Below are 1,153,433 nucleotides of genomic sequence, written 5' to 3'. Positions count from 1 at the left end.
AAATCAAGAGCCTCAGGAGGATATTAAAAGTTTTGTGTCAAAACTGAAAAGTGTTGCTCAATATTGTAAATTTGGGCAATTTTTGAAAGAATGTCTCAGAGACAGGTTTGTATGTGGTGTACGATCAGTCCAAATAAGACGTAAACTCCTGGCAGAAGACAACATTTCCTTTGAAAGAGCTTATGAGATAGCCTTGTCAATAGAACTTACAGAAGGTCAAGTTAGAAGGATGGAACAGGAAAATGTAGCGGCAATAGAAGGGAAGTTAGATAAAGTAATGTTCAGAAAGAGGGAAGCTACAGTGAAGAAAGATGATGGCCATCAAACTGGTAGAAGTAATGTCCAACCCAAGTCATGCTTTAGATGTGGTAGAAAACATGACTCATCAAAATGTCCAGCCAAAGCATGGCAATGTTTCAGTTGTAAGAAAGTGGGACATACAAGTGCAGTATGTCGTTCGAAAGTTAGTTTGTTAGAAGAAGATGATATACAGGATGAAATTGAGGAGGAAAATTCATTATTTCTAGGTTTCTTGTCTTCATTGGAACCTGAAAATTCAGCTCCAGAGAAAATAGTATTAGAAGTAGAAGGTAATTCAATTTTATTTGACATTGATACAGGTGCATGTCGTACAGTAATTCATATTAAGGACTTTAAAAAGTTTTTATCAGCTTTAAATATTTATTCTGTTAAGTATTGTTTAAAGGTATTAACTGGCGAGGGAGTAAAAATTGTGGGAGAAACTGATGTATTAGTAAAACATAAAAACAATACTATAAAATTACCTATTGTCATTTTAGAAAGTAAACATAATTTTACTCCACTGTTGGGTAGGAATTGGTTAAATGTATTGCATCCTAATTGGAGACAAATAGTTAACTGTTCACATAATGAATTTGTTAGTCAGCTGGAATTGGAAAACCTAGAAACTTCAAGTTTAATTTCACAATTAAAAAGGGAATTTAAATCAGATTTTGATGAGAATAATAATTCATTCATTAAGGGTTTTGAAATTGATCTAAAATTAAAAGAAAATGCGCAACCCATTTTTCATAGGGCCTATGATATGCCATTTGCCCTAAAAGATAAAGTTGAATTAGTGGAGCATTAAACTAGTGGAGTTAGGAATTTTAGAAAAAGTCAGTTACAGTAACTGGGCTAGTCCCATAGTAGTAGTTCCAAAAAAATTGTCTGAGGAACTAAGAATTTGTGTAGATTTTAAAAAAACATTAAACAAAGTCTTAGATGGTGATCATTGCGCATTACCATTACCAGAAAATATCTTCGCAGGTCTAGGCAGATATAAATACTTTACGGTTTTAGATTTAAAAGGTGCTTATCAATAGCTAAAGGTCAGTAAAAATACACAAAAATGTTAGTAATAAACACCCATATAGGTTTGTTTGCCTTCACTAGACTAACTTATGGTATCAGACCTGCACCAGGTATTTTTCAGTCGGTGATGGATAGTATTTTGGCAGGGGTACAAAATACTAAATGTTACTTAGATGATATTCTAGTATATGGTGAGTCACTTATAGATTGTTATGAGAATGTCAGAAAAGTGTTGAAACGTTTACATGACTATGATGTAAAAATTAATGTAAATAAGTGTAAATTTTTCGAAACTAATGTAGAATTTTTAGGTCATATTATAGATGCCAAAGGAATACATCCTACTGAAGAAAAAATACTAGCAATTAACTCAGCTCCAACACCAAAGAATACAACTGAATTAAAGTCTTATTTAGGTTTGATAAACTATTATGGAAAGTTTATCCCGATGTTGTCTTCCAAATTAAAACCATTATACAAACTGTGTCAAAATAATATTAATTTCAGTAGTAGCTAGTCACCTGAATGTGATAAAGTATTTCAAGAAAGTAAAAAGTGGTTAACATCTAATAGTGTTATTACTCATTATGATCCATCTCTTCCAATTTATGTCACATGTGATGCAAGTAGTTATGGTGTCGGTTGTGTCTTAAGTCATAAAATTGGTCATGTAGAGAAACCTGTCATGTTTGCATCAAGTACACTGTCTAGTACAGAAAAAAAGTATTGTAATTTGGAAAGGGAAGCCCTTGCTATTATGTTTGCTTTAAATAAATTTCATAAATATCTTTATGGTCGTAAATTTATACTGATTACAGATCATCAGCCATTATAGTTTATCTTTGGAAAAAATAAAGGAATTCCAATTTCAGCGGCTGCAAGAATTACAAGATGGGCTATCACTCTGTCAGGTTATCAGTACGATATTCAGTACAAAAAGGGGGCAGCAATTAACAATGCTGATGGGTTATCACGTTTACCCTGTAGTGGTAATACAAAAATTACAGACTATTTGTATTCTTTTAGTTTGGTAGATCAAATACCTTTAAACGCGTGTCATATTGCAAATGAAACAAACAAAGATTTGTTGTTATTAAAAGTAAAAGATTTCATTTTATCAGGTTGACCTAGGAAAGTGAGTGATGAATCTTTGAAACCATACTTTAAACGTAGAAATGAATTGTCAATTGAACAAAATTGTATCCTAGTGGGAAATAGAGTAGTTATTCCAAATCAATTACAAGATAAGGTGTTAGACTTATTTCACGAACAACATAATGGTATTGTTCGTACTAAAATGTTGGTACGTTCATATTGTTGGTGGCCAAATGTGCATGAACATATTGAAAAATTCATATCATGTTGTAATGTATGTCAACAATGTCAAAATTTCACAAATTCAAGCAAGGAATTATGTCCGTGGCCGTCTGCACCACACAACTTTTACAGAGTATATATAGATTTCTTTGTTAAATTTAAGTACACATTTTTAATTTTAATCGATCAGAAATCAAAATGGTTAGATGTAAAATTAATGTCAAATAGTACAGAGGCATCAGAAACTATATCAAAATTAAGAGATATGTTTACTATAATTGGTCTTCCTGTCGAATTAGTCTCAGACAATGGACCTCCTTTCAATTCCAGTGAATTTGTGGCATTTTGTCTAGCAAATGGAATTAAACCATTGAAGACACCTCCATATCACCCTCAAAGTAATGGTGCTGCGGAGCGTAGTGTTCAAATAGTAAAGAAAAATTTGGAAAAAGCCCTGTTGACTATTAAGAGAGAGAAGATTAATAAACGATTGGTTATTCAGAAAATTCAAAACTTTTTATTCTCTTATAGAACAACTCCTACAACAGCTACAGGGATTTCTCCAAGTGAAAGTATTTTTAAAGTGCGTCCTAGAACTAGATTTAATATGTTGAAACCTTCTTGTCATAATAGTAAGCATGCATCTATGCCAATTAAAAATGGGCATACATGGTACAAAGTAAATGAAAGTGTCTATATTAAAAACAAACAAACAAAATTATGGCAGAAAGGAAAGATTATGAAAATTTTAAGTTACTGTACTTATTTAGTATGTAGTAATGGTGTAATAAAATTTACACACGCAAATGATATGAGAAAAGACAGAGGTGAAGATAGAATCCCAGATTCTAACGAAGCTCAAGCAGAACCTCCTATAGTGAGTGATGATGTGCCAGTGTTACGTGACAGTGTTACAATTGAAATCCCAGTGAATCCAAATTTGAAAAACGAGCCTATTCAATTAGAACCGAAGGAGCCCATTCCAAGTTCATCACAAGAAGAAACAAACACATCTATACCGAGTGATGAAACATCCAATGATTGCAATATTAGAACGCGCTCTGGAAGACTAGTAAAAGCTCCCATTAAACTTGATCTCTAACGAGGGAGGAGATGTTATATATGAGTCCGGCAGCGGAATAAGAGACACTGTGGAAAAGACTAGGGGTCGATAGTGAGGTTAGGTGATGGAACGCCGTGGGTCTACGGATCCATCCATAATGTATGTTTGTAACCACTGTATCTTTTAATAAATAGTTTTGTACAATATTCGGTGCCTCATTAAATACATAACACCTAGTTTTAACATTTTAAATTTGTGTATTCAAAATATTTACTTAGCACATGTTTAAGATGTTAAGACATACTAATTGTGTTTTATAAGTAAATATGATGTCTAGAGGAGAAAAAACGGTGTAGTTAGCACGTGAAGTTGAACCTAAAGCGGAAGGTAACTGTAGTTTGAGTTAATTTTTACGTAAAATGGGTTAAATGGGAATGATAGGTTATGTATTTATTTGTGAGGTAAATCTGGATTTGTTGTTCCCACAACGCTTTTAATAAACGACAAAACTACAAGTTTCAAATAAAAACAAATCGTGTTTAACAACCTTAAAGATAATTTATTATTAAAACGTGGTTTATTATAACCTCAAAAATAAATAAATCGTTCATACATAGATGTGGTTGTAAAATTTTTCATTTGGCTATATTTTTAGGTTCAAACACTAACCCAAAGAGACCAGAGCTTAAAGACTTATTTCCAAATAATTCTGATACACGCGATTTTTCTGGAGATGAATCAGAGTATTTTCCCAGCAGCAGTTCAGACTTCGATACACCAGGTGTTAATGTAAAATTGGCAGGGATGGAAGAACGACCAACAGAAACCGATAAACCCCGACGAAAGAAAAGGCAACCAACCAGTAGGCCAAGAAATATCCGGAAGCAAAGAAGACTTGAAGGTCAGGAATATGTTTCAGTTAAAGGAGTAGTTAAACCGGCTGTCCAAATGAAACCTTCCTGCAGAGAATCGTGTAGGCTTAAATGTTTTATGATACCCGAAGATGAAAGACTTTTTCAATCTTATTATAAACTAGAATACTGCGTACGTCAGCGAGATTTTATAAATGCAAACATGGAAAAGGCAGTTAAAAAATCAAAGACGACGCAAGAAGAGTCCAGAAGGCAATACTCAATGAACTACTTCCTACCTATTAGTGGAGAAAAAAAGAAGGTATGTAAATCGATGTTTTTAAACACTCTGGGAATCAACAAAGGTGTTGTGGACATAGCTATGAAGAAGAGATTGAAGCAAAATATAGCTGCCAATGATGGTCGAGGAAAGGGAAAAAGCGTTACTTTAGATCCTGTTTTAACTGATGGAATCAAAGCACATATTCAAAGTTTTCCATGTGTACCATCACATTATTGTAGGGCTAACACTGAAAGAAAATATTTGGATCCTTCATTAAACCTCGTGACCATGTATCGTATGTACAGTAAATGGTGTGAAGAAACACAAAAGCTAACGGCAAAACTATCTGCTTATCGAAACATCTTCAAAGACAATTTTAATCTGGGTTTTCACAGACCGCGAAAAGATCAATGTCGCATATGTGTAGCTTTTAATAGTACAGTCGATGCACACGAAGAGATGATGAGCGAATACAAGAAGCATATGGATACTAAGACCGATGCTCAAAACGCCAAACTAATTGACAAAGAAGTTGCAGCTGCAAGTGGTAATAAAATCCTAAGTTGCAATTTTGACTTACAGCAGGTTTTGCTTTCTCCCAGCGATCCAACAAATAATGCTTTATTCTACAAACGAAGACTTGCCACCTACAATTTTACCATTTTTAACGTAGCAACAAAACAGGGTGATTGTTTCCTGTGGCATGAGGGTCAAGGTGGAAGAGGTAGTTGTGAGATTGCCAGCCTTCTTTTTTCGTACTTTAAGTCACTTCCAGATACCATTGAAGAAGTAAGATGTTTTAGCGATCGTTGCGGTGGTCAAAATCTTAACAAATAGATCGTAGCGATGTGTATTTACGCTGTTCAAGTGATAAACAGTATTAAAAGTATTCACCTTAAATTTCTGACACCTGTTCATAGTGAAATGGAGTGCGATTCAATGGACTCTGCTATTGGAACAGAGTTTAAACGCGTTGGCAAAGCACTGTGGCCAGGGGACTGGAGAACAATAGCACGAAGTGCAAGGAAGAAAGGAGACAAGCCTTACATTGTCCACGACATTGAATCGGAAAGCTTTATAAATTGGAAGTCATTTGCCCATACACAGCTTACTATGAGAAAAACAGACACAGACAATAGACAGGTTCTTTTTCAAAAAATCTGCTGGTTTCAATTTAAGAAAGACAACTCTTATAAATATGAATATAAGGAATACTTTAAAGAAGATGTGTTTAGAGAAGTGGATTGCAGGAGAAAAGCCTTGCGTATGGTTCCGAGAAATGTTGCTTTACCACGTTGTTATCCACAAGGCCATCTAATTACTGATGCTAAATATAAAGACCTAATGGCTTTGTTTTCTATGAAACCTGCTGCCCTAAGTAGTAAATATTTCAATTTTTATTCAAATTTACCTCACGGAAGAAAAGAACTAGACGAGGATGAAGATTAAAATATTTCATTAAATCATTTAATATTTAAGGTCTTTTTCTTTTTATTTGTAGAATATCCTTATTTTTGTAGAAGAAGAAGAATCCTTATTTTTCCTATTATTTTCTAATTTTGATTACCAATTAAATATAGTTACCTATTTTATACTCTTACATTATTTTAGTTTAAGATAAGTTTGTTAATGTAATAAGTGGATAACTCTGTTTTTTCTATATTAAAAAATAAAAATCAACATTTTTGTGTATATTTCTTTAAATCAGTGAATTGACTAGACACGAAATGATTTTTTTTTTAAACTGATGTATAATAAGTGTCATGGTTCAAGATATTTCGCTGAAGAGAATAATGAATAAATTGTTTTTGGCCATTATCTCGAAATATTGAAATTCAAGTTATCTAGGTGTTACATTCAGGTGACGATATGTTCTCTTGTGAAAACAAGGCGGAAATTATGGCCAACCTTAACCAATTTCAAACAAAAATGAGCAGGATCTATATCTGCATGGACTCATAGCCTCGAATCCGGTGCAAAACATAGAAACCGTAAGGCATCCGTAGCATCAAGTAAGCATAAAAGTTATTCTTCTAAATACTATGTTTGTAGTAATGGGCAGAGAAAAGAAGTATGCAAGAAAGCTTTCCTAAGCTTGCTTGGAATTACAATAAAAAGACTTTATCGTTTATGTAAACTAAAGTCTCAGAACAAACTTCACCGTGATTTAAGAGGAACAGCAATATCGTCTAGGCATAATGCTATTAATGGCAACTACTTGCATCGAATTCATGAATTTGTTGATTCGTTACCTAAAAAAGAAGTCCATTACTCAAACAATATTAAAAATAATACCTGTCTGCTTTATTAAACATTAAAATTATTCATGAAATGTTTCTGGAGAAGAATCCTGATATCACCGATAAAATCATAAAATATAACTACTTCTATTCCTATTTTAAAGAAACTTTTGATCTTTCGTTTGGCCGACCTCAGGTGGATGTGTGTTCACTGTGTGAAAATTTTAAAACAAAGCTAGCAGATCTATTTTTAAATGAAAATGCTAAAAGAGTTGCTGTAGCTGAGCTTCTAGTGCATAAAAGAAGAGAAAAGATATTCTACCCAAAAATAGATGAAATAAGCAGAATGTGCAGAGAAAGAGAGGATGTAATGGCAATAAAAATCGACTACATGCAGAATCTTTTCCTTCCCCATATTCCTGTGCAAGTGGTATTTTACTACAGGCAGCTATGGATTTATGAATTTTGTATTCATGATATGAAGAACAACAAAGCCTTTTTCTATTCATACCAAGAAGGAGAATCATTGAAAGGTCCAAATGAAGCATGTACATTTTTACTCAATTTCATTGAAGAACACGTACCCTTAACGGTAACTGAGTTGTATCTTGACGGATACTCAGACGGATGCCCCGGCCAAAATGAAAACAATACCGTAGTGCGATTTTTGTTAACGCTAACATCAAGTGGTCGGTTTCAAAATATCACACATTACTTTCCAATGAGGGGACATTCTTTTAATGAATGTGATCGAGATTTTCGAATTGTGAAAAGAAAACTACGGAGACATGATAGAATATACTCTCATGATGAGTAGATCTCTCCCATTGAGACTTCTTCAAAAAGTAAAAAAATTAGTGTTCACTAATGAAAGTCGGTTATGAAAGTAATCGACTTCAAAAAATGGTGGCCAAAACACTATAAGAAGCAAGTTTTGTCAATATCAAGCCATGGCAAGAACATTGCCACTGATAAAAAAGTTTCCTTTCAAGTCAGCAATTTCTATGAGTTTCGATATTCTAAGGAAACTCCTGGCAAAGTAACTGCACTTGCATTTATTGATGGAATAATCCAGGAGTGTTTTGGATTAGCCAAAATACAAGAAAGCAGAGTTAAACTTCCTGACTGCGTTTCATATCCTGCATATTCCGGCAAATTGCCTTTTAATCATAAAAAAATTGACTCCTTAAAGAAACTGTTGGTGTATTTTCCAGTAGAAAAACAGGAATATTGGTCCTAGATTGTCACATAGCCTACAACAGAGCAAGCTGAACCAGCAGAAGAGGATTTCTAATTAGTGTATAGTTTATTAGTTGACTTTTCAAAATTTTTTTTTAATATTATTTGAATTAAACTGGAATAAAATAATGATTGCTCCATTTTTTCTTGGACTCGCACACATTTGTTTCGAAAAGGTAAAATATGCAAAATATTTAAACAAATATTCTATTGGTATAGTGTACTTTAAGCAATTGACAACCATGGCATTGTGCAAACAACACATCCACTATCAACTCATATATTTGAAAGATTTTTGTAACTACATCATTTTTGAAGAAAATCAATTTTTTTGTCTTCCTGTAAACTTTGCATTTATGTACATGTTACCTTTTCAAAATAAGTGATTCAATTTAAAATAAATAAAAAAAAAGATTTTATACAATGAGCCAGCATTATAAAACTATGTCATCACATATAAATAAAATATTATAAGTATTGTAATAGATGGAAAATGTAAAAATAGAAAACAAAATATATAAGTACTCAACCGTACTTTTCGTAAATACGAGAGTGAGCTCGAACTGACCGACTACAGAAAATCCACCTTCTTTTATACAGGAAAATCCTTTGTCTTAAGGGATTATGACGTATGAAAGTGGACTTCCCGTAAAATCGACCAATTGGAAATTTTAAATTGCTCAAAAGTTGGAATAACCCTTATTCCAACCAATAAACAATTTTTCCCGTGTTTGGAGATGTTTCCCGTACGCTGATTGGTCAGTTAATGCGAGCGTACGAGAACAATATATATATATATATATATATATATATATATATATATATATATATTTCTTTGTAGTACCAATTGACTTCTGGACTAAAAGTATTCCCATTTGGCATCCGTGAATATTCACGGGCCACAATATACAGCGAATTCTGTTGCGGTACCAATTGGCATCAATCGCTGTTGCGGTTTCTTTGGCATCGATTGGCTTTGGACCTTTAGCATCCATTGGTTTATGACTCAAGTCGACAATAATACCTAAAGGTTTCGGTGGAATTCTACCTGAGTCAATTCATCTGTTCAGTCATTGTAATATTTTGTTGTCGAAACGGATGTTTAAAAATTTAACTTGTTAGAGTATATTACTCTTTATCTTTAAATTGTAGGCAGGTAGTTATTGCTTTTTTCGAGATTGAATATTTTTCTTTTAAAATTATGACAGCTTCAAATTTGATTTAATTTGCTAAATACTTTTATTTTACATTTTTTAAGCTCAGTAATTTAAAAATGTTTTATCGTCTTTTAACAACTTCTAGTCTGATTATTCCCTGAGTAAAAGAGCTCTGTTGTAATGAATTATTTGGTATTACTAAAGAAATTCTGGTATAGTAGGATTAAATGTTAAAATTAAATGTTACAATGATTGTAACTTCATGTCTTGGGCTGTTACGTCGCATTATGGGCTATATGGGCTGTATTTTCTCGTTCTTGTTCGTATTTCTCTTCGATTTGCATTTTCGATGACACTTTCCAATATTTTAGCAAATTCAAAGTCCATGAAAAATACTTAGAAAGCAAACAAAAGTACTTATAAGAGTATACGACCATTTGATAACACTCACTGTGAAAATTTTTGCAAGTGAAGATGTTTAAGACAACAGGCACATTATTGCCGAACGCAAAGTGCACATAACTTTCTCCTTTATTTTTTGGTATCTGACTTCTTACAACTGTGTGTATTTTTCTTTCCTCTGCCCATACTTCTCGTACGTCACTGAATCTGGTTTGATGTGGTATTATATAATAATAGATGCACAATCAAAACGAACCAGATTCTTTTACATTAAAAAGAGATAAAATATTATGTCCATATACTATGAAAAGCAATAATTAAAAAAGAGTCGTATTTTAACACATATTTGTTTTTCTTTAACCGTTTGTTAATAAATAATATATCAAAATTTATTCGACATAATGTATGTTTTATTTTAAGGCTGTAACATAAAAATAAGAATTACCTGTTATGAAGGCACTACATAGGTAATTATTATCTGTACCTAACAAAAACCGATTTTATCAAAATCAACCTAGTTTGAAATATATGGAGTCTCGATTATATCTCATGGTTGTGTTTGCCCTACGTAGAAAAAAATAAAATAAAATTACTGAAATCTCTTGGGAATTGAAGTACTCAAGAATTGAAAAGATGTTGAAATTACTGTAACTTTGAAGAAGTTGAAAATCAAATGTTTAAAGGTACACTTCTTTTAAACAAAATTCAGAATCAGTATTTTATCTCTTAACTTCATTAGAAGTGAATAATAAAGAAGTTATATACATACAAAAGGTTTTTGTAAGAAACACAGTTGCAAACATATAATTTACAAAATTTCTTGGTCTCTCTTTTTAAAATGGCGATACATAGCTTTCAACGTAAACAAAGTTTTAGGAGTAATTTAGGACCTTTAACAAAAGTTAAGAATGTACTATAAAGTATGAATAATTAATAACATGCTACATGTTTTGACATTGCATTATTTTATGTTTCATGAATTTGGCCAAATCTTATCATACGTTAATTCAATCCATAGTAATATTAAATTTACAAGAGAAATAAAACAAAACCAGTCAATAAATTTTCTAGACTTAAAAATTATAAGAATTGAAAACAAACACGAGTTCTCTGTATTTCATAAACCTATACATACTGACACAACCATACACAGTACTTCATCCCATCCTGCACAACATAAATTAGCAGCCTACTATAGTATGTTCCACAGATTGACAGAAATCCCAATGTCAAATAATAACTTCGAAGTAGAATTGAATATCATTAAACTTATAGCAATAAATATTGGATACAACGAACACATAATAAACAAAATGTTACAGCAAAAACTACTCAAGAAAGCCCTTAAATCAATCTTCCCACCACAAGAGAAAAAGCCCAATACAATATATTGCTCGATCACGTCATATACAGGTAATATATTAACTAAAATAGCCAGACAGATCAAAAGAAAAGAATAACACCAGCATTTAAATATATTAAGAACAACAAGAGCCAAACGAAAAACATGCACTTACACACTGGGGTTTATAAGCTCACCTGTGGAGACTGTCCAAAAGCTTACATCGGTCAAACAGGTAGAGCCTTCAACAAACGTATAACAGAACATAAAAGGGCTTTCAATAATAGGAAAACAGAATCCACATATGCACTTCACCTTCTAGATCATAATCATTCTTTTAACGACCAATTTCAAATTCTTCACGTCCAAAATAAAAGCCTTAAGCTATCTTTATTAGAATCTATGAAAATTAAAAGACACCAATTCTGAATGACGAACTTGAGACTAACAACTCCCCCCCTCCTCAACCTGTTCAGTGAAACTATATAACCTGAACGCACAGTAGGTTAACCATCACTTAAGAAAGGCAAGTTGCCGAAACCGCTGTAGTAACAATTACTAAATAAATTTTGTGGAAGTACAGAAAACAAAAGTTTTCAGTTGTTTTATTCTAGAAATTTTACATTTCATCATAAATTGTTAAGTTTCACACTAGTTTTTCAAAATGAGAGATGACAGAATGATATACAAATAAGCAAGAAATCGTTCTTGTTGTTACTAATGAAAATGGTACCAGTATTCGACAGGTGGCAAGGAATTTTATCGTCAGTTCTTCCGTCATCCATCATGCTTGGAATCGATATGTAGAAACCGGTCGATATAAAAGACGCATTGGACAGGGTCGTAAAAGGAAATCAAACCCAAGAACTTCCTTCAGCAGCACGGGATTCAAACCATGGATTGGCCACCCCTGAGTCTCGATCTAAATCTAATTGAACATAGCTTAACTTTTTGGATCAATAGCAACAACTACTTCGATGGCTAATGCCTCTCCCGGTGTTGAATTAAACTATTGATCCAAATGGTTGCAGAACAACACAACTCACCAAGTGTGAAACACTAGACAGCTGTTTCGGTCCACCCAGACTATCATTAGTGACGTTTGGGTTCACCATTGGAAAGTTGTCCGTTCTGCTTTGGGGACTGTGTCCTCTGACTATAAAATATAAGCGAAAAATTGCAATACACTCTTAACTGCTCAACATATCAAGGTGTTATAGCAGGTGTTCCGCGTGCAATGCTGCCATGTTCACATGTACAGCGTGGAAAACAAGAGTCATTTGCTGTCGGTTAAGGTTACCGAAAACCCAAGCAAAGCTTAACTTTTTGGATCAATAGCAACAACTACTCCACTGACTCCAATAGTGAACATGGCAGCATTGCACGCGGAACACCTGCTATAACACCTTGATGTGTTGAGCAGTTAAGAGTGTATTGCATTTATTCGCTTATACTAATTGAACATCTTTGGGATATGTTAGATAGATGTGTCCCGAGGCGCCCACATCCACCTCAAATCCTTCAACAACTAAAAGAAACTCTAATCGAAGAATGGGAAAATATAGGTACCTCAACAAGATATCGACAGGCTTATACGCAGCATGCCACGTAGATTTCAAGCACTAATTCGCGCTGGTGAAAAATACACACGATATTAAGAATCAATTTTTCTTCATATCCTTACGTTAGAGATGTGGAACAACTGCTTATTCCATTTCATTTGTTGTAGTGTTTTCAAGTTGTTATGATTATCTTCAAAATGGTATGTAGAAATGGTTTTAATTTATTAAATTTATTTGAACAAAACATGATTCCTTTATTCAGGTAATAAGATTTCTATATTATTAAAATTATTAAGACGCAAACATGTGTGAGGCAAAATTAATAACAAACTATGAACGAATAAATAAACGAAACACAAATATAGAGATATCAGCAGGAGTGATGAGAAAAGCAAAGAATAGTAGAAGGCAGGAGAGTAATAATATCCCAGTTAAAGACAAAAAATGAAGAAATTGAAATTTCATAAGACACTTTAATAAAATATAGGTAGAAGAGCGAGCACTAAATCCTACATATCTGATCTACCCGAAAATGTATTACTTTGCTATAGTATAAAATACTAGTTATGTTTGGATCAACAGAAACAACTACTCCGTGGGCTAATACCCCTACCGGCATTGAATTATACTATTGATCCAATGGTCGCAGAAAAACACAACCCATCAAGTGTGAAACTCCAAACAGCTGTTTCGGTCCTCCAGACCTTATCTGTGACGCTTGGCTTCTCCATTGGAAAGTTGTCCGTTCTGCTTAAGGGGACAAGGTCCTCTGAATCTCAAATGTAAATGAGAATGCAATCCACTCTTAACTGATCAACATTTAATATGTCATCACAGGTGTTCCGTGTGCAATGCTGCTAGGTCACCTATGTGATCAGTTAAGAGTGGATTGCATTCTCATTTACATTTGAGATTCAGAGGACCTTGTCCCCTTAAGCAGAACGGACAACTTTCCAATGGAGAAGCCAAGCGTCACTGATGAGGTCTGGCGGACCGAAACTGCTGTTTGGCGTTTCACACTTGATGGGTTGTGTTGATCTGCGACCATTGGATCAATAGTATAATTCAATGCCAGTAGGTGTATTACCCCTCGGAGTAGTGGTTTTTGTTGATCCAAACATAATTGGTTGGGTTTCGGTGTCCTAAACCGATCAGCAAAGGGCTCTTGTTGTTCCAAGTTGTACATGGGTGACCTGGCAGCATTGCACACGGAACACCGGTGATGACATATTAAATGTTGATCAGTTAAGAGTGGATTGCATTCTCATTTACATTTGAGATTCAGAGGACCTTGTCCCCTTAAGCAGAACGGACAACTTTCCAATGGAGAAGCCAAGCGTCACTGATAAGGTCTGGCGGACCGAAACAGCTGTTTGGCGTTTCACACTTGATGGGTTGTGTTGTTCTGCGACCATTGGATCAATAGTATAATTCAATGCCGGTAGGGGTATTAGCCCACGGAGTAGTTGTTTCTGTTGATCCAATCATAATTGGTTGGGTTTCGGTGACCTAAACCGATCAGCAAATGGCTCTTGTTGTTCCAAGCTGTACATGGGTGACCTGGCAGCATTGCACACGGAACACCTGTGATGACATATTAAATGTTGATCAGTTAAGAGTGGATTGCATTCTCATTTACATATAAAATACTAGCTTTTATCCTCGATTCGATTGTGATGGCGTCTTCTGCCGAGAAGTATCCCTTGAAAATACAACTTTTTTTAATAAAATGTATCATCTGTGCTTATTTGTGTCCCTGTCAAAATTGCAAAAATAATCAATATGATCGGTTAAAAAGTTAAACAGGGAATGCGAAAAAAAAAACAAGCCGACAAACACCTTACACTCACATTTATAATATTAGTTAATATTTTCACAGAAAAAAAGACAAAGCATAACCAGAGATAGATAAAAACTAAGCATCTTAACGAAAGAATCTTATTAACACAGCACCAAACCACATTTTCAAAATTCACAACATTTTTAATGCATTTACAACCCCTAACATTAAATGCTTTTTAATACACAACGTTTTAGCAATGTGCTTCAAAAAATTATACACATGGCGCTGAGAAATAAGGTTATAAAACCTTTCAAAAAGAATAAAAGACTGCAGATAACAAGAAAGTAAGATAAAACCAATAATATATTGTAAATCCAAAAACTAAACAAAAAATATCCATTCTAAGAATTAAACTCAAACGCGAATCGACCAGATGTTACTCGAACCTTTATAAACCTGGAATCTAAGACAATCTAAGTGACTAACTGGCTTCCAAAATCGTATCACATCCTGTAGATGCCAATTGAACCGCTAAGCTGTAACGACATGAATATCGCTTCAACTCAATATACACAAATCGATGGTGGCGCTGCTTATTTTTTGCCTCGAACTACGATTTATTTACGAATCAAAAAACGGTCCAATTGGATTCCGGGTTCATATCGCGTAAAGAGCCTTATAATATCATCCACTATGCGTTTCTGATATTATTTTGAAGAGGTCAATTGGCATCCGAATACCGGATGCCAATTGACCAGCGGAAGCCAATTGAACCTACAACTTTACATGTGGGAAGTCAATTGTTACCGTAAATAAATATATATATATATATATATATATATACATATATATATATATATATATATATATATATACATCTAGCGGTTAATGTAAGCTCCGTTCTAAAACGGTATTATACTAACTCCAGTAGAATATACACGGTGTATATTATTATCTAAGTAGCGCTTTATGTAGACTCCGACCAACATGTAGCATTAAGTGGACTCCACAATAGGATAAACCATTTTTGGGATCCGTATTTACCATGTTGCGTACATTTCTAAACTCCTGAGATGTTGCCAATAGTTGTATTAGTAGTAGATTTTCAAATTTTACAGCAGGTACATTTTAACACTTGAAATTTATTTAAATATCCATCAATTTAGTCATGAAGGAATTTCAGGATTATTTGGCTAATGTAGTTAAATATAAATTGTTAACCGACACATAACTTTATTTTACTGTTTAGTTTTAATAAACAAGGCGGTAATTTATATTACTTATTTTATATATTTTTAAACATAAGAAAGTGTCTATTATAAACTTGGAAATGTTAAGTTTCCATTTTTATTAATTAGTATTTTTTATTAAAAGGCATTGTCACTAAAACATTTAGTTCATAAATGTACGTAGATCGGATAGAGTAATCGTGTAACAGTTTATGAAATTAGAGGCCCCTTCGGTAGGATTATAATGTTTGTTACCCTATTAATTAAAGAAAACTCAAACAACAGGGAGATCTTTATAATTTTTGGATTACTGCAGTTTATGACATGCAATATTTGTTTCATAGCGTAGTTGAATTTAAACTACAATAATTTATAAATCAATCTTTAGTAACATACTTTTTTACTGTCTAATTTCAATAGATATGTCGATTTTTAATTAAAATATTTAATGCATTAAAGTCGCGTAGAGATTTTTACTAAACATTTAATTTTAAAACTATTATAATAAGTCCAAGATAAGTATAACGTCTAGGGAATTAAATATCCCACTATGGATTTGTTTTATAGACTATCGTAAAGCGTTCCACAGAGTCAAATGGATACACTTATGACTGTACTAAAAGAATTAGGTGTACAACAACACCTAATTTTGCTTATAACTGAACTGTACGAACACACTACTAGACCATTTAAACTAACATTAAAAGAAGATTAAAAATCAAAACGAAATATAAGTATCTGGGAAAAATTTCTCAAACGATATTAATATTAAAAGAGACTTTAAAGAGCATCTGACAAAGTATGCTAAACCTTAAGGCGACTAAACCACACAAAATGGTTATTTGAGAAAAATTATAGCTCGTTCCAGAAAGAATTGTAATATAACATTAATGTAGATTAAGAAGAAACGCTGAAGAAAAAAACAGTAGCGGTTAGCCTAAATAAAATTGATACCGAAGTGATAAAGGAAGACAATATAATCAATGAAGGCGAAGAAAACACAGAGCCAGACCAAATAAGTAGAGAAGAAGTAATAGAAGGATTATCAAATATAAAAATAGGCAAGGCAGGTGGAGATGATGAAATTGAACCGGAAATGGTAAAATACATGGGAGAAGAAGGAATAAACTGGCTATGGAAAATATATAAAGAGGCGTGGGAAAAACAAACAATCCCTAAAGACTGGCAGAACAATATCATCGTGCCAATATACAAAAAAGAAGAACATGTAAACTGCGACAACTATAGGGCAATATGCCTGTCATCGGTGTGCTTTAAAATATATACGAAAATAATAGAGAAGAGACTAAGACAAGAAGTAGAAATGGTATTGGGAGACGAACAAATGGCATTTAGACCGGGAAGACAGACAAATGACAACATATATATCATTAGAAACCTAATAGAAAGAAGCATAGATACGGGGAAAAAACTAGTATTAGCATTCATAGACCTAAGAGCAGCATTTGACACGATAGAAAGACATATTATAGAGAAATGCTTGAGGAAAATTAACGTACCTAATGCATTGATAAAAATTATAGAAAGTACTTACAAAGAGGTAAAAGGAAGGGTACAAATAACAGGGAAAGATCGGAAGCATTTAATTGGAAGAGAGGTATTAAACAAGGAGATAGTCTCAGCCCTTTGCTATTCATAATAGTAATGAACGAATTGATAAGAAACACTAGAGTCAGAACTAATCAACTACAGACAATAATAGGTTACCGCAGATTACAACCGGTAACAATAGAGTCCTTAATGTATGCAGACGACATAGTACTAATAGCAGATTCCGAGAATAAAATGCAGAAACTAATGGATATATGGGTAGAACAAATAGAAGAACTTAAAATGGAGATAAACGAGGAAAAAAGTAAGATAATGATAATCAGCGGCAAAGGAGATAAGGAAGATAATCAAATAAAGATAAAATGTAAAAACTCAGAATTGGAAATAGTAACAACTTACGAATACCTGGGAAGTATAATAACTAATGATGGAAAAATAGACTGGGAAATAACAAATAGAGCAAAGAAATCAAACAAGTTATATTATGCGTTAGCCCCAATAATGGGAAAAAGAGAACTTGCACGAGAAACAAGAATAAAAATATATAACACAATAGTGATACCGACTGTGCTCTATGCAAGTGAAAACTGGACAATTCTGGAAAAACATAAGAGCAGGATAAACGCAATGGAGATGAGACATCTAAGAAGGATAGTTGGAAAGACAAAATGGGATAGATTAAGCAACGAGACTATTAGGAGAATGGCAAACCAGAAACCGATAATGAACAAAATAGCAAAGAGACAAATGAACTGGTATGGGCATATGATGAGGATGCAATCCAATAGAATAACAAGAAAAATTTATGAAGCAAAAAACATCGGAAAAAGAAAAAGAGGCAGACCAAGAAAAAAATGGATACAGCAAGTAGTAGAGGCGGGAAAACTTAAACAAAAATCACTCGAGGAACTGAAAATAATGGCAGGAAACAGAAAAGAATGGAAGAGGTGGGTAAATGGAAATTAAAATAGCTAGCCCAAATCCGACACCCTATTAGGGTAAAAGGAAGGGGAGAAAGAAAGAAAGAAAGAAAGAATTTTTACATAATTATATTAACAAGAAATTAATAAAACTTTTGTTCGTTATTAGTAATTTCGTTATTTTAGAATATATTATGAAAAATGTTGTTGATATTACAATATCAGATGATAGGAATACAAAAATAAAAAACAACTTACCTTTTCAAAACAACAATCAATCACTTCATTTTATCACGAAAAATTTAAAAATTGCAATGTAATTGAACCCATTTTGTGAGCTATAGTTACATTGATACTTATGTGGCAATTAGCTGTAAAGTCATTAGTCTTTCTCACCGTATCGTATTTTCCTAATATTTTTTGTAGGCAAGCGGTTTAGTTTGTGTAATATAATATCCCCAATTCGTCTCATAATATTTAGTTTTCAAAACAGGTGTTACGCTAATTCGGTCACATTTTTTAAATAACTTTGCAGTACATTTGAAAATAAGTCGACAGTTTACCTTGAAGTCTTTACTTGTATATTAGTCCTTGTTAAATTAATTAGTTTATTATTTAAGCCTAGTTCTGCCATGGTATTTCATAGTTTTATTCTTATGATTATATCAGTGCTTGTTTAAAATCTATAAATTACTAGTTTAATGTTTTTTTTTTTGTATTCCCAACATTTCTCATTAACTGCCTAATAGTGAATAATTGATCAACGATTTATTAGTGTTCCTAATTCCACACTAATAGTCTCCTATTTGATAGTTCACCTATTCACTCAATCGTTCCAGGTGTATCAGAAAAAATACTGTATATCCTAATAATTAATAGATATATAGCTTATATATAGCTTATATCGCTATAGTTTGTGCAGTACATTTTATTACCCCTTTTGTGTATGGTATGCTTTTCAGCAAGTTGGTACTTGCTCTTACTTCTAAATTGACAGATCAGCGGTTTAACTGCCTGTACTGAACTTTCTTCTTCATTTTGCAAATATATATAAAAATTAATAGAACTCTGACATACCGTTGATTAAAATATTGGATACCCTATACTATTCAATCAACGGAAATACTAAGATCACACGGGGAGAATATTATGGGTTATTTCTGGTTTCGTCACAATTTACACTGAAATTACTAACAAGAGAGTGCTCTTACTTTCAAATTGATATATAGAACCAACAGATGCTAGTCATATACCATCAGTACTAATAAAATGGAAACTATCAAATTAATGTCAATTTCATTTAATCAAACGTACTAACCTTAAAAATGGTCATTTAAGGAAACCCGCCTCAAAAATATTGACAATAAATTAAAAATAGTTTAAGCGTTATAAAAGTAACAGAGCAGCAAAGCTCACAGCATGAGAATAGTGCCTTGTACTTTTACATAGCAATTTGTTCTCACAATTTTATAGTTTTTCGAAAAATGAACTCCGATTAAAAGATTAAAACGTCAAATAAAATGTAAAAACGTAAATGTAAATTTTTAAATACAAAATCTTCAATTTAGAAATTGAACATTCTTAATAAATGTATAATCTAATATTTAAGCCTGTTTATGTTTTACAGACTTGGAAAACACTGAACAGACAAATATTTATTCTTCTATATACTAGGTTCTAAAAAAAGTGTACTCAAAACGAATAAATATTATCTACCAAGTGTTTTATTCCAGTTTCATATGAAAGCACTAGATCTTAGATATTATAAATTTCGTCATAGGTGCTAATTTGAAATGAAAACCAAATGATAGAGCATATAGTGAAATATAAATATCTTAGCCCTCTATTGCCCCTACTTTTTTTGTAAACTTAATATAAACTTAATACTTAAATATAAAAATAAACTAATGTAAACTTATATGTGCTCAAATATCCATCCATTTACAACTAGTATTTTTTTTAGATTTTTTAAATTTTGTTTGGGGAGAGTTTTGGGAGTATTGCCCCCAGGCAACTGTGGGCAGCAAAAACTAACGAATGAAGTTATATACTTATTTATTATGCCATTCAAAAAAACAAATATTTGTAGTTGTAAAAGATAAAGCAACTTTACATTTATCGCACATTACTTTAGAAGTATTACAGCATCCTGGTTTTTTGCATCTTCCCTTTTTTTGAAAATACGGGCCAGTCAAAGGTTTGGTCAAGCCTAACTTCCTTCGGTGGTACAATAGCAGTAGGTCCTCTCTTCCGTTTTTTTACAATTTCGTTCTCAATTTCACTGAGCCTGGGACGTCCTTTGTTTTTGATCTGGTCAGTTCTTGCTAACAGTACGCTACATAAGTGGGACTTAACCTGTAACAAAGGCAACTGATTTTTCTTTCAAAGTAATCGCAATCACGACGATATAACAACCAGCTGTTAACAACAGCTAAATCCAGAAGGTGAAAAAATATTTTTAGATACCACTTTTTATATTTTATGTCTGTTCGGTAAAGAGCAATTAGTGAATCCATAAGATCGACACCTCTCATAAATTTATTATAAAATTGCACTGAATTTGGACAGCATACAATAATTCTTGATTTTTGTTTCTTATCCACCTCTTGACTAACGAAGTAGGCTCAGAACCAACAAATGTACTAAGCAAATGAACCGGTTTATTATCGTACCACTTTAACGCTGGTAGTCTTATGCCATCTACTGTAGCGTGCTTTTCTTCTACAGTACCTCTACCCTGTTTCTTCATATTCTTGTCATCAGAAAAATGGCAATTAGGCAGTCTGTTTGGACGAACAGTTCCCAAACATTGCAGTCCACGTTTTTCCATTTCAATCTGCAACTGAATGCTATTAAACCAGTTGTCAAAATATACTTTATAGTATTTGTTTGGTTGGTTCGACTATCTCACACAATCTTATTACTACATTACCGCTGGTGTCTACATTAGGTAAATAAAGAGAATGTTCAACAGTTCCTGTATATAATTCCCAGTTATAAACAATACCATTGCTATCACGCAAAACAAATGCCTTGTATCCCCATTTTTTGGGTTTATTCTTCATATATTGTTTTAAAGAATGTGCCCCTTTGAATGGTATCATTTGTTCATCAATACACAATTTTTCACTCATTGGAATACTCTGGAAATTTTGAAATGGACCGTTGATGAATGGTCTAATTTTGTATAACTTATCATTATTGTTGAGCATATTTTCGTTATTATTAAAATGAATTTTAGTTTCTATTTCTTCCCAGCGATTTCTAGATATAGTGTCAACTATTTGAGCTGGTCTAAATTTGCTTCGTACAAATCGTCTTCATTTTCCATTTTATTTGATCCTGGATCGATTGATATCTGAGTACCTATGGAAAATTCATTATCACTCTCTTATTATCACTGTCAAAGTCAGAGTCTTTGGATTCCTCGGATATTTACTGCTTTTCCCGTAGAACGTTTTTGTATCCATCCTAAAAAAATAATTTAAAATAATATGGTCCAGTGTGGATTCAAAGGAACATACCTGTTTTTTATCACAGTACTGAAACAACACAATAAAATAAACAAATTTCAACGGTAATCAATATATAAATGCTGATATAATGCCTCGGTATATATTTTTATATAAATTGTACACAATTTATAACAATAAATCACTATCGAAAATACAAACTAATAAGGCAGCCATGTCCATTTGACATACTGTTAAACATTTCCAAGTTTCGTCATAGGTTCATAGAGTGCATTAAAATGTATAACCAAATGTTGCCTGAAATTAACAGAGGGCATCTTAGAGTCGGAAATTGTTTTAAAAAAGTTTTCTGCATCAAAAACTCCTTTGTTGCCTTGAGTACACACGGGGCTATAGAGGGTTAAAATAGCTGTATCGCGCGAGGATAAGGTTATTGATGAGGAAAAAAAGACCTATCACTGAAGAAGTGAGATAGTAATTGGCAAACGCAAAGAGCACTTTAATTACATTAAATGAAATATGCATTACAATCTATCATGATACACATATCTTGATACACATGAAACAAGACAATTAATAAACACGTTAAGAGAATCTTAAGAAGTAATAACCAAAATTTAACTTTTAATACACAGAAGAAATACTGATATACAGAAGATACACAAATTAAAAAACGTTATCCACTTATTGTACGCAAGAGAGATATGAAAAGGAAAAATCAAAACGATCGAGAATATATACTAAAACAACACAATCAAAGTAAAAGAAGAAGAAGAACTAACCGACCCTATTGAAGCTGACAATGGGATGAGACAGGAATATTCCCTGAGTCCCCTATTATTCAACCTGATTATGGATGAAATAATAAAAAAGTAAGAACTAAAAAAGGATACCAAATGGAGGAAAAACAAATATTATATAATATAATAATAATCTGCTGTGCAGACGACGCAATACTACTCTTTCAAAGTGAAGATGATTTACAACGTACGCTGCTCCAATTTCATATAACCGCCAGAAAATTTAACATGTTAAGTTCCCCAAAAGAGACAAAATGCATGGTTACAACCGCAAATTTACTAAGATGTTAATTGGAGCTAAAAGGTCAGATAATAGAACAAGGGTTGGAGCTTAAATATCTAGGCATCACATTATCTAGCTAGGGAAAGCTCGAAACTGAAGTGAAAGATCCAGTGAATAGAGCAAACAGAGCCTCAGGCTGCCTAAAAGAAACATTATGAAGAAATAAAAATATCGGAAAAGAAACGAAAGGCAGAATTTACAAAACAGTCATCAGACCAATAATGACATACGCGGCAGAAACAAGACCTGATACAGAGAGGACAAAAAGGATGTGAAACAGCAGAGATGAAAACACTTAGAAAAATTGATGGTAAGACACTATGGGACAGAGCTAGAAGTACAGATATACAACGTAGATGCAAGGTGAAGAACATCAAGAACTGGTTAAGAAATAGAAGAGTAGAACGGAACGATCATATAAGCCGAATGACAACAAATAAAACAATAAAGACGGCAAGAGACGGTTAACCCATAGGAAGACGATCAGTAGGAACACCACGAAAACGATGGAAAGGCAACTTACTGGAAGCACAATGAAAAACAGACAGAGTTATGTCTATATAAAAAGAAAAAGAAGAAGAAGAAGAAGATACACAGGATAAACATTAAAATAGCTGCAAGAAAGATAAAATAAATCAGTCATATTAATGTAAAACAGCAGAGGACAGAGTGTTTAGAGAAAATAATGAATGTCATATTAATGTAGAATAGCAGAGGACAGAGTATTTGTCATAGCTTTAGACAAGTGCCCAATTGAAAAAAGAACACAGGTCGTTCAAAAAAGACGGAACTCTAGAAAGAAACCAGAATAGATTTAAAAAAATAAAAGCATAAACATGTGTTTTCCTACTTTTTTAATATTGAAGATACGTAAATACAACATTGAATTAAAATGTAAACTTTGATATCTGTAATAAACCCATCACCTGAACAGTGGCGCCGATGTATGTAGTTGAAATTATTTACACTTATTTTAATTGTATATTTTTTTATTATCTATATATGAGTTGCGACCGATATTACAAACTTATTTATTTTCCACAAAGAGGCTCTTTAGAACCTAAAATTATTACTATACAAATCTGATTCGACATATCGTCAAAAAGTAATACACGGCATGTAAAATTTAAATTTTTAATAAAAAGATTACGCATTACTTATGGGGTTTAAAGAACGAGCCTTTAGGAAGATTGGAGTACTAATAAGACCACCGCAATCGGTCATACCCCGGGTAATGATTAATTAATTAATCGGCTAATTCTTCAGTCACCCCTTTAATATGATTTTGTCAAATTGGTCCTTTTTAGGACTAACTATTCTAATAACATATGTCTATAACTGTTAAGGGTATATCTAAAAATCAAGAAACTTTACTTTACTTAAATCTATCAGACATATGAGTTAACACGAATCTGACTAATTTCTAGTACAGGAAACACATATAGGCACTAACCTAGGGTATTTGGTATAAAGCTGATTGCTGAAAACCACATTATAGATATAGACATACTATTTCTGTCGGAAAGTAAGAAAGGACAAAACCAGTCAGCTGAGAGAACCTTTTAACGATGTGGAGCTTGGATCCACCATCTACATATTTAATGAAAAATAACACAACTACCGACCTTGAGGATCTGAGCACAAAGCTTATTACGAAATCTGGACCAAAACACTACAATGACTTATCCAGATAATGAACAACTGTATTCAAATTAGGAGATACCCAAAGTATAGAGACAAGCCAAAGTTGTTACCTTGCTTAAGCCTGGCAAACACTCCAACGACCACAAAAACTATCGGCTAATATCTTTATTTTGTCAGCTATTCAAAATACTTTTGCACAATATCGTTAATATGATATCACCGATATTAGAAGAAAAACTTAAATTAAAAGACAAAAGTGGCTGTAGACAGGGAAGATCACGTACATCACAAATACTAAATCAAAGACGGGTACGAAAAATATCGGGTATCAGGGGTGGTATTTTTCAATCTAAATGCCGCTTACGACACCTTAAATTACAGAATATTTCTCCAAAAACTATATGATATCCCCTTAGATAACAAACTCGCTTATATTGTCTGCGTATGCCTACACAATAGAATATTTTTTGTATCACTCAATGATAAGAATAGCAGATGAAGAACGGTCTCGCTTGGGGTAGTATAAAGGCACCTAAACTGTATAACATTTACACAAACGAAAATTATGAATGTTCTTGGGAAAAATACTTTTTTAAAAACTGAACTTCACAATTAAAACTTTTATTTCGACTTACAAAGATTTTAGTAACAACAATAATAATTTAAATCAGACTATATTTTAAATCAGACTTTTAATTAATCAGACTAAAAATATTGATTTTTACATGGTGTTTTTATAATTTATTAATTGCTGATCTTGCTGTTCAATACGTCGCAATTTAGTCCAGAATGTTCAAGCGGTAGCCTCGTGTTGGAATCCACGTGGTGGAACTTACTGGATGGTAGCGGTCATTGTACTGTAACTACTCCATCCCCTGAAGAAGTTTTGTGAGGGACGAACAGAACTGTTGAGTTGGCCTCTTCTGGAGTTTCGTCGCTAGATTTGGGTTTTTTGTTGTTTGTTTTATACCTGTAACATATATAGAGGCAGATTATTGTAATAAAGATATATAAAGGAGTCATCCAAAAATGGTTATGGCTATGGTTCCATAATTTCGGGTTAATTGTCTCTAGATGTTCCTCTTCCTTAGAGAGTTCATGCAGTTTGTCTAAGGGGATGTGATCTATCCTTAATGGTTTGAATTTAATCGCTGTTTGAATATCTATGGTCCTTATTTTGGGAAGCATTAGCGGTTGCTCTGGGATGGTTGTCCTTGAATTTATGTAACTCTGGATTGGGGTTTTGAATTCGCATCTGGGCGGAAGATTGATGAGATAAGTTCCTTTTAGGCCCAAAATTTTTGTTGTAGAACATCGAGTTGTAATTTTGGTTGATTCGGGGAATATTCCTATATAGTGGGCGTCTGATAATCTTTGAATGATGACATCTCGAGTTTGGACAGGGGTGTATTGGCAAGAAGCTTCTTGGGTGCTCAACTGCAGGATTTGTTTGATACAGTCATCAGTTTTCGTTGCTTCTAGTATTGTTTCCTCTTGGCAAAGATATCTTGTGTCGATTCGGGCACATGGTTCTTCCAAATATTGAAAGGATTTTTCGTTTATGAGAAGATATGGTTCCGGAGGAATGATTGTAGTAGAATTTGCGGTAGGTATAGGAAATAAGTGATAATAAGTAAAGGAATCAGGGTGTAGGACAGGAAAATGAAGGATAAATATAATAGTACGGTTTGAATAATAGGCATCTACTTTGATGATGTCGTAGTACTTTAGGATGTCCTCTTCTTCGATGTACACAAGTTGGTCTGCCTTGTGGTGTTCTAGCATTTTATTGATGATCCATTTTATTTCATCTTTCTTGATCACACTGTTATGGAGAGTGTTTACACGAGAAAAGGTAATGGCTTCTTCTAAGTCATTAAGTAATTGAAGTATAATTTGAAGGGTCAAATTTAATTGGTCCAGAACATTCCTTGCTTGCAAATAATGATTGAAGTCAAAAATGAATGTATTGAGATTCGTGCTGATATTATTTACTTCTTCTGCTATTATTTCTTGGTTGTGTGTTAGTAATGTGATAGTTTCGTTGAACTCTTTTATAATCTTCTTGTTCAAGCTAATGTGACGATTAAGATGATTTATAAGATTTTCCTGATTCGTCTGTAAGGTTTCTATAGCATTGTTGTATTTTTCTGCGTCATCTTGATCTAGATTTCCAGAAATTGCTTTGATAATGCTTCCTATTCCATTAATTAACCCTCTTTCTGTTCTGCTATAGGGGTAAATTGTTGAGAATTTTTCTTCAGCTGATTTTAATTGATATCTAAGAGCTTGGTCGAAATTTTGTAAACTGCTAAAATACGGATGGCTAAGTCCATTTTGAATTGCTGTGGTCACTGCAACGTACTGGGTTTCAATTCTGTCTAATTCTTCCTTTATTGGTAGTAGTTTGAAAAGGTGTATAAAATCGTGTGTACTAGTATGAATCTTTGCTTGTCCCAGGTTGAGGGGAATTATTCCTGGGTTGTCTTTCAGGTCCTTGATCTTCACTTCCTCTCCCGTCGTCAGGGTGATCCTGTGGGGAAGGTTCAGAATTAGTTTTTAATTTAGGTTGGTGTTTTATGTTTTTCTTGTGAACTGTAGTTTTTGATGTTTTTACAGTCACTTCGTTATTTCTTTTTATATGTTTTGCGGAATATCGCGGAAGTAATTTATTTCTGGTAACTGTTTTCCGTGTGTAGATTTTTGTACTTGGTTTATACGTAATAGGGTCTTGTCTCGATTTATTTCTATTTTCAATGACTTTATTTTTATTCTCTTGTATTTGCTGGTTTACTTCCTTGTATAATTCCTTTGTTATCTCTCTATGATTTTGGATATAATTGTTCAGTATTACTTTCTGTATGTCAACGTCAAAGGGATCTTTTGCGTCGATATGTCCGTTTAATATGTCGATGGGTCTTAACTTCGTTGCTGAATGTATGGAATTATTGTACCCAATTATAGCGTATAGCATTTGTTCTTTAATCGAGAGCTTTGCTTTGGTGTTCCTTAGGATTCGAAGATGTTCGATTAACGTAGAATGAAATCTCTCAATCATCCCGTTGGATTGCGGATTCTCTGGTGTTGTATAGTGGATTGAGATTTTATGAGAGTCTACAAATTCTTGTATTACTCCATTTTTAAATTCCGTACCATTATCGGCTACTATCATTGTTGGGAGTCCATGATGTGTTATAAAAATCAATAGGGCGTTGAGTACATTGATTGCATTTCCTCCATTTATTGGGTAGGCTTGCCCATACTTCGAAAATGCGTCTATTATGGTTAGAAACTTCTGTCCATCAGCCTGGAATAAATCAATGTGAACTATTTCCAGTGGTTTAGTGGGAGTTGGTGTAACCATAAATTTTGGTTTGGGAGGAAGTCTGTCGTATTTATTTTCTTGACATATATCGCAAAAGTTTATGATATCTTCTATGTCCTTCTTCATATTAGGCCAGTAATATCGTTTCCTTATTTGACTTTCTGTTTCAGCTATTCCTCTATGGTTCGTTTTTCCTTCATGATAGTTTTTTATAATCTCTTTTTGTTGTTCTTCTAGGTTAACATCTTCCAATAAAAGATTGCACTTTACTAAGTCATATGCGTTGTGTTTAAAAGTTTTTCTGATAATTTCGCAAATTTCTGCAAAAATTTCTTCTTCTGCTTCAAAAAAAATTGCATACTTCTTTTTCGGGTTGAGGTGTTCCTTAAAAATTTTTATGGTATCAGCTTTTAACTGATTTTTCGACAGCTGGATATGATAACGTCTTTTATTCGGAAAGGTTTGTATAATTGCTGGAGGTCGTGGATTGTAGTTGACGATTTTGACTATAATTTGGTTATTGTAGAAGTTAAGTGGTTTTTCTGAAATAGGTATACCAAGAATTGGATTTTCTACTGCTGTATGTATTGTTTCATTTCCGTCTTCGTCCATGTTTTGATCTTCGTTTTCAACAATGTCTTCTGGGATGTTTTCTGGAATTAATTCTGTTGCTTTTTCTTCTACAATCTCGTCGATTATTCGATCTGCATCTGGATTATTAGTCGTTGACCATCCATCGTCTTCCATGTCTACTAAATCATCAAAGACTTCCTTAATTTTTGAATCGATGTCCTTAGTTTCCTTTGTGTGTATTTCGATTCGAGAGAGTGCGTCCGCATTTGTATTAGCTTTGCCTTTTTTGTAAATTACTTCGTAGTCAAATTCTTCTAATTTTAATCTCCAACGTACTAGTTTGGAGTTGGGTTCCTTTAGGGAGAATAGATATTGCAAAGGACGGTGGTCTGAAAGTATTTTAAATTTTCTTCCAAATAGGTAAGGTCGAAAATACTTAGTTGCCCACACCATTGCTAACATTTCCTTTTCTATTGTGGAGTACTTGGTTTCGGTCTCATTTAGTGTCCTGGAAGCAAAGGCAATTGGTTTATCACTGCCAACTGGTCCTTGAGAAAGTACTGCACCGATAGCGAAGTTACTGGCATCTGTTGTGAGGTTAAACGGTTTGGAAAAATCTGGATATTGCAATAATGGCTCATTCATTAATAATTTCCTGCAAGTTTCAAAGCATTCTACGAATTCAGGTGTATGTTCGATTTTTGCATCTTTTTTCAGGCATCTTGTTAGAGGTTTCGTGATTTTTGCGAAGTCTCGAATAAACTTTCTGTAATATCCCAGTAGTCCAAGAAATCCTCTTATTTCTTTTGCTGTTTTCGGTATTGGGTATTTTTCTATTGCTTCAATTTTCGCTGGATTCGGTTTTATGCCTTCTTGTGTGACTACGTGTCCTAGAAAATTAACTTGTTTTTTTAAGAATTCGCATTTGTCGACTTGGATTTTTAGTCGGGCTTCTCTTAGTCGTTGAAATACTTTTGTGAGATTTACTATGTGTTCCTGTAGTGATGTTGAATATACTATTACGTCGTCCATATAGACGAGGCATATTTCTCCTTGAAGTCCCTTCAATACGTTGTCCATCATACGTTGGAACGTGGACGGAGCGTTCTTAAGTCCAAAAGGCATTCTTAAATATTCATAGTGTCCATTTTCCACATTAAATGCTGTTTTGGGAATGTCTTCTTCAGCCATCTCGATTTGGTGAAATCCGCTTGCTAAGTCGAGGGTCGTAAAATATTGACATCTTCCCAATTTGTCCAAAATATCGCTAATGTGAGGGATTCTGTATCGGTCGTCAATTGTTTTCTCGTTGACCTTTCTATAATCTACTACTATCCTCCACTTTATTTTACCGGATGAATCGGGTTTCTTTGCCACGACCCAAATAGGCGAGGACCATGGCGATTGACTTGGTCGAATGATCCCTTGCTCTAACATTGAAGAGATTTGTTTCTTTACTTCTTCCTTGTGTACATACGGATACCGGTATGATTTCGTATATACAGGCTCTTCATCCTTGGTTCTGATGTGGTGTTTAACTTCGTTAGTAAAGCTGAGAGGAGTGTCTGGTTGGTGAAATATATCGGAGAATTTTCGACATAGGTGGCGAACTTGTTCCTCTTCTTCTTCGTTAAGATGTTCGGTTTTAATTAAGTCGTCGATATCTTGTCTGTAGTCTGGTCCAGAGGTTGTTTCCATGGAATATATATGGAAATCATGAATGTCTATTTTATTGCTTTCGAGTGGTTCCATAAGAGAAAGATGAATGGGTTCTGACGTGAAGTTGGCAATTTCGGTCCAGGCGAGGTGGTTCTCGGCGTTAGTAAGGGCTTCTCGTACTACGACGCCTTGTACTTTTTGGGTAGGAATAATGATGGTTCCTTTTTCTTCTTTGACAGGAATTTTCACTTGGCTAATAGAATTTGCTTCCAAATGAATGGAATAAAATTGTGTTTTATTTGTTTCGTAATATTTAATGGGGATTGTAGAATCTTTTGTAACTAGGAGCGATTTAGGGAAGTTTAATTGGGCTTCGAAGAGTTTTAGATTGTCGAGGCTAATAAGACCATCGAAAGTTTTGTGAAACTTAAAGAGGTAGAATTTCATTTTGCTGTCAGAATTAAATTCTGAAAATGAAGGAATTTCGGCACAATATTTTTGGGAATAGTTTTGAAAAATTGATGTGACGACAAAGGGTTCGTGTTTTATGTAACTTGGAAAATATGAAGAAGCTATTTCTGGATTAAGAAATGACTTTGTAGATCCTGTATCGATTAAAAGTCGTAAAGAAGGCTTAGAAATTTCGATGTAGGGTAGCTCCTTCTTGTCGGGAAATGAATGAAGTTCAATTACGTTCCGATTGCTTCTGGTGGGTCCTCTCGAAAATTTACGTTTTCTTCGTATTCGGTTGGTTGATTTTCGTATGTATCTTGTAGAAAATTGTCGTATTCAGGTTCGTAGTAATCGTTGTAGTTGGCATTCTCTTCTTGCTCATCTCCGTGGCATTGTATATTGTAAAGTTCTTCTACGGTGAATTTTGGCTGTGCTCGGTAATTTGGTGTAAAATTTTGACGGCCTCTGGTTGTGGTTTCTGATATTCCACTCATAGGTGTTGGTCTAGACTGTTTTGGCTGTCCGGGTTTGGGTGCCCATACATTTGACTGGTTCTGGGTCTTGAATGCTGGAGGGTTTGAATTTTGTCTAAATTGATCGAAGTTTTGTTGCCGATGTGGTTGCTGAAACTGATTCTGCGGATAGAATTGTCTCATTGGTTGCTGCCATCGTGGAGGTGCAAAATTTGTCTGTTGGTACAATGGTTTCTGGATCTGTACAGGCATCTGCTGTCTCTGAGGTCGACGTTCTTGATAATTTTCGCTTCTTCCTGATGTTGAAGGTTGACTTATTTGATTTTTTTGAAGATATCGAACATTATTTTCTTCCTGTACGTACTGTATTGCCGTGGCTAAACTTACTGGTCTCATTGCTCTGATAACAGAGCCCATTGGTTCTCGTAGGCCTGCTAAGAATGTTGTAAGAGCTTGTTGACGGAAAAATTCTTGTTTGCTCCTTTTAATATCGGCATTTATCGTATGTAATTCTAGGTAATTATTAATACAGCTTAAAAGTCCCATGATTTTTTCATAAAAATGCATAATAGATTCTGTTGAGCCTTGTCTTAAATTTACTAGATCCCTTGTAAGCGAATTTTCGTCTCTCTGGTCTCCAAAATTTTGAATTAATGCGTTTTTTATTTCGTCCCAACTTTCGCATCCATATACAGATATAACTTCCTTGGCTCTACCTGTTAATTTACTGATAATACCATGAAGCAAAAATTTGTTTTGTATATTAGCTGCATTAAGTCTGTCATAATAATGGTTTAGAAGTATTGTAGAAACTTTAATAAATTCATGTAATTCATTTGGATTTCCGTCAAAATTTGGAAGAATGCATAAATTTTTAACGTCAAATTGTGGAACTGCCATATTTTAAAAATTTTCAATGTAATATATAGTCAATAGTCAAATTGGTATAGTAATTTTCAATAATCAGTATATAAATATATAAATCTTAATCTACTTTTTTTCTATCTATTAATCTCTATGTTTATTAATATATAGTATTTATTAAGCTATTCAATTTTGTCTAAATCTGACTCTAAAGTCAATCTAAGGACTTAGAGGAGATATTTTTAAATTAAGTACTTTAATCTTTGTGTTAATCTATTCAAATCTTTGTTTTATTTATCTTCTAATTTAGCTCTGATTCAATCTAAGGACTCAGAGGAGTCTGATTTATTAAAAATTCTTTCAAAATCTAATCTTCTTAATTCTAAGTAATAATAAAATCGCTTACAGGATAAAGACGATGCCGATGTGCATTCCTTTGCTCCTGAAGACTTCTTCTAAATTCTAATTCTCTAATTCCCTCGGGTGAACTCTGCAGACGGTTTCCCTGGGGCTGGTTCTTGGAACAGTGGACAAACACTTAAAAGTGACGAGGATCTGTAAAGACTCTTCCACATCCTACTGACTGCGCCAATTATGAATGTTCTTGGGAAAAATACTTTTTTAAAAACTGAACTTCACAATTAAAACTTTTATTTCGACTTACAAAGATTTTAGTAACAACAATAATAATTTAAATCAGACTATATTTTAAATCAGACTTTTAATTAATCAGACTAAAAATATTGATTTTTACATGGTGTTTTTATAATTTATTAATTGCTGATCTTGCTGTTCAATACGTCGCAATTTAGTCCAGAATGTTCAAGCGGTAGCCTCGTGTTGGAATCCACGTGGTGGAACTTACTGGATGGTAGCGGTCATTGTACTGTAACTCGAACGATCCATACCGGTAGATACTAGAACTTCTATTATATAGACGATACACCTATTATTACATAATAAAAATAAACTATGAATCAATTTTCAACCAAAATCCCTGAAAAACTCGTGTGTGCTCCTTTAATCTCCCTAACGTAGACGCTTTCACAAAACTGAACATCCAATAATGTCATGAAATTGTTGAACGTAGACTTCCTATAAATTCCTTGGAAATAATTTGTATCGCACGGGGTCAGTCACAGATCATTGTTTAAAACTAAAAGGTAAATTGAGGACCAGAAATAATATTTTTCGCATGCTTGTCAGCTAAAAATGAGGTGCACGTCCTTCCGCCCTTAAAACATAGACGCTTGCACTATATGCATCTGCTGCCGAATATACCTTGTTAGACAAATTCTTTCTTTTTGTGCACACTACTACCCATTTTAACACAAAAATATCTATTGTAGCTCTTAACCATATTTATTTTGAGATAACCTTTTATCGAGATATCATATATAGTACACAAATAAGACCAGAACTAAAATAATAAAAAAGCTTTATACAAGATATCGCAGAAGATTGGATGAAATAAAAGTAGTTTTTATTAATCGGATGCTTACATAAAACGTACAAAGACATACTCACGTAAACAAAATATATTACGAAATTTCTGTCATTAAAAAAAAAACATCGAGTTCGGCATTTAACTAATAAAATTATATTAAATAAAAAAAAACAACATTTTTAAAAATGCAGAAAAAATAAAATTTCCTATGCAAGCGAACATTCCATTAAATAATAAGCCCAAATTCTTTTGTATCTATATACCTGTTTTTAAAGAACCAGTTACCTCTTAGTACGTATTTATACCAGGTAATGAGATATCCTCTGTTACTCAGTGTAATGCGTATTAGATTACACTGTCTACGAACAGTAGATAAAAATAAGGAGCCCATATGAACCGCTCGGGATATATGTTGAAAATATACGGTATAATCGCACAGTTGCCAAACTCTCAGAGCTTACTTAAACCGATAAACCTATGGTTCAATTATACATTGAACAAGATCTCAACGACCCCTATAATATATACACGTGAACTAAACGATATACATTTATGATACAGGGGTATTTACGGGCTCCAAAAAATGTTTATAAATTATTAAACTGTACATGTTGATGAATCGACAGAACCAATATTATGGAATGGTCAAGTGAGCTCCGTATATCGGTATCCACTTGACCACGGAGCTCGATTGAACCTGAAGTTTAACATGGGCGGAGTCCACTTTATGCCGTAGATATATATATATATATATATATTATATATATATATATATATATATATATATATATATATATATATGTATATATATATATATATATATATATATATAGACTCCGCCCATGTTAAAATTCAGGTTCAAGTGAGCTCCATGGTCAATTGGCCACCGATATACGGAGCTCACTTGACTATTCCATAATATTGGCTCTGTCGATTCGTCAACATGTATAGTTTCATAATTTGTAAAAATTTTGTGGAGGCCCTAAGTACCCCTGTATCATGAATGTATATCGCTTAGTTCACGTGTATATATTATAGGGGTCGTTCAGATCTTTTTCCGTGTATATTGGAACCATAAGTATATAGGTTTAAGTAAGCTCTGATAGTTTGGCAACTATGGGATTAAGCCGTTTATTTCCAGCGGATATTCTAAACGGTTCATATGGACTCCTTACTTTTGTTATCATTCATACGCATTACAGTATGTAACAGATATGTGTACTACCAAATACCTGTTTTTGGTAGGTACGTGCTTTTCTAAAAATAGATTTATAGATACAAAAGGATTTCATTACCAAGTTGGATGTGTTTTTTCATATGCGAAAATTATCTAATATATTTTGTTAACGTGAGTATGTCTTTATACGTTTTATTTAAGAATCCGGTTAATAAGAACTTCTTTTATTTCATCCATTGTTTCATGATATCTTATATACAGCTTTTTATTATTTTATTTCTTCTATTTTATTATTTTATTTTTTTATCTGTGTACTACATATAATTCTGGATAGAAGGTTATCTCAAAATAAATATTTATGTGCTAAAATAGATATTTTTTGTTAAAATGGGTAGTAGTGCACAAAAAAGGGAAGACTGATTAATTTATCTAACACGAATTATACAACTTCACCAATATTACATATTTCTGAATATTTTATCTCCTATTTAGGGGTAATATGTAATCAATATAAGTGGAGTTAGTGTCAAATTTGCAATGATCTGTATAAGTAATAGCTTACTGACTGTACTTTACATGTTCAGTTCACATAAATAAACCTTGTCCCTTCAGAAAAGAGCGATTCGAATGGTAAAGTTTACTAAGAAAGTGTAATAAGTCCTGTACCACCCCACATGCACACAAGTTAACCGGTGTTTGCAGGCCAGAGTCCTCCTGGCAGATTTAAGAAAGATAACTACCATAAGGAAGTTCCTTTCGAGGGATCAGATGGCGAGGAGCAGCTTATTTTTGTTTGTATATCTTGCAGATTTGTTGATATAGCCATTTTTTCCTTGATTTTAGTCATAAAATGGGCTGATATTCGTGGAGTGGATGTTACGAATCTGGACTTTGTTTCTTTTGCTCTCTAGCTACTTATCTTCGGATATTAGGTGGATTGATAGCTACGATATTGTAGAGCTTATGTATGGATGTGAGTCTTAATATTTGCTGAATTTGGCTGACTAATTTATAACTAAATCTACGTGTTAAGTATGTGTTGGTGTCACTTATACTATCAAGGTATATTAGGCAGCAGAAGCATAGAGTTCAAGCGTCTACGTTTTAAGGGTGGAAGGATGTGCTTCACATTTTTAGCTGACAAGTTTGCAGAGAATATTATTTTCTGGTTCTAGTTTGGCATTTGATTTTAAAAAAAGTACTGTGAATGACAAAGTGTGATAGAAACTATCTTCAAGCTATTCATAGCGAGTCCAGAGTTTAAGGATTTCATGACACTATTGGTTCAGGTATATATTCAGATTTGTGAAAGTGTCTCTGTTAGGGACATTGAAGGAGCACACCTGACTTTTTTCGGGGTTTGGCTTAAAATTGAGTTATAATCTATTTTTGTTGTATTTAAGGTATGATTTAGATTTTTCTCCACTTCACCAACAAAAGTTTTTGGCTGTGCAACAATAGATAATGTATCGTCTACATAATAAAAGTCCTAGTATTTACTGGTATGAGTTGTGTAAATGTTATACAGAGTAGGTGCCATTACAGGACCCCAAAGAGATAGTTATTCTACGTTCTCCATCTGCTATTCTTACCATTGAGTGATACGAAAATTTTTCTGTTGTGTAGGCATACGCGGATAATACAAGTGAGTTTATTACCTCAGGGGATATTACATAGATTTTGGAGAAATACCCTATAATTTAAGGTGTCGTAAGTGGCATTAAGATTAACAAATACCACTCCTCATACCTGATATTTTTCGTACTTCTCTTTGCTGTGTTGGGCAAGATTTAGTATTTGTGACGTATATGATTTAACCTGTCATATATAGCCACTTTTTTTTAATTTGAGTTTTTCTTCTATTATTGATTTATATTAAGGATCATGTGCAGAAGTATTTTGTATAGCTGACAAAATAAATAGATATATTGGCCGATAGCTTTTGTGGTCGTTGGAGTGTTTGCCAGGTTTAAGCAAGGCAACAACTTTGTCTTTGCGTTGCTTGTCTAAAGACTTTGGATATTAGCCATTGTTGTATTTTTGGTTCAAATTTTAGAGTTAGTTTTGTGCTCAGATTCTCAGCCAGGAGCCGTAATATTGTTCATTATATACGTGGATAGCGGATCCAAGCTCAACATCGTTGAAAGGTTCTCTCAGCTGACTGGTTTTGTTTTCTTTCATTATAAGTTTTTCTTTGCTTCTTTGCCTGCATTTAATATGTAATTTTCAGCGATCAGCTTAATACCAAATACCATAGGATTGGAAATCTATGTGCTTCCTGCATTTTGTTAAGCGCATATGTAAAGTGGAGTGTCTTTATCTCTAGATATACTCTTAATATTTATACACATAATTAGAATAGTTATAGACGAAAAATATCCTGGCTTAAAAACCTAAGGGAATGGTTTGAAAGCAGTAGTGCAGAACTTTTTAGAGCGGCAGTCAACAGAGTCCGTATAGCCATGGTGATTTCCAACCTTCGATAGAAGATGGAACTTAAAGAAGAAGGTGGAAAAAAGCATAAACTATCTACGTAATAAATCCCATTAACCTGTTAGTAATGGATAACCAGATATATTTAAAAAGATTAAGTGCCTTTCTTTTTATTTTGGATTTTGAATTTTGCATAACTAGAGCAAGCGACTAATTTTTGTGTATTAGTTTTGCATCAGTAGACCAAGCGCCTCTTGCGAGCGTTTTAATGATTGTAAATCGAATATTTGGCAACATATGTACATAAACGTTGTTAACAATGGTGACGTTGGCAACTTGTTGAGGCAGTAGTGAGGCAGTTATTGCTTAAATTTTTCTATAATAGTCACATTACAGAAGAGCTAACACAGAAAGAGAATACCTAACAAAAGACATAACACTAGGTAAAATGTATGAATTGTATATTAAAGAAGCAGACAATGACCTTGTTAAATTTTCGTTTTACAAAAAAATGTTTTTAACACGATTTAATCTCCAAAGAAAAAAGTTGAAAAAAGTTACTTGTAGTAGATGTGATTGTTTCGAATTAGAAATTAAAAGTTGCGCAGATAACAAACAATTAAGCAAGTTAAAGAAAGAAAAAATGTGCACTTAGAAGATAAGCAACTATCAACCAGAAGTGGAAACCTTTTGTTTTGATTTAAAGAAAAACTCTTCCCCTTCCGAGAATTCTAATAAATATTGTATATTATAAGCGTCAATTATGTATTTACAATCTTGGTATCCATAGCGCCAAGGATAACAAAGGTCATTGTTATATTTGGATAGAAGGTGAAGCTGGTCGGGGAGCCCAGGACGTAGGCATTTGTCTTAAGAAACATATTGAAGAAAATGTTACTTCTGCGAGACATGTAATTTTTTGGTCAGACTCTTGTGGTGGCCAAAACCGCAAAATCAAAATATTTTTGATTCTGAAAACGATTTTGGAAACTCATCCTACCATTGAAAAAATTACATTACGCTATTTTCTTCCTAGTCATAGCTTTTACCCAATGGTAGTGATTTTGGAGATTTTGAAAATGCCCTAAAATTTCAACAACGTTTATATATCGTTGATGATTAAATAAACGTGATAAAAAAAATCCCCTAAAAAGAAACCACTAGTAGTTCACAGAATGAAAAAAAAGAATTCGTTGGAACAAAGAAGTTAGAAACTATGATTACAAACCGTAAGTCAGACATAGAAAACAGTAAGGCTGGTTTAAAACAAGAGAAATTTAAATAAGAAAGGATATACCACTCATTATTTTTATGAAAACTTAACACTAGTGAAGTTGAAGTAAATCTTTACAAGGATTTTTAAAAAGGACGGCCTGTTGCAATGCAATCCGTAAGTAACCACTTAATTCCTCTTTGGCCCACAGGCAAGCCACTTTTTGTGCCCAAGCTTAACAATCTTTAACGCACCTAATACCAAATGATGCAAAACCTTTGTATTGCTCTCTTTTCAGAAACAATACAATAGAAGACGACATTAAAAGATTTTATATTTTTGATTAATTTCTTAAGTAATATAAAATATTCAAAAACAACGACTATTTTTGTCATACCCAAAAAGAAATAATAGCTTGTGGCCTACCAATAATTCACTAAAAGTGATATTTTAGTTACTCATCACTAGACCAAACGACCTCCATGTCGCTTGGTCTACTGATGTATAACACAATTACACAATGTGGCGAAAATCGTAAGTCGACCAAAAGACTTTTTTTTTTGTTTTTCTTTAATATTGGACAAGTTACTATTTCGCACTTATAAGAAACATAAAAAACTTTATTCGAAAACAAGAAATTACGACAATTGTAACATATAGTAAATTTTAATAGAGTGAAAACTTTAAAGTCAAATATCTCAAAATCATATTTTGGCACTTGGTCAAGTGATGAATTACTCCGTCCATATAAAATTACGAGACAATATTCATATGCTGTAGACAAATCGTCATAATTGCGTTATATTGATATGTATACGACAATCAGCTGTAAAAGTCATTGCCTTTTTTTTGCAGTATCATATTTTAGCATAGTCTTCTGATTTATTTTGTAGTATGTTAACTAAACCGGTTTAGTTTGCGTGAAATGAATCCACAATTTGTCTAATAATATTATGTTTTTAAAACAGTTGTGTTTTTATGCTCATCCGTTCACTTTTTGTAAAGCAGTCTGTGTAAATATTAGGGATTTACTTATATAATTCTTTTGTATATATAATTTGTTTATTGATTTTACTTTTTAGATAAAGTTTCATAATTATAGTCCTCTTGCTTTTATTATCTATGGTAATACATATACATACCCAATTCGAAAGGGAGAAAACCAGCGGTTTCTAGATTAAACATAGACATTCTTCTCTCTATCTCCCTCTATGTTATATAAAGATCATCGTCATCGCATAGTCAAAACACAGCAAGATTCTATTGCCTTTTCTTCTTTTTGTCTCCTCATTTCTATTGTAAACTCAGCCACGTAAATGACGTTTTAAAAATTTGTCAATATTTCTGAGGTGCCTTTCCTGGGATAATTTTTTTAAGCCTAGTTCGTTTGATTACAAGTAATTGATTTGATAGCTTCCAACAGAGAAGTATTGATTGTAGGTAGAATAGCAAGTGTTGATAAATATGATGGGTCGGTAGGTAGTCTCATTATTCCTAAATCTGATCATATGTTACCTCCACCCTTCATTTGTAGACATCGTCTCGTGGCATTCTCCCAATTTAACTTGGTAATGCAGTTATTGAGAGAGCCTTTGGATATAGCTAGCTGAACGTTGGAGTTGAGATTGAGTTTCTTGTATGACATTGCTATCTTTATATATGTGTTTGACATTGGCATTAGTTCCGTTCGTATTGGTTAGTACTCGGACCTTTGTAAGTCGGAAAATACCTCTGATGGCTTTTCTAGCAATCCTGATTCCTGATCTAATTAATACATTCTTGTCACATATCCACACATTAGCACTGGTTTAATCACTGTTTTATATATCCTGCTTTTAGAGATTCGTATTAGACTTCTGGATTTAAAAGTGTTATAAGGGTTATATATACATCAATTAGCTACCTGAATATTCCCTTTTATTTCTTATTCTACGATATCTAAAACGCTGCAATCTTTCAAAATGATATGGCTTTATCGTATGGCGTTACGTTATGCCCCACTCTACATCCTCTCTTTTGTATGTTAAAGAACATTTATTTGATTTTTTTATTAGTGACTATTAGACCGTTTTTTGCTGCCAATAGCATTATTTTATAGCATTCTAATATTTAATTTATGGATTAAATCCAGATAGCAAATAGATATTCTTCACTTTCTCGAAGAAATATTATTCTAACACACAAAATTAATAAATTGCCAAAACCTTCCTTGCATATTCTGTTCACTTATGAGGGGCAGCAATATCAGTACCAAAATAAGGCGTATAGTCCTGGACTGGCTAGTTGTTGGATAATAGGAAGCATGAGTCTAGCAATTTTATTGCTTTCGGGACTGCACCAGGTATCGGGGAGCAGAAATATCATTACCAAGTTAATGCATATAGGAATTATTGCTTGAACTTTATTATTATTAACATCATTTAATCTTCGCTTATCCACTGCTGGACATAGATCTCCCTCATAATTTTCCATCTATTTCGATCTTGTGCCTCTTGCATCCAATTCCTATGACAACGTTTTAGATCGTCAGTCCAACGTGTTGGTGGACGACCTCTGCTTCGGTAGTCATCATCTCTTGGTCTCCATTCCAGTATCCGCTTGTCCATCTATTATCTGTCATTCGAGCCACGTGACCTGCCCAGTTCCATTTCAGTGTTGCTACTTTCTCTACTGCATCAGCCACTCCGGTTCTTTGTCGTAGCTGGCGATTTGGGATCTTGTCTCGTAGTGAAATGCCCAACATAGCACGCTCCATCGCCCTTTGACACACACGGATCTTTTGAACTGTTCTCCTTGTCATGGTCAACGTTTCCGCACCGTAAGTTAACACTGGCAAAACACACTGATTAAACGTTTTTCTTTTAAGGCATATTGGTATATCAGACGATTTAAAAATATGGTTCAGCTTGCCGAAGGCTGCCCAAGTCAGTCTTATATGACGGAGAATCTCAACGGTTTGGTTATCTTTTCCTATGCGAATCTCATGACCTAGGTATTTATAGGCCATTACCTGGTCTATGGATCTTGTTCCTACGCATATATCTTCGCTGACTACAAGATTTGTCATCATCTGGGTTTTAGATATATTTATTTTCAATCCCCCTTCTAGCGAGGAAAGGTAGAGCTGATTTAAAAGCTCTTTGGCCTCATCTATCCTATCAGCTATTAGTACAATATCATCTGCAAACCTTAGATGGCTAAGCTTTTCTCCGTTTATATTTATGCCCTTGTCGGTCAGTTTTGCCCTTTTACATATATATTCCAAAAGCGTAGTGAACAGTTTCGGTGATATGGTGTCCCTCTGGCGTACTCCACGTTGTATCGGGAATTTCTGGGTTTGACGATCACCCACTCTAACACTGGCTATTGCGTTTTGGTATATGTATTTAATTAAACACATTATTAAATAACACTATATTTCCTAGTAAAATCATCATGACTTTACAATAAGACAAATTTTCGATTGTCGGTTATGGAAATATCATGTACATACCACCGGGTTCCCTATGTGGATATCCAGCAAAATCCTTATACTCATGATACGGGAAACAAAAAACCAAAGATGAAAATATGCACCAAGAAACACTGAGTTATAAAACAGTCGAATAAAATATAAATTCTCGATTCAAATAGTCAAAAAATTAATGAACATCTTACTAAAATAGAAATGAGGCCTATTTAAGATGTAATCTATTAACGGGCCAACGTACAAAGCACTCCTAGCATGTGCTAATGATATAGATCTCATAAGAAACTCTCCCGTCCGCAAAAATCTTCAATAAAGTGAAGAGAGCACGAAAAATGTTTTACTTAAAATCAACGAAATGAAAACCAAATACAAGCGAATCAACAGAAGAGACCAATTTAATAAATCTTGATAAAATATTAAAGTTAACAACTACAATTTCATTAATATGGAACACTTTAAATATTTTAGATAAATAATCACGGTTAATAATAATGCCACTAAAGAAATACAGATCATAATTTAAACTTTTTACCTATTTTAATACATAGATGCGAATCATGGACAATGACTAAAACAGATAAAGAAGAACTACGAATATTTGAAAGGAAAATAATAGGAAAATTGTTTTAACCTCATTATCATATTGCCACAAATCCGTATAGAAGAAGAACACATACTGAATAAAGAAAGCTCTTATAACGATATTGTTTAGGAAAATAAATTGCTTAAGGTAGATCTGACACATGCATAGACGCCAAGATGTCAAACTTGTAAAACTGGTATGGAAGGAAGTTAGCACAGAAGAATGCCACTTGGGCGTCTCAGTATGCAATGAAGAGAAAACATCCAATTATATCTCAAAAAATTAACATCGTGAAGGTTCTTCTTTGAACCCCATAACAAATGGCTAATCTTTTACTTTTCATTAAAAATTTAAATTTTAATAAGCCACGTAAATAACGTTTTAAAAATGTATGTCAATATTTCTGAAGTGCCTTTCCTGGGATAACTTTTTTTATTCTGGTTTGTTTGATTACATGTAATTGATTTGATAGTCCCCAACAGATGAGTATTGACTATAGGTAGGATAGCAGGTAGTTGAACAGGCATGTGTTGATAAATATGATGGGTCGGTAGATAGTCTCATGATTCCTAAATCTGACCTCATGTTACCTTCCCCCTTCATTTGTGGAAGTCCTAAGGACATTTTTTCTCTTGGAGCATCCTCCCAATTTAACTTGGCAATGCAGTTATTATAAAGCCTTTGGATATAGCCAGCGCAACTTTAGCATTGAGATTTAGCTTCTTGTACGACGTTGCTGTCTTTATATACGTGTTTGACCTTGGCATTATTTCCGTTCGTTAATGGTTAGTACGCGGACCTTTGTAAGTCGGAAAATACTTCTGATGGCTTTTCTAGCAATCCTGATCTAATTAATACCTGAGTTTCACGTACATTGTTTTGTCAGCGTTCTCGTCACATATCCACACATTAGCACTGGTTTAATCACTGTTTTATATATCCTGATTTAAGAGAGTCGTATTAGACTTCTGAATTTAAAAGTATTATAAGAGTTATGTATACATCAGTTAGCTACCTGAATAGTCCCTTTTATTTCTTATGTTACAAAGTTATCTACGATATCTAAAACGTTTTAATCCTTTAAAATTATATGGGTTTATTGTTACGTTATGCTCTTCTCTACGTCATCTCTTTTGTATGTTAAAGAACATTTATATGCTTTATTACTGACTATTAGACCGTTTTTTTTTTCGCTAATATCATTATTTTATAGCATCCCATTATTTAATTTATGGATCAAATCCGGATAGCAAATTGATATTCTTCACTTATGACATTCTGCAATTATTGTTGGATAGCCCAAAATTGACGAAGTAAGTCTAAAACGTTAATTACAAAAAACTTATCGGTAAAATTATATTAAGGATTATGTGCAGAAGTATTTTATATAGCTGACAAAATAAATATATTGACCGATAGCTTTTGTGGTCGTTGGAGTTTTTGCAAGTTTAAGCAAGGTAACAACTTTGTCTTTGCTTTGCTTGTCTGCAGACTTTGGATATCAGTAATTGTTGTGTTTTTGGTACAAATTTTATAAGCTTTGTGCTCAGATCTTCAGTCAGTAACCGTAATATTGTTCATTATATAGGTAGATAGTGGATCCAAGCTCAACATAGTTGAAAGGTTCCCTCAGCTGACTGGTTTTGTCCTCTCTCATTTAAGTTTTTCTTTACTTATTTGCCAGCAGAGATAGCACTTTTACATTTATTATGTGTTTTTCAGGAATCATATTAATACCAAATACCCTAGGTTTGGCCCTCTGTATGTTTCCTGCACTAGAAATACGTCACATTTGTGCTAAGCACCCTTAATATTTATAAACATAATTAGAATAGTTGGTCCTAAAAAGGGCCGATTTGACAAAAATCATATTGAACGGGTGATTAGCCGATTAATTTTTTGTTCATTACCCAGGGTACGTCAGATTGCGGTGGTCTTATTAGTACTTAAATTTTCGTAAAGGCTTCTCTTTTGAACTCCATAATAAATGGCTAATCTTTAACTTTTCATTAAAAATTTAAATTTTACATACTGTTACTTTTCGACGATATTTCGAATCAGATATGTATAGTAATCACCGTACTTAATATAGAGTCTCTTTGTGAAAAGTAAGTGAGTTTATCATATCGGTGACAACTCATATATGGATAATAAGGACATAAACGGGTAAAATAAGTGTACAAAATTTCAAATAAATATATCGACGGTATTGCTCAGAAGATGGGTTTATCCCAGAAATCAAAGGTTACAGGTATATTAAAGGTTCTGTTTACGTATTTTTATTACTAAAAAAGTATATTTAAAATAAAAGCCTTAAGGTATTTTTAGATTATATGGAAATTAGAATTTAGGGAAATCAGCAAATTAAAAAATAAAGCCATAATTCTAAATCACCAACTTGAGACAAACAGTTGTCCCCTCTTCAACTTATTCAGTTACAGGCTATAACATGTAAACCCATACCTGTTTTATTGTCAGATAAAATAAATTTCCATCAAGTGACAGTCGAATCCATCACTTACTTAAAGAGTAGGAAAAGACATGCTTATGCTTTAGAGTACGGGTACTTTATTACAAAGTACCCTTTGCTTTTGGCAATTAGTTTCTCACTTTCTCAGCGATGGATCTCTCTTTCCTCATCAATAATGTTTTCGCTCGATACTGTCTGAATATCTTATTCTACGATATTTAGATTTCACTATATGTTCTACATTTCTTGGCAATACTTCTAATGGGTTTTCTGGTAATACTGATCTAATTAATACCTGAGTTTTACTTACATTGTTTTGTCAGCGTTCTCGTCATGTATCCAGTCAATAGCATTGGTTTAATCACTATTTTATATATCCTTATTTTAGGGATTCGTATTAGACTTCTGGATTTAAAAGTGTTATGAGGGTTATATATACATCAGTTAGTTACCTGAATATTCCATTTTATTTCTTATGTGACAACGTTATCTACGATACCCAAAATGCTGCAATCTTTTAAAATTATATGGGTTTAGTGTTACGTTATGCCCTACTCTACATCCTTTCTTTTGTATGTTAAAGAACATTTATTTGGTTTTCTGATTACTGACTATTAGACTGTTTTTTTGCTGCTTGTAGCATTATTCTATAGCATTCTAATATTTAATTTATGGATTAAATCGGGTAGAAAATAGATTTTCTTCACTTTCTCAGAGAAATAATATTCTAACATACAAAATCCTATTAAATTTCCAAAACCTTCCTTGAATATTAAATTCACTTATGAGGGGCCGAAGCAATATCAGTACTATAATAAGGCGTATAGTCCTGGACCGGCTAATAGTTGGATAATAGGAAGCATGAGTGTAGCAGTTTTAATGTTTTCCTGACTGCTACCTGGGATCGGGGAGCAGAGATATCAGTACCAAGTTAATGCATATAGGAATTGTAGCTTGAACTTTATTATTATTAAATAGCACTATATTTTCTAGTAAAATCGTCATCACTTTACAGTAAGACAAATTTTCGAACGTTGGTTATGAAAACGTTAAGGACATACCACCGAACTCCCTATGTCAAAAAAACAGAGATTAAAATAGGCGCCAAGAAACTGTATTATAAAACAGTCGAATAAATACAGATTCTCGATTTAAATATTCAAAAAAATTAATGAACAGCTTACTAAAATAGAAATAACGCATATTTAAGATGCAATCCATTAATGGACCAAGGTACAAAGCACTCCTAGCATATGCTAATGACATTGATCTCATAAGAAACTCTCTCCCATCCGCAAACGACATATTTAACAAAGTGAGGAGAGTACCAAAACTGTTTCACTTAAAATCAACAAAATGAAAACCAAATACAAGCGAATCAAGAGAAGAGAGCAATTCAATACATCTAGATAAAATAATAAAGTCAACAACTACAATTTTGAAAGTATGGAATACTTTAAATATCTTAGATCAATAATCACGGTTAATAATAATGTCACTAAAGAAATACAGAGCATAATTCTTCTAAAATTTTTTAACCTCATTATTATATCACTACAAATCCGTATAGAATAAGAACATATACTGAATAAAGAAAGCTCTTATAACGATATTATTCAGGAAAATAAATCGCTTAAGGTAGATCGGACACATGCATAGCCGCCAAGATGTCAAACTTGTAAAACTGGTATGGAAGAAACTTAGCACAGAAGAATGCCACTTGGGTGTCTCAGTATACAATAGAGAGAAAACATCCAATCATATCTTAGAAAATTAACATTTCATTGAAGATTCGTGGAAAATCTATCAACTTGGAAGAAAGTTGTAGTTAGCGAAGACTCACCCAGTGTTGTAGCGCTACGTAATAATGACAATAAAGAAAAAAGGGAAACAGTGGTAAATAGCAACAAAAATGGACTAATGGAGCACAGCTGCTTCAAAATCATGATAAGAAATACAATAGATGATTGACGGATTCGAGAAACTTGAGACTTGAGAAAGGCACTCTGCGTGCGACAGCTGTAGTGATAAGATACAATTAATTTGGTGTAAGTTTTGAAAACAAAGTTTTTAGTATTTTGTTGTTAAATAAAATGGAATTAACATACGACATTATATACGCTATAATAACTAGACAACTTGTATGATACGAACATATAAGGAGAAAGTTTCATGAAACAATAAACTACCCAATATTCTTTATGAGTGAAATCGATATGAATAAAGAAAATGAGGAAAACTATGGCAAAAGGTAAAAAAAAGTAGTGATTAAAATATGAGAGAGGTCCCTTGTGGACAACATGTGCTTAATTAGGAACGAATTGAGCTACATAATCAGAAGACGACAAAGGAAAATCTATATAATATATCGTCGGTATACTGCGAACACCAGGTAAATGACAAATTTTAAAATATTGAGTTAAGTATACCAAAATTCTCAGCTTTTTCCGCTCTACATACAGGTAAAACCCAATAAATGATACGACTTACCATTCAGCAGATAATTTGTGTAATAAACAAATAAGTTACACCTAATCAACTTTTCATTTTCAAATAAAACAATATATCGCTACTTACTTCCATAAAATTAAAGTTTTGTTGCATGTAAAACAAAGTAAGCCCACATTATATTATTATGCCGGACAACAATAATATTTCTACTACTGCATACCATATTCAGTAAAAAGGTGATAAGTGTCTTTAATACATTTTACGTGTATGATTTATTAAAATTTCTCTTTCATATCGACTAGTAAAAACCTTTAAGTACACTTACTTCATTTTACCTGAAAACGGGTTGAGTTAAAATTTAGAAATGGTTATTAAGCTAAACCCATAAATGACCTTATAACACAAACACAGATAGAATAACTGAAGACAGCAATTCAATTCTTGATGATTCTGATAACAATATAGTCTCAATAATGGAATCCATTTTTGATAGTGACTTTTCAGATGTAGACCCCACATATCAGCCAAGTGAAGAGGGATCGCTCTTTCTAGGAAGTCTATATGATTTACACACAGCTGTCTTTGATAGCCTAAATGATGAGAAAAAAAACACTAAAATAGGTGCACCCACGAACAATTTAGTGTCAACTGAAATAGCTAGTTGGATATTAAATCTACTTCTTGACAAAGTATGAAAAGACCTACGTCCACTAAAACGTTGGAGAAAAGCTAACCCCAAAGATTGGGTAATAAATGTCGCAAAAAGGAGACGTGCTGAGGGTTTGCCTTATAAGATAAAAAAGAGAACATCGACCAGCAAAATTGACAAAACCAGTTAAATGTTTAGAGTGCTTTTACATATATGCCAGTTATTTCAGCGAAGATTAAAGACAAAGACTATGTCGTGATTATTGAAAGTTAGAACATATTGGCCAGAAACATTTTCTTATTGCACGTATTAAAACGGAGCCACCAAAGAGAGACTTTGCAGTTCGTTGAAGTTTAAAAAACCACGTGCATTTTCCAAAAATTGTTACTTTTCTTTGAATGATCAAGACATACAGGTATGTGAGAAATTTTTTTGTAAGACACTTTGTATATCAGCGTCGTTAATACAAGATGTAAGAAAAACTGATATTCTAGACTGTTATGCAGATACGAATAAAAGAGACAAGCATACACCGCCAAATAAAACAAGCAGTAAAACCCGAAAAATCATGAAGGCTCATATTGAGTCTTTTCCAACCATGGGCCCACATTATATTCGCCAAAGTTCAAAGCATAGATATTTGGACAAAAATTTAAGTATAAGAAAAATGTACTTTTTATAAATGACTGAATATTTTCTAACGACTATAATTTAAGCTTTTTTGTTGCTAGAAAGGATCAATGTTTAGTTTGTAATAAATATAATAGGGGTAATCCAACTGACAAATCGGATTTAGAAGACAGTTATAGAGAAGATCAGAAAAGAAAAGAAGTACGTAATCTTAATCTTATTTTTTCAGCCTTAGCTTCTTCTCTCTTTTTTTTTCTCTCAATTTTAATTTTTTCCTGTTCTTCTTTTACTTGTTGTTTCTTTTTATTGTATTCTTGCCATGAATCAGAGGTCACAACAGATGGTATCTTTTCTTTTCTTTTCCTTTTATTTAAAGATTCCTTGCTCGTTTCCGGCCAGAATAAGGCCCTTTTAAAAGGTGATGGAACATACTGACCTGCTTCTATGTTAATGTTTATGTTAACTGGTGTTGATGTTACTATTGGAATTTTTTCAGGAGTAGAATCTTTTACAGGTGTCGAGTGAATAACTGATACATCTATTATATTTTCTAATTTATCAGGTATATTTTCTTTTTCTTCTACGTTTTCCAGTCTTTCCATAATTGTCACGTTTTGTACTGTCTGATCATCAACAAATGTCCGTTCTTGATATTTTTGAGATGATGTCACATAATCGCAAACTTTCTCCCAAATTTTAAATAGTGATTTGTCTTCATTGTTCTGAATACCTCTCACAAAATCTGAAACTTTTTGTTCGCCAATAAGTTTGCTTAATGTTAACTTAAAGGATATCCAATCTACGTTGCCTAAGTTTTCTTCCAGAGCTAAATTTTGAATTGGTTCTTGAAGCAGATTATTCTCTTCAGTAGGTGGTGTAATTTTAGTATAATCCACTGCATTTGGGTTCCATGGCACCAAACCGCATTTACGAAAACCATTTTTTGCAATGTCTGGTGTAATCTTTGAATTTATAATTTTTTCTAGCAGTGGTGCAAAATTATGTTTTTTTAATTCAGACATATTGTTTTCTAATCTCCATTCCAAAACATTTTCTTTCCAGGTACCCTTTAGAGATTTAAATATAGCTACATCCAGTGGCTGTAACAAGTGGGTTGAATTTGGAAATAATGCGATTAATATTATACCCTTATCAATACAAAAATTACTTAGAGGCAAAGTCAGGTGGGATGAGTGTCCATCCACAAATAAAATAATGGGCAAAGGTATTTTGGCAACTTCTGTCAGCCAAGGAAAAAACACATTGGTGATATATTCAAAAAATCCTTCAGCAGTCATCCATCCGCTCTCTGAGCGACCTATTCCCCACTGTTTTGGTACCCTCTCCGCCAGAACTGCTGGAATTCTTACATATCGGAATATGACCATTGGTGGACCAACACTACCTGCAGCATTACATGCTACCAAAACAGTAAGACACTCTTTCTCATCATTTCCAACAGCTTGGTAGACAGATCGGTCACCTCTTTTTGCTAGAATTTTTTGTCCTTTTGGATTTAAAAAAAAGGCTGATTCGTCAGCATTAAAGACCCTGGTAGGGTCTTTGAGGATATCACAATAATTTGATTCTGAGAGATAATCGTAAACTTCAGTGAACCAGTTTTTAATTTGTTGTTCAGTTACATTTTTTCTGCTGCTGGTAAGATTTTGGCAAACTCTTTGAGAAATTTCTGGATGCCTTTTTAAAAATCCGTAATACCATTTCTTTCCAATTTTGTAGTTTTTTAAGTTCAGAGGTTTACTTAATTCTATCGCCAATTTTCTAGCACTTACGATTAAAATGCTTCTTGTAATTGGGAATTTTCGACTTGCCATTGATATTATCCACTGCACTAGCCTATTTTCTTCCTCTGCAGTAAATATTGGATTTGGACCCATTCTTCTTTCTACTGGATTTTTGCCTTTCAATTTGTAGAGTAAGGTAACTCGTGGAACTTTATGGAGTCTGGCAGAGGTTGCCGTAGGCATTCCATTTCGGCAATCTACCAAAGCTGCTTCCATATCTTCATGACTGTATTGTAATATTTTTTTTGGCATCCTTTTAAATCTATAACAAAAAAAAGCTGTCACGTATTGGAACCCACATTTTCTGATTGTAACCAATACCTGACACTGGGTGTCATGTACTGGTGTCAAAAAATTTTTACATGAATTCTAGTTACCTAAAGATGACACCCCTTGTATCTGGTTTATTTCAAGGTTATTTACTAAAATTTATTAATAAATAAGAAAATAACTTCCAACCCCCACTAGCATTAGTTCTTAATATGTCTAAACTTAAATAAAAAGTACCAAAAAATATTAATAATGTTTTCTTACCTTTTAGTCACTCTACTAACAAAAAAACTTTAAGACGATAGGACCATGCATCTACTTGTGAAAACAATTAATAGCCATCTTGGATTCAGAAATAGCAAACTACTTTTAATGCTCACTGATAGATGGCACTAACAGCAAACAATTAAATTTATGCCAGAGAAGATTTCTGTAATTTTAACCCTTATTTGATTGAATTTATTTCATAAGTGTCACCTATAGGTGCCCTGTCCACTACTGGTGCCATTACCTTAAATAATAACTATAACTACACACAGCTGTTAATAAAATTTTCAAGGAAAACCAGTTAAATGTCATGAATATCGACTAATACCTTAAAACATTGCTATTACCTAGTAAAAGCCTCATATATCGATCACAAAACTGAAAAATATTATACTTGGTTTATTATATTTGTGTTAAATATGTTATTTGAAGAGTAATTGATTTATTTAGATTTACAGGTAACTCAACAGGTGTCTCAACTTTTTCAAACTAATGATAGAATATCATTTCAGATATATGCATCTTTCACTAGAATACCTAATATCAAAAACAAGCTGACTGCTTAATTCACAATAAAAAACTAAACTTTAAAAACGTTTTTTCTCGATTTCGGTATTCCGACATTTACCTGGTTTTCGCAGTATACCGACGATATAATAATCTATATAAATGTATACCATTTTTAACAATGCATATTTATAGCTCATTTCCAGAGCCAACGTGCTAATTGTATGTAAAATGAAACTTTTTAAGGTTTTTAATGTTTGTATGAAAGATGAAACCGTATGACACATAACCGTGAAATTTATATACCAACCTATAAATCTCTTTTAAAAGAATACTGACACCTACACATTATCACAATACTACATATCATAATACTAAGAAATTTGTTATTTTAATCTAAGAATAGGCTTTATAATTTACGAGAGATTTAATTTAATGTATTTAAAATTTTACAGGATCCGGTATAGATATATTAGATATTCTTTTAGATTTTTTAGATATATTATTTCTTCAACACTGAAGTTAGTCCAATCTCTGATATTTCTCTGCCAGATTTTGTCTTTCTTCCCAAGACTTTTCTTCCCTCTACTCTTCCTTGCATGATGACGCGTAGAAGAGAATATTTATCGTTTCGAACTGTAGCCCAGATACAATGTCCAGATAGACAATTCGTCTTAACGCTTCTTCGTTTGAGACTTTTACAGTCCAAGGAATTTTAAGAATACACCTATATAGCCACATTTCGAATGCCTTTAATTTTTTTACAGATTTGGCTGTCAGGGTCCAAGCTTCTACCCCATATAGCAGTTGCGACCATACATAACATTCGACGATCTCAATCTAATAACCACACTCAATTTCTTATTTGTAAACATTGACTTTTATCTGTTTAGTTTAGTCCTATCTTTTTGCTTTGGCTGTTAATGATTTCTATAAGAATTTGTAAATCCTCTATATTTTCTGTCATAATTGGGGTTTAGTCTGCAAATTTTATGTTATTAATGATGCTCACTCCATTCCTTACTTCTTTCCCATAGTGTCTCCTAAAATACCTATTAGTTGACAACACACATCTCTGGCTGACTCCTTTTTGAATTTCTGCTTGATTTGTTTCTCTATCTTTCACCCGCATGACCGCTGTTTGAGTTTAGTAGATTTTTTAGTAAATTAATATCTTGGTATCTAGGTGTACGTATTTTAATGCATGTATGGGCTTACCAGGTTGAACTATGTCAAATACTTTTGAAAATCTATATTAGATATGAATATGTTTTCATTATAATCTCTGCATTTTTGTAATAGTACCTCCATTGCGCTTTTTTTTTTCGGGGTTTGGCTTAAAATTAATTCGTAGTTCATTTTATTATATTTAAGGCAATCATTTAGATTTTTTTTCACTTCAGCAACAAAAGTTTTGGTTGTGCAATGTATCGTCTACATGAAAGTCCTAGTATCTACTGTTATCGGTTAATCATTTGTGTAAATGTAATTCAGTGTAGGTGCCATTACGCTACCCCAAGCGAGACCATTCATCTGCGTTCTTCATCTTACCATTTAATGATACGAAAAATCTTCTATTCTGTAGATATACGCGGATAAAACAAGTAATGTTTTTATCCAAGGCGATGTCATGCAGCTTTGGAGAAATGTTCGCTTATTTAATAGGTCGTAAGTGGCATTTAGATTGACAAATACCACCCCTGATACCCGATATCTTTCGTACTCGTTGTTGCTTTTTGCAAAAACGGGTACGTTATTACGTACGTTAATAAGTATTACGAATAAAAATAAATAAGCAAGAAGAATATAAGTGATCTATATTTAAACTAAGTGACAGAAAAAAGAATATTATATATACATTTACTTCTAAATTAAAAATTAAATTTTGATATGCCTGACAACGAAAGATACAAAAACACAATTATATAAAGTTGAAAATAATAATAGTTTGTACAAGCGACAAAGCATTTAAAACAATAAGACCGAACATATTATATGTAATTGTAATAGATATGTTGCCGAGAATCAAGATACCCTAAGGAACCCAAATATTTCTTCTTTTAGTATCTGCCATAAGTGTCTCCATGTGTGTATGTGTATCTAAAATATAGTATATAGGATATTGAATTCCCTACATTTAAAAATCGAAATATTGAAATTAGACGGTAAAAAATTGGAATTTTAAGAATGATTTATAAATTGTTATAATTTAAATTTTACTACTCCATGAAACAAATATTTTATACGTCATAAACTTTAGCAATCGAAACACCGGAACGTTCATTTATATAATAAATATTTGAGTGCCAACGCATTTTAAAAAAAAAAAAAACTAATAAATAAAAATGAACTCTTGCCTTTTCCAAGTTTATAATAGGCACTACTTAAGTTTAAAAATAATTAAAGCAAGTAATATAAATTACCACTCTAAAATATTTAACTGCATTAACCAAGTATTTGTGAAATTTCTCGATGACTAAATTGATTGATATTTAAATAAATTTGAAGTTCCAAAATGTACCTGCTGTAAAATTTGAAAGTCTACGACTAATCAAATTATTGGCAACATCGCAAGAGTTTAGTTGTGTACGCGAAGGTATACATACGGATCCCAAAAGTGTTTTAACCTATTACAGAGTTCACTTAATCCTACGTGTTGCTCGGAGTCTACATAAAGCGCTACGCAGATAATAATATACACCGTGTATATTCTACTGGAGTTAGTATAATACCGTTTTAGAACGGAGCTTACATTAACCGCTAGATGTATATATATATATATATATATATATATATATATATATATATATATATATATATATACATATATATATATATATATATATATATATATATATATATATATATATATATATATATATATATATATAGATCTAGCGGTTAATGTGGGCTCCGTACTAAAACGGTGTTATACGAACTCTAGGAGAATATACACCGAGTATATTATTATCTAAGTAGCGCTTTATGTAGACTCCGACCAACGCATAGGATCAAGTAGGCTCCGTAATACGTTAAAACATTTTTGGGATCCGTATACACCTTGTCTGGTACAAAACTAAGCTCCTGCAATGTTGCCAATAATTTTATTAGTCGTAGATTTTGAAATTTTACAGCAGGTATATTGTGGGACTTGAAATTTATATTAATATTCATCAATTTAGGCATCGAGGAATTTCATAGATACTTGGCTAACGTAGTTAAAATTTTTATAATATAAATTGTTAACCGACATATAAATTTATATTACTTTTATGTTTAATGGGCAAGGTAGTAAATTATATTACTTGCTTTAATTATTTTTAAACTTAAGTAAGCGTCTATTATAAACTTGGAAAGTTTCCATTTTTATGCATTAGTATTTTCTTTTAATGCATCGGAATGAAACATTTATCATATAAATGTACGTATATCGAGTGGAGTTTTCGTGTAACAGTTTAAGAAAGTAGTAGTACTCTAATATTTGTTACCACATAAAATTATAGAAAACTCATATCAGGCATCAGGGGTGGTATTTGTAAATCTAAATACCGCTTACGACACCTTAAATTAAAGGAAATTTCTCTAAAAACTATATGACTTTAGATAATAAACTCACTCATTTTAATATATTAAAACTGCTGTATATAGAGATTCACGGATAGCGGGTAGGAACTCCTTTTTGGACAGTCCTATCAGGGAAAGTGAATCAATCCCTGCCTTCCGCAGATTCCAGGTGTTTCCTGGCCCGGGAAACTAGTACCTGTTAAGGGTCCCTTCTCCAGGGTTATGGACGGGCGCCTCTTAAATAAGGTAGGGGTGCGAAGAATGGGTCTGGCTTGGCCAAATTTGATGTCGAAAAAGGCTGTAGAATAGGCACATGGAATGTGCGGAGTTTATATGAACCCGGAAAAACACAGAATGCCATAAATGAGATGAGAAGACTGCAAATATCAATTCTGGGTATTAGTGAAATGCGATGGCCCCGATCTGGCCAATGCCATGTGGATGATCATGAAGTGTATTATGCAGGAGAAGACAGTAATTATCATCGTAATGGTGTAGGATTCATAGTCACAAAGGATGTTAGCAAATGTGACAGGGCGGTATGCCAGGTATCTGAACGGGTCATAATGATTCAGTTGAACGCGAACCCCAGAAATATAAATTTAATACAAGTGTATGCAACGACAGCGGAAAGTGAACTGGAAGAACTTGAAAAGTTCTACGCGGATGTAAAGACCGTCACTGACCAACTCAAGACTAGAGATCTTACTATCCTGATGGGTGACCTTAATACTAAGATAGGAAAAGGCAGACAAAGTAACATTATTGGATATTATGGACTGGGCGATAGAAATGAAAGAGGAGATTATTTCTCAGATTTTGCAAAGAACATCATCATCCTCATCAATCAGCCCTGAGTTGTCCATTGTTGAACATAGGCCTCCTCTAGACTTTTCCATCTGCTTCTGTTCTGCACCTCTGCTATCCAATTAGTCACGATTCTTTTGAGGTCGTCGGTCCATCGCGTTGGGGGTCGTCCTCGGCTTCGCTTGTCAGTCCGTGGTCTTCACTCAAGCAATTTTTTTGTCCAACTGTCGTCTTTCATTCTTGCAACATGTCCTGCCCATCTCCATTTTTTTTTTGTAATATGTTCGATAATGTCTTCCACTCCGGTTCGTCTACGAACTTCCTCGTTTCTTATTCTATTTCTTAAGCTTATTCCAAGCATTGGTCTCTCCATCTTTCATTGTGTCCTTCTCAATTTTTCGGCTGATGTTTTTGTGAGAGTTAAGGTTTCTGCTCCGTATGTGAGGACTGGTAGAACACACTTTTTAAAAGCTTTTTTTTTTAAATGGATCGGTATATTTGTTTTAAATACATCTCTCATTTTTCCGAATGCAGCCCAACCCAAAATTATTCTTCTAAGTAGCTCACATGTTTGGTTATCTCGCGTTAACCTTATTTCGTGACCCAAATACACATATTTTTCCACAAGTTCTATGGGCGACTTTTCGATTTCTATTAGCTCATTGGGGACGAGATTGGTCATCATTTTTGTTTTTCCATAGTTTATTTTAAAATCGACTTTCTGGGTTACTTGCTGTAGTTATTGTAGCGTAACTTTGGCTTCTCCTAAGTTGTCTGTTATGAGAACAATATCATCGGCATATTTGAGATGATTGAATATCTTTCCATCGATGCTAATACCCTTTGATTCCCACTCTAGCCGTTTAAATGCGTACTATACAACTGCTATAAATAGTTTTGGCGACAAGGTATCTCCCTGCCGTACACCTCTGCCAATTTTTATCTTCTCAGTTATGCAGTGGAGGTTAACGGTTGTTGTCGCATTTTCGTATATATTTCGAATAATATTTGCATACCTGTGATCTATTCTGCATTCTGATAGTGCTTTTAAGATAGCAACTGTTTCGAGTGTGTCAAATCCTTTGTGGAAGTCAACAAAGATAAGAGCAAGGGGTCTGTTATATTCGATAGACTTTTCAACTAGAGTTTTAAGGCATTTCAAATGGTCGTTTGTTCCGTGTCCCGCTCGAAATCCTGCCTGTTCTTCTGATTAATAGAAATCGAGTTTTGCTTCTAATCTGTTTGTCAGTGTTCGAGTAAAGAGCTTGTATAGTTGGTTAAGCAAACTAATTGGCCTATAGTTTTTGAGATCTGATTTATCCCCTTTTTTGTGGAGGAGGATTGTAACCAAATTCTTCCATGTACTTGGAATGTTTTCACTATGCAGACATAGATTAAAAAGTGTTTGGATTCGATCAAAAGTGGACCTCCTAGTTTAATTGTCTCAATGACTACACCATCTTCCCCCGGAGCTCTATTATTTTTCATATTTTTGAGGGCATGTTGAATTTCCTCTCGTGATATATCTGGTATATCCTCCGATCCTACATTATGTACATTTTGTATTGGTTGTTCGATGAGCTCTGAAATAACTTGACTTTTATATAATGTTTCATAGAAACTTTCTACTATATGTAATATGCTTGGTCTATCTGAGATAATATTTCAATTTTTGTCTTTAAGTTGGAAGATTTCTTTTTTGCCATTTTCCATTTTTCTCCTCAATGCTTTCATGCTTTTGTTGTCTTCTATAATTTTTATAATTTTCTTGTTGTATTTTCTAATATTCCGTCTGATAGCTTTAGAGATTTTTTTTAATGATGCTGTTTATATCTTGTGAGTCAACATTTCCTTGACTTCTGGGCATTTTACAGTCTTCCATTTTTTGTTTCGTTTCTTTACTAATTTTTTGTTCTTTTCCATGTTTAGGGCCAGATTTTTCCTGAGCTTGTGTTAATGTATCTACTATTTCTTCGTTTAGGTTATTTACGTCTTCTCTTGTTGTATTGAGAAATCTCTAAATTGATTTAAGACTGTAACATCTTTGACAATATGTTTTTTGTTAGTGATGATGAAGTCGATCTCATTTTTTGTCTTACCATCGGGGCTCTTCCAAGTCCATCTTCTATGGATTTCCTTATAGAAGAAGCTATTCATTAAATATAGATTGTTTTCTAATAGGAAATTTAAGAGTATTTTGCCCCTTTCGTTTCTATCTGGTGTGCCAAAATTTCCGAGGGCATTTTCAGCTGGATCAGTGCTTATTCCTATTTTGGCATTAAAGTCGCCACATATTACCGTAAAATGTTCTTGGTCTTCTGAAACAGCTGTGTACAAGTCATCATAGAACTGTTCTATTTCTTCGTCAGCGTGACTCGATGTTGGTGCATAGACTTGAATGATCTTTATGGAGTAACGGGTGTTTAGTTGTAATTTTGCAAGTATAACTCTTGTGGAAACTGCTTTTACTGATATATTCTCAGCTAGTTTTTTATTAATAAAGAGCCCAATACCTCAATTCCCATCGTTTTCTCCGACATGATAGAAAATGTGACCGGATTTTAAAGGGGGTAGGCTTTCTCCTTTCCTTCTGACCTCAGCGACTCCAACAATGTCCCAATTGATTTTATTAAGTTCAGATTCTATTTCTATGAATTTTTCTTCTGATAGCAGGGTTCTTGCATTGAAAGTTGCAATCTGTTAGATGGTTTTCTAAAATATGTCAGAATTTTGTCCCCCCCCCCCCAGAATCCGTGGGACTGACTGATAGTCTATCAGTGTGAGATTCTGAATTTTTCTTTCTACTCACCTGGGGTAAATCCGTTTTTGTATTTGTATCTGACATAATAAAAGGGTAATAGCAATTAAAACGTCACGCTTGCTTTGCGTGTTGACGAGTTTTTAGTTCAGCCGCCCATTATAGGTACAGACGCTATTGACAACCGCCCAATATGGGTCAGACGCTATCGGTTTGATTTTATACCATCCCTAAAATCCAGGGATGCCACTTCCGCCGTCCACGTCGTACCGAAGATCTTCTTCTCCGCCGTGCCTACCGTTGTGGTCTTCACCTGTATCCCTAGGTAGGAGTCAGTGTTATATCCCATAGAGCTGGGTCCCGATCTGGACTTGGCCATGTATTCACTCCGGCCTACTGAAATGATAGATGCCAATCCCAGCGACATGGACGCGCCAGATTGGAGTTACCCACGTGAGTGACAGAGAAGGTGGCTCTGTGCTCCGCAAAGAACATAACCTATGTATAAAGAACACCTTTTTCAAACTACCTAAACGGAGATAATTTACATGGAAATCTCCAGCAAACACTCCCCGTAATATCGTCAGAAATCAAATTGACTACATAACTATCAGTGAGCGTTACAGAAATGTAGTAAAGTCTGTAAAAACTCTTCCTGGTGCCGATGTTCTATCTGATCACAATCTGTTGTTAGCAGAAATAAAATTAAAACTTAAACGGATAAAGCAACAACGATCCTATAACAAACTGTATATGGATTTTATTAGAAACAATAGCCAGATGATTGCAAACAATTTAGAGAGCAATTTTGATAATTATGATTATGAACAACAAGAATCCATCGAGGATCATTGGAACCAAATCAAAACAATTATAAGCAACTCAACTCCAAACTTAAAAGAGAGCAGTCAAAAAAAGCAACAGTGGATGAACGATGAAATTTTGAATTTGATCGAAAAAAGACGCAATTTTAAGAACCAAAACGTAGAAATGTATAAAGTAATTAATAAAGAGATAAGGACTAAAACAAAATCTGCAAAACAAACATACTTCGAAAACAAATGTTCAGAAATTGAAGAATTACAGGAAAAACATGATTAATTTAATATGTATAAAAAAATAAAACAACTGACAGGTCAGAACAAAAAACAGGCAAATAACAACGTTGATAGAGACGGAAAACTGACTATCACTAATTCGCATAAAATAGACAGATGGAAAGAGTATATTGAGGAACTGTTTAGTGATGAAAGGCCCGAGCTTAAAATTAACGAAGTAGTTACAGGACCTGATATAACTATGGACGAAATTGAACAAGCAATACGATTAGCAAAGACCCGAAAAGGTTCAGATGAAATACCGAGTGAAATAATAAAGTGCTTCCAAAGTTCAGGTAAAATATGTCTCCTTCATCTGTTTAATAAAATTTATAAAACTGGCTATATAAAAAACGGATTTACCAACGGATTGGCGGCTGTCGATTTTTGTGACGATACCTAAAAAAGCAAATGCAAAAAGATGTAGTGACTACCGAACCATCAGTTTGATGAGTCTCAAATCTCAAAAATCCCTCTTATACCACTTAAAAGAACATAGTGAAGAATGACGGTACGCTGATCTATATCAGGTGTTGAATCAATAATTAGAGAGTAAAATTTCGCTTTCTGTAATTTGTTCACTCTTATGAGTTGCAGATATTTCAATACAATAGAAATAAATTCATCACATATTGTAGGGATAAATAATTTATTATACCAATCTTGAAGTTAGATTGAACTCAATAAATATTCCAAAGCACCTATTTAATTACCATTATTTTCACACAAAATCATTTTTACCACGAAACGTTAAAGTGTAAGAAATAAATTTGATTGCCGCTATCATAGGTAAAAGTACTACTTCCCTTCAATATATTTTTTTCAAATATTATTTTTAAACGCGTGCATAGTAAGTAGGAATGGGAACAATATATCCTCCATACATTAAATATATCAATATCGCTCAACAGTATTAGTACAGCATATTAGCACGTATGTAATATGATCCAGAATATATTACATACTAAAAAATACTATGTCTAAGTAGCCATTGTCAAGATCAATAGCGCCGATATAGGTAGTTAAAATTTTGAACACTTATTTTAACTGTTTATTATCCATATAAACGACTTGTGACTGAAATTACAAACTTATTTACTCTGCATAAAGAGATTCTTTATTACCTACAGTTATTAGTACACAAATCTGATTCGAAATATCGTCGAATAGTAATAGTCTGTATATAAAAATTAAATTTTTCATAAAAAGTAAATGATAAGCCATTAGTTAAGGCGTCAAAAGAAGGAGGCTTCACGAAGATTAAAGTACTAATGAGACCATTGCAATCGGACGTACCCTGGAGAATGATTAACTAATTAATTGGCTAATTATTCAATCACCCGTGCAATATGATTTTGTCAAATCGAACCTTTTAGGACTACCTATTCTAATTATGTTTATAAAAGTTGAGGGCATATCTAGAGATAAAGAAACTTTACTTTACTAAAACTCAAAGGTAGGACATGTGTCTAACACAAATGTGACGTATTTCTAGTGCAGATAAAACCATGTGATAAATAGAAAAGTGTTATCTTTGCCGGCAAAGAAGCAAACAAAAACTCAAAGTGAGAGAGGAAAAAACCAGTCAGCTGAGAGAACTTTTCAACGATGTTGAGCTTGGATCCACCATCTACATCTCTCTCTCTCCAATAGCGCTACAGCCCAAATCGGGCCTTGGTCTCCTCCAAACTATGCCTCCAACCTTGTCGGTCTCGTGCCGATCTTCTCCAGGTTCTAACTTCTAACAAATTTTGCGCGTCCGCTGCCACTTCATCCTCCCATCTTCTCCGTGGCCATCCTTTTGGTCTTGCGCCCTGCATTTTACTATCAAGGGCTCTTTTCGGCAATCTTTCTGTCTCCATTCTTACTACATGACCAGCCCAGGGAAGTCTCTGAAGTTTAACGAATTCTGAGATCGGTGTCTCTTTAAACAGTTGGTAGAGTTCATGGTTATACCTGTATCTTCATATTCCGTTTTCGTTAATAGGTCCAAATATCTTTCTTAGGACTTTTCTTTCGAAGACTTCCAGTTTTATTTTTGTCTCTTCTGTCATCACCCATGTCTCGCATCCATAACATACTATTGGTCTGATAATAGTTTTGTAGACCCTGATTTTCGATCTCCAGTGTGTGTTGTTGGAGCGAAACACATGATCGAGTGAAAAATAAGCTTTGTTTCCCTTTACTATTCTTCTTTGGATTTCTGGCTCTTCTGTTCCATCCGTGTTTAATGTAACTTCTAAATATATGAAACTTTCTACCGTTTCAATATCGTCCTCTAATTCAACTGCGCGTCTGTTTCCCCTAGCTCTTGCCTGTGTTAACTTTTTTGTCATTTGAATATTTATTTCTAGTCCGGTCTCTTTTGCCTTTGATTTTAATTGTGAATATATTTCTGCCGCCTCTTCTGTTCTGCAACACATGATGCTGATATCATCGGCATAGGGCAATGTGTATTGATTTATTTGTTAGGAGATTACCTCTTCCAATAATCAGCTGTCTTATCACATATTCCAAGGTCAGGTTGAATAGTGTCGGTGCAAGCCCGTCTCCTTGCTTTAATCTTTGGACTATCGTAAAATTTTTAGTGAGCTAATTTTGGACTCTGACAGTTGCTATTGGCGAATCCATTGTTGTTTTTACCAGTCGGATGTATTTTTGGGGGATATTAAAGCTCTGCAATATTTGATATAACTTGTTCCTATTAATTAAGTAGTAGGCTTGTTTGAAATCTATGAATATGTTGTGGACGTCAATGTCGTATTCCCACGATTTGTTTAAGATTTGTTTTACTGTGAATAGTTGGTCAGTTGTAGATCTTCCTTCTCGGAAACCGGTCGTTTGTTTAGTATGTAAGTAAAAATTTTGTACGCCGTGCACAAGAGGATTATGCCGCGATAATTTTCGCAATTTAGTTTATCCCCTTTTTTATAAATTGGGCATATATTCCCGGTTTTCCAATCATTAGGGATCTTTTCATCATTCCAAATCTTGTTCATGAGCACATGCATTTGTCCTACTAGGTGATCGCCACCTAATTTATATAGCTCAGGTGGGACGTTGTCAATACCTGGAGGCTTATTGATCTTTCGTGCTCGTATTGCCTGTTTTACCTCTTCCATCGTTGGGGGTTCTATATTTTCGGTGTCTCCCTCATTGTGATGAATGTCAATATGATCTTCATTTTCTTGTGTCCCTAAAAGTGTTTGGAAATAGGTTTTTCAGACTGATTTTATTTCTTTTGGACCACTGGTTATTTGCCCTTCTTGATTTCTGCATAGATTTAAATACGCTCTTAAATTGCGTATATATCTGTACGCCTGTCTTATATTGTTGCTCTGAACATTTTCTTTCATTTTTTGTATATTCCGTTTTCGTATTTTCTTTTCTTTGTTCGGCATATTTTATCTGCCCTCCGTTTTGAATCTTGGTAACTTGCCCTTCTTTCTCTGGTTCTTCTTTCCATATATTTCTTGTGTTCTTTATTTCTTTTCTGTATGGCCTTATTACACTAGTCATTGAACCATTCCCTTTTTTTATTTTTCTTATTCTTGCCTATGATTTTTCTTGCAGAGTCAATAACTTTTGTTTTGATTTCTTCCCAATGTTCTTCGGTACCTAGTGCTGTCAGTGTCTGTGTTATTTCTCTTTCATAGTTCTGTGTGACATCTTGTTGTTTAAATTTTTGTATATCTAGCTGTTCTGTTCTTTGTTCCTGTCTTTCTTTCCTGTTTCTCTGAATTCTGCATTTGTATTTTATCTGTACTAGAAGATGGTCAGATCCGCAGCATGCTCCTCTTCGGCTTTTCACATCTTGTATGCTTGTTGCGGCCCGTTTGTCTATCAAGACATGATCAATTTGGTTAGCGGTTGTTCCTCCAGGCATAATCCATGTCGCTATGTGTAAATAGGTGACGATAAAAGAAAAGCTTTCTATGATCAGTTAGGTGGTAGACTTAGAAATATTCCAACTAAGAAATGACTCATAATAGAAGGTAACTTCAACGCTAATATAGGTTAATTAGACAGAGGAAATGAACATATAGATGGAGAATACGGCATTGGAACTAGAAATACCGCAGCAGATAATATACTGGAATTAGCAGTAGCACTAGGTATGGCCACTGTTAGTAAATGCTTTTAGAAGAGAGAAAGCCAACTTACCAACCAATAGAAATATTAGAAAATCAGTTTAAATTCACGCAAGGCAAATCAACAACGGATGCAATTTTTATCATAAGGCAAGTAATGGAAAACTAATGTTAGAACAGGTGAGGGTAAGACTGATAAATTTCATTTAAGAATAGTATTGCATCAGGGGTCAGTGCTAATCCCTTATCTCTTCTAATTAGTGTTGGAAAAATTAACGAAAACATGTCAAGGAGATATCCCATGGTGCCTGATGTATGCTAACGATGTGGTGTTAGTAAGAGATAAGGAGAGAGAATTCAATTAATGATTGAGACAATGAAGATGGGCGCTTGAGCAAAAAGGTACTAAGAAAGACAAAAACAGAGTATCTAAAGTGTGCATTTAAAAATTAACTTCAACTTCACTTTAAATCAGGTTGTAATGTTGACTGGGGAAATTATTGAAAAAAAATCGTTTTAGGTAGGAATCTAGATTTGATGTTACAAAGCAATGGGGAAATAGATGGAGATATAGTAGACTCAAATAAGGATGGATAAAATGGAAAGAAGCAAGTGATGTCTTGTGTGATAGAAAGGTTCTTACGAAACTGAAAGGTAAATTCCATAAAACGGATATAAAACCGTAATTGGACAGTTAAAAAAATAAGAACAATGAATGCATTTGAACGAAATGACAATGCTTAGATGGATGGGTGGCTTAAAAAGAAAATATTAAATTAAAAATTAAAATATTAGCAGAAGTCTAGGCGCAGCACCTCATCTATGCAAAAATGGGGAAGCATAGGTTACGATAATTAGGGCATGTTGATCGTCGACACGAGAGTCATGTAATACATAGGATTCTGGTTTTCCAGGTCCCAGAAAGTAGTAAGAGAGAAAGACCGAAAAAGAGATGACGGGAAACGAATAGGAGAAATATGTGTATGAAAGAAATTCATCTTGATATGGCGAAAGATAGAAAGATATCTCTGTATATAAGGATAAGGCGTAAAGGGATAAAGGCAAAGAGAATGATGATGAAGAATCAGTAAATATAGTGATACTTGCATATATACATAATATTTTAAAATAAATGAATCGCTTATTTTTATTAATTATTCGCTACTCAATTTATTCAAAATATTATATAACAAATTGTTCATATTTGTTAAATCAGTAATGATAAAACTGTTTGAGAAACAGCTAGTTAAGAACCACCTTAAGTTAATGAAACCAATAATAAAAGAAAAGAGCTGATTCCAAACCGATAATTTTTATTCAGAGATAAAAAATATCCTATGATTAATTGAATATACAGAATTATCGATATGGGTAACTAAGTGAGAAACTTGTTGAGAAACACGTTTTAGAAAAAAAAATTGTGCTAGTCTTTTTTGACATAGCTTAGGCCTTGGCTAAAGTATAGCATGGGAGTTTAACCTGCAAATGGTATACCTACAAGGTCATAGTTGGAAATGACACTGTCACACTCACAGTATTTGACAACAGCAAAGTAGCAGCAAAAAAATTATAACTGTTATTAAATAAAATTCATATGTACTTAAAATTGGAAACCTAAACTAAATGAGTCCAAATTAATGAACGTCAAGTTTATACATCTGAAAATCTAAAACATTAATTTTCCAAAAAACGATGTCTAAATACCTTATGCATCTTTCACAAAATACATGGGAACTGTACTTGAGACTTCTATAGTATATGTTAAAAAAAGGGAGGAACTCAGAAAATTTATCAGAAAATGTATCCGCAACTCCTATAGACATTAACTTGGTACTGATATCTCCGCTACCCGATTTTAGCAAGCAGTCACCAAACCATTAAAACTGCTACATTCATACTTCCTATTATCCAACGATTAGCCAGTCCAGGAATATATGCATTATTATAGTACTGATATTAGTGCTGCCCCTCATAAGTAAGTAGAATATGCAAGGAAGTTTTTGACAAGTTAATAGGGCGCTATCCTGATTTATTCCATAGATTAAATATTAGAATACTATAGAATAATGCTATTACCAGCAAAAAAACGGTATAATAGTAACGAGAAAACCAAATAAATGTTCATTAACAGACAAAAGAGACGATGTAAAATAGGGCATATAACGTAACAATAGACCCACATAATTTTAAAAAATTTGAGCGTTTTAGATATCGCAGATAACGTTGTCACAAAAGAGACAAAAGGGAAAATTCAGGTAGCAAACTGATATATGTATAACCTCATAACACTTTTAAATCCAGAAGTGTAATACATACTACTAAAATCAGGATATATACATATATAAGACAATGTAAGTAAAACTCAGGTATTAATTACATCAGGATTGCTAGAAAGATTGCCCTCAAACAGAAGTGTTTTACGACCGGGAACTAATGCTAAGGTCAAATAGGTATATAAAAATTGCACCGTCGTACAAGAAACTAAATCTCAACGATAAAGTTATTGTTTTGCACTTTGTATTGATTTGTGGTCTGATTCATAATAGAATTATATATTTCTCTAAGAATTCTTCTTTCTGCGATGCTCAATCGGCTCTTATTTTATTTTTTCATTGTTCGTGTTTAACTTACATACGTAGAATATTATTTTTCTTACTGCGGGATGTATTTTTAGATTTAATTTTTTGCTTAAAACAATTTAAAGCAATTTCCAGCTTGTATTCTGTTGTTATTCTCTTTTGTAGTGTTTTTGTTAAAAGTGCTCTTAAATCTCAAATATTTAGACCGATGAAACATTTCAAAGTTATACTGGTCTATTGAAATATTATGTCCTATTCTGTTTCTAATGATAGTCTTCTTATGATAGCCATATATTTTTTTATTATCGTTGATTTGGAGGACCCTTTTTTGCGATTTTTTCTATTGAATGTATTAATGTTTTTTTCTCACTAATAATTATACTCACTACTATGTTAAACTCATCGTCAAAAGTCCCTATAATATGAGGACCTTAAACTGTGAGATTTTCTGTGTTTGCTTTCCGGGCAATGCTCTCAAGCATTGCAAACTAGCTTAATGTTTTTCTTATTCCCAACATTTCTAATTAAGTATATAATAGTGAATATTTGATCAACGGTTCATTGAATTTTTCTAATTTCACATTAATCTTTCCTAATTTCACATTTGTGGTTGCTGGATGTCAAAGAAGACACCATTTCCATAGCGGGTGCTATGATTCCAATGGTGTAAAATACAACCTACATATTTGTTGCCAAAATTACTTTGCTGTTGTCTCGAGTACCGTTTACTGGTATATGAATTTTGTTACGAATTTATGTTGTGTGCTGAACTCTATTAAATCTTTTACCGCGAATTGAAAAGCATGTTTTAACCTTTATTTGTAACATTTATCGTTATTTGTCTTATATGTATACAATCGTCCTAATATTTCCGTTATTCATTGATATTTATGTGGCAATTAACTGTAAAGTGATTAGTCTTTTCTGTCGTATCATATTTTCTTGATTTTATTTTTGTAGACAAGCGGTTTAGTTTGTGTAATATAATATCCCCAATTCGTTTCATAATATTTAGTTTTTAAAACAGCTGTTCGCTAATTCGTTCACCTTTTTTAAAGCACTTTGGGTTATGACTATTGGATTTTACTTTTTAAATAGAGTTTGGAATGGAATCTTCCTGTTTGAAATCAATGTACATTTGAAAATAAGTCGACAGTTTTCCTTGAAGTCTGACTTTACTTGTAGATTATTCCTTGTTAAATTAATTAGTTTATTAGGTAAGCCTAGTTCTTCCATGGTATTTCATAGTTTTATTCTTATGCTTACATCAGTGTTTGTTTAAAATTTATAAATAACTAGTTTAATGTTTTTTTTTGTATTCCCAACATTTCTCATTAACTGCCTAATAGTGAATAATTGATCAACGATTTATTAAGTATTTCTAATTCCACACTAATATCCACCTATTTTATAGTTCACCTATTTACTTAATCGTTCTAGGTGTATTAGAAAAAATACTGTATATCCTAATAATTAATAGATATATAGCTATAGTTTATGCAGTACATTTTATTACATATTCCTTTTGTGTATGGGTATGCTTTTCAGCAAGTTGGTACTTGCTCTTACTTCTTAATTGACGGATCAACCGTTTAACTGCCTGTACTGAACTTTCTTCTTCATTTTGCAAATATATATAAAATTTAATAAAAACCACTCTGACATACCGCTGATTGAAATGTTGGATACCCTGGCCTATACTATTCAATCAATAAAAATGCTAAGATCACACGGGGAGAATATTATGGGTTATTTCTGGTTTCGTCATAATTTACACTGAAATTACTAACAAGAGAGTGCTCTCACTTCCACATGTTGAAATTGATATATAGTACCAACAGATGCTAGTCATATTATACCATCAGTACTAATAAAATAGAAACTATCAAATTAATGTCAATTTCATTTAATCAAACGTACTAACCTTAGACATGGTCATTTAAGGAAACACACCTCAAAAATGTTGACAATAAATTAAAAATATCTTAAGCGTTATAAAAGTACCAGAGCAGCAAAGCTCACAGCATGAGAATATTGCCTCGTACTTTTATATAGCAATTTGTTTTCACAATTTTATAGTTTTTCGAAAAATGAACTCCGATTCGAAGATTAAACCGTCAAACAAAATGTAAAAACCTATTCATATTTTGATATATAAAATCTTAAATTTAGATATTGAACATTCTTAATAAATGTATAATCTAATATTTAAGCCTGTTTAAGTTTTGCAGACTTGGAAAACACTGAACAGACAAATATTTATTCTTTAATGTACTAGGTTCTAAAAAAAGTGTACTCAAAACGAATAAACATTATCTAGCAAGTGTTTTATTCCAGTTTCATATGAAAGCACCAGATATTAGATATTATAAATTTCATGGGTACAATAGAGCATATAGTGAAATATAAATATCTTAGAAAAACTGTATGGAGCGAGGATAAGGTTATTGATGAGAAAAAAAAGACCTATCGCTGAGGAAGTGAGAAAGTAATTGGCAAACGCAAAGAGCACTTTAATTATAATAAATGAAATATGCATTACAATCTATTATGATACACATATATTCGTACCGCAGAAACAAGACAATAAACACGTTAAGAGAATCTTAATATGTAATAACCAAAATTTAACTTTTAATACACAGAAGAAATAATGATATACAGAAGATACATAAATTAAAAAACTTTATACACTTATTGTACGCAAGAGAGATACCTCTAGAAAAACTCAAAACAATCGAAAATATATACCAAAACAACACAATCAAAGTAAAAGTAGACGAAGAACTAACCGACCCTATTGAAACTGACAATGGAATAAGACAGGGATATTCCCTGAGTCCTTTATTGTTCAACCTAATTATGGATGAAATAATAAAAAAGTAAGAACTTAAAAAGGATACCAAATGGAAGAAAAACAAATTAAAATAATCTGCAATACTACTCCTTCAAAGTGAAGATGATTTACAACGTATCCTGCACCAATTTCATATAAAATTTAACATGTGAATTTCCCCAAAAGAGACAAAATGCATGGTTACAACAGCAAATTTACTAAGATGTTAATTGGAGCTGGAAGGACAGATAATAGAACAAGTGATGGAATTTAAATATCTAGGCATCACATTATCTAGCTACGGAAAGCTTAAAACTGAAGTGGAAGATCCAGTGAATAGAGCAAACAGAGCCCCAGGCTACCTAAATGAAACAATACGAAGAAATAAAAATATCGGGAAAGAAACGAAAGGCAGAATTTACAAAACACTCATCAGACCAATAATGATATACGCGGCAGAAACAAGACCTGACACAGAGAGGACAAAAAGGGTGTTAGAAACAGCAGAGATGAAAACACTTAGAACAATTGATGGTAAGACACTATGGGAGAGTGCTAGAGAGCTAGAAGTACAGATATACGACGTAGAAGCAAGGAAAAGAACATCAAGAACTGGTTAAGAAACAGAAGAGTAGAATGGAATAATCATATAAGCCGAATGACAACAAATAGAGTAGTAAAGACGGCAAGAGACGGTTAACCCATAGGAAAATGATCAGTAGGAAAACCACGAAAACGATGGAACGGCAACTTACTGGAGGCACATTGAAAAACAGACAGAGTCATGTCTATATAAAAAGAAGAAGAAGAAGAAGATACACAGGATAATCATTAAAATAGCTGCAAGAAAGATAAAATAAATCAATCATATTAATGTAGAATAGCAGAGGACAGAGTGTTTAGAGAAAATAATGAATCAGTCATATTAATATAGAATAGCAGAGGACAGAGGATTTGTCATAGCTTTGGACAAGTGCCCAATTGAAAAAATAACACAGGTCGTTAAAAAAAGACGGAACTCTAGAAAGAAAATAGAATAGATTTAAAAAAAAATAAAAGCATAAACATGTCTTTTCGTACTTTTTTAATATTGAAAATACGTAAATAGAACATTGAATTAAAATGTTACCTTTGATATCTATGATAAACCTATGACCTAAACAGTGGCGCCGATTTAATACCTAAAATTATTACTATACAAATCTGATTCGAAATATCGTCAAAAAGTAATACACGGCATGTAAAATTTAAATTTTTAATAAAAAGTAAAAGATTGGGCATTACTTTTGTGGTTCAAAGAACGAGCCTTTACGAAGACTGAAGTACTAATAAGGCCACCGCAATCGGGCATACTCCGGGTAATGATTAATTAATTAATCGGCTAATTCTTCAGTCACTTCTTTAATATGATTTAATCAAATTGGTCCTTTTTAGGACCAAATATTCTAATAACATATGTCTATAACTGTTAAGGGTATTTCTAAAGATCAATAAACTTTACTTTACTTAAACTTATCAGACATATGAGCTAAACACGAATCTGACTTATTTCTAGTACAGGAAACACATATAGGGCCTAACCTAGGGTATTTGGTATACAGCTGATCGTTAAAACTACAATATAGATATAGACATGCTATTTCTGTCGAAAAAGAAGCAAAGAATAACTCTAAGAAGAGAGTTATTCTTATATTGTAGAGTAAGAAAGGACAAAACCAGTCAGCTGAGAGAACCTTTTAACAATGTTGAGCTTGAATCCACCATCTACATATTTAATGAAAAATAATACAACTACCGACATTGAGGATCTGAGCACAAAGCTTATTACGAAATCTGGACCAAAAACACTACAATGGCTGATCCGGATGATGAACAACTGTATTCAAATTATGGAGATACCCAAAGTCTACAGACAAGCCAAAGTTGTTAACTTGCTTAAACCTGGCAAAAACTCCAACGACTACAAAAACTATCGGCCAATATCTTTATTTTGTCAGCTATTCAAAATACTTTTGCAGAAGATCGTGCACGATGATATCATCGATATTAGAAGAAAAACTTAAATTAAAAGGCAAAAGTGGCTGTAGATAGGGAAGATTATGTACATCACAAATACTAAATCAAAGACTAGTACGAAAAATATCGGGTATCAGGGGTGGTATTTTTCACTCTAAATGCCGCTTACGACACCTTAAATTACAGAATATTTCTAAAAAAACTATATGATATCCCTTTTCATAACAAACTCACTTATATTGTCTCCGTATACCTACACAAGAGAAAATTTTTTGTATCACATAATGGTAAGAATAGCAGTTGAAGAACAGTCTCGCTTGGGGTAGCATACAGGCACCAACACTGTATAACATATTTATTTTGAGATAACCTTCTATCGAGATATCATATTTAGTACACAAATAAGAGCAGAACTAAAATAATAAAAAGCTTTATACAAGATATTGCAGAAGATTGGATAAAATAAAAGTAGTTTTTATTAATCGGATGCTTACATAAAACGTACAAAGACATACTCACGTAAACAAAATATATTACAAAATTTCTATAATTAAAAAAAACATCGAGTTCAGCATTGAACTAATAAAATTATATTAAATAAAAAAACAACATCATTTTTAAAAATGCAGAAAAAATAAAATTTTCTATGCAAGCGAACATTCCATTAAATAATAAGCCCAAATCCTTTTGTATCTATATACCTGTTTTTTAAAGAACCAGTTACCTTTTAGTACGTAGTTGTACCAGGTAATACGATATCCTCTGTTACACAGTGTACTGCGTATGACATTACACTGTCTGCAAACAGTAGATAAAAATAAGGAGCCCATATAAACCGTTCACGGTATATGTTGAAAATATACGGTATAATCGCACAGTTGCCAAACTCTCAGAGCTTACTTAAACCGATAAACGTATGGTTGAAATATACAATGAAGAAGATCTGAACGACCCCTACAATATATACACGTGAACTAAACGATATGCATTAATAATACAGGGGTATTTACGGGCTCCAAAAAATTTTTACAAATTATTAAACTCTACATGTTGATGAATTGACAGAACCAATATTATGGAATGGTCAAGTGAGCTCCGTATATCGGTATCCACTTGACCACGGAGCTCAATTGAACCTGCATTTTAACATGGGCGGAGTCCACTTTATGCCGTAGATATATATATATATATATATATATATATATATATATATATATATATTGTATTGATATATATATATATATATATATATATATATATATATATATATATATATATATATATATATATATATATATATATATATATATATATATATATATATATATATAGGGTTTTTATCGCGGTTCTCAAAGAATTAGTTTGTAAGCACTTTTTAAATTATCTTTATTATATCTATTATGAAACACACATATATATCTAATATAAACAATGTAAATTTAAAACAAACTATCTTTAAATTGAAATTCTTATGACACTAATTAAATTATATAGACAATGTAAATTTAAAACAACAAACTATCTTTAACTTGAAATTCTTATGACACTAAATAAATTATATTAAAACAAAATTTGGTACCTTTTCTGTCACTGAATGCCTAAATGAAAGTGTTTTCCACAATAAAGATTTTAATCACCACTCAATGTATTCGTTGTCAGCCTCGGTTATCTTTCTTTTGTAAACTTGCCTTGCCACACACCACAATGTTTTAATTATCAGCTTCCACCATTTTGGAATATTTTTCTTAATAGTATTTATAAATCAGTAAAATATTGTTCTTTCTTCTTTTCTATTTATTCTTCTTTCTAATAATCTTTTTTTTCTTCCAATCTCAAATCACCATATATTATCAAATCCAATCCAATATACATTAACTCCAATAAATATATCTCCAATCACAATATACAATATATATTAACATAATTTTTAATCTTTAATAATATTCTCTTTATTCTGTTTCTTAATCTTCATTGAACTTACTATATTGAACATCTGGACCTTCTGACTGACTATCTTGAAAATCTGACTGACTGACTGACTTTCTGACCTTACTATCTTAAAATTACTGAACAACTGACCTCACTATATTGAAAATATGACCGACTGACCATTTTGAATCCAAATCACATCATATTTATATCATTTTTTCTATTCACGAATGTTCTTGAAAAAATATTTGTTCCAATGTTTTCTATTTCATAGACATAACCATGTTCGCGAAGATTCTACCGTGAACAAAGTTAAATTCTGTCTATTGACATCCCGTTTTAACGTTTCTAGATAGTTCCTTCCCATTCTATATAGAAGATTACTATTCTAACTAAAATTCTATCGAGAATTTTATGGAAATTTAGGCTTTTCAGATCAGAATACAAATTTATATATAAATTACATCTTAAATTAATAAATAACACTATTTTTAATCCATAATTCTATATAAAAGTTCCTACTATTTATTTATTTCCGTGTATACTTGGTTGCCTACAAAGATGGCTCACTCAAATATATTTACAATATTATAATTATTAAAATAACTGAATACGTTGCAACGTAAACACTTTTTAAACTTATTATTATGTTAATTTCTTAAGAATGCCCTCATCTAAACACTTTTTATAACTAATATTATCTAGTATATAACTTATAAATTATTTTTTTAAACACTATCTTTGTTTCTCCTATATTTAATATCATCTCAATAACCCAAAATTAATTTTAAAAGAAATAATTCACTTATTTTTTTAAATATTAATTTTCTTATCCACATACCTTAGTAAATATAATAAATTAAATAATTCAATTTTTTATTTAAAATTGTTCTATTAAATACACCCCTGTTCCCTGTCTATGTCAAACTGTCATGTCAAATGGAGCAATGGAGGCTATATCAGAGAATAAAAATATAACCTAATCGTCTATATTGTGGTCTGTTTATTTATAAACAAAATCTAGGTAAACATTTCCGTTCAAAAGGCTTTCATCAATGTTACGTCCCTCCACACATATTCTTAGTATTTATTAATAATTTTTATTATTTTATTTTTATATTTAATTCTTTAATTAACGTGTGTGTATGTCCTATAATTATGAATTAATACGGACCTGTACAGTCCGCCCCCCTAAAAGTCTTAAGGGAGCAAAGCTACGAGACGACACGCACCTCAGTTTTAGTCTTGTATAAGTCAGCGCGATAAACACCCCAGTATTATTTTTGTGCAAACCTGACGACGCGGCTGAGAAGATTCTGTCCCCGAGTCAACCCCAGTGCACTGTGGGAGAAGAAGAAGTCTTAGATCAACATAATAGGTACCGTAATTTAATTGCATACACACACAGTATTTATATTAATTGATAAATTTACATATAACTTATTTTCATATTAAAATTATACCAGCACGTAAATAAACATTTATGAGCGAGTGTTTCTCTTATAGAATTTACAGTCATTCAATCAATATGAATGGTAAGTTTTACACTTTTCATATTATTTTTAGAACGACATTTATAGAATCAATTTAGTATCTAACCCCAAATTATGATTTTTAGGGCACAAACAATTTCCATATGGACAAGATCAACAAGTATGATGTCAAATTGATTCACAACAATGAAATCTACCATCTATCTATCCCAACAAATCAATTCTATCTAACGAAATGGATCTATAGGTGAACTATTAGTGATGTTATTATTTAGTGCTATCAGTGTTAAAAGTATAGAAGACATTATTCAATCTCTTCATATTATTTGAAAATGTCATTAATATGAAATATCCCTCTAAGTTTATTATCTGCATCTATCAACACATAACTATTTAGTCCATTCTGATTTTCGATTTTGTATGGACCTTTAAACCTTGGTTGTAATTTCTTACAACGGTTTTCTCTAAAATTCCCCTTTCTAAGCGAACAAATTAACACTTTGTCTCCTTTTTGAAATGTGATTGATTTTTTATTTTTCGATTTTGTCTTCTGATATATTTTTCAGCTTTCCTCCTAATTCGGTTATTCACTTTCTGCATTACTTGTTCTAACATATCCTGATTATATTCACCAATCCATTTTCTGTTTCCTATATGGCCAAACATTAAATATTCTGGTACTTCCTCTGTATTTAAATTATGTGTATTATTTAAAAAATATTCTACTTGTGGTATATGTTGCTGCCATGTCTCATGTTGAGTCTGGCATACTATCCTTAAATATTTTATAACTTCTTTAATATATCTTCCTGCAGGATTTGCCTGAGGATGTCTGATACTTGTAAAATGAATGGTGATTCCCTTTTTCTCACAAAATGCCCGAAATTTTTGGTTGTTAAAATATGTAGCGTTATCTATTATGCAATTTCTAAATGGTCCTATTTCTTCGAAAAATTGATTAATATATAATTTCAATGTTTTAACATTTGTTCTTGAGCAGGGATATAGTTTAATAAATTTTGTATATAAATCAACTATCACTAGTATATGCTTTTTTCCTGTTGGACTTTGAACTAAATTTGAGATGAAATCCATGGAAACTGTATTTAGTTTTTCATATACAACATTAGATCTATATGTGTTCTGGTTTTTGAAATTCTTTTCTTTGTTTATTTGACATATTTGGCATTGAGTAGTAATTTCTTTTGCTATACTTATATCATTCTTTGCAAAATAATTGTCCCTGCATAGCATCCATAGCTTTTTTGAACCAATATGCATGTAATTGTTATGTAAATTTTTCAATATTTTCCTTGCCAAAGTTCTAGTTATTATATATACTTCTATGCCATTTATTATTTTATAATACACCCCATCTTTCCTAAGGACATTTTGTTTTTTATTCAAATTGATCTGATGTCTTATGATTGCTTCTTTAGAATATAATCCAGTGCTTTCCAATAACTGATTTAATCCAATTTTTATTGTTCGCTGCCCTTTTTGTGATGTATTTTCTAACCTTGACAAAGCATCTGCCACTATGTTGAATTTTCCAGAAATGTATCTGATTTCAAAGCAGTATTCACTCAGTATTAGACTCCACCGATGTACTCTACTGTTTCCATATTTGTTATTTAATATAGATGTTAAAGCTTGGTGATCTGTTTCTATAGTAAATTCATTACCCAACAAATAAAATCTTAATGTTGTGACACAGTGTATGAAACTTGCTAGTTCTAATTCTGAAACTGAGTAACCCTTTTCATGTGGCTTTGTAATTCTTGAAATGAATTGTATCGGGTATTCGACCCCATTATGTATTAATAATGTAATATGTAATATAAAATATGTAATAATACCCCTGATAATCTCTCTAGTGATGCATCTGTTCTTAATATGAATGGCTTTGTGTAGTCAGTATGGTATATTTTTAAATTTGACAGAAAAATGTTTTTGATTTCTTGGAATGCTAGTTCTCTTCTCTGATCCCATCTCCATTTTACATCTTTCCTCAGCAGTTCAAGTAATGGAATTTCTTTTATACTTAGATCTGGTATCATCCTTTTATAATAATTAATTATTCCAATAAATCCTCTTAAAGTTCTTAGATTGTGTGGTGTTTTATATTCCTGAATGACTTGTGTCCGTTCTGGATCCATTTCGATTCCCTTAGTGTTGTTTATAACCTAGATATATTACTTCTTTTTGAAAAAATGTACATTTTTCTTGATTTATTTTTAGTCCAACTTTGTCTAATCTGTTGAATATAATTTTTAGGTGTTTCTCATGATCTTCAGCCGTTTTAAAAAAAATTAATATATCATCAATGTAGTGAATTACAAAATGTTCATATTGATCCAGAATATCATGAAGACATCTACATAGAGCACTGCAAGATGATTGAAGTCCAAATGGTACTACTTTAAATTGATATACTACTCCATCTATCTGAAATCCCGTATACTATCTACTTTTTCTTTCTAGAGGTATTAACCAGAAACTATGCTGTAAATCGATTTTAGTGAAAAATGACATTCCTGTAATTCTTCTTAGTATTCCATTGAACAAATTCCCTTCGTTGGCTCAGTGAAGATGTTCGTTCTGTTGTAATGGAAACACCAAATAATAGTAGCAGAGTTTATTGTTGAGACGTACACTATGGGTGTAGACCCGGGATTACTTTGAGTAGAGACTGATGAAGTTGATCGTTGAAGACTATATGTTCGTTGAGTGAATATTGATTGAATGCTTCTCTAGTCAAGAGATATTAGTTTTATATAAATTCTATTTGGGTCAATATTTTTCGCGTACCTAGCGTGATATGTGTATTTAATTTATGTAAATTGTTTAACTTTGTCAGTACTTTTGACTGATGTCCAAATTATTATTTATAATTGACCAAATGTGTATGTAACCTAATTAACTACGTGTGTGTATTTAATAACAAATAGATTCATTCTGTCTACTGGGTGATAAAATTATACTGTCCAATTTCGGATATGAATTCTGAAGATTTAATATTGGACATACTGCGGAATCGGGCAATCTGGCCCAAGTGTCAATACTCAAAGTTTACATATAAGTATTACATAACATAGTAAAATTCAAACATGATAAATTATAAATAGTTTAAGAATAATCAATAATCTTCCAACCGTACCCTAGCTATCAATGTCCGACTCTATCTCTAGATTAAAATTAGGGCAATTGGATGAAAATGTGGAAAGTGGGATGTCAACTTGGGAAGTCGACCGTACATTGTTGTGCCGATTACTAACTAATACAGGTACTTCCTGTTCGTTAGTCTGAGTTTGTGGATTCCCTGAACGACATAGTCGTGCAACAGGACGGTACTTCCATAACGTGAGTATCCCAATTATTACCATTATAGTAATGATCCCGGTGGCCACAAAATAATGCCAATTAGATTCGTGAATCGATCGCCACTGCGTATGCGTCATTTCTTGTTCCAGACTCTCCTCCTCAAGTAACACATGACGTAGCTCTCCTCCTGGTATGTCAAGGTAGGTGTTTAGAGGCGTGTTAAACTTGCGGGGTGTCCTCGCCACCAGTTGGGCCACGGGAGTGATTGGCGACTTCAGGTAACTCGTCACTGCTCTGTCCACCCCACTGCTAGTGGGGAGTAATGTAATATTTTTCGTTTGGGCGATACATTTGGGTGAAAGCTTCAGGACTGTGACTCGTTCCAGTACTCTTTCGCTCCGATTTCCATCGCAAATAATGGATATGTGTATCGTGACTGGCGTGATAACTAGCCAGAGGTTGGGAGTACCCATCTTACTCCATTGAGCTGTCTGTATTGTCCTGGCTACCACTGGACATGTGCTATTCTTAGATCGCTCATAAATTTCTTCTAGTATGCAGTTTGGTTGGGTATCCATGTTTCTTATAGCCGTTGGTGAGCACGCTATCTGCGCCTTTGTCAACAGTAAGCACCTTTCTCTATCTTCCGTGGTCAATTCGAAGTAGTGCAGTGTGTTATAATCTACGACCAGTAGATTCCTTGGGGCGACAAATGTGCGCAACACCGACCCCTCAACGTTAAGTGGTATGGCCGTGACTTTGAGCATGCTGTACTTATTTTTCCCTGTCACTATGAAGTAGCCGATGACTGTTATATATCTGTCGTCATGACTGACTTCTGTTTCTATAATGGGTTGTCGTCGTATTTCGACCCCTTGAGGCAGTATCTGCCCTGCTTTCCCTATTAATTTGGTTATTTCACCCGGTTTCACTATATCAATGAAGTGTCCGTGGTTATAGTGAAGGTTTAATATTCCCTCGTAAAATTGAGTATATTCGTTTATGAAGTCCATAACTTGTAATGCTATCGTTTGTATTCGTAACGTGCTATATTCGGTTTCTAGTTTTTGTGCTTTGTCTTCTACTTCGTTAAGTCCTTTAGATATTTCTTGTAGACCTGTGATTAGTGCTTTGTTAAACTTGTTCATTTGCTCGTTTATCCTGTTCTCTGTGTGATTGATTGATGTTATTGTTTCTAACATTATCTTCGCCTGGTGCTGTGATTCCTTTATTAGCTCCTTTTGGTTATTATCTAATGCTTCAATGTTACTGTAGGCTTCGTCATTGACTCCAAATACTGAGGTTAATATTGTTCCTAATATTCCTCTTCTTTCCCTTCCTTTTATTTCTACTGTCAGCCCCTCGCTTACTGACTCCGCCTTTCTTTGTCCTTCCTCCAATTTCTCTATTATATCCTTACAATTCACGAATTTTATCTCATGACACAGTTCTCGTACGCCTTGTATCATATTTCCTATTAGTTGGTGCTCTGTTCGAATTCTTCCTTTTTCGAGTAACACCTTTATTCGAAATGTTCCCCAGTCTATGACGACCTCTCCAAGGTCTTCTGTGAAAAATCCTGGTACCGGATTATATATTTTATACGGTTCTACCTCTATGGGTTTTAACATCGTTAAAAACATTATAGCTACTAGTATTTTCTTCCATCTTAGTGCTGCTGCCTTTTTCGGCTTTTCCTGTTTCTCTTCTTCCAGTCGTATTAGCTTATGTATGGGTCTTTTAGTCAGTTTCCCGTTTGCCTTTCTCACTGTTACTACTCTGGTTAATCCCTCCGCTCCAGGGTGTGTTTCTGTTACCCTCGCTAATGGCCATCTGCCTGGAGGTGTATCCTCTTCTTTAATTATAACTATTTCTTCTTCTTTTATGTTAGGGTGCGCCTTATGCCATCTATTTCTCTGTTGTAATTGGTGCAGGTATTCCTGTTTCCAAATTTTCCAGAAGTCTCTTTTTATTTTCTCCACTAATCTCCACCTCGTCGGCATCTTCAAATAAGTCGTAAGCTCTTCTTCCCGATTTGGTGATATAATTTCTCTCCCTATAAGGAAGTGAGCTGGTGTCAGGGCTATTTTCCCTTCAGGGTCTTCTGATGACCCACATAATGGTCTCGAGTTCATACATGCTTCTATTTGTGCCAGCACCGTACTCAATTCTTCATATGTTAGAACTGTTTCCCCGATGATTCTTTTCAAGTGATATTTCATTATTCGCACTGCGCTCTCCCATAATCCTCCGAAATGTGGTGCATATGCAGGTATGACATGCCACTGGGTACCTAGTGCCAGTAATCCTTGTTTTATCTCGTCATCTATTTTTTGATTTTCTTTTTTCAACAAATTTGCTGTTTATACGAATGTGGTTCCGTTATCGCTGTATACGTTGTTGCACTGTCCTCTGCGTGCCGTAAATCTCTTGAACGCTGCGATGAAAGCATCCGTAGACATATCGCTTACTACCTCATGGTGTACTGCCTTCGTTGACAGACACACAAATACTGAGATGTAGCCCTTATAGCTCCTCTGTCCTCTGCCTCTCGTGGTACTTATTTTTATTGGCCCGGCATAATCTATCCCTGTGTTAGTAAAGGGATGACTCGGGTTCACTCTGTCTTTCGGTAGATCTCCCATTAATTGTTGTGCTGCTTGGCTTTTATACCTCCTGCACCTTAAACATTTCGCTAGATGATCTTTCACGGTTCTTCTGCCGTTGATTATCCAGTATTTCCTTTTTATGTACTGTAGTGTTTGTTGTAATCCGCTATGTAGATTTCTTGCGTGACTATCTGTTATAAGTAACTTTGTTAATGCACTATCCTTTGGCAAAATTATCGGATGTTTTTCTCCGTACTTTAGATTCGTGTGTCTCAGTCTTCCGGTGACTCTTAGAATTCCTTGTCTATCCAGGAATGGTACCAATGACGCTAATTTATTTTTCTTGTCTAATTGCTGTTTCTTCTCCAGCTTATTTATTTCTGGTTTGAAGTAGGCGTGCTGTGTGTGCTTTATCACCTTTAATAGCGTTTCCTCTAATTCTTGGACTGTAAGCTGACTTTGTCCATTGTCCTTCTTTTTTCTGCATTTGTCTGCAAATCTCCTACAATATGAAAGTAATCTTCTCATTCTTTCTAAATTTGAGAATCTCTCGCATATGTCCTCCTTTATCGTTGGCGTGTGCACCGTTATTTTCGTTTTGACTTCCTCCTCATTTGTCTCTGGTATTTCTTCTGATTCCTGAGTTAAAGTTTTGTTACTAGTCAGCCAAGTTGGTCCCTTCCACCATAGCTCTGCTTCTAATAATTCTGATGCGGTACTTCCACGTGAGAGGATGTCCGCTGGATTTTCCTTTGTATCTACCTTATGCCAATTTTTCGGTCCTATAACGCGTCTTATTTCCTCTACTCTGTTGGCGACGAACATTTTCCACCTTTTTGATGATCCCCTTATCCAAGCCAGGGTTATCGTTGAGTCCGACCATGCATATACCTCAATGTTTTCCCTGTTCAATGCTTGTAGGGTTTTCTTCATTAAATTTGCTAGTAGTACCGCGGCACACAGCTCGAGCCTCGGTAACGTCGTTTTCCCTTTCAATGGTGCGACTTTCGATTTTGCTATCATTAGATTCGTTTTAATTTCTGGGCCTAATACCCTTGAGTAGATTACCGCTCCATATCCTTTCATAGACGCATCTGCAAATCCATGCAGTTCTACTCTGTTTATCTTGCTTAAGTTGTTCCACCTGGGCAATGTTATTTTCTCTAGATTTACTAATTGCGCCTGGTATGTATTCCACCTGCTTTGTTGGTTGCTAGTTAATTCTTTATCCCAACTGGTCTTTTGCTCCCATAATTCCTGTATGAACATTTTCGCCTGAATTACTACAGGTGCTATCCATCCCAGTGGGTCGTATAGTTTTGCTACTTCTGACAGTACGTGCTTTTCGTTATTTTCTTTGCCGTCGTTATCCCTATTTTGAATGTGATTATATCCTCTTTAGGTGACCAGTGTATTCCTAACGTTTTCCGTACTTCTTCTTGTTTGAATGCCTTCGGGTCTACGTTCCTCATATCCTCCGGTACGTTCTCCATTATTTTTTCTTCGTTGCTCAACCATTTTATAAGAGTGAAACCTCCTTCTCTGAACAGTTGTATTAATTCCTTTTGGGCTGTTTCTTGTTACTATGTGCAAAAAAAAGTTTTTTATAAGGATTGAAATGTATGGTAGCTTCGAACTTGACACGTAAAGGCTTACCCAAGGTTAATCGAAAAACACAATGCAACTACATTTAAAAGGAGGTAATTCTTTGAAATGTCGGCAATAACTAGTTTTGTTACTCTATTTTTCATTTGTTTGATTAAGTTGACTTTGGTAGAATTATTATGGTATGAGTTGTAGTTAAGGTATCTACCAGAATGGGTCGGTTTTTGATACCAATCTATTTTGATGTTGTTGGTTTCCCTGATCATCCTTATGTCGAGAAAGGGGACGGACCAATTACCATCTTCCCTCTCTATAGTGAACTGGATGTAGGGGTCATAACCATTAAAGGTGTCTAATAGTTCATCTACCTTGTCATTGGGTATAGCCAAAATGATATCATCAACATATTTTTTAATAAATGGAATATTAAAGGATAGTAAAGGAATGACTGAGTCTAATACATAGTCCATAACGTAAGTTGCAATGATAGGAGAAATCTTAGCTCCCATAGGGGTACCGAAAGTTTGTTGATAGAATTTATCATTAAATGAGAAGTAAGTGTTGTTAAAGAGAAATTCGACGATGCTGATGAATCTGTCGTAAGACATGGAACAACAACCTCTAATACGGTCCCAGTTGATCTCTATTGATGTCAAACATATTCCTAGATGAACATTGCTGAATAAGGATACAACGTCAAGGCTAACGAGGACATAATTTGATGGAAGTATGTAGCCATTATATTTATTTACCATCTCAAAAGAATCTTTAATGTAATATTGACTTTCATAATTATATGCATTAGTAAGTATGTCTGTAACAAAAGCTGAGATATTTTCAGTGGGTGTTCCAATGGAAGCTACTATGGGACGAACCGATAGTGTTGGTTTGTGGATTTTTGGCAAAGCATAAAACTTTGCAATGTTCCCATTATATGTTGTTAGTTTTTTCTTTGTGTTACGGTCAATCTCATTGGAAGAGGCTAAGGATGCGATTAATGTATTGCATTTCCTTTGCAGAGAAGAAGTGGGATTGGATGTAAGTGAAACATAAGATCTATCATTATCTATAAGAGAAGAACACAGTTGTAAGTAGTGAGTTCTTTCTAAGATGACTGTAACATTACCTTTGTCTGCTTTTGTCACTAAGAGCTCAGGATTGTATTTAAGAAATTTTTTTGTTTTAGTATATAAGTTATGAAAAAAAGTATTAGATGATTTAGAAGTATTCAAAATGTGATTAGTGATAATGTTGGTGGTTCTTGATCGGATTAAGTTTTGTTCTAATTCAGATGGCAATGAAGAAATTATGTATTCTAAGTCTGCTAAAAGTGTTTTTACTTGAAAATCTTTTCCTAACTTTGGTTCGATGCTAAATTTATTTCCTAATGCCAAGAAACCTAGAATATCATCAGGAATAGTTGTGGTAGATAAATTTTTAATCCATTTTGGATCAGTTTTAAGAACAGATTTACAACAGGACTGATATAGTGAGTTAATTTTTTTGATATTGTCTGATTTAATTGAATAAAATATTTTATTATATTTAATAGATTGAATATGTGAAAATTGCATCCAATCATATTCCGAGGTTGATCTAATGATTTCGGTTTTTTGTTCAGTGAGTGATTTTTCTAACTGTTTGAGAACTCTATAATTGGTTGCAATCTCAACATTTAAAAGTTTGCTATCTAACCTGATAATTTGTTGACATCCCTGCAATTACCAGAAACCATTTCTGTGAATATAGTTTTGGACAGAGGAGGTGGCATGAACAATGTGTTTTGGTGTTATACCTTTAGAACGACATGACAATAAAAAAAGTCTCCGATTCCTTTCTTTTGCTAGTCTTACATTAGTTTTCTGGTAATCCTTGAGCAACCTTAACGCCTCAGCACCATAATTAACCCGTATGTTGTTATAGAACCCCATGTTCCTCTAAAAAGAAAAGAAATTTAATCTTTGCAGATTAGTTAAATAGTAAACTCTTAAATATTGGGGAAATCTGCAAGAAATACTCTAATGTGTATCAATTGTTTCGCCGAACGTTTTCGCCAAAGAGAATTAATTTGGCTTCTTCAGGGCTGAAAGAGAATAAATTATAATTAGCTACCATATATTATCTATTAAAACATTATTGATCTTACCGTAACTTAGAATTGTAGAGTTAGAATATTAAAAAACTTTGCTAGTAACATAGTGGTGTTTTTTGTTAATATGTGCAAAAAAAAGTTTTTTATAAGGATTGAAATGTATGGTAGCTTCGAACTTGACACGTAAAGGCTTACCCAAGGTTAATCGAAAAACCCAATGCAACTACATTTAAAAGGAGGTAATTCTTTGAAATGTCGGCAATAACTAAATTTTTGATTTTTAGATAGTTAAAAGTGAGGTTCTGTTTAAGCCAGAACGCAAGCGCTGACAACTTCATTATTAGCTGGTATGAATCTTTATGTCGTTAAGGTTCATTGGTAAAAAACGAATGAATTTAAATCCCAGTAAAGGGAAATATTATTTTGATTTTCTTTATTTAATTATATTATATTGTTCATGTGAACAAATTTCCCTTCGTTGGCTCAGTGAAGATGTTCGTTCTGTTTTAATGGAAACACCAAATAATAGTAGCAGAGTTTATTGTTGAGACGTACACTATGGGTGTAGACCCGGGATTACTTTGAGTAGAGACTGATGAAGTTGATCGTTGAAGACTATATGTTCGTTGAGTGAATATTGATTGAATGCTTCTCTAGTCAAGAGATATTAGTTTTATATAAATTCTATTTGGGTCAATATTTTTCGCGTACCTTGCGTGATATGTGTATTTAATTTATGTAAATTGTTTAACTTTGTCAGTACTTTTGACTGATGTCCAAATTATTGTTTATAATTGACCAAATGTGTATGTAACCTAATTAACTACGTGTGTGTATTTAATAACAAATAGATTCATTCGGTCTACTGGGTGATGAAATTATACTGTCCAATTTCGGATATGAATTATGAAGATTTGATATTGGACATACTGCGGAATCGGGCAATCTGGCCCAAGTGTCAATACTCAAAGTTTACATATAAGTATTACATAACATAGTAAAATTCAAACATGATAAATTATAAATAGTTTAAGAATAATCAATAATCTTCCAACCGTACCCTAGCTATCAATGTCCGACTCTATCTCTAGATTAAAATTAGGGCAATTGGATGAAAATGTGGAAAGTGGGATGTCAACTTGGGAAGTCGACCGTACATTGTTGTGCCGATTACTAACTAATACAGGTACTTCCTGTTCGTTAGTCTGAGTTTGTGGATTCCCTGAACGACATAGTCGTGCAACAGGACGGTACTTCCATAACGTGAGTACCCCAATTATTACCATTATAGTAATGATCCCGGTGGCCACAAAATAATGCCAATTAGATTCGTGAATCGATCGCCACTGCGTATGCGTCATTTCTTGTTCCAGACTCTCCTCCTCAAGTAACACATGACGTAGCTCTCCTCCTGGTATGTCAAGGTAGGTGTTTAGAGGCGTGTTAAACTTGCGGGGTGTCCTCGCCACCAGTTGGGCCACGGGAGTGATTGGCGACTTCAGGTAACTCATCACTGCTCTGTCCACCCCACTGCTAGTGGGGAGTAATGTAATATTTTTCGTTTGGGCGATACATTTGGGTGAAAGCTTCAGGAATGTGACTCGTTCCAGTACTCTTTCGCTCCGATTTCCATCGCAAATAATGGATATGTGTATCGTGACTGGCGTGATAACTAGCCAGAGGTTGGGAGTACCCATCTTACTCCATTGAGCTGTCTGTATTGTCCTGGCTACCACTGGACATGTGCTATTCTTAGATCGCTCATAAATTTCTTCTAGTATGCAGTTTGGTTGGGTATCCATGTTTCTTATAGCCGTTGGTGAGCACGCTATCTGCGCCTTTGTCAACAGTAAGCACCTTTCTCTATCTTCCGTGGTCAATTCGAAGTAGTGCAGTGTGTTATAATCTACGACCAGTAGATTCCTTGGGGCGACAAATGTGCGCAACACCGACCCCTCAACGTTAAGTGGCATGGCCGTGACTTTGAGCATGCTGTACTTATTTTTCCCTGTCACTATGAAGTAGCCGATGACTGTTATATATCTGTCGTCATGACTGACTTCTGTTTCTATAATGGGTTGTCGTCGTATTTCGACCCCTTGAGGCAGTATCTGCCCTGCTTTCCCTATTAATTTGGTTATTTCACCCGGTTTCACTATATCAATGAAGTGTCCGTGGTTATAATGAAGGTTTAATATTCCCTCGTAAAATTGAGTATATTCGTTTATGAAGTCCATAACTTGTAATGCTATCGTTTGTATTCGTAACGTGCTATATTCGGTTTCTAGTTTTTGTGCTTTGTCTTCTACTTCGTTAAGTCCTTTAGATATTTCTTGTAGACCTGTGATTAGTGCTTTGTTAAACTTGTTCATTTGCTCGTTTATCCTGTTCTCTGTGTGATTGATTGATGTTATTGTTTCTAACATTATCTTCGCCTGGTGCTGTGATCCCTTTATTAGCTCCTTTTGGTTATTATCTAATGCTTCAATGTTACTGTAGGCTTCGTCATTGACTCCAAATACTGAGGTTAATATTGTTCCTAATATTCCTCTTCTTTCCCTTCCTTTTATTTCTACTGTCAGCCCCTCGCTTACTGACTCCGCCTTTCTTTGTCCTTCCCCCAATTTCTCTATTATATCCTTACAATTCACGATTTTTATCTCATGACACAGTTCTCGTACGCCTTGTATCATATTTCCTATTAGTTGGTGCTCTGTTCGAATTCTTCCTTTTTCGAGTAACACCTTTATTCGAAATGTTCCCCGGTCTATGACGACCTCTCCAAGGTCTTCTGTGAAAAATCCTGGTACCGGATTATATATTTTATACGGTTCTGCCTTTATGGGTTTTAACATCGTTAAAAACATTATAGCTACTAGTATTTTCTTCCATCTTAGTGCTGCTGCCTTTTTCGGCTTTTCCTGTTTCTCTTCTTCCAGTCGTATTAGCTTATGTATGGGTCTTTTAGTCAGTTTCCCGTTTGCCTTTCTCACTGTTACTACTCTGGTTAATCCCTCCGCTCCAGGGTGTGTTTCTGTTACCCTCGCTAATGGCCATCTGCCTGGAGGTGTATCCTCTTCTTTAATTATAACTATTTCTTCTTCTTTTATGTTAGGGTGCGCCTTATGCCATCTATTTCTCTGTTGTAATTGGTGCAGGTATTCCTGTTTCCAAATTTTCCAGAAGTCTCTTTTTATTTTCTCCACTAATCTCCACCTCGTCGGCATCTTCAAATAAGTCGTAAGCTCTTCTTCCCGATTTGGTGATATAATTTCTCTCCCTATAAGGAAGTGAGCTGATGTCAGGGCTATTTTCCCTTCAGGGTCTTCTGATGACCCACATAATGGTCTCGAGTTCATACATGCTTCTATTTGTGCCAGCACCGTACTCAATTCTTCATATGTTAGAACTGTTTCCCCGATGATTCTTTTCAAGTGATATTTCATTATTCGCACTGCGCTCTCCCATAATCCTCCGAAATGTGGTGCATATGCAGGTATGACATGCCACTGGGTACCTAGTGCCCGTAATCCTTGTTTTATCTCGTCATTTATTTTTTGATTTTCTTTTTTCAACAAATTTGCTGTTCCTACGAATGTGGTTCCGTTATCGCTGTATACGTTGTTGCACTGTCCTCTGCGTGCCGTAAATCTCTTGAACGCTGCGATGAAAGCATCCGTAGACATATCGCTTACTACCTCAAGGTGTACTGCCTTCGTTGACAGACACACAAATACTGAGATGTAGCCCTTATAGCTCCTCTGTCCTCTGCCTCTCGTGGTACTTATTTTTATTGGCCCGGCATAATCTATCCCTGTGTTAGTAAAGGGATGACTCGGGTTCACTCTGTCTTTCGGTAGATCTCCCATTAATTGTTGTGCTGCTTGGCTTTTATACCTCCTGCACCTTAAACATTTTGCTAGATGATCTTTCACGGTTCTTCTGCCGTTGATTATCCAGTATTTCCTTTTTATGTACTGTAGTGTTTGTTGTAATCCGCTATGTAGATTTCTTGCGTGACTATCTGTTATAAGTAGCTTTGTTAATGCACTATCCTTTGGCAAAATTATCGGATGTTTTTCTCCGTACTTTAGATTCGTGTGTCTCAGTCTTCCGGTGACTCTTAGAATTCCTTGTCTATCCAGGAATGGTACCAATGACGCTAATTTATTTTTCTTGTCTAATTGCTGTTTCTTCTCCAGCTTATTTATTTCTGGTTTGAAGTAGGCGTGCTGTGTGTGCTTTATCACCTTTAATAGAGTTTCCTCTAATTCTTGGACTGTAAGCTGACTTTGTCCATTGTCCTTCTTTTTTCTGCATTTGTCTGCAAATCTCCTACAATATGAAAGTACTCTTCTCATTCTTTCTAAATTTGAGAATCTCTCGCATATGTCCTCCTTTATCGTTGTCGTGTGCACCGTTATTTTCGTTTTGACTTCCTCCTCATTTGTCTCTGGTATTTCTTCTGATTCCTGAGTTAAAGTTTTGTTACTAGTCAGCCAAGTTGGTCCCTTCCACCATAGCTCTGCTTCTAATAATTCTGATGCGGTACTTCCACGTGAGAGGATGTCCGCTGGATTTTCCTTTGTATCTACCTTATGCCAATTTTTTGGTCCTATAACGCGTCTTATTTCCTCTACTCTGTTGGCGACGAACATTTTCCACCTTTTTGATGATCCCCTTATCCAAGCCAGGGTTATCGTTGAGTCCGACCATGCATATACCTCAATGTTTTCCCTGTTCAATGCTTGTAGGGTTTTCTTCATTAAATTTGCTAGTAGTACCGCGGCACACAGCTCGAGCCTCGGTAACGTCGTTTTCCCTTTCAATGGTGCGACTTTCGATTTTGCTATCATTAGATTCGTTTTAATTTCTGGGCCTAATACCCTTGAGTAGATTACCGCTCCATATCCTTTCATAGACGCATCTGCAAATCCATGCAGTTCTACTCTGTTTATCTTGCTTAAGTTGTTCCACCTGGGCAATGTTATTTTCTCCAGATTTACTAATTGCGCCTGGTATGTATTCCACCTGCTTTGTTGGTTGCTAGTTAATTCTTTATCCCAACTGGTCTTTTGCTCCCATAATTCCTGTATGAACATTTTCGCCTGAATTACTACAGGTGCTATCCATCCCAGTGGGTCGTATAGTTTTGCTACTTCTGACAGTACGTGTCTTTTCGTTATTTTCTTTGCCGTCGTTATCCCTATTTTGAATGTGATTATATCCTCTTTAGGTGACCAGTGTATTCCTAACGTTTTCCGTACTTCTTCTTGTTTGAATGCCTTCGAGTCTACGTTCCTCATATCCTCCGGTACGTTCTCCATTATTTTTTCTTCGTTGCTCAACCATTTTCTAAGAGTGAAACCTCCTTTTCTGAACAGTTGTATTAATTCCTTTTGGGCTGTTTCTGCTTCCTGCACTGTCTCAGCTCCTCCTAGTATATCGTCTACATACATGTTTTCTTTTACAATTTTCGATGCCAACGGGAACCTCGCTCCTTCGTCTTCTTGTAATTGTTGTATTGTTCTTAACGCTAAAAAGGGTGCTGCGGCCGTGCCGTATGTCACCGTCGTTAAGTTATACTCTTGTATGTGGTCCTTTGTGTCCTTTCTCCACAAAATTTTTTGATATTTTTGGTCTTCTTCTGCCATTCTGATTTGTCTAAACATTTTTTCCAGATCCGCTGAGTATGCTACCTTATTGGATCTCCATCGTAATAGTATATTTGTCAAGTCTTGTTGTAATTTCGGCCCTGTGTGCATAATATCATTCAGGCTTACTGCCGATGAGCTTTTGCTTGATGCGTCAAACACGGCTCTTATTTTCGTTGTAGTACTGTCCTCTTTTCTCACTGGATGATGAGGTAAGTAGTACCCATCTCCCTGGTTTTCTGCTATTACCATATGACCTTGGTTTTCATAATCTTCCATGAATTGTCTGTAATTCGCTTCTGTTTGTCTTTTGCAAACTTCCTTTCTAGTTGCATCAATCTGGCGAATGCTTGCTGTTTAGATTCTCCTAACTTTGCGACGTCTTCCCTAAACGGAATTTTTACTTCGTATCTTCCTTCTTCATTCCTTTTTACAGTCTGTCGATACAGTTCTTCACATTCTTGTTCTTCCACTGAGAAACTTGTATCCTGATTTACTTCTTCTAATTCCCAGAAGTTCTTTATTTGTACGTCCATTTCTTGTCTTGATATCATACAGCATACTTCTGCTTTTATATTCTCCCTTTCTCGTGCTATTCCCGAAACTATCCATCCTAGTTTGGTGTTTTGACTCAGGAGTCCATTACTTATTCTGTGCATCCCTTTTGTCAATATGTAACTGTATTCTTTTACTCCTAGTAGTAAGTCTATCTTCCCTACCTTGTAATATCTTGGATCTGCCAGTATTGCATTTTTCTCGTTATAGTCCGGTAGAATTATATCCTTTTCCGGTAAATTCCTTGTTATCTTCGGTAGTACTAGTGCTTCTATTTCCATCTCGAAGTCACTTTCGTAATGAGTTTCGATTAAAAGTTTCATACTCCAGTTGGCTGTTTTTTCTTCTGACGAGCCTATCCCGGATATGGTCGCCTGTATGGGCTTCCTTGTTGTTCCTAGCTTCGTCGCAGCTTGTTCCGTTATAAATGCGCATTGTGACCCTTGGTCGATTAGTGCTCTCATTATGTGTGAATCTCCTTTCGCATCTCTTATGCGTACCACAGCTGTCGCTAGTAATGCTTCACCTCCCTTATGGCTTGCACAGTTTACTGAATTCTGCCCTCTTTGCTGGTCGTTGCTATTCCTAGGCCCATTGGTATCTTGTGTATTTTCTCGCCTTCCGTTATTTTGTTCTCTGGCGTTGTATGGATTATTATTTCCTCCTCTGTACCTATCAGCTTGGTACCCGTTTCTTCTATTGTTTGAATCTCTTCCATTTCTTTCTTGTGTTTGTTCTCGTTTCGTTTCATTGGAGTTTCGTTTGTTGCTTGTGTTTCCTTTTTCATAATGCAACATATGGTGGTGGTCTCCGCCACAGTGTCTGCACCTATATTGTGAGTAACATTGTTTTTCTTTTTTATGTGCTAGGCAGTTTGTACACAATCCTTTTTCTTTTATCATCCTGTTCCGGTCTCTTACATTGAGTTCCTGAAATTCTCTGCAGTTCGGTACTCCGTGATCTCCGTTGCATATCACGCAATGTGTTCTTGGTTTCCTAAGAGATCCTCCTTGCTTCTCTTGTCTTTTTTCTGACTCCAGCAGTTCCAGTGTCTGAAATCTTCGCTGTAAGAATGTTTGTGTCGATTTGTACGTCGGTATCTCTCTACTGTCTCCAATGTGGTTTTCGTACAGCCTCCTAGTTTCATTGTCCCATTTCGTTATGATAATTCGGGCTATAAATGGGCTCCACGCTTCCGTGTCTGTTCCTAACCCTCCTATGGCTTCCAGACTTTCGTGGAAGGTGTCATGTAGTGATTTCAATGCTCTAGCAGAAGATTCCTTTACTTCCTGCGCTAGTAGCATCCTGTCTATTAATTTAAACAATATCATCCTTGGGTTCTCATACCTATCTTTTAGCATGTTCCAGGCCACTTCGTAGTTGGCCTCGGATATGTTCAAGTGTTGTATCATTCTGTTGGCTTCCCCTCTTACTTGAGTTTTTAGGTACTGAATTTTTTCTGCGTTTGATAACTGGTCGTTTTCATGTATTACTTTAGTAAACAGATCGTGGAAAGTTCTCCACGTTTCATATCTGCCTTCATACACAGGGATTTTTACCTGCGGCAATGTCACACCGTCCCTCCTCTGTGTGCTTTCTGGCCGTTGCATTCCTGGCCTTATTTTCTTTAAAACTTCCCTGACTTTCCTCTTTAGATGATTTATTCTCTCTACTTCTCCAATATCTGTAGCGTCCAGTTCCTCATTTACTGCTGCTTCAATCATTAGTGTATTCACCTTTTCCATGTATTCTCTTAACTCTGACTGCAATTCTTCATCCTCCTGCAAGTCTTGTTCATTTTCTGGCCGTAATAATTCCTCGATTCTTTGTTTTCTTATCTGTATCTCCTTTACTTTCGGTGCTTTTCCTCTTTTCAGCACCCTTCCATATTCTTCCAACAGGGTTTTCCCCTCAATGTATGTCTTAAATACCTGATCATAGTATTTTGTTTCAAAATATTTTTCTTTCGTTATACCCCCTTCTAGCAGCTTTTCGTGGTTATTTAAAAATTTTGCCCAATATTCTTCTAATTTTTCCTGTCTATCCCGGATGTATTGTTGATTTTTCCGAGATTGGGAATCCTTTTTTGTATTTGAAACGAGTTTCACTATTTCCCGCTTGCTTAACGTATAGACTCTCCATGATTATTTTAAAAAATTTTACATTCAGCGGTAAATATATTAGACAGTACTAAATGTACGTTATGTATTAAATAAGTATACCTGTATTATAACACTTTCTTTTCTATCGGAATGTGCAATTTAGCGAAATATGAGTTTGACCTTGCCTGCTGTGCTATTCTTTGCATTGAGGTAGGTCAAGATGTAATCCACACACTCTTATAATGATATATATACATATATATATATATATATATATATATATATATATATATATATATATATATATATATATTGTTATCAAAATAAATGAAATTATTTGCTACGTAATTATTTTAATTTTTCGAAATAAAATATTTAATTGTAATTAAAGGCAAGCTATATGTATGAACGTTTCTTTTTTCAAATTGTCATACAAAATTACTGTTTAGTTAATTATAGTTGTGAATGACGTTTATTTTTGTTTTATCAATTCTCTGTATTATTTAAATGGTATGCATTCTAAAGTACATTATTATACGATTGATAGAGTGGAGATTGTTGTTCTAAATTGTTAAATTGTAATAAAAAAAAACTTGTTAAATTGTAAGATTGTAAAAGTTGGAAGATTTTGTAATTATTCAAAAACTTACGGTTTTTTATTCTTAGACGTTGAGGATCCCTCGCTTCTGGTGGGTTCTGCAATCGGTCCTGTCCTTTGGCTGCTCTGCGGCTCTAGTATGGCTCTCGGCTTTGGTACTGCTCTCGGCTCTAATATGGCTCTCGGCTTTGGTACTGCTCTCGGCTCTAGTATGGCTCTCGGCTTTGGTACTGCTCTCGGCTCTAGTATGGCTCTCGGCTTTGGTACTGCTCTCGGCTCTAGTATGGCTCTCGGCTTTGGTACTGCTCTCGGCTCTGGTACCGCTCTCGGCTCTAGTATGGCTCTCGGCTTTGGTACCGCTCTCGGCTCTAGTATGGCTCTCGGCTTTGGTACTGCTCTCGGCTCTGGTACTGCTCTCGGCTCTAGTATGGCTCTTGGCTTTGGTACTGCTCTCGTTCTCCCGGGTCTAGTGGTCTCTCTCTGCTACTGAGGGTGTTGCTGGCGTGGACTGTATAGGCTCTCTCAAACTTCCTTGAAGTATTCTATTTCTCGATAGGACCATGAACAAATTCCCTTCGTTGGCTCAATGAAGATGTTCGTTCTGTTGTAATGGAAACACCAAATAATAGTAGCAGAGTTTATTGTTGAGACGTACACTATGGGTGTAGACCCGGGATTACTTTGAGTAGAGACTGATGAAGTTGATCGTTGAAGACTATATGTTCGTTGAGTGAATATTGATTGAATGCTTCTCTAGTCAAGAGATATTAGTTTTATATAAATTCTATTTGGGTCAATATTTTTCGCGTACCTAGCGTGATATGTGTATTTAATTTATGTAAATTGTTTAACTTTGTCAGTACTTTTGACTGATGTCCAAATTATTGTTTATAATTGACCAAATGTGTATGTAACCTAATTAACTACGTGTGTGTATTTAATAACAAATAGATTCATTCGGTCTACTGGGTGATAAAATTATAATGCAAGGGAATGTTATATATTTTTTGTTAATGAAAATTAATTATAAAGGTATGTTAGTTGTTAATGGATATATCAGTCAAGTTAGTAATCTGTGATCTAGTATTGTTCTTGGTATCTGATTTAAGTAACAGGTGGTATATATCGCTTAGATTCTTGATGTCACTCTTAACATTAATGGAGAAATCGTTAAGGAAAATATAAGACATTTCAATGAACTCTCTTTTAGATTTATTGTTCTCACGGTGGAGAATTGTGGTGTTAGTATAGTCCATGAGATGACCAGTGGAATGGACATGTTTGGCTAATGCACAACGGTCAGGGTGAAGTCGAGAATCACTTTTGTGTAGTGTAATACGTGATTTCAATAATTGAGATGTTTGACCGATGTAGGAATTGTTGCAAGAGAGACATGGAATGTTGTAGACAATATTACTAAGCCTATCTATGGGAGTCTTGTCTTTTATCTTAGAATAAAGATTATTAATTGTTAGGGCTGATCTACAAGCTACATTAAGTTTAATGTTGTTATTATTATTGCCAAAGCTATTTTCAACACTTTTCAGAATCCTTGTTAACCCCGGAGTGATATCTCTGAAATATGGTATGAAAAATATTTGTTTATAGGAGTATCAGAGACTGGGTTCCCACTTAAGACATCAGGATCAGCATTGTTAGTCGCGAAGGAAGGTGAAATATCTTCGTCATGGATAGTATTAAACAAAATCTTATTAACTAATGGTGTTGGATAAGCGTTTGAAATAAAAAGTTTCTGTAGGATTTGTAGGTTTTTTGTATGAAATGAAGGATCTGATAGTTTTGTTACTCTATTTTTCATTTGTTTGATTAAGTTGACTTTGGTAGAATTATTATGGTATGAGTTGTAGTTAAGGTATCTACCAGAATGGGTCGGTTTTTGATACCAATCTATTTTGATGTTGTTGGTTTCCCTGATCATCCTTATGTCGAGAAAGGGGACGGACCAATTACCATCTTCCCTCTCTATAGTGAACTGGATGTAGGGGTCATAACCATTAAAGGTGTCTAATAGTTCATCTACCTTGTCATTGGGTATAGCCAAAATGATATCATCAACATATTTTTTAATAAATGGAATATTAAAGGATAGTAAAGGAATGACTGAGTCTAATACATAATCCATAACGTAAGTTGCAATGATAGGAGAAATCTTAGCTCCCATAGGGGTACCGAAAGTTTGTTGATAGAATTTATCATTAAATGAGAAGTAAGTGTTGTTAAAGAGAAATTCGACGATGCTGATGAATCTGTCGTAAGACATGGAACAACAACCTCTAATACGGTCCCAGTTGATCTCTATTGATGTCAAACATATTCCTAGATGAACATTGCTGAATAAGGATACAACGTCAAGGCTAACGAGGACATAATTTGATGGAAGTATGTAGCCATTATATTTATTTACCATCTCAAAAGAATCTTTAATGTAATATTGACTTTCATAATTATATGCATTAGTAAGTATGTCTGTAACAAAAGCTGAGATATTTTCAGTGGGTGTTCCAATGGAAGCTACTATGGGACGAACCGATAGTGTTGGTTTGTGGATTTTTGGCAAAGCATAAAACTTTGCAATGTTCCCATTATATGTTGTTAGTTTTTCCTTTGTGTTACGGTCAATCTCATTGGAAGAGGCTAAGGATGCGATTAATGTATTGCATTTCCTTTGCAGAGAAGAAGTGGGATTGGATGTAAGTGAAACATAAGATCTATCATTATCTATAAGAGAAGAACACAGTTGTAAGTAGTGAGTTCTTTCTAAGATGACTGTAACATTACCTTTGTCTGCTTTTGTCACTAAGAGCTCAGGATTGTATTTAAGAAATTTTTTTGTTTTAGTATATAAGCTATGAAAAAAAGTATTAGATGATTTAGAAGTATTCAAAATGTGATTAGTGATAATGTTGGTGGTTCTTGATCGGATTAAGTTTTGTTTTAATTCAGATGGCAATGAAGAAATTATGCATTCTAAGTCTGCTAAAAGTGTTTTTACTTGAAAATCTTTTCCTAACTTTGGTTCGATGCTAAATTTATTTCCTAATGCCAAGAAACCTAGAATATCATCAGGAATAGTTGTGGTAGATAAATTTTTAATCCATTTTGGATCAGTTTTAAGAACAGATTTACAACAGGACTGATATAGTGAGTTAATTTTTTTGATATTGTCTGATTTAATTGAATAAAATATTTTATTATATCTAATAGATTGAATATGTGAAAATTGCATCCAATCATATTCCGAGGTTGATCTAATGATTTCGGTTTTTTGTTCAGTGAGTGATTTTTCTAACTGTTTGAGAACTCTATGATTGGTTGCAATCTCAACATTTAAAAGTTTGCTATCTAACCTGATAATTTGTTAGTAGATAGATAGGGTTCCTTCTGGAGCGGAAGTGACGTCACACGTCGATCGTCAAGCGTACGTATCCTCATGGGTCAAGGCCACGCCCCCCTCGTGACGTAGGAACGTGCCTAGGGTCTCGAGGCCACGCCCCTCGACCAATGGTGACGTAGGAACGTACCTCGTGTCTCTAGACCACGCCTCTCGGCCAATGGTGGCGTAGGAACGTCCCCCCATGTCTTGCTGACCAATGGTGGACGTCCTCGTGACGTCGGAACGTGTCGTCGACCAATGGCAGCATAGCAGCGTCAGTGGTGGGAATAGCAACACCCCCTGCGACCAATGACAGCTCAGAATTTGAATAAACATCATAGAAATGGCGGTATAGCGATGAGGGACCAATGGTGACATAGTAACGCCCTCCTCGTGACGTCAAAACGTGTCGTCGACCAATGACAGCATAGCAGCGTCAGTGGTGGGAATAGCAGGCCAATGGTGGCATAGTAACGCCCTCCTCGTGACGTCGGAACGTGTCGTCGACCAATGACAGCATAGCAGCGTCAGTGGTGGGAATAGCAGGCCAATGGTGGCATAGGAACGTCCCCCAATGTCTTGCTGACCAATGGAGGACGTCCTCGTGACGTCGGAACGTGTCGTCAACCAATGACAGCATAGCAGCGTCAGTGGTGGGAATAGCAGGCCAATGGTGGCATAGGAACGTCCCCCAATGTCTTGCTGACCAATGGTGGACGTCCTCGTGACGTCGGAACGTGTCGTTGACCAATGGCAGCATAGCAGCGTCAGTGGTGGGAATAGCAACACCCCCAGCGACCAATGACAGCTTAGAATTTGAATAAACAACATAGAAATGGCGGTATAGCGATGAGGGACCAATGGTGACATAGTAACACCCTCCTCGTGACGTTAGAACGTTTTCCTCGACCAATGATGCCACAGAAACGTGTCCTCGACCAATGGTGGACATCCTCGTGACGTTGGAGGCCAATGGTGTGCATCAACGGCCAATGAGAAAGACGTGCATCGACTAATGGTGGAGTCGTACCACAATATTAACGAAAAGACGCCCCCAGTCCCCCCCATTCCCCGAAAAGACGCCCCCAGTCCCCCCATTCCTCCCGAAAAGACGCCCCCCCCAATAATAACGAAGCTACACGTCCAACGTAACCAATGAGAACGATGTTCAATCGCTGGTCGGTGACTGCGTTCTATGAATTGACAAAGAGAAGAAGACGAATGACAGACAAAGAGAGCAATTTTTCCTCGTATTTTTTTGTAATTTAAACCTACAACCATTAGCGTAAAACTTCTAAATTTTTTCAATTTATATTTTACGAGTTACCTCGTATATATTTTATCGATTACCATAATAACAAAAATTCGTTTATTTTTCAATTTATACTTTACATGATCAGTTGAAATCTTTATAAAATAGATCTTGCTACTGAGAATAATGACATCATCGGATACGCCGGCTATTAAAAATGTCTCACGCGATCACGATATATAGCCGGAAACACGTGCACATTCCAATTCCATTATTTAATGTGAGATAAAATATATTCGCATGGAGGCAGGAAGCAGGTGCACAATCCGGTCTAGTTAATAATTAAGCCCGGCATGTGATGCATAAATGAATAGTCTTACAAAATATTGCGCAACATAGTTTTAGCGTGGGAGAGGTAAGAAGATATAATTAAACGTGTTCATGTTCACAGCGTTATTTCGTAAAACGTAGTCATTACAACATGAACAGTGTGGAAGTAAGAGCCAAAAGTGAAATGATGCTGCTTAATACTTTGTATAATTTTGAGCATTTAAAAGTATTAGTTGGATTAAGTTCAGCTCGATCATTTGGGCCGGGTGTTAAATTAAGCAGCGAGAATAATGAGATATCGTTCGGTATATGTGATTGGATCCAATTCATCGATGAACTTAATCGTAAATATAATCAGTTTTTCCTGATGCCTCTGCAATGCTATTGTGAAGATGAGCCTCCAGAATGTTGTGAATTGTTAGCAATTGAAACTCAAGCGACAGATCAACTTAAATGGCTCAATGTTAAGAAACTTGGTGTTACTTTGCAGATATTTGAAAAAGATGTTAAAAATCTTATTGAAGGAAATGAAAAGTTAATTTTACCACGCATTCGTTTTCTCGAAGGACTGAGATTTTTAGATTACTATTGTAATGCGTTAAAAATTGCTACTTCCTTCAAAAACGATTTACAACCAATAGACATTTTATATTCATTTTGTGAGGCTTCTTGTGATACTAGTATTGTAAGTTTAGCATTAAGGGAATATTTGTATTATTATAAGGAAGATACAATTAGTGAATTAAATAACAGTAGTTTTGAATAAAGAATTAAAACATTTATTTCTATTTATTATACCAGGGTAGTGGGGGTGATTAAGAATATTATTTATATTGGCTTTTGGAGCGAAAGACATTTATTTCATCGATGACTTCCATACGGTGTAGATTAGAAGAGTTGTACGAAAAAATACAAAAGTTAAAAGCCGATATACAGTGGTACGAAGATAGAACTGCAATTGAAAAACGATTTGCAGAGTTTAATTTGTCAGAAAGAAAGTTACCAAAAACAACACAATACCCGTTAAAAAGAATTCAACCGACAAGATGCCTCCACTAACAACCTCATTCATCATCCTTACAGCTATTGTTAACAATGTCCTTTATACAAACGTTCCAAACAACGTTAAGAACCAGGCGACATGTTTTAATGATGAAAAAACTGATTGTAATCGACCGAACTGGACTCTAATGGATCATGAAGTGGTGAATTATGGACAGCTTCCAGTATTTTTCAAAGCGATACCAAAATCAGGAGGAGCATTCTATAAGATCAAGCTAATATCCCCAAATAACACCGAAAGTGATTCAAAATGGTACAAAGCTAATAATGATGACATCGATCAATATGGTTTATCGATTATACTCTTAAGTATTATATTCGTAATAAATGCCTTTATAGCGATTAATATCATTAAAAAATTTCTTGTAAATCGTAAATGCGAATCATCTTGCATTAAAATAAATATGTAAAACTGTTAAAATAAAACTAAAATAAAACTTTTAATCTTTTATTTAAAAAAATCCAATTTATATAGGTAATATTTTGTTACACAGCCATTGACGGAGGTGATCCACATTTATCGAGGAGCAGGAAAATAGTCCAGTAGCGTGGCAGTTGTATTCATGTGGAGCAAAGCCTCCAGTGGAGTATGGAGAATCATCAAACTTGCAAACATCAATAATTATGGGACAGACGTCAAGCATATAACATTTGTATCTTAAAAATTCTGCTTGTTGTTCTCCGCGAACGTAGATGTAGTCAGCTGCATACAATAACTTAGATTCCAGTATTTTATTTATTTTTGAATATTTAACATCTCCATTAGAATACCGAAGACCATGCACGTTTTTCTCCAAGTACACAGCAGTCTTCTTATCTTGATTACTTAATGTAGCAAACGGTTGTGGAGGTTTAAATATATAATGGCAATGTTTAAAGCCAATTTCAATGCTGAGTTCTTTGGGAACAAACCACCCATCTACGGTGAATCCTTGAATGTCAACTAATGCGATCCTCATGATGGCTGATAGTATACTGAATTGGATATGATTGAATAAGTCAAGTTAAATGATATTTTTGATAACTTCAGTTAGAGGAAAGTATTCGAGTAGACTGTCGTGGACAATTAAACAGTACGCTCGAGTGCCTGCAGGAAAACCTTCATCTGCTTCGATTTCCAACTTAATATCAACGGTTCCCGATCTAAATGACGTATCATCCTGTTTGGAGCAGTCGAAAGTAAACAAAGCATATTTTTTAAAAGCATTATAATCCAAGATTGGATGTTTTGTTGACGAATGAGTATAACTGGGAAAGAATTGGGTATAGTTGTAGTGAGCTATAGCATAATCATTTTTCGCAAAATCCAATTGCATTCTCTCGTTAGGCCAATATTCACCATTAATAACCACTCGTACGCTGGACACCTTAATGTTATCGAATAACGTTGGATTGGCGTGAATGTCATCTCGTTTAGAAGTTTGAAAAGCTACAATGACATAGCGTGGACGTTCAACAGCTGAAGTTGTCTTTACACTCCATATCTCACGTCGGGATCCAGCCGTAAGTGAAGGTAGTTCATTAAGTTCCCATTTACGGAAAGGTATGGTTATCGGCGTATTATTCTTAATCGGAGTCATTAGGTCAATTTTCACATCGTCATTCGGAAAGACATGTTTGACCTTCAGTTCCATGCTGGTAACAGTTAAAGACACTGTTGTTGTTGTTGTGGCATTAGGTTCTTCCACTAAAATACTGTCTCTATCATTACGTGCTCGAACAAATCGAAACACTTGACGACTATAGGTTAATTTATTGTAATCGTTGAAAATGTTGAAAATATGTTTTATCGGAATCAGTAAACTAAAGCTGTCTCCCGATAAATGTGGATTATTGGGATAGTTCCATCCTGCAGTACTGAGATACTTGGAATCGTCAGGAGTGTAACACAACAAACTGCGAATAGTGCTAACTACACCAGGATCTCGAACTATTTCCATGTCGTGTGAACTTTGGATGTATGTACATGTATCAAACAAGAAGGCTCCAGCATTCGGTGCCAGCGAAACAGTTCCAGTACCCACTTTCTTTATACTTCCTTTAATTTCCAAAAGTGTTTCGTGTATGGCAAAAAATGCATCTGATTGATTGATGATAAACTCGACAACGTCGCTATTATTAAATGACTTGATGTAAGGTGTATATGTACGAAATTCTTCTTTTCGAATAATATCGTCGAACTGAGGTTTCTGGTACAGATCTAAAATAGGTGGTTGAGGTTCCTGAACCTGTCGTCGAATGTATTGACGTTTTGACATCTTTTAGCTGTAATCCAATGGAAACAAGAAAGGCTTTATTGGCAGCAGACACGTCACGTCGCTTGTAAGATTTGCGTGAGACTAATGGATATTGATGCGTAGAGCTTTGTTTTATAATTAAACCCATCTATATCGTTTCCTTAAAATCCAAATGAAGTGTACTTTTCTCTCCTCTAAAGTTGACTGGTCTTAAATCTTGATCGAGTACGCTAACGGTAATGTTGGCAATTTCACGTATGCTATTGCTTACTGGTATGTATATAGGATTATGAGGACGTTCGTCAATAGAGAAACCAGGATCAACACTTATCGGAAAATGTAGAACGGTGTGCGCAGGTCTATCCTCGTAAAAGGCTCCTTCGGTAATGTTGCATTCAAAAAGTAGGCTCGATACTTTTATAATGTTTACAGGTTGGTCCGAAGAATGCATTTTTCCTGGCTCCAATATTCTGTTTGATGAGAAACCCAATATTTTGCCGAGACTGTCATCTTTCTCGAAAGTAACAGCATGATCTTGACTAAAGATTTCACACTTGAGCGTATTGTTGTTGGGTCTTAAGATGAACTCATTATCTCGAATCGAATTATATTTATCGATTAATGCGTTATAAATATACGTTTCGATATCGGTAATTTCATAAGATCCAGACGGAATATCGATGCTACACAACTTTTTTCGATCATTTTTCTCGTAGTAGTAAAACTTTTCGCCATCGATGTTTGGAATCGAATTAAATGTATGAAATCCCAACACTGCTACATAATACTGTCGGTTAGGGTCAAGCACAAGAGGTACTTGAGGAGTAAACGAAAACTCGTTGGAAGTACTTGTCAAGGTCAACAATCGAGACATGACTGATACATTTGAATAGGTGTATGAAATTAAATAGCAAAATATGTTAAAAATTCCTTTATTTATTCTTATACTGTTACAAATTTTTCTCATAATATGACACATTACAAAATACACATCTACTTTCCATATACATGCCGCAAACATCACTCCATTCATGTCTATCATAGTCTTTCTTGCAGGGTAAATAATCTTCTAGTGCGCGACGAATATATTGAGGTAGTTCATACCAAACAACGCTCGTTATATTTTTCATAAAAATGCAAATGGCACTTCTCAATATATCGTTAGATGGTTCCATTGTAGAGAAACTTTAAACAAAGATGTCCACAGTTAATTTGGTTATAACTTTGATATTGGTCGTTATTGTAGAAAATTCTTCCACCGTTCAAGTAGGATACTAGTTCTCGCGGTGGTTTCAAGCAACCATATGAATCAAAGTACTCTATATCGTTGTTTATCTTTCTGTAAGCTACCCAATGTGTACCGGGGTTTGTGGAAATGTCGAGATTAATAATAGCACATTCATGTTTACGAGGGCTACGTGGTAAATTATCTCGCATGAACACGCCGCGGAAATTTGAAATTTTAAGTAGTTTAACAAATCTATTTAAATCCACATTGGTTAAAGGCCTATTAGGTAGCTTCAGCGGAAGTTTTTTGCCTTTTTTAAATATAATCCAAAGCCACCTTTAGCGTTTTTTCGCAGGTATAATCCTTTGCCTAGATGTTCCATTGCATTGTTGTGACGTTTATCTTCTTCTAGTTTCTTTTGAGCATTCTTTGAATCGATAACAGTTTTCGCTATCGCGCTTACGCCCCCAGCGAGGCTTCCGAGAGCTGATAGGCCTGCAAAGATTGGGATTAAAGGTAAAATCCCACCAGATTTTGGTTCAAATGGAATAATTCTTGGAACACGTACATTTTTCTTCCCACCTACATTCTTAACGGCTGTTCTAGCTGCTGCAAGTGCAAGTAGAGCGGATTTACGCAGATTTGGTGACGGAGGAGCACGTTTCAATGTTTTGATAATTGGCTGTAACACATGTCGCTTAAATGAACCAACACCTTTACCACGTTTCATACCCATACCCAGTTTTCGTTTAGCTTTCATTGCTGTAGTAGTTAACCAGGCAGCGGTTTTTTCACCCAAAGATGCGTCTTTTGCTTTAACTCGTTCCCACGCTTTATTTTCCAACACCCAATCTGCTTTATGTCGATCTTTCAATGAATTACTTTGGGAATATGCGAGATCGTGATCTCTCGCAGCTCGATCTAACGGATTTATCCCCGGATCTCCACGAGCTAGACGTTTCTGTAATTTAGTTCCAGGTCCCAGATATTGGTAACCAGGAGCATGCAATTCAAACGGTAGACTATTGATCAGAGAATTCAACACTCCTTCACCTTGAACGATCAACATTGAAATGAATCGCTTTTTGAAAAATGTCTTTATATAACCATGTGTACAAAATACATCTCAATCACAAGATGAAGGTCATTCAACAAGACAAGACACTAGCAGTGGAAAACTTGGATTTTGTCGACAACGTGACAAGAACCAGCAAACATGGTGCATTGCTACCACATTCATTTCGTGCTATCATATGTGGTCCAAGCGGATGTGGAAAAACTAATGTTATGTTGGCATTACTTTTTGACCTGAATGGCGCTAAATTCAAAAATGTTTACGTTTATTCAAAGTCGTTGTTTCAGCCCAAGTATCAATTTTTGAAGGAAGTGTTGGAGTCTGTGAAAGAAGTAGGTTATTTTCCATTTAAAGATAATGATGATGTTATAAGCCCAAGTAAAGCTAAACCAAACTCAATATTCATATTTGATGACGTATCAACGGATCCACAACAAACAATACGTGAATATTACTGTATGGGTAGACATAAAGACATTGATTGTGCATACCTATGTCAATCATACAGTCGAGCAGGCAAACAACTTTTTCGTGATAATGCGAATCTTATTGTATTGTTTAAGCAAGATGAGCTCAATTTGAAACACGTCTTTGATGACCACGTATCACCTGATATGACATTTGAGCAATTTAAACAATTTTGTTCCGAATGTTGGAAGGACAAATACGGTACATTTGTCATTGTTAAGGATTTCGATATTTCTAACGGACGATATCGTAAAGGTTTCGACAAGTTTATAAAACTGTAGGTATGATCGAAAAACACGCATTGTATAACAATATGTCAGACAAAGAGGTAGCTGCGCGCACGCGTAAAGTTGCCGAACTAGCTCGTGTCATTCGCAAAAAGTATTTGGCATTAAAGTTAGGTAAAACAGAACAAGATGAGTCGCTAAATAAACTCTTTAAGCCCATAGCTAAACCTCTAACAAATATTGCGCAATCGTCAAAAACGTTGCATCATGCTATTAATAACAAGCTTAGACACGTTAAAAAAGAAGAGGTGAAAACGGAGGAAGAGATAAAAAAAGAAGCCAGAGATGATGATGTATTTTCCGATGCAGTATCAATCGATCAAGTTAACGAACATGACATATTTGATCCTAATAATGTTTCGAAAGAGGCTATTGATGAATATATCGAGCAATATCCTCCAATGAGCCATAAGTATATAAAAGAATTTTGGATGAAAGAAAATAAAATTGATAAAAACTACGGACCTATTTACAATGATGAAATTCGCTGGATGTTGGGTAAACGACGAATAAACTTTAACAAAAACAAAGGTAGTATACAAGTTATCAGTGATGGTAGTGGGGAAGGAGGATGGGTGCCGGGAACGCCAGGTCTATACCAACTAATTTTCTATGATAACCCTGAAGATTATAATGATACAGATTTAAAGCACTATAAAAGTTTATTAAATAGTACAGAAGTTCATCTGGATTCCAAAGGTCGTCTTAAAGGTGCAACTGGGAAAAAAATATCAACATATTATCAAACCGCTATTTAAACCTACCGATGAAACAACAAAGAAATCGCCACCGAAAACTCGATCTACTGCATTAAAGAGACAACCTTTCGAAGGTCTTGTTCGTTTAGCAAAAACGACTCGTTTATCATCGATGACAACGTCTCCTCGAACATCGTTATCTTCACCATCTAGCTCCAAAGGGTCAGGGCTCGTCGATAATTCTCATTTGATCTACAACGATAATCCTATTGAATATGTATATTGGGATGATCCAAACGAACTATGCGACAGACTCAAATTGCTGGTTGCTTCCCAAGAAGCAGGAAACACATCCCACAATAACGAAATTGTTGCCATTATCAACGAATTACGTGAAGCAGATATTATATATTAATGTTTGGATTATTGGAACATCATTTCCAACATGAGTGTTGACAAGTTTGGTCGTCATCATTACCGTTCTAATGAACAAGTTGTTAAAAAGCTACGTGAAGGCTTAAAGCAATCCATTTTGGATTTACAAAACCAGATACATGAAGTACATAAAGACATTACACGAGATCCTCCTGTAGCAGGTAATCATCTTGCCAATAAGAAATATGTAGATGACAGCATTGTTCGTGCGAAAACTTTTCTAAGAAAAGAGATTAATTTGATACAAAAAAATAGAATTCAAAAAGATACTCAACTCGAACAAAAAATCTCAAACTCCATTAGTAAAATAGAAGTTAATTTAAGTAAAAACGTTAACGAGTTGTCTGATGAGAATAAAATGACTGCTTCGAAAATATCTGATTTATCAAAACAAATGCATGAATTTAAAAATGATCTTGATATATTTAAACAAGAAATGACGAAGAATATTACAGATGCCGCCAACCAAAATGCACAAATTATGATGAAAACGTTGGAAATAGAAAAAAAGATTAAAACGGCGGATCTTAAATCACATGATTTAGATGAGCGTCTTAATGTAATGGAAGATTACCTCTTACATTATAAAGCTAACGGAACAACGAATTAGCGTTAGTTCAAAGAATCGAATCGTTGGAAGCTAGACATGGCATTTACCGAGGAGAAGAGACAACTAGTTAACGAGCTACACAAGCCTGCACGAAAAAATTATCCTCGTCGACGAACAATCATTAAAGGACTAGACGATTTGTGGCAAATGGACCTTGCTGAGATGAGGCCTTATGCCAGTCAAAATAAATCTTAGAAGCTCATTCTTGTTGTAATTGATTGTTTTTCAAAGTTTGTGTGGACTCGACCATTAAAGACGAAAACAGGTGAGGAAATTACTCGAACATTTTCGGATATTCTCGCTCATACTCGACGATGTCCGAAAAATTTACAAACAGACCAAGGCACAGAATTTTTCAATTCCAAGTTTCAAAATCTCATGAAAAAGCATAGTATTAATCACTATAATACCTTTAGTGTTAAAAAAGCAGCCATATGTGAACGAGTTATTCGAACATTGAAGGAAAAACTTTACAAGTATTTCAGTCTTAATGGAACTTACAAATGGATTGATATCTTGCCTCAAATTATAAAAGAGTACAACAACACGAAACACAGCAAAATTCGACTTAGACCTATTGATGTTAATAAATCTAACGAAAATGAAATTTTACGAAAATATTATACTCACTTGAAAATTGCCGGTCCAAGAAAATTGAAAGTTGGTGACGTGGTTCGCATTAGTAAAAATAAACACATTTTCGATAAGGGATATAAACCGAATTGGACAACAGAACTGTTTAAAATTACTGAAATTAAAATAACGAATCCCACAACATACTTTATTGAAGATATGACTGGAGCGCCTATCAAAGGAGCATTCTACGAAGAAGAATTACAGAAAACAAAAAATAAAGACATATATTTAGTAGAGAAAGTACTGCGCAGACGTGGAAATAAGATGTATGTTCAATGGTTGGGATTCGATAGTAGCCATAATAGTTGGATTAACGTTAAAGATATCATTTTAGGATCTACTTTTACATACACCGCGTAGATATACACTAAATGAGTGGGGGGTGACAAAAAGTATAAATTTCATAAATGCTGCAAGCTCATGCCCAGTTGTTCCTGCCAGTTCATCAATATGAGTTCTCAAGATAGTGGTTATAGTTCATCAGACGATATGGTGGTAGCTGCTGATTCACCATCAGATGATATCGATTATGATGCTGAATTAGATGGAGTTTTGGCGAAATTCGAAGAAGCAGCCAAAAATGAACCATATTATTTACTAGAAGCATCCTTTCCGCTTGTCAACTGTATAATCAAAGTTGGCCTTTCTCCAGCTCGTCATTTCTCATCAGCCATTATTTTGTGTCAGCACAACAAGAATGCAAGAATTAGTTTAAACACGTTCGAGTGGGATGATATAATCGGAATTTTTAAGCAGAAGATTTGCGATTTCTTTAACAGCACCTCTCAAGATGATTACAATCCTATCGAGTTTCAGTGTGGAGACTATTGTAAAATTAAACAAATAGTGTATGATTCAACCAAGTTCCTTGTTATTGAAAAGCATGGTCTGGAATACTATCTAGATGAAAGTGATGTCAACCAAATCCTAGAAGTAAACAGCAGTCTGGTGTGTCATCGTGTATCGTTATTGGATAATTTACACTTTCATGCTTATTATAGAAATGTTATCGATTTGATACAATCAAACTTTTGCAGCAGAAGCAGTTTATATGGACCACTTGAAGCTTTAACTGCGTTTTGCGAAATTTCCACAGACTCTTTGTTAAGTAATGCTTTAAGAGAATATTTATATTATTATAAAATTAAAGTTGTAAATGATTTTATGTAATAATCAAAATAAATGCTATTTATGCAAACATGTCTTTTTTTATTTTCACGTTGAATGTCTCACAACGCTGTAAAGATAAGCTGAGACTTAAAATTACAGGAAAACAATGTATATTTTTTAGAGTTTTTATTTTTCTACTTATAATAATTACAAATGTTGATTTTCACTAAATTACAATTATCATTCTACATATTCATTTAACAAATAGCCAGTCCATTTTCGTGTGGAGATTGATAAAGCTATAAAAAAATTGGTTATGTTTTCATTTATTAATTTTTGTTTTTACTCAATCATTGTGGTTTCATAATGACCCCAAGGTAAAGTGTCATGAGAATTTTGTTGCAAGTAACGTTTATCGTCATACGGACTTAATGCAATTTTTTCTTGTGTTATTGTAAAAAGATCATGGGCGTAGGAACGAAACGTTGATTGGGAAACACTTTTAGTTGTAAATTCGTTTAAACACTTAACATAATCATCGAAAGTAATGTCATTTTTTACCGTTGAATATTTTACACCCTTAGATTTTTTTGTGACGCCTAAATTATTTGCAAGTCTTTCAATATTTGCATCATCCATATTATTCTTGTATTTATCCCACAATGCATTTCGATCCTCATCCGTCGTACTAATCTTAAACGAATACATTTTAGATCTAAGTCCGACAAAATGAGTCATAATGCGACCGTTTGCCTCATCTTTCATCATTCCGAGAACTTTTTTGTTAACTTGAGGTATTCCATAAATATTATTCTCAGAATAGTCTGATGTATCGAATTTGGATAAATTTGCTTTAATAACATCTCTGTAAACGTCATCACATTTTAATTCATAGATAAAACTATCAGTGTCCCCATACATTAGCTTACAATTTTCAACTCCCATATATGGCAGCATAAAGTTATAATGAAAATCGTACATACACACTTTGGATATATCTAAAATTGACATGCCGATGTACAATGGTTTGTTGAAAATGAGCTCTGTTTTGTTAAGTTCGATTGCCATTAAATTTTCATTAAACACAGTTCTATTATGAAATCTTGGACTAGCAATCAAATTTTTCGCTCCATATCTTCCATCCCATTTTGATACAAGTTTTACAATGCGATGTTTCCTAATGTTTTCCATCGTTTTACCAAATATGGCGTTGTTGGCTAACTTGTACAAGTCTTTTTCAAATGCTGTAGTTGCTGCAGTTCGCAATTTTGTATTAAGATCGATATATGGCTTAAGCCAAGCGCTCTGTTTGAATTTCAACACTTTATGGATTTTTGTTAGTTTGAGTCCTGCATTCAGAGCTTGTTTTAGATTGCGATAATGCAAAGTGTACTCTTTTTTGTGGTACAAGGTGGTCATAAGTTTTGGAAGCTTACTTCTTGGTGGCACACGATGTTCGCAACAAAACGGTAAATCTCGATGTAAGTCATGCAAGTGTTCTGGGTATTCCAAATCCACTTGTAGTATGTATCCTGTATCTCCATCGTCAGGAATAGACAAGACATCAATATTGGTATCGACCCACTCGAAACCCCCATATGGTAAGAATTGAGACATTGCCCAACCATACAAATTGTTGACATCTAAATATAGCACATATTTACTAGGCTTTGATGGATCATAATTATGCATGTATTTGTTATTTGCCTCAGAATACCGATTACTTACTTGACTTATACCACCTCGGATAGCTTTCTCAATAAACATGATTTTATCGATATCATTCAGCAGTTCAAGTTTACATCCAGTATATTTAAGCATTGCATCCCAAGAAAATCCAGGCATGGTATAGTACCATGCAGGATCAAGACTGTATGTACTCTCGACATTTTTGTCGAAAATTTTCAAAAATGCAAGTCAGTAACATAATATCAGTTTTCATGTACAACATACTATATTCCAAAATATTTTTAATACCGAATGACTGCCAAACATTCTGAGCATGATGATACATATTTTTGGAGATGTGTTCACCCGATAATGAGCTGTAAAATTTATCAATTGATGGTAGTTGCGTTTCATTCAATTTATTGAAAGACTCAATATATTCGTACGGGAATATGCCTTTTCGTTTCAATAATTCCATTTGTTCGGGAGTTGGTATTTGGAAATTCGCTAGCTAAATATCTTAAATCCTCAGGTTGCAATGTGGCAGCCAACTTGTCCAATGATGAATTTAAAAATCTCAGTGAATCAACGAACCTCAACTTAATACTGACCTCAGAATCGTATATTGTAAATGAAATATACTTTTCCTTATTTATTGGTAGTAAGCTGATACTACCATTTTTCGCAAGATCTCTAATTATCATATGCGAATCGTAACCGCTAAGATTATGAAAAAAAATTGGGACAACGAAAAGTTTTTTGAAATTTAAGTTACACACTTGGTGTGCGAATCCTCGAAAATCTCCGGTAAAATGGTCATGATCACGAACAATTACATCCTTATCTGAAAACGTTTTTTCGCAAATGTGACAATTAGATGCATTAAAACTGGGTGTGACATTCATAGGTACAATATCTTTAATTTTTCCTTGCACAAATGCCACCAACAACGTCATTTCCTTGGCAAACCACTCCATGCAATCTTCACCTGCGTAACTTCGGTAAAACGATAGAGATTCATCGTAAGAGCATTTTACGTAATAACCTGCACTAAAGGCTTTATGCTGCTGATACTTAATTGTTTTGCATTTTAATGGACTATTTTTAACTTTGTTCAACATTGACTCAAAATCGGCATAGACTACAAAAGGAGTTGTTTGTTTATAAATATGATTTTTAAATTCAACATTCTGATATGATGGAAAAGAAACTTTACATTCATTAATTTTCTCACAGTATTTTGCATGATCATTTAATCTGTCAAAACTACTAAAATAATTCAAACACCTATCACATAAAAATTTTTTATTACGTTTCTTACTTAACTGCCTGGACATAAGTCGAGACATATCTTTAATCATACAATAATGATACTTAATTTCTACAGATTCATCGTGAGCCATAGGTGCTTCGTAGTCATTCAATTTTGGAAAATATTTATCTTGTACAATCAATAAATTTACATGTTTAGTTAATTTGGTTTTGCATAGCCTTACCGGCGTTGTTACGTAAAATGTTCTTTCTTTAGCAACATTCATTTCTAACCCGTACACGTTTACAGAAATATTATTTAACTTTTCAAATTTTGAAATACCCTTTATAGTCATAGGTGTCTCTAGCCCATCGATATTTAAGACAGTCGCATAATGTGGATATGAAGATGTACGATCTGAACTGCATTTAGCTGGATAAATCGCTGAAACTATGCTCCAAAAAAAGCATGCTTCATCATCGTTTTTTATATTAATACATGCGTGCTTCTTTTGGATTTGTTCTGGTAGTCTAATGAACGACGTAGCTCCATTTCCCACTTCATATTTATTTATATTGACTTCTAAAGAAACTATTTTTTTCAAAGCCCACCCTGATCCCGTTTCTTCAAATTCCGATAGCTTAGACATTAATTTATCGACTATGTTTGTGTGAAACCATAAAACCAAGTCCGTTCCTGCGTCTATGGCTTCGTTTTTGGTATTAAAATATTTAAATTGGTTAATATCACCTCCTTGATTTGATTTTCTAATAAATTCTCCACATAATGTCATATTACATTTTATCATATTTAATTTTTTTAAAATGTTTTTAATTCGAATTCTAAATAACTTAAAACAATCCCCGAAAAATTGCATTAAATCTTTGTGTCCTAGATTAATAATTATACCTGTTCTGATTCTACTCTTGAATGCGGAATTTACATCTTCCCATTTAACCCGACGATGTTTAGTAATTCCACCACCCACGCGAAGACCGAAATTTTGAATTTCCGATTTAATTGTCTTTAAATGCCCCGCGTTTGTCTGTAGTTGCCGTAATTTAGCTAATTCCAAGTCCCCACACCGAATCGCTTTAGTAAACAAAGTCAAATGCCTTTTAATGTGATTTAACCAAATATTCGCTTCTCGCGGTGTATAATTTCGAAACAAAACATCACGCGCTTGAATTAAATGTTGTACAATGTCACTACTAAGATCACCAATGTTACTCATGATTAAGTAAAAAGCAATAAATCAATAAATGAAAAACTCACCAATATTTTTTTTTATCCTCTAATTTTCTATTATTTCAAACGAGGCGGCTGGCTGCACCTTTCCAGTGGCAACGTTTCCTCGGAACACCAAGCTGTACTTTCCCTCGCTGAAATGTTCCAAATGCGGCCTGTAGAGTTCAACCACCCTTTGCGGCAAGAACGTCACCTCCTTTTCTAATTCAATAAGGATGGATTTCCCAAATTTCGTATCGACTTCTCTTGCCGCAATTATCTTCTGGGGTACTCCTACGGGTAGGCTGTTCAGCTTTCTAATTGTCTTGATTTTCTTCTCTGTAAGCAGAGAGGATGCATTAATCTTTTTTAGGTCCATCTGCAACAATATGTATTTTCTTAATTTAACAGTAACATATCTTTGACTAGCAGTTTCTTAATTTAACAGTGAAATATCTTTGACTAGCAATATTATTTTACAAAAATTCTATCTATTATAATATGTATATTTTTTAATTTAACAATGAAATAGTTTTAACTAACAAAACTTTCATAGAAACAAAAAATTACAAATACCGCACTATTTACAAACATTTTTTTTTTTTAGAACGGAGAATATAACCAAGTAATTTGAATAAAATGTTTAAATCAGAAAAATTATTAAGAATTGGAAATTAGTAAAGATAATGATGAATTCTAAATGATATAAAAAAGGTTAAGTATTATAAAACTTACTTTTGTATATATAATTGCCGGCACTTCACAAACACAGAACTTCTCCGAACGGTACTTTGTATAATTGCTGACGCTGCACAAAACACACAACTTGTCTGAAGGATGATCAGAATTGAACTGACGATATGTAGTGCATCTGCTCTTTATCTAACTGCCTCTCCCACGCTAAAACTATGTTGCGCAATATTTCGTAAGACTATTCGTTTATGCATCACATGCCGGACTTAATTATTAACTAGACCGGATTGTGCACCTGCTTCCTGCCTCCATGCGAATATATTTTATCTCACATTAAATAATGGAATTGGAATGTGCACGTGTTTCCGGCTATATATCGTGATCGCGTGAGACATTTTTAATAGCCGGCGTATCCGATGATGTCATTATTCTCAGTAGCAAGATCTATTTTATAAAGATTTCAACTGATCATGTAAAGTATAAATTGAAAAATAAACGAATTTTTGTTATTATGGTAATCGATAAAATATATACGAGGTAACTCGTAAAATATAAATTGAAAAAATTTAGAAGTTTTACGCTAATGGTTGTAGGTTTTAATTACAAAAAAATACGAGGAAAAATTGCTCTCTTTGTCTGTCATTCGTCTTCTTCTCTTTGTCAATTCATAGAACGCAGTCACCGACCAGCGATTGAACATCGTTCTCATTGGTTACGTTGGACGTGTAGCTTCGTTATTATTGGGGGGGGGCGTCTTTTCGGGAGGAATGGGGGGACTGGGGGCGTCTTTTCGGGGAATGGGGGGGACTGGGGGCGTCTTTTCGTTAATATTGTGGTACGACTCCACCATTAGTCGATGCACGTCTTTCTCATTGGCCGTTGATGCACACCATTGGCCTCCAACGTCACGAGGATGTCCACCATTGGTCGAGGACACGTTTCTGTGGCATCATTGGTCGAGGAAAACGTTCTAACGTCACGAGGAGGGTGTTACTATGTCACCATTGGTCCCTCATCGCTATACCGCCATTTCTATGTTGTTTATTCAAATTCTAAGCTGTCATTGGTCGCTGGGGGTGTTGCTATTCACACCACTGACGCTGCTATGCTGCCATTGGTCAACGACACGTTCCGACGTCACGAGGACGTCCACCATTGGTCAGCAAGACATTGGGGGACGTTCCTATGCCACCATTGGCCTGCTATTCCCACCACTGACGCTGCTATGCTGTCATTGGTTGACGACACGTTCCGACGTCACGAGGACGTCCTCCATTGGTCAGCAAGACATTGGGGGACGTTCCTATGCCACCATTGGCCTGCTATTCCCACCACTGACGCTGCTATGCTGTCATTGGTCGACGACACGTTCCGACGTCACGAGGAGGGCGTTACTATGCCACCATTGGCCTGCTATTCCCACCACTGACGCTGCTATGCTGTCATTGGTCGACGACACGTTTCGACGTCACGAGGAGGGCGTTACTATGCCACCATTGGCCTGATATTCCCACTACTGACGCTGCTATGCTGTCATTGGTCGACGACACGTTCCGACGTCACGAGGAGGGCGTTACTATGTCACCATTGGTCCCTCATCGCTATACAGCCATTTCTATGATGTTTATTTAAATTCTGAGCTGTCATTGGTCGCTGGGGGTGTTGCTATTCCCACCACTGACGCTGCTATGCTGCCATTGGTCGACGACACGTTCCTACGTCACGAGGACGTCCACCATTGGTCAGCAAGACATGGGGGGACGTTCCTACGCCACCATTGGCCGAGGGGCGTGGTCTAGAGACACGAGGTACGTTCCTACGTCACCATTGGTCGAGGGGCGTGGTCTCGAGACCCTAGGCACATTTCTACGTCACGAGGGGGGCGTGGCCTTGACCCATGAGGATACGTACGCTTGACGATCGACGTGTGACGTCACTTCCGCTCCAGAAGGAACCCTATCTATCTACTTTTGTTGACATCCCTGCAATTGCCAGAAACCATTTCTGTGAATATAGTTTTGGACAGAGGAGGTGGCATGAACAATGTGTTTTGGTGTTATACCTTTAGAACGACATGACAATAAAAAAAGTCTCCGATTCCTTTCTTTTGCTAGTCTTACATTAGTTTTCTGGTAATCCTTGAGCAACCTCAACGCCTCAGCACCATAATTAACCCGTATGTTGTTATAGAACCCCATGTTCCTCTAAAAAGAAAAGAAATTTAATCTTTGCAGATTAGTTAAATAGTAAACTCTTAAATATTGGGGAAATCTGCAAGAAATACTCTAATGTGTATCAATTGTTTCGCCGAACGTTTTCGCCAAAGAGAATTAATTTGGCTTCTTCAGGGCTGAAAGAGAATAAATTATAATTAGCTACCATATATTATCTATTAAAACATTATTGATCTTACCGTAACTTAGAATTGTAGAGTTAGAATATTAAAAAACTTTGCTAGTAACATAGTGGTGTTTTTTGTTACTATGTGCAAAAAAAAGTTTTTTATAAGGATTGAAATGTATGGTAGCTTCGAACTTGACACGTAAAGGCTTACCCAAGGTTAATCGAAAAACCCAATGCAACTACATTTAAAAGGAGGTAATTCTTTGAAATGTCGGCAATAACTAAATTTTTAATTTTTAGATAGTTAAAAGTGAGGTTCTGTTTAAGCCAGAACGCAAGCGCTGACAACTTCATTATTAGCTGGTATGAATCTTTATGTCGTTAAGGTTCATTGGTAAAAAACGAATGAATTTAAATCCCAGTAAAGGGAAATATTATTTTGATTTTCTTTATTTAATTATATTATATTGTTCATGTATTATTGAATCTTATTGAGACGTATCTAAGAAAAGCAAGGGAATGTTATATATTTTTTGTTAATGAAAATTAATTATAAAGGTATGTTAGTTGTTAATGGATATATCAGTCAAGTTAGTAATTTGTGATCTAGTATTGTTCTTGGTATCTGATTTAAGTAACAGGTGGTATATATCGCTTAGATTCTTGATGTCACTCTTAACATTAATGGAGAAATCGTTAAGGAAAATATAAGACATTTCAATGAACTCTCTTTTAGATTTATTGTTCTCACGGTGGAGAATTGTGGTGTTAATATAGTCCATGAGATGACCAGTGGAATGGACATGTTTGGCTAATGCACAACGGTCAGGGTGAACGAGAATCACTTTTGTGTAGTGTAATACGTGATTTCAATAATTGAGATGTTTGACCGATGTAGGAATTGTTGCAAGAGAGACATGGAATGTTGTAGACAATATTACTAAGCCTATCTATGGGAGTCTTGTCTTTTATCTTAGAATAAAGATTATTAATTGTTAGGGCTGATCTACAAGCTACATTAAGTTTAATGTTGTTATTATTATTGCCAAAGCTATTTTCAACACTTTTCAGAATCCTTGTTAACCCCGGAGTGATATCTCTGAAATATGGTATGAAAAATATTTGTTTATAGGAGTATCAGAGACTGGGTTCCCACTTAAGACATCAGGATCAGCATTGTTAGTCGCGAAGGAAGGTGAAATATCTTCGTCATGGATAGTATTAAACAAAATCTTATTAACTAATGGTGTTGGATAAGCGTTTGAAATAAAAAGTTTCTGTAGGATTTGTAGGTTTTTTGTATGAAATGAAGGATCTGATAGTTTTGTTACTCTATTTTTCATTTGTTTGATTAAGTTGACTTTGGTAGAATTATTATGGTATGAGTTGTAGTTAAGGTATCTACCAGAATGGGTCGGTTTTTGATACCAATCTATTTTGATGTTGTTGGTTTCCCTGATCATCCTTATGTCGAGAAAGGGGACGGACCAATTACCATCTTCCCTCTCTATAGTGAACTGGATGTAGGGGTCATAACCATTAAAGGTGTCTAATAGTTCATCTACCTTGTCATTGGGTATAGCCAAAATGATATCATCAACATATTTTTTAATAAATGGAATATTAAAGGATAGTAAAGGAATGACTGAGTCTAATACATAATCCATAACGTAAGTTGCAATGATAGGAGAAATCTTAGCTCCCATAGGGGTACCGAAAGTTTGTTGATAGAATTTATCATTAAATGAGAAGTAAGTGTTGTTAAAGAGAAATTCGACGATGCTGATGAATCTGTCGTAAGACATGGAACAACAACCTCTAATACGGTCCCAGTTGATCTCTATTGATGTCAAACATATTCCTAGATGAACATTGCTGAATAAGGATACAACGTCAAGGCTAACGAGGACATAATTTGATGGAAGTATGTAGCCATTATATTTATTTACCATCTCAAAAGAATCTTTAATGTAATATTGACTTTCATAATTATATGCATTAGTAAGTATGTCTGTAACAAAAGCTGAGATATTTTCAGTGGGTGTTCCAATGGAAGCTACTATGGGACGAACCGATAGTGTTGGTTTGTGGATTTTTGGCAAAGCATAAAACTTTGCAATGTTCCCATTATATGTTGTTAGTTTTTTCTTTGTGTTACGGTCAATCTCATTGGAAGAGGCTAAGGATGCGACCTTTTTTTGCACATAGTAACAAAAAACACCACTATGTTACTAGCAAAGTTTTTTAATATTCTAACTCTACAATTCTAAGTTACGGTAAGATCAATAATGTTTTAATAGATAATATATGGTAGCTAATTATAATTTATTCTCTTTCAGCCCTGAAGAAACCAAATTAATTCTCTTTGGCAAAAACGTTCGGCGAAACAATTGATACACATTAGAGTATTTCTTGCAGATTTCCCCAATATTTAAGAGTTTACTATTTAACTAATCTGCAAAGATTAAATTTCTTTTCTTTTTAGAGAAACATGGGGTTCTATAACAACATACGGGTTAATTATGGTGCTGAGGCGTTGAGGTTGCTCAAGGATTACCAGAAAACTAATGTAAGACTAGCAAAAGAAAGGAATCGGAGACTTTTTTTATTGTCATGTCGTTCTAAAGGTATAACACCAAAACACATTGTTCATGCCACCTCCTCTGTCCAAAACTATATTCACAGAAATGGTTTCTGGCAATTGCAGGGATGTCAACAAATTATCAGGTTAGATAGCAAACTTTTAAATGTTGAGATTGCAACCAATCATAGAGTTCTCAAACAGTTAGAAAAATCACTCACTGAACAAAAAACCGAAATCATTAGATCAACCTCGGAATATGATTGGATGCAATTTTCACATATTCAATCTATTAGATATAATAAAATATTTTATTCAATTAAATCAGACAATATCAAAAAAATTAACTCACTATATCAGTCCTGTTGTAAATCTGTTCTTAAAACTGATCCAAAATGGATTAAAAATTTATCTACCACAACTATTCCTGATGATATTCTAGGTTTCTTGGCATTAGGAAATAAATTTAGCATCGAACCAAAGTTAGGAAAAGATTTTCAAGTAAAAACACTTTTAGCAGACTTAGAATACATAATTTCTTCATTGCCATCTGAATTAGAACAAAACTTAATCCGATCAAGAACCACCAACATTATCACTAATCACATTTTGAATACTTCTAAATCATCTAATACTTTTTTTCATAACTTATATACTAAAACAAAAAAATTTCTTAAATACAATCCTGAGCTCTTAGTGACAAAAGCAGACAAAGGTAATGTTACAGTCATCTTAGAAAGAACTCACTACTTACAACTGTGTTCTTCTCTTATCTGATAGATCTTATGTTTCACTTACATCCAATCCCACTTCTTCTCTGCAAAGGAAATGCAATACATTAATCGCATCCTTAGCCTCTTCCAATGAGATTGACCGTAACACAAAGAAAAAACTAACAACATATAATGGGAACATTACAAAGTTTTATGCTTTGCCAAAAATCCACAAACCAACACTATCGGTTCGTCCCATAGTAGCTTCCATTGGAACACCCACTGAAAATATCTCAGCTTTTGTTACAGACATACTTACTAATGCATATAATTATAAAAGTCAATATTACATTAAAGATTCTTTTGAGATGGTAAATAAATATAATGGCTACATACTTCCATCAAATTATGTCCTCGTTAGCCTTGACGTTGTATCCTTATTCAGCAATGTTCATCTAGGAATATGTTTGACATCAATAGAGATCAACTGGGACCGTATTAGAGGTTGTTGTTCCATGTCTTACGACAGATTCATCAGCATCGTCGAATTTCTCTTTAACAACACTTACTTCTCATTTAATGATAAATTCTATCAACAAACTTTCGGTACCCCTATGGGAGCTAAGATTTCTCCTATCATTGCAACTTACGTTATGGATTATGTATTAGACTCAGTCATTCCTTTACTATCCTTTAATATTCCATTTATTAAAAAATATGTTGATGATATCATTTTGGCAATACCCAATGACAAGGTAGATGAACTATTAGACACCTTTAATGGTTATGACCCCTACATCCAGTTCACTATAGAGAGGGAAGATGGTAATTGGTCCGTCCCGTTTCTCGACATAAGGATGATCAGGGAAACCAACAACATCAAAATAGATTGGTATCAAAAACCGACCCATTCTGGTAGATACCTTAACTACAACTCATACCATAATAATTCTACCAAAGTCAACTTAATCAAACAGATGAAAAATAGAGTAACAAAACTATCAGATCCTTTATTTCATACAAAAAACCTACAAATCCTACAGAAACTTTTTATTTCAAACGCTTATCCAACACCATTAGTTAATAAGATTTTGTTTAATACTATCCATGACGAAGATATTTCACCTTCCTTTGCGACTAACAATGCTGATCCTGATGTCTTAAGTGGGAACCCAGTCTCTGATACTCCTATAAACGAATATTTTTCACACCATATTTCAGAGATATCACTCCGGGGTTAACAAGGATTCTGAAAAGTGTTGAAAATAGCTTTGGCAATAATAATAACAACGTTAAACTTAATGTAGCTTGTAGATCAGCCCTAACAATTAATAATCTTTATTCTAAGATAAAAGATAAGACTCCCATAGATAGGCTTAGTAATATTGTCTACAACATTCCATGTCTCTCTTGCAACAATTCCTAATCGGTCAAACATCTCAATTATTGAAATCACGTATTACACTACACAAAAGTGATTCTCGACTTCACCCTGACCGTTGTGCATTAGCCAAACATGTCCATTCCACTGGTCATCTCATGGACTATACTAACACCACAATTCTCCACCGTGAGAAAAATAAATCTAAAAGAGAGTTCATTGAAATGTCTTATATTTTCCTTAACGATTTCTCCATTAATGTTAAAAGTGACATCAAGAATCTAAGCGATATATACCACCTGTTACTTAAATCAGATACCAAGAACAATACTAGATCACAGATTACTAACTTGACTGATATATCCATTAACAACTAACATACCTTTATAATTAATTTTCATTAACAAAAAATATATAACATTCCCTTGCTTTTCTTAGATACGTCTCAATAAGATTCAATAATACATGAACAATATAATATAATTAAATAAAGAAAATCAAAATAATATTTCCCTTTACTGGGATTTAAATTCATTCGTTTTTCACCAATGAACCTTAACGACATAAAGATTCATACCAGCTAATAATGAAGTTGTCAGCGCTTGCGTTCTGGCTTAAACAGAACCTCACTTTTAACTATCTAAAAATCAAAAATTTAGTTATTGCCGACATTTCAAAGAATTACCTCCTTTTAAATGTAGTTGCATTGGGTTTTTCGATTAACCTTGGGTAAGCCTTTACGTGTCAAGTTCGAAGCTACCATACATTTCAATCCTTATAAAAAACTTTTTTTTGCACATAGTAACAAAAAACACCACTATGTTACTAGCAAAGTTTTTTAATATTCTAACTCTACAATTCTAAGTTACGGTAAGATCAATAATGTTTTAATAGATAATATATGGTAGCTAATTATAATTTATTCTCTTTCAGCCCCGAAGAAGCCAAATTAATTCTCTTTGGCGAAAACGTTCGGCGAAACAATTGATACACATTAGAGTATTTCTTGCAGATTTCCCCAATATTTAAGAGTTTACTATTTAACTAATCTGCAAAGATTAAATTTCTTTTCTATATATATATATATATATATATATATATATATATATATATATATATAGTGTCTTTCTGACATAAATTAATCAATGTCAAAATGAATTTTTACAAAATTAAATTAAATTGGAATATTGTACTTACATAACTGTATAATTTTTAAAATAAGTTAAGTTTTAATGTTTTGCAAATTTGAAAATTTAATGGATTAACCTCATGTTGTAAGTTTTTTTTTACTAGTTTTATACAATGCTATTTAGTTCTAATTTCGTTGTATTTACTGATACCATATTTTAGCATATCCTGAAGAAGCAAATAAATTTTGCGAAAGCTTGATTAAAGAACAAAGAGTTTTACTTTCCTGCCCTATTAATGACTGCAACCTCAATATAAAACTTTATTTTATATATATATATATATATATATATATATATATATATATATATATATATATATATATTGTTATGAAATTAAAGCTCCTAAACAGTTTTTTTTATATGAATAGTATGAACATAAAACAAAATGACAATATTGAATATACCACATATATATTTAACTCAAACAATTGTATTATTGTTGTTAATTTAATAGTTGAAACTAGATTCAACAATAAGAAAGAAACTAAAAGCAAAAATAAGCAGAATTCACAGACATGTAACAAACCAATAACGACTATATTGTATCACCAGATTTAATTAATGTTTCAAAATAATTTTATTATTATTATAATTAAAACCAGTGGGTTTATTATAAACAAATTTAGCATAATAGAAATAAGATTCTTTTAATACGTGAGTTATTATAGCCACTGAGTTATAGTTGGTTGATAAACACTTTTCAATTATAAAAAAAAAATATATATATAAAAAAAAATTAAACCAAAAACAGTTGTTGATCATGAAATTGATTATGATTTAAACTTAAGTTATTGTTCGTTATATATATTATATTATTTATGTAAGAGAGACTTACAGAATAAGCCAATATAGCCACAACATAAAGATACAAAAAGCAAATATCAAACCACTTCGGATCGAGTGGAAATAAAAACCATAAATTTGTATTTATTAATTAATTTCATTTTTTATTATAATCCAAATTCTAATATATACAAGTCAATAGAATCTTCAACAGTCCTAAAACAGATAAAATATTTAAGTCATTTATTCACAAAGTAAGAAGTTTCAATTTGTTAGTAAACATACAGTTAACATGGATAGAGCTCGGAAGATAAAACGTGTTAGGAGGTGAAATAGGATATAGCTCATAAATAAGAGTTCAGAATGATATAATCTTTAATGGACAGGTAATCTGAAGACAATTCTCAGTGATTCAATATCAAAAGTGCTTTCAGATAGCTTTAAAATTAAATAAAAGCAAAATAAAAGCAATTAATTCATGTTAAAATTGGTGTATGTCAAATTTGTTAGTAAAAATTTTAATATTTAAATTATCATTTGTTGTAGAAATTATATGTCAAAAGAAAGCTTAAATTCTCTAGTATTTGTTTCAATTCACTTCAAAAGTCAATATAGTTCTCAAGATTTAACAATTTATTAAAATTTAAAATATTTTTATTTTAATCATAAATGTCAAAAATATACAAAAATCCTGTCAGATCTTTAAAAACACTGTCAAAATGCTTGGAGATCTGGTAAGCAATGAAAAATAAAAGATAGAAAATCAATAGTTACGAGAGAGTCCAGAAAATTTTTGATTTTTTCAGCAGTCACAATTTTTCAAAAGTATTTTAAAACCTTAAAAAAGTCCTGAATTATAACAAAGTATATTCAAATTACTTTGCCGATAAGAAACCATCGTTTCTGATTAAATTTTAGCAAAGCCTGCAGATTAACAGTATATTTTCCGATAAGGGAATTGTTAGCAGTCATCATAAAGAGGTCAACAGCTACCAGAAAGGTGAGTTTTTCCACTCATTTGAATTCTCGCTGAATAAAGAGACCGTTTGGTGTTTATTTTTGACTGAAGATCATTTAAAATTCATTTTGGGTACTTATAAATATTTCTCAACCATTGGAGAGATAATTCTGATAGTTTTGCGGCCCTAATCCATTAGAAGACGTCACTGAAAGATGCAATCTTTGTTATTGAAGATTTCCATAAAATTTTAGAGAAGGGATTATCTGAAAGGCGAAAGTGAACTTTAATAAAGTTAAACGCAAGTTTTGAAATTTCTTTAGAAATAACCTTACCTTTTTTAAACAGCCTATATCATTCTAAATCATCTTTGTGTTAAAAAAAAAATTAATTTGAAGTCAAGTTCACAAAAATTTTATTATCGCTTTTGTAATATTAACCAAATATAATTCGCCGTTTCTTTTGCTTACTAAAATCATTAAACAAAACAGTAAATCGATATTAAACTAAAAAATTGAAGGATTATAAACCTTTGTTTTCGCTCTAAAAAGATAGTAAGTGAGGTTATAAATACTTTGACAAACAAACACGTATTAGATCAAGTATTTCTTGTTGCAACTTCACAAAACACTAATTTCATATACTTACTTCAATATTGTATTACGTCATAAATCTAAATCCATTCATATTAGTATTAAACGGTTAAGTATTGGCTTATTTATTGGAAGAATCTTAAATAAATTTTTTATATATTATACAAGATATCGTTGTGTAATATTTAATTGATCACTTGTGAATAATTGCACAGTACATTAAAAATAAAACTTCTTGTGTGGTGATTTTTGCTTTATATAATTTTGTATTTCTTTATCAAGCACTACAGGTCACAGAACTCGCTTGAGTTAAGAGTCTGCATGTTCTAAGAAAAATAAGTAAAAATTCAAATTCAAAATACAGCACGTTTCTTTCTACACTTTAGATAAACAAACGAAATTTTCTTTTATCAATAATAGAAAAGATTCACTTTGCATAAAAAAAAGCAGTATCCTGTGAGATTTAGAGAATACAAGGTGAGTAGAATAAATGTTTGTCAATTTTTTTATATTTTCAGGCGTTCAATAAATTTTATTAATAGCATTTCTAAATTTATCAATATTACAAATTAATCAACTTAAAAAAAAAAAAAATTTATTTTTATCTTCATAAAGCTAGCCGGTAAATAAGAGCAACTTGTAGTTTTCTTGCATCACATTCACATATCATAACAATATATATATATATATATATATATATATATATATATATATATATATATATATATATATATATAGGGTTTTTATCTCGGTTCTCAAAGAATTAGTTTGTAAGCACTTTTTGAAATTATCTGTATTATATCTATTATGAAACACACATATATATCTAATATAAACAATGTAAATTTAAAACAAACTATTTTTAAATTGAAATTCTTATGACACTAATTAAATTATATAGACAATGTAAATTTAAAATAAACTATCTTTAACTTGAAATTCTTATGACACTAAATAAATTATATTATAAAAATTTGGTACCTTTTCTGTCACTGAATGCCTAAATGAAAGTGTTTTCCACAATAAAGATTTTAATCACCACTCAATGTCTTCGTTGTCAGCCTCGGTTATCTTTCTTTTGTAAACTTGCCTTGCCAAATACACCACAATGTTTTAATTATCAGCTTCCACCATTTTGCAATATTTTTCTTCTTAATAGTATTTATAAATCATTAAAATATTGTTCTTTCTTCTTTTCTATTTATTCTTCTTTCTAATAATCTTTTTTTTCTTCCAATCTCAAATCACCATATATTAACTCCAATCCAATATACATTAACTCCAATAAATATATCTCCAATCACAATATACAATATATATTAACATAATTTTTAATCTTTAATAATATTCTCTTTATTCTGTTTCTTAATCTTCATTGAACTTACTATATTGAACATCTGGACCTTCTGACTGACTATCTTAATATATAAATTACATCTTAAATTAATAAATAACACTATTTTTAATCCATAATTCTATATAAAAGTTCCTACTATTTATTTATTTGCGTGTATACTTGGTTGCCTACAAAGATGGCTCACTCAAATATATTTTTACAATATTATAATTATTAAAATAACCAAACACATTGCAACGTAAACACTTTTTAAACTTATTATTATGGTAATTTCTTAAGAATGCCCTCATATAAACACTTTTTATAACTAATATTATCTAGTATATAACTAATAAATTATTTTTTTTAAACACTATCTTTGTTTCTCCTATATTTATTATCATCTCAATATATATATATATATATATATATATATATATATATATATATATATATATATATATTAAATTAAATGGCCAAATATATGGTCTAGGAGGACAAATTCGATAAACTTCCCGTGCTCGAATCGGTATAAATAAAGTGTTATGATCATTTCGCCCTATCCCAGCCTCATCAGACACTTGGGCTGATACAAATGGATAGGCCAAAATGATCATAACACTTTATTGATACCGATTCGAGCACGGGAAGTTTATCGAATTTGTCCTCCTAGGCCATATATTTTTCCATTTAATTTAATAAAGTGATAGCGGCTTTCGCTAAAAGATTTTATCTTTTACACATTTCGCATAGCCCAAAGGATACAGAAAACGATATTATCATATCGTTTTCGTTCACGGCCGCCAAAGCAGGTGGCGCCTTTGTAAGCTATCTACTGTTGTAGTGAAGTTTTGGGAGATATACGTTGGTCTTTCCGAGTTTGAATTTCTATCAGCCCAAGTGGCTGATGAAGCTGGGATAGGCCGAAGTGATCATAACACTTTATTGATACTGATTTGAGCACGGGAAGTTTATCGAATTTGTCCTCCTAGGCCATATATTTGGCCATTTAATTTAATAAAGCAGTATATAGCTAAGGGGGCGGGTGCAATCAAGAATACAGCGAAATAGCGTGGTACAGGCAAAAAATCCTTGATTGTGTAGTCTAAAGGGGGTTTGTGGATCAGCGTTGGGAAGTTGATGGGGGGCTATGAAATCATAATGTTTGGCTTTAATGGGGGGACTGTGGATCATGATTGTTATATAGGGGAGTATTAGTAGTTCTTGGAGTATCTAAAAGGTCATGTGGGTGTTATTCTGGGGGTTGGCAGTAGGTTTGTACCAAATTTCTGAATATTATGTGGATTTTGGAGTATAATGTGATGCAGTTGGACGTCATGAATGAAAATTATGTTGGGTTTTGAATCATGAATGATATATCCGACCGTTCTGGGTATATGTATGTATGTGTGTGTATGTATGTTTGTGTATGCATGTATGTATGTATGTATGTGTGTGTGTATGTAAAAATAGAAAAGAAATATAATTCTAATTATTTTTATTGTTTTAAAATGTATGTATGTTTATCAGTATACTAGTTTTCTTAGAATCATACAATTTAGGCACGAAAAGAAGTGTTTTATTGATGAAAAGTAGGCTGTTGTATATACTAGTAATAATAATAATATTAATTGTGATTAAATATTTACTATACAAGTACATATTTGCTTTAAAATGTCCAGACCAATAATTTTTGAATAAATTATTAGTAAGAATATTAACCTGGTATTAAACAAACAAAGTCGTTATGAATTGACTTGTTTATTAGGAAAACAAGTCAATAAACATAATACAAAACAAAGGACAAGAGGGGAAAAAGAAACACACAGTGGCGTTCAAACAATTTAATTAATTCATCAAGCTGCAATAAAAGAAATACATTAGTATCAATTTGGAATCATAAATAAATAAACTTACTAATCTTTAAAGCCCATATTATCACTACCGGCTCTTCTTCTATAATAAAGAGCCGGTAGTTTAAAATCCTACCAACATATTGGGCAGATATTGGAGCCGCCTCTTCTTGTCCAAACAGGACTCCTATGGGGCGGCTCCTTAAATGACTGGGTAAAGTTCGTCTTAGGAAAGATTTTATTGCTGCTAAAATGAGTAAAATAAAAAATTATTGAAAAACCTCTGAAGTTGTTGTTTATTGTGTAGTGACATAGTTACCTTCCATTTCTGAAACAAAAAAAAATGTGTTAAGAGAAGTAGTATAAATATATACAAAGTCCCAACGTGTTTTATCATCATTCAACAAATTGTAACGAGTGGTTTTGAATACTTCAATTTACAGTAAGTGCAATTAGTTTATACATATATTTTATGTATTAGTATATTTATTAATGGATAAACATTTTTACTTTATTTAGTATGTTATTTTTTTTTTGTTTCGTATTTGTAATATATGTAAGTGTCGTTATTAATGTTGACATTTTCAAAATTCCTTTTCAATAATGTTTCGCATTTGTATTTACTGAAAAATTTATATCAGTGTTGTTTGATTTTTTACTTTATGTTACATCTCTGATTCTTTAAGATTTCCAACGTTACATAAATTTTTATTTTCTATTGTTTTGTGTCATTTTTGAAATCTGTTTTTTACAGATAAGTTTTTAGTATAATTCTTATACAAGTAGTGCAAACATTTTAGATCTTTTTCTACAATTCTTTTATTAATAATATTAATACTATTTAGTGTTAGTTAAATTGTAGACTAGTAACTTATTTTTAATTATAGAATATGGATATTTTAGCAATCAATGCCAGCTGCTCAGTAAGCAGAAAAGCAACTATTAGACTACAAGATCTTCCACAAGGAGAAACGTTTAAAATCGTAAATTGCAAAATAGCGCAAACTCGATTTGGTAAACGGTGTTGATAGAACTACAAGAAAACGTAATATTTCTCCCGAAATATACAACAGAACACATACAACCTCATTTATTAGAATTAAGTAGCGGTAACTACGGAATTTCCTTTAAGGGACTGAAACCGGCAACTTCTACCACCTTTAAACCCTCACCTAATTTTGAATTTAAAAAATTGTAAGGTAAGCAAATTTTATTTTTTTTTTGTTGTTGTTTTCTATAATCATTTTAATAATTATTGCTAATATGTCGAAAAATGGATTAAAATTATAACAAACAATATAACAGTTTGTAACAAACTCATTAAAAAATTAGTTATATCTGTCAGTATACGAAAAAAAGTATTAAACAATATTGCACAAATGAAGAGAATACGAACTATATTAAAAACAATGTTACAAAGCAAAAATAAAGAAAATGATACTAAATCGACTTTAGGAGTAAAGTGGGAAAATTTAGCATCAATTTTTCAAGGTCGCATACATACAGAAATAATTATTAATTTAATTCATAAAGATGTAAAAAAATTCTTCGAAGATGCTTTTCTTATTTTTAAGCAAAAACTGATACAATTTGTAATAAATTTAAATTCTACTAAAGTCAACTCAACATTTTGTGCCGAATTTATTTAAAAAAAAACAGGACGAAGAAGTGACATCACTTAAATATTTTCATACACGCACTGAAGTAATCGATAGGAGTACTGACTTGAACGAGTGGTTTACCAATTATATTGAGGAACCTCTTTTAAACAAACTAGAAAATTTTCAAGAAAAAGATAGTGGTTACAGTCTTAGTAATATAATATTTCTTGAAATTAATGTAAACAAATATGAAATAGGTAAAGGACCGTCTTCGTTTATTCCTCTTCCTACAGAAATTTTAAATAGAAAAGCCTGTATTAATGTAAAAAACAACGATAATGCCTGTTTTTATTGGAGCATCGTAAGTGCATTATATCAACCAGTGGATAACTTTAACTTAAATCGTACCTCGTCTTATCCATTTTATACTACAGTATTAAATACGAATTCTTTGGAGTTGCCTATGCCTATATGGCAAATATCAAAATTTGAAAAAATGAATGATATTTCGGTAAACGTATTTGGATTGGAAATGAATAGAAACGGATCTTTTGTAACTGTAGTTCTAAAAGTAACACAAAACAAGGAACCTAGACATGTTAATCTTCTGTTAGTTCAAGACATTTACCTTCCAAAAGATGAAAATATAACTTCAACTGACGGTAGTGAAGAAGAAGAAGAAGAAGATAATGATAATGTTGATAAAGAAGATGACAATAACGAAAAATACAAGATTAACTACCATTATTGTTGGATTAAAGATTTATCACGTTTAGTTAATAAAGAAATATCAAAGAAAAAGGTAAAAAAATATATATGTGACAGATGTTTAAATTATTTTTATTCTCAAGAAAAGTTAAATGAACATGTAACAATGTGTGAAAAAGGCAATGATTGTAGAGTCATGTTTAGTAAAAACAAAAAAAATTTTGTTAACAAAGAAATAGTTCCGTTTATCTTATATGCAGATTTTTAATCAATATTAAAACCTCTAAGAGAATTAGAAACGTTAGAAAATAGACAACGTTACCAACAACACGTACCATTTTCTGCAGGTTACTATTTGAAATGTTTCCATGATAATTCTTTTACATATTACAATTCTTTTCGTGGACTTGACTGTATGACTTGGTTTGCTAATGAGCTAGATAAAATTGCAACGGTTATTTCATCCAAGCTAAAATTTGTTGAACCATTAAATGTAAAAAAATCTTACAGGTGATTTTAGAGGTTATGCTCACCAAAACTGTAACCTTAATTACAAAAACTCGTTTGTAATCCCAATTTTAATTCATAATTTAATGGGATACGACTCGCACCTATTAATTAGAGATTTAGCAAAATTATATCCTATAAAAGTGATTCCGTTAAACAAAGAAAAATATATTAGTTTTACCGTTTTCCATCAGAAAACCAAGATAAAATTTCGATTCTTAGATTCCTTTCGATTTATGGGATTTTCCTTAGAGAAAATGGTATCATTTTTAAATAAAGAACAACTGGAAAATTTAAAAGCGGAATTTAAGAACGTTTCTTCAGATAACTTTGAATTGTTAACACGAAAAGGAATTTTTTGTTACGATTATATAGACAATATAGAACGACTTAATGAAACCCAGTTACCTAGCAAATTACATTTTTATAACAAATTAAATGATGAGGAAATTAGCGAGGAAGATTATGCTCACGCTCAAAAAGTTTGGAAAAATTTTAATATAGCGGACTTGGGATCTTATAGTGATCTTTATTTAAAAACTGATATAATACTATTGGCAGATTGTTTTGAAAATTTTCGAAAAATGTGTAATCGAACGTATCATTTAGATCCTGCACATTATTTTACACTACCTGGTTACACTTGGGATTGTATGTTAAAATATACAAAATGTCAATTGGAAACTCTACAAGATGTAGATATGTTGTTGTTTTTTGAAAGCTCTATTCGTGGAGGAGTTAGTCAATGTAGTAATAGGTTTTCTGAAGCTAACAATAAATATATGAATGAATATGATCCTTCTCAAGAATCAAAATATATATTATATTTTGATGTAAACAACTTATACGGTTGGGCACAAAGTCAGTATTTACCTTACGGAAATTTTCATTGGATTGAAGAAACTGAAAAACTTGACGTAACATCTGTACCAAGTGATTCTTCAACTGGATATATACTAGAAGTTGATTTAAGCTATCCCGTTAAACTACACGATTTGCATAAAGATTTACCATTTTGCCCTGAAAAATTAGCACCACAAAATACTAAATTAAAAAAATTGTTGACGACGTTACACAATAAAGAAAAATATATAATTCACTATGAAAACTTAAAGCAGGCTTTAAAACATGGTCTAGTGCTTACAAAAATACATAGAGTTTTATCATTTAGCCAATCAAATTGGCTGGCACCCTACATACAGCTGAACGCTAATCTTCGAGCTGAAGCAAAAAACGACTTTGAATGTGAAAATTTTAAACTAATGGTCAATGCTAATTACGGAAAAACGATAGAGGGAAAACGAGGAAGAAGGGACCTGCGTTTGGTCCGAAAGTATGAAGGAAGGCATGGAGCGAAGAATTTAATTGCTAGTCCATTATTTCATAGTAGAGTTTTATTTGATGATAATTTAATGGCAATTGAACTAAGAAAATCTAGTATTGTTTTTGACAAACCAATCTATATAGGAATGGCAGTTTTGGAATTATCTAAAACATGTCTTTATGATTTTCATTATGATTTTATGTTAAAACAAAATTCAATTCAACAATGCAAATTGTTATATACTGATACTGACAGTTTATTATATGAAATAACTTGCTACGATGCTTATGAACAAATTATTAAAGCTAATCTTTCAAAATTTGATACAAGCGGTTACAAACCAGATAATGTTTATAATATCCCCCTAGTTAATAAAAAAAATCTTGGATTAATGAAAGATGAAACATTAAGAAAAATAGTTTCAGCTTTTGTGGGATTGCGATCAAAACAATATACATACAAGTTATTTAAAGAAATTCCTAATGAAAATAGCAAAGAAATTTCATTTAAAAAAGCAAAAGGTATTAAAAAAAAACGTTGTAGCCAAAAAAATAACATTTGAAGACTATTTATATTGCTTAGAAAATAGTGTAAGCAAGTGCGCAACACATCATTATATTCGATCTATACTTCACACTGTTTTTAGTATTGAAGAAACAAAAGTTGCATTGAATCCTTTTGATAATAAAAGATACTTGCTTGAAAATTCTTTTGACACTCTTCCCTGGGGTCACTATAGTATAATGCAGTAACAATTTTCTTTCAGATAATGATGATGATGAGTTTACAAAAACAATGTGTTAGAACAATATGCAAAAATATCAACAGCCTTCGCGATTTTATGTACACGTCCGGTCTACCTCAGGTATTAAATAAAAAAAATTTGTAAAAAATATCCATCATATAAATTTCAAAAATTACTTGATGAGGATGCCTTACCCGAAGTAAATATGTATATGAAAGAATTTGAAAGTTATCAATGTAAGACTTGTTTATGTTATATTATAAAATTTGAATATGTATATATTAAAAAATACAATTTAAATTTATGTCAAGATGCGCGAGAGACTTTGAAAGAAATTTAAGATTTTCAGATATTAAATGTGAATACAAGTTTGTTAAGTGGGATGACCTATACAGCGAGTCTTCCTTAAAAAATCTTTTTTTCTACTCAACTTATTTTTGTCAAAATGATTTCCATGATGTTTTATTTTTTCCTACTACACTCATTTATTGCAATTGTACATTATGATTTATATTTAGAAAATCTTTTGAACGTAAAACAACAACAACAAAAAAAAATTACCATGCTTGTCCTTTTTACATTAATAATGTTACTAACCATTTATACAGAATAAAAGAAAACTTTGATTAATATGATTACTAACCATTTCACTAGAATTAAAAACTTATTAAACAATATTCTTTTGAATTATTATGTAAATCAAAAAGAATATATTAAGTAGATAAATGTAACAAGTAGTTTTATTGGTTTTAAAAAATTAAAATCAAAAAAGGTATTTGTGATCCATATTTGTAAACAATAATAAAGTATTATAACGATTTATTGTTTTTTTTAAGTTATTAAATACTCAATATTTCCCCTTCTCTCTCACTTTACCAAATAAAAGGACAGGAAAGCAAATATTGCATTAGTTTGTCGCTGAATTAGAAGTAGAAACGTAAACAATAGCATATCAAAATGTGTAACTCCAGATTTCCAAATACCGATATATTTATTGGAGAACGACGCTTTTATCTAAACCCGACTAAATCAAAGTATGTCGCAGTGTGCTTATCCCACCAGTTGAATTTTGCTCCATGTATCATGATATCTGGAATAAAGGGTCACAGTAATACTGTGGTGTTAACTGAAGAAACCTGGAATCACTTGCTATCTTACAAGTCAACCATTGATGACTTTTTATCGTCCATTTACATCCCAGATTCTATCGATGCTGGTCCATTTTTTTTGGAATTTCAACAGTTGCGATATGCTTCAGCAGTGAAAATTACAACTGGTCAGTCCCAAGTACTCCTTGGAGCCAATTCCGTTTCCACACTTTGGAGAATTCTACCACTAATTAATCATTTGTTAGAAACAACAAAAAGGCAAGAATTAGCTAATAATATAAAACTGGTACAAATGGGAGCAGTTTCGGCCAGTGATCCTATTCAAGAATCATTAGAAATTATAAAATCTATTAAATACGTAAATCCTTTATTGTATAGTTGGCTGATGTAACTCATTTACATTCATCCAGAACTTGTTCAGGAACCAGGATTGCAGTTATGACGACATAAAAAATTTGTAAGAATCAATGAAGAAGCAAACGTAGTTCATAACATGTTTACGTGGCAATTTGCATATAAATCAGCGCGTAAACCTTATTGGGAAATTTTAGCTGTAGACAGAAATCGATTCAAAAAACGAATTGAAGATGTAGAAAAAATTCTTAATCCCATATTATTATTACGTAAACATGTACAATAGTAAAACTGTTTTATTTATATAAAGTTTTATTAAAATAAAAAATTATTTTTAAATTTGAAGTTTTATTTAAAAAAAAAGAAAAATTACATTTCATTAGGTATTATATTATTATGTTCTTTTTATCGATCCAGGAATTGTTTGAGTTGGACATTCCTAACCATTTTACAAAGACTTTTGAACCTTTACGACGTAAAATACGTTCAATTAAGTAGACATCAGGATGTCTGGTTTTCTGAAGCTCTTCGGTATAGAAACTTCCATTAATTTCTTCGCCAGCAGCATCTTTGAGTAAATAAGTGGTAGGATTCGTATGTTGAACGTCTCGAATAGTAAATATTTCGTTTGTCCACAAGGGCTGGTATCCTTTGGCAAATGCGTGGCGGTATCTACTTATTCGAACAAAGTCACCCTTACGAAATTTTGGCTTTCGGGGATCAACAGTCTTCATGTGATTATAAGCAGTAATATATTTTGCATTTTTTTCGGTTACTTGATGGGGTATTGCACCTGTGGTAGAATGGCGAGTAGAATTGTATTTTTTAACCAGTTGGGGAAGTACGTCTACCCACTTGTACGATCCTTGTAGACTAAATTGTTTCCATAACATCGATTTAAGCGTCCTAATAGCACGTTCTGTAATACTTGCTTTTAAATTTGAAAAAGAGCTGTAATGATTGATATGATAGTGTTCAGTTAACCGTTTAAAATGTAAATTGTAAAATTCCGTTTCATTGTCAGTTTGTAGATTTTTTGGAATTGTGTCCAATTGTTGCAAAATTTTCTTCATGCCGCTACTGATTTCTAAACCTGTTTTCTTTTTAATCGGTATCGCCCACTTGTACTTGCTAAAAGCATTAACAACAACTAGAATATAGTTGTATCCTTTATTGATTTTAGCATAGGAAGTCATAATCGCCAAATCAGCCTGTAAAAGATCATGGAGACCTTTAACAATAACCCGTCATCGCTTATAATTTATCCTAGCAGGCTTATGCAATTCGGCAACTATTTCAGCTTTAGACATTTGTTATTAGTGGACACTGTAACAACAGTTCAATGCAAATGGTGGATGGATTGCTTATCTTGAACGCTAATATATCCCCTTTTTCAATTGACATTCCAGTCAACTGACTAAATTTATAAGCTTTATTATTTAGCAATACATCTCCGTCATCTGAATAAATAGTAAGACTTTCAATTTGGCCATTTAAAGAAAATGTAAAAGATGAAAGTCCGTTATCTAGTATATAATGCTCCTTATTTAAATTTGTTTTTTTTTCTCCTCTTATACGAATCAAATGTTTAACGTGATAATCAAAAGTCTCGCAAATATAAAATGCTGAATTAAAGCGAGGAGTATCTTATGAAGATACAACATCATTTTCAGAAAAAGTGCAATTGCTTGAATTAAGGTAGTGTTGATTAAACTTGTTGCGCGGCATAATAAAACTGTAAATCAAACAATTAGTTTGAGATATTTATACGCTTATTCAATTTTCTGTAATGGACAAAGAAGTACAAGTTCCAAAAATATTTTATCTGAGTGAAAGCCAGAATTGGGTGGTAAAAATTGATTAGGAAGCAAAAATTGGAGACTATCGCCTTTATTTACATCATACTTTTTGCGTATATCAAGTTCTTGAATTATATTTTGATTTTTATTTTTATAAATAAGCTTGTACGATTCTGGAAACAAGCTAATATTTGTGATAGTGCCACTTACCCTAAACGGGTAAGTAATAGTGTTATTATCTAACACAAAATGAGCTTTATCAACGAGGGAATTTTTAATACCTCGAATGATAATGATACAGGTACTATAAAAATCACTTGGTGTGCAAATGTAAAAAAGAGAAGAAGAAGAAACAGACGGAGAAGCCGAAACAGTTTCGTTGTCAGAAGTACAACTTGTAGACGTAAGGTAATGTTGGTTGAACTTGTAGACGTAAGGTAATGTTGGTTGAACTTGTTAAGAGGCATTGTGTTAATAAAAAATATTGATCGAAAACCGCATATTTATGTAATAATTCCACCTTCACGTAGTTCTTCTAGAATAGAAACCATCTCGTTATTATGACCAGTATTTCCGGCATTTTGAGAAGCTATTAGTAATCTTAACCTATCAACAAGTTCATTATAATCATCAAAATATTTATAGTCAATGGGATTTGTATCATAAGACATTAGTGTCATTTTTCCTCCTTTTTTGGTCGCCATTTTTCGAGTAAGTACACCAGTTATAAGAGAAAATGGAATGGAACCAGATCTAGGACGTGTATAAACATGTAATTGTGGTTTAACAATAAAAAGCCATTTGTCTTTTATATCACTGGAAAATTTGCGAACTGGTAGGTCCTCCTTATTTTCTCTTCTATATGCATTGGTTCGCTTTATAATATCTATATAATTAGTAAGATCTTGGTTTGTATACGAAACGGGATTCTTCAAAAATAGCAACTCATAAAGTCCGACAGTACCTCGATAATTAACTTTTTTATCTTTAAATTAGTTCCATGAAACTCAACGTCTGAATCTCCAATATAAAATGTATCCTCAATAGGATTATGAAAAATTCCTAATATATGATCGTACTTGTTGGAAGTATCCCGCACAAGTCCCTCGATAAACTCTCGAGGAAGTGGAGATGTAAATTGTTCGAAATATTCACGAAGAACATTTGGGTTGTTGATTGTTTGATAAAATTGAGATAGAGTATCGTCTATAAATTGATCCTCTCGAGTTCTATCTGGTAACTCTCCACTTTCATTTCTTGTTTCGTATGTTGTTTCGTTTTCGATAAACTGAGTGGGTTCTAGTTGAGTGCTATTATATTCTGGAGGTGATACAAATGACAATTGTCCGAAAGTCGAAGGACTTTTTTTAATAGGACTTATTTTATCAGATAAGTTAAGATATTGTTTTTTAGATATATCTTCTGGTTTAATAAATGGATTTTTTATTGATTTGTCGCCCAATGCTGTTACTAATTCCTGGATAGGTTTAGTAAGGGGTGCGTAGGATTTTTCCAATTCCACTTGCGATTTGTCGTCACCACTTTTTAAAAGCCTAAATTTACGCTTAATGGCTCGACGTGATTTTACGAGTTGTTTTCCCAGTTGATCGTTCATGATGTAATAAACTTAATACTGTTAGGGCTTTATATAGCAATCAAACCCTTTTCTATATCTACCGCAAGAAACATCACAATCTTTATCGATTACAAGAAATCCAAATTTTTTATCCCAACATGAAGATGTCATATCTTTAAACTGTTGCCAAGTCATATGGATATTGGCGTGTTCTAAATATATGTGTTTTAAATTGGTAGTATCTTGTGAAAAAATTATTAAAAGATTGGCGTTATCGCGAATTAGCTGTTTTGGAATTACCGAGTATGTCTGACAAAGATAAAAACAATCTGTATGTTTATGCCGACCAAAACTAAAATAACTACGTATAATGTTACGTCATGTCGCTTACTACGTAAGCGACGTCGTCAAATATAATAACTGAGTTGTTTTTAATATTTTCCGGATGTGGTATATCTTCAGCGTTGCTGTACTCTTGATATCAAATTTCTAGAAATAGTTCAAGTACTGATCGTAGATACTGATATTTTGCTTGTTGTAATGATTTGGAATAGAGGTAGACATTTTCAAATTTTAATCCGTTAGGATGCTCCAGCAATGCTAATAGCACGTTAGTTTTTCCCGACCCACTCGGACCTACAATAAGTGCTCTTTTCGAATCTCCTCCAAAGATGGGACCATGTTTTCCTACAGTAGGTATAGTTGCTAAATCATAGTTAGGTACGGGCAGGGATACTTTTTGTCGTTCGATCTTCATGACTTACAATGAAGGTATAAAAGGTGTGCGGGTATATATAAAGAATCACATACTCATGAAAACTGTCAGAGCTTCACGAAAACGCACAGGAAAAGGTCTGATAAATAGCTTGATTAACAAGCTACCTTTTGAACTTCATATTCCAGGCGGCTATTCTTATTGCGGACGTTAGTATTACTTTTTATCTATTTAGATTAAAACGATTTCTAACTTTATTGTTATTTTAGCTGGAACCAAATTAAAAGAACGACTCGCACGAAGAGATCCTGGAATTAATCCTTTGGACGAAGCGTGCAAGGAACACGATATAGCCTACTCCTTAAACAAAGACATTGGTGATCGTCACAGAGCTGATCAAATTTTGAAACATAAAGCGTGGGAAAGGGTAAAGTCCAGGGACGCTAAGTTAGGGGAAAAGGTCGCTGCTTATTTCGTAACTAACGTAATGAAAGGCAAACGCAAACTTGGAATGGGTCTCAAAAAAGACCTAATAAACGAGTTATTCGTGCACCAAAAAAAGGTGGATTTCTTCCACTACTCTTGCCAATATTGGGAGCACTCGCTGGTTTGGGTGGGGAAGTTGCGGGCATCGTAAAAAATGCAAATGATATCAAGGCAAGCCGTGAACAACTTGAAGAACAACGTAGGCACAATATGGCAATGGAACAAAATGAAAAGACGGGCTCCGGGTATTACTTAAAGCCATATAAGGGCTACGGAATGAAGAAAGTAGTAACAAAGAAACGATCAAAGGGAGGTAAGGGTTTTTACCTAAAACCTTTTTTAAAAAACTCCCGGTAAGGTTACCTGACAAAATTATGACCAATGTTGATCTTCTCAAATATGTAAAAAAGCTTGAAATTCCTAATTTTTGTGGAATATATATGCGTGATTCATTGCCGGAAAAAATAAATGAATATGAATCAGCTATTATTAACCTTAACAAACAATCTGGAAAAGGTACACATTGGACCGCTTATACGAAAAATAAAGATTTAATTACGTACTTTGACAGCTATGGTAACTTAGCTCCTCCTATAGAGCTTGTTAAATATTTTCAAAGTAACGGTAGGGTAAACATCAAATATAATTATGAATCAGTACAACCCTTTAACTCTTACCACTGCGGACAGTATTGTCTGAAATTCTTATATAATCAGTACTATTAAAAAGTTTCATTTTATCATCAACCTTTATTGTGAAATGTCGTGTACATTTACGCTAAGCGGTGCATCTTCAATTTTAAGTGCACAATTTAATCCACCCATATATTTAGAGGAAAATTCGGAATATGAAGTAGGATTATCAAATTTTGAAACATTTAATACTATTCCTAATGTAGACAAAACTAATAACATGCTCGTTTGGGGTGCCGAGAATAAATTTAAATATATAATTCCCACAGGAGCTTACAAAATGAACGATCTTATAAAAATAATTAAAAATAAGTTTATTGAAGGTAATGAAACAATAATTCATCTTACTGGAGATCCCATAACTTCACTAATTTCCTTGAAAAGTAACGATTGGATTGATTTTAGTGTAGATAATTCAATAGGATCTTTACTGGGATTTCCAAACATAAAACTTGAACCTAACAAAGAACATACATCTTCAGTTCCAGTTAATATCTTGAAAGTAAACACAATTCTCTTGGATTGCAATATAGCCACTGGTTCCTTTTTAAATTCCGATCCTGTTCATATTATTCACGAGTTCTTTCTGACCGTTCCAAGTGGGTATAAAATAGTTGAACAACCTGTTACTATATTGTATTTTCCCGTTAGTGTTAAAACTATTAACAACATAACTGTCCGAGTTTTGGATCAAACAGGTGAATTGATCAATTTTCGAGGTGAAACAATTACCGTACGTCTACATTTGCGGAAAATTCAATAGCAAATATGGTATTGCATTTTTACAAAACTGCTGCTTTTCCGAAACATTTACAAAACTATAAAAGACGACAACGCAACAAAAAACATTACAGTTCTTCGACAGCGCGGCCCAAACTGCTAATTGTACGCAATCGTAACTTTTTAAAAGCGCTTGGTTTTCACGTTCTTATTTAATAATGGATTTATTAAGTTTTACCGATGAGCCCTTTAGTGATACATCAATCGAAAACTGCCAATTTCATAGTTATCAACCGTACAATTCTGCATCACCCAACTACAATGATGAGGTCCGAATAATAATAACAGATTTTGACGCCCTTACTGCGCCCAGTAATAGCTATATTTACATTGAAGGTCAACTACTGACCGACAAAAATCAAGTCCCAACAAAATTCAAATTTATTAATAACGCTATTGCCTACTTGTTTCGAGAAATCCGATATGAATTAAACGGTGTAAATGTAGATTCCGTACGAAATCTGGGCTTAGTTTCTACTATTAAAAATTATTTGTCATTAAACGATAATACATCTAAGCTTTTAATTAACGTAGGGTGGTGTCCAAATGAAAAAGACCTCATTCTAACCGATGACAAAGGAAATTTTAATTTATTTATTCCGCTCAGACTTTGGTTGGAAATATTTGAAGATTTTACAAAAATTATTATGGAAATGAGACAAGAATTGGTACTGATTCGAGATAAAGATGACATAGACGCAGTATTATCAACAGATGAGACAGAACATCCAAAGATAAAGCTGTTAAAGCTATCATGGCATGTTCCTCACGTTACTCCTTCTATTTCTCAACAGATTATATTAAATAAAATCCTCAATAGTAATAATGAGCTACCCATTAAATTTAGAAGCTGGGAGCTAATCGAATACCCTGCTTTACCAAATTCCACGAGACATACGTGGCCTGTCAAAACATCTACTAAATTAGAAAGCCCGAGGCATGTTATTATTGCATTACAAGACGGAAGAAAAGGAAATTTGTTAAAGGACCTGAGTCAATTTGATCATTGTAACCTGAGAAATATTCTTGTTTTTCTAAATTCTAACAGATATCCGTACAATGATCTGGAGCTAGATTTTGACAGTAACCGCTTTGCTACTTTATATGAAATGTTTGCAAATTTTCAAGAATCTTATTATCATCTAACAAGTAATCAACCATTATTAACTCCACAAGAATTTAAGGAAAAAGCACCCATAGTACATATCGATTGCTCTCGTCAGCCTGAAGTTCTTCAAAGTGGATCTGTTACTCTGAGAATTGATTTTGAAACTACTAAGCCAATAGGTACTAATATCTCAGCGTACTGTCTCATTTTACATGAGAAAGAATTTTATTACAACCCGCTAACAAAGATTGTAAGACAAGTATAATCATTTTTCTCAATTATCGAAAGTCACTAACAGACTTTTAGAGACAAGACAAGTATAAACTTTTTTTTATTTTTCGAAAGTCACCAACAGACATACAGACTTTACAAACAAACATACATACATTTTTCCTTTTTCTTTTCTGATTGAAATTTTTTTAATGAATTCATACACAAATAATAATAAGTTATTCCCAAATTTACGACATCGTCTCTGTTATTTTAATTTTGTTAAATTAGTCTCTTTTAAAGAACGATTGCGTAAGCAGCATCTCCAAAAATTGAAAATTCTTAAACAAGACCTACAAATATATCTCAATTACAAAACAACTATACGTCAGTTACGACAACTTCAAATATGCGAGTAGTCGTTGACGTTCAGGGCTTTACAATAGGTAAGAAAAAGTTTTTTCCTAAGGAATTGGCCATATACGATGGAAAACAAGCAGCCCATTATATTTTTCGACCTCCTTTTGCAAAAAAACTATTAGACTTGAAGGATTTCCGAAAAGCCAATTGGTTATCGAGCAACTACCATTTTTTACAATGGGAAAACGGTTTCACACCAATGTTTCAGTTTTCCAATATTTTACATTTTCACACAAAAAACGCTTCAGTCGTAATGGTTAAAGGAAAAGAAAAAGCTAAATACATTAGGACCTACTTGAAAGATAAAGTATATGAATTGGAAGAAACTCCTAGTCTCCAAATGTCTTTGCCGAAATGTATGGGACATACCAACAATTTATGTATGTGTGCTTTAACTAATGTATATTATTTGTTCGATACGTTTGTTATGCAATAAATTGTTGAAAAAAAAAATTACATGTTTTATTTATTTCCCCACCCTTTCTGTATCATATAAAGGCAAATATTTTTTATAAATTTTATTAGTATTGTTACGATAAATATACTGGCCTAAATTTTATGACTAATTATTCTGTTTTATTGTAGAAATTTCGGTGGAAGTCTAGAACCAAAATTATGGTGAATGAGCCCGGCTAAGCTTCTCGATCTTTCGATGCAAGACACTGCGATCTTTCGATGCTGTTCTCGAATATCAGGATTGCTTATAAAATAACCGAACTTTGATTGAAGAGGGCAGTTAATAAAGAAGACCCGCGGCCGCGATATTTATTGTTACGCTCGCCTAAATAAATTATGTGTATTATTCGCTTAAATAAATTGATATAAATTATTGTGCCTTTTAATGAATTAAGATAAGAACAAGACATTATAAATTAAATAGACATAAATAAATATCATTTCATTGGTGTCAGAAGTGGGATACGTAAAATAAATTGTGAAAATGGCTACGATTTATGAGCTCACAGTGACGAATTTAAGAAGACATCTCGAAGACAGAGAATAAGCTTCTACCGGAAAAAAGGCTGAGTTAGTCCAACGACTAAAGAACGCTTTGCTAGAAGAAGGTCTAGATCCAGAGACTTATATATTTGAAGATGCTGTCATCTCGTCGATTTCGACATTGGAGAACAAAGTTTCTGACGATATTTCGAAAGTTTCTTCTGATGTAGCCAAAGTTTCTGGTGATGTAGCCAAAGTTTCCGGCGACATCGCATCATTGGAGAACAAAGTATCCGGCGACATCGCTTCTGTAGAAAGCAAAGTTTCTAACGAGATTTCTTCTCTGGAAAGCAAAGTTTCTGCTAACATCTCTAAAGTCACTTCAGAGATATCTGCTCTTGACGATAGAGTGTCTTCGTTAAAACACCAAGTTGCTGCCGATATGTTGGCCTTCGAAGAAAAGATATGGAAAGAGATGGAAAGGAAGATGGAGGAAACAGGGACAGCAGAGAGAGGTAACAATCCGATTACAGTGGAGATAAAAGAAGACGAGACGAAATGTAAGTTGGAGACCCAACTTAAAGTCCCAACTTTCGACGGAAAATCATCATGGAACAACTACATGAAACAGTTCGAATCAGCCGCAAGAGCGAATGGATGGTCTGAAAAAGAAAAGGCTGTAAACCTGACTATCGCTCTTCGAGGAGATGCCTTAGATGTGCTTCAGACCATAGCCGTAGAGGAGACCGATGATTTCGAACAACTGAAGTAGAGGTTAAATATGCGATATGGCCACGAACATTTGGAGCATGTATATCAGTCGCAGCTTAAAAATCGTAGACAGAAGAAAGATGAGGCTCTTCAAGAATATGAGGTAGATATTGCCAGATTAGTACGATATGCTTATCCAACAGCTCCCGAAGACATGATGGAAAAATTGGGCGTTCAAACGTTTATTGATGGTTTTCGTGATCATGAAATGCAGAGAACACTACGATTAGCTCGTCACAAGACGCTGGTTGATGTCTTATCCGCCGCCCTCGAATACGAGTCAGCTACGCAGGCCTCTGGCGGGTACAGTAAAGTTAGGACTGTAAAAGAGGAAGGAGATGAAGATAAACTTGACCAGCTCGTTAATATGATGAAAAGCATGACATATAAGAAAACGAAGACCATAAAATCAAGAAACTCACCATCAGGAAAACCAGAACGAGTCGGCTTTAGGGGAGCAGCTTCGACCCGGAACTTTTCCAAAGACCCTCTTATACTAATAGCTTCTTTGAAATGTCGTGAAGATAGTGTATATGTAGATGGAGACATAAATGGTAAAAAGCATACGTTGTTGGTGGATACCGGGGCAACCAGAACCATTATACGCCCGACAGTTATAAACAGCCGAAAGAAACTGTTACCAACGAGGTTGCGACTTCGGACCGCTACAGGTGAAAATGCCAACATTCATGGAGAAATCCAGGTACAATTGGGAATTGGAGCAGAAAAGTTTGTCCATACTGTTATAGTTGCTGACATCGAAGAGGATGTTATATTAGGAATGGACGTAATAAATATGCATGGCTTCAAATTGGATTTTAAGAATAAGGTAATCAAAGTTGGCAACGAGGAAGTATTTCTCCATCCACATAATGACAACACTGTGCAAGCAGCCATTAAAGAAGATACAGTCGTGCCTGCGAGAAGTGAAACGATCATTGGAACCATTGGAGCCTTGGAACCACGACGATGAGGTTGGCCGTGGAATCATAATTGGAAAGGAATTGGTGACTTTGGCTAAGGAAATTCCTGTGAGGCTTATCAATGTCAATGACTACCCAGTGACCATAAAGAAAGAGACAAAAGTAGGAACTTGTGTACCTGTGACATCCATAATGCGTCAGGCGACAACATCTGATAATTCCAACGACAAATTCGACCAAATGGTTGCAGTTGCAGGACAGTCTCTAAATCAGATGGAGAAAAGGAAATTAAGGGAATTTCTTTGGCAGTATCGTGATATTTTCGTACCGAAAGGAGGAAAGACGGGAAGAACTACCGTTGTTAAGCATAAAATTGATACTGGTAATGCTAAGCCAATTCGTCAAACAGCTCGACGATTACCACAGGCGAAAAGAGAGGAAGCTGAAACGATTGTTCGGGCAATGAAGAAAGACGGGGTGATAGAACCTTCTACGAGCCCATGGGTCTCTCCGGTGGTCCTGGTTAAGAAGAAAGACGGAACGACGAGGTTCTGTGTGGATTACCGTTTGCTGAACAACGTTACCAAGAAAGATAGTTATCCTCTGCCTCGGATCGATGACACATTGGACACATTGGCTGGAAGTAAATTGTTTTCTACTTTGGATTTAAAATCTGGATACTGGCAGGTAGAAATGGACCCAGTAGATAAAGAAAAGACAGCCTTCACCACAGGATCTGGATTGTGGCAATTCAACGTTATGCCATTTGGACTCTGTAATGCTCCTGCGACATTTGAGAGGCTTATGGAAAATGTGTTGAGAGGGTTATCTTGGAAAACATGCCTGGTTTATTTAGATGACATAATCGTCTTGGGGGAGAGATTCGAAGATCATTTGAGGAATTTAGAAAACGTTTTTAATCGACTTAAAGCTGCCCAATTGATGCTAAACCCCAAGAAATGCCAGCTATTTCAAGGTAAAGTCAATTATCTGGGTCATATAGTCAGTAAAGAAGGAGTGGCCGTGGATAAGGGAAAAATCGATTCCATTAAGGAATGGCCAAAACCAACTGACAAACACCAAGTGAGAAGTTTTCTTGGACTATGTACATACTACCGAAGGTTTATCAAGAAGTTTGCAGATATCGCCAAGCCATTAACGCGACTTACAGAGGAAGCAAGAGAATACCGCTGGGATATAGACTGCCAAAATGCCTTTGAAACGTTGAAAAAGCATTTAATAACAGCACCAATTTTAGGGTATCCACTGCCAGAAGGAGAGTTCATCTTAGATACGGATGCAAGTAATGTGGGAATTGGAGGAGTGCTGTCTCAGATTCAAGGAGGACAGGAACGAGTTCTCGGATATTTTAGTAAAGTTCTTTCAAAACCTGAACGGAATTATTGCGTCACGAGAAGAGAACTTCTGGCAGTAGTGAAATCAGTAGAGCACTTCTATCAATACCTCTATGGCAGAAAGTTTCTAATCCGAACCGACCATGCCGCCCTTAAGTGGTTGATGCAGTTTAAGAATCCAGAGGGTCAGATAGCCAGGTGGATCGAACGACTCCAAGAATACGATTTTAAGATTGAGCACCGGGCCGGAGTTAGCCATAGAAACGCTGATTCTCTTTCCAGAAGGCCATGCCCAGCAGAGTGTTCCCACTGCAACAAAACAGAATCCAAGGAAGCAGCAGTGCTAAGAACGACGATTGTCAACGACGACTGGACGCCTACTAAGATAAGGGAAGAACAAGAGAGAGATACAGTTATACAGAAAATCCGAAAATGGAAAGAGGAAAACCGTCGACCACCTTGGCAGGAAATATCAAACCTATGCTCAGTAGTTAAGACGTATTGGGCCCAGTGGGACTCATTTATCATCGAAGATGGCTTGCTCAAACGAGTCCTGGAAAATGATGACGGTTCAGAGAAGAGAAAACAGTTGGTGATCCCAAAGAGCAGAATAGCCGAAGTACTTCGTCAGTTACACGACAGTCCATCGGGAGGGCATTTTGGTGTAAGGAAAACCCTTCAGCGAATTCGGGAACGGTTTTATTGGATGAACAGTTCCGACGATGTAAAAGACTGGTGTAAGAAATGTACTATTTGTGCCACGAGTAACGGGCCTTACCGAAAAAGGAGAGCTCCTATGAGACAATATAATGTTGGAAGCCCGTTTGAAAGAATAGCTTTGGACATCGCTGGGCCATTTCCAGAAAGTGAATATGGAGGCAAGTACATGCTGGTAGTAATGGATTACTTTACTAAGTGGGTCGAGATTTACGCACTTCCCGACCAGAAGGCCGCCACCGTTGCAGATAAGTTGATCCAAGAATATATCAGCCGATTTGGAGTGCCTTTGGAGATCCATAGTGACCAAGGCAGGAACTTCGAAAGTGATCTATTCCAAGGAATATGTGATAGACTAGGCATGAAGAAAACAAGAACTACCGCGTATCATCCGCAATCGGATGGTATGGTAGAACGAATGAATAGGACAGTTGGCAAGTATTTGACAAAGATGGTGTCCGATCATCAGCGAGACTGGGACCAATACCTTCCGTTCTTCACAATGGCCTACAGATCTGCTGTTAACGAATCAACAGGCCAGACACCAGCCAAAGTCCTATTCGGACGCGAAATGCGACTACCTTGTGATCTCGAGTTTGGATGTAAACCTGGAGAAGATGTAGCAGGTGAAGATTATGTGATCGAATTACGAAGAAGAATGGACGATGTACATGAGTTGGTCCGTTCCTACCTTCAGATCGCTAGCGACAGAATGAAGAAACGGTACGATACACAAGCCGAAAAGGGTTGCTTTAAGAAGAACGACAAAGTATGGCTGTATAATCCCAAGAAGCGAAAAGGTTGTTCTCCCAAATTGCAGCAGTTTTGGGAAGGTCCATACCTCATTATGGAGAAGATCAACGATGTCATCTACCGAATAAGCAAGATTCCGAGGGGAAAGCCGATGATAGTACACCATAACCGGCTGGCGTCTTTCGAAGGTGACCACGACGTAGATGAAGAAGTGGAGGTAAACCAAGTCCAAGACGTGTCTGACCTCACGTTTGAGGAATTCATGGGTGCCTATGGAGGTACCGGTAAAGCAAGACATGGTGTTACCACTGAAGAAAAGCAAGATCTACTCGCGCTCCCCGATGACTACTCGCTGGCCCTTACCATCCCGGCCAGTATCAAAGACGCACCAGGGTTGGCATCCGTCTTTCGAAGGAAGTTTGGTCGAGTTGCAGAACTCCAATGCCAAGTGCCAGCTCCCGGTAAAACCTTGAAACTCCAAGATGCATCACGTTACCTTTTCTACCTGGTAACAAAAGACACTGCCCGTGACCAACCTACCTACCGAGATGTATGGGAAGCCTTACTTCAATTGAGAGAGCACGTACTAGAGTCCGACGTGCAAAAGTTAGCCATGCCAAAGTTGGAGTGCCGCCAATTAGATTGGAGGGTTATCCGAAATATGGTGGAGGAGATCTTCAAAGACACCGAAGTCCAGGTGTTAGTCTGTTGCAATCCGCTAAGTACCTTGTGCGGAGAGAAAACCGTCCCTTGTCATTTTTATACAACTGGAAGTTGTAAAAGAGGGTCCAGTTGCCGATACCAGCATACAGTTCCGGTTCCAGTCCCGACAAGGTTCCAGGAGGAACCATCTTTTAAGAGGGGGGCAATGTTACGATAAATATACTGGCCTAAATTTTATGACTAATTATTCTGTTTTATTGTAGAAATTTCGGTGGAAGTCTAGAACCAAAATTATGGTGAATGAGCCCGGCTAAGCTTCTCGATCTTTCGATGCAAGACACTGCGATCTTTCGATGCTGTTCTCGAATATCAGGATTGCTTATAAAATAACCGAACTTTGATTGAAGAGGGCAGTTAATAAAGAAGACCCGCGGCCGCGATATTTATTGTTACGCTCGCCTAAATAAATTATGTGTATTATTCGTTTAAATAAATTGATATAAATTATTGTGCCTTTTAATGAATTAAGATAAGAACAAGACATTATAAATTAAATAGACATAAATAAATATCATTTCAGTATTCACGATGTGTGATAAAGAAAGAGGTTACGATATAGCTGGCTTTTATCACAATGATTTTAACACAACTAGTTTAACTAATTTCTATTATAGATTATCGACGTTTAAAAACTGGAAAGGACTGATATCGGCCATTGAGTTGGCTGCATATAGCTTTTATTTTTTACAACCACAAGATATTGTAAAATGTTTTCATTGTAATGTAGAAATTTATAGATGGATGTCAAATGATGACATTTATAAGGAACATATAAAATTCAGTCCTAATTGTACGTTTGCATCGAATATACACAATCTTTTCCATAAAAACAACAGAACGGAAACTAGTGACAACAAAATAAATCAAAAACGTGGTGAAAAAAACAATAAAAATAACAAAACGGAAACTAGTGACAGCAAAACAATCGAGAAACGTGAAAAAAATAAAATGGACTATAAGTGCATTTTTCTAAATGTATTAATCATTTTGATCCATTCAAGCATAATTTTTACACTCAACTCTCTATATAAATAGAAGAAAATAGATAATTTTTTAGTGATATGGAAAATGTTGGATGTACAATATATACTTTTAACTGCAGTCATAAACAATACGCTATTTCTTTCGCACCCGTTTAATACTCAAGAAGTCTGGATCTGTTTTGACCATGGAAATCATTATGAAACCTGCTCTAACTGGACAAAAATGACTGTATACGTTCCAAATATTTCACTAACTCTGAACGCAACAATACCACAAGATAGCATAAACTTTAAACTTGGATTTTTAAAGCAACATGGAAAAATAGTTGAGACTTTGTAAACTAAAATCATAAATTGCGAATCTGGGACAAATCAGCAGTGTACTAGTTTGATCTTGTATTATATCGCAGTTTGCCTAACAATAATGATTGCAGAAATTATATTTAATTTATGGAGGAGAATGCGGGAAAAGTCACAACAATTGGAAATAAAACAAGGTCGATGTGCGAAAAAAATTAGAAAAAGTTAAATCTCAAGTAGAGCTGTAGCAGTATTCATTTTGGCAATATTTGTTTATTTATTTTATATAAAATGTATATTTTATTAAAATTAAATAGAACATTATGTTTTTTATTTATTTCGGACTAAAAATACTATTTTTTCTTTTATTTCTTTGTTTTAGAAATAAGACAGTAATTTGCAACGAAACATGAGAACATAAAACAGTAATAAAATACCTACAAATTTCTAAATGTAAATTTTGTTTATCAGTGTAAATTATAGTAATTACATAATATATAAAAAATGATTTTACTTACCAGATTAGTTGTTCTTTTCTATTGTGGTTTAAAGACAAAATAAAATGATTTTTTTTATTTCTGCACCCATTTATATACAGTTAAGGATGTTAATATGAATGTGATTTGCATAGGAATGACTTAGAATTATTATACAATATAATTAAATATTTAAAAATTTATCTACATAATGTTTTTGTATATTATGCAGATTATAATGTCATCTTTTTCAACATTTGTTTATGGACTTGTTTCCCCAATAAACAAGTCAATTCATAATGACTTTCTTTGTTAATACTCTTAAAGGTTAATATACTTAATAATAATTTATTCAAAAAATTATTGATCTAATCAAATAATGCAAATATTTATTTTTGCAATATTTAATGAATAATTAATGGACTTGTTTCTCTCCGGTTTTAAGTAAAAATTCTTAATAACATTTTTGTTAAAGCAGATACGTATTTGTATATTTAGTAAATATTTAATCACAACTAAATTATATTATTGGGTTTGTTTATTACCAGGTAAATTCTTAACAATAATTTATACAAAATTATTAGTTTGGACATTTTAAAGCAAATATGTACTTGTATAGTAAATATTTAATCACAACTAAATATTATTATTAGTAGTAGTATATACAACAGCCTACTTTTGATCAATAAAACACTTCTTTTCGTGCCTAAATTGTATGATTCTAAGAAAACTAGTATACTGATAAACATACATACATTTTAAAACAATAAAAATAATTAGAATTATATTTCTTTTCTATTTTTACATACACACACACACACACACATATATACATACATGCATACTCATACATACATGCATACACATACATACATACACACACATACATACATACATCCAGAACGGTCGGATATATCATTCGTGATTCAAAACTCAACATAATTTTCATTCATGACGTCCAACTGCATCACATTATACTCCAAAATCCACATAATATTCAGAAATTTGGTCCAAACCTACTGCCAACCCCCAGAATAACAGCCACAGGACCTTTTAGATACCCAAGAACTACTAATACTCCCCTATATAACAATCATGATCCACAGTCCCCCCATTAAAGCCAAACATTATGATTTCATAGCCCCCCATCAACTTCCCAATGCTGATCCACAAACCCCCTTCAGACTACACAATCAAGGATTTTTTGCCTGTACCACGCTATTTCGCTGTATTCTTGATTGCACCCGCCCCCTTAGCTATCTACTTAAAGCAATAGCGGCTTTCGCTAAAAGATTTTATCTTTTACACATCTCGCATAGCACAAAGGATACAGAAAACGATTATATCATATCGTTTTCGTTCACGGCCGTCAAAGCAGGTGGCGCCTTTGTAAGCTAACTACTGTTGTAGTGAAGTTTTGGGAGACATTCGTTGGACTTTCCGAGTATGAATTTGTATCAGCCCAAGTGTCTGATGAGGCTGGGATAGGCCGAATTGATCAAAACACTTTATTGATACCGATACGAGCACTGGTAGTTTATCGAATTTGTCCTCTTAGGCCATATATTTGGCCATTTAATTTAATATATATATATAATATATATATATATATATATATATATATATATATATATATATATATATATATATATATATATATATATATATATATATTGTTATGATGTATTGTTTGTTTGAATGATGAGCAATGAGTATTTTTTAATAATATAGGGTTTTTATCACGGTTCCCAAAGAATTAGTTTGTAAGTACTTTTTTAAATTATCTTTAATATATCTATTATGAAACACACATATATGTCTAACCTAGCCAATGTAAATTTAAAATAAACTATCTTTAAATTGAATTTTTTATAAAACTAATTAAATTCTATAGACAATGTAAAATTTAAACAAACTATCTTCAAAATTGAAATTGTTATGACACTAACTAAATTATATTAACAAAATTTTGTACCTTTCTTTCACTGAATGCCTAAATGAACTGTTTTCCACTATATAGATTCTAATCACCACTGAATGTCTTCGTACTTCGGTTATCCTTGTTTTTTTGAAATTACTTTTTCCAATTATCAGCTTCTACCAATTTAAGATATATTTTTCTTCACCAGCATTTATAAACCACCAAGCAAACCAGCAAACAGCATTTATATTTATTCTTCTTTTCAATATACCAATATCCAATTATTATAAGTTGATTCATACTAATCTCCAATCATAATATAATTTTAATTCCTTCCAATATCCATCCAATATTCTTCTAATATACTTTTATAATCTTCAATAATTATTTGTGTATAATTATAAATGTGCATTAAAATATATGCATAATTTTTAATCTTCATTTAACTCACTATATTAAACAATTGGACTATTTGTAACTGATTGACTGACTCCAACTAACTTTCATATTTCTTACTAAACTTTCTGACTGACTTAAACTTTCTGACTGCTTGACTTAAACTTTCTGACCGCTTTGAATCCAAATCACCGGGTATTTATATCTTTTTGGATGTTCCAGAACCATCTGGTAAGAAATCATGTTCGATTTGTTCTATTTCTTCTATATGGATGTTCTCGAAAAAAGTATATGTTCGTTCCACAGACATAACCATTATTTCGAGAATGTTCGACCATAAACAATGGTCAAATTCTGCATTCTGGAGAATTCGTTAATTTTCTATTGATAATTTTGTTGACATTTAGGCTTTTCAGATCAGAATAAACACTTAAATCAGTAAATATATATAAATTAAACATTTTAAACTAACATTATTATTATAACCCCACTTATATTCCTAATTATTTAAAATGTCACTTGGAGAGTAAGTATATCTGTCTGTCACTCACATATGTATAGTTGGTTGCCTAGTCACATGGCTCACTTAAATATATCTACCACATTATAATTACTAAAATACAACTTTTTACAATTATTATATACTAATTTCTTAAAAATGCCCTCACATAAATAATTTTTATTAAATTCTCTAGTATATAACTTCTTAATTAACTTTTTAAACACTATTTTTCTTTCTACTATATTCTATTCATTTCAATACCCCAAAATAATATTTAAAATAAATAATTTACTTATTATTTTTTTAAATATTAATTTTCTCATACCTTAGTAAATATAAATTTAATAATTCAATTTTTTTTTAATTGTTCTATTAAATGCATCCCTGTTCGCTGTCTTTGTCAAACTGTCATGTCAAATGGAAGTTTGTGTGTTGTATTATTATGTTTACATTTTACAATGGATGTTAGGATACAAATCTAGGAATTATTTCCATTCAAAAGGCTTTCATCCATATAAATTGGTAAGTTTTACACTTTATTATATTAGAAAGACATTTATAAAATCAATTTTGTATCTAACCCCAAATTATGATTTTTAGGGTACAAAATAATTTCCATATGTACAAGACAACAAGTATGATGTCAAATTGATTCACAATAATGAAATCTACCATCTATTTAACAATTATAACCTAGATATATCACTTCTTTTTGAAAAAATGTACATTTTTCTTGATTTATTTTTAATCCAACTTTGTCTAATCTATTTTTTATAATTTTTAGGTGTTTCTCATGATCTTCAGCCGTTTTAGAAAAAATTAAGATATCATCAATGTAGTGAATTACAAAATGTTCATATTGATCCAAAATATTATGAAGACATCTACATAGAGCACTGCAAGATGATTGAAGTCCAAATGGTACTACTTTAAATTGATATACTACTCCATCTATCCAAAATCCTGTATACTGTCTACTTTTTCTTTCTAGAGGTATTAACCAAAAGCTATGCTGTAAATCAATTTTAGTGAAAAATGACATTCCGGTAATTCTTCCTAGTATTCTATCTATACTCATTGGTGCTTCAAATTGCTTTTCAGTGATCTTGTTAATATTTCTTGCATCCAAACATAACCTGATTTTACCTGATCTTTTACGCACTACTACTATAGGGTTTATAAAACGTGTATCTGCCTTCTCAATGATTCCATCTTCTAACATATTATTAATCGTTCTGTTTACTTCTTCTCTGTATTTATATGGTATTGGGTATGATTTTGTTTTAAAATCTTTTTCTTCTTTAACTTTTATACTATGGATATAATTTTGTGCAATTCTATTTTCTTTATTGACAAGTCCCTTGTGTTGCTGCAATATGGAAACGACTATTGATTTATATTCTTCATTGCAATTAACTTTTATCACATCTTCTTCTTTACAAATAAAATTATTCTTCATGATGTACTCATTATTCCTTGCTTCCAATTTTACGCACTCCACCTCGTAGGCATCCATCTGCTTAAAATTTCCATTCCTTAAATATTCACTACAATAATTATTCTTTACATTCTTTTGGGACATTTCCCTATCATCAAAATACATTTCTTCTTCATAAACATCATTATTTTCTTTTAATAATATCCTATCAACTCTTATTCCTTCTTCCACCTCATCTTTCTGCATAAATTTAATTATTTGCCCTTCCAAAGTTACCATTTTTTCTTCAAAATCTATCTTTACTTTCTTCTTTTCCAATTCATCATTTCCCATTAATATATCAACACATAAATCCTTGACAATAAATCCTTGCATATTAATTTCTTTATTAAGAATATTAATTTTAAAATTGGCTAGTTTATCAATTTCACCCAACTTCTTATTATTTGCACCAACAATTTTAATTTTTGGAATCTTTATTATATCTGATAGTTTTAATGTATTAAAAATAAAATTCTCCGAGACTAAAGTACTTTCTGAACCAGTATCTATCATAATTTTAATCATTTTATTGTTGGCCAAAGCATTTATATAAATTAAATTAATAGATTCAATAATTTTATCTTCATCTAGAGAAATAAATTTAGAAGGTTTTTCATAATAGCAATGGCCTAACTTGTAATTCAGAAAGTTTACTGAACAAAATTTTGATTATTAGAATTGTCAGATTGTATCTGACCACTTGGATCTGATGTCCTATGTCTTTCCCTACTATGACTTCTACTCACATTTTTCTGCCTTGTACTACTTCGTTCCCTGTCTTCGCAGCTTCTATTCCTTCGAACACAATTTACCTGTCTGTTATAGTTAGGTCGCTCTGTATTTCTTCTATTGTTAAAATCTTGTCTATTATTATTAGTACTGTTATTAAAATGTTGTCTATTATAATTAGTATTATTATTAAAATTTTGTCTATTATCATTATTGTTATTATTATTAAAATTTTGTAAACTATCACCATACCTAGTATTATTGTTATATGATTGTCTATATTGTTGATTATCATTTTTATTATATTGAAAGTTATTATTGTTTTTTCTGTTGTTGTTATTATTACTTGTCATATTACCTCTTTGTATTCTTTGAATAAAATTAATAAAACTATCTATTGTTTGAATATTTTGTACAGTTACTGTTTGTACAACATCAGCATCAAAATGTCTAGATACATTTAAGACTGTTTCATCCTCTCTAAGTGGTGGTTCTAAATATTTTGCAACTGTTATCAGTTTCAATGCATAATCTACCATATTTGATTTTAAATTGTGATTATACTTTCCAAAATATAGAATTTCTCTAAACTTTGCTTGCTCTAATTCACCCCAATAATAATTTAAAAATTTATTTTCAAATGTTTAAAAATTATCTAAATCATTTTCAATACTAGCAAACCAAGTTGCTGCATTGTCATTTAATGTCATTCTAATATAATCTTTAATATCATTAATATTATTCACAAATCTTAATTTATGTTTTAAACTATTTATGTATACTCTAGGATGCAAATTTTTTATATTACCAGAGAATTTAATCCCAGTCTCATTTGTTAAATTTAAGTAAGGTCTCCCTATGTCTCTCATTTGTGAAATATCATCTATTCTCTGTTCCACATTTCTTATTTGATTACTATTTATTTGGATATTTTGTTGTATATCCTCTAATTTTTCTTCTGCGTTTCTCCTGTCTTCGTTAATTTTTACTTCTAAGTTACATTTCTGCAACTCTATTTTCTGTTCTATATCTATCTTATTATCTTGAATAATCCTCTTTACTTCTGTCCTCTCATTGTCTATCCTTTTCTTATAGTCATTCCGTATACTTTTTATTTTATTTGCTACTTTTTTCTCTGCAGCTTCAAGTTTTTTATCCATTTGTTTTTCCATTTGTTTTACAATTTTATTATTATTATCTTCTATTTTCTTTTCTAATTTTCTATGATTCTCTTCCAATTTCTGGTCCATTTTTTTCATGTCTTCTTTGACTTCTTTTGAATTCTGTTCCATTTTTTGTTCTATTTTTCTCATGTCTTCTTTGATTTCTTTTGAATTCTCTTCCATTGTCTTGTTCATCTGCATCATTAATGACATCAAAGCTGCCATATTGACATTTTCCTCTCTTTCTGCAGTATCTTGTGGAACTTGAACTAAACTCTCCTCTTGTATAGGTTGTGTTTCTACTTCCACATCTTCTTCATTCTTTTTGCTTCTTGTACCTTTCTTTCCTTGAGACATTTTGAGACTTTACTTGTTCAAATATAATTAAAAATAAAATCTATAATTTTTTCTGACTACTGATAATTAATTTAATTATATGAGAGCACTTATCTTCCCAAACTAATTCTTTTAAATAGAGAGCCCCGCGGTGGGCGCCAAATTGTTATGATGTATTGTATGTTTGAATGATGAGCAATGAGTATTTTTTAATAATATAGGGTTTTTATCGCGGTTCTCAAAGAATTAGTTTGTAAGTACTTTTTTAAATTATCTTTATTATATCTATTATGAAACACACATATATGTCTAACCTAGCCAATGTAAATTTAAAATGAACTATCTTTAAATTGAAATTCTTATAAAACTAATTAAATTCTATAGACAATGTAAAATTTAAACAAACTATCTTCAAAATTGAAATTGTTATGACACTAACTAAATTATATTAACAAAATTTTGTACCTTTCTTTCACTGAATGCCTAAATGAACTGTTTTCCACTATATATATTCTAATCACCACTGAATGTCTTCGTACTTCGGTTATCCTTGTTTTTTTGAAATTACTTTTTCCAATTATCAGCTTCTACCAATTTAAGATATATTTTTCTTCACCAGCATTTATAAACCACCAAGCAAACCAGCAAACAGCATTTATATTTATTCTTCTTTTCAATATACCAATATCCAATTATTATAAGTTGATTCATACTAATCTCCAATCATAATATAATTTTAATTCCTTCCAATATCCATCCAATATTCTTCTAATATACTTTTATAATCTTCAATAATTATTTGTGTATAATTATAAATGTGCATTAAAATATATGCATAATTTTTAATCTTCATTTAACTCACTATATTAAACAATTGGACTATTTGTAACTGATTGACTGACTCCAACTAACTTTCATATTTCTTACTAAACTTTCTGACTGACTTAAACTTTCTGACTGCTTGACTTAAACTTTCTGACCGCTTTGAATCCAAATCACCGGGTATTTATATCTTTTTGGATGTTCCAGAACCATCTGGTAAGAAATCATGTTCGATTTGTTCTATTTCTTCTATATGGATGTTCTCGAAAAAAGTATATGTTCGTTCCACAGACATAACCATTATTTCGAGAATGTTCGACCATAAACAATGGTCAAATTCTGCATTCTGGAGAATTCGTTAATTTTCTATTGATAATTTTGTTGACATTTAGGCTTTTAAACACTTAAATCAGTAAATATATATAAATTAAACATTTTAAACTAACATTATTATTATAACCCCACTTATATTCCTAATTATTTAAAATGTCACTTGGAGAGTAAGTATATCTGTCTGTCACTCACATATGTATAGTTGGTTGCCTAGTCACATGGCTCACTTAAATATATCTACCACATTATAATTACTAAAATACAACTTTTTACAATTATTATATACTAATTTCTTAAAAATGCCCTCACATAAATAATTTTTATTAAATTCTCTAGTATATAACTTCTTAATTAACTTTTTAAACACTATTTTTCTTTCTACTATATTCTATTCATTTCAATATATATATATATATATATATATATATATATATATATATATATATATATATATATATATATATATATATATATATATATATATATATATGTTCGGAAAGATTTCCGCGGTTAGTACAATTAAACTTAGAGCTAAGATTAATATTATTATAAAAATTAATATTAAACTCACCAGTCTTCCGGGTTGAACCGCGTCGATATCCATTTTGCAGAGCTTTCGACATCCTCTCTGATGTCTTCTTCAGGGCTTCCGAGGTCTCAGTCTCCCGAGCCCCCAGACACTACTACACTCACTAGTCACTTCTAGTTCACTCACTAGTTCACTACTGTAGTGAGTATATCTACGGCATAAAGTGGACTCCGCCCATGTTAAAATTCAGGTTCAATTGAGCTCCGTGGTCAAGTGGATACCGATATACGGAGCTCACTTGACAATTCCATAATATTGGTTCTGTCGATTCATCAACATGTAGAGTTTAATAATTTATAAAAATTTTTTGGAGCCCGTAAATACCCCTGTATCATAAATGTATATAGTTTAGTTCACGTGTATATATTATAGGGGTCGTACAGATCTTCAATGTATATTTGAACCATACGTTTGAACCATCGGTTTAAGTAAGCTCTAAGAGTTTGGCAACTTTGCGATTATACCGTATATTTTCAGCATATACCCTGAACGGTTCATATGGGCTCCTTATTTTTATCTACTGTTCGTAGACAGTGTAATCTAATACGCATTACACTGAGTAACAGAGGATATCTTATTACCTGGTATAACTACGTACTAAAAGGTAACTGGTTCTTTAAAAACAGGTATATAGATACAAAAGGATTTGGGCTTATTATTTAATGGAATATTCGCTTGCATAGGAAATTTTATTTTTTCTGCATTTTTAAAAATGTTGTTCTTTTATTTAATATAATTTTATTAGTTCAATGCCGAACTCGATATTTTTTTTAATTACAGAAATTTCGTAATATATTTTGTTTACGTGAGTATGTCTTTGTACGTCTTATGTAAGCATCCGATTAATAAAAACTAATTTTATTTCATCCAATCTTCTGCGATATCTTTTATAAAGCTTTTTTATTATTTTAGTTCTGGTCTTATTTGTGTACTACATATGATATCTCGATGAACGGTTATCTCAAAATAAATATGGTTAAGAGCTACAATAGATATTTTTGTGTTAAAATTGGTAGTAGTGTGCACAAAAACAAAGAATGGTTAATTTGTCTAACAAGGTATATTCGGCGGCAGATGCATATAGTGCAAGCGTCTATGTTTTAAGGGTGGAAGGATGTGCACCTCATTTTTAGCTGACAAGCTTGCGAACAATATTATTTCTGGTCCTCAATTTACCTTTTAGTTTTAAACAATAATCTGTGACTGACCCCGTGCGATACAAACTATTTTCAAGGAATTTATAGGGAGTCTACGTTCAACAATCATGACATTATTGGATGTTCAGTTTTGTGAAAGCGTCTATGTTAGGGAAATTGAAGGAGCACACACGAGCTTTTCAGGGGTTTTGGCTGAAAATTGATTCATAGTTTATTTTTATTGTGCAATAATAGGTGTATCGTCTATATAATAGAAGTCCTAGTATCTACCGGTATGAATCGTTCGTTTGTGTAAATGTTATACAGTGTAGGTGCCTTTATGCTACTCCAAGCGAGACCGTTCTTCATCTGCTATTCTTACCATTGAGTGATATAAAAAATATTCTCTTGTGTAGGCATAAGCAGACAATATAAGTGAGTTTGTTATCCAAGGGGATATCATATAGTTTTTGAAAAAATATTCTGTAAGTTAAGGTGTCGTAAGCGGCATTTAGATTGAAAAATACCACCATTGATACCCGATATTTTTCGTACCCATCTTTGATTTAGTATTTGTGATGTACATTACTTTGAATAGATGACAAACTAAAAATTTCGGCTGATAGTTTTTGTGGTCGTTGGAGTTTTTGCCAGGTTTAAGCAAGGTAACAACTTTGGCTTGTCTCTAGACTTTGGGTATCTCCTAATTTGAATACAGTTGTTCATCATCTGGATAAGCCATTGTAGTGTTTTTGGTCCAGATTTCGTAATAAGCTTTGTGCTCAGATCCTCAATGTCGGTATTTGTATTATTTTTCATTAAATATGTAGATGGTGGATCCAAGCTCAAAATCATTAAAAGGTTCTCTTAGCTGACTGGTTTTGTTCTTTCTTACTTTGAGTTATTCTTTGCTTTTTTTCCGATAGAAATAGTATGTCTATATCTATAATGTGGTTTTCAGCGATCAGCTATATACCAAATACCCTAGGTTAGGCCCTATATGTGTTTCCTGTACTAGAAATTAGTCAGATTCGTGTTTAGCTCATATGTCTGATAAGTTTAAATAAAGTAAAGTTTCTTGATTTTTAGATATACCCTTAACAGTTATAGACATATGTTATTAGAATAGTTGGTCCTAAAAAGGACCAATTTGACAAAATCATATTAAAGGAGTGACTGAAGAATTAGCCGATTAATTAATTAATCATTACCCGGGGTATGCCCGATTGCGGTGGTCTTATTAGTACTTCAATCTTCCTAAAGGCTCGTTTTTTAAACCCCATAAGTAATGCGTAATCTTTTACTTTTTATTAAAAATTTAAATTTTACATGCCGTGTATTACTTTTTGAAGATATGTCAAATCAGATTTGTATAGTAATAATTTTAGGTTCTAAAGAACCTCTTTGTGGAAAATAAATAAGTTTGTAATATCTGTCACAACTCATATATAGATAATAAAAAAATAAACAGGTAAAATAAGTGTAAACAATCTTAACTACATACATCGGCGCCACTGTTCAGGTGATGGGTTTATCACAGATATCAAAGGTTACATTTTAATTCAATGTTCTATTTACGTATCTTCAATATTAAAAAAGTAGAAAAAGACATGTTTATGCTTTTATTTTTTTAAATCAATGCTATTTTCTTTCTAGAGTTCCGTCTTTTTTAAACGACCTGTGGTCTTTTTTCAATTGGGTACTTGTCCAAAGCTATGACAAATACTCTGTCCTCTGCTATTCTACATTAATATGACTGATTTATTTTATCTTTCTTGCAACTATTTTAATGGTTATCCTGTGTATCTTCTTCTTCTTCTACTTTTTCTTTTCATATAGACATAACTGTCTGTTTTTCAATGTGCCTCCAGTAAGTTGCCTTTCCATCGTTTTCGTGGTGGTCCTACTGATCGTCTTCCTATGGGTTAACCGTCTCTTGCCGTCTTTATTGTTTTATTTGTTGTTATTCGGCTTATATGATCGTTTCATTCTACTCTTCTATTTCTTAACCAGTTTTTGATGTTCTTCACCTTGCATCTACGTCGTATATCTGTACTTCTAGCTCTGTCCCATAGTGTCTTACCATCAATTTTTCTAAGTGTTTTCATCTCTGCTGTTTCATATCCTTTTTGTCCTCTCTGTGTCAGATCTTGTTTCTGCCGCGTATGTCATTATTGGTCTGATGACTGTTTTGTAAATTCTGCCTTTCGTTTCTTTTTCGATATTTTTATTTCTTCATAATGTTTCATTTATGCAGCCTGTGGCTCTGTTTGCTCTATTCACTGGGTCTTCCACTTTAGTTTCGAGCTTTCCGTAGCTAGATAATGTGATGCCTAGATATTTAAGCTCTAACACTTGTTCTATTATATGACCTTCCAGCTCCAATTAACATCTTAGTAAATTTGCTGTTGTAACCATGCATTTTGTCTCTTTTGGGCAAATTAACATGTTAAATTTTCTGGCGGTTATATGAAATTGGTGCAGCATACGTTGTAAATCATTTTCACTTTAAAAGAGTAGTATTGCGTCGTCTGCACAGCAGATTATTTTAATTTGTTTTTCTTCCATTTGGTATCCTTTTTTAGTTCTTATTTTTTATTATTTCATCCATAATCAGGTTGAATAATAAAGGACTCAGGTAATATTCCTGTCTTATTCCATTGTCACCTTCAATAGGGTCGGTTAGTTCTTCTTCTACTTTTACTTTTATTGTGTTGTTTTGGTATATATTTTCGATCGTTTTGATTTTTCCTAGAGGTATCTCTCTTGCGTACAATAAGGGGATAACGTTTTTTTAATTTGTGTATCTTCTGTATATCATTATTTCTTTTGTGTATTAAAAATTAAATTTTGGTTATTATTTCTTAAGATTCTCTTAACGTGTTTATTAATTGTCTTGTTTTATGTGGATCAAGATATGTGTGTCATGATAGATTGTAATGCATATTTCATTTAATGTAATTAAAGTGCTCTTTGCGTTTGCCTATTACTTTCTCACTTCCTTAGCGATAGGTCTTTTTTTCCTCATCAATAACCTTATCCTCGCTCGATACAGCTATTTTACCCTCTATAGCCCCGTGTGTACTCAAGGTAACAAAGGAGTTTTTGATGCAGAAAACTTTTTTAAAACAATTTCCGACTCTAGTATGCCCTCTGTTAATTTCAGGCAATATTTGGTTATACATTTTAATACACTCTATGAACCTATGACGAAACCTATATGGAAATGTTTAACAGTATGTCAAATGGACATGACTGCCTTATTAGTTTGTATTTTCGATCGTGATTTATTGTTATAAATTGTGTACAATTTATATAAAAATACATACAGAGGCATTATATCAGCATTTAGATATTGATTACCGTTGACATTTGTTTATTTTATTGTATTGTTTCAGTACTGTGATAAAAAACAGGTATGTTGCTTTGAATCCACACTTTACCATATTATTTTAAATTATTTCTTTAAGATGGATACAAAAACGTTCTACGGGAAAAGCAGTAAATATCCGAGGAATCCAAAAACTCTGACTTTGATAGTGATAATAAGAAAGTAATAATAAATTTTCCAGGTACCCAGATATTAATCGATCCAGAATCAAATAAAATGGAAAATGAAGACGATTTGTACGAAGCAAATTTAGACCAGGATACCAATTTAGATTTAGACTAAGATGAAGATGAGGGCGATACCGATAAAACTGAAAAACACACTGAACAAAATGTGCTCAAAAGGTCAAAAATGATCGTAAAAAACATTCAGTGGAAGAGTGGTTCTCGAACAGTATTTCCAATTCCAGAATGGAAAGGTAATTTACCAACATGCAAATTATTAGAACCGGAATCCCCTCTATATTATTTTAAAAAGATGATATCTACCAATATGCTGGAAAACATAGTAGAACAAAGTAATTTGTATGCACTGCAAAAGAATATAAATAAACCATTGAATATGACACTAGCAGAATTAAACCAATTTATTGGATCTGTTCTACTGATGTCAATATATGGCTTGCCAAGGACAAGATCATTTTGGCAGAAGGAAACACGTATTGCTCAAATAGTCGATACTATATCTAGGAATCGCTGGGAAGAAATAAAAACTAAAATGCATTTCAATAATAACGAAAATATGGTCAACAATAATGATAAGTTATACAAAATTAGACCATTCATCAACGGTCTATTTTAAAATTTTCAAAGTATTCCAATGAGTGAAAAATTGTGTATTGATGAACAAATGATACCATTGAAAGAGGCACATTCTTTAAAACAATATATGAAGAACAAACCCAAAAAATGGGGATACAAGGCATTTGTTTTGTGTGATAGCAATGGTATTGTTTATAACTGGGAATTATATACAGGAACTGTTAAAGATCCCCTTCATTTACCTAATGTAGACACCAGCGGTAATGTAGTAATAAGATTGTGTGAGATAATCAAACCAAACAAATACTATAAAGTATATTTTGACAACTGGTTCAATGGCATTCAGTTGCAGATTGAAATGGAAAAACGTGGACTGCAATGTTTGGGAACTGTTCTTCCAAACAGATTGCCTTATTGCCATTTTTCTGATGACATGAATATAAAGAAACAGGGCAGAGGTACTGTAGAAGAAAAGCACGCTACAGTAGATGGCATAAGACAAACAGCGTTAAAGTGGTACGATAATAAACCGGTTCATTTGCTTAGTACATTTGTTGGTTCTAAGCCTACTTCGTTAGTCAAGAGGTGAGATAAGAAACAAAAATCAAGAATTATTGTATGCTGTCCAAATTCAGTACAATTTTATAATAAATTTATTGGAGATGTCGATCTTATGGATTCACTAATTGCTCTTTACCGAACAGACATAAGATCTAAAAAGTGGTATCTAAAAATATTTTTTCACCTTCTGGATTTAGCTGTTGTTAACAGCTAGTTGTTGCATCGTCGTGATTGCGATTACTTTGAAATTAAAAAGAAAAACCAGTTACCTTTGTTACAGTTTAAGTCCCACTTATGTAGCGTACTGTTAGCAAGCAATGATCAGATCAAAAACAAAGGACGTCCCAGGCTCAGTGAAATTGAGAACGAAATTGTAAAAAAACAGAGGAGAGGATCTACTGCTATTGTACTACCAAAGGAAGTTAGGCTTGACCAAACCTTCCACTAGGGATGGGAAAAACCTACCGGTTTTAACCGAAAACCGGTTTTTTTACATCGCAATAACCGGTTTTATCGGTTGTTTTTTTGTCCCGGTTATAACCGGTTTTTATTTTTGAAGTAAAAACCGGTTATTAGGTTTTTACGGTGATTAGGATTCCAAACAAAACTATAATTCAAATTTTATTTTATTTTAAAAATACAGAAGCAAACTGAAAGTGCAAACTTACATCAGCCAGAAACAATTTTTTTATAATATTTCGTTGAAAAGGTATTTGTAATCATAATATTTACATAAGAAGTGATCTGGTACATCATCTATTTTTCACACTTGACTCTTGACATTGAAAGTGGGTGAATGTAATGTTCTGACTATGAATATCGAATTAGGTACCGATTACGAGTACGAATCTCCAAGGATTTCCCTACGTTTTCAAAACAATACACCCATACAGGAAGTATTAAATGAGTTAAAATGTACCTATTATACAAATATACAAACGTGTTAAAAGTAATACATAATAATTTTTTTTTGATGGTAGTAAAAATTAAAGATGAATTGCATTATCCAATTTATTTTTAAGTAAAATATTTATGTTGATATTATTTTTTTTTAAATCCCGTTTGAAAGAATCTGGGAAATTTTTTATAAGTTGAAATGGTTGGGGTAACAGGCAACAGGGAAAGAATCTCTCTCCTGTTGCTGACTAGAATGTAGCTTCGACTATTTTTTAAATAATTTTAAACTGTTTGTCCTTGTTAAGTGTAGTGTTATGTACAATTTTGTGTATAATTTTATGTTTACGACATTCTGCGATTGTTGGATAGCCCAAATTTGATGAAATGCCCTTGAAGATGCTCTAGGAGGCGAAAGTACTTGGTTAAGATTTAATTAATAAAACTGCGATATCTGTCTCGCATTTCATCAAAGTTGATTTATTTAAGCATTCAACCTTTTATCAATTTACATCCAATTTACATCAGGCTTGGAAGTAAGGACGTACCTTACCGAAATCGGAAAACTTTCTCCTTCCTGCTCCATCCAGAATGAAGAAGCCAAAGTGAGTTTAAAATCAAACCCTCTTTGGTCTTCACACGATCTGGACTTGGTGAACAGTAATTCCAGTTCAAGTTCTCAGGACACACGGATTCAAAGTTCTTTTTCAAATGAACTGACTCTATATCTGCAGCAGCCTTTGCTGCCGAGATTAAGTGATCCGTTTTCATTCTGGTAGCAGAACAGAACCTGTATGCCAGGCTTGGCTTTTATAGCTAAAAATACATGTCGTTGGTCGGAAAATCGGTGGCATCAGAGAGACTGGTGTCATCATTGAATGATATTGTGTCAGATGAGAGAAGCCGCTTAACCGATCAACATATATATGAACGAGTTTTTCTCAATAGGCTTCATGAAAAATACTGGCCAACACAATGCTAAATCCATTTTACATAAAATAACCTATTTCTAACCTTCTAACCTATACTTTTTTACTTAAAATATTACTTCATTCTACATATATTATACTTTTATTGTATATTATTGCAATATGTATATATTAATCTTACGCTATTGATGATATTGATGTTCTTTCGATGGTACCTTCTAATTTTGATCATATTAATATCGAGTTGAATGAAGTATCGCAACCTAGAGTGCATTGTAAATGTAACTTTGTAACCTATTGGATTAAAAAACCGAAAACAGGTTTTTGGAAAAACCGGTTTTTTTGGCCGGTTATAACCGCCAGGTTAAACCGTAATAAAAAAAAACCGGTATAACCGAAAACCGGTGTTTTGTCAAAAACCGCCATCCCTACCTTCCACTGGCCAGTAATTTCTGAAAAAAAGGAAAGATGCAAAAAACCAGGATGCTGTAATACTTCTAAAGTAATGTGCGATCAATGTAAAGTTGCTTTATGTTTTACAACTAACTACAAATATTTGTTTTTTTGAATGACATAATAAATAAGTATATAACTTAATTCGTTAGTTTTTGCTAAACACTCCCAAAACTCTCCCCAAACGAAATTTAAAAAATCTAAAAAAATTACTAGTTGTTGTAAATGGATATTTGAGCACATATACAAATTAAAACATTTTATAAACAAACAAGTTTACAAAAAAGTCGGGCAATAGAGGGCTAAGATATTTATATTTCACTATATGCTCTATCATTTGGTTTTCATTTATAATTTGCACCTATGACGAAATTTATAATATCTAAGATCTGGTGCTTTCATATGAAACTGGAATAAAACACTTGTTAGATAATATTTATTCGTTTTGAGTACACTTTTCTTAGAACCTAGTATATAAAAAAATAAATATTTGTCTGTCAACAAATTTCTTTATAAAAGTACGAGGCACTATTCTCATGCTGTGAGCTTTGCTGCTCTGTTACTTTTATAACGCTTAAGCTATTTTTAATTTATTGTCAATATTTTTGAGGTGTGTTATCTTAAATGATCATTTTTAAGGTTAGTACGTTTGATTAAATGAAATTGACATTAATTTGATAGTTTCCATTTTATTAGTGCTGATGGTATATGACTAGCATCTGTTGGTACTATATATCAATTTCAACATGTGGAAGTGAGAGCACTCTCTTGTTAGTAATTTCAGCGTAAATTTTGACGAAACCAGAAATAACCCATATTATTCTCCCCGTGTGATCTTAGTATTTCCGTTGATTAAATAGTATAGGGTATCCAATATCAATATCTAATGTTGATTTTTAAATGCACACTTTAGATACTCTGTTTTTGTTTACCTTATTTTTAGACCTTTTTGCTCAAGCGCCCATCTCCATTGTCTCAATCATTAATTCAATTATCTCTCCTTATCTCTTACTAACACCACATCGTTAGCATACATAAGGCACCAAGGAATATCTCCTTAACATGTTTTCGTTAATTTTTCCAACACTAATTAGAAGAGATAAGGGATTAGCACTGACCCCTGATGCAATACTATTCTCAAATGAAATTTATCAGTCTTACCCTCACTTGTTCTAACATTAGTTTTCCATTACTTGCCTTATGATAAAAATTGCATCCGTTGTTGATATGCCTTGCATGAATTTAAACTGATTTCCTAATATTTCTGTTTCTTCCTCTATCCTACTATCAATTATTCTCTCCCACAGTTTCATGGTGTGACAGAGTAGTTTTAGGGCTCTATAGTTTGTACAGAGTTTAACATCTACTTTGTTTTTGTATACATGTACTAAAATGCTACTTCTCCATTCATCCGGTATTCGCCTTACTTTCAAAATTCTATTAAATAGTCCTGTTAGCCAACTTGTTCCTGATTTTCCTAATGCTGATCATATATATCCAGGGATGCCATCAGGACCTATGCCTTTTCTTTTTTCATCTTATGTAGCTCTTGAATTACTTCCGCGGTCGTCATTTTCGGACCATTGCTATTACTGTCTCTGTTGCCTCTATAGATGCTTTCTCAAACTCTTAGTTTAATTGGTCGTTAAAGAACTCCTTGTAGCTATTTTTTAGATCCTTTCCTTGCATAAATAGTTTAATGTATTTATCTCGTATACATTTAATCTGATTAAAATCTTTGGTTTTCTTTGCTCCACTTTTAACAATTTTGTATATGTTTTTTTCTTAGTACTCAGTTCATTGTACAGCTTTTCATGCGCTGCTTTTTCATTTTAGTTACACCCTCTTTAATAATTTTTGACACATTTCTCCAAATTTCATTATGACCTTTTTCCGTATTCCAACACATTCTTTTTTTATTTTTGTTCTAAATTGAACTACTTTGTCGCTTGTTAACGTCAATTAATTGTTTTTGTGACTCTCCTCGATATTTTGGTTTTATTTCATATTTTACTTGTATATCTAGTACCAGCACTTTATGCTGTTGGCTTACAGTTTCACTAATTATTACTTTAGAGTCTTTACATAAGGGATTGGCTTACGATCCATATTTGGAATTGATTTTGTCTGCTTTTAAATTGGATAAGTTGGCTTTCTCTTTTCTAAAAGCATGTACTAACAGTGGACTAGGTATGGCCACTGTTAGTACATGCTACTGCTAATTCCAGCATATTATCTGCCATATTATTTGCTGCTAATAGCATTCTAATATTTCATCTATAGATTAAATCCGTATAACAAATAGATATTTTTCACTTTCTCGGAGTAATAATATTCTAACATACAAAATCCTATTAAATTGCCAAAACCTTCCTTGCATATTTTATTCACTTATAAGGGACAGCAGCAATATTAGTACCATAATAAGGGTATAGTCCTGGACTGGCTAATCGTTGGATAATAGGAAGCATGAGTGTAGCAGTTTTAATGCTTTCGGGACTGCTACCTGGTATGGGGGAGCAGAGATATCAGTACCAAGTTATTGCATATATGAATTGTTGCTTGAACTTTATTATTATTAAACAGCACTATATTCTATAACACAAGAAACACTGTTATAAAACAGTCGAATAATATACAGATTCTCAATTTAAATATTCAAAAAATTAAAGAACAGCTTACTAAAATAGAAATCGCCTATTTAAAATGCAATCCATTAATGGCCCAAAGTACCAAGCACTTCTAGCATATGGTAATGATATTGATCTCATAAGAAACTCTCTCCCGTCTGCGACATCTTCAACAAAGTGAAGAGAACACGAAAAATGTTTGACTTAAAATCAACAAAATGAAAAACAAATACAAGCGAATCAACAGAAGAGAGCAATTCAATCTAGATTGTGAATAAAACAAGTGATGTTTTTATCTAAGGGGACGTCATAGAATTTTTGGAGAAATTTTCTCTAATTTAATATGTCGTAAGCGGCATTTCGATTGACAAATACTACCCCTAATACCTGATATCTTTCGTACCCGTTGTTGATTTTTGCAACAACGGGTACGTTATTACATACTTTATAAGTATTACAAATAAAAATAAATAAGCAAGAAGAATGTAAGTGTACTATATTTAAACCAAGTGACAGAAAAAAGAATATTATACATACATGTACTTCTAAATTAAAAATTATATGCCTGACAACGCAAGATACAAAAAACAATGATTTAACATTGAAAACAATGATAGCTTGCACAAGCGACAAAGTATTTAAAACGATAAGGCCGAACATATTATATGTAATTGTAATAGATATGTTGGCTAAAATTATACCATAAGACACCGAAATATTATATCTATGTGTTTATGTGTATCTAAAGTATAGTAGTATATTGAATTCCCTACATTAAAAAATCGAAATATTTAAATTAGACAGTAAAAAATTATAATTTTAAGATTGATTTATAAATTATTATAATTTAAATTTTACTGCTTGATGAAACAAATATTGTAAGTTATACACTATAGCAATCGAAACATCGGAAAGTACATTTATAATATAATAAATATTTCAGTGCCAATGTATTAAAAAAAATTCTAGTACATAAAAATGGACACTTGCCTATTCAAAGTTTATAATAGACACTAATTTCAGTTTATCTATAATTAAAGCAAGTAATATAAATTATAATTATTAAAATATTTAACTACATTAACCAAGTACGTATTTGTGAAATTTCTCGATGACTAAATTAATTGATATTTAAATAAATTTGAAGTTCCAAAACGTACCTGCTGTAAAATTTAAAAATCTACGACTAATCAAATTATTGGCAACATCGGAGGAGTTTAGTTGGGTACGCAAAGAAATGTATACGGATCCCAAAAGTGTTTTAACCTATTACAGAGTCCACTTAATCCGACGTGTTGGTCGGAGTCCTCATAAAGCGCTACCCAGATAATAATATACACGGTGTATATTCGCCTGGAGTTAGTATAATACCGTTTTAGTACGGAGCTCTCATTAACCGCTAGATCTATATATATACATATATATATATATATATATATATATATATATATATATATATATATAGAAAAGAAATTTAATCTTTGCAGATAAGTTAAATAGTAAACTCTTAAATATTGGGGAAATCTGCAAGAAAGACTCTAATGAGTATCAATTGTTTCGCCGAACATTTTCGCCAAAGAAAATTAATTTGGCTTCTTCAGGGCAGTAACTTAGAATTGTAGAGTTAGAATATTATCCCTTCAGTAGTCGCTAAAAATTTTTGAAAATTAGTAGTCGCGCGCGGTCTAAACGACCGTTTGGTCTTTTACTTCTTAGTTTGTGTTAATAAAAGTATTTGGAACCAGTTTAAGTAAAACACGATTTTATTAAGGTTTAATAAGTAGAGTAACATATTACAAAATAATATAAAAAGTAAAGTAATGTTAAAAACACTGGACAGAACATTAAAAAAACTATTTTCTACTCCGATAAAAAAAAGGAAACTTTAAGTTAATCCGAATAAGTTCAGTTTGGCACTCTTCGCATACTGCACGTGTATGTTCTCTGCATAAAAACTTTTTACATTTACAACAGGAAACAGTCGTTTTCCGGTTCTTTTTACGGTCGCAAAAGTACAGTAAATGGGCATCTACCATGTACTCCTTCATTCGTTGAAGTGCCGCCTGTTTTAGGAATATTACATATGGCCTTAATACGTAACTTTAGATCTCTATTTAAATTGTCTACTGTTGCTCGGACCCGTAGATGTTCATCCATAAGAGAAAATGCTAAATGCTTCAAAAATTTTCTTCTAAGCATTTTATTATCAGCAAGGTTGTTACTTGCATAAATCACTAGCGAATTAATGCCTGTGATATTTAGTATGGTGTTAAAAATTACCATGGGCCAACGTCTTGTTTTTCGCGAAATATCATAAGAGGAGCATAGCTGATCAACGACGTCAACCCCGCCTTTTGTTTTGTTATAAAACGTCAGAATTTCTGGTTTATAATGTTCAAATGTTTCTCTATCTATAGCGTCGTCATCATGTAGACTTGAAACAAGCAATACAACTTTCTTCTTTTAGGGGATATACGACACTAAGGTACATGTATCGCTAAAGGAGAACATACTTGATTTTAGAGGACGAGATCCTCTAAAGGGGCAGTTCCCTTTTGTTCTTTCTAATGGTCCCCACAACAGTCAATATAAATTCTTTTTTTAAAACATCTATTAGAGGAATGCTAATGAACCAATTATCTAGAGTAATGTCGCGCCCAGAATTCTTTATTGGCGCACACATTCTTTTTACAACTTCTTTCGGGGAATTGTCTACAGTAAATAGGCCATCTGGTTGACGACCCACATAAACCTCCATATTTATGGTATAATACATTTCATCATCACATAAACTAAAAATTTTGAGCCCATACTTTGAGGGTTTGCTTGGAATATATTGTACTCAAGGGCAATTCTCTAAAATCCAGGAAGCATTTCATCGCATGTTAAATTTTGCGAAGAGTTATATCCCGATTTACACTTTTCTACGAATTTGTCAAAAAATACTCGGATGGCGGCCATCTTATCCAGTATCCTACGTTTTTCATGATCGACCTTATCATCAAATCTAATGCATCTTAGAAGAAACCGAAAACGGGATAAGGACATAATTAGTCTAAATATTTCGATACCTTCACCATTAGTTTGCCAGATATCTTCTGTATTCAGGTGATGGGCTTTATATGTCCCTGGCAAATATAAAAGGCCTATAAGAGCGCGAATTTCAGATGGGTTTGTAAGCTTTGCATCCCTCTCCCTAGAGAAATTGCTTGCTATACTTTCAATATATTTATTAGTGGATTCTACAATTATGTAAATGATGTCCTCATCAATGAAATAACTCCATATTTCATAAATGTCTTTCAACTTTTTCGTAAATCTATTAGGCCCAGGTGATTGTTTTACTAAATTAGGCTACACACTGTACCATCTTTTCCCCTAAAAACACTTTCTTTTTGTACATTATTCAGTAAAACTTCTCCTATTTCCTCTAAATCCTGTTCTTGTTCGCTTTCCGAATCTTCCGACCTCTCATCAGTAACTTCCGGATTTACTTCATTCTCGTCATCGTCGTCGTCATACTCTATATCAAGCGCTTCTTCTTCCATGAGGACTGGAAGTCTCCTTTGTTCCTTCTCATAGTCCATTCTATAAATAAAGCCAAACAAGTTAAATATAAAAGTTTGCATTAGCTTAAAATTTAAAAAAATTAATATTTGATTCTCAAGAATAGAACAAAGAAAATTATGAAACATCGTAATAGTAATTTGCTGCAAAGTAATTTAATATTTGATGACTAATTACATAGTAAAAGAAAGAGAGGTATATTCAAAAGGTTATTAAACAATAAGACAAAAGTATAATAGTATATTATTTAAAACAACTAGCGTTTATACATACCTTAAGGTGATAAGAAACACAATAAAACGATTTATAAAAACTTTTTAGCTGACTAGACGCGCGCGGAAATTATTACCTTTGCGCTGTAACTCCTAATCAACAAACCTCCCGCTACTCTGATTTAGTACTGAGGCTCCTTGTATCGAATGAGTAAGCTACTGAAGGCCGTGGTTGCCAAATGTAATTTTTTTCCGAAATATTAGCAATTTTTAATACGTGCGGTCTTTTTGACCATGTAGCGACTAGTTAAGGGTTAAAAAACTTTGCTAGTAACAGCATAGTGTTTTTTGTTACTATGTGCAAAAAACAGTTTTTTTAACGTTGGAAATGTATGGTAGCTTTGAACTTAAAACGTAAAGGTTTACCCAAGGTTAATCGAAAAACCCAATGTAACTACATTTAAAAGGAGGTAATTCTTTGAGGTAATAAGGAAGGACAGATATAAAGACAGCGAGGAAGAAGATAACATTTTCAGAAAGAGCAAGAAGTTTTCGAGAACACCAACAAAAACTCCAGAGAAAAAAATGAGGCAACAAAAATTGATCAATTACTAATAATGGTGAGCCACCTCACCGATGATATTAAGGAAATAAAAAGAAATCAACAAGAATGCAAGGAAACGATAGAAAAGCTCATAATGGAAAACAGAGAGCTGAGAAAAGAAAATTCAGAACTAAAACAAGAAAATATAGAGATCAAGGAGCAACTCAGAGAAATAACAAAAAACATGGAAGTTATGGAAAAACACCGACGAATAAATAACATAGTTATGTACGGCCTAAAGATAGACACATATGAGCAAGCAAGGTTAAAAGGAACAATCAATAATTTCATCAAACAACATATAGGAGTAGAGGTTAAAATAAGGAATGCTCACAAGTTAGGCGAAAAAACATGCCTAATTGAATTGGAAAACCAGGAAGAAAAAAGAAAAATAATGGAAAAAAAGCACAAGTTAAAAGAAATTAAAGAGTACAAAATATATATCAACGAAGATGCAACCACAAAAGAACGAGAAATACAGAAAACAATTAGAAACATTGCTCAAGAAGAAAGAAATAAAGGAAATGAAGTCAAGATTGGAGTAAAAAAAAATATGGGTGAATAACAGCGAATGGAAGTGGAATGACAAAGAAGGCGCAATATGTAAAAAAACATCAAAAAACTAGCAACTAAATGTACTACTGGAATAAAGTTGACGAAACAAGCACAGAACAAGGTTAGCGATAATACGAAAAAAGGAAAAAAGAGGAAAAAAATGATAACGGGACCAAAACACAAGAAAACATTACGAAAAGAACACTTACTTTTGGGAACATGGAATGTAAGAGGCACATATGGAGAAGGCAAACTTAAACACTTAGCGAGAGAAATCGAAAAGTTCCATTTTGACATAGTAGCTTTACAGGAGACGAAACAACTGGGAAATGATATATTAGAAATAGAAGATACAATGTTTTTTAACAGCGGTGGAAAGAATCGAACGTTAGGCACAGGTTTTATGATAAGAAAAGAGCTAAAAGAAGCACTAGTAGAGTTTAAACCAGTATCAGACCGCATATGTAGTATCAGGTTCAAGGGAAAATACCAAAAAATCACCCTCATAAATATTCACGCGCCTTCAGAAGAAAAAGATAATGATGTCAAAGAATGTTTCTACAATGAATTAAACAGAACAATCGAAAATATACCCAGATATGATATGAAAATTATTCTAGGCGACGCAAATGCCAAAATAGGGAAGGAAGAAGTATTTAGACCGACAATAGGAAAATATAGTAAACACAATGAAACTAATGAGAACGGACAATTCCTGATAGATTTCGCGAGAGAAAAAAATATGATCATAATGAGCACATATTTTGAACGAAAAGAAATACACAAGGAAACTTGGATATCGCCAGATAGAAAGACTAAAAACCAAATAGACCACGTGCTCATCGAAAAAGAAGAACAGCAATGTATAAAGAAGATAAGAACATACAGAGGACCAGACGCCGACTCAGATCATTACATGGTGGGCATCAAAATTAAGCAACTGATACCAGAAAACAAAAACAAAATAAAAAAAAAGAAATGTATACATAACCCAATTCGATTAGCAACAAAGAAAGAGCAAGAAATATACGAGGAAACAATGGAAAGAGAACTAAAAAAGATACAAATAGAAGAGCAAACTGAGAACAAATGGGAAAACATAAAGCAAATAATGAACAAAGCAGCAAAAGAATGTAACAAACAAGAGAATAAAAAGAGGAAAGACTGGTTCGACATAGAGTGCCAAAAAGAAATAGAAATAAGAAAATCATTAAGGATTGAAATGATCACGAAAGAAACAACAGAGACAAAGAATAGATATAGGGAGCAAAGACAAAAAGTAAAGAGAGTGCTGAGAGAAAAGAAGAGAAAACACATAGAAAATAAGCTAAAAGAAATAGAAGAGAATTACAGAAATAAAAAAATAAAAAACCTATATCAAGGTGCTAGAAATGAAAAAAAAGGTTTCCAACAAAAACCCATATTCGTCAAAAACAAAGCAGGAGATAATATAAGCGGGGAAACAGAAATTGCCGATAGATGGAAAGAGTATTTTGATGAATTACTAAATGGCAATAATAAGTCAAACCAAAGAGAATGCGTGGAAACAGAAGCAAGAATCGAACACTTAGAAGGCATAGAAGATAATTCACCCAGCAAAGAACAAATCGAGGAAATCATAAAAAATCTGAAAAACAACAAATCCCCTGGAAGCGATAACGTAACAGCAGAGATGATGAAATATGGTGGAAAACTGCTAAATAATTGGATATACAAGATCATAAAGGAGATATGGATAAAAGAACGAATACCCGAAGATTGGAAGGAAGCCATTATTTACCCATTACACAAAAAAGGAGACAAAACAGAATGCAGTAATTACAGAGGAGTAGCGTTACTAAATACCGTATATAAAATCCTATCAAAATCCATAAAAGATAAGCTAGAAAAAGAAGTTGAAAATATAATAGGCGAATACCAGTGCGGATTTAGACGAGGGAGAAGCACAACGGACCAAGTATTCATAATCAGAGAATTACAAGCAGAAAGCTATGAACACAACTTACCAACGATAGCGCTATTCATCGACTTCCAGCAAGCATACGATAGAATAAAAAGGAAGGAATTAAAAGAGACCCTTGAGGAACTGGGAGTTAGCAGAAAGTTGCGTAACATGATACATCTTACTTTAGAGAATACAGAAAACAGAGTCAAAGTAAACAATCATGTATCGGACAAATTTATAGTAAACGAAGGATTAAGGCAGGGCGATCCTTTGTCATCATTACTCTTCAATTTATGCCTAGAAAAAATAATGCGAGAAGCGAAAATCAATAGAGAAGGACTCCTATATCATAAAAGACACCAAGTTTTGGCATTTGCGGATGATATAGTGTTGCTGGCAAGAGGAAAAAAAGAGCTACAGGAGATAGTACAGAGAATAGTAAAAGCAGCAAAGAAAATGGGACTTTACATAAATGAAACTAAAACAAAATGTATGCAGTGGACAGATGATCAGTTCAGGGATGGACAAAAGTTTAAAGTAGAAGTAGAAGAAAGATTATCATACGAATTCGAAATGGTAGAAAGATTTACATACCTAGGTACAATAATATCACGCAAACCTAACATTAAAGAAGAAATACAAGCTAGAATAATGGCAGGCAATAGAAGTGTACATGCTCTTAGTGGAATGTTGAAAAGCAAGTTTTTATCAAGAAAGGCAAAAATACAGTTATACAAAACAACTATACAACCAATAGTAACGTACTGCAGTGAGACATGGACAATGACAAAAAATGAACAAAATTTACTGGAGATATGGGAAAGGAAAATCCTGAGGAAGATATATGGAGGAATAATAAGGGACGGTTTATGGATAAGAAGATCAAATGATGAGTTAAAGAAATTATATAATCAACCTAACATAATAGGAGTCATAAAGGCACAGAGACTAAGATGGCGAGGTCACCTAGAAAGGATGCCGAACACGAGGACTTCAAAAAGGGTAATGAACTACACTATAACTTTAAAAAAGAGAAAAGGAAGGCCAAAAAATAGATGGAATCAGGAGGTAGAAAAAGATATGGAAGAAATTGGACTACAAGGCCAGAAAAGAAAAATGAATAACAAGAAGGAATGGAGAAAAATCACATATCGAGCCAGAGAAGATCTCAGTACATAAAGAAAAGCGAAAATGAAGAAAGAACAAACTTTTTAAGCCATGGGCCTCTAAGGCCTTTAGTGCTATTGTATATATATAATTCTTTGAATTGTCGGCAATAACTAAATTTTTGATTGTTAGAAAGTTTAAATTTGAGGTTCTGTTTTAGCCAGAATGCATGTGCTGACAAATTAATTAGTTCTTTCGAATCTTTATATAGTTAAGGTTCATTGGTAAACCAAATGAAATTAAATCCCAGTATAGGGAAATATTATTTTAGATTTTCTTTTTTAATTATATTATATTGTTCATGTATTATTCTAATATCTTATTAAGATGTATCTAGGAAAAGCAAGGGAATGTTATCTTTTTTAGTTAATGAAAATTAATTATTAAAGTAGGTTAGTTGTTAATGGATATATAAGTCAAGTTAGTTATCTGTGATGTTGTATTGTTCTTGGTATCTGATTTAAGTAAGAAGTGGTATATATCGCTTAGATTCTTAATAACACTCTTAACATTAATGGAGAAATCGTTAAGGAAAATATAAGACATTTTAATGAACTCTCTTTTGGATTTATTGTTCTCACGGTGGAGAATTGTGGTGTTGGTATAGTCCATGAGATGACCAGTGGAATGGACATGTTTAGCTAATGCACACCGGTCAGGGTGAAGTCGAGAATCACTTTTGTGTAGTGTAATACGTGATTTCTATAATTGAGATGTTTTGCCGATGTAGGAATTGCTGCAAGAGAGGCATGGAATGTTGTAGACAATGTTACTAAGCCTATCTATAGGAGTTTTATCTTTTATCTTAGAATAAAGATAATTAATTGTTAGGGCTGATCCACAAGCCACATTAAGTTTAATGTTGTTATTATTATTACCAAAACTATTTTCAACACTTTTCAGAATCCTTGTTAACCCCGGAGTGATATCTCTGAATTATGGTAATGAAAAATATTTGTTGATAGGAGTATCCGAGACTGGGTTCCCACTTAAGACATCAGCATCAGCATTGTTAGTCGCGAAGGAAGGTAAAGTATCTTCGTTGGATATAAGTAATGGATAGTATTAACACAGAATACTAATCACAACAAGAAGCGAAAGCTTTGTCGGAACCTTTGATGTTGGGAGGACAGAAATTCAGAGTGACAGTGGCAATTAAACTATTCATTGGTACACGAAGAAAAGTAGTGAGGAAGTCGTTCAAAACTGTAGTCAAATGATAGTTACACTGAGAAATGAAGTAATCATTTTTAAGTAATCTGTTTTGTATGAATTTTATTTTTTCTGTAAAATTTAATATAACTTATATATCAATTCTGTACTGATAATTAAAAAGTTGTTAAGTCAAAAATATAGATTTGTTTTTTTTTAACAAACAAATTAGCGTATTAAAAGTATTTTAGTATGTTAAAAAACCGATAAAAATCGATTGAATTTGAGAGTTAATTTCAAAATAGAGATGAAAAGCAGTTGATTTCTATTACTTTTTATCGTTTTTTTAAGGTTAATAAAACACTTCATCACTCAAAATCTATATTTTGACTCACGACTTTTTTACTTATCAATACAGAATTATACTTTTGAAATTTCTATTAACTTTGTTTTAAGTTGGTGATTTTTTTTGTTTCCTGTTGAGGAATTTCTTTGAATGTGAATATCTATTAACTTCCAACACCACGATATTTTCGCTGCGCGTAAAAACTCTGCAGCTGCGGCTAGAATGACTGTATACCTCTTAGATTTCTTTCTATGCATCTGAGGTCTCTGAAACTTCTGGTTGTATTGTAGTAAATTCAACTCGCCAGGACATATCAAATTTATGATAGGAAAGGGTAAAAAGTTGTAATAAAACAGAATAATAAAAATTTATTGTAATTAATATACACGTATACCTCTTCGATTTTTCTTTCTGTGCGTCTGAGGTCTCTGAAACTTCTGGTTGTACAGTACTACATTCAATTCGAATGGATATATCACATTTGTGGTAGGGAGGGGTAAAAAATTGTAATAAAACACAAACACAATAATAATAATAGAAATTTATTGTAATTAATACTAATAATAATAATAATGTTAAGCTTAGATTATAATATAGATTTACAAAAAATAAGCATACTGAACACTAAATAAACATGAAAAATCACTGAAATAGAGCTACCATAAAAGTAGCACCCCTTGTGCGTGATACTTAAAAAATATATGTACAAAAAAGCAAATATTTAACAAATGTATTGATATAAACAGTTACATATGCGCGCTTACAAAAATACATTCATTTACAAGTAAGTATTCCACCCCATTCTAAAACCATCATAGGCATGGATAAACATAACCCGGATGGGAATAGAATAGAAATATATGCTTTATTGTCATTGAAAATTTTACAATTTTATGGATGAAGCTTACAAAGACTCAGAGAAAAAAGACAATAACAAATTGCATAATCAACCGTAGGAACTAATAAGTTTATTAACTTTCCTAAAAAGGTAGAATTTCTAACACTTAGTTTAAGGAGATGTCAAAAGAACATTTTCATCATCCATGTCTTAATTTTCCAATATCGTACATTGTAAAACTATTTATCAGATCCTACATTATATTGAATCCTCTGTATTATTTCGTTGCCTTAGCAGCAATAATAATAATTCATAAATGAGGTATTCCTAAAAATTGATTTAAAAATTTGAATCTTAAAACAATAATAAGTGTATAATAAAAAACAAAAAAATCTTGATAAAAGCCCTCTTAACTTAATCACTATATTATTTGCTTGAGTATATTATATATTGCTATTTTGGCAATTTTGGGTTGTTAGTTTTCTGTTCTGTAATCACAATCTGCGAAAGAGCCTTCACTGGAGAGTATTGTTGATACAAGTTTTTTTTACATTTAAATCCATTAAACGTTTATCTAAATCATCTTTACAATTCATTTTGTTAGAATGCATAAAATTTTGACAAAATAGTTTTTTAAATACCCTCTGAAATTGTATGTGAGTTGGATTGATGGAATTTCCACCTTGTTGTCTTATACTACCAAAATAATTTTCCACACAGTCTTGGTTAAGTCTTCTTGTTTTTAAGTATTTAAAATCATGAGACTTTAAGTTATCCCAAAGCTTTATAACACCATTCATTGTTACAATCCAACACTTTTTTGATCGTGAACGACATGTTATATATTTTCCTGTTTTATCTAATATTTTCAGTTTATGTACCAAATCTACATAGAACTTGCAACAGTGTTACTTAAAATTTGAGATGCTAGTTTTACTCTCGCATTTTTTCAAAAAATGTAGGATATATATATATAAATATATATATATATATATATATATATATATATATATATATATATATATATATATATATATATATATATATATATATATATATATATATATATATATATATGGGAGTGTGTTAGTTTTGGTGCACACTTATAGAACAGCTTTTTATCTTCATGATAAAAAGTTTCTATAAATGACCAAGATTTTTTTTGTCATCAAAATAAAAAACATTATTAATTAAGTTATTTCTAGTGGCTTTAATTAAATGACATGGATCAAATATATAAACAATTTTTTGTCCATTGACATAAAATTCTGAGTTAGTTCGAGAAATCCCCAGTAATTTACTCAATTTTAGAAAATAAGACAATTCACATATAAACCTGATTGAAATAGTTTAGGAATACATTCTTTTATAATAGGAAGAAGGTGATTTGCTTCAAAGGTAGTGTTTACAAAGAAATATGCTAGTTGTTGTTTCCAATTTGAATATAAGCCTCGAACCATTATCACAAGTACATTTTGTGCAATTATTGATTCCTTTTTCCCATTTCCTATATCATATAGACCAACAATCTCATCACGACCTGTATCAAAAAATAAATTACTTTTAATAGACATTTCATCAATACAAACACTACAGTGCTTGTCCTGATCTAACATTGTGTTCACTTTAAACTTTAGGGCATCAAATATTTGGTCATTATTCAAACCAGGTTTACAGACCAAATTTTCAGTAATTTTTTGAAGACTTCGTTTTGAGTGCAAATACAATATTCTTTCCATAAAAGCATAGGCTCTTGGGCCCAAAAAATATAGTGTTAATGCAAATTGTTTATATTCATCAGAATACCTTCTACTTTTTGGACGTTTAGTTTTTAAAATTGCTTGAGCTTTCACTATTTGTACTAGGGATTTGTTTAAAAGTTTGTCAAACATTTGAAAAAAATTAATTAAAGATTTATTGTCTTCCTTCTATTTGGAAGACAAATATGCTTTTTTTGCATTTGCACGCAAATTTTTTATTTTTAACCTCATTTTCCTTGTTCTGGGTATATCACCAGACAACTTGGAGGGGGTTTGTGTTGCAGCTGATGTGAAACATTGTGGAGTATGGGGCCTATGTGGAGTAGACACTTCTTGCCTATTAACATCAACATCTGAAATATAAAAATATATTTAATAACCAAATAACATATAAATGTTCAAAGTAGATATGTTAATGCTTATTAGTGATTAGTTGAATGCATAATACAGTTGTAGGAGCAATAAATAAAATAACCTGTTACCAGAAACTCTTCCATCAAAGTATCAGGTATAGTACTATGTTTGTCATCATTAATGGCAACTTGCTGTACATTATATATTTCAGTTGTACCTAAAATCATGACATAAGTATTACTCAGTATGTAACCATAAGATATATGTATATCATATGTATATCACCATAAAATATATGTAATAAGGCTGATAAAAGATCATTCAATTTCACAATCCAGATCTTGTTTATATTATGAAAAACAACAAACAACTTTGGATATAGTTGTAAGTAGATACTGATTTTTATATGACTTTTATAATAAAGCACTATAATTGTGAATAAATAAAAGTATCTACCTTCCAGCCTTATGACTTTCTTTAATGGTTCGTCTGTGTGTTCTGAATATTGGCTGTGTGAGAAAATCGTTGGATATGCTTGTTCAAATAAGGTCTTCCTTGTGTTTCCTTTGAACATGTACACCGGTTCAAAATGTTTCTCGCACATTTTATAATTAGTATGTAATTCAGCATGCTTGGAAAGCAGATCATATCTATTGGCTTCTTTCTTCTATAGGTTTCTTTCCCGATATTTTTATTTCTTCTTATTGTTTCATTTAGGCAGCCTGGGGCTCTGTTTGCTGTATTCACTGGATCTTTCACTTCAGTTTCGAGCTTTCCGTAGCTAGATAATGTGATGCCTAGATATTTAAACTCCATCACTTGTTCTATTATCTGACCTTCCAGCTCCAATTAACATCTTAGTAAATTTGCTATTGTAACCATGCATTTTGTCTCTTTTGGGGAAATTAACATGTTAAATTTTATATGAAATTGGTGCAGGATACGTTGTAAATCATCTTTACTTTGAAAGAGTAGTATTGCAGATTATTTTAATTTGTTTTTCTTCCATTTGGTATCCTTTTTTAGTTCTTACTTTTTTGTTATTTCATCCATAATCAGGTAGAACAATAAAGGACTCAGGGAATATCCCTGTCTTATCCCATTGTCAGTTTCAATAGGGTCGGTTAGTTCTTCGTCTACTTTTACTTTTATTGTGTTGTTTTGGTATATATTTTCGATCGTTTTGAGTTTTTCTAGAAGTATCTCTCTTGCGTACAATAAGTGGATAAAGATTTTTAATTTATATATCTTCTGTATATCATTATTTCTTCTGTGTATTAAAAGTTAAATTTTGGTTATTATTAAGATTCTCTTAACGTGTTTATTAATTGTCTTGTTTCTGCGGTACGAATATATGTGTATCATAATAGATTGTAATGCATATTTCATTTAATGTAATTAAAGTCCTCTTTGCGTTTGCCAATTACTTTCTCACTTCCTCAGCGATAGCTCTTTTTTTTCTCATCAATAACCTTATCCTCGCTCGATACAGCTATTATAAGATATTTATATTTCACTATATGCTCTATCATTTGGTTTTTATCTCAAATTTGTACCTATGAAATTTATAATATCTAATATCTGGTGCTTTCATATGAAACTGGAATAAAACACTTGGTAGATAATATTTATTCGTTTTGAGTACACTTTTTTTAGAACCTAGTACATTAAAGAATAAATATTTGTCTGTTCAGTGTTTTCCAAGTCTGTAAAACATAAACAGGCTTAAATATTAGATTATAAATTTATTAAGAATGTTCAATATCTAAATTGAAGATTTTATATCTCAAGATATGAATAAGTTTTTACATTTTGTTTGACGTTTTAATCTTCGAATCGGAGTTTATTTTTCGAAAAACTATAAAATTGTGAGAACAAATTGCTATATAAAAGTACGAGGCAATAGTCTCATGCTGTGAGCTTTGCTGCTCTGGTACTCTGGTACTCTGGTTTTGATAACGCTTAAGATATTTTTAATTTATTGTCAATATTTTTGAGGTGTGTTTCCTTAAATGACCATGTCTAAGGTTAGTACGTTTGATTAAATGAAATTGACATTAATTTGATAGTTTCTATTTTATTAGTACTGATGGTATAATATGGCATCTGTTGGTACTATATATCAATTTCAACATGTGGAAGTGAGAGCACTCTCTTGTTAGTAATTTCAGTGTCAATTATGACGAAACCAGAAATAACCGATAATATTTTCCCCGTGTGATCTTAGTATTTTCGTTGATTGCATAGTATAGGCCAGGGTATCCAACATTTCAATCAGCGGTATGTCAGAGTGGTTTTTATTAATTTTTATATATATTTGCAAAATGAAGAAGAAAGTTCAGTACAGGCAGTTAAACGGCTGATCCGTCAATTTAGAAGTAAGAGCAAGTACCAACTTGCCGAAAAGCATACCCATACACAAAAGGAATATGTAATAAAATGTATTTTATTAAATGTATGAAATGTATCTATTAATTATTAGAATGTACAGTAGTTTTTCTAATACACCTAGAACGATTGAGTAAATAGGTGAACTATAAAATAGGTGAATATTAGTGTGGAATTAGAAAAACTTAATAAATCGTTGATCAATTATTCACTATTAGACAGTTAATGAAAAATGTTGGGAATACAAAAAAAAAAACATTAAACTAGTTATTTATAAATTTTAAACAAACACTGATATAATCATAAGAATAAAACTATGAAATACCATGGAAGAACTAGGCTTACCTAATAAACTAATTAACAAGGAATAATCTATTTCAAATTTAAAATCCAATAATCATAACCCAAAGTGCTTTAAAAAAGGTGAACGAATTAGCGAACACCTGTTTTGAAAACTAAATATTATGAAACGAATTGGGGATATTATATTACACAAACTAAACCGCTTGTCTACAAAAAAAACCAAGAAAATATGATACGACAGAAAAGACTAATGACTTTACAGCTAATTGCCACATAAATATCAATGTATAACGCAAATATTAGGACGATTGTATACATATAAGACAAATAACGATAAATGTTACAAATAAAGGTTAAAACATGCTTTTCAATTCGCGGTAAAAGATTTAATAGAGTTCAGCACACAACATAAATTCGTAACAAAATTCACATACCAGTAAACGGTACTCGAGACAGCAGCAAAGTAATTTTGGCAACAAATATGTAGGTTGTACTTTACACCATTGGAATCATAGCACCCGCTATGGAAAATTGTGTCTTCTTTGACATCCAGCAACCACAAATGTGAAATTAGGAAAGATTAATGTGCAATTAGAAAAATTCAATGAACCGTTGATCAAATATTCACTATTATATACTTAATAAAAAATGTTGGGAATAAGAAAAACATTAAGCTAGTTATTTATAGATTTTAAACAAACATATGATATAATTATAAGATTGTAACTAAAATGCTATGGAAGAACTAGGCATACTTAAGGAAATTAACTGCCAACTTACTTTCAAATGTCCAGTGTCCTCAAACATGAAGATGCCGTGTCTCCAATCGTGTTTACCATCGTTTTGAAGAGCATCGCCCGGAAAGCAAATACAGAAAATTTCACAGTTTAATAATTAAGGTCCTCATATTATAGGGACTTTTGACGATGACTTTAACATAGTAGCGAGTATAATTATTAGTGAGAAAAAAACATTTATACATTCAATAGAAAAAATCGCAAAAAAGGGTCCTCCAAATCAACGATAATAAAAAAATATATGGCTATCATAAGAAGACTATCATAAGAAACAGAATAGGACATAATATTTCAATAGACCAGTATAACTTTGAAATGTTTCATCGGTCTAAATATTTGGGATTTAAGAGCACTTTTAACTAAAACACTACAAAAGAGAATAACAACAGAATACAAGCTGGCAATTGCTACGTTTTAAGCAAAAAATTAAATCCAAAAATACATCCCGCAGTAAGAAAAATAATAATCTACGTATGTAAGTAAAACACGAACAATGAAAAAATAAAATAAGAGCCGATTGAGCATCGCAGAAAGAAGAATTCTTAGAGAAATATATAATTCTATTATGAATCAGATCACAAATCAATACAAAATGCAAAACAATAACTTTATCGTTGAGATTTAGTTTCTTGTACGACGGTGCAATTTTTATATACCTGTTTGACCTTAGCATTAGTTCCCGGTCGTAAAACACTTCTGACTGAGGGCAATCTTTCTAGCAATCCTGATGTAATTAATACCTGAGTTTTACTTACATTGTTTTAGATATCCTGATTTTAGTAGTATGTATTACACTTCTGGATTTAAAAGTGTTTGAAGTGTAAATTGAAGATTTTATATCTCAAGATATGAATAAGTTTTTACATTTTGTTTGACGTTTTAATCTTCGAATCGGAGTTTATTTTTCGAAAAACTATAAAATTGTGAGAACAAATTGCTATATAAAAGTACGAGGCAATATTCTCATGCTGTGAGCTTTGCTGCTCTGGTACTCTGGTACTCTGGTTTTGATAACGCTTAAGATATTTTTAATTTATTGTCAATATTTTTGAGGTGTGTTTCCTTAAATGACCATGTCTAAGGTTAGTACGTTTGATTAAATGAAATTGACATTAATTTGATAGTTTCTATTTTATTAGTACTGATGGTATAATATGGCATCTGTTGGTACTATATATCAATTTCAACATGTGGAAGTGAGAGCACTCTCTTGTTAGTAATTTCAGTGTCAATTATGACGAAACCAGAAATAACCGATAATATTCTCCCCGTGTGATCTTAGTATTTTCGTTGATTGAATAGTATAGGCCAGGGTATCCAACATTTCAATCAGCGGTATGTCAGAGTGGTTTTTATTAATTTTTATATATATTTGCAAAATGAAGAAGAAAGTTCAGTACAGGCAGTTAAACGGCTGATCCGTCAATTTAGAAGTAAGAGCAAGTACCAACTTGCCGAAAAGCATACCCATACACAAAAGGAATATGTAATAAAATGTATTTTATTAAATGTATGAAATGTATCTATTAATTATTAGAATGTACAGTAGTTTTTCTAATACACCTAGAACGATTGAGTAAATAGGTGAACTATAAAATAGGTGAATATTAGTGTGGAATTAGAAAAACTTAATAAATCGTTGATCAATTATTCACTATTAGACAGTTAATGAAAAATGTTGGGAATACAAAAAAAAACATTAAACTAGTTATTTATAAATTTTAAACAAACACTGATATAATCATAAGAATAAAACTATGAAATACCATGGAAGAACTAGGCTTACCTAATAAACTAATTAACAAGGAATAATCTACAAGTAAAGTCAGACTTCAAGGAAAACTGTCGACTTATTTTCAAATTTAAAATCCAATAATCATAACCCAAAGTGCTTTAAAAAAGGTGAACGAATTAGCGAACAGCTGTTTTGAAAACTAAATATTATGAAACGAATTGGGGATATTATATTACACAAACTAAACCGCTTGTCTACAAAAAAAACCAAGAAAATATGATACGACAGAAAAGACTAATGACTTTACAGCTAATTGCCACATAAATATCAATGTATAACGCAAATATTAGGACGATTGTATACATATAAGACAAATAACGATAAATGTTACAAATAAAGGTTAAAACATGCTTTTCAATTCGCGGTAAAAGATTTAATAGAGTTCAGCACACAACATAAATTCGTAACAAAATTCACATACCAGTAAACGGTACTCGAGACAGCAGCAAAGTAATTTTGGCAACAAATATGTAGGTTGTACTTTACACCATTGGAATCATAGCACCCGCTATGGAAAATCGTGTCTTCTTTGACATCCAGCAACCACAAATGTGAAATTAGGAAAGATTAATGTGCAATTAGAAAAATTCAATGAACCGTTGATCAAATATTCACTATTATATACTTAATAAAAAATGTTGGGAATAAGAAAAACATTAAGCTAGTTATTTATAGATTTTAAACAAACATATGATATAATTATAAGATTGTAACTAAAATGCTATGGAAGAACTAGGCATACTTAAGGAAATTAACTGCCAACTTACTTTCAAATGTCCAGTGTCCTCAAACATGAAGATGCCGTGTCTCCAATCGTGTTTACCATCGTTTTGAAGAGCATCGCCCGGAAAGCAAATACAGAAAATTTCACAGTTTAATAATTAAGGTCCTCATATTATAGGGACTTTTGACGATGACTTTAACATAGTAGCGAGTATAATTATTAGTGAGAAAAAAACATTTATACATTCAATAGAAAAAATCGCAAAAAAGGGTCCTCCAAATCAACGATAATAAAAAAATATATGGCTATCATAAGAAGACTATCATAAGAAACAGAATAGGACATAATATTTCAATAGACCAGTATAACTTTGAAATGTTTCATCGGTCTAAATATTTGGGATTTAAGAGCACTTTTAACAAAAACACTACAAAAGAGAATAACAACAGAATACAAGCTGGCAATTGCTACGTTTTAAGCAAAAAATTAAATCCAAAAATACATCCCGCAGTAAGAAAAATAATAATCTACGTATGTAAGTAAAACACGAACAATGAAAAAATAAAATAAGAGCCGATTGAGCATCGCAGAAAGAAGAATTCTTAGAGAAATATATAATTCTATTATGAATCAGATCACAAATCAATACAAAATGCAAAACAATAACTTTATCGTTGAGATTTAGTTTCTTGTACGACGGTGCAATTTTTATATACCTGTTTGACCTTAGCATTAGTTCCCGGTCGTAAAACACTTCTGACTGAGGGCAATCTTTCTAGCAATCCTGATGTAATTAATACCTGAGTTTTACTTACATTGTTTTAGATATCCTGATTTTAGTAGTATGTATTACACTTCTGGATTTAAAAGTGTTATGAGGTTATACATATATCAGTTTGCTACCTGAATTTTCCCTTTTGTCTCTTATGTGACAACGTTATCTGCGATATCTAGAACGCTCAAATTTTTCAAAATTATATGGGTCTATTGTTACGTTATATGCCCTATTTCACATCGTCTCTTTTGTCTGTTAATGAACATTTATTTGGTTTTCTCGTTACTATTAAACCGTTTTTTTTGCTGGTAATAGCATTATTTTATAGTATTGTTGTGAATTTATTAAAAGGTTCAATACTTATAACACTTACGGATTTAATTTATTTCTTTATTTATATTAACTTATCTGACAATAATTTATTATATCCGTACGTACAAATTCGCGAGCGCGGGTCTTGAGTATTAACTGTCTCTCCATATAAAAATGTTGTATTTATATACGAAATCCTGATATACTGGAATAGTTGAGAACATCAAGTTGGAGAATTCACCATAATTTGAATCTAGACTTCCACCGAAATTTCTACAATAAAACAGAATAATTAGTCATAAAAGTTAGGCCAGTATATTTATCGTAACATTGCCCCCCTCTTAAAAGATGGTTCCTCCTGGAACCTTGTCGGGACTGGAACCGGAACTGTATGCTGGTATCGGCAACTGGACCCTCTTTTACAACTTCCATTTGTATAAAAATGACAAGGGACGGTTTTCTCTCCGCACCAGTAACTATGCGGATTGCAACAGACTAACACCTGGACTTCGGTGTCTTTAAAGATCTCCTCCACCATATTTCGGATAACCCTTCAATCTAATTGGCGGCACTCCAACTTTGGCATGGCTAACTTTTGCACGTCGGACTCTAGTACGTGCTCTCTCAATTGAAGTAAGGCTTCCCATACATCTCGGTAGGTAGGTTGGTCACGGGCAGTGTCTTTTGTTACCAGGTAGAAAAGGTAACGTGATGCATCTTGGAGTTTCAAGGTTTTACCGGGAGCTGGCACCTGGCATTGAAGTTCTGCAACTCGACCAAACTTCCTTCGAAAGACGGATGCCAACCCTGGTGCGTCTTTGATACTGGCCGGGATGGTAAGGGCCAGCGAGTAGTCATCGGGGAGCGCGAGTAGATCTTGCTTTTCTTCAGTGGTAACACCATGTCTTGCTTTACCGGTACCTCCATAGGCACCCATGAATTCCTCAAACGTGAGGTCAAACACATCTTGGACTTGGTTTACTTCCACTTCTTCATCTACGTCGTGGTCACCTTCGAAAGATGCCAACCGGTTATGGTGTACTATCATCGGCTTTCCCCTCGGAATCTTGCTTATTCGGTAGATGACATCGTTGATCTTCTCCATGATGAGGTATGGACCTTCCCAAAACTGCTGCAGTTTGGGAGAACAACCTATTCGCTTCTTGGGATTATACAGCCATACTTTGTCGTTCTTCTTAAAGCAACCCTTTTCGGCTTGTGTATCGTACCGTTTCTTCATTCGGTCGCTAGCGATCTGAAGGTGGGAACGGACCAACTCATGTACATCGTCCATTCTTCTTCGTAATTCGATCACATAATCTTCACCTGCTACATCTTCTCCAGGTCGACACCCAAATTCTAGATCACAAGGTAGTCGCATTTCGCGTCCGAATAGGACTTTGGCTGGTGTCTGGCCTGTTGATTCGTTAACAGCAGATCTGTAGGCCATTGTGAAGAACGGAAGGTATTGGTCCCAGTCTCGCTGATGATCGGACACCATCTTTGTCAAATACTTGCCAACTGTCCTATTCATTCGTTCTACCATACCATCCGATTGCGGATGATACGCGGTAGTTCTTGTTTTCTTCATGCCTAGTCTATCACATATTCCTTGGAATAGATCACTTTCGAAGTTCCTGCCTTGATCACTATGGATCTCCAAAGGCACTCCAAATCGGCTGATATATTCTTGGATCAACTTATCTGCAACGGTGGCGGCCTTCTGGTCTGGAAGTGCGTAAATCTCGACCCACTTAGTGAAGTAATCCATTACTACCAACATGTACTTGCCCCCATTTTCACTTTCTGGAAATGGCCCTGCAATGTCCAAAGCTATTCTTTCAAACGGGCTTCCAACATTATATTGTCTCATAGGAGCTCTCCTTTTCCGGTGAGGCCCGTTACTCGTAGCACAAATAGTACATTTCTTACACCAGTCTTTTACGTCGTCGGAACTGTTCATCCAATAAAACCGTTCCCGAATTCGCTGAAGGGTTTTCCTTACACCAAAATGCCCTCCCGATGGACTGTCGTGTAACTGACGAAGTACTTCGGCTATTCTGCTCTTTGGGATCACCAACTGTCTTCTCTTCTCTGAACCGTCATCATTTTCCAGGACTCGTTTAAGCAAGCCATCTTCGATGATAAATGAGTCCCACTGGGCCCAATACGTCTTAACTACTGAGCATAGGTTTGATATTTCCTGCCAAGGTGGTCGACGGTTTTCCTCTTTCCATTTTCGGATTTTCTGTATAACTGGATCTCTCTCTTGTTCTTCCCTTATCTTAGTAGGCGTCCAGTCGTCGTTGACAATCGTCGTTCTTAGCACTGCTGCTTCCTTGGATTCCGTTTTGTTGCAGTGGGGACACTCTGCTGGGCATGGCCTTCTGGAAAGAGAATCAGCGTTTCTGTGGCTAACTCCGGCTCGGTGCTCAATCTTAAAATCGTATTCTTGGAGTCGTTCGATCCACCTGGCTATCTGACCCTCTGGATTCTTAAACTGCATCAACCACTTAAGGGCGGCATGGTCGGTTCGGATTAGAAACTTTCTGCCATAGAGGTATTGATAGAAGTGCTCTACTGATTTAACTACTGCTAGAAGTTCTCTCCTCGTGACGCAATAATTCCGCTCAGGTTTTGAAAGAACTTTACTAAAATATCCGAGGACTCGTTCCTGTCCTCCTTGAATCTGAGACAGCACTCCTCCAATTCCCACATTACTTGCATCTGTATCTAAGATGAACTCTCCTTCTGGCAGTGGATACCCTAAAATTGGTGCTGTTATTAAATGCTTTTTCAAGGTCTCAAAGGCATTTTGGCAGTCTGTATCCCAGCGGTAATCTCTTGCTTCCTCCGTAAGTCGCGTTAATGGCTTAGCGATATCTGCAAACTTCTTAATAAACCTCCGGTAGTAAGTACATAGTCCAAGAAAACTTCTCACTTGATGTTTGTCAGTTGGTTTTGGCCATTCCTTAATGGAATCGATTTTTCCTTTATCCACGGCCACTCCTTCTTTACTGACTATATGACCCAGATAATTGACTTTACCTTGAAATAGCTGGCACTTCTTGGGGTTTAGCATCAATTGGGCAGCTTTAAGTCGATTAAAAACGTTTTCTAAATTCCTCAAATGATCTTCGAATGTCTCCCCCAAGACGATTATGTCATCTAAATAAACCAGGCATGTTTTCCAAGATAACCCTCTCAACACATTTTCCATAAGCCTCTCAAATGTCGCAGGAGCATTACAAAGTCCAAATGGCATAACGTTGAATTGCCACAATCCAGATCCTGTGGTGAAGGCTGTCTTTTCTTTATCGACTCGCTCCATTTCTACCTGCCAGTATCCAGACTTCAAATCTAAAGTAGAAAACAATTTACTTCCAGCCAATGTGTCCAATGTGTCATCGATCCGAGGCAGAGGATAACTATCTTTCTTGGTAACGTTGTTCAGCAAACGGTAATCCACACAGAACCTCGTCGTTCCGTCTTTCTTCTTAACCAGGACCACCGGAGAGACCCATGGACTCGTAGAAGGTTCTATCACCCCGTCTTTCTTCATTTCCTGAACAATCGTTTCAGCTTCCTCTCTCTTCGCCTGTGGTAATCGTCGAGCTGTTTGACGAATTGGCTTAGCATTACCAGTATCAATTTTATGCTTAACAACGGTAGTTCTTCCCGTCTTTCCTCCTTTCGGTACGAAAATATCACGATACTGCCGCAGAAATTCCCTTAATTTTCTTTTCTCCATCTGATTTAGAGACTGTCCTGCAACTGCAACCATTTGGTCGAATTTGTCGTTGGAATTATCAGATGTTGTCGCCTGACGGATTATGGATGTCACAGGTACACAAGTTCCTACTTTTGTCTCTTTCTTTATGGTCACTGGGTAGTCGTTGACATTGATAAGTCTCACAGGAATTTCTTTAGCCGAAGTCACCAATTCCTTTCCAATTATGATTCCACGACCAACCTCATCGTCGTGGTTCCAAGGCTCCATCATAACAGGTCTCCCTTCGTCTACAATTCCCTGTAGTCGCGCTACTATGATCGTTTCGCTTCTCGCAGGCACGACTGTATCTTCTGTAATGGCTGCTTGCACAGTGTTGTCATTATGTGGATGGAGAAATACCTCATCGTTGCCAACTTTGATTACCTTATTCTTAAAATCCAATTGGAATCCATGCATATTCATTACGTCCATTCCTAATATAACATCCTCTTCGATGTCAGCAACTATAACAGTATGGACAAACTTTTCTGCCCCAATTCCCAATTGTACCTGGATTTCTCCATGAATGTTGGCATTTTCACCTGTAGCGGTCCGAAGTCGTAACCTCGTTGGTAACAGTTTCTTTCGGCTGTTTATAACTGTCGGGCGTATAATGGTTCTGGTCGCTCCGGTATCCACCAACAACGTATGCTTTTTACCATTTATGTCTCCATCTACATATACACTATCTTCACGACATTTCAAAGAAGCTATTAGTATGAGAGGGTCTTTGGAAAAGTTCCGGGTCGAAGCTGCTCCCCTAAAGCCGACTCGTTCTGGTTTTTTCGATGGTGAGTTTCTTGATTTTATGGTCTTCGTTTTCTTGCATGTCATGCTTTTCATCATATTAACGAGCTGGTCAAGTTTATCTTCATCTCCTTCCTCTTTTACAGTCCTAACTTTACTGTACCCGCCAGAGGCCTGCGTAGCTGACTCGTATTCGAGGGCGGCGGATAGGACATCAACCAGCGTCTTGTGACGAGCTAATCGCAGTGTTCTCTGCATTTCATGATCACGAAGACCATCAATAAACGTTTGAACGGCCAATTTTTCCATCATGTCTTCGGGAGCTGTTGGATAAGCATATCGTACCAATCTGGCAATATCTACCTCATATTCTTGAAGAGCCTCATCTTTCTTCTGTCTACGATTTTTAAGCTGTGACTGATATACATGCTCCAAATGTTCGTGGCCATATCGCATATTTAACCTCTTCTTCAGTTGTTCGAAATCATCGGTCTCCTCTACGGCTATGGTCTGAAGCACATCTAAGGCATCTCCTCGAAGAGCGATAGTCAGGTTTACAGCCTTTTCTTTTTCAGACCATCCATTTGCTCTTGCGGCTGATTCGAACTGTTTCATGTAGTTGTTCCATGATGATTTTCCGTCGAAAGTTGGGACTTTAACATGAATAGAACCTCCACTTCCTTCAAATTTCGGCCGTGTCTCCAACTTAAATTTCGTCTCGTCTTCTTTTATCTCCACTGTAATCGGATTGTTACCTCTCTCTGCTGTCCCTGTTTCTTCCATCTTCCTTTCCATCTCTTTAATCTTTTCTTCGAAGGCTAACATATCGGCAGCAACTTGGTTTTTTAACGAAGATATTCTATCGTCCAGGGCAGACATCTCAGAAGTGACTTTGCTTTCTAAAGAAGCGATGTCGCCGGAAACTTTCGAAATATCGCCAGAGACTTTGTTCTCTAATTTCGAAATCGACGAGATGACAGCATCATGTTTGTCTTCAAATATATAAGTCTCTGGATCTAGTCCTTCTTCTAGCAAAGCGTTCTTTAGTCGTTGGACTAACTCAGCCTTTTTTCCGGTAGAAGCTAATTCTCTGTCTTCTAGATGTCTTCTTAAAGTAGTCACTGTCAGCTCATAAATCGTCGTCATTTTCACAATTTATTTTATATTCACTTGTATTATTATTATAAGTCTAATTTATGTTCGATCTCACTCTGACACCATTTGTTGTGAATTTATTAAAAGGTTCAATACTTATAACACTTACGGATTTAATTTATTTCTTTATTTATATTAACTTATCTGACAATAATTTATTATATCCGTACGTACAAATTCGCGAGCGCGGGTCTTGAGTATTAACTGTCTCTCCATATAAAAATGTTGTATTTATATACGAAATCCTGATATACTGGAATAGTCGAGAACATCAAGTTGGAGAATTCACCATAATTTGAATCTAGACTTCCACCGAAATTTCTACAATAAAACAGAATAATTAGTCATAAAAGTTAGGCCAGTATATTTATCGTAACAGTATTCTAATATTTAATCTATGGAATAAATCAGGATAGCGGATAGATATTCTTTACTTTCTCGAAGAAATTATATTGTAACACACAAAAACCCTATTAAATTGCCAAAAACTTCCTTGCGTATTTTACTTACTTATGAGGGGCAGCAGCAATATTAGTACCATAATAATGCATGTATTCCTGGACTGACTAATCGTTGGATAATAGGAAGCATGAATGTAGCAGTTTTGATGCTTTGGTGACTGATTGCTAAAATCGGGGAACGGAGATATCAGTACCAATTTAATGACTATAGGAGTTGCGGATACATTTTCTGATAACTTTTCTGAGTTCCTCCCTTTTTTTAACATATACTATAGAAGTCTCAAGTACAGTTCCCATGTATTTTGTGGAACATGCATAAGGTATTTAGACATCGTTTTTTGTAAAATTAATGTTTTAGATTTTCAGATGTATAAACTTGACGTTCAATAATTTGGACTCATTTAGTTTAGGTTTCCAATTTTAAGTACATATGAATTTTATTTAATAACAGTTATAATATTTTTGCTGCTACTTTGCTGTTGTCAAATACTGTGAGTATGACAGTGTCATTTCCAACTATGACCATGTAGGTATACTATTTGCCTAAGCTATGTCAAAAAAGACTAGCACAATTTTTTTTTTCTAAAACGTGTTTCTCAACAAGTTTCTCACTTAGTTACCTATATCGATAATTCTGTATATTCAATTAATCATAGGATATTTTTTATCTCCGAATAAAAATTATCGGTTTGAAATCAGCTCTTTTCTTTTATTATTGGTTTCATTAACTTAAGGTGGTTCTTAATTAGGTGTTTCTCAAACAGTTTTAACATTACCGATTTAACAAATATGAACAATTTGTTATATAATATTTTGAATAACTCGAGCAGCGAATAATTAATAAAAATAAGCGATTCATTTATTTTGAAAAATTATGTATATATGCAAGTATCACCATATTTACTGATTCTTCATCACCATTCTCTTTGCCTTTATCCCTTTACGCCTTATCCTTATATACAGGAATATCTTTGTATCTTTCGCCATCTCAAGATGAATTTCTTTCATACACATATTTCTCCTATTCGTTTCCCGTCATCTCTTTTTCGGTCTTTCTCTCCTTCTACATTCTAAGACCTGAAAAACCAGAATCCTATGTATTGCATGACTCTCGTGTCGACGATCAACATGTCCTAATTATCGTAACCTATGCTTCCCCATTTTTGCATAGATGAGGAGCTGCGCCTAGACTTCTCCTAATATTTTAATTTTTAATTTAATATTTTCCTTTTAAGCTACCCATCCATCTAAGCATTGTCATTTCGTTCAAATGCATTCATTGTTCTTATTTTTTTAACGTCCAATTACGGTTTTATATCCGTATTATGGAATTTACCTTTCAGTTTCGTAAGAACCTTTCTATCACACAAGACATCACTTGCTTCTTTCCATTTTATCCATCCTTATTTGAGTCTACTATATCTCCATCTATTTCCCCATTGCTTTGTAACATCAAATCTAGATTCCTACCTAAAACGATTTTTTTTTTCAATAATTTCACCAGTCAACATTACAACCTGATTTAAAGTAAAGTTGAAGTTAATTTTTAAATGCACACTTTAGATACTCTGTTTTTGTCTTCCTTAGTACCTTTTTGCTCAAGCGCCCATCTTCATTGTCTCAATCATTAATTGAATTCGCTCTCCTTATCTCTTACTAACACCACATCGTTAGCATTTATCAGGCACCATGGGATATCTCCTTGACATGTTTTCGTTAATTTTTCCAACACTAATTAGAAGAGATAAGGGAAATTCAACTATTGTCCGCTAGGTGGCGCAGCCATTTTCAATCCAATTTTAAATTAAAATATTAAATAACCTAAAAATTTTAAACAAAGGAATCTACATTGCCGACTGTTATAGTTCAGCTATCCGCTAGTTGGCGCCGCCAATTATCCAACATTCGCCATTTTTAGTCCAATGTAAGCTAGTTGGCGCTATTTTTTAAATTAAAATATTAAATAAATTAAAAATTTTAATCCAATTTTTCTTGTTAGTTCTGTGCGGAATGCTCTTCTTCTTTTTGTCAACCTTCAATTCTTCTCTCAGCTACTGTCAACTCTTCTTCCGTAGTCATGGACAATAAAGGTTGTAGGTATGTAGTGCCTAAACGGCTTAACGTAGAGAGATATGCGAGGTGTCATGTGGCCAGTCGGCATCAGTAATTTTGGTCATTTTTACTTCAATGAGATATATTTAACTTCATCTTTTTCCTTATTAGCTTATTTCAACGAAATATTCTAAGTTTCCATTTCTCTTATTATTGGGCTAGCGTTATAATAGGATTTAACAAATAGAAACAAATAAGAAAAAATTAAACATGTCGACATGCCAAAGGGGCTTTAAACACGTATCTTTGCTGTGGCGGTATACCAAAGGGGCTTTAGACGCGTATCTTTGCTGCTATTGGACCAATCGTGACGTGCGAGGCGTCACATGACCGGATTTAACAAATAGAATTTGATGACAAAGAAAAAACTAAACATGGCGACATGCCAAAGGGGCTTTAGACACGTATCTTTGCTACGGAGACATGCCAAAGGAGCTTTAGACACGCTTTCGGCTTAACGTAGAGGGATGAGCAAGATGTCATGTGATACGGCTTATAATTAAATTGTATAGAAAAAATTAAACATAACATCATGTCATAAAGGCATTAGATATTTATTTTTACGCTTATTCGTCTGATCGTAACATATGAGGGGTCGTTGGAAAGGAGAGAAGGAGAGAGGTACAATTATGTAGAAAAATTAAACGTGGCGATGAATCATAAAGGCCTTAGGTATGTAGTGCCTAAACGGCTTAACATGGAGGGATGAGCAAGATATCATGTGATAGACGAATATAATTGAATGGTATAGAAAAATGAAACATAATATCATGCCATAAAGGCATTAGATATGTATATTTAGGTCTATTTGTCCGATCGTAACATATGAGGGGTCGTTGGAAAGGAGAGAACGCGAGAGGTACAATTCTGTAGAAAAATTATACGTGAAGATGAAATATAAAAGCCTTAGGTATATAGTCCTAAACGGCTTAACGTGCAGGGATATGCGAGGTATCATATGATAGACGTATAAAATTAAATGGCATAGAAAGATTAAACATATCATTATGCCATAAAGGCATTAGATTTTTGACAAAATAGACATATTTTAACTGGATATTAATAACAAAGAATTAAACTCTCAAAGTATTCTGGAAACAATGCCTCTTTGCTTCTTGAATTTTATCAGTATACTTCTTTTTGTCTTCTTTATATTTTAATTTTACATCAGGGTCTGTCGAATTTTTTGTCAACCAGAAAAGGTTTTTTAAATTAACTCCCATTAAAATTAAGTCCAAATAATACTAACAACTGGATTTCGTTAGAAATCCAGTTGTTAGTATTATTTTGACTTAATTTTCTTACAACCATAGGACAACATATATCAATATGATACAATATAGTATTTACAAAAACAGTATAAGCATAGTCAATATTATCGAAATTTTCATAAACAACCTTAAAATCCTCATGATTCAACCTTGTTTGCAATGTTGATATACTTGGTTCAGACAAATTTCTAAATGTTATAGCATTCGTTATGTCATTTGTGTGGTGATTTGCTATTGAATTTATATTTGGTATTATAAGTTCCAATCCACTATGATCTCCAAGATGAAAATCTCTAACTGTTTCCTCATATGGTAGGGAATAATTTGTAAGAAAATAGTCAATTTTAGATTTTGTTGTTCTGCGGTTTTTAATTTTTGAAAATTATAGTAGGTTCTAAGTTTTGGCATGTTAAATTAAAACTTTCAATAATGTCATTCAGTAAAGACTTTTCCCCGATCATTCAGTAAAATGATCATAACAATAGTTTAACGCTAAAAATAATTTGTTCATGAAAATCTCTACATCACCACTGGGTGCTCTATATATGTTTATCAAACAGTACGTACTTGCATTTAAATTGAAGGTTATACAACAACACTCGAAATTAACTTCTTCTGCTAAACTATTTATATACTTTGGTACTTTAAATGACATTGACTCTCTGACAAACATTAGGACACCACCGTGGATTTTTCTAGGTCTATTATATGAAGCAGCTTGACAGTAATTTTCAAAATTAATACTATTTACACTTAACTCATTACACCATGTCTCAGTAACACAAACAATATCCGGACAGTTACAATTTAAAATTAGCTCAAATGCACATGTTTTGTTTGTTATTGACTGTGAATTTACACAAATGATTTTAAAATGTTTCAACTCTTAGGTTTGCGTCTTCGGCTGATGCATGTCTGAGTTGGTTCTCAGGTGAAAAAACCGTTGGACATAGGCACCATGCGGCCATTTATTAGAATCCATAGCATCTTTAAAGTGGTAATCATATATACTTACCTTAAATGAGGCATAAAGATTAGGATGTTTGGAAGACAAAGATGTACATGTAACCTCCGGGAAAAACCTTTTCAATGATTCTGTCATATCATCAGCAGTCATACGTGGGTCCACCCTGTATACGTGCAGGTCCGCTATTTTGGGTATACCCTTTAGATCTTTACCATTGACTTTAATTGCATCATTCTTCCCTATAAGTAATTGTCGTTTTGGTTTACTTCTTACTTCTTTCCATTTTTTTTCTTCATTCTTAGTTTGGTTTATAGCATCTTCATTTAGATTTATAATCTCATCACATTTTCGTTTGGTTTCCATCTCCAAAATTTTTGTCGAAATCATACCTATTCTTTGAAATATTTGAAACACTAGGAGAGCTTGCAACACGCTCATTTTGAACTAAATTAGGTAGTTTATTGTTTTGGACCGGTTGCTTACTGGGCTGTCTGCTAAATTCGTCAGCTTTTTGCATAGATTGGAGGTCCTCTGTTTTTGTATTGTAATTTTTATTACCTTGTTTTAATAGGGCTATGTGTTCATTTAAAATATTTATCTTATCTCTTAATTTAAGTATTAAGATATCTTTCTGCTTTAATATATAAGTAAATAAATGCCAGTCAATTACCTTTTTATCTGTGGTCTCCATCGCATCAAAAAATGCTTGGTCAGATTCAGTGCTTGGCTGCGTGGATACACAACATGTAATTACATCGTCATTTAGAAAAGTAACAAAGTTGGAACTTTTCGCACATCTTACATGAAAGTAGTTGTCACAATTACTGCACTTTATACCATTCACTAGATTTCTCTACATTTTAATATTGGGAGCTCCATCATTTACGTCTGTACCGCTTGCTGCCATGTTGCCATAAAGGCATTAGATATGTATATTTAGGCCTATTTCTCCGATCGTTACATATGAGGGGTAGTTGGAAAGGAGAGAAGGCGAGAGGTACAATTCTGTAGCAAAATTATACGTGAAGATGAACTATAAAAGCCTTAGGTATATAGTCCTAAACGGCTTAACGTGCAGGGATATGCGAGATACCCTATGATAGACGTATAAAATTAAATGGTATAGAAAGATTAAACATATCATTATGCCATAAAGGCATTCGATTTTTGACAAAATAGACATATTTTAACTGGATATTAATAACAAAGAATTAAACTCTCAAAGTTGTCGCAATAGACTAGAATGTAGAGTGAAATTAAATATCATGCCATAAGGACATTAGATATGTATCTTCACGCCTATTGGCCCAATCGTCACGTATGAGGGGTAATTGGAACGGAAAGTAGGCGATAGGTATTTTTAGAAAAAATTAAACAAAACATGTCATAAAAAACATTAGATATATTAAAAGTAATAGAATAAAAAAATAATACATTTTTTTATTTGTACATATACACATTATCTATTTTATATCCTTTAAGAAATTATTGGTGTAGGAATGGCAACTGTCTCCGAATATAACCTTCAGGACCGTCCAAAAGGTAATTTCCAGTAATATGCTGTTCAATCAATTCCGTTTCATCGCCGGCTAGGGTTTCGTATAAAGACCATGGATATCTCTGAATGATCGATACATATTCCAGTGCCGCAAAGTACCAACATGCTGAAGTAAGCAGTTGTTTGGTATGTACTAATACAGGATTGATGATTCCCATTTTGAAAATTTTTTAGAACAAGTCTGTAAATAAAGTAAAATCAAAATCACATCATATTTATACTCTATATTTGCAGTCACATATTTATTAATTCATATTATCTACAAAACAGCAATGTTCCCAAGATTGAATATAATCACAAGAGAACTAAAATTTAACAATCCATGCTAAGAGACTCATAATAAAACATAAACAAATTTTTTACATCAAAAGTCTTTTAGTTTAGAGTAATTTGACTGAAAAAAATTACATAATAATATGCAAGTTACGAATATAATAAAAAACGAGATATTAGAAAAGAACTAATATGTATGAATAAAACTAAAACAAAATGTGTCTCTGGTGAGGGACTCTAACCTGATGCAATGAGATTTGGGGTAAAACAGAAACAAAAAATGTGTCTAAAACAGAAGGTCTGTAAGAGAAAAATGATCGTAAAATTTCAAAGCAAAAATATAGTTTAGAATAATTCGACAGAGAAAATTACATATATACGTATAAACAAGTTACAAATATAAGTGAAAATAGACTGAGATAATCTAAAAGAACTAGTATGTATTAATTAATTAATTAATTAACCTAAAAAATGTGTCTCTGTTGCGAGACTCTAACCTAATGCAACGGATAAAACAGAAACAAAAAATATCTAAAAAGGTCTGTACGAAAAAAACAATCACAAAATTTCAAAGCAATAGTCTTTTAATGTAGAGTAATTAGACAGAGAAAATTTATACAAGTTACGAATATACATAAGCAACAATAGAACAAAATAATAGAAAAGAACTAATATGTATGAATAAAACAACAACAAATCTACTAAAACTAAAAAATGTGTCTCTGGTGCGGGGCTCGAACCTGATGCAACGAGATTCGGAATAATACAGAAACAGAAGAATGTGTCTAAAAAGAAGGTCTATAAAAAAAGAAAATGACATATATACGTATATACAAGTTACGAATGTAATCAAAAAATACAACGAGATATTAGAAAAGAACTAATATGTATAAATAAATCTAAACAAAACGTGTCTCTGGTGCGGGATTCTAATCTGCAAGAAGAAATAACGCAAAATTTCACAGCAAAAGTCTTTTAGTTTGGAGTAATTCGACAGAGAAAATGTATACAAATTACAAATATAATCGAAGAAAGAGCGAGATATTATAAAAGAACTACTATATATGAATAAAACTAAAAAAATGTGTCTCTTGTGCGAGACTCTAACCTGATGCAACGCTATGATACTCTGGAATGAAAAAATCGAGACATACAGACGAAAATACATCATGAGCCAACTTAGAACCTTAATTTGTAACGTAAGTTTAAACATAAAAATAAAAAATAATTTATAAAGGAATCATTTACCTATATGTTAACTGTAATAAATGTAACAGACTAGGAACTGGTTTTCTTGCTTTGAAACTAGAATACTAATATTTAAGTAATTCCCGAATTTCAAAATGTATATCAATGTCTAGTAGTAATAGTTTCTTAACATTCTACTAATAGATCGTTAAATATTAGTTTTCTATGAAATGGTATGGCCATGTAGAAAGGATGAATGATCAACGATGGCCAAAGAGAATATTACAGTGGATCCCCACCAACCGCAGGAAAAAGGGAAGACCAAGAAGTTCGTGGGGACAAGAAGTAAAAGGTGCAATGGAAGATAGGGGTCTACAAGTAGATGACTGGAACGATCGCAAGCGTTGGAAGCTAGGTTGCGAGAAACGGCGGCAGCTGTAATAAACTCGTTATATATATATATATATATATATATATATATATATATATATATATATATATATATATATATATATATATATATATATATATATATATATATATATATATATATATGTTATTCTAATTAAAATCCATCTGCGAAGTATATAGGAAGATATATTAAATATAAAATGTTAAAGACATCCGTATACACGTAAATACTGCCGCTATATGCATTATGATATTTAATGCAAACGTTTCATTTTCCTGACTCTTTCGATGGATAAAATCCTACAAGAAAATCATTCTAATCCTATTCCAGGCCATTGATGATTTAATGGTACATATAAAAGAATTAAAGAAAAAATACAAAATTACAACTAATGTCAAAAGAATAAACTAGTACTGAAAAAAAAAAATAATATTAAACATCCGATAGAAATTATCACTACGAGTACATATTTCCTTTCGAAAAAATATTTCTAAACGTTGTAGGTCTCTTAGTCATTTCCGAAAAAGGTAATGTTTTATCCTAACTGTTCAAGACGATCTTACAAAACTTTTTTGTTCATTATTTATTCTGAACCATGAATCTGAGACTATAAACCTAGGGTTCACGGAAAAATTCATTTGTACATTTAGTATTCCAGGATCAGACTTTATCTCCACTCTTTTGAAAAATGTAGCAAAACTCTTAATCTATATATATAAAAGAAAATCGTGTTAGTTACACCACTTATAACTCAAGAACGGCAGAACAGATTTGGCTGAAAATTGGAAGGGAGGTAGCTTAGAGCCAGGAGATGGACATAGGATACTTTTTATCCCGTTCGACAGCGTTCCCGTGTGACTTGACATGAAACGTCAGTCACTATAAAACGTGGTATAACAAAAAAGAATCAGACTTGGAATAACAAAACGCAAATGACAGCTATGTAATTGACGTAAAATGACAGCTATGTAATGACGTATGGATGACAATTTGATATTTGTAAAAAATCAATATTAAAACTATTTCTATTAAATAAATAATTAACAAGTGGATTGAAGTGAAGTGAAGTTTAATTAATAATGCCGCGACCAAGACGATCGAATCTTTCCCGACAAAGCCGTAATTGAAGTGAAGTAAAGTTTAATTAATAATGCCGCGACCAAGACGATCGAATCTTTCCCGACAAAGCCGTAATGCAAGAAGAATACAAAATACTGCAAATGAAAGGACTGAAGAAGAACAAGAAATTGCACGTGAACAGCGCCGCGATAGTATGGCTCAACTTCGTGCTTCTCAATCACGAGAACAAAGTGAAGCAGCCCGTGAAACTGCTCGGTTGGCAATGCAGAATCGTCGAGCGAACAACAGAAGGCAACAAATAGATAATTTGCGACGCAGAACAAGATATTTAGCTGATTTGAATCGAGCAGCGTTTCGATACGATTGCAGCAATGATTACAGCTTGCATCCTAGCGTTTGCATTGGGCAAATGGACATTGTTTGCGAGTATTGTGGTGCATTAAAGTTTTCCGGAGAAACGCCTGGATTATGCTGCCTTAATGGTAAAGTGAAATTGCCAGTGTTGACTCCGCCACATGAGCCATTGTATTCATTGCTTTGTGGCGAAATACAAGAATCACGCCACTTTCTTGCAAATACTCGAAAATACAATAGTTGTTTCCAAATGACGTCATTTGGGGCAGACATTATCGAAGAAGGAGGATTTAATCCGACATTTAAGGTATTTATTTTTGTACTTACACAGAATGTAGTTAAAGAATAACTTACTTTATCTATTGATATGTATTATATTTGCTAATACTGAACTCTACTCTCCCACAGAAAAAGTGTTTATAACCCAGTTAATACTGTCTGGTTTTTATTTTGTAGATACAAGGACAGATTCACCATCGAATTGGATCATTACTACCTTTCGAAGATACACAGAATAAATTTTTACAAATATATTTCATGGGCAACATGGAAGAACAACTTGATCGACGCCTAGGGATCAATGCAGGAATGAAGCGAGCAATTATTCAAGACTTGCAGTGTCTGCTTCATGAACATCATGCGTTGGTCAGGTTGTTTAAGAGTGCTTTAGAGCGCATGCCAAATGATGACTATAAAGTTGTCATCAAAGCAGATAAACGACCATCTGGAACACACGAACGCACATTTAATGCTCCAACAGTAGACGAAGTTGCCATCCTGATTGTTGGTGAACAATTGGAAGAACGCGATATTGTGCTTACACGTCGCGATACTGGGCAACTGCAACAAATATCTGAAACTCATCGATCATATGACGCATTGCAATACCCACTGATGTTTTGGTAAGGAGAAGATGGATATTATTTTAATATTAAAATGATAAATCCATTGAATGGTAAAGTATCAGTATCTTAATAATGGTTAATGTCTGTATTATTTGTCTTTGAAATGGTTAATTATCAAATTTTTAATTTCAGGTGAAGAAACTACAAAGAAAGTTAGCTCAATGAATTATTATGCATATCGTTTGATGATTCGTCAAAATGCTGACAACTATTTGCTGCGGTTTCGTCGATTGTTTCAGCAGTATTGCGTTGACATGTATGTAAAAATAGAAACGGAACGTTTAACATTTATTAGGTTGAACTAAGCCAAACTGCGTTCTGAGGAGTACATCCACTTACGTGATGCAGTTAGTACTGAAGGAAATGCAGCTAATATTGGTCGATTAACTATTCTGCCAGCGACGTACATTGGTAGCCCACATCATATGCATGAATATGCACAAGATGCAATGACATATGTTCGTCATTACGGCCGGCCAGATCTCTTTATTACTTTTACCTGTAATCCAAAATGGATAGAAATTACTCAATTGCTGCTTCCCGGACAAACATCAAATGATAGACACGACATCACAGCACGTATATTCAGGCAAAAAATTCGGTCCGTGATGAACTTTATTGATAAACAACGCGTATTTGGAGATACTCGATGCTGGATGTATTCAATCGAATGGCAAAAGCGAGGCCTGCCGCACGCACACATTCTTATTTGGTTAGTGGAAAGAATTCAGCCTGACCAAATAGATGATATCATATGTGCCGAGATTCCTGATCATGAAGTCGATCCAGACCTACATGATGTTGTTACTACTAATATGATTCATGGACCGTGTGGTGCCATCAATCCCCAATCACCTTGCATGGTCGATGGAAAGTGCTCTAAACGATATCCACGGAAATTAACGGCGGAGACTGTCACTGGCAACGATGGGTACCCGCTGTATCGGCGTCGATCACCAGATGACAACGGTCGAACTGTCACAACGAAAGTGAAAAGAATGGATTTCGTTGTCGACAACAGTTGGATTGTTCCATATTCGCCACTTATTTCTAAAACGTTCAAGACACATTGCAACGTTGAATACTGCAATTCAGTTAAGTCCATAAAATATATTTGCAAATATGTCACGAAAGGCAGTGATATGGCGGTTTTTGGATTGCAATCCTCAAATACCAACGATGAAATTTCACGCTATCAAGTTGGTCGTTATGTGAACTGTAATGAAGCGATTTGGCGTATATTCGCATTTCCAATTCACGAACGTCATCCTACTGTTATACATTTGGCGGTGCATCTGGAGAATGGTCAACGAGTATATTTCACGGCTTCGAATGCTACGCAACGTGCTAAAACACCTCCAGCAACTACATTGACCAGTTTTTTTGCAATCTGCCAAAGCGATCAGTTTGCACGAACTTTGCTTTACTCGAAGATGCCACGTTATTATACTTGGAATGCTTTATCCAAGAATTTTCAAAGACGGAAGCAAGGTTATGCGGTTTCTGGGTATCCAGATGTGCGTTCTACTGATGCTCTTGGTCGTATGTATACAGCTCATCCAAAGAATGATGAATGTTTCTATTTGCGGTTGTTGCTGGTAAATGTGCGTGGGCCAACTTCATTTGAGACACTACGAACTGTTAATGGTGTAATATTCCTAACATATCGTGCTGCATGTGAAGAATTGAACTTATTAGAAAACGATACCAGTAGAGAAAATATGGGAATTTCAAATAAAAGATGGCGGCCAGTTGGATGGCTGGTATGTGGCGTTGAGGCCGTAGAAGTAGCCTCTGGGGATGTGGGGGGTGATGTACAAGAAATATAAGTATGAAAGAAGTACACCCTATCGTGACAGGGTTGAAAAAAAGGGTGAGAAGTAGAAAATACGCAATATTGTTGTAATAATATTGTTGCAATGAATAATTTGCTGACAGAGTTGGTTAGGTGGCGTTGGGGCCTGTGTAGATGTACAAGAAAGCCCCCCCTGACGTCAGAGGGGGTGTGTGTTCGAAATGGTAAAGAAGAAGCGGTGAAAGGATGAGTAAAGGAAATTGTATGGTGTTATGTAGATATTTAGTAACAAAATCTGATAAATGGGGAAATTAGGCAATGCAGATACGTCGTATATATTGGTCATTAGCAAGCTAAAAAGCAACGATTTAATTTTTTAGTATTAAATAAAATTTCATTTTATTCATATAAAGAAACGAATTTTTGCAATTTAAACCATCAACTAGATACGCCCACTTTCTGATAACGCGTAAAAGTATATACAGTTTTAGAATTAAGAGAAAATGATAATTTCATTTTATTCGAACGAATGTTTTGTAATTTAAAACCATCAACTGAATACACCCACATTCCGATAATGCGTTAATGTATATACAGTTTTAGAATTTGGAGAAAATTATTATGATCCTTGCTTACACGAAATTTCAATTAATATGTATATACTATTTAACACATAAGTATTTTATTATTAGGAACAGGTCAGGACTAACGAAAATTTCAAACAAATATAAAATTATTATATATTTATTCGTTATGTTAAACGTGTGTCATTTCATCAATGTCTTCCATACGGTGTAGATTAGAACAGTTTTACGAAAAAATACAAAAGTTAAAAGCCGATATACAGTGGTACGAAGATAGAACTGCAATTGAAAAACGATTTGCAGACCTACATTTGTCAGAAATGAAATTAACAAAAACAACACAATACCCGTTAAACAGAATTCAACCGACAAGATGCCTCAATTAACAACCTCATTCATCATCCTCACAGCTATTGTTAACAATGTCCTTTATACAAACGTTCCAAACAATGTTAAGAACCTGGCGATATGTTTTAACGATGTAAAAACTGATTGCAATCGAACTGAATGGGCTCTAATGGATCATAATGTGGTAAATTATGGACAGCTTCCAGTATTTTTTAAAAAGATACCAAAGTCAGGAGGAACATTCTACAAGATCATCCTAATATCTCCAAATAACACCGAAAGTGATTCAGAATGGTACAAAACTAATAATGATGTCGTCGGGAAATATGGTTCATCGATTATACTTTTAACTATCGTGTTAGTAATAAATGTATTTCTAACGATTAACATTATTATAAAATTTTTTGTAAATCACAAATGTAAGTCATGTTGCATTAAAGTAAATATGTAAAAAAGGAAGACAGTCTTTTTTAACAAAACTAAAATAATACGTTTAATCTTTTATTTAAAAAAGTCTAATTTACATAGGTAATATCTTTTCACAAAACCATTGGCGGAGGTGATCCACATTTCTCTCAGTGCAGGAAAATAATCCAGTGGCGTGGCAATTGTTAGCATTATGAATAAAATTCCCCGTAGCGTAAGGTGTATCATTAAATTTGCAGACATCAATAATTGTAGGAAAAACTCCAATCATTTGACATTTCTGCCTTAAAAAATCTATTTTTTGTTCTCCTCGAACGTAAATGTAATCGGCAGCATACAATAACTTGGATTCTAGTATTTGATTTATCTTGGAATATTCAACATCCCCATTATAATACCGAAGACCATGAACGTTTTTCTCCAAGTATGCAGCAGTCTTCTTATCTTGATTACTCAATGTAGCAAACGGTTGTGGAGACGTAAATATATAATGACATATTTTATATCCAATTTCAATGGTAAGCTCTTTAGGTACAAACCACCCATCTACGGTGAATCCCTGAATGTCTACGAACGCTACTCTCATGATGACGGCTTGTCTGCTACTAACACTTCATTCAACTTATCCAATCTTTTTAAATGATATTTTTGATAACTTTAGTTAGAGGAAAGTATTCGAGTAGGCTGTCGTGAATAATTAAATAATACGCTCGAGTGCCTGCTGGAAAACCTTCATCTGCTTCGATTTCCAACTTAACATCAACAGTTCCTGATCTGAATGAAGTATCATCCTGTTTGGAACAGTCGAACGTAAATAAGGCATATTTTTTAAAAGCCTGATAATCCAAGATGGGATGTTTTGTTGACGAATGAGCATAACTGGGAAAGAATTCGGTATAGTTGTAGTGAGCTATAGCATAGTCATTTTTATCAAAATCTAATTGCATTCTCTCGTTAGGCCAATATTCCCCATTAATAACCACTCGTATGCTTGACATTCTAATGTGATCGAATAACGTTGGATTGGCGTGAATGTCATCTCGTTTAGAAGTTTGAAAAGCTACAATGACATAGCGTGGACGTTCAACAGCTGAAGTTGTCTTTACACTCCATATCTCACGTCGAGATCCTGCCGTAAGTGAAGGTAGTTCATTGAGCTCCCATTTACGGAAAGGTATAGTTATCGGCTAATAGATGCTATTTTGGGCTTAATCTCGTTTTTAAATCTACAGTTATATCAAGAAATACAAAAGTAAAACTCTACAAAACAATAATACGCCCAGTCCTAACATATGGTTCAGAAACCTGGACTTTAACAAAAAGCAATGAAAACATGTTAGGATGTTTCGAAAGAAAAATACTAAGGCGCATCTATGGAGCGGTAAATGAAAATGGTGTCTGGAGAAGACGATACAACTTCGAACTCTATAGGATATACCAGGAACCAGATATCGTAAAACACATAAAGATAGGACGTCTGAGGTGGGTAGGCCATGTTATGCGGATGGAGCAAACCGACCCAGCTAGAAAAACGCTCCTTGATAGACCTATTGGTCAAAGAAGAAGAGGAAGACCCAGAACAAGATTCCTAGATAACATCGATGAAGACATGAGAAATATGGAAATACGTGCTTGGCGGAGGAAGGCGATGGATAGGGACGACTGGAGAAAAATTCTTGGGGAGGCTAGGACCCACACAGGGTTGTAAAGCCAAAATGATGATGATGATAGTTATCGGTGTATTATTCTTAATCGGAGTCATTAATTCAATTTTCACATTATCATTCGGAAAGACATGTTTGACCTTGAGTTCCATGCTTGTAACAATTAAAGATACTGCCGTTGTCGTTGTGGCGTTAGGTTCTTCCACTAAAATACTGTCTCTATCATTACGTGCTCGAACAAATCGAAACACTTGACGGCCATAGGTTAATTTATTGTAATCATTGAAAATGTTAAAAATATGTTTTATCGGAATCAGTAAACTAAAGCTGTCTCCTGATAAATGTGGATTATTTGGATAGTTCCATCCTGCGGTACTGAGTAACTTAGAATCTTCAGGAGTATAACACAACAAACTGCGAATAGTGCTAACTACACCTGGATCTCGAACTATTTCTATATCATGTGAACTTTGGATATATGTACATGTATCAAACAAGAAGGCTCCAGCATTCGGTGCAAGAGAAACAGTTCCATTACCCGCTTTCTTTATACTTCCTTTAATTTCCAAAAGTGTTTCGTGTATAGCAAAAAATGCATCTGATTGATTTATGATAAATTCAACAACGTCGCTATTGTTAAATGACTTGATGTAAGGTGTGTATGTACGAAATTCTTCTTTTCTAATAGTATCGTTGAACAGAGGTTTTTGGTAAATGTCGAAAATAGGTGGCTGAGGTTCCTGAACCTGTCGTCGAATATATTGACGTTTTGGCATCCTTCAACTTTAATCCAATGGAAACAAGAAAAGCTTTATTTGCAGCAGACACGTCACGCCGCTTGTAGGATTTCCGTGAGACTAATGGATATTGATGTGTAGAGTTTTGTTTTATAATTAAACCCATCTATATCGTTTCCTTAAAATCCAAATGCAGCGTACTTTTCTCTCCTCTAAAGTTGACAGGTCTTAATTCTTGATCGACTACACTAACGGTAATTTTGGTAATTTCACGTATGCTGTTGCTTACTGGTATGTATATAGGATTATGAGGACGTTCGTCTATAGAAAAACCAGGATCAACACTTATCGGAAAATGTAGACTGGTGTGCGCAGGTTTGTCCTCGTAGAAGGCTCCTTCGGTAATGTTGCATTCAAAGAGTAGACTCGATACTTTTATAATGTTGACAGGTTGATCTGAAGAATGCATTTCTTCTGGTGCCAAAACTCTATTTGAAGAGAAACCCAATAATTTTCCAAGACTATCATCTTTATCGAAAGTAATGGTGTGATCCTGACAGAAAATTTCACATTTAAGCGTATTGTTGTTCGGTCTTAAAGTAAACTCCCGAACCGAATTGTATTTATGCATTAATTCATTTCGAATGTACGCTTCGATATCAGTAATTTCATAGCATCCGGATGGAATTTCAATGCTACGCAGCTTTGTATGATCATTTTGCTCATAGAAATAAAACTTTTCACCATCAATGTTTGGAATTGAATTAAATGTATGAAATCCTAACACTGCTACATAATACTGTCGAAACGGATTAAGCACAAGAGGCACTTAAGGAGTAAACGAAAACTTGTTTGTAGTACTCGTTAGGGTCAACAATCGAGACATGACTGATATGCGGTAAAAGATGTAGTAAGTTAAATAACAAAATATGTTAAAAATTTCTTTATTCTTCTTATACTGTTACATGTTTTTTTTTGTTTCATTTTTCTTATAATATGACACTTTACAAAATACACAATTACTTTTCATATACATTCCACAAACATCACTCCATTCATGTTTATCATAATCTTTCTTGCAAGGTAAATACTCTTCTAGTGCATGACGAATATCTTGAGGTAGTTCATACCAAACACCGCTCGTTATATTTTCCATAAAAACGCGAATGGCACGTCTTAAGATTTCGTTAGATGGTTGCATTGTAGAGAAACTTTAAGCACAAATGTCCACAGTTTATTTGTTTATAACTTTGATATTGATCTTTATTGTAAATAATGCTTCCACCGTTCAAATATGATACTAGTTCTCGCGGTGGCTTCAAGCAACCATATGAATCAAAGTACTCTATGTTGTTGTTTATCTTCTTGTAAGCTACCCAATGTGTACCGGGGTTCGTTGAAATGTCGAGATTAATTATAGCACATTCATGATTACGAGGGTTACGCGGTAAATTATCTCTCATAAACACACCACGAAAATTTGTAATTTTAAGTATTTTAGCAAATTTAATCAAGTCCACATTAGTTAAAGGTCTATTAGGTAGCTTCAGCGGGAGTTTTTTGACTTCTTTAAATATAATCCAAAGCCACCTTTAGCGTTTTTTCGAAGGTATAATCCTTTGCCTAGATTGTTGCCGAGAGGGGGCATTTGGGCCTGTAGGACCCATCGCCGGCTCTTCGGGCTTCTTCCTATCCCCGGAATTGGATCGGGTATTCACCATCTTTAGTTTGTCGCTGGTAGAAAGGTTAAATACTACCGCTGTTATAAATAACAGTTCCAGTGACAAATATCTGTTATAGGTAACGGTTCCAAGGAACAGTTACAAAGTAACAGAGCAAAAATGGAAAACAGATAGGTAAAAATGATCTAAGTATTCCTTGACTTACGGAAGGAATAACTTAGTAAACAATTAAATTAAATGGTATAAAAATATAATGCAAAGAAAAAAATGTTTCTAAGTGTTTCTTGACTTACGGAAGAAACAACTTAGGACAGAAATATAGATAAATGAAATATGTAAATGTGAGAGTAAAATATGGAAATATTTCTAAGTGTTTCTTGACTTACGGAAGAAACGACTTAGAGTGGAAAAATAAAATACTCAAAATATAAAACGAGAAATGCAAAAATGAAACAGATTATAGAAATATGTCTAAGTGTTTCTTGACTTACGGAAGAAACAACTTAGAACAGAAAATAAACAAGAGAATCAAATATAGTAAAATAAATGCACAAATATTTATAAGTGTTTCTTGACTTACGGAAGAAACGACTTATAATAGAAAATAAGAAAAATCAAATATAGAAAAGATGTGAAAATATTGCTAAGTGTTTCTTGACTTACGGAAGAAACAACTTAGCATAAAATAGAAAATGAAAGAAACAAATGTATTAAGTATTTTTTTTAACTTAAGAAAGAAAGAAAATATCTTAGATAAAATATCGGAAATAATAATGCAACAATGATTATGAACATATTTCTAAGAGTTCTTTGACTTACCGGAAAGAACTACTTAGACAAGGTACAAATCAAAATATAAAATAGAAAAAGCAAGATAAATATTTCTAAGTGTTCTTAACTTACGGAAGAACAACTTAGACACAAAATACAAGAAAAATAAACAATCAGTACATGAACAAATATAGATCAATGTAATATCCTAACCTGAAAAGGTCTGAATATACAATAATGCTAAAATAAAAAGGTATACAGAAAATCAGAAATAAAACAATAACTTAGTTGGAACAATAATAGCACCGACTAGGTCTACAGTAGAAGAGGCAAGCTCGACTGACTGATGAGAGAAAATCTACCTGCTTTTATGTAAAACAAATCCTTTGTTTTACGTAGCGAAAGTGGAATTTCCCTGCATCGAATCAATTAGAAATTTGGATTTGGCCAACCTTGGAATTCCCAAGTATTTTAACCGATATCCAAATTCCTTGATGCGTCGAGGACATCCCCCCTCCTCTGAAAGACCTAACGGTGCTAAGAAAATTTATTAAAACAATAGAAAAATACAATTTAAGAATCAAAAAAAAAATACAATAATAAAATTTTTACCCTAAAAGAATATAATGTAAAAGGCTTAAGATAAAAAAAAAACTAAGATATTGTACTTAAGATATTTGAACTTAATTGTATATGGTCCAGTAGGCCCAGGTGGTCCAGGTGTGCCGGGTGGCTCGTCTGCTTCCGTCAGGGCTACTTTATTCACCCTGAGGAGGTCCTACGACGTCGTGAAGATATAAGGCTACTCAATTCACCTTGATATCTCCACGTGTCGTAATGGGACCTTATCCTTGTTCATCTTTGGCGGTCGGCTGCGCTGTGGTTCCTTCATCCCGTCCGTCCGGAGGGGTCAGGGTCCTATGGTCAGCATCGTCCACCATCGTGAACTCTTGGAGGAGATTCTCTTCAATCTCGCTCCTGGGTACGTCTTCGGAGGTTTGCTGCTCGCGTCTTCGAAGTCGTTTCTTTCTCTTGTGTGTCCGGTGACTTCTCCGGATTTCCTCTCGGAGTGGTATGTCGACCGGACCGTCGAGGATGGGGTCGGTGTCCTCCTCCTCGTCGCCGTGCTCCATTGTCTCTATCAATAGAAGGCATTCGGCGTCTGGCATGTCATCTGCTGTCAGGCTAGGTTCTTCCTCCTCGTCGACGTCCTCCATCGTCTCTAGTAATTGAACGCCGTAGGCTTCTTCTTCTTCTTCGGGTGTGCCTGTACTGATGTCCGCTGTTTCGGTTTCTTCAGTGGTCGGCTGACGTGGACGGTTGTCTAATATTTCATTGTCCTCTTGGGTTGACTGCTCTGCTTGTTGGGATGGGGTTTGATGGAATTCCAGCTGTTGTGGTTTGGCTTGCCTTTCTGCTGGGGTCGCCCAGTAGATGGTGGTTCGGCAGGCAGTACCAGCGTGTAGACATTTTCGGGGTATGTCTACATTGGCCTCTTCCTGCTCCAACCAAGGCATCCCTAACACAACGTCGTGGTTCAAATCCTCCATTACCATGCAGTTTACAGTCGTGTCCAGAGTGTCAATGTTCATATTGACTGCAGCAGTCCCTAGGGTGCGGGATGTGCTGCCCGTGCATGCCAGCTGAACCAGTCCTGGTCCTCGTTGCAGGTCCCGTCTCTGGATCAACCTCTGGTGAACGAAGTTCCCGGAGGCACCGGTGTCGACCAAAATCTTCACTTGCTGCCCGTTGATCCTTCCATGGAGTTGGGGGAGGCCTGCTGTCGAGGGTTGTACCTGAATAGGATTCAGTTGGGGCACCATCTTCACAACAGGGTTCAGTTGGCGCCCCGATTGGCGTTTCCCTGGTTCTGTGGGGTTGGAGGTGGTGGTTGGTTCATTGATGGCATCCTGTACTGTCCGCTGGGGTTTCTCCATTCGTCTATCGCCTCAGGGTGTCGTGGAGCGTTATCCTGACGTGGGGGACGGTACGGCTGTTGTTGCAGCTGCTGCTGCTGCTGGGGTTTGCCGGTCCGGCGGATGTCAGATTCCATGCCCTGGGCGATTGTCAGAAGGTCTTCCTCGGTCCTGGGGATGTTCGCTCTCAGGCAGATCGCTATGTCGGGTCTCAGTAAGTTCGCTATCGTTATACACCTCTGGTCCTCGGGGGTATGTGGCATGAGACGTCTGAATAAGGCAGATTTCTGGTTAATGAACTCCTCCGTGGATTCGTCTCTACGTTGATGTTCTCCATGAAGCTTCGACGTCAGGGTTGAAATTGCGGCAGGGTCATTGTATCTCCTTAGTAGACGGTCTCGAAATGTGGTATATGGCAGGTCCGTGTATGAGAATTTCTGAGCCCATTTCTTCGCATCGCCGTGGAGGGAATTGTCTATGAGGTAGTCGATCCATTGGTCCTCGTCTACCTTATGTTTGATTAAGAAATTCTCAGCTTTTGTCGAAAAGCTGAGCGGATTCTCGGTGTCCCGGCCTGAGAATTGAGGGGGCTTCGTGTAATTTATCCTGGACTTCGGTGTCCCAGGCTGAGGCATCTGGGGTGCAGTGCCTTGAGTTGTGGATAGGGCCGCCATCGCTTGCATCAAGGCAGATATAAAGTCAGCTGTAGCAGGCTGGCTCGAAGACGGTCCTGGGGTCGTGAGTTCGGGTTTTGTTTGTTGGGCGCCATGTTGCCGAGAGGGGGCATTTGGGCCTGTAGGACCCATCGCCGGCTCTTCGGGCTTCTTCCTATCCCCGGAATTGGATCGGGTATTCACCATCTTTGGTTTGTCGCTGGTAGAAAGGTTAAATACTACCGCTGTTATAAATAACAGTTCCAGTGACAAATATCTGTTATAGGTAACGGTTCCAAGGAACAGTTACAAAGTAACAGAGCAAAAATGGAAAACAGATAGGTAAAAATGATCTAAGTATTCCTTGACTTACGGAAGGAATAACTTAGTAAACAATTAAATTAAATGGTATAAAAATATAATGCAAAGAAAAAAATGTTTCTAAGTGTTTCTTGACTTACGGAAGAAACAACTTAGGACAGAAATATAGATAAATGAAATATGTAAATGTGAGAGTAAAATATGGAAATATTTCTAAGTGTTTCTTGACTTACGGAAGAAACGACTTAGAGTGGAAAAATAAAATACTCAAAATATAAAACGAGAAATGCAAAAATGAAACAGATTATAGAAATATGTCTAAGTGTTTCTTGACTTATGGAAGAAACAACTTAGAACAGAAAATAAACAAGAGAATCAAATATAGTAAAATAAATGCACAAATATTTATAAGTGTTTCTTGACTTACGGAAGAAACGACTTATAATAGAAAATAAGAAAAATCAAATATAGAAAAGATGTGAAAATATTGCTAAGTGTTTCTTGACTTACGGAAGAAACAACTTAGCATAAAATAGAAAATGAAAGAAACAAATGTATTAAGTATTTTTTTTAACTTAAGAAAGAAAGAAAATATCTTAGATAAAATATCGGAAATAATAATGCAACAATGATTATGAAAATATTTCTAAGAGTTCTTTGACTTACCGGAAAGAACTACTTAGACAAGGTACAAATCAAAATATAAAATAGAAAAAGCAAGATAAATATTTCTAAGTGTTCTTAACTTACGGAAGAACAACTTAGACACAAAATACAAGAAAAATAAACAATCAGTACATGAACAAATATAGATCAATGTAATATCCTAACCTGAAAAGGTCTGAATATACAATAATGCTAAAATAAAAAGGTATACAGAAAATCAGAAATAAAACAATAACTTAGTTGGAACAATAATAGCACCGACTAGGTCTACAGTAGAAGAGGCAAGCTCGACTGACTGATGAGAGAAAATCTACCTGCTTTTATGTGAAACAAATCCTTTGTTTTACGTAGCGAAAGTGGAATTTCCCTGCATCGAATCAATTAGAAATTTGGATTTGGCCAACCTTGGAATTCCCAAGTATTTTAACCGATATCCAAATTCCTTGATGCGTCGAGGACAAGATGTTCCATAGCTTTATTGTGACGTTTATCCTCTTCTAGTTTCTTTTGAGCATTCTTTGAATCAATTACAGTCTTGGCGATTGCGCTTGCGCCCCCCGCCAAACTACCAAGAGCTGATAAGCCTGCAAAGATGGGGATTAAAGGTAAAATACCACCTGATTTTGGTTCCAATGGAATGATTCTTGGAACCCGTATATTCTTTTTCCCACCTACGTTCTTAACAGCTGCTCTAGCTGCTGCAAGTGCAAGCAGTTTTCGTTTAGCTTTCATCGCTGTAGTAGTCAACCAGGCAATAGCTTTTTCACCCAAAGATGCGTCTTTTGCTTTAACTCGTTCCCACGCTTTGTTTTCCAACACCCAATCTGATTTATGTCGATCTTTCAATGAATTACTTTGGGAATATGCGATATCGTGATCTCTCGCAGCTCGATCTAATGGATTTATCCCAGGATCTCCACGAGCTAGACGGTTCTGTAATTTTGTTCCAGGCCCTAGATATTGGTAGCCAGGAGCGTGCAATTCAAATGGTAGACTATTGATCAGAGAATTCAAAACTCCTTCACCTTGAATGACCAACATTGAAATGGATTGTTTCTTACAAAAATTTCTTTATATAACCAAGTGTATAAAATACATCTCAATCACAAGATGAATGTAGTTCAGCAAGATAAGACACTAGTAGTGGAAAACTTGGATTTTGTCGATAACATGACAAGAACCAGTAAACATGGCGCATTGCTACCACATTCTTTTCGTGCTATCATATGTGGTCCAAGTGGATGTGGAAAAACTAATGTTATGTTGGCATTATTGTTTGATCTGAATGGCGCTAAATTCAAAAATGTTTACGTTTATTCAAAGTCGTTGTTTCAACCTAAGTATCAATTTTTGAAAGAAGTGTTGGACTCTATAAAAGAAGTGGGCTATTTTCCATTTAAAGATAATGATGATGTAATAAGTCCCAGTGAAGCTAAACCAAATTCTATTTTCATTTTTGATGATGTATCAACGGATCCACAACAAACAATACGTGAATATTACTGTATGGGCAGACATAAAGATATTTATTGTGCATACCTATGTCAATTCTACAGTCGAGCAGGTAAACAACTCCTACGTGATAATGCAAACCTTATTGTATTGTTTAAACAGGATGAGCTCAATTTAAAACACGTCTTTGATGATCACGTCTCACCTGACATGACATTTGACCAATTTAAACAATTTTGTTCTGAATGTTGGAAAGACAAATATGGTACGTTCGTCATTGTTAAGGAGTTCGATATTTCTAACGGACGATATCGTAAAGGCTTTGACAAATTTATAAAATTGTAGGTATGATCGAAACACACGCATTGTATAACAATATGTCAGACAAAGAGATAGCTGCACGCAAGCGTAAAGTTGTTGAACTAGCTCGGGTTATTCGCAAAAAGTATTTGGCACTAAAGTTAGGTAGAACAGAACAAGATGAGTCGCTAAATAAACTCTTTAAACCCATTGCTAAACCTTTAAAAGATATTGCGCAATCCTCAAAAACGTTGCATCATGCTATTAATAACAAACTTAATCATATCAAAAAGGAAGAGGTGAAAACGAAAGAAGAGATGAAAAAAGAAGCCGGCGATGACGATGTATTTTCGGATGCAGTATCAACTGATCGAGCTAACGAACATGAAATTTTTGATCCTAATAATGTTTCGAAAGAGGTTATTGATGAATATATCGAGCAATATCCTCCAATGAGTCATAAATATATAAAAGAGTTTTGGATGAAAGACGATAAAATTGATAAAAACTATGGACCTATATACAATGACGAAATTGGTTGGATGTTAGGTAAACGGCGAATAAACTTTAACAAAAACAAAGGTAGTGTACAAGTCATCAGTGACGGTAGTGAGGGAGGAGGATGGGTACCGGGAACGCCAGGTTTATACCAACCAATTTTTTATAATAGTCCAGAATATTATGATGATAATGATTTAAAACACTATAAAAGTTTATTAAATAGTACAGGAGCTCATGTGGATGCTATAGGTCGTCTTAAAGGTGCAACTGGAGAAAAATATCATCATATTATTAGGCCACTATTTAAACCTATCGATGCAACAACGAAGAAATCACCACCAAAAACTCGATCTACTGCATTAAAGAGACCACCTTTCGAAGGTCTCGCCCGTTTAGCAAAAGCGACTCGTTCATCGTCAACGTCTCCTCTAACATCGTTATCTTCACCATCTAGCTCCAAAGGATCTGGGCTCGTCGGTGATTCTCAATTGATCTACAATGATAATCCTATTGAATATGTGTATTGGGATGATCCAAACGAACTATGTGACAGATTAAAATTGCTGATTGCTTCCCAAGAAGCAGGAAACACATCCCACAATAACGAAATTGTTGCCATTATCACCGAATTACGTGAAGCAGATATTATATATTAATGTTAGGTTGGATTATTGGATATCATTTTCAATATGAGTGTTGACAAGTTTGGTCGTCATCATTATCGTTCTAACGAACAAGTTGTTAAAAAGCTACGTGATGGTTTAAAGCAATCCAATTTGGATTTACAAAACCAGATACATGCAGTCAATAAGGATATTAAACAAGATCCTCCTGTAGCAGGTATACATCTTTCCAATAAGAAATACGTAGATGATCAAATTATTAATGTCAAAACTTTTTTAAGAAAAAAGTTTAATTTGATACACAATGAATATAATGCAAAAGATGCTCAACTTGAACAAAAAATCTCGAACTCAATTAACAAAATTGAAAGCAGTTTTAATAAATCGATTAATGGGTTAGCTGATGACAATAAATTGGTTGGTTTGAAAATATCTGATTTATCAAAAGACATACATAATTTTAAAAATGATCTAAATATATTTAAACATGAAATGGAGAAGAGTCTTACGGATGCAGCCTACCAAACTACACAAAATATGATGAAAGCTCTGGAAATAGAAAAAAAGATTAAAACAATGGATCTTAATTCACAAGATTTGAAAATTCGTATTAAGGTAATAGAAGAATTCATTGAAAACAATGACTTAAAGTGTTAGAAGATTAAAAGTCTTGGAAGAGTGATGTCCGATGTAAAAAAGATGAAACGTAAAAAAACATAATACATTACTAAGCGAGTTACAGTTAGATATGCAAACAATAAATGATAATAGGATTCATAATATTGAGCAATGGCAGAAAAGTATTCAAGATGAATCGGATATGAGATCTTTATTAGATAATAAAGTATCAGATCTGTCAAAGACTTTGTTCGAGCTGGATGAACGTTTATCTGCAGCAGTAAAATAAATACAAGACTCACTTGCTATATTAAACACATATTTAAACCCTTTAGTTCAAAGAGGTAAAGCGTTAGAAGGTAGGCATGGTCAATTCCAAAGAGAAGATAGAACTGGTTAACGAGCTCCATAAGCAAGCACGAAAAAAATATCCGAGACGACGTACAATCATTAAAGGCTTAGACGATTTATGGCAGATGGACTTGGCTGAAATGCGATCTCATTCTCATAACAATAGAAATTTTAAATTAATTTTAGTTGTTATCGATTGTTTCTCGAAATACCTTTGGACTCGTCCATTAAAGACAAAAACGGGTGAAGAGCTAACTCAAGCATTTTCGGATATACTCAAACACAGTAAACTAATACCGAAAAATCTGCAGTCGGATCAGGGAACTGAATTTTACAACAACAAGTTTCAAAATTTAATGAAAAAACATAAATCACTACTCTGTTTTCACTACCATGAAAGCAGCTATAGCTGAACGCGTCATTAGAACGTTGAAATCCAAACTATACAAGTATTTCAGCTTACACGGTACATACAAGTGGATTGACATATTACCCAAAGTTACGTCTGAATACAACAATACAAAGCATTCAAAAACGGGATATAAACCATCACAAGTGAACAAATCCAATGAAAAGAAGATTTTAAATAACAAGTTTAGGTATTTAAAAATTGCAGGTCCACGAAAATTTAAAGTTGGTGACATTGTACACATCAGCAAAACCAAAATGTTATTCGACAAGGGGTACGTTCCAAGTTGGACAACAGAATTATTCAAAGTTACTAAAATTAATATTACCAACCCTGCAACATACAAGCTCGAAGACATGCAAGGCACACCGATAAAAGGAGCCTTTTACAATGAAGAATTACAGAAAACAGCCAATCCTGATATTTATTTAGTTGAAAAAGTTTTACGTCGCAAAGATAAAAAAATGTACGTCAAATGGCTTGGCCTTGATGCAAAATATAATAGTTGGATTGATAATGACGCCGTCATCTAAAAGGTGGGGGAACAGAAGTATGAAAAATTTAGGATAAACACGTAGAAACACGTTTTTCTTTTCTCAGTTTGTTGCAGTCAGTTAGCTAGTAAAAATGTATTCCCAAGATACTGGATACTCAAGCGGCAGCGAGTATGATGTCACCCTTTCACCATCATCCGAAACATCAATCGTATTTGAAGGCTATGACCGTGAGCTGGATGTACTCCTAGAGAAGTACGAAGAAGCGGCCAAGAACGAGACCCATTACCTGCTGTACACACAGTTTTTAAATAAATCATACCAAATTGGATGTGGTCTAAGTCCAGCCAGAACATACACTCCTGCGATAATTATGTGGAAATCACCATGGCAGAAAATATCTTTCAGTACATATGAATGGGAACAATTAATTACCCAACTCAATGAGAATATGAGAATGTTTTTTCTATGAGAACGTAACCTTTCCTGATGATCCTGCTGAAATTCAGTGCGGTGACTATTGCAGAATTCGACAAATAATCTACGACAACATCAAATTCCTCGAAATAACCAAACATGACATTAACTTTTGTCTCTCAGAAATGCAAGTGAACACCCTTTTAGAAGCAAACAACGAACTTTTAACACCATATGTGACAATGTTAGAGACTATTGAATTTCCAAATTTTTATTATAATACGCTTAATATTGTTCGAGATAGTTTTAGTAATCAAAATTATACGTGTTTTGACGCCATTCAAAAGTTGTATAGATTTGCACGTGAAGGATATACTTTACAACATGTGGCGTTAGGACAACTTATATTTTTCTGTAAACATAGGATCGCTAATGATCTTGAAAGAATTTAATAAAGCTTGTAAAATATGTATCTGTTGTTTTATTTATTTAAAATTAAAAATAAGATTAGTCAAGTTGGTGGGGTTGAGTGTCAACTTTTACTTGTATTAGACTGATGCTTTTTATTTGAATCAGTATCATTCGAGATGCAAACCAATAAAGTTGTTCTGCTCATCGTAACTGGCATCGTAAGTTTTTGCTTAGGTGAAAATTTTAACGAGACAAATGCGGTTTCATGGTTAGAACAATATGGTTATATCACCACAAGTGAAACTGCACACACTGATATTGCTGAAATACTACAAAAGTTTCAAGAAAAATATAATTTACCTGTGGATGGAAAATTAAATAGAGAAACTATGGAGTTAATGCAGAAACCAAGATGTACACAAGGAGACAATGCGTACGCTGTAAAATCAGCATGGAAAAAATTTGATATAAAATGGTATTTTCCTCAATTTACTCCTACAGCTTTGGAAGTCGCTAAAAGAGTATTTAAAATATGGGAAGAAGGATCAAAATTTAAGTTTACTTATCTGCAAGTCCCAAATCCAAATCCGGATATAACTATAACAGTCGTTCCAAAGCAGCACTATTTTCGATATAATTGTCAGGGTAACAGCGCATGTCCTTATACATTTACAAGTGGTGTATTAGCACATTCTTATTTTCCACCAGTAACTGAATGCATAGAAATTCATATGAATAGCAATCTAACATGGGATTTCAGTTTGAATTCTACAGCAGAGGGTCGAACAAATTTCTTTGCTGTCCTTCTTCATGAAGTTGGTCACGCTTTAGGTTTATCACATAGTAGCGATAGGAAAGCTGTAATGTATCCGTTTTATCAAGCTTTACCTACCAACATATCTGAAGATGATAAAATGGGCTTAGAAGAGTTATATGGACCCAAAACTAAATCTGCATCTATTCCAACTCAACCTGTTGTTACTAGGGTCAGTTCACCAAGTTTAAAGACAACCACAACAGAAAGATCTAGGAGTAAGGCAACCACAATAGCTAGAAGTAATAAATCGATGCAAAATGCCATAACGAATGTATGTGAATTAGAATACCCAGATTTAATATTTTTAGCATACGCTCCATCATTTCCAACATACCGAATGTATATAGTAAGTAAGGATCTGATATGGAAATATGACTTAAATAATGAAAAGATACCCGCCAATGCTGAACAATTTATAAGATATTTGCCAAGGGGAATTACAAACGTAACACATGTTTTTCAAAGTACCAATGGAGATTTAATTGGTGTAAGTAGGAATCGTATATACGCAGCAGCATTTCCTAGCTTAAGAATTCATACAGATAACATGGTACCTGAAGTAAATAACGCAAGAAGTATTACCGGTTTATTTCAAACAAATTCAGGAAAAAAAATTGTTTGTTTTGATGGCTCATTTATTGAATTTAATGATAAAGGCGTTATCTCAAGAGGACGTATTAGTGATATTTTTCCAGGAATACCAAATGATATTACATCAGCATTTAATTATATTGATGGACATATATATTTCTTAAAGCAGAACATTTATTACAAGTTTAATGAATTTACAAGAAGTGTCATTGAAAAAGGTACTTTTAATTGGAATATGTTAGGGTTCCCTTGTCCAGATAATGGATTAATAAAACAACTGAAATCCTTATTAGCTAAAGTAAATTTATATTATAAATAATTAATGTCTAAATGGGAGTTTGTATTGGGAAAAGGTAAATAAAAATAAAGAATATTTTACAAAAAAGTCTTTTATTCGTTATTCGTTCGTTATTCGTTAATCGTAATTGTAAAATCGTATTCGTTTTGATAGAGTTAACATTTTTGTGGTTATGATCAATACAACTAAAAAAAAAGTAAATAATTATTTTACAAGAAAGTTTTTTATTATTTACATTTTACAGATATACAAATATACAGATCGTCTTCAGCAAAAAGTTAAATTTTATTAACATCTTAAATGTTGGAGAATCTTACTCTTTTATTATGATTTCCGTGTAAATCCTCCTCACAATCATAGCTATCCTTTAGTTCAAAGAGTACTTCACAAAAACCATTTTGACACCAGGATGATTTTTTTCTAAATATCAAATGCAAGTCTGACGCTAAGCAACTAACATGAAAATTATCAGATACAGCTTTTAGACATTTTTGTTTTTCAGAGAAAATTAATTTAAATACTCTGTAACATGTGCGACAGAGTAGCAAATTATATTTTGATATTTTATAATACCTAAACCATAAGCAATAGTAATCATTAAGTGCAAAAGATTCAAAATCCTCACAATCTATAATTGCCTGGCGAAGTGCAGGTGAAATATTTAATTCTAGATCATGATTCTCAAAGTCACAAACTTGAAAAGGTTCATAAGGAACGGGGTTAGTTTTAATTTGCGTCCATTTAATTTTACTAAATTTTTGAACTATTTTTTCCGTTAACACCCATGGTAAAGGCGATCTGCTAATAAATTTTGAAATTTCATGTGTGTTTTTGATAATAGTGCTTATGCATAAATTTTGTAGACTTTCCATCTCCAAATCTAAAAAATGAATTCACCTATGTGTTATACTATAGTGACCCCATGGTAAAGTATCAAAAGTGTTCGTGTATCAAAAGTAAGTACCGTTTATCATCAAAAGGGTTTAAGGCTATTTTAGTTTGCTCAATACTGTAAACTTCATGTAATTTGGATTGTATACAACGCTGTGTTGCATAAAAAAGTGATTTTGATTCGACAGTTTCACGAAAATGTTTCAAACAATTCAAATAATCATCAAAGTTAATTTTGGTCTTTACAACATTCATATTAACCCCTTTTGACTTTTTAACATCTTTCTCTCCAGCCACTTTATATGTATATTGCTTTGAACGAAGACCTATGAAGTGAGTCATGATTTTTGAGTTAGTCTCATCTTTCATTAGACAAGGCACTTTTTTGTTTACTAAAGGAATATTCCAAGGATTCTTTGGAGGATAATCGCTTGTATCAAATCTATGAATATCAGTCTTAATCATTTCCTCGTATATATCATTACATTCAGTTTCATAAATCAGTCTATCAGTATCAATATAAAGCAATTTATTTTGATTTAATGGGAATTTTTGTAACATATAGTCATAATGAAATTCATATATGCAGATTTTAGACAGTTCTAAGATTGCCATTCCAACATACAGTGGTTTATTGAAAATAATTTCAGTTTTCTTTAATTCTACTGCCATTAATGATTCATCGAAAATAACGCGACTATGAAACTTTGGGCTAGCAATCAAATTTCGAGCACCTATTCGCCCCTCCCATTTATTGACTAATTTCACCAACCTATGCTTCCTCTGGTTTTCCATAGTTTTTCCGAATACAGCGTTATTCATGAGCTTGTATAAGTTTTTCTCAAAGCTTGTTTTAGCTTGAGCCCTCAATTGTGTATTAAGAGCAATGTAACCTTTTAACCAAGCCATCTGCTTAAATCTCAATACCTTATGAATTCTAGTAAGAACTAATCCATGTGATATAGCCTGTTTTAGGTTCCTGTAGTGAATAACGTAGTTAGTTTTATTGTACAGAGTAGATAAGAATTTGGATTGTTTGGAACCAGGAAGTTTCCAATGTTCTACACAAAACGGTAAATCTTTATGGTGGTCATGTAAGTTTTCTGGGTAAGAGAGATCAACTTCAAGAATGTATCCCTCTTTTGCATCGTCAGGTATTGACATAACATCGATATTTGTATCATCCCAATGGAAACCTCCATAAGGGAGTGGTTCACTCATCGCCCAACCATATAAATTGTTAACATCAAGATACATGAGATATTTAGAAGGTTTAGTTGGATCGTAATTCATCATGTATTTGTTGTTAGCCTCCCCCATACGGTTACAACACTGTGAGATACCTCCACGTATACCTCGTTCATAGAATAAAAGCATATCAACATTTTGTATAGTTTCCAAGTGACATCCTGTATACTTAAGCATTGCATCCCATGTGAAACCCGGTATGGTATAATAGTGTCCTGGATCTAACCCATATGTCTTGTAGCATGTGTCTCTAAAAGTTTCAAAAACTACAGCCAAAAGAAGTATATCTGTCTTCATGTATAAATTTCTGTAATCCCAAAGAGTTTTCATGTTAAATTTCTCCCAAACTAATTTAGCGTGAGCATAATTTAAATCTGATATATGCTCATCGTTCAGTTTATTGTAAAATTTTTCTTTATTTGGCAACTTTGTTTCATCCAACCGTTCAATTTTATCTAAATAATCATAAAAGAATACTCCTTTTTTAGTTAACGACTTGAACGTTTCATCATCTAAACTTGGAAATTGTTTTCTTAAAATTCCGAAATTTTCTGGCTTCAAAGTTGAAACTAGGCTATCTAATGAACTCCCCATAAATCTAAAAGTATCAATGAAACGGAAACTAATATTTGTCTTTTTATGGTAAACTGTGAAACTAATATATTTTTCTTTGTTGATAGGTAAAATGGAAATGTGGTACATTTTCGCTAAATCCTTTATTATGAAATGTGAGTCGTAACCACTCATATTGTGGAAGGCTATTGGAACCACAAATGATTTCTTATAATTTAAATTGCACCCACTATGTGCAAAACCTCTAAAATTGCCAGTCAAATGACAATGGTCTTTTACAATATGATCCTTTTCCAAAAATTTTCTATTGCAAATGTGACATCTCTCAGTAGCTAGCATCTTTTAAACTTACTTCAACGTTCATGGGTTTAATATCTATTAATTTTGAATAAATAAATTGAGCCAAGTTATCAATTTCATGTGAAAACCATGACATACAATCCATACCCACACGGCTTTTATAAAATGATAAATTATCGTCATAATTACACTTAAAATATAATCCAGCACTGTACGCTGTGTGTCTTTGATATGGATACGTTGACGTAGTTGATGGTATTGGCTGGGATACGCGCAGAGGAACGAGCAGTGATTCAAAATCTGCATATACTAGGAACGGCAATTTTTCTTTGTAAACAAAATTTTTAAATTTAACATATGGTTCCTTGGTGAAACTTATTTTGCAGTCATCTATCTTTTCACAGTAGATGGTATGAGCATCCAACTTTTCTTTTGTATAAAAATAATTAAGACATCTATCACATATAAATTTTTTTCCATGGTGTTTAGAAAGTTGTGATTTGACAAGTTTATCTAAATCTTTTATCCAAATATAGTGAAAATGTATTATATCTTCATCACGTCCACCACTCCATGGTCCGACGTTGTCCACTTCATTATTAAAATAATATTTATTTTGAACTATCAACAAATTGACATGTTTTTCTCGTTTGTGTTTAGTTAATCTTACAGGAAGCACTGAAAAGTTAAAATGCTCGTCTTTAACATTTAGCTCGAAAACGTTAACAGAAATATTTTCATTATTTTTTTCAAAGAGGGGAATTTGATTTACGTTAACTGAAGATAATGCTGATACAATAGCCCAAGCAAAACAAGCCTGCTCGTTATTCTTAACATTAATACAAGCTCGTTTTTTAGCAACTTTCGGATGCAATTGAATATACGATGAGGCTCCTTTAGCCATTTCAAATTTATTAATGTTTATTTCTAAAGATATAATTTTATTCAGTGCCCAACCACTTTGAGATTCCGCAAATTCAGATAAATCGTTCAAAACAACATCTTTAACAAAAACTTCAAACCAATAATTTAAATCGGTAATCACATCAATAATGTCATTTTTAGTTTGAAAATATTTTCTTTCTAAAATTTCCACATCTTCAGCTTTTTTGATAAATTCCTCACAAAATGTAGTATTTACTTTTAGTATGCCCATTGTTTTTAAGTTGAATTCAATTTTTTTTAAAATAGTTTAAAAGCATCAGCAAAAAACTGTAAAATATCTTTATGCTCTTTATTAATAATTATTCCTGTTTGTACTATTTTTATTAGTATAAATTTAAATTTTGAAGTATAATTAGAAATCTTTTAAGGATCCCTACATTAGTTTGAAGTTTTCGTAGCGTCCCTATACTTAAATCACCATCCTTAATAGCTAAATTGCATAAACATATATGTTTTTTAACTTGCTTTATATAATTGTTTCTTTCTCTATCTGAACAACGCTTTTTTAAAAAAAGTAGTTTTTCAGCTTCATCAAATTTTTTAATTATTTCACTACTAAGTATAGTAATTTCCTCAGAATTCATTTGTTAAAATTTGGAATATAAAAAATCTACTTACAGCTATCTTTTCTTTTTTTCTTAAATTTCAATTATTTCAAATGACGCTGCTGGATTTGGTTTGCCCGTGCTCACCAGGCCTCTGAAGATGACAGCGTACTTTTAAGTCTTAAACTGTTCTATATAGGGGATGTAGTCCTCGGTAACCCGCTTCGGTAGGAACACCACAGTTTCCTCTAGTTCTAATAGCACCGTTTGTCCAAATGTTGTGGTGACAATTTTAGAATTTACTATTTTAAATGGTTTGTCAACTTGCAATTGCTGCAGCTTTCTAATCGGCTTTGCCTCCTTCTGGATAACAGAAACTTTGTTAAGTTTGTTTAAATCCATCTGAAATAATTTTAAATATAAGTTTATTTGCTACAGTGTAGATTCTATCATTAAAAAAGATGAAAAAAGACAATAACATGATAAAAAATCGAGGTCGAGGCTACAAAATCATAGCTATATATAATAGGATACATTACATACGAGTTTTATAGCTCGTAATACAAGGTAGACGTGGACTAGGACACAAACGACACTCATAACTTAAGAATGTACACAAAAAAAACCAACAAATACCACGCTACTGTGTCTCTTGCAGGTCTGAGGTAAAATTGCAACAGTAAAACATAAAAGATGATAAAAAGCTAAAACTAACTTAAAATTCTAACAGTAAAACATAAAAGAATATAAAACATTAAAATGGCAAACAAGCAGAAACTACAAACTCATAGTTATATACGTACAAGTTTCTACAGCTTATAATAAAAGATTAACGTGGACCAGGATGCAAACAAAACTCATAACCTAAGAATATACACAAGAAGGCTTAAAATAATAAAAAAAACATTTACCAGCAAATACTATGCTATTGTGTAGATTTCAAGTCTTTAAAGTAAAATCGTAACAGTAAAACATAAAAATATGACAAAACATTAATATGATGATGAAAAAGAAGAAACTACAAAATCATAGTTATACAATAGAATGCATTACGTACGAGTTTCTACAGCTTGTAATAGCAGGTAGACGTGGACCAGGACTCAAACGAAACTCATTACTTAAGAATATGTAATAAACGTGGAACAGGACTCAAACGAAACTCTTAACTTAAGAATATACACAAGAAGGTTTGAAAAAAAGCATTTTCCAGCAAATGCTATGCTATTGTGTAGATTTCAGGTCTTTAAGGTAAAATTATTAAATTAAACATAAAAGAAGAAGATGAAAGACGTGGAAGGCTCAAGCATTACCTACGAGTTTCTACAGCTTGTAAAAGCAGGTAGACGTGGACCAGGACTCAAACGAAACTCGTAACTTAAGAATATACACAAGAAGGTTGGAAAAAAAGCATTTACCAGCAAATGCTTTGCTATTGTGTAGATCTCAGGTCTTTAAGGAAAAAATTATAAGATTAAACATAAAAGAAGAAGACAAAAGACGTGGACCAGGACTCAAGCATAACCTACGAGTTTCTACAGCTTGTAATAGCAGGTAGACGTGGACTAGGACTCAAACGAAACTCATAACTTAAGAACATACACAAGAAGGTTTGAAAAATGGCATTTACCAGCAAATGCTATGTTATTGGGTAGATTTCAGGTCTTTAAGGTAAAATTATAATATTAAACATAAAAGAAGAAGAAGACAAAAGACATCTAAACACAAGTAGCAAATATTTAAATAAAAAAATATATACTTACTATTTTAGTTGTATTGATCACACTCACAATGACGGAAACTCTATGAAATGGCAATCAGCGATTTCTGCTAAATAGCAGCTAATTCGGAAATCCCTTGTGAATTTTACGCCCCTTTTAACTAGTAATTTGCAAATACACACACCTACGAGTTTCTACAGCTTGTAAAAGCAGGTAGACGTGGACCAGGACTCAAACGAAACTCATAACTTAAGAATATGTAATAAACGTGGACCAGGACTCAAACGAAACTCGTAACTTAATAATATACACAAGAAGGTATGAAAAAAAGCATTTACCAGCAAATGCTATGCTATCGTGTAGATTTCAGGTCTTTAAGGTAAAATTATTAAATTAAACATAAAAGAAGAAGATGAAAGACGTGGACCAGGCTCAAGCATTACCTACGAGTTTCTACAGCTTGTAAAAGCAGGTAGACGTAGACCAGGACTCAAACGAAACTCATAACTTAAGAATATGTAATAAACGTGGACCAGGACTCAAACGAAACTCGTAACTTAAGAATATACACAAGAAGGTATGAAAAAAAGCAGTTACCAGCAAATGTTATGCTATTGTGTAGATTTCAGGTCTTTAAGGTAAAATTATTAAATTAAACATAAAAGAAGAAGATGAAAGATGTGGACCAGGCTCAAGCATTACCTACGAGTTTCTACAGCTTGTAAAAGCAGGTAGACGTGGACCAGGACTCAAACGAAACTCATAACTTAATAATATGTAATAAACGTGGACCAGGACTCAAACGAAACTCGTAACTTAAGAATATACACAAGAAGGTTGGAAAAAAAGCATTTACCAGCAAATGCTATGCTATTGTGTAGATCTCAGGTCTTTAAGGAAAAAATTATAAGACTAAACATAAAAGAAGAAGACAAAAGACGTGGACTAGGACTCAAGCATTACCTACGAGTTTCTACAGCTTGTAAAAGCAGGTAGACGTGGACCAGGACTCAAACGAAACTCATAACTTAAGAACATACACAAGAAGGTTTGAAAAAAAGCATTTACCAGCAAATGCTATGTTATTGGGTAGATTTCAGGTCTTTAAGGTAAAATTATAATATTAAACATAAAAGAAGAAGAAGACAAAAGACTTCTAAACACAAGTAGCAAATATTTAAATAAAAAAATATATACTTACTTTTTTAGTTGTATTGATCACACTCACAATGACGGAAACTCTATGAAATGGCAATCCGCGATTTCTGCTAAATAGCAGCTAATTCGGAAATCCCTTGTGAATTTTACGCCCCTTTTAACTAGTAATTTGCAAATACACACCATTGGACTGTGGGTGTATCTGGTTGATGGTTTAAATTTCAAAACATTCGTTTCTTTATATGAATTCTAAACTGTATATACATTAACGCATTATCGGAATGTGGGTGTATTCAGTTGATGGTTTTAAATTACAAAACATTCGTTCGAATAAAATGAAATTATCATTTTCTCTTAATTCTAAAACTGTATATACTTTTACGCGTTATCAGAAAGGGGGCGTATCTAGTTGATGGTTTAAATTGCAAAAATTCGTTTCTTTATATGAATAAAATGAAATTTTATTTAATATTAAAAAATTAAATCGTTGCTTTTTAGCTTGCTAATGACCAATATATACGACGTATCTGCATTGCCTAATTTCCCCATTTATCATATTTTGTTACTAAATATCTACATAACACCATACAATTTCCTTTACTCATCTTTTCACCGCTTCTTCTTTACCATTTCGAACACACACCCCCTCTGACGTCAGGGGAGGCTTTCTTGTACATCTACACAGGCCCCAAAGTCACCTAACCAACTCTGTCAGCAAATTATTCATTGCAACAATATTATTATAACAATATTGTGTATTTTCTACTTCTCACCCTTTTTTTCAACCCTATCACGATAGGGTGTACTTCTTTCATACTTATATTTCTTGTACATCACCTCCCACATCCCCAGAGGCTACTTCTACGGCCTCAACGCCACATACCAGCCATCCAACTGGCCGCCATCTTTTATTTGAAATTCCCATGTTTTCTCTACTGATACCCATTGGGATACGACAATCGCTGAAGCCATTATCTCTGCATCTCCAAGTCAGATACGCACATTATTCGCTATCATAATTTCGACATGTTTTCCATCAAACCCATGTAACCTGTTGCACAAATACAAGGATAGTATGTCAGAAGATATTTTACATCAAAGTCGTGTCAGTTCCAGAAATCACGATATTGAGATGAATGAGGAGATACATAATCGTGCTTTACTCTTGATCGAAGATATGTGTTACCTCATGTGCGGTAATTTATTAATCAGGTTAGGAATGCCAGCGCCAAATCGTGAAATGAATGACGCATTTAATCGAGAATTGGAACGGGAACGTGAATATGATCACCAGGAATTAGATTTAGTAGTTCAAAGGAATGTACCCCTGTTGAATTACCAACAAAAGGAAGTTTATAATACTTTAATGAAGGCAATCGCTGATGAAAATGGTGCTTTATATTTCCTAGATGCCCCTGGTGGAACTGGCAAGACATTCCTTATGTCATTAGTTTTAGCAACTGTTCGGGCGAGATCAAACATAGCGGTTGCAGTTGCTTCTTCTGGAATAGCAGCCACATTGTTAGAAGGATGCCGTACGGCTCATTCAGCATTCAAATTACCGTTAAATCTTCAAACTATTGAAGAACCAACGTGTAATATTGCAAAACACTCAGCAATAGCCAAAGTTTTAGCGGCATCGAAAATCATCATCTGGGACGAATGCACAATGGCGCATAAACGTGCATTAGAAGCACTTAACCGAACATTAAAAGATTTACGCAATGACTCGAGATGTTTTGGAGGAGCAATGATTTTACTGTCTGGCGATTTCCGCCAAATACTGCCAGTAATTGCAAGATCTACGGCTGCCGATGAAATAAACGCTTGCCTCAAATCGTCAAATCTATGGCGCTATGTGAAGAAACTGCAGCTGACAACAAACATGAGAGTTACATTGCTTAATGATACATCTGCTGAAGATTTCTCGGAGCAATTGCTGACTATCGGTAATGGTCAAGTACCTGTCGATGAATCGAGCGGATTAATATCATTTCCAAATAATTTCTGTAATTTTGTCTCATCAAAAGACGAACTTATCAACAATGTATTTCCAAATATTATTTCTAACTACAAAAATAATGAATGGTTGAGTGAGCGAGCAATTTTAGCGGCTAAGAATAAAGATGTAGATGACCTGAACTACATAATTCATAATAAGATCATTGGAACAATGCATTCATTCAAATCTATTGACTGCGTCACAAATGAAGATGAAGCCACCAACTATCCAATTGAATTTTTAAACTCTTTGGACGTGCCTGGCTTACCACCGCACAATTTACGCCTGAAGGTTGGCTCCGTAGTAATCATGCTTCGAAACATAAACCAACCAAAACTGTGCAACGGTACGCGTTTGGTGGTTAGTAAATTGATGAACAATGTAATTTACGCTACGATAATGATAGGAAAATTCAAAGGTGAGGAAGTTCTCATACCGAGGATCCCGATGATCCCAACCGATATGCCGTTTGAATTTAAAAGACTTCAATTTCCGATACGTCTTGCATTTGCCATGACCATCAACAAATCACAAGGCCAATCCTTAAAAGTTTGTGGTTTAAATCTAGAATATTCATGTTTTTCCCATGGTCAATTATACGTGGCATGTTCACGGGTCGGAAGACCATCTGCGTTGTTTGTTTTTGCGCCTGATAATAAAACAAAAAATGTCGTGTATCACAAGGTACTTAAGTGAAGAGCAACCTATGTACTAAAATACAGAAATAATAATGAATGATTAATGTAGTTATTTAATTTTTTTTTGTATTTTTCCAAAAAAAAAAAAAATACAATCTGCTTATTTATTGCCATTAAGGCGGAACAAAGTTCGCCGGGTCAGCTAGTATTCTAATATAATCGATTCACTAAATCGAATTAGATTTCAATCACCATTGATATTAAAGTCGATTAAATAACACATCACAGATGTTATTCTAATCAACATCTATCTGCGACGTATGTAGGAAGATATATTAAATAAATATATTGGTAAAGGCATCTGTATACATGCAAATATCTCTGTTACTAGGACGATTTTAACACTCTTAAACTTTTTTTTTTCATCTCTTTTTATGGCTTTTCTCTGCCTCGATATGTATATTATGAAATTTAATGCAAAAGATCCATCTTCTAAACTTTTTGGATGTACAAAATCTTATAAAAAATCATTTGGGACAATTTTTAACACTTTTTAACGTTTTTCATTGCCTTTCATGGCTTTTCTCTCAAAGATCAATTTTCCGTTTTAACTTTAATGCTAAATGGATTCGAAAATTAATATTCTAATATTATCGATTCAATCTTATTCTCTAAATCAAATTATATTTCAATTAACATTAATTTTGTTAATAATACATCCCAAATGTTACTTTAATCAACATCCATCTACGACGTTTGTAGAAAGATATACTAAATAGGTTTATTGTTAAAGTCATCTATATGCACGCAAATATCTCTGATACTAGGATGGTTTTTAAAACTCTGAAACGTTTTTCATCGCTTTTCATGGATTTTTTTTCTGTCGCTGTATGCATATGGTATTTAATGCAAAAGATCCATCTTCCAGACTCTTTCGATGGACAAAATCCTACAAGAAAATCATTCTAATCCTATTTTAGATCATTGAGACTATATAATCATACAAATAAGAGAATTAAAGAATACAAGAAATAAATAATACTAATTAGTTGAGGAGATATGTTGTGAAATGCAATTTTTAGATTCCCCATGTCTCTAATAACATCTTTATCAACGTCTGTTTTTCCTTGCAATTCTTAGAAGGCACAGATTAAAGCAAAGTTCTGAATTTGGTTTCGAAAATTAGTTTACGGATTTTAAAAAATACTAAATTGCAACTTATGTCAAAAGTATAAAAAAGTACGAAAAAAAAATGATAAACATCCGATGGAAATTATCACTACACGTTAATTCCCTTTCGAAAAAATATTTCTAAACATTGTAGGTCCCTTAGTCATTTTTGAAAAAGGTTATCTTTTATCTTAACTCTTCAAGACGATCTTACAAAATTTTCTTGTGCATTCCCTTTTCTGAACCACGAATCTGAGATAAAAATTCATTTGTACATTTAGTATTCCAGAATCTATCGTATCAGATCAAGAATCAGATGTTATGTCCAATCTTTTTAAAAATGTTTAAGATAAAGAAACTAAACTGTAGCGTTTATCACCCACAGTCTAATGATGTACTGGAATGATCTCATGCTACCTTAGTAGACTATCTAAAGCACTATATCAAAGACAGTCAGACAGTTGGGATGATTGGATTAATTGCACAACGTTTTCTTTTGATACGACAATACATTCATCAACCAAATTATCTCCATTTGAACTTCTCTTTGGTAACAAACCTAACCTTCCAAGCTCTATGACCCAAAATCCTAAATTTCTCTACACCTATGACGATTATATAAATGCAGTTAATTCGAATTCACAAAAGTCACATTAATTAGCAGGGGAAAATTTAATCAACCTTAAAGATATATAAAACAAAGAATACTACGGTAGAAAAGTTAAAGAAACAGAATACTATGTTGGTGATAATGTTTATCTCCTTAATTAACAAAAAACAGATAGGAAAATCTAGGAAAATTAAGTTTGCATCCCAAAGGACCGTATAAAGTAATAGATAAAATAGGAAAAAAAAAGCCGCAAAATAGTTCATTTTAATCTCTTAAAATCAGCATTTGTGTCAGCTTAGTTGCTTCCATCCTCATTTTGGACACGTCTTTTTTATACGTGAATACACCTATTACGAAACCTTTAGGTATATATTATGAATATTTACAACCTGTTTATTTCTATGAAAAATCATGGGATACAATAAGTTATTTAGACCTAATTATATTTGAAGAAAAAATTATCATTTCTCGAAAACACTTACAGAAAAATGGTTCAAAAAATCCTTCACGTACACATCCATCTATTTATAAAACTAACTTAAAACTTATAATTTAAATAATACTAGATAGCTTGAAAGAAATAAGTCTTCGCTCATTGGATATAATAGATTCCAAAAGAGGACTACTGAATATTATAAGCTCCGCTTTCAAAACGTTATTCGGAACACTGGATAATAATGATGCTAAATTTTATGACAAAGCAATCGTAAAGGTAAATAATGAAGAAAAACAAATGATTGATCTTTTTTTAAATAATAAATTCAAGTTGTTCAGTCAATAATCACTAATTTTAATAAAACAGTTACAGTCTTAAATAATAACAGGGAAATATTTGACGAAAACTTTTCCAAATTGCAAAAATATGTGGAGCAATTCAAAATTAATCATTTTAAACTAGAATAAACAAACCATCGACGAACAATTTTCCGTTTTAATTTTAATACTAAATGAACTTGAAAATTAATATTCTAATATCATCGATTTAATTTTCGAGGAATTGGGAGAAGAACCTGAGGAAATGGTTCTTCACAACAACTAATATATTTAAACTTTGATCAAATAAAAGGCATATATCGAGCACAGTTTAATTTAATCTTGCCCAAGTACTTTCGATCCCTAGATCATCTTCAGTTCTATGTTTCAATTATATTTTTATGACATTTTGTTCTTGTTAGATAGGCCGCAATTGACGAAATGCCTATGAAGATGATCTAGTGATCTAGGGATCGAAAGTACTTGGGCAAGATTAAATTAAACTGTGCTCGAAATATGCCTTTTATTTGATCAAAGTTCATTTATTCGAGCATTCAACCTTATATTTAATATATTTAAAGCATCAATTAATAAAATAATTATATCCAGAATGATTGTCAATATTTGAAACGAATAGACACCAAAAGAAAGAGAAGAAAATCGGCGTAGAGAGAGGTGTGAAGATATGATCGCATTTAACAAATAGAATTGAACGATATAGACAAATTAAATATTATAAAAGCCTTACATGCAAATATTAGGATTTAGCTAACAGATTACAATGATAGAGAAATCAAACGGGCCTTGTAATATTCCTATCGCTAAAATTAATATACGGAAAAATTGGAAACTTTCTTAATAGCTAAATAATACATTTGAAGGCAGTTAACAAAATACGTCACGCTAATTTATATATTATCAGGAAAGTTTCCAATTTTTCCGTATATTAATTCCGTATATTGTCGTATCAAAAGAAAACATTCTGATGTATAAACCCTCGGCTTATAGTCTCAGATTCGTGGTTCAGAAAAGGGAATGCACAAGAAAATTTTGTAAGATCGTCTTAAAGAGTTAGGATAAAAGATAACCTTTTTCAAAAATGACTAAGGGACCTACACTGTTTAGAAATATTTTTTCGAAAGGGAATGAACGTGTAGTGATAATTTCCATCGGATGTTTATCATTTTTTTTTCGTACTGGTTTATACTTTTGACATAAGTTGCAATTTAGTATTTTTTAAAATCCGCAAACTAATTTTCGAAACCAAATTCAGAACTTTGCTTTAATCTGTGCCTTCTAAGAATTGCAAGGCAAAACAGACGTTGATAAAGATGTTATTAGAGACATAGAGAATCTAAAAATTGCATTTCACAACATATCTCCTCAACTAATTAGTATTCTTTATTTCTTGTATTCTTTTCTTTTATTTGTATGATTATACACTCGCGATCATAAAATCCGGGTCACCTTGAAAATCGCCGTTATTTAATTTTTTAACGAGCTTTATCGTACATAATAATAACACAAATACAAACTAATGCATGTTTCTGAGAATTGTTGTCAGCTTAGCGGTTTCCTTTGTAACAAAGAATTCCAGTAGTGCCGATTTCGCGGAAAAGTGCACACTTCTTAAAATGAACGGTACCTGTAACTGCCGCTTGTTTTAAATGTCTCATTTGTGCTTCGACTTTCTGTTCAAATGCAACAAACAAACGTTTATTATTGCCGCCATTAGTGTTTATTACTGCCATTATTAGTGTTTATTATTGTTTATTTTTTGCCAAAAATGCCTTGACTGTTGTTGAAACGGCACGCATTGTTGCGTTATGGAAGACTGTCACACTCAACGGCAAGTCGCAAGAACTGTTGGCGTAAGCCTTTCTACGGTTCAACGAGTGCTTCAACGCTTTCAGGAGGCAAGTTTGTTAACCAGGCGACCTGGCTCTGGACGAAGAAGAACGACCAAGGCACTAGATGACCGTTTCCTTGTGTTTCAGGCTTTACGAAACCGGACCTCAACTGCGGTTATGCATCAAAATCGTCTAGCGGAAGTACGAAATCGCAATTTTAGTGTTGCAACAGTCAGAAGAAGACTTCATTCTTCTTGACTATCTTCTCGGGTAATGGCTAGAGGACCGCCACTTCGCCGGGTGCCTCGAGTTGCACGACTAGCTTTTGCTCGACAATACGCGCATTGGGGAATTAACGATTGTAGCATAATGTTATTCTCATATTAATCCCGTTTCTGCCTAACTGGATCCGATGGACGTGTAAGAGTTTGGAGGAGAACCGGTGAACGATTTTTACAAGCTTGCATTGCTCCAAGAATGCCATTTGGTGGAGGCTCGGTCATGGCTTGGGGAGGTATATCTTCCGACTTCCACACAGAATTACTCTTAATCGAAAATGGGTCCCTAACTGCACGAAGGTACATTACGGACATTCTGGAAGAACATGTTATGCCCACCATGGCAGGGCTTGGAGAAGATGCCGTTTTATGCAGGACAACGCGCGACCACACGTTGCCAGGATCAGTATGCAATACTTGGACGAGGTTAGAATTACGAGGTTACCCTGGCCAGCTAGGTCTCCGGACCTGAATCCCATCAAACATCTCTGGGACGATTTGAAAAAACGTATTCAAACCCATACACCTCCTTCTAACAACGCACAGGAGCTTAAGGATCTGTTAGTGAGAGAGTGGAATAACATACCTCAACATGTAATCCGGAGAAAAATTGAGAATATGCCCCGTCGTCTGCAAGAGGTTATTAGAGCAAGGGGAGACAATACACGATATTAGTCATTGAAATTCCACTCATGTTTTACCACGTTCTGTATTTTTCATTTTTTCTTTCGTATGTCTGTTTCAACAATTTGGTTTGTTTTCTGCTTTTTCAATAAAAACAATAAAAAAACCGTTTTGTTTCTTTCAAAACAAACATTGATGACAAATAAAAAATACATTAGCTTAAAAAAAAGGTTATTACTGCACCAGATGCAAAAATATTCAAGAAACTTAAAATTTTCAAGGTGATCCGGATTTTATGATCGCGAGTGTATATTCTCAATGATCTGAAATAGGATTAGAATGATTTTCTTGTAGGATTTTGTCCATCGAAAGAGTCTGGAAGATGGATCTTTTGCATTAAATATCATATGCATACAGCGACAGAAAAAAAAAGCCATGAAAGGCGATGAAAAACGTTTCAGAGTTTTAAAAATCATCCTAGTATCAGAGATATTTGCGTGCATATAGATGACTTTAACAATAAACCTATTTAGTATATCTTTCTATAAACGTCGTAGATGGATGTTGATTAGAGTAACATCTGGGATGTATTATTAACAAAATTAATGTTGATTGAAATATAATTTGATTTAGAGAATAAGATTGAATCGATATTAGAATATTAATTTTCGAATCCATTTAGCATTAAACTTCAAACGGAAAATTGATCTTCGAAAGAAAAACCATGAAAGGCAATGAAAAACGTTAAAAAGTGTTAAAAATTGTCCCAAATGATTTTTTGTAAGATTTTGTATATCGAAAAAGTTTAGAAGATGGATCTTTTGCATTAAATTTCATAATATACATATCGAGAGAAAATCCTTAAAAAGAGATGAAAAAAAAGTTTAAGAGTGTTAAAATCGTCCTGGTAACAGAGATATTTGCATGTATCCAGATGCCTTTACCAATATATTTATTTAATATATCTTCCTACATACGTCGCAGATAGATGTTGATTAGAATAACATCTGTGACGTGTTATTTAATCGACTTTAATATCAATGGTGATTGAAATCTAATTCGATTTATTAAATCGAATTAGATTTAAAAGAGTTTTGCTACATTTTTAAAAAGGTTGAAGATAAAGTCTGATCCTGGAATACTAAATGTACATATTGTTCTGAAGCTATTTTCTTGTGGCATTTTAAATTAATTACTATTTAAATGGGAATAAGCCACAATTAAAGGTTAAAATACGTTTATTGACGTTTCAATTTCCACTTCGGAAATTTCCGGTGATTGAAATTTAATTTGATATAGACAATAAGATTCAATCGATGATATTAAAAAATTTATTTTCGAATTCATTTAGCATTAAAGTTAAAACGGAAAATCGTTCGTCGATGGTTTGTTTAAGTTGTAAAAAGTTTTCGTCGACTATTAGCTTGTTATTATTTAAGTCTGTCACTGTTTTATTAAAATATGAATTAATCAAATTGTAATATTATTCCTAAAATATTAGAATTCATTTATACAAATTATTATAATTCATACTCGTGTAACATAGTTTCGCATTTTGTTTATATAAATATGTTTAGTAATTCGAATTGAGGACATTCATAAGGGAACAAACTTGACACGAATAAGTAAAGTGCTGACACAGGCAAGGCCAGGGCTATTAAAAGCAACAACAATCATTATCTAGAGATCAGAACTAATTTAACGTCAAGATGGCAAGTTAGTGCATCACGCATTGTCAACGTCAACTAAGTACTATTATATTTAAGATACTTAACATTGTAAGAGTGTACAGTAGTGTTTAAATAAATGGTTACATAAGTCAACAACACGTTATATACTACCTACAACGTTATTTACCATATGGCGATCCTAAAGTGGTAGAAACCAGTAGTCTTCATCCAGAGAAGCTCAAGATGAGAGGAAAATCACACTGGAAGTTTAAATGGATTTACAATGGATTTAAATTTACATACTAGATGTTATATGGAACCCATTGTAGCAATTTCGAAATGGGAAAATGCAACAACAGATAAGAAAATTCCGGCCAAATTCCGGATCAGACCCGCCGGGAGCCCCGCGACAGCATTCCGGCTCAGGACAATGAAAATAAATGGAAAAATGGATAAATCGAGAATGGACAAAGGTGAATGGATAAGGACCATATGTGAAATGTATTGTGTGAGTAAATTTATTTTTTTTATCATTCAGCAGTTCATTGCTGATACACATCGTTCATATGATACTCTCCAATATCCGCTAATATTCTGGAAGGGGCAAGACGGATATTGCATAAACATAAAACAACGAGATCCCGTATCAGGTACTTCATTTATCATTAACCATTTAACAAAACAATTAAATTATTGAACGGAATTAATTTAAATTAATAATCATAAAAATATTATTACAGGAGCTGAAACAAACAAGAGCGTTAGCTCGAAAGATTATTATGCGTACCGATTAATGATTCGGCGCGGCCTGGACAACGTCATTCTACGATGTCGTGAGCTTTGTCAACAATTTATTGTCGATATGTACGCGAAGATAGAGGGCTAACGACTACGATACTTACGATATAATCAACTCAAGCTGCGTGCGGAAGAGTACATTCACTTACGAGACGCTATTAACGACAACGCCGACGTAGCCGAAATTGGTAACTCTGTCATTTTACCATCATCGTATATAGGCAGTCCACGTCATATGCAAGAATATATACAGGATGCTATGGCTTACGTGCGCGAATATGGACGACCGTGTTTATTGGCGTGGCGTATCTTCGGTTTTCCAATTCATGAAAGGGATCCAGTAGTTGTTCATTTAGCCGTCCATCTTGAAAACGGTCAGCGTGTATTTTTCACGAACGAGACAGTGATTGATAGTGCTACAAATCCACCTAAAACTAAACTCACATCATTTTTTGAATTGTGTAATAGTATGGATGATTTTGGTGAGTTTGCAAGCACATTACTCTATTCACAAGTACCACAATATTTCACATGAGCTCAAACAAAAAAATGGATGTCCCGCAAGCAAGGCTCACCAGTTGATGCATGTCTCAATTTATTTAAATAGAACGCTTTAAGGCGATTATTTACAGTTAATCCAAGACACACTGAGTGCTTTTATCTTCGACTGTTGTTGGTTAATGTTACTGGCCCATTATCATTTCAAGATATACATAAAGTGAATGGGCAACAGTATCCAACATATAAAGACGCATGCCTTGCACTCGGCTTGCTGGAAGACGACAACCAGTGGGAGTGTATGCTTGCTGAAGCTGCATTGAACTGTACAGCAATACAAATTCGTCTACTATTCGCTATAGTGTTGACTACATGTTTCCCAGCTCGAGCACAGATATTGTGGGATAATCACAAAGATTCAATGACTGATGATATATTGCATCAACATCGTACACGTTGCAACTATCTAACGATAACATTCAGCGACGCTATGTACAATAAAGCATTGATTGCTATTGAGGATCTTTGGATTGTCATTACCAACTTATCACTCACTCATTTCGGTATGAATTCGCCAAATCGAACTGCATCTGATTTAATTAACACTGAAATGAATCGTGAACTGCAGTAAAACACTGTAGAAATGGCAGCGATTGTTACTCGCAATATCCCACTAATGAATGACGAACAAAGAACCATTTATGACCGCATTTTTCTCGCACTTTCAGCAGAACAAGGTGGGTTCTTCTTTTTGGATGCACTGGGTGGAACTGGCAAAACATTCCTTATTTCACTAATTGTTGCTGAAATACGATCAAATAATGCCATCGCATTGGCCGTTGCATCATCGGGCATTGCGGCAACTTTATTGGATGGAGGCAGAACAGCTCATTCAGTATTTAAGCTGCCACTAAATATTCAAAATAACCCTGATGCAGTGTGTAACATTAAAAAACAATCGTCCATGGCTACCGTGCTAAAACAGTGTAAAATTATCTGAGATGAATGTACTATGACACACAAACATTCAATTGAGGCGTTAAACAGGACATTGAAAGATATTAAAAACAACGACAAACTATTTGGCGACACTCTGTTGGTGCTTTCAGGTGATTTCAGACAAACACTTCCCGTCATTTCACGTTCAACATACGCTGATGAGATCAACGCTTGCTTAAAATCATCTCCATTGTGGCGTAATGTTGAAAAAGTACAGCTGAAAGTAAATATGCGCGTTCAAATGCTTCAAGATCCATCCGCTGAAACATTCTCAAAACAACTCTTAGATGTCGGTGATGGAAAAGTTGCTACAGATGAAACTGGATACGTAAAATTACCGACCGATTTCTGCACAATCGCTGATTCGCAAGATACTCTCATTGAACAAATATTTCCTGATGTACACACACAGTACATAAATCATGAGTGGCTTGCATAAAGAGCTATTTTAGAGCAAAAATGCAGACGTCAACAATCTAAATTTGAAGATACAACAGTTGTTGCCAGGGAACTTGGTATCATACAAATCTATTGATACAGTTTGCGATGCGAGCGAAGCTGTCAATTTTCCCACAGAATTTTTGAACTCACTGGATTTGCCAGGCTTGCCACCGCATAATTTACAATTGAAAGCTGGATCTTCAATTATCTAGCTTCGTAATTTAAACTCGCCACGGCTGTGCAACGGTACGTGATTAGTCATTCAAAAATTGATGAAAAACGTTATCGAAGCCAGCATTTTAAATGGCAAGTTTAAAGGTAAAAATATATTAATACCACGGATTCCTATCATACCTACAGATGTGCCAATTCAATTCAAACGAATTCAGTTTCCAAAACAAACGATGTCTATTTGTGGCTTAGATTTGAGTACACCATGTTTTTCACACGAGCAATTGTACGTAGCATGCTCTCGAGTGGGTAAATCATCCAGTTTGTTTGTGCTCGCTAAAGATGGGTTAACAAAAAATATTGTTCACGCTATAGCATTAAGAGATTGATTTTGTTTATTAGGGTTACTATCGTAATTAATATGTGATATGTAATTTTAAGTAATAAACTATAATAACTTGAAAATAATATTGTTAAGCAAAAAAGTTAAGTGCAAATGTATGCCACATATGTGGCATATGTGGTGCCCTCTATCAGCTACATTAAAGTATTCATCAGATTATAATTAATGATGATCAATAGTACCCAGTTATGAATTTTTATACATAAATGTTTACAAACATGAAAGTTATAGTGAAAATTAAAATTTTTAATTTCCACTTAACACCCTGTATATTTATTAATATCAACATTTTATTAAAGCAACTTGACTTAAATACCAATATTTTAAAGTGTAGAATCTATGGTTTCTTTTTGTACAATTACTTAAGGACTACCCTGTATATAAACATATATTGGCATAACTGCCAAGTTATTTATATTTTGTACACAGAATTTAAATTGTCTGAAACCTTCTGAAAACATGACTAAAAAAGAGACCGGTTAAGATTAGGACACAATCTGTACAAACTGCACCAAAGCCACAAACTCAGTTTTCTGCTGTGTTACTGAGAATGCAGTTGCATAAGAAAACCAACAGTGGTCCCCAATAGAAAAGAAAACTGCTATTGAGATTTTTTATAAAGGACCTAGCACGTATAAATTTCTTAATTACACATTCAGGTGGCGAAAGGAGTTGTTGATGCAAAGAAAAATATAAATTTTTTGACATGCTTGAAATATTGTTCCATTGTTCTTCCCATATTTTATATATTCTATTTTTAAAGTCATTTATTGCATCATTCGATAAAATCTGAGTTAGGATCTCACCCTTTGTTATTCCATCTTTAGCCAATCAGTCTACTTTATCATAACCTATTATACCGGCATGTCCTTATCCCCATATGAACACCACTTCCACTTTAGACAGATTATTTTTTATACTTCATAAAGTTCTAGATTGGTATGAATTACATCCCTAAACCGGTAAAGGAGATATGCCGGCTGATGCATAAAAGACAATCCATGCAACAGATGCAGCACATAAGACAATGGCTACAAGAATGCTCCACAGAGCCTGTGGATAAGATGTACATAGAAGCTGACATACAGACAGATATATGTCTCGACCTTGAGACGAAAAAAGACAGACTCGTGCCAAAAGCTGCTACAGCGAAGATTGGTACGCAAACGGATGCCTGGCATGGTCCTTCAAGGCCCATCGGGCTGGTGAGCCTCGAAGGAGTCAGTACTTATGCCGACTTCCAGAGGAACGTCCAGCGCGATTGGCCGGAGAGCCTTTACAGGCAGACATAGATCACAATAGGGAACCCCGTCGAGTCCCAGTGTAATGTTAAGGTCGTTATACTGGAAAATACGGACCTAACTATGACCCACAGCGTCCAGCGGCTATACAGGGATAAATTCCCTGAATTAGCTGGCCTTGAAGAGAATTTTGAAGTGCTGGAACAGACAACAACAATACGAAAGGGCGCAGACAGACGCACCAAATCTCAGAAGATTTTAAAAATTAGAACGGCTGGCACGCAAGAAGACATGTGGCATATCCTAGAACGTGTCAGAGAGAAGGCCTTCCCAAATGCCTCTGTGGCCTTACACCACGTGAGCTTTATGTCAGTTGGAGATTTGAGGAAGATGGCAGAGGTTATCTTTAAAGCGACTAACAACATGATACAAGTACATACTACTGCCACAAGAAAGGGCAGGCCGACATATGGCTTCATCGTGTCGAAAAAGGACACAAGCTACACCCAACTCCTAGAGGGGGTACAGGATGCCGTGGGCAAGACAAATGCTATTCAGGTAATCCGTAGCCTCCGGAGTACTAGGGATGGTAAGTTACTTATCACCCTAGATAAGGACCCAGATGCCGTCAAGGCAATAAAGACTGCCATTGCGTCCAAAGATAGCGGCCTCAAGGCAAGACAACTGGGACAAGATAGGTCCACGGTCATACATGTCAGAGGTATGACCGCGAATACAAACACAGAGACATTGCAAAATGCACTGTCTGTAGTGATAGGCAAGTGGGAAAAGGACTTCCTGATTAAAAGTCTAAGAAAGATGCGAGGAGACACGCTGGCAGCCACGGTCGTTCTGTCTACCGAGGCAGCCAAAAGAGTGTTGGAGATAGGACACATTAAAGTAGGCCTTGCTAGATGCGAGGTCGAAAAAAGATACGTAGTTAAGAGATGTCAACAGTGCTGGTCGTACACACATGACATCTCAAAGTGCCACGGTCCTGACCGTATTGGTCTCTGTCTTAAGTGCGGAAAGACGGATTGTAAGGAGAAGGACACATTTACAAATGAGGAGTGGTCTGTTCTCTGCAAAGAGAGGCACCACATTGGAACCGCGCGGTGCCGAGAATTTAGTGGCGCTCTCCAAAGGGCGCGACTCGCCGACAAAACGCGCGCAAAAGAACTAACAGAAAGTGTGCCCGCTAAACCGCCATCGACACTCTTTTCCCAACCGATAATTGAAGACGACATCGCACGGGCGAAAAATAACATGCCCTCGACATCTGCGCCAAATCCTGATGACGATACTATAGATGACGACATTTTTCGTAAGGCTAAGTTCCCCTCATTAATGGAGGAATTCTAGAGTATGTGTGCCGAGGTAGTGGAAATGGCTAGCAACATAGCGGAAAACAAAAACAACAATCCCGTCCCCGACACTGAAGGACCGCAGATGTTGTCTGGACTATCTCCGGACAACACTCTGCGAAAAATACTCAGTTGATCCTCGATAACTCTCATCCTAGTGACCTAGAAGAGCTAGTTGTAACGACTTGAAATGGCTTCGATCCAGACAAAAGGGAAAGGGAAGGGCAAAGGTGGCACACGACCTGATTTACTCAAAAGCCCTGCAAATTGAGGCAGATATTATCATAGTCCCAGAACCGAATAAAAATATCTCAAAAAAATTGGTTGGATCTCCGATAACAGAGCAGACGTTGGTGTATTTTTGGTAAACAACAAAGTGTGCATAAACAAAATTACCAAAAAAGAGGGATTTCTAAAGATAAAAATAAACGAACTTGCAATCATAGCCTGCTATATCTCACCTAATATAAACATGACACAATATGCTGACCGGGTTGAAAAAATCATTGAGGCGTCACAGGGAGAAACAACATACATAATTGCTGGTGATATAAACGCCAAATCTATTCTTTGGGGGTCCCCAAAAAATGACAAAAGAGGAGAAATTTGGAACAAATGGATCTCCTCCGCAAACCTAACTGTGCTAAACAATGGTAAACCCACATTCGAAAGAGGTGAGTCGCGAAGTCACATAGACATTACACTAGCAACCAACAACTGCGCCAAGAAGATCTCGGGGTGGGATGTGCTTAATGATAACATCTTCACGTTTCACAAGTACATCTCATACGAAGTCGGCATTAAGGTCACAACCAGGCACGGCAGGGAATTACTTGAGTTCGATAAGAACAAATTCAGAAATCAGATACGGAACTTACAAGAAGAAACTACCAACTTTAATAACTTTAGAGACAACATAATAAAAGCACACAAAGCGAGCAGCAAAAGCAAACATGTCACATACATAATACTATACTGGTGGAATGAAAATATACACCATAAGCGGACAGAATGTCTTAGAATCAGGCGTACGGCACAGAGAAATAGGACCCAGCAAGTTAAAGAAGAGTATAAGAACGCCAAAAAGGAACTCAATAAATTGATCAAATGGGCTAAACGTACATGCTGGCAGAACTTGTGCGAGGCATTGGAGAACGATATATGGGTCGATCGCCACTAAGACGCTGAGGTCAGAGACCCCATATTAACCTATGCGATGACAAAAGAAGGGAAATAGCGAATACCCTGTTTCCTAACAAGCCTATAAACGACTTCCTGATTAGAGACGATGAGAACTGTCCCAAAGAATTAACGGCGGCTGAACTCACCAGAGCCGCCAATTCCATCAAAATAGGTAAATCCCCTGGACGGGACCGTGTGACACCAGAGGCGATAAAAATACTAGTGAATGAATGCCCAGAAGCTACTAGAATAGCACTCAATGAGCTGCTAACAAGACAAGAATTTCCAGACCAGCTGAAACTAGCTAAACTTACACTAATACATAAACCCGGTAAAAACCCGGACGAAGCCAATTCGTACAGGCCTATATGTTTATTAGATTGTCTGGGAAAACTATACGAAAATATTGTGAATAATCGCCTAGAATATGAATTAAGTGAAAGAGAGACTATCTCCAACAGACAATACGGATTTAGAAAAGCTAAATCAGCTATAGACGCGGTAAAAAGTTTAACCGATACTGTAAAAAACACAAAGAAAAGATGGGCTATACTGGTTATGTTTGATGTAAAGAATGCCTTCAACTCTGTCAACTGGGCAGATATCATAACAAAACTGGAATCAGCGCGAGTGTCAGGATATCTCATCAATATCATTAAAAGGTATCTTACTAATAGATACGTTACAGTGGCAAAAAATACAGAACAAAAGTTAACAGCCGGCGTACCGCAAGGTTCTGTATTAGGTCCGACACTCTGGAATATATTATATAACGGTGTACTAGAAATAGACTATGGTCGAGATACTCTAGCTATTGCATACGCAGATGACCTGGCGATACTAGTCATGACTGACATGAACTGGAAAATCGAAGATAAAGTTAACACGTGCTGCAGAAAAGTCAACAGCTGGATGGCTAGAAACGATCTCGAACTAGCAGGAAGTGGTCATACTAAAAGGACCACGACGAAGACCCGAGATGACTTTTCAAATTGGTAGTACTATTATAATGCCTACAAATTGTGCAAAATACCTAGGCATATACATCGACACAGGGCTTAGGTTCACAAAACACCTGACAAATGTAGTCCAGAGGGCGGAAGAAAGAACGGCAGCCCTACAAAGAATCATGCCGAATATAGGAGACCCCAACAGCCAAAAACGAAGAATGTACCTGCAAGTGGTACAGTCGACTCTACTATATGGAACCCCCATTTGGGCAGACGTACTAAATTACAAAAAGTACAGAGACATGATAACCAGAGCCCAGCGAAAGCCTCTATTAAAAGTTACAAGTGCGTACAGGACTACTTCAACGATGGCCCTGCAGGTAATAGCGGGGACGCTCCCTATTCACCTCCTAGCTAAAGAACGGCAGACGTTCTTAACTCGTCTATAACTCTAGAGACGGCCACCTACCTCAGGTCAGAGAAGCCATTAGAGAACAATTACTAACATAATGGCAAGCAGAATGGGAGGTACAGATAGACAAGGCACAATGGACCAAAAAACTAATACCCAATGTGATAGAGTGGTACAAATGTAAGTTCAAACGGTTAAATTTTTATTTTATGCAGTTTCTGACCGGACATGGATCTTTCAGGTCTTACACGTATCGTATACGAAAAACAAGCGATGATAATTGTGTCATATGTAACGTAGAAGACGATGCGGAGCATTGTATCTTTAGGTGCAAGGTGTTTGCGTCGGAACAACATAAAATGCGAACAAAGCTAGGAGAGATATCCTCTGACAACTTGATACGTGTCGCTATGGAAAGCAGAGAGAACTTTGAATTTCTTATAGACCAAGTAACAAAAATTATGAAGAGAAAGTCCATGATAGAAAAAGAAACTGAGACAGGATGAGAGTGATCTGGGGATTTAAAACTGGTTATCATTGTATATTATGTATGAATATGTAGATATGTGTATATGTGTATTTGTGTGTACGTAGGTGTGTATTTGTATGTATTAGTACGTATGTATGTATGTGCATATGTGTGTAATACACTTGTTGATTACATGCATATTTATACTTACGTATTGTTACCTAGTATTACCTAATACCTAGTATTCTTATACCTTATTGTTACCTTGTATACCTATACATTCCATATACTCTCCCCTGGTTCCTTACTGCTCTTAGGTAATACCATCGGCAAGGTCATTTACATATAGGCCTATTTTACATACATTTTCTTCTGGTTCCTTACCGCTCCTAGCTAAGAACTAGCAACAAATCTTCATTATTAATTCAGGCAGCGCAAGGCATCTCTAAGTTTCGTTCGCTAACTGAACACGTACGGGGGTGTCTTGACGAAGAATGGGTGGTTATGCAATCATGTTTTATTTGACTAAATAAATTTATGTAGTCCTGAGATTTCGCTCTAACATCGGAGGGTTTATATAGAGTTTTTGGTTACCAAGAATTATATTGATTCCACAAACTTCAATTTTTGGATTAAAAATATGATTAAATTGAATGACTTCGTATATAATTTTATGTGAAATGAAAATTGCTACTCCCCATAACCTTTATCCCTATTAACCGCCATGACGTTAAAGTTATTAAACTTAATGTTATCAGTAGGCTTATACCATGTTTCAGAAATTATTGCAATATCAAACTTTTCGTCCATTAACATTTGGTAAAAAGAATTTTTGTTAGCTTTAAGAGATCTAGCGTTCCACTGAATAATTTTAAGATTTTGTTTAAAGGACATCTTTGAGTTTTTTTGTTTTGTTAGGTTTTAAATATATTATCAACAATGTTTTTAATTTTATTTTAAAACTCTATATCTTCAAAATTTAAACTACTATTTGATAATGGATTCTGTGAAAATTGGTGAAAAAAACTTGTTAACATGGTAATTAATTGATGTTTAAGTGTTGAAAAATCATTCTGCGGCTCTTTTCCAAACTGAAAGACCGGTCCTGCACAAAAGCTAGTATTATATTCTCGTCTAATGGGTGGGAAATTGGGAGAAGAATCACTAGTTTTTCTTTTTTTTTGCAAGGGTTTAGAAGATGGTTGATCATGCGTTGACCTAAAGTTCGATTTAGAAGAGGTATTATGGACTGGATGTTTTGCTGAAGAAGTTTTTAAAGCGGGAAATTCTAGCTGAATCAATTAATGGAGCAAATTTATTTTTTTGTATGAGGCTAGAATAGGTCGGATTGTTAATAGCTTTTTCAGCTTCTTTGAAAGATATATTTAAATTAGACATAGCTTCTTTGATTCTAGTTTGCTTTTTAAATTCTGGACACTCTTTATAAGTAGAATTATGACTATTATTTTTGCAATAAACACAAAAAATATTGCATGCTTCGCATATAGATTCATTTTCTGACCCACAATTTCTACACCTTTTCTTTTCCCTACACTTGTAACGATTAAAAAGTTACATTTTTGTTCTTATTAATTTCAAAGTACTTTCCATTATTTTCTGCTCGTACTATTTAATTCTCGTTGATAATAACTTCTTTTTCCTTTGTTTTTATTCCTATATTTCATTTCAACATTTTCCTACTACAAATAATTTCTTAAGTTCCCTCGTACTTGTACCTGTGCTTGCTTTGCCATACAAGAAACACATGATACTATAACAAACAAGGTATGCTCACTTGCCGTTCTAATTTTAATCGACTTTGCGCATGACGTCATAGCGAGACAAAGCCAGGGGACTTGTGTAGATCTTATTTTAACGATGTATCATATGGCAACGTTGTTCCATTACTGTAATGAACAACTTCGAAACTTAAACTGTTAACGGTAAGTATACCTCGATTCTTGCTCTAAGAAGTCATAACTATAGATAAAGTCACGTTGAGATGGCAGTGTACGGATATAGGATAACAGAGTTGCCAATTCTACTGCCATTGTAAGTTTTGCTACTTTTGTAAAATAAGCAGGGCCAAACTCACGGTAAACTAAGATAGTTTAGGTAAGCTAAAGTTGTTAATAGAAAATTCGTGAATGAAATAAATGGTAATAATTCCTAAAATGCTTTTATACATAATACCGCAGTTAATAGGGAAAAAAATATGAAAAATATTCTACAGGTTTTTTAATGTTCTAAACGGTAGATAAGGGATAACTGATGATAATTCCTTGAAGAATTACAGCCAATTTTGCTTTGTTTATTTTTTAAAGAAAGATGAAGTTTGGAAAAAATCATTTTTTTGCCTATTTTGTTCCTCGTGCATTTTAGGGAAAAATGTTTCAAATAAATGTTGCAGATCTTAAACAGTTTTTTAATTTTTTAGTTTGTAAATTAAAATACATAAACAAATGACTGGGATAATTGCAAAAAACCCCTAATTGAGGCCCCTAGAACACAAGGGTGTAAGTGCAGTTGCTTATCACTTAGCAACTGATATCTAACAACAGGCACGTACTTTTGGCTTCAAACTTTCTACATTAACAACAATAACACCATCAAAAATTACATGTCATTGAAAACATGCTGAAAACTGAAAAAGTGCTACCTAGGTTTTTAAATTTATATCGAACTTTGAACAAAGATTTTTCAAAACTTTGTTTTTGGCACTTACACCCCTTGTGTTCTAGGGGCCTCAATTGTGCACTAATTTATTAAATGTTCATAACTTTATTTTTTGCATAATTACGTCTAATATAACTACTTGAAATTATGTCGATTAATGAGTTATTTAAGTGTGCTACATTTCAACCAGATCAACTAAATATTTTATTACCTTTACTGAGAAAAGAATACCCCCGAAAAACAATTTTCAATCATCTTCATTTTCATAATCTAGTTCATCTTCAGAGTCATCGTTTAATGAAATTCTAATAGGTTCAATGTTATCTTGAATGTTGTCTACTGTCCAAAAATTATTCTCCAATTTTATAACATGGTTGACGTAATTTTTCCAATGTCCATTGTTCTGTACTTTATCATAACCTTCATAAATCAATGTTTTAACGTCGTTTTGTTTAAAACTTGAATTCTTAGAGGACACGTACCGTTTCACTTCACTCCACACCATTTCTATTGGGTTCAGTTCACAGTGATAAGGCGGAAGTCTTAAGATATGTACATCTACGCGGCATTGTTCGTCACTGTGATTCCTGTATTTTTCACCAATACAATCAATTTTGTATTTGTCATAAATATTTTTAAATACATTAGCAGTTTCCAGAAGTTCATTTTTTAAGTAATCTTCTTCAAAGTAAATGTCCTTTTCATAGAGCCACTCCTTAATTTGACGTTTCACCCAATATTGTTTGGGAAAATTTAATTTCCTAGAGTGATAAGATGCATTGTCCAAGATAATGACATTCTTTTTATTTTTTGGGAGATTCGGTATTAACATCTCTTCAAACCATTTTTCAAATAGATCTCCGTCCATCTCTTCATGGTAATCTTCAGCACCTTTTTTGGCAAGAAAAGTGATGTCAGCACCTTCAACAAATCCGTCTTTGTTTCCTGCATGGACTAAAACAAATCTTGGTCCTTTTCCGGTCGGAGTTTTTAAACCTGTGGTAAGTCCATTTACGAAAGCCTGTCGGCTATTTTTTATTGTTGTATCTTGCCATACTTGCCCATTGGTTATTCCAGTATTAACCCATGATTCGTCCATATAAATGATATTGGCTCCTTCGTTCCTCAGTTTCTTTATTTCCCGGAGATAGTGACGCATCCAAGCGACTATTTCTTGTTTTTCTATTAATATTGAATTTCTACCTTGTTTGCCGTATATAAAACCCATGTCGTGCAATAGTCTTCTCAACGTACTCTTGGAAAAATTCGGAAGATGCTCCATTTGCTTAATTTTTTCTAGTACTACGTCAAGGGTTGGAGGAATATTGTCCATAAAAAAACCGTGCACTACTTGTCTTATTCTAGACCGAGTTGCTTCATCATATCTATTCTCACGACTATTCAAATAACCGGTTCTTTTTTTTCTTATAGGAGTTACGAGTGGACCATTTTTACTTTCACTTCTATATCGGAATATCGTTCGCTCAGAGACTCCAGTCATAGCAGAAACTTCCTGCACTATTGTTGATACACTTTTATCATTATTACTGTTTGATAAATAGTTAAAAACATTTAACACTATTTTTTTGCATTCACTATTTACAAATTACCGTTTTTGAATTTTATTACACTCGCGGCCATTTTGACACTGACACGACACAAACGTCTGATATCAACTGAAAATTCTTTTAATGACTCTCAAGTATTTACCTGAATTTATAATTGCTGGCATTAGACAATAATTTTGAATTTATAAATAGGTATATTTTTTTAATTCTAAATTATTTTTTAATGTCTGTAACTGTAAATGCAGGTAGAGAAAGTGTGTCATTAAAAGGACATTAAGATCAAAAACGGATTATACAAATAATTATTTCATTTCCACGAATTTTAAACAATTTTGAACAGAAGATATAATTCCGAAAAGACCAGATTTCCGAAATATAACTTTCTATTTTTAAAATACCAACAGAAAAATTATATAATTAAAAAAATGTAGTATTTTTCCGTTTCACATTCATAAATATTTCCGAAATTATAATTCTTTTATAGGAGCCGGCCCATAACGTACGATTGTAGGTACGATTAAAAACTGACAACAATGTAGTTATTTCTGGCATATAGAAAGTACAGGCCTATCTCTGGAAAGCTGCCATCTGAATGTGAATTTATCTATAGTTACTTTCTGTGAAAACGTGGTTTGAAAATTATTAAGTAATTTGTAAAATTAATTAAAGAAATATATGAATCTTCAAATTGATTGTGTGTATTACAAACAAAATAGATATTGCTACAAAACATAAATTAAATATAAAAGGCCGGTAAAATGTAAAGAATTTGAAACATAAGGAAAAGCAGGTCATATTTCAGACTTTATGAATATCATTTAGACATTTATTTTACAATCTTCGTGATTTTTCTTTTGCAGATATTGTAATTATCTTTAATATTTTTAATTAGAATTAATATTTTAAAATACATTTTACATATAAAAAAAGTAATTTTACATTTTCGCTAACATTTACATATTTTGCAGCTTCTATTAGGTTTTTTAAATAATTTTTAATTATCTTTAATTTGTTGCCATTATAACTACGAAAAATATGTTCCAGTTAACTACATTTAGTTACAAATTCCAGTATTGGTTTGAGTAAACCACCCTCAGAAACGTGGTTTACCCAAGTAAACTATTTATCGCTAGCGTCCGGAATATATCCAAGTATTTCTTTTTTTGTAACTGCAATGAAACCGGCTAAATTTTCCAATCCATCCCATTCCAGTTCTCTTATATTCGAATTAATAAAATCTCGATGACTGTCAATTAAATTTTCAGGGTTAATTTTTGTATCGCCACTAGGAAGGTTTAGCAAGGAAAAGATCTCTTTAGTGACAATTTCATAATTAATTATACTATCAGTATTAGTAGTAATACTCCACTATAGTTTTACTTCTAAACAATAGTCAGCTTCTGTAAAATGTTTTGATCATATTCTAGCGGTTTCTACCTTAAATTTGTCTCGCTGAAAACACTTGAAGACACATACGTTACGCATTTGTTTGTCTCTAGGAAACACAAAAAAAAACGACACTTCGAAAAAGATTTACTTTTTTTATTTTAATTGTTTAAACAACCCACCACTGCACAATACATTATGGCAACCAAATAATTAAATTAGTCTTCTTTATAAAGTAGCTACAGGTAGTCGAGGGGAAGTTGCGTACGATAACTAAATTAGGTGATATTAACACAGTAAACTGAATGTTTTCACCACAAAATTTATATAACAATATAATATACAAAGTCTTTACTACATCAATGAATAAATAAAAATCTCATTCACTACGTTTTGAAGCACGCAGGATAGCAACAGATAGAGCATTTAACTTGGCATCATTAAAGTTGTCTCGGGCTTACGTCACAGGTGTGTGAGAGAGATGCAAGAACATTCGCGTTGACTTATCTTGTTATGTTATAGTATCATGCACGAAACAGAAACCCCACTACTAAATAATTTACTTGTACGAATCCGATTCGATTTACTGCCTTTTTAAAATAAACCACCAACCAACAAGGTACTCAATAAAAATAAAACTTCATGGTCAGAAACTTCCAACAGTCTGGCCACATGGTTTAGATTTAAGAAAAAGCACCTGGTTTAGATGTAAGAAAAAGCACATGGTTTAGACTTGAGAAAATACACGTGTTTTGGTTTAAGAAAATAGAGGCATGGTTTTGATGCAGACAATTTATGGATACAGTTGAGTAGAGAGCAACAGTAGGATCTCCTATGGAAGTTAAGCTAAGTTTCTTTCTTTCTTTGAATTTGTGTATAGATGCTTAATTCTCTGTTATCAAAACCTCAATTTTTTAATTATTGTTAAATTCCAATTTTATTATTTTTTTCTAATTTATCAATTAATAAAGAGATGTGTTGAATACCTATTTTATTAATAATTCCCGATTTCTCCAAAATTAATTAGTTTATGCCGAACAACACCCCTGAGAGGTTTTAATGTGCAATGGATGAGCTAGTCGATACACAATTGCCGCCCAACGTACGTAAACTATTTAATTTGTTGATTTTGGGTTTTATTGGTGAATTTTTCTCACATTTTCTTTATTCAATTTGTTTCCGTAAAATTTATTCCAATTTTTTGCATTTTTTTTCTCGCAATAAGTAATTTAAAGAAAAAAGGAGAACCCGTTTGAGTTATCAGCTTATCAGTTTTTGTGTCAAAACAAGGTATTTGTTTGACCATTTATTTAAATGTTTACTTCAGATATTTGAAAAGCGAAGTTTTTTTTCCCTAATTGTAATAAATAAAACTTATTTCGATATCTACATAAGATAAGAAACTTTTAATACTATACTCACAACGATCTATGATGATAATTTTATAGTAACGGTTAGTTTTCATAATAAAAGGCGTGTCCGAAAAGTTTGCATATTAGTTCAACACTATTATTCTATTTAAAATGTTTTTTTTAAACCAGCGTGAAGTATTATGCTTTATGCGTCAATTAAGGCAATGTTTTATGTGATTTCCTCTCTTTTTAAATGTTGCTGCAAATTTAATTAGCATATATTTCTAGTTCCAATTTAAGGATTTATTTTATATTTTGCTATAATCATTATATCTTCTTATGTATTATATATTAAATTGCAATATTTTCGATCTATTACAATTTTTGGGTGATATAACATGCTTGCAGTACATGCCTAGTAATTAAACTATACTTTTTTTGAACACCTTTTGCTATTATCTTGTAGGCCTATATGCATCTGCGCCTAGTCCGTCTTTTTACGAGTATTATTGCCCTTTGTACTTAATAATTATCAATATGTCTCTTCCGTTTAATCCAAATCATTTAAAGTCGGATGAACTGGCTTATGAAATTCAGGCAAGAGATGTTGATGTGCCAAATACAGTTGAAGAAAAAAGGAAGGTTCTTCGTGGACTTTTAACACAGGAAGTTTTTAATCGTAGCTTTTCACCTGCCTCGAATGACTTGTCATTCGAAGAAGATTTCGAAGGTGCAACAATAACTTTTACGGAATCGAATACACTTATAAACAATTTCACTGGCACAAAGAACTCATCATCATATAAACAGTTAACGGATATATTGACACATTTGTCTGGTAGGATTTCCAAATTGAATGCTACTAAGGAGGAGGAATTGAAAATTAAGCGAGAAATTAGGAACAACCTCGTCAACTTAGAAGGAGTTTTGGCTGAGAAAATCCAAGTGGACTTGCTAGAGGACGCTAACGATGAAATGCTTCCCCAAACCGCTTCTACGCCTATTGCATCAAGATCCTTTAGCACTGTTGTTAAATCCGTCCCGATTTACAAATGGGGAATTAAAAAGTTTTTCGGTCAAGAACAAATTATTCCGTTTTTAGAGCAAATTGAAGCATTAAAAGCCTCAAGAGGGTGTACGGACCAGGAGATATTTCTATCTGCTGGAGACCTTTTTGAAGGCTCTGCGTTTGTTTGGTGGCACAATAATTTTATTAAGAGATCTTTTCACGATTGGTCAGAACTTGTTACAGCTCTCAAAAACACCTATTTGCCTGAAGATTATGAACGTAATTTATTTGATCAAATACGTTCTACCAAGCAAAGTTTTAGGGAACCCGTTACTACTTTCATTTCAAATTTTGAAGCGCTTTTCCACAGGCTTCCGAAAAAAGTAGAAGAATGTAAAATGGTTTCGGAAATAAGAAGAGGCGTTCTTCCAGACTACATTAAAGCCTTAGTCTTGCAAGAAGTGAGCACAATTGCAGATTTATAACAAAATTTTGAAGAAAAATAGAGTCAGCTTTATCTATGTCTACTATAAGGACGCAACATCCTACGTTTCATAAAAGATTTAAGGAGACAAATTCTTTACAAGTGATTTGCTGGAATTGTGGTATTAAAGGACATTCATTCCCGGAGTGTAGATCTGAACGTACCATATTTTGCCATGGTTGCGGTAGAAAAAATGTCTATAAGAAGAATTGTAGTCGCTGTTCAAAAAACGAGCAATCTGGTGTCAACATCAACCCACCAGCCCCGTCTACGTCGAGAACAGAAATGCCGACAACAAAAGAAAAGCACATTCCAGGGAAATCTCTACAACAAAAGGTCACTATATAGGACAATAGACCTACGACAAAGTAATTTGCATAACAGTGATTCCCATCCTTCTAATATAGTATTGCATAACAATGATGATAAAATTTTCTCTTTTTCTAAATTTAATTCAAACAGTAATATAGACAAAACTGTATCTAATTTATTACCTACTTATTCTTCAAAAGTTCTGATGATGAGTCTATCATTTCTTTGAGTAATAATTTGGCTTCAGATAGTAATTTAACTTTAGTTCCTATTTTGCCTTCTGAGAAACTAACTACTATTCCATTGTTGGACAAGCACGGTTCTGATAATCGTCCATATATATCTATTTCAGTAGATGGAGAGCGTATTTCTGCACTTTTGGATTCAGGACGCAACGTTTCTATCCTGGGTTCATCATCGTTGTATTTATTGAAGAAGTGTAAACTAACTTTAAATTATGATGTTTCTATTTGCTTAACAACAGCTGATGGTAGTCTTCAAGATACTATCGGTTATGTTGATTTACGCGTATCTTTGCAGAATATCACACATATATTGAAATTCTTAGTAGTACCTTCTATTTCTCAAAAAATGATTTTAGGTATGGACTTTGTAAGAATTTTTAAACTTAACTTAGATTTTTCCAATTTTACCTTTAATTCTGCCAATTCAATGGAGTTTTCAACACGTGTTGTCAACACTATTAGTGACAAACACAGCCTAACACCTTCTCAATCAGTTCAACTCGATTCCGTGATGAAATTATTTAAAGAAATAGGTCCGATGGATTCTATTGGTAGAACTCATTTTTACACTCATCACATTGGTACAGCAGGCCATAAGCCAATTAAACAGAGGCAGTATCCTTTGTCTCTTGCCATGTAAAAGATTTTAAATGAAGGAGTTGATGAGATGCTACGTTTGAAGGTGATCCAACCCTTAACTACTCCCACTCCGTGGCTTAGCCCACTGTGGCTTGTTAAAAAAAAAGACGGTACATACCGCACATGTTTTGATGGCCGTAAATTAAACTCTGTTACAATACCAGATAGTTCCCCTATGCCACTTGTTGACACTGTAATTTCTAAGGTTCGAGATGCGAAATATATTTCATCTATTGATCTCCGTCATACATTTTATCCAGATACCTCTAGATGAAGAATCTAGATTAAAGACTGCCTTTTCAATTCTTAACAGAGGAGTTTTTTGTTTTAATGTCTTACCGTTCGGGTTAAATAATAGTGCACAAGCTATGAGTCACTTGATGGACTATGTTATCGGATCAAAACTTGATCCGTATGCATTTTATTACATTGATGACATTATAGTTGTTACCCCAGATTTTGACACCCATATAAGAGTACTCAAAGACCTGTTCAGACAATTAAAATCCGCTAATCTTACTGTTAATTTTGATAAATGTGAATTCTGTAGAGCCTCATTGAAGTTTCTTGGTTTTATAGTTGATAAAGAAGGTTTACGAACCGACCCGGATAAGGTACAGTTAATTCTTGACTATCCTGTGCCGCAAAATACGACACAGATACGTCATTTAAGGTTAATAGGATATTATCGTCGTTTCCTCCGTAATTTCAGTACTGTTAGTAGCCCCATCTCCGATTTGTTGAAACGAAAGAAAAAAGGACAATCTATTACTTGGATTAAAGAGGCAGACGAAGCATTTGTCAAAATAAAAGAACTTTTGACTAGTGCTCCTGTACTAGCCTGTAAAGACTTTTCTAAAAAATTCTACTTAGCTTGCGATGCTTCTGATCATGGAGTAGTGTAACAATAACAATGGGGAGTGATGTAACAAAACACAAATAAACTAAAGCTGGCTAGCAGAAGGTGCCGGAGAGTGACTACTTGACACTCAAAAGAGGATTCGGCCAATTTGCAGGCCCTACAGAGACCGTAAAGTGGGAATATGAATGACAAGATACTAAAAAAAAAATAGAAGTAATATAAATGAAAGTGGTAAATTATAGAAGTTGCTCTAAGATATGATTGGGCGCCAGGAAAGTATTAACATATACCTTCCAAGGTATCTTGTAAAGCTATTTGCTGCAAAAAAAAGGAAACAGGTATTAATTAAAATATTTAGTTTTCACCACAAATTTTAATACCTATCCAAATATATACAGTATAACTTTTTTTTATAGCTACCCACCACCAATTATGTACAGTCAACCTAGTTACTTATATACAAAAAAAATAAACACCCCGGTTATACACAACTGATCCTAGATGATCTGAATTTATAAATAATAAAATATAAGAAAATTTTAATGATTTGTCCTAAAAAGGTAATTTACTGACCTACTATAGAGGTAACCCTGTACTTCGGCTTTCAATTAAATATTCGGCTAAAGTAATGAGGACACTATACTGACACTATCCTGAAGGGATAGATGTCCAAAGGTTTAAATATATAATTATACAATAATAATTAATAACTCTCTGATTAAATGTGTACACATATAACCGCACAACAGAGTTGAAAGGGAGGACTTAAAAACCTCTACCTGTTATTGACAATTAGTCCTTAAATGTTATTCAGTAAATTATTTAAAAAAAAATGACGGTTCTTATTATTAAATGAAATAGTAGAAGTTAAATATACAAAAAAATATTACACAAAAAATGATTAAAAGTGGTGAATAAGACTTAATACAAATAAATAGTGTTCCACACTCTAAATGGGAGAGATCGTTCTGACTGGTTCCCTGAAGTTGTCCGGGAATAGTTTCAGAGAGGTCTGGACCTCTAAAGGAACAACTATAGGTGACGGACAATTGTGTAAATCCAAACTTATATTTCTTTCTTTTTTAAAACCAAAATCCAAAAAAAAAACAAAATACCAAATTTTTCCCCTGACTTCTGCTTGACTCTTAAAGGTAGGCTAAAAAAACATTTGTTTTAAAGTTCTTTCTTACTCTTGATACAGAGTTTAAGGTTTATAAACCTTTAAAGGTTTTATAAAGGTTACTTATGAAGTATGAAAGCAAAAAACTTAATGGTTTTGTAAATGATGTGACCTTCGCATGGTTTGACAATATTTTAAGTAAAATGGATTAATTATATCGACAATTTTAACGAGAAGCATGACATGGATAATAATATATTTTATGATATAAAGAACGGTACAAGACAGAATATTTTTATCGATACTCTTAATAGATAATAGATTGTTTTAACGATATATAATTATCTTTTTAAGGCCGGGAAGTAAAAATAAATTACATATGATTTTATATCAATAACACTTTCGATTTAGATGTTGAATATTTCTTAATGAAATGATGGAAAACAGTTCAGATAAATATATCGAATCAACTGAAAAATGACAATACTATAGGATCTTAAAATGGCTGATGGTTTTTATATTTTCGTTTTATTGATAATTGGATACACTTACCGGCTCAGAGTGGCTATAAACCAACCAGGACACTTAAAAAACCCCAAACTAAAACTTTCTGCTACTTCTTCATAAAAAACTTTAAAATTCCAAAAAAAACCTTTTAAGCCACCTCTGTCCCCTACCTTTGAACGCAAGTGTCTTTCACGAACGTCGAAGCAGAAGTGCGCAATGGGCAGTCTGGGCACGGGTTTTAAGCTAGCTAAACTATAGTTGCAAACATGGACGCTGGGCGTCGCTGTTCAATACCAACTTAGAATTTAAAAATTTAGAAAATTATTAAGAGGATATGGATTTAAAATTTTTATTTAAAGTGAATAAAGAATTATTGAAGTGACGGACTCGTTACACTCCCCTCTTACTCGGAGAAAAAAAAATTTAAATGAAATTTTTTTTTTATATCTAACAACAATTATAGAATAGGTATGAACCGTGCGTCATGGCAATAGCTCGAACAGGCGCTTAACTGTTGGTTCGCCAAAGTTTCCATCATTGCAGCAGAAGCAAAGGAAACAAACCAATCTAAAATTCAAAATTTTAGCCATGGCACTAGTTTGCCAAATGTAGCTAAAATACACTAACTTAAAAACTAACTTCCGAACAATCCACATCGATTCGCAAGATTATAATTAACCACAGATGATGAATGATGTAGAAAGAAGGAGACATCTAAACATATCCAAATATTACTAAGTGACTTCCAAGTCACATAATATCTACAGTACATAAACTACATTAAGGCTTTTATGTAGCCTAAAATAGTCGTAAAAACAAATACTCATATATCTCAAAATAATGTGAAATCGGACACTGATTTATAGTAGAATATCCAAGGATAATCAATCAGGCAGAGGTGTGGACCGATTCACAATTTATAAGTAAAAAAAATACCAAACATATATAAACCAATTTAAGTATTGAATTGGGCACTAAATCCAAAATTGATCAACCAGTGGATAACAGATTTATAGAATAGCATATCCAAAGATATAATCAACCAGGCAAATGAGTCACCAATCTCTTACTCTAATAAAATAATCCAAAAAGTAACAATAAGAAAACTGCCAAATATATATAGAACAATTTAAGTGTTGAATTGGGCACTAAATCCAAAATTAATCAACCAGTGGACAACAGATTTATAGAATAGCATGTCCAAAGGTATAATCAACCAGGTAAATGAGTAACCAATTCACACTCTAATCAAATAATCTAAATAAATTAGGTCAACATATACCCACATCCGGTAATATGTGCCTAAATCACAATATTCATAGACTAAATCATTGAATCTAAATCAACATCAAACAAATTAACTCAAGCTGATATTCACTAACTATAGCAGGTAGCTACAACAGATTTATAAGAGTATCAGACATAAGTGAGTTACATGGCATTTAGTAAACCAATAATAACTACTCAATATCCAAAAGTAATAGTTAAAGAAGTAAGTAATCAAGTAAATAGTAAATAAGTAAGTAATCAACAAACAAAATATCAAGAACGAACAGGCCAATTTCTGTAGAAACTGCAAATTACTGATTCGTGCTGACATTACTAAGAAAGAACAAGATATGTTCTAATTCTAAATCCAAAATCAATAAGTGAATGCCTAAGGAAAGAAGTGAATGTAACTGTAAACGGTCATTTGTTGACTAAAATATAAATTACTAATTTCAGAAAGCAATCTAACTATGCTAGCCATAGAGGTAGCAATGTCAAGAATATCTTAACATAAGTGAGACTAAGAAATCAGCTAAAGGAAATCTTTTGTAATTTTAATTGAACATAGTCTGGAAAGACTCAAGATTAAACGAAAATGTTCAAACTAGAATTTAAATTGAAGATCGTTAGCTAATTAAGAATGAAACATCGTACTGACCAGCCATCTGTATATTTTTCCCATGAAAATGAGGAGTTACGAAATCCATTGAACAATAGTGGCCAACTTGTTTGAACAACAACTTCGAACCCACATATTCAATCAAATATACACAGGCAAAATAGTCCATATAACTTAAGAGTATACAAAAAAAAACCTACAAATTAACTATATAAATAATTCCTAGTAACTGATTTTAGAATCATTCCATATAGTACATCAAAATATTAATTAAAATAAAGCATGACTATGACCAATATAGTAACTAAATCTATACACAAAAAAAAATCACAACATTCTTTCCAACATGGCAAACCAAATAAACAAAAGATGATAATCAAATTAACAACCAAAATATATAATAGTAGTATTTAATATAGTTCCATACCAGTATAAAGTAAACAAAGATAAGTGTACCTAAGAATAAGAATGAAAAGGCTTAATAATTTAAACTTATATAATCCAAATGATAAACAAAGAATAAGCTGTAAATATCCAATATCTGGTGATTAATAATAAAGTTCCAAGAAAATCATCAAAACCGAGCCAAAACTATAATAGTCTAATGGTAGATTAACTTTAATAGATAAACTTAAGTTAATCTTCATCTGAGGAAGAGAATGCTATGTCATCTACGGTATTGTCTGGAAATAAATCCTTTATATGAAATTGACCAATTCGTCTATTTGTCGAATTGTCTTTTAATTCATATACTAAAGGAGATATTACTCGAACGACAGTACAGGGAATATATTTCTGGCAGAACTTAGCAGAAATGGCATCACCCTTACTTGACTTTACAAAATTTCGCTTTAAAACTCGATCGCCAATAAAGAATCGCATGTTTCGTTTCCTTAAATTATACTGACTCTGATTTCTAACGTTGTTGCAGTTTCGCAACTGTTAATAAATATTTATTAAATATTAAGACTTTATGGTAGTTTTGATTCTCCCCGTATATCAAGATTTCATGTATAAGGGTGCATCTGGGTTAAAAACTACATGCTACGAGACAGGCAATCTGCAAAATGAAACAGATGTGTATTTGAGATAAGCGATGCATCTACACAATCAGAGTCGAATTTTATCTCTCAAACCACACACATGTGTGTGCGTTTGGGTTAAGGGTACCTTACCACTTAGCATCGGTCCTTTGACCGAGGAAGTCGTTTTGATGCAGAAAAGTTACATTAGGAATTGTGTGGTTCCTGTTATTCGTCGGTGAAGACATATTTTTTGCGGTGGCCGGAGTGCCAGCTTCTCATTGGGTAAGGAACAATACCATAATTTGTTGCTGCATGGGCTAAGTACGTTTATTTGGTGCCCAATTATTACATATTGTGTCGCGATTTTGAACTTTTGAACTTTATTCAGAACATTAAACGTTGTCAATTGGACATTTTGCTTTTATTTTGTGTAGTATTTACTCTATTCTTATTTTTTGTAATATGTCATTCCCGATTATAATTTGAATTGAGTTTAAATATTTGTATTTGAATATATAATTTGAGTTGAGTTTGATATAATTCATATATGATATTTTTGATTGCATTTTGTGTAACTGTATTAACAAGGTTTATTCATTTTATTACGAATTAAGTATATTATAATATGTGCGTATATTTTTCACTCTTTCACGTTTAATATCAATTTTTTTATATGACATATATATTCATATTTTTATTTCTTTTTTGTATAATATTATTTCTATCTATGGTTTGTTTATGGTTCTCTTTTTGTGTGTCGTTACGTATTGATTAATATTTAAGTTTGTACTACATATATTCTTCTTCTTTTAAGTAATATATTCTTTCTTATTTATAGTTGTATATTGGGTTATGTGTATTTATGTTTAATTTCACCTTCTTGTTTAAAATAGAGTTTTATACAGTCCACTGGTTTTCATTTCTTTTCTTTTATTTTAATATACATACCCAATCTAAAAAGGGGGAAACCAGCGAGTTCTAGATTGAACATAATATCTTCTCTCCCCCTTCAGGATGACCAAAATTGTTATATTGAGGTCATCGTATGTGCAGAACGCAACAAACGTAAGAAGCTTTCAACTTCTTCCCAATGTCAGCGAAGATTGGAGGTAAATTTTGAAGATCATCCATACGATATAGAGCATAAAAGAGATATTTGGATTAAATACGTGAAAAAAACTTTTGAAGATATACGAAGTAACACTGGTATTACAACAAACACCAATTGTGAATCTGGACCACAATTTACAGTCGAAGAAGTAAAATATGCCATCAAAAGCACCAAAGATGGTAAAGCAGTAGGCCCTGATAATTTTCACTCAGAATTCTTAAAACTTATGGACTATGATGGCATAAAATGGTTGACAAATATATTTAACAGTATATATGATACGGGCGTGGTTCCCCAAGAGTGGTTAGTGTCAACTTTTATAAATCTTCCAAAAAACCCAATGCGAGAAAGTGCGAAGACTATAGAATTATAAGCCTTATGAGCCATTTACTTAAAACATTTCTAAAGGTCATCCACAAAAGAATATATACAAAATGTGAGGAACAACTAATAAGAACACAATTCGAATTTCGTGATGCTCTGGGAACACGGGAGGCCCTTTTTGCTGTACAGGTGCTATTTCAGAGATGCAGGGATGTGAATTGTGACATAAACGTATGGTTTATAGATTACCAGAAGGCATTTGACAGAGTAAAACATGACAAATTAATGACTCTAATGCAAGAAATTGGAATTGACAACAAAGATCTTAGAATTATCAGAAACATTTACTACAATCAAACTGCCAAAATCAAAATAGAAGACCAGTTAACTGATACAATTGCAATAGAACGTGGAGTACGACAGGGCTGTATTTTGTCTCCATTGTTGTTCAATATTTATTCTGAATGGGTATTTAAGGAAGCTTTAGACGGTTGTGCGAAAGGAATACTAATAAACGGTGAATGGTTGAATAACATTAGATATGCAGATGACACTATAGTTTTTGCCGATAATCTGAATGACTTACAGATATTAACAAATCGCATAACAGAAGTCAGCAACAGATACGGACTAGCTCTTAACATAAAGAAAACCAAATTTATGACAATTAGTAAAAAACCAATACTAAACGCTCAACTTACAATCAACCAACAGAATATCGAAAGAGTCGAGCAATATACATATCTAGGCACCAATTTAAATAGCCAATGGGACCACTCAACAGAAATTAAACAGCGAATAATAAAAGCAAAAGCAGTATTCGTTAGAATGAGAACTATTTTCAACAGTCGAGACATATCATTAAAAACAAAATGCCGTCTATTGAACTGCTACATATTCACAGTTCTGCTCTACGGAATGGAAGCATGGACACTGACTGTTGCATCTATGAATCGGCTCGAAGCTTTCGAAATGTGGTGTTATAGGCGCATCTTACGTATATCCTGGGTTGACAGACTTACTAATGTGGAGGTCCTGCGTAGAATGGGGAAAGAATGTGAAATTCTCATGACCGTCAAAACTAAAAAGTTGGAATATCTAGGACATGTAATGAGAAATCAAAAACGTTACGGCCTTCTCCAGCTGATTCTCCAAGGGAAAGTAAATAGTAAGAGAGGACCGGGAAGAAGACGCATTTCCTGGCTTCAAAATTTACGAAAGTGGTATAACACGACTACCACTGAACTGTTCCGCGCCGCAATAAACAAAGTAAAGATAGCCGTGATGATCGCCAACATCCGGAACGGATAGGCACTTTAAGAAGAAGATCCATACGATGAAGTTTCTCCGAAACTTGAGGAAGAGTTGCTGAATTCTCAAAAATTAATCCAAAATAATCACCTGAATAGTACTAAGTACAGATAGATTAAATTGAGAAACAGAAAAAGAAAAATTAGAACAATTTAGTGTGCTATTAAAAGCATTTAAGAAATCCATATTTAAAATTATAGGATTCTGAACTGAGGGAATAATATAGAATGTAATTTGCTTACATAAATCTGCTACTGTGATTTCAGTTTCAAATTTGCCTGTAATAGACTGAACTGTACCATCTGCAGTAGATACTTGCAGAGAAGAAATGGGCATAATAGAAATCTCAGCATTTTCCAATAAAGCTAATGAATCACAGAAATGTTTGAGCCACTATCTAAAAGAGCTAAATAAGATTGTCCTAAAATCCTAATAGGAAGATAAGGTCTATTATCATTATGTTTCTTCACTAATAAGGAATTCAAATCAAAACAATCATTATCTGACTGGTCAAAAATTTTAAATGGTACCAAACTAAACTTATTATCTCTACCAACACAATCAGAGGATGCAATAGGCAAACAAAAAGAATCAGAAATAAAATAATCCTCCTGACTTGTGGCAGACTCTGGTATACATACTGGAACTACTACACTACTACTATCACGTTTAACACTAAAATTTGGGGAAGATAATCTATGCGAATCAAATGTTTTAGATTGGGAAGTTACAAAGGCAAAGGAACTAAAGTTATCCAAAAAAATATATATATGATTAAGTGTTTAAAAAGAATTAAGTAAAGTTAGGTAAAATATTTAAAGGTAAATCCCTAAAGTAACATACAATGATTTCAACAAATGTATGGTCAACTAGCAGTTAAATACAAAAATACACCAAGATTGGCTAATATATAAATAAAGAATAGCAATATCTAAATTATAAAATTGTTATCACACAAAAATAGCAAATAACTAGTTAACTGTACACAATGATATCAAAATAGGTGAGGGTTTAAATATGAATGTAACTACAGCAATACAAGTATACCTTAAAATAGTTAATCCAATAAAGAAAGAAAAATTAATACATAAGTTAAAAAGAGCAACAAGAAAGAATCAAAAATAGTAAAAAATGTTATGCAATGAAAGGAAAATAACTATATAAGTTACGGTCTTAACTGAGAATAGGCACCACGTTGGGACCGCCAATGTAACAATAACAATGGGGAGTGATGTAACAAAACACAAATAAACTAAAGCTGGCTAGCAGAAGGTACCGGAGAGTGACTACTTGACACTCAAAAGAGGATTCGGCCAATTTGCAGGCCCTACAGAGACCGTAAAGTGGGAATATGAATGGCAAGATACTAAAAAAAAATAGAAGTAATATAAATGAAAGTGGTAAATTATAGAAGTTGCTCTAAGATATGATTGGGCGCCAGGAAAGTATTAACATATACCTTCCAAGGTATCTTGTAAAGCTATTTGCTGCAAAAAAAAGGAAACAGGTATTAATTAAAATATTTAGTTTTCACCACAAATTTTAATACCTATCCAAATATATACAGTATAACTTTTTTTATAGCTACCCACCACCAATTATGTACAGTCAACCTGGTTACTTATATACAAAAAAAAAATAAACACCCCGGTTATACACAACTGATCCTAGATGATCTGAATTTATAAATAATAAAATATAAGAAAATTTTAATGATTTGTCCTAAAAAGGTAATTTACTGGCCTACTAGAGAGGTAACCCTGTACTTCGGCTTTCAATTAAATATTCGGCTAAAGTAATGAGGACACTATCCTGAAGGGATAGATGTCCAAAGGTTTAAATATATAATAATACAATAACAATTAATAACTCTCTGATTAAATGTGTACACATATAACCGTACAACAGAGTTGAAAGGGAGGACTTAAAAACCTCTACCTGTAATTGACAATTAGTCCTTAAATGTTATTCAGTAAATTATTTAAAAAAAAATGACGGTTCTTATTATTAAATGAAATAGTAGAAGTTAAATATACAAAAAAAAATATTACACAAAAAATTATTAAAAGTGGTGAATAAGACTTAATACAAATAAATAGTGTTCCACACTCTAAATGGGGGAGATCGTTCCGACTGGTTCCCTGAAGTTGTCCGGGAATAGTTTCAGAGAGGTCTGGACCTCTAAAGAAACAGCTATGGGTGACGGACAATTGTGTAAATCCAAACTTATATTTCTTTCTTTTTTAAAACCAAAATCCAAAAAAAAAAACAAAATACCAAATTTTTCCCCTGACTTCTGCTTGACTCCCAAAGGTAGGCTAAAAAAACATTTGTTTTAGAGTTCTTTCTTACTCTTGATACAGAGTAGGGAAAAACACAAGGTTTATAAACCTTAAAAGGTTTTATAAAGGTTACTTATGAAGTATGAAAGCAAAAAGCATGGTTTTGTAAATGATATGACCTTCGCATGGTTTGACAATATTTTAAGTAAAATGGATTAATTATATCGACAATTTTAACGAGAAGCATGACATGGATAATAATATATTTTATGATATAAAGAACGGTACAAGACAGAATATTTTTATCGATACTCTTAATAGATAATAGATTGTTTTAACGATATATAATTATCTTTTTAAGGCCCGGAAGTAAAATTAAAATACATATGATTTTATATCAATAACACTTTCGATTTAGATGTTGAATATTTCTTAATGAAATGATGGAAAACAGTTCAGATAAATATATCGAATCAACTGAAAAATGACAATACTATAGGATCTCAAAATGGCTGATGGTTTTTATATTTTCGTTTTATTGATAATTGGATACACTTACCGGCTCAGAGTGGCTATAAACCAACCAGGGCACTTAAAAAAAAACCCCAAACTAAAACTTTCTGCTACTTCTTCATAAAAAACTTTAAAATTCCAAAAAAAAACCTTTTAAGCCACCTCTGTCCCCTACCTTTGAACTCAAGTGTCTTTCACGAACGTCGAAGCAGAAGTGCGCAATGGGCAGTCTGGGCACGGGTTTTAAGCTAGCTAAACTATAGTTGCAAACATGGACGCTGGGCGTCGCTGTTCAATACCAACTTAGAATTTAAAAATTTAGAAAATTATTAAGAGGATATGGATTTAAAAATTTTATTTAAAGTGAATAAAGAATTATTGAAGTGACGGACTCGTTACAGTAGGTAGTGTTCTTTTTCAAAAAGATGATGGTTTTGAACATCCAGTCGCTTACTTCAGCAAAATGCTAAATAAATGTCAGCGTAAGTACAGCACCACCGAGAAAGAGATGCTTTCAATTATACTATCCATTGAAAAATTTCGAGGATACATTGAAGGTACTGAGTTCTGTGTTATAACAGATCATGCTTCCTTACAATGGTTAGCTACGATGAAAAATCCATCACCTTGGTTGGCTAGATGGATAATGAAATTATCCTGTCATAATTTTTCGATTATACACCGCAGTGGTTCATTAAATGTAGTGGCAGATTCACTATCCAGAATTCCCAACAACATACCGGAAGTTTGTATATTAAACTTGTCTAATTTAAAGCCGGATGTTGTTTATAAGTCATTAATTAAAAAGTGTTCAGAAAATCCAGAATTGTATCCTTCTTTTCGAGTACAGGACAATGTTCTTTATAAGCACGTTTTCCCGAAAACTAAATTTTGTGAATCTTCCACCGAATGGAAGGTTTTTGTTCCTGCACCGAATAGACAAGAAGTCCTTAAGACGTACCATGATGAACCTACAGCTGGTCACTTCAGGGTGTCAAAAACACTAGGAAGAATATCTGAGATTTACTATTGGCCAAAAATGAGATCTTCGGTGGTGAAATATGTCTCTAAGTGCAAAATTTGTGCATCCTGCAAGTCATCAAATCTACCTCCAGCTGGTAAAATGGGCAAGTATAGAGATATTAATTATCCATTTCAGTTCCTTTCCGCTGATTTATTAGGTCCCTACCCTAGGTAAAAAAACGGGAACCGTTACCTTTTAGTCGTCACAGATTGGTTTACAAAATTTGTGTTTGTTCATACCATGTCAAGTGCAACATCTAAGGGAATTGTTAGGTTCATGGAAAACCAAATTTTTTTGTTATTTGGAGTGCCTCAGATATTTGCATGTGACAATGGCCCACAATTTATTTTTAAGGAATTTAAAGATCTTATGTCTAGGTATGAAGTAAAAAATTTGGTATACCGCAAGGTATTTTCCAGAGATTAATCCAACAGAAAAGGTTAATAAAACCATAACTACAGCCATTCGTTCTTATATACATGAAAATCACAAAGATTGGGATAAGGAAATTTATAAAATTGCACAGGCAATTCGACTTGCAAAACACGAAGTCACGAAATTTTCTCCGTCGATCTTAACCTTTGCTAGGAACATTTCTACAAACGGTTCTTTCTTCGGAAAAATAGAAGACAGAGCAGATAATGACATTAACATTAACTGTCATTTGTTTTCTCCTAAACCTCCTGAGGAGCTATTACCTTTGTTTTATGAAGTGCAAAAGAGGTTGCGTCACTCACATGCAATTAACTCTAAGCGTTACAACTTGCGTAAACGCACACTACATTTAATGTAGGGGATAAGGTCTGGAAGAGAACTTTTGTACTTTCCAAGGCTGTCGACAACTTTTCAGCTAAACTAGCACCTAAATTTATACCCTGTGTCGTCAGTAAGGTAATTTCACCCTTAGTTTATTCCTTGAGAGATCTGGATGGCAACATCCTAGGAGATTTCCATATTCGAGACATCAAATTAGCTGTTACTGATCTTTCTGAAGATGAGTCCTCAAAATAATCATTGTTTCGTTACTTTACTTCGTCTATGATCTTGAGTACACTACATTATAGTGGATTATCTTTTGTTAGAAGAAAAAAAAATTAAAATCAATTTTTTACACCTGTTTATCTATCTGTTATCCTTGCCTTGGTTGCCTAGTGTTCGTAGGGGATTACACGTGGTGACATTTTGGTGACGTAAGGGATGTTCGTTTTTGTGGTTGATTATTCTGTATTTTATTCTCTAGGATGATATTGATTTATAACACATTCTGGATATTGTATTATTTTTTTTTTATTCAGTAGTTTATTAACGAGTAGTTATTCTATAACTACCTCGGTTGAGTTGATTTTCCTATAGTATAGGTTAAGTTAACTTATTTTGGTGTCAAAACACTTTTCCTCTTCTGAAACTAAAGTAATTTTATGCATTACTCTTCATGAGACTCTAGTGTAAATTTATGGCGTTTTGGGGTAATTTTTTGCTAGCTTTTAATAAAACTATGCACCCTTTGGTCGTATTTTTCCGTATGGTTCAGGCATTATGCAGTTTTCTAATTTGTGCGTAATCATCGTTTCCATTTTTAACAGAAAAACTATGGCAATTTATCTTGTATTTATGTTTATATTTATTCTATCTATTTCAACCACATACACTAGTTTTTGTATATTTTTATCAAAAATATGCTGGCGTCCAAAACAATTTTCTTGGTATAATAGAGCATCGTATTCTTTATTTTCACTCGTTTTAGATCTTAATAACAGAGTGTTTTCGTAGTATATTTGGGAAGACATAATATCGAGAAGTTAAATTTTGTTTTTTTTTTCTTCTTCAATCTATATAGGATCTTAGATTATGGTATTATTTCATGTTTAAACGATTATATTTATTCATTTATTTTGTTTTCAATGATTATTAGTAGCGTAACGTATTGAGACTCATACCTTTATAAATATTTACCTTTACTTAACTAATCTGTACTGGAATAATTTTACTTTTTTATTATTTTAGTTTAACTAATTCAATTTTATATATTAGACCAGTATAGTTAGCAAATTTTATTATTACTGATTACGACATTTTTCCTAGGATACGGTTAGTTACCTACCCCAACTTATTGTTAAATCCGAGGAGATTCAACAAAACATACGCCTTTAGTAATTAATGCTTTCCCGAAATCTAATAGGTTTGTAAAAGAACAGGCGTTCCAACACAAACAAGAGCTTATTTGACTGTGTATGATAGTATGATGTTATTTTTGTTTTAAGAATTATTAGTTCATTTTTCACTAAATTTTAGAGTGATAGTTTCAGAATAATTTTTTTTAGTGCAGTGACACTATAAATCACTATTTGATTTTTGTTGATAATCATATTAGTTTATATTAAGACTGGTTGAGTAAAATCGAATAAAAAAAAATAAACTAAAAGTTCATTAGTATCTTTGAGATGTTGGTTATTAATTGTTTCTTGTTATTTTTGTTAGGTTTAGCGAATTAACCGTAATTTGCAAATATTGTTTTAATTTCAGCCGTAAAATCTCGCTCTTCAATTTAAAAGGAAAAGACAGAAAGTTTTTTCTCTTTATTTCAGAATTTAACTGTTACAGCAAGTCATGATTAATATAACTAAACACAGCAGTTTTTGATTACATTATCACTATTCTTTATAAAATGTTCAGCAGAATTAAAAAATATATATATTGTTACTTGTGTGCTCACATTTCGGAACTGTAAAACTTTTATAGAAATATGTTGTAGTTTCGATTTCAAATTTTTTTTTGCATCTTTAATTCAAATTAAAAGTTGTATTCTATTATTTCACGATATAGATAGGTCGTTTCTAGATTTTCATTGTACTAAGTGTATTGTATGATCCTTCAAATATTTTTTTTTCTTGATCGTTTCTTATGAAGTAGAGTTTTGTTTTCCATATGATTCCATTATGTTTATCTTACAGGATTCACATTCATTATTTCCCACTTGTTTTTATTTTCTGTGTCACATTTAAGCCTTCTCCTTTAGGTATTGGTACTATTGTTTCATTTTGCCTTATGTTCTTGTTTTCCCTTAGTTTTGCTTTCTGATTAGTATTTCTCAAAAAATTTTCAGTCAGTCTTAAATTTTTTTTCCCGGTGGAGGGAGTGTGTAACGATTAAAACGTTACATTTTTATTCTTATTAATTTTAAAGTACTTTCCATTATTTTCTGCTCGCACTATTTAGTTCTAGTTAATAATAACTTCTTTTTCCTTTGTTTTTATTCCTATATTTCATTTCAACATTTTCCTACCACAAATAAATTCACCAATTAATTTCTTAAGTTCCCTCGTACTTGTACCTGCGCTTGCTTTGCCATACAAGAAACAGAAACCCCACTACTAAATAATTTACTTGTACGAATCCGATTCGATTTACTGCCTTTTTAAAATAAACCACCAACCAACAAGGTACTCAATAAAAATAAATCTTCATGGTCAGAAACTTCCAACAGTCTGGCCACATGGTTTAGATTTAAGAAAAAGCACTGGTTTAGATGTAAGAAAATGCACATGATTTAGATTTAAGAAAAAGCACCTGGTTTAGATGTAAGAAAATGCACATGGTTTAGATTTAAGAAAAAGCACCTGGTTTAGATGTAAGAAAATGCACATGGTCTAGATTTAAGAAAAAGCACATGGCTTAGACTTGAGAAAATACACGTGGTTTTGGTTTAAGAAAAATAGAGGCATGGTTTTGATGCAGACAATGTATGAATAGAGTTGAGAAGAGAGCAACAGCAGGATCTCCCATGGAAGTTAAGCTTAGTTTCTTTCTTTCTTTGAATTTGTGTATAGATGCTTAATTCTCTGTTATCAAAACCTCAATTTTTTAATTATTGTTAAATTCCAATTTTTTATTTTTTTCTAATTTATCAATTAATAAAGAGATGTGTTGAATACCTATTTTATTAATAATTCCCGATTTCTCCAAAATTAATTAGTTTATGCCGAACAACACCCCTGAGAGGTTTTAATGAGCTAGTCGTTACACAATGTGAGCCGGAATGGCCGTATCGGAGACAACGAAAACATTGCATAACTGGATTAATATAAGTTTCTACAGGGCATCTAACTACTTTATTAATATAAATATATTGAGGAACAAGTTTTCCTTCAAACGTAACAATGATCATTTGACGAGGAACACGTTCCATATTGCTATCATTTTGGTTAACTCTAGTCATGCGTTTTACTTTTTTAATAGGTACACTAGAATTATTTATTTATAGGAGGGCCCCCTCGCTGTAGGAAGTATCGACTGACCTAACTAACCCGCGTTTTTCTATAAGATGGCCCGGAATATAATGCAAGTAAATTATTATTTTCAAAGAATGGATCTTTAACTAATTTATTGGCAATACTGCCCGAATTTAGTTCGATTTTTATACGATTGCAACCAACCGTACTAATTTCAATAATACTTTATCATACTCTTTTAAATTTATTAACTTTTCACCCAATTTCATTGGATGTAATCTCCCAATATTTAATTCTAAATGTTCAACAAAAACATGAAACGGTCCCAAATCGTTAGGTTCAAATCTATTTGTTAATTGATTTAATAAACGTTGTTTATCATAATACGAGTTTTTGTCGGATTTCACGTTTTTGTCGAGTGTATCGGTACCAGATAATTTATTTAATTGATTATTATTTTTATTGTTTATACATAAACTCATATTAATATCTTCATGTACAATGATATCCTCAACAAGAACATTGACTCGATTATCTTTATTAAAATTACCATTCGGCGGCCCCTTGCCGCTGCTGGATGGAATGTTTTTCCCGGATTTTGGTCCGGGGCTTCTTCTTCTTCAAGTGCCATCTTCGTTCCGAAGGTTGGCGATCATCAGGGCTATACGTATTTTCGAAACTGCTGACCGAAACAATTCGTTGCTGCTACAGCTATACCATTCCCGTAAATTCTTTAGCCAGGAGTTTCGTCTTCTTCCTATGGACCTTCTTCCTGCTATTTTCCCTTGCATAATTATTCGAAGCAGTTCATATCTTTCGCCTCTTGTAATGTGTCCCAAGTATTGCAGTTTTCGTTTTTTGATCGTAAATATGACTTCCTTTTCTTTATTCATTCTTCTCAAGACCTCGACATAGGTCCGGGGCAGAAATATTCAAAAAATTAAAATTTACTTACAGTAGTTTTCCTTTTAAACACAAACTTAATATACTTATATTCGTATACTTAATATACGTTACTTCGTATAGCGTATGGTATCACGTCTTTATTAGTCAACAGTCGAAGTACGTATTGTACTTAGAAATTATGATTCTTGGTTTGTTTTATCAACTTTTTGTACGGAAATTTATAAGCTGGTAGTAATTTATTTTTGTATCATTTTGTATAACTCATGGTTTCAATAAATACATCTGTAAGAGGAAGTGAAATTTTTATTTTCCATGCCAGATATGCCAGATTTGTTAAAAGGTCTGACTCAGTGTTTCTCATCTTTATACAGTATTTTTGTGTTCATAGTTGTCTATGTAATTCTAAGGATTTCATTACACTTTGCTAGCATAACATATATATATATATATATATATATATATATATATATATATATATATATATACGGCATAAAGTGGACTCCGCCCATGTTAAAATTCAGGTTCAAGTGAGCTCCGTGGTCAAGTGGCCACCGATATACGGAGCTCACTTGACCATTCCATAATATTGGCTCTGTCGATTCGTCAACATGTATAGTTTCACAATTTTTAAAAATTTTGTGGAGCCCCTAAGTACCCCTGTATCATGAATGTATATCGCTTAGTTCACGTGTATATATTATAGGGGTCGTTCAGATCTTGTTCCGTGTATATTGGAACCATACGTATATCGGTTTAAGTAAGCTCTGATAGTTTGGCAACTATGGGATTAAGCCGTTTATTTCCAGCGTATATTCTAAACGGTTCATATAGACTCCTTACTTTTGTTATCATTCATACGCATTACAGTATGTAACAGATATGTGTACTACCAAATACCTGTTTTTGGTAGGTACGTGCTTTTCTAAAAATAGATTTATAGATACAAAAGGATTTCATTACCAAGTTGGATGTGTTTTTTCATATGCGAAAATTTCCTAATGTATTTTGTTAACGTGAGTATGTCTTTATACGTTTTATTTAAGAATCCGGTTAATAAGAACTTCTTTTATTTCATCCATTGTTTCATGATATCTTATATACAGCTTTTTTATTAGTTTATTTCTTCTATTTTATTATTTTATATTTTTCAGGATTCTATTTCTTATTATTCTATTTTTTAATTCTGGATAGAAGGTTATCTCAAAATAAATATTTAAGTGCTAAAATACGAGTAGATATTTTTTTGTTAAAATGGGTAGTAGTGCACAAAAAAGGGAAGAATGATTAATTTTTCTAACATGAATTATACCACTTCACCAATATTACATATTTCTGAATGTTTTATCTCGTATTTAGGGGTAATATGTATTTAATATAAGTGGAGTTAGTGTCAAATTTGCAATGATCTTTATAAGTAATAGCTTACTGACTGTACTTTACGTGTTCAGTTCACATAAATAAACCTTGTCCCTTCAAAAAGAGCGATTTGAACGGTAAAGTTAACTAAGAAAGTGTGATAAGTCTTGTACCACCCCACATGCACACAAGTTAACCGGTGTTTGCAGGCAAGAGTCCTCCTGGCAGATTTAAGGAAGATAACTACCATAAGGAAGTTTCGTTCGAGGGATCAGATGGCGAGGAGCAGCTTATTTTTGTTTGTATATCTTGCAGATGTGTTGATATAGCCAGTTTTTCCTTGATTCTAGTCATAAAATGGGCTGGTATTCGTGAAGTGGATGTCACGAATCTGGACTTTGTTTTTTTTTGCTCTCTAGCTACTTATCTTCGGATATTAGGTGGATTGATAGCTACAATATTGTAGAGCTTATGTATGGATGTGAGTCTTAATATTCCCTGAATTTGGCTGACTAATTTATAACTAAATATTTTATAAGTTATTTAAATAACTATTTATAAGCGGCATTTAGATTAACAAATACCCCTCCTCATACCTGATATTTTTCGTACTTCTCTTCGCTGTGTTGGGCAAGATTTAGTATTTGTGACATATAGGATCTAATCTGTCATATATAGCCACTTTTGTCTTTTAATTTGAGTTTTTCTTCTATTCTATCTATTCAAAATAAATAGATATATTGGCCGATAGCTTTTGTGGTCGTTGGAGTTTTTGCCAGGTTTAAGCAAGGCAACAACTTTGTCTTTGCTTTGCTTGTCTAAAGACTTTGGATATTAGCCATTGTTGTATTTTTAGTTCAAATTTTATAGTTAGTTTTGTGCTCAGATCCTCAGCCAGGAGCCGTATATTGTTCATTATATACGTGGATAGCGGATCCAAGCTCAACATCGTTGAAAGGTTCTCTCAGCTGACTGGTTTTGTTTTCTCTCATTATAAGTTTTTCTTTGCTTCTTTGCCTGCATTTAATATGTAATTTTCAGCGATTAGCTTAATACCAAATACCATAGGATTGGCCATCTATGTGCTTCCTGCATTTTGTTAAGCGCATATGTAAAGTGGAGTGTCTTTATCTCTAGATATACTCTTAATATTTTTACACATAATTAGAATAGTTGGTCCTAAAAAGGACCGATTTGACAAAAAACATATTGAACGGGTGATTTAAGAATTAACGATTACTTAATTATTCATTACCCAGGGTACGCCCGATTGCGGTGGTCTTATTAGTACTTCAATTTTCGTGAACGCTTCTACTATAAACTTCATAAAAAATGACTAATCTTTCACTCTTCTGTTACTGTTATTTTAAGACGATATTTCGAGTCAGATTTATATAGTAATAACTATAGTCAATATATAGTCTCTATAAGTAAATGAGTTTGTGGTATCGGTTACAACTCATATATATTGATAATGAGGAAATAAACAGGTTAAAATAGGTGTAGAAAATTTTACCTACATATATCGGCACCATTGTTCAGGAGATGGGTTTATCCCAGAGATCAAAGGTTACATACTTTTACAGGCGTATTCTAGGTTCTATTTATATATTTTTATTACTAAAAAAGTGTATTTATAATAAAGGCCTAAAGCTATCTGTAGATTCCATGAATATTAGAATCTATGGAAATTAGCAAATTAAAAAATACAGACACAATTCTGAATGACCAACTTGAGACAAACAGTTATCCCCTCCTCAACTTATTCAGTTACAAAATATGACGTGTAAACGCATACCTGTTTAATTGTTAGATAAAATGAATTTCCATCAAGTAACGGTCGAATCTATCACTTACTAAAAGAGTACGAAAAGACCTGCTTATGCTTTAGAGTATGGGTACTTTAGTACAAAGTACCCTCTGCTTTTGCCAATTGCTTTGTCACTTTCTCAGCGATGGGTCTCCCTTTTGCTCATCAATAATGTTCCCGCTCGATATAGTTATTCTAAGATATTCAGATTTCACTATATGCTCTACATTTGGTTTTATCTCCTATTAATTTACAACTACGACGAAATTCTTATAATATATCTGATGCATTGATAATAAAGTGGAGTAGAATTCTTGGTAGATAATATTTATTTGTTTTGAGTATACTTATTTTACGACCTAGTACATAAAAAAATTAATACTTGTGTGCTCAGTGCTTTCTAAGTCTGTAAAACATAAATATGCTTCCATATTAGATTATACATTTATTAAGAATGTCCACTCTCTGAATTGAAGTTTTTATCTTAAAATATGACTGTGTCCCACAATCTTTCACAAAAGTTATTCTTTTCTGAAATTTTCTGAATAAGGTTCAGTAGGTTTTTATATTTTGTTTTACGTTTTAATCTTTAAATCGGAGTTCATTTTTTGAAAAATTATAAACATGTGACAACAAATTGCTATATGAACGGCGTTATGCATCACTAGACCCAGCCCCATTTCCTTAAATTGTGGATTATGGCGCTTTCTGGTGGAAAAGAGGAACAACAGGATAACATCAGATGTAGACCAAACAAAAGAAATTAGGACACGCATTGAAATAGCACGTGCATTATTTTTTAAACTTAAAAAGTTTCTTTGTTTTCGGGATATAAAGTTAGAGCCTGAGAATGCTTCGATGTTAGGCGTTCTCTACTTTTCTTTATGGCTTGGAAGCGTGAACACTAAAACAAGTCCATCTGAATAAGTTGGCCGCCTTTGAATTTTGGTGTTACAGAAGAATCCTACGAATATCATGGATTCAAAGAATGTCAAACGTGGAAGTAACTAGAATGATAGGAAATGGGGCGGAAATATTATTAACTATCAAAAGACGAAAACTTGAGTAATTAGGACATGTGATGAGAGGGCAAAAATACGCATTATTACAACTTATTATGCAAGGCAAAATCCGAGGAAAGCGAAATGTGGGAAGACGAAGAATATTCTGGCTTAAAAACTTAAGGGAATGGTTTGAATGCAGTAGTGCAGAACTTTATAGAGCGGCAGTCAACAGAGTCCGTATAGCCATGATGATTTCCAACCTTCGATAGAAGATAGAACTTAAAGAAGAAGATAGAAAAAAGCATAAACTATCTACGTAATAAATCCCATTAACCTGTTAGTAACGGATAACCAGATATATTTAAAAAGATTAAGTACCTTTCTTTTTATTTTGGATTTTGAATTTTGCATAACTAGAGCAAGCGACTAATTTTTGTGTATTAGTTTTGGACCAAGCGCCTCTTGCGAGCGTTTTAATGATTGTAAATTGAATATTTGGCAACATATGTACATAAACGTGGTTAACAATGGTGACGTTGGCAACTTGTTGAGGCGTTTAGGTTAAGAAGTAGTTTCAGTTATTGCTTAAATTTTTCTATAATAGTCACATTACAGAAGAGCTAACACAGAAAGAGAATACTTAACAAAAGACATAACATTAAGTAAAATGTATGAATTGTATATTAAAGAAGCAGACAATGACCTTGTTAAATTTTCGTTTTACAAAAAAATGTTTTTAACACGATTTAATCTTCAAAGAAAAAAGTTGAAAAAAGATACTTGTAGTAGATGCCAATCACACTTTCGAATTAAAAATTAAAAATTGCGCAGATAACGAACAATTAAGCGTTAAAAAAAGAAAAAATGTGCACTTAGAAGAAAGAAAGCTAGACATGAAGATAAGCAACGATCAACCAGAAGTGGAAACCTTTTGTTTTGATTTAAAGAAAAACTCTTCCCCTTTCGAGAATTCTAATAAATATTGTATATTATAAGCGTCAATTATGTATTTACAACCTTGGTATCCATAGCGCCAAGGATAAAAAAGGTCATTGTTATATTTGGATAGAAGGTGAAGCTGGTCGGGGAGCCCAGGACGTAGGCATTTGTCTTAAGAAACACATTGAAGAAAATGTTACTTCTGCAAAACATGTAATTTTGTGGTCAGACTCTTGTGGCGGCCAAAACCGCAGCATTAAAATAGTTTTGATTCTGAAAATGATTTTGGAAACTCATCCTACCATTGAAAAAATTACATTACGCTATTACTTTCCTAGTCATAGCTTTTACCCAATGGTAGTGATTTTGGAGATTTTGAAAATGCCCTAAAATTTCAACAACGTTTATATACCGTTGATGATTACCTAAACGTGATGAAAAAATTCCGTAAAAAGAACCCACTAGTAGTTCACAGAATGAAAAAGAAGAATTCGTCAAGCTAAGAAGAAATACAAGCGAATCAACAGAAGAGACCAATTTAATAGATCTTGATAAAATATTAAAGTTAACAACTACAATTTTGTAAATATGGTACACTTTAAATATCTTAGATAAATAATCACGGTTAATAATAATGCCACTAAAGAAATACGGATCATAATTTAAACTTTTTACCTATTTTAATACATAGATGCTAATCATGGACAATGACTAAAACGGATAAGGAAGAACTACGAATATTTGAAAGGAAAATAATAGGAAAATTGTTTTAACCTCATTATCATATCGCTACAAATCCGTATAGAAGAAGAACACATACTGAATAAAGAAAGCTCTTATAACGATATTGTTTAGGAAAATAAATTGCTTAAGGTAGATGCAAAACATCCAATCATATCTCAAAAAATTAACATCGTGAATGTTCTTCTCTGAACCCCATAACAAATGGCTAATCTTTTACTTTTCATTAAAAATTTAAATTTTAATAAGTCACGTAAATAACGTTTTAAAAGTGCCTTTCCTGAGATAACTTTTTTTAAGCCTGGTTTGTTTGATTACATGTAATTGATTTGATAGTCCCCAACAGATGAGTATTGACTATAGGTAGGATAGCAGGTAGTTGAACAGGCATGTGTTGATAAATATGATGGGTCGGTAGATAGTCTCATTATTCCTAAATCTGACCTCATGTTACCTTCCCCCTTCATTTGTGGAAGTCCTAAAGGCATTTTTTCTCTTCGGGCATCCTCCCAATTTAACTTGGCAATGTAGTTATTATAGAGCCTTTGTCTTTATATATGTGTTTAGCCTTGGCATTAGTTCCGTTTGGTATTGGTTAGTACGCGGACCTTTGTAAGTCGGAAAATACTTCTGATGGCTTTTCTAGCAATACTGATCTAATTAATACCTGAGTTTTACGTACATTGTTTTGTTAGCGTTCTGGCCACATATCCACACATTAGCACTGGTTTAATCACTGTTTTATATATCCTGATTTAAGAAAGTCGTATTAGACCTCTGAATTTAAAAGTATTATAAGAGTTATATATACATCAGTTAGCTACCTGAATAGTCCCTTTTATTTCTTATGTTACAACGTTATCTCATCATCATCATCATATAACGGGGGTCCTACGGCGATTGCCGCTTCCCGCATTTCAGCCTCCATCTTTTCCTATCTCTCCAATCTCCCTCTTCTAAGCCTCTAGATTGCATTGTTTTTGTAATTTCTCTTCTCCAGGAATTTGGTGGTCTTCCCCTTTTCCTTCTTTCTGGCGGAACATACATTAAGGCTTTCTTTGGCCACCGCTCCTCCTCCATTCTCATCACGTGACCATACCATTGTAATTGCCTTCCTTGTATTCTATCTGAAAGAGTATCTCTAATTCCTGCACGGTTTCGTATTTCCTCATTCCTGATTCTTACAACGTTATCTACGATATCTAAAATGTTGCAATCCTTTAAAATTATATGGGTCTATTGTTACGTTATGCCCTACTCTACGTCATCTCTTTTGTATGTTAAAGAACATTTATATGCTTTATTACTGACTATTAGACCGTTTTTTTATGCTAATATCATTATTTTATAGCATTCTAATAATTTATGGATTAAATCCGGATAGCAAATTGATATTCTTCACTTTCTCGGAAAAATAATATTCTAACACACAAAATCCTATTAAATTGCCAAAACCTTCCTTGCATATTCTATTCACTCATGAGGGGCAGCAGCAATATCAGTACCATAATAAGGCGTATAGTACTGGACTGGCTAATCGTTGGATAATAGGAAGCATGAGTTTTAATGTTTTCGGGACTGCCATCTGTTAGCGGAGAGCAGAGATATCAGTACCAAGTTAATGCATATAGTAATTGTTGCTTGAACTTTATTATTATTAAACAATATTTTCTAGTAAAATCATCATGACTTTACAGTAAGACAAATTTTCGAACGTTGCTTATGGAAACATCATGTACATACCACCAGGTTCCCTATGTCGATATCCAGCAAAATCGTTGTAATAAGAAGACGGCAAACAAAAATCCAGAGATAAAAATATGCACCAAGAAAGTCTGTTTTATTCAACAGTCGAATAAACTACAGATTCTTGATTCAAATAGTCAAAAAATCAATAAACAGCTTAGTAAAATAGAAATAACGCCTATTTAAAGATGTAATCCATTAACGGGCCAAGGTACAAAGCACTCCTGGCATATGCTAATGATATGGATCTCATAAGAAACTCTCTCCGGTCCGCAAACATCTTTAACAAAGTGCACGAAAAATGTTTCACTTAAAATCAACGAAATGAAAACCGAATACAAGCGAATCAACAGAAGAGACCAATTTAATAAATTTAGAAAAAACATTTAAGTCAACAACTACAATTTCGAAAGTATGGAACACTTTAAATTTGCTGTGGCAAAAATCATCATACTTGGGTTATATTGACATATTTATGTGGCAATCAGCTGTAAAAGTCATTGCCTTTTTCCTGTCGGATCATATTTTAGCATATCATATTTTGAGTGAAATTGATCCTAAATGCGTCTAATAATATTAAGTTTGTAAAACAGTCTGTGTAAATATAAGGGATTTATATAATCTTTTCGTTTCGTAATCTTTTCGTTTTATAATTATAGTTCTCTTGCTTTTATTTTCTATGGTAATACATATACATACCCAATTCAAAAGGGAGAAAACCAGCAACTTCTAAATTAAACATAAACATTATTCTCTCTTTCTCCCTATATGTTATATAAAGATCATCGTCATCGTATAGTCAGAACGGAAAAAGATTCTATTGCCTTTTCTTCTTTTTGTCTTCTCTTTCCTATTGAAAATACAGCCAGGTAAATGACGTTTTTAAAATTTATGTCAATATTTCTGAAGTGCCTTTCCTTCGATAATTTTTTTAAGCCTAGTTCGTTTGATTACATGTAATTGATTTGATATTCCACAACAGATAAGTATTGATTGTAGGTAGGATAGCATAGTCTCATTATTCCTAAATCTGACCATATGTTACCTCCTCCTTCATTTGTGGAAGTCTTAAAGGCATTTTTTCTCTTGGAGCATCCTCCCAATTTAACTTGGCAATGCAGTTATTATAGAGTCTTTGGATAAAGCCAGCGCAACTTTAGCACTGAGATTTAGTTTCTTGTACGACGTTGCTATCTTTATATATGTGTTTGACCTTGGAATTAGCTCTGTTCGGTATTGGTTAGTACTCGGACCTCTGTAAGTCGGAAAATACCTCTAATGGCTTTTCTAGCAATCCTGGTCTAATTAATACGTTCTCGTCACGTATCCACACATTAGCACTGATTTGATCACTATTTTATATATCCTGATTTTAGAGATTCGAATTAGACTTCTGGATTTAAAAGAGGATTATATATACATAAACATCAGTTAGCTACCTAAATATTCCCTTTTATTTTTTATGTAACAACATTACCTACGGCATCTAAGACGCTGCAATCTTTCAAAATTATATGGCTTTATTGTTCCGTTATGACCTACTCTCTATCCTCTCTTTTGTATGTTAAAGAACATTTATTTAATTTTCTCATTAGTGACTATTAGACCATCAGTCAGACTATCAGTCAGACTATCAGTCAGTCCCACGGACTCATTTTAGGAAACTATCTAACAGATATATATCTCTAAAAATTGCAACTTTCAATGCAAGAACCCTGCTATCAGAAGAAAAATTCATAGAAATGGAATCTGAACTTAATAAAATCAATTGGGACATTGTTGGAGTCGCTGAGGTCAGGTTCAACATGCCCTCAAAAATATGAAAAATAATAGAGCTCCATGGGAAGATGGTGTAGTCATTGAGACAATTAAACTAGGAGGTCCACTTTTGATGTCCCGAATCCAAACACTTTTTAATCTGTGTCTGCATAGTGAAAACATTCCAAGTAAATGGAAAAATTCGGTTACAATCCTCCTCCACAAAAAAGGGGATAAATCAGATCTCGAAAACTATAGGCCAATTAGTTTGCTTAACTACCTATACAAGCTCTTTACTCAAATACTGACATACAGATTAGAAGCAAAACTCGATTTCTATCAATCAGAAGAACATGCAGGATTTCGAGCGGGACACGGAACAAACGACCATTTGCAATGCATTAAAACTCTAGTTGAAAAGTCTATCGAATATAACAGACCCCTTGCTCTTATCTTTGTCGACTTCCACAAAGCATTTGACACAGTCGAAACAGTTGCTATCTTAAAAGCACTATCAGAATGCAGAATAGATCACAGGTATGCAAATATTATTCGAAATATATACGAAAATGCGACAACAACCGTTAACCTCCATTGCACTGAGAAGATAAAAATTGGCAGAGGGGTGCGGCAGGGAGATACCTTGTCGCCAAAACTATTTATAACAGTTATGAAGTACGCATTTAAAAGGCTAGAGTTTGAATCAAAGGGTATTAGAATCGATGGAAAGATATTCAATCATCTCAGATATGCCGATGATATTGTTCTCATAACAGACAACTTAGGAGAAGCCAGAGTTATGCTACAACAACTACAGCAAGTAACCCAGAAAGTCGGTTTAAAAATAAACTATGGAAAAACAAAAATGATGACCAATCTCGTCCCCAATGAGCTAATAGAAATCGAAAAGTCGCCCATAGAACTTGTGGAAAAATATGTGGATTTGAGTCACGAAATAAGGTTAATGCGAGATAACCAAACATGCGAGCTACTCAGAAGAATAAGTCTGGGTTGGGTTGCATTCGGAAAAATGAGAGACGTATTTAAAACAAAAATACCGATCCATTTAAAAAGAAAAGCTTTTAACCAGTGCGTTCTACCAGTCCTCACATACGGAGCAGAAACCTTAACTCTCACAAAAACATCAGCCGAAAAATCGAGAAGGACACAACGAAAGATGGAGAGATCAATGCTTGGAATAAACTTAAGCAATAGAATAAGAAACGGGGCAGTTCATAGACGAACCGGAGTGGAAGACATTATCGAACATATTACAAAAAAAAATGGAGATGGGCAGGACATGTTGCAAGAATGAAAGACAACAATTGGACAAAAAAATTGCTTGAGTGGAGACCACGGGCTGACAAGCGAAGCCGAGGAAGACCCCCAAAGCGATGGACCGACGACCTCAAAAGAATCGTGACCAATTGGATAGCAGAGGCGCAGAACAGAAGCAGATGGAAAAGTCTAGAGGAGGCCTATGTTCAACAATGGACAACTCAGGGCTGATTGATGATGATGATGATGACTATTAGACCGCTTTTTTTTTGCTGCTACTAGCATTATTTTAGAGCATTCTATTATTTAATTTATGGATTAAATCCGGATAGCAAATAGATATTCTTCACTTTCTCGAAGAAATAATATTCTAACACACAAAATCCTATTAAATTGTCAAAACCTTCCTTGCATATTTTATTCACTTATGAGGAGCAGTAGCAATATCAGTGCCATAATAAGGCTTATAGTTCTGGACTGGCTAATTGTTGGATAATGAGAAGCATGAGTGTAGCAGTTTTAATGTTTTCGGGACTGCTACCTGGTATCGGGGAGCAGAATTATCATTACCGAGTTAATGCATATAGGAATTGTTGCTTGAACTTTATTATTATTAAACAACACTATATTTCCTAGTAAAATAATCATAAATTTACAGTAAGAAAAATTTTTGAACGTTGGTTATGAAAACATCATGTACATACCACCGGGTTCACTATGTCCATATCCAGCAAAATCCTTGTAATAATGATACTGGAAACCAAAGATGAAAATATGTTCCAAGAAACTCTGTGTTATAAAACAGTCGAATAAACTACAGATTCTCGATTCCAATAATCAAAAAATTAATGAACAGCTTACTAAAATAGAAATAACGCCTATTTAAGATGTAATCCATTAACGGCCCAAGGGACAAAGCACTCCTAGCATATGCTAATGATATAGAACTCATAACTCTAATGAGAAACTCTTCCGTCCACAAACTTCAATAAAGTGAAGAGAGCACAAAAAATGTTTGACTTAAAATCAACGAAATGAAAACCAAATACAAGCGAATCAACAGAAAACCAATCAACCAATTCAATAAATTTAGAAAAAACATTAAAGTCAACAACTACAATTTCGAAAGTATGGAACACTTTAAATATCTTAGATCACTAATCACGGTTACCTAATAATAATGCCACTAAAGAAATACAGAGCATAATTCAAACTTCAGACCTATTTTAATACATGGATGTAAGTCATGGAGAATGACTAAAACAAATAAGGAAGCACTCCGAATATTTGAAAGGAAAATAATCAGAAATTTTTATTTAACTCCATTATCATAACTACTATTTAAATGGGAATAAGCAACAATTAGAGGTTAAAGTTAGTTTATTGACGTTTCAATTTCCACTTCGGAAATCATTCTCACTAATGTTTGTATTTTGAGAACGATTTCCGAAGTGGAAATTGAAACGTCAATAAACTAACTTTAAGCTTTAATTGTGGCTTATTCCCATTTAAATAGTAATTACTTTAAAATGCCACAAAAAAATAGCTTAAGAACTCATTATCATATCGCTACAAATCCGTATAGAATAAGAAAACATACTGAATAAAGAAAGCTCGCATAAAGATATTGTTCAGGAAAATAAATCCCTTAAGGTATATCGGACACGTGCATAGACGCCAAGATGTCAAACTTGTAGAACTGGTGTGGAAGGAAGTTAGCACAGAAAAATGCCACTTGGGCATGTCAGTATACAATGGAGAGAAAACATCCAATCATATCTTAAAAAATGAACATTTCATTTGATTGCAGATTCGTGGAAAATCGATCAACTTGGAGATAAGTTGTAATCAGCGAAGACCTACCCAGTGTTGTAGCGCTACGTATTGATAATGATAAAGAAAAAGGAGAAACAGTGACAAAAAGCAACAAAAATGGACTATGGAGCAAAGCTGCTTCACAATCTTTGATTGGAGAGGATTTAAATGAAAGTATAAGAAATACAATGGATGATTGATGGATTCGAGAAACTTGAGACTTGAGAAAGGCACTCTCCCAAACAGCTGTAGTGATAAGATAGAAATAATTTTGTAGAAGTTTTGCTGTTTTATTGTTAAACAAAATGGAATTAACATACGTCATTATATACGCTAAAATAACTAGACAACTTAATGATACACTAATCTACCCAATATTTGTTATGAGTAAAAACGATATGAATAAACAAAATAAAGAAAACCATGGCAAAAGGCAAAAAGAGTAATGATTTAAAAATGAGAGAGGTATCCTGTGGATAACATGTGCTTAATTAGGAACGAATGGAGATGAAGATCAGAAGACGACAAAGAACGTTTTAAATTGATAAATGTATACAATTTTTAACAATGTATATTTATAGGTCATTATTAGGGCCAACGTTCTAATTTTATGTAAAATAACACTTTTCAAGTTGGATCGGTTACAGCAAGGTGGAATCAAATACACCCAAAGTTAAAAACGATCGATGTTTATATGAAAGATGAAACCTTATGGCACATGACCGTGCAATCTTGACACCTACACATTATCACATAATTGTGAACGGTATATTGTACCGAATTACTAAGAAGTTTGTTATTTTATTCTAAGAATAAGTTTAATAATTTACGGGAGATTTAATGTATTTAAAATTTTACAGGATCCGGTAAGAATAGGAGTTCCAAAAATTTGCCTATATATTATTATAATATACACGATGTATATTCGCCTGGAGTTAGTATAATACATATATATATATATATATATATATATATATATATATATATATATATATATATATTGTTATGATGTGTTTTTATTTGAATGATGAGCAATGAGTATTTTTAATAATATAATATATAGGGTTTTTATCGCGGTTCTCAAAGAATTAGTTTTTAAGTACTTTTTTAAATTATCTTTATTATAACTATTATGAAACACACATATATATATATATATATATATATATATCTAACCTAGCCAATGTAAATTTAAAATAAACTATCTTTAAATTGATATTCTTATAAAACTAATTAAATTCTATAGACAATCTAAAATTTAAACAAAACTATCTTCAAAATTAAAATTGTTATGACACTAACTAAATTATATTAACAAAATTTTGTACCTTTCTTTCACTGAATGCCTAAATGAACTGTTTTCTTCTATATAGATTCTAATCACCACTGAATGTCTTCGTACTTCAATTATCCTTGTTTTTTGTGAAATTACTTTTTCCAATTATCAGCTTCTACCAATTTAAGATATAGTTTTCTTCACCAGCATTTATACACCACCAACCAAACCAGCAAACACCATTTATATTTATTCTTCTTTTTAATATATCAATATCCAATTATTATAAGTTGATTTATACTAATCTCCAATCATAATATAATTTTATTTCTTCCAATATACCTTTTTGTATCTTCAATAATTATTTGTGTATAATTATAAATGTGCATTAAATATATGCATAAATTTTAATCTTCATTTAACTCACTATATTAAACAATTTGACTATTTGTAACTGATTCACTGACTGTCTTGAAAATTCTGAACAATTTACTTCACTCTACTAACTTTCATCATAAACTGGCCTGACTTCTGACTAAAACTTCCCAAAAACTGCCATCTTGAATCCAAATCATGGGTATTTATATCTTTTGGATATTCCAGAACCATCTCGTAAGAGATCATGTTCCAATTTGTTCTATCACATACTTGTATGAATTTTCTGGAACAAACCATTTCGCAAACATGGCCATCTCCGGAGATCCAGAGAATTCCATTCTTTTCTATTAATAATTTTGTTTACATTTAGGCTTTTCAGATCAGAATAAACATTCAAATTAGTAATTAACACTCTAATTTAATAAAATACACATTTCAAACAATATAACCCCACTTATATTCGTAAAATTCTTAAAATGACACTTAGGAATGGAGGGTATAGTGTGTTGCCTAGTCACATGGCTCACTTAAAAATATCTACAAAATCATAACTACTAAAATACAACTTTTTACAATTATTATATGCTAATTTCTTAAAATGCCCTCACATAAATATATTTTTATAAAATTCTCTAGTATATAACTTATTTAAAATAATCAAATACTTTTTTATATCTAATATTATGTAGTATATAACTTATAAATTATTTTCTATAAACCCCAATCGTATCAATACCCCAAAATAATATTTAAAATAAATAATTTACTTATTATTTTTTTAAATATTAATTTTCTCATACCTTATTAAATTTAATAAATCAATTTTTTTTTTATTTAAAATGTGTTAAATACATCCCTGTTCGCTGTCTATGTCAAAACAGAGAACAACGGAGCACAGTTCGGCTATTCTATGGTCAAACTGTCATGTCAAATGGGGCAGTGGATGCGATATCAGAGAATAAAATATAACCTTAATTAAAAATATAATCGATATGGTGTTCTGTTTGTTTATAGACAAAATCTAGGAATTATTTCCATTCAAATTAACTTTCATCAATATAAATTGGTAAGTTTTTTCACTTTATTATATCAGAAAGACATTTTTATAGCAATTATAGTATCAATTTTGTGTCTAACCCCAAATTATGATTTTTAGGGTACAAATTAATTTCCATATATACAAAATTCAACAAGTATGATGTCAAATTGATTCAAAATAATGAAATCTACCATCTACCATTTAACAAATCAAGTCTATTGAATAAAATGGATATATCAGTAAGTTATTAGTGTTATTATATTTGTGTTAAAGGTATAGAAAATATTATTCAATCTCTTCATGATATTGAAAAATGTCGTTGATATGAAATATGCCTCTTAGTCTGTTCTCTGCATCTATTAACACATAACTATTTAGTCCATTCTGATTTTCAATTGTATATGGACCTTCAAACATTGGTTGTAATTTCTTACAACGGTTTTCTTTAACATTACTTTTTCTAAGTGAACGAATTAACACTTGGTCTCCTTTTTGAAATGTGATTGGTTTTTTTATATTTCGATTTTGTCTTCTGATATATTTTTCAGCTTTCCTCCTAATTCGGTTATTCACTTTCTGCATTACTTGTTCTAACATATCCTGATTATATTCACTAATCCACTTTCTGTTTCCTATATGGCCAAACATTAAATATTCTGGTACTTCCTCTGTATTCAAATTATGTGTATTATTCAAAAAATATTCTACTTGTGGTATATGTTGCTGCCAAGTTTCATGTTGGTTTTGGCACAGTATCCTTAAATATTTTATAACTTCTTTAATATATCTTTCTGCAGGATTTTCCTGAGGATGTCTGATACTTGTAAAATGAATGTTGACTCCCTTTTTCTCACAAAATGTCCGAAATTTTTGGTTGTTAAAATATGTAGCATTATCTATTATGCAATTTCTAAATGGTCCTATTTCTTCGAAAAATTGATTAATATATAATTTTAATGTTTCAACATTTGTTCTAAAGCAGGGATATAGTTTAATAAATTTTGTATATAAATCAACTATCACTAGTATATGCTTTTTTCCTGTTGGACTGAGAACTAAATTTGAAATAAAATCCATGGAAACTGTATTTAGTTTTTCATATACAACATTAGATTTATATGTGTTCTGGTTTTTGAAATTCTTTTCTTTGTTTAGTTGACATATTGGGCATTGAGTAGTAATTTCTTTTGCTATACTTATGTCATTCTTTGCAAAATAATTGTCCCTAAATAGCATCCATAGCTTTCTTGAACCAATATGCATATAATTGTTATGTAAATTTTTCAATATTTTCTTTGCTAAAGTTCTAGTTATTACATATACTTCTATGCCATTTATTATTTTATAATATACTCCATCTTTCCTAAGGACTTTTTGTTTTTCACTCAAATTGATCTGATCTCTTATAATTTCTTCTTTAGAATATAATCCAGTACTTTCTACTAATTGATTTAATCCAATTTTTATTGTTCGCTGCCCTTTTTGTGATGTATTTTCTAACCTTGATAAAGCATCTGCCACTATATTGGATTTTCCAGAAATGTATTTGATTTCAAATGAGTATTCACTCAATATTAGACTCCACCTATGTATTCTACTGTTTCCATATTTGTTATTTATTATAGACGTTAAAGCTTGGTGATCTGTTTCTATTGTAAATTCATTACCCAACAAATAAAATCTTAATTTTGTGACACAGTGTATTATACTTGCTAGTTCTAATTCTGAAACTGAGTAACCCTTTTCATGTGGCTTTGTAATTCTTGAAATTAATTGTATTGGGTATTCGACCCCATCATGTAATTGCAATAATACCCCTGATAATCTCTCTATTGATGCATCTGTTCTTAATATGAATGGCTGTGTGTAGTCAGGATAGTATATTTTCAAATTTGACAGAAAAATGTTTTTAATTTCTTGGAATGCTAGTTCTCTTCTCTGATCCCATCTCCATTTTACACCTTTTCTCAGTAGTTCAAGTAATGGAATTTCTTTTATACTTAGATCTGGTATCATCCTTTTATAATAATTAATTATTCCAATAAATCCTCTTAAAGTTCTTAAATTGTGTGGTGTTTTATATTCCTGAATGACTTGTGTCCGTTCTGGATCCATTTCGATTCCCTTAGTGTTAAGTTTATAACCTAGATATATGACTTCTTTTTGAAAAAATGTACATTTTTCTTGATTTATTTTTAGTCCAACTTTGTCTAATCTATTTATTATAATTTTTAGGTGTTTCTCATGATCTTCAGCCGTTTTAGAAAAAATTAATATATCATCAATGTAGTGAATTACAAAATGTTCATATTGATCCAAAATATCATGAAGACATCTACATAGAGCACTGCAAGATGATTGAAGTCCAAATGGTACTACTTTGAATTGATATACTACTCCATCTATCTGAAATCCTGTATACTGTCTACTTTTTCTTTCTAGAGGTATTAACCAGAAACTATGCTGTAAATCGATTTTAGTGAAAAATGACATTCCTGTAATTCTTCCTAATATTCCATCTATACTCATTGGTGCTTCAAATTGCTTTTCAGTAATCTTGTTAATATTCCTTGCATCCAAACATAACCTGATTTCACCTGATCTTTTTCGTACTACTACTATGGGGTTAATAAAACGTGTGTCTGCCTTCTCAATGATCCCATCTTCTAACATATTATTAATTGTTTTGTTTACTTCTTCTCTGTATTTATATGGTATTGGGTATGATTTTGTTTTAAAATCTTTTTCTTCTTTAACTTTTATACTATGGATATAATTTTGTGCAATTCTATTTTCTTTATTGACAAGTCCCTTGTGTTGCTGCAATATGGAAATGACTATTGATTTATATTCTTCAGGGCAATTTAAAACTTTCATCATATCTTCTTCTTTACAAATCACATTATTCTTCAATATGTACTCATTATTCCTTGCTTCCAATTTTACGCAATCCGCCTCGTAGGCATCCATCTGCTTAAAATTTCCATTCCTTAAATATTCACTACCATTATTCTTTACATTCTTTTGGGACATTTCCCTATCATCAAAATACATTTCTTCTTCATAAACATCATTATTTTCTTTTAATAATATCCTATCAACTCTTATTCCTTCTTCCACCTCATCTTTCTGCATAAATTTAATTATTTGCCCTTCCAAAGTTACCATTTTTTTTTCAAAATCTATCTTTACTTTCTTCTTTTCCAATTCATCATTTCCCATTAATATATCAACACATAAATCCTTGACAATAAATCCTTGCATATTAATTTCTTTATTAAGAATATTAATTTTAAAATTGGCTAGTTTATCAATTTCACCCAACTTCTTATTATTTGCACCAATAATTTTAATTTTTGGAATCTTTATTATATCTGATAGTTTTAATGTATTAAAAATAAAATTCTCCGAGACTAATGTACTTTCTGAACCAGTATCTATCATAATTTTAATCATTTTATTTTTGGCCAAAGCATTTATATAAATTAAATTAATAGATTCAATAATTTTCTCTTCATCTAAAGAAATAAATTCAGAAGGTTTTTCATAATAGCAATGGCCTAACTTGTAATTCAGAAAGTTTACTGCACAAAATTTTGATTATTAGAATTGTCAGATTGTATCTGACCACTTGGATCTGATGTCCTATGTCTTTCCCTACTATGACTTCTACTCACATTTTCTTGCCTTGTACTATTTCGTTCCCTGTCTTCGCAGCTTCTATTCCTTCGAACACAATTTACCTGTCTGTTATAGTTAGGTCGCTCTGTATTTCTTCTATTGTTAAAATCTTGTCTATTATTATTAGTACTGTTATTAAAATGTTGTCTAATATAATTAGTATTATTATTAAAATTTTGTCTATTATAACTAGTATTATTATTAAAGTTCTGTCTATTTGGATTACTGTTAGTATTATTAAAATTTTGTAAACTATCACCATACCTAGTATTATTGTTATATGATTGTCTATATTGTTGATTATCATTTTTATTATATTGAAAGTTATTGTTGTTTTTTCTGTTGTTATTATTACTTGTCATATTGCCTCTTTGTATTCTTTGAATAAAATTAATAAAACTATCTATTGTTTGAATATTTTGTACAGTTACGGTTTGCACAACATCAGCATCAAAATGTCTAGATACATTTAAGACTGTTTCATCCTCTCTAAGTGGTGGTTCTAAATATTTTGCAACTGTTATCAGTTTCAATGCATAATCTACCATATTTGATTTTAAATTGTGATTATACTTTCCAAAATATAGAATTTCTCTAAACTTGGCTTGCTCTAATTCACCCCAATAATAATTTAAAAATTTATTTTCAAATGTTTGAAAGTTATCTAAATCATTTTCAATACTAGCAAACCAAGTTGCTGCATTGTCATTTAATGTCATTCTAATATAATCTTTAATATCATTAATATTATTCACCAATCTTAATTTATGTTTTAAACTATTTATGTATACTCTAGGATGCAAATTTTTTATATTACCAGAGAATTTAATCCCAGTCTCATTTGTTAAATTTAAGTAAGGTCTCCCTATGTCTCTCATTTGTGAAATATCATCTATTCTCTGTTCCACATTTCTTATTTGATTACAATTTATTTGGATATTTTGTTGTATATCGTCTAATTTTTCTTCTGTGTTTCTCCTGTCTTCGTTAATTTTTACTTCTAAGTTACATTTCTGTAACTCTATTTTCTGTTCTATATCTATCTTATTATCTTGAATAATCCTCTTTACTTCTGTCCTCTCATTGTCTATCCTTTTCTTGTAGTCATTCCGTATACTTTTTATTTCATTTGCTACTTTTTTTTCTGCAGCTTCAAGTTTTTTATCCATTTGTTTTTCTATTTGCTTTACACTTTTATTATTATTATCTTCTATTTTCTTTTCTAATTTTCTATAATTCTCTTCCATTTTTTTCGTGTTCTCTTCCATTTTTTTCGTATTCTCTTCCATTTTCTTCGTATTCTCTTCCATTTTCTGTTCCATTTTTTTCATGTCTTCTTTGACTTCTTTTGAATTCTCTTCTATTGTCTTGTTCATCTGCATCATTAACGACATCAAAGCTGCCATATTGACATTTTCCTCTCTTTCTGGATTCATTTCTGCAGTATCTTGTGGAACTTGAACTAAACTCTCCTCTTGTATAGGTTGTGTTTCTACTAACACATCTTCTTCATTCTTTTTGCTTCTTGTACCTTTCTTTCCTTGAGACATTTTGAGACTTTACTTGTTCAAATATAATTAAATTTAAAATCTATACTTTTTCTTTCTACTGATAATTAATTTAATTATATGAGAGCACTTATCTTCCCAAACTAATTCTTTTAAATAGAGAGCCACCGCGTTGGGTGCCAAATTGTTATGATGTGTTTTTTATTTGAATGATGAGCAATGAGTATTTTTAATAATATAATATATAGGGTTTTTATCGCGGTTCTCAAAGAATTAGTTTGTAAGTACTTTTTTAAATTATCTTTATTATAACTATTATGAAACACACATATATATATCTAACCTAGCCAATGTAAATTTAAAATAAACTATCTTTAAATTGATATTCTTATAAAACTAATTAAATTCTATAGACAATCTAAAATTTAAACAAAACTATCTTCAAAATTAAAATTGTTATGACACTAACTAAATTATATTAACAAAATTTTGTACCTTTCTTTCACTGAATGCCTAAATGAACTGTTTTCTTCTATATAGATTCTAATCACCACTGAATGTCTTCGTACTTCAATTATCCTTGTTTTTTGTGAAATTACTTTTTCCAATTATCAGCTTCTACCAATTTAAGATATAGTTTTCTTCACCAGCATTTATACACCACCAACCAAACCAGCAAACACCATTTATATTTATTCTTCTTTTTAATATATCAATATCCAATTATTATAAGTTGATTTATACTAATCTCCAATCATAATATAATTTTATTTCTTCCAATATACCTTTTTGTATCTTCAATAATTATTTGTGTATAATTATAAATGTGCATTAAATATATGCATAAATTTTAATCTTCATTTAACTCACTATATTAAACAATTTGACTATTTGTAACTGATTCACTGACTGTCTTGAAAATTCTGAACAATTTACTTCACTCTACTAACTTTCATCATAAACTGGCCTGACTTCTGACTAAAACTTCCCAAAAACTGCCATCTTGAATCCAAATCATGGGTATTTATATCTTTTGGATATTCCAGAACCATCTCGTAAGAGATCATGTTCCAATTTGTTCTATCACATACTTGTATGAATTTTCTGGAACAAACCATTTCGCAAACATGGCCATCTCCGGAGATCCAGAGAATTCCATTCTTTTCTATTAATAATTTTGTTTACATTTAGGCTTTTCAGATCAGAATAAACATTCAAATTAGTAATTAACACTCTAATTTAATAAAATACACATTTCAAACAATATAACCCCACTTATATTCGTAAAATTCTTAAAATGACACTTAGGAATGGAGGGTATAGTGTGTTGCCTAGTCACATGGCTCACTTAAAAATATCTACAAAATCATAACTACTAAAATACAACTTTTTACAATTATTATATGCTAATTTCTTAAAATGCCCTCACATAAATATATTTTTATAAAATTCTCTAGTATATAACTTATTTAAAATAATCAAATACTTTTTTATATCTAATATTATGTAGTATATAACTTATAAATTATTTTCTATAAACCCCAATCGTATCAATATATATATATATATATATATATATATATATATATATATATATATATATATATATATCGCACCCTTATTCAAAAAGAGAAATAACTCAAAATTTGCATTTATTGAGTTTTCATCATAAAGTGAAATAACTATGCAAGGAGAATGTCTAGTTCAACCTTTGGCGCATTATGATGAAAAATGAAGGAGATAGATGACAGTGTTTCTCTTTTTGACTAACAGACGGGAACAAGTTGATACCGATAAAGTGATCAAATTCAGTAATGAGTCGGTGTTATGAGAGCTAAGAGCTGTACAGTGAGTTAAAAAGGTGGAGTAACTCAAAATCATTTGGTGTTATACTATCAGGTAATTATTTAATATACGTTTATTTCTTCCAAAAGTGCATTAATTTAGAGTTGTTTCACTTTATTAGAAACGTTGACATCGTTTTTTCCTGTAACATTGTGACTTATTACAGTTTAGTATAAATTACATCAGAGGAGTATAAAAAACATTTTAAGTTAATGCATTTTTTGATTAAAATATTTAACCAAATCATGACTGATTAAGTATTGCTTCAGTATTATATTATTAAGATATCCGAAAATTAGTCATTTTTTGTGTTACTTCTGTTTAATAATTATTGTCCAATTATTTTATAATTTAAACTTGAAAACTAATTATTGTTAGTAAGTAGTTATTTAATATTTTTTATGATATAAAACATAATTTTAAGCGGTATATGTATTTTTAGACTTTAAGATGTCTTCGAGGGTACGAAAAATACTCGGCTTAGTTATTGAAAATACAGTGCTGAATTCTAAAAATATTTCATCGGATTATAATTCAACTGAGAAATCTAATCATGAGGAGAGTATTTAAAATTTTTACATGATATTTGACTGAGCATTGCCTCTAATTCCTCTTTTGATTTTAGTTATTAAGATCCAGAAGAATGTTAACATGGAGGTTAAAATGGTAACGGAACCAGTGGATAGTTTCGATAACTCAGTTGAAGTAGCTGCAATAGTAAGTACTTAAAGCTGGTAAACTGAATCAAAAATTTACTGTATAATTAGTATTTTAATCCCATAACCATAAATTATAATAATTATGCTGTTTAATTACAGAAATCTCAGTTTGCAAACATACAACCTTTGATACCTTAGATGACACTGACGGTAGTTTATCTGACAATGAAGATATTGTTACTGGATGCTTAACTACGAAGGAAGAACATCGTTTAATTTAGTCTTCATCAAATATTTCATCATCGTCAGCTTCATCTTTGGATTCATCCGATAGTTCATCTTCGGGCTCGTCCAATTGTTCGCCATCACCAGCAAAAGTAAACTTATATTCCTAAACTAACTCATATTACTAAAAACGTGACTGTTGATGAACTGGACAGCGATGGCGTTGTAAGGTATTATTTTTGGCTGTTGATAGTTATTACAGATAATTTATACTATTAAATTATATTGATCCTTTAGGTACTAAATCGTCGTCCCAGGGAGTTAAAAAAGGTTTGAAATTATTACACTTCCCCTTTATGTACTGATGAAAGTGATGCTGACTTAAGTGATACAGATCCAACATTCATTAACATTAAACTTAAAAGAAAGAGAAACTACTTTTTTGAAAATTTGAGATCTTCTTCCACCAGTTCGGCAAATTCTTATCGTTCTTCTGGTAATTATATTCCAAAACAGGGACGCAAACGAACTAAAAACCCTTCCTAATCGAAACAGAATAAACTTAAGCGCAGGCGTAATACAGGAAAATCATATGTATCTATGTCGCAAACAAAGAAGACTATTCCAGCCAGATGTCTTAAAGAACCATGCAAAGAAAAATGTAGACTTAAATGCACTACAAAGATTAATATAGAGTGCAGGTATGAACTTTTTAAGAAGTTTTGGGATTTAGGTGATTTAAGTAAACAAAGAGCATACATAAGTGCCAGTATGATTGACATTCAGCCTAAATACAAATATAGCAATGCTCAGAGATCCAGACACAACAATAAAGCATTTCATTTTATTACTTTTTACAAGGCTACATTGGAAATCTACGATAGGATGATATTTACGGTACAGAATAAAATGAACAACAACGATTTTTCTCAAACTGATTTTAGAGGCAGACATGACAGTCATAGAACAATTAGTCCAGAATTATGAGTTGCAATCATTGAGCACATTCAATATATCCCTAAAATTGAATCACACTACCTCCGAACTTCTACAACAAAGGAATATATTGATGGCAGCAAAAATATCAAAGATTTGTTCAATGGTTTTAAGCTAAAACAAGAAAATGACAATAGAGACGCAGGTTTTTATAGTAAATATTACAAAATATTTACAACGGAATTTAATCTCTCCTTTTTTTAACCAAAAAAGGATGAATGTAATCTATGCACCTCGTATAATAATTCTAATGCTGAACAAAAGAAGGATTTGGAAGAAAAATAACAAACGCATATAAAAGAGAAAAACTATTAAAAACTATTAACATCTCTACATCTTCATGCTGTGCAAACATTGGCAATAAAAAGCATAACACATAAATATTTAATAAGGGGCCACACGCAGAATGAGGCTGATAGTGTCCATAGTCTAATTGAAAAGGAAATTAAAAAAAAAATTTAAAATTTGGTCCGATATACACACCAGGCCAATATATTGCTTTAATTAAGAATGCCAAAAAGTCTCCACCTTCGATAATTGTTCATAAACTAAATTTTGAATCATTTCACGATTTAAAATTATTGCAAGAAGAATGGGGATATAATTATTCAACTAATACAGAGGGACATAATGTTAATTGGAACGAAATTAAAATTTTGAAAATCGCTAAAGAAAATCCTTTTTCTATTTATTATAAAACATCATACAAAGATGAAAATTACCGGGAAGTAAATGTTAGAAATAAACGGAAGAAAATGAAACGAATTACAGAAATTGAACTTCAAGCAGCCTATTGTGATAAACAAAAAATAAGTGAAGATAAGAAAAAAGACTTAAAAGAACTAATTTCAAAAGGATTAATTCCTTCTTTTTATGCTGGGTTTTATAATTCTATATTTTTAGTTTTTTTAAATATATTGATTATGACTATTATGAGTATAATCAAACTTAGGTATAAATTGTTTAATAAAAATGTGTTATTTAATTTTGTATATTCTAATGTACAATTTTTTCTTTAATAATTAAAGATAAAACAAAAAAACACGACTTTTTATTTAAGAGAATCCTATTTTATTTGTGAACAAAGATTATTATTTCAGTGGTTTATTTTTCTAGTATAAGTCAATAACGCAATAAGTCTAAATAGTTCACCTACGTGATACGTGACTTTAATATAAAACTGCAATATTTAAAATTGTTTCGACTTTGTCTAAATTATGATATTATATTTTTCATCAAAGAGTGAAATAAATACGAACTTTTTTTATAAAATTAATTTAAACGTATTACAATTTAAAAATATAATAATGTGGAATCACAATATAATAATGCATTAATTACACTACCCACTCATAATTTTGGAATTGCTATAAACCATTTTTATATTTTTTTATAGCAAATTAAGTTGTCTATAAAATAATTATTAAACTTTAAATGCGTTTTCCCACCAAATTGAAATTTTGAGTTATTTCTTTTTCTGAATAAAGGTGCGATATATATATATATATATATATATATATATATATATATATATATATATATATATATATATATATATATATATATAGATCTAGCGGTTAATGGGGGCTCCGTACTAAAACGGTATTATACTAACTCCAGGCGAATATACATCGTGTATATTATTATCTGGGTAGCGCTTTATGTGGACTCCGACCAACACGTCGGATTAAGTGGACTCCGTAATAGGTTAAAACACTTTTGGGATCCGTATACATTTCTTTGCGTACACAACTAAACTCCTCCGATGTTGCCAATAATTTGATTAGTCGTAGATTTTTAAATTTTACAGCAGGTACGTTTTGGAACTTCAAATTTATTTAAATATCAATCAATTTAGTCATCGAGAAATTTCACAAATAGGTACTTGGTTAATGTAGTTAAATATTTTATGGTGGTTATTTATATTACTTGCTTTAATTATTTTCAAACTTAAAAAAGTATTTATTATAAACTTGGAAATGGCTAGTTTTCGTATTGTTTATTATTACTTTTTGTTAAAATGTATATGCACTTAAACATTTAGTCTCTAAATGTACTAACATTGAGTAGAGTAGTCGTGTAACAGTTTAAGAAAGTAGAAGCCCTTTGGTAGGATTATAATAAACTACATAAAATTAAAAGAAACTCTGTAAACAGGAGATCTTTGTAATTTTTCAATTCCTGCAATTTATGACGTGCAATATTTGTTTCATAAAGTAGTTAAATTTAAACTATAATAATTTATGGGAAGCGTTTAAAGAAGTAATCGCTAACCTTAATTAGAATACGGCACAATAAGAAGATGAAACTTACTGTATTTTTACTTATTATATTCACAAAAAGAATATCCAAAGTAAAATTTAACACGTTTTAATGAAGTTGTAGTGAAATTTGCCTTCTTATTACGATACCGGATCCTGTAAAATTTTAAATACATTAAATCTCCCGTAAATTATTAAACTTATTCTCAGAATAAAATAACAAACTTCTTAGTAATTAGGTACAATATACCGTTCACAATTATGTGATAATGTGTAGGTGTCAAGATTACACGGTCATGTGCTATAAGGTTTCATCTTTCATATAAACATCGATAGTTTTTAACTTTGGGTGTATTTGATTCCACCGTGCTGTAACCGATCCAACTTGAAAAGTGTTATTTTACATAAAATTAGCACGTTGGCCCTAATAATGACCTATAAATATACATTGTTAAAAATTGTATACATTTATCAATTTAAAACGTTTTTTGTCGTCTTCTGATCTTCATCTCCATTCGTTCCTAATTAAGCACATGTTATCCACAGGATACCTCTCTCATTTTTAAATCATTACTCTTTCTGCCTTTTGCCATGGTTTTCTTTATTTTGTTTATTCATATCGTTTTTACTCACAACAAATATTGAATAGATTATTGTATCATTAAACTTTCTCCTTATATGTCCATATCATATAAGTTGTCTAGTTATTTTAGCGTATATAATGTCGTATGTTAATTCCATTTTGTTTAACAATAAAACAGCAAAACTTCTACAAAATTATTTCTATCTTATCACTACAGCGGTTTCGGAGAGTGCCTTTCTCAAGTCGCAAGTTTCTTGAATCCATCAATCATCCATTGTATTTCTTATACTTTCATTTAAATCCTCTCCAATCAAAGATTTTGAAGCAGCTTTGCTCCATAGTCCATTTTTGTTGCTTTTTGTCACTGTTTTTCCTTTCTCTTTATCATTATCAATACGTAGCGCTACAACACTGGGTAGGTCTTCGCTGATTACAACTTATCTCCAAGTTGATCGATTTTCCACGAATCTGCAATCAAATGAAATGTTCATTTTTTAAGATATGATTGGATGTTTTCTCTCCATTGTATACTGACATGCCCAAGTGGCATTCTTCTGTGCTAACTTCCTTCCACACTAGTTCTACAAGTTTGACATCTTGGCGTCTATGCACGTGTCCGATATACCTTAAGGGATTTATTTTCCTGAACAATATCGTTATGCGAGCTTTCTTTATTCAGTATGTTTTCTTATTCTATACGGATTTGTAGCGATATGATAATGAGTTCTGAAGCTATTTTCTTGTGGCATTTTAAAGTAATTACTATTTAAATGGGAATAAGCCACAATTAAAGCTTAAAGTTAGTTTATTGACGTTTCAATTTCCACTTCGGGAATCGTTCTCAAAATACAAACATTAGTGAGAATGATTTCCGAAGTGGAAATTGAAACGTCAATAAACTAACTTTAACCTCTAATTGTTGCTTATTTTCTTTTAAATAGTAGTTATGATAATGGGGTTAAATAAAAATTTCTGATTATTTTCCTTTCAAATATTCGGAGTGCTTCCTTATTTGTTTTAGTCATTCTCCATGACTCACATCCATGTATTAAAATAGGTCTGAAGTTTGAATTATGCTCTGTATTTCTTTAGTGGCATTATTATTAACCGTGATTAGTGATCTAAGATATTTAAAATGTTCCATACTTTCGAAATTGTATTTGTTGCCTTTAATGTTTTTTCTAAATTTATTGAATTGATTGATTGGTTTTCTGTTGATTCGCTTGTATTTGGTTTTCATTTCGTTGATTTTAAGTCAAACATTTTTTGTGCTCTCTTCACTTTATTGAAGTTTGAGGACGGAAGAGTTTCTCATTAGAGTTATGAGTTCTATATCATTAGCATATGCTAGGAGTGTTTGTTCCTTGGGCCGTTAATGGATTACATCTTAAATAGGCGTTATTTCTATTTTAGTAAGCTGTTCATTAATTTTTTGATTATTGGAATCGAGAATTTATATTTTATTCGACTGTTTTATAACACAGAGTTTCTTGGAGCATATTTTCATCTTTGGTTTCCAGTATCATTATTACAAGGATTTTGCTGGATATGGACATAGTGAACCCGGTGGTATGTACATGATGTTTTCATAACCAACGTTCAAAAATTTTTCTTACTGTAAATTTATGATTATATACAAGAGCTTGTATAGGTAGTTAAGCAAACTAATTGGCCTATAGTTTTCGAGATCTGATTTATCCCCTTTTTTGTGGAGGAGGATTGTAACCAAATTCTTCCATGTACTTGGAATGTTTTCACTATGCAGACATAGATTAAAAAGTGTTTGGATTCGGGACATCAAAAGTGGACCTCCTAGTTTAATTGTCTCAATGACTACACCATCTTCCCCCGGAGCTCTATTATTTTTCATATTTTTGAGGGCATGTTGAAATTCCTCTCGTGATATATCTGGTATATCCTCCGATTCTACATTATGTACCTTTTGTATTGGTTGTTCGATGAGCTCTGGAATAACTTGACTTTTATATAATGTTTCATAGAAACTTTCCACTATATGTAATATGCTTGGGCTATCTGAGATAATATTTCCATTTTTGTCTTTAAGTTGGAAGATTTCTTTTTTGTCATTTTTTATTTTTCTCCTCAATGCTTTCATGCTTTTGTTGTCTTCTATAGTTTTTATAATTTTCTCGATGTTGTATTTTCTAATATCCCGTCTGATGGCTTTAGTTTCTTTATTTATGTTGTTAATATCTTGTGAGTCAACATTTCCTTGACTTCTCAGCATTCTACAATCTTTCATTTTTTGTTTCGTTTCTTTATAATTTTTTTGTTCTTTTCCATGTTTAGGGCCAAATTTTTCCTGAACTTGTGTTAATGTATCTACTATTTCTTCGTTTAGGTTATTTATGTCTTCCCTTGTTGTATTTCTGAGTAAGTTACTGGTGATATATTTTTCAAACTCAAGTTCATTCGTTGGGCGCATCCAAGGTTTGAATTTTTTACTTTTTATCATCTTCAGTCTTTCTTGCTTAATATTGATTTCTACAGTTGCTCGGACCATTCTATGATCGCTTGCAAAAGAAAATTGATTTGAGACTGTAACATATTTGACTATATGTTTTTTGTCAGTGATGATGAAGTCGATCTCATTTTTTGTCTTACCATAGGGGCTCTTCCAAGTCCATCTTCTATGGATCTTCTTATAGAAGAAGATATTCATTAAATATAAATTGTTTTCTAATAGGAAATTTAAAAGTATATCGCCCCTTTCGTTTCTACCTGGTGTGCCAAAATTTCCGAGGGCATTTTCAGCTGGGTCAGTGCTTATTCCTATTTTGTCATTAAAGTCGCCACATATTACCGTAAAATGTTCTTGGTCTTCTGAAACAGCTGTGTACAAGTCATCATAGAACTGTTCATTTCTTCGTCAGCGTGACTCGATGTTGGTGCATAGACTTGAATGATCTTTATTGAGTAACGGGTGTTTAGTTGTAATTTTGCAAGTATAACTCTTGTGGAAACTGCTTTTACTGATATGATATTCTCAGCTAGTTTTTTATTAATAAAGAGCCCAACGCCTCCATTCCCATCGTTTTCTCCTACATGATAGAAAATGTGACCGGATTTTAAAGTGGTTAGGCTTTCTTCTTTCCTTCTGACCTCAGCGACTCCAACAATGTCCCAATTGATTTTATCAAGTTCAGATTCCATTTCTATAAATTTTTCTTCTGATAGCAGGGTTCTTGCATTGAAAGTTGCAATTTTTAGAGATATATATCTGTTAGATGGTTTTCTAAAATATGTCAGAATTTTGCCCCCGCAGAATCCGTGGGACTGACTGATAGTCTGACTGATAGTCTGACTGATAGTCTGACTGATAGTCTGACTGATAGTCTAATAGTCACCAATGAGAAAATCAAATAAATGTTCTTTAACATACAAAAGAGAGGATCGAGAGTAGGGCATAACGGAACAATAAAGCCATATAATTTTGAAAGATTGCAGCGTCTTAGATGCCGTAGGTAATGCTGTTACATAAAAAATAAAAGGGAATATTTAGGTAGCTAACTGATGTTTATGTATATATAACCCTCTTTTAAATCCAGAAGTCTAATTCGAATCTCTAAAATCAGGATATATAAAATAGTGATCAAACCAGTGCTAATGGGTGGATACGTGACGAGAACGTATTAATTAGACCAGGATTGCTAGAAAAGCCATCACAGGTATTTTCCGACTTACAGAGGTCCGAGTACTAACCAATACCGAACAGAGCTAATTCCAAGGTCAAACACATATATAAAGATAGCAACGTCGTACAAGAAACTAAATCTCAGTGCTAAAGTTGCGCTGGCTTTATCCAAAGACTTTATAATAACTGCATTGCCAAGTTAAATTGGAAGGATGCCCCAAGAGAAAAAATGCCTTTAAGACTTCCACAAATGAAGGAGGAGGTAACATATGGTCAGATATAGGAATAATGAGACTATCTACCGACCCATTATATTTATCAACACCTGCTACCCTACCTACAATCAATACTTATCTGTTGTGGAATATCAAATCAATTACATGTATTCAAACGAACTAGGCTTAAAAAAAATTATCCATGGAAAGGCACAGAAATATTGACATAAATTTTAAAAACGTCATTTACCTGGCTGTATTTTCAATAGGAAAGAGAAGACAAAAAGGAGAAAAGGCAATAGAATCTTGTTCCGTTCTGACTATACGATGACGATGATCTTTATATAACATATAGGGAGAAAGAGAAAATAATGTTTATGTTTAATTTAGAACTCGCTGGTTTTCTACCTTTTGAATTGGGTATGTATATGTATATAGAAAATAAAAGCAAGAGAACTATAATTATAAAACGAAAAGATTACGAAATGAAAAGATTATATAAATCCCTTATATTTACACAGACTGTTTTACAAAAGGTGAACGAATGAGCATTTCCGCATCCACTTCTACAACGTGACGGCGAAGTGGGATTCGCAACGGCTATTTAAGGCGTGTGAACCGCGGAATTAGACAGTCTTGTAGCTAGCGCTCTAGGCTCCCTGACTCGCCGGTGTAGTGAACCTGCGAGCCAACCCGGACAGAGAGATTTCCGTATTGAGGATCGTACTCTGTCCTTAGCCAAGCGGAACCCAACGGTATTGTGTATTGAACGTTACCGTGGGTCCGCTATTTCATTTCTTTATTAGTAATAGTTAGTTTCTTTTCTTTTATAGACGTTCGCCGGGGAACTCGTTAATCGCGGTACCCAGACGGGGACGTAGAATTCATTTTATTTTAATTTATTGTATAAGTATACAACGTAAAATTCCTTTTTTATTTTTATTTATTGTATATATACTAAATTAATAGATTTATCTTTATTTCAAACCTGTGTTTTACTGAGTCTGTCGCCCCGAAAGAGCTACCCATCACAAACTGGCGCCCGAGCAAAATTAATAACACGCCGACAGATAAAGACACAGACTCAGTAATAGGTACGTCGTGGATAAACCGACTTTGCAAAGAGGAATTGCAGAGCGAGGCCGAAAAATGCGGCTTAGATTACAAAGGAACCATCGGCGAATTGGGAAGACGACTCAGAACCTATTTTAAAAATCGCGAGGAAGCAACAGGAACAATCCGAAAAGAAAAAACTTCCAAGGGAGCAGCATCCGACACACTGACTCAGGAAATTTCGGTCATCCGAAGACAATTACAGGAGTGAACAATAACGAAACAAATGGGGCAATCAGAATTGCTAAATCAAGTACGAAAGTGGAATACACACTTCGACAAGAAACATTCGGATGCAATAGAGTTCTTAGAAAGGATAGACGAATTAAGCTTGGCCTACGAGATCGATAAATAAGATCTACTAAGAGCATTACCAGAATTATTAGGAGACCACGCTTTGTTATGGTACAGAAACAATAACAAAAATTGGAAGTCATGGACAGATTTCAGCGAATATTTTAAAAAAGCTTTCTATCCCAGGGGATATTTGCTACAGCTAGAAGAGCAAATCCGAAACAGAAAACAGAGACAAAACGAACCACTAGATAGATATATCACGGAGATTCAAACAAAAATCAGACGAGAAGGATCTTTTTCCAGAAACCAAGAACTCGAAAGGATATACAAAAATTTGTTACCAGAATATAAGCTTTATGCTTGCCGCCGGGATTTCGGAAACTTAGCCGAGTTACAGGATTTAGCCCAAGAATACGAAGATCTAGAAGACGAAAAGACCCGAGCAAATCAGATTTGCCGTGGAAACTGGAGACGCGCGGACCAAGCAGAGTACGATGCGAAAACGGCATGCTTTAGATGCAAGATGCCAGGTCACAGCCGTAAAAACTGCAAAAACTCATGGAAAAAGTTTTGTTCTCGTTGCGGCAGAGAAAGGGTTTACAGCAGCGACTGCTGTTTCAGGCGTCAGGGAAACGAATTACAGACTGGAGAAACAAGGAGTCGTCCCAGTCTGTAAGGCAAGATTCGACTCCATTCGTTTTCGCCGTTACACAGCCAGCAAGCAATGACATTCAACTGTTCGCATCACTGAAAATAGGGCAAAGAACATACAGAGCGCTTATCGACACACGAACCACTAACAATTACATCGGGCATAGAATAACTCAGATATACAAGGACTCTCTAGATAGCTACAGCGGGAGAACAAGACTAGCAAATGGAGCGTCAATGGAGCTTAACCAGAAGTTGACAATTGAATGCGAGATCGATAAGTTACAAACCCGACAAACATTCATAGTAATGCCAGGGTTGACGGAAGATGCCTTACTAGGAGTGGAATTTCTCAAGAACCATTCTATCAAACTTAAATTCGATAAACATACGACCAAACAATACATACAACATCAAGAAGAGACATGTAACACTTTAAAAGACTCCACTCAAAATACGGAGTTAGTAAGGTTCCTAATAAAAGAACTAAGGGAGTTTGAGAACATAACAGGACCCACCAACTTAATAAAACACGAAATAAAATTGAAAAAAAAGTGCGACCCAGTCAAGCAGCCTTATAGGCGGCACAATCCCGCAATGCTACAGATCATCAACCAAGAAGTGGACAAGATGTTAAAAGAAGGAACCATCAAACCCTCCACAAGTGGTTGGAGTTCACCGATTGTACTAGTTAGGAAAAAGGATAACTCGTACAGATTTTGCATTGACTTTAAAAAAGTCAACGAACTATCAGATAAGGACGCATATCCGTTAACCAGAATATCGGAAATTCTGGATAGACTTAAGGAAGCAAATTTTATATCGACCCTCGATTTGAAACAGGGATATTTTCAAATACCCCTAGAAGAAACAAGTGACAGCATTCAGCGTACCCGAAAAAGGCCATTTTCAGTTCAAAACCACCCCATTCGGACTGCATTCCGCAGGAGCCACTTTTCAACGCCTACTGGATAAGGTAATACCTCCCGATATGGAATTCTCGTTTGCCTACTTGGATTATATCGTAGTAATATCTAAAACGCTCCAAGTGCATTTAAATCACCTACATGAAGTCTTCCGCAGACTAAAGGAAGCCAGATTACAGCTGAACTTCGAGAAATGCACGTTTTGCCAGTAAGAACTCAGATACTTAGGACATGTGGTTGGAGCAGAAGGAATAAAAACTGACCCGGAGAAAACCAACGCTATAACCGGACTTACAGCACCGAGAAATGTGCATCAACTCCGCCGGTTTTTAGGAATAACATCATGGTACCGCCGATTCATATAGAACTATTCGACAATATCAGGACCGCTAAACATGCTTCTGAAAAAGAAGATAAGATGGAAATGGACCAATAAATATTAAGACGCGTTTGAAGAACTAAAATCAAAACTTACATCGGCCCCAGAATTAGCATGCCCCGATTTTTCGAAAACATTTTACCTGCAAACAGGTGCGTCGAACTGTGGACTTGGGGTTGCACTAACACAGAAATACGACGGCCAGGATAAAGTAATTGCATATGCTAGTCGAACCCTCACAACAGCCGAGACAAAATATTCCACAACGGAAAAAGAATGTCTATCCATCGTGTACGGGATAAAGCAAATGAGGCCATATATTGAAGGATACAATTTTAAGGTCATATCAGACCATCAGTCTCTCAAATGACTGAAGAAGCTTAAAAACCTGTCAGGTCGGTTAACCAGGTGGAGTTTAGAACTGCAACAGTACGATTTCGAGGTAATATATAGAAAGGGAGTCCTCAACAAGGTAGCAGATGCTTTGTCACGACAACCACAAGAAAACCAGAGCGAAGAACCAGAGTCGGAATTATTAGCATCAGAACTGGAATCATGCAGTTGGTACGATAATTTATATAGGAATGTACTCCAGAACCCAGACGGTTTCCCGGATTTACAAATATCAAACGGGAAATTATATAAACACGTTTGGAGCAGCCGTAATTTAGCCGACCCAGAGTTTAATAACCCATGGAAATTATGCGTACCAAGATATAAAAGAAACCATATTTTGGAGGAAAATCATGACTCGACCACAGCAGGCCACTTAGAAAAGCCATCGCCTAGAAACCATTCCACTTTCAGACATAAACTACAAAAAAGAACTCAACATACTTAAACAAATAGCAGTCAACAATGGATATGATCACAACATCATCAACAAACTCATCCGCAAAAAAAGCCTTAAGACCCTGCAGGAGAATGCGTTCCCCAGAGACCTCACCACCAAGCCCAATTACGTTTCACTCCCATACTATCATGAAAGTCTTTCTGGAGATATTCGAAATCTCATCCAACGGTCGGTTGAAAACATCCATGTTTCATTTAAAGTACCCAACAATTTGGGTCAACACATATCTAATTCCAAAGATCCCATCAATTATATGGATCGGAGTGGAGTGTATAGACTAAAATGTTCAGATTGCAATGCCTCCTACATAGGTAGAACATGCAGATCACTATCCTCACGTTCTCTAGAACACATAAAAAGAGAAAATACTTCCACTTTCTCTCAACATCTCAAAGAACACAACCACACCCTTAATATCCCAGAAGACGTTTCACTTATTCACAATATCCCCCAAAAAAATTTCCTTAAATTAGACTTATACGAAGATCTTGAAATTCTCAAAGAAAAACAAAAAAGCCCAAATTGCGTCAATCGTCATGTATCCTTCAATCGAGACTTCCTCCCTCTACATCGCCAACTATTTTCATAACCTTCATCCCCAACTCACTTTTACAAAAAATCTACATTTATCACTATTCGTTCGCCCAATACTCATCTTCTTTAGTCCACTCCAAAAACTTTTCTGTCAACACATCACACTCTCAATCAGTCCTTGTCTCTCTCTATTAAACCCAAACTTCTAGTCCGACCCACTATACCTATGGTTGTCTATGCTTCTTGTCGGCACTTCCAAACCTTAGACTATTCTTCATCTCTTTCAAACAAACCTCTCAGTCCTCATTTCACTCCTCCACACAACCCCCCTTAGGGTTTGGTTGAGGATTTCTGGGGATCTCAGCCTTCTGCATTCTTTCCGTATCTCAGATTTTTTCAAAAACACTATAATTTTCTTCTTTTTTCACTTAATTTCAACAGAGCCACCTAAAAACCATTTCATTTTCATAATTAAGGTTTATATACACCTGCAAATCACCCAACTTATAACTTATCTCTTTACATTTCTCATGTACTTAGTGTTGCTTTATGACAGATAGGTACTTTCTCAAGTTATAAGTTGAGTACTATACATACAACATACTACAAAACCATGATCCAACCATTAAATTCTGTTTATTTTATATAATAGTTCAACGAACACCTTAAGACCTTCATATCCATTAAGAATTAAAAAACAAATCCCACAACTTAATTACCAGTAAAGCTGACACCATAACCTTTGTTTTACTTAATTTTAACAGAGCCAACCCACAACCATTCCATTCTCACATTTCAGATAATTATACACCTGCAACTCATTCAACTTGTAACTTATCCTTTTATATTTCCCATGTACCTAGTGTTGCTTATGACAGATAGGGCCTTTCTTAAGTTATAAGGTTAGTACTATTCTATTAACATATTACAAAACCATGTCCCAACCATCAAATTTTATTAATTTCACATAATAGCTAATAAAATAAAACTTCCACACCACTTAGTCTGTTAACACCCTATCAGACATTTAATTTCATGTACTTATAACTTAATAAGTTTTACATTTACCAGGTACCAAATGTTGTTTTTTGACATACAGGGCCTTCTATAATTGAGTTATAAGTTAAATTTCACATGACCATTACACTACAAAAGTTTTATTCCATTCACACAAATACACTTTCATATTTTAAATACATTCATTCTTGTGTGTGTGTGTGTGTGTGTGTGTTTGGTGAGTTGGCTTGGAAACTAGTCCTTCAGCCACAGAATTGTAATGTAAGATATTAGTTTTTAAATAATGTAACCAACTTTAAATAAAAAGTTACATATTAGTTCGTATACTTCTCTACTATCTAAGGAGAGTAAATGGGTGATGTTTATGGGAGTCTGAATTTTAAGTTCTGATAGTTTTGAATACAGCTGATCTGTTTCATACCTATGTTTATCGCACTTAAAAAGAATATGGTTGATGTCACATTGTGATATATTATCGCATGAGCATACCCCAGAAGGGATAATATTTAACTTAGCCAAGTGAGCTGGGAATGCACCGTGATTAGTTTTCAGTCGAGTAATTGTGGCTGTCAACTTCTTTGGCATTGCATATTTGAAAATATAGTCAACATCTTGTGGTAGGGTAGGGTGGATAGTATAATATTGATTATTTGAATTCGTTGCTATGTTTTTCCATTTTTCTTTCCAATTTATAAAAATTTTGTTATAATAATGTTGTTGTAGGTCCTCCAATGTAAATATGGGAATATAGAGTCCAACATGGGTCGCATCTTTAGCAAGCTGGTCAACCAGTTCATTTCCCTCGATACCTATATGACTTTTAACCCAAGTAACTGTAATATCTTTACTATATATTTTATTTTTAATAGCACAAAGAATATTATTTCTTTTATGTTGAGTCATATCTGAGTTTAATCCTTTAATGACCGATAATGAATCTGATAATATTACTGCTTTATTTAAATTGTGTGAATCTAGCGAATCTAATGCTTTTTCGATAGCTACCGCTTCAGCAGTATATATTGAACAATGTGATGGAAGTTTAATTTTCAAAGATTCGCTTTTATGTGGAATGTAAACTGCGCAACCTGTGGCACCATCCTCTTTTTTGGAACCATCGGTATACATTATTACGTGATCATTATAGTTACTCAATATGGATCTAAGTAAGACAAAGTTTATTTGTGGGAATTCTGTGTACTTTGGTATAATGACTTTTGGTTTATTTAATGTTACCTGAAAATTAGCTTTATATATTGGTAATCTTTTTTCTTTGCCATAGATATTAGGATACTCATTAGTTTCTAAGAAAGCATTAGCAAGTGGAGGAGAATTTTTTATGCGCCAGTATTTATTTGAGAGGTTTTCAATAGATAACTCATACAGTTGACTAAGTAGATTATTATTATTTAATCTTAGCTTCAGGATATGTTTAATTGCCATAATTTCTCGACGATTTTGATGAGATATTTCATTACTTTCAGCAAGTAGTACAGGGCAAGGAGTAAACTTCATGGTGCCCAAGCATATTCTTAGACATTTAAACTGAATGCGGTCTACAGTTAATAAGTGTGTGTTACTGGCGGCACCATACAGAATGCAACCATAGTCTACAATAGATCGCACGTAGGCTCTGTAAAACATCAATGCAACTTTGGGGTCAGCACCCCATCTTCGATTAGTAACACATTTAAGAATATTAATACCTTTTTCACACCTACTTTTTATATATTCCACATGTTTTGACCATAAGAGTTTGGGATCAAGAAGAATGCCAAGATATTTGTATTCTTTGACAATAGGTATATCATATCCAGACAACTTTATTTTGTCAGGCGTACGAATCCTATGTCTAGTGAATATCATTGTGGCTGATTTGTCAGGGGAAATGGTCAGTCCATGATTTTTTACCCAGTTATTAACGTTTTGCATGATGAATTCCAGAGCCTCCAGGCAGTCAGTATACGAGTTACGCTCTGTATAGATGCATATGTCATCAGCGTATTGGATGCAATTGATTGTGTTGTCAAAAATGTCATGAATACTTGCTGAAAATATGTTGAACAATAACGGACCTAAAACTGATCCTTGTGGAAGACCTGTATGAGCAATTCTAGGACCGTGTAGTTGGTTTAAATGATCTTTAATATATATAACACGATTATTATAAAGATGAACAATATTAGTCGCTATATTTTGAAGTAATCCTATATCATATAGTTTTTTGTGTAAAATGGTTAAATTAACAGAATCATATGCCCCTTTTAGGTCTAAAAACAAACAAGCAAGATAATTGTTTCTGGAAAACGTTATTTGAATGTCGGTAACTAAATGTGATATTGCATCCAGTGTACCAACACTAGCCCTAAATCCATATTGTGTACTTGGAAGGATACTATAATGTTCTATAAGCCATTCTAATCGAGTCTTAATAAGTCTTTCAAATGTCTTGCATATGCAAGACATTAATGATATCGGTCTGTAAGAAGAGGAGAGTGTTTTATCTTTATTAGGTTTAAGAATTAAACAAATAACTATTTCTTTCATATGATCCACATATCTTCCATTGAAAAGCCAATCGTTGAAAATTGTTAGTAAACTTTGTTTAGCTATAAGAGGTAATTCATATATTATGTTATAAGTAATTTGATCGCGCCCCGGAACCGAGGACTTTGAAGACTTGAGTGCAGCCTCAAATTCTATCATATCAAAAATTTCCTGGAAAATATTGTATTTACAAGTTTTACTGTTATCCTGAATAGGAAGGTCAACATATGGGGGAGCAAATTTGTCGAGCAACTCTTCTATTAGTTCATTTGGCAGGGGATATCGTCTTGTACGGTAATTTTTATTCACTAGTTTATTAACAAAATTCCAAATTTTACTGATGGGAGTATTTTTGTTTAAAGTATTTACAAAGTTAATCCACGAACTTTTTTGTTTGTTTGTAAAGAGGAGTTTACTTTTGGCTTGAATTTGTTTGTATTTAATATAGTTTTCAAAATTTGATGCTTCAATGTATCTTTTGTAAGCAACTTTTCGTGAAATGATCATATTTTTGCATTCATAATCCCACCAGACTGGAATTCGAGATTTTGGCTGAAAGGAATTTTTGATATTTATAGAAAATGAGGCAGCATCGTCAATTGTCTTTAACAGGAAGTCAAAACGTTCCGCTGAAGTGATATTATCGGTTATATTTTCGGATAATGTTTTTTTTTATATGACCTTTAAAGATATTCCAGTTTGCTGAAGACTCTTTCCATTTAGATGAAGGAATTATTGTACATGGGTGATAGTCCAAGTCGATAGTGATTACTATAGGTAAGTTAGTTGAACCCAGAGTATCGGGAACAGGATCCCATGTGGTGTATCCAATTAGATTTGGTGTAACAAGGGATAGATCCACCATTGATGGAAGTTCATTAGGTCTTGTTACTTTGGTCGGTCTACAGTCGTTTAGCAGAACTAAATTACTGTTATCTAGCGCGTCTACTATACACTTGCCCTGAGCGGAATCCTTCAAGGAACCCCACCTACTGTGGTGTCCATTGAAGTCCCCACCAATGACAACCCTACCACTAAATTGAGTTAAAAGCTTTTCTCAATCTCTATTATTGACTATTACTTTGGGTGGTTTATAAATACAAACGATTACCAATTTAATTTGTTCTATAAAAACTGCACACGTTTCAATACCTTTATTAAAGTTTTTCTTTACATTAATTTCAGTAAAACAAAGGTTATTTGCTATGAGGATGGCTACACCACCGTAACCATCAGGTCTATCGCTTCTGATAACGTTGTAACCTGATAAACCATAATTTTTATTTTTAGAAAGCCATGTTTCATTAAGCAGAATGACATCAACAACATTGTGCTCGAGATAATTAAGTAAACTAGGTTTATGTTTATTTATAGATTGACAGTTCCACTGCAGTATGTTAAATGTCCTGTTGTTCCCCATCGCTTTCAATATCTGTTAGGTTGTTCAACATTTTTTCAATTTCTTCTTTTGTATTTTTTTGTAAGTTAGGTATAAATATTTTAGGGTTAATTTTCTTGATGATATTTTCTATCAAGGCTGGAATTTCATTGATTATTTTACATTCTATTTTTTCTTTATACGCCATAAACTCGTCCCTGTAGGGATTAGGGATTATAGGTTGGGATGAGGTGTTTGTAGCATTGGGAAATCTTGGGAAAGTTGGTGTCTTTTTGATCGCAGTGGGAGAGATAGCTTTACGCTTGTTTCTTGTTTTTTTAATGGTAGGTACATAGGATTGATTTTGATTTGTACCTTCAGGGATGTTAGGGGTTAAGGCGGGGAAATTTTGTATAGTATTGAGGATATCGAATCTATTATTTGTAGTTACCTTGGCGTATGAAGGATTGTTAGCTATGGTTTCTGCCTCTTTAAAGGTAGTGTTTTCTAAAGCCATTATTGATTTTATTTTGTATTGGTGTTTAAATGCAGGACACTGTTTAGAGAGTGAGTTGTGTTCAGTGGAGTTGCAATGTAAACAAAATAGAGAGTTAGTGCATGTTTCATTATTATCATGAGTTTGACTACATTTTTTACAACGATTTGATGTTGATTTGCATTGCCGAGCAGTATGACCGAAACGAAAGCAATTAAAACACTGAACAACCGGATATATATATTGTTCAACATTAAACCTAACCAAGTCTAAATTAACAGTCTTAGGAATGCTATTTCCTTCAAATGTCAAAATGACCATCTGGCGAGGTACAAGAATTGTTTCATTATCCGAATCAATTATTTTCCGTTTTAACCTTTTTACTTCGACAACATTTTTATCTGAAACAATATTTTCTAAAATATACTTTTCATCCAAAAACGTATCGACTTCCCTAATAATTCCCTTCTTTTGAGTAAAAAATGATGGAATATACTCTACAAGTTTATTATCCTTAATAAGCTCATGTTCAATTAGAAAATTTGCGCAAGTATAAGTTCTAAAAATTACTTTTACCTCATTTCTGCCAACAGTTTTAATGTCTAGTACATCGTGTTTAAAATATTGGTTTTTAAATAGATAATGACCGACACGTACTGGTGATAAACGGAACAAGTTTTTGTCTGTAGATTCTACAAAGACATTATAATACCCTGAATCATTTATTTTATATCTGTTATTTAAATTAATATACCTTTTGTCTTCCGTATCCATTAATGATATATTAATATGGGGTGGCTCAACACCACCACCCGATTCACTCATAATAATAAATAATTAGATCCTACCTTTTTTGAAGATCGGTTGGTTTATTTTCAAATTAAATACCTATTAATTTGATAATAGCACTAGTTAAGGACCCGGCACAGATTTATCGAACGATGTTCACCTGTTAACTGTCCAACGAATACTGCATTCATTCTTATTCCACCAATATCAACAAAATTTCAATAACTCAACCTTCTACATGTGTCTGGTTTCTATTTTCCAGGTACCAAATGTTGAAGAAACATAAAAGGCCTTATATTAAAATCTCTATTTCACTACACTACCACACACATGTATAGTTGGTTGCCTAACTATAACCACACAATCTTTTCTCCACATTTCATCTCATATACATAATTCTAAAATAACAACATTGATGGTTGATACTGTTATATTAATTTAAAAATTTTTTACTCTAACAATTTTAAATAACGTTGGCTTTTGTCTTAAGTAGACACATACAGTTACATTGACTACTCTGTTACGACTTCCGTCCTAACTTGTCAACATTGTCATTTCAATCAGTTGCTTCCATAAAGTCCTCGTAGACACACCGTCTCAGGACTTGCAACTTCAACGTGGAGTCATATGTCGCCATGTTACCTAATGCAACGGTAACTTTAACATCATAAGTGTTTATAAGATATAATGTCGAACAAATGTAACTAATTATTTGTTAACGGGTTTTTACCCATATATTTAGTGGCTACATTCATGTACTCCTATAGAGCGTTCCAAGTTAAGAAAATAACATTGCGGAGATAGGGCCATGTATTTCTTATGGACGATAGAAGCGCAGCGATGCCACGATGAACACAAGCACGATTCAGGGTTGTATAATTATTTGTATTTTCGTTTTCACAGACATGAATTAAATTAATGTTTTTTAACGTAATTGACCAAAAGTGCCCATTCGAAACACGAGATGAAAAGTAGGGAAAATGATTTTAATTAAATAAATAGTATTTACAAAAGATAATTTTATTTTATCTTATTTTAATTATAGTAACGACAGTTTATTTGTTTTTCGGTAAGAATATCATATACCATGAACCATAGAAATCAGTAGAAAATATTGCTTAGTTAAATCATACACTTTGCCGGCTATTAAAGATTTAAAAGCAAATAAACGGACCGCTTTGAATGCATATATCTAATTACTAATATTGCAACTTAAAATAATGCGGTGTACATATGTCAGCGATTTTATGTCGTTCTCTGAGACTACATAATGATAATAAGGCTTTGTGGTTCTTCAGTTGTTATTCTGACTTTACAGTTAAATGTTAATTGAAAATGGAAATTCGAAAAATATATCGACAATCTAGTAAACAGCATGCCTGAGAGTTTTGGCAACACTGATCTCCATAAGCCTAATGTTATTTTCTTAACGTGGAACGCTGTATAGTAAGTATTAACCACACTTTTCTTTAACCTTGGTCAAAATTTTAACTTCATGTTCTTTTTAATTAAGTAGTTACATATTTTCTAGGACACCGATGATGGAATGATGTATTCCGAAAACGTTTTGTCTAACACAGCCCGTTTGGGTTTTTAAATATATACCTTTTACAAAGGATTTTAATTAATTTTTTAATATATGGTATACAGCCAAATACAGGAACGTAGATTCCTTGTGGATTTTACAATTTATTAAAATATTATTGAATGTTTCATACGTGCAGATATCCGTACCCCACATATGCGCTCATAACGTTCATATCATGACGACTTACGACAGTCGAATTATATCATCAGCAGCCGTAAGACGTGTTTGTTCCTCGTAACAAAAGCTAACCATAATTTTGTAAGTGTTACCAATAAAGAAACATTACTAATTCACTATAAAGTATTAATACGACGAAGACGTGTAGATCTCAAGACGACATAAAAACCAAGACCTACATATATATATATATATATATATATATATATATATATATATATATATATATATATATACATATATATATAGTGACGATTGGGGTTTATAGAAAATAATTTATAAGTTATATACTACATAATATTAGATATAAAAAAGTATTTGATTATTTTAAATAAGTTATATACTAGAGAATTTTATAAAAATTATTTATGTGAGGGCAATTTTAAGAAATTAGCATATAATAATTGTAAAAAGTTGTATTTTAGTAGTTATGATTTTGTAGATATATTTAAGTGAGCCATGTGACTAGGCAACACACTATACCCTCCATTCCAAGTGTCATTTTAAGAATTTTACGAATATAAGTGGGGTTATAGTTGTTTAAAATGTGTAGTTTATTAAATTAGAATGTTAAGTTACTAATTTAATTATATATTCTGATCTGAAAAGCCTAAATGTAAACAAAATTATTAATAGAAAAGAATGGAATTCTCTGGATCACCGGAGATGGCCATGTTTGCGAAATGGTTTGTTCCAGAAAATTCAGACAAGTATTTAATAGAACTAAATAGAACATGATTTCTTACCAGATGGTTCTGGAATATCCGAAAAGATATAAATACCCGTGATTTGGATTCAAGATGGCAGTTTTTAGTCAGAAGTCAGGCCAGTTTATTATGAAAGTTAGTAGACACATTTAGTTAGTGAAGTAAATTGTTCAGAATTTTCAAGAAGTCAGTCAGAAAAGTTTAGTAAGAAATATAAAAGTTAGTTGGAGTCAGTGAATCAGTTACAAATAGTCAAATTGTTTAATATAGTAAGTTAAATGAAGATTAAAAATTATGCATATATTTAATGCACATTTATAATTATACACAAATAATTATTGAAGATTATAAAAGTATATTAGAAGAATATTGGATGGACATTGGAAGGAATTAAAATTATATTATGATTGGAGATTAGTATAAATCAACTTATAATAATTGGATATTGGTATATTGAAAAGAAGAATAAATATAAATGGTGTTTGCTGGTTTGCTTGGTGGTGTATAAATGCTGGTGAAGAAAACTATATCTTAAATTGGTAGAAGCTGATAATTGGAAAAAGTAATTTCACAAAAACAAGGATAACCGAAGTACGAAGACATTCAGTGATGATTAGAATCTATATAGTGGAAAACAGTTCATTTAGGCATTCAGTGAAAGAAAGGTACAAAATTTTGTTAATATAATTTAGTTAGTGTCATAACAATTTCAATTTTGAAGATAGTTTGTTTAAATTTTACATTGTCTATAGAATTTAATTAGTTTTATAAGAATATCAATTTAAAGATAGTTTATTTTAAATTTACATTGGCTAGGTTAGATATATATGTGTGTTTCATAATAGTTATAATAAAGATAATTTAAAAAAGTACTTACAAGCTAATTCTTTGAGAACCGCGATAAAAACCCTATATATTATATTATTAAAAATACTCATTGCTCATCATTCAAACAAACAATACATCATAACAATTTGGCACCCAACGCGGTGGCTCTCTATTTAAAAGAATTAGTTGGGCAAGATAAGTGCTCTCACATAATTAAATTAATTTTCATTAGAAAGCAAAAATTATAGATTTTATTTTTAATTATATTTGAACAAGTAAAGTCTCAAAATGTCTCAAGGAAAGAAAGGTACAAGAAGCAAAAAGAATAAAGAAGATGTGGAAGTAGAAACACAACCTATACAAGAGGAGAGTTTAGTTCAAGTTCCACAAGATACTGCAGAAATGAATCCAGAAAGAGAGGAAAATGTCAATATGGCAGCTTTGATGTCATTAATGATGCAGATGAACAAGACAATGGAAGAGAATATAAAAAAAATGGAAGAGAATACAAAAAAAATGGAAGAGAATTCAAAAGAAATCAAAGAAGACATAAAAAAATTGGAAGAGAATTCAAAAGAAGTCAAAGAAGACATAAAAAAATTGGAAGAGAATTCAAAACAAGTCAAAGAAGACATAAAAAAAATTGGAAGAGAATTCAAAAGAATTCAAAGAAGACATGAAAAAAATGGAACAGAAATTAGAAGAGAATTATAGAAAATTAGAAAAGAAAATAGAAGATAATAATAATAAAATTGTAAAACAAATAGAAAAACAAATGGATAAAAAACTTGAAGCTGCAGAGAAAAAAGTAGCAAATGAAATAAAAAATATACGGAATGACTACAAGAAAAGGATAGAAAATGAGAGGACAGAAGTAAAGAGGATTATTCAAGATAATAAGATAGATATAGAACAGAAAATAGAGTTACAGAAATGTAACTTAGAAGTAAAAATTAACGAAGACAGGAGAAACACAGAAGAAAAATTAGATGATATACAACAAAATATCCAAATAAATAATAATCAAATAAGAAATGTGGAACAGAGAATAGATAATATTTCACAAATGAGAGACATAGGGAGACCTTACTTAAATTTAACAAATGAGACTGGGATTAAATTCTCTGGTAATATAAAAAATTTGCATCCTAGAGTATACATAAATAGTTTAAAACATAAATTAAGATTTGTGAATAATATTATTGATATTAAAGATTATATTAGAATGACATTAAATGACAATGCAGCAACTTGGTTTGCTAGTATTGAGAATGATTTAGATAATTTTCAAACATTTGAAAATAAATTTTTAAATTATTATTGGGGTGAACTAGAGCAAGCCAAGTTTAGAGAAATTCTATATTTTGGAAAGTATAATCACAATTTAAAATCAAATATGGTAGATTATGCATTAAAACTGATAACAGTTGCAAAATATTTAGAACCACCACTTAGAGAGGATGAAACAGTCTTAAATGTATCTAGACATTTTGATGTTGATGTTGTGCAAACAGTAACTGTACAAAATATTCAAACAATAGATAGTTTTATTAATTTTATTCAAAGAATACAAAGAGGCAATATGACAAGTAATAATCACAACAGAAAAAACAATAATAACTTTCAATATAATAAAAATAATAATCAACAATATAGACAATCATATAACAATAACACTAGGTATGGTGATAATTTACAAAATTTTAATAATAATAACAGTAATCAAAATAGACAGAATTTTAATAACAATACTAGTTATAATAGACAACATTTTAATAACAGTACTAATAATAATAGACAAGATTTTAACAATAGATAAAATACAAAGCGACCTAACTATAACAGACAGGTAAATTGTGTACAAAGGAATAGGAGCTGCGAAGACAGGGAACGAAATAGTACAAGGCAAGAAAATGTGAGTAGAAGTCATAGTAGGGAAAGACATAGGACATCAGATCCAAGTGGTCAGATACAATCTGACAATTCTAATAATCAAAATTTTGTGCAGTAAACTTTCTGAATTACAAGTTAGGCCATTGCTATTATGAAAAACCTTCAGAATTTATTTCTTTAGATGAAGAGAAAATTATTGAATCTATTAATTTAATTTATATAAATGCTTTGGCCAAAAATAAAATGATTAAAATTATGATAGATACTGGTTCAGAAAGTACTTTAGTCTCGGAGAATTTTATTTTTAATACATTAAAACTATCAGATATAATAAAGATTCCAAAAATTAAAATTGTTGGTGCAAATAATAAGAAGTTGGGTGAAATTGATAAACTAGCCAATTTTAAAATTAATATTCTTAATAAAGAAATTAATATGCAAGGATTTATTGTCAAGAATTTATGTGTTGATATATTAATGGGAAATGATGAATTGGAAAAGAAGAAAGTAAAGATAGATTTTGAAGAAAAAATGGTAACTTTGGAAGGGCAAATAATTAAATTTATGCAGAAAGATGAGGTAGAAGAAGGAATAAGAGTTGATAGGATATTATTAAAAGAAAATAATGATGTTTATGAAGAAGAAATGTATTTTGATGATAGGGAAATGTCCCAAAAGAATGTAAAGAATAATTATTGTAGTGAATATTTAAGGAATGGAAATTTTAAGCAGATGGATGCCTACGAGGCGGAGTGCGTAAAATTGGAAGCAAGGAATAATGAGTACATAATGAAGAATAATTTTATTTGTAAAGAAGAAGATATGATAAAAGTTTTAAATTGCCCTGAAGAATATAAATCAATAGTCATTTCCATATTGCAGCAACACAAGGGACTTGTCAATAAAGAAAATAGAATTGCACAAAATTATATCCATAGTATAAAAGTTAAAGAAGAAAAAGATTTTAAAACAAAATCATACCCAATACCATATAAATACAGAGAAGAAGTAAACAAAACAATTAATAATATGTTAGAAGATGGAATCATTGAGAAGGCAGACACACGTTTTATTAACCCCATAGTAGTAGTACAAAAAAGATCAGGTGAAATCAGGTTACGTTTGGATGCAAGGAATATTAACAAGATCACTGAAAAGCAATTTGAAGCACCAATGAGTATAGATGGAATACTAGGAAGAATTACAGGAATGTCATTTTTCACTAAAATCGATTTACAGCATAGTTTTTGGTTAATACCTTTAGAAAGAAAAAGTAGACAGTATACAGGATTTCAGATAGATGGAGTAGTATATCAATTCAAAGTAGTACCATTTGGACTTCAATCATCTTGCAGTGCTCTATGTAGATGTCTTCATGATATTTTGGATCAATATGAACATTTTGTAATTCACTACATTGATGATATCTTAATTTTTTCTAAAACGGCTGAAGATCATGAGAAACACCTAAAAATTATAATAAATAGATTAGACAAAGTTGGACTAAAAATAAATCAAGAAAATGTACATTTTTTCAAAAAGAAGTAATATATTATAAACTTAACACTAATTATAAAAACACTAACAGCTTACTGATAGATCCATTTCATAGGTAGATGGTAGATTTCATTTGTTGTGAATAAATTTGACATCATACTTGTTGAATTTTGTACATATGGAAATTGTTTGGTACCCTAAAAATCATAATTTGGGGTTAGATACAGAATTGATTGTGTAAATGTCTTTATAAAAAGTGTAAAACTTACCAATTCATATGGATGAAAGCCTGTTGAATGGAAATAATTCCTAGATTTTGTCTATAAATAAACAGAACACAATATAGATTATATTTTTAATTAAGGTTATATTTTATTCTCTGATATAATATCCATTGCTTCATTTGACATGACAGTTTGACCATAGAATAGCCGAACTGTGCTCCGTTGTTCTCTGCTTTGACATAGACAGCGAACAGGGATGTATTTAACACATTTTAAATAAAAAAAAAATTTTGATTTATTAAATTTAATAAGGTATGAGAAAATTAATATTTAAAAAAATAATAAGTAAATTATTTATTTTAAATATTATTTTGGGGTATTGTGACGATTGGGGTTTATAGAAAATAATTTATAAGTTATATACTACATAATATTAGATATAAAAAAGTATTTGATTATTTTAAATAAGTTATATACTAGAGAATTTTATAAAAATTATTTATGTGAGGGCAATTTTAAGAAATTAGCATATAATAATTGTAAAAAGTTGTATTTTAGTAGTTATGATTTTGTAGATATATTTAAGTGAGCCATGTGACTAGGCAACACACTATACCCTCCATTCCAAGTGTCATTTTAAGAATTTTACGAATATAAGTGGGGTTATAGTTGTTTAAAATGTGTAGTTTATTAAATTAGAATGTTAAGTTACTAATTTAATTATATATTCTGATCTGAAAAGCCTAAATGTAAACAAAATTATTAATAGAAAAGAATGGAATTCTCTGGATCACCGGAGATGGCCATGTTTGCGAAATGGTTTGTTCCAGAAAATTCAAACAAGTATTTAATAGAACTAAATAGAACATGATTTCTTACCAGATGGTTCTGGAACATCCGAAAAGATATAAATACCCGTGATTTGGATTCAAGATGGCAGTTTTTAGTCAGAAGTCAGGCCAGTTTATTATGAAAGTTAGTAGACACATTTAGTTAGTGAAGTAAATTGTTCAGAATTTTCAAGAAGTCAGTCAGAAAAGTTTAGTAAGAAATATGAAAGTTAGTTGGAGTCAGTGAATCAGTTACAAATAGTCAAATTGTTTAATATAGTAAGTTAAATGAAGATTAAAAATTATGCATATATTTAATGCACATTTATAATTATACACAAATAATTATTGAAGATTATAAAAGTATATTAGAAGAATATTGGATGGACATTGGAAGGAATTAAAATTATATTATGATTGGAGATTAGTATAAATCAACTTATAATAATTGGATATTGGTATATTAAAAAGAAGAATAAATATAAATGGTGTTTGCTGGTTTGCTTGGTGGTGTATAAATGCTGGTGAAGAAAACTATATCTTAAATTGGTAGAAGCTGATAATTGGAAAAAGTAATTTCACAAAAACAAGGATAACCGAAGTACGAAGACATTCAGTGATGATTAGAATCTATATAGTGGAAAACAGTTCATTTAGGCATTCAGTGAAAGAAAGGTACAAAATTTTGTTAATTTAATTTAGTTAGTGTCATAACAATTTCAATTTTGAAGATAGTTTGTTTAAATTTTACATTGTCTATAGAATTTAATTAGTTTTATAAGAATATCAATTTAAAGATAGTTTATTTTAAATTTACATTGGCTAGGTAAGATGTATATGTGTGTTTCATAATAGTTATAATAAAGATAATTTAAAAAAGTACTTACAAGCTAATTCTTTGAGAACCGCGATAAAAACCCTATATATTATATTATTAAAAATACTCATTGCTCATCATTCAAACAAACAATACATCATACCAATATATATATATATATATATATATATATATATATATATATATATATATATATATATATATATATATATATATATATATATAGTGTTTGCAGTGCATGAAGTTACGTTTCATAAAAAGACTTATAAAACTAAAAACATCTTAAGAAGGGCCAGTTTTGCACTTATTAGGGAAGCTATCCATGACACCAGGCGGGATATCGACAAAGTCAATTCAGAATTACTAGAGCTACACCTAGTTCTAAGTAATAGTTTACATCCAATACTATGGAATACACTGGAAACACTATCCAACTTCCGAGCAGAGACAAACGCCGATTTAACAAAAATAAAACAACTGAAAAAGTTTAATAGTCTAACAGCCGAACAAAGACCGAGAAAAAAGGAAACACCACCGACGGAAACACACAAATTGGTTTACAATTTTTCGAATCTCGAATTAAATGAGGCCACAACGAGTGTTCTGTCAAAAGGATTTAATTTCGCCGTAGCACCCTCACGAATCCCTGTTGAAAACATTATCAGCGAAGTAGAAAGTTCCATTACCAATATACCTCCGGAAACAGCTGAGATCATACGCCAAGACGTATCGCAGATATTACGGACAGCCAAACCACCGAAACGAAATTTAACACGTGAGGAAAAAGAGGCGTTGCGAGATTTGCAGAAAAACAAAGAAATAATCGTCCTTCTAGCGGACAAAGGTAACGCCACGGTAGTAATGAATATAGATGACTACGACAGAAAATTAACAGATCTTCTAAACGACACAGCATACGAAAAAATTGCCACAGATCCAACAACGTATCTAGAAAAAACAACGAAGGCCAAGATCAAAGTTTCAAACATAAAAATGGAGGATCAGCCCAAGCTTATTCTACGCGAAAAATCATCTAGGTGTCCTAAGCTCTACGGTTTACCAAAAGTTCATAAAGTTGGGATGCCACTACGACCAATAGTTAGTTCAATCGAAACACCCACACAGCCGCTCGCAAAGTTCTTAGCCAATCAGTTACAACCGTACGCAGAGGAAGCGGATTCTTACGTCAAGAACGCAGGCCACTTCATCGAGCGTATAAAGGACGTGACTCTTGACCCGGGACATTTGCTAGTGAGTTTTGACGTGGTGTCACTTTTTACTAACGTCCCAGTAGAAGAATCGTTAGAGATTATAGGAAAAAAAATACCCAATACCACCGGATACAGTAAACCTAACGAGACACTGCCTGAACAACACATATTTCATATACAAAGACCAAAGGTACAAACAAGTCGAGGGAGCACCCATGGGTTCACCACTGTCACTGGTGATAGCAAATCTGTTTATGCAAGAAATAGAAATACGAGCAATAACAACGGCAGAGTATAAACCGAAACTATGGTTGAGATACGTGGACGACACCTTCATTATCTGGACACATGGGGAAGAAAAACTAAATACATTCCTAAATTACATTAATACCATCCACCCCAAAATTCAGTTTACTATGGAACTAGAGAAAGACCAACAGCTACCGTTTTTGGATGTTTTAATAATAAAGAAAACAGATGGAACTTTAGGATACACGGTATACAGAAAACCAACACACACCGACAGATATCTACACGCTGACTCACACCACCATGCTGCACAACTGCAGTCAGTCATCAAAACCCTGACTATAAGATCAGAAAGATTAACAGATGAAGAACACAGGAACAAAGAAATGAAAACGGTCAAAACAGCATTAAGAAAAAATGGCTTCACCACGTACACAATTGAAAAGACACAAAAATCACAAGGAGGAAAAAGCAAAGAATCAACAGAAGAAAAAGAAAAACCTATTGCTAAGACGATTTTACCGTACGTGAAGGGCACTACGGAAAAAATCAGTAGAGTCCTAAGAAAACATAAAATAGAGACAATATTCAACACGGATAAGAAAATTTCTAATATGCTTAACTCCGCAAAAACCAAAATCCCACTAGAAAACCAAGGAGTGTACAAGATTCCCTGTGGGGACTGCGACAAATCCTACATCGGACAGACTAATCGAAGAATTCAAGTAAGACGAGAAGAACATCGAAACGCTATTGCAAAGCAAGAAAAGACATCTTCCCTTGCACAACATGCCCTAACAACAGGACACACAATCGATCTAGAACAGACAACAATGCTAGCGAACATCGAACACAAAACCAAGCGAATAATCAGGGAAGCCATAGAAATAGAAAAATATCCAAATAACCTAAACACTCGAGATGATGCCCAAAGACTTCCAACAACATAGAAACCAGCTCTGCAAAGAACCGTCCAAAAAAATTCAACTTCAGTTAACGCACAGAAAATATATATATATATATATATATATATATATATATATATAGATACATCTTTAGCACAAAGGCAGGCCAGAAATAGTAAACTGAATGCACAAATCCAGGCCAGTGGCGCAATCCCAGACCATATAAGTGGCCTGGAATTGTTTCGGTTTATAACTTGCTTGTTAGTAATATTCAGGCCACCAAATTTGGTCAGATTAAATCTGCCGCGCCACAGAATCTGACGAATCCACAGCAAGTTTAATCTAAACTGTCTGAGTATAGTTATTTAAAATTTTACTGTGGTCTGTATATGTATCAATAGCCATTTTGTAATGTTCAAAATGACCGCTTGGGGCGCTGATTTCAACGAATTTGTATAGGTATTTCAATTGACAAATCCGGGCCAGTAAAATTGGCAACACCGCCATTACGTCAGTGTGAGTGCGGTGCAAATTCGAGCCATGTCGCAGAGAGCGAAGAATATAATATTGAGGTTATCCCTTATGAAGCAAAATAATGGTAAGTATAAAATTAGATATATTTCATCTGAGGTACTATAATTAGCCAAAAAATGATTACAGTTTTATTTGTGTTAATTAATTAAAATCTTACAAAATAATTAAATAATTTCCCAAGAATATTGTTTTATAAAAAAGATATTAATGCTTAGAAGAAAGGTAGTAATATTACACATTATATTTAAAATCGAAAACAAGTTCTAAATTTAAAAGAAAAGTTCAAGTTATCTCTTTATCCCAATATTACTTTTTATTCAAATATAAATTATAATAATGGAAAATGTTGCATGTAGGTAATTAATAGTTGCTTAAAAATAAGTTTGGTAATTGAAATTTAAATTAAGCAGATACCTTATAATCGCTATAAGAATTATTCTATTTACTGTTTCACTAAGATATTAAAAATTAGCTTTGAAATTCCTTAAGAAAATATAATTACTTAAATACTAACTGATTCAGTTACATTTATTTTTTTAATAAAAGTTTATAAATAACAGTTTCGATAAATCTTCCAATAGGGCGCCTTTAAAAAAATTTATTCAGATTATTATTTAGATTCACAAAATGTAATATAAACAGGATGTTTTATTTAAAAATATATATGTTTGTGTAACCCCCTATAGATAATTGATTTTAAAGAGGTCTACGGTAAAAAAAACTATTTAAAGTGCCTTAAATGGCTTTTTTTATTTTTTGCACTATGTCAAATAAAAAATTAAGAGGGGGTCCATTATAGTTGAACACCCTGTACATATTAATCTTGCAAACTATTTCTTTATTTATATAATTATTTATTATAAAGAGTTCAATACCGAACCGAAAATATATTTTTTTAATTTTTATCTGTTTAATCTAGGCCATTTTTGGGCGAAAAAAGAAAACATGATGATGATGGTATCTTTGGAAAGGATTTAGATAACACAATATGTAGCCCTTCAATATGTTCAGAGGTATACTTAATTTATCATTAAATTTTTTACAGTCTGCTTTAAATATTTTCCTTCTAGGACACCAAGTTGGATACAGAATGTTCTAAAACAAATTATTCAGCGTCATCTGCGATTATACAAATTCAACCAAATATATTTACATTAAAAATATGGTAATTTGGAATTATTTTAAAATTATTTAGCAGATTTGCCTTGAGATTGTATGTTTTAGAACAAAGAATCAGACAAAAATGAACATTTGCGTCAAGATCCTAATGAGACTGTTCCATTTCAATCTAATATAATTTCCAATCCATTAGTTTCAAACAAAAAGGTGAGGCATCTTTCTTTTCAAAATGAAGGAAACATTTTAACCTAAGCATATATTTTGGTATTCAATAATCGTGATTTTTTGTTTATTATAGGGAAGTATTACGAAAATAGATGCAGGAAATAATACTATCTATGACAAAGTAGGTTTCAAACTAAATTTGTTTAATTTGTAATTTTAAAAACGACAGTGTCAACATAACTTTTTTTTAGGAAAATGAAGAGGCTGATGGTATCGAAAAAGTTACGGATGCAAGTTATTATGACAAATTCACATTTTGTTTCTATTGCGAAAAAGACGTGGACCATTTTTCTAGACATATTTTCACCTGGCATTTTAATGAAACTGATGTCCAAAAAATTATGGGGGCTTCGCTTCAGTCAAAAAAAAAGACGAGAGCTAATTACATGTTTACGTAAAAAAGGAGACTTCTTAAGAAATACAATAACTAATGTTTTAAGACCCGTAAAACGATTGGTACAAAGTGACACGTCTCTAAGAGACAGCTTCCTGCCCTGCAGCTATTGCTTCGGTTTTTATAAACGAAAATCTCTCTTTAAACACACAAGGAAATGTCCAGAAAATAGGGAAATAAATACTAAACAAAATAAACAAACATCACAAAGTGATGGCCAAAGTGCACTACTGGTGAGTACGTTGTTTAAGCATGACAAGTTATTAGTTAAAGAACTATTTCCTCGAATGTGTGCTGACAAAACGAACTTATTCGCATAGCGTGACTTTTTAATTTGTCAATACGCATATTCTTATATAAAAGGCAGACAAACTAAGGGAAATTTAGACTTAGTTCATTATATTCAAATAGAAAATACCAACGATCAGGGAAAAGATTTAAAAATACTAAAAAAATTAATTGAATCACAATGGTTTGACCAAATTTCTGCTCAGGCAGGATTAAATCTGAGTGAGAACAAGTGGAATAAAAATGATTTAATACCATTAACGAACGATATAAAAAATATAAATAAATTTTTGAAAGAATGGGCTAATCGGGCTTTTGTTGATTTACAAAATGACAATACAAATATAAGATCATATAATTTACTTAAAGAAATGGTATATGCGCAAATTATACTATTGAACAGGCGGCGACCTGCAGAGGTAGCTCAAATGAATGTTACCATGTAAGTACCTTGCAATTAATCTTAAGGATAATTCTGAAACCACCGAGTTTGAAAATTGCCTAACAGAGTCTGAGAGAATTCTGTTGAATTCTTATTATCGCACTGTTATACGGGGAAAGCGAGGTAGGGGTGTACCAATATTGTTGTCCCCAGACATGAAAAAACATTTCTGTTTAAATTCAAATATGGTTGTATAAATTAATCAATACATTTGTCCTCCCTGTATTCCTACGATCCCTATAAGTACCGCCATCGGGCTCGTGGAATGCGTCCCTTTGAAGAGAAGAGCACCAGTCGTTGAAAAGAAAAGACGCAACCCGGCACGGGAACCCATGCACGCATATTAAATTGATTTCGTTCGTTGTTTTGTAGTGCAAACCCTGGTAATTAGACCCAGCGGTAAGTTTTTACCTAGTTTTACCTAAACCTATAAATTGTTTTTGATTGTTTATTGCAACCATTTAAATTTTAATAATTATTTGCACCAATGAGGAAAAGTCCATTTTCTCGCCAGAGTTACCGAAGGAATAGTTCTGTTAATTAAGTACTATTAATTTGTAATAGTACATTTGTTTGTTAATACCCCACATTGGCCTATCTAGCCGGATTTGAACTCATTTATTGAAAAAATATTTTTTGTTATATTTAAATTTGAATGGTTGGTTTCGTCTCGTCGTATTTTTTATCGTTTTGAGGGTTCTTATCTTAAGTTTGCGTCTCTTGTCGTGGCTCGAGAATAATTTATGACCTTTTTGTAAAGTCGACCATATGGGACTTTTTAGAAGGGAATTATCGTCGTTTTAATAAAGTATCGAATTACAAATTGGTAATTTCGGGGTTTTAGACCACATTTTGTACATTTTCGTTTGTATAATATTATTGGAACTTGATAGGAATTTAAAATGGAAAAACTTGAAGAAAAGAATAGGAAGCTCAAATTTTTAAGAAAAACTGCGTTAAATGATATTCAGTTAATTTTCGATTTAGGTTTTAAGGCCCTTTCAGACGTTTCTATTCGCCCTTTATTTAAAATTAGACTAGAAGAATTAGATTCGATTCGCGAAGAGTTCTTAAAACATCACACTAATATTATTAGTAATATTCTTTCTGTACCAGACGCGGATACGAGGGTTGAAGAAAATGTTCGGGAATTATTTTTGGAACAATTTTATAAAATAAAACTATTTAGTGCGGAATTATCTGAGCCACAATTTGAAACTCCAGAACCGTTTAGATCAGTAGTAGTTCCACAATCTAATATTCGCTTGCCTAAAATAGAGCTGCCTAAATTTAAGGGTGATTTTAAGGAGTTTAGTTCGTTTTTAGACTTATATAATTCGGTTGTACATAATAACGCAGGCCTAGCAGACGTAGAAAAGTTTAAGTATTTGAAAGGATGTTTAGAAGGGACTCCACTTAGTTTGATTCGTAATTTGTCAATAAATAGCGATAATTATCAAATTGCTTACGATCTAATTGTTAAACGGTACACAAATGTTCGTCGTTGTGCGACCGCGCATTGGGATGCGATCTTGGGCGTACAGAAAATATCGGTAGTTAATTCGAAAAATCTGGCTAAATTAGTAGATACGTTTTTAGAAAATTTAGCCGCATTGAAAACATTAGGTCTTCCGACAGAACATTGGGATTTTATTATGTTTAATTTACTTTTGTCGGATTAGTGGATTCAGTAAAGTTATTTGAGTTAGAAAATAAATCGAATAAAATCCCGTCATTTCAAAAATTGGTAGAGTTTATTGAAACTCAGTACATTGCTTACGATAATTTGAATAGTAGCTTAAGTGAATCTAAGAAATCGTCGAGGGCTCCAACTTATACGGAGTCAAAGTGTAATTATAAACATTCCAATGAGTCAAGGCATAATAGTAGTTCATTCTTTGTTACAAATTCGTCGTCAATATGTTGTGCTTTATGTAAACAAAGTCATTTTCTTAACCATTGCTCGTTGTTTTTGAAAAAATCTCCAAAAGAAAGATACCAATTTTGTAAAGAATCTTCCTCGTGTTTTAGGTGTCTTAATCAGGCTAATCATTCTGTCAAGTCGTGTCCAAAGGCCTTTAAATGTAGTAAATGTAATAGTCACCTTCATAATAGTTTGTTGCACTTTGATAGAAATCTTTCCAATAATCAGTCGTCCACAGAAAATACTAATAATTCAGGGGAATCGGGAGTCGAACAAAATTCGCCTGAAATATCACATTGTGCTGCTAGTTTTGTAGGGAAGAAAAACGAGACAAAAAAGGAAATTTTGCTCGGAACCGTTTTAGTTCACGCGATTGATAGTAAGGGGTGTAAACAGCCCTTGAGATGTCTGCTAGATTCAGGTTCAATGAGTTCGTTCATTAGTCGTAAAGCTGCCAGTAGATTAGGTTGGCCTAAAACTCCTTGTTCATTTGAAGTTAACGGACTCAATTCGATGCAAACGAAACTGAATCAAGGTCAAATAAGTTTTTCTATCCAACCTCGTCATCAGGAGTCACCGGTGTTTCACTTGGAGGCTATTATTACAGATCGGGTTTGCTCGGATTTGCCGAGCACCAAAATTGACATATCGACGTGGAATTATATTAAAAATTTGAAGTTAGCCGATCCCGAATTTAACTGTAGTCAATCTATAGATTTGTTAATTGGTTGTAGCATATTTTCGAAGGTGTTGTTAGAAGGTAAAATTGAAGGTAAAGCGGGACAACCAGATGCCCTAAATACCGTTTTTGGTTATATTTTGTTAGGACCTACTAGCACACCTAACCTTTCGTCGACTTCGCTTGTTTGTCTTTCAAATATTGAAGACCCACTAAATTCTTCGTTAACGAAATTTTGGGAACTGGAAAACGTACCGGAAAAGCCAGTTTCAGAACCAGAAGACGTTCTGTGTGAGAACATTTATCTGGAAACGCATAATCGGGACGTCTCGGGTAAATATGTTGTATCTTTGCCTTTTCGTGAATCGCCGCCTTGTTTGCAAGATAGCTATGATATTGCTTTAAATAGATTGCTATCATTAGAACGACGCTTATCTCGTCAACCAAGTTTGAAAAAAGAATATGCTTTTCATATGCAGGAGTATCTTGATTTAGGTCATATGCAGTTAGTCTCTAATGCCGAAAAGAAAAGGGGAAAGTATTATATTCCACATCATTGCGTTGTGAAACCAGATAGTGTTTCAAGTAAAATTCAAGTTGTATATAATGCGTCTCAGAAAAGTCCCAGTCGCGGTAAATCTTTAAACGACTATTTACTGGTCGGTCCTAAGCTGCAACAGAACATAGTCTCGCTGTTGTTGAATTTTAGACTTAATCGTTTTGCGCTGTGTGCGGACATTCGTCAGATGTATCGTAATATTTTAGTCGCTCCTGAACACACGGATTATCAACGCGTGTTATGGAGATTTTCTAGCGCTGAGGAAATTCAGGAATATCGTTTATTAACTGTTACTTTTGGAATAGTATCTTCGCCGTATCTCGCTTTAAGAACTCTCCAACAATTAGCATTAGACGAAGGCTCTCGTTTTCCTAACGCCGTCTCGCTTATTCGTCACGCTTCGTATATTGATGATTTTGTTTTTGGTGCTTCGACTCTCGAAGAAGCACAAACTTTAGTTGACGAATTAGTCGCTTTGTTAAAGTTAGGAGGCTTTGAATTACGGAAATGGTGTTCGAATGAATCCAAATTGTTGTCGCAATTTCCTGAATCCCATATTAATCCTCACTCCATTAATTTTGATCCAGAAGCAAATGGTCCTTCATTAAAAATCCTTGGTTTGAAGTGGATTGCACAGTCCGACGTCTTTCAATTTTCAGTCAAATTGCAAGACGTCCCTTGTACTAAAAGATCGTTTTTGTCCGAATTAGCTCGAATTTATGATCCTTGTGGTTACTTAACACCTATTACCTTTTTTATTAAACATTTAATCCAACAACTTTGGGCAACCGGTCTTAAATGGGATGATCGTCCTCCTTCGGAAATAATTCGGGTATGGGAACAATATAAGAGCGAACTATCTCTTATTTCACAGTTCAAAATTCCTCGTTTTTTGAATATTTCCTCATGTCCCATCTTAGAGCTTCATGGATTTGCCGATGCTAGTGAAAAGGGATATGCTTGTGTCGTTTATATTCGTAGTATTGATACTCGTAACCTAGTTCAAGTTAATTTGCTGTGTGCCAAATCGAAAGTAGCTCCTATAAAACAGATTACTATACCTCGATTAGAATTGTTAGCTGCTGTTCATTTGGTAAAACTTATGTCGTTTGTGTTAGAGTCGTGGAAGCATATAATATTTCAAAATGTGTATGCTTGGTTAGATTCTCAAATCGTATTGCACTGGATTAAAAGCTCCCACTCGAGATTCAAAACTTTCGTCGCAAATCGCATTTCGTATATCCAGTCCCATAGTCAAAATTATTCTTGGCATTATATCGAATCTCGAAATAATGCAGCCGATGCGCCTTCGCGAGGCATGCTACCGGCCGCTTTTCTATCAAAATTAGACTGGTTAACAGGTCCTTCGTTTTTGTATAATATTCCATTAATTTTTCCAGAGGTTCCTCCCTCATTGCAGGAAAAATCCTCTTTGGAAGAGATAAAGAAAGCTTTAGTGTTTGTTTCCACTCGTGAGGAACATTTTTTGTCTTGTTTGCTGAAAAATAAATCGTCTTTTACCTCGATCCAAAGAATTTTGGCTTTTATGTTGCGATTCGCGCACAACTCTCGTTATAAAAGGTCGAAACGGTCAGGACCCTTGACTTTCGTAGAATTAGAAGACTCGTTGATTATTCTTGTCAGATTTACACAAGAAAAGTATTTTGAAGAACATCTTCAATCAAATTCTTTTCCAAAACCATTTCGTAAGTTGGGAGTATTTTTAGATGATAGTACTCAGTGTTTAAGAGTAGGTGGTCGTCTATCTCAGTCTTCGTTATCGTATGAAGCAAAACACCCGTTTTTGTTACCAAAAAAATCTCGCCTTACTACTCTTCTAGTTCGTCATTATCATGAGAAGTATTTACATGCTGGATTTAAGAGTACTCAGTTTTTGGTTAGTCAAAGGTTTTGGATAATGTCTTCTAAACAAGCCGTTAATTCGGTATTGTCCAAATGTATTAGATGTTGGAAACAATCTCCTAAAAACTTACAACTCCCTATGGGTAATTTGCCTAAATTTCGTCTCGGTGCCATTAAACCCTTTTCGATTTGTGGGTTAGATTATGGTGGACCGTTTTCAATAACCATGTCTCGTTACAGGGGAGTTAGAACTCAAAAGGCCTATTTGTGTCTATTTGTATGTTGTGCTACAAAGGCTTTACATCTTGAATTAGCTAGTGATTTGACCGCGGAAGCCTTTTTGGCCGCTTTACAACGTTTTATCGCTCGGAGAGGTCGAGTATCGCAAGTGTTTTGTGATAATGGCACTAATTTTCATAGTGCTTATCGACAACTTAGTAGTTTCATGGAGAGCGCTCTCGATAAAGAAAATATTAAGTTTTCATTCGCTCCTCCTGCTGCTCCACATTTTGGTGGTATTTATGAACGGGGAATTCGTTCTGTAAAGGAACATATTGTTCGTATAGTCGGGGCTCAAATTTTGACCTACGAAGAATTTTATACCGTTTTAACTTTAATTGAATCGGTCTTAAACTCACGCCCTCTTACCCCATTAACTAACGATGTTGAAGATCTCAATGCGTTGACCCCAGGACATTTCCTGACTCTTGAACCCTTGACCTCTTTGTCTGTGCCTGATTTTTCGGAGGTATCCTTCAATCGTTTGTCCAGATGGCAGTTGTTACAACGCATCCATAGAGATTTTTGGGCTCGATGGCGAAAGGAATATTTGCACACCTTGCAACAAAAGTCCAAATGGTTAGATCCTGGCTTTGTACCTAAAATCGGTGCCTTAGTTGTTTTAAAGGAGGATAATTTGGCTCCGTGTAAATGGCCTCTCGCGCGTCTTGTGGAATTGCATGAGGGTAAAGACGGTGTAGCTCGAGTGGCTACCGTGCGTACGATCACCGGAACCTTAAAACGGCCTCTTGTTCGAATCTGTCCCTTGCCGATAGATGAAGATTAGATGGTCAGCCTTTTTACTGATTTTGTTTTGGTCGGCTTTTGTCAATATAACCGCGACGAAACCACCATTTTAATTTTAATTTTTTTATTGTAGTTTAAGTTTTGAATATTTGTGTAAGATTTGTATAGGAATTTTTTGTATTAATTATCGTTTTAGTTGTTTAAGTAATGATAGTATTTGGAATTCGTTTTGTTTTTTAAAGACCTAATGGCCTTTAAAGGGGGGAGAATGTTTAAATTCAAATATGGTTGTATAAATTAATCAATACATTTGTCCTCCCTGTATTCCTACGATTCCTATAAGTACCGCCATCGGGCTCGTGGAATGCGTCCCTTTGAAGAGAAGAGCACCAGTCGTTGAAAAGAAAAGACGCAACCCGGCACGGGAACCCATGCACGCATATTAAATTGATTTCGTTCGTTGTTTTGTAGTGCAAACCCTGGTAATTAGACCCAGCGGTAAGTTTTTACCTAGTTTTACCTAAACCTATAAATTGTTTTTGATTGTTTATTGCAACCATTTAAATTTTAATAATTATTTGCACCAATGAGGAAAAGTCCATTTTCTCGCCAGAGTTACCGAAGGAATAGTTCTGTTAATTAAGTACTATTAATTTGTAATAGTACATTTGTTTGTTAATACCCCACAATTTCGACTACTTTATTTCCTTACGAGACCAATTTGCAAACCAGAATAAATATATTTTTCATTTGGCTGGGCAAGGATTTTTAGATGGCACCAAAATTTTATACAAATATGCTAAAAAATGTGGCACAGATAACCCGAAATCAATTCGTGCAACTAAATTAAGAAAACACCTAGCAACTATTACCCAACTACTACATTTTGATGAGAAAGAACTGGAACAGCTGTCTCAGTTTATGACGCATACATTAAAAACACACTTTAAAGTATATAGACTGTCTGATAATTTGTACCAAATAGCAAAAGTTTCAAAATTTTTATTATTGATGTCCGAAGGAGGTATAGAGTAATATAAGGGTAAGAATCTGGACGAGATTGAAATTGACTTGACCAATCCAATTATCGAAGAAGATAAAATTAAAGATAAAATAATTAGCTACAGAAACCATGACAGTAATGATATTACTAGCACGACAATACAGGCACCCAGTACAAGTAGTAAAATGAATTGTAGAAAAATCTCAATTGTCAGACATAAACGAAGCATTGAACAAAAAAGACGCATTGAACAAAGAAGCACAACATCTTAAAAATAATATAATAAAAAAGACCCCCTAAAAAATATGAAGTTTTTCAAGAGCAGTAATCCGAATAATTTCGAAAAATAAAATGGACGACCATTAATGCCGTTTTTTTCAACATATTATATATTTTATGTGGACAGTATGTATTATACAATATGACTTAAATATCTTTAAATATTCTAAAAGTTAAAGTTTATTTGAGAATTATAATTTTAATTTAGTTATGTTACTGATTTTTGAAATAAATACATAATTTTGGTTGTGATTCCTACTGACCTTTTAAATGTACCTACTGTAAATAATATTTTGGTATTAAAATAGGAAATGGTATTAAAAAGCAATTTTTGGAAATTTAGGAAATTGTAGTTAAAAAAACCTCAAATATTGAAATCAGAAATTGATGCGGCAATAAAAAAGCTAAAATTAAAAAAAAAGCAGAAGGGGAAGATGGAATAAGAGCTAAAACATTCAAAGAAATGGGCGCATTAGGGACGGAAGTATTGCTTAGAATTTTACAGTGAGATCTGGAATACCGGAAAGTGGCCAAATGACTGGAGTAAACTCACGTTTATTCCCATATATTAAAAAGGTTCTCCGACAGACTGCAGTAATTACCGTACGTAGCCTTGATGTCTCACGCAAGCAAAGTACTTCTAACCTTCATCAATGAAAGACTTAAATCAATTCTTTTACCACATATTCCCCAAGAACAATACGGATTCGTCCAAGGTATAGAAACAAGAGAACACACTCTTAATATTCCTTAAATTATCGGAAAACCTCGATAGTTTAACATAGAAACATATTTGTGTTTTGTTGACTACTCCAAGGCCTTCGATAACGTAAAATGAGATAAAATGTGGCATGTACTTAGAGAAATGCATGTACGTAGACAAACTTAATATATTTATTACACAAACTTTATCTAAATAACACCGCTAATGTAAGAGTCAATAATATGGTTTCGATACCATATCATTATGGTTACCAAAACTATAAATTCTCTTATGAACATTTACACTTATCATATTCTTATTTATAATAACACAGTAATCAATACACAGGTTTTTTGTTATACGAAGTCGATAAAATAAGTTTGGCAACACAGCAGTGGCCTGGGATTATACTATTGGGTACAAAATTTTGTATACCCTGGTCTGACTTTGTAAGGAAAGTCAATTGGACTGGGATGGTCTCTATTTTTAGGTCGATATACAAAACTTTTATAGATGAAAAAATTAAGTGTATATTGTGATTTCTATGTGCAGCATACCTCATTTGAATATTTATACACCGCAATTTTTTGTCTATCTATATTAGAAAGTGGTGGCCTGGGATAATACGTAGGACCGATTGGCCTGGATTTGTACTAAAGATGTATATATATATATATATATATATATATATATATATATATATATATATATATATATATATATATATATATATATATATCTAGCGGTTAATGAGAGCTCCGTACTAAAACGGTATTATACTAACTCCAGGCGAATATACACCGTGTATATTATTATCTGGGTAGCGCTTTATGTGGACTCCGACCAACACGTCGGATTAAGTGGACTCTGTAATAGGTTAAAACACTTTTGGGATCCGTATACATTTCTTTGCGTACCCAACTAAACTCCTCCGATGTTGCCAATAATTTGATTAGTCGTAGATTTTTAAATTTTACAGCAGGTACGTTTTGGAACTTCAAATTTATTTAAATATCAATCAATTTAGTCATCGAGAAATTTCACAAATACGTACTTGGTTAATGTAGTTAAATATTTTAATAATTATAATTTATATTACTTGCTCTAATTATAGATAAACTGAAATTAGTGTCTATTATAAACTTTGAATAGGCAAGTGTCCATTTTTATGTACTAGAATTTTTTTTAATACATTGGCACTAAAATATTTATTATATTATAAATGTACTTTCCGATGTTTCGATTGCTATAGTGTATGACTTACAATATTTGTTTCATCAAACAGTAAAATTTAAATTATAATAATTTAAAATCAATCTTAAAATTATAATTTTTTACTGTCTAATTTAAATATTTCGATTTTTTAATGTAGGGAATTCAATATACTACTATACTTTAGATACACATAAACACATAGATATAATATTTCGGTGTCTTGTGGTATAATTTTAGCCAACATATCTATTACAATTACATATAATATGTTCGGCCTTATCGTTTTAAATACTTTGTCGCTTGTGCAAGCTGTCATTGTTTTCAATGTTAAATCATTGTTTTTTGTATCTTGCGTTGTCAGGCATATAATTTTTAATTTAGAAGTACATGTATGTATAATATTCTTTTTTCTGTCACTTGGTTTAAATATAGTACACTTACATTCTTCTTGCTTATTTATTTTTATTCGTAATACTTATAAAGTATGTAATAACGTACCCGTTGTTGCAAAAATCAACAACGGGTACGAAAGATATCAGGTATTAGGGGTAGTATTTGTCAATCGAAATGCCGCTTACGACATATTAAATTAAAAAAAATTTCTCCAAAAATTCTATGACGTCCCCTTAGATAAAAACATCACTTGTTTTATTCACAATCTAGATTGAATTGCTCTCTTCTGTTGATTCGCTTGTATTTGTTTTTCATTTTGTTGATTTTAAGTAAAACATTTTTCGTGTTTTCTTCACTTTGCTGAAGATGTCGCAGACGGGAGAGAGTTTCTTATGAGATCAATATCATTACCATATGCTAGAAGTGCTTGGTACTTTGGGCCATTAATGGATTGCATTTTAAATAGGGCGATTTCTATTTTAGTAAGCTGTTCTTTAATTTTTTGAATATTTGAATTGAGAATCTGTATATTATTCGACTGTTTTAAAACAGTGTTTCTTGTGTTATAGAATATAGTGCGGTTTATATAGTGCTGTTTAATAATAATAAAGTTCAAGCAACAATTCATATATGCAATAACTTGGTACTGATATCTTTGCTCCCCCATACCAGGTAGCAGTCCCGAAAACATTAAAACTGCTACACTCATGCTTCCTATTATCCAACGATTAGCCAGTCCAGGACTATACCCTTATTATGGTACTAATATTGCTGCTGTCCCTTATAAGTGAATAAAGTATGCAAGGAAGGTTTTGGCAATTTAATAGGATTTTGTATGTTAGAATATTATTACTCCGAGAAAGTGAAAAATATCTATTTGTTATACGGATTTAATCTATAGATGAAATATTAGAATGCTATTAGCAGCAAATAATATGGCAGATAATATGCTGGAATTAGCAGTAGCATGTACTAACAGTGGCCATACCTAGTCCACTGTTAGTACATGCTTTTAGAAAAGAGAAAGCCAACTTATCCAATTTAAAAGCAGACAAAATCAATTCCAAATATGGATCGTAAGCCAATCCCTTATGTAAAGACTCTAAAGTAATAATTAGTGAAACTGTAAGCCAACAGCATAAAGTGCTGGTACTAGATATACAAGTAAAATATGAAATAAAACCAAAATATCGAGGAGAGTCGCAAAAACAATTAATTGACGTTAACAAGCGACAAAGTAGTTCAATTTAGAACAGAAATAAAAAAAGAATGTGTTGGAATATGGAAAAAGGTCATAATGAAATTTGGAGAAATGTGTCAAAAATTATTAAAGAGGGTGTAACTAAAATACTTGAAAAAATCTCAGAAAATTGACTTAAAAATTGGTAAATATAGATAGTCAGACGATGTTTAAGACAATATAAAAGACAAGAGAAGATTATATAAGGAGGGACAAGAAAAAATATCAGAATAAGATTATCAAAAGTATCAAATAGATAAAGAGGAAGCAAATGTGCGGTAGCACAATCTAAGGTAGCAGCGCATGAAAAGCTGTACAATGAACTGAGTACTAAGAAAAAAACATATACAAAATTGTTAAAAGTGGAGCAAAGAAAACCAAAGATTTTAATCAGATTAAATGTATACGAGATAAATACATTAAACTATTTATGCAAGGAAAGGATCTAAAAAATAGCTACAAGGAGTTCTTTAACGACCAATTAAACTAAGAGTTTGAGAAAGCATCTATAGAGGCAACAGAGACAGTAATAGCAATGGTGCCGAAAATGACGACCGCGGAAGTAATTCAAGCGCTACATAAGATGAAAAAAGAAAAGGCATAGGTCCTGATGGCATCCCTGGATATATATGATCAGCATTAGGAAAATCAGGAACAAGTTGGCTAACAGGACTATTTAATAGAATTTTGAAAGTAAGGCGAATACCGGATGAATGGGGAAGTAGCATTTTAGTACCTGTATACAAAAACAAAGTAGATGTTAAACTCTGTACAAACTATAGAGCCCTAAAACTACTCTGTCACACCATGAAACTGTGGGAGAGAATAATTGATAGTAGGATAGAGGAAGAAACAGAAATATTAGGAAATCAGTTTAAATTCATGCAAGGCATATCAACAACGGATGCAATTTTTATCATAAGGCAAGTAATGGAAAACTAATGTTAGAACAAGTGAGGGTAAGACTGATAAATTTCATTTGAGAATAGTATTGCATCAGGGGTCAGTGCTAATCCCTTATCTCTTCTAATTAGTGTTGGAAAAATTAACAAAAACATGTTAAGGAGATATCCCTTGGTGCCTTATGTATGCTAACGATGTGGTGTTAGTAAGAGATAAGGAGAGATAATTGAATTAATGATTGAGACAATGGAGATGGGCGCTTGAGCAAAAAGGTCTAAAAATAAGGTAAACAAAAACAGAATATCTAAAGTGTGCATTTAAAAATCAACATTAGATATTGATATTGGATACCCTATACTATTTAATCAACGGAAATACTAAGATCACACGGGGAGAATAATATGGGTTATTTCTGGTTTCGTCAAAATTTACGCTGAAATTACTAACAAGAGAGTGCTCTCACTTCCACATGTTGAAATTGATATATAGTACCAACAGATGCTAGTCATATACCATCAGCACTAATAAAATGGAAACTATCAAATTAATGTCAATTTCATTTAATCAAACGTACTAACCTTCAAAATGATCATTTAAGATAACACACCTCAAAAATATTGACAATAAATTAAAAATAGCTTAAGCGTTATAAAAGTAACAGAGCAGCAAAGCTCACAGCATGAGAATAGTGCCTCGTACTTTTATAAAGAAATTTGTTGACAGACAAATATTTATTTTTTTATATACTAGGTTCTAAGAAAAGTGTACTCAAAACGAATAAATATTATCTAACAAGTGTTTTATTCCAGTTTCATATGAAAGCACCAGATCTTAGATATTATAAATTTCGTCATAGGTGCAAATTATAAATGAAAACCAAATGATAGAGCATAAAGTGAAATATAAATATCTTAGCCCTCTATTGCCCGACTTTTTTGTAAACTTGTTTGTTTATAAAATGTTTTAATTTGTATATGTGCCCAAATATCCATTTACAACAACTAGTAATTTTTTTAGATTTTTGAAATTTCGTTTGGGGAGAGTTTTGGGAGTGTTTAGCAAAAACTAACGAATTAAGTTATATACTCATTTATTATGTCATTCAAAAAAAAACAAATATTTGTAGTTAGTTGTAAAACATAAAGCAACTTTACATTTATCGCACATTACTTTGGAAGTATTACAGCATCCTGGTTTTTTACATCTTTCCTTTTTTCAGAAATTACTGGCCAGTGGAAGGTTTGGTCAAGCCTAACTTCCTTTGGTAGTACAATAGCAGTAGATCCTCTCCTCTGTTTTTTTACAATTTCGTTCTCAATTTCACTGAGCCTGGGACGTCCTTTGTTTTTGATCTGATCATTGCTTGCTAACAGTACGCTACATAAGTGGGACTTATGTAGCGTACTGGTTTTTCTTTTTAATTTCAAAGTAATCGCAATCACGACGATGCAACAACTAGCTGTTAACAACAGCTAAATCCAGAAGGTGAAAAAATGTTTTTAGATACCACTTTTTAGATCTTATGTCTGTTCGGTAAAGAGCAATTAGTGAATCCATAAGATCGACACCTCCAATAAATTTATTATAAAATTGTACTGAATTTGGACAGCATACAATAATTCTTGATTTTTGTTTCTTATCCCACCTCTTGACTAACGAAGTAGGCTTAGAACCAACAAATGTACTAAGCAAATGAACCGGTTTATTATCGAACCACTTTAACGCTGTTTGTCTTATGCCATCTACTGTAGCGTGCTTTTCTTCTACAGTACCTCTGCCCTGTTTCTTCATATTCTTGTCATCAGAAAAATGGCAATAAGGCAATCTGTTTGGAAAAACAGTTCCCAAACATTGCAGTCCACGTTTTTCCATTTCAATCTGCAACTGAATGCCATTGAACCAGTTGTCAAAATATACTTTATAGTATTTGTTTGGTTTGATTATCTCACACAATCTTATTACTACATTACCGCTGGTGTCTACATTAGGTAAATGAAGGGGATCTTTAACAGTTCCTGTATATAATTCCCAGTTATAAACAATACCATTGCTATCACACAAAACAAATGCCTTGTATCCCCATTTTTTGGGTTTGTTCTTCATATATTGTTTTAAAGAATGTGCCTCGTTGAATAGTATCATTTGTTCATCAATACACAATTTTTCACTCATTGGAATACTTTGAAAATTTTAAAATAGACCGTTGATGAATGGTCTAATTTTGTATAACTTATCATTATTGTTGACCATATTTTCGTTATTATTGAAATGCGTTTTATTTTTTATTTCTTCCCAGCGATTCCTAGATATAGTATCGACTATTTGAGCAATACGTGTTTCCTTCTGCCAAAATGATCTTGTCCTTGGCAAGCCATATATTGACATCAGTAGAACAGATCCAATAAATTGGTTTAATTCTGCTAGTGTCATATTCAATGGTTTATTTATATTCTTTTGCAGTGCATACAAATTACTTTGTTCTACTATGTTTTCCAGCATATTGGTAGATATCATCTTTTTAAAATAATGTAGAGGGGATTCCGGTTCTAATAATTTGCATGTTGGTAAATTACCTTTCCATTCTGGAATTGGAAATACTGTTCCAGAACCACTCTTCCACTGAATGTTTTTTACGATCATTTTTGACCTTTTGAGCACATTTTGTTCAGTGTGTTTTTCAGTTTTATCGGTATCGCCCTCATCTTCATCTTAGTCTAAATCTAAATTGGTATCCTGGTCTAAATTTGCTTCGTACAAATCGTCTTCATTTTCCATTTTATTTGATTCTGGATCGATTAATATCTGGGTACCTGGAAAATTTATTATTACTTTCTTATTATCACTATCAAAGTCAGAGTCTTTGGATTCCTCGGATATTTACTGCTTTTCCCGTAGAACGTTTTTGTATCCATCTTAAAGAAATAATTTAAAATAATATGGTAAAGTGTGGATTCAAAGCAACATACCTGTTTTTTATCACAGTACTGAAACAACACAATAAAATAAACAAATGTCAACGGTAATCAATATCTAAATGCTGATATAATGCCTCTGTATGTATTTTTATATAAATTGTACACAATTTATAACAATAAATCACGATCGAAAATACAAACTAATAAGGCAGTCATGTCCATTTGACATACTGTTAAACATTTCCATATAGGTTTCGTCATAGGTTCATAGAGTGTATTAAAATGTATAACCAAATATTGCCTGAAATTAACAGAGGGCATACTAGAGTCGGAAATTGTTTTAAAAAAGTTTTCTGCATCAAAAACTCCTTTGTTACCTTGAGTACACACGGGGCTATAGAGGGTTAAAATAGCTGTATCGAGCGAGGATAAGGTTATTGATGAGGAAAAAAAGACCTATCGCTAAGGAAGTGAGAAAGTAATAGGCAAACGCAAAGAGCACTTTAATTACATTAAATGAAATATGCATTACAATCTATCATGACACACATATCTTGATACACATAAAACAAGACAATTAATAAACACGTTAAGAGAATCTTAAGAAATAATAACCAAAATTTAATTTTTAATACACAAAAGAAATAATGATATACAGAAGATACACAAATTAAAAAAACGTTATCCCCTTATTGTACGCAAGAGAGATACCTCTAGGAAAGATCAAAACGATCGAAAATATATACCAAAACAACACAATAAAAGTAAAAGTAGAAGAAGAACTAACCGACCCTATTGAAGGTGACAATGGAATAAGACAGGAATATTACCTGAGTCCTCTATTATTTAACCTGATTATGGATGAAATAATAAAAAATAAGAACTAAAAAAGGATACCAAATGGAAGAAAAACAAATTAAAATAATCTGCTGTGCAGACGACGCAATACTACTCTTTTAAAGTGAAAATGATTTACAACGTATGCTGTACCAATTTCATATAACCGCCAGAAAATTTAATATGTTAATTTGCCCAAAAGAGACAAAATGCATGGTTACAACAGCAAATTTACTAAGATGTTAATTGGAGCTGGAAGGTCATATAATAGAACAAGTGTTAGAGCTTAAATATCTAGGCATCACATTATCTAGCTACGGAAAGCTCGAAACTAAAGTGGAAGACCCAGTGAATAGAGCAAACAGAGCCACAGGCTGCATAAATGAAACATTATGAAGAAATAAAAATATCGAAACAGAAACGAAAGGCAGAATTTACAAAACAGTCATCAGACCAATAATGACATACGCGGCAGAAACAAGATCTGACACAGAGAGGACAAAAAGGATATGAAACAGCAGAGATGAAAACACTTAGAAAAATTGATGGTAAGACACTATCGGACAGAGCTAGAAGTACAGATATACGACGTAGATGCAAGGTGAAGAACATCAAAAACTGGTTAAGAAATAGAAGAGTAGAATGAAACGATCATATAAGCCGAATGACAACAAATAAAACAATAAAGACGACAAGAGACGGTTAACCCATAGGAAGACGATCAGTAGGACGACCACGAAAACGATGGAAAGGCAACTTACTGGAGGCACATTGAAAAACAGACAGTTATGTCTATATGAAAAGAAAAAGTAGAAGAAGAAGAAGATACACAGGATAACCATTAAAATAGTTGCAAGAAAGATAAAATAAATCAGTCATATTAATGTAGAATAGCAGAGGACAGAGTATTTGTCATAGCTTTGGACAAGTACCCAATTGAAAAAAGAACACAGGTCGTTCAAAAAAGACGGAACTCTAGAAAGAAAATAGCATAGATTTAAAAAAATAAAAGCATAAACATGTCTTTTTCTACTTTTTTAATATTGAAGATACGTAAATAGTACATTGAATTAAAATGTAACCTTTGATATCTGTGATAAACCCATCACCTGAACAGTGGCGCCGATGTATGTAGTTAAGATTGTTTACACTTATTTTACCTGTTTATTTTTTTATTATCTATATATGAGTTGTGACAGATATCACAAACTTATTTATTTTGCACAAAGAGGTTCTTTAGAACCTAAAATTATTACCATACAAATCTGATTCGACATATCTTCAAAAAGTAATACACGGCATGTAAAATTTAAATTTTTAATAAAAAGTAAAAGATTACGCATTACTTATGGGGTTTAAAAAACGAGCCTTTAGGAAGATTAAAGTACTAATAAGACCACCGCAATCGGGCATACCCCGGGTAATGATTAATTAATTAATCGGCTAATTCTTCAGTCACCCCTTTAATATGATTTTGTCAAATTGGTCCTTTTTAGGACCAACTATTCTAATAACATATGTCTATAACTGTTAAGGGTATATCTAAAAATCAAGAAACTTTACTTTATTTAAACTTATCAGACATATGAGCTAAACACGAATCTGACTAATTTCTAGTACAGGAAACACATATAGGGCCTAACCTAGGGTATTTGGTATATAGCTGATCGCTGAAAACCACATTATAGATATAGACATACTATTTCTATCGGAAAAAAAGCAAAGAATAACTCAAAGTAAGAAAGAACAAAACCAGTCAGCTAAGAGAACCTTTTAATGATTTTAAGCTTGGATCCACCATCTACATATTTAATGAAAAATAATACAAATACCGACATTGAGGATCTGAGCACAAAGCTTATTACGAAATCTGGACCAAAAACACTACAATGGCTTATCCAGATGATGAACAACTGTATTCAAATTAGGAGATACCCAAAGTCTAGAGACAAGCCAAAGTTGTTACCTTGCTTAAACCTGGCAAAAACTCCAACGACCACAAAAACTATCAGCCGAAATTTTTAGTTTGTCAGCTATTCAAAGTAATGTACATCACAAATACTAAATCAAAGATGGGTACGAAAAATATCGGGTATCAGTGGTGGTATTTTTCAATCTAAATGCCGCTTCCGACACCTTAACTTACAGAATATTTTTTCAAAAACTATATGATATCCCCTTGGATAACAAACTCACTTATATTGTCTGCTTATGCTTACACAAGAGAATATTTTTTATATCACTCAATGGTAAGAATAGCAGATAAAGAACGGTCTCGCTTGGGGTAGCATAAAGACACCTACACTGTATAACATTTACACAAACGAACGATCCATACCGGTAGATACTAGGACTTCTATTATATAGACGATACACCTATTATTGCACAATAAAAATAAACTATGAATCAATTTTCAGCGAAAACCCCTGAAAAGCTCGTGTGTGCTCCTTCAATTTCCCTAACATAGACGCTTTCACAAAACTGAACATCCAATAATGTCATGATTGTTGAACGTAGACTCCCTATAAATTCCTTGAAAATAGTTTGTATCGCACGGGGTCAGTCACATATTATTGTTTAAAACTAAAAGGTAAATTGAGGACCAGAAATAATATTGTTCGCAAGCTTGTCAGCTAAAAATGAGGTGCACATCCTTCCACCCTTAAAACATAGACGCTTGCACTATATGCATCTGCCGCCAAATATACCTTGTTAGACAAATTAACCATTCTTTGTTTTTGTGCACACTACTACCAATTTTAACACAAAAATATCTATTGTAGCTCTTAACCATATTTATTTTGAGATAACCGTTCATCGAGATATCATATGTAGTACACAAATAAGACCAGAACTAAAATAATAAAAAAGCTTTATAAAAGATATCGCAGAAGATTGGATGAAATAAAATTAGTTTTTATTAATCGGATGCTTACATAAGACGTACAAAGACATACTCACGTAAACAAAATATATTACGAAATTTCTGTAATTAAAAAAAACATCGAGTTCGGCATTGAACTAATAAAATTATATTAAATAAAAGAACAATATTTTTAAAAATGCATAAAAAATAAAATTTCGTATGCAAGCGAATATTCCATTAAATAATAAGCCCAAATCCTTTTGTATCTATATACCTGTTTTTAAAGAACCAGTTACCTTTTAGTACGTAGTTATACCAGGTAATAAGATATCCTCTGTTACTCAGTGTAATGCGTATTAGATTACACTGTCTACGAACAGTAGATAAAAATAAGGAGCCCATATGAACCGTTCAGGGTATATGCTGAAAATATACGGTATAATCGCACAGTTGCCAAACTCTCAGAGCTTACTTAAACCGATAAACGTATGGTTCAAATATACATTGAAGAAGATCTGTACGACCCCTATAATATATACACGTGAACTAAACGATATACATTTATGATACAGGGGTATTTATGGGCTCCAAAAAATTTTTATAAATTATTAAACTCTACATGTTGATGAATCGACAGAACCAATATTATGGAATGGTCAAGTGAGCTCCGTATATCGGTATCCACTTGACCACGGAGCTCAATTGAACCTGAATTTTAACATGGGCGGAGTCCACTTTATGCCGTAGATATATATATATATATATATATATATATATATATATATATATATATATATATATATATATATATATATATATATATATATATATATATGTATATATATATATATATACATATATATATATATATACATATATATATATATATACATATATATATATATTTATATATGTATATATATATATATATATATATATATATATATATATATATATATATATATATATATATATATATATCTACGGCATAAAGTGGACTTCGCCCATGTTAAAATGCAGGTTCAATTGAGCTTCGTGGTCAAGTGGATACCGATATACGGAGCTCACTTGACCATTCCATAATATTGGTTCTGTCGATTCATCAACATGTAGAGTTTAATAATTTGTAAAAATTTTTTGGAGCCCGTAAATACCCCTGTATCATAAATGTATATCGTTTAGTTCACGTGTATATATTATAGGGGTCGTTCAGATCTTCTTCATTGTATATTTCAACCATACGTTTATCGGTTTAAGTAAGCTCTGAGAGTTTGGCAACTGTGCGATTATACCGTATATTTTCAACATATACCGTGAACGGTTTATATGGGCTCCTTATTTTTATCTACCGTTTGCAGACAGTGTAATGTCATACGCATTACACTGTGTAACAGAGGATATCGTATTACCTGGTATAACTACGTACTAAAAGGTAACTGGTTCTTTAAAAAACAGGTATATAGATACAAAAGGATTTGGGCTTATTATTTAATGGAATGTTCGCTTGCATAGAAAATTTTATTTTTTCTGCATTTTTAAAAATAATGTTGTTTTTTATTTAATATAATTTTATTAGTTCAATGCTAAACTCGATTTTTTTTTAATTACATAAATTTCGTAATATATTTTGTTTACGTGACTAGGTCTTTGTACGTTTTATGTAAGCATCCGATTAATAAAAACTACTTTTATTTTATCCAATCTTCTGCAATATCTTGTATAAAGCTTTTTTATTATTTTAGTTCTGCTCTTATTTGTGTAATAAATATGATATCTCGATAGAAGGTTAATCATCTCAAAAAAAAATGTTATACAGTGCCTTTATGCTACCCCAAGCGGGACTGTTCTTCAACTGCTATTCTTACCAATATGTGATACAAAAATTTTTCTCTTGTGTAGGTATACGGGGACAATATAAGTGAGTTTGTTATGTAAGGGGATATCATATAGTTTTTGGAGAAATATTCTGTAATTTAAGGTGTCGTAAGCGGCATTTAGAGTGAAAAATACCACCCCTGATACCCGATATTTTTCGTACTGGTCTTTGATTTAGTATTTGTGATGTACATAATCTTCCCTATCTATAGCCACTTTTGCCTTTAAATTTAAGTTTTTCTTCTAATATCGGTGATATCATATTAACGATCTTGTGCAACAGTATTTTGAATAGCTGACAAAATAAAGATATTGGCCGATAGTTTTTGTAGTCGTTGGAGTTTTTGCCAGGTTTAAGCAAGTTAACAACTTTGGCTTGTCTCTAGACTTTGGGTATCTCCATAATTTGAATACAGTTGTTCATCATCCGGATCAGCCATTGTAGTGTTTTTGGTCCAGATTTCGTAATAAGCTTTGTGCTCAGATCCTCAATGTCGGTAGTTGTATTATTTTTCATTAAATATGTAGATGGTGGATTCAAGCTCAACATTGTTAAAAGGTTTTCTCAGCTGAGTGGTTTTGTCCTTTCTTACTCTACAATATAAGAATAACTCTCTTCTTAGAGTTATTCTTTGCTTCTTTTTCGACAGAAATAGCATGTCTATATCTATAATGTGGTTTTAACGATCAGCTGTATACCAAATACCCTAGGTTAGGCCCTATATGTGTTTCCTGCACTAGAAATAAGTCAGATTCGTGTTTAGCTCATATGTCTGATAAGTTTAAGTAAAGTAAAGTTTCTTGATCTTTAGAAATACCCTTAACAGTTATAGACATATGTTATTAGAATAGTTGGTCCTAAAAAGGACCAATTTGATTAAATCATATTAAAGAGGTAACTGAAGAATTAGCCGATTAATTAATTATTCATTACCCGGGGTATGCCCGATTGCGGTGGCCTTATTAGTACTTCAATCTTCGTAAAGGCTCGTTCTTTGAACCACAGAAGTAATGCCTAATCTTTTACTTTTTATTAAAAATTTAAATTTTATATGCCGTGTATTACTTTTTGACGATATTTCGAATCAGATTTGTATAGTAATAATTTAAGGGCCTCTTTGTGGAAAATAAATAAGTTTGTGATATCGGTCGCAACTCATCTATAGATAATAAAAAAATAAACAGTTAAAATAAGTGTAAACAATTTCAACTACATACATCGGCGCCACTGTTTAGGTCATAGGTTTATCATAGATATCAAAGGTAACATTTTAATTTATAATGTTCTATTTACGTATTTTCAATATTAAAAAAGTAGGAAAAGACATGTTTATGCTTTTATTTTTTTTAAATCTATTCTATTTTCTTTCTGGAGTTCCGTCTTTTTTTAACGACCTGTGTTATTTTTTCAATTGGGCACTTGTCCAAAGCTATGACAAATCCTCTGTCCTCTGCTATTCTATATTAATATGACTGATTAATTATTTTTTCTAAACACTCTGTCTTCTGCTATTCTACAATAATATAATTGATTTATTTTATCTTTCTTGCAGCTATTTTAATGATTATTCTGTGTATCTTCTTCTTCTTCTTTTTATATAGACATGGCTCTGTCTGTTTTTCAATGTGCCTCCAGTAAGTTGCCGTTCCATCGTTTTCGTGGTCTTCCTACTGATCATTTTCCTATGGGTTAACCGTCTTTTGCCGTCTTTACTACTCTATTTGTTGTCATTCGGCTTATATGATTATTCCATTCTACTCTTCTATTTCTTAACCAGTTCTTGGTGTTCTTTACCTTGCATCTACGTCGTATTTCTGTACTTCTAGCTCTCTAGCACTCTCCCATAGTGTCTTACCATCAATTTTTCTAAGTGTTTTCGTCTCTGCTGTTTCTAACACCCTTTTTGTCCTCTCTGTGTCAGGTCTTGTTTCTGCCGCGTATGTCATTATTGGTCTGATGACTGTTTTGTAAATTCTGCCTTTCGTTTCTTTCCCGATATTTTTATTTCTTCGTATTGTTTCATTTAGGCAGCCTGGGGCTCTGTTTGCTCTATTCACTGGATCTTCCACTTCAGTTTCGAGCTTTCCGTAGCTAGATAATGTGATGCCTAGATATTTAAATTCCATCACTTGTTCTATTATCTGACCTTTCAGCTCCAATTAACATCTTAGTAAATTTGATGTTGTAACCATGCATTTTGTCTCTTTTGGGGAAATTAACATGTTAAATTTTATATGAAATTGGTGCAGGATACGTTGTAAATCATCTTCACTTTGAAGGAGTAGTATTGCAGATTATTTTAATTTGTTTTTCTTCCATTTGGTATCCTTTTTAAGTTCTTACTTTTTTATTATTTCATCCATAATCAGGTTAAACAATAAAGGACTCAGGGAATATCCCTGCCTTATCCCACTGTCAGTTTCAATAGGGTCGCTTAGTTCTTCGTCTACTTTTACTTTTATTGTGTTGTTTTGGTATATATTTTCGATCGTTTTGAGTTTTTCTAGAGGTATCTCTCTTGCGTACAATAAGTGGATAAAGTTTTTTAATTTATATATCTTCTGTATATCATTATTTCTTCTGTGCATTAAAAGTTAAATTTTGGTTATTATTAAGATTCTCTTAACGTGTTTATGGTCTTGTTTCTGCGTTACGAATATATGTGTATCATAAAAGATTGTAATGCATATTTCATTTAATATAATGAAAGTGCTCTTTGCGTTTGCCAATTACTTTCTCACTTCCTCAGCGATAGGTCTATTTTTTTTCTCATCAATAACCTTATCCTCGCTCGATACAGCTATTCTAAGATAATTATATTTCACTATATGCTCTATCATTTGGTTTTTATCTCAAATTTGTACCTATGAAATTTATAATATCTAATATCTGGTGCTTTCATATGAAACTGTAATAAAACACTTGGTAGATAATGTTTAGTCGTTTTGTGTACACTTTTTTTAGAACCTAGTACATTAAAGAATAAATATTTGTCTGTTCAGTGTTTTCCAAGTCTGTAAAACTTAAACAGGCTTAAATATTAGATTATACATTAATTTATTAAGAATGTTCAATAACTAAATTGAAGATTTTATATCTCAAAATATGAATAGGTTTTTACATTTTGTTTGACGTTTTAATCTTCGAATCGGAGTTCATTTTTCGAAAAACTATAAAATTGTGAGAACAAATTGCTATATAAAAGAACGAGGCAATATTCTCATGCTGTGAGCTTTGCTGCTCTGGTACTTTTATAACGCTTAAGATATTTTTAATTTATTGTCAACATTTTTGAGGTGTTTCCTTAAATGACCATGTCTAAGGTTAGTACGTTTGATTAAATGAAATTGACATTAATTTGATAGTTTCTATTTTATTAGTACTGATGGTATAATATGACTAGCATCTGTTGGTACTATATATCAATTTCAACATGTGGAAGCGAGAGTACTCTCTTGTTAGTAATTTCAGTGTAAATTATGACGAAACCAGAAATAACCCATAATATTCTTCCCGTGTGATCTTAGTATTTTCGTTGATTGAATAGTATCGGCCAGGGTATCCAACATTTCAATCAGCGGTATGTCAGAGTGGTTTTTATTAATTTTTATATATATTTGCAAAATGAAGAAGAAAGTTCAGTACAGGCAGTACTGATCCGTCAATTTAGAAGTAAGAGCAAGTACCAACTTGCTGAATAGCATACCCATACACAAAAGGAATATGTAATAAAATGTACTGCATAAACTATAGCGATATAAGCTATATATCTATTAATTATTAGGATATACAGTATTTTTTCTAATACACCTAGAACGATTGAGTAAATAGGTGAACTATAAAATAGGTGGATATTAGTGTGGAATTAGAAAAACTTAATAAATCGTTGATCAATTATTCACTATTAGGCAGTTAATGAGAAATGTTGGGAACACAAAAAAAAACATTAAACTAGTTATTTATAAATTTTAAACAAACACTGATATAATCATAAGAATAAAAGTATGAAATATCATGGAAGAACTAGGCTTACCTAATAAACTAATTAATTTAACAAGGAATAATCTACAAGTAAAGTCAGACTTCAAGGAAAACTGTCGACTTATTTTCAAATGTACATTGATTTCAAACAGGAAGATTCCATTCCAAACTCTATTTAAAAAGTAAAATCCAATAGTCATAACCCAAAGTGCTTTAGAAAAGGTGAACGAATTAGCGAACAGCTGTTTTGAAAAGTAAATATTATGAAACTAATTGGGGATTGTAATTATATTACACAAACTAAACCGCTTGTCTACAAAAATAAAATCAAGAAAATATGATACGGCAGAAAAGACTAATGACTTTACAGCTAATTGCCACATAAATATCAATGTATAACGCAAATATTAGGACGATTGTATACATATAAGACAAATAACGATAAATGTTACAAATAAAGGTTAAAACATGCTTTTCAATTCGCGGTAAAAGATTTAATAGAGTTCAGCACACAACATAAATTCGTAACAAAATTCATATACCAGTAAACGGTACTCGAGACAGCAGCAAAGTAATTTTGGCAACAAATATGTAGGTTGTACTTTACACCATTGGAATCATAGCACCCGCTATGGAAAATGGTGTCTTATTTGACATCCAGCAACCACAAATGTGCAATTAGGAAAGATTAATGTGAAATTAGAAAAATTCAATGAACCGTTGATCAAATATTCACTATTATATACTTAATTAAAAATGTTGGGAATAAGAAAAACATTAAGCTAGTTTGCAATGCTTGAGAGCATTGCCCGGAAAGCAAATACAGAAAATCTCACAGTTTAATAATTAAGGTCCTCATATTATAGGGACTTTTGACGATGAGTTTAACATAGTAGTGAGTATAATTATTAGTGAGAAAAAAACATTAATACATTCAATAGAAAAAATCGCAAAAAAGGGTCCTCCAAATCAACGATAATAAAAAAATATATGGCTATCATAAGAAGACTATCATAAGAAACAGAATAGGACATAATATTTCAATAGACCAGTATAACTTTGAAATGTTTCATCGGTCTAAATATTTGGGATTTAAGAGCACTTTTAACAAAAACACTACAAAAGAGAATAACAACAGAATACAAGCTGGCAATTGCTACGTTTTAAGCAAAAAATTAAACCCAAATTTCCTTCCAGCAGTAAGAAAAATAATATTCTACGTATGTAAGTAAAACACGAACAATGAAAAATAAAATAAGAGCCGATTGAGCATCGCAGAAAGAAGAATTCTTAGAGAAATATATAATTCTATTATGAATCAGATCACAAATCAATACGAAGTGCAAAACAATAACTTTATCGTTGAGATTTAGTTTCTTGTACGACGGTGCAATTTTTATATACCTGTTTGACCTTAGCATTAGTTCCCGGTCGTAAAACACTTCTGACTGAGGGCAACCTTTCTAGCAATCCTGATGTAATTAATACCTGAGTTTTACTTACATTGTCTTATATATGTATATATCCTGATTTTAGTAGTATGTATTACACTTCTGGATTTAAAAGTGTTAAGGTTATACAGGGTTATACATATATCAGTTTGCTACCTGAATTTTCCCTTTTGTCTCTTATGTGACAACGTTATCTGCGATATCTAAAACGCTCAAATTTTTTAAAATTATATGGGTCTATTGTTACGTTATATGCCCTATTTTACATCGTTTTTTTTGTCTGTTAATGAACATTTATTTGGTTTTCTCGTTACTATTATATCGTTTTTTTGCTGGTAATAGCATTATTCTATAGTATTCTAATATTTAATCTATGGAATAAATCAGGATAGTGGATAGATATTCTTTACTTTCTTGGAGAAATTATATTGTAACACACAAAAACCCTATTAAATTGCCAAAAACTTTCTTGCATATTCTACTTACTTATAAGGGGCAGCAATATCAGTACCATAATAATGCATATATTCCTGGACTGGCTAATCGTTGGATAATAGGAAGTATAAATGTAGCAGTTTTAATGGTTTGGTGACTGCTTGCTAAAATCGGGGAGCAGAGATATCAGTACCAAGTTAATGTCTATAGGAGTTGCGGATACATTTTCTGATAACTTTTCTGAGTTCCTCCCTTTTTTTAACATATACTATAGAAGTCTCAAGTACAGTTCCCATGTATTTTGTGAAAGATGCATAAGGTATTTAGACATCGTTTTTTGTAAAATTAATATTTTAGATTTTCAGATATATAAACTTGACGTTCATTAATTTGGACTCATTTAGTTTAGGTTTCCAATTTTAAGTACATATGAATTTTATTTAATAACTGTTATAATTTTTTTGCTGCTACCATGTAGGTATACTATTGGCAGGTTAAACTCCCATGCTATACTTTAGCAAAGGCCTAAGCTATGTCAAAAAAGACTAGCACAATTATTTTTTCTAAAACGTGTTTCTCAACAAGTTTCTCACTTAGTTACCTATATCGATAATTCTGTATATTCAATTAATCATAGGATATTTTTTATCTCTGAATAAAAATTATCGGTTTGAAATCAGCTCTTTTCTTTTATTATTGGTTTCATTAACTTAAGGTGGTTCTTAACTAGCTGTTTCTCACACAGTTTTAACATTACTGATTTAACAAATATGAACAATTTGTTATATAATATATTGAATAAATCGAGTAGCGAATAATTAATAAAAATAAGCGATTCATTTATTTTGAAAAATTATGTATATATGCAAGTATCACCATATTTACTGATTCTTCATCATCATTCTCTTTGCCTTTATCCCTTTACGCCTTATCCTTATATACAGAGATATCTTTCTATCTTTCGCCATATCAAGATGAATTTCTTTCATACACATATTTCTCCTATTCGTTTCCCGTCATATCTTTTTCGGTCTTTCTCTCCTACTACTTTCTGGGACCTGGAAAACCAGAATCCTATGTATTGCATGACTCTCGTGTCGACGATCAACATGCCCTAATTATCGTAACCTATGCTTCTTCATTTTTGCATAGATGCGGTGCTGCGCCTAGACTTCTGCTAATATTTTAATTTTTAATTTAATATTTTCTTTTTAAGCTACCCATACATCTAAGCATTGTCATTTCGTTCAAATGCATTCATTGTTCTTATTTTTTTAACTGTCCAATTACGGTTTTATATCCGTTTTATGGAATTTACCTTTCAGTTTCGTAAGAACCTTTCTATCACACAAGACATCACTTGCTTCTTTCCATTTTATCCATCCTTATTTGAGTCTACTATATCTCCATCTATTTCCCCATTGCTTTGTAACATCAAATCTAAATTCCTACTTAAAACGATTTTTTTTTCAATAATTTCACCAGTCAACATTACAACCTGATTTAAAGTGAAGTTGAAGTTAATTTTTAAATGCACACTTTAGATACTCTGTTTTTGTCTTCCTTAGTACCTTTTTGCTCAAGTGCCCATCTTCATTGTCTCAATCAATAATTGAATTCTCTCTCCTTATCTCTTACTAACACCACATCGTTAGCATACATCAGGCACCATAGAATATCTCCTTGACATGTTTTCGTTAATTTTTCCAACACTAATTAGAAGAGATAAGGGATTAGTACTGACCCCTGATGCAATACTATTCTTAAATGAAATTTATCAGTCTTACCCTCACCTGTTCTAACATTAGTTTTTCATTACTTGCCTTATGATAAAAATTGCATCCGTTGTTGATTTGCCTTGCGTGAATTTAAACTGATTTTCTAATATTTCTATTGGTTGGTAAGTTGGCTTTCTCTCTTCTAAAAGCATTTACTAACAGTGGCCATACCTAGTGCTACTGCTAATTCCAGTATATTATCTGCTGCGTTATTTCTAGTTCCAATGCCGTATCCTCCATCTATATGTTCATTTCCTCTGTCTAATTAGCCTATATTAGCGTTGAAGTTACCTTCTATTATGAGTCATTTCTTAGTTGGAATATTTCTAAGTCTACCACCTAACTGATCATAGAAAGCTTTTCTTTTATCGTCACCTATTTACACATAGCGACATGGATTATGCCTGGAGGAACAACCGCTAACCAAATTGATCATGTCTTGATAGACAAACGGGCCGCAACAAGCATACAAGATGTGAAAAGCCGAAGAGGAGCATGCTGTAGATCTGACCATCTCCTAGTACAGATAAAATACAAATGCAGAATTCAGAGAAACAGGAAAGAAAGACAGGAACAAAGAACAGAACAGCTAGATATACAAAAACTTAAACAACAAGATGTCACACAGAACTATGAAAGAGAAATAACACAAACACTGACAGCACTAGGTACCGAAGAACATTGGGAAGAAATCAAAACAAAAGTTATTGACGCAGCAAGAAAAATCATAGGCAAGAATAAGAAAAATAAAAAAAAAGGAATGGTTTAATGACTAGTGTAATAAGGCCATACAGAAAAGAAATGAAGAACACAAGACATATATGGAAAGAAGAACCAGAGAAAGAAGGGCAAGTTACCAAGATTCAAGACGGAGGGCAGATAAAATATGCCGAACAAAGAAAAAAAAATACGAAAACGGAATATACAAAAAATGGAAGAAAATGTTCAGAGCAACAATATAAGACAGGCGTACAGATATCTACGCAATTTAAGAGAAGGATATAAACCCCGAACAAATCTATGCAGAAATCAAGAAGGATAAATAACCAGTGGTCCAAAAGAAATAAAATCAGTCTGGAAAACCTATTTCCAAACTCTTTTAGGGACACAAGAAAATGAAGATCATATTGACATGCATCACAATGAGGGAGACACCGAAAATATAGAATCCCCAACGATGGAAGAGGTAAAACAGGCAATACGAGCACGAAATATCAATAAGGCTCCAGGTATTGACAACGTCCCACCTGAGCTATATAAATTAGGTGGCGATCACCTAGTAGGACAAATGCATGTGCTCATGAACAAGATTTGGAATGATGAAAAGATCCCTAATGATTGGAAAACCGGGATTATATGCCCAATTTATAAAAAAGGGGATAAACTAAAATGCGAAAATTATCGCGGCATAACCCTCTTGTGCATGGCGTACAAAATTTTTACTTACATACTAAACAAACGACCGGTTTCTGAGAAGGAAGATCTACAACTGACCAACTATTCACAGTGAAACAAATCTTAAACAAATCGTGGGAATACGACATTGACGTCCACAACATATTTATAGATTTCAAACAAGCCTACAAGTTATATCAAATATTGCAGAGCTTTAATATCCCCCAAAAATACATCCGACTGGTAAAAACAACAATGGATTCGCCAATAGCAACTGTCAGAGTCAAAAATTAGCTCTCTGAAAATTTTACGATAGCCCAAGGATTAAAGCAAGGAGACGGGCTTGCACCAACACTATTCAACCTCACCTTGGAATATGTGATAAGACAGCTGATTATTGGAAGAGGTAATCTCCTAACAAATAAATTAATACAGATTGTCCTATGCCGATGATATCAGCATCATGTCTTGCAGAACAGAAAAGGCGGCAGAAATATATTCATAATTAAAATCAAAGGCAAAAGAGACCGGACTAGAAATAAATATTCAAAAGACAAAAATGTTAACACAGGCAAGAGCTAGGGGAAACAGACGCACAGTTGAATTCGAGGACGATATTGAAACGGTAGAAAGTTTCATATATTTAGGAGTTACATTAAACACGGATGGAACAGAAGAGCCAGAAATCCAAAGAAGAATAGTAAAGGGAAACAAAGCTTATTTTTCACTCGATCTTGTGTTTCGCTCCAACAACACACACTGGAGATCGAAAATCAGGGTCTACAAAACTATTATCAGACCAATAGTATGTTATGGATGCGAGACATGGGTGATGACAGAAGAGACAAAAAGAAAACTGGAAGTCTTCGAAAGAAAAGTCCTAAGAAAGATATTTGGACCTATTAACGAAAACGGAATATGAAGATCCAGGTATAACCATGAACTCTACCAACTGTTCAAAGAGACACCGATCTCAGAATTCGTTAAACTTCAGAGACTTCCCTGGGCTGGTCATGTAGTAAGAATGGAGACAGAAAGATTGCCGAAAAGAGCCCTTGATAGTAAAATGCAGGGCGCAGACCAAAAGGAAGGCCACGGAGAAGATGGGAGGATGAAGTGGCAGCGGACGTGCAAAATTTGCTAGACGTGAGAACCTGGAGAAGATCGGCGCGAGACCGACGAAGGCATAGTTTGGAGGAGACCAAGGCCCGATTTGGGCTGTAGCGCTATTGGAGAGAGAGAGATGTAGATGGTGGATCCAAGCTCAACATCGTTGAAAAGTTCTCTCAGCTGACTGGTTTTTTCCTCTCTCACTTTGAGTTTTTCTTTGCTTCTTTGCCGGCAAAGATAAGACTTTTCTATTTATCACATGGTTTTATCTGCACTAGAAATACGTCACATTTGTGTTAGACACATGTCTTACCTATGAGTTTTAGTGAAGTAAAATATCTTTATCTCTAGATATGCCCTCAATTTTTATAAACATAATTAGAATAGGTTGTCCTAAAAGGTTCGATTTGACAAAATCATATTGAACGGGTGATTGAATAATTGGCCGATTAATTAGTTAATCATTACCCAGGGTACGTCTTATTGCGATGGTCTCATTAGTACTTTAATCTTCGTGAAGCCTCCTTCTTTTGGCCCCTTAAGTAATGGCTTATCATTTACTTTTCATTAAAAATTTAATTTTTATATACAGACTATTACTATTCGACGATAGTTCGAATCAGATTTGTGTACTAATAACTAGGTATTAAAGAGTCTTTTTATTCAGAGTAAATAAGTTTGTAATTTCAGTCACAAGTCGTTTATATGGATAATAAACAGTTAAAATAAGTGTTCAAAATTTTAACTACCTATATCGGCGCTATTGATCTTGACAATGGCTACTTAGACATAGTAGTTTTTAGTATGTAATATATTCTGGATCATATTACATACGTGCAAATATGCTGTACTAATACTGTTGAGCGATATTGATTTATTTAATGTATGGAGGATATATTGTTCCCATTCCTATTTACTATGCACGTGTTTAAAAATAATATTTGAAAAAAATATATTGAAGGGAAGTACTTTTACCTATGGTAGCGACAATCAAATTTATTTCTTACACTTTAACGTTTCGTGGTAAAAATGATTTTGTGTGAAAATAATGGTAATTAAATAGGTGCTTTGGAATATTTATTGAATTCAATCTAACTGCAAGATTGGTATAATAAATTATTTATCCCTACAATATGTGATGAATTTATTTCTATTGTATTGAAATATCTGCAACTCATAAGAGTGAACAAATTACAGAAAGAGAAATTTTACTCTCTAATTATTGGTTCAACACCTGATATAGATCAGCGTACCGTCATTCTTCACTATGTTCTTTTAAGTGGTATAAAAGAGGGATTTTTGAGATTTGAGACTCATCAAACTGATGGTTCGGTAGTCACTACATCTTTTTGCATTTGCTTTTTTAGGTATCGTCACAAAAATCGACAGCCGCCAATCCGTTGGTATATAGCTAGTTTTATAAATTTTATTAAACAGATTAAGGAGAGATATTTTACCTGAACTTTGGAAGCACTTTATTATTTCACTCGGTATTTCATCTGGTCCCGTCGCTTTTCGGGTCTTTGCTAATCGTATTGCTTGTTCAATTTCGTCCATAGTTATGTCAGATCCTGTAACTACTTCGTTAATTTTAAGCTCGGGCCTTTCATCACTAAACAGTTACTCAATATATTCTTTCCATCTGTCTATTTTATGCGAATTAGTGATAGTCAGTTTTCCGTCTCTATCAACGTTGTTATTTGCCTGTTTTTTGTTTTGACCTGTCAGTTGTTTTATTTTTTTATACATATTAAATTAATCATGTTTTCCCTGTAATTATTCAATTTCTGAACATTTGTTTTCGAAGTATGTTTGTTTTGCAGATTTTATTTTAGTTCTTATCTCTTTATTAATTACTTTATACATTTCTACGTTTTGGTTCTTAAAATTGCGTCTTTTTTCGATCAAATTCAAAATCTCATCGTTCATCCACCGTTGCTTTTTTTGACTGCTCTCTTTTAAGTTTGGAGTTGAGTTGCTTATAATCGTTTTGATTTGGTTCCAATGATCCTCGATGGATTCTTGTTGTTCATAATTATCAAAATTGCTCTCCAAATTGTTTGCAATCATCTGGCTATTGTTTCTAATAAAATCCATATACAGTTTGTTATAGGATCGTTGTTGCTTTATCCGTTTAAGTTTTAATTTTATTTCTGCTAACAACAGATTGTGATCAGATGGAACATCGGCACCAGGAAGAGTTTTTACAGACTTTACTGCATTTCTGTAACGCTCACTGATAGTTATGTAGTCAATTTGATTTATAACGATATTACGGGGAGTGTTTGCTGGAGATTTCCATGTAAATAATCTCCGTTTAGGTAGTTTGAAAAAGGTGTTCTTTATACATAGGTTATGTTCTTTGCGGAGCACAGAGCCACCTTCTCTGTCGCTCACGTGGGTAACTTCAATCTGGCGCGTCCATGTCGCGGGGATTGGCATCTATCATTTCAGTAGGCCGGAGTGAATACATGGCCAAGTCCAGATCGGGACCCAGTTCTGTGGGGTATAACACTGGTCCCTACCTAGGGATACAGGTGAGGACCACAACGGTAGGCACGGCGGAGAAGAAGATCTTCGGTACGACGTGGACGGCGGAAGTGGCATCCCTGGATTTTAGGGATGGTATAAAATCAAACCGATAGCGTCTGACCCATATTGGGCGGTTGTCAATAGTGTCTGTACCCATAATGGGCGGCTGAACTAAAAACTCGTCAACACGCAAAGCAAGCGTGACGTTTTAATTGCTATTACCCCTTTATTATGTCAGATACAAATACAAAAACGGATTTACCCCAGGTGAGTAGAAAGAAAAATTCCGAATCTCACACTGATAGACTATCAGTCAGTCCCACGGATTCTGGGGGGGGGACAAAATTCTGACATATTTTAGAAAACCATCTAACAGATATATATTTCTAAAAATTGCAACTTTCTATGCAAGAACCCTGCTATCAGAAGAAAAATTCATAGAAATGGAATCTGAACTTAATAAAATCAATTGGGACATTGTTGGAGTCGCTGAGGTCAGAAGGAAAAGAGAAAGCCTAACCACTTTAAAATCCGGTCACATTTTCTATCATGTCGGAGAAAACGATGGGAATGGAGGTATTGGGCTCTTTATTAATAAAAAACTAGCTGAGAATATCATATCAGTAAAAGCAGTTTCCACAAGAGTTATACTTGCAAAATTACAACTAAACACCCGTTACTCCATAAAGATCATTCAAGTCTATGCACCAACATCGAGTCACGCTGACGAAGAAATAGAACAGTTCTATGATGACTTGTACACAGCTGTTTCAGAAGACCAAGAACATTTTACGGTAATAATTGGCGACTTTAATGCCAAAATAGGAATAAGCACCGATCCAGCTGAAAATGCCCTCGGAAATTTTGGCACACCAGATAGAAACGAAAGGGGCAAAATACTCTTAAATTTCCTATTAGAAAAAAATCTATATTTAATGAATAGCTTCTTCTATAAAGAAATCCATAGAAGATGGACTTGGAAGAGCCCCTATAGTAAGACAAAAAATGAGATCGACTTCATCATCACTGACAAAAAACATATAGTCAAAGATGTTACAGTCTTAAATCAATTTAGAGATTTCTCAATACAACAAGAGAAGATGTAAATAACCTAAACGAAGAAATAGTAGATACATTAACACAAGCTCAGGAAAAATCTGGCCCTAAACATGGAAAAGAACAAAAAATTAGTAAAGAAACGAAACAAAAAATGGAAGACCGTAGAATGCTCAGAAGTCAAGGAAATGTTGACTCACAAGATATAAACAGCATCAATAAAGAAATCTCTAAAGCCATCAGACGGAATATTAGAAAATACAACAACAAGAAAATTATAAAAACTATAGAAGACAACAAAAGCATGAAAGCATTGAGTAGAAAAATGGAAAATGGCAAAAAAGAAATCTTCCAACTTAAAGACAAAAATTGAAATATTATCTCAGATAGACCAAGCATATTACATATAGTAGAAAGTTTCTATGAAACATTATATAAAAGTCAAGTTATTCCAGAGCTCATCGAACAACCAATACAAAAGGTACATAATGTAGGATCGGAGGATATACCAGATATATCACGAGAGGAAATTCAACATGCCCTCAAAAATATGAAAAATAATAGAGCTCCGGGGGAAGATGGTGTAGTCATTGAGACAATTAAACTAGGAGGTCCACTTTTGATGTCCCGAATCCAAACACTTTTTAATCTATGTCTGCATAGTGAAAACATTCCAAGTACATGGAAGAATTTGGTTACAATCCTCCTCCACAAAAAAGGGGATAAATCAGATCTCAAAAACTATAGGCCAATTAGTTTGCTTAACCACCTATACAAGCTCTCTACTCGAACACTGACAAACAGATTAGAAGCAAAACCCGATTTCTATCAATCAGAAGAACAGGCAGGATTTCGAGCGGGACACGGAACAAACGACCATTTGCAATGCCTTAAAACTCTAGTTGAAAAGTCTATCGAATATAACAGACCCCTTGCTCTTATCTTTGTCGACTTCCACAAAGGATTTGACACAGTCGAAACAGTTGCTATCTTAAAAGTACTATCAGAATGCAGAATAGATCACAGGTATGCAAATATTATTCGAAATATATACGAAAATGCGACAACAACCGTTAACCTCCACTGCATAACTAAGAAGATAAAAATTGGCAGAGGGGTACGGCAGGGAGATACCTTATCGCCAAAACTATTTATAGCAGTTGTGGAGTACGCATTTAAACGGCTAGAGTGGGAATCAAAGGGTATTAGCATTGATGGAAAGATATTCAATCATCTCAGATATGCCGATGATATTGTTCTCATAACAGACAACTTAGGAGAAGCCAGAGTTATGCTACAATAACTACAGCAAGTAACCCAGAAAGTCGATTTAAAAATAAACTATGGAAAAACAAAAATGATGACCAATCTCGTCCCCAATGAGCTAATAGAAATCGAAAAGTCGTCCATAGAACTTGTGGAAAAATATGTGTATTTGGGCACGAAATAAGGTTAACGCGAGATAACCAAACATGCGAGCTACTTAGAAGAATAAGTCTAAGTTGGGCTGCATTCGGAAAAATGAGAGACGTATTTAAAACAAATATACCGATCCATTTAAAAAGAAAATCTTTTAACCAGTGCGTTCTACCAGTCCTCACATACGGAGCAGAAACCTTAACTCTCACAAAAATATCAGCCGAAAAATTGAGAAGTACACAACGAAAGATGGAGAGATCAATGCTTGGAATAAGCTTAAGAAATAGAATAAGAAACGAGGAAGTTCGTAGACGAACCGGAGTGGAAGACATTATCGAACATATTACAAGGCAAAAATGGAGATGTGCAGGACATGTTGCAAGAATGAAAGACGACACTTGGACACAAAAATTGCTTGAGTGAAGACCACGGACTGACAAGCAAAGCCGATGAAGACCTCCAACGCGATGGACCGACGACCTCAAAAGAATCGTGACCAATTAGATAGCAGAGGTGCAGAACAGAAGCAGATGGAAAAGTCTAGAGGAGGCCTATGTTCAACAATGGACAACTCAGGGCTGATTGATGATGATGATGATGGTCTTTGCAAAATCTGAGAAATAATCTCCTCTTTCATTTCTATCGCCCAGTCCATAACATCCAATAATGTTACTTTGTCTGCCTTTTCCTATCTTAGCATTAAGGTCACCCATCAGAATAGTAAGATCTCTAGTCTTGAGTTGGTCAGTGACGGTCTTTACATCGGCATAGAACTTTTCAAGTTCTTCCAGTTCACTTTCCGCTGTCGGTGCATACACTTGTATTAAATTTATATTTCTGGGTTTCGCGTTCAACTGAATCATTATGACCTGTTCAGATACCTGGCATATCGCCCTGTCACATTTGCTAACATCCTTTGTGACTATGAAGCCTACCCCATAACGATGATAATAACTGTCTTCTCCTGCATAATACACTTCATGATCATCCACATGGCATTGGCCAGATCGGTGCCATCGCATTTCACTAATACCCAGAATTGATATTTGCAGTCTTCTTATCTCATTTATGGCATTCTGTGTTTTTCCGGGTTCATATAAACTCCGCACATTCCATGTGCCTATTCTACAGCTTTTTTCGATATCAAATTTGGCCAAGCCGGACCCATTCTTCGCACCCCTACCTTATTTAAGAGGCGCCCGTACTCGGGGCCATCGTTTAATTCCTCAGCTATATTGATAAACCTGGGAAAAATAGTGTAGTAGTCATTCCCTTGGATTTCTAAACCGCTGTGTACATGCTGTTTAAGTGGTTACCACCGCACCGGGTACTGTTATGTTTTGACCGTTCTGGCCTACATGACTTCCGCTTAATACAAATACTGAAAGACCAGCTACCGCTTTCCAGGTTTGATTTTATATAAACCCTAAAACCATTGGGCTGCCACCTCCGCCCTCCAGACCGTTGTATAGACCTTCTTCTGCGGAAGGCAGGGATTGATTCACTTTCCCTGATAGGACTGTGCAAAAAGTAGTTCCTACCCGCTATCCGCGAGTCTCTATATACAGCAGTTTTAATATATTAAAATGAGTGAGTTTATTATCTAAGGGGATGTCATATAGTTTTTAGAGAAATTCCCTTTAATTTAAGGTGTCGTAAGCGGTATTTAGATTTACAAATACCACCCCTGATGCCTGATATCTTTCGTACTCGTTGTTACTTTTTGCACTCACGATGACCTCTATTAACATAAGTGACCAATTTAAAAAGTGATTTATAAATTATTGTAATTTAAATTTTATTAATTTATGAAACAAATATTCCACGTCATAAACTGTAGCAATCAGAAAGTTACTAAGATCTCCCTGCTGTACCGAGTTTTCTATAATTTTATGTGGTAACAAATATTAGAGTACTACTACTTTCTTAAACTGTTACACGAAAACTCCACTCGATATACGTACATTTATATGATAAATGTTTCAGTCCGATGCATTAAAAGAAAATACTAATGCATAAAAATGGAAACTTTCCAAGTTTATAATAGACGCTTACTTAAGTTTAACAATAATTAAAGCAAGTAATATAAATTACTACCTTGCCTAATAAACATAAAAGTAATATAAATTTATATGTCGGTTAACAATTTATATTATAAAAATTTTAACTACGTTAGCCAAGTATCTATGAAATTCCTCGATGCCTCAACTGATGAATATTAATATAAATTTCAAGTCCCACAATATACCTGCTGTAAAATTTTAAAATCTACGACTAATAAAATTATTGGCAACATTGCAGGAGCTTAGTTTTGTACCAGACAAGGTGTATACGGATCCCAAAAATGTTTTAACGTATTATGGAGCCTACTTAATCCTATACGTTGGTCGGAGTCTACATAAAGCGCTACTTAGATAATAATATACTCGGTGTATATTCTCCTAGAGTTCATATAACACCGTTTTAGTACGGAGCCCACATTAACCGCTAGATCTATATATATATATATATATATATATATATATATATATATATATATATATATATATATATATATATATATATATATATATATATATATAATCTATATAAGTGTATATATATATATATATACATATAATATATATATATATATATATATATATATATATATATATATATATATATATATATAAGTGTATATATATATACATCTAGCGGTTAATGTAAGCTCCGTTCTAAAACGGTATTATACTAACTCCAGTAGAATATACACCGTGTATATTATTATCTGCGTAGCGCTTTATGTAGACTCCGAGCAACACGTAGGATTAAGTGAACTCTGTAATAGGTTAAAACACTTTTGGGATCCGTATGTATACCTTCGCGTACACAACTAAACTCTTGCGATGTTGCCAATAATTTGATTAGTCGTAGACTTTCAAATTTTACAGCAGGTACATTTTGGAACTTCAAATTTATTTAAATATCAATCAATTTAGTCATTGAGAAATTTCACAAATACTTGGTTAATGCAGTTAAATATTTTAGAGTGGTAATTTACATTACTTGCTTAAATTATTTATAAACTTAAGTAGTGTCTATTATAAACTTGGAAAAGGCAAGAGTTCATTTTTATTTATTAGTATTTTTTTTAAATGCGTTGGCACTGAAATTTTTATTATATAAATGAACGTTCCTATGTTTCGATTGTTACAGTTTATTACGTATAAAATATTTGTTTAATGGAGTAGTAAAATTTAAATTATAACAATTTATAAATCATTCTTAAAATTCCAATTTTTTACCGTCTAATTTCAATATTTCGATTTTTAAATGTAGGGAATTCAATATCCTATATACTATATTTTAGATACACATAAACACATGGATACACTTATGGCAGATACTAAAAGAAGAAATATTTGGGTTCCTTAGGGTATCTTGATTCTCGGCAACATATCTATTACAATTACATATAATATGTTCGGTCTTATTGTTTTAAATGCTTTGTCGCTTGTACAAGCTATTATTATTTTCAACTTTATATAATTGTGTTTTTGTATCATTCGTTGTCAGGCATATCAAAATTTAATTTTTAATTTAGAAGTAAATGTATATATAATATTATTTTTTCTGTCACTTAGTTTAAATATAGATCACTTATATTCTTCTTGCTTATTTATTTTTATTTGTAATACTTATTAACGTACGTAATAATGTACCCGTTTTTTGTAAAAAGCAACAACGAGTACGAAAGATATCGGGTATCAGGGGTGGTATTTGTCAATCTAAATGCCACTTACGACATTAAATAAGAGAACATTTCTCCAAAGCTGCATGACATCGCCTTGGATAAAAACATTATTTGTTTTATCCGCGTATATCTACAGAATAGAAGATTTTTCGTATCATTCAATGGTAAGATGAAGAACGCAGATGAATGGTCTCGCTTGGGGTAGCGTAATGGCACCTACACTGTATTACATTTACACAAATGATTAACCGATAACAGTAGATACTAGGACTTTCATGTAGACGATACATTGCACAACCAAAACTTTTGTTGCTGAAGTGAAAAAAAATCTAAATGATTGCCTTAAATATAATAAAATAAACTACGAATTAATTTTAAGCCAAACCGCGAAAAATCTTAGGAGCGCTCCTTCAATTTGTCTAAGACAGGCGCTTTCACAAAACTGAATATCTAATCTAATATAAATCTAATATAATCTATAATCTAATATAAATACCTTTTTTTTAAACGCATCTACCACGCAGAGGCATTAGCGTATTTAGATTAATGTTACAGTTGATACAAATAGTGTATATACATTAGTTCACAATTAATAATAATAATATGTATGTGTATTACAATGTATGTTTTAAATCTTATGAAGAAGTTGACAGTCTTTAAGATAAGAAATTATTCTTTTTGTATCTGTATTTTCTTCTAGGGCAGTTGGGTATGCTATATTTCGTTCACTGTTATATTAAGGACACTGTATTAAAAAATGTTTTAACGTTAGAACACGGTTGCACACTTCACAAACTGGTTTATTTTTGCGCTGTAGTAAATAGCCATGAGTAAGTCGTGTATGGCCGATACGGAGACGGGTAAATATCACATGCTCTCTTCTGTCTTTTATTTTTGGTTTCCAAAGATGTGGATGTTTGTTGACTTCATATAGCCTTGATGGAGTGTTGTTCCAAGTTTGTTGCCATTTTTGAATTATTTTTTGTAGTATAAGTTTATAGTTTAAATCGTTTTGTACCAATATGTTACTTTCTTCGGACATTAGGTTAGTTGGTGCGTTTTTAGCTAGTTTATCTACAACTTCGTTACCTTCAATTCTGACATGAGAAGGTACCCATAAAAAATGAACTTGGATTTTCTTATTTGAAATGTTTTTATGTTCTTTTTTACTAAGAAGTAGAAGGGGGTTGTCACAGTATAATTGAGTCAGTGAGGATAATGAATTTAAAGAATCTGTGATTATTATACATATTTCTTGGTTTTTGTTTTGTATTAACGATAGAGCTTTTAGAATTGCAAATAATTCAGCCGAAAAGATGGTTGTAATTGACGACAATTGGAAACTAACTGAGATGTCTTCCGAATAAATTGCTGCTCCAACTCTGTCTTCATTTTTTGATGCATCGGTGTATACGCTGTAGGTATTGCCATATCTGTTTAATAGTGTACGAAACTTTTGTTTAATGACGGTTGACGATATCTCTGATTTCTTAGGTTTGTTTGATGTCGATAGCCGGAACAGATATTGTCCATGGCGCAGGGTTGTGGATTGAGGAGGTATCATAAGTTTTTGAAAATTGAAAATTTAATTTGGATAAGTATGATCGTATACGAAAGTAAAAAGGATGATCAATTTGATGTGTTTGTTAAAATTTATTTGTAAATCGATCAGCAAAAACGTTATGCACAACTGGATTATTTCGGTTTGATGACACTGCTGCTGCTTATGTTAGGCTTAGTGGAAAATATGAATTTTACTATAACGAAATATAAACAATAACCCATAAAAATTTGATGATTTGAAGAAAGAAAATGTCAAATTAGGCTAGAGCAATAACTGAAACAAAAGAATCAAGTGGGAATAATGTCAGTCATCATATATATACTCTAAAAATAACTAACAAAAGATAGACATTAAATGAGAAGTAAAAATTAAAAGAATAATATGTCACTAAAAGACTTGATTTGTAACGATTATCAAAATTTAATAAAAGTCACAAATGTCATCCGATTAATAACAACATTAAATCGTCTGTCAATAAAAAATGTGAAGAACAATTGTACAACACATACCTAGTTTGGATTTAGAAGTGGATTGTGTATAAAAGAGGAATTGTGCGCAATGGAGGTACTATTACAAAAATGCAGAGATTATAATGAAAACGTATTTATATCTAATATAGATTTTCAAAAGTATTTGACATAGTTCAACCTGGTAAGCCCATACATGCATTAAAATACATACACCTAGATACCAAGATATTAATTTACTAAAAAATCTACTAAAATCAAACAGCGGTCATGCGGGTGAAAGATAGAGAGACAAATCAAGCAGAAATTCAAAAAGGAGTCAGCTAGAGATGTGTGTTGTCAACTAATATTTTAGGAGACACTATGGGAAAGAAGTAAGGAATGGAGTGAGCATCATTAATAACAAAAAATTTGCATACTAAACCCCAATTATGACAGAAAATATAGAGGATTTACAAATTCTTATAGAAATCATTAACAGATAAAGCAAAAAGATAGGACTAAACTAAACAGATAAAAGTCAATGTTTACAAATAAGAAATTGAGTGTGGTTATTAGATTAAGATCGTCGAATGTTATGTATGGTCGTAACTGCTATATGGGGTAGAAGCTTGGACCCTGACAGCCAAATCTGTAAAAAAATTAAAGGCATTCGAAATGTGGTTATATAGGCGTTTTCTTAAAATTCCTTGGACTGTAAAAGTCTCAAACGAAGAAGCGTTAAGACGAATTGTTTATCTGGACATCGTATCTGGGCTACAATTCGAAACGATAAATACTCTCTTCTACGCATGCAAGGAAGAGTAGAGGGAAGAAAAGTCTTGGGAAGAAAGACAAAATCTGGCAGAGAAATATCAGAAATTGGACTAATTTCAGTGTTGAAGAAATATTATATCTAAAAAATCTAAAAGAATATCTAATATATCTATACCGAATCCTGTAAAATTTTAAATACATTAAATTAAATCTCTCGTAAATTATAAAGCCTATTCTTAGATTAAAATAACAAATTTCTTAGTATTATGATATGTAGTATTGTGATAATGTGTAGGTGTCAGTATTCTTTTAAAAGAGATATATAGGTTGGTATATAAATTTCACGGTTATGTGTCATACGGTTTCATCTTTCATACAAACATTAAAAACCTTAAAAAGTTTCATTTTACATACAATTAGCACGTTGGCTCTGGAAATGAGCTATAAATAGCATTGTTAAAAATGGTATACATTTATATAGATTATTATATATTATATAGATTTTCCTTTGTCGTCTTCTGATTATGTATCTCAATTCGTTCCTAATTAAGCACATGTTGTCCACAAGGTACCTCTCTCATGTTTTATTCACTACTTTTTTCTACCTTTTGCCATAGTTTTCCTCATTTTCTTTATTTATATCGATTTCACTCATAACGAATATTGGGTAGTTTATTGTTTCATGAAACTTTCTCCTTATATGTCCGTATCATACAAGTTGTCTAGTTATTATAGCGTATATAATGTCGTATGTTAATTCCATTTTATTTAACAACAAAATACTAAAAACTTTGTTTTCAAAACTTACACCAAATTAATTGTATTTTATCACTACAGCTGTTTCGGCAGAGTGCCTTTCTCAAGTCCCAAGTTTCTCGAATCCGTCAATCATCTATTGTATTTCTTATCATGATTTTGAAGCAGCTGTGCTCCATTAGTCCATTTTTGTTGCTTTTTGTCACTGTTTCCCTTTTTTCTTTATTGTCATTATTACGTAGCGCTACAACACTGGGTGAGTCTTCGCTAACTACAACTTTTTTCCAAGTTGATAGATTTTCCACGAATCTTCAATGAAATGTTAATTTTCTAAGATATGATTGGATGTTTTCTCTCTATTGTATACTGAGACACCCAAGTGGCATTCTTCTGTGCTAAATTTCTTCCATACCAGTTTTACAAGTTTGACATCTTGGCGGCTATGCATGTGTCCCATCTACCTTAAGCGATTTATTTTCCTGAATAATATCGTTATAAGAGCTTTCTTTATTCAGTATATGTTCTTATTCTATACGGATTTGTAGTGATATAATAATGAGGTTAAAAAATTTTAGAAGAATTATGCTCTGTATTTCTTTAGTGACATTATTATTAACCGTGATTATTGATCTAAAATATTTAAACTATTCCATACTTTCAAAATTGTAGTTGTTGACTTTATTATTTTATCTAGATGTATTGAATTGCTCTCTTTTCTTGATTCGCTTGTATTTGGTTTTCATTTTGTTGATTTTAAGTAAAACAGTTTTGGTACTCTCTTCACTTTGTTAAAGATGTCGTTTGCGGATGGGAGAGAGTTTCTTATGAGATCAATGTCATTAGCATATGCTAGGAGTGCTTTGTGCCTTGGTCCATTAATGGATTGCATCTTAAATATGCGTTATTTCTATTTTAGTAAGCTGTTCAATAATTTTTTGAATATTTAAATCGAGAATCTGTATTTATTCGACTGTTTTATAATACAGTTTCATGGCGCCTATTTTAATCTCTGTTTTTTTTGACATAGGGAGTTCGGTGGTATGTCCTTAACGTTTCCATAACCAACGTTCGAAAATTTGTCTTACTGTAAAGTGATAACGATTTTACTAGAAAATGTAGTGCTATTTAATAATAATAAAGTTCAAGCTACAATTCCTATATGCATTAACTTGGTACTGATATCTCTGCTCCCCGATCCCAGGTAGCAGTCAGGAAAACAATAAAACTGCTACACTCATGCTTCCTATTATCCAACGATTAGCCGGTCCAGGACTATATGCCTTATTATAGTACTGATATTGCTTCTGCCCCTCATAAGTGAATTTAATATTCAAGGAAGGTTTTGGAAATTTAATAGGATTTTGTATGTTAGAATATTATTTCTCTAAGAAAGTGAAGAATATCTATTTGCTACCCGGTTTAATCCATAAATTAAATATTAGAATGCTATAGAATAATGCTACAAGCAGCAAAAAAACGGTCAATAGTCAGTAATCAGAAAACCATAGGGCATAACGTAACACTAAACCCATATAATTTTGAATGATTGCAGCATTTTGGGTATCGTAGATAACGTTGTCACATAAGAAATAAAATGGAATATTCAGGTAACTAACTGATGTATATATAACCCTCATAACACTTTTAAATCCAGAAGTCTAATACGAATCCCTAAAATCAGGATATATAAAATAGTGCTTAAACCAATGTTATTGACTGGATACATGACGAGAACGCTGACAAAACAATGTAAGTAAAACTCAGGTATTAATTAGATCAGTATTACCAGAAAAGCCATCAGAAGTATTGCCAAGAAATGTAGAGCATATAGTGAAATCTAAATATCGTAGAATAAGATATTCAGACAGTATCGAGCGAAAACATTATTGATGAGGAAAGAGAGATCCATCGCTGAGAAAGTGAGAAACTAATTGCCAAAAGCAAAGGGTACTTTGTAATAAAGTACCCGTACTCTAAAGCATAAGCATGTCTTTTCCTACTCTTTAAGTAAGTGATGGATTCGACTGTTACTTGATGGAAATTTATTTTATCTGACAATAAAACAGGTATGCGTTTACATGTTATAGCCTGTAACTGAATAAGTTGAAGAGGGGACAACTGTTTGTCTCAAGTTGGTGATTTAGAATTATGGCTGTATTTTTTAATTTGCTGATTTCCCTAAATTTTAATTTCCATAGAATCTAAAAATACCTTAAGGCTTTTATCTTAAATATACTTTTTTAGTAATGAAAATACGTAAACAGAACCTTTAATATACCTGTAACCTTTGATCTCTGGGATAAACCCATCTTCTGAGCAATAGCGTCGATATATTTATTTGAAATTTTGTACACTTATTTTACCCGTTTATGTCCTTATTATCCATATATGAGTTGTCACCGATATGATAAACTCACTTACTTTTCACAAAGAGACTCTTTATTAAGTACGGTGATTACTATACATATCTGATTCGAAATATCGTCGAAAAGTAACAGTATGTAAAATTTAAATTTTTAATGAAAAGTTAAAGATTAGCCATTTATTATGGAGTTCAAAAGAGAAGCCTTTACGAAAATTTAAGTACTAATAAGACCACCACCTGGGTAAAGTATTCGGAAAGCGAGGAATTGGGAGAAGGAGAATATCATGGTTGAAGAACCTGAGGAAATGGTTCTCCACAACAACAACGAATCTATTTAAAGCATCAGTCAATAAAATAATTATAGCCAGAATGATTGCCAATATTCGGAACGAATAGGCACTGAAAGAAGAAGAAGAATAAGACCACCGCAATCGGACGTACCCTGGGTAAAGAACAATTAATTAATCGGCTAATCACCCGTTCAATATGATTTTTGTCAAATCGGCCCTTTTTAGGACCAACTATTCTAATTATGTCTATAAATATTAAGGGTGCTTAGCACAAATGTGACGTATTTCTAGTGCAGGAAACATATAGAGGGCCAAACCTAGGGCATTTGGTATTAATATGATAAATTTTGAGATATTTGACTTTAAAGTTTTCACTCTATTAAAATTCACTATATGTTACAATTGTCGTAATTTTTTGTTTTCGAATACAGTTTTTTATGTTTCTTATAAGTGCGAAATAGTAACTTGTCCAATATTAAAGAAAAACAAAAAAAAAAGTCTTTTGGTCGACTTACGATTTTCGCCACATTGTGTAATTGTGTTATACATCAGTAGACCAAGCGACATGGAGGTCGTTTGGTCTAGTGATGAGTAACTAAAATATCACTTTTAGTGAATTTTTGGTAGGCCACAAGCTATTATTTCTTTTTGGGTATGACAAAAAGTCGTTGTTTTTGAATATTTTATATTACTTAAGAAATTAATCAAAAATATAAAATCTTTTAATGTCGTCTTCTATTGTATTGTTTCTGAAAAGAGAGCAATACAAAGGTTTTGCATCATTTGGTATTAGGTGCGTTAAAGATTGTCGTTAAGCTTAGGCACAAAAAGTGGCTTGAGTAGAGTGTTAGAGGGGGTTTAGCAATCAAGAATACAGCGAAATAGCGTGGTACAGGCAAAAAATCCTTGATCGTGTAGTCTGAAGGGGGTTTGTGGATCAGCGTTGGGAAGTTGATGGGGGGCTATGAAATCATAATGTTTGGCTTTAATGGGGGGACTGTGGATCATGATTGTTATATAGGGGAGTATTAGTAGTTCTTGGAGTATCTAAAAGGTCCTGTGGGTGTTATTCTGGGGGTTGGCAGTAGGTTTGGACCAAATTTCTGAATATTATGTGGGTTTTGAATCACGAATGATATACCCGACCGTTCTGGGTGTATGTATGTATGTATGTATGTGTGTGTATGTATGTATGTATGTATGTGTGTGTGTATGTATAAAAAAATAAAAACAGAAATATAATTCTAATTATTTTTATTGTTTTAAAATGTATGTATGTATATCAGTATACTAGTTTTCTTAGAATCATACACTTTAGGTACGAAAAGAATTGTTTTATTTGATTAAATATTTACGATACAATATGTATTGTAAAAACATATTTGCTTTAAAATGTCTAGACCAATAATTTTTGAATAAATTATTAGTAAGAATAATAACCTGGTATTAGACAAACAAACAAAGTCGTTATGAATTGACTTGTTTATTAGGAAAACAAGTCAATAAACATAATACAAAACAAAGGACAAGAGGGGAAAAAGAAACACACAGTGGCGTTCAACCAATTTAATTAATTCATCAAGCTGCAATAAAAGAAATACATTAGTATCAATTTGGAATCATAAATAAATAAACTTACTAATTTTTAAAGCCCATATTATAACTACCGGCTCTTCTTCTATAATAAAGAGCCGGTAGTTTAAAATTCTCCCAACATATTGGGCAGATATTGGAGCCGCCTCTTCTTGTCCAAACAGGACTCCTATGGGGCGGCTCCTTAAATGGCTTGGTAAATTTCGGCTTAGGAATGATTTTATTGCTGCTAAAATGAGTAAAATAAAAAATTATTGTACACCTCTGAAGTTGTTGTTTATTGTGTAGTGACATAGTTACCTTCCATTTCTGAAACAAAAAAAAAATGTGTTAAGAGAAGTAGTATAAATATATACAAAGTCCCAACGTGTTTTATCATCATTCAACAAATTGTAACGAGTGGTTTTGAATACTTCAATTTACAGTAAGTGCAATTAGTTTATACATATATTTTATGTATTAGTATATTTATTAATGGATAAACATTTTTACTTTATCTAGTATGTTATTTTTTTTTTGTTGTTTCGTATTTTTTTCAATAATGTTTCGCATTTGTATTTACTGAAAAATTTATATCAGTGTTGTTTGATTTTTTTACTTTATGTTACATCTCTGATTCTTTAAGATTTCCAACGTTACATAAATTTTTATTTTCTATTGTTTTGTGTCATTTTTGAAATCTGTTTTATTACAGATATAAGTCTTTAGTATAATTCTTATACAAGTAGTGCAAACATTTTAGATCTTTTTCTACAATTCTTTTATTAATAATATTAATACTATTTAGTGTTAGTTAAATTGTAGTCTAGTAAATTATTTTTAATTATAGAATATGGATCTTTTAGCAATCAATGCCAGCTGCTCAGTAAGCAGAAAAGCAACTATTAGACTACAAGATCTTCCACAAGGAGAAACGTTTAAAATCGTAAATTGCAAAATAGTGCAAACTCGATTTGGTCAAACGGTGTTGATAGAACTCCAAGAAAACGTAATATTTCTTCCGAAATATACAACAGAACACATACAACCTCATTTATTAGAATTAAGTAGCGGTAACTACGGAATTTCCTTTAAGGGACTGAAACCGGCAACTTCTACCAACTTTAAACCCTCACCTAATTTTGAATTTAAAAAATTGTAAGGTAAGCAAATTTTATTTTTTTTTGTTGTTGTTTTTTCGATAATCATTATAATAATTATTGCTAATATGTCGATGGAACAAATCGCTAGAACAAGTGATAACATGTTAAAAAGTGTAGATGAGGCTTTTAAAATTTTAAAAGATACGTGGCATAACGGAAAGGCTGAAAAATGGATTAAAATTATAACAAACAATATAACAGTTTGTAACAAACTCATTAAAAAATTAGTTATATCTGTCAGTATACGAAAAAAAGTATTAAACAATATTGCACAAATGAAGAGAATACGAACTATATTAAAAACAATGTTACAAAGCAAAAATAAAGAAAATGATACTAAATCGACTTTAGGAGTAAAGTGGGAAAATTTAGCATCAATTTTTCAAGGTCGCATACATACAGGAATAATTATTAATTTAATTCATAAAGATGTAAAAAAATTCTTCGAAGATGCTTTTCTTATTTTTAAGCAAAAAATGATACAATTTGTAATAAATTTAAATTCTACTAAAGTCAACTCAACATTTTGTGCCGAATTTATTTTAAAAAAACAGGACGAAGAAGTGACATCACTTAAATATTTTCATACACGCACTGAAGTAATCGATAGGAGTACTGACTTGAAGGATTGGTTTACCAATTATATTGAGGAACCTCTTTTAAACAAACTAGAAAATTTTCAAGAAAAAGATAGTGGTTACAGTCTTAGTAATATAATATCTCTTGAAATTAATGTAAACAAATATGAAATAGGTAAAGGACCGTCTTCGTTTATTCCTCTTCCTACAGAAATTTTAAATAGAAAAGCCTGTATTAATGTAAAAAACAACGATAATGCCTGTTTTTATTGGAGCATCGTAAGTGCATTATATCAACCAGTGAATAACTTTAACTTAAATCGTACCTCCTCTTATCCATTTTATACTACAGTATTAAATACGAATTCTTTGGAGTTGCCTATGCCTATATGGCAAATATCAAAATTTGAAAAAATGAATGATATTTCGGTAAACGTATTTGGATTGGAAATGAATAGAAACGGATCTTTTGTAACTGTAGTTCTAAGAGTAACACAAAACAAGAAACCTAGACATGTTAATCTTCTGTTAGTTCAAGACATTTACCTTCCAAAAGATGAAAATATAACTTCAACTGACGGTAGTGAAGAAGAAGAAGAAGAAGAAGAAGATAATGATAATGTTGATAAAGAAGATGACAATAACGAAAAATACAAGATTAACTACCATTATTGTTGGATTAAAAATTTATCACGTTTAGTTAATAAAGAAATATCAAAGAAAAAGGTGAAAAAATATATATGTGACAGATGTTTAAATTATTTTTATTCTCAAGAAAAGTTAAATGAACATGTAACAATGTATGAAAAAAGCAATGATTGTAGAGTCATGTTTAGTAAAAACAAAATTATAAAGTTTAAAAATTTTGTTAACAAAGAAATAGTTCCGTTTATCTTATATGCAGATTTTGAATCAATATTAAAACCTCTAAGAGAATTAGAAACGTTAGAAAATAGACAACGTTACCAACAACATGTACCATTTTCTGCAGGTTACTATTTGAAATGTTTCCATGATAATTCTTTTACATATTAGAATTCTTTTCGTGGACTTGACTGTATGACTTGGTTTGCTAATGAGCTAGATAAAATTGCAACGGTTATTTCATCCAAGCTAAAATTTGTTGAACCATTAAATGTAAAAGTAGATTTGAAAAATGTAACAACAAAAAGTTGTCATATTTGTGAAAAGGATTTTTCTTCAACGGATATAATTGTTAGAGATCATTCACATCTTACAGGTGATTTTAGAGGTTATGCTCACCAAAACTGTAACCTTAATTACAAAAACTCGTTTGTAATCCCAATTTTAATTCATAATTTAATGGGATACGACTCGCACCTATTAATTAGAGATTTAGCAAAATTATATCCTATAAAAGTGATTCCGTTAAACAAAGAAAAATATATTAGTTTTACCGTTTTCCATCAGAAAACCAAGATAAAATTTCGATTCTTAGATTCCTTTCGATTTATGGGATTTTCCTTAGAGAAAATGGTATCATTTTTAAATAAAGAACAACTGGAAAATTTAAAAGCGGAATTTAAGAACGTTTCTTCAGATAACTTTGAATTGTTAACACGAAAAGGAATTTTTTGTTACGATTATATAGACAATATAGAACGACTTAATGAAACCCAGTTACCTAGCAAATTACATTTTTATAACAAATTAAATGATGAGGAAATTAGCGAGGAAGATTATGCTCACGCTCAAAAAGTTTGGAAAAATTTTAATATAACGGACTTGGGATCTTATAGTGATCTCTATTTAAAAACTGATATAATACTATTGGCAGATTGTTTTGAAAATTTTCGAAAAATGTGTAATCGAACGTATAATTTAGATCCTGCACATTATTTTACACTACCTGGTTACACTTGGGATTGTATGTTAAAATATACAAAATGTCAATTGGAAACTCTACAAGATGTAGATATGTTGTTGTTTTTTGAAAGCTCTATTGGTGGAGGAGTTAGTCAATGTAGTAATAGGTTTTCTGAAGCTAACAATAAATATATGAATGAATATGATCCTTCTCAAGAATCAAAATATATATTATATTTTGATGTAAACAACTTATACGGTTGGGCACAAAGTCAGTATTTACCTTACGGAAATTTTCATTGGATTGAAGAACCTGAAAAACTTGACGTAACATCGGTACCAAGTGATTCTTCAACTGGATATATACTAGAAGTTGATTTAAGCTATCCCGTTAAACTACACGATTTGCATAAAGATTTACCATTTTGCCCTGAAAAATTAGCACCACAAAATACTAAATTAAAAAAATTGTTGACGACGTTACACAATAAAGAAAAATATATAATTCACTATGAAAACTTAAAGCAGGCTTTAAAACATGGTCTAGTGCTTACAAAAATACATAGAGTTTTATCATTTAGCCAATCAAATTGGCTGGCACCCTACATACAGCTGAACGCTAATCTTCGAGCTGAAGCAAAAAACGACTTTGAATGTGAAAATTTTAAACTAATGGTCAATGCTAATTACGGAAAAACGATAGAGGGAGTACGAGGAAGAAGGGACCTGCGTTTGGTCCGAAAGTATGAAGGGAGGCATGGAGCGAAGAATTTAATTGCTAGTCCATTATTTCATAGTAGAGTTTTATTTGATGATAATTTAATGGCAATTGAACTAAGAAAATCTAGTATTGTTTTTGACAAACCAATCTATATAGGAATGGCAATTTTGGAATTATCTAAAACATGTCTTTATGATTTTCATTATGATTTTATGTTAAAACAAAATTCAATACAACAATGCAAATTGTTATATACTGATACTGACAGTTTATTATATGAAATAACTTGCTACGATGCTTATGAACAAATTATTAAAGCTAATCTTTCAAAATTTGACACAAGCGGTTACAAACCAGATAATGTTTATAATATCCCCCTAGTTAATAAAAAAATTCTTGGAATAATGAAAGATGAAACATTAGGAAAAATAGTTTCAGCTTTTGTGGGATTGCGATCAAAACAATATACATACAAGTTATTTAAAGAAATTCCTAATGAAAATAGCAAAGAAATTTCATTTAAAAAAGCAAAAGGTATTAAAAAAAACGTTGTAGCCAAAAAAATAACATTTGAAGACTATTTGTATTGCTTAGAAAATAGTGTAAGCAAGTGCGCAACACATCGTTATATTCGATCTATACTTCACACTGTTTTTAGTATTGAAGAAAAAAAAGTTGCATTGAATCCTTTTGATAATAAAAGATACTTGCTTGAAAATTCTTTTGACACTCTTCCCTGGGGTCACTATAGTATAATGCAGTAACAATTTTCTTTCAGATAATGATGATGATGAGTTTACAAAAACAATGTGTTAGAACAATATGCAAAAATATCAACAGCCTTTGCGATTTTATGTACACGTCCGGTCTACCTCAGGTATTAAATAAAAAAATTTGTAAAAAATATCCATCATATAAATTTCAAAAATTACTTGATGAGGATGCCTTACCCGAAGTAAATATGTATATGAAAGAATTTGAAAGTTATCAATGTAAGACTTGTTTATGTTATATTATAAAATTTGAATATGTATATATTAAAAAATACAATTTAAATTTATGTCAAGAATGCACGAGAGACTTTGAAAGAAATTTAAGATTTTCAGATATTAAATGTGAATACAAGTTTGTTAAGTGGGATGACCTATACAGCGAGTCTTCCTTAAAAAATCTTTTTTTCTACTCAACTTATTTTTGTCAAAATGATTTTCATGATGTTTTATTTTTTCCTACTACACTCATTTATTGCAATTGTACATTATGATTTATATTTAGAAAATCTTTCGAACGTAAAACAACAACAACAAAAAAAATTACCATGCTTGTCCTTTTTACATTAATATTGTTACTAACCGTTTATACAGAATAAAAGAAATCTTTGATTAAATATGATTACTAACCATTTCACTAGAATTAAAAACTTATTAAACAATATTCGTTTGAATTATTATGTAAATCAAAAAGAATGTATTAAGTAGATAAATGTAACAAGTAGTTTTATTGGTTTTAAAAAATTAAAATCAAAAAAGGTATTTGTGATCCATATTTGTAAACAATAATAAAGTATTATAACGATTTATTGTTTTTTTTTAAGTTATTCAATACTCAATATTTCCCCTTCTCTCTCACTTTACCAAATAAAAGGACAGGAAAGCAAATATTGCATTAGTTTATCGCTGAATTAGAAGTAGAAACGTAAACAATAGCATATCAAAATGTGTAACTCCAGATTTCCAAATACCGATATATTTATTGGAGAACGACGCTTTTATCTAAACCCGACTAAATCAAAGTATGTCGCAGTGTGCTTATCCCACCAGTTGAATTTTGCTCCATGTATCATGATATCTGGAATAAAGGGTCACAGTAATACTGTGGTGTTAACTGAAGAAACCTGGAATCACTTGCTATCTTACAAGTCAACCATTGATGACTTTTTATCGTCCATTTACATCCCAGATTCTATCGATGCTGGTCCATTTTTTTTGGAATTTCAACAGTTGCGATATGCTTCAGCAGTGAAAATTACAACTGGTCAGTCCCAAGTACTCCTTGGAGCCAATTCCGTTTCCACACTTTGGAGAATTCTACCACTAATTAATCATTTGTTAGAAACAACAAAAAGGCAAGAATTAGCTAATAATATAAAACTGGTACAAATGGGAGCAGTTTCGGCCAGTGATCCTATTCAAGAATCATTAGAAATTATAAAATCTATTAAATACGTAAATCCTTTATTGTATAGTTGGCTGATGGAACTCATTTACATTCATCCAGAACTTGTTCAGGAACCAGGATTGCAGTTATGACGACATAAAAAATTTGTAAGAATCAATGAAGAAGCAAACGTAGTTCATAACATGTTTACGTGGCAATTTGCATATAAATCAGCGCGTAAACCTTATTGGGAAATTTTAGCTGTAGACAGAAATCGATTCAAAAAACGAATTGAAGATGTAGAAAAAATTCTTAATCCCATATTATTATTACGTAAACATGTACAATAGTAAAACTGTTTTATTTATATAAAGTTTTATTAAAATAAAAAATTATTTGTAAATTTGAAGTTTTATTTAAAAAAAAAAAAGAAAAATTACATTTCATTAGGTATTATATTATTATGTTCTTTTTATCGATCCAGGAATTGTTTGAGTTGGACATTCCTAACCATTTTACAAAGACTTTTGAACCTTTACGACGTAAAATACGTTCAATTAAGTAGACATCAGGATGTCTGGTTTTCTGAAGCTCTTCGGTATAGAAACTTCCATTAATTTCTTCGCCAGCAGCATCTTTGAGTAAATAAGTGGTAGGATTCGTATGTTGAACGTCTCGAATAGTAAATATTTCGTTTGTCCACAAGGGCTGGTATCCTTTGGCAAATGCGTGGCGGTATCTACTTATTCGAACAAAGTCACCCTTACGAAATTTTGGCTTTCGGGGATCAACAGTCTTCATGTGATTATAAGCAGTAATATATTTTGCATTTTTTTCGGTTACTTGATTGGGTATTGCACCTGTGGTAGAATGGCGAGTAGAATTGTATTTTTTAACCAGTTGGGGAAGTACGTCTATCCACTTGTACGATCCTTGTAGACTAAATTGTTTCCATAACATCGATTTAAGCGTCCTAATAGCACGTTCTGCAATACTTGCTTTTAAATTTGAAAAAGAGCTGTAATGATTGATATGATAGTGTTCAGTTAACCGTTTAAAATGTAAATTGTAAAATTCCGTTCCATTGTCAGTTTGTAAATTTTTTGGAATTGTGTCCAATTGTTGCAAAATTTTCTTCATGCCGCTACTGATTTCTAAACCTGTTTTCTTTTTAATCGGTATCGCCCACATGTACTTGCTAAAAGCATTAACAACAACTAGAATATAGTTGTATCCTTTATTGATTTTAGCATAGGAAGTCATAATCGCCAAATCAGCCTGTAAAAGATCATGGAGACCTTTAACAATAACCCGTCGTCGCTTATAATTTATCCTAGCAGGCTTATGCAATTCGGCAACTATTTCAGCTTTAGACATTTTTTATTAGTGGACACTGTAACAACAGTTCAATGCAAATGGTGGATGGATTGCTTATCTTGAACGCTAATATATCCCCTTTTTCAATTGAAATTCCAGTCAACTGACTAAATTTATAAGCTTTATTATTTAGCAATACATCTCCGTCAGCTGAATAAATAGTAAGACTTTCAATTTTGCCATTTAAAGGAAATGTAAAAGATGAAAGTCCGTTATCTAGTATATAATGCTCCTTATTCAAACTTGGTTTCTTTTCTCCTCTTATACGAATCAAATGTTTAACGTGATAATCAAAAGTCTCGCAAATATAAAATGCTGAATTAAAGCGAGGAGTATCTGATGAAGATACAATATCATTTTCAGAAAAAGTGCTATTGCTTGAATTAAGGTAGTGTTGATTAAACTTGTTGAGCGGCATAATAAAACTGTAAATCAAACAATTAGTTTGAGATATTTATACGCTTATTCAATTTTCTGTAATGGACAAAGAAGTACAAGTTCCAAAAATATTTTATCTGAGTGAAAGCCAGAATTGGGTGGCAAAAATTGATTAGGAAGCAAAAATTGGAGACTATCGCCTTCATTTACATCATACTTTTTGCGTATATCAAGTTCTTGAACTATATTTTTATTTTTATTTTTATAAATAAGTTTGTACGATTCTGGAAACAAGCTAATATTTGTGATAGTGCCACTTACCCTAAACGTGTAAGTAATAGTGTTATTATCTAACACAAAATGAGCTTTATCAACAAGGGAATTTTTAATACCTCGAATGGTAATGATACAGGTACTATAAAAATCACTTGGTGTGCAAATGTAAAAAAGAGAAGAAGAAGAAACAGACGGAGAAGCCGAAACAGTTTCGTTGTCAGAAGTACAACTTGTAGACGTAAGGTAATGTTGGTTGAACTTGTTAAGAGGCATTGTTTTAATAAAAAATATTGATCGAAAACCGCATATTTATGTAATAATTCCACCTTCACGTAGTTCTTCTAGAATAGAAACCATCTCGTTATTATGACCAGTATTTCCGGCATTTTGAGAAGCTATTAGTAATCTTAACCTATCAACAAGTTCATTATAATCATCAAAATATTTATAGTCAATGGGATTTGTATCATAAGACATTAGTGTCATTTTTCCTCCTTTTTTGGTCGCCATTTTTCGAGTAAGTACACCAGTTATAAGGGAAGATGGAATGGAACCAGATCTAGGACGTGTATAAACATGTAATTGTGGTTTAACGATAAAAAGCCATTTGTCTTTTATATCACTGGAAAATTTGCGAACTGGTAGGTCCTCCTTATTTTCTCTTCTATATGCATTGGTTCGCTTTATAATATCTATATAATTAGTAAGATCTTGTTTTGTATACGAAACGGGATTCTTCAAAAATAGCAACTCATAAAGTCCGACAGTACCTCGATAATTAACTTTTTTTATCTTTAAATTAGCTCCATGAAACTCAACGTCTGAATCTCCAATATAAAATTTATCCTCAATGGGATTATGAAAAATTCCTAATATATGATCGTACTTGTTGGAAGTATCCCGCACAAGTCCCTCGATAAACTCTCGAGGAAGTGGAGATGTAAATTGTTCGAAATATTCACGAAGAACATTTGGGTTGTTGATTGTTTGATAAAATTGAGATAGAGTATCGTCTATAAATTGATCCTCTCGAGTTCTATCTGGTAACTCTCCACTTTCATTTCTTGTTTCGTATGTTGTTTCGTTTCCGATAAACTGAGTGGGTTCTAGTTGAGTGCTATTATATTCTGGAGGTGATACAAATGACAATTGTCCGAAAGTCGAAGGACTTTTTTTAATAGGACTTATTTTATCAGATAAGTTAAGATATTGTTTTTTAGATATATCTTCTGGTTTAATAAATGGATTTTTTATTGATTTGTCGCCCAATGCTGTTACTAATTCCTGGATAGGTTTAGTAAGGGGTGCGTAGGATTTTTCCAATTCCACTTGCGATTTGTCGTCACCACTTTTTAAAAGTCTAAATTTACGCTTAATGGCTCGACGTGATTTTACGAGTTGTTTTCCCAGTTGATCGTTCATGATGTAATAAACTTTAAAATACTGTTAGGGCTTTATATAGCAATCAAACCCTTTTCTATATCTACCGCAAGAAACATCACAATCTTTATCGATTACAAGAAATCCAAATTTTTTATCCCAACATGAAGATGTCATATCTTTAAACTGTTGCCAAGTCATATGAATATTGGCGTGTTCTAAATATATGTGTTTTAAATTGGTAGTATCTTGTGGAAAAATTATTAAAAGATTGGCGTTATCGCGAATTAGCTGTTTTGGAATTACCGAGTATGTCTGACAAAGATAAAAACAATCTGTATGTTTATGCCGACCAAAACTAAAATAACTACGTATAATGTTTTGATCACAAGAAGCGACGTCGTCAAATATAATAACTGAGTTGTTTTTAATATTTTCCGGATGTGGTATATCTTCAGCGTTGCTGTACTCTTGATATCCAATTTCTAGCAATGGTTCAAGTACTGATCGTAGATACTGATATTTTGCTTGTTGTAATGATTTGGAATACAGGTAGACATTTTCAAATTTTAATCCGTTAGGATGCTCCAGTAATGCTAATAGCACGTTAGTTTTTCCCGACCCACTCGGACCTACAATAAGTGCTCTTTTCGAATCTCCTCCAAAGATGGGACCATGTTTTCCTACAGTAGGTATAGTTCCTAAATCATAGTTAGGTACGGGCAGGGATACTTTTTGTCGTTCGATCTTCATGACTTACAATGAAGGTATAAAAGGTGTGCGAGTATATATAAAGAATCACATACTCATGAAAACTGTCAGAGCTTCACGAAAACGCACAGGAAAAGGTCTGATAAATAGCTTGATTAACAAGCTACCTTTTGAACTTCATATTCCAGGCGGCTATTCTTATTGCGGACGTTAGTATTACTTTTTATCTATTTAGATTAAAACGATTTCTAACTTTGTTGTTATTTTAGCTGGAACCAAATTAAAAGAACGACTCGCACGAAGAGATCCTGGGATTAATCCTTTGGACGAAGCGTGCAAGGAACACGATATAGCCTACTCCTTAAACAAAGACATTGGTGATCGTCACAGAGCTGATCAAATTTTGGAACATAAAGCGTGGGAAAGGGTAAAGTCCAGGGACGCTAAGTTAGGGGAAAAGGTCGCTGCTTATTTCGTAACTAACGTAATGAAAGGCAAACGCAAACTTGGAATGGGTCTCAAAAAAAGACCTAAAAAACGAGTTATTCGTGCACCAAAAAAAGGTGGATTTCTTCCACTACTCTTACCAATATTGGGAGCACTCGCTGGTTTGGGTGGGGGAGTTGCGGGCATCGTAAAAAATGCAAATGATATCAAGGCAAGCCGTGAACAACTTGAAGAACAACGTAGGCACAATATGGCAATGGAACAAAATCAAAAGACAGGCTCCGGGTATTACTTAAAGCCATATAAGGGCTACGGAATGAAGAAAGTAGTAACAAAGAAACGATCAAAGGGAGGTAAGGGTTTTTACCTAAAACCTTTTTTAAAAAACTCCCGGTAAGGTTACCTGACAAAATTATGACCAATGTTGATCTTCTCAAATATGTAAAAAAGCTTGAAATTCCTAATTTTTGTGGAATATATATGCGTGATTCATTGCCGAAAAAAATAAATGAATATGAATCAGCTATTATTAACCTTGACAAACAATCTGGAAAAGGTACACATTGGACCGCTTATACGAAAAATAAAGATTTAATTACGTACTTTGACAGCTATGGTAACTTAGCTCCTCCTATAGAGCTTGTTAAATATTTTCAAAGTAACGGTAGGGTAAACATCAAATATAATTATGAATCAGTACAACCCTTTAACTCCTACCACTGCGGACAGTATTGTCTGAAATTCTTATATAATCAGTACTATTAAAAAGTTTCATTTTATCATCAACCTTTATTGTGAAATGTCGTGTACATTTACGTTAAGCGGTGCATCTTCAATTTTAAGTGCACAATTTAATCCACCCATATATTTAGAGGAAAATTCGGAATATGAAATAGGATTATCAAATTTTGAAACATTTAATACTATCCCTAATGTAGACAAAACTAATAACATGCTCGTTTGGGGTGCCGAGAATAAATTTAAATATAAAATTCCCACAGGAGCTTACGAAATGAACGACCTTATAAAAATAATTAAAAATAAGTTTATTGAAGGTAATGAAACAATAATTCATATTACTGGAGATCCCATAACTTCACTAATTTCCTTGAAAAGTAACGATTGGATTGATTTTAGTGTAGATAATTCAATAGGATCTTTACTGGGATTTCCAAAAATAAAACTTGAACCTAACAAAGAACATACATCTTCAGTTCCAGTTAATATCTTGAAAGTAAACACAATTCTCTTGGATTGCAATATAGCCACTGGTTCCTTTTTAAATTCCGATCCTGTTCATATTATTCACGAGTTCTTTCCGACCGTTCCGAGTGGCTATAAAATAGTTGAACAACCTGTTACTATATTGTATTTTCCCGTTAGTGTTAAAACTATTAACAACATAACTGTCCGAGTTTTGGATCAAACAGGTGAATTGATCAATTTTCGAGGTGAAACAATTACCGTACGTCTACATTTGCGGAAAATTCAATAGCAAATATGGTATTGCATTTTTACAAAACTGCTGCTTTTCCGAAACATTTACAAAACTATAAAAGACGACAACGCAACAAAAAACATTACAGTTCTTCGACAGCGCGGCCCAAACTGCTAACCGTACGCAATCGTAACTTTTTGAAAGCGCTTGGTTTTTACGTTCTTATTTAATAATGGATTTATTAAGTGTTACCGATGAGCCCTTTAGTGATACATCAATCGAAAACTGCCAATTTCATAGTTATCAACCGTACAATTCAGCATCTCCTAACTACAATGATGAGGTCAGAATAATAATAACAGATTTTGACGCCCTTACTGCGCCCAGTAATAGCTATATTTACATTGAAGGTCAATTACTGACCGACAAAAATCAAGTTCCAACAAAATTCAAATTTATTAATAACGCTATTGCCTACTTGTTTCGAGAAATTCGATATGAATTAAACGGGGTAAATGTAGATTCCGTACGAAATCTGGGCTTAGTTTCTACTATTAAAAATTATTTGTCATTAAACGATAATACATCTAAACTTTTAATTAACGCAGGGTGGTGTCCAAATGAAAAAGACCGCATTCTAACTGATGACAAAGGAAATTTTAATTTATTTATTCCGCTCAGACTTTGGTTGGGAATATTTGAAGATTTTACAAAAATTATTATGGGAATGAGACAAGAATTGGTACTGATTCGAGATAAAGATGACATAGACGCAGTATTATCAACAGATGAGACAGAACATCCAAAGATAAAGCTGTTAAAGCTATCATGGCATGTTCCTCACGTTACTCCTTCGATTTCTCAACAGATTATATTAAATAAAATCCTCAATAGTAATAATGAGCTACCCATTAAATTTAGAAGCTGGGAGCTAATCGAATACCCTGCTTTACCAAATTCCACGAGACATACGTGGCCTGTCAAAACATCTACTAAATTAGAAAGCCCGAGGCATGTTATTATTGCATTACAAGACGGAAGAAAAGGAAATTTGTTAAAGGACCTGAGTCAATTTGATCATTGTAACCTGAGAAATATTCGTGTTTTTCTAAATTCTAACAGATATCCGTACAATGATCTGGAGCTAGATTTTGACAGTAACCGCTTTGCTACTTTATATGAAATGTTTGCAAATTTTCAAGAATCTTATTATCATCTAACAAGTAATCAACCATTATTAACTCCACAAGAATTTAAGGAAAAAGCACCCATAGTACATATCGATTGCTCTCGTCAGCCTGAAGTTCTTCAAAGTGGATCTGTTACTCTGAGAATTGAATTTGAAACTACTAAGCCAATAGGTACTAATATCTCAGCGTACTGTCTCATTTTACATGAGAAAGAATTTTATTACAACCCGCTAACAAAGATTGTAAGACAAGTATAATCATTTTTCTCAATTATCGAAAGTCACTAACAGACTTTTAGAGACAAGTATAAACTTTTTTTTTTATTTTTCGAAAGTCACTAACAGACATACAGACTTTACAAACAAACATACATACATTTTTCCTTTTTCTTTTCTGATTGAAATTTTTTTAATGAATTCATACACAAATAATAATAAGTTATTCCCAAATTTACGACATCGTCTCTGTTATTTTAATTTTGTTAAATTAGTCTCTTTTAAAGAACGATTGCGTAAGCAGCATCTCCAAAAATTGAAAATTCTTAAACAAGACCTACAAATATATCTCAATTACAAAACAACTATACGTCAGTTACGACAACTTCAAATATGCGAGTAGTCGTTGACGTTCAGGGCTTTACAATAGGTAAGAAAAAGTTTTTTCCTAAGGAATTGGCCATATACGATGGAAAACAAGCAGCCCATTATATTTTTCGACCTCCTTTTGCAAAAAAACTATTAGACTTGGAGGATTTCCGAAAAGCCAATTGGTTATCGAGCAACTACCATTTTTTACAATGGGAAAACGGTTTCACACCAATGTTTCAGTTTTCCAATATTTTACATTTTCACACAAAAAACGCTTCAGTCGTAATGGTTAAAGGAAAAGAAAAAGCTGAATACATTAGGACCTACTTGAAAGATAAAGTATATGAATTGGAAGAAACTCCTAGTCTCCAAATGTCTTTGCCGAAATGTATGGGGCATACCAACAATTTATGTATGTGTGCTTTAACTAATGTATATTATTTGTTCGATACGTTTGTTATGCAATAAATTGTTGAAAAAAAAAAATAACATGTTTTATTTATTTCCCCACCCTTTCTGTATCATATAAAGGCAAATATTTTTTATAAATTTTATTAGTATTCACGATGTGTGATAAAGAAAGAGGTTACGATATAGCTGGCTTTTATCACAATGATTTTAACACAACTAGTTTAACTAATTTCTATTATAGATTATCGAGTTTAAAAACTGGAAAGGACTGATATCGGCCATTGAGTTGGCTGCATATGGCTTTTATTTTTTACAACTACAAGATATTGTAAAATGTTTTCATTGTAATGTAGAAATTTATAGATGGATGACAAATGATGACATTTATAAGGAACATATAAAATTCAGTCCTAATTGTACGTTTGCATCGAATATACACAATCTTTTCCATAAAAACAACAGAACGGAAACTAGTGACAACAAAATAAATCAAAAAAAACGTGGTGAAAAAAACAATAAAAATAACAAAACGGAAACTAGTGACAGCAAAACAATCGAGAAACGTGAAAAAAATAAAATGGACTATAAGTGCATTTTTCTAAATGTATTAATCATTTTGATCCACTCAAGCATAATTTTTACACTCAACTCTCTATATAAATAGAAGAAAATAGATAATTTTTTTTAGTGATATGGAAAATGTTGGATGTACAATATATACTTTTAACTGCAGTCATAAACAATACGCTATTTCTTTCTCACCCGTTTAATACTCAAGAAGTCTGGATCTGTTTTGACCACGGAAATCATTATGAAACCTGCTCTAACTGGACAAAAATGACTATATACGTTCCAAATATTTCACTAACTCTGAACGCAACAATACCATAAGATAGTATAAACTTTAAACTTAAATTTTTAAAGCAACATGGAAGAATAGTTGAGACTTTGTGGACCAAAATCATAAATTGCGAATCTGGGACAAATCAGCAGTGTACTAGTTTGATCTTGTATTATATCGCAGTTTGCCTAACAATAATGATTGCAGGAATTATATTTAATTTATGGAGGAGAATGCGGGAAAAGTCACAACAATTGGAAATAAAACAAGGTCGATGTGCGAAATAAATTAGAAAAAGTTGAATCCCAAGTAGAGCTGTAGCAGTATTCATTTTGGCAATATTTGTTTATTTATTTTATATAAAATGTATATTTTATTAAAATTAAATAGAACATTATGTTTTTTATTTATTTTCGGACTAAAAATACAATTTTTTCCTTTATTTCTTTGTTTTAGAAATAAGACAGTAATTTGCAACGAAACATGAGAACATAAAACAGTAATAAAATACCTACAAATTTCTAAATGCAAATTTTGTTTATCAGTGTAAATTATAGTAATTACATAATATATAAAAAATGATTTTACTTACCAAATTAGTTGTTCTTTTCTTTTGTGGTTTAAAGACAAAATAAAATGATTTTTTTTTATTTGTGTACCTATTTATATACAGTTAAGGATGTTAATATGAATGTGATTTGCATACGAATGACTTAGAATTATTATACAATATAATTAAATATTTAAAAATTTATCGACATAATGTTCTTATAATATTATGCAGATTAAAATGTCATCTTTTTCAACATTTGTTTATGGACTTGTTTCCCCAATAAACAAGTCAATTTATAATGACTTTCTTTGTTAATACTCTTAAAGGTTAATATTCTTAATAATAATTTATTCAAAAATTATTGATCTAATCAAATAATGCAAATATTTATTTTTGCAATATTTAATGAATAATAAATTAATGGACTTGTTTCTCTTCGGTTTCAAGTAAAAATTCTTAATAACATTTTTGTTAAAGCAGGTACGTATTTGGATATTTAGTAAATATTTAATCACAACTAAATTATATTATTGGTTTTGTTTAATACCAGGTAAATTCTTAACAATAATTTATACAAAATTATTGGTCTGGACATTTTAAAGCAAATATGTACTTGTATAGTAAATATTTAATCACAACTAAATATTATTATTAGTAGTATATACAACAGCCTACTTTTCATCAATAAAACAATTCTTTTCGTACCTAAAGTGTATGATTCTAAGAAAACTAGTATACTGATATACATACATACATTTTAAAACAATAAAAAAATAGAATTATATTTCTGTTTTTATTTTTTGCATACACACACACATACATACATACATACATACACACACACACATACATACATACATACATACACCCAGAACGGTCGGGTATATCATTCGTGATTCAAAACCCCCATAATATTCAGAAATTTGGTCCAAACCTACTGCCAACCCCCAGAATAACACCCACAGGACCTTTTAGATACTCCAAGAACTACTAATACTCCCCTATATAACAATCATGATCCACAGTCCCCCCATTAAAGCCAAACATTATGATTTCATAGCCCCCCATCAACTTCCCAACGCTGATCCACAAACCCCCTTCAGACTACACGATCAAGGATTTTTTGCCTGTACCACGCTATTTCGCTGTATTCTTGATTGCTAAACCCCCTCTAGCTCTCTACTGGCTTGCCTGTGGGCCAAAGAGGAATCAAGTGGTTACTTACGGATTGCATTGCAACAGGCCGTCCTTTTTAAAAATCCTTGTAAAGATTTACTTCAACTTCACTAGTGTTAAGTTTTCATAAAAATAATGAGTGGTATATCCTTTCTTATTTAAATTTCTCTTGTTTTAAACCAGCCTTACTGTTTTCTATGTCTGACTTACGGTTTGTAATCATAGTTTCTAACTTCTTTGTTCCAATTCTTCTTTTTTCATTCTGTGAACTACTAGTGGTTTCTTTTTACGGGATTTTTTCATCACGTTTATTTAATCATCAACGATATATAAACGTTGTTGAAATTTTAGGGCATTTTCAAAATCTCCAAAATCACTACCATTGGGTAAAAGCTATGACTACGAAGGAAATAGCGTAATGTAATTTTTTCAATGGTAGGATGAGTTTCCAAAATCGTTTTCAGAATCAAAACTATTTTGATGTTGCGGTTTTGGCCGCCACAAGAGTCTGACCAAAAAATTACATGTCTTGAAGAAGTAACATTTTCTTCAATATGTTTCTTAAGACAAATGCCTACGTCCTGGGCTGCCCGACCAGCTTCACCTTCTATCCAAATATAACAATGACCTTTGTTATCCTTGGCGCTATGGATACCAAGGTTGTAAATACATAATTGACGCTTATAATATACAATATTTATTAGAATTCTCGAAAGGGGAAGAGTTTTTCTTTAAATCAAAACAAAAGGTTTCCACTTCTGGTTGATAGTTGCTTATCTTCATGTCTAGCTTTCTTCTAGATTGTGCATTTTCAGCTTCTTCTAAGTGCACATTTTTTCTTTTTTTAACTTGCTTAATTGTTCGTTATCTGCGCAATTTTTAATTTCTAATTCGAAACAATCACATCTACTACAAGCAACTTTTTTCAACTTTTTTCTTTGAAGATTAAATCGTGTTAAAAACATTTTTTTGTAAAACGAAAATTTAACAAGGTCATTGTCTGCTTCTTTAATATACAATTCATACATTTTACTTAGTGTTATGTCTTTTGTTAGGTATTCTCTTTCTGTGTTAGCTCTTCTGTAATGTGACTATTATAGAAAAATTTAAGCAATAACTGCCACTACTTCTTTATCTAAACGCCTCAACAAGTTGCCAACGTCACCATTGTTAACAACGTTTATGTACATATGTTGCCAAATATTCGATTTAAAATCATTAAAACGCTCGCAAGAGGCGCTTGGTCTACTAATGCAAAACTAATACACAAAAATTAGTCGCTTGCTCTAGTTATGCAAAATTCAAAATCCAAAATAAAAAGAAAGGCACTTAATCTTTTTTTAAATATATCTGGTTATCCATTACTAACAGGTTAATGGGATTTATTACGTAGATAGTTTATGCTTTTTTCCACCTTCTTCTTTAAGTTCCATCTTCTATCGAAGGTTGGAAATCACCATGGCTATACGGACTCTGTTGACTGCCGCTCTAAAAAGTTTTGCACTACTGCTTTCAAACCATTCCCTTAGGTTTTTAAGCCAGAATATTTTTCGTCTATAACTATTCTAATTATGTGTATAAATATTAAGAGTATATCTAGAGATAAAGACACTCCACTTTACATATGCGCTTAACAAAATGCAGGAAGCACATATATGGCCAATCCTATGGTATTTGGTATTAAGCTGATCGCTGAAAATTACATATTAAATGCAGGCAAAGAAGCAAAGAAAAACTTATAATGAAAGAAAACTAAACCAGTCAGCTGAGAGAACCTTTCAACGATGTTGAGCTTGGATCCGCTATCCACGTATATAATGAACAATATTACGGCTCCTGGCTAAGGATCTGAGAACAAAACTAACTCTAAAATTTGAACCAAGAATACAACAATGGCTAATATCCAAAGTCTTTAGACAAGCAAAGCAAAGACAAAGTTGTTGCCTTGCTTAAACCTGGCAAACACTCCAACGACCACAAAAGCTATCGGCCAATATATTTATTTATTTTGTCAGCTATACAAAATACTTCTGCACATGATCCTTAATATAAATCGATAATAGAAGAAAAACTCAAATTAAAAAAAAAAGTGGCTATATATGACAGGTTAAATCATATACATCACAAATACTAAATCTTGCCCAACACAGCTAAGAGAAGTACGAAAAATATCAGGTATGAGGAGTGGTATTTGTTAATCTTAATGCCGCTTACGACACCTTAAATTATAGGGTATTTCTCCAAAATCTATGTAATATCCCCTGAGGTAATAAACTCACTTGTATTATCCGCGTAATCCTACACAACAGAAAATTTTTCGTATCACTCAATGGTAAGAATAGCAGATGGAGAACGTAGAATAACTGTCTCTTCGGGGTCCTGTAATAGCACCTACTCTGTATAACATTTACACAACTTATACCAGTAAATACTAGGACTTTTATTATGTAGACGATACATTATCTATTGTTGCACAGCCAAAAACTTTTGTTGGTGAAGTGGAGAAAAATCTAAATCATACCTTAAATACAACAAAAATAGATTATAACTCAATTTTAAGCCAAACCCTGAAAAAAGTCAGGTGTGCTCCTTCAATGTCCCTAACAGAGACACATTCACAAATCTGAACATATACCTGAACCAATAGTGTCATGAAATTCTTAAACTCTGGACTTGCTATAAATAGCTTGAAGATAGTTTCTATCACACTTTGTCATTCACAGTACTTTTTTTAAAATCAAATACCAAACTAGAACCAGAAAATAATATTCTCTGCAAACTTGTCAGCTAAAAATGTGAAGCACATCCTTCCACCCTTAAAACGTAGACGCTTGAACTCTATGCTTCTGCTGCCTAATATACCTTGATAGTATAAGTGACACCAACACATACTTAACACGTAGATTTAGTTATAAATTAGTCAGCCAAATTCAGCAAATATTAAGACTCACATCCATACATAAGCTCTACAATATCGTAGCTATCAATTCACCTAATATCCGAAGATAAGTAGCTAGAGAGCAAAAGAAACAAAGTCCAGATTCGTAACATCCACTCCACGAATATCAGCCCATTTTATGACTAAAATCAAGGAAAAATGGCTATATCAACAAATCTACAAGATATACAAACAAAAATAAGCTGCTCCTCGCCATCTGATCCCTCGAAAGGAACTTCCTTATGGTAGTTATCTTTCTTAAATCTGCCAGGAGGACTCTGGCCTGCAAACACCTTTTAACTTGTGTGCATGTGGGGTGGTACAAGACTTATTACACTTTCTTAGTAAACTTTACCATTCGAATCGCTCTTTTCTAATGTGAACTAAACATGTAAAGTACAGTCAGTAAGCTATTACTTATAAAGATCATTGCAAATTTGACACTAACTCCACTTATATTGATTACATATTACCCCTAAATAGGAGATAAAACATTCAGAAATATGTAATATTGGTGAAGTTGTATAATTCGTGTTAGATAAATTAATCAGTCTTCCCTTTTTTGTGCACTACTACCCATTTTAACAAAAAATATCTATTTTAGCAGTTAAATATTTATTTTGAGATAACCTTCTATCCAGAATTATATGTAGTACACAGATAAAAAAATAAAATAATAAAATAGAAGAAATAAAATAATAAAAAGCTGTATATAAGATATCATGAAACAATGGATGAAATAAAAGAAGTTCTTATTAACCGGATTCTCAAATAAAACGTATAAAGACATACTCACGTTAACAAAATACATTAGAAAATTTTCGCATATGAAAAAACACATCCAACTTGGTAATGAAATCCTTTTGTATCTATAAATCTATTTTTAGAAAAGCACGTACCTACCAAAAAAAGGTATTTGGTAGTACACATATCTGTTACATACTGTAATGCGTATGAATGATAACAAAAGTAAGGAGTCCATATTAACCGTTTAGAATATCCGCTGGAAATAAACGGCTTAATCCCATAGTTGCCAAACTATCAGAGCTTACCTAAACCGATATACTTATGGTTCCAATATACACGGAAAAAGATCTGAACGACCCCTATAATATATACACGTGAACTAAGCGATATACATTCATGATACAGGGGTACTTAGGGGTTCCACAAAATTTTTAAAAATTATGAAACTATACATGTTGACGAATCGACAGAGCCAATATTATGGAATGGTCAAGTGAGCTCCGTATATCGGTGGCCACTTGACCACGGAGCTCACTTGAACCTGAATTTTAACATGGGCGGAGTCCACTTTATGCCGTAGATATATATATATATATATATATATATATATATATATATATATATATATATATATTTATATATATATATATATATATATATATATATTATATATATATATATATATATATATATATATATATATATATATATATATATATATATATATATAAAGTGGACTCCGCCCATGTTAAAATTCAGGTTCAAGTGAGCTCCGTGGTCAAGTGGCCACCGATATACGGAGCTCACTTGACCATTCCATAATATTGGCTCTGTCGATTCGTCAACATGTATAGTTTCACAATTTTTAAAAATTTTGTGGAGCCCCTAAGTACCCCTGTATCATGAATGTATATCGCTTAGTTCACGTGTATATATTATAGGGGTCGTTCAGATCTTGTTCCGTGTATATTGGAACCATACGTATATCGGTTTAAGTAAGCTCTGATAGTTTAGCAACTATGGGATTAAGCCGTTTATTTCCAGCGTATATTCTAAACGGTTCATATAGACTCCTTACTTTTGTTATCATTCATACGCATTACAGTATGTAACAGATATGTGTACTACCAAATACCTGTTTTTGGTAGGTACGTGCTTTTCTAATAATAGATTTATAGATACAAAAGGATTTCATTACCAAGTTGGATGTGTTTTTTCATATGCGAAAATTTTCTAATGTATTTCGTTAACGTGAGTATGTCTTTATACGTTTTATTTAAGAATCCGGTTAATAAGAACTTCTTTTATTTCATCCATTGTTTCATGATATCTTATATACAGCTTTTTTATTATTTTATTTCTTCTATTTTATTATTTTATATTTTTCTGGATTCTATTTCTTATTATTCTATTTTTTAATTCTGGATAGAAGGTTATCTCAAAATAAATATTTAAGTGCTAAAATACGAGTAGATATTTTTTTGTTAAAATGGGTAGTAGTGCACAAAAAAGGGAAGAATGATTAATTTTTCTAACATGAATTATACCACTTCACCAATATTACATATTTCTGAATGTTTTATCTCGTATTTAGGGGTAATATGTATTTAATATAAGTGGAGTTAGTGTCAAATTTGCAATGATCTTTATAAGTAATAGCTTACTGACTGTACTTTACGTGTTCAGTTCACATAAATAAACCTTGTCCCTTCAAAAAGAGCGATTTGAACGGTAAAGTTAACTAAGAAAGTGTGATAAGTCTTGTACCACCCCACATGCACACAAGTTAACCGGTGTTTGCAGGCAAGAGTCCTCCTGGCAGATTTAAGGAAGATAACTACCATAAGAAAGTTCCGTTCGAGGGATCAGATGGCGAGGAGCAGCTTATTTTTGTTTGTATATCTTGCAGATGTGTTGATATAGCCAGTTTTTCCTTGATTCTAGTCATAAAATGGGCTGGTATTCGTGGAGTGGATGTCACGAATCTGGACTTTGTTTTTTTTGCTCTCTAGCTACTTATCTTCGGATATTAGGTGGATTGATAGCTACGATATTGTAGAGCTTATGTATGGATGTGAGTCTTAATATTCCCTGAATTTGGCTGACTAATTTATAACTAAATATTTTATAAGTTATTTAAATAACTATTTATAAGCGGCATTTAGATTAACAAATACCACTCCTCATACCTGATATTTTTTTGTTTTCTCTCATTATAAGTTTTTCTTTGCTTCTTTGCCTGCATTTAAAATGTAATTTTCAGCGATTAGCTTAATACCAAATACCATAGGATTGGCCATCTATGTGCTTCCGGCATTTTGTTAAGCGCATATGTAAAGTGGAGTGTCTTTATCTCTAGATATACTCTTAATATTTTTACACATAATTAGAATAGTTGGTCCTAAAAAGGACCGATTTGACAAAAAACATATTGAACGGGTGATTTAAGAATTAACGATTACTTAATTATTCATTACCCAGGGTACGCCCGATTGCGGTGGTCTTATTAGTACTTCAATTTTCCTGAACGCTACTACTTTAAACTTCATAAAAAATGACTAATCTTTCACTTTTCTGTTACTGTTATTTTAAGACGATATTTCGAGTCAGATTTGTATAGTAATAACTATACTCAATATATAGTCTCTATAAGTAAATGAGTTTGTGGTATCGGTTACAACTCATATATATTGATAATGAGGAAATAAACAGGTTAAAATAGGTGTATAAAATTTTACCTACATATATCCTCACCATTGTTCAGGAGATGGGTTTATCCCAGAGATCAAAGGTTACATACTTTTACAGGCGTATTCTAGGTTCTATTTATATATTTTTATTACTAAAAAAGTGTATTTATAATAAAGGCCTTAAGCTATCTGTAGATTCCATGAATATTAGAATCTATGGAAATTAGCAAATTAAAAAATACAGACATAATTCTGAATGACCAACTTGAGACAAACAGTTATCCCCTCCTCAACTTATTCAGTTACAAAATATGACGTGTAAACGCATACCTGTTTAATTGTTAGATAAAATGAATTTCCATCAAGTAACGGTCGAATCTATCACTAACTAAAAGAGTACGAAAAGACCTGCTTATGCTTTAGAGTATGGGTACTTTAGTACAAAGTACCCTTTGCTTTTGCCAATTGCTTTGTCACTTTCTCAGCGATGGGTCTCCCTTTTGCTCATCAATAATGTTCCCGCTCGATATAGTTATTCTAAGATATTCAGATTTCACTATATGCTCTACATTTGGTTTTATCTCCTATTAATTTACAACTACGACGAAATCTTTATAATATATCTGATGCATTGATATTAAAGTGGAGTAGAACACTTGGTAGATAATATTTATTTGTTTTGAGTATACTTATTTTACGACCTAGTACATAAAAAAATAAATACTTGTGTGCTCAGTGCTTTCTAAGTCTGTAAAACATAAACATGCTTCCATATTAGATTATACCTACATTTATTAAGAATGTCCACTCTCTGAATTGAAGTTTTTATCTTAAAATATGACTGTGTCCCACAATCTTTCACAAAAGTTATTCTTTTCTGACATTTTCTGAATAAGGTTAAATAGGTTTTTATATTTTGTTTTACGTTTAAATCTTTAAATCGAAGTTCATTTTTTGAAAAACTATAAACATGTGACAACAAATTGCTATATGAACGGCGTTATGCATTACTAGACCCAGCCCCAATTTCTTAAATTGTGGATTATGGCGCTTTCTGGTGGAAAAGAGGAACAACAGGATAACATCAGATGTAGACCAAACAAAAGAAATTAGGACACGCATTGAAATAGCACGTGCATTATTTTTTAAACTTAAAAAGTTTCTTTGTTTTCGGGATATAAAGTTAGAGCCTGAGAATGTTTCAATGTTACGTGTTCTTTACTTTTCTTTATGGCTTGGAAGCGTGAACACTAAAACAAGTCCATCTGAATAAGTTGGCCGCCTTTGAATTTTGGTGTAACAGAAGAATCCTACGAATATCATGGATTCAAAGAATGTCAAAGTGGAAGTAACTAGAATGATAGGAAATGGGGCGGAAATATTATTAACTATCAAAAGACGAAAACTTGAGTACTTAGGACATGTGATGAGAGGGCAAAAATACACATTATTACAACTTATTATGCAAGGTAAAATCCGAGGAAAGCGAATTGTGGGAAGACGAAGAATATTCTGGCTTAAAAACTTAAGGGAATGGTTTGAATGCAGTAGTGCAGAACTTTATAGAGCGGCAGTCGACAGAGTCCGTATAGCCATGATGATTTCCAACCTTCGATAGAAGATGGAACTTAAAGAAGAAGATAGAAAAAAGCATAAACTATCAACGTAATAAATTCCATTAACCTGTTAGTAACGGATAACCAGATATATTTAAAAAGATTAAATACCTTTCTTTTTAATTTGGATTTTGAATTTTGCATAACTAGAGCAAGCGACTAATTTTTGTGTATTAGTTTTGGACCAAGCGCCTCTTGCGAGCGTTTTAATGATTGTAAATCGAATATTTGGCAACATATGTACATAAACGTGGTTAACAATGGTGACGTTGGCAACTTGTTGAGGCGTTTAGGTTAAGAAGTAGTTTCAGTTATTGCTTAAATTTTTCTATAATAGTCACATTACAGAAGAGCTAACACAGAAAGAGAATACTTAACAAAAGACATAACATTAAGTAAAATGTATGAATTGTATATTGAAGAAGCAGACAATGACCTTGTTAAATTTTAGTTTTACAAAAAAATGTTTTTAACACGATTTAATCTTCAAAGAAAAAAGTTGAAAAAAGATACTTGTAGTAGATGTGTTTGTTTCGAATTAAAAATTAAAAATTGCGCAGATAACGAACAATTAAGCGTTAAAAAAAGAAAAAATGTGCTTTTGGAAGAAAGAAAGCTAGACATGAAGATAAGCAACGATCAACCAGAAGTGGATACCTTTTGTTTTGATTTAAAGGAAAACTCTTCACCTTTCGAGAATTCTAATAAATATTGTATATTATAAGCGTCAATTATGTATTTACAACCTTGGTATCCATAGAGCCAAGGATAAAAAAGGTCATTGTTATATTTGGATAGAAGGTGAAGCTGGTCGGGGAGCCCAGGACGTAGGCATTTGTCTTAAGAAACACATTGAAGAAAATGTTACTTCTGCAAAACATGTAATTTTGTGGTCAGACTCTTGTGGCGGCCAAAACCGCAGCATTAAAATAGTTTTGATTCTGAAATTGATTTTGGAAACTCATCCTACCATTGAAAAAATTACATTACGCTATTTCTTTCCTAGTCATAGCTTTTACCCAATGGTAGTGATTTTGGAGATTTTGAAAATGCCCCAAAATTTCAACAACGTTTATATACCGTTGATGATTACCTAAACGTGATGAAAAAATTCCGTAAAAAGAACCCACTAGTAGTTCACAGAATGAAAAAAGAAGAATTCGTCAAGCTAAGAAGAAATACAAGCGAATCAACAGAAGAGACCAATTTAATAGATCTTGATAAAATATTAAAGTTAACAACTACAATTTCGTAAATATGGAACACTTTAAATATCTTAGATAAATAATCACGGTTAATAATAATGCCACTAAAGAAATACAGATCATAATTTTAACTTTTTATCTATTTTAATACATAGATGCTAATCATGGACAATGACTAAAACGGATAAGGAAGAACTACGAATATTTGAAAGGAAAATAATAGGAAAATTGTTTTAACCTCATTATAATATCGCTACAAATCCGTATAGAAGAAGAACACATACTGAATAAAGAAAACTCTTATAACGATATTGTTCAGGAAAATAAATCCCTTAAGGTATATCGGACACATGCATAGACGCCAAGATGTCAAACTTGTAAAACTGGTATGGAAGGAAGTTAGCACAGAAGAATACCACTTGGGCGTCTCAGTATGCAATGAAGAGAAAACATCCAATCATATCTCAAAAAATTAACATCGTGAAGGTTCTTTTCTGAACCCCATAACAAATGGCTAATCTTTTACTTTTCATTAAAAATTTAAATTTTAATAAGTCACGCAAATAACGTTTTAAAAGTGCCTTTCCTGAGATAACTTTTTTTAAGCCTGGTTTGTTTGATTACATGTAATTGATTTGATAGTCCCCAACAGATGAGTATTGACTATAGGTAGGATAGCAGGTAGTTGAACAGGCATGTGTTGGTAAATATGATGGGTCGGTAGATAGTCTCATTATTCCTAAATCTGACCTCATGTTACCTTCCCCCTTCATTTGCGGAAGTCCTAAAGGCATTTTTTCTCTTGGGGCATCCTCCCAATTTAACTTGGCAATGTAGTTATTATTGAGATTTAGCTTCTTACACGACGTTGTTGTCTTTATATATGTGTTTGGCCTTGGCATTAGTTCCGTTCGGTATTGGTTAGTACGCGGACCTTTGTAAGTCGGAAAATACTTCTGATGGCTTTTCTAGCAATCCTGATCTAATTAATACCTGAGTTTTACGTACATTGTTTTGTTAGCGTTCTGGCCACATATCCACACATTAGCACTGGTTTAATCACTGTTTTATATATCCTGATTTAAGAAAGTCGTATTAGACCTCTGAATTTAAAAGTATTATAAGAGTTATATATACATCAGTTAGCTACCTGAATATTCCCTTTTATTTCTTATGTTACAACGTTATCTACGATATCTAAAATGTTGCAATCCTTTAAAATTATATGGGTCTATTGTTACGTTATGCCCTACTCTACGTCATCTCTTTTGTATGTTAAAGAACATTTATATGCTTTATTAGTGACTATTAGACCGTTTTTTTTATGCTAATATCATTATTTTATAGCATTCTAATAATTTATGGATTAAATCCGGATAGCAAATTGATATTCTTCACTTTCTCGGAAAAATAATATTCTAACACACAAAATCCTATTAAATTGCCAAAACCTTCCTTGCATATTCTATTCACTCATGAGGGGCAGCAGCAATATCAGTACCATAATAAGACGTATATTACTGGACTGGCTAATCGTTGGATAATGGGAAGCATGAGTTTTAATATTTTCGGGACTGCCATCTGTTAGCGGAGAGCAGAGATATCAGTACCAAGTTAATGCATATAGTAATTGTTACTTGAACTTTATTATTATTAAACAACACTATATTTTCTAGTAAAATCATCATGACTTTACAGTAAGACAAATTTTCGAACGTTGGTTATGAAAACATCATGTACATACCACCAGGTTCCCTATGTCGATATCCAGCAAAATCGTTGTAATAAGGAGACGGCAAACAAAAATCCAGAGATAAAAATATGCACCAAGAAAGTCTGTTTTATTCAACAGTCAAATAAACTACAGATTCTTGATTCAAATAGTCAAAAAATCAATAAACAGCTTAGTAAAATAGAAATAACGCCTATTTAAGATGTAATCCATTAACGGGCCAAGGTACAAAGCACTCCTGGCAGATGCTAATGATATGGATCTCATAAGAAACTCTCTCCGGTCCGCAAACATTTTTAACAAAGTGCACGAAAAATGTTTCACTTAAAATCAACGAAATGAAAACCGAATACAAGCGAATCAACAGAAGAGACCAATTTAATAAATTTAGAAAAAACATTTAAGTCAACATCTACAATTTCGAAAGTATGGAACACTTTAAATTTGCTGTGGCAAAAATCATCATACTTGGGTTACATTGATATTTATGTGGCAATCAGCTGTAAAAGTCATTGCCTTTTTCCTGTCGTATCATATTTTAGCATATCATGTTTTGAGTGAAATTGATCCTAAATGCGTCTAATAATATTAAGTTTGTAAAACAGCTGTCCTTTTATGCTCATTCATTCACCTTTTGTAAAACAGTCTGTGTAAATATAAGGGATTTATATAATCTTTTCATTTCGTAATCTTTTCGTTTTATAATTATAGTTCTCTTGCTTTTATTTCCTATGGTAATACATATACATACCCAATTCAAAAAGGAGAAAACCAGCTAGTTCTAAATTAAACATAAACATTATTCTCTCTTTCTCCCTATATGTTATATAAAGATCATCGTCATCGTATAGTCAGAACGGAACAAGATTCTATTGCCTTTTCTTCTTTTTGTCTTCTCTTTCCTATTGAAAATACAGCCAGGTGAATGACGTTTTTAAAATTTATGTCAATATTTCTGAAGTGCCTTTCCTTGGATAATTTTTTTTAAGCCTAGTTCGTTTGATTACATGTAATTGATTTGATATTCCACAACAGATAAGTATTGATTGTAGGTAGGATAGCAGGTGTTGATAAATATAATGGGTCGGTAGATAGTCTCATTATTCCTAAATCTGACCATATGTTACCTCCTCTTTCATTTGTGGAAGTCTTAAAGGCATTTTTTCTCTTGGGGCATCCTCCCAATTTAACTTGGCAATGCAGTTATTATAGAGTCTTTGAATAAAGCCAGCGCAACTTTAGCACTGAGATTTAGTTTCTTGTACGACGTTGCTATCTTTATATATATGTTTGACCTTGGAATTAGCTCTGTTCGGTATTGGTTAGTACTCGGACCTCTGTAAGTCGGAAAATACCTCTGATGACTTTTCTAGCAATCCTGGTCTAATTAATACGTTCTCGTCACGTATCCACACATTAGCACTGGTTTGATCACTATTTTATATATCCTGATTTTAGAGATTCGAATTAGACTTTTGGATTTAAAAGAGAGTTATATATACATAAACATCAGTTAGCTACCTAAATATTCCCTTTTATTTTTTATGTAACAACATTACCTATGGCATCTAAGACGCTGCAATCTTTCAAAATTATATGGCTTTATTGTTCCGTTATGCCCTACTCTCGATACTCTCTTTTGTATGTTAAAGAACATTTATTTGATTTTCTCATTACTGACTATTAGACCATCAATCAGACTATCAGTCAGACTATCAGTCAGTCCCACGGATTCTGGGGGGGCAAAATTCTGACATATTTTAGAAAACCATCTAACAGATATATATCTCTAAAAATTGCAACTTTTAATGCAAGAACCCTGCTATCAGAAGAAAAATTCATAGAAATGGAATCTGAACTTGATAAAATCAATTGGGACATTGTTGGAGTCGCTGAGGTCAGGTTCAACATGCCCTCAAAAATATGAAAAATAATAGAGCTTCGGGGGAAGATGGTGTAGTCATTGAGACAATTAAACTAGGAGGTCCACTTTTGATGTCCCGATTCCAAACACTTTTTAATCTATGTCTGCATAGTGAAAACATTCCAAGTAAATGGAAAAATTCGGTTACAATCCTCCTCCACAAAAAAGGGGATAAATCAGATCTCGAAAACTATAGGCCAATTAGTTTGCTTAACTACCTATACAAGCTCTTTACTCGAATACTGACAAACAGATTAGAAGCAAAACTCGATTTCTATCAATCAGAAGAACAGGCAGGATTTCGAGCGGGACACGGAACAAACGACCATTTGCAATGCCTTAAAACTCTAGTTGAAAAGTCTATCGAATATAACAGACCCCTTGCTCTTATCTTTGTCGACTTCCACAAAGCATTTGACACAGTCAAAAAAGTTGCTATCTTAAAAGCACTATCAGAATGCAGAATAGATCACAGGTATGCAAATATTATTCGAAATATATACGAAAATGCGACAACAACCATTAACCTCCATTGCACTGAGAAGATAAAAATTGGCAGAGGGGTGCGGCAGGGAGATACCTTGTCGCCAAAACTATTTATAACAGTTATGGAGTACGCATTTAAAAGGCTAGAGTGGGAATCAAAGGGTATTAGAATCGATGGAAAGATATTCAATCATCTCAGATATGCCGATGATATTGTTCTCATAACAGACAACTTAGGAGAATCCAGAGTTATGCTACAACAACTACAGCAAGTAACCCAGAAAGTCGGTTTAAAAATAAACTATGGAAAAACAAAAATCATGACCAATCTCGTCCCCAATGAGCTAATAGAAATCGAAAAGTCGCCCATAGAACTTGTGGAAAAATATGTGTATTTGGGTCACGAAATAAGGTTAACGCGAGATAACCAAACATGCGAGCTACTCAGAAGAATAAGTCTGGGTTGGGCTGCATTCGGAAAAATGAGAGACGTATTTAAAACAAATATACCGATCCATTTAAAAAGAAAAGCTTTTAACCAGTGCGTTCTACCAGTCCTCACATACGGAGCAGAAACCTTAACTCTCACAAAAACATCAGCCAAAAAATTGAGAAGGACACAACGAAAGATGGAGAGATCAATGCTTGGAATATACTTAAGCGATAGAATAAGAAACGAGGAAGTTCGTAGACGAACCGGAGTGGAAGACATTATCGAACATATTACAAAAAAAAATGGAGATGGGCAGGACATGTTGCAAGAATGAAAGACAACAGTTGGACAAAAAAATTGCTTGAGTGGAGACCACGGGCTGACAAGCGAAGCCGAGGAAGACCCCCAAAGCGATGGACCGACGACCTCAAAAGAATCGTGACCAATTGGATAGCAGAGGCGCAGAACAGAAGCAGATGGAAAAGTCTAAAGGAGGCCTATGTTCAACAATGGACAACTCAGGGCTGATTGATGATGATGATGATGACTATTAGACCGTTTTTTTTTGCTGCTACTAGCATTATTTTAAAGCATTCTATTATTTAATTTATGGATTAAATCCGGATAGCAAATAGATATTCTTCACTTTCTCGGAGAAATAATATTCTAACACACAAAATCCTATTAAATTGTCAAAACCTTCCTTGCATATTCTATTCACTTATGAGGAGCAGCAGCAATATCAGTACCATAATAAGGCGTATAGTTCTGGACTGGCTAATTGTTGGATAATGAGAAGCATGAGTGTAGCAGTTTTAATGTTTTCGGGACTGCTACCTGCTATCGGGGAGCAGAATTATCATTACCGAGTTAATGCGTATAGGAATTGTTGCTTGAACTTTATTATTATTAAACAACACTATATTTCCTAGTAAAATAATCATAAATTTACAGTAAGAAAAATTTTTGAACGTTGGTTATGAAAACATCATGTACATACCACCGGCTTCACTATGTCCATATCCAGCAAAATCCTTGTAATAATGATACTGGAAACCAAAGATGAAAATATGCTCCAAGAAACTCTGTGTTATAAAACAGTCGAATAAAATACAGATTCTCGATTCCAATAATCAAAAAGTTCATGAACAGCTTACTAAAATAGAAATAACGCCTATTTAAGATGTAATCCATTAACGGCCCAACGGACAAAGCACTCCTAGCATATGCTAATGATATAGAACTCATAACTCTAATGAGAAACTCTTCCGTCCACAAACTTCAATAAAGTGAAGAGAGCACAAAAAATGTTTGACTTAAAATCAACGAAATGAAAACCAAATACAAGCGAATCAACAGAAAACCAATCAATCAATTCAATAAATTTAGAAAAAACATTAAAGTCAACAAATACAATTTCGAAAGTATGGAACATTTTAAATATCTTAGATCACTAATCACGGTTAATAATAATGCCACTAAAGAAATACAGAGCATAATTCAAACTTCAGACCTATTTTAATACATGGATGTGAGTCATGGAGAATGACTAAAACAAATAAGGAACCACTCCGAATATTTGAAAGGAAAATAATCAGAAATTTTTATTTAACCCCATTATCATAACTACTATTTAAATGGGAATAAGCAACAATTAAAGGTTAAAGTTAGTTTATTGACGTTTCAATTTCCACTTCTGAAATCATTCTCACTAATGTTTGTATTTTGAGAACGATTTCCGAAGTGGAAATTGAAACGTCAATAAACTAACTTTAAGCTTTAATTGTGGCTTATTCCCATTTAAATAGTAATTACTTTAAAACGTCACAAGAAAATAGCTTCAGAACTCATTATCATATCGCTACAAATCCGTATAGAATAAGAAAACATACTGAATAAAGAAAGCTCGCATAACGATATTGTTCAGGAAAATAAATCCCTTAAGGTATATCGGACACGTGCATAGACGCCAAGATGTCAAACTTGTAGAACTGGTGTGGAAGGAAGTTAGCACAGAAGAATGCCACTTGGGCATGTCAGTATACAATGGAGAGAAAACATCTAATCATATCTCAAAAAATGAACATTTCATTTGATTGCAGATTCGTGGAAAATCGATCAACTTGGAGATAAGTTGTAATCAACGAAGACCTACCCAGTGTTGTAGCGCTACGTATTGATAATGATAAAGAGAAAGGAGAAACAGTGACAAAAAGCAACACAAATGGACTATGGAGCAAAGCTGCTTCAAAATCTTTGATTGGAGAGGTTTTAAATGAAAGTATAAGAAATACAATGGATGATTGATGGATTCGAGAAACTTGAGACTTGAGAAAGGCACTCTCCGAAACAGCTGTAGTGATAAGATAGAAATAATTTTGTAGAAGTTTTGCTGTTTTATTGTTAAACAAAATGGAATTAACATACGACATTATATACGCTAAAATAACTAGACAACTTATATGATACGGACATATAAGGAGAAAGTTTAATGATACAATAATCTACCCAATATTTGTTATGAGTAAAAACGATATGAATAAACAAAATAAAGAAAACCATGGCAAAAGGCAAAAAGAGTAATGATTTAAAAATGAGAGAAGTATCCTGTGGATAACATGTGCTTAATTAGAAACGAATGGAGATGAAGATCAGAAGACGACAAAGAACGTTTTAAATTGATAAATGTATAAAATATTTAACAATGTATATTTATAGGTCATTATTAGGGCCAACGCGCTAATTTTATGGAAAATAACACTTTTCAAGTTGGATCGGTTACAGCACGGTGGAATCAAATACACCCAAAGTTAAAAACTATCGATGTTTATATGAAAGATGAAACCTTATGGCACATGACCGTGCAATCTTGACACCTACACATTATCACATAATTGTGAACGGTATATTGTACCTAATTACTAAGAAGTTTGTTATTTTATTCTAAGAATAAGTTTAATAATTTACGGGAGATTTAATGTATTTAAAATTTTACAGGATCCGGTATCGTAATAAGAATTTCAAATTTCACTACAACTCCATTAAGACGTGTTAAATTTTACTTTGGATATTCTTTTTGTGAATATAATAAGTAAAAATACAGTAAGTTTCATCTTCTTATTGTGCCGTATTCTAATTAAGGTTAGCGATTACTTCTTTAAACGCTTCCCATAAATTATTATAGTTTAAATTTAACTACTTTATGAAACAAATATTGCACGTCATAAATTGCAGGAATTGAAAAATTACAAAGTTCTCCTGTTTACAGAGTTTCTTTTAATTTTATGTAGTTTATTATAATCCTACCGAAGGGCTTCTACTCTCTTAAACTGTTACGCGACTACTCTACTCGATGTTAGTACATTTAGAGACTAAATGTTTAAGTGCATATACATTTTAACAAAAAATAATAATAAATAAAACGAAAACTAGCCATTTCCAAGTTTATAATAAATACTTTTTTAAGTTTGAAAATAATTAAAGCAAGTAATATAAATAACCACCATAAAATATTTAACTACATTAACCAAGTACCTATTTGTGAAATTTCTCAATGACTAAATTGATTGATATTTAAATAAATTTGAAGTTCCAAAACGTACCTGCTGTAAAATTTAAAAATCTACGACTAATCAAATTATTGGCAACATCGGAGGAGTTTAGTTGTGCACGCAAAGAAATGTATACGGATCCCAAAAGTGTTTTAACCTATTACGGAGTCCACTTAATCCGACGTGTTGGTCGGAGTCCACATAAAGCGCTACCCAGATAATAATATACACGATGTATATTCGCCTGGAGTTAGTATAATACCGTTTTAGTACGGAGCCCCCATTAACCGCTAGATCTATATATATATATACATCCCGCTATCATTTATAGCTCTTTTCACGTTGCAGTAGTTTAGCATCACCAAGAAATGCTATCATTTCCTATTTATAAGTCGTGTATGTTCGTTTAGAGCACCTTTGTAGGCTTGGCACCGTTGTCGGTTTTTTAATAATCCGATTTTTTTATATATTAAATTTTTTACATCAAACCATCATTGTAACCTCGGAAGGTAAAATTATTGTATTTGGTATCATTTTAAAGCCAATAGATGTTGCCAGTATTAATACTTAAAATTATATTTGAAAACATAAAAATATCGATCGGTTTGGTCGGTCGGTCAAGTTCAAATAAAGACATTGAATCTACCTGCCAGCCGGCTGATTTCAGCCGGCTGGGGTCAACTAACAGGTTTTTTTATATCAATGTTCAGTTGTTATATCTATTTATTTAGATATTTTTTCCCAGAGAGTTGTGTCGGGGAATATTTTACATATTTTAATTTCCAACCTGTTTTATCGAAGCTATCAGTGAATAGTTTAAGATAAATATTAGGTTTTTATGGGATTAAGTCAAAAATATTGGTTGTGATTGTGATGAGAATTACATTTTTAATTATTTAATGTTTGACATTTTGATTTCCATTCAGGAAATCGTTCTCAAAAAACGTTTTTTGTACAAAATGTGTATACACATTTTTACATAATTTGTACAATAAACAAGGTGGAACACATATTGGAAAACATATCGTTAAATATTAGTTAATTAAAAATGTAATTTTCATCTCAATATCGACCAATAATTGTGGCTTAATCACATAGAAAAATAATATTTGACTTTGCCATAAGAAAGTAGTTCACGAAACCTCGCTAAATAGTTTAAAAAAATCTTATACAGAAATATAAATTCTAAATAGTATGAGGGGTAGCCGACGAAAAATTCGTAAAGACTGAGTTGACTAAAGTTGATTTTGCTTTGTTTTTTTAAACAATCTTAAAAGGCAAAAAGAAAATAATTGTTTGCTTATAAAACGTTTTGTATACATTCTAAAGAAAAACAATTCAAATAAATGTTGTAGACCATAAAAAGTTTTTTATGTAGACAAATACCAAATTTAAATACATAAATAATTGAGATAAGAAAAAACGAAAAAACCGTAAACTGTAAGATATTATGTTTGTAGTAATTTATAAATGTTAATAACTTTGTTTTTTGCCTAACGACAGGTAATATAGCTACTTGAAATTATGGCAATTGATGAGTTATTAAAGTGTGCTAAATATCAAGCAGATCAAAAAATATTTTACAATTTATTCAATTTGTTTATCACAGAAACCGATTATTTAAACAACTGTACTTGTCCAAACAGTATGACTACAAGTATTTTGTAACTTGCAATCGATTCTTTGCGCTTTCAGTTTTAGGGTATATTAAAAAAACTTTAACATATTATTAAATTTTTTATTAAAAACCAGTTTGAATAGGGGACTTTTTAGTTTTTAGACCACTTCACGTTTTTTTAGTTTCTTTGACAAGTGAGGATTGTCTATTCGGTTATTTCTTAATATGGGCTATGATCAATTGTCTAGTCAAGTCAACACTATTATAGAAGTTACCCATACTTTTTCAGTAGTCATTCAGACGGTTCATCTCAATTGTACCCATATGGAACATAAGCCCGAGAAAAGTCTTAAATTCTGTTTGTGTTGTCTCTTTCCAAAACGCAATCCTCGATTTTTCTGAACGACTTTGTGCAAATATTTCATCAGAGTCAATCAGGGTCACTTCCACCATTCGTTTAATCTACATTGTCTTCGCGAGATGCTTCTAACAATGATTGTAATTCAGCAGTGGTCAATCTACGTTTATGTTCAAATCTAGCTTTTTTAGATGTCGAAGGTATATTATTTACATCCATTTTTTTATAAATACTATAACTCACTTTTACGGAGGTAATTAACAATAAAAACGTTCTACTAGAAACTATCAACTTATCCAATATTATAAGGCCACTTGAGGCACAATACGTTTTTACTCAATAATAGTTCCTGTATAAGTAAAATTGTTTTTTAATGTGATTCAATAAAGCACACTAGACATATTGCAGTTTTGCCATCACATTCTTCAGAGTATGTTTTAACTTTTTTAACTTTTCTATCGGCCTTTCTACTAATCATGCTTCTTCTTAAAAATTTGTAACATCTTGTACACTTTCTTCTCTTTGTATTATCTACATCGCTTTGCCTGAGATGGTATTTTTGGATGTAACTTGTCGTGAAGGTTACAACATTTCTTTATTTGCAAATGCCTTCGCGAACTCCAGTCTGAACTCAAGGATAGGTTGTCACTTTTTTACGTTTTCTGTTATTTAGCAACTAAGCATTGACTACTGTGGTATTAAATCAGGTATTAAATATTAATTTCACTGCCACTTTTCGGTACCACTTCAGAATTTTGCGTATTGGGCTTTGGTAAGAAGCCACTTGATCACTAAAATCAACACTCTTTTTCACCAAGTTATAATCGAGAATAGTTTGTGGTTTTAGTACTTGTGTATAATTTTTCTTTTCATTTGATTAAAGCAAGATACAACTATTATGTTTAAATGATGTAAGGAATAAAACTGGTTTTTTGTCGACCCATTTTATCACTTGTAAAATCAATAATGGGGTTAAGTTCCATCCTGAGTAACTGGTTGCAACTTTTTTAATCGAGATTTTGGTTCTACATGTTTTTATAGTAAAACATCTGCACATGAATAATTCGTTTCTTGAACAATGATTTCAATTCATTGACCAATATTCTAAAATAAGGTCGTCCTTTTTTTCTTCTACATGTGCCGAGCTCGATTATCGAGCGTTGGCTATCAAATTGGCTATAGTAATTTTGTTGACGGCAGCTCGGAAAAGAGATGCAGAGGATCTGTTAAGCCAATCTCTCAGGTTTCTAAGCCATGACGTTCTTCTTCGACCTGGCCCTCTTCTTCCGTCTACCTTGCCTTGTATTATTAAATGGAGTATATTATATCTCTCTGGGTAGCGCATAACATGGCCAAAATATTTAAGTTTGCGATTTTTAACTGTTTTAACGACTTCCGTAACTTTTCCCATCCGATGCAAAACAACTTCGTTACGAACTCTATCCACCCAACTTATTCGTAGGGTTCTCCGATACACCCAGATTTCAAAGGCTTCCAGTTTCTTGAGAAGTGTATCCGTCAAAGTCCAACCTTCGACACCATACAAAAGAGTAGGGAACACATAACATCTCACTAATCAAATTTTCAGACTTAAAGTAATATTGTTTCCACATAACAGATTCTTCATCTTAAAGAATGCAGCTCTGGCCTTCTCTATTCGTATTCTAATTTCTTTGCTCATATCCCAGTTCTCATTTAGATTACAACCAAGGTAAGTGATACTGTTAGTTCTCTCCAGTTGTTCACCATAAGCTGTTACCACTTCCGGTTGTGTTGGCGTTTTACTGACGACCATCACCTTTGTCTTTGCGGTGTTTAGCTTAAGGCCATATTCATCACACATTGTGGTAATCCTATTAATTAGATGTTGAAGTCCTTCGTCGTCCGGTATATTATAAACTGGTTCTCTTTCACAAAGCATTGGGAATATGGTTTACATTCTATATTTAGAAAAATCTTTTACTGCAAGTCTTGTTCAAACTAAACTAAATTAATACACAAAACAAATTAATCTACATATTCTTTTTTTATAGAAATACAGATTCCTGTCGGATTTTTATCAGTGCGGCATGAGTCACTGGTGTCTCGTATATCCGGACCTCTTATCGCATTACAAACATAATTCTCAATTAGCAGTGCGGTACAAGATACATTTGGGTCGAATAATCTTAAAGCCGTAATAAGACCATAAGACCGTATGTTATAAATACATATATCCCTATAAGAATTATCTTGAAAGATGAAAAAAATACAATAAACAAGTGCAATATTAAGTGTTACTTAAAAAATGGTAAGTCATTCATGGGCGTACAGTTAAAAGTCTGATCTTCCTCAACTAACGTCATCTTTCTTAAATGGTGAGTTGTGTTGTTCAGGTCTCTTTAAGTGTTTTTGTTGCTATTCATACTTAATGATCTTCTTTAGACAATGTACTAATGTAGTGTTCAAATGTGGTATTGCCTTCATCATGTAGCGCTGATCTTAATTGTCTTATTAGTCGATTATATTTGTGTTCGTCATTAAGATTTCGGCTTCTTGGCCATCTACCTCTTGCTCTTCATTTTTGGACTATTAGTTGTATAATATAATTCGAAGTGTTATTTATGTTTTCTTGATTTGGAATTGTTAATCGTGTAGCTCCATATGAAATAGTAGAAGATGAAAACGGCAGAATATTCATCCATAAAAAAAGGAAACGCGATAAAGATATCTGAAACAACTGTTTTATGTTATAAGAGATGAAATAGTCCGAAATTACCAAAACAGGTGAACAGGGCACTATAAAGAGGAAGTAGAATTAGCTATGAAACAGCTTGAATGGGGAAAAGAAGTAAGCTTAGACCAAATACCAGCAGGAATTATTCAACTGAGAAAAAATATTAAATGGAAAACAATATTCACTCTATTTACAGAAAAGGCGGTGACCGGTGAATAACTTCTAATACCTCTTCATTTGTAATTATATCCACCCAACTTATTTTTAGTATACGGCGGTAGCACCACATCTCAAAGCTTTCAAGATTTTTAACATTCTTCTGTTTAAGAGTCCATGCCTCAACACCGTAAAGCAAAGTACTGAATAGATACTAAGTAGTTAACTAAAAGTGGACGTATGCAAAGAGATGTATGACGTAATTGTATGGTATTCGCTAAATCCTGTCACGTAATATGCCACACATCTCTGTGCGGTAATTCGTTTTATTGCTGCCAGTTTAAGGTGTTATTAGATGCCGCCATGTTTAATTTCTCTCTACCATCGTATTATCTCGGTTAAATCCTATCATTTTAGGCTTCATGTCATGATTAGACCTATAGGACCGGAGATACGCAACTAAGGCTCTTTTGACATAACATATATAGGAGCAAAGATATATACCTAAGGTCGTTTTGACGTATTGATGTATTTGATTTCTACGTCGTAGTACTCTATTGGTTAAATGGTACCATTTGAGGTACTGTACGTCACAATTGGACAAATAGGATCGAAGATACATAACTAAAGCCCTTTTGCCAGACTTCTTCGTCTTCTAGTTCCATGACCGTTATCGATCGTTGGATATCATGTTGGCTACCATATTTGCCATCGTGACTTTATTGACAGCAGCTCTAAATAACGATGTAGTTGATTTTTCATACCATTGCCTTAGATTTTTCAGCCATGGTGTTCTTCTTCTACCAGGACCACGATTACCTTGGATCTTTCCCTGAATGATCAGATGTAAAAGATTATATTTTTCAGGGTGTCTCATAATATGACCTAAGTATTCCAGCTTGCGTTTCTTTATTATATTAACCAGTTGTGTAGTTTGGTTCAGCCGTCTAAGGACCTCCTCATTTCTAACTCTGTCGACCCAGCTTATTTTCAGTAGTCGTCTGTATACCCACAGCCCTATAATATAATATAACTGTATAGCCTCAGTTAGAGTCCACGCTTCCACTCCATACAGCAGGAGAGGAAAGATGTAGCAAATGTCACTCGAACTCTAAGGTCAATACTAAGATCGTGACTGCAAAGTACGTTTCTCATTTTTACAAAGGCAGCTCGGGCTTGTCTAGTCGGCTTTTAATTTCTGCGGTTGGATCCCAGCTCTCATTGATATTACTGCCGAGATACACGAGTTTCTCTACTCTGTCCAGTGTGGCATCTCCAACTTTTATTCCGTCATCCTGTATATAATTATGTTTGTCTTCGGTTGTCTCCATTAAGGCTTCCTTAAATATTTCCTCCGAATATAAGTTAAAAAGTAAAGGCGACAATATACAGCATTGTCTCACTATTCTTTTTATATTTATTTCATCCGACAGTTCTTGTTCAACCTTTATTATTGCCACTTGATGCCAGTATAGATTTGTAATTATTCGTAGATCTTTATCGATCAATCCCGCTGTTTCCAATATTTCTAGCATTTTGTTATGTCAGATTTTGTCAAAAGCCTTTTGCCAGGCTACTCTATTTAAGTTTTATATCTCATAGTATTCTATTAGTTAAATTCTATTATTTGAGGTACGAAACGTCACGATTTTACTAATAAGACCGCAGATACATAACTCAGGCCCTTTTGACAAGCTGATGTATTTTACATTTCTATCTTATTGTATTCGATTGGTTAAATCCTGTCATTTGCGGTACTGTACGTTATGATTGGGCCACTAAAAACGAAGATACGTAACTTAGGCCCTTTTGACGTGATGCTGTATTTGATTTCTATGTCATTGTATTCTATTGGTTAAGTGGTATCATTTGAGGTATCGTACGTCACGATTGGACTAGTAGGACCGAAGATACATAACTACGGCCATTTTGACATACTACTCCATTTAATTCCTATACCTCATTGTATTTTATTTGTTAAATCCTTTCATTTGAGGTACTGCACGTCATGATTGGACTAATAGAACTAAAGATACACAACTAAGGCCCTTTTGACATTGCTCTGCATTTGATATTTCTATCCCATTGTATTCTTTATGTTAAATCCTATCATTAGAGGTACTATACGTCACGATTGGACTAATAGAACCAAAGATACGTCACTACGGCCCTTTTGACATGTTGCTGTATTTAATTTTTTTATTTCATTGTTTTCAGTTGGTTAAATCCTGTCATTTGAGATACTGTACGTCACGATTGGACTTATAGAAACGAAGATATATAATTAAAGCCTTTTTGACATGCTGCTATATTTGATTTTTCTGTCTTATTGTATTTTATTGGTTAAATCCTATCATTTGAGGGGCTGTACGTCGCGACTGGACCAATTGGAGCGAAGATACAATAGGTAGTTGCAATATATAATAACCCGTTACTTTTAACTAAACATGATGCCAGAATGATTTGTGGGTGAAAAAAATATATATATATTCTTAAATTTACTATTTCGTTGTGGGTAATATTATATTCAACAGCGATGCCAAATTTCTGATGCTAAAATGATTGATAATGAAAGTGGGATATACATTTTCATGTATATAATGGCAGCGAGTAAACGGTAAAACCCTGAACTAAATATATATAATATTTTCACTGTACCATCATTTTAGACTCAAACATTTTCTGGAATAAACTTATATAACTCAGTAAGGGATAAAGAGAGAAAGCAGATATTTTAAAATACCAACACGGTATCAAAACTCTAATCAATGAGATGGTTAAAATTCTTGTAACAGGTACAGGAAAAAAGTTATTAAGGTCTTGTAAAGTAGCGTCGATATACAGATGCTACTTTGCAAGACGATGCTAAATTGATGGTAAAAGCATAATGTATCGATGCGAAAATGATAGTAGGATGTATATATATATATATATATATATATATATATATATATATATATATATATATATATATATATATATATATATATAAAGTGAACGGCATAAAGTGAACTCCGCCCATGTAAAAATTCAGGTTCAAGAGAGCTCCGTGGTCAAGTGGACACCGATATACGGAGCTCACTCGACCATTTCATAATATTGGTTCTGTCGATTTGTTAACATGTATAGTTTAATAATTTTTACAAATTTTGTGGAGCCCATAAGTAGCCCTGTATCACTAATGTATATCGCTTAGTTCACGAGTATATATTATAGGGGTCGTTCAGATCTTTTTCACTGTATATTGGAACCATAAGTATATCGGTCTAATTAAGCTCTGATAGTTTGGCAACTATGCGATTAAGCCGTATATTTCCAGCGTATGTTCTAAACGGTTCATACGGACTCATTATTTTTGTTATCATTCATACGCATTACAGTATGTAATAGATATGTATACTACCAAATACCTGTTTTTGGTAGGTACGTACTTTCCTAAAAATAGCTTTATGGATACAAAAGGATTTCATTACCAAATTGGATGTATTTTTTCATATGCGGAAATTTCCTAATGTATTTTGTTAACGTCAGTATGTCTTTATACGTTTCATTTAAGAATCCGATTAATAAGAACTTCTTTTATTTCATCCATTGTTTTACGATATCTTGTATACAGCTTCTTTATTATTTAATTTCTGGTTTTATCTTTGTACTATATATAATTCTAAATAGTTTATCTTAAAATAAATATTTAAGTGCTATAATAGATATTTTTGTGTAAAAATTTGTAGTAATGCGCAAAAAAGGGAAGAATGCTTAATTTATCTAACAAGAATATACCACTTCACCAATATTACATACTTCTGAATGTTTTATCTTCTGTTTAGGGGTAATATGTAATCAATATAAGTGGAGTTAGTATCAAATTTGCAATGATTTTTATAAGCAATAGCTTACTGACTGTACTTTATATGTTCAGTTCAAATAATTAAACCTTGTCACTTCAGAAAAGAGCGATTTGAAGGGCAAAGTCATCTAAGAAGGTGTGATGAATCTTGTACCACCCCACATTCACACAAGTTAACCGGTGTTTGCAGGAAAGAGCCGCCCTGGAAGATTTTAGGAAGATAACTACCATAAGGAAATTCCTCTCGAGGGTTCAGATGGCGAGGAGCAGCTTATTCTTTTGCGGATGTTGCGAATCTAGGTTTCTTTCGTTCTCTAGCTACTGATCTTTGGATATTTTTAACAAAGTTTAAAGATAGTTAAGATAGTTAAGATAGTTTTAAACAAAGTTCTGTGAATGACAAGGTGTGATGCAAATTATCCTGAAGGTATTTGTAGCAAGTCCAGAGTTTAAGAATTTCATGACACTATTGGATGTTCAGATTTGTGAAAGCGTCTCTGTTAGGGACATTGAAGGAGCACACCTGACTCTCTCCAGGGTTTGGCTTAAAATTGATTCGTAGTCTATTTTTATGGTACTTTGATAAAATAAAGGCAGATAGCGAGCACAGTTTTATTAATTAAATCTTGCTCAAGTATTTCGCTCCCTAGAGCATCTTCAGGGGCATCTAAAATAAGCCAAGAAACGTTTTTTTAAATGACGTAATTGATTAACCTCGATAAAAACTCGAAGTTAATGGGTAATAAAAGTTTTTTGTGATTAACGTTTTAGACTTATTTCGTCAATTTTGGGCTATCCAACAATAATTGCAGACCGTCATAAACATAAAATTAAACATAAATTTGAACATAACACTACACTAGACAAGGACAAACAGTTTAAATTATTTAAAAAAGTCGGAGCTATTCTGGTCGGCAACAGGAGAGAGAATGGCTCCCGATATTAACGGAAACGTTAAGGTGAAATTTAACATATGGCAGCTTGGATGGGCAGTCACAATCATGTAGATCTGATCTAGGCATTTCAAAATTCTATGTAACTACGTATTGACCAAAGGTCCAACTGACACTACTAAAGGAGGTTAACTGATGAAATATGACATATAGAATATTTTAAATAGATTAATCTAGTATTAGTTTCCTATAGTAGTGTCAGTTGGACCTTTGGTCAATGCTTAGTTACATAGAATTTTAAAATATTCAGATAACATTTACATGATTGTGACTGCCCATCCAAGCTGTCATATGTGACATGTCACCCTAACATTTCCGTTAATACTGGGAGCCATTCTCTCTCCAATGTATCTTTTATGATTTTATCAATGAATTTTTTAAATAATTTTAAACTGTTTGTCCATGTCTAGTGTAGTGTTATGTTCAATTTTATGTTTAATTTTATGTTTATGACATTCTGCAATTATTGTTGGATAGCCCAAAATTGACGAAGTAAGTCTAAAACGTTAATCACAAAAAACTTTTATTATCCAGTAACTTCGAGGTTAATCAATTTCTTTATTTAAAAAAACGTTTCCTGGCTTATTTCAGATGCCCCTGAAGATGCTCTAGGGAGCGAAAGTACTTGGGCAAGATTTAATTAATAAAACTGTGCTCGATATCTGCCTTTATTTTATCAAAGTTCATTTATTCGAGCATTCAACCTTGTACCTATTTTTTTTATTGTGTTTAAGATATTATTTAGATTTTTTTTCACTTTAGCAACAAAAGTTTTTGTTTGTGCAATAAGAGATGTATCGTCTACGTAATAAAAGTCCTAGTATTTACTGGTATGGGTTGTGTAAATGTTCTATTATCGGTAAAATATAGCTGACAAAATAAATATATTGACCGATAGCTTTTGTGGTCGTTGGAGTTTTTGCCAGGTTTAAGCAAGGTAACAACTTTGTCTTTGCTGCTCTTGTCTGCAGACTTTGGATATCAGTTATTGTTGTGTTTTTGGTACAAATTTTATAATAAGCTGTGTGCTCAGATCCTCAGTCAGGAACCGTAATATTGTTTATTATATACGTAGATAGTGGATCCAACCTCAACATAGTTGAAAGGTTCCCTCATCTGACTGATTTTGTCCTCTCTCATTTAAGTTTTTATTTACTTATTTGCCGGCAGAGATAGCACTTTTATATTTATTATGTGATTTTCAACGATCGGCTTAATACCAAATACCCTAGGTTTGGCCCTCTATGTGTTTCCTGCACTAGAAATACGTCACATTTGTGGTAAGCGCATATGTCGGATAAGGTTAAGTAAAGTAAATTGTTTTTATCTCTAACATAACTAGAACATAGACATAATTAGAATAGTTGGTCCTAAAAAGGACCGATTTGACAAAAATCATATTGAACGGGTGATTAGCCGATTAATTAATTATTCATTACCCAGGGTACGTCCGATTGCGGTGGTCTTATTAGTATGTACTTAAATTTTCGTAAAGACTTCTCTTTTGAACCCCATAAGAAATGGCTAATCTTTAACTTTTCATTAAAAATTTAAATTGTTACTTTTCGACGATTTTCGAATCAGATATGTATAGTAATCACCGTACTTAATATAGAGTCTCTTTGTAAAAAGTAAGTAAGTTTATCATATCGGTGACAACTCATATATGGATAATAAGGACATAAACGGGTAAAATAAGTGTACAAAATTTCAAATAAATATATCGGCGCCATTGTTCAGGAGATGGGTTTATCCCAGAGATCATAGGTTACATGTATATTAAAGGTTTTGTTTACGTATTTTCATTACTAAAAAAGTATATTTAAAATAAAAGCCTTAAGGTATCTTTTAGATTCTATGGAAATTAGAATTTATGGAAATTAGCAAATTAAAAAATACAGCCATAATTCTGAATGACCAACTTGAGACAAACAGTTGTCCCCTCTTCAACTTATTCAGTTACATACTATAACATGTAAACGCATACCTGTTTTATTGTTAGATAAAATAAATTTCCATTAAGTAACGGTCGAATCCCTCACTTACTTAAAGAGTAGGAAAAGACATGCTTATACTTTAGAGTACGGGTACTTTATTACAAAGTACCCTTTGCTTTTGGCAATTAGTTTCTCACTTTCTCAGCGATGGGTCCCTATTTCCTCACCAATAATGTTCTCGCTCGATACTATCTAAATATCTTATTCTGCAATATTTAGATTTCACTATATGCTCTACATTTCTTGGCAATACTTCTGATGGCTTTTCTAGTAATACTAATCTAATTAATACATGAGTTTTACTTACATTGTTTTTTCAGCGTTCTCGTCACATATCCCGTCAATAGCATTGGTTTTCCGTCGGCCGTTCATTTATGATCAATTTTAACACCCTCAAAATCATTGATTAATGACTCCTTTTAATGAATGATTTTCTAGTAATGAACGATTTCATTATAGGCAACACAACATACATTGCTTGCATAAATTAATTGTGATTGGCTCTGTGATTGGTAGTGACCTGTGGTGTAGGCAACCAAACATATACCTATTTATATTCCCACTAAAAAATTAATTTAAAATGAAGTAGCCGCTGTTAGTACTATCTGTCATTGTATGTCATTATTTACTTTATTGTTTAAAATTCTGTGTATTTAAAAAATCAAGGGATGGATATTGACAAAGTTTCATTAAACTCCACCAGAATTAAACTTCTTCTATCACAGAATTTACAGAGGTCCAAGAAGACTTAAATATAAATTTGTCAAAATGCTATACAGCAGATAATCATTTATCAATATCTTCCTTTAACTTAAGTAATTGCACCATTTCGAATATTAATGTTTACTATAATAAAACTACCACTAAGGAAAATTTGAATAAAGTCAATGAAAGCTGAAAAAATTGTTGTTTATCGTTAAGTAAATAAATATTTAAACTAAGATATCTTTAAAGATATCGATATCGTAAGTCGATAAAACCTCACCAGCTACAGGGGGTCATGTAAGATGCCCCCATTTTCAGTTTTTAATAATCAACAAGTTAACAGTCTATTGCATTTACCTTGATAAATACCATAAAGATTATATTTTAATATGGATGTCCTTCCAATGTTTTTATGTGGCCATACAATGTTTTTTAACAACTTTTTATTAAACTGATGATGGAATAATTTAATTCCGAAAAGATCTTCTTTAAAATAAAAAATTTTAAGCTTTTAATAAGTATTTTTTATACCTTAATACACACGAACACTACGTGCTTTGTATTCAACAGGTATACTAGCCACTCCTGGATATCTTCACTTCATGGTTTGTTCCATTTCCCCTTTTAATTTTAAGATATCTTTATTTCTTAAAAGTACGGTCGACGGAAAAGTTTTGTAGCGAACTTGTGAATTAAAATGGCGAATAAAAATCTCGAACATTAACGCGCTCGCTTCGCTCACGCGTTAAAATATCTCAATTGTTAATCGCCCTTATTAATACACTTGTTGGTTAAATAACTATTAATCACTATTTTATATATCCTGATTTTAGGGATTCGTATTAGACTTCTGGATTTAAAAGTCCTGTGAGGGTTATATATACATCAGTTAGTTACCTGAATATTCCATTTTATTTCTTATGTGACAACGTTATCTACGATACCTAAAATGCTGCAATTTTTCAAAATTATATGGGTTTATTGTTACGTTATGCCCTACTCTACATCCATTCTTTTGTATGTTAAAGAACATTTATTTGGTTTTCTGATTACTGACTATTAGACACCGTTTTTTGCTGCTTGTAGTATTATTCTATAGCATTCTAATATTTAATCTATGGATTCAACCCGTATAGCAAATAGATATTTTTCACTTTCTCAAAGAAATAATATTCTAACATACAAAATCCTATTAAATTGCCAAAACCTTCCTTGAATATTATATTCACTTATAAGGGGCAGAAGCAAGAGATAATAGAAAGCACGAGTGTAGCAGTTTTAATATTTTCCTGGCTGCTACCTGGTATCGGTGAGCAGAGATATCAGTACCAAGTTAATGCATATAGGAATTGTTGCTTGAACTTTATTATTATTAAATAGCACTATATTTCCTAGTAAAATCGTCATCACTTTACAGTTAGACAAATTTTCGAACGTTGGTTATGGAAACGCTATGTACATACCACCGAGTTCCCTATGTCGATATCCAGCAAAATCTTTGTAATAATGATCAGCGAAACAGAAAAAAACAGATTAAAATAGGCGCCAAGAAACTGTGTTATAAACTAGCTTATTTAAATAGAAATAACGCCTATTTACGATGCAATTCATTACTGGACCAAGGTACAAAGCACTCCTAGCATATGCTAATAATATTGATCTCATAAGAAACTTTCTCCCGTCCGCAAACGACATCTTTAACAAAGTGAAGAGAGCACGAAAAATGTTTCACTTAAAATTAACAAAATGAAAACCAAATACAAGCGAATCAAGAGAAGAGAGCAATTTAATAATATCACTAAAGAAATACATAGCATAATTCTTCTAAAATTTTTTAACCTCATTATTATATTGCTACAAATCCGTATAGATTAAGAACATATACTGAATAAAGAAAGCTCTTATAATGATATTGTTCAGCAAAATAAATCGCTTAAGGTAGATCGGGCACATGCATAGACGCCAAGATGTCAAACTTGTAAAACTGGTATGGAAGAAACTTAGCACAGAAGAATGCTACTTGGGTGTCTCAGTATACAATGGAGAGAAAACATCCAATCATATCTTAAAAAATTAACATTTCATTTGATTGCAGATTCGTGGAAAATCGATCAACTTGGAAATAAGTTGTAGTGGCGAAGACCCACCCAGTGTTGTAGCGCTACGTAATGATGACGATAAAGAAAAAAGAGAAACAGTGACAAAAAGCAACAAAAATGGACTACTGGAGCACAGCTGCTTAAAAATCTTGATAAGAAATACAATAGATGATTGATGGATTCGAGAAACTTGAGACTTGAAAAAGGCACTCTGCCGAAACAGCTGTAGTGATAAGATACAATTAATTTGGTGAAAGTTTTGAAAACAAAGTTTTTAGTATTTTGTTGTTAAATAAAATGGAATTAACATACGACATTATATACGCTATAATAACTAGACAACTTGTATGATACGGACATATAAGGAGAAAGTTTAATGAAATAATCAACTACCCAATATTTGTTATGAGTGCATAATGATATGAATAAAGAAAATGAGGAAAACTATGGCAAAAGGTAAAAAAAGGAGTGTTTAAAAAATGAGAGAGGTACCTTGTGGACAACATGTGCTTAATTAGGAACGAATTGAGATAAATAATCAGAAGACGACAACGAACATTTTAAATTGACAAATCTATACAATTTTCAACAATGCATATTTATAGGTCATTTTCAGAGCCAACGTGCTAATTGTATGTAAAATGAAACTTTTTAAGGTTTTTAATCTTTGTATGAAAGATGAAATCGTATGGCACATGACCGTGAAATTTATATACCAACCTATAAATTTCTTTTAAAAGAATACTGAAACCTACACATTATCACAATACTACATATCATAATAATAAGAAGATTGTTATTTTAATCTAAGAATAAGCTTTATAATTTACGAGAGATTTAATTTAATGTATTTAAAATTTTACAGGATCCGATATCGTAATAAGAAACAAAATTTCACTACAAGGCATGGAAGCTTGTTAAATTTGACTTTAGATATTCTTTTAGATTTTTTAGATATAATATTTCTTCAACACTGAGTTTAGTCCAATCTCTGATATTTCTCTGCCAGATTTTGTCTTTCTTCCCAAGACTTTTCTTCCCTCTACTCTTCCTTGCATGAGAGTATTTATCGTTTCGAACTATGTGGCCCAGATACGATGTCCAGATAGACAATTCGTCTTAACGCTTCTTCGTTTGAGACTTTTACAGTCCAAGGAATTTTAAGAATACACCTATATAGCCACATTTCAAATGCCTTTAATTTTTTTACAGATTGGGCTTTCAGGGTCCAAGCTTCTACCCCATATAGCAGTTGCGACCATACATAACATTCGACGATCTCAATCTAATAACCATACTCAATTTCTTATTTGTAAACATTGACTTTTATTTTATAAATCCATTTCGAGGTATTTTAATGTTGACCTTTATCTCCTCTTTTAGTTTATAATTATTCCGAAGTATTTATATGGCCGGTCCTCTCGAACGGTTTAATCTCCTATGTCAGATGTATATTGTCAACAGGGGTTTTCCAGATCACCATGTATTTGGTTTTATCTATATTCGTTGCTAGTCCTATCTTTTTGCTTTATCTGTTAATGATTTCTATAAGAATTTGTAAATCGTCTATATTTTTTGTCGTAATTGGGGTATCGTCTGCAAATTTTATGTTATGAATGATGCTCACTCCATTCATTACATCTTCAGTTCTTTCCCATAGTGCCTCCTAAAATAGTAGTTGGGAGTACACATTAAATAATTGTGGTGACAACACACATCTCTGTCTGACTCCTTTTTGAATTTCTACTTGATTTGTCTCACTATCTTCCACCCGCATGACCGCTGTTTGATTTTAGTAGATTTTTTATTAAATTAATATCCTTGGTATTTAGGCGTATGTGTTTTAATACATGTATGAGCTTACCAGGTTGAACTATGTCAAATGTTTTTAAAAATCTATATTAGATTTGAATACGTTTTCATTCTAATCTCTGCATTTTTGTAATAGTACCACCAATGCGCACAGTTCCTCTTTTGTTCCCAATCCACCTCTAAAATCAAAGTATGTATTGTCCAGTTCTTGTTCACATTTTTTATTAACAAACGATTTAATGTTGTTATTAATCGGATGACATTTATGACTTTTATTAAATTTTGATAATCGTTACGAATCAAGTCTTTTAGTGACATATAATTTTTTTAATTTTTACTTCTCATTTATTGTCTATATTTTGTTAGTTATTTTTAGAGTAAATATATAATGACTAAAAACGAATTGATCAAGAGTAGTGAATCGATGCCAAGAGCCGCTATTCTATCAAGCTACCCTTCACGACGCCATCTTGTGGCGCTAGTTCCGTGACGCTCACCTTGCATTTTACTGTAGAGAGAAAAAAGTAATACAATGCCAGTATACAAGCTTCCCTTCAAAAATATGCCATAAGCAAAGATATAAAAGTATTCTTGCCATTATATTATATTGCATACTGTAATATTAACAAAATTTTTCATAATACATTCTGATATGCGCTTGCTCTTGCCGCTAACAAACAGAAGTTTTTATTAACTTTTCGGTAATATAATTATGTAGGTATTTAGATTTTTAACTTCTTACCATAATGCTAGAGTACAAAAGGAGTTATACTCTACTGTATTTTTTTCATGGGGGTTTTATTTTTTAACTGTGCGATGGATTGTCTTATTTCAGTTCGTACGATTTGCGTTAATTAATTTAAAGATATTTATGGAGTTACAAGTTTATACTCAGTTTCTTTTGTTCCGTTTATTTATCTGAGATACGTTATTCATTCTTCTCTAGGGATGTACTTAATCTCAATTTATTCTTTGATTTGGTTTTTGCCCTCTTTCACATCTGTTTCAAACCCTCCGGCGGATTTTTAGGTCTTTATTTTATATAAGCATTTTTTTTCTTAACATTTTACTTTTACCTCTTTTAATAAAGTGTGTTTATTTTTCTTTCTCAAAGAGCCTCTTTTATTTTTGTTTTTATGTTGGTATTATAATTTTTCAAATTAATTCGACATTATTCCCACTTGACTCTTTTGTTTCATTTATTGCTCTAGCCTAATTTGACATTTTTTCCCCTTCAAATCATCAAATTTTCATGGTTTGTTTATATTTCGTTATAGTAAAATTAATATTTTTTACAGCTAATTTTGCCAGTTTAATACTTGTTTGTAGTGAAAATTTTTGTTTGTCAAAATGTAGTTAGTATATCACTGATTTGTGTCTGCTTGATAAAATTATACTTTTATTAATCTTGGTTATTGAAATATGTTATTAATTGTGTATTTATTTTATGCGCATCTCCGTTTTTAGTTTGTGTACTTTCACAGAGTTACTTCGTGCCTATATCGTTCCCAAATCTTCTATTTATATCTTCCATAATGATTATTGCTTATGTTGCTCCGTGTAGCAAAGGTAAAATATTAGAAAAGATAAACAATAGGGTTATGTGGTATTTAGAATCAAACAAATTAATTATTCCAGAACAATGTGGTTTCCGAAAACATCGCTCAACTTGAGACAACCTTGTTGACTTAGAATCAGAAATACACGAAGCATTCGCAATAAAACAGCACTGTGTTGGAATATTTTTTAATATAAGCAAGGCATATAATACATTTTGGAAATAATTAATCATTAAAACACTTAGCAACTGGCTAATAAGGGGTAATATTAAAATACATTTTAAATTTTTTTGAAAACAGACAATTTTATGTCCGAGTTGACGGAACATATTCTCAAACAAAAATTCAACAAAATGGTATGCCACAAGGATCAAACTTAAGCACAACTTTATTCTTAATAGCAATAAATTCGATATTAACACAAATTGAAAACCCCGTCAAAATTAGAATATACTCTGACGACCTAGTTATTTTCTGTAGAAGAAAAAAACATAGCAACGACTCACAATCACATTCAAAAAGGGTTAACACACATTGAGAAATGGTCAGCTACAAGTGGACCTTAGTTTAATACTTGAAAAACGAAAGCAATATGTTTCTCAAAGAAAAATCTAATCCAAACACAAGAATTATATCTACACGAACAAAAACTCCTTTCTCAAAAGTCATCCTTTGTGATGATCCCAAAAACAGCTAATGCCACAAAATGCAATGAACACCGCTTAATCAGTTTAATGAGTCACTTGCTGAAACTCTTCCTTAGGATATTACACTCAAGAATGTACAAGATACTAGAAGAACTTGCAGGTCAACACAATTTGGTTTTAAGGGAGGACTAGGAACAAGAGAGGCAATTTTATGTTTGAACACCTTAATACAAAACTGTTTAGATCAACGAAAAAATGTCTACCTCACCTTCATCGACTACGAGAAGGCATTTGACAATATTAAACATGGTATCATGATGGAACTACTACATAGGGCCAACATGGACCAGAAGGAGATCAGAATTATTCAGAATCTATACTGGAACCAAATGGCAAAGGTGAGGATTGATCAAGACCAATATACGGATGAATTTGAAATCCGCAAAGGTGTCCGCCAAGGCTGCATACTCTCTCCGATGCTTTTTAATTTATATGTTGAAAATATATTTGCGGAAGCATTAGAAGACACGGAATTAGGCATTAAGGTGAACGGCATACCAATTAGCAACCTACGATATGCGGACGACACAGTGATTATAACTGATAATTTGGAAGATCAGCAGTTATTACTTGATAGGGTGAATAGCATAGGTGAAAAATATGGCCTCAAAATCAACATTTTGAAAACGAAATATATGGTCATTAGCAGAAACCCTCCAGAAAACCCGATAATATGCATAGGTGACGATCGCATAAAACGCGTGAAAACTTTTAAATACCTTGGCACCACAATCAATGACCAATCGGATCCAAAACAAGAGATAAAAACCCGAATACAAATGGCAAGACAAGCTTTTGTGAAATTCAGACCGCTTCTATGTAATCAAAACCTAAATTTCGAAATACGCTACAGAATGGTCAAGTGCTACATATGGTCCATCTTGCTTTATGGCATGGAAACGTGGACTTTGAAAAAAACATCTATCAACAAACTTGAAGCATTTGAAATGTGGTCATTGAGAAGAATGATGCGCATACCTTGGGTGGATAGAGTTCGAAACGATGACGTCCTTAAGAGAGCCGGCGTGGAAAGAGAACTCTTTGAATTAATTAAAAAACGCAAGATTGGTTACCTTGGGCACATATTGAGAGGAGCAAAATATGAAATACCACAGTTAATCCTACAAGGGAAGATCGAAGGTAGGAGAGGAGCCGGCCGCAAACAATTATCCTGGTTAAGGAATATTAAAGAATGGACAGGAATACACAATACAGGCGAGCTGTGTCACGCCGCCAAGAACAGAATTCTAGTAATGAGATAGTCGCCTACGCACTTTGGTGTATGGCATGTTAAGAAGAAGAAGAAGAACAAAAACTAGATTATGTAGACGAAATCCGATTCTTGGGTATGACGTTTGATAAAAATTAACTTGGAAGATACATGGTCAACAGCTGAAAAAATCCTATCTGGTATAAATTTACTACGATCAATTTTCTTTAAAAACTGGGGTGCCGATTATGCAAGTTTAATACTTATTTACAAATCCATAATTTGATCAAAACTTGACTATGGAGCCATTGTCTGTAACTCCTCCAAAAAACACATTTAAAGCCACTGGATATTATCCAAAATAGATATCTACGTATTTCATTAGTTGCTTACTACACAAGCCCAATTCACAGTCACTATTGGGAAAGGGGAGAACTTCCTCTTTCTTTCAGAATACCATATCTAAGCCTAACATATGCAGCAGCAGTGACATCAAACCGAAATAATCCAGTACTGCATAAAGTTTTTGCTGATCGATTTACAAATAAATTTTTACAAACACATCAAATTGATCATCCTTTTTACTTTCGTATACGATCATACTTATCCAAATTAAATTTTTAATTTCAAAATTACTGGATATTAGTGACTGTCAATATAAACAAAGTAGATACTCTATACCATTCCTGGTGCAAAATGTGGTGGGGGAAACCGGTTTTAAACAAGGTCAATCAAGTTCAAGGTCACGCGAAGGTTACGTTCAAAGTCACGTGGAAGTAAAGGTTACTCAAAGGTCAAATCCAAGGTCACGTAAAGGTAAAGGCCACGCAAAAAGTCAAGTTCAAGGTCACGAGAAGGTTACGTTCAAAGTCACGTGGAGGTAAAGGTTACTCAAAGGTCAAATCCAAGGTCACGTAAAGGTAAAGGTCACGCAAAAGGTCAAGTTCAAGGTCACGCGAAGGTTACGTTCAAAGTCACGTGGAGGTAAAGGTTACTCAAAGGTCAAATCCAAGGTCACGTAAAGGTAAAGGTAACGCAAAAGGTCAAGTTCAAGGTCACGCGAAGGTTACGTTCAAAGTCACGTGGAGGTTAAGGTTACTCAAAGGTCAAATCCAAGGTCACGTAAAGGTAAAGGTCACGCAAAAGGTCAAGTTTAAGGTCACGTGGGGGTCAAGTTCAAGATCACCCAAAGGTCAAGTTTAAGGTCACGTAAATGAGATTAAAGGTCGTGTAATGATCAAGTTCAAGGTCACAGTGACAGTCAAGGTTAGGATAGGATATTAGTATAATAAAAACTATTATTAAAAAAAATAATTATTTATTAAATATTTATTACACTGTTATACATATCTCTTAAATTTTCAAGTGCAGACTTACATAAATGACAACTGGATTGCGCCGGTGCTGTACCTTCAATTTCTGTTCTCCACTCGGGACGATTAAAATGTACAAAACATGGCAGACGAGTCTGAACTTCAAAATCTTGAACTGCTTTTGTGGGTAATTTATACCAAGATCGAAGTAATTCCAACGGTTCCACACATTTTCTAAAGTATGGTAGGGTAAAGTTTTCTAATTCTGCTTCAGTAAACTTGTACAAAGGTTTTTGCGGATGTTGAGCCATTAATTTTGCTTTGTGACAACACTCCATTGCTATTAACCTGTTAATGTTCTTAAACATCAAACTTACTTGTTATTTATGTAAATCAAGGTCACCTCTACTCAGCAACTAAGGCATGCGCAGTGTTTAAAATGTAAACTACATAAATTGAGGATTTTAAAAGCGATCCTTAGTAACATTTAGTTCGTCGTAATATAAGTTAAACAGTAAATAATTTTCAGAAATTTAGTAAAATTTTGTTCGTCGTGAGATTAGAAAGGTAATAAATATTTTTCAATCAATATTGTTGCTAACATTATCAATTTTTAGAATTTAGTCATGGATGCATGTTTAGATGGTACCAAAACTCTCAACGTAGCTGAAGCTGTCCGAAATTTGCAATGGGTTTTGAATGAAAAGGCATACGATTTTGAATACGAAGCCGAAAGAGCTACCATAAGAATGAGAAGATATACGCTAGAAGAGTGTAATAAAAAATCAGCAACATATCATACGGGAGCGAGAATCTGCAAAGATTATTTATCTGATAAAATATGCATGTGTTGCTTTTTAAAAAAAATTAAAAATCTAGGGCTGACTGATTTTTTACATCAACACAAAGATGTTCTACCTAAACATTGTTTTGAAGATGAAGGGGTAGATACTGTAAATACATGTAAATACAATAAATAAATAATATATTTTATTTTGTAGTTTTCATTTCAACACAACAAAGCGTTTAAACAAGAATTGGAGGAATTTATGAAAAAAATTAAAGAACTAAAAGAAAAAATAAAACAATTCGAAGACAAGCAAGTAATGTTTAAATCATTTAGTAAACTACACTTAAGTAAATTTCGCAGAAAAATTAAACCGTATACTATGTAATTTTTGTATTAATAAATGATTTTAATGCTAATTGGTTGTTTGTTTTACAATATTTATAACTAAGAAATAAAACAAAAATAATGTTATATATATTTTTATTTTTGCATTAAAAAAGTATTATACAACCAAAATACATTAGATAAAGCACAAATACATTTTTTACTATTATGATAAAAACAAGCAGGTTCCTTAACTTCTAATGATGGTTGTTCATCCAATTCGTATAAAGGAACAGCAATGTATTTTTTTAAATAATTTTTCTTTTGCAACCCTTTGACGTAAACTGCATCAGCGTTTTGTGTAATATCCTTTAAAATATTTGCAAAATGATAAAGGCGTGTAAAACCAAAATTCCAATCAATGCAGTGATGATTTCTTGTTAACCAAGTTGCCTGTCTGTGTAAATCGGAAGACAACATTCTAATAGGAAACGGAGACTTGAATACATAATGACAAATTTGTGTTTCATTAAAAGCAGCAAGTTCTTTCACTACAAATTTATTATTTTCTATTTTAAACCCTTGAACGTCTATTACCAGATTCATTTTAACAACTAACATTTTGACTATGATACAGACCTTTTATTGCTGTCTCACAATTTTAGTTAAAGGATTGTAAGAGAATTCTTTTTCATGCAATAATAAGGAATAAGCGGAAACAATGTTTCCGCTACAGATTTACTAGTTTCAAATTCTATTCTCAAAACAACAGAGCCACTTTGAATTATTTCTTTTTGTCTTGAACAATCAGTATGCACTATAGGAGCATACTTTTTAAATTCTTCTGGACTGAATATTGGTTGATTAGTTTGAATATGATAATAAGATTCTTGGAAATTGGCAAACATCTCATACAACGTTGCAAAACGGTTGATGTCAAAATCTAAGTTGAGATCTTGATAAGGATATAGCTCCGAATTAAGAAACATACGGATATTTGTTAGATTGCAGTGATCAAATTTACTCATATCTTTCAGCATTTTTCCTTTTCGACCATCATGGAAAGCTACTACAATGTGTCGAGGACTTTCTAGCTTTGTAGTTGTTTTTACTGGCCAAGTATGACGTGTTGAATTATTTAAAGTGGGATACTCAACCAATTCCCAACTTCTAAATTTAATAGGTAGTTCTATGTTACTACGAACTATTTTGTTTAATCGCAATTGTTCGTTAATATTGGGTAAAATATGAGGTACATTCCAATATAGTTTATTAATTGCAATTTTTGGTTTTTCTGTTTCATCTGTAGCAATAATAGCATCAATATCATCTTTATCTCGTATTAAGACTAATTCTTGTCTCATGTTTATTATAATTTTTTGAAAATCTTCGAAAAATCCGGACCAAATTTTTAACGGTATGCATACGTTAAAATTCCCATGGTTATCAATTACCAGTTTATCACCTTTTGGAAACCATCCAGCATTTTGTAAGAGTTTACTTTGATTTTCATTAAGAGACAAATAATTTTTCAAAGTCGAAATTAAACCAATATTTCGTACAGAGTCAATTATAACACCGTTTAACTCATACCTTAATTCTCTAAATAAATATGATATACCGTTATTAATAAATTGAAATTTTGTTGGAACTTGATTTTTATCGGTTAACATTTGACCTTCAATGTAAATATAACTGTTACATGGTAAAGTATAGGCGTCTAGATCTTGGATAGGAATTCTAATGTCATCATTATAGTTTAAATTTGATGTATATGGTTGATAAGTGTGATACTGATAATCTTCAATAGTTGTATCGCTTAAAAGTTGACCCAACACATGTAACATTTCCATTATATTAAAACTTGATAACCAAGTGATTTCAAAAATTTACGATTTTGAGATGTTAACAGCTTAGATGTTATCCTTCTACTAATTGTTTTAATGAGATGACGTCTTTTATAGGAATGTTTGGGATAATTACTTTGATGAAACTGCAAAACCATTTTACTCAATTTTTTTAAGATGTAGCCGAACAGTTATTGTCTCTTTATTAAAATTAACTAAATTTCCTTGTTGATCTAAAACTCGAACAGTTATGTTGCTTATCGTCTTGTTGCTTACAGGATAATACAAGATGGTTAACGGTTGCTTGACTATTTTATACCCATTAGGAACTTGAGGAAAAAATTGATGAATAATATGCACAGCCTTTCCATTTAAGAAAGATCCAACAGCAATATTACAATCAATACAGATAGTATTAACTTTTAAAATATTTACCACATTCGTGGATATATGAAGTTTATTTGGTGTTAGTTTAACTCTTTCGAAACCTAGTAAACTTCCTATAGAATTATCAACATCAAAATTAATCCAATCACTACTTTTAATGCTAATTCTATTTGTATTTATATCGGGTTTCATACTAATTATGCTAGCGGTTTGAATCATTTCATTTTTAATAATTTTAATAATATCATCAACTTCGTAGGCACCTACAGTGATTTTAAAGGTAAATTCGCTGTTTTTACCCCACATAAAAACATTATTATGAATATCGACATTTGGAATACTGTTAAAAGTGTCAAAATTTGCAACACCAATTTCATAATTGAAATTCTCATCAAGATAAATCGGAGGATTGTAATCATCACTGAGAATTGATGATTCTCCAGTAAGGGTGAATGTGACTGACATGCTGGTTCAAGTATAAATGATGCTCAATGATTAATTATAGTAATTAAATAAAAATTTTAAACAGTTTTGACCACAATTAAAAGAATTAAAATTTTGAATGACATCATAGTTATATACTATAGTAACGTTTCCATTACTTTTAAAATATCGTACTAATTCAGTAGGAGGAGGTAAATTTCCATAACTATCAAAATAAGTAATAATTGTATCTTGTTTAGCATATGCAGTCCAATGTGTACCATTTCCGTCTTTCGTATCGTGGTTTACTAAACCTGATTCATGTTTTCGTATTACATGAGGTACAGAATTACGCATAAAAACTCCACGAAAACGAGGAATATGTAACAAACCAGCATATTTAACAAGATCTACATCAGTCATTGCTCGTTTAGGTAGCTTTACCGGGAGTTTCTTGAATACGGCTTTAAACGGAAACCTTTGCCGCGACGTTTTATTCCGTAACCTTTGTATGGTCTTAAATAAAACCCCGCTCCTTTTTTTGCCGTTTGTTCCATTACCAAATTATGCCTTTGTTGTTCAACAAGTTTTTCACGGTCAGCTTTGGCATCATTACCCGCTTTGGCAATTCCAGCTGCACCTCCCCCAACAGCTCCTAACGCTCCGAGCAATGGTAACAACAAAGGTAAAAAACCACCTTTCTTGGGAGCTCGAATAATGCGTTTTCTTTTTTTTTTTCAATGCACCTTCTTTTTTTGGTTTTTTAGAAAATCCCATACCCAATTTACGTTTACCTTTCATTGCTCTCGTTACAAACCAAGCTGCAATCTTTTCACCTAGCTTAGCGTCCTTTGATTTTACCCATTCCCACGCTTTATTTTCCAAAATTTTATCTGCTTCGTGTCTTTTACTTAAATTTTTATGTTGTGAATACGCAATGTCGTGTGTTTTACACGCAGCGTCTAATGCGTTAATTCCTTCGTCCCCTCTCTCTAATCTTTGATGCAAGTGAGTTCCAGGACCACAAAATTGATATCTAGGTATATGTGCTTCGAATGGAAGTTTGTTAATGAGACTGTTGACTAATCCTTTTCCTAGTCGACGTGTTTTCACTTTCGCACGTTTTACCATTATGGTACTTATATATATATATATATATATATATATATATATATATATATATATATATATATATATATATATATATATATATATATATATATATATATATTACAACCTATTTATACTATCAGTTATCACTTGAACGTTATGAAGATCATTCAACAAAAGAATCGTTTACCAATTGAAAATCATGATAATAACGATGCATTTAAAACGGGAAAACATGGTTGTTTGTTTGGAGGTGATTCTAAAAGAGGTCTTATTGTTGGGGCTAGTGGTTCAGGAAAAACCAATGCTATGTTATCTTTAATTGATCATCCTAATGGTTTAAGATTTGAAAATATCTATGTGTATTCTAAAAGTTTACATCAACCAGAATATGCATATTTGCGAAGTTTAATTAGTCCGATTAAAGAAATAGGTTATGAGGAATATGGTAATGTAGACGACATCATTGCTCCGGAAGATATAAAAAATAATTCTGTTATTATATTTGATGATGTAGGTTCATGCAATCAAAAAATTATTCAAAGTTACTACTGCTTTGGTCGTCATAGATCCACAGATGCTTTTTATTTATGTCAAACCTATTCAGCAATACCTAAACAACTCATTAGAGATAATGCAAATTTTCTAATAATTTTTAAACAAGATATGACAAATTTAAAACATATATATGATGATCATGTGAATATTGATATGTCTTTTCAAGATTTTAAAAATGTGTGTTCTCACTGTTGGAAAGATAAATTTGGTTTTCTAACCATTGACAAAGATTGTCAATTATCATCTGGTCGATATAGAAAAGGCTTTGATGCGTATATTAGTATATAAGCTTTATAATTTACTTATATTTCCTCAGTTATAATGGATCCTCAGCTTGCTAGACAACTAATTAAAGGTAGGCAAGCTTTGAAGCAAAAATATAAACGTTTAAAAAGTGGTATAACTGATTCACAAATACAGTTGGAAAAAAACTATACACCCATTACTAAACCGATTAAAGAATTGCTTACCGCATTGGAAACAAAACAACCATCTGTTAAACAAGAAATTATTACACCACAATCAGAAAAAGAACTTCTTGGAAGTAAAAACTTAAGTCCTATTAAGAGAGATCCATCCACCTTTAGAAAAATAGCATTTTTGACACCACCACCTCAACTAAGCAGCACACAATTAGGATCCAGCACTCGCCCTACAGAACCCACTAATTTAATTGGAACACCTTATGAATCCAGAACACAATTGAATGAATTTATAGATGATACTATTTCACAATTTTATCGAACCGATCCTAAAGTATCGCATGATTATTTTGATCAATTTATAGCACCACTTCCAAGAGATTTTATTGAAGGAATGGTGCGTGATGTGACAGGTAAATATGATCATATTTTGGGTATATTCTACGATCCTAAAGAAAAAAAGTTTTTCATTGGAGATTCAGAGATTTACTTTGATGGGTCTACTATTGGAATAAAAGGAGTGAGTTACCCTGGTACTCTCGGAATTTATGAGTTGTTATTTTTAAAAAAACCTGTTACGTATACTGAGCAAGACATAAGCTACTATGTTGATATTATAGAACGGACTAATGCTTACCGTAGGAATAATAATAGGGCTTTACCTATTCGTACATTTCCAAACGATATAAAAGACAAGTGGCTCTACATAGTAAAACCTAACTTAATTGAACCCATACGTCCTAGATCTGGTTCAATACCATCAGGTGTGCTTACGCGGGGAATGTCTTCCAAACGTGGTGGAAAATTAACGTTGAAATCTTCCAAAAATGGTGGAAAAATTACGTTAATGTCCTATAATAAAAATCCTATTGAATACAAATATTTTGATGATTTTAATGCGTTGATTGATAGACTACGATTGCTAGTAGCTTCTCAAGCAGCGGGTAATAACGGACACAACAATGAAATTATTTCAATAATTAAGGAATTGCGGGAAAGTGGAGTTATCGCATAAAGTGCATAAATATTGCAACTTTTGTTAAATATCATTCAGTGCAAAAATGCCTCTTAACAGATTTAACCAACACTACCTAACATCTCAAACCTGTAATGTCGATCAAATTGTCTCAGAACCACTACAATCTCAATTTTACATTGCCGATTTTAACCTGCCGATTATTGTAGTGTGTGTATAATTACTATTCGTGGACGTAAAGACTTAAATGTTAGCAAAGATTACTTTGTATTGGATGGCAAAAACATTCTATATACTATGCCTGTAATTAAAAAAGTAAAAAATGTTAAATGTTTCCCAGAACCGCTTAAAATGAAGTATAATAGTTCATCAACCATCATAAAAAACAATATATATTTTGAATTTTTTTATTTTTGTAAAATACAATTATTTTGATGACTCTTTATCAGCATTATCAACATCAGTTTCATATAGCACAGACGGAAGATAATCTTTTAAGCGATCTAAATAAGTATCCAGTTCCACTTTTCTTAACAAGGATACAAACCCATGTAGACACATTTGCTTTTCTAAAAACAAATCGCAAGTCTCATACCCTTTTTTATATTTCGCTGACAGGTGTATACAATAGTTGTCATCAAAATATCCTCTTCCATATACTAGTTCATGTTGAGCATCCCATTCAAGATTTAGAAATATCTGTTTTAAACTCTTAACACCAGTATCAATGTCTGTTATAGAAATCGTTTCTGTATACATATTGAACAACTAACGTGAATCCGAGTTTTTCTACATATATAGTACATATCCCTCCTGCTTTAGTATATAAACAGGTTACGTCAAGTAACTGCTAACATTATTTAAAAAAAATATGCCTTTAAACAAGTTTAATCAACAATATCTTACATTGTCACCTACCTGCTCATCAGATGATATTGTGTCAACGCCTTTACCACAATTAAAGTCAGCTTTTTATATTTGTGATTCATTTGACTTTCATGTAAAGTGTCTAATTCGTTTAAGAGGAGAAAAGAAAACGAGTCTAAATAAAAAATATTACGTACTCGATAACGGTGGAACAGCATTTAAAAGTCCTCTAACAGCTAAAATTGAAAGTGTTGCACATTATGCAGCAGATGGAGATGTTGAAATAAGTTCAAAAACATATAAATTTCATAAGTTGGCCGGTATCACAATTAGAAAGGGTGATGTGATACAATTTAAAATAGGAAAAACGAATAATATCTGCATAGAGCTGTTGTTACAGTGTCCTGTAGAAAAAAATGTCCAAGGCTCAAGTTGTTATCCGTTATCCGTTATCCCCGGAGACATGTAATCGTTAAATGATTGCATGATCTTATACAAGCAGATTTAGCTATTATAAATTCATTTACTAAAGAAAATAAAGGTTATAATTACATTTTAGTTGTTATTAACGTATTTAGTAAATACGTATGGGCTGCACCTGTTAAAACTAAAACCGGAAAAGAAATTACAAATGCAATGAAAGACATATTATCTCAAATGAAAAAAGCTCCTCAAAACTTGCAGACTGATAAGGGCACAGAGTTTTACAATAAAGATTTTCAAACATTAATGAAAAAATTTGGAATTACATTAAAAATTACAAATGGTTGGATATATTACCAGAAATTATATCAAAATTTAATAATACAAAACACTCTACTATTAACGCTATACCTAGTAAAATAAACGATCACAATGCGAAATATATTACTGCATTTAATCATATAAAAGTTGTAGATTCTAGGAGACCAAAATTTCAGAAGGGAGATTATGTGCGTATAAGCAAGGTCCGTCATGCATTCAACAAAGGCTATACTCCTAATTGGACTACTGAAATTTTTAAAATTGTTAAAATTAATTTAACTAATCCTGTAACATACGTTTTAGAAGATGAACAACATGAAGAAATTCAAGGATCATTCTATCGAGAAGAATTACAAAAAGTTAAATATCCAGATGTATATTTAATTGAAAAAGTGGTGAAACGAAAAGGAAATAAGATTCTTGTAAAATGACTTGGATTGAAACAACAGTCTTGGATTAATAAAAATAATGTTGTATAATTTACATATATATTTTTAAATAAAAAACTTATAAATTATTACATTATGTTTTATTCATTACAATAATAATTTTTATACATTTTATTTCTATGACTATTACTTAAAATTGGAGAAATACATTTTTCCATTTCTTTGATGCGACGATGAAACCGATACCTATCAACTACATATTGTACCCAATTTCCTTTTCTAGCGTCTTGATAAGCAAAATTCCAAGTGCATAGTATATACATTTCATTATTCTTGTTAAATGTAACTTTTTTCATTTAAGTAGATCAGGATATCTATAAATAATTTCTATTGCTATGGTGTATACTAGTGGATTTGTATCTTTTATATATTTAAGTACGTTTAAACCAGCATCTGTAATATTATTGCAGTTTTTAACTCCCAACTGAAAAATTTTAAACGAAATGATGAAATTTATATTTTTATATGCATCCAAAATGCAATTTAATATTGGTGATACTTTCCAGAGTTCCGAAATAGAGATTGTTCCTAACCAAACTGTATTTATATCCCTTGATATATTTAACATCCTCATGTTATTAATATTTTCAAACTGCGACCAAATCTTTTCAAATTTTATTTTCTCTGATTTTTGTGAATAGTGAAAATAAACGTCAATTAGTTCTTTATTCAATAAAAATTGTTTCCACTCTTCATAATTAAAAATGATGGAGCCATTTGTAATTCCACATATTCTGATGCATGGTTCGAAAGATGATCCAAGTATACTTACAGCAACATATCCATTAGGATTTGCTCTATTCAAGTAAAATCTTCTCTCACCCAAGTAAATTCTTGAACTACACATGATGACTGCATTGATTTTGCAGTTTAATTTTTTTTTGTGTAGGATTACAGAGGTGGGAATAATACAACAATAACAAGAACAGTTAAATTAATATTTATTTTCAAGATTTTACAAAATCATTAATGTTTAAAATGTCAGATTTAAACTATAGTGACCCCAAGGAAGGGTATCAAATGAATTAATAATTAAAAATCTTTTGTCATCAAAAGGACTTAAACCAATTTTTGTTTGCTCTATACTAAAAACATTATGAGCATCTGAACGAATTAAACATTGAGAAATAAATTTTTCCGAATTTTGTTGAAGACATTCTATGTAATCATTAAACGTAATTTTGTTATTAATAACACAATATTTAACTCCTTTTGATTTTTTTACAACAGTATTATCTTCACATTTATAACTATACATTTTAGATCTTAAACCAACAAAATGCGTTATAATTCTACCACTAGCTTCGTCTTTCATTAAACCTGGAACTTTTTTATTATGTAGGGGTATATTATATTGATTGTTAGGAGCATAGTCACTTGTATCAAATCTATGAATATCAGTACATATAATTTCTTTATACAAGTCGTTACATTTAATTTCAAATATAAAACTATCAGTATCTGTATACATAATTTTGCAATTATTTCCTAGCTTTGGTAATATATAATTATAGTAAAGTTGATACATACATGTTTTTGAAATATCTTAAATAGACATTCCAATATATAAAGGTTTATTAAAAATTAGCTCAGTTTTTTTCATTTCAATTGCCATTAAATCAGCGTCAAATATTGTTCTGTTATGAAATTTTGGACTAGCTATTAAATTTTTTGCACCATATCGACCTTGCCATTGTCTCGTCAATTTCACAATTCTATGTTTCCTGATATTTTCCATCGTTTTGCCGTAAATACTGTTAACTTTAAGCTTAAAATGATTCTGCTCAAACTTAGTTTTAGCTTTAGTTCTAAGTTCTGTATTAAGATCAATATAAGGTTTAAGCCATGCAGATTGTTTAAATTGTAAAACTCTATGAATTTTTGTAAAGATCAATCCGTGCGCTATTGCTTGTTTTAAAGCGCGGTAGTGAATAATATAATTTTTTTTATTTGTTAGTGTTGTCATTAATTTTGGTAACTTTGAACCCGGAGGTATTTGATGTTCTGAACAGAATGGAAAATCTTTATGTCAATCATGTAGTGTTTGCGGATATTCTATATCCACTTCAAGTATATATCCAAAAATGCATCATCAGGTATATCAGTTACATCAATATTTGTATTAACCCACTTGAAATTACTTATTGGAAGTGGTTGAGACATTGCCCAACCATATAAATTATTGACATCAACATAAAAAAGATATTTATTTGGTTTGGTTGGGTCATAGTTTGTCATATATTTATTATTAGCCTCCGAATATCTTGAACAACATTGACTAATACCACCACGAATTCCTTTTTCGATAAATAATATCATATCTACATCACCTAGTAGCTCTAATTCACATTTTGTGTACAAAAGCATACAGTCAAAGGAATATCCGGGAATGGTATAGTACCATGCTGGATCTAAGCCACTAGTCCTGTGACCTATATCTCTAAAATTTTCAAACACATCTGCTAATAAAAATATATCTGTTTTTAAATATAAATCTGAATATTCTCCCAAATTTTGTATATTGAATTGTTTCCAAACATTAAGTGCATGTTCATATTTGTCATTAGATAAAGCTTCATCATTTAGTTTATTATAAAAATGTTCTGGTGATGGTAATTGCGTTTCATTGAGTTTTTCCCATTTATCAATGTAATCGTAACAAAATACACCTTTTCGTGTAAGTAACTGAAATTTAGAGTCAAGTAGGTGTTTAAATTCATACTTTAAATTCTTTAACTCTTTAATATCTACTGTAGATACTAATTCATCAAGGGATGCACCTAAAAATCTAAGTGAATCGTTAAAACGAAATTTAATATCAATTGGTAAATGTTGAGTAAAGGAAATATATTTTTCTTTGTTTATGGGTAGTAATGTAATTTTGCCTCTTTTTGCAAGATCTTTTATTATGAAGTGCGAATCGTATCCCGACAAATTATGAAAACAGACTGGTACTACAAATAGTTTTTTAAAATTTAAATTACAAATTTCATGTGCAAAACCCCTAAAATCACCAGTAAAATGATTATGGTCTCGTACAATTACATCTGTAGATTTAAAATCATTTTCACAAATGTGACATTTTTGTGCATATATTGTATTAGGTTTTAGTTTCATAGGAACTATATTTTTTATTTTTGATTGAATTATTTGAGCAACGTTTGACATTTCATTTGCAAACCAATCCATGCAATCAACTCCACGATAACTATTAAAAAATGAGATATTATTATCATATTCACATTTTACAAAATATCCACAACTAAATGCAGTATGTTTTTGATACTTTTTACTTTCTACAGATATGTCAAGAGGTTCAAGCATTGATTCAAAATCAGCATATATAATAAATGGTGTTCGTTGTTTATAAATAAAATTTTTAAATTTAATTATTTTATTTTCGGGAATTACAATTTTGTAGTCATTCATTTTTTCACATAAAATTAAATGTTTATCAAGCCGTTCTTGATTAGTAAAAAAATTTAAACATCTATCACATATAATTTTTTTATGACCATCTTTATTTAGTTGACTATTTAATAATTTAGATAAATTTTTAATCCAATAATAATGATAAGTAATACTAACTTGTTCATTGTCAAGTGGATCAGGCGCATCATAATCATTTAACTTTTGAAAATATAAATTTTGAATCATTAGCAAATTAACGTGTTGCTGTAATTTACTTTTAGATAGACGTAACGGGGTTATATTAAATTTTTTTCCAATTAGTTCCAGACCATAAACATTTATTGAAATATTATTTAATTTTTCAAAAACTGCTATTTTATTAAATTTAATTGGAATTTCAAGTCCTTCCAAATTTAAAACTTGACTATAATGTGGGTACGAAGTAATCCGATTGACGGATTGATTCGCTGGATGTAATGCACTTACTATACTCCAGTAAAAACAAGCTTCATCAAAATTTCTAACGTTTACACAAGCCTTTTTATTAATAGTTTGTTGAGGTAATTGAATATAGCTCGAACCATTTCCAATTTCATATTTATTAATGTTAATCTCTAAAGAAATTACTTTACTTAATGCCCAACCTTAATCACGTTCTTGAAACTCTGATAATTTGTTTAAAATAACATCAACTATATGTTCATAAAACCATTCATTTAAACTAGTAGATTTATCAATGGTTGCATATGGTGTGTGAAAATATTTAAAATCTATCGTTTTTTCATCATTTACTGTTTTTTTTTATAAACTTGCCACAAAACGTACTGTTAACCTTAATTATGTTAAATCTAGATAAAATTAACAAAATTTTAGTTTTAAATAAAGACATAGCATCATTTAAAAACTTTAAAACATCTTTATGTTTTAAATTTACTATTACACCACTTTGAACTCTTCCATGATAAACTGTGGCTAAATCTTCCCATTTAATTGTATAATTATTATCTTTTACAGAATGACGGTATTAGATTTTTGTTTTGATACAGTGCAGCAACAACCGCTGATACGTATTTCGACCTTCTTAGGTCTCTTCAGAACGGTATAGTCACTGCTATACCGAGCAGTGACTATACCGTTCTGAAGAGACCTGAGAAGGTCGAAATACGTATCAGCGGTTGTTGCTGCACTGTATCAAAACAAAAATCTAATACCGTCATTCTGTTTTGTTATTTACTTCGTTGGAAGTACGAGAAACTGAATTCACTACGAATTTTGACTAGGATGAACGGCTTGTGGAATGCAATTTTAGATTCCCTTGCCGAGTAATTTATCCAGCTGTTTGTTTCGCAAATTTTAGGAAACACAGTGGTTAAGATTTGAATTCGGTTTCGCTAAGTAGAAATCGTTTGATTTCTCTTTTTGTTATTATCTTTTAATTCTTTAAGCTTATTATAAACAACTGTTAAATGACTTAATTTTGTTTGCCACATGCGAATATTTCCGATTTCAAATTTTTTTGTTTTTAATGCTTTAAAACATAAACTAATTGCAATATCAATATGTTTAAGCCATGATTCAATTTCCTCAACAGTAAAATCATAATTTTTTTCATAAAATTTTTTAACTAGTTTGTTTACATCATTAGCAAGCCTTTCTGACATTTTAAACTAACACTCACCTTAAGATTTTATAAATTTAAATAAAGCTGCCGGATTGCCTTTGCCTGTGTCCTTTTCTCCAATGAATACTAGCGAATACCTTCCATTTCCCAATTCCAAAATATGATTTTTAAGCACCTCGGTAGATCTAGGTGGTAAAAACACAACCTTATCATCCAGTTCCAAAACAACAGAATCTCCGAATTTCGATGCAGTCACCTTGGCTTCAGAAATTTTGTATGGAACATTTACTTGAAGTTTATTTAACTTTATAATAGATTTTCGTTGTCCTTCTAAAAGAAGAAACTCATTTAGTGCTTCTAAATCCATTTTCTCTGAAAACGTATCACAAATTACTAAACTGTTAACACTTAAAACACTTAACTTACCGTTAAATAACACACAGAACTGTTAAATAACACACCGAGTTAAATCTGAATATCACTGACTGAGATACTTAACGTCACGTAATGCTTTCAGTGAAGGCTTTCAACTTACTCTGAAACACTGTTTTGCTTTAGCCTTTTATACCAATTCCAACAATACTTGTCAAGGATATCCGGTGTTGACCTTGACATCAACTTCGACCTCGACCTTGAATTTGATCTTTGCGTGACCTCGACCTTTACCTTGACCCTGCCCTTGACCTCGGCCTTGACCTTGACCTCGACCTTGGTCTCGACCTCGACCTTGACATTGGCCTTGACCTCGACCTTGACCTCGACCTTGACCTGGACCTTGACCTTAACCTTGACATTGACCTTGGCCTTGTCCTCGACCTTGACCTTGACCCTGCCCTCGGCCTTGACCTCGACAGTGGCCTCGGCCTTGACTTCGACCTTGACATTGACCTTGACCTCGACCTTGACCTTGACCTCGACTTTGACCTCGGCCTTGACCTCGACCTTGACATTGACCTTTACCCTAACCTCGACATTGATTTCGATCTTGACCTCGACACTGACCTTGACCTCGACCTTGACATTAGATGACCTTGAATGACTTTGACCTTGAATAAACTGCTCGACTTTCAAGTGAAAGTCATTTAACATTTATACTGAAAGTCATAGGGAAGAATGGACCATACTAGCTAACCTTTGTGAGAAAGATTAAACGAAGCAGAAGAGGAGTCAAAGTGACTAATATCATCGAAATGATAGTCAGACTAAAATGGATAGGGCATATAGCTAGAATGGAAATTTAAAAAAGACAAAAGAAGCGTCGGTCAACTATTTACAAGATGAACTAACAGCTGTATGAGAGCGATGAAGAATAGACGGGTTTGGAAATACGAGCAGGTTTATGTTCAGCAGTGGACTTTTTTTGTCGGAATATGAACACTCTGATTTATTTGTAATTAAAAAAAAAAGAGGTTAGTCTTTGTATGTGGGTATATTTTATTTTATAAAAACCCTTAAAAGGGCAACATTACAAGCACGAACGTTTTCGGAACAACTGTTCCATCATCAGGTTAAAATACAGGTTACCATGCCTGAGCCACCAAAATATTTGGGTAAAAACCCTTTAAAATGTAATGTGTTACCAAAGATTGTACATGTTGTTAATTATATTATATGATGTTTAATATTTTAATTAGATTTTACTTCAGGTAACATACACCCATGCTTAAGTGAGTTCCAGTGTCCGGAGAGTAAACCTCTTCAAACGGACTACGGTTGGCAACTACAGGAATTATTTTCCTTGTGGATTTTATTTGTAATTGATATAAATTATATCATGTTTAATTAATAATTTGAATCACCCTATATTTGTCAAAATAATAATACAAAACAAGAGATAAAATAGATTGGGATAAACAAGATTCATAGTGTATAGAGCAATGAAGACTAGACGGGTTTGGAAACACGAAAAAGTCTATGTTCAGCAGTGGACTTTTTAGGTCGAAATATGAACCCACTGATCTATTTGTAATTGATATAATTTATCTCATGTTTAATTAATTATTTGGATCACCCTATATTTGTCAAAATAATAATTCGAAACAAGAGATAAAATAGATTGGGACAAAAAAAATCCATAGTGTAAAGAGCAATGAGGAATAGACGGGTTTGGAAACACGAGGAGGTCTATGTTTAGCAGTGGACTTTTAAGGTTGGATCATTAACCCTCTTATTTATTTATTACTGGTATAAATTTCAGGTCGACGCAGCTTGAATAAAACTAGTAACTTGGGAAAACCAGAGGTAATTATAGGCGGTTGAAGCGTAGCACTGACCCTGTTACCTTCCTTGTATACCGTAGACCCTAGATATAGCAAAAACTACCCTGTTATAATCCCAAAGCCACGTTAGCAACATAAAACGGAAGACTATTATTTTTATAAATTTTCTTATTTTTTTAATTACCTACTTGAATCGCCCTATATTTGTTAAAATAATAATTCTGAAATAAAATTCATGCATACTTGATCGCGTTTGGACTACTTCACTTTGAGAAAAAAATTTTTGCCGGAGAGAATGCATGTTCTCCTACATTTTTCAAAGGATTTATTTACAGCTCGTTTTTATGGATAAAAAAAGGAATGACTATAAACGTATATAAGTATAATAATTGCATATATATGCATGTATCGGTAAGTACGGAAATTTCTACTTTTTTATGACTTTCATAATATTCTTAAATTATAGCAAAATCACGTTTGGAGGTCGACTTCAGTTTACAGAAGGCTTGCTTGGTTGGGAATAATTTGTAAAGTTTATTATTTTCTGACGTCAGAGGTCTTTATTTCACGATAATTGTGAATGCGTCTTTACGGTATGTTAAGGTAGGTTGGGTAATTGGAATACATTTCAGATGCATTTTTAAAACTAGTTTGTGTATACAAAAGGCTTGCTTGGTTGGGAATAATTTGTAAAGTTTATTATTTTCTGACGTCAGAGGTCTTTGTTTCACGATTATTGTGGATGCGTCTTTACGGCATGTTAAGGTAGGTTGGGTAATTGGGATACATTTCAGATGCATTTTTAAAACTAATTTGTGTATATAAAAGCCGAAATGTTCCCTTACAATATCAGTCTGTGAATACAGTAAACAAGATGCCTAAAAATATCAAAATTATTTCAAATACTCAAATTAAAAAGCCCAAAATAGGGAAAACAGTGTCGGAATTGGAAAAGCTCTTGACGAAGCCGCCGAAAACTCATGTAAGTATTCATTATTTGTAAAATGTGTACGATTTATTGTTATTTTCTAATTTTCTGTATTGTTGTTGCATTTGTATGTTTCTGGATTTTTGTATGTTTTGGATGTTTCTATTCACATTACGTTTGGATATTTATACCACTACTTGTGACTCAATCTTAAATAAAACATAATAAATTATATGTGTTACAAGAAAACAGTTTTGCCTATTGTAGTATTTTTGTTTTTAATTTACTGTATTATTTTCCTTTGTTTTGTAGTATTTTATTTCTTTGTTTTCCATTTTATTTAACCCTGTTTAGGAGCTTTTTTAACTCTGTCTAGGAGCTTTTACATTCTGTCTTAATTTTAAATAAATTATTCTAATGTACTTTTTGTTTTAGATTGATTTGACTAACATTGATAGTCAAGAGTTTCTAAAGGAATTCTTGAGGCCCTTTGAGGGCTCTTCCTCAGGACCATCCTCTGGCTCAGAAACATCCTCTTCCTCGAGACCATCAGCTTCGTCGTATTCGACAACTCTCACCATAGAGCAGTTGGAAGAATACAACAGACAGATGACTGACCGGTACAATCAGTCGTATAATGATCAACAATCCTGGTCGTTATTATACGACAAGATATGTGCTGTATCGGAGGAGACAAGACAAATTACAGCAAGAGAACAAACACTAGTGGAAGAACAGAAACAGTTAACAAAAAAGAAAGAAAATTTAAATAATCAATTTGTTTCATATCAAACAGATATGCTAAAAATTTATAACTGTAAATAAATATATTTTTATGTTTTACCTTTGTTTTTATTAATTTGATACTAATAACTATACAAATAGGTTTCAATAATTAAAATAATATTGATTGAACTAATCTTATGCGATAATTAGAGTACAATGTTGTAAAGAAACAACTATTTAATATCTTATCAGTAGCGGTGCTACCTGGCCTTTATAATCATATTACTTAAAAATATAATTTGTATATTCTCAGATTATACAAAGTGAAATAGAATTAGCAGTTTTCTATCTTTGTTGACGATTCTTAGTATTTCTTCATTAATTTTCCTTGTTGTCCAAGGTATCTTCAGCATTCATGAACCCACATTTCCAATGCTTTAATTTTGTTCATGATTGATACTTTTAGCGTCCACACTTCTGCACTATACAAAAGTACGGACCAAACATAGCACTTAACCGTTCTTTGCCTTAGTTCTAAACTGAGATGGTTATTGCAAAGAAATGACTTCATTTTCCTAAAAGTAGTTTTAGTCATTAAATCAAACACTAAAAATTTGGTTTTGTTTGAGTTTATTTTAATGGCCATTTCCTCTCCTACCTCGTGAATAGGATCAAGCAGAATTTGAAGACCTTCAATATTATCTGATAGAATTACTGTATCGTGTGCATATCTAATCACATTAAGTAGTTTCCCGTTTGATTTTTATTCCATATGGTTGTTTCTCAAGTGCCTTTTTAAATAACTAGTCCGAGTAAACATTGAACAATGTTGGTGACAAAATGCAGAATAGAATTGTGATCAAAACAAAATATTTTATAGTAAATTTAAAAAAGTTTACTGTAATTGCAATTTTGTAAAAAAATTTATTTCGAGATAAAACAGATATAATTTGCCGCAGCGGCATTACTAAAATTTGCATTTATAATTACTTTATTTAAAAAATTTAGAAGAAACTAAATTAAAAAATGATTGAGGTATAATTTATCAAATTATACAAGGTTAAATAGGATCTTCACAAATCAGTATACCTGGTACTAAATTAACTCGTTAAGTGACTACGATGACAGGGTGGTTATAAAGGTTTCATCAAGGATAAAGATAATACACAAATGCCGTTTGTCGTACTGCGATACTAAATGAATCGTGGTAACAGACAAGTGTTATTTATTTAAGATGGATACCGAACGTAACTTTGAGGTTACCTTGAACTCAACCTTTGGGTCATTTTATCGTGACGTTTAAGTGACCTTATCGTAACCTTCAGGTAACTTTTTCATATTGAACTTATACGATTTTGACTGACATTAGTCTAACTACATCTGTAAAGTATCTTTAAGGTTACCTTGATCAACCTTAAGGTTACTTTATCCTGACGTTCTAGTGAATTGTGACCTTCAGGTAACTTTTCTTGGTGATCCTGAACTTATCCAACCTTGATTGGAATCAGTCTAACCGCTTTTGATCCTATTTTGCACAAGTATTGTGGTCTTAAACTTGTCCGACCTTGACCTGAACTGTTGACCTACAAGTAATCTTGGACTTGATCTTTACGTAGCCTTCAACTTGACCTTTGGGTGACCTTGAATTTAACCTTTAGATGGCCTTGAACTTGACCATCATGCGATCTTGAAATTGACCTTCATATGACCTTGGCCGACCTTGATTAAAACCGGTTTCTCCCACCACATTTTGCACCAGGAATGGTATAGAGTATCTACTAAACAAACAACACAGTTTATTAGGGTTGCAGTCAGCAACTGACTGCAACCCTAATAAACTGTGTTGTTTGTATATATATATATATATATATATATATATATATATATATATATATATATATATATATATATATATATATATATATATATATATATATATATAACTATTAATGTAAACAATTTTGTTTTGTTTTTTTACCTTGAATTATTATTTTGTTAATATTGTATATGTGTAGATATTGTAGATACGTGAAGAAGAAAAAAGGAAAATAATGGAAAAAAAAGCACAAGTTAAAAGAAATTAAAGAGTACAAAATATATATCAACGAAGATGCAACCATAAAAGAACGAGAAATACAGAAAACAATTAGAAACATTGCTCAAGAAGAAAGAAATAAAGGAAATGAAGTCAAGATTGGAGTAAAAAAATATGGGTAAATAACAGCGAATGGAAGTGGAATGACAAAGAAGGCACAATATGTAAAAAAACATAAAAAAACTAGCAACTAAATGTACTACTGGAATAAAGTTGACGAAACAAGCACAGAACAAGGTTAGCGATAATACAAAAAAGGGAAAAAAGAGGAAAAAAATGAAAACCGGACCAAAACACAAGAAAACATTACGAAAAGAACACTTACTTTTAGGAACATGGAATGTAAGAGGCACATATGGAGAAGGCAAACTTAAACACTTAGCGAGAGAAATCTAAAAGTTCAATTTTGACATAGTAGCTTTACAGGAGACGAAACAGCTGGGAAATGATATATTAGAAATAGAAGATACAATGTTTTTTAACAGCGGCGGAAAGAATCGAACGTTAGGCACAGGTTTTATGATAAGAAAAGAGCTAAAAGAAGCAATAGTAGAGGTTAAACCAGTATCAGACCGCATATGTAGTATCAGGTTCAAGGGAAAATACCAAAAAATCACCCTCATAAATATTCACGCGCCTTCAGAAGAAAAAGATAATGTTGTCAAAGAATTTTTCTACAATGAATTAAACAGAACAATCGAAAATATACCCAGATATGATATGAAAATTATTCTAGGCGACGCAAATGCCAAAATAGGGAAGGAAGAAGTATTTAGACCGACAATAGGAAAATATAGTAAACACAATGAAACTAATGAGAACGGACAATTCCTGATAGATTTCGCAAGAGAAAAAAATATGATCATAATGAGCACATATTTCGAAAGAAAAGAAATACACAAGGAAACATGGATATCGCCAGATAGAAAGACTAAAAACCAAATAGACCACGTGCTCATCGAAAAAGAAGAACAGCAATGTATAAAAAAGATAAGAATATACAGAGGACCAGACGCCGACTCAGATCATTACATGGTGGGCATCAAAATTAAGCAACGGATACCAGAGAACAAAAACAAAATAAAAAAAAAGAAATGTATACATAACCCAATTCGATTAGCAACAAAGAAAGAGCAAGAAATATACGAGGAAACAATGGAAAGAGAACTAAAAAAGATACAAATAGAAGAGCAAACTGAGAACAAATGGGAAAACATAAAGCAAATAATGAACAAAGCAGCAAAAGAATGTAATAAACAAGAGAATAAAAAGAGGAAAGACTGGTTCGACATAGAGTGCCAAAAAGAAATAGAACTAAGAAAATCATTAAGGATGAAAATGATTATGAAAGAAACAACAGAGACAAAGAATAGATATAGGGAGCAAAGACAAAAAGTAAAGAGGGTGCTGAGAGAAAAGAAGAGAAAACACATAGAAAATAAGCTAAAAGAAATAGAAGAGAATTACAGAAATAAAAAAATAAAAAACCTATATCAAGGTGCTAGAAATAAAAAAAAGGTTTCCAACAAAAACCCATATTCGTTAAAAACAAAGCAGGAAATAATATAAGCGGGGAAGCAGAAATAGCTGAAAGATGGAAAGAGTATTTTGATGAATTACTAAATGGCAATAATAAGTCAAACCAAAGAGAATGTATGGAAGCAGAAGCAAGAATCGAACACTTAGAAGACATAGAAGATAATTCACCCAGCAAAGAACAAATCGAGGAAATCATAAAAAATCTGAAAAACAACAAATCCGCTGGAAGCGATAACATAACAGCAGAGATGATGAAATATGGTGGAAAACTGCTAAATAATTGGATATACAAGATCAGAAAGGAGATATGGATAAAAGAACGAATACCAGAAGATTGGAAGAAAGCCATTATTTGCCCATTACACAAAAAAGGAGACAAAACTGAATGCAGTAATTACAGAGGAGTAGCGTTACTAAATACCGTATATAAAATCTTATCAAAATCCATAAAAGATAAGCTAGAAAAAGAAGTTGAAAATATAATAGGGAATATCAGTGCGGATTTAGACGAGGGAGAAGCACAACGGACCAAGTATTCATAATCAGAGAATTACAAGCAGAAAGCTATGAACACAACTTACCAACGATAGCGCTATTCATCGACTTCCAGCAAGCATACGATAGAATAAAAAAGAAGGAATTAAAAGAGACCCTTGAGGAACTGGGAGTTAGCAGAAAGTTGCGTAACATGATACATCTTACTTTAGAGAATACAGAAAACAGAGTCAAAGTAAACAATCATGTATCGGACAAATTTATAGTAAACGAAGGATTAGGGCAGGGCGATCCTTTGTCATCATTACTCTTCAATTTATGCCTAGAAAAAATAATGCGAGAAGCGAAAATCAATAGAGAAGGACTCCTATATCATAAAAGACACCAAGTTTTGGCATTTGCGGATGATATAGTGTTGCTGGCAAGAGGAAAAAAAGAGCTACAGGAGATAGTACAGAGAATAGTAAAAGCAGCAAAGAAAATGGGACTTTACATAAATGAAACTAAAACAAAATGTATGCAGTGGACAGATGATCAGTTCAGGGACGGACAAAAGTTTAAAGTAGAAGTAGAAGAAAGATTATCATACGAATTCGAAATGGTAGAAAGATTTACATACCTAGGTACAATAATATCACGCAAACCTAACATTAAAGAAGAAATACAAGCTAGAATAATGGCAGGTAATAGAAGTGTACATGCTCTTAGTGGAATGTTGAAAAGCAAGTTTTTATCAAGAAAGGCAAAAATACAGTTATACAAAACAACTATACAACCAATAGTAACGTACTGCAGTGAGACATGGACAATGACAAAAAATGAACAAAATTTACTGGAGATATGGGAAAGGAAAATCCTGAGGAAGATATATAGAGGAATAATAAGGGACGGTTTATGGATAAGAAGATCAAATGATGAGTTAAAGAAATTATATAATCAACTTAACATAATAGGAGTCATAAAGGCACAGAGACTAAGATGGCGAGGTCACCTAGAAAGAATGCCGAACACGAGGACTCCAAAAAGGGTACTGAACTACACTATAACTTTAAAAAAGAGAAAAGGAAGGCCAAAAAATAGATGGAATCAGGAGGTAGAAAAAGATATGAAAGAAATTGGACAAGAAGGCCAGAAAAGAAAAATGAATAACAAGAAGGAATGGAGAAAAATCACATATCGAGCCAGAGAAGATCTCAGTACATAAAGGAAAGCGAAAATGAAGAAAGAACAAACTTTTTAAGCCATGGGCCTCTAAGGCCTTTAGTGCTATTGTATATATGTGTAGATATTAGAATTTTGTTAAGTGTTATATAACTATTAAAATAATGCGAATTTAATTTTTGCAATATATCACTTTGTAATTTAAAATTATTTCAATAATAAACTGCTCAGATCGGGCGAGTTGATTGAAAAAACATTCTCATTTATGTAAACAGAAATACAAAAATGGTGTGTATATTATAAAATACATAAATAAATAAAATAAAGGGTACTATGTATTAAAGTTTTGTTAATTATTATTCCTTTTATCCCAACACATAGATTAATTTATCCCCAAATCGGTGTTACCTCTTGTTGTGGCATATCGATATGCTTATTTGTTTCAAAACCATTATCAAAAAACCATACCCATAAATTTACTATATTTTCAAACGTAATTTTAAAGATTAAAAGATTGAAAATTTAATTTTCTTGAAACATACATAAAATCATTGTTTAAAAAGATTTTCTTTTTTAAACAATGATAAAACTTAAGTCTTGACTAAAAAATAAACCTCCGCATGAGTGATCTAAGATGATAGCAGTCGAGTGTATAAACCAAATTAAATATATGGTAAACTAATAATAATTAAAAAAAAGGCAGCATTTACCTACTTCATTTAAATAGATTACTGACCGAATTAGATTTAGCAAGTCTCAAAGTATAAAAACAATATGAAATATTCACTCGAAATAGTTAAGTTATCTTTCACAAGACGCATACAACGATAATAACAATAAGCATTTTATTTAATTCTTAAATTTTCTTCACAATCTGACATCCGTGTAAAGGTTTGCATTAGTTATCAGACAGCTAAAAATATACTCGCAGAGAATTAAGTTTCTGTTAATAGTTTTTAAAATTTTTGACTAGAGGCCACCACATGACGGCAGATTGAAAGTCAAATATTTGTTCCATAAGGATTGTCTAACTAGTCCTATTTAAACAATGGTATAGATAAGCTGTTACCTTGTCTCTTTTTTTAATAAATTTCTCTTTTATCTGACTTGTTTCCTACCATTTACCTTCTACAAGAGGGAACAGGCAAAAATTCACAAATTCACAATGATAGCTGAGCTAGTGTCAGAGGAGAAATAAAGAATTGATACACTTAAAACTTTTGATGCTCGACGGTCGCTTAGTTTAGTATCTGAAAAATATAAGAGAGTAACTCAAAAACATATTCTTACATACTACTTTTTTAATTTACGTTATACCCTTGTTAAAATAATGATATATATATATATATATATATATATATATATATATATATATATATATATATATAGCATCGAGAAAAGGAGGATATATAATTCTTGAATAATTATTCAACTTACATTTTATTGATTATTTTGTCAATGTTACTTTTACATATTTAAAATAATTGTTTGTGCTCAAATAGTTTAATAAAATATTATAATAAAATAGATTCATAGAATCTATATTATTCTCAGTTCCAAATGTTATGAACCTTGGACTGCTGGAAGTTGAAGCAATCTTCACCTGTTTCTGGCTATTCTGCCGTAACATAGACTTTTTAAAATGCGCCTTGCTGTTCTGTCATATTTGGACCTCAAGGCCCCAAATCCAAAAGGTCGAGCACCAAAAGTTTTAAGTGTATCAATTCTTTATTTCTCCTCTGACACTAGCTCAGCTATCAGTGTGAATTTGTGAATTTTTGCCTGTTCCCTCTTGTAGAAGGTAAATGGTAGGAAACAAGTCAGATAAAAGAGAAATTTATTAAAAAAAGAGACAAGGTAACAGCTTACCTATACCATTGTTTAAATAGGACTATTTAGACAATCCTTATGGAACAAATATTTGACTTTCAATCTGCCGTCATGTGGTGGCCTCAAGTCAAAAATTTTAAAAACTATTAACAGAAACTTAATTCTCTGCGAGTATATTTTTAGCTGTCTGATAACTAATGCAAACCTTTACACGGTTGTCAGATTGTGAAGAAAATTTAAGAATTAAATAAAATGCTTATTGTTATTATCGTTGTATGCGTCTTGTGAAAGATAACTTAACTATTTCGAGCGAATATTTCATATTGTTTTTATACTTTGAGACTTGCTAAATTTAATCTAATTCGGTCAGTAATCTATTTAAATGAAGTAGGTAAATGCTGCCTTTTTTTTAAATTAAATTTTCAATCTTTTAATCTTTAAAATTACGTACACACACATTTTTGTATTTCTGTTTACATAAATGAGAATGTTTTTTTCAATCAACTCGCCCGATCTGAGCTGTTTATTATTGAAATAATTTTAAATTACAAAGTGATATATTGCAAAAATTAAATTCGCATTATTTTAATAGTTATATAACACTTAACAAAATTCTAATATCTACACATATACAATATTAACAAAATAATAATTCAAGGTAAAAAAACAAAACAAAATTGTTTACATTAATAGTTTTATATATATATATACAAACAACACAGTTTATTAGGGTTGCAGTCAGTTGCTGACTGCAACCCTAATAAATTGTGTTGTTTGTTTATATTGACAGTCACTAATATCCAGTAATTTTGAAATTAAAAATTTAATTTGGATAAGTATGATCGTATACGAAAGTAAAAAGGATGATCAATTTGATGTGTTTGTTAAAATTTATTTGTAAATCGATCAGCAAAAACTTTATGCAGTACTGGATTATTTCGGTTTGATGTCACTGCTGCTGCATATGTTAGGCTTAGATATGGTCTTCTGAAAGAAAGAGGAAGTTCTCCCCTTTCCCAATAGTGACTGTGAATTGGGCTTGTGTAGTGAGCAACTAATGAAATACGTAGATATCTATTTTGGATAATATCCAGTGGCTTTAAATGTGATTTTTTGTTAAAGTTTTGATAAAATTATGGATTTGTAAATAAGTATTAAACTTGCATAATCGGCACCCCAGTTTTTAAAGGAAAGTGATCGTAGTAAATTTATACCAGATAGGATTTTTTCAGCTGTTGACCATGTATCTTCCAAGTTAATTTTTATCAAACGTCATACCCAAGAATTGGATTTCGTCTACATAAACTAGTTTTTGTTCGTGTAGATATAATTCTTTTGTTTGGATTAGATTTCTCTTTGAGAAACATATTGCTTTCGTTTTTCAAGTGTTAAACTGAGGTCCACTTGTAGTTGACCATTTCTCAATGTGTGTTAACCCTTTTTGAATGTGATTGTGAGTCGTTGCTATGTTTTTTTCCTCTACAGAAAATAACTAGGTCGTCAGAGTATATTCTAATTTTGACGGGGTTTTCAATTTGTGTTAATATCGAATTTATTGCTATTAAGAATAAAGTTGTGCTTAAGTTTGATCCTTGTGGTATACCAGTTTGTTGAATTTTTGTTTGAGAATATGTTCCGTCAACTCGGACATAAAATTGTCTGTTTTCAAAAAAATTTAAAATGTATTTTAATATGTTACCCCTTATTAACCAGTTGCTAAGTGTTTTAATGATTAATTATTTCCAAAATGTATTATATGCCTTGCTTATATTAAAAAATATTCCAACACAGTGCTGTTTTATTGCGAATGCTTCGTGTATTTCTGATTCTAAGTCAACAAGGTTGTCTCAAGTTGAGCGATGTTTTCGAAAACCACATTGTTCTGGAACAATTAATTTGTTTGATTCTAAATACCACATAAGCCTATTGTTTATCTTTTCTAATACTTTACCTCTGCTACACGGAGCAACATAAGCAATAATCATTGTGGAAGATATAAATAGAAGATTTGGGAACGATATAGGCACGAAGTAACTCTGTGAAAGTACACAAACTAAAAACGGAGAACCCTTAAATGTATGCGCATAAAATGAATACACAATTAATAACATATTTCAATAACCAAGATTAATAAAAGTATAATTTTATCAAGCAGACACAAATCAGTAATATACTAACTACATTTTGACAAACAAAAATTTTCACTACAAACAAGTATTAAACTGGCAAAATTAGCTGTGAAAACTATTAATTTTACTATAACGAAATATAAACAAACCATGAAAATTTGATGATTTGAAGGGGAAAAAATGTCAAATTAGGCTAGAGCAATAACTGAAACAAAAGAGTCAAGTGAGAATAATGTCGAATTAATTTGAAAAATTATAATACCAACATAAAAACCAAAATAAAAGAGGCTCTTTGAGAAAGAAAAATAAACACACTTTATTAAAAGAGGTAAAAGTTAAATGTTAAGAAAAAAAATGCTTATATAAAATAAAGACCTAAAAATCCGCCGGAGAGCTTGAAACAGATGTGAAAGAGGGCAAAAACCAAATCAAAGAATTAATTGGGATTAAGTACATCCCTAGAGAAGAATGAATAACGTATCTCAGATAAATAAACGGAACAACAGAAACTGAGTATAAACTTGTAACTCCATAAATATCTTGAAATTAATTAACGCAAATCGTACGAACTGAAATAAGACAATCCATCACACAGTTAAAAAATGGAACCCCCATGAAAAAAATACAGTAGAGTATAACTACTTTTGTACTCTAGCATTATGGTAAGAAGTTAAAAATCTAAATACCTACATAATTATATTACCGAAAAGTTAATAAAAACTTCTGTTTGTTAGCGGCAATAGAAAGCGCATATCAGAATGTATTATGAAAAATTTTGTTAATATTACAGTATGCAATATAATATAATGGCAAGAATACTTTTATATCTTTGCTTATGGCATATTTTTAAAGGGAAGCTTCTATACTGGCATTGTATTACTTTTTTCTCTCTACAGTAAAATGCGAGGTGAGCGTCACGGAACTAGCTCCCCAAGATGGCGTCGTGAAGGGTAGCTTGATAGAATAGCGGCTCTTGGCATCGATTCACTACTCTGTCTTTTTATATTTACACACGAAGCGTTTTGAAAAACCAATAATAAAAACCACTGGATTGTCTTGACAAAAACTAATGGCGATAGAATAAAATTAAGAATATCAATTTCATGAATGTGTATATAATAATTAAGTGTTGTGAATGTAAAGTAATTTTTTAATTTTAAATATAGAAATAGGTTGTATACTGAACAACGATGACAGCCTGTGATAAATTTTTTCAAAATTATAAAAATTAATTGATGATACAACTTCATTAAGTTTGTAAGTAGTGAATTTTTTAATTAATTATACCAACGTTAACAAATTATTCATCACATTTGTAGCTCCCTGATAAAGGACATAACCAATCTCCGAAAGCTTGGATTAAAAATTTACAAGAGTACACGTTTCTTACATATATATATATATATATATATATATATATATATATATATATATATGTAACTGAAGAACTTATATATATATATATATATATATATATATATATATATATATATATATATATATATATATATATATATATATATATCTGTAATGATATGTTGTTTGATTGTATTATGAGCAATGAGTATTTTAAAATAATATATAGGGTTTTTGTCGCGGTTCTCAAAGAATTAGTTTGTAAGTATGTTGTTTTAAAATTATCTTTATTAGAATTATCAGGAAACAAACATATATATCTAATTCATAGAATATTTAAATATAAATTTGAAACAAACTATCTTTAAACTGAAGTTCTTATTACAATAATTAAATAATACTGTTACGAACATGCCCATGGCCCAGGTAACGGTTGCATTGCATCTCTAATACTCTCTCGAAATTTCGCGGCGTATCGAGTGCGAGAGAGAATAACCGGTCACGTAGGCGAATTAGAGGTGGGACAACGCAAGAATATTCTCGAACATAGTAACTGTAGTATATATAGGTAACAATGTTAGAAGTATAGTTAGTTGATAAGAGAGTACCGAACTGTAAACTTATAAATAAATATAGTTATATAAATTCGAACCGCTCGTTTTATTTAATAACGCTACAGTGGTGTTACGGTGTGAGTAAAAGAAATAAATTCAGCAGTGACTTTTGAAAAAGACTTTTGAACTTTTGAAAAGTATTGTTCGTCGGGAACATCCGCGTAGTTCGGTAGTGATCTTTGTACGAAAAGAACATTTAAAAAGTACGTGTGTGCCTGACCAAAGATGCTGTTAGTACAACTTTCAGTAAAACAGTTGCGTGAGCAACTGGAAGAACGCGATGAAGACTGCAGCGGGTCCAAGAAGATACTCCAAGAACGACTAAAAACTGTTCTTAACAAGAATGGAAATGACCCAGAGACATTCCATTTTCAGTCAGCAGAAGAAGCAGTTTTAATGAAGATAGAAGAAACTTCTAAAAAAACTGATGATAAATTCGAGACTGTTTCCAAAAGATTCGATGAAACGTCTCAAATGATAGAAGAAACTTCTAAAAAAATTGAAGAAACTTCTAAAAAAAATGATGATAAATTAGAGAACGTTTCCAAAAGATTCGATGAGAAATTCGAAAATGTATCTCGAAGATTCGACGAGAAATTTGAAAATGTTTCTTAAATGATGGAAGAAACTTCTAAAAAGAACAATGAAAAATTTGAAGAAGTTTCTAAAACATTTGATAAAATACAGAAAAATGTAAACGACAAGATAGAAGACGTAGAAGAGAAGATCAAGCAATTAGAGACCATGATAACTAACACAAAAGTACTACCACCAGTTAATACAATAGCCTTAGATCCGGTAGTGAAAGAAGAATTACCCAGAGACGAAACGACACATAATATGAGATTCAAATTGCCACCATTTGATGGAAAGTCTTCTTGGTCCATATACCTTAGACAATTTGAAGCTATTGCGACAGCCAATCATTGGACAGAACAAGAAAAAGCTGTTTCCTTGACTGCTGCTTTACGAGGTGATGCTGCAGATATCCTAAGATCGATTCCTAAGGGTCAAGAAAAATGTTACCAGACCTTGTTCACTCGACTAGACAAACGTTACGGAGATGCCCATCTACAACAAGTCTACAAGGCGCAACTAAGAAGTAGAATTCAACGAGCAAGTGAAAATTTGCAAGAGTTTGAAGCAGATGTTGCTCGTATAGTGCGGTTGGCTTATCCGGAGGTACCAGACAACATTTTAGAAGAAATTGCTGTAGATACCTTCGTCAATGGGTTAAAAGAAAGTGAATTACAGAAAGCTTTACGACTAGCAAGACCGAAAGTTCTAGATGAAGCGCTCGCTATTGCCTTGGAACATGAAACAGCTAGTCAAACTTCACGGAGTCATCGAGTAAGAACCATTGAAGAAGGCGACGAACCAAACGATGAACGTCTGGAAGAAATGGTACGAAAAGTAGTTCGTAACACGATGCCGAAGAGACGCGAGCCCAGATGTTGGAATTGCGGTGAAGTAGGTCATATTCGCCGTAATTGCAAGAAAATGATACAACAGTCGGAAAACTAGAACGGGTCGACAACAAGGGGCAACTGCCGACCTCGAGAAACACAGCCCCCATAGTAACTGTGAACATTACGTCCTCAGGTGGAATTCATAGCTTGTACATAGAGGGTCGTATCAATAATAAATGTAGATCGTTTTTGGTAGATACAGGTGCAACTAGAACTATTGCACGGCCAGAAGTAGTACGAGGCCATCTTAAATTATTGCCTGCAACAGTAAAGCTTAGAACAGCAACTGGTGAGATAATTAATACATATGGCGAGGCTAATATGTCAGTATCCATTGGCCAGACCACAGTGAAACATACGGTATTAATTGCAGAGATCTCCGATGAGTTCATATTGGGGATGGATTTACTAAGGAAAGTTGGGGCTGTATTGAATGTCAAAGATGGAGTTCTCGAGATCAGTGGTGAAGAGTTGCCGTTTCATGAAGACAAAGAAGATGTTATCAGCTTAATAACTACTTGTGACGTAACAATACCCGGTAATAGTGGGAAAATTTTGATGACCAGACCTGATGGTTACTGCCGAGAGGGAAGTTTAAGGATGGTCGAAGATGTGAATAATACCGAGTTCCTAACAGCAAAAGCTTTGGTGAGAATTCGAGATGTCGTTCCTGTAAGAGTTATGAATTTAAAGGGAACTGCTATTAAGTTAAGTAAAAGAACTTTGATCGGACAGTGTGTGCCCGTGGCTTCGATTTGTTCCATGAATACTAATGAGAAACCGTCGAAATCTAAGTATCCAAAGGAGCTTGTTGAGACGATGATTAAAACGTGCCAAGATCTTGATGATGAACGAACTAAAAAAGTGAAGTCTATGCTGATAGAATTTCAAGATGTTTTTGCCATGGATAAGAAGGATAATGGCAAAACAAGCATAGTAAAGCATAAAATTAATACCGGAGACGCTCAGCCAATCAGACAACAACCTAGACGACTTCCATTTGCGAAAAGAGATGAAGCCGAAGACATCATCAAAGATATGAACAAACAAGGGGTAATTGAACCATCAAACAGTCCATGGACATCACCAGTAGTCCTAGTAAAGAAGAAAGATGGTTCAACACGTTTTTGTATTGACTACCGACAGCTCAATGCAGTAACTAAAAAAGATAGTTATCCTTTGCCCAGAATAGACGATACTTTGGATACACTTTCTGGTTCTCGTTGGTTCTCCACACTCGATCTGAAAAGTGGATATTGGCAAGTAGACATGGAGCCAGCCGATCGTGAAAAAACCGCATTCTCGATAGGATCAGGGCTTTGGCAGTTCACAGTTATGCCCTTTGGTTTATGTAATGCCCCGGCCACATTTGAAAGATTAATGGATGCAGTTTTAAGAGGTCTAACATGGAAAACATGCCTGGTTTATTTGGATGATGTAATTGTAGTTGGAAGATCCTTCGATGAACATGCCAATAATCTAACAGAAGTCTTTAAACGATTGCGGGCAGCGAATCTGAAGTTGAGTCCGAAGAAATGTCACTTGTTTCGACGAGAAGTGAAGTACTTGGGACATATTGTAGCAAGTAATGGTGTAACAGCTGATCCTGAAAAACTTGCAGCAATTAAGGATTGGCCAGTACCAAGAGATAAACACGAAATTAGAAGTTTTCTTGGCCTATGTACATATTACCGACGTTTTGTCAAAGGATTTGCCAATATCTCCAAGCCATTAACAAAGTTGACAGAAGAAGGCAAAGAATATACATGGAGCAAAGAGTGTCAAAGAGCTTTTGAACACTTACAAATGGCTCTGATCAGCGCACCGATTTTAAGCTACCCTAGACACGCAGCAAAATTTGTGTTGGACACCGATGCAAGCAACAGTGCAATAGGAGCTGTTCTTTCCCAAATCCAAGATGGGCAGGAGAAAGTCATCGCTTACTTTAGCAAAGTCTTGTCAAAACCAGAAAGAAACTATTGTGTTACCAGAAGAGAATTGCTAGGCGTAGTGAAGGCTTGTGAGCATTTCCATAAATACTTGTATGGCAGAAAGTTTCTTCTTCGCACGGATCACGCTGCTCTAAAATGGCTCCTACAATTTCGTAATCCAGAGGGCCAGATGGCAAGATGGTTAGAACGATTACAAGAATATGATTACCAGATCGAACACAGGGCTGGCAGAGTTCATTCAAATGCTGATGCCCTTTCGAGACGGCCGTGCAGTGCAAATTGTAATCACTGTCTTAAATTAGAAGAACGACTTTGCCCCGTGAGACGAACCACCGTCATTAATGAGCAATGGCAGCCTCAACAGCTACAAGACGCTCAAGCAGATGATCCATGTATAAAAATAGTATTGGATTGGATGCGTCGAAGTGAGAGACCTTCTTGGCAAGACATTAGTGCATGTAGTCCAGAAGTCAAGTGTTACTGGAGCCAATGAAATTGCCTAGTGCTGAAAGATGATCTTCTGTATAGAACCTTTGAGAACGATGATGGTACAGAAACTAAGCTTCAGTTAATTGTACCTAAAAGTAAAGTGTCAGAAGTATTGCGTCAGTTGCATGACGGTGCATCAGGTGGACACTTTGGTATCACGAAGACTCTGCAAAAGGTTCGAGAACGGTTCTATTGGGTGAACTGTAAAGATGATGTAAGAAGATGGTGCCGGAAATGTGAACTGTATGCAACCAGTAATGGTCCAGCTGGTAAAAAGAGGGCACCCATGAGACAGTACAATGTTGGTAGTCCTATGGAAAGAGTAGCAATCGACATTGCAGGTCCACTTCCAGAGACAAATGATGGAAATAAATATATCCTGGTAGCCATGGATTATTTTACGAAATGGACTGAGGCCTATGCGATACCAAATCAAGAAGCTGCTACCGTTGCAGAGGTACTTGTTAAAGAATTCTTTAGCCGATTTGGTGTTCCTTTGGAGATCCACTCCGACCAAGGGCGAAACTTCGAGTCAACCCTTTTCCAAAACGTTTGTAAATTGATTGGTGTCAATAAGACCAGAACGACACCCATGCATCCTCAATCAGATGGAATGGTCGAGAGAATGAACCGAACAATGGGTAAACACCTGTTCAAAGTTGTATCAGAACATCAAAGAGATTGGGACCAGCACATTCATTTATTCCTAATGGCCTACCGCTCGGCCGTGAATGAAACTACAGGCCAGACTCCAACCTGCCTGATGTTAGGTCGTGAAGTTCGTTTACCCTGCGACCTAGAGTTTGGCTGCAGACCTTCCGAAGAACATGTTGCAAGCGAAGATTATGTCGACCGCCTGAAGTTAAGAATGAACAACATTCATGAACTTGCCCGACAACACATCCAGATAGCCAGTGACAGAATGAAAGATCAATATGATTCTCGATGCAAGAGTGAAAGCTATGAAGTAGGTGATCTTGTTTGGCTTTATAATCCACAACGTCGTCGAGGCTTGTCTCCCAAACTGCAAAGACAATGGGAAGGTCCATATGAAATTAAAAAGAAAATAAATGACGTAATATACCGAATTAAGAAGTTGCCGAAAGGTAAACCAAAAGTAGTTCACACAAATCGTCTTGCACCATATGCTGGCTCAAATGAAACAGAAGAAGCACGAACCCTTCAACATGAGATCAAAGATGACCGGCGACCAAGCTTTAATGAATTTATGTCAAATTACGCAGAGAGAAAGAGTGCTAGATTCGGCGTGACCACAGAAGTTCAGCAAGATCTTTTTAGTGTTCCGCATAACGTCTCTCTAGCCCACTGTGTTGCCCAAGATCTTGAGATGACTAAAGGAATCTCATCCGTATTTTATAAGAAATTCGGTCGTTTGGACGAGTTAAAAAACCAGCAGCCTAGAGTTGGAAGAGTACTGAGATTAGAAGATGGTTCTCGATCTTTGCTGTATATGGTGACCAGGAAGTCTTATACAGACAGGGCAAGCTACGAGGATATATGGCGTACTCTAACTAATTTAAAGAAAATTGTGTGCAATTACGACATCAAGAATTTGGCCTTACCCAAGATAGGCCATGCACTAGATAATCTGGACTGGAAGATTGTCAGAAGCATGCTTGAAGTAATCTTCCGAGAAACCGGCGTACGAATTACTGTGTGTTGCATTAACCCGATGAGATCGTATCCTTCAAAGTCAGTAGACTGTTATTTCTTTCTAAAGGGTTCATGTAGAGCTGGAGAGTCCTGTAGATTTCGCCATCCTGTGCCTACATATAGAGTTGCTGATCGGAACGATCAGATTTAAGAGGGGAGCAGTGTTACGAACATGCCCATGACCCAGGTAACGGTTGCATTGCATCTCTAATACTCTCTCGAAATTTCGCGGCGTATCGAGTGCGAGAGAGAATAACCGGTCACGTAGGCGAATTAGAGGTGGGACAACGCAAGAATATTCTCGAACCTAGTAACTGTAGTATATATAGGTAACAATGTTAGAAGTAGAGTTAGTTGATAAGAGAGTACCGAACTGTAAACTTATAAATAAATATAGTTATATAAATTCGAACCGCTCGTTTTATTTAATAACGCTACAATACTAACAAAATTTGGTACCTCTCTGTCACTGAATGCCTAAATCAAATTGTTTTCCAAAATAAAGTTTTTAATCGCCGCTTAATGTCTCAGTTATCAGCCTCTGGTTATCCTTCTTTTTATGAAATTGCTTTCCAAAATAGAATACAATGTTTCAATTTTTAACTTCGACCATTTCAAATTATTTTTCTTCTTATTAATTAAAATTTATACTTGAGTTTTTGTAAAATATTACTTCCTCTTTATTGTGATTGACTTTTACTATTAATAATATATATATATATATATATATATATATATATATATATATATATATATATATATATATATATATATTATTGTTTGTTTGATTTCTTTTCTATGAAAATTTAACAAAAACTTGATTTTTTTTTTTTAAATTAATTGTGACATTCTCTCTTCTCGACAATTAATCCCCTATACGCTCAAAGTGACAGCGTATTTATAGATATTTAAATGCTCGCGAAAATTCTCGAACAAAAAGAATCTAATATTCTTTCTATTTTGATATATTATACTTTTTGAAGTTTTATTTTTAAACTGCTAGAACGTTCTTTTTTTTCTATTTCGAATTTTTATCGAAATTTAGGCTTTTCGGATCAAAATGAGAACTTATATATAAATTAAACATCTTAAATTAGTAAATAACATTATTTTAATCCATAAGTATTATTTCAAATGTTTTCTGTTCAATTTCACCTGGATTCACTGTCCCATATCACTTTCATTCACAAAATGTCCCAATATAACAAATTTACTCATCTTAATCTATTTATAACATCATAACTATCAAAATCTGGCTAAATACATTGCAAAATAAGAACTTTTAAACAATATGTTATCATAATTTTTTATATATATAAATACTTTTTATAATATTCTCTAGTATATAACTCATAAATTACTTCTTTAATCGCCATTTAAGTTCATTCTAGGTTTCTAAACATTTTAATTACCTTTCTCTTATATTTAATATTATCTCAATATATTATATATATACATATATATATATATATATATATATATATATATATATATATATATATATATATATATATATATATATATATATATTATATTATATATATAATATATATATAATATATATATATATATAATATATATATAATATATATATATATATATATATATATATATATATATATATATATATATATATATATATATATACATCTAGCGGTTAATGTAAGCTCCGTTCTAAAACGGTATTATACTAACTCCAGTAGAATATACACCGTGTATATTATTATCTAAGTAGCGCTTTATATAGACTCCGACCAACATGTAGGATTAAGTGGACTCCACAACAGGATAAACCATTTTTGGGATCCGTATTTACCATAACGCGTACACTTCTAATCTCCTGAGATGTTGCCAATAGTTTTATTAGTAGTAGATTATCAAATTTTACAGCTGGTACATTTTGGAACTTGAAATTTATTTAAATATCCATCAATTTAGTCATGGAGGAATTTCAGGATTATTTGGCTAATGTAGTTAAATGTAAATCGTTAACCGACACATAACTTTATTTTACTTTTTACTTTTAATAAACAAGGCGGTAATTTATATTACTTGTTTTATATATTTATAAACATAAGAAAGTGTCTATTATAAACATGGAAAAGTTAAGTTTCCATTTTTATTGATTAGTAGTTTTTATTAAAAGGCATTGTCACTAAAAAATTTTGTTCATAAATGTACGTACATCGGATAGAGTAATCGTGTAACAGTTTATGAAAGTAGAAGCCCCTTTGGTAGGATTATAATGTTTGTTACCCTATTAGTTAAAGAAAACTCAAACAACAGAGAGATCTTTGTAATTTTTGGATTACTGCAGTTTATGACATGCAATGCTTGTTTTATAGCGTAGTTGAATTTAAACTACAATAATTTATAAATCAATCTTTAATAACATACTTTTTTACTGTCTGATTTCATTAGATATGCCGATTTTTAATTAAAATATTTAATGCATTAAAGTCGCGTAGAGATTTTCACTAAACATTTAATTTTAAAGCTATTATTATAATAGTAAAAAAAAGTATAAAAGTCTAGGGAATTCAATATCCCACTATGGATTTGTTTTATAGATTATCGTAAAGCGTTCCACAGAGTCAAATGGATACACTGACTAATACTAAAAGAATTAGGTGTACAACAACACCTAATTTTGCTTATAACTGAACTGTACGAACACACTACTGGACCATTTAAACTAACATTAAAAGAAGATTGAAAATCAAAACGAAATATAAGTATCTGGGAAAAATTTCTCAAACGATATTAATATTAAAAGGGACTTTAAAGAGCATCTGACAAAGCATGCTAAACCTTAAGGCGACTAAACCACACAAAATGGTTATTTGAGAAAAATTATAGCTCGTTCAAGAAAGAATTGTAAATATATAAAATTAATGTAGATTAAGAAGAATCGCTGAAGAAAAAAACAGTAGCGGTTAGCCTAAATAAAGACAAAAAGAAGATGTAATTTGATGTTTTGAAAAAATCTGATCCGAAAACTGTATGAAAAACATTTCATAGTATAGACATCGAGCGCGGCGGTTCCTCTGCCGTCTGGCGGCCTATATCGGAAACTTTTACTACCATTTGACTATTTGTGTACGATTTTGTGTATGGTTAAGTGGCACACCACAAAAAGTGTTTTTATTTTCTCTTTTGTTCAACAATTAAAACGTATTGCTATAGGTACTTCTAGATGTTCCAATACAATAAAAGATAATAAACATAAAGCACAGGGTAAAAAATTTTATTATTTTGTATGCGCTAGTTATTATAAACACATAAGCTATACTACAATTAAAAACTATGATCACTATGAAAAACATACGGTAGACTATGACTACATTTGTGCTTTAGCACTATAGTAAGACCAAGATAAAAATCTAAATTCCTACATAATTATATTAACGAGAAGTTAATAAAACTTTTGTTCGTTACCAGTAAGAGAAAGCGCATTTTAGAAAATATTATGAAAAATATTGTTGATATTACAATATCAGATGATAGAAATACAAAAATAAAAACAACTTAACTTTTCAAAACAACAATCAATCACTTCATTTTATCACGAAAAATTTAAAAATTGCAATGTAATTGAACCCATTTTGCGAGCTCTAGTTACATTGATACTTATGTGGCAATTAGCTGTAAAGTCATTAGTCTTTCCCGTCATATCATATTTTCCTAATATTTTTTGTAGGCAAGCGGTTTAGTTTATGTAATATAATATCCCCAATTCGTCTCATAATATTTAGTTTTCAAAACAGCTATTACGCTAATTTGTTCACATTTTTTAAAGCTCTTTGCAGTACATTTGAAAATAAGTCGACAGTAAGATACTTTACTTGTAGATTACTCCTTGTTAAGTAATGAGTTTATTAGGTAAGCCTAGTTCTGCCATGGTATTTCATAGTTTTATTCTTATGATTATATCAGTGTTTGTTTAAAATCTATAAATAACTAGTTTAATGTTTTTTTTTTGTATTCCCAACATTTCTCATTAACTGCCTAATAGTGAATAACTGATCAACGATTTATTAGTTTTTCTAATTTCACACTAATAGTCTCCTATTTGATAGTTCACCTATTCACTCAATCGTTCCAGGTGTATTAGAAAAAGTACTGTATATCCTAATAATTAATAGATATATAGCTTATATATAGCTTATATCGCTATAGTTTGTGCAGTACATTTTATTATCCCTTTTGTGTATGGTATGCTTTTTAGCAAGTTGGTACTTGCTCTGACTTCTAAATTAACAGATCAGCTATTTAACTGCCTGTACTGAACTTTCTTCTTCATTTTGCAACTATATATAAAAATTAATAAAACTCTGACATACCGTTAATTAAAATATATGGATACCCTATACTATTTAATCAACGGAATCTATCTCTATCTAATTAGCCTTTTTCGGTCCATCTTTGGACATAGGCCTCCCAATCCTTTTCCATTCTTCTCTGTGTATCGGTATAGTCATCCACCTAGAGCCCACGTGCTTCTTAATATCATCTGCCCATCTCATTTGGGACCTTCCTCTGCTTCGTTTATATTCCCACGGTCTCCAACTTATAAGAATTTTGTTCCATCGGTCTTCTTTTTGTTTTATTTTGTGCCCGGCAAATCTCCATTTCAATTTTGCAACTTCTTGTCTAACATCCCTCACTTTTGTTTTCTCTCTTATCCACTCATTTCTTTTTTTTTCCATTAGTCTTATGTGCAACATTTGTCTTTCCATTTCTCTTTGGGTTTTTATGAATATGTCCATGTTTGCTTTTGTAAATGTCCACGTTTGGGAACCATAAGTTAGAACAGGGAGTACGCATTGATTGTATACTTTGGTCTTAAGATGCTGTGGATATCTTTTGTTTTCAAGAATGTAGCTTAGTTTGCCAAATGCCGCCCATGCCAGTCTAACTCGTCTTTTTATCTCTGCTGTTTGGTTTTCTTTGTTAAGTTTTATAGTCTGACCCAGATATATATATAATCCTGAACTTGTTCTACTTTATCTTGTCCGATCCTCATTGTGATGTATTCATCTGTATTTGTTCTTTCATCATTTCAAATAATTCTTCTTTTTTTATCTGTTATCAATGCGATGTCATCTGTCATCAGCGTATTTTAGATGGTTCAAGCGTTGTTCACAAATTTTGATACCTTTTTCTTCCCATTCTAATCTTTTAAAAATATCTTCCAAAGCCTGATTGAAAAGTTTCGGTGATATGACTCTGTCTCACGCCTCCATTTATTTGTATTGTTTTTGTTTATTCATATACTTTAATTGTTGTTTTGGCTTCTTATATATATTGGCTATTTGTTCCGTATATCTGTGGTCAATTCTGCTGTTAATCAAAGAACTTTTTACTGCCCAATGTTCGACACTATCGAAAGCCTTTTCGAAATCTATGAACGCTATATATAGAGGAATGTGGTATTCATTTACTCGTTTTATTATAAGTATTTTCATACTTAGTAAATGGTCACTTGTGCTGAATCCCTTTCTAAAACTAGCTTGTTCTTTTGACTGGTATCCATCGAACTTTATCGTCAATCTATTGGTTAAAATTTTTGTTAGGAGTTTATACATTACATTGAGGAGTTTTTTTTTATACATAGGACGGTATTTTTTTATATCTGCTTTATCCCCTTTCTTGTGTAGGATAATGGTTACGGATTCCTTCCAGTTGTTTGGGATTCTTTTTTCTTTTAATATCTTGTTAAAAAGGGAATGCAGAGTGTTAATTACCACTTTTCCACCATATTTCAGCATCTCTGCAGTTATTCCATCTTTTCCAGGCGATTTGTTGTTTTTCATTTCTTTCAATGCCTACTTTATTTCTGATTTGCTTATTTCTGGCTGTAGCTCTGGGTTGACATTTTTTACTTTAGCCTCAAGTTGGTTTTTAATTGTTTCTGGTTTTTCTTTTTTTTTTTTATACAGTTCTGAGTAGAACTGGTGGATAATATTTATGATGTCATCTTTAATGTTTGTTTCTAGTCCGTTTTCATCTTTTATTTTGTTTATTTCACACTTACCTAATTTCGTTCTTAAGCATTTCATATTTTTGTTGTTTTGCATTACTTTTTCTATTTTTATTTTTTGTTCTTTTCTCGTATTTTTTTTTATCATTCTGCTTATTGTTTTATTGATTTCTACATATTCTATAGCTTCCTTCTTTTATCCATAAGCTTCTTTGTTTCTGTTGATATACAGTTGTTCTTTTTTAGATGCTTTTTCGCTATTTCTTTTCCTGATGTAATCATCGTTGCTGTAAGTATGTTGTCTATTTCATCTATATCTTTGTCGTCACTGTCTAATTTTTAAGTAAGTTGTTCTTTTAATAGGTTTTTGTATATCTCTTTATATTGCCCTAGTTTGTTTCTATCTACTAGATCCCAGTTTTTAATTATTTTTCTTTTTATTTCATAGTTACCGTCAACACTAATTGTTGTGGATCCATAAGGACTGATCCATGTCCACTTTAGTTGGGGCTTCTGTTTGTAAAAGGAGTTCATTGCATCTAGATGCTTTTCTTCTAGGTAGTTCATCAAAGTAGCACCTCTATCATTTCTCTGACCATACCCGAAATCTCCTATTTTAGTTTCTTCCTTGTTTAGTTTTCTACCCAGTTTGGCATTGAAATCTCCAATTACTAGTATAAGACGATTTTTATGTTCTTCCATAGCCTTTGATATGTCTTCATAAAATAGTTCGATATCTTCGTCATCATAAGCTGTCGTGGGGGCATATACCTGGATAATTTTAATTGATGTTCTTCTTATTTTAAGTATGACATAGGCTACACGATCTGATATTCCTTTGATAATTTGGACATGCTTACTTATAGCTTTATTTATTATAAATCCTACTCCAAATTTACTATTCTTTGCATTTCCTTTATAATGCAGTAGATTACCGGAGTTTAGCTGTATTCGGGCTTCTTCTTTTCGTCGAGTTTCTGATAGGCCTATGATATCCCATTTTATGTTCGTTAATTCTTCTTCCAGTTCATGTACTTTTTCATCCGTAGACATTGATCTAATATTGTATGTCCCTATTGACAGGTTGACGGATTTTTTGATTTTTGTTGTGTTCGTCTTAGTGGGTTTTTGTTTTTATCTATCAAAAGCGAATTATTGAGACTCCCAGATACCGCGAGGCAGACCTTTGAGATGTGGGATAATATTATGGGTTGTTTCTGGTTTCGTCATAATTTACACTGAAATTACTAACAAGAGAGTGCTCTTACTTCCACATGTTCAAATTGATATATAGTACCAACAGATGCTAGTTATATTCCATCAGTACTAATAAAATGGAAACTATCAAATTAATGTCTATTTCATTGAATAATCAAAACAATCGAAAATATATACCAAAACAACACAATAAAAGTAAAAGTAGAAGAAGAACTAACCGACCCTATTGAAGCTGGCAATGGGATAAGACAGGGAGATTCCCTGAGTCCTCTATTGTTCAACCGGATTATGGATGAAATAATAAAAAAGTAAGAAATAAAAGAGGATACCAAATGGGAGAAAAACAAATTAAAATAATCTGCTATGCAGACGACGCAATACTATTCTTTCAAAGTGAAGATGATTCACAACGTATGCTACACCAATTTCATATAACCGCCAGAAAATTTAACATGTTAATTTCCTCAAAAGAGACAAAATGCATGGTTACAACAGCAAGTTTACTAAGATGTTAATTGGAGCTGGAAGGTCAGATAATAGAACAAGTGATGGAGTTTAAATATCTAGGTATCACATTATCTAGCTACGGAAAGCTCGAAACTGAAGTGGAAGATTCCCTGAATAGAGCAAACAGAGCCGCAGGCTGCCTAAATGAAACAATATGAAGAAATAAAAATATCGGGAAAGAAACCAAAGGCAGAATTTACAAAATAGTTATCAGACCAATAATGATATACGCAGCAGAAACAAGACCTGGCACAGAGAGGACAAAAAGGATGTTAGAAACAACAGAGATAAAAACACTTGAAAAATTGATGGTAAGACATTATGGGACAGAGCTAGAAGTACAGATATACGATGTAGATGCAAGGTGGAGAACATCAAGAACTGGTTAAGAAATAGAAGAGTAGAATGGAACGATCATATAAGCCGAATGACAACAAATAGAGTAGTAGACACGGCAAGAGACGGTTACCCAATAGGAAGACGATCAGTAGGAAGACCACGAAAACCATGGAACGACAACTTACTGGAGGCACATTGAAAAACAGTCATGTACTAACATCGAGTAGAGTAATCGTGTAACAGTTTAAAAAAGTAGAAGCCCTTCGGTAGGATTAAAATAAACCAAATAAAATTAAAAAAAAAAACTCTGTAAATAGGAGATTTTTGTAATTTTTCAATTACTGCAATTTATGACGTGCAATATTTTTTTCATAACGTAGTTAAATTTAAACTATAATAATTTATGGCAAGCGTTTAAAGAGGTAATCGCCAACCTTCATTAATATACGGCACAATAAGAAGATGAAGCTTACTGTATTTTTACGTATTATATTCACAAAAAGAATATCTAAAGTAAAATTTAACACGTTTCAATGGAGTTGTAGTGAAATTTGACTTTTTATTACGATACCGGATCCTGTAAAATTTTAAATCCCGTAAATTATTAAACTTATTCTTAGATTAAAATAACAAACTTCTCAGTAATTAGGTACAATATACCGTTTACAATTATGTGATAATGTATAGGTGTCGAGATTGCGCGGTCATGTGTCATACGGTTTCATCTTTCATACAAACATCGATAGTTTTTAACTTTGGGTGTATTTGAGTCCACTGTTCTCTAACCGGTCTACCTTGAAAAGTGTTATTTTACATAAAATTAGCACGTTGGCTCTAATAATGACCTATTAATATACATTGTTAAAAATTGTATACATTTATCAATTTAAAACGTTCTTTGTCGTCTTCTGATCTTCATCTCCATTCGTTCCTAATTAAGCACATGTTGTCCACAAGATACCTCTCTCATTTTTAAATCATTACTCTTTTTGCCTTTTGCCATGGTTTTCTTTATTTTGTTTATTCATATCGTTTTCACTCATAACAAATATTGGGTAGTTTATTGTTACATTAAACTTTCTCCGTATATGTCCGTATCATATACGTTGTCTAGTTATTATAGCGTATATAATGTCGTATGTTAATTCCATTTTGTTTAACAATAAAAAACCAAAACTTCCACAAAATTAATTCTATCTTATCAGTACAGCTGTTTCGGAGAGTGCCTTTCTCAAGTCCCAAGTTTCTCGAATCCATCAGTCATCCATTGTATTTCTTATACGTTCATTTAAATCCTCTCCAATCAAAGACTTTGAAGCAGCTTTGCTCCACAGTCCATTTTTGTTGCTTCTTGTCACTGTTTCTTCTTTCTCTTTATAATTATCAATACGTAGCGCTACTACACTGAGTGGGCCTTCGCTGACTACAACTTATCTCCTAGTTGATTGATTTTTCACGAATCTGCAATCAAATGAAATGTTCAGTTTTTGAGATATGATTGGATGTTTTCTCTCCATTATATATGAATAAGAATGCCACTTGGGCATGTCACCCAAGTGGCATTCTTCTGTGCTAACTTCCTTCCACACCAGTTCTACAAGGTTGACGTCTTGGCGTCTATGCATGTGTCCGATATACCTTAAGGGATTTATTTTCCTGAACAATATCGTTATGAGAGCTTTCTTTATTCAGTATGTTTTCTTATTCTATACGGATTTGTAGCGATATCATAATGAGTTCTGAAGCTATTTTCTTGTGACATTTTAAAGTAATTACTATTTAAATGGGAATAAGCCACAATTAAAAGTTAAAGTTAGTTTATTGAAGTTTCAATTTCCACTTAGGAAATCTACCGAAGTGAAGAGAAGTTCGAAAAATATCAGGTATGAGGAGTGGTATTTGTCAATCTAAATGCCGCTTACGACAACTTAAATTATAGGGTATTTCTCCAAAAGCTATGTAATATCCCCTTAGGTAATAAGCTCACTTGTATTATCCGCGTATGCCTACACAAAAGAAGATTTTTCGTATCACTCAATGGTAAGAATAGCAGATGGCGAACGTAGAAGAACGGTCCCCTTTGGGGTACTGTAATGGCACCTACTCTGTATAATATTTACACAGCCCATACCAGTAAATGCTAGGACTTTTATTATGTAGACGATACATCTATTGTTGCACAGCCAAAAACTTTTGTTGGTGAAGTGGAGAAAAATCTAAATCATACCTTAAACACAACAAAAATAGATTATGAATCAATTTTAAGCCAAACCCCGGAAAAAGTCAGGTGTGCTCCTTCAGCGTCCCTAACAGAGACACTTTCACAAATCTAAACATATACCTACCTGAACCAATAGTGTCATGAATTCCTTAGACTCTGGACTTGCTATAAATACCTTGAAGATAGTTTCTATCACACTTTGTCATTTACAGAACTTTGTTTAAAACCAAATGGCAAACTAAAACCAGAAAAATAATATTCTCTGCAAACTTGTCAGCTAAAAATGGGAAGCACATTCTTCCACCCTTAAAATGTAGATGCTTGAACTCTATACTTCTGCTGCCGAATATACCTTGATAGTATAAGTGAGACCAATACATACCTAACACGTAGATTTAGTTATAAATTAGTCAGCCAAATTCAGAGAATATTAAGACACATCCATACATAAGCTCTACAATATCGTAGCTATCAATCCACCTAATATCCGAAGATAAGTAGCTAGAGAGCAAAAGAAACAAAGTCCAGATTCGTAACATCCACTCCATGAATACCAGCCCATTTTATGACTAGAATCGAGAAAAAACTGACTAGATCAACACATCTGCAAGATATACAAACAAAAATAAGCTGCTCGTCGCCATCTGAACCCTCGCAAGGAACTTTCTTATGGTAATTATCTTCCTTAAATCTGCCAAGAGGACTCTTTCCTGCAAACACCGGTTAACTTGTGTGAATGTAGGGTGGTACAAGACTCATCACACTTTCTTATTTAACTTTACCATTTAAATCGCTCTTTTCTGAAGGGACAAGGTTTATTTATGTGAACTGAACATGTAAAGTACAGTTAGTAAGCTATTACTTATAAATTATAAAGATCATTGCAAATTTGACACTAACTCTACTTATATTGATTACAAGTAGATAGATAGGGTTCCTTCTGGAGCGGAAGTGACGTCACACGTCGATCGTCAAGCGTACGTATCCTCATGGGTTAAGGCCACGCCCCCCTCGTGACGTAGGAACGTGCCTAGGGTCTCGAGGCCACGCCCCTCGACCAATGGTGACGTAGGAACGTACCTCGTGTCTCTAGACCACGCCCCTCGGCCAATGGTGGCGTAGGAACGTCCCCCCATGTCTTGCTGACCAATGGTGAACGTCCTCGTGACGTCGGAACGTGTCGTCGACCAATGGCAGCATAGCAGCGTCAGTGGTGGGAATAGCAACACCCCCAGCGACCAATGACAGCTCAGAATTTGAATAAACATCATAGAAATGGCGGTATAGCGATGAGGGACCAATGGTGACATAGTAACGCCCTCCTCGTGACGTCGAAACGTGTCGTCGACCAATGACAGCATAGCAGCGTCAGTAGTGGGAATATCAGGCCAATGGTGGCATAGTAACGCCCTCCTCGTGACGTCGGAACGTGTCGTCGACCAATGACAGCATAGCAGCGTCAGTGGTGGGAATAGCAGACCAATGGTGGCATAGGAACGTCCCCCAATGTCTTGCTGACCAATGGTGGACGTCCTCGTGACGTCGGAACGTGTCGTTGACCAATGGCAGCATAGCAGCGTCAGTGGTGGGAATAGCAACACCCCCAGCGACCAATGACAGCTTAGAATTTGAATAAACAACATAGAAATGGCGGTATAGCGATGAGGGACCAATGGTGACATAATAACACCCTCCTCGTGACGTTAGAACGTTTTCCTCGACCAATGATGCCACAGAAACGTGTCCTCGACCAATGGCGGACATCCTCGTGACGTTGGAGGCCAATGGTGTGCATCAACGGCCAATGAGAAAGACGTGCATCGACTAATGGTGGAGTCGTACCACAATATTAACGAAAAGACGCCCCCAGTCCCCCCCATTCCCCGAAAAGACGCCCCCAGTCCCCCCATTCCTCCCGAAAAGACGCCCCCCCCAATAATAACGAAGCTACACGTCCAACGTAACCAATGAGAACGATGTTCAATCGCTGGTCGGTGACTGCGTTCTATGAATTGACAAAGAGAAGAAGACGAATGACAGACAAAGAGAGCAATTTTTCCTCGTATTTTTTGTAATTAAAACCTACAACCATTAGCGTAAAACTTCTAAATTTTTTCAATTTATATTTTACGAGTTACCTCGTGTATATTTTATCGATTACCATAATAACAAAAATTCGTTTATTTTTCAATTTATACTTTACATGATCAGTTGAAATCTTTATAAAATAGATCTTGCTACTGAGAATAATGACATCATCGGATACGCCGGCTATTAAAAATGTCTCACGCGATCACGATATATAGCCGGAAACACGTGCACATTCCAATTCGATTATTTAATGTAAGATAAAATATATTCTCTCATGGAGGCAGGAAGTTAATAATTAAGCCCGGCATGTGATGCATAAATGAATAGTCTTACGAAATATTGCGCAACATAGTTTTAGCGTGGGAGAGGCAGTTAGATAAAGAGCAGATGCACTACATATCGTCAGTTCAATTCTGATCATCCTTCAGACAAGTTGTGTGTTTTGTGCAGCGTCAGCAATTATACAAAGTACCGTTCGGAGAAGTTCTGTGTTTGTGAAGTGCCGGCAATTATATATACAAAAGTAAGTTTTATAATACTTAACCTTTTTTATATCATTTAGAATTCATCGTTATCTTTACTAATTTCCAATTCTTAATAATTTTTCTGATTTAAACATTTTATTAAAATTACTTGGTTATATTCTCCGTTCTAAAAAAAAAAAATGTTTGTAAATAGTGCGGTATTTGTAATTTTTTGTTTCTATGAAAGTTTTGTTAGTTAAAACTATTTCATTGTTAAATTAAAAAATATACATATTATAATAGATAGAATTTTTGTAAAATAATATTGCTACTCAAAGATATTTCACTGTTAAATTAAGAAATTGCTAGTCAAAGATATGTTACTGTTAAATTAAGAAAATATATATTGTTGCAGATGGACCTAAAAAAGATTAATGCATCCTCTCTGCTTACAGAGAAGAAAATCAAGACAATTAGAAAGCTGAACAGCCTACCCGTAGGAGACGCAGGAACGGACTTGGTTTTATGGTTTCACACAAACATAGTCGATAAATTAATGTCTAAGCTATCGGAATTTGAAGAAACGGGATCAGGGTGGGCTTTGAAAAAAATAGTTTCTTTAGAAGTCAATATAAATAAATATGAAGTGGGAAATGGAGCTTCGTCGTTCATTAGACTACCAGAACAAATCCAAAAGAAGCACGCATGTATTAATATCAAAAACGATGATGAAGCATGCTTTTTTTGGAGCATAGTTTCAGCGATTTATCCAGCTAAATGCAGTTCAGATCGTACATCTTCATATCCACATTATGCGACTGTCTTAAATATCGATGGGCTAGAGACACCTATGACTATAAAGGGTATTTCAAAATTTGAAAAGTTAAATAATATTTCTGTAAACGTGTACGGGTTAGAAATGAATGTTGCTAAAGAGAGAACATTTTACGTAACAACGCCGGTAAGGCTATGCAAAACCAAATTAACTAAACATGTAAATTTATTGATTGTACAAGATAAATATTTTCCAAAATTGAATGACTACGAAGCACCTATGGCTCACGATGAATCTGTAGAAATTAAGTATCATTATTGCATGATTAAAGATATGTCTCGACTTATGTCCAGGCAGTTAAGTAAGAACCGTAATAAAAAAATTTTATGTGATAGGTGTTTGAATTATTTTAGTAGTTTTGACAGATTAAATGATCATGCAAAATACTGTGAGAAAATTAATGAATGTAAAGTTTCTTTTCCATCATATCAGAATGTTGAATTTAAAAATCATATTTATAAACAAACAACTCCTTTTGTAGTCTATGCCGATTTTGAGTCAATGTTGAACAAAGTTAAAAACAGTCCATTAAAATGCAAAACAATTAAGTATCAGCAGCATAAAGCCTTTAGTGCAGGTTATTACGTAAAATGCTCTTACGATGAATCTCTGTCGTTTTACCGAAGTTACGCAGGTGAAGATTGCATGGAGTGGTTTGCCAAGGAAATGACGTTGTTGGCGGCATTTGTGCAAGGAAAAATTAAAGATATTGTACCTATGAATGTCACACCCAGTTTTAATGCATCTAATTGTCACATTTGCGAAAAAACGTTTTCAGATAAGGATGTAATTGTTCATGATCATGACCATTTTACCGGAGATTTTCGAGGACTCGCACACCAAGTGTGTAACTTAAATTTCAAAAAACTTTTCGTTGTCCCAATTTTTTTTCATAATCTTAGCGGTTACGATTCGCATATGATGATTAGAGATCTTGCGAAAAATGGTAGTATCAGCTTACTACCAATAAATAAGGAAAAGTATATTTCATTTACAATATACGATTCTGAGGTCAGTATTAAGTTGAGGTTCGTTGATTCACTGAGATTTTTAAATTCATCATTGGACAAGTTGGCTGCCACATTGCAACCTGAGGATTTAAGATATTTAGCTAGCGAATTTCCAAATACCACTCCCGAACAAATGGAATTATTGAAACGAAAAGGCATATTCCCATACGAATATATTGAGTCTTTCAATAAATTGAATGAAACGCAACTACCATCAATTGATAAATTTTACAGCTCATTATCGGGTGAACACATCTCCAAAAATATGTATCATCATGCTCAGAATGTTTGGCAGTCATTCGGTATTAAAAATATTTTGGAATATAGTATGTTGTACATGAAAACTGATATTATGTTACTGACTTGCATTTTTGAAAATTTTCGACAAAAATGTCGAAGTACATACAGTCTTGATCCTGCATGGTACTATACCATGCCTGGATTTTCTTGGGATGCAATGCTTAAATATACTGGATGTAAACTTGAACTGCTGAATGATATCGATAAAATCATGTTTATTGAGAAAGCTATCCGAGGTGGTATAAGTCAAGTAAGTAATCGGTATTCTGAGGCAAATAACAAATACATGCATAATTATGATCCATCAAAGCCTAGTAAATATGTGCTATATTTAGATGTCAACAATTTGTATGGTTGGGCAATGTCTCAATTCTTACCATATGGGGGTTTCGAGTGGGTCGATACCAATATTGATGTCTTGTCTATTCCTGACGATGGAGATACAGGATACATACTACAAGTGGATTTGGAATACCCAGAACACTTGCATGACTTACATCGAGATTTACCGTTTTGTTGCGAACATCGTGTGCCACCAAGAAGTAAGCTTCCAAAACTTATGACCACCTTGTACCATAAAAAAGAGTACACTTTGCATTATCGCAATCTAAAACAAGCTCTGAATGCAGGACTCAAACTAACAAAAATCCATAAAGTGTTGAAATTCAAACAGAGCGCTTGGCTTAAGCCATATATCGATCTTAATACAAAATTGCGAACTGCAACAACTACAGCATTTGAAAAAGACTTGTACAAGTTAGCCAACAACGCCATATTTGGTAAAACGATGGAAAACATTAGGAAACATCGCATTGTAAAACTTGTATCAAAATGGGATGGAAGATATGGAGCGAAAAATTTGATTGCTAGTCCAAGATTTCATAATAGAACTGTGTTTAATGAAAATTTAATGGCAATCGAACTTAACAAAACAGAGCTCATTTTCAACAAACCATTGTACATCGGCATGTCAATTTTAGATATATCCAAAGTGTGTATGTACGATTTTCATTATAACTTTATGCTGCCATATATGGGAGTTGAAAATTGTAAGCTAATGTATGGGGACACTGATAGTTTTATCTATGAATTAAAATGTGATGACGTTTACAGAGATGTTATTAAAGCAAATTTATCCAAATTCGATACATCAGACTATTCTGAGAATAATATTTATGGAATACCTCAAGTCAACAAAAAAGTTCTCGGAATGATGAAAGATGAGGCAAACGGTCGCATTATGACTCATTTTGTCGGACTTAGATCTAAAATGTATTCGTTTAAGATTAGTACGACGGATGAGGATCGAAATGCATTGTGGGATAAATACAAGAATAATATGGATGATGCAAATATTGAAAGACTTGCAAATAATTTAGGCGTCACAAAAAAATCTAAGGGTGTAAAATATTCAACGGTAAAAAATGACATTACTTTCGATGATTATGTTAAGTGTTTAAACGAATTTACAACTAAAAGTGTTTCCCAATCAACGTTTCGTTCCTACGCCCATGATCTTTTTACAATAACACAAGAAAAAATTGCATTAAGTCCGTATGACGATAAACGTTACTTGCAACAAAATTCTCATGACACTTTACCTTGGGGTCATTATGAAACCACAATGATTGAGTAAAAACAAAAATTAATAAATGAAAACATAACCAATTTTTTTATAGCTTTATCAATCTCCACACGAAAATGGATTGGCTATTTGTTAAATGAATATGTAGAATAATAATTGTAATTTAGTGAAAATCAACATTTGTAATTATTATAAGTAGAAAATAAAAACTCTAAAAAATATACATTGTTTTCCTGTAATTTTAAGTCTCAGCTTATCTTTTCCAGCGTTGTGAGACATTCAACGTGAAAATAAAAAAAGACATGTTTGCATAAATAGCATTTATTTTGATTATTACATAAAATCATTTACAACTTTAATTTTATAATAATATAAATATTCTCTTAAAGCATTACTTAACAAAGTGTCTGTGGAAATTTCGCAAAACGCAGTTAAAGCTTCAAGTGGTCCATATAAACTGCTTCTGCTGCAAAAGTTTGATTGTATCAAATCGATAACATTTCTATAATAAGCATGAAAGTGTAAATTATCCAATAACGATACACGATGACACACCAGACTGCTGTTTACTTCTAGGATTTGGTTGACATCCCTTTCATCTAGATAGTATTCCAGACTATGCTTTTCAATAACAAGGAACTTGGTTGAATCATACACTATTTGTTTAATTTTACAATAGTCTCCACACTGAAACTCGATAGGATTGTAATCATCTTGAGAGGTGCTGTTAAAGAAATCGCAAATCTTCTGCTTAAAAATTCCGATTATATCATCCCACTCGAACGTGTTTAAACTAATTCTTGCATTCTTGTTGTGCTGACACAAAATAATGGCTGATGAGAAATGACGAGCTGGAGAAAGGCCAACTTTGATTATACACTTGTCAAGCGGAAAGGATGCTTCTAGTAAATAATATGGTTCATTTTTGGCTGCTTCTTCGAATGTCGCCAAAACTCCATCTAATTCAGCATCATAATCGATATCATCTGATGGTGAAGCAGCAGCTACCACCATATCGTCTGATGAACTATAACCACTATCTTGAGAACTCATATTGATGAACTGGCAGGAACAACTGGGCATGAGCTTGCAGCATTTATAAAATTTATACTTTTTGTCACCCCCCACTCATTTAGTGTATATCGACGCGGTGTATGTAAAAGTAGATCCTAAATGATATCTTTAACGTTAATCCAACTATTATGGCTACTATCGAATCCCAACCATTGAACATACATCTTATTTCCACGTCTGCGCAGTACTTTCTCTACTAAATATATGTCTTTATTTTTTGTTTTCTGTAATTCTTCTTCGTAGAATGCTCCTTTGATAGGCGCTCCAGTCATATCTTCAATCAAGTATGTTGTGGGATTCGTTATTTTAATTTCAGTAATTTTAAACAGTTCTGTTGTCCAATTCGGTTTATATCCCTTATCGAAAATGTGTTTATTTTTACTAATGCGAACCACGTCACCAACTTTCAATTTTCTTGGACCGGCAATTTTCAAGTGAGTATAATATTTTCGTAAAATTTCATTTTCGTTAGATTTATTAACATCAATAGGTCTAAGTCGAATTTTGCTGTGTTTCGTGTTGTTGTACTCTTTTGTAATTTGAGGCAAGATATCAATCCATTTGTAAGTTCCATTAAGACTGAAATACTTGTAAAGTTTTTCCTTCAATGTTCGAATAACTCGTTCACATATGGCTGCTTTTTTAACACTAAAGGTATTATAGTGATTAATACTATGCTGTTTCATGAGATTTTGAAACTTGGAATTAAAAAATTCTGTGCCTTGGTCTGTTTGTAAATTTTTCGGACATCGTCGAGTATGAGCGAGAATATCCGAAAATGTTCGAGTAATTTCCTCACCTGTTTTCGTCTTTAATGGTCGAGTCCACACAAACTTTGAAAAACAATCAATTACAACAAGAATGAGCTTGTAAGATTTATTTTGACTGGCATAAGGCCTCATCTCAGCAAGGTCCATTTGCCACAAATCGTCTAGTCCTTTAATGATTGTTCGTCGACGAGGATAATTTTTTCGTGCAGGCTTGTGTAGCTCGTTAACTAGTTGTATCTTCTCCTCGGTAAATGCCATGTCTAGCTTCCAACGATTCGATTCTTTGAACTAACGCTAATTCGTTGTTCCGTTAGCTTTATAATGTAAGAGGTAATCTTCCATTACATTAAGACGCTCATCTAAATCATGTGATTTAAGATCCGCCGTTTTAATCTTTTTTTCTATTTCCAACGTTTTCATCATAATTTGTGCATTTTGGTTGGCGGCATCTGTAATATTCTTCGTCATTTCTTGTTTAAATATATCAAGATCATTTTTAAATTCATGCATTTGTTTTGATAAATCAGATATTTTCGAAGCAGTCATTTTATTCTCATCAGACAACTCGTTAACTTTTTTACTTAAATTAACTTCTATTTTACTAATGGAGTTTGAGATTTTTTGTTCGAGTTGAGTATCTTTTTGAATTCTATTTTTTTGTATCAAATTAATCTCTTTTCTTAGAAAAGTTTTCGCACGAACAATGCTGTCATCTACATATTTCTTATTGGAAAGATGATTACCTGCTACAGGAGGATCTCGTGTAATGTCTTTATGTACTTCATGTATCTGGTTTTGTAAATCCAAAATGGATTGCTTTAAGCCTTCACGTAGCTTTTTAACAACTTGTTCATTAGAACGGTAATGATGACGACCAAACTTGTCAACACTCATGTTGGAAATGATGTTCCAATAATCCAAACATTAATATATAATATCTGCTTCACGTAATTCGTTGATAATGGCAACAATTTCATTATTGTGAGATGTGTTTCCTGCTTCTTGGGAAGCAACCAGCAATTTGAGTCTGTCGCATAGTTCGTTTGGATCATCCCAATATACATATTCAATAGGATTATCGTTGTAGATCAAATGAGAATTATCGACGAGCCCTGACCCTTTGGAGCTAGATGGTGAAGATAACGATGTTCGAGGAGACGTTGTCATCGATGATGAACGAGTCGTTTTTGCTAAACGAACAAGACCTTCGAAAGGTTGTCTCTTTAATGCAGTAGATCGAGTTTTCGGTGGCGATTTCTTTGTTGTTTCATCGGTAGGTTTAAATAGCGGTTTGATAATATGATGATATTTTTTCCCAGTTGCACCTTTAAGACGACCTTTGGAATCCAGATGAACTTCTGTACTATTTAATAAACTTTTATAGTGCTTTAAATCTGTATCATTATAATCTTCAGGGTTATCATAGAAAATTAGTTGGTATAGACCTGGCGTTCCCGGCACCCATCCTCCTTCCCCACTACCATCACTGATGACTTGTATACTACCTTTGTTTTTGTTAAAGTTTATTCGTCGTTTACCCAACATCCAGCCAATTTCATCATTGTAAATAGGTCCGTAGTTTTTATCAATTTTATTATCTTTCATCCAAAATTCTTTTATATACTTATGGCTCATTGGAGGATATTGCTCGATATATTCATCAATAGCCTCTTTCGAAACATTATTAGGATCAAATATATCATGTTCGTTAACTTGATCGATTGATACTGCATCGGAAAATACATCGTCATCTCTGGCTTCTTTTTTTATCTCTTCCTCCGTTTTCACCTCTTCTTTTTTAACGTGTCTAAGCTTGTTATTAATAGCATGATGCAACGTTTTTGACGATTGCGCAATATCTGTTAGAGGTTTAGCTATGGGCTTAAAGAGTTTATTTAGCGACTCATCTTGTTCTGTTTTACCTAACTTTAATGCCAAATACTTTTTGCGAATGACACGAGCTAGTTCGGCAACTTTACGCGTGCGCGCAGCTACCTCTTTGTCTGACATATTGTTATACAATGCGTGTTTTTCGATCATACCTACAGTTTTATAAACTTGTCGAAACCTTTACGATATCGTCCGTTAGAAATATCGAAATCCTTAACAATGACGAATGTACCGTATTTGTCCTTCCAACATTCGGAACAAAATTGTTTAAATTGCTCAAATGTCATATCAGGTGATACGTGGTCATCAAAGACGTGTTTCAAATTGAGCTCATCTTGCTTAAACAATACAATAAGATTCGCATTATCACGTAAAAGTTGTTTGCCTGCTCGACTGTATGATTGACATAGGTATGCACAATCAATGTCTTTATGTCTACCCATACAGTAATATTCACGTATTGTTTGTTGTGGATCCGTTGATACGTCATCAAATATGAATATTGAGTTTGGTTTAGCTTTACTTGGGCTTATAACATCATCATTATCTTTAAATGGAAAATAACCTACTTCTTTCACAGACTCCAACACTTCCTTCAAAAATTGATACTTGGGCTGAAACAACGACTTTGAATAAACGTAAACATTTTTGAATTTAGCGCCATTCAGGTCAAAAAGTAATGCCAACATAACATTAGTTTTTCCACATCCGCTTGGACCACATATGATAGCACGAAATGAATGTGGTAGCAATGCACCATGTTTGCTGGTTCTTGTCACGTTGTCGACAAAATCCAAGTTTTCCACTGCTAGTGTCTTGTCTTGTTGAATGACCTTCATCTTGTGATTGAGATGTATTTTGTACACATGGTTATATAAAGACATTTTTCAAAAAGCGATTCATTTCAATGTTGATCGTTCAAGGTGAAGGAGTGTTGAATTCTCTGATCAATAGTCTACCGTTTGAATTGCATGCTCCTGGTTACCAATATCTAGGACCTGGAACTAAATTACAGAAACGTCTAGCTCGTGGAGATCCGGGGATAAATCCGTTAGATCGAGCTGCGAGAGATCACGATCTCGCATATTCCCAAAGTAATTCATTGAAAGATCGACATAAAGCAGATTGGGTGTTGGAAAATAAAGCGTGGGAACGAGTTAAAGCAAAAGACGCATCTTTGGGTGAAAAAACCGCTGCCTGGTTAACTACTACAGCAATGAAAGCTAAACGAAAACTGGGTATGGGTATGAAACGTGGTAAAGGTGTTGGTTCATTTAAGCGACATGTGTTACAGCCAATTATCAAAACATTGAAACGTGCTCCTCCGTCACCAAATCTGCGTAAATCCGCTCTACTTGCACTTGCAGCAGCTAGAACAGCCGTTAAGAATGTAGGTGGGAAGAAAAATGTACGTGTTCCAAGAATTATTCCATTTGAACCAAAATCTGGTGGGATTTTACCTTTAATCCCAATCTTTGCAGGCCTATCAGCTCTCGGAAGCCTCGCTGGGGGCGCAAGCGCGATAGCGAAAACTGTTATCGATTCAAAGAATGCTCAAAAGAAACTAGAAGAAGATAAACGTCACAACAATGCAATGGAACATCTAGGCAAAGGATTATACCTGCGAAAAAACGCTAAAGGTGGCTTTGGATTATATTTAAAAAAGACAAAAAACTTCCGCTGAAGCTACCTAATAGGCCTTTAACCAATGTGGATTTAAATAGATTTGTTAAACTACTTAAAATTTCAAATTTCCGCGGCGTGTTCATGCGAGATAATTTACCACGTAGCCCTCGTAAACATGAATGTGCTATTATTAATCTCGACATTTCCACAAACCCCGGTACACATTGGGTAGCTTACAGAAAGATAAACAACGATATAGAGTACTTTGATTCATATGGTTGCTTGAAACCACCGCGAGAACTAGTATCCTACTTGAACGGTGGAAGAATTTTCTACAATAACGACCAATATCAAAGTTATAACCAAATTAACTGTGGACATCTTTGTTTAAAGTTTCTCTACAATGGAACCATCTAACGATATATTGAGAAGTGCCATTTGCATTTTTATGAAAAATATAACGAGCGTTGTTTGGTATGAACTACCTCAAGATATTCGTCGCGCACTAGAAGATTATTTACCCTGCAAGAAAGACTATGATAGACATGAATGGAGTGATGTTTGCGGCATGTATATGGAAAGTAGATGTGTATTTTGTAATGTGTCATATTATGAGAAAAATTTGTAACAGTATAAGAATAAATAAAGGAATTTTTAACATATTTTGCTATTTAATTTCATACACCTATTCAAATGTATCAGTCATGTCTCGATTGTTGACCTTGACAAGTACTTCCAACGAGTTTTCGTTTACTCCTCAAGTACCTCTTGTGCTTGACCCTAACCGACAGTATTATGTAGCAGTGTTGGGATTTCATACATTTAATTCGATTCCAAACATCGATGGCGAAAAGTTTTACTACTACGAGAAAAATGATCGAAAAAAGTTGTGTAGCATCGATATTCCGTCTGGATCTTATGAAATTACCGATATCGAAACGTATATTTATAACGCATTAATCGATAAATATAATTCGATTCGAGATAATGAGTTCATCTTAAGACCCAACAACAATACGCTCAAGTGTGAAATCTTTAGTCAAGATCATGCTGTTACTTTCGAGAAAGATGACAGTCTCGGCAAAATATTGGGTTTCTCATCAAACAGAATATTGGTGCCAGGAAAAATGCATTCTTCGGACCAACCTGTAAACATTATAAAAGTATCGAGCCTACTTTTTGAATGCAACATTACCGAAGGAGCCTTTTACGAGGACAGACCTGCGCACACCGTTCTACATTTTCCGATAAGTGTTGATCCTGGTTTCTCTATTGACGAACGTCCTCATAATCCTATATACATACCAGTAAGCAATAGCATACGTGAAATTGCCAACATTACCGTTAGCGTACTCGATCAAGATTTAAGACCAGTCAACTTTAGAGGAGAGAAAAGTACACTTCATTTGGATTTTAAGGAAACGATATAGATGGGTTTAATTATAAAACAAAGCTCTACGCATCAATATCCATTAGTCTCACGCAAATCTTACAAGCGACGTGACGTGTCTGCTGTCAATAAAGCCTTTCTCGTTTCCATTGGATTACAGCTAAAAGATGTCAAAACGTCAATACATTCGACGACAGGTTCAGGAACCTCAACCACCTATTTTAGATCTGTACCAGAAACCTCAGTTCGACGATACTATTAGAAAAGAAGAATTTCGTACATATACACCTTACATCAAGTCATTTAATAATAGCGACGTTGTCGAGTTTATCATCAATCAATCAGATGCATTTTTTGCCATACACGAAACACTTTTGGAAATTAAAGGAAGTATAAAGAAAGTGGGTACTGGAACTGTTTCTCTTGCACCGAATGCTGGAGCCTTCTTGTTTGATACATGTACATACATCCAAAGTTCACACGACATGGAAATAGTTCGAGATCCTGGTGTAGTTAGCACTATTCGCAGTTTGTTGTGTTACACTCCTGACGATTCCAAGTATCTCAGTACTGCAGGATGGAACTATCCCAATAATCCACATTTATCGGGAGACAGCTTTAGTTTACTGATTCCGATAAAACATATTTTCAACATTTTCAACGATTACAATAAATTAACCTATGGTCGTCAAGTGTTTCGATTTGTTCGAGCACGTAATGATAGAGACAGTATTTTAGTGGAAGAACCTAATGCCACAACAACAACAACAGTGTCTTTAACTGTTACCAGCATGGAACTGAAGGTCAAACATGTCTTTCCGAATGACGATGTGAAAATTGACCTAATGACTCCGATTAAGAATAATACGCCGATAACCATACCTTTCCGTAAATGGGAACTTAATGAACTACCTTCACTTACGGCTGGATCCCGACGTGAGATATGGAGTGTAAAGACAACTTCAGCTGTTGAACGTCCACGCTATGTCATTGTAGCTTTTCAAACTTCTAAACGAGATGACATTCACGCCAATCCAACGTTATTCGATAACATTAAGGTGTCCAGCGTACGAGTGGTTATTAATGGTGAATATTGGCCTAACGAGAGAATTGGATTTTGCGAAAAATGATTATGCTATAGCTCACTACAACTATACCCAATTCTTTCCCAGTTATACTCATTCGTCAACAAAACATCCAATCTTGGATTATAATGCTTTTAAAAAATATGCTTTGTTTACTTTCGACTGCTCCAAACAGGATGATACGTCATTTAGATCGGGAACCGTTGATATTAAGTTGGAAATCGAAGCAGATGAAGGTTTTCCTGCAGGCACTCGAGCGTACTGTTTAATTGTCCACGACAGTCTACTCGAATACTTTCCTCTAACTGAAGTTATCAAAAATATCATTTAACTTGACTTATTCAATCATATCCAATTCAGTATACTATCAGCCATCATGAGGATCGCATTAGTTGACATTCAAGGATTCACCGTAGATGGGTGGTTTGTTCCCAAAGAACTCAGCATTGAAATTGGCTTTAAACATTGCCATTATATATTTAAACCTCCACAACCGTTTGCTACATTAAGTAATCAAGATAAGAAGACTGCTGTGTACTTGGAGAAAAACGTGCATGGTCTTCGGTATTCTAATGGAGATGTTAAATATTCAAAAATAAATAAAATACTGGAATCTAAGTTGTTGTATGCAGCTGACTACATCTACGTTCGCGGAGAACAACAAGCAGAATTTTTAAGATACAAATGTTATATGCTTGACGTCTGTCCCATAATTATTGATGTTTGCAAGTTTGATGATTCTCCATACTCCACTGGAGGCTTTGCTCCACATGAATACAACTGCCACGCTACTGGACTATTTTCCTGCTCCTCGATAAATGTGGATCACCTCCGTCAATGGCTGTGTAACAAAATATTACCTATATAAATTGGATTTTTTTAAATAAAAGATTAAAAGTTTTATTTTAGTTTTATTTTAACAGTTTTACATATTTATTTTAATGCAAGATGATTCGCATTTACGATTTACAAGAAATTTTTTAATGATATTAATCGCTATAAAGGCATTTATTACGAATATAATACTTAAGAGTATAATCGATAAACCATATTGATCGATGTCATCATTATTAGTTTTGTACCATTTTGAATCACTTTCGGTGTTATTTGGGGATATTAGCTTGATCTTATAGAATGCTCCTCCTGATTTTGGTATCGCTTTGAAAAATACTGGAAGCTGTCCATAATTCACCACTTCATGATCCATTAGAGTCCAGTTCGGTCGATTACAATCAGTTTTTTCATCATTAAAACATATCGCCTGGTTCTTAACGTTGTTTGGAACGTTTGTATAAAGGACATTGTTAACAATAGCTGTAAGGATGATGAATGAGGTTGTTAGTGGAGGCATCTTGTCGGTTGAATTCTTTTTAACGGGTATTGTGTTGTTTTTGGTAACTTTCTTTCTGACAAATTAAACTCTGCAAATCGTTTTTCAATTGCAGTTCTATCTTCGTACCACTGTATATCGGCTTTTAACTTTTGTATTTTTTCGTACAACTCTTCTAATCTACACCGTATGGAAGTCATCGATGAAATAAATGTCTTTCGCTCCAAAAGCCAATATAAATAATATTCTTAGTCACCCCCACTACCCTGGTATAATAAATAGAAATAAATGTTTTAATTCTTTATTCAAAAATACTGCTATTTAATTCACTAATTGTATCTTCCTTATAATAATACAAATATTCCCTTAATGCTAAACTTACAATACTAGTATCACAAGAAGCCTCACAAAATGAATATAAAATGTCTATTGGTTGTAAATCGTTTTTGAATGAAGTAGCAATTTTTAACGCATTACAATAGTAATCTAAAAATCTCAGTCCTTCGAGAAAACGAATGCGTGGTAAAATTAACTTTTCATTTCCTTCAATAAGATTTTTAACATATTTTTCAAATATCTGCAAAGTAACACCAAGTTTCTTAACATTGAGCCATTTAAGTTGATCTGTCGCTTGAGTTTCAATTGCTAACAATTCACAACATTCTGGAGGTTCATCTTCACAATAGCATTGCAGAGGCATCAGGAAAAACTGATTATATTTACGATTAAGTTCATCGATGAATTGGATCCAATCACATATACCGAACGATATCTCATTATTCTCGCTGCTTAATTTAACACCCGGTCCAAATGATCGAGCTGAACTTAATCCAACTAATACTTTTAAATGCTCAAAATTATACAAAGTATTAAGCAGCATCATTTCACTTTTGGCTCTTACTTCCACACTGTTCATGTTGTAATGACTACGTTTTACGAAATAACGCTGTGAACATGAACACGTTTAATTATATCTTCTTACCTCTCCCACGCTAAAACTATGTTGCGCAATATTTCGTAAGACTATTCATTTATGCATCACATGCCGGGCTTAATTATTAACTTCCTGCCTCCATGAGAGAATATATTTTATCTTACATTAAATAATCGAATTGGAATGTGCACGTGTTTCCGGCTATATATCGTGATCGCGTGAGACATTTTTAATAGCCGGCGTATCCGATGATGTCATTATTCTCAGTAGCAAGATCTATTTTATAAAGATTTCAACTGATCATGTAAAGTATAAATTGAAAAATAAACGAATTTTTGTTATTATGGTAATCGATAAAATATATACGAGGTAACTCGTAAAATATAAATTGAAAAAATTTAGAAGTTTTACGCTAATGGTTGTAGGTTTTAATTACAAAAAAATACGAGGAAAAATGGCTCTCTTTGTCTGTCATTCGTCTTCTTCTCTTTGTCAATTCATAGAACGCAGTCACCGACCAGCGATTGAACATCGTTCTCATTGGTTACGTTGACGTGTAGCTTCGTTATTATTGGGGGGGCGTCTTTTCGGGAGGAATGGGGGGACTGGGAACGTCTTTTCGGGGGAATGGGGGGGACTGGGGGCGTCTTTTCGTTAATATTGTGGTACGACTCCACCATTAGTCGATGCACGTCTTTCTCATCGGCCGTTGATGCACACCATTGGCCTCCAACGTCACGAGGATGTCCACCATTGGTCGAGGACACGTTTCTGTGGCATCATTGGTCGAGGAAAACGTTCTAACGTCACGAGGAGGGTGTTACTATGTCACCATTGGTCCCTCATCGCTATACCGCCATTTCTATGTTGTTTATTCAAATTCTAAGCTGTCATTGGTCGCTGGGGGTGTTGCTATTCCCACCACTGACGCTGCTATGCTGTCATTGGTCAACGACACGTTACGACGTCACGAGGACGTCCACCATTGGTCAGCAAGACATTGGGGGACGTTCCTATGCCACCATTGGTCTGCTATTCCCACCACTGACGCTGCTATGCTGTCATTGGTCGACGACACGTTCCGACGTCACAAGGACGTCCTCCATTGGTCAGCAAGACATTGGGGGACGTTCCTATGCCACCATTGGCCTGCTATTCCCACCACTGACGCTGCTATGCTGTCATTGGTCGACGACACGTTCCGACGTCACGAGGAGGGCGTTACTATGCCACCATTGGCCTGATATTCCCACCACTGACGCTGCTATGCTGTCATTGGTCGACGACACGTTCCGACGTCACGAGGAGGGCGTTACTATGTCACCATTGGTCCCTCATCGCTATACCGCCATTTCTATGATGTTTATTCAAATTCTGAGCTGTCATTGGTCGCTGGGGGTGTTGCTATTCCCACCACTGACGCTGCTATGCTGCCATTGGTCGACGACACGTTCCGACGTCACGAGGACGTCCACCATTGGTCAGCAAGACATGGGGGGACGTTCCTACGCCACCATTGGCCGAGGGGCGTGGTCTAGAGACACGAGGTACGTTCCTACGTCACCATTGGTCGAGGGGCGTGGCCTCGAGACCCTAGACTCGTTCCTACGTCACGAGGGGGGCGTGGCCTTGACCCATGAGGATACGTACGCTTGACGATCGACGTGTGACGTCACTTCCGCTCCAGAAGGAACCCTATCTATCTACTATTACATATTACCCCTAAACAGGAGATAAAACATTCAGAAATATGTAATAATGGTGAAGTGGTATAATTCATGTTAGATAAATTAATCATTCTTCCCTGTTTTGTGCACTACTACCCATTTTAACAAAAAAATATCTATTTTAGCACTTAAATATTTATTTTAAGATAACCTTCTATCCAGAATTATATGTAGTACACAGATAAAACCAGAAATAAAATAATAAAAAACTGTATATAAAATATCATAAAACAATGGATGAAATAAAAGAAGTTCTTATTAACCGGATTCTTAAATAAAACGTATAAAGACATACTCACGTTAACAAAATACATTAGGAAATTTTCGCATATAAAAAAACACATCCAACTTGGTAATGAAATCCTTTTGTATCTATAAAGCTAGTTTTAGAAAAGCACGTACCTACCAAAAACAGGTATTTGGAAGTACACATATCTGTTACATACTGTAATGCGTATGAATGATAACAAAAGTAAGGAGTCCGTATGAACCGTTTAGAATATACGCTGGAAATAAACGGCCCAATCCCATAGTTGCCAAACCATCAGAGCTTACTTAAACCGATATACTTATGGTTCCAATATACAGGGAAAAAGATCTGAACGACCCCTATAATATATACACGTGAACTAAGCGATATACATTACTGATACAGGGGTACTTAGGGGCTCCACAAAATTTTTAAAAATTGTAAAACTATACATGTTGACGAATCGACAGAGCCAATATTATGGAATGGTCAAGTGAGCTCCGTATATCGGTGGCCACTTGACCACGGAGCTCGCTTGAACCTCAATTTTAACATGGGCGGAGTTCACTTTATGCCGTAGATATATATATATATATATATATATATATATATATATATATATATATATATATATATATATATATATATATATATATATATATATATATATATATATATATAATATTATATATAAATATATATATATAATATTATATATAAATATATATATATATATATATATATATATATATATATATATATATATTTTATATATATATATATATATATATATATATATATATATATATATATATATATTGAAAAAGTTGTATTTTATTAATTTTATTTTTATTTATAATAAATGTTGTAATTTTTAAAATCTGTGGTTCGTTGTTTAATTTAATATATACCTCAGCTAGCTCAATTATGTGTTCTAAGCAATCTGTCACTGTGTGACGTCGACTCTGTAGTCTCCTGGTAGAGTTCAAAAAGAAATTAAACCAAAATTTACTTTAGACCTTTGATAAATTAACCCAAATGAAGCACGTTATTTATTAATATTGAACAAATTTAATATAAACAATAAAATTCGTCTGCAACTTGGGTTGCCTTTAAAAATTTACAAAAATAGGAATCGGATAAATCTTAATGTGGTTTAGAGTCGTGACAATAAAAATTTATTACAAAATGTGGAGACTCTATACAAGTACCTAAAAAACTAAATAAATATTGCAACTTTATAAAGTGTTTAAATGAACTATAAAGAAAAGAAAATGAACACTTTATTCCGCTGACTTTTAACTTGCATTCAAATATAATCAAAATTTCAAATGATCCCCAAAATTATTATCCAACCTTACTTTAAAACAGTTCTGATTTATTTAAAGAAAACTAACTACTCGCAAAATAATTGGTGAAACTGGAATATCAATCCTCTCTTCGGAAGTTAAGGTACGTACTATTCTATTTTTAATTTAATGATCATTAATAATTTCAATTTTTTTAAGGCCTATCGCAATTATGTTAATTCATGAATTTTAATTTTCTCAATTTAAATGACATTTCTGTACTCCAATAATAATTTATAAATTAAATTGTTTCTCTTACTCTCTGGAACAAATTCTGGATATCTCTGCTGTGGAAACTGTGGAAAAACTAAAATTCTCTTTAGACGAGTTAAAAAAACACTCCCGACCTATTCCACAATTTCAGGACTCTCCTTTCAAAATTTCTTGTCGGCCTCCCCAAAATCTATCATTCGTTGCTAACAGCAACCAACGTTCTTTTTTCTTTTCGTCTTCTATTTTTTTTAAACCATAAAACTGTCCTATTCTGACACATTTGTCAATCCACATTAATTTCTCATAATCACTTTAATCACATCTAATTTGGGAATTTATAAAAAAAAATGTTCAGATATAAAACTTATTCTATTACAATGCTAATACAATTTATTCTTTTCATCTCCACATCATTGTAATTTCTTATTTAACAAAACCCCTATTAATTTAGCTCCCATAGACTTGCTTGACAGTTTATTTTCTGACGTTTTCAAAATTTCTATGTTTAAATATTTTTTAAGAATTCTTCTTTTTTTGTTCTTTTTAAGGTTTAGACGATTCACCTATACACTAGGCAACTATACTATTCAGAAATTATTAACACTATACCAGGTAAGTCAAAATTAATTTATTTAACAATTTACTAATCTTTTTCTCTCTTTTATTTCAGAGTCGAACCCACATTGTGATGGCTTCATGAAATTCATGAACAACAAACTCATATAAAAATCCATTTAAGTTGTATACTTTTTAACATATTGAAATCATTTCAATATATATATATATATATATATATATATATATATATATTACATTAGGACTATCAATAGTTTCCCACCTTTAGACGTTAGCTTATGAGCTATTTAGTTAACTCAGTCATAATATTACAAGTATGACGTCGAATATTTACATTTTTTAAATTTCGCATAAAGTAAAAACTGATTGAAGGCAATAAAGCAAATGTAAGTAAACAGTTTAATTAGTAGTAATTTGATAATTAATTCTGTGTTGACGAATACAGAATAACAAGCTATCATAATTCTGTATTGATAAGAGTGTATGCGACGTCTCAAATCATAGTTTATTATTGATCAATACTTTAATGTTGGATAAAAAATACTCCTACTTAAACTGTTTTTACTTACATTACGTGGTACGTATTACTATGACTGAAGTCAACCAGCTCATAAGCTAACGTCTAAAGGTGGGAAATGTTCGATAATTCTAATGTAATGTAAAGTAAATCATAGGTTAATATCGATAATTTCTCACCTCTACTACTTTCATCTCTTTTTATTTCACAACGTATTATGTTTTCTATCTTTTGCGTTATTTTGCCGGTTCTTAAGGCACTCATCCCTGTATATAATGAAATACAATGTAATTAAAAAAAAATTGTATAAAAAAGCACAAAAACTTACAACATGAGGATAATACATTAAATTTTGAACTTCATAAAACATTAAACTTAACTTATTAAAATTATATATATAATTACAATGTTTAAATTTTATTTAATTTTAGGAATCATGATTTATAATACATAATTACTTTGTTGTTTGATTGATGTCAGAAATGTATATATATATATATATATATATATATATATATATATATATATATATATATATATATACTTTTTTTACTTAATCAGTAGACCCATTTGTACCTTTCGGTGTTGGGCCGTTTATAATATAATTCATTAAATTACAATAATTTGCAGTCTTCTGAGGTGACCTAGCTCTTAACGAACTTTCTCTATTTCTTTCTATTGGATGCCATCTGTGTTGCTTCCTGCCAAGTCTTACCCTTACTCTGCAGTATCTGCGAGATGTCACTGTTCCATTCTTTAATGGGTCTTCCTCTTCTGTTCTTGCCTATTGGTTTGGCGTCCCACACTCTTTTTACTTGTCTATTATTGTCCATCCGTGTTAGATGTCCGAACCATGCCAATTTTTTCTACTTGATTGAGTCGAGTATCGGTTTGATTTTGAGTATTTCTCTTATTTCTTCATTTCTGATTCTATCAGTTTTTTACTCCGATCGTTCTTGTGGGGTATTTCATCTCTGCTACCTGAATTCTGCTCTGATGTCTTTTGTTTAATATAGAATTTATTGCTCCATATGTCACTGTAGGTCTATATATTGTTTTGTATATTGTCATCTTGGTCTTTGTTGATATTTATTTGTTATTAAGGAATCAGGAATAAGCCACAATTAACGGTTAAAGTACGTTTATTGACGTTTCAATTTCTACTTCGGAAATCGTTCTCAATTGATTCAATTTACTAATGTTTATATTTTGAGAATGATACCCGAAGTAGAAGTACGTCAATAAACGTACTTTAACCTTAAATTGTGGCTTATTCCCATTTAAATAATAATTATTCCATTCTGTTGTTAAGATCGTCCTCGATGTCCCCTTTGTTGTTGATTACTGTTCCTAAGTATTTGTATGAATTTGTCTGTATTATTTTTTGTTGGTCTATCATTACTTCTATTTGATCTTTCGTCCCTTGTTTCCTTGATATTTTCATTATCTGATTCTTCTCTTTGTTTACGTTTAAGTTGTATTTGCTTGCTTCTAGGTTCCATTTCTCTAAGTTGTATTTCAGTTTTTCTGCAGTTTCCGTAATTAATACTATGTCGTCGGCAAATATACACATCTCAGCGTTTATCATTTGCATTCTGTTCCAACCGATGCAGTATTTCTTGAATGTTTTCTTACATTCTTTCACTATCTCATGTGGTTCTCAAATGGTTGTGACTGTATACTCAACATTCTTACTGTATTTGTTGTTTTCATGTAGTTGCTTTTATCAGTTCTTCACTTACTACTTTAGTTATTTTATTTTACAACTTACTGTTGCTTCTTCTTTAGGCTTTCCCATATATCTTTTCTTTTAACTGAGTTGAATGCTTTTTCCATGTCTATAAAGCTCAGATATATTTCTTTATTTTTCTTTAAGGCTTTTTCTATTACTTGTTACATGGTGAATATATGGTCTTGTGTGTTGTGTCCTTCCCTGAGTCCACTTGGTACGTCCTCTAATTTATGTTCTATTTCTTTTCTGATTTTCCTTTCTATTATGGTTTCGTATACTTTTGCTGCTACACATAGTAGTGATATACCTCTATAGTTCTTACAGTCTCTTGTGTTTCCTTTCTTGTATATAGGTATAATTACTGCATTTGTCGATTCTCTGGGTATTACTTTTCTCTTCCATATTAGGTTATATATGTATAACAATTTTCCTTTTGCTTTAACTCCTACATATTTCATCATTTCTGGTGCTACTTCATCGCTTCCTGGTGCTTTTCCAATCTTTATCTTTCTCATTGCTTCTTCCAGTTCTTCTTTTTCTATAGTTTCTGGATTTTTCCGTGTTTCTCATGGATACTCTCTTTTTGTGGCTTTCCTTCTCCATTGTATTCGCTTGATTTCCATTCAGTATCAGCTGGAAATGTTCCCTCCATCTTTCCATTATTGTCTTATCACCGTTTATTTTTGTTTCTTCTTTGTTCATTATTTGTTTCAGTTTCGTTGCTTTGTTGCTTTTTAGGTTTTTCAGTGTTCTATAAAATAATTTTACGTTTTCTGTGCTGTTTTCTTTCATTGTTCCCCGAATTTTTCCCATCTATTCTTTTTCTCTTTCTTAACTATCTCTTTAACTTTTGTTCTTTGTCTCTTATAATTTTCATATTTTTATTGTGTTTTTATTGTCTTGTATGTGTTCTTTCCATAATTTCTTCTTTTCTGTTATTTCTCTTTTCATTCATCGTTCCACCAAGATGTTCGCTTACCTCTGTTGTTATTTCTTGTAGTTCCACATATTGATTTAGCTGTTTTTATCATCGCATTTTTAAATTTTTTTCATTCTTCTATTGTTTCTGTTATTTCATGTTCATTGTCCATCTCTTTCTCTAGCCCTTCTGAGTATCTTATTTTCGTTGTTTCTCCCCTTATTTTATAAATTTTTATTATTTCTTTGTGTTTTCTGTTTATGTTCTCATTTCTTTTTATTTCTTTTCGTTTGCTTTTGAATGTGGTTTCTAGTAAATAGTGGTCACTACCAATTTCATAACACCTTTTTACCCTTACGTCTCTTATCTAGTTCTTCTCTGTTATTTGCACTATAGTATAGTCTATAATTGATTGTTCGTCTCTTGATTTGACTTCTCTTGTGATCTTGTGTTCCATTTTTCTGCTTCTTTCCCCACTCTACTGTACATGTCTCCTGTGATCACAATTTTCTCTGTATAATCATTTATCACTTCCTGTAATTTGTCCCAGAACTCATTCTTTCGTTTTTTGTTGCATCTTCATCTGGTCCATAGCATATGATTAGATTTGTATTGGTTTCCTCTGTATCCATATCTATGTCTACTCTTAGTATACGTTCGTTGTAATATATCCAATTTTTTACTTTGTTGATACTGTCCTTCTTTATCATGCACGCTACTCCTGTCTGAGCTCTCTTCGTTTCTTCCACTCCACTGTTTTCCGTTTTCGAATATTATTGATCTTTTTCTTTTTTTCTTTGTCTCTGTTATAACTACTATTTCAATGTCCTTAATTTCAATTTCTTCCCCTTTCTTCCCCCAGTTCTATTTCCTTCCCATTTATACCTCTCACATTCCATAATGCCATTTTCAAAATTGTTTTGTTTTTTTTTGTGTTTAAGTTATACTTCCATTTGTTTTTTCTTCCGTTTGTGTTATTATTTTAGATCTGCTCATGTCCCTGTTCTGTGCCTGTTTTGTTTCTCGGTCCGTCATTGTGTTTTCTTCATACATATATATATATATATATATATATATATATATATATATATATATATATATATATATATATATATATGTATTGTTATGATGTATTTTTTGTTTGAATGATGAGCAATGAGTATTTTTAATAATATAGGGTTTTTATCGCGGTTCTCAAAGAATTAGCTTGTAAGTACTTTTTTAAATTATCTTTATTATAACTATTATGAAACACACATATATATCTAACTTAGCCAATGTAAATTTAAAATAAACTATCTTTAAATTGATATTCTTATAAAACTAATTAAATTCTATAGACAATCTACAATTTAAACAAAACTATCTTCAAAATTGAAATTGTTATGACACTAACTAAATTATATTAACAAAATTTTGTACCTTTCTTTCACTGAATGCCTAAATGAACTGTTTTCTACTATATAGATTCTAATCACCACTGAATGTCTTCGTACTTCAGTTATCCTTGTTTTTTGTGAAATTACTTTTTCCAATTATCAGCTTCTACCAATTTAAGATATAGTTTTCTTCACCAGCATTTATACACCACCAACCAAACCAGCAAACAGCATTTATATTTATTCTTCTTTTCAATATACCAATATCCACTTATTATAAGTTGATTTATACTAATCTCCAACCATAATATAATTTAATTTCTTCCAATATACTTTTTTTAATCTTCAATAATTATTTGTGTATAATTATAAATGTGCATTAAATTATATGCATAATTTTTAATCTTCATTTAACTCACTATATTAAACAATTGGTCTATCTCCAACTAACTTTCATATTTCTTATAAAACTGCTTGACTGATTTACTAAAACTGTGAACAATTGACTTCACTAATTAATTGTGTCTATCTTCTACTAACTTTCATAATAAACTGCTTGACTTCTAACTAAAAACTCCATCTTGAATCCAAATCACGGGTATTTATATCTTTTCAATCTTCCAGAACCATCTGGTAAGAAATCATGTTCCAATTTGTTCTATCACTTCTATATAGATGTTCTCGAAAAAAATATCTGTTCGATCCACCGCCATAATCATTATTTCGAGAATGTTCGACTGTAAACAATGGTCACACTCTGCACTCTGAAGAATTCGTTAATGTTCCATTGATAATTTTGTTGACATTTAGGCTTTTCAGATCAGAATAAACATTTAAATCATCAAATATATATAAATTAAACACCTCAAACCAACATTATTATTATAACCCCACTTATATTCGTATTATGATTAATTTCTATCTGTCAATCCACTGTATAGTTGGTTGCCTAAGCACATGGCTCACTTAAATCTATTTACAACATTAAAATTACTAAAATACAACTTTTTACAATTATTATATGCTAATTTATTAAAAATGCCCTCACATAAATATATTTTTATTAAATTCTCTAGTATATAACTTATTTAAAATAATCAAATACTTTTTTATATCTAATATTATGTAGTATATAACTTATAAATTATTTTCTATAAACCCCAATCGTCACAGTATATATATATATATATATATATATATATATATATATATATATATATATATATATATATATATATATATATATATATATATATATATGTATATATATATATATATATATATATATATATAAATATATATATATATATATATATATATATATATATATGTATATATATATATATATATATATATATATATGTATATATATATATATATATATATATATATATATATATATATATATATATATATATATATATATATATAAATACATAATAGGGCATTCGTAGCGCAAGCGGTAGGATGCTCGAATCCCACCGCCGGCAAGAACATCTAGACATTTTAAAAATGTCTATAGGCCCCAGGTCGACTCAGCCTGAATAAAAATGAGTACCTTGGGTAAAACCAGGGGTAATAATAGACGGTTGAAGCGTAGCACTGGCCATGTTACCTTCCTTGTATACGGCGGTATAAAACGGGAGACTATTATATTATATATATATATATATATATATATATATATATATATATATATATATATATATATATATATATATATATATATATATATATATATATATATATAGTAAACTCTTAAATATTGGGGAAATCTGCAAGAAAGACTCTAATGTGTATCAATTGTTTCGCCGAACGTTTTCGCCAAAGAGAATTAATTTGGCTTCTTCAGGGCTGAAAGAGAATAAATTATAATTAGCTACCATATATTATCTATTAAAACATTATTGATCTTACCGTAACTTAGAATTGTAGAGTTAGAATATTAAAAAACTTTGCTAGTAACATAGTGGTGTTTTTTGTTACTATTTGCAAAAAAAGTTTTTTTTTATTTAAGGTTTGAAATGTATGGTAGCTTTGAACTTGACACGTAAAGGCTTACCCAAGGTTAATCGAAAAACACAATGTAACTACATTTAAAAGGAGGTAATTCTTTGAATTGTCGGCAATAACTAAATTTTTGATTTTTAGATAGTTTAAAAGTGAGGTTCTGTTTTAGCCAGAACGCAAGCGCTGACAACTTCATTAGTTCGTATGAATCTTTATGTCGTTAAGGTTCATTGGTAAAAAACGAATGAATTTAAATCCCAGTAAAGGGAAATATTATTTTGATTTTCTTTATTTAATTATATTATATTGTTCATGTATTATTGCATCTTATTGAGATGTATCTAAGAAAAGCAAGGGAATGTTATATATTTTTTGTTAATGAAAATTAATTATAAAGGTATGTTAGTTGTTAATGGATATATAAGTCAAGTTAGTTATCTGTGATATAGTATTGTTCTTGGTATCTGATTTAAGTAACAGGTGGTATATATCGCTTAGATTCTTGATGTCACTCTTAACATTAATGGAGAAATCGTTAAGGAAAATATAAGACATTTCAATGAACTCTCTTTTAGATTTATTGTTCTCACGGTGGAGAATTGTGGTGTTAGTATAGTCCATGAGATGACCAGTGGAATGGACATGTTTGGCTAATGCACAACGGTCAGGGTGAAGTCGAGAATCACTTTTGTGTAGTGTAATGCGTGATTTCAATAATTGAGATGTTTGACCGATGTAGGAATTGTTGCAAGAGAGACATGGAATGTTGTAGACAATATTACTAAGCCTATCTATGGGAGTCTTATCTTTTATCTTAGAATAAAGATTATTAATTGTTAGGGCTGATCTACAAGCCACATTAAGTTTAATGTTGTTATTATTATTGCCAAAGCTATTTTCAACACTCTTCAGAATCCTTGTTAACCCCGGAGTGATATCTCTGAAATATGGTAATGAAAAATATTTGTTTATAGGAGGATCCGAGACTGGGTTCCCACTTAAGACATCAGGATCAGCATTGTTAGTCGCGAAGGAAGGTGAAATATCTTCGTCATGGATACTATTAAACAAAATCTTATTAACTAATGGTGTTGGATAAGCGTTTGAAATAAAAAGTTTCTGTAGGATTTGTAGGTTTTTTGTATGAAATGAAGGATCTGATAGTTTTGTTACTCTATTTTTTATCTGTTTGATTAAGTTGACTTTGGTAGAATTATTATGGTATGAGTTGTAGTTAAGGTATCTACCAGAATGGGTCGGTTTTTGATACCAATCTATTTTGATGTTGTTGGTTTCCCTGATCATCCTTATGTCGAGAACAATAAATCTAAAAGAGAGTTCATTGAAATGTCTTATATTTTCCTTAACGATTTCTCCATTAATGTTAAGAGTGACATCAAGAATCTAAGCGATATATACCACCTGTTACTTAAATCAGATACCAAGAACAATACTATATCACAGATAACTAACTTGACTGCTATATCCATTAACAACTAACATACCTTTATAATTAATTTTCATTAACAAAAAATATATAACATTCCCTTGCTTTTCTTAGATACATCTCAATAAGATGCAATAATACATGAACAATATAATATAAATAAATAAAGAAAATCAAAATAATATTTCCCATTAGTGGGATTTAAATTCATTCGTTTTTTACCAATGAACCTTAACGACATAAAGATTCATACGAACTAATGAAGTTGTCAGCGCTTGCGTTCTGGCTAAAACAGAACCTCACTTTTAAACTATCTAAAAATCAAAAATTTAGTTATTGCCGACAATTCAAAGAATTACCTCGTTTTAAATGTAGTTACATTGGGTTTTTCGATTAACCTTGGATAAGCCTTTACGTGTCAAGTTCAAAGCTACCATACATTTCAAACCTTAAATAAAAAAAAACTTTTTTTGCACATAGTAACAAAAAACACCACTATGTTACTAGCAAAGTTTTTTAATATTCTAACTCTACAATTCTAAGTTACGGTAAGATCAATAATGTTTTAATAGATAATATATGGTAGCTAATTATAATTTATTCTCTTTCAGCCCTGAAGAAGCCAAATTAATTCTCTTTGGCGAAAACGTTCGGCGAAACAATTGATACACATTAGAGTCTTTCTTGCAGATTTCCCCAATATTTAAAAGTTTACTATATATATATATATATATATATATATATATATATATATATATATATATATATATATATATATATATACGTGGGAATTATCGGGTAAAGTGGTCTCTAATAAAAATCTTTCTTTTTTCTAAAAAAAACTCAATATTTCAATATTTATTTGATAGTTTCATAAGGAGTAAACTGTAAAACAATTTCAACATTACAAAAAATGGCGTACAAATACATTTAAAAACACTCACAGTCATACACAAATTGTCATTCACGTTCGTTACAGCAATACGATAAAAAATTAAAATTACTTAAATGTAAAAGTAAAAATAACAACATAAGAAACGTTAGACGAATGATATTTATTTGATTAATTATTAAGGCTAGTTGTTGTTAAGGCGAATGTTGGCTATTTTGAATATTTATTAATTTTGTTCAATATATTACAATATTATGTTCTAACTGTCCAGTGTCGGTTTTATAATTTGAAGTGTTTTTATTTTTGTTAATGTAATACATCTCAAGAAATAATCTACTTTTGTAGTTATCAGTCTGTGCCAAAATGTGAGCTTTGTTATAGTCTAGCATATGACCAGTGTTTTCATATTGCTCAACTACTACGCAAGTATTTTTTTCCAAGCGGCAATCACTTTTATGTTGTGTGATGCGTTGTTTTAGCCATGTTTGGCAAATGTAGCAATTTTGACATCCTAGGCACGGTATTTTATAAACAACATTACTTTTATATAAGGTTGGTATTGGGTCTTTGATTTTTGAAAATAGTTGTTTGCTGTTTATGGTATTATATTTAGCTAAACTAATATTGAACATGTTTGAATATGGATATGACAGAATGAGTTAGACCATTAATAAAAGGGAGTTTTTTTTATATTTGATTGATTTGTTGTTAGAATCATGGACGGGACCGTCATAGAAATTACTGCTGTAAATCAGTTTTTTTTAATTTGTTTAGGATATCCATTGTTACGAAAAATTTTGTATATTATATACAGATTTTTTTGTAAAAAGTTGTCACCAACAATGGACATTATCCTGTTTTTCATACCTAGTACAGTATTATATTTTTGACGGCTGGTATGATTTGAATAATAATTTATATACCTGCCTAAACCGTAGTTTACATTGGTATAATAAACAGGTTAGTTGCTTGTACCAGTAGCTTGTAAGGCAACAACTAACCCAATGTCAACCTACCGGGTAAGTACTAGTACAAGTGCTTGTACCAGTAGCGAGGACAGGTAGCCCATCTATTTAATTGCCTACTGTCCTTCCCTTTCCACCACATTTTCGCCTCGACGCAAGTAGCATGGCAAATGGTTTGGTAACTAGTCGAGTGTATACGGGTGTGTAAGTGTCCTGGCAAATAACGTTGTGAGAGCAGTGTCGCGGTTTTCTATTTCGATATTGTTTTTTAATTTTACTGTTAAAAGTGAAATAATGAAGTGGTTCAAAGGAGAAACTGTTAAATTTGTCAAACTTTATCGGGAATACGAATGTCTCTGGAGCGTTACCAAACAAAGTTATAGAATTAATCAAATGAGATCGGCAGCTTTAGAACAATTAGTTCAACACATGGGCGTTGAGGGATTTACTGTTGCCGAAGCTAGGCAAAAAATTGAACTACAGTAAAGTTAGGACTGTAAAAGAGGAAGGAGATGAAGATAAACTGGACCAGCTCGTTAATATGATGAAAAGCATGACATACAAGAAAACGAAGACCATCAGATGCTGGAATTGTGGCGAAATAGGACACGTACGAAGCTCCTGTAAGCACCCTAGGTACGACACAAATTAAGAAACTCACCATCAGGAAAACTAGAACGGGTCGGCCTTAGGGGGGCAGTTTCGACCCAGAACTTTTCCAAAGACCCTCTCATACTAATAGCTTCTTTGAAATGTCGTGAAGATAGTGTATATGTAGATGGAGAAATAAATGGTAAAAAGCATACGTTGTTGGTGGATACCGGAGCGACTGGAACCATTATACGCCTGACAGTTATAAACAGCCGTAAGAAACTGTTACCAACGAGGTTGTCACTTCGGACCGCTACGGGTCAAAATGCCAACATTCATGGAGGAAACCAGATACAATTAGGAATTGGAGCAGAAAAGTTCGTCCATACTGTTATAGTTGCTGACATCGAAGAGGATGTTATATTAGGAATGGACGTAATGAATACGCATGGATTCCAATTGGATTTTAAGAATAAGGTAATCAAAGTTGGTAACGAGGAGGTATTTCTCCATCCACATAATGACAACACTGTGCAAGCAGCCATTAAAGAAGATACAGTCGTGCCTGCGAGAAGCGAAACGATCATAGTAGCGCGGCTACAGGGAATTGTGGACGAAGGGGGACCTGTTATGATGGAGACTTGGAACCACGACGATGAGGTTGGCCGTGGAATCATAATTGGAAAGGAATTGGTGACTTCGGCAAAGGAAATTCCTGTGAGACTTATCAATGTCCACGACTACCCAGTGACCATAAAGAAAGAGACAAAGTAGGAACTTGTGTACCTGTGACATCCATCATCCGTCCAGCGACAACATCTGATAATTCCAACGACAAATTCGACCAAATGGTTGCAGTTGCAGGACAGTCTCTGAATCAGATTGAGAAAAGGAAATTAAGGGAATTTCTTCGGCAGTATCGTGATATTTTCGTACCGAAAGGAGGAAAGACGGGAAGAACTACCGTTGTTAAGCATAAAATTGATACTGGTAATGCTAAGCCAATTCGTCAAACAGCTCGACGATTACCACAGGCGAAAAGAGAGGAAGCTGAAACGATTGTTCAGGAAATGAAGAAAGACGGGGTGATAGAAATTTCTACGAGCCCATGGGTCTCTCCAATGGTCCTGGTTAAGAAGAAAGACGGAACGACGAGGTTCTGTGTAGATTACCATTTGCTGAACAACGTTACCAAGAAAGATAGTTATCCTGTGCCTCGGATCGACGATACATTGGACACATTGGCTGGAAGTAAACTGTTTTCTACTTTGAATTTGAAGTCTGGATACTGGCAGGTAGAAATGGACTCAGTAGATAAAGAAAAGACAGCCTTCACCACAGGATCTGGATTGTGGCAATTCAACGTTATGCCATTTGAACTCTGTAATGCTCCTGCGACATTTGAGAGGCTTATGGAAAATGTGTTAAGAGGGTTATCTTGGAAAACATGCCTGGTTTATTTAGATGACATAATCGTCTTGGGGGAGACATTCGAAGAACATTTAAAGAATTTAGAAAACGTTTTTAATCGACTTAAAGCTGCCCAATTGATGTTAAGCCCAAAGAAGTGCCAGCTATTTCAAGGTAAAGTCAATTATCTGGGTCATATAGTCAGTAAAGAAGGAGTGGCCGTGGATAAGGGAAAAATTGATTCCATTAAGGAATGGCCAGTACCAACGGACAAACATCAAGTTAGAAGTTTTCTTGGACTATGTACTTACTACCGAAGGTTTATTAAGAAGTTTGCAGATATCGCTAAACCATTAACGCGACTTCCAGAGGAAGCAAGAGAATACCGCTGGGATACAGGCTGTCAAAATGCCTTTGAGACCTTAAAAAAGCATTTAATAACAGCACCAATTTGAGGGTATCCACTGCCAGAAGGAGAGTTCAACTTAGATACGGATGCAAGTAATGTGGGAATTGGAGGAGTTCTGTCTCAGATTCGGGGAGAACAGGAACGAGTCCTTGGATATTTTAGTAAATTTCTTTCAAAACCTGAGCGGAATTATTGCGTCACGAGAAGAGAACTTCTAGCAGTAGTTAAATTAGTAGATCACTTCTATCAATACCTTTATGGTAGAAAGTTTCTAATCCGAACCGACCATGCCACCCTTAAATGGTTGATGCAGTTTAAGAATTCAGAGGGTTAGACAGCCAGGTGGATCGAACGACTCCAAGAATACGATTTTAAGATTGAGCACCGGGCCGGAGTTAGCCACAGAAACGCTGATTCTCTTTCCAGAAGGCCATGCCCAGCAGAGTGTTCCCACTGCAACAAAACGGAATCCAAGGAAGCAACAGTGCTAAGAACGACGATGGTCAACGACGACTGGACGCCTACTAAGATAAGGGAAGAACAAGAGAGAGATCCAGCTATACAGAAAATCCGAAAATGGAAAGAGGAAAACCGTCGACAACCTTGGCAAGAAATATCAAACCTATGCTCAGTAGTTAAGACGTATCGGGCCCAGTGGGACTCATTTATAATCGAAGATGGCTTGCTCAAACGAGTCCTGGAAAATGATGATGGTTCAGAGAAGAGAAGACAGTTGGTGATCCCAAAGAGCAGAATAGTCGAAGTACTTCGTCAGTTACACGACAGTCCGTAATAAATAATGCTTCACTTATCGTCTCGTATGGTAGATTTATTTAAAACACACTAGATACTCATGATTTAGTTTATTAGTTATCTAAGTACAATACTAGATAGTACTCAGTTGACGTTGACAATACTAACTTAGACCGTTCTCTTGATTCTTCATTCTTAACAATAATGATAATGCCCTAATCCCGTGATTTCCAGCTATTTAACTCACGTGGGTTTGTTGATATATTATTGTTTTTTACTTGTTTAATTTGTACACATTATTTAATAAGCTTTTGATTACATTGCAAATTTCACTAGGTCAGAGTGTGTCCTCGTTACAACGATATTTTCAATGTCGTAAACAAATAATATATTTTCGCAAATGTGTGTCACGTTATTAAAAAGATTCCTTAAATCTGATGCTTAATTAAATCCCGTTACATCCCTATCCCTCAGAAGAAAAATTTTCTGAGTGCTGTTCGTTTTCAATCAATTACATGAACTGTTTTTACTCTTCCCTTCCGAAAGAAGAAAATTTTTCGTGTCATCATCAACTGATTACTGTACATATATACATTATTTACATTCAGTATTTACATATACATATTTATAGACTCATATACAAATTTTTGGTACATATTTCCTTATATCTAAAAATTTTTTTTTCAATTTAGTAACCTCGCCTAACCTAACATCAGCATATTATAAAGTTACCATGATTGTTCCCTTGTAATATGCTATTTATTATCCTTTATTATGCCTTAGATTAGCTTAATATTTTACCTACGTTTTTTTTAACGTTAAATCATTTAGATTATATTACATATTATATCTTACCCCCTATTATGTTATTATGTATTATATCTTACCCCCTATTATGTGCACATAATATTTACAATAACCTTTACATATTTTAAATATTAAATAAAAATTTATAATAATAAAATCTTATATTAATTCTTGTATTAATTCTTGCATTAATTCTTGCATTAATTCTTGCATTAATTCTTGCATTAATTCTTGGTACCAAGTAATAGTTCTGTTTTTACTTTGCATATACACTATTAATAACTTTGACATCTCACAATAAAGTTTTGTCGTTTTATTCATTTATTCATTTATTCCTATTTCTTTTGTTTAACTACTACTATACAGTCTAACATTTTTCTTTGTGTTATACACATTTTAAATATATATATATATATATATATATATATATATATATATATATATATATATATATATATATATATATATTGTACGAACTTAAAACTATATTTACACATTATATTCATTTAAATATATTTTTATATTATTTGCATTCAAAAGTACATGCATATATTACGAGTATATTCATTGACTATAATTGTAGCAAAGTATTGTTTCCCTAATTATTCTAGCTATAAACTCTGTGTCTTGGTCTGCTATTATGTTTCTGGTTACTCCATACCTTAAGATAAATTTTTCTACCAATGATTTGGGTACTGTTTTGGCTTATTTTATTTTCTATTACATATTCTTCTACGTAGTTGCTTAATTCGCATTGTACGTCAATGTATCTGTTTCCATTTTCATCCATGTACATTTTCATGGGTTCTTTGTTTATGATTTAGTGCTTATGCCTTTGGTAGTCGTCGCATCTCTTCACATTTCACATATTTCTCAACATTTCTTCGTAATTCGTTCCAGAAATAGTATTAACTTATATTTCTGTATTTAATATATCCTATTCATTCTTCCATATCCTTCCTCTAACATGTGGAAGTCGTTAATTATAACTCTTCTTGATCTGCTTATCCTATACTATATTATGTATTGATTGTATTATGTTTATCTTGTACTATACAAGCTTTTATACTTTCCTTAAAAAAATTATTATTTTTCTCTTCGTATTTCATTAAGAATTGGTTGATTCTTTTTTCATCTCGTTTTATTCTCATTTCATTATTATCATTTTCTTTATAATCTTCTGCACTCACATTTGTGAGCCAAAATCTCACCAAGTCTCTCCTAGGGTCTTGATATTTCCTCTTGCATCGTAAATAAAATTTTAAATATACTGATCTTAATAATAAAATAATTAACCTGGTCAGTTATATTTTACTCATTTCAAGTTTATGGACATGCTTACTACGTACATTCTAACTGTATCAAATATCATACTATTAACCTAATGTCATTATGTAATGTTTTTATAACGAATACTGTGTTTGCTATCGTAATAAAATATTAAAGGTATGGTTTTTTTTATTTATTGTTTGGTTTCTCGTCTTTTACAAACTAACTTTTGCTTGTACATCTGGGTCTTTTCCTAAATAAAAAAACATCTGCATATTTTGCACTTTTTCTATGGGCCTTTTTCTTCAAATATTAATGGTTTTTACTGTACTTAATAGTTGTTCGACTGTTTTTTACTCTTTGTCGTGTTTCTTCCATATAAAATATATAAAAATTTTTCCTGGTTTTGTATCTTCGGAATTAAACATCTAATTTATATGTCTCGATTATTTACATTTATGATTCGTATTGGTAACATAATTTTAATCGGTTTATCTATTAATCCTACTGTAAATTCCTTCTTAACTTCTGGTTTCTCTATTACTGTAACTTTTTCTTCTGTTTTTCGGTTCGATCTCGAAATTAATTTCGTCAAATATATAATAATATTGACATACTTTTCAAAATAATCTGTTCATCATTTTTCGGCTTTGTGCGTACTTAATTTACTCAACATCTTTTCTTCTCTTGCATATAAATACAATAATCGTAGGGAATCGTCTTTCATTGTGACAAACTTCCTTTTCAATAATTTTTCCATTTACTTTATTAAAAAAAATCATTATTCAAAATTCGTTCCGCAATTTTAATCCATTCTATAGTTACTGTATTGTCGTGCTGGAGCCGCAGGACTCTCAGCGGGTTGGGATTCAAGTACCACCCTAGCTTATCCTCTTAGCAGCCTCCTGCTCGACGTAGGTTTCAACCATTAATGTCGAACCATATGCAGTTTGCCTACATTCCTGTCAAAAAAATCTACTTCTGGCAATGTATTCGTCTTCGCATGCGGTGCGAAATATGTTCTTGCTGTGCCTCTATTTCTGTGGCATCTCACCTGTGTCCATTGATTATTCTTTGTTCTACGTTGTGATTGCCAATCTCCTCTGTTTCTATTACGATATATCTTCGTATTATGTCTTTCATATTCACTTATATTTCTATAATTTTTGTTTCTATATTGTTTTCTTTCTTCGAATTTATTTTTATAATATCCATATATTGTATTCTTACTTTCTTTTCTCATATCAAAATCGTATTTGTTCCTGTAATTTAACACTTTTTCTTGTGTGCTATCTTCTGTCTCGTCGATCGATAAAAATTTGTACATTACCTCTTGTGTGGTTGAAAAGTTACATGCTTCCAAAATGAATTTATCTTTTTCTGTGTTGACGTTGCGTTTCATTGTGGCTACTACTGCCTCTGTTGTGTATTTTTTCGCTAGTTCCAATGACATTCCTTCCGCTACGTATGCAACTTTTAGCTGTTCGGCTAATTCTTCAACTTCAGATGCATAGACCTCTGCATCTTTATGTCCTTGTCTTTTCTTCGCCAATTTAGCTATTACCGTCTTTGGACGTCGCCTCTCAGTTCTCTTTTCAGTACCTCTGCTATTCTTGCGATTGTATCCTCTGTAGCTATAACGTTTCTGGCCTTATTGGTTAATCTTGTCTTTATTAATGTTGTCGCTGTCTCCTCGTGTCCTATCGCTATTTTCTCAAGGAGTTCTAGTGCATCTAAAAATGACTGCAGTTTACCTGCTTTTTCATCAAACTCGCTGGGTAACACCTTGCTTGCGATATTTAAAAATTCGTTTGTTGTAAGAGCCATACTTATTTCTTGCTCTGTGTCGCTATGTTCTTCCTTCTTTATAGGTTGTTGTTTCTTTGTCACAGGTAGAGAAACTGGTTTAAAATCTTTTATATTTTGAGTATATTCTTTATCCGAAATTTCTATAATGTTATTATCATTTAAAACTTTTCTATCTCCAGTGAGTCCTTGTATTTGCAATGATTCGGCCGTTTCAATGAAGGTATTTAAATCTTCTTGTCTAATTTGTACTTCTCCATGGTATATAAATTGTAACAAGTCTCTTAGTGCTTCGTAAGTCACGTTTGTCAAAATTACTATAGGATGTTGACAGGGATTTGCCTTAAAAATTTCTTTAAAATATGGGCTACAAACCGAAAGAACCATTTTATGCGCTTTTATGTATTTTCCTTGTGCTGAAAGCGTTACGTCTACAAAATCTTGACTCTTCCATAATGAATTTATTCCTGAACTCATATTTTCGTGGAAATTGTTCCAACATAATAAAAATTTTTCTGACGCCATGGTCAATTGTCTTTAAAAGTTCTTTTAAATTCGTTTTTCTTCCTTATAAATGTAACAATAATTCTAAATATTCTAATTTATTATAGCTAAATAGTTCAATAAAGTCATATCCAATTTCTTCGTCTATATTATTTAAAGAATTTGTCATCCAAGCAAATTCAAAATATAAATACTATGGTAAATAATGTCGTAATTTAATATTTCCGATCTGTCGGTGTATTTTCATGGTCAAATATAAATATTTTTAAAAATATACCTTTAGTAAATAAAATTATATGGCACATTTCTTTCATTAAAAAATAGAATTTGATATATAAACAGTTATTTGCGATAATTTTAAAAATTATTTTCTGTACTTTTAAAATCAATAAAAAATTATGTACTCAACATTCTGAACTTGACTTAGTTAAATTCTTATATTCAAATACTAAGTAATAATTTCTATTAGACTGCATAATTTATATAAGGGATAAAAAATAAAATTTACTTACATAATATATTTCATATATAGTTTTTGTTAATTCACTTTTGTCCATTTATCCATTTTTTCCATTTATTGTCTATTATTATGAACTGGGCTGCTGTCGCGCGGCTCCTGGCGGGTTTGGTCCGGAATTTGGAGGGAATTTTCTTATCTGTTGTTGCATTTTTCCCATATATTTCCATATAACATCTAGTATGTAAATTTAAATCCATTGTAAATCCATTTAAACTTCCAGTGTGATTTTCCTCTCATCTTGAGCTTCTCTGGATGAAGATTCCTGGTTTCGACCACTTCAGGATCGCCATGTAATAAATAATGCTTCATTTATCGTCTCGTATGGTAGATTTATTTAAAACACACTAGATACTCATGATTTAGTTTATTAGTTATCCAAGTACAATACTAGATAGTACTCAGTTGACGTTGACGTTCTCTTGATTCTTCATTCTTTACAATAATGATAATGCCCTAATCCCGTGATTTCCAGCTATTTAACTCACGTGGGTTTATTGATATATTATTGTTTTTTACTTGTTTAATTTGTACACATTATTTAATAAGCCTTTGATTACATTGCAAATTTCACTAGGTCAGAGTGTGTCCTCGTTACAACGATATTTTCAATGTCGTAAACAAATAATATATTTTCGCAAATGTGTGTCACGTTATTAAAAAGATTCCTTAAATCTGATGCTTAATTAAATCCCGTTACAAGTCCATTAGGAGGGCATTTTGGTGTAAAGAAGACCCTTCAGTGAATTCGGCAACGGTTTTATTAGATGAACAGTTCCGACGATGTAAAAGACTGGTGTAAGAAATGTACTATTTGTGCTACGAGTAACGGGCCTTATTGAAAAAGGAGAGCCCCTATGAGACAATATAATGTTGGAAGCCCGTTTGAAAGAATAGCTTTGGACATCGCTTTCCAGAAAGTGAAAATGGGGGCAAGTACATGTTAGTAGTAATGGATTACTTCACTAAGTGGGTCGAGATTTACGCAGTTCCAGACCAGAAGGCCGCCACCGTTGCAGATAAGTTGATCCAAGAATATATCAGCCGATTTTGAGTGCCTTTGGAGATCCATAGTGACCAAGGCAGGAACTTCGAAAGCGATCTATTCCAAGGAATATGTGATAGACTAGACATGAAGAAAACAAGAACTACAGCATATCATCCGCAATCTGATGGTATGGTAGAACGGATGAATAGGACAGTTGGCAAGTATTTGACAAAGATGGTGTCCGATCATCAGCGAGACTGGGACCAATATCTTCCGTTCTTCACAATGGCCTACAGATCTGCTGTTAACGAGTCGACAGGCCAGACACCAGCCAGAGTCCTATTCGGACGCGAAATGCGACTACCTTGTGATCTAGAATTTGGGTGTCGACCTGGAGAAGATGTAGCAGATGAAGATTATGTGATCGAATTACGAAGAAGAATGGAAGATGTTATGAGTTGGTCCGTTCCCACCTTCAGATCGCTAGCGACCGAATGAAGAAACGGTACGATACACAAGCCAAAAAGGGTTGCTTTAAGAAGGACGACAAAGTCTGGCTCTATAATCCCAAGAAGCGAAAAGGTTGTTCTCCCAAATTGCAGCAGTTTTGGGAAGGTCCATACCTCATCATGGAGAAGATCAACGATGTCATCTACCGAATAAACAAGATTCCGAGGGGAAAGCCGATGATAGTACACCATAACCGGCTGGCGTCTTTCGAAGGTGACCACGACGTAGATGAAGAAGTGAAAGTAAACCAAGTCCAAGATGTGTCTGACCTCAGGTTTGAGGAATTCATGGGTGCCTATGGAGGTACCGGTAAAGCAAGACATGGTGTTACCACTGAATAAAAGCAAGATCTACTCGCGCTCCCCGATGACTACTCGCTGGTCCTTACCATCCCGGCCAGTATCAAAGACGCACCAGGGTTGGCATCCGTTTTTCGAAGGAAGTTTGGTCGAGTTGCAGAACTTCAATGCCAAGTGCCAGCTCCCGGTAAAACCTTGAAACTCCAAGAAGCATCACGTTACCTTTCTACCTGGTAACAAAAGACACTGCCCGTGACCAACCTACCTACCGAGATGTATGGGAAGCCTTACTTCAATTGAGAGAGCACGTACTAGAGTCCGACGTGCAAAAGTTAGCCATGCCACATAGTTGGAGTGCCGCCAATTAGATTGGAGGGTTATCCGAAATATGGTGGAGGAGATCTTTAAAGACACCGAAGTCCAGGTGTTACTCTGTTGCAATCCGCATAGTTACTGGTGCGGAGAGAAAACCGTCCCTTGTCATTTTTATACAACTGGAAGTTGTAAAAGAGGGTCCAATTGCCGATACCAGCATACCGTTCCGGTTCCAGTCCCGACAAGGTTCCAGGAGGAACCATCTTGCTGTATATTGTGATATATTACCATTTTTGTTCCATCTGTCAATGGTCAAGATCAATATTTTTTTTTTTTTTGGAAAATATTGGTATGATCATTTCTAAGTTACGATATAAGGTTTCGTCTTTTAAAAGATCATTCATTTTATTGTATTTTGTATTTTATTCATTTTATTAGATTCCATAATAACAATTTTGTTGGTTTTAATAGGTTTCAGTACAACTTCATTATAATTTTCCCGTAAGAAGGCTTTCATCTTTTGAATTTTTTATGTAATGCTTTATTTTTAAATGAATATTAATTTTTGTTTTTAAAAATGGTTAAAATATTACAACACTTCCTATTTCTTCTTATTTGATGTTGTGAAATTACATTTAAATTAGAAATTGAATTTTTAATCAAACATATAATATCCGATTGAGACAACATGAAATGAGAAGCATAAATTTGACTTCGAAAACATCAAAATTTTAAAAACCGAACAGAGCAAAAAGAAGTGAGAGATATATAATTCAATAGAAATAAAAAGAAATACCAACGCAATTAATGACAAAAAAGACAAACAGAACGTAAATAAAATACATTTCAATCTAATTTAAATAATAATAAATATAACACCATAAAGGCATAACATATGTCCACTTTACCTTTTTCAATAACAATACAATAACTTTTTGTTCCTAATCTTAAGCATTTTAGAATCTTGATAAAGGTAAGGGTTTCCTGCTGGAACTTTGATTTCAATGGACAATAACATCTAGCTCCAAATTTAATATTTCTTATTGAACCTAAACCCAAGAAATACTAATTTTATATTAAATATAGTATGGTTCAAGATACTCCATAAAGGTATAATTATATATATATATATATATATATATATATATATATATATATATATATATATATATATATATATATACTAATATATTGATTTATTATTAGAGACTTTAAAATATTGTTAGACATCTATTTCTATTATCTGTGCAAATAATATCAAGTTGTTGAGTAATATGTATACCAGATATCCAAGCAAATCCTTCTTTACTTCCAAATATTTTTACCAACTTCCCGTCGGGCTGAAAGACTTGGATGCGTGCATTTCCTGCATCTCCAACTAATATGAAGCCCAAACTATCTACAGCTACAACTTCTGCTGATCTAAACTCCCCTTTATTCTTCCCAAACGCTCCAATCTCGTTTAAAAGCAATCCATCTTTATTAAAAATTTTTATTCTGTTATTGCCTGTGTCAGCCACTATAATTTTTTCTCCATGAATAACTACGCTAGTGGGGATGTGGAGTTCTCCTTGACCTAAAAAAACAGGGTAGGTAATTAAGTCCATATTTTGATAAGAGTAGAAATAAGTAGTTCTTAAGTCGAATAAAATAGTTGATACATTTGTGTATTACCTCCCGAGAAGATATTCGATACAAGAGCAGTCGCTAAGAGTTATGTTAATCAGGTTTCGTTTGCTAGTCTAGCATAGCGATCCGCAACCCTGGGGTCACGACCCCATATAGGGTCACGAAAGATCTTTATGGGGTCGTCAAAAAAGTAGAAAAGTCCTTATCCTTAAGTACTTATCGAATTTTATTAAGGTTTATGCGTAAAATATAACCTCTTTTACTTACACAATTACACAATGTCCTTAAAACGGAGAGAATCGAAAATAATTACGACAATACGTGCTGTCCAGTCCCGCCCGTCACAACTTCACCGCTCCCGCACCCGCGCCCCCGCCGCGATCCATGACTCTTCGTTCCAGCCAGTCCAGCCAGTCTGTCTGTTCAGTCAGTTCTACCCGCACGTGCGTACGCATTGCCGCTTTGTCGATTGCAAATACAAACCTCTATATTTATAGGTACTAAATTGATTTCAAAGATTACTTCCCTAGACAGTTTTTTTAGAAGGTTAGTGTTCTCGTGGATAACCACACACACGGTAAGTAACTGTACACTCATACTTAGAAAATAAAGTGAGGCGTCATCAAAACCATAATTTAATACGTATTTATTATTGCAGTTAACAATGGATAAGTGGCTAATAAAACTTACATCTAAAGATGCAGGTTGCGGAAGTCCTAATAACGCATCACAAAACAAAAGAATTAAACACATAGTTCTTGACAACAGTGTCGCCTCAGATTCTACAATGACAACTACTGTTACGAGTAATATGAGTCGTGAAAACAATGCCGCCACTTCAAGTACTAGTAGTGTTACTACTATCGATGACAGCAGAGCAACATCTAGTTCCACTACTATAACTATTAGTCATAACAGCGATGATCGTAGAGCCATTTTACGTTCAAGAGCCACATCTACCGTACACATTGATACAAAGAGTGACGCTTCAACTTCAACTAAACAAGCAACAGCTACATCGGAGACAACTGGGAAGCGTCAACGCATTTTTAAAGAATCGTACATCAAGTTTGGTTTTAAATGTACAGTGTTTAATTTTGAACAACGTCCACAGTGCGTTGTTTGTTCGGGGGTTTTCGCAAACGAGAGCATGAAGCCGGCCAAATTGAAAAGACACCTAGAAACTAAGCATCCACAGTTAAAGAATAAAGATGAATCTTATTTTAAACGACATGCCACCAAACCAACGCCATAGCAGGTTCATTTCCAAAAATACACAGCAGTTAACCAAAAAGCGTTACTAGCATCTTTCGAGGTTGCCTTTTTGATTGCCAAAACTAAAAAACCTCACAACGTTGGCGAGACGCTCATTTGCCAGCTGCAATCAAAAGGGTTTCGATCATGAAGGGAGAAAATAATGCCAATGTACTGAAAATAATTCCACTATCAAGTGACACTTTTCATCGTCGTATCAATCTACTTGCAGATGATATCAAAATACAACTTATAGATCGCGTGAAAGGAAGTCTCTATTATGCTATTCAGCTGGATAAAAACGCTGATGTAGCTCAACTTATGATATTTATCCGATACCGATATGAAAACGACATGCAAATATTTGTTATTTTGTCAAGGAGTAGAAGGAAGAACAACCGGTGAAGCAATTTTTAATGCAGTTAATACCTTTTTTGAAATTCATGATATAAAGTGAATATATTGTGTACCTGTGTGTACAGATGGCGCAGCTGTATTAACCGGCTCCCGAACAGGATTCAAAGCAAAAGTAACTGAGATTGCACTTCACGTAGGCTTTATTCATTGTGAAGCCCTTGCAGCAAAAGTCGCCTTTTCAAAATAATGTGTCGCGAATTGGGATCAAAATACGAAAATCTACTGTTACATACGGAGGTCAGGTGGTTATCGCGAGGAAAAATACTCCAACGTGTATTTGATCTCAAATATGAAATCAGAATATTTCTACTTGAACGGGAACCAAAGCTAGTGGAATATTTCTTGAATGAAAATTGGCTGGCAGCAGTTGGCTCTCTTTCAGACATTTTTGAAAAACTTAATGATTTAAATCAATCGTTGCAAAGGAAGAGTACAAATGTATTGATTTTGGCTAACAAAATAAAAGCTTTTTATAGGAAAATAAGTTTGTGGATAGACGAAATCAGTGCTGAAAACTACGAGATGTTTACATGTTTGGAAAAATTTTCTGAAGAAAACAATATAAAGCTCGAAGAAGAAATTAAAACCAAAATCATAATGCATTTTACAAGCCTTCAGCAAGACTTGGTAATACGATTCCCAGATACGTCACACGGCGACCAATGGATAATTAATCCATTCCCTTGTGATCTTAACACTGTGAAGATGAACTTAAATGAAAAGGAGCAGCTGATCGATTTATTGTCCGATAATAGCCTTCGATCTATTTTCAAAACCACGGATCTATCCAAGTTCTGGATAATGATGGAAAATAAATATCCACTGTTATACAAAACATCTCTGCTGAAATTGCTGCCATTCGCATCTACATACCTGTGCGAGACAGCTTTCTCCACATAGACTGCTATAAAAACAAAATATCGCTCCAGACTTAACGTAGAACCTGATTTGAGGTTGTCTCTTTCTGATTATATATCACCAAGAATTAATATACTGTTAGAATTAGAATTAGAATTAATATAATAACTTATATTAAACACATAGTTTGCTCTAATATCTCTTACTCTCAGTTATAATCCATGATACTATAACATAACAAGATAAGTCAACGCGCATGTTCTTGCATCTCTCTTGCACACCTGTGACGGAAGCCCGAGACAACTTTAATGATGCCAAGTTAAATGCTCTATCTGTTGCTATCCTGTGTGCTTCAAAACGTAGTGAATGAGATTTCTATTTATTCATTAATATAGTAAAGACTTTGTATATTATATTGTTACATAAATTTTGTGGTGAAAACATTCAGTTTACTGTGTTAATATCACCTTATTTATTTATCGTACGCAACTTCCTCTCGACTACCTGTAGCTACTTTATAAAGAAGACTAATTATTTGGTTGCCATAATGTATTGCGCAGTGGTGGGTTGTTTAAAAAATTAAAATAAAAAAAGTAAATCTTTTTCGAAGTGTCGTTTTTTTTTGTGTTTCCTAGAGACAAACAAATAATGTATGGGTAAGTTGTACGCATGTTATGCGTAAAGTATGGGTCTTCAAGTGTTTTCAGCGAGACAAATTTAAAGTAGAAACCGCGAGAATATGATCAAAACATTTTACAGAAGCTGACTATTGTTTAAAAGTAAAACTATAGTGGAATATTACTACTAATAGTATAATTAATTATATATTGTCACTAAAGAGATCTTTTCCTTGCTAAACCTTCCTAGTGGCGATACAAAAATTAACCCAGAAGATTTAATTGACAGTCATCGAGACTTTATTAATTCGAATATAAAAGAACTGAAATGGGATGGATTGGAAAATTTAGCCGGTTTCATTGCATTTAAGTTACAAAAAAAAAGAAATATTTGGATATATTCCGGACGCTAACGATAAATCGTTTACTTGGGTAAACCACGTTTTTGAGGGTGGTTTACTCAAACCAACACTGGAATTTGTAACTAAATGTAGTGAACTGGAACATATTTTTCGTAGTTATAATGGCAACAAATTAAAAATAACTAAAAATTATTTAAAAAACCTAATAGAAGCTGCAAAATATATAAATGTTAGCGAAGATGTAAAATTCCTTTTTTTATATGTAAAATATATTTTAAAATACTAATTCTAATTAAAAATATTAAAGATAGTTACAATATCCGCAAGAGAAAAATCTCGAAGATTGTGAAATAAATGTCTAAATGATATTCACAAAGTCTGAAGTATGACCTGCTTTTCATTATGTTTCAAATTCTTTATAGGGGAGTTTTTGATTGTACCTCGACGTGTAAACATCGACGATTGCTGCTGTGTTTATTAATAGCAGTGAAATACGAGTTTACCAGTAAGTGATAACAGTAATTATAACGTACGTATTTGAACATTTTAAATTAGATTTGTTTAGTTTATTCGGATCTATAATAAGATCCAGTTTTTTGCTTTTTACATTAATTAGAAACATCAATATTTATGGACTAGCATAAACATCGAAAAGTGATAGCCGGCTACCTGTGGTGCCGGCAAAATGTTTAAATATCAACAACACTCTAAACTAAACAAATAATAATATTTCATAATATTGTTTCTGCTTCTGACTACATGGGCAGTAACGTGCAAAACAGTTCAGCTTCAAATATGTCTCAAACTACAGATAATGCAACTTTTAGACAAACAAATTCGTATGCATCCATAGTAACATCCATAGTTAAACCTTCGTTTCCAAAACACAACCAAGCGGTAGTATTACATGCTGATCAAAACCTTAAATTACATGACTATGTTAGAGCTATAGGCGATATTATCGGTCCCAAACAAATTTCTTTTGCTTCTAGGATATCCCATAATAGGATATGTATTTATCTTACTAATTCCAATTTAGTCGAACAATTATTGACATCCCATCCAAATATTCAGATAGGGAACATTACCCTAAATATTCGCAGACTGGTTTCCCCTACAAAAAGAATTGTCATATCAAATATTTCCCCAACCGTTCCGCACGATTTAGTAGAATCTGCCATCAAAAATCTTGGGCTTGAGTTAGCCTCCCCGGTTTCCTTTTTAAGAGCTGGTATCCCAGGTGATGAGTACTCTCACATCCTTAGCTTTAGACGCCAAGTATATGTTTTTTCCAATACAGATAATTTTGAATTACAAACGTCAATTGTAATACCTTTTGAAGGTATTGACAACAGAATCTTCTTATCTACAGATAAAATGGAGTGTTTTATCTGTAAACAACCAGGACACATTGCTTCTAAGTGCCCTAATCCTCCAACTGTTAATGTAACCCAAACTCCCAATTCAAATCCCGAATTATCCACGAACACAACCCCTTTACTAGATAACACACAGTCGACAGACACCTCCAGCGCGACCTCTATTACAGATACTGCACAACTGGACACAACTACCGCATTAAATCCAGCCCTTAAACGAGGTCGCTCAGAAGTATCGACGGTCACGAATGATAACAGTTCCCTAGATGACACTGTTAGCATGCCTCCACCCATTTCACCTGCCAGCCATATACAGCAGGATAAAACCATTAAGCAAAAAAGAAAGAAACGAAGGACAAACCCACCAATAGAAACCGGACTAACTGAACAAACTAAAGAGGATATAAAAAAAGCCTACAATAAATCACCAGAAGCATTCATACTTCCTCAAGATAATTTGATAGCTTTCCTTGAAAACACCTTTGGAAATAACGATCCTTACACCGAAGCATTGAAATTCACGACCGATATTAAATCTTTGATCTTAAATTTACAATTTCTGTACTCATCTCTCCAAGAACGGGCAATTAAATATCGTATAACACGCATAAATAAAAAAATTAAACTCCAACTGGAACCTGATGACGCCGAAAGTGTATCTAGTGTTGATATATCCTATGACGTAAGCGATGATGACAGCAACTCAGACGCATCTCAACAGTCTCAAAAGTCTTTACAATAATCTGTAATTTTATTCACATTAATTCAGTGGAATTGTGACGGGTTTTTCCCCGTCTTGAACGATTACAACAGTTAATCTCAGATCACGTCCCTGATTTTCTCTGCTTACAAGAGACCAACTTTAACACAACACACAATCCGTATCTTAGAAACTATTCTAGCTATAATTTTATTAGGACAACGCATTTAAGGGCCAGCGGTGGATCCTCCATTTTTATCTCAAATGATGTCTTTCACCGAGAATTTTTGTTAAATACAACGCTGGAAGCTGTAGCAGTAACTGCATGGTGCCCAAACAAAATTGTCATTTGCAATGTTTACATTCCTCCTAACTATAATCTTGTCAGTGCTGAACTTTTAAATCTCATTAACCAACTTCCAGCTCCATTTATTCTTGTTGGAGATTTTAATGCTCATAGTGTTATATGGGGATCCAGAAATACGTTTGGTAGAGGTAAGATTATTGAGGATATTATCATTAATCATGATGTTAGTCTTTTAAACACAGGAAGTAGCACGTATTTTCACATACAGTCTGGCTCCTTCTCTTCAATTGACCCGAGCATTAGTGATCCCAAAACAGCTCCTCTTCTTACCTGGTACACGCTTGATAGTCTCTATGATAGCAACCATTTCCCAATTTTCATCACTAATAATGAAGCTAAACCGTCTTATGTTAGGAGCAAATGGTATATCTCAAAAGCTAATTGGGAGCTTTTCAGCGTATCTGTTAAGGATCGAGTTAACGAAATTGTTTATCAAAACAATGCTGATACTGATGTTGAGGAATTTAATAGATGTATACTGCAAGCAGCAGAGGAACACATAGGAAAGTGCTCCAGTAATCCATCCCAAAAATCTGTACCATGGTGGAACCTATCTTGCAAGCTAGCAGTTAAAGCTAACAAAAAGGCCTTAAACAAATCTCGCAGAACACGATCAGAAAAGGACTTAATTAATTTCAAGAGACTAAAGGCCAACTCTAAACGAGTAATAAAAGAAAGTAAACGAGAATCTTGGATTAAATTCTCCAGTACTATAACCGCTGACACATCTCCAACGCAAGTATGGAACAAAATAAAACAAATTAATGGACGCAACACAACGTATAAAATACCCGCTCGTATCCATGAAAATAATATTATTACAGACGACCAGAAAATCTCTGATACCTTGGCACAATATTTTTTAGACAAATCCAAAAACAGAATTAACCATTTATTGACACGAGACGAACAGCTCCCTCCTCAGTCCTCCTCATCAAACCCTAATCCACTTAACCTACCGTTTACTCTGAACGAACTCTATGATGTTGTTAGTTCTCTAAAAAATTCTGCTGCCGGACCAGATGATATCCCCTCAATATTTATTAAAAAACTACATTCAGATACATTAAGAAAATTATTAGATCTGTACAATATTTTATGGACATATCAACGGTTTCCCAGGCTATGGAGAAAATCCATTATGATTCCAATTAAAAAGAATGACTGCCTTTCAGCATTACCCAGTTCATTTCGACCCATCTCTTTAACTTGCTCATTATGTAAAGTCTTAGAAAAAATGATAAATAATCGTCTAAACTGGTATTTAGAACGACATAAGTTACTAAATCCATTTCAGTCAGGGTTTAGATCAAATAGATGCACTATGGACAATTTGGTTTCACTTCAGTCTGAAATTACATACGCCATGCAAAACAAGAATGAGGTAATTGCCGTTGTTCTAGACATAGAGAGTGCTTTCGATACCATTTCAAAATCAATAATTCTTGCAAAACTTCTTAGTGACCTTAAATTAGAAGGTAATATAACAACATTTATTAATAATTTTTTAACGGATAGAACGTTCCAAGAGTCTGCAAATGGTAAAATGTCTGCACCACAAGCTGTAGAGAATGGACTACCTCAAGGTTGTATACTTAGCACCACACTATTCTTAATCTGTATTAACGACATATGCTCTACGATAAAAGCACCAGTTCAACACGCTATTTACGCTGATGTTATCATTCTATTTTGTCAAGGTAGGACCACATCCAGTACATGCGCGTTACTCCAAAACACCCTAGAGTCTATAACCAATTGGTCAGAAAGTACAGGATTCAAATTTTCACCACCTAAATCTGTAGTAATCCAGTTTAGTAAAAAATACAGGTCTCCTCAACCTAATTTACAACTGCATGGAACTCCGCTTCGTGTAGTAGATAACCATAAAATCTTAGGTATGCAGTTTGATAAAAGACTGTCTTGGAGAAATCATATACAAACCACTAAAGCTAATTGTTTAAAAAGAATAAACATAATTAAATCTCTTGCTCACTATCACTGGGGCTCTGAAGAGGAAGTATTACTCAGAATTTACCAAGCCCTAATTAGGTCCAAACTTGATTACGGTAGCATACTCTATATGTCTGCATGCAAGTCTCTCTTAAATTCTCTTAACGTCGTTCAGAACACATCTCTTCGTATTTGTCTTGGTGCTTTTAGATCTAGCCCATCTGAAAGCATTCATGTTGAAGCCTATGAACCTCCACTGACCTATAGGAGACAAAGACTACTTCTGAATTACTTTGCAAAGGTCTCTGCCAACCCCTCAAATCCAGCTGCCAAGCTTGTTGCCAGACACACAGTAATAAAGCCAACAGAAAAACTTAGGTCTGTATACCCATTTGACCGCAAATTACACCAGTTAATTAACAACAAAGATTTTTCACATAATACCCCGATCTGTATCCCTCATACCCCGCCTTGGACCAGAAAGCAGCCTAGTTTTAACATTAGTCTATGTAGATACGACAAAAAGGAAACCCCCATTAGTATGTTTAGACAAGAGTTCAACAAAATGATTGACATGGAAAAGTTTGATACAATCTTATACACAGACGCCAGTAAAGATGAACATGGTACAAGCTGTGCTGTTACTACAACAAATGAAACAATAGCGTCATTTCGCCTCCCTACTATCTGCAGTATACATACAGCGGAATTATATGGAATAAACAAGGCGCTAGAAGTCACACCAAAAAGCAGCAAACGTATAGCCATATGCACCGACTCTCTGTCATTGATACATTCACTAAAAACCCTAAGATCATAACACCCTATAGTCAATAAGGTACACGCTCACTGTCATCAGCTGTTAACTTCGGGCACCTCAGTCTCCATAATCTGGGTTCCTTCGCACGTAGGTGTTATTGGTAACGAGAAAGCGGACCAAGCGGCGAAAGAAGCTAATTGCCCTGATCATCCAGTCGAAAGGATACAGCTCCATCAGGACCTAAAATATCTCTTCAGGCAATCAGTCTTGGAAAATTGGCAAGATCAATGGAGTAGAAGCACATCCAAATTACATCAAATACAACCAATAATTCAACCACTGCAAATTCCCATACAAAAAAGAAGAGACAAAGCCATAATCAGACGAATAAGAATAGGACATACTCGTCTCACGCATGGTTACCTCATGAGTTCTGGAAATCCACCAGTCTGCGAACGCTGCAACAACACGCGGCTTTCCATACAGCATATCCTACTTGAATGCAGTACTTTCAGCTCCACCCGACGACGGCATAACATTAGTGGTACCCTTAGTGATATACTTAGTTCACCTGGTTTAATGAACTCTTTGATTATTTTTTTAAGAGACTCTAAATTATATAATTTAATATAAAATATTTACGAATTTTGTAAAAGTACCAAAACTGTAGCTTAATCATATATTGTAAATACCGATTTTGTTTGTTCCCGTGTCAATGACCATAGTTGTCGAGACACGTAAATTTAAAAAAAAAAAAATTCTTTACATTTTACCGGCCTTTTATATTTAATTTATGTTTTGTAGCAATATCTATTTTGTTTGTAATACACAAAATCAATTTGAAGATTCATATATTTCTTTAATTAATTTTACAAATTTTTATTTTTTTTTATTTTAATTAACGTGTCTCGACTACGAGGTCATTGACACGATGACAGTATAATACAATATAAGTATATACAATTTTACATTTGACAATATACAGTAGTTATTTTTTACAAATTTAACCGTTACACATAATTAAACTTTAGAGTTTACTGAGCACTTCAATGTCTTTTAAATATATAAACAGGTTTACAAATTTCTGAGTTTCACTTAACATTTCTTTAATATTATCTCCCAACTGGTATTAATTTTACAAATTACTTAATAATTTTCAAACCACGTTTTCACAGAAAGTAACTAGTTATGACTTCTTAGTGCAAGATATGGCATCGAGGTATACTTACCGTTAACAGTTTAAGTTTCGAAGTTGTTCATTACAGTAATGGACCAACGTTGCCATATGAGGCATCGTTAAAATAAGATCCACACAAGTCCTCTGGCTTTGTCTCGCTATGACGTCATGCACAAAGTCGATTAAAATTAGAACGGCAAGTGAGCATACCTTGTTTGTTATAGTATCATGGTTCTAATCTAAGGTCTTTGTTTCAGATAATTCTTTTCATTTTTACAAACGCATTTCTTGCTATTTCTATTCTTGCTCTTATTTCGGTTGATTGATCATTATTGTCTGAAATCCAGGTTTCTAAGTATTTGTATTTATCAACCCTTTCTATCGGTATTGTATTTCCCAAATGTATGTTTGTTGGTATATTTGTTTTCTTTGTTATTATCATGTATTTGGTCTTTTTTATATTCATTTTTAGTCCATATTTTTCACAAAAACTGTTTGTTTTCTTTATAAGTAATTGGAGTTATTCAGCAGAGCTTGCCATAATTACGGTGCCATCTGCATATCTCATGTTGTTAATAGATCTTCTGTTAATTATTATTCCTTCACTTTGAGATAGTAATGCTTCTTCAAAAATGGCCTCACTATACATTAAATAGTAATGGGGACATAATACATCCCTGCCTAACTCCTCTCCTGATTTCAATTTCTGGACTGGGTTCGTTATTTATTACGATTTGTGCTCTTTGATTCCAGTAGAGGTTTGTTATTATTCGTAAGTCCCTATGGTCTATGTTTTTTGTCTTTAGAATTTGGACTAATTTTTCATGTTTTACTTTGTCAAATGCTTTTTTCAAAATCAACGTAACAAACATGCATATCAACATTTATCTGTGTACTACGTATAAGTCTGGATAGTTTATCTTAAAATAAATATTTAAGTGCTAAAATAGATATTTTTGTGTAAAAATGGATAGTAGTCTGCAAAAAAGGGAAGAATGCTTAATTTATCTAGCCAGAATATATCACTTTACCAATATTACATACTTCTGAATGGTAAGGTAATTTAGGGGTAATATGTAATCAAGATAAGTGGAGTTAGTATCAAATTTGCAATGATATTTATAAGCAATAACTTGCAATAACTGACTGTACTTTATATGTTGTTTAAATAATTAAACCTTGTCACTTCACAAAAGAGCGATTTGAATGGCAAAGTCAACAAAGAAGATGTGATGAATCTTGTACCACCCCACATTCGCACAGGTTAACCGGTGTTTGCAGGCAAGAGTCCTCCTAGAAGATTTTAGGAAGATAACTACCATAAGGAAATTCCTCTCGAGGGTTCAGATGGCGATCAGCTTATTTTTTTGTATATCTTGCAGATGTGTTGATCTGGCAAGATTTTCCTCGATTTTAGTTATAAAATGGGCTGGAATTCGTGAAGTGTATGTTGCGAATCTAGACTGTGTTTCTTTTGTTCTCTAGGTACTTTTCTTCGGATATTAGGTGGATTGATAGCTACGATATTGTAGGGCTTATGTATGGATGTGAGTTTTAATATCCGCTGAATTTGACTGACTAATTTATAGCTATGTGTTAAGTATGTGTTGGTATCATCCATACTGGCAAGGTATTTTCGGCTGTAGAAGCATAGAGTGCAAGCGTCTACGTTTTAGGGATGGAAGGATGTGCTTCCCATTTTTAGCTGACAGTTTGCGGAGATTATTTTTCTGATTCTCTGTTTGCCTTTTAGTTTTAAACAAAGTTCTGTGAATGACAAAGTGTGATACAAACTATCTTTAGATAAGGTATTTATAGCAAGTCCAGAGTTTAAGAATTTCATGACACTATTGGATGTTCAGATTTGTGAAAGCGTCTGTGTTAGGGACATTGAAGGAGCACATCTAAATTTTTCCGGGGTTTGGCTTAAAATGATTCATAGTATATTTTTATTGTGTTTAAGGTATAATTTAGATTTTTCTCTATTTCAGTAACAAAAGTTTTTGGTTGTGCAACAATAGATGTATCGTCTACATAATAAAAGATATAGTATTTCCTGGTATGAGTTGTGTGAATGTTATACAGTGTAGGTGCCATTACGCTACCCCAAAGGAGACCGTTCTTCTGCGTTCTTAATCTGTTATTCTTACCATTGAGTGATACGAAAAATCTTCTGTTGTGTAGGCATAAGCGGATAATACAAGTGAGTTTACTACCTAAGGGGATGTCACATAGATTTTGGAAATGCCATCTATTTTAAGGTATCGTAAGCGGCATTTAGATTGATAAATACCATTAATCATACCTGATATCTTTCGTACCCGTCTTCGCTGTATTGGGCAAGACTTAGTATTTGTGACGTACATGATCTTTCCTGTTTATAGCCACTTTTGTCTTTTAATTTAAGTTTCTCTTCTATTGTTAGTAAAATTATATTAAGGATCACGTGCAGAAGTATTTTTATAGTATTTGTGGTTGTTAGAGTTTTTGCAGGTTTAAGTAAGGCAACAACTTTGTCTTTGCTTTTCTTGTCTACAGACTTTGAATATCAGCCATTGTTGTGTTTTTGATCCAAATTTTATAATTAGTTTTGTGCTCAAATCCTTAGTCAGGAGCCGTAATATTGTTCATTATATACGTAGATAGTGGATCCAAGGTTAACACCGTTGAAAGGTTCCTTCAGCTGACTGGTTTTGTCCTCTCTCATTTTAAGTTTTTCTTTGCTTCTTGCCGGCATTTATTATGTGATTTTCAGCGATCAGCTTAATACCAAATACCCTATGTTAGGCCCTCTATGTGTTTCCTGCACTAGAAATACGTCACATTTGTGTTAGGCGCATATTTCTGATAAGGTTGAGTAAAGTAAAGTGTCTTTATCTCTAGATATCCCCTTAATATTTATAGACATAATTAGAGTAGTTGGTCTAAAAAGGGCCCATTTGACAAAAATCGTATTGAACGGGTGATCGAAGAATTAGTCGATTAATTGATTATTAATTACCCAGGATACGCCCGTTGCGGTGGTACTATTAGTACTTCAATTTTCGTGAAGGCTTCTTCTTTAAACCCCATAAAAAATGGCCAATCTTTTGGGTTTTGAGATGGGTTTATCCCAGAGATCAAAGGTTACGTTACATGCATATTCCAGGTTCTATCTACGTATTTTCATTACTAAAACAGTATATTTATAATAAAGGCCTTAAGTTATCTTCAGATTCTATGAAAATTAGAATCTATGGAAATTAGCAAATAAAAACTATAGAAACAATTCTTAATGACCAACTTGAGACAAACAGTTATCCCCTCCTCAACTTATTCAGTTACAAACTATAACGTGTAAACGCAAACCTGTTTTATTGTTAGATTAGGGATATAGGGAAATCTGAATATCTAAGATATTTAGATTTCCCTATATTATTATGCTCTACATTTGGTCTTATCTCCTATTAATTTACAACTATGACGAAATTTTTCTTATACATTGATATTAAACTGGTGTAGAGTATTTTGTAGATAATATTTATTTGTTTTGAGTATATTTATTTTAAAACATAGTACATAAAAAAATAAATATGTGTGTGCTCTGTGTCTTCTAAGTCTGTTAAGCATAAATATGCATCCATATTAGATTATACATTTATTAAGAATATCCAATCTCTGAATTGAAGATTTTATCTCAAAATATAACTGTGCTTTATACAAATAGGGCCTGCGTAGCGCAAGCGGTAGGATGCTTGCCTCGCAAGCCGGTGGTCCGGAGTTCGAATCCTACCGCCGGCAAGAACATCTAGACATTTTAAAAATGTCTATAGGCCCCAGGTCGACTCAGCCTGAATAAAAATGAGTACCTTGGGTTACACCAGGGGTAATAATAGACGGTTGAAGCGTAGCACTGGCCATGTTACCTTCCTTGTATACCGTAGGCCCTAGATATAGCAGACTACCCTGTTATACTCCCAAAGCCGCGACAGCGGTATAAAACGGGAGACTATTATATTATTTATACAAATATTATTCTTTTCTGAGATACCGGTATAAATATAAATTTTGAATTTGCCAATGATTTCATTATGATTTTTTAAATTATTTTCTTGTGGCATTATGTCACTGTTGGAGAATAATGATCGGAATAAGGATCAACAGGTTTTTATGTTTCATTTGATGTTTTAATCTTTAAATCAGAGTTTATTTTTCGAAAAACTATAAACTTGTTACAACAAATTGCTATATAACAGTACGAGGCAATATTCTTATGCTGTGGCTAAATCATGATATTTGCGTTGCGTTGATATTTATGTGGAAATTAGCTGTAAAGTAATTGCCGTTTTTCATGCCGTATCATATTTTAGCATAGTCTTCTGATTTACTTTATAGACAAGCGGTTTAGTTTGTGTAAAATGGATATTCACAATTCGTCTAATAGTATTTAGTTTTAAAAACAGCTGTGCTTTTATGCTCATTCGTTCACCATTTGTAAAGCAACCTGAGTTATGAATAACTACTTTTTTGTATTTTTAGAAGGCATACTTCTACCGGGCATATTGTAATGTGTGAATATTAGAAATTTATGTAATCTTTTTGTTTATATAATTTGGTTATTGATATTACTTTTTAGATAAAATTTTATAATTATATTTCTCTTGCCTTTATTTTCTATGGTACTACATATACATACCCAATTCAAAAGGGAGAAAACCAGCGAGTTCTAGATTGAACATAAATATTCTTCTGTCTCTCTCTATACAGTGTAGGTAAAATTTTATGGTCGGTATGGACCTTATGTGAAATGCAGTGAGAAACACCTGTTTAAAAAGAGAGGTATATTAGGTCCGCCCTTTAAATATCGCCGAAAATACATGAGTGGAAAAAATAAAAAAGGGGAAATTCAACGTTGCCAAACTTATTGGTTTTATTTGACCTGTTGTCTTTTTAGCATTTAAACAATGTTCTAAGATAATAAAATTTGGGCGAAATGGATTTAAATAGCAGCTTACTGTTTTTTATTGGAGTGTTAAATAACACTTACAATAAGTGTTATTTAACATTTTAATGTCCACTTCGGAAATCGTTTTATATAAACAAAATTTATTAATGTTTCGTATTTTAAGTACGATTTCCGAATTAAAAATCTAAATATCAAAATAAGCTATTTTAAAGTCACATTGTGCCTTATTTCCAATAAAATAATAAACATTATTATAACGCCAACAATAAACAAGCTTCATTCAAAATTATTTGGCAACGTCGCGTTGCACCAGCAATACCATTTCAGCAACTTCAGAACCGGTATTCCACATGCAATAAATAAGAAACTAGAGGTGGGACGTTGACATTTTTATCGTTAACGAAACTGAATCGTTTTTCGCAAACAAGTAACTAGTTGATTGTTACCAGTAGTTTCAAATAAACAAACATAATGGATATTATCGTTTATGTGTATATTTATTAAAGTGAAAGAAACTTATCAAGGATATATTTATTATAACTTGAAAAATAAACTAAACAATACAAATAGTAAATCGTACATTTACATTACACGTTATTATTAAACCGCGAATCGTCTAAATTGACATTTAAAAACATAAGTTTTTTTACTTTACTTCTTGTTAACCGTGTTCTTCTTTTATTTAAAATTAAATCAAATTTTGAACATTTTTTACAATATTTCATGAATATAGTGGTTAAGTTAGGATATACATGGCGATGGTTTTTCCACCATTGTAATGGACTCTCGATACAGGTGTACGTTTAGATCAATCATGTACAATTAATTGATCAAAAATACTTACGTCATCTTTATCGGGTTCTTTTTCTTGTACTGGTTGATTTTCATTAGTACAATCTTCTTGATTGTTGTTGTTTCAAAAAAAAAAAAAATATACCTTTTACAAAGGATTTTTAATAAATCTTCTTGTTCTTTAATTATAGAAGTAACCAGCTTCTTAAATCTTTCTTTTGTTTTTTAGCTTCATTTTTATCAGAAAATACCTGCACTTTAAATCGTGAATCCATAAATGTATATAATGACAATGTGCCACTCTGTTCTATCCCTCTAAATCTTTTTGCTAAACCCGATATTAGTAATTGTACTACGTCGGATACTATGGATGTAAGGTTATCCTTACATCCCAAGGATTAAGGTTATCGTTTGCTAAAATTTTATTGCAAGATTCTTGCAGGCAGCGTACCATAACAATTACTGAACTACTCTTCAAGTATTTTTGGCCACTCATTGTACTTGTTATTTCTTTAAAAGGCCATAAAATTTGGGAAAGTTGAGAGCAAATAATCCATCTTCATTATTTAGATTTGGTCTAAGTCTAAGTCTGTATTAACTAATCCCAATGTGGAACGGATTGCCTCTTCTAACTCGGTCATTCTTTTTAACATGTAATAGGTGAAGTTCTACCTAGTTGCCACGTCTTGGATTGGCCGATTGGGAACTTTGTTATGTTGTAATTGATATTTAAAAGCATTTCTAAAGATAAGGTGCTTTTTCTGAAATGTGTTTTTTGCCGAATTGTCAAAAAAAGACTTTTTATTTTATCTATTTGTACACGACAGCATTTAAGTGCGTCCTCCACCAATAAATTTAACGTATGAGCAAAACAATTTAAATGTTTTAATTCCAAAACATATTTAATAGCTTTGACCATATTTGAGGCATTATCAGTTACTGCAAAAAGTACTTTTGGTTTTAGACCCCACTTATTAATAATTTCACTAATTTCAAATGCGATGTTTTCTGAATTCTGAATAATGGCAGCAGCCTAATAAAACCGTTTTAAATTCTAAATTTTCGGTTAAATATTCTCCTGTTAATGCGATGTGATTCTCAGTTACTCCAGATGTCCAGATGTCAGTAGTAATACAGATATTTTCTACTTCTTTAACAACTTGTGATCTAATAATTTGCTTAGTTTTGATATAACATTCCTAAAGTAATGAACCTAACAAAGTTTTTCTTGGTGGTTTATATCCAGGAATCCACCCTGCAAACTTTTTAAAAGCTCGTTCTTCAACTATGGAGTCAAAACGGATAAAACGAGTCTTTGCATAGGTTTAATAAATCCATATCTATTTGTTTCTTTTACTCTAAACTAATATTTTTATTAATGGAAGTATCCTTCACCTTCGAAAATGCAGATCAATCGTAAATCGAAACTCGTTCATTAATCCGAATACCTAGTTATTTTATTTTCAACGTTAACCGATAGCCCGACTGTCCACTGTCCCGAAAGAGTTATTTTTAGTTTTGTAGTAGTCTCTCAGATCAACTAATCGTCCTCGTCGACGTAAAGTGTTCGTTGCTCCTCTCTTTACGTCTACACAAAATGTAGTTTTTTTTAATCGACCATCAACTAGTTGGCTTACCAGTGAGAAACCGTAGATTCAAAAATGACAAATAATGATTTAAAATGCAGGAATTTTCTGATAAAAATGAAGGTAAAAAAAACAAAAGAAAGAGTTAAGAAGCTGGTTACTTCTATAAAAAAAGAAAAAGAAGATTGTACTATTGAAAATCAACCAGTACAAGAAAAAGAAACTGATAAAGATGACTTAATCTATGGTGTATTTTTGATGAATTGGACATGACTCATCTAAACATACACCTGTATCGAGAGATATAAAAGAAGTCGACATGTATTTTTCTGATGATATATACCCACAAAAAAATTCGAACGGAGATTGGAACTGTCCATTACAGTGGTGAAAAAACCATCGCCATGTGTATCCTAACTTAACCACTATATTCATAAAATATTGTAGTATTGTAACAAAATCTGTTCCTTGTGAACACATGTTCAAAATCTGGTTTAATTTTAAATAAAAGAAGAACACGGCTAACAAGAAAAGTGGAAACACTTTCTAAATGACATTTAAAGTTTGTCAATTTAGACGATTCGCGATTTAATAATGTGTAATGTAAATGTAAGTACTATTTGTATATTTAAAATGTCAACGACACACCTCTAGTTTCTTATATTAGGATCGGAACCAGCGATATGTAAAATATCTCTGATCGGAACTAATCGTCTCACCAATGGGCAATGGGCGTCAAATATGGAGGGGAGACCAAGGGGAAATATGATTGTTATCTTTGTCGTATTCGCTGAAAATATGATTTTATATCTGTGTTAGATATCCTGTTAAATTTTACCATACCGACCATAAACTTTTACCTACACTGTATGTTATATAAAGTTCATCGTCATCGTATAGTACGAACGCAACAAGGTTCTATTGCCTTTTCTTCTTTTTGTCTCCTCATTCCTATTGAAAACTCAGCCACGTAAATGAAGTTTTAAAAATGTATGTCAATATTTCTGAAGTGCCTTTTCTGGGATAACTTTTTTTAAGCCTAGTTCGTTTGATTACATGTAATTGATTTGATAGTCCCCAACAGATAGGTTGTTGATTGTAGGTAGGATAGCAGGTGGTTGAACATGCATGTGTTGATAAATATGATGGGTCGGTAGGTAGTCTCATTATTCCTAAATCTGACCATATGTTACTTCCCCCCTTCATCCGTGGATGTCCTAAGAACATTTTTTCTCTCAGGGCATCCTCCCAATTTAACTTGACAATGCAGTTATTAAAGAGCTTTTGGATATAGCCAGCGCAACTTTGGCGTTGAGATTTAGTTTCTTGTACGACGTTCCTATCTTTGGTGTATAGTACGTATCTATGTGTTTGACCTTGACATTAGTTCCGTTCGGTATTGGTTAGTACTCGGACCTTTGTAAGTCGGAAAACACTTCTGATGGATTTTCTCGCAATCCTGATCTAATTGTGGTATTATCCCTAAAATATTACAATTCATTCATAAAATAGCCTCGATTAGAATGTGTAAAGTCAGCAGAATTATGAATCGCCGACGCAAATTTGTCGTAGGTTATCTAAAACAAACTTGACCCACTAATGAACGACTGCTGACTGTTGCAAGGTCTATTATAAAAGAGACAACGACTTTTATCTTAGAGATCAGAACTAAATTAACGTCAAGATAGCAAGTTGATGTAACGCGTATCAGTAATTATGAAGTAGTGTCATAGCAACGTCAACTAAGTACTGAATATAATTAAAATAAGTAATGTTAAGAAAATAGTGTACAGTTGTGTTCGAAATAAATGGTCATCAAATATAACAACCCCATCATTTACCATATGGCGATCCTGAAGTGGTAGAAACCAGGAGTCTTCATCCAAAGAGGCCTAGAATGGGAGAAAAATCATCCAAGGATGAGCTACAAGAGAATGGAGTCGTCAACAGCAACTTCATAGTCAAAACCGAAGATGTCAGGCCAAGCGAAGAAATAAAGGTACTATTATACGTTATTACCACAGTCCTGATACTGAAGTTAATATAGTCATTATGGAAGGCGCATAGGAGAAATATGAAGGGGAAAATACACCGAAACATAGCAGCGAGGTCGACAACAAATTTAGACGTTTAAGTGGTGAGTCTGCATATTATCTATTTTTATTGCACTCCCTTACACGCATAATAATATACCAGTTGATTTTTTTTTATTATTTCATTATTGAATCTATTATTATTCTATTATTATTATTATTTATAACATTTATCGATTATTAATTATTATTTTTATGACTTTTGATGATAATTTTGCTTATATTTGGGTATGGATAATTTTTAATTTATTAACTTATTGAATTTAATGGATAATTCACGATCTTATTTTTCTGAATGAATATATTTTTTTTGGCTAAGTAACTACTTATTGAATTTTATCGTACTATATAAGACTATCGGATTTGTGTTTTCGTTTTAAATGCCTAGCAGTTGGGAAGATTTTGTTAAAATACTTGAGACCATTACGCAGGATATATACAAACAGAGCAAAAGAGTGTTGAAAAAGGAGATACCTAAAAGCAAGGAAGTAAAGATTGAGATAACGACACAATTAATTGAAGCATATAACAGATTTGTACACCTCATAACCAAAAATTGGGAAGCCTTAACTGATATTCAGAGAGAGACTTGTAAGAGATACTTTAGTAAAAATCGAGACAAGGTCATACGATCGTTCCAAGCCATAAATTCCAGAATATTAGTTCCTAATCTAATAACTCAACAGATTGACAAAGATATAGAGGAAGAACAAAGCGACACAGAACAAGAAGAAACCATGGCTCTTAGTATCAACGAATTTTTAAATATTGCAAGCAAAATTTTACCGAGTAAGTTCGACGGAACCACAGGAAAACTACAACCCTTCTTAGACGCGCTTGAACTTTTGCAGAAAATAGCAGTAGGATATGAGGAAACCGCGGTAAGCCTCATAAAAATAAGATTAACAAATAAAGCCAGAAATTTGATAACCGCAGAAGACACAATTTTAGATATACAAGCAACATTGAAGAGAGAACTAAAAGGTGACACGCCGAAAATGGTAATAGGTAAACTCGAAAAAAGGAAACAAGGACATAGGGATGCAGCTGTGTACGCATCTGAGGTTGAGGCACTAGCCGAACAATTAAAAGTGGCATACATAACAGAGAAAATGCCAGGAGAGTTGGCTAAGAAGTATACAACGGAGGCAGTAGTGGTTACGATGAAACGTAATGCCAGCACAGATAAAGCCAAGCTAATATTAGAGGCAGGTAACTTCACAACCCCACAAGAGGTAATGTCAAAATTTTTATCAATAGACACAACAGAAGACAACGCACATGGAAGAGTGTTAAACTGTAGAACGCACTTTAACAAAAGAGGAAAATTCTAGCACAAAAGAGGATATAACAATGGATATGACCAGTGGAGGAGACCAAATTTCTCGCAACAAAACGATTTAAAAAGAGATCGCCGTCCACATGAACAGAAAGGGTTCAGAAAATTAAATAATCAAGCACATAGAGGAAATTCAAGAGGATTCAATGGGAATATACGATTATTAGAAATAGAAGATAGTCAGCGGGAATCAGAAAACCCACAGTTGGGGTTTTGAATAACCAATTCTTATATAAGACGGATGAACAGATGACAGAATTAGAATACTATATCTACAACTTCGACTTAAACCTAACAAATTTCGTAAGGATAAAAACAGGAATCTTAGGACGAGTAAATACATTTATTATAGACACAGGAGCGGATATTTCAATACTTAAATGTACACAAGACTCTATGCGAGAACATGTAAGACCAAATACAAAAGCGAGAATAAAAGGAGTAACCCGAGGAGAACTGCAAACAATGGGAGAAATCGAAACTACGCTAGACGTAAGTGGCAATCTTTTTGGGCATACCTTTCAATTGGTAGAAAACAACTTTCCTATTCCAACAGACGGAATAATTGGAAGAGATTTTATCACAAATTATCAATGCATATTAGACTACGCGAATTTAAAAATACACATCAAGAATGATAGAAACTATTATATCAGTACGAATATTTTGGATACTGTAGACGATAACACAATTTTAATACCACCCAGATGTGAAGTTTACAGAACAGTTCAATATTTTCAAACGTTAAAGGCGGATAGACTAGTAGAACAACAGGAGATACTACCAGGAATATTCATAGCGAGAGCGATAATATCAGGAAATAACCCATATATCAAAATTTTAAATACAACTTACGAAACTGTTACGATAGAGACAGGTACAATCAAAACATTAGACATGAAATTGTTCAAAGTATACAGATTAATCAACGACAGTAAAGACAGGAAGAAAGAACTAAGGAAAACATTAAAGCTAGATATTCCAGAATACACACGAGATAAATTAGTATCGTTATGCGAAGATTTTGCAGATATATTTGCATTAAGACATGACATGCTAACATGCAACAACTTTTATGAACAAAAATTGAGAGTAAAGGAACACACACCAGTTTACATAAAGAATTATAGGACACCACATTCACAAACAGAAGAACTGATTAGACAAGTACAACAATTAATAGACCAGGGAATTGTCGAGCCATCGACATCAAAATACAATAGTCCGGTCGTACTAGTACCGAAAAAAGCTATAGATGGAAACAAATCATGGAGATTATGTATAGATTTCAGACAGCTAAACAAGAAACTAGTCACAGATAAATTTCCGTTACCAAGAATATACTCAATATTAGACCAACTAGGAAGAGCAAAATGGTTCTCAGTAATAGACTTAATGTCAGGGTTTCACCAGATACCATTAGAACAATCATCAAGGAAATACACATCTTTTAGTATGGAAAAAGGAGCATTCCAATTTACCAGACTACCTTTTGGACTAAATATAAGCCCAAATAGCTTTTCAAGAATGATGTCAATAGCATTCACAGGTTTAACACCGGAGAAAGCATTTCTGTATATGGATAACATAGTGATGATAGGAATAAGAGAAAAACATCATTTAGACAACTTAAAAAAGACATTTGAGATATGTCGGAAATTTAATTTGAAGCTAAACCCAGCAAAATGTCAATTTTTTGGAAAAGAAGTTACATATTTGGGACACGATCTTTCGCAAGAAGGAGTATCACCGGATAAAGTGAAATATTCAACAATAGAGAAATACCCGACACCGAAGACAGCGGACGAAGCTAAAAGATTCGTAGCATTTTGTAACTACTACAGACGTTTTATTCCGAACTTTGCAGAGATATGCATACCTATAAACAGATTGTCGAGAAAAGGAGTAGAATTTTTTTGGGGCAAGATTGTGAACAATCATTTAAGAAACTTAAATCATCTTTGATAAAACCACCAATTCTCAAATACCCAGACTTCAACAAACAATTCATACTAACAACAGACGCATCAAATGCGAGCTGCTTAGCAATTTTAAGTCAGAACTACGACGGAACAGATTTACGAATAGCTTACGCATCGCGCAGCTTCAACAAGGGAGAGCTTAACAAACCTATAATAATTAAGAAATTACTTGCAATCCATTGGGGAATCAACCATTTCAAATGTTATTTATATGGAGCACTAACATTCTTGATAAAAACGGATCATAAACCACTAACACACCTATTTTCGATGACAGAACCTACCTTGAAACTCACGAGAATCAGATTAGATTTAGAAGAATACGATTTTGAGATAGAGTATATAACAGGGAAAAATAATTACGCGGACAGCCTTTCAAGAATATCAACGAACCAGCTAAAAGACTTATACATAGACAACAATCATATATTAGCTATAACCCGAGCTCAATCAAAGAAGAAAGCGGAAAGAGCAGAGCACAGGGAGACAGAAGAGGAAATTATATTACAGCATAAAACCCAAAAGCAAACAGTAAGAAAGGTACTAAATAATATGGAGGCGCATAGACTACCAATTTTGTCTTTTGGAGCAAACCGGGTCTCACCAAGACTGAGCATTCGGGTCAAAAACAAAATCAAATGCAACAAGAGTGTTGCAAAATGTTCACATACTGCTACAACACTACCCCTAATGCATATCACGGCTACACACCTTTTGAATTGTTGTATGGTCGGAAGGTAAATTTACCCGAAGATCTCACAAAGGAAGTTCAACCATGCTATAACATAGATGCCTATCATAATGAGCTCCGATATAAACTACAAATTGCACCCGACAGAGCTAAAACATTCTTAATAAAGCACAAAAAGGGAAGACAAGACGCAAGCAAGCAAATCGCAGCACCTCAACATTTTAAAATAGGAGATCTAGTCCTGCTCAAAAGAGAAGAAAATAATAAGTTTGATAGTCTTTATGTAGGTCCTTTTGTCATAACAGAAGTAAATAATGTTAACTGTAAAATTAGGCTAGATACCGGAAAGATTAGGGAGGTGCATAAAAACAGATTATACGCTTACAATCAGTAGACATCAGTGAACAATATTACTGATATCGCGGGAAAAGTGACAGAGCAAATGAACAATCGCGGCGTAAACAAATAATCGAATAGGGCAAACTAATAAACTATTTTTATCACATATGTTTTAGATTTAAGATAATGTACATGTATACACTAGCATAGGTAAACAGTACTTATTTGAGGTTGAAAATTTCTCTTCTTCCTAAGGGAAAGGGAGAGAGGAATGAGACAGTTGCAAGAGAGAAATTTTTTCCGTAAGGGGGCTGGTGTGGTATTATCACTAAAATATTACAATTCATAAAAAGATTAAGTTTAAAAGGAACGTGTAATACATTTCGCAATTGTTTATATAAAATATGTTTAATAATTCGAATCATGGACATTCATAAAATAGCCTCGATTAGAATGTGTAAAGTCAGCAGAATTATGAATCGCCGATGCAAATTCGTCGTAGGTTATATAAAACAAACTTGGCCCACTAATGAACGACTGCTGACTGTTGCAAGGTCTATTATAAAAGAGACAACGACTTTTATCTTAGAGATCAGAACTAAATTAACGTCAAGTTACCAAGTTGATGTAACGCGTATCAGTAATTATGATGTAGTCTCATAGCAACGTCAACTAAGTACTGAATATAATTAAAATAAGTAATGTTAAGAAAATAGTGTACAGTTGTGTTCTAAATAAATGGTCATCAAATATAACAACCCCATCATTTACCATATAATTACTACCTGAGTTTTATTTACATTGTTTTGTCAGTATTCTTGTCACATATTTACCCATTAGCACTGGTCTATGCATCATTGTCTTATACATTCTGATTTTAGAGATTAGTATTAGACTTCTGGATTTAAAAGTGTTATAAGGGTCATAAATAGATTAGGTGGCTACCTGAATATTCCCCTTTATTTCTTATTTGACAACGATCTACTATATCTTAAAGGCTGCAATTTTTCAAAATTATATGGGTTTATTGTTACGTTATACCCTACTCTGCATCATCTTTTTTGCATGTTAAAGAAAATTTATTTGGTTTTTTACTGAATATTAGACAATTTTTTTTGCTGCTAATAGCATTATTTTATAGCATTCTAATATTTAATCTATGGATTAAATCAGGATAGCAAATAGATATTCTTCACTTTCTCTGAGAAATAATATTCTAACACACAAAATCCTATTAAATTGCCAAAACCTTTTTTGCATATTCTATTTACTTATGAGGGGCAGCAGCAATATCAGTACCATAATAAGGCGTACAGTCCTGGACTGGCTAATCGTTGAATAATAGGAAGGATGAGTGTAACAGTTTTAATGTTGTCGGGACTGCCACCTGTTATCGGGTAGCAGAGATATCAGTACCAAATTAATGCATATAGAAATTGTTGCTTGAACTTTATTATTATTGAACACTATATTTCCTAGTAAAATTATTATGACTTTACAGTAAGACAAATTTTCCAACGTTGGTTATGAAAACAAGATGTACATACCACCGGGTTCCCTATGTCGATATCTAGCAAAATCCTTGTAATAATGATACAGAAAACATAAAACCAGAAATGAAAATATGCGCCAAGAAACTCTGTGTTATAAAACAGTCAAATAAAATACAGATTCTCGATTCAAATATAGTCAAACTATTAATGAACAGCTTACAAAAATAGAAATAACGCCTATTTAAGATGCAATCCATTAACGGTCCAAGGTAGAAAGCACTCCTAGCATATGCTAATGATATAGATCTCAAAAGAAAAAAAGAAAAGTTCACGAAAAATGTTTCACTTAAAATTAACAAAATGAAAACCAAATACAAGCGAATTAACAGAAGAAACCAATTCAATAAAGCTAAATAAAACATTAAAGCCAGCAACTACAATGTCGCAAGTATGGAACACTTCAAATATGTTAGATCACTAATCACGGTTAATAATAATGCCATTTAAGAAATACAGAGCATAATTCAAACGTCAAACCTATTTTAATACATGGCTGTGAGTAATAAAAAATGACTAAATCAAATAAGGAAGAACTCAGAATATTTGAAAAGAAAATTTTTTTAACCTCATTATCATATTGCTACAAATCCGTATAGAATAAGAACACATACTAAATAAAGAAAGCTCTTATAACGATATTGTTCGGAAAAAAAATTCGATATTGTATCGCGCGTTTGTTGTTATTGCAATATAATAGCGTGGGGCGTTGGTTATCTTGCATATAGAAAACAGTGGCGTGCTACAAAAATTTTTAGAAATATTTAAAAATTTAATAATAATGAAGAGGTAGTTATAAATTCAGGTAGTTAGTAGTACAATGTTCGCTGAAGAGTACAGACGTGGTAGTAATCAAATATAACAGTTAGTTACGTCATTTGAAAAGTTGAGTTTGTGGGAAGATATTATTAGAAATAGAAAGATACCAGCAGGTGTACCACCCTCAACAAGAATTCAACCTATTAGTTATGGTTGTTCGAAGTGTACCGTATATCCTATTAACAACCATACTGAACAGTATGTTGTACGTAAATAAGCCAGGAGTAACTCATTTGCTTGTTTGCTATAATATGAATAATACACAACACGAATGTAATAGAACAGAATGGAGGATGATGTTGCAGACCAAAATAAATGATGGTAAATTAGAAGTATTTGCACTATCTATACACTATCTATAGAAGCACACAATTATAACATAAAACTAATTTTTCTGGAAAATTCTGAAGGAGATGTAGATAAGTGGGAGACAATACGACAGCAGAATCAAGACAAAATCATTAATGATGTGAATGGTGAAATAATACAACAGCAGAATCAAGACAACATTAGTGATGATTTGAAAGATAAAATATATTATATTTGTATATATATATATATATATATATATAATTTTGTCATCTCAATGTATATTTATTGTTAAATATGTGGTGAAAAATGTAAATAAATTATATTTTTTAATAAATCATGATTGAAAAGTTGTATATTTGTTATTAACCTGTCTTAAAATAAAACTCGAAAAATCTTCGTAAAATATTTATTAATAAATAGAAAAACAATTATAATAATATAGGAGTTCTAGGTAAAAGATTAAAAAGCCATTGTTGAAGCACATCTACATTGTTCTGTGAACACATATACTTGCCATGTGCATGGTTTTGACAACGTGCTATGGTTGGAAATTTTCACAGTATATTACATGGTATACCATTGTATGGTATACCATGTATACCATATATTATTAACTGACTAACGGACTGGTTACTACTGATTCTTGAACATAAGTAACCTAGGAGGATATAGTTTTTATTATTTCGGTGAGAGGGGAGTACTCCATTAGACAATCGTGAATAATGATGCAATAAGCTCGGGTGTTTTCGGGAAATCCCGTAGAGGCTTCAATGTCTAATCTCACATCGATTGTAGAGGATCTCATCGACTCATCACATTTACTGCAATTTATAATGAACATAGCATGTGTTTTGAATGCAACATAATCAATAAGCGGCTGTTTTTGAGTACAATTTGCATAAGTCGAATAAAATTCTGTATAGTTAAAATGGGCCTCATCAAAGTGGTCGTATGTAAAGTCTAACTGCATTCGTTCATTCGGCCAATAGTCACCATTAAGAGATAATCGAATGTTTTCGATATTTATATGATTGAAGGTTGTAGGGTCCTCTGTTTGTAGACCACGTTTATTTGTTTGAAAGAATACGATAACATAATGAGGCCGTTCTACTGCCGTACTTGTCTTTACCGACCAAATTTCTCTACGGGCACCTGAAGTAAGTGCAGGCAATTCACTCAAGTCCCATTTTCTAAAAGATATCAATGTGGGCTTATCGATTTGTATAGCCTTCAGTAATTGTTCTTTCATCTCATCACTAGGATAAATATGTTTGATTTTCAATTCAATACTCTCAATTTGAACCTTTACAGTTGTTGATCCGGCTTTTTTCATTGCGGTAGTCGTAAACCAAGCAGCGACTTTTTCGCCTAGGGGTGCGTCTTTGCCTTTAACGCGTTCCCAAGCTTTGTTTTCCAATATCCAATCTGCTTTATGTCGATCCTTTAAAGAACTGCTTTGAGAATAAGCAATATCGTGATCTTTTGCAGCTTGGTCTAGCGGATTTATTCCTGGATCTCCACGAGCTAATCGTTTATGTAGCTTGGTACCTGGGCCCAGATACTGATAACCAGGGACGTGTAACTCGAATGGTAAACTGTTAATAACTGAGTTGACTACACCCTTACCCTCGTATATCAACATGATAACTAACATTCAGCTTTAGTAAGCGTGATGTTATATTATTCGCTAATTAGTTAACAAGTTATCACAAGATGAAGGTAGTGCAACAGAAACGGACGTTACCCATTGAAAATTTAGACTTTTCTTCATTGTCAACCACATAATATGGTAAACATGGATCGTTATTACCTGATTCATTTCGTGCCATTATATGTGGTCCAAGCGGATGTGGGAAAACCAATGTAATGCTGTCATTACTGTTCAGTCCTAATGGTGTTAAATTTAAAAATATTTACGTATACTCAAAATCTTTGTATCAACCAAAATATCAGTTATTACACTATGTTCTGAAATCTGTAAAAGAAGTGGGATATTTTCCATTTAAAAATAATCAAGAAATTATAAGTCCACATGAAGCCAAACCATATTCCATTTTTATATTTGATGATGTATCGTGTGATGGACAGCAGAAAATTCGGAAGTCCTACTCCATGTGTAGACATAAAGACATCGATGCCGCATATTTATGTCAAACGTATTCAAAAATACCTAAGCAGTTGATACGAGACAATTGTAATATGATTATACTGTTTAAACAAGACGAAATTAATCTTAAACATGTGTTCGATGAACATGTGTCTCCAGATATGACCTTTGAAATATTTAAACAATTATGTGCAGAATGTTGGAATGAGAAATATGGAACGTTTATAATAGTTAAAGACTTTGACTTAGACAGTGGTAGATACCGCAAAGGATTTGACAAGTACATAAAATTATAGATACACCATTATTGTAAGTCATTCTGAGTTATGATGTTGAATGATAAAGTAGCTGTGGCTACACGTAAAAAGAAAATCGCATCAGTAAAAATTGCTAAATCAGTAAGAAAAAAATATTTAATATTGAAATTAGGTAGAGCTGAAGAAGATGAGTCACTTAATAAACTTTTTAAGCCCATATCAAAACCACTAGAGGAGATTGCAACATCATCTAAAAAGTTACATCATGCAGTCAACAACAAGTTTAATCTTGTTAAAAAGGAAGAGGTGATGACAAAAGAAGATACTGATAAGGCGAAAAAAGAATATAGTGATGATGCATTTTCCGAATTTCACGATGCGACATCAACTGATCAACAACTTGCTGATTATAATGATATCTCACAAGAAACCATTGCCGTGTACATAGATCAATATCCTCCAATTAGTCAAAAGTATATAGAAGAATTTTGGATGAAGGATAATAAAATCAAGTGAACGTGATTTGGAAGGAAGGTGGTTTCCGGGAACACCCGGTCTATACCAACTTATTTTCTATGATAAACCTGAATATAATAATGAAGATTTAAATAACTATAAAACTTTATTAGAATATGCCGGAGTCCATCGAGATACCTTGGGACGTCTTAAAAGCTCCAATGGGTACAAATACCCTAATATTATTAGACCAATATTTATAAAAACTGATGATAAACAGAAGAAACTAACAACTTGTGAGGGTAGCTCTTTCGGGGCGACAGACTCAGTAAAACACAGGTTTGAAATAAAAATAAATCTATTAATTTAGTATACCTACAATAAATAAAAATAAAAAGGAATTCTACGTTGTATACTTATACAATGAATAAAACTAAAACGAATTCTACGTCCCCGTCTGGATCCCGCGATGAACGAAATCCTCGACGAACGTCTATAAAAGAAAAGAAATTAATTAGTATTAATAAGAAACGAAATGGGGGAAATCGATCGCGAGCAGATTTATACTCGCTTTCGCTTCAATTCAGCGAAAGCTTCGAATACGCTCGCAAACAAAATATTTAGCTGTGCAGACCCATGGCAATGTTCAATACACAACACCGACGGGTTCCGCTTGGCTAAGGACAGAGTATGATCCTCAATACGGAAATCCCTCTGTCCCGGTTGGTTCTGTGCAGATCCACGGTAATGCTCAATACGCAATACCGATGGATTCCGCTTGGTTAGGGACAGAGTATGATCCTCAATACGGAACTCTCTCTGTCCAGAATGGCTCGCAGGTTCACTACACCGGCGAGTCAGGGAGCCTAGAGCGCTAACTACAAGACTATCTAATTCCGCTATTCACACGCCTTAAATAGCCGTTCTGATTCCCACTTCGCCGTCACGTTGTAGAAGTGGATGCGCAAATATTGACACTCCTACGGTTTGAACTGTTAAACGATCAGAGCATCGTTACACCCCCTTCTCTTTGAAAAAAAAAAAAGTAACATACCTTTTTTTTGTGTATATGGTGTCTACAGCCTTGTGATGTCATCTATCCCTCTCGGTATCTTTATCACAATCTTCCTACCCACGGTTTTAAATCTTTTACAGGCGCCGTCATCTGCTTGCGGCTACTACTATCGGCCAACTTCAGTTTTACTATTACTGGTGATATTACTGACGTTACTATGTATGGTCCTGAGTACTTCGGCGCTAGTTTGCTGGTGAAAGCTGCACTAGCCGATGATAGATGGTGTTCCTTTTTCATGACTCGATCTCCTGGATGTGGCTGCCAGTCTCTTCGTCTTAGATCGTAATGTTTCTTTTGGTCCTTGAAAGCGTGTTCCATGTGCACTTTCGCTAGTTCTCTTAACGCTTCTAACTTGTTTAAGTTTTCTGCATACCCCTGTATATCTTGTCCATTTGTCGCATCTGTTGTGTCTAATTCCCTTCCGAAATTAAGTAGCGCTGGTGAAAATCCTGTTGAATCGTGTCTTGACGAATTTATGGCGTAGCAGAATTCTGGTATGAATTTGTCCCAGTCTTTATGGTTATTTTCCACGTAAGTAGCTATCATCGTTTTCAGTACTTTGTTCATTCGTTCTACTGGATTGCATTGAGGTGAGTACGGCGGTGTTAGAATGTGATTTATGTTATAGGATTTTAGGAACTCCTTAAAACTTCCGCTTGTGAACTGCGCGCCGTTGTCCGAGATGATTTTCTTCGGGATACCGAATTGCATAGAGTACCTTTGATCGTAGAGTGTCGATAATTGAGTTCGTAGATGCTGCTCTTATTGGCTGAGCGACGACCCATTTGGTAAACCGGTCTTGCACGACTATTAAGAAAATGTTTCCTTTTGCAGATCTTGGGAATGGTCCCATTAAATCAACTGAGACAGTATGCCAAGCCTTTTCTACAGTGGACGGTTGCATTTTCCCGGCTGGTTGCATTTGAGACGGTTTATATTGGAGGCACTTCGTACAGGCTCTAACGTAGTCTGCAATTTGTTTAAACATCTTAGGCCAATAGTACTTTTGCGCTATTCGGCAAATTGTTTTTGCAATTCTTAAGTGGCCTGCTGTGGTCGAGTCATGATTTTCCTCCAAAATATCTTTTCTTTTATATCTTGGTACGCATAATTTCCATGGGTTATTAAACTCTGGGTCGGCTAAATTACGGCTGCTCCAAACGTGTTTATATAATTTCCCGTTTGATATTTGTAAATCCGGGAAATCGTCTGGGTTCTGGAGTACATTCCTATATAAATTATCGTACCAACTGCATGATTCCAGTTCTGATGCTAATAATTCCGACTCTGGTTCTTCGCTCTGGTTTTCTTGTGGTTGTCGTGACAAAGCATCTGCTACCTTGTTGAGGACTCCCTTTCTATATATTACCTCGAAATCGTACTGTTGCAGTTCTAAACTCCACCTGGCTAACCGACCTGACGGGTTTTTAAGGTTCTTCAGCCATTTGAGGGACTGATGGTCTGATATGACCTTAAAATTGTATCCTTTTATATACGGCCTCATTTGCTTTATCCCGTACACGATGGATAGACATTCTTTTTCCGTTGTGGAATATTTTGTCTCGGCTGGTGTGAGGGTTCGACTAGCATATGCAATTACTTTGTCCTGGCCGTCGTATTTCTGTGTTAGTGCAACTCCAAGTTCACAGTTCGACGCATCTGTTTGCAGGTAAAATGTTGTCGAAAAATCGGGGCATGCTATTACTGGGGCCGATGTAAGTTTTGATTTTAGCTCTTCAAACGCGTGTTCTTGCTTATCGGTCCATTTCCATCTTATCTTCTTCTTCAGAAGCATGTTTAGCGGTCCTGCTATTGTCGAATAGTTCTCAATGAATCGGCGGTACCATGATGTTATTCCTAGGAACCGGCGGAGTTGACGCACATTTCTCGGTGCTGTAAGTCCGGTTATGGCGTTGGTTTTCTCCGGGTCAGTTTTTATTCCTTCTGCTCCAACCACATGTCCTAAGTATCTGAGTTCTGACTGGCAAAACGTGCATTTCTCGAAGTTTAGCTGTAATCTGGCTTCTTTCAGTCTTCGGAAAACTTCATGTAGGTGATTTAAATGCTCTTGGAGCGTTTTAGATATTACTACGATATCATCCAAGTAGGCAAACGCGAATTCCATATCGGGAGGTATTACCTTATCCAGTAGGCGTTGGAAAGTGGCTCCTGCGGAATGCAGTCCGAATGGGGTGGTTTTGAACTGAAAATGGCCTTTTCCGGGTACGCTGAATGCTGTCACTGGGCGGCTTGTTTCTTCTAGGGGTATTTGAAAATATCCCTGTTTCAAATCGAGGGTTGATATAAAATTTGCTTCCTTAAGTCTATCCAGAATTTCCGATATTCTGGGTAACGGATATGCGTCCTTATCTGATAGTTCGTTGACTTTTCTAAAGTCAATGCAAAATCTGTACGAGTTATCCTTTTTCCTAACTAGTACAATCGGTGAACTCCAACCACTTGTGGAGGGTTCGATGGTTCCTTCTTTTAACATCTTGTCCACTTCTTGGTTGATGATCTGTAGCATTGCGGGATTGTGCCTCCTATAAGGCTGCTTGACTGGATCGCACTTTTTCTTCAATTTTATTTCGTGTCTTATTAAGTTGGTGGGTCCTGTTATGTTCTCAAACTCCCTTAGTTCTTTTCTTAGGAACCTTTCTAACTCCGTATTTTGAGTGGAGTCTTTTAAAGTCTTACATGTCTCTTCTTGATGTTGTATGTATTGTTTGGTCGTATGTTTATCGAATTTAAGTTCGATAGAATGGTTCCTGAGGAATTCCACTCCTAGTAGGGCATCTTCCGTCAACCCTGGCATTACTATGAATGTTTGTCGGGTTTGTAACTTATCGATCTCGCATTCAATTGTCAACTTCTGGTTAAGCTCAATTGACGCTCCATTTGCTAGTCTTGTTCTCCCGCTGTAGCTATCTAGAGAGTCCTTGTATATCTGAGCTATTCTATCCCCGACGTAATTTTTAGTAGTTCCTGTGTCGATGAGCGCTCTGTATGTTCTTTGCCCTATTTTTAGTGATGCGAACAGTCGAATGTCATTGCTTGCTGGCTGTGTAACGGCGAAAACGAATGGAGTCGAATCTTGTTTTACAGACTGGGACGACTCCTTGTTTCTCCAGTCTGTAATTCGTTTCCCTGACGCCTGAAACAGCAGTCGCTGCTGTAAACTCCTTCTCTGCCGCAACGCGAACAAAACTTTTTCCATGGGTTTTTGCAGTTTTTACTGCTGTGACCTGTCATCTTGCATCTAAAGCATGCCGTTATCGCATCGTACTCTGCTTGGTCCGTGCGTCTCCAGTTTCCACGGCAAATCTGATTTGCTCGGGTCTTTTCGTCTTCTAGAGCTTCGTATTCTTGGGCTAAATCTTGTAATTCGGCTAAGTTTCCGAAATCCCGGCGGCGAGCATAAAGCTTATATTCTGGTAACAAATTTTTGTATATCCTTTCGAGTTCTTGGTTTTTAGAAAAAGATCCTTCTCGTCTGATTAATGTTTGAATCTCCGTGATATATCTATCTACTGGTTCGTTCTGTCTCTGTTTTCTGTTTCGGATTTCCTCTTCTAGTTGTAGCAAATATCACCTGGGATAGAAAGCTTTTTTAAAATCTTCGCTGAAATCTGTCCATGACTTCCAATTTTTGTTATTGTTTCTGTACCATAACAAGGCGTGGTCTCCTAATAATTCTGGTAATGCTCTTAGTAGATCTTGTTTATCGATCTCGTAGGCCAAGCTTAATTCTTCTACCCTCTCTAAGAATTCTATTGCATCCGAATGTTTCTTGTCGAAGTGTGTGTTCCACTTTCGTACTTGATTTAGCAATTCTGGTTGCCCCATTTGTTTCGCTATTGTTAATTCCTGTAATTGTCTTCGGATGCCCGAAATTTCCTGGGCCAGTGTGTCGGATTCTGTTCCATTGGAAGTTTTTTCTTTTGGGATTGTTCCTGTAGCTTCCTCGCGATTTTTAAAATAGGTTCTGAGTCGTGCTCTCAATTCGTCGACGGTTCCCTTGGGATCTAAGCTGTATTTTTCGGCCTCGCTCTGCAATTCCTCTTTGCAAAGTCGGTTTATCCACGACGTACCTGTTACTGAGTCTGTGTCTTTATCTGTCGGCATGTTACTAATTTTTGCTCGGGCGCCAGTTTGTGATGGGTAGCTCTTTCGGGGCGACAGACTCAGTAAAACACAGGTTTGAAATAAAAATAAATCTATTAATTTAGTATACCTACAATAAATAAAAATAAAAAGGAATTCTACGTTGTATACTTATACAATGAATAAAACTAAAACGAATTCTACGTCCCCGTCTGGATCCCGCGATGAACGAAGTCCTCGGCGAACGTCTATAAAAGAAAAGAAATTAATTAGTATTAATAAGAAACGAAATGGGGGAAATCGATCGCGAGCAGATTTATACTCGCTTTCGCTTCAATTCAGCGAAAGCTCCGAATACGCTCACAAACAAAATATTTAGCTGTGCAGACCCATGGCAATGTTCAATACGACGGGTTCCGCTTGGCTAAGGACAGAGTATGATCCTCAATACGGAAATCCCTCTGTCCCGGTTGGTTCTGTGCAGATCCACGGTAATGCTCAATACTCAATACCGATGGGTTCCGCTTGGTTAGGGACAGAGTATGATCCTCAATACGGAACTCTCTCTGTCCAGAATGGCTCGCAGGTTCACTACACCGGCGAGTCAGGGAGCCTAGAGCGCTAGCTACAAGACTATCTAATTCCGCTATTCACACGCCTTAAATAGCCGTTCTGATTCCCACTTCGCCGTCACGTTGTAGAAGTGGATGCGCAAATATTGACACTCCCACGGTTCGAACTGTTAAACGATCAGAGCATCGTTACAAACTCCACTTATAACTAGATCTGTACCAAGGAAAGGAAAAGGTCTAAGCGAACTTTTGGTATTTAACGAGAATCCTGTGGAGTACGTGTATTGGGATAATGTTAACGAACTCGTCAATCGTTTAAGATTGTTAATAGCTTCCAAAACCGCTGAAAATACATCAAACGATACCTAATGAAATAATTGCCATTATTAATGAACTTAGGGAAGCAGATATAATAGAGTAACTAAGAATAGTAGCATCATTTCCATTATGAGTGTCGACAAATTTGGACGTCACTCTGGCGCAGATAGTGCGTTAAAGCGGAAGATTGGTGTCCCCAGACCAGCTGTTCCACGCACTTCTGATGGACACCTAGATGCTGAACATTTAAAAATATGTAATTTAAAAGACCCATCACATTCAAGTGGACTTTCGTACAACACTCATAAATTTCCAAGAAGGATAAAATTTACTAGTAGATGGTAAGCTAAACGAAGAAACAAAATCATTAATGCAGAAACCTCGATGTCAAACTGGAGAAAATTTATTTTCTTCTACTCAAAGGAAATGGAATAAAACCAACCTCACTTGGTATTTTCCCCAAGGACGTCTAAAACCAGAATTAATTACATTGACTGAGAAAGCTTTTAATATGTGGCAGGATGTTTCAAATTTGAATTTTACCAGAGTTCTTATTGCAGATCCTGCACCTGATATAACCATAACTGTAGTCCCCAAGAGCCACACATATAGTGCAATCTGCATGGGAAGAGAAAAGTGTCCACATAATTTTGATGGACTATAGAGACTACTACACCTACGCGTTTTAATGAAAAGTTTATTAATTTGTGTGAAGTAGAATATCCAGATTTAGTATTTTTGGCATATAGCCCAGAGTTTAAACATTATCGTGTATACATTGCTAGTGATGGTTTGTTGTGGAAAACAGATCTGATTGACAGAAAAGTACCTTATGCTCCAGAGGCATTGACTAAATATCTACCAAGAGGAATATCAAACATTGCACATGTGTTCCAAAACAGAATAGGAGATTTGATTGTAATAAGTGGCAAAAGAATGTATGATGTTGCCTTTCCCAGTCTACATATATTAAGAGACATACCTTTGTTGCAACTACCATATAAAGTTACAATAAATACAGCCTTGCAAACAAACACAGGAAAGACATATATTTGGTATAACGAAGAATAATTCATTGAATTTGATGAAGTTAAAGAGAAGGTTGTTAGCAGAGGTTGTATAGAAGATGTTTTTCCAGGAGTACCATGTGACATTAACTCATCCTTTAGATATATAGATGGAAATATTTATTTTCTGAAGAGCAATACCTACTACAAATATAACGAATTTACAAGATATGTTGTGGAAACTGGCCTATTTAATTGGAATATATTGGGAATACCATGTCCTGATGGGAGCTTAGTTAAACAGTTAAAACTTTTATTGTCCAAAGTTAGTTCTTTCTTTTCATGAATTAATATTTAAATAAAGAACCAATTTTTTACTACTATTATCAGTTTTTTTTCCTTGTCCTTATAGGTGATAAGAATAATAAAACTCAAAACTTTTAAAATTAAATATTTATTACTACCTTTTAGTATTTTTTAGCTTACATAGTATTATATTTATTACAACTTTTTTTTATTATTGTTTGCCTACATATATAATATTAAGAGATAGAGCACTATCAAGTTTTACATTTATTGTTGTTACTATCATTACTATTTTACCGTTTATCGTTATTCTATCATTGTAGTGAGGTAATGACCCCACGGAAGCATATCATATGAGTTTTGTTGTAAATACCGTTTATCATCATGTGGACTTAATGCAATTTTTTCTTGTATGATTGTAAATATGTTATGTGCATAGGAACGAAATGTTGATTGTTTAACGCTTTTGGAGGTAAATTCTTTGAGACACGTCACATAATCCTCAAACGTAATGCTGTTTTTTACTACCGAATATTTAACCCCTTTAGATTTTTTCATAACGCCTAAGTTATTTACGATTTTTTCAATAGCACCATCATCTATGCTATTTTTGTAGCTTTGCCACAACGTCTTTCGCTCCTCGTCCGTATATTGTAATTTGAATGAGTACATTTTCGATCTAAGCCCTACAAAACGAGTCATTATGCGACCATTGGTCTCATCCTTCATCAGACCCAATACTTTTTTATTTACTTGGGGCATTTGATATGGATTGTTTCCAGCATAGTCGGATGTATCAAATTTAGACAGATTCGCTTTAATGACATCTCAGTAAACGTCATCACATGATATTTCATATACAAAACTATCCGTATCACCGTACATTAGCTTTAAATTTTCAGTTCCCACAGTTGGCAACATAAAATTATAATGAAAATCATACATACAAACTTTGGATATGTCTAGAATAGTCATTCCAATATATAATGGTTTGTTGAAAATTTGTTTTATTTAATTCAATCGCTATTAAATTTTCATCGAAAATGGTTCTGTTGTGAAATCGAGTACTGGAAATCAAATTTTTGGCTCCATGTATTTCCTCCCATTTGGAAACAAGCTTTACTACACGATGTTTACGTATATTTAACATGGTCTTCCCAAAGATGGCGTTGTTGGCCAGTTTGTACAAGTCTTTCTCAAATGCAGTTATTGCTGCGGTTCGTAATGTTGTATTAAGATCGATATACGGTTAAAGCCATGCGCTCTGTTGGAACTTTAACACTTTATGGATTTTTGTTAGTTTAAGCCCTGCATTGAGAGCTTGTTTGAGGTTGCGATAATGTAACGTATACTCCGTTTTATTATGTAGAGTAGTCATAAGAGTCTTCAATTTAGATCTTTCTGGAACTCGATGTTCACAACAAAATGGAAGATCTCTATGGAGATCGTGTAAGTGTTCTGGATACTCCAAATCAACTTGCAGTATATACCCCGTATCTCCATTATCAGGTATAAACATTACATCAATGTTAGTGTCCTCCACCCACTCAAACTTTGCATACGGTAAACATTGGGACATTGCCCAACCATATAAATTGTTGACATCTAGGTAGAGTAAATATTTACTTGGTTTTGATGAATCATAATTAGGCATGTACTTATTGTTGGCCTCCGAGTATCGATTACTCACTTGACTAATTCCTCCTCGAATAGATTTTTCGATAAACATTATTTTGTTGATGTCCTGCAGCAACTCCAATTTGCATCGGGTATATTTAAGCATAGCATCCCAGGAAAATCCAGGCATAGTGTAATACCAAGCAGGATCAAGGTCGTATGTACCTAGACATTTTTGTCGAAAATTTTCAAAGATGCAAGTTAACAACATTATATCAGTCTTCATATACAACATACTATATTCTAAAATATTTTTAATATCGAATTATTGCCACACATTCTGCGCATGTCGGTACATATCTTTCGAAATGTTCTCATCAGTTAGCGAACTATAAAATTTATCAATAGGTGATAGTTGAGTTTCCTTTAATCTATCCATAGTATCAATGTGCTCATAGGGGAATATACCTTTTCTTCGCAATAACTCTATTTGTTCAGGAGTAGCCTGGGGAAATTCTCGAGCTAAGTATCTTAAATCCTCAACATTTAATGTGACGGCTAGCTTGTCCAATGACGAATTGAAAAATCTCAATGAATCAACGAATCTCAACTTAACTTTGGATTGTCTATCATCTAGAGTAAACGAAATATATTTTGCCTTGTTTATTGGAAGTTAACTGATCCTTCCTTTTTTCGCCAGATCTCGTATCATGAAGTGTGAATCGTAACCGCTAAGATTATGGAAAAATATGGGAACTACAAAAAGTTTTCTAAAATTGAGGTTACCTGGTGCGCATATCCTCGAAAATCTCCAGTAAAGTGACAATGATCTGTCACAACCAGATCTTCTTTTGAAAATGGTTTTTCACAAATATGACAGGTCGTTGCACCATTAGTGTTTGGCTTAATATTCATGGGTACAATATGCTTTATCTTCTTCTGTACAAACATAGCTAACTCTGCCATTTCTGCGGCAAACCAATCTACACAATCTGTACCTGAGTAACTTCGATAAAAAGATAACGATTCATCATAAGAACATTTTACGTAATAACCGGCACTAAAGGCTGTGTGCTTCTGATGCTTAATTGTTTTACTTTGAAGTGGACTATTTTTAATTTTTTGTAACATTGCCTCAAAGTCTGCATACACAACAAAGGGAGCCGTCTGTTTATATATATATGATTTTTGAATTCAACATGTTTATATGACGGATATGAAACTTTACAGTCGTTGATGTTCTCACAATATTTTGCATGATCATTTAGTCTATCAAAACTACTGAAATAATTTAAACACCTTTCACATACAAATAGTTTATGTTCATGTTTACTCATTTGATCAGACAAAAGCCGAGACATATTCTTTATCAGACAATAATGATATTTGATGTCTACAACTTCATCATCCTCAATAGGTGCTTCATAATCATTTAGTTTTGGAAAATATTTATCTTGTATTATCAACAAATTTACATGTCTAGTTAATTTAGTTTTGCATAGCCTTACTGGCATTGTTACGTAAAATGTTCTCTCTTTAACAACATTCATTTCTAGTCCATAAACGTTTACGGAAATGTCATTTTGTTTTTCAAATTTTGAAATACCCCCCATAGTCATTGGTATATCCAAACCATCAACATTTAAGACTGTTGCGTAATGTGGATATGAAGCAGTCCGACTGATATTACCTTCAGGTCGATAAAAGGCTGAAACTATGCTTCAAAAAAAGCATGCTTCATCTGCATTTTTGATATTGATACATGCACGCTTTTTTTGGATTTGTTCTGGGAGTCTAATAAAGGATGAGGCTCCATTTCCGATTTCACATTTGTTAATATTAACCTCCAAAGAAATTATTTTTTCCAAAGCCCACCCTGACCCCTTTTCCTCAAATTCTGATAGGTTTGTTATAATTTTATCGACTACATTTGTCTGGAACCATAAAACCAAGTCCGTCCCTGCGTCTATGATTTCATTTGTTGTATTAAAATTCTTAAATTCACTATTTCCCCCCCCCCCCCATCGTTTGATTTTCTTACGAACCGTCCATAAAACGTGGTATTACATTTTATTACATTCAATTATTTTTAAATAGTTTTAATTCTAATTTTGAAATGCTTAAAACAATCACCTAAAAATTGCATTACGTCCTTATGAGCTAAATTAATAATTATTCCTGTTCTAACTCGACTTGCAAACGATGAAATTACATCTTCCCATTTAACTTTACTACTACGTTTCTTTATACCAGTACCCACCACGTGTCCACCACCAAGATGAGAAAAATTTTGAATATCTAATTTGATTGTTTTCAAATGTCCCACGTTGTCTGCAATTGTCTTTTTTTAGCTACATTGAAGTCCCCATACCGAATAGCTTTATTAAATAGTGTTACATGTTTTCGAATATGTTTTAACCAAATATCGGCTTCTCTCGGCGTAAAGTTTTTAAATAAAATGTTTCGGGCTTTAACTAATTGCTCTACAATGTCACTACTGAGGTCGCCAATGTCACTCATGATTTTTTTAACGATAAAATAATAATGGTAACGATAAATGAAAAACTCACCTAGGTGCTTTTTATATTTAACTAAGCGTAAAATTGGGTGTTGCCTGCCTTCCAAAAGATTCCACTCCCAGCAGTGTTATTTTATAAAATCCACAAGGAAAATAATTCCTGCAGCTGGCTGTATACCACGTATCATAAAAAAAATTAATTTTTGTATATGGGTATATTTTATAAAATAAAATTTCATAAAATATACCCATATACAAAAATTAACCTCTTTTTGTTATTTTATACTTCTCTGGTTCAAAATTTTCCAAATTTGACTGAATGACCTCCGTACATCTTTTAGGTAAGAAAATGTTAAAATCCGGTGTTTATGCCACTATTCTAATGCCATATTTGGTTTTTACTACTTTCAGTTGTTGGACCAAGTAGCTTGCACCAACAGGCAAGTCAATCAACCGCTTAATAATTTTGTTTGATACACTTGCGGTTGCGTTTATAGCTGAAAGATTTATTCTGCAATTAATCGATAATAATTAGCAGGATAATTACAAACATGTAGATTTACAGACAATAATTAGGAAAATTTATTACATCTATATCCACCAACAACACAAACATATAGAAGCAAGAACTATATTGAATCACTATCAATAAAACGTTGTGCTAAACAGTGTAGTAAAACAGAACTGATAAATTAAAGGCAACATTTATTGAACTAAAGAAATAACAGAATTAAAAACGTAAAGTTACAGATAGCAGAATTAAAAATAGGTAAAATTACAGACAATAATTAGAAACATTGGTAGTAAAAACAGAAACAAAAACTCAAAGAATCACTATCAAATTAGCAGAATTAAAACAGACAAATTTACAGATAGCAGAATTAAAAATAGGTAAAATGGTAAAATTACAGAAAATAATTAGAACTATGTATTATTTGAATAAAACGTTGAACTAAACAGTGTGGTTTTCACAAGTGTGAAAAATTAGTAGTAAAATAGTAAAAAAACTCTTCAAAAACATTATAGTCAACATGTCTTATATGTAAAAGCAATAACAAAAATACTTACATTGTTGTCACAAAAACACACAGTGTCACAAGCGCACTAAATTTCAACTACCGACTGGTATACGTTACGTCTGCTGGTTACTAGAATAATAATCTCCGCAAAGCATTCCACGCTCTTTTATTGCCATGAAAAGTGGGTGTGTTTATCACCATCGGCGTAATAACAACAAACGGGCGATACAAACAAAAACCAATTTATTCTTATCTCCCTGCAGAATTTGCATCGAAAAGTGCACTAATTAGATCCAAGATAACCAACGGACACAACCTGCAAACTCAATAATTATGTCCCCAATTACCTCCTTTTCACTTCCACAATTTCAGTTTTATCACATCCTTTGTTTACAATATTACTGCATTCTTCCTGTTTACTGCAAACTCCAACCGTCCCCCTTATCACCTCCTTAAATCCTGAAGTTGATTAACACTAATTAGGTCTTATCGTATCACTTCCGGTAGAACCGAAGTAGCAAAGATAACCAGCCCGCAGCACTCAGCGTGTGACCTTGACCACTTCCGTCCTGAAACCGGCTTTACTTATCTACTAAGAATATTGACACCTACACATTATTACATAATTGTGAACGCTATATTGTACCTAAATACTAAGACATTTTTCATTTTAATCTAACAATAAGTGTTATAATTTACGGGAGATTTAATGTATTTAAAATTTTACAGGATTCGGTAAAATTTCACTACAAGGCAATTGAAACGTGTTAAATTTTACTTTAGATATTCTTTTTATAAATATAATAAGTAAAAATATAGTAAGCTTCATCTTTTTATTGTACCGTATTCTAATAAAGGTTGGCGATTACTTCTTTAGACGCTTCTCATAAATTATTATAGTTTACTACTACTTTACAATAACTATACTACTACTGTTCTGAAGCTATTTTCTTGTGGCATTTTAAATTAATTACACTAATGTTTGTATTTTGAGAACGATTTCCGAAGTGGAAATTGAAACGTCAATAAACGTATTTTAACCTTTAATTGTGGCTTATTCCCATTTAAATAGTAATTAACTATCCTATTATACTACTACTTTGAACTATAGTTTAAACTACTTTATGAAACAAATATTGCACGTCATAAACTGCAGTAATTGAAAAATTATAAAGATCTTCTATTTACAGAGTTTTCTTTAATTCTATATTGTTTATGATAATCCTACCGAAGGGCTTCCACTTTCTTAAACTGTTACACGATTTCTCTATAGTATTTTTTATATAAAAATGCGTGCACGTCATTCAAGATTTACGACGTCAGAACCCCACAGCGTTGCCAAAACATCAGAATAGTTATTAAGAGAGGAATTTTTAAAATGTCCACTATTTGTCAAACTACTATTTTAACAGTAAATACACTTAAGATTACTGCAGCACACTAAAATACATAATAAAACATTTTAATACAAAATTATATATTCTAAATTTTAAACTTACCTCTTTCAGATCATTAATAATAAAAACGTCCCGCCATTATTTCTTGTTCAAAATAATCTATCTTATATGAAAGCTTATCAGCTTTCTACATACTATTTAGTTGTTTTGGCACAGCACAATTACAATACACAACAATAATTAGTTTTTAAAGCTATTAATCTAAATTTAATATGTATTTATAAATACAATTTATTAATATATAATATATTATGATCAAATTGTGTGAGAAATCAAAACATAAACAAAATTCTTACTCTAAAAAAGCGGCAACACTTTAAACAAGTTTGCCACATGCTGAAATGTCAAAAAATGTGAAGTATTCGCTTTATCAGTTGGATATACTGCAACAAACTTAAGTTTGGGAATATGACTCATACTTCGACGATGCGCAGTGAATCGTGTATACTAGTGTTACCATAGAAATGACCAGTGTACTGCTTGCCAGTGTCGTAGTTTGAGAAGTAAGTATCGCAGAGAGTGTTTGACATGTTGATTTGATCGTGTTGGATATTTTATTAATTTTTTTTTTAGATTAGTGCTTAGAATATTGGTAGTAGTAATTAGTGTATTATTAAGTGATTTAGGGTATCTATAGTGTGTTTATTTTAGTTATTAATAATAGTTACTTACCAACAATATGGCTCCTAAAAAGATAGGAACAAATAAAACCATCATACTTTTGAATAGATACTCTTCAAATCATCTCGAACAAACTGCAGGTGGCGAAAATCCAAAGACAATGCGAAAATCCGAAGACAATAGGAGTGTCCTAATTAAAAGTTATGATATTCGTTCAAAACGAATACAATATTTAAAGCAGCTAATTCAATTTGATCTTGGGGTAGAACCATAATTTATACCAATGAAAGACATATAGGTACACATCAGCCATACTGCACCATATCACTGGGCAGATCAAAGTGGAAAAACTTTAAATAAATCGATTTCTAAGGGCAAAAGGCTGATTATTGTTCAGACTGGAGAAGAGACTGGATTTGTACCTAACGCTGTGTGCGTTAATATGCGTGTGAATTTTTAAATCAGGTGCATGTTTATAATTAAAAAGTCAATTGTTATAACAATGACAGTAACGTAAGAAATAATTACTTTTAAAGTTTCATAATAAATCAAATTCTGTTTTTGACAAAAATTTCATACAAAGCTTATTAATGACTGTCTACGAAACTAATAACGAGTTAAAGGTCGTTCAACAAAAATATACAATGATTATTTTTATTTTAATTCGCCGAAAAATCCTCTAAAATAATTTTTACGATAATTTTATTACATTTTTTGCATCTGTATATGTATTATATTTTGAGCTTGAACATCATGGACATCAAGGTCTTCACTTGCCTCCCTATCATCCGGAGTTAAACCCTATCGAAAAAGTATGAGCTTTGATAAAAGGTAGAGTGACAACTCATAATACAACATTTAATATAAATTATGTTGAAAATATAGCAAAAACTAAATTTTCAGAAGTGTTATTAGAGGAGTGGATTAATATATGTAAACACTCGCAAAATTATAAAAACATTTAAATCGAAAAAGAACATTCGTTAGACACTACGCTGGACCACTTATGCAATTTGTTGTTAATACGGGTTTATCCGAAGAAAGCTTTTCTGAAAATGAAGATTGTGATTCAAATTCAGGAATAGAGATCTTAGAATCATGCAAGAAATCATAACTAACTAACTAACTTGTTTAGACAAATAAATATATTACTTAATTAGTTAAAATAAACTATTTTTTTTTGTATTATTAAAGCCCTTCTTTCGGGGTAATGTTAATAAATTGTAAGTATTCAGGAATTTGTTATTTATTAAAGTAATCCTAATATTTTACTTATTTTTCGAGTGCAACTGACTATAAACTTCATAATGATTAAGAACTATGAAAATAAAAATTAACAAATTAATTGTTAACTTAATTGGATATACTTGTGAAAAATTATTTTAAAGCTACCTCTTTCCGCCCGCCATTGGTAGAAACAGTCCGCCCACCTGCGTTAAACACTACGTCATATTCCTAAACTTAAATTTGTTGCACTCTACAATTGTCTAATATATTTAATTAAAATTTATATTATTAATAATAACAAATGTTTTTGGTTATTTAATCAATATAATTCTAAAATTCCCAGTATATTGATGATTACATTTTTCTGATTATTATACCTTATTGTACCATGTTGACGTCTATGAAAGATCGAGTAGTTCCGTATGGGTTTCGTATTATTAGCTGTTAGGAAAATTTGAGCTCTAAGGGTGACGTTCTGGAAATTTTAAATATAAGTGACGTCACTTTATATAAATTATGACGTGCACGCATTTTTATATGAAAAATACTATACTCGATATTCGTACATTTAGAGACTAAATGTTTAAGTGTCCATGCATTTTAACAAAAAATAATATATTAAATGGAAACTAGTCTTTTGCAAGTTTATAATAGATACTTTTTAAAGTTTGAAAATAATTAAAGCAATTTATAAGTTCCAAAATGTACCTGCTATAAAATTTGAAAATCTACTACTAATACAAATATTGGCAACATCACAGGAGTTTAGAAGTGTACGCGAAAAGTTATATACAAGTCCCAAAAATTTTTATCCTATTACGGAGTCCACTTGATCCGACGTATTGGTCGAAGTCTACATAAAGCGCTACTCTAAATCAATAAAACTTGACGATTCAACAATTTATATTTTCGAAAATTATTTATGAATATAGTTTATAATAAATATTAATCAACAAGAAGAAAATCCATTAAACGATAAAAAAGGGCCAACATGCAACTTTTATTATTAAATGTGTAATCCTAAACATTTTCAATTTTTACATAGATTTCAAGACCATATGTCTCACAGACCAACATTGCGGAAAGCTTTCTTACAAGAGAAATTGTAAAAAATGAAGTTCGGGCAGTTTGATACAAGCTTTATATAATCTTTATTCGTTAGGTCGGTAAAGTTAACATCCATTTTATAAGGCTGAATTCAGACCAACACTATAATTTATTGCTAATTTATTGTGGAAAAAAAATTTATACTGTAGCCGTCTCCGACACACAATAGGTATGCTAACTTTACGGTAAAGCTAGCATAGCTATATCTTGGCAAAGAAAATGTGTATAGGTCCCATCTTGGTGGCATATCATCATCATCATTCTGGCTTTACAACCCTACGTGGGACCTAGCCTCCTCAAGAATTTCTCTCCAGTCCTCTCTAACCATCCCCTTTCTCCGCCAAGCACGTATTTCCATAATTCTCATGTCTTCATCGATGTTATCAAGATACAAGGAATATTATTCTAGGTCTTTCTCTTCTTCTCTGACCAATGGATCTAGCCAGGAGCGTTTTTCTAGCTGGATCATTTTGTTCCATCCGCATTCTGGTATATTCTATAAAGTTCGAAGTTGTATCATCTTCTTCACAATCCATTGTCATTCACTGCTTCATAAATTGGCCTTAGTACTTTTTTTTCGAAACATCCTAACATGTTTTCATTACTTTTTGTTAGAGTCTAGGTCTCTGAACTATATGTTAGGACTGGGCGTATTATTGTTTTGTAGAGTTTTATTTTTCTATTTTTCGATATAATTGTGGATTTAAGGAGATATACTTTGTTTTGTTGGTATTTATTATTAAACCCATTTTTGTAGCTAATTCTTTTATACGCCTCTTGTACAGCGTTTTTCGTTCTCCCAACAATATTGATGTCATCAGCATAGGTCAGGAGTTTCACTGATTTATTATATATTGAACTAGTGGTTCTGATTTGTGACATACGTATTGCTTTTTCCAGAGTCAGATTGAACAGTATACAGGAGAGAGGGTTTCTCTGGCGCAGCCCGTTATTTGTTTTAAAAGGTTCAGATAGTTCCCTCTGAATTCCTACTTCACATTAAACTTTTTTAAGAGATAGTTTTGTTAAATTTATAAACTGATTTGGATTCCTAGCTCTTTCATTGCTTTAAACATTTATCTTCTATTTACGAGCCGTAGGCTGCTTTGTGGTCTATAAATATGTGATGAATATCAATGCCATATTCCAGTGTTTTGTTTCAGGGTTGCAATCTGATAAAATGTCGATTTACCACCTCTGAAACCAGCCTAGTATTTTTCTACTATCCGTTTTGCATATGGTGCCATACGATGACATAGTACTGTGGAAAATATTTTATACGCTGCGTTTAGAAGCGTAATTCCTCTGTGGTTAAAGCATTCAAAGATATCTCCTTTTTTGTGTATGGTGCAAAGTATTCCAATATTCCAATCATTGGGAAGGGATTTCTGAGTCCAGGTTCCTTTTATAAGCTGCTGTAATGCCATTATGATATCATGGCCACCTTCTTTATAAATATAGTTCAGCTGGGAGATTATCTATTTCGGGTGATTCGTTTCTGGCTAGTTTTTACCTGCATCTTTAACTTCAAGAATCGTTAGTGTTTCCTCTTTCGTCTTCCAGGTTTTCTTCTTCTTCCTCTATATTATGTGTCTGGGTAAAGTATTCCACCCATCTATTTAATACACCTTTCCTTGTTGTTAATAGGTCGCCATTCTGACTTCTGCATTGTCTTTTGTTTGCCTTAAATTATTTTCTGTTGATGTTAACTTTCTTATGGAATGCTCTAAATTCTTTCTCTCTGTTGAGATTTCTATATATTTAAGTTCCTCATTTAGGTGGTTTCGTTTTTTTCTTTTGTGTGTTCTTTTTTCATCTCTTCTCTTTGTCTGGTAATTCTCTACAATTGATCTAATTCGTCGGGTAAGCAACTTTGTGTAGGCTTAATTTTTTTCTTTTGTTGAATTCTTGCATTCATCGTCAAACCAATGATTTCTAAGGACACAAATTTCTGTTTTTATTTCCTCTTTAGCTGCTGCTGTAATGTCTTCCTTTATTCTGGTCCAGTAGGAGTCTATATCTGTCTGGCATTCTTCATTTACATTTTGATTTCTTAGCCTGTTGATAATGTTTTTCGAGTACCGTTTTGCAATTGTCGCATCTCTCAGCTTTTGCACATTCCATTGTTTTGCATCCATTTTATTTTCTTTACTAGTATTTGAAATTTTAGTTCTCAATATTGTGATCAATAGGCAATGATCTCAGTCTATGTTTGCGCCTCTATAACTTCTGCACTTTATTATGTCTGTTCCATGCCTTAAATCTATTAAGATGTGAGGAATCTGACTTGTTCTTTCATCAGGAGAGGTCCAGGTTACCTTGTGTATTTTCTTGTATTCAAAATAGGTACTAGGGACTGTCATATTGAGTGGTGCTGCTAAGTTTATCAGTCGTAATCTATTATCGCTACTGATGTTATGTAGGCTATGCTTTCCTATCGTGGGCATGAAAACTCGCTTTCGTCTTATTCTTGCATTCATGTCACCTAATAAAATTTTAATATCATTTTTGGGACATCTCCTGTAGGCTTACTCTAGGTCTTCGAAGAACTGTTTTTTTATTTATTCTGGTTTGTCATTAGTTGGGGCATGTGCATTGACCAAACTGTAATTAAAGAATTTTCCTTTTATGCAGCTTCTTTGACTGTAGGCTTTAAAGTCAATAATAAGGCCTTTTGTTCTTCGGTTTACAATAAATACCACCCCATCTATGTGTTGGTTTTCATTGAAGCTGTAATGTATGGAAAGGGTCCTGTAACGGGATTTAATTAAGCATCAGATTCAAATCTAAGTATCCCGATTCAGTTTATTGCTCATTGCTAAACGTGATTGTTTAGAGATTATTGCTAAAAATGAAGAAGTCAGCTTAGCACGGAAGTTAGTGTTGTCATCATACAACTGAGTACTATCTGTTATTGTACTTAGAGAACTAATAAACGAAATCATCAGTATCTAGTGTATTCAAGTAATTAATTGTCAGATCTATTACAGTCCAATAGTCTAGTCGATCAGCAGTTTTGACACAAATTGCAGACAGTTCGGCATCAATTAATTTTTTACGAATACTGTAAATTTCTGTTTTAAAGCCATTTGTAATTTAATTAAATAAAGTGCTCTTACTACTCTGTGAGTTGTACCTTTAAAGGGGTCTTTTTAATAAGTACCTTCGGGAGTGACAACCCTTAAGTGGCGCATTCAGTGGATTAGTGGGAGTGTCTTTAGAAGATCCTCGTCGTTTTCAAACGTTTACTCGCTACCGAACTAAAATCCAGGGAAAACTGCAGCCGTTTAACTCACGATTTCCAGGCAAATTGACACAGAAACATTTATGAAGAAAGCCGAAAAGAAACTAAAAGAAAAAAAGAAACTTTAGTATTAGAGTACCAAAAAGGAATGCATCCAAGCATCATGCTATACTTATAAGCAAATTACATCTGATTTCTAATTTTAATGTCATTTCGCAAGTATCATCCTTTAGAATAAGCGTTTTTCTTTCAACAATTTTTGAATCTAACATAGAATCTAGTAAAAATATCGAACCAGATTTAAAATTAGTTGATAATAATCATATTCCTAAGTCCACAGTTTAAAATACCTTCTATAATTGTTACACCAGTATCGAGTTCAAATAATTCTAATATGGCGCCTATTGATATTTTCATGCTGCTTCTAAACCATTTCTGTGATCACACAAATCCCGAAAACTTTAAAAACCATATGCTTACCGTAGGAATTATCAACAAAACTAAAGGAAGAGCCAAAGAAATTATTTCTATATACGGCTATAAAGGCTGGCCGTCAATAAAATCAATTCTTGTCCAAAATTTTGCACACCAACGTAACGAAAACTCATTAACTAGCTATTTAGTCAATCTTCGTCAAGCTCCAAACAATTATCCTTATCAATTCCATGAAAAGTCATAAGTTTTCTAAATACTATTTCAAATCCCATTGAATTGCATACATAACATGAGGAAGTTAAAAGAAGTAAAAAAGAATTTTTTCAACAACAAGCTCTAACCACATTTTTTGGCATGTCTAAGAGAACCCCTAGAATTACCAATTCGATCCATAAGACCACCGAATCTCGCTCTTGCTATCCAATATATTCAGGAAGAAAATAATATAAGACATCTCCAAAAATCTCCTAATTTTTCCTTATCATCTTCTAACAAACCGTTCGCCACTTCACAAACGCAGAGACACAATTTAACTTATACACCCGCTCCTACATTATGGCAGCCTGAGATGCCTAAGCCCCAAGTTTGCAACTGAGAGTTTGCAACTACAGATTTTCAACAAGAGTACAAGAGGGACATTCCAACCCCATAGATTCCAACAAACTCAACAAATTACTCCATATGCACAAAATTCTAGGGCTAATCAAGCCAATTTTTATAAAATAGTTTCATCTCAGTAATATAAGCCAACACCTATAAGCGTATCCACATGCGAAACTGGATTTAATAGACCCTAATCTAAAAGAAACTTCCACTTTCAACAAACACCGTAGAAGAGGTTTTTAATATCGAACATCAAGAGGAGAACCATTACGATGAAGGTATATACAATGACACATACCCAGATTACCCTAACTATGAACAAGAAAGTCAAGAATATGAAATTTTTTAAATATTTCAAGAAGAAAAAGCAGAAACGTGGTAGAATTGCATTTCTATGCTGACAAAAAAAAGCTTTTTTTACATTAAAATTCAAAATCCTTCTCTTAAATTTTTTATTGATACAGGAGTCACTAAGTCTTTTCTTAATCCTGATATAGCCAACAAATTCAATTCTATACAAATAATATTAAATATGAAGAATATGTGTAGAAATTCCAATTTTTCACGAATTTAACTCAGATATTAACTTAAAATTTTATCTTTTTAATTTTCACAAGACATTTTTGATGGTCTTATCGGCCTGAATAATCTTAAACTTCTGAAAGCAAATCTCGATTTTACTCAAACTAATATTCTTCCTATTAATTACTATGTCATAAACAAAGCCCAATTCTATATAGTCCAGCTAGAGCCCCAAACAATTACACAAGTCAGCCAATAAAAGACACATCAGGTACAATCGTCATCCTAAGACAAGAAATCGAAGGTGTCATCCTAAGAGAAACTCTCACCGTCGCATGTAATCAACTTGCCTGAAACAAGCTAGTCAATAACACCGATGAATATATCCAAGTAGCATTAACTGATCCCATCAAAAGTCAACCAATGATTCTCGAAGAACACCATATGTACACGTCAGATATCATATCTACCGAATACAACGATCTAAGAGATGTCGATTCTCTCTTTAGAACCCATCATCTTAATACAGAAGAAAAATTTTATTTAAGACCCTATGCAGGAAGTTTACAAAGATATTTCATCATCCAGACGACCCGTTAACATTTACTAACCAAATGCAGATATGCACGATATACGAACCAGAGATAAAGTTCCAGTTTATACCAAGTTATATCGGTATCCACACATCCATAAGAAAGAAGTACGTAAGCAGATCACTTCCATGCTCGATCAAGGAATCATCAGACCAAGTAAATCACCCTGGTCATCCCCAATCTGGGTCGTTCCAAAGGAACCAGATGCGCCAGGAAAAATTAAATGGCGAATAGTTGACTACAGGAAGGTGAACGAGAAAACCATCGATGACCGATATCCAATTCAAAATATAATAGACATTCTGGACAAACTAGGATGATGTCAATACTTTTCCACCCTAGATCTAGCCAGTGGATTCCATCAAATTGAAATGGCCGAAGAAGATATCCAGAAGACTGATTACTTGGTTACTATAGATAATTTATAAAGGAAATTGCCAAAATTATAAAACCACTTAGCACATGTCTTAAAAAGAATACAACAATTGAACATACCGAATAATTCTTAAACTGTACTAAAACTTGTAAAAGCTTATTGATTAATGAACCACTTCTGCAATATTCAGACTTCACTAAACTCTTTAACCTTACGACTAATGCAAGCAACTTCGCTATGGGAGTCATCCTATCACAGGGTCCAATCATCATCATCATCATCATTCAATCTTCGCTTATCCACTGCTGGACATAGATCTCCCTCATAATTTTCCATCTATTTCAATCTTGTGCCTCTTGCATCCAATTCCTATGACAACGTTTTAGATCGTCAGTTAAACGTGTTGGTGGACGACCTCTGCTTCGGTAGGTATCATCTCTTGGTCTCCATTCCAGTATCCGCTTTGTCCATCTATTATCTGTCATTCGAGCCACGTGACCTGCCCAGTTCCATTTCAGTGTTGCTACTCTCTCAGTGTTGCTACTCTCGGGGTACAGGGTCCAATAGGAAACGATAAACCCATCGCCTATGCATCCAGAAATTTAAATAAAACTGAACTCAAATATTTGATTATCGAAAAAAAGATGTTAGCAATTGTGTGGGCTGCTAAATACTTCCGCCCATACCTTTTCGGACGAAAATTCTAAATTTTATCCGATTATCGACAACTACGAATTATTAGCAATATTTACTGGAATCAGACATCGTCTATCTGTACAGAGGCAGGAGAATCTGACGATATAAAAATCAAACGTGGGGTCCGACTGGGATGTATACTATCACCCTTGCTGTGTAACTTGCTGAGAAAATCTTTCAAGAAGCAGTAGAAGATGTTGAAGCCAGAATTCAAATTAACAAAGAATGTATCAATGACACCAGTTACGCAGATGACACGGTGCTATTCGCTGACAGTCATGAAGCCATCCAGGAGTTAATGAATAGAATCATAGAAGTGAGTCAGAGATATGGACTTTCACTTAACATTAAGAAAACAAAATGTATGATGATCTTTAAAAAGAAACAGCAAATTGAAAGAATCAGTGTGAATTGTCAACCAATAGAAAGAGTGAAAACATACATCTACCTTGGTATGAACGTCAATGAAAATTGGGACCATTCCCTAGAAATAAAATCTAGGATAGAGAAAGCAAGATCAGAATTTCAAAAAATGGCTAAGCTATTCAAATGCCACGATTTATCAGTATCCATAGAAATCAGGTTACTACGATGTTATATCTTTCCTATACTGTTGTACAGAGTTAAGTCATGGACTCTCACAGACGCTACCTGTAAGAAAACTGAGGCTTTTGAAATGTGGCTTTATGGTAGAATCCTGAAGATATCCTATACCGACCACGTTACTAACCAGAAAGTTTTATTAAGAATGCAAAAAGGAAAAGAGTTGTTAACCACAATAAAAACATTCAAAATTATATACCTCTTTTCCTTCATTCTTTAAGGAAAAGTAGAAGGAAAACGAAGACCAGGAAAGCGAAGAATTTCCTGGCTGGAAAATCTACGTACGTGGTTCAATATAACAACCACAAATCTTTTCAGAGTACCAGTTTGCAAAATACGGATTGCCACGATGGTCGCCAACATTCAAAACCGATGGTTATTTTCACTTAAAGACCCAAACTCAAAACTTGCAGATGGAGATTTAAGTTGGAAGAATTTGACCACGAAGTAATATATAAAAAAGGCAAATCCAACATCAATGCAGATGTTTTATCACGTGTCGAAAACGAATTAATTAAACAGTGTGGATGAGAACATGGAAAAAATAATAAAACTCCTCTCAAAAGAAGATGATATCTCTACGATCAATCACCCCAGTTCCTCATCCGATTTGGGAAAAATTTCTAACCGACCGAACTAAACAGTCTCATTTCGACTTTATCAACCCCTTTAGGCTACTTAGACAAAATCACCAAAAAAACAATCCAACAATGGGAATTCCAATTAGCAAGAAACCAGTAAATTGATACAATAATCAAATAATTTTCAATAAAGCAAATTACAACCCGGTGAAAACAGTCATCGAGCAGTGTTTTGTAACAAAGAAGAGAATGCATGTCCAATTGAAAAAAAAAACGATCTTTACAACGACATTTGTTAGTTTAGTTAGTAAGTTAGTAGAAGTTAGTAGTTAGTAAAAACTATATAGATTCAAAAAAGAAATACGCCATTCTCTTCGAGAATGATGAACTCTACAAATTCCTATGCAGTATTCTACGAGAAACTTTTAAAAATTCTACATTCGATCTTGTCAAATGCAACAGCTTCCTAAAAAAGATAAAAACAGCACAGAGAGACAAAAGGAAATTATAGGGAACTACCATCAAGGGAAGACTAACCACAGAGGAATTAACGAAACCGAAGCTTGAATGAGAAAACGCTGCTATTGGCCTACGTTAAAGAAAAACATCGAAGAAGTTATCAACCTTTGTAAAACGTGCCAAGCTAATAAGTATGACAGAAATCTAATTAAGCCGACATTTATGATAACACCAACCCCAACAAAACTATTAGAAATTATTCATATGGATACATTTCAAACTAACGGACAAAAATTTCTTACATTAATTGATATATTCTCGAAATATGGCCAAGCATATCCCATATCCAAGTATCCAACGCAATAAATGTCCTTAATGCCTTCATGCTCTTTATAACCCACCATGGACTGCCACACTTGATAATCAAATTAAAATTTTAATTCACTACACAACACCAGATAATCCACAATCTAACGGACGAACGGAATGATAAAATGTTTTCACTCTAAAATTTTGGAGCACATACGAATACTTAGAGAAAAAAGGAAGACTCTGGGTATTAAAAAACATATGTTATATGCTATTTTGAGATATAAAAACTCAATTTCAACTAAACAAAACAGAACCACAAATTAAAGACAAAAGAAATCTATAGTGAAATTTCGAAAGGCTACACGAAACCAAACAACAAAATATCGAGAAAATAAATGAAAAAAGACAAACACCAATAAATTATAAACCTAGCACAAAAGTTAACACTAGAAAATCATTAAAAATAAACAAACTTCTTCCAAAATTTTTTTCCTGCATTGTGAGAAATAACAATACGCTGACAATAGACACTTAAGATACGTCGATACATAAAAAGAATATCAAACACCAGCCAAAAACTAACGCTAAAACTATTTTACATAATGTACCTTAGTAGCAGTCCATTAAGATCAAATTCAAAACTTAAAAAAGCAAAAGAGAAACTAGACACAATATATCCAATATGCAGAAGCAAAAGAGGACTTATAAACGGATTGGGAAGTGCAGTAAAATTTATTTCTGGTAATCTAGATCAAGAAGATGCTGAAGGACAGAACGCTGTCATTAAATCACTTGAAAATAATCAACAGAATATTATTACCAACATCAATAGCCAACTCAGTCTAAATAAAAGTATAATGACCAACTTTAACGAATGAATTTCATTACTTACATACGCAAGAAATCATAGCTGAAGAGACAAATAAAATTAACTTAGAGATTAACCAATTTGTTTTCAATTTTAATCATTATATGCAAGTTCGAAATATGTTTGACCAGATAAATCTAAATTTACAAACAATTATACAAATACTGAATGATCTACAAATAACAATTACATTTGCAATAATCAAAACTTTAAAAAAAAGGTCTCATCAAACCTGAAGAAATAAAATGTGCCGTGCAAAAGATGCTTGAACACCACCCTGCATCACAGATTTCCTATGTTCTAGAAGAAGACTTAACCAAATATTATGAAATCATAGACATTGATTCATTGATGGTGACTCCATGAATCAAACCATTGTTTTCATATTCAGACTTAACCAAATATTATGAAATCATAGACATTGATTCATTGATGGTGACTCCATGAATCAAACCATTGTTTTCATTTTACATTTTCCTATCCTTCATTCCAAGTCGTTCACGTAGTTCCATTTATACTCACTCCTAACTAATTATCACACAATAATCATTCTACCTGGTCCATACCTAGTCTCTAACTCAGACCTTTTTCAATATATGGATCTACCATACAAAAGAAGCGAATCCAAATCATTTGGAGAATTAAGAGAAATTTTCCCAAGAGAATGACCAGACTAATGACTACATCATCCAAATTCTCCAGTTAATCAATGATGCTGCCCAATGCCAAAGTATTTCTGTCACTGTGACTACAACGATCATCCAAAAAGTATCAGATGCACACTAAATTGCTGTTTTTCCAAAGGCTACGAAAGTATCTACCTATTGCACCACCACTGAAATAGAAGTACTCGAAGGGACCTATCTAATTGAGTTACCACCAGGATGTGAACTACGAAGAAATAATGAAGTTTACACGAATTGCAAAACAACAATTAAAGAAAAACCACTAACATTACCAAAAGTCAAGACTACCACTATTACAAAGGAATCCCTAATAGTCAAACCCCTAAAATGAGAAAGAATTCCTTTAGACAAATTACACAAGTTAAGACAGAAAGAAGAAAGATTCCACTCAATCCTCCCAACATAAATGGACCACAGCTACATATGAATACTACCAATATAAATTTTGTTAGCAATCCCTTTAATTTTTAGTTTTTTCAAACTACGCAAACTGAAAAAGAAAAAGATGAGCAGCAGCAGAATCCAACCACAGCAGAAGATATCTCTGACCAAAGCCAAGAGTCCTCAGAGTTTTGTTCATCCCTCACAAAACTTCCTCAGGGGATGGAGAAATTACAATACATTAACCCCGATTGTCAGCGGTAGTGCAGTCCAATAGTCCAGCCGATCAGCAGTTTCGACACAAATTGCAGACAGGTCGTCATCAATTAATTTCTTATAAATACTGTAAATTTCTGTTTTAGAGTCAGTTGTAATTTAAAAGTAATAAAGTGTTGTTACTCTGTTGTACTTTTAAAAGGGCCTTTTTAAAAAGTACCTTCGGGAGTGACAACCCTTAAGTTGCTTCATGAAAATGAGGAATTACGAAACCCATTGAACAACAGTGGCCAACTATTTGAACAACAACTTCGAACCCACATATTCAATCTAGTCAGAGATGAAAATACCACTGAATCTCTAAAATCATACGAACAAGCTGAATTTTGCCAAAAATATTAATTTTGGAACCCCAAAAAGATGCAAAAAAGTTTACTACTTTTACCCCTGGGCTTCCTTCTAAAACTCCACTCGTAATAACACAAAAAAATTAATTTACAAAGAATCTGTACGCTGTTTCAAATAAAAAATGTAGCTGGGATAATTTTAAACAAAAATAGTTATTAACACTTTTTGTGTACAATGAACCATTCTTTCAGAAACAAACGATATCTTTACGTAAAAATACGATATCTTTTGATCCAAGTATCCTATCGACAAAAATCAAGATGCGTTTTAAAGGTGAAGAGTTCAGCTTGCATATGCAATTTTTGTGTTTTGCCGCAAATAAACTCAGATTTTATAAAGGTGTTAAATAATTAAACGTGAAGCGATTTTTGGCATTTTTTATGATTCTCATGAGATCAATATGATCTATACCTTTCATTGACTGGCACTATAAAATTTCGATAACTTGAGCCTAACCATCAAAACCTATAGCATGAAATTTTAGTTTTGAGTTTTGCGAACAAATGTGAGGCATTTGAAATATGCTTAAAAACACTGAATTTAAACTTTCTCATAACAATCGATCTAAAACGTTTAAAACTTTTTTTAATTACACTATTACGTTTTACAAACTTACCACTACTTTTGCTATAAACTACACCCAAAAACCGTCTTTTTGGAGGCATTTCTTGTGACGTGCGATCATTTGTAATCAATTTTAAAGATTAATCTCTAAAAATGAAGATTTACTATGACTGGTTAATGAAAGTGATCAATTTTATTGATCTGACAAGAAACATAAAAAGTGGCAAAAATCGCGCACGTTTATTTATTTAACATTTGTATAAAAACTAAGTTTATTTGCGGCAAAATACTAAAACTGCATATAAAAGCTGCTCTTCTTACCTTTAAAACGCATCTTAATTTTTGTCGATAGGACACTTGGATCAAAAGACATCGAATTTTTACCGTCGAACAGATACAAATTTTATGGAACATTGAATTCTCGCGCGTAACTGACATTCAAAATCGACGGTCGCTTCAAGCGATGTTTCTGAGAGAACGGTTCATTCTACACAAAAAGTACTGCTAACCATTTTTGTTTACAATTACTTTAGCTACATTTTTTATTTGAAACTGAGGGCTAATGACTATAGGGCTCTAAGTGAGGACCAATGACTAAATCCATCATATGACACATTGTCTGAGGAGCTGAAATAAGACTAAAAGGCATGGTGAAAAACTAAAATCATACTTTTTCACTAACCACAAAAGCTGTATACGTTTTACTTCCCTCACTTAAAGGAATTTGTAGGAAAGTCTTCGATATATTGATAGAAGAAATATACCTAGAATTCTGTAGTTTACTTAGAATGATATCTATTCTGGGAATTTGTAGTAGGGTAAGCAATACAGTTGTTGGCCTCCATACAGTAATTGGCCGTTTCATATTTAATATGTATTATTAAGAATTCCCACTATACCGCAGATCTGGCAACCCCTATTTCAACTTCGGCAATTTTCCTTGCAACCGTCGCCGAAAGAACAGTTCTCAGTTTATTGATAAAATTTACAGGAACGTGTTCTATGTCGAAGACTGTTGTGTATCAGTGAAATTTGTGCAGTTTTTAGTGAATCAGGTTAGCGAGGAACATTGAGTATCATCCTTTTAACGTAATATATGTAAGGTAGTACACTTACACGTAAAAAAATCACACGGTCCTCTTCCTGTCTTATCGTTTGAAGAAGAAAAACAATTAGTGGAGTGGATACTCGATTGCCACCGCAAAGGATTTCCAAGAAGATCCGAAGATATCCAAGTATCAGTAAAACAGTTCCTAGATGAATCATCTCGTGAAAATCCTTTTGTAGACAACTACCCTGGAACTGGTTGGTATAAAGCATTTATGCAACGACATCCTGAAATATCTCTAAGAAAATCAGAAGCCGTAACAAATGCATCGTCTAAAGTCAGCGAAGCTGATATTAGGAACTGGTTTAAACACATTTATTCATACTTACAAGAAAAGATGTACACAGACATTTTAAATGATCCGCAAAGAATATTTAATGGCGACGAGACTAATTTTCAACTTTGCCCCCAAAACAAAAAGGTATTGGCACCCAGGGGTGCCAAAAACGTGTACGAGGTAGACTGTGAAAAATCTAAAACTAACCTTACGGTTCTATTTACATTTAATGCTTCTGGATTAACTACTCCACCGCTAGTCATATATAACTAAAAAACTTGATAAAGAAAATCAAAAGTTTAAAAAACAGAAACAAAACAAAATACAACAAAATAAAAGAAAGATGAAAAATGATTTAAATGAAAGCAGTAGACTTCACATTTTATCAGATATTAAAATTAACAAAGATCTGTGCTCTGAACTAAGTAAAATTGACAAAGTAAAAAGAAACTTGTCTTTTGATTCTGTGGAATCTAGCATATCCAAAATTGCGACTCCAAATGTAAATTCATTATCTTATCAGTCTTTTGACAACGAGCCTTTAAATAGTGGTTTGTGTTTTTCATGTGTACTTAATATAAATTTGACATTACTTGGTATCAAATGTAATTCTTGTACTAGGTCTTATCACCTTAAATGTATCGAGAAACATGCGTTGCACAAATCAAACGTTAATATTTTTACATGCAAAACTTGTTTAAATAATGCTAAACATATAAAAAATTTACCTTTTTAATTTAAGTCATTCAAAGGATAAACTGAAACTTTAAGCTAACCGCACGTAGATAGGTAGGTACCTACTTCATCTTCGATTTAAAAAACTATGGTTAAAAAAAAAGAAAGTTAGGGTTTGGTTCATTTTAGTTAGGTGTGCAAAATTTTTTAAGAATTTCATTTGTTCTGTTTAGCTTTGGTATCGATATTATTAATAAAACTTCAATAATTAGACATTTTGTTTGTATTTTCTTCAACTTAACAATTATATCGATAGGGCCAATAACTATAATATTTAGTGGCCAATATCTATATTTATGGGGCCAATAACTGTCAAACATGCATTACTTTATAAAAGATGTTTTTTTCTATTTTATAAATGAAAATCAAAAATAAGCGATATGAGATGTAGAAACTCTATAAACTTGTCTAGAGTTTGATCGAATATTTTTGTTGCTAAACAATAATATTATACTTTTTATAGCTTCTTTAAGAGAAAGAATGCCTTAAGAGGCCAATAACTATATCGCTTACCCTAATACTATTTAACTTTCGACCATCAAAGCAAACCCTAAAACATCGATCCTTTTTCTTGGTTAACCACGAAGGACTACAGTAAGAAGACGCAAAAGATTCAATGATATTCAACTCTAACATGTAATCGATTTCCGTCTCCAAGTCAACTTGCCAAGCCTGAGGAATGAGATATTGATATTGTTTAGAATGGGTGGTATTTCCCACCTCAATAGTACAAGAATATAGTAGTACATATAGGAGTATATAGTATGAGATATTAATGATATCCTACCTAACGTGTCTTTTGACGACAGAGATATAAATTTAGAGATTATATTCTCTAATTGCCTTTGTCCAGAGCTAGATAAACTAGCAAAGTTGTGGTATCTCCGACCTCTCAATAGTATGAGATATTAAGGGGGTACTACCTAACTTTTCTTTCGACGAAAGAGATACAAATTTAGAGATCATATTCTAGATAGATAGATAGATAGAATTTATTCATCTAGAAATTTATACAATGTATACAACATTATACAAATTTATCTGAGTAGTCAAAAAAATATTATATGTTATACAAATGTATACACACATTATAAGTTTAGTACATTAAAAATTACATTAAAAAAATACATAAAAATTTAAAAGTTCTTCAATAATGTAAAAAGCATGGCTAACTAGAAATGTTTTTAGATTTTGTTCAAAGCATTTAATAGTGCCAAGATGCATCTTATGTTTCCCTATGTTTCTATATGTAGCTAGGAGCATGCTGTGCGACTCCCACGCGAGAAAAAGGGTTATATATTTGTTATCCTTTAGGTGTGTTTTATATGGATGTAGATCAGCGATTTCCTAAGAAATGTTTTTTTATAATACATTATCAGCTATAACATATATCGTCCCTTGAGAGGAGAATTATACTATTTCAGAAAATGCAAATTTTACAGAAGTTTTTATTTTGTTTTTGAGATCTTCTTACGTAAAATTGTAGCAATAAATTACATTGAAATATTTTTTTAGTGCCCATATACATGTTTCTTTATCTAAAATTCTCTAAAATTATCAAATTATGAAATAAGCGGACATGGTATACTCACAAGTTTTTTAATAATTCTATATCAAGTATCGTTATAGGTTACTACTTTTGTAATGTGACATAGAATAGATCTGATGTAATAATAATAATTAATAATAAACAATATCCACTAGTTTAAATCTTTTATTTGAAATCAAACACATTTTTAAAAAGATCTTTACAATGAATAACGAAATCGAACGTAAAAATAATTGAAAATACTGTTACTAGAGATAGAAATAAAAAAATCCTCATTGTCTGAATCTTTTGCTGTTTCTCAGAAAATGGTAAATTTAAAAAAAAATTGTGATAAGGATTCAATATAACTCTCTTGTCACACAGAAATTTTAAATGGTCATACTTTTTTTTGGATATGGGAAGTAATGTTGTATTAAGTGGTTTTAAGCAAAAGTCTCTGGTATTGACGTTGAGTGACTTTCTTCCTTTTATATATATATATATATATATATATATATATATATATATATATATATATATATATATATATATATATAAATTAAGGATCACTCAGAAGAGTGGTGGGTTTTTTCGGTCAAAAGGTGGAGAAAAAAGACAAAGTTGATGGCTACTTCATCTATTTATTGAAGACGTTTCGCTTTCTTAATCAGAAAGCATCATCAGTTCATCTAAAAAGAACAATATGAAAAACCATACAAGCATGGAAAAGTTATTACATGTGTTACCTTAAAAAGATATGTAGCAGTCAGTGATATTAAAGTTGTAAAGACACTTAAGTAAATGGACATTATACGATTACGATGTATAAACAATAAATTAAACTAAATAAGTTAACAATTTGTTCAAACTAAGCACAGCAAAAAGAACATGTGGTTATGTTTTTTATATAAAAAATGTATAAGTAAAAAACATTGAAAAAGAGAATGAAGAACTAAGAAAATCCTAGATGCACTTCTAACAATACAGCAATAGTTATGATTTGATTTTAACTTTAGGTAGCATTATTATATTAATTAATATTGAAATTGAATAATTTATTGTATAATGAAATTACCACTTCTGGCTTCTTGAATGCTGCCGGTAAAATGGTGTTTTAATAAGACAACCACGCCACCAACGCAAAAGACAGTAGAACCTTGAGGTCATTAATTATGACAGAGCAGCAAGGTGAAATACCAACCCTAAGAATAGAGCGGTTTATTTAAGTGATAAGATGAGTTTGGGTGACAACCTGCTTGTAAGGAACCAATAAATAAAAGGAAAGGTGGTTAATAATACCAAATTTCCCTCATTGATCGGCTAAGAAAAAACAAACAAACAAGTGAAGTTAAACCAAAAACTCATATAAAAATCGTCAACGTTGTGGCTGGTTAATTAGCCACAGGTGAAGATTAATTATAATTTCCAACAGTCCAAGGTTCATACACTTGGAGCTGCAAATGAAAAAAGGATTATATGAATCCCTTCAATTATATAACTGTATTGTACTATTTGATTAAAAAAGTTAATACAAATCTGTGTATATGCAACACGAGACTAAGTCAAAAGTAATGCAAGTTGCATAAGTGTAAGATAATATATGTAAGAAATATTTCCTATATTCTATTTTATATTTAAATTGATTTAATATATAATATTAAATGATTATGAATATGCAACAAGTGACTATGTCAAAAGTTACATAAGTTTAAGTTAATATAAGTAAGAAATATTTCTTTATTTTTTTTATTTTATTTGAATTTATTTTAATATGTTTATATGTATTTAATTATTTAATAAGAAAATATGGTAAACCTGTACACCTTAAATGATAATGATAAAGTAAATAGCTTATTAAGCCTAATTCTGCAATATTAAAGCATGATATATTTGGTTACTGATATCAAGTTACTGATATCTGTTCTTTTGTTAAGAGCATTCGGGTGTTTAAGTATTGAACACATTTCCAAAAACTGTCTTTTCACGAGATTACGTTCTGTGCCAAGAATCTTAACTTCATTAAAGCCTATCTTATGCTTGGTATCAATAGCATGCTGGGCAAGAGCACAAGTATGTTTAGATAAATTGATGTCACTACGATGTGTAGTAAGGAGCCCTTTCAATGATCTCCCTGTCTGATCGATATAACATGAGTCACACTCAGCACAAGATATGTGATAAATGGTATTAACTTGTTCCAGAAGGGACAAGGGTGTTTTAGTTTTTGAAAACAAATTTCTAACAGTCTTAGCATTCTTAACAGCGATTTTCACAGGTATGTTTTTTTGTTTATAAAGTTTAACAGTTAAGTTTCTCAGTAACTTGAGGAAAGTAAGGTAAAGATGAATAATGGGTTGTAGGAGTCCCAAGATCAGTATCAGGCAGAAAAATGCTATTAATTAAATTATTAGATATTATTCTAAGTTGGTCACCATTGGGTATGTCATCTCAAGAGGGGCCATAGCTTTGTAAGTAAAGGTATTTGTTAATGAGAGAGGATGGGTAGGAATTCTCAATCAGAATACTTCTTAGTAATTGAAGTGATTCCCTTCGATTAATCGGATGTGTCAATCTATTTAGCCGACACCTTAAAGCTTTGATTAAGTTTAGTTTATATTTGAAAGGATGACAAGAATGGTAGTTGAGAAACCTATTAGAGGCCATCGGTTTCCTATACCAACTTGTAGTTAAGGTGATATCTCCCATTCTAATGACACGCATGTCTAAGAAGGGAATACTATTGGCGTCGGGGTCCTCAAGTTCAGCAGTGAACTGTAAGTGAGGATCAAACTCATTAAAGATAGACAAGGTGGCCTGAATCTTGTCTGGGGGTGAGGCTAATAATAAATCATCCACATACCTCTTAATAAAAGGGATTTGACAATCAAACAGACCCAAACGGTCAGATACCAAATCATCCAGTACAAAGTTAACTAGGATAGGTGAGATTGAGGAACCCATAGGTGTGATAAATATTTGAAGATAATATTTGTCATCAAAGACCAAGAAATTAGTGTCAAATACTAGTTGCAACAGTTCTGCAAATACATCCCATGAAACAGGACAGTTAGGTTGAATGGAGTTCCAATGATTTCTTAGGGAGGTGATAACACTAGATAGAGGTAAGTTAGTAAAAAGAGACACTACATTAAAACTCACTAAAATGTATTCTTGTGGAAGTTTGAAGTTGTTGATAAATTCACTAAAGTGAAAAGAATCAACAATATTAAAGTTATTATTGTAATTATATGATTTAGATAAGATGTCAGTTAGAAATTTAGAAATATTAATATTAGGTGAATTAATGGATGACACAATAGGTCTCATGCTAAGCGTTGGCTTATGTATTTTTGGTAGACAATAAAATCTAGGAGGATATCCATCATAATTATGTAAATATTTAGCAAGTGGTTGATCTATGATCTTTAAGTTTTTTAAGTGAGTTATAAATTTATTTTATTAGTGAATTTAGAACAACGGTTGGTAGAAAGTGGTTGATAGTATCTATCATCATCTAACAACGATTTGCTCAGACTGAAATACTGATCTCTATACATAAGGACAGTAGCATTACCTTTATTGCTCGCGAGAACGAGAAGATTGGGGTGGGTTTTTAAAAATAATACAGTTTCCCTGTAAATCTTATCTAACTCCGATATGGGTTGTCTAGGTCGTTTGGTAAAATTCAACAGAATGTTGTTGGAAGAAGACCTAAGAGATAGAAGGTCAGAGTTGTCAGCATGTGACAAAATATTCTCCACATCTGCCAAGATTCTACTCACAGAGTAGTCTCTGAAAGTTAGTTGAAGGCCAAATTTAAGACCCAAAGATAACAACTTGAGTATGTCCTGCGGAACTTCAATATTGGATAAGTTTTTAATCCATTTAGGATTAAATGGGATTTTATTAAACTGGGGATTGTCTAAATTATTTAGTTTCTTACGAAGGCGTGCCATGGATTTATGATATATAAAATTAAATTTCTTATATAAAGATGACTCATAAGTGTCCAACAAACTGTCAGGTAGGTGATTATCAAGAAAAGAAGTGACGTTATTGATTTGAGAAATGATAAATTTAATGTCAGTGTAGTTTCATTTATTGGTTCCTTACAAGCAGGTTGTCACCCAAACTCATCTTATCATTTAAATAAACCGCTCTATTATTAGGGTGTGTATTTCACCTTGCTGTTCTGTCATAATTAATGACCTCAAGGTTCTACTGTCTTTTGCGTTGGTGGCGTGGTTGTCTTAATAAAACACAATTTTACCGGCAGCATTCAAGAAGCCAGGAGTGGTAATTTCATTATACATTAAATTATTCAATTTCAATATTAATTAATATAATAATGCTACCTAAAGTTAAAATCAAATCATAACTATTGCTGTATTGTTGGAAGTGCATCTAGGATTTTCTTAGTTCTTCATTCTCTTTTTCAATGTTTTTTACTTATACATTTTTTATATAAAAAACATAACCACATGTTCTTTTTGCTGTGCTTAGTTTGAACAAATTGTTAACTTATTTAGTTCAATTTATTGTTTATACATCGTAATCGTATAATGTCCATTTACTTAAGTGTCTTTACAACTTTAATATCACTGACTGCTACATATCTTTTTAAGGTAACACATGTAACAACTTTTCCATGCTTGTGTGGTTTTTTCATATTGTTCTTTTTAGATGAACTGATGATGCTTTCTGATTAAGAAAGCGAAACGTCTTCAATAAATAGATGAAGTAGCCATCAACTTTGTCTTTTTTCTCCACCTTTTGACCGAAAGAACCCACCACTCTTCTGAGTGATCCTTAATTTATATTGGATTGACGGTCGTACTTCTTTTCTGGATATATATATATATATATATATATATATATATATATATATATATATATATATATATATATATATATATATATATATATATATATATATATATATAGCTTCCTACTATAACTACTGCTTCCTTAGACTGCGGACAACGGTCATCAACGTTTGAATTGGTGCAGAGAACGGCAGCATTGGGAAGCAGGCAGCATTGGGAAGCAGAATGGCGTAATATAGCATTCAGCGATGAATCACGATTCTGTTTAGGAATGCATAATGATCGTAGGATGGTAAGACGCCGTTGTGGAGAACGACGAGATATCGGGTTTGCTGTTGAGAGGCATGTATACAGGACAGGTTGAGTAATGGTTTGGGGGGCTATTGTCTATGGTAACCGATCACCATTTGTGTTTATTCGAGGCAATATCACAGCTGCGCGTTATGTTGAAGACATCTTACAAACCAGTTTACTGCCTTATCTCGACGGCCGTCGCGACGTCCTTTTTCAGCAACACAACGTGCGTCCCCATATTGCTCATCAAACTATGGACTTTTTCCAAGAAGCTGGCGTTAATGTGTTGCCACGGCAGCCCCGTATTCCGGATTTAAATCCTATCGAACATGTATGGGATATGATGTGAAGGAGACTCTCCACTTTACACCATCCTGCACAGACTCTGGCACAGTTAATACATGAAGTTTAAGTTGCTTGGAACGAGGAGCCACAAGCAGACATTGAACATCTCATTTTGTCCATACCTAGACGTATACAGGAGTGTATTCAGCTACGGGGTCGCCAAACACATTATTAATTTTTTTTGATTACTTGTTAATAAAAATTCTTGACAACGTTATCGTTTCATTCTTGATGTAAATCTACCATGTTGCCAAAAAATTAAGTTCAAGAAATTATTTCTTCTGGGTGTAACACTTCTAATGTCACTGAGTATATATATATATATATATATATATATATATATATATATATATATATATATATATATATATATATATATATTTAAATATATATATATATATATATATATATAAATATATATATATATATATATATATATATATATATATATATATATATATATATATATATATATATATATATATTTAAATATATCATCGTTACTGTAATAATATTTTATGAAAACTACATTTAGGATATGAAAGTCTGTTTCAACAATTTTAATTTTATTCCACGTGACTTTTTCATTTTGTTCATCTTTGTCCCAGTTGATTGCGGTTTTTTCTTGTAGACTTTTTAAATTCAGTATGTTTACTTTCTCTAGTTCAATTACAACATAAGTATACAGTCACCTTTTTATCTACACGTATATTTATTTACTTATTTATTTATTTATTTATTCATATTTATTTGTTTATTTTAGCTAAGTTAGGATCATATAAACAGAAACACCAATGTAAGGTCGAATCTCTAGGGAATTGAACCTAAAATGAACCTCAAAGATCAACCTGGTATAAGGATATTGCAGGTGAACGTGGGCAGAGCGAAAAGAGCTCACGATCTTGTCTATGCAAAAGCCTGCATGTTGGAAACAGACCTGCTCATCGTCCCCGAACCGAACAAAAAAATTACATCGGACTGTGGCTGGGTGCAAGATACTAATAAAAATGTGGCGGTGTTGTTTCGAAACAAAAATCTTGGAGTGCGTGGTATTGTCAGGGGTGGGAATCACATACTCATAAAAATGAGGGATTTTAGCCTACTGGCATGCTATATATCTCCAAATATTAGGATTAGAGAATACATATAAGAATATAGTTGATGAAATAATGAACACCGCCATTAGGGAAAAACAAATTATGATCGCCGGGGACATAAATGCCAAATCTCTACAATGGGGCTCTCCCGCAAACGACAAAAAAGGGGAGATATGGAACGAATGGATAGCTCAGGCTGGCCTCCAGGTACTCAATAATAATAAACCAACTTTTATAAGAGGGGCCAGCCAAACACACATTGACGTAACTTTTGCAAGTGAAGGGCTATCCAGACGAATACAAAACTGGGACGTCCTCGACGATCAATTATTAACCTACCACCGATACATTACATATGAAATTAAGGTAAAGGGGCGGAACATAAGACGGCCGATAGGATATACTGGGAAACATTTAATAAGCACGTGTACCTATCGGAGGTCAGAAAAATAAACGAAGAGGAAATATCTGACCTTGACCAACTCAGAAAGGCACTAGAGAACGCTGTTGAGTTGGCCACCGTAAAGAAAAGGAACAAAGAAAGAACCCCCTACTGGTGGTCGGATGAGATTAAAGGCCTACGGGAGGAGTGTCTCAGAGCTCGCAGGAATTTTACGAGAAGATAGGGCGCGTACGAGCTCAAAGAAGTATACAAAACAGTAAAAAAGAAACTCAATAAAACAATAAAAAAGAAAAAAAAAGAAAGGTGGCAGAACCTAATAAATGCTTTAGAAGACGACATATGGGACGACGCATATAAGATAACAATGAAGTCACTAAAGATGATTGCTCCATACAATTTAAACGAGGACCAGCGGCGAGAAACGGCGGAGCTCCTCTTTCCCACCAAGGAGGAACAAACCTTCTTGAAGGTCTCCCCTGCGGCGGCGGAGGAATTCACAGAAGAAGAAATAAAGGCCGCTGGCTAAGAAATCAAAACGGGGAAAGCTCCCGACCCCGATGGACTGCCACCGGAGGCACTGAAGATAGCAACAACAGAGAAACTAGGTTTGATCAAAAAAATATATAACGGTCTACTGCGGAAGCAAGAGTTTCCCAGGGAACTAAAGGAAGCAAATGTGATTTTACTCTTACAGCCTGGGAAACCCCCTCATTCAGCATCCTCTTATACGCCAATATGCCTTCTGGACTGCCTTGGCAAGTTCTATGAGAATCTTGTCAGGAAGAGGCTAGAGGGCGTGTTGGCAGATAAGAGAGCTCTATCCAACCAACAATATGGATTCAGAAAAGGTCGATCAGCAGTCGCAAGATGAAAATGACTGCTGTAGTACCCCTAAGGTCAGTCCTGGAACCCACACTATGGAATATTTTATACAACGGGGTATTAGAAGTAAACAAAACACAAGGAGTAAGGGCTATTGCATACGCAGATGACCTAGCCCTACTTATAGAAGATATGAATTGGGGTATTATAAACAAAGTAAATGAAGCAATAGAAAAAACTGCGAGATGGATAGAGAGCAATGACCTAAACATTGCAGTAGAAAAGACAGAGGTAATCATCTTGAGGTGACCACGGGATAGAAAAAACGTAAATTTTCTGTTCAGAGGCTCCGACCTAAGACCCCAGAAGACCGTAAAATACTTGGGAATCATACTAGACGACAAAATGGCATTCAGACACCACATACAAGAAGCATGTCGGAAGGCGGAAGAGAGGACTTCGACCCTTAATAAGATAATGCCGAATATAGGAGGCTCTGGATCACACAAAAGATCAGTTATACTACAGTCAATCATGTCCATCTTTCTGTATGGGGCTCCAGTGTGGCATGAGATCCTAAACAAAGCAAAATATAAAGACATGCTTCTTAGGACACAGAGGAAACCATTGATCAGGGTATGCAGCGCGTACAGGACCGTATCAACCATTGCCTTACAAGTAGTGGCCGGTGCTGTGCCGGTGCATATCCTGGGTAATGAAAGGGTTTGGATGCACCAAAGGGGCAATGGAGCTTTAGGTTCAGGAACACAAGAAAGAAAAAGGAGTTTGGAGATCTGGCAGGACCAATGGTCAAGGGAAACAGACAAGGCTGCCTGGACGAGGGCCCTTATCCCAGATGTAGTAAGGTGGTATGAGTGTAAACACAGATGTGTCAACTACTACTTTTAATCCATTTAGGATTGAATGGGATTTTATTAAACTGGGAATTGTCTAAATTATTTAGTTTCTTACGAAGGCGTGCCATGGATTTATGATATATAAAATTAAATTTCTTATGTAAAGATGACTCATAAGTGTCCAACAAACTGTCAGGTAGGTGATTATCAAGAAAAGAAGTGACGTTATTGATTTGAGAAATGATAAATTTAATGTCAGTGTAGTTTCATTTATTGGTTCCTTACAAGCAGGTTGTCACCCAAACTCATCTTATCATTTAAATAAACCGCTCTATTATTAGGGTTGGTATTTCACCTTCCTGTTCTGTCATAATTAATGACCTCAAGGTTCTACTGTCCTTTGCGTTGGTGGCGTGGTTGTCTTAATAAAACACCATTTTACCGGCAGCATTCAAGAAGCCAGGAGTGGTAATTTCATTATACATTAAATTATTCAATTTCAATATTAATTAATATAATAATGCTACCTAAAGTTAAATCATAACTATTACTGTATTGTTGGAAGTGCATCTAGGATTTTCTTAGTTCTTCATTCTCTTTTTCAATGTTTTTTACTTATACATTTTTTATATAAAAAACATAACCACATGTTCTTTTTGCTGTGCTTAGTTTGAACAAATTGTTAACTTATTTAGTTGAATTTATTGTTTATACATCGTAATCGTATAATGTCCATTTACTTAAGTGTCTTTACAACTTTAATATCACTGACTGCTACATATCTTTTTAAGGTAACACATGTAACAACTTTTCCATGCTTGTGTGGTTTTTTCATATTGTTCTTTTCAGATGAACTGATGATGCTTTCTGATTAAGAAAGCGAAACATCTTCAATAAATAGATGAAGTAGCCATCAACTTTGTCTTTTTTCTCCACCTTTTGACCGAAAGAACCCACCACTCTTCTGAGTGATCCTTAATTTATATAGGATTGACGGTCGTACTCCTTTTCTGGATATATATATATATATATATATATATATATATATATATATATATATATATATATATATATGTATATATATATATATATATATATATATATATATATATATATATATATATATATATATATATATATATTTAACGTGATTATTTCGACCAAAAAACAATTTATAAATATGTTGGAAATATCGGGTATGTGGTCTATATTAAATAAAAAATCTTTGTTTTTTCTAAAGCTCAATATTTCGCCATTTATTTGATGGCTTCATCGGGAGTAACTGTAAAAAACAAACATTTCAAAACACTGACGTACACTTAGATTTACAATACTTACAGAAATTAAAAGATTATACACATAAATAAAATTGAATACTAAAATAACGTTATTGTTGATGAAACTGTACATTTAATAAAATGCATGTAAAAATTTAAAATATCTTTGAGCACGTTCGTTAACAATAAATAAGATGGAACAAGTAAAAATTATTTCAAAATGCAAAAAATAACAATGTAAGAAAACATTAGAGGACCAGTATTTCTTTAATTAATCATTAAGGCTAGTTAGTATGATTAATGATTAAGGTGAGTGTAGTTTTAAATTTTGTTTAATATATTGCAATATATGTTGCTTAATTGCCCCGTGTCTGTTTTATAATTTAAAGTTTGTTTATTTTTGTAAATGTGGTACATCTCCAAAAATAACCTAGTTTTGTAATTTTCAGTCTGTGCCAAAATACGAGTATTGTTGTAGTCTAACAGATGACCGGTATTTTTGTAGTGCTCGACAACTGCGCAAGAATTTTTTCCTAAGCAGCAATCACTTTTATGCTGTGTGATACGTTGTTTTAGCCACTGCGATGTATGGCCAATGTAGCTTTTTTCACATACTAGACACGGTATTTCATATACCACATTACTCCTATATAAGGCTGGTACTGGGTCTTTAATTTTAGAAAAAAGTTGTTTGCTATTTATGGTATTGTATTTAGCTATATTAATATTGGAAACATCTTTAAATATGGATATATATATATATATATATATATATATATATATATATAGATCTAGCGGTTATTGTGGGCCCCGTACTAAAACGGTATTATACTAACTCCAGGAGAATATACACCGTGTATATTATTATCTAGGTAGCGCTTTATGTAGACTCCGACCAACACGTAGGATTAAATGAACTCCGTAATAAGTTAAAACACTTTTGGGATCCGTATATATTTTTTCGCGTACACAACTAAACTCCTCCGATGTTGCCAATAATTTAATTAGTCGTAGATTTTTAAATTTTACAGCAGGTACGTTTTGGAACTTGAAATTTATTTAAATATCAATCAATTTAATCTTCCCGAAATTTCACAAATACTTGGTTAATGTAGTTTAATATTTTATGGTGGCAATTTATATTTTTACTTGCTTTAATTATTTTTAAACTTAAGTTAGTGTCTGTTATAAGCTTGGAAAAGGCAAGTGTCCATTTTTATTTATTAGTATTTTTTTTAATGCATTGACACTGAAAAATTTATTATATAAATGTACGTTCCGATGTTTCGATTGCTACGTTTTATGATGTACAATATTTGTTTCATAAAGTAGTAAAATTTAAATTATAATAATTTATAAATCAATCTTAAAATTAAAATTTTTTACTGTCTAATTTCAATATTTCGATTTTTAAATGTAGGGAATTCAATATCTTACTATAATACTTTAGATACACATATATTATTATACATGGATACACTTGTAACAGATACTAAAATTATAAGGAGGCATAACACCTAATTTCGCTTTTAACTATAAATGTATCGTATAACATAACGTAGCAATCAGTAGTGGGTCATTACTCGGTCAATATTTCGGTGACTTTATGGTTATTTGATTCTAGTCAATATATCTATTACAACTATTACATATAATATGTTCGGTCTTATTGTTTTAAAAAATACTTTGTCGCTTGTACAAGCTATCATTATTTTCAACTTTAAATATTTATTTTGTTTTTGTATCTTTCGTTATCAGGCATACGAGCATTTTATTTTTAATTTAGACGTAAATGTATATATAATATTCTTTTTTCTGTCACTTATTTTAAATATGGTTCACTTATATTCTTCTTGCTTATTTATTTTTATTCATAATACTTATAAAGTACGGGTACGAATGATATCAGGTATCAGGGGTGGTATTTGTCAATCTAAATGCCGCCTACGACACATTAAATTAGAGGACATTTCTCCAAAAACTATATGACAAACTGTAAACATTGTTTTATTCGCGTATATCTACAGAACAGAAGATTTTTCGTATCATTCAATGGTAAGCTGGAGAACGCAGACAAACGGTCTCGCTTGGGGTAGCGTAATGGCACCCACACTCTATGACATTTACACAAATGATCAACAGATACCAGTAGATACTAGGATTTTCATGTAGACGATACATTGCACAACCAAAAACTTTTTTTTGCTGCAGTGGAAAAAAATCTAATGGATGCCCTAAATATAATAAAAATAAACTCCGATTTAATTTTAAGCCAAATCCCGAAAATCTTAGGAGCGCTCCTTCAATTTTCCCAACACAGGCGCTTTCACAAAACTTAACATCCAATAGTGTGATGAAATCCTTGAACTCTGAATTTCCTATAAATACACTGTAGATAGTATATATCGCATGTTGTCAATCATAGAATCTTGTTTAAAACTAAAAGGCAAACTAAGGACCAGAAATAGTATGCTCCGCAAGCTTGTCAGCTAAAAATGGAGCGCACATCCTTTCACCCTTAAAACGTAAATGCTTGCACTCTTCTTCTTGCTTAACTGTCTTTTTACTTTTATTCCGATATACTCTGTATGAGTACTAGAAACCAATTCGTGAAGGATTTTTGCTTAGTTGAGGAGATATGTTGTGGAATGCAATTTTTAGATTCCCCATGTCTCTAATAACATCTTTATCAACGTCTGTTTTTCCTTGCAATTCTTAGAAGGCACAGATTAAAGCAAAATACTGAATTTGGTTTCAAAAATAAGTTTACGTTTTTTACCCAAGTTTGACATCTTGGCGTCTATGCATGTCTAAGCGATTTATTTTCCTAAACAATATAGTTATAAGACTTTCTTTATTTAGTATGTGTTCTTATTCTATACGGATTTGTAGCAATATGATAATGAGGTTAAAAAAGTTTTCTTATTATTTTTCTTTCAAATATTCGGAGTTCTTCCTTATTTGTTTTAGTCATTGTCCATGATTCGCATTCATGTATTAAAATAGGTCTGAAGTGAATGATGCTCTGTATTTCTTTAGTGGTCGATCGGATAGCCAAGCGGGCTGGGCGGCTGGCTTCTCCTTCGCTTCACTGCGAGAGATGTCAGTTCGATCCCCAGCTCGGTGACAGAAAACAAAAAGGCTAACGCAGCAGTTTAAAATTCTAAAATGAATCTGCGGCTTAGTCTAGAATATGCTGGTATCTGATCGGCCTATGGTGGAGCAGTACGGCAAGAGATAAGGGCTTGCGGCTCGGTGATACTCCTCCATAGATCCCTACCGGAAGGGCGTGTGCCGCCTAAATACCGGGTATATATATATATATATATATATATATATATATATATATATATATATATATTTCTTTAGTGACATAATTATTCTTCTTCTTCTTAAGGTGCCATGCATTTCTGCGTAGGCGTCCACCGTACATCGTCTTGTCAGGTGAGATGTTAAATATTCTGGATTAAATACTTCTGTTTTTAGCAGCATTGCGAAGCATTTCATAGCTGTGGATTCCTGTCCATTGCCGAATATTGCGCAGCCATGACATTTTTTTACGTCCGAGACCTCTCCTACCCTCTATTTTCCCTTCGAGTATCAGTTGCTGAAAAGTGTATCGTTCTCCTCGTATAATGTGCCCCAAGTATGCAGTCTTCTTACTTTTTACAACATTAAAAAGTTCCCTATCCTGTAAGCCCGCTCTTCTGAGTACTTCCTCATTCCTGACATTATTATTAACCGTGATTATTAATCTAAGATATTTAAAGTGATCCATACTTTCGAAATTATAGTTGTTGACTTAAATATTTTATCTAGATGTATTCAATTGCTTTCTTCTGTTGATTCGCTTGTATTTGGTTTTTATTTTGTTGATTTTAAGTGAAACATTTTTCGTGCTCTCTTCACCTTGTTGAAGATGTCGTTTGCGGACGGGAGAGAGTTTCTTATAAGATCAATATCATTAGCAGATGCTAGGACTGCTTTGTACCTTGAGCCATTAATGGATTGCATTTTAAATAGACGTTATTTCTATTTTAGTAAGCTGTTCATTAAATTTTTTCATATTTGAATCGAGAATCTGTAATTTAGTCAACTGTTTTATAACACAGAGTTTCTTGGCACCTATCTTCATCTCTGTTTTTTTTATTTAGCGTATCATTCTTCTTCTTCCTATGCCGTCCCCAATAACTGAGGTTGGCGACCACATTTCTAAAAGTATCTCTGTCTTTTGCAACGTGGAATAATTCGTCTACAGTCATGTTTGTCCAGTCACGAATATTTCGCAGCCATGACTTCCTTTTTCTACCTATTTCCTTTTTGCCATCGACTCTACCCTGCATGATGGCCCGCAGAAGACTTTATATTCCTTAATATGTGTCCCAGGTATGCAGTCCTGCATACTTTTATTGTTCTCAACAATTTTTTGTCTCAACCCATCCTTCTCAGCACTTCAAAGGCTTGAAGCTTCTTAACTATTTGCGCTTTTACCGTCCATATTTCTACTCCGTACAATAGTTGAGATCAGACGTAACATTCAACAAACCTTAGTCTCAGCGCAGTATTCAGATTTTTGTCACAGAACAATTGCTTGAATTTTAAGAACGCTGCCCTTGCCATTTCTATTCGTACCCTGATTTCTTAGTCTGAATCTAATTCTTTGTTGATGTAAGCTCCCAGATATTTATATTTTGACTCCCGTATCATTATTAAAAGAATTTTGCTAAATCTCGATCTAGGGAATCCGGTGGTATGTACATTATGTTTCCATAACCAACGTTCGAAAATTTGTCTTACTGTAAAGTCATGACGATTTTACTAGGAAATATATTGCTGTTTAATAATAATAAAGTTCAAGCAACAATTCCTATGTGCACTAACTTGATACTGATATCTCTGCACCCCGATACCAGGTAGCAGTCCCGAAAACATTAAAACTGCTACGCTTCCAATTATCCAACGATTAGCCAGTCCAGGACTATACGCCTTAATATGGTACTGATATTGCTGCTGTCCCTCATAAGTAAATATAATATACAAGAAAGGTTTTGGCAATTTAATAGGATTTTGTATCTTAGAATATTATTTCTCCGAGAAAGTGAAAAATATCCATTTGCTATTCGGATTTAATCCATCCATTAAATATTAGAATGCTATAAAATATTGCTATTACCAGCAAAAAACGGTCTGATAGTAAGAAATGAGAAAACTAAATAATTTTCTTTAACATACAAAAAAAGAGGACGTAGAGTAGGGCATAACGTAATAATAAACCCATATAATTTTGAAAGACTGCAGCGTTTTAGGTATCGTAGATAACGCTGTCACATAAGAAATAAAATGAAATATTCAAGTAGCTAACTGATGTAAATATAACCCACATAACACTTTTAAATCCAGAAGTCTAATACAAATCCGTAAAATCAGGATATAAAAAACAGTGATTAAAACAGTGCTATTGACAGAAAATGTGACGAGAACGCTGACAAAACAATGTAAGTTAAACTTAGGTATTAATTAGATCAGGATTACTAGAAAAGCCATCAGAATTATTTTCCAACTTACAAAGGTCCGAATACTAACCAATACCGAACCGGAATTAATGCCAAGGTCTAACAGATATATAAAGATAGCAACGTCATACAAGAGACTAAATCTCAACGCCAAAGTTACGCTGGCTATATCCAAAGGCTTTCTAATAACTGCATTGCCAAGTTAAACTGGGAGAATGCCCCGAGAAAAAAAATGCCCTTAGGACGTCCTCGAATCAACGGGGGAGGTAACATATGACCAGATTTAGGAATAATGGGACTACCTACCGACCCATCATTTTTATCAACACATGCCTGTACAACCAACTGCTATCCAACCTACAATGAATACTTATCTGTTGGGAACTATCAAATCCATTACATGTAGTCAAACGAACTAGGCTTAAAAAAAGTTATCTTAGGAAAAGCACTTCAGAAATATTGACATATATTTTTAAAACGTTATTTACGTGGCTAATTTTTCAATAGGAATGAGGAGACAAAAAGCAGAAAAGCCAATAGAACCGTTCTGACGGGAAGTTGCGTTCTGACTATACTATGACGATGACCTTTACAATATAAACAATACTTGAGACAACTGTTTGTCTCAATTTGGTCATTCAGAATTATGTCTGTATTTTTTAATTTGCTAATTTCCATAGATTCTAATTTCCATAGAATCTAAAGATATCTTAAAGCCTTTATTTTAAATATACTTTTTTAGTAATGAAAATACGTAAATAGAACCTGGAATATACATGTAACCTTTAATCTCTGGGATAAATCCATCTCCTGAAAAATGGCGCCGATATATTTAGATAAAATTCTGTGCACTTATTTTAACCGTTTATGTCCTTATCATTCACATATGAGTTGTGACCGATATTACAAACTCATTTACTTTTCACAAAGAGACTCCATATTAACTATAGTTATTACTTTACAAATCTGATTCGAAATATCGTCGAAAAGTAACAGTATGTATAATTATTTTTAATGAAAAGTTAATTAGTCATTTCTTATGGGGTTCAAAAGAGAAGCCTTTACGAAAATTTGAGTACAACTAAGAACACCGTCATCAGTTGTACCCAGGGTAATGAATGATTAATTAATCGGCTAATCAGAATCACCCGTTCAACATGACTTTTGTCAAATCGGTCCTTTTTAGGATCAATTATTCTAATTATATCTATAAATATTAAGGGCATATCTAGAGATAAAGACACTTCACTTTACTTAACCTTATCAGACATATGCGCTTAGCACAAATGTGACGTATTTCTAGTGCAGAAAATACATAGAGGGCAAAAAATAGTGTATTTGGTATTAAGCTGATCGCTGAAAATCCCTTCAATATTCAATATATTTATTTTGTCAGCTTTACAAAATACTTCTCAAGAGGTAAAACAGAAGAAAAACTCAAATTAAAAGACAAAAGTTGCTATATACAGGGAAGATCATGTACGTCATAAATACTAAATCTTGCCCAACACAGCAAAGATGGGTACGAAAGATATCAGGTATGAGGAGTGGTATTTGTCAATCTAAGCAGTAATTTGCAGTTTACGACACCTTAAATAAGAGGGCATTTTTTCAAAATCTATATGATATCTCCTTAGGTAATAAAATTACTTCTTTTACTAGCGTATGCCTACACAACAGAAGATTTTTGGTATTTCTTAATGGTAAGAATAGCAGATGGAGAACGCAGAAGAACGGTCTCCTTTGGGGTAGCGTAATGGCACCTACACTGTATAACATGTACACCAACCATCAACCCATACCAGTAAATACTAGGACTTTTATTATGTATACGATACATCTATTATTGCACAACCAAAAACTTTTGTTGCTTAAGTGGAGAAAAATCCAAATCATGCCTTAAACACAATAAAAATAGACTATAAATCAATTTTAAGCCAAACCCCGGAAAAACTCAGGTGTGCTACTTTAATGTCTCCAACACAGACGTTTTCACAAATCTGAACATTTAATAGTATCATGAAATCCTTATACTCTGGACTTGCTATAAATACCTTGAAGATAGTTTGTATTACACTTAGTCATTCACAGAACTTTGTTTAAAACTAAAAGGCATACTGAGGACCAGAAGTAATATTCTCCACAAACTTGTCAGCTAAAAATGAGAAGCACATACTTCCACCCTTAAAACGTAAACGCTTGCATTATATATATATATATATATATATATATATATATATATATATATATATATATATATATATAAATATATATATATACATATATATATATATATATATACATATATATATATATATATATATATATATATATATATATATATATATATATATATATATATATATATATCTACGGCATAAAGTAAACTCCCCCAATGTTAAAATTAAGGTTCAAGTGAGCTCCGTGGTGAAGTGGACACCGATATACGGAGCTCAGTTGACCATTCCATAATATTGGCTGTGTCGATTCGTTAACATGTATAGTTTCATAATTTTTAAAAATTTTGTCCATAAGTACCCCTGTATCATAAATGTATATCGCTTAGTTCACGTGTATATATTATAGGGGTCGTTCAGATCTTTTTCACTGTATATTGGAACCATAAGTATATCGGTTTAAGTAAGCTCTGATAGTTTGGCAACTATGCGATTAAGCCGTATATTTTCAACGTATATTCTAAACGGTTCATTAGGACTCCTTAGTCCTTATTTTTGTTATCATTCATACGCATTACAGTATGTAATAGGTATGTATACTACCAAATACCTGTTTTTGGTAGGTACGTGCTTTTCTAAAAATAGCTTTATAGATACAAAAGGATTTCGTTACCAAGTTGGATGTTTTTTTCATATGCGGAAATTTGCTAATGCATTTTGTTAACGTCAGTATGTCTTTATACGTTTTATTTAAGAATCCGATTAATATGAACTTGTTTTATTTCATCTATCTATTGTTTTGCGATATCTTGTAGCTTCTTTATTATTTTATTTCTGGTTTTGTTTGTATACTACATATAATTCTGGATAGGTTATCTTAAAATAAATACTTAAGTGCTAAAATAGATATTTTTGTGTAAAAATGGATAGTAGTCCGCAAAAAATGGAAGAATGCTTAATTTATCTAGCCAGAATATATTACTTTACCAATATTACATACTTCTGAATGGTAAGGTAATTTAGGGGTAATATGTAATCAATATAAGTGGAGTTAGTGTCAAATTTGCAATGATCTTTATAAGCAATAGCTTACTGACTGTACTTTACATGTTCAGTTTAAATAATTAAACCTTGTTCCTTCAGAAAAGAGCAATTTAAATGGCAAAGTCAACTAAGAAGGCGTGAAGAATCTTTTACCACCCCACATTTATACAAGTTACCCGGTGATTGCAGGCAAGAGTCCTCCCGAGGGTTCAGATGGCGAGGATTAGCTTATTTTTTTTTTGGTATATCTTGCACATGTGTTGATCTGGCCAGTTTTTTCTCGATTTTAGTCATAAAATGGACTTGTATTCGTGGAGTACATCTCGCGAATCTAAATTTTGTTTCTTTCGTTCTTTAGCTACTTATCTTCGGATATTAGGTGTCTTGGTAGCTACGATATTGTAGGGCTTATGTATGGATATGTCTTAATATCCGCTGAATTTGGATGACTAATTTATAGCTAAATCTACGTGTTAAGTATGTGTTGGTGTCATTCATACTGGCAAGGTATATTCGGCAGCAGAAGCATAGACTGCAAGCGTTTACGTTTTAAGGGTGGAAGGATGTGCTTCTCATTTTTAGCTGACAAGTTTGTGGAGAATATTACTTCTGGTCCTCAGTGTGCCTTTTAGTTTTAAACAAAGTTCTGTGAATGACTAAGTGTAATACAAACTATCTTCAAGGAATTTATAGCAAGTCCAGAGTATAAGGATTTCATGACACTATTGGATGTTCAGATTTGTGAAAACGTCTGTGTTGGAGACATTAAAGTAGCACACCTGAGTTTTTCGGGGTTTGGCTTAAAAATGATTTATAGTCTATTTTTATTGCGTTTAAGGCATGATTTAGATTTTTCTCTACTTCAGCAACAAATGTTTTTGGTTGTGCAATAATAGACGTGTCGTATACATAATAAAAGTCCTAGTATTTACTGGTATGGGTTGATGGTTTGTGTACATGTTATACAGTGTAGGTGCCATTAAGCTACCCCAAAGAAGACCGTTCTTCTGCGTTCTCCATTTGCTATTCTTACCATTAAGAAATACCAAAAATCTTCTGTTGTGTAGGCATATGATAGTAAAACAAGTAAGTTTATTACCTAAGCAGATATCATATAGATTTTGAAAAAATGCCCCCTTAATTAAAGGTGTCGTAAGCTGCAAATTGCTGCTTAGATTGACAAATACCACTCCTCATACCTGATATCTTTCGTACCCATATTTGCTGTGTTGGGCAAGATTTAGTATTTGTGACGTACATGATCTTCCCTGTCTATAGCAACTTTTGTCTTTTTATTTGGGTTTTTCTTCTGTTTTACCTCTTGAGAAGTATTTTGTAAAGCTGACAAAATAAATATATTGACCGATAGCTTTTGTGGTCGTTGGAGTTTTTGCCAGGTTTAAGCAAGGCAACAACTTTGTCTTTGCTTTGTTTGTCTGCAGACTTTGGATATCAGTAACTGTTGAATTTTTGGTCCAAATTTTATAATAAGCTTTGTGCTCAGATCTTCAGTCAGTGCCATACCATTCTTTATTATATACGTAGATAGTGGATCCAAGCTTAACATCGTTAAAAGGTTCCTTCAGCTGACTGGTTTTGTCCTCTCTCATTTTAAGTTTTTCTTTGCTTCTTTGCCGGCAGAGATAGCACTTTCACATTAATTATGTGATTTTCAGCGATCAGCTTAATACCAAATACACTATTTTTTGCCCTCTATGTATTTTCTGCACTAGAAATACATCACATTTGTGCTAAGCGCATATGTCTGATAAGGTTAAGTAAAGTAAAGTGTCTATCTCTAGATATGCCCTTAATATTTATAGACACAATTAGAATAATTGATCCTAAAAAGGACCGATTTGACAAAAATCATATTGAATGGGCGATTCTGATTAGCCGATTAATGAATTATTCATTAACCAGGGTACAACTAATTACAGTGGTCTTATTTGTACTCAAATTTTCGTAAAGGCTTCTCTTTTGAACCCCATAAGAAATGGCTAATTAACTTTTCATTAAAAATAATTTTACATACTGATACTTTTCGACGATATTTCGAATCAGATTTGTATAGTAATAACTATAGTTAACATGGAGCCTCTTTGTGAAAAGTAAATGAGTTTGTAATATCGGTCACAACTCATATATGAATGATAACGACATAAACGGTTAAAATAAGTGCACAGAATTTTAACTAAATATATCAGCGCCATTGTTCAGGAGATGGATTTATCCCAGAGATTAAAGGTTATATGTATATTCCAGGTCCTATTTACGTATTTTCATTACTAAAAAAGTATATTTAAAATAGAGGCCTTAAGATATCTTTAGATTCTATGGAAATTAGAATCTATGGAAATTAGCAAATTAAAAAATACAGACATAATTCTGAATGACCAAATTGAGACAAACAGTTGTCTCAAGTATTGTTTATATTGTAAAGGTCATCGTCATAGTATAGTCAGAACGCAACAAGGTTCAATTGGCTTTTCTGATTTTTGTCTCCTCATTCCTATTGAAAACTTCACGTAAATAACATTTTAAAAATATATGTCAATATTTCTGAAGTGCCTTTCCTAAGATAACTTTTTTTTACGCCTAGTTCGTTTGATTACATGTAATGGATTTGATAGTTCCCAACAGATAAGTATTGATTGTGAGTTGGATAGCAGTTGGTTGTACAGGCATGTGTTGATAAATATGATGAGTCGGTAGGTAGTCCCATTATTCCTAAATCTGACCATATGTTACCTCCCCTGTTGATTCGTGGACGTCCTAAGGGCATTTTTTCTCTCGGAGCATTCTCCCAGTTCAACTTGGCAATGCAGTTATTAGAAAGTCTTTGGATATAGCCAGCGTAACTTTGGCGTTGAGATTTAGTCTCTTGTATTACGTTGCTATCTTTATATATCTGTTAGACCTTGGCGTTAGTTCCGGTTCGGTATTGGTTAGTTTTCGGACCTTTGTAAGTTGGAAAATAATTCTGATGGCTTTTCTAGTAATCCTGATCTAATTAATACCTAAGTGTTACTTACATTGTTTTGTCAGCGTTCTCGTCACATTTTCAGTCAATACCACTGGTTTAATCACTGTTTTATATATCCTGATTTTAGAGATTTGTATTAGACTTCTGGATTTAAAAGTGTTATGTGGGTTATATTTACATCAGTTAGCTACCTGAATATTCCATTTTATTTCTTATGTGACAGCATTATCTACGATACCTAAAACGCTGCAATCTTTCAAAATTATATGGGTTTATTGTTACGTTATGCCCTACTCTACGTCCTCTCTCTTGTATGTTAAAGAAAATTTATTAAGTTTTATATTAAAACCTTTCTTGCATATTATATTTACTTATGAGGGACAGCAGCAATATCAGTACCATAATAAGGCGTATAGTCCTGGACTGGCTAATCGTTGAATAATTGGAAGCATGAGTGTAGCAGTTTTAATGTTTTCGGGACTGCTACCTGGTATCAGGGAGCAAAGATATCAGTACCAATTTAGTGTATATAAGAATTGTTGCTTGAACTTTATTATTATTAAACAGCACCATATTTCCTAGTAAAATCGTCATGACTTTACAGTAAGACAAATTTTCGAATGTTGGTTATAGAAACATCATGTACATACCACCGGATTTCCTAGATCGACATTCAGCAAAATCCTTTTAATAATGATACGGGAGTAAAAATATAAATATCTGGGAGCTTACGTTAACAAAACATTAGATTCAGACTAAAAAATCAGGGTACATATAGAAATGGCAAGGGCAGCGTTCTTAAAATTCAAGCAATTGTTCTGTGACAAAAATCTGAATACTGCGCTGAGACTGAGCTTTGTTGAATGTTACGTCTGGTCTCAACTATTGTACGGAGTAGAAATATGGACGGTTAAGAAGCTTCAAGCATTTGAATTTTGGATATACCGGAGAACGTTCAAAATTCCACCAGGATTGCCGGGGTCACCAATGAGGAAGTGCTGAGAAGGATGGGTCGAGACAAAAAATTGTTGAGAACAATAAAAGTACGCAGGACTGCATACCTGGGACACATACTAAGGAATATAAAGTCTTGTGCAGGCCATCATGCAGGGTAAAGTCGATGGCAAAAAGGGAATAGGTAGAAAGAGAAAGTCATGGCTGCGAAATATTCGTGACTGGACAAACATGACTGTAGACGAATTATTCCACGTTGCAAAAGACAGAGATACTTTTAGTTGGGAAATGTGGTCGCCAATTTCCGTTAATGGGGACGGCATGGGAAGAAGAAGAATGATACGCTAAAAAAACAGAGATAAGATACGCGCCAAGAAACTCTGTTATAAAACATTTGAATAAAATACAGATTCTCGATTCAAATATTCAAAAATTTAATGAACAGCTTACTAAAATAGAAATAACGTCTATTTAAAATGAAATCCAATAATGGCGGTACAAAGCATTCCTAGCATCTGTTAATGATATTGATCTTATAAGAAACTCTCTCCCGTCCGCAAACAACATCTTCAACAAAGTGAAGAGAGCACGAAAAATGTTTCACTTAAAATCAACAAAATAAAAACCAAATACAAGCAAATCAACAGAAGAAAGCAATTCAATACTTCTAGATAAAGTCAACAACTATAATTTCGAAAGTATGGAACACTTTAAATATCTTAGATTAATATTCAAGGTTAATAATAATGTGACTAAAGAAATACAAAGCATAATTCACTTCAGACCTATTTTAATACATGAATGAGAATCATGGACAATGACTAAAACAAATAAGGAAGAACTCCGAATATTTGAAAGTAAAATAATAAGAAAACTTTTTTAACCTCATTATCATATTGCTACAAATCCGTATAGAATAAGAACACATACTAAATAAAGAAAGCTCTTACAAATATATTACTTAGGAAAATAAATCGCTTTAGGTAGATCGGACACATGCATAGACGCCAAGATGTCAAACTTATTTAAAAAACGTAAACTCATTTTTGAAACCAAATTCAGTATTTTGCTTTAATCTGTGCCTTCTAATAATTGCAAGGAAAAACAAACGTTGATAAAGATGTTATTAGAGACATGGGGAATCTAAAAATTGCATTCCACAACATATCTCCTCAACTAAGCAAAAATCCTTAACGAATTGCTTTCTAGTACTCGTACAGAGTATATCGAAATAAAAGGAAAAAGACAGTTAAGCAAGAAGAAGAGTGTAAGCATTTACGTTTTAAGGGTGAAAGGATGTGCGCCCCATTATTAGCTGACAAGCTTGCGGAGCATACTATTTCTGGTCCTTAGTTTGCCTTTTACTTTTAAAAGGCAAACTACAAGGTATTTATAGGAAATTCAGAGTTTAAGGATTTCATCAGACTATTGGATGTTCAGTTTTGTGAAAGCGCATGTGTTGTGAAAATTGAAGGAGCGCTCCTAAGATTTTCGGGGTTAGGCTTAAAATTAAATCGTAGTTTATTTTTATTATATTTAAGGCATCTATTAGATTGTTTCCACTGCAGCAACAAAAGTTTTTGGTTGTGCAATGTATCGTCTACAAGAAAATCCTAGTATCTACTGGTATCTGTTGATCATTTGTGTAAATGTAATACATTGTAGGTGCCATTACGCTACCCCAAGCGAGACCGTTTGTCTGCGTTCTCCATATTACCATTGAATGATACGAAAAATCTTCTGTTCTGTAGATATACGCGGATAAAACAATGTTTACAGTTTTTCATACAGTTTTTGGAGAAATGTCCTCTAATTTAATGTGTCGTAGGCGGCATTTGGATTGACAAATACCACCCCTGATACCTGATATCTTTCGTACCCGTTGTTGCTTTTTTGCAACAACGTGTACGTTATTACGTACGTTATAAGTATTACGAATAAAAATAAATAAGCAAGAAGAATATTATCGTAAAGAAGTGAAACATATTTAAAATAAGTGACAGAAAAAAGAATATTATATATACATTTACTTCTAAATTAAAAATAAAATACTCGTATGCCTGACAACGAAAGATACAAAAACAAAATAAATATTTTAAAGTTGAAAATAATGATAGCTATTGTGAATCGCTAAAAACCTCCTTTCTGTCCTCTTTCTAATAAGAAGAAGAGAACTGACAGATGATAGATTGATAGATAGGATTTTAATGTTAAGAGATGGTATTTGAATTTGTACTTTTGTAGTAATCTAATATAATCGGAGGAAATAAAGGTTAAATATGAAAGCAGTTTATTTTATTAATTAGCCAGATTGACAATTAAAGAAAACAAAAATACCTAGCTTGTACAAGCGACAAAGTATTTTTTAAAACAGTAAGACCGAACATATGTAATAATTGTAATAGATATGTTGGCTAGAATCAAATAACCATAAAGTCACCGAAATATTTTATCTGAGTAATGACTCACTACTGGTTGCTACGTTACGTTATACGATACATTTATAGTTAAAAGCGAAATTAGGTGTTATGCCTCCTTATTATTTTAGTATCTGTTTTTTAGTGTATCCATGTATAATATAAATCTAAAGTATTAGAGTAAGATATTGAATTCCCTACATCTAAAAATCGAAATATTAAAATCAGACAGTAAAAAATTATAATTTTAAGATTGATTTATAAATTATTATAATTTAAATTTTACTACTTTATGAAACAAATATTGTACATTATAAATTGAAACATCGGAACGTACATTTATATAATAAATTTTTTAGTGTCAATGCATTAAAAAAAATACTAATAAATAAAAATGGACACTTGCCTTTTCCAACCTTATAACACACACTAACTTAAGTTTAAAAATAATTAAAGCAAGTAATATAAATTACCACCATAAAATATTTAACTACATTAACCAAGTATTTGTGTAATTTCGGAATGACTAAATTGATTGATATTTAAATAAATTTCAAGTTCCAAGACGTACCTGCTGTAAAATTTAAAAATCTACGACTAATCAAATTATTGGCAATATCGTAGGAGTTTAGTTGTGTACGCGAAAAAATACATACGGATCCCAAAAGTGTTTTAACCTATTACGGAGTCCATTTAATCCTATGTGTTGGTCGGAGTCTACATAAAGCGCTACCCAGATAACAATATACACGGTGTATATTCTCCTTTAGTTAGTATAATACCGTTTTAGTACGGGGCCCACATTAACCGCTAGATCTATATATATATATATATATATATATATATATATATATATATATATATATATATATATATATATACATATATATATATATATATATATATATATATATATATATATATATATATATATATATATATATATACATATATATATAAGTGGACTCCGTAATAGGTTGAAACACTTTTGGGATCCGCATACATTTCTTTGCGTACACAACTAAACTCCTCCGATGTTGCCAATAATTTGATTAGTCGTAGATTTTTAAATTTTACAGCAGGTACGTTTTGGAACTTGAAATTTATTTAATTATCAATCAATTTAGTCATCCCGAAATTTCACAAATACTTGGTTAATGTAGTTAAATATTTTATGTTGGTAATTTATATTACTTGTTTTAATTATTTTTAAACTTAAGTTAGTGTCTGTTATAAGCTTGGAAAATGCAAGTGTCCATTTTTATTTATTAGTATTTTTTTAATGCATTGACACTGAAAAATTTAATATATAAATGTACGTTCCGATGTTTCGATTGCTACGTTTTTTGATGTACAATATTTGTTTCACAAAGTAGTAAAATTTAAATTATAATAATTTATAAATCAATCTTAAAATTATAATTTTTTACTGTCTAATTTCAATATTTCGATTTCTAAATGTAGGAAATTCAATATCTTACTATAATACGTTATAGATACACATATATTATACATGGCATAACACCTAATAATTTCGCTTTTAACTATAAATGTATCGTATAACGTAACGTAGCAATCAGTAGTGAGTCATTACTCAGATAAAATATTTCGGTGACTTTATGGTAATTTGATTCCAGCCACCATATCTATTACAATTATTACATAATATAATATGTTCGGTCTTATTGTTTTAAAAAACATTCATGTTTTAAAATAGGTCTGAAGTGAATTATGCTTTGTATTTCTTTAGTGACAATAATATTAACCGTGATTATTAATCTAAGATATTTAAAGTGTTCCATACTTTCGAAATTATAGTTGTTGACTTTAATATTTAATCTAGATGTATTGAATTGCTTTCTTCTGTTGATTCGCTTGTATTTGGTTTTTATTTTGTTGATTTTAAGTGAAACATTTTTCGTGCTCTCTTCACTTTGTTGAAGATGTCGTTTGCGGACGGGAGAAAGTTTCTTATACGCTCAATATCATTAGCAGATGCTAGGACTGCTTTGTACCTTGAGCCATTAATGAATTGCATTTTAAATAGACGTTATTTCTATTTTAGTATGCTGTTCATTAAATTTTTGAATATTTGAATCGAGAATATGTATTTTATTCAATTGTTTTATAACATAGAGTTTCTTGGCGCCTATCTCCATCTCTGTTTTTTTTTGTTTAGCGTATCATTCTTCTTCTTCCTATGCCGTCCCCATTAACGGAGGTTGGCGACCACATTTCTATAAGTAACTCTGTCTTTTGCAACGTGAAATAATTCGTCTACAGTCATGTTTGTCCAGTCACGAATATTTCGCGGCCATGACTTCCTCTTTCTACCTATTCCCTTTTTGCCATCGACTCTACCCTGCATGATGGCCTGCAGAAGACTTTATATTCCTTAGTATGTGTCCCAGGTATGCAGTCCTGCGTACTTTTATTGTTCTCAACAATTTTTTGTCTCGACCCATCCTTCTCAGCACTTCCTCATTGGTGACCCTGGCAGTCTATGGAATTCTCAACATTCTCCGGTATATCCAAAATTCAAAGGCTTAAAGCTTCCTTACTATTTGCGCTTTTACCGTCCATATTTCTACTCTGTACAATAGTTGAGACCAGACGTAACATTCAACAAACCTCAGTCTCAGCGCAGTATTCAGATTTTTGTCACAGAACAATTGCTTGAATTTTCAGAACGCTGCCCTTGCCATTTCTATTCGTACCCTGATTTCTTAGTCTTAATCATATCCTTTGTTGATGTAAGCTCCCAAATATTTATATTTTTACTCCCGTATCATTATTAAAAGGATTTTGCTGAATGTCGATCTAGGGAATCCGGTGGTATGTATATGAGGTTTCCATAACCAACGTTCGAAAATTTGTCTAACTGTAAAGTCATGACGATTTTACTAGGAAATATAGTGCTGTTTAATAATAATAAAGTTCAATTAACAATTCCTATATGCACTAACTTGGTACTGATATCTCTGCTCCCCGATACCAGGTAGCAGTACCGAAAACATTAAAACTGCTACACTCATGCTTCCAATTATCCAACGATTAGCCAGTCCAGGACTATACGCCTTATTATGGTACTAATATTGCTGCTGTCCCTCATAAGTAAATATAATATGCAAGAAAGGTTTTAGCAATTTAATAGCATTTTGTATGTTAGAATATTATTTCTCCGAGAAAGTGAAAAATATCTATTTACTATCCGGATTTAATCCATAGATTAAATATTAGAATGCTATAAAATAATGCTATTAGCAGTAAAAAACGGTCTGATAGTAAGTAATGAGAAAACTAAATAAATTTTCTTTAACATACAAGAGAGAGGACGTAGAGTAGGGCATAACGTAACAATAAACCCATATAATTTTGAAAGATTGCAGCGTTTTAGGTATCGTAGATAACGCTGTCACATAAGAAATAAAGTGGATTATTTAGGTAGCTAACTAATGTAAATATAACCCACATAACACTTTTGAATCCAGAAGTCTAATAAAAATCCCTAAAATCAGGATATATAAAAAAAGTGATTAAACTATTGACTGAAAATGTGACGTGAACGCTGACAAAACAATGTAAGTAAAACTTAGGTATTAATTAAATCAGGATTACTAGAAAAGTTATCAGAATTATTTTCCAACTTACAAAGGTCCGAATACTAACCAATACCGAACCGGAACTAATGCCAAGGTCTAACAGATATATAAAGATAGCAACGTCATACAAGAGACTAAATCTTAACGCCAAAGTTACGCTGCCTATATCCAAAGGCTTTCCAATAACTGCATTGCTAAGTTAAACTGGGAGAATTCCCCGAGAGAAAAAATGCCCTTAGGACGTCCAAGAATCAACAGGGGGAGGTAACATATGGTCAGATTTAGGAATAATTGGACTACCTACCGACCCATCATATTTATCAACACATGCCTGTACAACCAACTGCTATCCAATCTACAATCAATCAATCAATACTTATCTGTTGGGAACTATCAAAGCCATTACATGTAGTCAAACGAACTAGGCTTAATAAAAGTTATCTTAGGAAAGGCACTTCAGAAATATTGACATATATTTTTAAAATGTTATTTACGTGGCTAAGTTTTCAATAGGAATGAGGAGACAAAAAGCAGAACAGCCAATAGAACCTTGTTGCGTTCTGACTATACTATGACGATGACCTTTAAAATATAAACAATACTTGAGACAACTGTTTGTCTCAATTTGGTCATTCAGAATTATGTCTCTATTTTTTAATTTGCTAATTTCCATAGATTCTAATTTCCATAGAATCTAAGATATCTAAAAGGCCTTTATTTTAAATATACTTTTTTAGTAATGCAAATACGTAAATAGAACCTGGAATATACATGTAACCTTTAATCTCTGGGATAAATCCATCTCCTGAACAATGGCGCCGATATATTTAGTTAAAATTCTGTGCACTTATTTTAACCGTTTATGTCCTTATCATTCATATATGAGTTGTAACCGATATTACAAACTCATTTACTTTTCACAAAGAGACTCCATATTAACTATAGTTATTACTATACAAATCTGATTCGAAATATCGTCGAGTATGTAAAATTATTTTTAATGAAAAGTTAATTAGCCATTTCTTATGGGGTTCAAAAGAGAAGCATTTACGAAAATTTGAGTACAAATAAGACCACCGTAAACAGTTGTACTCTGGGTAATAAATAATTAATGAATCGGCTAATCAGAATTACCCGTTCAATATGATTTTTGTCAAATCGGTCCTTTTTAGGATCAATTATTCTAATTATGTCTATAAATATTAAGGGCATATCTAGAGATAAAGACACTTTACTTTACTTAACCTTATCAGACATATGCGCTTAGCACAAATGTGACGTATTTCTAGTGCAGAAAATACATAGAGGGCAAAAAATAGTGTATTTGGTATTAAGCTGATCGCTGAAAGTTACATAATAAATGTGAAAGTGCTATCTCTGCCGGCAAAGAAGCAAAGAAAAACTTAAAATGAGAGAGGACAAAAACCAGTCAGCTGAAGGAACCTTTTAACGATGTTGAGGTTGGATCCACTATCTACGTATATAATAAAGAATAGTACGGCACTGACTGAAGATCTGAGCACAAAGCTTATTATAAAATTTGGACCAAAAATATAACAATTACTGATATTTAAAGTCTGCAGACAAACAAAGTAAAGACAAAGTTGTTGCCTTGCTTAAACCTGGCAAAAACTCCAACGACCACAAAAGCTATTGGTCAATATATTTATTTTGCTTTACAACATACTCCTCAAGAGGTAAAACAGAAGAAAAACTCAAATTAAAAGACAAAAGTTACTACAGACAGGGAAGATCATGTACGTCACAAATACTAAATCTTGCCCAACACAGCAAAGATGGGTACGAAAGATATCAGTTATGAGGAGTGGTATTTCTCAATCTAAGCAGCAATTTGCAGCTTACGACACCTTAAATAAGAGGGCATTTTTTCAAAATCTATATGATATCTCCTTAGGTAATAAACTTACTTGTTTTACTAGCATATGCCTACACAACAAAAGATTTTTGGTATTTCTCAATGGTAAGAATAGCAGATGGAGAACGCAGAAGAACGGTCTCCTTTGGGGTAGCGTAATGGCACCTACACTGTATAAAATGTACACAAACCATCAACCCATACCAGTAAATACTAGGACTTTTATTATGTATACAACACATCTATTGTTGCATAACCAAAAACTTTTGTTGCTGAAGTGGAGAAAAATCTAACACAATAAAAATAGACTATAAATCATTTTTAAGCCAAACCCCGGAAAAACTTAGGTGTACTACTTTAATGTCCCCAACACAGACGTTTTCACAAATCTGAACATCCAATAGTGTCATGAAATTCTTATAGCTAAGGAACGAAAGAATCAAAATCTAGATTCGCAACATGTACTCCACGAATACAAGCCCATTTTGTGACTAAAATCGAGAAAAAACTGGCCACATCAACACGTGTGTAAGATATACCAAAAAAAACCTAATCCTCGCCATCTGAACCCTCGGGAGGACTCTTGCCTGCAAACACCGGTTAACTTGTGTGAATGTGGGGTGGTAAAAGATTCTTCACACCTTCTTAGTTGACTTTGCCATTTAAATTGTTCTCTTCTGAAGGGACAAGGTTTAATTATTTAAACTGAACATGTAGAGTACAGTCAGTAAGCTATTGCTTATAAAAATCATTGCAAATTGGACACTAACTCCACTTATATTGATTAGATATTACCCCTAAATTACCTTACCATTCAAAAGTATGTAATATTGGTAAAGTGATATATTCTGGCTAGATAAATTAAGCATTCTTTCATGAGCATTCTTTCTTTTTTGAGGACTACTATCCATTTTTACACAAAAATATCTATTTTAGCACTTAAATATTTATTTTAAGATAACCTATCCAGAATTATATGTAGTATACAAACAAAACCAGAAATAAAATAATAAAGAAGCTACAAGATATCGTAAAACAATAGATGGATGAAATAAATCAAGTTCATATTAATCGTATTCTTAAATAAAACGTATAAAGACATACTGACGTTAACAAAATGCATTAGGAAATTTCCGCATATGAAAAAAATATCCAACTTGGTAACGAAATCCTTTTGTATCTATAAAGCTATTTTTAGAAAAGCCCGTACCTACCAAAAACAGGTATTTGGTAGTAGACATATCTATTACATACTGTAATGCGTATAAATGATAACAAAAATAAGGACTAAGGAGTCCGTATGAACCGTTTAGAATATACGCTGATAATATACGGCTTAATCGCATAGTTGCCAAACTATCAGAGCTTACTTAAACCGATATACTTATGGTTCCAATATACAGTGAAAAAGACCTGAACGACCCCTATAATATATACAAGTGAACTAAGCGATATACATTTATGATACAAGGGTACTTATGGACTCTACAAAATTTTTAAAAATTATGAAACTATACATGTTAACGAATCGACACAGCCAATATTATGGAATGGTCAAGTGAGCTCCGTATATCGGTGTCCACTTCACCGCGGAGCTCACTTGAACTTTAATTTTAACATGGGCGGAGTTTACTTTATGCCGTAGATATATATATATATATATATATATATATATATATATATATATATATATATATATATATATATATATATATATATATAATGTAATCAATATTTACCCAAAGTATAAAGTATATTTCCAGTTTCGATATTAATAGCTATAACTCTATTATTGCCAGTATCGCAAATAATAACTTCCTCATTTTGACCAATAGCTATTCCATCTGGACCTTTAAGTCGGAGATTACTAAAATTTTTCATGTAAACTGCATCATTGGAAAAAACATGAACACAGTGCTTCCATTTGTCTGTCACAAAAATTTCGTCGTACTTTCTCGAAAACGCTAGATTCATTGGACATAACATTTCTGGATTGGTGATTCGCCCAAGGAGCTTAAATTTTGAGCGGTCTAGAATTAAGATATTCTGAGTGTCAGTAGCTGCAATGTAGATTTTGTTATTATCCCAAGGAGGTATTCCTACACCACCAGGTCTTGGGCATTTCTTCCATACAAGTCTAAAACAAATTAATTAATAAGAATTATTTCTAGATACAAAATTCATTAATAAAGAAAAACATATTAGAGTTGTAGGGGGTTTGAGGTTGATAAAGGATCTTGGAAGCATCATGGGTTGCCCATGCTTACACTGTAATAAAACTCCGACTAATGTCCACTGTTTCCGACGAAATAGTCGGGGGTTTTACAAATAGAACTGAGTTTCTGCCAACAAATTCTACTTTCATGTCCCCTGATAAATCGGTCTTAGACAGATCGGTCCTATAGATGACTACTAAAGCAAAGATATATTGACTACGCACTCGATACATGAAATGTCGTGACTTTAAATAAACCAGGAAGGACTACGGGCATCGCTACTCAAATAGCTCCGAAATTACAAATACAATACAATAATAAGTGAAAATTAACAATACCATTCATAAAAGAATTATCGGAAAAACTTAAAACGGTAGCAAATAAATTTAACGTATTATCAATTAAATCTTATCAATTATTAAATAAATTTAACATTTCAACAACACTCGAAAAAACAAACACATTTTATCTAAAACCAAACCTAAAAATGAACAAGAAAGAACAGACAATTGTATTTATAAAACACCTTGTGAATGCGATAATTTTTATTTAGGTGAAACATCAAGACCATTCAATGTTAGAATATATGTCTATATAATAGAATATAACCAATCTTATATTAAAAATAAAGAATTTAATAAGTAAATAACCAGTAAAATCTGGTTGTTTAGGACTTTTAATTTTGTATAACCAAGGGTTTTTAGGTCAGTCTGTAGTGCAACCTGTAAGACTAATGGACTAGCCCGTGTGGGCAATGTATAAGGGGAGTAAAGTTGTAGTAAGAAGAGAGGTTAGAATGGCGGAATACATAGCATTGTAAATTTGTTTTAGTTTTTAATAAAAAAGTTGGAATGGAAATATCAGTTGGTGATATTAATGTTGGCAAAGAAGAAATTCATAACGGAAACATGTGGTCCTTAGAGCTAGATTAGTGCAAATAAATACAATACATTTATCGATCAAATGATCGAACCGGCTCGATTTTCTTTTTTTTTATTCTTTTATTATTTTCTTGTTTTTTTTGTTTTCTTTTTTTTTGTTTTGTTACTTTTTTTTGTTTTTTTTTTAATTTATTTTTTTGTTTTTTGTTCTTTTTCTATTTTCTTATTTCTTTTATGTTTTTTTTTACTTTGTGGTATATTTTTTTTCGTTTTTTGTTTTCAAATCCTATTACCAGATTATGCCTATATACTATTTACAACTTATATTTACATAATATTTTAACATGTTTGTAAATGCAATGAAGAATTTCCATATTATTTGAAAATATTAAAAGATTAAGGTTTGTTGGAAAACAACACTTAGAATTTATTAATTCCTTATAAAGTTCGTTTATATTAATAATTTGTAAATCACATTCTAATATAATATGTGTTAGATCGCCTATTTTACCACAAGTACAATTGGGAGTATTTGATAAGCCGATTCCATGCATGTAAGATAGAGTAAAGTCGGACTGTGAATATGTCGCTAAGGAATTGGCGGCGTAAATGCAATGGAGGTTCCACCGCTTCATTTTCCATTATTTGGACTGGAGTGGATTTTAAATAACCTAGGCATAATCTCAGGCATTTATTTTTTTGAATTTCAAGTTTGTTTAGATGTGTATTGGACGCTGATCCAAATAAATGACAGTTATAATCGAAAATCGGCCTAATCATGTTATGGTAAAACATCAAAGCAATATTTGGGTTTGCTCCCCAATTTGTTTTACAGAAAGCTCTTAAAATGTTTATTGAGTGTTCTGATTTTTTAACAATTTGATGAATGTGATCTTTCCATAACAATTTCCTCTCTAGATAGGTACCAAGATACTGAATACAGTTTTTTATAGTGAAATTAAACTTTCCCACATTAAGATTGTCTTGTGGAACTCTATGTTTTTGTGAAAAGTAACACACCTCAGTTTTTGTGTCAGAAATTGATAAACCTATTTCTTCATAGTACTGATTTACGATTTCTAATGTAATGGTTCGGTATACTAACTTCAAGATCTATGTTGTACAGGATGTATAAAATCGGGCTTAAAATACTCCCCTGTGGCAATCCAATATTAATGAGTCGGGGGTATGAAAATTCCTCATTATTAATTTTTAAAAAACTTAGTCTGTTAGAATATAAAGATTTTAAAAAGAGAGCAAATAACCTAGGGATTCCAATATACAACATTTTTTAGTAAAGAATGTCTAAATTGACATTATCAAAAGTAGCAGAAATGTCAAGGAATGCAGCTGCTGTAGACTTATTTGATGTAAAATTAAGCTGAATTGAAGTAACTAGAGCTGTAGTTGCGTCTTGAGTGGACCTAGAGTTGCGAAAACCATATTGGGAACTTGGAAGTATACCATCGTATTCTAGCCAATGTTCAAATCTATTTTTAATTATTCTTTCAAAAGTTTTAAAACACATGAAGATAAGTAGATAGGTCGGTAAGAACTTGGATCACGTTCTGGTCTGCCAGGTTTTTTATCGGAATTACCAGGTAGGTACTCTTTCCAACTATTTGGTACTGGTGTCTTATTTTTCCAAATATTGTTGAAAATGTTTAATAGTGAAATTTTATATTCTATAGGTAAGTTGTATAACAGCGAATATGACACATTGTCAATACCTAGAGAAGTATTATTTCTATGTTCAGGGGCTCGATGCAATTCCCATAAATGAAAATTTTCGTCAAAATTGCGGTTTTGTCGAGGTACTGTTTGGATATGTTCTTGTACAGTGTCGTCATTTGGAACCCATGCCGGGGCAATTTTTCTATGGAATTCCTGCAACCATGCATCTTCGGGATCAATAGGAACTTTGTTGGCTTGTTTGCGGTTTTTAAAACAATTAACTTTTTGCCAGACATCTTTTATTGGTGTTCTTGAGTTAAGGCGTTCGCAAAAATCAATCCAATTCTTCTTTTTCTTCTGTTTGAAGATTTTCTTTGCAATAGCATCTAGTCGTTTATACTCCATTAGGTTTTGGAGCGTTGGATTCTGTTTATAATTTATAAACGCATACTTTCTATTTTCAGCTGCTAACTGACAATGATTGTTCCACCATAGTTTCGGAATATGACCTTTGTTTTTTTCTTTAATGGAATAATGTTTTGGGATAGCGACGTTGGCTGCTTGGTTGCTATGTCAACAATTCTTCGTAGATTAATGGTATTTTCATTGTTTAAAAAGTACTGGTATAGATCATCCAATTGGCTCTGCTAAGGTTCCATATTCTATGTTTTCTACTGGATGTGGCTTCTGTTGCGGAGAAACTTTGAAAAAATAATTGGCACATGATTAGATCAATAAGGTTCTTGTAGAGTATTCCAACGAAAATGAGAGGCAATATCTCGGGAACAAATGGTTAAGTCTACAGCAGAAGGTTTATTGGAAATAGCAAGAGTGGGGGATCCGTCGTTTAAATATTCTAAATTACAGTATTCTATAGCATCTAGAAGATCTTTACCTAATCTATCATCAACTTCGTAGCCCCATGCCAAATTGTGTGCGTTAAAATCGCCTCTAATTATAAATGGTTTTAGTATATTTTCTAAAAAATTGATCCATTGTTGAATTAAAACTTTGTTCCTGGGTTCATTATATAGAGAAATTATATGTAAAGGTTTCTTGAAATGTGAAATTTTTATTGAAATACACTTATATGTAAACGAATAAGTATTTTAAAAATTTATTTCTTCATATATGATGTTGGATTGAACAACCGCCATATCCATCAGGGCGATCAGCTCGAACACAATTAAATTCTTAATAATATTTTCCCGGTTTAAACCAGGTTTCAGATAATAGAGCTATAGTGATGTCGTTCTGATGAAGTAAATACACTCGCGATCATAAAATCCGGGTCACCTTGAAAATCACCGATATTTCATTTTGAACGAGCTTTATCGTAAATAATAATAACTAAAAATAAATAAATAAATAAAAATAATAATAAATAAAAATAACGTTTCCTTTGTAGTGTCCAAAGAATTCCAATAGTGCCGATTTCGCGGTAAAGTGGACACTTCCCAAAATGAACGCTACCTGTAACTCCGCTTGATTTAAATGTCTCGTTTGTACTTCGACTTTCTGTTCAAATGCAACGGACAAACGTTTATTATTGCCACCATTAGTGTTTATTTTTTGACAAAAATGCCTTTGACTGTTGTTGAAACGGGACAAATTGTTGCACTTGTGGAAGACGGTCACACTCAACGGCAAGTCGCAAGAACTGTTGGCGTAAGCCTTTCTACGGTTCAACGAGTGCTTCAACGCTTCTAGGAGGCAAGTTTGCTAACCAGGCGACCTGGCTTTGGACGAAGAAGAACGACCAAGGCACTAGATGACCATTTCCTTGTGTTTCAGGCTTTACGAAACCGGACCTCAACTGCGGTTATGCATCAAAATTGTCTAGAGGAAGTACGAAATCGCAATTTTAGTGTTGGAACAGTCAGAAGAAGACTTCGTTCTTCTTGACTATCTTCTCGGGTAATGGCTAGAGGACCGCCACTTCGCCGGGTGCCTCGAGTTGCACGACTAGCTTTTGCTCGACAATACGCGCATTGGGGAATTAACGATTGTAGCTAAGTGTTATTTTCAGATAAATCCCGTTTCTGCCTAACTGGATCCGATGGACGTGTAAGAGTTTGGAGGAGAACCGGTGAACGATTTTCACAAGCTTGCATTGCTCCAAGAATGCCATTTGGTGGAGGCTCGGTCATGGCTTGGGGAGGTATATCTTCCGACTTCCACACAGAATTACCCTTCATCGAAAATGGGTCCCTAACTGCACGAAGATACATTACGGAGATTCCGGAAGAACATGTTATGCCCAACATGGCAGGGCTTGGAGAAAACGCCGTTTTTATGTAGGACAACGTGCGAGCGCACGTTGCCATGATCAGTATGTAATACTTGGACGAAGTTGTAACGACGAGGGTACCCTGGCCAGCTGGGTCTCCGGACCTGAATCCCATCGAACATCTCTGGGACGATTTGAAAAAACGTATTCAAACCCATACACCTTCTCCTAACAACGCACAGGAGCTTAAGGATCTGTTAGTGAGAGAGTGGAATAACATACCACAACATGTAATCCGGAGAAAAATTGAGAGTATGCCCCGTCGTCTGCAAGAGGTTATTAGAGCAAGGGGAGGCAATACACGATATTGGTCATTGAAATTTCACTAATTTTTTACCATGTTCTGTATTTTCCATTTTTTTTTCGTATGTCTGTTTTATCAACAATTTGATTTGTTTTCTGTTTTTTCAATAAAAACAATAAAACACCATTTTTTTTCTTTCAAAACAAACATTGATGACAAATAAAAAATACATTAGCCAAAAAAAAAGGTTATTAATGCACCAGAGGCAAAAATATTTAAGAAACTTCAAATTTTCAAGATGACCCGGATTTTATGATCGCGAGTGTATTATAAATTTTCCTTATTGGCAACTGCTGAACGACAGTTCCACTGTAATATGTTTATTTTATTTAAGTCTGCGAATTTGATGCTAGATTGTCGTTAAAATGGTTACTAATTATCTGAATTACATCAGCTTTTGAAATATTAAAATTATTATTTTGTTTAATTGAATTAACAATTGTAAGAACCGAATCTAAAATGACATTTATTACAGAAGAATTTAACTCTTCTGACCGTGAATCTGCAATGTTTAAGTTTTTTTGGTAAAATTAACTTTTAACTATTCCCTCAGGATATTTTGGAATGGAAACTGTAGATACTATTTCTTTTCTAGCTATATCAGTTGGGTCTGAATTATTTGGTTTCTGCCTTTTATTCGGCCTACTGGTATTTGTGTGAGGATTAAATATAAATTTAGCAAAATTATTTCCTTGGGAGGAAGTACAAGGTTGTGAATTTTGTGGAAAATTTGTATCATTGTTGGCTGTAATGGTTCTAAGAACACTAGCATATGAATTCTTAGGCACTTGTTTATTTGCATCGTAAAAATTAACGTTTGTTAAACCCATCGTCTCTTTTATTAACTTTTGTCGTGTAAATTCTGGGCATGCGCTTAAGTTTGTGGTCAAATGATTTCCCTTACAACCGAAACATACTGGTGTGAACTCAACTTTTGTACAATTCTATGAATTATGAGTTTCTTGGCATCTGTTACATCTTGGCTGACTGCTACATTGATTTCCCAAGTGGCCGTATCTAAGACAGTTAAAACAACAAAACTTTCTGTTTATATATTTCAACTTCTTTAATAACCTTATTGATGACTATATATTTAGGTAAAGTTTGCGATTTAAAGGTCACAATACAAGACTTAGTAGGGACATATTCGACCATTTTTTCCTCATTAACAATTTTTTCTACTTTACGCGTAATTCTTTTAACGTTTGTGATTTCAAATATGCAATGACTATCAAACTGTTTAATTATATTTTTAATATACTCTTCCGATAAATCTGTGTCTATATCCCTAATAACTCCTTGTCTGTGTAAAATAAATTTTGGAATATACAGATCTAAATTATTTTACGAAATATTATTAGAGTTTTGTTTTTAATGAGGTTATTAGCAGTTTTATAATCTTTGCATTTGACTCTAATTCTATTTCGGCCAATGGCGTCTATACTTGAAATCATATTGTCTGCTTCAGGAAAGTTAGACTAAATAATTTCACCAATCTTTAAAGGATTTAGTTTACCTTTAACTCAGTAGGGCTATAGCAGCAGAGTATAGGTCGGTTGGGCCACCCCCCTCCACTCCCACTCTGACGTCACAAGATGGCGGCTGACAACTGTCAACTGTCATCTATTAACTGTCATGTCAACTGTCATCGTTCAAAGGTGAAGATATCGTCAATTCTTCTTGTTTTTAACTGTCATGTCAACTGTCATCGTTCAAACATGAAGATAGCGTCAATTCTTCTTGTTTTCGTATGACATCGTTCAACTGACAACTGTCAACTGTCATCTATTAACTGTCATGTCAACTTTCATCGTGCAAACGTGAAGATAGCGTCAATTCTTCTTGTTTTTAACTGTCATGTTAACTGTCATCGTTCAAACGTGAAGATAGCGTCAATTCTTTTTGTTTTCGTATGACATCGTTCAAACGTTTAAATTCTACTTCTGTTGCCGCCAAAGATGGCGGCATTGCCAAAAGGACACTAAGCTTGTAACGTCTAAACAATTTAACGTATAACAATGTGTAAGGAATCGATGAAAAAAGGGAGGAGTAACGAATACGTTAACACAAAAACAAACGCAAAAGACAATGCCAAAAGGACACTAAGCTTGTAACGTTCAAACGACTCAACGTATAACAATCTGTGTGGTATCGATGGAAAGGGTAGATGAGAACGAATATATTAAGACAAAAAACAAAGACATTGCGAAAATAGACTTGCATAATAGACGTTGAAGGAAAGTGAGGCTAACCGAGAATGACAACATTGCCAAAACGGCGCTATATCATATATTGGACCTAGTTTGAATGGGATTCCACGTCTATTACAGTTCATCATCTCGTCACGCCACCTGTGGGCTACATGTAGCACACGTCATCGTAAAAAGACACTCCTTCAGCCTATCTTTCACTCTCTCTCTCTCTCTCTCTCTCTCGAAACAATGCGGAAGGTGACACTGAAAACGATCAGTATGAACATTATTCTTCTTCTTTTCCGTACAGTGCCTAAGAGAACGTGACATTCGACGTAGAAGGTGAAATGTCACGCGAAATGACGTGACATTCGACGCAGGACGTGACATTCGACGCAGGACGTGACATTCGACTCAGGTCGTGACATTCGACGTAGAACGTGAAATGACGTGACATTCGATGCAGAATGTAACAGAGTGTCAAAGAGATCTTATACATAGAATTTTATTAAATCAGACATCACAATGCAATTCATCATTCAAAATCCTTTAATTTGATGGGTCATACGTCGATTTCCGCTTATCTGTTCAAAAGATATATGGTAAGGTGTCATAACGGCCGTTGTGATAACTTGGCCGAACTATAAATGCTTATTTATTGTTATTAACATTAAAACAAAACCATTGGCATAGAAAAATCTCTTATCGCAGTTTGATCTCTAGCAAACCCTAACTCGCTCAATTTTGCACCAAGTGCTCCGTGCAGTATACCATTAGAAAGGTCTTTTCATGTATATTACGAAAATTACCGACCAAGTGCGATACGATCATTATTTATGGCTAAAAACATCATAAAACGAACCAACGTCAAATTCCCAATTCTCTTGTACTAATACAAATTATATCTTTATAAAATTTATCTAGAAATGTGGAGGCCTAGACGCTGACTGAGACGCTCACGAAAAATTCGAGATGCGGGTGTACCGACGCATTTTTCGTATATCCTAGACTGAACATGGTACTAACATAGAGGTAATCTATAGAATCGGAAAAGATAAAGAAATCGTGGACACAATTAAACAAAGAACACTTGAATACCGAAGTCTATTGAAACACGATAAATATCATATACTGCAATTAATTATTTGTAATAAAAATAGACACTAAGGGAGGGTTAGGCAAGAGAAGACACTTATGGGTCCAAAATCCTTGAAAATGGATAGGGTTCACATCGGTCGAAGTATTCAGAAGTTCCGAAAGCAAGATCAGAATTGTTATGTTAATAGCTAACCTGGCTACGGAGAGGGGTACATAAAGAAGAAGAAATGTGAAACCAATATTAGTGTATACTGACCATATATATATATATATATATATATATATATATATATATATATATATATATATATATATATAAATATATATATATATATATATATATATATATATATATATATATATAAATATATATATATATATATATATATATATATATATATATATATATATAAATATATATATTGTTATGATATGTAAGATCGAGCAAAATATTGGTTTGTTTAAAAATATTTCAAAATTCAATAACATTAAAATAATTCAGATAAGTAGGATAATATCCAACAAACATTTCGAAGAAGGAGAGTTATTAATTTCTTGAATTACCTGTACTAAACAAATGTAAGCTTTACATCAATCATTTCTTTGTTATACTTGAGTGACCCGCATAAGTTTAAGTGAAAGCCAAAGAATTGAACGGGGTTTTTCGAAATCCATTAATGCAGTGATTAAAGACAATAGAAGGGATTATAGAAAGAGGTTTTTGTTAGTTTTTAAGATTTATAGAAAAATATTATTTGTAAATAAGTTTTAGGAAATTTATAATTATAGGTAAAAATTTGTTTGTTATCGAAATGAAAAAATGGGGGAATTGTGACGAGTTTTGATTGGCGGAGATTGAAAAAGGTGGGATAAGTATGTAGGAGGGAGTTTAGCGAGATTGGGGAGAGAGAAAAGATATGATCAGTCGGTTTCCAAGTCTGTGAGAGGAACGGGGATTGTTCTCTGGCTGTTCCTGAAATGTAGCAAGCAGTAGTGGAATGTTAGTGAGTTTTTGTGGAGTTAGTGTATCTGACAGGAGCTGAAGCAGCAAAATATTGTAAGTCATATTTCTCTACTTATATTCCAAGAGTCACTGTTCAGGCCAACGAGAGATTCAGTTTATCGTAAAGAGAAGATATTCCAAGAGTCATTTTTCACTCGGGCCAACGAGAGATTCAGTTTATCGAGAGGAGAAAGGCTATCATAATTTGAATGATTTGTGCTTTTGAAGGAGATCATTAAGGACGATATACTTGCAACAATCTGTGTAAGATTGCTGATTACATAGGGAGCAGTTGAGAGGAGATAATATAGTCTACAAGGAACAAGGATTTGGACCACTCATCATCAGAGAGAGATATTTTGTTTTCTGCAGTTTTTTCTTTTATTGATGACACAATTTTTACACTTAATTTAGAAAGGATATAAATATTTTGATTAGGAGAGTTAGAATAGTTCGGAATTTTGAGATTTCAATTAATATTGTTTGTACCATTAATTTTGATTGTTCACGTACGTAGAACAAAATTTTTGAGAATCATTATATGAGATTTGTTTATTGAAAACTTTTGAGTGTGAATTATTTCTTTATTTTTATTTCAATATATAGTGTTAGATCATATGTGTTTTTATTATTCCGGTATTCTCTGGACCTTACCTTTCACATGTAATAGCATAGATATTGAAGCACGAATTTAACCCTGAGATAAAAGAATTAAAAATTGTGATAGAGTCATAATCATATCATTTAAATAATAATTTAAATTAATCAAAAAAAATTAATTAGCTAATTATTGCTTGGCGCACCAAGACTTTAAATATCACAATAATATATATATATATATATATATATATATATATATATATATATATATATATATATATATACAAGGATTTCCACAGTTTTCACTGTATTCCTTCACTCAACCGTTTTCTCCAATTTTTCCTGTTTAGCCAGTCCCCTTCCTGTAGGTTTCTTCTACTCATTGCTTCGTCCACCTCATCTCTGAAAGATCTTCTGGGTCTGCTTCTCTTTCTTCTTCCTATCCTAATTATATATTTATAATTACTAAATTCAAAGACATAACAATTCTTGTCCTAAAAAAAAATAATATTTGTATAAATTAATAATCACAGACTTGGAATTTGTACAGAAATATATTAAATAAATAAGTTAAAATAGTGCATTTGTTAGCAAACCGGATGAACCCTCATGATAACGCAACCCCGCATAATTCAGAACACATAACTATCTGATAACAAAATTTATTTTTCATTTCGAAACGCCGGAAAAAAACCACAGTTGCTACATTTTGTAAAATGTATGATGATAGTGGTAAGCACATTTACAAGTTTGAAAATTGATAAAAACCGCATTCTTAATTTTGCATGAAATATTTTATCATGGGGTTTTTACTAATAAAACCAGAAAATATAACATTTTCAGAACATTGTACATCGCTTATCTTTGTAACAGATCTATCGATGTAACTGTAAGCGCATTAGGTTGACGCAACCTGGGCTCGCGTGGCGCGATGTGCAGTTCGAGTCTTTAAAAGACCGAGGAGCGCATACGTTGTCACAGTGTGCATCTCAAACAAACTACAACAATTTCACAATATTCAGTTTTGCAGTGACTTACATATTTGATAAAGGTAAGCGTTTTTTTTTCTTTTTATATTTTTATGTATTTATTATGCCCTTTTTATCAATGTATTTTATGAGAATTGTACATCTTTGTTCGTATTTCATGCATTATTTTATGAAAAATGTATACTTTTTGTATTTATTATGCATATTCTATCGTGGTTGCTCTAAAACATTTCACGACCGCTAGTTTGTTTTTATAAGAAGTGTTCTCTTCTTTTCGTATTTCGATTTCTTGTAATATATGGTTCTTCTCTATTCCCAAGTATGTAATGCTTCTCTCCATTCATGTTAAGCAGAAAAACTATAGTTTTTTATTATTATTGTAGATGAATCTATCAAAAATAAACGCAGTTTCTTTGGTTGCAGAACAAAAACCTGCAATAAAATTAAACCAACTGCCCATAGACGAACCGAAGAAAATTCTAGCCGCCAAGCTGGTAAATGCTAAATTTGGTCAAGCAGTTTTGCTGGAACTGGAGGAAAACGTTGTGTTTCTGCCACATAGAGTCACAGACGTATATATTCCCTTCATCTCAGACTTCGCAACTAAGAAGTATTCCATCATATTCCGAGGACTAGTCAACACTGGAGGCGTTCATCCAGCAGCAAAATTTGAAATAATAGAATAAAGAAAAAACGGTAAGTGATTTTTTCTTCTTATTTTGTGTGTGAGTACCCATGCATAAACAAATAATTAAACAGTCTGATGATTTGATGCACATTATTAAAAAGCTTCGTAAAATAATTTTTGATAAATTCACTGAAAGGGATCGTAAAGTTTGGACAAGACGGTTAAATAGTCAAATTTGGAGATGTAGTAATATTCGTTTGATCATGTCGTGTTTGATACTACTTGGTCCTTTCAATGTAGATGCACTATGCATAAATAATTTTCTTCTTTTTAGTATATGGCTACTCATAAGAACAAAAAAAAAAGATCACTTATCGCAAAGTTTTTGTAAATTGTAGTTTTGTAAATATAAAAAATAGTATTAATTTTATAATGTAAGTTTTAATAATAAATTTGTGTAATCTTACATTTTTTGGTTTTATTTATATTAGATTACAAATAAAAGATAACATATTTATTAATACTATTTATTCATTTAAATCATTTACAACTTTAATTTTATAATAATATACATATTCCTTTAAAGCTAAACTTAACAAAGTGTTTGGACAAATATTGCAATATGCTGCGAAGGCTTCAACTGGTCCATGTAAAGAGTCTATAGCACAAAAATTGTTCTTGATAAAAGTTGAAATGTTTATATAGTATTCGTGAAATTGTAAACTCTTTAACAGCACCACTCTATGCGACATCATGCTCTGGTCTGCTTCTATAATTTGGTTGACTTCATCTTCCCACAAATAATATGCGACCCCAAATGTCTCGATTGTCAGCAACTTTACATTTTCCATCACCAATTGTCTTAGTTTGCAAAAATCACCACACATAAATTCAATGGGATCATACTCATCCGCATAAGTCGGTAGATCTGCTTGGAAAAAATCACTCATTTTTTCTTTAAACCACTCAATTATGGCTTCCCACTCGAATGTGCTTAAACTGATTCTTTTAAAATTACCATGTTGACACAGAATGATGGATGGTGAAAAATCTCGAGCTGGAGATAGGCGGTTGACTATCTTCATCGTAGTCAAATTCTATACTAAATTCACTGCTATCATCATCATCGAAATTAACAGGCTGACTGTCATAACCACTATCTTGAGAGCTCATCTTCTTGTTTCGCACACCGTTGACGAAATGGGTATAAACTGAACATCGTAGTTCGTCTTAAATTTATACTTTTGTCATTTCCCACTCCTTGCGGTTAAGGTTTGGCCTTTTCAAAAAATATATGTCTACGCGGCGAATCGAAATTGCTATCTGTTGTGTTTGCTATCCATTCCTAACCATTTCACATACATCTTATTGCCTTTTCATCTGAGTAATTTTTCGACCAGGTATATGTCAGGGCTTGATGTTTTCTGCAATTCTTCTTCGTAAAAACCGCCACTAATCGGCGCACCTTGCATGTCTTCGAGCAAATACGTTATAGGATTTGTTATCTTAACTTGTGCAATTTTAAATAATTCAGTAGTCCAATTGGGCGTGTATGCCTTTTCGAAGAAATGTTTTGCCTTTGATACACGTACATTGTCGCCAACTTTAAACTTTCGTGGACCGGCAATCTTTAAATGAGTATAACTTTTATTTAAAATGGCTTTTTCGTTGGATTTGTTAACCTGAGACGGTTTGTATCCTGTTTTACTGTGTTTTGTGTTGTTGTATTCCTCAGTAATTATGGGTAAAGCATCTTACCATTTGTACGATCCACGTAAACTCTAATACTTGTACAACTTTGCTTTTAACGTTCTAATAACTCTTTCGCAAATACCAGCTTTTTTAATCGTGTAGGTGCTGTAATGATTAATTTCATGTTTTTTCATTAAATTTTGAAATTTTCTGTTGTAAAATTCAGTTCCCTGATCAGATTGTAAGTTTTTTGGGACTCGTCGAGTATGAGCGAGAATATCCGAAAATGCCCGAGTAATTTTCTCACCAGTCTTCGTTTTTAGAGGACGTGTCCACACAAATTTTGAAAAACAATCAATTACAACTAGTATTAGTTTGTAATTTTTATTTTCATTTCTGTTCCATCTTTATATCGTACATCGTATGCTTTGCAACTGTTTCTGCAGCAGATTTTAGATTATTCTCCGTATCCTTTTTCAGTGTATTCAAATCATCTTTGATTATTTTGTTCAACTTATTTATACTGTTCTCCGTATCGTTTGTTATTGTATTCTGAGTATCTTTGATTATGTTTTGTAACTTTTGCTCGAGAAGTGGGACCGTAGTTTCATGAAGCCATAATGAAGACATAATGTCATTAGTTTTCTGCTGAAACAGCACACTATGTGTTTGGTGCAGATTACGTAACTCATTGATTTGTCCATCAATGTATTTTTTCGTTGCAGCATCGTCATTGTCTGATGGCTCCTTGACATTGCAAATTTTCACATTTTCGGCATCAATATTTCCGTCAGACGTATGTGGAAATGTAACTCGTGCCACCTTTTGAGCATTACTACTACTACGAGAGTGATGACCGAACTTGTCGATACTCATAGTGGAAATGATACTGACATTCCCAGTTACTCTATTATATTAGCTTCTCTTAGTTTATTGATGATTGCTACGATTTCGTTGTCGAGAGATGTGTTGCCGGCGTCTTTCGAAGCCACCAAGAGTTTAAGACGTTCAACTAACTCATTTGGATCATCCCAATAAATATACTCCATGGGTGCAGTGTTGTATGTTAAACAAAAGTCATCCAATCCCGTTCCTTTGGCCGTAGATGAAGGTGATCGTGTTGTTGTTGTTGTTGTTTTCGTTCAGTGTTCGAGTTCTTTTTTGGATCGAGTTGCATGCTTTTTCATTGCTGCATCAGATGGTTTGAATAGAGTTTTAATATAATAAAATGGTATTTTCTCCGCTGGAACCTTTAAGACGTCCTAAGGTATCCAGATGAATCTCTGTATTTTTCGAAAGTGTTTTATACTTTTGTAAATCCTCATCTTTATACTGTTCAGGGTTTGCATAAAATAAAAGTTGATATAGACCTGGCGTACCACCTAACCTACGTTCTTCTAAATCACGTTCTCGAATTATTATTATGTCTCCATTGCGTTTGTCAAAGTTTATTCAACGTTTTCCCATTATCCAACCACTAATATAATCGTAAAATGGACCATAGTTTTTATCAATTTTATCGTCTTTTATTAAATATTCTTTTGTGTACTTGTGTAACGATGAGTCCAAGCCATCACCGTTAAACCAGCGTGCGCCCGAACCAAGCCAGAAAGGGCTACCAGAACGTCCTGGCCGACGCGCTCTCTAGAGAACCAGTAGATCTGGTTTGCATAATAAACGTAGAAGATGTAGAACCCGACGAATGGTACAATAAAGCTTTAAATAAAATCCAGACAAATCCGCAACTATTTCCAGACTACTCTATCAAAGATGGACTTCTCTATCGACACTTAAATACGATTTAAAAGAGACAGAGGTATCCAACCCCTGGAAACTATGCATCCCAAATCATAAGAGACAACAACTCCTGGCAGAAAACCACAAGCAACCGACCGCAGGACATCTAGGAATAGCCAAAACAATAACCCGCCTAGATAGAAAATACTACTGGCCAGGGATGTTTAAAGACGCCGCAAAGTTCGTCAGGAACTGCAAGAACTCTCAGAAATTTAAGCCGCAACAAAGCTTAACTCCAGGCCGCATGCAATCTACACAAATTCCGCCACATCCATGGCACACCGTTTCAACCGACATCATAGGATCCCTTCCAACATCCAGCAAAGGAAACAAATATATAATGACATTCCAGGACACCTTTTCAAAATGGGTCGAAGCCATACCGATCAGAACAGCAACGGCAAAATCAGTCTGTCAGAAATTAAAAGATAAAATCATTATGAGATTCGGATCACCCAAAGAGCTAATATCAGACAACGCAAGAACATACGATAACAGGGAAGTACGAAAGTTGCTAGACGAATTCCAGATTTCTAAAAGAAACATTCCGCCATATTCACCCCAGAATAATCCAGTAGAAAGAACAAACAGAGTAATCAAAACAATGATAGCTCAGTTCTGCGATAATAACCATAAGAAATGGGACACGAGCCTTCCAGAACTACTATTCGCATATAATACAGCTAAACACGATTCAACGGGTTTCTCCCCAGCCTTCCTGAACTTTGGACACGAACTAGAAATTCCAAGTAAAGTCGTAAAAACCCCAAATGACACACAACATACCGATCAAAACATAAAATGGCATAAACTACGAGAAACATTCGAACTAGTACGTACAAACCTGGCAAAAGCTTTTACAACTCAAAGCCATTACTACAACTTACGACGAAGAGAGTGGAAACCCACAATAATAATTTTTTTAGGGTAACCAAGTACCTGGCAAGGAATAAAAATAAAAAAAATTTTGTTCCAAAATTTTTTTTCCAGGAAGAGGGGGTGTAACGAAGAGTCCAAGCCATCACCGTTAAACCAGCGTGCGCGCGAACCAAGCCATGAAGTAGGAATGTATCGACAGGAGAAAGGGCAAAACTAATAACCAAGCTCCGCTATATAAACCGCAACATTTCCTCATAGAGAGAGAATCGACAGGTGTTGACTGAAGGTTCTCTTCTTCCCTACCCCGGCTTGTGGACGTGTTGAGTTCACAAGTTGTTCCGTCCCATACCGCCGTTACCCGAAGAGCGTGTTGAGCTCTTCACTACTCGTACTCTGAAGCAGTCGTGTTGAGACTGTCGAGGAGTGTCCTATTAACCCGAATCACTTAAGTAAATAGGCCAGGTACTGAGAAGACTAAACCAAATTGTAAATATGTACATAAGATTTTTGTCAATTTAATTTAATGAAGACAATAAAGTTTTATTTTTATTTTGAACTCTGTCTCTGACTGTCTAAAAGCTACCCGGATAGTGACTCCCACGAGAGGACATCACAAATGGCGCCTGAGCAGAAAAATACGTTTTAAACAATAATACCGACCGAATTCCGAATTTTATTTTCATGAGACAGTACTACATTTCAAATTTTAATCAAATACAGGGTGATTCACAGTTCAAAAATGACAGACGCTCCGGAAACGTCGAAGGTTAGTTGGGTGTACCTATTAAAGAAAGACGAACTTATAGCCGAATTAACAAACAGAGAACAGCCGACGGAAGGGAATTTCAGCGAGCTAAGAGCGAGATTAGTTGCGATCATTAAGGCACCAACTCAAAAAGGCCAAAACCCAGAGGAAATAGAAGAAAACCAGATGGAAGACAGACAAAGAAAGATGGAAATAGTACGCAAATGGGGGTTACACTTTGACGGTTCAAGAGACCCAATAGAATTCATAGAACGGTTGAAAGAACTCCAGACAGCTTACGGCCTACAAGACACCCACGTTTTACAAGCTCTACCAGAAACATTAAACGGGAAAGCATTACTATGGTACAGAAACAATAATAAATATTGGAACGAATTAAAAGACTTCGAACAAGATTTCCGCAATTTCTTCGTTTCCTCCGTTCTCACGCAATCTCTGGAAGCTCAAATCCGGAACCGACTCCAACGAAACAACGAAGGTGTAAAAGACTACATCATTGATATTCAAACAATGATCAGAAGACATGTTGAATTCAATCACCAAGAAGAACTAAACAGGATATACACCAATATGAACCCGAAATACAAGTTGTATATAAAGAGGCAAGACGTATCGTCAACACAGGACATCATCAGACTAGCGGAAGAATATGATATGGTCCAAAAAGAAATATATAACAGAAACAATACAAGGTGTGACTGGACACAGGCAAATAGTCGTAATAACAAAATACAGAATTTCGACAGACAGACTTGTTGTTGGAGATGCGGCCGCAGAGGCCACAATAGAAGAAACTGCAGAACTATCGCTGTACTCTTCTGCAGCCATTGCGGAACCCGAGGAACAACTTCCAATAACTGCCAATGTAGAAGCCGACCGGAAAACTCCAACAGGACTGGACAAGAAGGAGGCAACACAGTCAGCATTTAGAGTCCTCCCTAACAACCTCCAGCTACGCACACTATACAGATTAACGACCCCACACAACGATAACGTTCAGCAACGGTAAAAAGTTAAGAGCACTAATAGACACAGGAGCCCAAAATTCGTTTATAGGACAAAAAGGTAAAAAAATATTGGAACAATGTGGAACAAAAAGCGACAGAAAAGCTTTAAAGATCACGCTGGCAGATGGAAAAACCAGCAACATAGAAATCTGTTTTACAGCAAAATGTTCCATAGACAACGTTTGGATAAAAGCCAAGCTACATTTTTTACCAAACCTAGCTTCAGAAGTAGTACTGGGAATGCATGAAATAACAAGATGGGGCCTTGATTTATCAAACATCTTAAATAGAAATCGCGTAAGAAGGAGAGAACAATACCCAACCAGGCCAGAACACGGATCCAGATCGTACAATGCAGACAATAACCGAATACCGACCAATTCCAGGGTCAACGAAACACCAACCGCAAGATATCCGCTCCAACAGAGAAGCAAAATATATAACAAAACGACCTACCGACTACCGACCGATACCGCGGTCGAAGACCAGACCGAAAATATACCGACTACCGACCGATACCGCGGTCGACAACCAGACCGAAGATATACCGAACTACCGACCGATACCGCGGCCGACGACCAGACCGAAGATATTCCGTCATACATACCGGAATTCACGAACAGTCCGAAACGAGAGCAGCTCGACATCAGTACTACACTAAACAATACCGAAAAAAAAACAATTACAGGAATTGTTACTAACAGAATTGGAGAAATTTAAACAAATTAGAGGAACAACACATCTAACCGAACATACAATAAAACTCAAACATAATACACCGATCAAACAAAGATACAGGCCCCGAAACCCGGCAATGCAGAAGATCATAAACGATGAGATAGATAAGATGCTAGAAGAGAACGTGATAGAAAAATCTAATAGCCCGTACAGTTCCCCCATCGTCCTAGTAAAAAAAGAAGGATAACAACGGATACAGATTTTGCATCGATTTTAGGAAAATCAACGACATCTCAGAAAAAGATGCCTACCCATTACCGTACATCAATCATATCCTAGAAAAGTTAAAATCTGCAAAATATTTTACCACGGTAGATCTAAAAAATGGATATTGACAAGTACCACTTTCCGAAGCAAGCAAACCCTTGACCGCTTTAATAGCACCAGGAAAAGGACTATTTCAGTTCAAAGTACTTCCATTCAGATTACACGCCGCCTCCTCTACTTTTCAACGATTACTAGATACAATAATCGGCCCAGAAATGGAACCACATGCATTCGCCTATTTAGACGACATAATAGTACTGGGGAAAACGTTCGAGGAACATATGGAAAACTTAAAAGAAGTACTTCACAGACTACAGCAGGCCAAACTACGAATTAATATAGACAAATGTAAATTCTGCAAAGAAGAGATAAATTATTTAGGCCATGTAGTAAACAAAACGGGAATAAAAGTGGACGACAACAAGATAAAAGCTATAGTCGAATATCCCGCGCCAAAAACCGTTAAACAACTACGCCGATTTTTGGGCATCATCTCATGGTATAGGAGATTTATAAAAGATTTTTCACGAACTACAGCCCCTTTAACAAAGCTACTAAAGAAAAAACAACATTGGACTTGGGACAGAGACCAAGAGGAAGCATTTAACAAAATAAAATTACTACTGACACAAGCTCCAATACTGATCTGCCCGGACTTCCAGAAAAGATTTTTTTTACAATCGGACGCTTCGAACCACGGTTTAGGAGTAGCTTTAGTACAAACAAACGACGAAGGACAGGAACAAGTCATCGCTTACGCAAGTCGAACCCTAACAAATGCCGAAAGAAATTACAGCGTGACAGAAAAAGAACTACTAGCGATCATCTTCGGTGTAGAAAAGATGAAACCCTACATCGAAGGATACCCATTTTCAATTATCACAGATCATCAAAGTCTACGATACTTACAAACAATGGAAAACCCTACAGGTAGAATAGCTAGATGGGCAATGCTGCTGCAACAATTTGACTTCGATGTCATTTACAGAAAGGGCTCCCAGAACGTCCTGGCCGACGCGCTCTCTAGAGAACCAGTAGATCTGGTTTGCATAATAAACGTAGAAGATGTAGAACCCGACGAATGGTACAATAAAGCTTTAAATAAAATCCAGACAAATCCGCAACTATTTCCAGACTACTCTATCAAAGATGGACTTCTCTATCGACACTTAAATACGATTTAAAAGAGACAGAGGTATCCAACCCCTGGAAACTATGCATCCCAAATCATAAGAGACAACAACTCCTGGCAGAAAACCACAAGCAACCGACCGCAGGACATCTAGGAATAGCCAAAACAATAACCCGCCTAGCTAGAAAATACTACTGGCCAGGGATGTTTAAAGACGCCGCAAAGTTCGTCAGGAACTGCAAGAACTGTCAGAAATTTAAGCCGCAACAAAGCTTAACTCCAGGCCGCATGCAATCTACACAAATTCCGCCACATCCATGGCACACCGTTTCAACCGACATCATAGGACCCCTTCCAACATCCAGCAAAGGAAACAAATATATAATGACATTCCAGGACACCTTTTCAAAATGGGTCGAAGCCATACCGATCAGAACAGCAACGGCAAAATCAGTCTGTCAGAACTTAAAAGATAAAATCATTATGAGATTCGGATCACCCAAAGAGCTAATATCAGACAACGCAAGAACATACGATAACAGGGAAGTACGAAAGTTGCTAGACGAAATCCAGATTTCTAAAAGAAACATTCCGCCATATTCACCCCAGAATAATCCAGTAGAAAGAAAAAACAGAGTAATCAAAACAATGATAGCTCAGTTCTGCGATAATAACCATAAGAAATGGGACACGAGCCTTCCAGAACTACTATTCGCATATAATACAGCTAAACACGATTCAACGGGTTTCTCCCCAGCCTTCCTGAACTTTGGACACGAACTAGAAATTCCAAGTAAAGTCGTAAAAACCCCAAACGACACACAACATACCGATCAAAACATAAAATGGCATAAACTACGAGAAACATTCGAACTAGTACGTACAAACCTGGCAAAAGCTTTTACAACTCAAAGCCATTACTACAACTTACGACGAAGAGAGTGGAAACCCACAATAAACGACAAAGTCATGAAAAGGGAATACCAACTCTCAAATGCCTTCAAAAATTTTAACGCCAAATTAGCACCGAAATTTTCAGGCCCATATACTATAACAAAAGTGTGTTCTAATGTAATATTCAAATTAAAACACGACGATAAAAACCGTACAATAACAGCTCATATCAAAGACCTAAAACCCGCATTTACCGATTTCCCTACACCTTAATCAGTCCAAGCACTTACAGTCAACACCAAGTAGTGACAGTATATTTTAATACAGTTTACCAGTAACCTTCAAATATAATGTCAGACACGTTAGAAATATATTACAGTGACATAGAAATGGACGGCACAGTTACTCCGCCACCATACACCGTTCCAGAATTAATATCACCATTGGGGAACACACCAAAACCTAACACCCCGGGCAAAGGCTGCGAGCCCCTGATAAAGGCTATTTCCAAATTTAAAAAGCTTTTCGATGAAACAACCATGGGCATCACAAAAATTCAAAAAGTCCAGTCAATTCCAGTGTCAATCCCGCTGCTCTCACTAATTCCGCCGCAGCATAAAGGAAAAAAATACAGACTGAGACTCCCGAACCGGGTGCTGAGGATAAAAACCAATAATTGAAGCCCCACGAAGGAAGACGATTTTTTTTTAAGAAGACGATATTTATTTTTTTTTTAGGGCGGACATTTTTTATTTCGATGTATTGTAAATTTTTTTAGGGTAACCAAGTACCTGGCAAGGAATAAAAATAAAAAAAATTTTGTTCCAAAATTTTTTTTCCAGGAAGAGGGGGTGTAACGATGAGTCCAAGCCATCACTGTTAAACCAGCGTGCGCGCGAACCAAGCCATGAAGTAGGAATGTATCGACAGGAGAAAGGGCAAAACTAATCACCAAGCTCCGCTATATAAACCGCAACATTTCCTCATAGAGAGAGAATCGACAGGTGTTGACTGAAGGTTCTCTTCTTCCCTACCCCGGCTTGTGGACGTGTTGAGTTCACAAGTTGTTCCGTCCCATACCGCCGTTATCCGAAGAGCGTGTTGAGCTCTTCACTACCCGTACTCTGAAGCAGTCGTGTTGAGATTGTCGAGGAGTGAGAGATCAACCTGTTAGGATTATTAAAGTATCTAGCATACGCTTTGAATGCAACATTAGTACCGGAGCCTTCGATGGTAACAGACCTGCTCACACGATCTACGAATTTGTCATACAATCAAATCCTGGGTACGCAATTGACGAAACTCCACACAATTTGTTGTATTTACCTGTTGTACCGCAACGAGAAATTACCAATATCACAGTGTTGGCTGTTGATCAAGAAGGACGACCTGTAAACTTTAGAGGAGAACAGAGCACATTGGTGCTGAAACTTAGATCAAGAGGGAAATGGGATTAGTAATAAGGCAATCTACTGCCCATAGTACACCATTAGTTGAGCAACCGTCTAAGCGGCAACATGTTACGTCCTCGTCTAAGCGGCAACATCTTACGTTTGCAAACAAATTGTTTTTGCAATCACTTGGTTTTAAACTGAAAACATGACAACTATGTATGGAAAACAATCTCGTTCAAACAGCATAATGCCTCCAATATTTGATATTTATCGTAAGCCGATGTTTGACGAGTCGATTCGAAAGGCCGAATACCGAACATATGCACCATTCATCAAATCATTCAACTGCGATGACATTGTAGAATTTAGCATCAATCAAGTCGACTCGTTTTTTGCAATGAGCGAAACCTTGTTATGCATTAAAGGATCGCTCGCAATAAACGGAACTGGCGACGTCAAACTAGCAAATAATGTGGGTGCTTTTCTTTTCGATTCGTGTACGTACAGCGAAAGCGCAAGGGAGATGGAAACAGTGCGGAAACCTGGTATCGTAAGCGCTGTACGTGATATGACATGTTATACACAAGAAGATTCCAGTCATATGGTAATGGCAGGCTGGAATTACCCTAGGGATCCAATTCTACACGCTGCTGATCATGCATTCAACATACAGATGCCTCTTAAGCATGTGTTCAACATTTTCAATGATTATCCTTTGATTACGTGTGGTCGTCAAACAATAAGACTAGTTCGAGCTCGAAACGACAACGATTGCATAATTGTCAAAGAAAAAACTCAAGGTCATGTTACAACTGTTAAGATTAACATCACTAACATTGAGCTTAGAGTCAAGCATATATTTCCCAATGATGATATTAAATTGGAACTTATGAAATCCATTCAACAAGATCAACCTACATATAGTTATTCCATTTAGAAAGTGGGAATTACATGAATTACCTGCCATTACCAAAGGAGCTAGACGTAAAGTTTGGGCCGTTAAAACTAGCACATCAGTTGAAAGACTTCGTTATGTCATTGCTTCCTTTCAAACCAACAAACGTGACAAGAATTCAGCTGATCCCACCTTATTTGACAATGTCGATATTCAAAGTACCAGATTATCCTTAAATGGAGAATATTGGCCGAACGAGAGAATGCAGTTGGATTTTAGCAAAACTGACTACAATGAGGCCTATTTCAATTATGCTGAATTCTATCCTAGCTACATACATTCCCAACAAAAGCGTCCTCTGCTCGATTTCTCAGATTTCAAGAATCACGCATTGTTTGTCATCGATTGTTTGAAACAAGAAGAAAGCATGAAAGCATCCACTGTTGACGTAAAACTCGATATTGAAGCGAATAATGGTTTTCCCGAAAATACCACTAACGTCTACTGCAATATAATTCACGAATGCGTAATGGAGTACTTCCCTCTCACCGAAATTGTAAAAAGTCTAAATTAGATGCATAAAGTGTCAGTAGTACACGAGCAGTCATCATGATAGTAGCATTCGTAGATATTCAGGGATTCGTTGTGGACGGGTGGTTTGTTCCCAAAGAACTTACCATTGAAATTGGCATGAAACGAAGCCATTACGTATTTCTGCCACAGAAACCATTCAATGCGCTAAGTAACGAGGATAAGAAGACTGTAGCATACGTAGAGAAAAACCTGCTTGGAATTCGATACTCTGATGGGGAAGTTGAACTATCCAAAATAAATGAAATACTAGAAGCTAAGTTGTTGTATGCAGCTGACTGTATCTACGTTCGAGGGGAACAAAAAGCATAATATTTGGATAGGAAACGCCACGTTTTTGAAGTTTTTCCGCTTATTATTGATGTTTGCAAATTTGATGGTACGCCTTGTGCTACTGGAAACGTTGGTCCTACTCCAAACCCATGCCATGCCACTGGATTATTTTCATGCACCGAAAGAACTGTGGATCGTCTACGTCACTGGTTTGCCAATAACATAATACCATTGTAATTTTTTATGTGTATAAATAAATATATTAGAAATTAAACGCTTTTTTATTTAAAACATCTTTATTGATCGAGTCTTATATTACATGAAGATTCAAATTTTCTCTTTACAATTTCAAAAATAATTTTTAAAATTAAGATAAATACAGATGCTAATATTACACAGGATATTGCAAAGACATTGTCTATTTCACTTTTCATATACTCGCTCGTGTTGTTGCTGCTGACACCCGTGGTGTTGTTGCTGACAAACATGGTGTTGGTTGAATACGTCTTAATGGATATGTAGCTGGTGGCAGTTTTCTACGTGTCTTGCTGCTGCTGCTGTCGATTCAACTCTTCGGGTTTCCACGTGTTGTAGTCAAAATGCAGGTTATCCAATTGTCTTTTAATTTGTTTTATATCCTTATATGATTTAATGTCTTTCTTTAACTGATCAAGTTTTCTTTGAAATTCTATTACTCTATGTATGTACTCGATGGGATTCATATTCCTACTGAATATGTCCTATGTAGAATGTCACGTTTTATGTGTCACATAAATGTCACGTTCTGCGTCGAATGTCACATAAATGTCACGTCCTACGTCGAATGTAACATAAATGTCACGTTCTGCATCGAATGTCACGTCATTTCACGTTCTACGTCGAATGTCACGTCCTGCGTCGAATGTCACGTCATTTCGCGTGACATTTCACCTTCTACGTCGAATGTCACGTTCTACGTCGAATGTCACGTTCACTTAGGCACTGTACGGAAAAGAAAAAGAAGAATGTTCATACTGAACGTTGACATGTGACACTTTGTTTTTTGTGTCAAAGTATTCCCCGTTTCCTCCCCGTTCCAACGAGCCCTCGTACGTCACGATCGGACTAATAGAAACGCTCCTTTCCATTGATACCTTGCATGTTGGTGTACGTTGAGTTGTTTAGACATTTCAAGCTTAGTATCCTTTTGGCAATATTTTTACGTTTGCTTTTTATCTTAGCATATTCATCACCAACTCCTCTTTCCATCGATACCTTGCACATTGTTGTACGTTGATTCGTTTGAACGTTACAAGCTTAGTGCCGTTTTGGCAATGCCTTTGCGCTTTATTTTTATTTTAACATATTCGTTATAACCTTCCCTTTTCACCGATACCTTGCACGTTGTTGTACGTTAAGCCGTTTGGACGTTACATCTTAGTGTCGATTAATCATGTTCTATTTCTAGTAATACCTCACACGTTGTTGCACGTTATATCGTTTTCAGCGTCACCTTTCGCATTGTTTCGAGTGAGTTGAGAGAGAGTGAGAGTGAAAGATAGGCTGAAGGAGTGTCTTTTTACGATGACGTGTGCTAGATGTAGCCCACAGGTGGCGTGACGAGATGATGAACTGTAATAGACGTGGAATCCCATTCAAACTAGGTCCAATATATGATATAGGTTAGCCTCACTTTCCTTCAACGTCTATTATGCTAAAATCAATAGCAATGAAGATCCGATATAGTGCCGTTTGGACAATGTCTTTGTCTTTGTTTTTGTGCTAACGTATTTCCCGTCTCCTCCTCCTCTTTCCAAACGGGCCCTCATTCGCAAAAGATCGGATTAAAGCAACGAAGAAACGATGTAGTGACGTTTTCGCAATGTCTTTGTTTTTTGTCTTAATATATTCGTTCTCACCTACCCTTTCCATCGATACCACAAAATTGTTATACGTTGAGTCGTTTGGACGTTACAAGCTTAGTGTCCTTTTGGCATTGTCTTTTGCGTTTGTTTTTGTGTTAACGTATTCGTTACTCCTCCCCCTTTTCATCGATTCCTTACACATTGTTATACGTTAAATTGTTTAGACGTTACAAGCTTAGTGTCCTTTTGGCAATGCCGCCATCTTTGGCGGCAACAAAAGTAGAATTTAAACGGTTGAACGATGTCATACGAAAACAAGAAGAATTGACGCTATCTTCACGTTTGAACGATGACAGTTGACATGACAGTTAAAAACAAGAAGAATTGACGCTATCTTCACGTTTGAACGATGACAGTTGACATGACAGTTGACAGTTATCAGTTGAACGATGTCATACGAAAACAAGAAGAATTGACGCTATCTTCACGTTTGAACGATGACAGTTGACATGACAGTTAAAAACAAGAAGAATTGACGCTATCTTCACCTTTGAACGATGACAGTTGACATGACAGTTAATAGATCACAGTTGACAGTTGTCAGCCGCCATCTTGTGACGGCAGAGTGGGAGTGGAGGGGGGTGGCCCAACCGACCCATACTCTGCTGGCTATTCTTGATATATACATGATATGGGCCTAGATTATTACTATTGAATAAAAATGCTTGCCTTACCTGTTTTGTTACTTTTTGTTGTGTCTCATTCAGATTGGTTGTATTTGCATTATTCATCAAATTGATTGGAATTAAAGTACTTACAGAAATATCCATTTCGGCATCACTTTGACTATCGAATATATTTCCAGATATAGCTGGTTTTGTGGATTTTTGGGGTCAGGGGGTGTCCCCCCGCTATTAACACTCATATGGTAGGTGGTTCAATGAACGATATTGCTGTTAGAATGCAAGAAATTTCACAATTTAAAGCACAATATTAATTGTATTCAATTCAAACAATGGGCGGTTTACTGGAGTCTCGAATGTTGCTGTACCGAAGGCACATCTAATTTCTATGAATACTACTACGGAACTGTATTTAATACTATTTAAATCTCTAAAAATTTATAAGGAACTTCAAAAAGTGCGTTTCAACTTTGACAGTTTTTTGACAGATGTGAAGAGTACTTGAAATAAACAATATTTAGTTTGTATGTATTTGTTTAATGATTATTGACAGGGTTGTCATTCGTAATTTTCATTTTGTTGGCAGTATTTAATATAATTATTGGGTTAAATATTGATATTGGTTAGTTATTGGCAAATATACAAAGATTTTAAGTTATTTACTTTGTATTTATTGGTTTAATTATCGTTGGCGTACGTAATTTTCATCTTATTGAAAATATACAAGGATTTCAAGCTATTTACTGTGTATTTATTGGGTTAATTATTATTGACAGTATTAGCATTCGTAATTTTCATCTTGTTGGCATTATTGAAGTTATTTAATTGTAACTGTTGGGTTAAATATTGGCATTGGTTAATTATTGGTACTATATAAATATTTATATTTAATAATCATGGCGGAAGGTCGTGAAAAAGAGTTAAATAGATCACGCGGCACGATTAAGGGTCAATTAACAACCTTTAGGACTTTTTAAATACATGTAGACTGGATAATAATTTTTTAATTGAATTGGAAAATCGGTTAGATTGGGCAGTAGGATTATTAGATAAATTTGAAGAAGTTCAAAATGAGATAGATAATATGGCCTCAGATGAGGAATTTATAAGGAATGCTTCTGTTAAAAGAGACAAGTTCGAAAATTCTTTTTATAGAGTGATTTCATTAGCAAAAAATATACTACAAGAAAGTCAGTCATTTGGTAGATATGGGAGGATCTCAGGTTGCCTCTAGTTCTAGTAATCATAGTAATCATGGGGGATTAGCACTTCAAGCAAAACCAAGGCTGCCGGCTATCCCTATCCCCACGTATAATGGGAATATAGATATGTGGATCGAGTTTAAAGAAACATATAAATCATTGGTACATAATAACGATGCAATCTCAAGTATTGAAAAAGTTTCATTTTTTAAAACGAGCATTACAGGCGAATCCTGCAAAAATGTTAAAAATGCGTAAAATGATCGCGGAAAATTATGACGTTGTTTGGCAACTGTTATGTGATCGTTATGATAATAAACCTTTGTTAGTTGGGTTTGATATAGATTTATTATTAGTATTCCGGTCATTATCAAAAGAATCTGCGACAGATTTACGGGATATGTTAGATACAATAATTGAAAGTTTGTTTGCATTGGAAAAACTTAATGTTGAGTCAAATTCATGGGATCCGGTCTTGGTACATTTAATGTCAAAAAAGTTAGATCAATTTTCATTGAGTAAATGGGAAGAAATTAGACCTAAAAAAGAGTTAGCAACTCTAGATCAGTTTAAACATTTTTAAAAAGTAGAATAGATAACTTAAAAAATATTGAGAGGATGAGAAAAGAAAAGAACATAGTTGATAGTAAAGCGAAACATTTTCAACCCAATTGGAAAAGTAAATCAAATAAAACATTAGAGGCAATAGAAACAACTTCTTCTTGTTTCTATTGTAAAGAAAAACATTTTATTTATAACTGTTCTAGTTTTTTGAAATTAAACACTTACGGTAGATATAAACAAGCACAAAAATTGGGTTTATGTTTAAATTGTTTGCAAAAAACTAATCATGTTAGTAAAAATTGTCAATCTGGAAGCTGCAGGAAATGTAGGCGGAAACATAACACACTGCTGCATTACGCTAGTGGAAGAGCAGATAATGATGTTACTGGAGTAGGTTATCAGGAAGATATTGGTCAGCTTTCTGCGATACAGAGTAGATAGGCTATATATATCTGAGCACAACCCCTAAATCGCAACCCCTAAAATCGCAACCCCCGGTCGTAAGTTCCAAACGGCTTAACGTAGGATGACGTACGAGGGCTTGTTGGAAAGGGAATGAAAAATGGGGTTGAATGAAATATGTGCCGTGCGCATCGGAGCATGCCAAAAGGTCTTTACGTCATATCTTTGTTTCTATTGGTCCGATCGTGACGTACGAGGGCTCGTTGGAACGGGGAGGAGACGGGGACACAAAAAACAAAGATGGCAGCATTGCCAAATGGGCGCTAGGTGTCAAATGAAAGCGTTGGTAACACACACACACACAGAAGCCATGTCAACGATCAGTATGAACATTATTCTTCTTCTTCTTTTCCGTACAGTGTCTAATAGAACGTGACATCCGACACAAAGACGGCAGCATTGCCAAATGGGCGCTAGAACGTATCTTCGTTGCTATTGGCATGATTTTGACGTATGAGGTGTCAAATGAAAGCGTTGGTGACACATACACACACACACACACAGAAGCCATGTCAACGATCAGTATGAACATTCTTCTTCTTCTTCTTCTTCTTCTTTTCCGTACAGTGCCTAATAAAACGTGACATTCGGTGTAGAACGTGACATTCGATGTAGAACGTGAAATGACGTGACATTCGACGTAGAACGTGAAATGTCACGTGACATTCGACGTAGAACGTGACAGTTATGTGACATTCAACGCAAGACGTGACATTCGACGCAGAACGTGGCAGTTATGTGTTAGTCAAGATGTCGCTTGACATAAAATGTGACATTCTACATAGGACATATTTAGTAGTAATATGAATCCCATCGAGTACATACATAGAGTAATAGAATTTCAAAGAAAACTTGATTGGTTACAGAAAGACATTAAATCATATGATGATTTTAAACATATTACAAGACAATTAGATAGCCTGCATTTTGACAACAACAAAACGTGGAAACCCAAAGAGTTAAATCTACAGCAACAGCAGCAGCAGCAAGACACCTGGGCCTGTAGAAAACTGCCACCAGCTACATATCCATTAAGACGTATTCAACCAATACCATGTTTGTCAGCAACAACAACACCACGGGTGTCAGCAGCAACAACAACAACAACACCAGCGAGTATATGAAAAGTGAAATAGATAATGTCTTTACAATGTCCTGTGTAATATTAGCATCTGTATTTATCTTAAGTTTAAAAATTATTTTTGAAATTGTAAAAAGAAAATTTGAATCCTTATGTAATATAAGACTCAATCAATAAAGATGTTTTAAATAAAAAACGTTTAATTTCTAATATATTTATTTATTTATACATATACAAAAATTACAATGGTATTATGTTATTGGCAAACCAGTGACGTAGACGATCCACATTTCTTTCGGTACATGAAAATAATCCAGCGGCATGACATGGGTTTGCAGTAGGGCCAACGTTTCCAGTAGCACGAGGCGTACCATCAAACTTGCAAACATCAATAATAATGGGAAAAACTCCAAAAACGTGACGTTTCTTATCCAAATATTCTGCTTTTTAAAATCGTAGACTAATTTTCGAAACCAAATTCAAGAATTCCGCTTTAATCTGTGCCTTCTAAGAATTGCAAGGTAAAACAGACGTTGATAAAGATGTTAAGAGCGATATGGGGAATCTAAAAATTGCATTCCACAACATATCTCCTCAACTATGTAACGATGTTATGATCGTTTAACAGTTCGAACCGTGGGAGTGTCAATATTTGCGCATCCACTTCTACAACCTGACGGTGTAGTGGGATTCAAACGGCTATTTAAGGCGTGCGAATAGCGGAATTAGACAGTCTTGTAGCTAGCGCTCTAGGCTCCCTGACTCGCCGGTGTAGTGAACCAGCGGGCCATTCTGGACAGAGATAGTTCCGTATTGAGGATCATACTCTGTCCCTAATCAAGCGGAACCCATCGGTATTGCGTAGTGAGCATTACCGTGGATCTGCACAGAACCAACCGGGACAGAGATTTCCGTATTGAGGATCATACTCTGTCCTTAGCCAAGCGGAACCCGTCGGCATTGTGTATTGAACATTGCCGCGGGTCTGCACAGCTAAATATTTTGTTTGCGAGCATATTCGGAGCTTTCGCTGAATTGAAGCGAAAGCGAGTATATTAGTAGTACTAATTAGTTTCTTTTCTTTTATAGACGTTTGCCGGGGAACTCATTCATCGCGGGACCCAGACGGAAACGTAGAATTCATTTTATTTTTGTTTTATAAGTATACAACGTAGAATTCCTTTTTTTTTAGTTTTTATTTATTGTATATATATACTTAATAGATTTATTTTTATTTCAAACCTGTGTTTTACTGAGTCTGTTGCCCCGAAAGAGCTACCCATCACAAACTGGCGCCCGAGCAGGGACTTAATAACATGCCGACAGATAAAGACACAGACTCAGTAACAGGTACGTCGTGGATAAATCGACTTTGCAAAGAGGAATTGCAGAGCGAGGCCGAAAAATACGGCTTAGATCCCAAGGGAACCGTCGACGAATTGAGAGCACGACTCAGAACCTATTTTAAAAATCGCGAGGAAGCTACAGGAACAATCCCAAAAGAAAAAACTTCCAAGGGAACAGAATCCCACACACTGGCCCAGGAAATTTCGGGCATCCGAAGACAATTACAGGAATTAACAATAACGAAACAAATGGGGCAACCAGAATTGCTACATCAAGTACGAAAGTGGAACACACACTTCGACAAGAAACATTCGGATGCAAAAGAATTCTTAGAGAGGATAGACGAATTAAGCTTGGCCTACGAGATCGATAAACAAGATCTACTAAGAGCATTACCAGAATTATTAGGAGACCACGCCTTGTTATGGTACAGAAACAATAACAAAAATTGGAAGTCATGGACAGATTTCAGCGAAGATTTTAAAAAAGCTTTCTATTCCAGGGGATATTTGCTACAACTAGAAGAGGAAATCCGAAACAGAAAACAGAGACAGAACGAACCAGTAGATAGATATATCACAGAGATTCAAACATTAATCAGACGAGAAGGATCTTTTTCTAAAAACCAAGAACTCGAAAGGATATACAAAAATTTGTTACCAGAATATAAGCTTTATGCTCGCCGCCGGGATTTCGGAAACTTAGCCGAATTACAGGATTTAGCCCAAGAATACGAAGCTCTAGAAGACGAAAAGACCCGAGCAAATCAGATTTGCCGTGGAAACTGGAGACGCACGGAGCAAGCAGAGTACGATGCGAAAACGGCATGCTTTAGATGCAAGATGCCAGGTCACAGCCGTAAAAACTGCAAAAACCCATGGAAAAAGTTTTGTTCGCGTTGCGGCAGAGAAGGGGTTTACAGCAGCGACTGCTGTTTCAGGCGTCAGGGAAACGAATTACAGACTGGAGAAACAAGGAGTCGTCCCAGTCTGTAAAACAAGATTCGACTCCATTCGTTTTCGCCGTTACACAGCCAGCAAGCAATGACATTCGACTGTTCGCATCACTAAAAATAGGGCAAAGAACATACAGAGCGCTCATCGACACAGGAACTACTAAAAATTACGTCGGGGATAGAATAGCTCAGATATACAAGGACTCTCTAGATAGCTACAGCGGGAGAACAAGACTAGCAAATGGAGCGTCAATTGAGCTTAACCAGAAGTTGACAATTGAATGCGAGATCGATAAGTTACAAACCCGACAAACATTCATAGTAATGCCAGGGTTGACGGAAGATGCATTAATAGGAGTGGAATTCCTCAGGAACCATTCTATCGAACTTAAATTCGATAAACATACGACCAAACAATACATACAACATCAAGAAGAGACTTGTAACACTTTAAAAGACTCCACTCAAAATACGGAGTTAGAAAGGTTCCTAAGAAAAGAACTAAGGGAGTTTGAGAACATAACAGGACCCACCAACTTAATAAGACACGAAATAAAATTAAAGAAAAAGTGCGATCCAGTCAAGCAGCCTTACAGGTGGCACAATCCCGCAATGCTACAGATCATCAACCAAGAAGTGGACAAGATGTTAAAAGAAGGAACCATCGAACCCTCCACAAGTGGTTGGAGTTCACCGATTGTACTAGTTAGGAAAAAGGATAACTCGTACAGATTTTGCATTGACTTTAGAAAAGTCAACGAACTATCAGATAAGGACGCATATCCGTTACCCAGAATATCGGAAATTCTGGATAGACTTAAGGAAGCAAATTTTATATCGACCCTCGATTTGAAACAGGGATATTTTCAAATACCCCTAGAAGAAACAAGCCGCCCAGTGACAGCATTCAGCGTACCCGGAAAAGGCCATTTTCAGTTCAAAACCACCCCATTTGGACTGCATTCCGCAGGAGCCACTTTCCAACGCCTACTGGATAAGGTAATACCTCCCGATATGGAATTCGCGTTTGCCTACTTGGATGATATCGTAGTAGTATCTAAAACGCTCCAAGAGCATTTAAATCACCTACATGAAGTTTTCCGAAGACTGAAAGAAGCCAGATTACAGCTGAACTTCGAGAAATGCACGTTTTGCCAGTCAGAACTCAGATACTTAGGACATGTGGTTGGAGCAGAAGGAATAAAAACTGACCCGGAGAAAACCAACGCTATAACCGGACTTACAGCACCGAGAAACGTGCGTCAACTCCGCCGGTTCCTAGGAATAACATCATGGTACCGCCGATTCATAGAGAACTATTCGACAATAGCAGGACCGCTAAACATGCTTCTGAAGAAGAAGATAAGATGGAAATGGACCGATAAGCAGGAAAACGCGTTTGAAGAGCTAAAATCAAAACTTACATCGGCCCCAGTATTAGCATGCCCCGATTTTTCGAAAACATTTTACCTGCAAACAGATGCGTCGAACTGTGGACTTGGAGTTGCACTAACACAGAAATACGACGGCCAGGATAAAGTAATTGCATATGCTAGTCGAACCCTCACACCAGCCGAGACAAAATATTCCAGAACGGAAAAAGAATGTCTATCCATCGTGTACGGGATAAAGCAAATGAGGCCGTATATAGAAGGATACAATTTTAAGGTCATATCAGACCATCAGTCCCTCAAATGGCTGAAGAACCTTAAAAACCCGTCAGGTCGGTTAGCCAGGTGGAGTTTAGAACTGCAACAGTACGATTTCGAGGTAATATATAGAAAGGGAGTCCTCAACAAGGTAGCAGATGCTTTGTCACGACAACCACAAGAAAACCGGAGCGAAGAACCAGAGTCGGAATTATTAGCATCAGAACTGGAATCATGCAGTTGGTACGATAATCTATATAGGAATGTACTCCAGAACCCAGACGATTTCCCGGATTTACAAATATCAAACGGGAAATTATATAAACACGTTTGGAACAGCCGTAATTTAGCCGACCCAGAGTTTAATAACCCATGGAAATTATGCGTACCAAGATATAAAAGGAAAGATATTTTGGAGGAAAATCATGACTCGACCACAGCAGGCCACTTAGGAATTGCAAAAACAATTTGCCGAATAGCGCAAAAGTACTATTGGCCTAAGATGTTTAAACAAATTGCAGACTACGTTAGAGCATGTACGAAGTGCCTCCAATATAAACCGTCTCAAATGCAACCAGCCGGGAAAATGCAACCGTCCACTGTAGAAAAGCCTTGGCATACTGTCTCAGTTGATTTAATGGGACCATTCCCAAGATCTGCAAAAGGAAACATTTTCTTAATAGTCGTGCAAGACCGGTTTACCAAATGGGTCGTCGCTCAGCCAATAAGAGCAGCATCTACGAACTCAATCATCGACACTCTACGATCAAAGGTAGTCATGCAATTCGGTATTCCGAAGAAAATCATCTCGGACAACGGCGCGCAGTTCACAAGCGGAAGTTTTAAGGCGTTCCTAAAATCCTATAACATAAATCACATTCTAACACCGCCGTACTCACCTCAATGCAATCCAGTAGAACGAATGAACAAAGTACTGAAAACGATGATAGCTACTTACGTGGAGGATAACCATAAAGACTGGGACAAATTCATACCAGAATTCTGCTACGCCATAAATTCGTCAAGACACGATTCAACAGGATTTTCACCAGCGCTTCTTAATTTCGGAAGGGAATTAGACATAAAAGAGGCAACAAATGGGCAAGATATACAGGGGTATGCAGAAAACTTAAACAAGTTAGAAGCGTTAAGAGAACTAGCGAAAGTGCACATGGAACACGCTTTCGAGGACCAAAAGAAACATTACGATCTAAGACGAAGAGACTGGCAGCCACATCCAGGAGATCAAGTCATGAAAAAGGAACACCATCTATCATCAGCTAGTGCAGCTTTCACCAGCAAACTAGCGCCGAAGTACTCAGGGCCATACATAGTAGCGTCAGTAATATCACCAGTAATAGTAAAACTGAAATTGGCCGATAGTAGTAGCCGCAAGCAGATGACGGCGCATGTAAAAGATTTAAAACCATGGGAGGGGGGAAACGTTACTACAGAAATCCAATCCCCACCACAACCAAACGGTATTTAAGTGGCAATGCTACCAAGCAGAATTCAGTTCATCAACATCAAACATGGAAGACATATTAGAGATACCGGAAGAGATGACCCCTCTGGGAACGCCAGAGAGACCTGAACTACCCGTGACACCAGGAAAAGACGCGGAGAGGATCATGAAAAGGTTCCACGAACTTTTTGGGACACCACCAACCCCACCGAGGAAGAGGAGCGTACCTGATACCAAAACGGGACAAGAAGCCCAATCCGCGTCCACTCCAGGAGAACCGGAACCCGGGAAACACACCGACCTTATAGAGATCGTCCCAAAACACCTGGTCGAGAGGGGGACCAAAAGATACAGGATATGCTGTAACAATGGGAGGAAGATTGTAATAAAGATACCGAGAGGGATAGATGGCATCACGAGGCTGTAGACACCATATACACAAAAAAAAGGTATGTTACTTTTTTTTTTTTTTCAAAGAGAAGGGGGTGTAACGATGCTATGATCGTTTAACAGTTCGAACCGTGGGAGTGTCAATATTTGCGCATCCACTTCTACAACCTGACGGTGTAGTGGGATTCAAACGGCTATTTAAGGCGTATGAATAGCGGAATTAGACAGTCTTGTAGCTAGCGCTCTAGGCTCCCTGACTCGCCGGTGTAGTGAACCAGCGGGCCATTCTGGACAGAGATAGTTCCGTATTGAGGATCATACTCTGTCCCTAATCAAGCGGAACCCATCGGTATTGCGTAGTGAGCATTACCGTGGATCTGCACAGAACCAACCGGGACAGAGATTTCCGTATTGAGGATCATACTCTGTCCTTAGCCAAGCGGAACCCGTCGGCATTGTGTATTGAACATTGCCGCGGGTCTGCACAGCTAAATATTTTGTTTGCGAGCATATTCGGAGCTTTCGCTGAATTGAAGCGAAAGCGAGTATATTAGTAGTACTAATTAGTTTCTTTTCTTTTATAGACGTTTGCCGGGGAACTCATTCATCGCGGGACCCAGACGGAAACGTAGAATTCATTTTATTTTTGTTTTATAAGTATACAACGTAGAATTCCTTTTTTTTAGTTTTTATTTATTGTATATATATACTTAATAGATTTATTTTTATTTCAAACCTGTGTTTTACTGAGTCTGTTGCCCCGAAAGAGCTACCCATCACAACTAAGCAAAATTCTTAGCGAATTGGTTTCTAGTACTCGTACAGAGTATATCGAAATAAAAAGGAAAAGACAGTTAAGATTTTATTTCACGTATAGGGAGCTTGCACATCCGTTTATACGTATTTCAGCCCAATAGGCATCATCAGAACGGCTTTCGCAAACGCTCTGAACGTGAAATAAATCTTTTCTGTCTTAGGAAGCAACTCTAACATGGCTTCGTATAGACGCAATGTAGCGACATCTAATAATAAAATCGTAGACTAATTTTCGAAACCAAATTCAAGAATTCCGCTTTAATCTGTGCCTTCTAAGAATTGCAAGGCAAAACAGACGTTGATAAAGATGTTAAGAGAGATATGGGGAATCTAAAAATTGCATTCCACAACATATCTCCTCAACTAAGCAAAATTCTTAGCGAATTGGTTTCTAGTACTCGTACAGAGTATATCGAAATAAAAAGGAAAAGACAGTTAAGATTTTATTTCACGTATAGGGAGCTTGCGCATCCGTTTATACGTATTTCAGCCCAATAGGCATCATTAGAACGGCTTTCGCAAACGCTCTGAACGTGAAATAAATCTTTTCTGTCTTAGGAAGCAACTCTAACATGGCTTCGTATAGACGCAATGTAGCGACATCTAATAATAAAATCGTAGACTAATTTTCGAAACCAAATTCAAGAATTCCGCTTTAATCTGCGCCTTCTAAGAATTGCAAGGCAAAACAGACGTTGATAAAGATGTTAAGAGAGATATGGGGAATCTAAAAATTGCATTCCACAACATATCTCCTCAACTAAGCAAAACTCTTAGCGAATTGGTTTCTAGTACTCGTACAGAGTGTATCGAAATAAAAAGGAAAAGACAGTTAAGATTTTATTTCACGTATAGGGAGCTTGCACATCCGTTTATACGTATTTGAGCCCAATAGTCATCATCAGAACGGCTTTCGCAAACGCTCTGAACGTGAAATAAATCTTTTCTGTCTTAGGAAGCAACTCTAACATGGCTTCGTATAGACGCAATGTAGCGACATCTAATAATAAAATCGTAGACTAATTTTCGAAACCAAATTCAAGAATTCCGCTTTAATCTGTGCCTTCTAAGAATTGCAAGGCAAAACAGACGTTGATAAAGATGTTAAGAGAGATATGGGGAATCTAAAAATTGCATTCCACAAAATATCTCCTCAACTAAGCAAAATTCTTAGCGAATTGGTTTCTAGTACTCGTACAGAGTATATCGAAATAAAAAGGAAAAGACAGTTAAGATTTTATTTCACGTATAGGCAGCTTGCGCATCCGTTTATACGTATTTCAGCCCAATGGGCATCATCAGAACGGCTTTCGCAAACGCTCTGAACGTGAAATAAATCTTTTCTGTCTTAGGAAGCAACTCTAACATGGCTTCGTATAGACGCAATGTAGCGACATCTAATAATAAAATCGTAGACTAATTTTCGAAACCAAATTCAAGAATTCCGCTTTAATCTGTGCCTTCTAAGAATTGCAAGGCAAAACAGACGTTGATAAAGATGTTAAGAGAGATATGGGGAATCTAAAAATTGCATTCCACAACATATCTCCTCAACTAAGCAAATTTCTTAGCGAATTGGTTTCTAGTACTCGTACAGAGTATATCGAAATAAAAAGGAAAAGACAGTTAAGATTTTATTTCACGTATAGGGAGCTTGCGCATCCGTTTATACGTATTTCAGCCCAATAGGCATCATCAGAACGGCTTTCGCAAACGCTCTGAACGTGAAATAAATCTTTTCTGTCTTAGGAAGCAACTCTAACATGGCTTCGTATAGACGCAATGTAGCGACATCTAATAATAAAATCGTAGACTAATTTTCGAAACCAAATTCAAGAATTCCGCTTTAATCTGTGCCTTCTAAGAATTGCAAGGCAAAACAGACGTTGATAAAGGTGTTAAGAGAGATATGGGGAATCTAAAAATTGCATTCCACGACATATCTCCTCAACTAAGCAAAATTCTTAGCGAATTGCGCCCAATTCTACTTGCCCATCAGAGTATCGAATTCCAAGCAGTTTTTTCTCCACGTATGATGCAGTCTTCTTATCCCCATTACTTAGCGCATTAAATGGTTTCTGAGGCAAAAAGATGTAATGACTTCGTTTAAAACCTATTTCAATGGTAAGTTCTTTGGGAACAAACCATCCGTCCACATCGAATCCTTGAATGTCTACGAATGCTACTCTCATGATGACTGCTCGTGTACTACTGGCAATTTATGCATCTAATTTAGACTTTTTACAATTTCGGTGAGAGGGAAGTACTCCATTACACAATCATGAATTATAATGCAATAAGCCTTGGTATTTTCGGGAAAACCATTATTCGCTTCAATATCGAGTTTTACGTCAACAGTGGATGCTTTCATGCTTTCTTCTTGTTTCGAACAATCGATGACAAACAATGCGTGATTCTTGAAAGATGAGAAATCGAGTAGAGGTCGCTTTTGTTGGGAATGTATGTAGCTAGGATAAAATTCGGTATAGTTGAAATAGGCCTCATTGTAGTCAGTTTTGCTAAAATCCAACTGCATTCTCTCGTTTGGCCAATATTCTCCATTTAAAGATAATCTGATACGTTGAATATCGACATTGTCAAATGAGGTGGGATCAGCTGAATTCTTGTCACGTTTGTTGGTTTGAAAGAAAACAATGACATAACGGGGTCTTTCCACTGCATTGCTAGTTTTTACAGCCCAAACTTCACGTCTAGCGCCTTTGGTAAGTGCTGGTAATTCATGCAATTCCCACTTTCTAAACGGAATAACTATAGGTTGATCTTGTTGAATGGATTTCATAAGTTCCAATTTAATATCATCATTGGGAAATATGTGCTTGACTCTGAGCTCAATATTGGTAATGTTAATCTTAACAGTAGTAACTTGGCCTTGAGTTTTTTCTTTGACAATTATGCAATCGTTGTCGTTTCGAGCTCGAACTAGTCTTATTGTTTGACGACCATACGTAATCAAAGGATAATCATTGAAAATGTTGAACACATGCTTAAGAGGCATCTGTATGTTGAATGAATAAACAGCAGCGTGTAGAATTGGATCCCTAGGGTAATTCCAGCCTGCCATTGCCATATGACCGGAATCTTCTTGAGTATAACATGTCATAGCACGTACAGCGCTTACGATACCAGGATCCCGCACTGTTTCCATCTCCCTTGCGCTTTCGCTGTACGTACACGAATCGAAAAGAAAAGCACCAACATTATTTGCTAGTTTAACGTCACCAGTTCCGTTAATTGCGGGCGATCCTTTATTGCATAACAAGGTTTCGCTCATTGCAAAGAACGAGTCGACTTGATTGATGCTAAATTCTACAATGTCATTGCAATTGAATGATTTGATGAATGGTGCATATGTTCGGTATTCGGCTTTTCGAATCGACTCGTCAAACATCGGCTTACGATAAATATCAAATATTGGAGGCATTATGCTGTTTGAACGTGATTGTTTTCCATACATAGTTGTCATGTTTTGTTTAAAACCAAGTGATTGCAAAAATAATTTGTTTGCAAACGTAAGATGTTGCCGCTTAGATGAGGACGTAAGATGTTGCCGCTTAGACGGTTGCTCAACTAATGGTGTACTATGAGCAGTAGATTGCCTTATTAATAATCCCATTTCCCTCTTGATCTAAGTTCCAGCACCAATGTGCTCTGTTCTCCTCTAAAGTTTACAGGTCGTCCTTCTTGATCGACAGCCAACACTGTGATATTGGTAATTTCTCGTTGCGGTACAACAGGTAAATACAACAAATTGTGTGGAGTTTCGTCAATTGCGTACCCAGGATTTGATTGTATGACAAATTCGTAGATCGTGTGAGCAGGTCTGTTACCATCGAAGGCTCCGGTACTAATGTTGCATTCAAAGCGTATGCTAGATACTTTAATAATCCTAACAGGTCGATCTAAAGAATGCGTCTGTCCTGGATTTAGTATTGCAGGAGAAAATCCCAATACTGTACCAAGACTGTCAGGTTACTTAAAAGAAATCTTATATTTGCTGAAAATTTGACACTGCAACGTGTTATGGTTAGGTTTTAGACTAAATATCGTTTCGGGTTTAAGCACATTATCAGCACCCAATTTCTGTTGTATGTATTCTTCAATATCGGCAATTTCATAACATCCATCGGGGATATCAAATTGTTGCAATTTGTTTTTGTCATTGTAGTAATAAAACTTGGTATTTTCAATGTTTGGTATACTGTTGTAGGAATGGAAAAATCGAAGAGCTATCTCATAATCTTTGTTCGGATCCAACACGATCGGTGTGGGAGGTTGAAATGAGAATATGTAATTGGTGCTGTCTACTCTCAACAACTGTGACATGATGACTGACTCACGTCCATGTATTAATAGGTTATTATATTAGAAAAACAACAATATTTACTTTAATAGTTTTATTTGTTCCAAAGCAAGTTTACAAAAATAACATTAAGCTTGAGAATCAGGTGGGCCATCCCAGTGAGTCCTCCAATCCGGTCTGTTATAATGTACGAAGCAGGGTAGTATCTTTAGGTTAAATTCTCCTCGATATTCTTCAGGCAATTTATGCCATATTTTTAACAATTCGTAAGGTCGTACAGTTCGTAAAATATAATCTAGCGGTATGTATTTTAGTTCTTCTTCACTGAATTCTGTAAAACATTTTTTGTAAAACATATGGTCCATAAGCAGTTCTGTACTTTTAGTAGGCTCCATTATATAAAAACTTTAAGCATAAATGTCCACAAATAATTCGATTGTATGTTTGATACTGATGGTTATTATAGGAAATGTTGGGACGTGCACCACCCAGATACTTAACAAGTTCTTTGGTCGGCTTCAAATTACCAAATGAATCGAAATACTCTACGTTGTTGTTTATCTTTCTGTATGCTACCCAATGTGTTCCGTTATGTGTGGACACATCCAAGTTTACTATTGCACATTCTCGTTGTCGAGGACCGTCTCTAGGCAGAGCGTCATTCATGAAAACACCTCGAAAGTGTGGTATTTTAAGGATCTTCGCATAATGTGCAATCTCCACATCATATAGCGGACGATTGGGTAGCTTTATTGGAAGTTTTTTTTTCAAATATAAGCCGAATCCACCTCTCGGTTTCTTACGTAGGTACAGACCCGAACCGATGTGTTCCATTGCCCTATTATGGCGAATATCCTCCTCCAATTTCTTTTGAGCATTCTTAGCGTCGACTACTGTCTTCGCCACCCCAGCTGCACCCCCCGCTAAAGCCGCCAAAGCGGAAAGGCCCGCAAATAGAGGTATGAGGGGTAGAAAACCTCCTGATTTTAGTGGTAGCACTCGTGGAACATCAACTTCTTTACGACCACCAAGTCTTTTGATGATGGATTTTGCTATTCGTACAGCCGTCAAAGCAGTATCTGTTAACGATGCTCCTCTTTTCGTGGACTTTGTAATTTTTTAGACAACATCTCGATTGAAAGAGTAACGTCCCCGTCTTCCACGAAGAGAGCATCTCATCCCCAACTTTCTTTTCGTTTTCATTCCGCCAGTTACAATTAAAGCAGCACTTTTTTCACCAATGCTAGCGTCTTTCGACTTGAAGCGCTCCCAAGCTCTATCTTCCAATTCTTTATCGGCCTTGTGACGTTCTTCGAGAGATGAATGCTGCGAATAAGCGATATCGTGTCGTTTGCAAGCTGCGTCTAATGGATTAATTCCTGGATCTCCACGTGCAAGACGTTTTTTTAGTATTGTTCCGGGTCCACAATACTGATAACCAGGAATATGTAGTTCAACTAGAAGTTTATTAATTAGAGAGTGACCTTCTTCTTCAACAACCAACATTGGACTGATGCCATGCAAGTGGTGACATCTATAATATATATTATCGTACTTATGTACTACACTTGCCACATGCTGAAGGTCGTTCAGCAAGAGCAGACGCTACCAATTGATAATTTGGACATTGTCCAAAAAACAACCAACAGTAAACATGGTAAATTGCTACCGAATTCATTCAGAGCGATTATTTGCGGTCCAAGTGGGTGAGGCAAAACGAATGTTATGCTATCTCTTCTATTAAATCCGAATGGCGTCAAGTTTAAAAATGTCTATGTTTATTCTAAATCCCTCTTTCAACCGAAATACCAACTACTGCAAGATGTAATAGCGCAAGTTAAAGGTGTAGGATATTACCCATTTAAAGACAACGAAGAAATTATTAGTCCCAGCGAAGCTAAACCTCACTCTGTGTTTTTATTTGACGATGTTGCATGCGATGGTCAGCAAAAGATTCGCGAGTATTATTCCATGAGTAGGCATAAAGATATCGATGCCGCTTATTTATGCCAAACATATTCAAAAATACCGAAGCAGTTAATTAGAGACAACTGTAACATGATTGTACTATTCAAGCAAGATGAGATAAATTTAAAGCATGTATTTAATGAGCATGTATCACCAGACATGTCATTTGATGAATTTAAAAAAATTTGTTCTGAATGTTGGTGTGATAGGTATGGTACTCTGGTAATTATAAAAGATTTTGCTCTCAATAATGGCCGATATCGCAAAGGATTTGATAAATATATAAAATTGTAAGATAATTGTTTAGTTGTCAACACAATGTCAGATGATACGGTTGCCATTGCCCTTCGCAAGAAGAAAGTCGCCGAATTGGCTAGATCAATTCGCAAAAAATTTTTGGCATTGAAATTAGGCCGAACAGAACAAGATGAGTCCCTAAATAAACTGTTTAAACCACTCTCGAAACCTCTCAAAGATATTGCACAATCATCAAAAACGTTACATCATACTATCACTAACAAGTTTGAACAAGTTAAAAAAGAAGAAGTGAAAAAGGAAGAGGAGGAGGAGGAGGAGAAGAATGGTGATGATGATGATGTATTTCTTGATGCACCTGATCTAGCGATGCCTGATGAAAACATTATTCGAGAACCAATGGAGATTCCGATGGATGCCACAGACGAATATATTGATCAATATCCTTCAATAAGTCACAAGTACATAAAAGAATATTTAATAAAAGACGATAAAATTGATAAAAACTATGGTCCATTTTACGATTCTATTAGTGGCTGGATAATGGGAAAACGTCGAATAAACTTTGACAAACGCAATGGAGACATAATAATAATTCGAGAACGTGATTTAGAAGAACGTAGGTTAGGTGGTACGCCAGGTCTGTATCAACTTTTATTTTATGCCAACCCTGAACAGTGTAATGATGAGGATTTACAAATTATAAAACACTGTTGAAAAACACAGAGATTCATCTGGATACCTTAGGACGTCTTAAAGGTTCTAGTGGAGAAAAATACAATTCTATTATTAAACCTCTATTCAAACCATCTGATGCAGCAATGAAAAAGCATGCAACTCGATCCAAAAAAGAACTCGAACACAGAACGAAAACAACAACAACACGATCATCTTCATCTACGGCCAAAGGAACGGGATTGGATGACTCTCGATTAACATATAACACTGCCCCCATGGAGTATATTTATTGGGATGATCCAAATGAGTTAGTTGAAGGTCTTAAACTCTTGGTGGCTTCGAAAGACGCCGGCAACACATCTCTCGACAACGAAATCGTAGCAATCATCAATAAACTAAAAGAAGCTAATATAATAAAGTAACTGGGAATGTCAGTATCATTTCCACTATGAGTGTCGACAAATTCGGTCATCACTCTCGTAATAGTAGTAGTAATGCTCAAAAGGTGGCACGAGTTACATTTCCACATACGTCTGACGGAAATATTAATGCCGAAAATGTGAAAATTTGCAATGTCAAGGATCCATCAGACAATGACGATGCTGCAACGAAAAAATACGTTGATAAACAAATCAATGAGTTGCGTAACCTGCACTATCCATTAATTCAAACACATGGTGTGATATTGCAGCAAAAAACTAATGACATACAGGATTTAGCAATCGGACTAAACGATGTAAGAAAGGAGCTTCATAAAACTACAGTTCCACTTCTCGAGCAAAAATTGCAGCAAAAAACTAATGACATACAGGATTTAGCAATCGGACTAAACGATGTGAGAAAGGAGCTTCATAAAACTACAGTTCCACTGCTCGAGCAAAAGTTACAAAAAATAATCAAAGATGGCCAGAATACACTAAAAAATGATGCGAAGAACAGTATAAATATGTTGAAAAAAATAATACAAGATGATTTGAATACACTGAAAAAGGATATGGAGAACAATCTAAAATCTGCTGCAGAAACAGTTGCAAAGCATACGATGTACGATATAAAGATGGAACAGAGGATAAAACAAGTGGAACAATCATTAAAAAGCATAGTAGATAGCGTTCATTCATGGGATATAGACAAACGTCTTAAGGTAGTGGAAGGTGCGATGAAAAAATAATGTCTAAAGAAAAGAAAGAGGTGGTGAACGAATTGCATAAACCAGCACGAAAAAACTATCCTCGTCGTCGAACAATAATCAAAGGAATCGATGACTTGTGGCAAATGGATTTGGCTGAAATGCATCCTTATGCACATCAAAATAAAAATTACAAACTAATACTGGTTGTAATTGATTGTTTTTCAAAATTTGTGTGGACACGTCCTCTAAAAACGAAGACTGGTGAGGAAATTACTCGGGCATTTTCGGATATTCTCGCTCATACTCGACGAGTCCCAAAAAACTTACAATCTGATCAGGGAACCGAATTTTACAATAGAAAATTTCAAAATTTAATGAAAAAACATGAAATTAATCATTACAGCACCTACACGATCAAAAAAGCTGCTATTTGCGAAAGAGTTATTAGAACGTTGAAAGCAAAGTTGTACAAGTATTTCAGTTTACGTGGATCGTACAAATGGTTAGATGCTCTACCCATAATCACCGAGGAATACAACAACACAAAACACAGTAAAACAGGATACAAACCGTCTCAGGTTAACAAATCCAACGAAAAAGCCATTTTAAACAAAAGTTATACTCATTTAAAGATTGCCAGTCCACGAAAGTTTAAAGTTGGCGACATTGTACGTGTATCAAAGGCAAAACATTTCTTCGAAAAGGCATACACGCCCAATTGGACTACTGAATTATTTAAAATTGTACAAGTTAAGATAACAAATCCTATAACGTATTTGCTCGAAGACATGCAAGGTGCGCCGATTAGTGGCGGTTTTTACGAAGAAGAATTGCAGAAAACATCAAGCCCTGACATATACCTGGTCGAAAAAGTACTCAGACGAAAAGGCAATAAGATGTATGTGAAATGGTTAGGAATGGATAGCAAACACAACAGCTGGATAAATAAATCGAATATAGTTTGAAGATCTATATTTCGATTCGCCGCGTAGACATACACTTTTCTAAAAAAGGCTTACAATTAACCACAAGGAGTGGGGAATGACAAAAGTATAAATTATTTAAACGGTATTTGAAACAAGAAGATGATGAGCTTTCAAGATAGTGGTTATGACAGTCAGCCTGTTAATTTCGATGATGATAGCAGTGAATTTAGTATAGAATTTGACTACGATGAAGATGGTCAACCGCCTAGTCCTGGCGCCGAATTAGATCGAGTATTGGCAAAATTTGAAGCAGCAGCCAAAAATGAAGTATATTGTTTATTGGAAACTACATATCCAATGAGCTCTCTCCATATAAAAATTGGTCTATCTCCAGCTCGAGATTTTTCACCATCCATCATTCTGTGTCAACATGGTAATTTTAAAAGAGTTTAAGCACATTCGAGTCGGAAGCCATAATTGAGTGGTTTAAAGAAAAAATGAGTGATTTTTTCCAAGCAGATCTACCGACTTATGCGGATGAGTATGATCCCATTGAATTTATGTGTGGTGATTTTTGCAAACTAAGACAATTGGTGATGGAAAATGTAAAGTTGCTAACAATCGAGAAATTTGGGGTCGCATATTATTTGTGGGAAGATGAAGTCAACCAAATTAAAGAAGCAGACCAGAGCATGATGTCGCATAGAGTGGTGCTGTTAAAGAGTTTACAATTTCACGAATACTATTTAAACATTTCAACTTTCATCAAGAACCATTTTGGTGCTATAGACTCTTTACATGGACCAGTTGAAGCATTCGCAGCATATTGCAATATTTGTCCAAACACTTTGTTAAGTTTAGCTTTAAAGGAATTTGTATATTATTACAAGATTAAAGTTGTAAATAATTTAACTGAATAAATAATATTAATAAATATGTTGTCTTTTATTTGTAATCTAATATAAATAAAACCAAAAAATGTAAGATTACACAAATTTATTATTAAAACTTACATTATAAAATTAATACTATTTTTTATATTTACAAAACTACAATGTACAAAAACTTTGCGATAAGTGATCTTTTCTCTTTTTGTTTTTATGAGTAGCCATATACTAAAAGAAGAAAATTATGTATGCATAGTGCATCTACATTGAAAGAACCAAGTAGTATCAAACAAGACATGATCAAACGAATTTTGACACCAATTATCTGTTTTTCTGCAACAACAAATACATGTTATTCAACAAGATAATGTCCCCACGGAAGCGTATTACATGATTTTGGTATTAAGTACCTCTTATCGTCATAAGGACTTAGATCCGTTTTGGATTGCTCGATGCTGAATAATGAGTGTTGGTACGACCGAATACATCTTTGGCTCGCGGTTTGAATTTTGAATTCTTTAAGACATTTTTCATAGTCTTCGTACGTAATTTTATTTCGAACGACGTTATATTTCACTCCTTTTGCCTTTTTCGTTATTCCCAAATTTCCTATGTCACATTCAATTCTCTCTTTGTTTAGTTGTTTTCTTTCTAGACGCTGTCTCTCTTTTTCCCTCTCCTCGTCAGTTATTTGCAGTTTAAATGTGTACATTTTTGATCGTAATCCAATAAAATGTGTAATTATTTTCCCATTTGCCTCATCCTTCATTAATCCGGGGATTTTTTTATTTAACCATTCTATTTCGTATGGGTTGTTTTCGGCATAGTCGGAGGTATCGAATTTACTTGGATGCGCCTTTAAAACCTCTCTATGTGCATCTGAACATTGCAATTCATAAATAAAGCTATCTGTATCCATGTACAGCAATGAACAGTTTTTCTCTCCCATCGTTGGAAGCATAAAGTTGTAGTGAAAATCATACATACATACTTTGGATATATCGAGGATTGCTGCGCCTATATACAGGGGTTTATTAAAACATACCTCTGCTTTCTTTAGTTCAATGGCAACCAAATTTTCGCTAAAGATTGTACGACTATGAAACCGACTACTTGCAATCAGATTTCTGGCTCCGTACCTTCCATGCCATTTTTTACATAATTTTACAATACGATGACGTCTTATGTTCTCCATGGTCTTGCCGAACACAGCATTATTCATCAATTTGAACAAATTTTTCTCGAAGCTACTTGTTGCTTTAGCTCCAAGTTGAGTATTCAAGTTAATGTACGGTCGCAGCCACGCAGATTGATTAAATTTTAAAACTTTATGTATCTTTGTTAAAATTAATCCGTTGGCCAGTGCCTGTTTAAGATTTCTATAATGAATAATATATTTTGTTTTGGGATATAAGGTTGGTATCAACTTTGGTAATTTTGAACCGGGTGGAATGCGGTGTTCGGCAGCAAATAGAAAATCTTTATGTTTGTCGTGTAATTCACGTGGATACTCTAAGTCAACTTGAAAAAAATAGCCTTCTTTCGCATTATCCGGTATTGACATAATATCGATATGACCTTCGGGAAGATTAGTGGAGTTTACTTCAAATTTGGTTACGTCTTCAATCCATTTAAATCCTCCTATTGGTAAAGCTTCACTCATGGCCCAGCCATACAGATTGTTCACGTCTAAGTGCAGGATGTACTTAGTGGGCTGTGTGGTAACATAACGCGATGTGTATTTATTATTAGCTTCCGAATATCTATTACTACAAACAGATATTCCACCTCTTATGCCTTTTTCCATGAATAAAATCATATCAATATCCTTTAATAAATCTAATTTGCATTGTGTATATTTAAGCATACAATCCCACGTATACCCAGGCATAGTATAATACCATGCTGGATCTAGTTTATATGTTTCTCGACATTTTTGTCGAAACTGCTCAAACACATCAGCCAACAGCAGAATATCTGTTTTTAAATACAAATCGCTATATTCTCCCAAATTTTTACAATTAAATTTCTGCCAAACATTTTGCGCATGAGCATACTTCTCTTCACTAATGTATTCATTATTTAACTCATTATCAAAATGGTCAATTTTGGGTAAAGAAGTTTCATCTAATTTATCTATACTGTCAATGTAATCATAGCAAAATACTCCTTTACAAGTTAACAAATTAAATGAATCATCATCTAATTGACTAAATTCTCGTTTTAAAATCTTCTTTTCGGATGTATCTAAAAGTGATGCCAATTCATCCAGTGAAGCTCCCATAAATCTTAGAGAATCAATAAATCGTAATTTAATTTGATGTTCGTTAGATTGTAATGTAAATGAAATGTATTTATTGTAATTTATAAATATATAAATATATTTATAAATTAATAAATTCACCACAAAATGTAGTATTGACTTCTATTCTAAAAAAAGTATTCTATTTGTTTTCAATATAATTTTAATTTTTTTACTAAAAACTGTAAATGCATCATCCAAAAACATTCCTACATCCTTATGACATAAATTTACTATTACCCCGGTTTTAATTCGACTAGCGAAACACAAAATGACATTTTCCCATTTAACTCTATTATTATTGAACGATCAACGTACTTATTATTGAAATTTAAAATAATTTGTCTAAAATGCTTAAAATGTCCTATGTAAGTTTGCAATTTTCTAACTATTCCTACGGATAGTTTACTGTTTTTAATTACATTACTACATCTCCAAATTTGACTATTTAACCGTCTTGTCCAAACTTTACGATCCCTTTCAGTGAATTTGTCAAACATTATTTTACTAAGCTTTTTAATAATGTGCATCAAATCATCAGACTGTTTAATTATTTGTTTATGCATGGCTACTCACACACAAAATAAGAAGAAAAAATCACACCTCTCTAATCTAATTTTCTACTATTCTAAATGATTGGGCTGGATGTTTTCCGGCTGCAACCGTTCCCTCGTATATTATTGAGTATTTCTGTTTGGAAAAGTACTCCAAATATGGGCTGTAGACTTCTGTCACTCGCTCTGGCAGAAACGTGACCCTCTCTGCTAGCTCCAGCAAAACAGCTTGACCAAATTGACTTTTCACTATCTTTGCCGATAGTATTTTCTGTGGCGTATTAAGTGGCAACTGGTTTAGTTTTATTGCCGGTTTTCTCTCTGCAATACACGAGGATGCATTTAATTTATCCATCTAAAATACAAGCAACCATTTTAAGAAAAAAATACTATGTGAAATCGAAATATACAAGAAACAAGAAAACAATTCTTATATAAATAGCAGTCGTGAACTGTTTTAAGGCATACACAATGAAATAAAGGACATAATAAATATATAAAAAGAGAACAACGCTTACCTTTATTAGTTATATTTTGCACTGAACAACTTATTATGGTGTTTAGTGTCTGCATGGATTGCGAACTGTAACAAACGAATGCGCTCCTCGGTCTTTTAAAGACTCGAACTGCACATCGCACCAAGCGAGTCCAAGTTGCGTCAACCTAATGCGCGTACGGTTACCATAGATAAATTACACCTAGATTGGTAACAGGGCTAGCCAAGGTCAAATCATGTTCGGATTAGGCGCCCATTCGCTTGGTGGCGCTGCTAGTCTCGTTCCTGCACGGAGTGAGTGTGCTGTGATCAAGTCAAAGTTGAGTTTAGACAAATACGGCGCCATATTTGTATTTGTTTTATTTTTTATAATTTATTTTATAATTTAAAATTTTTTGTATAAATAGTGCAAAATCGTACAATTTTCGACGATTTTTTATGGAATCGAACACATTACATGGAATAACAATGTAGAGACGAAGAACTGAACAAAAAAGATGTGTTCCAGATTGCATGGATACTACCAAAGAATATAGACGCTTAAGCGTCTATATTCTTTGATACTACTTTTTTAAGTCCAGGACATTATATGGATATGTTTGATAAATGGGTGAATGCTGTTAAGAGCCCTAATTAGAGAATGCTGCAAAAGAAACTATAACAATTTTCGTGTATGCGCTAGTCATTTTAAAGAGGAAGATAATATAGTCAATGTTGGAAATAGCGGTATTACGAGAACAGCCGTTCCGAGTTTGTTTTTACCAGGACCAGGTAAGAACTATTATACCACTGACCTATATTCTTATTCACATTATATCTGACCTTTTACTATAAAATTGGTTTATAAATTTAACCTAAAATTATATATTATAAAACCAGTCTTACTTAGCTTAGTATTTGAATTATTTGTAGGTGGTGGTTCAACAACTATCTTAAAAAGCATCACCTTAGAGAGGGTTGGGCATAAATTTCTACAGGTGTGCGCCTTTCAAAGTTGGATTAGATTAGCAGACCATGACTACACTATCATGGAGAGGTCTATGAGCTTGCCTGCTTTAAGTATGAGGAGGGATCTGTCCCTCTCTTGTGAGTGAGATTGGTCTTAGAGTACCATATTATAATACCATGGTTTGCCTCATCTATGTACTTTTAATGTTCCATTTTGTAGAACAACCTATGGTGCTAATAGCCCACTGAATAGATACTTATCTTTGTTAAACAACCTAAATGTAAATGTATTTAATATGTCCCTCAATAAATATATAAATATTAGTAGAAGAGTTACTGGTACCATAGAGTTTGGAAACTTAACTGTGTAAAATACTTCATGTTTTTATTGTAACTAGGTAATACTTTACATATTTTTTTATTTTTGTTATGTTATTTTTCCATCTTTATTGTTTGTGCTGGATTTTAGAATCATAGAACTAACTGTTGGGTTTATAGGTTTTAAAATGTCATTACATCTTTAATTATATATATATATATATATATATATATATATATATATATATATATATATATATATATATATATGTATGTGTACATGCATGTGTTTGTGTACATAATATATTTTTATTTCACATTATTTAATTTTATTATCTTAAAATACTGTGTACTTAACCACTAAGTTGTAACACTTAATCGGCTTGTCCCGTATATTAGCCTGCATCCACATAGACAGCGGTAAGGCGTTCAGAGTTATGAATAAATAAATTTGAATGTGTTGACAGGGATCTTTCCTATTCTGTTGATGACAGGGATGGGATGTCTGATCTTAAGATGACATACTGGTGAAAAAATCTGTTGATTGTAATTGTGTTTGTCATTTCAGGCATAAAAACATTATTATCCTCTGTTGTTTGGAGTTTATACTGAGCAAATAAAGTTACTATATCAGGTTTTAGCAAAGCTTACATTCTGGGTGAAAACTTTAAGCATACCTTAGAAATAAATTATTTACCTTATCCATTGTTCTTTTTTTTTTTCTTCGTTTTTTCTATTTGCTATCATTCGGTTATTCCTCATTCTTGGGTTTTCTTTTTGCAAGAAGCAATATTTTGTTAATCTAATCAAAATCATAATTTTGTTGATAACCAGAATATTTTTCTGGAACTCATATTATGATTCTGATTATAAGAATAAAAGTATTATCATATAAATATATAACATATAGTATGAGTATAAATGTATATAAACTTCTTTCTAGAACTAAATCATTTAATTGTTCTGTTTCCAACTTAGCAGGGTCCTTGAGTTCTCTCTTTCTGTGAGTAGAACGCCAGACTGTAAGAGTTTTCACTGACCACTGATAGTGTGTGTTATTGCATTAGGATGAAAGTACTACAAAAAACTCAGAATGTCTGATGGCTGTCTGTTGCTTATTATTGGTAAAGCAGTTTTCCATTAAGTGAATTCTAAATTTTTGGTTTTCTATGCTAGATTCACCAATTTCCATATAACTCATTGTATTTTTCGACTTAACCATTTTCTTCATGATTATATGGTGTTGTTCTACTTGAATATATTCCTTTAGAGTGTAGATAATTAATAAATTCTTGTGAAGTAAAGCTAGTTCTCCTTGTTAGATTTGATATATACCGTCATTCTATATAAACCAAATAGTAATATAATCTGTAATTGGTTAGAATTGCTTTTCTACCAGATAATGTCTGCATTTTTTTAAATACTTCAACTCATTTGCTTTTTTTTCAATTGCATGTTTTTATTCAGAATCTGTGAGGGTATGTGTAAAAAAAGCAATTGGTTTTCCAGATTGATTGCTTCGCTTATGTAATCGTAGATTAATTTTTTAAAAGCATGTACTTATCTTTACCTTCTAGGGATTTATCTTTAGATTCATTGCTTTCTAAAAAATTCTTGAATGTTATATACTTACTAATGTTTGAATTCTTTGGTGGAAGTTTGACAGTTTGGACCAGCCTCTAGTTTATCTGGTCTAAAGTACTTCCCCATTGTAAATTTATGCGAATAAAATTGTAGTAAAATGTCTTTTGCAGAATTAGGCTTTTATTCACATAAAACTTGATAAGAATGACAAAACAATTATTTAAATACTGACCCGTTCTTGTCACAACATTAAGAAAACTAAATTATACTACACATGGCTTGTATTATTAATATTTCTTGTAACACATATAACATTTCTTGTAACATTTTTATAAATAAAGATTTTATTCTATATTTTATTCTGTAATTTTTTTAACCACTTTGGCATTTTAATGTAATGGAAAATAAATATAGTCCCAACATAACAAGAAAACCCAAAAAGTATACGAAAAATATTTATTATCGTATAGGATAAGGATTTTTCTTGTTATTTTAGGATTATATCGATTTTCCTTTACTTTAAAATGAGTTCACAATCCTAGGTAATATTACTAAACTTTTGAATTTAGCGCCATGTATATATAGTTATGCGCCCGATCACTAGGTGATGCGCCAATCATTGTTTTATTCCTTAACACGGAAGTTTCAATGCTAGGTGGTAGTGTGCTATGACGGTTACATCGATAGATCCGTTCCAAAGATAAGCGATGTACAATGTTCTGAAAATGTTATATTTTTATGGTTTTATTAGTAAAAACCCAATGATAAAATATTTCATGCAAAATTAAGAATGCGGTTTTTTATCAATTTTCAAACTTGTAAATATGCTTACCACTATCATTATACATTTTACAAAATGTAGCAACTGTGGTTTTTGTTCCGGCGTTTTGAAATGAAAAATAAATTTTGTTATCAGATAATTACGTGTTTTGAATTATGCGGTACCGCGTTATCACAAGGCTTCATCCGGTTTTGCTAACAAATGCACTATCTTTTAACATTATTAATATATTTCTGTATATAATTTCAATTCTTTGATTAATACCAATTTTATCCATATAATATATGCTTTATAAAAATACGGTTAATATTACACAAAAACTTCTTCAGTCAGAAGATGTGTGTGTGTTTGGATTTTTGTATAAATACCTGTATTAACAATTTTTGGAAATTAGTATAAATCAAGGTGCTTGTCTGTTTATATGCCTTATTGTTGCTCTCTGTATCTGTGTGTGTGCAGAGAATAGCACTCTGGAGTATGCTAGTTCTTTTCTTCAACGTTTCGGATACCTCTTCAGAAGTCTCTTACATTTATTCCTCTGGTTAGGAGACACAATGCCTTATGAGACAATAAGTGAAACTATAAAACCTTGCGGTCGTATAGAAATATTCGAAATGAACGATTGGATCGATACTAGGACTAGGTACATATTATGTGAAACATGTAAAGAACAATTGACAAACCTGCGAAATGAAGATCAAAGGAGATTGGAAGCAGAACAAATACTTAGAGAAGAACGACTTTTACACATAAAAACGCAAATTGAGGCATTAACAGACGACGTTCAAATTAAATTACATCACATAATTAAAAATACTGATCGACGAAATACCCTTATACGATATTTGAATAGAGGTTACCTTAGTAAAACGCTACTTGAACTACTAGGTTTTGTGACAAAGGGACGATTTTGGCTGGCATATCCTAATCGCTTACTAAAGATGGAGGAAGATTATAAAGAAGTGCTTTTGGTACTAATGTAATGTAAATAAACAATACTTGTACATGTCTATGTCTTTTTTTTTAATATAAAAGTTTCAGTTTTGTATATAACTTGTATCTATATGTAACTCAATAATAAAAGATATTTTAATGAAAGATATGTTTATTTCTCCTACGCATTACTACTGAATATGTTCTACGTAGAATGTCACGTTTTATATGTCAAGTTTCTAGATAAATTTTATAAAGATATAATTTGTATTAGTACAAGAGAATTGGGAATTTGACGTTGGTTTGTTTTATGATGTTTTTAGTCATAAATAATGATCGTATCGCACTTGGTCGGTAATTTTCGTAATATACATGAAAATACCTTTCTAATGGTATACTGCACGGAGCACTTGGTGCAAAATTGAGCGAGTTAGGGTTTGCTAGAGATCAAACTGCGATAAGAGATTTTTCTATGCCAATGGTTTTGTTTTATTGTTAATAACAATAAATAAGCATTTATAGTTCGACCAAGTTATTACAACGGTCGTTATGACACCTTACCATATATCTTTTGAACGGATAAGCGGAAATCGACGTATGACCCATCAAATTAAAGGATTTTGAATGATGAATTACATTGTGATGTCTAATTTAATAAAATTCTATGTATAAGATCTCTTTGACAGCCTGTTACATTCTGTATCGAATGTCACGTCATTTCACGTTCTATGTCGAATGTCACGTCCTGCGTCGAATGTCACGTCCTGCGTCGAATGTCACGTGACATTTCACGTTCTACGTCGAATGTCACGTCCTGCGTTGAATGTCACGTGACATTTCACGTTCTACGTCGAATGTCACGTCCTGCGTCGAATGTCACGTCGTTTCACGCGACATTTCACGTTCTGCGTCGAATGTCACGTCCTGCGTCGAATGTCACGTGACATTTCACGTTCTACGTCGAATGTCACGTCCTGCGTCGAATGTCACGTGACATTTCACGTTCTACGTCGAATGTCACGTCCTGCGTCGAATGTCATGTCATTTCACGCGACATTTCACGTTCTGCATCGAATGTCACGTTCTATGTCGGATGTCACGTTCTATTAGGCACTGTACGAAAAAGAAGAAGAAGAATAATGTTCATACTGATCGTTGACATGGCTTCTGTGTGTGTGTGTGTGTGTTACCAACGCTTTCATTTGACACCTCATACGTCAAAATCATGCCAATAGTAACGAAGATACGTTCTAGCGCCCATTTGGCAATGCTGCCATCTTTGTTTTTTGTGTCCCCGTCTCCTCCCCGTTCCAACGAGCCCTCGTACGTCACGATCGGACCAATAGAAACAAAGATATGACGTAAAGACCTTTTGGCATGCTCCGATGCGCACGGCACATATTTCATTCAACCCCATTTTTCATCCCCTTTCCAACGAGCCCTCGTACGTCATCCTACGTTAAGCCGTTTGGAACTTACGACCGGGGGTTGCGATTTTAGGGGTTGCGATTTAGGGGTTGTGCTCAGATATATAGCCTATCTACTATACAGGTCTGCGAAGAAGGTGAATGGCAATCAATCAGTAGCTGGACCATCAAATGGTATGTCATTTAGTGTCAATTCTGTCTGGTTGGAAAATGGAGCTGCGGTTCCTGGAGAGGTATTGTTATCAACTGCATTAGTTCAAATAATGAATGAGAATGGAAAAGCTTGAACATGCAGAGCACTGTTAGATTCTGGGTCCCAACCCAATTTAATAGGTGAAGAAGTAGTAAAGCGGTTAAACTTGCCTAGGAAGTCAGTAGATCTTACTTTAACAGGAGTTGGAAGCAATGTACAAATTAGAAATACAGACGGAACTCATAGAAGCTACAAAAGCTCTGTATAAAGAAAATAAAGTGTCCATTAAAATAGAAACAAGAATCATAGGAGACTTCACCACAACAAAAGGGCTCCTGCAGGGTTGTTCCACATCTCCAACCCTATTCAAAATATACTTAGAGAAAGCCTTGACTACATGGAAAAGAAAATGCGAAGGCATGGGAGTACCGGTACGGAACGAATACCTATATACATTAAGTTTTGCAGACGATTAAGTAGTGATTGCACAAGACCAAGACGACCTCAGCTACATGATGAAGAAACTACAAGAAGAATATACCAAGGCTGGCCTAGATATTAACCTCGCGAAAACAGAGTACCTATCTACAAGTGAAGAAGACATAGAAGATCTACAGATTGATGACAACGTAACAATCAAAGGAAAGGATAAATTCAAATACCTGGGGTTTATAATCACGAAAAAGGCAACAACAGAGGAAGAAATTACACAAAGATTAGGACAAACAAGAACAGCAATCCGACAACTTAACTCAGTATGGTGGGATAGACACCTAAATATGAAGACAAAAACGCAGATTTATAAAACATTAGTGCGAAGTATTATGACATATGGGGCTGAAAATTGGATCATAAACAAGAAAACCAGCAGTAAGATAGTAGCAACAGAGATGGAATGCCTGCGAAGATGCTGCAGAGTAACAAGAATGGATAGGAGAAGTAATGACGAAATAAAGCAAAGAACATCAATAGAAACAGACATACTAACATATATAGAACAAAAAAGACTAAAGTGGTATGGACATATAAGAAGAACTAGCGACAGCAGATGGATAAAGAGAATAACCGAATGGAGCCCCATAGGAAGGAGGAAAAGAGGACGACCCCGAAAATCCTGGAGGAACGAAGTAGACGACGTCATGAGTAAGAGAGGACTAAACGATGGAGAATGGAACAACAGAGAGAGATGGAAACGGTTGAGCGAGGGAAGGCAGTGAATACTGTAGAATCCCTAAATATATATATGGAAGCAAGGTCGCACAAGTCAAATATAGATGCAATGGTACAGTTGAATCAATTGGGGTGGGATTTAGGAAAACCGTATCCTTTTTAATAGTTCCACAAATTACTGGAGTAATCCCTAGTCAGAATATACCTACAAAAAGGTTGAATATTCCGAAACACCTTCGATTGGCAGATCCAGGATTTCATAAACCTAGAAAGATTGATCTTTTCGTAGGAGTGGATATATTTTATGAATTATTGTGTGTTGGACAAATTCGGTTGGGTCCAAATCTTCCATTGCTTCAGAAGACAAAGTTGAGCTGGTTGGTCAATGGAAAAATGAGTTTTATTGGAAACACAGCTAATATTACCAATTGTAATCTTAGTGTATTAGCTATCAGTCAGCAGTTGAAAACGTTTTGGCAAATAGAAGAGGTACCAGATGGACAAGAGGTGCTTTCAAAGGAAGATATAGAATGCGTGCAAATCTTTCAGCAAATGGCAAAGAGGGCTCCTGATGGAAAATGTGTAGTTCATATTACACTGAAAAATCAGTAACAGCACTGGGTCATTCTAGGCAATCAGCATTAAATAGATTTTATAAATTGGAACAAAAATTACAAAAGAATGAAAAGTTACAAGAATTGTATATCAAGTTCATACAAGACTATATTGACATGGGTCATGTCATTATCAGATGGTTCGTTGGATACTATTTCATATTACTTTCCACATCATGGGGTGATTTATGAAAATAGTGAGACTACACGGCTGAGAGTGGTATTTATTGGTTCAGCCACTACAGATACAGGTGTATCTTTCAATGATTTGCAATATAATGGACCAAAAGTACAAGAAGATTTGGTTTCTATATTGTTACGATTTAGACAGCACTATGTGGTAGTTGGTGGAGCTGTCGCTAAGATGTACGGGATGATTTGAGTTGTTCCTGAGCAACGGCCCTTACAAAAAATAATTTGGAGAGCATCACCTGATGCAGACTTAAAGGAGTATACACTCAACACAGTCACATATGAAACAAAGTCAGCACCTTACTTGACAAGATGTTTGAAGGAGTTAGGAGGTAAGTGTGCAGAGAACAGACCTGAAGCTTCTCAAACAATTTTAAAAGATTTTTACGTAGATGACCTACTTACTGGTGCTGAATAAGTAGAGGAAGCAATAAGCTTGTGCAAAAAAGTAGATCAAGTTTTACAATGTGGAGGTATGGAGTTGAGAAAATGGATAACAAACAGTAAAGAGGTGCAGCTCGTATTGGCAAAATCAGAAGATAGTTCTGGTTCTGTTCAGATTGGAGAAAAGGATAAAAACAAGACACTGGGGTTGATGTGGGCATTTAAAGAAGACACATTAATGTTTGCAATAGATTTTTCAGCTAAAGACAATAGGCATACCAAACGATCCGTATTATCAGAAGTTTCAAGGATTTTTGATCCCTTAGGGTTGGTGGGACCCTCAGCACTTTTGGCGAAACAGTTGTTACAAAAAATGTGGCAGCAAAAACTTCACTGGGATAAGTCATTGCCTTATCATTTGGAAACAGAATGGAGAAAATTGAGGGCAGAGTTCTTAAATTTAAATAGTCTACGAATTAAAAGACATGTGGTTTGCAAGAATGCTATAACAGTGGACATTCATGGATTTGCAGACGCTTTAAAATTGGCATATGGAGCTTGTGTTTACGTTAGAAGTATAGACCATGAGGGATTGGTAACACTAAATTTGTTGTGTTCTAAAGTGAGAGTAGCTCCATTGAAGGCACAAACAATTCCGAGACTTGAACTCTGTGCCGTATTGGTATTGGTTAAATTAGTTGCAGTAGTTCAAGCATCTCTTACAATGAAAATTAATAATATTTTTTATTGGACAGATTCTACAGTGGTATTGGCTTAAAACTGACGTTTGTAAATTACAAGTTTTTGTCGCAAACAGGGTTAGTCAAATTAAGGCCATTGCTAAATGTGGTAAATTTAGACATGTGAGATCAGAGCACAATCCAGCAGATCTTCTATTTAGGGGCGTGTTACCGTCGAAGATTATTGGTTTACAATATTGGTGGATTGGGCCTGAATGGTTGAAATTGGAAAAGTCAGAGTGGCCAAATTTGGGTCATGAGGCACAATTGGAATTACCAGACTTGAGGTATGCAGTAGTTTCGCACATAGCTACTGAAGAAAACCCAAAACTATTTCATTTTGAAAAATTCAGTTGTTTAAATAGGTTAAGGAGAGCTGTGGCATATAGTTTTAGATATGTTAAAAAGATCAGATCAACAAATTTTGATGTTACCAGTTCACTATCTCCTTTGGAATTGGAGCACACTATGGATGCGTTGGTATTGGTATCACAAAAAGAAATTTTTGGAGCGGATATGATGGCACTGGAAAATGGAAAACCCTGGAAGAAAAGTCTTCTTAATTTGAATCCTTTCGTATATAAAGCAGGATGTTTCAGGGTGGGGGTAGATTAAACTTGGCAAACCTACCTTATTCACAAAAACATCCTCGATTATTAAGTGCTAAACACAGGTTTACCATATTGTTATTTGAAGTGGAACATAATAGGTTGCTGCATTGTGGCCCGCAGCAATTGTTAAGTACTATCAGAGAGAATTTTTAGGTATTGGGAGGACGAAACTTAGCACAGAAAGTTTATCGCAATTGTGTGAGATGTTTCCGATGCAAACCTATTCCTTTGGAGCAAATTATGGGAGTTTTGCCAAAAGGCAGAGTAGAAGTAAATCCTCCACTTTATGTAACAGGAACGGATTATGCAGGTCCTTTTCCAATGAAGACAAAACGTGGTCGTGGTTCACAAATAATTAAATGTTATATTTGTCTTTTTGGGTGTTTTTCAACTAAAGCACTTCATTTAGAGGTGGTATCAGACTTAACCAGCGAAGCCTGAATAGCATGTTTTCGAAGGTTTGTCGCACAACGGGACAAACCACTTAAAATTTATTCAGATAATGGGTCAAATTATATTGGGGCTAATACTGAATTAAAAGAATTACAAAAACTTTTGGTACACGAATCACAAACAATTAGTAATACGTTAGGTAATGAGGGAATTCAATGGCAATTTATTCCGGCACGTGCTCCAAATTTTGGGGGTTTATGAGAAGCGGCCGTGAAATCATGTAAACATCATTTAAGGAGAATTTTGGTTAACATACGAGGTTACATACGAGGAAATTAGTACTCTTATTGCACAGGTTGAAGCGGTTCTAAACTCCCGTCCTTTGGTCCCTCTTTCCTCTAGTCCCGACGACCTTGAGGTATTAACACGTTCTCATTTCCTTATTGGACGCAAACTCACTGCAGCTCCTGATCCGTCTTAAAGAGATACCAGTTAATCATCTGTCTCGTTGGCAACATGTACATATGTTACATCAACATTTTTGGAGTAGTTGATCGAGTGAGTACCTTGCTGGATTGCAACAAAGGCAAAAATGGATGAAGAACTCCAATAATCTTCAAAGTGGACGGTTGGTTATCATCAAGGAGGACAATCTGCCTCCATCCCAGTGGCGACTAGGAAGAGTGAAGGAACTGTTCTGTGGTCCAGACGCAAATGTGCGAGTGGTCTTGGTCAAAACTCAACTGGGAGAATACAAACGTTCTATTTCAAAACTGTGTCCCCTCCCAGGACAATCATAGTAATTAAGTGTTCAGTTTTTTATATATGTAAACGTTGGTTATGTTACAATTTTCTATTTTTCAGTTTTACATGTTTAAGCTTTATGTTGAAATTGTTATTTCAATGTGGGGGGAATGTTTAGGACTTTTAATTTTATATAACCAAGGGTTTTTAGGTCAGTCTGGCAACAGTGTGTAGTTGCAACCTGTAAGACTAATGGACTCACTCGTGTGGGCAATGTACAAGGAGAGTAAGGTTGTAGTAAGAAGAGAGGTTAGAATGGCGGAATACATAGCATTGTAAATTTGTTTTAGTTTTTAATAAAAAAGTTGGAAATATCAGTTGATGATATTAATGTTGGCAAAGAAAAACCCGTAAAGAAAAATTTAGAAATTCTTAACGGAAACACTGGTTACCCATATTAAAAGAGGAAATCAATAAAAAGAAAATACCACTATTAGTGTAGTTAAGTCAATAACATATCGATGATAGATCATTTGTGTTTTTAAATAACATACATATAAAATCAGAGTGTGTTGTTTATTTAGAGTAAACTCAACATAAGACCAATCCCATGTCGGGATAGTATCATGAGGTTTTTTCCTGGTTTTTTCCTCATGATTTACTATGGAATCTTTAACAGGAGAATTTTGTTGCGATCATTGCATGTGGTTGTCTTTTTAAAGACAAATCACATGCTGTGATTTTTCTGATGGGTATTCTTAAGTTAAAGTTTATTTCATGTAATGGTATGAACTACCTTAAAATAAACTTGTCCCAGGAAAGCGACTCAACAATATTGGCAATGCCATTTTAAATCTGCCTACTTTAAAAATGTATAACATGTATTTGAATTGTCAATAGTGAATCAGACAAAAATTAAATTATTATAAGAATTGTTCTCCAAGTAACAAAAAACAAAATTTGTTTCATTTATTAATGTTTTATATTTTGAGAACGATTTCCGAAGTGTAAATCGAAACGTCAAAAATAAAACTTATTTTAAACTTAAATGGTGGCTTATTCCCAATAAAAATAGTAATTGCACGAAGAACATAACATAGAAATAAAACAATAGTTCCACGAACAGCTACGAATAGGCAAAGAAATTTTTTTCTTAGGAATTATTGGTAGACACGCACTCCACCAAAACACTAATCAACTACTAATCAACTTTGCGTGTAGAAAAAAAGAAGTATGCCAGTGTCGTAAAACTTTTTCCAGTGCACCACTGATATACTTAAAATTAAAAATAATTTTTGAATTCCTTGTTCAATTTGTGACAAACAATCTATGACAAAAATATATAAAACATCTTAACGCCTATTTTTCATTTGTGTAACACAATATCAAGATCTATCTAATACAATAACATTAAACCAGAAGATTAACAGAACGTAGCACTAATAGAATTTTTAAAATAGGTGCAAAGCTAGAACAAATGTTAAAAATGACCTTTAAATGTAACACAACGACATGACAAGATTTAAATTCTTCGCCTCGTTACTATAATCTAAGGACTTAATAAAACCCCAAATGCAAAATATAGAGGATTTAAATCCGACGATGGAGCAGGCCAATGTTTTGAATATCCTCTACCTATTTAAGAATTTAAATGGGCGACTGGAGCACCATCATGCATGAACAGTAAGTGTTGTCTCAGCTGTAGAGAAATTTCTTTAATTAGAATAGGTAACTCTTCCTGTAGGAAACTAAGGTAAGATTTGCCTGTTAGGCGGACGGATTAAATGATTATCAATTACTCCAAACCATACATTTACTAAAAACGTATGGTGAAAATAAGCTTCAAAGAACTTTGTAGGCGCAGAATCATTATGTGCCATCACTAAAGATGCTACAAAAACGAGGCTAAAAAAATGGCTGGTAATAATGGCAAATTCAGACTATTAAAATAATCCAGAATATTGATAAAAAACGGAAAATTAAGAAGAGATTGTAAGAAGAGACTGCCCTACACATCCTGCCATCGCAATGTCCTAATTGATATGATGAGGTAGGCATTGACACGAGAGAATTGAAAATAACGGGAGAGATTTACTTTCGATTCAGAGCATCTGCATATGACGCTCTGATGATACCTAATAAGGTTAAAATACGTATAAGCGGATGGCCCTGCATTGAAATTGAATCTAAAACTATCTTTCTATTTAATTTCTTGACTCGGTCTCGAGTACACGAAACTAAATTCACTAAGAATTTTTGCCGTGATAAACGACAAGGGGAATGCAAATTGTACATTCTCTTGTCGACTAATTTATCAATATGTCTGCTTTACAAGTTATAAAATTCACAGTGATAAAATTTGAATTTAGTTTCGACAAGTAGGAAATCTTGAGATTTTTGAATGTTGTTATAACGTTATAAATGTCACATCTTTATTAATTTATATTTAAATAATTATTTTATTTTAAAATTTTTTTATTAAAAATCCTTTATTGTAAGGAAAATATTTTGCCTACCACATGGAGTATTACTATTAGGGGTAGACAATTGGGGACAGAAACTATGGTGGTGGAGATAGGGCAAGCAAAATAAACGTTACTTGTGCGAACGGCACTCAGAGTTTGTTAGGAGAGCTGCGGTCGTGGATAAGTAAATGACAAGGGGTTAGGATTTGGAAACAAAAGGTCATGAATCTCTTGGGACAAATAAAACAAAAAAAAAAACAGGAAACACCTCTAGTAATTTAAAAAGGACGTCACTTCAAGGTACCTTATTATAACTATTCCAACAGCTAGTAATAACTATGGAAATAATTATTAAAAATGAAAAACATATCTTTTTCAAATGAAACTCAAAAAAGGGTTAGTTAAAAAAATAAACAAAATGTTAAAAAAAAATTAAAAATTTATTGTTGTGTCACCACAAATAGTTAAAAAAACAAGACAATGCAAAAATATTACATCAATAGTCGAAAAATATAAAAATACTAAAAAACTTATCCATTTACAAACTTTAGGAGTTGGAGATACTACATAAACTTACAAAAAAATTGTTACTGCAAAAGAGGTTAACCTTTTTTTTTAAAACCAAAACAAACTAATAAAAAAATAATAAAGCTAGCTGTCACACGTTAACATTAAATTTAAAAAGCTGAAAACAAATAAAATAACAGCTAAAGTAAAAACCTTAAATTTACAATTTTAAATTTTACAATTTTTAAATTTTAACGAAAGCAAAATATTATTTAAAAAAATATCTGCCTTTACTTTAAATTTAAACAAAAAAAAGTTACCCTAATTCACCAAAAAATTGCACTAAAATTTCTGGAACCATAACTTTAACTATAACTGGTGTTAGACATGGGCTTCACTCTCTGTGCAACAAACACGAGGGTAGCGGGTGGGTACTTTTCACGATCCCGGTGGAAACAGACCTACTTCAGGGGTTAGCGACCCTGCCCACGCTAGCTCATGATATTCCACCATCCCACACCGTGGAATCTCATGTCCCATAATCTTTATCCTACACCCTCCATATTTATCCCTCCTAGTCCTCAACCCTGGTGAAGGGCAGCAGCGATCACCAGTACCAACGCAAGGCGCAAAAGAAATTATCTTGGACCGGCTTGTTATTGGAATTCCACAGGCATGACTAGGACAGTTTAAATGGCTGTGGTACTGCGGTGTTGAAAGTAACGGGATACCACAACACTACCTTTTTCCCAGGATAACTCATCTCATTATGGTAGAACAAAAAAAAAACAATGGCCCTCAGTCCCGGGCAGGCTTAAGATGGTCAGAGGGTCAGATGGTCAGAGGGTGCGAAGAATCTCCCGGTGCCAAATAGATGATATCCAACGAATTTCAACATGGAATGTTAATAGTCTTTACGAACCAGGAAAACTACACAACCTTATAAAGGAAATGAATCGGCTGAAAATAAATATAATGGGAGTCAGTGAAGTCCGATGGACTGGAACTGGACAGTTTACGAAAGATAAGATTACTATGTATTACTCGTGAAGTGACCCAACAGATAGACATCATCGACATGGAGTGGCTATTGCTCTTGACAGGAAGACCAGTAAATCGGTGACAGATTTTGTTCCAATTTCCGAACGAGTCATGTTGATCAAAATGACAGGTAAACCAGTTAACATAAATGTGACACAAGCATATGCACCAACAGCAGATAAGTCAGAAGAAGAAATAACTAAGTTCTATAAAGATCTGGAAAACGCAATAAGACTGACAAAGAAAGAGGACATAAACATAATAATGGGCGACTTTAACGCCAAGGTGGGTAAAGGAAGATATGAAGACATGAACACATGGTTTCAGCTCCCACCTCGTAAGTTATATACTTGGAAATCACCAGGACACCGTCCAAATCGAATAATTAGAAACCAAATTGACTACGTTTTAATAAACAGAAGATTTCGTAACGCTATCAAAAGAATCGCAGCATATCCAGGTGCTGATATTGCATCCAATCATAATCCGCTAATAGCAGATGTGAGGTTAAAACTAGCAAAAATTAAGAGAACAAATACAAACCCCAGCACGCCTATAAATACAAGAGAACTGATGAGAGACGAAAATCTGAAGAAGAGTTATGCGAATCAAATTAATGAAAGAATGCGAATAATAGAACAAAATGATGATATCGAAGAGATGGTCAATGATATTAAAGGAACGATTCTGGCAGTAAATATGGAAGTTAAAACAAAGATCAGAAAGAAAAAGCATAACGAATGGATGACGGACGAAATTATGGATCTAATGGAAAAGCGAAGGCAACATAAACAACAACGTAATCAAGACAAATACAAACAGATACACAAAGAAATTCGCCAGAAAATTAAGAAAGCAAAAGAACGTTGGATGGTGGAAAGGTGCAACGAAATAGAACAATTGCAGGAAAAAGGAGATAGTTTTGGACTACATAAGAAGGTCAAAGAAATATCGAATATATACAAAAGCCACCACAGAACAAGAATACGCAACGACAGAAACCAATACATAGAGTCAGAGGAGGAGATATCAATGGCGTGGAAAGAATACGCAGAAAGACTTTTTAATGACGAAAGACCAACACAACCAACGCGCAAACTTCCTTCCGAAAACTTATCAGGGCCATCAATAATGCGAAGTGAAATAGAATATGCAGTTAGAACCACAAAGATGCATAAAGCAACAGGTCCAGATGAAATTGATATAGAAGCAATAAAACTGCTAGATGAGGAGAATATCGAAATCTTGGTAAAGCTGTTACATTCCGCGAGAATGGCTGCAGTCATCCTTTTTGATGATCCCAAAAACAGCTAATGCCACAAAATGTAATGAACACCGCTTAATCAGTTTAATGAGTCACTTGCTGAAACTCTTCCTTAGGATATTACACTCAAGAATGTACAAGATACTAGAAGAACTTAGCGGGTCAACACAATTCGGTTTTAAGGGAGGACTAGGAACAAGAGAGGCAATTTTATGTTTGAACACCTTAATACAAAACTGTTTAGATCAACGAAAATATGTCTACCTCACCTTCATCGACTACGAGAAGGCATTTGACAATGTTAAACATGATATCATGATAGAACTACTACATAGGGCCAACATTGACCAGAAGGAGATCAGAATTATTCAGAATCTATACTGGAACCAAATGACAAAGGTGAGGATTGATCTAGACCAATATACGGATGAATTTGAAATCCGGATAGGTGTCCGCTAAGGCTGCATACTCTCTCCGATGCTTTTTAATTTATATGTTGAAAATATATTTGCGGAAGCATTAGAAGACACGGGATTAGGCATTAAGGTGAACGGCATACCAATTAGCAACCTACGATATGCGGACGACACAGTGATTATAACTGATAATTTGGAAGATCAGCAGTTATTACTTGATAGGATGAATAGCATAGGTAAAAAATATGGTCTCAAAATTAACATTTTGAAAACGAAATATATGGTCATTAGCAGAAACCCTCCAGAAAACCCGATAATATGCATAGGTGACGATCGCATAAAACGCGTGAAAACTTTTAAATACCTTGCCACCACAATCAATGACCAATCGGATCCACAACAAGAGATAAAAACCCGAATACAAATGGCAAGACAAGCTTTTGTGAAATTCAGACCGCTCCTATGTAATCAAAACCTAAATTTCGAAATACGCTACAAAATGGTCACGTGCTACATATGGTCCATCTTGCTTTATGGCATGGAAACGTGAACTTTGAAAAAAACATCTATCAACAAACTTGAAGCATTTGAAATGTGGTCATTGAGAAGAATGATGCGCATACCTTGGGTGGATAGAGTTCGAAACGATGACGTCCTTAAGAGAGCCGGCGTGGAACGAGAACTCTTTGAATTATTTAAAAAACGCAAGACCTTGGGCACATATTGAGAGGAGCAAAATATAAAATACCACAGTTAATCCTACAAGGGAAGATCGAAGGTAGGAGAGGAGCCGGCCGCAAACAAATATCCTGGTTAAGGAATATTAAAGAATGGACAGGAATACACAATACAGGCAAGCTGTGTCACGCCGCCAAGAACAGAATTCTAGTAATGAGATAGTCGCCTACGCACTTTGGTGTATGGCATGTTAAGAAGAAGAAGAAGAAGAAGAAACGAACACACGAACAAATTTATCTCCATATTGCCAAAAAGCCTGGAGTGACAACCAGGGAGAAACAAAACGTGGATGGAAACAACTATTCTTCCAATCCTCACTTAAAAATTTAACTAAACCATTAACTTCACACTTCTACATATTTTCTATGAAAAGGGGCAAAAACAGAAACTTGACAAATTCGACGTGAATTTGGACAAAACGCTAAAGACCACCGCTCTTCGCGGCTCCGACGAGAGTGATCCAATATTCTTTTAAATTCATTCGCTTAACTTAGCATAAACAAAACATATAAACTGGAATATTTATTTGAAACGCAGAATATTTAGCAGTTTCGATCAAAGAAAAATATCAAGGTATTTTAATACGTAAGAATGGAAACAGAAATACACTAAGATTATTCTTTGATATTTAACAAATACGAGGGGATTTCAATATATTACATATACGAGGGGATTTCAAAATACAAATCAAAGTACAAATCAAAATTCAATTCAAAATACAAATTTGCTTCAAGGAAAATGCAAATGCTACAATACTCCCACGTAAGAGCGAAAACTGGACAAACAGAGAAAGTTTTCATTTAGGGCAAACAAAATTCAGGTTGGAACAACAGTAGCATTTTCTAACTATTGCAACAATACTTCATGACTTCAGGAAATTAAACAAAACAAAAAAAAGGACATACAAAAATCATAATTAAAAACTATTCATCATAACTGTTTATGGTACTAACATAATTACATAAAAAAATAAAACTGGATGCTCGACTTGAAGAATCGGCACAGGTCGTTGGCTCTTAAGCACAACGACACAATGGCAGATTTCTATGAAAATGGCTCTAGCCTAACCAAAAATGTGAAACAGACCAGTGTTGAAGTTTCTGGAAGCTAAAAAAGGGGTGCTTTTAGTTCAACAAAGGCGGGTGGCCAACAACATAGCTTAAACAAGCTTCGCTATGGTTATCCACTATGTAAATAACCAAGATAGCATAAAACAATAACAAAATTGACTACGATAGTCACCTAATGATTTTTCAACTACTGGTTGAAAATCAAACTACATAAACAGACGAAAACTGGATGGCCAATAGTTCCATAAAAATATCCTCCGGGATCGACACAGCGAAAAATTTCCAAGTCAGGAAACTCCCAAAAGGACAAAAGAAGAAAATAAATCCAAAACGCTAATACACAATATTGGAAAAGAAGAAGAAAAGGGGCACATGGCATACAAACCATAATCGATACTCAAATAGTTCAGTCTCAAACTAATATTTCCAAAAGAACAAAAAAATCGTAACAGTCTTCCAAAGAAAACAAAAAGTTACGACAGTTCTACAAAGGAACAGAAACATCACTACAGTCTTCCAAGGGACAAAAAAATATGTTACAGTCCGTCATCAATAATCAATCTTCCAACTGGGTACACAAATTTCAAACTTCATGGCAGGAAGAGTGAAGAAGAAGAGTATATATATACACAAGGCGAAAACTTATGCTTATCTTCCTTAGAAGCTCAACAGGTCACCTGGCGGACGAATCCAAAACTCATCGCTCTAGCCGTTCCTCTCGTGACAACTAATAAGGTCAAAGACATAGTTTAGGAAAGGGAATAAAAGGGCATATCAAGAAATAAACCTCATCGTTTCACGGATAATAATTGGATACAACATCGTCATACAAATCACAAAGAAATGTTCATCATTCTTCAATAAAACTTGAACAGGGTCATAACATAAGACTGGGAAATTCTTAGTGGGTCATTCAACGGTAGTACTAGAAATAATTCAGATGTTTCACGAACGTGGTCTCATAGTCGACATACACAATTTTTTCACGATACGCGACGGCCAGGTACTTTCACCTCAGCATATAAGAGCGTCACAATGAACAATGCAAGTATTTGGACCTCCGCTTCTGCCAAATCATGAACACTCATCACATACACCACAACAAGAAGAAATGCTATTGAGACTTAGCCAACAGTCTTACATCAACACTTAGAAAGGCTTATCCGTTCTAAAAACTCACGGAAAGGGAATGCTTATCAACAGAAATATCCAAGGATACACAAATCCAGGTCACGTGCCTGTACGTCCTACATGATATTTCAAAAACACATTTACTCAAACCACAATCTAATATATTTTAGTACCATTATCACACCTCTAGTACAACATCTGATCACACAAAGACACGGAAAGACACGGAACTAACTGACAGAAGAAAACATAACAATACTTTCGCTTTGTCACTAACAAATCGGCCTTAGCCATGGACAAAATGAAGTCGCATCATCATTTCCTCCTACTTGTACACAAAAAAGAACCAGGGAGAAATACGGGGAGATACGGGACTAACTGATACAAGAGACATAACAATACTTTCGCTTTGTCACTAACAAATCGGTCTTAGCCATGGACAAAACGAAGTTGTATCATCATTTCCTCTTACATATAAACAAAAAACAATACGGAAACACACGGACTAAACATGGACTGTAAAATCTGAAAACATTTTCTTTTTCGGGGTTTAAAAATTTTTACACATTATCTATGCTAAAATTTTCATCACAGCTCCTGCGCTATGAAATAGTTCACGAAAATATTTGACCTTATTTTTTCGTACGAAACTGGGTCGTCAAAACATCTCAGCTGATTTTAAAAGGTAACAATTCTCTAAACACTTAAAAGAAAGATGAAATAAATAACTTATAAACACTTCAAAGAAAGCCAGCGTTTAGATACCAAATCAATTATTTCACGAACGTAAACAAAATTCAATTTTCACTATGGGATGTTTACTTAAGACGAACTAAGAATAAACAAAATAATATCTCTCACATTTAAAATACCGACATGAAGAATTCTCATGTAAGCAGCGAATGATTATATCATTCCAAATCAAATACGTATTATTTGATTCACAAAATTAAAAATACGACGTGAATATTTCTACGCAATTTTACGAAGACTAAATATGAAAGAAAATGGAAATAGTATTTGGAAATGAATAGCAGTTAAACTTGGGATAGAGACTTGATTTAACAAAATATTACATTAAAGCAAATACACAATGCAACTAAAAAAATGTTTCAAAACAATAGACTTAACAAATTGCACATACAGGGGATACAAAAATACTGACTTAACAAACTACATATACAGGGGTGGGCAAAACAACAGACTTACTAAAATGCACATACAGGGGGTACACAAAAATACTAATTATATTGAAAACTTGACTATTGATTGAGCTACACAAAATAACACAAAATAGACAATTCTTGTTCTGACTACTAAATGAAACTGCTCCTAGTCAAAACTAAACAGCACCTCCGATCACGAGTATACACTTGTGGTCATTCAGATACAAGAAAGGGAACACAAAAAACAATCTCTACTTCTCGTTCACAAATAAAGAGGGACACAGGGGAACACAATCTCCTATTAACCCGTGGCATACAAAAACGCCGTCAGAGATGGACTAATTAGGGAACAAAAGGGGACACAGGGGACTAATTCTCATTCACAATCTCCTACCAACCCGTGGCATAAAACAACGCCGTCAGAGATGGGCTAATTAGGAAACAAAAAGGGACTTACCACTACACAACTGGGACAAAGGGCAAAATACAAATATACAACTGGGAAAAAAGGGCAAAACAACAATACACAGCTCAAACAAAAGTCACTCGAACAATAATACACACTTACTCAAAATGACCGAAAAAACAAAATTACAAAAACCGATTATTCTGTAAAGTCTGTCAAATCAATTAAAAATAAATGCAACCATAACGGTATTATTTGTTAGTGTTAAATAGCTTTTAAAAATCAATTCAATATTAAAACTTCATTTAAAATTCATATTTAATTCAATCTCAAAATATTTGCTTTTATTACCAAATACACATAAAATACATGTACAAATATTTATACAGTACCTTACATAGAAAAAACAAACAACAATATATATGTTGATAAAAAATACATTTATTAATACAAATACATAAACAAACTGTTTGTGAGGCACCAGGGCACTATCTGAAAGACGGGGTTTCATATAAATGGCAGAAAACTAGTGAAAAATTGAAACAGATATGGCTTGGGGAAAACTACTACAGTTGCAGGAATATTCAAAAGCCTGAAAATGGCCCCACGCCAAGGGCGCCAATTTGTAATGAAAATATTTTGCCTACCACATGGAGTATTACTATTAGGGGCAGAAAATTGGGGACAGAAACTATGGGGGTGGAGATAGGGCAAGCAAAATAAACGCTACTTGTGCGAACCGCACTCAGGGTTTGTTAGGAGAGCTGGGGTCGTGGATAAGTAAATGACAAGGGGTTTGGATTGGGGCAACTACAAAAATATGAAACAAAAGGTCATGAATCTATGGGGCAAATAAAACAATAAGAAACAGGAAACACCTCTAGCAATTTAAAAAGACGCCACTCAAATGAAACTCAAAAAAGGGTTAGTTAAAAAAATAAACAAAATGTTAAAAAAAAATTAAACATTTATTGTTGTGTCACCACAAACAGTTACAAAAATAAGACAATGCAAAAATATTACATCAATAGTCGCAAAATACAAAAATACTAAAAAACTTATCCATTTACAAACTCTAGGAGTTGGAGATACTACATAAACTTACAAAAAAATTGTTACTGCAAAAGAGGTTTACCTTTTTTTTTAAACCGAAACAAATTAATAAAAAAATAATAAAGCTACCTGTCATACGTTAACATTAAATTTAAAAAGCTGAAAACAAATAAAATAACAGCTAAAGTCAAAACCTAAAATTTACAATTTTAAATATTACAATTTTTAAATTTTAACGAAAGCAAAACATTATTTAAAAAAATGTCTGTATTTACTTTAAATTTAAACACAAAAAATTACCTTATTTCACCAAAAAATTGCACTAAAATTTCTGGAACCATAAGTGGAACTATAACTGGGGATAGACGTGGGCTTTACTTTCTGTGCAACCAACACACGAACAAATTTATCTCCATACTGACAAAAAGCCTGGGGTGACAACCAGGGAGAAACAAAACGAGGATGGAAACGACTATTCTTCCAATCCTCACTTAAAAATTTAACTGAACCATTAACTTCACACTGCTACATATTTTCTATGAAGAGGGGCAAAAACAGAAAACTTTACAAATTCGACGTGAATTTGGACATAACGCTGAAGACCACCGCTCTTCGCGTCTCCAACGAGAGTGATCTATGATCTAATCCAAATTTAACTTAAAGATGCAGTAGCAGTAATCAAACCAAGACAGATACATAATATCCACCTCATAAACTATATAAATAGACATCGTATACGAAACTCAAGTAATAACAGCATACCATATGATTTAGTAGTCCTTATTCATTTATATTTATAATAAATGTTATCATTTATATTTTATGATCAGAAGAATAACAAAGATAAAATTAAATTAATAAATGTTAGAATGAGGTTTTCCGACAACGTAATATGTGAATTCGTTATTGTAATGCATTGAATTAATAAAATTAAATTAAATATGTAAAAATTGTTTTAAAATTAAATGTAATATTTAATGGCGGTTTCCCACCAAACAGACAAAATAAAAACAAATCACAAACTCGTGTCCAATAAAACAAAATAGCAACTTTTCACAAACTTTTTAAAGAATGGCGTGTTTTGAAACAGTTCGTTTTATTTTTCGAGTCCCGAGTTTTTGAAACTCGAGTCTGTTTAGTGGAAACGGTCAGTTGTGTTTATTAATGGACTACCTCACCTCTGACGTCACAATGGGCGGGGCTTCGAAAACCTTTCTAAACATTTCTACACTAAATACAAGATAGAACTGCAGTAAGTATAAATAAACCGTCAACAGTATGAATGTTACGAGGGGCACTCCCTATATATATTTAGGGATTCCACAGTATTCACTGCCTTCCCTCGCTCAACCGTTTCCATCTCTCTCTGTTGTTCCATTCTCCATCGTTTAGTCCTCTCTTACTCATGGCGTCGTCTACTTCGTTCCTCCAGGATTTTCGGGGTCGTCCTCTTTTCCTCCTTCCTATGGGGCTCCATTCGGTTATTCTCTTTATCCATCTGCTGTCGCTAGTTCTTCTGACACTCCTACATCATGATTTTAAGGATGTATAAACCTATATTTTCCTGTATTATGAAATACATATGAAAATATGAAGTACACATCGTAGCATGCGATGCAAGTTGCGGCCGACCGTATGATTTATAGTCATTGAATTTATTCATATAAATTTTCTGTTCACAGGAATAACAGAACGGAAAATAACTGAATAAACATGTTAGAATGAGGTTTTCCAACAACATAATAATGTGAATCCGTTATTGTAATGCACGGAATTAAAATACAATTACATTAAATGTGTGAAAATGTTTTAAAATTAAACGTAATATTTAAGGTTGAAACGGAGTTGCCACTAGTGAACTGAACTCTTAATGGCACTCCATTCGTTGGTTTAAGAAAACGAAATTTCAAAGCAAAAACCTATGCAAAGGTCAGAAAAATCTTGTCAAAAACATTCAACATATCTGACTAATAAATAAAACAAAAAACTCAAAGTGTAACTTAGGTAATATTTTACTCAGAATCTACCTCGAGTGCCTGTGAATGCCTTCTTTTTTCTTTACCCATTTCATCTACAATATGCTTACAATAGTGTATTCTTTTTTTTTACTTATACAAATGGCTCTGGAGGGTTCCAAAGCTATGGTGAGAATAGATGGAGATATGACGCAGGCCTTTGATATTGAAAATGGAGTTAGACAAGGGGATGCCTTATCAACAACACTTTTTAATCTAACTTTAGAAGCTGTTGTTAGAAAACTGGATAGAAACGGCAGTATTAATACAAGATCTATGCAAATATGCGCATATGCGGATGATATTGCCATAATAAGCCGCAACAAAAGGGTATTAAGCGAAAAAGTTATAGAACTGAAACGAGAAGCTGCTACGTTTGGTCTATATATAAATGAAAGCAAAACAAAATATATGGAGTGCACAAAATCGAAGGAACATGAGAATCTGAAGGTAGACAATCATACCTACAAATATGCCTCCACTTTTCCTTACCTAGGCTCAATAATAAATGACAACAACAACATCAGTCAAGAAATACAAGCACGGATTCTTAGCGGTAATAAGTGCTTTTATGCATACAAATACTTAATGAAAAGTAAGTTACTGAATCGTGAGTCTAAGCTGAGAATCTACAAAACAGTAATTAGACCAGTGGTCACATGAAAATCAACTGAGAATATTTGAGCACAAAATACTAAGGAAGATATTTGGACCAAATCAATGCAGCGATGGTTCGTGGAGAATTAAAATGAACCACGAGCTGGATGAACTAATGCAGGGCGCAGATATTGTCAGATTTGTAAAGTCACAAAGACTAAACTGGCTTGGTCACCTAGAAAGAATGCCAGATAATCGAGCTGTACTACTAAGTAGTCCAGAGATGGAAGCCCCAAGGAAACAGAACAAGAGGAAGGCCCCGTAAAAGATGGATAGACGACGTAGAGAGGGATCTTAAAACCATGAACATCAGGCAGTGGCGAAGGAAAGTATCCGACAGGGCAGAATGTAAGAACTATGTTAAGCAGGCCAAGACTCACAAAGGGTTGTAGTGCCATTAGAAAAAGAAGAAGAAGCGTATTCTTTTTATGTTTATTCACAATAGTCAAAAGCTCGACTTTTAGAACTGAATTGTTCAAAGCTTTTGATCACAGCCACTTTTGAATATCCGCTTTCTTCAACTCGGTTGTCGATATTTATTAAACGAGGAGAATATAACGAATATATTAAGATAGAAAAAAACATGGCGACTACCAAAAGGGCACTACACAGGATCTTGATTATATAGAACGTATAGTTACGTACGAGATATCATAAGGCACTATGAATGAAAATAAATTTACTATAAACTAAAAATGTGGTCGCCAACCTCCGTTAATGGGGACGGCTTAGGAATAAGAAGAAGAGACTTAAGGAAGGCCTCTGGCTGAGTTCAAAATAAACAACTGATCGAATCCTAACATGCGACTTGTATATATATATATATATATATATATATATATATATATATATATATATATATATATATATATATTGAGATGATATTAAATATAGGAGAAACAAAGATAGTGTTCAAAAAAATAATTTATAAGTTATATACTAGATAATATTAGTTATAAAAAAATATTTATGTGAGGGCATTCTTAAGGAATTAACATTATAATAAGTTTAAAAAGTGTTTAAGTTGCAATGTATTTGTTTATTTTCATAATTATGATATTGTAAATATATTTGTGTGCACCATCTTTGTAGGCAACCAAGTATACACTAAAGTATATTTGACTATGAATTTAAAATAGTGTCATTTAATAATTTAAAATGTGTAATTTATATATAAATTTGTATTCTGATCTGAAAAGCCTAAATTTCCATAAAATTCTCGACAGAATTTTAGTTATAATAGTAGTTTTCTAGATAGCATAAAAAGAATTATCTATAGAAAATGTCACACCGAGAGTGCAGTACGGCTAATATAGAAATGCACAATTGCCGGATTTCACGCCTTGTGCTTGGCGATACAAACAGGTCCAAGTGGTAGTCACAGAACCGTACCCAGATCTCTACGCCGGGCTCTGTTATTTATTATAAAATAATATATTGATAAAATAATTGCCTTCAAGTAGCCAAATAAGAGGCATGAATTTGAATAAGAAGACCTTAAGTTTTTAGCGAGAATTTTATTATAAAACTGTATACTTTATTAAACTAACAAATGTACTTTAAATGACATTTCTTGATAGCTATAAATATACCGGGTGAAACCTCCGGTAACTCGATTTCCATGCACCCAGCCCAATATCCAAGAAAAACTTTTTCTTTTGTAAATATGTGAAAAAATATCAGGAACGGGAATATCGAAAAAGCTTTGCACATTTTTTAATCCCGGCGATGTTATTAAAAAACAAGTTGCGCACTTGAATTACTGCGAAATTTTAACACCTACTATGAAATTTTTTTTTGTGGAAATCTGAAGTGCAGTTTTTGTCCTTGTTAAAACATAATGCAGTCTCGCATTTTTTACACACAACATAAGTTTACCTAATTCCTTGGCGTAGCAACCTGGTAGTTTTTAGCGAAACCTTGTGTTATTCCATATGGGATAATGGTTTTCCTTGCCCAAACTTGACCAGATGAGCAGGTATAAGGTTTATAGTGTAAGTTATTTAACATTATATTATATTTATACTTTATTAAACTAACAAATATATTTTAAATTACATTTCTTGATAGCTATAAATATACAGGGTGGAACATCCGGGAACTCGATTTCCGTGCACCCAGCCCAATATCCGAAAAGCCCATACTCTGATTGGACTGGTAAATGCATTTTATTGGTTATACAGTGTAAAATAATCGAGGTTACTCATAGATATTCAATTAATTATACTAAAGTCGTCCTCTACATCCGAGATGTCGGATTCGCTTTTGCTACTCTCCCCTGTATTCGCGTGTATTATCAATTAGTCTACGTCATCTTGCAGGATGTCCGCAGTCCACATCTCAGTTTCCGTTTTCTCAACAACATGAGTGACATAATTGCGCCAATTTTGCTCTGTGACGCGTGCGAAACCGTCGTCGATCAACTGGCGTACCTCGTCGTTTTTAAAAGTGGTATTATGGGTACCTACATATCGCTTAACTTGGTTCCACACCATTTCTATAGGATTCAATTCGCAGTGATATAGAGGAAGCCTTAAAATATAAACATTATGTTGTGAAGCATACTCATCAAGATGATACTTATCGTATTGATCTTTAAAGGCACGCGCTGCTTCTAATAGCTCGGATTTCAAATAACACTCCTCGAAAAAAATGTCTTTTTCCACTAGCCATTCCTTGATTGCAGCTTTATTCCAGGAATTGTTAGGGAATCTCTACGGGAGTGGAACGATGCATTGTCCATTACAATGACATTCATGCGACCATTATTTGGCAAATTTGATATTAATGTCTCCTTAAACCACGACTCAAAATATGCGGCATCCATTTCATCGTGATAGTCGCCATCATTTTTCTTTGCCAGAAAAACACGCTGTGTGCCAGGAAGGAAACCTCCTGAAAAATCTGCATGCAATAAAACATATCGTGGACCTCGTTTAGTAGGTGCTTTTAAGCCAGTACTTAAACCTTTGAGAAAAGCATCACGACTGTTTTGTATCGTAGTATCGCACCATTCGTAATTTATAGATTGGCCAACATTAACCCACGATTCGTCCAAATATATGATATTGCAATGGCCTTTTCGCAAACGTCGTATAGTTCTCAAATAATTATGGCGCCAATGAATAATATCCTCTTGCTCCACCATGTTGCTTCTTCGGCCACGTTTCTTATAAACAAATCCAATATGTTTCAGAAGTCTGTATAAAGTAGAAAGAGACAACGGCTGTATATTCTCATTACCTTGTATATGCTTTAAGAATGGCGGCAAATTTTTCATGAAAAATTCACAATGAGAAGAATTCACAATTCTCCATAGAATACTTCTTACACCCTCGTCATATGTGAATATTCTAGAATTTGATTGACACACTCGTTTTTTACGTTTTTTTGGCGATTTCAACGTTCCACTCTGTTCTTTTTCTTTTTTGAAATTGTAAATGCTTCTTTCGCTAACACCAGTCATTAACGAAGTACGTCTTACAGCAGCACTTACATTAAGTTGTTCCGTATTTTGTAAAAAACACAACACATTTAACACTACGAGTTTAGCGCAACCGTTAAATAATTCACCGGATTTAAACTTATGGGACTCCATGCTCTCTGTTAAAACTCGGACTAAATTTTGAAGTGTAGTTTCGTTTTCCAAAAACACTTTCACCCTAAGGATGGGTAGGGGGTGAAATTGAGAAACTTGGAGTTTATCAAATACTAATTATGACAAACAAGTTTATGGCCATATTTACGTGATTCTGTTAATGATGGTAATTTGTAGCAGAAGTTTTACAAAAGAAATGAAGACCTATTTATAGAAACAACATCAGCATTTTTAATATTTTACATACAATAGAAAAAATCCAATTTCTATGAAAGAATTGGAAATTTGAATATTATATACAATATCTATAAATAATATCATTTAAAAGTTTCCAAATTCTTTCCTAGAAATTATGTAGTTTTTTTCTATTTTATGTAAATCATTAAAACTACAGTTATTGTATGTTGTTCTTGTAAAGAGGTGTTCAAATGTTACTCTTATGAATATGATTCAATTGTATATCTCATGTTGACGTTTTATATGCAAAATTCATAGTTTTCGTTGTCAATAACTCATCAATGCCTTTTTATTCTTTTGTATACGTATACACGATATAGAATATTTTACTCGTACTGCCGGCAGATGCATTTTATCCAAGCCGGTCGTGTGAGACAATGAGCAATCAACAGCTGGAAAAAACCGACGACCCTGCGAGTTTATTCTCCATAAGAAAATCATTGCCGTATCTTACCCGTACTGCACTCTCAGTGTGACATTTTCTATAGAAAGACGTCAATAGACAGAATTTAACCTTTGTTCGCACTAGAGTCTTCGCGAACATGGTTATGTCTATGAAATAGAAAGATTCGAACAGATATTTTTTCAAGAACATTCGTGAAAAAAAATGATATAAATATGATGTGATTTGGATTTAAGATGGCCAGTTGGGGAGATTTTCAAGATAGTAAAGTCAGTATAAGGTCAGTTAGTCAGATTTTCAATATAGTCAGTCAGTTGGTGAGATGTTCAATATAGTAAGATAGTAAGTTCAGTAAGTCAGAATAGTTCAGTCAAGATACACAGTTATCAGTGATTCAGTATATTGGATGAAGATTAAGAAACAGAATAAAGAGAATATTATTGAAGATTAAAAATTATGTTATGTATATTGTGATTGGAGATATATTTATTGAAGTTAATGTATGTTGGATTGGAGTTAATATATGGTGATTGGTGATTGGAAGAAAAAAAAAGATTATTAGAAAGAAGAATAAATAGAAAAGAGGAAAGAACAATATTTTACTGATTTTTAAATACTATTAAGAAGAAAAATATTCTAAAATGGTGGAAGCTGATAATTAAAACATTGTGGAGTATTTGGCAAGGCAAGTTTACAAAAAAAGGATAACCGAGATTCACAACGAAGACATTGAGTGGTGATTAAAATATTTTTTGGAGAAAAGTTTCATTTAGGCATTCAGTGACAGAAAAGTACAAAATTTTGTTAATATAATTTAATTAGTGTCATAAGAATTTCAATTTAAAGATAGTTTGTTTTAAATTTACATTGTCTCTGTTAAATATATATGTGTGTTTCATAATAGATATAATAAAGATAATTTCAAAAAGTGCTTACAAACTAATTCTTTGAGAACGGCGATAAAAACCATATATATATATATATATATATATATATATATATATATATATATATATATATATACATATATATGTAGATATTATTAAAAAAAACTCATTGCTCATTAAAACATCATTCACAAACAATACGTCATCACAATTTGGCGCCCACCGCGGTGGCTCTCTATTTAAAAGAATTAGTTTGGGAAGATAAGTGCTCTCATATAATTAAATTAATTTTCATTAGAAAGAAAAAAATTATAGAATTTATTTTTAATTATATTTGAACAAGTAAAGTCTCAAAATGTCTCAAGGAAAGAAAGGTACAAGAAGCAAAAAGAATGAAAATGATGTGGAAGTAGAAATACAACCTCTACAAGAGGAGATTTTAGTTCAAGTTCCACAAGATACTGCAGAAATGAATCCAGAAAGAGAGGAAAATATCAATATGTCAGCTTTGATGTCATTAATGATGCAGGTGAAAAAGACAATGGAAGAGAATTCGAAAGAAATCAAAGAAGACATGAAAAAAATGGAACAGAAAATGGAAGAGAATACGAAAAAAATGGAAGAAAATTATAGAAAATTAGAAAAGAAAATAGAAGATAATAATAATAAAATTGTAAAACAAATAGATAGAGGATAGAGGATAGAAAATGAGAGGACAGAAGTAAATAGGATTATTCAAGATAATAAGATAGATATAGAACAGAAAATAGAGTTGCAGAAATGTTAGAAGTAAAAATTAACGAAGACAGGAGAAACACAGAAGAAAAGTTAGAAGATATACAACAAAATATCCAAATAAATAGTAATCAAATAAGAAATGTGGAACAGAGAATAGATGATATTTCACAAATGAGAGACATAGGGAGACCTTGCTTAAATTTAACAAATGAGACTGGGATTAAATTCTCTGGTAATATAAAAGATCTGCATCCTAGAGTATACATAAATAGTTTAAGACATAAATTAAGATTAATGAATAATATTAATGATATTAAAGATTATATTAGAATGACATTAAGTGACACTGCGGCAACTTGGTTTGCTAGTATTGAAAATGATTTAGATAATTTTCAAACATTTGAAAATACATTTTTAAATTATAATTGGGGTGAATTAGAGCAAGCCAAATTTAGAGAAATTCTATATTTTGGAAAGTATAATCACAATTTAAGATCAAATATGGTAGATTATGCATTAAAACTAATAACGGTTGCAAAATATTTAGAACCACCACTTAGAGAGGATGAAACAGTCTTAAATGTATCTAGACATTTTGATGCTGATGTTGTGCAAACAGTAACTGTACAAAATATTCAAACAATAGAGAGTTTTATTAATTTTATTCAAAGAATACAAAGAGGTAATATAGCAAGTAATAATGATAACAATGATATTAGGATGAATAATAATAATAATAATAACAGAAAAAACAATTATAACTTACAATATAATAAGAATAATTATCAACAATATAGACAATCATACAATAATACTAGATATGGTAATAATTTACAAAATTTTAATAATATTAACAATAACCAAAACAGACAGAATTTTAATAACAATACTAGTTATAATACACAACATTTTAATAACAATACTAATAATAATAGACAAGATTTTAACAATAGAAGAAATACAGAACGACCTAATTACAACAGACAGGTAAATTATGTACGAAGGAATAGAAGCTGCGAAGATAGGGAACGAAATAGTACAAGGCAAGAAAATATGAGTAGAAGTCATAGTAGTGAAAGACACAGGACATTAGATCCAAGTGGTCAGACACAATCTGACAATTCTAACAATCCAAATTTTGTTCAGTAAACTTTCTGAATTACAAGTTGGACCATTGCCATTATGAAAAACCTTCTGAATTTATTTCTTTAGATGAAGATAAAATTATTGAATCTATTAATTTAATTTATATAAATGCTTATATGCTAAATATATAATGGCCAAAAATAAAATGATTAAGGTTATGATAGATACTGGTTCAGAAAGTACTTTAGTCTCGGAGAATTTTATTTTTAATACATTAAAACTATCAGATAAAATAAAGATTCCAAAAATTAAAATTATTGGTGCAAATAATAAGAAGTTGGGTGAAATTAATAAACTAGCCAATTTTAAAATTAATATTCTTAATAAAGAAATTAATATGCAAGGATTTGTTGTAAAGGATTTATGTGTTGATATATTAATGGGAAATGACGAATTGGAAAAGAAGAAAGTAAAGATAGATTTTAAAGAAAAAATGGTAACTTTGGAAGGGCAAATAATTAAGTTTATGCAGAAAGATGAGGTGGAAGAAGAAATAAGAGTTGATAGGATATTATTAAAAGAAAATAATGATGTTTATGAAGAAGAAATGTATTTTGATGATAGGGAAATGTCCCAAAAGAATGTAAAGAATAATTGTAGTGAATATTTAAGGAATGGAAATTTTAAGCAGATGAATGCCTACGAGGTGGAGTGCGTAAAATTGGAAGCAAGGAATAATGAGTACATAATGAAGAATAATTTTATTTGCAAATAATAAGATGTGATAAAAATTAATTGCCCTGAAGAATATAAATCAATAGTCGTTTCCATATTGCAGCAACACAAGGGACTTGTCAATAAAGAAAATAGAATTGCACAAAATTATATCCATAGTATAAAAGTTAAAGAAGAAAAAGATTTTAAAACAAAATCATACCCAATACCATATAAATACAGAGAAGAAGTAAACAGAACGATTATTAATATGTTAGAAGATGGAATCATTGAGAAGGCAGATACACGCTTCATAAACCCTATAGTAGTAGTACGTAAAAGATCAGGCGAAATCAGGTTATGTTTGGATGCAAGGAATATTAACAAGATCACTGAAAAGCAATTTGAAGCACCAATGAGTATAGATGGAATACTAGGAAGAATTAAAGGAATGTCATTTTTCACTAAAATCGATTTACAGCATAGTTTCTGGTTAATACCTCTAGAAAGAAAAAGTAGACAGTATATGGGATTTCAGATAGATGGAGTAGTATATCAATTCAAAGTAGTACCATTTGGACTTCAATCATCTTGAAGTGCTCTATATAGATGTCTTCATGATATTCTGGATCAATATGAACATTTTGTTATTCACTACATTGATGATATATTAATTTTTTCTAAAACGGCTGAAGATCATGATAAACACCTAAAAATTATAATCAACAGATTAGACAAAGTTGGACTAAAAATAAATCAAGAAAAATGTACATTTTTTTAAAAAGAAGTAATCTATCTAGGTTATAAACTTAACACTAAGGAAATCGAAATGGATCCAGAACGGACACAGGTTATTCAGGAATATAAAACACCACACAATCTAAGAACTTTAAGAGGATTCATTGGAATAATTAATTATTATAAAAGGATGATACCAGATCTAAGTATAAAAGAAATTCCATTACTTGAACTTCTGAGGAAAGGTGTAAAATGGAGATGGAATCAGAGAAGAGAACTAGCATTCCAAGAAATCAAAAACATTTTTCTGTCAAATTTAAAAATATAATACCCTGACTACACAAAGCCATTAATATTAAGAACAGATGCATCAATAGAGAGATTTTTAGGGGTATTATTACAAATACATGATGGGGTCGAATACCCAATACAGTTCATTTCAAGAATTACAAAGCCACATGAAAAGGGTTACTCAGTTTCAGAATTAGAACTAGCAAGTATCATACACTGTGTCACAAAATTAAGATTTTATTTGTTGGGTAATGAATTTATCATAGAAACAGATCACCAAGCTTTAACATCTATATTAAATAACAAATATGGAAACAGTAGAGTACATCGGTGGAGTCTAATACTGAGTGAATACTGCTTTGAAATCAAATACATTTCTGGAAAATCCAACATAGTGGCAGATGCTTTGTCAAGGTTAAAAAATACATCACAAAAAGGGCAGCGAACAATAAAAATTGGATTAAATCAGTTAGTAGAAAGCACTGGATTTTATTCTAAAGAAGAAATCATAAGAGATCAGATCAATTTGAGTGAAAAACAAAAAGTCCTTAGAAAAGATGGGGTGTATTATAAAAAAATAAGTAGAACTTTGGTAAGGAAAATATTAAAAAATTTACATAACAATTACATGCATATTGGTTCAAGAAAGCTATAGATGCTATTTAGGGACAATTATTTTGCAAAGAATGACATAAATATAGCAAAAGAAATTACTACCCAATGCGAAATATGTCAAATAAACAAAGAAAAGAATTTCAGAAATCAGAACACATATAGATCTAATGTTGTATATAAAAAACTAAATACAGTTTCCATGGATTTCATCTCAAATTTAGTTCCAAGTCCAACAGGAAAAAAGCATATACTAGTGATAGTTGCTTTATATACAAAATTTATTAAACTATATCCCTGCTCAAGAACAAATATTAAAACATTGAAATTATATATTAATCAATTTTTCGAAGAAATAGGACTATTTAGAAATTGCATAATAGATAACGCTACATATTTTAACAACCAAAAATTTCGGGCATTTTGTGAGAAAAAGGGAATCAACATTCATTTTACAAGTATCAGACATCCTCAGGCAAATCCTGCAGAAAGATATATTAAAGAAGTTATAAAATATTTAAGGATAGTATGCCAGGATCAACATGAGACATGGCAGCAACATATACCACAAGTAGAATATTTTTTAAATAATACACATAATTTAAATACAGAGGAAGTACCAGAATATTTAATGTTTGGCCATATAGGAAACAGAAAATGGATTAGTGAATATAATCAGGATATGTTAGAACAAGTAATGCAGAAAGTGAATAACCGAATTAGGAGGAAAGCTGAAAAATATATCAGAAGACAAAATCGAAAAATAAAAAGACCAATCACATTTCAAAAAGGAGACAAAGTGTTAATTCGTTCACTTAGAAAGGGTAATGTTAGAGAAAACCGTTGTAAGAAATTACAACCAATGTTTGAAGGTCCATATAGAATCGAAAATCAGAATGGACTAAATAGTTATGTGTTGATAGATGCAGATAATAGACTTAGAGGAATATTTCATATCAATGATATGTTCAAATATCATGAAGAGATTGAATAATGTCTTCTATATTTTTAACACTGATAGCAGTAACTAATAATAACAACACTAACAGTTCACTGATAGATCCATTTCATTATAAGATATTCATAAGATAGACTTGATTTGTTGATAGATGGTAGATTTCATTGTTGTGAATCAATTTGACATCATACTTGTTGATGTTGTCCATATGGAAATTGTTTGTGCCCTAAAAATCATAATTTGGGGTTAGATAATAAATTGATTCTATAAATGTTTTTCTAAAAATAATATGAAAAGTGTAAAACTTACCATTAATATTGATGAAAGCCTTTTGAACGAAAATGTTTACTTAGATCTTGTCTATAAATAAACAGAACACAATATAGATTATATTTTTAATTAGGTTATATTTTTATTCTCTGATATAGCCTCCATTGCTCCATTTGACATGACAGTTTGACATAGACAGGGAACAGGGGTGTATTTAATAGAACAATTTTAAATAAAAAATTGAATTATTTAATTTATTATATTTACTAAGGTATGTGAATAAGAAAATTAATATGTAAAAAATTAATATGTGAATTATTTCTTTTAAAATTAACTTTGGGGTATTGAGATGATATTAAATATAGGAGAAACAAAGATAGTGTTTAAATAATAATTTATAAGTTATATACTAGATAATATTAGTTATAAAAAAAATTTATGTGAGGGCATTCTTAAGGAATTAACATTATAATACGTTTAAAAGTGTTTAAGTTGCAATGTATTTGTTTATTTTCATAATTATGATATTGTAAATATATTTGTGTGCACCATCTTTGTAGGCAACCAAGTATACACTAAAGTATATTTGACTATGGATTTAAAATAGTGTCATTTAATAATTTAAAATGTGTAATTTATATATAAATTTGTATTCTGATCTGAAAAGCCTAAATTTCCATAAAATTCTCGATAGAATTTTAGTTATAATAGTAGTTTTCTAGAAAGCATAAAAATAATTATCTAGAAAGACGTCAATAGACAGAATTTAACCTTTGTTCGCACTAAAGTCTTCGCGAACATGGTTATGTCTATGAAATAGAAAGATTCGAACAGATATTTTTACAAGAACATTCGTAAAAAAAAAATGATATAAATATGATGTGATTTGGATTTAAGATGGTCAGTTGGTGATAGTCACTCAGTTGGTGAGATGTTCAATATAGTAAGATAGTAAGTTCAGTAAGTCAGAATAGTTCAGTTAAGATACACAGTTATCAGTGATTCAGTATATTAGATGAAGATTAAGAAACAGAATAAAGAGAATATTATTGAAGATTAAAAATTATGTTATGTATATTGTGATTGGAGATATATTTATTGGAGTTAATGTATGTTGGATTGGAGTTAATATATGGTGATTGGTGATTGGAAGAAAAAAAAAAAGATTATTAGAAAGAAGAATAAATAGAAAAGAGGAAAGAACAATATTTTACTGATTTTTAAATACTATTAAGAAGAAAAATATTCTAAAATGGTGGAAGCTGATAATTAAAACATTGTGGAGTATTTGGCAAGGCAAGTTTACAAAAGAAGGATAACCGAGATTGACAACGAAGACATTGAGTGGTGATTAAAATATTTTTTGGCGAAAAGTTTCATTTAGGCATTCAGTGACAGAAAGGTACAAAATTTTGTTAATATAATTTAATTAGTGTCATAAGAATTTCAACTTAAAGATAGTTTGTTTTAAATTTACATTGTCTATGTTAGATATATATGTGTGTTTCATAATAGATATAATAAAGATAATTTCAAAAAGTTCTTACACACTAATTCTTTGAGAACCGCGATAAAAACCCTACATATATATATATATATATATATATATATATATATATATATATATATATATAGTCAATATATATCTATATATATATATCACAATATATATAGATATATATATATATATATATAATAATAGTCTCCCGTTTTATACCGCTGTCGCGGCTTTGGGAGTATAGCAGGGTAGTCTGCTATATCTAGGGCCTACGGTATACAAGGAAGGTAACATGGCCAGTGCTACGCTTCAACCGTCTATTATTACCCCTGGTTTTACCCAAGGTACTCATTTTTATTCAGGCTGAGTCGACCTGGGGCCTATAGACATTTTTAAAATGTCTAGATGTTCTTGCCGGCGGTGGGATTCGAACCCCGGACCACCGGCTTGCGAGGCAAACATCCTACCGCTTGCGCTACGCAGGCCCTAGGCCGCCAGATATATATATATATATATATATATATATATATATATATATATATATAGTTACATATGAGATATCATAAGACGCTATGGATGAAAATAGAAATACTATAAAACAAATTTTGATTATCGACTCAAGGAAGGTCTCTGGTTGAGTTCAAAATAAACAATTGATTGAATCCTAACATGCGACATAGAAAATGAAAGGGGAGGTGAAAAAGATTATATTAAGATAGACAAAACAAACAAGATTACTACCAAAACGGCAGTACAGCATCTTCGTTATTAATGGACGTATAGTTACATACGAGATATCTATGGATGAAAATAGATATACTATAAAACAAATTTTGATTATTGACTCAAAGAAGGCCTCTGGTTGAGTTCAAAATAAACAACTGATTGAATCCTAACATGCGACATAGAAAATGAAAGGTAAGGGGATAAAGATTATATTACGATAGACAAAACAAACAAGGCGACTATCAAAAGGGCACTACACAGCATGTTCGTTATTAATGGACGTATAGTTACATACGAGATATCATAGGGCACTATGGATAAAAATAAATTTACTATAAGACAAATTTTGATTTATTGACTTCAAGAAGGCCTCTGGTTGACTACAAAATAAACAACTGATCGAATTCTCACATGCGCATAGAACATTAAAGGGTAGAGATAACGGTTATATTAAGATAGAAAAAACAAACAAGGCGACTACCAAAAGGGCACTACACGGCATCTTTGTTATTAGTGGACGTATCGTTACACCTGAGATATCATAGCGCACTATGAATGAAAAAAAATTTACCGTAAGACAAATTTTGATTTATTGACTTAAAGTATATCCTTATAGTTATATCCAGCCAGAAGCCTTCTTAGTCAATAAATCAAAATTTGGCATACGGTTTTGCTTTCGTATTAAATTATTAAAACAATATGTACAATTACAGTTTTGTTTACCATGAATAACAAATATAAAATAATATGCAATGTTAGTATGGTTTTCAAGGAAATTCAATGCAGCAAGTTAAAATATTTGTCATAAACAAAAATTTTATATTAAAAAAATTATACTAAAAAACAAAAGTTACCGCTGGTTTAAATTGTGAGAATTGCGACGCCTATGTTAATTAGTCGTTTTCTATTGATTTTACAGTTGCTACTTGTTTTAGCAAAAATCTTTGAGTCTAAAGGCGGGGTCTCAGCAGTCACGCTATTCCGCGCTGCGCCGCTCTGCGTCGAGCAGCGCGGAGCAGAACTACACAGAGCGGCGCAACTTAGCGCATGTGATTCTAGAGGAGCAAATAAGTTCCAGTTTTTATTTACGCGCGCACGATGGAAACAAAATTAGCAATAGCAAGTGCTGCTGTTATAGTAAATAACCATTGTTTACAAGAAAAACGAAAGACCCGGAGGAAACGTCGTTATTAGGTTACACCAGTATTTAAAAGTAGACAAGTTTATAATGGAAATAATCTTTTAAGTGATTTAGTTGCAGGACAGTTTTAAAATTTTTGTCGTATGTCGTTGAACGATTTGGAGTACCTGTTAACAATGATTGAACCAGTAATAAGAAAAAAGGATACTAATTACAGAACTGCTGTATCTGCTAGGGAAAGACTGGCTATAACTTTATGATTCCTAGCAACAGGAGATTCATTTAGCAGTCTGATGTATACATTTAAAGTGCCCAACAAACTATATCACGGAGTGTTATGGAAGTTTGTTGTGCTCTCAATGAAACACTAAAACAGTATATACGAGTAAGTAAAACTAATTTTTATAGAACATACATTATAATAGATAATAACTTCAAATTCAAATAATAAAAATCACTGTTTATAATAATGGCTTTATTTACACATTAAAATTATTTACATATTCCTGAATATGAGAAAGATGTGAGGAAGGAACAGAGGAAAGTGATGTATGTGAATTTTGTGAATGTACCGACATAGAATGTTCTTGTGGAACAGGGGTAGGCGGTGCAGGCGAATGAGATGTCGAAAGTGAGTGGTATTTAGTATGATGATTTTGGGAAACATGAGTGGGGATAATGCTTGAATGAATTACTAAGGCAGCATCATGTAGTGACGTAGGACTTTGTTGGGGAGTATAGCCAGAAGAAGATTCTGAATTAGCTGACACATACTGATTCTTGGAATACAGTTCCATTTCTGCGTCATAAATAAGATGGTTTATTTTATGCATCAGTATGCTTCTTTTGTGCTCTGTAAATGTTCGAAGCTTCTCAGTGATATGTTCCCCAAATATTGAACACTCATCCCGTGATACATTGGTAACACTATCTAAGATGTTAAACGCTCTACTAAGCCGGGGATCGTCGGTATTTTTTTGTTTTTTTTTTACCTGTTTGGAGTAGCAAGAACTTGCCGTTTAGGCGAACCAACCCTGTTTGATGGGCCAGGGTGCTGAATAGCATTTTTAGTTGCTTCTTCTGTAGGCATATGGCACATATTTTCTTGAGATTCATTCATTTCGTCTAATACTCCTGGCATGTCATGTTCGATGTCTACGTTATCGGAAACCTGTAAGTATTCGCTCCGTGCGTGACCATGGTAGGGGTACTTTGAAACGATGCCAGCGTGCGTAGCGGCGAAATATGACACAATTGGACCTACCTTTTTACGCATAAATTTTAGCAAAAATGTGTGCAAATACATATTGCATAAGTAATTGTGCTAATAATAGAAAAAATAGTAAGTGTAGTTTTTATGAGTTCCCAAAGATTACATATAAATTAGAGAAAAGAAAAAGATGGATCCGTGCTATTAATATGAAAAAGTTAATATCACATAACTTCATTTTTATGCAATTGAAATAAGAAAAATTTAAATAATTTACCTTAAATGATATTTTATAAGGCTTCAAGCTAACTGCAGAGTGCCTGATGACTTTAGTTTTTATATCATAACTTTTACTATTACTCTTTTTAAATATATGCTCTTTCACGTGAAAAACTTGATTTGCCAGTACTAGATTTTTTCCTTTCTTTTCCGTTTGTGGTTAAAAAGATATATTATTATGATGAATTTTGAGAAACCCAGTTTTTAATACTACATTTATGTTGTACATAAACTGAAAAAATATAATTAAAAAGTTAATTATTAATAATTGTCAATTTCGCATGTATTTAACAATGTCAAACATATGTCATATGTTTAACCTGAAAATTGGTAGGTCCAAAACTGTCAGATGAAGGCGGTAGGTGTCGCGTCAGTCACGCACGGAGCGAATACATATAAGGTTTCTTTTGATAATTAGTAACACAACTGAGTTTCTGAAATTAAAGATTTATTAAAACATGTTCTATTTACATTATTTACACAAAATTTTAACTGAAATTAAAGAAACGACATTTAATGTCACTAACTCTGGATGTTTAACATTCTTAACCACAAAATAAAATCTGACAAGGTGACAAGTTTTTAAATATAAAGATGACAGAAGTGGTTCTGTCTAATATTCCAGATAATGTGCTCGGTAGAGCGCGGCAATATTTGAATGATGAAATTATTATTTCATTACATCCCCTTTCCCAGAGGAGAAAATATTCATGCCTTGAAAGTTTAGTAATCGTCTATGTCTTCTTCATCTTGTTCTTCATCTTCAGATGTTGAGATTTGAGTCAGCTTGGATATGTGGAACAGATTGGACTCTGATGTTCTTCGGTTCAGGTTTATTCTGTAAATTGAATTTGACAATTTTTCCGTAATTTCATACGGTCCTATTTTCAGTTCGTCAAGTTTGTTCCTGTTTAATTTGTTTCCATTTTCCACATATACCAAATCACCTATCTTGAAATCAAAATGTTTACGGTTTTTGTCATAAATTTGTTTATTATAATTATGAGATTTGAGCGTTCTATCTAGAGCAATATTTCTATTACGAATCCAATCTTTCTCAGAAGTTAATTTTTTTAGTTCATTTGGCAACATTGCAACATTTTTGCCATACATTAAGTATGATGGTGAGAAACCAGTGACAGTATGTTCTGTTTCATTGTATTTGCGCACACATTCTTGTGCTATTGTTGTCCAAGCAGTTTTTTGTTCTTTTTCGTTAATTTTACATCTGATTTTATTAATTACATCTGATTTTATTAATTAGGGTCTGATTTAATCTTTCATTTAAGCCATTAGAAAATGGTGAATTTGTGGCAGTGAAGATTATTGGTATAAATTTTTCATCTAAAAAATTTTTAAAATTTTTTGAATTTATTCCTGGGTATTGGTCTGTTAGAATCATACCAATCTGATCTGTCTCTGATATGCTTTTCACAAGTTTAATAAAAGCATTTTCAGTTTGAGTTTTCGATGTTAGGATATATGCATATCGTGTAAAGTGATCCACTAGAAGATGCAAATATTTTTTTGTAGATCGAGAACCCCCAAAACCTCCAATTGTGTCTATGGAAATAATTTCGAAAAGTTTTGTGGCTGGACCTAAATGTGACATTAATCCAAATTTTCCTAGTCCTCTTGATTTGTTTCTAGTACATACTGCACAGCTTTGACATATTTCCTTTATATTATTGGTTAAATTTTTAGCTGTATAGTATGGTCCTATCATCATATGCATTTGTTTTATTCCTATATGACACAAGTTTCTATGTACATCTTTTAAAAATTGTATGCTATAATCTTCGGTTTCCTCTTTTTTTCGTTTCCTCTTAATTTTTTGTAATAAACATTATTTTTAGTTACTAGTTTATTATTATGTTTTATATCTTTATTTTTTTCTTGGTCTTTCAATATATCTTCAAGCGTTATCAAATTTGTAACTTTCAACTGCTCCTCCATATTTTCATCGGGTTCTAAGACAGGATTTCTGCTAAGGCAGTCAGCTTCTAAGTTATATTTTCCAGGGCAATATTTCACCACAAAATCATATTGCCATAAATAATATGTTAAATCACCTAGTTCTTCATCTGTTCTATACTTTATATTCATATTCTCCAATGGCTTGTGGTCAGAAAAAACAGTAAATTTCTTACTTATTAAGTAATGTTGCCAATATTTAACACATTCTTTAATTGCTAGGCACTCCAGGTATATAGCTTTTTTTCCTCTTCTGTACTTCATTTAGTTTCTTTGAGAAATAGGCCACTGGTTTTTCTTCATTGTTTTCCTGTGGTTGTTTTAGCACCCCTGCTATTCCTAGTAAGCTAGCATCAGTATATATGTGTATCAGTAGAGTTGGATCAAAAATAGTTAGTACAGGTTGAGTTAACAATACATTTTTTAAATCTTCAAATGTTTTTTGGAATTCTTTAGTCCAATTAAATGGTTGACCTTTTCTCAGAAGATTATGCAAATGATCCAATTTTATTGCTATTTTTGGCACATATTTATGATAAAAATTTTTCTTCTCTAGAAACTGTCTAACATTTTTCTGTGTTTTAGGTATTGGAAAGTTTTTTATTGAAATCAAGTTGTACTTCAGTGGCTTTACACAATTATTTTTTATTACATGACCCAAGTATTTTACTGATTCAGCTGCACACATGCATTTTACAAATTTTAATCTGAATCCTTCACTTTTGATTGCTTTAAATAGTTGTGATAGATGTCTGATCTCATTATTCTTTGGAATATTGCTGGAGATGTTTTTAACCCAAATGGTAAACAAGTCCATTGAAAGTGTCCTTCTAGTGTAACAAATCCAGTTTTGTGCCTATCTGTAATGCGCATAGGGATTGACCAAAAAGCAGAGTTTATGTCCAATGTTGAGAAAAATTTGCAATTTCTTGTCTTTACCATTAAATCCTCTATAATTGGAAAGGGTTGTGATTGGGGTACTACAATTTTATTCAAGTCTCTGAAATCAATGCACAATCTTGACTTTGTATTTTCATCTCTTTTATAAGCTAATGTAACTGGGGCTGCAAAAGGACTGTAAGATTCTTCTATTAGATTCTTGTCTAGTAGCAATGCAATTTGTTTCTCAATCTCCTTTTTATCATCAACTGTGGTTCGATATGGCCTTTTGCTGCAATATTTCTCTTCTAATAAATCAATGTGTGCTTCATATTCCTTCACTGTCCCTACATCATATTTGTCTTTTGCAAAGACAGATTTGTTTTCACATATTAACTCATTTATTATTGATTGTTGATCATAATCTAAATGGTCTACATGAATTTTAAAATTTGTCTCATCAAAGTGTTCATTGAAATTTATTAAATATTTATTTTTTATTTCATTTATACTATTAATTTCATTTGTTTCCTTAGAATCAAATTTTATTTGTTGATTATTATCTCTTACTTTCTTATAAATGTCACAATTTTTTAAAATTGTTTCAATTTCCGTAGTAACATCATTTTGAATAGGCACTTTTTGACTTATTTGCAAGTTTTCATTTTGACACAAATAGAATTTTTTTATACAGTCTAAACCAATTAAAAAATCGTAATCAAAATTATCTTTTTCGATCACAAAGACTTCTGTCTCTTTTTCTATATCAAAAATTTTTACATCTAATTTTACCATACCACTAGTTTTTTTAATGCCATTCATAGTTTTTAAATTAGTATTGTTAAAATAAATTGAATTATTGTTATTTATTTTTAATAACTTTGAATTTATTAATGAAACGTTTGAACCTGAGTCATATACTCCAAAAAGCTCAATATTTTTATTCAACACTAATTTTATTTTTATTAATGGCAGTATTAATAGTTTTTTGAATTAGAATGTTGTAGTTCACATTCTAACTCTGAATTATTGATAAGTTTAATTTGATCATCCTTATTAGTTTGATTATCCTTTGGTTTAAACCAACAAGTTCAAGTTGGTAGCGTGTTCCTTTTTTAAGTTTTTCACAGATGGTACATTTATGCTTTTGCTCTCTGTCCAGTCTTTGTTTCTAATTTGTTTTTCGTCAACATTTCTTTTATAGTGTAAGAATACTTTTTCACTTTCTTTATTTGCTAAGTGTTCATTCTTGTTTAATTCACTGAAAAGGTGAGTAGTTGAAGTCAGTGAATCTTTATCAAGTCTGTTCATGATGTTTTCTGGTAAACCTAACACAATCAGGTTTATTAGTGTGTTATTGTCAATTAACTTCTAATATTAATCTTTCTTTTTTTGTGGCATATTCTAATAGAGAACCAGTTTGATATTTGAATGTAAAAGCATATTTTATTTGGGACCAACCTTTGTTTTCATAAGTATCACAAAAGTTTGTTTTCCAAGTTTTCCAATCTGATTTCACTGTATATTTAATTAACATACTGCCATACCAATCTAAACATTGTTTTTCAAGTAGATGTCTCAAACTTTCTATTTTATCTTCATCATTTTTTTTTATTATAACTAATAAATTAACAATCAGAATAAAACAATGTATTCTATAAGTTAATGTGATGATAAATCCGTAAAATAGTTTCGAAACACAATTCAGATAACTGCCTTAATTTGAACCTTCTATAAATGCAAGGTATAACAGACGCTGATAAAGATGTTAATAGAGACATGGGGAATCTAAAATTTGCATTCCACGACATGTCTTCTCAGCTAAGCAGAAATCGTTAGCGAATTGGTTTCTTGTACTCATACAGAGTAGATCCGAATAAAAATAAAATTAAAGACAGTCAAGATTTCCCTTCACGCAAAAATAGTCTATGTATCTGTTGATACGTATTTCGCTTTAATAAAGCTCATCAGAACAGTTATTCATAGGCTTTCTCAACGTGAAAATTAATCTTTTCCTGTCTTTGTGAAGCAATGATAAAATGGCTTCGAAACGGACGCAATAGCGACATCTGAAATTAAATCCGTAAAATAGTTTCGAAACACAATTCAGATAACTGCCTTAATCTGAACCTTCTATAAATGCAAGGTATAACAGACGCTGATAAAGATGTTAATAGATGTTAACATCTTTATCAGCGTCTGTTATACCTTGCATTTATAGAAGGTTCAGATTAAGGCAGTTATCTGAATTGTGTTTCGAAACTATTTTACGGATTTAATATCAGATGTCGCTATTGCGTCCGTTTCGAAGCCATTTTATCGTTGCTTCACAAAGACAGGAAAAGATTAATTTTCACGTTGAGAAAGCCTATGAATAACTGTTCTGATGAGCTTTATTAAAGCGAAATACGTATCAACAGATACATAGACTATTTTTGCGTGAAGGGAAATCTTGACTGTCTTTAATTTTATTTTTATTCGGATCTACTCTGTATGAGTACAAGAAACCAATTCGCTAACGATTTCTGCTTAGCTAAGGAGACATGTCGTGGAATGCAAATTTTAGATTCCCCATGTCTCTATTAACATCTTTATCAGCGTCTGTTATACCTTGCATTTATAGAAGGTTCAGATTAAGGCAGTTATCTGAATTGTGTTTCGAAACTATTTTACGGATTTAATATCAGATGTCGCTATTGCGTCCGTTTCGAAGCCATTTTATCGTTGCTTCACAAAGACAGGAAAAGATTAATTTTCACGTTGAGAAAGCCTATGAATAACTGTTCTGATGAGCTTTATTAAAGCGAAATACGTATCAACAGATACATAGACTATTTTTGCGTGAAGGGAAATCTTGACTGTCTTTAATTTTATTTTTGTTCGGATCTACTCTGTATGAGTACAAGAAACCAATTCGCTAACGATTTCTGCTTAGCTGAGGAGACATGTCGTGGAACGCAAATTTTAGATTCCCCATGTCTCTATTAACATTTTTATCAGCGTCTGTTATACCTTGCATTTATAGAAGGTTCAGATTAAGGCAGTTATCTGAATTGTGTTTCGAAACTATTTTACGGATTTAATATCAGATGTCGCTATTGCGTCCGTTTCGAAGCCATTTTATCGTTGCTTCACAAAGACAGGAAAAGATTAATTTTCACGTTGAGAAAGCCTATGAATAACTGTTCTGATGAGCTTTATTAAAGCGAAATACGTATCAACAGATACATAGACTATTTTTGCGTGAAGGGAAATCTTGACTGTCTTTAATTTTATTTTTAATGTGATGAGTTTAGATCCTGTCCCTTGGTTCTGGCGTGATGTGGTCCCCTCCAGTGAGAGAATCACGGGTCCATGTTACTGGTCTGTTGGCCAACGTCGCTTTAGTCTTCTGATAACTCGATGTTGAGGTATTGCGGAAATTAATGGATTGGAGTGTGTGTTCACTTTTTGAATGTATTGTAATTTCTTTTGCTGGTATACTTCTTTCACTGTTGAGATATTGAGATCCTTATAGATTCTTTGGTTGGTTACGTACCAGGGTGCATCAACAATTGCTCTTAAGATTTTTGATGAGCATCTTTCCATAATAGCAATATTAGATTTACTACTACAGCCCCATAGCTCTATGCCATATGTCCATATTGGTTTGATAACTGTTTTATAAATTAGAATTTTATTATTTATTGACAGCTTGGAGTTTTTTCCAATTAACCAATTGATTTCTTTTTGTCTTAGTTGTATTTGTTTTCTTTTTTTGGTGATGTGTTCTTTCCAACACAGGGTTTGGTCCAGGTGTAACCCTAGGTATTTGGTTGTTTTAGTCCTGGGTATTTCCTCATTGTTGATATATATTGGTGGTGGTGTTTCTCGTCGTAAAGTAAAAGTTACGTGGGTTGACTTGTTTTCATTTATTTTTATTTTCCATTGTTTTAGCCAGTTTTCAAGCTCATACAAATAGTCTTGGAGTTGTTGTGTAGCTATGTTAATGTGTTTGTGACTTGTAAGTGCTACTGTGTCGTCTGCAAATGTGCCAATTGTTACGTTATGTGATGTTGGTAGATCAGACGTATATAATATATATAATAAAGGTCCCAGGACGCTTCCCTGTGGAATTCCCGCCTTAATGAGATGCGTTTTGGATATTTCTCCATTTAATTTTGTTCTAAACTGTCAGTTTTCCAAGTATGATGTAAGTATTCGAAAGAATGGTGGTAATATTTGTTTAATTTTATTAAGAAGTCCTTTATGCCAAACCTTATCAAAAGCTTGACGTACATCTAGTGATACCATTGGGCAATATTCCTTTTCTTCTAATGCGGAATTGATTTAATGGGTTATTCGGTGGCATTGCTGGATAGTTGAGTGTTCTCGTCGAAATCCAAACTGATAATTTGGTATCCAATCTGCGCCTGTAAAGTCTGGATCTATTCTTTTTATTAAAAGTTTTTCTAGTAATTTGGAGATTGTTGATAACAGACTGATAGGTCGATAGGATGAAACTTCACTTGGTTCCTTTCCTGGTTTTGGGAATAATAGTATTTCTGCAATTTTTAGATTGTTAGGCCAATAATTACATCTTAATATTGCGTTAAATATATATGTAAGGATTACTATACCCTTTTTTGGTAATTCTTTTAGCATTTTTGGTGTTATTAGGTCAATTCCTGGTGACTTTTTGATATTCAGTCTTAAGATTTCTTCTTTAAGTTCTTTGGGTGTTGTTAATTTTATTGGATTTACTGATGGTTGTTCTAATTATTAATTTCTTGATCTTCTTCATTGTTGTGTGGTTGGAATACTGTTGCTAAATGTTCAGCAAATAATTCTGATTTTTCTTTATCGCTTCTTGCCCATTGGTTCTGTGTGTCTGTAGTTTTTCTTACTGGTGGGGATATTGCTTGAGGTTTTAAGGATGATTTGATTGATTTCCATATTAAATGGTCATATCTATTAAGTTGTGTTACATATTTTTTGACTGACTCTTCTCTTGCAATTTTTAGTTGTGTTTTTAATTTATTGGTTAAGCGATTGTAAAACGTTTTATCCGCTGGGTTCCGACTTTGTTGCCATTTGGCTCTTGCTCTTCTTTTTTCGGCAATGAGCTTTTTAATTTCTAATGGAATATTTATTCTTTTCTCGATTTTATTTTTATCTGCATCGTTCGGTTTCGCTTCTTTTGCAGCGTTTTGCAATAAAGTTATAAGGTTGTTTGTAGCTGCTTCTATTTCTGAAGGGCTTTTTAGTCTTACATTTAGTTTAATGTTTTCATCCAGTATTTGTCGGTAAAGGTTCCAATCTGTTCTAGGTCCATGCAGTTTTGGAGTAGGTTGTTTGTTAATAATGCATGTGCTAATTGTTGCAATAATTGGTGAATGATCTGAAGATAGATCATAACTTGGAACTATGTCCATAAAGGTGTTAGATATTCCTTTTATGATGCAAAAATCTAAGAGGTCTGGTCTTTTTTTTTTGGGTCCGTTGGCCAGTACGTTGGTGTTCCTGTTGATAAATATGAGTATTTATTTTCTTGCATTAAGCTATAGAGCTCTCTCCCCTTTGTTGTTATTAATCTTGATCCCCAGTAAGTGTGTTTACTATTAAAATCACCAGCTGCGATAAATTTTGGACCTAGAGTATTGAAGAAGGATCCGAAATCATTTTTTTTAATATTGTGCTTTGGAGGGCAATATACTGCTGCTATTATTATTTTGTAAGGTAATGAGCAAACTTTAATTACTGTAGCTTGGATACAGTCTGTTGTATAACTTTTCATCATGAAATGTTTAATTGATTGTTTGATCAAGATTGCTGTACCTCCATGGGCTGTCTTGTGGTGGTTAGTATGGTACGTTAGATAATGAGGTATTTTAAAATACGATTTGTCTGTAAAATGTGTCTCACTTATTAATAATATATCTATAAAATTTTGTTGTAGAAATATTATCACCTCGTCCTTATGATTCAGCAGGCGATTGGCGTTCCATTCAGCTATTCGTAAAAAGAATTTTATTTGCATACGAGTTTACTTAGCATGTTTATTACCATGTTGTTTTGTTGCAAGATTTGATTAAACATCGCTTTGAATTTTTCTAAAAACTTCATAAGAATAGTGTTTGAATCTTGGTTATCTGAAGGAGCAGCAGGAGGTTGTCTATTATCTGCATAGCTTACATTTGGTCTTACTGTATTGGGTATAAAGTTTCTGTTACGTGCTTGCGACATATTTTGGTGATGACTATATGTAGTTTGTGCTATATTTTTATTTCTATTTAAATTACGATAATATTCGCATCCTTTATAGTTAGCTGGGTGATCTCCTCCACATAAAGCACACGTAGCTGGTGTGTTCTTGTTCTTTTTACAACTGTTTGTACTGTGCTGCCCTCCACATTTCACACAGACATATGGTCTATTGCAATATGTTTTTGAATGGCCATATAATTGACATCTCATACATTGGATGATATTTTTGTTTTTTATGGGTGGTTCAATTTGTATATTGCAGTGTTGTAATTTCTGAATTTTATAAATATCTTGGTTATTGTCTGATAGTTCAAGGTCAACAAAGAACATATTTACCGGCTCTTTTGTAATCCTATGTTTAGCATTAATGATGTTTCTTACTTTATGACCCAGTTTTGTCAGTTCTTCTTTGATATCTTCTGTTGCATGTGAATAGTGAAGGTATTTAATTACGACTCTATAGGCCCTTTCTTCGTTTGGTTGATATGTGTGATGAATAATGTTGTTCTCTCTCATATATCTTGATAATTTTCTGTATATTTCTGGATCGCTACAAATTATTTTGACTGTATTATTTGCCATAGTCCTGGTTTCGTATTGTTCAGCTTCAGCTATTTCTGTAAATTTTTTCCTCATTTCTGGGAAGTCGCTTACACCGTAAACAAATATTGGTGGTGGTTTAGGTTTTCTTGGCGCTGTTTCATTTTGATTGGTTTCATTTTATTGGGTATCCGTTAGTGTATTATATTTGTTCGATAGTGTAATGGTATTATCTTCTTTGTCTGTTTCTACATTTGATCTGATTTTTCTGCGTTTTGTAGTTTTAACTACTTGCCATGAGTTTTTTGTTGACACATTTGCACTTTCTGGTTCGTCATCGCTTGTTGATGACATTCTGTAGTATTGCTGGCTATTTCTGTTATTTATATTGCTGTTGTGTGGCGCGTTTTGTTGATTTATATATTGTTCTTGATTGGGCGGAAATATCATATTCGTTGAAGAATTGGTGGTTGGTTGATTTATTTGCATATTGTACATACCTGGTGTTTGTGATGAGATTTGTGGATAACCCTGTATATTGTTGATTTGTGATTGACCCTGTGTGTTGTTTGGAATCTGCATTTGTGGGTAACAATTCATTTGGTTTGATGGATACTGGATTGGTAATGGCTGGCTGTTTACATTTTGCATTTGTTGGCTAACTATGTAGTTGTCGAATCCTGGTCTATTCCCCGTTGGAAACATTATAAATAAATTACTGAATTGTTTTTAAATTTAATTTGATGAGTTTATTGTTTTTAAGTCTATTACTAATTGATTGCTTTTTAATCACTTAACTTTTACTTATCTGTTCAATTCGATAAAACCGGTCGCACGTTGATAACGGAGAACCACCTAACGTCCGCTCGGTTTGGAGTATCGATGTGAACTCTTCATCATTTAAAATTTCAAACCTTTCACATTATTTTTCAAATGCTTCCATCCATTGTCTAACATTTGGCATTTTAATGGAAGATTTTTCAATTAAAAACTTTTCTTTTAACTTCCCCACATTTTGAATGTTTGGCAAATCTTCATAGCTAATAATCTATGAATTTTTATATAATTTCAATGCATTTCTATTATATACGGTAATTTAATTAATACTATTAATTTTTTATATCATTTTAATCAATTTTATTCTATATGCATTTGATTATTATCTTTAACTAAAATCTATTAATTTTTGTATAATTTCAATGCATTTCTATTATATACGGTAATTTAATTAATACTATTAATTTTTTATATCATTTTAATCAATTTTATTGTATATGCATTTGATTATTATCTTTAATTTAACTAAAATCTATTAATTTTTATATGCATTTCTATAATATTATGTGAGAGTATGAAAAAACTGGAGACTTGGCAACTCTGACACCATTTAAGAATATGTTAAATGTCATATAAGAGCTTGGTTAGGTTAGAGTGCACTAAAATGCGTAAAAATAAGTCTTGGTGAGGAACCATACCAAAGGGAACTTCGGCCCCACCTGGACGGGGCCCCACACCATCCTCAGAGTGGCAGGCGGCCATACGTACGAACATCAGGCCAGCTCCACCACCACGGGACGCTCCCGTATAAGCCCCACGTAAGTGTTTAAACAGACTAATAATTCTTCTTTCTTTTAAAAATTTTTACAAACTTTTCTAAGTGTAAATCGTTAAAACTCTTCATCATATTTACAAACTTTGCCAAGTGAAAATTGAATTTAACATTTTAACCGCGAAATTTTACAAGTGTTTAAACACCACACATTGATATTTTTATATTTTTCTACATTTTTGTATTTTACCTAATCCCCAAAAGACAATTTAATATTGAAGAATTTCTCTTTTTCTTTTCATATTCTAAGTATTTTTATTCTTTTTACAACTATATTTGAAGATTGCAGAAATCAATTCTACCTAATTTTATTTACAAGTAATATATTTTCAGTTAAAACGTTTTTTTTTTTTGGTCTTTTCTGGCAACTTCTCAATAAAAGTGTAAAAACTTATAAATAAAACGTAAAAACGTAAATAATTTCGAGGCTGATTTAACCGGCGAAAAGATTGGGTTATACAAGTCAATTTTTTCCAACACCTCCAAAACAAATTATTGTACTTTTACGTTAAAATTTCTTAAAACTTTTTTTTTAACATTGTTTCCTTGCAGGAATATTTGCATAACATATATTTCAAGTGGGTTTTTTTTTGGCGGTCAGACTATTTGGAGATGTGTAGTGTCGCTCCGAAATTAAATTCCAATTTTGGGTGGTTTCGAGTGTAATCTGCATGCAAATTAGTGTAAAGTGTATTTAAAAAGGACCTTTATGTAAGTAAATAATCAGTTATCTGATTTTGAACTGTATTAAATTAATAGTTAGTTTTAATTGCCCTACGGATAAAAGTGAAACTTCTGAGTGGTCGAAACGAGTTGAGCTTTTTGCGCTGGACGGGTGATTAAGAACGATAAACAATAATAATTATCAACAAAAACAATAGGTCTGTTATTCAGGTTTCGGTAAAACTATACAGAATTATAAAGTCTGAATTTATTTGCTGTTTTGATATTGATTGTATCTTTGTATTTACAGTGGTAGAAGTCGAAACTGGTTAGGATCGAGAATAATTGCTAAAATTTAACTGTAGAGGTAGGCGCGGCGCTTGTCGAGATCCGTAACCGTTACTTATAATATTTATATTTATAAATACTTTAATTATTTGAATAAGAAGAAAGATGGCGGATGGTAAGGTTGATGAAGATGGTAAAAGAAAAAGCAAAGAGGAGATAGACATATTTAGCAGGAGCAGATAAGTGAGCCGAACGCCAGACAGGTCGAAACCAACAACGAATGAAACCAGCAGCCAGAACGAAATGATGGAACTAATGAGAGAAATAGCAAGCGATAATAAAAAGAAAAACAAGGATCTGGAAGAGATAAAAAATACAATGGGTAATATGATTGAGGAACTAAAAGAAATTAGGAAGGAAAATAGTGAATACAAATTGCAAATGGAAGAAATAATAAGAGAAAATGAAAATCTAAACAAAGAAATGACAACGATGAAACAAAAAATAGATAAAATAGAAATAGCCTTGGAAGCATGTCAGAAAGAAAAGAAGAAAAATAACCTAATAATGAGAGGCTTACCAATTGACACAATAGAAGTAGAGCAACTGGAGAACTTCATAGAAACAAAAATGGGAGTAAAATCAGAAATAAATAGGGTACAAAAGATAAATGAAACAATGTGTGTTAAGATAAAATGAAAATACTGAAAGCCAAGGGTAAACTAATAAACTATAAGCAACATAGAGTATATATAGAATGTGACCTAACATTAAAAGAGATAGAGATACAAAGAAATCTTAGGAAGATAGCAGCAGATGAAAAGACTAATGGGAAAAGGACAAAAATTGGATATGGTTTCATAATTATAGAAGGCATTAAGTGGAAATGGAATCAAAAAACAAGCCGGATAGAAAAAATAACATGCAATACAGAACTAACTGGTTAAAAAAACTAGCTGAAGAAAACACAATGACGGACCGAGAAACAAAACAGGCACAGTACAGGGACATGAGCAGATCTAAAGATAATAACACAAACGGAAGTAAAAACAAATTGAAGTACAACTTAAACACAGAAAAAAACAAAACAATTTGGAAAATGGCATCATGGAATGTGAGAGGTATAAATGGGAAGGAAATAGAACTGGGGGAAGAAATTAGAGATAAGTACATTGAAATAGTAGCTATAACAGAGACAAAGAAAAAAGGATCAATAATATTAGAAAACGGAATGTTACTAATATACAGTGGAGTGGAAGAAACGAAGAGAGCTCAGGCAGGAGTAGCGTGCATGATAAAGAAGGAGAGTATCAACAAAATAAAAAATTGGATATATTACAACGAACGTATACTAAGAGTAGACATAGATATGGATACAGAGGAAACCAATACAAACCTAATCATATGTTATGGACCAGATGAAGACGCAACAAAAAACGAAAAGAATGAATTCTGGGACAAATTACAAGAAGTGATAAATGATTGTACAGAGAAAATTGTTATCACAGGAGACATGAACAGCAGAGTGGGGAAAGAAACAGAAAAATGGAACAATGTCATCGGACCTTATGGGGAGGACAAACTAAACAAAAATGGAAAATTACTACTCGAATTCTGTCTAGACAATAACCTGGTGATTATGAACACACACTTCCAACATAAAAGGATACACAAGATCACAAGAGAAGTCAAATCAAGAGACGAACAATCAATTATAGACTATACTATAGTGCAAAAAACAGAGAAGAACTGGATAAGAGACGTAAGGGTAAAAAGGAGTTATGAAATTGGTAGTGACCACTATCTACTAGAAACCACATTCAAAAGCAAAAGAAAAGAAATAAAAAGAAATGAGAACATAAACAGAAAACACAAAGAAATAATAAAAATTTATAAACTAAGGGAAGAAACAACGAGAATGAGATACTCAGAAGGACTAGAGAAAGACTGGACAATGAATATAAAATAACAGAAACAATAGAAGAAGAATGGGGAAAATTTAAAAATGCGATGATAAAAACAGCTAAATCAATATGTGGAACCACAAGAAATAACAACAGAGGGAAACGAACATCTTGGTGGAACGATGAAGTGAAAAGATAAATAAAAGAAAAGAAGAAATTATGGAAAGAATACATCCAAGACAAAACACAACAAAAATATGAAAATTATAAGAGACAAAGAACAAAAGTTAAAGAGATAGTTAAGAAAGAGATAAAGAAAAGTTGGGAAAAATTCGGGGAAAAAATGGAAGAAAACAGCAAAGAAAACGTAAAATTATTTTACAGAACACTGAAAAACCTAAGAAGCAACAAAGAAACGAAACTGAAACAAATAATGAACAAGGAAGGAAAAATAATAAACGACGATAAGACAATAATGGAAAGATGGAGGGAACATTTTCAGCTGATACTGAATGGAAATCAAGCGAATACAATGGAGAAGGAAAGTCACAACAGGAGAGTATCCATGAGAAACACGGAAAATCCAGAAACTATAGAAAAAGAAGAACTGGAAGAAGCAATAAGAAAGATAAAGATTGGAAAAGCACCAGGAAGCGATGAAGTAGCACCAGAAATGATGAAATATATAGGAGTAAAAGCAAAAGAAAAATTGTTATACATATATAACCTAATATGGAAGAGAAAAGTAATAACCAGAGAATGGACAAATGCAGTAATTACACCTATATACAAGAAAGGAAACACAAGAGACTGTAGGAACTATAGAGGTATATCACTACTATGTGTAGCAGCAAAAGTATACGAAACCATAATAGAAAAAAAAATTAGAAAAGAAATAGAACATAAATTAGAGGATGTACAAAGTGGATTCAGGAAAGGACACAACACACAAGACCATATATTCACCATGCAACAAGTAATAGAAAAAGCCTTAAAGAAAAATAAAGAAATACATCTGAGCTTTATAGACATGGAAAAAGCATTCGACTCAGTCAAAAGAAAAGATATATATGGGAAAGCCTAAAGAAGAAACAAGTAAGTGAAGAACTGATAGAAGCAACAAAGAGTATATACATGAAAACAACAAATACAGTAAGAATGTTAAATATAAAGTCAGAACCATTTGAAACAACCCAAGGAGTTAGACAAGGGGAAGTCCCAGCCCAGTACTATTCATAAATGTAATAGATGAGATAGTGAAAGAATGTAAGAAAACATTCAAGAAATACTGCATCGGTTGGAACAAAATGCGAATGATAAATGCTGAGATGTGTATATTTGCAGACGACATAGTATTAATTGCGGAAACTGCAGAAAAACTTAAATACAACTTAGAGAAATGGAACCTAGAAGCAAGCAAATACAACTTAAACGTAAACAAAGAGAAGACTCAAATAATGAAAATATCAAGGAAACAAAGGACGGAAGATCAAATAGAAGTAATGATAGACCAACAAAAAATAATACAGACAAATTCATACAAATACTTAGGAACAGTAATCAAGACCAAGATGAAAATATACAAAACAATATATAGACCTACAGTGACATATGGAGCAGAAAATTGGATATTAAACAAAAGACATCAGAGCAGAATTCAGGCAGCAGAGATAAAATACCTCAGAAGAACGATAGGAGTAAAAAGAACTGATATAATCAGAAATGAAGAAATAAGAGAAAGACTCAAAATCAAACCGATACTCGAGTCAATAAAAGAGAAAAAATTGGCATGGTTCGGACATCTAACCCGGCTGGACAATAATAGACAAGTAAAAAGAGTGTGGGACGCCAAACCAATAGGGAAGAACAGAAGAGGAAGACTCATTAAAGAATGAAACAGTGACATCTCGCAGATACTGCAGAGTAAGGGTAAGACTTGGCAGGAAGCTACACAGATGGCATCCAATAGTAAAGAATGGAGAAAGTTCGTTAAGAGCTAGGACACCTCAGAAGACTGTCAAATATTGTAATTTAAGGAATTGTATTGTAAACGGCCCAACACCGAAAGGTACAAATGGGTTCTACTGATTAAGTAAGTAAGTAATATTTTAAGTGAAACTATATATTTTATATTATCGTTACAGCTCTACGAGTGTCACAATCATTTCAAGTTTTATAAATTTTTCATGCCTTAAAATATTGTACAAGGCGCATTTCAAACTTGGACAGACACTCTGCAGTAACCAACCAAATACGTTTCACGAATTTATGCACTTTGGTAGATACCAAGTCGATATTCCCACCTTTTAACAATTTTAACACTGTTTATTAATTGTCATTTTATCACAATTTGTTTGTTTTTATATATGTCCTATTCTAACCTTTGGTTTATAACCTGAACATTTAATGTCTTAATTATGACTATTTTTATTTGAATTAATGGCTTAGTGATAAGAATTCTTCTTTGCCACATTTATGTATTATAATTATATAGTATCAGTGTTTTACCTATGTATACTAATTACCAATTCATATGTTTACTGAGAAAAAATTGTAAATTTTCTTGTTTTTTTCAATAAAAAACACCCTACCAACAGGTCTTCGGAGGGGAGGGAGTGTCGCCAAGGTAACCAATCACGACAAAGATTGTTACTTTGGCCGGCCAACCACAGCGCATGTTATTAACTGCGCCGTCATTGGCCTCTCGGCGGAAATGTGCTGCAAATGCTCAAACACGATGTGTATAAAAGAGCAGCACATTTTCCTATCGTGATCCAGTCGCTTTTCACTACTAGCCCCGTTAGACCTTGTTGGCTCGGTGTGCTACTACGCTACCTTTGAGTTTTATTATTTAACCAATATCCTGCTATCGTCGAAGACGTCGAAATTCAAGAATAATTATCCAAGAATAGTTATCCATTTTAGAAGTTAAATCATCAAGTGTGCAAGACCCGGCGTGTCGACTACAAAACGCTTCCTGTAGTAGAACACGACTTTCTGAGATAAAAAAGACATTGGTCTTAGAACTATTTCAAATTGTGTCAAACTGACCACAGCGTTATTTGGGCCTGTCACGGTAAAGAGCGAATGAAAGCCCCGACGGGGACTTGTAATTGCTTTTCCGTTCAGGTTGAGTTGTAATAACACTTCGGCTCCAGAACCTTACGCAAATACTAACTATAAGAAGTACTGTTAACGAAAGGTAGCAATACGAAGCGATTGGCAACAGGAAGAGTTGACATTTTCGGCATTCTTGTACCTCTCTCGAGGAGAGGGAACGCGGCTACACGAAGTAAGAAGGCCGACATCTCTGTGGAATTTGAGGTATACACTACGCATCAGAATTCTAACACAAATTAAGTCATTGTAAGAAATATTGTCTGTAAGAAAGTTCGAAACTATTAGAACTATTAGAGAATTCTGATTACCGGTGGCCCCTCACCTACCACAAAGGCTCGGCGGAACTTCTTGACCGTACGACAGCATTTTATTTTAGAAATGAGATTCCTACTGTAGACAAAGTTTTAAGAGAAGTTAATGAGGATAATGATCTGCCTAATTTAAAAAAAAACAACATTTTATAAAGTTTTTAAGACACTTAATTTTAAGTATCAAAAACGAGAAAACCAGAGCATGTTGTTAGAAAAAGATGAGATTGTTTTGTGGAGGAGGGAATATTTAAAGAAAATTAAAGCTTACCGAAATGATGGTCGTAAGATATATTACTTAGATGAGACGTGGGTTAATGCTGGACATACGAAATCTAAAGTTAGGGTCGATAAGTCTATCGTTTTTCGAGGCAAGCCTTTCTGGATGGTTTGTCGACTAGATTAAAAAATTTATCAGGTACGTTTAAATGTCTGTTGAAAGTTTCACATCCAGTAACTGCAAAACAACTTTCGTTGCACATCATCTCATTAGAACGTATGTTACTGCATTATATCATTAAATAATGGTAACAGTCGGTTTCACTTTAAAGATACGAAGTTATGAAGTTAAAAATTATTCTTCGTTATCGTTTATAGATAATGTAAGACAGTATCATATGTTTTAAGGTAATGACGTGTAACGATAAATGTCTTGCATTTACTATAGTAGTTAATTTCCAGTTCAAGCGTAAATTAAAAATCGCTTTATTTTTAGGTAAAGGAAAGAGGTTGATCATTTGTCACATTGGTAGTGAGGACGGGTTTATTAGTGATGCCTTATGGGCTTTTGAGTCAAAAAAATCTGGCGACTGTCATGAAGAGATGATTGGCGAGTCATTTGAAAAGTGGTTCTTTTCGATATTAGAAAAATTAGACAACAATTCAGTTATTGTTTTAAACAATGCACCGTACCACTCAAGAAGAGTGGAAAAAATACTGACAACCGCGACGAAGAAAGCGGACATTTAAATTGGCTACGATCAAAAAATATAAATTTTGACAACTCGCTTCTTAAAGTCGAGCTTTGGCTATTGTAAATAACCATAAAAAAGAATATACTAAGTATATTGTAGATGAAAGGGCTAAAGAAAAAATCAAATAGTATTGAGGCTTCCGCCATACCACTGCGAGCTTAATCCAATTGAGTTAATTTGGGCAGACTTAAAAAATTATATTGCAGAGAAGAATACTACGTTTAAATTTTCAGATAAGAAAAATCTTTTTCATGAAGGAATTACGAGTATTACATCTGCCAAATGGCAAAAATGTATACAGCATGTTCAGCAGAAAGTCCAACAAAAGATGTGGGATCTTGACAATATCATTGAGACTCAAGTTGAACCACTGATAATTAACGTAGTTAATGAGAGCAGCACGTCAGACTCTGATTCTGAATAAAATATTAATTTAAACTGTGAGTTTTTTGTTTTATTTATTAGTCAGATATGTAGAATGTTTTTATTTTTGACAAATGATTTTCTCGGACATTTGCATAGGTTTTTGTTTGAAACTTCGTTTTCCTTAAAACACGAATGGGGTGCGATTAAGAGCTCAGTTCATGACTGGCAGCCCCGTTTAAACCGGAAGCTCTTAGATATTAATACTCATAATTTCAACGCAATTTAAGAAGTTTTTACTTCTGGCGGCACTTCTCCAAGTGCAATACCTTATTTTTTAATACAAAATGTTCGTTTATGAAAACATTTTAAGTTAAGGTATATCTGTATTCAAATTTACGAAATTTATATAAAATGGGATTTCAATTTCTGGTAACATTTGTAATCTCGATCACGTACCTAAGTTTTATTGTTTTTCAAATAAAAACTGAAAACATAATAATAAGTTACTACTTTTGATGCGAACTAACACACAATTTACTTTAAAAAATAAGTGTATTTGATGTTTCGATTTCGATCGTTTAAGTGTCAAAACAACGTTGCAATTACTGCTTTATTATGTTTGTCAAACCATAAGTTTCTTTTTATTTTACAGTAGGGAAGCTAATTTTGAATTTCCTTGAAAATAATACTAACATTGTATATTTCATCTTCGTTGTTCATAGTAAACAAATCTTTAATTGTACATACTGTTTTATTAATTTGATAGGAAATAGGAAATATGAAAGCAAAACCGCACGCCTATGGAGTCTTACGTAGCATAGCCTGGTTTTGTTTACGTTTAATGCACGTCGAATTTGAATGAACATTAATATTCTTTTAAATTCATTCGCTTAACTTAGCATAAACAAAACATGAACAAAACTGGAATATTTATTTGAAACGCAGAATATTTAGCGGTTTCGATCAAAGAAAAATATCAAGGAACATACGCAGCTGCGAAATAAATAAACAACTCTAAGATGGTTTATATTAACTCGAGCCGACCTAAGAATTAACTGAAATATATTTCAGGTATTTTAATACGTAAGAATGGAAACAAAAATACACTAAGATTATTCTTTGATATTTAACAAATACGAGGGGATTTCAATATATTACATATACGAGGGGATTCCAAAATACAAATCAAAGTACAAATCAAAATTCAAATCAAAATACAAATTTCCTTCAAGGAAAATGCAAATGCTACATTATTAAAGGTATATAATATAAAAACTCAATCGGACTATATCACTAGAGGTTTTCGAAATCCATATTCCATCATCAGTGCACCTAAAAAGTATATAATCGCTTAATTAAAAAGAACGTGAAATTTAAATTTTAACCAGGGTTAATATAAAATGTGGTTAATACTACTAGGTATACATGTATTGAGCCACTAAATATGTGGGTAAAAACCCATTAAAAATTGTTTGTTTAAATTTAGTTAACATTATATGGTATTAAATATTACGATGTTAAAAAAGTTACCAGTGGATTTGGTAACATGGCTACATATGACTTCACATGAAGTTGCTGGACCTGAGACGATGTGTCTACGAGGTCTTGATGAAAGCAACTGATTGAAATGACAATCTTGACAAGTTAGGACGGAAGTCCGAACAAAGCAATGAGTGTAACTTTATGTGTTAGTCTGATTAAGACAGACGCCAACGCTATTTAAAAATTGAAAAAGTTAAAATTAAAGTAATATAACAGTAGCAACAATTAATGTTGTTGTTTTAAATTGTTAATTTGTCCTGAATTTATTTTTAAGAACATGGTGAAAATTGTTTTATTAATTAATGTATGTGGTGGGAAATATGTGGGTATTGTTAGGCAACCAACTATACATACGTCTAAAAGTTGTGTAAATTAGAGATTCTAATGTTTTTTCAATATTTGGCTCCTTATGTTTTTTCAATATTTGGTACCTGGAAAATGGAAACTAGACATATGTGGGAAGTTGGAATCTTGCAAATTTATTGTTGATTTGTGAAATAGAATTTAATATAGTTTTTATTTGAAGGTGGTGTTGAGTGAATAAAATAAAAGCTTTTATAATATAATGTTCATGTAATATTTAACTTATAACTTAAGCATAGAAGGCCATGTTAAAAAACAACATTTAGTAGCTGGTAAATGTAAAACTTTTTAAGTTACAAGTTCATGAAAATAAATAACTGATTAGGTGTTAACGGAAGAAATTGGTTAGTTGTTTTGTGTGTGTTGACAATTATATGAGATGAACAAAAATTGATGGTTGGGACGTGGTTTTGTAATATGATGATCATACAGTACTCAACTTATATTAAGAAGAAAAGGCCCTATCTGTTATAAAGCAACACTAAGTACATGAGATATATAAAAGGATAAGTTATAAATTCATGAGCATATTAGACTATTGGTATATATTGACAATAACTGTAAAAATGATGGTTTTGGAGTGAACTAAGGAAGATAAATAGTTGACGAGCGAATAATGATAAATATAGATTTTATTGTAGGAGTAAATTAAGGATGTTGGTTATGAGAATAGTTAGCTATGGAGAGGGAGGAAGTCTCGATTGAATAAGACATGATGATTAACAAAATTTGGACATTTTTGTTTTTCTTTAAGAATTTCAAGGTCTTCGTATAAGTCTAGTTTGAGGAAGTTTTTTTTGGGGGATATTGTGAATAAGTGAAACATCTTCTGGGATATTGAGGGTGTGGTTTTATTCTTTGAGATGTTGAGAGAAAGTGGAAGTGTTTTCTCCTTTTGTGTGCTCTAGAGAGCGTGAAGACAGTGATCTACATGCTCTACCTATGTAGGTGGCATCACAATCTGAACATTTCATTTTAGTTTGTAAACACCACTACGGTTCATATAATTGATGGGATCTTTGGAATTAGATATGTGCTTACCCAAATTATTGGGTACTTTAAAGGGAACATGGATATTTTCAACTGAACGTTGGATGAGATTTCAAATATCGCCAGAAAGACTTTCGTAGTGGTATGGGAGTGAAACGTAATTAGATTTGGTGGTAAGGTCTCTGGGGAACGCAGTCTCCTGCAGGGTCTTAAGGCGTCTTTTGTGGATGAGTTTGTTGATGATGTTGTGATCATATCCATTGTCGACTGCTATTTGTCTGAGTATGTTAAGGTCCTTTTTGTAGTTTAAATCTGAAAGTGAAATGGTTTCTAGGCGATGGATGTAACTATGAAAAGATGCGTATTTGTGCGATATGGGGTGGTTAGATGAGAATGGTATTACGTGGTCAGTCTGTGTGGGTTTCCTATAGATACTGAAGTCGAAGTGGTCATTTAATCTGGTAATGGTGAGATCAAGAAAATTGATTGATATGGATGATTCTAGTTCCATGGTGAACTTGATATTGGGGTGAATTTGGTTAATTTTAGAAAGTAATAGTTCAGCTGAATTGGAGTTACCTAAAATAAAGACTAAACAATCGTGTGTATTCTAAATGATCCATAAATACATCAGCTAATAGAGGGGTTAAGCAGCTACCCATATGGCTAAGCCATCAGGTTGTCTATAATATTTGTTGTTAAAAACAAAGAAATCTTGATCTAAGCAAAGTTGTGATAGTTGGATAATGGAGTTAGAGGTAATGGAGTTGGTTCTTAGAAGAGAGTGAACCAGATTAATTGTTTCTTGTTTAGGGACAGAGGTGAATAGATTGCTAACATTAAATGAAAGCATAGTAATGTTGGGGTGAAGATTAATATGTTGTAGGTTATTGACTAGATGACTAGTATTTTTGACTGAGAATCGAGGGGTAGAGTTCGTCATGTTGTTAATAAGAATATAAATTTTGATAGGATGAAAACTGGAGTCTTTATGAAACTAACAACTGGACGAATGGGAATGCCCCCCTTGTGAATCTTAGTTAAACCATACAGTCTGGGTGTCAAAGGGTTGCTTGGAATTTTTTAATATGGTGCAATATGTTTTTGGAAGAAGTCTGTAAAATGTTTGATGTTTTGTTTTAATTTATTTATAAACTGTTTTGAGGCGTCTGTTGTAAGTAAAGTGAAGTTATTATTATTGAGGAAAGTAGAAACTTTATAATTATATGAAGTTTGATCTAAGATCACTAGACAGTCAGCTTTGCTGATAATTAAATTTTTGGATTTGATTTTGTTCTTAATGAATTTGAGGGTCTTAAGGTGGTTATTACGTTTGTTTTAAGAGAGTTTATGAAAATTAGGTGTGAAATGAATATTCTGGTCGGTGGAAGAAAAGTTAAAAGATGAAGGGGTGTTGGTATTAAGTACTGTTGAAGAATTAGAAGAAGAATTTTTGTTTTTGAATTTGTTGATAGTATTAAAGCAGGAGTTTTTGATTGAAGTTTTTTGATTTAATGGAACAGAGAAATTTTGTAACTTTAGAGAGTAACTAAAGAGAGATTTTTTAATCTTGGGAGAAAAGAAAATACTTATAGAGAATTTACTATTGGTATTGCTGTTACTATTGGCTAAACTAAACTGGCTTGGTCACCCAGAAAGAATGCCAGATAATCGAGCTGTAAAAGTAGTCCAGAGATGGAAGCCCCAAGGAAACAGAACAAGAGGAAGGCCCCGTAAAAGATGGATTGACGACGTAGAGAGGGATCTTAAAACCATGAACATCAGGCAGTGGCGAAGGAAAGTATCTGACAGGGCAGAATGGAAGAAGATTGTTAAGCAGGCCAAGACTCACAAAGGGTTGTAGCGCCATCAAAAGAAGAAGAAGAAGAAGATTGCTGTTACTATTTGATGAATTAGATTTATTTTTAATAAGATTGTTTAATTTTGATTTAAATTTTCATAAACTCTCTCAAAACAAATGTAATGAACTCTTTAAGACCCTCAAATCCATTAAGAACAAAATCAAATCCAACAATTTAATTATCAGCAAAGCTGACAAAGGTAACTGTCTAGTGATCTTAGATCAAACTTCATATAATAATAAAGTTTCTACTATCCTTAATAATAATAACTTCACTTTACTTACAACAGACCCCTCAAAACAGTTTATAAATAAATTAAAAGAAAACATCAAACATTTTACAGACCTCTTCTCAGAACATTTTGCATCATATTAAAAAATTCCAAGCAACCCTTTGACACCCAGACTGTACGGTTTACCTAAGATACACAAGGAGTGCATTCCCATTCGTCTAGTTGTTAGTTTCGTAAATACTCCAGTTTCCATCCTATTAAAATTTATATTGAATCTTATTAACAACATGACGAACTTTACCCCTCGATTCTCAGTCAAAAATACTAGTCATTTAGTCAATAACCTACAACACATTATTCTTCACCCCAACATAACTATGCTTTCATTTGATGTTAGCAATCTATTCACCTCTCCCTAAACAAGAAACAATTAATTAAACGTCTAACTCCATTATACAACTATTACAACTTTACTTAGATCTAGATTTCTTTGTTTTTAACAACAAATATTATAGACAACCTGATGGCTTAGCCATGGGTAGCTGTCTGTCCCCTCTATTAGCTGATGTATTTATGGATCATTTAGAATCCACACACATCATAAAAAATCCTGAAAGACTCTATTGGTTTCGCTATGTTGGCGACTGTTTATTCTTCATTTCAGGTAACTCCAATTCAGCTGAACTATTACTTTCTCAAATTAACCAAATTCACCCCAATATTAAGTTCACCATGGAACTAGAATCATCCATATCAATCAATTTTCTTGATCTCACCATTACCAGATTAAATGACCACTTCGACTTTAGTATCTATAGAAAACCCACACAGACTGACCACGTAATACGATTCTTATCTAACCACCCCATATCACACAAATACGCAGCTTTTCATAGTTACATCCATCGCCTAGAAACCATTCTACTTTCAGATTTAAACTACAAAAAAGAACTTAACATACTCAGACAAATAGCAGTCAACAATGGATATGATCACAACATCATCCACAAAAGACGCCTTAAGACCCTGCAGGAGACTGCGTTCCCCAGAGACCTTACCACCAAACCCAATTACGTTTCACTCCCATACCATCACGAAAGTCTTTCTGGAGATATTCGAAATCTCATCCAACGTTTGGTTGAAAATATCCATGTTTTCTTTAAAGTACCCAATAATTTGGAATCAGTATATATCTAATTCCAAAGATCCCATCAATTATATGAACCTTAGTGGTGTTTACAGAGTAAAATGTTCATATTGTGATGCCACCTATATAGGTAGAATATGTAGATCACCGTCTTCACGCTCTCTAGAACACAAAAAGAGAAAACACTTCCACTTTCTCTCAACATCTCAAAGAATAAAACCACACCCTCAATATCCCAAAAGATGTTTCACTTATTCACAATATCCCCCAAAAAAAACTTCCTCAAACTAGACTCATACGAAGACCTTGAAATTCTTAAAGAAAAACAAAAATGTCCAAATTTTGTTAATCGTCATGTCTTATTCAATCAAGACTTCCTCCCTCTCCATCGCCAACTATTCTCATAACCCACATCCTTAATTTACTCCTACAATAAAATCTATATTTATCATTATTCGCTCGTCAACTATTCATCTTCCTTAGTTCACTCCAAAACCTCTCTTTCAATACATCATACTCTCCATCTTTCCCCACTTCTTTGTATTCAACCTAAACTTCAAGTCTGACCCCTATACCTAATGTTTTTCATGTTTCTTTTCGACACCTCTAAATTCAGAATAGATTATTTGTCATCCCCGTCCTAAACTATTAAGTTCTCATTTTACTTATTCACATAACTCCCTCAGGGTTTGGTTTCAGATCTCTGGAGACCTCAGCCTTCTGTAGTCGTTCCTCTTTTCACAATTTTTTAAAAACATCACAATTTTTTTCTTTTTTACTTAAATTTAACAGAGCCACCCTCAACCTTTTCATTTTTACAGTTGTTGTCAATATATACCAATAGTATATTAAGCTCATGAACTTATACCTTATCGAAACTATTTTACGGATTTAATATCAGATGTCGCTATTGCGTCCGTTTCAAAGCCATTTTATCGTCGCTTCACAAAGACAGGAAAAGATTAATTTTCACGTTGAGAAAGCCTATGAATAACTGTTCTGATGAGCTTTATTAAAGCGAAATACGTATCAACAGATACATAGACTATTTTTGCGTGAAAGGAAATCTTGACTGTCTTTAATTTTATTTTTATTCGGATCTACTCTGTATGACTACAAGAAACCAATTCGCTAACGATTTCTGCTTAGCTGAGGAGACATGTCGTGGAATGCAAATTTTAGATTCCCCATGTCTCTATTAACATCTTTATCAGCGTCTGTTATACCTTGCATTTATAGAAGGTTCAGATTAAGGCAGTTATCTGAATTGTGTTTCGAAACTATTTTACGGATTTAATATCAGATGTCGCTATTGCGTCCGTTTCGAAGCCATTTTATCGTCGCTTCACAAAGACAGGAAAAGATTAATTTTCACGTTGAGAAAGCCTATGAATAACTGTTCTGATGAGCTTTATTAAAGCGAAATACGTATCAACAGATACATAGACTATTTTTGCGTGAAAGGAAATCTTGACTGTCTTTAATTTTATTTTTATTCGGATCTACTCTGTATGAGTACAAGAAACCAATTCGCTAACGATTTCTGCTTAGCTGAGGAGACATGTCGTGGAATGCAAATTTTAGATTCCTCATGTCTCTATTAACATCTTTATCAGCGTCTGTTATACCTTGCATTTATAGAAGGTTCAGATTAAGGCAGTTATCTGAATTGTGTTTCGAAACTATTTTACGGATTTAATATCAGATGTCGCTATTGCGTCCGTTTCGAAGCCATTTTATCGTCGCTTCACAAAGACAGGAAAAGATTAATTTTCACGTTGAGAAAGCCTATGAATAACTGTTCTGATGAGCTTTATTAAAGCGAAATACGTATCAACAGATACATAGACTATTTTTGCGTGAAAGGAAATCTTGACTGTCTTTAATTTTATTTTTATTCGGATCTACTCTGTATGAGTACAAGAAACCAATTCGCTAACGATTTCTGCTTAGCTGAGGAGACATGTCGTGGAATGCAAATTTTAGATTCCCCATGTCTCTATTAACATCTTTATCAGCGTCTGTTATACCTTGCATTTATAGAAGGTTCAGATTAAGGCAGTTATCTGAATTGTGTTTCGAAACTATTTTACGGATTTAATATCAGATGTCGCTATTGCGTCCGTTTCGAAGCCATTTTATCGTCGCTTCACAAAGACAGGAAAAGATTAATTTTCACGTTGAGAAAGCCTATGAATAACTGTTCTGATGAGCTTTATTAAAGCGAAATACGTATCAACAGATACATAGACTATTTTTGCGTGAAAGGAAATCTTGACTGTCTTTAATTTTATTTTTATTCGGATCTACTCTGTATGAGTACAAGAAACCAATTCGCTAACGATTTCTGCTTAGCTGAGGAGACATGTCGTGGAATGCAAATTTTAGATTCCCCATGTCTCTATTAACATCTTTATCAGCGTCTGTTATACCTTGCATTTATAGAAGGTTCAGATTAAGGCAGTTATCTGAATTGTGTTTCGAAACTATTTTACGGATTTAATATCAGATGTCGCTATTGCGTCCGTTTCGAAGCCATTTTATCGTCGCTTCACAAAGACAGGAAAAGATTAATTTTCACGTTGAGAAAGCCTATGAATAACTGTTCTGATGAGCTTTATTAAAGCGAAATACGTATCAACAGATACATAGACTATTTTTGCGTGAAAGGAAATCTTGACTGTCTTTAATTTTATTTTTATTCGGATCTACTCTGTATGAGTACAAGAAACCAATTCGCTAACGATTTCTGCTTAGCTGAGGAGACATGTCGTGGAATGCAAATTTTAGATTCCCCATGTCTCTATTAACATCTTTATCAGCGTCTGTTATACCTTGCATTTATAGAAGGTTCAGATTAAGGCAGTTATCTGAATTGTGTTTCGAAACTATTTTACGGATTTAATATCAGATGTCGCTATTGCGTCCGTTTCGAAGCCATTTTATCGTCGCTTCACAAAGACAGGAAAAGATTAATTTTCACGTTGAGAAAGCCTATGAATAACTGTTCTGATGAGCTTTATTAAAGCGAAATACGTATCAACAGATACATAGACTATTTTTGCGTGAAAGGAAATCTTGACTGTCTTTAATTTTATTTTTATTCGGATCTACTCTGTATGAGTACAAGAAACCAATTCGCTAACGATTTCTGCTTAGCTGAGGAGACATGTCGTGGAATGCAAATTTTAGATTCCCCATGTCTCTATTAACATCTTTATCAGCGTCTGTTATACCTTGCATTTATAGAAGGTTCAGATTAAGGCAGTTATCTGAATTGTGTTTCGAAACTATTTTACGGATTTAATATCAGATGTCGCTATTGCGTCCGTTTCGAAGCCATTTTATCGTCGCTTCACAAAGACAGGAAAAGATTAATTTTCACGTTGAGAAAGCCTATGAATAACTGTTCTGATGAGCTTTATTAAAGCGAAATACGTATCAACAGATACATATACTATTTTTGCGTGAAAGGAAATCTTGACTGTCTTTAATTTTATTTTTATTCGGATCTACTCTGTATGAGTACAAGAAACCAATTCGCTAACGATTTCTGCTTAGCTGAGGAGACATGTCGTGGAATGCAAATTTTAGATTCCCCATGTCTCTATTAACATCTTTATCAGCGTCTGTTATACCTTGCATTTATAGAAGGTTCAGATTAAGGCAGTTATCTGAATTGTGTTTCGAAACTATTTTACGGATTTAATATCAGATGTCGCTATTGCGTCCGTTTCGAAGCCATTTTATCGTCGCTTCACAAAGACAGGAAAAGATTAATTTTCACGTTGAGAAAGCCTATGAATAACTGTTCTGATGAGCTTTATTAAAGCGAAATACGTATCAACAGATACATAGACTATTTTTGCGTGAAAGGAAATCTTGACTGTCTTTAATTTTATTTTTATTCGGATCTACTCTGTATGAGTACAAGAAACCAATTCGCTAACGATTTCTGCTTAGCTGAGGAGACATGTCGTGGAATGCAAATTTTAGATTCCCCATGTCTCTATTAACATCTTTATCAGCGTCTGTTATACCTTGCATTTATAGAAGGTTCAGATTAAGGCAGTTATCTGAATTGTGTTTCGAAACTATTTTACGGATTTAATATCAGATGTCGCTATTGCGTCCGTTTCGAAGCCATTTTATCGTCGCTTCACAAAGACAGGAAAAGATTAATTTTCACGTTGAGAAAGCCTATGAATAACTGTTCTGATGAGCTTTATTAAAGCGAAATACGTATCAACAGATACATAGACTATTTTTGCGTGAAAGGAAATCTTGACTGTCTTTAATTTTATTTTTATTCGGATCTACTCTGTATGAGTACAAGAAACCAATTCGCTAACGATTTCTGCTTAGCTGAGGAGACATGTCGTGGAATGCAAATTTTAGATTCCCCATGTCTCTATTAACATCTTTATCAGCGTCTGTTATACCTTGCATTTATAGAAGGTTCAGATTAAGGCAGTTATCTGAATTGTGTTTCGAAACTATTTTACGGATTTAATATCAGATGTCGCTATTGCGTCCGTTTCGAAGCCATTTTATCGTCGCTTCACAAAGACAGGAAAAGATTAATTTTCACGTTGAGAAAGCCTATGAATAACTGTTCTGATGAGCTTTATTAAAGCGAAATACGTATCAACAGATACATAGACTATTTTTGCGTGAAAGGAAATCTTGACTGTCTTTAATTTTATTTTTATTCGGATCTACTCTGTATGAGTACAAGAAACCAATTCGCTAACGATTTCTGCTTAGCTGAGGAGACATGTCGTGGAATGCAAATTTTAGATTCCCCATGTCTCTATTAACATCTTTATCAGCGTCTGTTATACCTTGCATTTATAGAAGGTTCAGATTAAGGCAGTTATCTGAATTGTGTTTCGAAACTATTTTACGGATTTAATATCAGATGTCGCTATTGCGTCCGTTTCGAAGCCATTTTATCGTCGCTTCACAAAGACAGGAAAAGATTAATTTTCACGTTGAGAAAGCCTATGAATAACTGTTCTGATGAGCTTTATTAAAGCGAAATACGTATCAACAGATACATAGACTATTTTTGCGTGAAAGGAAATCTTGACTGTCTTTAATTTTATTTTTATTCGGATCTACTCTGTATGAGTACAAGAAACCAATTCGCTAACGATTTCTGCTTAGCTGAGGAGACATGTCGTGGAATGCAAATTTTAGATTCCCCATGTCTCTATTAACATCTTTATCAGCGTCTGTTATACCTTGCATTTATAGAAGGTTCAGATTAAGGCAGTTATCTGAATTGTGTTTCGAAACTATTTTACGGATTTAATATCAGATGTCGCTATTGCGTCCGTTTCGAAGCCATTTTATCGTCGCTTCACAAAGACAGGAAAAGATTAATTTTCACGTTGAGAAAGCCTATGAATAACTGTTCTGATGAGCTTTATTAAAGCGAAATACGTATCAACAGATACATAGACTATTTTTGCGTGAAAGGAAATCTTGACTGTCTTTAATTTTATTTTTATTCGGATCTACTCTGTATGAGTACAAGAAACCAATTCGCTAACGATTTCTGCTTAGCTGAGGAGACATGTCGTGGAATGCAAATTTTAGATTCCCCATGTCTCTATTAACATCTTTATCAGCGTCTGTTATACCTTGCATTTATAGAAGGTTCAGATTAAGGCAGTTATCTGAATTGTGTTTCGAAACTATTTTACGGATTTAATATCAGATGTCGCTATTGCGTCCGTTTCGAAGCCATTTTATCGTCGCTTCACAAAGACAGGAAAAGATTAATTTTCACGTTGAGAAAGCCTATGAATAACTGTTCTGATGAGCTTTATTAAAGCGAAATACGTATCAACAGATACATATACTATTTTTGCGTGAAAGGAAATCTTGACTGTCTTTAATTTTATTTTTATTCGGATCTACTCTGTATGAGTACAAGAAACCAATTCGCTAACGATTTCTGCTTAGCTGAGGAGACATGTCGTGGAATGCAAATTTTAGATTCCCCATGTCTCTATTAACATCTTTATCAGCGTCTGTTATACCTTGCATTTATAGAAGGTTCAGATTAAGGCAGTTATCTGAATTGTGTTTCGAAACTATTTTACGGATTTAATATCAGATGTCGCTATTGCGTCCGTTTCGAAGCCATTTTATCGTCGCTTCACAAAGACAGGAAAAGATTAATTTTCACGTTGAGAAAGCCTATGAATAACTGTTCTGATGAGCTTTATTAAAGCGAAATACGTATCAACAGATACATAGACTATTTTTGCGTGAAAGGAAATCTTGACTGTCTTTAATTTTATTTTTATTCGGATCTACTCTGTATGAGTACAAGAAACCAATTCGCTAACGATTTCTGCTTAGCTGAGGAGACATGTCGTGGAATGCAAATTTTAGATTCCCCATGTCTCTATTAACATCTTTATCAGCGTCTGTTATACCTTGCATTTATAGAAGGTTCAGATTAAGGCAGTTATCTGAATTGTGTTTCGAAACTATTTTACGGATTTAATATCAGATGTCGCTATTGCGTCCGTTTCGAAGCCATTTTATCGTCGCTTCACAAAGACAGGAAAAGATTAATTTTCACGTTGAGAAAGCCTATGAATAACTGTTCTGATGAGCTTTATTAAAGCGAAATACGTATCAACAGATACATAGACTATTTTTGCGTGAAAGGAAATCTTGACTGTCTTTAATTTTATTTTTATTCGGATCTACTCTGTATGAGTACAAGAAACCAATTCGCTAACGATTTCTGCTTAGCTGAGGAGACATGTCGTGGAATGCAAATTTTAGATTCCCCATGTCTCTATTAACATCTTTATCAGCGTCTGTTATACCTTGCATTTATAGAAGGTTCAGATTAAGGCAGTTATCTGAATTGTGTTTCGAAACTATTTTACGGATTTAATATCAGATGTCGCTATTGCGTCCGTTTCGAAGCCATTTTATCGTCGCTTCACAAAGACAGGAAAAGATTAATTTTCACGTTGAGAAAGCCTATGAATAACTGTTCTGATGAGCTTTATTAAAGCGAAATACGTATCAACAGATACATAGACTATTTTTGCGTGAAAGGAAATCTTGACTGTCTTTAATTTTATTTTTATACCTTATCCTTTTATATATCTCATGTACATAGTATTGCTTTATAACAGATAGGGTCTTTTCTTCTTAAGTTTTAAGTTGAGTACTGTATGATCATCATATTATAAAACCACGTCCCAACCATCAATTTTTGTTCGTCTCATGTAATTGTCGACACACAAAACAACTAACCAACTTCTTCCTTTAACACCTAATCAGTTATTTATGTTCATGAACTTGTAACTTAAAAAGTTTTACATTTACCAGGTACTAAATGTTGTTTTTTAACATATAGGGCCTTTTACGCTTAATAGCCCAGGGAAATAAGCATTTTTTTCATGACACTCGTCCGGCCATGCAAGCGACAGTTGTTTTGAGTAGTATGGACCTCTGTAACAAAAACCTATATGTTTCCTGCAGTCGATTTTTTGGACTTATTTAGTTATTACCAAATTAAGGTCAAAAAACGGACAATTTTTGCTTTTTTCGTCCATAAAATGGCGTTTTCTAAATGTTTCTATTCTTATTTGTTGCTTGGAAATTTGCAAAATAAGTCAAAAATTTCGGTTTTTTATAAATGTTAATAACTTTTCTTAAAATAAACTTATAACATTTATATTGCATGGAATGCTGTGTCTTGTAGTGCTTAAAATATGGTCAAAATTTTAAATTGTTCGGTCAAATAGTTTAAAAGTTATTTTATTTGTTTATTTCAAATTAATTTTTTTTGCAACAATATAAGTCAAAAAATTATATCATTATAGTAATTGTAAGGGTAGTTTCTAGAAGAAGAAGACCTGTTCTATTATTAAAAAAAATTAAGAAAATTAATTTTAAATATTGAAAAATAATTTTGCAAAAACATGTCGCTTTTTTTAAAATAAACTTATAACATTTATATTTCATGGAATGCTGTGTCTTGTAGTGCTTAAAATATGGTCAAAATTTTAAATTGTTCGGTCAAATAGTTTAAAAGTTATTTTATTTGTTTATTTCAAATTAATTTTTTTTGCAACAATATAAGTCAAAAAATTATATCGTTATAGTAATTGTAAGGGTAGTTTCTAGAAGAAGAAGACCTGTTCTATTATTAAAAAAAAATTAAGAAAATTAATTTTAAATATTGAAAAATAATTTTGCAAAAACATGTCGCTTTTTTGCTTATAAACAATTAGAATAACTTTTTAACCATTGCCTGCAAGAATATTATTTTTTTTTATATTTAAAAAGCCTGAATTTTTTCACAAATTTAAAAGAAAAAAAATTGGTGCTAAAATAATTTGGGACAAAGTTAGCCTCTTTTTTTATTTAATTCATAGCAGCTTTGTTTATAATAATTAAGAAATCTAATTAGCGTTATTTAAAAGAATATACTTTATAGTTTTAACGTACTACATGTTAAAAAGATTGCCTTTCAATAAAATTCTCCACAAAGCTGCAAAAAGTGGTCCTTAAAATCGGCTGGCGTCGAAACTAACGGGTGCCAAAGGGAGGGGGAAGGAGCTGTTAGCTGTATCTCTGGTTCTTATTTATAGACGTTCCTGTTTTTAATTTGTATGTAGTGTTTGCGTAGATTAGGAATATGCATTATTTCAATAAATAAATTGTTAAATAAACTATCTAACTTTCTTACAAAATTTTCTTTTCAATTTTTATTGTAATATTTGAGATAATTTTTATTTAAAAACATAAATATTAATTTATACTTTTTTAATAAAATTGTAAAAAATTTATTTATAATAGATTTTATGAAAAGAAGTATAAATTAATTATAAATATTTATGTTTTTAAATAAAAATTATCTCAAATATTACAATAAAAATTGAAAAGAAAATTTTTTAAGAAAGTTAGATAGTTTATTTACCAATTTATTTATTAAAATAATGCATATTCGTAATGTACGCAAACACTACATACAAATTAAAAAAAGGAACGTCGAAATCTATGCATATTCGTAATGTACGCAAACACTACATACAAATTAAAAAAAGGAACGTCGAAATCTATAAATAAGAACCAGAGATACAGCTAACAGCTCCTTCCCCCTCACTTTGGCACCCGTGAGTCTCGACGCCAGCCGATTTTAAGGACCACTTTTTGCAGCTTTGCGGAGGATTTTATTGAAAATCAATCTATTGAAAATCAATCAAGTACGTTAAAACTATAAAGTATGTTCTTTTAAATAACGCTAATTAGATTTCTTAATTGTTATAAACAAATCTGCTATGAATTAAATAAAAAAAGAGGCTAACTTTGTCCCAAATTATTTTAGCACCAATTTTTTTTCTTTTAAATTTGTGAAAAAATTTAGGCATTTTAAATATAAAAAAAATAATATTCTTGCAGGCAATGGTTAAAAAGTTATTCTAATTGTTTATAAGCAAAAAGCGACATGTTTTTGCAAAATTATTTTTCAATATTTAAAATTAATTTTCCTAATTTTTTTTATGTTAATAATAGAACAGGTCTTCTTCTTCTAGAAACTACCCTTACAATTACTAAAACTATATAATTTTCTGACTTATATTGTTGCAAAAAAAATTAATTTTGAATAAACAAATAAAATAACTTTTAAACTATTTGACCGATCAATTTAAAATTTTGACCATATTTTAAACACTACAAGACACAGCATTCCATGAAATATAAATGTTATTGGTTTATTTTCAAAAAAGTTATTAACATTTATAAAAAACCGAAATTTTTGACTTATTTTTCAACTTTCCAAGCAATCAATAAGGATAGAAACATTTAAAAAACGCGATTTTAAAGGTTTTTATATAACTTACAAGTTTCTTCTCTTTTAAAATTTGTTTAAATTGCTTCACTTTTGCTGATAGACGAAAAAAGCAAAAATTTTCGGTTTTTTGACCTTAATTTTTTAATAACTAAATAAGTCGAAAAAATCGACTGCAGGAAACATATAGGATTTTGTTACAGAGGTCGATACTACTTAAAACAACTGTCGTTTGCCTGGCCGGACGAGTGTCAAAAACAGTACTTTTTTGCTTATTTCCCTGGCCTATAAGTTATAAGTTAAATATTACATGAACAATATATTACAAAAGTTTTTGCAAACAGTATATTACAACACCACCTTCAAATATAAAATATATTAATTCCTATTTCACCCATCAACAATAAATTTTCAAGAATCCAACTTCCCACATATTATTATGTCTAGTTTCCATTTTCCAGGTACCAAATATTAAAAAAACTTTCGTTATATAAGAATCTCTTATTTACATCACTTTTAGACGTATGTATAGTTGGTTGCCTAACAATACCCACATTATTCTCACCACATACATTAATTAATAAAACAATTTTCACCATGTTCTAAAAAATAAATTCAGGACAAATTAACAATATTAATGGTTGCTACTGTTATATTATTTTAATTTTAACTTTTTCAATTTTTAAATAGGGCTTATGTCTTAATTAAACTAAGACATAAAGTTACACTGACTGCTTTGTTCGGACTTCCGTCCTAACTTGTCAAGATTGTCATTTAAATCTGTTGCTTTTATCAAGTCCTCGTACACACATCGTCTCAGGACCAGCAACTTCATGTGGAGTCACACGTCGCCATGTTACCAAATCCACTGGTAACTTTAACATTAAATATTTAATACCATATAATGTAAACTAAATATAAACAAACAATTTTTAACGGGTTTTTACCCACATATTTAGTGACTCAATACATGTATACCTAGTAAGTATTAACCACATTTTGTATTAACCCTGGGCAAAATTTAAATTTCACGTTCTTTTTAATTATAGTATATTTGAAGAATAAGCTGCAGTAAATTCTCAGAAAAAAAAAACTAAATTGTTAAGCATATTTTAGTACGTGTGCTTTTCGTACAACGTCAATATTTTAGCTTATTTTACGTTGGGTTTGACTACCGTGATAGAAATTTTTCCATGTCACATGGACTATCGTAAAATTTAAATACCTGCTATCGTTAGAGCTGTGTAGGCTAGGGATGATTCAGCCGGTCATAGACGTACTTTAAGGGTATTATATTATTCGTTTCGGTTTGTTAGATATTTAAACCATTTTCAAAGCATATTATATTTATATAAATCTGTTTATTTTAGTAACATACATATTAAACACAACACTCAAATTAACAACCAAAGTGATAACAAATAAATTGAATGAAATGATAACACTAGCAGAAAAACAACAGGGTTTTAGGTCGGGAAGATCATGCACCGACGCTATATTTATAATGAAGCAAGTGCCAAAGAAGTCATTAGAATACAACAAACCGGCATATCTATGTTTCGTGGACCTTAAAAAGTCATTTGACCGGGTCAACTTAAAAGATGTTATCCACTTACTGGTTATTTATGGTTATTTTTGTCGTTATGATAATGACCCATTAAATAACAAGAAATAAAGAAACTCTTAAAATACATAGGTATTTAGTTAATGGTCTTTTGATAGTTTAGATAGAAAAAGTCGATTAGCGAAAGATGGTTTCTGATAAATGTGAACGCTATCTTAAGGCTTCTTTCAGACAGACGACATTTTGTCGTTGTCGTGCAGTGTCGTGTCGTGAAAAAAAGTTTGGCTTCTTTCACACAGACATTTTGTCGTTGTCCTCCTAAGGTACAGAGGACCAGATATGACCAAACTACTACTAAAACTAATTAAAAAAATAATGGAACAAAACAGAATTCCTCAAGAATGGAGATCAAGCATCCTAATACCTCTCTTCAAAAAGGGAGACATATCGGACCCTGAAAATTATAGAGGTATTAATTTATTAAATACAACACTCAAATTAACAACCAAAGTGATAACAATTAAATTGAATGAAATGATAACACTAGGACTAGAAGAACAACAAGGTTTTAGGTCGGGAAGATCATGCACCGACGCTATATTTATAATGAGGCAAGTGCAAGAGAAGTCATTAGAATACAACAAACCGGCATATCTATGTTTCGTGGTCCTTAAAAAGGCATTTGACCGGGTCAACTTAAAAGACGTTATCCACTTACTGAATGCAAAAGACATACCTCTAGAAATATCTACCAAAACAACACAATAAAAGTAAAACTAGAAGAAGAACGAACCGACCCTATTGAAGCTGGCAATGGAATAAGACAGGGAGATTCCCTGAGTCCTCTATTGTTCAACCTGATTATGGATGAAATAATAAAAAAAGTAAGAACTAAAAAAGGATACCAAATGGAAGAAAAACAACTTAAAATAATCTGCTATGCAGAAGACGCAATACTACTCTCTTAAAGTGAAGATGATTTACAACGTATGCTGCACCGATTTAATATAACCGCCAGAAAATTTAACATGTTAATTTCCCCAACAAAGACAAAATCCATGGTTATAACAGCAAATTTACTAAGATGTAAATTGGAGCTGGAAGGTCAGATCTTAGAACAAGTGATGGCGTTTACATATCTAGGCATCAAACAGATCCGCAGGCTGCCTAAACAAAACAATATGAAGAAATAAAAATATCGGGAAAGAAACTAAAGGCAGAATTTACAAAACAGTCATCAGACCAATAAGACTTACGCGGCAGAAACAAGACCTGACACAGAGAGGACAAAAAGGATGTTAGAAACAGGAGAGATGAAAACACTTAGAAAAATTGATGGTAAGGCACTATGGGACAGAGCTAGAAGTACAGATATACGACATAGATGCAAGGTGGAGAACATCAACAACTGGATAAAAAACAGAAGAGTAGAATGGAACGATCATATAAGGCGAATAAGAACAAATAGAGTTGTAAAGACGGCAAGAGACGGTTCCCCAATAGGAAGACGATCAGTAGGAAGACCACGCAAACGATGGAATGACAACTTACTGGAGGCGCATTGAAAAACAGACAGAGTCATGTCTATATAAAAAGAAGAAGAAGAAGAAGAAGAAGAGAAAATTTTTGTTAATTTAAATATTTAATAAATATTTTTAAATCTAAATTCACTACCACTGTTTAGAATAAATCACGATTTTTTCGCCTACGCACGACAAGTGTGAAAACTAGAATGGACTTGCTTGTACCACTGCAGTCGTTCACGACCATGACATAGTGTTGTCGCAGTGATCCCACCGGGGTACTACGACAGTCGTATACGACTACGATTTTAAATCGCGTCGTGTGAAAGTTTACATTTAATCAATGAGTTAACTGCTATACACGATATCGTTGCCGTACACGACTACGACAAAATGTCGTCCGTCTGAAAGAAGCCTAAATAGTATAAATTTCGATTTTGTTTGGAAAACCAATGATTAATAAAATGGTTAATGGTCTTTAAATAGTCATTCATTAATATCAAAAAATTTTTGTTCAGTCGATTATAAGCGATTGAAGAGATCTAACATAGTTGTTTGAGTGAATACTGAGTTTATATACGTGTGATTATATACCAGTTAAAAAAAAGTTGAATTATTTATCACTTAACGAATATAGTGTTATCTTTAATGTCTACAATTATTTTAAGCAACACAATCCTTCCAATACTGTTGATAGCATAGTTGACATTTGAAGACCAAAATTGTCGAAAGTGAATGTGGATGAATTTTTCAAAAATGCAATTCGTAGAATGGTCCACTCATTTTTTTTTTAACAAATACCAACTTTAGATAAAGTTTTACAAGCTATTAGCCACGATTCCGATTTACCCATAATAAGTAGGGACAAACTTTGGAAAGTTTTGCATTTGTAGGGAGAGTTTGGAAAGACAAAACTATAAAAAAATGTCGACAAGCATTTCTGGAAGGATATTCAACTGGTTTCAAGGAACCAACAGGTAAAGGTCAACGATTAATTGTTACCCATATAGGTAGTATGAATGGATTTCTTAAGGAGGGTTTACTTTTGTTTGAATCAAAAAAGACCTATGATTATCACAAAGAGATGAACGGAGACGTATTTAAAGAATATTTCGAACAGATGATGGAATTCATACCTAAAAATGCAGTTATTGTAATGGACAATGGGCAATGTGGTTAACTTCTAAGAATTTAATCTTTGACGATACAATGACAAAAGCAGAATTATAAGAGCTTGCTAAAAAACCCATTAAGGGCCGAGACAATAAACAAAGAGAAATTTGACAATTGATTTATTAGATTGGATTAAAAACACATAAATTAAGACTAATTTACAACCAAAAAGAATTTTTTTTCTCATGAAAGGAAAAACAGGTGGGTGCGTATACGCACCTTTGGCCGAATACGTATACAATTTTTAAAAAAGGAACATATTGTATCTTAACTGTAAATTAAATTTTAAGATGAAAATTTTCGAAACATTCGGGGTGTAGATGCACTGTACACTTTTTACATAAATAAATAGTATTACTTTTGCACATCCGACATTTTCTTCTTGCACTATTATCGTCTCTTTTTACAATGTGGCCATTTTGCACGAATGTCGCCCGAAATATGGAACCATTTCCTCGTCAATGGAAAGATTTTTTGCAAAGACTCCAAATTGTGCAAACTTTCGGTTAATTAGTTCAAAAATTGGTGACAATTTTGCAAATTTATCATTTTTATTCAGTAAGGTGTTATCTGACAAATGTATGTTCTGTTTGATTGAACGAAATCTATGTCGGCTCATGCTTTCTCTTACAATGTGCACTTCTTTATCCTCATCCTTCGACCAATACATATCAAGTTGAGGCAGACTGTGATAACCAGATAATATACATATGCCAATAAATTTTTTTAAATCTGTGGCGGTTATTCTGCGATGCATAAATATTTGTAAAATATCGAATGCTCTCACTTGGTTCTTTATCAAAAAAGAGTAAAAAAACTTCAATGTGACTTGCCTCCATGGTTGGCTTTTATATTTTCTAAATATCGATCAGACTGATGTTGAATTACTGCCGAGTACGAAGGAGTATCTGTTTTTACCCAACTTGGGACAAATTTGGATTTATTATTTTTGCCTGGTTCTTTCTTTGGACGTTTTGATCTGTGGTTCAGAGGAATATCATCATCAGAATTCCCATTCACTTGTATTTCATATATACCTGCAATATCTGTTTTTATTCCTTCTGTACCAATAATATTATCATCAATGTCTTCTACATCGGAAATTTCATCTGTTTCCGGCAGCACATAAACCACATCAAGTGAGTCAGCATTTTCACAGTCTGAGTCTTCTTCTAACAAAGCCATTAACTCTTTAGTAATTAGTGCCCTTTTCATTACCTATTTCGAGAATTTACTAAAATAAACAAAAACATGCACTACTAAAAATATACTACTACTATATACACGCATTCATATGATAATAATTTAGCTTACCTTATTTCAACTTATATGGAATATAAAACAAATAAACACAAGGAAACTTTCAAACTGATTTAAGTCAAGAAAAAAGCAAATATAATAGTATTGACTATTGACGAGATCGTAATTTCAGATTGTTTAGTCTACGAAAAAAATATAATATGGTGTCGGCCAAAGGTGCGTATACGAATCCATCGTATAAACATGCAAATGCAATTATAGACCTTATTTTTAAAGTATGAATGAATAAGTTTTTAGAATAATAAAAATTTCAACATATTTTTATAATTATAGAATACAAAATATGAATTAAGTTTATAATTAGTATCGGAAAAATTTTTTGTATGAAGATGTGCATAAATCACTAAATTATGCAAAATTATAATAATCTTAAAATATTTAAAAAGTAATATTTTTATCAAAAGAAAAATGATACTATATACCTCAATCTATTGAGATGTTACTTCAATAAAAAGAGAACATTAAAAAAATTATTTTCGGGCCAAAAAAAATTAACAATAAAGGTTGCGTTTACGCACCTTTGGCCGTAAATGGGTTTTAATAAACAAAATTATAAAAAATATGTCATTGAGGAGATAGCCAAAAAACGAGGAATTGAAATACTTCGCCTACCACCGTATCATTGCGAGCTAAATCCGATTGAATTAGTATGGGCTGAAGTTAAAGGTAATGTTGCTCGAAATAATACAACTTTTTAATTGTCAGATGTTACTATTCTTTTTCATAAATCAATATCCGAAGTAACGACTGAACATTGACAAAAATGTATTAATCACGTTATAAATGTTGAGAAAAATATGTGGGAGCTTGATCATATAATAGATTGCAGTATAGAACCTATAATAATTCATCCCGGATCGAATAACACTTCGTCCGAAACAGAATATGAGGAAGCTTAACTTTAAACTGTAGCTCAGAAGTTTATTTTACATTTGAACTAGTTACCGTCAACTTCATTGTTTATTTTTTTATTTATTTTTTATTGCTAATATAATTTTCATTCTTATTTCCAATATTATTAGTACTAGGAATATTATTATTTATTAATAGGAATATAAAAAAACTTACAGTTTTTGTGTATGTATTTTACGTTTCAGTATAATTTATTGTATTTTATTATTTCATATTAACTATATGTTTCACAAATAATAGAATTTTTATTCTTTTTATGTGTATCTTTTTATTTTAAACCAGTATTGGATTGGATTAATTTCTTTGTTCTAAATATCCAAATAAATTTAACGCAAACTTTTCTTTTAAGATTACGTTTTAGTTAGAAGATGTGCACGCCTATGTATTTCGAGGTTCGAAGATAAGTATTCTGAGAATTTATTCCAGCTTATTCTTCCAATATACTATAAGTGATTATACACTTTTTAGGTCCACTGACAATGGAATGTGGATTTCGAAAACGTTTTGTGATATAGCCCGATTGGGTTTTTAAATTATATACCTTTTATTAGGGATTTTTAATAAATTTTTTTTAAAATAAAATAATTATTTAAATATAAATTAATAAAGATGTGACATTTATAACGGTACAACAATATTTAAAAATCCTAAGATTTCCTGCTTGTCGAAACTAAATTCAAATTGTATTACTGCGAATTATATAACTTGTAAAGCAGACATATTGATATATTAGTCGACAAGAGAATATACAATTTGCATTACCCATGTCGTTTATCACGGCAAAAATTCGTAGTGAATTTAGTTTCTTGTACTCGAGTCCTAGTCAAGAAATTAAACAGAAAGACAGTTTTAGATTTAATTTCAATGCAGGGCCATCCGCTTATACGTATTTTAACCTTATTAGGTATCAACAGAGCGTCATATGCAGATGCTCTGAATCGAAAGTAAATCGCTCCCGTGATTTTCAATAACCTCGTGTCAATTCCTACCTCATCATATCAATTAGTAAATTGCGATGGCAGGATGTGTAGGGCAGTCTCTTCTTACAGTCCGCATACTCTGCACCATGGTTCATTCATCTTACCTCGTTTGTATAGGTGTTTTCTTAAAGAACAGCAATATCCAGTCACCATTTCGGTGATGATTTTAATCTCTCGTTTATTGATGTTAATCAAATTTTCCATTTTTTATCAATATTCTGAATTATTTTAATAGTCTGAATTTGCCCATGATTACCAGCCACTTTTTTTAACCTCGTTTTTGTAGCATCTTTAGTGGCGACACAGAATGATTCTGGGCCTACAAAGTTCTTTGAAGCTTATTTTCAGCATACGTTTTTAGTAAATGTATGGTTTGGAGTAATTGATAATCATTTAATCCGTCCGTCTAACAGGCAAATCTTACCTTAGTTTCCTATAGGAAGTTAAAGAAATGTCTCTACAGCTGAGACAACACTTACTGTTCATGCATGATGGTGCTCCAGTTCATTTTAGCATTAATATATGTAATCACTTAGATACGGTATATTCAAGTTCTTAGATAGGTAGAGGAGGTTCAAAACATTGGCCTGCCCCATCGTCGGATTTAAATCCTCTATATTTTGCATTTGGGGTTTTCTTCAGTCCTTAGTTTATAGTAACGAGGCGAAGAATTAAATCTTGTCATGTCGTTGTGTTACATCCAAAGGAGGTCATTTTTAACATTTGTTCAAGCTTTGCACCTATTTTAAAAATTCTATTAGTGCTACGTTCTGTTATTGTTCTGGTTTAATGTATTAGATAGATCTTGATATTGTCCGATTGGCTTTTTAAATTATATACCTTTTATAAAGGATTTTTAATAAAAAATTTTGTGCTCTATGGTATACAGCCAACTACAGGAACTTGGATTCCTTGTGTATTTTATTTTAATTTCTTTATTAATTTATTAATTCCTTTACCTTCAGTTTCTTTGTTACTATTTTTTCCTCAAAAAGTAGTTGGCGCCCTCTTTCTCTTTCTGTCTCGTAGAATAAATATTCGCCCTATCTTTTTCTTTTCTCTCTTTTTCTTTCCGGTAAAATAAATATTCGCCCCCTCTCTTTCTGTACGCTAGTAAATATTCTGTTGTATGTTAACAGAAGAGCTAATTCCATCATAGACATACGTCTTATGATATCATTGCTAACTCCATTGTAGTCCCTTCCTACTTTCTGTCAATCACCTTTCATGGTGGGATTATATTTTGTCTATAATTGAAATTTATAAAAGAAGGTAGGAATTATTATAAGCTTCATTTTATGGTCTACAGAATTATCTTGAGGTGAGTGCTTAATTTGTAATCTATATTCTATAATTCTGACAGCATTTTTAATAATCATAAACTTACTTCTTTCAAAGCCACGTTTTCAATTTTGTGCATGCAGGAATATAACAAAATTTAGCTAATTTTAATAATAATTATATTTCATTTTATCCCTGCCATCTGCAATTTGTTTGATTGTAATTTTTTAAAATGGCAAGGAAATTAAACCCCCTTTAATTTTTCTCTAACACAGGCTATTTAATATTCTAGTTTATGAGAATTTTATGGGATATTTCTGAAACACTTTATTGTAGAATTTATGGGATATTTACTAAATATAATATGGAATAACTGCAGCTGTCAGGAGTACCTAACCATCTAATTGGAAGACCACACATATTTAGAATCAAGCAGTGAAGCAGTCCATCAATACCAGAAGTATCGTTCAAATTTATTGAATGTAAAGCATTAGAAAAGGTTGTTTTTGCTATTTAAATATCAACCCCCTTTAATTTTTCTCTAACACAGGCTCTTTAATATTCTAGTTTATGGGAATTTTATGGGATATTTCTGAAACACTTTATTGGAGAATTTATGGGATATTTACTAAATATAATATAGAATAACTGCAGCTGTCAGGAGTACCTAACCATCTAATTGGGAGGCCACACATATTTAGAATCAAGCAGTCCATCAATGCCAGAAGTATCGTTCAAATTTATTTAATGTAAAACATTAGGAAAGGTTGTTTTTGCTATTTAAATATTATTTTTTATGTGTTAAATAAATATGATTACTTAAATAATTGTTTTATTTGCTACTAGCTTAAGGTTCATGGTTTAATTCATAGTTTAAGACAAGACGAAGTCACACTTGAAAGACGAAGACTCTAGGCGAAGCATAGACGATAAGCTTCCATGGTTGAGTGATGTATTATTTTTATAATAGTATTTCAATTCTATTTGGTAGTCTTATCGTTACATTGTTATTAGATGGTGTTGATACGTCTAAATTTTTATAATTATTGTACTATGACGGGAGAGATTTAATTTCGATTCAGAGCCTCTGCATATGACGCTCTACTGATACCTAATAAGGTTGAGGAACTTATTAACGGATGGCAGATGTCCTGTATTGAAATTAAATCGAAAACCCTCTTTCTGTTCTAATAATATTGATTTATTAATTGGTGCGAATTTGTATTTTCATATTTTAATAGGAGAAATAATCTCGCTAGGGGTTAATCTCTCTACGCTAATGAATACTCAATTACAAGTAGAACATGTTATTGCGGGTCTACTTATATCAAAGAAATGTTTAAGTCATACCAACGCATCCTTTGTACCGCAAACATTTCCTTTTTATTTCGAGAAAATACGCATTGTATTCAAGATAGATATGAAGAAAACAACGCTAAAATCGACAAAATGTTAAAAAAATTTTGGAAAGTCGAAGAATTTTCTTTTACGAAATCTCGTATTAATGAAGAAGAAAATGTAGAGACACTTTTTCAAATCACCACGCGGATTTTGGTATTTAGGATTTATGAAGTTGAAATGCCTCTTCGACACTTGAAAAATAAAAAATTAGGCAGTTCCTTTTTTACTGCAAAACAAAGAGTTTTACGTTTAGAGAAAAAAATTGAAAATGATCAAAATTTTTATAATAAATATAAAAAAGTTATTGAAGAAGGATTGATTGGCGGTCAGACTAGTAGGACGTGTGTAGTGTCGCTCCGAAATTAAATTCCAATTTTGGGTGGTTTCGAGTGTAATCTGCATGCAAGTTAGTGTAAAGTGTGTTTGAAAGGGACCTTTATGTAAGTAAATAATCAGTTATCTGATTTTGAACTGTAATAAATTGATAGTTAGTTTTAATTGCCCTACGGATAAAAGTGAAACTTCTGAGTGGTCGAAACGAGTTGAGCTTTTTACGCTGGACGGGTGATTAAGAACAATAAACAATAATAATTATCAACAAAAACAATAGGTCTGTTATTCAGGTTTCGGTAAAACTATACAGAATGATAAAGGCTGAATTTATTTGCTGTTTTGATATTGATTGTATTTTTGTATTTACAAGTGGTAGAAGTCGAAACTGATTAGGATCGAGAATAATTGATAAGATTTAACTGTAGAGGTAGGCGCGGCGCTTGTCGAGATCCGTAACCGTTATTTATAATATTTATATTTATAAATACTTTAATTACTTGAATAAGAAGAAAAATGGCGGATGCTAAGATTGATGAAGATGGTAAAAGAAAAAGCAAAGAGGAGATAGATATATTTAGCAGGAGCAGAAAAGTGAGCCGAACGCCAGACAGGTCGAAACCAACAACGAATGAAACCAGCAGCCAGAACGAAATGATGGAACTAATGAGACAAATAGCAAGCGATAATAAAAAGAAAAACAATGACCTGGAAGAGATAAAAAATACAATGGGTAATATGATTGAGGAACTAAAAGAAATTAGGAAGGAAAATAGTGAATACAAATTGCAAATGAAAGAAATAATAAGAGAAAATGAAAATCTAAAGAAAGAAATGACAGCGATAAAACAAAAAATAGATAAAATAGAAATAGCATTGGAAGCATGTCAGAAAGAAAAGAAGAAAAATAACCTAATTATGAGAGGCTTACCAATAGACACAATAGAAGCAGAGCAACTGGAGAACTTCATAGAAACAAAAATGGGAGTAAAATCAGAAATAAATAGGGTACAAAAGATAAATGAAACAATGTGTGTTATCGAATGTAAAAAATTCGAAGATAAAATGAAAATACTGAAAGCCAAGGGTAAACTAATAAACTATAAGCAACATAGAGTATATATAGAATGTGACCTAACATTAAAAGAGATAGAGATACAAAGAAATCTTAGGAAGATAGCAGCAGATGAAAAGACTAATGGAAAAAGGACAAAAATTGGATATGGTTTCATAATTATTGAAGGCATTAAGTGGAAATGGAATCAAAAAACAAGCCAGATAGAAAAAATAACATACAATACAGAACCAACTAGTTCAAAAAACTAGCTGAAGAAAACACAATAACGGACCGAGAAACAAAACAGGCACAGAACAGGGACATGAGCAGATCTAAAGATAATAACACAAACGGGAGTAAAAACAAATTGAAGTACAACTTAAACACAGAAAAGAACAAAACAATTTGGAAAATGGCATCATGGAATGTGAGAGGTATAAATGGGAAGGAAATAGAACTGGGGGAAGAAATTAGAGATAAGAACATTGAAATAGTAGCTATAACAGAGACAAAGAAAAAAGGAAAAGGATCAATAATATTAGAAAACGGAATGTTACTAATATACAGTGGAGTGGAAGAAACGAAGAGAGCTCAGGCAGGAGTAGCGTGCATGATAAAGAAGGAGAGTATCAACAAAATAAAAAATTGGATATATTACAACGAACGTATACTAAGAGTAGACATAGATATGGATACAGAGGAAACCAATACAAACCTAATCATATGTTATGGACCAGATGAAGACGCAACAAAAAACGAAAAGAATGAATTCTGGGACAAATTACAAGAAGTGATAAATGATTGTACAGAGAAAATTGTTATCACAGGAGACATGAACAGCAGAGTGGGGAAAGAAACAGAAAAATGGAACAATGTCATCGGACCTTATGGGGAGGACAAACTAAACAAAAATGGAAAATTACTACTCGAATTCTGTCTAGACAATAACCTGGTGATTATGAACACACACTTCCAACATAAAAGGATACACAAGATCACAAGAGAAGTCAAATCAAGAGACGAACAATCAATTATAGACTATACTATAGTGCAAAAAACAGAGAAGAACTGGATAAGACACGTAAGGGTAAAAAGAAGTTATGAAATTGGTAGTGACCACTATCTACTAGAAACCGCATTCAAAAGCAAAAGAAAAGAAATAAAAAGAAATGAGAACATAAACAGAAAACACAAAGAAATAATAAAAATTTATAAACTAAGGGAAGAAACAACGAGAATAAGATACTCAGAAGGACTAGAGAAAGAGATGGATAATGAACATGAAATAACAGAAACAATAGAAGAAGAATGGGGAAAATTTAAAAATGCGATGATAAAAACAGCTAAATCAATATGTGGAACCACAAGAAATAACAACAGAGGAAAACGAACATCTTGGTGGAACGATGAAGTGAAAAGAGAAATAAAAGAAAAGAAGAAATTATGGAAAGAATACATCCAAGACAAAACACAACAAAAATATGAAAATTATAAGAGACAAAGAACAAAAGTTAAAGAGATAGTTAAGAAAGAGAAAAAGAAAAGTTGGGAAAAATTCGGGGAAAAAATGGAAGAAAACAGCACAGAAAACGTAAAATTATTTTACAGAACACTGAAAAACCTAAGAAGCAACAAAGAAACGAAACTGAAACAAATAATGAACAAGAAAGGAACAATAATGAACGACGATAAGACAATAATGGAAAGATGGAGGGAACATTTTTAGCTGATACTGAATGGAAATCAAGCGAATACAATGGAGAAGGAAAGCCACAACAGGAGAGTATCCATGAAAAACACGGAAAATACAGAAACTATAGAAAAAGAAGAACTGGAAGAAGCAATAAGAAAGATAAAGATTGGAAAAGCACCAGGAAGCGATGAAGTAGCACCAGAAATGATGAAATATATAGGAGTAAAAGCAAAAGAAAAATTGTTATACATATATAACCTAATATGGAAGAGAAAAGTAATACCCAGAGAATGGACAAATGCAGTAATTATACCTATATACAAGAAAGGAAACACAAGAGACTGTAGGAACTATAGAGGTATATCACTACTATGTGTAGCAACAAAAGTATACGAAACCATAATAGAAAGGAAAATTAGAAAAGAAATAGAACATAAATTGGAGGATGTACAAAGTGGATTCAGGAAAGGACACAACACACAAGATCATATATTCACCATGCAACAAGTAATAGAAAAAGTCTTAAAGAAAAATAAAGAAATACATCTGAGTTTTATAGACATGGAAAAAGCATTCGACTCAGTCAAAAGAAAAGATATATGGGAAAGTCTAAAGAAGAAACAAGTAAGTGAAGAACTGATAGAAGCAACAAAGAGTATATACATGAAAACAACAAATACAGTAAGAATGTTAAATATACAGTCAGAACCATTCGAAACAACCCAAGGAGTTAGACAAGGGGGAAGTCTCAGCCCACTACTATTCATAAATGTTATAGATGAGATAGTGAAAGAATGTAAGAAAACATTCAAGAAATACTGCATCGGTTGGAACAGAATGCAAATGATAAATGCTGAGATATGTATATTTGCAGACGACATAGTATTAATTGCGGAAACTGCAGAAAAACTGAAATACAACTTAGAGAAATGGAACCTAGAAGCAAGCAAATACAACCTAAACGTAAACAAAGAGAAGACTCAAATAATGAAAATATCAAGGAAACAAGGGACGGAAGATCAAATAGAAGTAATGATAGACCAACAAAAAATAATACAGACAAATTCATACAAATACTTAGGAACAGTAATCAACAACAAAGGAGACATCGAGGATGACCTTAACAACAGAATGGAAAACACAGGAAAACTATTCCAAGCACTAAATAGAGGATTCCTTAATAACGAAGAAATATCAACAAAGACCAAGATGACAATATACAAAACAATATATAGACCTACAGTGACATATGGAGCAGAAAATTGGATATTAAACAAAAGACATCAGAGCAGAATTCAGGCAGCAGAGATGAAATACCTCAGAAGAACGATAGGAGTAAAAAGAACTGATAGAATCAGAAATGAAGAAATAAGAGAAAGACTCAAAATCAAACCGATACTCGAGACAATCAAAGAGAAAAAACTGGCATGGTTCGGACATCTAACCCGGATGGACAATAATAGACAAGTTAAAAGAGTGTGGGACGCCAAACCAATAGGGAAGAACAGAAGAGGAAGACCCATTAAAGAATGGAACAGTGACATCTCGCAGATACTACAGAGTAAGGGTAAGACTTGGCAGGAAGCAACACAGATGGCATCCAATAGGAAGGAATGGAGAAAGTTCGTTAAGAGCTAGGACACCTCAGAAGACCGTCAAATAGTGTAATGTAATGAATTGTATTTTAAACGGCCCAACACCGAAAGGTACAAATGGGTCTACTGATTAAGTAAGTAAGTATTGAAGAATATATAACAATACAACACGTAAAAGTTATACGTTTAAACTTATATATTTGATACCACATCGTAAAGTGATTAGGGCACAGGCAACATCAACGAAACTTCACGTCGTATACGAGTTTTCTATTAAATCTACTTCGGGATATTCGCTTAATGATCTTACACTAAAGGGTTATCAAGTACAGGATAATTTATTTGATATTTTTGCCGCTTTAGGGACTTTAAATTTATTTTGACTGCAGATATAAATATGATGTGTAGAGTAATCGAAATGTCGCCCAAATAACGCTATTTACAAAATATTTTGTTAAGAGGTTCGCCCTCTGAGGATTTTAAATGCGTTAAACTATCTCGTCTTAGTTTTGGACAAAATGGTTCTCCATTTTTGGCCACCTACGTTATTAAAGATATTTCACAAAATAACCCTTTATTTTCACTAGCAGCTAGCGCTTTGCTATCTCAAACATATATGGACGATATCTTAGGTGGAACCGCTCGATTTTCTTAGCTTGAAGTACTCTAGGGAGAATTAAATCAAATATTTAACAAACATTGATTCACTTTGCAATAATGGTCGTATAATTTGGCTTTTTAACTGAAATTTCTGATCAAAACGCTGTGGAACTAGATTTGAAATTTGATAATGCAATTTGAAAAATTTTTGGTTTAAAATGGAATTCAAAAACGGATCATTTAAAAATTGATGTAAATAACGGTACTAAATTGCAACGTATTACAAAACATCAAATTCTTTCATGTAGTAGTTTTTGTTTTGACTAGTTAGGTTTGGTAAACCCTTCAATTGTGAAGGAAAAACTATTAATGCAAGAACAGTGGCAGATGAAACTTTCATGAGATGAACCGATAATTATTTCATGCATAATAGTTCAGTGGAGAAAAATTTAATGAAAATTTAGCTCAAATCTCTCATATAAAAATTCCTTGTTTCGTCTATTTCGACTTAGACATTCTTAGCATCGATTTACATAGACTTCGTGGTGCAAGTCAAGTTGCATACGGCGCTTGTAAACTGGATCAATACGCCAATAATTCCTTGTCATCAAATCTTGTTGCCGCAAAAACGTGAGTCGTACCTTTGAATAATAAACTTACCATTCCAAACTAGAATTAATAGCCATGCTAGCCAACTTTAAGTCAAATTAATTGAAAAAATTATATAAAGATCTTTAAATACTGTGTAAAGATTAATTTTATATACGCATAGATTCATAAATTGCTCTCAGCTGGATTAAACATCCAATAATAATTATAATACGTTTGTTTCGAATAGAGAGTAGCCAATATTCAGAATTTTAGTAAAAATCTAAAGTGGAGATATATTAAATCACAATTAAATCCTGCAGATGTCCTGCGATGTATTTAAACAAAAAACATTTTCGTTTTGGTTACAGGGATCTGAGTGTTTGCTAAATCCCAAATTTTATTTTGATCAATTTGGTACCTTTGAGCAAATTAAAAGTTTACCGGAAGTAAAGAAAATAGCTCTATTAGTTGTTAATCCTTTACCAAATAATTGGATAACTATGTTTGAAAGATTGTCTAAATTTTCAAAATTACAAAACGCAGTCGCTTACGTATTTAGGTTTATATATAATATGAAACATGAAAAAATTAAGGGTATATTTACACGTAAAGAAATTTCAAATGCTCATGATTCCATTATTAAAACTATTCAGGAATAATATTTTGCAAAAGATATAGCACGTCGTAGACAAGAAATTGCTCCCTCTTAATCCTTTTTAGACTCCTCTGGAATTGTACGTGTTGAAGGACGCTTACAAAAGGCAGATATAAATTTTAATAATAATTTCCCTATATTGTTGCCAGCAAATGATCGTGTTGTTTCTTTGCTCTTTAAAAAGGAACATTATAATATACTAGGACACAGTGGCCGTCAAAATGTGTTAGGCAATTTACGCCTACGCAAATAGTGGCCTTTAAGTGGAGTCAAGTACATATGTTAAACACATTATCAAAACGCGCATATATTCAACGCGCAAGCTGCATCACAACTTATATCTCCACTCTCATTGTATATAGCCAGAATCTCGCGCGCCTTTTACACCGTAGGTAGATTTTGCAGGTCCTTTGTTTATTAGGGCTTCTAGATTACGCAAGGCCTGAACAATGTTATTTTACAATTTTTATTTGCATGGCTACAAAAACCATTCATTTAGAGTTATTTAGTGATTTATCCCCTAACGCTTTCTTGGCAATGTTTAGACGATTTATTTCTCGCTGAGGTAATCCCCACACTATATATAGGGACAAAGGTACCAACTTTGTTGGTGTCAATAAATAACTTAAGGAATTCAATAATTTCTTTAAATTAGAGCTAATTTAGCTCAAACCGAGATTCAGTGGAAATTTATTCCTCCTCGATCACCTCACTGTATTTGACTTTGGGACTTATCTGTAAAAGTAGCAGTTTCATTTAGTATGCCTAATAAGTAATTCAGTGTTGACTTTTGAGAGGAATTATATACCGTTTTAACCCAAATATAAGCTATTTTAAATTCTCGACAGCTGTATGCGTAATCTACCTAATAAATGACCCTAATGATTGACAACCGCCTACTCCTGGGCATTTCTTAATCAATACTTCCTTAACCGCATTTCCTGATATTGATGTTACTAATACGTTTGCTAACAGACTGCCTATCTGGAAACAAATTTCGAAAATATAGCAATCGTTTTAGAAACGTTGGTCGGTTGAGTATAACTTACAGCATACACCACAGAATTGAAAGTAAATGATCTAGTTCTAATCACAAACGACAATACACCTCCGTTACGGTGACCCTAGCAAGAGTGATAGAACGAATTAGCAGCAAAGATGTAAAAGTTAGAATTGTCCGTGTCCGTACTGCTGATGGAGAATATATTCGCCTTGTCATTAAACTTGGAGAAATTTCTGTAATAAATTTATCCATGTATTGTTACGAAGATGTTTTTACCCACCAAAAACTTGTACCCAGCAAATCGCGGGTAGCAAACATTCAAAAAGGTGGTTTTACCTAACTAATAGAAATTTCGAAGTCCCCTCCAACCCCCTGGTAGTCATTGCAATTATAATTTGAATAGAGCTAGTAAGCAGTTAGAATCCACCCAGGATGGACGGTGCGTTTATTAGCGAGTATCAACTTAGAAACCAATCAGTTTGGATGCTCCATTTTTTAGTTTAGAGTAATAACTCTCTCGTATTTGTATTATCGGTATCAACTTAAATCCAGCGAGATCTGGGCGCTTTCAGTTTAGAATAAAACCAGAGAACAACCCAACACAGGGTTATGTCTCTGTTATTCTAGGATAAAACTCTTACGTATTTTATACAGGTATTGTGTGTCTCGCTTATAAATTAAAATTTACACGTTTCACAAACGTTTATTGTTAATTAAATTTATTAAAACTAAAAAACAACATCCATTGTTTGTAAAAATTTTTTTGACTATATCTTAATTTAGTTATAGTAACAAAATTAGTCATTAAATTACATATTTTATTCCCACGTTAGTGGGTGACCCTTCGAAATGGAATTTATTATATTGCTTTTTACGCTTTAAATGGTAGTAAGATCTTCATCCTAATTCATTGTTTATCTTCCTACATGTTTGTTGGTCTTCGAGCCAAAACTTTGAATCAATCTTCTATCAATATGCATTAACATAACATGATAGTATAATAAAAAAATGTAATCATGATCACATTGAGAATTCTAGCATTACATTGATTAAATATACGGAAACATTTATTATTATTAATAATATAAATTTTATGCAATAATTGTTTAAGATTAATAATCCAAAAAATAATAATTTTAATTAAATATATTACACAACCGTACGCCAGTGATACTGGTATACGATGAAACTAAAATGATATTTGGGTGTATGGCAAGAATGTTTACATCGTTAACGATAATTTATAATCTTATAGTAAGAAGGAATTCGGTTTATTTTTGTTTTGATTTGTTTATCAATTTGATTCGTAATATATAATTTTAATAAACTTTATTATAAATACAAATAAAATGTAGCTTAATAGCTTTAAAAACTAATTACTCTTTTGTATGGTGTAGGGAGCTGATTGCATCTTTAATAGATTAACAGACTGCACTTTGACAAATTAACAAATGTAGACAGAACGATTGTTCTTAAGAAGTTTATTTTATTTTAAATAGTTTATTTTAAATAATCTCAACGACTAGTAAGTTGCACTGACGAATTGTGATATTTTGTAAATGTTTAGGTACACATTTTTATTTTATATACATTGCAGTGTCTTGAAAAAGGAATAAAACCATTCCGAAAGCTCGACAAAAAGTCAAAAGAGTGTTTCTCTAACATCTCGGCCAACCTTCTGACTGCAGCACTAATAAATTTGTGGTTTTTGTATGTATATATATATATATATATATATATATATATATATATATATATATATATATATATATATATGTATATTGTTACGATAAATATCATGGCCTAAAATAACTGTAAATATTATGACTAATTCTGTTATGTTGTAGATTGTACGACACCTGAACGAAAGCTTCCAAAAAAACAACATTTCGAAACTTCTGGACGACCGATGTGAAAATACCCGTTTGCCTTTACCGTTATAATTTCGCCGCTAGTCGAGAAGGCTGTCGATGGTTCTAGCTTAACGGCACTGGCGTATATTAACAGGACATTTTATTTGGAAAGTTCAGTTAGTTTTGATGATTCGCGGTCGCGATTTAATTGTACCGTTCGGATACATAAATTATGTAATTATTAATCAAATAAATTGTTGATATAAATTATCGTGCTTTTCAATAAATTAAAATAAGAACCTTTTAATAAAGACATTATAAATTAAATAAAGACATAAATAAATATCATTTCAATGGTGTCGGAAGGAAATCAAAGTAAATTAGACTTATAGTAATCAATCATAACGTGTTGTTCCGAAGAGAATAAAATAAATTGTGAAAATGACTACGATTTATGAGCTGACAGTGACCAATTTAAGAAGACATCTTGAAGACAGAGAATTAGCTTCTACCGGAAAAAAGGCTGAGTTAGTCCAACGACTAAAGAACGCTTTGCTAGAAGAAGGACTAGATCCAGAGACTTATATATTTGAAGATGCATCATTAGAGAACAAAGTTTTTGGCGATATTTCGAAAGTTTCCGGCGACATCGCTTCTTTAGAAAGCAAAGTTTCTAACGAGATTTCTTCTCTGAAAAGCAAAGTTTCTGCTAACATCTCTAAAGTCACTTCTGAGATGTCTGCTCTTGACGATAGAATGTCTTCGTTAAAAAACCAAGTTGCTGCCGATATGTTGGCCTTCGAAGAAAAGATATGGAAGGAGATGGAAAAGAAGCTGGAGGAAACAGGGACAGCAGAGAGAGGAAACAATCAAATTATAGTAGAGATAAAAGAAGACGAGACGAAATGTAAGTTGGAAACACGGCCGAAATTTGAAGGAAGTGAAAGTTCTGTGCATGTCAAAGTCCCAACTTTTGACGGAAAATCGTCATGGAACAACTACATGAAACAGTTCGAATCAGCTGCAAGAGCGAATGGATGGTCTGAAAAAGAAAAGGCTGTAAACCTGACTATCGCTCTTCGAGGAGATGCCTTAGATGTGCTTCAGACCATAGCCGTAGAGGAGACCGATGATTTCGAACAACTGAAGAAGAGGTTAAATATGCGATATGGCCACGAACATTTGGAGCATGTATATCAGTCGCAGCTTAAAAATCGTAGACAGAAGAAAGAGGAGGCTCTTCAAGAATATGAGGTAGATATTGCCAGATTAGTACGATATGCTTATCCAACAGCTCCCGAAGACATGATGGAAAAGTTGGCCATTCAAACGTTTATTGATGGTCTTCGTGATCATGAAATGCAGAGAACACTGCGATTAGCTCGTCACAAAACGCTGGTTGATGTCTTATCCGCCGCCCTCGAGTACGAGTCAGCTACGCAGGCCTCTGGCGGGTACAGTAAAGTTAGAACTGTAAAAGAGGAAGGAGATGAAGATAAACTTGACCAGCTCGTTAATATGATAAAAAGCATGACATACAAGAAAACGAAGACCATCAGATGCTGGAATTGTGGCGAAATAGGACACGTACGAAGCTCCTGTAAGCACCCTAGATACGACGCAAATCGAGAAACTCACCATCAGGAAAACTAGAACGGGTCAGCCTTAGGGGGGCAGCTTCGACCCAGAACTTTTCCAAAGACCCTCTCATACTAATAGCTTCTTTGAAATGTCGTGAAGATAGTGTATATGTAGATGGAGACATAAATGGTAAAAAGCATACGCCCGACAGTTATAAACAGCCGAAAGAAACTGTTACCAACGAGGTTGCGACTTCGGACCGCTACAGGTGAAAATGCCAACATTCATGGAGAAATCCAGGTACAATTGGGAATTGGAGCAGAAAAGTTCGTCCATACTGTTATAGTTGCTGACATCGAAGAGGATGTTATATTAGGAATGGACGTCATGAATATGCATGGATTCCAATTGGATTTTAAGAATAAGGTAATCAAAGTTGGCAACGAGGAGGTATTTCTTCATCCACATAATGACAACACTGTGCAAGCAGCCATTACAGAAGATACAGTCGTGCCTGCGAGAAGCGAAACGATCATAGTAGCGCGACTACAGGGAATTGTAGACGAAGGGACACCTGTTATGATGGAGCCTTGGAACCACGACGATGAGGTTGGCCGTGGAATCATAATTGGAAAGGAATTGGTGACTTCGGCTAAAGAAATTCCTGTGAGAGTTATCAATGTCAACGACTACCCAGTGACCATAAAGAAGGAGACAAAAGTAGGAACTTGTATACCTGTGACATCCATAATCCGTCAGGCGACAACATCTGATAATTCCAACGACAAATTCGACCAAATGGTTGCAGTTGCAGGACAGTCTCTGAATCAGATTGAGAAAAGGAAATTAAGGGAATTTCTTCGGCAGTATCGTGATATTTTTTTACCGAAAGGAGGAAAGACGGGAAGAACTACCGTTGCTAAGCATAAAATTGATACTGGTAATGCTAAGCCAATTCGTCAAACAGCTCGACGATTACCACAGGCGAAAAGAGAGGAAGCTGAAACGATTGTTCAGGAAATGAAGAAAGACGGGGTGATAGAACCTTCTACGAGCCCATGGGTCTCTCCGGTGGTCCTGGTTAAGAAGAAAGACGGAACGACGAGGTTCTGTGTGGATTACCTTTTGCTAAACAACGTTACCAAGAAAGATAGTTATTCTCTGCCTCGGATCGATGACACATTGGACACATTGGCTGGAAGTAAATTGTTTTCTACTTTGGATTTGAAGTCTGGATACTGGCAGGTAGAAATGGATTCAGTTGATAAAGAAAAGACAGCCTTCCATGATGGAACCTCCAAATGGACCATGCCGCCCTTAAGTGGTTGATGCAGTTTAAGAATCCAGAGGGTGAGATAGCAAGGTGGATCGAACGACTCCAAGAATACGATTTTAAGATTAAGCACCGGGCCGGAGTTAGCCACAGAAACGCTGATTCTCTTTCCAGAAGGCTATGCCCAGCAGAGTGTTCCCACTGCAACAAAACGGAATCCAAGGAAGCAGCAGTGCTAAGAACGACAATTGTCAACGACGACTGGACGCCTACTAAGATAAGAGAAGAACAAGAGAGAGATCCAGTTATACAGATAATCCGAAAATGGAAAGAGGAAAACCGTCGACCACCTTGGCAGGAAATATCAAACCTATGCTCAGTAGTTAAGACGTATTGGGCCCAGTGGGACTCATTTATCATCGAAGATGGCTTGCTCAAACGAGTCCTAGAAAATGATGACGCTTCAGAGAAGAGAAGACAGTTGGTGATCCCAAAGAGCAGAATAGCCGAAGTACTTCGTCAGTTACACGACAGTCCATCGGGAGGGCATTTTAGTGTAAAGAAAACCCTTCAGCGAATTCGAGAACGGTTTTATTGGATGAACAGTTCCCACGATGTAAAAGACAAGATGGTGTAAGAAATGTACTATTTGTGCCACGAGTAACGGGCCTTACCGAAAAAGGAGAGCTCCTATGAGACAACATAATGTTGGAAGCCCGTTTGAAAGAATAGCTTTGGACATTGCTGGGCCATTTCCAGAAAGTAAAAGTACATGTTGGTAGTAATGGATTACTTCACTAAGTGGGTCGAGATTTACGCACTTCCAGACCAGAAGGCCGCCACCGTTGCAGATAAGTTGATCCAAGAATATATCAGTCGAGTTGGAGTGCCTTTGGAGATACATAGTGACCAAGGCAGGAACTTCGAAAGCGATCTATTCCAAGGAATATGTGATAGACTAGGCATGAAGAAAACAAGAACTACCGCGTATCATCCGCAATCGGATGGTATGGTAGAACGAATGAATAGGACAGTTGGCAAGTATTTGACAAAGATGGTGTCCGATCATCAGCGAGACTGGGACCAATACCTTCCGTTCTTCACAATGGCCTACAGATCTGCTGTTAACGAATCAACAGGCCAGACACCAGCCAAAGTCCTATTCGGACGCTAAATGCGACTACCTTGTGATCTAGAGTTTGGATGTCGACCTGGAGAAGATGTAGCAGGTGAAGATTATGTGATCGAATTACGAAAAAGAATGGACGATGTACATGAGTTGGTCCGTTCCCACCTTCAGATCGCTTGCGACAGAATGAAAAAACGGTACGATCCACAAGCTGAAAAGGGTTGCTTTAAGAAGAACGACAAAGTATGGCTGTATAATCCCAAGAAACGAAAAGGTTGTTCTCCCAAATTGCAGCAGTTTTGGGAAGGCCCATACTTAATTATGGAAAAGATCAACGATGTCATCTACCGAATAAGCAAAATTCCGAGGGGAAAGGCGATGATAGTACACCATAACCGACTGGCGTCTTTCGAAGGTGACCACGACGTAGATGAAGAAGTGGAAGTAAACCAAGTCCAAGATGTGTCTGGCCTCACGTTTGAGGAATTCATGGGTGCCTATGGGGGTACCGGTAAAGCAAGACATGGTGTTACCACTGAAGAAAAGCAAGATCTACTCGCGCTCCTCGATGACCACTCGCTGGCCCTTACCATCCCGGCCAGTATCAAAGACGCACCAGGGTTGGCATCCGTCTTTCGAAGGAAGTTTGGTCGAGTTGCAGAACTTCAATTCCAAGTGGCAGCTCCCGGTAAAACCTTGAAACTCCAAGATGCATCACGTTGCCTTTTCTACCTGGTAACAAAAGACACTGCCCGTGACCAACCTACCTACCGAGATGTATGGGAAGCCTTACTTCAATTGAGAGAGCACGTACTAGAGTCCGACGTGCAAAAGTTAGCCATGCCAAAGTTGGAGTGCCACCAATTAGATTGGAGGGATATCCGAAATATGGTGGAGGAGATCTTCAAAGACACCGAAGTCCAGGTGTTAGTCTGTTGCAATCCGCATAGTTACTGGTGCGGAGAGAAAACCGTCCCTTGTCATTTTTATACAACTGGAAGTTGTAAAAGAGGGTCCAGTTGCCGATACCAGCATACAGTTCCGGTTCCAGTCCCGACAAGGTTCCAGGAGGAACCATCTTTTAAGAGGGGGGCAATGTTACGATAAATATCATGGCCTAAAATAACTTTGAAAAGGCAAGGGTCCATTTTTATGTACTAGCATGTTTTTTAATGCATTGGCACTGAAACATTTATTATATTATAAATGTACGTTCCGATGTTTCGATTGCTACAGTTTATGAAGAATAAAATATTTGTTTCATGAAGTAGTAAAATTTGAATTATAACAATTTATAAATCATTCTTAAAATTCCAATTTTTTACTGTCTAATTTCAGTATTTCGATTTTTAAATGTAGGGAATTCAATATCCTGTATACTATATTTTAGATACACATAAACACATAGATACACTTATGGCAGATACTAAAAGAAGAAATATTTCGGTACCTTAGTGTAACTTGATTCTCGGCAACATATCTATTACAATTACATATAATATGTTCGGTCTTATTGTTTTAAATGCTTTGTGCTTGTACAAGCTATCATTATTTCAACTTTAAATAATTGTGTTTTTGTATCTTTCACTGTCAGGCATATCAAAATTTAATATTTAATTTAGAAGTGAATGTATATTTAATATTCATTTTTTTTGTCATTTGGTTTAAATATAGATCACTTATATTCTTCTTGTTTATTTATTTTTATTCGTAATACTTATTAACGTACTTAATAACGTACCCGTTTTTGCAAAAAGCAACAACGGGTACAAAAGATATCGGGTATCAGGGGTGGTATTTGTCAATATAAATGCCACTTACGACGTATTAAATTAGAGGACATTTCTCCAAAACTGTATGACATCGCCTTAGATAAAAACATCACGTGTTTTATCCGCGTATATCTACAGAACAGAAAATTTTTCGTATCATTCAATGGTAAGATGAAGAACGCAGATGAATGGTCTCGCTTGGGGTAGCGTAATGGCACCTACACTGTATTACATTTACACAAATGATTAACCGATACCAGTAGATACTAGGACTTTCATGTAGACGATACATTGCACAACCAAAACTTTTGTTGCTGAGGTGGAAAAAAATCTAAATGATGCCTTAAATATAATGAAAATAAACTACGAATTAATTTTAAGCCAAACCCCGAAAAATCTTAGGAGCGCTCCTTTAATTTGTCTAAGACAGGCGCTTTCACAAAACTGAATATCTAATCTAATATAAATCTAATATAATCTATAATCAAATAAAAATACCTTTTTTTTAAACGCATCTACCACGCAGAGGCATTAGCGTATTTAGATTAATGTTACACTTGATACAAATAGTGTATATATATTAGTTTACAATTAATAATAATAATATGTATGTGTATTACAATGTACGTTTTAAATCTTATGAAGAAGTTGACAGTCTTTAAGCTAAGAAATTATTCTTTGGGTATCTGTATTTTCTTCTAGGGCAGTTGGGTATGCTATATTTGAGTCGTTCACTGTTATATTTAGGACACTGTATTAAAAAATGTTTTACTGTTAGAACATGGTTGCACACTTCACAAACTGGTTTATTTTTGCGCTGTAGTAAATAGCCATGAGTAAGTCGTGTCTGGCCGATACGGAGACGGGTGTCACCAGGTGCCACCAATCACGCACCTCGATGTGCATCGCCCTTCCTTCTGGAACTTATAATTAAATTTAATTGGTTGAGAAATGAAAAAGTTTCATATAAAAGTTAATTTATCTTTAAATATGGGACATTTTCGGATCTCAAGTCAGTATGGTTTTACCCGTCTAGGGTAGTTCCCTAGAGCACTTTGCTCGAAGGGCTCTGCGAATTTTCTAAGACTCTGAAGCTGAGTTTTTTTCTTCTTAGAAAACCTGTGTTTTATTTCTACAAAAGTAAATAAACCATAAAGGCATTATCTTTTTCAAGACAATGCCACAATAAGGGCGTACCGGCTAACTACGCAATATTGCAACATATTGCGCAATAGTTTGAGACATTAATAAACATGGAAACTTGCACCAAGATGCTATCGACTTTTCATACGTTTATTAATTACACCGGAGACGACACGGGTAAGCATCACATGCTCTCTTCTGTCTTTTACTTTTAGTTTCCAAAGATATGGATGTTTGTTAACTTCGTATAGCCTTAATGGAGTGTTGTTCCAAGTTTGTTGCCATTTTTGAATTATTTTTTGTTTTAAGTATGGTTTTAAATCGTTTTGTACTATTATGTTACTTTCTTCGGACATCAGGTTAGTTGGTGCGTTTTTAGCTAGTTTATCTACAACTTCGTTACCTTCAATTCTGACATGAGAAGGCACCTATAAAAAATGAACTTGGATGTTCTTACTTGAAATGTTTTTAAGTTCTTTTTTAATAAGAAGTAGAAGGGGGTTGTCTTTTTGGAATTGCGAATAATTCAGCCGAAAAGATGGTTGTAATTGACGACAATTTGAAACTAACTGAGATAGGTTTGTTAGACTGATGTCGATAGCCGGAATAGATATTGTCCGTGGCGCAGGGTTGCGGATTAAGGAGGTATCATAAGTTTTTGGAAATTGAAAATTTAATTTAGATAAGTATGAGCGTATACGAAAGTAAAAAGGATGATCAATTTGATGTGTTTGAAAATTTATTTGTAAATCGATCAGCAAAAACGTTATGCAGAACTGGATTAGTCGGTTTCATGACACCGCTGCTGCATATGTTAGGCTTATTGGAAAATAGGAATTTTACTACAACGAAATATAAACAATTTATGAAAATTTGATGATTTGAAGGAAAAAAATGTCAAATTACGCTAGAGCAATAACTGAAACAAAAGAATCAAGTGGGAATAATATCGAATTAATTTGAAAAATTATAATACCAACATAAAAACAAAAATAAAAGAGGCTCTTTGAGAAAGAAAAATAGACACACTTTATTAAAAGAGGTAAAAGTAAAATACTAAGAAAAAAAATGCTTATATAAAATTTAGAACTAAAAGTCCGCCGGACGGTTTGAAACAGATGTGAAAGAGGGCAAAAACTAAATCAAAGAATTGATTGAGATTAAGTACATCCCTAGAGAAGAATGAATAACATATCTCAGATAAATAAACGGAACAACAGAAACTGAGTATACACTTGTAACTCCAGAAATATCATTAAATTAATTAACGCAAATCGTACGAACTGAAATACAAGAATCCATCACACAGTTAAAAAATAGAACCCCCACGAAAAAAATACAGTAGAGTATAACTACTTTTGTACTCTAGCATTATGGTAAGAAGTTAAAAATATAAATACCTACATAATTATATTACCGAAAAGTTAATAAAAACTTCTGTTCGTTAGCGGCAAGAGAAAGCGTATATCAGAATGTATTATGAAAAATTTTGTTAATAATACAGTATGCAATATAATATAATGACAAGAATACTTTTATATCTTTCCTTATGGCATATTTTTAAAACAAAGCTTCTATACTGGCATTGTATTACTTTTTCTCTCTACAGTAAAATGCTGAGGTGAGCGTCACGGAACTAGCGCCACAAGATGGCGTCGTGAAGGGTAGCTTCATAGAATAGCGGCTCTTGGCATCGATTCACTACTCTTGATCAATTCGTTTTTAGTCATCATATATTTACTCTAAAAATAACTAACAAAATATAGACATTAAATGAGAAGTAAAAATTAAAAAAATAATATGTTACTAAAAGACTTGATTTGTATCGATTATCAAAATTTAATAAAAGTCATACATGTCATCCGGTTAATAACAACATTAAATCGTCTGTCAATAAAAAATGTGAAGAACAATTGGACAACACATAGTTTGGATTTAGAGGTGGATTGGGAACAAAAGAGGAATTGTGCGCAATGGTGGTACTATTACAAAAATGCAGAGATTAAAATGAAAGCGTATTCTTGTCTAATATAGATTTTCAAAAGTATTTGACACAGTTCAACCTGGTAAGCCCATACATGCATTAAAACACATAAACCTAGATACCAAGATATTAATTTAATAAAAAATCTACTAAAATCAAACAGCGGTCATGCGGGTGAAAAATGAGACAAATCAAGCAGAAATTCAAAAAGGAGTCAGCCAGAGATGTGTGTTGTGATGTGAAATGTCACCACAATTATTTAATGTGTACTCCCAACTAATATTTTAGGAAACACTATGGGAAAGAAGTAAGGAATGGAGTGAGCATCATTAATAACAAAAAATTTGCATACTAAACCCCAATTATGACAGAAAATATAGATGATTTACAAATTCTTATATAAATCATTAACAGATAAAGCAAAAAGATAGGACTAAACTAAACAGATAAAAGTCAATGTTTACAAATAAGAAATTGAGTATGGTTATTAGATTGAGATCGTCGAATGTTATGTATGGTCGCAACTGCTCTATGGGGTAGAAGCTTGGACCCTGAAAGCCAAATCTGTAAACAAATTAAAGGCATTCAAAATGTGGCTATATAGGCGTATTCTTAAAATTCCTTGGACTGTAAAAGTCTCAAACGAAAAAGCGTTAAGGCGAATTGTCTATCTGGACATCGTATCTAGACCACATAGTTCGAAACGATAAATACTCTCTTATACGCGTCATCATGCAAGGAAGAGTAGAGGGAAGAAAAGTCTTGGGAAGAAAGACAAAATCTTTAAATCTCAAAAAGAATATCTAAAGTCAAATGTAATACGCTTTCATGCCTTGTAGTGAAATTTTGTTTCTTATTACAATACCGGGTCCTGGAAAATTTTAAATACATTAAATTAAATCTCTCGTAAATTATAAAGCCTATTCTTAGATTAAAATAACAGACTTCTTAGTATTATGATATGTAGTATTGTGATAATGTATAGGTGTCAGTATTCTTTTAAAAGAGATTTATAGATTGGTATATAAATTTCACGGTCATGTTTCATACGGTTTTATCTTTCATACAAACATTAAAAACCTTAAAAAGTTTCATTTTACATACAATTAGCACGTTGGCTCTGAAAATGACCTATAAATATGCATTGTTAAAAATCGTATAGATTTATCAATTTAAAATGTTCTTTGTCGTCTTGATTATTTATCTCAATTCGTTCCTAATTAAGCAGATATTGTCCACAATGTACCTCTCTCATTTTTTAATTACTACTTTTTTTCACCTTTTGCCATAGTTTTCCTCATTTTCTTTATTCATATCGATTTCACTCATAACGAATATTGGGTAGTTTATTGTTTCATGAAACTTTCTCCTTATATGTCCGTATCATACAAGTTGTCTAGTTATTATAGCGTATATAATGTCGTATGTTAATTCCATTTTATTTAACTACAAAATACTAAAAACTTTGTTTTCAAAACTTTCACCAAATTAATTGTATCTTATCACTACAGCTGTTTCGGCAGAGTGCCTTTCTCAAGTCTCAAGTTTCTCGAATCCATCAATCATCTATTGTATTTGTTATCAAGATTTTGAAGCAGCTGTGCTCCATTAGTCCATTTTTGTTGCTTTTTGTCACTGTTTCTTTTTTTTTCTTTATTGTCATCATTACGTAGCGCTAACTACAACACTGGGTGGGTCTTCGCTAACTACAACTTTTTTCCAAGTTGATCGATTTTCCACGAATCTTCAATGAAATGTTAATATTCTAAGATATGATTTGATGTTTTCTCTCCATTGTATACTGAGACACCTAAGTGGCATTCTTCTGTGCTAAGTTTCTTCCATACCAGTTTTACAAGTTTGACATCTTGGCGTCTATGCATGTGTCCAATCTACCTTAAGCGATTTATTTTCCTGAACAATATCGTTATAAGAGCTTTCTTTATTCCGTATATGTTCTTATTCTATACGGATTTGTAGTGATATAATAATGAGGTTAAAAAATTTTAGAAGAATTATGCTCTGTATTTCTTTAGTGACATTATTATTAACCGTGATTATTGATCTAAGATATTTAAAGTATTCCATACTTTCGAAATTGAAGTTGTTGACTTTATTATTTTATCTAGATGTATTGAATTGCTCTCTTCTTTTGATTCGCTTGTATTTGGTTTTCATTTTGTTGATTTTAAGTGAAACATTTTTCGTACTCTCTTTACTTTGTTAATGTCGTTTGCGGACGGGAGAGACTTTCTTATGAAATCAATATCATTAGCATATGCTAGGAGTGCTTTGTACCTTGGTCCATTAATGGATTGCATTTTAAATATGCGTTATTTCTATTTTAGTAAGCTGTTCATAAATTTTTTGAATATTTAAATCGAGAATCTGTATTTATTCGACTGTTTTATAACACAGTTTCTTGGCGCCTATTTTAATCTCTGTTTTTTTGGTTCGGTTATCATTATTACAAAGATTTTGCGGGATATCGACATAGGGAACTCGGTGGTATGTCCTTAACGTTTCCATAACCAAGGTTCGAATATTTGTCTTACTGTAAAGTCATGACCATTTTACTAGGAAATATAGTGCTATTTAATAATATTAAAGTTCAAGCAACAATTCCTATATGCCTTAACTTGGTACTGATATCTCTGCTCCTCGATCCCAGGTAGCAGTCACGAAAACATTAAAACTGCTACACTCATGTTTCCTATTATCCAACGATTAGCCAGTCCAGGACTATACGCCTTATTATATTACTAATATTGCTTCTTCCCCTCATAAGTGAATCCCCCTCATCCATTGTATTTCTTATACTTTCATTTCAATCCCTTCCAATCAAGATTTTGAAGCAACTTTGCTCCATTAGTCCATTTTTGTTGCTTTTTGTCACTGTTTCTCCTTTCTCTTTATCATTATCGTTACGTAGCGCTATAACATGGGGTGAGTCTTCGCTAACTTTTCTCCAAGTTGGTCGATTTTCCACGAATCTGTAATCAAACGAAATGTTAATTTTTTGAGATATCATTGGAAGTTTTCTCTCCATTGCATACTGAGACGCCCAAGTGGCATTCTTCTGTGCTAACTTCTTTCCATACCAGTTTTACAAGTTTGACATCTTGACGTCTATGCATGTGTCCGATCTACCTTAAGCGATTTATTTTTCTGAACAATATCGGTATAAGAGCTTTCCTTATTCAGTATATGTTCTTATTCTATACGGATCGGTAAGCGATATGATAATGAGGTTAAAACATTTTTTTTATTATTTTTCTTTCATATATTCGTAGTTCTTTCCTATTTTGTCCATGATTCGCATCCATGTATTAAAATAGGTCTAAAGTTTGAATTATGCTCTGTGATTCTTTAGTGGCAATATTGAAGTTATACTTCTATACGCACGGTCGGCGTTGGAAATTTGCACGGGAGTGAATCTGTGAAACCATTACATATGTAAGATAATGAGTAAGAGAGAGACATAAGATATATTTTCTCTTTCTTCCTACCTCGGGAATAAAAATGTTCCTTTTGTATATATATTTAATATTATAAATATATTATATTATATTATATAATGTTATATACTTATATAATATAATATATATTAATATTATTATTTATGTGATATGTTTTGTATTATTTATTAAATGTTCATAATTATTTTAGGCTTTTGCATTTCACAATAATCACTGTATGACAGACAACTGTCAATTTTGAAATTCGTTAGTATTATGTCTAATTGGCAAATCTTTTACGTGTTTGGTTCATACGCTAGTGTACGTGAGTTCGAATCCCAATATGAATTTCCTTTTTTATTTTTGAAATATTTAAAAACCTCACGTTAATGATATTAAATATATGTAATATACGCAAAAATGCTAAATTTGAAAATTAAATGAAAATTTACAACATAATTCGAGTTGTTGGTTTTTTATTTTTATCTTCGTAAAGTAAGTTATGTATATTGGCAGTTTTAAATACTTATGAATATTGCATTTTAATTTGTATTGTATTATTATATTGAATTATGTTGCAGTGTATTGTATTGTAATTTTTATATTAATAACAAAATAAACAATGCATTTTACTGCAGAGTATGCGTAAAAAAATTTTTTTACATTCAACTCCTTTTATACATATATGAAAATAAAAATATATATTTTCATTAAAATATTGATACAATCCTCCATTTACTATACTCCTATTACAGGTCAAATGTTTATATACAGCAAACGATGCACCATATACCTATATACCTAATTATTTTTCTCTTTCTGCTCTCTCTTACCTATAGCATTAAATATGTAATGATTGTGCAGATTGACTCCCATATAAATTTGTAACGGCGAACGCGTGTATAGAAGTATAACTTCTACCGGCAGTCCCACTGGACTGCAACACCCGTTTTTTTTTATTAACCACGATATCTAAGATATTTAAAGTGTTCCATATTTTCAAAATTGTAGTTGTTAACTTTAATATTTTATCGAGATTTATTGAATTGGTCTCTTTTGTTGATTCGCTTGTATTTGGTTTTCATTTCGTTTATTTTAAGTGAAACATTTTTCGTGCTGTCTTCACTTTATTGAAGTTTTTGGACGGGAGAGTTTCTTATTAGAGTTATGAGATATATATCATTAGCATATGCTAGGAGTGCTTTGTCCCTTGTGCCGTTAATGGAGTACTTCTTAAATAGGCGTTATTTCTATTTTAGTAAGCTGTTCATTAATTTTTTGACTATTTGAATTGAGAATCTGTATTTTATTCGACTGTTTTATAGCACAAAGTTTCTTGGAGCATATTTTCATCTTTGGTTTCCCGTATTATTATTACAGAGATTTTGCTGGATATCGATATAGTGAACCCGGTGGTATGTACATGATGTTTTCATAACCAACGTTCAAAAATTTTTCTTACTGTAAATTCATGATTATTTTACTAGGGAATATATTGTTGTTTAATAATAATAAAGTTCAGGCAATAATTCCTATATTCTCGGTATATAACTCGGTAATGATAATTCTGCTCCCCGATACCAGGTAGCAGTCCCGAAAACATTAAAACTACTACACTCATGCTTCTTATTATCCAACAATTAGCCAGTCCAGAACTATACGCATTATTATGGTACTGATATTGCTGCTGCTCCTCATAAGTGAATAGAATATGCAAGGAAGGTTTTGACAATTTAATAGGATTTTGTATGTTAGAATATTATTTCTCTGAGAAAGTGAAGAATACCTATTTGCTATCCGGATTTAATCCATAAATTAAATAATAGAATGCTATAAAATAATGCTAGTAGCAGCAAAAAAAGCGGTCTAATAGTCACTAATGAGAAAATCAAATAAATGTTCTTTAACATGCAAAAGAGAGAATCTAGATTAGGGCATAACGGAACAATAAAGGCATATAATTTTGAAAGATTGCAGCGTCTTAGATATCGTAGGTAACGTTGTTACATAAGAAATAAAAGGAAATATTCAGGTGGCTAACTGATGTATATGTATATATAACCCTCTTTTAAATCCAGAAGTCTAATTCGAATCCCTAAAATTAGGGTATATAAAATAGTGAGCAAACCCGTGCTAATATATGGAGACGTGACGAGAACGTATTAATTAGACCAGGATTGCTAGAAAAGCCATCAGAGTTATTTTCCGACTTACAGAGGTCCGAGTACTAACCAATACCGAACAGAACTAATTCCAAGATCAAACACATATATAAAGATAGCAACGTCGTACAAGAAACTAAATCTCAATGCTAAAGTTGCGCTGGCTTTATCCAAAGACTCTATAATAACTGCATTGCCAAGTTAAATTGGGAGGATGCCCCAAGAGAAAAAATGTCCTTAGGATTTCCACAAATGAAGGGGGAGGTAACTAATGGTCAGATTTAGGAATAATAAGACTACCTACCGACCCATCATATTTATTAACACCTGCTATCCTACCTACAATCAATACTTATCTGTTGTGGACTATCAAATCAATTACATATAATCAAACGAACTAGGCTTAAAAAAATTATCCTAGAAAAGGCACTTCAGAAATATTGACATAAATTTTAAAAACGCCATTTACGTGGCTGTATTTTCAAAAAGGCAATAGAATCTTGTTGCGTTCTGACTATACGATGACGATGATCTTTATATAGAAAATATAGAAAATAAAAGCAAGAGAACTATAATTATGAAACGAAAAGATTACGAAATGAAAAGATTATATAAATCCCTTATATTTACACAGACTGGTTTACAAAAGGTGAACGAATGAGCATAAAAACACAGCTGTTTTAAAAACTTAATATTATTAGACGAATTTAGGATCAATTTCACTCAAAATATGATATGCTAAAATATGATACGACAGAAAAAAAGGCAATGACTTTTACAGCTGATTGCCACATAAATATCAATGTAAATATGATAATTGAAATATGAAACCCAAATATGATGATTTTGCCACAGCATATGAATATTGTCTCGTACTCTTATATAGCAATTTGTTGTCACATTTTAACCTGTTTATTTCCTTATTATCCATATATGAGTTGTAAACCGATATTACAAGCTCATTTACTTTTCACAAAGAGACTATATAAGTACAGTTATTACTAAACAAATCTGACTCGAAATATCGTCTGTAAGTAACAGTATCTAAAATTTAAATTTTTATGGAGTTCAAAGTAGAAGCCTTCACGAAATTTGAAGTTACAATAAGACCACCGCAATCGAGCGTACTCTTACTCTGGATAATGAATAATTATTTAATCGGTTAATTCTTCAATCACCCGTTCAATATGATGTTTGTCAAATCGGTCCTTTTTAGGACCAACTATTCTACTTATGTCTATAAATATTAAGGACATATCTACAGATACACACACTCTACTTTACTTAAGCTTATCAGACATATACGCTTAACACAAATGTGACGTATATCTACTGCAGGAAGCAAATAGAGGGCCAAACCTAGGGTATTTGGTATTAAGCTTATCGCTGAAAATAACGAAATAAACATAATAAATGCCGGCAAAGAAGCAAAGAAAAACTTAAAATAAGAGAGGACAAAACCAGTCAGCTGAGGAAACCATTTAACGATGTTGAGTTTGGATCCACTATCCACGTATATTATGAACAATATTACGGCTCCTGACTGAGGATCTAAACACAAAACTAATTATAAAATTTGGACAAAAAAATACAACAGTGGCTAATATCCAAAGTCTGTAGACAATCAAAGTAAAGACAAAGTTGTTGCCTTGCTTAAACCTGACAAAAACCCCAACGACCACAAAAGCTATCGGCCAATATATCTATTTATTTTTTCAGCTATACACAATACTTCTGCATATGATCCTTAATATAAACCGATAATAAAAGGAAAACTTAAATTTAAAGATAAAAGTGGCTATATATGACAGGGTAGATCATGTTCGTCACACATACTACATCTTACCCAACACAACGAAGACGGATATAAAAAATATCAGACATGAGGAGTGGTATTTGTCAATCTAAATTCTGCTTACGACACCTTAAATTAAAGGACATTTTTCCAAAATGTATGTGATATCCCCTTAGGTAATAGAACAACAGAAGATTTTCCGTATCACTCAAGGGTAAGAAAAGATGAAGATTGAGAACGTAGAAGAACGGTCCCCTTTGGGGTACCGTAATGGCACCTACACTGTATAACATTTACACAACCCATTCCAGTAAATACTAGGACTTTTATTATGTAGACGATACATCTATTGTTGCAGAACCACAAACTTTTGTTGCTGAACTGGAGAAAAATCTAAATCATATCTTAAGCACAATAAAAATAGATTATAAATCAATTTTAAGCCAAACCCTGGAAAAAGTCAGGTGTGCTCCTTCAATGTCCCTAACAGAGACGCTTTCACAAATTTGAACATATACCTGAACCAATAGTGTCATGAAATCATTAAACACACTTTGTAATTTACAGAACTTTGTTTAAAACTAAATGGCAAACTAGAACCAGAAAAATAGTATTCTCCGCGAACTTGTCAGCTAAAAACGGGAAGCACATCCTTCCACTCTTAAAACGTAGACGCTTAAACTCTATGCTTCTGCTGCCAAATATACCTAGCTTGTATGGGTGACATCAATACATACTTGACTCGTAGATTTAGCTATAAATTAGTCAGCCAAATTAAGCGGATATTAAGACTCTCATCCATACATAAGCTCTACAACATCGTAGTTATCAATCCACCTAATATCCGAAGATAAGTAGCTAGAGAACAAAAGAAACAAAGTGTAGATTCGCAACATTCACTCCACGAATAACAACCCATTTTATGACTAGAATCGAGGAAAAACTGGCTAGATCAACACATCTTCAAGATATACAAAAAAAAATAAGCTGCTTCTCGCCATCTGAACCCTCAAAAGGAACTTCCTTATGGTAGTTATCTTCCTTAAATCTGCCAGGAAGACTCTTGCCTGCAAACAGTGGTTAACCTGTGTGAATCTGGGGTGATAAAAGATTCATTACACTTTCTTCGTTGACTTTGCCATTCAAATCGCTCTTTTCTGAAGGGACAAGGTTTATTTATTTGAACTCAACATGTAAAGTACAGTCAGTAAGCTATTACTTATAAAGATCATTGCAAATTTGACACTAGCTACACTTATATTGACTACATATTACCCCTAAATAGGAAATAAAACATTCAGAAGTATGTAATATGGGTGAAGTGGTATAATTCTTGTTAGATAAATTAAGCATTCTTCCCTTTTTTGTGCACTACTATCCATTTTTACACAAAAATATCTATTTAAGCAAATAAATATTTATTTTGAGATAACCTTCTATCCAGAATTATATGTAGTACACAGATAAAACCAGAAATAAAATAATAAAAATCTGTATACAAGATATCATAAAACATTAGATGAAATAAAAAAAGTTCTTATTTATCGAATTCTCAAATAAAACGTATGAAGACATACTCACGTTAACAAAATACATTAGAAAATTTCCGCATATAAAAAAAATCCAATTTGGTAACGAAATCCTTTTGTATCTATAAAGCTATTTTTAGAAAAGCACGTACCTACCAAAAACAGGTAGTTAATAGTATACATATCTGTTACATACTGTAATGCGTATGAACCATAACAAAAATAAGGAGTCCATATTAACCGTTCAGACTATACGCGAGAAGTATACAGCTTAATGGCAGAGTTGCCAAACTATCAGAGCTTACTTAAACCGATATACCTATGGTTCCAATATACAGTGAAAAAGATCTGAACGACCCCTATAAGATATACACGTGAACTATGCAATATACATTCATGATACAGGGGTACTTGAGGGCTCCACAAAATTTTTAAAAATTATGAAACTATACATGTTGACGAATCGACAGAGCCAATATTATGGAATGGTCAAGTGAGCTCCGTATATCGGTGTCCAGTTGACCACGGAGCTCACTTGAACCTGAATTTTAACATGGGCGGAATTCACTTTATGCCGTAGATATATATATATATATATATATATATATATATATATATATATATATATATATATATATATATATATATATATATATATATAAATATATAACTGTTTTGGATGGGTTGGAGTCAATAATTATATTATTGACTCCAACCCATCCAAAACAGTTATATATTTGTTCCAAACGAGTCACAAGTACTTCTTTTTTCTTATATATATATATATATATATATATATATATATATATATAAATATATATATATATATATATATATATATATATATATATATTATATGTATGTATGTATATATATACATACATATATATATATATATATATATATATATATATATATATATATATATATATGTATATATATATATATATATATATATATATATATATATATATATATATATATATATATCTACGGCATAAAGTGGACTCAGCCCATGTTAAAATTCAGGTTCAAGTGAGCTCCGTGGTCAAGTGGCCACCGATATACGGAGCTCACTTGACCATTCCATAACATTGGCTCTGTCGATTCGTCAACATGTATAGTTTCACAATTTTTAAAAAATTTGTGGAGCCCCTAAGTACCTCTGTATCATGAATGTATATCGCTTAGTTCACGTGTATATATTATAGGGGTCGTTCAGATCTTGTTCCGTGTATATTGGAACCATACGTATATCAATTTAAGTAAGCTCTGATAGTTTGGCAACTATGGGATTAAGCCGTTTATTTCCAGCGTATATTCTAAACGGTTCATATAGACTCCTTACTTTTGTTATCATTCATACGCATTACAGTATGTAACAGATATGTGTACTACCAAATACCTGTTTTTGGTAGGTACGTGCTTTTCTAAAAATAGATTTATAGATACAAAAGGATTTCATTACCAAGTTGGATGTGTTTTTTCATATGCGAAAATTTCCTAATGTATTTTGTTAACGTGAGTATGTCTTTATACGTTTTATTTAAGAATCCGGTTAATAAGAACTTCTTTTATTTCATCCATTGTTTCATGATATCTTTTATACAGCTTTTTTATTATTTTAATTCTTCTATTTTATTATTTTATTTTTTTCTGGATTCTATTTCTTATTATTCTATTTTTTAATTTGGGATAGAAGTTTATCTCAAAATAATAATTTAAGTGCTAAAATAGATATTTTTTTTGTTAAAATGGGTAGTAGTGCACAAAAAAGGGAAGAATGATTAATTTTTCTAACATGAATTATACCACTTCACCAATATTACATATTTCTGAATGTTTTATCTCGTATTTAGGAGTAATATGTAATCAATATAAGTGGAGTTAGTGTCAAATTTGCAATGATCTTTATAAGTAATAGCTTACTGACTGTACTTTACTTGTTCAGTTCACATAAATAAACCTTGTCCCTTCAAAAAGAGCGATTTGAACGGTAAAGTTAACTAAGAAAGTGCAATAAGTCTTGTACCACCCCACATGCACACAAGTTAACCGGTGTTTTCAGAAAAGCTACTATAAACAACGACACGCCCCCTCAAGCCGAAACCAGTGGAGGGGAGGCGAGTGGGAATTATAAATATTGCCTCCGTAGTACAACGCGTCGTCAGTTTCTGCTTACAAGCGAAGCATCAACATCTCCAGAAGATGCCAACCCCTAGTGTTGGCGAAACGTCGAGAACAAATCTCAACAGAAGACAACGGCCCAACAGCCCGAATAAACAGTTTAATAAGTTACCATAAGAAAGTTCCGTTCGAGGGATCAGATGGAGAGGAGCAGCTTATTTTTGTTTGTATATCTTGCAAATGTGTTGATATAGCCAGTTTTTCCTTGATTCTAGTCATAAAATGGGCTGGTATTCGTGGAGTGGATGTCACGAATCTGGACTTTGTTTTTTTTTTCTCTCTAGCTACTTATCTTCGGATATTAGGTGGATTGATAGCTACGATATTGTAGAGCTTATGTATGGATGTGAGTCTTAATATTCCCTGAATTTGGCTGACTAATTTATAACTAAATATTTTATAAGTTATTTAAATAACTATTTATAAGCGGCATTTAAATTAACAAATACCACTACTCATACCTGATATTTTTCGTACTTCTCTTCGCTGTGTTGGGCAAGATTTAGTATTTGTGACATATATGATCTAACCTGTCATATATAGCCACTTTTGTCTTTTAATTTGAGTTTTTCTTCTATTATCGGTTTATATTAAGGATCATGTACAGAAGTATTCTGTATAGCTGACAAAATAAATAGATATATTGGCCGATAGCTTTTGTGGTCGTTGGAGTTTTTGCCAGGTTTAAGCAAGGCAACAACTTTGTCTTTGCTTTGCTTGTCTAAAGACTTTGAATATTAGCCATTGTTGTATTTTTAGTTCAAATTTTATAGTTAGTTTTGTGCTCAGATCCTCAGCCAGAAGCCGTAATATTGTTCATTATATACGTGGATAGCGGATCCAAGCTCAACATCGTTGAAAGGTTCTCTCAGCTGACTGGTTTTGTTTTCTCTTATTATAAGTTTTTCTTTGCCTGCATTTAATATGTAATTTTCAGCGATTAGCTTAATACCAAATACCATAGGATTGGCCATCTACGTGCTTCCTGCATTTTGTTGAGCGCATAGTGGAGTGTCTTTATCTCTAGATATACTCTTAATATTTATACACATAATTAGAATAGTTGGTCCTAAAAAGGACCGATTTGACAAAAAACATATTGAACTGGTGATTTAAGAATTAACGATTACTTAATTATTCATTACCCAGGGTACGCCCGATTGCGGTGGTCTTATTAGTACTTCAATTTTCGTGAACGCTTCTACTTTAAACTTCATAAAAAATGACTAATCTTTCACTTTTCTGTTACTGTTATAAGACGATATTTCGAGTCAGATTTGTATAGTAATAACTATAGTCAATATATAGTCTCTATAAGTAAATGAGTTTGTGGTATCGGTTACAACTCATATATATTGATAATGAGGAAATAAACAGGTTAAAATAGGTGTAGAAAATTTTACCTACATATATCGGCACCATTGTTCAGGAGATGGGTTTATCCCAGAGATCAAAGGTTACATACTTTTACAGGCGTATTCTAGGTTCTATTTATATATTTTTATTACTAAAAAAGTATATTTATAATAAAGGCCTTAAGCTATCTGTAGTTTCCATGAATATTAGAATCTATGGAAATTAGCAAATTAAAAAATACAGACATAATTCTGAATGACCAACTTGAGACAAACAGTTATCCCCTCCTCAACTTATTCAGCTACAAAATATGACGTGTAAACGCATACCTGTTTAATTGTTAGATAGAATGAATTTCCATCAAGTAACGGTCGAATCTATCACTTACTAAAACAGTACGAAAAGACCTGCTTATGCTTTAGAGTATGGGTACTTTTGTACAAAGTACCCTTTGCTTTTGCCAATTGCTTTGTCACTTTCTCAGCGATGGGTCTCCCTTTTGCTCATCAATAATGTTCCCGCTCGATATAGTTATTCTAAGATATTCAGATTTCACTATATGCTCTACATTTGGCTTTATCTCCTATTAATTTACAACTACGACGAAATCTTTATAATATATCTGATGCATTGATATTAAAGTGGAGTAGAATACTTGGTAGATAATATTTATTTGTTTTGAGTATACTTATTTTACGACCTAGTACATAAAAAAATAAATACTTGTGTGCTCAGTGCTTTCTAAGTCTGTAAAACATAAACATACTTCCATATTAGATTATACATTTATTAAGAATGTCCACTCTCTGAATTGAAGTTTTTATCTTAAAATATGACTGTGACACAAAAGTTATTGTTTTCTGAAATTTTCTGATTAAGGTTCAATAGGTTTTTATATTTTGTTTCAAGTTTTAATCTTTAAATCGGAGTTAATTTTTTGAAAAACTATAAACATGTGACAACAAATTGCTATATGAACGGCGTTATGCATCACTAGACCCAGCCCCAATTTCTTAAATTGTGGATTATGGCGCTTTCTGGTGGAAAAGAGGAACAACAGGATAACATCAGATGTAGACCAAACAAAAGAAATTAGGACACGCATTGAAATAGCACGTGCAATATTTTTTAAACTTTAAAAGTTTCTTTGTTTTCGGGATATAAAGTCAGAGCCTGAGAATGCTTCGATGTTACGTGTTCTCTACTTTTCTTTATGGCTTGGAAGCGTGAACACTAAAACAAGTCCATCTGAATAAGTTGGCCGCCTTTGAATTTTAGTGTTACAGAAGAATCCTACGAATATCATGGATTCAAAGAATGTCAAACGTGGAAGTAACTAGAATGATAGGAAATGGGGCGGAAATATTATTAACTATCAAAAGACGAAAACTTGAGTACTTAGGACATGTGATGAGAGGGCAAAAATACGCATTATTACAACTTATTATGCAAGGCAAAATCCGAGGAAAGCGAAATGTGGGAAGACAAAGAATATTCTGGCTTAAAAACTTAAGAGAATGGTTTGAAAGCAGTAGTGTAGAACTTTATAGAGCGGCAGTCAACAGAGTCCGTATAGCCATGAAGATTTCCAACCTTCGATAGAAGATGGAACTTAAAGAAGAAGATAGAAAAAGGCATAAACTATCTACGTAATAAATCCCATTAACCTGTTAGTAACGGATAACCAGATATATTTAAAAAGATTAAGTACCTTTCTTTTTATTTTGGATTTTGAATTTTGCATAACTAGAGCAAGCGACTAATTTTTGTCTATTAGTTTTGAACCAAGCGCCTCTTGCGAGCGTTTTAATGATTGTAAATCGAATATTTGGAAACATATGTACATAAACGTGGTTAACAATGGTGACATTGGCAACTTGTTGAGGCGTTTAGGTTAAGAAGTAGTGGCAGTTATTGCTTAAATTTTTCTATAATAGTCACATTACAGAAGAGCTAACACAGAAAGAGAATACTTAACAAAAGACATAACATTAAGTAAAATGTATGAATTGTATATTGAAGAAGCAGACAAAGACCTTGTTAAATTTTCGTTTTACAAAAAAATGTTTTTAACACGATTTAATCTTCAAAGAAAAAAGTTGAAAAAAGATACTTGTAGTAGATGTGATTGTTTCGAATTAGAAATTAAAAATTGCGCAGATAACGAACAATTAAGCGTTAAAAAAAGAAAAAATGTGCACTTAGAAGAAAGAAAGCTAGACATGAAGATAAGCAACGATCAACCAGAAGTGGAAACCTTTTGTTTTGATTTAAAGAAAAACTCTTCGCCTTTCGAGAATTCTAATAAATATTGTATATTATAAGCGTCAATTATGTATTTACAACCTTGGTATCCATAGCGCCAAGGATAAAAAAGTCATTGTTATATTTGGATAGAAGGTGAAGCTGGTCGGGGAGCCAAGGACGTAGGCATTTGTCTTTAGAAACACATTGAAGAAAATGTTACTTCTGCAAAACATGTAATTTTGTGGTCAGACTCTTGTGGCGGCCAAAACCGCAGCATTAAAATAGTTTTAATTCTGAAAATGATTTTGGAAACTCATCCTACCATTGAAAAAATTACATTACGCTATTTCTTTCCTAGTCATAGCTTTTACCCAATGGTAGTGATTTTGGAGATTTTGAAAATGCCCTAAAATTTCAACAACGTTTATATACCGTTGATGATTACCTAAACGTGATGAAAAAATTCCGTAAAAAGAACCCACTAGTAGTTCACAGAATGAAAAAAGAAGAATTCGTCAAGCTAAGAAGAAATACAAGCGAATCAACAGAAGAGACCAATTTAATAGATCTTGATAAAATATTAAAGTTAACAACTACAATTTCGTAAATATGGAACACTTTAAATATCTTAGATAAATAATCACGGTTAATAATAATGCCACTAAAGAAATACAGATCATAATTTAAACTTTTTACCTATTTTAATACATAGATGCTAATCATGGACAATGACTAAAACGGATAAGGAAGAACTACAAATATTTGAAAGGAAAATAATAGGAAAATTGTTTTAACCTCATTATCATATCGCTACAAATCCGTATAGAAGAAGAACACATCCTTAATAAAGAAATCTTATATAACGATATTGTTTAGGCAAATAAATTGCTTAAGGTAGATCGTACACATGCATAGACGCCAAGATGTCAAACTTGTAAAACTGGTATGGAAGGAAGTTAGCACAGAAGAATACCACTTGGGCGTCTCAGTATGCAATGAAGAGAAAACATCCAATCATATCTCAAAAAATTAACATCGTGAAGGTTCTTCTCTGAACCCCATAACAAATGGCTAATCTTTTACTTTTCATTAAAAATTTAAATTTTAATAAGTCACGTAAATAACGTTTTAAAAGTGCCTTTCCTGAGATAACTTTTTTTTAAGCCTGGTTTGTTTGATTACATGAAATTGATTTGATAGTCCCCAACAGATGAGTATTGACTATAGGTAGGATAGTAGGTAGTTGAACAGGCATGTGTTGATAAATATGATGGGTCGATAGAAAGTCTCATTATTCCTAAATCTGACCTCATGTTACCTTCGCCCTTCATTTGTGGAAGTCCTAAAGGCATTTTTTCTCTTGGGGCATCCTCCCAATTTAACTTGACAATGTAGTTATTATGGAGCCTTTGGATATAGCCAGCGCAACTTTAGCATTGAGATTTAGCTTCTTACACGACGTTGTTGTCTTTATATATGTGTTTGGCTTGGCATTAGTTCCGTTCGGTATTGGTTAGTACGCGGACCTTTGTAAGTCGAAAAATACTTCTGATGGCTTTTCTAGCAATCCTGATCTAATTAATACCTGAGTTTTATGTACATTGTTTTGTTAGCGTTCTGGCCACATATCCACACATTAGCACTGGTTTAATCACTGTTTTATATATCCTGATTTAAGAAAGTCGTATTAGACCTCTGAATTTAAAAGTATTATAAGAGTTATATATACATCAGTTAGCTACCTGAATATTCCCTTTTATTTCTTATGTTACAACGTTATCTACGATATCTAAAATGTTGCAATCCTTTAAAATTATATGGGTCTACTGTTACGTTATGTCCTACTCTACGTCATCTCTTTTGTATGTTAAAGAACATTTATATGCTTTATTACTGACTATTAGACCGTTTTTTTATGCTAATATCATTATTTTATAGTATTCTAATAATTTATGGATAAAATCTGGATAGCAAATTGATATTCTTCACTTTCTCGGAAAAATAATATTCTAACACACAAAATCCTATTAAATTGCCAAAACCTTCCTTGCATATTCTATTCACTTATGAGGGGCAGCAGCAATATCAGTACCATAATAAGGCGTATAGTACTGGACTGGCTAATCGTTGGATAATGGGAAGCATGAGTTTTAATGTTTTCGGGACTGCCATCTGTTAGCGGAGAGCAGAGATATTAGTACCAAGTTAATGCATATAGTAATTGTTGCTTGAACTTTATTATTATTAAACAACACTATATTTTCTAGTAAAATCATCATGACTTTACAGTAAGACAAATTTTCGAACGTTGGTTATGGAAACATCATGTATATACTACCAGGTTTCCTATGTCGATATCCAGCAAAATCGTTGTAATAAGGAGACGGCAAACAAAAATCCAGAGATAAAAATATGCACCAAGAAAGTCTGTTTTATTCAACAGTCGAATAAACTACAGATTCTTGATTCAAATAATCAAAAAATCAATAAACAGCTTAGTAAAATAGAAATAACGCCTATTTAAGATGTAATCCATTAACGGGCCAAGGTACAAAGCACTCCTAGCATATGCTAGGAGTGCTTTGTACCTTGGCCTTAGAGGGAGAAAAAGGGAGAAAAAGGGGGAAAACCCTTTTTCTCCCTTTCGAGTTCTAAATTAAATATAAACATTATTCTCTCTTTCTCCCTATATGTTATATAAAGATCATCGTCATTGTATAGTCAAAACGCAACAAGATTCTATTGCCTTTTCTTCTTTTTGTCTTCCCTTTCCTATTGAAAATACAGCCAGGTAAATGACGTTTTTAAAATTTATGTCAATATTTCTGAAGTGCCTTTCCTTGGATAATTTTTTTTAAGCCCAGTTCGTTTGATTACATGTAATTGATTTGATATTCCACAACAGATAAGTATTGATTGTAGGTAGGATAGCAGGTGTTGATAAATATAATGGGTCGGTAGATAGTCTCATTATTCCTAAATCTGACCATATGTTACCTCCTCCTTCATTTGTGGAAGTCTTAAAGGCATTTTTTCTCTTGGGGCATCCTCCCAATTTAACTTGGCAATGCAGTTATTATAGAGTCTTTGGATAAAGCCAGCGCAACTTTAGCACTGAGATTTAGTTTCTTGTACGACGTTGCTATCTTTATATATGTGTTTGATCTTGGAATTAGCTCTGTTCGGTATTGGTTAGTACTCGGACCTCTGTAAGTAGGAAAATACCTCTGATGGCATTTCTAGCAATCCTGGTCTAATTAATACGTTCTCGTCACGTATCCACACATTAGCACTGGTTTGATCACTATTTTATATATCCTGATTTTAGAGATTCGAATTAGACTTCTGGATTTAAAAGAGGGTTATATATACATAAACATCAGTTAGCTACCTAAATATTCCCTTTTATTTTTTATGTAACAACATTACCTACGGCATCTAAGACGCGGCAATCTTTCAAAATTATATGGCTTTATTGTTCCGTTATGCCCTACTCTCGATCCTCTCTTTTGTATGTTAAAGAACATTTATTTGCTTTTCTTATTAGTGACTATTAGACCATCAGTCAGACTATCAGTCAGACTATCAGTCAGTCCCCCAGATTCTGGGGGGGGGAGGCAAAATTCTGACATATTTTAGAAAACCATCTAACAGATATATATCTTTAAAAATTGGAACTTTCAATGCAAGAACCCTGCTATCAGAAGAAAAATTCATAGAAATGGAATCTGAACTTGATAAAATCAATTGGGACATTGTTGGAGTCGCTGAGGTCAGAAGGAAAGAAGAAAGCCTAACCACTTTAAAATCCGGTCACATTTTCTATCATGTCGGAGCAAACTATGGGAATGGAGGCATTGGGCTCTTTATTAATAAAAAACTAGCTGAGAATATCATATCAGTACAAGCAGTTTCCACAAGAGTTATACTTGCAAAATTACAACTTAACACCCGTTACTCCATAAAGATCATTCAAGTCTATGCACCAACATCGAGTCACGCTGACGAAGAAATAGAACAGTTCTATGATGACTTGTACACAGCTGTTTCAGAAGACCAAGAACATTTTACGGTAATATGTGGCGACTTTAATGACAAAATAGGAATAAGCACTGACCCAGCTGAAAATGCCCTCGGAAATTTTGGCACACCAGGTAGAAACGAAAGGGGCGAAATACTCTTAAATTTCCTATAAGAAAACAATCTATATTTAATGAATAGCTTCTTCTATAAGAAGATCCATAGAAGATGGACTTGGAAGAGCCCCTATGGTAAGACAAAAAATGAGATCGACTTCATCATCACTGATAAAAAACATATAGTCAAAGATGTTACAGTGTTAAATCAATTTTCGGTTGCAAGTGATCATAGAATGGCCCGAGCAACTGTAGAAGTCAATATTAAGCAAGAAAGACTGAAGATGATAAAAAGTAAAAAATTCAAACCTTGGATGCGCCCAACGAATGAACTTGAGTTTGAAAAATATATCACCAGTAACTTACTCAGAAATACAACAAGAGAAGACATAAATAACCTAAACGAAGAAATAGTAGATACATTAACACAAGCTCAGGAAAAATTTGGCCCTAAACATGGAAAAGAACAAAAAAATAGTAAAGAAACGAAACAAAAAATGGAAGATCATAGAATGGTGAGAAGTCAAGGAAATGTTGACTCACAAGATATAAACAACATAAATAAAGAAATCTCTAAAGCCATCAGACAGGATATTAGAAAATACAACAACGAGAAAATTATAAAAACCATAGAACACAACAAAAGCATGAAAGCATTGAGGAGAAAAATAGAAAATGACAAAAAAGAAATCTTCCAACTTAAAGACAAAAATGGAAATATTATCTCAGATAGACCAAGCATATTACATATAGTGGAAAGTTTCTATGAAACATTATATAAAAGTCAACTTATTCCAGAGCTTATCGAAAAACCAATACAAAAGGTACATAATGTAGGATCGGAGGATATACCAGATTTATCACGAGAGGAAATTCAACATGCCCTCAAAAATATGAAAAATAATAGAGGTCCGGGGGAAGATGGTGTGGTCATTGAGACAATTAAACTAGGAGGTCCACTTTTGATGTCCCGAATCCAAACACTTTTTAATCTATGTCTGCATAGTGAAAACATTCCAAGTAAATGGAAAAATTCGGTTACAATCATCCTCCACAAAAAAGGGGATAAAGCAGATCTCGAAAACTATAGGCCAATTAGTTTGCTTAACTACCTATACAAGCCCTTTACTCGAATACTGACAAACAGATTGGAAGCAAAACTCGATTTCTATCAATCAGAAGAACAGGCAGGATTTCGAGCGGGACACGGAACAAACGACAATTTGCAATGCCTTAAAACTCTAGCTGAAAAGTCTATCGAATATAACAGACCCCTTGCTCTTATCTTTGTCGACTTCCACAAAGCATTTGACACAGTCGAAACAGTTGCTATCTTAAAAGCACTATCAGAATGCAGAATATATCATAGGTGTGCAAATATTATTCGAAATATATACGAAAATGCGACAACAACCGTTAACCTCCATTGCACTGAGAAGATAAAAATTGGCAGAGGGGTGCGGCAGGGAGATACCTTGTCGCCAAAACTATTTATAACAGTTATGGAGTACGCATTTAAAAGGCTAGAGTGGGAATCAAAGGGTATTAGAATCGATGGAAAGATATTCAATCATCTCAGATATGCCGATGATATTGTTCTCATAACAGACAACTTAGGAGAAGCCAGAGTTATGCTACAACAACTACAGCAAGTGACCCAGAAAGTCGGTTTAAAAATAAACTATGGAAAAACAAAAATGATGACCAATCTCGTCCCTAATGAGCTAATAGAAATCAAAAAGTCGCCCATAGAACTTGTAGAAAAATATGTGTATTTGGGTCACGAACTAAGGTTAACGCGAGATAACCAAACATGCGAGCTACTCAAAAGAATAAGTCTGGGTTGGGCTCTGCATTCGGAAAAATGAGAGACGTATTTAAAACAAATATACCGATCCATTTAAAAAGAAAAGCTTTTAACCAGTGCGTTCTACCAGTCCTCACATACGGAGCAGAAACCTTAACTCTCACAAAAACATCAGCCGAAAAATTGAGAAGGACACAACGAAAGATGGAGAGATCAATGCTTGGAATAAACTTAAGCAATAGAATAAGAAACGAGGAAGTTCGTAGACGAACCGGAGTGAAAGACATTATCGAACATATTACAAAAAAAAATAGAGATGGGCAGGACATGTTGCAAGAATGAAAGACAACAGTTGGACAAAAAAATTGCTTGAGTGGAGACCACGGGCTGACAAGCGAAGCCGAGGAAGACCCCCAAAGCGATGGACCAACGACCTCAAAAGAATCGTGACCAATTGGATACCAGAGGTGCAGAACAGAAGCAGATGGAAAAGTCTAGAGGAGGCCTATGTTCAACAATGGACAACTCAAGGCTGATTGATGATGATGATGATGACTATTAGACCCTTTTTTTTTGCTGCTACTAGCATTATTTTAGAGCATTATATTATTTAATTTATGGATTAAATCCAGATAGCAAATAGATATTCTTCACTTTCTCGGAGAAATAATATTCTAACACAAAATCCTATTAAATTGTCAAAACCTTCCTTGCATATTCTATTCACTTATGAGGAGCAGCAGCAATATCAGTACCATAATAAGGCGTATAGTTCTGGACTGGCTAATTATTGGATAATGAGAAGCATGAGTGTAGCAGTTTTAATGTTTTCGGGACTGCTACCTGGTATCGGGGAGCAGAATTATCATTACCGAGTTAATGCATATAGGAATTGTTGCTTGAACTTTATTATTATTAAACAACACTATATTTCCTAGTAAAATAATCATAAATTTACAGTAAGAAAAATTTTTGAACGTTGGTTATGAAAACATCATGTACATACCACCGGGTTCACTATGTCCATATCCAGCAAAATCCTTGTAATAATGATACTGGAAACCAAAGATGAAAATATGCTCCAAGAAACTCTGTGTTATAAAACAGTCGAATAAAATAAAGATTCTCGATTCCAATAATCAAAAAATTAATGAACAGCTTACTAAAATAGAAATAACGCCTATTTAAGATGTAATCCATTAACGGCCCAAGGGACAAAGCACTCCTAGCATATGCTAATGATATAGAACTCATAACTCTAATGAGAAACTCTTTTGTCCACAAACTTCAATAAAGTGAAGAAAGAGAGCACAAAAAATGTTTGACTTAAAATCAACGAAATGAAAACCAAATACAAGCGAATCAACAGAAAACCAATCAACCAATTCAATAAATTTAGAAAAAACATTAAAGTCAACAACTACAATTTCGAAAGTATGGAACACTTTAGATATCTTAGATCACTAATCACGGTTAGTAATAATGCCACTAAAGAAATACAGAGCATAATTCAAACTTCAGACCTATTTTAATACATGGATGTGAGTCATGGAGAATGACTAAAACAAATAAGCAAGCACTCCGAATAATTGAAAGGAAAATAATCAGAAATTTTTATTTAACCCCATTATCATAACTACTATTTAAATGGGAATAAGCCACAATTAGAGGTTAAAGTTAGTTTGTTGACGTTTCAATTTCCACTTCGGAAATCATTCTCACTAATGTTTGTATTTTGAGAACGATTTCCGAAGTGGAAATTGAAACGTCAATAAACTAACTTTAAGCTTTAATTGTGGCTTATTCCCATTTAAATAGTAATTACTTTAAAATGCCACAAGAAAATAGCTTCAGAACTCATTATCATATCGCTACAAATCCGTATAGAATAAGAAAACATACTGAATAAAGAAAGCTCGCATAACGATATTGTCCAGGAAAATAAATCCCTTAAGGTATATCGGACACGTGCATAGACGCCAAGATGTCAAACTTGTAGAACTGGTGTGGAAGGAAGTTAGCACAGAAGAATGCCACTTGGGCATGTCAGTATACAATGGAGAGAAAACATCCAATCATATCTCAAAAAATGAACATTTCATTTGATTGCAGATTCGTGGAAAATCGATTAACTTGGAGATAAGTTGTAGTCAGCGAAGACCTACCCAGTATTGTAGCGCTACGTATTGATAATGATAAAGAGAAAGGAGAAACAGTGACAAAAAGCAACAAAAATGGACTAAGGAGCAAAGCTGCTTCAAAATCTTTGATTGGAGAGGATTAAAATGAAAGTATAAGAAATGCAATGGATGATTGATGGATTGGAGAAACTTGAGACTTGAGAAAGGTACTCTCCGAAACAGCTGTAGTGATAAGATAGAAATAATTTTGTAGAAGTTTTGCTGTTTTATTGTTAAACAAAATGAAATTAACATACGACATTATATACGCTAAAATAACTAGACAACTTATATGATACGGACATATAAGGAGAAAGTTTAATGATACAATAATCTACCCAATATTTGTTATGAGTAAAAACGATTAGAATAAACAAAATAAAGAAATCCATGGCAAAAGGCAAAAAGAGTAATGATTTAAAAATGAGAGAGGTATCCTGTGGATAACATGTGCTTAATTAAGAACGAATGGAGAATGTATATTTATAGGTCATTATTAGGGCCAACGTGCTAATTTTTTGTAAAATAACACTTTTTAAGTTGGATCGGTTACAGTACGGTGGAACCAAATACACCCAAAGTTAAAAACTATCGATGTTTATATGAAAGATGAAACCTTATGGCACATGACCGTGCAATCTTGACACCTACACATTATCACATAATTGTGAACGGTATATTGTACCTAATTACTAAGAAGTTTGTTATTTTATTCTAAGAATAAGTTTAATAATTTACGGGAGATTTAATGTATTTAAAATTTTACAGGATCCGGTATCGTAATAAGAAGTCAAATTTCACTACAACTCCATTAAAACGTGTTAAATTTTACTTTGGATATTCTTTTTGTGAATATATTAAGTAAAAATACAGTAAGTTTCATCTTCTTATTGTGCCGTATTCTAATTAAGGTTAGCGATTACTTCTTTAAACGCTTCCCATAAATTATTATAGTTTAAATTTAACTACTTTATGAAACAAATATTGCACGTCATAAATTGCAGGAATTGAAAAATTACAAAGATCTCCTGTTTACAGAGTTTCTTTTAATTTTATGTAGTTTATTATAATCCTACCGAAGGGCTTCTACTTTCTTAAACTGTTACACGACTACTCTACTCGATGTTAGTACATTTAGAGACTAAATGTTTAAGTGCATATTCATTTTAACAAAAAATAATAATAAATAAAACGAAAACTAGCCATTTCCAAGCTTATAATAAATACTTTTTTAAGTTTGAAAATAATTAAGGCAAGTAATATAAATAACCACCATAAAATATTTAACTACATTAACCGAGTACCTATTTGTGAAATTTCTGGATGACTAAATTGATTGATATTTAAATAAATTTGAAGTTCCAAAATGTACCTGCTGTAAAATTTAAAAATCTACGACTAATCAAATTATTGGCAACATCGGAGGAGTTTAGTTGTGTACGCAAAGAAATGTATACGGATCCCAAAAGTGTTTTAACCTATTACGGAGTCCACTTAATCCGACGTGTTGGTCGGAGTCCACATAAAGCGCTACCCAGATAATAATATACACGATGTATATTCGCCTGGAGTTAGTATAATACCGTTTTAGTCCGGAGCCCCCATTAACCGCTAGATCTATATATATCTATATATATATATATTTATATATATATATATATATATATATATATATATATATATATATATATATATATATATATATAGAGAGAGAAAAGGAGTACGACCGTCAATCCAAAATAAACTAAGGTACACTCGAAGAGTTGTGGGTTTTTCGGTCAAAGTGGAGAAATAAAAGACAAAGAAGGTGGCTACTTCATCTATTTATTGAAGACGTTTCGCTTTCTGCTCAGAAAGCATCATCAGTTCATCTAAAAAGAACAATATGAAACCAAAAAACATCCAAGGAGAAATTACAACAAAAGTGTGTTACCTTACAAAGACATGTAGCAGTCAATGATGTTAAAAATATGAAAAAACTTACGAAACTGGACATTCAGAGTTAACGTTGTATAAAATAATTAATTGAAACTAGGTATAGTTTGCAATTTAACAAAATTAGCACAGCAAAAGAACATGTGGTAAAAATACATGTATTAAAAAGTTATAATAAAAACTTAAGTAAAAAACATTAAGGTTAATTTTAAAGTGTAAAGAACCAAAAAGATCATACGAATGCACTTCCAACAATTTTATTTAATAAATTAGCTTTTAATTTTAACTTTAGGTAACATTATAAGTTATTAAGAATAATAGTAATAAGATAAAATGAAGTTACCAGTCTTTAGCTTAATGAGACTCGCCGATAAATGAATTTACAAGTTTAACACCCACGAAAATAGGTGACCTTGAGGTCAAAGTGACATAAACAGCAAGGCAACCTACCAACTTCTATTTATATTAGGCGGTATATTCAAAATTTGTGATAAATTTGGTTGACAGCTTGTCGTTAAAAAACCAAGCAATGAAAGGAAAAGGTGGTTAAAATCACCACTCACCCCAACAGTGATTGATCTGTCAACACAGAACAAAGCATGCGAAGTCAATCCAAAATATCATATATTATAATATTATGACGTCACTAGTTAGCCAGCTAACAGGTGAAGATTAATACAAATTTCCACAGTCTGTACTTGTACATAACACTGTTCTGCCTAATACTGTACTTGGGAATCAAACTACCCATTACTCATCTTTACCTTATTTTCCTCAAGTTACTGAGAAACTCGTTAAACTGTACAAACATAACAACGTACCGGTTAAAATTTCTATTAAGAATGCTAAGACTGTCAGGAATTTGTTTTCTAAAACTAAAACACCTCTGTCCCTTCTGGAACAAGTTAATGTAATATATCATATACCTTGTGCTGAGTGTGACTCATGTTACATCGGTCAGACAGGGAGATCACTGAGAGGGCGTCTCACGACTCACCGCAGTGATATTAATTTATCTAAGCATACTTGTGCTCTTGCCCAACATGCTATCAACACTAAGCACGAAGTAAACTTTAATGAAGTTAAAATTCTTGGCACTGAACGCAATCTCGTAAAAAGACAGTTTTTAGAAATGTGTTCAATATTAAAACATCCTAATACCCTTAATAAGAGAACCGACATTAGTAATTTGAGTCAAATTTATCATGCAATAATTTTACAGAATTGGGCTTGATATGTTGTTTACTTAAATTTTGTCCCACATTGGGGTTTTTGTTATTACATTTTCAGATAATAAATTTAAATAAAATAAAATAAAATAAATTATTCCTTCCTTAACTTAGTTTTATCAACTTATATGTTATTAATATTTGTCAATATCACTTTTACATAATTAAGTAATTGTTCTTTTTGATAAACTTGTTTGATAAAACTAAACTGAAATTGATTCATAGAATCTTTCTCATACGGTCCTAAATGTTTGAGCCTTTGGACTGTGGAAATTTGTATTAATCTTCACCTGTTAGCTGGCTAACTAGTGACGTCATAATATTATAATATATGATATTTTGGATTGACTTCGCATGCTTTGTTCTGTGTTGACAGATCAATCACTGTTGGGGTGAGTGGTGATTTTAACCACCTTTTCCTTTCATTGCTTGGTTTTTTAACGACAAGCTGTCAACCAAATTTATCACAAATTTTGAATATACCGCCTAATATAAATAGAAGTTGGTAGGTTGCCTTGCTGTTTATGTCACTTTGACCTCAAGGTCACCTATTTTCACGTGTTTTCGTGGGTGTTAAACTTGTAAATTCATTTATCGGCGAGTCTCATTAAGCTAAAGACTGGTAACTTCATTTTATCTTATTACTATTATTCTTAATAACTTATAATGTTACCTAAAGTTAAAATTAAAAGCTAATTTATTAAATAAAATTGTTGGAAGTGCATTCGTATGATCTTTTTGGTTCTTTACACTTTAAAATTAACCTTAATGTTTTTTACTTAAGTTTTTATTATAACTTTTTAATACATGTATTTTTACCACATGTTCTTTTGCTGTGCTAATTTTGTTAAATTGCAAACTATACCTAGTTTCAATTAATTATTTTATACAACGTTAACTCTGAATGTCCAGTTTCGTAAGTTTTTTCATATTTTTAACATCATTGACTGCTACATGTCTTTGTAAGGTAACACACTTTTGTTGTAATTTCTCCTTGGATGTTTTTTGGTTTCATATTGTTCTTTTTAGATGAACTGATGATGCTTTCTGAGCAGAAAGCGAAACGTCTTCAATAAATAGATGAAGTAGCCACCTTCTTTGTCTTTTATTTCTCCACTTTGACCGAAAAACTTAGTTTATATATATATATATATATATATATATATATATATATGTATATATATATATATATATATATATACCGGGTTGTCCAATAAGCAGATCTCTCGGCTATATATCAGAAACTATTCATGTTATAACTTTAGGAGAAAAAATTCCTTAGTTAAAGTGGCCAAGAGAAATCTCTGGAAATAACTTTCAAGTTTCTGGCTTAACCGCTAGTGGGCGTAACCTGTGAAGAAAACTTTGAAAACCAATTTTTTGGGAAATATGCCCAATTATACCAAGTGTTAAATAAGTAAACTAGAAAGAGGCCTAAATTTTGCACAAAGTTGTTTAAGTACTTTTTTTATATTTTCAAATCAAGGGTGGGGGAGAGTGGGAAAGTATTTTTGGATAAATACCTATAACTTTGGTATGGATCAACCGATTTTAACGAAATTAGTGTCATTAGAAAGAGTGTGGATAAGTTAATTTACATCTACTATAAACTAATTGCATTTAGTTTTAATTGTCATAGGTAGAGGGTAATTTCGAATAGAAAAAATTTAAATTTGTTTTTCTTCAAAATGTTTAATGGAAACACCTATTTATTGTAAGTCATAATGGGACTGGATTAAATTAGTAACAAAATGGCGCAAACCGCATGTTAATAGTTTTTGTCGAACTCGAGATATGAATAAAAACGCATAAACATAAGTAAGTATAGTATTGACTCACCCTGTATTATAAATTAAATTAAAAATAAGTCAGTAGGTAGTTTCAAATTTTTGATAGCAGAAGAATCTTTGATACCTATTTTGACCATTGTCATTTCATATGATTAAAAATAGTTTTTTCGAAACTAAGTAGGCTACGACAATGGATTTGACGGGGAATTCATATTGTTTATTTATTGACACCAGTCAAAACATGGTTAAGAAGTGTTATATTATAATTCGAATTGAAGATTGCACTTTTTTCAATAAATATTAATATTGGTAATATTAGTAATTAATTATCAGTACAGTCTGTCCCAAACCCTTCTTTCAGTGCGTCACAAATTTTGACGTAATATAGGATTTTAAGAATGTCGAGAATTATTGCATGACATTTTAGTTAAATCTGACAGTTGAAGGATCGTAATCGGCTAAATGCGCTAAATGTGAAAAGGTTATTTTTTAAAAATGTGTAGTAAAAACTTTAACAATTCAATTTTTTTTTTAATTTAGATATTAGAGGTCCCGTCCTGTATAAAAATTTTTATTGCGCATTATATTCAAACGGCAGTTTGTCATAATTCCTATTCTATACATTCCAAGGAAAGTGCTTAATTAGCTAAGATTTATTTATGTATTTATTATTATTTATTACAAACACTATGGCTAAAATGTATAGTATTTAAACTACTAATATGACTATTTTTTTTAATAATTTAAAACTTACTTCACGAACGGCAGAAACTGGTAATAAAGTTGTCCCAGCCTCTTTTTCTAATTGAAAATAATTTAATAATTTTAATATTAGTCTTTGTTCATTCTCGGTATATCTCGGCATATTTAAAATATTTTTATGACAATAAATACAAAATTAAATTTTCACTGTAAAATGTCTGAAAATACTAACCTGGAATGACAATTATCATCTTATCAGTTGATATTGTCAAAGTACTGTCACTATCGAGACCATCTGCGTCAAATTATATTTATTCGCATCATTGATTGGATATCTATTTAGCGTATTCTAAACTCCAACCAATTATATATTCGTAAGTAGAAGTCGCTTTAATATGCAAATACCTTTGAACGATACATAATTTTCCAAGTTCTATGTATAATAATCACAGACTCACGTTTTTTTCTGTCACCTCTAGCTTAATGCGTAAGAGAGAATTCGATCAACTGTGACGCACTGAAAGAAGGGTTTGGGATGAACTGTACTAATAATTCGTGATGAGTATATCAAATGAAGAATTGTATGATATGATTGGAGTTTATTTCGAATGTCACAAAAATGCCGCTGTTGCCTCACGTATATATTCTGTAAGATATCCTGACAGGAGACATTATGGCAAAGAAGTATTTGAAAGAAAGGCAAGAAGATTACAAGAAACTGGTAGTTTTCATCGTCCTTGTTTTAAACGACGTAGTAGAGGTATGACCGAAGGTAATTCAATCAATGATCTTGCTTTAATTCAACAGAATCCACATATAAGTAGTCGACCCAAAACTACTGTTCTAAGGATTTTAAAACATCACAGGTTTGTTTTTCATATTATAAAGTGAACGTTTAGGTCAGAAACTTGGAATTCCCTTTAAACTTTAGATTCAACTGTTATTTTAATATTCCGACGGCAACACGGCGCTATTATCCTTTTAAACGTTTCTTAAAAATACTTATGCACGATTTATCTTGTGAAACAATTGTGGATTTTTCAAAATTTTTGAGTTTTAGTAAATATAGTGGTTTCTTTTTCACCAATATTTGTTGTTCTGTTTTTTAGATTGCATCCTTATCATATAGTTCTTCACCAAGCTTTACATGAGAGAGATTTTGATGCAAGCCTGGATTACTGCAATTAGATGTTAGGTCTGCTAGAAGAACAACCGCATATCTTGTCAAAGATTTTGTGGACAGACGAGGCTACGTTTAATAGTGCGGGTGGTGTTAATCTGCATAATATGCATTATTAGGCTGAAGAAAATCCGCACTGGATACATGAGGTGCAGGCTCAAGGTAGATGGAGTCTTAATGTTTGGTGTGGTATAGTTGATGGAAAGTTGTAGGTCCATATTTCTTTGATAGAACTTTAAATGGCGAAACATATTTGGATTTTCTGGAAAATCAGTTGCCTATTTTATTGAAAGATATTTACTTACAAACAAGAAGAGATATGATATTACAACATGACGGGTATCCTGCGCACTGTTGAAGACGAGTTCAGGATTATTTGTATGCAAGTTATCCAAATAAATGGATTGGAAGGGCAAGTATATTTTCATGGCCAGTTAGATCTCCAGACTTAACATGTCCGGACTTTTATCTGTGGGGAAGATTGAAGGACTTAGTGTACCAAAGTCGACCAACTACGCGAGAGGACATGAAACAGCGCATTATAAACGCAATAAATAGTATATCAACAGCTGAGATTGAAGCAGCTGTTATGTCTACGCACGAAATATTACATCTCTGTGTGGACAACGATGAAAAAAAATTTGAACATTTAATTGAACATTAAGTTTTAATAATCGAGATATTTGCATGATCTTTCACATATTTAATTTTATGTTATAATAAAGGGTGAGTCAATACTATACTTACGTATGTTTATGCGTTTTTATTCATATCTCTAGTTCGACAAAAGCTATCAACATGCGGTTTGCGCTATTGTATTACGAATTTAATCCAGTTCCATTATAATTTACAATAAATAGGTGTTTTCATTGAACATTTTGAAGAAAAACAAATTTTAATTTTTTCTATTCGAAAGTACCCTCTACCCATGACAATTAAAACTAAATGCAATTGTTTTATAGTAGATGTAAATTAAATTATCCACACTCTTTCTAATGACACTAATTTCGTTAAAATCGGTTGATCCAAACCAAAGTTATAGGTATTTATCCACAAATACTTACCCACTCTCCCCCACCCTTTATTTGAAAAAATAAAAAAAGTACTTGAACAACTTTGTGCGGAATTTAGGCCACTTTCTAGTTTACTTATTTAACACTTGGTATAATTGGGCATATTTCACAAAAAACTGGTTTTCAAAGTTTTCTTTACAGGTTACGTCCCCTAGCGGTTAACCCAGAAACTTGAAAGTTATTTCCAGCGATTTCTCTTGGCCACTTTTACTAAGGAATTTTTTCTCCTAAAGTTATAACATGAATAGTTTCTGATATATAGCCGAGAGATCGGCTTATTGGACCACCCGGTATATATTATATATATGTATGTATATATATATACAGGGTGGTCCTTAAGTAATTGTACAAATGGAAACCGTAGATCCTACACTTTAAACTATTACAATTTAAGCCAACTTGATTTAATAAAATGTTGATATTAAGAAAGATACAGGGTGTTAAAGTGGAAATTTAAAAATAAAATTAAAGACGTCTCCTCAGCTAAGCAGAAATCGTTAGCGAATTGGTTTCTTGTACTCATACAGAGTAGATCCGAATAAAAATAAAATTAAAGACAGTCAAGATTTCCTTTCACGCAAAAATAGTCTATGTATCTGTTGATACGTATTTCGCTTTAATAAAGCTCATCAGAACAGTTATTCATAGGCTTTCTCAACGTGAAAATAAATCTTTTCCTGTCTTTGTGAAGCAACGATAAAATGGCTTCGAAACGGACGCAATAGCGACATCTGATATTAAATCCGTAAAATAGTTTCGAAACACAATTCAGATAACTGCCTTAATCTGAACCTTCTATAAATGCAAGGTATAACAGACGCTGATAAAGATCTTAATAGAGACATGGGGAATCTAAAATTTGCATTCCACGACATGTCTCCTCAGCTAAGCAGAAATCGTTAGCGAATTGGTTTCTTGTACTCATACAGAGTAGATCCGAATAAAAATAAAATTAAAGACAGTCAAGATTTCCTTTCACGCAAAAATAGTCTATGTATCTGTTGATACGTATTTCGCTTTAATAAAGCTCATCAGAACAGTTATTCATAGGCTTTCTCAACGTGAAAATAAATCTTTTCCTGTCTTTGTGAAGCAACGATAAAATGGCTTCGAAACGGACGCAATAGCGACATCTGATATTAAATCCGTAAAATAGTTTCGAAACACAATTCAGATAACTGCCTTAATCTGAACCTTCTATAAATGCAAGGTATAACAGACGCTGATAAAGATCTTAATAGAGACATGGGGAATCTAAAATTTGCATTCCACGACATGTCTCCTCAGCTAAGCAGAAATCGTTAGCGAATTGGTTTCTTGTACTAATACAGAGTAGATCCGAATAAAAATAAAATTAAAGACAGTCAAGATTTCCTTTCACGCAAAAATAGTCTATGTATCTGTTGATACGTATTTCGCTTTAATAAAGCTCATCAGAACAGTTATTCATAGGCTTTCTCAACGTGAAAATAAATCTTTTCCTGTCTTTGTGAAGCAACGATAAAATGGCTTCGAAACGGACGCAATAGCGACATCTGATATTAAATCCGTAAAATAGTTTCGAAACACAATTCAGATAACTGCCTTAATCTGAACCTTCTATAAATGCAAGGTATAACAGACGCTGATAAAGATCTTAATAGAGACATGGGGAATCTAAAATTTGCATTCCACGACATGTCTCCTCAGCTAAGCAGAAATCGTTAGCGAATTGGTTTCTTGTACTCATACAGAGTAGATCCGAATAAAAATAAAATTAAAGACAGTCAAGATTTCCTTTCACGCAAAAATAGTCTATGTATCTGTTGATACGTATTTCGCTTTAATAAAGCTCATCAGAACAGTTATTCATAGGCTTTCTCAACGTGAAAATAAATCTTTTCCTGTCTTTGTGAAGCAACGATAAAATGGCTTCGAATGGAAATTTAAAATTTTATTTTTCGCTATAACTTATACGTTTGTGAATATTTTTGGACAAAAATTTAAAGTTAGATGCTTTTGAGTAGGATAAATTATAATTTTATACTTGCTTTAATGTAACTAATAGAGGGCGCCACATATGCCACATGGGTGGCATAAATTTGTGCTTAACTTTTTTGCTGTTTAAGTTAGCTCTATTTGTGTTAAAAAATATTTAAGATACATTATTTTTACAAAGAAAAGGTGTACTTGTTAGTAACCTGAAAATTAAACCGTTTTCGAGATAATCGCATTTTATAAGTCAGCTGCACAATAATTCTTAGTTTCATATTTGTGTGGTCAAGCACTGAATACCTGTAGATAAGCATAATTCATAGTTTATTCTTATTAAAACAACTCAAAGATGATAATGTATTATCACAAAATGCTTTGTTATGGGTGCTAAATGTCTAATTGGAGAAAAGATTCTTCATCTTCTTTAGGTGCCGTGTCCGTATTCAGACGGTGGCCGTCATTATGTTTACAATTTCCCTTTTTTATCGCTTCTTAAGTTTCTATAATGGCGTTGTATTACTTTTTTTCTATTGTAAAATGCTGAAAATCCAAAATATGTGGTTTATGTAACATGGTACACCACCACATTCTAGAGAGAAGGCAGTTAGAACATACTTAAATACAACTTTTCTGAACGTTGGATTGGTCGTGGTAGTCATACTCTTTGGCAGTGTGATGAGCTATTGATATAATTATTTAATTCATAAAAAATCCGAAAAGAATACTTATTATTCATTACGTAAATTGTTTACCCATTTTTATTAGGATAAATAGAAATAAGAGCACAGGTATTGAATAACACATATGTGTCTTGTTTCATAATACTTTTGCTCAAATCTAACCTTAAAGACTCAGCATTTTTACAAAAACATCATCGTTGGCCTAATCACCAATATTGTTATACATATAGTAGACACACAGGCAATTTAGTTCAGCATAATATTAGTTCGTTAGTAAATCCTAATAGTCCATTTGTTCGAGATGTAATTATAGTTACTCGTAAGCTGCAACGTAATCATATAAATAAGTAATGTCATGGATAGTTTATTCCGTGTGTATATAAGTAACCAATGAACGAGATAAATCACAGTTTATTACATTATTTAACCTCTGCGACAAATAAGATGTAGTTCCATAATATACCATAAGATTTGGATATGTATCCAAATGAATATATTCATCCATTATACATTAAAACAACGTGTCTATTAAAAAATCCCATAAATATTCGCAACCAACTATGGGAAGAAATAAATACTGCAGCAGTTTCTTTAGAACCAATGATGCTGTTTAATATGAGACGATCTTTTATGGAATATATTGACAAATGAATTAAAGAAAGTGGTGGACACATCGAACACCTACTTTGACAAAAAGTTATGTTATTTAGTTTAACTGTTTCTTAATTTGATTTGTAAACCACCCTGTATATATATAACTATATATATATATATATATATATATATATACATCCTACTATCATTTTCGCATCGATACATTATGCTTTTACCATCAATTTAGCATCGTCTTGCAAAGTAGCATCTGTATATCGACGCTACTTTACAAGACCTTAATAACTGTTTTCCCGTACTTGTTACAAGAATTTTAACCATCTCATTGATTAGTCTTGATACCGTGTTGGTATTTTAAAATATCCGCTTTCTCTTTTTATCCCTTACTAAGTTATATAAGTTTATTCCAGAAAATGTTTGAGTCTAAAATGATGGTACAGTGAAAATATTATATATATTTAGTTCAGGGTTTTACCGTTTACTCGCTGCCATTATATACATGAAAATGTATATCCCACTTTCATTATCAATCATTTTAGCATCAGAAATTTGGCATCGTTGTTGAATATAATATTACCCACGACGAAATAGTAAATTTAAGAATATATATATATTTTTTTCATCTACAAATCATTCTGGCATCATGTTTGGTTAAAAGTAACGGGTTATGATATATTGCAACTACCTATTGTATCTTCGCTCCAATTCGTCCAGTCGCGACGTACAGCACCTCAAATGATAGGATTTAACCAATAAAATACAATAAGACAGAAAAATCAAATATAGCAGCATGTCAAAAAGGCCTTAATTATATATCTTCGTTTCTATAAGTCCAATCGTGACGTACAGTATCTCAAATGACAGGATTTAACCAATTAAAAACAATGAAATAAAAAAATTAAATACAGCAACATGTTCAAAGGGCCGTAGTCACGTATCTTCGGTCCTATTAGTCCAATCGTGACGTATAGTACCTCTAATGATAGGATTTAACATAAATAATACAATGGGATAGAAAAATCAAATGCAGAACAATGTCAAAAGGGCCTTAGTTGTGTATCTTTAGTTCTATTAGTCCAATCATGACGTGCAGTACCTCAAATGAAAGGATTTGGAACCAATAGAAATCAAATACAGCATCACGTCAAAAGGGCCTTAGTTACGTATCTTTGTTTTTAGTGGCCCAATCGTGACGTACAGTACCTCAAATGATAGGATTTAACCAATCGAATACAATAAGATAGAAAAATAAAATACATCAGCTTGTCAAAAGGGCCTTAGTTATGTATCTGCGGTCCTATTAGTCCAATCATGACGTTTCGTACCTTAAATGATAGAATTTAACTAATATAATACAATGAGATATAAAAATTAAATAGAGTAGCTTGGCAAAAGGGCCTTAGTTATGTATCTTCGATCCTATTAGTCCAATCGTGACGTAAAGTACCTCAAATGGTACCATTTAACTAATAGAATACTACGACGTACAAATCAAATACATCAACACTAAAAGGACTATAGGTATATGTCTTTGCTCCTATATATTTTATGTCAAAAAAGGCTTAGTTGCGTAAACGAATTAACGCACAGAAGTGTGTGGCATATTCCGTGACAGGATTATTAGCGAATACCATACGATTACGTCATACATTTCTATGCATACGTCCACTTTTAGTTAACTACTTTGTATGTATTCAGTACTTTGCTTTACGGTTGTTGAGGCATTAACTCTTAAACAGAAGAATGTTAAAAATCTTGAAAGCTTTGAGATGTGGTGCTACCGCCGTATACTAAAAATAAGTTGGGTGGATAAAATTACAAATGAAGAGGTAGAATAAATAACGATCCAGAAGTTATACTGAATATAAAAAAGAGAAAACTTGAATAGTTTGGCCACCTGATGAGAGGACAAAAGTACACATTCCTACAAAATATAATGCATGGAAAAATCCAAGGATGCAGAAATCCAGGCCGTAGAAGAATGTCCTGGATGAGAAATTTAAGAGAGTGGTTTGGCTGTACCACCAACGAATTATTCAAAACAGCAGTAAATAAAATTAGAATCGCCCTAATGATATCCAATCTCCGATAGCAGAGGCACTCAAAGAAGAAGATATGATAAACTCGAAAAATCTCCAACGTTCACTGTTAGACATATGCCTCCCGTTCAGTACACACATTTACTGCTCCTTGACGCTGTGACGAGAATGAGATAGGATTTAACAAATAGAATGACAGAAAACTAAAAAAGACAATGTGTCAAACGTGGAATGCGTCGCAGAACGTGAAATATTAGCGTACAATTATATGATGCCATAGACGGTTCTTTAATACCCAGCAAACTCGCTTTGTAAAGTTACATAGCAGGGATCTGTGCGAGAAAAAGTCGATCATTCGTTTTATAACCCAAAGGGGACCATAAAATATTCAACGTTAAAATTTGACATAATGTAACGGTATGACAAATCTTTTTTCTCCCGCATGTGCTTGCCTGTGTACCTATACAAGGGGAGTCGTGCATAACCTTTAAGTTGATCGTAATACATAACTGCAACAACAAGTATGTTGACGACTTGGGTTAGTATATACAGTGCATTCCGTACGTTTTTTAAACATGGTTAGGAAATTGTTTACTGGAGGCTATTAAAGAAGTTCTTAAAATAATTGCGGGTCACCGCCTTTTCTGTAAATGGAGTGAATATTGTTTACTCCAATATGTGAATGTGAATAATTTTTTTCTTCAGTTGAATAATTCCTTCTGGTATTTGGTCTAAGCTTACTTCTTTTTCTCATTCAAACTGTTTCATAGCTAATTTTACTTCCTCTTTATAGTGCCCTGTTCACCTGTTTTGGTAATTTCGGACTATTTCATCTCTTATAACATAAAACAGTTGTTTCAGATATCTTTATCGCGTTTCCTTTTTTTTATGGATGAATATGCTGCCGTTTTCATCTCCTACTATTTCATATGGAGCTACACGATTAACAATTCCAAATCAAGAAAAGACAAATAACACTCCGAATTATATTATACAACTAATAGTCGAAAAATAAAGAGCAAGAGGTAGATAATCAGACAATTGAGATGAGCGCTACATGATGTACGCAATGCCACATTTGAACACTACATTAGTACATTGTCTAAAGAAGATCATTCACTATGGATAGCAACAAAACACTTAAAGAGACCTGATCAATACAACCCACCAATTAAGAAAGATGACGTTAGTTGAGGGAGATCAGACCAGGAAAAAATGTCAACATTTTCAGAATACCAGATAATAATAATCAAGCAATAGAACACTGAAAACTTTTGTTTTTAACTGTAGGCCCGTGAATGACTTATTATTTTTTAAATAACACTTAATATTGCACTTTTTTATTGTATTTTTTTCATCTTTCAAGATAATTCTTATAGGAATATATTTATTTATAACATACGGTCTTATGGGAACAAGAGTTGCAGTAAAAGATTTTTCTAAATATAGAATGTAAACCATATTTCCAATATATTTGTGAAAAAGAACCAGTTTATAATATTCCGGACGACGTAATAAAACCTTATTTTAGACTATTGGTCGATGAATTGAAATCATTGTTCAAGAAACGAATTATTCATGTGCAGATGTTTTACTATAAAAACATGTAAAACCAAAATCTCGATTAAAAAAATTGCAACCAGTTACTCACGATGAAACTTAACCCCATTATTGATTTTACAAGTAATAAAATGGGTCGACAAAAGACCAGTTTTAATCCTTACAACATTTAAACATAATAGTTATATCTTGGTTTAATCAGATGAAAAGAAAAATTATACACAAGTACTAAAACCACAAACTATTCTCGATTATAACTTGGTGAAAAAGAGTGTTGATTTTAGTAATTAAGTGGCTTCTTACCAAAGCCCAATACGCAAAATTCTGAAGTGGTACCGGAAAGTGGCAGTGGAATTAATATTTAATACCGCATTTAATACCGCAGTAATAAATGCTTAGTTGCCAAATAATAGAAAACGTAAAAAAGCGACAACCTATCCTTGAGTTCAGACTGGAGTTCGCGAAGGCATTTGCAAATAAAGAAATGTTGTAACCCTCACGAACAGTTACACCCAAAAATACCATCTCAGGCAAAGCGATGTAGATAATACAAAGAGAAGAAAGTGTACAAGATGTAACAAAATTTTAAGAAGAAGCATGACTAGTAGAAAGGACGATAGAAAAGTTAAAAAAGTTAAAACATACTCTGAAGAATGTGATGGCAAAACTGGAATATGTCTAGTGTGCTTCAATGGAGCACATTAAAAAACAATTTTACTTCTACAGGAACTATTATTGAGTAAAAACGTATTACACCTCAAGTGGCCTTATAGTATTGGAAGTCGTAAGTTGATAGTTTTAGTAGAACATTTTAATTGTTAATTACCTCCGTAAAAGTGAGTTATAGTATTTATAAAAAGATGGATGTAAATAATATGCCTTCGACATCTAAAAAAGCTAAATGTGAATATAAACGTAGATTGACCACTGCTGAATTACAATCATTGTTAGAAGCATCTGGCGAGGACGATGTAGATTAAATGAATGGTGGAAGTGACTCTGATTGACTCTGACGAAATATTTGCACAAAGTCGTTCAGAAAAATCGAGGATTGCGTTTTGGAAAGAAACAACACAAACAGAATTTAAGACTTTTCTCGGACTTATGTTCCATATGGGGACAATTAAGATGAACCGTCTGAATGACTACTAAAAAAGTATGGGTAACTTCTATAATAGTGTTGACTTGACTAGATAATTGCTCATAGCCCATATTAAGAAATAAGCGAATAGATGATCCTCACTTGTCAAAGAAACTGAAAAAACGTGAAGTGGTCTAAAAACTAAAAAGTCCCCTATTCAAACTGGTTTTTAATAAAAAATTTAATAATATGTTAAAGTTTTTTTAATATACCCTAAAACTAAAAGCGAAAAGAATCGATTGCAAGTTACAAAATACTTGTAGAGTCATACTGTTTGGACAAGTACAGTTGTTTAAATAATCGCTTTCTGTCATAAACAAATTGAATAAATTGTAAAATATTTTTTGATCTGCTTGATATTTAGCACACTTTAATAACTCATCAATTGCCATAATTGCCTGTTGTTAGGCCAAAAACAAAGTTATTAACATTATTTATAAATTACTACAAACATAATATTATAGAGTTTACGGTTTTTTGGAATTATATCAATTATTTATGTATTTAAATTTGGTATTTCTCTACATAAAAAACTTTTTATGGTCTACAACTATTATTTGAATTATTTTTCTTTAGAATGTATACAAAACGTTTTATAAGCAAAAAATTATTTTTTTTTTGCCTTTTAAGATTGTTTAAAAAAACAAAGCAAAATCAACTGTACGTCTTTACGAACTTTTCGTCAGCTACCCCTCATACTACTTAGAATTTAAATTTCTGTATAAGATTTTTTTAAATTATTTAGCGAGGTTCCGTGAACTACTTTCTTATGGCATGGTCAAAGTCAAATATTATTTTTTTATGTGATTAAGCCACAATTATTGGTCGTTATTGAGATGAAAATTACATTTTTAATTAACTAATATTTAACGTTTTGATTTCCACTATTATTTTACAATAGCTTTGTTTATTGTACTAATTATGTAAACATGTGTATACACATTTTGTACAGAAAAACGTTGTTTGAGAACGATTTCCGGAATGGAAATCAAAATTTTAAACATTATCACAATCACAACCAATAATAAAGGCCTTAATCCCATAAAACCATAATATTTATCTCAAACTATTCATCGATAGCTTCGACTAAACAGGTTGTAAATTAAAATTTATGTAAAATATTCCCCTACACGATTCTCTGGGCAAAAATATCTAGGTTAAATAAATATAACATCTAAACGAAGAAAAAAACCTGTTGAGACTGCAACTTGTGAGCAGGTAGTTTCAATGTCGTTATTCGAACTTGACCCAAACAACCGATCGATATTTAGGTATCTAAAATATTATTTTAAGGATTAATACCGGCAACATCTACTGGCTCTAAAATGATGCCAAATACAGTGATTTTACCGCTCGATGTTAAAACGTAGGTTTGATGTAAAAATTAAATATATAAAAAAAATCGGAATATTAAAAAACCGACAACAGTGCCAAGCCTACAAAGGTGCCCTAAACGAACATACACAATTTATAAATAGAAAATGATAGCAATTCTTGGTGATGCTAAATTACTGCAACGTGAAAAGAGTTCTAAAGGATAGCGGGATGTATATATATATATATATATATATATATATATATATATATATATATGTATATATATATATATATATATATATATATATATATATATATATGTATATATATATATATATATATATATATATATATATATATATATATATATATATATCGAGAAAAGGAGTACGACCGTCAATCCAATATAAACTAAGGTACACTCGAAGAGTGGTGGGTTTTTCGGTCAAAGTGGAGAAATAAAAGACAAAGACGATGGCTACTTCATCTATTTATTGAAGACGTTTCGCTTTCTGCTCAGAAAGCATCATCAGTTCATCTAAAAAGAACAATATGAAACCAAACATCCATAGAGAAGTTATAACCAAAGTGTGTTACCTTACAAAGACATGTAGCAGTCAGTGATGTTAAAAATATGAAAAAGCTTACAAAGCTGGACATTCAGAGTTAACGTTGTATATAACAATTAAATTGAAACTAGGTAAAGTTTGCAATTTGACAAATTTAGCACAGCAAAAGAACATGTGATAAAAATACATGTATATATATAAAAAAAATTTTATAAAAACTTAGTAAAAAACATTAAGGTTTATTTTAAAGTGTAAAGAACTAGAAAGATCATTAGATTGCACTTCCAACAAATTTATTTAAAAATTATATTTTAATTTTAACTTTAGGTAACATTATAAGTTATTAAAGATTAATAGTAATAAAGAAAAAAAAATGAAGTTACCAGTCTTTAGCTTACTGAGGCTCGTTGGTAAATGAATTTAAAGGGGTTTGACACCCACGCACAACAACGTGAGTAGAAGTGGCCTTGAAGTCGCAATGACATAAACAGCAAGGCAAGCTACCAACCTCTATGTATTAAGGCGGTATATTCAAAGAATGTGATAAATTTGGTTGACAACTTGTCGTTAAAAAACCAAGCAGTGAAAGGAAAAGGTGGTTAAGATCACCATTTAACCCTACAGTGATTGATCTGTCAACAAAGAACAAAGCAAGAGAAGTCAATCCAATATATCATATATTATAATATTATGACGTCACTAGTTAGCCAGCTAACAGGTGAAGATTAATAAAAATTTCCACAGTCCAAAGGTTCAAACATTAAGGACCGTACTGAAAAGGATTCTATGAATCAGATTCAATTTAAAGTTTTATCAAACAAGTTCATCAAAAAGAACAATTACTTGATTATGTAAAAGTGATATTGACAAATATTAATAAAAAGTAAGTTGATAAATCTTAATTAAAGAAGGAATAATTTATTTATATTTTATTTTTATTTTTATTTAAATTTATTATAAGAAAATGTGATAAAGAAAACCCCAAAATGGGACAAAATTTAAGTAAACAACATATCAAGCCTAATTCTGTAAAATTAATGCATGATAAATTTGGCTCAAATTACTAATGTCCGTTCTCTTATTAAGAGTATTAGGATGTTTTAATATTGCACACATTTCTAAAAACTGTCTTTTAACGAGATTGCGTTCAGTGCCAAGAATTTTAACTTCATTAAAGTTTATTTCATGCTTAGTGTTAATGGCATGTTGGGCAAGAGCACAAGTATGCTTAGATAAATTGATATCACTGCGGTGTGTCGTAAGACGCCCTCTCAGTGATCTCCCAGTCTGACCGATGTAACATGAGTCACACTCAGCACAAGGTATATGATATATTACATTCACTTGTTCCAGAAGGGACAGAGGTGTTTTAGTTTTAGAGAACAAATTCCTGACAGTCTTAGCATTCTTAATAGCAATTTTAACAGGTACGTTATTATGTTTGTACAGTTTAACGAGTTTCTCAGTAACTTGAGGAAAATAAGGTAAAGAGGAGTAATGGGTAGTTGGATTCCCAAGTACAGTATTAGGCATTAATAACACATAACATATATATATATATATATATATATATATATATATATATATAGAAAAAGTAGTCCAAAATTTTTGACTAGTTTGGAAAAAATATATGTAAATACTCTTTTCTTTTGGGTGTGGTAGTCAATAAAAACAGAGCTTTGCTAAGGCGTACTATTTATTCTGAATCCAAGCTTTCGGTGGTTTTTTGCCACCTTTATCAAGGTCTACAAAGAAAATTACTGTTTTAAACAGTTTGAATGGTGCCAAAAAAAAGGCTATAAAAAGTATAAAAAACTTACCCGAATGTAAGATTCGTGGCAGAAACAACAACGTTAAATAACATGATATACTGAAGTTGCAATTACACTTTAAAAAATTACTGTTAAAAAAACACTTTAAAATTTCTAAATACGTTAAAAGTTAAAAACAAAATTAAGGACGACATGTTAAAACAGTCGTCGCTGCAGGCTTGATTTCAGTCACATTTCACGAGCAGAAAGAGAACCCAAGAGATTGTCCACCCACGTTCTTTTTCTGCTCGTGAAATGTGACTGAAATCAAGCCTGCAGCGACGACTGTTTTAACATGTCGTCCTTAATTTTGTTTTTAACTTTTAACGTATTTAGAAATTTTAAAGTGTTTTTTTAACAGTAATTTTTTAAAGTGTAATTGCAACTTCAGTATATCATGTTATTTAACGTTGTTGTTTCTGCCACGAATCTTACATTCGGGTAAGTTTTTTATACTTTTTATAGCCTTTTTTTTGGCACCATTCAAACTGTTTAAAACAGTAATTTTCTTTGTAGACCTTGATAAAGGTGGCAAAAAACCACCGAAAGCTTGGATTCAGAATAAATAGTACGCCTTAGCAAAGCTCTGTTTTTATTGACTACCACACCCAAAAGAAAAGAGTATTTACATATATATATATATATATATATATATATATATATATATATATATATATATATATATATATGTATATACCACTTTCTATTTCCTTTTTGGCTTTCCCAGCCTTTTTTAACATTGAATTATCTCTAATTTAAATGCAATATTACACAATAAAAGTTATTAATTTATATAGTGCCCCACTGTTTGAGTTTTAAAATGTACTTAAAAGTATATATTTTTCTGAGATCTATTATAATATTATGGATTAAACGTATTTCATTTTTCACATTATTAAAAAGTGAATTTTCTTCCAATTTAAAATCCAAAATCATTTTAAAAATCCAATTGACTAGTGCATTCTTAAATATTTAATATTTAGAAAGTTCCTTACTTATTTACTATTAATCCAGTAAAATAAGGCAAAAAAGGGGGCAAACCTCGGAATGAAAGATAATAAGCTGAAAATTTGCATACGTCTTTATTTTGATGGTATAAAACTTACCTCAAAAGTCTCATATAATCACGTGTCCGCGACTTAAGATATTTAAGGTCAAATGTTACGAAAATGAGTTTTCTGCAAATATCTCGTTTCCCTTACACTTTATGACATTTAAGGTGGTAAGAAAAATTGTAGAATGGAAAATTCTCTTCAATTTTTGTCTCAAGTACTTTTATGTACCTTCAACCCTTCTTATGATAGAGCGCAAAGAGTAGGGGACCGCTTACCTGTGTATACGGTAATGCGAAGTCAGCCAGTAGGATTCAATAAATAATAAGTTATATAGTTAATTATTCACTTAAAATACTATTATTATCATTAAACTATATTTATAGATATTAATTATAAATACCCTCATTCTAAGAAAGAAACACATCTTATTTTTACACGCGTTTAGTGGATGTGATACGACTTCTGCGATTTATAGGAAAGGTAAAATATCGTTTATTAAAATGTTCGAAAAAAATCACCATTTACATCAGTCACCTCAACTATTTCAACAAAAAAACTGCTCTGTACAAGAATTATTTGAAAATGGAGTACGTATTTTCTTAGCAGCGTATAATGCTCCAACATCAGAAGACGATATAGACTCTTTTCGATACACCCAGTTCATCAAATCAACAAGACTCAACAAACCAGTGCAGTTATCAAGTCTTCCACCTTCAAGTGCAGCAGCTCGTCAGCATATCATTCGTGTCTATTATCAAACCCAAATTTGGTTGGGAAATGATTTAGAACCCCAAGAATTTGGCTGGGTAATGCAAAATGAATTTCTGGAACCAATAACAACATTACCGCCAGCACCAGAAGAACTGCTAAATACAATATTTTGCAATTGCAAGAAAAGTTGTGGTTCTAATTGCGGATGCAGGAAATCAGGATTGCAATGTACTTTAATTTGTGGGCAGTGTAATGGACAATCATGTTTAAACGCTTCATCAACTTCAGATGATTTCAATGAAGAAAGTGAATATGCACCTGATATTCTTGAATATTTTTATTCTGATACTTTAATAAACGAGAATGATGATGATGAATCCGATATTGAGCAGTCAGAGGAAGAAGAAGAAGAAGAAGAGGACGACGGAGAAGAAAATTAATACAAAAATTTTAACCATACATAATAACAGAATACATATTATATTTGTAACTTTAATAAATCGATTATTGGATTAATAAATAGATATATAATTTAAAAAAATAATAAATATGATTTTTTCAATATTCAATTAAATATAAAAATGATTATTGTTGAATTCTGCACTTGATCTTAATTTATCGTATATACAGCTGGTAAAAATATCATTAAAGTTCATTTGAAATATTTCATTTAATATTGTATGTTTGTTAAAAATAAAATAAATATTATATAAAAAATATATATATTATAATTAATATTTATAAATATAGTTTATTAAATAATAAATAATAAAAATTTAATGAAAATAATAGTATTTTAAGTGAATAATTAACTATATAACTTATTATTTATTGAATCCTACTGGCTGACTTCGCGTTACCGTATACACAGGTAAGCGGTCTCCCACTCTTTGCGCTCTATCTTAAGAAGGGTTGAAGGTACATAAAAGTACTTTCGACAAAAATTGAAGAGAATTTTCCATTCTACAATTTTTCTTACCACCTTAAATGTCATAAAGTGTAAGGGAAACGAGATATTTGCAGAAAACTCATTTTCGTGACTTTGACCTTAAATATCTAAGTCGCGGACACGTGATTATATGAGACTTTTGAGGTAAGTTTTATACCATCAAAATAAAGACGTATGCACATTTTCAGCTTATTATCTTTCATTCCGAGGTTGCATCCTTATTTTACCGGACTATATTACTATTCTAATAATTTGGAAAAGCTGTGGGGTTCTGATGTCGTAAATCTTAAATGATGTAACATGATTTTAATGTGAAAAATTCTATAAGCAGATTTTTCAATGTCATATGTTTTCGTATTACATCTCGCGAAATATAGTTTCTTAAGAAAATAAAGTGTTTCAATTCCAAATAATTATTCTCTTTTTTTCGATGTTGGAATGATTTTACAAACAAAAAAATGATACAAAAGTGTCAATGAAACTGAAGAAAAATTCTATAAAACTGCCATAAGAACTGAATGTTGAGCAGTTAAAAAGAAATAGGAACAATGATTGCATGTGCTGGAAATAAGAAAACTTAGACGGATGAATGGAGTAACAATAAAGGATAATAAAGAGAAATTAATATTGAGTCTATTAGAGAAACCTAGAGGTGGCAACCATTCAAGCCAAAATGTGAAAGTATAAGTTAAGATGGTTTGGGATTATTCAACATCGAGACGCTAAATATTTTATATGAGGAAGATTCGATAGTTTTTGGAAGCAGTAGGAGATGAAAACCTAAAGAGAGCCACTTAGATAATAAATATATTACGGAAATTTAATTTAATTAATAGTAGTTAATATTTTAGCAAAAATTTTATTTCGTTTATTTATTTTTTTTTATATAAAATATGCTGCTTATGACGTAGAGGCATGTTTTTTATATTAAAAAAAACTAAGTTTTTTTCTTAATATGTTGATATAAGGTTGCCTGAGAAAAATGGTGGCGTTGCGCGAGTTACAGTACAATGACCGCTACCATCCAGTAAGTTCCACCACGTGGATTCCAACACGGGGCTACCGCTTGAACATTCTGGACTAAATTGCGACGTATTGAACAGCAAGATCAGCAATTAATAAATTATAAAAACTTCTTCTTCTACGGCACTACAGCCCAAAATGAGCCTTGGCCTCCTTTATTTTTTGCCTCCACCCTTGTCTGTCTGTGGCTGCTCTTCTCCATACACGGACTCCTAAAAGTGCTTGTGCGTCGCTGCTTACTGTGTCTTCCCAGCGCTTTCTTGGCTTTCCAACTGGTCTCTTTCCCTGCATTCTGGCATTCAGTGCTCGTTTTGGTAGCCTATCCTCTCCCATTCGTATCACATGTCCGGCCCATTGCAATCTTTGTATTCTAATGAAGTCTGACAGGGGTGTTTCCTTATACAGTTGATAGAGCTCGTTGTTATATCGAATTCTGAAGATTCCGTTTTCCCTCACAGGTCCTAGTATTCTCCTCAGTACTTTTCTTTCGAATGTGTCGAGTTTGTTTTTGGATGTTTCTTTCAGGACCCATGCTTCGCTGCCATAACATGCTATTGGCCGAATTAAAGTTTTATAGATAAAAAAATTCTAAAATTCAAATTATAAAAACACCATGTTAAAATCAATATTTTTCAGTCTGATTTAAAATATAGTCTGATTTAAATTATTATTGTTGTTACTAAAATCTTTGTCAGTCGAAATAAAAGTTTTAATTGTGAAGTTCAGTTTTTAAAAAAGTGTTTTTCCCAAGAACATTCATAATTGGCGCAGAGTCAGTACGGAAGTGGAAGAGTCTTTACAGATCCTCGTCACTTTTAAGTGTTTGTCCACTGTTCCAAGAACCAGCCCCAGGGAAACCGTCTGCAGAGTTCACCCGAGGGAATTAGAAGTTAGAAGAAGCCTTCAGGAGCAAAGGAATGCACATCGGCATCCTCTTTATCCTGTAAGCGATTTTATTATTACTTAGAATTAAGAAGATTAGATTTTGAAAGAATTCTTAATAAATCAGACTCTTCTGAGTCCTTAGATTGAATCAGAGCTAAATTAGAAGATAAATAAAACAAAGATTTGAATAGATTAACACAAAGATTAAAGTAATTTAAAAATATCTCCTCTAAGTCCTTAGATTGACTTTAGAGTCAGATTTAGACAAAATTGAATAGCTTAATAAATACTATATATTAATAAACATAGAGATTAATAAATAGAAAATAAGTAGATTAAGATTGATATATTTATATATAGATTATTGAAAATTACTATACCGATTTGACTATTGACTATATATTATATTAAAAATTTTTAAAATATGGCAGTTTCACAATTTGACGTTAAAAATTTATGCATTCTTCCAAATTTTGACGGAAATCCAAATGAATTACATGAATTTATTAAAGTTTCTACAATACTTCTAAACCATTATTATGACAGACTTAATGCAGCTAATATACAAAACAAATTTTTGCTTCATGGTATTATCAGTAAATTAACAGGTAGAGCCAAGGAAGTTATATCTGTTTATGGATGCGAAAGTTGGGACGAAATAAAAAACGCATTAATTCAAAATTTTGGAGACCAGAGAGACGAAAATTCGCTTACAAGAGATCTAGTAAATTTAAGACAAGGCTCAACAGAATCTATTATGCATTTTTATGAAAAAATCATGGGACTTTTAAGTTGTATTAATAATTACCTAGAATTACATACGATAAATGCCGATATTAAAAGAAGCAAACAAGAATTTTTCCGTCAACAAGCTCTTACAACATTCTTAGCAGGCCTACGAGAACCAATGGGCTCTGTTATTAGAGCAATGAGACCAGGAAGTTTAGCCACGGCAATACAATACGTACAGGAAGAAAATAATGTTCGATATCTTCAAAAAAATCAAATAAGTCAACCTTCAACATCAGGAAGAAGCGAAAATTATCAAGAACGCCGACCTCAGAGACAGCAGATGCCTGCACAAATCCAGAAACCATTGTACCAACAGACAAATTTTGCACCTCCACGATGGCAGCAACCAATGAGACAATTCCATCCGCAGAATCAGTTTCAGCAACCACATCGGCAACAAAACTTCGATCAATTTAGACAAAATTCAAACCCTCCAGCATTCAGGACCCAAAACCAGTCAAATGTATGGGCACCCAAACCCGGACAGTCAAAACAGTCTAGACCAACACCTATGAGTGGAATATCAGAAACCACAACCAGAGGCCGTCAAAATTTTACACCAAATTACCGAGCACAGCCAAAATTCACGCACTTTACAATATACAATGCCACGGAGATGAGCAAGAAGAGAATGCCAACTACAATGATTACTACGAACCTGAATACGACAATTTTCTACAAGATACATACGAAAATCAACCAACCGAATACGAAGAAAACGTAAATTTTCGAGAGGACCCACCAGAAGCAATCGGAACGTAATTGAACTTCATTCATTTCCCGATAAGAAGGAGCTACCCTACATCGAAATTTCTAAGCCTTCTTTACGATTTTTAATCGATACAGGATCCACAAAGTCATTTCTTAATCCAGAAATAGCTTCTTCATATTTTCCAAGTTACATAAAACATGAACCCTTTGTCGTCACATCAATTTTTCAAAACTATTCCCAAAAATATTGTGCCGAAATTCCTTCATTTTCAGAATTTAATTCTGACAGCAAAATGAAATTTTACCTCTTTAAGTTTCACAAAACTTTCGATGGTCTTATTGGCCTCGATAATCTAAAACTCTTCGAAGCCCAATTAAACTTCCCTAAATCGCTTCTAGTTACAAAAGATTCTACAATCCCCATTAAATATTACGAAACAAATAAAACACAATTTTATTCCATTCATTTGGAAGCAAATTCTATTAGCCAAGTGAAAATTCCTGTCAAAGAAGAAAAAGGAACCATCATTATTCCTACCCAAAAAGTACAAGGCGTCGTAGTACGAGAAGCCCTTACTAACGCCGAGAACCACCTCGCCTGGACCGAAATTGCCAACTTCACGTCAGAACCCATTCATCTTTCTCTTATGGAACCACTCGAAAGCAATAAAATAGACATTCAAGATTTCCATATATATTCCATGGAAACAACCTCCGGACCAGACTACAGACAAGATATCGACGATTTAATTAAAACCGAACATCTTAACGAAGAAGAAGAGGAACAAGTTCGCCACCTATGTCGAAAATTCTCCGATATATTTCACCAACCAGACACTCCTCTCAGCTTTACTAACGAAGTTAAACACCACATCAGAACCAAGGATGAAGAGCCTGTATATACGAAATCATACCGGTATACGTATGTACACAAGGAAGAAGTAAAGAAACAAATATCTTCAATGTTAGAGCAAGGGATCATTCGACCAAGTCAATCGCCATGGTCCTCGCCCATTTGGGTCGTAGCAAAGAAACCCGATTCATCCGGTAAAATAAAGTGGAGGATAGTAGTAGATTATAGAAAGGTCAACGAGAAAACAATTGACGACCGATACAGAATCCCTCACATTACCGATATTTTGGACAAATTGGGAAGATGTCAATATTTTACGACTCTTGACTTAGCAAGCGGATTTCACCACATCGAGATGGCTGAAGAAGACATTCCCAAAACAGCATTTAATGTGGAAAATGGACACTATGAATATTTAAGAATGCCATTTGGACTTAAGATCGCTCCGTCCACGTTTCAACGTATGATGGACAACGTATTGAAGGGACTTCAAGGAGAAATATGCCTCGTCTATATGGACGACGTAATAGTATATTTAACATCACTACAGGAACACATAGTAAATCTCACAAAAGTATTTCAACGATTAAGAGAAGCCCGACTAAAAATCCAAGTTGACAAATGCGAATTCTTAAAGAAGCAAGTTAATTTTCTAGGACACATAGTCACACAAGAAGGCATAAAACCGAATCCAGCGAAAATTGAAGCAATAGAAAAATACCCAATACCGAAAACAGCAAAAGAAATAAGAGGATTTCTTGGACTACTATGATATTACAGAAAGTTTATTCGAGACTTCGCAAAAATCACGAAACCTCTAACAAGATGCCTGAAAAAAGATGCAAAGATCGAACATACACCCGAATTCGTAGAATGCTTTGAAACGTGCAGGAAATTATTAATGAGTGAGCCGTTATTGCAATATCCAGATTTTTCCAAACCGTTTAACCTCACAACAGATGCCAGCAACTTCGCTATCGGTGCAGTACTTTCCCAAGGACCAGTTGGCAGTGATAAACCAATTGCCTTTGCTTCCAGGACACTAAATGAAACCGAAACCAAGTACTCCACAATAGAAAAGGAAATGTTAGCAATGGTGTGGGCAACTAAGTATTTTCGACCTTACCTATTTGGAAGAAAATTTAAAATACTTTCAGACCACCGTCCTTTGCAATATCTATTCTCCCTAAAGGAACCCAACTCCAAACTAGTACGTTGGAGATTAAAATTAGAAGAATTTGACTACGAAGTAATTTACAAAAAAGGCAAAGCTAATACAAATGCGGACGCACTGTCTCGAATCGAAATACACACAAAGGAAACTAAGGACATCGATTCACAAATTAAGGAAGTCTTTGATGATTTAGTAGACATGGAAGACGATGGATGGTCAACGACTAATAATCCAGATGCAGATCGAATAATCGACGAGATTGTAGAAGAAAAAGCAACAGAATTAATTCCAAAAAACATCCCAGAAGATACTGTTGAAAACGAAGATCAAAACATGGACGAAGACGGAAATGAAACAATACATACAGCAGTAGAAAACCCAATTCTTGGTATACCTATTTCGGAAAAACCACTTAACTTCTACAATAACCAAATTATAGTCAAAATCGTCAACTACAATCCACGACCTCCAGCAATTATACAAACCTTTCCGAATAAAAGACGTTATCATATCCAGCTGTCGAAAGATCAGTTAAAAGCTGATACCATAAAAATTTTTAAGGAACACCTCAACCCGAAAAAGAAATATGCAATTTTATTTGAAGCAGAAGAAGAAATTTTTGCAGAAATTTGCGAAATTATCAGGAAAACTTTTAAAAACAACGCATATGACTTAGTAAAGTGCAATCTTTTATTGGAAGATGTTAACCTAGAAGAACAACAAAAAGAGATTATAAAAAACTATCATGAAGGAAAAACGAACCATAGAGGAATAGCTGAAACAGAAAGTCAAATAAGGAAACGATATTACTGGCCTAATATGAAGAAGGACATAGAAGATATCATAAACTTTTGCGATATATGTCAAGAAAATAACTACGACAGACTTCCTCCCAAACCAAAATTTATGGTTACACAAACTCCCACTAAACCACTGGAAATAGTTCACATTGATTTATTCCAGGCTGATGGACAGAAGTTTCTAACCATAATAGACGCATTTTCGAAATATGGGCAAGCCTACCCAATAAATGGAGGAAATGCAATCAATGTACTCAACGCCCTACTGATTTTTATAACACATCATGGACTCCCAACAATGATAGTAGCCGATAATGGTACGGAATTTAAAAATGGAGTAATACAAGAATTTGTAGACTCTCATAAAATCTCAATCCACTATACAACACCAGAGAATCCGCAATCCAACGGGATGATTGAGAGATTTCATTCTACGTTAATCGAACATCTTCGAATCCTAAGGAACACCAAAGCAAAGCTCTCGATTAAAGAACAAATGCTATACGCTATAATTGGGTACAATAATTCCATACATTCAGCAACGAAGTTAAGACCCATCGACATATTAAACGGACATATCGACGCAAAAGATCCCTTTGACGTTGACATACAGAAAGTAATACTGAACAATTATATCCAAAATCATAGAGAGATAACAAAGGAATTATACAAGGAAGTAAACCAGCAAATACAAGAGAATAAAAATAAAGTCAGTGAAAATAGAAATAAATCAAGACAAGACCCTATTACGTATAAATCAAGCACAAAAATCTATACACGAAAAACAGTTACCAGAAATAAATTACTTCCGCGATATTCCGCAAAACATATAAAAAGAAATAACGAAGTTACTGTAAAAACATCAAAAACTACAGTTCACAAGAAAAACATAAAACATCAACCTAAATCAAAAACTAATTCTAAACCGTCCGCACAGGATCACCCTGACGATGAGAGAAGAAGAGAAGATCAAGGACCTGAAAGACAACCCAGGATTAATTCCCCTCAACCTGGAACAAGCAAAGATTCATCTAGTACACACGATTTCATATACTTTTTCAAACTACTACCAATAAAAGAAGAATTTGATAGAATTGAAACCAGTACGACGCAAAGACCACAGCAGTTCAAAATGGACTTAGCCATTACCTTTTTCGTGTATTATATTTATCCTTCATTTTCTTGTCCTATCTTATTAATCTTAACTTATCCGTCCAAACTTATCTCATCAATCTTCCGCCCAGATACAAATTCAAAACCCCAATCCAGAGTTACATAAATTTAAGGACAACCATCCCAGAGCAACCGCTAATGCTTCCCAAAATAAGGACCATAGATATTCAAACAGCGATTAAATTCAAATCATTAAGGATTTGAATCATCAATTCTCTAAGGAAGATGAACATCTAGAGACAATTAATCCGAAATTATGGAACCATAGCCATAACCATTTTTGGATGACTCCTTTATATATCTTTATTACAATAATCTGCCTCTATATATGTTACAGGTATAAAGCAAATAACAAAAAAACCCAACTCTAGCGACGAAACTCCAGAAGAGGCCAACTCAACAGTTCTGTTCGTCCCTCACAAAACTTCTTCAGGGGATGGAGTAGTTACAGTACAATGACCGCTACCATCCAGTAAGTTCCACCACGTGGATTCCAACACGGGGCTACCGCTTGAACATTCTGGACTAAATTGCGACGTATTGAACAGCAAGATCAGCAATTAATAAATTATAAAAACACCATGTTAAAATCAATATTTTTCAGTCTGATTTAAAATATAGTCTGATTTAAATTATTATTGTTGTTACTAAAATCTTTGTCAGTCGAAATAAAAGTTTTAATTGTGAAGTTCAGTTTTTAAAAAAGTGTTTTTCCCAAGAACATTCATAATTCGCGCTAGATGTCTTTTACTTTATCTTTGATACCTCGAGTTTTTAACAGCTGGCATCCCTAATTTGCGACCATTTTTCTCAGGCAACCTTATATCATGATATTAAGAAAAACAATTACATTATGAACCTAGTGATCCAGCAGTAGAATCTAAGACTATTATGGAGAAATGTAATTAGGGTAGCTGACCCGCAGAGAGATAAAGATAATGACTATGAGTTAAGAGAATTATGAATATTAAAATTATAGAAATTTAAAGGTTAAAATCAATTTTATAGTTTGTTTTTCTAACGATCAGATATCGATAATTTTCCATTATTAATTTTTTATAGAAACCTAATAACGTTGCTATTTTCATATACACTACTCAACAATTGAAGTGGATAATTTTAAAATTCCTAAAACTAATATATAAAACTATTTTTAAAATAATTGCTTGTACTATACTCTATTATGCTATCTTTATTCCCAATATTTTTTGAATGTGTTTTTTTTCTCCCTATTCTTATCGGCGCTTATCTCGTACAAAGAGAGACATGTTGTTCCAAACATGAATATATCATTCGTATAAAAGTGCTTGTATTGGCTTTACCAGTTGTCAATAAGTCAAGAAATCGATTTATCACAAAAACATTACGCCGCAAAAGACGTTTAGAACTAGTGCAGCACGAGCAAGTAGTTCGTTGGATCCTACAAGGCATAACTCAATAAGAGGTTGCTATGAGGCTAAATGTGTCGCAAAGTGTGATAAGTTGTGCATGGAATCGGTATGTAGCAACTGGATCTGGAACATACAGGCATGGAGGAGGAAGAGAACGATCTACAACTCGTCGGCAAGACCGTTTCGTAGTTCTGAGGGCAAGAAGAAACCCAACATTCACGGCTTCCAGAATTAACAGTATCTTCAGGCATGCTACTGGACCAGCGATTTCCAGTCAGAAGACGGTTACATGCATCCAATTTAAGGGCTAGACGGCGCGCTAGCCATCCACGATTAACTAGGGAGCAGCGTGCATGCAGATATCGCTGGGTGATGGAACACTATCAGTGGAATTTCGAAAATTGGAGGAATTGTCTCTTTACTGACGAGTCCAGATTTCGTTTGTATACGAATGATGACCGAATATTGGTGTGGAGGGAAAGAGGACAGCGTTACAATGAAAATCTGAGAGTCTCAACCACTCTTTTTGGAGGTGGATCCGTTTGCGTGTGGGGAGGCATATGTTTTGACGGTCGCATGGACTTAGTCGTCTTAATTAATGTTATAGTACCAATAGTTGTTCCATTTTTTGGTGCAGTAGGCGAACAATTTGTTCAGATTGATGATAATGCTCGCCCTCACCGTGCGAGAAATGTCAACGAGTGTATAGAAGCTCATGGCATTACAAGAATGGAGTAGCCATCGTGTTCACCTGATATGAATTGCATTGAACATGTTTGGGCCTAAATATCTGAGCAACAAAACAGGTTCCTTCAACCGCCCCAAACCTTAGATCAGTTGGCCAATATATTACGTGCGATTTGGGAACGTATACCGCAGCAGTTCATCAATAATTTAATAAGAGGTCTTCCAAATAGAGTTAGAGCACTAAGGCGACACAGAGGTGGGCCCACACACTATTAATTTTTCTTTTAGGGATATTAGAAATTGAGCAGGAATAGAAATTTTAGGTTGTTAATTTTCAATTTTTGTTTATTTTCTTTTTTTTTTTTCTTAAAGAATTTGTTTCGTTCGGTTCATCTGTATGAAAATACGAAGTAAAAATAAATCTTTATTTATATCACTCCATTTTTCTATTTGACCTTATGAACAAAAAATAAAATACACATTTTCATGATATCCACATTTTAAGTTTTAAAATGTTAAATCAAACGAATCTTGTTTGTAGGGAGGTGTGGATATAATTAAATATTAAAAAAATATTACCTTACCTTGGTTTAAAAGATCTGGATCTATAATGTTTTACCATTGAAGCTACATTTTCAAATGGATTTTCCACTTTTTCAGGTATTATTTGTTCATCGTTGACGTCATTATAGACTCCCTCTTTGACCTGATCAATACGAATTCTATCAGCATCGTACATTATGCGAGCTTCACCAAATTGGTAAATCTCTTCTAAGAGTTTTGCCGTTTCGCGATGAATATTCATATAATTACTTATCTAAAAAAAATTTTAAATTTTACCAACTATCAATAAATAAAGTAGATATTATTTTACTACGATGAAATATCTTACTTTTTAGTTTATGTCGGAGAATACAATTTACAAATGTAATAGTAGGGAACCTTCTAGGGGTATATAGGACCTAGGATAGGTTTTAATAAGGTAAAATCAAATAAACTTCCTCGAATCAACTGAAAACATGACACATGAGCTACAGCCATGTAATTAAAGTAGATTTGTTGATTGAACCTAGACATATTGGCACATATAAACTAATACATGTTTGTGAAAAAAGCATAATAGCGTAACGTGTTTAAATAGATAAAACGAGTGGTTCTAATTTATATATAACTATTTATGTTTAAGCTTACAGCACGATATTAGCTTATTAAATAACTTCTAATAATAGTGCTCCGGTATATATATATATATATATATATATATATATATATATATATATATATATATATATATATATATATATATATATATATATATATATATATATAAGTAAAAAGTAATGGCATGTCTCGCAAAACAGAAAACCAAAAATGGTATATCGATGGAAGGCAACCGTATATACGTATTTCTGACTATTGGTCGTCTTCATTGGTTGCATTGCTCCTGTAGTGATCCTTTCCCAAGTTAATATGCTCCTTTTCTAACTTGGCTGCACCGTACTGAAGACGACCAATAGTCAGAAATACGTATATACGGTTGCCTTCCATCGAATATTATAATAATATTCAATATAAAATAAAGAAATAAGGATTCCTGAACAGGGGGACTACTTTAGATACTTCTAGAAATATTGTACTTACTATATATATATATATATATATATATATATATATATATATATATATATATATATATATATATATATATATATATATATATACATATATATATATATATATATATATATATATATATATATATATATATACATATATATATATATATTTATTTACGGTAACAATTGACTTCCCACATGTAAAGTTGTAGGTTCAATTGGCTTCCGCTGGTCAATTGGCATCCGGTATTCGGATGCCAATTGACCTCTTCAAAATAATATCAGAAACGCATAGTGGATGATATTATAAGGCTCTTTACGCGATATGAACCCGGAATCCAATTGGACCGTTTTTTGATTTGTAAATAAATCGTAGTTCGAGGCAAAAAATAAGCAGCGCCACCATCGATTTGTGTATATTGAGTTGAAGCGATATTCATGTCGTTACAGCTTAGCGGTTCAATTGGCATCTACAGGATGTGATACGATTTTGGAAGCCAGTTAGTCACTTAGATTGTCTTAGATTCCAGGTTTATAAAGGTTCGAGTAACATCTGGTCGATTCGTGTTTGAGTTTAATTCTTAGAATGGATATTTTTTGTTTAGTTTTTGGATTTACCATATATTATTGGTTTTATCTTACTTTCTTGTTATCTGCAGTCTTTTATTCTTTTTGAAAGGTTTTATAACCTTATTTCTCAGCGCCATGTGTATAATTTTTTGAAGCACATTGCTAAAACGTTGTGTATTAAAAAGCATTTAATGTTAGGGGTTGTAAATGCATTAAAAATGTTGTGAATTTTGAAAATGTGGTTTGGCGCTGTGTTAATAAGATTCTTTCGTTAAGATGCTTAGTTTTTATCTATCTCTGGTTTGGTTATGCTTTGTCTTTTTTTCTGTGAAAATATTAACTAATATTATAAATGTGAGTGTAAGGTGTTTGTCGGCTTGTTTTTTTTCGCATTCCCTGTTTAACTTTTTAACCGATCATATTGATTATTTTTGCAATTTTGACAGGGACACAAATAAGCACAGATGATACATTTTATTAAAAAAAGTTGTATTTTCAAGGGATACTTCTCGGCAGAAGACGCCATCACAATCGAATCGAGGATAAAAGCTAGTATTTTATATGTAAATGAGAATGCAATCCACTCTTAACTGATCAACATTTAATATGTCATCACAGGTGTTCCGTGTGCAATGCTGCCAGGTCACCCATGTACAGCTTGGAACAACAAGAGCCATTTGCTGATCGGTTTAGGTCACCGAAACCCAACCAATTATGATTGGATCAACAGAAACAACTACTCCGTGGGCTAATACCCCTACCGGCATTGAATTATACTATTGATCCAATGGTCGCAGAACAACACAACCCATCAAGTGTGAAACGCCAAACAGCTGTTTCGGTCCGCCAGACCTTATCAGTGACGCTTGGCTTCTCCATTGGAAAGTTGTCCGTTCTGCTTAAGGGGACAAGGTCCTCTGAATCTCAAATGTAAATGAGAATGCAATCCACTCTTAACTGATCAACATTTAATATGTCATCACAGGTGTTCCATGTGCAATGCTGCCAGGTCACCCATGTACAGCTTGGAACAACAAGAGCCATTTGCTGATCGGTTTAGGCCGCCGAAACCCAATTAATTATGTTTAGATCAACAGAAACAACTACTCCGAGGGCTAATACCCCTACCGGCATTGAATTATACTATTGATCCAATGGTCGCAGCACAACACAACCCATCAAGTGTGAAACACCAAACAGTTGTTGCGGTCCGCCAGACCTCATCAGTGACGCTTGGCTTCTCCATTGGAAAGTTGTCCGTTCTGCTTAAGGGGACAAGGTCCTCTGCATCTCAAATATAAATGAGAATGCAATCCATTCTTAACTGATCAACATTTAATATGTCATCACCGGTTTTCCGTGTGCAATGCTGCCAGGTCACCCATGTACAACTTGGAACAACAAGAGCCCTTTGCTGATCGGTTTAGGTCACCGAAACCCAACCAATTATGTTTGGATCAACAAAAACCACTACTCCGAGGGGTAATACACCTACTGGCATTGAATTATACTATTGATCCAATGGTCGCAGATCAACACAACCCATCAAGTGTGAAACGCCAAACAGCAGTTTCGGTCCGCCAGACCTCATCAGTGACGCTTGGCTTCTCCATTGGAAAGTTGTCCGTTCTGCTTAAGGGGACAAGGTCCTCTGAATCTCAAATGTAAATGAGAATGCAATCCACTCTTAACTGATCACATAGGTGACCTAGCAGCATTGCACACGGAACACCTGTGATGACATATTAAATGTTGATCAGTTAAGAGTGGATTGCATTCTCATTTACATTTGAGATTCAGAGGACTTTGTCCCCTTAAGCAGAACGGACAACTTTCCAATGGAGAAGCCAAGCGTCACAGATAAGGTCTGGCGGACCGAAACAGCTGTTTGGCGTTTCACACTTGATGGGTTGTGTTTTTCTGCGACCATTGGATCAATAGTATAATTCAATGCCGGTAGGGGTATTAGCCCACGGAGTAGTTGTTTCTGTTGATCCAATCATAATTGGTTGGGTTTCGGTGACCTAAACCGATCAGGAAATGGCTCTTGTTGTTCCAAGCTGTACATGGGTGACCTGGCAGCATTGCACACGGAACACCTGTGATGACATATTAAATGTTGATCAGTTAAGAGTGGATTGCATTCTCATTTACATTTGAGATTCAGAGGACCTTGTCCCCTTAAGCAGAACGAACACTTTTCAATGGAGAAGCCAAGCGTCACTGATCAGGTCTGGCGGACCGAAACAGCTGTTTGGCGTTTCACACTTGATGGGTTGTGTTGTTCTGTGACCATTGGATCAATAGTATAATTCAATGCCGGTAGGGGTATTAGCCCTCGGAGTAGTTGTTTCTGTTGATCCAAACATAATTGGTTGGGTTTCAGTGACCTAAACCGATCAGCAAATGGCTCTTGTTGTTCCAAGCTGTACATGGGTGACCTGGCAGCATTGCACACGGAACACCTGTGATGACATATTAAATGTTGATCAGTTAAGAGTGGATTGCATTCTCATCTACATTTGAGATTCAGAGGACCTTGTACCCTTAAGCAGAACGAACAACTTTCCAATGGAGAAGCCAAGCGTCACTGATGAGGTCTGGCGGACCGAAACAGCTGTTTGGCGTTTCACACTTGATGGGTTGTGTTGTTCTGCGACTATAGGATCAATAGTATAATTCAATGCCGATAGGGGTATTAGCCCTCGGAGTAGTTGTTTCTGTTGATCCAAACATAACTAGTATTTTATAGTATAGCAAAGTAATACATTTTCGGGTAGATCAGATATGTAGGATTTAGTGCTCGCTCTTCTACCTATATTTTATTAAAGTGTCTTATGAAATTTCAATTTCTGGATCATTTTTTGTCTTTAACTGGGATATTATTACTCTCCTGCCTTCTACTATTCTTTGCTTTTCTCACCTCTCCTGCTGATATCTCTATATTTGTGTTTCGTTTATTTATTCGTTCATAGTTTGTTATTAATTTTGCCTCACACATATTTGCGTCTTAATAATTTTAATAATATAGAAATCTTATTACCTGAATAAAGGAATCATGTTTTAATGTTCAAATAAATTTAATAAATTAAAACCATTTCTACATACCATTTTGAAGATAATCATAACAACTTGAAAACACTACAACAAATGAAATGGAATAAGCAGTTGTTCCACATCTCTAACGTAAGGATATAAAGAAAAATTGATTCTTAATATCGTGTGTATTTTTCACCAGCGCGAATTAGTGCTTGAAATCTACGTGGCATGCTGCGTATAAGCCTGTCGATATCTTGTTGAGGTACCTATATTTTCCCATTCTTCGATTAGAGTTTCTTTTAGTTGTTGAAGGATTTAAGGTGGATGTGGGCGCCTCGGGACACATCTATCTAACATATCCCAAAGATGTTCAATTAGTATAAGCGAATAAATGCAATACACTCTTAACTGCTCAACACATCAAGGTGTTATAGCAGGTGTTCCGCGTGCAATGCTGCCATGTTCACTATTGGAGTCACTGGAGTAGTTGTTGCTATTGATCCAAAAAGTTAAGCTTTGCTTGGGTTTTCGGTAACCTTAACCGACAGCAAATGACTCTTGTTTTCCACGCTGTACATGTGAACATGGCAGCATTGCACGCGGAACACCTGCTATAACACCTTGATATGTTGAGCAGTTAAGAGTGTATTGCAATTTTTCGCTTATATTTTATAGTCAGAGGACACAGTCCCCAAAGCAGAACGGACAACTTTCCAATGGTGAACCCAAACGTCACAATGGATCATTTTATGTACCATTATAGGTATGTGCCATGTATAGCCTTGATAAAGACTTAAAATAAAGTAAAAATATTGGCAAATTTTAAACATTAACTAGGTTTTAATTGTCCCTAACCCACTATTACCATTAGAAGCTATTAAGTGGACACTACTCCTAAAACTTTGTTTACGTTGAAAGCTATGTATCGCCATTTTAAAAAGAGAGACCAAGAAATTTTGTAAATTATATGTTTGCAACTGTGTTTCTTACAAAAACCTTTTGTATGTATATAACTTCTTTATTATTCACTTCTAATGAAGTTAAGAGATAAAATACTGATTCTGAATTTTGTTTAAAAGAAGTGTACCTTTAAACATTTAATTTTCAACTTCTTCAAAGTTACAGTAATTTCAACATCTTTTCAATTCTTGAGTACTTCAATTCCCAAGAGATTTCAGTAATTTTATTTTATTTTTTTCTACGTAGGGCAAACACAACCATGAGATATAATCGAGACTCCATATATTTCAAACTAGGTTGATTTTGATAAAATTGGTTTTTGTTAGGTACAGATAATAATTACCTATGTAGTGACTTCATAACAGGTAATTCTTATTTTTATGTTACAGCCTTAAAATAAAACATACATTATGTCGAATAAATTTTGATATATTATTTATTAACAAACGGTTAAAGAAAAACAAATATGTGTTAAAATACGACTCTTTTTTAATTATTGCTTTTCATAGTATATGGACATAATATTTTATCTCTTTTTAATGCAAAAGGATCTGGTTCGTTTTGATTGTGCATCTATTATTATATAATACCACATCAAACCAGATTCAGTGACGTACGAGAAGTATGGGCAGAGGAAAGAAAAATACACACAGTTGTAAGAAGTCAGATACCAAAAAATAAAGGAGAAAGTTATGTGCACTTTGCGTTCGGCAATAATGTGCCTGTTGTCTTAAACATCTTCACTTGCAAAAATTTTCACAGTGAGTGTTATTAAATGGTCGTATACTCTTATAAGTACTTTTGTTTGCTTTCTAAGTATTTTTCATGGACTTTGAATTTGCTAAAATATTGGAAAGTGTCATCGAAAATGCAAATCGAAGAGAAATACGAACAAGAACGAGAAAATACAGCCCATATAGCCCATAATGCGACGTAACAGCCCAAGGCATGAAGTTACAACCATTGTAACATTTAATTTTAACATTTAATCCTACTATACCAGAATTTCTTTAGTAATACCAAATAATTCATTACAACAGAGCTCTTTTACTCAGGGAATAATCAGACTAGAAGTTGTTAAAAGACGATAAAACATTTTTAAATTACTGAGCTTAAAAAATGTAAAATAAAAGTATTTAGCAAATTAAATCAAATTTGAAGCTGTCATAATTTTAAAAGAAAAATATTCAATCTCGAAAAAATCAATAACTACCTGCCTACAATTTATAGATAAAGATAACTTTATAATATACTCTAACAAGTTAAATTTTTAAACATCCGTTTCGACAACAAAATATTACAATGACTGAACAGATGAATTGACTCAGGTAGAATTCCACCGAAACCTTTAGGTATTATTGTCGACTTGAGTCATAAACCAATGGATGCTAAAGGTCCAAAGCCAATCGATGCCAAAGAAACCGCAACAGCGATTGATGCCAATTGGTACCGCAACAGAATTCGCTGTATATTGTGGCCCGTGAATATTCACGGATGCCAAATGGGAATACTTTTCGTCCAGAAGTCAATTGGTACTACAAAGAAATATATATATATATATATATATATATATATATATATATTGTTATGATATGTAAAATCGAGAAAAATATTGGTTTGTTTAAAAATATTTCAAAGTTCAAAAACATTAAAATAATTCAGATAAGTAGGATAATATCCAACAAACATTTCGGAGAAGGAAAGTTATTAAATCCTTGGATTTCCTGTACTAAACAAAGTGTAAGCTTTGCATTTATTTCTTTGTTATACTTGAGTGACCCGCATAAGTTTAAGTGAAAGCCACAGACAATTGAACGGGGTTTTTCAAAATACATTAATGCAGTGATTAAAGACAATAGAAGGGATTATAGAAAGTGGTTTTTGTTAGTTTTTAAGAATTATAGAAAAATATTATTTGTAAATAAGTTTTAGGAAATTTATAAGTATAGGTAAAAATTTGTTTGTTATCGAAATGAAAAAATGGGGGAATTGTGACGAGTTTTGATTGGCGGAGAGTGAAAAAGGTGGGATAAGTATGAGAGTTTGGTAGATTCAGTAGAGAGAGGAGAGAGGCAGTTGGTTTTACAAATCTGTAAGAGGAACAGTGATTGTTCTCTGGTGGTTCCAAAGAAGTAGCAAGCAGTAGTGTTGAATGTTAGTGAGTTTTTGTGGAGTTAGTGTATCTGACAGAAGCTGAAGCAGCAAAATATTGTAAGTCATATTTTCCTACTTATATTCCAAGAGTCACTGTTCAGGCCAACGAGAGATTCAGTTTATCGTAAAGAGAAGATATTCCAAGAGTCATTTTTCACTCGGGCCAACGAGAGATTCAGTTTATCGAGAGGAGAAAGGCTATCATAATTTGAATGATTTTTGCTTTTGAAGGAGATCATTAAGGACGATATACTTGCAACAATCTGTTGTAAGATTGCTGATTACATAGGGAGCGGTTGAGAGGAGATAATACAGTCTACAAGGAACAAGGATTTGGACCACTCATCATCAGAGAGAGATATTTTTGTTTTCTGTAGTTTTTTTTTTCTTTTATTGATAACACAATTTTACTCGTAATTTAGAAAGGATATAAATATTTTGATTAGGAGAGTTAGAATAGTTTGGGATTTTGAGTTTTCAATTAATATTGTTTGTACCATAAATTTTGATTGTTCACGTACGGAGAACAAAATTTTGAGAATCCTTATGTGAGATTTGTTTATTGAAAACTTTTGAGTGTGAATTATTTCATTATTTTTATTTCAATATATAGTGTTAGATCATATGTGTTTTTTATTATTCCGGTATTCTCTGGACCTTACCTTTCACATGTAATAGCATAGATATTGAAGCACGAATTTAACCCTGAGATAAAAGAATTAAAAATTGTGATAGAGTCATAATCATATCATTTAAATAATTTTAATTAATCAAAAAAATTAATTAGCTAATTATTGCTTGGCGCACCAAGACTTTAAATATCACAATAACTGGCTTCCAAAACGTGGGGCTTGAAAATATCGCAGCTTTACATTTGAAGGAAGAAAAGAGATCTGGAATAAGTACAGGTAATCCAGAGATAAAGACATAGAACATTGAGGGAATTTGAATTTGAAAGTATTTTGACAATTTTTCCAGGGAATATAAATTTGATTTATTGATTGATCGTAGTTAGTGGATATTTACTGCTATTGAATTATTTGATTTTATTTTCTTTACCAATCGTACATTTGATATTTATTTGGAATTATTTGAATTTTACTAATTGCATATTTGATATTTGTCGTGAAAATTTAATACATTTGGGGAGAAATATTGTCGTGTTCTGAAACATATAGAGTGTTGTAAAATTTCACATTTGGCGGGGACAAAAACAGTAACGAAAAGCAACAACATGTCGACCACAAGGAGTCAAAGCAAAATGCAAGAAAGGAAGGAGGATAACAGAGAAGAGGAAACAATTGTTGAAGAAGGATCGGATAATGAAGGAAATGTTACAATAGTTGAGGAGAAAAAAGAATTATCAGGAATAGAGAAAATATTACAACTAATGCAATTACAGACACAACAAATACAAGAGAATCAAAGGGAAACAAAACAGACAATGGAAGAAAACCAACGGGAAACAAGGCTAGCAATAGAACAAAAATTAGAAGAAAATGATAGAAAAATGGAAAAGCGTTTTGACAAATATGAAAATGAGGTAAAAGTCTGTTTAGAAAAAGTCAGAGAAGAAACAGAGAGGAAACTAGAGATGCAGAGAGAAGAAATAGAAACTAAAATGAAAGATATTAAGACTGTACAGAAAAAAGAATTAGAACAGTTAGAAGAAAAATTTGAAATGGCGCTACAAGAAGACAGGAAGGAAATAGAAAGAAGATTAAAGCAAAATGAAAAACAAATGGCAGAAATTGAACTAAGAGGGGTAGAGAGAAAAGAAGTTATCATCCATGGAACAAGCGAGTCGAAAATACAATTTGGCGGGGATATTCGGAAAACACACCCAGTACCGTTTGTTAAAAATTTGAAAACCAAATTACAACATATTAGATATTTTGACGATTGCAAAGAAACAATTAGAAACCATTTGAAAGAAGGAGCAGCGTTATGGTATGAAAGCAAGGAAGATGAGTTTGAAAATTGGACAGATTTTGAAAATAAATTTCTCAACTATTTCTGGGGGAAAAATAAACAGAGAGAAATCAACCAAGAGCTACAGAATGGAAAATATCACGAAAAAATGGGAATATCTGAAGAAAGATATGCTTTGCAGATATATAACAATTCAAAATATCTAGAATACAAATATTCTACCGAACAGCTGGTAGAAATGATCAGCAGACATTTTGAGGAAACGTTGGAAGATCACGTGATTTTGAGAAACTATCAAGATATTGATAGTTTGTGCCAATTCCTTCAATTAAAAGAAGCGAAAAGAAAAGAAATGAGAAATAGAAGACAACATGACCAATATAATGGACCGGAAAGAAGGTATTCATCAAATTATGACCAGAGAAACCGACATCCCAGATCAACAAACGAATATAGGCCGAGAAATTACAATAATTACAATAGACAACAAAATTACGATAACCGGAATGATACAAAAAATAGAACAAATGAAAATCACAACAGGAATAGAGATGCACAAAATCCTCCGAATAGGAATACGAACGAACAAAGGGACGATAGAAATAATCAGAGATTCCAACGACAAAACAGAAGAGAGATGAATCATGTAGCAATAGAAAAGGAGGAAGAAGAAGTATTCAATGAATCCAGACAGGATTTTCAATAAGGCATCCACTAAACAAAAGTAAAAAACTCTCCGGTATATTTTGTCACCCGAGAGAGTTTATACAGTTGGCGGGAAACGAAAAACAAAATTCTAATTCCAGTCTAATTTTTTTAGATGCATTTATAAAACATAAAGCGATTAAAATTCTGATTGATTCTGGATCGGAAATTTCGTTAATCAATAAAAAACTAGTAAAAGAATTAAATATGGACAGATTTGTGTATAAGATTCCGAGGGTTGCTTTAGTGGGTGCAAATAATAAAAAATTGACGACAGTAAACGAAGGTTTAGGAGTACGGATCAGAGTGGGAGACCAATTCTATATTATGCAATGTGTGGTGATCGAAGATCTAAATCATGATATGATAGCGGGAATTGATGAATTGAGTGAAAAACATATCACCATCAATTTTTCGGAAAATCAACTGGAAATCAGAGCAGAACCAGACAACATAGAAGAAGAAAAGGAAACAGATAGGAGAAAATTTTCTGAAAGGATAAATGGACAAGAAAAACATAAAGAAATCAATATGACGGTAGAGGATAAATCGAAAGCTCAAGAAAAAAATCAATCCGAAGAGGAAAAGAGAATAAAAAAAAAGAAGAAGAGTTCGAAAAGAAAGCAGGAAAAAAAGGAAGTTATAAGCAGAAAAATGGAAGGAGCCGAAACATGGTGCTCGGAATACCAGATAGAAATTAAAGATAAAAAAAAAATAGAAGAAGAAATAACGGAAGAGGACAGAGAAGAAATGGCAATTATGGACGAGAATCCAGAATTTTGTGAAGAAGTAATACGGACAGTGAACACATGTGAACAAACTGAGGATGAAAGAAGAATAATATGTGGAGAAAACATGGAGAAGGAAATAGAGAAGATTTTAGAAAATTATGGAGATCTTATTAATGAAGAAAGCCGAGTGGCTAAAAATTATGAACATTCTTTTAAAGTTAAAAACTTAGAAAATTTTAAATCGAAAACATATCCAATTCCGTATAAATACAGGCAAAGCGTCGGACAGGAAATTGAAAATATGATCAAAGACAAGGTGATCGAAAGATGTGACTCTCCATATATCAACCCGATAGTATGCGTAAAAAAATCAAATGGTGATTTGCGATTATGTTTAGATGCAAGAAACATTAATTCGCACACAATCGCGCAATACGAAGCGCCTTTGAACATAGAAGCCATTTTTGGACGAATCACAGGATCACACATTTTCTCCAAAATCGATTTGAAACACAGTTTTTGGTTAATACCTTTGGCAGAAAAGTGTCGAAATTATACCGCTTTTTCTATCGACGGAGTGGTGTACCGATTTAGGGTAGTACCATTTGGACTACAAAGTGCATGCGCTGCTTTGGTTGGCGCATTACACACAATTTTAAATAGGCATGGAGAATTTGTTGTACATTACATAGATGATTTATTAATTTTCTCACCGGATATAACAAGCCATCTACGACATATTCATACTGTTCTCGAAGAACTTGATCAAGCCGGATTAAAATTAAATATTCAAAAGTGTCAGTTTTTCCAAAAAGAGGTATTGTATTTAGGATTCAAATTAGACACAAAAGGGATTAGTCTTGCAGACGATAGAATCGAAGTCATAAACAACTACCCTAGGCCAACCAATTTAAAAACTTTGCGCGGATTTTTAGGAATGGTAAACTATTTCAAAAAGCTGATACCAGACCTCAGTACAAAAGAAATACCGCTAATAGCATTACTTAAGAAAAATGTCAGATGGAAATGGGGAACGGAACAAGAAATCGCTTTCAAAAATTTAAAAGGAGCGTTTTCCACAGCTGTAAGAGTGCACCACCCAAGATATGAGCAACCTTTCATTCTCAGGACCGATGCTTCCATAAAAAAATTTGCAGGGGTGTTATCACAGATACAAGACGATATAGAGGTGCCAATATGTTTTGTTTCCCGTGTAACCAAAACGTATGAGAGAAAATACAGCGTTACTGAATTAGAGTTTGCCAGTGTGTTATTTTGTGTAAACAAATTACGTTTTTACCTACTTAAGGCAAGATTCACCATTGAAACGGACCACGCAGCGTTGATACACATAATGAAAAATAGGTTGGTAAATAATAGAATTCATAGGGGCATTCTTTTACTCCAAGAATATGATTTTGAATTTAAATATATCAAAGGAACGGACAATATTTTGGCTGATGCGTTGACGAGAGATGAACAATTCCGCAAAGAGGATCACAAAACTCTCCACGTAGGCATGAACATAATGAGAGAAGAAGCAGGCTTATTTTCGTTGGCCAAAATCAGGGAAAATCAGGAAGAATTGAATGAAAGAGAAAAGCAAAGGGCTGAACAAGAAAATAACCTATATTTTAAGAGGGTCGATGGTAAAGAACTCTATGTAATCACGGAGCAAATGGCAAAAGAAGTTTTTTTAAAGTTACACTGTGACAACGGACATATTGGAAGTAGAAAGCTGTGGCTTATGTTCAGGGAGAACTACATTTGTCGACAGGACTATACAATAGCCAAGGAGGTGACTCGAAATTGTGTGACATGCCAAAAGTGTAAAAGTAGGAACTTTAAAAATGAAAACGTCACAAAAAACGTCGTAGCTCGGAAGAAACTGGATATTGTTGCTATTGATATGTTGAGCGATTTGATACCAACAACTCAAAGGAATAAACACATATTAGTTATGGTGGATCTTTTCTCAAAATATGTTAAATTGTACGCATGCAGAACCACAAAAGGAATTGAAATACTTAGGAAGATAGACAATTTTATAGAAACGGTGGGAAGACCAGACAATATTTTATTGGACAATGCGACATATTTTAGGAACGAACGTTTTAAAAGGGATTTAAGAGAGAGAGGCATCGATACAAAATTTATAAGCATCCGTCATCCACAGAGCAACCCATCGGAGCGTTTTATACAAGAAGTCACAAAATTTCTACGAATTGCCGCGGAAGAACATCATCGACATTGGGACAGAAAAGTGTTTGAGATCGAGACCTATTTGAATTGTGCTCCAAATACGGTTACCAAAGAGACGCCTTTATATATAATGAAAGGAACAATGCCTACAAGACCGTGGGAAGACACCGCCCCCAAACACTACGAAGAAGTGATCGAATTGGTTCAAAGAAGATTGAGACGAAGTGGAGAGAAATATCTCCAAAGACAAGAGAGAACCCGAAGAAGAAGGCCGATCAAATTCCAGAAAGGAGATAAAGTCTTAGTGAAGGCACTGAGGGTGTCGAATTTACAAAATGGTATTTGTGCTAAATTGATGCCGATATTTGAAGGTCCATATAGGGTCAATACGGAAAATGGGGTAAATAGTTATGAATTAGCGCACATAGAGACAGGAAATATACGGGGTATTTTTAACATTCACGACATCTATCAATATCATGAATAGATTTTAATAACATAGTGAAATAATTTGATCCTAGAAAACTTTTGTCATTTTTAAAATTTAACAAAGAGTTTTCGGCAGATCAAATGGCGGGGATTTGTTATGATATGTAAAATCGAGAAAAATATTGGTTTGTTTAAAAATATTTCAAAGTTCAAAAACATTAAAATAATTCAGATAAGTAGGATAATATCCAACAAACATTTCGGAGAAGGAAAGTTATTAAATCCTTGGATTTCCTGTACTAAACAAAGTGTAAGCTTTGCATTTATTTCTTTGTTATACTTGAGTGACCCGCATAAGTTTAAGTGAAAGCCACAGACAATTGAACGGGGTTTTTCAAAATACATTAATGCAGTGGTTAAAGACAATAGAAGGAATTATAGAAAGTGGTTTTTGTTAGTTTTTAAGAATTATAGAAAAATATTATTTGTAAATAAGTTTTAGGAAATTTATAAGTATAGGTAAAAATTTGTTTGTTATCGAAATGAAAAAATGGGGGAATTGTGACGAGTTTTGATTGGCGGAGAGTGAAAAAGGTGGGATAAGTATGAGAGTTTGGTAGATTCAGTAGAGAGAGGAGAGAGGCAGTTGGTTTTACAAATCTGTAAGAGGAACAGTGATTGTTCTCTGGTGGTTCCAAAGAAGTAGCAAGCAGTAGTGTTGAATGTTAGTGAGTTTTTGTGGAGTTAGTGTATCTGACAGAAGCTGAAGCAGCAAAATATTGTAAGTCATATTTTCCTACTTATATTCCAAGAGTCACTGTTCAGGCCAACGAGAGATTCAGTTTATCGTAAAGAGAAGATATTCCAAGAGTCATTTTTCACTCGGGCCAACGAGAGATTCAGTTTATCGAGAGGAGAAAGGCTATCATAATTTGAATGATTTTTGCTTTTGAAGGAGATCATTAAGGACGATATACTTGCAACAATCTGTTGTAAGATTGCTGATTACATAGGGAGCGGTTGAGAGGAGATAATACAGTCTACAAGGAACAAGGATTTGGACCACTCATCATCAGAGAGAGATATTTTTGTTTTCTGTAGTTTTTTTTTTCTTTTATTGATAACACAATTTTACTCGTAATTTAGAAAGGATATAAATATTTTGATTAGGAGAGTTAGAATAGTTTGGGATTTTGAGTTTTCAATTAATATTGTTTGTACCATAAATTTTGATTGTTCACGTACGGAGAACAAAATTTTGAGAATCCTTATATGAGATTTGTTTATTGAAAACTTTTGAGTGTGAATTATTTCATTATTTTTATTTCAATATATAGTGTTAGATCATATGTGTTTTTTATTATTCCGGTATTCTCTGGACCTTACCTTTCACATGTAATAGCATAGATATTGAAGCACGAATTTAACCCTGAGATAAAAGAATTAAAAATTGTGATAGAGTCATAATCATATCATTTAAATAATTTTAATTAATCAAAAAAATTAATTAGCTAATTATTGCTTGGCGCACCAAGACTTTAAATATCACAATAATATATATATATATATATATATATATATATATATATATATATATATATATATATATATGTATATATACATATATATAGATATATATATATATATATATATATATATATATATATATATATATATATATATATATATATATATATATATAGTAAGTACAATATTTCTAGAAGTATCTAAAGTAGTCCCCCTGTTCAGGAATCCTTATTTCTTTATTTTATATTGAATATTATTATAATATTTAATTTATTTCGGGTAGAATAAGTTTTAGATCTTTATTAATTATATTTCCTTGAAATGATGCAGAATAACCTGATGTGCTTATTGGTCGCATTTCATTCGACGCACACAAATCGCTCATATATCCAAATGGGTATGCTCCAATGAGTAGATTTTAACCGACAAGATATGACTTCGCTTCCAAACTTCAACGAAAAAGGTTAAGCATTCGGAACGTTACGTATCTGGAGGTACCGTCCTACATCCAACAGGAATTTCATGGCAGGAATCCATTGAAGGGATTGAGCAGTGATGAATTGAGTAGTCACATTTGGGTCTGCATAATTAACCAAACCATTCATACCAATTCATTTTCATATTTTCTACAATTACTATTAATTTATGGTCCTTTGAGCCGCATTGAGCTTAATTCTATTAATTTTAAATCTAATCTTATTTATGCATCATTTTAAAATCTTATAAACTTCAATAGGGGCAATCATATTGTCTTTTTATATTAGCAGGCAGATTTTTGTATTAAACTGGACAATACTAAAACGAGTCTATTGTGGAACGTAAATTCTCAAACGTATTTTTAAATCGAGAAATTGAACGGTACGCAGCGGTCTGTCTCTCTTTGCTCTTCTATTTTTAGCGTTAATTATTATTATCGGTTATTTTTTACTTTGTTGGGATCGTGTTAATTAGGTTAGTTTATTATTTATTTTTAATTTCATAGGTAAATAAAGTTACTTGTTATTATCCGCTTATTTATAACAAAACAACAATTATTTAATTGACGTTTATTATTTGATACCACTTGTGTCTATTTATAATACATCACTTGGGTTCAAACTAATACCACCAATACCAAATGTGGTATTAGTGTTGCTCATGACGAGTCTTTAAAACCTCTATTTCTTGTTAGAGCAAATGCTATTGATGGCACTTATAATGAATTTCAAAGTAATCATAACACTGTCATTTCGTTAATCAATGATGATGAATTTTCTTCCTATGATAAGATGAGATTTAATGCTGATAAAGCCTTTTACGGAGTTTTATCACTAAAACATGATTTTTTATTGAATGACTCATCTTCTCAATCGGCAAACATGTCTACTGTAGATAATCCTAATTCTTCTAACCGTAGAAGCGTCGTAAACCTTCCAAAACTTTCCTTACCTCGTTTCGAAGGCAGGCCATTATAAGGATTTTCCTACTTTTTATGATCTGTTTAATAGTCTAATCTACAATAATACTGACATATCTAATGTTGAAAAGTTTCAGTATTTTCTTACTTCTGTGGGTAAAGAACCCCTAGGTTCAATCAAAGGTATTCCTCTTACTGAATGCAATTATATTGTGGCATATGAAAAACTGGAAAAACGATATCAAAATAAACGTATCTTAGCTAGTCATTGTTACAATGAAATTTTTATTGCTTCTTCAATTTCAAAGGCAAATTCTTTTGAACTAAGAAAACTAAAGTATCTTTTCGAAAAATGTGACTGCTCTCAGGGTAATAAAGCTGCCTGTAGATCATTGGGATTTTTTGCTATTTAACATGCTCCTTAATAAATTCGATTCAAAAACCAGAACCGATTTTGAGCTGGAACATAGCCTTAGCCAGGAATTGCCAACTTACAGGCAATTAATATCGTTTTTAGATAGGCAATGCATCGCACTGGAGTCTGTTCAGTATACTGCTTCTTCATCTAATTCATATAATCCAAAGAGTCCAATAAAACAGTTTAACAATAAAAAACCCGTATCTAGTTTTCTGGTGGAATCCAGCCCAAATACAGTGGAGCAGTCTAAGTGCATCTTATGTTCTTCGCGTCATACCTTATATAAGTGTCGAATATTTCTTTCTAAATCCCCTCAAGAGAGGTTTTCTATTGCTAAGCAACATAAACTTTGCGTTAATTGTTTAGTTTCGCCGCACTCTATGAGGAATTGTGGATCATTTCATAAATGTCGTGTTTACAAATTTCCACATCATACTACATTGCACTTTGATAAAAAATCGAACCGTACAGCTTCTGAGCAGAATTCAAACGTTCAGGTTACTTATTCAAATCCCTCTGTGGAGCCGTTAGTTGGTTGCAACCCGGCTACTAGTTCTTCTATTACCAATACCCTGTAAATACTTACATCAATTCTGACTGTATTACAAGCACCTTATCACTTCCTCAATCAACTATTTTATTGTCAACCTGTGAAACTGAAATAAGGTTTATTCGAGGTAACTTTACCACAATCCGCATTCTATTTGATACCGGTTCTATGGCGAATAGATTCTTTTTTTCTAACTTTGAAAACATTTGTTTTGGCGGGGTGAATGTTCGGGAATCCTTATTTCTTTATTTTATATTGAATATTATTATAATATTTAATTTATTTCGGGTAGAATAAGTTTTAGATCTCTAATAATTATATTTCCTTGAAATGATGCAGAATAACCTTATGTGCTTATTAGTCGCATTTCATTCAAAGCGCGATATAATATGATTTTACTTCGACGCATACAAATCGCTCATATATCCAAATGGACATGCTCCAATGAGTAGATTTTAACCGACAAGGTACGACTTCGCTTCCAACCTTCAACGAAAAAGGTTAAGAATTCGGAACGTTACTTATCTGGCGGTACCGTCTCGCATCCAACAGGAATTTCATGAAAGGAATCCATTGAAGGGATTGAGCAGTGATGAATTGAATAGTTACATTTGGGTCTGCATAATTAACCAAATCTTAAAGAACACCAATTTAAGGTAAGCGATTTTGTGCATAACTTGTAGAACCATATTATTTGAAATTCAATCTTAAATTTACCAATTCGTTTTCACATTTCCTACAATTACTATTTACCCCCTCTATTCCCGATTGTATGAACTCCTTGCTCTGTATTCCGGCTGCTATATCTCGAACATTTTGTTCTATTTTTTATCTCTCTTAGATATGCAACCGTTATATGGAATATGTCGAAATTAGGTTTTTCGTTACACTGCTCCCCTCTTAAATCTGAGCGTAGCACTAATTTCGTGGTTATCTCTTAGTGCTGGCCAATCTTTAATTGCTGTAATTTTTCAGGACCAGCTGTTACACCATGACTCGATACAATATGTCCCAAGTACTTTACTTCTCGTCCAAGCATGTGACATTTCTTTGGACTTAACTTTAAATTCGCTGCCCGCAATCGATGAAAGACGTGTGTCAGATTATTGGCATGTTCATCGAAGGATCTTCCCACCATAATAACAGCACCAAAATAAACCAGGTATGTTTTACATGTTAGATCTCTTAAAACTGTCTCCATTATTCTCTCAAATGTAGCAGGGACATTACATAAACCAAAAGGTATAACCGTAAACTTCCAAAGTCCTGACACTATCGAGAATGAGGCTTTCTTCCGATCAGCTAGCTACATATCTACTTGCCAATATCCACTTTTTAGTTCTAGTGTGGAGAACCGGAGAGAATATCCAATCTATCATCGATTCTGACCAAAGGATAACGATATTTCTTAGTTACCGCGTTGAGCTGGCGGTAGTCAATACAAAAACGCGTTGAACCATCTTTCTTATGTACTAGAACTACTGGTGATGTTGTAACCTCGGAAACCTTTTTTGGATGGTGCTAGAAAGGTCACCAATGGAGACACTGCGGACGGCAGCCAGATGGTTGGTGGAAAGCGAGTCATGGGTTCGAAACTAGCTTTTGGAACTGGGAATGGGTCCAACGGACGAAATAAGTAAAGGTAGAACAGAATAAGAGATATTAGAAAAGATATAGAAATAAACAAAAAGATAGACGGCGCTACTTAACTTTTTGGGTTTAAGGAGAAAGTTAAGAAACCAAAGAAAAGAGATAAGGAAAGATATTTAGGTTATGAGACCAAATCCAAGGAAAGATATCAACAGTTAATTATAAAATAAATTTGGTCAACACACTATGTATATAAACAAATAATAAATATATTAGGTGGATTCCATCCACCTAATTACCTACGAAACTTAATCAGCCTAATCTTTCTTCTGGTCAAAGGTATAATAATTATTTAATATAATAAACAAACATTCAGAGGTATTGTTATATCAGGAAACTTATTAGGAGTCGAGAAATAAAATTCATTAATAGAACAAAACAAAATATATTCAACACCACTATGATATAGGCAGCTGAATGTACGCACATGTAAAGAAATGCACCATCAATTATTAAATAATGGTATACATATAACAATAAACAGTATTATAATTAGGAAATACCTTTACAAATACAATAATATAATAAAATCATGCACAGTTTAAATTATCAGCTAAGAGGGCCTGATAGTATTTAATAATATTCAACTAAAGTTGATTAAAAAGTCTCTCTTTGCTGTTTATGGGCTTATCTCGATATAACGGGTTAAAAATGTATAACAATTATAGCAAATGACAAAATGATTAAATTTAAATTCTAAAGAATACAAAAAGGTTTTAAGAATTCTGAATTATAAAAATTAAACCAACCCGCAATGGTTGTAAGATAATTATTTGTATCGCACTGTTGTTTAATGATTAACTGAGAATTAAATGTTCGTAATTTAGAAGTTCTTAATAGTTGATTAAAAGTTCGTATGGAAATATTATATGTTCCTTAATTAAATGCTAACTCAGTAGTTAACCTTAACTACAGGAGAAGAAATAGTCGACGGAGATTCGCCCATATAGTTAAAGATGATATGATTATGATAACTTACGATAAGTCTTGATGACTGCTGCACTCTTCACTGAAGCTAAATACTTTACTTATATTAAACATCGTCAATATCAATGGCGCTACAACTCTTCGTGAGTCTTTGCCGCGTTTACTATTGCCTTCCATGTTTGTCGGTCCTGTGCCAGTAATTCCCATTGTCGCACTCCCATTTTCTCTAGATCTTCTTTGACTGCATCTTTCCACCGTTTTCTAGGCCGCCCTACAGATTTTCTTCCCTCTGGCCTTTCCCAGAACACTTTGTTTATAAGGCGATTGTCGTTACTGCGCATCACATGCCCTGCCCATCTGAGTCTATTGTGCCTTTATAAAACTGACTAGATTTTCTTTTCTGAATAGAGACTCTAGCTCGTAATTGTATCTGCCCCTCCATTCGTTTGTCACGCTGTCTCTGCAAGGGCCATATATCATTCGAAGAATTTTACGTTCCCACACCAGCAATTTATTTATTTCTCTTTTTTTAGCGTCCATGTTTCGCTTCCATACGCGACTGACTAGATATTTAAATTCTTTAACCACTTCGAAGTTGTGATCATTAGTAATGTTTTGCTTATTCGCCGTCGTTCTTGTTTTGAGACGGCCATGTACTTTTTTTTGTCTTCATTTATTTTTAGACCGAAGTTTAATGCAGCTTCTTCAAAGCTCGAGAAAATATTCTTAATTTCTAATGTTGACTGTGCTACTGCGTCTACGTCATCGGCAAAGGCGAGTATGATTTTTGCTCCCCGAGCAGTTATGTCTGGTTTAATTTTGGGATATATTTTTCGCATGACATATTCTAAGGCCAGGTTAAACAACAATGGGGACAACAGATATCCCTGTCTCAGTCCAGAATTTGCGCAGAAAGCATTTGATATTTTTCCCCCTATTCTAACTCGTGCAAAAGAGTTACTTACACACATTTGTGTTACCGCAGCTAGTTTCTTGGGTACGCCGAGCTCGATCATTGCCTTCGATAATGTTGCACGATTAATTGAATCATAAGCCTGTTTGAAGTTTATAAAAATCTGATGCACGTCGTGATTATATTCCCAATACTTTTCAAGCATTTGTCTTATTGTAAATATTTGATCAATAGTCGATCTACCAGGCCTGAAACCACACTGGTAGTCACCAACTATTTCTTCGGCGTATGGTACTAATCTTTTTAATAATATCGAAGCCAATATTTTATATGTATTGTTGATTAGTGAGATTCTTCTGTAATTCATGCATGATTCCTTTTTTCCTTCCTTGTGTATTGGTACAATAATACTACCACACCATTCTTTCGGTATTATTTCTTGTTGCCAGGCCATTTCTATTAATTGATGGATTTTACTTATGAGTTCATGACCGCCTGTTTTAATTAGCTCGGCATCAATATTGTCCAGACCAGGGGATTTGTCGTTTTTAAGCGTTTTTATGGCATGCGTAATTTCTTCCATGCTTGGTGGGGATATTTCTAATTCGACCGTTTGATACTCATGTTCTTCGTTGTTTCCACCATTTTCATTGTTTTTATCAGTGAAATTTTGGATATTCAGGAGCTCTTCAAAATATTCAGCCCATCTTTCTATTATTTTGTTTTCGGCAGCCAGCATTTCTCCATTTTTATCTCTTACGAAGGGTGTGCTTATGTACGAGCCTCTCTTATGTTGTCTTACTTCTCTGTAGAAGTTTTTATTTTGATTTCGTCTGTGTTCTCCTTCTACTTTTTCAATTTGTTGCTGCAGATAATGTCTCTTTTTTTGTCTAAGTGTTCTTTTAGCTGCGGCTTTCTCTCTGTGGAATCGTAACCGTTTTTCTTCTGATGGATTCGACAGATAATCAATTCTTATTTTGTTTGCTACTTTAAGAGTTCTTTCACATTTGAACCATTTTTTTCTTTTTTGTTTTTTTTTTTGTTCTTCCAATAGATTTCTCTTCTGCTTCTGTAAATATTTGTTTTTATGGAGTTCCATAGCTGATCTATATCTTCACTTTCATTTTCATTTATTTCCAAAACCTGAAACCTATTTCTTAATTTTTCTTGGTACTGTCTTTGATTATTTTCTTCTTTTAGCTTCGCCACATTCTATCTATCGATCTTTGTGTGTTTATCTATTGTGTGTGTTGAAATTCTTGTTCTGAGCTTGGCCTCTACGAGAAAATGGTCTGTGTCGCTGTCCTGCCCTCTCATAGTTCTTACACTTATTATGCTGCTAGAATGTCTCCCACCAATCAATACGTGATCTATTTGATTATTTGTTCTTCCGTTGGGTGCTTTTGATGGCTAAGTTGCAGCCTGTCGCAAAATCTACCAAACGTGATCCATTATCGTTTGTAACTTCATGTAGACTATGTCTTCCTGCCACCGGTATTACGTAGTCTTCTGTGCCTACCTTTGCGTTTGTATTTACTCAAAGATAGCCCTGCCAGTAGTGAAGTCCTTTCTCTCAAAATTTCACAAACTTCCCCAAGAAAGGTGAGATAACCCCCGCTTAAAAATGACAGGCTGTATGTATTTCTAGGAAAGTAAAAGGTTCTAACAATATCGAAAATAACGGTATTCTTCTTGTACAAATTTACCATAAATCTGTACATTGTAAAAACTTTTATTTTCATTTAAATTACTCCCCTTATTTATAAACTTGGACTAGTCCCTAAAAACCTGTCCATTCTCGGCCCTGAACTATTAACAACCAATAAGTTCCTCAGAAATATAGTCGCCAAGCAACCTTCGTAAGAAAAGGTCGGACAAGCAAACGCTTGCGACCACCCATTCCATTTCTTAATACACTATTTCCCTATTATCTAGTTTTGTGGCCAGTATTGTTGGCAATAAGTAAATGTGATAAAAATAATTAGTTGCTGTTCGTATTGTAAGTAACAAACTTATATATACTTTCAACTTCTCAATTGTTTTAAGTCGCGGTATTGCCATAACGTGCCGCGAGTGCATATAAATGATTTGCCGATCCAACAATGGTTTGAATATTTCATAAACATTTACTGTTATCTATAAACAATAAACTTATATTGATATTTTTCACATTGATACATGCTACTTTCTACAGTTCTAAAGGCTATTTTTTTTCTTTTAATAAAGATACATTTGACTAATCTTATTTAAGGCTTTACCAATTTAATGTTTACCCCTATCCCTTATCAAGGGAATAACCTTTCAGGTACTGGATTCCCCAGCTGGTCCTTCGTAGCTAAGGAGTACCTCAGAAGCTTTGTGCGGTAAGAAAAAATCTTTCATCGAACCAGCAAAGTCCGCTACGGCGAACTCCTTATTCGTACATAGTTTTTGTTGGCCCTTTGAGCCGATTTGTCACTTTGACAGGTGTCGTTATCAATAAACTTTTCTATTTTTTATTATTTGAAAGACTTTGTCGCGAAAAGGCAATCCGATAATAGCCGACAAAAAGAAAACATTGACAACATCGCGTGAAGTTTGGATGCGTTTGTCTGCTGCTGTCCCTTCTAAGCCGGTTCCTGTTTTTACAACACGAGATCGCTGACCCTCGCCGTACCTAGGAGACCGGTTTAGTGTGTTTATCGGATCAATTATTTTTGTGTTATTACATATTGTTATGACTTTCGTAATATTTAGGTTTTAAAAAAATAACTCACTTTAGGATATTAACTTGTTTTTCAATAACATGCAGGTATATTATGATAATTTAATGTTTTTTAAAAGAAGCCTCTATCTGTTATTATAAGAAATTATATTGGGGTTTAGTTTTTATGTGTCTATTAACTACCTGCGTTTTTGGTTTAAAATACATATTTGTTTCAATACTTTGATAATATAGATTTTGTTACTTTCTTTATAATCGATTGCTTACATTTGCTTATAATATTTTGCTTATTTCTTGTACTGTTCTATGTTTATTTATTACTGTAAATTTTTATACTAATATATACCTACAGTATAGGTAAAAGTTTATGGTCGGTATGGTAAAATTTAACAGGATATCTAACACAGATATAAAATCATATTTTCAGCGAATAAACAAAGATAAAAATCATATTTCCCCTTAGTCTCCCCTCCATATTTCTTATTGCTGCCCATTGCCCAGTAGTGAGACGATTAGTTCCGATTAGTTCCGATCTGAGATATACATATCTCTGGTTCCGATCCTAAGAAACTAGAGGTGGGTCGTTCACATTTTTATCGGATCCGTTTTTCGTAAACTGTAACTAGTTGATTGTTTATCAGTAGTTTCAAATAAGCGAGTGCACAAAAACATATTGGCTATTATATTGAAAGAAACTAACGAAGGATATATTTATTATAACTTAAAAAATAAATTAAACAATACAAATAGTACTTACATTTACATGACACATGATTAAATCGCGAAAAGTGGAAAAACATAAGTTTTTCCACTTTTCTTGTTAACAGTGTTCTTCTTTTATTTAAAATTAAACCAGATTTTGAACATGTGTTCACAAGGAACAGATTTTGTTACAATACTACAATATTTTATGAATATATTGGTTAAGTTAGGATATACATGGCGATGGTTTTTCCACCACTGTAATGGACAGTTCCAATCTCCCTTCGAAATTTTTTGTGGGTAATATCATCAGACAAATACATGTCGACTTCTGTTATATCTCTAGATACAGGTGTATGTTTAGATGAGTCATGTCCAATAAATTCATCAAAAATACACCATGGACTTAAGTCATCTTTATCAGTTTCTTTTTCTTGTACTTATTGATTTTCAGTAGTACAATCTTCTTTTTTTTATAGAAGTAACCAGCTTCGTAACTCTTTCTTTTGTTTTTTATAACCAGATATTCTGATTATTGAATGAGTTCCGATTTACGATTGATCTGCATTTTCGATTTAAAATCTTTATTGATAGTCCGTCAAAGGATTTATTTATTGTAAATATTCAATTAGGAATTATTTTTCTTAGTCAAAATTATTGACCTAGTATTAGAATAATAATTTTATTTTTCAAAAATGCACATTTGTAGAAGATGCAGCTTTTATGGTCCGCTTTCTGAATATTGCAATGATTGAAACTTCTCCTGACGCATTTCTGTCCGTTTCGACTACTTCTACTACAAGTACTGACATACTGCCACCGCCACCCAAGCGTCAAAAAGTGATAGATACTTTCATTAATAAAAATATTAGTTTAGAACAAAAGTAACAAATATATATGAATTTACTAAACCTATGCAAAGACTCGTTTCATCCATTTTCCATAGTTGAAGAACGAGCTTTTAAAAAGTTTGCAGGGTGAATTCCTGGATATAAACCGCCAACAAGAAAAACTTGTTCATTACGTCAGGTTCATTACTTCAGGAATGTTATATAAAAACTGAGCAAATTATTAGATCACAAGTTGTTAAAGAAGTACAAAATATCTGTATTACTACTGACCTCTGGACATAGGGAGCTACTGAGAGTTACATCGCATTAACAGGACAATATTTAACCGAAAATTTAAAATTTAAAACGGTTTTATTAGGCTGCTGCCATTTTTCTGGAAACCATAATTCAGAAAACATCGCTTTTGAAATTAGTGAAATTATTAATCAGTGGGGTCTAAATCGAAAAGTAAATTTTGCAGTAACTTATAATGCCTCAAATATGGTCAAAGCTTTTTTTTTTTTATTTACAAACTCGCATCAGCCTGTAAGGCTATTAGCGAAAAAAAGAAAAAGTAATAACAATAATTGAACAGTGTAACAATTAAATTTTGTATAAATAGTTTATTGCTTTTAGATATTGGATAATCACTTTGGCACCGCACTTTAAGAATAGTTCTCTCAAATTCTCCGGGATTCCGAATTTACACCTTTCCGCACTGTGTAACGGGCACTCCACTAGAAGGTGTTTTATTGTTAGCGGGGTCTCGCAAGCATAACACTCCGGTTGTGGATCCCTTGTCATCAGATGTCCATGTGTGAGGCGACTATAACCAAGCCGCAGTCGTGTGATGATAACCTGAGAAAAACGATTGGTGGAACTATCAGACCATGGTTGAAATATTGGTTTTATCTCAAGTAGTTTTGCCTGTTTTTTACACCATCTGCTATTCCATATGTTGACTATTTTGCTGTGGAAATATGATTTGAGATCTGTCGCTGGAGTTTTTGGATAGAATTCAATAGTTGTTTCCTCTAAGGCTTCTCGTGCATATTTATCCGCCAAATCGTTTCCCGTGATTCCAACATGAGATGGCACCCACAGGAAAGCAATGTTTCTGTGGTTTAGATTATGCAATTCTTGTCTAATGAGTTTGGCCACAGGATGGGAAGAATAGATTTTTGAGATGATTTCTAGAGAACTTAATGAGTCAGTAATTATTAAGAAATTAGTTTCAGGACATTTTGTAACATGACATATGGCTTTATATATTGCAAAGAGTTCTCCTGTTAAAATAGTATTCGTCTCCGCTAGTTTATATTTCTTTATTTCATCATTTGTTATAAAGGCAGATGCTACACAACGCTCTGTTTTAGATCCATCTGTGAATAACTTTTTGAAGGAAGAAAATTGAGAAATTAACGTTTGATATTTAGAATTAATTAGATGACAATTGCTTTCTTTTTTATTTTCTGATAATAGATCCAAATTTATGTAAGGAGAAGACATTAGCCAAGGAGGGGAAGTTGGCATCTTGCTAGGATAGATTTCGGGGACTTTTATGTTTAATTCATTTATGATTCGTCTGCATCTTTCGTAAAAGGGAATGTGGGTTTTTGCGCGCTGGATATTCGAGCAGCGAATGGTTTGGTGATATTGTAAAGAGTACCGCTTCGATGCATAAGAGAGCATTAATTCCTGTCTTCGTAAATCTAATGGTAGTTCACCCAGTTCGGCCTGAAGACTTAAGATAGGGGTTGTTCTAAATGCGCCGCTTATTATTCTAAGAGCGTTATTTTGAATGGTGTCTAAAACTTTTAGAGTTGTTGTTGAAGCACACGAGTAAGCGTGGCAACCATAATCGATCTTTGAGCGGATCAAATTTTTATATAGTATGAGTAGAGTTCTACCGTCTGCTCCCCAGTTCGTACCAGAAAGACATTTCAAGAGGTTTAGTCTTTTTTGACATATAGCTGATATATATTTGATGTGGTCCTTCCAGGTTAGAGCTTGATCAAATATTAGACCTAGATATTTAATTGTGTTTACATATTCAAGTGTTTGACCACCAAGTTTTAAAGTAGGTATTTCTTTTATCTGTTTTGGTCTCTTAGATAATATGATGCAGCGAGTTTTAGATGAAGCAAATTGAAAACCACTCCTTTTAGACCATGCTATAAATTTATCGAGTTGTTCTTGTAATAATTTGGCCATACTCTGTATATTGTTTCCATTTAAGAATATTATAAGATCATCCGCGTACAATCTCGCTTGAATGGGTTTGTTCATTGATTTGATTATATCATTGATAGCTATAAGGAAAAGCGTCGGGCTGATTACCGAGCCTTGGGGTGTACCATTTGTTTGATATTTCACATTAGATAGAAGTCCGTTTACTTTTACCTTGAAATTTCTATTTAGGAGAAAATTTTTAATAAAAGCAAGTATATTTCCTTGATAGCCCCATGATTCCAGTGTTGAAATTATTTTGTGATGCCAAGCCATATCAAATGCTTTGTGCAAATCAAAATAAATTGCAATACATTTTTGGTTGTTGTAGAATGCGTTATTAATATGTGATTCTATATCTACTAAATTGTCGGTAGTCGATCTTAAAGGACGAAATCCAGATTGTTCATTAATCAGTTGGTTATTTTCTTCCAGACACCACAATAAACGTTTATTTATAATTTTTTCTAAAACCTTACACATGACACAAGTTAGAGACACTGGACGATAAGAATCTGCTTTGTTTTGTGGCTTATTAGATTTTAAGATGGGAATAGTTATGGCTGTTTTCCATAAATTGGGAAATTCATGTTTGGTCCATATACGATTATATATTTTTAATAATATTTCTACTGCTTCGTCAGGAAGGTGTTTCAAAAAAGAAGCTGGGATGTCATCGGGGCCAGGGGATGTGTCTTTTAAAGAAACTACCATCTCTCTTAGTTCTCTGATTGTGATAAGTGCATTTATAGGTTCATTGTTGTTTACTACGTTAATAGGGATGGTTTCTTTTTGTTCTTTGTATGTTATGAAATCTTTATCATAGTTAGAATTTGTGGATGTTAACTTGAATGTTTCCGCTATTTTTTCTACGATTTCTGCATGGTTTGTTATTAATGATTTATTTTCTACTTCTAATGAATCGATTCCTTGATATGAGCTAGTGCCTGTTATATTTTTTATTTTCCTCCATATGTTTGTTAAGGATGTGTAATTATTGATCGTTTCTACATATTTTATCCAGGATTGTCTTTTAGATCTCGTGGTAATCAGTTTGGCTTTAGCCCTACATTCTTTAAGATTAATTAAGTTTTCTAGGCTTTTGTACCTTTTGTACTTTTGAAGAGCTTTCTTACTTTCCTTAATAGCTTCTTTACAATCTTCATTCCACCAGGGAGTTACTTTATCTCTTTTTATAAACTTTGTTTTACCTATCGCTTCTAGAGCTGCTTCCGTTATGAGTTTATTGAACTGTAGAATTATTTCGTCTATTGAATTTTCTAAACAAATTTTTGATGATCCGTCACGGATAATTTCTTGATAACTGCGCCAATCAGCTTTATCTAGCCTCCATTTCGGTTCAGGTGTAACTGGCGTAGGTTTCATCGAGTGTTTTTCTATTAAAATTGGGAAGTGATCACTCCCATGTAAATCTTTTTCTACATACCAATTGTGATTTAATTGAAGAGTTGGCGTACAGAGTGAGATATCTATAGAAGAAAATGTCCCTGTCGATAAATTTAAGTGTGTGCTGCTACCATCATTTATTATTGCAAGGTTTAATGTGTTTATGATCTTTTCAATCTTTTTTCCAGTGTGTGTAGTTTTAAAGGAACCCCAGTTAGTATTGTGTCCATTTAGATCTCCCAAAATGAATTTCGGATTAGGAACCTGATTTATTAAGTTTACAAGATCTTGTTCTTCTAGGTTATAATTTGGAGGTATATATATATATTACATATGTTGATCTTTTGTGTAGTGCCAATTTCTACAGCTACGGCTTCGAGATTTGTGATTAATGGAATTTCTTTCGATATTATTTGTTCCTTTACATATATTGCAACTCCACCTGATGCGTGTTTTGCATTATCTCTGTTTTTAAAATATGAATTGAAGGACTTTAGATTCATGCACGTGGAATGTTTAAAATTAGTTTCTTGAAGACAAATAATTTGTGGTGTGTATTGATTGATTAATAGTTGCAACATAGGTAAACGAGTTTGAAAGCTATTTATATTCCACTGTAAAATTTTATTATACATAAATTATTATATATCGATTAAGTGAAAGAAAAAAAAAACTACAGTATTAACAAGTGGATGTATCACTTTCAGTATCCAAAATGGCTAAATCAAGTTGTACAGCCAATTTTTTCCTCAATTTTGTGCAGCGATATTTTGTTGTTCTGTCTTCTAAATGGGGACGTATTTCTTCCAACATATTAATAAGAGCTACGGTGTCTGAAGTATATTCATTCGCAATCGTTAGTACATCAGAGCATCCATAGCAATTTTCAAGTAGACTTTCAATTTGCTGACTGTTAAGACAAAAGGAAGGAGAGTGTTTGTCTATAAATGTTTTAATATTGTCTGAAAACTTTATGTTTTGTTCCGGTTTTTTTTCTGTTTTGCTCTTTTTTTTCTGTTTTAAAGTTGGAATTGCAAATTGGGCATCCTCAGAAGTAGGTGATGAAACAGCAGAAGCAGTACGTTTATGTGAAATATTTTGTGTAAAAGAAAGATCAGACTTTGTATTGTCAACCAAGGCGTTTTCCATTATCTCAGAATTCACAGGGGTATTGATAGGTTGAGATAGGGGTGGATTTGACAGTTCTGGATTTTGGGTCGAAGATGACTGTGAGCTGTTGGAAGAAGTTGTAGTGATTCCAGCAATAGGAGTTTGTGAAGTTTGGGCAAGAGATATGCTACCTGATTGAGTATTGCTTACTGTAGGTATTGTATTCAAAGTTGGTGAAACAGAAACAGTACATTGTGAAGCATTATGTCCTGCTTGCTTGCATTTGAAACAATTATGGCTGTCTAATGTTAAAAATAACCTGCTTACTACTCCATCTTGTTCAATTTCAATAAATTCAGGAATGTTAGTATTTATAGGAGGAGAAATGTAGATTTGTCTTCTAAAACTTAATATGTGGCTGTAAGCTGGATCAGTAGCTCCAATTCTCAGTGGAGTCATTGGCGATAACAGTGTTAAACCTAAGTTTTGTAAATGTCGTGTAATATCTTCATTAGGAATTGTCGGGCTTACATTAGATACTAGTAATCTTTCTGATCAACTAGACGAGTGTTGTTAATTGTGATGGCTTCATTATTTTTAAGAAGATCGTCGACAATTTTTTTATCTCTCAAATATATGCAAACTCGATTGTTAGATATACGTGAACAATATATTATATTTTGTGGGTTAACTATTGGTCCAATCTGTAAGAGATAGTCTTGAATTTTGCAACCTTCTATCGATGGGAAAATTATCGCTTGATCTCTATTTGGTAATGGAGTGGAATTTTTAACTAACGCTGCTGAGTATGATTTAACCGTGCTGTGGAAATTATTTGAAGTAGTATTGACATTTGAAGAATTTTGAGTAAGATTATCCATTTTTTGCTTTCTTTCGGAGTTTCTTCCAAAGCATTTAAGCTAAGTCCGCCTCTGGCGATGAAAAACCACAGACAATAATTTGAGAAAAAAAAAACAACCAGTTGGTAGATAAGCACTCACAACAGGTGAATGGAAAGATATTGATTTTTTGTGGATGTTGATAATATTATGAAGTAAATTAAATACTCACAAATGATGTGTGATGTACTATTTTAACACTTCACCACTTTTTTCTCAAAAATTTGTTTTAATATGATAGTTAAAAACTCATTGATGGTCAAAGCTATTAAAGATGTTTGTAATGAAAATATTTAAATTGTTTTGCTCATACGTTAAATTTATTGGCGGAGGACGCACTTAAATGCTGTCGTGTACAAATAGATAAAATAAAAAGTCTTTTTTTCGATAATTCGACAAAAAACATATTTAGACTTAGACCAAATCTAAATAATGAAGACTGGATTATTTGTTCTCAACTTTCCTAAATTTTACTGCCTTTTAAAGAAACAACAAGTACAATGAGTGGCCAAAAATACTTAAAGGGTAGTTCAGTGATTGTTATGGTGCGCTGCCTGCAAGAATCTTGCAATCAAATTTTAGCAAACAGTAACCTTACATCCATAGTATCCGACGTAGTACAATTACTAATATCGGGTTGTATTGTTTAGTTTATTTTTCAAGTTAAAATAAATATATTCTTCATTAGTTTCTTTCACTTCAATAAATATTGTGTATAAACGATAATAGCCATTATGTTTGTTTATGTAGGTACTCTCTTACTTGAAACTACTGTTAAACAATCATAGTAACTTGTTTACGAAAATCGGTTTACGATTAAAACTTTAAGGACCCACCTCTATTCGTTACCTCTATCCTTATTTTCATTCGGTGCTTTGACGAATCGAGAGATCGGGAGACGAGACGTCGCCAAATAATTTTGTATGAAGCATTTTATTGTGCATTTTATTATTTTTAATGAGAATAAGGCACAATGTGACTTTAAAATAAGCTTATTTTAATGTTTAGATTTTTAATTTGGAAATCGTACTTAAAATACGAAACATGAATAAATTTTATTTATATAAAACGATTTCCGAAGTGAAAATCAAAATGTTATATTACACTTATTGTAAAGTAAAATTGTGGCATATTCCCAATAAAAAACAGTAAGCTGCCATTTAAATCCATCTCGCCCAAATTTGATTATGTTAGAACATTATTTAAATGCCAAAAAGACAACAGGTCAAATAAAACCAATAAGTTTGGCAACGTTGTACTTCCCCTTTTTTATTATATCCACTCATGCATGTTCGGCGATATAAAGGCCGGACCTAATATACCTATCTCCTTTTAAACAGGTGTTTCTCACTCCATCTCACGTAAAGTTAATACCGACCATAAACTTTTACCTATACTGTATATAGTTCTGCTTGGGATCAATCATGTCCTGAATCAACTTACAAAATAAGCGACGCGGTTGCAAGTCTCAGTTAACTCGAATTGAAAATTTCTTGAAAGAACTGAACGGTTTTGAAGGAATCAGCTTACTAAACGTAAAACTTAAAAATATTTCAAGTCATTATGATAATTATCAACAAATTCAATTAGAAATTGCTTCTTTATCTAACACTGAGGAAGATAATGTTTCCTCGGACGGTCCAGCCGAAAATATAGTCGCTGACCGTTTTGAAACATGTATTGCAAATATTGAACTGCTTATCCAAAATAAAAATATCAAATGTTTTACTTATAATACTACTTCATCAGACGCTGTCTCTAATGTCATATTACCTAAAATTAATATCAAGCCATTTTCTGGTTTAACACAGAACTGGCCCAGTTTTATCGACCTTTTTTTAGCATTAGTTCTTAACAACAATAAGTTACAATCGGTAGGCGAAAAGTTCTATATCTTAAAGGTTTATTACGTGGCCCTCCTTTGGAAATGATTGATTCCTTTAGCGTAACTAATCAAAATTTACATATTGCTTTAAATATTCTTAAAAATGCATATGATGACAAGTATAAATTACTCTATTCTCTGTACCAAACATTAATGGATCAGAAACCCGTTTCGAAAAGCACTCCCGTAGAATTGCGCGAATTTCACATATCTACTTGCAAAACTTTTGATTTGATTAATAATTTAAAGCTACATCAAACAGTAAATTTTGAGTCTTTAATAATATTTTTAATGGAACAGAAACTTGATTTCAATTCACGACGGGCTTTTAAACGTAAAAGAAAACCGGAAGTTATTCCTACTGCAGAATATTTTTTCAATTTCTTGCAGAAGCGTCATTCCATGTTAGAAAATCTAAATCTCTTTGAACCAAATAATACATTTAAAATAAATCAAAAACAAAATGATTCTAGTAGAAATAGAGTCACACTTGCATCTACTGTACATCCTTCAAATAATTTTAATTCAAATCATTCCAGTCTTGGGGTTTACAAACCAAGCTGTATTCACTGTTCTAACTCTTCTCATTCAATGTATAGTTGTTCCAAATTTCTGTCGCTGCCACCTAAAGATAGGTATCAGTTTGTTAAACACAAGAAACTTTGTGTTAACTGTCTAAACAGTAATCATAATACAGCAAATTACAAATCACTGCGAAGGTGTGTTACTTGTGATAAATTTCATCATAGTTATCTTCATTTTGATTCTCAAGTTCGATTGCCCAGTAGCTCAAGTAATCGAAATGATCCTATATCTTCCTCCTTTGTTAGTTCAAATAGGTCTTTGTCTAATATAAATATTGGTTCCCAAAATCCTTGTAATCGATCTAATTTTGTAAATACTTGTGACAGAGTCTGTGATGTCACAAACTTCATTAACTGCAACGTCAGTCAAAAATAACATTGTACTGCTACCTACGGCATTAGTAAAATTCATTGATTCTAATGGTCGGTTCATAATTGGACGAGCTCTTCTAGACTCAGCAAGTCAAATGAGCATTATTAATCGTTCTTTTGCGCAACGATTAAATTTACGTTTCCAAAAACAAAATGTAAATATTTTCGGATTAGGTAGTAATAATTGTACCAATAGCAGAGAAGTGGTAGATATTACCTTTAATGCCCAAATAGCTCCTCATCTTATATTTATTATATCTTGTGCGGTTATAAACAAAATAACCAATAATTTACCACAATTCTCTATATCTCCTTCTAACTTTAAAATTCCGGCTCACGTGAAAGTTGAGCTTGCCGATACTTTCTTTTTTGAAGCCAGCCAAATAGATATTCTTATTGGCTGCCATTTATATCATTATTTACTTAAGTCTACCGTGATTAATACGGGTCCTAATTTGCCGTCTTTTGTAGACACTCATCTCGGATACGTCATAGCAGGTCCTGTACCTCGGAAAAATGTTATTTCTTCTAATGCCAATAGTTTGGCTTCTACCTTTTTAGCGGTATATGGTCATCAATCTGATCAACAGTTGGAGCTTTTCCGTACTATGGAAAGATTTTGGGAGCTGGAAGAAATCCCTGATTGTAGCCCACAATATTCAAATGACGAATATGTGGAAAACTTATTTCAAGATACAACTGTTATCCTTCCTTCCGGGCGATATAAGTAGATATGCCTTTCCTGTCGAATCAAAATAAAAAATTAGGCCGGTCGTTTGGTATGGCCACTCAAAGATTCTTTGCTCTTTAGAAAAAGTTTAAAAATGATACAAAGCTTTTTGCAGAGTATCAGAGTGTAATTTCGGCATGTGCCCAAAGCACAGCATGTAATCCATCAAACTTATATGGATGACATTCTGACAGGAACTAATGATAAAAATGACTTTTATTACGAATTAAATACCATGTTAGCAAAGCATGGATTCCAACTTCATAAATGGCAATCTAACTCGCAACAATTCTTAAAATCCGCCAATGAGTCTAACAATGCACAGATGGAACGTACATTCAATGATTCTTCAAACAAAATTCTGGGGCTTCAGTGGAACCCCACTTGTGATCGTCTGCATATTAAAACTGGCATTTTGATTAATGCATCTCCTCTAACAAAACGAAAAATATAAAACGTTATAGCTTCAACTTTCGATCCTGTTGGAATTGTGAATACTCTGATCGTCTTCGGTAAGTAATTAATGCAATCTGTGTGGAATAGGATGGGAGGTTCTTATTTCGGATATATCTATAATTACTCAGTTTGAGAAATTTCTTGCTTTATTAGTTGAAGTTAGTCAACTTCGCATACCTAGCCAATTGACTCAGCCCAAGGTTGTATCATCCTGCTGGGTTTTATGACGCTAGCCAGAAGGCCTACGGCGGTTGCATCTATATAGTAGCAATCTACAGTGATGGCTCTAAATCGTCTAGGTTAATTACTGTCAAATCTAGAGTAAACCTCCTAAAAACTAAATTAACTGTGCCCAAACTAGAGCTGTGTGCAATGGATCTGTTGTCTACGTTAGCTCGTAGAATCGTTTAAATCCTTTGCATTTCTATTCAGATCCATTATGTTCACTTATGGTCCGATTCTCAAGTGGCTCTCAGTTGGATAAAAAGATCACCTTGTGATTTTTCTCCTTTTGTTGCACGTCGTGTGTCAACTATACACTTTCTCGTGGAATATTTTCTACAGACACCTGGCCTTTTTGGATAAAAGTCCTCAATTCTTAGATTCGTTCAAGCTTATTGACGACTTGCCTGAAAGTAAAAAAGTCAATCCTGCTATAGTCAAATCAGACTGTATTTAGCAGAATGTATTTTCCCGCTTTTTAAACTTTAATACACACTGCAGCTAGTTTTAGCCCAAATATTTCGATTCACAATGTTAATTAGGAAAAAATCTAATAATCAACGACACTTATCTGTTGAAAATCTCAGAATTGCCCATGATTTTGTACTCAAACAAATTCAGCAGAAACACTTTGCCAAAGAAATACATTGTTTAAAGACAAACTCTCCCATTGTAAATAAGCAGCTGTTCCCTTTGAATATTTTTATAGACAGTGATGGTCTACTTAGACTGGGTGGCCGTCTGCAATTTTCTACTTTATCTTTTAATCAAAAATTTCCCCTATTATTACCTCAAAATGATCACGTTGTTAATTTATTAATTAACTATTAGTTCATCTAGGCATCGTCATCGTCATCTAGGCCATAGCGGCGCTCAAAGTGTATTAGGCAAGTTACGTCTTTAATACTGGCTGCTGAACGGCATTCGTCTTGTCAAAAAATTAATCAAATCTTGTGTAACCTGTTTCAGGTTCAATGCACAATTTGCATCCCAAATAATGGCCCCATTACCACTGGACCGAGTACAAGAATCTCATCCATTTGCCAAAGTCGGCATAGACTTTGCTGAACCTATACTAATTAAGGCTTCCCGGTTAAAGAAAGCCCCCATTCAAAAGGCTTATATTGCTATATTTATATGTATGGTAACAAAAGCGATTCATATTGAATTAGTTAGCGATCTTTCTACAGAAGCTTTTATTGCCACTCTGAAACGGTTTATTAGTCGTAGAGGTAATCCTCATACGATAAATTCAGACAATGGGTCCAATTTTATAGGTGCTCGTAATCAGTTACGAGAACTTGCCTCTTTTCTTAAATCCTCTGAGAAAATGGATAAAATCCAATCTTTTATATCTGCTACGGAAATTTCTTGGAAGTTTATTCCACCCCGTTCGCCGCACTGGGGCGGCTATGGGAAGCGGCTGTAAAAAGTGCCAAATCTCATCTCATTAAATCAATTGGTTCTACTGCTCTTACGTTTGAGGGGCTCTTAATCAAATTGAAGCTGTGTTGAACAGCAGACCATTATACCCACTGTCTAATGACCCTAACGATCTGACTTCGTTGACTCCAGGTCATTTTTTGATCGGAGGCTCCTCGACGGCTTATCCTGATCGTGATATCTCATCTATCCCAGAAAATAGGTTAACCTTCTGGAATCGTTGTACAAAAATAAAAGACATTCTGGAAAAGATGGAGCACCGACTATCTGCATCGACTTCAGCATAGACCTAAGTGGTATAAATCATCTAATAACCTTCAACTTAATCAGCTTGTATTAGTGAGAGCTGAAGACCGTCCACTTATGAACTGGCCACTTGCCAGAATCGTTAAATTAATAACTGGCAAGGATGTAAAAGTCCGGGCCGCTTTCGTAAAAACGCAGGATGGCTTGTATACTCGTCCTATCATCAAAATGGCTCCTCTTTCTTGTGAGAATTAGATGATATGTTAGTTTATTTCCTTTTCTTCTTCTAATAGATCTTTTCTTTTTCTAATCCCCCCCCAGTATGTACAAATTTACCATAAATCTGTACATTGTAAAAACTTTTATTTTCATTTAAATACTCCCCTTATTTATAAACTTGGACTAGTCCCTAAAAACCAGTCCATTCTCGGCCCTGAACTATTAACAACCAATATGTTCCTCAGAAATATAGTCGCCAAGCAACCTTCGTAAGAAAAGGTCGGACAACCAAGAGCTTACGACCAGCCATTCCATTTCTTAATACATTATTTCCCTATTATCTAGTTTTGTGGCCAGTATTGTTGGCAATAAGAAATATGATAAAAACAATTAGATGCTGTTCTTATTGTAAGTAACAAACTTATATATACTTTTAACTTCTCAATTGTTTTAAGCCGCGGTGTTGCCATAACGTGCCGCTAGTGCATATAAACGATTTGTCTATCCAAAAATGATTTGAATATCGCATAAACATTTACTGTTATCTATAAACAATAAACTTATATTGATATTTTCCACATTGATACATGCAATTTTCTACAGTTCTAATGGCTATTTTTTTTCTTTTAATAAAAATACATTTGACTAATCTCATTTAAGGCTTTACCAATTTAATGTTTACCCCAATCTCTTATCAAGGGAATAACCTTTCAGGTGTTGGATTCCGCATCTGGTCCTTCGTAGCTAAGGAGTACCTCAGAAGCTTTGTGCGGTAAGAAAAAATCTTCCATCGAACCAGCAAAGTTCGCTACGGCGAACTCCTTATTCGTACACTTTTAGCTAGGAACATGATGAAAGATAAATCCTTTCGGATTAAGTTCTCTCAGAAATTACTATAACGTACCTTCTACGATATTTACCAAATTTACCAACAAGAACCCGTCTGACCGGAAAGAATTAACCGTGGATTAACCAACCCGGCGTCTTTTGATAAGTACGACCTATCGGTACGTGATAATTCCGGGATTCAGAAGGTCGGTAGGGTGCAATAAAATTTTCTAATGGTAAACGATCCCCTATATATTATTTGCAAATACGCCCATGGGCGTCTCAGAAACAAGGGGAAAGGTATTAAAAATTATTTAATATTTTAATTATATAAAAAATGTTACACAGCCCCCTCCCAAGAAAGGAAACGGGTGATGAAGAAGAACGAAAAGGTTTCCGAACAAAACCTGAGAATACATTTTTTTTTATATACCTTTCAAACGATTCGAGGAACGTGCCTCGAGAAGCAGTTTAAGATATAGAAGACGTTAACATCATTAAAAAATTATGTAACCCAACGTCAAGATAATAAAATTAAATAAGGTAAACCTCGATACAAAAGAAATGCCTAATGAAGAGATAGCATGGAGATATGTACTCATGAGTATTTCGTTAAGATAAATTAGAGAACAAGATATTTTTAGGAAATCTCTAATTAAAGCACGGTAATAATATCTAATAAAATCACATAAATTTAAAAAAATCACGGTATCAAAATGGCTTAATGAACAACACTGGATAAAATCTTAATAACACAAAGAAGTAAATAAAACTCAACTGGCAGTAATAAGGGTAGAAGAAGAAGAAAAGAAATGAAGTACCTGGTTGTCAATTGATAGCTTCGCGTATCACACGCCTAAATTTAATTTTGGGTCGCAATCGGTAAAGTCACAATCGGGTTGAAGTTGACATAATGAAAACTTATAAGTCATAACAGGGAAAGGGGTCTGTAGACAACATAAGTACTAAAAGAATGAAAGAAGTAGAGGAATTAAGAGAAATTTGTCTGCCTTCCTTAAAAGCTCAACAGATCCCAAGCGGACGAATCCCAGATCATTATCATAGCCGTTCTTCTCGTGACAACTAGTAAGGTCAAAACAGATTCCGAAATATAGAAGAAGATGAAGAAATATTTGCGTTGAGAATTTCATTCTCATGATTCACACATGGTAGCTCGATTTATCACTGGCTGTATGACAGAGCAAAAATAATTTATCGACATTCGGGGTTTATAAATCCATATAGGACTGAGTATCGGTTTTTTATACAAATCAAAAAAACTTATACTAGATAATATAGGAGTTACTAAAACTACTATGTAGGTAATAAAAGTATAATTACGTAAATTAAGTTATTACAACTTTAACGGTGCAGTAAGCAAATGATTTTTCGCTTATTGACCAGGTAATGAGCTTCCGCACAGATATTTCAAGTGGTTTCCCACCTAAATAAGATAGATAAGAAGATAAGATAAGATAGCGAGCAAAGATAAATTAAACTTTACTCAAAGGTAATTTAAGTGATTTTTCACTTATCGGTGAGGTAATGAGATTTGCTCAAAGGTAATTTAAGTGATTTTTCACTTAGCGGTAAGATACTAGAGATCAACGAGGAATTAGCTCACTAGCCGATCTAATAGGTAACGGTATGTTATATTTTTCACCTAACCGTACTCAAAGATATGTGACTTCTGGTGGGCAATCAAATAGGTAGATGAGAGAAAATAGAAGAGAATAATATTCATATATTTGAATATATAGATAGGACTGTAAATACGAGTAATATTATACGGTAAACAAAACAATCTAATCCTGATCGGATTCATTATCACTTGACGAATTATCAGAGTCATCGAAATATGGTTTCAAATCTTTAATATGCCAGTTCCCAGCATTTGAACCATCGGGATTTCTCAGTGTATATCCGAGGGGAGATAGCTTTTTAACTACCTTACATAAGATATATTTGGGTGCTAATTTAGCCATAAACTTATCAACGGTTTTTGATAGCACCCTATTTCATCTCCAAACTGTATCACCGACGTGAAATTGTACATCGCGTCGCCGTATGTTATACGTCTTAGCATTCCGTTGACACCCATTATTTAGGTTAAGTTGTATTTCATCAAATCACTTAACCCTCGTATTTCAGAAATATATTGGTCATGTTACTTTGAAGTAACGGTAGATAGCGAATTATCGGGAGATGAAGATTAATAGTTACCGGCAATAGAGACATATTATATTAGGACTGGCAAAATTAAGAAAAGATGGGGTATATTAAGTGACTTCATGTCTAGCGGTATTTATAACTTGACGGATTTTTGGAATTTCTTTATCCCAATCGGAATGACCTTTAATATAACACCTGATAGCAGTTCCTATGGTTTTATTGCTACGTTCAACAAAGTTGCACTGAGGCGAATAGATAGCATTAAACCATATTTTTTGGACTTTATAGTTACTACATAAATTCTTTAATGAATAATTATTAAGATTTCGGGCGTTATCACATATAAGAAATTAAGGAATTCCGAACGTAAGAAAAACGTCATTTTCAAAAAAATTATTGATATTTTGCATTGTAGCTTTCCGCAAAGGATGAATCAACGTAAATTTCGAAAACTAGTCGGTAACAACAAGAAGAAAAGTGTATTCTCTTTTTGAGCGAGGAAGCGGACCACTAAGATCTACGGCAATTATTTGCCAAGGGAACCTAGCAGATTTTTCTAGCCCCATTAAACCCATGGGAGCCAAAGTCGACATCTTTTGAGCTCCACAGATATTACAAGACTTAACAAAACGAAGTACATCTTTCCGCATTTTGGGCCAATAATATAACTGTTGAATCCGATTTAAAGTTTTGAAATAGCCAAAATGGGCACAGGTAGAAGGATCGTGACAAGACGTGATAATATCATTTCTTTGGGGTGTCGGTACTAAAATTTTACACTCTTTATTATTAGTGGAAACAGGTAATTCGGAAGGAATTAATTTGAAAACAAAGTTATCCTCTACTTTCCACTGAGGATATTTATTGGGCTCCGATAAAATTTTAGAACGAAAATCATCGAACCAAGGATCAATTCGGTCCTTGTCGACTTCCAGATAAAAAATTTGGGGTTTTTCGGAAATAGACTCATTCGTAAACATGCGACTTAGTGCATCCGGGACAATATGAGAAGTTCCTTTCCGATGAATAAGATCAAAATCATACTGACGTAAACGCATTGTCCAACGCGAAAGTTTGCCAGAAGGATTACTGATTTTTTTAACAACAACAGGGAATGATGGTCGGTAATTACTTGAAATTTAACTCCTTCGATATAGGGACGCAATTTTTCAATAGCGAAAATTACGGCTAAATATTCTCTCTCAGTAAGGGTAGTTTTATTCAGCCCTAGATAAGGTACGACTAGCATAGGCAATAATCCGAGCCATCGAGGGTTTGTGTTAAGACACCTCCTAACCCAGTATTGCTAGTGTCACATTGAAAAATAAAAGATTTTAAAAGATCAGGTTGAGTTAGAATAAGCGCAGAAATAAGAGCCTCTTTAATTAAAATAAAGGAGTTTTTAGCGGAATCAGTACAGTCTACCGACTGTTTCTTCTTTTTACCTTTTAATATGTCATTTATAGGAGAGACAAGGGTCGAGAAATTATTTATAAATCGCCTGTACCAAGAGCACATTCTAAAAAATTTTTTAACTTCCGTAAAAGTTTTTGGATGGGGATAATTAATCATCGCGGAGACTTTTTCCGGATCAGTCCTTAGAAGATTAACACCTACTATATAACCCAGAAATTTTAATTCAGACTTAAAAAATTCACACTTATCGATATTGATAGTTAAATTGGCCTCTTTTAGCTTATCTTTAACCTCAGATAATAATTTAATATGTTCTTCGAAATTATCGGAACAAATGATGATGTCGTCAAGATAACAAAATATGTTCGGTTCATATTTAGGACCGAAAATTGCATCGACTAATCTCTGTTGAGTTTGAGCCGAATTGAATAATCCAAAAGATATGATAGTAAATTGAAAGGAACCTCTACCGATGACACTAAAAGCAGTTTTTTCTCTCGAAGAGGGATCTAAAGGTATGTGATGTCCTCTCGTGGGAGTCACTATCCGGGTAGCTTTTAGACAGTCAGAGACAGAGTTCAAAATAAAAATAAAACTTTATTGTCTTCCTTAAATTAAATTGACAAAAATCTTATGTACATATTTACACTTTGGTTTAGTCTTCTCAGTACCTGGCCTATTTATTCAAATTAAGTTTGACCTTGTCATATGAAATTAGTCTTATCGGCAAGCGAGTGTGTATTTGAAATTTTACGGGAACGTTGTATCGATTCAATAACAGCGGACGATAGGTACAAAGAAAGGAAAGGAACTCAACACGTCCCTTAAGTGATTCGGGTTAATAGGACACTCCTCGACAGTCTCAACACGACTGCTTCAGAGTACGGGTAGTGAAGAGCTCAACACGCTCTTCGGGTAACGGCGGTATGGGACGGAACAACTTGTGAACTCAACACGTCCACAAGCCGGGGTAGGGAAGAAGAGAACCTTCAGTCAACACCTGTCGATTCTCTCTCTATGAGGAAATGTTGCGGTTTATATAGCGGAGCTTGGTAATTAGTTTTGCCCTTTCTCCTGTCGATACATTCCTACTTCATGTATTTGCCCGAAAGCTTTTCTCAAGTCAACGGAACTTATAAATTTGGTACCTTTCAGTAACGAAAGGATCCTATCAATATTAGGCAAAAGTCTCGTTTAGTTACCTCATTGAGAGCTCTACCGTCGAAACAAAAGCGATACTCGCCGTTATTTTTCTTGACTAATAGCACCGGTAAACACAACTATTAGAAGGTTCAATAACACCTAACTAAGCATTCCGTCCAATTCTTCGTTGAGAATTTTGGACATATATGGGGACATGGGAAACGGGCGTTTTTTGAAAGGTTTCGCCTCTCCAGTATCAATATTCATTTGGGTTTTATCCGTGTGCCCTAATCCATTCATATTGCTAAGTTGGGAGAAAGATTCAATAGTACTAGTCGCGACATATCTTTGACTAGGGGTTTAAATTATCGATAGTACATAAAAATATTTTATCGAGCTCATTCTCGATATCGGTAAAAGTTTGTGGATCATTAGCGCCGGTAAGCCAAGTATTTTTAGAAAAATCTATTATAAGAGCGAAAGTCTTAACGAAATTGCTACCGAGGATAAAGGTATAAGGTAACGTAGGTACGATAAGGGCTTTGATGTCGAGATGGATCAACAGATAAGTTGTTGGATTCAAGGAATTTAATGCCTTTTGCACCAACAATAGTTATAGAACAACCAGTATCTAGAAGGACTGTAAAATGTCTCGAGAAAATTGAGACAGAAATATGCGGCCTAGAATCGCTAATTTTATTAATTAGCACCGGGGCGGCAATTTTCGTAACACTATTACGATAGAAATGTTTGACGGTCTTTAACCACTGTTTCCATTTATTCTGAACTTTAACATCGGATTTATTAGGACGGAAAGGTCCCGAGATTGCACCGACAGAACAAACTCGACGAACTAGTTTTTTGAGGGCAAGGAGCATTTTTTACAGGTATGGACACTTGTAACAGAACTTGTGCTGTTGTTCCTGTATGATCTGTTTTTCGATAATTCAAACAGGTAGCTACTTTCGAAGTGTTTTTGTTATTCGAATTAGATAAATATATATTTGATCAGATGCAGATGGAGAAAATCTGACATTTGAGGCATTATTGTGAGAATGACGCTTGGGCTGAGGAGTATCAGTCTCGACAAAAGAGATTTTAGAATTTTGGAAGAACTTGGCCGACAATGAAGGGTTAGCATCTTCCAACTTCTTAATAATTTGAGTTCACTCACGGTAATAATTTTTTTAATAGTGAGGAATATGTTCAGGTGAGATATTTTTAGAAATAATCCATAACTTTGTGGATTCGGATGCTTCGCGAGATAAACGATTAAAAAGAGATAGCATTTTCGCGACAAAAATGACGATAGGCTCGCTACGTTTTTGTTTGCGGCCTTTGATTTGATCCCAAAGATCTTCGTCGACATCGGGAGGTAGAAAAGTGGATTTAAAAAATTCAACAAGTCCATCCCAAGAATTTATTGAATTAAATAGAATATCTTTCGGGACATTACGGAATTCAGATAACTCGTTAATTCTTCCAATAAAATCAAAAACAGTCTTGGGATCACTATTAAATTTAACATTCCATTTAAATATGGAATATTTGAGAATATTTGAATCGTGAGTAGAAACATGTATTATCTGTGGAGCATCAGGAGAGACATCCACCTACTTACCTACGAAACTTAATCAGCCTGATCTTTCTTCTGGTCGAAGGTATAATAAGTATTTAATATAATAAACAAACATTCAGAGGTATTGTTATATCAGGAAACTTATTAGGAGTCGAGAAATAAAATTCATTGATAGAACAAAACAAAATATATTCAACACCACTATGATATAGGACTAAATGTACACACATGTAAAGAAAAATGCACTATCAATTATTATATGGTGGTATACATATAACAATAAACAGTATTATAATTAGGAAACACCTTTACAAATACAATAATATAATAAAATCATGCACAGTTCAAATTATCAGCGAAGAGAGCCCGATAGTATTTAATAATATTCAACTAACGTTGATTAAAGAAGTCTCTCTTTGATGTTTATGGGCTTATCTCGAGATAACGGGTTAAAAATGTATAACAATTATAGCAAATGACAAAATGATTAAATTTAAATTCTAAAAAATACAAAAAGGTTAAAATTAAACCAACCCGCACTTTGTTGTAAGATAATTATCTGTATCGCACTGTTGTTTAATGATTAACTGAGAATTAAATGTTCCTAATTAAGAAGTTCTTAATAGCTGATTAAAAGTTCGTATGAAAATATTATATGTTCCTTGATTAAATGCTAACTCAGTAGTTAACCTTAACTACAGGAGAAGAAATAGTCGACGGAGATTCGCCCAGATAGTTGAAGATAATATGATTATGATAACTTACGATAAGTCTTGATGACTGCTGCACTCTTTACTGAAGCTAAATACTTTACTTGTATTAAACACTGAAGTTAATTAAATTAAAGGTAGTTTATACTGATCGTTAATCTAATATGGTATTAGATTAAGAAACTGAAACACTTTAAGTGTACACACACTTAAAGAAAAAATTTACAGAGGCGGTAAGATAACACAGAAACGGTAATATAGGCAAGCGTCTTTACTCAAAGACGCCTTGCCAGAAGTGTCCTTCCTCTCAAAATTTGCTGTTCTAAGCCTTACTGTTGCAGGCGATAATTTAAACTGGACTCTTACTACTTCCGGACGTGCAATAGTTCTTGTTGTACCTATATTCTCCAAAAATGATGTACATTTATTATTAATACGACCCTTGATATACAAGCTATGGATTCTACTGGAGGAGCTAATGTTAACAGTTACTATGGGGACTTTGTTTTTCGAGGTCGACAGTTGCTCCTTGGTGTCAACCCATTTTAGTTTTCCGATTGTTGTATCGTTTTCTTGCAATTACGGCAAATATGGCCTACGTCGCCACAATTCCAACATATGGGCTTACATCTGTTCGGCATTGTGTTACGAACTACTTTTCCTACCATTTCCTCCACGACTCTGTGAAGTTTGACTAGCTGTTTTGTGTTCCAAGTTCGCAATAGCGAACGCTTCATCTAGAACTTTGGGTCTTGCTAGTCGTAAAGCTTTCTGTAATTCACTTACAGCTATTTCTTCAAAAATTTTGTCTGTTGCCTCCGGATAAAAAAAATCGCACTATACGAGCAACATTTGCTTCAAACTCTTGCAAATTTTCACTTGCTCGTTAAATTGTACTTCTTGGTTGCGCTTTGTATACTTGATGCAGATGGCATTTTCAAAACGTTTTTTTAGTCGAGTGAACAAGGTCTGGTAACATTTTTCTTGACCCTAAGGAATCGAATCTTAGACTATCCGCAGCATCACCTCGTAAAACACCAGTCAAGGAAACAGCCTTTTCTTGTTCGGTCTATTGATTCGCTGTCTCAATATCTTCAAATTGTCTAATGTATATGGACCAAGAAGACCCAACAAATGTTGACAATTTGAATCTCATATTATGTGTCCTTCTCGTCTCTCGGTGATTCTTCTTTCACTAGAGGAACTAAAATTAAGCATAAACTGGTGGTAGCAATTTCATATTGGTTATCATGCTCTCTAACTATTTTATCTTCTCTATTACGTCGTTTACATTTTCTGTATCTTATCGAATGTTCTAGAAACTTTTTTATATTTCTTATTGTTCTGTCTACATACTTTTTTAATTATTTGAGAAATTTTATCGAATCTTTTGGCAATATTTTCAGAAATTTTCTCAAATCATTTAAGAAACATTATCAAATTTATTGTCAAATCTTCTAGAAACATTTTTAAATCTTTGATCATTATTTCTGGAAGTTTCTTCGATCTTCGTTAAAACTGCTTCTTCTCTAAAACATCTCTTAGTTGTTCTTTAAGGATATTCTTGGAACCACTGCAGTCTTCATCCCGTTCCTCTAGTTGTTCACGTAACTTTTTTACTGATAGTTGTGCAAGCCGCATCTTTAGTCCGGCACACACGTGGTTTTTAAATGTTCTTTCTTACAAATATCACTACCGAACTATGCGGATATTTCCTACTAACAATAGTTTTCAAAAGTTCAAAAGTCTTTTCAAAAGTCACCGTTTAATTTATGTTTAAATTAATAAATTATCTCACACCGTGACACTACTGTAACATGTTTAAATAGATAAAACGAGCGGTTCTAATTCATACATAACTTTTTATTTTTAAGCTTACAGCACTATATTATCTTACTAACTAACTTTTTTACCTGCACTTCTGCTGACCTCTTTAGAGCAGCGGTATCGAAAGTGCGAATTGCCATGATGGTTGCCAACCGTCTTAGAGGAGATGGCACATGAAGAAGAAGAAGAACTAACTTCTTATCACAGCGTTCCAGTATGTATATAGTAAGACGTTATCTAGAAGAATCTAGAGTAGTCCACCTCTATTCCCGCTTTAGTTATAGTCCTCCTATAAACATCTCGCTCTGGTAGCGAGATGCACCTCGGATGGTACATCTTGAACATTCTGATGTATGTGTCATTACTGTTAGAGATAATCGTTATATGGGGTACGTCGAAATTAGCTTTTTCGTTAACAAGTTCGTTTCGTTAACACGGTCTGACAAATATTTAATCGTATTAAGTCGCTTGTTTAAGTTAGTGTGCATTTTTTAAACTGAAGGGATCAGAAAGGCTTCATACAATAGTTCTTGAATAACAGTTTAAGTGATTTGTAAATATAGCGTTTTGTGGTCCCGGTCTTAAAATACCCAATAAAAAAAAACTTAAGCTAATTATAATTTTATAAAAAAAAATAAATATAACTTATTAGAAGTACACAGGTAATAGTTAGGGAAGTATTCATGAACTGGTATTACAAAGAAATTTAGCACGTGCAAAACCGGTCAATTATTTTTACTGCTTACTCAATACTGGTATGAATTTAGGTATACATAAGGGAGGTTTATTTGGAGAGTCCTTGCGGTAGGTGTCAACTTTTTTCGTCCGGTTGGTGGCGAATTTTCTTCCGTGTTCATTGTTATAAACATTGTTTACACATTTTACGCGTCTTATGTTTACTTTCACCCTAAAGTTTTCCAAGTAGTGTTGTTTATGCTTTCGGTTGTAATTGATGTTATGTTCGGTGTTTTTTTTGGACAAAGACAAATCGTTTGCTAAAAGGTCGAAGTCGTCAGTCATAGTGCTTCCTGTAACGAATTTATGTAGTAAATATGCATTTACAATAGCCGTTGTCAACAGCAGCTTAATGGCCAACTTGCAGAACCGCTTTAGCGATTTTTAAAATATTTAAAGATCATAATATAAATTTAATTTTATCGACCAATAAACTCGATTTAATAAATAAATAGGACAATTATTTCTGTAAAAACCAAATAGATAAGAATGCGTAATGGATTTTCTAAGTTATGATAAAGCAGGTAGATATCTATATTATAGCAATAGTCGCTTGTAGTAAATATGCATTTACAATAGCCGTTGTCAACAGCAGCTCAATGGCCAACTTGCAGAACCGCTTTAGCGATTTTTAAAATATTTAAAGATCATAATATAAATTTAATTTTATCGACCAATAAACTCGATTTAATAAATAAATAGGAAAATTATTTCTGAAAAAACCAAATAGATAAGAATGCGTAATGGGTTTTCTAAGCTATGATAAAGCTGGTAGATGTCTATATTATAGCAATAGTCGCTTTTAGTAAAAGATGAGGGTAGATAATAATCTTGATCTTTAGTTATATCGTTATATCGAGACTTGTAAACAAAAAGAAATGAATTATTTATGAAATTGGAAATACCAACTGATATGAGGGCATGACAACAGCGGGTTCGTTTACTGAGAAAGTATGGAATGTGATTGGTTGGAATTTAAGGTGTGGAGTGTATGATGCTAGAATCTCATTGGTAGATTCGGAAGGTAGAGGGAAACGACGCCAAGCCGATTTTGCGATGACGGAGGAGATTTTGCTGTGTTCTAGAGTTTTGAAGAACCTGGTTGTTTTATTGCTTCATAGCATGCTGCAAAAGTGAGCAGAGCTGCAAAACGAAATTTACATCCTGTAGCAAGGAAAACAGGTGTAGCATATATGTAGTACTAATCGGTGAAATGAAAATCCTTTCGAATAGTAAGAAAGTGTGTTCATATGGCGTAGGTGTTTATGCAGGAGGTGTTTTGGAGAAACTGAACTGGACTTTTATCCACAATCGTAACGATATCATAACTAATTTGATTCTTTCAACATTTTGTTCAGCTATTCGCTTTCATAATAAATATAAAATTTAATTAAAAGATCTTCTTTTTGAGTACAAGTCATAATAAGTATTGATAATTTGTGTATAGTAGGATCGTTTTAGCCTGTCGCATAAGTAATAAAAGTGTCTGTTCAGATTTGCCTCAGGTAGTCAGCGGTTCTCAAATTAAAAATGTACGGTTTTCTTAATTTAATAATACATTAGGGATTTTTTTAATAAAATAACTTTGTATTATGTTTTATAATAATTGAATATCATAATGTAAATTGATAAACATTGAGTATGAAATATACAGGGTCATTCACGCAACATGTTGGTTAAAAGTTTTCAAAGTTCTGGTCGTCACTGGTTTCTGCAAACTTGGAATAATGGGTTATGCAAAGCATTCTTCATTTCTTAAATATTTGCATTCTTCTAGCACTTCCGGTTGTACCGGAAGTCGCCATTAAGTTTCTTATTTTAAATAGAAACTGTGATTTTTGTTATTTTTTTTAGAATCTACGTAAAATTCTGGATCGATTTTTATTGGACTACTATTCTCAAAAAAATAGCCGTTTTTGAGATATTTAAAGTTTTTGAAAAATTTTTCATATTACACATGCAACTTCAAAAATTAATATTGTGGATAATATTTATGCTGAAAAAACAAAAATTCTTTTTCAGCGTGTACTAAACTCTATTTTTATTTAAGCATAAAAAAATTTGCCAATGTTAATACTGGGTGTTCAAAATTTTGTATTATATTTTTATTTTTATATATTTTATCAATATATCTATAAAAATATATATCTATATAAAACAAAGACTTATTCCTACTTCCCACACACACCTTCCCAAACCCACCGAGGTAGGTTGTCCTCCTGCGATACAACCAGCCCCGGCTTTCCTCCGCCCCCTGGTCTTTGGAGCCAGGTCTCGACTATTTCGCAGTATCCCCGTCAGGCAGTGGGAGATTTCCGTGTATTTACATTTAAGTGGTAGGTTAGCCCATTTGGCTTTATCACTACCGGTCAAAGCAATTGTTCGGCGATCTAATGATGGTTGTGTGTACCGATACTTGCTTTCCCTTTTCTGCACCAAGTGCAGTCGAGAGCGAGCAAGCATCGAATCCTTTTATCCGTCGTCTAATACCCAGTCATTCGTCCAGTCATGTCCTTAATCTACCTTACTTGCTAATCTGATTTTTTTGGTGCTTGCATTCAAGAGCGTTGTGTGGCGTGCCTCTCTCCTGTATGCGGTTTTTGTTTTATTTTTTGTTTTTTTTTTTGGTGGTTGGTACCCTTTTGTGTTAATTTTTCTATCTACGTCTTAATCTATGGACAGGTATCATCACTATCTGACTCGCTATCCGATTCATCTGAATCTTCATCATTACGAATAATTAAAGGTCTTACTTCATCAATAACTTGTTCTATTTCATATGACTCTAAAATTTTTTTTTTTCAGTATGCTCAATACATTTCAGCCATTGTTCCTCATTGACTTGGTTTAGTGCATCTTGCTAGAGTTGTAAAACGCTGGCTTCGTCGGTGATCTTACATGCATGTTTATCATAGTAGTTTTTAATGATGCCCCACACCAATTCAATTGGATTGTACTGGCAGTGATATGGTGAGAGTCTTAGGACCTCATGACCATATTTTAGTGCCATTTGGTCAACGACAATTTTTTTCTCAGTAATGTGTTCTTTGCACTTATTTAATAATTCAGCTTTTAAAACTAGATGTTCGTGTTCTATATTTTTCTCCGACAGCCACTTTCTTAAGTCTTCTTTTTTCCAGCTGCTTGTGGGAAACTTTTCCTCCACTCTGGTGTGATACGAAGTATTGTCTAAGACTATTAATGACGGATTTTCCAGATTTTTTAATAATTTTTCCTCAAACCAATGTTCAAAAATATCGGCGTCCATATTTCCGTGGTAATCATCAGTTTTTTTTTTGTCGAAGAAAATATAAGACTAGCATTGGGTATAAAACCTTCCGTATTTCCTGCATGCAATATAATATATCTTTTGCCATTACTCGCACTAGTACTCGAATAGCATTCAGTAGAATCATCTTGCCAGGATGATTTGGTATTATTTCCTTTCGCAAAAATCCATGTTTCGTCAAGAAACACAAATTGTCTGGCAAATTCGGAATTCTTGTTTTTTAAATAGTTTCTTATAAATTTCCACCTTTTTCCAACAACATTGGACAGCTCGCACAACACTTTACGATTATTGGTTTTTTTGTATCTAAAATCCATAGCTTTTAATACTTTTGATAAACTGGTCAAACCCATATTACAAAGTTCTCTGTCCTTTATTTTTTGAATAAGTGTCTTTCCTGTAACATGTTCTTTTGCTTTGTACATGTCATAAATGATATTTCTGATTGAGATTTTAATACCTTGTTTCAAGTCGAGGGTTTTCGGATTCAAACGAATCCTTTTATTTTCCTTACTTAATTCCTCCTCACTCATTTTGCGAACTCTTTGCAAGGTCCGTTCTAAAATTCCACAAGCTGCACTTGTCCTTTTTTGAACTGCCAGTACTGATGTAATTGGTCACATGTTGATTTTTTCTAAAGTAAAATAATTTTCCACTTTCAACACAATTCGATGCTCACTCGGAGATAAAAACTTATATTTAGGTGTGCTATTGTTTTCTTGTACGTTATCCATTGTCACTATTGAAAACCGGCGATTGTTGAATACTAATAACGAGATTTTTCGGAGCTCTCTGAATATATACACGAGGGGGCGGGGCCTCGGTGGCAGGGCGCGTCGGTCATTGGCCGATGGGTCTGGTCAATGGAGAGCCTCGACTCCACAGACTGTTTACTATTTTTGCAAATATAACAACTAAAATTATCCAGTTATGCGACCGCAAGGAATGGATGCACTCCTCGAGACAATTTTATTTGAAATAAAATTATAAAAGTTTTTTCAATAAATTATCATCACAAAGCATTCAATTTGCGTTTTTTCACGATTTATAAAAAAATTGTTTTGGTAGCGCTGATTTATCCTCAAGTACTACAGCCGACCAGTAGGAGGTTCGGTACCACAAAGCAGGTAGAAAAGGGAAAGCATAACAGAGTTGCTGTAACTAGAGTCATAAATTATTTTTCGGGCGTTAATCCGAAATACGACAGGGTAAAACGACTTCACTTTATGAACATTAGAGAATTTTTATTTATACGTATTAAATCATAGGTTATATATTTGGTTATTATAAATTTATTTAATTTAATAAATTGAAAGTAATTTTAAAAAATTGTTTGTTAGTTTATTACCACAAATTTATTTACCATTATTTTCCCATTGTTCATTTCTCCCTCAAAGGCAATAGTATATATATTACTTTGAAGTCACGTAGAAAAATTAACAATAAAAAATAGCCCTGAGATTAAAAATTAATTAAGAAAAATTTGTTTGTTTTGCAAAATTGATAATTTACAATTTATATATATATATATATATATATATATATATATATATATATATATATATATATATATATATATATATATATATATATATATATATATATATATATATATATATATATATATATATATTATGATGATGTTTTATTTGTGAATGATGAGCAATGAGTGTTTTTAATAATAATATATAGAATTCTCTGTAGAGAACGTAACCTTAATAAGAGACAATTTATGGAGATGTGTCATATTTTGAAACAACCTAATGCAATAAATAAGAGAACTGATATCAGCAACTTAAGCCAAATTTACCATGCACTAATACTACAAAATTGATTCTTCCGTATTCTACTTTTAATTATTGGTTTCTTCTTCAACTTCTTTTATTATATCATAACATTTATGTTGACATCTATAAAACTTTTCCTTCAATCTCACCAGCTGATTGTCATTTCTGACAGTCGAGCTTTCAAATACTTCATTTTCATGATATAATCATAACAGTCAAGAACCCTAGCCGTGCCGTTGTTAATATAACAATTCAAAATTGACAATTATATTTTTTGATAGATTTAATCAATCAATGTTTTCAAAAGTGAAATTTAAAACAAATTAGTTAAATTGGGAATCTTCCGGCGTTCTGTGTTTCTGTGTTTTTGCTGATATATTTTTAGTATATTAATTTTTTGATGTTTCTTTGCAATATTAACATTTTAATGCTACAGATCTTCTAAAGGTAAGATCATTTACTTAATTGTTTTTTCATATTAGATGTATCGCTAATAACACTCTTTTAGATGAACTGATGATTAGACTTCGGCAAATATGCAAATAAAAATGTAGAAAATATGCGCATAGATATGCACGTGTTTACCCGAAAATATGCAAATATTTTACAAAATATGCATACAAATAAATAAAAAAATCGTAAAATAGTAAAAATTTTATTTAAAAAAAAAGTGTACATAACTAAATATTTCCTACTATTCATTAAGATTTACATTTATTTTAAGTAACTACATCATTTTTAAGTATGAATAAACTTATTTAGAATTATGGTAACAATAAATAACCAAGTGGTGTTCAAAATTTTCTAACAAAAACTTGTGGCTTCTGTCTGAGTACATATATTTATATATGGAAAAACTTCGTTCAACATCAACTGATGTAACGGGAGCATTTTTCAAACTAACCAAAACATTTGGTTCTAAATTAATTGTTTCCGAAATATTTCCAGCTAGAACACTAACTACTTCAGAAAGAATATGGTAACCTTTATTTTTTTCCATAGTAGCTTCAAATTTTTTTAAAATATCTTTTCCAATATTACCTCTAACGTTCTGACAACATGACGCAAATTCTTTTATTAATGATGTACTTTCGAACAAAGACAGTTTTGGTGATTCTAACTGATTAATTGTTTTTTGAATAAAACTAAAATTTGATTTTATAAATGAAAGTTCTTGTTGAAGCAAGTTACTCTGAAAAGTTTGTTTAGAATCCAAAAGAGATTGGGAACTTTCATCTGTTAACGTATCAATTATGTTCTTTATTTTAACAAAATGATCTGCATAAAAATTAGCTGCTTCTAACCATGTTCCCCATCGCGTTAAAATAGGTTGTGGTGGAAGAGGAATGTTAGGTAGCATTTCTTTATAAAGTTGAATTCTTATAGAAGATTTAAGAAATACTTTTTTGACACTGGATATCATGGTATTTACAAGAGGAAACTTTTTTCGTATTTCCTCTGCAACTCTGTTTAATCCATGCGCTACACAAGTAACATGTATTAAATCTGGGAAAAATATTTTTAAATTTTGTCCTGCTTTCACCATATAAGGAGCAGCATCCGATAAAATAAGCAGTAATTTATTAGAAGGAATAGTTGTCGGAAGAAAAAAAGTTGCTAATGTTTCTTGTATAAAACGCGAAATTATTAAAGCATTTGTTTTCTCAAGTTGCTGGCATGAAATAAGATGAGATTTTAGTAAGCTATCTTCTTTAAGAACACCAATCAATAAATGAGCAATATACTTTCCTGGGGAATCAGTGGTTTCGTCTACAGATATGTAAAAATAATTATCTGCAATTTCTTCCTTAATATTAATTAACACCGACGAGTATATCCCGTTCACATTATTTCTTCTTAGAGACCGATCACTTGGAACATTAAGTTTGCAATATTTTTTTAGAAACGAACTAAAATTTACATTTGCTAATTTTGAAAGCGGTATGTTTGCAGACACTAATGCGCGACACAAGTCTTCATTAAAAGTTTCTTGCTCATCTAATTTTTTTGAAGTAGATTGGAAACATTTAGCCATTGAAGTTTGATGTTTTCCTCCTATTTTTCCTTTTTTTGCAATGTGTGAAGCAGTTCTCACATGTTGGTCTATCTGAAATTTCTTCTCACATGCTATCTATAAATAAAAATAAAAACCTTTATTTTAACCCAACCTTTAAAATATAAAAATATACAAGGTGTTTTTGGTTAATCAAATAACTGGTTTGAAAAAAAAACACTCGCTAAGTGTTTTAAATGCAGTATTAATCCACAAATTAGTTTTTGTTACTAACCATTAGTACATCATATAACTTATTTTAAAATTCAACAAAAGTTTTTTTTTTATTCAATTACAATAAAAATAATTGTGTTTTAGAATAGCTGACTTCATAAAAAAAGTAAAGGTGAAAAATTTTTCTAAATACACACCATTGTATTGTACCATGGACAATTTTTTCTCACTAAAGGAAGCTATTTTTCATTTAAAAACAACCTACGAGTACTAAATTTCAAGTAAATACGTTTATTGGTTTTAAAGTTATTGTTGTTATTAACTAAAAGAATTTAATTTTTTTTAATTTTAACACCCTGTATCTCGAAAAGTAAATAAGTTTGACCCCTCATTAACTATATCGTTTTGTTCAATTTTTCGAGAAGTATCTACAGTCAAACGTTGTAAGTGTCATTTGGAAACACCCTGTATGTATGAAATATTAGATATTTAATAGAAAATATTAGATACTTACAATTTTGCCACAGACTGAACAGTAGATTTTTCCCATATCCATAGACAGCTCTTTATAAGGTTTAATCCAAGTTGAAGCACTGGTTGTTTTAGGCATTATAAAATCACAATCTTCCTTTTTGTTACGCACAACGAGTGTTTACGCTTTGAATATCAAAACAAAAATGATTTACAAATCTGAGCATCAAATTAGAAATGTTTAAGTACCTAATTCAATAAACTGGGAGATTTTGGAAAATCCCTAAATTAGGAACAAAACTGTTAGCCGTTTACCTGCTGTTAAGATACAATAAATTGTAGATAGATTTGGGGATTAGATCATAAAATGCAAATGAGCGAACCCTTAGCGATTATCCAATAACTGAATGCCTTAGTGACCGAGACTTTCTAAGAATGTTGAGGCCTACTTAAATTGATCTTCTTTGAAATTGTAAATATTTTGTACCTGTAGAGATTACGTACTTAGATCATTTCTTGATTAAAATGACTACAAAATTTTATACAAGAATTGAAATAAATTGGTATGTTTAAAAATTTTCAAATACAGTATAAAAATCTGAACTTTTATGCACTGTATGCAAACTTTTATACAAATATGCCAAAATATGAAATATTTGCATAAAATATGCACAATATACAAAATATGCAATATGCATATTTGCCGAAGTCTACTGATGATGCTTATTGAACAATAGGCGAAACGTCTTCAATAAATAGATAAAGTAGCACAACTCTTGTCTTTTTTATCTCCAAATTGACTGAAAACATCCCATTCACTTACGAGTGCACATTTTTTTATATTAAAAGTAACGGTCATATACCTTAAATATATATATTGTTATGTTTCTTCTTTCCCATCCAAAGAAAAATAAATAAAAAAATCCATCGAAATAAAATTTCAAGAAATCACTATAAACAAAAATGTACATATTAATTTAAGATAAGATTTAGTGTAGATAAGAATAGAAATTTGTTTGGCAAACGACCTGTTTCCGTTGCAAACAAAATTATCAAAAAAACCTTTGTTTAGAATTAGAAGACATTTTACCTGTAAATTAATCTTTTCATTGTTTGTAGAGTCGAGTATTAAATGACCATATTCTAATCTTTTGAAATATGTATAAATGATGTATTGAAAAAAACCAATTTTAAAGTAAGCTATTTAGTTTTCTCCGAAAGCGAAATTAGGCTTTTCCAAAATCATAGTAAACACAATTTAAGCTTTTTGATTGGACGGTCGTTTTTAAATGGGAATTTGGTAGTCGATGATGAGACAGGAGAAGTCAGTCATATTTTGGTCATCGAAAGGAAACAGTCGTGTGTCTCAAGATAGGGTGTAGTTCGTGAGTTTTGGATACCGGCGTAACGAAAAGAAGTGAATAGTTTGAAGCAGGAGATAAATAAGTAGATTAAAAGAGGTCCTTGTATCTACCGTGGGCATTTTATAAAGGATATGTGAAAGTATTCTTACGGCATCAAGTTGACAAAAGGAGGTCCTAGTGTCATAAATAAGTAGCGGAGTTTGGAGAAGTGAATCAGGTGTTTTTGTGTAGTCTGAAGGAGGTTTGCAGAGACGTAAAGAAGGAGCCGAGGTGACAAAGAGGGGAGATCACATCTTTGAGGAGACTGGACTTTTCTGGGTATGTTCCAACATACAACTCAAGAAGAAAATAAACTGTAAGTGTTTGTACAATTGAATTTTATATCTGTGAAGGATCGTTTCGACATCAGGGTCATTAGCATTCAAATTTAAGAACTGAGGTTTTGTTAGGCTAATCAAAAGTTTAAAGTTTTGTGCTTTCTTTTTTTCAAGTAAAGAAAATTTTAAGTAAAATTGATTTTTCACGTAATATAAATATATGTAGCTTTATAATATTATTATCATAATAATTTGATTTATTTTCTTGTATGCTGATTGATAAGATAACGACAGAATTTAATAATTGTTTTATTCGTTCATATAAAATAAAGAAACGTAAATCTTTGTAATATAATATATTTGTATTATTATCCTTTTTTCTCTTCCCGATAAAAGACAACTAGAAAAACTTTTGAATCCATCGAACACAGGTAATATAAGAATATTCAAGAATATTCTAGTAAATATAATCTCGGATTATAAGGACTAAATATTTAACGTTACTGATAAATCAGAATAGAGAAAGGTCTACTGAGAAAAGCTAGCCTCCGAAGGGTTGGACACAACTTTTAATGCTCAGACTTAGACTAAATAACAATAATTGTGGATAATACCCTGGAAATGTTTTGGGTGAAAAAAAAAAATATATATTTTTAGGGCTTATTTTAATAAAACCAAATTTATTAGAGCGGAATTATTAGAAGAGGATTTTTAGTCTAAAAAGCAAACAAAAATACAAAAAGATGAACAACAACAAAAAAATTAAGAAAATAAAAACGGATGAAAAATATACAAACCGGATCATGACAGCTCGATTAAAGAGCACAAAGAAGAGCAATATAAAATAAGAAAGCTTCATACAAGTGCATAAAAACAGTAAGTACAATATTAACGGACATGGAAGAGGTTAAGAAATTGCTGAGCCAGATGAGGCAAGAAATTAAAGATGACATTCTAAAAAGCAAAACAAAAATTAAAGATATAATTAAGGATATGAAAAACGAACTGGAAGATATAAAGCAGAAACTTAAGCAAATAAAGTAAAAACAGAAAATTCAAAAAAAGTAGAAAAGACAAAAAATGAGAAAAAAAAACGAAAAACTCAAAAAAAACATTAACACTCATAAAGAATAGATTAGAGAAGATCGATAGAGAAAAAGTACGAAATAAATTATTTATATCAGGAATTGAAGTAGACCTAGAAGATGCAGATAGACTAAGAGAAGACATACAAAAAATGATGGAAAAAGAGATTACACTGAAAAAGGAAATTAAAAGTGCGTTTAATATAGGATACAAGAATGTATAATAGAAACAAAGAGCTGGGAACACAAACAGAAAATACTGCTGAGATAAATAAGAAAGAGGTAAACTCATATACACACAAAGAAACAAAAATAAATCAGAGACATAGCAAAACAAGAGCGACGAAAAAGAGCAAAAGTAAAAATGAGATATTAGAAATTAGAAATAGATGACAAAGTGTTGTAATGGAATGCAAAAGAAAATAAACTCATAGATATTAAAAAGGCCCCAAAAAACTAGAAAAAGAGGAATGGATGGATAAAAAGGAAAGAGATAATGCAAACTAAGAGAAAAGTGAGTCAAGGTATATTCAGAATAATAAGAAAAATACAAAAAAAAATAATTAAGAAAATGACAAAAAACATGGGAACTTGGAACGTGAGGACGCTGCTGGAAACAGGAAAAAGGGAAGAAATAACGACACAGTTAACATAATATATGATAGATAGTGCAGGAATTAAGAAAACCAAGTGGGGGTGGGGGACATGGAAAAATCGAAAGGAAAATTATACAGTATGGTATGTAGCCGAAAAAAAAACAGGGAACGACTTTTATGAGTATAGGAGAAATGAGATTTAATGTTAAGGAATTTAAACTCATAAGTAAAAGAATATTATACATAAGAGTAAACAGCAAACTGAAGACGTTGTCCATAATAAATGTCTATGTAGCCACAGAAAACAATGATGACTTGACAAAACAGCAGTTCTATGAAATACTAGAAGAAAGCGCCGAGAAAATTTCGAGAGAAAATATATTCATTCTTATAGGAGATTTCAACGTCCAAATAGGCAAAGAAAATTGTTTCAGAGATGTTGCAGGTACAAACCCAATACATGACACAACCAACAATAATGGAAATTGAAAGACTATGTAATCTAGCAGCCGCATTTAAACATGGACATAAGTAGCACTAGATATAAACACAAAGACATACACAAAATAACATGGATGAGACCACGAAGTCTGAAGGGAAATTAAATAGACCATGTACTAATTAAAAATACACACAAACAATCGATAAATGACGTTAGATCTCACAGAGGAGCCAACATCAATTCGGATCATATGATAGTGATTACAAAATGTAAAATAAAAACAATGAAAAATGAAAAGCGAAAAGCACAGAGAGAATAAGACATAGATAACTTGAAAGAGAAAGAAGTAAGAAGAGGATTTGTACAAGAAGTAAATACAGAGATGCAGTTATTAATGCAGATGTAGTTAAATAATTGATTGACGATGAGTGCAAATTGGCAGTAAAAGAGAAGAATAAAACAAGATTGAAATGGATAAACATAAGCAAAGAAGAGCAACAAGAAAAATATAAGGATCAAAGACAAAAGACGAGGAAATTATTTAACTCGAAGAAAAATCAAACAGTAGAAGAAATTATGAACGAGATAGAAACAGAAAATAAAAGACAACTCAAAACCCTTGTATCAATACTTAAAACTAGAAAACCGAAAACGGACAGCTAATATAGCTATAGAAGCAGAAAAATGGCAAAAGTATTTCGAATAAATATATCAAGAAACGGGTAGAGAAGAAGACTCTTTGTTATTTAATATTGTAATTATTTTCAACTTTCATATGGCAAAGAAATATTAAGTCTATGAAGTTAAATAACACAAGGTTTTTTTGGCCTAATTAATTTTTCCTGTTTTCCCTTATTAGGTGAAATTTTATAAAAGCCTTGTAGTGGTGCACCACAGACAGTAGGACAACAGCAGCAGATTTGCAGAACCTAATAGCTACGTAGAATAATAGCAGCTCGGAGCTAATAAAGCGGGCTCGATCCCGACATCTCCAGCAAGTTTGTAACGATGTGCTGAACGTCCTACAGCAACAGCGTTCAACAGTTAGAACCATGGGAGTGTCGATAATCACGCATTTATTTCCACGACAAGACGACGAGGTGGGGTGCGGAGCGGCTATTTAAAGCGAGCGGCTGGCGGAGTTACACATTCCTGTACACATTACTGTACGAGACGTTGAAGAAGAATTTCACTGGCAACATACCCTCTTCTAAACAACGTCGGCGGGAAGTTAGAAAGAGCATAGCTCTGAAGATTGCTGTACATAGATCGTCTGAGGAAGTAGTCGTCCGACAAACCAAGGAGCCTGGTGATAGCCAAATAAAGTTTGAAAGTACGGGGTTTCAGTAGAATATACTGGCCCCGGAAATTGTCCTTTTATTTTGACAAAATCACAGGGTGACAAGGCGAGAACGACGCACTATATATTCCGTTATAGACGTCCATCGAGGGACCCTTTTGCAGCGTGGTACACGCGCGGTGAGTAAGGCCATTTTCAAAGTTTCGTGGAGTGCACGTTAGTAGAACAAGCCTTTTTTTCGGGAGGTTTTTACCGCCCCCTGGCTTCCGTGAGGCTGCGGAGCCTGCTAGCGGTCTAAACTTTACAATCAAATTCCCATCGAAATGCCTGGTTCAACCAGGTCTGCCCGCTCTACCCGGTCTGTGACTAGGTCACAAACCGCGGCACTTGCCTCTAACCCGTACGCCCCTCTCATCCAAGATGAAGACAGTCAAACATTCGAAGTCCCTGATATCTCCGATAATTCCTACAATCCCTATTCTTCTGCGAAGGAACTCATGGACCTTTAGCATCAAATTCTAACCCTCCAAACACGTTTCAACATGAAAAGTAATGAGATCGAAAGGAACGACCCAAACCACAAAATTCTCACTGACATCGATTCTGATTTCCCTCCACTTCCCTCATCTCATTGGAAAGTCTCTATCTCTAAAAAACCCATCAGACAACCACCTACCTCACAAACCAAAACCCAAAAAATCCAACCAAATTCACAATCCTCCTCACCTAAACAACCACAACCCCAACCGTTAACCTCCAAATCACAACCCGCACCACCTCAATCATTCGCTAAAGCAACATCCACTCCTGCAGCACCTCGTTTACGCACTAATCTTAACATAACCAATGCCATCAACAATCCAAAAACCTTTGAGTATCTTATAAAAGATATTCCCCAAGATTTATCCAACCAAAGAATTTTCTTCAGGATACTAAACTGCATCCCAATGATGTACCAAAAAATACACTCTCTCACAGTACTACACCACGGTATCGCGCATCTCCGAACACTACACTCTCTATATCCTGAAGAAATTCAAACCAAAATCCACAAAGCTACCGGACAGACACAAATAAAAGTCACAAGCCGTAACCATTCATCTGCAAACCAAGCTCCTAAACCTAATGCCCACCTCTTCCTCATAGTGAACGTCTCGCACGATTACACTGAGAATGAGCTCCAGCAAATACTCCTAGATCAAGACATCCCTATCGCTAGACTGTGGAGGGTAAAATCTCTACGCTCCGGCAAAGACACTAAATTTATCAAAGTACTAACAACTTCAGCCGAAAAATACACACAAGTCTTGAACTACGGTATACAAATTGATGGACTTATCCATCTCACAGAACTCCCCCACGGAGCAAATCCTATAATACCCACCCCTAAATATTGTAGAAAATGCTGCACTAATGGCCATTGTATCCAAGAATGCAAAAAGCGTTCATTTATCTGTCCTAATTGTGGACAAAACCACAAATCTAGTAAGTGTCCGAATCCGACCTCTCCCAAATGTCCAAACTGTAGCGGTGAACATCCTGCCTACTCCAACCGCTGTCGTAAAAGACAGGAACAACCTCAATACTCCTACCAGACACAACCCTTATCGATTGAAAAATCAACCCCTCCGTTCGATCTCACTACGGATCTGAAAAACATAATTAAACTTAACACCTTAGTGTTACTCAATATTCTACCCGAAAGACGGGAACTAATCACCTCGATCACAAGCACGGTGATCGAAAAAATATTAGGCCATATAATTGTCCTGTCTGGTCAAAACAATAAGGTCGAAATGACCTTCCACCCCAACTTTTAAATTAGCTGTGCATGGATTTCACAATCGGTGCAGTAAATTGCCAAGGGATCTCTAAAAAGAGACCCCTAATCAAACATATCCTGCAAAGTCGCAACATCCAAATCCTAGCCATCACAGACACACTTTGTCGAAATACTCCGACCTGTGCAATGTACACTACAATTTATCGAAACCGTTGTCAGGTTTCCCGTGGGAATGGTATCCTTATCAAACATGGATTACCACACTCCCCCCACATTCTCCCTAATAACCAAACCCTTACGATAATCTCTTACTACAGGCATCCAGCGAGCCCGCTTTCCCTAGAACTTTTAGAGTATTTTTTAACTCTAAATAAAGCAATCCTCATGGGCGACCTGAACTGTAGACACACACAATTCGGTGATCATTCAAGTAACCCTGAAGGCATCAGACTAACTGATATACTTCCCTTCTTATCATAAGAATCACAAATACAGACCATACGTTTTTGAACGCAAATGGGGCATCTATCGTGGACCACATCATCGTTACTGGTAGCGTGATGCATAGGTTCGACGATCGATGCCACATCGGCGAGACAATAACGTCCGATCACCTTCCGATATTAGTAAATTCTGATATCATGTCACCTCAAATCCCACCTCCCCCGCGACAAATAAGAGATTATCGTCACGCAAACTGGCCACAATTCAAAAATTTCATAACAAATAATATTCCCGAGTTAGGCGAACTCAATACGAATGACAGTATTGACCAGACTGTTATCCAAATTGAGAACCTAATAACCGAGGCAATCAATCACTCAATTAAAATTAAAACAATTCATCCTTTTTCTCCGGCACTTCCACAATACATCATTGCCAAAATACACCAAAAAAGACGGCTCTTACGTCAATACAAAATCAACAGAGACCCTCTTGTCAAAACAGAATATAACCGCATTTCTGCTCGAATTAAGAGAGAAATATCCGTCCTACAGGCTCGCCAGTGGGAGAATTCTACCTCGGAATTGGATTACAGAGATGGGGCTAAATTCTGGAACAAATTCAAAGTTCTAACAAAACAAAAATTATCTCAACCTTCTCATCTGTTGATTGAAAATCAAATTGTTAGTTCTCCTGAACTAAAAGCAGAAACATTCAGAAACTCACTGCATAACAACTTTCAATCCCCTGACAACCCTAACTTCGATCTCTTATTCAAACTCGAAACTGAATTCGTAGTAAGAAATACTCTCATGCATCAAACTCCAAACCACGTCCCAATCATGGACCCTATTACTGACAGAGAAACGGAGAGTTATTGTCAAATTGGCAAAAATAATTCTCCCGGACCTGACAATATCAGTAGAAGGTGTCTAAAGCAACTTCCTGAGAGTATAATCCCACATCTCACAAAAACTATTAATGCAAGTCTCAAAAACTACTATTTTCCTACTTCTTGGAAAATAGCAAACACTATCATGATACCCAAAAAGGGTAAATCCCGTACAAATGTGGAATCATATCGACCTATCTAATTAATTAACTCACTAGGGAAAGTCCTTGAGCTAATCCTAAAGAAGAGGCTCAGCGACTATCTCGACACTCACAATATCATCCCCAAATTCCAATACGGATTCCAACCAAATAGATCCACAAAAAATGCATTAATAGATTTCACTACTAAAGTCACACAGTCAATAAACTGTAACAGTATCGCCATAGCCACTTTTCTAGATGTACAAAAAGCCTTCGATCAAGTCTGGCACGAAGGACTAATTCGGAGGATAATTGACATCGGGCTATCCCTACAATTCACTAAAATCATCCACTCTTACCTATCGAACAGAATAGTGAGAGTGAAAGTAAGCGATCGAGTTTCCACCCCATTCACTCCCCGAGCGGGAGTACCTCAAGGCTTGGTACTTGCACCCTTGTTGTACATCACATACAACAGTTCTATCCCTATCCAAAATATACCACACACGCAAATGTACATCTATGCGGATGACACTGCCCTCCTAACAACAGCGGACGGTTACTTCCCTGAGAGAACCTTTAGAAGAGCACAAACTCTTTTAAACGGTGTCGAAGAATGGTGTAATAAGTGGAGAGTCACGCTAAACGCTGCGAAAACGCAAACTATTGTGTTTCGCAACCCAAAAGCATCATCTGGCATCATACGCAATCGTGCCGACGAGACGCCCCTGTATTTGATGGGAGAAAGACTCGTTACTAGCCCGACAGCTTCCTATTTGGGTGTTTTATTCACTAAAACACTTAACTGGGAACCTGATCTAAAGGCAACTTTAGATAGGGTCAGGAACCGAGTCCGACTCCTTGTTCCATTATCAGGGACGTTTGGCAAAACAAATAACAAAACTCTCACACATACAAAACATTTATTCGACCGGTTATTGAGTATAAGTCTAGCTTGAGTATATTGCCTTCTTAAGGATTATCAAAAGAGAAGACTGTCCGCTACGGAGCGCAGAATTTTGCGTAGAACGTGCAGAAAGCGTTGGTATTTCCCTTCCCGTGAAATTCATCAAACAGCTAATACCACCCCCATAATCGAGAGAATAAAAACTCTCAACAGGAACTTTACCCTCAAAACCATCAACGGACCCACATCAATTACACAAGACACTCTAAAAAGTTCCTGCTCTTTTCACGGTCACATATCCACCCGGAAGCCAAAAAACAAACATCTTCACCTACCGTCAATTCTAATGCAGGCTTGCATTGACCAACTTCCGGAGGAATATGCTGATATCCTTAAGGCCACTCCACTAGCCTATCGCTCCCATACCTAGCCCTATCAAATCCATTCCTTACCCCGGACAGGGGGAGATTGGTTTTTTGCGGTTTCTTAATCTCATTACTCAACGATACCTGTCCGTCCCTGAGAAAGTAGCCGCAACTATTTTCTCAACTGAATCGACAGCCGCCTGAACCGTCTATCGAACACTGACGAGGCCTGGCCGTTAGCGTGGACAATCGATGACAGAATTATAGTGCAATACACTAGTTCTGGAATCGATTGCAAACGCAAAAACGGCTACAGGAACAATGGTCACTAGAGAACACGGTTTCGACGATTGTCGATGCGGACTCTAACACTTATCACAACTCACACACACAAAATTCAGCAGTGAAAGGGGTCCTCTTTCTGCTACCGAAACATCTTCATCACCGGGACCCTCGACCGCCTGCAGCACCCGTTACTTTACACGGGAGCTGTGGACGGCCGAGGAAAATCTAAGTGATTCGACGGATTCTGTAACAACGAAATGGTAGCGTCCGTCACTGCTGAGTTTACACACACACTCACACTGAGCGAAATACGACAGGTTGACTCTCGAAAGCCGAGGCGCCTCCACTCACGAGCACACTCGGTCACAAAATTACAGTGCAATACACTGGTTTTGGGTCCGAGTTAAGCTTGAGACTGCACAGGACCAATGGTCACTAGAGACCCGACCTTGTCGTATCTAGCTCTAAAAACATAAAACAAACACAAACACAAACACAGTCAAACTGGAAAGAACATCTAATCCAGTCAAACTTCGCCCCTGACTCTCTCTGGCTCGATAGTGACTACACAACCCCCAGAAGAAGAAAGAAGAAGAACAAAAGCTAACACACCGGTGGTTTTTGCGTCTGTTTGCTATGTGTGCCTCAACACAATATTCAACACTAGCCTGAAGAGGGTCCTACGACCCTAAACGGGTACAAAAATGTCTATCTCATCCTCATATAATAAAGCTCCTATCCTATCCCTAGAGAAAGAACATTTACTTACTTACGGAGTTAAAGGAGTCTTGTGGCTAACGCTCTAGGCTCCCTGGCTCGCTAGTGCATTGAATCTGCCAGCAAACCCGGACAGAAAGACTTCCGCAGTTAGGATTGCGGAATATAGAATATATTCGGAGGGTTTATAGAATTTATTTTATTTTTATTTTTGTAGTTATAACTATACGTTAGAATTAATAGATTTATTTTTATTTCATCCTGTATTTTACTGAGTCTGTCGTATCGAAAGAGCTACCCGTCACAAGTTATCCTGTGAAGCCAACACCAGCAACTAAGCACTACATTGTGCAATCCTTTGAAGCCAATAACAAGTTATCTAGTGATACCATAAGTATTATATTTTATATTTGTAAAGCTTATAGGGAAGATTGGCTTTGATTTTTAATATCTTATTAAAATTTATTATATTTTTTTTATGTACAATGAAATATAATTAAGTTAATATCTTGGTTTATTTGTTCCAGCCAAACTCATTGTTCAGAATTACTTCTAAGATAAGATGTTCTTACACCTAAGAGACTGAGATAAAAGAGGCTTAACAGAAAAGTTGTGAATTTTATTGCTCTACATTGGCTCCCAACTTTCGGAGATGGTTATATTGTTACCCATTGGCGCCCGACGTTTCTAATGGATTGTCCTTTGGTCTTCAGGTATTTTTGAATAATGGAATCCATGCTTTATACTCAAGTTTGAAGAAAAAAAGACGTTATTGGAAAAGGGCTAATAAAAAATTATGAAATATAGACAGAAAGGAGACACATCGATATAAATAAAAAAAATTATATATAAGTTCAAAACAAAAATATAAGCATAAATTTATATAATGGTTTTAGTATTAAATAAATAGTCAAAAGACTTAGTAAACCTAAAAAAATTCTGAAAGGCATAAAAAGGTATGTATGTGTACACGTATTGTAAATAATAAAGAAAATACGCACTGAACATATATATATATATATATATATATATATATATATATATATATATATATATATATATATATATATATATATATATATATTGTTATGGATCAGTTTATCGATCAGAAATAGAATAAAGAGTTTTTTTATTATTTTAATATACCGCGGGCATATAAGTTAAAATACAACCCTGTACTTATTTGTAATAGTTAGAATAAGAGAAGACATTGTTCCGTGACGGAACAGTTTTTCCTTGAAAGACTGAGTGAATAGTGAAAGGACAATGGAACCCGTATAATTTTATAGATTTAAGAATAAACTTGTAATTGTATTTTGCGGTGGGCATTTTTCGAAAGTAAATAAGAATTAGATTTAGATATGAGATAACAAGAATTTGGAAACTTATTTCTGTTGAAAAAGGCAAAATTGTTAATGGTTTCTGAAAATTAATTTGAGTGAAAGTAGTTTATTTGTTTTAAATATTATGTTGGAAATTTTCTAAATCGAAAATAAGTGGGAAAAATGAATGCTTATGATTGGTTAAAAAGGAATGATGGGGAATGAGAGAGTTGAGAAGGTTTCTCTGAGGAGATTGAAAAGATTTATTATGTTACCGGCAGACCAGAAGAGAAGACGTGTTTCGTGTAGTCAATCGGAGTACCAGTGTTTTCGTTTGTTAGTGAGAAAGGTGGAAGCTGAGAGCAGATCAAAAACGAGAAGATTAATACCTCTTTTGAATCTGCATAGTCCACGAGATCTAATTGAGAAAGAAAGGAGAATTTGTGAATAAAGAGTACCGGTCAAAAGAGGCTTGGGCTTGTATTTTCGGAGGAGTAGTTTGCTGGTATGCGGTTTGGATCGATGCTGAGAACGGGAAAGATTTGATGGTAGCCGGACATAATCAATTAAGGAAGGAACTGTGGTTTGATCGAGAGGAGACATCATTGGTGTAAAAAAATAAAGGTCAGTCAAATAATTTGAATGAAAGAACACTTTAAGATATTCTAAAGATAAAATCAAATATAAGCATACGAACTATGATTCCAAGTTTCAAAGAGTTATTTTTTGTGAATAAATTATATTTTATATGGTCAATTTTTAGTAGATATTATTATAAAACAGATCAATAGATAGTTTGTAATTAAAATTAAATTTAGAGTATAGGAGTTTGTTGGGAAAGATAATTGCCCACAAAAGTTATTTATTAATATTCATCGTATTGCTTATTGAAAATAAATAATAATTTGTGTGCATATTTATGTTGTTTTAATGTTAGTTCCGTTTCCTGTTCTATCCCGATTATGAGCAACTAGGAGATACTGAACCCACTAGAAGAGATATATAAAGTAAACTGATTAAAGTAAAAATTAAGAAGGCACCCTGAGAATTTTTAATAGTAATTGATTTGTATGACTCTGCATAAATTAGTGAATTAATTAATTAAATAATTGGATTAATTAAATTAGTGTTAATTAATAATAAAACATCATAAAGCAGATCACAACAATATATATGCTATATGCGACAATATTAACCTTGAACTAGCTTAAGTTCGCCGACTTCAGATTTCATCATCCCATTCCCATAGAAACCGTTGAGCACGCAGTAGAACTTTGTACGAACCGTTGGCCAATATTCATGGGAACAGCGATTCAGCACTTCATACCAAACCTATAAATTACCATTTTCAGATGCGGGAACCACTCTTAGCTGCAATTTCGACCAGTCCAGTTATTGTAGTCATTTTAAATTAATTTAATTTTGTATTATTTAATGTGTAATAAATAAAGTTCTTTTTTAAAAAGTTAAATACGTAATTAGTGATCTAACAATTGGCGCAAAGTCAGTAGCATCCGGTTAACGTTGCGAGAACACGTGTATACTCACTGGCAGCGGCGGACTCTCATCCCTTAACGGAACAAAGAATCTACGGAAGTCCTCACTCCTGTGACCTACGGAAGAAACACCTAGTGAAGCCCCTGGTAGCCGAGCACAGAGAACAAGACGAGCCTTAAAGAAGAAAACATCTCCGAACAACCTCACTCCTGTGATCTACGGAAGGAACACCTAGTGAAGCCCCTGGTAGCTGAGCAGAGAGAACAAGGCGTCCCGATGTTCTTCTTTATGTAAGGGGATTTTGAATCATCTCGTTAATAATTTGTTATAATAATTTACGAAATTGACTATACTGCAAGTCAATTAATCAAGATACATAAAAAAAATACAAGTAGATTATCTAATATTTGAAATTATTGATATTGACATATTTCTTTCATATTATTTTATATTGATATTTTATTGACATATTTTTTACTTGCTATATTTTTGGTATATTTTCTCTTGATATATTTTTATTTGGTATATTAGATACATTTTTATTGATATATTATTTTATATTTTTATATTGATACATTTTTGCCCTTTATATACCACCACATTTTTTTTCTCCCTTATATACTGATACATTTTATATTTCTCCATACTTCTATTTTTTATTTTCGTTTAAAAATATCTCGAAAATGCCGGAGACACGTTCCCAAACTCAAAAAGAAATCGAACCATATAAGCTTTCGGAAATATTTTCCCTTATCCCAGACTTTGAAGGCGATCCGATTCTCTTTCTGCATTTTTAGATGCGTGCGACTGTGCTTTTAAGATGGCCACAGGCGATCAGCGCGTTCTATTAACGATTCACGTAAAAAATAAACTCAAGGGTATTAATAAGCTGCACAGCTTATTAATTTTAGAAAACCACTTTCTTATACAGAAATAAAACAATTACTAAATCTACATTTCGGAGACAGTAGAGACCTGACCTCCTTAATACAAGACTTACAAAGACTAAGACAACTATCTAACGAATCTCCTCTAACTTTCTTTAACCGCTTATAAGTTCTAAATGCAAAAATGCACGCCTCGATCCAAATAGCAAATTTATCCCCAGATCAAAAAACTGCCCAATGTGACTTAATCGATACCATGGCCCTAAACACACTTTTAACCGGTTTAGAACCTCGTCTAGGACAAATTATTAGGGCTAGTAATCCAAAAGATCTCATTGAAGCAAGCAATCGTATTAGACGCGAACTTCAATTGTCATATTTTAAAGAACAAAAATCTAATTCTAGATCAAATATTCCTAAACCCTCTCAACCAATGAGAAGACCCTCATCTCAGTTTACAAAATGTACAAATTGTGGCCGCATTGGTCATCTAAATACTGAATGCCGCTCTTCACGTTTCATACAGCCAAACCAAACTTTTTCTGGGCCACACGGCCCAGTTTTACCAAAACCAATATAATAATGGACCTAACAACTATCAAAACAATCAGAACCCTAATAGGAATCAATATTCCTCCAACAATCCAAATTCCAACCAACAGAGACCTTCCTTTTCATCTCAAAATCAAAATCAAAATCGTCAATCTGTTATTCAAAGAAACCCAAACTTCCAAAGAGCACATGTTTTAAACGAATACCCTGATGAAATGACGACTAACTATTATACAGACGATTACTGTACAGATAATTATTATAATACCGATAACTATGAAAACTATAAACTTATTATATAACCCCATTTCATACAATGAGTTCCAAAAATTTATATTACATTAACGATGCTACCAACACTTTTAAACTTTTAATCGACACAGGTGCTGGAATCAATGTTTTCAAAGAAAACACAGCACGCAATTATCATAATAGATTTCCTGAAAACGTTACTATTCAAGGTATAACCGATCAAAAATTGTTAATAACAGAATCTGTCCTGATTCCTTTCACTGACAATAATCCTCACAAAGTCTTTATTTTCAATTTAGACATTGATTCCGATGGCATAATAAGCCTAGACTTTCTAGATCATTATGAATGCGTAATAGATCTCAAATCCCGACAGTTGCATACAAATTTTAAAACTGTCACCCTTCACAAAGTAGGACACGAGACAAACACACCTCCTACAGACAAAACACCGACACACCCTACAGAAACAAGACAAAACGAACCTAAAATAAAAATTAAAAATCAGATTCTAAACAGGAATCAAATTTAAAATACCAAAACCCTATGAATGAAAAATACACTATCGTAAAAACCGAGATCAAGACAAGAATCTTGAAAGACCGAACAAATATGCAGACTAAAATGTAACTTATCAAATACAGATGCCATATTATCAGCTCAAGAAATAGAAAAAGTAAGATTACCTCATGCATTAGTCCATGTAGACGAAAATGGAGAATTCTTAACTTCCGTCCTAAATGCTAATGCTATGCCGAAGACATTCAAATTTTCAGACATTTCAATCGCACCTTTCAAAAATTCGGAGACAATCCTATCCTACAACGGAAATGATTTTAAAGAATCCGTAGTAGATAGAACACGAATAATTAAAAAACAACTAAGAATTAATCATCTAAATTGCGAAGAACAAGAACTAATTCTAGATATATGTACTGAATATCCAGATATATTTTATGTCGAAGGCGACAAACTGACCTTCACAAACGAAATCAAGCACAAAATGGAAACAAACAACGCTAAACCTATCTTCACTAAATCCTATAGATATCCTCAAATACATAAGGAATAGGTAAAAACGCAAATTAAAAAATGTTAGAAGAAGGAATAATCCAGCGTCCTGCCCTGGTCGAGTCCAGTCTGGGTCGTACCGAAGAAATTAGATGTGTCAGGAAAACAAAAATGGCGAGTTGTTATTGATTATCAAAAACTTAACGAACTCACAGTACAAGACCGTTATCCTCTACCACAAATATCAGAACTATTGGACCAACTAGGAAGATGCCAATACTTCACAACATTAGATTTAGCGTCTGGATTTCACCAGATTGAAATCGAGCCACAAGACATCCAGAAAACGGCCTTTTCCGTCGAAAATGGACATTACGAATTTGTCCGCATGCCATTCGGACTAATGAATGCTCCATCTACTTTCCAAAGAGTAATACTCACCCACTATTTATGATCACATGTCATGACTAACAGAAGTTTTTAAAAGGTTACGAAAAGCAAATTTAAAAATACAGCCAGACAAGTGCGAATTTTTAAGAAAAGAAGTAGCATATTTCGGCCACCTTGTAATAGAAAATGGTGTAAAAACAAATTCAGTTAAAATATCTTACATCAAAAACTTCCCGGAACCAAAGAACACCAAAGAAATAAAATCATTCTTAGGCTTAGCCGGTTACTACAGAAGATTTATTCCAAATTTTGCCAAAGTTTCTAAACCACTTACGAAACAACTTCAGAAAGACGTACCTTTTATTTTTAATTATGATTGCAAAGAAGCCTTTAACGAACTCAAAAATATTTTAACATCAGATCCAATACTTATATATCCCAATTTTGAGGAACCATTTTTACTAACAACTGACGCTAGTGCATTCGCGATTGAAGCCGTTCTATCGCAAGGCCCTATTGGAAAAGATTTACCCATAGCTTATGCCTCCAGAACATTATGCGGTGCCGAAACAAAATATTCGACTATAGAGAGAGAATTATTAGCTATCGTATGGGCAGTCAAACATTTTAGGCCATATCTTTTTGGCCGAAAATTCACCCTTATTACCGATCATCGACCCCTTACATGGTTTTTCTCGATAAAAGATCCCGGAAGCCGATTAGCGCGTTGGCGCCTAAAACTCGAAGAATACAATTATAAAATAGAACATCGCGCAGGAAAAATAAACAGAAATGCAGATGCCCTCTTAAGGATAAAGATTAACCATTTCAAGGATTGTGCAAACTTTCAATCAAAAATCTCATTACATGCATCGAATGAAGATGAGACGGAAACTCAAGAAAACGAAGACGACGATGAAGAAAATATAGAAAAAATGTCCGAAGAACTTGATAAATTTATCGAACTGTATAGAACTAAGTCAATAATCGAGTATTTTAAAATTGAAACATCGAATACGGACTTATTGGACAAATTCAACAAAAATAGTGTTACATTTTTTTGGCAAAATAAACTTGAAGAACTCCACGAGAAAATAATAAATGACATATTCGAAGAAAACATGGAATATAGTAATCGAAGAATTAATATTGTACACAGCAAAACTGTAAAAGATCGAAAATATTTTATTATACCATTACCGTTTGATCCCGAACGAGTAATATCTCACTTGTTTCTTGTACTTTTTGCAAATAAAGATCAATTCGATGAATCAAAAATATATTGTGTCGAAAATAATCTCGAACTACCTATCCTAGAGATATTTTCTTATAATTTTGCTAACAAAGAATTAAAATTAAGAATCCTCCAAAATATAATTAAAACAGCCAGCGAAGACGAAATCCCTCAAATTTTAGATCATTACCATTGTGGTAAAAACAATTTACATCGAGGAACAAACAAAACTGTCAGAAGAATAAAGCAGAAATACAATTGGAAGAATTTAACAAAAGATGTAGCGAAAGTTGTAAAAGCATGTGAAATTTGCCAAAAAGTTAAGGTTTGCAGGAAAAACTTAAATGGACCACTAGTCATAACAGAAACTCCAAAAACACCATTCGAAAGAATAAATATGGATATATTCGAATACCCTACTAGGAACTACGCTTTAACTATTCGTGACGAATTGACAAAATTCACGCAAGCCTATCCTTTGGAAGACAAAAAGGCAGTAACAGTAGTCAAGACACTCCTACTCTTCTTTCAACACTATGGAACACCACTAAGAATTCATTGTGACTGGGTCGAGAATTCGAGAATGCTATAATCAAAGATCTGTGCGAATTATACGACATCGAACTAACATTTTCTAGTGTTAACCATCCACAATCTAATGGATCTGTAGAAAGATTTCATGCCATACTCTCAGAAATGATTAGAGCAAATCAAGCCGAGAATCCAAACGGTCATCCCTTCACTATACCTCCTTATGCAATAATATGCTACAGCAACACAAAAAATAAGACCCACGGTTTCACACCACATGAACTTATATTTGGGCACACTGCAGGCCGACCACTAGAAACTCTATACAATCAAAAAACACTAATGAGTAAATATATTCGAAACCTGAATAATCGCATGGAATATTTTTACAAAGTAGCCAGAGCAAAAACAGAAAGACAGAAAGAAAAGGCGAAAGTAAGATTTGACGAGAATATTTCAGAACGAAGACCTGATTTTAAAATTGGTGACAAAGTTTACGTAAAAGAATCCCAAATTAAATCAAAATCCTCCTCTCCTTAATCTCCCAAAATATGGACTCCTTTCTATCGTCCAATCCCAAATTCTCCTCACTCCAATTAATAACACAATTGGAATATTTTTTCATGAAAAAGGAACTATACGAATATCTAACGACAAATGGACTTTACTTGTTTACAAAGAATTATTCCCTATCAAAACTACAATATCCAACAATGACAGAATTTGGGAAAACCTATTAGAAAAATTTATTAACGTGGATACACCAAGAAAACTTGCCTTTCAAGCCGAAGTACAGATACATATTAGTCTGCTAACACAAATCTCAAACTCCGTTAACTTACAATATAAAGAAATAACCTCTGACACAGTACCTTATAATAAACGCCCAAAACGCGGTTTAGTAAATTTTATTGGAACAATCTGGAAATCTATTACTGGAAATTTAGACGCCTCTGACGGCGAATACTTTAATAAATGTATAAATAAGATAAATTCCGACGAAACTCAAATTGAAAATCTCCTAAAAAATCAAATATCTGTTACCACTTCAGTTATAAGAACTTTCAACACTACAATTCAAAAATTGCAAATAGACGAAGAAACTTTTAACAAAGACTTAAAAACTATCGAGACTACACTTCTGGACATTAATAATGACATCTTCTTTTACCAAGCACAATTACAAATACTAGATTTATGTGAGTCCTTAATGGCAAGCTACGTATTTTTAGAAAATTATTTAAATGATATATTAAATTCTATCACATTCTCTCGCCTGCAAATTCTACATAGTTCTATTATTTCGTCCATAGACTTAATGGAGGCATTAAAAGAAATCTCACAGTCATTACAAAATAACGTATTGCCTCTACCCACTTATATGTCAAATATAGCTCAGTATATTGACATAATAAAACTACAAGCGTATCAGCTTGATTCAAAAATTGTTTTCGTTCTCGAAATTCCGTTAGTTGATCCCGAAATATTCACCTTGTATCAATTATATTCAATTCCAAGATTGAATAATCAAACTGGTTTCCATCATATACTTTCAACTGTTCATAAATACATAGCGCGAGATGATGATTCAATTTCATATGTCTTACCCATGGACACCGAAAAATGCAAACAAATCAGTTAAAACCAAAGAATGTGTACAGACATCCTTCCGTATCCGATAGACACAGATGCTATATGTAAAGCCCAGCTTTTGAAACCTCTCAGCAACTTACCAAAAACTTGCCAGATGTCCATGCTCTTGGCACAAGATCACAATGTACAAGAAATTGACCAAAATTTATGGTAACTAACCATTTCCGTTCCATTACCAGTAACAATCAAATGTGCAAGAAAAGACGTCACTACACAAATAATTAAAACAAATTCAATCTTAAGATTAATTCCCGAATGTATTGCATTCATCGACAGTACCAGAATTTATGCTAGAGGCCAAATTGAGAAATATACAAATATCACGTATAGAAGTCACCCAGTTAACGTACCCTACAGATGCTGTGACCATTTTGAAAAAAAGAGTCATCTATCAAAATTGAAACCACTAAAACTCAGTAGTCATTTTAAATTAATTTAATTTTGTACTATTTAATGTGTAATAAATAAAGTTCTTTTTAAAAAGTTAAATACGTAATAAGTGATCTAACATATATATCTACGGCATAAAGTGGACTCCGTCGATGTTAAAATTCAGGTTTAAGTGAGCTCCGTGGTCAAGTGGACACCAATATACGGAGCTCACTTGACCATTCTATAATATTGGCTCTGTCGATTCGTTAACATGTACAGTTTCATAATTTTTAAAAATTTTGTGGAGTCCATAAATGCTCCTGTATCATATATCGGTTAGTTTACGTGTATACATTATAGGGGTCGTTCAGATCTTTTTCACTGTATATTGGAACCATAAGTATATCGGTTTAAGTAAGCTCTGAGAGTTTGGCAAGTTTGCGATTATACAGTATATTTTCAACATATACCCCGAACGGTTTATATGGGCTCCTTAATTTTATCTACTGTTTGTAGACAGTGTAATATCATCCGCATTACACTGTGTAACAGAGGATATTTTATTAAATGGTATTATTACGTATTAAAAGGTAACTGGTTCTTTAGAAAACAGGTATATAGATACAAAAGAACTTGGGCTTATTATTTAATGGATTGTTCACTTGCATATAAAATTTTATTTTCTCTGCATTTTTAAAAATAATGTTTTTTTTATTTAATATAATTTTATTAGTTCAATGCCGAACTCGATGTTTTTTTTTTAATTACAGAAATTTATTAATATATTTTGTTTACGTGAACTGTCTTTGTACATTTTATGTAAGCATCCGATTAATAACAACTGCTTTTATTTCATTCAATTTTCTGCAATATCTTGTATAAAGCTTTTTTTATTATTTTAGTTCTGGTCTTATTTGTGTACTACATATGATATCTCGATAGAAGGTTATCTCAAAATAAATATGGTTAAGTGCTACAATAGATATTTTTGTGTTAAAATGGGTAGTAGTGTGCACAAAAAGAAAAAAGGGTTAATTTTTTCAACAAGTTATATTCGGCAGCAGAAGCATATAGTGCAAGCGTATATATTTTAAGGGCATAAGGACGTGCGCCTCATTTGTAGCTGACAAGCTAAATAACAATATTATTATATAAATGACAATATTATTTCTGGTCTTCAATTTACCTTTCTGTTTTAAACAATGATCTGTGAATGACCACGTACGATACAAACTGTTTTCAAGGAATTTATAGAAAGTCTACAATTCAACGATTTGATGACATTATTGGATGTTCAGTTTTGTGAACGCGTCTATGTTAGGGAAATTGAAGGAGCACACATGAGTTTTTCAGGGGTTTTAGCTAAAAATTTATTCATAGTTTATTTATACTGTGCAATAATAGGTGTATCGTCTATATAATAGAAGTCCTAGTATCTACCGGTATGGGTTGATCGTTTGTGTAAATTTTATACAGTGTAGGTGCCTTTATGCTACCCCAAGCGAGACCGTTGTTCATCTGCTATCTGCTATTCTTACCACTGAGTAATACGAAAAATATTCTATTGTGTAGGCAGGTCTCGTAAGCGGCATTTAGATTGAAAAATACCACCCCCGATACCCGATATTTTTCGTACCCATCTTTGCTGTGTTAGGTAAGATTTAATATTAGTGATGTACATGATCTTCCCGATCTATAGCCACTTTTGTCTTTTAATTTGAGTTTTTCTTCTAATACCGGTGAAATCATATTAACGATCTTGTGCAAAAGTATTTTAAATAGCTGACAAAATAAAGATATTGGCCGATAGTTTTTGTGGTCGTTGGAGTTTTTGCCAGGTTTAAGAAAGGCAACTTTGGCTTGTCTCTAGATTTTGGGTATCTGCATAGTCTGAATACAGTTGTTCGTCATCCGGATAAGCCATTGTAGTGTTTTTGATCCAGATTTCGTAATTAGCTTTGTGCTCAGATCCTCAATGTCGGTAGTCGTATTATTTTTCATTAAATATATAAATGGTGGATTCAAACTCAACATCGTTGAACGATTCTCTCAGCTGACTGGTTTTGTCCTTTCTTTTTTTGAGTTATTCCTTACTTCTTTTCCTAAAGAGATAGCATGCCATCTATAATGTGGTTTTCAGCGATCAGCTTAATACCAAATACCCTAGGTTAGGACCTATATGTGTTTCCTGCACTAGAAATAAGTCAGATTTGTGTTTAGCGCATATGTCTGATAAGTTTAAGTAAAGTAAAGTTTCTTTATCTCTAGATATGCTCATAACAGTTATAGATGTGTAGACATATGTTATTAGAATAGTTGGTCCTAAAAAGGACCAATTTGACAAAATCATATTAAAGGGGTGACCGAAGAATTAGCCCATTAATTAATTATTCATTACCCAAGGTATTGCCGATTGCGGTGGTCTTATTAGTACTTCAATATTCGTAAAGGCTCGTTCTTTGAACCCCATAAGTAATGCCTAATCTTTTACTTTTTATTAAAAAAATTAAATTTTACATGCCATGTATTACTTTTTAACGATATTTCGAATCAGATTTGTATAGTAATAATTTTAGGTATTCAAGAGCCTCTTTGTGGAAAATAAATAAGTTTGTGATATTGGTCGCAACTCATATATAGATAATAAAAAATAAACAGTTAAAATAAATGTAAACAATTTCAACTACATACATCGGCGCCATTGTTCAGGTGATGGGTTTATCACAGATATCAAAGGTTACATTTTAATTCAAGGTTCTATTTACATATTTTTAATATTAAAAAAATAGTAATAAATATGTTTATGCTTTTATTTTTTTAAATCTATTTTATTTTCTTTCTAGAGTTTCATTTTTTTGAACGACCTGTGTTCTTTTTTCAATTGGGCACTTGTCCAAGGCTATGACAAATACTCTTCTGCTATTCTACATTAATATCACTGATTCATTTTCTCTTTCGTGCAGCTATCTTTGTTGTTTAATGTTTATCCTGTATATCTTCTTTTTATATAGACATGACTCTGTCTGTTTTTCAATGTGCCTCCAGCAAGTTGCCGTTCCATCGTTTTCGTGGTCTTCGTACTGATCGTCTTTCTATTGGTTAACCGTCTCTTGCCGTCTTTACTACTCTTTTTTTGTCATTCGGCTTATATGATCGTTCCATTATACTCTTCTATTTCTTCTTCTTCATCTACGTTGTATATCTGTTCTTCTACCTATGTACCATAGTGTCTTACCATCAATTTTTCTAAGTGTTTTCATCTCTGCTGTTCCTAACATCCTTTTTGTCCTCTCTGTGTCAGGTCTTGTTTATGTCGCGTATGTTATTATTGGTTTGATGACTGTTTTGTAAATTTCTCTTTTGTTTCTTTTTATTTCTCCATACTGTTTCATTTAGGCAGCCTGCGGCTCTATTTGCTCTATTTACTTGATCTTCCACTTCAGTTTCGAGCTTTCCGTAGCTAGATAATGTGATGCTTAGATATTTAAACTCCTTCACTTGTTCTATTATCTGACCTTCCAGCTCCAATTTACATCTTAGTAAATTTGCTGTCGTAACCATGCATTTTGTCTCTTTTGGGGAAATTAACATAAATTTTCTGGCGGTTATATGAAATTGGTGCAGCATACGTTTTAAATCATCTTCACTTTGAGAGAGTAGTATTGCGTCGTCTGCATAGCAGATTATTTTAAGTTGTTTTTCTCCCATTTGGTATCCTTTTTTAGTTCTTACTTTTTTATTATTTCATCCATAATCAGGTTGAACAATAGAGGACTCAGGTATTCTCCCTGTCTTATCCCATTGCCAGCATCAATAGGGTCGGTTAGGTCTTCTTCTACTTTTACTTTTATTGTGTTGTTTTGGTATATATTTTCGATCGTTTTGATTATTCCTAGAGGTATTTCTCTTGGATACAATAAGTGGATAACGTCTTTTAATGTGTGTTTCTTCTGTCTATCATTATTTCTTCTGTGTATTAAAAGTTAAATTTTGGTTATTGTTAATATTTTCTTAACGTGTTTATTAATTGTCTTGTTTCAGCGGTACGAATATATGTGTATCATGATAGCTAGTAATGCATATTTCATTTAATGTAATTAAAGTGCTCTTTGCGTTTGCCAATTACTTTCTCACTTCCTCAACGATAGGTCTTTTTTCCCTCATATTCTCGCTCGATACAGCTATTCTAAGATATTTAGATTTTACTATATGCTCTATCATTTCGTTTTTATTTCAAATTTGCACCTATGACGAAATTTTTAATATCTAACATCTGATGCTTTCATATGAAACTGGAATAAAACACTTGGTAGATAATATTTATTCGTTTTGAGTACACTTTTTTAGAACCTAGTACACAAAAGAATAAATATTTGTCTGTTTAGTGTTTTCCAAGTCTATAAAACATAAACAGGCTTACATACCGGTATAAATATGGATTTTAAATTTTGCAATGATTTTTATAATTTCTTTTTAAATATTTTCTTGTGGCGTTATCTCACTCACTGTAAAGGGATAATGCTGGGAATAAGTTTCAATACGTTTTTACATTTTGTTTGACGTTTTAATTTTCGAATCGGAGTTCATTTTTTGAAAAACTATAAAATTGTGAGAACAAATTGCTATATTAAAGTACAAGGTAATATTCTCATGCTGTGAGCATTGCTGCTCTGTTTTTTTTTATAACGCTTAAGCCATTTTTAATCTATTGTCAGTATTTTTGAGGTGTTTCCTTGAATTACCATGTTTAGGGTTAGTAAGTTTGACTAAATGAAATTGACATTAATTTGATAGTTTTCATTTTATCAGTACTGATGGTATATGACTAGCAGCTGTTGGAACTATATATCAATTTTAACATGTGGAAGTGAAAACACTCTCCTGTTAGTAATTTCAGTGTAAATTATGACGAAACCAGAAATAACCCATAATATTCTCCCCGTGTGATCTTAGTATTTCCGTTGATTGAATATTATAGGTTATCCAATATTTCAATCAAAGGTATGTCAGAGTGGTTTTTATTAATTTTTATATACAGTATAGGTAAAAGTTTATGGTCGGTATGGACCTTACGTAAGATGGAGTGAGAAACACCTGTTTAAAAAGAGAGAGGTATATTAGGTCCGCCCTTTAAATCACCAAACATGCATGAGTGGATATAATAAAAAACGGAAATTCAACGTTGCCAAACTTATTGGTTTTATTTGACCTGTTTTCTTTTTAGCATTTGAACAATGTTCTAAGATAATCACATTTGGGCGAAATGGATTTAAATGGCAGCTTACTGTTTTTTATTGTGAATATGCCACAATTTTACTTTACAATAAGTGTAATATAACATTTTGATTTCCACTTCGGAAATTTTTTTTTATTGTATAATGGCTTTGGCATAGCCAATTAGCCAGACTATTTATGGTAGTTACAATTTTTGATTTTATTACCTAAGCGTATTTATAATATAAATTTACAGAGAGTAATGTGTTCGTATACACATTCAATTTTTGACATATTTACAATTTTTGATTTGAATACCTAAAACTACTTATAATTTAAGTTTACAGGATGTTATGTATTCGTAGATACATTTTAATATCTGCTTATTATTTGAAAAAATAATTGTATTTAAATTGACAGGCAATGAACAATTTAGCTCAATTAGTTTTTCATACATCATTTTGATACTTTGTTTGTACTGTCCACACTCCAATATAAAGTGCTGCAGATCTTCCACTTTACCACAGGAGCAATATGGGTTATCAGTAATACCTATGCTATGTATGTATGCAGGAGTGAGTGCGTGGTTTGATCTTATTCTGTTTATTGTTTTTATAAATAACCTATTTGTCTCATATTTGAACCATTTCTCATTGGGTATTAGTGGTTGGTAAGCTCTAAAGTTTATTCCAGTTGTACTTTGGTTGTGTAAACGTTGCCATCTTTGTTTGCAGTTGTTTTTACTGATATTATCTATGTCTGCTACTGGAAGAAGTATGTTGTTTATATTATGTTTGGTTAAAGCTGCAGATTTAGCTAATTTGTCGACTTCTTCATTTCCTAATATTCCAGAGTGTCCTTTTACCCAACAAATTATAATTGAGCTACCTGCGGAAATAATATCATAATGTAACTTCTTTATTTCTATCTCAATATGGTTTAGGTTTTTTGTGGTTTTGATAGAAGTGAGTTTGTCCATAATGCTTCTACAATAAGTCAGAATGATATAATTATTCATACAAATAGAGGCTATATATTTTAACGCACGAAATAAAGCTGATGGTTTGGCAGTATATATTGAAGCTTCATTGGGCAATCGACATGATTCTTTGTAATCAGAATTCCAGAAACAGCACAACCCGTTTTATTTTGAATTTTAGAGCCGTCAGTGAAAATATATTGAAATGCAGGCCACTTATCTTTAATTATTTTATTGATCATACTTCCTGGAATATTTGAATCCATATAATATGTTTCTATTATCTTAGAGAAGAGAGTCTTAGGAGGTTGTGTATAAATTGGTGGTATATTATTTTGATACAATTGTTCTTCAAATATTGTTAGTTTCCTATAACTTTCAACGTATATGGGAGTTTTTTTGTTACGCCAATATTTATGGTTTAAGTCTAATATATTCAAGTTACGAATATTTTTTAAATAGCTGGAGTTTTTTTATATAGCTCTAGCTACAAACTTATCTGTACAAAACTGTCTGCGTAGTGTGTAGAGGGGTGGCTCTTCAATTTCAATAATACTAATAGGAGTAGATTTTAAGTAACCAAGACATAGTCTCAAACATTTATTTTTTTGAGTTTCAATTTTATTAAGATGTCCTGTTGACGCAGACCCATATAAATGACAACTATAATCGAAAATTGATCGAATCATTGAGCGATAAAATAGCAATGCAATATTCGGGTCAGCTCCCCAATTGGTTTTACAAAATGCTCTAAGGATATTCATGGAGTTTTCCGATTTTTTTATAATAGAATGAATTTGATCCTTCCATAACAGTTTACGATCCAAATATGTGCCTAGATATTTTACACAATTTTTGATTGGAAATTCTATTTTTCCTAATTTAAAGTTACCTTGGGGAGTTTGGCGTTTTTTTGAAAAAAAAAACAAATTTCAGTCTTTGTAGTTAATATTGATAAGCCTAGAGAATGGTAATAAATTTTTACACAATCTAGTGTAGATTCGAGTACAAATGTCAAGGGTAGTATGGGAGGTATACAACACAACATCATCTGCAAACTGCAATATATTAGAGTGTAGAGGTACTATGTGTTCTAGATCTATATTATACAATGAAAAAAGAAGTGGACTTAAAATACTACCCTGTGGTATACCTATATTCGTTAGCCTTGGCGCTAAAAGTGTCTTATTTATTTTTAAGTAAGTCCATCTATTCTTGTACAAGGATATAATGAAATCTGAAATTTTAACTGAAATTCCAAGATATAACAATTTCTTATGTAGAATATATAAATTTATGTTATCAAATGCAGAGGTTACATCTACAAATGCTGCAGCTGTTGATTCTTCGGAAATTGTTTTCGAGTCTGGAGACTAACGAATAGGACTCTAGCTGGTGTCTGGCCTGTTGATTCGTTAACAGCAGATCTGTAAGCCATTGTGAAGAACGGAAGATATTGGTTCCAGTTTAGCTGATGATCGGACACCATCTTTGTCAAATACTTGCCAACTGTCCTATTCATCCGTTCTACCATACCATCCGATTGCCGATGATACGCTGTAGTTCTTGTTTTCTTCATGCCTAGTCTATCACATATTCCTTGGAATAAATCGCTTTCGAAATTCCTTCCTTGGTCACTATGGATATCCAAAGGTACTTCAAATCGGCTGATATATTCTCGGATCAACTTATCTGCAACAATGGCGGCTTTCTGGTCTGGAAGTGCGTAAATCTCGACCCACTTAGTGAAGTAATCCATTACTACCAACATGTACTTGTCTTCATTTTCACATTCTGGAAATAGCTCAGCGATGTCCAAATCTATTCTTTTAAACTGGCTTCCAACATTATATTGTCTCATAGGAGCTCTCCTTTTTCGGCGAGACCCGATACTCGTAGCACAAATAGTACATTTCTTACACCAGTCCTTTACGTCGTCGGAACTGTTCATCCAATAAAATCATTACGGAATTCGCTGAGTGGTTTCCTTTACACCGAAATGCCCTCCTGATAGACTGTCGTGTAACTGACAAAGTACTTCGGCTATTCTGCTCTTGGGGATCACCAACATTCTTCTCTTCTCTGAATTGTCATCATTTTCCAGTACTAGTTTGAGCAAGCTATCTTCCATGATAAATAAGTCCCACTGGGACCAATAAATCTTAACTACTGAGCATAGGTTTGATATTTGTTGCCAAAAAGGTCGACGGTTTTCCTCTTTAACTGGATTTCTCTCTTGTTCTTCCCTGATCTTAGTAGGCGTCCAGTCGTCGTTGATCATCGTTGTTCTTAGCACTGCTGCTTTCTTGGATTCAGTATTGTTTCAGTGGGAACACTCTGCTGGGCATGGCCTCCTGGAAAGAGAATCAGCGTTTCTGTGGCTAACTCCGGCCCGGTGCTCAATCTTGAAATCGTATTCTTGGAGTCGGTCGATCCATCTGGCTATCTTACCCTCTGGATTCTTAAACTGCATCACCCACTTAAGGGCGGCATGGTCGGTTCGGATTAAAAACTTCCTTCCATAGGGGTATTGATAGAAGTGCTCTACTGATTTACTACTGCTAGAAGTTCTCTTCTCGTGACCCAATAATTCCGCTCAGGTTTTAAAAGAAGTTTACTAAAATATCCAAGGACTCGTTCCTGTCCTCCTTAAATCTGAGATAGCACTCCTCCTATTTCCACATTACTTGCATCTGTATCTTAAGATGAACTCTCCTTCTGGCAGTGGATATCCTAAAATTGGTGCTGTGATTAAATGCTTTTTTAAGGTCTAAATAGCGAAAATCTCTTGCTTCCCCTGTAAGTCGCGTTAATGGCTTAGCGATATCTGCAAACTTCTTAATAAACCTCCGGTAGTAAGTACATAGTTGAAGAAAACTTCTCCCTTGATGTTTGTCCGTTGGCTCTGGCCATTCCTTAATGGAATCGATTTTCCTTTATCCACGGCCACTCCTTCTTTACTGACTATATGACCCAGATAATTGACTTAAGCTTGAAATAGCTGGCACTTCTTGGGATTTAACATCAATTGGGTAGCTTTAAGTCGTTTATAAATTCGTTTTCTAAATTCTTCAGATGATCTTTAAATGTCTCCACCAAGACGATTATGTCATCTAGATAAATCAGGCATGTTTTCCAAGATAATCCTCTTAACACATTTTCCATAAGTCTCTCAAATGTCGCAGGAGCATTACAGAGTCCAAATGGCATAACGTTAAATTGCCATAATCCAGATCCTGTGGTGAAGGCTGTCTTCTTTTTATCTACTGGGTTCATTTCTACCTGCCAGTATCCAGACTTCAAATCCAAAGTAGAAAACAATTTACTTCCAGCCAATGGGTCCAATGTGTCGTCGATCCGAGGCAGAGGATAACTATCTTTTTTGGTAACTTTGTTTAGCAAACGGTAATCTACACAGAACCTCGTCGTTCCGTCTTTCTTCTTAACAAGGACCACCGGAGAGACCCATGGGCTCGTAGAAGGTTCTGTCACCCCGTCTTTTTTTTATTTCCTGAACAATCGTTTCAGCTTTATCTCTTTTCGCCTGTGGTAATCGTCGAGCTGTTTGACGAATTGGCTTATCATTACCAGTATCAATCTTATGCTTAAAAACGGTAGTTCTTTCCATCTTTCCTCCTTTCGGTACGACAATATCACGATACTGCCGAAGAAATTCCCTTAATTTCCTTTTCTCCATCTGATTTAGAGACTGTACAGCAACTGCAACCATTTGGTCGAATTTGTCGTTGGAATTATTGGATGTTATCGTCTTACGGATTATGGATGTCACAGGTACACAAGTTCCTACTTTTGTCTCTTTCTTGATGGTCACTGGGTAGTCATTGACATTGATAAATCTCACAGGAATTTTTTTAGCCGAAGTCACCAATTTCTTTCCAATTATGATTTCTCGGCCAACCTCGCCGTCATGGTTCCAAGGCTCCATCATAACAGATGTCCCTTCGTCCACAATTCCCTGTAACCACGCTACTACGATCGTTTCACTTCTCACAGGCACGACTGTATCTTCTTTAACGGCTGCTTGCACAGAGTTGTCATCATGTGGATGAAGAAATACCTCCTCGTTACCAACTTCCATCTCTTTCATCCTTTCTTCGAAGGCCAACTTATCAGCAGCAACTTGGTTTTTTAACAAAGATATTCTATCATCGAGGGCAGACATCTCAGAAGTGACTTCAGAGATGTTAGCCGAAACTTTGCTTTCCAGAGAAGAAATCTCGTTAGAAACTTTGTATTCTAAAGAAGCGATGTCGCCGGAAACTTTCGAAATATCGTTATAAACTTTGTTCTCTAATGATTCGATGTCACCGGAAACTTTCTAAATATCGCCAAAAACTTTGTTCTCTAATGATGCGATGTCAACAGAAACTTTCGAAATATCGCCAGAAACTTTGTTTTCTAATGATGTGATGTTACCAGAAACTTTCGAAATCGACGAGATAACAGCAACATGTTTGTCTTCAAATATATAAGTTTCCGGGTCTAAACCCTCTTCCTCCAAAGCGTTCTTTAGTCGTTGGACTTAATCAGCCTTTTTTCCGGTAGAAGCTAAGTCTCTATCCTCGAGATGTCTTCTTAAATTCGTAACTGTGATTCCTGCAAATTCGTTCGCTCATAAATCGTAGTCATTTTCACAATTTATTTTATATCCCACTTCTGACACCATTGAACTGATTTTATTAGTCTAATTTATTAACTTTATTTATTATAAAATATTCTAACACTTAGTTTATTAAAGTCTATAGCCTATTTAATTTATATATACAATATTCTTACACTTATCACAACTACTTTAATTTATATTATTTATCTACAATATTTATTTCCGCATTACAATTCGAAACTCGACCCGATTATATTTTCAGACTGTCTCACATAATGAAAGTTCCGCTATACATATCAAACAGCTGTTAGCCTGGGATCTCTTGAAGCCCACGGATGTTGACCTATGTTGACCCTTGAATTGTCTCGAATACCATGGAAGAAGACTGGTTTTGTACCTCATTTTATTTATCTCGAAGCTTTTTTGATCTTCGGTCGCCAACGAATTTATTTGACCCTTTTCTGAAGAGTTCCAATCGCAGATATAAGAGGGGACCCGTTTGGATATTAATTGCTAAAAAATACTTGTTAGAAAAAGATGTTTACAGTTAAATATGAATCATAATTTATCGTAACAATATATTGGCCGATAGCTTTTGTGGTCGTTATTGTTTTTGCCGGGTTTAAGAAAGGCAACAACTTTGTCTTAGATCCTTAGTCAGGAGCCGTAATATTGTTCATTATATACGTCGATAGTGGATCCAAGCTCAACATCGTTGAAAGTTTCCCCAGCTAACAGGTTTTGTCCTCTCTCATTTTAAGTTTATCTTTGCTTCTTTGCCGACATTTATTATGTGTAACAATAAAACACTGAAAACTTTGTTTTCAAAACTTCCACAAAATTTATTTTAAATTCTTACCACTACAGCTGTTTCGGCTGATTGCCTTTCTCAAGTGATCTGTTTTTGGCATGGGTTTACACTTTATAGTCTCTAATGAAATAGGTTGAGAAGGGGAGAACTGTTTGTCTTAAGCTAGTCATTCAGAATCATATCTGTGTTTTTTAATTTGTTGATTTCCATAGATTCTAACAAAGATAGCTTAAGGCCTTTATTTTGAATGTGTAGAATTTTAAATTCGTCGTTAAAAGAATGATTATGATCTAGAAGGTGAAGTGCGTATGTAGAATCTATTTTTTTATTATTGAAAGCCCTTTTATGTTCTGCTATTCGTTTATTAAAATTTCTACCAGTTTGACCAATGTAAGTTTTTGGGCAGTCACCACATTTAAGTTTGTACACACCACTGTGTAAGTGTTTTTTATGTTGGCTCTTGTTGTTTTTAATATATTTGCCTAGATTGTTATTTGCTCTGAAAGCTGGTGTTATTCCTTCCTTTTTTATGTGTTTGGCTATTTTTGTTGATATTTTGCCTGTATATGTAATCGAGCAGAAGGTACTGGGTTTTTTCTCTGGTGGTGGAAATACTAAGTTCAGGGCTTTCTTGTGTAGTTTTTGATTTAACATTGTATTAATTGTTTGTTCGTTGTATCCATTGTTTACTGCTATTTGCTTAATGATATTTAATTCTGTCTCAAATTGTATTTTGACATCGGAATTTCTGTTAATCTATGTAACATACTATGATAGACTGCCAGTTTATGTTATGTGCGATGGGATGATGAATTGTGAATAGTCGTATCAGTATGGGTAGGTTTATGAAATATGGAAAAGTCATGTTTGTTTTTCAGTCGGATAATTTTTAAATCTAAAAAATTTATGGATTGATTTTGTTCTGTTTCTATTGTAAATTCAATATAACTATGAAATTAATTAATATACGATAAAAATTGGTCGAGTTGCCTGTTAGTTCCTGTGAAACATACCAATACGTCGTCTACGTATCTCCACCAATATAAAAACTGTTTGAATATGGGATGTTTTGAAATTTTTGTCTCTAGATGATCCATAAAAATATCTGATAGCAATGGGCTTAGAGGATTGCCCATTATACGTCCTGCACTGTTATTTGTATATATTTTAAGCTTGAGACAAACAGTTCTCCCCTCCTCAATCTATTTCATTAGAGACTATAAAGTGTAAACCCATGCCAAAAATAGATCACTTGAGAAAGGCAATTAGCCGAAACAGCTGTAGTCATAAGAATTTAAAATAAATTTTGTGGAAGTTTTGAAAACAAAGTTTTCAGTGTTTTATTGTTATATAAAATGAATTTCCATCAAGTAACGGTCGAATCCATCAATTATTTATTATGTGATTTTCAGCGATCAGCTTAATACCAAATACCCTTAGAGGTTAGGCCCTCTATGTGTTTCCTGCACTAGAAATAGGTCACAATTGTTTTAAGCGAATAGGTCTGATAAGGTTAAGTAAAGTAAAGTGTCTATATCTCTAGATATGAGCATAATATTTATAGACATAATTAAAATAGTTGGCCTAAAAAGGGTCGATTTGACAAAAATCGTATTGAACGGGTGATTGAAGAATTAGCCGATAAATTAATTATTCATTGTCCAGGATACGCCCGATTGCAGTGGTCTTATTAGTACTTCAATTTTCGTGAAGGCTTCTTCTTTAAACCCCATAAAAAATGGCCAATATTTAACATTTCATTAAAAATTTAAATTTTAAATACTGTTTTAGACGATATTTTGATCAGATTTGCATAGTCATAACTGTAGTTAATAAAGAGTCTCTTTGTAAAAAGTAAATAATTTTGTAATATTGGTCACAACTCATATATAAATAATAAGAAAATAAACTTTTAAAATAAGTGTACAAAATTTTAACTACATGTATTGGCCCCATTGTTCAGGAGATGGGTTTATACCAGAGATCAAAGTATACGTTACATGCATATTCCAGGTTCTATTTATGTATTTTCATTACTAAAACAGTATATTTGTAATAAAGGCCTTAAGTTATCTTTAGATTTTATGAACATTAGGATCTATGGAAATTAGCAAATCAAAAAAAAAATACAGACATAATTCTAAATGACCAACTTGAGACAAACAGTTATCCCCTTCTCAACTTATTCAGTTACAAACTATAACGTGTAAACGCATACCTGTTTTATTGTTAGATAAAATAAATTTCCATCAAGTAATGGTCGAATTCATCCTTACTAAAAGAGTATAAAAAGACATGTTTATGCTTTAAAGTACGGCTACTTTAGTACAAAGTACCCTTTGCTTTGCCAATTACGCTCTCACTTTCTCAGTAATGGGTCTGCTTTTTCTTCATCAATAATGTTCTCGCTCGTTATAGATATTCTAAGAAATTCACCTTTCACTATATGCTCTACATTTGGTTTTATCTCCTATTAATTTACAACTATGACGAAATTTTTCTTATTCATTGATATTAAACTGGAGAAGAGTACTTTGTAGATAATGATGCATTTATTTGTTTTGGGTATACTTATTTTACAACATAGTACATAAAAGAATAAATATTTGTGTGCTCTGTGTTTTCTAAGTCTGTCAAGCATAAACAGGCTTCCATATTAGATTATATATTTATTAAGAATTTCAAATGTCTAAATTAAAGATTTTATCTCAAAATATAACTCTGCTTTATACAAATATTATTCTTTTCTGAAATACTGGTATAAATATGAATTTTGAATTTCGCAATGACTTTTTATGATTTTTTAAATTATTTTCTTGTGGCGTTATGTCACTTTTGGAGAATTATGCTCGGAATACGGATAAATAGGTTGTTATATTTTATTTGACGTTTTAATCTTTAAATCGGAGTTTCGAATTTTTCGAAAAACTATAAACTTGTGACAATAAATTGCTATATAACAGTACGAGGCAATATTCTTATGCTGTGGCAAAATCATGATATTTGCGTTACGTTGATATTTATGTGGCAATCAGCTGTAAAGTAATCGCCGTTTTTCCTGCCGTATCATATTTTAGCAGAGTCTACTGATTTATTTTATAGACAAGCGGTTTAGTTTGTGTAAAATGGATATCCAGAATTCGTCTAATAATATTTAGTTTTAAAAACAGCTGTGCTTTTATGCTCATTATTTCACCATTTGTAAAGCAACCTAAGTAGTGAATAACTACTTTTTTCTATTTTTAGAAGGCATACTTTCGGCATACTTCTACCGGAAATATTTTAATATGTAAATATTAGGGATTTTTATAATCTTTTTGTGTATATAATTTGTTTATTGATTTTACGTTTTAGATAAAATTTCATACTTTTATTTTCTATGGTAATACATATACATACCCAACTCGAAAGAGAGAAAACCAGCGAGTTCTAGATTGCACATCGACATTCATCTCTCTTTCTCCTTATATATTATATAAAGGTCATCGTCATCAGGTCATCGTCATCGTATAGTCAGAACGCAACAAGGCTTTTCTTCTTTGTATCTCATCATTCCTATTAAAAACCCAGCCACGTAAATGACGTTTTTTAAAAATGTATGTCAATTTTTGGGAACTGCCTTTTCTGGGATAACTTTTTTTAAGCCTAGTTCATTTGATTACATGTAATTGATTTGATAGTCCACAACAGTTGTTGATTGCAGATAGGATAGCAGGTGGTTGAACAGGCATGTGTTGATAAATATGATAGGTCGGTAGGTAGTCTCATTATTATTAAATCTGACCATATGTTACTTCCCCCCTTGATTCGTGGACATCCTAAGGGCATTTTTCCTCTCGGGGCATCCTCCCAATTTAACTTGACAATGCAGCTATTAGAGAGCCTTTGGATATAGCCAGCGCAACTTTGGCGTTGAGATTTAGTTTCTTGTACGACGTTGCTATCTCTGGTCCATAGTACGTATCTATGTGTTTGATATTGGCATTAGTTCCGTTCGGTATTGGTTAGTACCCGGACCTTTGTAAGTCGGAAAATACTTCTGATGGCTTTTCTAGCAATCCTGATCTAATTACTACCTCAGTTTTACTTACATTGTTTTGTCAGTGTTCTCGTCACATATCCACACATTAGCACTGGTTTAATTATTGTCTTATATATCCTGATTTTAGAGATTCGTATTAGAATTCTGGATTTAAAAGTGTTATAATGGTTATATATATATATATATATATATATATATATATATATATATATATATATATATATATATATATATATATATATATATATACATTAGTTGGCTACCTGAATATTCCCCTTTATTTCTTATGTGACAACGTTATCTACGATATCTTAAACGCTGCAATTTTTCAAAATTATATGGGTTTATTGTTACGTTATGCCCTACTCTACATCATCTTTTTTGCATGTTAAAAAAAATTTATTTCGTTTTTTACTGATTATTAGACAATTTTTTTGCTGCTGATAGCATTATTTTATAGCATTCTAATATTTAATCTATAAATTAAATCAGGATAGCAAATAGATATTCTTCACTTTCTCGGAGAAATAATATTCTAACACTCAAAATCCTATTAAATTGCCAAAACCTTTCTTGCATATTCTATTTACTTTTGAGGGGAAGCAGCAATATCAGTACCATAGTAGTCGTGGACTGGCTAATCGTTGGATAATAGGAAGAATGAGTGTAGCAGTTTTAATGTTTTCGGGACTGTCACCTGGTATCGGGGAGCAGAGATATCAGTACCAAGTTAATGCATATATGAATTGTTGCTCGAACTTTATTATTATTAAACAACACTATATGTCCTAGTAAAATCATCATGACTTTACAGTAAGATAAATTTTCGAACGTTGGTCATGAAAACATCATGTACATACCACGGGGTTCCCTATGTCGATATCTTGCAAAATCCTTGTAATAATAATACGGAAAACAAAAAACTAGAAATGAAAATATGCGCCAAGAAACTCTGTGTTATAAAACAGTCGAATAAAATACAGATTCTCGATTCAAATAATCAAAAAATTATTGAACAGCTTACAAAAATAGAAATAACGCCTATTTAAGATGTAATTCATTAACGGCCCAAGGTACGAAGCACTCCTAGCATATGCTAATGATATAGATATCAGAAGAAATTCTCTCGGGTCCGCAAACCACATTTTTAACAAAGTGCATGAAAAAAGGTTTCACTTAAAATCAACAAAATGACAACCAAATACAACCGAATCAACAGAAGAGACCAATTCAATAAATCTAGATAACACATTAAAGTCAACAACTACAATTTCGAAAGTATGAAACACTTTAAATATCTTATATCACTAATCACGGTTAATAATAATGCCATTAAAGAAATACAGAGCATAATTCAAACTTCAGACCTATTTTAATACATAGATGCGAGTAATGGAAAATGTCCAGAACTCCGAATATTTGAAAAGGAAGTAATAAGAAAATTTTTTTAATCTCATTATCATATCCGTATAGAATAAAAACACATACTAGATAAAGAAAGCTCTTATAACGATATTGTTCAGGAAAAAAATCGCTTAAGGTAGATTGGACACATGCATACACGCCAATACGTCAAACTTGTAAAACTGGTATGGAAGGAAGTTAGCACAGAAGAATGCTACTTGGGCATCTCACTATACAATGAAGAGAAAACATCCAAACATATCTCAAAAAATAAACATTTCATTTGATTGCAGATTCGAAGAAAATCGATCAACTTGGAGAAAAATGGTAGTTAGCGAAGACCCACCCAGTGTTGTAGTGCTACGTAATGATGATGATAAAGAGAAAGAAGAAACAGTTACAAAAAGCCACAAAAATGGACTAATGAAGCAAAGCTGCTTCAAAATCTTTGATTGGAGAGAATTAAAATGAAAGTATAAGAAATACTATGGATAATTGATTGATTCGAGAAACTTGAGACTTGGGAGGGGCACTCTGCTGAAACAGCTGTAGTGATAAGATAGAATTAATTTTGTGGAAGTTTTAAAAACAAAGTTTTTAGTATTTTATTGTTTTTTTTTTTTTTTCCTAAGTTAATGGCACTGGCAAAGCCAAAAGGCCAGTCAAGTTTTCTCATAGTTTTATCATCCATTTCCATTGTTTACATTATATACATATTAATATTTTATACATGTTAAATTGGGATACCATATTTTTAGTGTGTTAGTAAATGCCTAAATATTTTGGTTACTTATTTTCATTTTTAATGTTTTTTTTTGATATCAGTTGTAACGTTGTAACTATTCTTTTATTTTTATTTTTAATTTCTTTTTATTAGTATTTTTTTTATTGTTTAATTTTATTCATTTATCGGTTTAATTTTTTTTTTGTTTTTTTTTGTTTTTTTTTATATTGTTTTTTTTTGTTTTATTATTTTTTTTAATATTTTTTTGTTTTTTTTTTGTTTGTTTTTTTTCGTTTTAGGCTTACAAATTTATTCATATGTCGCAATACTGCTTACAAAGTAATATTAGTAGATTTTACATACTGATATATGATGTTGTAGATACTATTATCCTCTAATGTCAATAGATTTGAAACATTTATTGGAAATTTCATTTTGTACGATATTAAATTTTGATAGAACTGATCAATTTCTAATTTTTTTAACGGGCATTCTAAAAGAATATGTTGTAAATCGGCAATTTCATCACATAGACATTTATTATTATCTAACAAACCTATTTTATGTTTATAAGCTGGAAATAGTGCATGGTTGCAGCGCATTCGACTTATTATCCGAATAATTGATCGATTACGTGTATTCTCAAACCATGGTTTGTCCCTTATTTTTGGTTGTATATTCTTAAAAAACTGTCCTTTGTCTCCACATTTATATTTTATCTGCCACTGTTCCTTAAGTTCCTTTCGAAAAATTGGAATAAAATCAGACTCTGGTATTTTTAATCTAAGTATTCTTCCATTTTTTGCACCATATTTTGCAAAATAGTCCACTTCTTCATTTTCTTCTATACCTGAATGGGCTTTTATCCATGATATATAAATTTGTTTTCCTCTACTTAATACATTTTGATACAATTCCAAAATATCAAGAAGAATGTAATTTAAATTAGGATTCAAACACAGATTATTAAGTTTTTCTACCGAACTTTTAGAGTCTGTAAATATGACAAATTTATCTTCTTCTTGTTCTAAACACAGATTAATTGCTAATTTTATGGCAATAAGCTCAGCACTGAAAATTGACATCATATCTGATAGTTTGTATATTAACTTAATATTTTTGGAAGGATAATAAACTGCACAGCCAACTCCATGTTCCGATTTAGATCCATCAGTATAAACTTTTTCATACTCTTTCCATTTTACTATACAATCCCGATAATATTCTTTTTGTATAATAATATTGTTTTGACACAAATAGCGAGCGTTAATATGGGTCTTAACTGGAGAAAGAAACATTTCATAAGAATAATTCCATAAAGGGATTCCATTGGATTTATAAAGTTCTTCATATCTTTGTACATTGGTAATAAAACTTTCAACTAATAATGGTATTTTTTTCTTATCCCAATATTTAGATGTTAAGACCAAACCAGCTAAACTAGATATTTTAACCAATAACTTGGATTTCTGACTTCTTAACTTTAACACGAATTTGTCAGATAGAAATCTTCTCCGAAGATTTAATGGCGGTTCGCATGTTTCTGTTTCCATAACGTCTACAGGCGTACTTCCCAAGTATCCCATACTGAGTCGAAGACATTTGTTTTTTATTTTATCTATTTTTTTAAGATTTGTTTCTGCAGCTGAATGGTAAAATAAAGATCCGTAATCTAAAATAGATCTAACGAGTGTTCTATAAAATAGTAACATTATTTTTGGATCCCCTCCCCAGGAGGAATGACCGAAAGTTTTTATTAAATTAACACTATTTTCTGTTCTTTTGATTATATAATTTATCTGTTCTTTCCAATTTAATTTACAATCTAAAATTACTCCTAAAAATTTAGTGGAAGATTTGTAAGGAAACAAATATTTTGATAATTTTATTTGGGGAGGACACCGAAATCTTTTTCTCGTAAAAGTAACTAATACTGATTTTTCTTCGGAAATTGATAAGCCGTTATTGAAAATCCAATTATCTAAATTTCTTATTGCATAATTGAGTTGATTATGACCTATCTCGATGGATTTGTGACGAGTGTAAATAACAATATCATCAGCATATTGCAAAACTGATATATTATGTGGGATGTCAACAACTAAATCAGTTGAGTAAATAATATAAAGTATAGGACTTAATATACCACCTTGTGGCAAACCCATAGATGTTTGTCTGCATTCAGAGAATAAGTGGTTTTCTCTGAAAAATAAATTTCTATTACTGTATAGAGTATATAGGTGTTTAGATAGACTTTGGGGAATTCCCATCTGACACATTTTTTTATATAATATGTCTAATTTCACGTTGTCGTATGCCCCTTTTATGTCTAAAAATAAAGCTGATGTTGACTGGTCATTGGAGAGTGAGAATTGAATATCTGTAATGAGAGTGGCCAGGTTTTCATATGTCGACTTTTTTTTTCGAAATCCGAATTGAGTACTATGAATAAGATTATTAGATTCCAAAAAAAATTCCAGTCGTGATTTTATCATTCTTTCGTATGTTTTTAGAACACATGATGCTAAAGATATAGCCCTATATGATGATGCATGATTTTTTGGTTTTCCTGGCTTAAGTATGGGAACTAAAATGTAATTTTTCCATTGAGACGGTATTTCGACTTTGTTTAACCAAATATCATTTAGTAGATTTAGAAGAAAAATTTTTCCTGATCTAGGAAGATAAAACAACATAGGATAATGTATATTATCAGAACCTGGAGCTGTATTGGCAGATTTTTTGAGTGCCATGTCTAATTCTTGAAGTGAAAACTGGTTGGTGAGATAATGTCCACTAATACTATGTTCTCTTATATCTACACAATCAAGAAAGGTTGGGTCAGGGGATACATATGGAGGGGTTAAAATGCTGTGAAATTCAGCAAGCCATTCATCATGATCTGATTGATTTTGATTTGAATATTTTCGATTTTTAAAATTATTTACCTTTTTCCATATATTCTTAAGAGGTACCGATCTGCTGAGAGATTTACAATAATTTTCCCAACTATTTTTTTTTATTTGTTTGAAGGTTTTTTTTGCTATAGCATCAGTTCTTTTATATTCTAACAAGTTATCTAGTGTGGGATTGTTCATATATTTATGCAAACTGTTTCTTCGTTTCTGTACTAGAAATTGACATTTTTCATTCCACCATTGTTTGTTTTTATTTGAACTTTTATTTGATTTAAATTTAGGTATAGAAAGATTTGCTGCATTTTCAGTTATTCTTATAAAAGAATTGTAATCCCCAACTTCTGTTTTATTGAACTGTTCTTGAAACTCCATATAATATATATCCCAGTTTGCCTTTTTAATATTCCATTTTCTACAAGATAGTAATTTATTAACTTTGGGTGCCAAATATATTTGTGTAATGCATGGTAGATGATCAGATCCATAAAGATCTTTTATTGTGTCCCAATATAGTAAATGTTTTATACAAGGAGAACAAATTGTCAGATCGATAGCAGAATGAGATTGCAAATAATTTCCTATGAATGTAGGTGATCCATCATTGAGATATACCAGATTATTTCGGTCAAGAGCTTTCATAAGCGTTATGCCATAGTGGTCTGTGTTTGGCCCACCCCAGGCAATATTATGTGAATTAAAATCTCCCGTAAAAATTACAGGTGGATTAAAAGAACTAAAGAATTGATCCCAAATATGCAACGAAATTTTAGTTTTTGGTGGAACATAAAGCGATACAATGGTAATATTTTTTTTATCATTACATTTTAAAATAATGGATGATTGATTACAATTAGGTAGTAAGACAGAGATAGGTAATTCTGTATACAAAAGTTTTGATTTAATAAGGATGGCCGTTCCCCCGCCATTGCGATCTAAACGGTCATCCCTCACAATGTTGTAACCTGGAAGATTAAAATATTTATTGGATGTAAATCTAGTTTCTGACAAGCAAGCTATATCGATGTTATAATCATTTAACAAATATTGTAAATTTTCTTTATTTGAATTTGCCGATTTAAGGTTCCATTGACATAGAGTTATATGATCCATGTTCAAAAAGGTTATTTAAACTAGTTTTAATAATATTTGTAATTTCGTTTTCCTGTATGTCTAATTTATTTTTGTTCTTTATTGTATTTATGGTTGATAAAACTATCTGAAAAATGACATTTGCAATTTCATTATTTTCGGTTTCTCTTATGAGATTTTCTGATTTATTTTCATTTTGAATATTGGACTGATATTGTTCCGAACTCAAAATTCCCCCTTTCTTAAAAGGAAGATTAACTGAACTAATAATGGATTGATGCGCTGAAAATGTAGGATCGGGAGATAAAGGATAAGATCTTTTACTTTTTTTTGTTAAGTTATTTAATTGGGCTTGAGAGTATGAATGGGAGTTCGATCTTTGGAAAATGGATCGCGTATTTGATTGGTGTGTTATTTGTGGAACGGGCTTGGACGATGTTGAAGTTACATGGACATTAACTGAATTTGAGGAATTTTGTTGTAAATTAGAATTAATTATATTATTATCAACAGCATTCGAAGGTAAATGCTTAGATACAATATCTGCATAACTTTTTTTTGGAATACTACTACTAGCATCCTTGAATGAACAATTTGTCTGTGACATCATTTGTTTAATCTTTTCTTGTCTGTTGTACTCCGGGCATACATTAAAATCATTAGTAAAATGGTTTCCATTGCAAGAAAAACACTTTACTGTAAATTCGTCTGATGGGCAGGTAACTGTGTCATGATTCTGAGAGCATTTAAGACATCTGATTTTACTTCGACATTGTTTACTAATATGTCCATAGCGGTAACAATTATTACACATTACAACCCTTTGTTTATAAACTTCTACTTCGTAAAGAACTTTGTTAATCTCTATATACTTAGGTAAAGTTTGACTTTTAAAGGAAACCAAAATAGTACTTGTAGGTATTAATTCTGTTTGGTTATCCGAGTTTTTTACTTTTCGGTTCATTCTTTTAACAAATTCCACTTCAAATTTACAATGAAAATCATAGGCCCTAATTTTATTTTTTAAATATTCAACTGGTAAATCTTTATCAATGAATCTAATAATTCCTAATCGAAATATTAAAAATTTAGGAATATATGCAGACAAGTTTTTATTTTCTAAAATGTGAGATTTTAACAATACATTAGCACTCAAATAATCCTTACAAAAAACCCGAATTCGATTTCTTCCTATCGATTGAATTTGTTTTATTTTTTTATCTAATTCCGGATGTGAAGTTAAAATTATTTCTCCAATTTTTATTGCGTTTAATTGGCCTGTATAATTATCCATATTATTTTCAATGTAAATCTGAAACGGGCCTATATCAGTAGATTGATAAAGGAATGTTGTTTTTACTTTTTTGATCGTTTCATTATTATTGTGAACGGAAAAACTTGATTCTGGATTTGAACTAGCCTCAACTATCTTATCCTTTAATATAATTTGTTTTTTATGTTTTTTATCTTTAGTATTCCGATTTAATGCAGGAGAATCTATAATTAAATTTAAATGATTTGAACCACTTATCTGATTATTTCCTAGATCTAAGTTTTCTGGAGGATCCGGTAGAGGTGGGGGTTTCCCCCCATCATCCACTTCCATATGAATGCACTAAGCTTTCACAACACCCTTATAACCACAATTATAACTAATTTTCAAATAATTAAATTTGTCTTTTAAAATGATTGATTGTACTAAACTTCTAAGATACACGTGTAAGCACGACAACTGTTCACGCACGAATGTATATTTTTTTTTTTTTTTTTTTTTTTTTTATTGTTAAATAATATGGAATTTACATACGACATTATATACGCTATAATAACTAGACAACTTATATGATACGGACATATAAGAAGAAAGTTTAATGAAACAATAAACTACCCAATATTTGTTATGAGTGAAAACGATATGAATAAACAAAATAAGGAAACCATGACAAAAGGCAAAAAGACTAATGATTAAAAATAAGAGAGGTATCTTGTGGACGACATGTGCTTATTGGGAACGAATGGAGATGAAGAATCAGAATACGACAAAGAACGTTTTAAATTGATAAATGTATACAATTTTCAACAATATATATATTCATAGATCATTTTCAGAGCCAACGTGCTAATTGTATGTAATGTAAAATAAAACTTTTTATGGTAGATCTGTTACAGCACGGTGTGACTCAGATACACCCAAAGCTAAAAACTATCGATGTTTATATGAAAGACGAAACCGTGTGACACATGACCGTGCAATATCGCGGTGTTTTTATAAATCTCTTTTAAAAGAATATTGACACCTACACATTATCACATAACTGTGAACGGTATATTGTACCTAAATACTAAGAAATTTCATTTTAATCTAAGAATAAGTTTTATAATTTACGGGAGATTTATTGTATTTAAAATTTTACAGGATACGGTATCGTAACAAGAAGTAAAATTTTACTACAAGACCATTGAAACGTGTTACATTTTACTTTAGATATAATTTTCATGAATATGCTAAGTAAAAATATAGTAAGCTTCATCTTCTTATTGTGCCGTATTCTAATAAAGGTTGGCGATTACTTCTTTAAACGCTTCCCATAAATTATTATACTTTAAATTTAACTACTTTATGAAATAAATTTCTCAAACGATATTAATATTCAAGTAGATGTTAAACAGCATCTGACAGAGCATGCCGAACCGTAAGCTCCCTACTGTTAAATATATAAAATATGGATATTTAAAAAAAATTACAGCTCGTTCCAGAAAGAATTGTAAGTATAACCTCAATCTAAAATAAGAAGGAACGTGGAAGAAAAAAATAGCGGTTAACCTAAATACAGAAAGTCAAACAGAAGATGTGATTTGATGTTTTAAAAAAATCTGACACTGAAAACCCTATGGATTTCATAATATGTATATAGAAATGTTTCTTCAACGTTGAGTTTCCCAAAAAAAATATTTATTTCGAAGATAAAAGTTACAATTTTGAGAAATACTACAAACTACTACATTTAATGATCTTTACTTGACTATTGAAACATAATAATTACAATAACTATAAAAATATTGATTTCTTCCTATTTATAACGTCGGATATCGGAATCTGCTGATTCTTAATAGTAAGGGAGCTTATGGCTACATTTCTCCTCCCTCCATTGGTTGGGACTTCGTCCTCGAAGTTTTGGTTACTTCGGCTATCAGCTCGTCTAATATCTGGATCTGGGCAGGATGCAATTTTTCTCCAAATAGGATTTTGGAAATTCGTTTTCTTTTCCTAATTAGGAAGATTATTAGGAAAGCTAAAATAGTTAAAAATATTATAACAGAAGTGGTGCTCAGTCCTATTGATAATCGGGGTAGTACTTCTATGGCATCTATTGGTTGAATTTGGCCATGTGTCTCTGGGATTGTTAATTTTTCAATTTTCATTTCATGGTTTGGTATTAATTTTATTGGAACAATTTTTGGAATGAAAATGTCTTGAGACGTCTTTTTATTAAATTGGATACCTTCAATCATTATGGGTACATCTGTCGGCAAGAGGCTGGTTGAATTAATTTCTATCTGCTGGATTCTCATTGGGTGAACTATTCCTAGCAATATGACTTTGCTGGTTTCTTGGAAAAGTTCTCTGTGATTAATGTTTTTGTGCAATTATCTACATTGGGTATGTTACATTTGGATTGTACATAGTTGGAACAAACTATGTTATCGCCTTGTCCTATACAAGTGTCGAACCATTTATTATTTGTATAGTAGCTTGCAGGTGGCAGAATCATAACATGATCTTTGTTTGGAATGGGATAGATTTTATAGGTAGTGTAAGGAATTTCATGGAGTATAGGGATTTTAATTATTATGAGCATTGTATTTGAAGTTACACAAACTAAAGTTTTTGTTGACTCTATAAGTTCATAAGGGTGTTCATTACTATTGGGAATTGAATTTCTGGGATAAATTTTGAGAAGGTTCTCTTTAAGGTCTATTATTTCCTTTAAAGTGAATAATTCTATATTAGAGATATTAAGTTCAGATAAAGTAATGGTTCTTATAAGTTTCATTAGAAATTCGTTTATATTTTGGAGATTTATTATCTCATTGTGTAGAATGATATAGCTGTCAAAATCAGCTGATAATTTGTTGAGTGCAGATATGAGAATTGAATTATCAGAATTTAGTTTTTCTAAAAGTTTATCGAATCTCGTGTTAAAAAAGTTTCCATAAGATATTTGGTTATAAAATTTTTTTATGATTTCGTTTTGTTTATTTTCTAAAGAGATTATGTGTGATTTTAACAAGTCTAAGTCAGAGTCGTCTGGATTTCCAGTCACGTATTTGATGGCTGTACCTAGAAAATTAAAAAGTCCGCGTTTCTGTTTTCGCGCAATCTTGTGTAGATCGTCTTTTATTTGTTCTTGTATGTGGGTGTATTGGGAGTACAGTAGCGAGAGAGGTGCATTTTTGAAGTGATCTTTGAAATAGCTTGTCGGACTAGCGTCAATACTGTCGGATAATTTGTCTAGTGGAATGTGAAGAAAATGTCTGTGATAGTGGGAGATTTCTCTTGATTTGCCTATCTCTTCAGCATAGTAACCATTATTCGGAATCTCCTGAATACTGAGTGGATGGACCAGGGCGAGGATTGTCCTGTGAAAAATTTGGGTCTTGAGTAGGTTTGTCTACATGTTTTCGTATTCGTTTTACATATTTAAGGTGAGTGCTTGTTAAATTTTGTTTATCTGTTTTACCGATTATTTTTATTTTGTCTTGTGTTTCTGGATGAATAGTGGAGAAAGGGGCTTGTAATTTGGACTTATGTTTTTTCTTAGAAACATATAGGGATTTTGTAAGGTCTATTTCCGGAATATCTTCGGCATTTTCGTTTTGTCTATCTAAAAGTTGTTGTCTTTTTTTGTTTTTGTTTATTATATAGTTCTGCAATAAAGGGTTGGAGTTCTTCTTTATGTCTTTGATTATATGTTTCGTATATCGGAAGATCAAAGTCGAAATGTATTTCTTCTGCATAGGGTCCGTACAGAATTGAGAAAGGGGAATAATCTGTGGAACTGTGGATTGATTGGTTGTAAATAAGAATGGCGTGTGTTAGAATGTCATCTAACGAATCATTTGGATTTTGGGCTTGTAAGGTCCTAAGTTTTTCAATAAGAGTTGAATGAAAGCGCTCTACTGGAGAGTTTGAGGAAGAATTGTTTACTGTTGTAAAATGTATTTTGATTTTGTGGATATTTAGGAATTCTTTAATGACTGCGGAATTAAATTCGGTGCAGCTGTCGCATACAATCTTTTTTGGATAATTGTGGTGCGAAAAGTAGTGTCTTAATTTATTTAGTATGGAAATGGAAGTTTTGTCGGTGAGCTTATAGCATTGACCGTATTTGGAAAAAGAATCTATTATTGTGAGATACAGGTCTTTATTGCAGTGGAATATATCGACATGTAATATATCAAAAGGTTTTTGACCTAACAACGGTCCTAATTGGGGAAGTTTATAAGGACGTCGTTCGTATTTATTTTTTAGGCAAATTTCGCATTTATTGATAAAATTAGAAATAGTTGTCTGCATTGAGGGCCAATAAAATTTTTGTTTTAAATGTTTGTAGGTTTCAATTATTCCGTTGTGATTTTCTACGTGATATTTCTTTATTATTGCAAAATATTGCTTTGACTGGTGAATTTATTTTTTCTTTAAAATAGTTACAGATAAAAGGTCTAAATTCGTGAGGGATTGTTATTGCAAATTTTTGATTTGGTCTAAGGATATTTTGGAAGGTATTTGCTATTTCTGTTTTCCAATTATTTGTCAAAGTGACAGTGTAACGGTGTTTGTTAAAAATTCTTTTGTATTTAATTTCAAAATTATTTGACTCTGGTTTAAAAATAATTTGGTTTGAGGATAAATTAATTGGTTCAGGTGAAATCTCTATTCCAGTGATAGGGTTCTCAACTGATGTATGTTGTGTGTTAGTACTGTTTTGTAAGTTGTCAAAATCGGCAAGGAAATCGTCTATGTCGAAATTGTCGGGTGGTTCAGCACATTCTGAACTCGGTGGTTCAGCACATTCTGAACTTGAGCTTAGGGCATTTATTTGGACTCGGCTAAGAGCATCAGCAACTTGATTCTCTTTGCCTTTTTTATATTTAACTTTAAAATCATATTCTTCTAGTTTAAGTCTCCATCGGGCTAATCTAGAAGTGGGGTCTTTAATTTTGTAGATCCATACGAGAGGATTGTGATCTGTTTCTACAGTGAATTTTTGGTTGTATAAATACATACGGAAGTGTTTACAAGAATCTAGTATGGCTAAAAGTTCTTTTTCAATAGTGGAGTAGTTTTGTTCTGCGGAATTTAGAGTTCGAGAATAGTAGGCAATAGGGTGATTATTTTAAGATAATACTGATCCTATAGCTATATTAGAGGCGTCTGTAGTCAGTACAAAAGGCTTTTCGAAGTCTGGGTATTGTAAAACCCTGGGGAATTAGTTAACAATTGTTTGCATTTTGCAAAACATTCTAAATAATTTGGATTGGTAGGGTCAATAGTTGCTCTTTTTCGAGTACATCTCGAAAATGGGGATGTTATTTTTGCAAAGTTGGGTATGAATCTTCGGTAGTAACCGATTAAACCAAGAAATGATTTCATTTCTTTTACTGTTTTTGGTAGAGGATATTTTTGTATAGCTTCGATTTTTGCTGGGTTAGGTTTGATTCCTTCGGTTGTCACTACGTGACCTAAGAAAGAAACTTCTTTCGTGAGAAACTCAGATTTGTCTAACTGAATTTTTAAATTATTTTTCCTAAAAGTGTCAAAAATAGTCGCAATATGAACTAAGTGTTCTTGCAGTGACTTGGAAATAATAATGACATCGTCCATGTAGACGAAGCAAAACTTATGAATAAAGGGCCTAAGAATATTGTCCATTAACCTTTCGAATGTTGCTGGGCTATTCTTTAAACCAAAGGACATACGTAAAAATTCAAAGTGACCATGCGGAACTGAAAAGGCTGTTTTCCGAATAGAATCCGGATGAACTTCAATCTGATGGTAACCTTGAGCTAAATCTAATGTTGTGAAATAACTGGCTTTTCCTAAGTTATCCAGTATCTCATCTATCTGAGGAAGTGGGTAGCGATCACTTTCAGTATGATCATTGAGCTTCCTGTAATCAATTACTAATCTAAATTTTTTCTGACCTGAGGCATCAGCTTTTTTTGGTACTATCCAAACTGGAGCGGAGTACGGTGAAATTGACGGTCGAATTATCTTATTATCTAATAAATTATTTTTTTTTTATTTCTTCCTGCATTGCTTTGGGATGCCGAAATCCCTTTACATATATCGGATTTTCATCCTTCGTTTTAATTTCGTGTCTAACAGCTGACGTGAAAGTTAAATTTTTGTTTTCATCGTAAAATACATCTTTATATTTTTTGCAAAGATTTATAATTTTATACTTTTCTTCGTTGTTTAAGTGCGAAGTACGGATTTTATTTTCATTAAAATGCGTTGTCGAAATTTCTACTATATTATAATTGCAGAAGTTCTCAACGTCAATTCTCTTATTAAATTTCATAGGCATGTAAGTCGATAGTGTCCATAAAGCCGTTTTTTGCAACGTGAATAGAATGGGAAATTTTGATACCTTGAAAGTGTCTTTTGCGCAATAAAACTTCACCATTATGAACGCTTACTGGAATTTTTTGGTATAAAGTTTCAAAAGGAATGCTAACATGAGGATTCTCAAAGGTTAAAATATGAGTTGCGTAGCTAATTGTGGCGTGGAATCTTTTCAGATCGTAAGTTCCAAGGAGGATATCAAAGTGCTGACTAAAGTCGGCGACTTTTACGTCGACTTTTAGTCGTTAGTGGAAAAGTTTTTCGATAAATATGATTTTTATCAAATAGTTTGAGAGCTCGCGGATTTAAAATTGAATGGGAACCGCCGGTATCGATTAAAACGCTAGATGTGTTTTGGGTGTAACGAAGCAGGGTAACCCAGGGGAACTTTCGATATTATGTAGGTTTATACAGGGGGTGGATGATCGTCTAACGGGATGGCTTGAAAATCCTGATGATTTTCATCATGCAAATCGGGCTCTTGTTCGGATTCGTAATTTTCGAAATCATTTTCGAAATATTGGGTATCATTTGAGTCTATGTGAAAATTGTGGCTTCTATTAGTTGTAATTGTCATGGGCTGATGGTTTCTGGTTGTGGTAGTTTGAACACCGCTCATTGGAGTAGCAAAATTTGGTTGGGGTCGAGGAGCTTTATATTTATTTAATCTTTGTTGGTTGTTTTTCGGAACATTGTTTCGTTGGAAGGATTGATTTTGTTCGTGAGAACTGAAATTGTGTCTCTGAGGAAAATTATAGTTCTGTTGTGGAGTGAAGTTAAAATTAGGCCCTGTGTTGTGAGTTAAAGGTCTCACATAATTTGAATGCATGGGTTGGAAGTTTAAGTGTGTGGGTTGGAAGTTTGTGGATCTTTGATTATTCGAAGATTGATAGGGTTTATTTTTGACTGGGGGCTTTTTGTTTTGTTGGCTCTTAAGGAAGTTTATGTATTGTTGTTGATTTTTGTGGTTATCGTAGGCAATACACTTTTGAAGGGCTTCTTCTAGGGAATTTAATTCAAAATGCGATAGGTATTCGCAATAAGGCTCGTTGATTCCGGTACAGAAAGTTTTGAGGGCAATGTTTTTGAAGTATAGAGTTTTAAAAGTGACTGTCGCGGGATTATCGTTTAGGGTGATGTGTTGGAGTAAATCGTTCAGATTTGTAGTTATTCTCTGATGATAATTGTCGTAGGATTCACTATGTTTTTGGACGGTGGTGGATAGTTGTGTTACTAATATGTCTTCGGAACGTCTGTCTCCGTATTTAGTTAATAACGCTGGACGAATTTCTGTCCAATTGGTTTTATTAGAATAGTTTAAGAAATTTCTAGGTTCTCCTTTAATTCGAGATACGATATGAGAATTTAAGATAAATTCTTGGGACGGATTTAAATCTTGGGTGCCTAAGAAAACTATTAAATTATCTACTGCTTTGATAAAGGTGGAGAGGTTGTCTCCAGAAGAGAATTCGGGCAGAATTGAGCAAAGGCTAGCAATATCGCTATTGGTCATCGGCATTTTGGAACGTAATTTAGATGCACGCTTAGATTTAGGGGTTTGTAGATTTCTTTTTATTTTTAAATTTAAATTGTCGAATAGTAAACTTAAATTTTCGATACTATTTTGGGAAATATTATTCAATGTACTCATAAAATATATGCAAACATGTAAAAATATAAATGCAAATATATATAAAAGATTCGTTGAAGTAAAATGTTATAAATAATATAAATTCAATAAACAATAAATAATAAATTCAATGTAAATGTTTAAGAATTCAATTAAAATAATAAATGCTCATAAACAATGGTAAAGAAAGGAAAAACTTACGCAAGGATGATCGTGTTTGATTTCCAATACATTTTTCTCTTTTACCAGGTTCTTCAGGATTTCATCAAACTAATGTAGACCAGGAAACGACTATGTTTCTGTATGAAATATCCTGTGGTTCGCAGCGCTAGAAATGTTTCTTCAACGTTGAGTTTCCCAAAAAAAATCTTTATTTCGAAAATAAAAGTTACAATTTTGAGAAATACTACAAACTACTACATTTAATGATCTTTAATTGACTATTGAAACATAATAATTACAATAATTATAAAAATATTGATTTCTTCCTATTTATAACGTCGGATATCGGAATCTGCTGATTCTTAATAGTAAGGGAGCTTATGGCTACATTTCTATATAGATATTGAGCGCGGCGATGCTTGTACCGTCTGCTGGTCTTTATCGGAAACCTTTACCACTATTTGTATAAGATTTTGTGCAAGGTTAGGTGACAAGTATCACACCACGGAAAGTATTTTTATTTTCTAATTTGTTCAACAATCAAAATGTGTTGCTGTATGTCTTGATGCGCCAATACAACAAAGGATAATAAAAATAAAGCACAGGACAGTGTATCAAATTTTAATATTTTCCATGCGATAATCATTATATACCATGGTTGAAATATACGTAAGTATGAATTTAAGTATTTAAAAACAAATATTAATATTATTTATAAGAAACTGCTGTTTCACAGAATGGAACTATTTAAAACAGTTTAATTTTCCTTGAATTTGTAAAATTAACCATAAACCATTTACTTTTTTAAACGTTCGAGTACATCTGTATTAGTATTATGAAGATCTTGAAAAGATGGTGGCAATAAAAACAACATGTGCATGAATCATGAAAGATATAAATAAAAGATTTGTCAACGGCATAGTAACGAAGTAAATATGTGAAAGTACTAAAAATAAAAATAAAAATGGAGAACCCTTAAAAATGTTTTTTTTTTATTAACACCTGTGTGGTGTTTGTATACTGCTATCTGGTCACAAATGACCAATTATCAGTTATTTTCTGACCTAACATAATAACAGCAAATGCTTAAATCTAAGGCTTACCCTATGGCTTACTCTTATTTTATCTATTAACTAATGCACTACAACTAACATGCAATAATTTCACAGCACTATACTCTGCTTTTTACACTAAACTGTTACACATTTACACTAGCTCAAATGGTTTTGTCCTTATGAGTCTTTTTTTTAGTTCAGTGTTGTCAAGAAGCTGGATTGCCTCGACATTCACATGACTATGCAGCCTCTGCTCGTGACTTGCTGCTGTTCTCTTGATTATTTCGATCACAGTTTCCATACCCAGGTCCTGGTAGAGGTTGCTGTTACGGATATACCAAGGAGCATCGACAATGTTTCTCAGTACTTTGTTTTTTGGCACCCATATACCCATACTGGCCTCAGTACTTGTTTGTAGATGGATAATTTATTATGAATTGATAATGTTGAATTTTTTCCAATCAGCCAATACAATTTCTTATATCTAATATCATGCTCCCCTCTTTTCTTTTTGACATGGACTTTCCAGCGCAGCTTCGCGTCTAGGGTGATGCCCAAGTATTTTGCTGATGTTGCATAAGGAATTCGGGTATCATTTATTCTAACTGGTAAATTTTCTATTTTATTATCTGTAAAGTTAACGTGTGCAGATTTAGTCTCATTTAATTTTATTCGCCGTTTTCTGGTCCAGTTATGTACTCCAGTTATGTATGACCACATAACTTAAAAATGTGTGAGCATAAAATGAATACACAATTAATAACATATTTTAGTAACCAAGATCAATGAAAGTATACTTTTATCAAGCGGACACAAATCAATGATATACTACATTTGTCAAACAAAAATTTTCATTACAAACAAGTATTAAACAGGAAAAATTAACTGTGGACAAAAATTAATTCAATTATAAAGAAATATAAACAAACCATGAAAATTTGATGATTTGAAGGAAAAAATCTATCAAATTAGGCTAAAGCAATAACTGAAATAAAAGAATCAAGTGGAAACAATGTCATATTAATTTGAAAAATTATAATACCAACATAAAAACAGAAAGAAAAGAGGCTCTATGAGAAAGAAAAATAAAGACACGTTATTGAAAGAGATAAAAGTAAAATAATAAGAAAAACAAAATGCTTACTTATATAAAATGTAGACCGCCGGAGGGTTTAAAACATATGTGAAAGAGAGCAAAAACCAAATCAAAGAATTGATAGAGATTAAGTACATCCCTAAAGAAGAATGAATAATATAGCACAGATAAATAAACGGAACAACAGAAACTGAGAATAAACTTGTAACTCCAGAAATATCATTAAATTATTCAACACAAATCGTACGAACTGAAATACGAGATACAATCACACAGTTAATAAATAGAACCCCCATGGAAAAATACAGTAGAGTATGACTACTTTTGTGTTCTAACACTATGGTAAGAAGCAGTTAAAAATCTAATCTTTTTCCCTCTACAGTAAAATGCTGAGGTGAGCGTCACGGAACTAGCACCACAAGATGGCGTCGTGAATGGTAGCTTCATAGAATAGCGGCTCTTGACATCGATTCACTACTCTTGATCAATTCGTTTTTAGTCATCATATATTTACTCTAAAAATAACTAACAAAATATTGACATTAAATGAGAAGTAAAAATTAAAAGAATAAATGTCACCAAAAGATTTGATTCGTAACGATTATCAAAATTTAATAAAAGTCATAAATGTCATTTGATTATTAACAACATTAAATCAATGTATGTTGTCTGTTGACAACATACATCTGACATTGGGATGTAAACCATTAGAGAAGGTCTATCTAGGTCTATCTAGTCTATCTAGGTCTAAGGACATAAAAGAGGAAATAATGGTCAAAATTGAAATACCTCGGAATGAAACGATAAATACTATCTTCTACGAGTCATCATGCAAGGAATAGTAGAAAGAAGAAAAGTCTTGGAAAAAAAGAAAAAATCTGGCTCAGAAATATTAGAGATTGGACCAACCTCAGTGTTGAACAAATATTTCAGGTTGCAAAAGATAGGTAAGAGTTTAACAAAGTAATCGCCAACCTTCAATATTGTTTTCATTATATTGTGCCGTATTTATAAAATACGGCTCAATAAGAAAATAAAACTTACTATATTTTTGCTTATTATCTAAAGTAAACTCATCGATGACTATCGACGAAATATGTGAATAATAAAGGAACAAGAGTACACTTAGCCTATTCTTTCAACTGTATTTACAGAAAGAGTCTCAAAGTTTATATATATATATATATATATATATATATATATATATATATATATATATATATATATATATATATATATATATATATATATATATATAACCAAAAATATTTAACGCGGAGTCAAACCCGGAAAGAAACTGAAACCATATATATATATATATATATATATATATATATATATATATATATATATATATATATATATTGTTATGATGTGTTTTTTTGTTTGAATGATGAGCAATGAGTATTTTTAATAATATATAGGGTTTTTATCGCGGTTCTCAAAGAATTAGCTTGTAAGTACTTTTTTAAATTATCTTTATTATAACTATTATGAAACACACATATATATCTAACCTAGTCAATGTAAATTTAAAATAAACTATCTTTAAACTGATATTCTTATAAAACTAATTAAATTCTATAGACAATCTAAAATTTAAACAAACTATCTTCAAAATTGAAATTGTTATGACACTAACTAAATTATATTAACAAAATTTTGTACCTTTCTTTCACTGAATGCCTAAATGAACTGTTTTCCACTAAGTATATAGATTCTAATCTCCACTGAATGTCTTCGTACTTCAGTTATCCTTGTTTTTTGTGAAATTACTTTTTTCAATTATCAGCTTCTACCAATTTAAGATATAATTTTCTTCACCAGCATTTATACACCACCAACCAAACCAGCAAACAGCATTTATATTTATTCTTCTTTTCAATATACCAATATCCAATTATTATAAGTTGATTTATACTAATCTCCAACCATAATATAATTTAATTTCTTCCAATATACTTTTATAATCTTCAATAATTATTTGTGTATAATTATAAATGTGCATTAATTATATGCATAATTTTTAATCTTCATTTAACTCACTATATTAAACAATTCTACTATTTGTACCTGATTCACTGACTCCAACTAACTTTCATATTTCTTACTAAACTTTTCTGACTGACTTCTTGAAAATTCTGAACAATTTACTTCAATATTCACTAACTAAATGTGTCTATTAACTTTCATAATGAACTGGCCTGACTTCTGACTAAAAACTTCTTAAACTGCCATCTTGAATCCAAATCACGGGTATTTATATGTTTCGGATATTCCAGAACCATCTCGTAAGATATCATGTTCTAATTTGTTCTATCAAATACTTGTCTGAATTTTCTGGAACAAACCATTTCGCAAACATGGCCATCTCCGGAGATCCAGAGAATTCCATTCTTTTCTATTAATAATTTTGTTTACATTTAGGCTTTTCAGATCAGAATATATAATTAAATTAGTAACTTAACATTCTAATTTAATAAAATACACATTTCAAACAATATATTATTATAACCCACTTATATTCGTAAATATTCTTAAACGTCACTTCAGAGTATAAATATCTGTCAATCTCCGAGAGTATTTTTGGTTGCCTAAGCACATGGCTCACTTATATATATTTATAATATTAAAATACAATCTTTTTACAATTATTATATGCTAATTTATTAAAAATGCCCTCACATAAATATATTTTTATTAAATTCTCTAGTATATAACTTATTTAAAACAACCAAATATCTAATATTATGTAGTATATAACTTATAAATTATTTTCTATAAACCCTAATCGTCACAATACCCCAAAAATAATATTTAAAATAAATAATTTACTTATTATTTTTTTAAATATTAATTTTCTCATACCTTATTAAATTTAATAAATTAATAATTCAATTTTTTTTTTATTATTTAAAGTGTGTTAAATACATCCCTGTTCGCTGTCTATGTCAAAGCAGAGAACAACGGAGCACAGTTCGGCTATTCTATGGTCAAACTGTCATGTCAAATGGAGAGAATAAAATATAACCTTAATTAAAAATATAATGGATATTGTGTTCTGTTTATTTATAGACAAAATCTAGGAATTATTTCCATTCAAAATAACTTAATCAATATAAATTGGTAAGTTTTTCCACTTTATTATATTAGAAAGACATTTTTATAGCAATTATAGTATCAATTTTGTGTCTAACCCCAAATTATGATTTTTAGGGTACAAATTAATTTCCATATATACAAAATTCAACAATTACGATGTCAAATTGATTCAAAATAATGAAATCTACCATCTATTTAACAAATCAAGTCTATTGAATAAAATGGATATATCAGTAAGCTGTTAGTATTTTTATAATTAGTGTTAAGTTTATAATATATTACTTCTTTTTGAAAAAATGGGCATTGGTTAGTAATTTCTTTTGCTATACTTATGTCATTCTTTGCAAAATAATTGTTCCTAAATAGCATCCATAGCTTTCTTGAACCAATATGCATATAATTGTTATGTAAATTTTTCAATATTTTCTTTGCTAAAGTTCTAGTTATTACATATACTTCTATGCCATTTGTTATTTTATAATATACTCCATCTTTCCTAAGGACTTTTTGTTTTTCACTCAAATTGATCTGATCTCTTATAATTTCTTCTTTAGAATATAATCCAGTACTTTCTACTAATTGATTTAGTCCAATTTTTATTGTTCGCTGCCCTTTTTGTGGTGTATTTTCTAACCTTGATAAAGCATCTGCCACTATATTGGATTTTCCAGAAATGTATTTGATTTCAAAGCAGTATTCACTAAGTATTAGACTCCACCGATGTATTCTACTGTTTCCATATTTGTTATTTAATATAGACGTTAAAGCTTGGTGATCTGTTTCTATTGTAAATTCATTACCCAACAAATAAAATCTTAATTTTGTGACACAGTGTATTATACTTGCTAGTTCTAATTCTGAAACTGAGTAACCCTTTTCATGTGGCTTTGTAATTCTTGAAATGAATTGTATTGGGTATTCGACCCCATCATGTATTTGTAATAATACCCCTGATAATCTCTCTATTGATGCATCTGTTCTTAATATGAATGGCTGTGTGTAGTCAGGATAGTATATTTTCAAATTTGACAGAAAAATGTTTTTAATCTCTTGGAATGCTAGTTCTCTTCTCTGATCCCATCTCCATTTTACACCTTTTCTCAGTAGTTCAAGTAATGGAATTTCTTTTATACTTAGATCTGGTATCATCCTTTTATAATAATTAATTATTCCAATAAATCCTCTTAAAGTTCTTAAATTGTGTGGTGTTTTATATTCCTGAATGACTTGTGTCCGTTCTGGATCCATTTCGATTCCCTTAGTGTTAAGTTTATAACCTAGATATATGACTTCTTTTTGAAAAAATTTACATTTTTCTTGATTTATTTTTAGTCCAACTTTGTCTAATCTATTTATTATAATTTTTAGGTGTTTCTCATGATCTTCAGCCGTTTTAGAAAAAATTAATATATCATCAATGTAGTGAATTACAAAATGTTCATATTGATCCAAAATATCATGAAGACATCTACATAGAGCACTGCAAGATGATTGAAGTCCAAATGGTACTACTTTGAATTGATATACTACTCCATCTATCTGAAATCCTGTATACTGTCTACTTTTTCTTTCTAGAGGTATTAACCAGAAACTATGCTGTAAATCGATTTTAGTGAAAAATGACATTCCTGTAATTCTTCCTAATATTCCATCTATACTCATTGGTGCTTCAAATTGCTTTTCAGTAATCTTGTTAATATTCCTTGCATCCAAACATAACCTGATTTCACCTGATCTTTTTCGTACTACTACTATGGGGTTAATAAAACGTGTGTCTGCCTTCTCAATGATCCCATCTTCTAACATATTATTAATTGTTTTGTTTACTTCTTCTCTGTATTTATATGGTATTGGGTATGATTTTGTTTTAAAATCTTTTTCTTCTTTAACTTTTATACTATGGATATAATTTTGTGCAATTCTATTTTCTTTATTGACAAGTCCCCTGTGTTGCTGCAATATGGAAATGACTATTGATTTATATTCTTCAGGGCAATTTAAAACTTTCATTATATCTTCTTCTTTACAAATAAAATTATTCTTCATTATGTACTCATTATTCCTTGCTTCCAATTTTACGCACTCCGCCTCGTAGGCATCCATCTGCTTAAAATTTCCATTCCTTAAATATTCACTACAATAATTATTCTTTACATTCTTCTGGGACATTTCCCTATCATCAAAATACATTTCTTCTTCATAAACATCATTATTTTCTTTTAATAATATCCTATCAACTCTTATTCCTTCTTCTACCTCATCTTTCTGCATAAATTTAATTATTTGCCCTTCCAAAGTTACCATTTTTTCTTCAAAATCTATCTTTACTTTCTTCTTTTCCAATTCATCATTTCCCATTAATATATCAACATATAAATCCTTGACAATAAATCCTTGCATATTAATTTCTTTATTAAGAATATTAATTTTAAAATTGGCTAGTTTATCAATTTCACCCAACTTCTTATTATTTGCACCAATAATTTTAATTTTTGGAATCTTTATTATATCTGATAGTTTTAATGTATTAAAAATAAAATTCTCCGAGACTAAAGTACTTTCTGAACCAGTATCTATCATAATCTTAATCATTTTATTTTTGGCCAAAGCATTTATATAAATTAAATTAATAGATTCAATAATTTTCTCTTCATCTAAAGAAATAAATTCAGAAGGTTTTTCATAATAGCAATGGCCTAACTTGTAATTCAGAAAGTTTACTGCACAAAATTTTGATTATTAGAATTGTCAGATTGTATCTGACCACTTGGATCTGATGTCCTATGTCTTTCCCTACTATGACTTCTACTCACATTCTCCTGCCTTGTACTACTTCGTTCCCTGCCTTCGCAGCTTCTATTCCTTCGAACACAATTTACCTGTCTGTTATAGTTAGGTCGTTCTGTATTTCTTCTATTGTTAAAATCTTGTCTATTATTATTAGTACTGTTATTAAAATGTTGTCTATTATAATTAGTATTATTATTAAAGTTCTGTCTATTTGGATTAGTGTTAGTATTATTAAAATTTTGTAAATTATCATCATACCTAGTATTATTGTTATATGATTGTCTATATTGTTGATTATCATTTTTATTATATTGAAAAGTATTGTTGTTTTTTCTGTTGTTATTATTACTTGTCATATTGCCTCTTTGTATTCTTTGAATAAAATTAATAAAACTATCTATTGTTTGAATATTTTGTACAGTTACTGTTTGGACAACATCAGCATCAAAATGTCTAGATACATTTAAGACTGTTTTATCCTCTCTAAGTGGTGGTTCTAAATATTTTGCAACTGTTATCAATTTCAATGCATAATCTACCATATTTGATTTTAAATTTTGATTATACTTTCCAAAATATAGAATTTCTCTAAACTTGGCTTGCTCTAATTCACCCCAATAATAATTTAAAAATTTATTTTCAAATGTTTGAAAATTATCTAAATCATTCTCAATACTAGCAAACCAAGTTGCTGCATTGTCATTTAATGTCATTCTAATATAATCTTTAATATCATTAATATTATTCACAAATCTTAATTTATGTTTTAAACTATTTATGTATACTCTAGGATGCAAATTTTTTTTATTACCAGAGAATTTAATCCCAGTCTCATTTGTTAAATTTAAGTAAGGTCTCCCTATGTCTCTCATTTGTGAAATATCATCTATTCTTTGTTCCACATTTCTTATTTGATTACTATTTATCTGGATATTTTGTTGTATATCGTCTAATTTTTCTTCTGTGTTTCTCCTGTCTTCATTAATTTTTACTTCTAAGTTACATTTCTGTAACTCTATTTTCTGTTCTATATCTATTTTATTATCTTGAATAATCCTCTTTACTTCTGTCCTCTCATTGTCTATCCTTTTCTTGTAGTCATTCCGTATACTTTTTATTTCATTTGCTACTTTTTTCTCTGCAGCTTCAAGTTTTTTATCCATTTGTTTTTCCATTTGTTTTACAATTTTATTATTATTATCTTCTATTTTCTTTTCTAATTTTCTATAATTCTCTTCCAATTTCTGTTCCATTTTTTTCATGTCTTCTTTGACTTCTTGTGAATTCTGTTCCATTTTTTGTTCTATTTTTTTCATGTCTTCTTTGACTTCTTTTGAATTCTCTTCCAATTTTTTTATGTCTTCTTTGATTTCTTTTGAATTCTCTTCTATTGTCTTGTTCATCTGCATCATTAATGACATCAAAGCTGCCATATTGACATTTTCCTCTCTTTCTGGATTCATTTCTGCAGTATCTTGTGGAACTTGAACTAAACTCTCCTCTTGTATAGGTTGTGTTTCTACTTCCACATCTTCTTCATTCTTTTTGCTTCTTGTACCTTTCTTTCCTTGAGACATTTTGAGACTTTACTTGTTCAAATATAATTAAAATTAAAATCTATACTTTTTTCTTTCTACTGATAATTAATTTAATTATATGAGAGCACTTATCTTCCCAAACTAATTCTTTTAAATAGAGAGCCACCGCGTTGGGTGCCAAAATTTGTTATGATGTGTTTTTTTGTTTGAATGATGAGCAATGAGTATTTTTAATAATATATAGGGTTTTTATCGCGGTTCTCAAAGAATTAGCTTGTAAGTACTTTTTTAAATTATCTTTATTATAACTATTATGAAACACACATATATATCTAACCTAGTCAATGTAAATTTAAAATAAACTATCTTTAAACTGATATTCTTATAAAACTAATTAAATTCTATAGACAATCTAAAATTTAAACAAACTATCTTCAAAATTGAAATTGTTATGACACTAACTAAATTATATTAACAAAATTTTGTACCTTTCTTTCACTGAATGCCTAAATGAACTGTTTTCCACTAAGTATATAGATTCTAATCTCCACTGAATGTCTTCGTACTTCAGTTATCCTTGTTTTTTGTGAAATTACTTTTTTCAATTATCAGCTTCTACCAATTTAAGATATAGTTTTCTTCACCAGCATTTATACACCACCAACCAAACCAGCAAACAGCATTTATATTTATTCTTCTTTTCAATATACCAATATCCAATTATTATAAGTTGATTTATACTAATCTCCAACCATAATATAATTTAATTTCTTCCAATATACTTTTATAATCTTCAATAATTATTTGTGTATAATTATAAATGTGCATTAATTATATGCATAATTTTTAATCTTCATTTAACTCACTATATTAAACAATTCTACTATTTGTACCTGATTCACTGACTCCAACTAACTTTCATATTTCTACTAAACTTTTCTGACTGACTTCTTGAAAATTCTGAACAATTTACTTCAATATTCACTAACTAAATGTGTCTATTAACTTTCATAATGAACTGGCCTGACTTCTGACTAAAAACTTCTTAAACTGCCATCTTGAATCCAAATCACGGGTATTTATATGTTTCGGATATTCCAGAACCATCTCGTAAGATATCATGTTCTAATTTGTTCTATCAAATACTTGTCTGAATTTTCTGGAACAAACCATTTCGCAAACATGGCCATCTCCGGAGATCCAGAGAATTCCATTCTTTTCTATTAATAATTTTGTTTACATTTAGGCTTTTCAGATCAGAATATATAATTAAATTAGTAACTTAACATTCTAATTTAATAAAATACACATTTCAAACAATATATTATTATAACCCACTTATATTCGTAAATATTCTTAAACGTCACTTCAGAGTATAAATATCTGTCAATCTCCGAGAGTATTTTTGGTTGCCTAAGCACATGACTCACTTATATATATTTACAATATTAAAATACAATCTTTTTACAATTATTATATGCTAATTTATTAAAAATGCCCTCACATAAATATATTTTTATTAAATTCTCTAGTATATAACTTATTTAAAACAACCAAATATCTAATATTATGTAGTATATAACTTATAAATTATTTTCTATAAACCCTAATCGTCACAATATATATATATATATATATATATATATATATATATATATATATATATATATATATATATATAGTGTCTATTCCTTTTTATTGTAGCTCACCTGTAAATCTATCGTTTCTAAAATACGTAGCATTATCTAGCAGTATTTTCTTCGGTGTCCCAACTTCTTCTATAAAATTGTCTATTTTCAGTAATATTTCATTTCCTTTTGTTGTTCGACAAGTGTAAAATGTGCTTATTTCGACGGGGAGTTTTTATCAGTTCGATCAACATATCGATGGCTACTAGTTTTAATTTTTGGCCAGATGTTATATTTTTAGGTATGTTTTCATTTTTAAAATTCCTCTATTTATATTTTTGGCAGACCTCACAATTTTTTACGATGTCCTTTGCCAACTTATGGTCGCCTTTGCAAATGTAATTTTCTCGGAATACAAGAAATATTTTCCTGCTTCCGACGTGTTCGTTGTTTCGGCGTATATCAATTAATATTTTGTTAGCCAGTTCGTCAGTAATCCTATATAGTTCTCTTTCCTCTGTTCTTTATATATAAATTCCATTTTCTTGTCTTGGTCTGTTTTTCTCATGTTCTGCCAGATTCTCTTGGTCTCTCATGATCTGCTCTAAAGAATAGATCAAATCAACATGTCAAACACTCTCTGTGATACGTACTTCTCAAACTACGTACTACGTAAAAACTCGCAAGCAGTACACAGTTCGTTTCCATGGTAACACTAGTAAACACGATTCACTGCGCATCGTCGAAGTATGAGTCATATTCCCAAACTTAAGTTTGTTGCAGTATAAACCAAATGGCACTACTCTAAACCTATAAACTACTCCATCGACAGAAAAAGCTGTGTAATCTCTACATTCATTGGCTAAAGGAATTAACTAGAAACTATGTTTTAAGTCCAATTTAGTAAAAGAACTAGATCCTGTGGTTCTACTAAAAATTGAGTCGATAGTCAACGGAGCCTCGTATTGCAGCACTTTACATAAATTCAAATTGCGCGCCTCTAAACAAATTCTTATATATATATATATATATATATATATATATATATATATATATATATATATATATAATTATATATAATTATAAAACTCACGTAAACATTTATATAAAAATAGTCTTTAATAGTCGTTAAAATTTTAGAAAACCAACTAAAGCTGCTGGAAGAACATACTACTGTAAATTTCGTCTGGGTAAAGGGACACTTTGGTATTTCCTGTAACCTCAAAGCAGATTTTCATGCTAAAGAGGCAATCTTAAAAGGATCAGAAATAACTTGGCTAGATAGAAGTGATCTAACAGCCACTTGCAAGAAAAGTCTAAAACAAAATTTTGAAATTGAATGGTATGCTTTCTGTAATCGAAGCAATAATCTTTATACAAAAATTCATCCAGTTTTACCTACTGAGCCGTTTGCCGTAAGAAGTTACCCCAATAAAAATATTTATTCCATGTTTGTTAGATGTCTCTTTAACCATGTCACTGTCAAGACATACCTCTATAGACTAAATCTATCCGAATCAGAAAAATTTGTGATTGCAATGGTTATGTTGATGATATTAATCATTGGCTGTTTGGATGCAAGCATAATGATGATGCAAGTATTTGATGCACACTCTGGCTCAAGAACAAATAACTTTACCACAAAATCAAACTTCTCTCTTATATTTGTCTCGAAGAAACTATAAAATACAACAAATTAGTTTTTTTTTTTTTGTGGCTTTAGCACTTAGCTATTTAGCCAATTACATATTGAGATATAATAAAAGAAAAATTACTAATATCAATATTCTGATAATTAATACTAAAGAAAAAAAAAGTGTATGCATATACACATAAGTGCATACATAAGTGTACATTATACAGTGTATACATACATAAGTGTATAATCTATACTATTAATTGCTAGTGCAAAAAGTGTATCTATTCGAGTCAAAAAACCTCATAAAATCCCTATAACTAATCAAACAAAAAGAGAAAATTATATCAAGAAAAAACAAATATAAGGAACAACAGGGATACTCACTTCTCGTCCAGGGACCCATCAGGACATTTGTTTAAGATATTACTAGCAATAGGTCACGGAAAGAAAGGTAAATAAACAATTGGGTTAGAACAAAGGTTAACGAGCTTAGCTGAGATTGACTACAGACACACATTTGCACTATGTATAAATTTAATCAAACAATCATAAACTTTTTTATTATTAGTAGCCAACAGGTTATTTATTTGATACGGAGGAAATATTTTCAGAGTTTGCAAGTTGTTTAAAAGAGTTCCTGAATGCTGAAGATATTTGGAACACTTAAAAAAGATGTGGTTAAGATCTCCTTGTTCTTGACAAGTTTCGCATAAGTCTGAATTATATATTTTGATTTGAGCAAGATGAACAGGATAACAAGCGTGGCCAAATCTCAATCTTATTAAAGTTGTTGTATATTTACGAGCGGTATTGAAATTCTTAAACCATCTGGAATTAGGGATGTGTGGTTGTATATGCACGTATTGTGTTGTTGAGTGGTCGCAAAAAGTTTGCCAGGCGGTATTCCAACGATCTGTTTGATTTCTTTTAGAGATGAGAAAAGCATCAGGAACACAAATTCTCTCATCTGGTAAAATTTCAGCTGCCGAGGTTATTGCAGCTTTTGCAATGTAATCAACATGCTCATTATGTTTTATACCAACATGAGCCTTTACCCAAATAAAATTCGTAGTTTTATTTTTATTTTTAAGGTTAACAAGTATGTTCTTAATTTGGTAAATAAAAGGATTAGAATTATAATTGGGTAACTTTGTATTTTTGAGAGATAATAAGACTGATAATGAATCGGATATCATTAAAACTGCATTATTGTTTAAACTGTCGAAATATTTCAAGGCTTCAAGAATTGCAAGAGCTTCAGCACTAAAAATTGAGCAATTGAGAGGTAGTTTGAACATTTTTTCTATTGACTTGGATGGAATGTAGAAAGCACATCCGGTCCCTTCCGATGTTTTGGATGCATCTGTATAGATTACAGTTGCCATGGGCCATTTTTTTATGTAAGAATTTAAGATGCATGAATCTAATGATGGAATACTATAATATGTTGGTATGTGTATATCAGCTTCATTAAAAAATGCGAAATAGTCGTTAATCTCAAGGTTGCTAATACTGTTGGTATACTTATTGTTTCACATGGCTCTAAAGGCCTTGCAAAGGGTTGGTGAATTTTTATGAATCCAGTAACTGTTTGTTAGATCCTCGGTATTTAGCGCGCTTATGCCAGAATATAAAGAATTGTTGATATATGAAATTTTCACTACAAATTTTTCACTTAGATAATCCCGTCTAAAATTTAAAGGAGGTTCTAAAGCTTTAACATGCAATGGAGCTATTGGAGTAGACTTCATTACTCCCATACAAGTACGTAGAACAGTCCGTTGAAATACATCAATTTTATTTAAAATTTGTTTACTTGCTGATCCATAAAGTATACATCCATAGTCCAGAATGGATCTGATATAAGATTTGTAAAAAAGCAAAGCTGTTTCTACGTCAGCACCCCACCAAGTTTTAGAAATTGATTTTAAAAAATTGAGACCTTTATTACTTTTGTCAAGCATATACTCGATGTGTACTTTTCATGTTAACTTTTGATCTAGAAACATACCTAGATATTTTATTGACTTACAGACGTTTAAACTTTGGCCATTTAATAAAATAGTATTTATGTTTGGAATATTATGTCGTGAAAAAATGCACACATTTGATTTATTAGTGGATAAATTAAAACCATTTTTACAAAACCAGTTTGAGAAATGTTCATGTAATTTTCTTAAAATTGTAAGGGAAGGTTCATATTTACTCCTTTCTGTATAGACTAGGAAGTCATCAGCATATTGGATTGTTTTGTAAGTGATACTTGGTATATTAAGACTATGAAAATCGGCAGTATACAGATTAAAAAGAAAAGGGCTTAAGACTGATCCCTGAGGTAATCCCCAACTATTATAACGTGGTCCAAGAAATTCATTTTTATAGTTTCTAACGTATAAGCGTCTATTAGTGTAGAAATTAATTATGGTTTGTGCCAGATTTGTGGGTATTTGAAATTGATTGATCATTTTGTCTTTTAATCGAAGTAAACACACACTGTCATAAGCACCTTCTATATCTAGAGATAAAGTAGGCAAATAGTTATTTCTAGAAAAGTTACTCTGTATGTCCGTTACAAGTGTAGCTAGTGCATCTAAAGTTCCACATCCTCGTTTGTATCCAAACTGATTATTTGGTAGTAATTTTTTGGTATGGACCCACCATTCTAGTCTATGTTTTAACATTCGTTCAAGTTTTAAATACACAAGAAAAGAGAGAAATGGGTCGATAAGATTCTGCTGAATTTGGATCTTTTGCAGGCTTTAGAATCGGAATAACAATGATGTCTTTAAAAAAATCTACCTCAGAATTGTCTTGAATGATTCGATTTAAAAAGTCTAATAGAAAATGTTTTGCTACTTCTGGGAGGTTAATAAGCATGGAGTATTTGATATGATCGTATCCTGGACAATTATCTTTACGATCATTTATAGCGAAAATTAGTTCATTGTAAGTGAAAGGTTTTAGTAGAAAATGATTTTTTTCAGATGGGGTTGAATCTATGTAGCTGGATTTTTGAGGGTTCGCAGTTGGTGGTGCAACTTTAATAAGAAAGTCATCCATCCATTTTTGATCGAAAGATTTTATTTTTGATATTGGTTTTCTGTAAATTTTTCTAGCTTGATTCCAAAGAGTTGTAGCTGGTGTATTTTTATTCAGGGAAGAGACCCATTCAATCCAATGTTTCTTTGCTATATTTTTTAATGTTTTTTTGGTTCTACCCGAGATCTCCTGGTATTGAACGTAATTTTCAAAATAAGTGTTTTTTTTGTAATTTATTAAAGTCAATTTTCGTTGTTTGATAATATTGTCACAATCAATATTCCACCAAGGGGGTGGGTGCCGTTTACATTTATAAGGTTTATATTGGGGTATAGCTGCGGCCGTATTTATATTATTAATGAAGGAGGAGTAGTGTTCAGTTAGATTATCCGAGTGACTGTTGTTCGTATTGTGCAAAATCTGAATCGTCGAGGTATATAACGCCCAATTGGCTTTTTTAATATTCCATTTATTTTTAGGAGATATTTCATTTTCATTAATTGCAAAAATTAATTCTATAGAAATGAGATAGTGATTTGATCCTAGGGTATCAGAGATGACATTCCAAGATGTTTTGTTAACTAGTTCAGGTGAACAAAAGGTTACATCAATAGCTGAATCCCGTTGATCAGGACGTCTTAAAATCGTAGGTGCTCCATTGTTTAAAACAGTTAAATTTAAATCATCTGCGACATTTATTAGTTGTGATCCTGTGGTATCATTATTATGACAGCCCCATATAGAGTGGTGTGCATTAAAATCACCACCTATAATTAAAGGCCCATCAAACTGTAGAAAAATTTTTACCCAATCTTCATATATTGTTTGTATTTTTGGAGGTTTATAAATAGATACAAAATTTAAAGATAAAGTTCCATATTTAACTTGTACAGCACACACTAAAATATTTTCATTGTAATTTATATTGATCTTATGTTCCACAAATTGAAGAGATTTGTGTACTAAAATTGCCACACCAGCATAGCCATCGTTTCTGTCATTGCGTATTATATTGTAACCACTAAAACTATATTGTTGATTTGTTTTAAACCAAGTTTCGCTTATAAGCGCAATGTCGATATTTTTATCAAAAAGAAATTGTACCAGACTATTTTTGTTAGCTATAGCAGAACGTGCATTCCATTGCATTATATTTAAATTGCGTGTTTTATGATTAAATTTTATTGGTTTTTCAAAGTATCCTCCAATACTTGTTCTATACTACTTGTAATTACGTTAATATTAACAGGTTGTCTGTTGTTACTTGAAATTATTTTATTAATAAAGTCCATGATAAAAATTGATAAATTGCTAGCTATACTGCTTTTTTTGATTTCCAAACTAGAGTAGTTTGGTTTATTTGAATTTATTGTCAAAGGTTGTGAAGGTCCAAAGGTAAATGGAAATAATGGTTTTTGAACAGGTGATTGGATAGTGGGAGAGTTTGATTTTCTCTTTTTTTTGGTTGGAGGTCTATCCCTCGCATGAGTTTGTTGGGAAAAGGAATTATTTTGATTGCCATTAAAATTTGTAGAGATTTGATTACGATTTGGATGAGATAACGATATACGATCGTTGTTAGGAAGTTCTGGAAAATGTTTGTCATAATTTGTTAGCGGTAAAAAGGAATTGTGACTTACTAAACTGGATAAGGAATTCTCAGATATTTCTTTGGCTTCCTTAAATGAGGTTTTTTGCTCTATCATTATATTTTTAATTTATTTTTGATTGTCATAAGAGGGACACTTCTTTGAGATAGATACGTGATCTCTGCTTTTACAGTGTATACAAAAAATCAAATTTTTATCACAATTGTGTTTATCATCTTTAATCTCACCGCAATTTATACACCTTTCCTGAGTACTGTTACATTGTTTAGATACATGCCCATATCTCAAACATTTGTAACACTGGGTTATTCTACCTACAAATTGTTCAACCGAAAAAAAAACTCGATTAAAAGCTACGCGATTTGGTAAAATATTCCCCTCAAAAGTAACGACAATAGATTTTTTAGGTACAAATTCAACTGTTTTGTCTTCTTTTTGGACTTTTGTATTTAACCTATATATGTTAGTAACGCGTGAGTCTGATTCGATATTTTCCATGAGATAGTTGATATCATAACGAGTATCCACGTCTCTTATTAACCCTTTAATTTCTAGTAAATGGTTCGGTAAAAATGCTCTTAAATTTTCTGATTTCAGTAGTGAATGTTTTACTAAATTATTTGCCTCTAGAAGTGATTTTAATAACACTTTAATCCGGTTTCGGCCTATACTTTTAATTTCAAGAATGCTTTTAAGATTAAATTTTTTAAAAAGAATATGACCAACAGTCATTGGATGCAATCTACCTAAATTGTTATTGTCGGTACTTTCTATATATACCCAAATATTTTGCACGTTGTACTTATGTGAGAGGAGATTGAATGTTTTCGGTTCCAACTGCTTCGCTGTTTTCTGGACATCACTATCTTCACTAGATTTATTATTAATATTATTAACACTTCAATCACTGTTATTCATGTCAGTATCTGTCGTCATAAAAGACGTCCCTTGTTTATTTTTGTCCCCCATCGGGGACCGATATTATTTCGTATTAATTATCAGTTTACACTTTTTAATTATTGTCTTATATGTAAAAAGTTAAATCCAAACACCAAGTAATTAGGAACCGGCTCGGCCTTTAACGAAATTAACGACTGACTCAGTCAAAGGAACGATCGATACTGGTACAAATTATTTGGGAATTTTTAAAAAGGACTAAGAGAAAAATCTAACTTGTATGAATGAGTCGGCTTGAATGTGTTTAGCAATTATTATTTTTCGTTTATTCTTATGTAATATTAAGTACCTCCCTGTAAAATATAAAAATTGTTATTTAAAAAATAAAAAGAAAAGATATGTATATAAAAAGAAAAAAAATAATTAAAAAAAACGAAAAAAAAAGGAAAAACAGAGAAAAAAAGAAAATAAAAATGGAAAAAATAAAAAAATATATATATATAAATAAAATTAAAAAATATATATAAATAAAATTAAAAAATATATATAAATAAAATATTAAAAAAGTATTAAAAAAAATTTAAAAATTTATTTAGAATTATTTGAATATTTCTTATTTAAGTTGATTAGGGCCCTAAATAAAAAGTATAAATAGAAGTCAATTTAATGTTTCCACTTCCTTTTTGTATTTTTTTTATTTTCATTTAACAATACCTATATATGTATGTGCGTGCATAAGTGTGTATATGTGCGCATATATGTATATAGTATCAGTATATTTATTATTGTAGCAAACAGTATTTATTATATATAGTGGCTGTATGGATCAATAATCCAAAGCCATTAAAAAAAAATACGTCATTCAATCATAAAAATGCAAAATTAATTTTCAGGGGAAGCTCATGAATAAACAAAATTCAAAAATAAAATATAACCGTGTATTAAAAAAAAATGTTTCTATCAAAGAAATAAACACAAATTTTAATGGCAGCATAAATTGCAAAAAACAAACAATCTATGAAAAGAGTAAGTAATTAAAATATAAAAAGGCATATAAAAAAATACCGCAAGTTATTTTAAAATAGAGAGTTACCCAGGATAGATACAATATTGAATTATGGTTGCAAGAAATAATTTAAAAATATTACGAAATTGTCTATGTAAAACTTCCTGTCAAAATACACTGGAGTCTTTATGCGTCGATGAAACAGAAGTCCTCGCAACGGAGAATATTGTTAGAAAAAAATATAGAGGTATATTTGAATACCTTGGAACAATTTTTATTTACGATGCCGGATACTATTATATAAGTACTTACAACTGCAATCACTTATTCACTGAATTTAATTTAAACTTTTCAAAATATATTTTTTTATATTTGTTAGTTTTACGTATGCCTACAAGGCTTATGATTAACGGAGACCGACACCTTATTACTTTTTTTATTAAACACAAACTGCTCCTTTCAGCTATCGGGAATCCACTCTCTACACTGTCTCTGCACTTACTGTCGTTTTCTGTCATTCCAAAAACTCTCTTAGCTTAATACCCCCTTCCATCAATAACTGTCCTTCCTTTTCATTGGTCCACTCCAAATTCCCGACATCTTTCAAACAACCTTTTTTGTTAATCTTCCGGTCAAACACAAATGGTTCTTAAATGCACTTCAAAACTAATAAACAATTCTATAAATATTATCGATTATATTACAAATATGTTAACAAAGATAACTTTATACTGGGTAAAACCAACACCTATGTTAACAATAGACAGATAAATAGGTATTTTACATTTTAAATGCAAGAAACAAATATTTTGTAAAAAACTAGTTTAACGTATTACAAAATAACAAATTTTATGTCCCCCCAACGATACCTTGCACGTCACGATCAGACGAGCCGTTTTACCCCCACCACAAAATGAGCCAAAAACAACCAGAATGGACGTTAGCGATTTCTTATGGGATTTAATCTGGGAAAATACGCAGAATTCGTGCTGTCCCTTTACTTACAATAGATAGATTTTCTTTTTCTTCTTCTCTGCCTTTATTTATTTACAATAATGTATATTTTCACTGCGCGTCACGAAAACGAGGCCACCTAAAATTTTTGCCATTTTTTAATTTTTACGAATCTTACCACAAAGTGATTGTCATTAGATGTTTGTGTAATGTTTAAGAATATGTTCCAAGGCAGTATGCAATCATTTTTTAAATAACAAATGTCAAAAAATAACTTCTTCCAAAATAATGATTTTATTGAAAAATAAAAAAAAAATTAACATTGTATATTTTTTCTGTTTTCTTTATAAAATTACAGTTTAGTCGTGATTATTAATACTGTGTATTACCGTGTATGTCCTCCAAAGAAATGCCTGCCCAAAACATTACCAAACCTCCTCCAAAAGCAACACGTACTCGTCGAACACAAGCAGCACATCGTTCCCCACGTCTTCTGTTTGTTTTGATGCGACCATCTGAGCCATAAAGAACCATCCTGCACTCATCATTAAACAAAACATTTTTCCAATCTTCTATCGTCCAATGTTCGTGGTTTCTAGCAAACTGTAGTCGGCGTTGTCGATGTGCTGCTATTAACAAAGGTCCTGTTGCTGGACAGCGAGCCCTTAGACCAAATTCCCTCAACCTTCTTCTCACGGTAGAAGTGCTTAAAGTCTACCCGTGAGCATTTTGAAAACGGTATTGTGAATTACACTCCTCATTCGATTTGGCATTGAATTGATCAAATTCTGGATGTCGTTTTGAGGAAAAGCTTCCCATTCTTCCATGAGCGCCAACCGAAGCAGATCACGATTTATTGGAGCAGGTATTATTTTTCTTACCCTTCGTTTGAGTTGGTCCCAAACATGTTCAATGCGGTTCAAATCTGGACTTTGAGCCGGCCAGTTAATTTTTGGCACACCAACAGTTTCCAGATATTGCTTTACCATCCTGGCTACGGGTGGCTGCGGGTTGTCTTGCATAAAAATAAAGTTTTCGCCGACAAGCCCAGCAAAATGCATTACATGCTCGTCTTGAATTTCGGTAATGTATCGGTATGCATTCAACGCTCCTCTATCAATAAATACGAGATCAGTACGGCCCTCTATGCGAAATACCTGCCCAAAATATTACCGAACCTCCTCCAAAAGCAACACGTACTCGTCGAACATAAGCAGCACATCGTTCCCCACGTCTTCAGTTTGTTTTGATGCGACCATCTGAACCATAAAGAACCATCCTGCACTCACCACTAAACAAAACATTTTTCCAATCTTCTATCGTCCAATTTTCGTGGTCTCTAGCAAACTATAGTCGGCGTTGTCGATGGTCTGCTATTAACAAAGGTCCTGTTGCTGGACACCGACCCCTTAGACCAAATTCCCTTAACCTTCTTCTCACGGTAGAATTGCTTAAAAAGTCCACCCGTGAGCATTTTGAAAACGGTTTTGGATTGATCTAGCCGTAAAGAACCGATTTTGCAAAGAAGTGCGTTGTAAATAATGGTCTTCTCTGGCCGTCGTGATTCTTCTCGGGCCTGATCCTGGTCGTCGTTCGTGAGATCCAGTGTCTAAGAATCGTTGGTAAATTTTTTGGACCATACAACGACTGACTCCAAGCTGTCTGGTCACTTCTCTTTGACTCATTTCAATATTATTCAAAGTAACAATTTAAACAGATCTAACAAATCTCTCAGCCATAGTTTTAAATTTAAAAATTGCACAAGTTTACTTTTTGAACAACTGTACACTAGTGACAGGTTTTTGAAAAACGGAATAGCCATATTCCAAGAAAAATAAGGTACAAACAACACCTGCATTATCCGAAGTCGTAAAACTGATATCAATTCTGCAAACTTATTACCCTTAATTGACCTGTCGGCACCGTTTGTCGGTTCCTAAAAGACGCTAAAAGTGTTTGCATTATGGGATTTTTATTACAGAACTTACAGATTCTAGTTAAGCAGCTCTAGAGGAATTTAAATGCCTTGTTTAATTACCTAATTTATCTCAGAATCTAGCATACATAAGCTTAATGATTAAATTTCTTGTTAAGGGCATAAAAAAGCTTGAAAAACAAAATTTTACTCTCTGTGGATTAGTCGGTTAGTCGATTTGATTAATCATATTAACGAATCTTTTCATATGGTTAAAGGAAACGTAGGCATGTTCGTAGGAAATAAATTGCAATATATGTTAAACATCAACTCAGGATTTTCTATTTTGAAAAAAGTTGCGAAAGTTTATCAAGGTGATCCGGTACCAGATGTAGAACCACTGCATTCCAACATAAATCAGTTTAAAAATACACCAATAACTTATGTTGATGTTGAAAGAAGTTTTTCGATTTATAAACATTTATACACATAATAGAAATCATAATATTTTAATTGCAAATTTTGAAAAACAAATTATTTATTGTCAATTGTTTTGATAAGGATAACACTTGTGAAATTGCCTTTCTACGATAAGTATGTGTAATATTAATAAATTGGAATAAGTTGTTAGATTTTAATTATTAGTTTATAGTTATGATTACTGTATTTTTTAAAATATTGTTATTTTGTATATATCAAGATAAAGAAATGTCAAAATTGTATTACAATCTTACTGCATTTTTGATCTATATAAAAAATACGACTTTTTAAATACTAGCTGAAAGGAATTTCAGATTATTATTAATATATGAAAAATTTCCATGTACTACGCATATTCTTTAAACAATTTTGCATATTTGCGCCAATCTTGTGCATATATCTGCGCATATTTGCTCTGTTTCTTGTTGCATATATTCCGGTCTATAATTATTATAAGTAACGATTCGTTGTACTGCTCTCTAATCCCGAGATGGTACACCATTGTGCCCAGGGAATATATGGTACAAGGGAGAAAGTGTTGACTTAAACGATATTTCGAAGAGTTGGCGAACTAGCTGGGAGCCCTTAGAGTAAGAGTACACTGCCGTGCATAACAGTATTTCGCCACAAAACTTAATATTCAAATTTAATCTTCGTCAAAGTATTTATCGTTTAGATGGAAATGTATCAAAACGTGATATTGTAAGAATTTTTAGTGCTCAAAATATTTCTATGTCGACGATTTACCAGGCAATTGAAAAGTGTGAAAATAGTATCCATGCCTTGATTTGCCCAAATGTAGAAGACCAAGAGTTTTAACTCTTGCTCAGGAACAGAGATTAATTCAGAGTATAGAGAACCAATTAGGAAAGTCTTTGCGAAATATTGGCTGAAGATATAATGTCTCACGAATGACTGTAAGTAAAACAATTTCTAGAAATAATTTAAAACGATATAAAAGAAAAAAAGCTTCTAAGCAACACCAGCCCAGTTAGAAAGAATTGCTAGATGTTGCCGTGCATTGAGACTTATTCATTGTCCTGGTAAAATTTTCATTATTAATGATGAAAAGTATTTTACTTTATCCAATTCTGAAATGAAGGATAACGACAGATTTTAAACACGCAATATACAAGATGCATCGGACGAAGTTAGAATGAAGGGAAAAGTGAAATTTGCCGATAAAATTTTGGTATGGTGTGCCATCTCAGAAGCTGATGTTTCACAACCGTTTGTTGGGCGTGTTCGCGGTGAAGCTCTCAATGCTGACAATTACGTTGACAGGTGTCTTACAAAGCTTGTTTAATTTATAAATACTCATCACCCCAATGACGAAATCATATTTTGGCCCGACCTAGCGTCAAGCGCGACAACCCTTCAAATGTGCCTTAGGTGAGGCCTGTAGAAGGGTTTTGGGCTGTTTTGAGTCGAATGGTGTATAATAATGGCTAGGAAGCCTCAAATAAAGATCAACAAAGGCGAAGAATTTTGCAAAAATTTCGTGAGATCGAATTCGAGAATCAGTCCGAAGAAATCGAGAAACAGTCCAAAAGCTTATTGCACATGCAAAACCAAATTTACGTGCCATCAAAGACCACTGACTTATTTCTGTTCTATAAAAATATATTATAAACCTTAAATATGTAGACTTAATTGCCTGCATTTAGTTAATAAAATAAATTTAATTTACAATTAGAAAATACATACTTATTTTTTCTGCAAAGTTTAGAGATAATGCGTTATCGGGAACAGTCAGAGAGGCGAGTTTAGTCGTGGATTCTGTATCTGTTCTAAATACTCAGCCAAAAGGTGTTCCGAGACGAACAGACTGTGCACAAAGCAGCAAAAAATGCCTCTCTGTATTGGTTGAAAGTCTGATACATCAGAGACAGTATGAGCATTTAGCAGGAGTCTACATAAAAATGGTACTGCACTATTTTGTACAGAGGATAGAGCAAGTTCTGGAAAACCAAGAAGTGTTGTTAGGTGCATTTCTCGATATAACGGAGCATTCGACAATACCTTTTACGAAATAATCAAAAGTGCGATTGATCTAAAAGGAATAAATGAAATAAGCTGCAGATAAATAGACTAAATGCTGAGAAGCCGTGTGATATACGGAATGTGACTGGGGGATACAGTGACCTTTCTTTCAGTATTCCTCTCTTGTGGAGTCTGGTCAAGAATGGACTGATAGCTAGATTCAGAAACAACAGGCATCATATCCTGGGCTATGCTGATAACCGAGGCGTCATACTCCACGGCAAATTAAATGGCACATAATGTAACAGACTCTGACTGTAACTACAGAATGGACTTCAAAAGTAGGACTTAACACAAGCTCTCAGAAGTCCAAAATCATAATATTTAGTAAAAGCAGAAATTTAGAGGGATTGTGTCCTTTAAACCCAAAAATTGTAGGCATTTAAATCTAATGAATGCAAACATTTAAAAATCAGTACAAATATCCATTAGTGGTATGTTGGCCAAAGGTGTAGCAAAAAAGTGCCATCCTAAAACTAAGCAAGATGCACAGACACATCATTTTGAAATCACAGTATTTCATATACGTTTGTATTTCAGGCAGAGATTTTTGCAACCTTGCAGTGTGGTCTTGAGGGCCTGCCAACTAAAGTAGATTAAAATATACACAGACATCCAACCAGCCAGGGGGTACTCATAAGCCCTAAGTTGGACACGAACTCGACAGACTTGTGGAATATTACAGCGATACACCTAAAATAGGGGAGTATATGCCAATAAAAGAGCTAATGCACTTGCTAGAAGAATATTGTTACGCTAAATATGACTCATATTTAACCTGTAAACATTTTATTATTCAAGTATATTCTCGTAGATTCTATGAGCCGCTAGAAACCTGTCTGGCGCTCCCTTCTGTTAGAGAAAGGTCAACACAGGTCGCTTTGAAGGGATTCCAGAACAACGGTTGATAGATATATATGACGGATTTTATTGAAAACCGTTAGTCTGAGTAATAATATCGAGTCGTGTTTTGAAATGTAATAAATTATATAATTATAGTGTGAAATAAATTAGTGTAATATTGTATAAAGACTTTAAATAAACTAAGTGTTAGAACAATTTTATAATAAATAAAGTAAATAAATTAGATTATTAAACTCAGTTCATTGATGTCAGAAGTGGGATATAAAATAAATTTTGAAAATGACTACGATGTATGAGCTCACAGTTACAAATTTAAGAAGACAACTCGAGTACAGAGAATTATCTTCTACCTGAAAAAAAGACAGAAACTTATATATTTGAAGACAAACATGCAGCTGTCATCTCGTCGATTTCGAAACTAGAGAACAAAGTTTCTGGTGACATTGCATCATTAAAAAACAAAGTTTCCGGCGACATCGCTTCTTTAGAAAACAAAGTTTCTGACGAGATTTCTTCTCTGGAAAGAAAACTTTATGCTAACATCTCTTCGGAAATCTCTAAAGTTACTTCTGAGATATCTGCACTCGACGAGAGAATATCTTCGTTAAAAATCCAAGTTGCTGCCGATATGTCGGCCTTCGAAGAAAAGATGAAAAAGATGGAAAGAAAGATGGAGGCAACAGGTACAACAGAGAGAGGACACAATCCAATTACAGTAGAGACAAAAGAAGACGAGACGAAATGTAAGTTGGAAACAAGGCCGAAATTTGAAGGAAGTAGAGGTTCTGTTCACGTTAAAGTCCCAACTTTCGACGGAAAATCGTCATGGAACAACTACATGAAACAATTCGAATCAGCTGCAAGAGCGAATGGATGGTCTAAAAAGAAAAGGATGTAAACCTGACTATCGCTCTTCGAGAAGATGCCTTAGATGTGCTTCAGACCATAGCCGTAGAGGAGATAGATGATTCCGAACAACTGAAGAAGAGGTTAAATATGCGATATGGCCACGAACATTTGGAGCATGTACATCAGTCGCAGCTTAAAAATCGAAGACAAAAAAGAGATGAGGCTCTTCAAGAATATGAGGTAGATATTGTCAGATTAGTACCATATGCTTATCCAACAGCTCCCGAAGACATAATGGAAAAATTGGCCGTTCCAACATTTATTGATGTTCTTCGTGATCGTCAAATGCAGAGAAAAGGAAATTAAGGGAATTTCTTCGGCAGTATCGTGATATTTTCGTTCCGAAAGGAGGAAAGACGGGAAGAACTACCGTTTTTAAGCATAAGATTGATACTGGTAATGCTAAGCCAATTCGTCAAACGGCTTGACGATTACCACAGGCGAAAAGAGAGGAAGCTGAAACGATTGTTCAGGAAATGAAGAAATACGAGGTGATAGAACCTTCTACGAGCCCATGGGTCTCTCCGGTGGTCCTGGTTAGGAAAAAAGACGGAACGATGAGGTTCTGTGTGGATTACCGTTTGCTGAACAACGTTCCCAAGAAAGATAGTTATTATCTGCCTCGGATCGACGACACATTGGACACATTGGCTGGAAGTAAATTGTTTTCTACTTTGGATTTGAAGTCTGGATACTGACAGGTAGAAATGAACCCAGTAGATAAAGAGAAGACAGCCTTCACCACAGGATCTGGATTTTGGCAATTCAATGTTATACGGAAGCCATATTTTAAGAGTCTTTGGAGGACGCAAAGATGGGAATCAAAGTGAATGGAGTATTGATCAACAACATACGATATTCTGAAGATGGTGTCTTACTTTTGTGACAACATAGTCGATCTTCAACAACTTGTCACTACAATCGGAGAATACAGTAAGCGAATGGGATTAGAGATTAATACCAACAAAACCAAATTTATGATCATCTCCAGAAACTTGGATGCACTTGAAAACTCCACCATAACACTGAATACTAAGTCCATTGAAAGAGTGAGTAAATTTAAATACCTGTGATCCTGGCTTTTTGAAGACTGGGCATCGGACAGGGAAGTAATATGTCGCATTGAGCAAGCTCGACAAGCTTTCGTAAAATTCAAGAAGGTACTGACTTCTTCAGAGTTCGATCTTCAACTGAGACTAAGGTTTACTAAGTGCTACGTATGGTCAGTGCTGCTATATGGCCTAGAGGGCTGGACACTCAAAACGAGGGATATAAACAGATTAGAAGCTTTCGAAATGTGGCTCTATCGCCGTATCCTAAAAATACCATGGACAGCGAAAATCACAAATATAGATGTCCTTAAAAGAATAAACCAAGAACGCCAACTTTTCGAAACCATCAAGAAAAGGAAAACGGCGTATCTAGGTCACATCATGCGAAATGAAAAATACCAGTTCCTCCAACTTATAATCGAGGGTAAAATTGAAGGCAAGAGAGGAATGGGACGCAAGAAAATGTCCTGGCTCCGAAACAGAAGGCAATGAACAGGGATTAACGACATACAATCTCTGATACATATTGCAAGAAATAGAGAATTAATGGAAAATGTTATCGCTAACATCCATTACGCTAACGTATTGTCGGGAATATAAATTGTAATAAATGTTGTAAATAAATTACATAATTATAGTGTCAAATAAATTAGTGTAATATTTTATAAATAAAGACTTTAAATAAACTAAGTGTTAGAACAATTTTATAATAAATAAAGTTAATAAATTAGATAATAAACTCAGTTCAATATCACCTACAAAATACTTCGGCCCAGAGCCAACCAGACCCTGGATCCGAAGCCAACACAACTCACACTGGGAAAATATACCTGGTTAAACACATAGGTACACCTGCACACAATGTAACTCTTTGATGCAAACTCTGTATTAAGCGGCTTTAAAGTTTAGACAAATATGTCTTCCAAATAAACTATTCCTTTGAGGAAAATTTTATGGTTAAATTGTCCATGCATTAGCCAATAAGAAAAATAGAGATAAATTGTATTCAGATAAAAAATTAATTGTTTTTTAATATTTTTAATTTCCAGGTACTTTGTAGGTGTACTACAATTGCAATAATAATGGATATAATATTCATACCTTATTTTTGCTGTGCTTATTTTCGTTAATAATACCTTCAACTTTTTGTTTAACTAGGTCTATTTTGTTGTTTATCATATCCTTTACCATTGAGTTTTGTTCTTTTATAGAAGCTACATCTAATACGACATCATATTCCATATTCTTAATTTTTTGAATTTTTTTCGCGATACTCATTTTAATTGTTTCTGCAATTCAAAATATTATTTATTTTTTAATATAATTTATAATGATAAAATTACCTTCAAGTTGATGACATCGGTCAGAAAAATTTTGTGATTTGTGATTTAATCTATCTCTGGATTCCTCTATTTGTTTAATTAACAAAGATAAGTTGGAGTCTAATTCTGCCATATGATCTATCCAACATATAGAACAATATACCTAAAATAATACTTTGTTAAATTTCAAAATAAATATATTAAGATAAATTAATTAAAAATGTATTTATCCAATACTCCAATAATTATTGGCATCTAAAAATGTAAATATCCTGAATAATATTGGATATTAGCTTCTCGGAATTCGATCACAGCACGTAAGCGTATTTGAATATATTGAATGGGTATTACAATACGAACATATTTTATCTATATCTTGTAACAATATAACAACGAATGTATAAGAGTGCAGTTACTACCTATAACATTAGGTGCTAATTGTTTTAGATTTCGACTAGCTCTGGATCTGGTTTAGATACTGCTTATCTTAAATGCAAATCTGAACAAAGAGAAATTTTAGCAGGGAAAAATAAAAGATTACATTAACTAACCATATTTGTTTCAATGTCATGTAATCAACGAATTTATTATTAACCAAAAAGCAAATCTTACCTAAAGCTTTACAACAATATGAAAATATATTTATGGCAATTTTTTATATAATTTTTGTCACTTCTAAATATTTGGATGAAAGCTGAAAGTTTCAGGTAGATGTTGAGTTCTTTATAGTAGCAGCCGTATTACTACAGTTTGTTCCCTGTATGGTACACTCCGTTAATAGGGAAGTCTCACCAAAAAGGAAGACAAGGAAATAAAGCCAAAAAAACCTAATGGACATTTAAGAACAGAAATGAGCTTTGGAACAAGAATCCCATGTCAAAAACTGCCAAATGACAACAGTATTTTGTCGCTAGTTAAGCTCATAGACATTTATATATGCCTATGTTTAAGCTAAATACAGGATTTGAATACGATGGGTGTACCAAGAGTAAATGAAAATAGAACTAAAATAAATAAAAATTGAGATTGAAAACTAAATAGAGAATATTTAGTACATAGAAAGTTGAGCGCCAGCTATTCGTAGAAGAAAAATAGTAAAACAACCAGTAGGTTAACAAATTAATAAAATCATCAGAAATTGAAATAAAATAATAATTTAAAGAAAAATACAATACAAGTAACTTTTATAATGTTACAATCTAAGACAAAATATTTAGTGGTGGCAAGACAACTTACATGCAAACTAGCTATAAACGACGAAATAATCAAACAAGTCTCGATATTCGAGAATCTGGGAGTGAAAATATCCAGCTAATGAAACCTACGAAAAGATAGTTTAAGAAAACAAGCTAATAACACATCTTATATATCAGGTATTTCATCTGAAATAATAAGTAGGTACACGAGATTAGATGGGAAAATCGGTATAAGTAAAATATGTGTAAGGGATTCAATGAGATCTGTGTCGGACGTTAGAACTATACATACTGTTACGAACATGCATTCTACGTAGCCCATATAACAGTGGCAGGTCGGGACGAGAATGAACTGTCCTTCTAGAACCGCTGGAGAGTTCGACCCGACAAGCAAACTAATTAGAGATGGACTACGCCAGAATATTCTAGTACATAATAACTTTTATATATAAGCATACCTTCTATAAGTTAAGTTTAGTTGATAAGATATTTTCGTGATGTAAACTTATAAATAAAGATATTTATATAAATTCGAACCGCTCGTTTTATTTAATCTCGCTACAGTGGTGTGGGGTAAAATATATATTTAAAATAAATTCAGCAGTGACTTCTGAAAAGTATTGTTCGTCGGGAACATCCGCGTAGTTCGGTAGTGATCTTTATGAGAAAGATCGTTTGAAAAAAGTATGTGTGTGCCTGACCAAAGATGCTGCTAGTACAACTTACAATAAAACAGTTGCGTGAGCAACTAGAAGAACGCGATAAAGACTGCAGCGGGTCCAAGAAGATCCTCCAAGAACGACCAAAGCATGTTCTTAACAAGATTGGAGATGACCCAGAGACATCCCAGTTTCAATCAGCAGAAGAAACAGTTTTAACAAAAATGAATGAGACATTTGAAAACGTCTCGCAAATGATTGAGGAAACTTCTAGAAAAAATGATGATAACTTCCAGAACGTTTCCAAAAGATTTGATGAAATACTCGAAAATGTATCGAGAAGATTTGACGAAACTTTACAAATAATTAAAGGAGTATGTATTCAGAACAATGAGAAATTTGAAGAAATTTTAGGAACATTCGATAAGATACAGAAAAATGTAAACGGCAAGATAGAAGACGTAGAAGAGAAGATAAAAAAATTAAGGGACCATGATAACTAATACGAAAGTGCTACCACCAGTTAATACAGCACTTTCAGATCCGGTAGTGAAAGAAGAATCACCTAGAGACGAAAAGACACATCATATGAGATTCAAATTGCCACCATTTGATGGAAAGTCCTCTTGATCTATATACCTTAGACAATTTAAAGCTATTGCGACAGTCAATCATTGGACAGAACAAAAAAAGGCTGTTGCCTTGACTGCTGCTTTACGAGGTGATGCTGCAAATATCCTAAAATCGATTCCTAAGGGTCAAGAAAAATGTTACCAGACCTTGTTCACTCCAATAGACAAACGTTACGAAGATGCCCATTTACAACAAGTCTACAAGGTACAAATAAGAAGTAGAATTCAACGAGCAAGTGAGAGTTTACAAGAATTTGAAGCATATGTTGCTCGTATAGCACAGTTGGCTTATCCAGAGGCACCAGACAACATATTGAAAGGCATTGCTGTAGATACCTTCGCCAATGGGTTGAGAGACAGTGAACTACAGCAAGCTTTACGACTAGCAATGGACGAATAGTGGAAATAAATACATCCTGGCCATGGATTATTTTACGAAATGGACTGAGGCCTTATATTGTATATTAATTAATATTGTTAGTATTTTTAATTAAACGTATTGTTTCAAGAACAAAACATTATTGACTCATAGGTTGATATGTCAATTGGTATTTTAGATTTCTTTCCTAGATGACGTTGGAATTTTAAATTTAAACTAACATACACCTGTAAATATTTTGTATTAATTCGTACCTCAAAAATATTAATAATAATATTTAATAATGTACCCTCTTGATGATCGATTGGAGGTTACACAAAGAACGGTACTAGGCTCGGGCTTCAGTCTGGTAGAGGTATCTTGGTCGGGGTTCTAGTTACAGCTCAAATATCACGGATCAATTAAAGAAGTACTTACGACACAAAGACAAGAAGTTAGAAGAGAAGATAAGAGATAAGAGAAGAAAAGTTATTTGGGCACCACCCTATTTTTAGAGGAACAGGGAAACCTTAAGGCACATAAAAAAGGACGACGAGAAAGGTAAGGTACAGCTAGAGAACTCACGCGAGGATAAAGTAAACCGTGAAAGAGAAAAGTATCGGAATTATGCGGTACACTCCTAATATTTCGACACATATACTTAAAATATACGATCAAACAAATAAATATAATAATATAATTCAATAAAAAATGCCTGGAAGAGAAACACAAAAATATAAATCCAAATTGTATAAAAAAAAATATAAAAGAAATAAAAAGCAAATAGTTCTTTAACAAAACTATATTTAGGTATATTTGTTAAAGTAAATGTACCATATTAAATTTAATTAAACAGTTGATTAAATAGCATGATTATTGCGTAACTGATTATTAATTACAAACAAAAAAATATCTCAAAAAAATAGTTATAAATAATTTAGTATCCTCAAGAATTAGAAAAAAAAGGCAAGGAACATTATAATTATATCTACATATATAAAGTAAATGGTCCGTTAATTATACGTATATATTATCCTGTATTTTTACTATATTACTCAGTCAAACCAAACCTCCATAAACAAGAAGGTACACTGAACTGGAGTCATAAATCAACTGTTAAAGATTTCGTTACCACAGTTTAGTCAATAAAACTTATACTCACAGGTGTATTCAAATAATGGTATGACGCCCTCAATAAGGCACTTGACTTCGGTCCACCACAACAGGTAGTTGGGACGACACGACCACAATAAATTGCAGTCTTCCTAACGTAATCCCTTAGATTGTCTGTTAGGCCGACGAAAAGAGGCAGCTACCGGTACCGGGGTACTACAGGTGGTTGAGGTAACATAAAGATGACTGATGTTCAGGTGAACTAACTTTGCGGTGAATGCTTGAAAATTGTACACGGATGGACGGTGTATAATAGGAATCGGTATAGAATCTGAATTGGTGTACAATCTGAATTGGTGTAAAATAGGAACGGCAAACAGAAAAGACTTCAGTTGGAAGACGTCTGTTTGACAAAAGAGAAAATAATCAATATAAGACACACTGTGCAAAGATAAATAAGGGTGAATTGAAAATCCACTTACCGCCGATTGTCGAAGATAAGACCGCTTGCCACAGGAACCAACTTGGAAATGAATATCGGATTGTGAATTTAGAAGGGCTTAGACAAGCGAAGGTTGAAAATAGGGAGGGGATATTGGCTGAAGGATGCCACGCGAAATTGACATTAAATATCCGGGCTACTGGGGTTCATTTTCGTAGCGTTTACCAATAGAAAGTAAAGTTTCTACGAAAAACAACTCTTCTGATTTTCTGAGAAGGTAGCTCGGAGATTTCACAATAGGTCCTTTTTCCTTTGTTATTAGGAAGGATTTTTATGTACCAAAACAAGATAAAAAGAAGAAGAAACATTTGGCGAAGTTATTTCTTTGTTAAAAAAAGGCGTAACAAAACGAAGGTATGCAGGCATGGGCGGCGTGAAAATAGTTTATTAAAGGGAATAATTTAGAGAAATTATGAACATGCTTCAATAATTATATTAATCTTTAATTAATATTTTTTGTAATACTAATTAAACGTATCGTTTCAAGTACAAAATATGAATAAAATGTCAAATGTTGGTAGTTCAGATTTTCTTTCCTGGATGGCGCTGGTTTTTAAATCTAAACTATAATAAAGCTTTAACATATTTTGTATTAATTTCAACCTTAAAAATTTTATTAAAATTAATTATTAATTATATCAATATATAATTCATACAGTATTATTCATTAGAGGTATCCTTTCAAGAACAAAATATGATTAAAATATGGTAGTTCATATTTCTTTCCTAGATGGCGCTGTTACCTTACTGGACAAGACAACTAACATTAATGAACGAGCAGAGCGTAAACATTTAAATCTGATGTCTAATTGCTTACTGTCATTAATATTTAATAATGTTTACATGGACATTGAAAAAAATAATAAAATAAATATTCTAAATGTTATTTAACATCATATTAATAACACAAGTAAGGCTTTTTGAGCTTGAACCCAGTTTTATGTAACAGAAACCTGTTGAAACATATTTGCAAGTAGGTCTTGAAATGTTATGTGTGACCTATCATATTATATGGTGATGAGACATGGACATTAAAAACCACAATGCTTAACAAATAAGAAGCATTCAAATTCTGGTGCTAAGGATGTTTCCTGAAAATATCATAGATGATAAATTTAGAACGCCTGCTCACAAACATCATAAAGAGGAGAAAAACAGAATACTTCGGCTATATAATTAGAGGAACCAAATACCATCTATTTCGCCTTATAATACAAGGAAACATGGAGGCAAAGAGATGAATTGGTCGAAAGAAACTTTCATGACTGCGTAATATTAGACAATGGTGTGGTGCCACAGTAGAAGGATTATTTCCCCCAGCAGCCGATAGACGAGGGTTTCAGGAAATTGTAAACATAATATCCACAGAAGAAAAATAACATAAACTTGACGATATCTCAACTATAAATCACATCATCCACTTTCCAATAAATTTTAACAAACAAACATAACATAACAGTGGTTCATAAAGCCAACAATCTTTTAAATAAATATTTCATCAAACTAAAAACAAAAACTTAAAAAATCACATGTTGTCTACGAGATACCATGTACTAATTTTGAAGTTGTCTATATTGGGCAAACTAGTCAACTGCCTTAATCCAGAATTCCTTCACACAAATACGACAAGAACAACACCACTGCACTGCTTGACTTCAACCATCAAAATTTTAAAAACTGAGCAAAACAAAAAGAAGAAAGATAGAAGAATCAATAGAAATAAAAAGAAACACTAACACAATCAGTGACAAAATGACAAAAATCATATAAAGAACCTAAATACAATATATTTCAATCTGACTTAAACAATAATAAATATAACACCATAAAAAACTATTAAAATTGTAACATATCTCCACTTTCGACAACAAAACCAAAGCTACACCCATGTAAACATAACTATATATTAATGAGAGTAGGCAATAAGACATCAGATTTTAATTTTTACTCTCTGTTTGGTCTTAATGTTGGTGTTTCGCTTTACGTGTTGGTGAATTTTTATATGTACATATGTATATATGTACAATTTGTACATTTTAGAATCTTTACGATGGTAAAGATTACCTGTCCAAACGTTGATTTAAATGGAATAATAAAATTTATTTACAAATTTAAAAGCTATATATATATATATTATATATATATATATATATATATATATATATATATATATATATATATATATATATATATATATATATATATATATATATATATATATATATATACATCCTACTATCATTTTTGCATCGATACATTATGCTTTTACCATCAATTTAGCATCGTTTTGCAAAGTAGCATCTGTATATCGACGCTACTTTACAAGACCTTAATACCTTTTTTGCTATACTTGTTACAAGAATTTTAACCATCTCATTGATTAGAGATTTGATACCGTGTTGGTATTTTACAATATCCGCTTTCTGTTTTTATCCCTTACTGAGTTATATAAGTTTTTTCCAGAAAATGTTTGAGTCTAAAATGATGGTACAGTGAAAATATTATATATACACTCGCGATCATAAAATCCGGGTCATCTTGAAAATTTTAAGTTTCTTAAATATTTTTGCCTCTGGTGCAGTAATAACCTTTTTTTTTGGCTAATTTATTTTTTATTTGTCATCAATGTTTGTTTTGAAAGAAAAAAAAATGGTTTTTTATTGTTTTTATTGAAAAAAACAGAAAACAAATCAAATTGTTGATAAAACAGACATACGAAAAAAAATGGAAAATACAGAACGTGGTAAAAAATCAGTGAAATTTCAATGACCAATATCGTGTATTGCCTCCCCTTACTCTAATAACCTCTTGCAGACGACGGGGCATACTCTCAATTTTTCTCTGGATTACATGTTGTGGTATGTTATTCCACTCTCTCACTAACAGATCCTTAAGCTCCTGTGCGTTGTTAGGAGGAGGTGTATGGGTTTGAATACGTTTTTTCAAATCGTTCAAGAGATGTTCTATGGGATTCAGGTCCGGAGACCTAGCTAGCCAGGGTACCCTCGTAATTCCAACTTCGTCCAAGTATTGCATACTGATCCTGGTAACGTGCAGTCGCACGTTGTCCTGCATAAAAACGGCGTTTTCTCCAAGCCCTGCCATGTTGGGGATAACATGTTTTTCCGGAATCTCCGTAATGTACGTTCATGCAGTTAGGGACCCATTTTCGATGAAGGGTAATTCTGTGTGGAAGTCGGAAGATATACCTCCCCAAGCCATGACTGAGCCTCCACCAAATGGCATTCTTGGAGCAATGCAAGCTTGTGAAAATCGTTCACCAGTTCTCCTCCAAACTCTTACACGTCCATCGGATCCAGTTAGTCAGAAACGGGATTCATCTGAGAATAACACTTTGCTAAAATCGTTAATCCCCAATGCGCGTATTGTCGAGCAAAAGCTAGTCGTGCAACTCGAGGCACCCGGCGAAGTGGCGGTCCTCTAGCCATTATCCGAGAAGATAGTCAATAAGAACGAAGTCTTCTTCTGACTGTTGCAACACTAAAATTGCGATTTCGTACTTCCTCTAGACGATTTTGATGCATAACCGCAGTTGAGGTCCGGTTTCGTAAAGCCTAAAACACAAGGAAACGGTCATTTAGTGCCTTGGTCGTTCTTCTTCGTCCAGAGCCAGGTCACCTGGTTAGCAAACTTGCCTCCTAAAAGCGTTGAAGCACTCGTTGAACCGTAGAAAGGCTTACGCCAACAGTTCTTGCGACTTGCCGTTGAGTGTGACTGTCTTCCACAAGTGCAACAATTTGAGCCGTTTCAACAACAGTCAAAGGCATTTTGTCAAAAAATAAACACTAATAATGGCACTAATAAACACTAATGGTGGCAATAATAAACGTTTGTCCGTTGCATTTGAACAGAAAGTCGAAGTACAAACGAGACATTTAAAACAAGAGGAGTTACAGGTAGCGTTCATTTTGGGAAGTGTGCACTTTACTGCGAAATCGGCACTATTGGAATTCTTTGTTACAAAGGAAACCGCAGCAATTCTCAGAAACATGCATTAGTTTGTATTTGTGTTATTATTATTTACGATAAAGCTCGTTAAAAATGAAATATCGATGATTTTCAAGGTGACCCGGATTTTATGATCGCGAGTGTATTTAGTTCAGGGTTTTACCGTTTACTCGCTGCCATTATATACATAAAAATATATATCCCACTTTCACTATCAATCATTTTAACATCAGAAATTTGGCATCGCTGTTGAATATAATATTATCCACAAAGAAATAGTAAATTTAAGAACATATATATATACATATATATATATATATATATATATATATATATATATATATATATATATATATATATATATATATTTTCATCCACAAATCATTCTGGCATCATGTTTGGTTAAAAGTAACGGGTTATAATATATTGCAACTACCTATTGTATCTTCGCTTATGTATCTTCGGTCCTATTAACCCACTCGTGACGTATAGTACCTCTAATGATAGGATTTAACATAAAGAATACAATGTGATAGAAAAATCAAATGCAGCACAATGTCAAAAGGGCCTTAGTTGTGTATCTTCAGTTCTATTAGCCAAATCATGACGTGCAGTACGTCAAATGAAAGGATTTAACAAATAAAACACAATGAGGTATAAAAATTACATAGAGTAACATGTCAAAATGGCCTTAGTTATGTATCTTCGGTCCTATTAGTCCAATCGTGACGAACGATACCTCAAATGATAGCACTTAACCAATAGAATACAATGACGTAGAAATCAAATACAGCAACACGTCAAAAGGGCCTTAGTTCCTTAGTTACGTATCTTGGTTTTTAGTGGCCCAATCGTGACGTACAGTATCTTAAGTGATAGGATTTAACCAATCGAATACAATAAGATAGAAAAATAAAATACATCAGCCTGTCAAAAGGGCCTTAGTTATGTATCTGCGGTCCTATTAGTCCAATCGTGACGTACAGTACCTTAAATGGTAGCAATTAACCAATAGAATACTACGACGTAGAAATCAAATACAGCAACACGTCAAAAGGACCTTAGGTATATAAATTTGCTCCTATATATGTTATGTGAAAAGAGCCTTAGTTGCGTATCTCCAGTCCTATAGGTCTAATCATGACATATGGAGCCTAAAATGATAGGATTTAACGGAGATAATAATATAGAGTGTAAACCATATTTCCAATGCTTTAAAATGATAGGATTTAACGGAGATTATACGATGGTGGAGAAAAATTAAACATGGCGGCACACCGTAAACTGGCAGCAATAAAACGAATTAACGCACAGAGGTGTGTGGCATATTACGTGACAGGATTTAGCGAATACCATACGATTACGTCATACATCTCTTTGCATACGTCCACTTTTAGTTAACTACTGTACATATCTATGATTAACTCGAAAAAGCTCCAACGTTCACTGTTAGACATATGCCTCCCGTTCACTGCACACATTTACTGCTCCTTGACGCTGTGACGAGAATGAGATAGGATTTAATAAATAGAATGACAGAAAACTAAACAAGACAGTGTATCAAACGTGGAATGCATCGTAGAACGTTAAAGATGAGCGTAAAATTATATGATGGCCATAGAAAGTTCTTTCTTCTTCTTCTTCTTCACGTGCCATCTCCTCTAAAAAGGTTGGCAACCATCATAGCAATTCGCACTTTCGACGCCGCTGCTCTAAAGAGGTCAGCAGAAGTGCAGTTAAACCAAGCTCTCAAATTATTCAACCAGGAGATGCGCCTTCTTCCGCGACTCCTTTTACCATGTATTCTTCCTTACATTATTAATTACAACAAGTTATAACGCTCGGGAAAGAGAAATGTGCGACGTATGAGGATTGCCTGGTTGCGAAATTTAAGGGAGTGGTATGGGTGCAGTTCAATACAGTTGTTCGGAGCTGCAGCCAACAAAGTAAAGATTGCTGTGATGGTAGCCAACCTCCGATAGGAGACGGTACTGCAAGAAGAATAACGCTCGCCCCTCATGACATGTCCCATATATTGCAGTTTTCTGACTTTAATTGTATTTAAAACCTTTTATCTTTTCCCATTCTTCTCAATACCTCGACATTCGTGACTCTATCTACCCAACTTATTCTTAATATCCTTCTGTAGGCCCATAATTCGAAGGCTTCCAATCTTTCCGAAACATCTTTCTTTAAATTCCAAGCCTTCAACCCATAAAATAATACGGAGAACACGTAGCATCTCAGAAGTCTTATCTTTAAAGAAATTGAAATGTCCCTGCTGCAGAGTACTTTTTTCAGTTTGTTGAAAGAATTTCTTGCCTGTCCTATTCTTGCCTTAATCTCGTCTGTGTATTCATTATTTTCGTTAATTATTGTACCCAGATATTTATATTTTTCAACTTTTTTAATTTGTTCTCCATGTATTGTTATGTTTTCTTGGTGCTGTTGGGCTTTTGTAATTAGAAGGTGCTTTAATACCCAGCAAACGACTCGCTTTGTAAAGTTACATAGGCGGGATCTGTGCGGAAAAAAGTCGATCATTCGTTTTATAACCCAAAGGGGACTATAAAATATTCAACGTTAAAATGTGATATAATATAACGGTATGACAAATCTTTTTTTTTTTCCGCACATGGGTGCACGCCTGTGTACCTATACAAAGGGAGTCGTGCATAACCTTTAAGTTGGTGGTAATACATAACTGCAACAACAAGTTTGTTGACGACTTGGGTTAGTATATACAGTGCATTCGGTACGTTTTTTAAAAATGATTAGAAAATTGTTGACTGGAGGCTATTAAAGAAGTTCTGAAAATTTTTGCCGGTCATCGCCTTTCCTGTAAAGGAGTGAATATTGTTATCCATTTAACTTTTTCTCTCAGTTGAATAATTCCTGCTGGTATTTGGTCTAAGCTTACTTTTTTTCCCCATTCAAGCTGTTTCATAGCTAATTCTACTTCCTCTTTATGGTGCCCTGTTCACCTATTTTGGTAATTTCGAACTATTTCATGTCTTATAACATAAAACAGTTGTTTCAGATATCTTTATCGCGTTTCCTTTTTTTATGGATGAATATGCTGCCGTTTTCATCTTCTACTATTTCATATTGAGCTACACGATCAACAATTTCAAATCAAGAAAACACAAATAACACTCCGAATTATATTATACAACTAATAGTCGAAAAATGAAGAGCAAGAGGTAGATGTCCAAGAAGCCGAAATCTTCATGATGAACACAAATATAATCGACTCCTCAGACAAATAAGATCAGCGCTACATGATGCACACAATGCCACATTTAAACACTACATTAGTACAGTGTCTAAAGAATATCATTCAGTATGGATAACAACAAAAACACTTAAATAGACCTGAACAATATAACCCACCAATTAAGAAAGATGACGTTAGTTGGAGAAGATCAGACCAGGAAAATATGTCAACATTTTCAGGATACCAGATAATATTAATCAAGCAATAGAACACTGAAAACGTTTTTTTAACTGTACGCCCGTGAATGACTTGCCATTTTTTTAAATAACACCTAATATTGCACTTTGTTATTGTATTTTTTTCATCTTTTAAGATAATTCTTATAGGGATATATTTATTTATAACATACTGTCTTATGGTCTTATTACGGCTTTAAGATTCTTCTTCTTCTTCTAATGGCGCTACAACCCTTTGTGAGTCTTGGCCTGCTTAACAATGTTCTTCCATTCTGCCCTGTCAGATACTTTCCTTCGCCACTGCCTGATGTTCATGGTTTTAAGATCCCTCTCTACGTCGTCTTTAAGATTATACGACCTAAATGTATTTTGTACCGCACTGCTAATTAAAAATTATGTTTTTAATGCGATAGGAGGTCCGGATATACGAGACACCAGTGACTAATGCCGCACTGATAAAAATCCGACAGGAATCTACATTTTTATAAAAAAAATAGATTATTTGTTTTGTGTATCAATTTAGTTTAGGTCGAACAAGAGTTGCAGTAAAAGATTTTTTTAAATATAGAATGTAAACCATATTTCCAATGCTTCGTGAAAGAGAACCAGTTTATAATATTCCGGACGACGCAAAAACACCTTATTTTAGAATATTCGATGAATTGAAATCATTGCTCAAGAAACGAATTATTCATGTGCAGATGTTCTACTATAAAAACATTTAAAACTAAAATCTCGATTAAAAAAGTTGCAACCGGTTACTCACGATGAAACTTAACCCCATTATTGATTTTACAAGTAATAAAATGGGTCGACAAAAGACTAGTAGTTTTAATCCTTACAACATTTAAACATAATAGTTTTATCTTAGTTTATCAGGTGAAAAGAAAAATTATACACAAGTGCTAAAACCACAAACTATTCTCGATTATAACTTAGTGAAAAAGAGTGTTGAATTTAGTGATCAAATGGCTTGTTACCAAAGCCCAATACACAAAATTCTGAAGTGGCACCGGAAAGTGGCAGTGGAATTAATTTTTATTACCGAATTTAATACTGCAGTAGTCAATGCTTAGTTGCTAAATAATAGAAAACCTAAGAAAAGCGACAACCTATCCTTGAGTTCAGACTGGAATTCGCGAAGGCATTTGCAAATAAAGAAATGTTGTAACCCTCACGACCAGTTACACCCAAAAATACCATCTCAGACAAAGCGATGTAAATAATACAAAGAGAAGAAAGTGTACAAGATGGTACAGAAGAAGCATGACTAGTAGAAGGGCCGATTGAAAAGTTAAAAAAGTTAAAACATACTCTGAAGAATTTGATGGCAAAACTGCAATATGTCTAGTGTGCTTCAATGAAGCGCATTAAAAAGCAATTTTACTTATACAGGAACTATAATTAAGTAAAAACGTATTGTGCCTTAAGTGGCCTTATAGTATTGGAAGTCGTAAGTTGATAGTTTCTAGTAGAACGTTTTTTTTTACTCCGTAAAAGTGAGTTATAGTATTTATAAAAAAAATGGATGGAAATAATATGCCTTCGACATCTAAAAAAGCTAGATGTGAACATAAACGTAGATTGACTACTGCTGAATTACAATCATTGTTAGAAGCATCTGGCGAGGACGATGTAGATTAAATGACTGGTGGAAGTGACTCTGATTGACTTTGACGAAATATTTGCACAAAGTCATTCAGAAAAATCAAGGAATGCGTTTTGGAAAGACACAACACAAACAAAATTTAAGACTTTTCTCGAGCTTATGTTCCATATGGGAACAATTACGATGAACCGTCTGAATGACTACTTAGTACGGGTAACTTCTATAATAATGTTGACTTGACTAGACATTTGCTCATAGCCTATATTAAGAAATAACTAAATAGACAATGATCACTTGTCAAAGAAACTAAAAAAACGTGAAATGGTCAGTATTTACAGTCCTGAAGAAATATGTGTGACCAAGTGCAGAGATAAACTAGACATATACATGATATATTTAGAATTTGGTTATCAGGTGGTTAGAACTAGGTCAAGTAGAGGATTGGTATCTGAGAAACCTAAGTCAATTGCTCAATATAATAAATATAAATGTGGTATAGACTTAGGTGAACAAATGCTGAGTTACTATTGATGCGAACATAAGAGTCTAAGGTGGTACAAAAAGTTAAAAGTGCGTATTTTTCAGCTCATCTTGCTGAATGCATATTTTCTATATAACAATAGATATCAAAAGAAGATGTCCCTTTGCGATTTTCAACTTTTGGCCATTGAGAGTCTTTAAGGACCAAATCCCAAGTATCTACCTATTAAAAAACCGGTAGTTAACCATATACCTCAAAATTTTTCAAAAACTGTTTTACGAAAAACTAATTGCTGCAAATTATTTTTAGTTATTCATTCTAATGTAAAAAGTGTAAGTTTTTATTATTTTTTGTATTCTTCTATACGAATTCTCAACTTTGGAAACTATATTACAAATTTTATAATTATAAATAAAAAATTATACGTTTCTATAGTTATTTATTAATTTAATAGAAAAATGTAATTAACTTTACCACAATTCTCTATAAAAAAGTACCTACTAAATTTAATATACACCTAAACGAAAATATATTTTTTATTTCGTTCTTTGAACTCTACCCAAACCGATCGATATTATGTACCTACCGTGTTTATAAATATAGGTAAATATATATATATATATATATATATATATATATATATATATATATATATATAAATATTTTGGCAACATCTATCGATACTGTATTGATACAAAAAACGACGATTTTACGTATAGAGGTTTAAATGACTGTTAAGTGTAAAAAATTAAATATATAAAAAAATCAAAGTATTGAAAAACCGATAACGGTGTCAAGACTAAAAATATATACTAAACGAATATACACGACTTATAATTATAAAATGATAGCATTTATTGGTGATGCTAAATTACTGCAACGTGAAAAGAGTTCAAAATGATGGCGGGATATATATATATATATATATATACATATATATATATATATATATATATATATATATATATATATATATATATATATATATATATATATATATATATTGTAACGATTTTATTTTGCCCACCTCAGGGTAAGAATATGGGGTAGAAAATTGGGGACTGAAACTATGGGGGCGAAGATAGGACAAGCAAAATAAACGCTACTATGCGAACGGCACTCAAGGGGTTGCTGGAGAGCTGGGGTCGTGGATAAGTTGAAATAAATGGGTTGGATTGGGGTATCTACACAATAAATGAAATAAAGGATTCTTACACAAATCTCCTGGACACTTGGCAAATAGGGACAACAAGAAAAAGAACTTCTAGCTATTTGAAAGGAAAGGACGCCGCTTCGAAGAATCCTAAACTTGCCGGATTTAGGAAAAATATCCCTAAAATAAAAACACATAAAAGAGTTAGGAGATTATTCTAAAATAAAGCAAACAAAGTAGTTCAGAGAAATGGAATAAACATTTATTTCTGTCTCAAACAAACAGTTATCAAACATATAAGTGGCATAAAAAATATATTATATAAATAGTTGCAAATACAAAAAAAAAAAAAAAACCTACAAAACTTACAAATGTTATCTCACAGAGATTAACCTTTTTTTTAAACAAACAAAACAAATGAATATCGAAAAGAACAAAGCTAGCTGTCATATATTAACATTATATTAAAAAAACAATTAAAATGACAGCTGTTAAACCATAAAATTAACAATTTATTATTTATTACAAATCCCTTAAATTTTAATGAAAGCAATTATTGTTTTAGCAAAAAAATGTCTGTCTTTACTTTAAAATTAAAATGTTAATTGTTACCTGATTTCACTGTTTAGCACTTAACTTTAAAAAAAAACTTGTTAACATCTATGGGACTGGAGCTGCAAAGGACATAACCCTCAACTTGAATAAAAATAAACCATTTCCATACGTAGGCAGGAACGATTGGAACAGAAACTTGATGGAGGAAATCAAGCTGTCGACGGGGACATTCTATATAAACATTTTTCAAATTTCATCAGTGCCGGTGTACTGCACAAATCTTATGGGTGATTACTCTGATCTAAACTGCCACATTGCATAGAGTATCATCACCTTAACCGGTCTTAAGATATTACACAAAAAAAATTGAATCGACTCGCGATTCAAAATCTCTTCTGTCTGCTCTGCTTGGGGCTTAAATGTCGACTCCTCAATGCCTTACATTTTACAAATTTCAACGCAAAATAAATTTCCCTTTACGTCTCATAGCTAGTTTTTGTCTACCAACTTAAAACAAACAATCTACCCTTTTTTGACCTCGTTCTTAGCAACGAACCAACAAAAAATCTTCTTGATTATTCACTTTTAAATTGGTTAACTGGAAATTTTTTACCTCACAATACATACAGAGAAAAGGGGAATATTAATGTAAACAAAGACAAAAAAAATATTCTCAGTTAATACGTCTTTGAAAAACCGTATACCTGACTTGCAATATTATATTGGGGGACTCGAAACAACTTTTAAATATTCCAGTTTATTGCGTTTTAACGACAAAAGACAAAAACAGCTGAATACCAAAACTTGATATTTAGAATCTCAACTTAAAATGCCATAATATATTGATCGTTTTAAAATTCATTTGCAAACAGAAAAACGAAAATATTACACCAAATTTAAAACGCTACAATGCCCCTTCTTAAAAGAAAAAACTCGTATAATTACTATCCAGTTTTTGATAAAGGCAAAACAACAAAAACCAAATCAGAAGATAACATCTTAACTGAGTCGAAACTTCTTAATAATATCTTTTAGATGATGGCTAGTATGGGATTAAACAACAAAAACAAAATTAGTTACTAAGAATGGGCTAGCGTGCCATCGATCGCCAGACTCTTTAAAGTCGAGTAGACTGAAATTTAGACTCTAAAATGAACTGTGAGTGACATGAGTTTCTATGCCTTGGGGGAAGCTAACCTTATGCCCCGCAGTGAACCTCGCTGACATTCACAGCAGTAATACAAGTGATTTGTCGGGCAGGCATAGCAGGCATAGCCATGACACCTCGTTGCCTAAACCAAGTGCTATGCACAAATCAAAAAAAAATTGCTCTACACTTAACAGGTAGGCGTCTACTATCTCCACTATACGCCTAGCGAGACAAGGAATTCGGCAACGGTTTCACAAAAAAAAATTAGGATATAGACCCTAAATATATATACCTACATATGCCAAAATGTGATTGTCACATGTGTCTTCAATCAAAATAGGTTACCTGTACTAAAATTATCAAAAGTGAAACAATATTCCAAAGAGATGAAATCAAATCAACATACAAACTCGAAAACAAAGACAGGGGAAAGGATGAACTAATTACTTAAGGATGACATATTATCCTCATCTGACACAAAAGGGTTTAAATCTTTAACATGCCACTTACCAAGATCAGAACCATTTAAATCTGACAAACGATAAACCACTGGTGACAATTTCTCCTTGACAGTTGCTTCGATGTACTTCGGTGCTAGTTTGGACATAAACTTGTTGACAGCACAAGACAAAACCTTATTTCTTTTCCAAACTTTATCACCCACTTGAAATTGGACTTCTCTTCTACGTAAGTTGTAACTCCTAGCGTTACGTTCATATCCTTTTCGAAGATTAGCCTTAACCTTTTCAAAAACTTTATCTAGACCTTTGACTTCTGAAGCATTCATGTTACGGTCATCTGGAATTATCTCTATATCTTGATTCTGTTGATCCTTATGATCAATACCATAATAGTTTCCACTTAAAGGAACATGACGGCCATAATTCAAGAAAGCTGGAGTATATCCAGTCACTTCATACTTTGCAGTGTTAATAGCTTGTCTGATCTTTGCTAAATTCTTATCCCAATCTACGTGGTCTTTAACATACGTACGTGTTGCTGTACCAATGGTTCTATTGTTCCTCTCCACAAAATTACACTAAGGTGCATACACTGGACTAAACCATACTTTCTGAACGTTATACCTATTACAGAGCTCAATTAAGAGAGGATTGATCAGATTTGAGGCATTATCACAAATCACATATTGAGGAACACCAAACATTAGGAAAACATCATTTTCCAAAAACTCAACAATATTCTTAGCCGTGGCCTTTCTTAAAGGTTGGACTAACGTATATTTACTAAACCAATCAGTAACTACTAATAACCACGTATAACCTTTCTTTGAACGAACAAAGGGACCTATCAGATCTATAGCAACTATTTGCCAAGGAAACTTGGCCTCTCTCTGCTTACCCATTTTACCTAATGGAGTATAATTTGGTGTCTTCTGAGCACCACAAACTTTACATGACCTGACAAACTTAAGCACATCAACACGCATCTGGGGCCAATAATATCTTTCTTGAATACGGGACAAAGGTTTGGAAAATCCGAAGTGAGCACACGTAGTTGGCTCATGACAATACTTCATAACTTCAAACCTTTGTGGTTTGGGCACAAGAATTTTCCACTCTATATTATTAGTCTTAAAAGAATTGTTGGTAGGGGCAAACTTATAAACAAAATTATTCTCCACTTTCCACTGTGGAAAATCAAGGGGGGATCGGAGAATCTTTGATCTCAAATTATCAAACCAAGGGTCTATTCTATCTACATCAACCTCTAAATAATTGATCTCTTGGGTAGTTTCTATTTTATTTTTCCTTCGGGAAGAATGCCATGTCCTATCCTCAAAGTTTAGTAACAGTGAGAATTGACGCATAAAATCATTTCCCAAAATGAAACTGTAAGGGACAGAAGGTACAACAAAAAATTTTACCATATGACAAACACCATCAGCCTCTACTGGAAGATCAATGGTACCAATAACTGATTTATTGGAACCATCTGCTAAGCGGACATGCGTAGTAGATGTGGGATTATATTTAATTTCTTGGGAATTCAGAAAATCAACTCCAGCGGCACCTACAACGGATGTAGAGCAACCACTGTCTAAAAGAACTACAAAGTTTCTAGAGAAAATGGAAATATTAACATGAGGACGACTTTTAAAATCTTTCTTTTCAAAAATTGGGTTTAACGATGGCCTATAAGGTCTATTGGTCTTAGATCTATTTGAAATACAACATTTGGGACAAGAAGATATGGTCACACCTTTATAACCACAACGATAACAAGATACTGTCTTGCTTCTACAGTCACGGGAAATATGATCTGGCTTATTACAATTAAAACAAATAATCTTTTTCGGATTTCTGGGGGCTTGATAAGGGGCAGACTGCATTACTGGAGGTGGTGATGAAAAAGATTGCATCATTGGGGGTGGGGACGAAAAAGACTGATTTCTTATTTCAGTATTTTCTGGTGGACTGGGTCTATTATTCTCACACTTATATTTGGGGTTGGGTCTTCTTGAAGAAATATTTTCTCTGTCCTGTCTGTTAACTACTCCACTTTTATCTTGCTTGTTTTGATTATTCACCACATGAACTTGTTCTTTGGGCTTTTCTGAATCATCAATTGAAATACCTGCAAGACCTTTAGTAGTCTGCAACAAGGGCAGGACATTCTGCTCCAAACGTTTTATAGTTGCTACAAACATTTCCACTGTAGCAAAATCTTGAAGGGCTATTAGTGGAATGTAGTCCACTAAAATATTCTTCCTCATTATTTTCACCTTTTGGGCTTCACTAGGATATGTTTCCAAACGTTTAAAAAGGTTTTCCATCACTGCTGAATAAATGGTTATGGATTCGTTCCTTTTTTTGCTTTCTATTTTTAATTTCGTCAAAGAGATTATCATTATAATCTGGGTGCAAAAAAGCAGATTTGAGTAGGGCTACTAACTCATCCCAACTACTAATTTTATCTCTGACTCTCCTATACCAAATAGCAGCATTACCTTCAAATAGTTCAATGGCTGAACGAAATAGGATGTCTTCGGAAATATTCCTAGACCTAGCAGAAACTCTAACTTTCTCTAAAAACGTGGGAAGGGCTTTACTTTCACCATTAAATTTAATATGTAAATCAGAAATAATGACAAGAGTTGAAACCTGTATTATTGGGGCTGGGGCTGTACAACTGGGAACTACAGGGACTGAAACTGGGCTACTAGTGGATGGTTTTACTAATTCAGCAGATATTTCCTCCTTTTCCAAAACATCACCCTTTAACATCAACAAATCATCTTTACACTCATTAACAAACTTTTTTACATCTTCCTCAACATCATTCATAGGAAAATTCTCTAATCTGGTATCTAAATGTGTAGACCTTGTCTCAAATCTAGCAAAATCAGCTTTATTTGATTCTACATTTATTGATTGAGCACTAATACATAAATCTTCCATAATCAACTTAATCTCACACAACTCCTTCTCAGGATCTACTACATTATTAACCAAATCGACTAAACTTGAAGACGAAGTGGCCTCCTTGGCCAACAAAGCCCTTAACATCTTTCTCTTATCATCCACTGTCTTATTTGGGACATTTTTACCTCTTATGAAAAGCTCATAAGATAACTCTATTGATTTCAAATGATTAACCTGAGTAGACTTCATTTTTCACAAATTGAATGAAAGCAAAAAAACAAAATAACTAAAATCAACCTCAACAACTAGTAGAAAATATGATAATTTTAAGAAACAACCTTTTCCATTTATCACCTGATAGTAAGTCTCACTTGCACTCCCGCGTACTGAAATCCAAAACTCAATCAGTTTGCTGCAACTTCTGCTCTTGACTTAGTAATCAGTCGGTAAACAAAATTGAGGTCTCTAACCTGTCTCTTAAAAGTTCACACCTCCACTAACAAGGACTAAAAAAAATGGTTCTAAACAACATGGGACAGCATGGACACTAACAAGCAACATAAACTGTACATACAAGGGAAGACAAAACACTAATAATATTGAAAACTTGACCTTTGATTGAGCTACACTAAATAACACCAAAATAAACCAACTCTTGTTCCGAAAACTATGTGAGACTGCTCCTAGTCAAAACTAAACAGCATCTCTTGATCACAAATATTACACCTGTGGTCACTCAGACACAAGAGAGGATACACAACAAACAAACAGTCTACCACTGAGACTAAACTTGGTCAAATCTTCTCTACAACTCACAATGACTACTCCTCGTACAACAACTTTAATTAACCTGTGGCATTTAATACACCGCCAAAGATGGTTAATTAGAAGACAAAATGCATAACACTACTACACAACTACACAGCTCAAACAAAAAAAGGTCACTCACAACAATACAGACATTTACTCAAAATGACCGAACAAACAAAATTACAAAAACCGATTTTTCTGTAAAATCTGTTTAATCAATTAAGAATAAATGCAACCAATAACTAATATTTGTTACTGTTATTAACTTTTAAAAATTCTTTTCAATATTAAAACATCATCCAAAATAATATTTAAATAGTCAACTCAAATATTTGCTTTCATTTACCAAATACACAAAATACATATATAGATATACAGTACATTACATAAAAAGCAATAATACATATGTTATACAACAAATACATATGTATAATACAAATACTCTACTGTTTGTGAGACACTTTGGGGCACTATTCAAAAGGAGGGGGTTTCATATAAATGGCTTGGGAAAAAGGAATCAAAATCTAAAATAAGTCACACGTTGGGGGCGCCAATTTATAACGATTTTATTTTGCCTACCTTAGGGTAAGAATATGGGGTAGACAATTGGGGACTGAAACTATGGGGGCGAAGATAGGACAAGCAAAATAAACGCTACTATGCGAACGGCACTTAATAAATGAAATAAAGGGGTTCTTACACAAATCTCCTGGACACTTGGCAAATAGGGACAACAAGAAAAAGAACTTCTAGCTATTTGAAAGGAAAGGACGCCGCTTCGAAGAATCCTAAACTTGCCGGATTTAGGAAAAATAACCCTAAAATAAAAACACATAAAAGAGTTAGGAGATTATTCTAAAATAAAGCAAACAAAGTAGTTCAGAGAAATGGAATAAACATTTATTTCTGTCTCAAACAAACAGTGATCAAACATATAAGTGGCATAAAAAATATATTATATAAATAGTTGCCAAATACAAAATAAAAAAAAACTTACATGTGTCCGTTTACAAACTTCGTTTACAAAGGGGTTGGAGATACTACAAAACTTACAAATGTTATCGCACAGAGATTAACCTTTTTTTAAAACAAACAAAACAAATGAATATCGAAAACAACAAAGCTAGATGTCATATGTTAACATTATATTAAAAAAACAATTAAAATGACAGCTGTTAAACCATAAAATTTACAATTTATTATTTATTACAAATCCCTTAAATTTTAATGAAAGCAATTATTGTTTTAGTAAAAAAATGTCTGTCTTTACTTTAAAATTAAAATGTTAATTGTTACCTGATTTCACTGTTTAGCACTTAACTTTCAAAAAAAAACTTGTTAACATCTATGGGACTGGAGCTGCAAAGGACATAACTCTCAACTTGAATAAAAATAAACCATTTCCATACGTAGGCAGGAACGATTGGAACAGAAACTTGATGGAGGAAATCAAGCTGTCGACGGGGACATTCTATATAAACATTTTTCAAATTTCATCAGTGCCGGTGTACTGCACAAATCTTATGGGTGATTACTCTGATCTAAACTGCCACATTGCATAGAGTATCATCACATTAACCGGTCTTAAGATATTACACAAAAAAAATTGAATCGACTCGCGATTCAAAATCTCTACTGTCTGCTCTGCTTGGGGCTTAAATGTCGACTCCTCAATGCCTTACATTTTACAAATTTCAACGCAAAATAAATTTCCCTTTACGTCTCACAGCTAGTTTTTGCCTACCAACTTAAAACAAACAATCTACCCTTTTTTGACCTCGTTCTTAGCAACGAACCAACAAAAAAACTTCTTGATTATTTACTTTTAAATTGGTTAACTGGAAATTTTTTACCTCACAATACATACAGAGAAAAGGGGAATATTAATGTAAACAAAGACAAAAAAAATATTCTCAGTTAATACGTCTTTGAAAAACCGTATACCTGACTTGCAATATTATATTAGGGGACTCGAAACAACTTTTAAATATTCCAGTTTATTGCGTTTTAACGACAAAAGACAAAAACAGCTGAATACCAAAACTTGATATTCAGAATCTCAACTTAAAATGCCATAATATATTGATCGTTTTAAAATTCATTTGCAAACAGAAAAACGAAAATATTACACCAAATTTAAAACGCTACAATATATATATATATATATATATATATATATATATATATATATATATATATATATATATATATATATATATATATATATATATATAGGGTTTTTATCGCGGTTCTCAAAGAATTAGTTTGTAAGCACTTTTTGAAATTATCTTTATTATATCTATTATGAAACACACATATATATCTAACATAACCAATGTAAAGTTTAAAATAAACTATCTTTAAATTAAAATTCTTATGAAACTAATTAAATTATATAGATAATGTAAATTTTAAACAAACTATCTTTAAAATTGAAATTCTTATGATACTAACTAAATTATATTAACAAAATTTTGTACCTTTCTTTCACTGAATGCCTAAATAAAATGTTCTCCAAAATAAAGATTTTAATCACCACTCAATGTCTTCGTTCTCGGCCTCGGTTATCCTTGTTTTTGTGAAATTACTTTTTCCAATTATCAGCTTCCACCAATTTAAAATATTTTTCTTCTTAACAGCATTTATATATATTCTTCTTTTCAATATACCAATATCCAATCACCAAATATATTATATAATTTTAATTTTCAATTAATACTTCCTTCCATTATCGAATTACCATTTTTACAAAACATAATTTTTAATCTTCAATAATATTATCTTTTACTGTTTCTTAATCTTTATTGAAATTATTATATTGAACATCTGGACCTTCTGACTGACTATCTTGAACTTACTGAACAATTTACTTCACTAACTAAATGTGTCTATCTTCTAACTAACTTTCTTACTAACTGAACTGGCCATCTGACTGAACTCTGAATCCACATCACCGGGTATTTATATCTTTTTCCATATTCCAGAATCATCTGGCAAGAAATCATATTCGATTTGTTCCATCTCCTACATGTCTGAATTTTCTGGAACAGTCCATTTGGCAAACAAGGCCATCTTCGGTGATCTAGAGAATTCCTTACTTTTCTTTCGAGAATTTTATCGACATTTAGGCTTTTCAGATCAGAATATAAACTTAAATCAGTGACTATATATTAAGTAAACATTTTTAAACTAAATATTATTATAACCCCACTTATATTCGTAAATTCTTATTCAACTAACATTTAAATGTATAGTTGGTTGCCTATGCACATGGCTCACTTAAATATATTTACAATATTATAATTATTAAAAAAAAAAACTTTTTACACTTATTATATGCTAATTTCTTAAGAATAACCTCATATAAATAATTTTTATAAAATTCTCTAGTATATAACTTATTAAAATAAATAAATATTTTTTATATCTAACATTATCTAGTGTGTAACTTATAAATTATTTTCTTTAAACACCAATCATCTCAATACCCCAAAATTAATTTTAAAAGAAATAATTCTCATATTGTTTTTTTAAATATGAATTTTCTTATCCACATACCTTAGTAAATATAATAAATTAATAATTCAATTTTTTTTATTTTTAAAATTATTCTATTAAATACATCCCTGTTAGTTGTCTATGTTAAACTGTCATGTCAAATGGAAGTTTGTGTGTTATGTATTTACATTTTACAATGGATATTAGGATACAAATCTAGGAATTATTTCCATTCAAAAAGCTTTCATCCATATGAATTGGTAAGTTTTACACTTTATCATATTATTTTTAGAAAGACAATTATAGAATCAATTTTGTATCTAACCCCAAAATATGATTTTTAGGGCACCAACAATTTCCATATGGATAAATCAACAAATATGATGTCCAATTGATTCACAACAATGAAATCTACCATCTATCTATGAAATGGATCTATCAGTAAGCTGTTAGTGTTGTTATTATTAGTGTTAAAAGTATAGAAAACATTATTCATTCTCTTCATAATATTTAAAAATGTCATATGAAACATGCCTCTTAGTCTATTCTCTACATCTATCAACACATAACTATTTAGTCCATTCTGATTTTCAATTCTGTATGGACCTTCAAACATTGGTTGTAATTTCTTACAACGGTTTTCTCCTACAAGGGAAGATCGAAGGTAGGAGAGGAGCCGGCCGCAAACAATTATCCTGGTTAAGAAATATTAAAGAATGGACAGGAATACACAATACAGGCGAGCTGTGTCACGCCGCCAAGAACAGAATTCTAGTAATGAGATAGTCGCCTACGCACTTTGGTGTATGGCATGTTAAGAAGAAGAAGGTTTTCTCCAGCATTTACTCTTTCTTAGTGAACGAATTAACACTTGGTCTCCTTTTTGAAATGTGATTGGTTTTTTTATTTTTTGATTTTGTCTTCTGATATATTTTTCAGCTTTCCTCCTAATTCGGTTATTCACTTTCTGCATTACTTGTTCTAACATATCCTGATTATATTCACTAATCCATTTTCTGTTTCCTATATGGCCAAACATTAAATATTCTGGTACTTCCTCTGTATTTAAATTATGTGTATTATTTAAAAAATATTCTACTTGTGGTATATGTTGCTGCCACGTTTCATGTTGATTTTGACATATTATCCTTAAATATTTTATAACTTCTTTAATATATCTTTCTGCAGGATTTGCCTGAGGATGTCTGATACTTGTAAAATGAATGTTAATTCCCTTTTTCTCACAAAATGCCCGAAATTTTTGGTTGTTAAAATATGTAGCATTATCTATTATGCAATTTCTAAATGGTCCTATTTCTTCGAAAAATTTACTAATATATAATTTCGATGTTTTAACATTTGTTATGGAGCAGGGATATAGTTTAATAAATTTTGTATATAAATCCACCATCACTAGTATATGCTTTTTTCCTGTTTACTTCGAACTAAATTTGAGATGAAATCCATGGAAACTGTATTTAGTTTTTCATATACAACATTAGATCTATATGTGTTCTGGTTTTTGAAATTCTTTTCTTTGTTTATTTGACATATTTGGCATTGGGTAGTAATTTCTTTTGCTATACTTATGTCATTCTTTGCAAAATAATTGTCCCTAAATAGCATCCATAGCTTTCTTGAACCAATATGCATACAATTGTTATGTAAATTTTTCAATATTTTCCTTGCCAAAGTTCTACTTATTACATATACTTCTATGCCATTTATTATTTTATAATATACCCCATCTTTCCTAAGGACTTTTTGTTTTTCACTCAAATTGATCTGATCTCTTATAATTTCTTCTTTAGAATATAATCCAGTACTTTCTACTAATTGATTTAATTTAATTTTTATTGTTCGCTGCCCTTTTTGTGATGTATTTTCTAACCTTGATAAAGCATCTGCCACTATATTGGATTTTCCAGAAATGTATTTGATTTCAAAGGAGTATTCACTCAATATTAGACTCCACCGATGTATTCTACTGTTTCCATATTTGTTATTTAATATAGATGTTAAAGCTTGGTGACCTGTTTCTATAGTAAATTCATTACCCAACAAATAAAATCCTAATTTTGCGACACAGTGTATGATATTTGCTAGTTCTAATTCTGAAACTGAGTAACCCTTTTCATGTAGCTTTGTAATTCTTGAAATGAATTGTTTTGGGTATTCGACCCCATCATGTATTTGTAATAATACCCCTGAAAATCTCTCTACTGATGCATCTGTTCTTAATATGAATGGCTTTGTGTAGTCAGGGTGATATATTTTTAAATTTGACAGAAAAATGTTTTTGATTTCTTGGAATGCTAGTTTTCTTCTCTGATCCCATCTCCATTTTACACCTTTCCTCAGCAGTTCAAGTAATGGAATTTCTTTTATACTTAGATCTGGTATCATCCTTTTATAATAAGTAATTATTCCAATAAATCCTCTTAAAGTTCTTAAATTGTGTGGTGTTTTATATTCCTGAATGACTTGTGTCCGTTCTGGATCCATTTCGATTCCCTTAGTGTTAAGTTTATAACCTAGATATATTACTTCTTTTTGAAATAATGTACATTTTTCTTGATTTATTTTTAGTCCAACTTTGTCTAATCTGTTGATTATAATTTTAAGGTGTTTCTCATGATCTTCAGCCGTTTTAGAAAAAATTAATATATCATCAAGGTAGTGAATTACAAAATGTTCATATTGATCCAAAATATCATGAAGACATCTACATAGAGCACTGCAAGATGATTGAATTGATATACTACTCCATCTATCTGAAATCCTGTATACTGTCTACTTTTTCTATCTAGAGGTATTAACCAAAAGCTATGCTGTAAATCGATTTTAGTGAAAAATGACATTCCTGTAATTCTTCCTAGTATTCCATCTATACTCATTGGTGTTTCAAATTGCTTTTCAGTGATCTTGTTAATATTCCTTGCATCCAAACATAACCTGATTTCACCTGATCTTTTACGTACTACTACTATAGGGTTTATGAAACGTGTATCTGCCTTCTCAATGATTCCATCTTATAACATATTATTAATCGTTCTGTTTACTTCTTCTCCGTATTTATATGTATTGGGTATGATTTTGTTTTAAAATCTTTTTCTTCTTTAACTTTTATACTATGGATATAATTTTGTGCAATTCTATTTTCTTTATTGACAAGTCCCTTGTGTTGCTGCAATATGGAAACGACTATTGATTTATATTCTTCAGGGAAATTAACTTTTATCACATCTTCTTTACAAATAAAATTATTCTTCATTATGTACTCATTATTCCTTGCTTCCAATTTTACGCACTCCACCTCGTAGGCATCCATCTGCCTAAAATTTCCATTCCTTAAATATTCACTACAATTATTCTTTACATTCTTTTGGGACATTTCCCTATCATCAAAATACATTTCTTCTTCATAAACATCATTATTCTTCTATCGAGAATTTTATCGACATTTAGGCTTTTCAGATCAGAATATAAACTTAAATCAGTGACTATATATAAACTAAACATTTTTAAACTAACATATTATTATAACCCCACTTATATTCGTAAATTCTTATTCAACTGTCATTTAAATGTATAGTTGGTTGCCTATGCACATGGCTCACTTAAATATATTTACAATATTATAATTATTAAAAAAAAACTTTTTACACTTATTATATGCTAATTTCTTAAGAATACCCTCATATAAATAATTTTTATAAAATTCTCTAGTATATAACTTATTAAAATAACCAAATATTTTTTATATTTAACATTATCTAGTGTGTAACTTATAAATTATTTTCTTTAAACACCAATCATCTCAATATATATATATATATATATATATATATATATATATATATATATACCATATATATATACATACATATATATATATATATATATAATTATATATATATATATATATATATATATATATATATATATATATATATATATATATATATATATCTACGGCATAAAGTGAACTCCGCCCATGTTAAAATTCAGGTTCAACAGAGCTCCGTGGTCAAGTGGACACCGATATACGGAGCTCACTTGACTATTTCATAATATTGACTCTGTCGATTCGTTAACATGTATAGTTTCATAATTTTTAAAAATTTTTTGGAGCTCATAAGTAGCCCTGTATCATGAATGTATATCGCTTATTTCACGTGTATATATTATAGGGGTCGTTCAGATCTTTGTCACTGTATATTGGAACCATAAGTATATCGGTCTAGCGATTAAGCCGTATATTTCCAGCGTATGTTCTAAACGGTTCATAGGGACTTTTTGTTATCATTCATACGCATTACAGTATGTAATAGATATGTATACTATCAAATACCTGTTTTTGGTAGGTACGTACTTTTCTAAAAATAGCTTTATGGATACAAAAGGATTTCATTACCAAATTGGATGTATTTTTTCATATGCGGAAATTTCCTAATGTATTTTGTTAACGTCAGTATGTCTTTTTACGTTTCGTTTAAGAATCCGATTAATAAGAACTTCTTTTATTTTATCCATTGTTTTACGATATCTTGTATACAGCTTCTTTATTATTTTATTTCTGGTTTTGTCTGTGTACTATATATAATTCTAGATAGTTTATCTTAGAATAAAAATATTTAAGTGCTAAGATAGAGATTTTTGTGTAAAAATCGGTAGTAATGCGCAAAAAAGGGAAGAATGCTTAATTTATCTAACAAGAATATACCACTTCACCAATATTACATACTTCTGAATGTTTTATCTTCTATTTAGGGGTAATATGTAGTCAATATAAGTGGAGTTAGTGTCAAATTTACAATCATTTTTAAAAGCAATAGCTTACTGACTGTACTTTATATGTTCAGTTCAAATAATTAAATCTTGTCACTTCAGAAAAGAGCGATTTGAAGGGCAAAGTCATCTAAGAAGGTGGGATGAATCTTGTACCACCCCACATTTACACAGGTTAATCGGTGTTTGCAGGCAAGAGCTGTCCTGGAAGATATTAGGAAGATAGCTACCATAAGGAAATTCCTCTCGAGGGTTCAGATGACGAGGAGCAGCTTATTCTTTTGCGGATGTTGCGAATCTAGACTTGGTTTCTTTCGTTCTCTAGCTACTTATCTTTCGATATTAGGTGGATTGATAGCTACGATATTCTAGAGCTTATGTATGAATGTGAGTCTTAATATCCGTTGAATTTGGCTGACAAATTTATAGCAAAATCTACTTATTAAGTATGTGTTGGTGTCATCCATACTGGCAAGGTATATTCGGCAGCAAAAGCGTAGAGTGCAAGCGTCTCCGTCTACGTTTAAGGGTTGAAGGATGTGCTTCCCATTTTTAGCTGAAAAGTTTGCGAAGAATATTATTTTTCTGGTTGTAGTTTGCCATTTAGTTTTAAACAAAGTTCTGTGCATGACAAGGTGTGATACAAATTATCTTCCAGGTATTTATAGCAAGTCCAGAGTTTAAGAATTTTATGACAGTATTGGATGTTCAGATGTGTGAAAGCGTCTCTGTTAGGGACATTGAATGAGCACACCTGACTCTTTTCGTGGTTTGGCTTAAAATTGATTCATAGTCTATTTTTATTGACTTACTTTGATAAAATAAAGGCAGATATCGAGCACAGTTTTATTAATTAAATCTTGCCCAAGTACTTTAGCTCCGAAGAGCATCTTCAGGGGCATCTAAAATAAGCCAAGAAACGTTTTTTTTTTAATGAAGAAATTGATTATTGTTTAAAAAAAAGAAACAGTGACAAAAAGCAACAAAAATGACTTATGGAGCACAGCTGCTAATAGATGATTCATGGATTCGAGAAACTTGAGACTTGAGAAAGGCACTCTGCCGAAACAGCTGTAGTGATAAGATACAATTAATTTGGTGTAAGATTTGAAAACAAAGTTTTTAGTATTTTGTTGTTAAATAAAATGTAATTAACATACGACATTATATACGCTATAAAAACTAGACAACTTGAATGATACGGACATATAAGGAGAAAGTTTCATGAAACAATAAACTACCCAATATTCGTTATGAGTGAAATCGATATGAATAAAGAAAATGTGGAAAACTATGGCAAAAAGTAAAAAAAAAGTAGTCATTAAAAAATGAGAGAGGTACCTTGTGGACAACATGTGCTTAATTAGGAACGAATTGAGATAAATAATTAGAAGACGATAAGGAACATTTTAAATTGATAAATCTATACAATTTTTAACAATGCATATTTATAGGTCATTTTCAGAGCCAACGTGCTAATTGTATGTAAAATGAAACTTTTTAAAGTTTTTAATGTTTGTATGAAAGATGAAACCGTATGACACATAACCGTGAAATTTATGTACCAACCTATAAATCTCTTTTAAAAGAATACTGACACCTACACATTATCACAATACTACAATATCATAATACATAATAAGTTTGTTATTTTAATCTAAGAATAGGCTTTATAATTTACGAGAGATTTAATTTAATGTATTTAAAATTTTACAGGATCCGGTATCGTAATAAGAAACAACATTTTACAACAATATAGTATTTCTTCAACACTGAAGTTAGTCCAATCTCTGATATTTCTCTGCCAGATTTTGTCTTTCTTCCCAAGACTTTTCTTCCCTCTACTCTTCCTTGCATGATGACGCGTAGAAGAGAGTATTTATCGTTTCGAACTATGTGGCCCAGATACGATGTCCAGATAAACAATTCGTCTTAACGCTTCTTCGTTTGAGACTTTTACAGTCCAAGGAATTTTAAGAATACGCCGTTATAGCCACATTTCGAATGCCCTAAATTTTTTAACAGATTTGGCTTTCATTGTCCAAACTTCTACCCCATATAGCAGTTGCGACCATACATAACATTCGACGATCTCAATCTAATAACCATAATCAATTTCTAATTTGTAAACATTGACTTTTGTCTGTTTAGTTTAGTCCTATTGTCCAATATCAAATCTTCAGAATTCATATCCGAAATTGGACAGTATAATTTTATCACCCAGTAGACCGAATGAATTTATTTGTTATTAAATACACACACGTAGTTAATTATGTTACATACACATTCGGTCAATTATCAATAATATAATTTGGACATCAGTCAAAAGTGCTGACAAAGTTAAACAATTTACATAAATTAGATACACATATCACGCGAGGTCCGCGAAAATATTGACCCAATTAAAACTTATATAAAACTAAGATCTCTTGCCTAGAGAAGAATTCAATCAATATTCACTCAACAAACTTAATAGTCTTCAACGATCAACTTCATCAGTCTCTACTCAAAGTAATCCCGGGTCAACACCCATAGTGTACGTCTCATCAATAAACTCTGCTACTATTATTTGGTGTTTCCATTACAACTGAACGAACATCTTCACTGAGCCAACGGAGGGGAATTTGTTCATGGTCCTATCGAGAAACAGAATACTTCAAGGAAGTTTGAGAGAGCCTATATAGTCCACGCCAGCAACACCTTCAGTATCAGAGAGAGACCACTAGACCCGGGAGAACGAGAGCAGTACCAAAGCCGAGAGCCATACTAGAGCCGAGAGCAGTACCAAAGCCGAGAGCCATACTAGAGCCGAGAGCAGTACCAAAGCCGAGAGCCATACTAGAGCCGAGAGCAGTACCAAAGCCGAGAGCCACACTAGAGCCGAGAGCAGTACCAAAGCCGAGAGCTATATTAGAGCCGAGAGCAGTACCAATGCCGAGAGCCATACTAGAGCCGCAGAGCAGCCAAAGGACAGGACCGATTGCAGAACCCACCAGAAGCGAGGTATCCTCAACGTCTAAGAACACAAAAAACCGTAAGTTTTTGAATAATTACAAAATCTTCCAACTTTTACAATCTTACAATTTAACAAGTTTTTTTTTATTACAATTTAACAATTTAGAACAATCTCCACTCTATCAATCGTATAATAATGTACTTTAGAATGTATACCATTTAAATAATACAGAGAATTGATAAAACAAAAATAAACGTCATTCACAGCTAAAATTTACTAAACAGTAATTTCATCATTATAAGAGTGTGTTGATTACATCTCGACCTACCTCAGTACAAAGAATAGCACAGCAGGCAAGGTCAAACTCATATTTCGCTAAATTGCACATTCCGATAGAAAATAAAGTGTAATAGTACAGGTATATTTAATAAATAACGTACATTTCGTATTGTCTAATATATTTACCGCTGAATGTAAAAATTTATAAAAATAATCATGGAAAGTGTATACGTTAAGGAAGCGGAAATAGGAGCAGAAATAGCGAAACTCGTTTCAAATACAAAAAAGGATTCTCAATCTCGGAGAAATCAACAATACATCCGGGATAGACAGGAAAAATTAGAATAATATTGGGCAAAATTTTTGAATAACCACGAAAAGCTGCTAGAAGGGGGTATAACGAAAGAAAATATTTTGAAACAAAATACTATGATCAGGTATTTAAGACATACATTGAGGGGAAAACCCTGTTGGAAGAATATGGAAGGGTGCTGAAAAGAGGAAAAGCACCGAAAGTAAAGGAGATACAGATAAGAAAACAAAGAATCGAGGAATTATTACGGCCAGAAAATGAACAAGACTTGCAGGAGGATGAAGAATTGTAGTCAGAGTTAAGAGAATACATGGAAAAGGTAAATACACTAATGATTGAAGCAGCAGTAAATGAGGAACTAGACGCTACAGATAATGGAGAAGTAGAGAGAATAAATCATCTAAAGAGGAAAGTCAGGGAAGTTTTAAAGAAAATAAGGCCAGGAATGCAACGGCCAGAAAGCACAAAGAGGAGGGACGGTGTGACATTACCGCAGGTAAAAATCCCTGTGTATGAAGGCAGATATGAAACGTGGAGAACTTTCCACGATCTGTTTACTAAAGTAATACATGAAAACGACCAGTTATCAAACGCAGAAAAAATGCAGTACCTAAAAACTCAAGTAAGAGGGGAAGCCAACAGAATGATACAACACTTAAACATAGGCGAGGTCAACTACGAAGTGGCAAGGAACATGCTAAAAGATAGGTATGAGAACCCAATGATGATATTGTTTAAATTAATAGACAGGATGCTACTAGCGCAGGAAGTAAAGGAATCTTCTGCTAGAGCATTGAAATCACTACATGACACCTTCCACGAAAGTCTGGAAGCCATAGGAGGGTTGGGAACAGACACGGAAGCGTGGAGCCCATTGATAGCCCAAATTATCATAACGAAATGGGACAATGAAACTAGGAGGCTGTACGAAAACCTCATTGGAGACAGTAGAGAGATACCGACGTACAAATCGACACAAACATTCTTACAGCGAAGATTTCAGACACTGGAATTGCTGGAGTCAGAAAAAAGACAAGAGAAGCAAGGAGGATCTCTTAGGAAACCAAGAACACGTTGCGTGATATGCAACGGAGATCACGGAGTACCGAACTGCAGAGAATTTCAGGAACTCAATGTAAGAGACCGGAACAGGATGATAAAAGAAAAAGGATTGTGTACAAACTGCCTAGCACATAAAAAAGAAAAACAATGTTATTCACAATATAGGTGCAGACACTGTGGCGGAGACCACCACCATATGTTGCATTATAAAAAAGGAAACACAAGCAACAAAAGAAACTCCAATGAAACGAAAGGAGAACAAACACGAGAAAGAAATGGAAGAGATTTGAATAATAGAAGAAACGGGTACCAAGCTGATAGGTACAGAGGAGGAAATAATAATCCATACAACGCCAGAGAACAAAATAACGGAAGGCGAGAAAATACACAAGATATCAATGGGCATAGGAATAGCAACGACCAACAAAGAGGGCAGAATTCAGTAAACTGTGCAAGCCATAAGGAAGGTGAAGCATTGCTAGGAACAACAAGGAAGCCCATACAGGCGACCATATCCGGGATAGGCTCGTCAGGAGAAAAAACAGCCAACTGGAGTATGAAACTTTTAATCGAAACTCATTACGAAAGTGACTTCGAGATGGAAATAAAAGCACTAGTACTACCGAAGATAACAAGGAATTTACCGGAACAGGATATAATTCTACCGGACTATAACGAGAAAAATGCAATACTGGCAGATCCAAGATATTACAAGGTAGGGAAGATAGACTTACTACTAGGAGTAAAAGAATACAGTTACATATTGACAGAAGGGATGCACAGAATAAGTTATGGACTCCTGAGTCAAAACACCAAACTAGGATGGATAGTTTCGGGAATAGCACAAGAAAGGGAGAATATAAAAGCAGAAGTATGCTGTATGATATCAAGACAAGAAAGGGACGTACAAATAAAGAACTTCTGGGAATTAGAAGAAGTAAATCAGGACACAAGTTTCTCAGTGGAAGAACAAGAATGTGAAGAACTGTATCGACAGACTGTAAAAAGGAATGAAGAAGGAAGATACGAAGTAAAAATTCCGTTTAGGAAAGACGTCGCAAAGTTAGGAGAATCTAAACAGCAAGCATTCGCCAGATTGATGCAACTAGAAAGGAAGTTTGCAAAAGACAAACAGTTAGAAGCGAATTACAGACAATTCATGGAAGATTATGAAAACCAAGGTCATATGGTAATAGCAGAAAACCAGGGAGATGGGTACTACTTACCTCATCATTCAGTGAGAAAAGAGGACAGTACTACAACGAAAATAAGAGCCGTGTTTGATGCATCAAGCAAAAGCTCATCGGCAGTAAGCCTGAATGATATTATGCACACAGGGCCGAAATTACAACAAGATTTGACAAATATACTATTACGATGGAGATCCAATAAGATAGCATACTCAGCGGATCTGGAAAAAATGTTTAGACAAATCAGAATGGCAGAAGAAGACCAAAAATATCAAAAAATTTTGTGGAGAAACGACACAAAGAACCACATAGAAGAGTATAACTTAAAGAAGGTGACATACGGCACGGCCGCAGCATCCTTTTTAGCGTTAAGAACAATACAACAATTACAAGAAGACGAAGGAGCGAGGTTCCCGTTGGCATCGAAAATTGTAAAAGAAAACATGTATGTAGACGATATACTAGGAGGAGCTGAGACAGTGCAGGAAGCAGAAACAGCCCAAAAGGAATTAATACAACTGTTCAGAAAAGGAGGTTTCATTCTTAGAAAATGGTTGAGCAACGAAGAAAAAATAATGGAGAACGTACCGGAGGATATGAGGAACGTAGACTCCAAGGCATTCAAACAAGAAGAAGTACGGAAAACTTTAGGAATACACTGGTCACCTAAAGAGGATATAATCACATTCAAAATAGGGATAACGACGGCAAAGAAAATACCGAAAAGACACGTACTGTCAGAAGTAGCAAAACTATACGACCCACTGGGATGGATAGCACCTGTAGTAATTCAGGCGAAAATGTTCATACAGGAATTATGGAAGCAAAATACCAGTTGGGATAAAGAATTAACTAGCAACCAACAAAGCAGGTGAAATACATACCAGGCGCAATTAGTAAATGTGGAGAAAATAACATTGCCCAGGTGGAACAACTTAAGCAAGATAAACAGAGTAGAACTACATGGATTTGCAGATGTGTCTATGAAAGGATATGGAGCGGTAATCTACTCAAGGGTATTAGGCCCAGAAATCAAAATGAATCTAATGATAGCAAAATCAAAAGTCGCACCATTGAAAGGGAAAACGACGTTACCGAGGCTCGAGCTGTGTGCCGCGGTACTACTAGCAAATGTAATGAAGAAAACCCTACAAGCATTGAACAGGGAAAACATTGAGGTATATGCATGGTCGGACTCAAAGATAACCCTGGCTTGGATAACGGGATCATCAAAAAGGTGAAAAATGTTCGTCGCCAACAGAGTAGAGGAAATAAGAGGCGTTATAGGACCGAAAAATTGGCATAAGGTAGATACAAAGGAAAATCCAGCGGACATCCTCTCACGTGGAAGTACCGCATCAGAATTATTAGAAGCAAAGCTATGGTGGAAGGGACCAACTTGGCTGACTAGTAACAAAACTTTAACGCAGGAATCAGAAGAAATACCAGAGACAAATAAGGAGGAAGTCAAAACGAAAATAACGGTGCACACGACAACGATAAAGGAGGACATATGCGAGAGATTCTCAAATTTAGAAAGAATGAGAAGAGTACTTTCATACTGTAGGAGATTTGCAGACAAACGCAGAAAAAAGAAGGACAATAAACAAAGTCAGCTTACAGTCCAAGAATTAGAGGAAACGCTATTAAAGGTGATAAAGCACACACAGCACGCCTACTTCAAACAAGAAATAAATAAGCTGGAGAAGAAACAGCAATTAGACAAGAAAAATAAATTAGCGTCATTGGTACCATTCCTGGATAGACAAGGAATTCTAAGAGTCATCGGAAGACTGAGACACACGAATCTAAAGTACGGAGAAAAACATCCGATAATTTTGCCAAAGGATAGTGCATTAACAAAGTTACTTATAGCAGATAGTTACGCAAGAAATCTACATAGCGGATTACAACAAACACTACAGTACATAAAAAGAAAATACTGGATAATCAATGGCAGAAGAACCGTGAAAGATCATCTAGCAAAATGTTTAAGGTGCAGGAGGTATAAAAGCCAAGCAGCACAACAATTAATGGGAGATCTACCGAAAGACAGAGTGAACCCGAGTCATCCCTTTACTAACACAGGGATAGATTATGCCGGGCCAATAAAAATAAGTACCACGAGAGGCAGAGGACAGAGGAGCTATAAGGGCTACATCTCAGTATTTGTGTGTCTGTCAACGAAGGCAGTACACCTTGAGGTAGTAAGCGATATGTCTACGGATGCATTCATTGCGGCGTTCAAGAGATTTACGGCACGCAGAGGACAGTGCAACAACGTATACAGCGATAACGGAACCACATTCGTAGGAACAGCAAATTTGTTGAAAAAAGAAAATCAAAAAATAGATGACGAGATAAAACAAGGATTACTGGCACTAGGTACCCAGTGGCATGTCATACCTGCATATGCACCACATTTCGGAGGATTATGGGAGAGCGCAGTGCGAATAATGAAATATCACTTGAAAAGAATCATCGGGGAAACAGTTCTAACATATGAAGAATTGAGTACGGTGCTGACACAAATAGAAGCATGTATGAACTCGAGACCATTATGTGGGTCATCAGAAGACCCTGAAGGGAAAATAGCCCTGACACCAGCTCACTTCCTTATAGGGAGAGAAATTATATCACCAAATCGGGAAGAAGAGCTTACGACTTATTTGAAGATGCCGACGAGGTGGAGATTATTGGAGAAAATAAAAAGAGACTTCTGGAAAATTTGGAAACAGGAATACCTGCACCAATTACAACAGAGAAATAGATGGCATAAGGCGCACCCCAACATAAAAGAAGAAGAAATAGTTATAATTAAAGAAGAGGATACACCTCCAGGCAGATGGCCATTAGCAAGGGTAAAAGAAACACACCCTGGAGCGGAGGGATTAACCAGAGTAGTAACAGTGAGAAAGGCAAACGGGAAACTGACTAAAAGACCCATACATAAGCTAATACGACTGGAAGAAGAGAAACAGGAAAAGCCGAAGAAGGCAGCAGCACTAAGATGGAAGAAAAGACTAGTAGCTATAATGCTTTTAACGATGTTAAAACCCATAAAGGCAGAACCGTATAAAATATATAATCCGGTACCAGGATTTTTTACAGAATACCTTGGAGAGGTCGTCATAGACCGGGGAACATTTCGAATAAAGGTGTTACTCGAAAAAGGAAGAATTCGAACAGAGCACCAACTAATAGGAAATATGATACGAGGCGTACGAGAACTGTGTCATGAGATAAAAGTCGTGAATTGTAAGGATATAATAGGGAAGTTAGAGGAAGGACAAAGAAAGGCGGAGTCAGTAAGCGAGGGGTTGACAGTAAAAATAAAAGGAAGGGAAAGAAGAGGAATATTAGGAACAATATTAACCTCAGTATTTGGAGTCAATGACGAAGCCTACAGTAACATTGAAGCATTAGATAATAACCAAAAGGAGCTAATAAAGGGATCACAGCACCAGGCGAAGATAATGTTAGAAACAATAACATCAATCAATCACACAGAGAACAGGATAAACGAGCAAATGAACAAGTTTAACAAAGCACTAATCACAGGTCTACAAGAAATATCTAAAGGACTTAACGAAGTAGAAGACAAAGCACAAAGACTAGAAACCGAATATAGCACGTTACGAATACAAACGATAGCATTACAAGTTATGGACTTCATAAACGAATATACTCAATTTTACGAGGGAATATTAAACCTTCACTATAACCACGGACACTTCATTAATATAGTGAAACCGGGTGAAATAACCAAATTAATAGGGAAAGCAGGGCAGATACTGCCTCAAGGGGTCGAAATACGACGACAACCCATTATAGAAACAGAAGTCAGTCATGACGACAGATATATAACAGTCATCGGCTACTTCATAGTAACAGCTACTTCATAAGTACAGCATGCTCAAAGTCACGGCCATACCACTTAACGTTGAGGGGTCGGTGTTGCGCACATTTGTCGCCCCAAGGAATCTACTGGTCGTAGATTATAACACACTGCACTACTTCGAATTGACCGCGGAAGATAGAGAAAGGTGCTTACTATTGACAAAGGCGCAGATAGCGTGCTCACCAACGGCTATAAGAAACATGGATACCCAACCAAACTGCATACTTGAAGAAATTTATGAGCGATCTAAGAATAGCACATGTCCACTGGTAGCCAGGACAATACAGACAGCTCAATGGAGTAAGATTGGTACTCCCAACCTCTGCCTAGTTATCACGCCAGTCACGATACACATATCCATTATTTGCGATGGAAATCGGAGCGAAAGACTACTGGAACGAGTCACATTCCTGAAGCTTTCACCAAAATGTATCGCCCAAACGAAAAATATTACATTACTCCCCACTAGCAGTGGGGTGGACAGAGCAGTGACGAGTTACCTGAAGTCGCCAATCACTTCCGTGGCCCAACTGGTGGCGAGGACACCCCGCAGGTTTAACACGCCTCTAAACACCTACCTTGACATACCAGGAGGAGAGCTACGTCATGTGTTACTTGAGGAGGAGAGTCTGGAACAAGAAATGACGCATACGCAGTGGCGATCGATTCACGAATCTAATTGGCATTATTTTGTGGCCACCGGGACCATTACTATAATGGTAATAATTGGGATACTCACGATATGGAAGTACCATCCTGTTGCACGACTATGTCGTTCAGGGCATCCACAAACTCAGACTAACGAACAGGAAGTACCTGTATTAGTTAGCAATCGGCACAACAATGTACCGTCGACTTCCCAAGCTGACATACCACACTCCACATTTTCATCCAATTGCCCTAATTTTAATCTAGAGATAGAGTCGGACATTGATAGCTAGGGTACGGTTGGAAGATTATTGATTATTCTTAAACTATTTATAATTTATCATGTTTGAATTTTACTATGTTATGTAATACTTATATGTAAACTTTGAGTATTGACACTTGGGCCAGATTGCCCGATTCCGCCGTATGTCCAATATCAAATATTCAGAATTCATATCCGAAATTGGACAGTATAATTTTATCACCCGTAGACCGAATAAATTTATTTGTTATTAAATACACACACGTAGTTATTAGGTTACATACACATTCGGTCAATTATCAATAATATAATTTGGACATCAGTCAAAAGTGCTGACAAAGTTAAACAATTTACATAAATTAGATACACATATCATGCGAGGTCCGCGAAAATATTGACCCAATTAAAACTTATATAAAACTAAGATCTCTTGCCTAGAGAAGAATTCAATCAATATTCACTCAACAAACTTGATAGTCTTCAACGATCAACTTCATCAGTCCCTACTCAAAGTAATCCTGGGTCAACACCCATAGTGTACGTCTCATCAATAAACTCTGCTACTATTATTTGGTGTTTCCATTACAACTGCACGAACATCTTCACTGAGCCAACGAAGGGGAATTTGTTCACCTATCTTTTTGCTTTATCTGTTAATGATTTCTATAAGAATTTGTAAATCGTCTATATTTTCTGTCATAATTGGGGTTTAGTCTGCAAATTTTATGTTATTAATGATGCTCACTACATTCCTTACTTCTTTCCCATAGTGTCTCCTAGAATATTAGTTGGGAGTACACATTAAATAATTGTGGTGACAACACACATCTCTGGCTGACTCCTTTTTGAATTCCTGCTTGATTTGTCTCACTATCTTTCACCCGCATGACCGCTGTTTGATTTTAGTAGATTTTTTATTACAATAATATCTTGGTAACTAGGTGTATGTGTTTTAATACATGTATGGGCTTACCAGGTTGAACTATGTCAAATACTTTTGAAAATCTATATTAGATATGAATACGTTTTCATTATAATCTCTGCATTTTTGTAATAGTACCACCATTGCGCACAATACCTCTTTTGTTTCCAATCCACCTCTAAATCCAAACTATGTGTTGTCCAATTGTTCTTCACATTTTTTATTGACAGACGATTTAAGGTTGTTATTAATCGGATGACATTTATGATTTTTATTAAATTTTGATAATCGTTACAAATCAAGTCTTTTAGTGACATATTATTCTTTTAATTTTTACTTTTCATTTAATGTCTATATTTTTGGTTAGTTATTTTTAGAGTAAATATATATGATGACTAAAAACGAATTGATCAAGAGTAGTGAATCGATGCCAAGAGCCGCTATTCTATAAAGCTACCCTTCACGACGCCATCTTATGGCGCTAGTTCCATGACGCTCACCTCAGCATTTTACTGTAGAGAGAAAAAAGTAATACAATGCCAGTATAGAAGCTTCGCTTCAAAAATATGCCATAAGCAAAGATATAAAAGTATTCCTGTTATTTATTATATTGCATATTGTATTATTAACAAAATTTTTCATAATACATTCTGATATACGCTTTCTCTTGCCGCTAACGAACAGAAGTTTTTACTAACTTTTCGGTAATATAATAATGTAGGTATTTAGATTTTTAACTTCTTACCATAATGCTAGAGCACAAAAGTAGTTATACTCTACTGTATTTTTTTCATGGGGGTTCTATTTTTTAACTGTGTGATAGATTCTTGTATTTCAGTTCGTACGATTTGCGTTAATTAATTTAATGATATTTCTGGAGTTACAAGTTTATACCCAGTTTCTGTTGTTCCGTTTATTTATCTGAGATATGTTATTCATTCTTCGCTAAGGATGTACTTAATCTCAATCAATTTTTTGATTTGGTTTTTGCCCTCTTTCACATCTGTTTCAAACCCTCCGGCGGACTTTTAGGTCTTCATTTTATATAAGCATTTTTTTCTTAGCATTTTACTTTTACCTCTTTTAATAAATTGTGTTTATTTTTCTTTCTCAAAGAGCCTCTTTTATTTTTGTTTTTATGTTAGTATTATAATTTTTCCAATTAATTCGACATTATTCCCACTTGATTCTTTTGTTTCAGTTATTGCTCTAGACTAATTTGACATTTTTTCCCTTCAAATCATCAATTTTTCATGGTTTGTTTATATTTCGTTATAGTAGAATTCATATTTTCCACTAAGCCTAATATATGCAGCAGCAGTGTCATCAAACCAAAATAATCCAGGTGTGCATAACGTTTTTGCTATCGATTTACAAATAAATTTTAACAAACACATCAAATTGATCATTCTTTTTACTTTCATATACGATCATACTTATCCAAATTAAATTTTTAATTTCCAAACACATATGATACCTCCTCAATCGACAACCCTGCGCCATGGACAATATCTATTCCGACTATCGACATCAGTCTAACAAACCTAAGAAAATCAGAGATATCATCAACCGTCATTAAACAAAAGTTTCATACACTATTAAACAGATATGGCAATACCTACAACGTATACACCGATGCGTCAAAAAATGAAGACAGAGTTGGGGCAGCAATTTATTCGGAAGACATCTCAGTTAGTTTTAAATTGACGTCAATTACAACCATCTTTTCAGCTGAATTATTCGCAATTCTAAAAGCACTATCGTTAATACAAAACAAAAACCAAGAAAGATGTATAATAATCACATATGCTCTAAATTCATTATCCTCACTGACTCAATTGTACTGTGACAACCCCCTTCTTCTTCTTATTAAAAAAGAACTTAAAAACATTTCAAATAAGAACATCCAAGTTCATTTTTTATGGGTGCCTTTTCATGTCAGAATTAAAGGTAACGAAGTTGTAGATAAACTAGCTAAAATCGCACCAACTAACCTGATGTCTGAAGAACGTAACATATTGGTACAAAACGATTTAAAACCATACTTAAAAAAAATAATTCAAAAATGGCAACAAACTTTTAACGAGACTCCATCAAGGCTATACGAAGTCAACAAACATCCACATCTTTGGAAACCAAAAATAAAAGACAGAAGAGAGCATGTGATACTTACCCGTCTCCGTATCGGCCATACACGACTTACTCATGGCTATTTACTACAGCGCAAAAATAAACCAGTTTGTGAAGTGTGCAACTTGTTCTAACGGTAAAACATTTTTTAATACAGTGTCCTAAATATAACAGTGAACGACTCAAATATAGCACACCCAACTGCCCTAGAAGAAAGTACAGATACCCAAAGAATAATTTCTTATCTTAAAGACTGTCAACTTCTTCATAAGATTTAAAACATACATTGTAATACACATACATATTATTATTATTAATTGTAAACTAATGTATATACACTCTTTGTATCAACTGTAACATTAATCTAAATACGCTAATGCCTCTGTGTGGTAGATGCGTTTAAAAAAAAAGGTATTTATATTAGATTATAGATTATATTAGATTTATATTAGATTAGATATTCAGTTTTGTGAAAGCGCCTGTCTAAACAAATTGAAGGATCGCTCCTAAGATTTTTCGGGATTTGGCTTAAAATTAATTCGTAGTTTATTTTTATTATATTTAAGGCATCATTTAGCTTTTTTTTCCCTTCAGCAACAAAAGTTTTGGTTTTGCAATGTATCGTCTACATGAAAGTCCTAGTATCTACTGGTATCGGTTAATTATTTGTGTAAATGTACGATGACTAAATTTATTGATATTGCTTGCCTTTTCCAAGCTTATAACAGACACTAACTTAAGTTTAAAAATAATTAAAGCAAGTAATTTAAATTACCACCATAAAATATTTAACTTATAACAGACACTAACTTAAGTTTAAAAATAATTAAAGCAAGTAATTTAAATTACCACCATAAAATATTTAACTACATTAACCAAGTATTTGTTAAATTTCGGGATGATTAAATTGATTGATATTTAAATAAATTTGAAGTTCCAAAACGTACCTGCTGTAAAATTTGAAAGTCTACGACTAATCAAATTATTGGCAACATCGCAAGAGTTTAGTTGTGTAAGCGAAAAAATATATACGGATCCCAAAAGTGTTTTAACCTATTACAGAGTTCACTTAATCCTACGTGTTGCTCGGAGTCTACATAAAGCGCTACGCAGATAATAATATACACGGAGTAAATTCTACTGGAGTTAGTATAATACCGTTTTAGAACTGAGCTTACATTAACCGCTAGATGTATATATATATATATATATATATATATATATATATATATATATATATATAGATCTAGCGGTTAATGTGGGCCCCGTACTAAAACGGTGTTATACTAACTCCAGGAGAATATACACCGTGTATATTATTATCTGGGTAGCGCTTTATGTAGACTCCGACCAACACGTAGGATTAAATGTACTCCGTAATAGGTTAAAACACTTTTGGGATCCGTATATCTTTTTTCGTGTACACAACTAAACTCCTCCGATGTTGCCAATAATTTGATTAGTCGTAGATTTTTAAATTTCACAGCAAGTACGTTTTGGAACTTGAAAAATTTATTTAAATATCAATCAATTTAGTCATCCCGAAATTTCACAAATACTTTGTTAATGTAGTTAAATATTTTATGGTGGTAATTTAAATTACTTGCTTTAATTATTTTTAAACTTAAGTTAGTGTCTGTTATAAGCTTGGAAAAGGCAAGTGTTCATTTTTATTTATTAGTATTTTTTTTAATGCATTGACACTGAAAAATTTATTATATAAATGTACGTTCCGATGTTTCGATTGCTACGTTTTATGATGTACAATATTTGTTTCATAAAGTAGTAAAATTTAAATTATAATAATTTATAAATCAATCTTAAAATTATAATTTTTTACTCTCTAATTTCAATATTTCGATTTTTAAATGTAGGGAATTCAATATCTTACTATAACGCTATAATACTTTAGATACACATATATTATACATGGATACACTTGTAACAGATACTAAAATAATAAGGAGGCAACACCTAATTTCGCTTTTAACTATAAATGTATCGTATAACGTAACATAGCAATCAGTAGTGAGTTATTACTCAGATAAAATATTTCGGTGACTTTATGGTAATTTGATTCTAGCCAACATATCTATTACAATTATTACATATAATATGTTCGGTCTTATTGTTTTAAAATTGCTTATTTATTTTTATTCGTAATACTTATAATATACGTAATAACGTACCCGTTGTTGCAAAAAGCAACAACGGGTACGAAAGATATCAGGTATCAGGGGTAGTATTTGTCAATCTAAATGCCGCCTACGCCACCTTAAATTAGAGGACATTTCTCCAAAAACTGTATGACTAACTGTAAACATCGTTTTATCCGCGAATATCTACAGAACAGAAGATTTTTCGTATCATTCAATGGTAATATGGAGAACGCAGACAAACGGTCTCGCTTGGGGTAGCGTAATGGCACCTACACTGTATTACATTTACACAAATGATTAACAGATACCAGTAGATATTTTACTAGGATTTTCATGTAGACGATACATTGCACAACCAAAAACTTTTGTTGCTGCAGTGGAAAAAAATCTAATAGATGCCTTAAATATAATAAAAATAAACTAAGATTTAATTTTAAGCCAAACCCCGAAAATCTTAGGAGCGCTCCTTCAATTTTCCCAACACAGGTGCTTTCACAAAACTGAACATCTAATAGTGTGATGAAATCCTTGAACTCTGAATTTCCTATAAATACCTTGTAGATAGTTTATATCGCACGCTGTCAATCACAGAATCTTGTTTAAAACTAAAAGGCAAACTAAGAACCAGAAATAGTATGATCCGCAAGCTTGTCAGCTAAAAATCCTTTGCACATCCTTTCACCCTTAAAACGTAAATGCTTGCACTCTTCTTCTTGCTTAACTGTCGTTTCCTTTTATTCCGATATACTCTATACGAGTACTAGAAACCAATTCGTTAAGGATTTTTGCTTAGTTGAGGAGATATGTTGTGGAATGCAATTTTTAGATTCCCCATGTCTCTAATAACATCTTTATCAACGTCGGTTTTTCCTTGCAATTCTTAGAAGGGACAGATTAAAGCAAAATACTGAATTTGGTTTCAAAAATTAGTTTACGTTTTTTAACCAAGTTTGACATCTTGGCGTCTATGCGTGTGTCCGATCTACCTTAAGCGATTCATTTTTCTAAACAATATATTTATAAGAGCTTTCTTTATTTAGTATGTGTTCGTATTCTATACGGATTTGTAGTAATATGATAATGAGGTTAAAAAGTTTTCTTATTATTTTTTTTTCAAATATTCGGAGTTCTTCCTTATTTGTTTTAGTCATTGTCCATGATTCGCATTCATGTATTAAATCATTATCATGCATTAAATCATGTATTAAATCATGTATTAAAATAGGTCTGAAGTGAATTATGCTTTGTATTTCTTTAGTGACATTATTATTATATTATTAATCTAAGATATTTAAAGTGTCCCATACTTTCGAAATTATAGTTGTTGATTTTAATATTTTATCTACATGTATTGAATTGCTTTCTTCTGTTGATTCGCTTGTATTTGGTTTTTATTTTGTTGATTTTAAGTGAAACATTTTTCTTGCTCTCTTCACTTAGTTGAAGATGTCGCTTGCGAGCGGGAGGGAGTTTCTTATAAGATCAATATCATTAGCAGATGCTAGGACTGATTTGTACCTTGAACCATTAATGGATTGCATTTTAAATAGACGTTATTTCTATGTTAGTAAGCCGTTTATTAAATTTTTAAATATTTGAATCGAGAATCTGTATTTTATTCAACTGTTTTATAACACAGATTTTCTTGGCGCCTATCTTCATCTCTGTTTTTTTTGTTTAGCGTATCATTCTTCTTCTTCCTATGCCGTTCCCATTAACAGAGGTGGCGACCACATTTCTAAAAGTATCTCTGTCTTTTGCAACGTGGAATAATTCGTCTACAGTCATGTTTGTCCAGTCACGAATATTTCGCAGAAATGACTTCCTCTTTCTACCTATTCCCTTTTTGCCATCGATTCTACACTGCATGATGGCCTGCAGAAGACTTTATATTTCTTAGTATGTGAAAATTCAAAGGCTTGAAGCTTCTTAACTATTTGCGCTTTTACCGTCCATATTTCTACTCCGTACAATAGTTGAGACCAGACGTAACATTCAACAAACCTCAGTCTCAGCGCAGTATTCAGATTTTTGTCACAGAACAATTGCTTGAATTTTAAGAACGCTGTCCTTGCCATTTCTATTCGTACCCTGATTTCTAAGTCTGAATCTAATTCTTTGTTGATGTAAGCTCCCAGATATTTATATTTTTACTCCCGTATCATTATTAAAAGGATTTTGATGAATGTCGATCTAAGGAATCCGGTAGTATGTACATGATGTTTCCATAACCAAAGTTCGAAAATTTGTCTGACTGTAAAGTCATGACGATTTTACTAGGAAATATAGTGCTGTTTAATAATAATAAAGTTCAAGCAACAATTCCTATATGCACTAGCTTGGTACTGATATCTCTGCTCCCCGATACCAGGTAGCAGTCAAGAAAACATTAAAACTGCTACACTCATGCTTCCAATTATCCAACGATTAGCCAGTCCAGGACTATACGCCTTGTACTGATATTGCTGCTGTCCCTCATAAGTAAATATAATATGCAAGAAAGGTTTTGGCAATTTAATAGGATTTTGTATGTTAGAATATTATTTCGCCGAGAAAGTGAAAAATATCTATTTGCTATCCGGATTTAATCCATAGATTAAATAATTAGAATGCTATAAAATAATGCTATTAGCAGCAAAAAAACGGTCTGATAGTAAGTAATGAGAAAACTAAATAAATTTTCTTTAACATACCCATAAACCCATATAATTTTGAAAGATTGCAGCGTTTTAGGTATCGTAGATAGCGCTGTCACATAAGAAATAAAATGGAATATTCAGGTAGCTAACTGATGTAAATATAACCCACATAACTAGAAAATGTGACGAGAATGCTGACAAAAGAATGTAAGTAAAACTTAGGTATTAACTAGATCAGGATTACTAGAAAAGCCATCAGAATTATTTTCCAACTTACAAAGGTCCGATTACTAACCAATACCGAACCGGAACTAATGCCAAGGTGTAACAGATATATAAAGATAGCAACGTCATACAGGAGACTAAATCTCAACGCCAAAGTTACGCTAGCTATATTCAAAGGCTTTCTAATAACTGCATTGCCAAGTTAAACTGGGAGAATGTCCCGAGAAAAAAAATGCTCTTAGGACGTCCGCGAATCAACAGGGGAGGTAACATATGGTCAGATTTAGGAATAATGGGACTACCTACCGACCCATCATATTTATCAACACATGCCTGTACAACCAACTGCTATCCAACCTACAATCAATACTTATCTGTTGGGAACTATCAAATCCATTACATATAGTCAAACGAACTAGGTTTAAAAAAAGTTATATTAGGAAAGGCACTTCAGAAATATTGACATATATTTTTAAAACGTTATTTACGTGGCTAAGTTTTCAATAGGAATGAGGAGACAAAAAGCAGAAAAGCCAATAGAACCTTGTTGCGTTCTGACTATACTATGACGATGACCTTTACAATATAAACAATACTTGAGACAACTGTTTGTCTCAATTTGGTCATTTAGAATTATGTCTGTATTTTTTAATTTGCTAATTTCCATAGATTCTAATTTCCATAGAATCTAAAGAAATCTTAAGGCCTTTATTTTAAATATACTTTTTTAGTAATGAAAATACATAAATAGAACCTGGAATATACATGTAACCTTTAATCTCTGGGATAAATTCACCTCCTGAACAATGGCGCCGATATATTTAGTTAAAATTCTGTGCACTTATTTTAACCGTTTATGTCCTTATCATTCATATATGAGTTGTGACCGATATTACAAACTCATTTACTTTTCACAAATAGACTCCGTATTAACTATAGTTATTACTATACAAATCTGATTCGAAATATCGTCGAAAAGTAACAGTATCTAAAATTATTTTTAATGAAAAGTTAATTAGCCATTTCTTATGGGGTTCAAAAGAGAAGCCTTTACGAAAATTTGAGTACAAATAAGACCACCGTAATCAGTTGTACCCTGGGTAATAAATAATTAATTAATCGGCTAATCAGAATCACCCGTTCAATATTATTTGTCAAATCGGTCCTTTTTAGGATCAATTATTCTAATTATGTCTATAAATATTAAGGGCATATCTAGAGATAAAGACACTTTTCTTTACTTAACCTTATCAGACATATGCGCTTAGCACAAATGTGACGTATTTCTGGTGCAGAAAATACATAGAGGGCAAAAAATAGTGTATTTGGTATTAAGCTGATCGCTGAAAATCACATAATAAATGTGAAAGTGCTATCTCTGCCGGCAAAGAAGCAAAGAAAAACTTAAAATGAGAGAGGACAAAACCAGTCAGCTGAAGGAACCTTTTAACGATGTTGAGCTTGTATCCACTATCTACGTATATAATAAAGAATAGTACGGCACTGACTAAAGATCTGAGCACAAAGCTTATTATAAAATTTGGACCAAAAATACAACAGTTACTGATATCCAAAGTCTGCAGACAAACAAAGCAAAGACAAAGTTGTTGCCTTGCTTAAACCTGGCAAAAACTCGCAAAAAAACTAGCAACCTTGCTAGTTGCTTCCATAAAGTCCTCGTAGACACACCGTCTCAGGACTTGCAACTTCAACGTGGAGTCATATGTCGCCATGTTACCTAATCCAACGGTAACTTTAACATCCTAATTATTTATAAGATATAATGTCAAATAAATGTAACTAATTATTTGTTAACGGGTTTTTACCCATATAATTAGTGGCTACATTCATGTACTCCTAGACACCGATGATGGAATGATGGATTCCAAAAACGTTTTGTCTAACACAGCCCGTTTGGGTTTTTAAATATATACCTTTTACAAAGGATTTTAATTAATTCTTTACAAAATACTTCTCAAGAGGTAAAACACAAGAAAAACTCAAATTAAAAGACAAAAGTTGCTATAGACAGGGAAGATCATGTACGTCACAAATACTAAATCTTGCCCAACACAGCAAAGATGGGTACGAAAGATATCAGGTATGAGGAGTGGTATTTGTCAATCTAAGCAGCAATTTGCAGCTTACGACACATTAAATAAAAGGGCATTTTTTAAAAATCTATATGATATCTCCTTAGGTAATAAACTTACTTGTTTTACTAGCGTATGTCTACACAACAGAAGATTTTTGGTATTTCTCAATGGTAAGAATAGCAGATGGAGAACGCAGAAGAACGGTCTCCTTTGGGGTAGCGTAATGACACCTACAGTGTATAACATTTACACAAACCATCAACCCATACCAGTAAATACTAGGACTTTTATTATGTATACGACACATCTATTATTGCACAACCAAAAACTTTTGTTGCTGAAGTGGAGAAAAATCTAAATCATGCCTTAAACACAATAAAAATAGACTATAAACCATTTTTAAGCCAAACCCCGGAAAAACTCGGGTGTGCTTTTTTAATGTCCCCAACACAGACGTTTTCACAAATCTGAACATCTAATAGTGTCATGAAATCCTTTTACTCTGGACTTGCTATAAATACATTGAAGATAGTTTGTATTACACTTAGTCATTCACAGAACTTTGTTTAAAACTAAAAGGCACACTTAGGACCAGAAGTAATATTCTCCGCCAACTTGTCAGCTAAAAATGAGAAGCACATCCTTCCACCCTTAAAACGTAAACGCTTGCATTCTATGCTTCTGCTGCCGAATATACCTTGCCAGTATGAATGACACCAACACTACTTAACACGTAGATTTAGCTATAAATTAGTCATCCAAATTCAGCGGATATTAAGACTCACATCCATACATAAGCTCTACAATATCGTAGCTACCAAGACACCTAATATTCGAAGATAAGTAGCTAAAGAACAAAAGAAACAAAATCTAGATTCGCAACATGTACTTTACGAATACAAGCCCATTTTATGACTAAAATCGAGAAAAAACTGGCCAGATCAACACATGTGTAAGATATATAAAAAAAATAAGCTTATCCTCGCCATCTGAACCCTCGGGAGGACTCTTGCCTGTAAACACCGGTTAACTTGTGTGAATGTGGGGTGGTAAAAGATTCTTCACACCTTCTTAGTTGACTTTGCCATTTAAATTGCTCTTTTCTGAAGGGACAAGGTTTAATTATTTAAACTGAACATGTAAAGTACAGTCAGTAAGCTATTGTTTATAAAGATGATTGCAAATTTGACACTAACTCCACTTATATTGATTACATATCACCCCTAAATTACCTTACCATTCAGAAGTATGTAATATTGGTAAAGTGATATATTCTGGCTAGATAAATTAAGCATTCTTCCATTTTTTGCGGACTACTATCCATTTTTACACAAAAATATATATTCTAGCACTTAAATATTTATTTTAAGATAACCTATCCAGAATTACATGTAGTATACAAACAAATCCAGGAATAAAATAATAAAGAAGCTACAAGATATCGTAAAACAATAGATGGATGAAATAAAACAAGTTCATATTAATCGGATTCTTAAATCAAACGTATAAAGACATACTAACGTTAACAAAATGCATTAGGAAATTTCCGCATATAAAAAAAACATTTAACTTGGTAAAGAAATCCTTTTGTAACTATAAAGCTATTTTTAGAAAAACACGTACCTACCAAAAACAGGTATTTGGTATTATACATATCTATTACATACTGTAATGCGTATGAATGATAACAAAAATAAGGACTAAGGAGTCCGTATGAACCGTTTAGAATATACGCTGAAAATATACGGCTTAATCGCATAGTTGCCAAACTATCAGAGCTTACTTAAACCGATATACTTATGGTTCCAATATACAGTGAAAAAGATCTGAACGACCCCTATAATATATACACGTGAACTAAGCGATATACATTTATGATACAGGGGTACTTATAGACTCTGGGGTACTTAACGAATCGACACAGCCAATATTATGGAATGGTCAAGTGAGCCCCGTATATCGGTGTCCACTTCACCACGGAGCTCACTTGAACCTTAATTTTAACATGGGCGGAGTTTACTTTATGCCGTAGATATATATATATATATATATATATATATATATATATATATATATATATATATATATATATATATATATATATATATATATATATATACAGGGTGGTCCTTAAGTAATTGTACAAACAGAAACCGTAGGTTCTGCACTTTAAAATATTACGATTTAAGCCAACTTGCTTTAATAAAATGTTGATATTAAGAAAGATACAGGGTGTTAAAGTGGAAATTAAAAATTTTATTTTTCGCTATAACTTTTACGTTTGTAAATATTTTGGACAAAAATTTACAGTTGGATGCTGTTGAGTAGGATAAATTATAATTTTATACTTACTTTAATGTAACTAATAGAGGGCACCACATATGCCACATATGTGGCATAAATTTGCGCTTAACGTTTTAGCTCTTTAAGTTAGCTCTATAAGTGTTAAAAAATATTAAAGATACATTATTTTTACAAAGAAAAGGTATACTTGTTAGTAACCCGAGAATTCAACCGTTTTCGAGATAAATCAGCTGCACAATAATTCTTAGTTTGATATTTGTGCGGTAAAGCACTGAATACCTGTAGATAAGCAAAATTCATAGTTTATTCTTATTAAAACAATTCAAAGATGATAACGTAACATCACAAAATGTTTTGTTATGGGTGCTAAATGTCTTATTGGAGAAAAGATATTTCATCTTATTCTTTAGGTGTTGTGTCCGTATTCAGACGTTGGCCGTCATCATGTTTACAATTTCCCTTTGCTATCGCTTCTTAAATTTCTATAATGGCGTTGTATTACTTTTTTTCTATTGTAAAATGCTAAGCACCCAAAATATGTGGTTTATGCAAGATGGTACACCACCACATTCTAGAGAGAAGGCAGTTAGAACATACTAAAATACAACTTTTTTGAACGTTGGATTGGTCGTGGTAGTCATATTCCTTGGCAATGTGATGAGATATTGATATTATTATTTAATTTATAAAAAATCCGAAAAGAATACTTATTGTTTATTACGTAAATTGTTTACCCATTTTTATTAGGACAAATAGAAACTAGAGCACAGGTACTGAATAACACATATGTGTCCTATTTCATAATACTTTTGCTACAAATCTAACCTGAAAGACTCAGCATTTTTACAAATTCATCATCGTTGTCCTAATAACCGATATTGTTATAAATATAGTAAACACACAGGCAATTTAGTTCAGCATAATATTAGTTCGCTAGTAAATCCTAATAGTCCATTTGTTCGAGATGTAATTATAGTTACTCGTAAGCTGTAACGTAATCATATAAATAAGTAATGTCATCGATAGGTAATTCCGTGTGTATATAAGTAACCAATGAACGAGATAAATCACAGTTTAATATATTATTTAACTTCTGCGACAAATAAGATGTAGTTCCATAATATACCATAAGATTTGGATATGTATCCAAAATAATATATTCATCCATTATACATTATAGCCACCACGTAGCCCCGAATTTAATCCGCTTTATTTTTTTTGTATGGGACGCATTAAAACAACGTGTCTATAAGAATCCCATATACATTCGCACCCAACTATGGGAAGAAATAAATACTGCAGCAGTTTCTTTAGAATCAATGATGCTATTTAATATGAGACGATCTTTTATGGAATATATTGACAAATGAATTAAAGAAAATGGAGGACATATCGAACACTTACTTTGACAAAAAGTTATGTTATTTAGTTTAACTATTTATTAATTTGGTTTGTAAACAAAATGTTTTGATTATGACTTTATTTTAACATAAAACGTAAAATGTTTGATGTAAAATCCTATTATTCTGTTATTTTGTCAAATCGTATTATTAATTATCCTGCTTATATATTTATTTTATTTCATCTTTCGGTAACTATTAACTTAAGTTAATGGTATTTTATACCAAAATTCAGAAGTATTAATGTTTTTGTCTATTTTTTGTACGTTGCCTGGAGTAATTGCCTTAGATCAGAATTATGCAGCTGATTTTTAAAATGCGATTATTTCGAAAACTGTTGAGTTTTGAAGTTATTAACAAGTATACCTTTTTTTTGTTAAAATAATTGGTCTTTAATATTTTTTATCCCAAATACAGGTAACTTAAAGAGCAAAAAAGTTAAGTGCAAATTTATACCACATATGTGGCATAAGTGGCGCCCTCTATCAGTTACATCAAAGTGTGCATCAAATTATAATTTCTCATATTTAACAGTACCCAATTGTAAATTTTTATACATAAATGTTTACAAACATGAAAGTTATAGCGAAAAATAAAATTTTAATTTTGCACTTTAACACCCTGTATCTTTCTTAATATCAACATTTTATTAAAGCAATTTGGCTTAAATCGTAATATCTTAAAGTGTAGAATCTACTGTTTCTTTTTGTACAATTACTTAAGGACCACCCTGTATATATATATATATATATATATATATATATATATATATATATATATATATATATATATATATATATATATATATATATATATATATATTATCAGCATCAGCATTTTTAGAACACATCAATAATATACACCATAAAATCCAGTTTACTATGGAACTGGAAGAAAACGAATAACTACCATTTTTAGATGTGTTAATAATAAAGATGGAAGACGGGTACATAGGACACACAGTATACCGAAAACCCACATATACCGACAGATACCTACATGCCGATTCACATCACCATCATGCACAATTACATTCAGTCATTAAAGCCCTGATGACACGATCCGAAAGACTGACAGATGAAGAACATAAAAATAAAGAGATACATAATGTGAAAACAGCGCTAAGAAAAAACAACTTTTCAATATATATCATTAAAAATGCTCATAATGCTGAAAAAGGATTAACGATCCAACAGAAGAGGAGAAACCGACTGCAAAAGGCATTCTGCCATATGTAAAATGTACGACAGAGAAAATAGGGGGAGTGCTAAGAAAACGTAAAATAGAAACGATATTTAATACAGACAGAAAAATCTCAACCATTTTACCATCCGCCAAAACAAAAATATCGTTCGAAAATCAAGAAGTATACGAGATTCAATGTGTCGACTGTGACAAATCGTACCCCGAAGAATCAATGTTAGACGAGAAGAACATCGAAATGCCATCTAAAGGAGAGAAATAACGTCGCCCCTTGTACAACATGTCTCAAACACAGGACATACAATAAACCTGAAGCAAACTACTATGCTAGCTAACATTGAAATTAAAATAAAACGTAAAATCAGAGAATAAATAGAAATAGAAAAAAAAATTCCAACAGTCTAAACCAAAAAAATGATGCTCAAAGGCTTTCAACAACATGGAAAACTAAACATGGTATTAAAGAAAAAATACAACACACCACAAAACCGTCTAGTAGGATTCCGCCTACCTACACATGAACAGGACCAATCACAAGAAGCCTTGCGGCTATAAAAAGTAAACGCAGCAACCAGGATAGTCAGTTAACTTCAAGCATCAGCGAGAAGCGCTACTACCTGACTTGACAATGGCAAACGCGACCTTGCCGAAACGTTGTCAAATTATTGGTTTTTTTTTTCAAAACCAAAATAATTATTCAACGCGGAGTCAAACCCGGAAAACTACAGAAAGCATATAATAAACCGCTAGATGTATATATATATATATATATATATATATATATATATATATATATACATCTAGCGGTTAATGTAAGCTCCGTTCTAAAACGGTATTATACTAACTCCAGTAGAATATACACCGTGTATATTATTATCTAAGTAGCGCTTTATGTAGACTCCGACCAACATGTAGCATTAAGTGGACTCCACAATAGGATAAACCATTTTTGGGATCCGTATTTAGCATGTTGCGTACATTTCCAAACTCCTGAGATGTTGCCAATAATTGTATTAGTAGTAGATTTTCAAATTTTACAGCAGGTACATTTTAACACTTGAAATTTATTTAAATATCCATCAATTTAGTCATGAAGAAATTTCAGGATTATTTCGCTAATGTAGTTAAATATAAATTGTTAACCGACACATAACTTTATTTTACTTTTTAGTTTTAATAAACAAGGCGGTAATTTATATTACTTATTTTATATATTTTTAAACATAAGAAAGTGTCTATTATAAACTTGGAAAAGTTAAGTTTCCATTTTTATTAATTAGTATTTTTTATTCAAAGGCGTCACTAAAACATTTAGTTCATAAATGTACGTAGATCGGATAGAGTAATCGTGTAACAGTTTATGAAATTAGAGGCCCCTTCGGTAGGATTATAATGTTTGTTACCCTACTAATTAAAGAAAACTCAAACAACAGGGAGATCTTTATAATTTTTGGATTACTGCAGTTTATGACATGCAATATTTGTTTCATAGCGTAGTTAAATTTAAACTACAATAATTTATAAATCAATCTTTATTAACATACTTTTTTACTGTCTAATTTCAATAGATATGTCGATTTTTAATTAAAATATTTAATGCATTAAAGTCGCGTAGAGATTTTCACTAAACATTTAATTTTAAAACTATTATAATAAAAGTCCAAGAAAAGTATAAAGTCTAGGGAATTCAATATCCCACTATGGATTTGTTTTATAGACTATCGTAAAGCGTTCCACAGAGTCAAATGGATACACTTATGACTGATACTAAAAGAATTAGGTGTACAACAACACTTAATTTTGCTTATAACTGAACTGTACAAACACACTACTAGACAATTTAAACTAACATTAAAAGAAGATTGAAAATCAAAACGAAATATAAGTATCTGGGAAAAATTTCTCAAACGATATTAATATTAAAAGGGACTTTAAAGAGCATCTGACAAAGCATGCTAAACCTTAAGGCGACTAAACCACACAAAATGGTTATTTGAGAAAAATTATAGCTCGTTCCAGAAAGAATTGTAATATAACATTAATGTAGATTAAGAAGAAACGCTGAAGAAAAAAACAGTAGCGGTTAACCTAAATAAAGAAAGGCAAAAAGAAGATGTAATTTGATGTTTTGAAAAATCTGATCCGAAAACTGTATGAAAAACATTTGTTCGTTATTAGTAATTTCGTTATTTTAGAATATATTATGAAAAATGTTGTTGATATTACAATAATATCAGATGATAGGAATACAAAAATAAAAAACAACTTACCTTTTCAAAACAACAATCAATCACTTCATTTTATCACGAAAAATTTAAAAATTGCAATGTAATTGAACCCATTTTGTGAGCTATAGTTACATTGATACTTATGTGGCAATTAGCTGTAAAGTTATTAGTCTTTCTCACCGTATCGTATTTTCATAATATTTTTTGTAGGCAAGCGGTTTAGTTTGTGTAATATAATATCCCCAATTCGTCTCATAATATTTAGTTTTCAAAACAGGTGTTACGCTAATTCGGTCACATTTTTTAAATAACTTTGCAGTACATTTGAAAATAAGTCGACAGTTTTCCTTGAAGTCTTTACTTGTATATTACTCCTTGTTAAATGAATCAGTTTATTAGGTAAGCCTAGTTCTGCCATGGTATTTCATAGTTTTATTCTTATGGTTATATCAGTGCTTGTTTAAAATCTATAAATTACTAGTATGTTTTTTTTTGTATTCCCAACATTTCTCATTAACTGCCTAATAGTGAATAATTGATCAACGATTTATTAGTTTTTCTAATTCCACACTAATAGTCTCCTATTTGATAGTTCACCTATTCACTCAATCGTTCCAGGTGTATCAGAAAAAATACTGTATATCCTAATAATTAATAGATATATAGCTTATATATAGCTTATATCGCTATATTTTGTGCAGTACATTTTATTACCCTTTTTTGTGTATGGTATGCTTTTCAGCAAGTTGGTACTTGTTCTTACTTCTAAATTGACAGATCAGCTGTTTAACTGCCTGTACTGAACTTTCTTCCTTATTTTGCAAATATATATAAAAATTAATAAAACTCTGACATACCGTTAATTAAAATATTGGATACCCTATACTATTCAATCAACGGAAATACTAAGATCACACGGGAAGAATATTATGGGTTATTTCTGGTTTCGTCACAATTTACACTGAAATTACTAACAAGAGAGTGCTCTTACTTCCACGTTCAAATTGATATATAGAACCAACAGATGCTAGTCATATACCATCAGTACTAATAAAATGGAAACTATCAAATTAATGTCAATTTCATTTAATCAAACATACTAACCTTAAAAATGCTCATTTAAGGAAACTCGCCTCAAAAACATTGACAATAAATTAAAAATAGTTTAAGCGTTATAAAAGTAACAGAGCAGCAAAGCTCACAGCATGAGAATAGTGCCTTATACTTTTACATAGCAATTTGTTCTCACAATTTTATAGTTTTTCGAAAAATGAACTCCGATTAAAAGATTAAAACGTCAAATAAAATGTAAAAACCTATTCATATTTTTAAATATAAAATCTTCAATTTAGAAATTGAACATTCTTAATAAATGTATAATCTAATATTTAAGCCTGTTTATGTTTTACAGACTTGAAAAACACTGAACAGACAAATATTTATTCTTTTATATACTAGGTTCTAAAAAAAGTGTACTCAAAACGAATAAATATTATCTACCAAGTGTTTTATTCCAGTTTCATATGAAAGCACTAGATCTTAGATATTATAAATTTCGTCATAGGTGCTAATTTGAAATGAAAACCAAATGATAGAGCATATAGTGAAATATAAATATCTCAGCCCTCTATTGCCCGACTTTTTTTGTAAACTTAAGGGAAAATGTTTTAATTTGTATATGTGCTCAAATATCCATCCATTTACAACTAGTATTTTTTTTAGATTTTTTAAATTTTGTTTGGGGAGAGTTTTGGGAGTATTGCCCTCAGGCAACTGTGGGCAGCAAAAACTAACGAATTAAGTTATATACTTATTTATTATGCCAATCAAAAAAACAAATATTTGTAGTTGTAAAAGATAAAGCAACTTTACATTTATCGCACATTACTTTAGAAGTATTACAGCATCCCGGTTTTTTGCATCTTCCCTTTTTTTAAAAATACAGGCCAGTCGAAGGTTTGGTCAAGCCTAACTTCCTTCGATGGTACAATAGCAGTAGGTCCTCTCTTCCGTTTTTTTACAATTTCGTTCTCAATTTCACTGAGCCTGGGACGTCCTTTGTTTTGGATCTGGTCAGTTCTTGCTAACAGTGGAAGCGCTACATAAGTGGAACTTAAACTGTAACAAAGGCAACTGATTTTTCTTTCAAAGTAATCGCAATCACGACGATACAACAACCAGCTGTTAACAACAGCTAAATCCAGAAGGTGAAAAAATATTTTTAGATACCACTTTTTAGATTTTATGTCTGTTCGGTAAAGAACAATTAGTGAATCCATAAGATCGACACCTCTCATAAATTTATTATAAAATTGCACTAAATTTGGAAAGCATACAATAATTCTTGATTTTTGTTTCTTATCCCAGCTCTTGACTAACGAAGTAGGCTCAGAACCAACAAATGTACTAAGCAAATGAACCGGTTTACCACTTTAATGCTGTTAGTCTTATGCCATCTGCTGTAGCGTGCTTTTCTTCTACAGTACCTCTACCCTGTTTCTTTATATTCTTGTCATCAGAAAAATGGCAATTAGGCAGTCTGTTTGGACGAACAGTTCCCAAACATTGCAATCCACGTTTTTCCATTTCATTCTGCAACTGAATGCTATTAAACCAGTTGTCAAAATATACTTTATAGTATTTGTTTGGTTCGACTATCTCACACAATCTTATTACTACATTACCGCTGGTGTCTACATTAGGTAAATGAAGAGAATGTTCAACAGTTCCTGTATATAATTCCCAGTTATAAACAACACCATTGCTATCACGCAAAACAAATGCCTTGTATCCCCATTTTTTGGGTTTATTCTTCATATATTGTTTTAAAGAATGTGCCCATTTGAATGGTATCATTTGTTCATCAATACACAATTTTTCACTCATTGGAATACTCTGAAAATTTTGAAATGGACCGTTGATGAATGGTCTAATTTTGTATAGCTTATTATTATTGTTGAGCATATTTTCGTTATTATTGAAGAGAATTTTAGTTTCTATTTCTTCCCAGCGATTCCTAGATATAGTGTCAACTATTTGAGCTGGTCTAAATTTGCTTCGTACAAATCATCTTCATTTTCCATTTTATTTGATCCTGGATCGATTGATATCTGAGTACCTATGGAAAATTCATTATCACTCTCTTATTATCACTGTCAAAGTCAGAGTCTTTGGATTCCTCGGATATTTACTGCTTTTCCCGTAGAACGTTTTTGTATCCATCCTAAAAAAATAATTTAAAATAATATGGTCCAGTGTGGATTCAAAGTAACATACCTGTTTTTTATCACAGTACTGAAACAACACAATAAAATAAACAAATTTCAACGGTAATCAATATATAAATGCTGATATAATGCCTCGGTATATATTTTTATATAAATTGTACACATTTTATAATAATAAATCACTATCGAATATACAAACTAATAAGGCAGCCATGTCCATTTGACATACTGTTAAACATTTCCATATAGGTTTCGTCATAGGTTCATAGAGTGTATAAAAATGTATAACCAAATGTTGCCTGAAATTAACAGAGGGCATCTTAGAGTCGGAAATTGTTTTAAAAAAGTTTTCTGCATCAAAAACTCCTTTGTTGCCTTGAGTACACACGGGGCTATAGAGGGTTAAAATAGCTGTATCGCGCGAGGATAAGGTTATTGATGAGGAAAAAAAGACCTATCACTGAGGAAGTGAGATAGTAATTGGCAAACGCAAAGAGCACTTTAATTACATTAAATGAAATATGCATTACAATCTATCATGATACACATATCTTGATACACATGAAACAAGACAATTAATAAACACGTTAAGAGAATCTTAAGAAATAATAACCAAAATTTAACTTTTAATACGCAGAAGAAATACTAATATACAGAAGATACGCAAATTAAAAAACGTTATCCACTTATTGTACGCAAGAGAGATACCTCTAGGAAAAATCAAAACGATCGAGAATATATACCAAAACAACACAATCAAAGTAAAAGTAGAAGAAGAACTAACCGACCCTATTGAAGCTGACAATGGGTTGAGATAGGAATATTCCCTGAGTCCCCTATTATTCAACCTGATTATGGATGAAATAATAAAAAAGTAAGAACTAAAAAAGGATACCAAATGGAAGAAAAACAAATAATATATAATATAATATTAATCTGCTGTGCAGACGACGCAATACTACTCTTTCAAAGTGAAGATGATTTACAACGTACGCTGCTCCAATTTCATACAACCGCCAGAAAATTTAACATGTTAATTTCCCCAAAAGAGACAAAATGCATGGTTACTACCGCAAATTTACTAAGATGTTAATTGGAGCTAAAAGGTCAGATAATAGAACAAGGGTTGGAGCTTAAATATCTAGGCATCACATTATCTAGCTAGGGAAAGCTCGAAACTGAAGTGAAAAATCCAGTGAATAAAGCAAACAGAGCCACAGGCTGCCTAAATGAAACATTATGAAGAAATAAAAATATCGGAAAAGAAACGAAAGGCATAATTTACAAAACAGTCATCAGTCATCAGAGATGAAAACACTTAGAAAAATTGATGGTAAGACACTATGGGACAGAGCTAGAAGTACAGATATACGACGTAGACGTAAGGTGAAGAACATCAAAAACTGGTTAAGAAATAGAAGAGTAGAACGAAACGATCATATAAGCCGAATGACAACAAATAAAACAATAAAGACGGTAAACGACGGTTAACCCATAGGAAGACGATCAGTAGGAAGACCACGAAAACGATGGAAAGGCAACTTACTGGAAGCACAATGAAAAACAGACAGAGTTATGTCTATATAAAAAGAAAAAGAAGAAGAAGAAGATACACAGGATAAACATTAAAATAGCTGCAAGAAAGATAAAATAAATCAGTAATATTAATGTAGAACAGCAGAGGACAGAGTGTTTAGAGAAAATAATGAATGTCATATTAATGTAGAATAGCAGAGGACAGAGTATTTGTCATAGCTTTGGACAAGTGCCCAATTGAAAAAAGAACACAGGTCGTTCAAAAAAGACGGAACTCTAGAAAGAAAACAGAATAGATTTAAAAAAATAAAAGCATGAACATGTCTTTTCCTACTTTTTTAATATTGAAGATACGTAAATAAAACATTGAATTAAAATGTAAACTTTGATAACTGTGATAAACCCATTATCTGAACAGTGGCGCCAACAAACTTATTTATTTCTCACAAAGAGGCTCTTTAGAACCAAAAATTATTACAAATCTGATTCGACATATCGTCAAAAAGTAATACACGGCATGTAAAATTTAAATTTTTAATAAAAAGATTACGCATTACTTATGGGGTTTAAAGAACGAGCCTTTAGGAAGATTGGAGTACTAATAAGACCACCGCAATCGGTCATACCCCGGGTAATGATTAATTAATTAATCGGCTTATTCTTCAGTCACCCCTTTAATATGATTTTGTCAAATTGGTCCTTTTTAGGACCAACTATTCTAATAACATATGTCTATAACTGTTAAGGGTATATCTAAAAATCAAGAAACTTTACTTTACTTAAATTTATCAGACATATGAGTTAACACGAATCTGACTAATTTCTAGTACAGGAAACACATATAGGGACTAACCTAGGGTATTTGGTATATAGCTGATCGCTAAAAACTACATTATAGATATAGACATACTATTTCTGTCGGAAAGTAAGAAAGGACAAAACCAGTCAGCTGAGAGAACCTTTTAACGATGTGGAGCTTGGATCCAAAATCTACATATTTAATGAAAAATAACACAACTACCGACCTTGAGGATCTGAGCCCAAAGCTTATTACGCAATCTGGACCAAAAACACTACAATGACTTATATTCAAATTAGGAGATACCCAAAAAATAGAGACAAGCCAAAGTTGTTACCTTACTTAAGCCTGGCAATCACTCCAACGACCACAAAAACTATCGGCTAATATCTTAATTTTGTCAGCTATTCAAAATACTTTTGCACAATATCGTTAATATGATATCACCGATATTAGAAGAAAAACTTAAATTAAAAGACAAAAGTGGCTGTAGACAGGGAAGATCACGTACATCACAAATACTAAATCAAAGACGGGTACGAAAAATATCGGGTATCAGGGGTGGTATTTTTCAATCTAAATGCCGCTTACGATACCTTAAATTACAGAATATTTCTCCAAAAACTATATGATATCCCTTTAGTTAACAAACCCACTTATATTGTCTGCGTATGCCTACACAATAGAATATTTTTTGTATCACTCAATGATAAGAATAGCAGATGAAGAACGGTCTCGCTTGGGGTAGCATAAAGGCCCCTACACTGTATAACATTTACACAAACGAACGATCCATACCGGTAGATACTAGAACTTCTATTATATAGACGATACACCTATTATTACACAATAAAAATAAACTATGAATCAATTTTCAGCCAAAATCCCTGAAAAACTAGTGTGTGCTCCTTTAATCTCCCTAACATAGACGCTTTCACAAAACTGAACATCCAATAATGTCATGAAATTGTTGAACGTAGTCTTCATATAAATTCCTTGAAAATAATTTGTATCGCACGGGGTCAGTCACAGATCATTGTTTAAAACTAAAAGGTAAATTGAGGACCAGAAATAATATTTTTCGCATGCTTGTCAGCTAAAAATGAGGTGCGCGTCCTTCCGCCCTTAAAACATAGACGCTTGCACTATATGCATCTGCTGCCGAATATACCTTGTTAGACAAATTCTTTCTTTTTGTGCACACTACTACCCATTTTAACACAAAAATATCTATTGTAGCTCTTAACCATATTTATTTTGAAATAACCTTTTATCGAGATATCATATATAGTACACAAATAAGACCAGAACTAAAATAATAAAAAAGCTTTATACAAGATATCACAGAAGATTGGATGAAATAAAAGTAGTTTTTATTAATCGGATGCTTACATAAAACGTACAAAGACATACTTACGTTAACAAAATATATTACGAAATTTCTGTAATTAAAAAAAAACATTGAGTTCGGCATTTAACTAATAAAATTATATTAAATAAAAAAACAATCTTTTTAAAAATGCAGAAAAAATAAAATTTCCTATGCAAGAGAACATTCCATTAAATAATAAGCCCAAATCCTTTTGTATCTATATACCTGTTTTTAAAGAACCAGTTACCTCTTAGTACGTAGTAGTTATACCAGGTAATAAGATATCCTTTGTTATTCAGTGTAATGCGTATGACATTACACTGTCTACGAACAGTAGATAAAAATAAGGAGCCCAAATGAACCGCTCGGGATATATGTTGAAAATATACGGTATAATCGCACAGTTGCCAAACTCTCAGAGCTTACTTAAACCGATAAACCTATGGTTCAATTATACATTGAAGAAGATCTCAACGACCCCTATAATATATACACGTGAACTAAACGATATACATTTATGATACAGGGGTATTTACGGGCTCCAAAAAATTTTTATAAATTATTAAACTCTACATGTTGATGAATCGACAGAACCAATATTATGGAATGGTCAAGTGAGCTCCGTATATCGGTACCCACTTGACCACGGAGCTCGATTGAACCTGAATTTTAACATGGGCGGAGTCCACTTTATGCCGTAGATATATATATATATATATATATATATATATATATATATATATATATAATATATATATATATATATATATATATATATATAATATATATATATATATATATATATATATATATATATATATATATATATATATATATATATATATATATATACATCCCGCTATCGTGTTAAGCTCTTTTCACATTGCAGTAATTTAGCATCATCAAGAAATGCTATCATTTTCTATTTATAAGTCGTGTATGTTCGTTTAGTGCACCTTTGTAGGCTTGGCACCGTAGTCGATTTTTTAATAATCTGATTTTTTTATAAATTAAATTTTTTACATCAAATCATCATTTTAACATTGGGAGGTAAAATTACTGTATTTGGTATCATTTTAAAGCCAATAGATGTTGCCAGTGTTAATACTTAAATAATATTTGAAAACATAAAAATATCGATCGGTTTTGGGTCAAGTTCAAATGAAGACATTGAAACTACCTGCCGGCCGGCTGGGGTCAACCAACAAGTTTTTTTATATCAATGTTCAGTTGTTATTCAATTTAGATATTTTTTCCCAGAGAATTGTGTAGGGGAATATTTTACATATTATTTGAATTTCCAAGCTGTTTAATCGAAGCTATCAGTGAATAGTTTAAGATAAATATTAGGTTTTTATGGGATTAGGTCAAAAATATTGGTTGTGATTGGGATTAGAATCACATTTTTAATTAATTAATGTTTAACATTCTGATATCCATTCATGAAATCGTTCTCAAAAAATGTTTTTTGTACAAAATGTGTATACACATTCTTACATAATTTGTACAATAAACAAGGTTAAATATTGGGAATCGTATCATTAAATATTAGTTAATTAAAAATGTAATTTTCATCTCAATATCGACCAATAATTGTGGCTTAATCACATAAAAAAATAATATTTGACTTTGACCATGCCATAAGAAAGTAGTTCACGAAGCTAGCTAAATAGTTTAAAAAAATCTTATACAGAAATTTAAATTCTAAATAGTATGAGAGGTAGCCGACGAAAAATTCGTAAAGACGTACAGTTGATTTTGCTTTGTTTTTTTAAACAATCATAAATGGCAAAAAAATTTTTGCTTATAAAACGTTTTGTATACATTCTAAAGAAAAATAATTTAAATAAAAGTTGTAGACCATAAAAAGTTTTCTATGTAGAGGAATACCAAATTTAAATACATAAATAATTGAGATAATTCCAAAAAACCATAAACTCCAAGATATTATATGTTTGTAGTAATTTATAAATGTTAATAACTTTGTTTTTTGACTAACGGCAGGTAGTATAGCTACTTGAAATCATGGCAATTGATGAGTTATTAAAGTGTGCTAAATAACAAGCAGATCAAAAAATATTTTACAATTTATTCAATTTGTTTATCACAGAAAGCGATTATTAAAACAACTGTACTTGTCCAAACTGTAATTCAGCAGTGGTCAATCTACGTTTATCTTCACATCTAGCTTTTTTAGATGTCGAAGGCATATTATTTACATCCATTTCTTTATAAATACTATAACTCACTTTTACGGAGGTAATTAACAATAAAAACGTTCCACTGGAAACTATCAACTTACGACTTCCAATACTATAAGGCCACTTGAGGCACAATACGTTTTTACTCAATAATAGTTCCTGTATAAGTAAAATTGTTTTTTAATGTGCTTCATTGAAGCACACTACATATATTTCAGTTTTGCAATCACATTCTTCAGAGTATGTTTTAACTTTTTTAACTTTTCTATCGGCCTTTCTACTAGTCAGGTTTCTTCTTAAAACTTTATAACATCTTGTACACTTTCTTCTCTTTGTATTATCTACATCGATTTACCTTAAATGGTATTTTTGGGTGTAACTGGTCGTGAGGGTTACAACATTTCTTTATTTGTAAATGCCTTCGCGAACTCCAGTCTGAACTCAAGGATAGGTTGTCGCTTTTTTTACGTTTTCTATTATTTACCAACTAAGCATTGACTACTGCGGTATTAAATATTAATTCCATTGCCACTTTCCGGTACCACTTTAGCATTTTGCAGGCTTTGGTAAGAAGCCACTTGATCACTAAAATCAACACTCTTTTTCACCAAGTTATAATCGAGAATAGTTTGTGGTTTTAGTACTTGTGTATAATTTTTCTCTTCATTTGATTAAACTTGATTATGTTTAAATGTTGCAAGAATTAAAACTGGTCTTTTGTCGACCCATTTTATCACTCGTAAAATCAATAATGGGGTTAAGTTTCATCGAGAGTAACTGGTTGCAACTTTTTTAATCGAGATTTTGGTTTTACATGTTTTTATAGTAAAACATCTGCACATGAATAATTCGTTTTTTGAACAATGATTTCAATTCATCGGCCAATATTCTAAAATAAGGTGTTATTACGTCGTCCGGAATATTATAAACTGGTTCTATTTTATAAAGCATTGGAAATATGGTTTACACTCTATATTATTATCTCCGTTAAATCCTATCATTTTAGGCTCCATATGTGATGATTAGACCTATAGCACCGGGGATACGCAACTGAGGCTCTTTTGACATAACATATATAGGAGCAGAGATATATACCTAAGGTTCTTTTGACGTGTTGATGTATTTGATTTCTACGTCGTAGTATTCTATTGGTTAAATGTTACCATTTGAGGTACTGTACGTCACAATTGGACTAATAGGATCGAAGATACATAACTAAGGTCCTTTTGCCAGGCTACTCTATTTAATTTTTGTATCTCATTGTATTCAATTAGTTTAATTCTATCATTTGAGGTACGAAACGTCACGATTGGACTAATGGGACCGCAGATACATAACTAAGGCTCTTTTGACAAGCTGATGTATTTTATTTTTCTATCTTATTGTATTCGATTGGTTAAATCCTATCATTTGAGGTACTGTAGGTCACGATTGGGCTACTAAAAACGAAGATACGTAACTAAGGCCATTTTAACATTTTGCTGTATTTGATTTCTATCTCATTGTATTCTATTAGTTAAATTCTATTCTTCTTCTTCTTCGTTTGTTTTTGGGTTTCGATTATATAATCATTTACCCAGTACATGTAAGGTTATGCTCGTCTTGCTCTAGGCAATGCACAACCAGGGATAAATTTCTACTTCTGTTTACTTTACTGCTAATTGACAACTGGATGATACTGAAAGATCAGCTTTTTCATTTGTTTATCTTCTTCATTTAAGGTTACTTTTTACTGCTAATTGACAACTGGGTGATACTGAAAGATGAGCTTCTCCATTTATTTATTTTCTTCATTTAAGGTTACTGTTTACTGCTAATTGACAACTGGGTGATACTGAAAGATCAGCTTTTCCATTATTTGTTTATCTTCTTCATTTAAGGTTACTGTTTACTGCTAATTGACAACTGGGTGATACTGACAGATTAGCTTTTCCATTTGTTTATCTTCTTCATTTAAGGTTAGATTAGACTTTTCTCGTTTGGGGGTAGCTTCCAAACATTGTCACATTAGGTATATGGGTAATGCTACCTTCGGTTAGGATTAAGGATTTTAAGGACGTACATTTTTGTATGTTAGGATATTTCCAGTATTTTCTAGATTTATTTTATTATTTTGACAAGTATAAAAAAAAAAAATTTTTTTTTTTATAGATCGATTTGAAAAAATTTGATGAATTTAATAATTATTTTTATAACTTTCTCAGAGGGTTTATATAGAATACTATGTAAAGATATTGGACTCTCTATTCCTGCTTTTATTAGTTCTAAATACAGATCCATATTTTTGTGTTTGTTTATGGGACATTCAAAGAAGATATGGATCACTGTTCCAATGGTTCCGCATTCACATATCGGTGTTTCCGTTTTACCTATTTTGTAGAGATAGCAAGGAGTTTTGCAATGTCCACTACGTAAACGATTAATATTTGTTATGGTATTTCTGCCCATATACCCACATTTGGCATACCATGGTTTTATGGGGAAATCACACTGCAATCTGCAATAGTTTGGATCTTTATGTTTAATTTGGGAATGCCATTCATTGTAGAACTGTGTTAAAATGTCTTTTTTTGTAACGCAAAAGATATCTGTACTAACATTTTTTATATTATATGGTACTCTTAATTCTCTCCCAATATTCGCCAGCCTATCAGCTACCTCATTACCTTTAATCCCCTGATGTCCAGGTACCCATTCTATTCCTATCGAGAATCCCATATTATTAGCTTCTACCAATAGTTTTTTGGTCATTATGGTTACGTAATTCATTTGATCCCATTTGAGACTGGAAATTTTGGATAAAGCACTTTTTGAATCCGCAAAGATAACTGCTTTCATGATCCCCTTCTCAATGCACACAGAGATAGCTTTATATATAGCTATCATTTCAGTTGTACAGATTTGTGTGTAATTATGGAGCCTTGATGAAAATTTGTAATTAATCTGTGGTATATAAATTCCAAATCCAGATTGGTTTGTTTGTGGGTCGATAGATCCATCTGTATATACATAGGTATGATTACTATATATTCCACCATATTTTGCTAAAAACACTTCATTAGATTCAATTTCATATTTTTCATATTCTAGGCTATTAATTGTAATAGGATACAAAAGAATTTTTCTTTCTACTTCATATATGGGATTAATTTTGTATCGGATTATATTTTTTGATTTTTTGAGTATGTCCGTATATGCTAATGAGTAGTCTGGTATAGCTTTATTCTTCCAAAATTGGTTATTTGCGTTTATAGCTTCATTTAACTTATTTAAACTTCTTATTACTATGTTATTTTTTTCAGACATTTGTTTCAATATATACTTATGAGCCAATATTTCCCTTCTAACTTTTAGTGTGGATACTGAACATTCCGCTTGTAATATTAAAATTGGTGTAGAACGTAGACAACCTGTTATAATCCTTAAGGCCACATTTTGTACTTGTTCCAACTTCATCATCAGACTTTTACTGCAAGGATTTAAAAGATTGGCTGCATAATCTAAATGAGATCTTACTATCCCTTTGTATAAGCTTAAAAGAATGTTTGGGTCAGATCCCCATTTTGTACCACAAATTGCTCTCATAACATTAATTCCTTTGTTTGCTTTAGCTATCATATCATTTATTTGAATTGTCATATTCAAGTTACACTGTAGATGGAACCCCAGATACTTTATTTCATTTTTCCATGGGATTTCCATGTTTTGGTACATAAGGTGGGGGAAGTTATAAGCTTGAGCTCTTTTTCTAAATATTATTGCTTTTGATTTATGTGCTGAGATTTTAAAGTTGTGTGTTTCAAACCACTCCTGTAATTTTTGTAAGTAAGTATTTAAGCAATTAATTGATTTATATATATCTGACCCTTGTACCAGAATTACAAAATCATCTGCATATTGGAAGCACTCCATTTCAGGTTTGATTAAATCATGTAAAGACTTAGAGTACAAATTAAACAATATTGGACTGAGAGGAGACCCTTGTGGCAATCCAGTTGATGCTTGGATTGGGCCTAGTATATTGTTTGATTTATCTTTAATATAAATATTTCTATTGAGCAAGAATTGCATAATTAGGTTTGTATAGGTTGTTGGAATACCATACTTTATTAGATATTTATATAGCAAAAACGTATTGACAGTATCATATGCCCTACTAATATCCAAAAAAATTGCGATTGTATTTAAATTTTTACTAAATCCTGTTCTAATATAATTTATTGTTAAAGCTAAATTATCGTTACACCCTTTATTTCTTCTAAATCCTAACTGTTTTGGATTGAATATACAATTTTTTTCAATTATTTGTTCAATTCTTAATTTAATTATATTTTGGAGTATTTTGCCCACACATGACTCTAGGGCAATATTTCTATAGTTGTCTGCACATAATGGATCTTTATAGGGTTTTAAGAAAGGAATAACAAGAGTGTTTTTCCATTCTTGTGGAAATCCAGCTTTTCTGTTCATTATTTGATTAAATATTATTGACAGTGATTCTAATGCTACCTGAGGAAGTCTGCCAATCATACTATATGTTATTAGATCTAAGCCAGTAGCCTTATCCTTTTTTTTAATGACACTTATTATTTCCTCTCTGGAAATGTCCTCCACATTGTCATTGGATTGGATAACAGTAAATTCTGGATCTGTTATATCAATTCCCAATTTATTTAATATATCCAAAGCTATGTGTTTGCTGGGAAGTTTGGCAGGAATTATTGCATTTTGATATGTGGAGAACTGTTTAACAGTTCGCCATATTTCTGCTAGAGGAGTGTCCCTGTTTAGTCCATTACAAAAGCATCTAAAACTATTTCTTTTTTTTATTTTTAAATATTTTTTTACTATAGGCAAAGATTTTTTTGATTTCTATATAATTATCTGTACTTGCATCTTCTTTGTATTTTTTGATTTTTTCTTTCCTCATTTTAATTAAATTTGAGCATTCCGTGTCCCACCATGGAGGACTTTTCTTTTTTCCTGTGTGCTTTTTTGTTTCCAAAAAGGGTATTTCTTCATCACTCACCTTCTCCATAATTTGCGTAAAGGTGCTATATTCTTTACATCCACTTTTCATTAGTTCTTCTATTTTTGAACAGTATTTTTCCCAATTGGCATTTTTAATGTTTCTTTTGTAACTTTTTTGGATAGATGTATGTTGAATTTGTGTCTGGATTTTACACATCGTTGGGAAATGATCACTACCACCCGAGTTCTCTAACACATCCCATTGACATCTGTTCACTATTTCCGAGGAGATTAGTGTTAGATCTACTGCTGAAGCATTCTGACCTGGGAGTGTAATCCGTGTGGATCTTCCATCATTGCAACAAACTAGATCCAAATCCTCTAGAGAGTCAGCAATTATTCTTCCATTAGCATTAGTAGTTACCTGACTTCCCCAAAGTGCATTATGTGCATTCAGATCACCCATTATAATTTTATTGCCTCTGATTTTTTCTATTCGCCCAACCCATCCATTTAAATCTATTTTTGCCCCAGGATGAATATAAATATTAATTATTGTTATGTCCCAATCAATTATTTTAACTGCTAAAATTTGAATTTTACTATTATTATTGTTATAAGTATATACTACTTTATGATCCAAACTATTATCAACAGCAGTAGCAATACCACCATAACCATCTAATCTATCCAATCGATGTATTTTATACCCTCTTAAATAAAAATGATGATTTATTTTTAACCATGTTTCATTTAATAATATTACTTTAGGGTTAAAATCGTGTATAAAAATCTTTAAACTATTATAATTACTGTTTAAACTTTTTATGTTCCATTGTAGGATGTATGGATTCTTGGGATCCATCTAGATCTAATAATTTTCTATTTGTTGAAGTTTCATGTGTAATTAGCTTGTTCAAGTAGGTGATTAGGTCTTCCTTATGTCTCCAATTCAGTTTTCTTAGTATTTCATTCAATATTTTTTCCGTTTCCCTCTCTAGTTGTTCTGTACGTGAACATCCAGGGATAGGAATTTTAGAACTAACAGAGAAGGTTCCCTCTTCAAATCTGCCATTTGGAGATATTAAATTCTGATTGTGAAGCTCTCTGTCATAAGTTTTATTTGACTCGTTAATTTTTCTTTTATTTTTGTTTCCGCTATTTTCTGTTTTTTTGCTAAACCACTGTTCTGGGTTACTTCGAATATTTTCTATCCATCGCTCATTAATTGGAATTCTGTCAGGTATATTAACCTGATTTGATAGAGGTGGAAATTCGTCCTGGCTTACTCTAAATGTATTTTCTTTTGATAACTTTTTATTGGAGACATATGGATACCTTTCACTTGCCTCAAAATAAGAGAGATTATCTAATGACATAACAGCTTTAATATTCTGTTGTCTGACATATTCAGGACACTCTTTAAAAGTACTTACATGAAAATTACTACTACAATGGAGACATTTCATCATACATTCACCTTCATGTGCTTTATCAGCACAATTTTTACATTTTTTATCCCCTCTGCATTGATTTTTTGTATGGCCAAAACGAAAACAATGATAGCATTGAACCACCGGAATCATATATGGCTTTACCCTAAAGGGAATCCCATATATAGAAACCTCTTTTGGAATTTGTTTTCCTGAAAAGGTAAAAGCAACTGTCTCTGTATTTATGTATTTGCCTGAATCATATTTTGATTTTCTTTTAAAACGTCTTACCTCCAAAATTTTAATATTTACTGAGGATGTACCCGAAAAACTAATTAATTCAACATCAGAAATACTTGCATCAACATTATTTACTACACCCCTACAAGTTACTTTATTAGCAGGAATAAAGAGTTCATATCCATCATTTTTAATCTCTATATTTGAAACAAATTTATTAGCACATTCCCATTTCTTAAAAATAACGCTAATTCGGTTTTTACCCTTTTTATGAATTTTTTGTATATTCTCAATTTTCTTATCATGTATATATTTTGCTAGCTTTAAAAAACTATAATTTCCGACGTTATTGTTTTTTGATTCCATATAGACCTCAAATGGGCCAGTGTCGGTATACTGATAAGAATACTGTTTTTTGTCTTTTTTACTCTCATGTTGATTAGTGGTCTCCGAATTATCATTATTTCCTACAAATGTTTTGTCTAAATTTATATTACATTCTATATCTGAATCATCTCTCTTACTTATTACCATCTCAACACTAGGAGGACCAACCCCCCCTGTGCTATCCCCCATTATTAAACCTCTTTAAATCTTTTTTTTTCCAATTGATTTTAAACAATAAAAATTATTTATATACAACTAAAAATTAAATTAAAGTTTATAAAGATAGGAACAGAACTATTATAATACAACCTCTCTCCACAAAAGCCAATCACGGAAACCGAAGATAGCCTCAACCCTCAACCTCAAATGAGTTTGACAGAACCTCTCTCCTACTTTCGATGGACAAAATCGACAAATTGTTAAGATTTTCTTCAAAAAACCGTGCTTCAAGTTTGACAGTTTTTTGACAATCAGTTAAATTCTATCATTTGAGGTATCGTACGTCACGATTGGACTAATAGGACCGAAGATACATAACTAAGGCCATTTTGACATGCTACTCCATTTAATTTTTATACCTCATTGTATTTTATTTGTTAAATTCTTTCATTTGAGGTACTGCACGTCATGATTGGACTAATAGAACTAAAGATACACAACTAAGGCCCTTTTGACATTGTTCTGAATTAATTTTTCTATCCCATTGTATTCTTTATATTAAATCCTATCATTAGAGGTACTATACGTCACGATTGGACTAATAGGACCGAGGATACGTGACTACGGCCCTTTTGACATGGCTGTATTTAATTTTTTTATTTCATTGTTTTCAATCCTGTCATTTGAGATACTATACGTCACGATTGGACTTATAGAAACGAAGATATATAATTAAGGCCTTTTTGACATGCTGCTATATTTGATTTTCTGTCTTATTGTATTTTATTGGTTAAATCCTATCATTTGAGGGGCTGTACGTCGCGACTGGACCAATTGGAGCGAAGATACAATAGGTAGTTGCAATATATCATAACCCGTTACTTTTAACCAAACATGATGCCAGAATGATTTGTGGATGAAAAAAATATATATATATTCTTAAATTTACTATTTTGTTGTGGGTAATATTATATTCAACAGCGATGCCAAATTTCTGATGCTAAAATGATTGATAATGAAAGTGAAATATACATTTTCATGTATATAATGGCAGCGAGTAAACGGTAAAACCCTGAACTAAATATATATAATATTTTCACTGTACTATCATTTTAGACTCAAACATTTTCTGGAATAAACTTATATAACTCAGTAAGGGATAAAAAGAGAAAGCGGATATTTTAAAATATCAACACGGTATCAACACTCTAATCAATGAGATGGTTAAAATTTTTGTAACAAGTACAGGAAAAAAGTTATTAAGGTCTTGTAAAGTAGCGTCGATATACAGATGCTACTTTGCAAGACGTTAAAGATGCTAAAGTGATGGTAAAAGCATAATGTATCGATGCGAAAATGATAGTAGGATGTATATATATATATATATATATATATATACATATATATATATATATATATATATATATATATATATATATATATATATATATATATATATATATATATGTATATATATGTATACATCGGAAATCATTTTTTAGGCCACTTATAAATCAAGAACGGCTGTGCCGATTTTAATGATATTTTTTGAGTTTTTGGATCAGCTTTAGAACCGAATAACAGAATAGTTATTAAAATATTGGCAAACTTCACAGAAAAAATTACTTCTGGTGTTAACCCAGTATCTTGTTCTGTTGAATATCATTTTTATAAGCAAGTCAATTTTTACTATGTATAGCTGTTATTACAATCATAATTATTGTCAGTCATAAGTTTTGTTAGTTATATTAAACTAGTAGCGACAGTCAACATTCAATAGAGTATTTGAAAAACAATTTGAATACGTATGATACCAGTAGAGGTCTACGCGTATGTGGGGGTGTCATAAGTTTTATTGCCAAACGTTTGTAAGAAATTTTCTGAGATTAGTTTTTTGCTTGTTATATAAAAAACGTTGTTTTAATGCAATGCTGTACTATTTTTTGCTGTATACGGTAAGTAATCATATTATTTTGTTGAATAAGCTCTCAGGCAACATTGTCAGTTTTGTAAATGAGTTTTTTTTTGAGTTTACTATGGAAAATTTAAATGAATTATTAACTACCTCTTTAAGGTCGTGTATTTTTCCTGTTAACCCTAATCTCTCCGATTTATCTAATACAGGGGTGCATGATGAAGACATTGAAAACATCAATATAAATGAAATTGTCGCAGACTTAGATGAAAATGATGAACCTTATAATCATTAGCTGCTTATTTAACAAGCGACTTAAGTAGATAGACTACCTATATCTGAGCACATCCCCTAAATCGCATCCCCTAAAATCGCAACCCCCGGTCGTAAGTTCCAAACGGCTTAACGTAGGATGACGTACGAGGGCTCGTTGGAAAGGGGATGAAAAATGGGGTTGAACGCAGTATGTGCCGTGCGCATCGGAGCATGCCAAAAGGTCATTACGTCATATCTTTGTTTCTATTGGTCCGATCGTGACGTACGAGGGCTCGTTGTAAAGGGGAGGAGACGGGGAATACTTTGACACAAAAAACAAAGATGGCAGCATTGCCAAATGGGCGCTAAAACGTATCTTCGTTTCTATTGGCCTGATTTTGACGTATGAGGTGTCAAATGAAAGCGTTGGTGACACAGAAGCCATGTCATCGTTCAGTATGAACATTCTTCTTCTTCTTCTTCTTCTTCTTCTTGTCCGTACAGTGCCTAATAGAACGTGACATTCGACGTAGATCCGATCGTGACGTACGAGGGATCGTTGGAACGGGGAGGAGACAGGGAATACTTTGACACAAAAAACAAAGATGACAGCATTGCCAAATGGGCGCTAAAACGTATCTTCGTTTCTATTGGTCCGATCGTGACGTACGAGGGCTCGTTGGAACGGGGACGAAAAATGGGGTTGAACTCAGTATGTGCCGTGCGCATCGGAGCATGCCAAAAGGGCATTATTAGGTATCTTCGTTTCTATTGGTCCAATCGTAACGTACGAGGGCTCGTTGGAAAGGGGATGAAAAATTTGGTTGAATGAAATATGTGCCGTGCGCATCGGAGCATGCAAAAAGGTCTTTACGTCATATCTTTGTTTCTATTGGTCCGATCGTGACGTACGAGGGCTCGTTGGAACGGGGAGGAGACGGGGAATACTTTGACACATAAAACAAAGATGGCAGCATTGCCAAATGGGCGCTAGAACGTATCTTGGTTGCTATTGGCATGATTTTGACGTATGAGGTGTCAAATGAAAGCGTTAGTGACACAGAAGCCATGTCAACGATCAGTATGAACATTCTTCTTCTTCTTCTTTTCCGTACAGTGCCTAAGAGAACGTGACATCCGACGTAGAACGTGACATTCGACGCAGAACGTGAAATGTCGCGTGAAATGACGTGACATTCGAGGCAGAACGTGACATTCGACGCAGGACGTGAAATGTCACGTGACATTCGAGGTAGAACGTGACATTCGACGTAGAAGGTGAAATGTCACGCAAAATGACGTGACATTCGACGCAGGACGTGACATTCGACGCAGGACGTGACATTCGACATAGAACGTGAAATGACGTGACATTCGATGCAGAATGTAACAGGGTGTCAAAGAGATCTTATACATAGAATTTTATTAAATCAGACATCACAATGTAACTCATAATTCAAAATCCTTTAATTTGATGGGTCATACGTCGATTTCCGCTTATCCGTTCAAAAGATATATGGTAAGGTGTCATAACGGTCGTTGTGATAACTTGGTAGAACAATAAATGCTTATTTATTGTTATTAACATTAAAACAAAACCATTGGCATAGAAAAATCTCTTATCGCAGTTTGATCTCTAGCAAACCCTAACTCGCTCAATTTTGCACCAAGGGAGCAATATACCATTAGAAAGGTCTTTTCATGTATATTACGAAAATTACCGACCAAGTGCGATACGATCATTATTTATGGCTAAAAACATCATAAAATGAACCAACGTCAAATTCCCAATTCTCTTGTACTAATACAAATTATATCTTTATAAAATTTATCTAGAAACTTGACATATAAAACGTGACATTCTATCTAGAACATATTTAGTAGTAATGCGTAGGAGAAATAAACATATCTTTCATTAAAATATCTTTTATTATTGAGTTACATATAGATACAAGTTATATACAACACTGAAACTTTTATATTAAAAAAAAAGACATAGACATGTACAAGTATTGTTTATTTACATTACATTAGTACCAAAAAAGCACTTCTTTATAATCTTCCTCCATCTTTAGTAAGCGATTGGGATATGCCAGCCAAAAACGTCCCTTTTTCACAAAACCTAGTAGTTCAAGTAGCGTTTTACTCAGGTAACCTCTATTCAAATATCGTATAAGGGTATTTCGTCGATCAGTATTTTTAATTATGTGATGTAATTTAATTTGAACGTCGTCTGTTAATGCCTCAATTTGTGTTTTTATGTGTAAAAGTCGTTCTTCTCTAAGTATTCGTTCTGCTTCCAATCTTCTTTGATCTTCATTTCGCAGGTTTGTCAATTGTTCTTTACATGTTTCACATAATATGTACCTAGTCCTAGTATCGATCCAATCGTTCATTTCGAATATTTCTATACAACCGCAAGGTTTTATAGTTTCACTTATTGTCTCATAAGGCATTGTGTCTCCTAACCAGAGGAATAAATGTAAGAGACTTCTGAAGAGGTATCCGAAACGTTGAAGAAAAGAACTAGCATACTCCAGAGTGCTATTCTCTGCACACACACAGATACAGAGAGCAACAATAAGGCATGTAAACAGACCAGCACCTTGATTTATACTAATTTCCAAAAATTGTTAATACAGTTATTTATACAAAAATCCAAACACACACATCTTCTGACTGAAGAAGTTTTTGTGTAATATTAACCGTATTTTTATAAAGCATATAATATGGATAAAATTAGGTAGTATTAATCAAAGAATTGAAATTATATACAGAAGGCAGTTTGTACAATATTATGTTTTGTAGGTTTGTCTTGTGCTTCGGATCTCTGGTAAGAAATAGTTACATAGGCTGTACTCGTAAAATATGTTTGCAAGTTAAATGGTCTCGTCCAACAGTACTTGATCCTAACCTTAAATATGATTGACTATATGTATATAGTTTTTCCGATGACTAAACGATCTTTCTAACTATTCTTTAAAGGTGTATTTTTCGCTACTTATTATTTAACATTTTAAGTCGTAAATGTATTGCAGTTTCGCTAAAAAACTTTTTATTCTTTACAATTCTAACATAATATTTCTTAAAAACATATCTTTTACACTTTTAATTATATACAGATACAAGTTTAGATATTCGAGTTTTTAATTGTTATAAGATATTTTCGTTTGGATAAGGCACTTCAAATAGATTCCAATTAAATGATCTTGCTGCAATAACTTTTCTCCAAAAATTGTTAATACAGTTATTTATACAAAAATCCACTACACTAAGCTTGAAACGTCTAAAAAACTCAACGTACGACAACGAGCAAGGTATCGATGGAAAGTGGCGGTGAGAACGAATATGTTAAGATAAAAATCAAACGTAAAGACATTGCCAAAGGACACTAAGTTTGTAACGCCCAAACAACTCAACGTACGACAACGTGCAAGGTATCGATGGAAAGGGGAGGTGGTAATGATTATGTTAAGATAAAAATCAAACCAAAAGACATTGCTAAAAGGACACTAAGCCTGAAACGTCCAAACAACTCAACATACGACAACGTGCAAGGTATCGATGGAAAGGGGAGGTGGTAATGATTATGTTAAGATAAAAATCAAACGAAAAGACATTGCTAAAAGGACACTAAGCTTAAAACGTCTAAACAACTCAACGTAAGACAACGTGCAAGATATCGATGGAAATGGTAGGTGGTAATGAATGTGTTAAAATAAAAAAAAGGCAACGACAATGCCAAAACTGCATTAAGCTTGAAACGTTCAAACGGTTCAACGTGCAAGGTATTGATGGATAAGGGAGGTTGTAACGAATATGTTAAGATAAAAATAAAGCGTAAAGACATTGCCCAAAGGACACTAAGCTTGAAACGTCTAAACAACTTAACGTACGACAACGTGTAAGGTATCGATGGAAAGGGAAGGTGAGAACGAATATGTTAAGATAAAAAACAAACGCAAAGACAACGGTACTAAGCTTAAAACATCTAAACAACTTAACGTACGACAACATGTAAAGTATCTATGGAAAGGGGAGGTGGTAATGAATACGTTAACAGAAAAAAAAACAAAGATGATGGTATTGTCAAAAGAACACTAAGCTTGTAAGTCTAAACGGCTCAACGTACAATTGCGTGCAAGGGGTAGAAATGCAAATATCGATAGAAAAGGGGGTGGTCACGAACATGCTAAAACAAAACACAAATGCATAAACATTGCCAAAACTACACTACAGCAAATCTCTGTTGTTATTAGTCAGATTACTACGTGTAACACGTTAACTGAAAGAGGAGCGATATTTAATACGTCAACACAAAAAACAAAAGACAAAGACATTGTCAAAACGGCACTATATAGGATCTTTGTTGCTACTAATCGGATATAGAAAATAATAATCAAAGCAGTCTACATGCAAACATTAAAAAACATCGAAAATCATGAGCGGCAACACGTAATAAAAATATTTTAAAAAACATCAAAAATCATGAAAGGCAACACGCAAAAAGTAATTAACAACACAGAATTGTAAAAACGTAGCGAGTACATACCCAGGCAGGAGTAATCTTTGGAAAAAAAACGAGAGACAACCAAACAAAAATTTGTGAAATATGCTCAAATACAACAAAACTATGTTAAATACTGTCAAAATAAATACCTGCAAAGCAAAATGAACAAAGTATAGCGTGAACAATGGTAAAATATAATAAACTATGTAAACTACAGTAAAAAAAAACACCCTACAAAGAATGAAGAAGCAAAAAAAAAATAACATAAAACATAACAGAAAAGGTACTAGTGTGTACAACAATTAAAAAAAAGTAATAAACACGTACTGAGGGCTAGCAAATAATGTTCAACTAAAATCGACATACAATGAAGTAATAAAACACTTATCGATGGATAGGAACTAATGATCAAAGCAGTCGACATACAATAAAAAATACATTTGAAAAACATCAAACTTATAAGAGGCGACACGCAAAAAAAATAAGCACCAATCGACTAATAGGAAATAATGATCAAAGCATGAAATGATCAATGAAAATACATTAAAAAATATCAAAATTATAAGAGGAAACATACAAAACAGTAATAAACACCTACCCGTCGGAAAGGTAATAAAATACAGTTAATACAATAAAACATATATTGAATTATGCTAAAAACGAGACATGAGACAGACAATTAGCGACAAATAGCAAAGAACATCAAAAAACGTTTACAAATACCTGAGTACATATCCGATAGATGTAATCTTTGGAAAAACGAGACAAAAAGACGGAACTTCTGTGAAATATGTTAAAATGCAATAAAACTATATAAACTACAGTTAAAAAATAATTACCTACAACGAAATAAACGAAAATATATATATATATATATATATATATATATATATATATATATATAACGAACAAACATATCTTAAAACAGAAGAGGTGCTAATATGTAAAACAGGAGGGGTTACAACCTCACGGCAAAATACCGTCTAATAAAAAAAGCAAAGGGCAAGCCGCCTAAACACAATAACAATAAAATAAATTATTAAAAATAATTATTTCTAGCAGCCGTAAAAAGAAATAATGCAGAAAGTCAACGAAATACCGTGAAAAATACATGAAAAACAACAAAAACATACACACAAAATGTAAAAAAATAGAAAAAGCAATCTAGCATTTAACATGTAATTGTAGCAATAAAAACATCAAAAAGGACAAGAGGTGTTATACATAAACAAAAATTACTTGTCACCATCCGACGGCAAAAGAAATTAGTGCATAAGTCGTCGAAATACAGTGAAAACACAGAAATATGTACCAAAATACTGCTAAGGGTAAAGATAAAAACAGTGCCAAAATACTAGAGTAGAACTAGACGTTCTTTGGAAAAAATGAGACAACCGAACGAAAATCTGTGAACTATGCTCAAATACAATAAACTTGTGTAAACTGCTGTCGCAAATAAAGAACTGCAAAGAAATAAACAAATATACAGGGGTGATATAAAAAACTACATGTAAATTATTGTCAAAAATAAACACCTGCAAGGGAAAGAAGCAAAATCTAAAGTGAAAAAAAAATGCTGAAATATAATAAAAATATTTAAAATACAGTCACAAAACACTATTTGCGAAAACACTCACACTACGGCTACAGAAGCTTGGATATTGTCTATGTACAGAACACATCGACCCCAGTGTTCTCAGAAAATAACACAGAAACAGTAGACACACTAACAGTGGATGTATGTTGCAGATGCTACAGACTCTGTCACTGTAGTGTCACACGCCGTTTGTACCTTTAAATATCACAGAATACTAGCGGTGTGTAACAATATAGTTTCTGAAGGATACGACGTTTAATTTTGATGACTGAACACTTACATACTGATTTGAAAACTGTACAACCAAGTGCTTTCAGCCCATGCATTGATAACAAAAAACCGATAACTTGAAAAAACACATAAACATGTTTACTATTTTGGCGAATTTTCTAGGCTGGGATTATGAACAAATAATGGATCACACAATATTCTTTTAATCTAAATCAAAAATAGTCTCAATACAAGCAAAAATAAGAGTGTATAAAATAATAATTCGTCCCACAATAACGTATGGAAGCGAGACATGGACTCTGAACCAGCGGGAAACGACAAAATTACTGGTACTGGAAAGAAAGATACTGCGGACTATCTATGGGCCTTGCAGAGAAGAGACAACCGGAGAATGGAGAAGAAGACACAATGATGAATTCCAGACAGTTTGTGGAGATGAAAATATAGTACGCTACATTAAAGTAAACCGAATAAGATGGGCGGGCTATGTACTAAGATCGAGTGACGAAAGATTCCTGAACGCCACATTCTGGGAAAGGCCCGATGGCAGAAGGTCAGTTGGTCGCCCAAGAAAGAGATGGAGTAGCCAGTGATCTACGCAAAATGGGAATACAGCAATGGGAAATAGCTACTCAGGACCGACAACAATGGAGGGAAATAGCAAACGCGGCCAAGACTCACATAGAGTTGTAGAGCCAAATGATGATGATGATTATGACAATATTCTTTCAGGAATTGCGATTTTCGATCTAACCACGAGACTGTAAGAAAACGATAACTAGTAATGTACTACACAAAAACAATTAAATTTATCATCTATAGTTTTAAATGAAATTAGGAAATAACAATTACCTAAATATGCCAAATAGCCAATAAGGCCTGTCGTTCGATAGATCCAATAATATGTTATTTTTATTGGCAAAAAAAAAATCAACCGAATCGACTGCTTTGACAAAACACAAAAAATATGTGTAATAGAACCACCGAAAGACCAAAAAACCGATATTATCGAGCAACAAAACCAATAGTGATCGATAGGGTCTGTGACAAGCAAACGCAAGGACAATGCCAAAACGGCACTAAGCTTGAAACGTCCAAACGGCTTAACACCCAACAACGTGCAAGGTATCGATGGAACGGGGAGGTGGTAACGAATATGTTAAGATAAAAATAAAACGCAAAGATATTGAAAAAACGGTACTAAGCTTGTAAATTCCAAATGACTCAACGTACAACAATCTGCTACTAAATGACATCGACAAATAGAATACCATTTTACGTTAGGAGCATATACTAGAAGAGCAAAGTCACTCTCATTTAAGATTAAATGATACCATTCTCTTGGTGACTCTTCGTAATCATTTACCATCTAAATAGATGGTAAATGTATTAGGTTAGATGGTCTCTGCGTACCTCTGTCTACGTGTTACAGATGGTTCTGTGTGCCTCTGCATGTCTCTGCGTACCTCTGTCTACGTATCACAGATGGCTCTGTGTGTCTCTGCGTCAAATATCACATCATTCATGTCATTTCACGTGACATTTCACGTGAAATGTCACGTCCTGCGTCGAATGTCACGTGATACATGTAAACGTCAAATGTCACGTTATAAACGTCACATTTTTACGTGAAGACGTCAGGCGTCACGTCAAAACGTCACGCATCACGTCAAAATCGTCACGTTTTAAAGTCAACACGTCACACCTTACATATGGATAACATGAGAGTAAAGCGTCTTTTCGTCTCTTGAGTAAAGTTAGCGACGGTTGAGCGATGGTTAATTTATTAGGTTAGGTGGTGCCGCGAAGCGACCCGATACTTGTATCTATATGTAACTCAATAATAAAAGATATTTTAATGAAAGATATGTTTATTTCTCCTACGCATTACTACTGAATATGTTCTAGATAGAATGTCACGTTTTATATGTCAAGTTTCTAGATAAATTTTATAAAGATATAATTTGTATTAGTACAAGAGAATTGGGAATTTGACGTTGGTTCATTTTATGATGTTTTTAGCCATAAATAATGATCGTATCGCACTTGGTCGGTAATTTTCGTAATATACATGAAAAGACCTTTCTAATGGTATATTGCTCCCTTGGTGCAAAATTGAGCGAGTTAGGGTTTGCTAGAGATCAAACTGCGATAAGAGATTTTTCTATGCCAATGGTTTTGTTTTAATGTTAATAACAATAAATAAGCATTTATTGTTCTACCAAATTATCACAACGACCGTTATGACACCTTACCATATATCTTTTAAACGGATAAGCGGAAATCGACGTATGACCCATCAAATTAAAGGATTTTGAATTATGAGTTACATTGTGATGTCTGATTTAATAAAATTCTATGTATAAGATCTCTTTGACACCCTGTTACATTCTGCATCGAATGTCACGTCATTTCACGTTCTATGTCGAATGTCACGTCCTGCGTCGAATGTCACGTCCTGCGTCGAATGTCACGTCATTTCGCGTGACATTTCACCTTCTACGTCGAATGACACGTTCTACGTCGAATGTCACGTGACATTTCACGTCCTGCGTCGAATGTCACGTTCTGCCTCGAATGTCACGTCATTTCAGGCGACATTTCACGTTCTGCGTCGAATGTCACGTTCTACGTCGGATGTCACGTTCTCTTAGGCACTGTACGGAAAAGAAGAAGAAGAAGAATGTTCATACTGATCGTTGATATGGCTTCTGTGTCACTAACGCTTTCATTTGACACCTCATACGTCAAAATCATGCCAATAGCAACGAAGATACATTCTAGCGCCCATTTGGCAATGCTGCCATCTTTGTTTTTTGTGTCAAAGTATTCCCCGTCTCCTCCCCGTTCCAACGAGCCCTCGTACGTCACGATCGGACCAATAGAAACAAAGATATGACGTAAAGACCTTTTGGCATGCTCCGATGCGCACGGCACATATTTCATTCAACCAAATTTTTCATCCCCTTTCCAACGAGCCCTCGTACGTCACGATTGGACCAATAGAAACGAAGATACCTAATAATGCCCTTTTGGCATGCTCCGATGCGCACGGCACATACTGAGTTCAACCCCATTTTTCGTCCCCGTTCCAACGAGCCCTCGTACGTCACGATCGGACCAATAGAAACGAAGATACGTTTTAGTGCCCATTTGGCAATGCTGTCATCTTTGTTTTTTGTGTCAAAGTATTCCCCGTCTCCTCCCCTTTACAACGAGCCCTCGTACGTCACGATCGGACCAATAGAAACAAAGATATGACGTAATGACCTTTTGGCATGCTCCGATGCGCACGGCACATACTGCGTTCAACCCCATTTTTCATCCCCTTTCCAACGAGCCCTCGTACGTCATCCTACGTTAAGCCGTTTGGAACTTACGACCGGGGGTTGCGATTTTAGGGGATGCGATTTAGGGGATGTGCTCAGATATAGGTAGTCTATCTACTGACTTATCGAACGAATAAAGAAGACGAGCATGAAGAATCACCAAGGAGACGCAAAAAAGTAGTGGAGTCAGTATATTATAACTGGTCTGAAAGTGACATAATTACCATAATTACTACATCTTTTACCAAGTATCAGTCATGTCTTAATTGTTGACCCTGACAAATACTAAATGAGGTTTCGGTTCCTCCGTAAGTGCCCCTTGATCCTTTTCGGCAGTATTATGTAGAGTGATGGGATTTCATACATCAATGGTGAAAAGTTTTATTTCTATGAGCAAAATAATCTCACAAAGTTGCGTAATACGAAATTCCGTCAGGATGTTATGAAATTACTGATATCAAAGCTTACATTCAAAATGCATTAATGGGTAAATACAATTCGGTTTGGGAGTTCACTTCAAAACCGAACAACAATACGCTTATATGTGAAATTTTTTGCCAAGATCATACCATTACTTTCGAGAATGACGATAGTCTTGGAAAATTTTGCGTTTCTCCTCAAATAGAGTGCTGACACCAAGAAAAATGTATTCTTCAGATCAACCTGTTAACATTATAAAAGTATCGATTCTACTTTATGAATGCAACATTACCACAGGAGCCTTCTACGAGGACAGACCTGCGCACACCATTCTAAATTTTTCAGTGTTGATCCAGATTTTTCTATCGACGAACATCCTCATATCCCTATATACATACCAGTAAGCAACAATATACGTGAAATTACCAAAATTACTGTTAGTGTAGTTGATCAAGAATGAAGACCCGTCAATTTTAGTCGAGAGAAAAGTACTCTGCATTTCGATTTTAAAGAAACGATATGGATGGGTTTAATTATAAAACAAAACTGTACACTTCAATATGCATTCGTCTCACGCATACCCTGTATGCGACGTGACGTGTCTGCTTTCAATAAAGCCTTTCTTTTTGCAATTGGACTAAAGCTAAAAGATGTAAAAACGTCAATACATTCGACGACAGATTCATCAGCGGGAACCTCAACCAGATATTTTCGACCTTTACCAAAAACCTCCCTTCGACGATACTATTAGAAAATAAAAATGTTTACATAATATACATCTTACATCTTTTAGTTTACATAGAGTTTATCATCAATTAGATGCATTTTTTACTGTACACGAAATATTTTTGAAAATTAAAGGAAGTATAACGAAAGTAAGTAATAGAATAATTTCTCTATTTGCCATAATTAAGGCCCCAACCTTTATTCTAGAATAAAAACTTTTCAAATATCTGATTCACTTAGTTGTCTGACATCAATTTCTCAGATTTATCCCTCTCATCCACCATTACAGCAGATTAGGTTAATTTTATACCATATATACCAAATCAATTTGACAGTAGAGTTCCTCTGGGTACCGCCACACGTTGAAATAGATGGTAACCAAAAGGCAGATAGTCTAGCTAGGTCCGCATTAATTAATACAGAAATAAAATCTTCTGTCCTTCCATGCAACTTGTGGCCTTCAGAGCGACAGCATCAAGTCCTAATAACACGTTTTAGATTAAGACACACTTCTACAACACATGAATACTTGTTGAAGGGAGAAGAGGAACCAGTGTGTTTTGTTTGTGAATGTAAAGTTACAGTGAAGCACATTTTGATTGACTGTCCAATATACTCAGATGAAAGACTATAAATATCACCACATTCCAAAAACATTAAAAGAACTTCTAGGAGAATCTAAATACGTAGCTGACTTGATAGAATTCTTAAAATCTATAAACTTTTTTAATAAAATTGAACACAATAATGAATATATATATATATATATATATATATATATATATATATATATATATATATATATATATTGTATACCTTATCATGTAATTGATATTTTGTATATACCTATGTATGTCTTTATCACTTTCCTATTTACTTATGCTAATTAATAACCCTATGTGATTGTTGCAAAATAAATAAAAAAATCATTTCTCTCGCACCGAATGCTGGAGCCTTCTTGTTTGATGCATGTACATATATCCAAAGTTCACACGACATGTAAATAGTTAGAAATCTAGGCGTAGTTAGCACCATTCGAAGTTTGTTATGATATACTCCTGAAGATTTCAAGTTTCTCAGTACTGCAGGATGAAACTATCTGAATAGTCCAAATCTATCGGGAGACAGGTTTAGTTTACTAATTCCGATAAAACATATTTTCAAATATTTTTAATTTGTTCGAGCACGTAATGATAGAGAATGTATTTTACTAAAAGGCCTAATGCTACAACAACAATAACAGTACGTTCGAGGAGAACAAAAAGCAAATGTTTTAATACAAAACTATCGATGTTTACAGTTAACAGGTGAACATCGTTCGATAAATCTGTGCCGTGTCCTTAACTAGTGCTATTATCAAATTAATAGGTATTTAATTTGAAAATAAACCAACCGATCTTCAAAAAAGGTAGGATCTAATTATTTATTATTATGAGTGAATCGGGGGGTGGTGTTGAGCCACCCCAGAATAATATATCATCAATGGATACGGAAGACAAAAGGTATATTAATTTAAATAATAGATATAAAATAAATGATTCAGGGTATTATAATGTCTTTGTAGAATCTACAGACAAAAACTTGTCCCGTTTATCACCAGTACGTGTCGGTCATTATCTATTTAAAAACCAATATTTTAAACACGATGTACTAGACATTAAACCTGTTGGCAGAAATAAGGTAAAAGTAATTTTTAAAACTTATACTTGCGCAAATTCTTTAATTGAACATGAGCTTATTAAGGATAATAAACTTGTAGCGTATATTCCATCATTTTTTACTCAAAAGAAGGGAATTATTAGGGAAGTCGATACGTTTTTGGATGAAAAGTATATTTTAGAAAATATTGTTTCAGATAAAAATGTTGTCGAAGTAAAAAGGTTAAAACGGAAAATAATTGATTCGGATAATGAAACAATTCTTGTACCTCGCCAGATGGTCATTTTGACATTTGAAGGAAATAGCATTCCTAAGACTGTTAATTTAGACTTGGTTAGGTTTAATGTTGAACAATATATATATCCGGTTGTTCAGTGTTTTAATTGCTTTCGTTTCGGTCATACTGCTCGGCAATGCAAATCAACATCAAATCGTTGTAAAAAATGTAGTCAAACTCATAATAATAATGAAACATGCACTAACTCCCTATTTTGTTTACATTGCAACTCCACTGAACACAACTCACTCTCTAAACAGTGTCCTGCATTTAAACACCAATACAAAATAAAATCAATAATGGCTTTAGAAAACACTACCTTTAAAGAGGCAGAAACCATAGCTAACAATCCTTCATACGCCAAGGTAACTACAAATAATAGATTCGGTATCCTCAATACTATACAAAATTTCCCCGCCTTAACCCCTAACATCCCTGAAGGTACAAATCAAAATCAATCCTATGTACCTACCATTAAAAAAACAAGAAACAAGCGTAAAGCTATATCTCCTACTGCGATCAAAAACGCACCAACTTTCCCAAGATTTCCAAATGCTACAAACACCTCATCCCAACCTATAATCCCTAATCCCTACAGGGACGAGTTTATGGCGTATAAAGAAAAAATAGAATGTAAAATAATCAATGAAATTCCAGCCTTGATAGAAAATATCATCAAGAAAATTAACCCTAAAATATTTTTACCTAACTTACAAAAAAATACAAAAGAAGAAATTGAAAAAATGTTGAACAACCTAACAGATATTGAAAGCGATGGGGAACAACAGGACATTTAACATACTGCAGTGGAACTGTCAATCTATAAATAAACATAAACCTAGTTTACTTAATTATCTCGAGCACAATGTTGTTGATGTCATTCTGCTTAATGAAACATGGCTTTCTAAAAATAAAAATTTTGGTTTAACAGGTTACAACGTTATCAGAAGCGATAGACCTGATGGTTACGGTGGTGTAGCCATCCTCATATCAAATAACCTTTGTTTTACTGAAATTAATGTAACGAAAAACTTTAATAAAGGTATTGAAACGTGTGCAGTTTTTATAGAACAAATTAAATTGGTAATCGTTTGTATTTATAAACCACCCAAAGTGATAGTCAATAATAGAGATTGGGAAAAGCTTTTAACTCAATTTAGTGGTAGGGTTGTCATTGGTGGGGACTTCAATGGACACCACAGTAGGTGGGGTTCCTTGAAGGATTCCGCTCAGGGCAAGTGTATAGTAGACGCGCTTGATAACAGTAATTTAGTTCTGCTAAACGACTGTAGACCGACCAAAGTAACAAGACCTAATGAACTTCCATCAATGGTGGATCTATCCCTTGTTACACCAAATCTAATTGGATATACCACATGGGATCCTGTTTCCGATACTCTGGGTTCAACTCACTTACCTATAGTAATCACCATCGACTTGGACTATCACCCATGTACAATAATTCCTTCATCCAAATGGAAAGAGTCTTCAGCAAACTGGAATATCTTTAAAGGCCATATAGAAAAAACATTATCCGAAAATATAACCGATAATATCACTTCAGCGGAACGTTTTGACTTCCTGTTAAAGACAATTGACGATGCTGCCTCATTTTCTATGAATATCAAAAATTCCTTTCAGCCAAAATCTCGAATTCCAGTCTGGTGGGATTATGAATGCAAAAATATGATCATTTCACGAAAAGTTGCATACAAAAGATACATTGAAGCATCAAATTTTGAAAACTATATTAAATACAAACAAATTCAAGCCAAAAGTAAACTCCTCTTTACAAACAAACAAAAAAGTTCGTGGATTAACTTTGTAAATACTTTAAACAAAAATACTCCCATCAGTAAAATTTGGAATTTTGTTAATAAACTAGTGAATAAAAATTACCGTACAAGACGATATCCCCTGCCAAATGAACTAATAGAAGAGTTGCTCGACAAATTTGCTCCGCCATATGTTGACCTTCCTATTCAGGATAACAATAAAACTAGTAAATACAATATTTTCCAGGAAAGTTTTGATATGATAGAATTTGAGGCTGCACTTAAGTCTTCAAAGTCCTCGGCTCCGGGGCGCGATCAAATTACTTATAACATAATATATGAATTACCTCTTATAGCTAAACAAAGTTTACTAACAATTTTCAACGATTGGCTTTTCAATGGAAGATATGTGGATCATATGAAAGAAATAGTTATTTGTTTAATTCTTAAACCTAATAAAGATAAAACACTCTCCTCTTCTTACAGACCGATATCATTAATGTCTTGCATATGCAAGACATTTGAAAGACTTATTAAGACTCGATTAGAATGGCTTGTAGAACATTATAGTATCCTTCCAAGTACACAATATGGATTTAGGGCTAGTGTTGGTACACTGGATGCAATATCACATTTAGTTACCGACATTCAAATAACGTTTTCCAGAAACAATTATCTTGCTTGTTTGTTTTTAGACCTAAAAGGGGCATATGATTCTGTTAATTTATCCATTTTACACAAAAAACTATATGATATAGGATTACCTCAAAATATAGCGACTAATATTGTTCATCTTTATAATAATCGTGTTATATATATTAAAGATCATTTAAACCAACTACACGGTCCTAGAATTGCTCATACAGGTCTTCCACAAGGATCAGTTTTAAGTCCGTTATTGTTCAACATATTTTCAGCAAGTATTCATGGCATTTTTGACAACACAATCAATTGCATCCAATACGCTGATGACATATGCATCTATACAGAGCGTAACTCGTATACTGACTGCCTGGAGGCTCTGGAATCCATCATGCAAAACGTTAATAACTGGGTAAAAAATCATGGACTGACCATTTCCCCTGACAAATCAGCCACAATGATATTCACTAGACATAGGATTCGTACGCCTGACAAAATAAAGTTGTCTGGATATGATATACCTATTGTCAAAGAATACAAATATCTTGGCATTCTTCTTGATCCCAAACTCTTATGGTCAAAACATGTGGAATATATAAAAAGTAGGTGTGAAAAAGGTATTAATATTCTTAAATGTGTTACTAATCGAAGATGGGGCGCTGACCCTAAAGTTGCATTGATGTTTTACAGAGCCTACGTGCGATCTATTGTAGACTATGGTTGCATTCTGTATGGTGCCGCCAGTAACACAAACTTATTAACTGTAGACCGCATTCAGTTTAAATGTCTAAGAATATGCTTGGGCACCATGAAGTCTACTCCTTGCCCTGTACTACTTGCTGAAAGTAATGAAATACCTCTTCAAAATCGTCGAGAAATTATGGCAATTAAACATATCCTGAAGCTAAGATTAAATAATAATAATCTACTTAGTCAACTGTATGAGTTATCTATTGAAAACCTCTCAAATAAATACTGGCGCATAAAAAATTCTCCTCCACTTGCTGATGCTTTCTTAGAAACTAATGAGTATCCTAATATCTATGGCAAAGAAAAAAGATTACCAATATATAAAGCTAATTTTCAGGTAACATTAAATAAACCAAAAGTCATTATACCAAAGTACACAGAATCCCCACAAATAAACTTTGTCTTACTTAGATCCATATTGAGTGACTATAATGATCACGTAATAATGTATACCGATGGTTCCAAAAAAGAGGATGGTGCCACAGGTTGCGCTGTTTACATTCCACATAAAAGCGAATCTTTGAAAATTAAACTTCCATCACATTGTTCAATATATACTGCTGAAGCGGTAGCTATCGAAAAAGCATTAGATTGGCTAGATTCACACAATTTAAATAAAGCAGTAATATTATCAGATTCATTATCGGTCATTAAAGGATTAAACTCAGATATGACTCAACATAAAAGAAATAATATTCTTTGTGCTATTAAAAATAAAACATATAGTAAAGATATTACAGTTATTTGGGTTAAAAGTCACATTGGTATCGAGGGAAATGAACTGGTTGACCAGCTTGCTAAAGATGCGACCCATGTTGGACTCTATATTCCCATATTTACATTGGAGGACTTACAACAACATTATTATAACAAAATTTTTATAAATTGGAAAGAAAAATGGAAAAACATAGCAACGAATTCAAATAATCAATATTATACTATCCACCCTACCTTGCCACAAGATGTTGACTATATTTTCAAATATGCAATGCCAAAGAAGTTAACAGCCACAATTACACGACTGAAAACTAATCACGGTGCATTCCCAGCTCACTTGGCTAAGTTAAATATTATCCCTTCTGGGGTGTGCTCATGCGATAATATATCACAATGTGACATCAACCATATTCTTTTTAAGTGCGATAAACATAGGTATGAAACAGATCAGCTGTATTCAAAACTATCAGAACTTAAAATTCAGTCTCCCATAAACATCACCCATTTACTCTCCTTAGATAGTAGAGAAGTATACGAACTAATATGTAACTTTTTATTTAAAGTTGGTTACACTATTTAAAATCTAATATCTTACATTACAATTCTGTGGCTAAAGGACTAGTTTCCAAGCCAACTCACCAAACACACACACACACACATATCGATGTTTACAAATTTGATGGGACACCTTGGGCTATGGGCTATGGGTTTGCCCCCAATACTATTAGAGTAGATACTGTTTTATTGGGAATAAGGCACAATTGAAGGTTAAAATGTTTGTATTTTATTTATTTTCCACTTACGTTATATTTATTACTATAGTAAAATTTATTAACAGTTTGTTAATAAATGGTTAAATATTAAAAAAAAGTTTTATGCATTTAACGAATAACTTCCGATCCCGCAACGTCAATTAAAATCTATAAAAATTTAAAACTTTTGCTATTTTCAGCAATTAAAAAAAATGTTTAGTCCTGACTACAATCCGTTTGTTATTTCGGGCTATAATCCCCATTACATATTTTTTAAACCAAGATTTCATAATGTGGACTGTGGGGCAGTCGGCATACCAAGGTGGTTCATCAACCGCCATGCGGCAACACCGCTCAGGTCGTTCGTTCTCAAGGTCGCCGTCTCACTGAACATGATGTTTCAATAGAAGATTTAGATTTGGTTGGTCGTGATGCTACAAATATCAATAGTGAATGGAAAGGTGGTACTATTAGAGAACTTAAGCATGTTGCATGACCACTGCAGTAGTCTATCTGTTTGCTCCACTTCAGTGAGTTACCATTTAGGCATCTATTTGTTAATTTAGATGGTGCAACAGCTAGCCCAAAATCCTTCGGTGGACCGATTGGCTAGAAACTAAGTGATTTTGAAAAGCTTAGAGTAATAAGTTTTCAAAAAAATTATTGTGAAATACGAGAAGTGGACAGACTAACTTTGAGCAAATACCAAAGATATCTCTTTGCTATATTTCAGCAATTGAAACCGGTATTGTTTCAAACGATTTATCAAATTGTAATACCTCGCCGATTTCACATGGTAGATCTCTGTGAATGAAATTCTTAAACTTTATGTGAGTACAGAAGTCGTGATATTTATTTTAACCGATGTTTTCCATCGGCAGATTGCCAGATAATTTAATAATTTCAAGTACCATTTAATCCATTTAAAGCCAGCCACTGGTGGTTTTGAGGTTATTTTGCAAGTACATACTACAAAATTCACTGACGATGAACCGAAAAACGAATTTTCGATTAATCGCAAACGTTTTGAACTAATTTATTTGGATTTTTTAAATTTAATTTTAATTAAATATACTATTACAAAAGAAGTGTTTTACTTCGATAAATTTTTTAAATTTATTTTAACCTCTTACATGCCTGTCTAGATTGAGATAAAGTGAAGCAAGAACATTATTTCGTGGCCTGTTTAAGTTTACAGAGAAATTGTAACGACTCGATATCTGTATGAGAAGCTTAAAAAAGTGGTGTTTCCTGTTATTGAAAGAAACGAGCACTTTGCTCATCATGAGAAACTTTTGATAGTAATGATACTTGACTAATAGAAACTCATTAGAGCTAAGGCTAAGGAGTGTGTTAAAAACCAGGCGGACTAAAACCAAGATCAAAAGTATTAAAATTTTTATCCTTTTCACTTTAAATTTTAAAGCACAAGACTACACTGAAAGAATAGCCTAGAATATTGCAAAAACTATGTTCTCCACCATTTGATCAAAGAGTTTCGAAGAGCTTCTTTATTTTGTTTATTAGAGTTTATAATTAATTTTTAAAGAAAAAAGTACACATTAAACTTAAAAGTACACATTAAAAGTACATATTATTCCATTGGATATTTTTTGGGTTAGGACAATTTAAATCAATAAGTGACCCTATTTTTTGTTTGTTAGGTTTTAGTATATCCATAAAATATATTATTTAGTTACCTGTATGCAGTGTTGACAGACATGCGTCTGTTCTTCACATATAGTTTGACACTTAACACATCTGTAATCAGCAGCCTTCACAGCGGGAGTGGGTACAGTCGGATCACCTTCCAACAGCTTCAACAACGTTTCTACGTGAACATTTTTTGGGAACTCATCTAGAGATTCCAAACCATTACGAAATACTATTTCAGTTTGACAAACTGGACATTTTGCATTTTTCAATTCACTGGAAAGAGTTACTTTTGAACCATTTTTTAAAACATTTTTTAAAACAAGATTCCTTGCTGTGACCAGATTTTTTAGACATGATAGGCAAAATGTATGTTGACATGTAAGCATGCGAGGATTCTTCATTTTCTCCAAGCAAATTCCACATTGTACCAATTCTTCTAGTATTGCCAGAGAACCGTCCCTTAAAAATATAATAAAATATTGAACGTATATTTTTGAGAAGAGTTTACAAGAGGAGATAAGAAGTAGTATGTGACTAAAATATCACGCAAATAGTATATCGTTTAACATATATTATTTATTAAAAGCATAATAGCTACACATATAATGTCATGCTGTTTATGTTTGGGCGAGAGATTAATTGCTAGTAGGAGTCTCAAGGGTAATCATATTTGTCGAAGGGCAGATGGCCAAAAACTATAAAAAAAATGCCCATGCCCGCATGCACACTGATCCGTTGTGCGGGGAGCTTTGCTATTAAGTCCTATTCACACCTCCCCGTTAGTGCTTCGTAGGTAACGCTAACTGGAACGATCTAAAAGGAAACACTTATCATCTAAGGGATCATATTCCAACACAAATTGAATCAACTAAAAACTGTAAGTCATTGCTTGCCTTTGTAAAAGTATGGATAAATCTGAAATAAAACAACTGCTAAAAAAAAACAATATAAAAGACACAATAAAGATAAATCAAAATCAGACTAACTTAAAAAAAAAAAATGAAAGAGTTCTAGTTCCTAAGAGTGAACATTTTAAATACCTAATAAACAGATGGATCATTGTTACTATTTAATTTAAACTATTTAAGTTAAAAAAAGAAAAAGACGAAAAAAAGTTGCAGTCGTTAAGTTTTGCAATATTTGTTAGTACAAATAAGTTATTATTCATCGAGAGAATCATAGAAAAGGAGAATTTTTGCAGCCCAAAGAGGTAGAAAGGATTTTTAGATTATGACGACATTTGATCTAGATTCCGTATCAGCAGAACAAAAGAAAGGAGTGTAGCTAGAGACTTTTTGATAAACGAATATCGGGGATATTTTAGAATTGAAAGTTAACTGGTTTTTCTTAAGAAAATATTGCAGAGGAATTAAGTTTTTTTACGAAACAAAGGTTATATTTAATTTGTAAGTTTTTTTTTGTTCTGTAAAGCTGTATCTATTACTTGTTAGAGCTAATTTAATTAAATAAAGTTTAATTTCTCCAGATAGCTTAATATTGATATTTCTAAGTGATTTGTTTATCCGTGTAATAATTTTGCAATGGATTTTAACATTATATTTATTTGTATTGAACGAATTTGAATTTTATTTATTTTCTTCTGTTCCTGTTTATTATTGAACACTAGCCAAAGACAAAGGGATTTCTGAACTCAAATAAGAACCCCGAAAAGTGATAAAAATCTAAATAATAATTATTTGGCTGTCCTTAAGTAATTGTACAAAAAGAAACAGTAGAATTTACATTTTAAAATATTAAAATTTAAGCCAATTTGCTTTAATAAAATGTTGATATTAAGACAGATACAGGGTGTTAAAGTTAAAATTTAAAATTTAATTTTTTTCTATAACTTTCACGTTTGTATACGTTTATGTATAAAAATTTGCACCTGGGGCTTTTGAGTATAAGAAATTATAATTTGATGCATAATTTGATGTAGCTTAAAGAGGACGCCACATATGTGGTATAAATTTGCGCTTAATACTTTTGTTCTTCAAGTTAACTCTATTTGTGTCAAAAAATATTAAAGGTACATTATTTCAAAAAATAAAAAAAGACCTGTTAAGGTCTTTGAAACTCAACAGTTTTCGAGATAATTGCATTTTACAAATCAGCTAAAAAAATAGACAAAATCATCAATATTTCTGAATTTTGTTATGAAATAACTTTAACTAAAGTTAATAAATAAAGGAAAATAGTGTAGGCTAATATTTTTTTAAATACATCGGTAGGATAATTAGCGTTATAGGTTTTGAACTCAACATTTCACATTTTATATTAAATTAAAATCATACTAAAATATATTTTATTTAGAACCGAAATTAAGAAATCGTTAAACTAAATAGAAATATTTAAATTTTTTTGGCAAAGTAAGTGGTCGATATGTCCACCATTTCCTTCAGTACATTTATTAATACATTCCATAAAAGTTCGTCTCATATTAAATAGTATAGGTCAAAGTTGATTGCAAGTGTTTATGGGATTCGTGTAGACAGATTGTTTCATTGAGTTCCTACACCAAAATCGAGTGGACTAAATTGTACTACGTAGTGGCCAAGGGAAATTACACTCACGTCCAATCCAGCGTTCAGGAAAATTGGTATTTAAGTATGTTCTCACTGCCCTCGCATAATGTTGGGATGCACCGTCTTGCATGAACCATATATTTGGCCTTAAGTTTATTGTCAATTATTTTAATATATCAATCAAATCATTTTGTAAAAAATGGAAATATTTCTCGCCATTCAAATAACAATGTAACACACATGGCTCTAAAAAATGATTACCAATGATTCCACACCATATTATGTCTATTTGAAATTCGTTTTGGAAATGTCTTTCTGTCTTACATGGATTTTCAGTGTCCCAGAAATGATCGTTCCTTAAAATAAAAATACCACGGTGTGTTAATATAGCTTCGTCCGTAAATAATATTCTATCGCTGAAGGAGTAGTCAAGATTTTACCTGTTTTAGCTATCATTTGCAAGTATGCAACTTAAATCTGCTGGCAATAGATTTTGCACAGATGAAAATGTTTACGGTGAATAATTTTTATAACTGAAGTTTTGCTGATTCCTAACGCTTTATAAACTTTGAGTCGTATGCTCACTTAACCATCATCGTTAACTCGGACCATTATTTCATCTTTTTAATCAGGCACAGGCGTAATGATTTTCGGTCGGCCGAAATTGTTACATCTAGGACGAAATGAACCACTTTCGTCTAAATTCCGTAATATTCGTTAAAAGGTTTGGTAATTAGGTTGAGCCTATTTGAGTATCTTCTTAAATATTTCTTTTTCGCTGCTCTCGCATATCTCTCATATAAAGACTTACTTTTAGTTGCCAAAAGCAGTTGTGACAATAACCTTTGTTGTAATAAGTAATAAGTATGATAAGATTTCCCGTAATGCATTAAATAAGATTGGGGTTGCAATAAATACGATGACAACAAAACTGGTTTTAAATAAAATATTTGGCAAATGAAACAAAGCATTTTGTTGTATTACATAACCATGTTAAAGCTGTTTTATAAGCATATCTACAGATATTCAGTGTTTTAACGTACACATATTACAACTAAGAATTTCGGGTATCCCTAAAACTGTTTAGATTTGAATTTATTAACAAGTATATTATTGTTTTGTTACAATAATGTATCTTTATTATTTTTTGGCACAAATAGCGCTAACTTGGAGAGTAAAAAAGTTAGGTGTAAAATACCGCATATGTAGCATAGGATGTGGCGCCCTCTATCAGCTAGATTGAAGTATGCAGTAAATTTTAATTCCTTATACTCAAAAACCACCAGTTATAAATTTTTATACATAAATGTCCACAAACATAAAGGTTGCAGCAAAAAATAAAATTTTAAATTACATCTTTAACACCCTGTATCTCTCTTAATATCAACATTTTATTAAAACAAGTTGGCTAAATTCGTAATATTTTAAAGTGTCTAATGGTGGCCTTAATAAGTTATTCTTCTATTATTCTATCTTGAATTGTAAAAAAAGTTTTGAACATTTTTTCACGATCGTTGAAATGGAACAAAATAAAAGGTTACCATGACATTATAGTGTAGTAAGACGGAAATATGTAAATTTATAGGACTTTGTATATTATGTGGTGTAAATGAAATATTGTAAATGGCAGAGACCAGAAATTTATTAACTTCCTTAAAAGTAAACCAGAATGCACTAGGATATGAATATCCTATGAAATTAATTGCTCACAGAAAATATGAAAGTAAGAGAAAACAATTTTGTAAGTACAGGTGATAAATGTAATTAAATTATTTCCAGTATAAAACTACAATTTGTATGTTATAGTTCCCTTCAATCTATTTTAAAAAGCTTCTTCATTAATAATATAATATCCTATGCTTTTTATATTATATACATGTTTTACAAAAAATGTGTCTGCTTTTTTTTGTAAATAATTTCTGTTTACTGTCTTATATTTCCATTTTAAACAAATAAAATAGTGTTTTCTATTTACTGGACTCATATGGAATCTTCAAAATTCTTTTGATCTTCTAATTGCTTCCATCTGTATCTACCTTGTGCTGTTAAGTTTATAGAAATGATGTTTAGGTATACCCTTGTTGTTTCATTGTTTTACTTTTATTTAAATAGTTACATATTTCACTTTAATTATACATAGTCACATATTTTCCTTTTATTGTACATAGTTACATAATTTACACATAAAAATAGTTTATTTTTTATTTATATATGTTTGCGTATAAAATACATTAGATAAATAATAAAGCTCTAACATATACACTGAAGAGCATTGGGGATCGAAGGAGTGGTCCCTATAACTAGGACCAATCCTTTTCACCTCAATGAATTGTATGCCTGAATGTCCATATGGGTATACAAGTCTCCACAGGTAGGGCTTACTTACTTTGGTTGCTTGCTTGTATGTAATTCCATACATCATTTTGTAGGTTGCAGTGAATAGATGGTTTAAGTTCAGAATGAAACCTAGTTTCGTGGACACAGATTCCTATACAGGGATATAGGTGAAGACCACCATAATGGCAGTGATGACTTAGATCTCTATAATATACTATACCTCTGTGATTCCGCAAATTTTATAAATTACAGAAATAAATAAATTTTTAAGAATATCTGTTTTTTATGTTGATGTTTTAATGTAATGAAAAACAGATATAGTCATAAAATAATAAATAAAAACTTATCCTGTACCAAAACATATCTCTCTATCTGATATGTTATACATTTATGGTATATAAAATTGCATAAGTGTATTCTACATTTTTGGACAGAGAATATATTTTGGCATGGAATAAGTTTTTATTTATTATTTTATGACTATATTTATTTTCCATATAAAATTCGGAACATTTTGAATTTCCCGCCTAAAATTCAGTATATCCTTTTTTAATTTCTCGCCGTAATTTCAGATTCTATATTTTGAATTTGCCGCTAAATATTTTAGTTCCCGATTCCGAACTTATTTGGCGCTAGAAACTCTTTCCCCACTTTTTCTCCGGCACTTACCTTACTAGGTGGATATATACTCTGGACTTCCTAGGGAGTAAAAGTATTTTCTTTCCATGGTACAATGAACACAAGGTATGATATTGCGCATAACATTTGGCAGCTGACCCAAGCGTATCAGTAGTCAAGAACGCTCGAACCCATTATTTGTAATAATAGTTAACGAGTTTTTTTGACACTGTATCAATTTACCGCGTTTTTTTCTTCAGTTAAAGCATTATAGTGTTTTAAAAAGTACCTATGGTGTTTAGTTACCGTTTAGTTTATTATACTTTATAGTAGTTTTTCTTGTAAAACTAAAAGTTTTATTTGCCATTGTATATCTATATGACTATGCAATTTGCAATTTATATTAATTTTGGAATTAATTGTTTATTGAATTATCTTTTATTTTGTGATATTGGCGATTTTTGTAATTTCAGTAAATTTTAATTATTGTTATTTTCTGACTTTTGTAAGTTTTGTCCATAAGATTGTTCAATTTTCTGCGACAATAAAGCTTATTTCTATTTTGTTTTATTCTATACCAATACGATATAAACAGTTATCTTCTAAGTCTTTTAAAAAAAGTGTTAAGGAATTCTTGGTTTACCACAGTTTCTATTGATTTGCCACAATACAAACATGTATTGTATTATATTTTTTATGTTTGACGAATGTAATAATGTAGAAATTTACATGAATAAATCTATCTATCTATCTACTTTCTAAATTTCCCACGTTTTTCATATTCACATATTACAACAACACCATTAACTCTTCAAAGAACACTGCTTAGCATTTGCTAACGACTCGGTAATCTTTTACGAAAGAGAGGGTAGCAGTCAAGTGAATGTATATAAATGAAGCAAAAATGAAGTATATGGAATGCACAAATACGAAATTCGTTCGGGAGCAGCACATAACAATGATAACAGCAAAGGTAACACAATATAAATTCGAAGAAATTAGAAGATTTAACTACTTAGGAAATGTCTTCACAACAGAAACCTAACTATGAGGAAGAAATACACAGAATTATGTCTAAAAACCGCGCTGTATATGCTCTCAATGGGTTGTTAAAAAGCAAAAATATATCTCAAAGAGTAAAACTAATGACATACAAGACCGTAATAAGGCCAATATGTTGTGGCCCATCTGAAAAATGGGCCACAACAAAAAAACATCCCGATTTTTTATTAGTTTGGAGCGCAAAATCTGGTGGCAACATATTTGCGGTAATTAAGGTTCAAAGACTTGGGATGGTTGGGCCATGTGCAGAGAATGATTCCATCTAGAATTCCCAGAATGGTACTACCTAGTGCATTGGCATGCAAAATGCGAAGGGAAAGACCAAGGTTAAGATGGAACAACGAAGTTAAAGAAGATATGAGAAAACTTAAGTAACGAACTGAGAAAGAAAAGGGAGTGACAAAGAATAATACATCAAGCCATGGTCCTACTAGGCTCGTAGTGCTTACATATTATTATCATTATAAAACAAATCCAAGATAATTTTATGTGTGAAAATTACTAAAGATGTCATTTACAACATTGTGCAATATTGTGTGACCTCACTAAACTCATATTCGATAACCAGCTAGCTCATCCAATCTAAATAAAGTTGAGTTTATCATTATTTATTTTGATTTTGTGTTTAGTTTAGCATATAAGTACAAATTTTGTGTACCTACATTACAAAGTGGTCATTAACAAATTAAGAAGTGGGAATACCTTGTATATTTGAAATTAATTATAACATTTTTAGCTGTACTCGACAGATTTTTATGTAGATACCACTTTTTTGTATCTTTTTAAACATCTGAAATATCGAACTATCAAGTATAAGTTGATCAACCCGTACCTACGTGTAATATAAGATAATTAAAACTTGTTTTCTAAAGGATATCTATATTAACAAAATAATTGTACCAAAAATCAATAAAATTAAATTAACTTTAAAATATTATTTATAATTAAATATTATAATAACATAATTTTATCATCTCTTTATAATTACTATAATTAGCCCATTTATATAAAAATCCTATGGTGGAGCAGTACGGCAAGAGATAAGGGCTTGCGGCTAGGTGATACTCCTCCATAGATCCCTACCGGAAGGGCGTGGAACGCCTAAATACCGGGTATATATATATATATATATATATATATATATATATATATATATATATATATATATATATATAAAAAACCTTAAAATTAAAAGTCTTATTATACAACTACATTCAAATGTTGCGTGAAGAAGCGTTCTTAAATACATCATGCGCGAAGCGAACCGATTTTGGAACATTACATCATACCTTGTGTTCATTGTACCATGATTCCTTCCCTAGGGAGAAAATGTACGACCTTGCTTGCTACAATGAGGCCAGGAAATGTATACTTTGAATAGAGATACGTGTAAAAATATACGATAACAATTTGGAAAATATTGATTGAAGTGAAAAAATTTGCTTTGGTTTCTTTTATAAAAGAGATTATTTGTATATACCGGTAAATGTTGCTAAAGACAAAATGTCGGTTACAAGAAAACAAAGTAAAATGCAGAAAAGGAAAGAAAACACCACAGAAGAATAAGTAATTTTGAAGACGGATCTGATAATAAGAAAAATGTTACCTTAATTGAGGAGAAACAAGGAACAGGTATATTGGGAAAATTATTAATAATGATGAAAACACAGCAAGAAGCAATTGGGATAATTATTCAAGCAAATCAAGAAGAAAATTAAACTTTAAAAAAAATTATTAAACTACAGCAGGAAAATAGAGAAAAAGATAAAAAATAATTAAAGCACAGCAAGAAAAATATAGAGAAGTTAAAAATTATTAGTCATTAAAGCATAGAAAGAAGAAAATAGGAACGAAAATAGAAAATTGATAAAAGAGCATTAAGAAGAAAATAAAATAATAACGAAAGCACAGCAAGAAAAAATTAGAGAAGAAAATATAAAAATGACAAGGTAAATAGAAAACAAATTGGAGAAATATGAATGCAAAGTAAAGAGTTATTATTTACAATAAATACAAAAATAACTCAATAAAATAGCGACAGAAACAAAAATAAAACTGGAGTCTTCTTCTTTTTCTTCTTGTTTTTATGTAGATATGACAGTGTTTTTCAATGTGCCTTCAGTATTATTTATTTATTTATTTATCGTATGGCAATTACAACACATATGGCAATTAGAACAAATACACAAACACTAGTAATATAGGTATTTGACAAAATTTAAATAGTTACAAACAAACATCAAGTGTATTTATATAATCAATTGACTCTGAAGTTGCAAACAGGAAGTCTTCAGGGCTACCATTGTAGGATCTTGAGGGACACTCTTGAATAATGTGGTCGATGGTTTGGTTCTCCCCACAGTCACATTGAGGAGACGGGTTTTTTCCCCATTTATGTAGCATGTACGCACATCTGCCATGTCCGGTTCGGATCCTATTTAGAGTGGACCATGTTTTGCGTGGAAGATCAAAACCTGGTGGCTTGTGGGTAATGCAGGGCATGTTATTTTGCCATTCGTTCCATTCTTGGGACCATGCATTCGTGATGTTGAACTTCTCATGTATTTAAAGAGCATTTAACAAAAACTGCCCAAAAGTTGAGTACAAGAAATAACATTATACAGAAGCTCTGCGGTACCACCTGGGGAGCATCGGTTTCCACTCTCCGCTCTACTGCCTTAGCCCTTGTTTTCTCGACCGCTGAATATTGTGCTCCAGTCTGGCTACACAGTCCACACGTAAAAAAGGTCGACAATCAGCTGCACAGCACTATGAGGATGATAGCTGGTACAATTAAATCAACTCCCACCCAATGGCTTCCAGTAATAAGTCACATCCCACCTCCACATTTACGACGAGTCGACGCACTTACACGTGAATACAAAAAGATCATGAACAATATAAACCTGCCGATCCACCAAGATACCGAGGATGCACGAAATACCCGTCTCCGTTCTAGAAAACCACCAATGAAAACGGCAAGAATGTGCCTTCAGTAAGTTGTCGTTTCATCGTTTTCGTGGTCTTCCAACTGATCGTATTCCTATTTGGGAACCTCTTGTCGTCTGTACTACTCTATTTTTTGTCATTTAGCTTATATGATCGTTCCATTCTACTCTTCTATTTCTTACCCAGTTCATGATCTTTTCCACCTTGCATCTACGTCGTATATCTGTACTTCTAGCTCTGTCCCATAGTGACTTGCCATTAATTTTTTAAGCGTTTTTATCTCTGCTGTTTCTAATATCCTTTTGGTCCTCTTTGTGTCAGGTCGTGTTACTGCCGCGTATGTCATTATTGGTCTGATGACTGTTTTGTTTTTTATTTCCGGATTTTTTTATTTCTCCATATTGTTTCAATCAGGCAGCCTGCGGCTCTGTTTGCTCTATTCACTTGATCTTCCACTTCAGTTTCGAGCTTTCCATAGCTAGATAATGTGATGCCTAGATATTTAAACTCCATCACTTGTTCTATTATCTGACCTTTTAGCTTCAATTTACATCTTAGTAAATTTGCTGTTGTAACCATGCATTTTGTCTTTTTTGGGGAAACTAACATGTTAAATTTTCTGGCGGTTATTAAATTGGTGCAGCATACTTTGTAAATCGTATTCACTTTGAGAGAGTAGTATTGCGTCGTCTGCATAGCAGATTATTTTAAGTTGTTTTTCTACCATTTGGTATCCTTTTTTAGTTCTTACTTTTTTTATTATTTCATCCATAATCAGGTTGAACAATAGAGGACTCAGAGAATCTCCCTGTCTTATCCCATTGCCAGCTTCATAGGGTCGGTTAGTTCTTCTTCCACTTGTACTTTTATTGTGTTGTTTTGGTAGATATTCTCCATCGTTTGATTATTCCAAGAGGTATCCCTCTTGCGTACAATAAGTGAATAACGTCCTTTAATTTGACCTGGTCAAATGCCTTCTTAAGCTCGACGAAACATAGATATGCCGGTTTGTTGTATTCTAATGATTTCTGTTGAACTTACCTTATTATAAATATAACGTCGGTGTATGATCTTCCCGACCTATAGAACTAGCAAGTCAAAGAAAGAAAATAGAAATTTTACAAGGACAAATAGAAAATGTTAAATAGAAGACTTATTTATTATTATTATTAAATATTATTATCAAGAAATACAAGCGGGGATGGAAGAGGTGGAAGGAAAACTGGAAAAAAATTTGTCCGAGAAAATCGAGAAGTGATCATATAATCTTATAGTGACATTAAAATTAAATTTTTCGGGGACATCCAGTGACTTTGAGACGAAATTTTTGAAATATTATTGGGGTAAAACAAAACAATCAGAAATTAACAATGAACTACAAAATAAAAAATTTGATGAAAGGGCGGGGGTATTCGAAGAGAGATACGCTTTACAACTTAATAACAATGCACAACATTTAGAATATAACTAAACAATTGAATAGACCACAAGGGTAATTAATAATAACTTTGAACAAAACTAGATTCAGGGACAATCTTGAATAGAACAGACAAAATACAAATGATTACAGATTCAATTCCAACCAACCCGTAGACAATGAAGGAAACGCAGAAAATTATCATAAAAATAATAAGAGTAGGCAATACCACACTAATAGAGAGGGCCGAAATGCTTTTGGAAACAATAGACCATAACGAAAAGAAGTAAACTACTTAACAACAGAACGCAATAAGGAGGAAGAAAAGATCCGAAATGATATATTAGTAGACAACAGATCTGACGGTTTGTATTTATACAAAGGCAGCCACTAAATGAAAATCAAAACAAACCCGGATTTTTTTGTCATCCACGCGAATTTATTAAATTAACGGAAAATAAAGTAAAACATCAAAGATTTAATTTAGTTTTGGCTGATGGTTCTATTAAAGCTAAAAAGGTACAGATACTCACTGATACGGGATTATAAATTTGGTTAATAAATAAAAGCGCTTGTGGCCGCTAGTAATAAGAAATTAACGGTTATTTATCAAGGCAAAGGAGTCCAATTAAAAATTGAAAACAATTAGTATTTTATGTTGTAATTGTTGTGATGTATCAAAAAAGGTATTTTAATACATGCAGCGCCATGTTTGTATAAATTTTGTAAACACTCGATGTATGGCGTGTTGCCAATATTGCTTATTGAAATAAAGACGAAGTCGTTGCTATCGAACGAAACATGGCGTTTGTTATTTCAATGTACCCTAGAAAATCTTCACTTCCACTATAATTTTCAAGAAGTTATGTGCCCAGCATTCAGTTTTAAAGTTCTATAACCTGAAGGTATCAGTTGTGAGTTTTTTTTGGTAACGTAGTCACGTAGGTTCGAGTGAAATTCGCAGTTTGTTTTGTGGACTGAAAATGGCGGCTACGAATTATGTAGCCAGTGTACCAAAATTAATGGGTCGCGAGAACTATGATGATTGGTCTTTTGCGATTGAAAAAGTTTTTGTGCTTGATGGTTTATCGAAATGCCTGGAAGAAAATGGTGAAAAAAATGCAGACACGCAGAATAAAGCGAGGGCAAAGCTTTGTTTATCCATTGATCCATCCATTTATGTGCATATTCGAGAGGCGGCAACGGCGTTGGATGTGTGGATAACATTAAAAAAACTGTATGATGAGAAAAGTTTGACACGAAAAATTGATTTACTTAGGACTCTCATAAGTTTGCGGTTGAATAATTGTGGCAGTATGGAGAATTATATAGGGAAGATGATTGAAACAGCCCAGAAATTAACTCGGAGTGGATTCGAAGTTACTAGTGAGTGGATTGGTCCATTCTTGCTTGCAGGATTGCCAAACAGATTCACCCCAATGATAATGGCTCTGGAACACTCTGGAATTCAAATTACAGGGGATGCAATAAAGTCCAAGTTAATTGATATGTAGAAAGATGAACTGGTAGGAATGCGGGCAGCGAGAAATCTACTGGTAGTGCTTTTGCCAGTCAAGGCAAGTTCCGAAAACATCCCAAAAACGGCGGTGGCAGAGTTAAAAATGACAATAAAGAACATGTGATTTGTTTTGGATGTAAACAAATAGGTCATTACAAAAAGAAGTGCCCAGTGTTGAAAAGGGATTTTAAGAGTTTTTGAGAACAGCAGAGAAAACCGGAGGATAAGAGTGCTTTTAGTGCGGTGTTTTTAAATGGTGAATTTAACAATTCAGATTAGTATATTAACTCTGGAGCAAGTGTGCATTTAACGTCAAGAAATGACTGGATAAAAAATGCATCCCAGGATATAAAGCTCAAAGAAATTTTAGTAGCCAACAATGAAAAAATTCCAGTGTTGTGTGCTGGAAAAGTAGAGTTAACTACAGTAAGTAGCAATAAAAACTTTGACATTGTAGTTAAAAATGTTCATTGTGTACCCAATATTACAACCACTTTACTGTCCGTTAGCCAGTTGATTTTAAATGGTAACAAGGTTGTTTTTAACCAGAAGGGTTGTGAGATTTTTAATAGTAAAGGTACAAGTGTGGCTACAGCTGACTTAATTAATCAAGTTTATAGACTTAATTTTGTCAAGTCTCAGCCAGTGGCGTTCTCTATGTATGCTCAGGACTATTGTGATTTGTGGCATAGACGTTTTGGTCACATCAACTTTAGAGATTTGGGTATAATTAGAGACGGAGCAGTTGAGGGCTTGAACTATAAAGGGCGGGCAAGTTTGCATAACTGTGTCAAGTGTGCTGTGAGGGAAAGCAGACTCGGTTGACATTCAAGAGTAGTGGAAATAGTGCTGCAGAATTGCTCGAGGTTGTGCATGGTGATTTGTGTGGTCCCATGGAGATGATGTCCATCGGAGAATCTAGATATTTTTTGGTTTTTGAAGATGACTTGAGTAAGATGGTTTTTGTTTATTTTTTAAAATACAAAAGTGAAGCTCTAGATAAGTTTAAGGTATTTAAATTGCTAGTTAAGAACCAAAAAGGGAACAAAATCAAATGTTTTAGGTCTGACAACGGAGGAGAATTTTGTAGTGCTGACTTTAGATCTAACCCAAGCCGAAACCAAACTACAGAAAGAGCTAAGAGATATGGCGAGAGAAGAAAAAGGAAAAGGTAATGAAATAAAAGTCGGCTATCAGAAAATATGTATAAACGATGAATGGTGAAAATGGAACCATAGTACCGAAAAACTAGAGAAAATGAAAAAAAACTGAGTCTACACAGGCACAGTGGTCAGGAAAATATGGAAACGAATAAAGCGCGGAATAGGATGATGATAGGACAATGGAATGTTAGAGGCACTTTTGAAGTAGGGCACTTAAGAACTTATCAGATACGTTAGAGAAATATTAGATAGATATTGCAGCTATACAAGAAACTAAACAAAAAGGAAATTTCACCATGGATGTGGAAAACTACGTGTTTTTCAACAGTGGAGACAATGAACGTGTATTTGGGGTGGGATTTTTTATAAAGAAAACATTTACCAATCTGGTGATAGATTTTGAGGTAGTCACAAGCAGATTATGTAAAATAAGAATAAGAGGAAAATATAGAAAAGTAACCCTTATAAATGTGCATGCACCAACAGAAAATACAGATAAAGACGTTGAAGATAGCTTTTATGAACAATTTGAACATATGTTTTACAAAATACCATCATATGACATAAAAATAATTGTAGGCGATTTGAATGTTAAGATTGGCAGGGAGAATGTATACAAACAAATAACAGGGGGAAAAAGTAATCATAGAGACAGTAATCTGAATGGAAAAAGAGTAACAGAATTTGCTTTCGAACATAATATGCAAATTATGAGTACTTATTTTGATCACAAAGAAATTCATAAAGGTACCTGGGTATCACCAGATGGACAAACAGTAAACCAAATAGATCATTTACTAATAGAAGCCAAACACATGAGAGCCATTAAAGATAGCCGAAGTTACAGAGGTGCTGATGCAAATTCGGACCACTTTTTGGTCAAAGTTAAAATGGAGCAAATAATACCAACAATTAATAACACTAGTTGTAAAAAAATAAAAAGATATAACGGTGCACTACTTCAGGAGGGAGAAGTTAAGAAAAAATTCAGGCAGCAAATTGAAGAGAAACTGAAAAGCCAGACAACAGTAAATGATATAGAAAGCAGATGGGTACAACTAGAAGAAAAAATTCAAGAAGCAGCCGACTCAGTATTAGCAGGAAACAGACAATGTAAACTAACGGATTGATATGATGAGGATTGGAAGAAAGCCATTAGTGACCGAAATAAAGCTAGAATAAATAGCATAATCAGAAATAATGAAGAGAGTAAAAAAGCTTATGCCGCAAAAAGACGGGAAGCAAAGAAGATCTGTAGAAGGAAGAAGCGGTCTAGTTTAGAGCAGAAACTAGTTTGTATTGAAGAAGATTTTTTACATAAACAAGTCAGGAATTTCTACCAAGAAATAAAACGAGACCGAACCCAGTACAAAACCACATCAAGATATTATAAAGATGAAGAGGGGAATCTGTTAGGTGGAACAGATGAAAAATTAAGAAGGTGGGCCAATTATTTCGAGAACATATTATGTACGGACGACCAAGATGAAAGAGAACAAACGCAACTACAACATAAAGAAGTAAGGGACCCAGATGTAAATGAAGAAGTACCTACCAAGGAAGAAATTATAGAGATCATAAAAAACTTAAAAAACAACAAAGCACCTGGTGAAAATGGTATCATTGCTGAGTGGACTATGAGGAGACGTTTTCTCCTGTAATAAGGTATTCAAGTTTACGATTGTTATTAGCCTTATCTGTAAAGTTAGATTTAGATGTTATTTACTTGGACGTGAAGACAGCTTTTTTAAATGGTGACTTGCAAGAAACAGTGTTCATGCGTCAACTAGAATGTTATGTTCTTAAAGGTAATGAAAATAAAGTTTGTCATTTAAAAAAGGCCATTTATGGATTAAGGCAGTCTTCTAGAGCCTGGTATCAAAAAGTGAATGAAATTTTGATAAGCCTAGCATTTAATAAATCAGATTATGAGTCATGTGTCTATATTAAAAATAATAATAAGAGTTTAGTTGTAGTGGCTCTATATGTTGATGATTTTATAGTTTTCAGTAATGATAAGGTCCAAACTGATTTATTAAAGGCAGAATTATGTTCAAAATTTAAAATTAAAGACTTCGTCAGTTAAAATTGTGTCTTGGTATGAAGATTCATAGGGATAAAGATACTATTAGATTAGACCAGAGTGCATATATTGATCAGTTATCAAGAAAGTTTAATATGGAGGAGTGCAATGTTTTCAGCTCACCAATAGATAATTTTGATTTTACGGAAAGTAATTGCTCAGAAAAAGTTAAAAATCCTTTATATCAAAAATTAACTGGTAGTCTAATGTTTTTAACAGTTTTGACAAGACCAAATATTGCATATAGTGTAAGTTTTTTGAGTCAATTTAATAAAAGTCATAATGAGTATCACTGGAAATGTGCTAAAAAGATATTAAGGCATTTGAAGGGGACTAAAGACATTTGTTTAACTTATAAAAGGGATGATTTGGATTTAACAGGATTTGTTGATGCTAATTGGGCCTCAAATAAGTTAAATAGAATATCTTACACAGGTTTTGTTTTTAAACTTTCGGGTCGTGCGATTTCTTGGAAGAGTGTTAAACAGAAATCAGTGGTTCTTTCTAGCACTGAAGCGGAGTATGTAGCTTTAGGGGAGGCTACTAAGGAAGCCATTTACTTGAAGAATTTGTTGTCGGAAATTCAAGGAAGACTGGATTCAGTTGTTTTGTATAATGACAATCAAGAGGCTCAGAAAAAAGAAAACATATTGACATTCACCACCATTTCATCAGAGAGGCTATCCAAAATAATGTTATTGAGTTGAAGTATTTGAGTACTGATGAAATGTTGGCTGACATCCTTACTAAAGGGTTGAAAAATGTTAAAAATTCTAATTTTAGGCTAGGTTTGTGTTTGAAAGTTTAGATATTTTTTTAAGTGGGGGTGTTGTAATGTAACAAAAAAAAAACGTATTTTAATACATGTAGCGCCATCTTTGTATAACTTTTGTAAACACTCGATGTATGGCGTGTTGCCAATATTGCTTATTGAAATAAAGATGATGAAGTCGTTGCTATCGAACGAAACATGGCGTTTGTTATTTCAATGTACTCCAGAAAATTCTTACTTTCATTATAATTTTCAAGAGTAATTGAAAATATGAAATACGACCTGGTTGTCGGAGCTGATAAATTGGCGATAAAAAGGCTGATGTAGTCCAGTCGTCAGAGATTTGACCTCTAAAAATCATACGAACAAGCTAAATCTAAGAATGTCAATTTTGGGATCCCACAAAAGATGCAAAAAGTTTACCAATTTTACCACCCGGCTTCTTACTAAAACGCCCGGGGGGGGGGGGACGTTCTCTCAGAAGCAACGCTTATTTATCTTCGAATTCTTCATTCAAATTCTTCATTTTGCTTCAAATAAAATTTGTATCAACACGAAGGCAAATATTCGATATCTTTTGATCACAGTGTCCTATCGACAAAAATAAAAATAAGCTTTAAAGGTGAAAAGTGCAGCTCCTGTACACAATATTTGTATTATGTCGCAAATAAAGTTACTGTTTATAAAGGTGTCAAATAAATAAACGGTGCGGGATTTTTGTCATTTTTTACGATGCTCATAAGATCAATAAAATTTATCACTTTCATTGACCGGTAGTAATGTAATTTCCATTGCTAGAGCCTATTCTTCAAAACTTATAATATAAAACTTCGATTTTAAGTTTTGGTAACAAATATGACTTATTCGAAATATGTCTAAAAAACACAGAATTTAAAATTTTAAAGTACAAATGATGACACGTCATGGCAAAGGTCTCCACGAAGACAGTGTTGACTGGAATTTGTAGCTACAGTTATGTAGTTTCAAAAAATGTACTAATATAGTCAAAAAGTAGCAGTTTTAAATATTTTAAATCATTTGTAATTTATATTCAGCGTTTTTAAGCATATTTCAAATGATTCACGTTTATTGCCAAAACTCAAAACCGAAGTTTATGATATGGCTTTTGAAGATTAGAATTCAGCAATGAAAATTCCATTGTGGCCGGTCAATAAAAGTAATAAATAATCTCATGAAAATTATAAAAAATGGCAAAAATCGCGTAGCGTTTGTTAATTTAACACTTTTATAAAAAACTGACTTTATTTGCGGCAAAACATAAAAATTGCATACGAAAGCTGAACTCGCGCCTTTAAAACTCATTTTGATTTTTGTCAGTAGGTTATTCTGAATAAAAGATATCGAATTTTTGCCGTCGAGTTGATACAAATTTGATTTAAAATTAATATCGCTCGCGTATCTGACATTTAAAGTCATCGGTAGCTTCAAGCCTTGTATCTGAGAGAACAGTTCATTCTACACAAAAAGTGCTAATAAATATTTTTTCCGTTTTTCTCCTACGAGGGGGCGTTTTAGGGAAAAACCGGGATATAAAAGTGGTAAACTTTTTTGCATCTTTTTTTGGGGTCTCAATATTGACACTTTTAGCAAAATTTAGCTTGTTCGTATAAGTTTTACAGGTTCAGTGGTATTTCCGTCCCTGACGACTGGAGTAATAAATGTTGCTGAAAAATATGTGCAAATTGACATAGATAGTGTTACGATATTCGGAAAAAGTTTGAATGAAAACGAAATCAAAAAAATGCAAGAAGGTGTGAACCTAGTTAAAGATACAGGAATTAACAAAGAAGATGAGTGTAGCATTGGGAAAAATTAACACGAACGAAAAGTTTCATCTAACTTTCATGCTAGTAATTATCTTATTCCATAAGAGTATCATATAGAAGAGTATATAATATGAAGAAATTGATAAAATTGTAAACGATAGGATAATAGAAAGATACGATTCTCAATATATGTATGTCTCCAATTCTTATCGTTAAAAAGTAGTAGAGATTTGCTGTTGTGTTTGGATACGCGAAATATTAATCAATATACTGTCAAAATATGAGATACCTTTGAATATAGAATCAATTTTCGGGAGAATAACGGGATCACATATCTTTTTTAAAATTGGTTTAAAGCATAATTTTTGGATAACTCCACTTCCAATTGTAGAGATTATACAGCGTTTTCCATCGACGGGATAGTTTCTCGATTTAGAGTAATACTTTTGATTTACAGAGTGCATGTGCAGCTTTAGTTCGTGCATTACATACTATTTTAAATAAACATGACGAATTTGTAGTACATTATATTGATGATCTCTTAATTTTCCCAGCTGATTTGAAAATCATCTAAAACAATAAAATTGTACTAGAAGCATTGGATATAGCTGGTTTAAAATTAAAAATAGAAAAATGTAAATTCCTTTAATGAGAAGTCATCTATTTAGGATTACTAAATTAAAATAGAATAAGTTTAGGGGAAGATAGAGTACAGGTCATTAAGGATTATTCCCACTAACAAATTTGAGAATATTGCTAGGATTTATTGACATGATAAATAATTTCAAAAATTTCATCTCGGCTATCAGTCATAAGAAATTAGCATTGATCAGTAATTTAAAGAAAAATAGAAAATGGAAATATGGTGAGGAACAAGAAAGTGCTTTTATTAGTTTTATAGCGACAAGCTAATTACGAATTAAATTTTTGTACTCAAAAATTAAATAAAACAATCTCATATTAAAATTTACATTTTTGCAAATGGTCTATATACATAAGAAATAGAAATGTGTTTTTTTTCAATATGTTTATTTACTACAGATATTAGATATGCTCGACACTTTAATTACTTATACATTTTGAGTGCGTTGCATTTATGGAAAACGAAATTAATATAACGACCAGCCGTATAATAAAAGTTTATGTCCTGGCTTTTAAAAACAAAGAACGCGTGTTCTATGTTGAGTTTTACTTTTTAGTAATCATTGAGACACAATTTGGATCGGGTCGCGATACATACAATCCCTTCGAGAATTAATTACGCCTTGCGATAATAAATATTATTAACACTTTTTAATGTTATTACTTTTTATTTTTGTTTCCGTGGTAAATAAGTCTATCACACGCATCCACACAATCACGGAACATTGGTTACCCCGTAAACGTTTAAAAAGAATAGTGTTGATAATATACTGTTGCCGGTTAAAACAGTGAAAATGCAAGATAGTGCCAATAATAGTGCTACAGGAGTGGATCGCGTATTAGTGAAAATCCCACCGTTCTGGGCCAGCGATCTCGAAATATGGTTCCTGCAAGTAAAAAACGAATTTGCACTAGCAAACATTACAAGTGACGCAACAAGATTTAATTATATAGTTGCTAATCTAGAAACGGCATACATATCCGAAGTGAGAGACATTATTGTAATACCAATAGCTACAGACAGGTATGTTAAGTTAAAAACAGAATTAATTATGAGACTCAGTGCATCACAACAACAAAAAATTAAAAGATTACTCGAGCATGAAGAATTGGGAGATCAAAGACCTCTTTAATTCTTACGATATTTACAGTCTAAAGACTGTACACACGCACTGTACAAGAGCACAACGGTACCAGATAATATTATAAGATCTCTATGGTTAGGTAGACTGCCATCCTCTACACAGGCTATCTTAGCTACCCAATCAAACGCTGATTTAGACACAGTTGCCGCGCTAGCAGATACAATTTTCGAAGCCGTAGCTCCTAGAACACAAATTTCGGAAACTGCTACTGCTTTTGAAAGCACCATCGGAAAATTAACAGCCGAATTAGCTGAAATAAAAATTTAGCTAGCTAACATCGCCACTGCTTAACCACAAACTAATACATACCATCGCAACCGCAGCACCTCAAGACGAAGACCATACCATAGAAACAGAAGCCACAGCAAAGAACATAATAGTGACATATGTTGATATCACTACCGTTTTGGTGATAGTGCTCAAAAGTGCACACCTTCGTACAAGTACCAGGAAAACACCACGGGCAATCGGTAAGTGCTGCATCCGATCCAAGCCCAAAGTCTCGCCGCCTATTCATAACAGACTTTGAAACTAAAAAACAATTTTTAATCGACACCGGGACAGACTTGTGCGTGTTTCCCAGAAAGAATGTACGGGGCGCTCGAAAAGACTACATATGAACTATACGCGGCCAATGACACTGTGATCCCAACATACGGTTATGTTAATTTGACATTAATACTGTCTATTAATATATTTAATAGACAGTACTACAACTCTTTGAAAGAAGGGACTCGTTAAAAATTGTTTCGATAGCTGCGTAAAGACAATCGTGGAAGTGTCGCGTTACCATATGCTGTTATCTCAGTTTCCGGAAATCACGCGACCCGCCGGTATTCTGAAAGACGTTCAACATCAAACCAAGCTCCACATCGATACAACACCAGGTCCACCCGTTTTCTCTAAGTCTCGACGATAAGCACCTGAAGAATTGCAATGGGCTAAAAAAGAATTCGAAAATTTTCTGCGACTAGGCATCATAAGATCATCAAAAAGTAACTGGTCTACACCACTACATATGGTCCCGAAGAAAGGTGAGGAATGGAGACCCTGTGGAGATTATCGACGTCTAAACCAAAGAACTATTCCAGATCGATATCCAATTCCACACATCGAAGACTTTTTTCAGTCGCTAGCTGGTAAGATCATTTTCTCTACAATAGATTTAGTTAGAGCATACAACCAAATACCAGTAGCAACTGAAGATATACCAAAAACTTCCGTTACCACACTGTACGAATATTTATATATGCCTTTTGGTTTAAGAAACGCAGGACAGACCTTCCAGCGTTTCATAGATGAAATTTTACGTGGTCTTGATTTCGCCTTTGGCGTTGTGATTAATCCAGAAAAGTGTTAGTTCTGCAAAAACGAGACTACATTTTTGGGATATACAGTATCAGCAGCAGGACTCAAACCTCCCCAAGAAAAAGTAGCAGCTGTACAAAATTTCACTCATCCTAAACCAGTGAAAGTCCTGCGTAGATTTCTAGGTATGTTGAACTTCTACCGAAGGTTCATACACAATGCAGCTGAGCTTAAAGCACCACTACATGATGCCCTAAAAGAAAATGTCAAAGGAAAAGCCCCAATTGAATGGACACCACAACGGATCCAAGCCTTTGAGGACTGCAAAAGTAGTTTAGCTAACGCTACTTTACTGAGTCACCCTGTAAACGATGTTGATATCTCCATCACTTGTGATGCTTTTTATTTTTGTGCTGGAGCTATATTAAAAGAAAAAACGGATACAGGTATGAAACCTTTGGCTTTCTTTTCCAAAAAATTCTCACCTAGTGAAAAGAAATATAGTGCATACGACAGGGAATTATTGGCTATTTATTTAGCTATAAAACATTTTAGACTGTTCAATCACAAATTAACCCCTTAATTTGTAATCTCACATTATTCTTAACTTCTTAATCTATGATAGTTTCACCGTGTATAAGTGACATTGTAAAACCATTTCGTATAATATTTTAATAATTAGTTCATTTACCTACAACTAAATAAATTGCCGAATAATATATTTTCTAATTGAACTTCCTAAGTGTCTCAATTAAGGCGTAGATTAAATTGTGTTGTAAGCAAAGTTTGTTGGTATGGTATGATAGGAAGCAATAACCTCTATGCTGAGGTATGAATTATTTGTGAGATTATAAATTGGGGATTTGAGCTCATGTGAGCGCAGTCTACTACAGTCAATCATAAGTAGTTACCTAACGAACATCATATTGTGTAATTACCAGTAGCTGCCAATAAATCAACACCTTTACTCCACAACTTCAACTTTTATTATACCTATCATCGTCGATCGACAAGAAACGGACAAAGGGGCATTTACAAACCGATTCGAACCTCAAATCCAAGTTCGAAACTTTCCAAGACATAAAATCGAAGGCAAAAACATAACCATATACACTGATCACAAACCAATCACCTTCGAGTTTACACAAAAGCTATACAAATGCAGTCCTAGACAATTTCGACATTTAGATTTTATGGGACAGTTTTGCACCAACATTCAGTTCATCTCTGGATTAACAAATATTGTAGCAGACGCACTATCTCGAGTCGATAGCATTAAGAAAGATATCGACATCATGGACTTAGCTCTCGCACAAGAAACAGATCCAGAACTAAAAACGTACTTAAGAGAGAAAACTTAAAAAAGTTGGAATTACATTCGTACTCCGACTGTTGACTAGTAAAGACGGGATACCATACGCTATACGAAGTGACATCGGTGTTTGTAGGTTATTTGGTTCTAATTATTAGTTATAAGTATAATAAGTTTGTGTTTAAAAGGAAAACTACTGTAATTAAATTTTGATTTTTTGAATATTTCTGCCCCGGACCAATGTCCGGGGAAAACATTCCATCCACCAGCGGCAAGGGGTCGCCGAATGGTAATTTTAATATAGATAATCGAGTCAATGTTCTTGTTGAGGATATAATTGCACATGAAGATATTAATATGAGTTCATGTATAAACAATAAAAATAATAATCAATTAAATGAATTATCTGGTACCGATACACTCGACAAAAACTTGGAATCCGGCAAAAACTCGTATTATGATAAACAACGTTTATTAAATCAATTAACAAATAGATTTAAACCTAACGATTTGGGACCGTTTCATGTTTTTGTTGAATATTTAGAATTAAATATTGGGAGATTACATTCAATGAAATTGGGTGAAAAGTTAATAAATTTAAAAGAGTATGATAAAAATATTATTGAAATTATAGCCCAGTCTGGTTATACAAAAATCATCAATTTCACGGCAAAATGTTTCGCAGATATCTGAAGCTTTTAAGACATAGGTGGGGGTTACTAGATGACGAATAGATAAAAAGATACTCCTAGTTTTACCTTGCGTTTTTTTTAAACAATAATTTATGGTTAGAATTTGATTTTTTCCCTTATAATTTAATTAAACAATATTTATACCATTTTTTTATATCAAGAATATCTTTATTTTCCCGTTTTTTCAATTAAAATTGATACATAATTTACGGAGATATTTGCAAAAAAGCAGTTTTTTTGCACTAATTTATAAATTTAATTAATTTTTTTAATAGTAATATAAAATTTTATTAATACATTTCAACATTGAGGAATTACCGTCGTTTAAATTTGTGCGAAATTTCCCCCCGATCGGTCAAATAGTTAAAAAGTTATTCATTTATTTGTTTATCCCTGGGAGTAATTATTTAAACCATTGAACTTGCCCTATGAATGATGCTAGACACATTTAACAAATTTCATAGGATTCTTTAAGACTTATACTATCGCAGAAGTTAAATGAATATTGAGTTTTCATCGAAATTATTTACAAAATAAACGTTTGAAAAAGGGGTATGTTTTTTACTTATAAACAATTGTAATAACTTCTACATTTTTCAAGCTACAGACTTGTACGTACAACCATTAGATAGCTGGTAAAAAAACTCACATTTAACAAAAAAAATTAACCTTCTATGAACAATAGGAACGAAGTTAGCGACAATTTTTTTGTTAATTATATCTCCATTGTTTATAAACATTAAGAAGTAAAATTTGCACAAATTTTGAATAAAAATCTAAGCTTACATCTTATCTAAACTAGCTATAAAATTCATCCAATTTTTCGAAACTTAAAACCTTTCGAAACGAAGTTACTTTCGAAAGATCGACATAGGAAAGTGGAGGGGAAACTGTTTTAGCTCCTCGCTGCAAAATTTAATATTATGGTTACGGATTTATCATTCAAAAGCTTCAACAGTTCTGTAGGAATTTCATCAGGTCCATTTGCTTTTCCATTTTTAGCGTTTCTTATTGCGTATTCTACTTCTTCTTTCAATATGTCTGGCCCAGTTGCATTGATTATCTGAGTTAAGTTGTTTCTATCGTCTTCAAATAATTCATTCAGGTATTCTGTCTATCTTTTTATTTTATTCTCTAGATCTACAATAAGATTTCCATCTTTGTCTTTAAGTTTACCTATTTGGCATTTCTTTATGCTTCCTGTTATCTCTTTTACTTTTTTGTGCATATTGAACGCATCGTACTTTTTCTCATAGGTTTCCATTTCTTTATATTGTTCTTTAATCCACTCCTCTTTGGCTTCTTTTATTTTCTTTTTTATGTGTTTATTTATTTCTTTGTATTTGTCTGGGTAATTCTTCATCTTTCTTCTTTGTTCCATCAAGTCTAGTATATCTTGTGTCATCCACCCCTTATTCTTTGTTGTTGTTTTTGTAAGATGTTTCTTTCCTGCTGTTTGTATAGCTGTATTTATGTACTTTAATTTTTGGTTAACGTTGTTTGTATCGTTAATTTGTTGCTGCACTGAACGGAGATTTTCATTTATTTCTTCTCCTGTTTCCTGTCGTATATTTTTGTTTCTAAGTTTATTTAAATCTAGTGCTTTTCCGTGTGGTCTTCTAATCTTTTTTGGTCTCGCCTCTATCACAGTAACTACCGGGTTATGATCTGAGCCTATATCAGCTCCTGGGTACTTCTTAGTACATTTAACAGCATTATGATACCTCCTTGCTATCATAATGTAGTCTATTTGATTTCTCACTATTTTTTCTTTGGTATGTTGTGGAGATCTCCATGTATATAACCGTCGAGGAGGTAATTTGAAAAAGGTATTTGTTATTACGAAGTCTTCACTTTAGCAAAATTGAATCAATCGATCTCCTCTGTCATTTCTGTTTCCAAGCCCATATTTTCCTACTTGTTCTCCTACCTTACCTTGACCCACCTTGGCATTAAGATCGCCCATTAATATGTTAATGTATGGAAAGACTGACTTAATAAGTAAAGACAAACAACCTGCAACAAAAAGGTTCAGACCTGATAGTGAAGTCGAATAAATGAACCAAATTTTAACTTTTAAACCAATGTATGTAAAGAAAATAAAAAAAGTAAAGTTCAATAAACATTGCAAAATTTAATAAGGCAAGTGATGAAAAAATCGACTTATTTTATTAAAGCAGTAAGGCAGATTAGATTAATATTGTATATCATATTTGTAAGAAAAATAGAATAAAAATCAATATTGTTAATAATAAAAATACAAACAATTATAATTAATATAAGGAATATAATAATATATTGTGTAAAAAATTACCTGAAATTTAATTTATAAAATATATAAGTATTATTACATCATTGATATAAAATGAAAAAACATATGTTGATTTTCCGGGAGTTTCCGAGATTTATGGGGGGTGAAAATTATGTCATCACTATTAATACTGCGACAGACTATTCGAGCAAATTAAAAAAAAGTAAGTATTTAGGGTGAATTTCAAATGGACTAAATTTTTCCAATATTTTCCGGCCAGTGAAAACTATGTAGTTATTCATATTTCGACGAGCTACCCCAGAATAAAAAAAGAGGCTTGCAGCTGCAAAGGAAGCCGAGATAATGTAAATTTTTCCTACGTGTTGCAATTTGAAGTTCCGATGCCGAAAAAAAACGGAGCTGAAACAGATATCCTCTCCACTTTCCCATGTCGATCTTTCGAAAGTACCGTCGTTTCGAAAACTTAGATAAATTTTATAGCTATAAGTTTCAATATAAAGTTTAGATTTTCATTCAAAATTTGTGCAAATTTTACTTCTTAATGTTTATAGACAATGGAGATATGATTTTTTTAAAAATAGTCACTAACTTCGTTCCTATTGGTCATAGAAGGTTTTTTATTTTTTAATGTGAGCTTTTTTAGCAGCTATCCAATGGTTGTACGTACAAGTCTGTAGCTTGAAAAATATAGAAGTTATTACAATTGTTTATAAGTAAAAAACATACCCCTTTTTCAAACGTTTATTTTGTAAATAATTTCGATGAAAACTCAATATGCATTTAACTTCTGAGATAGTCTAAGTCTTAAAGAATTCTAAGAAATTTGTTGAATGTGTCTAGCATCATGCATAGGGCAAGCTCAATAGTTTAAATAATTAGCCTCAGGGATAAACAAATGAAATAACTTATAAAATATTTCACTGATCGGGAGGAAATTTCGCACAAATCTAAAAGATGGTAATTCCTTGACGTTTAAATGTATTAATACCATTTTATTTTGTTAATAAAAAAATTAATAAAATTTATAAATTAGTGCAAAAAACTGCTTTTTTTCAAATATCTCTGTAAATTATTTATCAATTTTAATTAAAAAAACGGGAAAATAAAGATATTCTTGACATAAAAAAATGACATAAATATTGTTTATTTAAAATATAAGGGAAAAAATTTATAGACAAAAAATCAAATTGTGACCATAAATTATTGCTTAAACAAAACGCAAGGTAAAACTAGGAGTATCTTTTCATCTATTCATCATCTAGTATCATCCACCTATGTCTTAAAAGCTTCAGATATCTGCGAAACATTTTTCCACCTTTTTTTTTAACCAGACTGGGCTATTAGTACGGTTGGTCGCAATCGTATAAAAATCGAACTAAATTTGGGCAGTATTGCCAATAAATTAGTTAAAGATCCATTCTTTGAAAATAATAATTTACTTGCATATATTCCGGGCCATCTTATAGAAAAACGCGGGTTAGTTAGGTCAGTCGATACTTCCTACAGCGAGGGGGCCCTCCTACAAATGATTAATTCTAGTGTACCTATTAAAAAAGTAAAACGCATGACTAGAGTTGACCAAAAAGATAACAATATGGAACGTGTTCCTCGTCAAATGATCATTGTTACGTTTGAAGGAAAACTTATTCCTCAATATATTTATATTAATAAAGTTAGATGTCCTGTAGAAACTTATATTAATCCAGTCATGCAATGTTTTCGTTGTCTCCGATACGGCCATTCCGGCTCACAGTGTAGGGGAAAGAAAAGGTGTAGAAATTGTGGGTCAGAAAATGAATCTGTGTGCGAAGCATGCAATATTTTTTGTGTTTATTGCAAAAATAATAGTCATTATTCTACTTATAAAGAGTGTCCAGAATTTAAAAAGCAAACTAGAATCAAAGAAGCTATGTCTAATTTGAATATATCTTTTAAAGAAGCTAAAAAGCTATTAACAATCCGGCCTATTCTAGCCTCATACAAAAAAATAAATTTGCTCCATTAATTGATTCAGCTATAGAATTTCCTGTTTTAAAAACTTCTTCAGCACAACATCCAGTCCATAATACCTCTTCTAAATCGAACTTTAGGTCAACACATGATCAACCATCTTCTCCTAAACCCTTGCCAAAAAAAAGAAAAACTAGTAATTCTTCTCCCAATTTCCCAACCATTAGACGAGAATATAATACTAGCTTTTGTGCAGGACCGGTCTTTCAGTTTGGAAGAGAGCCGCAGAATGATTTTTCAACACTTAAACATCAATTAATTACCATATTAACAAGTTTTTTTCACCAATTTTCACAGAATCCATTATCAAATAGTTGTTTAAATTTTGAAGATATAGAGTTTGAAAATAAAATTAAAAACATTGTTGATAACATATTTAAAACCTAACAAAACAAAAAAAAAAACTCAAAGATGTCCTTTAAACAAAATCTTAAGATTATTCAGTGGAATGCTAGATCTCTTAAAGCTAACAAAAATTCTTTTTACCAAATTTTATTGGAGGAAAAGTTTAATATTGCAATAATTTCTGAAACATGGTATTGTCGTATCGGAACTAGTAACTATGTGGAATTTATATAGTTACCAGTTGTAATCTAACATTGCACAATATTACGCAATATGGCGCAATGTTAGTCCGAACGCTCTTTGTTTGGATCTCGTCTTGAAAGAGACGAGATCTGTTGTATATACTTATAGGGTAAAGAAATAAAACAAACTGTGGTAAAAAAAACTCAGCCACAGAGTCTTAAGAAAATATCGCAGAGCCCTTAGAGCAAAGTGCTCTAGGAGCGCCCGTGAGGGGCTGACCTCGACTAGGCAACTACTGACTCGAGATCCGAAAATGTCCATATTTAAAAGGTGTTTAACTTTCATGTTTAAAAGGTGTTTAACATCATAGCTATTCGGACTTTTGAGACGGCTGCTCTGAAAAGTTCAAATAGTTGGATATGTATAGGATGGTATTAATTATCTTATGATATATAACTTGCTTATAATAGCACTTCAATTTCTCCGTGAGATTTTTAACAATATTTTAATTAAAGGCGATAACTGTGATTCTTTAAAGCAGTGTCTTGTAATACTTATACCAAAAGCTAATGATCCTAATCTCCTAAGACCGATATCTCTTATGTCATGTATATTGAAAACATTTGAACGAATCATGAAAAATCGATTAGAATGGTGGATGGAAAGTAACAACCTTTACCCAGACGATCAGCTTGGGTTTCGTAGAGGGAAAGGAACTATGGATTGCATTTCACACTTAGCAACCGATATCCAGTTAACTTATTCTAAAAACCAATACACAGCTGCTTTATTTGTGGACATTTCTGGTGCATATGATAACGTTATTCTCGACATTCTGCTTGATCAACTTGTTAAATTAGGAGTGCCTAGTAAATGTGCTTATGTCCTAGTCAATCTATTTACAAATAGACAAGTCCATATTCGTTTAAATAATTCACTGATTGGTCCAAGGATAGCGAACAAAGGGTTACGTCAGGGCTCAGTTCTTAGTCCTTTATTATTTAACTTGTATTCAATTAACTTACATACTATGGGAATGCAGTGTAATATTTTACAATATGCTGATGACTTCTGTTTCTATGTTGAGAAAAAAACTTTTCAACAATGTGTTAATGCCCTTGAAGTAAATATGTCTTATTGCAAAAAGTATTTTGATAGTCACGGGCTTGACATCTCACCTAAGAAGTCAGGTGTAGTATTTTTTTCAAGACACAGATTACCAAAAGTTAGTACGTTAAAATTCTCCCAGCTGGAAATTCCTGTATATAACAGTTTTACATACCTAGGTGTTACCTTGGATTCTAAATTAACCTGAAACGAGCATATTAATAATTGCATTACCAAATGTGAAAAAAGCCTTAATATCCTTAAGGCCGTTAATCGATACGACTGAGGAGCAAACCCGAAAATAAACTTATTATTGTACGAGCATATACCCGATCAATTTTGGACTATGGAAGCTTTTTCTATGGATCAGCGACAAAGTCTCGTTTGATTAAATTGGATCGAATACAATACAAAGCTTTAAGGTTAGTCCTAGGAACTCTCAAATCTACTCCCTCACCAGCCCTTTTGTGCAGAATGTAACGAGCCACCTTTACATTTAAGACGTCTATTTTTGGCAGAAAAATTTATACTTAAATGCCAGTTTAATAACCAAAACAGCTTATTACAAAAATATCTTATCTCTCTGTTGAAAATCTAACAAACAAATGGTCGGCAAATAAAAACTCTCCAATTTTAGCTGTTGCTTTTCCCAATTTATCACAATATTCGTTCAATGGAGCAGGGATTCGATTATTTGGCTCCAATTATGACATACTATATGAATATAAACCTGCTGTAGTAATTGCTTCATCTATTTCAATTGTTTACGAAGATTTAGTAGTACAGAACAAGCTGGAAGACTGTAACCATTATTGTAAAATTTATACCGATGGCTTAAAATTGCCGGCTGGTGTTGGCTGTGCCATTTACATAGACAATATTCAAGATTATTTTCAGTACAAATTAAAATCAGATTGCTCAATATTCACAGCTGAATTGGTAGCCATTGTCAACGCGTTGGATTGGATAATTAACAGCACATTATATTTCGAACGATATATAATTTTATCTGACTCACAGTCTGTCCTCCTCGCATTAAGACACTTCTCCAAACACATATATACTAACAGACTAATTGTAGATGCGCTTGAAAAGCTAAGGATCTTAACTTCTTTAAAAAGAATTGTTAACTTTGTGTGGTTTAAAGGTCACTCTAATATTCCAGGCAATGAGAAAGTAGACCATTTGGCTAAAGACGCTACTTTAGTGGGTATAGAGTACAACGAGTTGCCTAAATGGTATACAGTTTCAGCTAGGAAGAAACATGTTAGACTTAATTGGGAAATTGAGTGGCAATCCTTTACTAACAGTAGCAAAAATACATATTGCAGTATATATCCAACTATTCCATCTACTCCCCCAAATGACAGAAGCCCCATCTCTCGGAAAATTTATACTATGTACGTTAGATGCCTTTTTGGACATGCTACAGTAAATGCTTACCTATATAAAATAAAACTTTCCGAAACTGATATATGTGAATGTAATGGCAGTTATGACGAACTTAACCACTGGATGTTTCAATGTCGGTATAATCAAGAGACCATTAAATGTTTATTTCAAGCCATCTCCCAACAAAAAATCATACTGCCGCAGAACGTTACTTCTATACTCTATTTAAGTAGTCGAAATTCAACTATTCGATTAATTTTATGGGAATTTTTCAAACGTACTAAACGGAAAATTTAAACTGTCTTTTTCAGTGTTGTGTGAATCCGAAATGGTAGGACTTTAGTTGTATTTCCCATTGTCTTTCCTTTTATGTTATTTACCTTTAACCGTTGCCTGTATTGTTTCTTTAAAAAAAGTCGCTATGAAGGGCACCTTAGCGTGAAGCGTGTGTTCCTGTTCAATCCTTTTTGTATAGTCAGCCAATATTGATTTCAATGGGAAGGTTAGGAAATCGAGTGAATGAACGAACGGTTAGGAAATTGTCATGAATTTAAAGCAAGTGTAGGAGATTGTTTTTACTTATTAAATCAATTGTCTGGCTAAATAGGTCTTGAACCTAAGGCCAAAAAAAAAGTCGGAATTAAAGAAAATACACTTTCCGGAACAAAACGTTACTTTGTACTGTGACGTAGCAACATCTACAGCCAGACCATTTGTACCGAAACCACTCCGAATGGCAATTTTTAGCACCATGCATAATCTAGCACATTCTAGAATCAACAGTTCTGTGAAGATGATCACACAGCGATATGTTTGGCCTTCAATCAAATCAGATGTGATAAAATGGACTCGAGCGTGTCTACAGTGCCAAAAATCAAAAATATCGCGCCACATTGTTTCACCGACTGGAAGTTTCCTACCACCTTCCAGCCGATTCGAACATGTTCACATAGACATTATAGTGATGCCGATTTCTGAAGGAAACAGATACTGTTAACATGTGTCGACTGTTTCACGCGTTGACCGGAAGCTTTCCCATAGCCCAATCAAGAAGCAGATACAATAGCCAGAACATTTTCTGGTTGGATATCTCGTTTTGGCACTCCCAAGCGTATCACAACGGATCAAGGTCGACAATTCGAATCACGTCTCTTTAAATCAATCTGCAAATTACCTGGAACTATCCATTTAAGAACAACCGCCTATCAACCTCAAGCAAATAGCATGGTGGAAAGATTTCATCGACAATTAAAAGCAGCAATTTGATGCCATGAAAATATTCGATGGACCGAAAGCCTACCTTTAGTTTTTTTTACCCACACAGCCAGACACCAATTTTTAAAAACAGATACAAGGATTACACAGGGATTACACTCTTCTCGCCCAGGGGCCGATCAGGGCATTTTTATAAACGATAAAAGGTAGGCCTCGGACAGATAGGTATACGTACATTAAGGAAAGGTATTAACAAAGGTGGTTATATTTGTATATTCGTTGTTCTGACGAAAGACAGTAAACAATCGTAAATTGCTTTTCTGTCTATAGCAAGAAGATGCAGTATATTATATGGGCTTTCAATGTTTAACTTTAAAAGTTTCCTGAAAAGCTCATTAGATTGAGCTCTATATTTTAAACAATCAAAAAAGATGTGGTCCAGGTCACCGATTTTATTACAGGCTTCACAAAGATCACTCTCAAGTATTTTTATTTTATATAAATTGGCTGGATAACATGCGTGACCAAACTTCATTCTGCTAATAGTAGTTATACTTTTTCGACTGTAATCGTACTCATTGTACCAAGGTTTTCTCCTTAATTTGGTTTCATGTCTGGTGTAACGTGTTGAATTTGTAAAGCTGTACTCTTGCCATAAATAAGACCATTTCTTTATTATTCTCTGTTTGGCTATGATTATTTGTTCGTCTGTAGTTAATTCGTAATTTATTTGTTTCCCCTTTACTATGCTTTCTTTGGCAATTTTATCTGCAATTTCATTGTTTGTTATTCCTGCGTGTGCTTTAACCCAGAAGAATTTTGATCTCGTAAGTGTTTGAGTATTGCTTGGATGCTAAAAATAATGTCATTAGTTGTGTTTAAGTTTGATTTTATAATTTTAAGAACGGAAAGTGAATCGGAAAAGATTATAGCATTCTGATCCTCTTCCTGATGAACATATTCTAATGCTTTTAGAATTGCTATTGCCTCAGCGGTGAAGATAGATGTGTTTTTGTTTAACTTATATTTTTTCTGTGTACGTATAGGTATTACGAAAGCGCAACCTGTACCATTGATGTTTTTTGATCCATCAGTGTATATAGTGACGTAGTTTGGATGTTCCTCTAAAATGTGATTTATGACTATACTATTAAATGATGCTAACTCCGAATAAAGGGGTATATTCACATCACAGGAAACAAAGTGATCAAAGTAGTCGGTCTCTACCTTTGTTTGTGGTTTTAAGGCCACGTTTCTTAATCCATCACAAATAGGAGGAGAGTGTTTATGAATCCAAAAAGGCTTAGTTAGGTCGTATTCGTTTAATTTATATATGTTGCTAATGAATGGTGAGTTTTTCTTTAGCGACTGATGATCTTCTTAGTTCTAATGGAGGTTCGATTGCTTCAGCTCTTAACGGTTCAACTGGTGTAAATTTCATTGCTCCCAGACATATTCTGAGTGATTTGTTTTGTATAATATCCAGCTTACGTAGATTTGTTTTATTGGCTGTTCCATAAAGTGTACAACCATAATCAATTATTGATCTTATATAAGCTTTATAGAAGATTAGAGCTGTTTGAGGTTCTGCACCCCACCAAGTTCGCATAATGGATTTTAAGAAGTTTAGCCCTTTATTGCATTTTGTCTCTATTTGTTCAATATGAAGCTTCCAAGTTAATTTTCTGTCTAATGTGATTCCTAAGTATTTGACATTGGTATCCACCGGAAATTCTATACCATCTATTGTAATTTTCTGCATCGGTTTCATGTTATGCCTGGTGAAGATTATAACTTTGGATTTTTCTACGGAGATTTGAAGCCCTAAATCACTTATGGATCTTAAACGAGTTTCGTGCTTGAATTCAAACGATTAATGCATTCGTCGAGATGTTTGCTACGTGTATAAACAACAAAATCATCGGCATATTGTATAATAGTTGCTTTAGTTATGGAGGTGTGTAAATTATTAGTATATATATTAAAAAGTAATGGTGCAAGGACTGATCCTTGTGGCAAACCTAAATTTGCAGTTTGGTATTTTACTGGGCACCTATAATGTCCTCTGAGCCCTACTTGCCTGTTTATATATAATTTGCATATCGTGTTAGCAACTTCTTGAGGGATTTGTAATTGCATCATTTTTTCCCGTAAGATGAACCAGTTGACATTGTCGTAGGCACCTTTAACATCTAGAAACATCGTTTCAATATACTCGTTTTCAGTTAAGCCTATTTGTATGTCTGTAACTAAGTGTGTCACCGCATCTATGGTACCAAAACCTTTTTTAAAACCATATTGTGTAGTTGGCAGAGCGCCGGTTATATTTAACGACCATTCCAATCGGTTTTTAATTATTCTTTCGAAAACTTTGAAAATACAGGGCATAAGTGCAATAGGTCTATATGAATCACATAGGTGGGGGTCTTTGTTTGGTTTGTGTATTGGTATTACAATAGCCTTTTTCCATTCTTCTATACTTTCCCCATTGATCCAGATATCATTTAGAATTTTGATTAGAAGCATCTTGGCATTGTTTGGTAATTGGAATATCATAGGATATCTAATATCATCATATCCAGGTGAGGTATTCTTTCTGTTTTTTTCTGATATAATTTAATTCTGGTAAGCTAATTGGTTGACCAGGCTAATTGGCTAGATTGGAAATTTTATGGTTGGTGTTATTTTGTCTTTGTTTTGAGAAAATGTGTGAGGTATCATCCAAAGCATTAGCTGATGTAATTTTATCTAAAAATTGTTCTTGCCATTCATAATTCCCCTATATATTACCTTTCCCATAGATCTTATTCATTTTTTTGGCCTGAGTCCATATGTTTGTCAATGGTGTATTTCTATTTAAGTTTTCGCACCAGAGATTCCAATGTAATTTAGCTTTAGATTTTAAAAACTTTTTTGTTTTTAAAATTTCGTTTTTACATTTCACATAATTTTCCATGGTGCTTTGTTGCTTATACGTGTTGAGCATTTGTTTTCTTTTTTTAATAGCCTCTTCGCAGCTTTGATCCCACCATGGTGGAAGAAGAGTTTTTTGTTCGGTTTAAAGGGTTGGTTAATGGGTATAGAGGCATTGGCTGCCTTATTTATCCCTTCAATTAATAAGCTATAATTATGTTCCGCGTTATCGCTATTTTTAATGTGTTGTGAGAAATAGTTATTCGCAACTTCTTGATATAGAGTCCAATCTGCTTTAATCAAATTCGTTTTTGTTTTTAGATGTATTATGATGTCTTTACTTTTCATGCCTTTGTTAATTACTATAATAATTGGAAAATTGTCTGAACCCAGTACATCAGGTAAAGTTTCCCATTCACAATTAATTGCTATATCTGGAGTTGCAGAAGTTAAATCCACGACTGAATTATTCCCATTATTTGTGAACCTTGTAGGTGATCCGGTGTTTAAAAGTACTAACTCCGTATTGTTTGAAGCGGTTATAATTTGCGTGCCTTTGGTGTTACTTTTGTATGATTCCCATGTTGAATGATGCGCATTGAAATCACCTCCAAATATACTATTTGACTTGGTACAGTTGAGAATTGACTCCCAATCGGCAGTTGTTGTTCGTATATCAGGTGGGCAGTATAAAGAGAAACATGTTAGCGTTATTTCATTGTTATTCAATATTTGTATACCACACATTAAAATATTTTCATTAAAATTTTTCTTAATTGGAATTTCTTTAAAACAAAATACATATCTGACAAGAATTGCCACACCTGCATAACCATCATTTCTAACTTTACGAATAATATTATAACCCTTGAAATTATATTGTTTATCTGGCTTAAACCATGTCTCTGAAATTAAGGCAATATCAATTATATTTTCATTTAAACATTTAAGTAAACTCAGTTTATTGGCTACAGCCGATTGCGCATTCCATTGTAAAAATTTTATTTTATTTTTTATTTTATTAGCCATTACTTAAATTTATTGAAATTGTTAATTTTATCATAAATGTATGCTCTATCTAACTTTTCTAAATCGCTAAAAGAATCAAACTCTTCTAGTACACTTTTAAAAATATTGAAAAATATGTTTATAAATTCATCTGTATTAGGATCAGGATCGGCACTGTGTAAAATATTTGAGGGAAGAGGTCTTTTTGGACCAAATTCAAAAGGAAACATAGCTTCAGGTAAGGGAGATTGGGCTTTCCTTTTTTTAAAATGTGAAGAGGTTTTGGGTTGATTTGGAGGTACTTTTTGTGTTTATTTTTGGGTATTGGATGAGGATGGTTTAGGTATATGTTTGGTGTTAGTTTGACGTGGAAGAGGTGGAAAGATTTTATTATTTAGCATACCTAATACTTCAAAACTATTCCTCGTACTAACAGCAGATGTGTAAGAGTTTTTTAGACTGTCCTTTGCTTCTAAGAAAGTTAAATTTCTTTCGGCCATATGTCTTTTAATTTCGTTTTGTTCTTTAAATTTTGGACATTGTTTGGAAATAGATTTATGCTCATAATTTTTACAGTGTATACAATAACTGTCTTGTAGGTCTCTACAATTATTATCATCGTTTTTTTCTTGTCCGCAGTTAATACATCTGGTTTTTGTACTGTTGCAATTACGAACTATGTGTCCATGTTTCAAGCATTTGAAGTATTGTATAACTCTATGCACATAGGGTTCTACGGAACAGGCAACACTGTTTATATATACATATCGGGGTAAAATGTTTCCTTCAAAAGTAAGTAATACCATTTGTCTGGGGACATATACTTTTTCTCCATTTAAGTCAATTTTCCTTTTGAGTCGAGTGACTTCCGTTACTGTTATATTAGATATTATATTATCAAAAAGATATTGGTCATTAAATGCAGTATCTACGTTTCTTATTATGCCTTTTCGTTGAAGCAAATTATTTGGAATATATGCTTTCAGTTGTTCGTCTTTTAAATTTTCATTTTTTACTAAATTATTTGCATCTTTGGGGCTTTTAACTTGTACTCTTACCCTATTCTTCCCTACTCTGTCAATACTAAGAATATTCTTGATTGCTAATTTTTTATGTAAAATATGACCTACCTTCATAGGATGCAGTTTGCCAATATTTTCTTCATTTGTTTTTTCAATGAATACATATACCTTATCCGTATAGAGATAATCTCTTTTTGTAGATTAAACAGCTTAATTCCTTTTTCCTGTTCCTTGGTTTGTAGGCATTGGTCCATATTTTGAGTCCCCCCTTTGTCAGGGGGAGAGTTTTTATCCATTTTTGTAAACTACCACTACATACACACAAACAGAAACAATAATAAACACTTAATTAAACACAAAAACTGGGTTTATTGTCCGGAGTGAAATTGGTTTATTATTGATGGTAACAAAAAACTGGTCTTAATAACTATTTAAGCACCTGTAAATATACGTGTTCTCTCTATGAATGATCGAACAAGACTGACCTTCAGTGTTACTGGGCATATGAGCAGCGTGGAGAGAAGATTTAGGTACTTCAGCCGCCGAACTCGTTTATGGAGAACCATTGTGTTTGCCCGGTGAATTATTGTTTTCGCGCAAAGAAACACCGACGACAGTGCTCACATTTATTTAAAGACACTTCGAAACCATTTCGAAAATCTCCGTCCTAAGTAACCGTCCCAACATGGGTCCAAAAGCACTTTTATCTTCAAAGAAATAAAAACCACCACTCACGTGTTTGTCCGCCGTGACACAATCAAAAACGGTTTAGATAATCCATATCACGGACTTTTCCAGTAGTTAAACGAGGAGACAAAACATTTGTCGTTCGTATAAATGGAAAAGAAGTACCTAACAATTTCCATCGATAGATTGAAACCTGCGTATGAGGTCAACGTAAATCAAGAACCAGAGAAAATAACAGTGTCCAGAGAAACAAACACCTACAACAATTTTGAGAACAGCAGATCCAAGAGACAAACGAGATTTACGGGAAGTTAACAAGCAAGTGTCAGTTAAATCATTTTTTTGAGTTAAAATATTTTTTTTCAGTGTAACATTTTTTTTCTCGTGTAAACATTGTTTTTTTCTGATATACCTATTCAATTTTTATTGTAACTATGTATGTATTATCCATATTTCTCGAAGGGGTGATATAGCGACAAGCTACTTACGAATTAAATTTTTGTATTCAAAAATTAAATAAAACAATCTCATATTAAAATTTACATTTTCGCAAATGGTCTATATACATAAGAAATAGAAATGTGTTTTTTTCAATATGTTTATTTACTACATATATTAGGATATGCTCGACACTTTACATTTTGAGTCCGTTACATTTATGGGAAACGAAATTAATATAACGACCAGCCACATAATAAAAGTTTATGGCATGGCTTTTGAAAACAAAGAACGCGTGTTCTGTGTTAAGTTTTGGTTTTCAGTAATAATTGAGACACAATTTGGATCGAGTCGCGATACATACAATCCCTTCGAGAATTAATTACGCCTTACGATAATAAATAATATTAACACTTCTTAATCTTAATATTTTTTATTTTTGTTTCCGTGGTAAATAAGTTTATCACACGCATCCACACAACCACGAAACAGTTAAAAAAAAAATTAGGAAGTGAAATCAAAGTGTACTATCCCATCTACACATTACCTTTTATATTAAGTACAGAACATATCTTTTATAGTCGATACATAAATTTGCGGGAGTTTTGTCACAAGTGCAGGAAGGCAAAGATGTATCGGTATGTTTCGTCTCCAGGTTAACAAAAACTTATGAAAGGGAATACAGAGTTACCGAATTAGAATTTGTTAGTGTGGTTTTCTGTATCAAAAAATTAAGATTTTATTTATTCGGTTAAAAATTTGCGGTACATCGAAATGCAGCCTTATTTCATATAATAAAGAATAGACTGGTTAACAATAGAATACTAGTTCTAGTTCGGAGTATTATTGTTGCAAGAATATGATTTCGGTTTTAAATATATAAAAGGAGAAGATAACACCATCGCGGACGCTCTTACTAGAGATGAAAATTTTATGAAGAAAAACCAGAGAACACTACCAGTGGGAATCAATAGATTGATCGATTAGGAAGCCATTTATTTTATAAGGGAAGCCATGATAGATCAACAAAATTTGAAGGAACATTTAGTAAACTTTTTACTGTATTGTTTAAGCATTATATTTATTGACGTTTCAATTTCCACTTCGGAAATCGTTCTCAAAATACAAATAAACAATTAGCATCATATTCTTTCGATTAAAATAAGATTCGGCTTGTGGGTAGGAAATAAACAATGTGTTTCGAACGTTAAAGTTTAGACATTATTTAAGTCTATATTTACTGAAACGGAACGGTATATCAATTTATTTAAAAATTCCTTTATAAAAGATATAATAATAGAAAACCCTATCAGGCTATATTACAGAATGTTTTCGCAATAACTATTCCATCAATTATGCTATCGTAAAAAGTATAACCATTTTAATTAAATCAAACGTGAGAGTTAAAATTTTGACCAAGGTAATTACAAAAAGTGCAGATAATACTTACTGGATGTACATGTTTAGAGCCACTAAATACATGGGTAAAACACCTTTAAATGTTATATGATTAACTTTGAGTTACATTTTTGATAATTACAATTTAGGATGTTTAAGTTACAATAGGAATTAATTAAATGGCAACATAAGACTCAACTGAGGTTGCTAGTCCTTAGATGAAGTGTCTGTAAGGACTAGTTAATAGCAACTGATTAAAATGACATCTTAGTACTGAAGTCTGAACCAAGCGGTTAATGTAACCGGAGGTATGTGTCTAAATGTGACAGTAGTCAGCAATATGTAAAATTAAATATGTTAAAATTTGATTGGTGTTACCAGTAGGAACCATCAACAATATGTTGTAATTTAAAAAGATTTATCTGAAAATTTGTTAGAAATTTGTAAATTGGGTATAATTATAGGTGGATTAAATGGTTGAGAAAAATTATAAATATAGGTAGGTAACCAACTACAAAGATATTTGAATTTATTGATGGAAAATTAAAGATTTTTTAAAAGGCCCTATGTGTTTTTTAAACATTTGGTACCTGGAATAAGGAAAGCAAATATATGTGTAGGAAGTTAGGTTTTTTTAATTTTGTCATTACAGGGTAAAATATTAATTAACTTATTTCAGTGTGTTATTGATATGGAAGGTAAACAAAGTAAATGTTGAAATGTATTGCTGGTATATTACTTAACTTATAACTTAAGTAGAAAAGTCGTACATGTTTAAAAACAACATTTGGTATGTTACGATAAATATTATGACGCATAAAACTGTAAATATATTATTTCTAATTCTTTTCGATTCTAGTATTTTCTCCGAGCCGCTTTAAAAACCAGTCTGTAACGCACGTATTATAATAAATGTAGATAAATTATATAATGATTAGTGTGAAATAAATTAGTTATATTGTACAAATAAAGACTCTAAATAAACTTGTAAGTGTTATAAGTGTAGAACTTTTGATAATAAATAAAAACAATAAATTAGATTAATAAAAATACAACAGTGGTGTTCAGAAGTAGGATATAAAATAAATTGTAAAAATGACTAAGATTTATGGGCTCACAGTTACCAATTTAAGAAGACATCTCGAGGATTGAGAATTAGCTTCTACCGGAAAAAAGGCTGAGTTAGTCCCACGACTAAAGAACGCTTTGGAGGAAGAGGGTTTAAACCCAGAAACTTATATATTTGAAGATGCTGTCATCTCGTCGATTTTGAAATTAGAGAACAAAGTTTCCAGCGATATTTCGAAAGTTTCCAGCGACATCGCATCAGTAGAGAACAAAGTTTCTGGCGATATTTCGAAAATTTCTGGTAACATCGTATCATTAGAAAACAAAGTTTCTGACGATATTTCGAAAGTTTCTTCTGATGTGGCCAAAGGTTTTTTGTGACATCGCATCATTAGAGAACAAAGTCTCCGGCGACATCGCTTCTTTAGAAGACGAAGTTTCTAACGAGATTTCTTCTCTAAAAAGCAAAGTTTCTGCTAACATCTCTTAGGAAATCTCTAAAGTCACTTCTGAAATGTCTGCCCTCGACAATAGAATATCTCGTTAAAAGACCAAGTTGCTGCCGATATGTTGGCCTTCGAAGAAAAGATATGGAAAGAGATGAAAAGGAAGATGGAGGAAACAGAGACAGCAGAGAGAGGAAACAATCCAATTACAGTAGAGACAAAAGAAGACGAGACGAAATATAAGTTGGAAATGAGGCCGAAATTTGAAGGAAGTGGAGGTTCTGTTCATGTGAAAGTCCCAACTTTCGACGGAAAATCGTCATGGAACAACTACATGAAACAGTTAGAATCAGCTTCAAGAGCGAATGGATGGTCTGAAGAAGAAAGCCTATAAACCTGACTATCGCTCTTTAAGGAGATGCCTTAGATATGCTTCAGACCATAGGCGTAGAGGAGACGGATTATTTTGAACAACTGAAGAAGAGGTTAAATATGCGATATGGCCACGAACATTTGGAGCATGTATATCAGTCGCAGCTTAAAAATCAAAGACAGAAGAAAGATGAGGCTCTTCAAGAATATGAGGTAGATATTGCCCGATTAGTACGGTATGCTTATCCAACAGCTCCCGAAGACATGATGGAAAAGTTGTCCATTCAAACGTTTATTAATGGTCTTCGTGATCATGAAATGCAAAAAACACTGCGATTAGCTCATCACAAGACGCTGGTTGATGTCTTATCTGCCGCCCTCGAATACGAGTCAGATACGCAGGCCTCTGGTGGGTACAGTAAAGTTAGGACTGTAAAACAGGAAGGAGATGAAGATAAACTTGACCAGCTCGTTAATATGATTAAGAGTATGACATACAAGAAAACGAAGACCATAACATGCTGGAATTGTGGCGAAATAGGACACGTACGAAGTTCATGTAAGCACCCTAGGTACGATGCAAATCAAAAAACTCACCATCAGGAAAACTAAAACGGGCCAGCCTTAGGGGGGCAGCTTCGACCCGCAACTTTTCCAAACACCCTCTCAAACTAATAGCTTTTTTGAAATGTCGTGAAGATAGTATATATGTAAATGAAGAAATAAATGGTAAAAGGCCTACGTTGTTGGTGGATACCGGAGCGACCAGAACCATTATACGCCCGACAGTTATAAACAGCCGTAAGAAATTGTTACCAACCAGGTTGCAACTTCGGACCGCTACAGGTAAAAACGTCAACATTTATGGAGAAATCCAGGTACAATTAGGAATTGGAGCAGAAAAGTTCGTCCATACTCTTATAGTTGCTGTCATCAAAGAGGATGTTATATTAGGAATGAACGTAATGAATATGCATGGATTCCAAATGGATTTAAAGAATAAGGTAATCAAAGTTGGTAACGAGGAGGTATTTCTTCATTCACATGATGACAACACTGTGCAAGCAGCCGTTAAAGAAGATACAGTCGTGCCTGCGAGAAGTAAAACAATCATAGTAGCGCGGTTACAGGAAATTGTAGACGAAGGGATACCTGTTATGATGGAGCCGTGAAAGAAAGAGGCAAAAGTAGGAACTTGTGTACTTGTGACGTCCATAATCTGTCAGGCGACAACATCTGATAATTCCAACAACAAATTCGACTAAATGGTTGCAGTTGCTGGATAGTCTCTAAATCAGATGGAGAAAAGGAAACTAAGAGAATTTCTTCTTCAGTATCGTGATATTTTTGTACCGAAAAGAGAAAAGACGGGAAGAACTACCGTTGTTAAGCATAAAATTGATACTGGTAATGCTAAGCCAATTCGCCAAACAGCTCGACGATTACCACAGGCGAAAAGAGATGAAGCTAAAACAATTGTTCAGGAAATGAAGAAAGACGGGGTGATAGAACCTTCTACGAGCCCATGGGTCTCTCAGGTGGTCCTGGTTAAGAAGAAAGACGGAACGACGAGGTTCTGTGTGGATTGCCGTTTGCTGAACAACGTTACCAAGAAAGATAGTTATCCTCTGCCTCGGATCGACGATACATTGGACACATTGGCTGGAAATAAATTGTTTTCTACTTTGGATTTGAAGTCTGGATACTGGCAGGTAGAAATGGACCCAGTAGATAAAGAGAAGACAGCCTTCACCACAGGATCTGGATTGTGGCAATTTAACATTATGCCATTTGGACTCTGTAACGCTCCTGCGATATTTGAGAGGCTTATGGAAAATGTGTTGAGAGGGTTACCTTTAAAAACATGAATGGTTTATCTAGATAACATAATCGTCTTGGAGAAGACATTCGAAGATCATCTGAAGAATTTAGAAACGTTTTTAATCGACTTAAAGCTGCCCAATTAATGTTAAACCCCAAGTAGTGACAGCTATTTTAAGGTAAATTCAATTATCTGGGTCATATAGTCAGTAAAGGAGGAGTGGCCGTGGATAAGGCAAAAATAGATTCCATTAAGGAATGGTCAGAACCAACGGACAAGCATTAAGTAAGAAGTTTTCTTGGACTATGTACTTACTACCGGAGGTTTATTAAGAAGTTTGCAGATATCGCTAAGCCATTAACGCCACTTACAGAGAAAGCAAGAGATTACCGCTGGAATACAGACTGCCAAAATGCCTTTGAGCCTTTGAGAGTTCATCTTAGATACAGATTCAAGTAATGTGGGAATTGAAGGAGTGCTATCTGAGATTCAAGGAGGACAGGAAAGAGTCCTTGAATATTTTAGTAAAGTTCTCTCAAAACCTGAGCGGAATTATTGCGTTACGAGAAGAAAACCTAATTGCAGTAGTGAAATCAGTAGAGCACTTCTATCAATACCTCTATGGAAGAAAGTTTTTAATCTAAACCGACCATGCCGCCCTTAAGTGGTTGATGCAGTTTAAGAATCCAGAGGATCAGATAGCCAGATGGATCGAACGACTCCAAGAATATGATTTCAAGATTCAGCGCCGGGCCAGAGTTAGCCACAGAAACGCTGATTCTCTTTCTAGAAGGCCATGCTCAGCAGAGTGCTCCCACTGCAACAAAACGGAATCCAAGAAAGCAGCAGTGCTAAGAACAACGATGGTCAAGGACGACTGGACGCCTACTAAGATCAGGGAAGAACAAGAAAGAGCTCCAGAGAAAATTCAAAAATGGAAAGAGCAAAACCGTCGACCACCTTGGCAAGAAATATCAAACCCATGCTCAATAGTTAAGACGTATTGGGCCCAATGGGACTCATTTATCATGGACAATAGCTTGGTCAAACGAGTACTGGAAAATGATGACGGTTCAGAGAAGAGAAGGCAGTTGGTGATCCCAAAGAGCAGAATAGCCGAATTACTTCGTCCATCAGGAGGGCATTTCGGTGTAAAGAAAACCATTCAGCGAATTCGTGAATAGTTTTATTGGATGAACAGTTCCGACTACGTAAAGAACTGGTGTAAGAAATGTACTATTTGCGCTACGATTAACGGGCCTCACCGAAAAAGGAGAGCTCCTATGAGACAATAGAATGTTGGAAGCCCGTTTGAAAGAATAGCTTTGGACATCGCTGGGCCATTTTCAGAAAGTGAAAATGGAGGCAAGTACATGTTGGTAGTAATGAATTACTTCACTAAGTGGGTCGAGATTTACGCACTTCTAGACTAGAAGGCGGCCACCGTTGCAGATAAGTTGATCCAAGAACATATCAGCCGATTTGGAGTGCCTTTTTAGATCCATAGCGACCAAGGAAGGAACTTCGAAAGCGATCTATTCCAAGGAATATGTGATAGACTAGGCATGAAGAAAACAAGAACTACAGCGTATCATCCGCAATCGGATGGTATGGTAGAACGGATGAATAGGACAGTTGGCAAGTATTTGACAAAGATGACTTAGACAGAATGTCTTAGATCCAGGTGAATCGCACAAAGAAAAAGGACTCAGCAGACGAAAGAAGAATATAAACGCGCCAAGACCGAATTAAATAAACTTATAAAGAGGGCAAAGCGCACATGTTGGCAGGACTTGTGCGAGGCGCTGGAAAGTGACGTGTGGGGCGAAGCTTATCGAATAGCCACCAATACGCTGAGGTTCGAGACCCCATACAACCTGTGCGATGATAGAAGAAGAGACATAGCGAACACCCCCTTTCCCAACCAGCCCAGCATTGAATATACGTACAATACACATATCTGTCCGGAGAAGATAAGTAATGCGGAACTCATCAAAGCTGCAGAGTCCATTAAAGTAGGTAAGTCCCCTGGACCCGATCGTGTCCCACCAGAGACGATAAAACTGATAGTTAAAACACAACCAGAAGCTATCAGAGCCATATTGAATCAGCTGCTGACAAGACAAGAGTTTCCTAACCAGCTCAAGCTCGCGAGACTAACTCTTATACTCAAACCCGGTAAAGACCCGGAAGAAGCCACAGCCTATAGACCGATATGCCTCCTCGACTGCCTGGGAAAACTATATGAGAATATTGTTAAGAACCGCCTTGAAGAAGAGCTGAGAGAAAATGACATCATCTCAAGCAGATAATACGGGTTCAGGAAAGCAAAATCTTCTATAGATGCGGTCAAGCATATTACAGACACTGTGAAGAACAGCAGAAAAAGATGGGCCGCTCTAGTAATGTTTGATGTAAAGAACGCTTTTAACTCTGCCAACTGAAACCATATTATTACTAAATTAGAAACCGCTGAAGTCTCGGGATATTTGATCAATATTATAAAACGATATTTATGCGAGAGATATGTTTTAGTGGCCAGAAATGTTGAGATGAAACTAACAGCCGGCGTACCGCAAGGTTCCGTACTAGGCCCAACGTTGTGGAATGTCTTGTACAATGGGGTCTTAAACATCGACTATGGGAGAGACACCATGGCAGTAGCCTATGCAGATGACCTTGCCATATTGGTCACTAACGACAGGCACTGCGACCTTGTGGAAATTGTAAACGAATGCTGCGAGAAAGTGAACAGGTGGATGGAAAATAATGACCTCGAACTCGCAGGCCACAAGACAGAAGTGGTCATCCTTAAAGCTCCAAGGAATGGGCCGGATCTGACCTTCCAAATAGGCAATAGCCAATTAGAGCCGACGAACTGCGCGAGGTATTTAGGTATCGACCTGAACAGAGGCCTGAGGTATACGAAACATCTGTTAGGAGTGGTTAAGAAGGCGGATAAACGGACGGCAGCTATCCAAAGAATAATACCCAACATAGGAGGGCACAGCAGCATAAGTTAAAAAAGAGGGTCCAGTTGCCGATACCAGCATACCGTTTCAGTTCCAGTCCCGACAAGGTTCCAGGGAGAACCAACTTTTAAGAGGGGAGCAATGTTACGATAAATATTATGACGCATAAATTCGAACCGCGTCGAATTTTTAAAATGTAACGCACGTCTTGTAATAAATGTAGGTAAATTATATAAATATTAGTGTGAAATAAATTAGTTATATTATACAAATAAAGACTTTAAATAAACTTGTAAGTGTTATAAGTGTAGAACCTTTAATAATAAATAAAAACAATAAATTAGATTAATAAAAATACAACAGGTACCTGAAAAATATAAGGTGTGTAAGTTATAAGTTCATAATCATAAGGTGGATGGAGAGAGTAAAAAAAATTATTGTGTGTTAACATAAAACATAATATGGGAGACCAACAAAATTGATGGGTGAAGGGTGGCTATGTTTGGCTAAAGTTATAATATGTGATATTTTATTGTTAATGTGAGAAGAGATTTACTATTTTTTAGGTATAGAATGTAATGTTTTAATATTTAGGGATTGTTTACTTAAGTTATAAGTCAAGTAATATACTAACAGTATTTTACAACAGAATTTTACATCAATTATTCTGATCACCTCTTATATCAATATCAATAATCCATATACAATGCTCACACTATTTATAACACAACTGCTTTAACTAAAATCATCACTCCCCTCTATTTTCCTTTACAGCATACTTTATTTCCCGTATTCAGACATGCTCTCCTAAGTTTATGGCTTTGGACCTCTGGAAATTTCAGTTTCTTATTCAGTCTACTCTTTTCTCATATTAACAATAATACATCACATATTATAACTTTAGCCAAACAGAGCCACCATTCACCCATCAATTTTGTTGGTTCCCCATATTATGTTAACACAATAATTTTTAATTAACTCTCTCCATACACCTTATGTTCGTGAACTTATAACTTACACACCTTATATTTTTCAGGTACCAAATGTTGTTTTTTAACATGTAGGGCCTTTTTCTACTTAAGTTATAAGTTAAGTAATGTACCAGCAATACATTTTAACATTTAATTTATTTGTCTTCCATATCAATAACACACTGAAATAAATCAACTAACATTTTACCCTGTAATATCAAAATTAAAAAAAAACTCAACATCCTACACATATTTGCTTTCCATATTCCAGGTACCAAATGTTAAAAAAATATATAGGGCCTTTTATAAAAATCTTTAATTCTCCACCAATGAATTTAAATTTCTGTGTAGTTGGTTGCCTACCTATATTCATAACTTTTATTAACCATTTACTACACCTACAATACATACATATATATATATATATATATATATATATATATATATATATATATATATATATATATATATATATATATATATATATATATATATATATAACTGTTTTGGATGGGTTGGAGTCAATAAAAGGGCTATTGGTTAACTATTTTTTTAATCTCGAGCTTTCAATTGTGTTTACAATTATGTAATGTATTGATGTTCTTTGTTGCTATTTTTACTTCAAAACTATTTCATCTTTATATTCCAAAACTAAATATCCTATAGACAAATTTGAAAAAACGAATTTAGTATACAGCATTAGTTGTACTCAGTGTGAGGCTGAATATGTTGGTGAGACCGGAAGAAATCTTTCAAATCGCATTATTTCTCACAAAAGTGATTGCAGAATTAAAAAACCATCTTGTGCTTTGGCAGAGCATGTAAGCGATAAAGACCATATTATAGATTTTGATAACATTAAAATTTTATGTAGTGAAAGTAATAAATTTAAAAGGACTTTTTTGGAAATGGTTTGTATTGGCAAAAGTGATAATAATTTAAACAAAAGATCAGAAATTCAAAATCTAAGCAAAATTTATAATTATATTCTTTCTTTATGATTTATATATAAAACTTGTAAAATGTCATATTTAATTCTCCATATATCTGTTACATTTTTTCAGACATCTGTCAACGGTGAATAAATCTTCTTCTTTTTTGTTACTAAACAAAAAAGAATGTTTAAACGAAATTTTACTTTTGGCAATATAATTGTCAAAAATAAAAATTTTATGTTGGCATTTATGACATTGAGGCTTATTTGTAATTGGTTGCTATTTTAACTTATCTATGAATTCAATTATGTTTGTATTAAAAAAATGTTTTCAAAATTATAAAAAAATTTTCAGAGAAGCATTTATTAGATTAGGAGATTTTTATATTAATTATTTTTGAGATGTATTAGCAGCAATTTTTATTTACTAAACTAATTTTTATTTGGTAAGTTAATAAAAATTGTTTTTTCTTTCTAGTTCAACCTTGTAAGATATTTTGTCTTTTTTAGCTCTTGATAATAATTGTAAACACAATTGAAAGCTCGAGATTAAAAAAAATAGTTAACCAATAGCCCTTTTATTGACTCCAACCCATCCAAAACAGTTATATTATATTTGTTCCAAACGAGTCACAAGTACTTCTTTATATATATATATATATATATATATATATATATATATATATATATATATATATATATATATATATATATATATATATATATATATATATATATATCATTTTGAAAGTTTCACGGTATTTTAGATTCTAACCAACATTGATTTATAAGATGTAGCATTTTATGTGAAGAAAGGTACTTGGTATGTTCTAGTTGCTTTTATATTTTTTGATGTTATGATTGCCTCCATCATTTCTTGCATTTTTATGTGGTCCCAGATTCTCATAGTGTTGCATTCAATGTTACCCGTTAACGGTTTCTAAGTGGGTGCTTTCTTTACCTGTTCTGTTTATTTGTTTGATCATTTTGTAAGCAAAAAGTGTATTTCTGTAATTTCTGAAATGTTCTCTGTATATGTCTAAAATGTCGAATCTGATAACTGGCAAGATATTACAAGAATACAAATATCACATTCGATGGTAAACAATTAGAGCAAACGACACAATATTCTTATGTATCCATTTCGTTAAACGACTTACCTAGCAGAAGCACATATTCGTTAAAATAAAACAACTTGTTGAGAAGTTTGGGCTTAACTGGACAATTAGTCGAAATTCTGACATTAATCTGGCATACATCATAAAAATAATGATTCCTTTCAGAATTGTTGAACTTTCTTTAGTAAAATGCGTGGAGGTTAGCTGCGGCTAATTCTGACATGGACTGGATCAAAAAAGACCTCTAAGTGCCTTCAGCCACAGCAGTGATAACAAGATGTAGCAATCCATTTACACAACAATAGCTTAGTACATAGATTAAAACGTTTTAATCTAGATGGGTGCTCTAAATCTCAGGCAGATTTAATTCGTAGAGTCACAGATTTAACACTAATTTAATTCGCTACTATAAATTAATAACTTAGTACTTGCTAAGTAACTAAAGATATTAGAGACAATTATCTATAATTGAATTTATTGTAAGAATAACTGGATTAAATTAAAAATCTTCTTTAAAAGTCAAAGCGGTTATATACATTAGTTATATACAGTGTGTCTGTAAAGTATGGAATACATTCGATATTTCCCAAATAAAAAGCCTTTTTAAAAAAATCTAAAACACATTGTTCTACATTCTACAACAAAATTTTATTACAAAAGGTGATACACATTAAGGTGATGAAGTCATAGGCTCTTTTTTAAATGCAACACCCTGTATTTTATGACATTTTTAGATCGATAAAATGAGCTGATTCCAAAAAAGTATACTGCTCGGGGTCTAATGGATATATTTGAAAGATTTGCGCTTAGAAAATCAATTATTTATTATCAATTGCAAAAAAGTAGCCTACTACTAGTTTTTAGTGAAATTATATGTAATTATTTTTAGTAACGTTCAATAACAATTAAGTAGTACAATAATTGTATTAATTCGTACATGTTCTGTAATATTACTTAGAATTAATGTGATGTAGAAATGAATTTGAGTGTATAGCAAAAAATTGAAACACTTAATGATGATTGGGTATGGAGACAAATCGCAAACTCAGATGAAAGTGTAATTTATTTAATGATAAATATCCAGAAAGACCCATAATGCAGTCAACGGTAAGTAAGATTGAAAAGAAATTTCGAGAAACTGGTACGGTGAAAATGCACGCAAATTACGACGTTCCTCTGTAAATTATGATTCACCATTAGATGTTCCACTTCCGTTTGAAGAAGATGTGCACACTTCTGTTCGTAATGTTAGTTTTAATCTCGATGTTTGCAAAACAATGATACACAAAGTAATAAAACTTCAAAAATGGCTCCCCTTTAGATGCACACTTATACAAGAATTAAACGAGGATGATCCAGAAAAAGAATACAATTTTGCGAAACAATTATGGATAACTGCCACCGAAATACTCTTTTGATTCGAAATATTATTTTTTCTGATGAGGATACATTCACATTAAATGGCGAGGTTAATCGTCAGAATTGTAGATACTGGGCAAAAGAAAATCCCAACTGGATGCGGGAACATCATACACAATACCTGCAAAAGATAAACGTATGGGCCGACATTGTAAGAAATGGAATCATAGTTTAGTTACATAGTTTAGTACCTAGTTTAGTTAATTTATTCCCCAGTAAAATTAATTCTTAAGGTTTTGATGAAAGTTTATGGTTTCAATAGGATGGTGCGCCTCCGCATTATGCTGTAGATGTTCGAAAATTTTCCGAACAGGTGGATTGGAAGATGTGGACATATTGAATGGCCAGCGAGGTCGCCAGACCTCAATCCTTTGGATTATTTTATGTAGGGTAATTTGAAGAATGTTGTTTATAAAACGAAACCTGCAAATATTGAAGACTTAAAAACAAGAATTCTTAAAGAAATAAACAATATTTCTCAAAAAACCATAAAAAAGGTTCTACAAGAATTTGTACAACGTTTGGGTTACTGTCAAATACAACAAGGAATACAATTCAAACAGTTAAGATAAAGTCATGTATTAATTACTGGATTACTTTCAAAATATTTATTATAATTTATTTAGAATTTATTAATATTAGAAATCAATAACAATTAATTTTCTAAGCGCATATCTTACAAATTATATTCGTTAGACCCCCTGTATTATACTTTTTTGGAATCAGCTCATTGTTATAGATCGAAAAATGTCCTAAAATACAGTTGTTACATTTAAAAAAAGAGCCGATGACGTCATCACCTTAATGTGTATTACCTTGTATAATGAAATTTTATTGCAAAATGTAGAACATTAAACTTAAAAATCGGCGTGTTTTAGATTTTTTTAAAAAGGCTTTTCGTTTAGGAAATATGCTGTATATTAGGTGTTATTTAAAACGACAGTTTTAATTTTTACACAATCTAAATAAAAAAGATACTAGATAGTTACAATTCTTACTTTATTCCTGCATTTCTATTTTCACTTGTCAAGCTTTTAGGACTTGTTACTCTGGAATTTCCTATGTTATTTTTTCCATCAGACCGCAAAACTCTGCTTTCTGCTGTTTCTGCTCTCTTTACAACGGTCTTAAAATTATTCATTTTTTCCTTAATAAACTTCGTAAAAGTAAGACTGGTAAAATTAACTAAAACTAAAATATAAAATACTAATTCACAACGCTATCTAGAAATGTTATCTAAAAAGATAATTTATTATCATCAAAATTGTGAAAGAAAATTATTTCTTTAATCGATAAATATGTTTTTTGTTTTGAAGTTTATATAAAAAAAACTGATTTATTAAATTAATGGGCTGTTTGATCTGTACAATAGTTATCAATATTAAAATCATTTGAAAAACAATAATATCTTTTTTTCTAGAATTAAACCTAGATTTTTAGTAATTTTTATTCATTATTTTTTATCTAGAGGTATGATCTGAAGTATCTAGAAATACTGACTAAAATTATATTAAAGAAAACACATCATAAAATTAAAAATAGCATTATTCCCCACATACTCTACACATACTATACACAATACCAGAAATAATCTTATATGCCACATTTGTGTTGATAAAAACCAAACAACTGAATGACGTTCACTATTGAATGATCTATTATTGCTTAATTTTAATTGAAAATACGTTTATTTTGACGTTTAGGTTTCTACTTTGGAAATATGAATGTTAGATAATACGCCAATTATGTTTCCAACAACATAATTTGCAAAATCGTTCCCTATTTACATTATATAATAACTTCTAGCAACATTTTTAAATCTTATTGCCAATCACTAAAATTGCGACATTTAATCTGCTGCAAATGTAGGTAATGAACTACATCGCTATGGCCACATGCCCCATACTTATGTCGGCAAACTAGTGAGAAAATTTTAAGAAATTGTATCTGGGGCAAACAAAAAAGTCAACATTAAAAAATCAAAAATCTAGTAATAAATAAAGCAGTTGAGATAGCTATTTTGGGCCGCATTACAATGAAACCTACCTTAAGAGGAAGAAAATTGTCTAACGTTTCAAATGCCATTCTGACTGGTAATCCTACTTATGTTTTCAATTGGCAGGTAATTTCAAAGATCAAATTGTTGGGCCTTTAAATGGCGGAATTTATCTGGATTTGTATCTGAAAAATATTATAAATTCCGCTTTAATATCCAAAATTGATACAACTGTTAACGTAAAGAAAATTTAATGTTTTAACAAAAAGGGGTTTCTCCGTATTGTATTTCGCTGTACCTGTGAGATAATTATTAAACGAGATATTTTAGTAATGTATCCGAAGAACAGGAACTACTGAATAGGCTGTACGTTCAGCAGAGCACGTAATTGGACATTTTTTGTGTGGCCATTTTTTGTGTGGTAACAATTTTACTCCCGTAATGCTCCTAATGTTAGAGAATACTTTGAGTAATGTCTCTTATATCCATCGTAAAGCATTTCGAACATCTTATAAAATTAATAGCCAATTTGGTTATAGTCATACACAAAACACACATAGATAATAAATCAAATAAACTGAATAATAAGCATATACAATGCTAAACTAAATCTCGAAAAGACCATCCAAAATAAAAATACGAGGTGTAATTAAGACCGTGAGATAATTTTTAAACGAGACATTTTAGTAATGCATCGAAAGGAGAGAAAACTACTTAATTGGCTGTACGTTCACCAGATTAACCTTCATTAGACTTTTTATGGGGCCATTTAAAGACAAAAATGTGACAATACAGCCCGGATTATTACAAGACTTGCGAAATGCATCGTACACGACGGTAACAATATTTCTCCCGTAATGCTCCTAAAGTTAGAGAACACTTTGAGTAATATATTTATTATCACATGGGAAAGCATTTCAAACATCTTATAAAATAAATAGCCAATTTGGTTATGGTCATAAACAAAACACACACAGATAATAAATCAAATAAACTGAATATAAGCATGTGTAATGGTAATCTAAATCTCGAAAACATCATCTAAAATAAAAATACGAGGTGTTGTTGAAACTGTGAGATAATTTTTAAACGAAACATTTTAGTAATGCACCGGAAGGAGAGGAACTACTTAATGGGTTGTACGTTCACCAGATTAATCTTCATTGGACTTTTTTGTGGGGCCATTTAAAGACAAAAATGTGTGCAATACAGCTCTGATAATTATAAGAATTGCGAAATGTATCGTACACCAAGGTAACAATATTTCCTCGGTAATGCTTCTCAGGCTACCAAAACGAGCACTGAACGCCAGAATGCAGGGAAAGAGACCAGTTGGAAAGCCAAGAAAGCGCTGGGAAGACACAGTAAGCAGCGACGCACAAGCACTTTTAGGAGTCCGTGTATGGAGAAGAGCAGCCACAGACAGACAAGGGTGGAGGCAAAAAATAAAGGAGGCCAAGGCTCATTTTGGGCTGTAGTGCCGTAGAAGAAGAAGAAGAATGCTTCTCATGTTAGAGAACACTTTGATTAATGTCTCTCTTATCGCATGCGAAAGCATTTCGAACATCTTATAAAATAAATAGACAATTTAGGGCTTAATGTAAGTCCCTATGGGTCCAACCTCATAATATTTACTAGGGGGAATTTATAGGAATTAGGTCGTCTAAGCCTGAATGGTACAATTTAAATATGGTAAGTGAACTCAAGTACCTTGAGATAGTATTAGACTCGAGGCTGGTGGTAAAACAGCATCAAAAAGTACATATGCATTAGTTGTATGGTGGCCAAAGGTGCAGCAAAAAATAACATCCTTAAACTAAGCAAGGTGCAAAGACTTGTTTACCTCGGAATGACAGGGGCTCTGAGGAGCATACCAGTAGGGAGAACGGGGAAATGACGGTTACTTAAGGGAAAAATACTGTGATTGATGTGTTAAATTTTATCAAGGTTTCCAGTGAAATGTGTTCGTCGGTTATTTGGCTATGTTATATTTGAATTGGATTCGTAAAGCGCTAATGATTTATTTTTTTTTATGATAATAATCAAAAAAGCTGATTGATCGGTATTACCCTATGATGTCGGATAATGGCGGTTAGGGTATGGGGAAATGGCGGTCTTAGATTAGAATATTTCAATAAGAACAATAATACATTAAATTTTATATATATATATATATATATATCTATATATATATATATATATATATATATATATATATATATATATATATATATATATATATATATATATATATATATATATATAGGGTTTTTATCGCGGTTCTCAAAGAATTAGTTTGTAAGCACTTTTTAAAATTATCTTTATTGTATCTATTAAGAAACACACATATATATCTAACATAACCAAAGTAAAATTTAAAATAAACTATCTTTAAATTGAAATTCTTATGAAACTAATTAAATTATATAGACAATGTAAATTTTAAACAAACTATCCTAAAATTGAAATTCTTATGACACTAATTAAATTATGTTAACAAAATTTTGTACCTTTCTGTCACTGAATGCCTAGATGAAACTGTTCTCCAAAATAAAGATTTTATTCACCACTCAATGTCTTCGTTCTCAGCCTCGGTTATCCTTGTTTTTGTGAAATTACTTCTTCCAATTATCAGCTTCAACCAATTTAAAATATTTTTCTTCTTAATAGCATTTATATTTATTCTTCTTTTTAATATACCAATATAACTATTATAATTTTAATTTCTTCTAATCTCCATTGACCATATAACCATTATAATTTGATTTCTACCAATCTCCAATCAATATTCTTCTAATATACTTTCCAATACTATCTAATTTTAGTACTAAATCACTGATTATTGCATACTTTATACTTTCTTCCTAATTCTGACTGACTTAATGACTTTATACTGACTTCATACTGACTGACTGACCGACCGAATCCAAATCACCGAGTATTTATATTTTTTCAATGTTCCAGAATCATCTGGCAAGAAATCCTATTCGAATTGTTCTATTTCCTACATATATGAATGTTCTCGAATAGTCTCTCCTCGCAAACAGGGTTAACTTAGTGTTCTAGAGAATTCTTTACTTTTCTATCGAGAATTTTATTGACATTTAGGCTTTTCAGATCAGAATATAAACTTATATGTAAATTAAACACCCCATACTATTTCAAATCAGTAACTATATGTAAACTAAACACCTTAAATTAACAAATAACCCTACTTCTACATTCGCAACCATCACTTAACTGTCACTTTCAGAGCATATTTGGTTGCCTATGCACATGGCTCACTTAAATATATTTATAATATTATAATTATGAAAATAACCAAATACATTGCAACTTAAACACTTTTTAAACTTATTATTATGTTAATTCCTTAAGAATACCCTTCATATAAATAATTTTTATAATATTCTCTAGTATATAACTTATAAATTATTATTTTTTTTAAACACTATTTTTCTTTCTCCTATGTTTAATATCATCTTAATATATATATATATATATATATATATATATATATATAAACAACGCAGGTTCAGTCAGTAGGTTTGGCCGGGATGTTATAGAAACACTCTTTTGACTTTTGGTCGAGCTTTCGGAATTCTTTTATTCCTTCTTCAAGACACTGTAATTAGAATAAAGTGTAAATATTTACAACATATCTCAAATTGTCATTACAACTTACTAGTCGTTGAGATTATTTGTGTAAAGCTACGACACTCAACATTATTTTTAACATATTCGCTACCAACCTATTTTTAGGTCTGTCCAGTCAAACTGATTTTGGTTAAACATGAAAGAAACATGCCAAATCCACCATTTTTGGGGAGGAGTATTATAATTGAACAAGGATTATAAAAAAAAAAATGTTTTGGATAATGTCCAGTGTCACATATGTGACACTGGTCTATAGTAATAAAAATTTGAACATAACCCAAGTGTCACAAATATGTGACATAAACATTTTTAGCTACTACTTATAAAAAATCATTTATTTATTCAATATTAACAAAACTAAAAATTACTTCCAATAAAAAATAAAACATATTGTATAAGTTTAATTGTCTTTTCTTTGCCACTCAGCAAAACAGGGTGTAACACATTACTCAATGGGTTGCCCATCACTCCCCTTACATTCCTGGCATGTGTACCAGGTGACAGCCCTTTTCTTGGTTGCACTGCACTGTTGACATCTTTTCCGCTTATTTTCTTTTTTCAAGTTGTGTGCCGCAACAACTTTTTTTCTGCTTGGCCGTTCTGTTTGTCCCAGTAAATGTTTGATCACTTCCTCTCTAAACTAAAGGTACGACATTCTTGTTTTCTTTGACGTGTTCCTATTTTTATTCAACAACCAGTTGCCATTCCGCATGCAAATATCTAGTAAGTGAAAGAAAACTTTCATGTACCATCTCAGAGTTTTTCGTGGTGTGTCATAATATAAAGTCATCTGGTCAATTCTGTCAATTCCCGACATAAAGGAATTGTAGTCACGAATTATTACTGGCTTCAACTTTTTCTGGCCTCTACGATTTTCAACTTCAACCATTTCGGAACCATGATTGGATGAAATCAATATTACATTTCTCTTATCTTTCCATTTTAATACTATGATTGGACCTCTTCTTTGCCATATGACTTTTCCTTTCTTTAATTTTTTTGTAATAACACTCTTTGGGTTACTTTTTCTATTTTTTCTTAATGTTCCACAAACGTAGGTCTTCTTTTCATGTAAAAACTTGGCAAGCTCATAACTGTTGTAATAATTGTCCATGTAGATAGTGTGTCCCTTCTCTAAGTATTCAGTAACAAGTCTGTAAACTACTTTAAACGCATGCCCATTTTCATTTACTACTGTCCCTTTGCCGCTGTAGATTAGGAAATTTAGTAAAAATCCATCAGAGCTAGTAATCTCATAAATTTTTATTCCATATTTACTAGTTTTTTTTGGCATATACTGTCGGAATATTAACCGCCCTCTCCAGAGTAAGAGGGCTTCTTCAAGACTTAAGTTCTCTCCTGGATAGTAAACTTTAGAGATATTATTTATAATATGACTCGTAACGTTTTTAATTTTGTAAAGTCGATCTTGAACTTCTACGTCTTCCGGCTTGTAAAAACAAATATTTTGAAGAATAGCTTCAAACTTTGATCTGGGCATAGTTTTTCCAAATATTGAAAAGTGATATAGTGGATCTGTGCTCCAGTATAAACGTAAGGAGGGGAGTTTAATGTTTCCCATTAATATGCAGAGACCCAAAAATTTTTTTAAGTCGTCAATATTTATATCCATCCAGCGTCTTAAAAAGGAATATTTTTTTAAAGTAGGGTTTTCTGACTATACTACTATATTACCTAGGCTCAATAATAAATGACAACAACAACATCAGTCAAGAAATACAAGCACGGATTCTTAGCGGTAATAAGTGCTTTTATGCATACAGAGACTTAATGAAAAGTAAGTTACTGAATCGTGAGTCTAAGCTGAGAATCTACAAAACAGTAATTAGACCAGTGGTCACTTATGGATGTGAGGCGTGGACCCTTTCAACCACTGATGAAAATCAACTGAGAATATTTGAGCGCAACATACTAAGGAAGATATTTGGATCAACCCAATGCAGCGATAGTTCGTGGAGAATTAAAATGAACCACGAGCTTGATAAACTAATGCAGAGCGCAGATATTGTCAGATTTGTAAAGTCACAAAGGCTAAACTGGCTTGGTCACCTAGAAAGAATGCCAGATAATCGAGCTGTAAAAGTAGTCCAGAGATGGAAGCCCCAAGGAAACAGAACAAGAGGAAGGCCCCGTAAAAGATGGATAGACGACGTAGAGAGGGATCTTAAAACTATGAACATCAGGCAGTGGCGAAGGAAAGTATCCGACAGGGCAGAATGGAAGAACATTGTTAAGCAGGCCAAGACTCACAAAGGGTTGTAGCGCCATTAGAAGAAGAAGAAGAAGAAGAAGAAGAAGAAGGGTTTTCTTTGCGTGAAGCAGCTCTGTGATTTGTCCACTCAACGATTTTTATCAAAAGCTCTTCATCAAATAGTAATGAAAAATATTGTATAGGTGTTGCATCAACAGGAATTTCTACTTTTATATTTTCTTGTTCAGTAAACTGATGTATCTCAATATTTTTCTCTACATCAAGCCAGTCCGCCTCATCATGTTCTTGTACCACATTTTCATTTGCATCATTCGCTTCGCCCTCATCATTATTCAACTCACCGCCGTCATTGCTCGACTCTCCCCCATAATTGCTAGTATCCTCAGTCTCTCTTCCAGAATGAGAAGGAGAATATTCACTTCCACTAGAATAAAACATTTCATCATTATGGTCCTCCTCGAATTCATATTCAATATTTTCGGCATTTCTGTACTCACTAACTTCCCTACTAGCCATCTCGGCCTCTAATTGAAGGTCTCGTGTACATAGATGTCGTTTTGACATTGTTAATACGTCTAAAATAAATAATAAGTTATTACACGGTGTATAAATAAGTTACATTTTTATATTTCCTTTCTAAATTATACACAATTACGATACTTTTCGTATTCGACGTTTACATTCTATAAATTTACGTTCCATAAATTTACAGGTTATTTCTTCTTTTTTTAAACGTCCAAATCACAACCCAGCCATAGCGTGTGAAAGAAGGATTGTTTAGGTGGACTGTGGCCAAATTTAGACCCACTGTGATAAACCGTGGTAAAATAATTTTACATTTCATCACGTAAGTTCGGTGTCACACATATGTGACGGTTGGTCGCGAATGTGTTAAATATTATATATATATATATATATATATATATATATATATATATATATATATATATATATATATATATATAGTAAACTCTTAAATATTGGGGAAATCTGCAAGAAATACTCTAATGTGTATCAATTGTTTCGCCGAACGTTTTCGCCAAAGAGAATTAATTTGGCTTCTTCAGGGCTGAAAGAGAATAAATTATAATTAGCTACCATATATTATCTATTAAAACATTATTGATCTTACCGTAACTTAGAATTGTAGAGTTGGAATATTAAAAAACTTTGCTAGTAACATAGTGGTGTTTTTTTGTTACTATGTGCAAAAAAAGTTTTTTTTTATAAGAATTGAAATGTATGGTAGCTTCGAACTTGACACGTAAAGGCTTACCCAAGGTTAATCGAAAAACCCAATGCAACTACATTTAAAAGGAGGTAATTCTTTGAAAAATTAATTGATTTGATTAATTGAAATGATTAATTCTCTTTGGCGAAAACGTTCGGCGAAACAATTGATACACATTAGAGTATTTCTTGCAGATTTCCCCAATATTTAAGAGTTTACTATTTAACTAATCTGCAAAGATTAAATTTCTTTTCTATATATATATATATATATATATATATATATATATATATATATATATATATATATATATATTAGTAAATGTTTGTATTTTGAGAACGATTTCCGAAGTGGAAATTGAAACGTTAATAAACGTACTTTAACCTTTAATTGTGGCTTATTCCCATTTAAATAGTAATAAATAACTTTAAAATGCCACAAGGAAATAGCTTCAGAACTATATTTTATCTACAACAATTACCATTTTACAATGATATTCAGATATAATCTAATTATGACGAAGACTAACCAACGAATGTTTACCACCCATAAATTATGTTCAAATCAACTAACGTGCCAAAAGACCATTACATTATATCTTTGTTGTTATTTATCCGATTTTGACGTAAGAGACGTTAAATGAAAGGTGAAAGGAAAGCGTAAATATTTGCATACTATAGTTTATCTACGACGAGCAAGTAATTTATTGTTTTAAAGTGGATAATGAACATTGGTCTCTGTAAGAATATATGCTGGTCATAGACGGTTCTTCAGTAGCCATCAGGCAACAATTTTATCTGATCATGTTTATAAAACATACGAAATGCACTGTATATTGTAAATAAATATTTTGCCAACAAATAGAGTATTACTATGAGGGTTGAAAATTGGGAAAGAAATTACTGGGGCGGAGATAGGGCAAGTAAAATAAACGAAACTTGTGCGAACGGCACTCAGGATTTATTTGGGGAGCTGGGGTCGTGGATAAGCGAATGAAACAGGGAAATTGGATTGGGGCAACTACAAAAATGAAACAAAAGGGTACTTACATAAATCTACTGGAACAAATGGACAAATAAAACAACAAGCTGCTTCGCTGGATGCTGCTTCGAAGAATCCTTGTCTTGCTGGATTAAGGGAAAAGGCTCTTCCTTCTTAAAAAAGAAACACAAAAGGGGTTACGAGACTTTTCTAAAATAAATTTACACTTAAATTTAGAATTAAACTTTTCAAAAATGATTTAGGGAAATAAATTAAACATTTATTGTTGTCTTAGCACACACAATTACAAAATCAGATAATACAAAAACACTTACGATATAATTAGTTACAAAGATTTATATCAAAATAATAAAGAAGAAAAAACTTACATATGTCCTATTCGTTTACAAATGCTGTTGCTACAAAACTAACAAACGTTACTGGGCTATAAACTGTGGCAGAAGTAAATGACTACAAATAAAAATTATCTTTTTAAATAAACTATGTAACGAGGTTAACCTTTTTCAAAAAGAAAACAAACTAGTGTAAAAAAAATAAAATTAAGCTATCATGTGTCAACGAAAAATTTAAAAACAAAACAAATAAAATGACAGTAAGACCACGCCCCAAGATTTACATTATTAATTATCAAAATTTTAATTGTATAAAAGCGAATATTATTTTAAACTGTCAATTTTTACTTTAAAATTAAACACAAAAAAAGTTACCTGGATTTCACTGTAACGCACTGAAACTTCTGGATTTATACTTTTTCTGGAAACTGGATTTATACTATATTCTCTCTACCACACAAAAAACTGCATCTCCAAATTGAACAAAGTATCCTAAAACAGCTGCTTGGGACTAGTGGGCTTCTTAAAAAACAGAAAACTGGAACAACGTGGCTATATTTCAAATTTGTTATACACGCCGTTTAAAAAATATCTCAGACCAGCTACGGCATACAACAAAAAACAGTGATTACTTTTACTTTAGCAGACACATTACTTTGAGTATAATCACGTTTTCTCACAAATTTGTCGATTTTTGACCGACTCAACTAAAACACGTCTGCATAGTTCCGTTACCATTCTCAACCTGACCTGAATTTCTCTCGACTTCGGTCTAATACCGGCCGGCTACCTATGCCGCCCTTTTCCCCGCGCATGTCGTAAAATAACCTTGAATCACTTCCAGTTTTTAAAATCGTAGAAATAAACACGTATTATATTGATCATTTTAACTTCGTAACCCGATTTTTTCTTTGGGGGATTTAAATGTTAACAAAGACACCAAAATTTATATATAGCTCAGGAGTGTACTACAAAATTTTTATTTTTTATACTTGCATTTTAAAGAAAATTATTATGCTATAATTGCCTCTTCTTAAAAGAAAAAACTCGGATACTTTTATCCAGTTTTTGATAGAGACAAAACAACAAAAACAAAATCAAAAAAATAACCTCTTAAATGAGTTGAGACTTCTTAATAATATATTTTAGATGATGGCTAGTTAGGGATTAAACAACAAAAACAACATACAAGAAATAATTCTTGGCAACATGGCGTTTGACGAGAGTGTTTATAAGGAACTAGATCGTCTAAAAAAGTCCGAGTTAATAGAAATTTTAATATCTAAAAAGGTGCCAGACTCGTTAAAAGTGAGTGAAAGTATTAAACAACTGGTGGAATACAGGGAGACTGATAAGTCCGCTGAAAATGGTGTGATCAACAGTGATAATCTCGAGTTGAGGTTAGAAATCAATAAGCTAACATGTGATCTAAAATGTGCTAATATTGAAAGTCAATACTTGAAAGCTTTAAACAGTGAACTTACTAAAGGTAACCAACGTCAGGATGAAATAATATATTTGTTAAAATCGAAAAATATTACTTCAAATGCACCTTCTAGTTCGAACGTTGCCAAATCTTCAGACAAAACAGTTAAACCTCATAATACTAATGTCTGCAAATCTACGGGGAAAGAAGACAATCGTGAAATTGAAAACAATCATGAAACGTTACAGAAAAAAAAAGAAGCTAAATATAAGTCAACTACCGTCTCTACATCGATGCCTCAACCGTCCAATAAGAAAAATGATCTTATCACGAAACAAGAAAAAAATATGACGTCAATAGTTTCTCTAGGAGAAGGCAGCTCTTCAGACAATGGCAGATGGGAAGAAGTTCGTCATAGAAGCAGACGACAGAGACAAGCTACTGTAGGCACAAGTACAAATACCACGATAAAAGGTACTCCCAAATTCGTGGATCTCCACGTATACAGAATAGAACCAACTGCAACAGAGGCTTCTATTGTACAGCATCTAAAGCCTCATTTTCCAGAAGTCATTTGTGAGGGGATGGATTCCCGTCATCCTGAATTATATGCATCCTTCAAAGTACGGGTACATCAAGAACACTTCAATAGATCCTGCAGTATGGCCTAAGAACGCTTGTGTAAATAGTTTTTTATACCTACGGGAGCAACCTCAAAATCAGGGGTAAGTTTTAATCCAAATTTAATGCTGTTAAATATTCAAAGCATAAATAGTGATAAAATTTGTGATGTTATTTTAGAACTTACTTCTCATAAGAGCATAAATATTATCTGTTTAACGGAATTATGGGAATCAAATGATTCTATTGGAAACGTCAACATTGAAGGTTTTATCCTAGCAAGTTGTTATTTGCGAGGTAACTCAATAAGAGGAGGAGGCGTAGGAATTTGGGTTCGAAAAGGTCTTAATTTTAATAACAAACTCAACTCTAGGATAAAGCAATATTGTGTTGATAAACATTCTGAATTTTGTATTACTTTTTTCAAAGACAAGAAAAATAACTCATTTGTTATATTAAATTGTTACAGATCACCATCTGGTGATTTAAGTATTTTTTTTGAATAACCTCGAAGGTATTTTAAATTATTTATATAAACCAAATATACGTTTTGTAATATGTGGTGATTTTAATGTAGATACCAGACATATGACTAACGACCATGTTAATCTACTCAATGTTTTACTGAATTTTAATATTAATTTTAATCTTCTCAATTGGCCAACTAGGGTCACGGATACCAGCGTTACAACGTTAGATAATGTATTTGTAAATTTCTCGAACTCCGGTTTGTCATGTGTACTTGATAACACTGTATCAGATCACAGAACGGTTTTAGTGGAACTTGACTTTGAAACGGAATTGTCATACTTTATACAAAAAAGACAATTTGGTGAGGAATCGATAAATCACTTTATCGTTAACCTCATTAACGAAAACTGGAATAGTGTTTATGGAATTTTAGACACTAATCTAGCATTTCAAGCTTTTATAAATATCTTTTTGTATCATTTTAATAATAGCTTTCCATTAACAAGGACAAAAATCAAAACAACTAAAAATAAATGGATTAATAGTGAAGTTCGAAAGTCTAATTTTGAATTAAGAAATTTACACGCTTTATCAAGGGCAGTACCAATTCTTAGAGATTTTTATTAACAATAAAGGAAAAAACATAGAAAACTTTTGACCAAAACAAGAAAAGATTATTACCAGAAAATCATTACTTCGTCTGATAATCCCAATAAAATCACGTGGAAGATTGTCAATGATTTTTCAAAAAGTGCTAATAACAATGCTAATACTTTTTTAATGTATGATGACAATAATATGATAACAGATCCTCAAGAGGTAGCATGCACTTTTAACACATTTTTTAAAAATGCACCCATTGATATCGTGTCGAAAATTCCAGGTAATACAGTAGACACACACAGTCAGTCAGTTATTATAGATCATGAAAATTTCTTTCAATTGTACCCATTTACTGGGCAGGAACTGATCGAACTCTTGCAAAGTAAACTTAAAAACAAATCCTCTAGTGGTTTTGACGAGATACCTGCATTTTTGGTGAAAAAAGTTTTACCTTTTATAATCAATCCTTTAACTTATCTCACCAATTTGTCTTTTTGCAATGGGGATTTTCCTAATTACTTAAAGACAGGCAAAGTAGTTCCCATTTTTAAAAAAGGAGATCCAAAACTGGTCAGCAATTATAGGCCTATAACAATTCCCAGTATATTTTCAAAGGTATTTGAGTATGGATATTTAAAGAGATTAAATGGTTATCTAAAAAACAATAATATCATAACTATAAATCAACATGGATTTCAAGAAAATAAATCTACTAATACGGCAGTCCATGCATTTTATGCCCATTTAACCAGTTTGATTGATGCAGGCGAATGTCCTATTGGAATATTTTGTGATCTTAGTAGGGCATTTGACTGTGTCAATCATGAAATATTATTTAAAAAACTAAAACAGATAGGTATTACAGGAAACTCTTTACAGTGGATTATGTCATTTCTAAACAATAGACAACAATATGTGAGCCTGCAGACGAGGATCGAGGATTGTGTGACCAGTTGTAGATCTAGTCTTGTTACTACAAACATGGGTGTTCCCCAAGGATCTATAATAGGACCAATTCTCTTTGTAGTCTACATTAACGACATCGTACAAGTGAACAGAGCGGTAAATTTCACTATATATGCGGATGATACGTCCATTATTCTATCTAACAAATCCAACGTAATCCTACAACATCAATGTAATGATTTTCTTTCATCTTTATGTTCTTGGTTTTGCGATAACTCGTTGCATCTTAATGCAGAAAAAACGCAAGTTATACATTTCCACAATAAACAAAAATACTTGGAAAATCTTCAGCTTATTTTTAACAACATGCAAATAGCTACCGTGTCGTCAGGCAGGTTTTTGGGAATAACGATTGACGAAAGTTTGGATTGGAAGTTGCATTGTGGAGCGGTTGTTTCGAAGTTGAGTTCCATTAACTATCTAATTAGAAATTTAAAATATGTTCTGACGGAAAATCAGCTAATTATGATTTATTATGCACTCGCAGAGTCCAGGCTAAGATACGGAATATGTTTTTGGGGTATGTCTGGTTATGCAAATGGTATTTTCATCATACAAAAGAAAATATTGCGTTGTGTCGCTGGTGTCTCCCGACTAACTAGTTGTAGAGAATATTTTAAAAAATATAAAATTTTAACATTGGCGTGTCTATACATTTTTGAATTATGTGTTTTTATTTTTAATAACTTACATCAGTTTAAAACGAGTGGTGATATGCATAATTTCAATACTAGATATTGTAATAAACTTTATATACCATTTTCAAAAGGTAACATTAAATTTAAATCGTCCAGAGTATACGGGCTACAGGTGTTTAATCATTTACCTACAGTTGTAAAGTCCACTAGTTCAATAAATGTATTTAAGAGGAATCTTAGGCAATTTTTATGTGAAAAAGTGTTTTATACAATCGAAGAATTTTTTAGATCTTAGATATTAGCCGTATTTCATTTAGCTTTTAAATTCAGTTCATGTCTTGTTTAGTCTAGTTTAGTGTTTAGTTTTTAGCAATGTATATTTATGACTAATTCTATACAAACTATGTTTGTCAGAAAGAAAATAAAGAATTTAATTTTAATTTAATTTAAGTTACAAGAGATTGGGCTAGCGTGCCATCGATCGTTTGACTCTACTATAAACGTAGGTGACACGAGTTTCTATGCCTTAGGGGAAGCCAACCTTATGCCCTGTAGTGAACCTCGCTGACATTCACAACAGTAACACAAGTGATTTGTCGGACAGGCATAGCCATGTCACCTCGTTGCCTAAACCGAATGCGGTACACAAAAACAAAAGAATGCTCTCTACACTCAGCAGTTAGGCGTCTGCTAATCTCCACTATACGCCTAGCGAGACAGGGAATTCCGCAACGGTTCTAAAAAAAAATTAGGATATAGACCTTAAATCTATATACCTACATACGACAAAATGTGACTCACATGTGTCTCTAACCAAAATAGGTTACCTATATCAAAATTATCAAAGGTGAAACTATATTCCAAAAGGACTGAAATCAAATCAACATACAAACTTGAAAACATAAACATGGGATCTTCTTCTTCTTCTTTGTGAACCATTTTCCATCCACTCCTGAATGTAGGTCTCTCCCAATTGCTTCCATCTTTCTCTATCTTGCGCCAATCTAATCCACTGTTTGCCTGCCACTGTTCTTATGTCATCTACCCATCTTTTTTGAGGTCTTCCCATGCTTCTTTTTGTCGTCCTTGGTCTCCATTCTAGAACATGGGATAGAATGTACTAATTACTTGAGAATGACATATTGTCCTCATCTTACTCAAAAGGCTTTAAATCTTTAACATGCCACTTACCAAGACTGAACCTTTGAAATCTGACAAACGATAAACCACTGGTGACAATTTTTCCTTGATGAATGCTTTAATATACTTTGGTGCTAGTTTGGACATAAACTTGTTGACAGCACAAGACAAAACTTTATTTTTTTTCCAAACTCTATCACCCACTTGAAATTTGACTTCTCTTCTACGTAAGTTGTAACTTCTAGTGTTACGTTCATATCCTTTTCGAAGATTAGCCTTAACCTTTTCAAAAACTTTATCTAATCCTTTAACTTCTGAAGCATCCATGTTACGGTCACCCTGGAATTATCTCAAGATCTTAATTTTGTTGATCCTTGTAATCAACATCATAGTAGTTTCCACTTAAGGGAACAAGACGGCCATAATTAAGGAAAGCTGGAGTATATCCAGTTACTTCATGCTTTGCTGTGTTAATAGCTTGTCTGATCTTTTCTAAATTCTTGTCCCAATCTACGTGGTCTTTCACATATGTCCGTATTGCTGTACCAATGGTTCTATTGTTCCTCTCTACAAAATTACACTGTGATGTATATACTGGGCTAAACCATACTTTTTGAACATTACTCCTATGACAGAGCTAAATTAAGAGAGAATTGTTCAGATTTAAGGCATTATCACAAATCATATATTGGGGAACACCAAACATGAGGAAAACATCATTTTCTAAAAACTCAACTATATTCGTAGCCGTGGCCTTCCTCAAAGGATGGACTAACGTATATTTACCAAACCAATCAGAAACTACTAATAACCACGTATAACCTTTCTTTGAACAAACATAGGGACCTATTAGATCTATAGCAACTATCTGTCAAGGAAACTTGGCCTCTCTCTGCTTACCCATTTTACCTAATGAAGCATAATTTGTATAGTATACAATAGTATCTTTCCTGAATATGGGAAAAAGTTTTATAAAATCCAAAGTGAGCACACGTAGGTGGTTCATGACAAGATTGCATAACTTTAAACCTTTGTGGTTTAGGCACAAGAATTTTCGATCCTGCATCATTAGTCTTAAAAGAATTGGTGGTAGGAATAACTTATAAACAAAATCATTCTCCACTTTCCACTGTGGAAAATCAAGGGAGGATCGGTGTTTCTTTGATCTCAAATTATCAAACCAAGAGTATATTCTATCTACATCTTAATAACATATCTCTTTGATATTTTAGGCTGGATCCTTGGTGTGAGGTCGAGATAAAGGATCAGGGACTAAATTTGATTTCCCTTTTCTATGAATTAAATCAAAAGTATGCTGTCTTAGGCGCATGGCTAAGACAGCATACTGTCTGGCTAATTTACCAGTAGGATTGGACAATTTATTCAACCAAAGAAGTGAATGGTGGTCAGTAATGACCGAAAACTTGACTTCCTCGAAGTAAACTTGAAATTTCTCGATAGCGAAGATCACAGCAAGATATTCTCTCTCTGTAACTGAGTAATTTCTTTCAGCTCTGGAAAGAGATCTACTAATATATAACCTTTTCTTCACCATCTATAGTTTGTGTCAAAACACCATTAAGGCCGGTATCAGATACATCACATTGTACAACAAAGGGAAGATCAAAATTGGGCTGGGCTAAAATAGGGGCAGAAATTAGAAGTTCTTTTGTTTTCAAAAAAACTTATTTAGCTTCACTTGTCCAAAGTACAGGTTGTTTCTTTTTGCGATGACCTTTAAAAGATCATTTATTGGGGAGGTTAAACTAGAAAAATTTTTAATAAAACGGTGGTACCAAGAACACATACCGATAAATCTTTTAATTTCAGTAGAATTAGTTGGTCTTGGATAATTGACCATATCAAGGATTTTTTTCTGGATCTGCCTTCAAAGAATTATTACCAACTACATAACCAAGATACTTCAACTTTGACTTAAAGAAATCACACTTTTCAATGTTGATGGTCAAGTTGCTTCTCTTTAATTATCTTTAACAACTCAATGTGTTTCTCAAATGTTGGGGTACATACTATAATGTCATCCAAATAACAAAATATGTAGGGCTTGAATTCAGGTCCAAAACAGCATCAACAAGTTGAATATGTGCACTATTACACAAACCAAAGGGAACAGAAGTGAATTGAAAAGAACCTCTACCAGAAACATTGAAGGCTGTTTTTTTCCTTGAGTCGAGATGAAGGGGGATTTGCCAAAATGCTTTTCTTAAATCAATAGAGCTAATGTATTTAGCTCCTCTAAGCAATGAAAGGATTCTATCTATCTGGGACAAGGGATAACTATCATGAACTGTAACCACATTTAATGAACGACCATCAAAACAAAACCTATATTCTCCTGATTTCTTTTTAACTAACAATACTGGACTTGACCATGGGGATTGTGCTGGTTCGATTACTCCTAATCTTAACATTTCATGTACTCTTTATGTAGTAATTTATTCATATATGGAGACAAAAGATATTGTCTTTTCTTAAATGGTTTGGCATTAGCTGTGTCAATAACTATTTCTATTTTGTTGGTTCTTTCAATATATTTAGAACTAGAGACTTCTTCAAAAGAATTCACTACTGACTTTGCCATATTTCTCTCAGTGGTAGACAACAAGTCTACGGAATACAAAGTTTCTATTTTATTCTTTCTTCGGGAAGAATGCCATGTTTTATCCTCAAATTTTAATAACAATGAGAACTGCTGCATAAAATTATTTCCCAAAATAAAATTGTAAGGGAGAGAAAGTGCAACAAAAAATTTTACCATATGACAAACACCGTCAGCCTCTATTGGAAGATCAATGGTACCAACAACTGATTTATTCGAACCATCTGCTAAGCAGACATGCTTAGTAGATGTGGGATTATACTTAATTTCTTGGGAATCCAAAAATTCAACTCCAGCGACTGTCCAAAAGAACTACAAAGTTTCTAGAGAAAATGGAAATACTAACATGAGGACAACTATCAAAATCTTTCTTTTCAAAAATTGGGTTCAACGATGACCTGTAAGGTCTGTTGGTCTTAGATCTATTTGTAATACAACACTTGGGGCAAGAAGATATGTACACACATTTATGACCACAACGAGAACAAGATATCTGCTTGCTCCTACAGTCACGGGAAATATGACCTGGCCTATTACAATTGAAACAAATAATCATTCTCTGATTTCTGAAAGATTGATAAGGGGTAAATTGCATTAATAGAGGTGGGGATGAAAAGACTGCATAAATTTCTTACTTCAGTATTGTCTGGTGGACTGGGTCTATCATTTTCATACCTATATTTAGGATTGGGTCTCCTAGAAGAATTATTATTTCTATCAGGTCTGTTACCTACTCTACTTTTGTCTTGCTTATTTTGATTATCAATCACATGAACCTCTTCTTTGTGATTTTCTGAATCATCAAGTGAAATAGCAGCAAGACCCTTAGTAGACTGCAACAAGGGCAAGACATTCTGCTTTAAACGTTTTATAGTAGCTACGAACATTTTTACTGTAGCAAAATCTTGTAGGGCTATTAGTGGAATGTAATCCACTAAAATATTCTTTCTCATTATCTTCACCTTTTGGGCTTCACTTGGGTATGTTTCTAAACGTTTTAAAAGGTTTTCCATTACTGCTGAATAGATGGTTATGAATTCATTCCTTTTCTTCTTCCTACTTTTAATTTCATCTAAGAGATTATCATTATAATCTTGGTGCAAAAAAGCAGATTTGAGTAGGGCTACCAACTCATCCCAACTATTAATTTTATCTCTAACACTTCTATACCAAATAGCAGCATTACCTTCAAATAACTCAATGGCTGAACGAAACGGGATGTCTACGGAAATATTCCTAGACCTAGCGGAATCTCTAACTTTTTCTAAGAATATGGGGAGAGCTTTACTTTCACCATTAAATATAATATGTAAATCAGAAATAATGATAGGAGTTGAAACCTGTATTATTGGCGCCTGGACTATACAATTAAGTACTATAGGGGCTGAGACTGGGTTACTAGTGGATGGTATGGATAATCCATCAGATATTTCCTCTTTTTCCAACACATCACCCTTCAACAACAACAAATCATCTTTACACTCATTGACAGACAAACTTTTTACTTCTTCCTCAACATCATTCATAGGGAAATTTTCTAATCTGGTATCTAAATGTTTAGACCTTATCTCAAATCTAGCAAAATCAGCCTTTGTTTGCATTCATTGATTGAGCACTACTATATAAATCTTCCATTATTAACTTAATCTCATTCAACTCATTCTTAGGAGCTACTACATTATTAACCAAATCGACTAAACCTGAAGATGAAGTGGCCTCCTTGAGACTCTTCCGTGGTCTTATTTGGGACATCACGGCATCTTATGAAAAGCACATAAAATAACTCTCCTGATTTCAAATGATTAACCTGGGTGGACTTCATTTTTCAAAAATTGGATGAAAGTAAACACACAAAACAACTTAAATCAAACTCAACAACTAGTGGAAAATATAACTATTTTAAGAAACATCCGTTTGCATTTATCATCTGATAGTAAGCCTCACTTGCACTCAACGCTCTGGAATCCAAAACTCATCCAATTTGCCGCAACTTTTGCTCTTGACTTAGTAATCAGTTGATAAACAAAAATGAGGCCTCTAACCTGTTTCTTAAAAGTTCACACTTCCACTAATAAGGACTAAAAAAAGGGTTTGAAACAACAGGGGAAAACATGAAAAAAAAACAAACAACCTAAACTGTACATACAAGGGAAGACAAAACACTAATAATATTGAAAACTTTTTGAGTGAGCTATATTAAATAATACCAATTAACCAACTCTTGTTCCGAAAATAAATGAGACTGCTCCTAGTCCAAACTAAAACAGCATCTCTTGATCACAAATATTATACTTGTGGTCATTAAGATACAAGAAAGGCCACACAACAAACAACAGTCTACTACTGAGACTAAACTTGGTCGAATCTTCTCAACGACTCACAATGACTACTTTTCGATCACAAACTCTAACTAACTCGTGGCATATAATGATGTCAAAGATGGTTAATTAGAAAACAAAGGGAAAGCAACACAACTACATAACTACACAGCTCACACAAAAGTCACTCAAAACAATACACACATTTACTCTGTTTAATATAATATATAGCTGTGTAACAGTGTAGCAGGGGGCTACGTTACATACACATGACATGGCTTACTTCAGGCAGTCAACAATCAACCTACATGGCAGATTGACATGTTTTTGATATTGATAAGATTGTAAAAAATATAAGTTTAATTAGTACAATATTGTTTAACTTATAAACCCATAAAATATAAAACATGGCGCAGTCAAACAGTTAGCTGGGTACAGTCAAAAAACTAAATTTTACCATAAAAGAAAAAAAAACTTTAAGAACATAGTGAGGCACGAGGTAACATAACCTAAAATGGCAATGGGAATAAGAGTAAAGCTACCACCAGATTTTGACATAGAGGGACAAAATGCGGCAAGTGAATGGAAGTTTTGGAAAACCTGTTTCGAAGATTACTTACTAGCAACAGGACAAGACCAGTCAGCAGATAAAATAAAACTGTCAATTTTAAGAAATATAATTGGAACTGAGTCTGCCAAAATTATGTCCACATTCGTCATCCCAGAAGACGAAACCAATAAGTACGATTTAATGATGTCAATAATCGACAAATATGTTAATCCAAGGATGAACGAATCATTTGAAAGATACAATTTTATCACGAGAGTTCAGAAAGAAGGAGAGTCATTTGAGCAGTTTCTTACTAGTTGTAGACATTTGATTCGAACATGTAATTATAATGAAATTGATCCAGATCAAACAGCCGAAGATAAAGCTCTAAGAGACAAGATATTGATAGGCATCAGAGATTCAGTTACTAGAGAAGCTTTATTGAGAGTAGACAAACTTACCCTACGAAAGGCCATCGAATTTTGTAGAACTAGTGAGCAAAGTAAAAACCAAAATTTGAAATTTCATAACGAAACGAAAGATGTGGATATAGGACAAGTTCATAAAGAAAGGAATAAAGATAAGTTCCAGAGCCATATAAACTATAATAACTCTAAAAGTAAAACCAACACTAATGAAAAATTCAAGTGCAAACGGTGTCAATTAACTCATGGAGCCAGAGAATGTCCAGCATATGGAAAGAAATGTAAGAAATGTGGGATTTTAAACCATTTTGCAAAGTCGTGCAGAGTCAAGAATATTGATGTCATAAATGAAGGTAGCAGTGATGGATCATCTGATATTTTTGTAGGTAATGTTAATAAAGTATACCAAGATGTAAGTTGTCAAAATATTTGGGATGAAATTATAGAAATTGAAAATAAAAGAATTAAAGTAAAACTTGACACAGGTGCTGATGTAAGTATAATTCCATTAAAAATTTTTAAGAAAATTGATAAACAGTTTAAAATTAGGCATAATCAGTATGTACTTAAAGGGTTTGAGGGTACTCAGGCTAAAACAATAGGTGTTGTAAATTTAGTTTGTAAATATAAAAATAAGTATGTTTATGATGACTTCACTATTATTGATGGGGCAACTCAAGTTCTTTTAAGTGGTAAATTATGTGTTGATTTGGGATTAGTTAAACGAATCAACAATGTTGAGAGTTGTGGTGCTTTAGAACTAGCCGAAAGGAATAAACTTATAAACCTTAAGCCTGATGTTTTTAGGGGTCATGGTAAATTTTATGGTAAACATAGGATTATTACAGTAGACAATTTTGAACCAGTAAGTTACCTACCCATAAATGTACCTGTTGCAATTAGAGATAAGTTAAGAGATGAATTAGATAGGTTGACAAAAAGAGGGGCAATTGTGAAAGTTAACGAAATTGGCCCGAGGGCAAGCATAAACCGCATTGTCATTGTGGAAAAGCAAAATGGTAAGTTACGTTTGTGCCTAGACCCATCAGACTTAAATAAACAAGTTGTCCGCAAACCAAGAATAGTACATAAATTGGAAGATGTTTGTGCACAAATGATGAGTAAAAAGATATTCTCTGTATTTGATCTCTCTGAAGCATAGCATCATTTGGAACTTGATTAGGCATCATGCTATAAATGCTGTTTTGCAACATCATATGGAATTTTCAGATATAAAGTATTGCCGTATGGATTATCAAATTCCCAGGATCTGTTTCAAGAAGTAGTAGAAGATAAATTTAAAGGTATAGAGAATTTATTGATTTGTCATGATGATATGATTGTTATGGGAACAACAAAAAAGAACATGACACAACTGTTAAAAAAGTTTTAGAAAGGGCTAAATGAGTAGGAGCGAAGTTTAATAGTGACAAATTCCAATATTGTCAAGAAGAGGAAAAAATTTATGGGCCAAGTTTTTTCACACAAAGGGATACAAATAGATCCTGATAGAGTGGAATCACTTTGCAAACTCAAAGAACCAAATAGTAAAATAGAATTGCAACGAATTTTGGGTGCATTCAATTATGTTAGACGGTATATTTCGAATATGGCTGAACATATTCAACCTCTTTGTCAATTACTTAAAAATAATGTAGAATGGGTGTGGCTCCCTTCACATCAAAAATGTTTTGATAATTTAAAGGACATCATTTGTAAATCACCAGCTTTAGTCCCGTATGATCCTAATCAAAAAATTATTTTACAATGTGATGCATCTAAAAATGGCTTAGGTGTTTGTATGTTCCAGAAATATGAGAAAGTTTTAAAATTAGTAGCTTGTGCATCACGAACTATGAATGATAGTAAGATAAATTATAGTCAAACTGAGAAGGAACTATTGGCAATCTATTATGCTCCTCAAAAATTTCACAATTTTTTTTTATAATTTTGATGTTGATGTTCAGTCAGATCACAAACCTATAATCTACATTATGAATAAGCCAATTTGCAAAATTGGATCAGTTAGACTCCAACGTTTAAGACTTAAACTTCTCAAGTATAGATTAAATGTTTATTTTGTTCCTGGAAAAGACATACATTTTGCTGATATGCTATCTAGGTCTAGTTTAAATATAAATACACAAGACTCAGAAATTTTTGAAATGGTCCATTCCGTGAGTAAAGAAAATTAATATGCTACAATATACCTAACCCTAGTTTACACCGCACTTTGCAGTTTCCATCTCACGATCAACTAAAAGGTTTAAGTACAACTTCCTTTATGAAGGTACACAGGCGTGAATCCGTGCAGGAAGAAGTCGACCATCCGTTTAATACTCCGTAAAGGACCATCAAATATTCAATGTTAAGATATGTAAGGTATATTAAATGAAAGAAAACTTAGCCATCGAGTAAACACATGACTACCACAATACGCTACGGTAACTCAAGCTGACAGATACTGTTACCGATTAAAAAAGGGAAAAGCTGATTGTTGAAAATTAAAAGGGAAAAGCCGGAGATGGTGAAGCCAATATTAGGAATTACGTAAGATTTATGGTTGAATAAAATTTGAAATTAATTAATTATTATTTCTTCTTCTTTCAGTGCCTATTCGTTCCGAATATTGACAATCATTCTGGCTATAATTATTTTATTGACTGATGCTTTAAATAGATTCGTTGTTGTTGTGGAGAACCATTTCCTCAGGTTCTTCAACCATGATATTCTCCTTCTACCAATTCCTCGCTTTCCGAATACTTTACCCTGTAGGATTACCTTCAGTAATCTGTATTTAGTGCTGTTTCTCATTATATGTCCGAGATATTCCAACTTTCTCCTTTTAATGGTATACATCACCTCTCTTTCTTTGCCCACTCTTCGTAATACGGTCTCGTTGGTTATCTTGTCTGTCCATGATATCCTTAGAATTCGCCTGTATAGCCACATCTCGAAGGCTTCAAGTTTTTTCTCCATTGCTTCAGTTAGTGTCCAGGATTCAACTCCGTAATACAATATTGAGAAGATATAACATCGTAGGAGCCTTACTTTTATCTCCAGATTAAGATTGTGGCTTTTAAAGAGTTTGGCCATGTTATTGAATGCACTCCTAGCTTTCTCTATTCTACATTTTATTTCCTGTGAGTGATCCCATTGTTCATTTACTGTTGTTCCAAGATAGTTATACTGTTTTACTCGGTCCACTGGTGTATTATTGATAAGTAGTTGAGCGTCTCTAACTTTATTTTTGCTGATGATCATAAATTTAGTTTTTGTTATATTTACTTGAAGTCCAAATCTTTCACTTACTTCATTTACTTTGTTTATCAGTTGCTGTAAACTGTTCAAACTGTCTGCAAAAATAACGGTGTCGTCTGCATAACGGATGTTGTTTAGGCGTTCTCCATTTAGAAGTATTCCATGTTCGCATTTTTCCAAGGCTTCACTAAATATTTCCTCTGAATATAGATTAAATAATATAGGTGAAAGTATACAACCTTGTCTAACGCCTCGTAGAATCTGGATCATTTCCGTTGGTTCACCTCCAAAATTCGTTTTTATTGTGGCTGATTGGTTCCAGTATAAATTTTGTATTATACGCCGATCTTTATCATCCATTTGGGCTTTTGTTAGAATATCCATCATTTTTTGGTGTTGAACTGTATCAAATGCTTTTTGGTAGTCCACAAAGCATGTGTAAATATCGCAAGTAATATCTCTGCATCTTTGAAATAATACTTGTAGACTAAACAGTGCATCTCTTGTACCTACGCCCTTCATGAATCCAAACTGTGTGTCTTGTATTCTCTCTTCGCATAGCTTGTATATTCTATGATGTATAATTTTAAGAAAAAGTTTTAATGTATGGCTCATTAGACTTATTAGCCTATATTCTCCGCACTTTTTTGCTCCCTGTTTCTTTGGTAAGGTAATAAATTCTGAAAGTAGCCAATCTTTTGGGATATTGCCTGTGTCATAGATATTATTGAAGATTTTACATAGTACTCTTAAAGATTCATCATCAAGAAGTTTAAGAAATTCAGATTGTACTCCGTCTGGTCCTGGAGCTCTACCTTCTTTTAGTGATATTATGGCTGCTCTTATTTCTGCCACTAGTATAGGTGGTCCTGTTTCCGTAGGTATTGGGGGCTGGTTCTCTCTCTCATCAAAAAATAAATTTCTTATGTAATTTTTCCAGGTATCATTGATACTCTCTTTGTCCACGATTATCTCTCCATTGTCATTAACAAGTTTACTTATTCTTCTGTTTTTACATTTACCTGTAATTTCTCTTACCTTCTTATGCACGTTGAAGTCGTCGTATTTACTTTGGAGAATTTCGATTTCTTGGCATTATTTCCCAGTTCTTTCTGTTTGGCTTCTCTGATCTTTCTCTGTATCTCTCGCTGTAATGTTTTATACATGGAGTTATCGTTCTTGTTTTTCCTTCTTTCTTCCATTAGTTGCAGAATCTCTGTCGTCATCCATGTCTTATTCTTACCTTCTTCGTTCTTCATAAAATTGTCTTTAATGTCGTCTATTGTTTTCTTAAGGGATTCTATCTTATCTTCTGTGCTTTCCGTTGTATTATCGATTTCTTTAAATTTTCTATTTAATGTTTTGCTGACTATTTCTTTTACTTCGCTACATTTCAGTTTTCTCATGTCATGTTTTTTTACAGTTTTTCCGCGTATTTTCTTTAACTTAGTTCTATACACGCCCACTAAAGGATTGTGGTCAGATTGAATATCAGCGCCTGGGTAGGTTTTAATACTGTTGAAACTATTTCGATATCTTTTGTTAACAAGCATATAGTCTATTTGATTTCTAATAATAACGTCTTCTCCGTTGTCTCTAGGTGATTTCCACGTATACAGGCGTCTAGGCGGTAGTTTGTAAAATGTGTTTAGCACGATTAAGTCATGCTCAGCTGCAAAGATACTCATTGTTTCTCCGCGTTGATTTCTCTCTCCTAATCCATGTGGACCAATATGTTGCCCTTCTTTTCCGTTACCTATTTTTGCATTGAAATCTCCCATGATTATAAGGAGTTCGTGTCTCGGTATATCTCTTATAAGGTTGCTTATTTGTTTGTAGAATTCTGATATTTCTTCATCACTATGGTCTGCTGTGGGTGCATAGACTTGTATGATGTGTGTGTTCACCGGTGACGTATTTTATTAATTATTATTTAAATAAGGTTAAATAAAGGGAATGTAACCAATACAAAAGAAAATATAAAATTTACTTGAAATACTACAATGGAATAGGCTTAGCTCAAAAGAATGAGAGTAGTGCTCAGAGAGGAGGTTGGCACGTTTGTTTGCCTGTAGTAACCTAAGATAGTTAGATAAATCCTAAGATGATCTTAAGATGGGCGCCAGGGTGAATTTTAAATATCACACCAATTTGGGGTATATGTAGTTATATATTAACTGAACAATAAAAGATGATAGGAAACAAATAAAAATCAGAAATGCTTTATACACTATATTCCAATCTTATGTACTATCCCAACCCTAGACTTATATACACTAACCAATTATTAAAATATATCCATAAAATATATTTACAAAAAAAAACAGTTACCTAAAAATATGACCCAAAATATAATTATATACAAAAATTGGTCTACCCAGTTCTCTAACAAGGAGATACAATGATCTGGGATTACTGTTTAGGATAACTCACTTGGAGTAAATAGTAATTAAAATATTAGAAAATAATTAAATACTTATATAAGTTACAAAAAGGGCAGTTTAAAAATCTGAGACTAGTCAGTTAAGACACTAGAACAATACATACATCAATTTAACAAAATAAAGGTACGTAGTAGCAACCATAAAATGGGATAATGTATCCTGACCACTTATCATAAGGGTTATGTAAAATATTAATAACGAAATAAATACAAAGTAAATAGAGAATGACAAAATTCAAACAAGTAAAAAGATTCAACAAGTTGAGGTTACTACCCAGGGATTGTGCACAAACCTGTTTGTAACCCACTTAGGCTGAAGGCCTAAGTATCCAAGTATATATTATAAAAAAATTGAAATTTAAATTATAAAGTTAATAAAATATAATGGTTCTTAGTAACTCTTTCGTTGGAAAGGGAGTTACTTAATCGGCTGTCCAGTGTTCAGGTAGTAGATGGGCTCTAAGATGGATCAGCCTATGCTCCGTGTATCAGCCTTTAAGGACTGGCAGACCAACCAAGTGTTGTAATTCTTTCTCCCAAATCAAATAATCTCCTTTTCCCAAATAAAAATGTACTTCTTCCCCAAATCAAAACTTCTTTCCAAATAAAATTAAATAAAATGAAATTCCAGACTTGGAAGTTGGAGCCGGCAGGCTATAAGAAAAGAAAACTTTTTTATTCTGTGTTCTTGTATTTAATATCTATAGTTTTTGTTCTAGTAACAAAAACTAGAATATATTTGCCATTAGGTGACCTTGGCTCAAAAATATAGTGTTACTGCACTGGAATATATTATAATTTGTATATATATATATATATATATATAAAATAGGAATGATATTTGGATATTTGTAGTAAGCTGAGAAGATTTAGACGATTGGGAACTGGCAAATTTAAATGGAAGATGTGTGATAACTTACCAGAACTTATTTGGGAGTTTTATTTTTCATAAACCAACGTAACTTCTTAATACACAAAACTAAATACGTCTTAAACAACAATAAAATATTCTTCACCTTTCCCCAAAAAAAAACAATAAAATAACTTAAATTCTTTTTTTTTACTCCCTTCAAGTACTGCCTGCCGCAAACTCAACAACTCATCTCCTTCAAGTTCTGTTACAAAATGGCCATTACATTATTCTTTTTCCCTTTTGACGAGGGAATCGATTATCTTATCATCGATATCGATAATCATAATAATGAAATATGAGATCGTATTGTGGGTTGCATACTCCAACGGTGGCAGATTAGTAGTTAATGTAGGGATTCGGTTTGCTAACGTTCAAAATTTTAGATTATTAACGATTGTATCGTTACAATCTCCTACAACTCGGAAAAAAAAAGAAAAGCCATTTTCTTTTTTTTTCTTACTGGGAACCCAATTATTGAAGATAGTAAACCCATTAAATGGTCTGTAGCTTTTAAATGACATGTGGACTGACTTACTTATAAACATACCTCTAGGTGCATAACGAAAAGCGAAAGGTATTTTTTTTTAAATATTGAATTAAAACATACTAAGTTGTTTAAACTGTGGAAACCACATTTAAAGGAATAAACACTAGCTCAAAATAATTGACAGTAATCACACACTGTGAGATTAAACATTTGTGTGAATACTAAACTACATAATATAGTGACTCAGATACTGCTCTGATCACATATAATTCATTGCACAGAGTCTTTCATCTGTGACTTACCTAATAACTGATAAACCAAAAGTTGTTGAAGTCAATCTAGCGGATTTAATAAAACCCCATATTATAATTGCTTCAACTCCACAAACACTCAACTACCACTAAAAGTAGGAGCAAACAAAATATACACTCACATAATCGGAATAACTAACAACTTCTATCTGTACACCGAACTCGAACGATTAAAAATAATCACAAATTTAAGAGCTATGTAAGAGAAGTCGTAACACTCTACCACCATTAAAAGTAGGAGTGACCAAAACACACACCAAATATAAATAAAGTATCTAACAACTTCCACCTTTACATCGGACTCGAACGATTAGAAATAACCACAAATTGAAGAGCCGTGTAAAAGGAGTTGCAGCACTCTACCACCAATAAAGATAGGAGTGACAAAAATCCATACCAAATATAACCAAATAAATAACAACTTCCACTTTTACATAAGACTCGAACGATTAAAAAAATAACCACAAATTTAAGAGTCTCGTAAAAGGAGTTGTAACACTCTGCTACCAATAAAGGTAGAAGTGACCAAAATAGATACCAAATATAACCAAATGTAACTCCACATACTCAGATAATTATCGCTGAATGGGTAAGATAGACCAAGTGGACTCAACAAGGGACACCAGATTTATATATATTGCATATCCAAAGTGAGACAATCATACAGATTTTATAACCATTCGCAATATAACAACTAAACTCAAATAAAATTGAACATGTCGATCACCACATTAATACGGATGTAACAATGTAATAAAAACAATGGTAGCAAGAGCCAGATCCAAAATCGATTCTACCCTAGGTAACAGATTCACTTAATATATCCAAGGAGAACAATCAGGCTCAACTAGGATTTCTTGCTACACAATAAGTACCCTTAAGCTATAACAAATGATAAAGTATACTGTGTACCAGGTGACTACACAATGACTGAGATGACATTGGATTGTAAGAGACAATTCGCCTATCTTCAGTTCACATGCTGTTATGAAGTCAAACCATCATAGAAAATAATCGGTCTTATAGTCCTTAACTAGTATACAACAATAATCTGGCATTCAATAATGTTTCGTTGACTAGGCCGAACATCCGGAAGAATCCCAACTCATCTTCCTAGGACTCTCTTTCGTGTCCTTGAAAATTACTAAACCCCAGATTAACGTGCATAACTAGCAAATTCTACACACCAAGAAGATGAATGGTTATGACCATTTATATAAACTAATGAAGGTATAGGTACCAGTGTGGAATTATCAAGACAAATATAACTAACTCATTCTGGAATTCTGTAACTATAGCATAAAGCTACAATGGATGATTAAGAATAGCCAGAAGAAGAGCACATCAGATGTTGGAGATATCCCTATTAACGTATTAACCATAAAATAGTCGACGACAGAAACACATACTAAAATAAACAGGACTAGAGCGCGAGTAAACCAATTTCCAATGAAACTGCAGATTGAAGTTGTCTCTAGTCGCTAAACAAAATTTTTGAATTTGTAGGGAAAGTTAAGTTTTAACTAAAATATCCATTTGTCCATTATACAAGAACATCATTAAAGGTATCTATATTATAAAAGGTCCAAACTTAGTGAGATAAATAAACTAAACGGTTAACTACAGTGAGAATACCATAACTTATAATCAATAGTTTGATAAAAAAAAATGAGTAGACTGAAGACAGATATCTAAAATGTTTGATACATAATATAAAGACTATATTTAACTATACTATCAGGAGATCTAACATCTGGGAAGATGTGTATATCATAACGACAAAAACCATGAGCTATGAAATCCGCCCCTTATCGAGGTACCAATTGATAAAGTTAACAGGTTTCGAACCCACGTTCTACACCGTTAAACAACACAGCCAGCATTTGCCAAAGATGAGTAATCTCAACACTTTGTATCTCTATGCATCTCAACATATATTAAGACAGTATAGTGAATCAACTGGGGTTGACTTTAGTAAATCAACTTGTTTCCGATTCTTTATAAATATAAGTTAACTATATAGTATTCCTCAACTGTATAGTATTAAGGCTAGATAGACCAAATGAAAATAATAACCTTCCAGACTATTACTAAATTTTATCCTAACTTTCTCGATACAAATATCAAAATCGTAACCAACATACATAAAACATACCCAAACCGTATGAAAACAACTATGTACCAAGGATGACAGTTCTGTACCAGTATTTACGCTATATAATTATGTAAAAATTACTATTTAACTATCAATAAAAATTTAGTAGTAACAAAATTCAAAATAAATACAACGTAGCATTTATCCGGGGTTTTCAAATCAAAATCCTATCCAAATCCTAATCATGAACCAATCAAGTATTACCAAAAAAAAATTAGAAGGAGGAATTAACTTACGCAAGGTTGTTAAGTTACGTCTTCTTCTGATGATGAAGAGTCCAAATCATTGACAGTATTAATTAATATTTAAATGGGAATAAGCCACAATTAAAGGTTAAAATACATTTATTGACGTTTCAATTTCCACTTCGGAAATTTCGGAAATTGAAACGTCAATAAATGTATTTTAACCTTTAATTGTGGCTTATTCCCATTTAAATATTAATTAATTTAAAATGCCACAAGAAAATAGCTTCAGAACAATATTGACAGTATTATCTGGCAGTAAATCCTTCACGTGGAATTGACCGATACGTTTGTTAGACAAACTATCTTTCAGTTCATAGACTAAAGGAGAAATTACCTTACTGACAATACAAGGAATGTATTTCTGACAGAACTTGTCGCATTTCCCCTGGCTAGACTTAACGAAGTTCCGTTTCAATACTCGATCGCCAACAAAGAATCGCAAGTCTCTTTTTCTCAGATTATAATGACCTCGTGATCGAAGGTAAGAAGATTTCAACTTCTTCCTAATATCGGCAAAGATCGGGGGTAGATGCTGAAGATCATCTAACCGATGGAGGGTCTCTGAAATTTGAGGAAGATTTACAGAATTGTCTGAAATTAAACCAAAATAATCACCGGATAAAGGCACGTTTCTGCCAAAATTTAGATAAGCTGGAGAACATTTAGTAATCTCATGGACAGACATTCTTATAGCCTGAGCTATGGAATGGATATATTGATCCCAAGCTCGATGGTCTTCGTAAGTATAAGATCTTAAAGCAGTTACGATACTGCGGTTCACACGTTCGCTATGGTTCGCCTGTGGATGATATGCAGCGTTATAAAAAATCTTTTGTACCTTGTATTTACTGAGGAGGTCTTTAAAGGCCTTAGATACAAACTGAGGACCATTATCACACGATACTATCTGTGGAACACCAAATAACAAGAAGACTTGCTCCTCTAAAAATTTAACAATAGCAGGAACAGTAGCCTTACGAAGAGGAAAAACTAAAGGAAATTTTGTAAAATAATCAACGACTACCAAACAATATGTGTTCCCATTGTAACTACGGGGGTATGGTCCAATAAGATCCATAGAGATCATCTGCCATGGGAAGTTAATGTTCCTAAAGGAACCCATTAATCCAGCTTGTGGCATATTCCTGGGCTTGCATGTAGCACAAACTTTACATCTGGATATATATCGCTTAATTGTATACCGCATGCCAGGCCAATAATATAATTCAGCTATTCTACTAAACGTTTTATAAAAACCAAAGTGACCTGCTGTCACATTATCATGAAATGTAGTCAAGATTTCATCCCTATTTGCTGTGGGGACTTCTATTTTCCAATCCGACATATTACTTAAAACTTCTGTGGAACTAACAATATGTTTGTAAAGAACATTGTTTTCCACTTTGAAATCAGGATACCGATCCGGTTCTTGAGCAACCCTAATCAACATCTTTTGATACCATTCATCTGGAATTAAAGTAGACACATCAAGAAGGTTAACATCAAAGGTACGAGAGACGGCATCAGCTACTACGACACCATTGGCTTTGCGATGTACAATGTTGTAATCAAAAGCTGATAGTTTGCAAATCCAACGGGATAAACGTTGTGATGGGTTACGCATGGAATGTAGCCATAATAAAGAGCTATGATCGGTAATGAGTGTACACTTACGACCCTCTAAATAATACCGGAATGCCTCTAAGCCATGAATAATAGCTAGGAGTTCACGCTCTGTAGTCGAATAGTTCTTCTGAGCCTTGTTGAGTTTCTTACTAGTGTAAGCTATAGGGTGTTCCGCTCCATCTTTCATCTGAAAGAGGACACCACCTGAAGCGGTATTGGAACAATCTGTCATGAGATAAAAGTGTTCGTTAAAATCTGGAGACATCATGACAGGAGCACTAGTGAGAGCTTCTTAATAAGCCGGAAAGCATCATCGGCTTCAGAAGTCCAGGTAATAGTCTGGCCCTTTTTCCTATTTTTAAGGAGATCAGTAAGTGGAGACAATAAGGTGGAGTAGGAATGTACGAACCTACGATAATACCCACACATTCCCAAAAACCTACGTAGTTGGGTAGTGGTTTTCGGTATTGGAAAATCCTTGATAGCAGTTACCTTATCAGGATCTGTCTGCAACCCTCGACTATCGACAACATATCCCAAAAACTTAAGATTAGGACGACAGAAGTTACATTTTTCTATATTAACTGTTAAATTCGCCTCTTTAAGGCGAGAAAATACTTTCTCTAAAATCTCAATATGTAAATCAAAATCAGGAGTGACAACTATAATGTCATCTAAGTAATAAAACACATATGGTTCCAATTGTGGACCAATGACTAAGTCCATCAGACGACACATGGTCTGAGGAGCTGACACAAGACCAAAAGGCATAGTAACAAATTGAAATAAACCTTTACCACTGACAGCAAAAGCAGTATATTTCTTACATTCTTCACTTAAAGGAATTTGTAGAAATGCTTTGGATAAATCAATAGAAGAGATATATTTGGCTCTCCGGAGTTTGCTTAAGATGACATCGATTCTGGAGATAGGATAGGCATCCCTGTTAGCAGTGATACTATTTAGCTTACGACCGTCAAAACAAACTCGGAAGGATCCATCCTTCTTTTTAGTTAACCAAAGTGGACTACAATAAGAAGAAGTCGATGGTTCTATAATATTTAAAGAAAACATTGAATCAATCTCTTTTCCCAAGTCTGCGTGCCACGCTTGAGGTATAGGATATTGATATTGTCTAAATGGAGTAGACGTATTTACCTCAATAGTGTGCGAAATTAGAGAGGTCCGGCCTAATTTGTCTTTCGAAGAGATCGATGAAAATTTGGACATAATGGCCTCTAATTGTTTCTGCTGTGAAACTGATAAACTAGAGAAATCATGGATGACAGTAAGAGTGGATAAATTCAGTGGAGAAATACACAATGAAAAATCTGAACAATCTAAGGTACTATTAAATATATTTAGAAAATCCATGCCAAGAATTATGGAATTTTGTACAGAAGGAATTATATAAAACGTAATGTTTTCCTGATATTAACCACTAAAATTTCGGTTTCAAATTTACCTACTATAGATTGGATTGTTCCATCTGCAATTAAAACTTGCAGGGAGGAAATAGGTGATATGCTAATGTTAGCTTTATCTAACATTTCTAATGAATGGGAACCTAGTAATGAAATATTGGAGTCACTATCCAATAATGCCAAACAAGATTGTCCTAGAATCTCAATTTGGAGATATGGTCGATTATCGTTACATTTCTTAACTAATAAAGAATTTATATCTAAGCCAGAGACTCTAGATATAGAATAGTCATTATAAGGTACTAATATAGAACTATCATTATCATTTTTAACATCAAAACTTGGTACAGATGACAGAACTATTTCCTGGTCCATATTATTAAAATAATAACACCTAACATTTAATAAAGGAGAAGATACTCTAGAATTGGGAACGTCAGAATGGAGTGCTTTGGGTTTCCAAGTTACTTTTTCCCTTGATTCGACTTGTTGTGGCGTTTGTGCTTTGTTGAATGGTTTCTCTGATAGGGGACCTGACCTTGAATTGTTGGACCCTGCTTGACCTATATTTCCTTCCACGACGGTGGTTGTACTCCCTGATGGGATTGTAGACGGAGGAACGCTCAGGCTACGAGCCTCGGTCTGCTCGTTTCCCGAACACTTATAACAATTCCTCTTGAGAGTGTTATCTCTCCCACAACCATGACAAAATATATGTGTCCTTGGTTTTCCACACTCATAAAATGTGTGTCCAGCTTCATGGCAATTCCAACATGATAAATTGGAATTTAAAACCGACATGTTACGCTCCCTAGATTTCTGATGCCATGATCGATTTGAAAATTGATACGGAGTGGACGAAGGACCTGAAGTAGGTCGAGATGAGGTCGGAGGATGTGAAGACCAAGACAGAGTTTCTTCAATTCTCTTACATTTGTCAGTCAAATCTTCAATGTTGTGGATATCCACCAAGGCTAACTGAGCATGATAGAAAGGTAACAAACCTTTTAAAATGATTTTGATTTTTGCAGATAAGGGAGTATCTAACTTACTACACATACCCAAAATATTATTTATAAACATCGTGACTGATTCACCAGGTTTCTGTTTACGGGATTTGATCTCATCCAGTAGATCATCCTGGAACGAATAGGGGAGAAAATCAGACTTCAACTTCTGCACCAGATCAGACCAACAAGACAAACGACCCCTAATATTCATAAACCACGTAAATGCAGAATCTGTGAAAAGTTCAGCTGAAGCAGCGAAAAGATCATCCTCTGAAACACCTCTAGATATCCTTAGACATTCAACACGCTCTAAAAATAAAATAACATCGATATGTTGAGTCTGACCAGAAAATGTAATACCCCATTTATGCACTTGAACTGGTTTGGAATATGAAAAACTAGGGACTATGTTAATTGGAGCATTAGGAGTGGAAGAAGCAATAGGGTTAACTCTAGAGTCGAGTTCACCCTCCAAAGTAAGTATCCTAACCGAGACAGACCTTTTGAAGGAGTGTTGATCCTCATCAATGCAACTCAGCAAGTGGACACGACCTGAAATGTGTGCTAAGCGAGAAGTTAGTCGACCATACTGACTGCCATGCACAGTTCCTCTAAATTCGCCTATTTTCTGAGCTGGCATCTAGAGTCACGGATATTCCTTGCTGTTGTTCTTCGAATGGAATCGATCCAGCAGAAATTTGAGTAAATTGCCCTTCTCCTGTTTCAAGGCTCCACGCAAGACCTTGCGCTTTGTATCAACATTAGGTAAATCCTCAATATTAATACCCCTAATTTTGAGTTCATAATCCAACTCACTAACTAATAAATGTTCTACTTTAAATGAAGACATTATGAAAATATATCAAATATTGAACCTCTACACCAAAATACAAGACCACAGTATTTACCAAACAAGTCGAATTATAGTAATGTAAATTTGTATTAAAATTATGAAAAAAAATATTAATTCAATATAACGAATATTAAAATAATCAAAATAATTACAACTATATCAAGATATTAAGATTAGAAAATATACTCAAATATTGTTTAAATAAGATCAGACCACAATTATTAAAATATACTATAATTTATCAAATTGACTGTACTGTACTGCCCCAATGTATCTTAACAAACTAAACGATATGTATGATGGTATATTAACTGAGTACAAGACTATCTAATATAAGTGTATATAGCCACAGTTACCAAATATATCTAAATATTTAAATATAATAAAACTAAAATATAATTTATTGCTATGGCCAATTGTTACCGATTATAAAAGGGAAAAGCTGATTGTTGAAAATTAAAAGGGAAAAGCCGGAGATGGTGAAGCCAATATTAGGAATTACGTAAGATTTATGGTTGAATAAAATTTGAAATTAATTAATTATTATTTAAATAAGGTTAAATAAAGGGAATGTAACCAATACAAAAGAAAATATAAAATTTACTTGAAATACTACAATGGAATAGGCTTAGCTCAAAGGAATGAGAGTAGTGCTCAGAGAGGAGGTTGGCACGTTTGTTTGCCTGTAGTAACCTAAGATAGTTAGATAAATCCTAAGATGATCTTAAGATGGGCGCCAGGGTGAATTTTAAATATCACACCAATTTGGGGTATATGTAGTTATATATTAACTGAACAATAAAAGATGATAGGAAACAAATAAAAATCAGAAATGCTTTATACACTATATTCCAATCTTATGTACTATCCCAACCCTAGACTTATATACACTAACCAATTATTAAAATATATCCCCAAAATATATTTACAAAAAAAAAACAGTTACCTAAAAATATGACCCAAAATATAATTATATACAAAAATTGGTCTACCCAGTTCTCTAACAAGGAGATACAATGATCTGGGATTACTGTTTAGGATAACTCACTTGGAGTAAATAGTAATTAAAATATTAGAAAATAATTAAATACTTATATAAGTTACAAAAAGGGCAGTTTAAAAATCTGAGACTAGTCAGTTAAGACACTAGAACAATACATACATCAATTTAACAAAATAAAGGTACGTAGTAGCAACCATAAAATGGGATAATGTATCCTGACCACTTATCATAAGGGTTATGTAAAATATTAATAACGAAATAAATACAAAGTAAATAGAGAATGACAAAATTCAAACAAGTAAAAAGATTCAACAAGTTGAGGTTACTACCCAGGGATTGTGCACAAACCTGTTTGTAACCCACTTAGGCTGAAGGCCTAAGTATCCAAGTATATATTATAAAAAAATTGAAATTTAAATTATAAAGTTAATAAAATATAATGGTTCTTAGTAACTCTTTCGTTGGAAAGGGAGTTACTTAATCGGCTGTCCAGTGTTCAGGTAGTAGATGGGCTCTAAGATGGATCAGCCTATGCTCCGTGTATCAGCCTTTAAGGACTGGCAGACCAACCAAGTGTTGTAATTCTTTCTCCCAAATCAAATAATCTCCTTTTCCCAAATAAAAATGTACTTCTTCCCCAAATCAAAACTTCTTTCCAAATAAAATTAAATAAAATGAAATTCCAGACTTGGAAGTTGGAGCCGGCAGGCTATAAGAAAAGAAAACTTTTTTATTCTGTGTTCTTGTATTTAATATCTATAGTTTTTGTTCTAGTAACAAAAACTAGAATATATTTGCCATTAGGTGACCTTGGCTCAAAAATATAGTGTTACTGCACTGGAATATATTATAATTTGTATATATATATATATATATATATATATATATATATATATATATATATATATATATATATATATATAAAATAGGAATGATATTTGTTGGATATTTGTAGTAAGCTGAGAAGATTTAGACGATTGGGAACTGGCAAATTTAAATGGAAGATGTGTGATAACTTACCAGAACTTATTTGGGAGTTTTATTTTCCATAAACCAACGTAACTTCTTAATACACAAAACCAAATACGTCTTAAACAACAATAAAATATTCTTCACCTTTCCCCCAAAAAAAACAATAAAATAACTTAAATTCTTTTTTTTTTACTCCCTTCAAGTACTGCCTGCCGCAAACTCAACAACTCATCTCCTTCAAGTTCTGTTACAAAATGGCCATTACATTATTCTTTTTCCCTTTTGACGAGGGAATCGATTATCTTATCATCGATATCGATAATCATAATAATGAAATATGAATCGTATTGTGCGTTGCATACTCCAACGGCGGCAGATTAGTAGTTAATTTAGGGATTCGGTTTGCTAACGTTCAAAATTTTAGATTATTAACGATCGTATCGTTACAATACGAAAAGCCATAATACAAATAATATAGCGGGAAAAACATTTAAGCATAAAATGGAAATAAAAACAATAAAAATGTTTAAAAATAATTTATATATGCCAACAAAAAATTACTCCTAGTTTACTTACAGTCATTTAATTATTAAATTTATTAATAACTCTGCATAAAAATCATACAGAGATCATAAAAGATCATAGAAAGTATAGCTCGATACACACCAGATCAATAGTGTAAGTGAAAATATGAAATATCAAGCAAACTAATAAAATATAGTGTGTGTAACGGTAATGTAATATTAAAAACCGCAATATGAATCCGAATAACGACTAATAGGTATTTAGCAACTTGACACAATCAATACAATAGAAAACCTATTCCCAAACAGATCAAATTATTGTTGATATTTAGGCATTATATACGTACAAAATTAATGAACTGAGAAAAGTTTTAACTATCAGTACTGTAGACATTATACTAAGATGAAGTCTTTTCGAAAAAAACGAAATCAATAAGATATGAAAACAATCTCTCATGACAAAAGTCATTTTAACATTACATGTTACATATATATAATGTTACTTATATAACAATATATTACATTAATATAAGAAACTTTTAATATCAAACGCCACGTAATACGTCAAATGTCCCATAATATGTGTTCACGCCTCTATCTAATTCAAGTTTATTTTATGCATTTTTACAATCCGGCAACATAGTAGCCTAGGAAGATATATTATGCCATATGTGAAGATAAGGCGAGCCCCTAAAGGCACCCCAAAGACGACAGCACTCAAATACGAGATTTTGTGGCGGAACAATACTTATTAGCGTTTATATTCATGTATTGTTAATTCAAATAAAGTCAGTTTTTTACACGGAGTTTGATTATTTACCAGCGGCACACGCGAAGTGCAAATCAAGTCAATCCATGGTCCATTCGAGTCGAATTATTCAAATTCTTGTGTGAAAACACTGTAAATTCATTGGTTCCGAATTCCGAACTCATATTTGTGTCATCAAATTAGCGGACGAGACAGTGCATTCATAGTGACCCGAGCGCCTTATAGACTGTCGAACGTTATTCTTAAGACAGTTACATAATTGGACAACTGTGGTTTTAAAACTTATGAAGACCTACCCTACGAGTTGATGCGAAGATCTGTGGCGCCAGGAGGCCAGCTCTTAGAATAAACATATACAAATATTTTGGTGAGCATATCAATTTCACTTTCACATTCCCTTTTATTTATCAGTTTTGTACCTTCATTCTGCACATGTGATAATTCTTAGAACGTTTAGGTCGAATGTCAAGCGATTTATAATCTGTTTCTGTTTACTTTTTAATTCATTATAAAATTATGAAGAATTTAAAGAGAAAAAGGGGCGGTTTTAAATGCAAACTCACAATATTTTCGAAATTTATATTATCGTTAAATGATAAAATTACTAGGGGCGAAACGATTTCAGCTTTAGAAGTATTACAGGCTATACGAAGCGCGAAGAATTCTATAACAAATATTATTCACAATTAGCGGTAGCGCGAAAAATCATTCGCGATAATCAACAAGTAGCTTGTATAGAAGGCGATAAAGCAAGTAAGCGCTCTAAGAATTCATATACAGGGCATTGCGTTGAGCTTAAACCTATCGAGTTACCAAAATTTGATGGTAATTATAATAATTGGTTAGATTTTGCAGATCTTTTTGAATCTTTAGTTAACAGAAATGAGTACTTAGACAATATAAGGCGTTTTCATTATTTACGAAGTTCATTACAGAGCGGCGCGGCGCAGGTAATACGAACATTAGAGTTTACCACCGAAAACTATGCAGTTGCGTGGAAATTAATCAGGGAAAAGTACAATAATAAGAGATTATTAATTTCCAATCATGTTAATGCATTATTTATTATAGAGCCAATACATAAAGAGTCATCGAATGGATTGCGACAATTAGTTGACATTTTTTCAAAGCATTTATACGCGTTAAAGCAGCTAGGGCTACCCACTGATTCATGTGACATACTCCTTAATCATATCATTTCTTGTAAGTTCGATACATCGACTTTACGCGCGTGGGAGAATAGCAAAATACATAATGAAATCACACGGAATATTTCTCAGGCGAGCGCATATTCACGGAATACGAAATTTTCACATAATATTGGCGGTCTATATTCATCACAGGTAACTTTAAACAAATCGGATAATACACAGTGTTGCCCTATTTGCAAAAGAGAACACACCATTTATCAATGCGGCGAATTTTCAAAACTTTCATCTAGGGACAGGTTTGATAAAGTAAGACAAGTCAATCTTTGCACGAATTGTATTAAACTTGGACATTTCTATAAGCGGTGTAGACAATCAATATGCAAGAAATGCGCGTCAAAACACCATACGTTATTCAACACCAGGTCAAGCGAACAGAACGCAGCTTTAGTTCATAAACCGGTAGAAAACGCGAGCGACATACGATCTGTAGATAATATGCAAGGTATTTTAAACACCACCAATTTGTCAGTTTCGGCAATTAGCGCTACAGATCAAACTATACTGTCCACAGTATTAGTTAATGTTTTTGACGTCCAAGCACGGCATACATAGTACGAGCTTTGTTAGATTGTGGTTCAAAAAGCTCATTCATAACCGAAAATTTATGCATAATCATAATAGCAATCATAATCAGCATAAATAATATTGCATCTCCCGTTAGATTCAAATGCGAAATAAATATACAGTCGCGTAGCGATATAACTTTTCATACAACTTTAAATTGTTTCGTAATACCAGAAATTACGGGGTGCGTACCGGCATCTGAAATAAACATTAGCGATTTGCAGATACCTAAACATTTAAAGTTAGCGGATAATCATTTTGATAATTTCACAAACACAATCGAAGTTACAGAACAGCTAAGTAAGTTCTGGGAACTTGAAGAGGTTTTCAATGGAAAACCTGCATTCTCAGGCGAAGAAATTGCATGCGAAAAACATTTCGAAGATACGGTGAAACGCGATGCGACAGGCAAACTCATAGTATCACTGCCATACAAGGAACCGATAAGTTCACTCGGTGATTCATTTCGTGAAGCAAAAAATAGATTTTTAAATCTCGAGGGTAAGTTGAATAAAGATGCCAATCTTCAAGCTCTTTATAGCGAATTCATCCAGGAATATAAAGAGTTAGGACATATGAAAAGTTTATGCAGAATTACGGAAGCGGCAACAGACTTTAGTGGAAATACTACATTTTATTTTATGTCACATCATTCAGTATTAAAAGAAAGTTCTTTGACGACACGTAGGCGCGTTGTGTTCGATTGTAGTGCGCCAACTACAAACGGCATTTCATTAAATAGTATTCAAATGACCGGACCAACCTTACAAAATGATTTACTCTCCATTTCATTGCGTTTTAGAACACACTTATATGTAATTAATGCGGATATAGAAAAAATGTACCGTCAGGTATCGGTTGCAGATGATCAAAAATCCTTACAATGTATCTTACGACGAAATAATCCGGAGGAACCGATTGAAATATTTCAGTTACAAACAGTTACATACGGTATGAAATGCTTTTTTTACTTAGCGATTAAATGTCTAATGACATTAGCGGAGGAGCAAGAAGCTAAAAATCCTAACATTGCTAGCATTATTAAATCCGATTTTTACGTGGACGACCTTTTGACAGGTTTTGATTCAAAACAGAAAGCGCGCGAAGCATGTAAACAACTTTTTGAGGTTCTCAAAGGCGGAGGATTTACATTGCGTCAATTCTATTCAAACGATACTAAAATATTAAGAGATATACCAGATAATTCAACTACGGGTTTCGTTATTCAATTCGGTGAAAACGAGAAGGCGAAAACTTTGAGATTATTGTACTCACCGCAATCAGATACTCTGTTTTTTAGCATAAGTTTATCTCTAGACCATATAATCACAAAACGAACTTTATTATCTTACATAGCTCAAATTTTTTATCCCTTGGGTCTATTAAGTGCGTGTACCATCATAGCGAAAATTACGTTACAACAACTATGGCTCGAGCGTCTTTCATGGGATGATCCCATACCTGAGCATTTAGCGAATAATTATTTACTGTTTAGGAATAAATTAGAAAGCTTAAACAATTTAAAAATACCTCGGCATATTATATGTTAGCGTGAGATCAGATTAGAACTTCATGGATTTTGCGACTCCTCAGAAAAAGCGTACGGTGCTTGCATATTCATCAAATCTACCGATTCGTTAGGTAAATCGTATTCATTCTTATTATGTGCGAAAAGCAAGGTTGGTGGAGTAGTAATTTTATCGCGTTTGACCGATCAAATCAAAAATTCATTAAATGTGCAATTTAATACGTGTTACCTCTGGACAGATTCCTCGATAGTACTTAGTTGGTTGAAAACATCAGCCAATCTATTGAAGACATTTGTTAGTAACCGCGTAGCAGAGATTCAGGAAACCACTTCGTTTGCGCAGTGGCGTCATGTGCCAGGCAAGGATAATCCTGCAGATCTAGTGTCCAGAGGCGTAGAACCAGATAAAATAATAAAATGCAACTTATGGTGGCATGGACCGGAGTGGCTCATGCAAGATTCAGATAAATGGCCAAATTTACAAGTTGCTCCTACTGAAACAAGCGAAACGAGAAAAAACATAAAGGTTTTACCTAATAAACTTGATGAAACACAGAATACGGAAGTATTTGTGAATAAATAAAATAAAATAAAATTTGTGTATAAAAGAACCGCTGCATATGTGTTCAGATTCATTCGAATGTGTAAAAATAAGGAAAAAACTTCTAAACCCATCTTTGGATGAAATACATTCTTCATTTAACCGTATTTTAAAACTGTGTCAATCACAGTCATTTTCTAATAAAATAAAGCATTTGAACCAAAAGGAATCTCTAGATAAAAACAGCAAACTCATAAATTTATCTCCATTTCTTGATGATCAGGGCATCATGAGAGTAGGCGGGCGTTTAAAGCATTCCGAGTTTGTGTATGACAAAAAACATCCCATCATTTTAGTGGCAGATCATATAGTTACATCGTTAATATTTAATTATTTTCACAAGGATCTTATGCATGCTGATTCTAAGCTTTTACTTGCAACGATAAGAGAAACTTTCTGGCCGTTACCAGGAAAAAATTTAGCGCGACGTACCGTATACAAATGTGTAAAATGTTTTAGATTAAAATCTAAATCCATTTAGACAATAATAGGTGACCTACCTGCCCAGCGTCTCACAGGTGGCCCACCGTTTATAACAGGTGTAGATCATGCGGGCCCTTTCTTAATTTGCGATAGAAAGGGTCGAGGTTGTAAACTAATAAGAGTTACATATGTCTTTTTATTTGTTTTTGTACGAAAGCCATACATTTAGAATTAGTTACAGAACTGTGTAAGGAATTATTTCTGTTGGCCTTTAAAAGATTTATTGCGCGAAGAGGCAAGCCTCAAAAGATGGTTTACGACAATGGAACCAATTTTATAGCAGCTAGTTCGGGGTTAAAATAATTAAGAGAATTTTTAGAGCAGCACACTCCCGCGATAAGAGAATCCTTGCTAAAGAAAAAAATTTGGTGGTCCTTCATACCTCCATATTCTCCACATTTTGGCAGACTGTGGGAAAGCGGAGTAAGAACAGTTAAGCATCATTTGCATAGAGTTTTGGGAAACGCGCACTTCGTTCCGCTTTCGAAGAATTTTATTCGTTGCTTGTGCAGATTGAAGCTATAATAAATTCCTGACGGATTCATCCTTTATCCTGTGATCCAAATGATCTCTCCCCATTAACTCCTGCACATTTTCTCATCGGAAGACCACTTATTACCAATCCAGATCCAGATTTGCGTCATGTTCCAGTTAATCGGCTCTCAAAATTTCAGCATATTCAGCAGCTCTCTCAGTATATATGTGAAATATGGAACAAAGAATACATCTTCGAACTACAAAAATGCACGAAATGGACTACTACTAACGGTGAAGTTGCGGAAAACACGTTAGTGCTCAAAAAAGAGGACAATTTACCTCCATTAAGGTGGCAGTTAGGTCACGTGATCGAACTTTTACGCGGCAGTGATGGTATAGCCAGAGTTTTAAGGATAAAGATAGACAATGGTATCATAACCCGTTCTTTTTCCAAGGTGTGTCCGTTGCCCGTTTCGGACTAAGTGTAGTTTAAACATTTAAATATTTGGCATTAGCAGACGATTTTATTGGCAGTGTTTGCCAAGGCGGGGGCCATGTTCACGCCTCTATATAATTCAAGTTTATTTTATGCATTTTTACAATCCAGCAACATAGTAGCGTAGGAAGATGTCTTATGCCATATCTGAAGATAAGGCGAGCCCCTAAAGGCACCCCAAAGACGACAACACTCAAATAAGAGATTTCGAGGCCGGCGGACCACAGTCAGCGGAACAATACTTATAAGCGTTTATATTCATGTATTGTTAATTCAAATAAAGTCAGTTTTTTACACGGAGTTTGATTATTTACCAGCAGCACACGGGAAGTGCAAATCAAGTCTATCAAATATGTCACGTCATACGTCAAATATCACTAAATATGTCACATTTTATGTCAAACGTCACGTAATATATCTAATGTCACATATTATGTTACGTTTAATATCAAACGCAACGTCATACGTCAGATGTCACATTTTATGTCACGTTTTATGTCAAACGCAACGTCATACGTCAGATGTCACATTTTATGTCAAACGTCACGTCTTACGTTGAATGTTACATAATATCTCACATACGTCAAATATCACATAATATGTCATATATCAATGTCACGTCATATATCAATGTCACACATTATGTCGCGTTTTATGTCAAACGTCCCGTCATACGTTTAATGTCACGCTTTATGTCATGCCGTACATCGTATGTCACATTATGTCATGCCGTACGTCGAATGTCACATTTTATGTCACCCGATACGTCAGATGCCACATTTTATGACAAATGTCATATTTTTCGCCAAATATTACATTTTATGTCAAATGTCAAGTGTTACGTCCCTCCACACATATTCTTAGTTTTTTTTATTAATAATTTTTATTATTTTATTTTTATATTTAATTCTTTAATTAACGTGTGTGTATGTCTTATAATCGTTAATTAATACGGCCCTGTATACAACTCCCTATGAGACTTAAGTTAAGGGAAGCGAATCTACGAGACGACACGCACTTCAGTAACAGTGACAGTTTTGTATAAATCACCGCGCAAAACACTTCAGTATTTTTTTGTGTAAACCTGACGACGCGGCTTTAAGAAGATTCTGTCCCATCTGAGTCAACTCCAGTGCACTGTGGAAGAAGAAGAAGTGTTACATCAACATCACAGGTACTGTAATTTGATTGCATACACACAGTATTTATATTAATTGATAAATTTACATATAACTTATTATCGCATAAAAGTAATACCAGCACCTAAATAAACATTTATGAGCAAGTGTTTCTCTTATAGAATTTACAGTCGTTCATCAAGTCTTACATCTACATGTCAAAAATGATCTCTGAGTGTCTCTGCACGTCTCTGCGTACTTCTGTCTACGTGTCATAGATGGTCTCTAAGTCTCTCTGCAAGTCTCTGCCTCAGTCTACGTTTTACACAGAGCCTTCGTCACACGTCATGTCAAAACGTCACGCGTTATGTCAAAACGTTACGTTTTTAAGTGCATACGTCACGCATTACGTCAAAACATCAGGTTTTTACGTCCAAACTTCACGTTTTAACGTCAAAACGTCACGGTTTAACGTCAAAATGTCACAAGTTACGTCAAAACGTCACGCATCACGTCACAAGTGACGTTTTAACGTCAACACGTTAGAAATTTTAACGTAAAAACGTGACGTCTTTACGTGATGTGTGACGTTTTTCAGCACCCCCGAAGAGAAGACGAATCAACTTTGGGTTAGGTTAATTTATTGGGTTAGGTCGGATTTTGTATTAATTTATTGGGTTAGGTGGTGCCGCAAGCGACCCGATATATAATGTGATATTTGACGTATGACGTGACATAAAATGTGACATCTGACGTTTGACATTGCGTTTGACATAAAACGTGACATAATATGTGACATTGGATATATGACGTGACATTTGACATAAAATATGACAAATTATGTGATATTTGACGTATGATGTGACATAAAATGTGTTTTTTGACATAAAACGTGACATCCGACACATGTGGTTCCTCATAGCTTTGAATGTAGAAACGGATATTACTAACGTTATTAATAAACTGCGTCGATAATTGGTATTAAAAATGTACATGAGAGGCAAAGAGCTGCACAGAGTGGATTAAACCGTACGCGCATCAGTTTAAGGCATTTTAGTTCAAACCTAATGTTATGAGAGATGGTTGATATTAGGCATATTATCTATCAAACAATTTAGTAACATTTATTAATATAAAAAGGTATAGGCGTGAAGCCGTTTAACATAGTGTTAATATAAAAGCCTTAAATTGTTAAAATCATGCGGTTAATATTCAAAAGTTTTTTCTTCGTACGATGATGAACATTTCCACACATACGTCATCAAAAGGTGGAGAGAAATCATAAAAAAAGGATTGCACAAACAAATTGATAACAATGTAAAAGCGAATAAACCCTGTTGATTATTAATTCGACATTACTTGTTAAAGTCGGCGGTGATAGAATTCTATATAATCTAAAACTGCCGACTCTGACAGGAAATAGCAAAAATTTATCCACCAGAACGACATCGACATTAATATCAACAATTCTACATCGAGTTTAGAAAATATGTTCAAAAAACATGTCCGAGATCAACATCAAAAACCAGATCCGCAAATTGAACATTCATTATTAGTTTTCTACAGTTAACAAAACTAACTTTTACAGTACTGATTGGATAGTAACAAAAAACAGTCTGATTCCGTCAATTCCCAGATTCGTATGCTGTACTATGCTTTCAAGATGTGCCAATGAGTGACAAAATATATACGCATATTTATGTATCGTTACAGGCCACAGGACTTTTTCGACGTTGGACATAAGCATTGCCTCTAAGTAATTAATGTTGTGGTTTGTCATATGTTACAAATAAAAGGAAAACTAAAACTTACCTTAAATGTTGTTAGCATATGGCTAACATGTTCTGTAATTAAAAAAAGCTTTTATGAGTAAAACTCAGTATGTCTATTTAAGATTTAATTATATAACTATATTGACCGAATAGTTTTACATTTTTTAAATAATGATATATCAATATTTATACTCAAAACATCGTAGTTTTTATGTATGATAGTAGTGGTAATATATTTACAATATATGTAGGAGGGAAATTCGTAGGTCAGAGCACCCAACAGATTTTTAAAGACTCATGACCGTTGTTAAGTTAATATCACGTTGTTTTTCTTCCCAAACTACTGTAAAGACATTTTTGACTGATTATCTTTGAATCGATAACCACCTTTGTGTATAAGTCCTATTGTGATTGGTTGTAAGAAGTTACGCCTAAACACCTTGCTACACGGCGAGGCTACAGTTATTGCCTTGAGAAACGGACAGACATTTGACGTATCTAGCAACTGTTTCCCAAAAATGAGACAAGACTGAGTTAGAATTTCAACGTCGCTAATGCGATCTTCAATGATCTCTTTATAAAAATTTAAAACATAACCTTCCGCAACCATTTCAGCATGTCATTTCACCAACTTGTCATGCGGTTCTTCCTTACGTCGAAGCTACATGCATTAGTTTTATTTTATCAAAAATATGTACAACATATAACGATGGGTTTCCATCGTTTACCACAATTTAATTTACCACAAATTTCACATTATGCCTCTCATTTATCCTCACAAGTTGGCGTAGCATATGTTAATATTTAATCTGTGAAAATAAGTACAGATTTAATATAAAATCGATAATCGATGATGTTGCATTAATTATATGAATATAGTAACATTTTTTGAATATAGCCAATGTATATATATATATATATATATATATATATATATATATATATATATATTGTTATGATATGTGAATTCTATGCAAGAAAACTACAAGTTGCTCTTATTTACCGGCTAGCTTTATGAAGATAAAAATAATTTTTTTTTTAAGTCGATTAA

At 33.1% G+C, this 1,153,433-nt stretch overlaps 8 protein-coding genes across 8 annotated transcripts; 5 read left to right on the top strand and 3 right to left on the bottom strand.

Annotated features, from left to right (window-relative positions):
* The first annotated feature begins 138,869 nt into the window (after positions 1-138,869).
* On the top strand, positions 138,870-140,084 carry LOC140442271 (uncharacterized). The gene has a single exon (XM_072533346.1). The coding sequence runs from the start codon at positions 138,870-138,872 to the stop codon at positions 140,082-140,084; it is 1,215 nt and encodes a 404-aa protein (XP_072389447.1).
* Positions 140,085-220,579: 80,495 nt separating this feature from the next.
* On the top strand, positions 220,580-222,130 carry LOC140442269 (matrix metalloproteinase-16-like). Its single transcript, XM_072533345.1, has one exon. The coding sequence runs from the start codon at positions 220,580-220,582 to the stop codon at positions 222,128-222,130; it is 1,551 nt and encodes a 516-aa protein (XP_072389446.1).
* Positions 222,131-223,042: 912 nt separating this feature from the next.
* LOC140442268 (uncharacterized) lies at positions 223,043-224,995 on the bottom strand. The gene has a single exon (XM_072533344.1). It carries the CDS (start codon positions 224,993-224,995, stop codon positions 223,043-223,045), a length of 1,953 nt encoding a protein of 650 aa, XP_072389445.1.
* Positions 224,996-390,110: 165,115 nt separating this feature from the next.
* On the top strand, positions 390,111-391,325 carry LOC140442267 (uncharacterized). Its single transcript, XM_072533343.1, has one exon. It carries the CDS (start codon positions 390,111-390,113, stop codon positions 391,323-391,325), a length of 1,215 nt encoding a protein of 404 aa, XP_072389444.1.
* A 43,462-nt stretch (positions 391,326-434,787) lies between these two features.
* LOC140442266 (uncharacterized) lies at positions 434,788-435,975 on the bottom strand. The gene has a single exon (XM_072533342.1). The coding sequence runs from the start codon at positions 435,973-435,975 to the stop codon at positions 434,788-434,790; it is 1,188 nt and encodes a 395-aa protein (XP_072389443.1).
* An 83,619-nt stretch (positions 435,976-519,594) lies between these two features.
* LOC140441384 (uncharacterized) lies at positions 519,595-1,114,169 on the bottom strand. The gene is made up of 8 exons (XM_072532093.1): positions 1,114,071-1,114,169; positions 1,104,903-1,105,095; positions 1,053,506-1,053,920; positions 958,718-958,859; positions 958,476-958,663; positions 822,833-823,065; positions 613,533-613,930; positions 519,595-519,995 (listed from the first exon to the last, which is right to left on the bottom strand). The coding sequence occupies exons 2-8, from the start codon at positions 1,105,043-1,105,045 to the stop codon at positions 519,631-519,633; spliced, it is 1,884 nt and encodes a 627-aa protein (XP_072388194.1). The 5' UTR covers positions 1,105,046-1,105,095; positions 1,114,071-1,114,169; the 3' UTR covers positions 519,595-519,630.
* Positions 1,114,170-1,125,672: 11,503 nt separating this feature from the next.
* LOC140442265 (uncharacterized) lies at positions 1,125,673-1,127,295 on the top strand. The gene has a single exon (XM_072533341.1). It carries the CDS (start codon positions 1,125,673-1,125,675, stop codon positions 1,127,293-1,127,295), a length of 1,623 nt encoding a protein of 540 aa, XP_072389442.1.
* Positions 1,127,296-1,146,746: 19,451 nt separating this feature from the next.
* LOC140442264 (uncharacterized) lies at positions 1,146,747-1,148,018 on the top strand. The gene is made up of 2 exons (XM_072533340.1): positions 1,146,747-1,147,452; positions 1,147,675-1,148,018. Exons 1-2 carry the CDS (start codon positions 1,146,747-1,146,749, stop codon positions 1,148,016-1,148,018), a joined length of 1,050 nt encoding a protein of 349 aa, XP_072389441.1.
* Positions 1,148,019-1,153,433: the final 5,415 nt, after the last annotated feature.

Source organism: Diabrotica undecimpunctata, chromosome 5 (genome assembly GCF_040954645.1).
Source record: "Diabrotica undecimpunctata isolate CICGRU chromosome 5, icDiaUnde3, whole genome shotgun sequence".
NCBI lineage: Eukaryota > Metazoa > Arthropoda > Insecta > Coleoptera > Chrysomelidae > Diabrotica > Diabrotica undecimpunctata.
This window is presented reverse-complemented; position numbering and strand designations above follow the sequence as displayed.

Excerpts from the sequence above, each read along its gene's own strand:
- LOC140442271 (XM_072533346.1), top strand. The coding sequence starts at position 138,870 with ATGGATTTATTAAGTTTTACCGATGAGCCCTTTAGTGATACATCAATC.
- LOC140442269 (XM_072533345.1), top strand. The coding sequence starts at position 220,580 with ATGCAAACCAATAAAGTTGTTCTGCTCATCGTAACTGGCATCGTAAGT.
- LOC140442268 (XM_072533344.1), bottom strand. The coding sequence starts at position 224,995 with ATGAGTGGTTACGACTCACATTTCATAATAAAGGATTTAGCGAAAATG.
- LOC140442267 (XM_072533343.1), top strand. The coding sequence starts at position 390,111 with ATGGATTTATTAAGTGTTACCGATGAGCCCTTTAGTGATACATCAATC.
- LOC140442266 (XM_072533342.1), bottom strand. The coding sequence starts at position 435,975 with ATGGAAATGTTACATGTGTTGGGTCAACTTTTAAGCGATACAACTATT.
- LOC140441384 (XM_072532093.1), bottom strand. The coding sequence starts at position 1,105,045 with ATGAATAATTTTAAGACCGTTGTAAAGAGAGCAGAAACAGCAGAAAGC. Across the intron at positions 613,931-822,832 it reads TCCAGATCTTTTAAACCAAG|ACTTGTATGGAAGAAATGCC; the intron begins GTAAGGTAATAT and ends AATTTGTTTTAG. Across the intron at positions 519,996-613,532 it reads AAATATACTTTATACTTTGG|GTCAAGGAGAACTCCACATC; the intron begins GTAAATATTGAT and ends CTGTTTTTTTAG.
- LOC140442265 (XM_072533341.1), top strand. The coding sequence starts at position 1,125,673 with ATGGCAATGGGAATAAGAGTAAAGCTACCACCAGATTTTGACATAGAG.
- LOC140442264 (XM_072533340.1), top strand. The coding sequence starts at position 1,146,747 with ATGTACCGTCAGGTATCGGTTGCAGATGATCAAAAATCCTTACAATGT. Across the intron at positions 1,147,453-1,147,674 it reads AATACCTCGGCATATTATAT|ATTCCTCGATAGTACTTAGT; the intron begins GTTAGCGTGAGA and ends ACCTCTGGACAG.